The 1,025,218-nt window shown below is 42.9% G+C and overlaps 1 protein-coding gene across 3 annotated transcripts; it reads left to right on the top strand.

Annotated features, from left to right (window-relative positions):
- Positions 1-224,824: 224,824 nt before the first annotated feature.
- Positions 224,825-928,536, top strand: RFX3 (regulatory factor X3). 3 transcript variants are annotated; one of them, XM_029613416.1, is made up of 17 exons: positions 224,825-225,042; positions 563,824-563,948; positions 612,551-612,648; positions 632,181-632,439; positions 652,394-652,468; positions 714,116-714,297; positions 714,437-714,556; positions 753,815-753,936; positions 756,979-757,091; positions 779,778-779,893; positions 793,057-793,211; positions 856,140-856,237; positions 863,918-864,067; positions 879,357-879,565; positions 880,875-881,028; positions 925,652-925,694; positions 927,717-928,536. In XM_029613416.1, the coding sequence occupies exons 2-17, from the start codon at positions 563,832-563,834 to the stop codon at positions 927,953-927,955; spliced, it is 2,250 nt and encodes a 749-aa protein (XP_029469276.1). In that variant the 5' UTR covers positions 224,825-225,042; positions 563,824-563,831; the 3' UTR covers positions 927,956-928,536. The 3 variants fall into 3 exon arrangements, with proteins under 3 accessions (XP_029469276.1, XP_029469266.1, XP_029469284.1); XM_029613406.1 differs by having other exon boundaries at positions 927,693-928,536; XM_029613424.1 differs by lacking the exon at positions 652,394-652,468 and having other exon boundaries at positions 927,693-928,536.
- The last annotated feature ends 96,682 nt before the right edge of the window (positions 928,537-1,025,218 follow it).

The raw sequence follows: 1,025,218 nt of genomic DNA, 5'->3' as shown, positions 1-1,025,218 counted from the left end.
GGGGATTTGTTTTAAAGGGTTGGGTGGGTTTTAGGGTTGTTTTGGTGTGCCGGTTTTCCTGCCCTCCCCCGATTTACGATTTTTTACGATTTAAAAAAAAAAAAAAAACATGACGATCAGATTTCCCTCCCCCCCCCCCAGCCAAAATCGATCGTTAAGACGATCGATCACATGATTCACATCCCTACTAAATTGTTTTACTGCCCACTAATGTCCATTTACAGGTAGATTTTAAAAGGCCTGCGCGTGTAAATCCCAAGCGAATTTTCGAAGGGGCCCGGCCACGCGCGTAAACCCCGGCACATGCAGAAGTGCCGGGCCTCTTCGGAGGGGGAGGGGCAGGAAGGGGGTGGGGCAGGGAGGCGGGCCAGGACTGCGCCAGCTCAGGAACTGAAATAAGTTGTCAAAGGGAAAAAAGAAAAAGGTAGGGTTTAGGGATGGGGAGGAGAGGAGAGGAGAGGAGAGGGGAAGAGGGAGGGAATTTAGGTAGGGGAGAAGGGAAATTCCCTCCCAGCCTGCACCTTAAATGGAGCAGACTGGGAGGGAACTGAGGAAGGCCCGAATGCATCGCCACACAGAAATTGCAAAAGCACTCCTCCCCCCTTGCACGCGCCACCTGCACATAAGCTCGCGGATTATACAATCCGACGCGCATGTATGCCTGGCCCACAGATTTTCTAACATGCGTGCGCACCGGCGCACGCATGTTAGAAAATCGGCGCGTCCATGGGCGCGCGCGTGCGCATGTTTGAAAATCTACCCCTTAGTGTACACTATTTTGATTTAGTGTGTACTAAATAGAAACTAAGCAAAAAAAAAAATCTAACAAAATGAAATTTCAGTTTAGCGTGCACTAACCTTTTTAGTATATGTGCATCCTTAGAAAGCAGCACAAACAGTGGCATGAACACCAGAAGGCACAGAGTGAGGAGTAGGACAACAAGTAAGGTACCATTAACACCCCCAGGCACAGAGTGAGAGGTAAGGCGTCATGAGAAATGGCACAAACACCCCTAGGCACAGAGTGAGAGGTAAGGCGTCATGAGAAATGGCACAAACACCCCTAGGCACAGAGTGAGAGGTAAGGTGTCATGAGAAATGGCATCCACACCCCTAGGCACAGAGTGAGAGGTAAGGCGTCATGAGAAATGGCACAAACACCCCTAGGCACAGAGTGAGAGGTAAGGCGTCATGAGAAATGGCACAAACACCCCTAGGCACAGAGTGAGAGGTAAGGCGTCACGAGAAATGGCATCCACACCCCTAGGCACAGAGTGAGAGGTAAGGCGTCATGAGAAATGGCACAAACACCCCTAGGCACAGAGTGAGAGGTAAGGCGTCATGAGAAATGGCATCCACACCCCTAGGCACAGAGTGAGAGGTAAGGCGTCATGAGAAATGGCACAAACACCCCTAGGCACAGAGTGAGAGGTAAGGCGTCATGAGAAATGGCACAAACACCCCTAGGCACAGAGTGAGAGGTAAGGCGTCATGAGAAATGGCACAAACACCCCTAGGCACAGAGTGAGAGGTAAGGCGTCATGAGAAATGGCACAAACACCCCTAGGCACAGAGTGAGAGGTAAGGCGTCATGAGAAATGGCACAAACACCCCTAGGCACAGAGTGAGAGGTAAGGCGTCATGAGAAATGGCATCCACACCCCTAGGCACAGAGTGAGAGGTAAGGCGTCATGAGAAATGGCACAAACACCCCTAGGCACAGAGTGAGAGGTAAGGCGTCATGAGAAATGGCACAAACACCCCTAGGCACAGAGTGAGAGGTAAGGCGTCATGAGAAATGGCACAAACACCCCTAGGCACAGAGTGAGAGGTAAGGCGTCATGAGAAATGGCACAAACACCCCTAGGCACAGAGTGAGAGGTAAGGCGTCATGAGAAATGGCATCCATACCCCTAGGCACAGAGTGAGAGGTAAGGCATCATGAGAAATGGCACAAACACCCCTAGGCACAGAGTGAGAGGTAAGGCGTCATGAGAAATGGCACAAACACCCCTAGGCACAGAGTGAGAGGTAAGGCGTCATGAGAAATGGCACAAACACCCCTAGGCACAGAGTGAGAGGTAAGGCGTCATGAGAAATGGCATCCACACCCCTAGGCACAGAGTGAGAGGTAAGGCGTCATTAGAAATGGCACAAACACCCCTAGGCACAGAGTGAGAGGTAAGGCGTCATGAGAAATGGCATCCACACCCCTAGGCACAGAGTGAGAGGTAAGGCGTCATGAGAAATGGCACAAACACCCCTAGGCACAGAGTGAGAGGTAAGGCTTCATGAGAAATGGCACAAACACCCCTAGGCACAGAGTGAGAGGTAAGGCGTCATGAGAAATGGCATCCACACCCCTAGGCACAGAGTGAGAGGTAAGGCATCATGAGAAATGGCCCAAACACCCCTAGGCACAGAGTGAGAGGTAAGGCGTCATGAGAAATGACATCCACACCCCTAGGCACAGAGTGAGAGGTAAGGCATCATGAGAAATGGCACAAACACCCCTAGGCACAGAGTGAGAGGTAAGGCGTCATGAGAAATGACATCCACACCCCTAGGCACAGAGTGAGAGGTAAGGCATCATGAGAAATGGCACAAAACCCCTAGGCACAGAGTGAGAGGTAAGGCGTCATGAGAAATGGCATCCACACCCCTAGGCACAGCGTGAGAGGTAAGGCGTCATGAGAAATGGCATCCACACCCCTAGGCACAGAGTGAGAGGTAAGGCATCATGAGAAATGGCATCCACACCTCTAGGCACAGAGTGCAGTGAGGCAGCAAGAGAGAGGCAGAGTAGGCAGAGCAGAACAGGTAGCAACAATGGCCCAACAATATAGCAAGATATTGAACCAGAAAAATAGAAAGGCATGAACAGCAGACTGGACCAACAGCAGCAGAAAGGCATCCAGGAAGGGGCAGGGAGGAAAAGTTTTTTCTTTTTTTATTTTTGGTAAATGTTTTTTGAAGGAGCAAAACACCCCAGGATATCCAGAAGAGAGACAGGGTAGGAGAAGCAGGATGGGTAGCAACAGTGGCACAACAGTACAGTAAGGTGCTGTACCAGGCATGATGCCAATGTTTTAATTTTGAATGATTTGTGCCCACCTTAGTATTCCTACATGCACCAGCCTAGAGTTTAGAAAAAGGGTGGGGGTGTGGTCCTCATTTTTAAAGCTTTAATGCACTCTTATACTGCTTTCCCTCCATCTAAAGCAGAGCTTTCCAAAGTGTGTGTCGCGACACTTTAGTGTGTCGCCTGAGGTGTGCCGGTGTGTCACGCAAGCCCGGTGCACGTGACACACCGGCAAGTGGGAACCAATGCAGCCGCCGGTGGACCTCATCCCACTGGCGGCTGAGCAGTGACATTTCGCTGGGCTGGGCTGTACTGTGTGCCGGAGACACACAGCATGAAGATCGGCAGGGCCGTGGTGGAGCTCACATCACCACGGCTCGAAGAAAAAGGTCACGCAGGTGGTGCTCCTCCTTCCTGCCCACGCGGCCCCGGAAGAAAAATGTTGCCGGAGCCGCACGGGCAGGAAGGAGGTGGAGCATCAGTCACGTGCAGAAGAGGAGCAACGGGCTGAGAGGAGGAGGAGGCCCGGTAGCAGGGTCCCCACCGCGGATCGGCCTGCGAAGAAGAGGGACACCACTGCCGTGGATCGGCCCGCGAAGAAGAGGGACGCCGCTGCCGCGGATCGGCCCGCGAAGAAGAGGGATGCCGCTGCTGCGGATCGGCCTGCGAAGAACAGGGCCGCTGCAGAGCCCATCCTGCAGCGACCCGTGAAGAGGAGCCCAGAGGTAAGAGAGAGACTGAGGGCCCGTAGAGTGCATGTATGAGATGAGTTGAGAGATTGTGTGCATGTATGAGATGAGTTGAGAGATTGTGTGCGTGTATGAGATGAGTTGAGAGACTGTGTGTGGGAGTGAGGACCTGAATGTTTGCAGAGACAGCATGTGCGAGCCTCTGTGTGTGTGAGAGAGACAGCATGTGCCAGTGAGAGCCTGTGTGTATGAATGATTGTATGAGAGAGAGAGCATGTGACAGTGAGAGTCTGTGCTTGAGCAAGGCAGCATGTGGGAGTGAGAGAGAGCCTGGGTGTGAGTCAGACAGCATGTGCAAGAGAGAGACTGTGTATGAATGATTGTATGAGAGAGAGCATGTGAGAGCCTGTGTGTGTGTGAGAGAGAGAAAGCATGTGAGAATGAGAACCTGACTGTATGTTTGAGGGAAGAAGATAGATGGAGAGAAAAGAAATAGAAAAAAAAGACAATATGAAAGGAATTGGCAAAAAAAATAAGAAAGGAAAGGTGGAACAAAAAAGCCTGTGACCAACCGATAGAAAACTAAGATCAGACAGCAAAGGTAAAAAAAAAATTACTTTTTACTGATTGGCACATGTAATTTTTGGTAATGTGCAAAAGTAGCATTTTCTCTATGCGGATCTCACAATGTACGAGATCAACATGGAGGAAGTGGAAACCCACGGGGCCTACACAGAGAAGGCAACAGAATGGGCTTCAGTGCCAATAGCAGCAATCAGCGCCTCCCCAATAGCCACGCGACAGCAGTGACAGTGGCAGCAGAGGAATGAGAGGGGTTCCGAGGTTGCTGGCAAAAGAAAGAGAGGGGGCTCTGCCTTTAGTGTGCATGTGAATGAATGGGAGTCTGCCTGGGGGTGTATGTGTGTGAATGCATGGGTGCCTGCCTGAGGGTGTGTCTGTGTATGAGAATGTATGGGTGTCTTCCTGGGGTTTGTATGTGTGAGAATAGGTGCCGGCCTGTGTGTAGTATATGTGTGTGTGAGAGAATGAATTGGTGCCTGCCAGGGGGTCTGTGTGTGTGAGAATGAATGTGTGCATGCCTGGGGGATGGTGAGGGAGTGGTGTGAAAATGAATGGGAGTCTGCCTGGGGGTGTATGTGTGTGAATGCATGGGTGCCTGCCTGAGGGTGTGTCTGTGTATGAGAATGTATGGGTGTCTTCCTGGGGTTTGTATGTGTGAGAACAGGTGCCTGCCTGTGTGTGGTGTATATGTGTGTGTATGTGAGAATGAATTGGTGCCTGTCTGGGGGTCTGTGTGTGTGAGAATGAATTGGTGCCTGCCTGGGGGTCTGTTTGTGTGAGAATGAATGTATGCATGCCTGGGGGATGGTGAGGGAATGGTGTGAAAATGAATGGGAGCCTGCCTGGGGGTCAGTTTCAGTGTATGAGAATGACTGGGAGCTTGCCTGGGTGTGTGTGTGTGTTTGTGTGAGAGTGATTGGGAACTTGCCTGTGTGTGTGTGTGTGTGTGTATGTGAAGGAGCCAGAGAGAGTGAGAGCATGAGTGTGTATGAGAAAATCCAGGGGAGTAAGAGTTTGTGTGGGGGGTGTGTGTGGAGGGGGAGAGAGTGTCTTAGAGCCTGAGAGTGTGTCAGTGTCTGCGAGAGCGAGAAGTTATGGTGGGTATAAGAGCATGAATATGTATGTATGTGACAGTGTATGTGTGAGAGAGAATGGACATGTGAGTATGTGTGAGAGAGAGAGGATAACCTCCTAATCCTTGACAATATCAGGGTGACTAGAAATCAAGAGCTCCCACGTATGGACAGCAGGGGCTTTTTAAAATCCTTATTAGTTTTAATTATTGGGTGTTATTTGATATATGTGCTGTTTTGAAATATTTTATTGGTGTTTAGGAAATTGTAAAAAATGTATATGATTTTAATTAATAGAAATTCTATTTATCAGTAGTTTTAAAATATTCTTTTATTAGTATGGTTTTACTATTATAACTGATGCTTTATGTTTCTTGATTTTATTTGTTTTATGAGGAATGGTGGTTCTGTTTTTCCATTGTTAATACTCAGAGTCTGGCTTCTTGGGGTTTCCATGTCAGTTTTTGTCAAATTTGTGCTCCTTTATTCTGTATTTGGTGAGGGTCTGTCTCTGCTCTGTGTGTGTGACCATGATGAGAGATTCTGCTAGCATAGGGATCTATAGCAATCGGGTTTGTTTTGTTTCCTCAGTAGGTGGTGTATTGGTATTCTAGGACCCAGTGCAATATTTACCCTTGCTTATTCACAGGTAAGGTTATTGTTGTTTGAGTCCTTGGTGTTATTACTGTTATGTTACGATGGGATTGCAGTATAGATTTTTTTTTTAAAATTATTTGTTTATTGAATATTTCCATATATAATTACAACAATTCACGGAAAAGATACAATCTCAAAAAGAAAAACATTTCATCTCCATTTGTAAATTCCTTATATTCTAAAGGATAAAGCAAGAATTAACAAGGATATGAAGAGGTCTTAAACTCTAAAAGAGCAGTATAATCAAGAAAAGGAAAAAAGTTATTATGTCCTGTATACTCTCCCATTCATTATTTTAACTTCCAGTACAACAGAGGTTTATTAGGTTAAGGAATCCAAATATGATTTCAACTGAACTGGTTGATTAAAGACATATTTCCTCTCTTGATATGAGACTATGCAGCGGCACAGAAATCTTAACATAAACTTGATCCCTTTTTGTTGGGACTCCACTCTCATTGATAAAAATTCCTTTCTCCTGAGCTGTGTTTCTCTTGAGATATCAGGAAAAATTCTTATATTCTGACCATAGAACTTATTATTTTGTTTTCTAAAGTAAAATCTCATTAAAGATTCCTTTTCAGAAAGGAAGGAAAGTTGAACAATGAGAGTGGCTCTAAGATTTATATTCATTTCAAAAGATTTCTCCAACAAATCTGATAAATTTAGATTATCATTTTCCTGAACATCTTGTTTCTGAGTTTGTTTTCCCAAATCCTGATTCTGTGGTAAATAATAAATCTTATGTATTACGGGTAAAGTTTCATTACTATAACCTAGAACATTCACTAAATAACTTTTAAAAAGATCTTGTGCTGACATTAAGTGAGTTCTGGGGAAGTTAAGTATCCTTAAGTTATTCTGTCTAAGTTGATTTTCCATCACTTCCAATTTATTACTATGAATTTTCTCAGACTTAATTAAATTAAGTTGAATCCTATCCATCTCTTTCACCTTTTCCTCTACTTTGTCAATCTTAGATTGGAATGCCATGTTCTTATTTAACACTTCCTGCATAGTATTGGCAATATTATTAACAGATTTCTGTAGTGTCACCAACATTGTCCCAATCTCTTCAAGAGAGAAACCCCTAGGGGTAATAACATTCAAGTCAGTTATGTCCTCCCACTTGGATACCTCCAATTCCTCCCTCTGTTGGGGCCTGTCTGGCAGCAGGATGACAAGTGGAAGTGCTATCCTCCTCTCTGTAATCCATTGCTGGAGTAACCAGAGAAGAGGCAGCTCCTTCCACTGTTTCTTGTGCTGATATCGCTGAAAAGTCCAGCTTTGTTTTGGGATCTGCAAAACAAGGGATCCCAACTCTGTTGCCAGATGGTGGCTCAGGTGTTTCTGGCACTCCAGGAGTTAATGATAGTTCCTGGGTCAGATGGCTCTTTCCCTGCTCTTGGTTAGAGCCATCAGCGACTCCTCCTGGAGTTTCTATGGGAGCTCTTGCGAAACAAACCTTTATTTTGGGCTGGTTATCTGATAAGGGTGTCGAAGATGATTCCCGAAGCTTAGCTTTTCTCTTTGTGTGTGGCATTACAAAGAGAAAGTTCGCCACAGAAAAAGCACTCCTAATAAAAAGTAAAGTTAATGACTTACGTCATGAAGACTCTTATTTTGGATGTTCGACCATGGACAATTTGCAATGTTGTTTTTGCCTCTTCATAGACTTGTGGCCGCAGAAATAACAACGACAAGAACTCCTGGCAAGGCCAAGCACGCCGCCAAAGCCGAGCAAAGCCGTGCGCGCCCCTTAGGTGCGCGCAGCTTTGGCGGCGCGCCGGCGGCTGTGGTGCGCCGCAAGGACATTGGTCTTATGGGCGTCAGCCCGGCTCCACCCCCAACGTCCTGACCTCACAGGCAGCTGAAGGAAATCACCTCCGGAAAAGTAGGTAGCAATGCGGCAGCTTGGGGCTCCGGGACGCCGGTCATATGGGCGTCAGCCCGGCTCCACCCCCGACGTCCTGACCTCACAGGCAGCTGAAGGAAATCACCTCCGAAAAAGTAGGTAGCAATGCGGCAGCTTGGGGCTCCGGGACGCCGGACTTATGGGCGTCAGCCCGGCTCCACCCCCGACGTCCTGACCTCACAGGCAGCTGAAGGAAATCACCTCCGGAAAAGTAGGTAGCAATGCGGCAGCTTGGGGCTCCGGGACGCCGGTCTTATAGGCGTCAGCCCAGCTCCACCCCCGACGTCCTGACCTCACAGGCAGCTGAAGGAAATCACCTCCGGAAAAGTAGGTAGCAATGCGGCAGCTTGGGGCTCCGGGATGCCGGTCTTATGGGCATCAGCCCAGCTCCACCCCCGACGTCCTGACCTCACAGGCAGCTGAAGGAAATCACCTCTGGAAAAGTAGGTAGCAATGCGGCCGCAGTATAGATTTTGAGTGTCTTTTTTGCGAGGTTTTGTGTTAGTTCACAATGTGCCTGGCAGTGGAAGGTGTTTGTGCTGCTCTTACTGTGAGGTGACACCAGAATTTGAAAATATCTTTTAGTATGATGAGCTGTAAGGGAAACATCCAAGCTCCATTGTTTGGGGGAATTTCAGTGGATGCACAGAGTTACAGAACTGGAGGTGCAGGATTTATATTGACATTCTATCCCTTCCTATAAATTCCAGTCTTCACTCTCATAGCCATATAGAATTAGTTGATTGAGGCTATCAAATGATTATATAGTGTGAAACTGGCCAGCTTTTTAAAATTACGCAGAAGACCCTTTGGACTTTCTTATTAACACCAAATATTCAAAATCTGTGTTCATCCCATCAAGCTCATATATCTCATTAAAGAGGTAAATTGAATAACACAATAACTTTGTTTTATTATTGTTATTCATAAATTAGAACAATAACATTAATCTTGGAATATTATATATTTTTAATATAAATGAGAGGTTTTCACAAGACAGGTTGTGTCGTGAAACATTTTATTATGTATATATTTAAGGAAACATACATAAATTGTCGAAATACATTTAGTTCGTTTAACCTTTAACCTCTGGTTTGCTAGTAAACTGAATTACTGTGTCCTGAAATTATGTTTGTCTAAAAAGTGTGTTACCAACATGAAAAGTTTGGAAAGCTCTGATGTATGTAAACGATCTGATTAGCTATTTCCTCCCATACAGTAACGTGCGCCCCGACTATCTCCTTTAACGCCAGGGTCAGGGTAGGCGGTAAATTACGAAATTTCACACGAAATTTCACATGAAATTTCACCCGAAAATTCACAGTCCCAAACCATACCAACCCAATCCAAGCGTCAGGCAAGCCCCAGCAGAGAGAGACGAAATTTCACAGTCCCAGACCAAACCAACCCAATCCAAGCCCCAGCAGAGAGAGACAAAATTTCACAGTCCCGGGCGAACTTTTCCCCAGCCCCTGCTCACCTGCCCTGGCCGCGGCCATGCAAGCCCCCAGCAGCAGCAGTAGAAGGGCGTCGAGAGAGAGCGGCTTCAGCAGCCCGGGGCGGATCTGGTGCTCCCCATGCGAGGCGGCTTCCAGCAGCCCCACCAGCAAAGGTGAAAACGTGCACGCCGTGTCCTCCGACGTCCAGCCGGGCGCTCAGGTCATGGCGTGCTTTCATGCGCCTGCTGCCTTGAGTGCCCATATTGGACGTACAGGCGTGCACGTATTCACCTTCGCCGGTGGGACTGCTGGAAGCCGCCTTGCATGGGGAGCGCCAGATCCGCCCCGGGCTGCTGAAGCCGCTCTCTCTCGACGCCCTTCTACTGCTGCTGCTGGGGACTTGCGTGGCCACGGCCAGGGCAGGTGAGCGGGGGCTGGGGGAAAGTTTGCCCGGGACTGTGAAATTTTGTCTCTCTCTGCTGGGGCTTGGATTGGGTTGGTTTGGTTTGGGACTGTGAAATTTCGTCTCTCTTGCCCGTCCGAAGGAGGGTGCTTTGTTGCGCTCCCTGCCTCCGATCGCCGGCTGCTGGGGCTTGCTGGCGCCGGGCGCTCAAGGCAGTGGGGTCTGTAGGAGAACCATCCACTTCCTGGTACTTGTCATTTCAAACGTCATTTGAAATGACATGTGAAATGACAGGTTCCAGCGCACTCAGGATACTGTATAGGCGCTGTATAGCGCCTATACAGTAAAACGGATTGCGCTTCATGGACACTTCTTGGATGCGCTTTGGACGCGGCTTGCATTTGCATGCCATTTAAATACTGTATCGAGCGGTATGTGATCCGGACTGTGCGCGCGGCAAACGAGCGGGCACCCGGCACTGCCGCACTTTTTCTTACGCGCCCTTACTGTATCGGCCTGTTTGTAATAGAAAGTTATCAAAATCAACCCCTCTAGGTCAGCGAGGCACCTTGTCATAAGAACATTAGGCTTGCCATACTGGGGTCCATCAAGCCCAGTATCCTGTTCCGACAGTGGCCAAGCCAGGTAACAAGTACCTGGCAGGATCCCAAGGGGATCATACACACCACAGAGAGCCCTAAAACAAAGGACTTCTAAGTGTGCCTACAACACAGCATTGTGTTTGAGAACGCAGCCAAGTATATTGATAATATATTACAGTCCTTGGTATGTCAGATTACATCATATGTTAAGGATACAACATCATTCATTAAAGATATTGAACAATTTGGAGAAGTACCACTTCATAGTAAATTGGTGACAGCGGACATTACGTCCCTGTACACCAACATCCCGCAACAGTCTGCTATATCTATAGTAGAGCATGCTTTAGATAACCTCAATATTGGTTCTCACAAGAAAGACATGATTTTGCAATTGGCTATTATTGTGATCACTCGATTTTATTTCCAATTTCAGAGACAGATGTTTAAACAAATTAAGGGCATCCCAATGGGTTCTCCACTTGCACCATCCATAGCATGCTTATATGTTAGTCAATATGAAGAGCTTCATCTGTATACCTCTATGTACTTCAGTAAGATTCTATTGTACAGGAGATACATTGACGATTTATTCTTTATTTGGATAGCTGATGAACAGTTGTTAGCACAATGTGCCCAGTATATGAATGATTGTGATTTGAATTTGCAGTTTACCATTCAGTCTAGTTATCGTCAATTACCATATTTGGATACCATGGTTACCATTCACAACAACAAGCTAAGTACGTCCATATATATTAAATCTACAGACAGAAATACTACGCTCCATTTTAACAGCTTTCATCCCAAGAATTTAAGGGAGAGCATACCAATTAGCCAATTCCTTCGGTATAGGCGCATCTGCTCTACTAAACATGATTATAAGAAACATGCTCAAGAGTTGGCGGACAAGTTTCAAGAGAGAGGGTATCCTTCTAGAGTTGTGAAGCGGGCGTATAAACGAGCGTTATATGCTGATAGAGACAATTTACTCTTAACTAGTCCACATGATGACATTAGTAGACCAATTTGTACACTCCCTTTTTCAATAAAATCACATCATATCAAACAGTGTATTCTGAAACACTGGCAGATTCTGCAGACCTTATCAGGTTTCGAGGAACCACCTATCTTTTCTATGCGCAGAGGTTCCAATATAAGATCTATGTTATCCAAGTTAGTGCATAGTGAGTCTCAGGAGGATTGGGGGCAGACCAAATGTGGGAGTTGCTCCGTTTGTAGTAATGTTTTGGAAATCACTGAATATACATTAACGCAATCGGTTCATCCGTTTATTCTGAAGGGTAAATTTTCATGTACATCTAATATGGCTATTTATGCCATAATATGTCCCTGCAAATTACTGTACATTGGGCACACGATAAGACCCATTAAAAATAGGATTATTGAACACAAGAGTAGAATACGTACGGGGAAGGTAGGGGCCCCTTTAGTAGCCCACTGGCATGCTCTCAAGCATAATATTGATGACTTAAAATTTTTCGTCATTCAACAGTGTCATATTCGCCAACAAGGCAACGTTAGTAATATTTTAAGGAAAGTGGAGCAACGTTACATTTTCACTTGGAATACTGTTCACCCTCAGGGACTAAACAAAGCTATTGAATGGGATGCTTTTTACAGTGATTAATCGTGGTTTTAATTAAGAATATCATTTCATTCTATGAACAGTAATAAGAATAATATCACGCTATAGTAACTAGAACGTAGCACGTCATGGACACGTAGTACGCTATGGCAACACAGTACGTTTTGGAAACGTGAACGTAACACGTCATTAAGTGTTTGGGTGTGTGATAGGTTTTGGTTAGTTTAAATAACGCTGTCGGCGCGCACAGGAGGCAGGTATTTTACGCAGATGGAGGCGTTTGTGCGGCATTGTTGAATGATGTGCTTTTCAGGAAGAAATAAGTATTAGAACATCTTCTTATCCATGGCGTTTCGGCTTATGGTGACACCGGTAAGACAGTTTTGTGTATTTGTTTTGAATCTAGTCGTATATGTAATAGATACTAAGGTGCCTTTTGAGTGCCTAGTGCGTAGCGTTGTTTAGAAGTTAGCGTATGGTACACGCTTGATATTTAGCAAGGATAATTCATGAAGCTCTGTGTTATGGTTGCATTATAGGAGGATAATTCATGAAGTTCGAAGATAACAATCGTGGCTGATTTTATCTATGACTGGCGATTCAGTGGAGTTACCCGAAAGGTTTTTTGTGGATTCCTGGAAGTTTTTCAAATTGATAAAGATCATGCATATAAATAAAGTTATTGGAATGGTTGGTACTGTTCTAAAGGTGACGGTGCACAGGGTGTACGCACCCGGACATAAGATGTTTGGTGATTTAAAATAGGTGTTGTTGTTCATTCTTTTTATAGGTATAGAGATCGGGAACATGTGCAATTGATAATTTTGTGATGAGGCGTTATCAATGCTATACAGGTTTCGCATCAAGCAAGTGTCAATTAAGTGATGACAGCACAGACTGCGGATTTAACAATATATATTTTTCTCCCTGAGGAAGCCCTAGGTTTGGGTGAAACAGGTGTCCTGTTGGTTACATAAAAATGATAATATATATTTACATATAGCATATGATTGTATAATCAATATTACTTTGTATGTAGGCTATTGCAGCCACGTTATAACATCTTATATAACTTACATCATTAAAAAGCTATATGTTGGGCTTGTCAACATTGTATGGTATTGGTATATTTAAGAGTCATTGGTATAATTTTAGGGTGTTATGGATATGGGTGTATGAATGCATGGAATGTATGGTGTTAGAATGATGATGCGTCGATGTTAGTTTTAATATGCGATGTTCTTTAGCACATGTTGGTCCTAATTAATTAAAAAAAGAAAAAAAATTTCAATAAAATTATTCGAATATTTATTGGCATTATATTTGTGCCGAGTCCTCTGTTATAGGTTGTATGGTTGTAATTAATAACAGAGGTATACGTACTGTACAACACAGCATGCACATCTAACACAAATAAGAGACCAAATGTTTTCCATAGTGGGCCCCAAGTTGTGGATCTCTCTTCCAGAGTCATTACGTCTGACAACAGAAAGAAAGAGTTTCAAACATGAACTGAAAACATGGCTCTTTAGAAATGCATATGATTAGCATAAAATACCAATATGCCAATAATTTCACTGTAAAAACCATAGATAGTAGAATGAGCAATAAGTATTGAGCAATGTAAAGTGTAAGATGACAACTTACTGATTAATACATGAAGGATAATGAAATGAAATTATGAATTACAAACCACAATCATAGCACCCTAGTTAACTTGCACTTGATGTTGATGTGTTGACCTAGAATATGTATTTGCTGTTATGTTGCCCCAGAATATGAATGCTGATTTTGTAAACCATTGTGATCTTCTTTTGGAACGATGGTATATAAAACGCCTTAATAAAAATAAATAAATAAATAGATTCCAAGCTGCTTATCCCAAGAATAAGCAGTGGATTTCTGCAACTCTACCTTAATAATAGTTTATTTATTTGTTTGATGGTTTGTTTAGGCATTTTATATACCATCATTCCAAACATAGATCACAATGGTTTACAAGATCCGCATACATATTCATGGTCAACAATCACATACACATACTGTATGTTAGCATTCACCTTCTAGTTCGACACCACATTGTATACATATTATCATTCATAATCATAAGTATTTTAGGAAATTACACTAGCTACTATATATTCTAGTTCTTATTCGTACATTTTCTATTCTAGTTCATATTTGTGCATTTTCATGGTCGACCTAACGGAAATACAGGTTCTAATCCTACTAACAATGTACATCACATCATTCATTATTATTGCTCGCTCCATTAACTTCTATGTACGTCACATCATTCATTTCTTATTGCTTACTCTATTAACATCAATTTAGCTCACATCATTCATTGCTTATTGCTTGCTCTGTTAACATTATCTCAGGTACTGATGTAGTTGTTATCAGATTAATGGTCTTTTACGTTAAATCTATGTTTTTCTGAAGAGCCATGTTTTCAGTTTACACTTGAAATTCTTTCTATCTGTTATTGGATGAATTGACTCTGGAAGGGAGTTCTACAGCTTGTGTCTTGCTATGGAAAACATTCAGTTTTTTATTTGCGATAGGTGTGTTTTCCGAGTTGAAGGTATCATAAGCAGTTCTTTGTTTTGTGATCTTAGGTCACTTTGTGGTGTGTAGTTTTGAATTGTCAGTCCTAATAAACTTGGGCTAAAGTTGTTGATGATATTGAATATTAGAGCTAAAACTTTATAGTGAATTCTGGATTGTATAGGAAGCCAGGACAGTGCAATCAGCGAGGGGGTGATGTGTGCAAATTTTCTTGTTCCTAATAAGAGTCTTGCATAGGCATTTAGAAGTAGCTGTAGTGGTTTTAGTAGACTCGATTGTAAGCCTAGTAGAAGAGAGCTGCAGTAGTCCAAGTTTGAAAACAAAAGTGTTTGTAAGACAGTAGAGTAAGTCTTGAGTTGTTAACAAGAATTTCAGTCGATGTAATATTCTTAGCTTGGAGTACCCTGTTTTGATTAATTTGCTTATATGCTTTTTCATAGTGAAGTTCTCTTCGATCTGTATTCCCAAGTCACATACTTGATCTGAGGGAGTAGTATTATTGATTCCTAGGTCTAGGGTTGATGATTTGATTAGTGTGTTGTCTTTCCTTAACCAAACTATTTCAGTTTTTGGGGGTTTAGAGTTAGTTTCAGTTGGGCAAGTTTTTGTTGTATGACCTTCATGTATGTTGATAGAGATAACACAGTTTTTTCAAATGTTTTGTCAAATGGGATATAGAATTGTAAGTTGTCTGCATATAGGAAGAAGTTGAGTCCTAGATTTGCTAGTAATGCGCATATAGGCAGCAGATATATGTTGAATAGCTTGGCCGAAAGTGCTGAACCTTGGGGGACACCTGTATTGATAGGGAAGTTGTCTAAAATTTGATTACCCAGTTTTACTTGGAATGTCCTACTTTTAGGAAGGATGAGAACCATTTGTTAACATTTCCATCTATTCCAATTTTTCTTAGCTGGTGGCATAGGAGCGTATGGTCAACTGTGTTGAATTCCACTGTTAAATCAATTAGCACCACTAATTGATTCATTGTTCTTAAAGCCTATACGGTCAGCCAAGGAAATGAGTAAAATTTCTGTTGAGCATTTTTTTCTGAATCCAAATTGGTTTGGGTATAGTATATTGTTATCTTCTAGGTGGTTCTCTAGTTGTGATAAAACTGCTTTTTCTAGAACTTTTGAGATGAAAGGTAAATTGGAGATTGGTCGGTAATTGTCCCAGTCATCCATTCTTCCAGATTTATTTTTTAAGATTGGTTTAATCACAGCTTGTTTTGCTTAATCGGGGACTAATCCTTCTGCTAATGAGTGGTTTATTATTGTTGTGAATATCGGAGTTATTATGCTATTTTCAGTTTTCAATTTGCTTGCAGGGATAGGGTCCAGTGGGTGGGAAGTGGGTTTCATTTTAGTGATGATTTGGTTTACTTCAAGTTCAGTTACTGGGTCGAATAAGTTCCATTTCACTTGATCAGGTTTTTATTCAGGCCTTTTGTTGGTAAGCAGTGGGAGAATTGTGATTTAAGCACATTGATTTTGCTTAATAATGAATTAGCATATTCATTGCATGATTTTTTTGTGAAGTCATAGTTATTTGAGATGGAGGAGGATGGGTCTTTGCTTAGGTTTTTCACTGTTTCAAAGAGTAGTTTTGAATTAAATATTATATCTTGAATCTGTTTTGTATAGTATTCCTTTTTGGCTTTACTGATTTGTACGCAGTATTTAGTTAATAGGGATTAGTATTTTTCTAGGGTTTCCATAGACTGGCATTTTCTCATTGTTTTTCAGATTTCTCAGGGACTGTTTGGTGTGTCTTAGTTTTTCAATATACCAAGGTTTCTTTTGTTTGATTGTATTTCCTTCATTTCAGAACTTTTTAGTCTGGATTGGGCATAGGGTATCCACTATTTCATTGATGATTTTATCCTAGGAGTCAAAAGATGAGGAGACATTATGGTGGTCAAATTTGCTTATTTAATTTTTAATAGTGTCTTTGAGAGTTTCAGTTTCTATCTTTTTTCTGTAGGTGAAGGATTGATTGTTATATGGATTTGTTTGTTGTATGGTAAGGAGGGTCATTTCAGCTTTTATTAGCTGGTGATCAGACTAGGGCAATATCTTGTGGGAAGAGTTGATTACAGTTATTTTGATTGGTGAAAATTAGGTCAAGGATGTGTCCTGCTCTGTAGTGGGATTGGATACGAACTGTGACCAACCCATGGCTTCCATAATATCTAGAAAGATTTTGCATGCTGTAGATTTGGGTATGCTGTCTACTTGTAGGTTAAAATTTCCTATGATTAGAGTTGATTCTGGAGCTGGAAACGATTTAGTGAAGACCATGATTAGAGGTGAGCAGTCTTTCTGGAGTGACCCAGGTGGGCTATAGATCAAACCAATATTTAGAAATGGAGATTTTAGTATAGCAATCTCATTGGGTGGGTTTATTTCTACTTTGTAGGGTTTAAGCTTAAGTTGCATTTTGAAAATTATTAAGAGACCCACCTTTCCGTTTGTGTTTGGAAATGTGAAAGACATCATAGGTTGGTTATCAATTTGCTTTAGGAGGACATTATCACTGTCTTTCAGCTGTGTTTTGGTAATGCAGAATATAGTGGGATTTAGTTCTTCTAGCATGTCATTTATCAGTGGGATTTTTTTAGATAGTGACTATACATTTAGAAAAAGGAGAGTGAACTGGAAGAGGTCACAGGATGAGAATTGTTATTTATCTTGGGATAAATCAGATTTTTCCTTTCTTTTTGCTTGTTTTTTTATATCTTTTGATAAATTCTATGGTTTCCTCGTCCAGTAATTGTTTTAATGAGGTAGACCAGATCCATTTTAGGAGGTGCTTAGTTATGGCTGAATTTAGATTTGATTGCTATGGGCATCACTCCAGGCACACACAAAGGGGTGCATAGAGGGGGCAGGCTCCTTTGTTGCGCTCTTTCATGCACGTGCCAATGGCATGTGCCTTCAGCGTTGCAGCCACTCACTTCAGGTCATCAGTAGTGGAGATGGGCAGGCACCAGACAGTGGGCATGTTGAGGGAGGAACTGGAGGGCTGGTGCCGGTACCCACCTGGTGGTCTTCCTTTCACTGCAAGAGGGAGGAGTGCCTTCAGCTCGCTCCCTGTGCTGTTTTCCAGTGCTGGTGGCAGTGGTGAACACCAGGCAGCCTTCTCCCTCTCCGGCGGCGTTGCAGCTGCTCACTTCAGGCCATCAGTGGTGGAGGTGGGTGGGCGCCGGATGGTGGGTGGGTAGAGGGAGGGACCGGAGGGCTGGCGCTGGCACCCACCTGGTGGTATTCTCTTCACTGCAAGGGGGGGGGGGAGGAATGCCTTCAGCTTACTCCCCACACTGTTTTCCAGTGCCGGTGGCAGTGGTGAGCACCGGGCAGCGTTCTCCCTCTCCAGCGGCATTCTTTTCCTCCAGGAACTTGTCCAAACCTTTATTAAATGAAGCTACACTAATTGCTTTCACCACATCCTCTGGGAATGAATTCCAGAGCGTAATTTTGCATTAGGAAAAAAAATATTTTCTCTTATTAGTTTTAAATGTTTTACTGAGTAACTTCATTGTGTGTTCCCTGATCTTTGTACTTTTCGAAAGAGTAAACAACTGATTAACATTTACTCATTCCAATCCACTCATTAATTTATAGACCTCTATCATATCTCTCCTCAGCCATATCTTCTCCAAGCTGAAGAATTCTAACCTCTTTAGCCTTTCTTCATAGGGGAATTGTTCCATCCCCTTTATCATCTTGGTTGCCCTTCTCTGTACCTTTTCTAATCTATAATATATCGAGCTTGGTAGTGTGTCCGTCAGTGCTCGCGCATGTTCCCCAGCCCGCTGATAGATGGCACAGGTGGCTCCCTGGCCTCCTTGGAGGCTCAAACACGCCGTACAGCGGCCATGTCACAACACCAGCTACAAGAGGTAATCCTGGGAGAATTCAGCGCTACTGCGGAATGCAGAATTTGCGCAGAATTTCTCATTCCCGCAGATTTCTTCCCTCACCTTGCCGATTTCCTTCCTTGCCGGAAGACTATTCAAAACCGGAAGGACAGCGGCCATCGTGGGACAGACAGAAAATAGTAGAGGAGACCCTGGCATGCCGTGAACGGAGCGCGTCCCGCGGCACAAGCTCTGTTCACGGCGAAGATGAAGGTCAGGTGCACCGTTCGCAGCGAAAAGGGAACGCCCCCATGTGCCGTGAACGGTGCACCGGGCCTTCATCTTCGCCGTGAACGGCGTGGGTCCCGCGGCATGCCGGAGAGAGAGAATGTGTGTCGGGGAAGGGAGGATGAGAGAAAGCAGGAAGGTGAGAGAGAGAGCATGGGGGGGTGCCGGTGAGAGAGAATGTGTGTGTGAGAGGGGGTGGGTGACAGAGAGCATGGTTGGTAAGAGGGGGATGGGGAGGGTGTGAGAGAGAGTATGGGAGGCCCTTTGCCGTTACCATGTGACAGGGTATCCGTGCCATTGGCCGGCCCCTGTCACATGGTAAGAGTAATGGACGGCCGGTGCCATCTTTAAAAATGGCGCGGGCCAGCCAGTGCTCTTACCATGTGACAGGGGCCGGCCAATGACACGGATACCCTGTCAATGGTAAGGGCAAAGGGCCGTCGGCGCCATTTTGATTAGTGGCAGCCGACAGCCCGAGAGTGGGAGATCGCTCCCAGGACCCCCACTGGACCACCAGGTACTTTAAAAAAGTTTTTAGGGGGGTCGGGAGGGTGGGGGAAGCTAAAGGATGTGTTTTAAAGGATCAGGTGGGTTTAGGGGTTGTTTTTGTGTGCCATTTTTCCTGCTCTCCCCCAAAGCGATAAGAGAACCCCATGAACAATTTCGTGGGGTTTTCCTATCGGTTTCAGGGAGCCCCCGATTTCTGACGAGTTTGAAAATATCGTATCGCGGCACCTAATTGACCGTCACAATATTCACACACAACATACACGGCCTGGAGCATGTATGTTGGTCGTGTGTATTGTGCAACCAGAATTTTTTTTTTCAGGCAAGCGTTTTCAATTGTGCATGATGCTGCTTTCTGCAGTTCCTTCACAGAAAACCAATATATTTTGTTTTTAATTTGAGCCCTTGATGCGCGACAAGACTTTATGCCTGCTCCAGGGCAGGAGTAAAATTTTCCATGTTAAAACATGCATGGCAGGCACGCGGCAATTTTTTGCATCATGGGTAATAGTTAATAGCCTCATCTACATGGCATTTACATATGATGAGCGCTATTAGCTATGCGCTTCTTTGGATGCACGTTTTGGATGCACTAATCCAATTAATGCATCGGGAGTTATTCTAGGGCGTCCAACCGCACATCAAGCTGTGCGCTAGGCTGAGCGCACTAAATTGCATCGGCCTGAGGGTATGATATGTCTGTGCCTGTCTGGGTGTTGAGTTTCTGTCTCTCTATGGGGTATCTGTCCCTGTTTGGGTTTGGGATAACTGTATGAGGAGGGGATTATTTGTGTCTATGTCTGGATGTGGGGTGTCTGGGTATGAGGTATCTGTCTGTCTGTGAGGAGGGTGCCTGCTTCTCTGTACCTCTCTGTATATGTGCGAGCTTACTTCTTTCAGCAGCTTGAAGAGAAACCAAATGGAGGCTATGAGTCACTGGTTGGCAGTATGGCTGCCTGGTGAACACCCTTCACTTATGAATGTGTGTGTGTACAGTAAGCATCTTGGGGGTCCCCAAACAATTGCATGAATGGAAGGGGGCTGCAACTCAAAAGGTTTGCTTATCCCTGGTCTAAAGGGATGGATCAGGAGTTAAGACAGTGGGTCTCTCGAGAGCCAAGGGGCACTGAGACCCTTTAAAAGATAGCCCATTATGAAATACTAATTCAGTGTGTCAGCTGGCATTTCTCTAGGTGGCATCTTACCTCTGGAGAAAATACTGCAGAACCGACAAAGCTGCTAGACCCATTTCTTTCTGGAGAAAATACCATAGCTTTGGAAATAGATCCCTAGGCTTTTCTCTGCTGCAACAGAGAGTGAAATGACTTGCCCAAGGACTTAAGGAGCATCAGCAAGAATTGAATGTTGGCTTCCTTGAATCTCAATCTACTGGTCTAACCACTAGGCCACTCCTCCACTGCAATGCAAAGTAAGGCCTGTCCTAAAAACCCACATAAAGGGAGTTTACGTAACTTCCAATACCAAAGTCAGGAAATAATATTTTGGCTATACATTTTTCTACATCCTGAACTGAGCCCTCAGCTAGTCAGCATAAACCAATTGGTTCTTATGGCTGTGGTTTACATGTTTCAGTGTGTTTTTACTTTACACACAATGATCAAGTTTTCCCTTTAGTGCTAGTTTATGTTGGCTGAGTTCCAAATTTCCAGGAACTAACTCATAGGACAAAATGTCATTTTTTTTCTCTTTGGCCTGTTACTTCTTTCTTTCTCCTAGACCAGTCAGGAGCAGGATTCTAGCCCTATGAGCCTTCAATCTAACTGAGACTCTTTTCCCCAGTTTTAATAGATTCTCTGTTCCATTTCTAATCTGGCCATTTCAGTCCCTGAGGGGCTATTGAACATTGCCTCTGCAGCATCCCCAGCAGGTGGCCTGATCCAAGGATTGAACCAGAGCCCTCTACATTTCAGGGTGCAGCACTGCCACTGAGCTACCAGGCAGATCCAAATGGGGCTTCTCTTATAATAAATTTGTGGATTAAGCATGGGACCAGTTTCATTTAGGGGCGGATTTTAAAAGGGTTACGTGCATAAGTTATGCGCATAGGGGCGGATTTTAAAAGGAGCGCGAATAGCCTACTTTTGTTTACGCTGGATTTTAGTAGATACGCGCGGAGCCGCGCGTATCTACTAAAAACCTGGATCAGCGCGCGCAAGGCTATGGATTTTGTATAGCCTGCGCGCGCCGAGCCGCACAGCCTACCCCCTCTAACACCCTCCCCTCACCTTCCCCTCCCTTCCTCTACCTAACCCACCCGCCCGGCCCTGTCTACACCCCCCCCTTACCTTTCTCCGGGGATTTACGCCTCCCAGAGGGAGGCGTAAATCCCCGCGCGCGAGCGGGCCTCCTGCGCACCGGGCAGCAACCTGGGGGCGGGTACGGAGGGCGCGGCCACGCCCCCGGACCGCCCCGGGCCGTAGGCACGCCCCCGTACCCGCCCCCAAAACGCTGCCGACACGCCCCCGAAACGCCGCGACGACCGGGCCCGCCCCCCGACACGCCCCCCTCGGAGAACCCCGGGACTTACGCGAGTCCCGGGGCTCTGCGCGCGCCGGTAGGCCTATGTAAAATAGGCTCACCGGCGCGCAGGGCCCTGCGCGCCTAAATCCGCCCGGTTTTGGGCGGATTTAGGCGAGCAGGGCTCTTAAAATCCGCCCCATAACCCTTACAACCCCCCCCCTGCGTGTGCCAAGCCTATTTTGCATAGGCTCGGCGGCGCGCACAAACCCCGGGACGCGCGTATGTCCCGGGGCTTGCAAAAAGGGGCGGGGTGTGGGTGGTCCGGGGCTGTCCCAGGGGCGGGGCCTGAGCCTCCAGGCACAGCGGCCATTTGCCGCTGTGCCTGGGATCAGGGGCCAGCCGTTGGCCGGCGCGCGTAAGTTACGCCTGCCGGGAGGCAGGCGTAACTTCTTCAACAAAGATAAGGGGGGGGTTCTAGGTAGGGCTGGGGGTTGGGTTAGGTAGGGGAAGGGAGGGGAAGGTGTGGGGGAGCGGAAGGAAAATTCCCTCTGAGGCCGCTCCGATTTCGGAGGTCTCTCCGATTTCGGAGCGGCCTCGGAGGGAACGGAGGCAGGCTGCGAGCGCAAGTTGCACCATTGTGCACCCCCTTGCGCGCGCCGACCCTGGATTTTATAACGTGTGCACGGCTGCGCGCGCATGTTATAAAATCTTGCGTAGATTTGTTCGCGCCAGGTTGAATGAACAAATCAGCACCCGTGCGCAGGTTTTAAAATTTGCCCCTTATTGTGACATTTAAAAAAATATGTTCATGTATAATTTGAATGTCAGAACAATAGGCTAATAAGATTTCAATTGATATAGGTAGTTTATAAATGATAATTTATTGCATTGGATCTCATCCCAGTCCTGGAGGCACACCTAACCAGACTGGTTTTGAGGACAGCCACAATGAATATGCATGAGATAGATTTGCATAGTCTGAGACTTCACTGCATATTTATTAGGGATGTGAATCGTGTGATCGATCGTCTTAACGATCGATTTTGGCTGAGGGGGGGGGAATCTGATCGTCATTGATTTTTTGGTTAAAAAATCGTTTTATCGGGGGAGGGCGGGAAAACCAGCACACCAAAACAACTCTAAAACCCATCCCGATCCTTTAAAACAAATCCCCCACCCTCCCGAACCCCCCCAAAATGTTTTAAATTACCTGGGGTCCAGTGGGGGGGGGTCCCGGCGCGATCTCCCACTCTCGGGCCACGGCTGCGTTAATAGAAATGGCGCCGGTGGCCCTTTGCCCTTACCATGTGACAGGGCAAAGGTAGCGCCGGCGCCATTTTGGTTCCTGGCTCCTGACGTCACGTGTGCAGGAGATCGCCCCCGGACCCCCGATGGACCCCCAGGGACTTTTGGCCAGCTTGGGGGGGGCCTCCTGACCCCCACAAGACTTGCCAAAAGTCCAGCGGGGGTCTGGGAACGACCTCCTGCACGCGGCCGTATTGCCAATCTTCAAAATGGCGCCGGCGCTACCTTTGCCCTCACTATGTCATACAGGCGACCGTCTTGTGGGGGTCAGGAGGCCCCCCCAAGCTGGCCAAAAGTCCCTGGGGGTCCAGCGGGGGTCCGGGAGCGATCTCCTGCACGCGTGACGTCGGGAGCCAGGAACCAAAATGGCGCCGGCTCTACCTTTGCCCTGTCACAGGGCAAAGGGCCACCGGCGCCATTTCTCAAACGCAGCCGTGGCCAGAGAGAGAGGGAGATCGCGTCGGGACCCCCCCACTGGACCCCAGGTAATTTAAAACATTTTGGGGGGGTTCGGGAGGGTGGGGGATTTGTTTTAAAGGGTCGGGGTGGGTTTTAGGGTTGTTTTGGTGTGCCGGTTTTCCCGCCCTCCCCCGATTTACGATTTTTTGACGATAAATCGGGGGAATTGCTACTGTATCGCGGCTCTAACGATTTTTGACGATTTAAAATATATCTGACGATTGTTTTAAATCGTCAAAAAACGATTCACATCCCTAATATTTATTAGGGATACCCTGAAAGCCCGACTGGTTAGGTGTAGCTCCAGGCAGAGCTGGAACAAGAGTATTAGGCGCCCTAGGGGAACCTTCTGCCCACCCCCCACCGTCGCGCCGCCCCTACCAGCTCGAGTCAAACTAATTTGACTCGAGCCGGTAATCGGGTCGGGTGAGGGCGGACAGGTCGCTTGTCGGTTTGGCAGCAAGAGAGAAGAGACAGCCGGTGCTGCGGCGGCGGTAGTGGCAGCCCAGCAGCTGCCGGCAGGACATTTCACCGATGACCGAAGAGTGACCCAGCCGTCCTCACCCAGCCTGACTACCGGCTCCAGTCAAATTAGTTTGACTGGAGCCGGCAGGGGACGGCGCAATGGATGGGTCGGTCATCGGTGAAATATCTGCTGGCAGCTGCTGATCTGCCACTACCGCCGCCGCGGCACCGGCTGTCTCTTCTCTCTTGCTGCCGCGGCTGCTACCCCTGGGTGTAGCTTGCTTATTGCGGCTGTTACTACCCCTACTACCTCTAACTACTCAAGCTAGGTATTTCACTTGGATGCAGCTCCATCACCGCTCTCTACATTAATGGTGGGGGTGGAAGGGAAATAGAACCAAGAGCTAAGAGAAACAGATAAGTATGAGAGAAAAAATGTGTGAAGCTTGCTGGGCAGACTGGATGGGCCGTTTGGTCTTCTTCTGCCGTCATTTCTATGTTTCTATGACCCTGGCGCCCCAGGCCCCCGCCTAATTTGCCTAGTGCTTCCGCCGGCCCTGCCTCCAGGACAGGGCTGAGAACGACTGATTTAGTGCTTTGACTCTCCCATACCACCCGCTGGAGTTTGTAACTGAATCATAGTAGGAGAGCTGGGATCCATAAGTACGTGGTTAATTAATAAAGACGCAATGGTTCCATAATGCCAATGTCATCCAGCTAATTCAAGCTTTGCTTTAATTGTCTATGATAACGATATCTTTTGTGTGTCAAGGACGGCTTGTAGAACTGTCACTCAGATAGACATAAATATGATTTGCCTTAATCCCAAAGGTCTCCAGACTTGCTTTGAATTACCTTGCGTAGATCTTAAACTCTAAGCTACATCCATACAATTTGCCTTATTAAAATCAAAACCATTAACACAATAATTGGGACTGAAATTCCATAGCATCTGCACAGCCATTCTAAATTTGTAATTTATCTCCTAGATCAGCTCCTTAAACGTGCGTTTCTTAAAGTTTGATATGAAAATCATTGTACCACATCTTCCCATGCCACTTATAGATTTACAGCCAAAGTAAATTTACCTGGTAGAACGTGCCATTAATGATTCACAAAGGATATGGCCAGCTTGCTGGACTGTGACAAAGAACTTCATCCTCCGTTCTTTGTTAAAAGTTCTGGCATACCTGTGAAGCAGCCAGCAAACAGCAACCTCACGCATGGCTGCAACTGGGTACAGTATACGGGGGGAAAAGGCCATAAGTAGGTCTCAGTTATAAATATAAGTGTGTGCTTTTTTGGGCTGCATTTTCAAACGCTCAGCTTGGACTAATGAAAGTAATTTTAAAAGGTGTTTGAGGTGGATAAAGCAGTGCTCGTGCGCAGAAGTCCACTTTTGAAATGTCCAGGTGGCTCTGGTCCGCAGGTGGAAAATGCATGGCACAGAGTTACATCTGCTCCTGAGCAGATGTAAACCTGTGTGCAGAAATTTACATGGCCACTTTTCCGAAATGCTTTCTCTGCTTCCGACTCTGCCTCCTAGAACACCTGTCGCAAGTGCAGGCACAAGAACATGCAAAATCCTGATTCTTGTGCACTTTACCCTGCAAAATCCCCTGGTGGGTTTTCAAAGTGCTACTTATCTGCATAGAGCAGGTTTGTATGCACACACACAGGAAGTTGCTTTGAAAATCAAAGCGTAAAACCCATGGGGTAATTTTTTTACCCACAGACTTCACACTAATTTTCAAAGCTAAAGTACTTGCCTATTCATGTATATGCTATTTTATAAAGCTCAAATATACATGTGTAAAAAAGAGTGCACAATTAACTCTATGTGTGTAAAAAAGGCATTCCTGGGCAGGGCCAATATTTATGCATGTAAGTTTCTATTTTAGATGAGATTTACGCATGTAGATCTGGCAGCTTACTCACATATATCTACTAGGGATGTGAATCGTTTTTTGACGATTTAAAATATCGTCCGATATATTTTAAATCGTCAAAAATCGTTAGAGGCGATATTTAATAGGAATTCCCCCGATTTATCGTCAAAAATCGTAAATCGGGGGAAGGGGGACGGGAAGGGGGAGGGCAGGAAAACCGACACACTAAAACAACCATAAAACCCACTCCGACCCTTTAAAATAAATCCCCCACCCTCCCGAATCCCCCCCCAAAATGTCTTAAATTACCTGGGGTCCAGTGGGGGGTCCCGGTGTGATCTTTTACTCTCGGGCCTCCGGTGCGTTGTAGAAATGGCGCCGGCGCTACCTTTGCCCTGTCATATGACAGGGCAAAGGTAGCGCCGGCGCCATTTTGTTTTTTGTCCCCCGACATCAGGAGCATAGGAGATCGCTCCCGGACCCCCGCTGGACCCCCAGGGACTTTTGGCCAGCTTGGGGGGGCCTCCTGACCCCCACAAGACTTGCCAAAAGTCCAGCGGGGGTCCGGGAACGACCTCCTGCACTCGAATCATTTTGCCGAGTGCAGGAGGTCGTTCCCGGACCCCCGCTGGACTTTTGGCAAGTCTTGTGGGGGTCAGGAGGCCCCCCAAGCTGGCCAAAAGTCCCTGGGGGTCCAGCGGGGGTCCGGGAGCGATCTCCTACTCTCCTGACGTCGGGGGACAAAAAACAAAATGGCACCAGCGCTACCTTTGCCCTGTCATATGACAGGGCAAAGGTAGCGCCGGCACCATTTCTACAACGCACCGGAGGCCCGAGAGTAAAAGATCACACCGGGACCCCCCTCTGGACCCCAGGTAATTTAAGGCATTTTGGGGGGGGTTCGGGAGGGTGGGGGATTTATTTTAAAGGGTCGGAGTGGGTTTTAGGGATGTTTTAGTGTGCCGGTTTTCCCGCCCTCCCCCGATTTACGATTTACACGATATTTAAAAAAACAAAACCGCGACGATCCGATTCCCTCCCCCCCCCCCCCAGCCGAAATCAATCGTTAAGACGATCGATCATACGATTCACATCTCTAATATCTACACCTGCTCTTTATCTGAGGTAAGTGATAATAAACGTCTTAGAAGTGAAATACCGACTGGGTGGGGTGTCTAGGTCAAAAGGGAGGAATTGAGGCTGAAAAGCCAGGAGAGTCCCCATGACTTGCGGATGGACTGGATGAACTGGTAAACTAAATGGTAACACTGGTAATTTTATTGTTGTGCGAATGTTAGAAAATCTCCAGACTTACGGGGGGGAGGGGGGTGGCAATAGATAAATGCGTGTTAATTACACAGGTAAAATCTCAATGCATATATTTTAAAGTTAAAATACTGGGTATAGTAGTTGCATCTATTTCTTCAGATAAGTTCCGACTTAACTGGCTAAGTAGCGGCTTTGCTGCTACTTAAACATCTTAAAAGTCTTAAAAGTGCTACTTGTCTGGATGTCAGATAGCCAGATAAGTCTGACAAAATGTTACTTATCTAGCTAAGTAAGGTAGACGGATATGTCTTAAATAGCTCCTTATATGAATAAGTAAGATAGACGGATATGTCTCACTTTACAGCCTTAGGCCTAGTTTCATCAAATTGCTATAAATATAGCAGAAATAGCGCCTGCGATAAAAAGGGTGTAATTAGGCTAATTTCCTGTCTACCGCATTGCATAGGGAATTTACTTGTGGTACATTGCGTTATTGCAGTGTGCATTGCATCAGTATGTAGTGCATCGTGTCACTGCGCCACGCGTCATTTTACACACCATACGTAGATTACTGTGTGGCGCGTTATTTTTCTAATTTATATTTCCCAGCTTCCTGCAGCTGCCTCTTTGAGGGTATCAAGTGTTTGGAGAGAGGAGATTAGATGGTAGTTGGTAGTTGGTTGGAGGTAATTAGTGATTTCTAGGGATGTGAATCGTTTTAGGACGATTAAAATTATCGTCCGATAATTTTAATATCGTCTTAAATCGTTATGGAACACAATACAATAGAGATTCTAACGATTTATCGTTATAAATCGTTAGAATCGTGAGCCGGCACACTAAAACCCCCTAAAACCCACCCCCGACCCTTTAAATTAAATCCCCCACCCTCCTGAACCCCCCCCCCAAATGACTTAAATAACCTGCGGGTCCAGCGGCGGTCCGGAACGGCAGCGGTCCGGAACGGGCTCCTGCTACTAAATCTTGTTGTCTTCGGCCGGCGCCATTTTCCAAAATGGCGCCGAAAAATGGCGGCGGCCATAGACGAACACGATTGGACGGCAGGAGGTCCTTCCGGACCCCCGCTGGACTTTTGGCAAGTCTTGTGGGGGTCAGGAGGCCCCCCCCAAGCTGGCCAAAAGTTCCTGGAGGTCCAGCGGGGGTCCGGGAGCGATTTCCCGCCGCGAATCGTTTTCGTACGGAAAATGGCGCCGGCCATACGCGTATGGCCGGCGCCATTTTCCGTACGAAAACGATTCGCGGCGGGAAATCGCTCCCTGACCCCCGCTGGACGACCTCCCTGACGCCCGGCGCCTCGCTGAACGACCTCCTGCAGTCGATCTCCTGCCGGCGCCATTTTCCGTACGAAAACGATTCGCGGCGGGAAATCGCTCCCTGACCCCCGCTGGACCTCCAGGAACTTTTGGCCAGCTTGGGGGGGGCCTCCTGACCCCCACAAGACTTGCCAAAAGTCCAGCGGGGGTCCGGAAGGACCTCCTGCCGTCCAATCGTGTTTGTCTATGGCCGCCGCCATTTTTCGGCGCCATTTTGGAAAATGGCGCCGGCCGAAGACAACAAGATTCAGTAGCAGGAGCCCGTTCCGGACCGCTGCCGTTCCGGACCGCCGCTGGACCCGCAGGTTATTTAAGTCATTTGGGGGGGGGGGTTCGGGAGGGTGGGGGATTTAATTTAAAGGGTCGGGGGTGGGTTTTAGGGGGTTTTAATGTGCCGGTTTTGCGATTTTACGTTTTTTCGATTTTTTACGATTTTTTCACGATTTTTCACGATATTTTACCCCCCCAAACGGCAACAATACGATTCCCTCCCCCTCCCAGCCGAAATCGATCGTTAAGACGATCGAGGACACGATTCACATCTCTAGTGATTTCTGAGTTTGGTGTCCTGTGGCTTGTTTCCCATCTGTTTCCCTTTCCCTTGGTCTATTTTCTTGATGTGTGTGTGAAAGTTTTTGCTAGTTTGTCCTGTTTGCCTATCTGTCTTTGTGTTTGGGTGAGGCAGAGGAGGAGTGGTGAGGAGGCGTGGTGGCGAGGAGATGGAGTGTGATGGTAAGGAGGGCTGGTGAAGTGTGGTAGTGAGGAGGAGGAGTAGTGAGGCATGGTGGTGAAGTGGAGGAGGAGTGGTGAGGTGTGATGGTGAGGCAGAGGAGGAGTGGTTAGGAATGGTGGTGAGGCGGAGGAGGAGTTGTGAGGCATGGTGGTGAGGCAGAGGAAGAGTGGTTAGGAATGGTGGTGAGGCAAAGGAAGAATGGTTAGGAATGGTGGTGAGGCAGAGGAGGAGTGGTTAGGAGTGGTGGTGAGGCAGAGGAGGAGTTGTGAGGCATGGTGGTATTGAGAAGTGGAGAGGATAGAGTGTGAGGGGCCAGGGGAGAGAGGAGAGGAGAGGCACGAAAGGAGGAAGGAGGAGAGGAGGAGGGAGGACGAGGGGAGGAGTGCTAGGGGAAGGAGAAGGAGTAGGAGTAGGGACAGGAACAGGAGTAGAGATAGGGAGGAGCAAGGGATAGGAGGGGGAAATGGTAGGCAGGCAATTCCAGTGGGAGGAAGACGACAGGATAGGGAAAGACAGAGAGGGCAAAGGGGAAGGGAGTCGGTCGGGCAGATGCAGGGGGAGGGAGGAAGTGAGGGGAGAGAGGAGTGGGAGTGAGAGTGAAAGTGAAAGTGAGGAAAGGAAGGACACCTCTCCAGAAGTGGAAGTGGCACTTTCTTCAGGCAGCCAGGCAACAGGGCGAATTCGTCTCAGGGCATTGAAGGTCAGCCTGGAGAACAACAATGATCTTCACCAGGGTCCTGGAAAATTCTGCCATGCTGCTCGCCAACCATGCGGCCAAGACCTCGAGGGCAGCTAAGGGCCAGATCTGGCACACCATCACCCAGGTAATCTCAAGGCGCAGCAGCGTGAGACACAATGGGGAGCAGGTGGCCCACAGATACCAGGACATAAAAGTCCAGTTAAAGACCAAGGTGGCAAACCAGAACAGGTACATGCAGCAGACCGGCAGAGGAGCCACTTGTCCGATTGTGCAGACACTCATGGAAGAGCGCCTGGTGCAATGACTAGGACCAGATATGTTCGAGGGCATGACTGAGCGGCTGGACACCATGTGAGCTGGAACCGGTAAACTTACCTCACCTGTAAATGGCAAGGCTGCTAGAGAATTTCACATCATTTGGCATAAGATGCTTACATTGATTGACATGCAAAGTGTGCATCTCATTCCAAACGGTCCATGTGCATACCTCTCGGCTTTCTTACTTATGTCTTTTTCTTTGTTTCCACAGCTCTCGCCCAGGACAGAGCCAAGGACCAGCCATGCAGTAGCAGTTTTCTGAGCCCCCTTGATTATGAATACTCAGACACAGTTCAGCAAGGAGGAGGAGCAGCAGCAGCAGCCTCCTAAGCACAGCCAGATCCTTCATGCCCTTGGTTCAGCAAGCCTACTCAATGTGAACCTAAATCTTTCCAGCTTCATGGAGGAACCCAGCCTGTAATAGCACACCATAGAGGCAGCTCAACCTCACTCCAGCACACCACATGGCCAGCATGAGGCAGAACACACAGAGACAGAGCAGTCAACCAGTCCCCTCATGCCACTTAGGCTCAAACATCCACTCTGCCCACAACCAGCACAGCACCAGCACCAGCTCTGGCACCACCACCGGCACCAAGCAAGACCTCAATGCATAAGCAGCTGGACCGGATGGAAAGGAGCCATGCTGTCCACCTGCACCTCATACGGACAGAGCTAGTGTACCTCAGGAGGTCCGTCAATGGGCAGACCCAGGCCATGCGTGACCAGATTGCAGTCTTACATACAAGCACTTACCACAGTAGCAACATTTATAAATAACCTCACCAGCATCCTCACACAGATTCTACAAAGAATGCCTGAGCCTCCAACAGTGCCTTCCCCAGCATCCCAAGACTCTATACCATGTAGCTGTCCCCGGCACGACAGATGACCCAGGGGTAGGGCTCCCAAAGACATGCCACACCCAAGTGGCAACCCAAAGCATGGCAAAGGGCCATGAATATTCACAAATGATGCCCTGTAATACCTAGAAATAAGACTTGTTGAACAAGCCTGGCTTGGTCTCTGGAGAGAGTTCCTGTGCCAGCTAGATGGAAGAAGACAGCTGGGCCCATCCTTACTACAGAGTTCTAGTGCCGGCAAGATGGAAGAACACTGCTGGGCCAATCCTCACCACAGAGTTCCTGTGCCGGCTTGATGAAGGGGATGGTCAACTGTCTGCCACTGTTATCCTGTTGCCTAGTTCTGAAGCTCTGCTCGATGCTCTGCCCTACTCCAGCCTCCTTGATGCATTCTCCAGTCATGGTCCAGCTGCTGCCTCTTCACATCATGTCTCATCGCCTGCTCCTGATGCTGGTGTCTGTCTCACCTCATCTCATCTCATCCTGCTGCTGCCTCCATGCTGGTGTCTCATCTCAGTTCAGCTCATCCTGCTGCTGCCTCCATGTTGGTGTCTAATCTAACCTTATCCTGCTGCTGCTGCCTCTAAGCTGCTGTGTCTTCTCCTGGGGCTGCTACCTCCAAGCTGCTGTGTCTTCCCTTGGTGATCTTGCCTCCATACTGTGGTGTCTTTTCGTGGTTCTCCTGCCTCCATGCTGCACTCTCCAGTCCCGGTCTTGGCCTCCTTGCTGCACTCTCCAGTCTTGGTCCTTCTGCCTGCTACTTAACTTGGCCCTTAGCCTATCACCTTGAGTGCGCTCTTTCAACATGGACTGTCTGGGGCCTTCACTTGAACTCTGCTGCCATGGCCCTTAGGCTATCCCCCCTTTGAGCGCGCTCTTTCAACATGGACTGTCTTGGAGCCTTTTGGTTTACATCACAAAATTGTGTTGCTCTCAGCTCTAATATTAGAGCTGAACTGTAGCTATGGGCTGCCACTTCCGTTTCCTATGTTGTTTGCTATAATCATGATTGTGCAATAGGATAACTTGCTAATACTGTATATGTAATGTTGCTATTTGTTATAATGTATACAGAGATCTACACTCAATGTGCTATTCATTTCAGTTACAATGCCATGTGCAATTACATATCTTGTCCATGCAGAATGTGATTAACAAAGATGTTGACTTGCTTTTAATCTGTTGACATTTGTTGTGTAATAAATTGGTCACGGGTTTGAAAGAACACTTTCTGCTTGTCTATTTTTATTATGTGCTTTTTCTCTTAAGGGTTCACTAGGTGAAAGTTATTGGATCCACATGACCTTGCGTGCTAGAATGCTAGTAGCCATTCCAATTAGGCACTTTTCTGGCAGGTAAGACCATATGGCCTAGGGCACAAACCAAAAGCTGATTATATGCTCCCTAGAAAGACAGCAAGAGCTAAACAGGAAGCTCCTGTGGAATAGGTGTAGAAATGTTTGGCTAGAAGTGCAGTAGCTATGTCATCGCTCTGTTGGGGACCATTGCATTGTCTAGCTATGTGAAGGTAATAGTGCACCTGTTACAAACCATTAGCCTTTAACATTGTGAAGATATATCACCTCTGACCAAGCAATGGCCCTATAATGACATAAGTCTTCAGTTGGAGGGCTACTTGAAAATGACATAAATCCATAGGAGTGTTTTATCTCTAGGGAGCATAATTGTGCAGCTGCAGGTGTCTGGGACAGAGAGTAAATAGTGTAAATGTAAATCCTGTGTGGTGGTAAGAGCAAGTAACACTAATCACCCCACAAGGCTTTACATTGGGACCCTTACTTGGGTCCTCATTCCACATAAAAGGCAATCTTGTCAAAACCCTTTTTAGGTTCCACACTAAACAAAATGTCTTCTACTTGTTGGCTGCTCTAACACCATGTCAGCAGCTGTGTGACAAATGAAGAGGAGTGATGGAGCTGTGTAGGTTAAATGAACACCACAGCCCAAGAACAGACTGCTAGGAGACCTGCTGTTGCTTGGGAGCAAGCATATCTTCACAGACTGGCTGTGTCCCCTGTACTGGCCTGGCATGTGGATGACCCGCAGACATACATATAGACCAAGGCTAACACAGCACATCACTCACCCAGACGCACACAGCCATACATATGTATTGGCCCTTTTTCAGGGACAGACTAACTCCAGCAGTTTGTGTATCTACACATGGCCAATGAGTATATTTCTGGCATGTCCGTAATCCAACATAGGTGCTTCCTATGGCTGCCTGGTCCCTACATGATAAAGAGGGAGTCGGAGTGCAAAGTAGGCATAGAAGATTAGATACAGTTACAGGCATGACAGACATCTGTGAGAAGCATATATGATAAGCCCTTTGTCACAGGCACTGACTTGGGCCTTTCAAGCCCTCAGAGGGAAGGAAATGCTTGTCTTGAAAGAGGACAACATAGAAAATGCCTAAGCCATCATGCCAATCACATGACATCTCTGGGAGCAGTTGCCCCAGCATTCAGTACATTGACAGGTTTCCGAATGAGGCAGGTTGTAGGCCCCTGAGGTCATCAGCTGACATCAGCTTCTCTAGCCTTTATGCTATAAACAGAGCTGATGAGTGAGAGTTTATCAGCACACCTGCTCCGCTCAACATTAACTGTAAAAGTGACAATCAACTAGAGATGTGAATCAATTCCGGAATCATTTCCGGTATCGTGTTCGTAGAACCGCGGGAAATCTTTGTTTCCCGTGGTTCTGACCACTTTTTTTTTTCGGCTGTCCCGATCCGAAAAAAAAAATACCCACCCTGACCCTTTAAATCTAATTATTTAAAATCCCCCACCTCCCGACCCTCCCAAAACTTTCCTAAAGTACCTGGTGGTACAACAGGGGTCCCGGGAGTGATCTCCCATTCTCGGGCTGTCAGCTGCCAGTAAACAAAATGGCGCCAATGGTCCTTTGCCTTTACCATGTGACAGGGGCTATCGGTGCCATTGGCTGGCCCCTGTCACATGGTAGGAGCAATGGATAGCCGGTACCATGTTAAAAAATGGCGCAGGCCATCCATTGCTCCTACCATGTGATAGGGGCCGGCCAATGGCACAGATAGTCCCTTTCACATGGTAAGGGCAAAGGGCCATCGGCGCTATTTTGATTAGTGGCAGCAGATGGCCCGAGAGCGGGTGATCGCTCCCGGGACCCCTGCTGGACCACCAGGTACTTTAGGAAAGTTTTGGGGGGGTGAGGGTGGGGGATTCTAAATAATTAGATTTAAAGGGTCGGGGTGGGTTTGGGTTTTTTTTTCTATGTGCCCTTTCTTCCCCCCCCCCCCAAAACGATAAGAAAACCACACGAAAATTTCATGGGGTTTTCCTATCGCTTTCGGGGACCCCCCGATACTTGATGGATTAGAAAATATCGTATGATATTTTCATCCATCAGAAAAACGATGCACATCCCTACAAACAACACATGAGGCACAGCCTACAGGACAGCAACTCTTTCAACTTGACCACAAGTCCTGCCAGTCATGTGGATCAGCAAGGGCCTAACACCACAAAACTTCTGAAAGGTGATGACTGACCTTGGAAATGGACTATATTTCAAGCTGTTCACCCCAGGAGTCCTCAGACTTTGTGCTTTAAGGGTACTCACAAATAGCATAAGGACTGTAACTGATTATTAGTTTTCACAGCAAGCAAACTACTCAGCATAATATCTAGGTACATACATACATACAGCAGCACCTCATGACTAGACTTAAGCTAGACCGGCCAAGGGCCTTGCAGCACCGTGACATCTCCATATCTTACTAAGGCTACCTGTGACAGGTCAGGCAAGGCAAATAGCTTCTAACACACCTTTGCATTCGGTTCAATGACATGAACCTTTTCTTAGGAGACATGTGGGTCCTCTGTAATGTTGACATTTCTGAGGTGGCTTGCAAATACAAGTGAAGGCATGATACCATCTGATTCCCAATCCTGCCTTCACACAGTATGCCCAGCATCCTTGTCTAACCTCCCTGAGAAACTTACCTCACCCACATGCCATTCCAATGGCCTCACCATCTGGACATGATAGTTGACAATTAGCTGAGGTAGGTGTAGCACGAAGCATCTGTGTATGGGTGCATGCAAACACAGGTATGCTAGCTTGTAAGGACCTGTGAGCACTGTGGGAATGCAACAATGTTGCACAGGTGCTTTACCAAAGGCTGTAAGTGAAGGCCTGCTTGGTGAGCACTCTGATGTCAGCAGTGACTCTGAAACAGCTGAAGCAGTGTTATCAGCAGTGTCTTTGCACTCTCATGCAACAGAAAACATCCCAGGTACAGGTGCATAACTCGACATGCAGATGTTTGTCAGCTATGGGATGAAGCTCTAAAATTGGAACTCTGTTATTGATTCCTTAAACTGTCTACTTGTAGCTTTAGGCTCTGACTTAAAGCTTCTGAGCTACTTGTGATTTATAGGATATCTAGAGTTGTTGCTCTCCATTTTAAAGGCCCAGCTGGAGTCCCATCACACCTATGTCACTATCTCACCACATTTGAGGGTTAGGACAGGGTCCTAGGGGGAGGCTCGCCAAGCCAAATGCCGCAAGCTAGGCCAAGCCTTGTACACTGTGTTGACACGAACTGTCTTGCGACACATGCCTCTTTTAGACTCACTGTCAGTCAGAAAACATTAGGCCAGCCACATGTATTTGGTGTTATCTTTGACTACAATCTTTCAGGTAGTCTACTGCTCCATTGTGGAAATAAAGCCTAAGTCGGTATACGTGTTTTCTGTTACACAATGACCCAGAGAAAGGAGCAGTGACTGAAAGAAAGATGCTAGAGAGATGAGCAGCTGCAAACACTCTACTGAAACCCCCCTTCCATGGAAGGGGAAGGGGCAGTTGAGGCCTAACAATCAAAGTAGCATTATGTGAGGCTTTGCCAAAGCTGGCTGCCACTCAGCGTGGTGTCCTCAGCTTGAGGGAGTGCACATGGGGGATCTGGGGATGGATACAAAAGTATCTCCATTAGTATGCCATGGTATGGAGCGAGATTATGGAAGACACAGCAGAGCAGCACTATATCTCCTATTTTGAATGAGGCTTACATTAAAGCTCTAGCTGTTTTGTGCAAACAGTGAAATCTACTTTTGAGAACTCCAAAGGTGTGCTCTATGACACGGCGGGTGGAACATAAGGCCTCACTGTACCTCATCTCCGCCAGCATGTTGGGAAGAGCAACGGGGGGTGAGAAGCCAGGTCCTGCAACCGTATCCTGAATCTTCTTCAGCAAAGACAGAATGGGGGCATCAATGACACCACAGTCACTTTGACATCTTTCTGCCAAAGTATAGCTTGCTGGAAGACATAGATGCTAGTCTGTAGCTTAGCCTCAGCCTTAAAAGCCTATTTCCGTACCCTAGATCCATGCCACCTTTTCCTGGAACACTGAATGACCAGTATAGCATTAGCTGAATCTAGGTCACATCTTCCAGACTAATAAACTGTGTCTGGTGATTCCACCAAATATGTGGGGCCACTCACAATCAAGATAAGGCTACTTGTTCATAGCAGTCATCAAACCTAAAGCAGTACATCAGAGGTACCACACCTATCCTAGCAGAAAAACCTCTACCTCGTGGTCTGAATCTGCACATCCCTAGCTGCTCTGCTGTATGTCCTTCACAAATACAAAACCTTTTTCTGCCCTGACATAGAGAATATGCTAGCCCCAAAAATGCACCAGCTACTGCTTCTGGATTACTTGTGTGATGGGCAAGACAAACTATGCCTGATGTCCTGGCTGACCCATCACTAACAGGCCACACCTGATCTACAATACCAGCAGTGTAGACTCTTAAAAGTTGTGATTCATCTGTGAGATTTCTACTGGTCCAAATGGGAGGATTGTAAAAGAACACTTTTTACAGTGAACCCATAGAAAGTGTGTTGTGCCTGTTCATACATCAAGCTTTAGGGTAAGTACATTGTTTGGCCCTACAAGTTTAGCAGGCCTCTCGATCATGGGGAGAGAAAGGCAGGCCCTGGCACAAGGGCCTGCATACCTAACTGTACAAGCCACTTGTCATGTCAGCGATGCTGTTACATCCCCACAGCCCCTTCCCAACCCGTGCCATTTGCTGCAAACACATAGCCATTAGGGATGTGAATCGTTTTTTGACGATTTAAAATATCGTCCGATATATTTTAAATCGTCAAAAATCGTTAGAGCTGCGATGCAATAACAATTCCCCCGATTTATCGTCAAATAAATTGTAAATCGGGGGAAGGGGGAGGGGAAGGGGGAGGGCGGGAAAACCGGCACACTAAAACAACCCTAAAACCCACCCCGACCCTTTAAAATAAATCCCCCACCCTCCCGAACCCCCCAAAAATGCCTTAAATTACCTGGGGTCCAGAGGAAGGGTCCCGCTGTGATCTTTTACTCTCGGACCTCCGGTGCGTTGTAGAAATGGCGCCGGCGCTACCTTTGACCTGTCATATGACAGGGCAAAGGTAGCACCGGCGCCATTTTGTTTTTTTGTCCCCCGACGGCAGGAGCATAGGAGATCACTCCCGGACCCCCGCTGGACCCCCAGGGACTTTTGGCCAGCTTGGGGGGGCCTCCTGACCCCCATAAGACTTGCCAAAAGTCCAGCGGGGGTCCGGGAACAACTTCCTGCACGTGAATCGTTTTTCTGTACGGAGAGTGGTGCCGGCCATACGGCGTATGGCCGGCGCCATTTTCTGTACGGAAAAACGATTCGCGGTAGGAGATCACTCCCGGACCCCCGCTGGACCCCCAGGGACCCCCAGGGACTTTTGGCCACTTTTGGCCATTTTGCGCAAAATGGCGCCGGCCATACGGCAACACGATTTGACTGCAGGAGGTCGTTCCGGACCCCCGCTGGACTTTTGGCAAGTCTTGTGGGGGTCAGGAGGCCCCCCCAAGCTGGCCAAAAGTCCCTGGGGGTCCAGCGGGGGTCCGGGAGCGATCTCCTACGCTCCTGCCGTCGGGGGACAAAAAAACAAAATGGCGCCGGCGCTACCTTTGCCTTGTCATATGACAGGTCAAAGGTAGCGCCGGCGCCATTTCTACAACGCACCGGAGGTCCGAGAGTAAAAGATCACAGCGGGACCCTTCCTCTGGACCCCAGGTAATTTAAGGCATTTTGGGGGGGTTCGGGAGGGTGGGGGATTTATTTTAAAGGGTCGGGGTGGGTTTTAGGGATGTTTTAGTGTGCCGGTTTTCGATTTACACGATATTTAAAAAACCCAAACTGCGACGATCCGATTCCCTCCCCCTCCCAGCCGAAATCGATCGTTAAGACGATCGATCACACGATTCACATCTCTAATAGCCATAGATGGAATAGAGAATAGAGAAAGAAGCATCTCTCCTACCTATGAAAAAAAACTTCAAAATTTTCAAAAAGGCCCAATTGCCTAAGGGGCGGATTTTCAGACTCCGCGAATAGGCCTACTTTTGTTTGCGCTCCAGGCGCTCCAGGCGCAAACAAAAGTACGCTGGATTTTAGTAGATACGCGCGGAGCCGCGCGTATCTGCTAAAAACCTGGATCGGCGTGCGCAAAGCTATCGATTTTGTATAGCCGGCGCGCGCCGAGCCGCGCAGCCTACCCCCATTCCCTCCAAGGCCGCTCCGAAATCGGAGCGGCCTTGGAGGGAATCCTCTAACGCCCTCCCCTCACCTTCCCCTCCCTTCCTCTACCTAACCCACCCGCCCGGCCCTGTCTACACCCCCCCCCCTTACCTTTCTCCGGGGATTTACGCCTCCCGGAGGGAGAAGTAAATCCCCGCGCGCGAGCGGGCCTCCTGCGTGCCGGGCCGCGAGCTGGGGGCAGGCAGGGAGGGCGCGGCCACGCCCCCGGACCGCCCTGGGCCGTAGCCACGCCCCCGTACCCGCCCCCAAAACGCTGCCGACACGCCCCCGAAACGCCGTGACGACCGGGCCCGCCCCCGACACGCCCCCCTCGGAGAACCCCGGGACTTACGCGAGTCCCGGGGCTCTGCGCACGCCGGTAGGCCTATGTAAAATAGGCTCACCGGCGCGCAGGGCCCTGCTCGCCTAAATCCGCCCGGTTTTGGGCGGATTTAAGAACATAAGAACATAAGAAGTTCCATACTGGGTCAGACCATGGGTCCATCGAGCCCAGCATCCTGTTTCCAACAGAGGCCAATCCAGGCTACAAGTACCTGGCAAATACCCAAACACTAAGAAGATCCCATGCTACTGATGCCAGTAATAGCAGTGGCTATTCCCTAAGTCAACCTGATTATTAGCAATTAATGGACTTCTCCTCCAAGCACTTATCCAATCCTTTTTTGAACCCAGCTACACTAACTGCACTAACCACATCCTCTGGCAACAAATTCCAGAGCTTAATTGTGCGTTGAGTGAAAAATAATTTTCTTGTTGAGACGCCAGTGTTTAGCAAAGCTCATGTTATGCTAATAACTGCTGATTATATTACTGTGAAGGTCTGTGATGTAATCTGCCTAGAACCACAATAAATAACTAAGAGTATCTGGCTTTTCACTAGATATTTGATACAGTCCCTCATAAGAAAATTTAAAAAGTTATAGTCATCCCCCCCTTGCTCCCTGCATCCCTCCTGTGACATGCGAGACAACCCGAACGTCAATGACAGCACAAGGAGAGGCAGGTCACTTCAGTATCTCACGCCCCCCAACACACACAGACACACACACACACACACACACACGCACCCTTCTCCCTACCCGCTCTGGCTTAATACTCCTTGTAGCAAGGGTAGCCCAGCTCTGCCCCTCACCTCACTGCGACAGCCAGAAGATGTCGGGGGAACCATGTGCTAGATGTACTGTAACTGTGATTTTATTTTTATCCCTATCATCATCCTGCTCTATTGCATCTTACCTTCAGCACTTGTTGGGTGGAGATGTAATTAAATATTTTAAATAAATAAACAGCAGCTCTGAATAAAAACTGAGTGCTTTCTCAGAAAGTGCCACGGAGGGAGTGGAAGTCAAAGGGACTGCCCGTTAAAGGCTCGACAGGAAAGCAAGGCCTGCAGGAGCCGCTGAAAGCCATCACCTCCGGGCAGCACGGGACACTCAGCAATATGCACAGATAAATGGCCCCTCTCACATGCAACAGAATCCCGGCAGAATATCCCGCTTGGCTGTTTTTTTGGTTTTTTTTTAAGTATTTAACACCATCAGAGCCTCCCACTCTGACCTCTGCAAAGTGGTGCACCCCACAGTGCCTCTCTACAGCTTCTGCCTTCTCCCCAGCTAACGGGCAGAGTCTGCGTCCTGCAGCCTGTGCATGCCCTCACACAGGCCGATCCAATACATGCGCTCAGCCCCGGTTGGACCCAGGTTTTGGATGCGCGTCCACAACCCCTAACTCCATAAGGGAATGAGCACGACCAACCCCCCTCCCCCCCCGCAAAACTAATACCGCTCATTACATACAAATGCATTTTCATAAGGCTATTAGCTATTCTCCCTCAATTCCAAAAAAAAAAAAAAAAAAAAAAATGCACCCGACCCACACATTTTTACCCTCAGAAATTAACGCCTGCCCCAGAGCAGGTTAGGAAGCTCGTAAAATTGGGCGCCCGTTTTAAAAACAAGCTGACAGCCACCTCTCCCGGGCGCCCCCTACCAAGGGGCTCTGAAAATCCGCCCCTAAGTATAAAGGAATTGTGCACAGCTCCTGGGTACCTGGCCGCCATGTCAAGGATGTGCATTCGAGCGTCACAGACCACTTGCACATCGATGGAGTGGAAGAGCTCTCTGTTGCGGAAGATCTCCTCCCTGTCACAGAGTGGGATGATAGCTACGAGAGTGCAGTCGATAGCTCCCAGACCATTCAGGCCAATACAGAACGGGCAAGCGCACCGTTTAGCCCCCGTTTGACCGCGCATTTTGCACTCGCTATTATTACCCCTTATACTGTAAGGGGTAATAGCGTGTGGAAAACGCGCAGCCAAATCCCAGCCCCCCGAAGCTAATAGCGCTCATCACATGCAAATGCATGTTGATGAGCCTATTAGTTATCCCCGCGGGATACTGAAAGTAAAATGTGTGGCCCAGCTATCATAGCGAGGTCCCAAAAATAAAAAATAAAAAAAACTTAAAAAAAAAAAAAAAGATGTCCGCCGGTCCGCGGGTTAGAATACGGACACATCTAGACCTGACCTGTCCCCGCCTCCCTTCCCGTCCCTTTCCCGAAGCCCCGGGACTTATATGCGTCCCGGGTCTTTACGTGTGTAGCCGGGCCTTTGAAAATAGGCCCAGCGCACGTAGGTATTTTAAAATCCGGCCCTTAATGTGCATTTGGGCTCTAATGCAATTTGATGAATGACCCTGTTATTCCTCTATCTGACTTAGGGCCTGATTCATCAAGGTCTTTTCCCATAGATACATAATGGGAGCAAAGCTTTAGTGAATCAAGTCCTACCCAGATAAGAAGCACTTTTAAGACTTATGTAGCTAAGTTACTTAGCTGGTTAAGTGCCATATGTATTCACTGTATTTTTTAACATATGTGAACAAGTTGCTGGGTACATTTGCACATATTTTATATCCTGTGCTTATCATATACATCAGGTTGTATGCACATATCCTCATACATTTCCAAATTAAAAAGCATGCATGTCAGTCCAGTCTTCACCTAGATTCCGACCCCAAAAGTTCTTCTCTGATATGCAAGAAAAATTCCATGCATACAAGGTGTATATGCATATTTTTCCCTGAATATTGGGAGTACAGTTTTAAAAGATGACATTTGGATGAAGCAGTACTTTAGCTTTGAAAATTAGTGTAAAGTCTGCAGATAAAATGTAGCTGCAGACTTTACATTGGCTGAAAATTAGTCCCAGGGGGTTGATTTTCAAAATGACTTACTCACATGAAACTGTTTCATGCATGTAAGTGGAACTTTGAAAATCAACCAATGAGTTGTGCATGTCAAAGGATACACAAAACATGATTTTGTCCATACCTTTATCTACACTTACTGTAGGCATTCCAGGGAGAGAAATTTAGGGTAGGGAAAGCATTTACACACACACACTTTCAGTTTCCAAAAGTATTCACGTAAATCTACACGCACAGAGTTAAACCAGCTTGAGAGCAGGTGTAACTTTGTGCATGCCTGTCCACAAGTGTAACAGGTCAACCCATGAATTTTCAAAGTGGACTTGTGCACAAAAGTTCACTTTGAAAATTCAAGATGAAGTCTGCAAATTTTAGCTCCATGCAGGCTGTTTGAGAATTAACTTTTATGAGGGTAATTTAATAACAACTTGCTAGAGGTGAAGTCTGTGTGCTCATTGTACCTGCAGACTTTACCATGTATTTTCAAAGCAAACTTGCACGCTTTGAAAATCCTCGGGTAATTGGCTGAGTATGCACACAAATTGCTTTGCACAAAGTTACACCAGCTCCAAACAGGGCATAACTTGTTTAGGATAACTTGCGCATAGGGAAGGTAATTTTATAACTATGCACACAGGACTAAAGTATGCTAGTAGGAAGTATTCACAGGCTTCAGCTTGAATTTTCAAACTAGACTTATGTACATAAGTTCTGTTTGAACATTAGGGCAGGCTTATGCACGTACATTTTCACCTGCTCTGAAACAAGTGAAAATATGTGTACATACATTTACACACATACTTCTAAAAATCCAAAGTATGCATGGAAATGATATTCCTGCCCCCAGCTCCACCCCCCTGAATACCTTACACATGTACATGAGTATACACACAACTCGGGGGTCATTTTCGAAAGCCCAATTACATACATAACTCCTTTGAAAATCAGACTTGTATTCTTTAAAATCAAAACGTATGCACATGAATCCCAGCTCTACCCCCAGAACTCTTCTCAGTGTGCATAAACGTGCACACAAAAATGGCAAATGTATGTACTTTTATGCGCACTGGCCCGATTAATTTTCAAAATGACAATTACATGGCAGAAAACAGGGTATTCACAGTCAGCTGTCTAAGTTTACGAGAAGGTATAGAAGCCCCATAGAGCAGATCTAAACTTAGCTGGCGAAATGTTGCACACATACGCGCATATTAAGTGGCTTTGCCATGCCGCTGAATTTACTTCGTAACGTAGGTGAATCGTGAAAACATCTTCGCGGTGCACGATAAACAACCAAAGAATCATCGCACTGCACAAAACAGGCTGTTCCATGAAAGGTTTATTGCAGTTCATGAGAGAGAGAGAGAGAGAGAAAAAGAGCACCTTGCTATAATGTCTACTCCCTAGACAGGTATTTGTATCCCTATGAGAGGCCCACCTAGTAACTCGAGGTGGGGATTAGGTAAGAGTGTAGGGGGTTGGGGCCACTTTCAAATTCAACGTGAGACGTACGAACAGAACAGTGGTCTCTTGTGTAGATTTGAAGGCCTTCAGAGTGAGGAAACTCACTCCAAGATGAGATTTGGGCAATGTTCTCTCCACCTAGCTTGATGGACTCTCTACCTGGGTAACATCAAGCTAGGTGGAGAGAACATTGCCCAAATCTCATCTTGGAGTGAGTTTCCTCACTCCGAAGGCCTTCAAATCTACACAAGAGACCACTGTTCTGTTCGTACGTCTCACGTTGAATTTGAAAGTGGCCCCAACCCCCTACACTCTTACCTAATCCCCACCTCGAGTTACTAGGTGGGCCTCTCATAGGGATACAAATACCTGTCTAGGGCGCAGACATTATAGCAAGGTTCTCTCTCTCTCTCTCTCATACCATGATAATCCTTTACCGGCCTCTAGCACACAAGGTATGGCAAATGAAAGAGTTGTAGCTATTGGCCACACTAACACTGCAGCTGTTTCGCCACACATGATAACTTTACATATACTCCACTCCTGAAGACAAATTTGCATTCGCAAATCGTGTTAACAGCTGTTAGCACGCTTTGCAGATTTATCTCCTGCGGTAACTCCTTGGAAAATGACCCCCTAAGTTACTTACCAGCCAGCTTTGCATATCTACCCTTCAATTGTTTTAGAGACCTGTGATTAAAAGGTTGAGCTGCAAGTCATTTAAGAGGCAAAGGATGATTTAAAACACTGGGTAACTGCTACTAAGTGAATGTTAGCAAGCTCATAATTCTTCAACAGTCTCACAGTTTTTTTGTGTGTTTTTTCCTATTTTGGTGTTCTTTTGATACATTTTATAAACAATCTGAGCACCACTGGAATGAGCCCTAAAGTGACTGACTGGGTTAGAAACTGATTGTGTGGGAGGTGACATAGAGTAGTAGTAAATGGAATTCACTTTGAGGAAAGCATGGTTACTGGTAGTGTGGCTCACTGATCCTCTTCAACATTTTCATCAGCTATATTGTGGAAGGACTGTCAGGAAAAGTTTGTCTTCTTGCGGATGATACCAATAATCTGTAACAGGGTAGACACCCTGGAAGGTATGGAAAACATGAGCAAAGATCTAGTGAAGCTAGATCTACTCATGGTTAGTCATCTCAGGCCACACAATGATATACATTTCTACAAGGTAGCAAGAACATTTAATATTTGGCAATTTGGGGTTGTTGGCCCCCACAGTACACCACCATATAGAATAGAAGGAACCCTTTGCATTCCCACTTAATCAAGTATTATTATTATCCTCCAAGTGTCACCCATATGAAAAGATGTAACTGGGCTGGTGGGCAGTGTTGGCCTGGGGGGTCATTGTATCCAAACCGCTGCCATCTCTTAGGTGCTGCTTCGCTCTGCTGAAAGTTCCATGCCAAAGCTAGGGTACATGTCCTCCTGGGGACCTGACTCTGCCTCCTGGTCTATCACTGGGATCCACATCGCCTGGGGGACCTGATTCTGCCTCCTGGAATGCTGCTGGGTAGGGGTGTGCATCCGTTTTCCACATATTTGTGATCCGCAACGTATTTTGTCCTATCTGTTAAATACGTGGGGAGGCGAAACGCATCGCGACTCCCCACGTATTTAACGGATTTCTGTTTTATTCGGCCACCTAAATAAAAATTTAAACAAACCCTCCTGAAACCCCCCCCCCCCAAGACTTACCAAAACTACCTGGTGGTCCAGCAGGGGGTCCGGGAACTATCCCCTGCACTCACACCCTCGGTGCTGGTTTCTTCATGGCGCCGATAGCCTTTGTCACAGGGGCTAACAGTGCCATTGGTCAGCCCCTGTCACATGGCCATTGGCGCCATCTTGTGCTCCTACCATGTGACAGGGGCTGACCAATGTCACCGGTAGCCCCTGTGACATAGTATGGGCAAAGGCTATCGGCGCCATTTTGAGTCCTGACATCGGACGGCCGGCATGCAGGAGGTCGCTCCGGGACCCCCGTTGGACCCACAGGGACTTTTGGCCAGCTTGGGGGGCCTCCTGACCCCCACAAGACTTGCCAAAAGTCCAGCGGGGGTCCCGGAGCGACCTCCTGCACGCCGGCCGTCCGATGCCAATACTCAAAATGGCGCCGATCGCCTTTGCCCTCACTATGTCACAGGTACCGACAGTCAGCCCCTGTGACATAGTGAGGGCAAAGGTGATCGGCGCCATTTTGTACACTGGCAGCAGATCGCCTTTGCCCTCACTATGTCACAGGGGCCGACAGTCGGTACCTGTGACATAGTGAGGGCAAAGGAGATCGGCGCCATTTTGAGTCCTGGAATCGGACGGCCGGCGTGCAGGAGGTCGCTCCCGAACCCCCGCTGGACTTTTGGCAAGTCTTGTGGGGGTCAGGAGGCCCTCCCAAGCTGGCCAAAAGTCCCTGGGGGGTCCAACGGGGGTCCCGGAGCGACCTCCTGTACGCCGGCCGTCCGATGCCAGGACTCAAAATGGCGCCGATAGCCTTTGCCCATATTATGTCACAGGGGCTACCAGTGCCATTGGTCAGCCCCTGTCACCTGGTAGGAGCACAAGATGGCGCCGGTGACCATGTGACAGGGGCTGACCAATGGCACCGGTAGCCCCTGTGACACAGGCTATCGGCGCCATGATGAAACCGGCAAACGAGGGTGTGAGAGTGCAGGGAATGTCTTCTGGACTCCCCGCTGGACCACCAGGGAGTTTTGGTAAGTCTTGGGGGGGTCAGGAGGGTGGGGGGTTGTAGTTAATTTTAATTTTAGCTGGGACACGAATATAACTCGCCGTATTAACGCATCGGGGCGCCATACGGCCGAATGCAATGTATCTGCTCCCCGACAAATCCGAATCACGAATGCAACGTATGCCGTCCCTCTGCACATCCCTACTGCTGGGTCCACTCCTTCCTGGGGAAACTGACTGTACCTCTGGACCTGCTGCTGGGGTCCCCTTCCTCCTGGGGGACACTTGATTTGCCTTTGGGGTCCACACCTTCCAGGGGGACCACTCAATCTGCCACTGGGGTCCACATCCTTCTGGGGGACCGCTCAATCTGCTGCTGGGGTTTCATTTTTCAAGGGAGACCCAGGGTCACCTCCAGAACTGCTGCTGTGGTTCACACACTCCTGGGGACCACTTGATCTGCTGCTGAAGTCCACACTCTCCTGGGGGACTGCTTAATCTGCTGCTGGGGTCCTCTTGCTCAAGGGGAACCCAGGGTCATCTCCAGATATGCTGCTGGGATCCCCTTCCTCTTGGGGGACTACTCGATCTGCCGCTGGGATCCACACCCTCCTGGGGGACTGCTTGATCTGTTGCTGGGGTCCCATTGCTCAAGAGGGATCCAGAGTCACTTCCCAATCTGCTGCTTGTCATCCCCTTCCTTCTGGTGGACTGTCCACCTCCAAATCTGCCAATGTCCTTCAGTTCTTCTCCCTTGGTAGGAGGGATTTTCCTGGCTTGGGTTTATAGCTCCTCTAGGCTCATGGTTTGTTTAAAGTTCAGTGATTCAGGCCCTCCACAGTCTCAGCTTTCAGTGATTTTATCTCCGCTAAGGTCATGGCCACTCATTTGCTGTTCCCCAGCCTAGATGGGTTACCTTCTTTCAGCCAAAAATCCAATACCCAGGCAGGACCATGGAAAGAGAACATGTACATACCCATCCTTCCTGCCTGTCCTTTTTTTAATGTTGTCTGAGAACTAGGTACCCAAGATTCTGACTCTCCTTGTTAGTCAGGGTGAGAATCTGTTTGCTTCCTAAGACTATTTTTTCAGTACATTTCTCTCATAAATCCCTCTCTCATTCAGAATTCTCAAATGTAGGACTTTTCTAGTCATAGTTCTGTAATTTAGGATTTTGATATCCTTTGATTTAAAGTGATATTTCACTACAAGTTACCAACAGTAATCCAGGGGGCTGTGACATGCAAATCCCCTACTTGAGTATCTGACTCATCTATTCAATGGTCATTTAAGCACCTTCACAGTAAGAGGCAACCTTTTCAATCTTATTCTGGGTATCCTGGGCTGGTGGCTCATGTTACATAGCTGCATTATCCTCTTTTTTTCTCTGCTGCAGTTTATTTAGATGGTAGCATGCTCTTTACCCTCTGTCTCTCTTGCAAGGTGGGTTTCAGCAGCTAAAATTTAATGCTAAAAAAGTCAGGATCATGAATTTGGGTTGAAAAAAACAAAATTAGTGATGCATTTTTTTTGACTGGGAGGCGGGGTAGTTATCTGTGCACAAAACAAGAGCGGGATTTGGATGGGATCATATCTAATAATCTTAAGGTGGCCTATATGTAGACAAGGAGGTGGAAAAACCTAAAGGATGCTTGGGTGCAAAGGGAGAGGAATAGTCAGAATAAAGAAAAGGAGGTGATTTTGCCCCTCATTTGGAGTATTGTGCACAGTTCTGAAGACCACACCTTCATAGGGATATAAATCGAATAATGTCAGTCTGAGGGCAGCTAATAAAATTATGAACAGCCTTCATCATAAAGCACATGGGGAAAGGCATAAAGATCTAAACATGTATACCCTAGAGAAAAAGAGAAAAAGGGATATATGATAGAAACATTTAAATACCTTCAAGAATGGGCCTCTTTCAAAGGAAAGGCTCTGGAACAAGGAGACATGGGATGAGGGTGAAAGAGCATAAACTGAGGAGTAATTTCAGGAAATGTTTCTTTCAGAAAGGGTGGTGGATGCCCGGAACAGCTTCCCTGTGGAGGTGGTGGAGATATGGAACAAGCACAGGGGATCTCTGAGGGAGAGGAAGCAACTATAAAGCTGAGCAGGGAATGTAGATGAGCAAACCGAATGGGCCATATGCTATTTACCTGCCCTCTCGTCCTGTCTGTGTTTCACTTCTAGCCAGGCAGAGGAGGGCTGTTTTTAGACAGTCTAACCCAGTGATGACGAACCCCAGTCCTCGAGTGCCACAAACAGGCCAGGTTTTCAGAATATCTACAATGAATAGGCATGAGACAGATTTGCATGCATATTCAAGATAGATATCTTGGAAACCTGGCCTGCTTGTGGGGCACTCAAGGATTGGTCTAACCGAACCTGAGTAAATCGCTATTTACTTGGGCAAAGCTATGAAAACCATCCTCATAATTACCCAAACTCCGAATCTCTGTATCGCATCGCATCACAAGCATTGCATTTCTTGTTGCTTTTCCTCGGTGATCACTCTACGTCCAGCATTCTTTGTTAATATTTCAGGAGTTAAATATAATCAAAATCACACGTTCAACATCATGTATCAGCTTGGGCACGTTTGAGACAAACACATCTAAAATGTATTATTCATTTGTGCTCAGCAGTTTCAAACTTAAGTAATCAGAGGTTCTAATACCTCTAAAGGATTTCACCTACATTACTAAGATCCATAGCATTTAAGCTATGTGGAAAAAATGTGACCCAGCCATGAAAGTGCGGGGTAGTATTTGTTTTCATGCTCCTTTTTTTTGTCTTTACCCTTCTGCATGGACACGTTTGATCAACCTGAAATTCCTGGGAGCAATTTTCATGAATAATTATTGGAGCCAGAAAGAAACTCAGTGAAGTGAATAACCTATCGACTCTCAAGTGTACAGTGCAAGTGAGTAGCAATGGCAACTGAGTGCAGCATCTTGCTCAAGACAAAAAAGAGATTTAGAATTAGTAATATATATATTTTTTTCTTTAACTTTATTGCCTCTTTTTATATTGTGCTTCCTTAACAAATAGGAATAAGCTTTCAGCTGCAAATGAGAATTTGTAAAGGATCTACTTGCTCCATGCTGCCTGTGACTTTTACTTATCTAAGCCATCTGGGTGAATTATTAACATTGTCAGGTGTCCTTTGTTCCTTCGTGTTTTCCCTGTCCTTTCCTAATAATCAGAAATGGTTGCTACTCAATAATGCTGCCTTTGTTGAATGCTTGTTAGGTGAGGTAAGACTGTAGGACGTAGGCCAACGTTTCTGCAGTCTCACACACGCACAAACACACACACACACACCGCAGCATGAGCAAGCGGGCTTCCGCAGCTGGAAAAGTTTTATTGTGCTCTGGGTTTTATCTTTAAATAAAGAAATTAAAGGTTAGATGAAGTTTTGGTACGCTAAGCTTACTGCCTGTACATGTTTAACTGACCGGCTCTCCCTAAATGCTACGCACAGTAGCTGTTTTCTTTTACTAGCCAAGTTTCAGACGATGAGCACAAGGCTAAGGAAGAAAATGTGCGAGTCATGGTTATATGTGCACGGAAAGCTTGTAAAGAGAAAAGACGATATGCAAAACGAGCAAGAAAGAAAGAACAGAGCCAGCCCTTACTTTATGAACTTGGGGGTAAGTTATAATCTACCGATTGGCTGGCTGGTAGCTCCATTTGGCAAAAACCCTATGCTTCACATCTGCCTTCCGAAAATAAAGTGGCCCTCCTGTTAAACTCTTCTTCAGCCCTGAGTAGAAGAACTTATAAAAGCAGCAACCAAACTCAGATTTTGCAATAATGTGAAGTTAACTAATGAACACAAAATGTGCCCTCTTTGACATTTTTATTGCATTCCATCATTTCTGCATGACAAATTTCATTCTGAAAGTCAACAGAGGCTTCCTTGCTCAGGTCAGAGGTGCAGTAAGTATGGTACTTTTAACTTCGTTCTGGGAAGACATTTCAATCAATCACTTACACTTCTCTGTCGACCTTCATGCAGTGCAATCATCTTGTAGTGTCATGCTGAAAAAAAAAGGAGGGCAAGTGAAAAAAAAAAGCATAAAATATTTCTATGTACCAGGGCTGTCCTTTGTTGGGGGGGGGGGGGGGAGATTTGAACAATTGGGGCAATTGCCCCGGCCCTGTGCTTTGGACAACGCTGCACCGGAGAGAGATGGCATCATCAGCTCCATCAAAAGAGAGACAGCGCCATCAGCCATCGTTGTGCCTGGCCCCTCTCCCCCAGCCCTCAGTCTTCAGGCCCGCGTTGAAGAAGAGGGAGCCGGTTTTCATCAGGTGCTGTACATCTTCCCTCCCCCCCCCCCTAATATTCTTCAGTCCTGTGTCAGCCCTCCAGAGTCATTAGCAGCAGAAGACTCTAGGAGGGGGCGGAGTTATCGACTCGGGCTAAATGTGCAGGAAGCACTGAGCCAGCAAATAGGTGCCTGGAAGGTTTGGAGGCGGTGCAGAGGGATCCCACTCTGGCTGAATCCACTCTGGGCCCTGCACCCTCCTAGGGTCGGCCCAGCTATGTACTGAACCTTCACTCAAGCAGATAAATCTTGAGAAAATCATAGTTTTCATAGTTTACATCTGAGTAAACAAACGAAATGTAACACAGATGTTCCTGTTTTCACAGCACTTCAGTAACACGCAGCAGGGATATGCAGTGTGATCAGTTAGATTATCCTAGTAGACATTAACATTTATGATGGCACAATAAACCTCAGTTTACAGGATAAGAATAGCAAAGAGAAAATAGAAACAAATACTATTTGGATTTTTAGCCTAATAATGCTATCAGTTACCTTTTCCATATTTAGTATTCAGGTACAATAAGTTACCTATTTATTTTATTTACAAATATTTATATGACTCCTATACTACAACGCTATGTGACATACAAAAATAAAACATACATAATTGTAATAAATGTATAACAGAAAAAAAACAGTACAATCAACAATCATGTCCAAAAAAGTAAAATACTTGTATCAACAAAAGGCAATCTAAAATAAGTACATTTTCAGCAATTTTTTAAATGATTTTATACATGAAGTCATGCAGGCTTCTTCTGGTAGTAAGGTCCACAAAACTCTGGCCCTGCTGCTGAGAATGTTTTATCTCTCATCTCAGGCAGCCAAGCAAAACAAAGAGTTTATTATCTAATTTAATGTGTGTGTTGTTTTCAGCAGCTCACAGGATCCCTCCTCCAGCCGCCGTACTTACCTCCGCCTGTGAAATCCATCGATGCCGCAATGCCAGCCTCCTTCCTCTGACGCAGCAACAGGCTGCACTGCTGCCCAACAGCACATCGGGCAGCACTCGTGGGAGGATGCCGCCATTCCTGGCTCCATTCTCCTTAGGTTCGTGCGCACCCACTGCTGGCAATTTAAAGGGCCAATGGTGGGAATCCAACAGAGGCGTCTCCTTATGACCTCATATCCTCCTCTGAATTTAAGGCCTTCCTGGACATCCATTCAGCACCTCAACAATAGGTTGACTCCTTTGGAGAAGTGCTTTGCCTCTGCGTGCTCCTGGTCAGTCTTCCCCTCGTCTGTCTTCAGCATCTAGTCCTGCTCCTGTGGTCCCTTATCCTTTATCCTCCTCTTCATTCCTCATCTCCTCGGGTTGGACTTCTGGCTTTGACCTCGGATTGGACCTTGATGCTGCTTAACCTCTGCCTGCTGCTGACTATTGTCTGCTTCTCACCTCTGATCGAAATCTGCCTGCCTCAACCACTGCCTGAACCACGACACTGAGAGAACTCTGCCCTCTTCTGACCACAGCCCAAACCAGACTCCATCTTTCTATCGCCTACCCTGACCACTGCTCAACTCTGACTCCGCTATTTATTTGTTTGTTTGTTCATCGAGTTTTATATACCGTCATTCGGTTTCGCCATCACAACGGTTTACAAAGGATTGATTTCTACAATCATACAATTGTTAACATGGCTTAATTATCATTCTAGTATATATTATTTCAACAAGTTATTCAGGTATTGGCTGGTATATTCTGGTATAGTCATTTTAGCATAGTGTCATTAGGAGTTTTGGTAGGCTTTTTAAATATCCAGGTTTTTAGCTCTTTTTTGAATGTTTTTAAATTTTGTTGTGTTCTCAGTTCCGTTGGGAGGGAGTTCCAAAGTTCAGTGCTTCCTAGGGATATAGCTCTCTTCCGAGTTGTGGTCAGTTTGTGATGGGTTGGTGGGATTTTTAGTAGGCCTTTGTTCGCTGATCGTAGATTTCTATTTGGTGAATGGAGTTTTATGGATGCATTGAGCCAATTTGTTTGTTTTTCATATATTATTTTGTGAATTATGGATAGTATTTTGTAGTCTATCCTGTATTTTATTGGCAGCCAGTGTAGTGAAATGAGGGTTGGAGTAATATGATCGAATTTTCTTGTTCCTGTGAGAATTCTGGCAGATGTGTTTTGCAGGATTTGTAGAGGTCGGATGGTGGTGAGAGGTTAGTTGAATAACAGAGAGTTGCAGTAATCCAGGTTGGAAAAGATGAGTAGTTGGAGTACTGAGCTGAAATCATTGTGCGACAGGAATGGTTTTAAGTGTCGTAGTGTTAGGAGTTTGTGATATCGATCTTTGATTTTTGCAGAGATGTGGTTCTTGAAGGATAGTTCCTTGTCAATTATGACCCCAAGGTTGCGTGCGTGGGTGAAAGGGGAGATTGCTGTGTTATGATTCAATATGTTGAGAGGTGGCATATGCGTAGGATTGTTTTTTCTATCCATCATGATTATTTCGGTCTTATCAATGTTTAGGATGAGTCTCATGTTATTTAGCAATTGCTTTATTTTTGTGAGGTAGTTGGCTGTTTTCTTGTAGGTGTCTTCTAGCGAGTTGTGTATTGGGATAAGTATTTGGATGTCATCAGCATATATGAAGTGATTTAGTTTAAGGTTTGCAAGGAAGTGGCATATCGGGAGAAGATAAATGTTGAATAGCATCGCAGATAGTGCGGATCCTTGTGGAACTCCTGTGTCAAGGTTTATTTTCTTTGATAGGGTGTTGTTGATTGATACCTGGTATGTCCTTTTTGATAGATATGATGAGAACTATTGCAGTGTATCATCTTGTGCTGGGCTGCAACGTCCCCTAAATTAATGGATCTTCACCTCCATAGAGGCCTGCGTCTAAGTTCAGCCAGCCTCAGTACCCAACGGCTCAACCTAGGGGGAATGTGAGCTGGTATTGATGAAGCTCCAGTTGGACCTCTGTCTCAGGCAGCTCCGCCTGCCGATGGTGGGAATCTCCAGGGATCCTCCTGCAGGTTGCGTCAATTCTTCCTTGGCATAAGGGTTGAAGCCCATAACAGCGAGATAATGGGGTCCATATTCAAAGGCATTTAGCTGAATAACTTCTAAGTTATCTAGTTAAATGCAGAGTTTTGAATATATTGGGCACTTATCTGGCTACATTTTAGCCAAATAAGTTATTATTCAGCTAAAATTTGTCTGGATAATATAGGGGCAATTCCAAGGCACAACTATATTATCCAGTTAACTTAGCTGATTTTCAACTGTATTTAGCTAAGTTAGCTGTATAACCTTAGGTCTGTCTCAGAGACCTCCTAAAGTTATTCAGCCGTGTGTCGCTGGATAACTTTAGACTTAATCGGCTGTATTCAAAAGAATATACCGAGTTAAGTAACAGAGTGTTGTTATAAAAAAAGAAAATTGAAGTGCGAGCCTGTGGCCCAGTTCCCATATCCCCACCAATATTTTACAAATGACCCTGCTAAGCCACTCCCCAAATCCCTCTAAAATCTCTTAATCAAGAAATAGTGTGGGGTCTGCTGGGTGGTCTTCCCCTCCCTCACCCTATTCCCAGTTTGGCAGATATTATCAATAAGAATGTCTCCTCTCCCTCTCTCTCTTCTTCCCACCCACCCAAACCTTAACCCTCCTACCCATCCAGCTCCTTCACATACCTCATCCTTCTGCTGGGATCATGGTGCTGGCTTCATGATCTCTGCAGCTTTCAACATTGCTAAGAGAGCAAAACTGTAAGCTTAAGCTACCCGCATTGCTAACAGCAACATTGCTGGCTAAGTCTAGGACTTACCTCATAGCAATCCTAAAACTATTAGAGTGTATACCCGGAGAACTTGCCACTTAACCGGATATTTTCAAAAAATAGCGATAAAAAAAAGTTTAAAAATAATCGTAATGGGCCAGCCTGCCCAATCTCACCGCTATCCCACCTGACAAAAAGATGTAAACTGATGGTGGGAATATACCTGATGCCCCTATCATCCCTAAGCCCTGCGAAAAGCATGAGGGAGAGAGGGCACTGGATGCAATGCTACTCATCAGTTTAAGGCCTTAATTAGGGAGGGACTGATGGATTGGGCCAACTGGCCCACTACAATTATTTTCTATTTTATTTTTGGTCATGTGGCACAATTCTATAGGCTCTTCAGTCCTTACAATAGGGTCAGGCAATGCCATGGAGAAGCACTGGACATGAGAGAGGAGGTAGGATCTCTGGTATTCTTGAATTTGGGCATCAATATCTAGGCAGAGAAAAACCATGACATCTAGGTATGAAGGTATCTCTCGACTAGCCAGTTTATCTTTAATCCACTCTGCTAGGCCATTCCAAAACACTGTCAAAAAATCTACATTATTCCAGCCAGGATCCAGTGCCATTTTATGGAATTCAGTGGCATGCTTTTGTCTGTATTGTTTCATGACATTTTTAGAATGAAATGATATTAAAAAAACACAAATCTCATATATTTTCTGAATAGCACATTATGAGGTGAATTTTGAAAGAGTAACAATCATAAAAATGGTATTTTATTAAAGTTGAAAGTATGCACGCACTTTACATTTCATGTTCATATATGTGCCTGAAAAAAGGGACGTTCTAGGGGTGTTCTTGGGTGGGGCGAACAGTTCTGCACATGTTTCTGTTTTAAAAGTCAGGTGCTTACATTTGGGAACTTACTTGTGGAAATTTACACCTGCTAATTATCTGGCGTAATTGATATTAGACTTGTTTATTGTGTGATATTGGCTGGGGGAAGGTCTGGCTGAAATGGGGGGAACTTCAGGCTTCAGAACCAGGAGGTCTCAATAATGTGGAGAGGGGCTGGACTAACTGGAGGAGTAATTGGTAAACTGGTTAATTTCAATTACATGCACATGTCTTAAAATATGATGGCATCCGATCGTAAATTGGGTTTTACACGAGTAATTGCTACATTATTTTTGCATTTAAAATACGTGTATATTTTAAAAATAGGTAGGAAAAGTAAGCATGCTCAATGCATTGAAATACTCACTTTGAAAGACTTGCACTTATTTTTTGCATAAGCATACATATGCACGTACATTGCAGGATAAAGATGTGCATTTTTTATAATAGGCACCTATAAGATATGCATGGGTTATAAAATACTATCATAGATCTACGTGCGGCCATATACACATGTATATTCTGCTGTGTATTTGAAAGTTACCTTCAATGTTTGCAAATAATGTGTGCTATTCAGAAAGGGGCGGATTTTAAAAGGGTTACGTGCGTAACCCTTTTAAAAGCCTCCTGCGTGCGCCACGCCTATTTTGCATAAGCTCGGCGACACGCACAAGCACCGGGAAGCGCGTATGTCCCGGGGCTTGAAAAAGGGGGCAGGGAGAGGGAGGGGCGGGGAGGTCTGGGGGCTGGGCAGGGGCGGGGCAGGAGCCTCCAGGCACAGTGGCCATTTGCCGCTGTGCCCGGGATTGCAGGCCGGCCAGCGCCGGTGCGCGCAACCTACGCCTGCCTGGAGGCCTCAAAGGGAATGGAGGAAGGCTGCGCGGCTCAGCGCGCACAAGTTGCACAATTGTGCACCCCGTTGCGCGCGCCGACTCTGGATTTTATAACATGCACGCGGCTGCACGCGCATGTTATAAAATCGGGCATAGATTTGTGCATGCCGAGTTGCGCACACAAATCTACGCCCGCGCATAGTTTTTAAAATCTGGCCCAAGTACTGCGTGCTATTTGTAATAGCATGCATAGGGAGGATAACTTTCAAAAACTGCAGGCAGCAGCATATACGCATGTATGTGGTTATGCATAATTTTATCATGGTATTTTATAATATGCGCATGTTTACTTCACAACATGTGCACATATGTAGGCCGACATTTTTTCAATGCATTTAAGAGTAGATTTTTAAACTTACATGCACGCGTCCATGTGTGCGCACTTCCCGGCATGTGCACATAGACGTGGCCATTTTATAACGCGCACATCAGCGCGTGCGTGTTATAAAGTGTGAGGGGCGCTCACAGATGCACGGTGGATTTTAACATCCGCGCGCGCAATTGCGTGTGGTCTGCAATTCGCGCGCGCAGAGGGGGTAAATTTTTAACTTACACACAGTGACGCGATGGTCCCTTTTCCCAGTTCACTCCCAGTCCGCACCAATTAAGGAGCAGACTGGGAGGGAACTCCCCTACCCCCTTACCCTAACTGTCTTCCTCTTCTCCTCTCCTCTCCTCTCCTCCCCACCCCCTAAACCCTTTCTCCTACCTTTCCTATTTTTTGTTTCATTGCTTACTGCTCTGTTGGAGCAGAAGCATCTTGCGCACGCCAGCCATCTGCCTGCGCATACTTCCCCAGCACAGCAGCAAATGGCCGCTGTACCGGCCACCTTCAGCCCCACCCCCCCGGTCCACCCCTTTCTCTAGGCTCGCCACTTTGGCGCGTAACAGGGGTACGCACGTGACCGGGCCCCTTTGAAAATGCGTGCGGAGCATGCAAGGCCGGGCCACGTGCATAAGCCCTGTTTTTTACGCACGCAGCATTTGTAAAATCTATCTGTTAATGTGTATACTTTACCCACCTATTTTAAAATATACATGGATATTTTGTATAAGCAAAAATAAAGTAGGACTTACTAGTAGAAGTCGAGATTTACATGCATAAATCAGTGTATTTTAAAACATACTCGCATGTGTGAAATTACCAGTTTAACCAATTAGTCCACCAGGCTTCCCAGGCCTTCTCCAGGTCATCGAGAACCTCTTGGTTCTTCAGCCTGAACGCCCCCCAGTTCACCCAGACCTCCCACCCAGTCAGTACCACACAATAAACACTTTTAATATCACTTACACCAGATAAATAGCAGGTGTAAAAATACATAAGTTGGCAAATGTAGGTGTATAAGTGTCTTTAAAAATAGCAACTTACACCAGATAAATAGCAGGTGTAAAAATACATAAGTTGGCAAATGTAGGTGTATAAGTGTCTTTAAAAATAGCAACTTACACCAGATAAATAGCAGGTGTAAAAATACATAAGTTGGCAAATGTAGGTGTATAAGTGTCTTTTAAAATAGCAACTTACATGCATAACTGTTGGCCCTGCCCAGGAACTCCCCGAGACTGCTCCTTTTTATGCGCGTACATGTATGCCTGAAAATGAAAATATGCACGTATTTTGGACTTTTATAAAATATGGAATACACGTGTAAAGGCTATTTATGTGTGTATATGCTAATTTTGACGTGCATGACGTTTTGAACATTCACCTTTATGCAAATAGCATGCACTATTTCTGAAAAAAGCATCCTATTTGCAAACAGTACACACTGTTCCTGGATGCGCACTATTTCCTGAACCTAAAAAAATTGAAAAAAATCACCAATACATCCCCCCTGAACAATACAGAATTCAGATCCCCAAAGAAACAAAACAAAATATTATTCCTACACACTCCTACTGTTCAATCCAAAGAAAAGAAATGGAAGCAGAAACTAAACAGCCTGGGTCATACAAGACACACCTGAAGGCAGAAATAAAAGCATTAGAATAAAAAATCAGGGGATTTTGCCTCTACTAGAATGGAGCGACCCGAGCCAGGGCTTCCCCTGTTAACAGTGAGATAATATAAGCTACTTGGATTTCTGATTGGGAAATCAAGAAGCCTGGACAGTGTAAACAATTGAATATTGATTTGAAAATTGTCTACAGGATTTTGTTCCCCAGAAAAATGTAGGGGAGACTTGCCCCAGAGCTCCCTGAGACTTGCCCCAGAGCTCAAAATCTGCAGGTGGTGTGGGAGCTGGAGCAGTCACCTATGGAGGATGGGCAAGGCTTATTTATTTATATTCTGCTTTTTAGCCCTTCAAAGAAGATTACATTCAGGTACTGTGGATATTTCTCTCTCCCCAGAGAGGCTTACACTCCTAGGGAGTCATTTACTAAGCATGTTTGCCATAGACACAAAATGGGAGAAAAGGCTTAATAAATCAGGCCGTAAAGTTGCACCTGAGGCAATGGAAGGTAAAGGGAATAGCCCAAAGTCAAAAGGAGCAGCAGTGGGATTTAAACCCTGGTTTGTAGCCTACTGCTCTAACCACAAGGCTCCTCCTCCTTAATTATGATAAGCAGTTCTGAAAAGGCTAAGTTAGCTGGATAACCCAGTATATTAGCTAATTTATCCATATAACTCTGCCCTGCCCTGGAATTTCCCCGCTCCAGATTTATCCAGCTGACTTTCTAGCCAGTTTCAAAATTAGCTGACTAAGGGGGGCATTTATCAAAGGCTTATTGCATGCAAAAAGGGCCTTTTCACATGTGATAGAATGCAAATTAGGGGGAGGCGAGGAGTCGGGGAGGGGAGGGGCGGAGTCAGCGGTATCTTCGCTGCCAGCGATAATGTTACTAACATTATCGTCAGCAGTAGCGCACCGAATAGCGCCACCTTTCACGGTGGCGCTATTCAGTGCAAAAGCCGGCAGCTGGCGCACTGCCTTGGTGCAAAAGCTGCGGGCTTTCACAGGCCCACCCCCCCGTTTTCGCAAGATTCATCATTCTGCGAGGAATGATGAATCCAGGCCTAAGTCCGGAGCAGTGACTGCTGCCAAATATTCATCTGTGGTCATTTGTCCAGCTAAATCCAAACTTAGCCATACAAATGGCACTGAATGTGGACCTCAGTATTCCTGCAATAGGAAAGGTAATTTTAGAACAGCCCATGTAAGCCTGCTTTGAAAATTAGCAGGACCGTGCGAATCTTAGTGTGACATAGGCATAAACATTTACACTTACTAGAGAGCAGGTGCATATATTTATGGATATATTTTCAAAAATCAAAGTACCCAGGCAAATGATTTTCTCAACCCAGCTCCATTCCCAGGAATGCTTCTTTGCAGTACAGATTAAATTTCATGCAAAATTACCCCAGGGCTCATTTTCAAAAAGCCCAGATATGCTTTTGAAAATGACTTCCACAATGATATGTTTAAAAATAAATTAATCTCCTTAGGGAGCAAGGCATGCTGCCCTTGGAGCCTCATACAAGGTTTAGGAATCCCAAGCATAGGGCCGTGCCTGGTTGCCTCATCACTCTGGTTCCAGCCTCTAAGCCAAGAGGAGGTCAAAGAAGTGACCTGCAGCCAGGTGACGGAGAATTCTAATCGCAGCAAAACACTTTCACTGCCGGAATTCAGGGACTAGAACTGTAGGGATGTTTTTGATTTTTCTATATGAATAAACTAATTTTATCCCACATCTTCACTAGTCTTTGAGAGCTATCCCTAACACTGTTTTTGAATCTCTACATGACCATCATATATTGTGAAAATGAATATAGTAACACAGGAAATATCCTCAGTTGTTACAGATACTACCAGAAAAATCACATTTTTATATTGGTTTTAGTTTTCTGTAAATAATTCATAGGTGATATGTTTTGGCATATAAGTTTCCTTAATATTTTTTGTTGCAGCACAGTTAGGTAAGCGTTTCTTCTCTGGTTGCTTTCAGCTCATTCCATGAGAATAAAAAACGACTTTATTTTAATTTCAAAACTATCCCACCATTTACCAGAAACCCTATTCACTTATGATCTTTGCTAGACCAATAAATGCACCAGAATGGGTGCATTACATGGATGGAAACCCATGTCAAATAGACTACTTCATTCCCTTCACTGTGCTTATGGGAAAAACTCTTGACATGCAAGCTCCTGGTGAGGAAAAAAAACAAACCTTTAGGTACATGGAAACAATATTCTGGATTGGAGAAATTATTCATCTAATTGCCCCGGAACAGTACTGTAATTTTACCAGTGCTTAATAAGGTTACTATGCTGAGGCTTCCTAATTCAAGCCCATTGTGGAAGCCTCAATCAGAACGCACTGCTCCATAGAATGTCCTCATCAAAAACTGCGGGCTTAAAATATCCTGTTATATTGTCACAGGGTAACAAATATAACGTGTTTCCCCTCTGATCTCTCTTCTGTAACATTTGGGGTAAATATTCAGTAACCTGCCTACCTGCATCACAGAACAACCCAATTTTCAAACACAAGATTTGTGCATACAGTGAGTTTTCATATCTTCCAAGGCTTCTATCACAAGGTTGGCTACTGAAGGTGCTAGAGATGGCCCCATTGCAATACCATATATTTAGACATAATATCCATCATCAAAGACAAAAACATCGTTTTGCAATACTAGATTAGCAATGGAAACAAAAAATGAGATGGAATATGATGTTGTCTTATAGAGAAATTGTCCTTAATGATCTACATAGCAGTATCATGTGACACATTTGTGTATAAAGATGTCACCTCCATTGTGACTGGTAGAGTCTCCGATAAAATGGGTGGTAAGGATTGTAGTTTTCTCAACATTGTGTAGTGTCTTGCATATATGATTTCATTTTTTGAACACATGGTTGTAAAAATTTGTCCAAAAAAATTGCCAGTGGTTCCAGCAATGATCCATTGCTAGAAACAATGGGCCAGATTTTAAAAGGGTTACGCGCATAAGGTATGTGCGTAACCCTTTTAAAAGGCCCCTGCGCGCGCCGAGCCTATATTGCATAGGCTTCCGGCACGCACAAAGCCCCGGGACGCGCGTAAGTCCTGGGGCTTTCTTGGGGTGGGCATGTCAGGGGCGTGACACGGTCGGCGTGTCATCGGGGGGCGTGTCGGGGGCCGTGACACGGTCGGCGCTTCATCCGGGGGCGCTGCCGCAGGCGTGGTTTCGGCCCGGGGGTGTTCCGGGGGCATGGCCATGGCCTCCGGACCAGCCCCCAGACCAGAACATGGCGCGTGGCAGCCGGCCCGGCGTGTGCAAAGTTATGCCTGCCTCGAGCAGGCGTAACTTGTGCGACAGAGGTGGGGGGGTTTAGATAGGGCCATGAGGGGTGGGTTAGGTAGGGGAAGGGAGGGGAAGGTGGGGGGAGGGAACGGGCAGCGCGCGCAGGGCTCGGCACGAGCAAGTTGCACAAATGTGCACCCCTTTGCGCGCGCCGACCCCGGATTTTATAAGATATGCATGTATCTTATAAAATCCGGGTACTTTTGTTCGCGCCTGGTGCGCGAACAAAAGTACACGCGCGCACTGTGTTTTAAAATGTACCCCAATGGGTATTGCAGGTGGGTTGACTTAAGACTTGTGTCTTTTATTTCTTTATAAGTTACCTATGCCAAACCATGCCAAAGACTTTAATGAAATCCAAGTACAGTACATCTAGCGCTCTCCCCTGATCTAACTCTGATCACCCAACCCATATTGCTTCCATATGGTACATAATTTTAGCCAGGTTAAAAAGAGGCATTTTTGTGGCTATGTTTGGGTTGGGGGAGAAAAATAGCAGACATACATTTGATTTTCAAAGTATGTGTACAATTTTCCCCTCATTCAGCGACCTGCATAATTAACAGGTACAAACTACAAGAGTGCTTTTAGCAAGCTTAGGCCTGGATTTATCAAAATGCCCTAAATATTGCATGAATATCTCATGCGGTAAAAAAATGGGTGTTTCTATGTAAATAAATGTTTGTCCGCTTCGCAAAGGTAAGTATCGCACTTTGCGGTATTATTGCATGCCGCGAAACTCTTTGCGGTTTGCAAAGTGGCATCGTGGTTTGCGAAGTTGTATCGCGTTATGCGAAAATGTCATCGCTTTATGCGAAAACGTCATCGCATTTTGCGATAATGTTTCCAATATAAAAGCACACTTCCTGCACCTTCTCCTTTGAGGGTGTGTTTGGCGTTGTAGGTTTTGGAGAAGAGGTTAGTGCTTGGAGAGGGTTTCGGAGGAGTTGTTAGCGATATCTGAGTGAGTAGTGCTGTTTATTTGTTGTCCTTTGTTTCCCTTTTCCTTTGTCTTTTGTCCTATTTGTTGGAGTGCAAGTTTGTTTGTCTTGTTAGTCTATTTCTGTGTGGAGGAGGTGAGGAGTGGTGGGAGTGAGGAGTGGAGGAGGTGAGGAGTGGTGGGAGTGAGGTGTGGAGGAGTGAAGGAGGTGAGGAGTGGTGGGAATGAGGAGTGGAGTGGAGGAGGTGAGGAGTGGTTGGAGTGAGGAGTGGAGGGGTGAGGAGTGGTGGGGTGAGGCATAGTAGAAGTGAGGGTGGTGGGAGTGAGGAGTGGTGGAAGTGAGGACTGGTGGGTGTGAGGATTACAGGGAGAGAATGGAGCGTGAGAGGAGTGGGAAGAGAGGTGGGAAGAGGAGGGAGGATAGTAGAGGAAGGAGGAGTCAGAGGGAGTGGGAGGAGGAGGGCAGGGGTAGGAGGAGAAGGAGTAGAAGTAGAGCCAGGGTTGGCAGCAGAGACAGGCAGGAGGGAAGGGATAGGAGGGTGGGGGAGGGGACGGGGTTAGTCGAAAAGAATGGTGGGAGGAGTACAACAGGTTAGAGAGATAGGTCAGAGGGGAATGGAGTTGGTAGGGCAGGATGAGGTGGGGGGTTCAAAGGGAGGGGAGGGGAGAGCGGGAAGGAGAGCGAGGGCAGGGAGGACACCCCTCCGGGACCGGAAGTAGCACCCCGGTCAGGCAGCCAGGCAGCACCCCGCCAGAGACTGCGGGCTATTAGGTTCAGTGCAGAGGAGAACGAGCTGCTCATAGCAAGTGTCCTGCAGAACTATGCTCACTTCTTTGGAAACAAAGCAGCCAAGACCAGCAAGTCAGCAAAAGTGCACATTTGGAACGACATAGCCCAGACCATCACCCGGCACAGTGGCATACAGAAAACTTGGGAGCAGGTATCACATAGGTATAGAGATGTGAAAGCCCAATTGAAATCCAAAATAGCATCTCACAGAAAATATCAGCAGCAAACAAGCGGAGGGGCAGCTTGTCTGACAGAGATCACAGAAATGGAGCAGAGGTTACTGGAGCGTCTGGGCCCGGACGTTTTTGAAGGCTTGGAACCGCGGCTGGACACATCACACATCGCGGCTGGTAAGTTCTCATAAGCCATAAAGGCCCACACAGCAACTGCTAGACACCTACTGTGTCACACACTATGTGTTTTAGCCATTCACAAGGAATGACCCAAACACAGTAGTGAAACCCTCACAGAAATTGGCATTAGATGATCACTTTCAAATCCAACAAAGTGCTCCTCTGATGCCAAAATATTGAAAGGTTGTTAAGCCGTATGTACTTATGTTGTTTTTCTTTTCTGTTCTGTTTCCACAGCTCGCCTTCAAGAATGTCCTGGTCCCAGCCAGGAATAGCCAGGACCCTGCTGGCAAGAGGCAGGTACAACCCGGGATGCACCTGGGACGAGCCAGGCCATACCTTTCATGCAGCAAGCCTTGCAATTAGATGCAGAGACACAGTATGAGGTGGAGCAGGAGGAGCAGCAAACACCACAACAATCCCCACCATTCACAAGCCTGAATGTGTCGCTTGATCTCGAGTCTTTAATGCCCAACCCAGCAGGCTGGAGACCTACAAGCAGCACCCCAATGCACTCTGCCAGCAGTCCAGGTATCCCTGTATTGAGGCCCCATCACCATCATGTGGCCTGGCACCACCATCAGCCCCGGCACCACCATCTGCAGCACCCACACCAGATCCTGCTGCTTCAGTATCATCCTCACAATCCCGGCTCTTGCGAGCAGAAATACGCAGCCTATGCCGGGTGGTACAAAGACAAAATCGCATCCTGCAACATGGGATTGCAGCTCGGTCCCAGGATACAAACAGCATTACAGCATCCATAAGCACCCTCACTAACATAATGACCCAAATCTTGGAGCGCATGCCATACCCTACATCTGAGTCTTCCTCCCTTGTGTCGACACCCCGCAGCAGTCCAGTACGTGGACGAGGGTGCAGGGGTCGGCCCCGAAAGCCATGCCGCCTCCCAGAGGCAAGGGACTGCGTGGCAAGAGGCCATGAGGTGGCAGGGCATGATAAATAATGGCCGTGAAGGGTACCTTATCTCTACATGCAAGAAAGCGGATCAGCGGGTGCTCACTCCAGAGTTGCTGTGCCGTCCAGATGGAAGAAAGCAGATCAGCGGGAACTCATTTCTTCTCATCTGCTCCAAGTGCTGGCTGCATGCTGCTGTTTCTCATTCTGGGCCTCCTGCTCCTATGCTGCTGTGTCTTGGGTTGCTCCTTCAGAGCTACTGCTGGATCTTGTGATTGTTCTCCTGCTGCCTGCATGCTGGAGCTTGGCTGTCCCCTTTCAGTGCACTCTTTCAACAAGGACAGTCTGGGGCCTTTGCTTTTGCACACATTGTACTGCATAATAGAGATGTGATTTGGCCGAACCTTTTGGTTTGGCCTTCGTTATCGGTCCACAGTGGGAAATTTCGTTTTCCCGCGGTTCAGGCCGATTTTATTTTGTCTGCCCCCGAAACGAAGCCTGAAACCCACCCCAACCCTTCAGATTTAATGAATTCCAATTGGGGGGGGGGGGGGTTGGGTTGTAAAACAAAAAAAAAACAAACCCACCCCAACCCTTCAAATTTAATTAATTGCAACCCCCCACCCTCCAGACCCCCCAAAACTTGCACAACCCCCCCCCCCCCAAGACGTACTGAAAATCGCTGGTGGTCCAGCGGGGGTCCCGGGAGCGATCTCCCCCTCTCGGACCGTCGGCTGCCAGTAATCAAAATGGCGCCGATGGACCTTTGCCCTTACCATGTGACAGGGGCTATCGGTGCCATTGGCCGGCCTCTGTCACATGGTAGGAGCAATGGACAGCTGGTGGTCACAGGGTAAGGGCAAAGGGCCATCGGTGCCATTTTGATTAGTGGCAGTGACAGCGCGAGAGGGGGAGATCGCTCCCGGGACCCCGCTGGACCACCAGGGACTTTTGGTAAGTCTTGGGGGTAGGGTTGGGCAAGACTTGGGTGGTCAGGAGGGTGGGGGGGTTGCAATTAATTAAATTTGAAGGGTTTCCTATTATATGATGATTCTCGCTGCAATTTTCTGAGCCATGTTTTATGCAATGCAGTTTCTGCGTAACCTTCGTCTTTCATGTTATGTGTTATACACTCAATAAAATCATTTTATACTAAATTTGAAGGGTTGGGGTGGGTTTGGTGGTGTTGTTTTTTAATGTGCCTAGGAGCACTGAGGGTATCTGGAATAAGCAGACAAGACCCCTGAGGGGCGGGTGTCCTGATGGTTAGGTAGAATAACCCCGGAGAGCGAGTAGAAGCAAGGGGCCCCCGAGGAGCGTGTACCCAGAGCTTCAGTAGGTAGCAAGATACCCCAGATGGTAGTGAGGAATCCAAGCGAGCAGCTTAGAAGCGGTCAGAGTAGCAAAACCGAAGTCCTTGCTAACTCGTTATATTGGAGCGAAGCGGAGGTTTAAATACCTGGAGGTACTGACGTCATGCGGTGGGGCCGCCCCCAAGGTTCCTGCCATGATGTGCTTAAGAACATGGGCAGCGTGCACGGGCACACCCTAGGAGGCCTCAGGAAGAAGCATGGCGGATGGGGACGCACATGCTGGCTCAGAGACGCTGAGTGGTTCGGCAAACAGCAGCGGAGGCAGCCATCCTTCCGAAGGAGGAGAAGAAAGGTAAAAGAGAGGTGAGGCAGAGCAGTTGCAGCCATCTGTGACCGACGGATGCAACAGTACCCCCCTTCAAAGGGCCCTCTCCAGGACCTCTTCCTGGTGGTCTGGGTTTTCGAGGGTGTGCAAGATGAAATTGATGTACCTTGTCTTTATCCATGATGTTGGCCAGAAGCTCCCATGAGTTTTCTTCTGGTCCATAACCCTCCCAGGAGATGAGGTATTCCTATGTCTTGCCTCTCTTACGGACATCCAAGATATCATCTACAGCATACTCAATATCGTCCTCAGTGTCCAGATTCATGAGTTCTGGAGTCTTCTTAGATAACTCCGAGAGCATCAAGGGTTTTAGCAGAGAGACATGAAAGGCGTTGTGTATTCTCATTGATGGAGGTAATTTCAAACTGTACATCAGATTTCCCACGCACCGAAGAATTGCAAAGGGTCCTACATATCGAGGTGCAAAACATGCTGATGGCAGTTTAAGACGGAGGAACTTGGTACTCAGCCAGACTTTGTCTCCAGGGTGAAACTGAGGCGCTTCTTGATGGTGAGCATTGTAGATCTTTTCTGCTTTCTGTCCTGCTTTAAGGAGCAGATCCTTCGTTTGCTTCCAAAGCTGAGAAAACTCTGCTGCAGTGGCCTGTGCTGCAGGAGAAGCCACCGATAAGGAATTGGCAGAGGAGGAAGTGGTTGTCGTCCATAAACGAGTTGAAAAGAAGAAGACCCCATAGATGTAGCAGGATGTGAGTTGATAGCGAATTCTGCCCAAGGTAGTAGTTCCGCCCAGTCACTCTGTCTAGAGTTAACGTAGGACCGTAGAAACTGTTTAAGCGTTCTATTCATTCTTTCAGTCTGTCCATTAGACTGAGAGTGGTAAGCGGTAGGGATGTGAATCGGGCTTCGGACAATTGAAAATATTGTATGATATTTTCAAAATCGTCAGAAATTAGGGCCTCCCCCAAAACAATAGGAAAACCCCATGATATTGTTTGTGGGGGTTCTCTTATCGTTTTGGGGGAGGGCAGGAAAAACGGCACACAAAAATAACCCCTAAACCCACCCTGACCCTTTAAAACTAATCCCTTAGCTTCCCCCACCCTCCCGATCCCCCCCAAAAACATTTTACAGGTACCTGGTGGTCCAGTGGGGGTCCCGGGACTGGATGGCCGGTGCCATCTTTAAAAATGGCACGGGCCATCCAGTGCTCCTACCATGTGACAGGGGCTGGCCAATGGCACGGATACCCTGTCACATGGTAAGGGCAAAGGGCCATCGGCGCCATTTTGATTAGTGGCAGCCAACGGCCCAGGAGCCGGAGATTGCTCCCGGGACCCCCACTGGACCACCAAGTACCTGTAGAAAGTTTTTGGGGGAGTCGGAAGGGTAGGGGAAGCTAAGGGATTAGTTTTAAAGGGTCGGGGTGGGTTTTTTGTTTATTGGCTCGGGCGCAGCCAATAAACAAAACCGCGATCGGGCGGACGAAAAAAACACCACGATGTGAATCGAAACCGGAATCCGAACTGATTCCGGTTCCGATTCACATCTCTAGTAAGCGGAGGTTAAGTCCAAGGAGATTTCAAACTTTTGACATAGGGCTCTCCAGAACTTAGCAGTGAATTGTACTCCTCTGTCGGACAGTATATGCTTAGGCATTCCATGAAGGCGGAAGATATGTTTGAATGGTCTCGCTAACTCCACGGCAGAAGGTAATCCTGGCAAGGATACAAAATATGCCATCTTGGAGAAGCGATCGACGGTGATCAAGGTAGATTTACCACTCCCGTTGGGGAGTGGTAAATCTACCATGAAATCGGTTGCTATATGTGTCCAAGGTTCATCTGGTGCTGGCAGGGGTTGAAACAGACCCCAAGGACATGTGTCTGGCAGTTTTGCTTGGCACAAACAGCGCAGGAACCCACCTAAGCTTGTATATCTTTCTTCATGGTTGGCCACCAGTAATACCGCTGTAACATGGCCAAGGTACGACTCTGTCCAGGATGGCTGGCCAGGCAGGAATCGTGCACCCACTTCAACAGTTTCTTCCTTTGATTTCTAGCCACAACCATCTTCCCAGCGGGTACAACATGAGTGGCTGCAAGAAACACCTTCTTGGGATCAATTATGTGACGGGGTTCATCAGGCACATCCTGAGGGGAAAAGGATCGTGTCAGGGCATCAGCCCAGGTCTTCTTCTCTCCCGGACAGTATTTCAAAAGGAAATTGAATCTGTTAAAGAACAGTGACCATCTTGCTTGATGGTGATTGAGTCGTTGTGCATGTCTGAGGTACTCCAAGTTCTTGTGATCGGTGTACACCACTATCTGATGTTGTGCACCTTCCAGCCAAGGACGTCACTCCTCAAAGGCCAGCTTAATTGCGAGTAACTCTTTGTCTATGATTTTGTAATTTCTTTTGGCAGGCGAGAACCACCTCGAGAAGAAGGAACAGGGATGGAGCACATTGGATTCGCTGTACTGGCTCAAAACCACTCCCACGCCGACGTCTGATGCGTCGATCTCGACGATGAATGGGAGATGCGGATCTGGATGGCGAAGGCATGGCTTCTTTTGAAAAACTTCTTTGAGAGTCAGGAAGGCCGATATTGCTTCAGGAGACCAGATGGCAGGGTTGGCCCTCTTTCTGGTCATTGCAGTGAGAGAGACTGTCAATGATGAATAGTTCTTATAAAGGAACGGTAGTAGTTCGCGAAGCCCAAGAAGCAGCGCAGTGCCTTCAGGCCTGTAGGTTGGGGCCAATGTCGAATGCTCTCTAATTTCTTGGGGTCCATCTGAAACCCGTTTTTTGAAACAGTGTATCACAGGAAGGGTACAGACTACTTGTGGAACTCGCACTTCTCTAGTTTCGCATATAAGTGGTACTCCCGCAGGTGTCTTAAAACCTTCTTGACGTACTCTTAATGTGTTTGTAGATCTTGGGAGAAGATCAGGATGTCATCAAGGTACACTACTACACATTGATATAGTAAGTCCCGTAAGATGTCGTTCATCATATTTTGAAAAACTGCAGGTGCGTTACTTAACCCAAAGGGCATGACGAGATATTCGAAGTGTCCATCGCGGGTGTTAAAGGCTGTTTTCCATTCATCGCCCTCACGAATACGCACCAAGTTGTAAGCCCCTTTGAGATCTAGTTTAGAAAATGTCTTGGCTCCCTGGAGCCTGTCGAATAGTTCAGAAATTAAGGGCAGGGGATACCGGTCCTTGATGGTAATCTCATTCAGACCCCTAAAGCCGATGCAGGGATTTAAAGTGCCATCCTTTTACCCCCCAAAAAAACAGAATCCTGCACCAGCCAGGGATTTGGAGGGTCTGATAAATCCTTTTTCAAGGTTCTCTTGTATATAGGCAGACATGGCCTTAGTCTCTGCTGCGGAAAGAGAGTAGACTCTTCCTTTTGGAGACTCAGAATTGGGTTTTAGATTTATAGCACAGTCAAAAACTCTGTGGGGTGGAAGTACAACTGCTGCTTATTTAGAGAAGACATCCTGGAAGGAGGCGAATTGTGGAGGTAGGCCTGGTAGAGATGGTGTAGTGGGCTTGCATATCATGCATATCATTGGAGAACCTTCCACGAGACACCGGCCATGACAGCCAGGTCCCCACTGGGATAATTCCAGCATTGCCCAGTTAAACTGTGGCATATGGTCCTGTAGCCAGGGTAGTCGGACCAACTCCCGATACATGGTCTTTTCAAAAACAAGGAAAGAGATGGTTTCAGAGTGCAAAGCTCCGGTGCGCAGGCCAATGGCCTTGGTAATCAGCGAAACCTCTCCAGGAAGTGGCTCAAACGCCAGTAAGAGAAAATGGTGGCAAGGTTGGAATAAATAAATTGGACCTGGAATAAAATTCGGGAAGTTATGTGGAATCAATAGATATACTCCACCTGATAAGTAGTAACCGGAGAATATTGTACACTGCAGTCCCTGAAGCAGCAGCCCGTGGAACGTGGACACGTCTGACTGGCATTTTCTAACTCCGGACTCTTGAAGCGCCACAGCGCTATCAAAGAGAAGTACCTTTTCCACTTATTTATGAAAAAATAAGAAGTTAAAAAAAATCGCAAAGAGCCAGAAAAAAATTAAAAAAAGGTTATGGACCGATGATTAAATAAAACCCATAGCGGTAAAAACTGCAAGGAAATATATGCTCCCCATTTATCCTCGGCTGTGGTCAGGCACGTACCCGGTGCTGGCCAGGCCTGTGAGCCTGTGGGAGCGGAGCCTCTGCCTGCGCTGCTGGTAACTCCCTGTGATATCTTGGAAGTGTCCTTGCCTGTTGTTCAGGTTGTCCTGCATCCACATGCTGTCGTCTGCAACGAGACTTGCGAGGCATGAAGTGGCTGTGTATAAATACACCTCACAGGGAGCAAATGCTGTCAGGAAGGTTGATCTACTAAAAACAAGCATTTTTATTGGACCAGGAAGGCTGGGTAGCTGTGCAGGGAATGTTTTGAGTTTTTATCGCACGCGCTATGCGCCACGATAATACCGCGGTCAGCGATATAACCTACGATAAGACCTTAGCAAAATAAAAAAAGGTGTAGCTATTATCCGCGTTAATGACCTGCGAAAATGGCCAATATTTTTTGCACAACGTGCTAGCAAATCCTACTTTACATGAGGCCTCCCCCAACTCCTCCCCAATCCCTCCCCTTTTTAAAATTTGCATCACGATGTGAGGTACAGACCTTTTCACATGCGTTAACAGACTCGCTGATGCATGCGAAAACGCCATATAGCACTTTGATAAATGACCCCCTTAATTTGTAGCCATTCATTTTCAAAGGGAAACAACATAAATTATTTCTCTGCAGTGTAAGCAGAGGCAGTGTAAGTGAGCTAAAAGGGCCTACAAATGCCGCAAGCAAAATGGGATATACAAAATGAACCCCCCTTATTACTTGGACTGCCTCTTCCCTGAACCTGATTTCTATATTGTTCCAACCTCTGTAGGTTTGCCATTATGATCTAATGCTCCTAGCAAACCCATAAGATATAATATCAGTTGTGGGTGTTGCTCCATCTGTGTTTACAATCTTTATGTGCTCTACAACTAGCTTACTATACAGGAAAGCTCATTTTCATCCGTGAGGGACGTTATATAAATGCAGCAATCCAACATTACACTTAAATACCTACAGCACCTATACACTAAGAGGTAACTTTCAAACACAGAGATCTCCTGTAGTATTTTATAACCTGCGTGTATCAGATACATGCAGAATATAAAATACATGCATGCCTCGTTACATGCGAATATCTACAATGCATTGAAAGCGCGTACCTTTCCTACCTATTTTAAAAACCTACGCGCATAAAATCCTCCCTATAATCTTTAATGTATGTAACCCCTTTTTTTGTAGGATTGTTGCTCCTAAGAGCACATAACTAATGTATTAGTAAAGGGGCAGCTCCAGCTAACCCCTTCATCCCACACTGACTCTTAATCCCTAGGGGGGGGGGACTCTTTTTATGGGGGGAAGCTCTCGCTTACGGCCCAGACAATGAGAAAAGGTCACCAGTGTACATGTGGTCATTTGATGCTTCCCATGAGGTGAGAGGCTGTAATAACTCAGCCAGGACCAGATCTGAGTGTTAAAATAAAGTTTACTGCTTAAAATTCATAAATTAAAGTCCATTATTCAGAGGTGTGACTTTACATCTGACTGATGGTACAGGTATAATTCTGGGTAGGCAGGTGGCCTTTTACCAGACATCAGGGTAGAGCCCATGGTGCTCTTAATTGTACAAACTCTCCCAGCGGCTGTGCTATGGGAATCCCAGTGAGGTGTCCCCAACTTTGAGGCAAAAATCCTACTTTTAGACATCTTTTTCTCAGATAGCCAGCCAGTCCTAGTCTTTTGAGGGTAGAAATCTGAATAGGGTCTCCTGCTCTTATTCTTCCTTCTGTGAAGATTCTTTCATCCTTGTACCCTGATCTTTCTGGGGAACTTCTCTTGGGGAAAGGTTAGTGGGATCAGGCAAGTTGTCTGCTCTGAAATCCCAGTGGGGAAGGGGGGGATCCAAAAACCTCCCCACTCTTCTTAAGTCCAAAAAATACTTTAAAGCTTAAACTGAATATCACGTCTGCCTTCACTGTCTCTCACAGCAGGATCCATCACTGGTGCTTGCCCACCTAGGGTTTAGAGTAAGCTCTCAGGTCTTTGGTCCCCTGGTGAGAGCCCTTTTGCCCCTAAAGGGTATCGGGCTTAAAAAGTCTATCTCTCTGTAAATTGTAAGAAGGACCCTCAGGCAGGGAGTGCACAGTGAGGTATCACTTCTAAAAGAAACTCCTTCTGGGTGAAGCTGGGAGGCCTCACCAGAGTATAAAACTGAACCATCCTTACTCTTTGCTTCCTCAAACTGACACCCCCCCCCCCCCCCCCCCCCACCGGTGTATTAACATGGCTTGGCTAAATAGTCTTCAGGCATCCCATCCATCTCTCCAGGTGGGAGGGACTGAGGGATATGGGTGGCTCTTTACAAAGTGTGCTCTAAGACAGGGACAGTGAAATCTGGTGGCCAGACTTGGAGGGTCTGCCATACTCTCCCCTCCCCCCCAAAAAAATAGTCTGAGGGAAGACACTTACAAACATTTCACACATAAAATACAGAAAAATACAATTATAAGCGGATGTTATACCATATCACCACTAGGGGGAGCTCCTTCCCTAAGGAAATTATGACCAGCATAGTTTGGTGAACATGTGTCTGACATAAACCCAAAATACATATAAGAACACTTTGCAGAACGAACACATCCAATGGCCATGTATTCCTGTAGAGTGAATAATGGGTAATTAATAATTATGATCCAGTGGCCAGCACTGCTACTGCTGGAAGAATAGGGGTGCTGCCACCACCCAAGAGTGAGGTAGAATGCTCTCACCATCCTTTGGAATGGAAACAGGATACTCAACACTGAATAGACAACATCTCCAACCACCATCCCTCTGAGAAAAAGCCATTAGATCTTTTCCTTTTCAATCTTTACCCAGTAATACAAGTGCATCCCCAGGAGGAGACACTATCAAATCCATAATACATTTGAATACTTTACTTTCAAATAGAAATTACGTCTCTAAATTCCTCTTAAACTTCTTGTTAAACTCCTTCCCGTCACATTTAGAGTCACAGGGTCTACTTAATGACTGGGACATAGGATTTTATTTCATTTTTTCAGAGTAATTCTCTTGTAAATAAATAAAATATTAATATGAAAAGTGTCAGATCTTATTAAGAGACTCTACCTAATAGGGAAATCAATAGTCAATCACAAAATTGACATAAATAAATAAAACACCCTTTTAATGACGTTTAAAACTTTATAAACTCAGAAAGAGAGAAAAACATTTAAATATGTCATATCAATAATATTGTTATCAACTGTACTCAAATTGGCATAAGGATTTCTCCGATGAGAATACATTTATTCATATGTCCTTTCCCCAGAAGGCTGATACAGTTTATAACTGTAGACCATCTTCCTTCTTGCTAGAAGAGCCATTTCTGTTAAACAACAGTCTACCCTCTCCAGAGTGGATAAGCTCACCTTCACCCTCCCATGGAGGGCAAGCAAAAGTCTCTGTAAACAGGATTAGCAGCAAGCGCCTCTGTGGCTGGAATAGTCTTTGTTTATGTAACTGCACCCTTCCTCACAGGGATATCAGGACTTCACTTGAAGGGTCCTCCTTCTTGGGGATCCTTTGGCGATTGTAGATCTTCAGGCTAGTTTTTTTTAAAAGTCATTCCATTGGGCAGAAGGCAACTGATGGAGTAAGGCTTCTGCTCTCCACTCCTCAGGTGGTAGATTACTGCATACTTGAAAATTTTGTGGCTATCTTCAGGTCCTAAGCCCATTGGTAATCAGGGTGCTCCCGTATACCCTGAGAGTTTGTAGAGTCCTTTACAATGGCTTTGTCCTTGTGCTCTGCTATCCAAGTATCCTGGTTCTCCTCTACAAAGTTCATCACGTAAACTGGGATGTAGGGAAACTGGAGGCCAAAAATTCCTTGCGCTCTCCGATCAATGAACTGTTGACCCTAAGAGAATATGTAAATGTTAGGCTGGTCTCCCAGGACACTGGGTAATGTCCAGGACTCATACTACACTGCCAAAGGCAAGGCTGATCAAGGAGATCCAAAGGTAAAGGCCCCCCATTGTTGTCATTCTCCTGCCTGCTGAGTATGGTGATTCGCTACTGACGACTGATTCCACCCCATTAGAGATGCCTGAACTGAAGGATCGGGATGGCAGCTCCATTGCCTTCTAGCAAAGCCCTCAAAAGGTTTTTGGGCCTCTAGCCATGAGGTTGCCAACCTCGTACATGTCCTCAGCTTATTCTGAGGTAATTGCCGTAGTCTATTCTCTCCACTCCATTTGGCATTATTTATTTATTTATTTTATTTTAAGCATTTTTATATACCGAGATATGTTGGGAACATCATCTCGGTTTACAGGTAACTCAACATAGCAACAAGCTTCACAGAGGAACAGTAAAAGATAAAATAGGGTATAAACAAGAAACCGTTCAAATAAAATAGGGTAAAAAACAAGAAACCGTTCAAATGGGATGACAACAAAAATATGATAGAGGAAGGGTAGAAGAGGGGAAGAATTTACTGAAACATAAAATTGGGTAGGGGAGTGGAGTGGAAACAGGGTGAAGGGGAGACTTTACAAGTAATTACAGGCAATTTACAATATATTCACTGGGGGAGGGAGAGAGGCAATTTACAATATATTCACAGGGGGAGAGAGAGGGAAGAGGGAGAGGTGTTAGGAGTATGTGAGTGAGAAGAGCCAGGTCTTTAAATTTTGTTTTGATAATACATTTTGTTATGATAATACAGGCCTCTCACTGCCTGATGATGCTGAACTGGTCAATATAATACCATCACTCTGGCGTTTCCCTCAGCCAACCGAGATAGCTTAAGGTGTTATGGGTAAATCTGCATTGGGGTCAATGGCTTTGCAGGTTCCAACTCCTCTGATTTTACTGATCTGATCAGCCCAAGAGAAGGTACCAGGATCTCCGTTAGCCCCACCTACAGGGGATTCATCCATGATGGCTTCCACCACTATGTCCAGGCTGTTGCTACTTCCAGGAGTCAGACCCACCCTGAAGCATCCCCAGCTGAAGGGGCCGCTTCAGGCACGAATGATGTCACTGACTAAAGAGGCTTCTTGGTTTAAGGGGGTTTGTGTCACTCTGTGCTACTCCTGCTGGTATTTTACTCTTCAGGAGACCCTGGGCCCTCTCACTGTGGCAGTCTCAGGCAGCGGAACATGCTCAATGTGGAAGGGCCAGCCTGCCATCCCACAGTGATGCCCAGGCCTATCCCGATGTCCTGAAATAGGGGTCTTTTGAAATAACAGTGGGTGAAAACATGCTCGGGACGTTGAACGGCACTGCAGTCGACACCCTTGACTACCAGGATTGCTCTAGTACCGGGGAATGACATTTGCAACCCTGCAGGGTACTGAACTGGTCTCGCTGCTTGTGTAAGGCCAAAGTATTGACCCTGCCCTCATACTGGGATGACGGCTTTGCTCACTCACTTTCTGCTGAGGGTCTGAATTGTGTGAGCCTCCTCAGTGGGACATTTTGGAGGGCTGCCCTTGCTAGAGCTTGAATGCTTCTGAATCGACTTCTCAGCCATGCCAGTTAGATAAATCGTCGCTGCTTTAAACGCTGCTTCACATAAAGCGTTTGTCGACGGAACATGGTAGACGAAATCAGAATGTCCGTACTCTGTAATAAATAGAAGATGCTTGTTGGGTTTTAGAATCTGATCGTTACTTAGCTCTCCTGTTAACTAGGAGCTTTGCTCACAGTCGCTTAGCACCACACTCGCTCCACGCAATCCCTGGTGCTGAGGATGATGTTGCAAGCATGCCACCGCTTTTATACTACTTGCAGGTATACATCAGCAGCAGAGGGAACACCATTGAGGATGTGCAAAGGAAACAAATTTGTTTTGGTTTATTCGTTCATTTTGTGGGCACCTTGTTAGGTATTGTGGGTAAGTGGGCTCCTGGGCCTAGGTGAGAGGTGGTACCACCCACGGGGAGGAGCCCCATGAGCCTCACCATCGGGAAGCGAGGTCTCAGCTGCTGGGTGTGTAGTATAGCAGGTACTAGAGAGAGAGAGAGCAGAGAGAGTAGAGCGACACTGCCCGCGGAGGTGGGGAGTGTAACAGCAAGTAAAACAAACACAGGGAACACAGGGTCTGTGAAGTGGGGTATACTCAAAGAGGATTCTTCTGTAGAGATGATATGGCAGTGGTCCGCAGAGCGGGGTACAGCGAAGAGGGTTCCTTAGTAGAGATGATATGGCATTGGTCCGCAAAGCGGGGTACACCGATAAGGATTCCTCAGTAGAGATGATAGGGCAGTGGTCTGCAAGTGGAGTACTCACTGAAGAAGTAGCAATGGTTCCAGAGGAAGCCCCTGGGAATGGGGCAGGCAGCGATTCTAGGTGCAAGGCCCTCCGAGGAGCGGATAGCCAGAGACGAGAAAAGGGCCCCCGAGGAGCGGGTACCCGAGACATTTCACGCCGAGGAGGCAGGAGCTGGAACAGGAAGTCCGTAGTGAGTGAAGTGGATTCAGCAATGAGGGAACTCGTTGCCAAGTCGTAGGCAGACAGAGCCAGCCGGCTTAAGAGTCCACGATGAATGACGTCATCCGGGGGGGACGCCCCTGAGGTTCCCGCCATGACGTGCTTAAGACTGGCCCAAGAGAGCACATGCGCGCCTAAGGAACTCCGAGGGCAAGATGGCAGTCGGCAGCATCCACGCTGTCCAGGGAGGTCTGGGAACAGGAACGGACAGGCTGGCGATAACTGGTGGAGGCCGCAAGTCTACCCAACGGAGTCAGTGCAGTGAGGCAAGAGGTGAGCAACAGCGGTCACAGCCATCTGCGACCAACGGGCATAACTCACCTCAATTCATTTCATTAGATTCAAAACAAAAAAAAATAGTTTATTTGTTTTATTTGTTCATTCATTTGCCATTAAAGTAAATGGTGGAAGCACAGCAGCCTATTTAGGGCTCCAGAACTAAGGTGTTCCTATCAATTCTAATGAAACTTGTGGGACGACATCATCAGAAGAGTGAAGGCCTGCCAATGCAACAATTCTATGTCAACATGGCACCAAAGGAGAAAAGAAGCAACAAGAGAGGGAATAACACCCTAAGGCTTCAAAAGAGGGCACCAATAACAATGGTATAAACTTTTGAAGTTAGCATAAGAAGCAAAGTGACACCAAGAGTGGCATCAACATCCTAAGGTACTAGGAACAAGTGGATTGGTTTGGTTGGAATTTTTTTTCAACTTTCACATTTTATTTTCTGGGGGAAAAGACCCTCCAGTATAACCAACAAAAAAGCAGAGTGGCAAGAACACTCCAAGGCTTCATAAGAGGGTATTAATAATAGTGTCATAAACCCTTCAAGGCAATATGAAAGGAGCAAAGTGGCACCAAGTGTGGCATGAATAGCTGAAAACACCATGAAGGGGGAAGAAAGCAAGCACCAGAAGAGGCAGAGAATCCCCAAATGAATTGATAGAGGGTGAAAGCAACTGAAATAGTGACATGAAGATCCCAAAGCATCATAAGAGGCTCAAAGCAGCAATTCAGAGTGGCAAGAACACCCCATGCTCCAACTGAGGGGCAAAGGTCACCAAAAAAATTGATAGAAATCCATAGGCAGGAAGAAATCAAAAGAAATCCCTATAGGAAGTCTCATGTCATTTTCAAAGAAGCTAGCTATTTAGGCTTGGAGTTGATCTTCACTGGACGCCAAGATGCTACCAACTAAAGGCACCAAATGCTCTTTAGCTATTAGCTGTTTAATGTTCTTTGATTAAGGGAATCTAGAATACGATTCTTCTTCTGAATCAGTATTTGCAAATATTACTTCAGAAGCAATAATCATGGAGGAGCGTGATCTTGGTGATCCTGATGTTGCACTTCTGCAGCCCTTGCCTGTTGCTGTGTTATAATCTATCAAAGGCTAAATACCAGTTGAGACCAATAATCACAAGAACTATAAGGGAATGGAATTTGAAGAAAATGTCTAATAGAGATTAAAATCATTAAAGATCACTGGGTAAGTAAGGCCTGTGTAAAGCAATAGATGCCAGGGGAAAAGCAAGAGTTGGCAAGTACCATAGGGGAAGGAGTTTTGGAAGGAACCTTGTAGCCAACCGAAGCAGCAGAAGAAGCACCCTAAATACCAAGACCGGCTTTAAGCTGCAGAAGTGACACAGGTAATTAAAAACTAAAACAGTAGGAGCAAAGCAATGCAGCAAGAATAGTAGTCATAAAACTCCTAAGGTGTACCTTGAGATGGAGGATGAATGCACTGAGGAGTGATGCAGCAGGCGTTCAAAACAATGGATGGCTAGGGCAAGGGCAAGAGTCACCATGTACTGTAGGTAAGGGGATTTGTAAGGTACCTTGTAGACAGCTAGAGTAGGGGATGCCTATCCCAGTAAGAGATATGGCTATTTGGCTAATCCTACCAGTAGCATATGCTTCTATCAAAAGTAAAGATTGAAGAGTACCAGGAGTGACATGAAGGGCCCAAGGAATGGTCTAGCAAGCATGCAGAGCAATGGATAGCCAGGCAAGAGCAAGAGTCAGCAAGTACTATAGGGGAAGGGGATTTGGAAGGAAACTCATAGACTGCCAGAGCAGTGGAGAAAGCATCGTATCAGGACCAGCTCTGAGCAGCAACAGCAGCAGCAGCATTGGTGATTAAAAAACAAAACGGTAGGAGCAGAGCAATGCAGCAAGAAGAATAGCCATAAAACCTCTAAGGTGTACCTCAAGGGCTGAGGTAGGAGGAGGAAGAATGGTAGGAAAAGCCCAAGGAGTGGTGCAACCGGCATAGAAAGCATTGAAAGGCCAGGGTAAGGGTAAGAGCACGAGTGTGCTGCATTCACTGTACAGTGCCGTGCACTAGTTCTGACAGACTCCATACAAAAAAAAAAAAGATTGGCAGCCTGGTACAGACTCTTCACTTCAGTCTCTGCACTGCTCAGTCTCCTCACTGGTGCCCAGAGAGAGAAAAAAATATCACTAGAACTTCTGCAACTTCCCACACTTTCTCCTACTCACATCCTCTCTCAATGAAGAGAAAAATCAGCAGCAAGTGCTACTAGATGTCTTTCTCTGGTGACTTGCACAGTTAATGGGACTAGTGCAGCAAAGACTAAATTAAAAGCAGCCAAAAACCTTTTTTATATACTCTGTGAGAGCTCCAAAATATTATATCCCTCTCAAATCAAGCCTAGAGAGGAAATGCTGTGCTTGTTAAACATGCTCAGATCAGGGAAGGAATCACCCTAAAATACCAAGACTGTCTTGTGGTAGCAGCAGCAATGGAGTTAATGATTAAAAACTGAAATGATGAAGCAGAGTAACGCAGTAAGAAGAATAGCCATAAAACCTCTAAGGTGGAGAAAGTATAGTATGAAAAGTCCAAGGACTTGTACAGAAGTATCGCCACTTTCCCTGGGCCGAGGGAGATGACCCTTCATGAAGGGGAGGGAGATGGGGTCCCCTGCTCCCAGTGCAACTATCAACCAGGGTAGTTGGTCCTCAGTGAACTCCAACCTCATTTTGCAGCTGAGTTGAGAGGCCCATGCCAGGAACCAGGGGTCCGCGTTGATGTCGGAGACCCACCAAACCCGTCTTGAAACACAGATCAAGGAGTCTAACTTGCGTGCTAGTCAGAGAATATTTTGAAACTCTGTGTCCCAATGAAGATGAAGGCCAGCACATGTCGACTGAGGTGGAATCCAACCTCATCCAGCAATGGGTGCACTGCCAGCCTGTCTCACATGCCCCATTAAAGGGAGGTGGGCGTGAGTGTGTGTGATATGACCGAAAGATGGTGAACTATGTCTGGGCATGGTGAAGCCAGAGGAAACTCTGGTGGAGCTCCATAGTTGGCAGTTTGGCCATCCCCAGGTTTATCTGATAAAATGAATGATTAGAGGCCTTGGAGCGAAAAAATCTCAACCTATTCACAAAATCTGAGAATAAGTTGATTCTCAAACTTTAAATGGGTAAGACACTTGGTTCAGTGGTGTGGAAGCAGGCATGGAATGTGAGTGCCTAGTGGGCTATGTTTGATAGGCAGAACTGATGCTACAAGATGAACTGAATGTCAGGTTAAGGTGCCTAATGTCAATGCTCATCAGACCCCCAGAAAAGGAGTTGGTTGATATAAATAGCAGGAAGTTTGCCTTGGAAGTTGGAATCTATTAAGTATTCCAACATCCAGCTGCCAAATAAGCTATCCCTGCAAATTGAAGCCACTGGAGCATACCATAAGGGAAAGGGATTTAGGAAGAAACTCTGTGTACATCCTTCTCTGACAAAAGCTAGAAAGTGCTTCTTGCACATGCTAAGAGCATCAGAGGAAGCACCCCAAGGTACCAAAACTGGTTTAGAGCAGCGGTAGCAGCAGTAGTTTTTGTGATTAAAAACGGAAATTTATTTTATTTTATTTATAAACTTTTTTATACCGACATTCGTGGGTACATCATGCATGTTTACAATATAACTGCAGGAGGAAAGTACAAAAAACCAGGGTGGGGGAAGGGGAGCAGCTAGGAAGATAGAAGGGGTGAGTGAAGAGAGGGAGAAAAACAGGACAGAGAGAAAAAAAGGAACAGTACCAGAAGGACAGAAAGGTACCAAGATGGGAGAAACAATATTTAAAGATGAACAATAGATCTTATATTGCAAATTATACATTCAAAAAGGTACTGTATGTAACATTATACCCTATATAGAAGCTATACACTCAAAAGGCACTTAATGTGACCTTATACATTATATCTAAATTATACAACTTGCAAAGCACTATATATAACATTATAAATTATATGTTCGAAGGACGTATAAATGGTAGGTGCAGAAGAATGCAGCTAGAAGATTAGCCATAAATCCCCTGAGATATACCACAAAGGATGAATGGTATCAAAAGCCTGAGGATTGATGCAACAAGCATACAAAACAATAGATGGCTAGGGCAAGAGCAAGAGTCACCATATACCTAAGGGGAATGGGTTTTGGAAAGAATCTTATATGCGGCTGGAGCTGTGAAGGAGGCACTCTAAGGTATCAAGACAGCAGCAGCAGCAGCAGCAGCAGTGGCAGTGGCAATTATTTAAAATCTAAATAGTAGAAGCAGAGCAATGCAGCAAGAAGAGTAGCCATAAAAGTCCTAAGGTGTACCTCAATGACTATGGCAGAGGAAAAATTGTTTCAAAAGCCTGAGAAGTGGTACAGCAGATGTGCAAATCAATGGATGGCTAGGGCACGAGCAAGAATCATCACTTACTGTAGAAGAAGGTAATTTGGACAGAAGGACCAAAACAGCTGGAGTGGGGGATGCCTGTCTCAGTAGGAAGAATATGGTTGGTGCTACTGTCAAACTGAAAAGATCAAGCCATGTATGTATTATGCATACATGGCTGGTAGAGTGAAATTGTGAATGGTTCATTAAATCAGATATGGTTCCATCTGCTACTTGTATAACTGTGGTGATTGTAGAGCTAATATATGCAGAGTGCGGACCCCCCAGAGATAATTGAAAACAATATAAAGGCGTCAAAGCCCCCAAGGTGTATAGTGCAGGGAATTGCAAACAGTACAGAGGTGTCTATTCTCCCAAGGTGAGGAGTGCAGTGCATTGCAAACAGCACAAAGATGTCTAAACCACCAAGGTAAGGTCCATAATAAACAGCACAAAGGTGTCTAAACCACCAACGCATGCAGTGCAGTGAATCACAAACAGCACAAAGATGTCTAAACCAACAAGAAGAAGAGTGCGGTGAATCGCAAACAGCACAAAGGCCTATACAGGTCTTGAAAGCAAGAAGAAAAACCATAAAAGAGATGGGGTGGGAGGAGAAACATATATTTTTGTCTTTTTTTCACATTTTTTTCTGGAGATAAAACATTCCAGTATAACCAACAACCAAGCAAACAAGATGGAAGAACTAAGCTGGGATTTTAGAGAGGTAGAAGATAAAGAACCATAAAAAAGTGGATTGGGAGAAGAAACTTGTATTTTTTTGTCTTCTTTCACATTTATTTCTGGGGACAAAACACCCCAATATAACTAACAACCAAATTAACAGGGTTTGGAGAACTAGGCTGAAATACAAACATCAAACAGTATGACTGCACCAAAACTCCCATAATAGGCATGATAGAAAGGCATTGTAGCATATTTGGGCCTGCTGAGGCCATGGGAATAGTTCAGGAATATAATAAGACTGGACCAACTTAGTTATGGTGCAGCAATTTATTTGCAGTGCATCAAAGATACAAGAATCAAGATAGTAGCTCACCTTGCATCAGGCACAACTAACTGGTGCATGTCTACCATCTGGGTGTATTGTGAGATCCTACCAGCTCCCTGAGGCCTCCCCAAGATTTTCTAGGCCTGGTTTCTTATAGTAGGGTAAAGGAAACCTCCCTTCACCCCAAATCCCTTGCAGCGTTCTGCCTTAAGAACTGGGTTAAAGCCTTGAACCAGGCTCCTTAAGGTAGAATGAGCGAATTATTGATACATTCCGTCACATACCCTTCCTCCTCAGCTTGGCCTTTTCAGGTCAAACATCCAGATGTGCTCAGGGCACACCTCAGCTTTGTCTCAAAAGCCTCCCCCCTCTGACTGAATTGTCCCCAACACCCATGAGTTGTCACTTTAAGGTTGCCAAATGGAAATAATCTCGACCCAGGACTACTGGATACAGAAGCTCAGAGAGGACAGCCACATTTACCACAGCTTCTCCTGCAGCAGTCATCAAGAGGACATGGGAAGTTGAATACTTTTGTTCGTCTCCATGTATGCATGTTATTGTCGCTATATTCTTATTGTTAAATGTCCTTGAAATACTAAGGCCGAATGAAAGAGAATTTTGCTACAGCTGGAATCTACCAAGCCTGGGTAGAGGCTCCCTCCATTTCCACCTGGAATATAAAGTCCTTAAGTCTTGAATGCAAGACACTGACAAAATTGCAGCTTTGGAGTTTTGGCAACTTGTAATCCCAAGCATTTTCCCATATGTCATTAACATTCTGGGGTTCTGTCCCCTTTCTTTGCTCCTTCTCATGTTGTTCCGCTAACTTGCATTCAAAATCCAGATCCTCAAGCCAAGCTCATTCTTTGTTTGATTGATCTTCTGTTTTACAGCAAGCACACTCATTTTGGGCCAGTCAGGTTTCTGCCCTCTCTGGTTCTCTTAAAGACTCTTTGGTTTCCAACCGCCTATATGGACAGTGGTCTTCTTTGTGCCTGTTCTCCATACAAAAGGCACAAAAAGAGAAGATCTGCAATGCCCCATTTCTGGGTTGTTTCCACCTCTTTGGATTCCTCTTTTTTTTTTCTGGGTTGCGGATTGTCGCTGCTTCAGAGCGCTATTTTTAAGAATGCATACTTCTTGGGCATTGGCTGGGTCATTAGGCAAAAATCCATAGGTTCACTTCAGCCATACCAATAGTTCCTTGCCAAGTGTCCTTTCTGTCCACAGTTAAAACATGTGGACAAGATTGGCATCTGGAAACCGGATATGAAGGTCAAGCCCCCTATTTTGGAGGTTCATTGCTGAGGTCCTCTATCCTCTGTACCATGGCAGGGAATTGTTTTGGGGTGTCTCTCTAAGCCTCTTATGCTGGCAGCATTGACTGTGCCTGGTGGAAGGCTTGTTCTACTTCCAGGGTTTTCTCCAATGTGAGCCCGGTGTGTCGACAGACCCAATTCTGCATGGGTTGGTCCAGACCATTTAGAAACTGCTCCAGGAGTATTTGATAAGCCACTTCCAGTCCCGATCTTGCCTCTGGCTGGAGCCACTTCCACCCGGCATCTTTCAGCCAATGAAAGAGGTTTCTCAAGCTGTCCCTGAGCTGTAGGGACACTCGTCAGAACTTCTGCCAATAGTATTCTGGGGAGTACCTCGCTCTCTGTGGTACAGCGGCCTTGACATCTTCATAGAAAGCCCTCCCATCTGGATTGGTGACCTGAAACACTGTTTGACTCTTGCTGGTGAGCAAATTAGCCAAGTAAGTATTCCAGCTGGTCTCTGGCCAAGCTGAGAGTCAAGCAGATGGTTCAAAATTCTTTAGAAAGACCTCTGGGTCCCCTTCTCCCTTCACCTTAAACAGGATATGCGAAGGTGAAGGTGTCTGAGGTATTCTGGACACAGTGATTGCAGGGCTTCAACTAGCTGAGATAAGACTGTGCCTTGTTGTGTTAACTGGTCTTGTAGCCACTAGTGTTTATCTATTTATGTTTGTACAGAGTTTTGTAGCTGTTGCTGTCCTTTGGCTAGGACCTCTATTACCTGCTCCATTTTATCTCCTTTTGGGGCCAGCTCCCAAATAAATAACTCACACGAGGTAGAGAAAACAAAAACACCTGCTGGCTTGTCTGGCCTTAACTTAGTACTTGATCCCTGACTGCCCAGGCAGGGATAGCCCCTTTGGCCTGCCGTAGTAGAAATGGAAGGCCCCAGGAAAAAAACTCTGCAAGCATTTGTTTTTCTTCTTGGAGGCTGTAGGTTTTTACTTGTGCTTCCTGCTTAAGCAAAAAAAAAAAAAAAAATCAATGAACTGATACCACGTGTAGTGCATAGGGATGTGCAGCAGGGTCGGATTCATCCCATTCGGTATTCGTATTCGTCGGGATCCAAATCCATTGCATCCATTCTCGGGGGACCCCGATCCGTTCATTAGTTACATATGTATTTGTTTCTCAAAAAAAAAACATCCCAACCCTTTAAATTTAACTACAATACCCCACCCTCCTGACCCCCCAAGACTTGCTAAAAGTCCCTGGTGGTCCAGCGGGGGTCCTGGAGCGATCTCCTGCACTCGGGCTGTTGGCTGCCGGTATTCAAAATAGCGCCGATAGCCTTTGCCCTTACTATGTCACAGGGGCTACCGGTGCCATTGGTCGGCCCCTGTCACATGGTAGGAGCAATGGACGGCACAGTATACTTGACAAGGATTTTATTACTGTTTATTGTTTACATATCTTTTTTTATCCCAAATATATTAAGAATTTAAAACAATTTCATTTATCCTTATTTTTTTTTTATCATTCTGTTTTCTTAATTGTATTTCGATGAAGCAAGTAGGCTTTGCCCTCTTCCTTTCTCCTTCCCCATGTAGCTCCCTTTTGTCCTTCTGTTCAGGAGTAATTCAACCAGTTTTGGCAGCAAGTAAAATGATTTCCATTGGAATCGGGTTGTCAGCTCTATCGGGGGTGGGGGGAGGACTAATGTGTGGTCAGATTGTACTCGGTGACAGCTTTTAAATTTATGAGGCTTTCAGTTTTGTTTTCCAGTCATAACGTGTTGTTTGAGAGAGTCTTTCAAAAAAAAAAAAAATACAAAAACAAAACAAGAGTATGTGACTGAGGAAATCAATTATGGGAGCTAAATTATTATTTTTGCTGACAGTATGAAAGGTGGGAAGGTGCTGTACAGCCAAGTAACAGAAAGGCCTAGCTAATAATAGTGCCTGGTAATGCATAGTATAATGTGTGGTGTAATATAATGTATTGTTGTCGCTTTAGTCTAGCTAGCATTCTGAGTTCTTTTAATGCACGCTGTAATCAAAGAACATGCTGTCAGTGTCAGCCTGCACCACTTTATTTTCTTACACACTCTTAAATTGCTCCCATTGTTGATTACAATTTAGACCAGTCCAGCTTTTCGAAAGGTCTGAAATGACTTTTTCTTCTTTACACGGACTGATTTTAAAGCAGCTGAAAATCAAGCAACCATGTTGACTTTGACTTCAAAATCCTTTTTTTTTTTTTTTAAATGTAATCATCACATTGTAAATGTTTTCTGAACATTTATAGATATCTCAGGAGGAGGATATCAGGTCTAGCAACCTGCTCAATATTTTATTTTTCCTATCAAGGAAAAGCAGAGACAATAAATGATGGAGTAGAAATGCATGGGTCCCTGTTGTTTTTGTATAATCGGTGTGACACTAATCTCAACTTATCAATAGTTAACCTCTAATTACTTAACTTCTGCCCATAGAGAGCAGTAGTTTATATTTCTTCATGCTGTAGAATGGGAATAGGAATTTGTGCCTTTAAGCCTTGATGATGTCTGATCTACTGGGTATAAGGGTAAGACTTGCAGAGAGTTTGTGCCTATTTTATCTATTTCTCAGCTTTCAGTTGAGCTTTTCTGCTGTTGCCTTGCTCTCTGGTACAGAAACCGGTGGGGTGGGGGCAAACCTTTTTTCTCCTGGAGAGGGAGTAAATCAGTTGCTCTACCTTTAAGCTTAAGGCAGTGACTTTTTGCAAGAGCCTCTGCGAGGAAAAATGGAGACAACAAAAGAAGGAGCTGCCAGCCTCATAGAAGTTTCACCATTTATCTAATCTAAAGGATAAAGAAGTGAGTAAATGATTTGTGCTGCTACTGATGTGCCGTACTGCAGTGACTTCTGGGCAATAAGGAACTTGTTTAGTTGCTAAAACTATTTTTGCATCTGTCTACATATTTTACTGTGGAATCCTGTGGATTTTGAATTGTTGAAGACGCCCTATCTTTTTGTGTTAAATAATATTGGCAGCATTGAAATCACCCAATCCGAGGTGTGAATTAACTCATTCCAGAGTTTGGATTTCACCTGTGGTGGACATTGCCACTGAGCTGTTACTGTCGTGAAGAATCACAATATATAAGCCCAAAACTTTTTTACTCCAGAACCTCCAAATCGTGAAACACACAACAACACAACAAGGTAACTGGTATTTCTTCTATCACCAATACACATACAGAACCTTCAACACAATTACTATTCAACACGATCGTGTTTCGGACCGTCCTGGTCCTGCTTCAGGGGCAACGGCACATCCAAAAAAGATGGGGTCTCCAAACCAACATTTTTAAGGTTCCATTACAAAATTGCGGCTGAGAACGCTGACCGCCGCGGAAAGGAATTGAAACGTAATGGAACCTTAAAAATGTTGGTTTGGAGACCCCATCTTTTTTGGATGTGCCGTTGCCCCTGAAGCAGGACCAGGATGGTCTGAAACACGATCGTGTCGAATAGTAATTGTGTTGAAGGTTCTGTATGTGTATTGGTGATAGAAGAAATACCAGTTACCTTGTTGTGTTGTTGTGTGTTGACTGTCGTGAAGAAGCCATTTGTTTAGAAGAGCATATCTTCAGCCACAGAGAGGAAAATATCTTCCCTGTTTGATAAAGAAATTCTTCATGAAATAACGTGAATTTGGTCCACTACACCATCTGCTCAACTACATTTCGATAACCTCTGTGACCAATGAAAGGTTTGGACTGACAGTTATTGTTATATTTTATCTACTCTAAATTAAGGTTACGACAGTATAATAATAAGGACCTCCAGTTTCCCACAATTCTATAGATGCAGCAACTACCACAGAATTTGCTTTTTTACTACGGAATAGTGGTAAACTGTCTGGTCACCTAGTATTGTTGCCTCCTTCCCTCCCAGCACTATTATTAATCCAAGATGCCTTCTGGTCTCCCTTCTTCCTCTTTGCTAGTGAGGGGCACCTCCAGGCCTCCTCTCCTCCTCCCCCAGCCAAAATGAGATGGCTTCAGACTCCACCCCCCCCCCCTCCTATCTCTGATCCTGCAAGCCATCTCCTCCCTTCCTGCTGCCACTAGTACACCTCCCATCTTACCTCTCTCCCCGGTACAGCGAGATTGGGCCACCTCCCACTTTGCTGCCATTAGTCTGGACTTCTTCCCTGCCGCTGCTGCACCCACCTCACTCCCTTCCTGACACCAACAGTGCTTTATAAATGGCACTGCTTCCATTGGTGTAGCACCAACGGATGTTCCCTAGTCATATTTTGCAGTAAAATCATTGTCTAAATTGTCATTGCTAAATCAGTTCCTGTTTTCAGGACTATGGGTACCCTTATTTTCTCACCAGTCCCCTTGGTCTTCGGAAAACGTATAGAACACTCAGTTCCAGCTTCCGGTCACTTCAAGTATTGCCAACAAACTCTTCTCTGCTCCCAATCTTAGTCCTGGTTTCAGGCCTACATTTCTGTCCTTGGCAAAGCATGGTAGGTTGATGAAGTAAAACTGTTGTTATTATTCTGGTTCACCAATATGCTCAATGATGCACAGGAACAAAGTTGATGTTAGGCTTCTCCATATGGTAAAAATATAAACTTTGTTATTCAAAGAGCCAAATAAATATTGTATAGTCTATGACAGAGATGGCCATTTTAAATCACATGCATCGAAATCCCAATAAATATTGTAATATCCCCTTTGTGGGGTGCTTTGAATAAAGAGGGTCTCATAGGGCCTCATTTTCTAAAGTATCACAGGCCTGCGATACTTTAGGTAATGAGAGGCAGGGGGCCGAAACGGGGGGCGGTCCGGCGCTAGCCAGCAGCGATCGCACCACCGCGGTGCAATCGCTGCCGGTTTCGCCCCCAATGGCGCCACCATAGAAGATGTAGCTATTGGGTGCAAACTAGGACGCGAAAAGGGCCTTACCTTTTCGTCGTCCGCAGCGTCTTCGCGGAGTTGGCCCCAGTGATGCCCCGACTACTCCTCTTCCGGTGCCGATTCCGCCCCCATCTTGGTATCGCACGCAATAAGGGACTTTTCGCGTGCGAAACGTCCCTTATCGTGTGCAATCAGTCTGGAAAATGAGGCCCATAGTTCTTCAGGCTACTTCTCAAAGTCTTGGACCTCCCTCCCACTCAAATATATATCACAAAAGCCCATGGGATCACCAGGGTTCATCTGGTAGGAGGAGGTTTAACTTCCTGGGCCCCTGGTGCTATAGTGGGGAACTGGTCAGTATACTTGCAGCAGAGGATGTCTTCTGGTAGGAAAGACACCCTGGAATAAATAAATGGAGTCCAAAAGTGATGTTCAACTGAATATACTTTACTGTAGCTTAAAAATGATGTAAAAAATCCTAACCAAGAAGGGGAAAAATCATAAACAGAAAAACTATGGTTTCTTTATCCATCGTAGCACATTGACTCTCTTCTCTTCCTGTTACTGAACGAATATCTACCTCTAAAATTCCTTCCCCCTTTGAGGTAGGATAGTCTCTTTCAAGCTTCAGCAATAAACAAGGGTAAGATGGAAAACCCTCACGCTCCAAAAATAAATAACTCCAAAAACTCTCAACACAGCAACAAATACCCAGGTCTTCACTTCTTCTGTTATCTGGGCGCAAAGGTAAGAAAACCCCAAAATCTCAGGTATTCAAAATAGTGTGTCGGGGGGGGGGGGGGGGGGGGGGGGGGGGGAACGGACATGCACCTCCCTCAGTAACTGTTCCAAGGTTCAAAAATAGCAAAAAAACTCTCACATCTCCACTTCTGTCCAAAATCTTCCAGTCTTCCTCATGCTCTTCAAAATCTTACCAAAGATCCTCCAGAAATATCCCAGCTTTCACCTCTTGCTGTTAACTGGAAGCAAAGGTGAACGTCAGGAATGCAGCCTTCAAGATTAGGGTGTTTGCCCTTCTTTCAGGAACTGGTCATAAGTCAAAGCAACAAAACTCTGCAAACTCCAGAAATTGTTTCCTCTTGAGATCCAGTGATAATTTCAGGCTCCTCCAAAGACACTCTCCATACTTCTTCCTTTGAGATCCAGGTTTGATCTCAGCTCCTCCAAAACCCCTCCACTTCTGGATCAGTCTGCCAGGGATGCAGAATGACCCTCACTTTGCAATATTGTCTGCTCTCTTGCTTTGAGTATGCTCATGGGGCAATTTATACCCCAAAACCACAGCCCACATAAAGGTAGGGATAAAACAGGGATAGGACCCCAAAAATGCAAAACCCTAACTCCAAAAAACAGAGAAAATATTAGTGGCAGGCAAAACCTGGGCACGCTGTATTTATAAATTTGGCTTTATACTATCCACTCCAGAAATACAAACACACTTTTTATTTGTGGCCCACATGTTCCATGCATACATTTATCTGGTCTGTCTTCATGCTACAGGTATACATCAATCCTATATTTGTGTCAGTGGTGCTCAAATTGAACCTCAGAGCCTAATAGCCAATTTGGTTTTCAGGATATACCTAATAAATATGCATGTCAAATCTGCATACATTGGAAATCCAGTATCCACAAACATATACCATGCAAATTCATTTGGGATATCCTGAAAAGCAAACATGTAGTGGCTAATTTATGCAAGGGCCCAGTGACCAGCTTGAACTGATGTAATTCATACACTCTAACAATGTGTCAAGTGTCAACTGTCCTCACCAGCTCATTCCACCCACTGGGGAATAAAATATTTCCTTTGTTATAGAGATGTAATTGTTTTTTTTTGTTTTTTTTACTGTTTGGAATGGAAGAAACAGGTCCTAGATGTATCTTTGGTATCTCTTTGCAATGCATGGAAATGAAGTAAGGCTAATTTATCACAACCCATTCCTCGACAGTCTGGCTAAATCTACATTAACACCAAAAGAGTCATTTTAAACCATTGTTTCAGTGAGCACTAAAAGAAGAAGTGACAGAGCAGGTTATTGTAAACTTGCAAAGCTCTGCCATGCTTTCTACTGAGATTTCTTTGTTTCCTGAAAGCCGAAAGTCACTCAGCAGTGCATGGTTCAGAGGAATGTATCTTTGAAGGATACTAATGAAACAGGAGAGATGGGGCATCCCAACAGAGAGGTTCCAATAAAAGCAAACGTAGTCCATGCGCCTATAAGCAAAGAATCACCTGTTCTAAAGAATTCCAAATTATCCCTATCAACTCAAAAGCAGGTTGTTAATTTAAAAAAACTCCAACGCACTTTGAAATGTCTATATGCCAATGCCAGAAGTCTAAGAAGTAAGATGGGAGAGATAGAGTATATAACAGTGAATGATGAGGTGGAAGGAAGAAAACAATGGGACAGTGCTATATCAGGGTACAAATTATATTGCATGATAGGGAGGGTCAGCTTGGTGGGGGTGAGGCCTTCATGTCTGGGAGGGTATAGAGTCCAACAGGATAAAGATCATACAAGAGACTAAATGTGCAGTGGAATCTATATGGATAGAAATCCCATGTGTGTTGGGTAAGAGTAAAGTGATAGGAGTATACTACCGCACCTGGCCAGAATGATCAGACAGATGATGAAATGCTAAGAGAAATCAGGGAAGCTAAACAATTTGGCAGTACAGTAATAATGGGAGATTTCAAATACCCCAATATTTATTTATTTATTTATTTGTAGTTTTTATATACCGACATTTGTTTAGTAACATCACATCGGTTCACAATCAACAAAATTTCGCAGCTGTGCTAAATAAACAAGCATTTAGCGGCTGTGCTTTACAAATAATATCTTAACATTATTGACTGGATAAATGTAAAATCAGGACATGCTAGAGACATAAAATTCCTGGATGGAATAAATGACTGCTTCATAGAGCAAATGGTTCAGGAGCAATGAGAGAGAGAGCTATTTTAGATTTAATTCTTAGTGGAATGCAGGATTTGGTGAGAGAAGTAACAGTGGTTGGGCCACTTCGCAACAGTGATCATAACATGATCGAATTTGAATTAATGACTTGAAGGGAGATAATATGTAAATCTATAGCTCTAACACTAAATTTTCAAAAGGGAAACTTTGATAAAATGAGGAAAATAGTTAGAAAAAAACTGAAAGGTGCAGCTGTAAAGGTTAAAAGTGTACAACAGACTTAGTCATTGTTTAAAAATACAATCTTAGAAGCACAATCCAGATGTATTCCATGCATTAAGAAAGGTGGAGGGAAGGCAAAATGATTACTGGCATGGTTAAAAGTTGAGGTGAAAGAGGCTATTTTATCCAAAAACACATCTTTCAAAAACTGGAAGAAGAATCCATCTGAAGAAAATAGGAAAAAACATAAGCATTGTCAAGTTAAGTGTAAAACATTTGATAAGGCAGACTAAGAGAGAATTTGAAATGAAGTTGGCCATAGAAGCAAAAACTCATAATAAAAACTTGTTAAAATATATCCAAAGCAAGAAACCTGTGAAGGAGTCCGTTGGACCATGACTGAGGGATTAAAGGGGCTCTTAGGGAAGATAAGGCAATTTCAGAAAGATTAATTGAATTCTTTGCTTCTGTGATTACTAATGAGGATGTTGGGGAGATACCAGTTCCAGACATGGTTTTCAAGTAGTGTGATGAGTCAGATGAACTGAACCAAATCACTGTGAACCTGGAAGATGTAGTAGGCCAGATTGACAAACTAAAGAGTAGCAAATCACCTGGCCCGGATGTTATGCACCCCAAGTTTCTGAAGGAACTAAAAACTGAAATTTCAGATCTATTAGTTAAAATTTGCAACCTATCATTGACATCATCCATTGTACCGGAAGACTGGAGGGTGGCCAATGTAACCAAAATATTTAAAATCGGCTTCAGGAGCGATCTGGGAAACTATAGACCAGTGAGCCTGACTTCAGTGCCAGGAAAAATAGTGGAAACTATCCTAAAGATCAAAATCACAGAACATATAGAAAGATATGGTTTAATGGAACATAGTCAGCAAGGATTTACCAACAAATCTCCATTTTTTTGAAAGAGTTAATAAACATGTGGATAAATGTGAATCAGTAGATGTAGTGTATTTGGATTTTCAGAAGGCGTTTGACAAAGTCCCACATAAGAAGTTTCTAAGAAAACAAAAAGCCATGGGATAGGAGGTGATGTCCTTTCATGGATTACAAACCGGTTAAAAGACAGGAAACAAAGAATAGGATTAAATGGTCAATTTTCTCAGTGGAAAAGTGTAAACAGTGGAGTGCCTCAGGAATCTGTACTTGGGCCTGTGCTTTTCAATATATTTATAAATGATCTGGAAAAGAATACGACGAGTGAGGTAATCAAATTTGCAGATGATACAAAATTACTCAGAGTAGTTAAATCAGAAGTGGATTGTGATAAATTGAAGGAGGATCTTATGAGACTGGAAGATTGGCAGATGAAATATAATGTGGACAAGTGCAAGGTGATACATATAAGGAAAAATAACCCATGCTGTAGTTACATGATGTTAGGTTCCATATTAAGATCTACCACCCAGAAAAAAGCTCTAGGTATCATAGTGGAAAGTACATTGAAATTATTGGCTCAGTGTCCTGTGGCAGTCAAAAAAGCAAACAGAATGTTAGGAATTGTTAGGAAGGGAATGGTGAATAAAACGGAAAATTTCATAATGTCTCTGTATCACTCCAGAGTGAGACTGCACCTTGAGTACTGTGTACAATTCTAGTCGCCACATCTCAAAAAAGATATAGTTGCACTGGAGACGGTGCAGAGAAGGGATACCAAAATAATAAAGGGGATGGAACAGCTCCCCTATGAGGAAAGTCTAAAGAGGTAACGGCTGTTCAGCTTTGAAAAGCGATGGGTGAGGGGGGATGTGATAGAGGTGTTTAAAATCATGAGAGGTTTTGAACAGGTAAATGTGAATCGGTTATTTACTCTTTCAGATAACAGAAGGACTAGGGGGCATTCCATGAAGTTAACAAGTAACACATTTAAAACTAATCGGAGAAAATTCTATTTCACTCAATGCAAAATTATGCTCTGGAATTTTTTGCCAGAAGATGTGCAGTTAGTATAGCTTGGTTTAAAAAAGGTTTGGATAAGTTGTTGGAGGAGAAGTCCATTAACTGCTGTTAATCAAGTTGACTGACAGGCGCGTGGCCAGGCCCTGCACATGCCTCAATCATTTTCTGAAGGGCTCAGCCTTGCACGTATCCCCTGATACGCACCGAAGTGCTGTGCCTGCTGAAAGGGGTGGGCTGGGAGTGGGGGCGGGGGCGGGAGTGGGGCAGGAAGGGGCAAGTGGGGGCGAGGCAAGACAGCTGGCAACCAGCCAGCGCAGGGAGTCTACTTCTGCTCTAAAGGAACAGTAAGGTAAATAACAAAAAAAAAATCTCATAGCTAGGAAGGGGTTAGGGGTTGGGGAGGAGAAGAGAGGAGAGGAGAGGAGAGAAGAGGAAAGGAGAAAAGGCAGGAAGGTTAGGTAGGGGTATAGGGAACCGGGAAAGGCCTACTCATTTCGCCGCACTTTGCTTTATAAAATTCACCCCCTGCGTGCGTGAGTCCCGACCCACACGCACATACGCACACGGATTTTAAAATCCAGCGCACATGTGCGGACGGGAATTGTATTTTATAACACGTGTACACCTGTTTTATAACCTGTGTGCGTACACCGATGCACACAGGTTATAAAATAGTCGTGTCCATGTGCGAGTGTCGGGAACCACATGCACATGGATGCCCGCGCAGAGTTTTTAAAATCTGGCCCTTGGTGAATAGCCACTGCTATTACTAGCATCAGTAGCATGGGATATACTTAGTTTTTGGGTACTTGTCAGGTACTTGCAGCCTGGATTGGCCACTGTTGGAAACAGGATTCTGGGCTTGAAGGACCCTTGGTCTGACCCAGTCTGGCATATCTTATTTTCTTATGTTCCTGAAATCAAGTCTGTGCATTTTGGAGCAATAAAATATCACCTAATCTGAAAGTGAGCACAACTAACAAAAAACTCCAAGAATATTAATATGAGGCTCTGCCAGGAGAAAGTAAAAGAACATTGGGAAATGCCAGGATTACCTTTTGTTGCTTCAGTTAACCCCATTGCTAATTTTCTTTTTCAAAAGCTATTTAGACAGGTAACTGAAAAGTTTTCTGTCTAAATGGTTAACCAATGATATAAATGCTGTGTGTGGCTAATCTGAGCGTTCCAGAGGTGGGCAGGATGCGTTTGGTGGATGCTCATCCCACTGAATATCGGCCTTAATTTATCTGGCTAACTTTATCTAGATAAGTTATTTTTTGATTATTGGTTGTAGGGCTGCTTTTCCTTTAAACACTGGCTATCTGTCTCTACCCAAATGCTGATGTCTGTATGGCCAGCACCTTCCTAAAGTTTTTTGTTAATATTTTGGCAATTTATTTTCTGACTGTCAGGTGTTGGATTTTAAAATACCATATGATAATGTATTATTCAACCCCTATGGTCCTGGGAAAAATATGTGTTTTCTTTGTCGGGATTTGGCTGGTTATATAATATCTAAGGCAATATGGACTCTTTTAGGTTTGGCTGGCGGGAGGGATGGCTGGTAAGAATTTCCCTTTAGATTGACTATTCATTTTAATTTTTAATATTTTTATGTTTAAATGTTAGCTGCAAATAGTTTATTTTTGCTTTATTTTTGTTTTGTGTGAGAATTTGATATTTATTTCATTATCTACTCAGTTTTAATTTGTGAAAGTTAGTTTGGAGCTATGTGTTGGCCATGATATTTGCATGTTTTTTGTATCAATTTGATTCTATTTTATGATTTTACTATAAATCACTTAAAACATCTTCTGTTGTTAAGCAAGTAATAAATGTAAAACAATTAATTACATAAAGTCAGAAATAGGATGCAGAGAGGATCATATTAGTGAAAAAAACCCTGTATTTGGGCATTTTTAACTTGGATAGATAGATAGATAGAGTGACCCCCCAGGGTCCCCACTAAAGTTATTGTCCCTACTGCAAGGACATGCATTCAGTATTTTACAAGCTCTAAGACGATACCTTTGAGCAAGTATGAAATGGAGTATCTCAGAGGAAAAGAGACTCCTAATGAGAAAGAAAGAGTCTGAGGAGACAGTCTCAGGGATGAGATGAGAGCAGTGCTTTCCTTCTGGTAAATGAGAAATCCTGGGTTTCAGAGAGATAAGTAAGGAGAGTCATTCACTAAAGCAGGCTTTTCAAACTTTTAGCCAACTTGACCTCATTTTAGCACTTGAAAATTCACATTACCTCAGAGGATGACCTAAACAATTTGGCAGGGGTATGGTCCAACAATCACTCCTTCTCAGTGGCGTACCTAAAGTATTTGGCACCCGGAGCGGATACTTCCTTTGGCAGCCCCCCTCCCCATCTATAATTTTAAAATTTCCTAAACATTGATAAAATATTTCAAAACATCAGGCACATCAAATAACACCCAATAATTAAAAACTAATAAGGATTTTAAAAACCTCTCGTTCTCCATATTTGTCATCCTAAGATTATCATAGACTGGGGACACACAAGCACACATACGTACACAATATGCTCCCTCTCTCTCTCACACACACCCACACACACATATATATACACTTGGTGAGAGACAGAGGGAGTGTGTGTGTGTGTGTGAGAGAGAGAGAGAGAGAGAGAGAAAGCGAGAAAGAGAGAAAGAGAGATAGAGGAAGCATGTGTGTGTGTATGTGTGTGTGTGTGTGAGACACACACACACACTTTCTCTCTGTCTCTCTCACAACTCAGACAAGCTTCCTCTATCTCTCCCCACACACATGCTTCCTCTCTCTCTCACACATACATACTTACACACACACACACACACATGCAGACAAAAACTGAACTGGAAACTACAATAAGCCAGATTCTGTATGCAGTACAGTAATGGAAAACCAGAACATCACTATTCATCAAAACAATACAATCAAGAAATATAAATTAATCAGAACAGTAAAATCATACTAAAAAAATATACATAATCAAAACAGCTGATGAACAGAATTAACAAACACTAATAAAATATTTCAAAATAACAGACATCACATCTAATAATTAAAACTTAACAGGAAAAAAAAAATCTTGCATGACATACTGGGAACTTTAGATTTCTAGTCATCCTGGAGCATGCACAAACTTTAACCCCTTTCATAGACATATATACAGGCACACATGCACAGCACTCTCTCACAGACACCTGCACAGGCACAGGCATTCTCTTCTCACAGAAACCCGCATAGGCACGCTCTCTCACAGAAACCCACACAGGCATCCTCTCACACACACACACATAGGCACTCTCTCATAGTCACACACACTCTCATACACACAGGCACCCTCTCATACACACACACACCCTCTCATACATTCATATACATATACACACAGGCTCTCTCTCTCATACTTACATACAGACACCCTCTCATACACTCATACACATATACACACGCACACACAGGCACTCTCTCATACTCACACACACTCTCATACACACAGGCACCCTCTCATACACAAACACACACACCCTCTCATACACTCATACACATATACATACACACACACACAGGCACTCTCTCATACTCACACACACTCTCATACACACAGGCACCCTCTCATACACAAACACACACACCCTCTCATACACTCATACACATATACACACACACACCCTCTCATACACACACACACACACACAGAGGCACTTTCTCATACTCACACACAGGCACCCTCTCATACACACACACACACCCTCTCATACACATATACACACACACACCCTCTCATACACACACACACAGGCAACCTCTCATACACACATACACACACACACACACACACACACAGGCACCCTCTAATACACACACACACACACACACCTTCTCATACACAGGCACTCACTCTCATAGGGTCAATCTCTCGCTCTCTCACACACATTTTGGACCTCTTCGGTGGCTGGCTGCAGAGCAGGGCCAGTTCTTCTGCTGCTGGCTCCAGGGAAACACCAGCGGCACTGCAGAGCCTCTTCATCTGCCGCTGGCTTGGAGGAAACACCAGCGGCACTACAGAGCCTCTTCTTCCACCACAGGACCTCACTTTTGCTGGCAGGGAGTAGGATCCCAGCCAGCACATTACAGGACCGTGGTAATATGACCCCTCCCCATATTTTTACCTATGGCAGACCAACCCATCCCCCATTTTGCCACTGCTCCTTTTCACCCTTCTCACTCTCCAGCTGATCCCTCTCTCGACTTTCACCCCTCCTGAAGACCCGCTTTCTCAACCTCCATTCCTCTCATTGCCCCAGCTCATCCAATCTCTGCCCACCTCCAGCCCTTTTTGCACCCCCCAGGTGATCCCCCCCCTTCCCTCCTCAATCTCATCCCCATCCATTCTCTCACCTCCCAGCCTCACCATCTCTCCTCCAACTCATACATTACCCCCAGCTGATCCATTCTCATCCTCAGCAACTCTTACATTTTCAAGTTGATCTTCTGCCATTCCTCCATCTCTCATTCTTCACCTTATCAAATGTTGCGTTCGGGCCTGTTTCTTGCCCTCGTTCCACCTTCTTCACCACTGTGGCAACTCCCTCCGGTCCTGATGGACGGCTTGCTGCCATGGCATCTCCTTGCCACTTTTCCTAGGAGTCCCCAGGCTGGCCTGACACTGCAGATCCGCCATGTTCCTGATAACATAAGGGCGCACGCGCTCCAGAATTTGTACCAGCAAGGGCGTGAACCTTGGGGGCATCCCCCCGTAGTGACATCATCTGCTTCCAACTTAAAAGGTCTTTGTTTGCTACTACGAATCTAGTTAGCAAGGACTCGAATCAATCTCCCTTGGATACGATTCGCCCAAGCTACTCTGCCTCCTTGAACTTACCTAAGGGTTCCTGCTTCTCGGGGGCCCCGCTCTCTCTTCTTGATTTCAGGTTCTAAGACGGGATCCGGTTCTTGCTCCTCGAGGGCCTACATTCCTGTATGCTCAGAAGACTCCCTATTGCCTGGAAGCGATCGCAGACGTAAACACTGTGAGTTCTATTACAGATAGGAACCGGTACTCGCTCAATGAGGGCCTATGTTCCTAATCTCTGAAGATTCTCTTCTGTCTAAGACATTATCGCAGGTATGGAGATTGTGAGTTATATTTTCAGATTGCAGATAGGAAGCAGTACTCGCTCCATGAGGGCCTATGTTCCTAAAACCCTCCAAAGACTCTCTTCTATTCCAGAAGTCATCTCATACACATATATTGTGAGTTCTTATTCCAGACTGCAGATAGGAACCAGTACTCACATATGGCTCCTGTTTCTGAATATACTGAAGACTCTCTGTTGCATAGAAGCCATCACAGATATCTACAATTGTGAGTGTATTATCTTGTACTGGTTATGTATCCAGCATACCCTGTCTACTCACTACCTATAGTCTCTCTCTACAGCTCAGCAAACTCAGAGATTGCAGTTCCAGTATCTGAGGGACTTTAGCACTGCGGGATACATCAGCTCACTACTGCCACCTCTGGTGATTCTACTATCTGTCTAATAAAAGAAACTATCTGTGTATGTCTCCATACTCCAGCCTAGCCGGTGGTCCTCTCAGGGTATCCTCCTGGGGGTGCTGTCATCTGCCATCGGCCCAGGGATTCACCAACTTAATTTGGGTGCTCTTCCCCACACTAATAGAGCTCTACCATACAGACTGTCACTCTGTGGGGAACCTACCCACTAAGGATCAATAACTCCGCCAATGGAGTATTATCATAGAAACATAGAAATGACGGCAGAAGAAGACCAAACAGCCCACCCAGTCTGCCCAGCAAGCCCTGCACTTTTTTTTTCTCATACTTATCTGTTACTCTTGGCTTTTAGTAAACTTTTGGTTCTACTTCTCTTCCACCCCCACCACTAATGCAGAGAGCAGTGTTGGAACTGCATCCAAGTGAAATATCTAGCCTAATTAGTCAGGGGTAGCAACCGCCGCAACAAGCAAGCCACACCCATGCTTATTTGTTTACCCAGACTATATAATTCAGTCCTTGTCTGTATATAGATCCATTTTTCTTCATTCCCTCCTGCCGTTGAAGCAGAGAGCTATGCTGGATATGCGTGAAGTATCAGACTTTCTCCCCTGCATTGAAGCAGAGAGCTATGCTGGACATGTGTGAAGTATCAGTCTTTCTCCCTGCCGTTGAAGCAGAGAGCTATGCTGGAAATGCGTGAAGTATCAGTCTTTCTCCCCTGCCATTGAAGCAGAGAGCTATGCTGGATATGTGTGAAGTATCAGTCTTTCTCCCCTGCCGTTGAAGTAGAGAGCTATGCTGGATATGCGTGAAGTATCAGTCTTTCTCCCCTGCCGTTGAAGTAGAGAGCTATGCTGGATATGCGTGAAGTATCAGTCTTTCTCCCTGCGTTGAAGCAGAGAGCTATGCAGGATATGCATTGACAGTGAAGTATCAGGCTTACCGCCGTAACAAGCAAGCTACTCCCTGCTTTTTTGTGAATGCAAATCCTTTTTTCCACATTTCCTCTTGCTGTTGAAGCTTAGAGCAATGTTGGAGTCGCATTAATCGTGTGTATGTTTATTGAATAAGGGTATTATCTCCAGGTAGTAGCTGTCATTCCCACAAGCCACCTAATCTTCATTCACGTCCTCTAGACTTTATGGATCCATAGTGTTTATCCCACGCCCCTTTGAAGTCCTTCACAGTTCTGGTCTTCCCTACTTCCTCCGGAAGGGCGTTCCAGGCATCCACCACCCTCTTCGTGAAGAAATACTTCCTGACATTGGTTCTGAGTCTTCCTCCCTGGAGCTTCAAATCGTGACCCCTGGTTCTGTTGATTTTTTTCTGACGGAAAAGGTTTGTCGTTGTCTTTGGATCATTAAAACCTTTCAAGTATCTGAAAATCTGTATCATATCACCTCTGCTTCTCCTTTCCTCCAGGGTGTGCATATTTAGATTCTTCAATCTCTCCTCATAAGTCATTTGATGAAAACCTTCCACCTTTTTGGTCGCCCTTCTCTGGACCGCCTCCATCTTGTCTCTGTCTCTTTGGAGATACGGTCTCCAGAACTGAACACAGTACTCCAGGTGAGACCTCACCAAGGACCTGTACAAGGGGATAATCACTTCCCTTTTCTTACTCGATATTCCTCTCTCTATGCAGCCCAGAATTCTTCTGGCTTTAGCTATCGCCTTGTCACATTGTTTCGCCAACTTCAGATCATTAGACACTATCACTCCAAGGTCTCTCTCCTGCGCCGTGCACATCAGCCTTTCTCCCCCCATCGAATACAGTTCATTCGGATTTCCACTCCCCATATGCATGACTCTGCACTTCTTGGCATTGAATCTCAGCTGCCATATCTTCGACCACTCTTCCAGCTTCCTTAAATCCCGTCTCATTCTCTCCACTCCTTCCGGTGTGTCCAATCTGTTGCAGATCTTAGTGTCATTGGCAAAAAGACAAACCTTACCTTCTATCCTGTCCGCAATGTTGCTCACAAAGATATTGAACAGGACCGGTCCCAACAACGATCCTTGCGGTACACCACTTAAAACCGCTCTTTCTTCAGAGAAAGTTCCATTTACCATCACACATTGTCTTCTGTCCGTCAACCAGTTTGCAATCTAGGCCACCACCTCGGCACTCACTCCTAAGCTTCTCATTTTATTCACTAGTCTCCTGTGTGGGACCGTATCAAAAGCTTTGCTGAAATCCAAGTAGAGGACATCGAGTGCTCTTCCTTGATCTAATTCCTTGGTTACCCAGTCAAAAAGGTCAATCAGATTTGTCTGACAGGATCTTCCCCTGGTGAATCCATGCTGCCTCTGGTCCAGCAATTCTCCCAACTGTAGATAGTTCACTATTCTCTCTTTCAACAGTGACTCCATTATTTTTCCCACCACCGAAGTGAGGCTAACCGGTCTGTAGTTACCAGCCTTTTCTCTGTTCCCACTCTTGTGAAGCGGCACCACCATCGCTCTTCTCCAATCACTCAGCACCACTCCCGTTTCTAGGGATCTATTGAACAGGTCACACAGCAGACCCACCAGCACATCTCTGAGATCCCTCAGTATCCTGGGGTGAAGTTCATCAGGCCCCATGGCTTTGTCCACTTTCAGTTTCCCCAGCTCTTCCCATACATTCTCTACTGTAAATGGAGTTACATCTACTCCACTCCCCTCCAGTTTCTTGTTAACTAGCGACGGTCCTTCTCCAGGGTCCTCTTTAGTAAACACAGAACTGAAGTATTCGTTTAATATTTCTGCCATTTCTTCGTCTCTCTCCACACATTGATCCTTTCCACCTTTCAGTTTCACTATACCACTTTGAACTTTTCTCTTTTCACTGATGTATCTAAACAATGTTTTATCACCTGTCTTTACCTCCTTGGCAATCCTTTCTTCCGCTTGACATTTTGCTGACTTGATTAATTTCTTCATCTCCCTCAGTTCTACCTGTTGCGATCCCGGGTCGCCCCCGGGACCGGCGCTTACCCCCGGCACGGCCTCAACGCGGTCCTGGCGTCCCCGGGCCTGCTCAGGCCTCCCACACTGCGCTCTTGCTTAGGAGGAGCTGCCGGAGTCCTCCCGCGGCTGGCCCCGCCCCCTAGGTGCGCGCGCGCAGGGCTCCTAGATTTAAAGGGGCCAGCGCGGGAGAATCTCAATCGGCCTCCAGATGACGTCAGACGCTGCAGGGCTACTTAAGCCCTGCAGCTGCAGCCATTCCCTGCCTTGCAACGAGGTTCCCAGGGTTCCCCTGCTTCCAGTTGCGGTGTTCCTGCTTCGTCTTCAGGTTTCGCTGGTTCCTGACTCAGATTGGCTTTCGGCGACTCTCTGGTTCCTGACTCGGATTGGCTTTCGGTGATTCTCTGGTTCCTGACCCCGGATCGGCAAGCGGTGATTCTCTGGTGCACGACTTGACCTGGTGAGCGACGACCCTCCGGCTCTTGACCTGTGGACTTCTTCAAGACTCCGCCTCCGAGGACCCACCTAAGTCCCAGCGGCTGAGTCCCTACGGGCTCCTCCTGGGGGGACACCGGCTTCCAGGGTGAATCTCCTAAGTCCCAGCGGCCGGACTCTTACGAGCTCCTCTCGGGGGAGTACCGGCTTCCAGGGCGAAGACCTTCTACCACCAGGTCAGTGTCATCTTCTCTTCATCTCCCTGCTGAGCCCTTGGTCGCATAGGGCCTCCCGTGGTTCCTTCCTCCAGCCATCCTCGAGTCTGCCTCTGCCGCCTCCCGGTCGGGACCACTGCTGCGAACCATCCTTTGGTTCCGATCGGCCCAAGGGTCCACGAAGCTAACACTACCAGATATTCTTCTTTGTGTTCCTCCCTTTGGGATCTTTTATATTTCTTGAACACTGTTCTTTTAGCCTTTATTTTGTCAGCCACCTCTTTTGAGAACCAGATAGGTTTCATTTTTCTTTAGCTTTTCTTTACTTTTCTAACATATAGATTAGTTGCCTTGGTAACTGCCCCTTTTAGATTGGTCCATTGTTGATCCACATCTCTTTCGTTCTCCCAGTCTTTTAGTTCTTCCTCCAGGTACTTCCTCATTTCATCAAAGTCTGTGTTTTTGAACTGCAAAACTCAGGTCTTTGTGCTTCTTTTCCGTATCCTTTTTGTGATATTAAACCATACCGTTAGATGATCACTGGTGCTGAGGTGGGCGCCCACCTGCACATCAGAGACATTATTTCCATTAGTGAGCACTAAGTCGGGTATAGCTCCTTCTCTCGTGGGTTCCATTACCATTTGTTTGAACAAAACTACTTGCAGGGCATCCACTATTTCTCTACTATTATTAGATTCTGCAGATGGGATTCTCCAGTCTATATCTGGCATATTAAAGTCTCCAATGATCACCATTTCTCCCTTCTTTCCTATCTTTTGGATGTCTTCAACCAGATCTCTGTCCATCTCTTCCTTTTGGTTTGGAGGCCTGTAAACCACTCCAATAAAAAATGGATGCCCCATCTTTTTTTTAGGTTGGCCCATAGTGCTTCTTCATTGCCCCATCTTCCTTGCAGCTCAGATGCTTGGATTTTGTTTCTGACATAAAGAGCCACTCCTCCCCCTTTCCTATCCTCTCTATCCTTCCTTAACAAGTTGTAGCCTAGTATTGCCATACTACTCCTCCCCTTCGAGGAGCAGCATTGAACATCAAACTTTCAAACCTCTCCTGCCTCCCTTCGAATAGCCCTTCCTCCAAACATCCCCTTGGTCAGGGTCAGTGGTAATATTTTCTTTTGGGCCCTGCGCCAAAGGTGGTTGATAATTGCTGGGAAGGGAGGGAAAGCCAATAACAAGGGCAACATTCAGTAGTGCGTGAAAAGAGAGGAGCAGTGGCAATCTTCACCAGCCCAAACACATTCAACCATCCCCTACCCTCATGGCTTGTCCCAAGCCTGAGAGTGAAACACAAGTGGTAGCAGCAGAGCCAATGAAAGTCAGCACAGGGCCTGTGGGCTAGTGCAAGCTCACAAGCCCTGCAACGGCCCTTATCTCTCCTCACACAGGGCTTCCATTACCACAGAAACTCATGACAGGCACAGCTACTGCAGGAAAGCCAAAAAACCAGAAGTGGAACAATGTCAGAAGAAGTAGATTTTATTAATCATATGATAGACTGCCCACAGCTACTGCAGGGCCCGTGAGTGCATGCTGGCTCAGAGGCCTCATGTTGCTGCTGCTAGCACCTGAATAAGGCTGTCGTTTAGGCACTTGTGATCTCCAATTGAAGGTTTTCTGACGCCATTTGGGATCCCAACCCACAGTTTGGGAAGGCCTGCGTAAAGAGTCTCTCTTCAGAGGTTTTTTGGGATACTTTCAGTATATCTAGTGAAAAAGGTGTACTAGATATGAGTTTTGTCTGCAGTTTGTGGTGTATGAGCCATTTCAGTAACACAATAGGGATGTGAATTGTTTTTCTGACGATTGAAAATATCGGAAGATATTTTCAATTCATCAGAATTCGGGGGGCCCCTGAACCCGATAGGAAAACCCAACTAAATTTTTCATGGGGTTCTCTTATCATTTTGGAGGGGGGGGGGGCAGGAAGAAAGGGCACTTAAAAATAAACCCCAAACCCACCCCGACCCTTTAAATTTAATCCTTTCGCATCCCCCACCCTCCCGACCCCACCCAAAATTTGTAAACTACCTGGTGGTTCAGCGGGGGTCCCGGGAGTGATCTCCCGCGCTCGGGCCATCGGCTGCCACTAATCAAAATGGCGCCAATGGCCCTTTGCCCTTAGCATGTGACAGGGTATCCGTGCCATTGGCCGGCCCCTGTCACATGGTAGGAGCACAGGATGGCGCGGGACATCCAGATATCTTCAGATATTAGGGTCACTTAGAAGGAGTCACAGCAGACTAAATCTTCAGAGGAGTGAAGAGAGAGGAAGGCAGCACGTTGGGGATAATGGGAGGTACAGATACCCCTAGCAGCATTCCCTGGATCTGGAAGGCATATGTCTTGGGTAGAGTTGTCATGAATGAAGCGAATATGCTAAGCTTACACCTTGGAAAGAGTTGAAGTTCATATATGAATCCTCAGAGGTGCCATGAATTAAACAATGGAGTGTTTTGACATTTTCCCCAACAAAATGTATTGCATGTGACATCATTTCAGTTGAAGAAGTTTATTTTCAGCAAAATCTTTATTTTGGAGCAATATTGCTGTGTGGTGTGTATTGCTTGAACATTAACCTAAATAATTTTATCTCTGCCCTTCCCCCCATCAGGAAAGAACCCCCCCCCCAAGTCCCTCCTTTTCTAGCAAGAACAGAGGAAATGGGGGGGGGGGGCTACATAAAGAGAAGGAGAGAGAGCACATGATTTACTTGCCTTTGCATACTTTTTTGCAGTAACAGAAGCATTATAGCTTTTATTTTTCTTCCTTAATATAAAATTACAAAGCAATCACTCTATTAGAATGCAACTTATATTCATATAAATGTAGCACATCCTGCTGTGCTTCAAAACCTGGAATAATGAATGACTACTTGTCAAATTCTAAAACACACATGCATTTTTAAACACTGCAAGGGGTGGTGGGATAAAGGAAAAGCACATAATATATGGAAGCTATATGCTAATTATGAAGCAACTAGGGTTCTTAAAGCTCTAGCAATCTATCAAAGTTGCCATGCACAGATGATAAGCACTACAGTACATCTGAAAATGATATTTTTCTAGTATCTGACTTACAGCCAACAACGTTAACAGCCCCCTTGAGATAACTGAAGACTAACACTACTTCAAATAAAAAAAAAACAATAAGCCAGGAAGATTTTGGGAAAGGATCCATTTTTTGGAAACTTTCATTCTCAAGGCAAATAGGATGGGTTCAAAGAGGCTTTTCTTGTAAAAAAAAAAAAAAAAAGACTTTTTCTTCTGGATCATAAAAAATATATTTATCCTGTTGTCTCTCATGATCCTTAGGCTTGTGCCTAGCCTACTGGGGCTCAGTTCTCTTTAAAGTATCTGTGCAAATGTTGCACCAAGTTTAAGAAGAATAGTTATATAATTTTTGATCCACTCAATTGTGTGCTTTTTTTTTTTTTTTTTTTAAATGAGCTATTCTACCAACTATAAACAGAACTCCCACAGTGAGCAAGTCTCTGTCTTCTTCACCAGTAGAGTTTTAAATCCATTACCTTTCTTTATTTTTGGGCTTGTCTGTGTGTTCACCCCTTCGTAGATGAGCTCTTATTCATTGAGACATTTTCTCTTTAAATTTGTGAACAGGTTGCCTGTATATTTCCGCATGGCGGGGTCATTTTGCTTGGTAAATGTGTCTATATATATATATATTACTTTTGTTTTCATTTAAAGGACAATTTTTAAAGCCACTTAGCTACATAAAGAGCAATCAACATGTGTAGACCATCCGAAAGCTGCCCTGCTTCTATGCAGCTACAACTACCCGTGTTTTGCAACGGCATGAGCTGCCCTAAGAAGAGATCTTCCTGGGGGGCTTGTTTAAGTTGGGAGGAAGGAAACCAACACGCGTGGATTGCATTTTCAATGTAATGTGCTATTTTCTGTGCAAATATCCGTGGGCTCTTTGTATCTGCGACAAGTTTCCAAGCAAAAGTGCATGGAGTCCTTTTACTTTGAAAATGGGGAAAAATTCACCAGTAAAAAAGTACCCATGCATTTTATCCCAGTAAGGACAGTCTGAAAATGACTCTCTTAGGGAGTAATTTTCCAAGCCTTTGACACACAAACCCAATTTTATGCGTGTTAATGGCTATTCTAAAACTGATCCGGGCTCAGTGTAAGTAAAAGTGCACATGGAACCCAGTTTCAAGGGCACCTTTACATGCACTAAGAGGCCTTCTGGAGGCAGAGTTGCGCCTTATGCATATGCTTTCTAAAGAATTTACTGGGTTTTATGAGCATAAGAAGGCTTTTGAAAATTGCTGCTTTCCATGGGGTAGACTTGCATATGTCTCTTTTGAAAATTATCCCACGTAATCTAACCCTGCAGACCCCTGCTAAAATGTGCACAGAATTATTATTAAAAATTTACACACGTGCCTTTTAAAAATCCAAAACTATGCACATAGGTCCAAATCCCTCCCAACCCCATTCTTTGTAACATCTCCAGTCGGTCTGCGTAAATTTGTTCTTGAATATGACATGCACTCATCGGTTTTCTGCATATTGGGTGGGCAGTTTTGGAAAAGGTCATTTCTACATATAAAACATAAAACTCAGAACATATAGATAGACATGGTTTAATGGGACACACCTTAATAAGCCCAAAGAAATCGGAATCCAGTAACCCTTATAATATCCCAAAAAATATAAAAAATGGTTAACTGGTCAGATGTTTAATGGGACACAGCCAACATGGATTTTTCTAAGGGAAGTCTTGCTTCACAAATCTGCTAGGTTTTTTTAAAAGGGGTTAATAAACATGTAGATAAAGGTGAACCGGTAGATGTAGTGTATTTGGATTTTCAGAAGGTGTTTGGCAAAGTTCCTCATGAGAGGCTTCTAAGAAAATTAAAAAGTCATGGGATAGGATGTGATGTCCATTTGTGGATTGCAAACTGGATAAAACACAGAAAACAGAAAGTAGAATTAAATGTTCAGTTTTCTCAGTGGAAAAAGTTAAACAGTTCAGTTTCTTGGAGATCTATACTTGGACTGATTCCATATTAGGAGTTACCACCCAGGAAAAAGATGTAGGCATCATACATTAAAATAGTGTACCACAATGGTCAAAAAAGCAAACAAAATGTTAGGAATTATTGGGAAGGGAATGGTGAATAAAATGGAGAATGTCATAACACCTCTGTATCGCTCCACGGTGAGGCCACACATCAAATACAGTGTGCAATTCTGTTCGCCACATCTTAATAAAGATATAGTTGCACTGGAGAAGGTTCAAAAAAGGGCGACCAAAATGATAAAGTGGATGAAATAGCTCCCCTAGGAGGAAAGGATAAAGAGGTTAGGGCTGTTCAGTTTGTGGAAGAGATGGCTGAGGGGGGATATGTTAGAAGTCTATAAAATAATGGAAGGACTTGAATGGGTAAATGTGAAATGGTTATTTACTCTTTCAGATAATACAAGGACTAGAGGGTACGCCATGAAATAGGCAAGTAGCACATTTAAAACAAATCAGAGAAAATTATTTTTCAATCAACAAACTATTAAGCTCTGCAGTTCATTGCCAGAGGATATGGTTAAGGCAGTTAGTGTAGCTGGGTTTAAAAAAAGGTTTGGATAAGTTCTTGGAGGATAAGTCCATAAACTGCTATTAATCAAGTTGATTTAGGGAACAGCTGCTACTGCTTATTACCAGCTTTAGTAGCATAGGATCTATTTAATTTTTGGCTCCTTGCCAGGTACTTGCAACCTGGAGTGGCCACTGTTGGAAAAAGGGATGCTGTGACTCAGTATGGCAACTTCTTGTGATCTTATAGATAATGCTGTCTATCGGCATTTATCCGGCCATTTTAGCTGGACAAGTTAGCTGCCCCTTGCAGCCATTGACAGTCGCTCAAATGTGCATGGTTCAAAATGATGTATCTTTGAAGGAAACTAAGAGAAAAGGGGATTTAGGGCATCCCAATAGAGAGGTTGCTATAAATGCTAAAGTGGACCAGGTGACTTGAAGTTTAGAGCAGAAAGATTCCAAATTACCCCTAATAACTGATAAGAAGGTTGATCAAACAGAAAAAACATACTTTGAAATGTCTCTATATGAATGTTAGAAGTCTAAAAAATAAGATGGAAGAGTTAGAGTGTATAGCACTGGATATAACTGGCATGTCAGATGGAAGGAGGATAGCCAATGGGTCACTGTGTTATCAGGGTACAAATTATATTGAAATGATAGGATGGCTCAAATTGGTGGAGGGTTGGCGCTATATGGAAAAGAGGGCATTGAATAAAACAAGATAAAAGATCAGCAGGAAACAAAATGCAATGTTGAATCTTTATGGATAGAAATTCCAATTGAAAAGGGGAATGAAATAGCAATGGATGTGCATTATTGTCCACCTGGCCAGAATGAACAAACAGATAATGAAATGCTAAAAGATGGCGCCAGCCGTCCATTGCTCCTACCATGTGATAGGGGCCGGCCAATGGCACTGATAGCCCCTGTCACATGGTAAGGGCAAAGGGCCACCGGTGCCATTTTGTTTACTGGCAGCCAACGGCCCGAGAGCAGGAGATTGCTCCCGGGACCCCCGCTGGATCACCAGGTACTTTAGGAAAGTTTTGGGGGGATTGGGAGGGTGAGGGATTGTAAATAATTAGATTTAAAGGGTCGGGGGTGGGTTTTTCTTTTTTTTCGGCTCGGGACAGCCGAAAACAAAAACCGTCCGGACTGCAGGAAATGGAATTTCCCGCGGGTCCACAATTCCGAAACTGGAACCGATTCCAGCACCCGATTCACATCTCTAATATACACCCACGTACCAGTTTCAAAGTTACCATCCCTACGAGAATTACTTTGGCAAGCTGTCAAATAGAAACATATGCATGTGAATGTTGACCCCTCCCCAGAACACATGTGGCCCACCTCTTTTTATGTATGAATAAATGTGCTCACTTGCCCTGGTTTACATGCATATGTTGAGTTTTTAAAATAGCTTATCCTCACATATGTGCTATTTTATGCATGCACGTGCTATTTTTTGTGCATACATCTTTTGAATGTTCACCTCTAAGGTTTTTCAGTCAATAACTAGGTGACTAATATTAGTTTGTGAATGATAAGCAACAAATCTAAAATTGGTCAGTCACTAAATTCAGTGTTAATTGTGTTATTCTAAATCACTAATTGACTATATTTTGAAGATTTTCTTCCTAACTGGGGGTTATAATCTATATAACAAAAGAAGTAACTGGGGTGGGTGGGATATAGGGGTGTAGATGGGAATCAAACTAGTGACTAGCTGCTCAGAAACTAGTATTCTCAGCTTTTCAGATCAAGTAAATGACCTTTGCAAATTCAAATACTTACAAACAAACGAACCTTTATTAAATCACATTAATCCAAAGTCTATTTTCCTTAAATACACACAATTCTTTACAATTGCTAACAAATTCTAACCTATACTAGCTCACAACATTAATCCAATGTCTATTATCCCCAAAATCCTCAATTCCTAACACTTGCAAATACGAAATTTAAAAACTATCATACAATATACCAGCCATTAAGAGTTTAACCCTTTAAGAAAATAATATTTTTTCAAGATTTAAGCATTCTTTCGCAGCAAGTCCAACTTGCCATCAGCAGACGAAGATTCTGCAGTCAGCACTTCCTCTGGAGAATAGGTATCATAGAGACATATATATAAAGTAGGAAGATATGGTAAAATAAAAAAAAAAAACATAGAAGAAAATTAAAGGAGAACATAAGAAGTGCCATGCTAGTTCAGATCAAGGTCCAACAAGCTCAGCATTCTGTCTTTGTCAGTGGCCAGTCCAGGTCACAAGTATCCAGCAGGTCCCCAATGGTTGATCTATTCTTGTATCTCACTCCAGGGATAAGCACTGGCTTTCACAAGTCAACCTCACTAATAACTGTTTATGGACTTTTTGTTTCAGGAACCTGTACAGTCCTCTTTTGAACCCTACTTGATCATGTCCTCTGGCAAGGGATTCCATAACTTGATTGCATGCTGAGTGAAAAAATTATTTCTATGATTTGTTTTAAATTTGCCAGTTGCTAATTTCATGGAAGATAAAAATTTAGGAGGCAAACAAGGTGAAAGCAAAGAGAAAAATGTCCTCTCCCCACATACTTACTTGTTCCCTGTGCTCACAATCAAAAGCATGATTCAAATCGATGAAGCTCATCAACACCAAGAAGAAAACTTTTGCAAGATCTATTCCGACAATATGGAATTCCTTGTCTCCACACATTAGGCAGGCCCCAGATCTCTCATCTTTCAGAAGACTAGTGTAAACCTGGCTCTTTGAAGCAACTTTTGGCACCAATTAATGACATGATCTAGAAACTCTGCATATAGCCATCAGCAGTATGAAGATACTACTGTGGAAAGCAGCAGGCAGTAAGATAGCAGTCATGAAGAATTTTGTCATGTGACAGGTAGAAATAGTGGAACAAAGGTAATCACCAATAAAGGTGGATCAATATGAACTCGCACAGAGCTTAGCATAAGGATTGTAAGACTTAATATTTTTACATACTATATTTTTTAGTTTGCCTAGTAACAAGTAAAAATGGAGACAGGAAAGGTTTCTGTAGGCAGTCTGATAAACTCAGTGGCAGATATACAACAGGATGTCTCCTAGCAGAAACTGCATCTCAGGCCATAAACTTGCTAAAAACTGTAAATTCTGAATAACATAATTGAACTTGCCCAACTGGATTAGAGGCAGAAATGAGGGTATAAGGGAAAAGAAAGTAAGTCTCTTGCAGATCATCAGCAGGAGAGTGCCTCAGCCATTTTGTGATGACCTGCATCTCCCAATCTTACAGATCCATTGACTCACAAGGGGGTCTGTGAGGGAAGAATCTTTGTTCAAATCTTTATGCACAGCTTTATTACTGCAATACTGTTTGGCTTTGCTGATTTTACAATATTTATATTTAGTAAATCAAGTATTTGCTTTTACAAGTTTGTGTTTGTATGTTCTATAATGTAATTGTTAAGATCCCCCCTGTTGCTGCGCTACAGGAGGTATCTTACCTTCCTCCAGAGGCCGCTCTGAAGCCAGGGCCTCGCCTGTGTTCCATCCAGGACTTGCTCCAGGGCCTGAGGGGCCTAGCTGTTCCTGTGGCCTGCCTGTGGCTTGCATGCCAGCGTTTGGACTTCCTGTTTGGCGATGCCCTTCCCTAGGGGCCGGCCCGCAGCTCTCCTCCTTATTTATAGGGCCAGCTGTGGGTGGTCCTGGCAAGCTCCTCCCAGGGAGTTGCCTTCTACCTCCAGTATATAAGGACTTTCTTGCCACTTGCACCGGGCCTGTGGATCGGGTCCTACAGTCGTCTGTAACCTTGCCGATCCAGGTCCACCGTGGTCTGCCTTGTGTTGATGGCTCCTTGTCCTGTCTCTGTCCGGATGTTTGCTTCCTGATGTTCCTGATGTCTGCCTTGATGTGTTCCTGATGTCCTGATCCAGTTCCGCTCACTTCTGCCCTACGTCCTGTCTGGTTCCTGAGCCTTCTGTCCTGTTGGGCCCTGGAGTGGCCAACAGGAGGGATTCGTCCCACGGGCTCTTGAGCTTCCCTGCCTGCCAGCCGAAAGGGCTTCGGATGTCAGTATCCCAGCATCGGAGTTCCTGTTCGCCTGGATCTTCCGCTTTGTCTTCCCTGCACCCTCCTTTCCTCAGCGTGGTCCGCGACCAGCCTTCCTGGGCTGTGTAGGGCGCGTCTGGGATGGGGTGGTCCGCGACTCAGTCACACGGGTGGGCTGAGTAGGGCGCCCTGATGGTCAGTGCCATGTTTCCTTCCAGCCCTCCTCTTCAACGTCTTGCTTCAGCCTGTCTTAGATGTCTGCTTCAGCCCCCGTCTGACGTCTTCTTTGTAAGGACTCTGTCTGCCCTCGCCTCTGTCCGGCCTGCTGCCCATTGCCGTTCCCTGCGGCAGGTCCGAAAGGGCCGGGAACAGTCGGAGGACCGTTCATCAGTCAACTTCCCAGTGTTGGCTACCATGGGCGTGCAGGTCCGGCTGAGGGTCGGACTCCCTGCTTCAGTACCCGCCTGGCTCACCATGCCTGCCCAGCTCACCTACCACGGTGTGGCTTGGGGCTCCTCCTTGAGTCCTGCCGTGGCCCAAGGCCTCACCACCAGCTCGAGACGACCGTGCCCGCGCGCGCTCGTAACAGTAATACACCATTGCTCATTCCACCATTTAGATTTGGCATCTCGAAACAGGATATCACATCATAGCAATACTTTATTGAGTGTTAATTGTTAAAATTATGTTTAAGAAAAATAAAGAACTGACACGGTTGATGCCGGCCTGGTTCCCTGATACCCCATGTACTGTATAGTGAAGCAAATTGTGAGGTCTAATTTTGCTTGTGATCAGTAGGAGAAGGAGTTGGACAGTGAGGTTGGACCTTTAGAGGCCAAAGTGTCCACAATTTTAGAAAGAATAAGCGGATGTGAATGGGGGATGGGTTTGTTGGTTATTGTTACAAGCTAATGTTCAGCAACATAATGAGAAAGGGAGATTGAACAGCCAGATTGCTTTTCTAGAAAAACAGAATTGGGACTATGAAGCACAATTAGTAGTTTTAAGAAAAATGCTCGAGTTAGCACAGTCCCAGTGTGACCTGGCAATGAAACAGGCAGCTGTGGCTGTTCAGGACTGTGTGGTGTGCCGTGCTCTAGTCCTTGCACAATGAATGCAACAGGGGTTACAGGTATCTATGGCAAAGGTGGCTGCCATTATTAGAGTTGGTGCCCCAGCTGGAAGATTAGTGATAATGATTACGAGGAGGCAGAGGAGGAAGTGCTGTGGGTAGCTCCACTAGGAGGTTGCGCCCACTGGTGGTCATCAAACGCTCAAAGAAGGAGGCAATTGAGTCTGATGAGGAGGATGAGCCCTAGTTTGGAGAATGAGAGCCTGAATATGAATAAGGGTCCAGATTCAGGAAAAAAGGAGAGGGGAAGGGGTTAAGATGTTTTACATGACAGTTGATAACCACATGGTATACTGCAAAACAGTTGGCTCAGTTAGCAGCTAGACTTAAACAAAAAGATAAGGAAAATTTAGGGGACTGGTTGGTTTGCTTTGCAGACCAGGGCGGAGCTTTAATACAGCTTAATGAGGAGGAAATTATGCTCGTGGGACCCATCTATAAGGAGCACTTCGTCCACAAGAACGCCAAACAATTATTGGATGCCATATCTGAAAATGCTCCCCTCCCGTGTCTACTTAACGTCTTTGGTATGGCCTTAAGACGTAAGTACCGGGGTCTAGGTGATTGGCCTGGTTCTCGATGGCCAGAACTATGGAAAACTATTTCTGAAGGAAATTGGGACTACAATTAGCTGTGCAGAAGCAAAGGCCAAGTTTGAATGGGAGAAATCAGAGCTTTTACCCTTATTAAGGGAACTCCAATATCAACAAAAGATGTCCCAAAATATGGATGAGATAGTGAAAGGGAAGACAGCTACTGCTGTACCAAGTCCCAGCACAAAGCTGAATATCCAGGAGTCCTTCCCTCTCCCACTCCCACTTGCAGCAGATAGTCTGGGATGGGAGGAGGAACACACAGCCCAGGGGTGGAAACTGTTTTCAGCCCCTGACGGGAATGGAACAGAACAAAAGAAAAGACTTAGCACCTGGAGCCAAGCAAGGTGTGGGATTGGGACACAGCTACAGCCTCTCCCCAGTGTAGAACCCCTGGGCTCAAGGCTCCACCTTCCTACCCCCCACCCTGGAGGAGCCATGAGCAATTAGTTGGGTCCTTTTCCTTCAAAATTGCATTCACCTTAAGGCATAGAGACACAAAGGATTCTGGGTCCTGGGAGGTTCCCTGGCTAACACTATACAGGATCAGGGCCCAGAGAAGTTAGGGAGGCCCCAGGGAGCTGCTGTGACCATCTTATGCTCATAGACATCTTGGGGTAGATTTTAAAAGAAGCGCGATCAGCCTACTTTTGCTTGCGCATCAGACTCAAGCAAAAGTACGCTGGATTTTAGTAGATACGCGCGGAGCCGCGCGTATCCACTAAAATCCTGGATCGGCGCGCGCAAGGCTATCGATTTTGTATAGCCTGCGCGCGCCGAGCCGCGCTGCCTCCCCCCGTTCCCTCCAAGGCCGCTCCGAAATCGGAGCGGCCTCGGAGGGAACTTTCCTTTGCCCTCCCCTCACCTTACCCTCCCTTCCCCTACCTAACCCACCCACCCGGCCCTGTCTACACCCCCCCCTTACCTTTGTCGGGGGATTTACGCCTCCCGGAGGGAGACGTAAATCCCCGCGCGCCAGCGGGCCTGCTGCGCGCCGGGCCGCGACCTGGGGGCGGGTACGGAGGGCGCGGCCACGCCCCCGGGCCGTAGCCACGCCCCGTACCCCCCCCCAAAACGCCGCCGACACGCCCCCCGCAACGCCGCGCGCTCCGGCCCCGCCCCCCGACACGCCCCCCCTCCGAGAACCCCGGGACGTACGCGAGGCCCGGGGCTCTGCGCGCGCCGGGAGGCCTATGTAAAATAGGCTTCCCGGCGCGCAGGGCCCTGCTCGCGTAAATCCGCCCGGTTTTGGGCGGATTTACGCGAGCAGGGCTCTGAAAATCCGCCCCCTTATGTCTATGTATGAATTACTTTGGACATTTAAGGGAGATGAACTACAGTTTTTGTTCTTCTGAGATTTTCCTTTGCAAATAAACCTTGCTCCTAACCTGAACAGCCAAGTCTGCTGTCTTACTTGGCTGTTCCATATGCCATAACTGGCCCATATGCTACAAGCCTATGGAAGGATGCCCATGGAGGTCAAAGGTGAGGCCTGGCTTACCATTCATATAGGGAAGATGAAAGTGAAGCACCCAGTTCTGATCATCAACAGTCTGAAGAGGAATTCCTAATTGGAAATTAACTCCTCATGAGGCTGTCCCCATTCTTGATTATGTAAATGAGGTCATGTGGACTCGGGTCAGATACCCTCTCCCATATGGAATAGTGGTTCAAGGGGGTAAGGGGGCCCATAGGTCCTGTTCCATAGAGCATAAAGATACTACTCTCGTAATAAATTTCCAGAGGTCGGCAGATCCCTCTCTACTAATACTTTTGTACAGAAAGGCAGAAGAAAAGGGAGGCCATATTCAACATTTTTCTAGATACTGACTGAATGGAGATTTGCCTTGATTGAACCCTACCCTTGATTGACCAGAGCAGAACTGATCCAGGAGCTCAGGAGGTAAGTCCACCTGTAACCAAAATCACACACCTGAAACACCCCAGGAAGCTGACTGACATACACCAGAATGGAGATGCCATTTCAGTGTATGTCCAGCTAACAGACACACAAAACTTACAGGTACCCCTGATGCTCAATAGTGAGGACTCCTTACACAAGGTGAAAATTAAGATAGAACTGGATGCAATAAACACAATAATACCTTGGTAGAGATACCTGGATAAGAATCTAAGTTGCAAGTGGGAGTGTGTAATTTGGTGCTGAAGTTAGGTGGTAAAAACTTCAAGCACAACTTGTCCATAATCAGGGTTTAGATTCAATGATGTACTTGGGCTCAGTCTGTCGCATCAGACTGGGAGCCTATGTCGACCTAATGAATGATGTTGTCTGGAGCCAAATGGAAGGTGATCCGGTAAGCAGTCCTGACATTCACAAGTCATTCTGGTCCAACTAGGTAGTCCCACAGGTATGCAAAGTGGTGAGCTCTAAAGAAATTCATATCTCTAGCAGTATACAAAATTATCCCCTCAAAATTTGAATAGCCGAATGTCAACAAATGTTGGCTTTCTTTTTCCTGAACACCAGATTTCTCAAATCTGGGTTGTCTATGGGAGCCATACTTTGTATGGAGGTGTCAGACCAGGCTGAATTACACTGAGAGAAGAAGAACCCTTAGGTTCCCTAATTGGCGAATTGTTCCCTGTTCTGGAGCTAGATCTTCTGGTTATAGGTAAATTACCTATGAATATTGAGGTATACTCTGGAGAAGATCCCCCTGATTGTTGCAAAATACTACCCAAAGGCCTCATCAACTTACAGTTTATTTGGCCTTATGATGATCAAACTTCCAAGGTTCAACTGGAAAAAGACTGCCTCCTATCAATGGAGCTTGATGAAAGAGAAACAGACTAAATCCAGTAGGAGTGTGCATTTGTTTGCAACGTATTGGCAAGCCGCAACGTATATGCCATATTCTTTGTATTCGTGGGGGTCACGGAACGTATGGCGAAACCCCATGAATACAACGTATCACTAACAAATAAACCCCCAACCTCCTGACCCCCTCCCCCCCCCCCCCAAAAACTTGCCAAAAGTCCCTGGTGGTCCAGCAGGGGTCCTGGAGCGATCTCCTGCACTCGGGCTGTCGGCTGCCGGTATTCAAAATGATGCCGATAGCCCCTGTGACATAGTAAGGGCAAAAGCTATCGGTGCCATTTTGAATACTGGCAGCCGATGGCCCGAGTGCAAGAGATCGCTCCAGGACCCCCGCTGGACCACCAGGGACTTTTGGCAAGTCTTTGGGGGGGTTAGGAGGGTGGGGGGTTGTAGTAAATTAAATTTAAAGGGTTGGGATAGGGGGGTTTGGGAAATGAATACATATATAACTAATGAATGGATTGGGGTCCCCCGAGAACGGATGCAACGGATTTGGGTCCCAACAAATCTGAATACCGAATGGAATGAATCCGTCCCTGTTGCACATCCCTAAAATCCAGCCTGAAGAGGTTCGAACCCTTAGCTCAATTCAGACTCACTCCATCTCAGAAGAGATAGAAGAGCGAGTAGAGATATATCCGAATGAACCTTTCCCTGGGTTTGAGAAGATGGTAAACGAGCAGCTCATGAAAGTGAATGCTTGCATGAACACAGTAGAAAAGGATCAGCTAAAAGAGCTGTTACATACATATAAAGAGATCTTTGCCATTGACACCTAAGACTGTGGCCTGACTGACTTACACATCATGTAAGTGCCCAGAGAGCCAAAAAGCAAGTCGGGTTTTGTATGTTAATACAAAATACTGCTAGCTTCCTACGAGTCAGTGCAAGAAATTTTAAACACTAACGAAGGAAGAGGAATTATCAGAAAGTGTAGCAACATTTTTAACAGCTCTATATGGCCTATCTTGAAAAAGAATGGTACATGGAGACTGGCTATAGACCAGCGGTTCTCAACCGGTGTGTCGCGGCACACTAGTGTGTCGCGAAGCACCGGCAGGTGTGTCAAGCACCTGCTGCTCTTCCCCTCCCTTTCACCTCAGCAAGACGAACACTGCTGCCGTTCCTGCCCGGGCTATCAGCATCTTCAAGCCCCGAGGGGAATGGCAGCAGTGTTTTGTGGAAGCCGGCAACAGGAACGTGACCTTTTCTTCTTCCCGCCCCTGTGGCTCGGAAGAGGAAGTGGTGTCTACTGGGCACACAGGAAGAAGAAAAGGCCATGCCTACATGCTGCTTCTGCAGAAGGGGCATGGAGCTGCTGCCCCCGGCTCTGACCTCCCCTTCTCTGGACAGAGTGACTCCTGCAAGAAAATATAAAATTATAATAATCAAACTGCAAAAAAAAAAAAAAAGGCTGGGGTGGGGAGAAAAGAATAAAATTACAATCTCAGCTGATTGCTCTGTGCCACGATCGATCACAGCACAAGCAAACAGCTGAGTGCTGCCTTCTTAGCGCTGTGGGGCTGGAGAGGTCACTCCTGCTGCAGTTTCCAGCCTGTCAGGACTCTGCTTTTAATAGCAGCATACCGGTTACCTTAGATGCTATGTGTGCTGCTATGTGTGCTGTGGGTGGGGGTGAGTGAGACAGAGAGTGAGTCAGCATGTGTGTAAGTGTATGAGAGAATGTGTGTGTAAGTAAGAGAAATGTGTGAGAGCAAGAGACTGCTCAGAAAAGTCAGTGGTGTGTGTGAGAGAGAGATTGATCAGGCAGGTGACTGGTGTGTGTGTGAGAGAGAGATTTGTCAGGCAGGTGACTGGTGTGTGTTTGTGTGAGAGAAAGAGAAATTGGTCAGGCAGGTGACTGGTGTGTGTGTGAGAGAGAAAGAGAAATTGGTCAGGCAGGTGACTGGTTTGTGTGGGTGTGGGTGTGAGCAAGAGAAATTGGTCAGGCAGGTGACTGGTGTGAGAGAGAGAGAGAGAGAGATATTGGTCAGGCAGATGACTGGTGTGTGTGTGCGTGTGTGAGTAAGAGAAAGAGAAATTGGTCAGGCAGGTGACTGGTGAGAGAGAGAGAGAGAGAGATTGGTCAGGCAAGTGACTGGTGTATGTGTGTGTGTATGTGTGTGTGTGAGAGAAAAGGAGATTGGTCAGGCAGGTGACTGGTGTGTGTGAGTATGTGTGTGTGTGTGTGAGAGATAGACTAGTCATGGGCCCTAAGGAAGAAGAATGTGAGGCACAGCTTCAGCAGCCCTTGCTGCTTCTGGAATGTGTTATTGGCTACAATGGAAAGGAGTAGGCGAGTTACTGGAGAGAGTAAATAAAGGTGGCTTTTTAAGTTTATCTTTCTTGATTGACTGCCATTTTAATTATTAGGTATTATGTGATGTGTCTGCTGTTAAAAATAGTTTATTGGCGTTTGGAGAATTTTTAATAATTTTGAAAATTTTTAATGATTGGATGTTCCATTTATCAGTTGTTTTGAAACATTTATTATATTCTAGTTTTAGATTATTTTATATTTCTCGGGGAATTGATAAATAGAAATGTGGAGACAAAAACTGAACTGGAAACAGCAAGAAGCCAAACTCTGTATGCGGTAAAACAATGCATAAACAAAAACATTAGCTTTATGGTTACTTTATTCTGTATTTGGTGAGGGTCTTTCTGTGTTCTGCGTGTGTGACCCAGCGGTGTTCTGCGAGCTTATAGTTTCTTGGCAGGGATCTATAGCAGCTTGGCTTGTTCTGTTTTTCTGTTTAGGGCCTGGTGTAATTTTTGCAGTGCTGCCTTTTGATAGGTAGGGTTGTTACTATTTTAGTTCCATAATGCAGGTGTAACTTTGTGCACATTAGTTTGTGTACATTATTTCAGATCCTGGAAGTCTGATAGGTGCTATATTTTTGTTTTGCACAGAATGCAGAGTGGCTTTTTTGGGTTTCCATTTCAGTTACTGTTTACATATTTGTAATTTGTGGTCTTTCTGTACTTTGTAAAGGTTGATTCTATGTGTGTGACCGAGGTGAAGTATTTTTACTAGCATGTAGGCATTTGTATCAATATTATTTGTTGTGTTTTCTCAATAGAAAATGCATTGGTGGTAAATTACTGTTTTTCATTTGGAGGTCTATTGCACCTGGCAGGAGAGAGTGTTTATGTTGCTGTTATTGAGATGTCACCAGAAATATCTTTTTTTGTATGGTAAATTGAATGGGGAATGTTCTAGTTTTGCTCTGCACCCATTGTTGGGGGTCAAGGGGGTTCCTGTGGAATGCAAAGTGTTTGTTTACATTTAGCCTGGTGATGGTCACATGTTCAGTGTGTCACGCATGTGAGAACCATCTGTGAGGTGTGCCTGACAGAAAAAAGGTTGAGAACCACTGCTATAGACTATAGGAAACTTAACAAAATTTTACCCTTGTCCAGGTGGCCCATGGCCAATCTGGATCAGGATTTAATCAAAATTCAGGGAGCCAAATATTTTTACCAGCCTTGATTTAGCCTCAGGGTTCTGATCTGTTCCTGTAGATGCCAAAGATTAGTATAAATTAGCTTTCAGCTTTGGGAAGAAACAATACACCTGGAGCAGAACAGGTCAGTGATGTAGGACTTCACTCAATTACTTAGGATATGACATCTCAGCTGAAGGACTACATCCCCAAAAGAAAATAATATAAGCCTTACAAAAGGTTAAAGACCCCCACCACTCTGAAAGAGCTACGCTTTTTCCTGGTAATGTGCAACTACTTATGTTAGTTCATAGATCAGTATGCAGAGATCACACAGATTCTGGTGAAACTTCAGTGGAAGGATGAACCCTGGCAGTGGGGATCCAAGCAGGAAGCAGCAATGGATGAGTTGAAGGGAATTCTGAGCAAAGCCCCTTGTCTAGTTTATCCATAAAGTGGCAAAAACGTGTTCCTGGAATTAGCTTTCACTCTATAGTGCATGAGTGCTGTCTTGTACCAGAAGCATGATACTGATTAGGGATGTGAATCGTTTTAGGACGATTAAAATTATCGTCCGATAATTTTAATATCGTCTTAAACCGTTATGGAACACAATACAATACAGATTCTAACGATTTATCGTTATAAATCGTTAGAATCGTGAGCCGGCACACTAAAACCCCCTAAAACCCACCCCCGACCCTTTAAATTAAATCCCCCACCCTCCCGAACCCCCCCCAAATAACTTAAATAACCTGCGGGTCCAGCGGCGGTCCGGAACGGCAGCGGTCCGGAACGGGCTCCTGCTCCTGCATCTTGTCGTCTTCGGCCGGCGCCATTTTCCAAAATGGCGCCGAAAAATGGCGGCGGCCATAGACGAAAAAGATTGGACGGCAGGAGGTCCTTCCGGACCCCCGCTGGACTTTTGGCAAGTCTCGTGGGGGTCAGGAGGCCCCCCACAAGCTGGCCAAAAGTTCCTGGAGGTCCAGCGGGGGTCAGGGAGCGATTTCCCGCCGCGAATCGTTTTCGTACGGAAAATGGCGCCGGCAGGAGATCGACTGCAGGAGGTCGTTCAGCGAGGGTTCCGGCGCCTCGCTGAACGACCTCCTGCAGTCGATCTCCTGCCGGCGCCATTTTCCGTACGAAAACGATTCGTGGCGGGAAATCGCTCCCTGACCCCCGCTGGACCTCCAGGAACTTTTGGCCAGCTTGTGGGGGGCCTCCTGACCCCCACGAGACTTGCCAAAAGTCCAGCGGGGGTCCGGAAGGACCTCCTGCCGTCCAATCTTTTTCGTCTATGGCCGCCGCCATTTTTCGGCGCCATTTTGGAAAATGGCGCCGGCCGAAGACGACAAGATGCAGGAGCAGGAGCCCGTTCCGGACCGCTGCCGTTCCGGACCGCCGCTGGACCCGCAGGTTATTTAAGTTATTTGGGGGTGGGGGATTTAATTTAAAGGGTCGGGGGTGGGTTTTAGGGGGTTTTAATGTGCCGGTTTTTCGATTTTTCGATTTTTCGATTTTTTAACGATTTTTCACGATTTTTCACGATATTTTACCCCCCCCAAACGGCAACAATACGATTCCCTCCCCCTCCCAGCCGAAATCGATCGTTAAGACGATCGAGGACACGATTCACATCCCTAATACTGATCCGCGAGTCATAGCAAATGCCAGTAAAGCCATGACCAAGGTAGAAAAGAAATATTCTGAGCATAAGAAATCCCTGCTAACCACAGTATGGGTGCTTCTGCTTCAACGCTTCAGAAGCTATGTGGAAGGGGCGAAACTAATAGTAGAGACTTATCACCAGGCCATAAATGTTTTAACCAGTGACCACCAAATCAATGCCAGTCAGGTCTCCAGATGCAAAATCACTTCCTGACATTCACACTTCAAGGTTGGCTGCTTGAGGTGCAATATGCCTAAGGATATAAAAGTGTAATGGCTCAAATTTAACTGAATTACAAGATTGCGCTGCTGAGGGAGACCCATATTTGATCTCAGAACCTGAGACAGAAGCAATAAAACCCCACCGTCATCATGCTTATGACGAGGAAACATGCAACAATTTCCCCAAGGTTTATGTTGATGGCTGCAGTTTGCATAGGGAAACTGACCATGGATTAGTCACTGGAGTAAGAATAGTGTGGGAGGAGAATCACCCCTGTGATCCTCTCAGCCATGCTCTGGGATCCAAATCAAATCAGTACGCAGAGTTTACCATAGCACTGATAGCTGTGCAAATTGCTGTACAGCATGGTTTACAGACCATTGCAATCTGCACAGATTCTGACTACTTCAGATATAACGTCATGATGCATTTGCCTAACTGGAAAGTGAATCAAATGCTTAACTCCAAAAAGAAACCCGTCAAACACAATGAATTGATTCTACCTTAGATCAGTTAGTACAAGCCAAAGAAATGACAGGCTACTGGAAAAAGGTAAAAGTCATTCTAAAGTGAAGGGTACTGACAAGATAGGCAATGAACTTACAGACCAACTTCCCAAGGAGGGTGCCACATCAGATAGGCTCTGGCAAATGAAAGAATGTCCCACAGTAGACGTGAAGGCCATGACCAGGCATCAAGCTAAACAGGCCTCTAACTCCACACCCCAGCAGTGTAGCAAATTGCCAGCCTTCAATCTAATGAATGCCCAGAAAGAAGACCCTACCCTGAGAAAGTTCTTTGCCTTTATTCAGGCTCCTGATGTGAATCCCATCACTAAAGCAGATTGTCAAGCAGATGAGGAGTTACGACTCCCCTATGCTTCCAGAAATCAATTTCAGATAGCAAAATATTTACTGTATGGACAAGTAAGAATAGATTCACATGGTGGGTAGTCCCACATTCCTATAGGGGAATCATATTACAGCACACACATTATGAGTCATGTGCAGGGTACTGAGGTGATGAGATCACTTATGAAGGACTGAATCAAGCAGCGTATTGGCTTCACATATACCAGGATGTGAAATACACAAAAGGTTGTCTCATCTGCTGCAGGTTCCATCCAACTTCACCCGCACATAGAGCAGAATTATAGAACCGAGGCATTACTGTGCCCTGGTCTGATATTCAATTAGACTGGATTGGGCCTTTTGTCCAATCCTCTAGGGGTAACAAATACATGCTCACGGTGACATGCATGTTTACTAAGTAGGTAGAGTGCATTCCTGCTCCTAACAACGCTGCTGAGACCACAGCCAGTATACTCTTGAATCACATGTTCAGTTGTTGGGGCCTGCCCATCAAGGCAGAGTCCGATCAAAACCCCCACTTTACAAGACAAGTAATTAAACATACGTGGAAGCTGTTGGGCGTAAAAAGTAAGCGCCACACATCATATCACCCACAATCATCAGGACAGGTAGAGAAAGCACAGCAAACCATAATCAGCATTCTAAAGAAGTATATTGTCCACATCAGATAAGGACTGGGATGTCAACTTGCCCCTGGTGCTGATGGTTATTAGGGCCAAGCCTCATCGGGCCACCGGGTTCTCACCATTTGAAATGATGATAGTAAGAGAGATGATTTTACCAATGCACTTGCTTTGTAGGACACACGAGACTGATCTGGCTGCTGCTGTCACTGCACACGAGTATGTTACCCATCTGAGGGAAGATTTGCAGAATACCTTTGCATTTGTCCAGAGTAATTTGGAAACCAGTGCCAGAAGTAGGAAGGCCTATTAGGATTTAAAAGCTACCTCTAAGGAGTATGAAATTGGAGACAAGGTCTTTTACCTTAACTATCTTAAGAACCAATGCAAAGAAAGTAAATTCTTGCCCAGCTGGAAAGCACCTTTTATAATTGAGTCGCCTATTTGATCTGACTTGAGGCCAATCCTGAGGATAAGGATACCCTCAAATGGGTCCACATTAACCAGCTCAGACCTTGCCAACTTAAAAATTAGCAAATCAAAATGCTGTGCCCACTAACGCTGATACTAACAAAGAAACAGAGTAGTTCTTTATTAATTTTTCAGATGAAGAGTAGAAGCCTGAAAGCAATTTTCCTAGTGCTGCTGCTGCTGCTGATGGGAGCGGAAGCTGCCAAGCTGGTCAAACCGGGCCTCTCCTCTGGCATCATGATGCAAGATGTGGGGTGTTCTGCTCCAACACCCCCCAGCTTCCTCATTACCCAGGTGCAGATAAGTCATCCAGAAAACCTTCATGTCGCTTCACCCCCAGCATGTGATCCAGAAACATTTTTACCTCATTAGCATCCTGCTGCCTTCAACCAGGACATTTTTGAAGGACTACCTGAAATACACTGCCCAAAATGTTTGAAATATTCTGAGCCAATTAGATAAGATAATGATCCAGCCCATTACCATAGATCCCAACAGACCCAAAAGGTTTATTGAACTGATTGCTGAACCTATTATCTTCTCATCTCTGGGTTCTCTCTTTGGTTCTTCAGTGTCCATTGCCAATGCAATTTCCATAAAGAACTTGAGAAACACTGTAGCAGAGTTGCAGGGTGATATGAAAAGCATCTCTAAACAGATACAGTTGCAACAAGAACAATTAAATGCTCAGAGTAGAACCCTCAGTAACACAATCACATTGGTTAATTTACATTCTCAAGTGATTGAGCAGCAACAGAAATACTTCACCCTCATCCAGGTATTGCAGGTGGGCGCCCTACCATTATGGAGCCCAACCAGACACTCACATATGACTTGTTTAGAGAACTAGACAACATCATTAGCATTCTGTTGAAAGGACAGGTGTCCCCAGATGTCATTGCAGAGGCCTTTGCAAAAACTAACCAAAACAACATTGATCCTATTGAGTTCAAGATTTCTCATCACATGGGTAATGCTATTCCTCTGTATATGGACATAGATAAATTAGCCTTTCATTTTGCCTGAAAATGTATACCAGTTGAAACAGATGGTTAATGTAGGTAGTTGAACAGACAATTTATACCTGCGTGTAGACACCCAAGCCCTTTCAGCCTACCAAAGTGATAATCCACAGCAGTATCTAGTCCTTGACTTAGGCCTGTGCCAAAAAACCAAAGATATACATTGGCTATGTCCTGGTAAGCCTTTCCTAAAAGAGACCACTGAGGTTCTGTGCAGTTTGTCATTAGACAATGTCCGAGAGAAGTGGAAGATTACCATGACAAAGCATGATGAATTCTCTGAGGCCTAGGTTGCTGTAGTATATAATGTCTGGTTGGTTAGCATCCCACTGCGGGAAGTCTCTATTTCTAATAGACATGATATAAACAGAAAGGTTCCCTTTCCCAGAAAGGTCTCCCTAATCACCTTGCAAAATAACTCTATAGTCACTGTAGGAGGGTTGTCACTATAATACCTTGAACCTGACCTTATCTCTACTGAGATAAGGATCCTAGATATATTTTGAGGACGTGAAATTAACTTTGATGAAAACTTGGCATATCTTCTCTATACTATAAAACAAATCTCACACTGTTGAGCTGTCTGTGGACCAGGACTCTGCAGAAATTGTAAACTACAAATATGATTCCCGAGATAAGGATATTTTGCAAACAGACTGTTCTGATTTATGCCCTATCTATCCTAGTTGCCCTCTCAATGGCCCAGCTGGAATCACATATTTCTTCTTTAGGAAGGTTATAACTAATCAGATTCACGACAGGAGATTCTCCCACTGAGGTCAGACATTTGCATGACTTCTCTCCACCTGAGTCTCTGGAAATGTAGTTTAGCTTGGCACCTGAGTGTATCACAAGGGAAAACTCAGGAATGATCGTGAGATTACATTCTAGAGATGTGAATCGTGTCCTCGATCGTCTTAACGATCGATTTCAGCTGGGAGGGGGAGGGAATCATATTGTTGCTGTTTGGGTGTTTAAAATATCGTGAAAATCGTTAAAATCGTGAGCCGGCACACTAAAACCCCCTAAAACCCACCCCCGACCCTTTAAATTAAATCCCCCACCCCAAATGCCTTAATACTTCATCAACTTTGGGAGGGAAGTACTTACTTGCCCTAAACCAATGGCAGGAAAACCGGCACACTAAAACCCCCTAAAACCCACCCCCGACCCTTTAAATTAAATCCCCCACCCTCCCGAACCCCCCCCCAAATGCCTTAAATTACCTGGGGGTCCAGCGGCGGTCCGGAACGGGCTCCTGCAATTGAATTGTGTTGTCTTCAGCCGGCGCCATTTTGCAAAATGGCGGCCGCAAAATGGCGGCGGCCATAGACCAACACGATTCGACTGCAGGAGGTCGTTCCGGACCCCCGCTGGACTTTTGGCAAGTCTTGTGGGGGTCAGGAGCCCCCCCAAGCTGGCCAAAAGTCCCTGGGGGTCCAGCGGGGGTCCGGGAGCGATCTCCTGCCGCGAATCGTTTTCCGTACGGAAAATGGCGCCGGCAGGAGATCGACTGCAGGAGGTCGTTCAGCGGTGAACCCCCGCTGGCTACGTTCGCCGCTTGGGGGGGCCTCCTGACCCCCACAAGACTTGCCAAAAGTCCAGCGGGGGTCCGGAACGACCTCCTGCAGTCGAATCATGTTGGTCTATGGCCGCCGCCATTTTGCGGCCGCCATTTTGCAAAATGGCGCCGGCTGAAGACAACACAATTCAATTGCAGAAGCCCGTTCCGGACCGCCGCTGGACCCCCAGGTAATTTAAGGCATTTGGGGGGGGTTCGGGAGGGTGGGGGATTTAATTTAAAGGGTCGGGGGTGGGTTTTAGGGGGTTTTAGTGTGCCGGTTTTCCTGCCATTGGTTTAGGGCAAGTAAGTAAGTTCCTGCCCTCCCCCTTCCCCCGATTTACGATTTTTTTACGATAAATCGGGGGAATTGGTATTGTATCGTGGCCCTAACGATTTTTGACGATTTAAAATATATCGGACGATATTTTAAATCGTCAAAAAACGATTCACATCCCGTAATGGCTGTATTTCCCTGTCTACTGAAGGCTCATACCTTTCTTGCCCACACCACCCAGCTATAGTAAGAGATACATGCCAGAATGCTTTATACCAATATGCCCAATGGTATATTGCACATATCTTACTCAATTGTTATAATTCCCTATTCTAATATCCACTGCATTAATTTATTAATGTTTTACATATCTTTCATGAATCTTGCACAATTGCAAAAATGTACTATATCAGGGGTGGCCAACTCCAGTCCTAGAGAGCCACAAACAGCCCAGGTTTTCAGAATATTCACAATGAATATGCATGAGATAGATTTGCATATAATGGAGGAGTGCATGGAAATCTCATTTATATTCATTGTGGATATTTTGAAGGCCTTGCCTGTTTGTGGCTTTTGAAGACTGGAGTTGGCTACCCCAGTATTATGTCATTACTGTTGCACTGAAGGTGGACCTTTGGCCTGGTGCAGGATTGGTATGGCCCTCTGGTCGGACCCGGAGAGCACCTGCCACCAGGAGACAGAGGCAAGCTGGAGCTTCACCAATAGCAACCCAGGGTTCCCTCAGGTTGAGCCTTTGGTTACCCGGGTCACCTGGTCTTAGGTGGGCCTCGCAGGGTCTATTTGAGAGGAAGCGCAGGGGAGTGCCCACCACGAACAACGGTGCACAGTTGATGTCCAAGCAAGAATGTCCAGAGGTTGCAGGAGGCCAAAAGAGAGTGTCCGAGAGGATGGCGAGGATCAAGGCCAGAGTAACAGTCTAGAATGGTCAGCTGAAGGGGTCAGTAGCTGTAGTCAATACGGGAGTAGTCAGATCAGGCAAAGTTCCAGGCAGCGGTCAGACGAGGTCAGTGGACAGGCAGAGGTTGGTTCCAGGCAGTGGTCAGACAAGGTCAGTGGACAGGCAGAGGTTGGTTCCAGGCAGTGATCAGATGTGGTCAGTGAACAGGCAGAGGTCAGTTCCAGGCAGCAGTCAGATGAGGTCAAGAGCAAGCAAAGGTCAGTACCGTGAGATCAGTCCAAAGGGTACCAGCAAGGATGGAGAGACAAAGGAACAGGAAACGCTGGAACAGGTCCCCAAGACTTGCCAAAAGTCCCTGGTGGTCCAGTGGGGGTCCTGGAGCGATCTCCTGCACGCGGGTCGTCGGCTGCCAGTATTCAAAATGGCGCCGATAGCCTTTGTCCTTACTATGTCACAGGGGCTATCGGCGCCATTTTGAATACAGGCAGCCGACAGCCTGAGTGCAGGAGATCGCTCCAGGAACCCCGCTGGACCACCAGGTACTTTTGGCAAGTCTTGGGGAGGGGGTGATCAGGAGGGTGGGGGTTGTAGATAAATAACTTTAAAGGGTTGGGATGGGGTTTTTTGGGGGGAACGAATGTATTTTTGATATATGAATGGATCGGGCACCCCCGAGAACGGATGCAATGGATTTGGGCCCCTACGAATCTGAATCCCGAATGGGATGAATCCGTCCCTGCTGCACATCCCTAAAAGGCATGTCATAAATAAATGAAGATAATGATGATGATGATTATAATGAAGGTTGAGAATGGAAAGCTTTAAATTATAAATTTGTTAAATTCCAAGAGGCTGATGTACTAAGGTACAATAATATGGGCCTTTATTGTGCATTAATAAATATGTAATAATTATTAATGTTAATCACATGCAAATTAGTTTTTAGCTAAATATCGCTAGATAAATTTTATGTTTTCTCAGAGCCATTATCATACAAATACTTAAATGCATGTTATTTGGCTGTGAGCTGATTTACATAATTATGCAGCTCCTTATCTAGTTTTGTATAGATTTTTCAGTGAGCTTTACAATAGCTAAATAATGCATTAAAAATGGTTAGTATCAAACACCAAAGTTTGCAAATGGAATAGCATACATTATTTGAGGTTTTTTCACACATTAACACATTTGCAAAGTTCAGTGCATCTTAGAACATTGGTCTCTAGATGTAATAACAGATATGGCACTGCTGTACTAGGTTTTGTTCTATCTACTCACTATTTAGAAAAATGCTATCTTTTATTTAGGTATTTCAAGTTTTTTGAGGTGGCGGAGAGAAATGTTTTTGTGATGCAACCTTCCCTTCTCTCTCTTGTCCCTTGGTCTCTCTGAAATCAGCAAGGTAAAGGGTGCATAAGAAAATGGTCTTCCCTGTAGTTCAATACTAATGCATCACTGTTTATGTTCATGATATTTCAGCGTAATACAACATGTTGGACTCTTCCAGCCGTAAATCATAACAGAAATTTGCTGGTTATGTATATTAGAGCATCTACATTTTCAAAGCTTCAGTGGAAACTCCATAAGGTTCTCAGACTCCTGGCATTTTCCTTTCCCTCAGCCCCACTCTTAGTATTTTTCCCCTCTCTTTTCCAAACACCCGCCTCCGCCCACCATAAACTCTGATGCCAGGTCTGTAAACTTTTATTATTAATGGAAGAAATGAAGAGGAAGAGAAATATGCCTTTTTACTCTCTAATAGTGCTGAACAGGTCTGGTAGCACTATAGAAATAAGTGGTAGCGGTGATACTCGCAGCACTGTCCTGAAAGTTTTCGAAATGCAACTCGGAACTTTCTGATTTCCAAACCTTACACATATTTAAATGATTCTTCTGGCTACGTCCTGGACATAAGCCGAACAAACTGTGGGTTTTGAAAATCCTGCTGGCTGAGTCAGGGACATTTTTTTGGGTGGAGCAAAGTTATCCAGCTAACTTAAAGGTGAATTTTACAAGCCCGGCACGCGCATCAGAGAATACGTGCGCAAGTCGGGCTCACGGGCGCTGACCGTATTTTAAAAAGCACCCAGATACACACGTAAAACACACTGCGCACATCTGAAATGTTTCCCAAAAAGGGGCGGGGTTTGGGGATTTGGGGGATTTTCTTATGCACCCCGGCACATACTGAGCTCTCCCGCTGCGCAATTTTACTTCTGCTATTGATGACATGCAATTCATAAAATAAAAGGACTGAGCCATTTATGAGGGGTTTAAAGGGTCTGGGATAACTGGGGGGAGTGTAGACCACTCAAACTAGGAGGGGGGGGGGTGCTGGAGGACCTAGCTGTTAACTGAGTGAACTGGTGGATGATCTGGTAAACTGGCAACGGCGTGGGTGCGCCCCCCTCTTTTAAAATTCCCCAACATACGTGGTAAAAGCAGGATTTACATGCACAGGCACGCACCCATTTAAAATTGGGTGCATATATGCGCACAAGTTATAATATGGCCGTGTCCCTGGGTGCGGGCCAATGCACATGCCCCAATGTGCGCCCTCACGCCGGTTTGAAAGTTACCGCCTTAGCTATATAGCGTCAATAGGCAGCTTCCTTTAGGACCACCTCAGAGCAGTTCTAAAGTTATCCAAATGAACTTTTCCTGCTAACTTTCAAAAAGCCAGGGATATTCAGTCTTGCAAATGCACTGTTGAATATCTGGGTACCAGTTAGCTGGCTATGTTTATCTGGTTAACTTAGCCAGACTCCCTATGGTTGAATATTGATCCCTACATACCCACCATTATTGATTCATTTCTATTTTTAATACTTGTATGTTAAGGGAAAAAAAAAACTCGCAAAGACATTTTAAGAGAAAAAATTGTAAAGCATTATTGGGGAGAAGGATTTGAGCTTGATTTGTGAAAATGGAGCTCAGAATGATGTGTCAGTGCTGCTATTTTACTTTGAGGAGCAAAAAATATAGGCAGGAATGCCAGGCTTTAAGAATTCAGTGTCAACAACGAGACAAAGAAAATTCAGACCTTTGATGACCCCTTGTGAAAAAAGGAAGCACTGCACAGAAATATTAATGATAAAAGGCTTAACTAAAATTCATGACTCTAACACTAAAACAACCGCAAAATAAGGAGGAAAGGAATCTTTTTTTTTTTCATTAGATGTTATGAAATAGAAAGCATGTTTTCTACATTTGCAACATTATTGGATTTGGAGGCATGAGTCTAAAAATGTATGTGTGCAGTGCGTCTTTTTGACACTCAAGTGTTTTCAAGCACCATAGTTAGGTGTAATAGAAAAGAAGGCAAACTGCCCTTCCTCATCCAGAATCAATGGCTTAATTTTTTCAAATTTCTCTGAAGGATCACTTTATGAAAGAAAACATCTACTAATTATATATAATGAAGATGTGGTAGAATATCTCAGAAATAGCTCTCATATGCATCAAGGATCAACTTGGAGCCTTTTTACAATCATCGAATTCCACCTACCACCTTCTAAATAGTCAATTTGTATTTTTCAAAAACTGTTTTTTTAAATTGCAAATAAAACCTTATCGCTCTATAAATTCTTCAAAAGTCTGCTCACAGCTCACACTCAGTTATCATCCACTGCAGCCCATGTTTCCAAAAAAAACAAAACAAAACTGTTTTCTTCAACAGGGAATGCTGTGGTCCTTTTTTAAGCCTCCATCAGCTTCTATTGGTTAATTTTGCAGGCACTGGTAAAATGGAGATCTGCTTTTTACAGCAAATTAGAACATGGGGTCACTTACCTGTGTGGATGGCTGAACACCACAGCATTGCCTGATAAAGAAAATGTTATTTCAAAATGTGGCCTATGTCGCATGATAATTGAGCGTGAGCTGTGAGTGGACTTTTGAAGAATTTACAGTGAGATAAGATTTTATTTGCAATATAAAAAAAAACCTGCTTTTGAAAAATACAATTTACTATTTTTATAAGGTGGTAGGGGGAATTTGATGATTGTAAAAAGTCTCTAAGTTGGTCCTTTATGCCAGGGGTACTCAGACCAGTCCTATGGGGCCCCCCAGCCAGTCGAGTTTTCAGGATATGCATAAGAAATATTTGAATGCACTTCCTCCTGTGTATGTAAATATTTCTCATGCATATTCATTAGGGACATCTTGAAAATTGGACTGGCTGGAGGGGGGCTGTAGGACCAGTTTGAGTACCCCTGCTTTATGCATATGAGAGCTATTTCTGAGATATTCTTCCATATTTTCATTATACATATTGGGGTAGATTTTTAAAAGGTGCGCATACATGTACACCCGATTTTATAACTTGCGTCGGCGCACACAATTGTGCACCTTGTGTGCGCCGAGTCGCGCTGCCTTCCCCCGTTCCCTTCCCCCCCACCTTCCCTTCCCTTCCCCTACCTCCCCCACCCTTTCCCTCTTACCTTTTCCTTTTTCCCAATTCTATTTCCAAACTTACTTCAGCCCTGGCAGTTGGCTGGCGTGCGATCCCAAGCACAGCGGCAAATGGCCACTGTGCCTGGAGCCTCTGACCCTGCCCCCGCTCCCGGACCGCCCCGCCCCACCCCACCCACGCCCTGCCCCTTTAGTAAAGCCCCGGGACTTACACATGTCCGGGGGCTTTACGCGTGTCGCCGAGCCTTTTGAAAATAGGCCCAGCGCACGTAGCCTTTTGAAAATCTTGCCCATTTAGTAGATGCTTTGTTTCATAAAGTGATCCTTCAGAGAGATTTTCATTTTTCACTTTGGGGCCGATGCAATACAGTGCGCTCAGCCGAGCGCACTGTATAACCCACAGTCGGACGCAGGTTAAATAGGCGCTAATCCACCCCCTAATGCAGCAAGGGGATTAGCGCCTATTTAACGCACGACTGACACGGAGTGAATGAGATAGCGCTCATCACATGCAAATGCATGTGAATGAGGCTATTACTCATTCACTCCAAATGCAAAAAAATAAATGTGCATCTCAGACGAACATTTATCGCTCAGCTATTAACCCCTGCCTGGAGCAGGCGTTAATAGCTGAGCACATTGAAAAGAAGTACAGAAACGCAGAAAAAACTGCTTTTCTGTACTTCTTTTAAAAGTTAAAAAAAAAAAAACCTCAGCCGGCTGCATTACGAAATCCGACACCAAGTTTATCGGCAACGCCATGCGCGTGTTAAGAAAACAGGTGCTGACTTTTCAGCGCCCACTTTCCGCACTTTTTTTTTTGCATCGGCCCCTTTGAGTAGCATTTTCATGCATTCATTTTTCAAATTACAGTGAAGGTTACATTTTTCAAAAGCTTGCACAAAAATTTTGAAAAGCTTATTCAGGATCTGCACAAGTAAAATAGTTAAACCCACCTAAGGGGCAGATTTTCAAAGCCCTACTCGGGTAAATCCCGGAGGCAGGCGCAACTTATAAAATAAAGGTATGGGGGGGGGGGGCGGAAGGAAAGTTTGGAGCGGCATTGGAGGGAACGGAGAAAGCCAGCAGGGCTCCCCCCCTTGCGCGTGCCGACCCCAGATTTTATAACATGCGCGCGCCGGGTTGCGCGCATAAATGTACGCCCGCACGTAGGTATTAAACTCCGGCCCTAAGTGAATAGTCAGTCAGCTTAAAGTATGCATGTACTTTCACAACGTGTGTACTTTTCGCCACCCTAAAGAGAGGTATTTCTATGCAACTTGATCAGGGAAGGAAACCATGCATGTTTATGAAAGTTTCAAAAAAATGTACATGGTTAGGCTAAAATGTATACTTGCACCATCATTTCAATGTATGTGTAGGGACTTTTGTTTTCATTTTTTATTTTATTATTCCTGGGAATTTGAATGTTATAACCAAAAAAAATCTTTGGAAAAATTACTTTTCCACTAATTTTTTCTCTTCTGTGCTATAACAAAATCATTTTTCCATTGATTTAGTTTTGTTATAACATTAAAATTCCTAGCAAAAATAAAATAAAAACTAAAAATAAAGGTCCCTATGAATGTCCATGTACTTTTAGCCACATTACAAGCAGATGCTCAAACACAATATACACAAATACCTTTTACTGTATTTGAAAATTGGTTAGATTCGTGCAGGCTAAAAATGAGGCATGTAGTGTGCCGGTTAGGTTCCCTACTGAAAATGTACTCTTTCATCTCTAACTAATGTTATAGATATCCATTTTCCAATATCCCCATTCTATTAGATATCTAACTTTACTTGACTGCTTAAGTGGACAATCTAGATAAATGATTTCTGCTAGATGTCCATGTACTATTTTGGAAACAGTTGGTTTTTGAATTGAATAGTTTCAATGAGAAAATAATTGATTTGAAAATCTGACAGTCAATTCCAACCTACATTAGAAGTACTTTTGTGTGTTTAATCATTTATATTTGTAAATTGAACAATAATATTTGTTCTGTAATGCTGGTGTGTTGTACATGGTGTCCAAATTCCCAGGACTCTTAATACAATGGATACAGATCCTTTCTTGTAGCATGAGGTACATATTTATGCTTTGCATGAATCATGCAATTAAAAATTTTCTTTACTATAGGTATTTTTCTTGCCTTTTCTGCATAATCCATGCTTTTTTCTACTATTTTATAATGAACATGAACTGTATAATTATATTTTATAACTATGACTTGTAATATTTTATATATAAATGTAGATTTTAATGGTTGAATTTTAAGAAATATTTTTAATAAAATGTTTACTTCTGAGTAAATCTGTTTCTGTTGAATTGTCTAATAATTCTTCAGGAGAGAAAAGAAGGTATCAGCAGATGACGACCACTCTGTCCCTCCAAGCCTGTCTACTGTGCTGTCACAAGTCTCTCTCAATGTCTCTCTTTTTCTGCCACCAATGTCCCTTTGGCATCCTTCCTGAGCAAGCTTGAATTTGATTACTTTTTAGAAGCTTTTCCCTTACCCTGAGTCTCTCACAGGTATCTACTATCCTGTCAGTGGAAATATGTTTTCTTACTTTCCATCCGAGCCTCCTTCTTTTCCGTTTCACATGATAACCACTTATCCTTGAACTTCTCATTCTACAGAAAAGAAAATGTTTCCTTCTGATACTTTACTGAAACCTTCTAGATATTTGAATATTTGTATCATATCTCCACTTCCCCCCTTTCTTCTAGAGAATAAATCTTTAACTCTTTAAGTTTCGCTATGTATTGTTCATAGGACAGGCTACAGATTGCAGCATTTTGGTGGCCTCCGTTTGAACTGATTTGTTAATATCTTTTTCTAGATATGAGCTCCAAAATTTGAAACAGTACTCAAGGTGGGATCTCACCAGAGATCTGTACACAGGTAGTACTACTTCCTTCTTGCTACTAATGATTCCTTATTTAAATGTACCCAGTTACAAGAAAAAGGGATTGAGTAGCACAAGTTTGCACCCAAATATACTATGAGTAGAGGTTCTTCATTATCAGTTTTTATTTTATTTTCCCAAGGAATTTATCAGAGTTTATTATAACGAAAAAAAATGGGAGAAAAATCAGTGGAAAAAAAGGAGACGGTAACTTTAAAACAGATGCATGGACACACATGTATGCATGTATGCCAGCTTACGCCCAGAGACGCGGCCATTTTATAACATGCGTGCATATATGCACGTATGATATATAAAGAGCTGTATACACCTACATGTTCATGCAATTTTATATGGACGCATGCATGTCCACGCAAATGCTGGCTCTGCTGTGTAAGTGGAGGGATTTTATTAGATACGCATGCTGACACAATTACCAATTTCCCAGTCCATTCCCAGTTTGTCTAGGTAAAGGATAGGACTTTCTAACCCACTTAGATAATATGCCTCCCTTTTACCCTTTTAGCCCCAACCCTCAAAACCCTCTATCTAGCTCTTTTTTTTTTTTGTTTCATTACTTACACGCCATCCATAGCAGAAGTAAAGTTACACGGTAACTTGTGCATGTAAATACTTACGTGCACATTTCATGTTACATACCTGGACCACCCATGTCCTGCCCATGCCCTATTTATTTATTTTATTTATTTAAAGCTTTTTTATACCGACTCTCTTGATACAAATCAAATCAACTAGGTTTGCATAGAACAAATATCTTAACAATAACAAAGCCATAACAATAAATATGAGACAGCAGAAGCAGTAGTAAAGTTACATAGAACAAGGGCATCCAACTGGGAATAGGAAAGGAAGAGGGGGTAACAGATAAATACTAAATACTAATAGTTGTGAGGGGAGGCTAAGATAGCCAACCTCTCTAAGTTATGTCATGATTTATGTGGACTTAGTGCTAGTCATGGTATGGCGAAGAACTGATGAATTAGATTCTGTAACAGTGATGTTGTTCTAGGAACAGGGGAAAGCACGAACGAACAACCATGTCTTGAGTTTCTTTTTAAAAGTTAGGAGACAGGTTTCTTGCTGGAGGTCCGGGGGTATGACATTCCATATGTAGGGACCCGCTGTTGAAAATGCCTGATCTCTAATGTTTAATCGGCCCTACCCAGACCCTGCCCATGCCCTGCCCCTTTTATAAAAACATAGAAATTACGGCAGAAGAAGACCAAACGGCCCATCCAGTCTGCCCAGCAAGTTTCACACTTTTTTTTTTCATACTTATCTGTTTCTCTTGGCTCTTAGTAACCTTTTGGTTCTATCATCCCTCCACCCCCACCATTAATGTAGAGAGCAGTGTTGGAGCTGCATCTAAGTGAAATATCTAGCTTAATTAGTTAGGGGTAGTAACCGCTGCAATAAGCAAGCTACACCCATGCTTATTTGTTTACCCAGACTATGTAATTCAATCCTTGTTGGTTTTCTGTATATAGATCCACTTTTCTTCATTCCCCCTGCCGTTGAAGCAGAGAGTTATGCTGGATATGCATTGAAAGTGAAGTTTCAGTCTTTCTCCCCTGCCGTTGAAGCAGAGAGCTATGCTGGATATGCATGAAGTGTCAGACTTTCTCCCCTGCCATTGAAGCAGAGAGCTATGCTGGATATGCGTGAAGTGTCAGACTTTCTCCCCTGCCGTTGAAGCAGAGAGCTATGCTGGATATGCTTGAAGACTTTCTCCACTGCTTTTGAAGCAGAGAGCTATGCTGGATATGCTTGAAGACTTTCTCCCCTGCCGTTGAAGCAGAGAGCTATGCTGGATATGCTTGAAGGCTTCCTCCCCTGCCGTTGAAGCAGAGAGCTATGCTGGATATGCTTGGTACGTGCACAAATGCCTTTGCCTTTGTCATTTGTGCACGTACCAGGAGATATGCCCTAACTCAGGCGCTTCTTAAAATCCATGCAGTGTGCACCAGCCCAAGATTCTTGCATATCTCCCAGCTTTGGAGTGTGTATGGATTTTAAAATTTGCATTTAAGTCATTTTTCTCCACTGATTTTTTTCCAGTATATTTTGTTATCAAATGCTGATAAATTCCCAAGGAAAATAAAGTAAAAATTGAAGATGAATGTCCCTGTGATGCCCTTGGAGCGGTCTAAGACAGGAGCAATGGACGGCTGGTGCCATCTTGTGCTCCTACCATGTGATAGGGACCGACCAATGGCACCAGTAGCCCCTGTGACATAGTAAGGGCAAAGGCTATCGGCGCCATTTTGATTACTGGCAGCCGACAGCCCGAGTGCAGGAGATCACTTCTGGACCCCCGCTGGACCACCAGGGACTTTTGGCAAGTCTTGTGGGGGTCCAAGACTTGCCAGCCAACGGCGTGAGTGCAGTAGATGGCTCCCAGACCCCCGCTGGACCACCAGGGAGTTTTGGCAAGTCTTGGGGGGGTCAGGAGGGTGGGGGTTTTGTTTAAATTTGGTCCTTTAGATGGCCGAATAATTCAGTGAAGATTCATTGTATTCGTGGAAATCGCGATATGTTTCGCAACACAACAAATACAACGAATATGGCCCTATATGTTGCGGATTGCCAATACGTTGCAAATGAATGCACACCCCTACAACAAAGTACATGTGTGTATACATCCTGTGGCTTATTACACCACGTACAACTCTATAAGTACTGTATACAAATATTTCTCAAAACAGTAGCATGAATTATTTCACTACACTATCTAACCATAGTTCCCATACTATTGTATTAATCTTATATCATCATTGTACATTTGCATCTGTTGTTTGAAGCCCATTATAGGGTTTATATTATCTTCATTTAATCTTCTTCACTGTGTGTCTCTTCCTTCATAGAAACTAGAGACAGTGCTTCACTTTTAGCCATGACATAACCCCTACAAGAGGCCCTTGTTTCTCTGTTACTAGCTTCATCATATGCATATTTACCATCTGGGAAAACAACCTATAAATTCTCACCTTAAATGTGAACCATAGACCTACAGTACCTGAATGTAATCCACTTTGAGGTGCTGAAAAAAGTGTGAAAAGCGGAATATAAATCTAAAAATAAATAAATAAATATAAAGACACACTATCCTTACAACTTTCTTACACTTACCAAACCTTTATTCGAATAAGTTACTTTAAACGGACCCTCTACATTGTCCCGAAGGTTAATCGATCTCTAATCTTCTTTTCCAACGTTATGTATATAATCCAAAATGGCACAGAGTGCTTAGCCTTCTCTCAGCCTTGTTTCACATGTACATGCTGCAATAGCATATTCCAAGCAGTACCTATAATGATAACACAGCCTGACTTCAGTGCCAGGAAAATTGGTGGAAAGTGTTCTAAAGATCAAAATCACAGAACATATATATAGAAAGACATGGTTTAATGGAACAAAGTCAGCATGGCATTACCCAAGGCAAGTCTTGCCTCACAAATCTGCTTCACTTTTTTGAAGGGGTTAATATACATGTAGATATAGGTGAACCGGTGGATGTAGTGTATTTGGACTTTCAGAAACCATTTGACAAAGTTCTTCATGAGAGGCTTCTAAGAAAAGTAAAAAGTCATGGAATAGGTGGCAATGTCCTTTAGTGAATTACAAACTGGTTAAAAGACAGGAAACAGAGAGTAGGATTAAATGGACAATTTTCTCAGTGGAAAAGGGTATACAGTGGAGTGCCTCAAGGATCTGTACTAGGACACGTGCTTTTCAATATATTTATAAATGATCTGGAAAGGAATATGACCAGTGAGGTAATCAAATTTGCAGATGATTCAAAATTATTCAGAGTAGTTAAATCACAAGCGGATAATGATAAATTGCAGGAGGACCTTGTGAGACTTGAAAATTGGGCATCCAAATGGCAGATGAAATTTAATGTGGAAAAGTGCAAGGTTATGCATATAGGGAAAAATAACCCATGCTGTAGTTACACAATGTTAGGTTCCATATTAGGAACTACCACCCAGGAAAGAGATCTAGGTGTCATAGTGGATAATACTTTGAAATTGTCAGTTCAGTGTGCTGTGACAGTCAAAAAAGCAAACAGAATGTTAGGAATTATCAGGAAGGGAATGGTGAATAAAATGGAGGATATCATAATGCCTCTGTATCACTCCATGATGAGACCGCATCTTGAGTACTGTGTACAATTCTGGTTGCTGCATCTCAAGAAAGATATAGTTGCGATGGAGACGGTACAGAGAAGGGTGATAAAATGATAAAGGGGATGGAACTGCTCCCCTATGAGGAAAGAGTAAATAGGTTAGGACTGTTCAGCTTGGAGAAGAGATGGCTGAGGGGGGATATGATAGGAGTCTTTAAAATTATGAGAGGTCTAGAACGGATAAATGTGAATCGGTTATTTATTCTTTATTTATTTATTTTAACATTTTTCTATACCGTCGTTTGGTGAGAACCATCACAACAGTTTACATTTAGGCACATAAATGATGCTAACGTATCTTAAGTTACATAGGTGCCATTTTAGGGTCGGTAACATAGTTTGTAAATGATATCAAATGGTAAGTGTAATGAGTCATTTCCAATTCACATTTTAACAGTTTAGGTTACTAGATTACCTCTATCATTGTACTTTCACCCTTTTGCTGATTTTTAAAAGAATGAAACTTAATCTGATTAAAATTACACACATTGATTTTGGTTATGTGTTTGTTGTTCAATTGTTTGTTTGTACCTTCTTTCCCTTGAGTACTATTCTCCTTTTTCGGACAATAAAAGGACTCGGGGCACTCCATGAAGTTAGCAAGTAGCACATTTAAAACTAATCAGAGAACATTCTTTTTCACTCAACACAGGGAATATGGTTAGTGCAGTTAGTGTAGATGGGTTTAAAAAAGGTTTGGATAAGTTTTTGGAGGAGAAGTCCATTACCTGCTATTAATCAAGTTGACTTAGAAAATAGCCACCTCTATTACTAGCAACAGTAGAGTGGGTTATACATAGCTTTTGGGTACTTATCAGGTATTTGCGACTTGGATTGGCCACTGTTGGAAACAGGATGCTGGGCTTGATGGACCCTTGGTCTGACCCAGTATGGCAATTTCTTATGTTCTTATGATATTTCACCTCTGACCAAGCAATGGCTCTGGCCCCGAATCCTATAATGACATAATTATTCAGTCAGAGGACTACATGAAAAAAACATAAATCCCTATGTGTGTTTTATTTCTAGAGAGCAGAAAGGTGAGGTTGCAGGTGTCTGGGATAGAGAGTAAATAATGCAAATGTAAATCCCGTGTGGTGTTAAGGGCAAGTAACACTAATCACCCCACAAGACTTTACATTGGGACCCTTATTTGAGTCCTCACTCCACATAAAAGGCAATCTGGACAAAACCCTTTTAGGTTCCACCCTACACAAAATGTCTTCTACTTGCTGGCTGCTCTAACACCATGTCAGCAGCTGTGTGACAAATGAAGAGATGTGATGGAGCTGTGTAGTTAGATGAACCCCACAGCCCAAGAGCAGACAGCTCAGAGGCCTGCTGTTGCTTGAGAGCAAGCAGACCTCCACATACTGGCTTTGTCCCTTGTACTGGCCTGACATGTGGATCAGTATAATACTTGTTCGCTAAATATCAGCCTTACTTCACAGTATGCATAGGTTTGGTAATGGAGGTAGCAACGAGGCAAACATCACCCGCAGACACAGATGTAGACCAAGGCTAACACAGCACGTCACTCACCCAGTCGCACACAGTCACAACTATGTGTTGGCCCTTTTTTGGGGACAGACTACCTCCAGCAGTTTGTGAACTTAAGCATGGCCAATAAATATGTTCCTGGGATGTCCATAATCCAACATTAGTGCTGTCTATGGCTGCTTGGTCCCTACATGAGTGAGTCAGAGTGCAAAGTACGCACAGAAGATTAGGTACACCTGCCAGCATGACAGACATCTGTGAGAAGCATATCTGATAAGCACTTTGTCAGAGGTACTGACATGGCCCTTCAAGCCCTCAGAAGGAAGGAGATGCTTGTCTTGAAAAAGGCCAACAAAGAAAGTGCATAAGCCATCATGGCAACCTCATGACACCTCTGGGAGCAGTTACCCCAGACATTCAACACAGTGACAGGTTTCCGAATGAGGCAGGTTGTAAGCTCCTGAGGTCATCAGCTGACAACAGCTTCTCTAGCCTTTGGTCTATACACAGAGCTGATGAGTGAGTTTATCAGCACACCTGTTGACCACTAACTGTAAAAATGACAACACACAAGGCACAGCATAGAGGACAGCACCACTTCCTGCTTGACCAAAAGTCCTGGCAGCCATGTGGATTAGCAAGGGCCTGCAACCATAAAACCCCTGAAAGGTGGTGACTAACCTTGGAAACAAATCATTCTGCAAGCTTTATGCCCCAGGAGTTCTCAGCCTTTGTGCTTTAAGGATGGCCACAGATAGCATAACGATGGTTACTGATACTAGCTATCGCAACAAGGAAAGTACTCAGCATATTTTCTAGGTATATTCATACATACAGCAGCACCACATGAGTAGCCCTGAGCTCAACCAGCCAACAACCTTGCAGCACTGTGACATCTCCATATTTGATTAAGGCTACCTGTGACGAGTCAGGCGAGCCAAATAGCTTCTAACACACCTTTGTGTTCGGTTCAGTGATATGAACCTTTTCTTAGGAGACATGTGGATGCTATTAGAGTCATTAGAAACTATACCATAATGTTGACATTTCTGAGGTGACTTGCAAATACAAGTGAAGGCATGACACCATCTGATTCCCAATCCTGCCTTCACACAGTCTGCCTGTCGCCTTCCCGAGAAGCTTAGCTCACCAACATGACATCCCACACTGTATGACCAGTATAGCATTAGCTGAATCTAGGTCACATCTTCCAGACTAATAAACTGTGTCTGGTGATTCCACCAAATATGTGGGGCCCCTCACAACCAAGCTAAGGCTACTCAAACCCTAACGCAGTACATCAGAAGTGCCACACCTGTCCTAGAAGAAAAACCTTTACCTCCTGGTCTGAATATGCATGTCCCTGGCTGCTTGCAGTATGCCTTTCACAGGTACCAAACTTTCTCTGCCCTGACACAGGGAATATGCTAGGCACCAAAATGCAATGGCCGCTGCTTCTGGTTTACCTGTGTAACGGGCAAGACAAACTGTGCCAGACATCCTCTCTGACCCATCGCTAATAGGTCACATCTGATCTGCGAGTACCAGCAGTGTGGACACTTAAAAGTTGTGATTCACCTGTGAGATTTCTACTGGTCTACATGGGAGGATTGGAAAAGGGCACTTTTTACAGTGAACCCATAGAAAGTGTGTAGTGGCTGCTCACACACCAAAGCGTTAGGGCAAGTGTAATGTTTGGCCTCACAAGATTAGCAGCCCACTCGAGCATGGAGGATAAAAGGTAGGCCCTGGCACAAGAGCCTGCACACCTAACTGTACAAGCCACTTGTCATGTCAGCAACACTGTTACATCCCCCACAGTCGTCCCCCCCCTCCCCCCATGCCTGTGCCTTTTGCTGCAAACACATAGCCAGAGATGGAATAGACAAAGAAGCATCTCTCTTACCTATGAGCCAGCCATCACCATAGAGGCCATCCTCAACATTTTCAAACGGTCCCGATAGCCTAAGTATAAAGGAATCATGTGTGGCTCCCAAGTATCTGGCCACCATGTAGAGGATGCGCATTCGAGCGTCACAGACCACTTGCACGTTGAAGGAGTGGAAGAGCTTTCTGTTGCGGAAGATCTCCTCCCTGTCACAGGGTGGGATGATGGCTACGTGAGTGCAGTCGATAGCTCCCAGAACATTGGGTAAGTTAGCGATGGCATAAAAGCTTCTGTTCACTTCCAACAAGTCCTGCCTGTCCTGAGGAAATGCTATGTAGCGTTTCATGCGGTCATATACAGCTGTTATGACCTGGTCCATGCAACGGGAAAAAGTGGTTTGGGACATCCTCCCACGACCCCTACTGTCGTTCGGAAGGAGCCGCTTGCTATTAAATGCAGGGTGGCCAAGAGTTTAGTGAGAACCAGCTTAGCATCGACTTGCGCATGTTATAAAATCTGCTACTCGCGCCCACATACGCGCCCAATTTTATATCAGAGTGCGAGTGCTGACTTGCGCGCGTAAGGGGGGGGAGGGGAAATTTTACAAGATGTGTGCAGCGATGAGATAGGCCCTTTCCCCAGTTCCCTCCCAGTTTGCTCCAATAAAGGAGCGGACTGGGAGGGAAATTCCTAAAACCCCTAGCTAACCTGCCTCCCTTTTCCCCTTTCTGCCCAACCCCTAAAACCCCCATTAACTTTTTTTTTTTGTTTTAAAACTTTACCTGTTCTCCAGAGCATCAGCAGGTTGCATGCGCCGGTCGATTGCTGGCGTGCACTTCAGCAGGACAGTGCCTAATAACGCTGTCCCGGTCCTCCCACACCCTCCTTGTCCTGGCCCACTCCTTTTTGCCGAAACCGTTCTTCTGCACATATGGGCAGAAGATACGCGCGTAGCCATGGGCGTTTGAAAATCCCCACGGTGCGCACATGCCCCAGCCATGCACGTACCTGCTTGTTTTGGTGCGTGCCGGGTTTTTAAAATCAGGCCTAATGGGTTTAGAAAGACAGCCAGGTAAGAACCGGTGTTTTTATTGGCCCAGAGGGGCCAGATAGGTGTGTCTGATAAAATACCTCTTTTTATCACCCGAGATAATCGTCGCAATAATTGCCATGATCCACGATAATGGTCGCGGACGTGTGATCAAAAGTTTTTTCCCCTGGTTCCACAAAAGAAAAGGTGTAGTAATTTCTTTTTTTTTTTTCCAATTTATTATTATTTATTGAATTTATAACATTATTACAATGAAATCATCAGGTATTTAAAGGAATAATCATACAACAAAAACAAAATCAACATATTGTCCACATATGTATTAATTCAGCCCACATCATGAGGAAAGAAGGAGAATATCCTGTTTTAGCAAAATCATCATTTATCCTTATGCAGCCTTTACTATCCTTCAAAGCAACATTGCAATTAAGTAATACTTTTATCTCTAATAAATTGATCTAAATGTAATGGATCAAAGAACACAAACTTGTTGTTATGATACGTTATTAAACATTTACAAGGATATTAAAAAAAAAAAACAACTGGCACCAATATACAAAGCCCTTTGATTATAAGCAAGGAAAAGTTTCCTCCGAGTCTGCGTAGCTCTAGAAACGACTGGAAATATCTGAACTTTGTGCCCACAGAAAATCAGATGTTTATTCTGGAAATATTAATGAAACACTAAGTCTTTATCACATTTTAAAGAAAAAAATACCAACAAAGTAGCTCTGGTAGGTATATTGTCAAGGGAATCCTCAAGGAAAGTTGTGATGCCATGGCTTGGCTTGGCTTTCGAAAACATCCATCCCCCCTCCTGATTTACTATTTTTTTCCTAAAAGGAATATAATAGATTTTTGAAATTGTTGGAATTGTGTCCTCCTCAGAGGACAATATTTCCAACAAATACTTTCTTAAAGATTTCTCTGGGGGATAACAGTCTAGTATGAGGGAAATTCAACAATCGCAAGTTATTAGATCTCGTTTCATTTTCTAATACCTCAATCTGATTATAAAGAATTTCTCCTTTATAAAAGATGTAGTTGCCACCTGCAAGGGGGCTAATTGAGCATTAAACTTAGAGACAGAAACCTCTACATTTCTTATTCTACTATCTTGTTCTTCTATCTTAGCTCTAGACTGGACAGAAAAATCATGTATTTGGGATATAGAGCTTGTCACCTTTTTGACCTTTTAAGCTACTAATTTCCATACATCTTTTAGGGAAACCGTTTCAGGTTCTATATCACCCTTGGGTAAATCATACATATCTGGGATTATGGAGGGTAAAGGTAAAAAAGAATTAACTTTTCAGATTCCAAATCCCTCTCCTCCCTAGCCCTCCCCTCATTAGCTGTAAGCTGCGGGTTGATACAAGGGGAGGGGATAACCCCCATAGTCACCCCAGAAAAAGTCCCAGTGTCCAACTGCAAAATTGCTGGTTGAAGAGGTGGCTGCTGGGGCCCTGGACTCAAAGAAATCCCCGAGGGTGAATTAACCCCGGAGCAGTCTCTCATGGATGACTCACCCAGATGCAATACGTGGTCATCCATCGGCCCAGTTTTCACAGATGATAAAGGCAATGGGGAAGAAGTCCAATTCTTTGATTTCCTCTTGTTCCCCATTTTTTTTACCCAGGGGCGCGCCCCTTTGGAGCGCGGCTTCGGCTGTGCACTGGAGGCTGTGCATCGCCGGGCCCTGATTTTGTAGCGATTTTCCGGGCTCCACCCGAAGATGTCAGCCCCAGAAGGCACGCCCCTCTCTCTCTCCCACTTGACGACAGCATGGCCAGACAGCGATTCCAGCAGCGAATCTCACTGGGGTCCTTGCTGCAAACAGGGCTCTCCTGGAACCAGGAATCATGAACAAAGCAAGGCAGAGACTGGGACGCAGGGAACAGGAACGCAGACAATTCACACTCTCAGGAGAGCAGGACCCATTGCTGAGGCGAATTGGAAGCAGAGAGGCAGGATTTAAATACCCACCTAGCCTGACATCATCAGCCTGGGTCACGGGGAACTTTTCTGCCACTGGCCCTTTAAATCCTGTGATTCGGTGCGCGCACATACCTAGAGAGAAGACCACAAGGAGCTGGAGTCAGTGGCATTCAGGGCACTGCAAGAGCAGATCGCGGGCAGAGTCGGCGATAGAGCCAGGCCTCTGGGTGATGCAGATGAGGGGACCCAGTCGCAGGCCAGCACAGCTGGGGTTCCTAATAGTAACCCCCCTTAGAAGGCCCGGGCTTCACAGGATACAAGTTGTGAAACTGACAAAGAAGAGTCTTCTCAAGTATGTTGGAGGCAGGCTCCCAAGTGTTTTCATCGGGCCCGAACCCCTCCCAAGCAATTAGGTACTCTCATCTCTTGTGATGATGTTTTACATCCAGTATTTCTTTTATCTGATAGATTTATTCTTCAGCTGACAGGTCCTGGGGTTCCTGGATTCCGGGATCTCCCAGGTGGCCAGGAGGACACCAGGGGTTTAAGGAGTGAGACGTGGAACGTGTTGTGTATTTTTAAAGAAGGCAGCCTCAAGCGGTAGGTGACTGGACCGATTCATTCTGTGATGGAGAAGGGACCGATGTACCGGGGATCCAGTCTAATCGAGGATACTCACAGCCGAATGTGGCAGGTGCTAAGCCATACCCGGTCTCCAGTTTGAAGAGAGGCACAAGCTGCTGGTGCTTATTGGCCGTCTTTTCTGCTTCCTCGGCAGACCGTCAAAGGTGGTCCTGTGTGTGGGTCCAAAAGGCATGCAGTTGCTGAGCGGTGAGCTGTGCTGCAGGCGATGGCACTGAAAGGAAAGTGGTGGGGCTGGTTGCTTACCTTAGACCACCAAGAAAGGCGAAGAGACGGTCTCAGAATGAATGTTCGAGTTGTGTGAAAATCGGCCCAAGGGAGTAGAGAGGACTAGTTGTCCTGTCTATTGTTCACAAAGGCATGAAGGAAGGTTTTTAGGGTCCGGTTGGTGCACTTGGCTTGGTACACTGTGGTAAACTCAAGCCGGATCTCAAATTTCTTGCACAAGGAGCACCAAACGTTAGCAGTAAACTGCACTCAACGGTCCGATGCGATGTGCTGGGTGAGTCCATGTAGGCGGAAAATATGTTGGGTGAATAGGTGATCCAATGAGGAAAAGGGAAAACCGATTACACAAATTTAGAAAAATGCTCACTTTATTATTTTTTTTATCTTTTATAATTTTTAAATTTTTTACATTTATTATTTAAATTCAAAAAAACTTTTAAGAGAGTAAGTAAACTGTATCAGCAAGCCAGTCAGCATCTCTCCTACAACCAGGAGAGCGCTCGGTCTTCTCAATCACTTGCAGTTACTTAAAAGTACAATTAACTCAAAAGCAGCTCCTTATTGAACGCCAAAGCAGGCGATTTTGCATTAAAGCCAGTATTTATATAATCGCCTGCTTTGGCGTTCAATAAGGACCTGCTTTTGAGTTAACTGTACTTTTAAGTAACTGCAAGTGATTGAGAAGACCAAGCGCTCTCCTGGTTGTAGGAGAGGCGCTGACTGGCTTGCTGATGCAGTTTACTTACTCTCTTAAAAGTTTTTTGAATTTAAATAATAAATGTAAAAAATGTAAAAATGATAAAAGATAAAAAAAATAATACAGTGAGCATTTTTCTAAATTTGTGTAATCGGTTTTCCCTTTTCCTCGTTGGATTTCCTTTTTGTGGGATTACTTTTGCTCTTTTTTTCTGCTGGGGTGAATAGGTGAGCCAGCACCAGGGCTGAGGGTAGCTTGGGAAGGGCGGTGAGATGGACCATCTTTGTCTATGACCACTCAAATAATGTGATGGCCATTGGAAGGTGGCAGGTCCATTATGAAGTCTGTGGAGAGATAGGTCCATGGCTCCTTGGGAATGGGTAACGGTTAGAGTAGGCCCCATGGTCATCCAGCAAGGGGTTTTGTCGGGTGCAGGTTGGCAGGAGTCGACGTAGGCCTTGACATCCCCTTCTACTTGGGGCCACCAGTAATAGCATTGCAGTAATTCAAGTGCGCAGGGTTTTCTAGGGTGTCAAGCTATGAGAGAATCATGGGCCCAGGACAGGACCTTCTGTCAGAGTCTAAGAGGTACCACCATCTTCCCTGGTGAAGTGGTCTGGGTGGCAGCAAGAACCACCTTTGCTGGGTCAATGATATATTGCGGAACAGACGGATAGTCTTCAGTCTCAAAGGCTCTAGAGAGAGCGTCAGCCCGAGTATTCTTGGAGGCCGGTCAGTAGCAAAGGGAAAAGTTGAATCTGCTGAAAAATAGCGACCAACGGGCCTGGCGGGAGTTTAGTCATTGAATGCATCTGAGGTACTCAAGATTCTTATGGTCTGTAAATATGATCTGTAAAGAGTGTAATGGTGTGTTGAGCCTCCTTGAGCCACTGCCACCACTCCTCGAGAACCATCTTGATGGCCAGGAATTCCTTGTCTCCAATGCTGTAATTCTTCTTAGTAGGCGTGAATTTCCAAGAGAAGTAAGAACAGGGGAGCAGGGCTCCTTTCTGAGAATATTGGCTTAGAACCACCCCCATGGCTGTGTTGGAGGCATCTACCTCCACCACAAACGGGCATGTGGTGTCCAGATGCCACAGGCAAATGTCTTGGAGGAAGGCATGCTTCCTGTCCTTAAAGTCGGTTGTCACTTCAAGTGGCCATTGTTTAGTGTTGGCCCGCTTCTTGGTGAGGGCAGTAAGGGGTGCTACCAGGTGGGAGTATTGCAGGATGAAATGCCTGTAGAAGTTGTCAAACCCGAGGAAATGCTGGAGAGCCTGGAGTCCTGTAGGTTGGGACCAATTCTAGATGCTAGAAACCTTTTCCTGTGGATAAGACAATGAAGCCCAAAATGGCATTTCTCTAATTTGACAAACAACTTGTGGTCCCGTAGCGTTGAAGTACCCGTCTGACTCCTTGCGATTGGGAAGCGAGATCCTTGGAGAATATCAGTATGTCATCAAGGTACATGATGACATAGGAGTGGAGCATGTCCTGGAAGACTTCGTTCATAAGGTGTTGGAACACCGCTGGTGCGTTACAAAGGCCAAAGGCCATCACTAAGTACTCATAGTGGCCATCTCTTGTACTAAAGGAGGTCTTCCATTCGTTGCCTGGCATTATGCACACAAGGTTATAGGCCCCATGGAGGTCCAACTTCGTGAATAGTGTGGCCCCCTGTAGATGGTTCAAGAATTCGGGAATGAGTGGCAGTGGGTACCGGTCTTTCCTGGTGATTGCGTTCAGCTCGTGGTAATCGATACAGGGCCACAATGACCCATCCTTCTTATTATGATTTGGTGGTGTTGTGGGCCCTTGGTCGTAGCAAGAGATGGAACCTCCCACAGGGAGGAGCCCTGTGGGGACTTGCTGCGATAGGCTACTCTAAGGGTACACACACAGAAGTCAAGAGAGTCTTTATTATACAGCCGATGATGGAAATAACTCGAGGAACAGGCAGTGAGCCTCTGTACAAAGGAGGGTGGTCCCAGAGGTGGACCCGCAGAGATGAACTCTCAGCAATAGACTGTAGATCCGGTAGTGGTTTGCAGAGTGGGGTACGCTGTGAATCCACATTGTAGATGGCAGGCCTGTAAGGTAGATCTGGTAGTGGTCCGTAGAGCGGGGTACGCCATGAATCCAAGCTGTAGTTGGTAAGCCTGTGAGGTAGATCTGGTAGTGGTCTGCATGGCAGGGTAGGCCGTGAATCCACACTGTAGAAAGGTGAGAGCGAGAGAGACAAGCTGGAAAGCTGGGGTACTCACTCTGTAGAGAAGGGATGATGAAAAGAGGGACCTCCAAGGAGCGGAGGCCCAGGACGAGGCAAGGCCCCCGAGGAGCGGGTACCAAGGTCGTCCTAGCTGGAACAAACTGACCCCAAAGGGTAAAACAGGAACATAGCAAGGCCCCCAAAGTGTGGGTACCTGGGTCATCTGAAGTAGTGTACAGAGCGAAGGCGTCTGTAACCTGAGTGAAATCAGCAGGAACGAATCCTTGCTAACTCATAGCTGGAATGGAATTTGGAGTTTAAATATCCAGAGGTAGTGACATCATGCGGAGGGGACGCCCCCGAGGTTCCCGTCATGACGTACGTAAAAGGAGGGCCGATGCACGCGCGTGCCCTAGGTGATCCCAGAAGGAAAATGGCGAACGCAATCGCCCTTGCTGATCCGGGGACGCCGGAGCAGTCAGCGTGTGGAAGCAAAGGCAGCCATCTTGCCAACTGGAATGGAGAAAGGCAGAAAAGAGGTGAGACAGAGGCCACAGCCGTCTGCGGCCGACGGGCGTAACACTTCTTTGCTACGAAAAAGAAGCTAGCTCCCGCTGGGGATGTGTACGAGCTGATGAAGCCCCTTTCAAGGTTCTCCCAAACATACTTGGACATGGCTTGGGTCTCTGGTAGTGTTAGAGGGTATAATCGCTCTCGAGGGGGCATGGAACCTGGAAGGAGGTCGATCGCACAGTCAAAGGGGTGATGTACAGGGAGTGTCTTTGCCCTCTCCATGGAAAAGATGTCCGCAAAATCAGCAGAGGAAAGGTAAGTGGGGTGGTAGCCACGAGAAGACCAGGGCGAGGAACCTCTTGGAGGAAGGATGAATGGCACAGAGGATCTCAGGAATCTGTTTGCAGTGTCTGCCAGTCAATGCGAGGGGAGTGTTTCTGGAGCCATGGAAGACCCAAGACTACCAGGTGTATTGCCTTCTCCAGGATAAAGAAGGTGAGCTCCTCTTCGTGAAGGATGCAAGTGCGGAGTCTCAGAGGAACGGTAGTGTGGGTAATCCTCCTGGGAAGAGGATTCCCTCAGATGGAAGAAATGGTCAATGGTGGTTCTCTAAGCAGTGAGGGCAGATCCAGATGTGCGATGAGATCTGCCAAGATAAAATTCCCTCTGATGTCAGAGTCAATCAGAGATTGGGTGGTGAAGTCCCCGTGGGCATGGCGGAAGGTCACAGCCACGATATATTGGGGAGCAGAGTTGATGCAGCCCAGGGTCATCTCCCCATCTTTAAAAATGGCGCGGGCCATCCAGTGCTCCTACCATGTGACAGGGGCCGGCCAATGGCACGGATACCCTGTCACATGGTAAGGGCAAAGGCCATCGGCGCCATTTTTATTAGTGGCAGCCGACGGCCCGAGAGCGGGAGATCGCTCCCAGGACCCCCAAGGGACCACCAGGTACTTTTAAAAGGTTTTGGGGGGGGGGTTGGGAGGGTGGGGGAAGCTAAGGGATCTGTTTTAAAGGGTCTGGGTGGGTTTAGGGGTTGTTTTTGTGTGCTGTTTTTCCTGCCCTCCCCCAAAATGATAAGAGAACCCCAGGAAAATTTCGTGAGGTTTTCCTATCGGTTTCGGGGAGCCCCCAATTTCTGATGACTTTGAAAATATTGTACGATATTTTCAATCGTCAGAAAAACGATTCACATCCCTATCTCCTAGTATGATTGCTGGTGTGTTCATGTTAATGTGTGATGAGATGATTTCAATGAGTGAGGATATATGGAGGTCCAGGCATTTGGGTGGGGCGTATACCATCATGATTTGCAGGTTTTTTGTTTTGAAGAGGCCAATTTCCAGTGGTGGGGGGTGGTTGAAGGGGTGTTGAATGAATTTGAATTTCTTTAATGCTAGAAAGAGTAGTCCTCCTTCTTTTCTTTTAGGTCTTGGTAGTGAGAAGATATTATATGATGTGTGGGGTAGTTGGTTGATGAGTGGTGTGTCTGTTTTCTTGAGCCAGGATTCTGTGATGCAGAGGATGTCAGGGCGGTTGTCCATTAGGAGATCATGTAGAATGGGGAATTTCTCAGAGACTGATTGTGCGTTGATCAAGAAGAGTGATAGGAGGGATAGTGTTGCCATGTGAACATTTGGGTTTGTTGGGATGGTTATGAGGCGTCTTAGACGTTGGTGTGTAGGTAGATTGTTGTTGTAGTGGTTGTTGTAGGTTGTTGTGCGTGGGTGTGGGTTGGCGTGGTGTTTGGTGTAAGGGGGTGAGTGGTTGTGTGTTAGAATAGGTGTGTGGTGGGCATCCATTTTGTTGGGGGGTGGCATTGTGGGGGCACAAAGGGGGAGCACAAATGGGTGCACTAAGGGGCGTGCCCCTTTGTCACACTCCTTAGGCGTGTGAATCCAGGCGTGCGACGCCTGGGTCGGGCGTCTGCCCTTTAACGGGCTCGGGTCGCTCCATCTGCATGGTTTGTGGTGGGCGGGGCTTACCACCGGTCGCTGCGTCGCTGGAGAGGGCCTTCTTTGTGCTCCTTCCAAAGGGAGGAGCACAAAGAAGAATATTTGATTCAACTGAGGGAGACAAAGAAATTAATCAAGTTGGCAAAAAGTCAAGTGGAAGAGAGGATTGCCAAGGAGATAAAAAATGGTGACAAAACATTTTTCAGATACATCAGCGAAAAGAGAAAAGTCCAAAGTGGTATAGTGAAATTGAAAGGTGGAAATGATCAATGTGTGGAGAGAGATGAAGAAATGGCAGAAATATTAAACGAATACTTCAGCTCTGTGTTCACTAAAGAAGACCCTGGAGAAGGACCATCTCTACACAACAAGAAACTGGAGGGAAGTGGAATAGATGAAAATCCTTTTACAGTAGAAAATGTATGGGAAGAGCTAAAGAATCTGAAAGTGGACAAAGCCATGGGGCCTGATGGGATTCATCCAAGGATACTGAGGGAGCTCAGAGATGTGCTGGCGGGTCCGCTGTGTGACCTGTTCAATAGATCCCTAGAAACGGGAGTGGTGCCGAGTGATTGGAGAAGAGCGGTGGTAGTCCCGCTTCACAAGAGTGGGAAAAGAGAGGAGACTGGTAACTACAGACCGGTTAGCCTCACTTCGGTGGTGGGAAAAGTAATGGCGTCACTGTTGAAAGAGAGAATAGTGAACTATCTACAGTCCGGAGAATTGATGGACCAGAGGCAGCATGGATTCACCAGGGGAAGATCCTGTCAGACAAATCTGATTGACTTTTTTGACTCGGTAACCAAGGAATTGGATCGAGGAAGAGTGCTCGATGTCATCTACTTGGATTTCAGCAAAGCTTTTGATACGGTTCCGCACAGGAGACTGGTGAATAAAACGAGAAGCTTAGGAGTGAGTGCCGAGGTGGTGACCTGGATTGCAAACTGGTTGACGGACAGAAGACAATGTGTGATAGGGATGTGAATCGTTTTAGGACGATTAAAATTATCGTCCGATAATTTTAATATCGTCTTAAACCGTTATGGAACACAATACAATAGAGATTCTAACGATTTATCGTTATAAATCGTTAGAATCGTGAGCCGGCACACTAAAACCCCCTAAAACCCACCCCCGACCCTTTAAATTAAATCCCCCACCCTCCCGAACCCCCCCCAAATGAGTTAAATAACCTGCGGGTCCAGCGGCGGTCCGGAATGGCAGCGGTCCGGAACGGGCTCCTGCTCCTGAATCTTGTTGTCTTCAGCCGGCGCCATTTTCCAAAATGGCGCCGAAAAATGGCGGCGGCCATAGACGAACACGATTGGACGGCAGGAGGTCCTTCCGGACCCCCGCTGGACTTTTGGCAAGTCTCGTGGGGGTCAGGAGGCCCCCCACAAGCTGGCCAAAAGTTCCTGGAGGTCCAGCGGGGGTCAGGGAGCGATTTCCCGCCGCGAATCGTTTTCGTACGGAAAATGGCGCCGGCAGGAGATCGACTGCAGGAGGTTGTTCAGCGAGGCGCCGGAACCCTCGCTGAACGACCTCCTGCAGTCGATCTCCTGCCGGCGCCATTTTCCGTACGAAAACGATTCGCGGCGGGAAATCGCTCCCTGACCCCCGCTGGACCTCCAGGAACTTTTGGCCAGCTTGTGGGGGGCCTCCTGACCCCCATGAGACTTGCCAAAAGTCCAGCGGGGGTCCGGAAGGACCTCCTGCCGTCCAATCGTGTTCGTCTATGGCCGCCGCCATTTTTCGGCGCCATTTTGGAAAATGGCGCCGGCTGAAGACAACAAGATTCAGGAGCAGGATCCCGTTCCGGACCGCTGCTGTTCCGGACCGCCGCTGGACCCGCAGGTTATTTAACTCATTTGGGGGGGGTTCGGGAGGGTGGGGGATTTAATTTAAAGGGTCGGGGGTGGGTTTTAGGGGGTTTTAATGTGCCGGTTTTGCGATTTTTAGATTTTTAGATTTTTCACGATTTTTCACGATATTTTACCCCCCCAAACGGCAACAATACGATTCCCTCCCCCTCCCAGCCGAAATCGATCGTTAAGACGATCGAGGACACAATTCACATCCCTAATGTGTGATGGTAAATGGAACTTTCTCTGAAGAGAGAGCGGTTTTAAGTGGTGTACCGCAAGGATCGGTGTTGGGACCGGTCCTGTTCAATATCTTTGTGAGCGACATTGCGGACGGGATAGAAGGTAAGGTTTGTCTTTTTGCGGATGACACTAAGATCTGCAACAGAGTGGACGCGCCGGAAGGAGTGGAGAGAATGAGACGGGATTTAAGGAAACTGGAGAGTGGTCGAAGATATGGCAGCTGAGATTCAATGCCAAGAAATGCAAAGTCATGCATATGGGGAGTGGAAATCCGAATGAACTGTATTCGATGGGGGGGGGGGGGGGGGGGAAGGCTGATGTGCACGGGGCAGGAGAGAGACCTTGGGGTGATAGTGTCTAATGATATGAAGTCTGCGAAACAATGCGACAAGGCGATAGCAAAAGCCAGAAGAATGCTGGGCTGCATAGAGAGAGGAATATCGAGTAAGAAAAGGGAAGTGATTATCCTCTTGTACAGGTCCTTGGTGAGGCCTCACCTGGAGTACTGTGTTCAGTTCTGGAGACCGTACCTACAAAGAGACAGAGACAAGATGGAAGCGGTACAGAGAAGGGCGACCCTGAAGGTGGAGGGTCTTCATCGGATGACATACGAGGAGAGATTGAAGAATCTAAATATGTACTCCCTGGAGGAAAGGAGGAGCAGGGGTGATACGATTCAGACTTTCAGATACTTGAAAAAATTTAATGATCCAAAGACAACGACAAACCTTTTCCATCAGAAAAAAATCAGCAGAACCAGAGATCACGAGCTGAGGCTCCAGGGAGGAAGACTAAGAACCAATGTCAGGAAGTATTTCTTCACAGAAAGGGTGGTGGATGCCTGGAATGCCCTTCCGGAGGAAGTGGTGAAGTCTAAAACCGTGAAGGACTTCAAAGGGGTGTGGGATAAACATTGTGGATCCATCAAGTCTAGAGGGCGTGAATAAAGAGGAGGCAGCAAAACACTGCACGGAGCGGCAGTAGCCACAGAGGCATTCACGGAGCGGGATGCCAGTGGTTGGAGTTCCACCTTCACGGAGCGGAAGGATGGAGGGCTGCCATCTCCAAAAAACAAACAAAAAAAAAAAAACCAACAAAACAAACAAACAAAACAAAAAACAGGGGTGGGTAAGAGTATGGGGCAGGGGTGTGGCCTGCTTGTTACAGCGGTTGCTACCCCTAATTGAGCTGGATGTTCACTTGGATGCAGATACGGCGCTGCTCTCTAAATTGTTGATGGGGTGGAGGGAAATTGTGGTGGGGTGGAGGGGAATTAGGGCTGGAGGGTACTGGAAGCCAATAGTAACAGGTGGGAGAGAGAAAAAGGGAAATAAAAAAATAGATAAAGTGCGTAGCTTGCTGGGCAGACTGGATGGGCCGTTTGGTCTTCTTCTGCCGTCATTTCTATGTTTCTAGCAGCGTGCAGGTTGGAGTAGCCCCTGACCCCGGTGGGTCGGCCCTGATCACGCGGGGCTGGACGGCCAAAAGGAGGAAGCCTGGGGCGGGGGTCTGCCCTTTACATAGTGGCAATGAGTGACTCCAACAACACAATTTGATTTCTCCTGTAAATTATCTTTTTTTAATTTTTTCTTTCACTCTAAATTTTGAAACAAGAAGCTTCAGGATTTCTGCCTTCTTTATCTGAGATCCAACAGAGAAAGAACTGAGAGCAATGACTGGAATGTAGTAATGGCACGTTCATTGCTCAATGTGCTCTTACTTTCACTACAAAAAAATGTTATTTGTCAGCAAATGCAGCTATCACCTGGGATAGGCTGGTTGAAAAAGTGCTGAAATATGATTTGTTCTGCTCCTGCCTTGTCCCATCCCCAACCAGCTCTGCACTGCCTGGCTTCAAGTCCACAAAATATATTCTTTTGCTTCTCCATAGACTTGAATGGGACCAAACCAAATCATGTGAAAAGGATTTTGATTTTTCTGGGGACTGTGGTCACACTTTTGTCATGTTTCTTCACATTTGGATGGTCTGAATGCACATCCCTAGTGCCATGGCATGGTACTAGCAGGAGCATCTCCAAAACGAGGACTGGAAGAGTAAACAAGGAACTAGGAGCATGCTATTTCTTCATCAGTATCAGTGCCATCACATGATGTTGCGGTCTCCACCGCTTCCCCCTTGCTAGCTGTGTTCAGGGCTCACCTCCGAGGCCGGGAACGCCGCCTCCGCGGCTCTGCTGAGCATGCTGGGCATCCGCCATTGCTGGGCCATCTCGCTGCCGCCCCGCGCGCGCGCGGGGACACGCGTTATGGACGTACGCTCACCGGAAGCCTGACCCCGCCTGAGCTAGTGGCGCCACGCCCCAAGCCCGATATAACCGGCGTCCCGCAGTCCTCTCATTGTCTTGCAACGAGGGTCGCTACCGTGAGTAGTTCTTAGTTGCACTTCCGTTGTCCTGCCTCAGCTACCGACTCGTGCTCGTTCCTGACTCTGCTTCTGCCTGCCTCCAGCCACCGACCTCCGCTCGTTCCTGACTCTGCTTCTGCCTGCCGCCAGCCACCGACCTCTGCTCGTTCCTGACTCTGCTTCTGCCTGCCGCCAGCCACCGACCTCCGCTCGTTCCTGACTCTGCTTCTGCCTGCCACCAGCCACTGACCTCTGCTCGTTCCTGACTAGACCTCTGTCTGCCACAGCTGCCTCGCTCATGGACATTGCCTCCTGCAGGCCTGGACTGAACCACTGCCAGACTGTCCTGGGTCCTGAGACCTTCCACTTCTTACCAGGCTCTGGCCTACTCGCTGCTGGCTCCCATCTTGCACCCTGCAAGTTCCAGTCAAGACATTACTGACTCTGTTCCTGCTTCCGCTTGCCCTGTGCTCCCTGGCCTATTGGCTCCTGCTACTGGACTCTGTGCTCACCCTTGCCCGGGCCTTCCCAGAGAGACTATCACTGTGCAGAAGTCCCAAGGGACTGGGACCCTACGGGCTCCTCCTGGGGGGTCCTGGTTCCCGGGTGAAGAGCTTAGCTGCACTCCCAAGTCCCGAGGTTCTGGGACCCTACGGGCTCCTCCTGGGGGGTTCCCAGTTCCCGGGTGAAGACCCCTACGTGTCTCTTAAGTCCCAAGGCTCCAGGACCCTACGGGCTCCTCCTGGGGGGTTCCCAGTTCCCGGGTGAAGACCCCTACGTGTCTCTTAAGTCCCAAGGCTCCAGGACCCTACGGGCTCCTCCTGGGGGGTTCCTGGTTCCCGGGCAAACTCCTGTGCTTGTGGCTCCGCCTCCCGAGCTACTCTACCCAGGGTGGTTCGGCTCAAGGGTCCACTCTCGAGCCGCGGCTCCCAGGCCGCAACACATGAGCAGTGAGACTGTTAGCAGTCTCACTAATATTACTGTCATTATTATCACTGCACTGCCATAGCCTTCAACTCCAAGTTTAACTCACCACTGGAATAATTTGGATGAGCTTTCCCAATGTCGGAACATATTTCATATGGAGTGCAGATTTACTAGCAGGGATTACCATGAGACTTTGCCTTTGCCTCCCATCACTGGGATCTGGGTAGCTCAGCATCAAAAGGTCTTCCACTGGATCACCAGGGCAGGGACTTCATCTCCCAGCCTTGCTGGATCCAGAAATGATGCTTGCTGATGTCTGTCACCCTTTCCTCTCAGGTAGATAAAACAGTGGCCTGTACTGCAAATGGCAGGGTCTGTCAGAACCAACCACTGGCTATGGCCAATGGAAAGCCTAAGGACACTTCTAGCATCCCTTTTTGTCCTTGGTAATTCTTGTGTCTTGCAGTCACTGTTGTTATCTTAGCTGCCATTGTCCTTCATAGTTCCTCCAGTTTTCTAGGATAACATATTCCTCATATTTTATTGCTGCTGCTTAGGGATGTGAATCGTGTCCTCGATCGTCTTAACGATCGATTTCGGCTGGGAGGGGGAGGGAATCGTATTGTTGCCGTTTGGGGGGGTAAAATATCGTGAAAAATCGTTAAAAATCGTTAAAAATCGAAAAATCGAAAAACCGGCACATTAAAACCCCCTAAAACCCACCCCCGACCCTTTAAATTAAATCCCCCACCCTCCCGAACCCCCCCCAAATAACTTAAATAACCTGCGGGTCCAGCGGCGGTCCGGAACGGCAGCGGTCCGGAACGGGCTCCTGCTCCTGAATCTTGTCGTCTTCAGCCGGCGCCATTTTCCAAAATGGCGCCGAAAAATGGCGGCGGCCATAGACGAAAAAGATTGGACGGCAGGAGGTCCTTCCGGACCCCCGCTGGACTTTTGGCAAGTCTCGTGGGGGTCAGGAGGCCCCCCTCAAGCTGGCCAAAAGTTCCTGGAGGTCCAGCGGGGGTCAGGGAGCGATTTCCCGCCGCGAATCGTTTTCGTACGGAAAATGGCGCCGGCAGGAGATCGACTGCAGGAGGTCGTTCAGCGAGGGTTCCGGCGCCTCGCTGAATGACCTCCTGCAGTCGATCTCCTGCCGGCGCCATTTTCCGTACGAAAACGATTCGCGGCGGGAAATCGCTCCCTGACCCCCGCTGGACCTCCAGGAACTTTTGGCCAGCTTGTGGGGGGCCTCCTGACCCCCACGAGACTTGCCAAAAGTCCAGCGGGGGTCCGGAAGGACCTCCTGCCGTCCAATCTTTTTCGTCTATGGCCGCCGCCATTTTTCGGCGCCATTTTGGAAAATGGCGCCGGCTGAAGACGACAAGATTCAGGAGCAGGAGCCCGTTCCGGACCGCTGCCGTTCCGGACCGCCGCTGGACCCGCAGGTTATTTAAGTTATTGGGTGGGGGATTTAATTTAAAGGGTCGGGGGTGGGTTTTAGGGGTTTTAGTGTGCCGGCTCACAATTCTAACGATTTATAACGATAAATCGTTAGAATCTGTATTGTATTGTGTTCCATAACGGTTTAAGACGATATTAAAATTATCGGACGATAATTTTAATCGTCCTAAAACGATTCACATCCCTACTGCTGCTATTTCTATTTCTTGTGTCTAAAGGCTGTATTATTTCCTATTATATTATATGGAGCTAGAACCATGTTAGTGTTTAAGAGGTCAATTTCAGAGCCACTTCCATGAGTAAAACTGTGTATTTCCTACAGAAATGTTTTTTTGGGGGGTGGGTGGGAATTAAAACAATGATTTTTTGAATGTTTAAAAGTAAGTGCCTTGTTTTACTTGAATAAAGTATCCACACATTGAAAAGGTGCAAGCATGTGGAAGTACTTTTTCCTTATGCAGTTTTCAAAGTAAAAGTGTGTGCGAACTTTTACTTTGAAAATTAGTACAAATTCCTTGGCTAAAAAGTGCCTGCAGACTTTGCAGATATGCATGAAACTTGAAGTGTCGCATCCGTCGGTCTCAGATGGCTGCGACCGCTCTGCCTTACCTCTTTTTCTCCTCTTTCACTCTCTTTGGGAAAGATGGCTGCCTCCGGTGCCGAGTGCCGAGGGTCTCAGCGTTTCCAAACCAGCACGGGCGTCCCCATCCGCCATGCTCACTCCCGTGACTCCTAGGGCGCGAGCGCGCACATCTCCTACGCTCAAATACAGGTCATGGCGGGAACCTTAGGGGCGGCCCCACTGCATGACGCCAGTACCTCCGGGTATATCAAGCCTCCGCTTCCGCTACCACCTTGAGTTAGCAAGGACTTCGGTTTTAGCTGCTCTGACCGCTCTAAGCTGCTCGCTTAGACGCTGCTTCACTCCAAGGGTCTCGCTCCTGTAGAAGCTCTAGACACCCGCTCCTCGGGGGTCTCTCGCTTCCAACTACCCTTCGGGGTTCCTCTCTAACTAAGACAACCGCTCCTCGGGGGTCTTTCTCTCTCATCTACATTTCAGGATATCGGACTATCGGGTACTCGCTCCTCGAGGGCCTACCTGCCATTATATCCTGCACCACGGACCTTCGGTCCCTACTTTCCACCATCAGGAAGACGCCATCATTCCTGTGAGTACCTCTACGATCCGGTGCTCCAACTCCACCCACCAGCAGCGACGTTCCCGCATTGCGGGCTTCCGCCTATCATGAACATGTGGGTGAGACTTCACTTCTGGGCCTGTTGAACATACTGGCACCTCCTGAATCAGTGCCTTACCTTCCTACTTTCACCATCTATCTACAGCAGTACAATAAAGCCTCTATCCATACGGTGTCTGCTATCTGAGTTCAGCCTATCGCAGTGGTTCCCCACGGGGTCCCCTCCCCGTGGGCGGAGTCATCGCCACTGTGACCAAGGGTCCACATTGCCACAAACACAACATGAAGATTGCCCTCTTTATATTTATTTGAGACAGGATTGTGATTTAAGCTTTTTTGGCTTCCTGCTCAGGGATGATAACTTTTAAACAGGTGCACAGGCACACATGTGCACACGTTTACCGGCTCACACCCATGGACAAATGCACACATATGTTATGAAATAGGCTGAGCGCGCTCATATGTACGCACACTTTTAAGTGAGGTTTACTCGCGTAAGTGCACTTTACGCGAGTAAATGGCCTTTGAAAATTGCTATTATAGCATGTTACATTTACACGCATAACCCCTTCAAAAATTACCTCCTAAGTGGGGGGATTTTAATACACAAGCATGCCGATGCCATTATCAGTTTTCCCAATTCATTCCCAGTTCGGCCATGTAAGGGATAGGACTTCCAACCCCCCCCAGTTTAATATCCTCCCTTTTTTCCAGGTAGCCCCGACTCTTAAAACCCCGCTGACATGCCTAGACTTTATTTTATTACTTACTTACATGCCATCCACAGCAGAAGTAAATTTACGCAGCAGGGGATCCCGGCGCGCACTTGTATACAAAAGCACTAACACGCTGGCTTCATTGCGAAATCCAGGAATGGCCGTGCCTCACCCAGACCACACCCACGCCCCTTTCTGAAACTTTGTGTTTGTGCGCATAGGGGGGAGACACGCGCATACTCGTGCGGCTTTTAAAATCTGCTCAGAACATGCCGGCCCGACTTGTGCGCGTATTTCCTGCTTTTAAAACGTACCTGTTAGGTTGCACTGACATTCCTCAAGCATGCTCTATTTGTTTCCTCTGCCTAATTCCAAATGCTGCTGATGTCATCAGAATAACTCAGCATGGTCAAAAATGAATAATGAGGCTTCAAGCATATTTAAATGAAGCAGATGATACCTTCTACCCCCATGGAGAGCAGCCTGAATAAAATCCTTCAATATTATCATTAATGTTATATTTGTCTCTACTTGGGCACCTAAGGAGCCTCTTCAAACTCAGGACGAGTTATATAAGATATACAGCTAACCGTCCCAATTAGCTATTCACCTCAGAAACTTTGCTGGCCTCTAAATAGGTGAATTGACTTCTCTATGATTTAATATTGAAGAAAACTGTAATCCTAAATTAAGAAGCATTTTCATCCATTCCATTCCTAATCTTAAATCAAGCCCTCTGCTTGAACTGACTTTTGGATTTGTTTATATACAGTGTAGCTTTTTGACTGCCTTTTGAACTGGATTAATTTTGAATTCTTGATGATATTATGGTTAGTGAAACGAAAATGACAAAGCAAATTGCAGATGGTGACGGCACAAAACTACCACACCTTCCTCCCCCAACTAGCCCCGAGCATTGACGGATGCTGCCAGAAATGTCTTCCAAATGACCAAGAATTAACTTCAGGAGATAAAGGGGGAAAGCCCAGCAACCCCCATACAGTAAAAATATCAAGAGAAAGGAATGAAAGATTAAGGAGCAGATGAAATCATAGACAAGGTAATTACAGAGCATTACTGCCTCAGATTTATTTTTAAGATGTTAGAGAGCTCCATTTAGAAGAATCTGAGCTGTTCCTGTATAATCCTAATTGCTTGTTCTCAAACTTTGTACAGCAATGTAACTAAAGACAGCAGTCTCAAATGAAACTTTATAAAATAGATTTTTCTCTTTCAAGACATCTAAATGGTGTGCAAGCTGCTCTGCTACCATACAGGGAGATGCAGAACAGGCAAAATTCAGAAGCTGATTTGGCACCTCAGGCTTTGGGGCAGAACTAGATGAAGGTGCTCCAGAAAGCACTGATGGATCTTGTGTGGATGTTATGCAAGACCTCAGAAGAATATGAACCTCCTGGTTCCTTTGCCACTTTTCAGACTTTATTCTCATAAATTATTGCAAATCCTTTGATGTATCAAATGGTAATTGCATTAACTCATGAATGACCCAGACCTGTGCAATCATATCAAGGAGCCACAGTGCTTGATGCCAAAAAGTAAAGAAGATGGTCGCCGCATCTCAAAATAGATATAATTGCGATGGAGAAGGTACAGAGAAGGGCTACCAAAATGATAAGGGGAATGGAACAGCTCCCCTATGAGGAAAGACTAAAGAGGTTAGGACTTTTCAGCTTGGAGAAGAGACGACTGAGGGGGGATATGATAGAGGTGTTTAAAATCATGAGAGGTCTAGAACGGGTAGATGTGAATCGGTTATTTACTCTTTCGGATAATAGAAAGACTAGGGGGCACTCCATGAAGTTAGCATGGGGCACATTTAAAACTAATCGGAGAAAGTTCTTTTTTACTCAACGCACAATTAAACTCTGGAACTTGTTGCCAGAGGATGTGGTTAGTGCAGTTAGTATAGCTGTGTTTAAAAAAGGATTGGATAAGTTCTTGGAGGAGAAGTCCATTACCTGCTATTAAGTTCACTTAGAGAAGAGCCACTGCCATTAGCAATGGTTACATGGAATAGACTTAGTTTTTGGCTACTTGCCAGGTTCTTTTGGCCTGGATTGGCCACTGTTGGAAACAGGATGCTGGGCTTGATGGACCCTTGGTCTGACCCAGTATGGCATTTTCTTATGTTCTTATGTTCTTAAGACAGACACTTTGGTACAATGCATCAGAAATGAGCTAGCAGTAATGAAAACTGAATTAGAAAATTTCTGTTACATTGACTAATTCTGGTACTAATCAGGGTGATGCCACTGAGACTAGAAAAAGGAGAAGGTGACTATCTCAAAGCCAGTCAATTAATCGATGATATAAGAGTGTTACGTTTCTTGGACCCAATGATAGTGTAACAGCCTTACCTGAGATCAGACCAGCGTCAGGAACCAGCGGAGGGTGCCAAGGTCCAGATCCTCGTTCAGTCTGGGTCAGAGGCAGACCACAAGCAAACAGCATCCAAATCCAGTCCAGGTCAGAAGCAGGTGGCAGGCAAACAGTATCCGAGTCCAGTCCAGGTCAGAGACAGGCAGCAGGCAAGCAAAATCCAAATCCAATCCGAATCAGAGACAGGCAGCAGGCAGGCAGAATCCAAATCAATTCCGGGTCTCAAGGGACCCAAAGAATCGCAGAATAAGCAGCACCAGCACAAGCAAGCCTGTAGCCAAGGCAAGGCTTGTGCTGGAACACCGGGTGAAATACTCTAAGTTTCCCATGCTAGCGCAGGGGCTCTTGGGAGGGACGTTGACATGTGGGGAGGGGAAGAGCCACGCTGCCATGCAGCCACCGGTGAAGGTTCATGCCATGTCAGGAAGCCGTCAACGGGGGACAGGTAAGGGTCCGTACAGTAACAAAGAGTGACATTACAAACATTCAGTACTGTATTCCTGAGTTTCCAGTTTCCCACACTAGCATAATCAATTTTCAATCTGTTATCCAGCAATTCCTGACTTTATTGACATAACTTGTGTTCTGGACATTTTTTTTCTCTTTGTCCCAAATAGAATTCATTGTAATACTATTGATTATCAGTTTGGTAAGACAGCATTCATGCTCCATCAATCAAAACCTTTTCAATAAGACATGCTATTATCAATTTTTACAGTAAAGAGGTAATTTTCAAAGGGATTTTTGTATGTATTTCGGTGTTTTGCCAGGGAAACACCTCTTTGAAAATTCCTCATCCTCCTGAATGGCTTTTGCTGGAGGCAGGGCTAAGGTGAGGGAGGTGAAGTGCACAGAAGGCTTTTATTTTGGATTCCCTGCGCCTGCTTTACCCTGGACATGCAAAGGATGCAGGGTAAAAAATCTCCACTACAGAGACACACTGCTGGATTTTCAAAGGGAAACTCTGCTGGGAGATTCCCTTTGAAATTCAGCTTGCAGATCAGCAGGTAATAAGTATCCGTAGGCCTGCAAGCATCTCAAGGAACTTGAACATTGGTTTCCTCATAACTAGTAGAAGACAGCAGACATGACAAGGGGCAATTTATTCACCCAGTCTGCCCAGTCTTCTTTCCCTTTGGCTCTATACCACTTTGGTAGATAAGCATATATTACAAATTCCCATTCTTAAACTAACAACATCTCCCTCCCACTGTACCTTATACCCAGCCTCTAAACCCTGTTCCTACTTGTGTCTCAAACAAGTTTAAATTCTGTTATAGTGCTTGCCTCCACCACTTCCACCTGAGGGCCATTCCAGGCACTATCAACTTTACAAGTCCCATTCTTAATCCAATGCCCAGATCCCCTTCTATGCCTTACCACCAAGCTTTGTAATAATCCAAACAGCTACCAAAACTAGTGAGACTGTTGTCTGAATATCTGTCTACACTGTGGTCACTGATCTTTGCGTTGTAACATAGGGTACCCCAGCCTTCTTGGAACCCTGATACAGTCAAATTGCTGATGTTAAGGTTGTTACCCATAACCATTGTTTCTATTATTTATTTGAGCTTTTTTTTTTTTTTTTAATTTTACTCCTACATGAAAATGTTTTTCTCCCATTTTTGGAATATAGCAAGTAATCTTTGCATAGTCCTTTAGTATATCTGGTCCTTAATATTTTTATAAAAATGTATTCAAAATCTGGACTAACCAAAAACAAACAAAAAAACTCCTTCATATTCTGAGTCCTGGTTAATAAGAAACAGATTTTTAAATTCCTTAGATAGTGATACCAGCCATGCCTATAGTATTTCCCTGTAAGTAAGAGCAGAAAAACTGAACCTGGTGGAAGGAGACGAAATCAGCTAATACCGGATAGCCTGGATCTTACCAAATTTCTAAAGTGATCACAAGGAGAGAATATGGGATTGCAGGGTACCCTATTTGGGGTCCTTTGCACTTAAGAAGGTCAGGAATTGGATGATTAAAATATTTTTTGAGAATAAAGATTTTCCTTTCCTGGGAAGTAGAGTACTCGTCTTTCTGGATGAGCCACCCAGTCAAGGCTAGAGATGTTTCTGAAATTTCGGCAGAGCCATAGCCAGACAATTTGGTACCTATGGCCAAGTGAAAAAGTGCACACCGACCCTGTACACAACATACAGCACCACAAACTGGGAGGCTCCATCAAATGTTTTAAAACTTAAAACATAACACTTTTTATTTATAATATGTAAACAGACACAAATGTGACCTTGATCCCAAAAGTGTGACCTTTCAGTCTGTATGGATGTGATCTTTAACTTCTACCCAACTGATTAGTCATCTCTACTTCGTTAAGCAGTAGGGATTGAAAAAGGAGTGTGCGCCTTTAAGCTATGATGATATCATCCACAGATCTTAAACAAATACAGAATAAATTACCACAAATTATAAATATAAATATGTAAACAAAAACTGAAATGAAAACCTCAAATGTCAGACCCTACTTGTGGTGCAACACCAGAGAAACAGAAAGAGAAATGCCTTCCTTAGCTCTCTTACATCCCAGAGAACATGTGCTGTAGTATTCCAAATGCACATAAAGTAAGAAATCTTAGAGTCTTTATTGACACTACCCTATCTATGAAAACACAAATTAACGCTGTAATGAAATATTTTTACAAGCTACAGATGGTCCAATACTTGATACCTTTTCTTGAGAAATCGGATTTCCGGTTTGTACTTCAAGCTCTTATTCTGAATGGTTTGGACTACTGCAACTCCCTTTACTTTTGTTATTTTTTTGTTATATTAGACTTTTAAACCACTTTCCTTTGGGTCAAACTTGAAAACAAGTTTGACCCAAAGCAGTTTGCATCAAGCAATAATTGCCATAATTAAAATATAGGGCATTGCTGGCTCGTGATCTTCTAAATGTAACACCTCCACTCCCTTAACTTTCAACCTCTCCTCATCTTCCATCTGCTCCTTCTTTCCTTCACTTTTTAACCTCCCTTCAGTCCTAGCCCCATCTTTCAACCTCCCTCATCTTCCAGCCACCCCACCTCTTTCTCACTTTCCAGTCCTTTCAGCTTCTATCCTTATACCCATAATCCACCCTTTTCCTCTTCTTCTTCAACTTTATTTATTTTAATATTTAGCCTATTCTTTTCAAATTGCCCAGGGCAGTTATAAATAACATTCACAGTCTGAGACATACCACATATAGAAACATAGAAACACGATGGCAGAAAAAGACCATATGGCCCATCTACGTAGGGATGTGCAGAAGAAAAATATTCATGTTGGTTCATTCATTTGTTTCGTTGGGACCCATATTCATTTCATTAGTTTCAAAATGAAAAAATATATTTGTTGAATCATATTATTAGTTCATTCATTTTCCATTAAAATCAATGGGGGGAGCATTGCAGCCTATTTTGGGCTCCAGAATTATGGTTTTCTTATCAATTATCATAAAACTTGTCAGAAGAAATCATCAGAAAAGGAAAAGAACTCCAAGTTACCTAGACTGTGGCAAAGTGGCCCGAAAAGTGACATAAATAGCCTAAGGCTCCCCAAAAGGGCAAAGGGATATCAGCATTAGCAGAAGTTATTCATGCCACCACCAGAGGAGCAAAGAAGAAAACTAGTGTGGGAAGAACACTCCCAAGGCTCCAAAACAGGGCACCAGCAATAGTGACATGAATTCTTGATGGCATCACAAGAGACAAAGTGGCACCAAAAGTGTCATCAGCATGCTAAGGCACCATGAAGGGGGACTGTTGGCAGGAAAAACTCCAAGACACTGATATAAGAGGACCAAGCAACACAATCAGTGGCATCATGACCTCAAAAGAACATAAGAAGTGCAAAGCAGCACCCCCCAGACTGACATATAACAGTCATATATAATGTCATATTTAGTGTCTCCTGTATGTACTAGTTAAAGATAATGTATATTACTGTATATAATACTTTTTGTTATTATTGTATATAATACTTTTGGGAGTGTATAATTTATATAAGGTTATCCACAGTGTATAAGGTTATACACAATCCCTTACTGAGTGTATAATTTGCAATGCTACTTATTATGTTCTTCTGTTGTTTTCCATCAGGTACTGTTCCTTTTCTCCTCTTCCTGTTTTCCCTCTCTTCTCTCGCCCCTTCTCTCTTCCTATCTGCTCCCTCTCCCCCCACCCTGGTTTTTTATAATTTCCTCCTTCAGTTATATTGTAAACCGGCATGATGTACCCACGAATGTCAATATATAAAAGCTAATAAATAAATTAAATAAACAAATACCTCAAAGTATAAGGTCTGGAATATGGTAGTGAGGCACAGTGGCAGAAAGAACCCCAAGGCATAAAGGCTGGGTATGGTAGCGAGGCTAAGTGGCACAAAGACCATGTGGGTATAGCATGAGGGGCATAGCATCAAGGCAGGATGTCATGGGAGATGTTGGTCATTCTGTTCAAGCACATTTGACAATTGTCAGAATCAGTAGAAGAAAATTAACTGTGATAAGTATCATTTTCTGGAAATAAATTTTGATTACATCACCTGTTGGACTTTGATCTAGCTGCTGAGTTGAATAATGATTTTTTTTAATTGGGCTATTTGAAGGAGCCTGTTATACATGCAGGACATCTAAATGGTTTCTCTAATGTGAATGGGTTTTCCTAGAAAATGGTAAGGGTTGCGCTATTTAGAAACTATTTCCTATAATCTGTAGCTGAAATCTAGCTGTTCTATGTTTTGATTTTCTGGTTTTGGATAAGTTAAATCTGCCTGACTGAAACTCTAACCACACTCAGAATATGTAAATGGTTACTTTCCTCTGTGTTTTCTATTCTGCTTGTATTTCTTTCTGCTGTCTGAGAGCATTTGTAGATAAACCACCCTAATATCAGCAACAAACAAAAAGGAGGGGCAACCAGGCTTGGACTGGAGGGTTAGAAGAAAATGAAGAGCCATAAAACAGGTGGTGTGGGAGGAGAACATTGACTTTTCTCATTGTGATCTGGGGACACAACACCCCAGTATAATCAATAAAGAGGACAGCTAGAGTGGGAAGAATACCCCAAGGTCTCAAAAGAGGGCACCAACAAGTTTGGTATGAACCCTCCAAGGCTGTGTAAGGGGATAAAGTGGCACCATGTGTGATATGAATAGCTGAAGGCACTGTGAAGAGGGAAAAAACTCCAGAAGAAGTAGAAAATTCCTCAAGGTAGTGTAGAGGGTGAAAGCAACTGACAGAGTGGCATGAAGAAACCCAAGCATCATAAGAGGCACAAAGCTATCACCCAGAGTGGCAAGAGTACACCTAGAAACCAAATGAGGGGCAAAGAGCACCAACTAAATTTTTAGAAAGCATCAAGCCTGCAAGGAGAAGGTAGAGGAAACCCCTGGAGGATGCCTGATATTTCCTGGAGATTAAGATGCTACTGACTAGAGGCACCAAATTTATTTAGCCAGTAGCTGTTTAATATCTTATGATTCAGGAATCCAGGATATGATCCTTCTTCTGAATCTGTATTTGCAAATACTGGCTCTATTACCTCAGACGTAGTAATGAGCGCAGCTCTGGGTACTGTACTTCTGCAGCTCAGCCCTTGGCTTTTGTTGTGGTACAAACCCTTGAAGGCTGAATATCTGATGAGACCAATAATTGCAAGATCTGTAAGGATACAGAGTGTAAAGAAAATGTCCAATAGGCCATGAAAACATTAAATATAAGTAGATGGGTAAGGTCTGAGTAAAGTAATGAATAGAAAGAGTAAGAGTTGGCAAGTACTATAGGGGTAGAGCAAGAGTTGGCAAGTACCACAAGAGAAGGTGATTTTGAAGGAGCCTCGTAGACACTACAAGCTGGAGTGAGGGATGCCATTCCTAGTCAAAGGGATTATGTGGCTGATCCTACTAGTAGCATATGCTTCCATGACATAGTAGAAGTTGAGAGGCATTTGCAGTGGATTGAAAGGGCCCTCAAGCGATACAGCAACAAGGCAGGGCATGGATGTCCAGAGTAGGACCAGAAGTCAGCAGGCACATAGAGGAAGGAGAAGGGAAACAGGAAAGAATCTTGTAGATAAATAGAGTGGGGGAAAGACTAAACAAATTCTTTGCTTCAATGTTTACAGAAGAGGATGTTGCGGAGATACCTTTTTCAGAGACAGTTTTCAAGGGTGACAGTTCAGATGAAATGAACAAATTCACGGTGAACCTGGAAGATGTGGTAGGCCAGATTGACAAATTAAAGAGTAGTAACTCACCTGGACTGGATGGTATACACCCCAGGGTTCTGAAAGACCTCAAAAATGAAATTTCAGACCTATTATAATTCATTTCTAACCTATCATTAAAATTATCCATTGAGTGGAAAGTGGCCAATATAACCTTGAAATTTTAAAAGGGCTCCAGGGATGATCCTGGAAACTATAGACCAGTGAACTTGACTTCAGTGCCTGGAAAAATCATGGAAACTAAAGAACAAAATCACAAAACATTTAGATAGACATGGTTTAATGGGACACAGGCAGTATGGATTTAAAGGCTGTCTTGTCTCACAAATCTCCTACATTTTTTGAAAGGGATGAATAAACATGTGGACAAAGGTGAACCAGTAGATGTGATGTATTTGGATTTTCAGAAGGTATTCAACAAAGTCCCTCATAAGAGGCTTCTAAGAAAACTAAAAAGTCATGGGATAGGAGGTGATGTCTTTTTGTGGATTGCAAACTGGTTAAAAGACAGAAAACAGAGAATAGGGGAGCTTTCCAAATTATGTTTTAGCGATTTTGGGACTGACAAAAGAAGTTATAGAAGTTAAGCAACAAGTTAAGGATAATGCTATTGAAATAAAAACACAGAAAAATAAAACTGACAAACTGGAAGAAAGAGTCATAGCAGTTGAGAAAGTAAATACATCTATGATTCAAAAGGACATGGAAGTTGATAAAAGATTAGAAAAAATTGAAAATGTATTGAGAGCTCACAACTTAAGATTTCTGAATTTCCCAGTTCTGAAGAATATTCCACCAATAGAATTACTTAAGTTGTATGTCTCACAAATACTGAAGATTCCAGATGAATTGAAACCTATGATATCAAAGGCATATTATTTATACTCAAATGAGAGAGAAGAAAATGAACAACAAGATCTACCGGATTTGTCAAATCTTCTGAATTCGTCACAGGACCTGACAGTTTCATGTCATAGACCTTTATTAGTGACGTTTACATTTCTCATGGATAAAAATAATATCTTTAAGCACTGTTTTAGAAATAGTCAGATGTTATTTTTTGGTCAAAAAGTTTGGTGCTATCAAGATCTAGTGAAACAAACTCAAATGAGGAGGAACATTTTCTTGGGGATGAGAGGAGAAGCTGTGCAGAAAGGAATAACTTTTAGACTGCAATTTCCATGCAAATGTTGTTTAATGTATCAGGCCCAGCATTATGTTTTCTTTGATCCAGCACAGTTGAGGGCATTCCTGCACTCACATCCTAGCCCCATATAAGCAGGCTGCTTGAGTGTATTGAGAATATTAGAGGAGAAACCGTTCAGGTCACCTTTGTTTTCTTGTCAAGTTTGATTTGAGTTTTCCTCTTTGACGCTCTATTGTTTAAGCTCTCCACTTTTACTTCTATTTGACTACAAGCATAGAATTATACTATGTTTTCACTAATGAATATTCTGTAATCATTGTTGCTATAATTTGTGCAGTAGGATATTCTGACACAAGTGGATGCTTGTAATAATTATATAATTGATAAAGAAAAAAGAAAAAAAAAAACAGAATAGGATTAAATGGTCTGTTTTCATAGTCAAAAAAGGTAAACAGTGGAGTGACTCAGGGATCTGTACTTGGAAAGGGGTATGACAAATGAGATGATCAAATTTGCAGATGACACAAACTTTTTCAGCGTAGTTAAATCAAAAGTGGATTGTGATCAAATGCAGGAGGACCTTGAGAATCTGGAAGATTGGGCATCCATATGGCAGATGAAATATAATGTGGATAAGTGCAAGGTGATGCAAATAGGGAAAAATAAGCCTTGCTGTAGTTATACGATGTTAGGTTCCATATTAGGAGTTACCACCCACCAAGAAGATCTAGGAGTCAGAACAGATAATACATTGAAATCATTGGTTTAATGTGCTGTGGTAGTCAAAAAAACAAACAGAATGTTAGGAATTATTAGGAAGGGAATGGCAAATAAAATGGTGGATGTCATAATGCCTCTGAATCACTCTATGGTGAGACTGTACCTTGAATAATGTGTGCAATTCTGTTCACCACATCTAAAAAAAATATAGTTGCACTGGAGAAAGTGCAGAGAAGGTTGTTCAAAATGATAAGGGTATGGAACGGCTCCCCTATGAAGATAGGCTAAAGAGATTAGGGTTGCTCAGTTTGGAGAAGAGATGACTGAGGGGGGATATGATAGAAGTCTACAAAATCATGAAAGGACTTGAACAGGTTAATGTAAATTGGTTATTTACTCTATCAGATAATAGAAGGACTAGGGGGCACTCCATGAAGTTAGCAAGTAGCTTATTTATTTATTTATTTATTTATTTAGCATTTTTATATACCGAAGTTCATGTGGCAGAGTTACAAATCAGTTCAGTTTACATTATAACATTAACAGGCATGTAAGAATGCGATTACATTGAACAAGGAAGAATAACTTGAATCAACTGAACTGGGGATGTGGTATCACCATAAACAATAAATAATATGATACTTTTGTGTAACAATGGCTAAACATGGTTCAACCTGGATAAAACTTTGGATTGGTAAGCTGCAATGTAGGAGTGCTATCTGAAATGACATCCTGGGTATAATCTGAGAGAGCGATTGTAAGATGGAAAAGGCGTGAAAAGGGGGAATTTATTGGCATAGATTAAAAGCTTGCTCAAACAGCCAAGTTTTGAGTCTCTTTTTGAAGGTGATCAGGCATTGTTCCTGCTGGAGTTCAGGAGGTATCGAGTTCCATTGCTCAGGGCCCACTTTGGATAAAGATTGTTTATTTAAAGAGGATTTGATGGCTGGGGCAAGGAGAGTATTCCTGTAGGCTGTTCTCACCGGTCTATCGGGAATATGTAGTCGAAACGGGAAGTTGAGCTCCAGTGGGATGAGCTTGTGAATTGATTTATGAATGATAGTAAGGATTTTGTAAGTGACTCTGAACTTGATTGGGAGCCAGTGTAGGTTTCTCAATATGGGGGTGATATGGTCTCTTTTGTTGGTTTTAGTTAGAATCCTGGCTGTGGCGTTTTGAAGCATTTGTAAGGGTTTTATGGTGTTAGCTGGGAGGCCGAGTAGAAGGGAATTGCAATAGTCGATTTTTGAGAAAATGATTGTTTGTAGAACTGAGCGATAGTCTTGGAAGTGTAGAAGAGGTCTAAGCCTTTTTAGGACTTGCAATTTAAAGAAGCCTTCTTTAGTAGTATTATTAATAAATCTCTTAAGGTTGAGTTGATTGTCCATGATGACTCCAAGGTTTCTGACTTGAGAAGAGAAGGATGGCTGCCTTGTAGGGAGTGTATTAGTTATTGCATGGCTACCGTCTTGGGTAATGAGGAGTATTTCAGTTTTACTGGAATTGAGGATCAAATTAAGGCTCATGAGCAGGTTGTTAATGGCTTGAAGGCAGTTGTTCCAGAAATCTAGTGGTTTTGCAAGGATTCGGTCACCAGGATAAATATTTGTACATCATCTGCGTAGATGTAGTGAGTTAGTTTTAGTGTAGCGAGTCATTTAAAACAATTCAAAGAAAATTAAATTTTCTTCAAAGAAAATTAAATTTTCATTTAAAACAATTTCAAAGAAAATTCTTTTTCACTCAGAACTCTGGAATTCATTGCCAGAGGATGTGATTATGGTAGTTAGTATAACTAGGTTTAAAAAACATTTGGATAAGTTCCTAGAGGAAAACTCCATAAACTGGTAATAATCAATAAGGAATAGTAGCCCGAGATCTATTTAATGTTTGAGTATATGCCAGGTACTTGTGACTTGGACTGGCCACTATTAGAAACAGGATGCTGGGCTTGATGGACCCTTGGTCTGATCCAGTATGGCATGTTCTTATGTTGTCTTCCAGTCACAGCCATGAGCTATAGCTACACCTGAACGATCAACCAGCCCAGTAGCATATGACTATTTCAAAGAGTAAGCCATGCACTAAATAAGTACATATGGCATGTACAGTGAAGCTATGAATGTCTCATGAAATCAGTCACGGTTTTAAGGAATGGTGCAGCAAATGAACCGGGCAAGGGTTTGCCAGGGGAGAACCAGAAGGCAGCAGGTACCGTAGGTGAAGGGGAATGGAATTTGAAAGGAACATCAAAGACAGCTGGAGCAATGGAGGAAGCACCACAATGTACAAAGACTAGCTTGGAGTGGCTGCAATTGTTAAAAACTGACATGGTAGGAGCAGAGCAATGCAATGAGAAGATTAGCTGTATAACCCTAAGGTGTTTTTTTGAGGGCCAAGGTACAATATGAATGGAATAAGAAGGCTGAGGACAGGTGCAGCAGTGTTGCAGTTTGTCCCTGGGGCTGAAGGAGATATCCACCAGTGTGCCTTCTTGGAACTTCCTCCCTTCATGGAGGTTAAAGGGGATGGGGCCCAACGCTCCTGGTACGACTGTCAACCAGAGTGTACTGTCCTCAGGGCACCCAGACCACATAATGCTGCAGGAGGGGTGGGGGGGGGGGGGGGCAGGCCCACGCCAGGCTTCAGGAATTTGCAGGGTTATCGATGATCCACCCAACCTGTATAGAAACACTGAGCAAGGAGTCTAACACATTCACAATTTGGATGACCTCTCGGAACCCTGTGGCACAATGAAGGTGGGTACCAACATGTGCCTGCTAAATGTTAGATCTCACCACGCAATGAAGCGGGAGTAGGAAACGGTGAATGGAGGATGCTCATACAAAGGCTGTACCATGGCCGAAGAAGCAGCTACAAAACAGAAAGTAAGCGTGGGGCCTATGAGCCGCTACATTCCCCAGGACATGTAGCGAGTGGCCTCGTCCCTTGTATGGATTTCCCATGCAAGAGTATGCCCATGCAGAAGAATTGGGCAGGGCCACTTCAAGTACTGGAGAGCTAGCCGGATCACATGCTTTCTTTTAGTTTTGTTGCTGCTGGTGTCTGTAGGCCTTAAGCTTGTAAAAACCTGGGCACCCAGGAACTAGACACATAATAATTTTGTCAGTCACTTTATGTGCACAAACAAAAGCAACAAAAAAAACCCAACAACCTGTTGGAGCAGATGTAGATAGACAAATGAAAGAAACATGCTGTGAATATTTTGGAAGCTCTCTCTCAGGTAAACAATCCTCCAATGGGACTATGTTCTATGTAGTGCCTTCTTAGGTGAGGCAACCAACAAACCCCCAGAAGCCTCTGTGCAGATTTCTTCCAAAAGTAAACCACCTTGCGGCTTAACTTTGACTTTAGCCAGGGCTGTCAACAGTCTGTTAGCAGTCTTTATGAGGGTTGATGTGTACCCTATACTCCCCACAGATGAGAAAGATAAAAAAACAAAAAAAAACACCCCACCCTCTTCTCTTATGGTACTCTCCTCAGTGGCTTTATTTATTTATCTCTGGCAAATGTGGAGGAAAATCCAGCCATCCTGCTCCCAGCTTCCAGACCTAGTGTGCCTCCAAATCTGGGTAAAAAGGTGTCCACACTTGTTGCAAATCTTAGCGCCGTTCCACCGTTATCACACACAGTACCTCAGAGCTGGGGTTTTCTTTAGGAATTCTTTACCAAAGGAAAACAAAAGACGACCTTATGGTCAGGTTGTGCCTGTTTGATTGCGACGTGAGAGGCAGACCCTAAGAGGAGTTGAAAAGGACACTTTCAGCAGGAGGAGCTGATCGGGGCGGGGCTGGCAGGGGTTCTCAGTTCCTGAAGAAGAAGCCGATGGAGGGGAAGGGGTATGGGGGACTAGTAGAGTCGGAAGAAGAAGGGGACGTAGTTACTTATGTGTGCTGGAGAAAGGTAAAGAATGCCATTGGAGATTTTATGTAATTAATCTGTAAGTGTACCTTTCCATGCTTGTTTAAATAGGAAGCCATTATTTTTATTTGAAAAGTCAGTGAATAACCACCTACTGGAAAGTTTTCCAAGTCCAGAGTGGGGCCTGAATTGAGCCTTAAGTCAGTAAGGTGGATCCATGTATCCTATCTTCATTTCAAAGTAGTCTGACATTTTACAATGAATTTGCATATCAATATTTTTTTTTTGTCTTGTACATGCCTTTTAACAGGCTGATAATCTTTCTAGCTACTCCAAATATGTCTAGCAGCTCTCAGATGCCATCTGTCTATGCTGACTCATGTTCTTATTTAGTAACTACAAACTAATCCCACACATCGTTTCCATATTTCCAACTCTTTATTGATCATCTCTCTCAAAATTAAGGACTGCTCATGAGACCAGAGAGTACTTATGTAATGCAAATCCTTGCTTGTGATCAATCATTGCTTAACATATACTACTGACACATTCTTAGACGTAACTGGGGGAGACAGCCAGTTTCCTGACGTGACCTGCTTGCACTTCTCTCACATAACCCTCCCCTTCTCTCCTTAATAATCTGAACATGTCTGCTTATTTCTTTTAAAATTCATTTCATTGCCACCTAACCACCTGATGTACTTATGGCGCAAATGTATTTGGCTAACTCTAGTGATCTTGAATCACTGCTCCTAAATCTCCTTTCCTCCCATGAGTGCCTTGAGATCCCCCTTTCTTTTCATGTGGTTTTTTTTGTTTTTTTGTTTTTTTTTACCTTCCCTCTGTTTGTCCAAAATTATTGATCCCAAATTCCTTGCTAGGCTGCTCTTTTCACCAGCTTTTACTAATTCAGTGCTCTTTTGTGCAGTAGCCAAATTTGATGAAATACAATTAACATTCCTTCAGTGTTTGCTCTCTACTCTAGGCTCCCTGCTGTCCTTTCCATAGCCCTGCCCCCACCTGTCCCAACTTGGTGTAGCCCAGCCGTGCCTCAAATTCCCCCTATATAGTAGTGTTTTCTTTGCTCGGCGATTTCCCCTCCCCCATGGCCCTACTTTCCCTCAAGGTTCCAAGTAATGAATACTGCCCCTTCCGCCCATATGTGAGCATATTTCTATCATACTCCTACTCCTTGCCTTTGCTTTCAGAGTCCTGGCGCCCTCATGCTGGCCTTGCCGCAGCAGAAGACGCATCGCTGTGTTTTCAGTAAATGAGGCCCTGCAGCCAAGCCGCATTGCTCTGTGAATGGCTCACTTGATCCCGCAGGCCCTTTTATCTGCTGCTGGTCACTGCTGAGATTGTCATCCCGGCTGCATTCTCTCAGCTGCCACAGTTCCCCCTTGCGGTTGTGACTTGGCTTCCTGTTATTTCTAACGCGTGGTTGCTGTGTTTTTGTCCCCTTTTTTTCTGCCATTCTTCTTTGTGTCTGGGTTATTGCTCCCTCTGCATTCTCCCTGCCGGGTCTTCTGCTGTTCTTCTTGTGGCTTCTGGAACCTCTGACTTGGTGAGCCCCTGTCTGGACTTCATCTGCTCTAAATCCCAGGAATTTATCCCTGTGAGCAATAGCTGAGAGGTTTGTGCTCTGATCAGAAGGATAGGAAGGGAAGAGTGGAGTGTAGCTAACAGATTATATACAAGGTACTAAATTTATTCTTTATTTCCTGCATTAATTTGCACTTATCTTCTTGCTCTATCACCTTGGATGAACAGTAAATAGACTGTAAATATTTTCTTGCTTTTTTTCTTCGCGTAAAATGCTTTGTTTTGGGGAAGCCACACATCCTATGTTTTGTATCTTGATTATGGAAGTGAACGGAAATGGTCTAACAAAAATCTAAAATTCGCCAGAAGGCCTAGGAGACCTGTACCTCCCCTCTCCACTCCACTGTGTATACGAGAACTCTGGTTAATCTTTTTGGCAGTGGTTATAGCAATTATAACCCCCTTCTTAAGGTACAAATCGAGTACAGAGGGGGAAATAAAGTTACTTATAAGTTCTTGGGGGAAGGGACACTAGCTAGCTTTTACTTTTCCTCCCATCCCAAGTTGTAGGTCCTTTGGACTAGGGGTAGAAAGGAGTCCTCTCGGGTCCCAGTACGGGGTAACTTGTGAGGTGTGCTGGAACTCCCTCATTCTGCTGTGTGCTGGGCATTGTGTGCCAAACAAACCACATTCAGACCACATAGGGAGTGTCCAAAATAATGCTTTACTGATAAAGTTCCATTGAATGGTTGAATTAAATATGGTAAATCACACACCACAGCCTCTGCAGTTTCTCTCAGAATTACAGATCTTTTCTCCTCTATCTTTGCATTAGTCTTTGTTAGACCAGGAATCCATCCACAATTCTGGATTAGATTCTGGATTGCTAAACCCCTTTGGATGGATGAGAAACCCCTCCCGATGGCACAAAAATCTATCTTAGCACAGAGTTACTGTCTCTATCCCTCAGGTCTCTTTGTGGTCGCCAGTTGGGTGTCTTCACTTGAATGTAGATCTTTTAGTCACAGTTGTTAGATTAACCAACATTGTGTAATTATAGCATGGGTTATTTTTCCCTATATGCATCACCTTGCACTTATCCACATTAAATTTCATCTGGGCATCCAAATTCATCTGGTCGCCGCATCTCAAAAAAGATATAATTGCGATGGAGAAGGTACAGAGAAGGGCTACCAAAATGATAAGGGGAATGGAACAACTCCCCTATGAGGAAAGACTAAAGAGGTTAGGACTTTTCAGCTTGGAGAAGAGACGACTGAGGGGGGATATGATAGAGGTGTTTAAAATCATGAGAGGTCTAGAACAGGTAGATGTGAATCGGTTATTTACTCTTTTGGATAGTAGAAAGACTAGGGGGCACTCCATGAAGTTAGCATGGGGCACATTTAAAACTAATCGGAGAAAGTTCTTTTTTACCCTACGCACAATTAAACTCTGGAATTTGCTGCCAGAGGATGTGGTTAGTGCAGTTAGTATAGCTGTGTTTAAAAAAGGATTGGATAAGTTTTTGGAGGAGAAGTCCATTACCTGCTATTAAGTTCACTTAGAGAATAGCCATTGCCATTAGCAATGGTAACAGGAATAGACTTAGTTTTTGGGTACTTGCCAGGTTCTTATGGCCTGGATTGGCCACTGTTGGAAACAGGATGCTGGGCTTGATGGACCCTTGGTCTGACCCAGTATGGCATTTTCTTATGTTCTTATGTTCTTAACCTTCTGGTGGGATCCCTGGTGGTAGGAATCCTTGCAGACTGCAGTTCTTGCCAGTCCCCTTCATGGGCAGGAAGAGGGGCAGAAAAACACTTCCTCCCAGATGTTGGAAAACAAATTTTCTTCCCCAACTTAGATAACAGCAGGAATCTGCTGCAAAGGGTCACCACCTTTGTTGGGCAGATGTTCCCTAAACCCTGGGCGTCTTCAGCTCAGGGTTCCCCATTCCCTGGGCTTTGGAAAGGCCCAGGCTTCCAGCAGGGCTCCTCTAAATAAAGGCTCAAAATCTCAAAAATCAGTCCCAGAGCAGCCACTCTGCACCTCGTGGGGAGAGTACAGCAGTGGAGCCCCTTTGGCTTATTCTGGAGGGGTCTCGGAGGGTTTCTGAGGCTCCAGGTAGGCCCAAAATCCAACTTAGGAAAATACAACCTCTCTCTCTCTGTCTTCCAAATATTACTATCACCAGAACCTATTGCATAGCTCTGCTATAAAACCTCAGACCCAAGGGTATCCATTACAGCTCTGCCAGTGAGAGGGCTGTCCATGAATAGATACACCCCTGATCATTTCCCTAACTGCACTGGACTGTTGAAAGACCTATTTGAAATCCAAAAAAGTCACTATAATACACAAACTGGTGAATTTTCAAAGGAATTACACGTGTACATGTAACATACTATCTTAGCAATTTTAAAATCCGCTCAGCAAGCTCGAGGCCAACTTCTTTGCACATTCATTAATTTATGCGTGCGTCAGGCTTTTAAAATTCACCTCATTATTTTTTTAGAGACCTCTATCATACCTCCCCTCAGCCATCTCTTCTCCCGGTTGAAGAGCCCTAACCTCTTTAGCCTTTCCTCATTGAGGAATCGTTCCCACCCGCTTATCGTTTTGGTTTCCCTTTTCTGTACCTTTCCTAATTCCACTATATCTTTTTGAGATGTGGTGACCAGACTTACACACAATACTCAAGGTATGGTCAAAACATGGAGTGATACAGAGGCATTATGATATTCTATGTTTTGTCTCCTGAAAGAAAAAATGTTTTAAAAAATCAAAAATGTACAAGTTTCTCCTCTCACCCACCGTCTTTCTGGCTCTATGCCTTGCTATTTTAGTCTGTCCCTGTGCTGGTCTGCCTGGCCTGCTCCTGGACCTGTCATGGGCCTTACACAACTCCTGCCACTGCTTTTACTATTTTGCCCCTTTTTGATGCCTTGGGATATTCATGCTACTGGTGGTGCTGCTTTGCTGCTCTTTTGGTGTCATACCACTGTTGTTAATTCCCTTTGTCCCTCTCACAATGTCTTGGAGTTTTGATGCCACTGTGCTGTTTTCCATCCTCTGCACTCTATGCCCTGAGGATTTTGATGCCATGCTTCTGTTTGTCATAACCCATACTCAGGGCCGATGCAAGGGGATTAGGTGCCCTAGGCACCTTCTGCCTTATGCCACACTTCCCCCCCCCCCCAGTTGTGCCGATAGCCCCCCCGGTCCCGCCCCACCAGTTGCGCTGAAACCCCCACCCCCAGTCACGGCCTCAGCCCCTACCTCTTGTGAGCAATGGCAGAAAAGAGGAGTGGAGATTCGAATCCCCACTCCTCTTTCTCGCCGCCGCTCGCGCCCCCTAATGATCGGCACCCTAGGCCCAGGCCTAGCTCACTTAGTGCTTCCTCCGGCCCTGCCCATACTATAAAGCATCAAGATGTTCATTCCACTAATGATGCTGCCTTGTTGCTCTTTAGATGTTCTTTGGTGCTCATACCACAGATGTTTGTGCCCTTTGCTCCTCTTTAGGTGCCGTATAGCATTCATGCCACTATTCCTGGTGCTCTTTGCTCCTCTGTAAGTGCCTTGAGGTGTTCATACATTCTACTGCTACCTGTGGATGAAAAAAAAGACATTTTGGTCCAGTATATATGACACATAAGAACATAAGAAGTATCATGCTGGGTCAGACCAAGGTCCATCGATCCCAGCACCCTGTTTCCAGCAGTGACCCTATTGCAAAAAGTAGATCCAATTTCTTGTTGCTAAGTCCCAGCAACAAGTACTGGGTTTCCTGGAGTTGCGTAGTTAAAAGCTGTTAATGGGCTTTTCCTCCAGGAACTTGTCCAAACCCTTTTTAAATCCCCCTTTCTCAGGTGCTGTGACCACATCCTCTGGTAACAAATTGAGGGCTTTAAACTAGAATTGTCGGGAACAGGTGAACAAAACACTAAGGTAAGTAAAACAAATCTGGTATAGAAATAGGACAAATTGGAAAAAAGGGCAATATCTGCAAACCCATGAACTCATGGCTCATAGCATTGGAAATAAAATCCTGGATCTAGAGGCAGTGGTGGAGGAAGCTGATTTAGATAGAGTAGCTGTCATGGAGGCCTGGTACATACAGAAAACCATGACTGGGATATTGTTATACCTGGTTACAAACTATTCAGGAAGAACCGGGTAGGAAGGAAGGAGGAGGCATGGCATTGTATACAGAGAACGGTATTAAAGCAACTGCATTGCTGGGCTGATAAGGTAAGAAGGAGGCACTGTGGGTTAACCTGGAAAGAGGGAACGGAACATCTGTTTATACTGGCGTAATGTACAGACCTCCATCACAGACAGAAGATATGGATAGAGATATAATGGTGGATGGTCACAAAATTGCTATGAAAGGGGAGGTGCTATTGCTAGGGGATTTAAATCTGCTGGATGTTGATTGGGACATCCCAGCTTGCAGTAACATCTAGAAGAAGGGAGATCATGGATTCTCTGCAAGGAGCACTGTTCCCTCAGCTGATAAGAGAACCCACACGATACTGGATCTGGTGCATACCAACGGGGACAGCATCGCTCATGTTGTAGTGAATGATCATCTGGGATTAATGGTCACTGGATGGTGTGGTTCAGTATTAGGGTACAAGAGATGAAGGCTCTTTCTTAAAATGGGGGCGTTCCGCAAGGAGTCATTAGCTGGATAGGAAAATCTGGGGGAAGTAGAAGAGCAGTGGGCAAAACTAAAAGGAGATATCCTAAGGGCAACTGACCTTTTTGTAAGGAAAGTAAATAAAGGGAAGAGGAAAAAGAGGCCACTATGGTTTTCTAAAAAAAAAATAGCTGAAAAGGAAAGGGAAAAAAAGTTAACATTCCTAAACTGCAAGAGATCACAGAAAGAAGAAAGCAGGTGACAATATCTGGAAAAGTTAAGAGACGGTGGGAAAGTAGCAGGATTTCAAATAGAAGAAAAATAACATATTATAAAGGGGGGAGCAAGACTTTTCTAGATATGTTAATGATAGAAGAAAATGCAAAAATGGCATTGCAAGACTCAGAGCTGAAGGGGAGGAATATGTAGAGGCTGATGAGGAAAAAGCAAAATTGCTTAATAAATATTTCTGTTCACTGGTCACTGTGAAAGGGCCTAGAGCAGGACCACATAAAACTAACACAAATAAGACTGGAAGTGAGGCAAACCTCAACTGATTTTCAGAACAGCGTGTTCATGAGGAACTAACTAAACTTAAAGTAGATAAGGTAATGAGGCCGGATGGGATATATCTGAGGGTACTAAAGGAAGAGATGTCTTGGCAATACCAATGGCTGACCTTATCAATGCTTTTTCAGAGTTGGGAGTAATTCTGGAGGTTTTGAGACAGGCAAATGTGGTTCCTACTCATAAAAGTAAAAGTATGGAGGAGGCTGGGAACTGCAGGCCTGTTAGTCTGACCTTTGTGGTGATCAAATTCATGGAATCAGTGCTGAAAGAGAGGATAGTGCAGTTTTTGGAATCCAATCGATTGCAAGATTTGAGGCAGCATGGCTTTACCAGAGATATAGCCTGTCAAATGAATCTGATTAATTTCTTTGATTGGGCGACCAGCTAGTTGGATCAAGGTAGATCACTGATGACTTGGATTTCAGTAAGGCCTTTGATACGGTTTCATATAGGAGACTTGTGAATAAATTGAGTGCCCTTGGTATGGGGCCCAGAGTGAGTGACTGGGTTAGAAACTGGCTAAGTGGGAAGCGACAAACTGTCGTGGTAAATGGAGTTTACTCTGAGGAGGAGGCTATTATATTTTCTTGAGCAACATAGAAGAAGGACTGCCAGGAAAGGTTTGTCTTTATGCCAATGATACCAAAGTCTGCAACAGGGTGGGCAGACAGGAAGGTGTGGAAAAATATTTAATACTAAAAAATGTAGAGTAATGCATTTAGGGTGCAAAAACTCATGGGAGAGGTTTAGTATTAGAAATGAAATACTTCTAAGCATAAAAGAAGAGCAGGATCTGGGGGTGATTGTATCTTATGATTTTAAGTTGGCCAAACAGGTGAAGAAAGTGATGAGAAAAGCCAAAAAAATGCTTGGCTGCATAGGGAGAGGAATGGTCAGCAGAATACGGGAGGTGATATTGCCCCTATATAGGTCTCTGGTGAGACTTCACTTGGAATACTGTGTACAATTCTGGAGACTATGGCGAGCCTTGGCTGCGCCAGGCCCGCAACTCGGCCCCCCCCTACCTTCCACCGCCGCAGTGCAAAGGGAGCGCGGCCAGCACTCCCTCTTCCCCCGTGATCCTGCCGGTGTCCAGGGTCTCCGCGGCGCGGGAGAGTCACCGTCGCACCTCCTCATGGGCCTTCCTTGCGGCGAAGACGCCGCCGCCAAGATCTCCTCCTGCCTGGGGTTTCCCAGGCACGCGCACGCGCGCGTTCCTTTCTTTTTCTGCTCTCTTTTTCTGTAGGTGCTCTCTTGGTTCCTGTATCTGACCTCAGCCTGATCCTAGACTCGTCTGCCTGCTGCCTGCCTTTTGACCTCAGCCTGATCCTGGACTCGTCTGCCTGCTGCCTGCCTTCTGACCTCGGCTTGCCTTTGACCTCATCTGACCTCTGGAACCCGACCTCTAATTTGTTGACCACTCCTCAGACTGACTCCTGGATTTGGACCTCTGCCTGCCCGGCCATGTTTTCAGATTCTTGCCCCGTTCCTGAATGAGAGAAATGCGCTCATGCGCCTGGGAAACCCCAGGCAGGAGGAGATCTCGGTGGCAGCGTCTTTGCCACAAAGAAGGCGCGTGAGGAGGGCGACGGCGGCTCTCCCGTGCCGCGGAGACCCCGGACACCAGCAGGACTGCGGGGGAAGAGGGAGTGCTGGCCGCGCTCCCTTTGCATTGTGGCGGTGGAAGGTAGGGGGGGGGGCCGAGTTGCGGGCCTGGCGCAGCCAAGGTTCACAACAGAGACCGCACCTTTAAACAGATATAAACAGGATGGAGTCAGTCCAGAGAGTGGCTATTGAAATGGTTTGTGGTCTTCATTCTTAAAGATTTAAGCATCTATACCCTAGAGGAAAAGTGAAATAGGGGAGATATGATAGAGACATTTAAATATATCAAATGTTTCCATACGCTGGAGATGAGCCTCTTTCAACAGAAAAGGAAGCTCTAGAACAAGGGTTCTTGCGATAAGGGTAAAAGGTAGTAACTCAGGAGTAATCTTTAGGAAATATTTATTTACAGAGAGGGAGGTAGATGCATTGAACAGCCTCCCAGTGGAGGTGGTAGAGACAAAATCAGCATCTAAAGTCAAGAAAGCATGGGATAAATACAGGGAATTATTTGCTGACAAAAAGTTGCACAAGATATTGGAATCCTCTTGAAGGGATTTTTTTTGCAGTGACAATACCAGCAACAGAAGTGTTTTATATGAAGCTGTATGTCAATAAATTGCACAAGAAAATGAACTTCTTTTTGAGAAATCAACAGTTAATTTAGCCTTCACATTGCAATTTGATAGACTAAGGTCTGGAAACAAGACTAGAACGACTACTTTTCACCTCTTGGATTTAGAAGATTGGAGCAGTTTCCTTTCATTGTTTGGAACTTATAGATTCTATATGTTTTCAAGTAATATAAACTCAATTGGAGAGGTAGTTGTTTATGTTATTTATACTATATAGAATGTAATACAGGCGGGTGAATGAGTGTATCTACTGTGAATGTGATGGTATGAGGAAGTGGATGTGGTGGTGAGCTAAATGTCATGGAATTTTAAAATAATTGCATAATTTGTATTTCTAAAAAATAAAAAAGCTATTGACAATATAATTGGTAATACAGAGGTATGAGATATGAGATGTACCCAAGTATGAATTAATGTACTGTTCTTTGTAGTTTGTAAGATTTTAGAATTTAGAGAACAGGATTGCAATTTTTGATAATATTAGTTTACATCAGAAACATTACCCAAGTTAGGATAGGTAATACATCCAAAATATTTCCATTCATTGTTTATTGAAGAGAATGCTCACTGGTGAGGGGCGGCTCAAGACAATCTGCTGCCTGAGGCAAGAGATAAGATGGTGCCCCCCACTCCCCAAAATCACTGAGGAAGACGGGGCAGGTTTCAGAGTTCCCAGAAGAGTAGCAGATAAATCCTGCCACAATCCCAAGAACTGTAATGAGCTCGGTATCGGTGGGCCTTAATGCTGTTGTGTGGTTGGCACTGCCTAGCAGAAGAGCTTGCTAGACCCATACCGACCAGCTGGCAGACGCGCCCTGTGGTGGGACGGACGGGAGCTTCACCTATACCAGCTGCTTCCCCCACAGATCGAGCCTTTGGGTTCTGCCGGCCGGCAGGACTTAGGTGGGTCCCTATGGTGATCAGGCAGATGAGAGTCCAATGACAGACTGAGGTCAAGGCTGGTGGCAGACAGGAGACACTGGAGACAGGCCAGAGGTCAGGGCCAAGCAGCAGACAGGAGACACTGGAGACAGGCCAGAGATCAGGGCAGGCAGCAGAAAAGGTATAGTCAGATCCAAGACAAAAGGTCAAGTCCAGGCAGCAATCAGGGAAGGTCGAGGTCCAAAGCAGAGGTCAGAATCTGGGAGATCAATTCAAGGGACAGACAAGGAGAGACAGGGCAAAGGCAAGACAAAGACAAGGGCACGGCAGGACAAGAAGGACAAGGAGGAGGCAAGGCACGGGCAAGGCTGAGTAGGCAGGAAAACAGAAATAAGGCAAGAAGGCAGAAACACAGCAATGCAGGAAAGCAGGATCAAGGCAGCACACACTAGTGGTTTAAGATACAGCAGGAGACTTGTTCCTGAGGCATCTGATGCTCCTCAAAAGGAGCCTTTTGTAGTGGAGTGCCAATGACATCATCATAGGGCACTGTGGATGCCTTCCCGCCATAAGAACATAAGAACATGCCATACTGGGTCAAACCAAGGGTCCATCAAGCCCAGCATCCTGTTTCCAACAGTGGCCAATCCAGGCCATAAGAACCTGGCAAATACCAAAAACTAAGTCTATTCCATGTTATCGTTGCTAGTAATAGCAGTGGCTATTTTCTAAGTGAACTTAATAGCAGGTAATGGACTTCTCCTCCAAGAACTTATCCAAACCTTTTTTAAACACAGCTATACTAACTGAACTAACCACGTCCTCTGGCAACAAATTCCAGAGTTTAATTGTGCGTTGAGTGAAAAAGAACTTTCTCCGATTAGTTTTAATTGTACCATATGCTAACTTCATGGAGTGAAAGAGTAAATAACCGATTCACATCTACCTTTTCTAAATCTCATGATTTTAAACACCTCTATAATATCCCCACTCAGCCGTCTCTTCTCCAAGCTGAAAAGTTCTAACCTGTTTAGTCTTTCCTCAGAGGGGAGCTGTTCCATTCCCCTTATCTTTTGGTCGCCTTTCTCTGTACCTTCTCCATCACAACTATATCTTTTTTGAGATGCGGTGACCACAATGGTACACAGTATTCAAGGTGCAGTCTCACCATGGAGCGATCAGAGGCATTATGACATTTTCCGTTTTATTCACCATTCCCTTTCTAATAATTCCCAACATTCTGTTTGCTTTTTTGACTGCCGCAGCACACTGAACTGACGATTTCAATGTGTTATCCACTATGCCGCCTAGATCTCTTTCTTGGGTGGTAGCACCTAATATGGAACCTAACATTGTGTAACTATAACATGGGTTATTTTTCTCTACATGCATCACCTTGCATTTATCCACATTAAACTTCATCTGCCATTTCGAGGCCCAATTTTCCAGTCTCATAAGGTCTTCCTGCAATTTATCACAATCTGCTTGGGATTTAACTACTCTGAACAATTTTGTATCATCTGCAAATTTGATTATCTCACTCGATGTATTTCTTTCCAGATAATTTAAAAATATATTGAAAAGTAAGGGTCCCAATACAGAACCCTGAGGCACTCCACTGCCCACTCCCTTCCACTGAAAAAATTGTCCATTTAATCCTACTCTCTGTTTCCTGGCTTTTAGCCAGTTTGTAATCCACGAAAGGACATTGCCACCTATCCCATTACTTTTTACTTTTCCTAGAAGCCTCTCATGAGAAACTTTGTCAAACACCTTCTGAAAATCCAAGTACACTACATCTACCGCTTCACCTTTAGCCACATGTTTATTAACTCCTTCAAAAAAGTGAAGCAGATTTGTGAGGCAAGACTTGCCCTGGGTAGAGCCATGCTGACTTTGTTCCATTAAACCATGTCTTTCTATATGTTCTGTGATTTTGATATTTAGAACACTTTCTACTATTTTTCCTGGCACTGAAGTCAGGCTAACCAGTCTTTAGTTTCCCGGATTGCCCCTGGAGCACTTTTTAAATATTGGGGTTACATTAGCTATCCTCCAGTCTTCAGGTTCAATGAATGATTTATTTTAATGATAGGTTACAAATTTTTACTAATAGGTCTGAATTTTCATTTTTCAGTTCCTTCAGAACTCTGGGGTATATACTATCCGGTCCAGGTGATATACTACTCTTCAGTTTGTCAATCAGGCCTACCACATCTTCTAGGTTCACCATGATTTGGTTCAGTCCATCTGAATCATTACCCATGAAAACCTTCTCCAGTACGGGTACCTCCCCAACATCCTCTTCAGTAAACACCGAAGCAAAGAAGGGGTCTGGTGGCAAGTTAACCTAGATAGTTCCATTGCAATGTGTGTTCTGGGTGTGGATCCCGATACAGTGGGGTTTGAGAAAGAGGGGAACGTATTTATTTACAAATGCTGTATGATGGGAAAACAATGTCTTTTGATTAAATGGTTGGACAAAGACCTCCCTACAGAAGATATGTGACATAAGAAATTAGTAGAGTTACTATGTTTGGAATTGCAATTCATCAAAGTGAAACCTCCATCCTATTAAAGGAGCTTTCTCAAGCTCTGGCAACCCTTTCTGAAAACATTATTGGAAGATATTCTTCCTATTATCAAAAGATATTGATCATTATTCTGATACTTATCCTTCTCTGTCATTCTCAGCTACTCTCCTTTACTCCCTGGGCAGGGCACAGTGGATACCCTTTGTGTGGTACATTAGCACTTTTAGGTGATGTTGCAAGCTGATAAACAAATGGCATCTAGTAATGAAGGATTTTGAGATGATATATGTTGATTACTTTCTCTTCCCTTTTGGGTTCATTGGAGGGGGAGGGGGGGGGGAAGTGGGGATACTGTAGTTACTCTCTCTTACTATCTTGTTGTAAGATATTTTTCTATAATGATGATGGCAATTTAACTCTGCTGTGCACATTCCTTCATCTGTAATGCAATACCTGTCTGTTGATGTTCAAGTCCCACTGTCACTCCTTGTGACCTTGGGCAAGTCACTTTACCCTCCATTGCCTCAGATACAAACTTAGGCCTAGATTTATCAAAATACTAACTATAAAGAACAGTACATTAATTCATACTTGGGTATATCTCATATCTCATGCCTCTGTATTACCAATTATATTGTCAATAGCTTTTTTATTTTTTAGAAATACAAATTATGCAATTATTTTAAAATTCCATGACATTTATCTCACCACCACATCCACTTCCTCATACCATCACATTCACAGTAGATACACTCATTCACCCGCCTGTATTACATTCTATATAGTATAAATAACATAAACAACTACCTCTCCAATTGAGTTTATATTACTTGAAAACATATAGAATCTATAAGTTTTAAACAATGAAAGGAAACTGCTCCAATCTTCTAAATCCAAGAGGTGAAAAGTAGTCATTCTAGTCTTGTTTCCAGACCTTAGTCTATCAAACTGCAATGTCAAGGCTAAATTAACTGTTGATTTCTCAAAAAGAAGTTCAATTTCTTGTGCAATTTATTGACATACAGCTTCATATAAAACACTTCTGTTGCTGGTATTGTCACTGCAAAGAAAATCCCTTCAAGAGGATTCCAATATCTTGTGCAACTTTTTGTCAGCAAATAATTCCCTGTATTTATCCCATGCTTTCTTGACTTTAGATGCTGATTTTGTCTCTACCACCTCCACTGGGAGGCTGTTCAATGCATCTACCTCCCTCTCTGTAAATAAATATTTCCTAAAGATTACTCCTGAGTTACTACCTTTTACCCTTATCGCAAGAACCCTTGTTCTAGAGCTTCCTTTTCTGTTGAAAGAGGCTCACCTCCAGCAAATAGAATGTTGGGAATTATTAGAAAGGGAATGGTGAATAAAACAGAAAATGTTGAAATGCCTCTGTATCGCTCCATGGTGAGACTGCACCTTGAATACTGTGTACAATTCTGGTCACCGCATCTCAAAAAAGATATAGTTGCGATGTAGAAGGTACAGAGAAGGGCGACCAAAATGATAAAGGGAATGGAACAGCTCCCCTATGATGAAAGACTAAAGAGGTTAGGACTTTTCAGCTTGGAGAAGAGATGGCTGAGGGGGGATATGATAGAGGTGTTTAAAATCATGAGAGGTCTAGAACAGGTAGATGTGAATCGGTTATTTACTCTTTCAGATAATAGAAAGACTAGGGGGCACTCCATGAAGTTAGCATGCGGCACATTTAAAACTAATCGGAGAAAGTTCTTTTTCACTCAATGCACAAATAAACTCTGGAATTTGTTGCCAGAGGATGTGGTTAGTGCAGTTAGTGTAGCTATGTTTAAAAAAGGATTGATTAGATGGGATATACTTAGTTTTTGGGTACTTGCCAGGTACTTGTAGCCTGGATTGGCCACTGTTGGAAACAGGATCCTTGGCTTGATGGACCCTTGGTCTGACCCAGTATGGCAATTTCTTATGTTCTGATTATTTCCCCTTGGAGAACCACCTTGGTGGTTTCCCAAAAAAGAATTGGGGTCTCTAAATGTTGTCTATTGTTATGGGCATACTCCTCCCATTTTTTATTGAGAAAGATCTTAAAGTCGGGGTCTGTGACCAACCATCTTGGCATCCTCCACTATGACGACTCTGAAAAAATAGAGAGTCATTCTAGAACAGAAGACACCGGACAGGGATCGGAAATTACCAATGTCCCAATATTGGAGATGCATAGTTAGGAAAACTAGCTGGAGGTGATTAGAAGAAAGTCAATCTTGGATTTCAAGCAGTGTGCTTGTGCTATATGAGTAAATCCCACCTCCCCTGGATGCAGTATTATTTATTTATTTATTTAAGACTTTTATCTACCGACATTCATAGGCACATCATGCCGATTTACATCGAACGTTATAAACAGAGAAACGAGAGTTACATAAAACAGGGGTGGGGGCAACAGGGGAGTAATGGAAAATAGAGTCATTTCAAACTAAGGAAAATGCAAAGAATAACGCTAAGTATTCTCCAAGAGTCCAAAAATTAGAGATGCTCACACAAAAACACAAAACAAAAACACCCTTATTCCTACACGGGTGGAGATTGGGACAAGTTAGATTGTCTATCCAAGTGGGCATCGATAATGCAATTAAATTCACCCCCACAATCAAAGGCACATTTCCCAGAGATTCCAGAACATTTACTACCTTCGTAAAGAAGATGTGATCATATCTGTTGGGATCAAAAATGTAAGCAAAATGAATAGGCTTACCAAAAAGAAGGCCAGTAATTGCAATATACCTTCCTTGAGGATCAGAGCAAATCTGGGAAAGTTGGAACCCTATTTTTCTGTGACGTAAAATAGCCACTCCACATTTCGTAGACATACCTTGAGCTACATAAAGTTGAGAAACCCATCTCCTTTTAAGCTTAGACTGTTCCTAGTCTGTCATATGCGTTTCCTGAAGAAACGCAGTTTTGACATTTCAGTCTGTTTAAATGGGAAAGCACCTTCTCTCTCTTAATAGGAGTACCCTACCCTGCCGCATTCCATGTGAAAAAATTTGTTTTGCTCCCCTTGATCACTCAACAAGAACAGTTAAGAAATAGCTACACCAATGAGAAACCAAACTGAGACAAATAGAGGGACCTTTAGATCCCACTTTCCCCACCCGCTACAGAGAAAAAAAGCAATTTAATGACCTGTCACAAAATTCCAACATTGAGATGAAGCATAAAAATTCTTCCCATCCCACTCTCCCCAAATCCCCCCTTTCCCTTTTCCCCTTTTTCTCTTCCACAGTAATCACCTACCAATTCCATCACTTACAAAGTAAGCTAGAGGTCAGTAGATCATGTTGGGGACCAACTCCCCCATCTAAAATGTTATAAACCCCGTCAAGCAAGGATTAGAAAACAGTTTTAACTCTCTCAACCATATGTACAATTAAGGAGATAAAAGAAATGAAAGGGAAACACCACTATAAATATCAAGGAGAAAAAGGAAATTAGGATCAATTGCCATTTATGTAACAAAAATGAATGCTACACCACTATATGAGGCAACTATAAGGGTTCTTTGCCACTGAAAAATTGTGCTGTTGTATACGTCTTGGAAAAAGAAAGGGATACGCCACCTTTCAGAGGACACTTTTCCGTCCAGATCTCTCTGTCAACAGGCCGGTAAAATCACCTACAAAAAAAGAAAAAAAAGTAACCGTGTCCAATAGCCAATAGATGATAATATATTGTAAAGCCAAATTAAACCTGTAGATTGGCTGGTAGTGGTGGCTTCCCCTAAGCATAAACAAATAGGTCATATGGCAAAAGTTAAAAAAAAAAATAGTGCAGGTTAACTTGGCTCAAGATTCCCTACCAAAAAATAAACACGGAGGCCACACCATCCTCAGAAAACAGGAAATAGGAGAGAAAAAATAATGCAGTTCATTTTGGTTCTTTAAGTAAGTTGGCCACAAATTTTTTCCCTTCCTCAGCAAATCTTTTGCCTTGATGCCACACACACAAGTATACTGGATATTGTAAGGAAAATCGGATATTGTGTTGCGCAAGACTGGTGAAATTGGTCGAGAATACTTGGCGCTTTCACATGATTTGATTGGAAAAGTCTTGTAAGATAACGACCTTTTGATTCCGGTATAGCGAGCTTTCTTTTCATAAAATGCCTGCAAAATCATACATTTATATAGGAAGTGAGAGAGCTTGGCGATGATAATCCTCAGTCTTGTGCACCCCACCATTTTAGGCCTGATCCAGTGCACTCGCTCAAAAATAATTTTGCCCTGTAAATGAGATAGGCCCAGTTCCAGCAATAACCAATCTTCCAGAAGTTTAGAAACATCCAGGTCTGAATCCTCTTCAGCAATCCCCATGAAGCAGAAATTAGATCTACGGGCATGACTTTCAAGATCGTCTATCTTATCATCTTTCTCCGCCATGGATTTTCAAGCACATGCACCTGGCTTTCCAGTTTCAAAGTGTCATCCTCCACCTGTGAGATCTGCTTTCAACAAGATCCAGTTGAGGTCCAATTTCAGTAAGAGAGGATTTCAATTTCAGCTGAAATGTGAGTAAATTTATCTATCAGGGCTTTCACAACTGCTTTGGTTAACTTTATTACCAATGCTAAGTCTAAGTCTTCTGATTCAGTGAAATCGAGAGTGTCAGCCATTTTTGTAGACACAGGTTTGGCCTTCTCTTTCGATTTAACCAATGTTTGTACTGATATTACCTCTCTAATAACCTCAGCCCCAAAGTCCATGCAACAGCTCACAAACTCACACACCGAATTCCACCAGCATCACAACAAAATCACTTGAAAAAGTGAAGCATTTTAAGAGTTAAAGGGAGGTGGTCCCTAGAGCTCCAAGCTTTGCATCTGCTCAGGCTCACCACATCACATGATGTATTTTATAATTTCTTAACCACTTCCCCTACCCAAAAAGGGAGATTTTATATGAAAAAGGGCATTCAAAAGCCCACTTGCATGAGTAATGTTACGACCGTAGAAAGCTGGATGTGGATCCTTGGGCCAACCGGCGAGAGCCAATCGGGAGGCAGAGAACCCGCTGGACGAGCTGGCGTTTCACCCGGAAACCCGTGACTCCTCCAGAGAAGCTGTGGGAGCCCGGGTCGCTGGGACTTAGGAGTCTTCGCCCTGGAAGCCCGAGGTCCCCCCAGGAGGAGCCCGTAGGGACCCGGACCGCTGGGACTTAGGTGGAAGAAGCAGCGGAGCCAGACGGTGAGAGCACAATTCGGAATCCCGGCAGGCGGACTGGAGAGAGGAACGGACCGGAGTCTAGGCAGGCAGCAAGCAAACAGTATGAAGTCACAACCGAGGTCAGGGCAGGCAGCAGGCAGGCAGGAACGAAGAGACTAACCAGGATCAAGGCAGGCAGCAGGCAAACAGGAACAGGGTCACAAACCAAGGTCTGGATACTCAAAGATCAGGAGTCAAACAGAACGAGTCCGAAGGTCAGGCAGGCAGGCAGGCAAACAAGCAAAGTCCAGGAACGAGCAGCAAGGATCAGGAACCAGGTGTGCAGGAACGGCAACTAAGTCTCCGTAGAGTGACCTCGTTGCAAGGCGATTTGGGGAACTCTGGCGTTCGTTTAAATGCCCCGCCAGCGTGTGACGTCACCCAGGCCCATCCCAGCACATCCGGGTGCTGGATACTTAAAACAGCCTTCCTCGCGCGCGCGCGTACCCATACTGAGGGGCGGAGTCTTCGGCGGCGTCTCCCTCGTGGAGACGCTGCTGCCACGCGGTTATGGAGGCCCGAAACTCGGTACCATGCGGCGCCCGGACTGCAGGTAAGCGCCCGGTCACCGCGCTCGTGACCGGGAGCGTAACAGTACCCCCTCCCTTACGCCCCCTCCTCAGAGGACTGGGCTTACCGGGGTTGTCTTGATGATACTGAGACAGTAGAGACTTGTCCAGAATATTCCGTGCAGGTTCCCATGAATCCTCCTCAGGACCACATCCTTCCCAGGCTAGTAAATACTCCCCGCGACGGTTATGAAACCGCACATCCTTTACTTCTCGTACCTGGTATACCGGATCCTCAGAAGATGCGGCTGAAAGTGAGTCAGGGGTAATTTGATGAAAACAAGAGATTACTACTGGTTTCAGCAAAGACACATGGAACACGTTGTGAATGCGTAAAGATGAGGGGAGACGAAGTCTATAGGAGACCGCGCCTATACGTTCCGCCACGGCAAAAGGTCCACAGAACCGGGGAGCCAATTTACGAGACCGACCCGGAAAGTGAAGATTCTTAGTGCTCAACCATACTTTAGTTCCAGGCAATAACTGAGGTGCGGAACTTCGATGACGATCTGCTTTCCTTCGCGCCTTCTCCGCGGCACCCGAGAGTCGATGTTGCAGAATTCCCCATGTTCGTTGAAGTTGCTGGGCTACAAACTGGACTGAAGGCGAGGGAACCTCTACCGGAACTGGAACCGGTGGTCTGAGATGAGAACCGAAGACGGTCTGGAATGGAGACTGTCCTGTCACGGAGTGAATGTGATTATTGTAGGCGAATTCCGCCCAAGGCAGAAGAGAAACCCAATTGTCTCTCTTTTCAGAAATGAAGCTGCGAAGGTAAGTTTTGAGAGAGCGATTCATTCGTTCCGTTTGTCCATTGCTCTGGGGATGGAACGCAGTGGAAAGATTCAATTGTACTCCGAATTTTTTACAAAGAGCGCGCCAGTAACGGGCCGTAAACTGAGGCCCTCGATTGGAGACAATACTTTGTGGAAGTCCATGAGCGCGAAAGATATGCTGTATAAAAAGTAGTGCCAGCTCGGGTGCAGATGGGAGTTTCGGCAGGGGTACCAGATGAACCATTTTAGAGAACTGATCCACTGTGACCCTACCACGAAGTCCGTGGCTATGTGAGTCCATGGCTGGGTGGGTATCGGTAAAGTTTGCAAAAGTCTCCATGGTTTCCCTATGCGTGGTTTCTGCCTGGCACATACCGGGCAGGATGCAACGTATTCTCGCACATCTTGCCGAACTCGGGCCCACCAGTAGTACCGATTTATTAGAGATAGTGTCCTATCCTGGCCGGCGTGACCTCCCGAGAGTGAGTCATGAGCCCAAATGAGTACTTTCTTCCGGTCACGTCGAGGAACTACTACTTTACCCTGAGAGGACACCATAGTACTTGCGAGACAGACTCTTGCTGGATCAATGATATACTGAGGGACCTCCTCCCTTTCTTCGAATATGGTATTTCGAGATAGAGCGTCGGCTCGCACGTTCTTGGAAGCAGGGTGGTATTTAAGAATAAAGTCGAATCGACTAAAGAACAGCGACCATCGAGCCTGCCTGGGATTAAGGCGTTGTGCCTGTGAAAGAAACTCCAGATTCTTATGGTCGGTATACACAGTTACCTGATGTTGAGCCCCCTCAAGCCACTGCCTCCATTCTTCAAAGGCCAACTTGATGGCCAAGAGTTCTTTATCGCCGATTCCATAGTTGTTCTCAGCCGGGGTAAATTTTTTGGAAAAGTAGGAGCACGGAAGTAATCTCCCGGTGTTAGAGTACTGGGAAAGGACTGCACCTACAGCTATACTGGAAGCACCTACCTCCACAATAAAGGGCCGAGACGGATCTGGGTGATGCAAACAGGTCTTCAACAGGAAAGCCTCTCTCAAATCCAGAAACGCTTTACAGGCCTCGGGAGACGAGTGTCGAGTATCCGCTCCTTTTCTTGTTAACGCCGTTAGAGGCGCCACCAATTGCGAGTAACCTGGTATGAAATGCCTGTAAAAGTTTGCGAACCCGAGGAAACGTTGCAAAGCTTTTAGCCCGACCGGCTGAGGCCATTTCTTGATGGCGGACACCTTCTCGGGGTCCATGTTGAATCCAGTGGCTGAAATGATGTAACCCAAGAAGGGCAGAGAGTCCTGCTCGAAAAGACATTTTTCGAGTTTCGCATACAAATGTTGATCCCGAAGAATCTGAAGTACCTGGCAAACCTGGAGACGATGCGTATCCAAATCTTGAGAGAAGATAAGAATGTCATCTAGATACACTATAACATAAGAATTTAGTAGTTCACGAAGAGTCTCATTCATGAGATGCTGGAACACTGCCGGAGCGTTACACAAGCCGAACGGCATGACCAGGTATTCATAGTGACCGTCCCGAGTATTGAACGTGGTTTTCCATTCGTCCCCGGGACGGATCCGGACCAGGTTATAAGCCCCAAGTAAGTCCAATTTGGTGAATACACGAGCCCCTTGAAGTCTATCTAGTAGCTCCGGAATCAAGGGCAACGAATAGCGGTTTTTTCTGGTAATTGTGTTCAGGCCTCGATAATCAATACAAGGCCTCAGCGACCCATCCTTTTTTGCTACAAAAAAGAATCCTGCCCCAGCAGGAGATTTGGATGGACGTATAAATCCTTTGGCGAGATTCTCCTTGATGTACTCGGACATAGCCTTAGTCTCTGGCTGAGATAACGGGTACACTCTGCCTCTAGGTGGCATCTTACCAGGAAGGAGTTCGATGGCACAATCGAAAGGGCGGTGTTGAGGTAAAAGTTCCGCCCTCTCCTTGGAAAAGACGTCAGCGTAGTCCCTGTAAGGGTGTGGAAGTACGGGCCCAACGTGTGCCAAAGGTATAGGCGGTACTACCCTTGTCTTGATACAGGAGCGGAAACAATGTGAACTCCATTGTGAAATTTGTAACTCATCCCACCGAATGACTGGAGAGTGTAATTGCAGCCACGGCAGACCGAGAACCACTGGATATACAGACTTCTCCAATACCAAGAAAGAAATAGTCTCATGATGCAGCGCCCCAGTCTGAAGGGTGAGAGGACTTGTAGAGACTGAAATACTCGCCGGCAAAGGGGTTCCTTTATTTATTTATTTATTTATTTAATTTATTTATTTAATTTTATATACCGGCAACCGTTTGCACATCGTGCCGGTTTACAAGTAACTTGCAACAAAAGATATATAGGCGTAGCCTTTACAGAGAACGGTGTATAACATAAACGCAGTAACAGAATAAATAACTAAATAACTAATAAATAACTAAATAACTAAAGGGAGGGATGGAGGGGGGTAGTCGAGACAAATGGGGGGGTAGTCGAGACAAATGGGGGGGCAGGGGGAGGGTGCAAAAAGACACAGGGATAAGATATGAGTTGGGATTCGAGGGAGAAATATGTACACTTGTTATATACAAAATTGTATGAGTCATTAGAAGGGGAGGGTATTGGGTGTAGGACCTGAACGGGGGATGTTGGAGAGAGATGAGGGTTGGGCTAGCATGTTAGTTGGTGGAGCTGATGAGGAAAGGGGGTAAGCTTGGAGGAAAAGCCAGGTTTTGAGTTTCTTTTTGAAAGTAGGTGTGGAGGTTTCGGTACGTAGGTCAAGAGGCATAGAGTTCCAGAGGGAGGGGCCTGCAAGGGAAAGGGCTCTATTGGTGGTGGAGATTAGTCTAGTGGATTTTATGGAGGGAGGGATAAGGGTTCCACGGAGGGAAGCACGGGTGGGTCTTGTGGAGGTACGAGGGAGGAAGGGTGGATTTAGCCAGTTGTAGTGTTCGTTAGTAATACTTTTGTGGATGAGGGTGAGGGTCTTGTAAATAATTCGTGAGTGAATGGGAAGCCAGTGGAGATCAATGAGGGTGGGAGTGATGTGGTCTCTCTTATTGACATTGGTGAGGATGCGAGCAGTAGCGTTTTGGAGGAGTTGTAGAGGTTTGATGTGGGTAGAAGGGAGTCCAAGTAGGAGAGCATTACAGTAGTCAATCTTTGAAAAAATTATGGATTGGAGTACTGTACGGAAATCGGAAAAGTAGAGAAGGGGTTTGAGTTTTTTGAGGGTTTGAAGTTTGAAATAGCAGCTGCTAAGGATAGATTTGATATATGGTTTGAAGGTTAGTTGGTTATCAAGTATAACACCCAGGTTTCTTGTGTCAGAGAGAAGGTTGGGGGAATGTAGGGTGGAGAGAGTGGGTGTGGCTGCATGTCTAGAGGAGACGAGGAGGAGCTCGGTTTTTTGCGGATTGAGGGCTAGGTGCATGTCAGTGAGGAGCTGGTTTATTGAGGCGAGAATGGTGTTCCAGTTTTGGATAGCAGTGAGAACAGAGTTTTTGAAAGGGATGAGGATTTGCACATCATCCGCATAGATGAAATGTGTGATACCAAGGTTGGAGAGGAGGTTTGTAAGGGGGAGCATGTACATATTGAATAAGGTGGAAGAGAGGGAGGATCCTTGGGGTACGCCACAGTCGAGATTAACAGGAGGGGATGTAAAATTGTCTGTGAGGACTGTGTAGGTACGGTTTTGGAGGAAGGACTTTATCCAAGAAAGAGCAGTACCTGAAATTCCTATACTGATGAGGGTGTTGATGAGAATGTTGTGGTTTACGGTGTCGAAAGCGGCGGAAATATCTAGCATGGCAATGAGGTAGGAGTTACCGGCATCCATTCCTTTGATGACTTGGCGACTTCCGAGTTGTAGCAACTCGGAAGTCGCCAAGGTCTGGCGGGCGGGCTCGTCGAAGGCTGCTTTGAAGTTGGCTACGAAATTATCAAGGCTGGTAAGTGCGACGTCATTCTTCTCCTTGAATGGATGTAACCCGTAAAGGTGGTTTTCGTGGTTGAGTGGCTAACTGAAGTTTCTGGACAAGTTCAAGCGTGATAAAATTCCCTCCGGCCCCGGAGTCAATGAGAGCCCGTGTCTCAAAAATCCCTCCAGGGAATTTCAGGGTTACTGGTACCGTACATTGAGGAGCAGCATTAAAACAGCCCAGGAGACACTCCTCAAATACCCCTAGGCATGACAGTTTCCCGGCCACTCTTTACATTGTGAAAGGAAGTGTCCCTTCCCACCACAGTACAGGCATAGACCTTGGGTACGGCGGCGGCGTTTCTCCTTCTCAGAGAGAGACGTTCTTCCCAATTGCATTGGTTCCTCCGAGGATGTTTCGGCGGACACCCCAGTGGACCGGGAACTGGGCGCCACTGGCTTCGAGAAGACCGGAGCTAGAGATGCTAGACGCCGTTGAGGACGTACCTCCTTGGCCCTTTGCTGAAGGCGTCGGTCTATGCGTCCTGCGAGTTCTATGACTGTGTTAAGATCCTCCGGAAGATCCCTTGCGGCTAATTCATCTTTGATTCGACCCGCAAGACCCTCCAGGAAAATACCTCGCAGCGCGTCATCTTGCCATCCTACCTCCAACGCCAAAGTGCGAAACTCCAGTGCGTACTCCGACAATGTCCGCGCTCCCTGTCGAAGTTGTAGCAACTCGGAAGTCGCCAAGGTCTGGCGGGCGGGCTCGTCGAAGGCTGCTTTGAAGTTGGCTACGAAATTATCAAGGCTGGTAAGTGCGACGTCATTCTTCTCCCACATTGGTGACGCCCAATTGAGTGCTTTACCATCCAACAGGGAAAAGATATATGCCACCTTAACGGAATCAGTAGGAAATTGATTCGGCAACAAGGCAAAGCGCACGAAACACTGATTAAGAAATCCACGACACGCCTTGGAATCCCCTGCGTATCTGGAGGGAGCCGGAAGCTGAGTAGGCGTATGAAGCGTAACGACCGGAGCAGCCACCGGTACTGGTGCAGGAGCGGGTGGTTCGGCGTCCATACGAGTAGCCATGCGTTCCACGGTGGCTACCAATGAGTCCAGAACCTGCTGCTGTTGGACCAATCGCTGAGCGAGGCCCGGAATGGCCTGGAGACCAGCGAGGTCTGCCGGATCCATGGCCTTGCAAACTGTTACGACCGTAGAAAGCTGGATGTGGATCCTTGGGCCGACCGGCGAGAGCCAATCGGGAGGCAGAGAACCCGCTGGACGAGCTGGTGTTTCACCCGGAAACCCGTGACTCCTCCAGAGAAGCTGTGGGAGCCCGGGTCGCTGGGACTTAGGAGTCTTCGCCCTGGAAGCCCGAGGTCCCCCCAGGAGGAGCCCGTAGGGACCCGGACCGCTGGGACTTAGGTGGAAGAAGCAGCGGAGCCAGACGGTGAGAGCACAATTCGGAATCCCGGCAGGTGGACTGGAGAGAGGAACGGACCGGAGTCTAGGCAGGCAGCAAGCAAACAGTATGAAGTCACAACCGAGGTCAGGGCAGGCAGCAGGCAGGCAGGAACGAAGAGACTAGCCAGGATCAAGGCAGGCAGCAGGCAAACAGGAACAGGGTCACAAACCAAGGTCTGGATACTCAAAGATCAGGAGTCAAACAGAACGAGTCCGAAGGTCAGGCAGGCAGGCAGGCAAACAAGCAAAGTCCAGGAACGAGCAGCAAGGATCAGGAACCAGGTGTGCAGGAATGGCAACTAGGTCTCCGTAGAGTGACCTCGTTGCAAGGCGATTTGGGGAACTCTGGCGTTCGTTTAAATGCCCCGCCGGCGTGTGACGTCACCCAGGCCCGTCCCAGCACATCCGGGTGCTGGATGCTTAAAACAGCCTTCCTCGCGCGCGCGCGCGCGTACCCATACTGAGGGGCGGAGTCTTCGGCGGCGTCTCCCTCGTGGAGACGCCGCTGCCACGCGGTTATGGAGGCCCGAAACTCGGTACCATGCGGCGCCCGGACTGCAGGTAAGCGCCCGGTCACCGCGCTCGTGACCGGGAGCGTAACAAGTAAAGTGAATTTACATTTACTTCTCGGTGGGAAACTTGATGGGGTAAAATCCATTTGCCCCTGGAATTTTGGGGGGTAATTTTCAACACTATTTACATGCATAAAACCCAGCTTTATGCTCATAAATGACTGTACTAAAATAGCCTCGGCCGAATGCATGTAAAATATGTTATAGTTTGTCCGTGTCAACAAATCATACCAGGTTTTGATCATACCAAACATATGATCAAAACCTATCAAACAGAAGGTCATAGCTGTTTTAATACAAGAAAGTAAAGGTGAAGCACTTTTTAAAGTGGGGTAATCTATTTGATCACCTTGAATGGGTGGCTATTGATCAGGCTACAAATGATTGGCAAGGGGGAGATACACAAAAGTGTTTAAATAGGAAGGAACAGCAGTAGATATATTCAGATGTGCCTAGTCTCCTGCACTGAGTGAGAGTTTCCCACTTTGGATGTCTATCTCACACTCTCCTGTGCAATAGTAGGAATCTCCCACTCAACAAGAGATTTTGCAGATGCTTGACTGAAAACCTCTCTGCAAACCCTAACCTCTGTGCTGGTGGCAAGAGCACTGAGAGCCAAACCTGCGACTGCCAACAGCTCTGTACAGTAAGAACTGGCACCTCGAACATGTTCAAATCTCATGGGCCAGCACTTCCTGAAGCTGATCACGCGATCCACAAGATCAGAAGCAGGAAGTTCCCACCCCCCAAGGTTTGAACCTGCCCGCAGTCATGGAGCCACCACAGGGCAGAAGATAGCCTCCTTAGTGCTGATGGCTGGCAGCAGCTCCATGACAGCTGTGGCAGATTGTAGTGAAATTGGTCCAGCAGTGCAGAGCCCAGGATGTATCTGGGTGAGAGAGTGATCTAATGAGTCTCTTTGGCCACTTTTGGCTTAGAAACCAGTACTACTGAAGTACAGCTTGAGGGAAAGGCAGCGTGCAGATACTGGGGAAGGTGGGGTGGAGACAGATGCTGAGAAAATGGAGAGAGGCAAGGAGGCAGATTCCGGGGTGGAGGCAGATTCTGGGGTGGAGGCAGATTCCGGGGTGGAGGCAGATTCTGGGGTGGAGGCAGATTCCGGGGTGGAGGCAGATTCTGGGGTGTTGGGGGGAGAGCCTAGGTAGCAGATGTTGGAGAAAAGGAAGAGGTTGTTGGGACAGCATGGGGAAAAGTAAGGGGCAGATAATGGAGAAGGAGTGAAAGGCAGGTGGCAGATGCTTGGAGAGGGGAAGGAGAAAAGGTAGGAGGTAGGTGCTAGAGAAGGGGAAAGCCAAGGGTTAGATGTTTGGGGAAGAGAGGACTCTGGATTGGGGAAGTGAGAGAATCCGAGGATGAAAGGAATCAGGAATGGGGGAGAAATGGGAAAAGGAATGGGGAAAAGACAGCAGATAGCAAGAGACAGTAGAAAAAAGCATGAGGCAGAATCAGGAAGAGCAAATATTAAAATGTCCACACTGACAAAGAGACAAGGAAGAGAGAGAGAGAGTTGAAACAGAAAAGAAAAACGGAGAAGGATGCCAGAAAGGAAGAGAAGGCAAAGATGAAACTAAGAGAAGATGGAGAAGCAGAGATGAGAAGATAAATAATTTCCCAACTTGTTTGTCTATTTTAATTTTGGCAAGTATTTCCAGCCTTTTTTTCCTGCTGCTAGTCTAGGACAAGGGACTCCCAGAAGTACGGAAATGGCTTTTATCTGCCCTCATAAATTCTTGTTGCAACCAGCATAAATAAGATATTTTTCTGGTATCACAATCTTACTAGGGCTGGATTAAGGGTTTCACCTATAGGAGCCCTGTTCCCCGCAGGGTTGGGTTCCAGAGTCCGGCAGAACTTAGGTGAGAATCCTGTAAGGAGTGGTCAGACACAGTTGAGTTTCGGGCAGCGGTCAGGGCAGGCAGCAAGCAAACGGTATCCAGGTCCAGGCCAAGATCGGGGCAGGTGGCAGATAGGCAGGTCAAGGTCCAAGCAGGGGTCAGGGCAGGTGGCAGTCCAGAAGAGTAATCAGTGTCCTTAGCAAGGGTCAGAACCAGAAGTTAGGCAGAGACGGACAGACAGGAGGAAGACAATGCGCTAGGGACCAAGCCACACGCAGGACAAGACAGGGCAAGGTAACAGGAAGGCAAGACAGGCAATATAACAACGAGGCAAGGCAACAAGGAAACAAGGCACAGGGAAGCAACATGCACTGCAAGGCTGCAGGAGGACCTACTGCTGAAGCAAAGCTATGGAGCGTGGCTATGGTTTAAATAACCAGGTTTCTGATGTCATCAGAGTACACCGGCAGTCGAGTGTCCCACTGCAGGGCCTTTAAGAGGAGCCTAGGAGGCCTGAGGAGCATGGTAAGATGGCATCTTGGCCGCAAGGGTGGCATGGGGAGTTGTTGGGGGTGAGGGCAGCCGGTTGCAGGCTGTCCCACGGTCAGCCAAAATATTACATCTGGAAGAACCAATGGGTGGGAGGGAAGAGAGGCAGTGGCAATACCATCCTCCTTGTAGAAATGCTTAAGGACACAGAAACAGCCTTCATTTCAAATAACAGCCTCTTCTTACCTTCTAAATTCTTGCCAACTGAAAACAAAATTACATAAAGAGGTCCCAGATGCCCCCTAGATCCTAGCACCTGGGATCTTTGAACCCCCTCCACCTCCTGAGCCCCACATGGCTTGCCAAAAGTCCCTGGTGGTCCAGCTCCTACCCTGTCACATGGTAGGAGCACAAGATGGCGCCGTCCATCCATTGCTCCTACCATGTGACAGGGGCTGACCAATGGCACCGGTACTTTAAAAGCCATGGACTCTGTAGCAGGTAGAAAGTCATCTACTTAAACCATGCATGTTGTGGGCCAGTTGAACCCTGCCCTGACCCACTTCAGTGTGGATAAAAATACCTGCGCTACTTTTGCTTGCGGAGGAGGGAAAGGGCAATTTTCATCGCATTCCCCCCTCCCCCTTTTTTTTTTACCCAGGCAACTGCTTAGTTATCTGGGTAAAATCTTATGAAAATTGTCCTTTTTAGAGACAAAACCCAGAATTTAGGCAGAAAGAGGAGAATTTTGAAACCTTTTTTTACGTGGATAAACAACTGTTCATCCATGTAGAAATTGTCACTGAAAATTGCCCACCCTTACTGCGGATAAGAGTACTTGTTCTGTTCACAGCATGAACACTTATATATCCATGGCAAGAAAGGGCAGGGTTTGGTTGGGGGAGGGAATGTACACATGAGCACTATAGGTTCAAATCCCCGCGCCTGTGGGCGAGAGAGGGGGAGAGAGAGAGCCACAGAGAGAGGTCGTGTGTGTGCGTGTGTGAGAGAGAGAGCCACCAAGTATGAGAGAGTACCTGAATCTGTGAGGGAGAGAGAGCTGGCATGGTTAAAAGGAGAGAAGAAAGAGGCTATTATAGCCAAAACAACTTCCTTCAAAAATTGGAAGAAAGATCCATCAGAAGAAAATAGGGAAACGCATACATTTGGCAAGTTAAATGTAAAACATTGATAAGACAGGCTAAGAGAGAATTTGAAAAGAAGTTGGCCGTAGTGGCAAAAACTCGTAAAAACTTTTAAAAATGTATCCAAAGCAGGAAGCCTTTGAAAGAATCAATTGGACTGTTAGATGATTGAGGGGTTAAAGGGGCCCCTAGGAAAAGATAAGGCCGATAAGGAAAAACTAAATGAATTCTTTGCTTTGCTGGTTACTAATGAAGATGTTGGGGAGATACCTTTTCTGGAGACGGCTTTCAAGGATGATGATTCAGATAAACTGAACCAAACCACAGTGAACCTGGAAGATCTAGTAGGCCAAAATGACAACTGAAGAGTAGCAAATCGCCTGGACTAGATGATAACACCTCAGGGTTATGAAAGAACTGAAAAATGAAATTTCAGACCTATTACTTGTAATTTGTAACTTATCATTAAAAAATAAGGAGCATGAAACAGCTTCCCTATGAGGAAAGGCTAAAGAGGCTTAGCGCTGTTCAGCTTGTTGAAGAGATGACTGAGGGGGGGGATATGATAGAGGTCTATAAAATCATGAAATGACTTGAACGGGTAAATTTGAATCAGTTATTTACTCTTTCAGATAATAGAAGGACTAGGGGGCACTCCATGAATTTAGTAAGTAGTTCATTTAAACAAATCAGAGAAAATTCTTTTACACTCAATGCACAATTAAGCTCTGGAATTCATTGCCAGAAGATGTGTTAAGGAAGTCAGTGTAATTGGGTTTAAAAAAGATTTGGATAAGTCCATAAACTGCTATTAATCAGGTTGACTTAGGGAATAGCCACTGCTTATTACCGGCATTAGTAGCATGGGAATTATTTAATGCTGTGTATTTGCCAGGTATTTGTAGCCTGGATTGGCACTGTTGGAAATGGGATGCTGTGGTTGATGGTCCCTTGGTCTGACCCAGTATGGCAACTTTTTATGTGCTTATTGTGATGAAACACAACCAGGTCTGAGGCAGGAAAACCTGGGTTGGAGTAAGGAAGGGAGAACCAAGACCTGTATTAGGCAGCAGAGGGCCTATTTCAGACCGTACATTAGGCAGCAGAGGGCGCCTGAGGGTCAGAAAGGAACTACAACTCCCAGGTTTACGGAAGCACAGCTCGACCAATGGGCAAGAGAAGAGGCTGAGCAAGCAGCTGGGCTGAGCGCTAGTGAATCCAACACGCCCAAACCAATGGTGATAGAGGAGGAAGGCATGCCTGAATGGTTCAGGTGGCCTGAAAAGCTGAGCTCTTCAGAGTAAGAAGAGGAGATGGACATCAATTCCCTAACGGAAGAGTCCTCAGAATCCAGCATGGAAACGGAGTGAGTGACACTGCTGGGAAAGGGGGAACTTAATGTGTTTTGGGGAATGTTTTTACTTTAGTTAAGCTACAGTGTGCTTTTCCGTTTATTGGATTAGGAAGGCTGCAACCTGCTGCACAACTGAGGGGAGTTGGGGTGGGTTGTGCAACTCCCAGGCAGGGTGGTTTGTCGGCTGAAGAAGCCAGATGGTGTATCAGAACAGGTACTGTGCAAGAAGGAGTTTTATGGCCCGCCTGTGGTTATTAGTGGGAACTGTACAAGAGTAAAAGACTGATAGGTTTTGACTACGAACTGTTTTCTTGTGTTTGAACATTTGGGAAACTTGGCGGGTCTGGGTGCCAGGCTGTTCCCCCAGTACGAGGGCAGGACTCACAGAGGCCGGGAGGCCCGTGGCGAGGCCAAGGAGCTGTGGCGATCAGCAGCAGAGAATCACGGAAAAAGGAGAGACTAGAGGACAGTGCGGCGCTGGAATACCCTCCTGTGAGTGGCGTCAGAGGTGACCCATGACATAAATTAGAGCCACTAAATGTGAGAGAGTGCCTGTGCATGTGAAGGAAAGGAGCCATTGAATATGAGAGACTGCCTGTGCATTTCAGGAAGAGAGCACCACTGAGTGTGAGAGAGTGTCTGTGCCTGTGTGAGGGAGGGAGCGAAAGCTACAAAGCATGAGAGAGTGCCTGTGTGTGAGGGTGAAAGAGCTACAGAGCATGAGAGTGCCTATGTTTGTGTATGTGTGAAGGAGAGAGAGCTACTAAACATGAGTAAGTGCCTATGTGTACATAGTATGTATGTGAGAGAAAGAATAACTGAATATGAGAGAGAGCCTGGGTGTGTGAGGGAGAGAGAGCCACTGAGAGTGAGAGAGTACACGTGCCTGTATGTATGAAGAAGGGAGCCACATAGCATGAGAGACAGAGTCACTGAGTGTGAGGGAGAGAGAGCCATATAGCATGAGAGAATGCCTGTATGTATGTGTGTGTGTGTGTAGGAGAGAGAGCCACTGTGAGAGAAAATGTGTGTAAAGGAGAGAGAGCTACTGAGTGTGAGAGACTGCCTGTGCATGTGAGGGACAGAAAGCCACCGGGTATGAGAGTATGTTGGTGTCTGTATGAGGAAGGGAGAGAGCCACAGAATATAAGAGAGTGCCTGTGTGTTTGTGTGTGAGACAGAGAGCTACTGAGTGTGAGAAAGTGCCTGTATTTGCAAGAGAGAGACAGACAATGAGTGTGAGATAGTGCCTGTGCCTGTGCATATGAGGGAGAGAGAGCCACTGAGCATGAGAGAGTGATGCGGAGTGTGTGATAGAGGGGGGGAGGCCACTGAGTATGAGCCAGATTGTTTTCCATCGGACCACCCCATCTGGAAGGTCTCATCAACAAAAGCAGCAAGGAGAACGGGAGCAGAAACTTCTGAAGAGCCTCCATCAGGACCTTCACCCTCATGAAAAAGGACATAGGCTGGATACGAGACACTGAGCTGTTTGTACTAAGGTAGGATTTTTCCATGGCTAAGGATTTCCTTGAACATCTGGGACAGTTTATTCATTAAGGGACAGATTTTCAAAGCCCTATGCGCGCCGGGCCTATTTTCAAAAGGCCCAGGCGGCACACGTAAAGCCCCGGGATGCGCGTATGTCCCTGGGCTTGAAAAAGGGGGTGGGGCATGGGCGTGGCATTCCGGGGTGGGGCCGGAGCATCCAGGCACAGCGGCCATTTGCCGCTGTACCCGGGATCGCGGGCCAGGCATCGGCTGGCGTGTGCAACCTACGCCTGCCCGGAGGCAGGCACAACTTATAAAATAAAGGTTAAGGGGATTTTAGGTAGGGCTGGGGGGTGGGTTAGGTAGGGGAAGGGAGGGGAAGGGAGGGGAAGGTGGGGGGGGCGAAAGTAAGTTCCCTCCGAGGCTGCTCCGATTTCGGCCTTGAAGGGAACGAGGAAAGCCAGCAAGACTCCCCAAGGGCTCAGCGCACGCAAAGTGCACTATTGTGCACCCCCTTGCGCGCGCCGACCCCGGATTTTATAACATGCGCGTGGCTGCGTGCACATGATATAAAATCAGGAGTACATTTCTGCAGGCCAGATTGCACGCACAAATGTACGTCCGCCCGTAAGTATTAAAATTCGGCCCTAAGTGAAGAACTGGTAATCTAAATCCCAGGGATTTCAGAGACAGGATCAGAGCCATAGCCAGGCCATATGGCACCTATAGCCAACTGAAACCCTGCGCCCTCATCCTGAGCACAACACACGACCCCACGAGCTGGGAGACTTAAATGGAGGGGGCTTTGAGTTTTATTTTCACCTAGCAGTTTCCTCCGGCTCCTTTGGGCTTTCAACTCAATCAGAACCTGTAGAGATCACCACTCCCGGTGATCTTTTTTTTCCCCTCAACTTTCTTTAATCCAGTCATGGCCCCCAGCATCTTGAGCTGGGGGCCATATGAACCCACAGTCATGGGACCCCAAACCAACCACTAAGTGTCACCTCCCTCCCAGTCATGCCCTCCCTACACACAATTAAAGATTATTCAGATTTTACATGAAAAGATTCTACAGTTGATACATCAAATATCACACAATATTTTCCCCAATAAAAATATTTTCCCAATAAAAAAAAATATTCCCCAATAAAAATATTTCCCCCAATAAAAATATTGGGGAAAATATTCAACCACTGAACAGCTAGTTGTTAGCCAGATACACATATCCGGCTAACTTAATTGGGATATTCAGTGACATAGCCACACTGCTGAATATACCCAGATACGTTAGAATTAACTGGATATGCGTTAACTTAACCAGCTATTTCTGCTCCTCCCCAGAACATCTACCTCCTACCCCAGGAACGCCCCCGACTTATCTGGCTAAATTTTTATCTGGCTAGAATTTAGACGAATAAGCCTTTTAAATATACGGCTAAGCCATTTAGATGAATAACTTTCCCGTTATCAGTCGAAATGGCTTTTGAATATGTACCCCATCACTTACAACAACATCTATATTATATTTACATGCCACAAGAAAATGGCATTACAATTACAATATACTAACCCTTCCATACCAAGACAGCACTAACTACCAGCATTCAATCCCACCTATGAAAGGGCAACATTGCAAATATTACACCAGGACATAAACACCAAAACACCTCCTATATAGATCCCCACACAGAAACTACAAGCTAGCAGTGCACTTCACCTTGTTCACACATGCCGAACGCAGACCCTCACCAAATTCCTAACAGAGTCTGTAAAGTGTAAACAGAAACATGCAGATAAAAACTGAAATGGAAACCACAAGCCAGACTGTATGCAATGTAACTATGGAAAAACAGAAATACCACCATTCCTCATAAAACAATAAAATCAAGAAACATAAATCATAAATAGTAAAACCACACTAATAAAAATTTTAAATATTTCAAACCAGCTGATGAATAGAACATCCAATAATTAAAAACTCATATCTGTATCCATTTCCTAAAGTCAATAAAATATTTCAAAACAGTTGATAAATTAAATATCACCCAATAATTAAAACTAATAAGGATAAAAAAAAATCTCCTACTGTCCATACCTGGGAAGTTTTCATTTCCAAATGACCTAAGATTGTCATGGATTAGCCGAAAGAGAGAAGAGGGTTGTTGCATACAAACTTTCTCCATGCTTTCTCTCACACATGCGCTATCATATACCACATGCATGCTTTTGCTCTTTTGTGCTCAGCTGTATATACAGACACACACATGCTCATTCGCTCTCCTTCTCTCACACTCAATCACACACACCCAAAGATTCATATACTCGTTCAATCTCTGTCACGTGATAAATCATATTCACATCCAGGTTCATTCTCTGTCACAGGCTCAGTATCTTCCTCTTACGCATGCTCAATCAAATACACATGCACACTTGTTCATTCTCCCATGCTCAACTATACACAAACATAAATATGCTCATTCATTCTCTTTCATATGCTCAGTCTCATACACACACACATGCTCATACCTTTCTCTCACATGCTCAGTCAAACACACACTCATAGGCTCTCCCTCATATGCTCAATCTCTCACACACACAGACACTGGCTCTCTTTCACATGCTTAATTAGACACACACTCTTTGATAGACTCCCTCTCTCTTTCATCTAGCCTCCAGGTACGCTGAAGCATGGGAATGGAGGCCAACGCTTCTTGGCATCGTGCAAGTCATGCAGCTCCTGTTCATTGCTGCCTCTTGCGTCCCTGGGGCGGTGCTGCTCGGCACTACTGGGGCGGGGAGGCGGGAAAGAAGGAGACTGATGTTTTTTGCTGCCCTAAGGGCAAGCGCTACTCTTCATTGCCGGGGTGAGGCGGGGGGTCAGGAGTGTGAGCCGTGCTGTTCTTCATTGGCCTGGTGGGAGGAAGGAGGAGGAGATCGAGTTTTCGAGCCAGGGCGGGGGTATAGAAGGAAGAAGCGGCTGGAATCTGATGGTTTTCATGCGACGGCACCCCTAGAGGATGGCGCCTATGGCCAAGGCCACATCGGCCATATGCTAGCTAGCTATGGCTCTAGACAGGACACTTACCCAGAGAAAGAGAAACATCTGTAAGCAACACTGCTGTAATCTTACCCTTTGGATTGATTGGACATTAATATAACTTTAAAAGAATCAGTAAACTTTATTTTGAACACCCAGCAGAGTACCCAGCCTGTTTTGTCCCAGCATTTCACCCCCTTGAGATCAGCAACTAACTATGCACACAGGAGAAAAGCACTCCAGCACCTGGGCCACAAAAGACTACCTTTATCACCACAGAAAGAATCCACTCCTTGGGAGCTGGGGAAAATGAATGTGGAGACAGCCCCCAGCAAATAACTACTTTTATGGCACTTAGGGGACACCTGAACTCCACAATTCACAAGAACAAGAGTTAATTCACCTTCACAAAGGGAGTTAATCCCTTTTAGCACATCAGCAGACAGGAAGTGTAATAGGCATCCTAGGCAATCTTCAGTTGTGCACCCTCCTCCCTTACCCACTGACCTACTAGCAGTAGCACTTGCACTGAATCTCTCTATCCCTTCAGTCTCTACCCAGCATCTCCTTCCCTTTTCCTCTTGTCCACAGTGCCCAGCTACCCAGCATATCAGCAAAGTCCTGATCTTTTTGCTTACAAAATCCTCTCTCCGCTCCCACCTGCCCAGCAGCTTCTCTCACTCTTCGCCCCTTCTACCCAGCATCCTCTTTTTGTCTACGCGATCACTCCCCACTTGCCCAGCACCTTTTCTCTCTCTTTCTCTCCACCCACCACCAGCCTATCACTCTCCCTCTCCATTGTCCCCCACCCCATTTCCTTTTCTCTCCTTCCTCTCCTAAAGATGGTGGCTCCTGGCCTCCTCCTCCTCTCTTTAGCCACTGACAGGATTAGCTCCACCATGGTCCCAGACCTCTTTTCTTCTTTGACTGTAGGCAGGATGAGCTCTGCCAGTCATTCCAGACCTCCTTTCCTCTTGGGCAGGATGAGTTCTAATGGCATTTTTAAAACTCATGGGCCAGCATATCCAATGGTCCTGACTGTTGAGTTAGCAGACAGGAAGTACCAGGCCGTAAGCTATACATTATGCTTGTGGTGTTGTCGGCAGCAACTGGTTTCTGGGTTTTTTGTCAGTCTTCCCCAAACTTAGCACTCTAGCAGGCCAAAGCAATACTGTGAGTTCAGACTAGTGCACAGTCGGACGCGCGTCCATAACCCCTTATGCAATAAGGGGATTGGCGTGTCCAAAATGTGAGTCCAAACTAGCAAGTAGCTAATAGCGCTCATCACATGTAAATGCCATGTTGACGAGGCTATTAGCTAGTACCCCCTTATGTAAAAAATAAATGTGCACCCGATACACACATTTTTACCCTCAAAAAATAATGCCAGCCATTTCTCCTGGGCGCCTGATGCCGAGGAGGAGCTAGATAAGCACAATTTTCCTTAGCGACTCCTTTTTAACACAGCAGCTCATTAGTCTATTGTATCGTGCGCCTGGAAGAGGTGGATGGGCGCATGTTAGGAAAGTGGGCCCCCAATCATGAACGCCTGTTTTTCCCACACAGTTGTTGCATCGGCCTGTAGGTGCCTAATTTGCCTAACTGAAGAAACACTACAGCTCGGTGCTTAGAGCAGGACACAGACACAAACACAGCCAACTGCCTTTTATATAGAGATATACCCCTCAAAAGGATGGGGATTATCATCATTAACGATATGCAAGAAATGGGAACTGCATGGATGGTTATTATGTTTTATTCCAGGGCTCTCCAAACTACAGCCTGTGGCTGAATTTTATTCAGCCTGCAGTGGCAGCTGCAGGAGGAGCAACAGCCAGCACATGGTGGCAGGAGGATCAACAGAAGCGCGTTCCTCCGCTGCCACCCATTTTGATGCCTACTTCCTACGCCATGACAGTGTGCATGTTCAAAACTTGTGACCGACTCTTCCATTGTGACCAACCTCATACCATGTGATATCCGTGAGGAGAGGACGTGCTAGCCATGATGTCTGTATGTGTTCATGGTCGCTGTTCAAGTAGTGAGCATCAGAGCGAGTGGCAACGGCAGAGCATGCTCCTGTCGCTCCTCCTGTCACTGCCGCTCGCTAGCTGGAGAGAGAGAGGAGCCTGGGATAGGATGAGGACCAGGCCACACCCCAAAGGTTTGGCAATGGGTCAGGAGCTGCATGGTGCACAGAGGTGGGAGTTAGCACCTTTCTCTCTCTCCCCCCGTCCAATGACTCACTCGAAGCAGCCTTGTTCAAACCATTCTACCCCCAAACTTGCAGCTCTTTTCAGGGGAAGGGAGGGAGAATGGGGGAAGACAGGGAGCAAAGTTGCCATCTTCACAGAAACACAGAAATATTATTACTGACAGTCTAAGTGCCACACCTGTAGGAGCTCTCCCCAATAATATCCGATCCCCTCCTTCTCCATCTTTCCAAATCACCCCAGGGCTCCCTCACTTTCCTTGCTGAGCGCAGCTTTTCTGTGGGAGAATCCCACCCTACTGCCCTCTCAGAGATCTGAAATGTTCAGTGTAGCCTTCACCTTGTCAAAAGTCTGGCAACCCCTGTTTTATCTGATGATAGCTCTCCATTTTTTTATTTTGGTTGACAGGCATTGGTAGAGGGGTGGAGCAAAGCTTTTCCTACTTCATTAGAATATAGAAAGAATAGATGGAACACAGCTCCAAACCCAGCTTTAAACTGGAATATTTGATTGTTACCTCACCCCCCCCCCCCCCCCCCCAATACACACATTCAATAGCTTTATCCAATTCCTCCCATTTCCTGTTCTGGCCTTGGGCCCTGGGATGCTGACAGCTAGCTGAGAGTCCCACTTCTCCTTTTTTCTACAGGTGCGTGCTGGAAGTGAGTGTGTCCTGGAACATGGGAACACCCTGTCTTCTGCAAACCACGTTGACAGCAAGTGAGACACACAGCTGTCATCTCGACTTTTTATTTACTTATTTTTTCCATTTCTAGTCTGCCCTTTCCAGAAAAACCTAGTGAAGAGAACATCAGAATAATAACAAATGACATATATATATATATATATATATATATATATATATATATATATATATATATGATATATAAGTATAGTATATAGCAATGATTTTCAACTGGTGCGGCTCTCAGTGTCCCACGGCCCTAGTTATGCTTTCCTTCTCCCTTTTTCCCATGGGCCAATGGGAAGCCTTCTTTCTTCCTGCCCCCGCCGGCCCATTGGAAGCCTCCTCCCTTCTTCCTGCAGTTTTTCTATTACCTGCTGTTTATCATAGCGGTTGCTATGCGCACCATAGCTAGGTAGCGCTCTACATCTTTTATGTCTTCCTGGACTACTAAGTTGAGGTATCCACTACGATCTATCCACTCGGAAGTCATGCTGAAGGACTACAGCACTGTTGATTCCGAAGAAGAAGATATCTCTAACTACCAGCCTGGTTGTCTGCTGGTGCTACCATCAGTTCTGAAGAAGAAGACATTTCTAGCTACCAGCTTTCGCAATTGGTTCACTTGGAAGTTGTGCCCAAAAGCCTATGGCACTGTTGATTCCGAGGAAGAAGATATCTCTATCTATATCCTACGTTTTGATAATTCGGAAGTTGTGCCCGGAAGCCTATGGCACTGTTGTTTCCGAAGAAGAAGATATCTCTGACTATCAACTTTACATTTGGTTTACTCGGAAGTCGTGCTGGAGGTTTACAGCACTGTTGATTCCGGGGATGAAGATATCTCCATCCATCAGCCTGTTCGTTTTGCTGGTATTGCCATCATCTCTGTTCCAGCATCCTGCAGAAGAGCTACTCAGAAGTGGATTTTGGACAAGTTTTTACATTACCACTTCCACTGAAACCTCAGTGATGCCCACAACAGCCCTCTCATTGCTGCTGACTTCATTATACACTCTGCTAGATTCTTCAAATCTCAACATCCATCTGTCATCATGAATATACAAACTTGAACTCAAGAATTTAAAGATCCTGGATGTTTGTACAGAGGCTGAGTTTTGTTGCCTGAAAGGGCTTCAGCCCCGAAATCATCTTTGGGAGCCTCAGACACATTGGATAAAGAGATGCTTCATCAGTTCCACCTCGCACATCTTTTGGAACTTAATCTGGAACCCGAAGAGAAGAGCGCCCTTTGAAGGGGGTACTGTTGCATTCGTGCCTGTTCTCGCCCTCGCTCCACTCTCTCTACCTTGGTGGTGACTCCCTTCAGGTCTGATGGACAGATGCTGCCGTGGCTTCTCCTCACCACTTCTCCCCGGAATCCCCAGGCTGGCCTGACGCTGTGGATCTGCCATGTTCCTGATGACGTAAGGGTGCACGCGCACTCCAGAGTTTGTACTGGCAAGGGCGCGAATCTTGGGGTGTCCTCCCGTAGTGACATCTTCTGCTTCCAACTTAAAAGGTCTTTGCTTGCAACTACGAATCAAGTTAGCAAGGGGGGAATTCTTCTCTCTGCTGCTCTGCTTCCACAAACTTACCTAGGGGTACCTGCTCCTCAGGGGCCCTGCTCTCTCTTCTTGATTTCAGATTGCTAAGATGGGATCCGGTACTCGCTCTTTGAGGGCCTATGTCCCTGAATGCTCGGAAGACTCCTTACTGCCTGGAAGTGATTGCAGACGTGAACACTGTGAGTTCTATTACAGATAGGAACCGGTACTCGCTCCACAGGGCCTATGTTCATAATCTCTGAAGACTCTCTTCTGTCTAAGACGTTATCGCAGGTACAGAGATCGTGAGTTATTATTGCAGATTGCAGATAGGAATCCATACTCGCTCCACGAGGGCCCATGTTCCTAAAATCCTTCAAAAACTCTCTTCTATCTCAGAAGCTATCCCATACTTATATCTGGTGCATTACTATTTCATATTGCCGATAGGAACTGGTACTCGCTCCACAAGGGCCCATGTTCCTAAAACCCTTCACCGACTCTCTTCTATCTCAGAAGCTATCACATACCTATATCTTGTGAATTACTATTACAGATTGCAGATAGGTACTGGTACTCGCTCCACGAGGGCCTATGTTCCTAAAACCCTCCAAAGACTCTCTTCTATTCCAGAAGCCATCTCATACACAGATATTGTGAGTTCTTATTCCAGACTGCATATAGGAACCAGTACTCGCCTACGGCTCCTGTTCCTGAATATACTGAAGACTGTCTGTTGCATAGAAGCCATTACAAATATCTACAATTGTGAGTGTATCATCTACTACTGGTTATGTATCCAGCATACCCTGTCTACTCACTACCTATAGTCTCTCTCTACAGCTCAACAACCCAGAGATTGCAATTCCAGTATCTGAGGGACTTCAGCCCTGCCGTGCACATCATCTCACTACTGCCACCTCTGGTGGTTCTACTTCCTGTCTAATAAAGAACTATCTGTGTTTGTCTCCAGACTCCAGCCTAGCCGGTGGTCCCTCTCAGGATATCCTCCTGGGGGCGCTGTCATCTACCATCGGCTCAAGGATTCACCAATTTACATTAAAGTGTTCATTCCTTACACTACTAAGTGGTATCATAACAGACTGCCACTCTGTGGGGAGCCAACCCACAACAGATCACTAACTCCATCTACGGAGTACAACGGACTGCTGGATACTCTCCTCGGGGGAGCAGATTCCATAACACATTGATACTCCTCCTCTCTGGAGGAACAGATCTACATCAGGTTGCTATCTCCTCTCCTCTGGAGGAGCTGATTACTAACAGTCTGCTAACTCCTCCCCTCTGGGGGAGCAGATCCATAACAGATTGCTAACTCCTCCCCTCTGGGGGAGCAGATCCAGAAAAATAATACAGGTGTAACTTTGTGCGGATTAGTTTGTGTGCATTATTGCAGATCCTGGGACTATGTTAGGTGCTATATTTCTATTTCCATTTCTCCAGGTTTGCACTGCATGCATTGTGGTTTTTTTGTTTTTCCATTCCAGTTTCTGTTTCCATATTTATAATTTGTGGTTTTTCTGTACTTGGTGAAGGTCGGTTCTGGGTGTGTGATCGAGGTGAGGTATTTTACTAGCATGTAGGCATTTGTATCAATCTTATTTGTTGTGTTTTCTCAACAGGACATGCATTAGTGGTAAATTACTGTCTTTTCATAAGGAGGGCTATTGTGCCTGTCAGTAAAGGGACTTTGTTTTTTACTTTTACTGAGATGTCATCAGAACCAGAATTTGTTTTTTGTATGGTGAGTTGTACAGGGTAATGCCCTAGTTCTGCTCCTCACCCATTGCTGGGGGTTAAGGGGGTTCCTGAGGATGCAGAGTGCATGTTTATATTTATCCCCATGATGATCACATGTTCAGTGTGTCACACATGCATGTCCCGGCCGAAAAAAGGTTGAGAACCACTGCTTTATAATATACCATGGTACTAAAACATCAAAATCATCCAACTTGGTGGTATAATCCACTATTGATGTGTCCTATTAATGGTGATAACTTGAGGCTCTGCTTTTGTATATTTAATTCTCTCCTCAACCCTAACTTGGGGCTCTTCTTGTAAGTTTAATTGGCACCATCTGATTAACTTTTGGCATTGGTGATCTATTGTTTTATTTTTTGTACTTTGGATTACCTTTTGAACACTTGAATTTCATTGTTTAGTTGCCTCACTCTTCTAGTGTGTGTATACCAAATCCAGAGTGTAACATTTTTTGTATTACTGTGCATAGGAGTCAATATGAGGAGGGAGGGATCCTAATGCTCCTCATTAGGACTTTTGATCCTTTCAGCATTTTCCGCAGTATAGCAGCAGGAGGCTGCCTGAAAGGAGCACATGTGCAAGATTGTGCAGCATGAGACTGGGAGCAGTTGGATTTTTACAGCAGACTCTGACATCTGCATATTAGTGTGTGCCTGTGTCTGCATGGAGGTCTGCTGCACCCTCGTTCCCCCACCAGTAAATATAAAAAAATCAGACCAATTTGGTTGGAAAACTATTTGGCAACACTGGAAACATTTTTGTGAGAGGTTTTTGTTTTTTTTGGGAGGGAGGGGGAAGCTTTAACTACTTAAGGGGCTCTGAGCAAACATTGGTGGCTGGGTCCTCTTTTATTTTTTCCACCCTTGGATTTTAGATGTAATTACTTGCCTTTCCAAATCCAAGCTCAAAATTAGTCAGGTACAGTTTATTTGTTTATATTCCACTTTTTGGCACTTCAGAGTGGATTATAGTCAGGTACTGTAGGTTTTTCTCTGTTCCCAGAGTTCTCACACTTTAAGGGCCAGATTCCTAAGCACATAAGACTTGCCATACTGGGTCAGACCAAAGGTCCATCAAGCCCAGCATCCTGTTTCCAATCGTGGCCAGGTCACAAGTACCTGGCAGGATCCCAAGGGGTAGACGGATTCCAAGCTGCTTATCCCAAGAATAAGCAGTGGATTTCTGCAACTCTACTTTGGACTTTTCCTCCAGGAACCTGTCCAACTCTTTTTTTAAATGCAGCTACACAAACAGCTTTCATCACATCCTTTGGCAACCAATTCCAGAGCTTAATTATCCATTGAGTAAAAAAATATTTTCTCTTATTAGTTTTAAATGTATTACCTAGCAACTTCGTATTTCACCTAGTCTTTGTACTTTTTGACAGAGTAAACAACTGATTAACGTTTACTTGTGCCATTCCTCTCATTATTTTATAGACCTCTTATTATATCTCCCGTCAGCCGTCTCTTCTCAAAGCTTCTCAAAGCTGAAGTGACCTAACCTCTTTAGTATTTCTTCATAGGGGAATTGTTCCATCCCCTTTATCATTTTAGTCACCATTCTCTATACCTTTTCTAATTCTGCTATATCTTTCTTGAGATGTTATGACTAGATCTGCACAAAATATACAAGATGAGGGTCTCAGCATGGAGTGATACAAAGGCATAATGATTGTCTCTGTTTTATTCTCCATTCCCTTCCTAGTAATTCCTAGCATTCTTAGGGGCTGATGCAATACAGTGCGCTCAGCCGAGCGTACTGTATAACCCACAGTCGGACACGGGTTAAATAGGCGCTAATCCACCCCCTAATGCAATAGGAGGATTAGCACCTATTTAACGCACGCCCGACACGGAGTGAATGAGATAGCGCTCATTCACATGCAAATGCATGTGAATGAGGCTATTACTCATTCACTCCGTATGCAATACAATAAATGTGCATCTCAGATGCACATTTATCGCTCAGTTATTAACGCCTGCCTGGAGCAGGCATTAATAGCTGAGCGCATTGAAATGAAGTACAGAAAAGCAGAAAAAACTGCTTTTCTGTACTTCAGTAAAAAAAACAAAACAAAACAAAAATACCTCGGCAGACTGCCGAGTTATGAACACTGACGCCGGTAAACTCGGCATCGGTTTTCATAACCGACCGTCTGCCAGGAATGAAAACGGACGCCGAGAAACTGGCAGACAGTGGGTTATGAAAACCAATGCCGAGTTTACCGGCGTCGGTCTTCATAACCGGCAGCTGCCGCGGGGGTCGCATTAGCAAGGAGGCGCTAAAGTCGTGCAAACGACCCTAGCGCCTCCTTCCTAGCGCGATCCCCTAATTTGGCTATTGCATGGTGCCCCCCTTGCGGGCGCCATGCGTGCATTAAGAAAGCAGGCACTGAAAAGTCAGTGCCCGCTTTCCGCAAAAATTATTGCATTGGCCCCTATTTGCTTTCTTGCTGCTGCTGCACACTGAGCAGAACATTTCCATGTATTTTCAGTGATGACACCTAGATCCTTTTCCTGAGTTTTGACTCCTAATGTTGAACATTGTATTACATAGCTCTAATTTGGGTTACTCTTCCCTAAGTGCATCACTTTGCACTTGTCCATGTTAAATTTCATTTGCATGCCCAGTCTCCCAATTTTGTAATGTCCTCTTGCAATTTCTCACAATCCTCTTGCGAATTAACAACTTTAATAATTTTGTATCATTTGTAAATTTGATCACCTCACATGTTGTTTCCATTTTCAGGTCATTTATAAATATATTAAAAAGCAGTGGTCCCAGAACACATCCCTGGGGCACTCCACTATTCACCTTTTTTTCCATTTGGAAAATTTACCATTTAACCCTACTCTCTGTTTTCTATCTTTTAACCAGTTGGCAATCCATAATGGGACACTGTTCCCTATCCCATGACTTTCTAATTTCCTAAGAAGCCTCTCATGAGGGACTTTGTCAAATGCTTTCTGGAAATCCTAGATACACTATATCAACTGGCTCACCTTGATCCACGTTTATTTACACTTCCAAAAAAATGTAGCAAATTTCAGTGGCAAGACTTCCCTTGGATAAATCCATGATGGTTTTGTCCCATTAAACTGTGCTTATCTATATGTTCAGCAATTCTGTTCTTTATGATAGTTTCTACCACTATAGACCAGTGAGTCTTTCTGGATCATCCCTTAATCCCTTTTAAAAATGAGTGTTACATTGGCAACCCTCCAGTCTTCAGGTACCATAGAAGTGGGAACACTGAGAGGAGAGGATCACCTTGATGGTGGCTGAAAGGAATCAGTAAGTTTTTGCTTGGGACATTGTCTTTTTTAAAAGTATTGGGGCAAAGTTAACTATCTGGGAATATTATTTAGTGTGTTTGTGCCTTTAATAGTCAGAAAGGCAGTGAATAAACAAGTTAGACTGTTTGGTTTTTTAAATAGTCAGTCAATAAGGTAGCTAGTAAGCAGTAGGTAGTGTGTTTATTTTTTAAAAGTCTGCAGAACTGAGTGTTCTGCAGACTTTTAAAGAACTGAGTATTTGTATTTAATACAAACTGAGTGTTTGTATTGGAAAAAAAAACCCACAAAAAAAAAACCCAACCCAAAAAGTAGCCAGAAGCTAGAAATAAGCTAGGAGCAGTGTATACCTAAGTAAAAAAGTTACTCACCTTTCCAAGGTGAGTAACTGAGCTGAATAGTTCAGCTCAGTTACTCACCTTGGAAAGATGTTAAGGTAGTGTGATTTGGTTTGAATAGGTACCAACATTTGTTAATCAAGAGAGCAGTGAGTCACTCTGGCTGACTAACTGAAGTTAGACTGTTTGGAAAAGCGGAAAAGGATCCTTACAGGAAACGCTGTACCGGAAAAGAGGACGCAGAACCCTGCTACATTACAAGGACCGTATATATACTTATCACAGGCCCCTGAAGAAGTATCTTTATGAAACACGAGCCGTGTTGGGCAAAGTTGAGTGGCGGCTCCTAAGCAGAGCAGCAGCTCGAGTAAAGCGGAGCAGCGGCTCCTAAATAGAGCGGTAGGTCTGATTATTTCTAGTCTGTTACTACAGCGGTGTTTTCTGTGTAAAAGAGTGGTTGCTCTCTGATTCGAAACAACTCTGGGGAAAGTGAATCCTCCTAAAAAAACTCAAGGTGCATTTGGTTCGACATTGGGCAAAGTTGAGCGGCGGCTCCTAAGCAGAGCGGCAGCTCGAGTAAAGTGGAGCGGCGGCTCCTAAATAGAGCGGTAGCTCTGATTATTTCTAGTCTGTTACTACAGTGGTGTTTTCTGTGTAAAAGAGCGGTTGCTCTCTGATTCGAAACAACTCTGGGGAAAGAGAATCCTCCTAAAAAAACTCAAGGTGCATTTGGTTCGACATTATGAAGGCACAAAATAAGTCTAAATAGAATGCCAATGTGTCCCACATTTAATTTAATGAACGGGAAGCAATGATTAAAAAATTGACTGTTACCGTCTCAAAGTGGTAGACTGCTTAAGGTTTTGAATAGCTATTGTTGTCATATTCAACATTTTATGAGATTCCCGCTCATTTCACATAATCTATATAAATAAAAATGTTAAATAGTTTGTACAAAATCGCTAATCTCAGAAACCACTGAACCGATTGCTTTCAAATTTGGACACAACCTTCATTTCGCATACGGGAAGGTTCTTCTGTACTTACATTAAATAGGTTTAAAGATTTTTTCCAGAAAACAGCTGGACGTAAGCGCCAACTGTTACACCTTACACTAACACATGCTACACTAACCATTTTGCCAGTCCAGGTCCACGTTTCACTTCCATTTTAACACATTCACACACTTTTTTCGCCGGAAGATAACTATTTCCTTTACAGATAAAATACTATTTCCTTTACAGATAAAATACCAACCACCCTCCTCACACCCCCCACACACATGCCAAATTGATTTACTTCCCACAGCCTCCCAACACACACAAAACCACCCTCCTCACACCCCCCACACACATGCCAAATTTATTTACTTCCCAGGCCCTCACAACACACACAAAACCTGACAGAAGTCTGGGAGGCTCCAGCGGGGGGCCAGGACCGGTCCGGGACACATCTCCTGCACTACGGCCGTTGGCTGCCAGCAATCAACATGGCGCTGAAGGCCCTTTCCCTTACTATGCCACTCGGGGACACCAATGGCGGCAGTAGCCCATGTGACATAGTAAGGGCGAGGGCCCGTCGGCGCCATTTTCAGGACTGGCAGCCGGCAGCCCTTTGCCCTTACTATGTCAGAGGACCTACCGCTGCCATTGCTCCACCCCACTGACATAGTAAGGGCAAAGGGCCGTCTGAACCCGTTTCAGTGCTCGCAGCCAACGGACCAACGCCAATACATCGCTCCCGGACCGCTCCTGAACGCCCGCTCCACCGACTGACATTTTTATCAGGTCTCGGGGGGTCTGGAGGGTGGTAATAAATTTATTGCGAACATCTTGGGAAGGGGTCACAAGGGGGGGGGCAGGTTTCATTCATTCGGCAACTCTGGGGGGGGGCAGGGGGTGGGTTACTGTTTTTCGCAGGGATGGGGGGGGGGGGGCAGGAGAGTGTTGGGTGGTTAGTTTAAGAGAACGTTTCTTATAGGGTTGTTTTTTGGGGGAAGGGGGAGATTCACACACAAATACATACACTAAACTTGCACGATCTCGGGAACGCACCAAAATAGCCCTCCCCAGACCACAAAACAAATTTGGGAGTGCAAAATTGGTTAGGCACTCCCCTATTTGGCTACATAACGCGCACAAATGCCCAGGGACAGACCACATGTATCACCAACAATTTTAATTTCCCAGGTCTTGGGGGGGGGGGTTATTTGATTTAAAGGGTTGGGATTGGGTTTGTTTTTTTTTAGGATGGGGGGGGGTTCCCACAGAAATAGAAAGACAAATGTTTTCTGATCTGAAGGGTAGGCAGTAGGCGGGGGGAGGTGACAGTGAGGGAAGGGAGAATAAGGGGGGAGGTGAGTGTCAGGGGAGGGAGAATGAGGGGAGAGGTGAGTGTGAGGGAAGAGAGTTGGAGTGGGGACAGGGGAGGGAAGGGGGGTGAGTGACCAAGGGGAAGGAGGATGAGTGACTGAGGTAAATGAGGAAGGGGGGAGGGAGGGAAAAGAACCTGACTCTGCCACTGCAACGCATGGCGGGGTACCGCTAGTATATACCGTATTTTTCTCTCCATAAGATGCACTTTTTTCCCCCCAAAAGTGGGGGGGGGGGGGGGGGAAATGTATGTGCGTCTTATGGAGCGAATATTAAAAAAAATAAATCTAACAAACCCCCCCACCCTCCTGACCCCCCCAAGACCTGCCGACTTAATTTACTACAACCCCCCACCCTCCTGACCCCCCCAAGACCTGCCAAACGTCCCTGGTGGTCCAGCGGGGGTCCGGGAACGATCTCCTGGGTGTGGGCCGTCGGCTGCCAGTAAACAAAATGGCGCCGACGGCCCTTTGCCCTCACTATGTCACTGGGACCGACCGCTGCTATTGGTCGGTCTCAGTGACATAGTGAGGGCAAAGGGCCGTCGGCGCCATTTTGTTTACTGGCAGCCGACGGCCGAAGCCCAGGAGATCGTTCCCGGACCGCTCCTGGACCCCAGCTGGACTACCAGGGACGTTTGGCAGGTCTTGGGGGGTCAGGAGGGTGGGGGGTTGCAGTAAATTAAGTCGGCAGGTCTTGGGGGGGTCAGGAGGGTGGGGGGTTGTAGTAAATTAAGTCGGCAGGTCTTGGGGGGGTCAGGAGGGTGGGGGTTGTAGTAAATTAAGTCGGCAGGTCTTGGGGGAGTCAGGAGGGTGGGGGGGTTGCAGTAAATTAAGTCGGCAGGTCTTGGGGGGGTCAGGAGGGTGGGGGGGTTGTAGTAAATTAAGTCGGCAGGTCTTGGGGGGGTCAGGAGGGTGGGGGTTGTAGTAAATTAAGTCGGCAGGTCTTGGGGGGAGTCAGGAGGGTGGGGGTTGTAGTAAATTAAGTCGGCAAGTCTTGGGGGGGTCAGGAGGGTGGGGGGTTGCAGTAAATTAAGTCGGCAGGTCTTGGGGGGGGGTCAGGAGGGTGGGGGTTGTAGTAAATTAAGTCGGCAGGTCTTGGGGGGGTCAGGAGGGTGGGGTTGTTAATTTAAAGGGTTGGGATGGGTTTTTTTTTGGGGGGGAGGGGTTCCCAGAGAAAGAAAAGTTTTCTGATCTGGGGAGTGGACCGAAATGGCCCTCCCCAGACCCGAAAACAAAATGGGGAGAAAAAAAACAAACTATGCACTCCCCTAATTTGCTCCATAAGACGCCCAGATGCAGAGCCGGTTTAGCACACATTTTTTTTTTTTTTTAATTTTCCCCCTCTGAATCCTAGGTGCGTCTTATAGTCAGGTGCGTCTTATGGAGCGAAAAATACGGTATATAAAAAAAAATAAAATATTTAAGTCACCTCAGTCACACACACAGAACACAGACTCTCATCATCAAATACAGAATAAGTGACCACAAATTAGAAACAGAAATATGCAGTCAATAACTGAATTCTTCTTTACTATACTGTCCGATCCAACTTCATCCCTTTTTCTCCTGATCTCTGTAGATAGAAGGGAGGGAACAAGATGAAAAGAGAAGCTGTTTGGGGGATCAAAGTAGCAGTTCTTTGCTCTGTAATATCTCCTGTAGACTCACCCCCTCCTGTCTCTGAATGACAGGAATAGAGGGCCTGCAGGAGACAGAGTAACTCTTCTTTGCTGGTGGAGTGTGCACATTCCAAGATATACATCCCTTCTGCAAAGGGCTTCAAACTTCTTTGTGCTTACAAAAATCCCTGCTGGTAGGCCCTTATAGATTAAAAAAAAAAAAGGAGGGAGGGGGGCAGGCATGCGCCTAAAAGGGATGAGGAGCCTGGCTTCAAACTCTTTTCAGCATCTCATGCCACTAAATACAAAAGATACCAGCTTGCAAACATAGTGGTTTTTGTGTGCATTGGTGTCTCATTCAAAACAGATTCACCGGCACACACAAAGTTAACTGTTAAGGCTGGTAAGACACTTCCTGAATATTTTCGGAGCCCAGTTGATTTTGTAAGCCAGTAAGGTTTTGCACTTCCTGCTGTCTTCAATCTCTGGATATTGGAGTTCAGTTTTTTTCTCTCTCTCACTCTCTCTATGCTCCATGCAACGAAGTAACTATGTAGAGGCGTTTGATTCCTTTCTAGAGTATCAAGTACTGAAAGTATTATCCATTGTTGCATATAATCTGTTAGCATTGCCAATGTTCTTGCAAATTGCTTATTTTCTTGTGGCATTTCTATTTTTCATTTCCTTTCTCATTCTCACTTTGAAGTAAACCTGTTTAAGAAAACTTCTGCTACTGTGTGGTCAGTGCGATTTGATTTTTCTGAGGGTTGGGGAACGACTACCCAGAACCCACCCTCCCTCCCCCAGGCGTGGTATTTGGGAGGGAGGGGGGGGGGGCGCTTGGGGATGCTGTTTCACCCCTCCCTTCAGGCTTGCGAGCCCACACTGTGAAGAATAAGGTTTCTGCTGGGGCTGACCTCCCCTTCCTCGGAGCTGGACAAATCTAACCACCTCAGAGGGGGAGTGGCACTGTGCTTTGTGCGCTGCCCGCACTAGGCTCACGCCGCCTCTCCTGTTCCCTGCATGCTGCTGTGGAGGGGAGGAGCTGGGGCAGGAAGCAGAGGGACGCCTGAGATTCCGGCACTGGTCAGTGCTGATCATGGTGGCGGCGCAGTGTGGCTTCGTGTAAGGTCATCCTTGCTGTGCAGGGCCAGCTGCCTCTTTCGCAGGCACAAGTAAAAAAAAATCTTCCCTTGGATTTTTTTTTGTTGTTGTTATGATTTTTTTTTTTTTTTCAAATGTTTTGCCCAAACCCAAGATGGGCTCCCCGGGCTCGGGCTCCCCTTCCCCTGTCCCTCCTCTTCCGGCGCGCAGGTTAGGTTTCGCCCGCTCCTCCTCCTCCCTCCGCTTTTGTGAGTTATAGCAACTGTTGCCTTGTGAATCAAGCGCCATAGCCACCGTAGTCCTGGCGACTGTTACCCATCAACAACAACTACTCCTCTCCTCTTCATCCTCCTCCTCCTCCTCCTCACCATCTCCATCACCCACCTCCTCCTCCTCCTCCACCACCACCATCACCACCACAACAACAAGAAACTACACAACCATCCACAGCCCAGGTGAATATTATTTCTCTAATCGTGGCTCGCTTTACTCTCTTCTTCCTCCTCCTCTTGTCAGACCGCCGGCTCTCCCCTCCCTTTCTCGGCTTCCTCTTCTCTGGCTCTAATCTTGTAATATTTCTTTTATTTAAAAAAAAAAAAAAAAAAATCAACCAAACCAAAGCCCAAACGTGTTGCTGATCTCCTTCCGTGGCTCTCTGCATGCTCCCATGCCCTCCCTCCTCCTCCCCTCCCCGCTTTGTATCTCCATCTTCGCCGGCTTTTCTCTCTGCCAGGCTTCTGGCTGAGTAGTGGGGTCGAGCTGGGGAGGGGTGGGGAGTGGATGGAGAGGCAGCGAGAGGAGGCTGGTTTATTCTTTCGCATCATCCTTTCCCGGGCATGGTAGAGATTTCCTTGCATCACGCTGGGGAGTAGAAATAAATAAAGGGAGGGAAAGAAAATTGGCATCCGGGCCATGGGAGGGAGGGGGATCCACTCTGGGGCCTTGCTATGGACTTTTTATTATTGTAGCTTAGACGTTTTGTGCACGCAGCTGCTTTTTTTTTTTTTTTTTTAATTAATTATGATTCTGGCCCTTCTTTTGTTGGGGAGGGGAAGTGATGATTTTATTTATTATAATGTTGTTCTCTGGTTTAGTTTCTGTCTTGTTCTAAGAACTGTGGTCTTTGTACTGATAAGAGCTGAGGGAGATTGGATAGTGCAGCTTTTGCCTCGCTGCCTACCACTGCTGGAAGAGATCCCCTTTCCCTCCTCCTCTTTATCGCAAGTGTCTTTTTTTTTTTTTTTTATGGAAAAAGGGCACTGGCCTTGTCTGAAAGCCAGATGCAGTGTTGTGTTGCTTCAGAATCAGATGCTAGTTGAGTTGACCTGAACTTGGAGCTATCATTGGGAGGGATATCATGTTTAAAACTTCTCATAACATGGGGATCGTCTTTGCATATTACAGACTGAGGCCGGAAAGGCAGAAGGAAACACTGGGATAGAATTTGTTTTTCAGTTGGATTCCAGCTATATAAGTATGTTGGAAGAAGCTTTTTGTTTTAATTTCTCTTTTTTTTTTTTTTTACCTCTAGGAACTGAAATTGTAGTCAATTTGTTCATAAAGAATGTATGAACCTTCTGAACTTGAAACGCCTGTACATTTCTTTTTCTTTGTGATATTTAAGATCCAGGGATTTAGATTCTGCTTAGCATATGTTCTTTCATGTAATAGTGTTTTATTTACTAGAAAGTGGGCTATTTTTTCTGCTGCCTTATCCCTCCATTAAAAAAAACAACCCTTAAGGTTGCTATTTTACATTTTGTACATTTTATTATTTCTTGGGTTTTGGTTGTAGCTGCTTATTCAGAAGAATGGTTCTTAACCAGATATATATTTTATGACCTTACATAACATTTTGTTGTATGGAATACAATTCAAGCTGGACTGGTTTTTTTTTTTTTTCTGTCTTGCTTTATTTTATAAATGTGTGAAATCCTGGATTAAATCCATTCCTCTCCCTCCTGACACTGTCAACAGAAAACATATTGATTTATCTGACAGAGCTGCTTCTGAAGAATGTGACAGTATTAATTATTCCAGTGATTGTCAAGTGTAGAACAAGTTAAATCATTAATGCTTTACTACTACTAATCTTGTTTTGTGAACTAAAATGACTGTTTTTTTTTCCAGTTTAACTGTTTAAACATTTTCACAAGTAGATTACACATCTAAATTGTTAGAAATTTATTTACACTTGTCTCACTCCTTAAAGCAGTTTACCTGTTTCCTTTTTGCCTAGATAAAGAACATTTGAGTGTACTAGTTGCCTTGCTCTGTATGTAGCATACACAAGTTTAAAACCACATCTTACTTTCTGAAGTTGCCTGCACTTTGGTACACCGTCCTCTACGCTGAGAGTGGATAAAGGGAGGTCTTAATATGTATGTGTTATAGGATGTTACCTACTGGTGAATTCCTTCTTATACAGTATATTTTAGTATATTGGAATAACTACTATAAACTGTATAAATTTAATTTGGGGCCTCGTCATCTGAATTCTGAGGGGTGTTTATAACTGTACCTGTCTCAAGATCTATGCAACAGCAAATCCTGATCTTTGCATGCATTGGATCTTTGCATGCATTGGATCTTTGCATGCATTGGCAAAGGACCAAATCTTGGCACAAGTGATAGCAAGACTTGAATCTCTATAACAGGTGATGCTGCGGTTTATTATCTATTTATTAATTAAGCTACAGAGAGTAGCTTTTTAATTTGTGCCTATTCCAAATACTAGTAGTAAAAATGGTTCTGCCTTACATCCACTGGCAAATATTGTAAATGTTTTCTTTTTCTGTGATGTTCATTTTTTCTTAGTGTTTTTATTTTTCTTATGATGTTGCTTTTGAAACTTTTTTGCCTTTTTTTTTTTTTTTAACACTGCGGCTTTTTTTTTGTCTGCTGTGAGGTTTTTATTTTTTTTTTTTTTGTACTTGCGAAGAGCCTTCCTTTCTTTCTCCATAGGGGCAGTGCCTGAAATCAGCAACAGGAGAAAGTACTAGCCAAAAGAGAGAAACTTTCTGGGCAAATTTGCATTTCCATCAGACATGACATTAAGATGCATGAGAACTCAGATTACCACCATGCAGCATTTGGTAGTATCTGAAAATATTCCCAAGAACAGCGGCATTAGCAGTTCATTCCTACATTCATGTTGGGAAGGTGGGCTCTGCATTATGCATTTTGATTCCCTCGATTATCACAACAGCAGTTGTTTGTGATGTGTGCCTCTCTTTTGACATTCTAGTGCTTTAAATTTCTCTGTTCACTTATGTATTTGGTTTTTTAATCAAAGAGTGTTTTTTTTATCTGTTGCCCTTTTTTGGAGGGTTTCTTTTGTGGGACATGTGCTGTGCTGGCTACTGGGCTGTCTTGTGTTGTAATGGAGGGTTCTGACAGCTTTCATGATACATTCGTCAGTAATGAAGTCACTGTGGAATCCACTCACCATGGCCTTTGTACCACTTGAAATTGTTGTCCTCTTTTATGATCTTTCGGATGGGAAGCATTCTGTGAGGAAGCATATAGTTTTCCCACCCAGAGAACAAAGCAACATGTTAGTTACATTATACTGGAAAATCATTTACAGACATAAATAAATGTTATTACTACTTCACATCTTATAAATAATAACCTTTCCAGTTACAAACAATCTGGACACTTTTTTTCTGCATTCTTTGGTTGTTTGTAACCTTTCCAGTTACAAACAATCTGGACACTTTTTTTCTGCATTCTTTGGTTGTTTTTCTATCATCTTCCATTATGACTTGATATATATTTTAACCCAGGATTCTTCTAGGAGCCTAGTTTTACAGAGTGCCCGATTTTATTTTGATACAGTACTAGGGTATTGATGTGCAGTCGTTTTCAGAATTATTCCTTATACTTTTCCATTTATGTATTTAGTCTGTAGGATGTCATTCTATACGTTTTGTCAGGAAATTGAAGACACAAAGGTTCACCAGCAATAGTTGGAATAGATAGATCTAAGCAGATGTATTATTTTAATGTCTTTAAGCTACAGAAAGTGTGCAGATTTATACAGTATACATGCAAAGAGTCAAAAAAAACTTTCAGCTTGACTGTGTGGATGGAGGGCCTTTGCAAGCTCTGAGTCATTAGTGGTTTGATAGTGCACCTAGGAAAAGAGCATCCTTTAGTTTATGAATAGAACTTGTTGGCGATAGATTATTACAGTATCCCCGGGAAGAAAATGCAATATTTCTGAATTGTTTTATGGCTGTACCCTTAAGAATGTTTGTCTGTTCTCCTGCAGGAGTATAGTATGCCAGGCCGTGCAGCACTACTGATGTTTTATTATTATTAGTTATTCTGACCTGTATACTTTACATTTTCTGTGCTCACAGGTGCACGCCGAGGCCCATGTTTCAGGAATCCCTGCCTAAGTAGATAGACCATGATTTTGAGTGCATCTAGCTTGTTAGAGACAGATGGCTGCTTTAAACAGGTGTCACTTTCCTTCCTGTGACATTGTGTTGGGACTTCCAGTGGCTCACAAAAGGGCTGTCTAAAGCAGGTGCCATCCTCTGTCTTTGTCATTAGTAAGATCTTTACTCCACACACTTAATTATTTTCCCAGGGAGCGGGAACATTTTAATAAGTAGGATGTTTGTATCAGGGTTATTTTAATCCTTTTTTCACAAAACATTAAGGACTGATTCAACTTTCAAAAAGCATTCCTCCCATTCTGTGTCTGTGGCAAATAGTGTTTGAAATTGGATTTTATTTTGATGGTGACTTTTTTCAAACAAAGAAAATGCTGCAAAATACTTATAGAAGCTGAAATATTCCTGTTATGAGATTTATAAATCTCTCTCTCTCTCTCTCTCTCTATTTGTCTAAGTGTAGCACTAATGCCACAAGTGAGCTACAAAACAAAGTGGCAAAGTGATAGGTAATAGGGTATGAATGCTAGGCAATCTCTAGGCCATGTGACTCATTGAGGCCCTCAATGTTGCATTTTTACATCCCCCAAAATAAAGAAAATCTTAGAGCTAAATGGATAAAATACGCATGCATCTCTCTGAGAGAAGTTGGATATCAAAGCAGGAAATATCAGTTTATTTGTTTAACAGTTATAAATAAATATGCTAAAGAGCACAGGTCTGAAAAGCAACAGGCTTTATACAGCAGTGTTTCTCAACCTTTTATATGCCAGGGGCCAGTAAGCTACCTTTCTTAAATTATGTGGACTGATGAGCTGGGAGGAGGGCTGCCCTGGAACAGAGGTTCCCAACCTGGGGTCCGCGAGACCATCCCAGGGGATCTTCCAGAAGGGATGCGAGAGAGTTTTTAGCTGGGAAGAAAATAAGTGGGCTGCTGCTACCTGTGACTAGTTGAGCTGCTGCCACAGGCCAGGAGAGTGAGATTGGGGCTGTTGCCCTGAAAACTTCACCCCACATTGCTATAAACCAGGAGGAGGCGGGACAGAGAGGGGCCATTTGCCCCCCCTTAGAAGTCTCAAACTGCACTGCTGCATTCTTTAGCAAAGGTGGGAAAAAAAGGGACTGATTGCAGTCCTTAAGAATCAAACCCCACTGCTGCACTTTGAGGATGTGGGGAAGAGAGGGGCGATGTGGCTCTCAGAACTTTTGTAAACTTGGCTGCACACTGAGGAAAGGAGAGGAAGGCTGGGTTATCACATTGGTGCTAAACATTTTTCACTAATGCCTCATGCTCTCCTACTGGCTTGATAGAGAGAGGGGAGGGAGAGCTATACCTGAAAACTGAGAGTGGCTCAAAGGAAGAAAAGAGGACATGGGACTGGGGTTGACAGTATGAGGGGAAAGATAGAGGAGAGAAGGAATGAGATAAGAAATGGAAGATAAAGAGGGAGACAGGAATCTATGATTGATCTGGTGAAGGGAAGTGAGCGTGGATGGCAGCCTACCAGGGGAGAGAAGGAGAGGACCCCAGGAATCATGCTGGACAGAGGTAGAGAGAAAGGGAGAGATAGAGGAAGAAGGTGACCACCTGGAATCGAGGAGGGAGGATGAGATAACAGCCAGTTGTAGATATGACATTAAACATAAGTTATTTATGGGACACAGACAAAGATGGGAGCTTTCATAAGCCAACTTTCCTTTGAGAAGCAGGCTATTGTTTTGCTTTTTCTAAAATTTTAAATTATTTAGTGATTATCATTTTCTGTATGTGTAAGAATCATAAAATAATAAAGTATAAAAGAAAAGCAGGGGGATAGTAGGTTTCGAAACTTTTTGTGTGTGTAATTGCTGTGCCTCACCATTGAGGATAAAGGAGTGTGTGTGCTGTGAACAGCATGCTTACTTTTACCTGCGGCCGGGGGGGGGAAGGAACAGCGCTAGGTTTACAGAGGGAAAATAAATGGAGAGATTTTAATTTTTAAATCTTCATGCATTCTTCCATGCATACACTTTGCACCTGCTTCAAAGCAGGTGAAAAGTACACAGGAACATATTCCCTTGCCATCCAGAGTTTTCAAAAGAAGACTCCGTGGGCAGTTTCCATTTGAAAATTAGATTGCAGGTACCGGTGCTGATTTTCTGCCAGGCTATACCAAGTTGCCAACCGGGAACTTTTTTGAACTCGCTTCCTTTTCCCCATTGCAGCTGGATTGGAAGGTAAAATGTCCTCAACCTTCAATTATGAGGGCAATTTTTAAATAGCTTTGGAAATTGCCCTCCCTATGTATTCAGTTTAGATCAATGGTTTATTCATTCTGGAGGGCATATCATTATTTCTTTTTTTATGGCATGCAAAAATTAGAGAATTGTGTGGTGGTCCATGAAATGTTTTGAAGCTGAAAAGGGGTTCGTGTTCCCAGCAAGGTTGGAACCCCTGCCCTAGTATATAAAACAGCAGGGGGTTGGGGAGGGGGAAATATACTCCTTCCCCCACCCTGTCTTTAATCTCATGGGTCAGCCCTGTAGCTTGGTCTGTCATTTTAAGAAGATAATTAGCCAGTTTAAAAAAAATTCTAAAAAAGTTGCTCTTTATTTAAAAAAAAACAACCCTCTCTCTCTCCTCCCCTTCCCTCTCCCAGCCAGCCAATATTATTTTCCTCAGAAAAAATACCCCGCCCCTCTCAGCCAGCCAGCATTTATTGAAATAAAAACAACTCCCTTCTCTTTCCCTCCTGCCCTGTCAGCCACCAGTTTGTCATAAAAAAAAAATAGACAAAGCCATCCCTCTTTTTTTTTCCTCCTACCCCATCAGTACCACCATCTCGCCTTAAAAAAAAGTCCTTCTCTTTCTCCCTCCCCCTGCCAGCCAGCACACTGCTACAATTAATACCCCTACCCCATGGGCATTTTTTTTCCAGTTGGGTCCGGTTCTGAGGCCCGATTTCTGACAGTGGAGCAGCTGTAGCCGAATGTTAATGAACTGGTGTGAGACTGAATCAGTACCTGCTCTGCTCTCAGGCTTCATGGTGGCCCCATCACCTCATAGCTTCTGTACAGGAGCTGGGGCTTGAGAGCAGAGCAGATGCTGACTCAATTTTAGGCCAGCTCATTAACATTCATTTGCAGCTGTCCCCCTTCCAGAGATGAGGCCCCTGGATTGGCCCCAACTGGAAAAATAGGTCTGTAGGGTGGGGGATAGGGGAGGGCTAGGAAAAGTCTCTCTGCTGGCTGTAGTGGGGTACAATGCAGCTGCAGGGCTTCTTACTTCCTTCTGCAAAAATCCCTTGCTCTATGGACCAGAAGAAATGCTTCAGGGGACCAGTGCCATAATAAATTGCCATGCTGGGTCAGACCCAAGGGTCCATCAAGCCCAGCATCCTGCCCCCAACAGAGACCAAACCAGGCCACAAGAACCTGGCAATTACCCAAACACTAAGAAGATCCCATGCTACTGATGCAATTAATAGCAGAGGCTATTCCCTAAGTAAAATTGATTAATAGCAGTCAATGGACTTCTCCTCCAAGAACTTATCTAAACCTTTTTTTAACCCAGCTACACTAACTGCACTAACCACATCCTCTGGCAACACATTCCAGAGCTTTATTGTGCTTTGAGTGAAAAATAATTTTTTCTCCAATTTATTTATTTATTAGTTTTTGTATACCGATATTCAACAAAAATCATCACATCGGTTCACATTTAACATGGAAATAATTAGCAAGTAGCACATTTAAGACTAACTTCATGGAGTGCCCCCTAGTCCTTCTGTTATCTGAAAGTGTAAATAACCGATTCACATCTACCCGTTCTAGACCTCTCATGATTTTAAACATCTCTATCATATCCCCCCTCAGTCGTCTCTTCTCCAAGCTGAACAGCCCTAACCTCTTTAGTCTTTCCTCATAGGGGAGCTGTTCCATTCCCCTTATCATTTTGGTTGTCCTTCTCTGTACCTTCTCCATCGCAATTATATCTTTTTTGAGATGCGGCGACCAGAACTGTACACAGTATTCAAGGTGCGGTCTCACCATGGAGTGATACAGAGGCATTATGACATTTTCCGTTTTATTAACCATTCCCTTCCTAATAATTCCTAACATTCTATTTGCTTTTTTGACTGCTGCAGCACACTGAGCCAATGAATTTAAAGTATTATCTACTATGATGCCTAGATCTTTTTCCTGGGTGGTAGTGTCGGTCCACGATTTGGTGGATGAGAAACACTGTCATACAGAACCAAATAATTCTTGGTTAAATTTTTGAAGTAATTCCTGTGATTACTAGAGGGCGGATTGTGAAAAAAAAAAAGTTTGAGATGTTTTGGGGCATCTGATAGCTAGAAGGAAAATAACATTGTCCCCCCTCCCCCCACAGATTTTATGCTGAAAAAATTCAGGGTTTAATCATCATTTTTAAACTGTTGGTTTTCTTTCTGCTTTTAAAGTGACCCTGTGGGGCTTTATCCCTTGGGCCCAGCATCCACAGTTTGGGAAACGGGAGCCATATTACCTGTAGTGTGCCGGGAAGCCCTGTATTCCTGTATTTTTGCAAGAAACAATGTGTGCATCTGCCCACCCAGTTGACTGAGATATCTGTGCCAAGATCAGCAGGACTTTGTTTGCTATTCTATGCCCTACCATGCAGCATGCTGAGCTTACCTTCAGACTCTGGTGCTAACAATAGAGACATATGCGTAATTTAATAATTAACTGCTCCACACTAAGTGTACCTGTTCCAATATGCTGTGTAAATAAAACCTCTGTGTGTTCAAGCAGCACACCATCTCCAAAGTCCACTTGTAATGATACCTATATAGGGCAGCCTTTACCAAACTCTTTGCACATAAGGCTCATTGTATGCTAAATGTCACCCTGTAATAAGATGGAGGGGATATTTGCTTATAGTCACATACAGTTAGCCTTACCATATCCACAATAATCTTATTTATTGGAGACCTGCCTTGCATGTCGTCTGTATTGTATGGCTTATATAAGCCATTAACAGAAGTATGCTATTGAATTACAATTTTCTTTTTTTTTTGTCAGTTTTTTAAAAGTTTTCTTTAAAAGTAGATTGTATTTTTGAATTCTGTTACATCAATCCTTTTGTTTACCAGTGATGATATTGAGGACACACATTACCTCTCACTCTCAGCTTAAGCCCCCTGACATAGTGTTCTACGCTCTTTCATCAACTCACAAGTCAACTGTGGGGGTTTTTTTTTGTTTGTTTTTTTGCACAGCTGAAGGGAGGAAACATGATGGAGAATAGAGAGCACCCTATGGCTGTTTGAGTAGGTTTCTGTGTTGATTAGATATAATGGATGGCCCATGTGAAGTCACTGGCAAGCAGAATGGCCTTCTCCATGTCAAAATGAAGAACAAAATGTAATAGAAAATCTTTAGGAAGCTGACAGATTGGTTATTGTGCTGCTGTTTTTGTGTCCACTACCTGTCCAGGTCCTTCTGGGTTTGTTTTTTTTTCCCTCCATTTTCACATCCTCGCTGGTTTTCGACATTATGAGAAAAGAAATTGTTTACTTTTGAATTGATAGTGAACTATTTAGTATTGATTGAACTTCTCTTATATTATTCACAAATAGTTTTGCATATTTTTTTAATATTAAAAAAAAAAGGTTTGTGAGCCATGTTTATTACATTTGTGGCTTGTTTTATACCTTTTGCTGAAATATATGATACTCCTCACTTTATTGATATATTCCACCTGTGTATTGCACTTATAATTGTTGCACTTACAGTTTATCATCCTACGTTTTCTACCTTTACCAAAATTCATTCTTCTTGTGCAAATCATTCAGTGATGTAAGAACCACACCATAAGGATCTGTGGTGTTGCACACACGTAAAACCACATTTAACCTCCACAAGTCTTCACGTAAAATATCGGTGTAGTACAAAACTCCTGCCAGAAGAAAGCATGCCAGTGGAGTGGTTGCAGAGCAACCCAGAGAACTGGAAAGCAGTTGCTGCATCTTTGTTGGCCAATACCGGTTCAGTCCTCAGTGATAGTGGTGCTGCTAAAGTGGTATACATATTTTAGAACTGCGTTACTGTATGCAACTGTTCTTTGAAATGTAGCCAAAGTCCTTTACTTCCCCATAAGGCTATAGAAAACTCCCTGGAGAGGGGGGGAGAAGCAGATTGCAGCTAGAATTCTGTCTGGAGCTATACGGCTTGCTACTTTTAATATGCTTATAAGAAATATGTCATTTTAGCACTAACTCTGAGTACTGAATTTGCCCAGTACTGCCTTCTGCAATTCACTCCCTGTTCTATTAGAACAGCTCCCTGAAGTCTACATGTTTGGGGGGAGTTGGTTTAAGAAAGCTTACTGCTGGATTGCAGTATCTACTCAATGTGCCAGAAAAAGAGAGAAAGAAATACAGCATCTGTTGGATATATTTAAAAGATCAAAAAATATGTAGAACTGATACATGCTGAAACTTGGAAAATGGGTATTCCATTTAAAAGTGATTCCTGTAATTATTGTAAAGTGACTTGAAGCTGCCTGATGTCTGCATGCAGTTAGAGCTGCCTCAGACTCCAGTCTTCAGTCCAATACTGTTTCAACATTTTTATAAGCGATATTGCAGAAGAACTATTGGGAAACGTTTGCCATTTTGCGTTAGGACTCCAAAATCTGGGACTGGCTAGACACCATGGAAGGCGTGGAAAACATGAGGAGGGATCTGGTGAAGCTTGAGGGGTGCTCTAGAGTCTGATTCAATGCTAAAAAATGCAGAGTCATGCATTTGGATTGCAAAAACCCAAGGGACCAATACAATGTAGGGGGTGAAGTTGTGTGCACAAAACAAGAGTGGATCTGGGGGTGATCATATGTGGCCAATCAGATAGATGAGGCGACAGAAGGATGCTTTGGTGCATAAGGAGAATTCTCTGGTGAGATCTGATTTTGAGTACTGTGTACATTTCTGTTGACCTCATCTTCAAAAGGATATAAGTCTCATAGTCCAGAAGGCAGCAACTAAAATGCTCAGCGGTCTTCATCATAAATCATATGGAACAGTCTTAAATATGCATACCCTGGAAGAAAGGAGGGAAAGGGGAGATAAGATAGAGACATTTAAATACCTCCAAGGAATAAATGCACAGCAAACGGCTTTTAATGGAAAGCAGGCTCTAGAACTAGGGGTCATGGAAAGGGAATAGACTAAGGAAATATTTCTCTTATAGAAAGGGTGATGGACTCACAAAATAGCCTTTCTGTGGAGGTGGTGGAGACAAGGACAGTATTTGAATTCAAGAAACATAGGACAAGTACAGAGGATCTCAGAGGAAGAGACTATAAAGCTGAGTTGGGGGTGTTGACAGGCAGACTGGATGGGCTGTGTGGTCATTATTTGCTGTAATGTGCTATGAGCCCTGTTGCTCTCAGGTCTCCTGGCTTAAAACATTGTCCTTTCAAAATATGTTCCACAAAGAAATATCTCATGTAATAGACACATCTCAAAATTCTTTGCAATAACAAGATAGTTTCCTGTGATCAATAATGGGAAAAAGTTCAGGGTAAAGAATTTGGTTTTGAACTGAGTAAATGGCTAGGGAGCGAGGACTTGTTCTACATTTATTTAAATATTTACTTCAGCATGACCTTAGAACCCTAGATCAGGGCACTTTCCAATAAATCAAATAGGTATAAATCCCATTCCTAAAGAGCTTGCCATCTAATTGGGATCCTGAGGCAACGGGAAATAAGCTGAAGATCACAAGAAGCGTTGGTGGGAAAGGCTGGATTTGACTTCGGGTTGCCAGCTCATTATTTTAACCAATCGGTTGCCCCCTCTGTCACCTGTAATAAAAATAACTAGTTGCTCGCTTGACTATTGCTATTAGAGTGCTGCTGTATTCATTTGTCCCCACTGTAAATTTTGAGGAGGAACTGTGTGGCAGGTAGGTTGGTTGGTTATTTCTCAGTGACTTGGCTGTGTGCAGTAGTGCCCATGAGCAGCACTTCCTTTAGAATTCATTTCATCATGGGCTGCAGTAATTCCAGCTGGGAGAATCTGGTACTGAGGCACTAGAGCTTGGTACTTCCTGCAGTCCTGCATCACCCCTTATTAGCAGAAGATGTGGTGTTTTACAAGCCACGCAACTGATGGTACCTTTTGTCATGCACGTTGCTTTTCTCTCCACCAGCTCAATAGGCAATGTCCAGCACTGACTGACAGGCCTAAGCATTCCTGATTTCAAAAGGCATCCGATAAAAGCCCAGGATTTAATGAAGCATAACGGGCTCATAATGATTATTTGGGAAATGCTAAAGAAGAGCAATGAAAAATGCTGTTGTATTTCTTATCTGGATGCCTTCACATGCCCAAAAATGAGCCGTAGTTTGTTTTGGCACCTTCACATGCCCTTCTAAAAGATATTGATTAATAAAAACTTCTAGTACATAATTTTCCCTTATAAAATCCTCCAATGATAGTTTATTATAAGTGTGTGTGTGCTGTTCTGTGGACTTATCTATGTACACACATTTTTTTACATTTGCTACTTAGAAGACTTAACCTTGCATAGATTTTTTTTCTCCTCAGGGTCTTGTCATGGAAATGTTTTATGCATCTTATCCACTTAAAATAGTGTACCACAGAAAAGCATCAGAAATCCTGTTTTCTCATACAATGCGGGCGTTTGGTTGTTAATTGAGCAGCCCTGGGGTGGGTGATTTATTTCCTTGGTGCACAGATTCCTGAGCATGTTCTGTAATACCAAAACGAACCAAATTCTCCACAATCAAGCCCAAAGATTTCTTATTTAGAAAACGCCGCCTCACAATTCTCTGCTAAACTCAACTGGGCAACCGTGTACTGTACAAAGTGCCTGAGTGCTGGTGTTTGGAAGACCACAAAATTGTTCCAAAGTGATGTTCCTTAAGAGACTAGATTTTGTTGACAGGTTGCTTTTGCCTACATCGCCTAGTTTACACCCCAAGCTCCTTTTGTACCTGTTCTGCAAAAGCCGGGGGATGTTGGACCAGCATCAGAGCCTGTGTTGCCTGTTCACGTCAGTAAAGAGTATGCAAAGCGTTGCCATGCAGATGACTGTGCCAAAGGCAGGTGCTATATTTTTGGCACCACCTAGATCACGGCTTCATTTGTGCCGTTTTTAAGAGCTAAATGTGTTCTCAGAGTTTGCTGAAACCTGTACTTAAGACCACCTGTTTGCAAGGGCACTTGACTAGGGCATCCTCCTTTCTTCAGGCTCAATTAAACTGGTATTTTTTGCTGCTGCTTATGATGAAAGAGCACCTGCTTACAAAGGGCCTGATGTCCAGAAGGCTCTTTCCCATTTTATGTCTATAGGGGAAAAGGTTTAATATATCAGCCCCATCCTCTACTGTTTGTTCTTAACTTCGATGCAGTTAGGTTAGCTACTGTGGTAAGGTCAGGCCAAGGCCTGCTTTAGATTGATGAAATAGTTTTGGTTCAAACTGAAGAATTCCAAGGAAGGATTTGACCTTAATATATGTTTAGAATAGGTAAACTAAACATACCATCCATTGACATTTGGGCCCACCCACATCCCAGCAAGCTGTCTGGCTCTTACCTGAATACTGTGATGTCAGTTGTTTCTCTTAGTCCTGTGCGATGTACAGAACACAATGCAATTAGTTAGATAATGTGCCATTACAGACAAGGTTCATGAGTAGAATGTGTTTTTGGAAAGACTGGGAAATATTATTTATCTAAGGGGACCGTTTTAACATAATTAGCTTTTCTTCTCTGTTTTTCATGTTTAATAACTGCCTACCTCTGTGCTGTTTAAAAAGACTGTGCTGATATTTTTACTTTCATCATAACATCTCTGTCTGTTATTCCTCTAGAAAAGCTGTTGTTTGCTCTTGCTGGCTCAAGCTCATTTCATGTGCTTGCTGCCATAGCTGACACCTGCTCTGCCTCTATCACGTGTATTACTCCAAATGAGCAAAGGAGGAAAGGCTGAACAGTCTTTCTTGGTTAATAGCTTACAAATGGGCGTGTGGAAGAAAATCTTCTGTTCCTATACTGCCACCCCCACCCCGACTAGCATGCATGTCTTCATTGGGGTAGAAAGCATAGATCTTTTTTTAGGTTTCATTTGTGAAAGTTCACGTAGAATTTGGTGAAAGGCAGTGAATGGATTGTGACAGCAATTGCAACTGAATGTCTCCATTTACCTGGCAGCGGTAGTGCAAGCTTTCCCCCTCATTGCCCTGCTCTGGAGGGGACCGATCGCCTTCTAGGGGCACGAGAGCAGTCCAGGCTCCACAGGGACAAATTCTTGGCAGAGACTTCCGGCTCTGCTGCTAATTTGTGATTGTGGGTTTGGCGCTTCCTCACACCTGGTTGTTGGGAAGCGGGGCTGAGGCCCCCTCAGCTCTGTTCACCTGCACTGTTGAACAGCTTTACAATGGCGCTGACTTTCAGGTATGCTAGCCTGACCCGATTTGCGCCGGCAACTGGGAAAATGTGTAGGCTCCTATTGTGTTCTGGTTTGAGCGCGTCCAGCTTTTGCTGTGAACTTAATTAGATGGTACCTCGGCTGGCGAGAAGCACAGGTGTGCCTAATTAAGCAGAGAGTGGAAGCCAGAATGGATCTAATTGCTGCTCAATAAGTCCTTTTTATTATTTTTTCCCCTTGCACAGCCACCCAGAAGAGAGAGGTTGTGTGTCGGTGCCAGTCCACTGAACCATCCATTCCCCTACGTGTTTCATTTCATTTTGCTTTCAGACTTCAGAAATTGAAATAGCTTCTACTCTGCTCCATATTGAAAGCATACGTGTGTGTGTATATATACACTGAGTGTACACAAGGCTTTTTGTTTCCTTATGAATTAATTTAAAGTGTGGGTATGTGTATGTGAGTATATACATACATACATACATACCACGTACAACGCGTTAAATTAATTTGTTTGGAGATAAAAAGCCTTGTGTGTGCTCATTGTCCTCAGGGCTGCTACTTGGAGCTAAGCACAAAAGCAGTTATGGCGGCTGGGCTTTCCATAAATGATCTGAAAATAAAATATATATGTTTTAAAATCACACTTTTGTTACTCATATTAAGAAATGCCGTAGGCCAGAAGAGATTCGTGTTATCTGTATCACAAATGTAGAGAAATGGCTTTTTAATAACCAGGATAGCCTTAGAAGCTAATCTCTTTATTCAAAGGCAGATGTTTCGTTGTTGTTTGAATTTAATTAAACAATCAAGGCATGCACAAGTAACGAGATTAAACCTGTATAGTGGTGGCTAGTCAGGGTAGGCTGCCTACCCCCTGCTAATAATGCTCAATTCACAAATGTGAGAATACTTTTTTGTGTGTTAATTTTTTTTGCCCTCTTCTTTTTGGGAGGAAAAGACAGAGATTACCGTTAGGTTTTGCTTACCAGATTGACAGCAGTTACCACAAGTCCCTAGACAAACTTTTGACACTGAATTGACCTGCAGCCCTAGTCCTGTGGTGCTCCCATCCGTGGTGGTGCAACTGCAGCAATAAAGATAGCAAGGGCAGGCTAACTGCACATGTGCCAGCTGTAAAGATGGCAGCCACAGGACGTAAGGCACTAGGTTGGATCTCTCGCTCAGATTGTGCCGATCCAGAGCTGAGAGCAGATGCTTCTGAGCTTGCAGCAGCCTGCGGTGATAGTGTTACACTGGTGGGTGGCGGTTCCAATCCTGAGCATCCTCCTTGGTAGAGTTGTTTTGGAATATGTGAAAATAAGGGCGAAATCTGTGTAGTTGGCTTTTTGGCTGCCTCGGGGCCAGACTGGGCAGTATTGTCAGGAAATACCTTTTTTTTTCACCGAAGAAGGTGATTAATGCCTGGAATGCCCTCCCAAAGTAGGCAGTGGAGGCTAAAATAGTAAAAGACTTCAAGAAGGCACGAGAGAAACACAGAGAATCCAGAGTTGTCAAGAAGCGAAGAGACAGTGAAGTCTTAGCAGAAGCGCAGGTGCTCGCATAGGGTCCGTCTGGCAGGCTGTGATGAAAGAATTAATTAGTTGGCTCTCTTTGGTGGGTTACCCACTCCTCGTGTTGACTGGGGTGGTGGTGGGGGTGGGTGATATCTGGAAAGGCTCATGAGGAGCTCAGAGACTGGCTATTTGAGCAAACAGCAGCACTTGTGTTGGTGGCTATTTGGATTAATGTGTGACCCTTGTGTTTGGACATGGGAGGGGGCGAGATGAAAACTCTTTGGATAAGGAGTGATATTCTACAGGCAGTCATATTCTATGGCTGGCAGTTGGGATGTCAGCAGGAATAATTGGGCAGTCTGGATGGGGCAGTTATGCCTTTTCTGCCATCCTCTACTATGTTACTGTGCTGGACAACTTAAGTCCCCCCCCCTTCCCCCTTTGCTTCCCATGCTAGGTCTCCTAGCCATGAAGCAGTACCAGCACCACGATAGCACATAGCAGAGGAGTGCGAGCGTTACTGCACCCACCCAGCACAGCATGAAGTAATACTCTGTTGGATAGAAAAAGGGGATGGGATGTTGGGAATGAGAGATGGGTAGATGGAGAGTTGGCAAGGGCAGAGAGATGGATATTGTGAGACACTGAAAGGGGATGTTAGGTATTGATACATAATGTTTTAAAATGTTGTATATTATCTGTACAATTTATTTACAATATTTTAAGATGATATATGCAGTTAATCTTGCATTAAGAAAAAAATATTAAGTTTGGAATTTGTTGCCAGAGGATGTGGTAAATGCTGTTTAGTGTAACTGAGTTTTAAAAAGTTTTGTAAAAGTTCTGGAAGAAAAGTCCATAAACCATTATTAAGGTGGACTTTGGGGAAATCCACTGCTTATCCCTGGGATAGGGAGCATGGACTCTGTTGAATTTAGCAATCCTACCAGGTACTTGTGACAAGGATTGACCAATTTTGGAAACAGGATACTGGATATGTTCTTATGTTCTTATGATGGACCTTTTGGTCTGACCTAGTATGACAAGTCTTATATTCTTAAAGATAGAATTACATTTTTGCAACAGATTTGGGGGATGAGAATCTTCTGGAAAAAAATATGTGGGAGAAATGCTGCAGGGCGGCATGCTGTAAATAGTGAATAAAAAAAAAGATATAGCAGAATTAGAAAAGATACAGAGAAGGGTGACCAAAATGATAAAGGGGATGGAATGATTCCCCTATGACAGGGGTGGTAAACGCCGGTCCTCAAGAGCCACACACAGCCAGGCTTTCAGGATATTCACAATGAATATGCATGAGAGAGATTTGCATACAATGGAAGCAGTGCATGCCAGTCTCTCATGCATATTCATTGTGGATATCCTAAAAGCCAGGGCCTGTTTGTAGCTTTTGAGGACCAGAGTTGGCCACCCCCTGCCCTATGAGGAAAGGCTAAAGAGGTTAGAGCTCTTCAGTTTGGAAAAGAGAAGACTGAGGGAAGATAAAATAGAGGTCTATAAAATCATGGCTAGAATGGAACAGATAAACATAAATCAGTTGTTTTATGCTTTCAAAAAGTACAAAGACTAGGGGACATGCTAGGAAGTTACTAGATGATACATTTAAGACAAATAGGAGAAAATTGAATGTTAGCATGGCTTTACACTTGGTAGCTCCGTCTTCTGCATTTGCTTGGCTAAAATGTACTAATACTCATTTTAGAAGTAACTTTCCAAAAATGCTTGCCCGGTACACTGGTAAGTTTTTGCGCCTATGTCCATTTGCATGTAGGTTTACCTAGAGGGAGCGGAGGTGTTCCTGCTAGAAGAAGGCTTTGAACTTGCACTTACATTATTCCATTTTCAAAAGTAGCTATGTGCGGGTAAATTTGGTGGGATACATTTGAAAGTTTATAGATGCGCATTTGATGGCTTTGGAAATTGGTGTAACTTACACTCATTTTTGCTTCCTAATTTAGAAGAGCTGTTAAAAAAAAAAAAAAAAAAAAAAAAAAAAAAAAATCCCCTTAGAAGATGATGTTTATAGACAAGTCTGGGTTTGTTTTTATTGAGAGAAGAGCATAAAATACATAGTTTATTATTATTATTTTTAACAATTATGCCTCCTGCCTGGAAGACTACAGGAAGCACATCAGTAAAGTCTATAATTTTGTCATGCTAAATCTTGAAAAAAAATAAGATTTCAAAGTTTGTAGTTCTCCATCTTTACCAAGAATCCTGCAGGTTTTTTTCCCCCTCAATTGGCTACTGGAAGGTAGACAGAGATGACTGTCAAATCAACTTGGTACACTGAAAAGTGCCAGAAATATACCCTTGATAACAAGAATCATGGTTTCCATGGAAATGAGAACAGTAGTGCTTTTCATTGGTCCATGTAAAAAAGAATTCAAATTGTTTCAACTTAGGAAGCAACCTAAATTTAAAAAATAAGGATTCTGTGTTCACATGCTTGATGGCTCTTTTATGTTACAAAGCTATTTGCATACCAATTTATTAGTCAGAACATAAAATCAGTTGAGTAAGGGTTGGCTGACGATGAGCTTTGTATTCCTAAACTTTGGTGGTATAGATATTGCTTTTTTTGGGGGGGGGGGGGGGGGGAGGTAATTTTCAAAATCCCACAAAGCTTGAAGGCATGGGACCAAAAGTACTGCAAGACTTTGCACCTGTTATTTGTGTGGATCAAGTCCGCTGGGAAAAAGTATGCGTGGAAGATTGGAAAATCCAATCTCCATATGTGCGTGCACTCCCCTCAACCTCCCCTGCGCCTTCCCTGGGAGCATCCTGCTTCCCTGCCAGTAAAAGTACAGCACCCATACTTTTCTCTCAGGAAGGCTGAGTAATTTTCAAAAACTCACTTTATGCAGGTAAACACGCATTTACCAAGTAAAACCTTTCGAAAATTACCCTCTTTAGTTATATTGGACAATTTGCTGTACACTACCAGACTAAAAGAGTGAATTTTTTTTTCAAACATTCACTTCTTAGAATTAACCTTCATTTTCCTTTTATAAAGAGTATTTTGAGGTTTATATACATTTCCAGTTTTTTTGATAGAGTGAGGCGATGGTTTTGGCAATGGAATAAGTTATGAAGTGTAGATGGAAAGACTGTAGAGACTTAGGACCTAATTAATGCAAGTTTTTCTTGCATTAATTGCTGAATGGGAGTAGCTCCTTGTTTTTAACCAGGCTTTCATTATCTTACAGAATGTTACATGCAGTCTGTGAGTTTAAATGCACTGAACAAAGAAGCTGTATTGCCTGGCAGAATTTGTCAATTTGAACTTTGACACTTAGATATTATGGGCTCAATTCACCCATGCTAGTTTTGGCCTCCTTTTTGCAGAACCGTGGCAAATAAATGGTGGCTATGCATTCCAAATGTTTTTTTTCTTTTTCCAAATTGTAACAGATATATGGTCATCTGCTCTACATAGCCCCCTAGTAAACGCTTTAAATGGGTTGAAATTAAGCAAAACCTGAATGTGCTCCATCCATTCTTTTGAAGCAGCCTATATACTGTTTAATGCTCACACTTCTATGCCTTTTATTTGTCTACTGGAGGCCTCTACTCTAGCTCAAATGGTTAATAACTTATGGGCCTTCTTTTTTGCTGTGCTACATGGAAATCCAGTATCTCTTGTATGGAAGGATATGTTTTATTTTTTTCATATATTCCAAGATATATATGGCATCTGATACAGTCCATTTAAATGTATTCTTTTTTTGGAAAACAAGTTTTTGCAAAGGAATACATTTAAATGGACTGTGTAGATCAGTGATTAAATATGACTCAAAAAATGTGAGATAAATAAAGTAATACTCCACTCTGGGTATTATGATGGTCTATGAATACAATTCAGTATTTAGTTTGTGGTGAATACATACTGTTGTGAAATGATTTAAGCTTGGTTTATTAGATGCCAAGTATCTTTGGATATATATATATTATTTGCATTTGAATCAGGATTTCTCAAATATTTGTTGGTGACTAAATATTTTTTCATATTCCATTCATATGGAATATGAACAATGTGTTGGAACAGAGCTTAGCCAGGATCTGGTTTGAGTTCTTTCTTGCCTCTTTCAAAGAAGACTGTACCATGTTCTATGCCTGATTATGGAACTCCTCTTTTTAAACATAGAAACACGATGGCAGAAAAAGACCACATGGCCCATCTAGTTTGCCCATTTATGAAATTTATGTAGGCCTTAGAATTCCCATCAGTCCTTCAGAGATCCCCTGTATTTATCCCATTCTTTCTTGAATTCATGTACCATTTTTGTCTCCACCACCTCCACTGGGAGGCCATTCCATACACCCATCTCTTTATCTGTATAACACTGTTGACCATGTGCTTCTGCCTCACAATCTAGATCCCGCTACTGAAACTTGTGGCCTGTTGAATCCTCCATCATGGCTCCCAGCATCTGGCTTCTGTTGTATATCCCACTCTATCTGGGTGTACTACTACTGGGTTTTATAGGCCTGACTTCCTGAACTTCCAGTGGTGCTGACTGATGATGTCAGCTCTGTTCCTGTATACATTGAAGCCTAATCCACTCACTGTGTTCCTGAGCAACAAGTCTTGCTTCCTGCTCCTGAGTCTCTTTGCTGTTCTGACTCTGCCTACTCCTTGTGACCTGGCCTTGTTCCTGACCTCATACCACTTGCTGCCTGCCCTAATGTTTGATTGTCTCTCGACTGTGCCTGAATGCTGTGTGCCTTGACCTCCGACTGTCGCCAATGTATGAATGCTGCCTGTCCCAACCTCAGTCTCAGATCCTACCCATCAGCTACTACCTGTGAGGGCCTACCTGTCAGAGGTTGTCTTGTGACCCAAATGTTCATTGTGGCTCTAGGCCCCCCATCCAAGTATGTGACAGCCATGTCATACTGTAAAGAAATATTTTGTAAGATTACTCGAATCTACACTCTTTTACTCTCCATCCCATGACCCCTTGTTCTAGAGCCTCCTTTCCATTGAAAGAAGCTAGCCACTTGTGCATGGAAACCTTTGAGATATTTAAATATCTTGATCATATCTTGCCTTTCCTCTAGAGTATACATGTTTAAATCTTTAAGTCAAAGAAATAGATCCAAGAAATATACAGCCCATTTCAAACCAAAACTTCAAACAAAAATTATAATAATCTCAGAAAAATGAACCCTTGGTATAATGAAGAATTGAAAAACAAAACACCTCAGAAAACTTGAAAAACTCTAGCGAAAAACCCTTCAGATGAATCTCTAAGAAGATACAAATCATACCTATCACATTACAAAACACTAACGAATACACCCAAAAAAGACTAATATGTAAAATAAATACACGGAGTTGTTTACAACTCAAGACTACTGTTTGAAACAGTTAAGAGTCTAATAAACTGCACTCCAAACTACGAACAATAATGTCACAAGAACTTCTTGTAATGACTACGCAACAGCTTTAACCAAAAAATACAGAGGTTGAAACGACAACAGCAAATAACCTATACCTACCCTTATAATGCACCGGATCATGTTAATGTACATGATAATTGGTCATCATTTGACACAGTCTCGAAGCTGGAGATAAGCAAAATCATAACTAAACTAAAACCAGCCTTTCATTGATTTGACATTGATTTGCCTCCTCGCTGAAATAAGTAAACCAAACCATAATCCCCACAATCACAGCACTAGTCAACCTCACCCTTGCTGAAGGACATGTGCCCTGTGGTCTAAAACAGACAGTAATAAACCAATCTTAAAAAATAAAGCAGGAAGATCCAATGATTGGGATAACTACCGACCAATCTCCAACTTAACCTTCATCGCAGAAATTCTTGAAAAAGCAGTTCTTACCCAATTAGAATCTGATCTAGAAGACAATAATACCCTGTGTCCTAATCAATTTGGATTTTGAAAAAATCACTCAATGGAAACTCTTCTACAATCCCTAATTGATCCTATATTTCAGGGTTTTGACTCTAATGAATCATACTGCCTGGTGCTGATTGATCTCACAGTAGCCTTCGATACTATTGACCATGACCTACTTTGCCGACAGCTGAGAAACTGCCATGCTGGGTCAGACCAAGGGCCCATCAAGCCCAGCATCCTGTTTCCAACAGTGGCCAATCCAGGCTACAAGTACCTGGAAAGTACCCAAAAACTAAGTAGATCCCATGCTACTGATGCCTGTAATAGCAGTGTCTATTCTCTAAAACAACTTGATTAATAGCAGTTAATGGACTTCTTCTCCAAGAACTTATCCAAACCTTTTTTAAACCCAGCTACACTAACTGCACTAACCACATCCTCTGGCAACATCCATGGACACATTTCAGTGTTCAACAGGTGTTCCGCAAAGATCAGCATTATCTGCAACTCTGTTTAATATATTCATGCTGCCCTTATGCAAATTACTAACAGACCTGGAATAAGCTTCTTTCTGTATGCTGACGATCTGCAATTCTATATACCACTAAAAATAATTTGATAAAACAGCATCGCTTATCTCTGAATATATGGTCACAATAAAGGAAAAGCTTGCACAAATGAAACTATCGTTGAACCCCAATAAAACTGAATTAATCTGGCTGAGCCGAAAACCACCAAAAGCTATTCCATCAGGAGTAATAATTGACCCTGAGCTAAACATGAAACAACACATCTCACAGAAAATAAAAGGATACACAAAACTAATGATACTGAGAAGACTAAAACCTCTACTAACGCTAAACAATTTTTGCACAGTTCTATAGGCAATGATATTCACAAGCACAGATTATTGTAACTCCCTGCTATTAGGACTACCTCAGTCTACGATTCGGCCTCTGCAAATATTGCAAAATTCCGCTGCTAGAATTTTGACTAGCAAAAAAAAAGTGACCACATTACAGGAACACTTGCTGAACTTCACTGGCTTCCAATTGAATAAAGAATACAATATAAGGCACTATGTATAATCCATAAACTAATCCACGATGAAAAAGCAGGCTGGCTTAACACTGCACTTTGCGTACATGTCCCACAAAGAAACCTGAGATCTGCGAATAAGGCTCTACTAACTGTCCCCTCTGTCAAATCAGCATGTCTCATGCAAGTAAGGGAAAGAGCACTGTCACTGGCTGGTCCCGTACTATGGAACACCATGCCACTCGAAATAAGGCTGCAGAGAGATTTGAAAATATTCAAAACTAATCTGAAAACCTGGCTTTTTAAACAAGCTTTTTATAAAGAGAAGGAGAAAAACAGTTGATAGATAGGGACGCACCAAGCTAGAAGTTATTTTTAACCTACAAAAGCATATTAATGTTAAAATCAAACCGCCTAATATGTTCCTAACAAACAGGCTTAACTTACACACTTAGTTTATTATTTTAAATTGTTACCGTACTATGATGGCACATGATTAATTTGTAATCTATACCACCCATATTTTTCATTATCGTGCCCTTCTGTAAACCGTTGTGATGGTTATCTAACTTAACGACGGGATAGAAAAGTTTTTAAATAAATAAAAATACTGATCTCGGAAATTGCCAATTAATCCCATCAACTCAGGTGAGGGATCTAGGTGTTCAAATTGATGAAAATTTTAACAATGAAAACCCACATTAGCAAGCTCATAAAATCTGGTTTCTACAAGTTAAGAATCCTGAGCAGATTGAAACCTCTACTAAACACAGCAGATTTCAGAACGGTATTACAATCTGTAATATTCTCTAAACTTGATTACTGTAATTCCCTACTTCTGTGACTCCTGTCTAGTCACCTAAAACCTCTTCAACTACTGCAAACTGCTGCAGCTAGACTATTGTCTGGAAAAAGGAAATACGACCACATCATTCCAACGCTGATTGCTCAATATTGGCTCACTGTACAATCAAGAATAATCTACAAAGTACCTACCATAATATTCAGTAGCATTAATCTGAATAACAACCTGATGGGAATAACATTTAAACCACACATTCCACCACGAATGCTCAGATCACAAAACAAAGGCCTCATAGAAATCCCGACCATAAAAAAACTCTCATCTAATGCAAACTAGAGAAAGAGAGCGATTTCAGTCACTGGACCAAAACTATGGATCTCCATGCCAGAGGACCTGCAAACAATAACAGACAATAACAAATTTAAGATCAAGTAGAAGACTTGGCTATTCAAAAATGCCTACTGTCTGACAGAAGCCTCCAGTTCGCCATAAGTCAGACAACCAAATATGTACTGATCATTAACCCCCACCCCTCACCCCTAACCCCTCACCCCTCTATAAACCAATTATGTTTTCCTAGTCATTTCTGCCTTTGAAATGCACCCATTGTCTCGAAATGGTCCCCTAGTTTACTACCTATACGAACGTCTACCTCTGTTCTCATTTATTTATGAATGTCAAACCTGTACACAGTTATGAACTAGTGATTTTTCACATGGAGTGATGGTATATAAAACACACATACATAAAGTCTATCCCCATGTGCTTTAGATTAAAGACCACTTACCATTTTAGTAGTCAACTTCTGATTGACTCCAAACAGTTTATATCCTTTGGAAGGTGCAGCCCCAGAATTATACTTCTTTTTTTTTGCTGCCCATTTCTCTCCCTATGCTGCCAAGCATCTTTCTGGCTTTTGCCATTGCTTTATCCACCCTTTTGGCCACCTTAAGATCATCAGATACAGTCTCCCCTAGATCTTGTTCTTCTTTTGTATTTTGAAGAATTTCACCTTCTATGCTGTACCTCTGCCTTGGCTTTTTGCATTCTAAATGCATTACTCTGCACTTTTTAGCATTAAATCTTAGCTCCCAGTCTTTAGACCATTCCCCGATCTTAACTAGATCCCTCCTCACATTTTCTGCACTTCCTAGCTGTCTACCTTGTTGCAGATTTTGGTATCATCGGCAAAATAATAAACCTTTCCTGACAATCCTTCTGCTAGGTTGCTCACAAAAATGTTGAAAAGAACTGGTCCCAGGGCTGATCCATGAGGCACACTACTGGTAACACCTCTCCTTCTCTGAGTAATCTCCATTTACCGCTACCCTTTGTCACCTCCCATTCAGCCAGTTTCTAACCTAGTCAGTCACTCTAGGTTCCATACCAAGGGCGCTCAATTTATTTATGACTCCTGTGCAGAACCATGTCAAAGGCCTTATTGAAATTCAAGTACACTATATCTAGTGCTCTCCTTTGATTCAACACTCTGGTCGTCCAATCAAAGAAATTGATCAGGTTCATTTGACAAGATTTACCTCTAGTAAAACTATGCTCCTTTGGGGTCCAGAAACTATACTATCCTTTGTATTAGCAGCGATTCTATTAATTTGCTCACCACAGAGATCAGACTAACCAGCTTGTAGTTTCCAGATTCCTCCTTACTTCCACTTTTATGAATAGATCCACATCTGCCCTTTTCCAGTCCTCTGGAAACATTGAAAAAGTCATCCAGCAGAGCTGCCAGGACTTCTCTACGTTCCTTCAATACCCTCGGATGATTCTCATCTGGCCCCATTGCCTTATCTACTTTGTTTAGTTAGCTCATCACAAACACGCTGTTCTGAAAATCGATTGAGATTTTCTCACTGCCAGTCTTATTTGTGTTCATTTTATGCAGATCTGTTCCAGGTCCTTCCACAGTGAATACCAAACAGAAATATTTAAGCATTTTTGCTTTTTCCTCATCAACCTCTAAATATTTCTCCCCTTCACTTCTGAGTCTCGCAGTGCCAATTTTGTACTTCCTTCTATCACTAATGTATCTTTAAAAAAAAAAAAAAAAAAAAAAGTCTTGTTCCTCCATTTTACTATATTTGCTGTTTTTCTTCCATTTGAATTTATCTATTCCTGACTACTTTTCCAGTTTCTTTTAGCTTTTCTAGATATTGTTTCTTGTTTTCCACTTTCTATAATCTCTGGTAGTTTATGAATGCTCTTACTATCATTCACAAATCTGTCTATCAGCAATCCTCTCTCCAACTCGCCATCCCCCTCGAACTTCATGCCTCCACAAGGCCAGTCAGATCTGCATACAAAGGCTCTCTCCAGGCTCCCCCAAGCAAATTATTGGTCCACAACTCCATCCATAAACGAGCACTTTCGACAGCGGGTCCACTCCATTGGAACTCTCTCCCCCCAGATATACGTCAGGAACAATGCCATCTATCTTTCAGAAAGAAACTGGAAACCTGGCTGTTCGCCCAAGCTTATGGTTGATAGAGCCTCTATCAACCAATACTGTCTCTTTCACCTTACTACCCATTCCCTATCTCCTCCCTCCCTCGCCTCCCCCCCCGCCCCGGTTCCTCCCTCCACAGGAAATTTAATTCCTAATAATTACTTATAATAAATTACCTGCCGAACTCACTGACTTTTGTTAACCTTGATATGACTCGCTACTTAATTGTCTTTGTTGATGACTATTATCAGTACTCTCCAGTTATATTAGTTTGAAATCTGTCCTGTCTTCCTAAGCCCATGTTTTTTGCTCCCTGTTTAATGTAACTTTATCTTCTATACAGTTGTTAAATGGTTTCCCCTTGTTTCATTGTAAACCGGTACGATAAGACTTGGTCTTGAGCATCGGTATATTAAAAGAACTTAAATAAATAAAAATAAATAAATGCTAACCTTTTCTTTTGTAACTTTTCAGCTGCTACTTTATCAAACCATAGTGCCTCTCTTTTTTTCATCTTTCCTTTATTAACTTTCTTTTGCTGGATTTAACCTGCTACATTTGCATCCTAACACTTGCTAACCACATATGCCTTGCCATAACATTCATATCTCATCCTTTGGTAATAACACTGGAAGCATACATTTATGCTGTTAGAGAATGCTTGTTACTAACAAAGTAATGCTGGAAGTGGTCCATGATCCCAGCAAAAAAAAAAAAAAAGAACAGGGGACCATGATTCAAGTACCTGGTGAGTGGAAGGGCTTCTGTGGGAGGGTAACGGCACAAGATGTTTATGTGGGGAAAAGGCAACATTTCTATTTCTATTTAGTGGGAAGGTATGGAGGAGGAGGGCCTTTGGGCTGGGCCAGCAGCACTACTTTCTCTGATTTTAAAATACTTCAAGAGTTTTCAGGAGGGTCTCCTTGCCAATGGGTAGGTTGAGACTTGTGCATGGTTGGGGAGAGAGAATCGAGCCGGGAGGACCATGACTTTTTAAAGGAGTGCTATTTTAACCTGGATATCTATGAAGATATCGGCCACACAAGGCTGGATTACTTTAGGTATAACTGGCCGTATTGAAACCATGGCTGGTTAGGTTAAATTTATCTAGCTACATGTAGCTTGATTAATTTTGGATAGGTATATTCAGTGCAGTATTTTTCTGCTGAATATATGAGACAAGTTATCCGGCTAACTTTAGCTGGACAATTTGTCTATTAAATGGTCTTCTGAATATGACACTTCCCCCCCCCCCCCCCCCCCGATGTATTCAAGGCTACTCAGAAGAGGCGAAGATGGTGTTTGCTATTGGGAGGACTATTTGTATTAAAACTTCCCTGTAAATTATTAGTAAAATATAACAATGTCATATATTATTTAGTTTTTTTTCTTGAGTGATAAGATAGGGCAGCAAGACCAAGCCCCTGGCTCTTTCACTTTCATCTTCAGTTCGAAAAACTTGTATCTTTTCTCTGTTTTTGTAGCTTTTGCATCTGCTTTAGTTAAATTAATTGTATTTCTTTTTGAGTAGTGGAATTTGCTTCCACAATAATGGTAGACTATATGTTTTGAGTTGACAATACTTCATTTGTGCTAATTTGTTATTCTTCATATTATATGCTAACTTATAATTTTCTTCTCAAGATTTCCTTGACTATATATTTGAAAGGTGTTATAAATACAGAGTTTAAAGAAAATGGAACAGAGCTTGGTTCATGGCCTGTATAAGCTAACATCAAACTAGTAACCCATTAATACAGAGAACTCTTACCCTAGAAGCGCACATTAGATCCATCAGTAATCTTTGAGAACCATGCACGTCACACAAATAATGGCAGATGAAAGATATGATTAATTATCAGAGCTGGCAGCAGGACTTGATACTGGTATATCTGGTTGAGGGTCGCTGGTAGTGGTGGCTTGGCTGCAGCTCTGATGACCATGATCTTAGGAAATGAGTGAGCATGTGATAGCTGCCTTTTTATATTCTCCACTAGGGTAGCATCTCCAAGCCATTTGAAGAGATGTCAATTTGTTCTCTGTTGGCACAATTGAAAGATGCCCAGTGCTCTTTCCTCATCCAAAAGAGTAGCCAATATAAAAGGGCCATGAAGACAGAGAAACAGCGTTCAGTCTTCAGGCTCCACATGTATCATTTTGTTTCTGAATGTCATGATTACATGTCAGAAGACAGGCAGTAACTCTTTACAAAGCAGGAGATGAGAAGGGCTTCCTGTCATATAGGTTACTTCCTCCTTGCCCTGCTACATGTGTCCAGACAAGTGGTCTGTTCCTTCCTTCTGGTGGATGGAGGTAGAAAGCACTGTGATGACATCACAGCTACTTATGTGTGGTTCAAGCCATACAATTCCTCAGTATTCTCTACCTCCAGCCGATGGTAAAATATAGTGATGGTGCAACAATATTTTTTTGACAAGGCCTATTTAGCCCTTGAGTTTGGAATAAGGCCGGGGTACCTCCAGTGTCTTAGGGCTGTGCCCCTGGTTTTCTAATACCAAAGTAGCGGGCCCACTCAAGTGGTTCCCAGCCCCAGAGAGGGTTTGGTTGAGTCTGAGGGTTTTAAGTTGGCAGATAAAATAAAAACGATTTTGGATCCTGTGAATCTGCCTCTCCCATATTCTCTCCTTCTTGCTTCTCTGCTAGAAACGGGAGAGCAACTCTGGAACAGCTTGAAGCTCTTTTTGTATGAGCAGTGTTGCCAGCATTGGGTATAAATTCCTCTTAAGTTCTGAGGGCGAGTTTCTTCAGCACTGCTCTGATTTGACCTCCCATGCTCCTGATGGAAAATGGCCACTAGTGCTTGTTTTTTTTTTCACTTCAGGGATTTTATGCCTGGAGGAGTTCCTGGAGAGATTTAAAAGCCTCCATTTCTATATTGGCAGGGCAGGCTGCCACAGGAATAATTGTTGTGTTCCTCCTGCTCGGGAAGCAGCTCACTAGGGCCTACAGTGTTGGTGTTTTCAGCAGGAGCAGCCACCATTTTAGCTGCAGGTCCCTCAGAACATATGGTCTCTGTGGCCTAACCTAGCCATTTGTTTTGGAGCCCTGCGCTTATCCTTTCTTTTTTTGGAGCCCTGCGCTTATCCCTGAAGCTCCTATTCCTTCAGGCCCTACTACTTTGGGAGAGTTCCCCACAAAGTTCTTTGGATTCGCCATCAGGCTTTTTGTGCTATTTATAGGCCCGCTGGAGTTCTTTGGGTCTTTGGGCAAGGGACCTGTTCCTAAGTCCATGGCTCACTTGTTACCTTTTAAATTAGCCTGTGAGTCTTGTGATTTTGGAGCTCAGTCTCCCCTCAGAACAAGACCATTTTGGAAGACTTGGATTAATTTATGGATAGAGGCAGCTTGGACTCCTTAGAGGAGGGGTAAATGCCCTCAGTGAGAGAGGATGATTCAGTTATCCATCTTTTTCATAGGGATAAGAACATAAGAACATGCCATACTGGGTCAGACCAAGGGTCCATCAAGCCCAGCATCCTGTTTCCAACAGTGGCCAATCCAGTATGATGAGCTTGCATGTCTTATTGATCAGGTGGTCACTGCCCTAAAGATTTCAGAGGGCTAACCAGAAGAAACTTCTGAATGGAATCCTATTAAGGATCTGCTTAAGATCGCTAAGACTTTTCCTGTTCACTCAGATGGAGGAAATGGTGATAGTGGAATGGGAGTTTCCAGAATCTGGGCTCAAGGGAGTTAAACTTTTTGGTAAACTGTATTTGCTACTGCAGGAGACATTGCAGTACTTGTTCTTGATGCTCAAGAAGGATATCCTAGTTTCAGCAGTTACAAGGATAACAACTTTTCCTGAACAAGGTGGCACTTAAGGATCCTCAGGATAGGAGGATTGAGATTCCTCTAAAACACATTTACTTCTGCTGTGTTTTTAGTACAGTTAGCAATTTGTGGTGGCATGATAGCTCCAGCTCTTCTGCACTGGGTCCAACAACTTCCTGAAGGGCCCAAGGCTGTCTGCCTGGAGTCAGCTGCAGCCTTCATTACAGATGCCTTCTATGATCTGATCAGAATTTCATCTTGCTCAGTTGCTTCATTGGTTTCTGCTAGGAGACTCTTGTGGCAGAGGCACTGGGTGGTGGATTCTTGGACGAAGACCCATTTGTGTAAATTTCATTTCAAGGGGGAAACTACTCTACAGTAAAGACCTAGCTCAGATGTTGAAGGATTTGGGAGATTCCAAGCCTAATAGGCTCCCAGTAGATGAGGGTCATGTTTTTTATTGGCCCAGCAGAGGCTGGACTCAGTATTGTGATACCAGCAGGTATAGACAAGGCAAGCAGTCTGCTTCTTAATCCTTTTAGTGGCAGGATCCACTCCTTTCATGGCTCGAGGAAGTTGAGACCAGATTCTACAGCCTCTTCCTTAGCCAGTAGAGCTTCCCAGTGAAATTAGGAAGGTTCCTTTAGGCAACTACCTGCAGCAGTTCAACCAGGAATGGACCCACATAACTTCTGACCAGTGGGGTTTTGGAGGTTATTCAGCACAGCTATGCTCTAGAGTTAGCTGCTCTGGTCCCTGATGCCTTTATGGTTTCTCCTCGGCTGTTAAAAGGTTGGTAGAGCAGGCCATGGTTCAGAGGATGCAGCTGTTAAGGGGCTGTGGTTCCAATTCCTCAAGAAGGTCTAGGATACCATTCCATCTATTTTGTAGTTCCAAAGAAGGAAGGCTCTTACCGACCAATTCTCAATCTGAAGGGGATAAGCAACAGCCTTCATGTCTCCCATTTCAGGATGGAGACTTTCTGTTTGTTCCTGCTGTTTTACGGGAAGACAATTTTTTGCTTCTCTGGATCTGTCAGAGGCGTATTTACACATCCAGTGAAGGGAAGACCATCAGATATTTTTACATTTTGTGTCCTGAACAAACACTTTCCGTTCAGAGCCCTTTCCTTTGGGTTAACCACAGCTCCAAGATCTTTTACCAAGGTAATGGTGGTGGCTGCTATTTGTCTGAGGAAAGAGAGGATTATGGTTCATCCTTTTCGGAATGACTGGCTGTGAAAGTCAAAATCTTTTCAAGAAGGTATCAGAGCAAAGGCAAGGCAGCTTCCAAAACTACTTTGGTCAGATGGATTAAGATGTTGTCTCCTCATTGTATGTACTCAAGAGTCATCCGGTTCTGTTGGTTCTCCAAGCTCATTCTATCAGGGATCAATTCTTTTCCTGGGCCAAAAATATTTGACGCTTCATCTTCTATGACCTTTAAATAAATGCCTTACAAATGTCAACGTTTACTTGGAACAGGCAATGATCCTTCCCAGTCTAGACTATTGCAATGTACTGTATATATCTGCTTATACATTGCGTGCCTTACACCTGTTGCAGAATTCCATGGCCTGCCTTATAAGAGACTTAGTAAGAGAGAGCATATTTTCCCTACTCTCTGCAGTCTTGATTGGCTGCCAGTTGAAATGAGAATTTTAGGTACAAGGTAGCCTGTCGGTCTTCAAGATGACTTGTATAGATAATTAACCATATCTTAATTCAATGTTACATGTACATAACCCTTCAAGATCATTGAGATCCTCGCAGGTTGCTGGAGGTCCTCCCAATGTGTAGTGTGCCTCTGATGGAGATTCGGGAGAGGTCATTTTCCATTACTGCTTCCAAACTGTGGAACAGCTTACCAGCAGAATTACGATTAACAACTTGCATAAAATTGTTTAAAAAACAGCTGAAAACTTTATTTCCAATGGCTTTTCCTGACAGTAGTTGTGTTGATTGAATTTGTGAAAATAACTAAATCCTGACTTCCAGAGCTGTGTGATGTCTTTGTTTTACTTTTGCTGTGCTGATTGAAATTGTGGTGATATTCATATCTTGATGCTTAGAAGGTAATTTTCAAAGTGGCAGGTGGGTGGACATTGTCATGTGTGCGTCGGCCTGTGCTCAGGTATGTAGCGATTTTATAACTTGTGCGCATGTTATAAAATAGCCTGAGTGCGTGCATATGTTTACCTGATTTTAAGTAGGTGTGCACCTAGGCATGTAAATCCCATTTCTACAAAATAAGTGAGGGTATTTTAAAACCGGCGTGCATCCATTTCATGACCAGTTTAACCAGTTTGTCCACCAGTTTGCCCACTGAGCTAGGTCCAGCAGCACCCCCCTTGTTTAATAGCCTACATTCCCTACAGTTTCCCCCAGACCCTTTAATCCCCTACAAAATGGCTGTTTTTTTTGTTTTTACAACGTGTACCTCCATAGCAGAAGTAAATGTATGTAGTAGTGGACCTGGACATGTGCTGGTACGCGTAAGTATTTTCATGTATATCTCTTGGCCATATCCATGGGCTACCCAGACCTCACCCACACCATGCCCCTTTTTGAAATTGAGTGAGATGTGAGCAGGGGCAGATATCTGGATGGCTTTTAAAATTTTGTGGGCGCATGCGAGCCCGACTTTTAGTTGTGTGCGTTTTTTGTTTTTGATTGCTTAATTTTATGAATTTTTTTTATAGGCCATTCAGAGCTATTGTGATTGGGCGGCATATAAATATTTAAAAAAAAAAATAAATATTGCACTAGACGAACATTTGTAAATGAGTTACTTGGTCCTCTTTGAATTTTTTTGTCAAGTATTACCATTTGGATGGTAGGGCTAAGGAGAACCCAGCTTTCGGAGCTGGTGTCCTTAAGGTAGCGCTTACTTCAGCCGTCCCAGATTAGTTGGGCTTTGCTACTTCCCACTTGACTGGACTGATGTAGCAGGATGAGGAGGAAGGAGAATTCCTTCCCTGTTAATTTCCTTTCCTTTAGTCCTGCTACACCAGTCCAGGACCCTCCTGGGAAGATGGGCCGTGGTATGGCAGAGGATATGCTTTTTTCAGATCATATGGATTATAAGAAATGGCTATTCACAGGAATTTTACAAGTTATGTGTGTGTTTGTTTGTTTATATTTACCTCCCATTTTCATAGGGGTCTCTGTATTAGTACAGGACTATTGGGGATGTTGTGAGGATAAAGGAACATTTATTTGAGGCAGATGAGACTCCATTTCTAACTTACCCTAGCTTTGTTGTTCTGCATGCTTTTAATGAGGCTGAAAATGCATTCTTCAGCTTGGAACTAGATCTCCCTCAAATTCCTCATTATATGCTTATTAATGACCTACTTGATGCTGTTGTGCCTATCAAGGATGGATTTTTCCAGAACAGGATAGCATTTAAGATATTTGCCTGAGCATCCCAGATAACTATTTGTAATCATGACCTCTTTTCCAACTTCAAATTGGGTGAATCAATCCCAAATTTCTGGGTGTTGTATTATTAAGGGGCAAGAATATCAGTTTTTATTATCTTGTTCTTGGTAATGCATGGAAGTTTTGTTTTTAGAGAAACAAGAAATTGGGTAGAAAAGAATAAAATGACATTTCATTTTAAGATTCACGCTTTATATTACAACATGGGCTTAAAAGGAGACTTTTTTCATGTTCAAAATGATGGCTTGCTACCAGCAATAACAGCAACTTCAACTCATTTCAACAAATGCCTGAATGAAGAATCTGAGAACTGACCTGAGCATGCTCAACCCCAGAATATAAAGGGAGGGGGAGCACTGACTGATCCCAAAAGCAGCGAGAATGGCCATTACCTGGTAATGACCCAAAAAATGCGAACAATATTTCCCAGCAGATTTATTTATTTTTATATACCGACATTCATCTCAATTGAGATATCATACCGGTTTACATTCAGGTACTGTATGTATTTCTCTATCCCCAGAGGGCTTACAATCTAAGTTTTTGTACCTGAGGCAATGGAGGGTAAAGTGACTTGCCCAAGGTCACAAGGAACGGCAGCAGGACTTGAACCCTGGTCTCCTGGTTCATAGTCCACTGCTCTAACCACTAGGCTGTTCCTCCTCCCTGCTCTAACCACTAGGCTGTTCCTCCTCCCAGATGAAAAAAGAAGACTGCTTGGTAATAATGCAAAGCCACTGTTACATTTAGAATGGATATAAACATTGGCACTTATATACTGTAAGTTATTAGAAACATTTACCCTGTGAGTTGAACATAATGGAGATTAGTCAAGTATGGTAGTCTTATTTCAAACATCTGATTAAGAGTGGGAGCAGGGGACTGACAGAACTCACCCCATCAGGAATAATATTATACAGGGTGGCCCATGGAAAAGCAGCCTGCCTCCCGGCACTGGTATTGGAGGCGGGCTACTTTTCCATGGGCCACCCTGTATAATTTTGTAAGGATTAGCTCAGAATTGGTTAACCTTTTAGGTTTGTAATTTTCTTTACCATGGAGCAGGTTGCCTGGGTGCCCTAGAATATGGGGGCCTGACGCCTATCGCCATCCCGAGGCTGACAGTAGTGGTTGCTGCTGTGGGCTAAAGCTGAGATGCCACTGTTCTTGCCATTGGTCGACCAGGCTAGGCCAAGACATCCCGCTTCCTAGCGCTGTGAGAGATGCTGCTCCGGGTCCAGGCCGGGGAAGGAGTTTGGGAAGGACAAAGAGAGAAGGAAGAGGCTAGGGAGGAGAGAACATGGTGAGAGAAGGAAGGCAAAAAGTAAAATCCCAAAACTGAGCAAAATAAATGAATTCAAAAAACTGTAAAAGCAAAAAAAAAAAAAAAAAAAGAATCTGGAAAAAATATTTGACCTTGCCTCCTAAAATATTTTGGCTGATGCCCAAGAGTTTGGGAAGATTTTCCACCCCTGCGGTAGCCACCTGAACAAGTATTCTTCAATGATCTGGTGCACTGATATTCTTTCCATTTTTGATGGGCAGTCAATTTTAAAAACTCTTTGAGGGACATTTTGAAAGATATATGTAGTAGGAATTAGAATCTCAATTAAATAATTTAGATATGTTTTCTGTAGGACATAGTGGAATTGTTTTGGTTTTTTTTTTTTTTTAATAAAAATATTGGAATTTCTTTTTAAAAGCTGAATACTTGGCCCATTGGTTCTTGTTCTTCTGTATATTATTTTTGTTTAGTTCTTTATTGCTAGGACATTTAAGTAAATTTTAGTAAAATATTAATTTAAAAAGCCATCTTGAGCATTTTAATTTCTCAATGGATTGCACCACAATTTCTGAGGTTTGTAAACATATGTACCAAATGCTTTTCTGGAGGGCCATGTATTATTCAGTTATGAAAAGCATTTTTATAGTCTTTAAACCCTTGCTTTTTTTTTTTTTTTTTTTTAAATGTAGGCAGTTAGGTTGATGCAAATGCATGAAATCTTTGTACATCAAAGAAGAAACTTAAGCCTTTCTCGAAATGAATATGTTTTTAAAGCTGTGGCTCCAGAAAAAAAAAAAGAACATTATTTTTTCATATTTAAAATGCTTGAGAATTTATGGTTCAGATTCAGTAGTTACTGAATTTTTTGATCCCAGTGTAGAAGGCTAAGATTTTTGTTATCAGTTTAAAAAACTGGTCTTTTGGTAAGGGGGAAGGATAGAGATGAAAGATGATTATGGTGAGCAATATCTGCGAAGAGCTCTAGATCTTTGCACTTTCTGTTTTCCTATTCAGGAAGCTTTATTTTACCTAGAGTGGACTTCCATTGTTAAAGCTGATTAAGTTTTCGCTATGTCACACAGTGTTTATAGGGAAGTAGAAGTCTGATCTTGGCTACCCACGTGATGCATCTAGGGTGCCAACCTTGATGGATCAACTCAAGCCCAAATAGTGATTGTTGCGTGGAAAAGAAGGCTGGAGTTTCAAATGGGCAATCAAATGGGGACGTTGCCTCCATCTACTCCCATGCAGCTGAATCTGAAAGGTATTTGTTGGAGATGAGTTGCAAAATTTAGATGGATTCAGTTTGATAGGTTTCAAATATTCATCATGGGCCTAGACCAAAGTGTATCTTTCTAGGATTCATCAGATGATAGCCAGGCCCTGGGGCATCCCTGACTTTATCAGCTGGAATTGGTATGATGTATTTTGATTACGGCATTTATTGCTTGATGTGAACTGTTTTGGGTTGAACTTATCTGTAAGGAAGGTGGTATAAAACATAACAAAAAAAAAACCAAAACCTGTGGTGGGAGAAGGCGAGAGATTTTACCTTGCTGAGGCCTTGTTACCGCGGACTCCCCGGGGGTCTTTTCAGGCCCCGACGGTCAGTATTGGGCACAGCGGAACTTGTTACCTACGTCATCTCAGCCCGACTGAGGGACTATAAAGCCCGCCCACCTGCGGCGCGCAGCAGATGCCGGCGCGCTGCCTGAAATTTTGATTGAAAGGAGGGAAAATTGAGGACTTTGATTCTCTCTCGTATATCCCCACCAGCCCGGGTGGCACCCGAGCGGCAGAACCAAGACTTTGAGAAGCTATCGGTGTCTTGTGAGTAGTGCTGCGGCACATTTTTTAAATGCCTCATTCAGTCAGGAAACGGAGGGCCAAAGAAAAAGAGGCCCTACCGGGATTTCAAAGTGTCATTGGTCCAATGGACGCAGACATACACTGCGAGACTGAAAACCGGGCGAAGTCTCGCTGAGAGTGGGAAAGGAGAAAGAATTACCGGCACCCTCTCAAGAGTTGTATACTACCCTTTCCCGGTAGAGCGGAGTCCCCCAAGGAACCCCGCAGAGACAAGGCCTGAAGCCCAAATGCTGGAACACCTGGAATTAGGAGAATTCCGAATCCCGGGTGCTCAAGAGGGGGAAACATCACAGGCATATGTTAGTCTCCCAACTTTACCATCAGGTGCTGGTGGTAGAAATGATATTTCATCAGAGAGGAATATCGGGGAGAAATATGTACTTCCTCAGCTTACGAAATTAGAGTTGGTGAAATCATCTGATATTTCTCTTGAATCAATTTGGGACGCTGTACAGGCATTGAATGTCAATATTTACAAATAGCTCCAGTTTATTCATATATGGGGAAAATGGAAATACGTGTTGAGAAGGTTGAAAAAGAAATTGAAATAGAGAGTATTTCAAAAATTAATGTTGAATTGGGAAATACCGTAGGGATCCAAAATGCCTTAATGAAAGAAAATAGTATTTTGAATTCTAGATTAGAAAATATGGAGAATGTATTAAGGAGTAGGAACCTTCGGTTTATTAATTTTCCTAAAAGTCAATTTATTTCCCCAAAGGAGATGTGGAAAAAATACATGACAGAAATTTTAAAGATTTCTGATCAGGCTATACCTGTAACAGCTAGGATTTATTATATACCATCTATTAAAAATAAGAATTCTATAAATAATCAAGAGATAAAAAAAATATCTAATACTGATCCACTACAACTAAATTTAACTGAAATGTTGGAAACATCTTTAAAAGATCAGGTTACCCCTGCTACACTTGTGGTAACACTTCTGCTTGAGGCAGATAAAGAGTGGACATTAAAAATGTTCTTTAGACACAGAACAGAAAATTTTCTAGGCCTTAAAGTAAATGTATTTCCTGATCTATCAAAAGCCACTCAAAAAAGGAGGAAACGGTTCCTTTTGTTAAGACCTAGAGTATTGGCAATTGGAGCTATGTTCTTGATAAAATATCCCTGCAAGTGTCTCATAAAATATCAGGGGATGTCTTATGTTTTCTATCAACCCAATCAACTTACCGCTTTTTTAGTGGGGAAAAGAGTATTACCAGAAACTTCCTCTCCAATAGAATGAATATCAGGACCGTTAGGAGTAAAATAAGTATCTAGTTCTATCTCATAGCTTCCTTTCTTTAAATTATAAATTGTAAGTCACAATTTGATTTTTTCCTTGGGTAGTAGTCTTGAGTTCTGGTGAATTGTGGACTTTGATATGAGATCAAATTGTTTATTTCCTTTGTTAAGGATATAATATTTCTTTTTTTGAAGTTTGGTGTATCTCTTTTTTTTCAAACAAGAAATGTTTTCTTGAATATTTGTTAAACCTATAAAAGTAAAAAAAACAAAAAAAAAAAACCAGTGGCTCCAGAGACTTCAGCTTTCATTGAACACATTTAATTTACAGAGTTAGATTTGAAAATGCTGTTAGGAGCTATTCAAGGGTTGGAGATAAAGATTGACAAATGTTTTAAGCTATTGTAAGTTATGAGAGTGCTGAAATTTGGTGGCTAAGATGGGTAACATGATTAAAATTTGAAATGGCTGTAATCATGATATTATATTAATGTAAATCCACTAAAGCAATGAAAGGTACTTTAATTCAGTGTTTCTCAGCCCTCTCCTGGAAGCACACCTATTCTGTCAGATTTCAGGATTGTTACAATGAATAAGCATGAGTCAGATTTTTAAATACTGGGTCTTCAATGTATGCAAATTTATCTCATGCGTATATATTATGGCTATCTTGAAAACTCAAGGTGTGCCTCCAGGAGAGGGTTGAGAAACAATACTTTTCATTAATATTATTTAAAAAAAAAAGAAAGAGACCTGGATGAATGGAAGGAGTAGAAGATGCTCTAATTGGAATTGTAAGACAAAAAATGAGTACCTTATTTGCTCAGGACATAGAAATTGCATTTCATCATTTATTGCAACTAGGTGAGCTGTATAGAATCAGCGGTGCTAAAAGAACTCTCCCTTGAATCAATTACATTCTTTCTCAGAAGCAAGATACTGACAGTGTCAGGAAAATCAAAATCCTGCAGATTCTCACAAGTTAGTAGTTGAATCAGCTCTGGTGGTTTTTTTTTTTTTTTGTGCAGAACTCAATAAAGACCTTTATAATGAACATGATTAAGAGGAAAAAATGTTAATGTATGCCGAACACAGGTTGCACAGAATTCAGACTTGTCTAGAAAATCTCAAAATATATAGAAGAAAGTTACATTTTTGAAAGAAGGTTTTTGCAGAATTAGAATTTGTATTGCAGTAGCATACCTTTTAAAGGAGAAAGCGATTACTGACACGAAGAAGTGTTTTTTTTTTTTTTTTCTTTATCCCATTTTTCACTTGGCATCTCTGAACTCCCTCCCAAATAGCATGCCCAAGCAGCTTAGGGGACTCTTGCTGGTCTGAGGGCTGGAGGGGTCCCTCTTTGCAGACATAACCTCAGCAGTGCTCTTTCGTTGACAGGGGCTGCTATTGCAGAGGCAGCTGGCTTGCTTTCCTCTCCGGGTTTCCCATGGCTCACTTAGCTTTGACTATTCCTGGGGATCTGAATACATATTCTCTGTGCCATAGCAATACAGTATAAACCACAAGGCCAGCCCGAATTATGTCCTTTCTAATTGTAATGATACAAAGATCTTCTTAGATAAAGTACTTGCAAAAGTAAATGGCATTGACTGTATCATCTCTTTAAATTGAGGAAATTTGTGATTATCCTCTTCTTCGTTTGATGACTGTTCGTGAATCTGTTCGGATTATTCTGAAAAGCTAAACTATGACCTTTTTATAAATAGGGATAGCTAAATATTTCTCCAAGTGCTACTTTTGAGGACAGATTTTAGAATCTCTGTGGGCCTGTAAACTAAGATTCAAAGGGAAACCTTTCCTTAGAGTTTCCCTTTTGAAAACTGGGCTTGTGGTGCAGAGCACTACATGTACATTTACATCTGCTTTGAAGCAAATGTACATGTAGAAAATACACATGGGACTTTCAAAATGAAGGCCCTACATGTACTTCTCCTCCATCGACCATACCGTGCCCTTTTTTTGCCACAAGATTATTTTATGTATGCATGTATTTATTTTGCACATTTATACCCTGCACAATCCAAAGTTCTTGGCAGGTAACAGTTTATATTCATAATAAAATGTATACAACGACAAACATAAAAGCAGGTTACTTGTGCTGTTGACAGTGTGGATGCTTTTCTTTTCAGGCAAGCAGAGCTGAATTAGCCATGACACACGGGTGATATCATCTGTCAGTTCTGAGCAGACCCTTCTGTCTTAGCTCATAGAATTTTTCCTCTACTAAACATGGGCGGGAGTTGCCTTGAGAGCCTCTTGGACGTTTTGTCATCTGAGACTCAGTATGAATGTGCATCCTTTCTCTCATTTGTTTCCTTATATTACATTCAGTATTTCTTAATCTTTTAAATCCTTTTTTGTTGCCTCCCTGTTATGGCAGCCCCCAAACAGCACTTTTTAAAGTGCTGTCCAAAAAAAAGAGATAAATCCTTAGTGTTTCCCAACCCTATCCTGGAAGCACATCTATACAGTTGGGTTTTCAGGATTGTCACAATGAATATGCATGAGAGAGATTTGAATACATTGGGTCTCATAAAATACCTAACTCTGTACTGCAACTGAATGTCACTTTGGAGCTTGGAAGATTAACTAGCTTGCCAAGGTGAAAAAGAGCCACAGCCATTCCTCCTTCCGGAACGGAGTTTCTTCTAGCCCCACGTGCTGAGTTGAGTAGGAGTATCTCAAGCAGATCTTTCCCTTTGTTGGAACAGGTACCTTGTCAGGGTTGATCAAGCCATGAAGACACTGCTCTCAGGCATCTGCAATCCCCTTGCATGCACTGTGGGGCTCTGGGCAAGTCAAGAAGAAAAAGCGTCATTCCTCTGAGCCAGTAGTGCAATTGGAGCCAACAAAGAGCACCGAACCTTGGCACCGGCAACACAGTTGATGTACGTAACCTTGGCACTGTCAATGCATCACTCTCCAGTATATCGAGCCCTGGTGCTTTTGCTTTGAGCCTCTGCACCGGCAATGCTTCCTCCCTTGGCACCGTTGACATATCTGACCTGGGACTCCTCAATACCTTGAGTCTCTGAGAGTGAGTCGATGCACCAGGCCATGGTGCTACCAACACAACTATGCTAGGGAGGCTAGGAAGTATGGAGGGTGCTATGCTCCATTTACCTCCTCCCTGTATCAAGGGCTATTTCTCCATTGAGGCTTCTAGAACAAGGTTTTTATCTAGAGATCCCGGATCCTGTCTATTTGGTGGTATGCTTGATCTCTATGCACTCCATGAGTCAGCTGTTATGCAATCTAGAAGGTGTTCAAGAGGAGCCTGTTCTGGTTTCAGTAGAGGATGTTCCATCCCCAACATCTGGCTAGACAACATGACAGCTCTTAGACTGAATGACAGAGTTGGTGAAGACTTCCTATGCCTCCCTGGCAACTAAGAACAAGAAGGAGGGCATGCTTCAATATCTCCTTTCTGGGATATTGGATTTGCACCTTCAGGAGGGAGTCCTGTTTACTCCCAAACCCGGGGATGTCCCATCAGAAACCCCATGGGGTGATTTTGGTCCTTGTCACTCTCTGAGTGGACTCCAGCCAGTTGGAGAACATTCCCCAGGAATATTCTCATCTGAGAAAATTGAGGTCTCCACCTAGTTACTTACATCATCCCTGGGTTACTGTGTCAATGTCCATTCTCCCTTTGGGTCAGAGGAAGGATCAATGTGAATTCATTCAGACCCCCTACCTAAGTCTCCAGAACACTCATTACCGACCTCTGGGGATCATCCTTGCAATTAACGTTTGGCCTTCTTAAGATCCTAGATATTCCAGTGAAGCCTGCAGTGTTCTCAATATATTTGATCCTGCAAGAATTACAGACAAGAATGTGGGGAAAGTCCAATTTCCTGTGCTCTATAGTAGACCTTTAGAGTTCAAAAAAACACCGGGGTTTGGAGCTATACAGATGCCCCATCAGTCGGTCGTTGTAGAGTTAGCGGGCAAAGAAACAAAGATATTCTCCAATACTCCACCAGGGAAAGATCCCAGGCTGTTGGACATCTTTGGGAAGAAAATTTTTCCAAGCTCCATCTTTAATACCCGCATTGCTGTGCGCCACAGTTCTATATGGTGAGTACTTACATGATTGCTTTTAGAAACTGAAGCCATTGCTGGGCTCCACTGACATATGCTATGCTACATATCTGCAGCTGCTCTTGTACGCAGAGGAGTGCATATGCCACCTTAATCAGTATATGAGATGTGCGAAACTACTACCTGCTTGACATTGGTATCCATTGGAGTGTGCTGAATGGTGAGGCTAAAGGCCAGCAGTTTCCGTAATGTCCATAACAAATTGGCAGATATTCCCTGTACTGGGGATCAACTCTTTGGAGACAAATTCAAGGAAACTTGTCCAGATCAAGGAGCAGCAAGTTACTTTTGATGGGTTCTTAGCAACAATTGTTATTAAGATGCTCCTACTTCACTTTTAAGTGACCTTCTTTCCAGAAATGCCCTTTCTGGCAATTCCAGCAGTATTGCACTCCATCTGTGCTGCCACAGAGCAACTTTCAGCTCGTGGTCAGCAGCGCGAGAGGCATCAACCAAAAGTGACACTGTAGGTTCAACCAAAACCTGGGTCCAGTTTTTTGACCAGCCTCGAGATCCAACACTGAGCTCAACCAATATACATTGACCACTACTGATGCAACTTAGACTGTTACTTAACCCTTGACAACCCTGGTGAATATCTTGCAGGAAATGAAGAGAACTCCACTGGTGGCTGGACCCATGCATTTTACAATAGGGAGCTCTCCTCCATCTGCTTCCACATCCGGTTACGATAGCAACAGACGTGCCCATCAAGGAATGCAGAATGCACATGGGTCTTTTCAGAACCCAGGGAACATGCTCATTAGTGGAACGGCAGTTTCAAAACAATCTGTTAGAACTTAGAGTAATTGGACACACCTTGAGAATTTTCTCATATCTCCTTGATGGAAAGAGAATTCTCATAAAAGCCTGACAACCAAGTAGCCATCAACAAGCAAGGAGGTACAGGTTCATGGACCCTCTGTTAGAAGTCCATAAGGATTTGAGAATGGGTGTACAACCACCAAGCTGTTTAGGCAACCTTCCTTCTGGGTATTTCCAACATGTTGGCAGATCAACTCTGCAGGGTGTTTTGTTCTCATGAGTAGTCCCTGCATCAGTCAATAACAGACAGGCTGTTCAACCTTTGGGGGCATCCATTAATCAAACTCTTTGCATTGAAGGAAAATAGAAAAGTGGAAAGATTTTGCTCCATTCTTCCAAGCAAACTTGATCCACTTGGACTTTTATGCGCTTAAAGTACATCAATTTTCAAAACAGATTTATGTGCATGTCTATTTTGAAAATTAGCCCAGCAAAACTATGTGCACACAATTACACCTGCTGTTTGTTGCTCATAGGTTTGCCAAGAGAATTGACATGCATACTTTTTAAAATCAAAAAGTGGGCGTGTAAGTTCCAATCCTGCCCAACCTCCACTCCTTGGAATGCGTTTCCCATGTGTATAAATGTAAGCACATGCATTTTGTATGTGCATGATCTTGTGCATGTACCGGCTAGAGAGTTTTCTAAATGGTGATTGCTACGGGTAAAGCATACTTTACCCACCCTGTGTTGGAATACTGATACTAAGTCAATATCTTTTCTTTGAAATTATTCAATTATATATTTAGTTAAAAAGAATATTCTGTTTTTTAAGTAGGTTGGAAATTTAATATGCAAATTGCTTCCCCTTTTGGGGGCATTTCTTTTTTGTAATTTTAGGAATACTTTGCTGTGTTTGACATTTTTTTTTATTGAGGTCCAATAAAAACTAAAAAAAAAAAAAAAAAGTCTGTATGGTACTGGATGCAGACTTTGAGGGTCTACTCAGTGAATGAGCATCTTGGCCAGCATTTGATGTCGGAGCCAGGAATGAAATTCTGACTGTGAAACCTGACTGCCGCATTATGATCTCCACTTCCGTTAATAAACTTTTGCCTTCCCTTCTAGAGGTATACAAAAATCTATTTGTTATTGACTCAGTAGATAGAAAGAAGCTGAATTTCAACCAAACTATATAGCTATGTGCCAGATTTGCCAATAGGTTTTCCAATAGATGGAAGAAACTATATATTGGGCTCTCCGCAGTATTTATTATAGTAATGAAGAACTTGTAATAGAGCTAACCTTGCTAGAACCATTTTGACCCTGTATTTTTATAGCTTGGTGTTTGATCAAGAAACACTAGCGTTTCTATTTTCAGCAGTGTTTTGACATAGATACGAACTGGGAAGAAACCTGTAAAAAGGCATTTCAAAATAGGTCCCGTGTTCCATACCTGCTGGAATGCTGGAAAACATCATCTTCTCAATGGTCAATATAAAAACATCTGTTCTGAAGCAACATTTGAGGGGTTTTTTTTCCCCTCAAACTAATTATGTATAAATCAGAAGCCTGGCTAATGCTTAGTGAAGTGGATCCTGAATGACTGTTTAGTTTCCTGATTAAATGGATACTGTTATAGCAGACTCACCCTTGTCAGTTTCTAATAGTTTTCTCTATAGTCTTTCCCATAAAAATAAAAATAGTGTTTCTGTTTTGTTGTGAGGCCTACCAAAGTGCCTGTGCTTCCAACTTTCGTTTCTGATGGAAAATGTACTTCTTGCTAAGTTGGATGTGCATACCTGGATGGTGTTGGATTATCTTTTAGTCCTGTTTAGTACGCAACAAAAGAAACATTAATTCAGGAGAAGGCTTGGGAGGGAAAGCAATTACAACATACAATGCTCCAAAAACTCAGGGAACAGCTTTAAACAAAGGGCTTGCTTCATCAAGCCTTTTTCCCAAGAGAGAAATGCCTGTAGTGAATCAGGCTACTGCTAGACTATGCTGCAATAGTAAAATAGGTTTTCTAGGATTTCATTGGGGAAAAAAGCTGCAGTGGCAACAAAACTGTTACTATAACCCACAGAGAGCAAAATATGTATTTTTCTGCTTAAATGAGCTTGAAATTGCTCTTTGAAGTTATTCATCTTATAATGTTAGGAAAAGTCTTAACAGTTTGACATTGAGCTTATGATTTAGTGACAGTTTTTTTGTTGGGTTTGTGTCTTTTGTGTTGAATCATCAGCGTTCAGGTGAATTGTGAAGGTGAGGTTAGAAACCCTGGGGGGTGGGGGGGGGGGGGGGGAGGGGGAGAGAATTATTATGTATTACATGAATAACTCTTGTTAGTGTGTGAGCAGATTAGAAAGGCCTTGGCAAGGTTGAGGACCTGAATTGTGTAGTGTGATTTATCCTGGAGGGAACAGAGAATAGAAAGAAAGTACAGTTTATTTTATAAGAGCCCAGACTCTGTGTTTATGACTAGGGACCTTCATTTTCGGCTTTTATTTTTTTTATTTTTCCTGAGGATTTTTCAGGATTTATTATGCAAGAACTAAAACAGGAGAAAATCAGTGGGGAAAAATGTGACTCATTTTTGTGAGTGAATATCGGAGTTTATTTTGGTGGACAGAAACCAGGAAATTAAAACAATATTGAGCAGATACTCCCACTCAGCAGCATCCCTGTCACTATCCCCATCCTCTGTCTAGCATATCTCTTTCCCTCCCCACAATCCTACATAAGAAAATGCCATACTGGGTCAGACCAAGGGTCCATCAAGCCCAGCATCCTATTTCCAACAGTGGCCAATCCAGGCCATTCCCCTGGCAAGTACCCAAAAACTAAGTCTATCCCATGTTACTGATGCTAGTAATAGCAGTGGCTACTTTCTAAGCCAACTTAATTAATGGCAGGTAATGTACTTCTCCTCCAAGAACTTATCCAATCCTTTTTTAAACACAGCTACACTAACTGCACTAACCACATCCTCTGGCAACAAAGACCTTTCTCCGATTAGTTTTAAATATGCCCCATGCTAACTTCATGGAGTGCCCCCTAGTCTTTCTATTATCCGAAAGAGTAAATAACCGATTCATATCTACCCGTTCTAGACCTCTCATGATTTTAAACATCTCTATCATATCCCCCCTCAGCCTTCTCTTCTCCAAGCTGAAAAGTCCTAACCTCTTTAGTCTTTCCTCATAGGGGAGCTGTTCCATTCCCCTTATCATTTTGGTAGCCCTTCTCTGTACCTTCTCCATCGCAATTATATCTTTTTTGAGATGTGGCGACCAGAATTGTACACAATATTCAAGGTGCGGTCTCACCATGGAGCGATACAGAGGCATTATGACATTTTCCGTTTTATTCACCATTCCCTTTCTAATAATTCCCAACATTCTGTTTGCTTTTTTGACTGCCGCAGCACACTGAACAGACTATTTCAATGTGTTATCCACTATGACACCTAGATCTCTTTCTTGGGTTGTAGCACCTAATATGGAACCTAAAATTATGTAACTATAGCATGGGTTATTTTTCCCTATATGCATCATCTTGCACTTATCCACATTAAATTTCATCTGCCATTTGGATGCCCAATTTTCCAGTCTCACAAGGTCTTCCTGCAATTTATCACAATCTGCTTGTGATTTAACTACTCAGAACAATTTTGTGTCATCTGCAAATTTGATTATCTCACTTGTCGTATTTCTTTCCAGATCATTTATAAATATATTGAAAAGTAAGGGTCCCAATACAGATCCCTGAGGCACTCCACTGTCCACTCCCTTCCACTGAGAAAATTGTCCATTTAATCCTACTCTCTGTTTCCTGTCTTTTAGCCAGTTTGCAATCCACGAAAGGACATCGCCACCTTTCCCATGACTTTTTACTTTTCCTAGAAGCCTCGCATGAGGAACTTTGTCAAACGCCTTCTGAAAATCCAAGTATACTACATCTACCGGTTCACCTTTATCCACATGTTTATTAACTCCTTCAAAAAAGTGAAGCAGATTTGTGAGGCAAGACTTGCCCTGGGTAAAGCCATGCTGACTTTGTTCCATTAAACCATGTCTTTCTATATGTTCTGTGATTTTGATGTTTAGAACACTTTCCACTATTTTTCCTGGCACTGAAGTCAGGCTAACCGGTCTGTAGTTTCCCGGATCGCCCTTGGAGCCCTCTTTAAACATTGGGGTTACATTTACTATCCTCCAGTCTTCAGGTACAATGGATGATTTTAATGATAGGTTACAAATTTTTACTAATAGGTTTGAAATTTCATTTTTTAGTTCCTTCAGAACTCTGGCGTGTATACCATCCGGTCCAGGTGATTTACTACTCTTCAGTTTGTCAATCAGGCCTACCACATCTTCTAGGTTCACTGTGATTTCGTTCAGTCCATCTGAATCATTACCCATGAAAACCTTCTCCATTTCGGGTCCTCCCCAACATCCTCTTCAGTAAACACCGAAGCAAAGAAATCATTTAATCTTTCCGCGATGGCCTTATCGTCTCTAAGTGCCCCTTTAACCCCTCATTCATCTAATGGTCCAACTGACTCCCTCACAGGCTTTCTGCTTCGGATATATTTTAAAAAGTTTTTACTGTGAGTTTTTGCCTCTACAGCCAACTTCTTTTCAAATTCTCTCTTAGCCTGTCTTATCAATGAGAATCTCCCTCTTCCACCCCCCCCCCCCTGCATTGCAACAGCATTCATCTTTACTAGTGGTGATTCCAGGCTTCTCCTCTCTCCTTCAGCAGAAGCTTTCCAAAGCTCTCGCTCTCTGCAGCACTGCACTTCTGTTTTTGTGCAGGGCCAGGGAGCCTGCTAGGAAGTGCTTCTGGTGGGCATGGCCCGCTTTAACTGCTGCATTGGTAGCATCAAACGGCAGGCATCTATGGCTGCCTGGGGGAACTGGAGGTGGGACGTGAAATACCATATTTCTAGTTGGGCAAGCACTGTTGGGGGGGGGGGGAGTGGCAGGGGCAGGGCTTGAAATGCTGCAGGTGCTTTGGCCTGCATTGGCTTCCAGCAGTTGCTTGGAGGCCTTTAAACCAATTATCATGTTTGGAAAACTGGGAGTTTATGGGTGAAAACCTGTTTAAATAGAAAATGAAGGACCCTATATATGACTAACCTTAGTAATATTGCCAGCTCCCTTCATGTTTTGCAGACAGACTGGTCCAGTCTAATTTGCATGCATGGACAAATAGTTTTGCTTTTCTTGGAGAAATCAGAACTATGTTTCCATGCATGTAATTCCTTAGGCCTAGAACAGTTTGGAAAAAATAGAGCCAGCTCGAAACTCTGGAGTCGTATATATTGAATTGGGCACAAAGTTTTGAAATAGCCAAGATGTGAAGCAAATAAACTGCACTTGCACAAAAATTCAGGCAAAGAATTTCCTTGCTCAAACCAGTAATCTGTTAAAGTAATTTTACATAAAGGTACATAGCATCAGCATGGCCTCGATTTATTGCAGTAATGTTATTGCTGATCTTCCTACTTCTTCCAACGTCTGCAAAAAAAACCTGTCCCTGGTTTCCTTTTCCCATTACCTCATTTCCATGCTTCTTCCTTTCTGGCTACCTGTTCAGTACTGCTCTCAATTCAAGGTCTTTCTACTTGCCATCAAATGTCTTTACATGGGCCCTGGGATTCATCTCCCTCATGTCGCACAACTGTTCTCTCAGCTTTATACCCTTCTCAGTGTGCCTTGTACATTTCAAATGTCTCATTTTCTTGGGTTTTTTTTTTTCTATGTTAGATCTCTTATTGTAGAATATACTTTCTCTGCTAAATTAAGGATTTGCCATTTGTACTCTCTTTTCCCATCTTATATCTCTTTAAATTGGCTTTTACTTAATTTACCTCTGCTTTCTCCTTTACCTTTGTTGTGTCTTACCATTTCTATGCACTGCCTAGTTTACTTTGCTTGAGTTGTTTTCTTTCATTGCTTGTAGGTCACCCAATAAGAACATAAGAAATTGCCATACTGGGTCAGACCAAGGGTCTATCAAGCCCAGCATCCTGTTTCCAACAGTGGCCAATCCAGGCCACAAGAATCTAGCAATTACCCAAACAGCAAGAAGATCCCATGCCACTGATGCAATTAATATCAGTGGCTATTCCCTAACTAAATTTGATTAATAGCCGTTAATGGACTTCTCCTCCAAGAACTTATCCAAACCCCTTTCGAACCCAGCTACACCAACTGTACTAACCACATCCTCTGGCAACAAATTCCAGAGCTTTGCCATGCATTGAGTGAAAAATAATTTTCTCCGATTAGTCTTAAATGTGCTACCTGCTAACTTCATGGAATGCTCCCTAGTCCTTCTATTATTCGAAAGTGTAAATAACCGATTCACATCTAGTCGTTCAAGATCTCTCATGATCTTAAAGACCTCTATCATATCCCCCCTCTGCTGTCTCTTCTCCAAGCTGAACAGCCCTAACCTCTTCAGCCATAAATAGTGTTACATGCTCAGAAAGAAAAAAAAAACAAAACAATGAATGCCTTCCTAATGGGCTGATGGTGCCTGCATTCTCTCTCCTTTCCCTATTGGTGATCCAAATCCATGTTGTTAGAGAACTGCATGCTCCCAGAGTAATCTCTTGATAGGTTCAACACTGGGCTTATCAAGCAACTGGATGCACAGTTTCCTGAGGGAAATTGTGTGCAAAGAATTTTAAGTCTGCAAAATTCTGCAAAAATAACACAATATAATAGTTGCCTTTGACTGACTAATAATTTTCAGTGCAATATAGAAAAAAATACTCAAAAATACAGAATTCCAAATTTTTATGCAGAATTCCTCCAGGCGTTCAGTAAAATTACATAAGGCTCAGTCCTCCAGCTTTTTATTTATTTATTTGTTTATTTATTTATTTATTTAAAATTTTTATATACCAACATTCATCCAGGATATCACATCGGTTCACAGTGTAATGCAAACAGACGCCAGGCATGGCGCTTTACATCGAACAAATAAAACAGATAAAACAAATTAACAAGGGATTAAATGAGGGAGGGAGATATCAAGGGAAAGTTTGCATTAAATTGTAAACGGGATTTGCAATTATGTACATATGTACAATAATTGGAGACACAATGAGGTATGAATTTAGGCGGACTAGTAAGAGAGAGAGGGGAATGGAGAGGGGAGAGGGTGAGAAAGAGGTAGGAGAGGGGAGAGATGGGAAGGTAGAGAGGGACAGTGGTGAGGGAGAGGGAAAATTAGGTGTATGCTTTAGCAAAGAGCCAGGTCTTAAGCTTTCGCTTGAAAGATTTAAGGCATTCCTCTTGCCGTAATTTGACTGGCATTGTATTCCAGAGGTCTCTCTCCCTGCTCTTTCTCCCTGGGCTAGTTATTCTTCCCCTTAGGCTAAACCTACAGCACTTTCTCTTTTTCTCCTGCCAATCCAGGTTCAACACTCCTTCCCCCCCCCCCCCCCCCCCCTTATACAAATACCCCACTAGTTCTCATTACCTCTCTCCCAAGTTCAACCTCCCAGCTATTTCTTCCTATTTTCAGGGGCAGTGGAACACATTTTTAGTTGGGGGGCAGACAAATCAGCCATGCTGAGCTACCTGCTTAGCTGCCAGCCTCAAGCCCCAATCCTCAACCAGCAAGCCGGCCTCTAAATCCCCCTTCCCCAGCCAGCCAGCCTCGACACTCCTCCCTCCCAGCTTCCAGCCATCCAGTCTTAATCTCCCCCCTAAATCTGCCTTGAGCTTGGACCCCCCACAGCCAGCCAGCTTCCCTCCCTCCTCCACTCCAACCAGTCATTCACTGTAGATGCTTCTGCAGGTACCACACAGCTGTCTGCAAATTAGAGCTGTTCTTACAAAAGTCAGCACAAGAGTATAGACAAGTGCATAGCTCAAACTTGCCGAGAGCCAGGCTATGTCTGCAGGAGCACTTTTGGGGCAGTGGACCTGAAGGTTGGTTGGTGGGCTGCCCCATTCCGATGTCTATGCCTGTCTTCCAGTTTCCCTCCTTTCTTCCCTCCCTAAGGTCAACCCTCCCCAGCTCTTTCAATGAGCCCCCAATATTCAGCCTCCCCCCCTCCCCCCACCTTCTGCTACCCTCCCAGGTTTAAATTCTCTCTCCCCGCACAGCTGTCTCGTGCACGCTCTCTATCTTTCCCTCTCCTTGTCACCTCCCAGGTTCAACACCATTCCCCTAGCTTGCTTGCTTGCTTTCTCTCCTCCAGGTTTAATCCTCTCTTTCCAGCTCGCTTTCTCTTCCGATCTGTTTCAACCCCTTCTCCATCATGCAGCTCTTTCTCTCTCCCCCTGCCAGCCTTGGGCTCCAGGATAGTTTAAATAAAAACTTCCGAGCAGGGCCAGGATAGTAGGTAGGAGGCTTCACAGTGACGAGTATGTGTTGGGTCATGGGAAATGGAATGGGGGAGGGCAGAAGAACACTAGAACAGTGGGGGCAGCATTGAGCAAAGTGGTGGCAGTGAACGAGAAAGCTGCCACTAACTCAATCAGCTGTTTGCTGCCATGGGTGAAGGAAGGTGGAAGCACCCCCCACTACTGAGAAGCAGCAGATAAAAATCCACAAGCTGCGCACTGAAGGAGATCTTTCTTCCTCTTCAGCCACCAAGGGGCCGATTCGGTCACCTTCCTGCGCTGGCAAGTGTAAGATAGCTGCCTTCTCGTTTCCCAAACTCCCCTCCCATCATCAAAAAAATCTGTGTGGCACTTGTAAAACTCTGCATGGGTAGGAAAATCTGTGCCAATTCTGTGTTGTGCAGGTCCACAGAATTTCCCAGCAGTAGCACAGGACTTGGAATAAAGTTCCAGAATTATAGTGCCCAGTGACTTTATAATGAAATTGTATAGTACTGAACATACAAAAGGACCATTTCATCTTAGCTAGCTCTTTGAATCAGATACATTGAAGAATTCCTTTAAAGTGATATAGTTCTTGCATGCAGATTAGGTGACAAATTCAGTAAAACTTTTTTACAATATTTGCAAAACCTTAAGAGAACATCAAGGAAAGAGAAAGTAAAAGTCCTATTGGACGGCATTCTGCATTTGCATGAAGAGGGCAGTTAAGGTTACAGAAGTAAGTGGGTTCTTTTGCTATAGTTTACGCTTGAGTCAGTATTTTTGAGGAAACACAAACATTTGATTCTGGTTATTCCAGTGTTGCTGTTCTACCTTCATATGGAAGGGGCCTGGTTTGGATCTTTAAATGCTGCCTTTTATTAGTCACTTACTAGGGGTTTCACAGCACGTTCTAGACAAGTCCAAATTGTACATAAGAACATAAGAAATTGCCATGCTGGGTCAGACCAAGGGTTCATCAAGCCCAGCATCCTGTTTCCAACAGAGGCCAAACCAGGCCACAAGAACCTGGCAATTACTAGAGATGTGAATCGTGTGCCAGATCGTCTTAACGATCAGATTCGGCTGGGGGGGGGGGGGAGGGAATCTGATCGTTAAGATATGTGAATTGGAATCGTTTCCGATTCCAATTCACATCGCAAATTTTTTTTTTTTTTTTAGGGAGGCCCGCGCCGCTAAAAAAAACCCAACTCACCCGACCCACAACCTAATCTGGCACGTAGGTGGCTACATATAAGGTCTGCATGGGGTGTGCCCAATGACTTTTAAATTCTTGGGTCTGAAATATCTCGAGTGGAAAGAGAGGGTTTATGTAAATCTGGAATGCATAGAACAAATGTGCTAGGCTAGTGACATAGCAATAGCAATCGCACTGTGCACTGCCATACAGAACATGGGGTTGATTCCCGGATCAGATATCTGCCCAACGGTCCAGCCAGGGCTAGCTGAGGTTTGGCAGAGGTAACGCTGGTTCTGGAAGGAGCACCAGTTCATGCCATTTGACAGAGCACCACTGTGTTAGCTGGGCTGAGTTGGGAAGGGGATAGAAAATTAAGGGGGCAAGGGGGGAAATCCCAGGTTGGAAATGAAAACTCATGATGCTGTACCCAGTGGCAGCTGGTTCCTGTTGAGCTGGAAGGAACAGAAAGAAACTTCTGCTCTAAAAACGAACCAAGAAAGTGGCCTCTGTACCTCTGGTGCTGATATTTCTGTTTAAGGAGAAGCGGGAGCATTTATATTTCTGATCTCCGTGTTTCCGCTTGCTTGGCTCATCTACTATATATGCCATAGTCAACACTACTGAAGTGACAGGGATCCACAGGCCCATACGTGCACCTGCTTTTAGGAGGTGGAGCAGAGATCTAATCGCCTACTTGTTTGCAAAAAGTTATTTAGGAAAAATAAATTGAAACAATTGTTCCTGTAAACCGCACGTGTGCAACAACAACAAGAAAAAAAAAAATAATTGGCAGCCAAAGCAAACCGTGCAAGCTGAGGCTTGCCTAAGCCAATACCGTTCAAGGTGCTGCAGCTCAGTTAAGTAATAAAAGGGAACCAAGAAAATGTGCCTTACGAAATGAGTATTTCTCATTGCATAGCAACAAGATGCGACATGCAGCAACGCACTGTCATTGTTACATGTCCCAGTCAAACAGTTTTGTCATAATTGTTTTGGGTTCAATAGAATGTTAGCATAAAAATGTTTATGGAGCAAGATTCTGTGATTTGCCTTAACCTTTGACTGAAATTGCGTATTTAGAATTTCCACTTTTTAATCTGTGCTTTCTAGTTTAAATGTCTTTGAAAAAGAAAGTGAGAAACCTTCTAGGAGATCTAAATTGATTTTCGTTATGTTTTCTGTGATCTTGGCTGAAAACAACACATTTGCTGAGCCCAAATCTCTTTTGTAAAAATCTTTAATTTTGAAGTTTTTTTTTAATTTAGAAATTAGGACGAGACAAGTGTCCTGCAGTTCAGTGGCATTTAGATGTCGTGTAGCCTTGTTTTGTACTCCGGGACATAGTGGCTAGTTAATTTATTTATTTTTTTTATAGCACTTCACTTTGTGCATTTAGATTTCTCATTTACTTTTATCTGGACAAACCCCAGAAGGATGATGCTTTTTTTGTAGAGGTAGTCCCACTAGATTCCTCCCTCAGTTCAGAAAGAAAGCACAGAGCAATAAACAAAGGCATGATGAAATATTTGTTGGCTCTTGCATTTTTTGCAAAGAAGTTCCTTGTCTTATGTTTTTCTTTCTTTAATCTTTAGGTGGGTCAGATTTTCAATTTCTTAACAGCACTTTTCTCAGAGTTGACACTTTTCTTGCATTTCAGAGGAAAGCCAGCTGCTATTGATTTGGACTAATTGTAGAAGGATTTTATAGTCACTGGAACTCATTTATAGTATTTAGTTTTAGAATTGTCACTTTAGTTGGGATTTGAGTAGGTGATTGGTTTAGGAAATAAAGGGGTCAATACTCAAAAGCTCTTTAGCTGGATAACTCACAAATTATTCTGCTAAATGGCAAGTTTTGAATATCCCCCTTACTTCTATGGTAAAAAATTAGCTAGATGTGTCTTTATCTGGTAAAGATTTAGCCAGATTAGAAAAGGGCATATTGAGGGGCGATTCGGGGCAGGGACGAATTAGCCAAATAAGTTATTTGGCTATCCCTAGACATGCCTGAGAGCAGGTCTAAAGTTATCCAGCCTCATGTGGCTGAATAACTTTTTATCTTAACTGGCTATATTCAAAAGAATATAGCTAGTTAAGTGGAACAGCAAGTTTTTTTTGTTTTAAAAAGGTTATCCACCTTGTGGCCATATCACTGCTGCCCCTGCTCACCTGAGCTTGAAATCTAGGACCCTGTTGGTTGAGTGTGCAGCTCCCCAAATTCATCTTTATAAAGCTAATTTTAAATGGCTAGTGCCAGCCTCCCATCTCTCTCCACCTGCTCCCCAGTGCTGCCAAATGTTCACTTCAGGGGCCCTCCTCACTCTTCCCCCACCCCACCTCCCACCTTCCTGATATCTTTAAAATGAAGATCTTCAGCACAGATCATAGTAGCAGCCTATCGCAACCCCGAGACAAGTGCTTCTAGCATTGCTAGGGGGGCTAATCTGGAAGTGTACACTGAGTTGGCGAAGAATTTCTCTGCCTCCTTGGCTTCTAAAGACAAGAGAGGTGCTTTTGAGTCTCTTCTATCAAAAATGTTGGTGTTCCCACCAGCTCCACACTAAGGCGTAGCCCTGTGCAAGTGTTGCCAGCCATAAGGGTTAGCTCTCAACTGTTGAGTAAGCCTTCACCTGTGGTTGGAGAGGTCCCACTTTGAATCGGAGAATGATGGAGGAGGTTCGGATAGGTCAGCATCCTTTTTGGGCATGTCCCCTCTGTGGTGACAGAGGTCTCCAATCTACTATACCATATCACTTTGTAATACAGCTGGATTAATTGATTTCTACTTCTTTTTAATTTTTCTTTTATTAGGTTTTCCAAACAGCAGAAATGCAAACTATTACAACAGAGTAGTTTTGTACCAGTACTACTATATCACTTCTTTATGTTGCCAAATGAGTTTGGCCTAACAAGCCTGCTAATCCATGTAAGATCAGTAAAATGCATAGAACACTCATCCCATGCTCTCTGTGGTATTATGTTTGCTTCACAGGTTAGAGGGTAAGAGACACAATTTGCCTCCAAGACCACACATATGCACACTTAAACACACGTTACTAGAAAGTACTGCGGCATACATGCCTGTTTATGTTTCTGCCTGAACGTCCAGGAAATGAACCCCAGAGAGCAGCTCTCCTGAGATCAGTCTTGCCACTGATTTGGTTTTAGAGCATCATAAACAGCATTTCTTTAGGGACTTTAGGCCATATGTAATCTATGTGTTGTGAACAAAACCCTTACTATCTTATGGATTTAACTTTTTATACCCATTCTATACATATATAGAATTAAGATGTTCAAATATTTAAATTCCCAGTGATTATACAAATGTCTATAATTTCTATTAATGCTTAGAGGTTAAAATCAAGAGACGTTTTTGTCATTTACATTAATTACCCATTATAATACAGACCTTGATTATTCATTTGTGTTATCCTTCACATTCTTTATTGCATATCTTTCTCTGTGAACAAGCAGGGCTGATTTAGAAATGACATGTGGATGACATCATCTGACATCGCTGAAGGGGACCCTTTTTCCTAAGCTCATCGAGCTTTTGCTCTACTGAGCATGTGCAGGAATTCCCATGCAGGCATTGCCTCATGATGTCCCTTCAGACTTTTTTAGCCCAAGCCTCAGTATGATCATGTTACCCTTTCTCTCCAGAAAAGTTTTCTCTACTAATCCTTTTTTTCATAACTTTTGTTCAATTTTTTTTTCTATTCTTTTTGGGTTGCCTCACCACATCAGCAGCCCCCCAATTAGCACTTCTCAGTGCTACACAGAAAAAAATGACTTCTTCACAGAATGTCTGATTCCAAAAAACCCACAGTAAATGGATTCAGAGACTGTCTGTGTGGTAGGAAGATGTCCAATACCGATGGACACAATGTCTGCTATTGCTCTCTGGGACCAGACCATGACTAGGCAAACTGCTAAAATTGTGGCCACCCTGTCTCCTCAGTCACAAAAATTGAGGGCCTGGAAAATGGAGGAACTGAATAAGGCTGAGGAGCTGCAGTTGATTATCCTCCCGTTGCAGAACCTCCTCATGCTCTTGGGTGTAGAGTTGAGCAGGAGCTACTCTAAGATATCTTCCCCATCAGTGGAACAGGGTCCTCAGCGATGAGTAAACCAAAAGTAAAGAAAAAGAAATGCTCTGTGGAGCTGGTGGCAAAATTGGCGTAAAAAAAAGCATCAGTTGGCCTGGTGGTGTAGCCAGTGTATCATCCTCCAGTGCCATTGACGCATGCAGCTCTGACACCATCTCTGCATTGGGCCTCTGTGCTATTGACACATCAGACTTCATTGCCATCAATGCACTATTCACAGTCTATGCATCAATCCTCGAAGCAGTTGACAGACCAAGCCCCTGGAGCATGTGATGCATTGAGCTTTGCAGCCAATAATGCTCTGAGGTATGGAACAAGCTGCGCAATTTTTGATGCACTAGACTGCCTACTCACTTGTTTTCCACTTTACCAATATAAAGTGGTGGATCCGCAGAAACAGAAGCTGATGTAATGCACTTATCCCCCATCAATCACCAGGGCAATGTCACCATCCAGACTACTGGACCAGGGCCTTTGCCTAGAGATGCCAGATCAAATTTGTTTTGTACTTTCCTTAATTTCCAACCGGTTTTCTGTGCAGGTGTTTGAGTCCAGAGGAGGTGCAAGGGGACTATAGCTTGGTATCAGAAGAAGGTGTTCCAACACCCAGCCAAAGAGCACATCAGCTCTTGGATTAAGTGACGGAATTGGTGAAAACTTTCATTACCTGTCGAGTCCAAGAATAAAGAGAGCACTCTCCAACCTCTCATTTCCAAAATATCAGATTTATTCCAGAAGGAGTCATCCCAGCTTCCCCAATAAGAGTGGACACTATGTTATAACTCCCATGAGGTGGATCTAGTCCCAGCCACTCGCTTGCAGCGGAGTCAAGCCAATCTGAGGACGTTCACCAGGAATACACCACTCCAAGGCAACTAAGGTCCCCTCCTTAGTTGCCAAATTCATTATTGGGATCGTGGATTAGTGTCCCCCCTCCCCCTCCCCCGGATCTTAAAAGGTATCAACAGGGATTCCCTCAGATTCTCTACCTGAGCCTCTGGAACCCTCGTTTCCACCAGAAGACCTTTCTTAATCTAGATTTTTGGACAAATTGGGAACATTTTCAGAGTTGATGTTCATTTGAGGATCCTTATCCTTACAAAGGTTTTCAGACTTCTTCAAATTCTAGAGACCCCATTGGAACCAGAAGCCATCCCAATTCATGATATTCTGCAGGAGATACAAACAAGAATGTAGGAGAACCTAATTTCCTGTACATCAGGAGCATGAAAATTGGATCTCAAGTATAGAGTGTAAAAATCACTGGGATTCAGAGTAGTACAACTATCGCATCAATCATTAGTAATGGAGTGTGTTCTAAAAAGATCAAAGAAAATAAGTTTTTCTAACACCCCACTGGGGAAATATCTCAGGTTACTGAACATTTTTGGTAAGAAGTATTCCAGAGCTCCATGCTTAATGCACAATTATCCGCTCACCAATTCTATATGATTCAGAATCTACGTGATTTGTATGTAAAAGCTGAAGCTGTTTCTTCTATCAGGCATTGCTGTCTTGACATATCCATAGCCATTTCATGACACTGAAGGGTGAATATGCCATGTTATTCACTCAATCTACAAAGCATTTGAGACAACTGTTTGCTTTTCCTTGGCCTCTCTAAGAGCATGTTGGATGGCTTGGTTTCAGGCTAGCAGTTTGTAGGACGATGTCCATGATAAGCTAGCAGATGATCCCTGTCTTGGAGACTGCCTCTTTGGAGATAAACTTAGAGAAATGGTTGCTCAAATCAAAGAGCAATATGTGGTAGTTTAGTCTTTCTCAACTGTCTTGGAGCAAAGTCTACTTCGCGCCACCTGTACTATGCTTTTAAAGGGCCGTAATTTCAGAGATGCCCTTTTTGGCAGTTTCAAAGCTACAGAATCCTGCCTTTGCTAACACAAAAGCAACATCTTCTGGCTGAAAGTCAGCAGCGAGAACTCAGTTAACCAAAGGTGGCATAACATGCCCAACCAAAGCCTGGACTAAGTTTATGTCTATCCTACAAACCCAACAGCCCAGCCATGCTTCAACCCTACCTGAAGGAATGGTGAAATATCACCAAAAATCGCTAGGTACTCATAATTGTGAAGTCTGGATACTGCTTCCACATAGCCCAACTCCCCTTGCTTTATCATTGCTCAGCCTTCAATCTGGATGTCTATGGAAGTGGAGCTGCTTCTCAGTCAAAGAGCTATGGAACCTTTTCCAGCCCAGCAACATGGTCAGGGGTTCTGCTCCCGTTATTTTCTTATCCCCAAGAAAACCAGGGGATTGAAACCATTCTGTATTTAAAAAGCCTGAACAAGAATCTGCTCTGGGAGAGATAAAAAAAAAATGCACTCCCTAAACACAATTCTCCCCTTGATCCAGAAGGGATAGTGGATATGTGTCCTGGATTTGAAGGATGCCTGTATTCATATCTCCATCTATCCCTCCCATTGACTTTGTGCTGGACTCCTCTTATTACCAGTACTGAGTACTCCCATTTGGACTATCAGCAGCAGTGAAGGTCTTCACCAAATGCCTAGCTGTAGTGGTGGTACACATTTGTTGTTGAGGCATCCAGGTCTTTCCATACCTAGGCAACTGACTAGTGTTAGTACCAAATCAGGAAGTGGCTCTCACCTCCTTTCAGACATTGATTCAACTCCTACCATCATTAGGCTTCCTGGTGAACTTCGAAAAATTAATTATGGTTCCTACCTACAAAATAAAATTCATAGGAGCAAGAATAGACTCCCTGCAACAAAGAGCCTTCCTTAGGTCAGAGTGGGTGAACACACTCAGATCACTTCTACAATGACTACTCTATTTAGATTAGACATCACCCAGAGACATTCTGGGTCATATGGTAGCAGCAGTTCATTTAGTTCCATTGACTTGCCTTCATATGCAATTCTTGCATTGGGGTCTCTGCTCCCAATGGGATCAATTAACTTAGTCCTTGACTAACACGGTGAATGTCTCACAAGGCATGAAACAGGAGTTTTGCTAATGGCTACATTCCTTCATCCTCCAAGAGGGGATGCCACAATGGACACTTACATGAAAGGATAGGGAACCCACACAGGTCCCTACCAAACTCAAGGGACTTTGTCATTAATAGAAAAAGAATTTCAGATCAACCTTGTAGAGCTTCAAGCAATCAGATATACTTTGACAACTTTCACACATCCCCTCTAGGGGAAGAGCATTCTCATTAAGATCGACAATCAGGTAGCCATATTCTACCTGAGCATACAAGGTAGCATGGAGTCATGGACTTTCTGTCAGAAGGCAATAAAGATATATATGAAAGGCAATACAAACATCAAATTGTCCTTCAAGCAACCTACCTTCCAGGAATTTCCAACATATTAGCAAATCATCTCAACAGAATATTTTGGCAACATGAGTGGTTCCTACAACAATCATCTGCCAACATGCTGTTCAGTCTGTAGGGTCTTCCAACAATCAACCTCTTTGCGTTAGAGTAAAACATAAAAGTGGAGAGTTTGCACACTTTTCCACCAATTTCAAAAGGTTCTTGAGGATTGGGCCCGACTGATTCTTATTGCACTAGCATGGCCATGACAAGTTTGATTTGCATACCTGGTGCAGTTATCCAGCGCCCCTCCGATCCATCTCTGGGCAGACCCATCTTTACTCATTCAAGAGGAAGGAAGTCTATATCATCCAAACCGTAGCTCCCTTATTTTAATATCATGGATGTTGAATGCTCACTTGATCGCACACTTTGACTTGTCCAAAGAGATTTAGGATATAGTAGTGCTTGCCTGGAAGCTATCTACTAGAAGTGCTTACAGCTTCTTTTTTTTTTTCAATTATCTCTTTATTAAATCTTTTAAAATATTGCAAACATATCATATTTTCCAACATATATAGGCAATCTTAATAAGAAATAATATAATATTCCTTCCAAATAATACTAAGCATAGTATAATCTCAAACCTTTCTTATTAAGAACTGATAATGACGGAGGCTCAAATTAACCAAATACATTTTCATAATAATTCACTTTGAGAAGGGACACTAATTTTCTCTTTCTCTTGTGCCATTTTTGTTGGTATAACCTGGCTTTCTATTGGGCTCGATTTATCCTTTAGGAAATTATCCAAATGAGGTGGCTCAGTAAAAATAAACTTTTTAACCTGGAAGTTAATATAATATTTCGAAGGATACTTCAAATAAAACGTTGCACCAATTTCCAGAGTCCTATTTTTAAGTGCCAGAAATTGTCTCCTGCGAACCTGCGTAGGTCTTGAGACATCTGGAAAAATAAACACCTTTTGGCCACAAAATTTGAGATCTTTATTCCTAAAGAACTTCTCCAATAATAAATCTTTCTCTCTAAGTTAAAGGATACAAATAGTGTTGTCCTATATTTATAATGTCTGTTGATTCTTCTAAGAAGGTTGATATGTCAATACAGTTTTCCTCAACTAGACCTGCACCTTTATTAGACCGTGATGTAAAATAGTATATTTTAGAAATAGATGGTATATCTTTATCATCATACATCAAAATATTTTAAGTATTTTACTAGCATTTCTTTAGGTGATAATAACCTTGTAACAGGAAAACTAACTACTCTCAAATTCTTTATTCTTAATAAGTTTTCCACATTTCCTAATTCAAAATGTAACATTTTACTATCTCCAATAAACATACTTTCTATATTTTGAACAGAACTAACCTTTACAGACAATTCTTTCAGAGATGATTCTACCTCACTCAATCTTTTACCCTGATTTACTATAGATATTCTATTAACATTTACCAGAGATGAAAGAGAGGAATTAACTTGAGTTAAATTAGAGTCCAATTTTACCAGAACTCTCCACAAATCCCCAAGATTCACATTGGCAGGATCCACAGAGTCTATCTGGGAATTACCAATGTTTACTATGACATTTTCCTCCCCTGCCACATTGCAGGGAGTTGGTAAAGCCTCTGCCAATGACTGTTGTGACTCAAGACCACTCATATTTAGCAATGCAGTCCCAACTTGAAGTACTTCTCTCGCAGCTCCTAGAGGTTGTGGAGGTGTAGGCCTGTTGCCTGGACTTAGTGATGCATCCGAAGTGCTGTGCAAACTGTCCATTACTGGCATGCCCTGCCGGTTTACGTGGGCGTCCATGGGGCCTATCCTGGATGTAGATGGTGAGGAGGTATCAAACCTCGCTTTCCTCTTCCTTCCCATTATGGGAAGAATTCCAGACAGCACATTGTTAATTGCGGTCATTCGCGGTCAAAGCCGGTCTAAGCCGCGTGCGCCTTTGGCATGCGCAGCTTAGGCAGCGCACCAGCGTGCCTCGGGATTTAAAGATCCCGGGCCCTGGTGATGACGTGGAGCACTCTGGGTCAGCTGTTCTCTCGTTTCTCCTCCCACTCCTTAGCGGTCTTTTTGATGGTATACAGCTGGGATTTCAATCACACAGTCTCTTACCAGGACGGCTTGATATCCCTTTCTCATCCACAGCTAGCCCCGCGCTTACAGATTCTAATAGAAAAGGTTCTCATCTTGGTGTCCTCAGACTTCTTTGGACCCAGTCATCTGTGAACCAAAAGACCTACTTAAAAACTTGCTGTCTCTGTCTTCTTCAGGTCTCAGTACTTCATCAGTGAGAGTTCATCTCAGTGCTATAGCAGCTTACCACTTTCTAATTGAGGATAGACCAATCTTCACTCATCTGTTGGTATCCAAGTTCATGAAAGGCTTATGGCATACTAAGCCTCCAGTTGAAAAACCTGTTTTCACGTAGATAAGCAACTGAATTAGCCATGCTGTCTGAGATGGTCCTCCATGCCAATAGGTGGCGGAGCTCTCAAAGTTGAAAACTTGTCTTTGATAGTGAGGTGCGCCTGCTTGCCTGATGCCGCGCTGCCTCAAGTCTCCTCATTCAAATTTTTTCCACGCAACAGAGTGGGTGGGGCTCTCTCCTCACAATTTACTTCAAAAACATTTCTATATATGAGTAACAGAACAGAAAACAGAAGAAGAATGGACATTTAAAAAAAAATTTTTTTTACCTCAAACATCCTAACCTCATGAGACTGTTATAAATGTCTCGGCGCACCCCTCCCCCCCTCTCAGATGATTCGATGCCTTTACCTTAATCTCCTCGGTGGACTTCCTGGGATTACCCGGGCCGGCACAGAGTGGAGCCTGGGGGAGAGGCACTATCGTCATTGACATTCACTCACCGGCAGGTTGAGTGCCAGGTTCCATCCGCTGGTGCACCAAAGCATCGCCGCGTGTGCCAGCGCGCCATGTCATCAATGTGTGCTGAGCTCGCACCAGCACGCCGAGCCATCGACACTCGTGCTGGTGTGCTGAGCCATTGACGCTTGCGCTGGTGCGCCAAGCCACCGACTGATCAACTACAGTTTTCAGCATGAGAAATCAACGCGCGCACAGGCGTGTCCAGGAAATGACGTGAGCTCGAGGCACTAGGGCACGGGCGCACTGCTCCATCGATGTGTGTGTCACTGCGCCAAGCACGGGCAAGAGGCTTCAGTCGTGCCGAGGCATCTGCGCAAGATTCGGATGCGCCACAGCATCAGTAGATGCATCGATGCGGGTGCCGGACGCGGGCTTTGACGTAAGCGCCGGAACATCAATGCCGCAGCGCACAAACATTGTTACGTATGCCAAGCGCCAGGAGTCACCATCACACACACCGGCTCAACAAAAAAACAAAACGTCAAGCAGCCTCGAAACACGAACACATGCCTAATGAGCCCGAAATAGGCACAAGCCGCAAAAAAAAAAAAAAAAAAGGAAGCCCCAATAAGTAATTGAGGTAACGGAAGCTCTAAAACGAGTGCCCTTCCCGAACCACTGATGCATACCGGGAGCACCAAAGCTCCAAATCCGGACACTGGTGTACTGACACCTGATGCATGCTCAGGTACGTTCTATCACCATCGCGTGTGAGGCCTTTATAAGAACACAGCTTACTAACCTGCAGCTGAGCAGTGACGCCATCAGGTTAGTAAGCTGTGCTCTTATAAAGACTGAAATTTCTCTGTAAGCCACTGGTCGTGGCTACTTGGCAGCAGCTCCTTTGAATATCCCTCCGCAAGGCGCCCGTTTCTCACCTTTGGCAATTCCCTTTACTGATTCTTTGGAACATAAATTTGTCTCCGTGTCCTCTGGGCTTCTGTCCCTCCTGATGCAGCCCATGTGGTGAAACACAGCCCGTGTCGGGGGACTGAACCTTTACTCTAAGTATCCTTGAATAAAAGGTGGAAACGTTTGCCTTGAATCTTCATTTTTTATTTATTTATTTATTTAAAGTCTTTTTTTATACCGAAGTATAGCAAAAAATGCCTTCACTCCGGTTTACAGAATAACAACTTGATACATACAACGAGTTTGATACATATAACTAACAATATGAAAGAGAATCCAATTAAAACAAACAATGAACAATATAAATGGGTAGCATGTAAACAAGATGTTACGGGAACTATTAAGTAATTATTTTAGGTTGAACAAGTCTAACTATGTATAAATATTGCTTATCGGGTTGAAAATAATAATAATAGTAAATATATATCTAACTATGTAAAATATTGCCTGAACCGGTTATAATAAAGTGCTGATGCATTAATTCTATGACAAGACAGGGTAATGTCAGAGAGTCATTTTGGGTGTGTGTTTGAGGTATGCTTAACCAATGTCATCTGTGAAAGACTGACTGAAAATCCATGTTTTTGATTAATTCACTACAAGGATCCATGATCCTTCCATGCTGTACCATTTTTACTTATGGTTAATCACCACTAACCCACACCACTCATCGTCTCCACTTCCTATTGGCTGTTAATATTAATTAAGCTATTACCTACTTTTTTTCAGAGATCACATGCACATGAAGGTAAAAAAAAAAAAAAGTCCTTTTATTCTTGGCTTACTATAGAAAAAGAACTGTGCTGCATCATCAGTCCTCACAGTTATTTGTCTTTTATGATCTTAACTGACTGGGCATAGCAGTAGCCAAATGAACATTGTCCAGTTGGCTGGAGACAGTATTGCACGTTGTTATGCCCTAGCAGACATCCAGATCACAGACTATCAAGACTCATCAAATGAGCCGCGTTAGTGGCTCATCTGGGAGCTATGCCTACCTAAGACATCTGCAAAGCTGCTACTTGGTCATTTGTGCACATCTTTACATCCCATTACTGTCTGGACAATTTATCAAATAGTGAAAGTAAATTTGGACAAGCAGTTTTACATAACCTGTTTACCCAGTAGTCCACGCTCCATGGTGGGATCTGGGTTGTTTATTCAGTAGATGTTCTGCTGCAACCTTCATCTTGGAACTCCCCATTTGTCATGGCTAATTCAGCCTTGCTTGTTGATGATGGGAAAAATGTTTGCTTACCATAAACTGTGTTCTCCATAGACGACAGGATGATTTTGGAGTCCTATTGGACTCTCACCTATCCATAAGGATCCATATATGGAATTGAATCCGATCTGGCTATTCAAAGTTGCTGAAACCAGATTTTCAAATTGTGCTACGAGCACTTGAATTTTCTGGTTTCTATTATTGTAACTCACTTTTACTAGGAAGCCCAAATAGTATCTTAAGACCATTACAGTTGTTGCAAAGTTCAGCTGCTTGTATATTAAATGGACATAAATAATATCACATTACCCCAGTTTTAACTTCTCTTCACTGGTTACCCATTCATGTGCGAATAAATATAAAACTCTGACTTTACTTCATAAATTGATTTTACAATACTAAAACTCCATGGTTAGGCACAACCCTACGGATATATACTCCATCACCCATACTCCGTTCACAAAAGATAGGATTAGTAGAAATACCAAACGACCACCAAACTCATTTGGTAGATACCAGGGAATGTGTGCTCTCAGTAGCAGGTCTAATCCTTTGGAACTCCATGCCAGAGCAATGAAGAATACTGACAGACTTAAAAACATTTAAGAAGTCTCTTAAAACATTGCACTTTCAGCAGGAGTTTGGAAAAATGAAGTGATCAAGCAAGCTAGTCACCATTTAATAAATACAGTATTATAACAGTGGTGAAGCAGAAAAAATGTAGCCATAGTGAGTACTGTAATGTCATTCTTGTATTTATTTGTATTGTCAATTGTTTTTTAATTATGTATGTCAATCTTTTAGATTGTAGATTGTTGTAAACTGCCAAGATCATGGAAGTGCACAGTATATAAATAATTTTTAAATAAATATAAAATAAACACCTGCCAGCATCTCTGGAGAGTTAACTACTTTCCTAGACTTAGCTCTTTTATCGACTGAGGGACCTCATGAGGCAATGGCCATGCAGGAATTCCCACACATGCTCAGTAGAGCAAAAGCTCTATGAATTTAGAGAGGAGTCCATTCAGTACTGTCTAAAGATGTGATCCACATCATGGCTAATTCATCCTGCTGTCTATGCAGAACACCATTTATGGTAAGCAAGCTTGCTTTTTACAAAGCTATAATTGTACACTTCTAAATATGTTCAGCCATAGGCTATAAAGTTTTTCATGAAAATTTGCAAAAAGCACAGATATAAGTAGTTCAAAGTTGTAGCATTTACTTATTTAACTTTTTTTTAAGTTGAAACAGATTTCATTACATTAAACCTTTATTAAATATGTGCAGTGTGTGTGTGTATAAATATGTATGTATATAAAAAAAAACAAATTGCGGGCTATATATGCAAAATGAGGTGCTCAAAAATTACACAAAACGATCCCTATCACAGGGTAACGAGCACTGATGATAAAAGTGAAAAACTTTCTTTTAAGAACTTTTATTTATTGTTAGTAATGTGTACCATAATAAATTAAAGTACATGCATCTGTAGGATGATATTCACAAAACCATGACTAAGAATCACAAGCTAACCACATCTAAACACTAAGAACACTTCTTCTCACTAAAATGCACTTAACAGTTATATCAATAATAGTCTGGACCCACTACATCAGTAACAAAGTATCAGTGGAAACACTGGATTGAAATGAATGCCACAAGATACACAGTTGCTATATAAAGAATACAAGAATAGCACAGGTGCTCTAAACTGCCAACAATGTATGTAATTGCCTTGACCAGACAAAACGCAAAAAGCAGGACTGATCAAACATTCATGCTATTATGCCCAATCATACAACTCAGGCGCACATAAACACATTTTGTATACTCTGTGGGTACAATTAAATATTATATATAACAATTTGAACAATATTATTTTCCAGCTGTGTGAGTAACCCACCAGTTAACAAGACAGGTCATTTTCTAACACTCCCAGGCTGTAATAGAGCTCTATCTAAAAGAGGCCAAAATGCTTGGTCCCTGGGATTGACAAAATAGACTCAATGGTAGCTCCACCAGATGTTAATGTAGTTTGTAAAAATGAGGGTCAGATGGAAAAAATCCCATGAGAGCCAGAGTCAGAAAGAATCCCAGTAGAATAGACTTAGTGTTTGGGTACTTGCCAGGTTCTTATGGCCTGGATTGGCCACTGTTGGAAACAGGATGCTGGGCTTGATGGACCCTTGGTCTGACCCAGTATGGCATGTTCTTATGTTCAGTAAGGACTTTCTTTGGCCGAAGTGGCTTCATCAGGGGAGACCCTTAATGCAGACGAATAGGGGGATCAAAATTGACAAGTGCCTGCCTGCTGCAAGTCCACTTGAAGCGGAAGCATATTCCTGGATCTCATCAATTTACTTTATTCATGTGCCATTGACCAGGAAAAATGTGTACGGAGATCTGTACTGCATGGGAACTGAGCCCCGGAAAAGATGAAGTCACTCAAACTTAGCACGGATAGACTTGTAATATCAAACCTGGAAACATCTTACAACAGGAAGCACTTAAAGGGGCAAGTTACTTGCAATGCCCCAAAAAGACAGGCATCAGTGAAACTCAAAGCTGAACTACTGTGCTCGGCAGAAAGTGATAAAAGTTAAACAAAAGTTGCTGAAATAACTCCGACCTTCCTCCTGCTTCCTGAGCAGGGACCACTTTGAACTAGACGTATGCCTGTGTATTTACATACCTCTTTATATAGTTTAAAACTGTAAGGGTTCCTAGTGAGCAATGCAGTGCATGTGCACATGCAGACCTTCACAGACGGTCCCTGAGACCCAAGGGGACAGCCCAGCACAAAGCTGAACTTCAGAGGGAGAATCCTGCGGGGGCGGGGCCATGCTGGCTGAATCGGTGCAGCGGTGGGGCTGGGGCTGGGCCCGGTGGGACCAGGACTAGCGGGATTAGCACAGTGTGTGTGGTGGGGGGAGGGGGGGCTGGCGGCTGAAAGGCTGGTTCTACCAGCAGTAGGATGATGAGTCTTAAGGTGGGAAGGGGGTGAGCTAGAGAAGGTGGACAAAAAGGAAAGAGAGAGGAGGGAAGTGAATGGACTGGGATAGGAGAGGGCGGGTATGCAGGAGTTAGAGGAAGGAGAGGAGAAGAAGGGCTTGGGGAAGGGAGGGGGAAAAGTGGAGGGAGCAAGAGAGAAATTGTGTCACGCGCACACACAGGCACATACGCACGCCCCCGCACGTGCACACACTGTATCTACATTCCCGCCAACCCCCCACCACACACTCACTCTACCTGCACCACTGCCAACCCCCCCACTACACAGAGAAATGGTTAAAGTGGTAGGAAGTGGAGCGTGTGAGGGGAAAAGAGTGAGCATACCCATCCCAATTCCAGCATTCCCACCTGCACCTCTCATTATCCTGTATACCCTATACCACCACTCCCAATCACCATCCCATCCCCACAGGGGGGTGGGGGTGGGGGGTGGAAAGGGCGGAGGAGGGGAGAAAAATGGACCCACTACTATCCTCTCTAACTACTTCCTCTCACACCTGCACCTATACCTCTGTTCACCACACCCCTACCTGCCTACAACTATACCTCCTCTCCTCCGCACTCATACTCCCTACTCCCCCATTTACTTACATTGATGTTTCCCAGCCTTTTCAAGCCCAAGGTACAACTATATTAAAAAGGATGTTGTGTGACATATCAGCCTCCACCAACCAAGCAATGCAGACATGGAGAGGACCCGCATGGCCTAAAGAACTTACCAGTCTGCCTTCCAACGTTGAAAACAAAAGGGGGGGGGGGCAGAGACATACATGAACCCATCACAGTGAGTGGACCAGTTCCCTCTATATACAAGTTCAGAAGGTTAAAGTTCATGTTTGCGCAAGCAGCTGGCTCGGTCAGCTACCTTGACTGCCCCATGCGAAAGCCAGGTCTCCTCCACTGCTGCATGCAAATGCAGGTTAAACAGCGCGCACTGCTGAGCGCACCTTCTTATATCGAATGGTCAGCCTTGAGATAAGACAGAGGCTGGAAGGGCTCAAGGGAGGAGATCATGGAGGGGGAAGATAAGGAGGTGCTGTGTGCAATGTTTGTGCAGTGCAAAGCCGTGCCCAGATATTCATGCCTTGCATGCTGCCTACTAATTAATACTCCAGGGCTCATCCTGTCACTAGGAAGGAGAGCTATGATTACACATGCTCTCAAAAAGGAGCTCCTACATGTTTAAGATGCTCAGATCCAGGCACTGGCTTGGATCTGAGCATCAGGTAGCGGTGACTTTTCTGAGGCACACCTGATCAGGTCTGAAGGCACACAGGTTGGGAAACACTGACCTACATCATCTCCATGCCCAACAGGCATCTCAACACCAGCACACACACTACCTATTCCACTCCCACCCACCCTTCCTGTCACAACACAGGGTGACAGGGGAGGGGGGTCACAATGTGCAGTTGAAGAGGTTTCGCATGCCTCCACACATCCCACCGCAAGTCTGTTGGCCCACACCCTGCCTTGCCTTCCCCATCGAAACCCACACACCTATCCCCATTCTTCTACCCCCAAAGAGCAACTACAAGACACCACCTGCTTGGAACTCCTATAACACACATTCAGGTCTTTGAAGTTGCTATACAATTCTAAACTCGTTTTTTTTTTTTTAATGGAGATTTCCCTTAATGTATAGACATGCTCAGTCAGGGGGGGGAGGGTTCAGGAATTTTATACTTCGCTCTCTGTGCTTCCTTTCATTAGGTTGCCAGCCAGTCAGTATGTTATCTGCCAGTTACCACACACAACCTTGCCTTGCATTTTACAACTAGGCTGAAATGTAGACTCCAGAAGAGAGAGCTCACAGGCAGGGTTGGCAAACAGGGGCTCAGCCCCTAGTATTTATATAATTTGTGTGTGTGTGTATATATGTAGGCGGGTACATTTTTGTTATCTGCTATGTTTTTTAGGTATTGTATGGTATTTCAGTAAGCCAAACACAATACAATATTTAATACACAATGCATTTTGTGCAGTATTATCACAGGGAATATGCCAGATTACAGTTTTCATTTTGCGGCAAGCTGCTTGGTAATCGTGACTGATTTCCTTGTTTATACAATTGTTTTCTAAAGGAAAACAATATCTTAGAATATAAAATCTTAATATATAAAATCACAGTTATTACATCTCAGCCTTATTCTCTATTAGAGGGGGGTCTCCAAACTACGGACTGGACCTGGCTGTAGAATAAATGTTTCTGGCTGGATCGGCCTGTGGAAGCTGGTTTTTTTTTTTTTTTTTTAATGAGAGATAGCAACAGAAAGGTTGGCAGGGTTTCCAAGGCTTTATTAGTGGGAGAAGAGTCGACTGCATCCACACCATTGAAGAGCACTGCTAGTAGGGGAGGATTGGAGAGGAGAAAGGTGAGGCAGAGGAAGGGAAAGGAGGAGAAAAGGAATGGGATGAGAGAGAGGCTGTGCTACACACAAAAATCTACCTATTTTAGGGACAGATAAAGGGGAAGGCTAGGGGTGTGGCAAGGTTGTCAATTTCTGAAAACTCTAGAAATATTGTTACTAGCACACGGTCTGCCCATCTTTGAGAACTAAGTCCCCTCCTTTTCCCCAAGCCTGGATTTAGGCTTAGGTAACATAAGCTTATTATCTAGAGTGTCACATTTGAAGGTGCCAGTCTATCTGGGCTGAAGAGGAATGTTTCTGTGCTTTAGGACCACGTGCTGGTGGCAGTTCAAAGAAGCACCACCATGGCAATCTGGTCCAACACCCCCTCCTCCACTTTCCACATTCTGGGGAATGAGCCCCTCCTGCGTACCCTTGCCCTCACCCTCAGTTCATGCCTATGGGTGCCAAAATTTTAAATCCAGCCCTGCCTTTCTCTGTGTTTGAAATCATCCAAAGGAACAGACATGCCCCCCCCCCCCCCCACTTCACCAAAACTCCAAGCTGGACCCTCTTCCCTGCTTAGTTCTCTCAGTGATTTGAAATATTCTGGGTATGTGGCCTTTCTCTTAAAGTTGGGGGACTCCATTTGTACAATATCAGTTGCCTATCGAACTGTAAAAGACTGCCCTCTCTCTAGCATTTTTGAAAGGATAGTTTTTAAGCCAAAAACACTTTGAATCAAGAATGGGATTTGGGGGTGATATCTGAGGATTTTATGGTGGCCAAATAGGTGGGAGAAGGTGATGGCAAAAGCCAGAAAGATGCTTGGGTGTATAGGGAGAGGAATTATCACCTCTTTTTTTTTTTTCCTGCTGATATTGCCCCTGTATGAATTCCTGGGAGATTTCATTTGAGTACTGTGTACAGTTCTGAAGACCATGCCTTCAAAAGGATATAAACAGGGATGGAGTCAGTTCAAAGGGTGGCTACTAAAATGGTCAGTAGTCTTTGCTGTAAAATGTATGGGGCCAGACTTAAAGATCTAAACATACATACCCTAGAGGAAAAGCGGGATGAGTGATATGCTAGAGACAATTAAATACCTCGAAGGTTTCCATGCATAGGAGGCAAGCCTCTTTCAAAGGAAAGGAGTCTCTGGAATGAGGGGTCATAGGGTGAGAATGGAAGGGGTAGACTTGGGAGTAATTTAAGGAGCGTGATGGAGGCATGGAACAGCCTCCCAGTGGAAGTGGTAAAGACAATGACACTATCTGAATTCAGGAATGTATGGGACAAGCATAGGAGATCTCTGAGGAAGTGGTAGGGATTGTAGAGCTGAGCACTTGCTGTGGATGGAAAGGCCTTATGGTCATTTCTTGCTGTCACATTTCTTTATTTCTATGATTAGTTTTCATATCGTGTTTTACCTGCTGCATATGAAGAGGGACAAAAAGCTTTCTAAGTATCTTAGAAAAGTGTCGTATGACACCTGAATTTGTCATTAAGAACATGCCATACTGGGTCAGACCAAGGATTGATCAAGCCCAGCATCCTGTTTCCAACAGTGGCCAATCCAGGCCATAAGAACCTGGCAAGTTCCAAAAACTAACAGGTCGATACTGTAAGACCGCGGGAGAGCGGACGAACGCCCGCTCTCCCGGCGCGCGCACCGGCCCTTCGCCGGTGCGGGCGATTCAGTATTTAAATGAGGTGACGCAGGAAAAACGGGGAAAAGGAGGCGCTAGGGACACTAGTGCGTCCCTTGCGCCTCCTTTTGGCCTGGAGCGGCGGCTGTCAGCGGGTTTGACAGCCGACGCTCAATTTTGCCGGCGACCTCCGACTTAATATCGCCATGATATTAAGTCGGAGGGTGCACAGAAAAGCAGTTTTTACTGCTTTTCTGTGCACTTTCCTGGCGCCGGAAGAAATTAGCGCCGACCCAAAGGTCGGCGCTAATTTCTTAGAGTAAAATGTGCGGCTTGGCTGCACATTTTACTTACTGAATCGTGCGCGCATACCTAATAGGGCCATCAACATGCATTTGCATGTTGAGGGCGCTATTGGGTGCCGCGGGTGGGCCGCGTGTTTTCCTCCCCTTACTGAATAAGGGGTAAGGGAAAACACGCGTCCAGAGCAGGCTGGCAGTGCACTCCGACGGAGCACACTTTACTGTATCGACCTGTTTGTCTGTCCCATGCTACTGATGCTAGTAATAGCAGTGGCTATTTTCTAAGTCAACTTAATTAATAACAGGTAATGGACTTCTCCACCAAGAACTTATCCAAACCTTTTTTAAACTCAGCTACACTAACTGCACTAACCTGGCAACAAATTCCTGTGTTTAATTGTGCGTTGAGTGAAAAAGAACTTTCTCTGATTAGTTTTAAATGTGCCACATGCTAACTTCATGGAGTGCCCCCTAGACATTATATTATCTATTATCCCTACTTTCTGCTTCTTTGAAATCGCACTCGACCTTTCCTCTGCAATCTTTTTTTTTCTTTTTGTCCTTTTCCATCACAATCCATTTGAGGTCAGATTTATAAATAACATTTTCACCCATTGTTTGCCTATGGGAAAATCATAAGCACCATCAATATATATAATATATTTGATGGCACTGAAGGGGGGGTGGGGGTCTATCTGTTGGGGAAAGGTAGGCTGTGCATGCACATGCCAGTGCACCCCGCCAGCTTCAAGAAAGTGTACGTACATATCATGGAAATTATGTGTACTCTCAGATCCAAGACTACATGCGTAGGTTTGTTTATGTTTATTTATCAACTTAATATACTGCTTTTCCATAAAATAGTGCATCAAAGCCATTTACAATTAAATCACATTATAAGCAAATATATAACATAAAATTTTACGCATAAAACCAATATTCTAGAACAATAAATACTTAAAACTGAGGTGTATTCCTCAAGCACGAATGCACACCCTGCTATGAGTTTGATGGCAGCGGAGTTGCAGGAGGATGAAGGCTACAGGACTGGAACTGGTTCCAGAAGCAGGTAGGTAGCCTGAAACAGAGAACTGCAGGCAAACAATGACTGCTGGATGCCAGCCTGGAATAATGAGCCAAGGGGGCAGCTAAACTAGGGGGAGCCTAAGAGAAAGGAGAGGAGTGCCTGAGTTGGGTCAGGTGGGCTACAGAGTTGAAGGGCTGAGAATACTGAAATTGAGCTGGGATGGGGAAAATATCCAGGGCAAAGATATTGGGAGGGGGGTGGAGGGAATGGAATGCTGAGTTTGGGCTGGAGAGGGGAGGATTGGGCCAGGGAGTGCTGGGACTGGGCTTAGTGTTCTGAGCTCGGGCTGCGTAGGGGTGTTGGAATGTGCTATAATTGGGCTGGGGACGGAGGAAAGGAGTGTTTGGGTTCAAGCTGGAGTGGAAGTTCAGTGTATGCTCGGATCTGGCTGGAGAAGCAGGGAGCGAATAGGTGCCTCTGAATTTCACTGGGTTTCAGCTAGTTATTTTGAATTCTGTAGTAAATTGTAGGTGTAGTTTCTCCCATATTCTCCCTACAGTGTAGTTTGTGAACTTTGCATGGAGTTGTGAAGCACCTGTTAAGTTTCTTCATTTTGAATTCGTGGGCTAGTCCCTTGTGTACGTAGTAGGATTCTGTGGTTCTTGGAAATTTGAAAACAATGAATGACTATCTTCACAGAGAATTACTCTTTTGCAAGGCATCTAGGTAAGCACTTGCTGAAACATGTTTAACCAATCTGCCTGCGCTCATTCTGCAACGCTGCACAATCAAAAGTATTTATTTTTTTGGACATCTCGGATACTCCTTACTGGTTTAGTTCTATACCAAGAATTGTGATGTTGCTGTTGCATTAGTTTGAAAACTTTTGCCTGGCATATGGGGTTTGTTTGTTTTTTTGTCATTTCCTTATGTGTCTTTGAAAGCTTCAGAGTCTATTTAATTGCAGTAGTTTTGGAAGTGTGTACCAATCATTGTTTAAAAGCACAAAGCTCTAAAGTCTGGTCAGAAGCAAGGAATGAGGCCTACCGGTTTCTTAGTGCCGCTTGTCCGGAATGCACAACATACCCTTCTGGGTTGCACAGCAACAGACTCCTAGCAACGCCAAAGGATTGAATCTCCAAGGGTGACTGTGCCGGATGTAATTCTAATGCATAAATACAAGTAGTTGTCATGGCTTTCTCGTCACAATAAAGACATCTGAATTTTGAGACCCCTAAGTTTTTGAAAACCAAGCAGAGGTCTCATAAACCTAAGGCTTACCTGTATAGTATTTATCAGCTTCAATATCAAACAAGTTAGCCACAGTTAGCCATTTGTGAACCGTATTTATCATGTCAAAGAGAAATGAAGGTTAGAAGGGGTGCAGAATCTGGAGCATTAAAAATACAATTAGAGTTGGGTTTGCACTTTTGATATCTGAGAGCTGTTGAGGAGAACTTTAAACAGTATGCTGTGCTAAATACAATTACACTTTTATGTTTTGACACCACAAGCATGTGAAGATTTCAGGTGCACCAAAAGAGTGGCACCAAAAACAGAACAAATTATTTATATACTTTGATTACATTTGTTTATAGCTAAAACTATTTTGGTGGAAAGTATCTTTAGTTTGAAAAATATGACTTGTGACTCATACCTTGGGTTTCAGAGCTGGGAACACTAACTTCATCCAACTTTTTGTGACAGATTCTATAGATGATTTATTCAGGTTGCAGCAGGGCACAAGCCTGCTTTTTACCAAACATGGCTCCAGTATTCAATAGGTTTTAACTCCTGTGGTGCCCTCATTGAAATATGAATTGTTTTGTGAATTTACAGGCTGGCAAAGAGATTGACAAATGAAGGCTGTGCATTTTAAAGAGCAAATTTGTTTGAAACGAGAGCACATTTTTGTTTTTGGACAAATTCATGCTACTAAAAAGCAGGAAGATAGAGACTGCTGAATACCGCTTCTTTTTTTTTTTTTTTTTAGTGTTTTGATTTTACAGATAAACTATATAATCGCAACCATATCTCAAACAATCTCTAGGCTCAATAAACAGCAATAAAAGTATATTCCATGTAGAAGAGTGGTGAGATCAAACCTAGAAAATCATACACGTGGGATCATGAAGAAAAAGGCCCCAAATTACATTGGTCTACAGCAAAAATGCTTCCAAAATGAATGTAGTCATACTTTACTAAATCTGGGTCATTGAGAATGAAAATAGTGCTTTGCTTTAGTTTCAAGATACACTACTGGGTCAGTATAAAAAACACCTTTGACTTGGGAATTGTGGAGGATTAAGTGAGTTAAGAAAAGATAGGATCTCAAATTAAATCAGAAATGAATAATATACATCTTTGACAGAATCTATGAATACATTTATGATTGGGTTTGGACAGTACTTGCTTTTTGGGCACAACAACAAATGGATGTAGCCTTCAAGTACCTTAATGGTAAATTTTCAAGGTTAAGTAAACCTAAGATAAAGGAAGATGTCTTTGTGGGCCCACAGATTAGTGAATTTCTTCGACATGATACATGCATGGCAAGGAAAAGACGGCATGGATAGCCTTCCAGCTAGTGGTGTTAAATTTTCTCAGAAACAACAAGGCAGACAACTACAAGTACAAGTATATGCCTTGAAGTACCCCTTCAAGGCATATAAAAGCTTTGTTACAAAATGTTACTGAAGATACTTTTTTTTTGTTGTTGCACTCTCTCATCCGGATTTTTTTTCCTACCAAACTGCGGAGCAGTGAACAATGAACATGGCAATTGATTTCACCAGGACATTGCAGCAATGGAAAAACAGTATCAGGGCACGTGGAGCCCCCATCAATGCTTGCAGACTATTGTGTTGGACAGTGACAAGAAATGTTCCATGCAATGAATACAAGAGACAAGCCAAGAAGAACCGAGTAGCCACTGAATAAGGATGAAACTATGTACATACATACATATTTATACAAACATACATATTTATGCATACATATTTATATAAACATATATATTTTTTTGATAAATTATTATGAAATCAAAACTTTCTTTATTGAAAAAATATTTAGAATAGTATATGACTAAGACTGTAATATCAAAATTGGTAATATAACTATATTGTACAAAATTGAAATTAAATACATACAATCAAAAAGGTTCTTGAAAATATTGAAAATAATAAAAAAAAACTCACATAAAATATGCACACATGCCGCACTCATATTTCAACAATACTAAGATTGATATATGTCCATTAAACAGATCAACTGATATGTCATACTTGATCCCATTATAATGGTTTTTATCGCAGAACCCAATGTTGAAATTCAAACATGAAGAACCCCGAAAGAATCCTTGTTTCACCTAATGGCTTCTTCAGGGGGAATCTGAACATGGACCAACATAAGACAAATCTGTAAACTTTGAAAAAATGCTGTCTGTCTTGAAAAACTATACTGATATGGAGGCTCTAAAGGTATAAATAATGTCAATCTGTTCTTAATCATATGCAATATAAGTGCTTGTTGCAGAAAAACTCTGATCTGCCATGAGCAGCATCAGTATCAAAGACAAATAAATCTACTATGCGGGACATGGCATGAGTTCGGCGGTTAGTTGACTCAGCTTATATTTAATCATCCCAACAATCGAACAAATCGCTCTTGAAGTATATCACTAAAAGCTTGCCTTCCTACCTGCCAAATACCAAACTGACAACTGGTTCAGCAGAAACTAAAACTGAGGCACACATAATCAGTTTTGGCCTTTTGTTTCATAGTAAATTTTATTTCTGTAATCCTTTTGCTGATTTAATTTTTAAAGTGTTACATAAACAGGACAGGAGAAGTATTATGCAACCATAAATACACAAAAAGACCTAAGTTTATAATTTGATTAAAACTCTACTATCTATGCACTATCTACACAATAGACATAGACATAAAATCGTGAAAAAGGTAGCCAATCATCTGGTTTAATTGACATATTTGAATTTGGCACATCATTGTACTGAGTCTGAGTGTTCTTGTTGCCCTGGCCCTAAGTACAGAAATTATAAACAATTATCAATTATAAATGGCACATTTTAGCCTTGAAGCAGACAATTTCAAAAAATGTGTATACTAGTGTACATACAACAGGAACAAGCTATAAACAAGGAAGCATTATACAAAGAATTAAAGAAACTGTGGGGGACAATAACGGGCCATTTTAGAGAATAAGTTCTTCTTGATTATTTGAAGCATGTGCTCTTTCTAAAATGTACATTTTATTATTCTTAAGTTGGTAGGAGTGTTTCAATTCATCAAAATATCAGCTTGTCTCTTTCTTAGGTCCGTTGCAGCTTCTTTTAGTCTTATTCCAAAGTTTTTCATCTTTTTGGTACTAATATAGTTAGTTTTTTAGTTTTACCTTTTGTTAGTCATGCCTTCTGGTTTTAAAAATATCCTTTCCTGATTCCACTGTTTAGTTTGTGTTGTCTTCTTGTATTGTGCATTTACCTGATACCTTCTATGGGGGCTCTCTCTAGGGACAGTCTAGCTGTATTACAATATACTAAATTCTTAATGGTGGAGGAACATTCAGAAACTTTAAACATTAATGCTGCTTTGGGAGTGAATGAACAATGAATAATGGGGGCTGTTAACTGTCAAATAATGATTTTTTTTTTCTTTGTACTACTGCTTGAAGAGTCAGAAGGCATTAACTTCAAAATTCAAAGCATTCAGAGAATGTTTTCAGCCCTGTTTTTAGTCTTTTAGCAGTTTGTGTTTCAAGTTTATTTCATGTTAAGTAGCACCTTCAAGAGAAAAAATAACTTATACATTTTCTCCCTGTTTGTGGAAGTCTTCCAGGAAAATAAAACTGACCAGATGTAAACCTCAGGTTCAAGAACCTGCAAAAAAAATGGTACACAGCAGATATATTTAATCCTTTAATTTCAAATATTAAAACAAATTTATAAAAACATTTGAAGAAATATATTTGAAACTCACAAGTTTTAGCACTATCACTAATTATACTTTCTGATATCCAGTGAAATTCTCCAGTGGCCCTTATCCACTTCCCCCATCCCCAAACTGAGCACAGAACTCTCTCCTCCCCCAGCCTAACCCCAGCACACTCTGACCTCTCTCCTCAGCTCTACCCCAGCACACTTTGATCCTCTCCCAGGATTTCTGCTCTGGGTATTTTCCCCTCCCTTTCTCTCAAGCTCAATTCTAGCGCACTCAGCACTTTTTCCCTCTTATCTGTTTCTCAGACTCTCTCACTATTTCAGGCCGCCCGCTTCCCAGCCTCCTTCCAGTTCAGCATCCCCATGGTGGCTGGCAGCTAACATTAGTTTAGGCTGCCCAACTGCCTCTGGAACCCCATCCCTGTCCCTCAGCTCTTTATCCTTCTGTAGCCATCATTCTCTCTCAGCTCCACCACCATCGTCCCCATGATGGGGTATTACATGTGCATGTGAGATGCATACCTATGCATGTATTCTCGGATCCAGGAGTACACACACAAATTCCACGATACGTGTGTTCACTGCCCAGAGGCAGGCAGAATGTGCTCACTTGTTGCATGTATATACACCTCACCTGTCCCTGATATTCAGCCCCCCCCCCCCAAATCTGGTGCTGCTAAGCACATATTTATTTAAAGATATTGCTATCCGGTTATTTTCCATGTATGTGAGAACAAAGGACAAGGGAATCCATTCATGTAGGTTCAAAATCCTTTCTGATATAATATTTAGAGAGTGGAATGTCAGCATTTGTAATCTACTTCATTTCTCTCTTTAGCAGTGTATATGTATTTTCTGTATATGGCTGTACAATATTGTGTACATTTTAGAGCTTTGTATACATGATAGTAGTAGTAGTAGTACTAGGATCTGTTTTTGTCTACTCCTGTACCAGTATTTATTTGTAACATCACTCTTTAACTCTGAAATCTTTCATGCTTCCTTGTCAAACTTGTCTAAAATGGCAGAATCCTTGATATGCTGTTTTGATGTCCAGGACTGATTTGTTATGCAAAAACAATTTGGTTTCTTTGGGATCCACGGTATTGTACACTTACAGGTGAACTTTCAAAGGAGTTATGCATGTAAATGGTAATATACTACTATAGCAATTTTCAAAAACCATTTACATGCTTTAAGTGCACTTACTGTGGACAATTCAATGGCATATATTGTAGCAATTTTCAAAAGCCCACTTATACAGGTAAACTGCATTTACACATGTAAAATGTAGTTTAAGCATGTAAATACATTTTGAAAATCAGGCACTAAGGTTTCTGCCTAGAAAGACATTGTTATAGTATAGGTTTACTTTGTAGAAAACTTTCAGTAAGATAAAAATCAGGTTGTTAAGTGGATAAATGTAAGCGTGTAATTTTGGAGAAATAACAGTGGGGTGTGAAGTTAGCAATTTTGGGGCTTTTCCCCCAGTCTTTGTCTATGGGAAAAATACTTAGTAGATAAGGCTGTTTGGTTAATTTTTTTGCCTGGTATTTCCTTCTTGCTTGTTTGTTCCAGCTCGAAGAGAACAATACTGGAATCCTGGTGCCTTCATTTGAATCCACATTCAGCGAGCAAGTATGGAAGTTGCAGAGTATAAGTATGATTAAATAAATAAACTACCTGGGGATTTCCCCCCTATTTTATAGACTGCCTCTTCCTCTCTGCACTGTTCCTAGTCTGGTTATCACAGCAACAGTCCTAAGGCTAGGAGCCATGGACCAGGTCTCCTGCCAAGACCCTGTATCATGGGCTCTAAATCCAGCCACCTCAAGTTGATGACCGCACCTGATGGGAGCAGGCCTGTTGCTTTGCTAACTGGCATCTGGGCAGGTCTAGTGTGGGGAGGGGGACCTCTCTGAACTTCTGGCCTGCCATGAAGAGGGGGGGGGGGTGGCCCCCTCCTGATGAGGAAGCCTGCCAGGTCCCCACGTCCATCTCTAATGACACAGCCACAGGCGAATAGGCTGTACTATCGATGTAACAGCAACATTGAGCGCTGGCACCTTGCTGAGGCACGTTGATGCCCTCTGTCCTGATGTCTCAGGCAATTGTCGCCCTTGCCCAACTTTAACATAAAATAACCCCTTCTAGTGGTCCTGTGTAGACATTAATGGAACTGGAATTTGCATCTTTTCCATTTGAACAAGTCCTTTTTGCTCTGAAGTATTCATTTTAGTTACAGTTTTATAACATAAGATGGATACATTCTCTCTGCACATATGCATTCCATATACAGTGTTTTACATTTTAGCATTCTAGTGGTAGAACAAATCCAAGAATTCTGTCCTGTACTCTGTTTTGATGGTAGTGTAGGTTATAAATATTTTTGTTACATGTACCCAGAAAGATCTCCAATTTAATTTGGGTCATTTGTCTCAAATCATATTAATGAATGTGTGTGTGTCTATACACACACACATTTACAAAAATAACAGGATATTGTAATACTACTGCTTCTTTCATAGCTATATCTTTCTATATATGATTTAGCTTGGCTGCATTAGAATTACTTATCGCCTACACAATATTCATAATCCACGCTTGGTGTTCCATTGGTAATGTCAGTGCATAAAAATGAGACAGTCTGTTTGCCTCAGTGTCACTGTACTGTCACTTCCAGCTCACATCTATGCAGTTTACTTGTTAAAAATCTTGTTTTTACATGCTTTATATATAGTGAAATGAAATACGAAGCTGAATAGATGGAGTATAGGAACCTTTGGGGTTTTATTGCTTCTGAACCTATTGGCTAAGATAATATTCTATTTTTTTAAGTCAGACCGAATAAACTGAAGTATTTCTCTCAGCCTCAATATGGCTAAGATCTGAGTGCAGAGTCTGAACTATGAATAGAGGATAGTTCCACCTTAGTTTCTTGGGAGCCTATAATGCCCTGCCACCTGACCTGGAGACATGATGTTGTAATGACCATTTTCTGAAGACAAAGTGAATCACCAGTCACATAGATGGGTGATGTCATCATCATTTCTTGCAGAGAGATGATTTCTAGGAATTTCTTGAAGAGAGCTCCAAGCATGTGTAGGAGTTTCTGTGTACCTTTTGGCATGAGGCATGCAGCATACCTCAGTTTTCTTTCACCTGGATCTGAAAGATGCACATGCGCATGTTTTATGCATTTTGCCCATTGAAAGTTCCTCTGGTGAAGGACATGCACTACTAGTACAAGGTGATTCTTTTTGGCCTCTTGGTGGCCCCAAGGGTATTCACAAAATGTCTTGAGAGAGTGGTGCATAGCTTTGTTGGCAGGGGATCTGCATATTCCCATACCTGAGCAATTGGTTGGTGATGGGTCCATCTACACCCGGAGTCCCTTGAGAAGACCACATATGGCTCCTCCAGTCCCTGGTCAACTTTACCTAGTCATACCTGGATCTGTCCCAATGAGTTTAGTTCATAGGAGTATGGATAGATTGACTTCAAGGAAAAGTGTTTCTTCTAGTCAAAAGAGCTGCGTTACTAATGGCCCTAGTAAAGTTTCTTCTGCATCAGGACTGAAGATCAGCAAGATTGGTCCCTATCTTTCTTGGACATATGGCTGCTGCAGTGCTTGGGCAGGGCTTTCAGTGGGGCCTCCAAAGCCAGATCTACCAGCCATTACCCCTCCAAATCTCTGTGACCCCTGGAATGAGAGCATCTTTTTATAGATGGATAAATGTGGATGTTCTAAAGATGGACCTTTCGTTGCATGCTCTACCACATGTAGATTCTGCCTGCCGACACCACCACCAGGGGATGAGGGGGGTGGGGGCCCAGTGTGGGCTTGACCCAAGAATCATGGTCCCTAGTGGGGAGCTATCTACAAATCAACTACCTGGAGCTTTGAGCCATCTGCTACGTTCTAAGGGCTTTCTCTCACCTGATTGTGGGAAAGGGAATCTTAATCCAGATGGACATCCAAGTGGCCATGTTCTATATAAGCATGCAGAGAGTTATGGGCTCTTTCATCCCTGCCAGGAGGCCTCCTAAATCAGGTCATTGACAAGACATCACAATATCTATCTTCAGGCATCCCTACCTCCCAGGAATTTAGAATACATCTGGTGGATTGCCTTGGCAGAGAGTTGCTACCTCACAAGTGATCCTTGTAATCAAAGAATCATGGGCCTGATGCTCAGATGCAGGCCAGCGCCTAGGTTGTGCTCTCAGTACCATACAGCAACAAGTGGCACCTTTTAAACTTATAGGAGCTTTTTCCTGAGAACATGTGTAATCTTTTATATGCATCCTCTTCTTAGCTGCAGCATGAGTCCCGGGAATGTGGTACTTAATGGGTGGCATGCAGGACGCAAATAGCTAGGCCCTACTTTGTGCAGCACACAAATTGCACACAGCATTTCCTCATCTTCTCATCTTCCCCTTCTTGAGTCATCACCTTTTTTTGAGTCCTTCAGCTTCTCTGTTATTCCCAAATTGAGTGAGACAGGGACATTGTGTTAGCACTGGGTGTGATTCACTCTGAGGGTTGCACAGCAGTTGAGAAGCTCTGGCAGCCACATGCAGCAGCCAAGGTAACTAAATGAGCCAGCTGCTTGACCATAATGATTTCTCCCTTCTCCTTGTACATAAGGGGGAGATATCCATTGTGACGAGTTCATGTGTCTCTCTGCCTTCCCCTCTCCTTTTGTTTTAAAAATTGGAAGAGAGGCATGTACTTCCAAAGCTTCTGCGGCACTTCTTTTAACAATACAAGTCCTCTGTTCGTCTGCAGCCAATGCCACACAACATGTTTTGTGTTAATATAGATGTGCTTTGGGCTTGAAAAGGTTGGGGAACACTGGTTTAACAGATATCCTTTGAAAATTAAGTAGCAAATTGGATACACCAAGAAGCTGATATTGAAAAGTGTTTGTCCAAGATTACTGTTTGCACTATGCAGTAACTGTTTAGAAAGGGATTTGTTTAGTAAATAGGGAAGATACCATAATCTTGGAATGGCAGAACAGCCACACCAAGCAACTCTTAATTTCTTATTTTTATATGTGGGTTTTTATCTCCTGGGGAGAAGAGGGCAGGAAAAGATATTTTGTGATCATCTACTAAACCCGGCAAAGCTAATACCTGTGGAATTGCCATTTTCGATCTGACTAGAGCTGGGAAAGAAAGTGCAGCAGGTCTCAGCAGTAAGCTGTAAACACACCAACACTCTAACACCCTGTGTGTTCGACTATTGTGTCAGATTGTTAAAGTGGCAGTTACGATACAGACTGACAAACTGGCAATTACAGTAAAGAGCACAAATTAGATATTTGTTACTTATTATATTTCATTAAAAGGATCTCCTCATGAGAATGACACTATGGACTCTGGTTAGTTGACAGTTGTGCTTTAAAACAGGTTACAAAACAGATTCAGCAGAAAGCAAAAAAGTAACCACTGTTGTGGCAGCTGAGTGACATGAACTTGAAGGCAAGGAAGTAAATTATTAATTATAACACTGTTTTATCCATTATATAATAGCAGTAATAAATGTGAAATCACACTTGTGGGGAATTATAGTCTTCTATATTATGCCTAATCTTGCACTATGAAAGCCATGTTGTGAGTAACTATTACAAAGTGGCATTAGGGGACCTGTTTACTTTTTTTTTTTTTTTTTTTTTATCACAGCTGTCTACTGACTAACATGAGGAACATGATTGTACTGTTGTCTACTGCAGTGTTTAATTAAATGTTTGGGTTCTGTTTCATGAACAGTTATGCATCATGTAACATTTCAGTGATAACAATAGTCCTTTTTTTTCTTTTTGAAAGGAAGAAAGAAACCTATGTGCATATAATTGTAATTTTTTTGGTATTCAGTGTTCGCTTTTTCACTGTGCAGTTTATTCCTTTCATGAAGCTGAAGTTGATTTTCAAAATTGATTTCTATTTTTGGATCATCACAGCAATATGGCTAGCAGTTTTATACATGTTGAGCCAAAGTTGATTAGCACTTGATGATGAGTAATAACCAAATTACTTTGCTAATCAAGATAAATGACTAGTTTCATGGTATATTATAGAGTGCAGAGTACACCTTTCTGTCTTATAGAATGTATGCGTTGCAGTCATCTGTACATAATTGTAAGCTTTCCCTGAGGTACCTTAATGTAGGTTAAAATTTGAATGACGATTTCCTGTTTCAGGTAGTTTGAGGAGCTTTAGGCAATATAATACATTAGAAAGGCATACTCCTCGTTTCACTATTACTTTGCATCCTATTAGTAGTTACATAATGACTGACATTTTACTGAAAATTTCCATTGAACAAGATACTCTCAGTTAAAAGGTAGAGCTGTTAATGCTGACTGCCCTCATGTATGGGTGATATCAGATGGAATCTAGATTGGAGCTTTAAAACACTCTAGTATGCCCTACTGAGCATGTGCAGGACTTCCCATGTCACTTTGTCCATCTGGAACCCCTCCCAGTTCTTTTCTTCTGCAGAGCCCATTGAATTTTTTTTTGGACCTCTCTCAGTTCAGGTATTTTTTTTTTCCTGGTAGTAGTCCCTTAGGTAGATTTTTCAACATCTTTTCTTGATATTTTTGCCATCATATTGCTGCCTGTCTTAGTACAAGAGTGGCCAACTCTGGTTCTCAAGAGCCACAAACAGATCTGGTTTTCAGGTTGTCCACAATGAATATTTATGAAATTTGCATATACAGCCTCTGTTTACAAATCTATCTCATGCATGTTCGTTGTGGATAATCTGAAAACTAGACTTATTTGTGACTCTTGTGGACCAGAGTTTGCCACTCCTGACCTAGTGCTTTCAGAGCATGGGGTGGCTTTTTGTTTTTGTTGAAATTCATCCATTTGATTTTGCTTAGGCTATTTTTTGTCCAGTGTCTCAAAAAGAGAAGGCCGGAGACTTCTGAGAGTTTCCTCAGTGCAACCAAATGATGTCCATCACATGATGTAAGTGTGATATCCTTGGGGGACAAGCATTACATATCTGCAAACAGATGGGATGTTGGACCTGCTTTGAGCTTATGGAAAAACTTTTTGGATCAAATAAGTCCAATGCATCAGGGATATTGGTATCAATGCTGCACTTGATGCTGGTGGTGAATCGATATTGGGGAGGTAACTAGCTTCACCAAAGTTGAGAGTAGTTCCATCCATAAGGGCCAGGGAGACAGAACATTCTCTAGCTCCCCCCCTTCGATGAAAGCAAATGATTCTTCTTCATTAGAACTGTCATTGGATGATTCGACTTTGCTTGATTCATCAAAGGTAAGGTAGCATTGTCATCATTCCTTGTTAATGCACAATGCCAGGAGTAAAGAGATACTTGCTGCAGACATATTGTTCTAAGCATCTCTGCAGAGAGAGCTGCTCACCATTGAGGCAATCTGGAAGGGCAGGACAATTTTCAGGGCCAGAGGTTTAGCCAGTAATATACTTCAGGTGTCCCAGGATGTTGTCACCACTCCTCCATTTAGTTTTGGCATTGGCAGTTTTTGAGGAGGAGTTGAAGAGAAGGATCCAGGAAGTGGTGATGTGCAGTCTGGGTGACATTTGTGCATATGCATGATCAATTGGCAATACAGACTGAGATTCACCTGATCTTTGAGACTTCATTGATGCCTGATGGTATTGCATCAATGCAGAGATCCAAAGGGCCACTGGTACCACTTAGCTGGGTCAAAGTTTAATTCATGACCAATGTTTATCTCCAGTGCATCAGAGGAGGAAGCTCCACTAATAAGCAGTGGCATCAGAGATCAGTCACCATCAGTCAAAGGGTGCCTTCACTGGGGCCTTGGCTAAGAGTCAGATACAGACTCTGACAGCTCCCTCTTGGTATTCCGAGTCTGTGTGAATGATTATGGATCTAAGGACTACTTTGATCAAGAGAAGTCAACAGGTCTCCCTTGGACCCCTCTCTTCCTTAAGAAAAAGAACACCTTTAGAAGACCTCTCCTTTGCCAAATTTAAGGAACTGTTGGATATTCCATTTTAGTTGGCGAAAGGAGGCTGATCCTAGCATACAAATGTTGGACATCCTCAGTGCCTATCCATGATATCCTTAAAGAGAGATGACAATATGGGACATCCTCCTTTTTTTTTTTTACCTTCAGTTAACAGGAAAGCAGACCCTATGTATCATGTTCAAAATACTCCTGAATTTGAAAAACAATTACCTCACCAGTCTGTTTTAGACTCTGCTGTCAAAAAAATCTAAAAGTTCAGGAGTCATTTCTTGGTGCTTCCGAAGCGTGACTCTCATATTCTTGACTTAGTTCAGAGGAATATTTACGAGAACGCTACCAGTTCTTCATAGATCAGTATATGCAAGACATTCTGTCAGGTTCTTTCCCTCAAGGGAAATGTAACAAGGTGAATTCACAAGTGCACAAAGGTCAGGATATTGGGAAAACATGTGGTCAGGTCAACCTATGATGTGTTTGAGACAGCAGTGAGATTCTCCGCCTTTGGGACTGAAGCTCACAGACTCCATCCATCCAAATGAGGCTGAGATCTCCATTCAGATGTGCAGAATGTCTTGCAGAATGTAGGGATCTGGTAGGCAAGGACAACATCCTAGTGGACAAACTGAGTCTAGTCCTACTGCTCTACAAGTGATATCTAGATGCGGAAGTAGCAAATCAGATATTATACATGAAGGAAACACCCGTGGTGGATCTGTTTGTCTCTCCTCCAAACAGGAATGTATTTCAGTTCTGTCCAAGGAGAGGGTCACAAGGCAAACTTTTTTCCCTAAATTGAGAAAAGGGTCTTTTGTCCTCCAGTTCCTCTGGTACCTAAGATCTTTCCAAAACTCAGAAGGGACTGGGGAGCTAAGATCCTAATAGCCCCTTAATTATCCAATGCAGATTTGGTTCCTGCTCTTGTGGGAGTTGTCCATCAGGGAGCCAGTCAGTTGGGAAAATCCCCATCTCTCATAATGCAGAATCCATTGGCAATGATTCATTTCAATATCAGATCCCTAACACTCACAAACTGGATGTTGAGAGGGTAGTGTTAATTTCTCTTCTCTTATCAAAAGATATGTCTCGTGTTCTGGCTTCTAGAAAATTTCCACCAGAACGTCATATGGTTATAAATGAAGGAGATTTGCTTTCTGGTGTGTTAAAAAAAGCCCTAGATCTTTTCTCCCTGTCCCATGCAAAAACTGCTTAAATACATTGTGCATCTTTCAGAGTGTGATCTGAAGTCTAACTACATTAAGTTTAATCTCTGTGCAGTTGACACCATCACCATGTAGCTTCCCAAACTGTGGGTTGGGACCCTAACTGGGGGTTCACAAGTACCTCAAATGATCGCACTGCAAAGAAGAGTATATCAAGACCCCCTTAAAAGACCAGGGCCTTAAGGTAGCCTTGTCTACCTTAAGGCACAGCCCAGAAGGGAATGCTGGTCCCAGGGCATTCCCTGAGTGCGGGATTAACAGAGCAGGCCCAGTATGGAACAGGTTGTCCCTGGTGTTGGAGGAAGATCGATATCCTACCAAGTCTGTGAATGTTTGATTTCAGCTGCTGAGATAAGCAGGCTGTTTTTGTTATTGTTTGTTTCACTGGGAATAAAGCATTTTCTGTGGAGAAAGGCTGAAGTCCAAATTGTTCTGTACTCTAGTCCCCTTCTAAAGCCTAAGACTGCTCACATGACAATACAAGCACTCTTCAGAAGTGGCAGTTGGCTCACAGGCCCTGCTCTTGATGAGTTTCTCTGAAAACAGGAAAGCCTGTGTAAGGAGGAATCAGGGCTGCTGCAGAGCCTGTGAGCTTGCACTGACTCACAAACCATGCTTGGACCTTCATTACTAAAGCTCCTGCCACTTGCATATCACCATCGGGCCTGGGACCAACTATGTGGGTAGGTGAGGGCTAAGTGGATATGGGTCGGTGGAGATTGTCATTGCTCCTTTCTCCACACCCACCACTGACCTTACCCAAGAGAAAAATGTTACTCCTATCATCAGCCTGCCCTCTGTTTTCACAGATTATCATTCACGCTTGCTCTGAGGCTCAAAAGAAAATGTTGCTGCTGACCCTTGCCAGGGGGATGTTTGGAGAAGGGGCCGTTTGAACAGAAGGGTTTGAGGGTTGGATCAACTGGAGAGGGATTGACTGTGGAAGATGACAGAGAGGGAATGAAAGCAGAGATTGGGGGATTTGAGAATTTCTGGGGGCTGAGAGGGGATCAGCTGGGGAAGATGTGAGATAACCATTGGGGGGAGGCGAGAGAGAGAGGATCACAGAGGATCTGTTCAGGGTTATAAAAAAGCCTTGGGGGTTAGAGAGCTTCAGGTGGGTGGGATGCAAAAAAGGCTGAAAGTGTAAGAGGGGGTAGACTGAGAAGGTAAGAGGTGCTTGGTGAAGTAAAAGAGTTAGAGGCTGATAGAGGGGTCCACTGCAGGGGAGGAGGTTCTGTAGAGGGGATAGAGGTTGAGAAAAAAATTGACTAGAGAGGGTGGAAGTTAAGAGAGAAGATCAACTGTACTTGTAGGGAGAATACGAATGGAGTGATTGCTGGAGGGGGACCATACCCCTGATAATTTGTTTTGATCATCCTCTGGGATCATGTGAATTTCCAGATGCTAAAATGGGGTCACTGGCTAAACATTTAGGGAGCCCTGATGTAAACCTACCTCAGTATAGCCTTTAGTTGTCTGATTCTTGTGATACTTATTTCTGTTGAAGCCTCTCACTGTGTCATAGGATCTCAACATAACGATCAGCTGGTAAAAGTTCCATTTAAGTTGTTAGACTCATGTGAGCTGAAGTATTGGGCCTGGAAGGTTATATATTTAGTGGCAGTCACTTTGATATGCAGTGATTTCCAGCCCCTAGTGATTTATCCACCTTATTCAAAATGTTTTGTGGCCCTTGTCTGCCACAGAGTATGTGCAGGGTTTAACATACAGAGGTTGTATTGTGTAAGGTGGTGGGTTCCCCATAAGGGAAATCTATTAAGTCTATGACACAGTGATTTTGAAAAGGTTCCAGTGAGACAGGTTCATTCAGAGGTCAGAGGGTGTTTAAGGTAACTAGTTGCCTCACAGCCTGTTATAGCCCCTTTTGGGCATGTTTAGGATAAGGTTATAAAAACCTTGGTTCACAGTAGAGCTGGGCTCTCATCTCCAGATTCACAGAACTAGGAGGTGTATGTAGCTGCTCCAGGGAGAGAGAAGTAGGAGTCAGGCAGGGATACTCCCAAAGTGTCTCAGGAAGCCTGAGGGAATTGAGGAAGATTTTGAAATGTGGAGATGGTGTTACTATGTGCTAAGGAACTGAGAAGGGGGCCAGCAGGATCAGAAGGAGACCTGTGCCTGTTTTGAGTCTCTGAGCAGGGTTGGGAAATCTACAATCCGTCAACAAAAGATGGAATGAATTGTCTTGCAGTCATCCAATAAGAACATAAGATATACCATACTGGGTCAGACCAAGGGTCCATCAAGCCCAGTATCATGTTTCCAACAGTGGCCAATCCAAGTCACAAGTACCTGGCAAGTACCCAAACGTTAGATAGATCACAAGCTACTATTGCTTATTAATTGCCATCCTAGCAGTTTATGGATTTATCCTCTAGGAACTTATCCAACCTTTTTTAAACCCAGTTACACTAACTGCTGTAACCATATCCTCTGGCAATGAATTCCAGAGCTTAACTATGTGCTGAGTGAAAAAGAATTTTCTTCGATTTGTTTTAAATGAGCTACTTGCTAACTTCATGGAATGCCCCCTGATCCTTCTGTTTTCTGAGAGAGTAAATAACCGATTTACATTAACTTGTTCAAGTCCTTTCATGATTTTGTAGACTTCTATCATATCCCCCCTCAGTCGTCTCTTCTCCAAACTGAACATCCCTAACTTCTTTAGACTTTCCTCAAAGGGCAGCTGTTCCATTCCCCTTATTATTTTGGTCTCCCTTTTCTGCACTTTCTTCAGTGCAGCTATATCCTTTTTGAGATGCAGTGACCAGAACTGTACACAGTATTCAAGGTGCAGTCTCAGCATGGAGCGATACAGAGGCATTATTTATTTATTTATTTATTTATTTATTAACTTTTATTTACCGACATTCGTGAAGCACATCATGCCGGTTTACAAAGAACTCAGGCGGGAAATACAATGAAACAATGTAACAATATAACAATATAACATTAATAACAGAACCAAAAATCAGAATACAAAAAGAACCAAAAGGGGCAAGGATGGCGAGGGGAGGAAGGGGGGAGGGAGCGGTGGGGGAGGGGGTAATTATGACATTCTCCATTTTATTTTCCATTCCCTTCTTAATAATTCCTAACATTGTTTGCTTTTTTGATTGCCACAGCACATTGGGCCAACAATTTCAATGTATTATCCTCTGTGATGCGTAGATCTCTTTCCTGGGTGGTAACTCCTAAGATAGAACCTAACAATGTGTAAGTACAGCAAGGGTTATTTTTCCTTATTTGCATCACTTTGCACTTGTCCACATTAAATTTCATCTGCCATTTTGAAGCCCAATCTTCCAGTCTCGCAAGATCCTTCTGCAATTCATCACAATCTACTTGATATTTAAATACTCTGCATAATTTTGTGTCATCCGCAAATTTGATCACCTCACTTGTACCCCTTTCCAGATCATTTATAAATATATTAAAATGCACCAGTCCAAGTACAGATCCCTGAAGCACTCCACCAGAAGAAGTGTTGTGAGTAGTAAACCTGACATCAAGTAACTCTGGAAAGAGGTTGGTGTTTAGGCCTATTATATGTGAAGAGTGGATTTAATAAGTGAATTGTGATTTTAGTTTGTGGATTTTCTAAGAATAGTGTTTGCGATTTCTTCATGTTTTACTGTTCTCTATTTTGGACTGATTGAAGAATTGCATTGGACATTGGAATTTTTCATTGAGATTGAGTGTGTGCCCATGGCCAGTTTGGCCCTGCAGATTTGCCTGCCCACAGCCCGGGAAAGACTCACCTTGGAGGAGTTTAACCCAATAATCCCCCAAGGCTGAGAAGGTGACCCTGGGAAAATATATAATAGGGTGGTTCTGTGCACACATCCTATAGTCCTGCCTAAGGTAGTGACAGACTTTCACTTTAATCAATCGACCTTCCAATATTCTTTCCCAAGTCACATTTCCACAAAGGGGAACAAGGCTTGGACGGACTGGATTGCAAAATAAATGAAATGGACTGAAGCACTTAGAAAATCCATTCAGCTGTTTCTTTTGATCCTAATAGACCTGGAATTACCATAGCCAAATGCACACTGTCTAATTGGATAGCATATTGCATTTCTTTCTGTTATGCCCAGGCAGGCCTGACTCTGGAAGGGCATGACAAGGCTCAAAATATTGGAGCTATGGCAATTTTGGTAGCCCACCTGAGATCAGCCTGCATGAAAGATCCACAAAGCTCGTATGTGGAGTTCTGTCCATACATTCTCATCTCATTACTGTTTGGATTTGGACTCCTGATGCAACAGTAGGTTTGGTTAATCTGTCCTGCAAGGTGTATTTGAGGTTTAGAATCCAACACCAATCCCCCCAGGGCCAATTTTAAATTAGTTCCAGATTGTCTTCTTAAACGAAGGAAATAAAATTAACGAAATGGCCTGTTGCCAATACAAACAAAATGTTGGCACATTTGTATTGTTGTATTTTCCATTTTTTTTATTTGTTGGCAATTTGTAGTTAGGGATTCCTATGTGTGAAGGCAATGGGTCCTATTTGTCCTTGGAGAAAACAGAGTTGCTTACCTGTAATGGTTGCTTAGTCCTCACTAAATTCGCACACTTCCCTTTGGAATTGGATCTTTTATTTTACAAGCTAAATACCAAACTGGGAGGGGCCTCACATAGACACATTGCAGGAAGTCCCACATTTATTTATTTATTTATTTAATTAACTGTTTTTTATATACCGACATTCGATCGAGATATCACATCGGTTCACATGAAACAAGAAACCAATAAGGCAGGAACTGCTTATTTTACATTGAACTAGGTAACTTACAGTGTAACAAGGTAACTTACTTGGTGACTAAGTAACTTACATTGTAACATGGCAACTTGGTGATTAGGTAACTTACATTGTAACATGGTAACTTACATAAAGGTTGAGAGTGGGATGTTTGATAACTGATTAGTAAAATGAATAACAAAACTTATCAACACAGTAACTTGAAGGATACATGATACATAGATGTTAATGTTTAGGGTGGAGATCGTGAGGAACCTTGTGGGTAAAAATTATATATACAAGATAAATTTATTTATTTATTTATTTATTTATTTAAAACATTTTATATACCGGCATTCGTTGTGGACATCATGTCGGTTTACAGTCAACAAGTTAAGTTTGGAAAATTACATTTTAACAGGGAAGTTCAAACTGGGAGAGGGGGTAACGATAGGCAGCTAAGAAAAGACAGGGTAAACAAAACAAGAATCCTCGCGGTGAGGAGATGGATTATAACAAAACATAGTTCCTCAATATGAGAAAAGGGAGTAGACGAATTGTGGTCTACATTGGCACGGGTTGATGACTTTTTATTCTGGGTATGCTTGGTTGAACAACCATGTTTTTAATTTCTTTTTGAAGTTGTTCATACAGGGTTCAAGGCGTATGTCAGGCGGTAGTGTGTTCCAGTGGGTGGGACCTGCAGTCGAGAGAGCACGGTCGCGTATGGAGGAGAGATGGGCTGTTTTCAAGGAGGGCACAAGTAGGGTGCCTGCTTTTGCCGTTCTGGTGGGTCGACTGGACTTAGGAGTTGTAAAAGGGAGGTCTAACCAGTTGGAGTTGTGCGTGTGGATTGCTTTGTGGATTATGGTGAGTACATTATGAAATACATGAGATAATGATATTAATATTTAGGATGTGGTTCGAGAGGAAACATTTTAGTTAAACCATGTTAATTAGGACGTGGGAAAGTATCAAAAAGGAGACCGGATGGATCCACAAAGGGTTATGTATCAGGGGGGAAGGCTTTTCTGAAGAGCCAGGTTTTGAGTTGTTTTTTGAATGCTTGGGTGGAGGGTTCATTCCTGAGTAGGGGTGGGAGGGAGTTCCAGAGGGTGGGGCCGGCAACAGATATGGCTCGTTTTCGGGTGGAGGAGAGGTGGGCATTTTTAGAGCTGGGAACGATGAGCAGGCCAGTGTCAGTGGATCTGAGGTTTCTATGGGGGCAGTAAGGCCAGATGGCAGTGTTTAGCCAGTTCATCTCATTGTTAATTTTTTTGTGTAAGAGGGTGAGGGTTTTATATTGTATTCTTTGGGCTATGGGCAGCCAGTGGAGTTCTTTTAGTGTGGGTGTGATGTGGTTGCATTTTTTTAAGTTATGCTCAGTAGGGCATTGGTTCCCAACCCTGTCCTGGAGGCATATTGGGTTTTCAGAATATCCATAGCGAATATGCATGAGAGAGGTTTGCATACCTTGGGTCTCCATCTCATGCATATGCATTGTGGTAGTCCTGAAAACCAAACTGGTTAGGTGTGCCTCCAGGAGAGGATTGGGAAACACAGCAGCAGAGCATGCTAGAGAATTTAAGAGCTGATTATCAGCTCTGACCCAATGATGTCACCCATATGTGAGGACTAATTATCCTGTTGTCCTCAGAACACCTGTTACAAGTAAGCAATTCTGCTTTATCATATACAGGCCAATTCAATATAGACGCGCTAAAAACTTGTTTCCAAAATTTGTGCACTTTTTTTACGCATGCCCAATCACCTCTCCTGGGCGCCTGATGCAATAAGCAAATGCACTGCCATGCTAAAAAGGATGTGCTAGGGATAAATTGTGCATCCCTAGCACGTCCATGGTATCCAGTGCCAGGAGACGTGTCTGTGCGTGGGTTAGGAAAATGGATGCTCAATTTATGAGCATCCATTTTATCCCGCAGCAGCTAATTTACTGGCACAATAGGCACACAATATAGGGCTTGGAGTGTGTATATTGTACGACCCGAAATATATATTTTTATATATCAAGACAATTTTTTGCATGGTGCTGCTTTCTCTGATTTTTCCTACTTAGTATCACAATGATTATAAGTAGGAGGAACCACAGAAAAGCAGTTTTTTTGTTTTTAAGTTGAGCCCTTGATGTGTGGGAAGTCTTTACAGGTTAAAAAATGCGCCTTGAGCACATGGGGATTTTTTGCATCTCGGGGTAGTAGTTAATAGCCTCATCTACATGGAATTTACATGTGATGAGTGCTATTAGCTATGTGCGAATTTGGATGCTCATTTTGGATGTGCTGATCCCCTTTTTGCATTGGAGGTTATGGACATGCTTCCAAAACGTGTCCAAACGCTCGTTAACCTGTATGCTCGGCTGAGTGAACTTTATTGCATTGGCCCCATGGTTTATGGAAGGTAATAGAAAATAACTATTCAATTAAACTGAAATTATTTTCTGTTTTCTTGATGTTATGTAACTTCAAAGTATACAATCCAGTTAACATGGATAGAGCCATTTTCTTAACATATGCTATCACTAACATCACTAGTAATGTTATAAGCCTAAGCATATTGAAAGTATAGCTGCCAATGAAAAGGCTTGAGCTAAATAAATTTTAAAATGTGTTTTTACTGTTATACATGTCTGTAGCACATTTTCAGTTCATCAAAGGAAGCAATGGATCCCGTCACCATTGTCACAAGATCAGGAAATAGTAGTCCCTTAAAATGGGATCCTGGATGAAAAAATGAACTGTAACTAAATGTAAGGAACAGCATGATTTGCTAGTACTAATCTAGAACAGGAGGCCAATACATGAGTCTGAAATAGGGTAGACTTGGGAGTAGCATAAGGAAAGTGAGGAACATTAGATGAGACTTCAGGATCTAAATATACTGAGGTCCAACAGTTAGAGCAATATAAAATGGATATGTTATCAGGGATATTCAGTAGGATAAATATTTCACTGAGTATCCTTGAATAAAGTTTGGTGCGCCTGAGGCTTAGTGGGTAGTTTGATGGAGCGTTTGTTGTAGCAAAAAAAGTATGCATTGCGATAACCAACTGGCTATAGTCCTTTTTGAGACTGGTTGACCAGGATCATTTGGGTGAAAGGAAAGGAACAGTTGAGAAGGTCTCGAAGTTGAGTGAGTCCTGTTTTTATAGTAGGCCAGCGCTCTCTTACAGTCCAACGTGTGTAAAAGTTTTTCACGTTCGTTATTATGTGGTTTTGGCATAAAGATAGGTAGAGTTATGGTTTGGTTAAGATGAAAAAAATGTTACCATCTTAGGAAGAAAAAAGGGTGAGGACAAAGGGTCACCTTGTCATGGTAGAATTCAAGATAAGGGGAGTAGTGAACCAAGGCTTGTAGTTCGCTGACCCTCCTTGCAGAAGTAATGGCAATGAGAAAAACTGTTTTCCATGTCATATATTTGATGTGGCTAGAGTCTAATGGTTCGAAAGGTGGAAGGTAGACCCCACCCACCAACGTGCTCCAGGCGGTGACGAGGGACCTGACTACTATTTAAAGGCCAGGAGCATGCCTGAAAGATCTTTTCCTGCAGGATCTCGCTGCCGCTGGAACTCGCTGATGCAGGACCCTGATTTCCCTACCTAAGGTAGGTCTTCAGACGCGGCCAATTCCTCCCGGACCCGCCGGGAAAGCCTGCAAGCGACCCGCCGACCCTGCCCCCAGGCAGCCCCAGTCTTACCTAATCCCTCCCCTTGGAGGGGTTCTGGGACGCTGGCCAGACCGTCCCTCTTCACCCCACCACTGCCCGGTGGAGTCTGCCTTCCTTCCTGCGCCTCCGGACTCGCCTAAAGCCCAGGAAGTGCAGCCTGCCCTCGTGGCCTAAGACCCCGCCCACCAACGTGCTCCAGGTGACGACGAGGGACCTGACTACTATTTAAAGGCCAGGATCACGCCTCTGGCGCCGCGCGACAAAGAGGTGCGCCCCTTTGTGCGCCCCTTTGTGCGCCCCTTTGTGCGCCCCTTTGTGCGCCCCTTTGTGCAGCCCTGAGTGCGACAGCCCTCTCGTCTCCTCTCTTCACCACTCATACAGGGAATAGTCTCCTCACCCTAACCCTGACAATCCAATAACTAAACCTAATAAGATGCAAACATACCCCATACCTATCATTACCCACCTCTACCATAATAGAAGAAAACCTGCAACCCCTACTCATCTGCATCTTAAAAGATCACTGATTCCCATCATGACCTCCCCCCTCACTCAGTTCCTTGGTCTCTCTTTAATCACGCTAATGCTACTCAACACACAATCCCTCACCAAGAAAACGCACATCCTTAATGACTACCTCTTGGATTCTCAATTTGATATCTGTGCCGTCACCGAAACTTGGTTGAAAAACACAGACATAGCGCTGACCAACCAACTGCCAATTCAACTCTACGATATATTCTCTATACCCAGGCTTAAAAAAAGAGGGGGTGGTTTGCTATTAGCGGCAAAAAAAGAGCTCAGATTAATTCCTCAAACTCTGAAATCAGCCTTCAAAATAGAAATCGGCCTGTTCAAATCTAACCATCTTCAAATCTGCCTAATCTACGCCCCCCGGGGCTCTTAGAAGCTGACCCTTCTCCTCTGGTTGAAATCATAGCAAAACACATCAACTCAGATTCTCTTGCTATTATTCTGGGGGATTTCAACATCCATGCAGACTCGATCCCACTAACCCCTAACTGTGAAGCCTTTCTTTCCTCCCTCATGGCCATGGGTTTCAAGCAAATCATTAACAAACCCACCCATAAAGCGGGCCACACTTTGGACCTTATCTTCATAAATGAAAACATCTCGCCTACTACCCCTCCCTGTTGTATTCCGATAGCGTGGTCTGACCATTCGATGATCTCCACTGAACTCTCAATAATGAAAACACCGACTTCACCCTTATCCAAAACAAATATGTACTTCAGAAAAGCCTGCTCTATGGACGACCTCAATTCCCACCTCTCTACAAACCTACAAAACATCGACCTCACCAACGCAGACTCTGCCATGACCTCTTGGCATAACATCACCAACTCCGTAGCTAATAAAGTATGTCCCTTGTCATCGAAGGAAATTAACCCTGCCCGACAAAACAAAAAACCTTGGTTCTCACTAGAACTAAAAAACCTTAAACAAGAGCTACATCACAAAGAACAACGATGGCGTAAGGACCCCACCCCTGCTTCACAATCAGCCTACAAAGCCTCCATGAACTACTATAGAAACACCATACTACACACTAAAAAAGATTTCTACGCCAGTAAAATTCACAACTTTCTCTACGACGCTAAGGCCTTGTTTTCATATGTCTCAGTACTTACTAAACCCACTCCCCCAACCATCCCTGATGATGAAGCTCAAAATAAATCCATTGAACTAGCAATGTTCTTCGAGAAGAAAATCTCGAACTTGCTGGCCCCTCTGATCCCCTTGAATAACCAACCCCCGCCCCTTTACAACCCCCCCACCACTCACAATCCCACTTTCGACTCCTTTGAACCCACTTCATCCCTAGAAATCGAATCCATCCTCAGGAACATGAAGCCTTCCTCTCACCCATCCGACCACATACCAACTAAACTCCTACTTACCATCCCCAACACCATCTCCAAACCTCTGGCAGATATAATAAACTGCTCCCTTTCCCAAGGAACTGTAGCCGACCTCCTGAAACTCACCACGCTCAAACCTCTACTAAAGAAACCCTTTTTGGATCCAGCTAACTCTGCTAACTTTTGCCCCATTGCCAATCTTCCTTTCATCACTAAACTAATGGGAAAACTGGTCAACAACCAACTCTTAGAATACCTAGACACTCACAAGATTCTCTACCCTTCCCAGTTCGGATTCTGTAAATTACTAAACACGGAATCCCTTCTGATTTCACTTACAGACAACATCTTAATGGGCCTAGACAAAGGTCAATCCTACCTATTAGCTTTACTCGATATCTCAGCAGCTTTTGACACCGTGAATCATCCCATCCTCATCAACTGACTTGTAGACATCGGCATCTCCAGTACCGCCCTCAGCTGGTTTAAATCCTTCCTCAGCAACAAAAAATACAAGGTCAGAATAAACAATAAGGAATCAACCCCCATCTGCTCTTCGCATGGAGTACCTCAGGGATCATCCCTCTCACCAACACTGTTTAACATATATCTGCTACCCCTCTGCCAGCTCCTCTCAAGTCTATGCCTAACACATTTCATTTACGCCGATGACGTTCAGATCTTGATCCCCTTAACTGAGCCCATCTCCAAAACCCTCAATTTCTGGAACAGCTGCCTCCATTCCATCAACCTACTCCTCTCCAGCCTCAACCTAGTCCTTAACACTTCCAAAACGGATCTCCTCTTCATCTCCCCCAACGACAGTGACCCCCTCCCCAGCAACCTCAACATTCCATCAGTGTACCAAGTGAGAGATCTCGGTGCCATAATAGACACCCGAATGAATTTTAAAAAATTCATAAATAACACCACAAAAGAATGCTTCCATAAGCTACATGTTCTAAAACGGCTCAGACCTCTCCTTCACTTTCACGACTACTGCACAGTCCTCCAAGCCATCCTGTTCTCAAAAATTGACTACTGTAACTCATTACTTCTAGGACTTCCCGCTTCCACTACTAAACCTTTACAAATGCTCCAGAACGCCGCCGCAAGGATCCTCACCAATGCTAGACGAAGAGACCATATCACACCCATCCTCAAAAATTTACATTGGCTCCCCATCAACTTCAGAATCTTGTATAAATCTCTGACCATCATACACAAAACCATCCACCATAATTACACACTCCAGCTCAAAATCCCGTTCAACCTTTACTCCTCCACGAGACCGATCAGATCTGCCTATAAAGGATCCCTTCATACACCCCACGCCAAATCCACGCTTCACCCCTCCATACGGAAACGTGCATTCTCCACAGCCGGACCAGCTCAATGGAATTCATTACCACCAGAGCTTCGCCAGGAACAATGTCAATTCACCTTTAGAAAAAAACTGAAGACTTGGCTATTTGAACAAGCCTACCCATAATCAGCCAAGCCTCAAATAACACCAAGCCACTAATACTGATTCTTAATGCATCCACCTATTTGATACAGTCATCTACTGAGATCCTCAAGATTTGATTACAATTCCGTATCACATATTCTCGATAAGTTACTTGATGTTAATCATTATTAACGCTAAATTTATTTCAATTTAAGTTACTCTCACTTTCATTCTAGCCCTATGTTAAAATAAGTTTACATTTCCAAATTGTTCCAAGTTCTTCGCCCCTGTTATATGTAACTTTTCCTCCGCACGTTTAGATGGTTTTCCCTTGTTTGATGTAAACCGGTACGATAAGACTTGTCTTGAATATCGGTATAGTCAAAATTAGTAAATAAAATAAATATGTTATTCAGCTATATGTAGCTGAAAAACTTTGAAACCTGACCAGCTCTGTTTGAATATTGCTGGTTAGATTTCAGAGTTATCTGGGTACATATACTTTATTCATAGAGTATAGCTGGTTAAGTGGCGACCATTTTAAAAATAACAAAACAACCTAATCTAGCAGGCATCCTGTCCTGATCCTCCACCCCCAACCCAGTGAAACTAATGTGGGGCTTATCAGCCTGGTCTCTCTTGCCCCTCCAAAGATTATTCCAGGCAGTGGTACAATCCCTGAAGCCCAGAGTTTTGGAGGGTGCTGGATGGGGTGGGAAGATTAGAGCTGGGGTGATGGGGGAGGGAGTATGAGGGAGGGAGTCAGAGGAAAGGTTTATTTTTTTTTTCTGGCCAAACTGCAGGGCAGGGAGGTAGTAGAAGGGGCAGCAATAAGACCCATAGGCCTTAAACGTTGGCACAATTTTTTTAGGGGGCACTGGGGGAGGAGGATCAGGTACCATATATCAGAAATGTATGAATAAAGCATAAAAGGTAAGCATTTTTCAGTGGCAAGGAAATTCTAGAACATATGGTGATGGTGTGAAGCTAAAGTGGGTAGGCAAAAGAATAATATAAGGAAATATTTCTTCAGAGAAAGGGGTGATGCATACATGGAATAGCCTCTCAATAGAGGTGACTGGGGAAAAAATCAGCATCAGAATTCAAGGAAGGATGGGACAAGCAGTGGGAAGTGGAGGTAAAATTGAAGATTAAGTAATCCCTGTATTGCTGTAAGTAGGGAAAATGGACAGATTAGATAGAATGTACATTTTTTAAATCTGCCATCGTATTCTGTGTTTCTCTATTTTTTCAGGAGCTGACGTCAGACTATAGAGAGAAACTATTTAATTATATGAGCTTCTGCAAGAAAAATTTAAAATCCTAATGTATTTCTATTTTATAGCAACTTGATATGTTAAAACATTTTTTATATTAAACTGGGCATACATGACCTTTTAAATTAAAAGTTAAGCAATCAAAAATCAAATTTTTTAATACTTATCTCCAGACCTATTTTAAAAGGCAATTTCCAAGTATTTAACCAGTCAAATGATTTGGTTTGATGAGCATACCAGTATGCCTTTTAATGTACTGTGTTGCAGTATTTACTCCCAGCCCTCTACGACCACAAACTGGTTGGGTTTTTAGGATATCCCTAACGAATATTCATGAGATAGATTTGCATGCATACTGTTTCCATTGTATGCAAATCTATTGCATATTCATTAGGGGTATCCAGAAATCCCGACTTGTTTGCGGCCCTTGAGGGCTAGGTGTGAATACCTCTGAAATATGTAGTCATTACAGTGTCTTCATTTCACTTAAAATTCTAGATTTTATCAATGTCATTGATGTTAATAGCAACTCTTTGTATTTCTTCCCTTTTTTCCAAAGGATTTAGAGGGGATATTTTGATATTTGAATGATCTAGGTAGGCTTCCTTAACCAGACCAGCAATAATTTGATTATTTTCCTTCTTTCTTGGCCCAATGTCATGCTAAAGCAGTTTGAATCAGTGTAAATGTAATGATCTTATCCTGGGAAATCATCTGCTTTCACATAGTATTGGTTGCAAACATTAAAAATGGCATGTCAGGGAGTGTCCTTTGAAGACGATACACTATTTATAGAGGCACATTTTCAAACAGCCCGTGTAGGCCAAAGACTGTGGGATAGTTTTACTTGCAGATTATAGCTAGAAGTTTTTGCATGCAAATCCACTTTGAAAACTTGTAGATGTGCGCATAACAAGTATGGACATAAACACACACAGCTAAATTTTAAATCCCCTGTGTGCGGGGAAAATGGGGGTTATGCGAGTGGCTGGGCCTTGCGTGCTTTTTAGAAGAGACATGGCTGCGCGCCTAACCCCCATTACGCGCACAAGAACCAGGCCTCTATCAAGGGGTGGTCCTGTGGGCTGGGAGGGTCGGTCTAGGGGGCGGGGCGGAGCTGGAAGCCACTGGTACAGCGGCCATTTGCCGCTGTGCCAGGGGATCGAGCACTGGCAGCCTACTTGCATAAGTTCCGAAATAAAATTACAAAAGGTAGGGCCTTCAAAGGGTTCGGGAAGGGGGAGGGGAGGTGGGGGGGGGGGGGGGGAGGGAACTGGCGGAGGCCTGATTTCGTCACCGTGCGTAAACTGGGGAAATCTACCCCTCCTGTGCGCGCCAGCTCGGATTTTGTAACATGCGCGCGCATGTTATAAAATCATGCATCTATGTGCGTGTGCACATATTTTTTTAAAAATCTATCCGACAAGTTTTAACTTTGTGCATGTGTATTTAAGTGCATATTTTCAAAAATTGAAAATTTAGCATTTTAAGTTTTGTTCCCACCCCAGCTCTGCCCCCCGCCCTCGGAATACCCCTTTGTAATGCACATAAAAGTACACGCAAAATGGCTTTTGCTCATACTTCTATGTACACAACTCCTTGGGCAATTTTCCAAAGGCCACTTATATGCACAAATCATGGATTTGGAAGAGTATTTTAGGCAGAAACATTTCCATGTGCTCATTTTTTTTCTATTAGTGTGTTTGATTTTGAAGTGAAGAAAGACCTGAAAAGCATTATGGCTAAGAGTACATCTTTGTAAATTCAGGAGAAGGGTTTGCTTGAATGACTCTTTCATGTTTTCCTTTCATTGCAATAGGGAAAACACAAAAAGAAGCAGACCAACCGTAATATAAAAAGCAGAGAAGAGCAGAGGGACCTAAATGATATATATTGAATAAAAATATATATCTTATCACGTTGTTTCTAAGAAAAATACTAAATAAGTGTATATCTAAAAATAAATTTAATGTTACAAGAAAAAAATAAAATTGGAAACAAAAGAGAAATAAATATTTTGACAAATTAAAAACCCATCATGGTCATGCTCAGCATAAACGCTTTCTTCGGGATAAAAACACATACAATTCATATAAAAAAACCAAACAGAAATTAACATAAAACATATAAACATAAACCATATAAAACAATGTTGTAAGGCAGCAAGACACCTGTGAAATATATAAAAAAGAATTAGTTTAAAAGTTGATAAATCCTATTGTCCACAAAAAGAACAATCGAAAAATATATCTGAGTGCTACAATGAGGAAAATTAGACACGATGAGGACCTGTTTAAATCATTATTAAAATGGATTTTAAGGCAGCTGAAGCTTGGATTGAGAGACATTTGGTGAGGAACCCCCAGCCAATACCATCTATACCTCCTCCGCTCGGCCCTGACGACGTCATCAGGCGGGGCCCACGCGCCATAAAAGCGGCGCGAGAGTGGGGTTTATTCGCAGCTGAAGTTTGGATTGAGAGACATTTGGTGAGGAACCCCCAGCCAATACCATCTATACCTCCTCCGCTCGGCCCTGACGACGTCATCAGGCGGGGCCCACGCGCCATAAAAGCCGCGCGAAAGCGGCGCGCCTAAGGGGCGCGCGGGGCTTTGTCCGGCTTAGTCCGGAATAGACGGAGTAGGCGAGAAATTCTTGTCCGTCTTCGTCTGCCATAGAGGAGAATTTAAAAAAAAAAGTCACACCGTTTCAGTGGCTTGGCTTGCCCGAAGAATCTCGGAAGGTTAACAATATCAATGCCTCCAAAGAGAAAAGGTCGAGTGAGGGTGTTTCCCTCAATACCCTCCCTCCCACCCGGGCAAAAAACTATCCCCCAACTCACTGCTATTTACCACGAAGGAGGAGCTAAAGTCCCCATTGATGAAGCGCTGTTGGGAGCATCGCGTTTGTCAGGGGAAACAACATTGAGCCCTCCAGATCTGAGGATACCATTTGCTCCAGGTCAGTCTCCACCGCTTGTGACCACAAATTTGAACACAGTACCGGTGAGTCCAGTGAACAAATTGGAGGGTGTGGACGCAGTGAGTCAGGAACTGGGTACAACAAGTGAGCATGGAAGTTCAATACTGCACCATGGGGGGGTCCCCTACTATGCAAAACCTTAGTCAAGGTAGAGAAAGACCACAATTAATATCTAGTGGATCTATAATAGAGGAAGACCTATTAGGGGCACAAGGAGAAGCTGCGGTTATTGAACCAATTAAGGAAGGCCCGGTGACGTTAGACTCTCTCTGGGAATTAGTAGCCTCATATGGCCCACGTTTTCAAGGGCTTACGAGGCAGCTTAACTCAATGTCTGAGAAATTGGATAAAGTAGCCCAGGAACACGATGAAAGAATCAATGAAAATTCAAGCAAGATTGTGGAATTACAAAATGCAGTAAAATTGTCTCAGAATATGTGTCAAGCGTTAAACAAGATAAACAAGTAACTAATAGAAGAGTGGAATTCATCGAGAATAGACTTAGAAGGATGAACTTAAGACTTTTGAATTTCCCAAAAGTAATAGGGGAATCCCCCCGAATGACTTTAAGGAGATATATATTAGAAGTCTTGAAGATGCCAATTGATCAGATTCCATGTATAAACAAAATTTATTTTCTTCCATTTAATAGAAGTAGAGAAGGTAATCTACCACAAGTAGATTTAAATAACTTGACAGAATTATTGGAATCTTCTACAGAAATATATGAAAGGGCGACATTACTGATTTCCTTTGTTACAGAAATGGAAGTTAGCTTGTTTATGAAGAGTTATTTTCAACATATTAATGAAAGTTTTATGGGTCAAAAAATCCAAATATTTCCAGACTTGTCAATATCTACTCAGGAGAGGAGAAAGGCCTTCCTTTCTATGAGACAAGAAGTGAATACACTGGGGGCAAAGTTTCTTCTAAGATACCCCTGTAAAGGGGTGGTTACCTTGAATAGAGATGTGTATATTTTTTATGCCCCGGAACAACTTAGAGTATTCATAGACTCTAGGAAGGTAGCCTTTACAACCTCCTCTCCTAACCAGGGAACGGGCTAGTTACCCAGATCATATGTAATTGAAGTACATTTTTTTAGGGGTGACTTATTTCTTTGATTAGATATCTATTGATATCCCTTTCTTTGTAACTCCCAATGATCCTTATTCTCCTTTATCCAATTTTATTATTTTTCAATATGTTTGTGGTCTAAATACTAGATGATGCCTCAATTTGTATTTCTATTTTGAAAATAATGTTACAGAATTTCTGAGCAAAGTTTTCTTTGTAATGACTTAAAAAATTTAATAAAGAATAAATTTTAAAAAAATGGATTTTAAATAATCACTAGTGGTCTTGAAAACTCAACATTTTTAAATTAAAAACTGGAAAATGAAAAAATAAGATGAAAAATAATAGAAAAATGTTTTAAAAACAAAAAAGAACAATTATTTTTTCATGCTATGGCCTAGATTTATCAAAAAGCAGTAAATATCGCATATGATATAAAAAGGGGCGTGTTTTATGGTAATAGCCTATTTATTGCAATGTGTGTTTATCTTAGAGCTTCGCATAGGTATTATGCATAATTATTATGCATAATTGCATTTTCCTACCTGCAAAATGCTCAGCCTTCTCTCAGCCTAGATTGATGGACTCTCTACCTGGGTAACATCAAGCTAGGTTGAGAGAACACTGTACAAATCTTATCTTTGTGTGAGTTTCCTCACTCCGGACATCAAATCTTCACAAGACTGTACTGTTCTGTTCATACGTCTCACTCTGCATGTAAAAGTGGTCCCTAACCCCTACACTACTACCTAAACCTCACCTCGAGTTACTAGGAGGGTCTCCTATAGTAGCATAAATAGCTGCTTGCTATGGTGCCATCCCCAGAGATGCTCTCTCTCTCTCCCCCCCCTCTCTCTCCTTTCGGCGTTAAAACTGTGCAATATCATGCGTTAAGGCTTCGCAAAGTGTGAAGCCAGCCCACTTTTACAAAATTCTTGTCCCCGACTCCGCCCCAATTTCCCCCTTTTAAAAATTAGCATCGCACCACGTGTTATGGTATTTTTTGCATGCATTAAGGCGTTTTTTGCATGCAAAAACGCCTTAACGCAAGTTGATAAATGACCCCTGTATGTTATTATTATCATCATCTACTTCTAAAGTCTATATTTCTAGTATAATTGCATTGTGAGTATCAAACATCAGTTCTACCTGATAATCCCGCCACCGAGCTGTAGGGAAGTGAGGGCAACCACTGTCCCAACTGCTCTGCAAGAATATTAATAATATAGTGCCAATAAAAAACCAAAAATTCACACACACACATACATATATACAGACCCACTAATAAGATGTATATTATATATATTCATGTTCTTATACTTTAATTATAAGCTCAAGATGTTTCATCTGTATACAATATCAAGGAGTTGTTTCCTGCTGTTTCAGTGCTGGATAATTTGATAGCTTATATTTTGATACAGTCAGTGACTGAATTGTGATTTTATTTCATTATTAAGGCTTTTAATTTTTGTTTTATCCCAATTTTTACACTATTCTTTGGATTTTGTTTGTGTTCTTTGATTTTTCCAGTTTTTTTTTCTAGCAGCAATATCTGGATGATTGTATTATCAGCTGTTGAAACACAACTGTGAAAAAATCCCTGGAATATTACCCTCAAGACTCTCTGCACTTGCCACCTTTAATCCGTGTTCATGGAAGCTTCTTTTAGCTTTTCTTAATAGCATCAGTTTGTCAAAATATGTTTATTTAGTTCTGGTTATGATAAACACACAAGAAAATATTTTAGAAAGGATGACCTCTCTGACTTAAAAATGATCAGCCTTACTCATTGCATTAATCATAGTGATTAACATAGAAACTTATAGAACAGCTGATGAATGCACATTGTATCTTTGTGATCAGTATGATAAGTTCAGGACAAATGACAGCAATCATATGCTAACACAACTCTCATTTTACTCACCTGTAGGGTACACAAAAATATTTTAAATCTAATAGCAATGAATACTTTGGACGATTTCATCAAATATATGACACACATTTCATAAATGTAGAAACAAAGAAAGTTCTTACTTAAAACCATATTCATTTGGCATATAACTTTGTTCTGTTTTGAGCTATAGCGAAATTCAAAATTCACCAATTCAAAATTCACCATCATTGAAGGAAATAAAGAAATTTGACATCATATAAAAGGCGCTAATGTCTACTGATTAGTAGAAAAAGTGGTCTTTTCCAGACTTTGTCTTAGGTTATAATCATTGGTCATACAATTGTGTTTTTTTAAAGAATTTTTTGTATGCAATCTTTTGAGAAGAATAGAAAGTATGAGAACTTAACTTAAAACTCCTCTTGTTCTTAAAGGAGAGCTGCCCGGCACTGCCAGCACTGTTTCAGTGTTTCAGTTTCTTAGAGCAATAGTGTGACTATCTTATTTGTTTTTTTACAGAGATATTACACTCGCAGAGATATCAACTAAATGAAACCGGCTTAGCCCTAATAAATGCCGGTATGAAAGTTAGCTTGTAACTTGCTGGTTGTGCTGTGCTGAGCTGTATCACTCCTAGAAATGACAGCGTTGTTGACTGGAACAAACCACTTTTTCTACTAATCAGTAGACTTTACTGTCTTTTATACGATGGTCATATTTATTTCCTTCAGTGATGGGTCTATGAAGTATTGGTGAATTTTGAATTTCACTGTTTGATAGATTATTCACTCTTCGGTTTCATTTCTACCACTGTTTTGAGCAATGTCAATAACTGGTATCTTACTAAGCAGTTTCTTTTTATAGAACTGAGGGTACACAAGTACATGATATCTAAAATGGCTTGGATGTTCTGAGTCATGCATAAGAACATAAGAACATAAGAAATTGCCATGCTGGGTCAGACCAAGGGTCCATCAAGCCCAGCATCCTGTTTCCAAAGGGGCCAAAACCAGGCCACAAGAACCTGGCAATTACCCAAACACTAAGAAGATCCCATGCTACTGATGCAATTAATAGCAGTGGCTATTCCCTAATTAAAATTGATTAATAGCCATTAATGGACTTCTCCTCCAAGAACTTATCCAATCCTTTTTTGAACCCAGCTACACTAACTGCACTAACCACATCCTCTGGCAACAAATTCCAGAGCTTTATTGTGCGTTGAGTGAAAAAGAATTTTCTCCGATTAGTCTTAAATGTGCTACTTGCTAACTTCATGGAATGCCCCCTAGTCCTTCTATTATTCAAAAGTGAAAATAACCGAGTCACATCTACTCGTTCAAGACCTCTCATGATCTTAAAGACCTCTATCATATCCCCCCTCAGCCGTCTCTTCTCCAAGCTGAACAGCCCTAACCTCTTCAGCCTTTCCTCATAGGGGAGCTGTTCCATCCCCTTTATCATTTTGGTTGCCCTTCTCTGTACCTTCTCCATCGCAACTATATCTTTTTTGAGATGCGGTGACCAGATGATTGGAAACAGGTCTCATGGTTGTGTAGCTGAATTGTAAACTCTTTAATTGATTAAACATAATCTTTATCATTCCATTGCATGTTTGATTTGTAGCCCTGCTTTTTTAGAAATCAGAAGTTGAAGTTTATACATGTAGCAAGATATAACCAGGACTATTTAACCTCATTGACGACCTGGAGTTACGAAGTAACCCTAATTACAACATTCATTCCCACACTCTTTCAATAATCTCTTCCATATGTGCTCCATTTACAAAGATAGTAAAATGTTTGGCAAATCTAATTAAAAAAAATTAGTTATAATTGCAAATAGATACTTTGGGTGGAGGGGAAAGTGCTGAAAATGAGACTGTATCCTCACCGTTGGAATAAAATGAGGGTACTTTTATAACAGCTTGCTTAGAGCTAAGTAAGATCTATGGGATACTTTGTACTTTGAATTTTCAAAGTCGACTTAAGCACATGAAAATTCATGGTTGTCCCAGTCCACACGAACACATACATGTAGAAAATTTCACCTGCTCTGGATCAGAGGTAACTTCCTGCTCGCACATTTATGTAAAGGAAGGGCTCTCAATGATCAGAAGGTGTTTCGTAAAACATTAAAAACTATTTTGTTTAAGGAAGCATTTTAGGAGTTAATGTAATTGATGCTTAGAAGGGGCACGATGGTCCATCAGTTTATTTAAATTTGGAATTAGCTATGGTTGGTATTTATGTAGGCAGTGACTTCTTTGGTACTGTAATGACAAGCAGACTTATTTTGTTTTAGTTGTTGCTTTGTATATTTATATTTTTTATTTTTTTGTTTGTTCATGATATTTTATTTTATCTGGAATCCACTTAGCATGACAGTCATTAGCTGAATATAAATGTTTTAAATAAATAATTACTTTTGAAAATGATAGTATGTACCTAAAAGCTCTTCTTGCCTCGACTCTGCCCCCCAGAATGCCTCCTCTTAGTGCAGATAAAAGTACATGCGAAATGGTGTTCTTTGAGTACTTTTACACTCTCACTCATCAATAGATTTGCAAAGCAGCCTTATGCAGATAAAACAGGGTTTAATGTGAGTAACTCATTTTGAAAACCAAGCCCAAGATGCCTAATAATAGTATAGTTCTCAGCTACATCCCTTACTTTCGCCTCCTTGGTATAGGTAGTGTAGTAATGTATACATCCTCATATATAATTGCTCGATTATTATGTATTTGGAAAAACCATGGCCTGACCAGATAATTTCTATTTCTCGAAGTGATGAATCTTAGCACATTCATTTCCATTTTCTGATAGTAATTTTTTGAATGTTTTCCATTATAATTCAGGGCTAAAAACACATTCAGGGAAATTTCCTAAGGAAAATGTAAATGTAACTTAAACAAAAATGTCAAGGAAGTCCTTTTACATATTTCTACTTTCTAAAAATCAGGGCCAGTTTAAAAGGAAAATGTAACTGTATCATACTGTCATAGCAAATTTTCAAAAGCCCAATTATCCTCATTAAGGGGTTGATTTTTAAAACTGCATGCACGTCCATTGCACTTTACTCTCCATTGCCTCAGGTACAAACTTAGGCCTGGATTTATCAAAATGCACTAAATACCGCACGCGATAGAAAAAGGGGCGTGTTTTATGGTACCTAATAGTTTCAGAAAGACTACAGGATTCAGACACACAGTGGTGCTGCTCAAAGCTCCCAAGTGGCTTCCAGCTGTGGAGAGAGTTTCTTTTCTGCAGTCATAGATTCCCCTCCTCCAGGGGAGTTTCCTCATGGATCAGAAGGGTGATAAGTAGCATCAGTGAGTTCTTCTTGCAAACTTCCTCTTTGGAGCAGCTGAGGTCCCCACTGTGCCATCAGGGACAAATTATAAGTTATGTGCAGGTCTGGAGGTAGGCTGTAGTGGGGTTTTCTGGCCTTGGGGGTCAGATTTTTTACTTGAAGAGGAGGGGTTAGAGTTGGGATAAACACCAGAACTTTCATTCATATTTTTTTTACACTCAGGGGAGCAGAAGGGTGAGATGGCACAGGGGTGTGTGGAGACCCCCAGGGATTTTTTGTCACTTTGGGGAGGAACGGTTTACTCGGGGCTGAGCAGCCTCTTTAAGTAATTGCAGCCCCACAGTCCTGAGGCCGTTATAATGCATTTTGTGGCCATTTACTGTCATGGTATTTTTCTTGGTGGTATTTTACCATTTGGAAAAATACAGTGGGATTTAAAAAGTGACAGGGTCAATTATCACCACTTTGTAAGTCCCGCAGTATTACCCTCCAGGAAGAATACCGTGGCTTAGTAAATGAGCCCCTTAGTGCACTAAATTTAACCGATTAGCCCCATCTGCTTTTAAATAAAACTTTAATCTGTCTTTGTAAGTGCTAACTTGACAGGCAAGATCCCTTTAAAAATGGGCCTTTATAATATTTTCTCTTTCCTTCTGAGAACTCCACCGGATCTAATTAGATTTGTGCCTGGTCTTGGAAGCGGTAGGGAAGAGGCTACACAATCGGGCCGATACAGTACAGTGCGCTCCGGTTTGGCTGCGCATTTTCGACGCGCTATTTTTACCTCTTATACAGTAAGGGATAATAGCGCGTCGAAAACGCGCGACCAACCCCCTCAAAACTAATAGCGCCCGCAACATGCAAATGCATGTTGATGGCCCTATTAGTTATTCCCGCGCGATCCAGAAAGCAAAATGTGCAGCGAAGCTGCACAGTTTACTTTCAGAAATTAACACCTGCCCAAAGGCTGGCGTTAATTTCTGCCAGCGTTGGGGAAGTGTACAGAAAAGCAGAAAAAGCTGCTTTTCTGTACACCCTCCGACTTAATATCATGGTGATATTAAGTTGGAGGCCCCAAAAATAAAAAAAAAAATTAAAAATTAAAAAACAAAAATGTAATATCTGCCCGCGGGTTGGAAGACGGACACTCAATTATGCTGGCGTCTGTTTTCCGAACCCGTGGCTGTCAGCGGGTTTGAGAACCGACATCGGCAAAATTGAGAGTCGGCTATCAAACCTGCTGACAGCCGCCGCTTCTGTCAAAAAAGAGGCGCTAAGGACGCGCTAGTGTGTCCCAAGCGCCTCTTTTTACCGCGGGCCCTAATTTGCATAGGCCACCCTCCTGAATCGCGTGCCCAGGAGAGTGGCCTGTGCGCGCGCCGGGAGAGCGGGCGCTTGACGGCTCTCCCGCGCGTTTTTCAGTATCGGCCTGAATGTTAGGATATTCTTTCAACACAGTTCCCAACAAAACTCCTGTCACTATTACAGCACAGTATTGTATATTCTTAACAAGGCCCCACTTTTTTTTCCATGTGACTTTTCCCAGAATAGTATTGTCATGAGCTCCTGCTTCATACATTTGTTTAGGGGCTCATTTGCATATGGCAGAATTCCTGTGTTTGATTATATTTGGGCATGATAAATGTGATGCTAGGGTGGAGCTAGTACATAAGGCTCACTAGCATTGTGTGTGTTTGCTGTGCATGGAATGGGAAATTATGTCTAGCTTCCTAAATTCTGACTGAAGCTGCTAGAGGCTGGATATGACAATTAGGATCTTGAGCAATCTTTGACACATTAACAGAAATTATTTTGGGGGAAAATGGTGCACATTTTATACTTGTATCTTCCATAGACTTCAATATATTGCTATCTTACCTTTAATATTTCAGAATGAATTTGTTTCTGAAAAGAAAAAAAAACCATATAGACGAATGTGAATGGTGTTTTAGTTTGTCCAAAGCCAATATTGACTTAAATAGGTCTAGGTCTTCATGGTTGACAGCTGCGGATAATTAGCTTTTTTTCCCCCCTTACAAAGAAAGCTAATGGAGCTGCAAGACATTCATTGCCTTTTCTGCCATCATAATAATAATGTATGTATTTAACTTCTGCAGTTCCTTAAATTGATTTAGTGCTAAACTGCCTACATTACATGTAATGGGAGTGACAAGTGAAAGCAGCAGAGCTTATTTGTGCGGTGAGTAGGAGAAAATGATTGACAGTTTCTAGGTTCCTTTTACAAGGAACAGCAGCATTGCAAAACTGAAAAAAAAAAATCTTGGATTTGCCATCCTTACTCCTGTGGATTTTGTGAAATTATTTTTGAAACGGGGTTGTCACCTGGGTTCTTCACAACGTTGGAGGTAGCTGTGGTTAAAGAACTGAAAAATAATTATTTCTGAAATATTCTTGCAATCTCAGTGTGCCACGGAAGTGGGTACTACAGAGAAGATGATATTGACTTCAGATTACTAAAATAATTCTCTTTATGACTAAGTGATTGAACGTCTGCTTGATATAAGCCCATAATGGTCTTCAAAATATTTAAGAAAAATACAATGTAAATTGGTGGATAAATTGTTGTTCTTTTAAGAACCAAGCCATTTTTCATTGCTGGATTATAAAATGTTGACTATATTTTCCCCCATCTCTTCTGACAAATGTTTGATAGAGATTGAAATGAATATTGATTATGGTATTAGAAAGAAAGACGAGCCTGTCCATTTATAAAGCTCTGGTGGTATTTGCAGAAAAACTGAGACCCGGTCATAGCTAGAGTTCTAGCAGTGATATTTTGTCTTGTGCCTACTTTTGAACCTGCACATTAACAGTGTGATATGTTATGGTTTTTCGGTTGTTAGAGGGGGCTATTGCTTCAGTGATTCTTTTCCTGAAGTCTTGGGGGTGGGGGGCAATGTGCTAAACAGAAGATGGTGACTGAGGTGAGTGTGCCGCCCTGATGATGCAGGTGAACTGAAATGCATGTCTGGGATTGAGACTACCAGACATTAAGGATCCCAAAAGCTAAGAGCTGCATGCAGGTAACCTAACGTAAGGAAGGTTGCGGGGATGGGGATGACAGGAAGGGAAGCCAGTTATTGATTAATCTTGTACACTAGTAGCCGTTACTGGATGGTTCTCTTCTGGAACTGGACCTGGCACTTGCTACCTAGTGATATGGTGCTGTTTTAGTTCCGTAAGATTCGATTGGTTTGGAATAGACATTGAGGTGCAATTGTTATTTACTCAGCTAGTTTGAAAGTCTGTAGGTATTTTTCTACGTTTGGGTCGCCAAGCTAACTTTTCAGAAGGGAACTACCTGCCTGGGTTCCCTTAGAAAATGTTATCTGTCTGGGCCATAGGTGCAAAAGTGCACTTGGACTTTGCAACTGCTTTTTCTACTGGGTGGGGCAGCATGGTTTGAAAATGAAATCTCCACGTGTACTTTCTCTCCTCTGACCTTTCCTGTCCCTCAGGCTAAATTTAACCGTGTTGTGAAACTCAGTGGCTACATTCAGTCAGGAAGTGGTGGTGGTTTGGGAGGGAGGGCAGAGGACACATTTCTGTCTTGGGGATTTATCTGGATCACTTCCTTTCAGGCCGATACAGTAAAGCGCGGCCGCAATTACCCCATTTCTAACCCGCTTTGTACCCACAATTTGGCCGCGTAAGTCCAACCCACGATTCACTATCCCTTTTAACCCATCCTTACGCTTATTTAAATCAACGGGTAACCCTTTCCGCCCGCGGCATGTATATGAGATGTAAACGATTGGATTAGCTATTCCCTCCCATACGTAACGCGCGCCCCAATTATTGCTTTTTTAACCTGCAGTTTTGCCGCATGTTTAACTTGCTAATTTACCGCCTACCCTTACCCCTGCGTTAGTGTGGAGCGTCAGGCAAGCAGAGACGAAATTTCACAGGCATACTTTCCCCCAGCCCCCGCTCACCTGCCCTGGCCGCGTCCATGGGCGCCGATCTCCCGCACTGACAGCTCCGGAGCAGCCCCAGTCAGCATCCAGCCGGGCGCTCAGGTCACGGCGTGCGACGTCCGAAGTCACGGCATGCGCTCATTACCTTTTAGAGAATAGGAAGCCTGGGAGCCATGGGGAGCGCCCTATCCACCCCGGGCTGCTGAAGCCGCTCTCGCCGCCGGCTGTCCCCGGGAGGAGGGGAGAGAGGACTGGGGCTGCTCCGGAGCTGTCAGTGCGGGAGATCGGCATCCATGGACACAACCAGGGCAGGTGAGCGGGGGCTGGGGGAAAGTTTGCCCGATTCACTTTGGTCTTGTCCCGGGGAGTGAGGGGGTGAGGCAGCCCTTCTCCTGTATCAACTTCCTGGTACCTGTCATTTCAAATGTCATTTGAAATGACAGGTACCAGCGTACCCAGGATAGTGTATAGGCGCTGTATAGCGCTCCTCACAGTAAAATGGATTGTGCTTCTTGGACGCGGCTTGCATTTGCATGCCATTTAAATACTGTATCGAGCGGTATGTCATCCGAACTGTGCATGCGGCAAACGCGGGTGCGCCCGGCACTGCCGCACTCTTTCTACCGCGTCCTTACTGTATCGGCCTGTTTGAAAACTGACTTCTAAATCATTTTCTTGACCTTTCTTCTGAGCTCAGAGACTTGTATGCATCTTGAGCAAGTGCAGTCCACACACATTGGTTGACTGGAAGCAGTACTGGCAGAAAAAAGTAAGGTCAGAAAATTACAATCTAAAAACTATTTGACGTCACGCTCAACAATTCCTAACATTTATTTTCTCATGTTTGATGAAGAACCTTTTTTTTGAAATGTAGATTGAGTTTTGTGATTCATGGCATCAACACATGTGCTTAGGTAGAACGAAAGGTTGCTAATCTGTGAAAATTGGAGTGGTGTACAGTACATTAACATAACTATTTGAGGGAAATAATTGAATTGCTTTTGATCCTTTATACGTAATGAATTTTCATCTGAGGGATGCTTAAAGCTTAATGTACAGTTCAAGCTGATGGTGCAATGGCAAATACATTGACTCACTGAAGAAATAGTCTTTACAGGAGGAATTGGAGGCAAATTGGATATTAGCAATATGTAAAGAAGCAGTTTCTGAATAATAAATACTGTAGAAACTTTTGTGACCACCATAGGTGCACAGATGGAGGTTTGACATTTGACATAAATATTTCTTCTAAGAAAAATCAAAGCATGCTGTTAAGCTGATTTGTTTCATATGTAACAATGGTCATGGCAGCATGATCTTTTTTAAAACGTTGACATATAATAACAAATATCCCTTGCTCTTTGTCTGTCCCTCACATACATTTGATATAGTGTATGAAATTCTGTGTGTATGGCAAAGTAACTCTGGCATTGGTTACCTTACATGTACAAATAATTGTTATTTTCGTACACGCAAAAAATAGGTTGCTTTGTTGTTTCTTCCAACAGGAAACATGATCATGTTGAATAAATATGCCAAAAGTTAAATTTGTGCTCTTAATAAACAAATAGATGACACACTAGTCTCTAACAGGAGAGCTGAAAAAATAGTCAAGGGTTTGAAAGTTGTGCTTCAGTGCAAAGAAATGTAAAACAGGCATGTGGGGCACAAATATCCATTATTCACTTATCAGTTTGGAGAACAAAAACTGGAAACTGCCAAACAGGAAAGGGATTTAGGTGAAATCATTTCGGATGGGCTGAAGGTTGTCAGTCATTGTAATAACGTGGCAGAGACGGCTAACAATACCTCTTCTTGCATAGTAGAGTATCATTAGCAGGAAAAAGGAACAGTGCAGAAAAAAATTTAGAAAACTTAAATGCCAGCTAAAAAAATGTTTAGGGACCAAGGAAATGTATTTTTGTTCTTGTTTATTCACGTAATCTTTTGGCTGTTTTGCTCATAATGTTTTATCTATTTTTTCCTTTTCTTTGCTCTCCCTTTCTCCCTCTTTCAGGCACATTCCTCCCCGCTCTTCTCCCTCCTCTCCTCAACCCTAGCTTCGTCCCTTCTTGCCTGGCATTCTCCTTTGTGGCCCAACAATAGAATCCTAGCTGCCACCACTATTTACACTCTCCTGCTCAGGCTCTGTCGTTGTCCGCAAATGTGATTTCTTTCCTTGTCCCTACCTTGTCTCTATCCTGGGCCCCCACTGTCATCTCTTCCATTGGGTAGCGGGCCCTGAATTTTAAGTAACTTGGCAGCCAGGAATTTTCCAGGCCCTGATAAGGAGATAATATCACTTGTTTAAATAAATAATGAAACCTCCACAGCAAGTACTATATTCAGTTCTGAAGGCCATACCTTCTAAAGAACATTGTAAAGATGGAAGAAATTCAGGAGAAGGAGTAATCTGCTACAGGTGGTCACTTTTGTCTGACTGACAGTGGAAAGATTTTCCTAGGTAGAACACTATATGTGCTTGGTTAAATCGGCAGACCAGATGTGCCAAATTGTCCTTATCTGCAGTCAGCTGCTATGTTACTGTGCATACCTTCCAAGCAACCGAATATTTTTAGGGCAATTTTCAAAGTTGTTCTAGCTGATTAAATACTGATTTACCAGGTAAATTAATCTACAGATGACCAAGAGACAAAAGGGGTGCTCAGAGAGAACAAGGAAATAGCATAAAAACTGAATTCATTGCCTCAGTCTTTATTGAGGAGGAAGTTAGGTGATTTCAAAATTTTTATTGTGTGAAAAACAATTTTTTTAAAAACAATTTTCAGCACCAGTATAGGCATTTCCTTTCTGCATATAGCACAAAGAAAAATTTATGTGAGAACCATGTAAAACCTTTGAGTGACGCTCCAAAAAGTATGAGCATTCTTTCACGTGCTCAGCTTAGAGGCAACTGTGGTTGGGATCATACCCATACCTGAAACATTCTTTAATGGTGGAGATTCTGAGCAACTAAAACAAGTATCTGCTATAATTGAGGATGTAATAAATCAGATTAACAAATTAGAGTAATAAACCACCGGGACTGTTTGGCATTGACCCCAGAGTTCTAAGAGAAGTAAAAGATGAAATTGCTAACCTCTTATTAGAAATCTGTAACCTTTCATTTAAAACAGCTACAATACCTGAAAATACCAAGTGTACCTGAATGTAATCCTCTTTGAAATGCCTGAAAAGCAAAATCTAAATTAAAAATAAATAAATAAAATAAGACCGGAGGGTAAGCCTGGTAACTATAGATTTTAGAGCCTGACATTGGTGCTGGGTAAAATGGTAGAAGCCATTCTTAAAATCACTGGCTGTATAGGTAGACATAGATTGTGGTTTTTGCAATGGTAAGTCTTGCTTTACCAATTTTAGATTTTTTTGAAGATGGTAGATAAAGGTGAGCTGGTTGATGTAATGTATTTGGATTTTTAGTAGGCATTTGGCAAAGTTGGCCATGAGAAACTGCTCAGGAAATTACAAAGTCATAGGATAGAAAGCAGTGTCATGCTGTGGATTGGTAATGGGTTGAAAAGAGGATAGGACTAAATGCTCAGTTTTCCAAACGGAGAAAGATCATTAGTGGAGTATTACAGGAATTGGTTGTAGGTCCTATACTGTTTTAACATATTCATAAATGATCTGCAAAAGGGAATGACAAGTGAGATGATCAAATTTGCAGATGACACAAAGTTTTTCAAAGTTGTGACAACAGCAGAGGGACCTTCCGAGATTGGGACAGTAACTTTCAAATTGGTGCGCAGGTGCGCTTTGTTGCATATGTGTCGGTGTGCATCTAGATGCACGAACATTTTATAATTTGCATGCACATATGCAAGCACGTTATAAAATAGCCTGGCCGCGCGCACATGTACGCCCAATTTTAAATGGGTGCGCAAATCACATTTCTACCACGTAAGTTATTTTATAATGGCCGTGTTGTCTACACCATTGCCAGTTTCACCGGTTCATCCACCAATTTGCCCAATTAAGAGAGAGGCCCTCCAACCCCCCCTAGTTTGATAGTGTGCACTCCCCCCAGTTACCCTAGATCCTTTAAATAATCAGAAATAGCTCATTTATTTTATTTTTTAAATTATACCTCCTTCATAGCAGAAGTAAAGTTATGCAGCAGTGGACCTGGGTGTGCGCTAGGGCGTGTAAGTATTTATGCACACTTCTCTTGGCCATACCCCAAAATACCCATGTCCTGCCCAGACCACATCCCTTTTTTTGAAATCAAATGAGATGTGCACGCAGCGGGAGGTATACACACATCTGGCCGGGTTTTAAAATGTGATGGGTGCGTGCGAACCTGACAGGGGCACACATCTCCTGATTTTGTTGCACACCGGCTTTTAAAATTCTTCTTTGTGAGATTGGGCAACTGAATGGCAAATTAAATTTAATGGGGAAAAGTGCAAAGTGATGCACATAAGGAAAAATAATTCTAACTACAGGTACACAATTCTGGGTTCTGTATTTGTAGTCACTATTGGGGAAAAGGATCTTGGAATCGTTGTGTACAATATGTTGAAATCCTCAGCTCAGTGTGCGGTGGCAGCACTTCAGGAGAGAGGGGGTGCCAGCATGGTCATTTGGCTAGGTCCTAAAATGTTCAAGGGGCCTACTTTTGGTGGGCAAAATTTAAAAAAAAGCTAAATATATCTATTTCTAACATGTATAAATAAAAACTTCAATTGTAATTGAAGAATTTACTAACAAAAAAACTCGTAAAGCCTTCTTAAATAAATAAAAATTAGTTGGGAAATTTAGAAAATGATTTCTCTTATTAAGTATCACATCAGCACCTTACATAGAGGCCTGCTTTTCTTAGCTGGCATGGGCCTAATTCCTGCTCTCCCCGGGTGGCAGTCAAAAAAGCAAATAGATTGTTATGATGTGGTCCCAGCATGGCTCAATACAAATACAGTATGATATTTTCCCTTTATTTCTCCTTTCTTTTTGGATCATTCCTGAGTACTGTGTGACGTTCAGGTTGTTCCATCTCTAGAAAGACATAGTGAATTGAGAAAAGATGCAGAGGAGGGCAACAAAAATGGTAAAGGAGATGGAGCAGCTCTCCTCTGATGAGAGATTGCACAGGCTATGGCTCTTCAGCTTGAAAAAGAGACCTCTGCGAGAGGACATGCTAGAAGTTTATATCAACATGAGTGTGGTAAATAAAGGATAGTTCTTTACTCTTTCAAAACATACTAAAACAAGGGGACACTCTATGAAACTAGCTACCAGCAGATTTAAAACAAATTGTAGAAAGTACATTTTTATTCAGTGCACTTTCAAGCTGTGAAATCTGTTGTCAGAGGGCCAGGTCAAGACAACTAGTATAGCAGGTTTAAAAGAGGTTTGGACAATAGGGATGTGCAAAGGAAACATTTTTGTTTTGGTTCATTCATTTGTTTTGTAGAGCACCTTCATTTGGTTCATTAGTTTCAAATGAAAAATAAGTTTTTGTTTCTTCTTTGTTTTATTGTTTATTCGTTTACCATTAAAGTTAGTAAGGGAAGCACTGCAACCTATTTTGGGTTTCATAATTGGGGTTTTCTCATCAATTCTAATGAAACCTGTGGGAAGACCTCATCAGAAGAGAGAATGAACGCCAAGACTGTGGTAAAGTGGCACCCAAAAGTGGCATGAATAGCTTGAGCTACCAATAAAGAGGCAAAGGACTACTAGAGGTGATAGGAGTTCTCCAAGGCATCATCAGAAGAACAAAGAAGCGGCAAGAATGGGAAGAACACCCCAAAGCTTCAAAAGAAGGGACCACCACAGTGGCATGAACCCTCAAAAGCAGCATGAGAAACAGTGGTACCAAAAATGACATCGACATCATAAGGTACCATGAACAGGTAATGGAGTATAAAAGGCAGGAAAAAACTCAAAGCACCAATAAAGTTACAATATAGCACAAATAGTGGCATCAACATAACAAGGGACCATGAAAGGTGCAAAGCAGCCCCCCACAGTGGCAAGAACATCCAAGATGTAGAGTCTGGGGTATGGCAGCAATGCAAAGTGGCAACAAGACCCTCAAAGTGCAAAGTCTAAATATGGGAGCAGTGCTGAGAGGAAAAAAGACCTTTAAGGGTTATAGCAGCAAGGCAGTGTGGCATGGAGGATGTCCGTCTTCCTGTTGAATCACTTGTCAATTGTCAGGTTTAGTACAAAAGAATGATCTGTCATCAGTATCACTTTTGTGACATAAGCTTTTTTTGCATTTCCTAACTGAAATTGATTTTGCTGCTGGATGGAATTTTGGGTTTCTTCTAAACTTTGCTTTCCATTTGAAACGTGTCCTGATCAGAACATGACAATGATGTAGCTTTCCTGGTAATTTGTGATGTTTGCATTATTTTATTTATTTATTTATTTATTTATTTATTTATTTATTTAAGGCTTTTATATACCGACTTTCTTGATACAGATCAAATCAACTCGGTTTACATCAAACGAAGCAGAGCTATAACCAACCATACAACAAGACAATTTGAAGGAGCATAAAAGTTACATTCTAACAAGGTTGCCTTAACTGGGAGAAGGAAAAAAAGAGGGGGAGAACAAAGATAAATTACTATATACAATAAATTACTATATACAATGGCATATGGGAGGGAGGTAGAGGCAGAATCTCGTGATGACTTTTGAGCATGATTAGCGTTTGATTATTTACATAAGTGATATATAAGTGATAAATGAGGGACTGCGTACAAAAGGACACGCTAGGGAAGAATAGTGCGTCCCTAGTTCTCAAATGCATTACTAAGAAGTCTTTTCCCATATTGTGTAGCTGAACACAGTTTATTCCTTTTGTTGCTTTTCTGGTGTTGCATTAGTTCTCTCTTCTTACTGAAACCTTTACCACATTCAGAACATGTACAGGTTTCTCCTGTGCATCTTTTGTGTTGTGTCTGCATTTCTTCCTTTTGACTTGAAGGTTTTTGGGAACAGACCCCACTATAGTCAAGAAAAAAGAATGGTGGGAGAACTAGACTGGGATTCTAGAGATGCACCTCAAAACAGGAAGTTAGAGAACCAGAAAAGAGATAAGGTGGGATGACAAATGTTGTATTTTTTTTCTTTTTTCAAATTTTTTTTTCTGGGGACAAAACACCCCAATATAAACAACAAACAAACAAACAGGGTGGGAGAACTATGCTAAGATCCAAACAGCAAACATGGAAGCACCAAAACTCCATGCTGGTACATAATAGGCATGACAGGTAGGCATTTTAACAGCATGACCCCCAAAGTGGTATATCAGGGCAAGGCAGGTAGGCAGAGTGGTAGCAACAAGACCCCTAAGGTGGTACATCTGGGACATAGCATATTAGTAGGAAGATCCTTAAGGTGATATATCTATGGCATGGCAGATAAGTAGAGCGGTAGCATCAAGACCCTTATGGTGGTATATAAGGGGTATGGCAGGTAGGCATGCGACAGCAAGACCCCTAAGTTGGTACATCTGGGGCATGGCAGGTAGGCATGTGGCAGCAAAATTCATAAGGTGGAATGTTTGGGGCATGGCAGATCGACATAGATGCAGTGAGACCCCTAAGGTGGGGCATGGCAGGCAGGCAGAGTGAGAGCAGTAAGACCTCTAAGATGGTATATAAGGTTCATGGCAGGAAGGCAGCAGTAACAGCAAGACCCCTAAAGTGTTCCTTCTGGGGCATGGCAGGTAGGCAGAATGGCAACAAGGCCTTCAAGGTGATTTCAGTTATTTTGATACTTGCATGGAAATTATGGAAACCAAGCAAAGGCAGATTGATTTTCCAAAAGACCAGCTTTTCCATCAACTCTGGTGTCAGCTTTGAGCGATGAGGGCTCATGATGTCTCTTATCATTGAGAAGACCACAATGTTTGATGGGTAGGAAAGATGGTGTTCAGTCAACTTGGCAAGATCTAGACAGATTGTAGACTTGTGTGCCCAATATGCTAGGGCATCTATGTCCATGTCCTCAATGGGCTCTGCAAGGTAGTGTATCATATAAATTTTTGCTTGGTTTCCTTTGGTGAGGTGGACTGAGGGTCTCTCTTGCCAGCTGCTTTAGCAATGGCCTATGTCAGGAGAGATGGTTCTTTGCGGGCAATGTGGCTTTGACATTTTGAGGTGGAGGAGGAAGTGGTAGCTAACAGGGTGCTTCTCTTACTTGCACTACTGTCTGAAGTGGCCACTCTTTTCAGTGCTATATCCCCACTGTGCCTCTGCCTCTAACTCTCCTCTTAACACACCCTAGTTACCAACATCGCCTTTGTGAATGTGAGACACTGGGACTAGAGAGTAAACGCCAGTGGATCACAGTGTGTAGCAAGTGTGTGTGAATATGTGCGTGTGTGTATATACACACACCCACACATATATATATATATTTTATTTTTATTGAACATTTTCAGATATAACACCACAATCTTATAATCCTCATACCCATTTTCCCCCTTCCCAAGTCACTCAGGAATATAAGAACTTCGAACTTGTGCCAGGATTGAAATATGGCCCACACACGGACAAAAGAAGAAGAAACAGTTTAACGCTGTCAGTTGCTCCATGTGGTAGATCCCCCATTGTCTCTTGTGAACTGAAATTATCGTAGCAGGTTCTATTCATTTCGAATGGGCTGCTATTTCACATTTTGTTGCTGTCAAAATGTGCACCAACAATTTGTTCTCATGTTTCGATAATTCCTTTACTTGGAGTATTCAGAAGAAATACCTTCAGATCTTTAGCTATTGGAATTTTTAGTATATCTTGAATCAGTCTATTCACAATATCCAACAATGGGACTATTTTTAAGCAGTCCCACCAAATGTATCCCATTGTTCCTTCCAACACAAATCAGAATATATGGTATGTGCTTCAACCTGCTAGGAGTATAATACCATCAAAAGTATACCTTAAAAGAATTTTCTACTAATTGAGCAGAGATGGATGTTTAACAGTTTGTTGTCTAACATCTTCCCAAATCATCTCATCTATTGTGCCAGATAAATCTTTTTCTCACTCCAATTCATTTTTAACTTTCTTCCTCTATGGCCGCTAAGCTCTTTATAAAGCTTAGATATAAAACCCTTGATAGGGAGGCCATCTTTACAAAACTTTTCGAATGTGGGGTATCTTAACAACATTTGCTGTTTTTCCCTAGAAATGCTTAGCATAATGTAGGCCCTATAAATAGGCATATTTTGTCAGCATCAAGCAAATTAAAGTTTTCCTGTAGCGATTCAAAAGCCATCCATCCCTGTGTGCTCAATAACTGACCAAAATGGATCAATCCCTGTGTTTCCCATCTCTTAAATGTGCTTCCCTCTCTGCCTGCTATAAATCCTTCGTTATACCTAAGAGACATAAGAGGCAAATACTTCCCCCCATGAAGAAACTTGATCTCTAATTGAATCCCACACTGCTATAGTATGCTTAGTATAAGGATTATTTATTAGCTTGGGGATCCATACATTTTTCAGTACCCGAGGAAACAAATATATGGGGGTGGTCCCTAGAAAAAAAATGATTTGAATCCACTGTTTCAACTTGGGGCCCCTCTGTGCCATTCTAGCATGGCACAAAGTTATGCTATCTTATAAATATCTTTCCATATTGGGAATCCCCAGCTCTCCCATACCCTTTGGTAAGTACATAAAAGTTTTGGGTATTCCAGGGGGCTTTTAACACCAGATAAAATCCAAAAATTTCTTCTGGATTTTATTTAGCATATTGTTTGGAATAAATACCCCAAGTGTAGGGTAAGGCATTCATTTTAATTGTAGCCATCCTCCCCAAGCATGAAATAGTAGTCTTACCCCCAATCCCCACTTTCTGAAAACTCAAATGGACCCTGTCAAAAGTATTTTTTTGGCATCAGTTGCCATAAAAATGAAGCTTGGTTACTCTTCTATGCTGACCAGATTACATTTAGCACTCTCCTAATATTATTAGAAGTCCTCTGTCCCATAATAAAGCCTGATTGACCTTCATGTATTAAGCCATGCATTACTGTAGCCAGCCTATCTGCCAGGATCTTAGCCGAATGTTTAATATCTATATTTAATGGCATTATGGGCCTATCTAATCCACAATGAGTTTTATCTTTGCCCTCTTTGGGTAGCACAGTTATTCCAGCTAATTTCATGGAGGGAGGGAGAGTCCCATCCTTCAGTAAGTAATTAAACATCTCCTTTAAGGGCCGCACCAATAAATTCCCAAATTGCTTGTAAATTCGGGCTGTGTACCCATCCAGTTCTGGAGATTTATCTACTTTTAGCCCTTGTATGGACTCATAGTCTGTGATTTCCCTATTCAGCCCTACTTGCGATCTGGAGTTACTTCCTGCAAATTTACTGCCATTAAATAATCTTCAATTTTTCCCCTATCTATGGACTTGTCTGCAAATACAATTCTTGATAGAATTATTGGAATCCATCCACAATCTGGCTTGGATCCTTCAGTAGCCTATGCCTATCTCTAACTTTATGAATTTCTGTTTGCGCAATTAAACAGCCAGTAATCTGGACACTTTATTTCCTTGTTCAAAATAAGCTTGTTAGAGCTCTCAACATTTGATAATTAATTTTATCAAGGTCTAACTCCTTTAAACTTGCCCGGAGTTGCTTTAATTATACTAGAATCTTTATAGATCCTCCTTTTTTTGTGAGCCCTTTTTAATTGTGCTATGGAATATCATAACTCACTTTATTTTGTTTTTCTTTTTTTAACCTGTGATGCTCACATGATCAAATAACCTCTTATCACACTATAATGCATCTCACAGTATGGAAGGATTTAACAATTGCCCCTCAAATAGTCTTTAATCTCCTGTTGGATAGATTTACAAATGTTCTCATTTTTCAAAAGCCCAGCATTCAGTTTCCCATACCTCTCTGGAGTAAATGAAGAGAAATTGCATACCTTCACCCACACTGGTGCATGATCTGTCCATATACAGCTCTCTGTATTGGCTTGCAGCACCTGGCCCATTAAGGCATTACCAAAAAATGCATATCTGTTTGAGAGTATGTATCATGAGGTATTAAGTAAAAAGTAACATCTTTGCCTGTTGGATTTTAAAGCTTGCCAAACCTCTGTTGTAGCCAAGGCATTCTGCATGGCAACAAACTTCTTTCGTTGAGTAGTATGAAATATTCCTAATTTATTGGAGTTGTCTAGCTTAGATGCAGTGTTAAGTTAAAATCACCCCTGAAGCCCTTTAGCAGAACTTACCAAGACCCCCGCTAGATTATCAAAGAAGGCAATCTGGTCTTGATTGGGGGCATAAATGTTTGCAAGAGTAACCTTTACCCCTGCATTCTCAGCATTGAGAATTATATATCTAACCTTCTTATCTTTCTTGATGTCCAAAAGAGAAATATTAAGGGACTTGTGCAGCAAAATGCCTACTTCGGTTTACATTATAACTAATGGAATAGTCTGGGAGTACCCTTTATGCCACAATAGAGCTCATCCTGTTTCTGGAAATGCATCTCTTGTATGAAAGTGATGTCTGCCCTCGTCTATCAAGTTCTTTAAATAACAATTGGCACTCGGTGGGGATATTCAAGCCTTGGACATTTAGTGGACTATCTTTTTGGACAACATTGTGGTTATACAATCCAAAATTTTTATTTATTTTATTTATTTAATCATTTTTTTGTATACCGGCCTTCCTCACTGGATATCAGGTCGGTTAAAATCACTTTCATTAACACCTAACTGTAAAACCTCTCCTTTCCCACCCTTTCCCCTACTCGTCCACATACCCCCTTGCCCTTTTTCCATCCTCCCTCATCTTTTTTCCTCCTCCCCCCTCACCCAACCCCTTCCGCTTTAACTCTCCTTTCCCATTCCTTCTGACCCCACCCCCCACCCCACCTCCTTTTCCCCAACTCTGCCAGAATAGACAGAACTCCTAAGGAGGAACAGCGCCACCTTCAGACATACAGCCGCCTTCACCTTTTACACATATATTTCAGCACAACTATTAACAAAGAACAAATAGATGATGAAAGATCACAAATACCACAACTTAGATTTTGTAAATCTTCACTCAACCTCCTTTTTTTTTTTAAGTGTACTCCAAACAAAATAGGTCACAATGCAATGAAAGAGCTTCAAAACCCGCTAGAGTCCCTTATTCTGTATTTTTCATTACTACAGTCTAAGCTTCTCGAGGTCATACTGTCGTTGCTAGAAATTCATTTCTTGGATAATTTATTTTCAGAGGGTACTCTCTGCCATTGAGCTAATGCTTGCTTTACAGAAAAAAACCCTCCCACTGATTTCTATACCTATCCCTTTACCAGTCCAGATGTATCCAAGCCTGCTTTCTGTAGAGCCTTGAAGGCCTCCACTCTATTGTGATCTTATAACTTGATCTGCTGACTGTAAACAGGAGGTCAAAGGGAAATAACCATTTATAGCGGACATTTTCATTCTGAAGCTTCACAGTAACATCCTTTAGTTCACCCCTCCGTTGTAACATGGCCAGGGCCAAGTAATTATAAATGGCTAATTTGTGACCTTCCCACATGAAAGTACCAGACTTTTTTGCCTTGTTCAGGATTTTTTCCTTTATTGAAAAATCTCTAAAGCATGCCACAATATCTCTGGGGAGATTATCTTTTTTAGGGCCGAAAGCCCTCTGTGCATGCTCAACATGGATGAGTGCAGAGTCTCCTCCTCCTCCTCTCTTTTCCTTTACTAGCATTGCTCTACAAATCTTTCCCAGCACAGAGTTGGCATCCTCACAATTTTCAGGCTCAGGGAGGTCCCTCAATCTAAGGTTATTATACCTGGTTCTATTCTCTAGGTCTTCCAGTTATCTAGTATGTCCTCTTGCTCTTTGTCCATTTTGGACACTTTAGCTCTCATCTCATAAGAACATATAACATATAAGAACATAATGTATGCCTTACTGGGTCAGACCAAAGGTCCATCAAGTCCAGTATCCTGTCTCCAACAATGGCCAATCCAAGTCGAAAATACCTGGCAAATACCTAAACATTAAATAGATCCCATGCTACTAATGCCAGTAACAAGCAGTGACTATTCCCTATTCATTAATAGCAGTTAATGGACGTCTCCTCAAAGAACTTATCCAAACCTTTTTTAAACCATCTACACTAGCTATCTTAACCACAATCTCTGGTTATAATTCCAGAGCTTAATTGTGCATTGAGTAAAAAATAATTTTCTCTGATTTGTTTTAAATGTGCTACTTGCTAACTTCTTGGAGTGTCCCCTAGTCCTTGTATTATCCAAAAGAGTAAATAACCAATGCACATTTACCCATTCTAGTCCTTTCATGGTTTTAAAGACAACTATCTTATCCCCCCTCAGCCGTCTCTTCTCCAAGCTGAACAGCCCTAACTTCTTTCATTTTTCCTCATAGGGGAGCCATTCCATCCCCTTTATCACTTTGGCCCCCCTTCTCTGTACCTTTTCTACTGCAACTATATCTTTTTGAGATGTGGCAACCAGAATTGCACACAATACTCAAGGTGCGATCTCACCATGGAGCAATACAGAGGTGTTATGACATTCTCTGTTTATTCACTATTCCCTTCCTAATAATTCCTAACATTGTTTACTTTTTTAACTACCACCACACACCAACCTGATGATTTCAATGTAATATCAACTATGACGCCCAAATCATTTTCCTGGGTGGTAACTCCTAATACGGAACCTAACATTGTATAACTACAGGATAGATTATTTTTCCTTATATGCATCACCTTGCATTTGTCTACATTGTATAACTACAGGATAGATTATTTTTCCTTATATGCATCACCTTGCATTTGCATATGGCATATTTCATCTGCCATATGGATGCCCAATCTTCCAGACTGTCAAGGTTCTCCTGCATTTGATCACAATCCACTTGTGATTTAATTACTCTCAATAATTTTGTGACATCTGCAAATTTGATCACCTCACTCATATTACCCCTTTCCAGATCATTTAGAAATATATTAAAAAGCACCGTTCCAAGTACAGATTCCTGAGGAACGCCACTGTTTACCTTTTTCCACTGGGAAAACAGACCATTTAATCCTACTCTCTGTTTCCTGTCTTTTACTCAGTTTGTAATACACAAAAGGAGAATGGCTTCCTATCCCATAAATTTTTATTTTTCTTAGAAGCCTCTCATTTGGGACTTTGTCAAACGCCTTCTGAAAATCCAAATATATCACGTCTACCGTTTAACCTTTTATCCATATGTTTATTCACCCCTTCAAAAAAATGTAGCAGATTTGTGAGGCAAGACTTCCCTTGGGTAAATCCCTGCTGTCTGTGTCCCATTAATCCATGTCTAGCTATATGTTCTGTATTTTTGTTCTTTTATAATAGTTGCCATGATTTTTCCCGGCATTGAAGTCAGGCTCACCAGTCTATAGTTTCCCGGGCCCTTTTTAAATATCGGGGTTACATTGGCCATCTTCCAGTTTTCAGGTACAACAGATGATTTTAATGATAGGTTACAAATTACTTGTAATAGGTCTGAAATTTCATTTTTAGTTCTTTCAGAACCCTGGGCTGCATACCATCTGGACCAAGTGATTTGTTACTGTTCAGTTTGTCAATGTGGCCTACTGCATCTTCCAGCTTTACCGTGATTTGGTTCAGTTCATCTGAATTGTCACCCTTGAAAACTGTCTCCAGAATAGGTATCTGCCTATCATCCTGATCAGTAAACACCAAAGCAAAGAATTCATTTAGTCTCTCCATGATGGCCTTATTGCCCCTATGTGTCCTTTTAACTTCTGATATCTGTCCTTCATGCTCTTCCAAACATTGTTCCAGTTCCTCTACTCTGCCTCTAATTTCAACCATCTCCCCTTTCAGTTCAACAATAATTTCCACTATTTCACTTTTCACAGATAGCAGATCCCACTTTAAATCCCAGAACCATGTTTTCATTTCAGTGTGGGTCAGCCCCTTCTCTTCACCGCTACTTTTTATTTCATCCTGCACCATCTGCCTTGGAGTAGGAAGAAACCTGCTCCTAAGCTGTGCTTGTTTTAAACCACACCTCCGGAGTCGATGAAACCCTTCAATTCAGCGGTCTTCTAACGATTCCCATGGTCTCTGTATAACTTAACCACATGTTGGTGATGATTTCACTATTCTGGCTTATTGAAAGTTGGGTATTACAGAACTTTTATTGTGCATTTGGATGGAGCTCAGATATCAAGCAGCCTTCTCCCAGAGATGAGATTACTTCTTCACAAGCATGTATATATTGTTTTGTGTGTGAGGTTTCATTCTCTCTTGCAACTGTTGCTTCAAGGAGTGCAGAAACTCCAACACATCTGCTTCCATTCACTCTTGCTCATGGAAGCTTCTTAACGTTTCCTCAAGAATAATTACTACAGGGATGACCTTGCCCAGGTGGTGCTTCTGAAACTCAGATCCTCTGAGACATTCTTGAAGGGCTTCAGGATTTGTAGCAGCTGCCTCATCACGTCCCATTCATGAGCCCCTTCTATCTCTGTTTCCAGAGACAAGCATGAAGGAGTGTCTGCTGCTTCACTGAGCTCTGCAGAATCATATAGGTGGAATTCCATCGGGTACCACCATCTTGAATCAGATACTTGTGACACATCCCAAATTCTTTCTGCTGCTCACAGGGAAGCTGCCTTGCCTTCACCTTTTGATGGAAATGAGCTGCTATTTTCTTACATCTGTCTATTAGGTTCTTCAGGATTGGATCCCCATCATAGTTGGACCCCAGTCCTAGGGCATCCTTCACTGCCAGGTGCAGCAAGTGTGTAAAGCAATGAATACCCTGAAATCCCCCATCTTCTGTTGCCTTTACCATATTTGCACCACAGTCTGACACAAAGAAACCTGCCTGAAGACTCTATCTTCTCCAGCCTAGCTGCCAACCCTCCAGCAACTTTTTTATTACTGATAGAATATTGCACGAGATATGAGGGATATGCATCAGTTGGGTGTGCAGCAAAGCCTACCTACACTCTGATGCTCCGTCCCCGCTAGAGCTGCTGCTAGCCCCTTCCTCAGCCAGGTCCCAGAAGTGTGCCGTCAGAAAGAGATAGTACATACCGTTTGGTATGGGATCAAATATCACTGATGAAATGCACACTACTCCCTTCTGCCTTAGCCAGCTGTGCCTGCATACTAGTACAGCACTGGTTCCTACTAAATGTAGTCCTGGTGGGCATTTTATAATTAGGGGCTAATACATGCAGCAGATACTTAAAGCCTACATTCTGTACTATTTACAGGGGCTGGTCATTAAAGGCAATCATTTCCCTGACGCTCCTTATTTTTATATTAGATGTTGCCTGCTTCTGGTCCTGGGACAGTGCTATGGAACACCACCCCATTTCCTCTATGATGGTTTGCTGCTTTGAGCACATGGCTGGGGACTGCTGGCCTGCCACCTGACAAGGCTTTTTCCCTTTTCAACCCTTTTCCTCTGCTTTTTTTACTTGGAGTGGCAGAAGGGGGTCCCTATGCTAGTACTGCCATCCTTCTGTGATGCCAGTGCTTTCGGGTGCTGCTTCTGCAGGTGATATTGCATATCAGCATTTGTGAGATGCCCCACTTACTTTCCTCCATTGCTATCCTTTCTGCAATGAATAGACCGAGCAAAACATGGTTCCTCTCTCAGTTTAAAATGCCTTCAGATCATGGATTTCTTCCCACAATCCCTTCTCTACTTACTATGGAGGTTGATGCTGGCACTGGAGATGAGGTAGAGAGTGGTAGACCCTGAGGAAAAATGCCAGGGGCATGCACTCTACCTGCATTGCCTGCTCTTTCTAGGGTTTGATCTCAACATCGTCAGTATCATCTCTCTCCCCTATCACTTCACTGGAGGCTAAGATGCTATTGACTAACTTCCCAAATTCTCTTTGGCTATGAGCTCTTCAATATCTCTTTTTATTCAGAGAATCCCAGACAAGATTCTTCCTCAGAATCATTTTGATAGTACTATTTCATTGCCTCAGAAACAGTAACCAAAGAGGAGGAGCATGCTGCTGATTTTGGGCATTGCACTTCTGCTGCCCCTGCTCTGCTAATACCGGTCTTAGATAGCTCTCCCACCTTTTCCCTCTGCTTCAAAACAAGAGGGAGAGAGAAAGATTGCGATAGTACATGCTCTTCAAATTTCAGTTTCTTATGTGTTGAGCTGCCTTCCTCTCTGTGCATTCTGGTCCTAAAAAATCCCTCTTCAATTTAGATGCAGGACTGCTTTTTATTGTCACTTCTTCCAAAGCTACCAATCCTACCAACATCCCCTTCTCTCCTTATTCCTGACATTTATTTATATTCTGCTTTGTCGGGTACTCAAAGCAGATTACATTCACATACTATAGGTATTTCCCTATCCCCAGAGGACTTACAATCTGTTTGTACCAGAGGCAATGGAGGGTGAAGTGACTTGCCCAAGGTCACAAGGAGTAGCATTGGCATTTGAACCATGGCTTCCCTGGTTCGCAGCCTGCTGCTCTAACTACTAGACTGCTTCTCCACTGCCTATGGGGGTTTGGATATTACAAATGATACTGTAACTATTCCTCCATTCACATTTTCATTCACTGTATGGAGAATTGTATGTCTTTCACACACAGGCACACATACTGTGTACGTGTGCAGTGCTGTGTGCACTAGTGCTGACTGATTCCATGCACAAAAAACTATTAAACACTAATAGAAAATAGAGTGACAGCCTGGTAAGACTCTTCTCTTCAGTCTGAGTGTGGGCTGCTCACCTCACTGGTATCCAGACATGCAGAAACAAAAAAAAATCACTAGCACTACTGCAATTGCAATCTCCACACTATCTCCCACCCTGACTTTCCCCCAGTGAAGAGAAAAATAAAACAAAGCAGCAGTGCACTGCCTTTCTTTCTGGAACAGTGAATGTGTGAAGCCATTGTAGCACAGACAAGAGGAGAAGCAGCCTTTTAAAAGTGCCAAATCCCAAACAGGCCGATGCAATATAGTGTGCCCTGCTAAGCACACTGCTTAACGTCCAAAACCCCTTATGTAATAAGGGGATTAGCGCATCCATAGCTAATAGTGCTCATCACATGTAAATTCATGTTGATGAGGCTATTAGCTATTACTACCCCCATGCAAAAAACAAGTGCACCCGACGCGCACATTTTTACTCTCAAAAATTAACGCCTGCCCTGTAGCAGACATTATTTCTTGAGGAGCCCCTAAAGTTAAAAGAAAATCAGAAAATACTACTTTTCTGTTATTTTTTTCGGTTCCTTATGGCGAAATTGTCGGAGGAACAGGAAAAAAAGGAGTAAGGAAAACAATTTTTTTTTTTTTTTTAAAGTCGCCAGTGGTCAGGTTAGGAAAACGGATGCTCAATTAACACGTGTCCATTTTCCTAACCCGTGGCTGTACACATGGTTAGGGAAACGGACACTCGTAAAATTGAGCGTCTATTTTTCCTAACCTGCACTGACAGTGCCCGCTGCCGAGGAGGCGCTAGGGGCGCACGGTTACTCCCTAGTGCCTATTTTTTACTGCAGCAGCCCATTTAAATATTATATCGGATGCCTTCTCTGCCAAGAGCTAAAGAGGAAATCAAGCGCTTCTTGGACATGCTTAGAGTTTACACTGAGAGTATATCAGTATTACTTGATCCACATAGCAGCCATAGCCTTGTTAATAAAAAAAAAATATTCTACAACATGATTTGCCCTGTGGCTACTTTCTTTGCCAACTTGTCCTACCTCAGCTCTGGCAAGCGCTATAGTTACTCTCTTGCTTTACCCCCTCTTTTCTTCTACCAAGGATCCTCTGTCCTTGCCCCATTTTTTTGCTAAACTCTTGGAAAAAATTGTCAATAAGCAACTCACGGAATACCTCGACGAACTCAAGATCCTTGCCCCCGCTCAGTTAGGATTCTGCAAGTCGTTAAATACCGAATCCCTCTTAATCTCACTCACGGACACCATTCTCCTGGGCCTAGAAAAAAGACAACCATATCTTCTTGCTCTTCTAGATATTTCGGCGGCCTTCGACACTGTGAACCACTCAGTGCTCTTAGATCGTCTATCAGAAATTGGCATCACAGGAACTGCACTCAGCTGGTTCAAGTCATTCCTTAGCAACAGGAACTTCAAGGTTAGAATCAACAATAAAGAATCCCACCCTGTCAGCTTCACCATGGGAGTCCCTCAAGGATCATCTCTCTCCCCAACGCTTTTCAACATTTACCTCCTCCCGCTCTGCCACCTACTTGCAAGGCTAAAGATAACTCATTTTATCTACGCAGATGATGTGCAAATACTCATCCCGATCATGGACTTCCTCTCCAAAACCCTCAATTTCTGGAATAGATGCCTACAGTCAATCAACCACCTTCTCACCAGCCTCAACTTAGTCCTCAACACTAACAAAATGGAGATCCTTATCATCACCCAGGATAACAATAACGGGCTAATAAACAAACCCCCTACATCTCAAAAAACTGACACCTTCCAAGTGAGAGATCTCGGTGTAATTCTGGACAACCATCTAAACCTAAAAAAATTTGTCAACAATACCACAAAATAATCTTTCTACAAATTACAAATCCTAAAAAAGCTGAGACCCCTCCTCCACCTTCAGGACTACCGCACGGTGCTTCAATCTATCATCTTCTCAAAAATCGACTATTGCAACCCTCTCCTTCTCGGACTTCCAGCTAACACCATCAGACCCCTTCAGATGTTACAGAACTCCGCCGCCAGGATTCTGACCAATACCAACAAAGTAGAGCATATTACTCCAATCCTTCAGAATCTTCATTGGCTCCCCATCAAATTCAGAATTCTCCACAAAGTCCTCACGATAATCCACAAATCCATGCACAATCTAATCCCTCTTGATCTAAACATCCCTCTTCGATTCCACACGTCCTCTAGACCTATTAGAACAGCTTACAAAGGCACTCTGTATGCCCCTCCAGCCAAGACCTCTCTAAGGAAACGCGCCCTATCAACAGCAAGTCCCCCTCAATGGAATGCTCTCCCCCCTGATCTCTGTCAGGAACCCTGCCCGTTGACCTTCATAAAAAAGCTTAAAACGTGGCTATTCAGACAAGCTTTCCCCTAATGGATGATCGTTCTCACACCCATGACAGGACATGACGCTCGGATTGACTCTGGATAGGGACTTGTACATTATTTAAACTATATGTTATCAATTTGCATTTATCTTCCCGGGTCCCAGTTCGATGTAACCCCTGTTCTATGTAATGTTTTTTCCTCCAATAAGTTGTTTCATTGTAAACCGATGTGATATGTATTTTTACATGAATGTCTGTATAAAAAAGTTCAAAAATAAATAAAATAAATAAATAAATGTTTTCTTCAATTCAGATACAGTTTTGTTTTTACTACTTGCACTGGGATGCTGTTCCATGTAGTCACCACCCTTTCTGTGAAGAACTGCTTTTTAATGTTCATAAATTTGCCACCTCCAGCTTTATATCACGACCCCTATTTCTAGTGTTTCCTTTTCTCATACCATATATATTTCTTCTTGAGAAACCCATTTGCTAGACACAGTGTCTAAAGCAGTGTTTCTTAAACTGGTCCAGGAGTACCCTCTGGCCAGTCTGGTTTTCAAGATATCCATAATGAATATGTATGAGCGATTTGCATGCACTGAAACATAGAAACATAGAAATGACGGCAGAAGAAGACCAAATGGCCCATCCAGTCTGCCCAGCAAGCTTCACACACTTTTTTCTCTCATACTTATCTGTTTCTCTTAGCTCTTGGTTCTATTTCCCTTCCACCCCCACCATTAATGTAGAAAGCAGTGATGGAGCTGCATCCAAGTGAATATCTAGCTGATAAGTTAGGGGTAGTAGGGGTAGTAACCGCCGCAATAAGCAAGCTACACCCATGCTTATTTGTTTTACTCAGACTATGTTATACAGCCCTTATTGGTTGTTTTTCTTCTCCCCTGCCGTTGAAGCAGGGAGCTATGCTGGATATGCTTGAAGTATCAGTTTATTCTTCTCCCATGCTGTTGAAGCAGAGAGCCATGCTGGATATGCATTGAAAGTGACGTATCAGGCACATTTGGTTTGGGGTAGTAACCGCCGTAACAAGCCAGCTACTCCCCGCTTTGTGAGTGCGAACCCTTTTTTCTTCTCCCCTGCCGTTGAAGCAGAGAGCTCTGCTGGATGTGTGTAGTATCAGTTTTTTCTTCTCCCCTGCCGTTGAAGCAGAGAACTATGCTGTATATGCATAGAAATTGAAGTAACAGGCTTATTTGGTTTGGGGTAGTAACCGCCGTAACAAGCCAGCTACTCCCCCCCTTTGTGAGTGCAGATCCTTTATTCCACATTTCCTCTTGCTGTTGAAGCTAGAACGATGTTGGAGTCACAGTAAGCATGTGTACGTTTATTGAATAAGGGTATTGTCTCCAGGCAGTAGCCATCATTCTGGCGAGTCACCCACTCTTCATTGGCGGCCTCTTGACTTTATGGATCCACAGTGTTTATCCCACGCCCCTTTGAAGTCCTTCACAGTTCTGGTCTTCACCACATCCTCCGGAAGGGCATTCCAGGCATCCACCACCCTCTCCGTGAAGAAATACTTCCTAACATTGGTTCTGAATCTTCCTCCCTGGAGCTTCAAATCGTGACCCCTGGTTCTGCTGATTTTTTTCCTACGGAAAAGGTTTGTCGTTGTCTTTGGATCATTAAAACCTTTCAAGTATCTGAAAGTCTGTATCATATCGCCTCTGCTCCTCCTTTCCTCCAGGGTGTACATATTTAGATTCTTCAATCTCTCCTCGTACGTCATCCGATGAAGATCCTCCACCTTCCTGGTCGCCCTTCTCTGTACCGCTTCCATCTTGTCTTTGTCTTTTTGTAGATACGGTCTCCAGAACTGAACACAGTACTCCAGGTGAGGCCTCACCAAGGACCTGTACAAGGGAATAATCACTTCCCTTTTCTTACTCGATATTCCTCTCTCTATGCAGCCCAGCATTCTTCTGGCTTTTGCTATAGCCTTGTCGCATTGTTTCACAGACTTCATATCATTAGACACTATCACCCCAAGGTCCCTCTCCTGCTCCGTGCACATCAGCCTTTCCCCCCCCATCGAATACAGTTCATTCGGGTTTCCACTCCCCATATGCATGACATTGCACTTCTTGGCATTGAATCTCAGCTGCCATATCTTCGACCACTCTTCCAGTTTCCTTAGATCCCGTCTCATTCTCTCCACTCCTTCCAGCGTGTCCACTCTGTTGCAGATCTTAGTGCCTCCATTTCATGCAAATCTATCTCATGTGTATTCATTGTGTATTCATTGTGGATATACTAAAAACCAGGCTGGCTGTGGTAGGGGGGTTCTCCATGATATACTGGTGTAAAGGAATATACATACAACCTTTTGTTTTGTGTCTGCTGATTCAGGTTAACTTGCACTCTGACATGATGTACACATGTAAGTTTACTTTTACATCAGGTAGGCGACTTTATAAAAACCCCATTTCTGTGCGTAAAAACAGTGCTTTTGAAAATTATCCACATTTAAAACTGGATATGAAGAAGAAGATACTCAGGAAATGAGATGTATGAAAATAGTAGGCCATGCCATAGTATGGGCACACATTTTTATTCATAAAAAACTTAAGACCTAAGAACAGGACCCAAAAAAAAAAAAATGTAGTAAGAAATTAGTCGGTTGACAATTTGATGACATTAACTAGTATGCTGGGTTTAAAAAAACACAAAACAAAACAAAAAAGAATTCCTGAACCATGGAAATAAAAGGTATGTGTGACTGCTTTTATTCAAACATGAATTCAACACAAAAGTAAATGAAAGTTGAATAAAAAGTTTAAAGCTCATTACATGGCAGCAAAATGGATGAACCTACTGTGTTCATTTGTTTTTGGGTAGTGTATCTGTTTGGTTGCAGTGCATCTTTCCCATCCACTGCAGTATGTAATCATGTTTTCCACCATCGGAAAGCTCCGATTCCTAGCTTGCAGATGAAAGATAAATGAGTTTTCAAATTATTGGCATTTAAAGAGGCACCACCCCTACTTTAATGGGGATATGAGCCTTTAAAAGCCTGACCATACAGCAGCCCCTGGTGGGGATTTCTTGTTTTTGTATTTTTCTAATATTATGCAAGAATGCAAGTGACAAAACAATCGGACTCCTGCCAGTACTAGCTGCTGCACTGACTCTAACCATGCACCGGTAAAGAGAGAAAACAGTTTTAATTGGATACACTGAAAATGAAAAGATCCCACTTCGGGTAAAATATTGTGCTGCCTGTAATTGAGTTCTGCATGTTACAATAGATTTGTTTGTAAGCTTACTCTGCTTCATGTGAAGAATATATAGACTTCAAAGCTTCATAAAATATAATACAAGAGCCAGGGCTTAATTTGTGGGAGAACAGCCTGGAATGGAGTTCAGCCGCTTTTTTTCAGACTTAAAGAGGCAAAGCAGAAAGGGTATTCTGCTCCAGCCTTTTCCTTCCAGGTAACCTACAGAGACAAGGAGGAGAGCGAATGAGCCTGGAGCAGACAGCAGAGAATATCCACACTGCTCCATTATCTAGAGAAACATAGAAATGTCAGCAGAAAAGGACCAAATGGTCCATCCAGTCTGCCCAGCAAGCTTATGGTAGTATCTGCTGCGCTGTGCAGTTTTATCCCCATACTTATCAGTTTCCCAGACCGTAAACGTCAGGGCTCTCGTTGGTTGCTGTTCGAATCCAATTTCCCGTTACCCCTTGCCATTGAAGCAGAGAGCAATGTTGGAGTTGCATCAAAGCATCAGGCTTATTGGTGAAAGGTAGTAACCACCACATCAGCAAGTTACCCCCATGCTTATTTGTTTCCCCAGATGGAAAAAGTCAGGACCCTCATTGGTGGCTGTTCAAATCCAATTCCCCTTTTCCTCCTGCCTTTGAAGCAGAGAGTCATGATGGAGTTGCATCAAGAGTATGAAGGCTTATTGGTTAAGGGTAGTAACCACTGCACCAGCAAGTTACCCCCATGCATTCTCTTCTTCATTTCCATCCTCTAGCCTTTAGGGATCCACAGTGTTTATCTCATGCCCCTTTGAATTCTTTCAGTTTTTGTCTTCACCACCTCCTCTGGAAATGCATTCCAGGCATCTACCTCCCTCTCCGTGAAGAAATATTTCCTGGTGTTGGTTCTGAGCTGATTCCCTGGAGTTTCATTTCATGATCCCTAGTTCTACTGATTTCTTTCCAATGGAAAAGGTTTGTCGAATTTGCATCATTAAAACCTTTCAGGTATTTGAAGGTCTGTATCATATCTCCTCTGCTCCTCTGCTCTTCCAGGGTATACATATTCAGATCCTAGCCTCTCCTCATAGGTCTTCTCATTCAGACTCCATACCATTTTGGTCCCTCTTTTCTGGACCACCTCCATTCTATCTTTGTCTCTTTTGAGATACAGACTCCAGAAGTGACCACAATACTCAAACTGAAGCCTCACCAAGGACCTGTACAAGGGGATTATCATCTCCTTTTTCTTACTGGTTATTCCTCTCTCTGTGCAGCCAAACATTCTTCTGGCTTTAACTATCGCCTAGTCACATTGCTTCATCATTTTCAGATTTCCAGACACTTATCCCAAGAACCCTCTCTTGGTCTGTGCACAACAGTCTTTCACCCCCCATCACATACAGCTCTTTTGGACTATTGCACCCCAGATGCATGACTCTGCACTTATTGGCATTGAATCCCAGTTACCAAATCTTCGACCACTCTTCCAGCTTTCTTAATTCTCTTTACATTCTGTCTGCTCCTTCAGGCATGCCCACTCTATTGCAGATTTTAGTATCATCCGCACATAAATTTTACCTTTAAGCCTTCCGCAATGTTGCTTTCAAAGATATTGAACAGAACCGGTCCCAAAACCGAACTTGTGGCACTCCACTTAACATGGTTTTCTCTTCAGAGTAGGTTCCATTTACCATTACTCTGTCTCCTATCAGTCAAGCAGTTTGTAATCCATGCCACTACCTTGGTGCTCACTCCCTTACTGATTGGCACTGCTACTCACAAAGTTTCAAACTTGTGCTAATTGACTTTATTTTAGTGTGTCTTTGCTCTGGAGGGGGGGGGGGGGTGAGCCTGTAGTAGATGCTGCAGAGCAAAGAAGACCCTAAAATAGTCAATTAGCACAAGTTTGAAACTTGTGAGTAGCAGTGCCAATCAGTAAATTTTCAACCTGATTGGCACTACTGCTCATAAGAATTTGTGTTAATTCAACCCTTTATTGTGTCTGTTACCTAAATCTTCATTTCTGACAGAAAGACCCAGAATGGGCATTCTTCCACTTTTTTTCTGGGACCTGATAAAGCGGGTGGTGCTGGCTCCCCTGCAGAAATGGTGTGAAGAATATGTTTGCAAAGATGTGTGTGTGTTTTGGGGGAGAGAGAGAGCACGTTGGGCCTAGGTCCTGGCCCTACCCTCATCCCCTTGCACAGTTTTTACACCCATCCCTGATCGTACTCACTCCCTCTGCCTCCCACCTACCTCCACACCACAGTTCCACTTCCTTTTTGTCTACAAATTAAGCCCTGCCAAGAGCAAATTAATGACTTTGACACGACTCAGCTTTTCGTTTTGGTTGACTACCCTTCTTTTTTTATGCATTGCTATTCTGTATGCTTAACTTCATTTGCCTGTGCTCAAGGTTATTTATAGCATTTTTTAGTAAAACCAATTTATTTTCCTTTTTCACAATTTTACTTTATATTCTTAAATATATAAAAGTTTTAAGAAACTTTGTTTACTGAGAACATAGTAAACTTTCACTTCTTCACTCTTCTACTTCCTTCCCCCTCCCCTTTCACTTTCCCCTTCTAATTTTTCCACTTCCCCAAATTTTGTAATACTCTTGCTAGGTCAGACAGTACTCCTTCCTGCTGGCCAAAGTCTCAAAGCAGAGGCTTCTTGGGTCACCTCTGCAGTGTAAGACCAGGCACCCTAAATGAACCTTCAGCTTTGTGCACCCCCTCCTTCCCATTAACTTTCAGGCCCATAGGCCATTCCTTCCTGAGATTTTGATAAACTCAACAGTCGTCATGACCTCAACTCCCCTCCCAGAGCAATCCTATAAAAACAGAAATGGACATAGGAAGGGCAATTTTCAAAAGCCATTTATATGGATCAATACCGATGGTCCTAGGTAAAAGGGGTTTTTGAAAATTGCCTACTCTAAAAGTACATAAAACTATGCACAGTTCAGAGGTAAAGAATCACCTACAGCTTAAACATTGTGCCCATACTTTTAAATATTAAATTTTGTTTAGCAGATACCCATTCAATAGAGGGTATGTCACATTGGAAGTGCCCAGAACTCTCTTATTTGTCTCTGCATCTGGACCCTATTACTCTTGTCTTCCTCTCCCCAACATCAGCAATTTCTTCCTCCCCCTCACTGAAAATCCCTATCTCAGCATTCTGCAATCCCAGCACACTACAAAGCACTTCCTCCCCCACCCCAAGCCTGAATGAGGTACACTCTAACTTCTGCACTCTATTCCCTCCTCCACATCTGGATCCCAGTAAAGTATAACCCTTCTCCTCATCTGGACCCCCCCCCCCTTCCCAGCTTGTTCTCAGCATACTTACCCCCATCCCAGCCAGTCTCACCCCAGCTTTCTCTTCCCAGCTGGACCCTCAATACATGCTCCCCCCCCCCCCCCCCCCCCCCCCCGGCAGCCTGACCCTAGCACACTTTTTCTATGCTTACCCAGCACAGTCTGGGCTCTATCTCCCCCACTAGCCAGACACAACACTCTTCCCTTCCTCTCCAGCCTGACCCCAGCACTCAATTATCTCGCTTACACATGCGGACCTAACCTGCGGCCAAGGAACATGCGTGCATACTTGAAGAGCAGCAAGCATATATTCTGACCTAGGTGCATATGTTTCGAGCTGCGAGCGTATCACCGGATTTATGTGTATAGTTTAGAGAGTATGTGACTTGTATGAGGGGACTGGGCCAGGGCTGGTTATGAACTTTTTCTCACTCCCAAATATACACAGACATTTGAACACATTCTTCAAACTCTTCTTCCTCCTCATCTTAGTGATCCTGCATCTCCAGCCCCCACTAGGGCTCAACCCGCAGCCGTCCTTCGCCCATCAGTGCTCAGTGCAACGGAATACTGGAGTTTGAGCACTGGTGGGGGCTGGGGATAAAGGTTTGAGAGAATGGGGCCATTCAACCCTAGTGGTCTTGGTCCTCCATTCCCAGCCTACTCCATTCCCCTGATTCTCTGTGCTCCTTATTTCCCCCATCTTTCTCTTCCTCATGTCCAGTAAAAAGATGGCAGACTGCATTTCTGGGTCGTTCCACCAGAAATTAAGTTGTAAGTAACAGACACAGAAAGGCTTTGAATTAGCACTAATTTGAAACTTGAGAGCACTAGTGTGCCAGTCATCAAGGCCAGGATTGAAGCCTTGGTTGGCATTAATGCTCACAAATGTCAAATTTGTGCTAATTGACCCCTTCAGGATTACATACCTTCCCTTCTTAGGGAGGGAGAGGGGGAACAACAGGAATGGAGGGGCTAGATTAGGAATCAGAGTGGCTGTTCTCTGCTCCCTCTTCCAGGTTCATCTCCTCCCTTCTTCCTTGCAGGTTGCCTTGAGGGGAGCACTGGAGCTGAACAACCCTGCTGTTCTGCCTCTCAAGTTTAAAAAGAAGTGGGGGAACTGTGTTCCTGGCCATTGCTCACAAATTAAGCTCTGGAGGGAACACAAAACTTTGCAAAATGTCACTCAGAACCGTATAGCAAACCTGTCATACTAAAGCACCATGAACTCGCAGAACTCAAACAGCAACAACCCTAGCTATGAAAGGGCAACACTGTAAATATTACAAGAACTTCAAACTCTGAAAAGACAAGGATATAGACTAGAAATAAAATGCTGCAAAATTTTTCTAGATGAGGATAGACTACAGTGCAAATTGCACATGACTATTTACCACTGGATCATAACTATGGCCAAAAAAGGATGCTTTTCTCAATGCATAGAGCAAGCCCCAAACCCAACCAAGAAACTATTTGAACTAATAAATGACCTGATACAGCTCCCACTTCAATAGTACCATATCTCTCAATCTAAACTAACATCAAATGACCTTATCTTGTTCTTCCAAAACAAAATAAAGCATCTCATTTGGCACTATCAAGACTGTTCCTAAACTCTACCCTAGACCCTTATTCATCCAAGTTAGTGAAGCTAACAGATGGAGAACTCAAAAACATAGGCATTTAAAATTGTGAATACCTCCCTCACTGAATGAGTGCTACCTACATATCTAAAGATCGCTGTGGTTAGGTCACTACCAGAAAAGGCCATCATAAACCCACCAGAAAACTACAGTCCAGTATCTAATATGCCATTTCTGGAGAAAATGGTAGAACAAATAGTATGGTCACAATTAAATGACTGACTGACAAAAAGAACTTGGTTAGACCCATTTCAATCTAGATTCAGAAAAAGTCATAGAAAAGAGAGAGTCCTCACCACCCTGTTGAATGATCTCCTTAGATACTGTGATAAAAGACAAGTAGCAGTTCTAGTGCTACTATATTTCTCAGCAGCATTTGATACTATAGATTACAATATCATTCTATCAAGACTAGTAGAGACTAGCCTAAGTGGCAAGGTCCTCAACTGGGTTCAACTCCTTTCTATCTGACCGGCAACAATCTGTATTTTTTGCTGGCACCTCATCAACACCCTGGAGCTTAAACTGCGGGATCCCCAATGACTCTATATTATCACCAGTAGTTTTCAATATATACCTAAGACCACTAGCACAGCTGATCTGAACCTTTGATATTAAAGCTTACTTTATTGTGGACAATGTTCAGTTCATTCTACTAGTGTATCTGGACTCATCGACAGAAGCTATAAAAAGGAAAAAGTTAAGTATGAGTCTCTCAGCCATCCAAGAATGGACCAAAAACAACAAACTCCATCTAAATTTAAATAAAACAGAGGTTCTGTGGATACAAAACATGCACAGAAAAGTCTCCAACCTGAAAATTTCATTCAGTACCTATGAGTTCCCACTAAAATCACAAGCAAGTAGCCTTGGAGTCCTGTTGGATTTGGAGCTCAGTATGCTCCAAGCAACAGTAAAGTGCTACCTCTTTCAACTCTATAACCTGTGATAACTGAATCCTTTCATTGAGAAGAAATACCTATAGTGGTCGAAGTCACAATACCTCACGGCTGGAGTACTGCACATTGTACAAAAGTATAACAGACAAGACCCTTTACAAGCTGCATGTCTTATAGAAAGATGCAAACCACTCGGTCATATCCCACTTGTCCTACACAAAAGGACACTGTTACCCCTACAGAACCAAAGTCGAAACTCTGACACTGACTTTAAAGACTCCTAGAGGAGATGGACTCGGTTACATGACAGAGAGGCTTATGACCACTAAGATCTTTTCTTGGTACCTCTATAACAACTCTGTCAACAAAAGAAATCAAAATAACAAGATACCCACCAATGATCCTTCTTGGGAGCAGTACCTGCCCTATGAAACTTCCTCCTAGAAGAGATATGACCAATACATGATTACTCCCATTTCAGAAACAAATTAAAGCCTGGCTTTTATACCAGGGCTTTAATGCCAAATCATAATTGCCTTCACTCTAGAAATCAGCAAAGCAGGTGGAACGTACCTCCACAGTAAACTGACAAATAACATTTGGCAACTGCCTTAACACACTGCTACAACCTTTTGCCTATTGTGATGTATATTTATTTTAAACTTAGGCATTACTGTGGATTGTAGCTCTGTATGCTAACTCGTGAGAATAATTTAAGTGTATGTATCATGAATTGAGTTTAAAATTTGTATAAGTGCATCTGAATTAGTTATTTGTGATTTACCTCTAGTTTCCATCCTTACCATGTTAGTTTAGTCCTTATTGTGCACCTTCTTAATTGTAAATTGCTGCTTCTGAACTCTGATTGAATGTTGCCAGCCATAAATGTTGTACCCCATTAAAAAGAAGGGTAATAAATTAAAAGAATGAATAGATTACACCGAGCCCTAAAAGAGCATTACTGTTTTTTCCAGCATGGAAAGGAATAGCTTACTGGTTAGAGCAAGGGTCCCTAAACTCTATCCTTGAGGGCTGCAACCCTGTCTGCTTTCCATGATTTCCACAATGAATATGTGTGACATCGGAGTTAGGAAGGAAGGGAGAGATGTTGTTCCTTGGAGATTTCAGTCTGCCAGATGTGGATTGGAGTATCCCTGCTGCACAAACTGCAAGAAGCAGTGAGATTGTGGATGCTCTTCAAGGGGCTTTGCTCAGACAAATAGTGATGGAACCCATGAGGGGAGGAATGATGCTGGACCTGGTGCTCCCGAATGAAGATGGTCACTCTAATGTCCAGGTAGGTGCCCACCTGAGCACCAATGATCATCAGACGGGATGGTTTGATATACAAACCAAGACAAAGAGAAGATGCATTAAGATCAAAGACCTGGATTTCAAAGGTATGGATGTTGGCAAAATGGAAACATACCTTAGGGAGGAGCTCAAGGGATGAGAGGAGATGGGTGAAGTGGAACACTAGTCACTTGCAGCTAAGCCTTCTTTGTTATAAGTCCACTTCTGTGAAATGCTTTGCCTTGTGAGCTTTGCCTATTTCAAATAGCTTTTGCATAAGTTTATTGTGACTGTGGATATTTGTAATTCTTGAGTATTGTAATATGTCTCAGTATGTAATTATAAAATGTGCATGTTTTACTGTAACCTGCCTAGAATGGCTAATTGCCTGGATTCTTAGGTAGAGTACAAGTTAAATAAATGAATTGTGGCAATCCTGAAAAGCTGACTAGGTGGTGGCCCTCAAGAACTTAGTTTGGAAACCCGTTGGTTAGAGCAAAGGGCTAAGAGCAAGGGAAACCATTCCTTGTGAACTTAAGCAAGTTGCCTTATCTCCTGTTGCCTCAGGCACTCCCTTAAGATTGTAAGCTTTTTGGGGAAGGGATTTATTGTACCTGAATTTCAAAATTATTGTAAACTGCCTTGAGCAGGATTTGGAAAGGCAGGCTAAAAATCCAAATTTATTAGCAGCACAACCCCTATTGCGAAAACAAATCAATATGGGTATACAGGTCAGAGCATTCCTTTTTTTTTTTTAACTGGGATCTCAAAACATTCAGGGGTTGTCCTTCTTCTTACCTTGATAGGAAAAGTAGGACTAAAAATAGTTATTTTTTGAGAAAAGACTTAAAATAACAGACTGCAGCAACCAATGGTTCCACTACCTATTTACTAAGCCATGATAATGAGACAACACATGCTAAATGACTAATTTGACATTTAGTGTGTGTGTTAAAACTGCAATATTCTGATTATTGCAAACCCCCCCCCCAAAAAAAACTGCAGTGCAAAACAGTTCATTAATATTAATGAGGCTTATTATGGATCAGGATAAACTTTGTAATCTGTGATAAGGCCAGGAAAGTTAAGTTCACCTTAAGAGGTGTAGTTAACCTACCAATGCTCTTTTGGAGCATTAATGTGTCTACAGTTGCTCTTGGGGGCCCTTTCTCTGGGATGTTTAAAGGGGCATTAGTGCCTAGTGAGGCTTTTTCTCCACACCAATGGCAGCACAAATCAGTCCTACCAGAGACTGCTCCTGGCATAACTCCTTCCCCTATGTCAGAGATCAGCCCCCCACCAAGAGGCTGTTTCGAGGATTCAGGATAGAGGGGGAGAGGGCCCAGGATGGAGGAAGATCAGACTGGCTATTGGTTTGAGGGAGATAGGATCCTTGATGAAGGAGAGAAAGAGGACCAATATTAAAGAAAGGGAATGTCAGAGAGATGACCTGTGATACAAGATGGTAGACAGAGATAAAAGACACAGGCAAAAGAGGGTATAAGGACCAGTGATGACAGGAGATGAGTGGAGAGAGGGTCAGGGCTAGTAGGGGATGGAGAGGGAGAGGAACCTGGATTTGGAGGGGGTGGGCGTGAGATGAAGAATCTAGGGAGATAATGTAGGAGAAAAGGGATGACTGCAAGAGGAGGAAAGCACATGAAAAAGGAAAGGAAAATAGGAAAAGGAGACTAGGAGGAAGAAGAGAAATTAGGAAAGAAGCAAGAGAATGGGATAGAAAAATAGAAGGGAGGGAAAATATTAAAATATCTGGTGCTGAAGCAGAGACCCACAGAAGGAAGATAGAACTGTAAGAAAACAGAAAGCCTTGATTGTATAGCTCTTTGACTAAAGGAAGAAAGCTGTCAAAAGTCGAAGTAAGCAGACAATTGTGAAGGGCCCACTACTTGGTGGAAGCTTCTTTTTCAGCATATAACAGCCATGAATGGTTTAGGATAAGTGTCTACCAACTTTGCATAGTAGGATTATGCAGTGTTTCCTCATTCTTCTTGGCAGAAGAGCTCAAGCTCTTTCAAGTTGACTGGACTGCGGTCTTCAAATCTTGTCACAGATTTTCTAATGGATTCAGGTCTGGGCTTTGACTTTCTTCTTGCTGATCCAGTTCATTATTGCTTTGGCTTTGTGCTGAAAGATGAATCTTCTCCCCAGCCCCAGGTCTCTGGTAGACTAGAACAGGTTTTCCTCCAGGATTTGCCTTTTACTTTGCACCAGCCATCTCTCTCTTAATCTTCATATGCCTCCCTGTCTTCGCTGCTTTAAAGCTTCCCCAAAACATAATGCTGCTGCCACCATATTCTATTGTAGGGATGGTGTTAGGATGGTGCGCTATGATTATTTTATGCCACATGCATTGCTTAGCATTGAGACCAAAAAGTTCCACTTTGGTCTCAGACCACAAAATCTTTTCTCGCATGCATGCAGTGCCCCCTAAGTGTCTTTGTAAATGCAATGCAGCATATCCATATGGCTTTTCTTCAACAGTAGCTTCCTTCTTGCCATCCCCTCATACAGGCCATGCTTGGAGTAATCTTGAAATAGTTGAATAGTCAACATTTTCCCCACAAGGGACCTTTGTGGTTAGTTTAAAGTAATCTTGGGCCTCACGGTGGCCTTCTGCAGAAATTTCCTTAACCCACGGCTTCTGACTAGAGGTACAGCTGATCACAGCAGTGTCTTAGTGGTGCCAAACTAATTTCACTTTACAATACCTTGGACCTGACAGTGTCCAAGGTATATTCAAACACTCTATACCTTTATATAACCATACCTTATCCCAGGGTGCTTTCTGCAGCTCCTTGTTCAGTGCATTTTGACCTTTGCTTCAGAGTCACTTCATATAAAAGAAACAGCTTGATTCTTCATCCAGAATTAGTCAAATTTGCTCAGCTGCTGTGATTGGACACTCTTGGGCTTTATTTCACTTATTATTGGCCTTGTTAAGGCAATTTTTAAAATCAGAGTTAATTTAGTTTTGTTTCAACAAATGTTGTAAAAACTTATGCAATCAAGATATTTTAAGCTTTTTTTTTCTTATTTCCTTTTGGAATATTTCTATAATTTTTCTTTCACAATGAAAGTGCAGAGTATGTTGTGTAGATCAGTGAAACTCCTACTTTAATGCATTTTGATTTGCAGTTTTGAGACAGAATGTAAAAAATATACAAGGGTATGAAGACAAAGCACTGTGAATGTAGAGGAATTGTGAATGTGAGGAATTTCACAATATACAGAGCATCCAGGTCATATTCACATATATATATATATATATATATACACACACACATTATAATACATATTGGTGAATTTAGAAATCAACATATTTATCTTGGTGAAAAATGTACAATAATTACTTCTGAATCAACAAATATGTTGCAGGTCTAGGTCTAGTGGACAGGGTGATTAGAATGCCTGAATGCTCTGATATTGTGAAAGACCAACCTTCTTGTTGAAATCTTTTCTCTCAAAATGTCAGCAATGGATGATAAACCGAAATACAAAAATGTGTCACATGAAGACTTTGTTGATGTAGATTATAGGTTAATATGCTTAGATAACTTAAAAATAAGCCGGTGCTATTTTGACTTTCATGAAATCACATATTTTCTTGTCATGTATTTGAATGTATTATAGTTAGTTATTTTATGAGTACATAAAGTAGAGTTTTAAGGTTTTCTGATGATACCATAAGCTAGTAAGTAGGTGTATGGCTTATGATTAGTTCTGTTGACACTCAAGAGGCATACCGTAAATCTCCATTGAAAATGAATGGAAGTCCCACTGATATTAATGCAAACCAATCTGTGAATTCTGGATTTTTTGCCTTTTATCTTTATCAAAAATCTCTTAATCACTAATGCCTTAGCTCTAAGCGATTTACAAACAACATACATAATTTGCGAGTTACATAAAACAGATATTTTGACAATGACATACAAACAGACAAATGCAAACTTCATAGTAATGACAGCAGAAAAGGACCAAATGGTCCATCCAATCAGCCTAGCAAACTTCTTAAGGTAGTAACTGCCACTCTGTGCAGGTTACTCCCCAAGCCTTATGATAACCCATAAAAATTGCAGTTAGCAACATTTTTACTGGGTGATGATTTTTCTTGAAAATCCAGACAGTGCTGCATGACATGCTTTGCTTATAGACATGGCCGTTGAAGCAGTCTTGTGCTTTTTCCCTTATGTCTACCTATTAGTATCCCAGACCGATTAAGTCAAGGCCTTCTGGTTGGTTGTCTGAATTTAATTGCCATTTTCCCCCAGCTCTCGAAGTGGGGTTCAATGTTGCAGTTGCTTTAAAAGCATCAAGACTTATTGGTTAAGGGTAGCATTCTCCATGTCTTCTGCTAAGGGTAGTAACTGCTGCACCAGCAAATTACCCCCAATGCCCATGTTCTTCATTTATTTTAGGACTTGGCTGTAGAAGCAGTCTTGTGCCTTTTCCCGTACATCTCTGTAATCAGTATCCCAGACCATAGAAGTCGGGGCCCTTGGTTGTTGTCTAAATACAGTTCCTCTTTTTCCCCTGCTGTCTAAGCAGGGAGCAATGTTGCAGTTGCATTAAAAGCATCAAGGCTTCCTGAACATATCCAGGTCAGTCCAGACCAGTGGGTTATGCACTCCCACCAGCAGATGGAGTCAGAGAACAAAGCTTTGAGGCACTGGCATCCCAAGTGTGCCCACCTGCAGCTCATCAGTATTTCTCTGACTCCAGCAGATGGTGGTCGTGCATACCTGCAGCTCTGTGTAAGATGGATTTTTCTTGCTCCCTGAGGTGCTAGGTAAAGTGTCTGGACCATCCCTCAGGTGGAGCCGGGTTACCCCTGGCAGTGATAGCCCGTGTGGTTGCAGCTCCCCCTCAGTGTCTGCGGAACAGGGAACTAGTCCCTTTGGGGATTTTTTTCTATTATTCTTAGCTTAGGCTTTATTTTTTTTCTGTTGCAAGAAGTTAGTTTTTGTGTAAAAAAAACAAACCCCCAAAACAGATCCAAGTTCCCTTTTCACCACAGCTCCCGGGGCAAATCAGTCTGCCCAGTGGTGCAGAGCCAGGCAGACCCCTGAAGAGGAGGGGAGAGTGTTTCAGCCCTGGTAAGAACCTTCGAGGATGTTTTTAGGCTCCCTGCCTCATTTTTATCGCCGGCTCCAGAGCTATTTTTTACCAAGGTGGCCATTTTGTTTTTTCTTTTTCGACCTCCCACATGGCTCCCCAGCGTTCCTGGGGCCGATTTTCATGGCGTTTTTGGTGGGGCTGGGTGGCAGCACCTGTGCTGCCACCCAGCCCCACCGAAAACAGGTGCTGCCACCTCCGCCCCACCAAAAACAGGTGCTGCCACCCAGGGCTGGGTGGCAGCACCTGTTTTCTTCCAGGGCCGGAGTTATATGCCCCTTTTTGCAGGAGGAACATGGCAGAAACTCCTCTGGTAGAACCCTGTAAGGCTTGCGGGGTATGGTCAGCTTGTTTAGACCACCTGTCACTGTGCACAGATTGTGCACTGGGTGGGGAAGGGGCCTCAGACAAGAGGACCAAACCTAAAAAGTCTGCATGCAGATCAGGCTTGGCGACTGGGTCTAACGGAAGGAGCCCAACTCCCACTGCGCATCCTGTGGGAAAGGTCTCCCAGGATGACCCTTCCCGCTATCCCCCATTGTGCAGACTCCGAGACCGGAGGAATCGAGAGACACGGACACTGATTCTAGCAGTGATGAGACAGGACCGAGGGGATTTTAACCGGAATTTGTGCTGCTCATGCATTAAGCATTTCTGTCTCGGAAGCTCGTGAAGTGCAGAACCCAGGATGGGAGTGTGGGAGTTCCCAAGCATCTTCATCTGCGAACTGACGGTCATCCGTCCGTCCTGGTAAACTTTGGCTCGGGAGGATCTAGTGCAGACCTGGGCAAGGGGCGGCCCGCGGGCTGAATCCGGCCCGCCTACAGTCTGTGACCGGCCCGCCCACTGCTGAGAGCAGACGGGGAATGAGGCACGGCAGCAGTTCATTCTCCGCTCCCTCGCCGGAGAATGAACTGTTGTTTTTTTTTTTTACAGCGTCCGGTGGGGGGGAGGGAGTGACTCGAGCGACGGCACGCTGCCCGATTGGCCGGTGCTGGGCAAGGCTTGCCCAGCACCGGCCAATCGGGCAGCGTGCCTTCGCTCGAGTTTCTTTCCTACATCCCGTATTTTTCGCTCCATAAGACGCACTTTTTTCCCCCCAAAAGTGGGGGGAAAATGTATGTGCGTCTTGTGGAGCGAATATTAAAAAAAAAAAAAAAAATCTAACAACCCCCCCCACCCTCCTGACCCCCCCAAGACCTGCCGACTTAATTTACTGCAACCCCCCACCCTCCTGACCACCCCAAGACCTGCCGACTTAATTTACTGCAACCCCCCACCCTCCTGACCCCCCCAAGACCTGCCAAACGTCCCTGGTGGTCCAGCTGGGGTCCAGGAGCGGTCCGGAAATGATCTCCTGGGCGTGGGCCGTTGGCTGCCAGTAAACAAAATGGCGCCGACGGCCCTTTGCCCTCACTATGTCACTGGGACCGACCGCTGCTATTGGTCGGTCTCAGTGACATAGTGAGGGCAAAGGGCCGTCGGCGCCATTTTGTTTACTGGCAGCCGACGACCGAAGCCCAGGAGATCGTTCCCGGACCGCTCCTGGACCACCAGGGACGTTTGGCAGGTCATGGGGGGGGGGTCAGGAGGGGGGGGGTGTTGCAGTAAATTAAGTCGGCAGGTCTTTGGGGGGTCGGGAGGGTGGGGGTTGTTAATTTAAAGGGTTGGGATGGGTTTTTTTTTTGGGGGGGAGGGGTTCCCAGAGAAAGAAAAGTTTTCTGATCTGGGGAGTGGACCGAAATGGCCCTCCCCAGACCCGAAAACAAAATGGGGAGGAAAAAAAAAGCTATGCACTCCCCTAATTTGCTCCATAAGACGCCCAGACGCAGAGCCGGTTTAGCACAAATTTTTTTTTTTATTTTCCCCCTCTGAATCCTAGGTGCGTCTTATAGTCAGGTGCGTCTTATGGAGCGAAAAATACGGTATGTCACAGTTCCGCCTTTCGTGGTCTTTTTTCAGGGGTCCCCAACCACCAGTCCGCGGACCGGGCCGTGGGAGTTTTTTGCCGGTCCGCGGCACGCACTCCCGGTCTTTCCTGCTGCCGCTGGGCTGTCAGCACGTTCAAGCCCAGTGGTAACGGCAGCGGTGTTAGAAGCTGTGGCACCCGCGGCTGGCCTTTTCTTCTTCCCGCGCCTGCAACCCCCCTCCCGTGACCCGGAACAGGAAGTGATACACGGAGCGGTGTGCGGGAAGGAGAAAGAGCCGTGCCGTGTCGGCTGCAGCGTCGGTCCCCGAGCAATTGAAGCAGCCGGTAATCGAGAAAGGAGTCAGCAGCATGAGCCTCCCGCGGCCGATGGGATTCTTCTTTCTTGGCCTGCGGGGGCTGCTGCAGCTCCCATTTGTGCTTGGGGGGGGGGGGGGGGGGGGGAAAGGAAGTGAGTAAGAGAGAGAGTGAGAAGCAGCCAGCCAGCCTGTGTGTGATTGACTGGTCAGAGAGCTGATGTGTGTGTGTGTATGTGAGAGACAATGAAAGTGATTGCTCAGGGAGATGACTGATGTGTATGTGAGAGTGTGAGACATTAGTCAGGGAGTGACTGATGTGTGTGTGAGAGAAAAAGCATGGAAGTGAGAAGTCTGGGTATGTGGGAAAGCATGAGCGTAAGAAGCTTGGAGTTGTGGGAGTGAGAAACCTGGGTGAGTGTGCATGCATGAGAGAGAGAGACTGCTTGGTAAGGTGACTGTGTGTGTGAGAGAAAAAGACTGGTGTGTGTGAATGTGATTCAGGGAATGAGAAGCCTGTGCACGTGGAGAGTGAGCATGGAAATGAGAGAGACTGGTGTGTGTGTAACAGAGAGAAAGTGATTATGGGAATGAGAAGCCTGTGCATGTGAAAAGAGTGAGCATGAGAGTGAGAAACCTGGGTGTGTGTGAGACACAGCATGGGAGGGAGAAGCCTGTATATCTGAAAGAGAACTTGGGAGTGGGAAGCCTGTGTGTGTGTGTATGCATGAGTGAGATCAGGTGAATGGTGTGTGTGGGTGTGTGTGTGAGAGAGAGAGAAATAAAGTGATTATGGGAATGAGAAGCCTGTGAATGTGAAGAGTGAGCATGGGAGTGAGAAACCTGGGTGTGTGTGAGACACATCATGGGAGGGAGAAGCCTGTATATCTGAAAGAGAACATGGGAGTGAGAGACTGGTGTGTGTGTGTGAGAGAGAGAGAGAAAGAAAGTGATTATGGGAATGAGAAGCCTGTGCATGTGGAGAGAACAAGCATGGGAGTGAGAGACTGGTGAGTGTGTGTGAGAGAGAGAGAGAGACAGAGAAAGTGATTATGAGAGTGAGAAGGCCATATATGCAAGTAGAACACGGGAGTGGGAAGCCTGTGTGTGTGTGTGTGTGTGTGTGTGTATGGCATGAGAGAAACTGTTCAGGATGGTGACTGGTGTGTGTGTGCCAAAGACTGTTTGGGAGATGATTGGTGTGTGAGAGACAAACTGGTCATGGGGGCATGACTGGTATGGTGTGTGTGTGAGAGACATGGACACTAAGGAAGAGGACCATAAGTATAGAGCTTAGCTTCTACTGCTGCTTCTGGTGTGTGCCACGGCCTGCAGGGAAGGGGAGTAGGAGAGCTGCTGGAGGGGGTAAGTAAAGGTGGCTTTAAGTTTATTTTTCTTGACTGCCATTTTAATTGTGTGATGTCTGCTTTTTTGAAATATTTTATTGGTGTTTGGAGAATGTTTAATAGTTTTTATGAGTTTTTAATTGTTGGATGTTATTCTGTTCATAGCTGTTTTGAAACATTTATTCTGCTTATTAGTATAGTTTTACAATTATTTCTGTGTGGGGATCTATAGTGCTTGCTAGTTCTGTTTTCCTAATAAGAGGTGTATTGGTTTTTAGGACCTGATTTAATATTTGTAGTGTTGCCTTTTCATACATAGGGTTGCTCCTGTTTGAGTGTATTCCATAATACAGGTGTAACTGTGTGTGGATTAGTTTATGTGCATTACTACAGATCCTGGGAGTATGTTAGGTCGGTTCTGTGTCTGTTACCGAGATGAGATATTTTGCTAGCATGTAAGCGTTTGTATCGGTCTTATTTGTTGTGTTTTCTCAGAGGACATGCATTGGTGGTAAACTGCTGTCTTTTCATAAGTAGGGCTATTGAGAACTGAGTTAATTATATTAGTCCGGCCCTCTAAAACCATCCCAATTTCTCATGCGGCCCCATGGGAAAATTAATTGCCCACCCCTGATCTAGTGGGTGCAGTCGACCAGTAGGGGAACGACTCCACACCACCCCCAAGGGACACCGCTGCAGATCAGGGTGAGGTCCCTCCAGACGTCAATACGGGTGATGACAATCAGGATCCAGTAGAAGCTAGTACAGAGGGGGACGACCCCCGTGTTTTCCGGCTGTTTAAGAGGGAGGAATTGTGCCCCCTTATTCCCCAGGTGCTTGAGGAATTGGAGGTGAGACCCTTGCTGGAGGACGGTCTCCGGGGTCCACCTAGTGCTTTTCCTATCCCGAAGAAGATTCAAAAGCTCATCAGCCAGGAGTGGGAATACCCAGAGGCGGGGCTTAAGGTTGGCCAGGCGATGCAAAAACTCTACCCGCTAATGGAGGAACATTTAGAACGCCTCTGGGTTCCTAAGGTGGATGCGGCTGTATCAGCAGTGACCAAGAAGGCGACCATTCCAGTGGCGGAAGCGGCTGCTCTCGGAGATGTGCAGGACTGCAAGCTGGGGCTGCATCTGAAGTGGGTGTTCGAGGTCTCCTCCTTAGGACTTCGGGCAGTGGTGTGTGCCAGCATGATGCAAAGAGCATGTTTATGTTGGATTCAAAAACCGCAGGATCCATCGTCTTCTGGGACACTGTCAGCTTCTCAGGCAGCTCGTCTGGAGGCGGCGATAGCATATGTGGCGGATGCCTTATATGACTTGGTGTGTTCGGTGGCCCGGACTATGGTCTCCTCGGTGGCGGCCTGGCGACTCCTATGGCTCCGCAATTGGGCAGCGGGTGCTTCCTCCAAGTTGCAACTGTGCAGTTTGCCTTTTCGAGGGAAGTTGCTGTTTGGAGAGGATTTGGATCAGCTGATGAAATCTCTGGGGGATTCCAAGGGCAATAAACTGCTGGAAGATAGAAAATCCCTACAGGGGATTTCCAAAAAAGCAGGTCGGGAGGAGTATTCAACCCTCTGGTTCCAGACAGACCTCTTCCCATTCACAGTCCTTTCGCGCTTCCAGTCGTCCTGCCAGAGGTGGTTTTGGTCAGGGAATCAGAACTGGGAAGCCTGCCCAATGAAATCAGGCCCGCCCACTCCTCGGATGGGATTATCGGGGGCAGGCTGCCCCAATTTTATGAGGAGTGGGCCAGGATCACCTCCGATCGCTGGGTGTTGGAGGTAGTAAAAGAAAGTTACGCCTTAGAATTTTCTCAGCCTCTCATGCTGGCCTTTGTGGAATTGAGATGCATTTCCCACAACAAGCGAGCCATGGTAGAAGACACTCTATAAAGATTGCTGGCCCTGAAGGCGATCGTCCCCATGCCGTCTGAGGAACAGAGGAGCGGACGGTACTCCATTTATTTCGTGGTTCCCAAAAAGGAGAGCACTTTCCGACCCATCCTGGACCTACAGAAGGTGAATCGCTGCTTGAAGGTGTCCCATTTTCGAATGGAAACACTTCGAACAGTCATCGTAGTGGTTCGAAAGGGAGAGTTCCTCACTTCCATGGATCTCACCGAGGCTTATCTACACATCCCGATTCGCATTTTCAGATCCGGGTGCTGCCGTTCGGACTGGCGACAGCCCCGCACACCTTTACCAAGGTGATGGTCGTGGTGGCGGCGACCCTCCAGAAGGAAGGGACAATGGTCTATCCTTACCTTGACGATTGGCTGATTCGAGCCAAGTCGGAAGAGGAAGGCGAGCGGATGGTTCCTCGTGTGATCAGTTGTCTCCAGTCCCTAGGCTGGGTAATCAATGAAGCAAAAAGACATCTGACTCAGTCACAGTGTCTGAAGTATTTGGGAGCTCGTTTCAACACCCTCCAGGGCAGGGTGTTTCTCACGAACGACAGGATGTACATATTGCAGCAACAAGTGCGTCTCTTGTTATAGCTTCCAATCCCCAGAGTGTGGGATTACCTACAAGTTCTGGGGTTCATGGCTTCGACGTTGGAATTGGTGCCTTGGGTCTTGGCTCACCTGAGACTGTGGCAGAGAGATCTACTGTCGCGGTGGGACCCAGTGTCGGAGCAATACCAGTTGCCCCTGCCTTTGTCGCAGTGAATCAGGTCCAGCCTGCAATGGTGGCTGTCGGAAGACAACTTACAGAAGGGGATGCCCCTCGAAGACCCGGATTGGGTGATCATGATAACGGATGTGAGCCTTCAAGGATGGGGAGCAGTGTGCCTCGGTCATGCGGTGCAGGGAACCTGGTCCTTACCCGAATGGTCGTTGTTTATCAATTGCCTAGAGACAAGGGCAGACGGCAAAGCATTGTTGGCATTCCAGTCCCTGGTGCAGGGGAGAATGGTTCAAGACTTCTCGGACAACGCCACCACGGTGGCATATCTCAGTCACCAGGGAGGAATCAAGAGTTAGGCCATGGCACAGGAAGCACACCTCCTCTTCACTTGGGCCGAGCTTCATCTGGAAGGCATCGTAGCCTCTCATGTGGCAGACATGGACAACATGCGGACGGACTTCCTCAATCATCAACAGCTGGATGCTGGGGAGTGGGAACTATCCCAAGAGGGTTGGAATCACATTTGTGCCTGATGGGGAGTTCCCCAACTGCACCTCACGGCGACCCATGTCAATGCCAAGATGGACCAGTTCTTCAGCCAAAAGAAGGAAATCAGGATGGTAGGAGTAAATGCACTAGTCTGCAAGTGGCCAACCGGAATCCTTCTGTATGCCTTTCCTCCATGGCTCCTGATTGGGTGCGTTCTCTGGCGCATAGAGGACCATCCCGGTTTGGTAATTCTGGTGTACCAGAGTGGCTGCGACGGCCGTGTTTTGCGGACCTGGTACAGTTGGCGACAGACGGCTCACTACGCCTAGCTCATCTGCCGAACCTCCTGCGACAAGGGCCCATATTTTAGGATCGGGAGGATCACTTCTCTCTCACAGCCTGGTGTTTGAGAGGTGGCGGTTACGGATGAAAGGTTATTCAGAACAGGTGATTTCCACTCTGCTTCATTCCAGGTGGCCCTCGACGTCTATGGCATATGCTCGAGTGTGGAAGGTGTTTGAAGTCTGGTGTGACCAGCAGGGTGTAGTGCCGTTGTCTGTGACCATTCCTCAAGTTTTGGGATTTTTGCAGCATGGATTATGTAAAGGATCATTAAAATCATCCATTGTACCTGAAGACTGGAGGATAGCTAATGTAACCCCAATATTTAAAAAGGGCTCCAGGGACGATCCAGGAAACTACAGACCGCTTAGCCTGACTTCAGTGCCAGGAAAAATAGTGGAAAGCGTTCTAAGCATCAAAATCACAGAACATATAGAAAGACATGGTTTAATGGAACAAAGTCAGCATGGCTTTGCCCAAGGTAAGTCTTGCCTCACAAATCTGCTTCACTTTTTTGAAGGAGTTAATAAACATGTGGATTAAGGTGAACTGGTAGATATAATGATTAGTACTTGGATTTTCAGAAGGCGTTTGATAAAGTTCCTCATGAGAGGCTTCTAGGAAAAGTAAAAAGTCATGGTATAGGTGGTGATGTCCTTTCGTGGATTACAAACTGGCTAAAAAGCCAGGAAACAGAGTAGGATTAAATGGACAATTTTCTCAGTGGAAGGGAGTGGGCAGTGGAGTGCCTCAGGGATCTGTATTGGGACCCTTACTTTTCAATATATTTATAAATGATCTGGAAACAAATACGACGAGTGAGGTAATCAAATTTGCAGATGATACAAAATTGTTCAGCGTAGTTAAATCACAAGCAGATTGTAATAAATTGCAGGAAGACCTTTTGAGACTGGAAAATTGAGCATCGAAATGGCAGATGAAATTTAATGTGGATAAGTGCAAGGTGATGCATATAGGGAAAAATAACCCATGCTATAGTTACACAATGTTAGGTTCCATATTAGGTGCTACCACCCAAAAAAGAGATCTAGGCGTCATAGTGGATAACACGTAGAAATCGTTGGTTCAGTGTGCTGCGGCAGTCAAAAAAGCAAACAGAATGTTGGGAATTATTAGGAAGGGAATGGTGAATAAAACGGAAAATGTCATAATGCCTCTGTATCGCTGCATGGTGAGACCCCCACCTTGAATACTGTGTACAATTCTGGTCGCCGCATCTCTTATAATTGCGATAGAGAAGGTACAGAGAAGGGTGACCAAAATGATAAGGGGAATGGAACAGCTCCCCTATGAGGAAAGACTAAAGAGGTTAGGACTTTTCAGCTTAGAGAAGAGACGGCTGAGGGGGGATATGATAGAGGTGTTTAAAATCATGAGAGGTCTAGAACGGGTAGATGTAAATCGGTTATTTAGTCTTTCAGATAATAGAAAGACTAGGGGACACTCCATGAAGTTAGCATGTGGCACATTTAAACTAATCGGAGAAAGTTCTTTTTCACGCAACGCACAATTAAACTGTGGAATTTGTTACCAGAGGACATGGTTAGTTCATTTAGTATAGCTGTGTTTAAAAAAGGATTGGATAAGTTCTTGGAGGGAGAAGTCCATTGCCTGGTATTAATTAAGTTGACTTAGAAAATAGCCACTGCTATTACTAGCAACGGAAACATGAAATAGACTCAGTTTTTGGGTACTTGCCAGGTTCTTATGGCCTGGATTGGCCACTGTTGGAAACAGGATGCTGGGCTTGATGGATCCTTGGTCTGACCCAGTATGGCATGTTCTTATGTTCTTATGTCTGGCTTATAAGTTCCCTGCGTGTTCAGGTTTTGGCCTGGGATGTCTCCTAGGGGAGGGTAGGTGGCAGGCCTCTAGCCAGCCACTTGGACATTGTGTTGCGTCGGAGGTGGACCCTTGGGCTGAGGTGGGGTTGACGAAACCTGTAGGTGAGGACCTATGGGTCCCCACCATCGGCAAGTGGAGTGGGCTGAAGGTAGAGGCCGCTGGAGCTTCACCTATACCAGCCCTCGTTCCCAGCGGGTTGAACCTTTGGGTGCCAGGGCTGGCAGGACTTAGGTGGGCCTCGAGGTTGGTTTGTAAGAGAAGTTGGTTCAGCCCAGAGACAGCAGTCGATAGATGGCGTAGTCCTACCCTGGACTGGGTACAGAACTGGAACTCGGGCGCCAACGGAACGGAGAGTAGTTGGAGACGCTCAAGCAAAGATAGGCCGAAGCCTGTTAAGTCCACATCCAGGGAGTAGACTAGGAGAGGTGCCAATGACAGGCTTGGATCAGGGCTGGCAGCTAGCAGAGGTCGTGGTAAGCAAGGTAGAATTCTGAACACAGAGAAGTCTATAGCGAAGTCAATCAAGGCGATGTTCTAATCATGGAGAAGTCAAGCATAGTCAGGTGTAGCAGATGTCTGGGTCTGGAGATAGGCAGTAGAGTAGTCAGGCGTAGCAGGGGTCTGGGTCTGGAGATAGGCTGAAGCGTAGTCAAACAAAGCGAAGTCGATATCCATAGAGTCTGTCCAAAAAATAAACAGGGCAGCAACGATGAAGACAGGAACCGGGAACAATGAAGGTCAGGAACAAGGAATAGAGAGGATTCTCTATCAGCAATGAGTACTCTGAGTACGAGGAGACCTGTTGCAAAGGCAACGCTATGGAGCGAGGCCTGAGCTTAAATACACTGGAGAGTCTGACGTCATCATCCAGGGCCTCGGCCAGGTTCCCGCCGCGGGCCCTTCAAAAGGATTAGCGATGTGCGCGGGAGGCGGCGTCTCTCCGTGGACCATGTGGAGAGGCCCGATGAGCGATGGCATCTTGACTGGCAACACTGGGGACCATGGCAGAGCTGGAGGCACCGGAGGTGGCCCAAGGTCAGAGCCAGCGGCCCACCGCTGCCAGCGAGGAGGAACCAGGAGCTGGAGTCTGTGTAAGAAAGTGAGAGGGCCACGCCGCGGGTCTGCCACGGACAGCACACATAACACATTGTCCGTTTTCTGAAAGGAGTGAAGCACCTTCGTCCTCCTCTTTGTAAGTTATGCCTGGAGTGGAATCTCAGTCTGGTGTTGAGGGCGCTTCGTGATCCCCATTTTGAGCCTCTGGGACAAACTTCCTTAAAGGACCTCACTTTGAAGACTTTGTTCTTTCTTGGTGGCCATCTGTTCCACGAGGCATATTTCAGAATTGCAGGCTCTTTCCTGTAGCGATCCCTTCCTTCACATCTCTGATAGGCTGATAGGGTGTCCCTGCGCATGATCCCTTCCTTTTTGCCAAAAGTGGTGTCTGCCTTTCATGTTAATCACTCCGTGGAGTTACTCGGATTCCCCGATTGGGCTTGTGACCCCGCTATGGGAAGAGATCTTCATCTGTTAGATGTCCGCCGGGTTCTCCTTCGGTATTTGAAGGTCACTAACTCTTTTCGAAAATTGGATCACGTTTTTGTGCTCTTTGGAGGTCTGAAGAACGGTGAAAAGGCATCTAAGGCATCCTTGGCTCGCTGGCTGAAGGAAACAATTTGCTTGGCCTACATCAGGAAGGGTCGCCCCGTTCCGACTGGTTTGAAAGCTCACTCGACGAGAGCGCAAGCGGCTTCTTGGGCGGAGTGTCAGTTGTCACCTGAGGAGATTTGTAGAGCCACAGTCTGGTCTTTCCTGCATACCTTCACAAGGCATTATCATCTGGATGTCAGGGATCTGGACCGAGGCACTTTTTGGGGAGAGTGTCTTGCGAGCGGGTCTTTCGGGTTCCCGCCCGGTGTAATGTGGCTTTGGTACATCCCACTGGCTGGACTGATCTGGGTATGTACAGGAAAGGAAAATTTTTTCTTACCTGCTAATTTTCGTTCCTGTAATACCACAGATCATTCCAGGATCCCGCCTGGGTGCTACTGCCGAAAGACTGATTTACCTAATCGTTAGCTGCTGTACATAGGGAATCTATCAGAATGATTCTATAATATTTTGGTTTCTGTTATGAACCATGGTTCAAACCTGATTTTCAGGTATTGGGGTCTTTTGTTTCGGACCCTTGAGGGAGTTTTTTCCTGTTCGCCCTTGTTTCGGGAATTAGATGGCTTTTTGTCAGTTATACTTTGGTTATCGATAAATACTGATGAGCTGCAGGTGGCACACTTGGGATACCAGTGCCTCAAAGCTTTGTTCTCTGACTCCATCTGCTGGTGGGAGTGCATAACCTACTGGTCTGGATTGATCTGTGGTATTACAAGAATGAAAATTAGCAGGTAAGAACCAATTTTCCTATATTGATTAAGAGTAGTAATCTCCATGCTTTCTGCTAAGGGTAGTAACTGCTGCACCAGCAAATTACCCCCCTGCACGCTTTTCTTCATTTCTATCCTCTAGCCATCTAAGCAGGAAGCAATGTTGCAGTTGTATTAAAAGAATCCAGGCTTATTGGTTAAGCGTAGTAATTTCCAGGCCTTCTGCTAAGGGTAGTAACCGTCACACCCAGCAAGTTACCCCCCTCCCCGCACGCTTTTATTAATTTCTGTCCTCTAGCCTTTCAAGATCCACAGTGATTATCCCATGCCTCTTTGAATTATTTAACTGTTTTTGTCTTCATCACATCATCTGGAAGGGCATTCCAGGCATCCACCACCCTCTCCGTGAAGAAATATTTCCTGATGTTGGTTCCGAGTCGTCCCCCCTGAAGTTTCATTTCGTTACCCCTAGTTCTATTGTTTTCTTTCCAGCAGAAAAGGCTCAAAGTTCATGCATCATTAAAACCTTTTATGTATCCGAAGGTCTGTATCCTATGTCCCCTGCACCTCCTCTTTTCCAGGGTGTACATATTCAGATCCTTCGGCCTCTCCTCATAATTCTTCCGATACAGACCTCACACAGATCAATGAGATAACTCGTAATGAAGCATCAGGAGTTGTATAAAAAACAATGCCCTCAAAATAGTGCAACCTGAGGTGTGAGATTTCACTCAGGGGTAAGCCTGTTTGAAGAAAAATGTTTTCACCATTGTTTTTAAATGATTTCACGCAATCTGCCAGACGCAGGTCCATAGGGAGCAAATTCCATAATGTAGGTGCGCTATTAAAAAGGCAATTTTTCCTAGTATCTGCCAGCCATGCTTGTTTCACGGTGTCTGACCTAAAAAAAGACTCCCTTGTTGAAGGACCATGTGCAAAACTAGTTTACAGAAATAGATACCACAAGATCTCAGTAGAAACACGTAGTCATTAAAGCAGTACTATAGCCCCTGTACTCAAAGCCTACCAGGGCAGAAATATTCCCTTGCCAGTATGTACTAAAATAATGAAGGAAATAATGTTTTAGTTAAAAAAAAAAAAAAAATTAAAAAAATTAAAAATTAAAAAAATCTATATTTCTGATGATATATAAGTGAGTGGGGTGGTGACTTTATTTCAGATAACATGCTCATGGCTGCTTTCTAACACTGTGCTTGGCTTATGAAGTACTTTTCCAGGAGCACTGAGCCCCAGGTAACATGGGATTAGAGCACTGCACATTGACCTCAAAATTATTGATGCACACTGACCTCAAAATTATTGATAAAATAACTTTCAAATAATGGTCACTGTGTTTGTTCATTTAAATATGTTGAAAGCTACTTACAGGCATTACTTTTCTATTTAACTGACAAATATACATTGGTGACTAGCTTTAGATAGGGGGAGTATTTATTTGGGATTTTGTTTTTAAGAATTGTAATATTTTTAATAATGTGCACTGCTTTGGGCAGATCTGTACCTTGCATAGTAAGATATAAGTAGTAAATGAAACAAAATATATCTCTTTAATATTGAGTCAGTAAAAACATATCACCTTCAAGGTGTAGGCAGATCTTTATTTCTACATATTTAAATGATCAAGCACAGCAACCCCTGTATGGCAGTAATATATAAATTTTATGAGTAAACTGCCTGCATTTGTGCAAGTACTGTTGGTAGTTTTTACCTGCGGGGTTTGCACCAAGAATCAAAGCAAAACTTCGCACACAGTTTTGCTTTGATTCTTGCCATGGGAGAAATGTATCCATAGAGATTTGGGCATGCCTTTTCTGCAAGTATTTTTCCAGGTAAGAAAAACAGAGAGATTTGAAAATCCAAAACTAGGCATATTGCTTTGTCTTCCGATCTAACTCCTCCAAGAATACCTCTGCGGTATATGGGTAAAAGTATGCATGTTGTGAAATGATACATGTACCTTTTACCCTCATAGAAGGAGAGCAGGTTTACTGTGGAAATGGCTTTGAAAGTTTTCCACCTTATATAGCTTAAAATATTTTCATTTATTAAATTCAGCCGTTTATAAATTCACATTTATAGTTTCCTTTCAAGCTGAAAGTGTTTTATTCGTTTCCTTCATCTGAGCTTACCACTGATACCTTTTCTAAATAGGGTACTTTTGCATATACCATGATAGGAATGAACCTCATTCCTAAGATAGGGTATGTAGAGTACAATCTCAGTCTCTCAAATTTACTGCTGATGCTCTTCTTAATACTTGAATTGTGCCAAGAAAACCTTCCTTCTGAAGTTTGTAGGATGCAACTTGTACAGGCCACAAATATAAGTGCGCCTAGAAGTTCCTTTCACTCAGGCCAGTGGTTACCAGTACAAATGGAACAATTTCTATATCTTTCTGCTACATTTCTTGATAATTAAGCATCTTCTCTCTCACCATACGTTGTACAGAGTATATGTAAATGTTACCCCCTAATAGGGCACATAAAATAAACCAGAGTCTGAGGGGACGTTATAACCCGTGCAGACTGTATGGTTGGTGTGAAGGTACAGGTCGTAAGTGAACATGAAACACAGATGGATCAATTATCTTAAAGAGATCTGTGGTCTTAGGCAGGATTTTTTTTAACGATATGCAAACCCTTAAAGACTTGATTGCTGCTGTGGGTGATAAAATTGACAAGCTCTCCCCATGGATAGAAGAGCTTGATGTACAGGTCTTTTATGCTGAATATTATTGAATATGCTTATTAAACTTTAAATAAAAAAAAAAAAAGGACTTGAGTAGAGAGTATTGGACTTGGAAAACTGTGAGTCAGGTGCGGCTAATACTTAAGCACACCTATGTAAACAAGTCTTGGAGCTGAAAGGCAAAGTGGTTGATGTGGAATGTCTATCACAGCGATACAATGTGAGAATCCTAGTTGTTCCAGAGGGAGATGAAGGGACAGATATGTTAAAGTATGTAAAGGAATTCCTTACTAACTTATGGGTAGATTTTGAAAGATACGCGCGCTTCCCGGTGCACACACATGGACGCGGCAATTTTATAACATGTGCGCGCAAGGGGGGGGGGGGGTACAGTTCTGCAAAATTCACACGGCAACCCATCCTGGCCTTCCCTAGTTCCCTCCCAGTCCACTCCAATTAAAAAGCAGACTGGGAGGGAACTTCCCTACCCTAAACTCCCTTCCCCTTCCCCTCCCCTCTCCTCTCCTCCCCGCCCCCTTTCCTTATCCTATCTACCCCCGATTTTTTTAAAATTTTTTTACCTTTTGCTCCTCAACAGGAGAAATAGCAAGTTACGCGTGCCAGCGCGCCCTTCCCTGGCACGATGGCAAATGGCCGCTGTATCGACTGCCCGGCACTTTGGTGCGTAATGGGGGTTATGCGCGTGGCTGGGCCCCTTTGAAGATGCGCGCAAGGCTCGACCATGGGCGTAACCCCTGTTTTTTTACGCGCATGGGGGATTAAAAATCAGGCCATTATTGTGCCCTGATGTCTCAGCTCCTGCACTACTGATAAGACCAAGTGCACCAAATGGTTGGTGGGCCACGTGGAACTACAAATAAGAATTGCACGATTCTGATTCTATTCCATTCCTTCTAAACAAAAGAATAGGTGCTTTGGAGGGCTAGAGAATAATTTGCAGTATAAGAACAAGCAAAACATCGGTATAGAAAAACGATAAATAAATAAAATAAATAAATAAAAGTGTATCTTTTCTCCGACTTTAGTATGGATGCAGTGAAGAAAAGGGCAGTGTTTACTGGAATTAAGCGAGAGTTGCATGAAAAATATCTGCAATGTTGCTTACTTTATCTGGCAAAATTGTCAGTCAAGTTTGATGGAGGCTGGAAGGTTTATTCCTCTCCCACAGAAGTTGAATTTTTCCTGATGCGGAAATTGTCTCCCATGACTGATTTGCAAAGGGGGGGGGGGGGGGCGGCGGGATTTCTGTGAGCACGCTCACCCTCCTCCACAGGCATTCAAGTGGAAGCTGGGGTGCTGATTCTTATCGGCATGGAGTAAACAATTCCATGCAACAAGAACTGGTGCTGGCTGCTGAAGATGATTTGGTTGCAAGTCAAGATCAGACTTGAATTTGGGCGCTGAGACAATTGCTTTACCCATTTTTTGTTTACAGTTTGAATTGCTTTGATGCTTCAGGAGGGCCTACCGGATGAGTGGATTTTACATTGATGAAGCGTTTACTCTTTGAGGTTTAACCTCTTTCTACTGTTAACTACAGTCTATAATACAGTTATATCCTCTGTGTTACTCTGTCTATCCCTAATGGATGTACATCAGGGTGGGAATATTAATCCAATATGTACTTTCTCAATTGCTGAGCTGCACCTCTGTCTGATCAAGTAGTGGTACAAAAAGTATTTGTTGGGGATTATGAATGTTTTGTGATCGTTCTCATATATAAATGTATTACATGGGGGTGGGCTGGTTGAGGTTTGTTGTGGTATGGCTGTGCCTCTTGTAAGTGGTTAAGAACTATAGGAGGATGGAAGAAAGGGGGCACCCGAGTTGGGCCACTTATAGTTTTGGGTGTTAAAGGAGAAGGGAGGCTGAAGGCGAAGAGGGTAGGGGAGAGAAATGGGTGGTTAGAGGGTCCTGACCAGGGAGGGAGTGATTATAGTATTAAATTTGGGGGATTAAGTGCTGAGGGGAGGGTTTGGGAAACTGACTGTGACTGTATGTCAGAGGAGAACATACTCTAGATAACCGAATATGAGGACTAGGATATTGTTAGACTTTGTTCTTGGAATGTTAAGGGGTTAAATCATCCAATTAAAAGAGTAAAGGTTCTTTAGCATTTGACAAAGCTGAATTCCAATATAATTTTTTTGCAGGTGACACATTGGCAGGACTGTCGGGGATATTATAAACTTAATGTTACCTTGATTACAGAATGTGTATCTGCTGCTTTAAAGGGTAGAAAAAGAGAGACGTGGCTGTCCTGTTTGGTAGATCTGTACACTTCCACAGGGATAAGGTAATTTGGGATCCAGAAGGCATATTTATGTTGGTCAGGGTGAGGATGGAAGGCCAAGATTTTACTTTATTGAATGTTTACTCCCCCGAGTGGTCCAAGTGATTCTTCTCCACAATATTTGAAGTCCTCCTTGAAGAAGGTAGGGAATGTTAGTAGTGGAAGGGGATTTTAATATAGTTTTGATTTATCATTGGATAAGATGGGAAAATTTCTTTCTGGAATAGGGGGGTTACTACATTTATGAGAACTAGTTTAAAAGATAGTGGGTTGGTGGATATTTGGCTTTAAAAGCATCCAAAGTCTAGGGATTACACTTTCATTTTGGCCCTGCATGGCTCTTACTCTTGATTTGGTATGTGGTGGGTGGGGGAGGAGGATATTTGGCAGGTGGCTAGGAATTATTAGGAAGGGGAATGGTTAATAAAACGGAAAATGTCATAATGCCTCTGTATTGCTCAATGGTGAGACCACACCTTGAATACTGTGTACAATTCTGGTCGCCGCATCTCAAAAAAGATATAGTTGCGATGGAGAAGGTACAGAGAAGGGCGACCTAAATGATAAAGGGGATGGAACAGCTTCCCTATGAGGAAAGGCTGAAGAGGTTAGGACTATTCAGCTTGGAGAAGAGACGGCTGAGGGGGGATATGATAAACGTCTTTAAAATCATGAGAGGTCTAGAACGAGTAGATGTGAATCAGTTTCGGATAATAGAAGGACTAGGGGGCACTCCATGAAGTTAGCAAGTAGCACATTGAAGACTAATCGGAGAAAATTCTTTTTCACTTAATGCACAATTAAGCTCTGGAATTTGTTGTCAGAGGATGTGGTTAGTGCAGTTAGTGTAGCTGGGTTTAAAAAAGGTTTGGATAAGTTCTTGAAGGAAAAGTCCATTAACTGCTATTAATCAAGTTGACTTAGGGAATGGCCTCCTCTATTACTGGCATCTGTAGCTTGGGATTTTCTTAGTGTTTGGGTACTTGTCAGGTTCTTGTGGCCTGGTTTGGCCTCTGTTGGAAACAGGATGCTGGGTTTGATGGACCCTTGGTCTGACCCAGTATGGCAATTTCTTATGATCTTATGTGGTTGATTGCATTATTCGACTGGTGGTAATCTTGGATCAATTCCTAATATCTATGGCAGTGATGGCTAACCTATGACACGCGTGTCAGAGGTGACACGCCGAGCCGTTTTTGCTGACATGCGTAGCGTTTCGGGACTATCGATTTTTTATTTTTTTTTTTTTAATCGGCTGTGCCGAGCCTTTTTTTTTTTTCCGGCTGCGCCAACCCTTTAAAATTAGTTTTTTAGTATCCCTCCAGCCCCCCCCCCCCCCAATGCCCCAGGGCGCAGGGAGGCGCATGCGGCGCAGCGACAGGCAGGGCCGTGGTGAGGCTCACTTCACCACAGCCCAAAGAAAAAGATCGTGTTGAACGCGCTGATGCTCCTCCTCCTTCCTGCCTGTGCGGCCCCGGAAGTAAACGTTGCCGGAGCCGCGTAGGCAGGAAGGAGGTGAAGCATCAGTGCGTGCAGAAGAGGAGCATCGCTTGCACTTATGGGCCGCCGCGAATCTCAAATCGCAGCGGCCCGAGAAGAGGAAGAAGCCCGGTAGCAGGGCCGCTGCAGAGCCCATCCTGCGCGACCCGCGAAGAGGAGGCCCAGAGGTGAGAGAGAGGCTGAGGGTCTGTGTGTGTGCGCGCGCGTGTATGACATGAGTTGAGAGATTGTGTGTGAGAGTGAGGACCTGAATGTTTGCAGAGACTGCATGTGCTTGAGCAAGACAGCATGTGGGAGTGAGAGAGAGCCTGTGTGTGTGAGTCAGACAGCATGTGCCAGTGAGAGCCTGTCTGTGTGTGTGTGTGTGTGTGTGTGAGAGAGAGAAATGCATGTGAGAATGAGAACCTGACTGTGTGTTTGAGGGAAGAAGATGGAGAGAAAAGAAACAGAAAAAAAGACAATATAAAAGGAATTGGCAAAAAAAAAAAAATAAAGGGAAGGTGGAAAAAATAAGAAAGGGAAGGTGGAAAAAAAAAAAAAGCCTGTGACCAATCAATTAGAAAACTAAGATCAGACAGCAAAGGTTAAAAAAAAAATATATATTTTTAGTGATTGGAACATGTAATCTTTGGGAATGTGCAAGAATAGTAACATCCCCAATAGTCATGTGGCAGCAGTGACAGTGGCAGCAGAGGAATGAGAGAGGTTCCGAGGTTGCTGGCAAAAGAGAGGGGGGTCTGCCTTTAGTGTGTGCATGTGAATGAATGGGACTCTGCCTGGGGGTGTATGTGTGTGAATGCATAGGTGCCTGCCTGGGGGTCTGTGTGTGTGAGAATGAATTGGTGCCTGCCTGGGGGTCTGTGTGTGTGAGAATGAATTGGTGCCTGCCTGGGGGTCTGTGTGTGTGAGAATGAATTGGTGCCTGCCTGGAGGATGGAGCGGGAGTGGTGTGAAAATGAATGGGAGCCTGCCTGGGTGTATGTGTTTGTGTGTATGTGAGGGAGCCAGTGAGTGTGAGAGCATGAGTGTGTATGAGAAAATCCAGGGGAGTAGGAGTTTGTGTGGGAGGGGGGGTGGGGGGGTGGAGGGGGAGAGAGTGTTTTAATTGAAGATTTAGCCGACGAAATTCAGCAACAAAAAAGTCACTAAGCAGGCAAGGTAAAGAATTATTTGTTTTTGCTTTATTAATAAATACAGTACATATATTAAAATTATAACTTGTTATTAATTAGAGCTACAAATATCACAATTATGGATTTTTCTAGAAGTGACACACCACCCGAGTTATGCTCGGTTTTTTAATGAATTTTGACACACTGAGCTCAAAAGGTTGGCCATCACTGATCTATGGGGATGGTTTGGCATCATGGAGATTATAAAACAGGGCAGTTATGGTGTTTGAGCAATTCTCTTTTCTTTGATGTAGAGGTCTGACAAAATATAAGGGAGAGCTGGACTGAGTATCTTACCTTTAATGATATACCAGAGGCGAATATCAAAACACCGTGGGAGGCTGGTAGGCTTCTTTATGGGGTAAATGCATCTCTCTGGTGGCCCATGAGAAGAGACAAAGAGAGGCCAAATTAAGGGAGTTATTGAAGGTAATTATTATGTTTTTTGTAAGAATGTGGACCCTGGGCTGAGGGAAAGGTGTCTCCGCCCACAGGGAGTAGCCCTGTGAGCCTCACCCTCAGCAGGCGTAGTCTGTGGCTTGGGACACGGCTACAAGTAGAGACTTTATTATGAAGGAAGGAAAAAGTAATGTCCACAGAGTTGGATATGTAGTAGTACAGTTCTCAGCAATGGGGAATACCCAGAGCGAGGCCACAGATGAGAAGATCTGGTAGTGACCTGAGCGGGGTACGCCGGGGATCCCCTCTGACGAGTGTAGGCACCTCAAGAATACAGATCTGGTAGTGGCTTGGAACCCAGAAGTGGCTCCTGTAGTTGGTGTGTCGATACTCTGCAGTGCAGGAAAGCTGAATAGCTTCTACTGAAGAATGGCGGTAGTGGCCCGAGGCTTGGGGTACACCGCGTGAAATCCTCAATACAGTTCGTATAGTAGAAGTCAGTAGAAGTACTCACAATAGATGGTTCCTGGAGAGAGAGAGAGAGACCTGAGAAGCAGGTCTAGTAACAGTCAGGCAGGTAGCCCTCTGAGGAGCGGATACCTGGGAATGCAGGGAAGCCCCCGAGGAGCGGGTACTCAGAGCGTTAGATGCCAAGACCAAAGTCAGGAACAGGAAGTCGTTGAATGAGGTAGATTCAGCAAGACGGAACTCCTTGCTAACTCGAAGGGCCAGTCGGATTAAATATACTAGCGCGTTGATGTCATCGGGAGTGGACGTCCCCGAGGTTCTCGCTATGACGTATTCAAAAGAGGCCCTTGCGCGCGTGCCTAAGTAATTCTGGGTCCAAGATGGCGGTCGGCAGCACCCACGCTGTCCCAGGAATGCTGGAGCGGTCGGCGGGGATTACCAGAGACTGCCATTCTTCCCAGACTTGACGGAGCAGGGAAAAAAGAGATGAGCATGAGAGATCGCAGCTGTCTGCGACCGACAGGCGTAACAGTAATCAAATGCAAGTAGAATGAGCATAAATGCCTGGGGCAGGCAGTGATTCTGCAAGTGTTGGGTATCCTAAGGGCGCAATATAATAGTATATTATAAGATAGGATAAGCTATTTAATGAAACTTACAAACACTGCTTTCTTTGAAAACAGTAACAAACCTGGTTGGTTGATTGCCTATTGCTTGAGAGGGAGGAAAATTCAAATTCTTATAACTGAAATTAATAGTGATGGGAAGGTTTGCAGGTTCCCAATGGATGTTGTGGATGCTTTTAAACTTTTTTTTTTAATAAAACCCTCTATAGAAGTCAGAGTGATGTGGACAGGAAGAATGTTTGGGAGATTTTGAGTTTGGTTAGGTTACCAAATGTGTCAGCTGATGTTTCTGAAATTTTAGATAGGCCTATGACCTATGCAGAGATAGTGGTAGCCATTAAAAGCTTGAACAGATGTAAAGCTTGTGGGAAGGTTGGGTTTGGAATAGATTTTTATAAGCAAATTGTTGAATAACTGGCCTGTAAATGCTGTATTAAGTACAAAGGGGACTCATGTTTTTTTTACCAATCTGCTCAATTATCGCTATTTCTGTCAGATAAGATACCTGTTGGATAATTCTCTTGTCTCGTTGATATGTTATAACAGCTCTAGAATCCTCAATTTATAGCTCTCGTCCGTTACTCTGCCTATCTGTACTTAATAATTGTAGTAATACATTTTTCTTGAAGTAATGTAATGGTTTCTCCCTGATTGGGGACTTGAATTGAATTTGGCACTATTGTAAATTTTTGGTATTTGTTTCCTTTTTGTTTGTATTACTTTGGCCTCTTCAGATTTTCTTTACAAGAATTGTCTTATCTATATTTTTTTGAAATTGAATAAAATATAAATTAAAAAAATAATAATAAAATACATTTAAGTAAGTCTGAACTCCTACCATTGGGTGCCTGACAGGGTACTACATTGCAACAGGAGATCCAGAGCCCAGATTTGGTGCTCATTGTCCAAGGTAAGGTATTTGGGGGTGTATTTGTCAGGTAGATGGGAGGACTTGTTCCATTTGAATTATCTGCCATTACTAAGTAGGTTTAAGGAAGAGTGGGGAATCTGGTAGAGGCTGCCAGTGAGTTGGTTGGGAAGAGCTAATGTTATTTGGATGAATTGGCTTCCCAGACTATTATATTTGTTTGCGATGTTGCCCATAAACCTTGCGAGTAGATACTTTCGACAATTGAAAAAACTAAAAACAAATCTGGTGTGTGTTGAGAATCCAGCTTGAATAAAATTGGCCACTCTACAGAGCGATATGGAAGAGGGAGGTATTAATTTCCCTGATTTTTTTTAATATTACAGGGTGGTTTTGTTTAGTATCCTAGCAGAATGGTATAATCCTGTCCCTGATCAAGAGTTAGGTCCTAAGGGTGGTTGGTTTCCCTGGGATTTGGCGCCTTCCTCAGGGGCCTTTGGTCCACAAGTGGCAAACTAAAAATGGTGGGGATATAAGAGGAATAACGGGAAGCAACAGCTTTTGGGTGTCACCCCTATTTTAGGATATGGGGAATTGACTCAATTATGGTTTCCCCAGTTACAGAGTATAATTAGTCTTTTGCCATTGAAATCTTTCTCCCAGTTTTTTCATCAGGTTTCCTTTTGCTCCTGAGAGGATTTCTGAGGTAAATTTAAACTACATTCTTTCCCATTCTTTGCTATCCTGCAATTGTGGGATATAGGGGCAGATTTTAAAAGGGTTATGTGCGTATATTATGCACGTAACCACGAAAACCCGCTCCTACGCGCGTCGAGCCTATTTTGCATAGGCCCGGTGACGGGCGCAAACCCCGGGACACACGTATGTCCTGGGGCTTGAAAAAAGGGGCGGGGAGTGGGTGGGGCGGGGTGGTCCGGGGCGGGACCGAGGCCTCCAGCACAGTGGCCGTGCTGGGAGATTGCACGCGCCGGCACTTGGCCGGCGCGTGCAATCTACGCCTGCCCAGAGGCAGGCGCAACTTATTTAACAAAGGTCAGGGGAGGTTTTAGATAGGGCTGGGGGGCGGGTTAGGTAGGGGAAGGTGGGGGGGGCGGAAGTAAAGTGCCCTCGGAGATTGCTCCGATTTCAGAGCGGCCTCGGAGGGAATGGGGAAAGCCATCAGGGCTCCCCTAGGGCTCAGCGCACGCAAGATGCACAAGTGTACACCCCCTTGCGCGCGCCTACCCCGGATTTTATAACGTGAGAAGCTGCGCTCGCATGTTATAAAATCGGGCATAGATTTGTGCGCGCACAAATCTACACCCGCGTGTACCTCTTAAAATCCGGCCCGTTGTGTGTGGGTCTGATGTAAAAGAGACGGTGGCCAGAAGTCCAAATATGGTGGAGAAAGCAATTTTAGTTAATAAAAAGGTTGCCTGAGCAGAATCTATAAGGCAATACAGCAGGCTAAAGTAGAGGGGCTCCTTAGAATTGTTGTAGCCTGGGAAAAAGACTTAGGGCAGGGAGACACAGGAAGAAGAATGGGATCTTATGTGGAAGGATATTTGGAAGGGCTTACGGTCCTCCGATATTATAGATCAGCAATATCGTATAGTCATGCATTCGCATCTGGTTCCAGCTCAATTGAAAATAATTCACCTTGACAGATCAGATCGTTGTTGGAGAGAATGCAGTCTTTAATGGTATAATTTCACATGTTCTATATTTATTCCTGGTGGTTGTGAATTATTGGGCAGAAATTGAGAGGGCAGTACAGCCACTGTTCTCATTGAATGTTCCTGCTGATCCCTGCATTTTTACCTTACCCTTCTGGCGAATTGATCAGTGGGAGGGGAGAGATACTACTTCTGCTATAAAGGTGCTTGCATTGGGGAGAAGAATGTTGCTCCATTTCTGGGGGAGGCTTGCCTCTCCCAAGTATAATGATTGGGCTTATGAAGCCCGTAAGTGGGTGGGACTGGAACTGCTATGCGCTAAGGTTAGAGGAAAAGAGGAGGCAGTTTGGAAAATTTGGGATCCAGTTATTAGGTTTTTTTTTCTGCTAAAATGTAAAACTGTTAATTCCAACTTTTCTTATTTTAGGTTCCCGTATTGACTCTTCAGTTGGGGGAGGGAAGGGGGGAAGTGGGAGAAAATGTTAAAATTGTATTTGGTATATTGTTTTGTCCGAGACTGTCATTATTTCATTGTCTGATGTAACAATGATAGATACAGGTGTATTGTTGTATTTTGAATAGTAATCAATAAAATTATAAATTAAAAAAAATTTCCTTTTTTTCTCACTCTGTGACCATCTGTCTGTACACCTACAGCAAAGGTCCTCTATCTGATCTTCCTTAAGTAAACAGATTCACACTTTAAATCCACAACCCTGAGATTCAGAATTAGATTTTCACTCACTTGAATATATTGCAAAATTATAAACTTTTGTTCTTTTGGGGTTACCAGCAGTCAATTCTCAATAATAAAATCACCAAAAAGGATAAGTCATAGGAATTACGGCAGAAATAAATATACTTGAAACTTACTCTTCCTCTAGCATTCAAATCTTGATCTGCTTCTCAAACATCCTAAGTATCTTAGTCATTCTTCAAACAAGATCTCATTATGATTTGCATCCCTTCTCAAAATCTTCTCAGCAGTGCTACTCAATAATTTCCTGCTATTCTCACAAGGCATTTGTGATCCATAAGTCCCTGTTTACCACTGGGCATTATCTGGGAGCCTAATGATGGTACGCTTGCTTCCATGGTGACATGACCTTACAGTGCTGAGTAAAACTTCGGTATAGAAAAGCACACAAATAAATAAATAAATCAGCAGACCCACTAGGAATCCCTGCTGAATGCCAGAGATCTCTCCAAACCCAGGGGAAATCAAAATCACACACACCCACTAGAGCACAAGCTTATATTGAACCATGGCACACTCACCCTAGAGGTCGTTTCTTACTTACTTAAAGAGATAGCTGGTAACTAAATCATACTCTTCTGTAACAGAAAACACAATATAACCAAAAGTAGAGGTTAAGTGACAACATTGGATTAAGGCATTATTAGTGACAAAGGTCCAGATTTAGGGCCTGGGCCACATAGAGAGAGAAGCATACATTTTAAACTGCTGTACATTGATAAAATTGTTTACTGTGGTAATGGGGATTCTGGAGCCCTCTGAATGAGTGAAATCCACCCCCACCACAGAAACTACCATCTAATAAAGAACTGTGATTATTGGACAGAGAAAATCATTAGAAACAGACTGTGGAAGGGAGTTGGGTTGCTGATAGGTCAGAAAAGTGTTTGATTTTTAAGAATTAATAAATCGGTTTTGTAAACCAAGAATGCAGTGCACCAGGGAAGTGGGCAGATGAACAGGCAGATGGATTCTGAGGACTTTACGCAGGTGATTTAAAACAGGAAACCCTCGAGATGTGTTTTTTTTTTTTTTGCAATAGAAGGAAATGGGGAAAGAGAAATCTTTTAAGGGAGAAAAAAGTACATAAGAGAAGTGAATACAATAAAAAGGGGGACATAGGAAAAATGTGACAAGTCTGTAGTATGAGAGAATATGAAGAGGTCATGTAAAGCAAAGATTAGAAAAGAGAGCAGAAAATTTCATTGCTTCCTAGGATGTGTTGTTATTTTCAAATAGACCTGGTTGGGCAAAAATATATGTATCTTGTAGGGACATGCCAAAAAGAGTCTTTCAGTATTTCTGATGGTCTCTGGTGGGGAGGTTAATGAAAGCCCTCTTCTTATGGGCATGTGAATGACAGTAGTAAGCTTTTGGTCAGTTACACTTCAAGGAATATCCAGGGCCGTCATATGGATGATATAAAAATTTTCAAGCTATGCATTTTTAAATCTATTTGGAATATGTTTTACTACTGCCTCTTCGGTAAGGAGTAATTTCTCATTTGAAAACGTTTTCCTTACATTGCCTGTCGAGTTTATTATATAGTTAAGATACATTTGAAGAACTAAAATTTTGAGATAAGCTGTCTTTTGATTTGTACCAGATTTCCTTATTTATGAACTGATTTCCATATATTTGCATCAAAATCGGCTTATTTTAATATCTGCATTGTGACAAGAATCTGGGGGGGGGGGGAGGGAAGGAGATACCATGTGTTATCTCTATGTTAAGGCATTTACTGTGCCATTAATGCTGTTTACCATGTGGTAAAGCCCTAATGGTCAGTGTAGGAAATGACCACCTAGGTTAGCCAATTAACTTTACTCTGGCCTGGAACGCCCCCAGTCCGCCTCTCTCTTATCTGGCTGTGTTTTTAGCTAGTTTATAACTTAGTTGGATATGTCAGGGATGGTCAAAGCTTGGGAAATTCAAATCCCTTTGATTATGGACTCTTAAATATCTAAGGAAGGCGGTATACAAGTATAATATTGCATAACATAAATCAAACACCTAACTAAGCAATTAATTTATGCTTTCATTTGTTTTGCACAGGCATTCTTTTCATTTCATATCTCCATACTATTTCTCTAGTCTTTGTCAAAAATTTTAGAACATTTTATCTTTAAAAAATAATGTGTGAAATTCATTTTTCTGGTACAGTGCCTCTTTTAAACCCTTGGAAAATGAAAAACGTGAAACTAAATGTCACCAAATTATGTATGAATAATCTGCAAAGCACTTCATATCAGTACTGGGAATTGCAACCTTCTAGTTTTTATTTGATTTAAACAGACAAATGCAGTCTATGAGTATAATAGATGTGATGTCCTTTTCTCTGTCAATAGATTAGGGTAGCACACGATTTCTACCTTAGTTACATTTCATATTGGAAAAAGGCACATAATAGATTTAGGGGCTGAATTTTCACAGACTTATGGGGTTTGTGTCTGTATAATTGGCATGTATGTGTGTAAGCTGCTATTGTGTGGGCCAAGCAAATTTTAGGAAGGCCGATAGTATGCATGTAATTTTGCTGGTGTGCGGAAAAGTAAACATGGAGAAAGAAGGCGTTTCAGGGTGGGATTAACAAGTACACATACATTCATGTATATAAGAGCGGTGTTGGGCCCATGCGTGGATGCCGCATGTAACTTGGTGCCGCATCTGGAGCCGGTGGAGGAGAAGGGTTGATTGCCAGTGAACTTACCACAAGCCGACACAACGCCAGTTGGCAGTTCTGGGCCTTCTTAGCGCTGTGGTGGTGATATGGAGCGCGGCTTCGGCACACTGACGCGTGTTTGTCACGCTGCCGTGGTGGTGGTGGTGACGTCATTGCATTTGCGCCGTGATGCTGGGTGCACGTGAAAGGAATTAGGGGGAGTGAGCTGAATGGGGGCAGTACAGGGTATCCCTGGAGGAGGGACCAAGCAAGTTAGGGTGGCACCTACTTGCCCTATCGGGGCTTCAAATCAGGGCATACCCTGCGGTGTGGGGAGGCTGGATTGGGGGATTTTGGGCTTAATCCGTCTATTTTGCTCCTGCTCCCTGTGCTATAGTTCTTTTCCTCATTTGCTGTCACCTTAAACTGGTGAGTGTTATCTCACTGGCTGCCAGAAGCTCTGGACCTTGCTGAGCAAGACTGGGTTTTCGAACCATTTTGCCTTTCCTGAGTTCCATGGGGCAATCTATTTATGCCGCAGTCCGAGGTTGCCGATCTGAAGCCCAGGCTCATCGGTTGTCCTGGTGGGAAGGGGCTGCTAATGCTGCATCACCTCTAAGTTATTGGGGAGTGCACAGCCCTAAGCCCCCCCCCCCCTTGAAAGAGGCAATAGACGGGGTGGGTGCAGAGGCCATAGCGGATATGGCAGAGGTGCAACCCATGTTCCTCCAGACATCCCAGAAGCGGGAGGGGCTCAGCCAGATGCGAGCAACTCAGTGGGGGGAGTGGGACCAGGGCATGGCAGCAAGTGGAGCACCATGGGCGTCAGTGGCAACCCTCAGCAGCTGACTGGTTGGATGCCGGGAGACCATACCTTGACACATCCTCATTGTTCCACCCTGCCAGGAGGTGGGTGGTAACCAGCTGGGGGAGCTCAGGCTGTTAGCTTCCCAGCACCCTATTATCATATGCTTCCTGATCAGATCCCTCCTTGGAGGCCTGCTGAGGCCGTGTCCTCAGGATGGCAAACCTGGGCATGCCCAGGTGAACCTTGTTTTTACCCTGTAAACCCTATGCATGCTGACAATTCGGTGGGAGCACCACTCCCAGGTCATGGTCAGCCGCAGCCTGAAGCTGGGGATCCCTGATCACCTGCAACTGCAGGAGGGTCTACACGACACCCAACCTGAAGTCCCATTTATGTCCGCTCCTCAGTCAGTACAAATCGATATTGCTCCTGTGCCATGCGTGGAGGTCTCATCCATAGCAGATAAGACACAGTTGTCAGGAACATCAGTGATCGCAGAAGCTACCTTGTCCTCAGAGGTGGTCTCGGATCTCACAACTGACCCATCAGGAGCAGCACAGTCACCAGCTGGTGAGTCTAATGTTATTACTAATGGGGTTAAAGGGGTGGGGTCCCAGGTTGCTGCTACTGTGGCAGAAAGAGTGAAAGGTCACGGATGTAAGCACAAGTGCAGAGTTAGGAGGCACTCCTGTGGTTGTGGCACGTCCAGCAGCCAGAGTTCTCCTTCTGTGTCGTCATCTCTTTCCTGGGGTACTTCAGTGGTGCAGGGTTGCCTGCCCTGAGCAGCAATAAATAGTTGTGGCAGGGCATCCTACTTTCCCTCCACTGCTGCATTAGGCATTGGCAATATGTTATTTTTAGTCTGCTGGAGAAGCGCAGCAAGGGGGAATAGCTCCCGGCTTGAATTATTAGGAAGGGAATGGTTAATAGAACGGAAAATGTCATAATGCCTCTGTATCGCTCCATGGTGAGACCGCACCTTGAATACTGTGTACAATTCTGGTCGCCGCATCTCAAAAAAGATATAGTTGCGATGGAGAAGGTACAGAGAAGGGCAACCAAAATGATAAAGGGGATGGAACAGCTCCCCTATGAGGAAAGGCTGAAGAGGTTAGGGCTGTTCAGCTTGGAGAAGAGACTGCTGAGGGAGGATATGATAGAGGTCTTTAAGATCATGAGAGGTCTTGAACGAGTAGATGTGACTCTGTTATTTACACTTTTGAATAATAGAAGGACTATGGGGCATTCCATGAAGTTAGCAAGTAACACATTTAAGACTAATCGGAGAAAATTCTTTTTCACTCAATGCACAATTAAGCTCTGGAATTTGTTGCCAGAGGATGTGGTTAGTGCGGTTAGTGTAGCTGGATTAAAAAAAGGTTTGGATAAGTTCTTGGAAGAGAAGTCCATTAACTGCTATTAATCAAGTTTACTTAGGGAATAGCCACTGCTATTAATTGCATTAGTAGCATGGGATCTTCTTAGTGCTTGGGTAATTGCCAGGTTCTTGTGGCCTGGTTTGGCCTCTGTTGGAAACAGGATGCTGGGCTTGATGGACCCTTGGTCTGACCCAGCATGGCAATTTCTTATGTTCTTATCGAGCACTCAAGGACAGGGGGCACAGAGTGCCCTGCGCACCTTGATCCAAATTTTGGAAACTTTGGGATTTTTGATCAACTATCCAAAATCCTATCTCCAAACGTCCTTGCAGCTCGACTTCATTGGGGCTTGACTGGTCACTGCCCAGGCAAAGTCTTTCATGTCTTGGGTCAGAGCAGAGACCCTCGCGGCACTCGCTCGAGCGGTCTTTGCTTGTTATCATGTTTTGGTACACAAGTTTCTCCGGTTCCTGGACCACATGGCAGCGATGGTGTATGTCACCCCCTTTGCTTGAACTGCATATGTGCAGAGTGCAGTGGACGCTACGTTCTCAATGGTGCCAGGCTTCTCAAGATCTGCGTGCATGTGTTCTAATTGCCACACTACTACATCAATCCCTCCAGTGATGAGTGACTACCTCCAATCTGGAAAGGGGAATCCTCTTCTGGAACCCACAACACCAGGCTACGCTCATGCTATCTGCCAGGTCTCTACACCCAGGGTCTTTGGTCTTCACAAGAATCACGGTTAGAAATCAACTTCCTGGAGCTGCGAACTATTTGGTACACACTCCAGGCATTCAGAGAGCAGCTCCTGAGTAAGATAGTTCTTGTTCAGACCAACAATCAGGTAGCTGTGTGATATCTGAACAAACAGGGGGGGGGGGGTCAGGATCCTTTGCCCTCTGTCAGGAGGCAATCCACATTTAGTTGTGGGCCATCGACAATGGCATCCTCCTCAGGGCAGTGTATCTCCCAGGGGTGGACAACACCCTGGCAGATTCCTTGAGCCTTGCCTTTGGTCCCTCAGTCAAAAGATGATGAATGGGATCTTTAACTCATTGGGGACCCCAGACATAGATCTCTTCAAGTCCCTGGAAAACAGGAAGGTGGACCACTTCTGCTCCCTAGGCCAGAGGAGCAGCAGATCACTGGCAGATGCATTCTTGATTCACTGGGGCACCGGGTTGCTGTATGCTTATTAACTTGACAGCTGCACAATCCTGGCATTTGCATGTAGGATCATCTTCATGGGCTGAGCATTCTTGTGTAGGTTGTTAGTGGCATCTACAACTGTTATGGAGAAGTATCACAGGTTAAGGGTCACGCACTCGATGTGGGAGCATTTTCTGGCCGACTTTACTGGCATAGTCATCTAGTAACCCCCACTGGTATCCAGTGCTGACCTGCAACTGTTTTCAGATGCCTCAGGGGGTGTGGGGTTTGTAAGGAGCATGGTGTATGGAAATGTGTCCAATAGAGTGGACTCTATCAGGTTTAACATCCAATATAACCTTTTTGGAGTTATTTTCAATCATCGTATTATTGCACATCTGGGGCAAGCGCTTGACAAACAGGAGGGTGGTATTTTGGTGTGATAACCTTGCCGTGGTACAAATCATCAACTGATAATCTGCTAAATGTGCTCCTGTGTCCAAGCTGTTGAGAGAGAGCGTCTTAAGGGGTTTACAGTTTGTTCGTATTGATGGTCTTTTCCGCACAGTCTCTTAAACTCCCCACATCTCACATTCATTGTACCAATTTGTACTTACTGTAAATGGTGGGATGAGTGGTGGTATATTATGTCAAAGAACACCTAACACAGATTTGTAGAAGCAAAATGTTAGTTTATTAAATATTGTAAAATATGATAAAAATCAATAAAGGCAAACAGTATCACAAGGAATATCAATAAAAGCAAACAGCATTACAATAATAAAAGATAAAGATTTTGTATAAAGATTTATAAAGAGATCTCTCTCTCAGTCCCTTAATTGTGAGTCAACATAACTGTGGAAAAAAAAATTGAGGGAATTGAGCTCGGTGAAAGACCATGGGATGGCACTCTCCCTCTGGCGATCTGCATGGCACTGTTAATTCCAGGTCTCTTACACACTCATTTTCTGGCTATAGTCCAGGATTTGCAAAGCCAGTTGTTCCAATTAGAACTTGCAATTTCATCAAAATTTATGCCCTAAATAGGAGACATCCTGTTACAGCATGACTCCAGATAGTTCAAATACTGGGCCTTATCAGATAGAAATACAGATGTTCTTATCTCAACTTGTTACTATTAAACAGACTAAAGAAAAGAGGCAAGACAGCATGCTATAGCACTGTGCCTAATGATCTGTACTAAGCTGTGCAATATATATTGATCCACATGTATTCATTTATTTGTTGGTGATTGCTTTGTTCCACTATCTGAACTGTGTGTACAAAGTTCTTCCAGTCTACTTTAACTAACTCCCTATATAGCTTTCCACACTCACTTAGTTCATCTTCTCCCTATAGTTTTCAGTTAGACGGTAATAAAACCATGCAGTAGACTGGGAGTGATGTTCAAACAAAAAATGTTTACTGCAACTTAAAAAATAATATCCATGCAAAAATAGTAATACTCATCATCAGGAAGAAAAGAATGATGACTCCCAGTATTACAGACTCTCTGTCCATCTTCATACTTGAATCCGTGTCCTTTTCCCAGTGGTTGGAAAGGGAAAAATAGAGCCAGCATAAATACACACATTTTCACACATTAAACTAGGTTTTATGCATATAAATAGCTTTGAAAATTTTCCCCAAAATTTATACAATTAAACACAAAATTGTAATATTTATGAAAGATAAAAAGCAAAAATATGCAAATACAAGCGAGAATGATCACCAGTTCCTCGGTTAATCCTAAGTAATCATGCCCCTCCTCGAATCTGTTCTCTCCACCCTGCCCAAATAAGTTAATATATTTCTAGAACTGAAAAGCTTGCTAAAATGACCATATCTTATGATGTTTTCTGAACAATTGATAGTCATTTAGTGCCCAAATGTCTTTTATTAAGCTGTTCCAAAAAAATCATGTTACTACAACAGAAAAAGCTCTCTTCTGTTTTTCTAGCCGGGCTTCCTTTTTTCCTGGTATAATATACCTACCAGTACAGTTCAAACAGTATTTTGAAATCCTGTGGTATCCTCCATGGATCTGGATGCTTTTAAAGAACTAGTGAAACTGAATGTATTCAAAATAATCTTTGCACTTTATTAGACTGTACAAGCCATGACAAATTCAGTTGTTTTCTGTGATCAGCTGGGCGTGTTGTGCCAATTGTTTCTTTGTTCTTAGTGTGCAGAAGTGAGGCCACTGAGCTTTGAAGCAGCTCTTAGCTTGTGTTTAATTGAAGCTTGAGGAAGAGAGTACTTAAATGTCCAGTAAGATGGTTTTAGGCTTCTACAATCTGATTACATTGTGCTTGAGCCTGCATAAAGTGGCAGATAGCTGCCTGTTTCAGAGGCTGAAGGTTATACATGTAAGAGCAGAGACAGGTTGCACTTTGGATGATTACCTGCACTCCTTATAATTTGCATGCTAATGGCAGCTAGAATTCTACTGCAACACATTAGAGGCACCAGGCCTAGGTCAGGGAAGATAGGGGTAAGGAAAGGCAGAGAGAAAGGGAATAAAGTAAGAGGAAATGGAAAGCTGACTGAAAAGAGCAAGGGGACCGAGAGCTTAGAGAAAGGGAAGGAAGGGGGTAGCAAGAGAGCCACAGGTGGGAGGTGGATTACACTGTGATTAAAGGGAAAGACAGAGGGAGAAAGTTAATGAAAAATGGATATGTAGGAGAGAGAAAGGAATAAAAGGTAGAGATAGGAGAGCTGAGGAAGCAAAAAATGTCAGAGGCTTTAGCAAAATTGAAAAACTTTTGGAGGATATATGACAGAGAACTGGATAGCAAGAGAGAGAAGAGAGAAAAAGCAGCAGTGAAGAGAAAACAGATGTGAAAGAAATTGAGAAATGAAAGGATTAACTACTTCACTGCCTACTGATGTACCTTGGATGTTAAGATGTGGATGTGTTGTGCTCACATGACCCTGTACATGTACAGGTACATCAGCTGTCAAAATAAATACGTTGCAGCTGCAATCTGTTTTTCTTATTGCTGCTGGTTCTGTGGCTTCTTTGAACACTTGTCATTAAGAGGGAGGAAGCTTAAGGATTTAGGCAAAATGTCATTGCTTAGTACCACAAAGCAAGTTAGGGAACAGAACAATGAGTAAACTTTAGGGAAAGGGAAGGGAAAAAGATCAGTGCAACAACTGTGAATTTCTGACCTAAGGGTATAAAGAGGGACGTGAGGGTTTGTTAGGAAGCTAGGAGTTAACGAATAAGTGAAGAAATTTTTTTTTTAAAAGGACAGCAAGTAGGAAAGAGATGAGAACTTGAAGCAGAAGGAGGAGCCAGAAAGGATTTGGGGGAAGGAGGCAAGAAGAAGAAAGCTGGTTGAAGGAATGGATGTATTATGGGGGTTGGGAGTATGCAGGTAGATGATAAGGTAATCTGGTGGGAAGCTGGAGAAGTCATAGGAAGAGGTGTGAAGAAGACATTAGCATTTGAAGGGAGGTAAAAAAAAAAAAAAAAAAGTGAAAATATAAAAACCAAGGAGAGGAAACCAGCAGTATAGCTGAAAAAAGAGAGAGAAAAAGTGAGAAGAGCATACATCTTTGTACATATGTGTTAGGCATAACAGTTCAGAGGCCCCTACATTTCATGATTCAGTTCAAGGGGGTCATGAGTGAAAAAGCTGTGCATAAGAAAGTGCCATTTATATGTGGAATTTTGTCTGTTAGAAAAAATTATAGGAACTATGCAATAATTCTTGTAGTAAAAATGTAACATGTACATTAAAATAGGGATCAATATACAGCAGTGGGGCAAGCAGACATTTTATCCAGCTAAAGATAGCTGGATATTCAGTGGAGCATTGCCAGTTAGGTGATCTACTGAATATAGCTGGATAAAGTTCTAGTTAGCTGGATTAACTTTTCTGGCTCACTTTAGGACTGGCAGCCGTTGTTCAGTGGCGTTGTACGGTGATGAGGAGAAGAGTCTGCATGAAAATATGTGAAGCGATGTTGACTTTATAGTGTGAAAGCATTACTTGTTTGAGGCATATGTGCCCGTTTTGCGGAGGAACTTGGATCCTTGTGGTGGACCCCTCCGTTTGAAAAAAGTTGTGGGAAAAGAAACATTTTTGGCGTTGTCAATAACAATCGGATGTAGTGCCTATCCCGACGTGTGAATGCATTTAGTTACAGACCAAAGTAGTGAATCCCTTTAAAGCAGAGATGGATTGATCAAAATTACAGCAGTAACTGCATCCCTGAGGAAGCTTGATTGCGAAACGGGGTCCCTGTCGGGAGAGTGAATATGAAGGGATTATGAATTTTTGAAACTGGATATATGCATGTACTTGACATGTGAAGAATTTTTATGAGATATTTAAAAATATATATTATTGCAAGTGTTCTATGTTGTGAATATTATTCATGTACATGTATATTACTACATTTAGGGATCATTGCATTGTGTAATGTTTGTATTTGTTTAATAGATATTTTGGGGAGATGTGCAATATGGTGGGGTTTTTAATAATGTATGGTTGTGGTGAGTGAATGATTGTATTTTATGGGATATTGTATTCTGTTGGGTATCTGCACTATGTTTAAAAAATTGTTAATGAAAAATAATAAATGATATTTATAAATATGTTATATTTATGTTATATGTTTAAGATTTATGAATATCCTGAGATAAAGAAAAAATAGAACATGTGCTAAATGTATTAATAGTCTGATATATAACTCTTTTTTTTGAAGCAATCTAGGATATTTTTGTATCAAATAGATTTTGTGTTTTCATGTCCTTCTGTGATGTTTGATGATTATTAAGTAGGACTGTGATTTTGCCCTTGTGATTGTTACCGTATCACTTTAGGACTGATCAGAGGCACAACTAGAGTTAATTGGATAAGTTTCCTGGCTTAGATAAGTTATCTAGCTAACTTAACATAGTCCCAGAAATGTCTCCAACTTATCTGGCTTAATTTTATCCGGCTAAACAGGTAGTTGGATAAGTCAGAGGTGGTCAGAGCACTGGGAAATTTAAAACCTGAAGTTTGTCTGGCTAAGTCCTGAACTAAACTGGATAAACAGTCTAAATATTGACTCCTTTATATGCTATGCAATAAATTTTACTGAGCACACTCTAAAATCAGACTCAGTAGCACGTGCATGGTATTAGCATGGCTACTAACAGAAAAAAGTAAAATGTCCATGCTAGCTACTAAAAGGTCTCCCATGCTAACTTGCTTAAAGTGAAAGGGCTGTTTGTCAGGGGAAATTTACAGCCTCTCCATGCATCAGAACCTCAGGTGGTGTATCAGCCCTACACTCCTCACCGTTTCCATGGTACATCAGCATCCCTTGCTTGGCACTGACAAAGACACCCCCAGCCCCTGAAGTACAAATGAGCACCTATACCTCTCCTAAGATAAAAACGACATGTGAAGCACTGCCTGTGGACTTCATTTGGAGTTCAGTAGCAGTGCTGTTTGGAGGGCTCTAACTTCCCTCTTGCCAGTGAATATCCATACTGGGGACCTTTTGGCGTGGCAATAAGGCATTCTTTAGGGCTGAGATGATGATCAGGAGAAAAAGAAGGGGGTAGGTCCAGCCATGGCTGGAGGGTTGCCTTAAGGGTGGGTATGGGTGCTTGGTGATGCTGGGTTGGTGATGATGATTTACTGTGGTGGGGAGTTCTAATGATGGGAATGAAATTCTATGCCCCCCCCCCTCGCTAACTGGTTCTTTCACTATGGGCTGGTTGGCAGGGGCATTTCTCAAGTTAGCCATATATATTCAAATTTTAACAGCTAGTCTGAGACAAGTGTTAGATTTTTAGCTTTAGCAGGCATATGGTAAATAGCAGGTGGAGTAGAGCATATCATGCTATTTACCATGAGTCTGCTAAAGCTTTATTTGCATATGATACTCCTTAATTTACATGTGGGTGTGTATTAATTTTAGCACATACTTGCTAATATGTTAGGGATCTTTTTTTATTATGCACAAAAAGACCATATTACACTATTTATAGCACACATACTCTACATGCTAAGTTTGATTTCATAGCCTGTAATGTATAGTAATTTCCTTTATTACTCCTTTAATCCCATCTCAGGGCACCTAAAATAAAGAAATCTCTGCTGCTGGGTTTTTATGATCCTGTCACCAGCCTCTTTGGTTCAAAATTCACAAAATGGTCAGGCAGATGATAGACTGGACCTGGCCCAGTGGCAAGGAATATATTCTTTTATGTTGGACAGGGAAGGTAACAAAATCTTCCCTTTCCCCTCTGTGACCATCTGACTGCACCCCTATAGCAAAACCTTCAAACTTTAATCCCTTCCATGGCAGATTCTCTCTTGAACCCACAGCTCTGGGATCTGAGTAATAAAAGTCTCTCTCATCACTCTATATTGCAAAATTATAAACTTTTATTCTTCTGGTTACTAGAAATCAATTCACAGTGGGGCGCATTTTAAAAGCCCTGCTTGCGTAAATCGCCCGGATTTACGCGAGCAGGGCCTTGCGCGCCTATTTTCCATAGGCCTGCCGGCGCGCACAGAGCCCCGGGACTCGCGTAAGTCCCGGGGTTTTTTGTCGGGGGCGGGGCCGATCGCGGCATTTTGGGGGCGGGACGTGGTGTTTTGGGGACGGGCCTGGGGGCGTGGTTTTGGCCCGGGGCGGTCCGGGGGCGTGGCCGCGCCCTCCGGAACCGCCCCCGGGGGGGGTTTAGATAGGGCCGGGGGGGGGTGGGTTAGGTAGAGGAAGGGAGGGGAAGGTGAGGGGAGGGCGAAAGAGGGTTCCCTCCGAGGCCGCTCCGATTTCGGAGCGGCCTCGGAGGGAATGGAGGCCGGCGCGCGGCTCGGCGCGCGCCGGTTGCCCAAAATCGGCAGCCTTGCGCGCGCCGATCCTGGATTTTAGCAGATATGCGCGGCTACGCGCGTATCTACTAAAATCCAGCGTACTTTTGTTTGCGACTGGTGCGCCAACAAAAGTACGCGAACGCGCATTGTTTTAAAATCTACCCCAGTAATAAAAATCACCAAAAGGATGAATCACAGGATTTCATGGCAGAGATGAGCAGCACAACAAAACAAATTCACTTTTACATTTCCTCTTACTTCGGTACAGCATCAAGATCTTAATCTGATTCTCCAGCATCCTAAGAGTCATGCAGATCTTATCAGTACTCACATCCCTTCACAGAGTTCTTCTTTTCAGTACATTTCAGAAAATTCCCACAGGGTAGTTGGGGTCTATAGGTGTCCCTAAGTGCTGCAGAGCATTGCCTAGGCACCTAGAGATAATGCTCCCATTTCCATATTTGCATGTCCTTGCTGAACTGGGTAAATCAGCAGACTCACTGGCTGTCCCTGCTGAATGACAGATGCAGTCTTTCAAATCTTACTGCAGAGGAGAACTCACTCCCACTCTGAGTACAATCTTATATTGACCAAAAGGTGTTCCCTAAAGAAGTGGACCATAAAAGTCCACTTTCACACTTTGACTTATAGAATCATGCTATACTCCTTCAGTAACAGAAAAATCACACATATCCAAAAGTAGAGGTTAAGTGACAAAATTTAAACTTAAGTTACTGCTATATAAAGAAACTTAAAAGTGACTTTATAATTAATTTGCTAAGACGGTAACTTTTAAACAGGCACGTGGGGAATACATGTGCGTGTGTTCGCTGGCTCGAGCCAAGGGACGTGGCCAATTTATAACATCCGTTCATATATGCACGCATGTTAGAAAATATTCTGGCCATGTGCAATTTTAAGTGGATGTACACCTATGCACACAAATACTGCTTCTACCAAATAAATGGAAGGGATTTTAAAACACATATGCTGACGCCATTACCAGTTTTCCCAGTTTGTTCCCAGTTCATCCAGGTAAGAGATAGGACTTCCAAGCTCCCCTAGTTTATTAACCTCCCTTCTCCCCATTAGCCCTGACCCTTAAAACCCCGCCAATCTATTTTTCTTGTATTACTTACATGTCCCACTTAGCAGAAGTAAAGTTATGCGGCAGGTGAACCCTGAGCGCGCCTGTGCGCATACGTTTTACGCGCTAATTTGAAATTGAAATCCAGGAACGCCTATGCCCTGCCCAGACCACGGCCATACCCAGCCCCCTTTCTTTTAACTTTTCCTTTCTCACAGGACAAGCAGGATGGTTGTCCTCACAAATGGGTGACATCGAGGATGGAGCCCACCACGGAAAACTTCTGTCAAAGTTTAAACAGAACTTTGACTGGCCCCTACTGGGCATGCCCAGCAAGGCACTGACCCTGCAGCCAGCAGGGGTCTCCCTTCAGTCTTCTTTTTTCCGCGCAGCAGTTGCCACGCGGTGAAAGGAGCTCTCTAACCACGTTCCTGACAGGAATTTGGAAGTTAATTTCCTAAGAAAATTTGCCCCTCAGGGGTCTCCCTTCGACAAATTTTTAGTCATCTTACGGAACCCGGTAAGTTTTTTGCCTTTTTCCATCGACTACCGTCGAATTTGGCCCTTGAGGCCTGTTGGCACTTACCGATCCCCAGCCTAAATTTTGGATTCAGGCCATGGCAACGGGGTTCCGCCGTTGTCCGGATTGTACCCGGACTATGTCCATCACAGACCCCCACAGGGTTTGTGTGATGTGTTTGGGTAGTGAGCATGATGTCCTGACTTGCACCAAATGTGCCTTAATGACACCCAAGGGTCGCAAAGCCAGGATGGAGAAGATGGGGCTCCTCTTCCATGCACCCACCCCAACGCCATCGATAGCATCGACGTCATCGGAACCGGCACCGTCGAAGTTGTACCATCATCGTCAACCCTCCGGTGACCGCCCGCCATCGATCGCTTCTCGGCCGTCGACTCCCGTCCCTTCCCCGGATGGGCGAGGGGATCGGAAGGAAAAGCACCGCTATCGACGGCACAAATCTCGGCCTGTCGAGGATCCACAGCCATCGACCTCTGCTCAAGCCGAGCCACCGACAAAGAAGCCACGAACAGACCGGACACCCTCCACGTCTCGTTCGCAGGCATCGAGGAAACCCTCACCCTCTCGGGGTGTGGGGGGCCGTGATCCCACCGGTTACGGTGGTCCCTCCGGCCCTGCCTCAGCCTCCCTCTCCCGTCGAGCCGGGTATGGTTACCCCTGGTCTCCGGGCAGAACTGGACCGGCTGGTCCAGGAGGCCATCGAGAAAGCGATGAAGAAATTGCAACCTCCATCGGCACCGTCTCCGGCACCGGTTCCAGTGCCGCCCCCGGCACCGGCTTCGCCACCGAGGAGGGAACCGACCACCGAGCCGTTTATACAAGCGCTAGCACCGCTACTGAGCCGCATGGAGGCGCTCATGACGGCCCTTCCATCGGTGATTCCAGTGCCATCGACAACACCACCGTCTCCGACTGGATTTTCATCGGCAGGAGAAACACCGTTCCGGATTCCCCCTTCCGGGGTGGTTCCATCGGTGCCTTCTGGTATATCTCCACCGATATATCCTTCGGTTCCATCCATTCCACGCCAGGCACCGATTCCATCGACAGCACCGAAGCCATCGATGCCATTTCTGGTTCCACCTACGGCACCGATTCCACCTCGGTTTCCATCGATGCCTTTAGAGCCCCAGCCAGGTCCATCAGGGTTACAAACCCCACTTGATCCCTACGATACCTGGGGTGATGATGATGATACATCTTCTGACACGGATTTGCCTTCGCCTCCATCTCCTACAGAGAGTAGAAAAAGATCTCCTCCTGAGGATCTATCTTTCATTAACTTTGTGAAAGAGATGTCAGAAGTTGTACCTTTTCAACTACAATCTGAAGCTGATGACAGACACCAGATGATGGAACTCCTTCAATTTCTGGATGCTCCAAAAATCATCGCTTCCATCCCTATACACCAGGTGTTTTTGGATCTGCTCAAGAAAAACTGGGAATCTCCTTCATCGGTGTCCCCAGTTAACAAAAAAGCTGACTCCACCTACCTTGTCCAGTCAGCACCAGGTTTCCAAAAACCTCAACTGGATCATCGCTCTGTTGTGGTTGAGTCCGCGCAGAAGAAGGCCAAGCGACTTAAGCCACACTCTTCTACTCCACCTACCAGGGACAACAAGTTCCTAGATAGTGTTGGACGGAAAGTCTATCATGGAGCTATGTTGATTTCACGCATAGCTTCATATCAACTTTATATGACTCAGTACAACAGAGCCATCCTTAAGCAGATGCAAGACTATGCTGACACGTTACCAGACCAATACCAACCGCAGCTTCAAGCCCTTCTTCACAAGGGATTTGAGGCAGGGAAGCACGAGATTCGGACTGCCTATGACATATTCGATGCTTCCACAAAAGTTTCAGCCACAGCCATCTCAGCCAGACGTTGGGCTTGGTTAAAATCATCCAACCTTCGCCCAGAGGTTCAGGATCGTCTTGCTGATTTACCCTGCTTAGGCGATAATTTGTTTGAGAGCAAATTCAGCAGATTGTGGCGGAGTTGAAAGACCACCATGAGACGTTGAAACAACTCTCATCTGTCCCACCTGAGCTGACCTCCAAGCAACCGCAAAAGAAAGACTCTAAGAAGTCATTCTTTCGACCCACGCCGTTATTACCCTCCATCGGCCAGGCCTCGTCCGGCTCGATCCTCTACTAGGCCTCAGCCGCGTCAGCCTAGGAACAAAGGCCTACTGTAGCCCCTCCTCCTGGGCCTGCGGCTGGCCTTTGACTCCCCTGTAGGGAACACATGCCAAACCCCTCTTCCGGACATCCCTGTAGGAGGTCGACTGTACCATTTTCTACAACCTTGGTTGCAGATCACCTCAGATCAGTGGGTGCTAACAATTATCGCACAGGGTTACCACCTCAACTTCATAACTCTTCCGGCAGACTCCCCGCCTCTTCAAGCGTGGAGTCTATCCACCCATTTGGCTCAATTACAACAGGAAGTATCCCTTCTTCTGCAATCAAATGCTATAGAACCCGTTCCTCCCTCTCAACGAGGCAAGGGATTCTATTCCAGATACTTCCTAATACCAAAGAAATCAGGGGGACTACGTCCCATTTTGGACCTTCGAGCCCTCAACAAATACCTTCAAAAAGAGAAGTTCAAAATGGTAACCCTAGGTGCGCTGCTCCCTCTGCTTCAAAGAGGGGATTGGCTGTGCTCTCTCGACCTCAAGGACGCTTATACCCATATTGCGATCACACAATCCCATCGCAAATATCTGCGGTTTCTAGTAGGCCACGAACATTATCAATACCGTGTCCTCCCTTTCGGTCTAGCTTCTGCCCCACGAGTCTTTACCAAATGTCTCGTAGTGGTAGCAGCATTCCTCAGGAAGGAAGGTGTCCACGTCTACCCATACCTGGACGATTGGCTAATCAGGGCCTCCACCCAACAGATAGCTCAATCCTCCCTAAAATTGACAATTCAAACACTCCTTTCCTTAGGGTTTCTCGTCAATTACGAGAAATCTTGCTTAGTCCCGTCTCAAACCTTATCCTTCATTGGGGCAGACTTGGACACCTTACAGGCAAAGGCTTACCTTCCTCTTCAGAGGGTCCACACCCTAATGTCCCTGGCCCGCCAGCTCCAGTCTCAGAACACTGCCACGGCTCGCCAGTTCCTCATTCTCCTAGGGCACATGGCATCCTCGGTTCAAGTCACTCCCATGACCCGACTAGCCATGAGAGTAACACAATGGACTCTACGACACCAATGGATTCAAGCTTTTCAGCCTCTGTCCTCCATAGTCACAGTCACACAAGCGCTGCGCCTATCCTTAACCTGGTGGACGACTCAGGTCAACCTCCTTCAGGGCTTACCCTTTCTTCCACCGGATCCGCAAGTAATCCTAACCACCGACGCTTCTCACATCGGTTGGGGAGCCCATGTGGACGACTTTCAAACCCAAGGGTTATGGTCCAAAGAGGAAGCCGAACACCAGATAAATTTCCTGGAACTTCGAGCAATCCGCTATGCGCTCCGCACTTTCAAAGATCATCTCTTTCATCAGATAATCTTAATCCAGACGGACAACCAAGTGGCCATGTGGTACATAAACAAGCAGGGAGGCAAGGCTCCTTCCTTCTGTGTCAGGAAGCTGCGCAGATCTGGGCGGAAGCCCTCTCCCACTCCATGTACCTCAGGGCCACTTACCTGCCGGGAGTAGACAATGTATTGGCAGACCAGCTGAGCCGTGTCTTCCAACCACACGAGTGGTCACTCGATCCTCTGGTAGCGACCTCTCTGTTTCACAAGTGGGGTTCTCCCCGCATAGACCTCTTTGCGTCCCCTCAGAACCACAAAGTGGACGATTACTGCTCTCTCATTCGGAGCCAGCACTCTCGGCCGAGGGATGCATTCTCCCTCAAGTGGACAACCGGTCTGCTCTATGCATTCCCTCCACTTCCTCTTGTGTCATAGACTCTCGTGAAGCTACGCCAGGACGGGGGAACCATGATCCTGATAGCACCTTACTGGCCACGCCAAGTATGGTTTCCAATACTCCAGGATCTCTCCATCCGCAGGCACATTCCTCTGGGAAAGGACCCGCATCTGCTCACTCAAAACGACGGATGCGTCCTCCATCCCAACCTCCAAGCCTTGTCCCTGACGGCATGGATGTTGAAAGGTTAGTCCTTCAGCCTTTCAACCTTTCAGATTCCGTTTCTCGGGTCCTGATAGCTTCACGAAAGCCTTCCACAAGAAAGTCTTACTCATACAAATGGAAAAGGTACACATCATGGTGCACTTCTCAGTCCCTTGATCCCCTTTCCTGTCCAATCTCCAAATTCTTGGACTATTTATGGCATCTCTCTGAATCAGGTCTTAAAACCTCTTCTATCAGAATGCATGTCAGTGCGGTAGCCGCCTTCCATAAAGGTGTACAGGGTGTCCCTATTTCAGTACAACCCCTAGTAACACGTTTTCTTAAAGGCTTGCTCCATCTGAAGCCACCCTTACGTCCTCCGGCCCCATCTTGGGACCTTAATCTGGTTCTTGGTCGTCTAATGAAACCTCCTTTCGAACCTCTGCACTCCTGTGAATTAAAGTATCTCACATGGAAAGTGTTATTCCTTTTGGCTATCACTTCAGCTCACAGGGTTAGTGAATTGCAGGCCCTAGTTACCTATCCGCCTTACACTAAGCTCCTGCAGGACCGGGCGGTACTCCGCACTCACCCTAAATTTTTACCTAAGGTAGTTTCTGAGTTTCATATTAATCAATCCATCATACTACCTATCTTTTTTCCCAGGCCCCACTCCAACTCCGGGGAACAGACTCTGCATACCCTAGACTGCAAACGAGCTCTAGCTTTTTATCTAGACCGTACAGTTGCTCACAGGAAGAGCACTCAATTATTTGTCTCTTTTCATCCTAACAAGTTAGGACATCCTGTGGGTAAGCAGGCTCTTTCCTCCTGGTTGGCGGACTGCATTTCTTTTTGCTATCAGCAAGCTGGCATTCCCTTTCAAGACCGTGTAAAAGCACACTCTGTGAGGGCCATGGCGACGTCAGTGGCACACCTTCGATCGGTGCCGCTTCCTGACATCTGCAAAGCTGCAACCTGGAGTTCTCTCCATACCTTTGCAGCCCACTATTGTTTGGACAAAGCTGGAAGACAGGACTCCATCTTCGGCCAATCTGTCTTGCGTAACCTTTTTCCAACCTGATGTACCAACACCCTTCCACCTTCCCGGTAGGGTGCGGATGCCCTTTACCAAATTCCACCCCGGTTGTAGTGCCTGTTGCACGTCATTGGGTGCATTTGGTGCAAGTCAGGACATCCTCAGCTCGGTACTCACCCATTTGTGAGGACAACCATCCTGCTTGTCCTGTGAGAAAGCAAATGTTGCTTACCTGATGTAACAGGTGTTCTCGCAGGACAGCAGGATGTTAGTCCTCACGAAACCCGCCCGCCACCCCGCGGTGTTGGGTTTGTTTTGTTTTTCCTTTTTAGGCACTGCCTGTAGCTTTGAAAATCAGACTGAAGGGAGACCCCTGCTGGCTGCAGGGTCAGTGCCTTGCTGGGCATGCCCAGTAGGGGCCAGTCAAAGTTCTGTTTAAACTTTGACAGAAGTTTTCCGTGGTGGGCTCCATCCTCGATGTCACCCATTTGTGAGGACTAACATCCTGCTGTCCTGTGAGAACACCTGTTACATCAGGTAAGCAACATTTGCTTTCTGTGTGCTGTGGGATATACATGTGTACTTGGGCGGCTTTTAAAATCCACTCTGCGTGCGCCAGCCCGACATATTTGCGTATCTCTTGGTTTTGGCACATGTCGGGCTTTTAAAATTCCTTTTTTAAGTGTTTCTGCCAAAAGAACCTGAAAGAATAGCTATTATTTGCTGTAAAGAAAGGATCACTTATTTGATATATTTTTTTTTTTTTATATATACCTTTTTTTAACAAACTTTTTTGGCATACGTAGTACAACCAGATCCAATATACATCATATACATATAGCACAGCACAAAAAGGAAATCAAGTTACATCAGGTAAAGGAAATCCATAATGCAGATGATGTAAACCCAATATTCTTTCAGACTTATAAAATTCCCCTTTTAAGTCATAGTGCAATTTTTCTAGATCAGCAATATCACGGACCTGGGAACACCAGTAAACCAAAGTGGGAGTGGATTTCCAAAAAGTAGCAATAGTGAATCGTGCTGTCAATAACAGTTGTCCCACTAGTTTCCTACATTTCATTGGTACTAGGGATCCATCCCCCTTCCCAAAAAGACCCAGCAAAGGCCTAACATGCACAGCAGTATCGATATTGTCAGCAACTTCCTGCACCATTTGAGACCAAAATATTTGGACTATAGGACAATATTACCACATATGAATAAAAGCACCTCTTTGATTACATCCCCTCCAGCAGTCTGGACTAGTGTCCACAGAAAACTTTGCATAAAACAACAGGGTGCAATAAGTCCGATGAAGCAACTGGACCATTAGCTCTATACGTCTTGTACAAATGGAGATGTGATGTGTAAAATTCCAGATAATTATCCAAGCTCCAGAATCAAGATCAAGATCCAAATCCGCATTCCAAACATCAATCAGCTTTTGAGAAGTGACCTTTTCAAATTTGTCAGCAAGTATGCCCTGATTATATGACCGCTACACCCTTCGTGAGAGAAGCATCATCAGTGATGAAACGTTTCATACCATTTAAGGGACAAGCAGGCGGTGCCAAAGCCAAGTGGCTTTCCAAAGCCTTTCACAACTGAAATTACCAGGCTAAAGAGCCATGTTCCAATTCATAATCACTCTGAAGCTCATCGAACGTCAAAAACCCATTTTTATCCCACAACTGTTCTACACATAGGAAGCCTTTATTTTGCCACTTTCTTATCATGGACATCAAAGTACAACCAGAAATACCCAGATTAGCAAAAATAGGGAAAACGGGAAATAAATTCCCATGATCCTTACTCCAAAATTTATTTACCTGTCTCCAAATCTGCAATTTATGGGCTAGTGCTGGACTAGTTCTGCAAACTCTTCGGCTATGCACAGAATCTGAGGGCAAAAATCGTAAAGTAGCCAGATTAGCCAGATCCGCTTGTTCTTGCTCTAAAGCCACCCAAGAGTCCACATGACTGCTGAACCAGGCTTTTAAACAAACCAAACACGCAGCCCAATAATTGATACTAGGTTTAGGCAGAGACATCTCCCCCTGGCTCTTGGGTAGCCATAATTGATCTATCTTATTTTCTAGATGCTTTCCTTTTCCAAATGAATTAAACCATAGAGCTACGTAAGTCAATGAAAATATGAGCCAGAATAAGACAGGGAACGTGTTGAAACCTATACAGCAATTTCGGCAGAATATTCATTTTCAATAAACTAATTCTTTCAGCCCAGGAGATGGTTAAATGGTCCCAATCCAGCATGGCCTGTTTAATTTTACCAACCAACCCAGCAAAATTAGTCGTGTATAAATCTTTAAACAAAGTAGGTATATATTTATATGCCTAAATACTTAAACACCTCCCGCACCTGACAAAAACTTGAGAAACAATCTGGCAAAGACATCTTAGGGCATAAAGAAAAAAGCTCGGACTTGTCTAAGTTTATTTTGTAGCCGGGAAGACTGCCATATGAAGTCAGAAGATCAAGAAGCCCTGGACCCAACATGAGCGAATTAGAAAGATAAAGCAAAACATTGTCAGCATACAATGAGATTTTATTATCCTGCCCTTCCAATTTCATACCCTGAGTATACGGATTCTGCCTCACTGCTACTGCAAGGGGCTCGATGGCCAAATCAAACAGCAGAGTTGAAAGTGGGCATCCCTGGTGGGTGCCATCTGCTATAGAAATGAAAGGGGACAGCACTCCATTAATTAAGAACCTAGCTCTAGGCCTTTCATAAATAGCTGATACCCAAGAGACAAGTTCCTTTGGAACACCAATATGAGTTATGACCTCAAATAAAAAGGCCTTTTTCACATGCAAGGATAGAATCGGGCTTGGTATACCCTTTTAGGGACCATATTGATAATAATAAACAATCATCTGGTGTTGGATGTAGATACCCTACCTTTCACAAAACCAGTTTGGTTCCTATGTACCAGATTAGGAAGAACATGTTCCAATCTCATCTGCAACATTTTGGCTAGTATTTTAATGTCAGAATTAAGGAGCAATATAGGCCGATAAGTCCCACAGTCTTCTGCATTCTTTTTATAAATCAAAGTAATAGCATCAGCCGTCTAGCTTTTTATATTTATTCTTTAAATTTTTAATTTATATTTATTTTTTTAATTTTATATTCTTTTGTAAAGCCTACTGAGTATAAATATTGCATATGTCGGTAATGAGATATTTTTCTTTAGTATTGAATCTGCTGATTTACCTGCATGTGGCACTGCTGTCTGTTTACTTATATAATAAAAATTATTCTCCATTGGCAAGCAGGCATGAATTAGCTATTATGCGTGGGCGCCATTATTTGACAATGCTGACATGGACCCAGCCCTCAGAACTCAGTAAAAACTTTACTGAGTATTTGTGAGAATTCCTGTGCATGCTGCCTCATGAGCTGTCAGTTTTTCTTTGGGCATGTCCTTGTGCTAACTCAATCTCCCTTGGAATTTTTCTACTTTTTGGGCCCTAGTGTTCCTATCTGCCTTGCTGCTCTAACATTTTTCTGATGCTTCCTCAGCAGCCCCTCCAACAGAACTTTTCATTTCTTAAAAAAAAGGGGGAAGCTTGAGAATTTAAGAAGTAAGATGTCAAAGAGCATGGAGAAACCCAAGGTCAAGAAGCCTGTGGAATGTGGCTTTAAGATCTGCATTTGTGGGTGCCAGATGTCCATTATGGATATGCATTCCATCTACTATTGCTATTTGGGCCTGGACCATGACTCCTCCGATTGCTACAGCTATGTTCAGATGTCCCCCTAGGTTGTAGCAGTAGCATACCTGGCAGATGGAGGCCCTTAGGAAGTGCTGGTGGGTAAAAGCCCATTAATGAGGAGCTGCTCCTCATTAATGAACGAAGTGTTGACAGGTTCCTAGCATAATAAATCGAGGTGGGAGATTCTCCCTCTCGTTCTCTCAAGCATGGGAAGGCTTCCCCTCCCTCCCTTTCCACCTTGATGCCAGCCTCTGGATCAGCTTCAAATCAAGGGTGTGTGTGGCATAGATGTCAGTAGCAGCAGAGGAGGTGCCAAGAGGAGAGTTGAGGTGGCACTGGGGATTCCCTTCAGGGCTATCCCCATTGGCGTCAAGGAAGCGATTAGTGCCTTCGGAGCTGGACTTTGCTGGAGTTGGGCCCTACTTGACGCCAAAGCAGGACTTAACCTCACTGGCACAATTGCCATTTTCATTTATGGCAGGAAGGATTCCCTTGGCAGAAAGTCATTTGTTTTATCTGGACCCAAGGTCAACCAGGATGCTGTTCATGTCCTCAGAGTGGAGCTCACATTCTAAGGCTCAGTCAACACACTTGATGCGGTATATCATGGCACTTTCAGTGGTGTTGGAGCAGAGCGCTTTGATATGTATGTCCAAAGTCCTGCCATGACTGTCATGGTGCGGAATGATCTTCTGGCACTGTCTGTGGAGCAAAGTGCTAGTTAAGAGGAGTTGTCCATGCAACCAGTGCAGTGTGTCTTGGATCCAGTAGCCTTTTCATCAGGGGATGCTGCCATGGCACCAGGTTTCTCTTCAGCTTTACCAGCATCCCTGAGTGAGAATGAACCAACCTGGGTTTCTGAAAAGGATATCTGTCCTCCCTCTCATCTTAAAGGATCCCTCAACCAGTGAGAGGCCATATATCTCAGCTAGTGAAAATTTCTTGCCTCCTTAGAACCTCTCCTGTTCAAAATGGAGGACATTCTCCAAGTCCTATGCTGATGTATACCTCACTGTAAGAGCTTCGAGTGTTGGGGGCCATCACCATGAAGTGATGGATCCTCCTCCTTCCAAGGAATTCCTTCATGAATCAGAGGATGAAAAACTGGGCTCTGTCCACTCTAAGTTCTTTCTGGACATTTCCCTGCTGGACTAGTAGAAGTCTCCATTTTGGTTGTCTTCTTTATCACTAGGGTCATAGCTAGTGTTCCCCCATGGGCTAGAGATGAGAAAGATTCCACAGGGATTACATCTGATCCCTTTTGGTTCTTGCCACAGCATATTTCTGCTCCAGAGGATCTCTGCTACTCCAGATTCCTGGATAAACTGGCAAAGGTTCTATCTATTAGGTTTAAGAAACAAAAGAATCTGAGAACAAGATGTTTTTGGGCTCCTTAATTTTCTCCAAACTCCAGTAGGTTCTGTGGGTTTTCTAGGTTACAAACCTGTCCAGTATCTGCAAATGAAGATGTGGCAGATGCCTATAGTGTGTCTTCTGGTAGCCTAGAAAATTTTCTGTAAATATAGACTACAGGCTGTCCCAGTGTAACTCCCCTTATCGCCAGACACTCATGGAATAGCTTCCCGCAGTGTGCTTTTTCCTAGGGCCTGGTAAGAACCACTTGCAATTCCTGAAGCCCTTTTATAGGCCAGACAGCCAGTACTTCCTGGGGCCACTAACTGATGATGTCATCTCTGCTCTATTATAAAAGTAAGTTCAGTACAGCAACCCAATACCTCAGTAACATGTCTCCTACCGTGCACCTGCCTGCAGTGCTAGTTGCTTTGTGTTCGTGTCTTGTTCCTGCCTTGCCACTTTCCAGTCCTCCTGCATTATTCCTGCCTTGTCGTTTGCCAGTCTTCTTGTCTAGTTCTAAACTCCTGCCTCATCTGTGTCTCCCTGGTCTTCATCTCCTCTTCTTTGCTCTTCTGTTGCTGATCTCAGACTGGACATTGACCTTGCCTTGCCTGCTGCCTGTTAAAACCCTTGCCTGGATTTCAATATGCCTTGCCTACTGCCTGCCTTGACGTCAATAACTGCAAGGCGGCTCATTGGTTGTTTTTACTCCAGTCTACACAAATAAAAGGGGTCGGCTTTAACCTGACGGATCATTCTTCCTGGCGATCCAGAGAGGAAGATCGCCTCGTGGCAGAGACAACCAGGACAGCATGAATTGCTGACAAAAGAGTTTCGGACTCCGTGAGGTTGGTTTGAGCAGTCACCTAAGCCCCTGAGGAAAGGCTTCAACGTCTGAAACATGCAACGTTCATGTCGGGACCATTCTTGAAAAGACGGACACACCAACTATTACCGGGGAAGTCTGATTTTTTACTCTTTATTTACACCATTTTGGAGTCTCATAGAATTTTCACTGCAGAATACGCATTTAATAACACTACATTGCCACGGAAGAGTCCACAGGTTTTTTTTGGGGACAACACAAAGTTATAATTCTCCAAAAACCAAAAAAAGTTCACAAGGAGGAGGAGGAAGGTTGATGATTATAACACCACTGAGTTGTGGTGCTTGGCACCTACACGATATATGAAACCTTTCTCTGACTCCATAATTATTATCTAGATAAATGATTTGTAGACATTAACATAAAACCAATACCACTCATTGTGTAGGGATATACTTTATTAAAACACTTTAAATATTACATTATCACTTTATAAGTTTAGTATTGACAGCGACAGAGCATTTTTGCTCTAGATTGTTTAGGTTGACTTCAGGCTGGACACTGACCTTGCTTTGCCTGCTGCCTACCATGACCTTTGCCTGGACTCTGAATATGCCCGCCTGCTGCTTGACTTGACCTTGGACTGGATACTAATTACATCTTTGCCTGCCACAATCCCAGCTCAGACTTGCTCTGCCATTGGCCTACAGCCTGCCATGTGGAGAGAGCTACCTCATGATACTCTCTCCTCACACTGGTCCAAGAGTTCACTCCATGCCACATTACACCCAGGTTTTCAGGTGATGAAATTGCTGCAACCCTTTGTGATGGTAGAATTAGTATTGGAACTTGTTAGCGCACTCGTAATCACTACAAAACACACCCAAGATATTTGTGAAAAAGGTTTTCGAATGTCTCTTGTTGCGTACACAAATTGTGGCTCACCAACTCAACATGGTGCAATATTTTCATGAACTTGCTCAAAAGTTAAGACCCTTCACTGGAATCATCAGACCCCAAGAAAATGGATTTCCGTTAAATAATAGAAGACATTGAGGAATGCAAGAAGTCCCTTATCCTTTCCAAAGCTTTTGATACTGTGGCCAGGACTTTGGCTGCTTCTACAGGGGCCCGAAGGCTTGCATGGTTGTGGAAGGGCTGCCTTCGTGAGGGCATGCATGATTGTATTACTGATATACCCTGTGAAGGGGACAATCTGTTCAGTGACAAAGTTCAAGAGACAATGGCTTTGATTAAGGAGCATCAATCAACATTACAATTGTTATCAGCTGCGACAGGTCCCTGCTGAATGGCAGTACTTCTCTTACAAATGCTCATTGTTCCAAAGATGTTTCTTATGCTGTATTCAGTATCATCAAGCTCCTTTTACTCTTCAGCAACAGCAGTTGCCCACTCGAGGTTGGCAGAGGGAAAGGCATCAGCTTAAGGCTCAGCACCAGACACAGCCTAAACTGGGCACTAGGTTTTGATGAATCTGAGACTGCTTTCCCACTCCTTTGGTGGGGGAGATGGGTTCAGTCCTTCTTCCTGGATGGCTCCCTTGCTATGCATCTCACTGCATCAAGTGACTCTTTCTATTAACATCTCCACCAAGGGGTGGGGGGCACACATTAGTGCAATATGGAACTAAGGATTGTGCTCCCCAGTAGAGAGTCATCTACAAATTAACTACCTTGAACTGCTAGCCATTCGTTACATTCTAAGGGCTTTCTATCATCTCCTCTTGGGAAAGAGGTTCTTAATACAGATGAATAATCAAGTGGCCATGTTCTACATAAACAAATAGGGAGGTATGGACTCTTATGCACTTTGCCTGGTGGCCCTCTGAATCTGATCATAGGCAGGGTGTCTCAACAACTATCTCTAGACAATCTATCTTCTGTGAATCCAGAATACATTGATGGACTGCTTTATCAGAGTATTGCTACTGCATAAGTGGTAACTGAACAAAAAAATAGCAGGTGGCTTGTTCGGTTTCTCTGGAAAGCTGGTGTTAAATCTGTTCACCTCAGAACTTAATAGAACAGTCGAGAAGTTCTGCTTCATGCATCCAAAAAGCTACATATCAGCTCACGATGCTTTTCTGTTTGAATATTGATCTGTTCTATGTGTACCCATGGATTCCTCTAATTGCCAAGACTGTCCAGAAGGTTCTTTGGGGCAAATCAAGAATAATCCTTATAGCACCAGTCTAGCCTCAGTAAGTTTGGTATTCATCTCTCATTCATTTGTCATATTAGTCTCTGGTTCCATTGAGAATATCTCTGACACACATCACGGAGGAGGATGGAAGACACTGTCATCTGAACCTACCATTATTGGCCCTCACAGCATGGATGCTGAGTCTTCAGCATTTCATTCTAACGTCTTCTGAAGAGGTGGAGTATGTACTGGTTTCAGGTATATAAACCATTTGACAAGAAGGTCCTATAGTTTCAAGTGGAAGAAGGTGTGGGGTCAGCATTCAGGAACCCTGTGGACTGAGCAACTTGCTTCAATATCTGTTTCTCTCAACCTCAGCACTTCTTCGGTCAAAGTTTATCTCAGTGTCAGTGCAGCATATCACTGTCAGATTGAAGGAGTTCTGATCTCGCTTCATCCTTTTTACCCAAGCTCATGAAAGGACTGTAGCATTCCAGATCTCCCATCAGTAAACTTCCACTGCCTTGGAACCTCAATGGTAGGCCAAGCTCAATTCATGAAACCTCCTTTCGAGCCTCTCAAATCAGTGGACTTGAAATTTTTCACCTGGAAAGTATTTCTTGTGGCTATCACTTCTGTACAAAAGGTTTCACCATAGGGTGGTCCAACAGACCCACCCCAAGTTCCTTCTGAAAGTGATATTTGCAGTCCATTGTAATCAAGCAATTGCTTTTCCTACTTTATTTCCAAGATCTCATCACATAAAGTAGAAGAGACTCTTCACTTCTTGGACTGTAAGAGAGCCCTGGCATTATTACCTAAAGAAGATGCAATTTTACTGTCAAGCTTCATAACTCTTTGTGTCCTTTGATCCCAATAGATTGGGAATAGCAATTGCCAAATTAACTTGGTCTAATTGGCTAGTGGACTGTATCGCACACTGTTCTGCACTAGCTGGTTTCAGATTACAGACTCTATCAAGGTTCATCAAGTGAGAGCCATGCTGACTTCAGTAGCTCATCTCAGGGCTACTTCTATGGAAGACACATGCAAAACTGCTACTTGGTTGTCTGTGCACAACTTCATGTCCCACTACTGTTTGGCCAGCATGTCCTGAGGAGACATCAACTTTGGACAAGCAGTTCTCTCAATCTGTTCAGCCAATGGTCCACAATCTATCTGGTGGGTGAGGTTGTCTTTAAGTAAGTGCTTCCGCAGTGCAATCCTCAGCTTGGGACTCACCAAGTGCAATGGCTAATTTATGCCTGCTTATAGATGGAGGAAGCAAGTTTTCTTATCTGTTATCTCCATAGACAGTAGGATGAAGTAGCCATATTTAATACCCACCCACCACTCTGGAGAGTAGACCTCCTTGCTATTGGATAAGCTATGGAAGACACTTAGGGACTCACAAGACAGCATGCATGGGAACTCCAGCATATGCTCACTAAAGTCTTTACTGAGCTCTGAGAGCTGGGTCTGTGTTGGCGCCATTGGAGAATGTCACATAATGGCTAATTCCTTCTCTTACTGCTAGACCAGTCTTCACCAATGGGATATCTCCATTCTACAATTACCAGAGACACACCTTCATTCTTTTCACTCCTATGATGTCACTCTTGGATATAAGGGAGGTATGTCCTGAGACAAACATCAGTAGCTTTTGTCTCTAGCAATCATGGAAACAAGACTTTGTATGATAGAACTAAAAAGACCATGGCTCTTGGAGCAACAGCTCTGTGAAGCTGATTTCTCCAGTCGTACCTTGCCTCCTAGGGTTTAAAAAAAATCTATTTTACCTGATTGAGTTTCCCTAGAGCTTGGATCCTTAGTCTCTGAGGAGACAGGTTGACTGGACCCAGAGGGGGCTCTGTGGCTTTAAGCTCTAGCTTGGCCCATTTAGAGTAACCCATTATCTGCATCAAGAGTTGCTCTAGCGTCCTCCATTTACTGTTCCCCCTCCCCTCCTGTGTTTTTTTCAAAGGAGGAGGAGGAGGTAGGTTGCAGCAAGCAGAGTGGCCTTGAGCAACCAAGGTCAGGCCTACTTTCAGGCCCGCTTTAATCTATCTGGATGTGGTGAGTGTTGTGCAGGCTGAGAGAGAGGAGGGAAGTCTCTAAGGGTGAGTATCTTTGCTGAGAGGGAAGCAACAATGAGGGTGGCTGTTATGGCACAGAACTCCCATTGCTATTCTCTCTGCTGTTTTTTTTTTTTTTTTTGTGAGCAACAGTAGCAAAAAAAAAAAAACCCCATAACAACAACAAAAAAAAAACAACAGAAAAGAAGCAGCAACATGCGAGACCATTAATCTGCTACCCGTGGAGCCAAACACTTGCTGAGTGATGTAGGCTACTTATGCCCAGAGTACGACCGCAGTCCCAGGTTGCTGAAATGTTGAAGAGCTGAGGCCCAAGAACCTGCTCACAGGTGAACTCCTTCTTGCTCAGAGATGAAGAAACCTAAACAATTCCCTTTCAGACACCCAGCAGTCAGGCAAGCTCCCAAAGCCTGGGAGGAGAGGTCCTTTCCCCAAAATATTGCAAAATTCCGCTGCTAGAATTTTGACTGGCAAAAAAAGAAGTGACCACATTACAGGAACACTGGCCGAACTACACTGGCTTCCAATTGAACAAAGAATTCAATACAAAGCATTATGTATAATCCACAAACTAATTCACGATGAGAAAGCTGACTGGCTCAATACAGCATTACGTGTACACGTTCAAAACAGAAACCTGAGATCCGCCAATAAAGCTCTACTAACCATACCCTCTGTTAAATCAGCACGCCTTACTCAGGTGAGAGAAAGAGCACTGTCACTGGCTGGTCCTGTGCTATGGAACACCATGCCACTGGAGTTGAGACGACAGAGAGATTTTAAATTATTCAGAACCAACTTGAAAACATGGCTTTATAAACAAGCTTTTTGTATAGACAAAGAGAAGGAGAAATACAGCTGAGTGAAAAGGTCGCACCAAGCAAATAAGTTGTTTTTAACCGTAAAAAATATACCATTACATTAAAATTCAAATCAATATTTCTTAAAATACATATAGGTTTAATTTATACACATAGTTTATTATTACGAAAATGTTACCGTACTTTGATGGCACATGGTTAACTTGTAAATCTATACCATTCATATTTTACTTTATCGTGCCTCCATGTAAACCGTTGTGATGGTTACCTAACTTAACGACGGTATAGAAGAATTTTGAAATAAAAATAAATAAATAAAAGGAGAAGGATTCATGGCCCTTTGGGGTTTTGCCCCGTAGTTTGTGGTGCTCATGCACAAAACATTTTGTTCAATGCAGAAAGCAGAACCCATACTTCCACGATTGCCTTCATCTTTCCCTGGAAGCTAAGGGAGTCAGCCATAAAGAAGGCAAGGACTAACTCCAGGGCCTAGGGGTCTTCAGGGCCATCAGCCTTCCCTGAGTCCAGGAGAACGTCCTGGTTGGCAGAAGATTCTGCCCATAGTTGTAAAGCAAGCTACCAGGAGGAAGGAGAATATTCCTTCAAAGAGGAGCAATCCAGTATTGTGAGGCTGTTTAGAAAAGAGAAGTTTCTGTTTCTGTTTTAGAAAATGCAGATGCCTTGGCCTTGCTGAAAATCTCGGATCCCCCAAGATGGAGAACCTGGCCAAGCAGGATCCCATTTTGCTGGGGGTTCGCAGGCCACAAAAGGCTTTTCCTCTTCATTAGGCACTAAAGAATATGGTCCTTACTGAATGGCATGCTCTCTCCCTGGAGGGCCTCAAAGGGGGAGCAGATTTCTTGGCAAGCTATATCCCCTACCATTAGAGGATAAGAATTTGTTTGGCATATCTAAAGTGGATGCCCTAGGGTTGGAGGTGACCTAGAAAACAACAATTCTGGTGAGAAGGGGGTTTGGCTCTTGGGGACCCCCAAGACAGGAAAATTGAGGCTAGTTTGAAGCAAGCTTTCACCACCAGTGCAAAGGCAATTCAGATCTGGATGTGAGATGTGCATTATTAAGAAATGTGAAGGTCACCACCTCCTTCAGGAAGATGGATAGGCTGTTTGTGTTGCTTGAAAGCCCAAGAAAGGGTGAAGCAGTCTCAGAGACCTCATTAGCTAGATCTATCAAGGAGGCAAATTCATTGGCTTATCTGCTTTAAGTGCTCATGGGTGCTGGCTATGCTTTGGATGCATTCCACCAAGGTATAGGCAGCTTCATGGGCGGAGTCATCAGCAGTACCTCCGGATTAGATTTGCAGAATGTCATCTGGCCATCCTTGCACTCCTTCACAAGATTCTATAGATTGGATGTAAGATTCAGCCTTTGGCTTAGGGGTTCTTAAGGCAGCTCTGCTTCCTTGTACCCGTCATAGGTATGGCTTTTGTACTTCCCATTGGTAAAGACTGGAAGAGAAGGGATGTAAAATTAGGTCTTATCTGATAATTTCCTTTCCTCGAGACTTGCTAGACCAGTCCAGAACCTGCCCAGGAAAACAGTGGCAGCCAATGGAGCTTAACTTCCTGCCAAGGTAGGCAATATATATTTTACTTCTTTTCCTCCTTTGTTCCACCTTGTTCTATCTGTCTTCCTGTCTCCCTTATGTGTCAGGGAGAGATTATCATTTGAATATCCCCTGGCAACTAAAAAATACAGAAATTAGAAGCAATCATAGCCTTAGGAGGCAGCAAGGCAGATGTATTAGGGAGTTCCTCCCCACCCCTATTTCTGTTGCGCTAAACAAAAAAATGTATGGGGTCAGTTCCAAAGTGAATTTGATTTCCAGTTACTAAACAAATACAATGCTAATCCTTTGTTTAGTTTGTTGCTCAACTTGCTATATGACAGTAGAGTACTGGCAACTGTCTCAAGACACACCTCAATTATACCTGGGAGTGATGTCATGGGAGTGAAAAGAATGTATGTGTGACTGTCTTCTGTCTCCAACAACTGTGTAGGTATCCCATTGGTAAAGAGTGGTCTAGCAAGACTCAAGGAAAGGAAATGATCAGGTAAGATCTAATTTCACATTCATCTTGCTGTCTACAGGGAACTCTGTTTATAGGTAAGCAAACTTGCTTTTTCTCAGATCAGAGGATAACAGAAGATTGCCATTAAGGGCCTGATCTTCAAAAGGATTTACATGCAGAACCCCGATGTGGAAAACCAAGCGATGTTTCCTAGGCTGGAAGCACAAAAACCATATAGACTCCAGCCTTTTCAAAGTACTTTTTTACTTTATTCAAGTTCACAGTACTTCACCAATAATCAGGACTGCCTACCTTTGCAGTACATGCCCCCTCCCTGGGGTCCGGTTCAGCATAGATTAACAGGAGCTGCCTCTCCTGGAGACGTAGGGCTTATGCTCCCCAGCTGGTCCCACCCTCAGGCCTCTCCCTGCCTCTCTCCCTCTGAGGAATTTAAGGTGGACCAGGAATCTAGCCTTATCCTGCACATGCAACAAGGGGGGAAACTGGGTCACTCAATTACACCCCAGTTTCTAAGCATAAATCTCCATTTAAAAATGTATTTAGGGTCTATGCATGTTAAAGTTTGCTCAGACCATCATTTTGTGTGTACTTTTATGTGCATAGTAAGTAGGCATTGTGGGGCGGAGTTATGATGGGGAAAGAATTTACATGCATACTCTCCTCTCAAGCGTAGCTGCAGATTTTAGTCCTATGCAGGCCATTGTAAAATACCCTTTAAATGGTAGGACTCAAAAGACAACAGTAGTTTTGGGTAAAGTAGCAGAAATATTCATAATTATATTTTGAAGATGAAAACCTTGATTGATGATAAATGAAGACCATACACATTGTAAAATGAGCAGCCAAGATCACCAGCCTCTTTACAAAACACATCATTTACAATAAACACACAAACCCAGTTTGGAATCAAAAGGCTGCAGCTTTATTAATCCTGAATCAGACAGAATATACCCAAGCACAAAATACAAAATACACAGCCCCGGTGGTTATCCGCCTTGCTCCAGTAAGCTGCACCTGCCCCCAGGCCTCCCAACCTGCAGGCCAATGACAGCACCACACTGCTTCACTATGCAGCCCTTGCCACAGCCCAACAAAGAGCCACCTCACCAAGTGACTACACTTAATTGCTCTCAGTAGACTCGCATTGCTGACTCTTCAACCGTCCTGGCTGGTAGATCAAATCAGTCCAGAAAAATTGACCCAAGTTTGGGTAACACCCCCTCCCACACACACACACACACACTTAACCACTGCAACAATCATCAATAACAGCACAAAAAATCATAATAGAAGGAGAGTAGTAGGGGAGCTGCAAGCTGAATCGGCAACAAGGTAGGAATGGCTACAACTGGCTCCAGGTAATATTTTTGCCGCTCAATTCCCTTGATTACCTGCAGTGTGGAACCATTCAACGCCAGCCAGATAACCAACGCTATGTTCAAAGCTGCAGGAAACCAATAGACAACTGCCTCACTTCCCGACCCTTAGCCCCCTCCCCACATCCCATTAAGCCTAACACCCTCTCTTCCCATCAACGTAGCCAATAACTGGCAGTACAAGACTAGACCTGGCATCTGTATTATATGGGTCAGCCAGGGCCTGTGCCCTGACCGACCCACCCAGAAGAAGGCTTCTATGGTTCTGTTTCTTAACCACTGTTTTAGGAAACTAGTTAAAAAGAGTAGCAGTTATATAATAAGTTACCTGGTAAATATCCCAAACTACTTTTCCCTTAACAGTTCATGTACCTTGAAACATTTTTTGTTTTGCTTTTGCAAGTGAGAAACAAAAAGGTTTTGACTTTTTGTCTTAGTACAACCTAAAGTAGACTACATATCTATCTCTCAAACAAATAACATTAGTCCTACGGGCTCTCCAAGCTGGGTGCCTCTATCTGTATTGAATTTGGGGTCATTGTTCCTTAAATAGTGGCATTAAATAAAAAATTAGTTAAAAATCTATGAGATTTTTTATAGTACCAGATATTTGACATGCAACCTAAGTATAACAGAATTATTATATTCCCATTATACCTGTCCTCTGTGCTGACATTGCTGATGACTTAATTCTGCTGTAGTTTCTGTGGTGTGATACTTAAATACTTTTATACCTGGCATTGCATAAGTCGTATTTCTAGCTGGGATTCATTTTGAAATGTTACTGGCTATGCAAATTTATAAAGTAAGTATGGTTGAATAGATTGTAAGGGGAAAGTCTTAAAGGTCAAATGAATTACAGTACTACCATTTGTTATTTATTTTAGAATGCTTTTAGATACATTCAGATGTTTATGTATTTTAGTTCTGAATTAATGCATTAGATTAAGAGCAAAAGGTTTGACGTCTCAAAAAAAAAAAGGCTGTGGCCTTTTTCTAAATGAGATGCCATATCAGGATGGGGTAAATTTATACATTTAATACATCCACACTTATACATATGGTGTACCATTAACTATGAAATTAATTTTGTAAAAATGAGAATTGTAAACTTATGTATTAAAATTCATGCTCCCTTTCTCGCCATGTTTAAATTCCTTCTAAAGACCCACCTTTTTGAAGCTGCTTTTAAATCTTAGGCCTGATTGTTTGCTTTCTGCCTCATTTATTAACTTTCTTTTCCTTACTTTCTTTTTTAACCATTGTCTTGCTTTATGCCTTGTTTGTGTGTTTGTATAGTACTGCGTATGTCGTGTAGTATTATAGAAATGTTAAGTAGTAGTAGCAATGGAATTGTGGTATGTTGTATGTATTGATTTTCAAAGAACTTCAGTTTTGCTCTACTGGCATTTGAATTTGATATCTTCAGGTTTGCATTGTTTGAAGGCCTTGTCCTGCCTAATAGTGTTTGGGTAAGTGTTTGGTGTTTGGGAACTTGCCAGGTTCTTGTGGCCTGGTTTTGGCCTCTGTTGGAAACAGGATGCTGGGCTTGATGGACCCTTGGTCTGACCCAGCATGGCAATTTCTTATGTTCTTATGAAGGACTGAGGAAAGATTAAAGAATGTCAGATTTTAAACCTAACTAGAACTTGTTTCCCTCCTCCCTTTCCCCCTCACCAATTATCATTTTGTGTCTATGGAAAAAAAAATTCATATATCTGACCCCTGATTCTGCAAAAACTATAATTTTTTTTTCAATAACAGAAATACCTCTGAATTTTGGTAAGTGTGGTCATCTTTTGATGAAATATAAGTAGTTACATATAAGATGTGATGGGTTCTGTGCTGTATTCCAAAGGTAAACAGTATTTATTTATTTATTTATCTATTTATTTATTTAAAAATTCTTATATACCACTTATACAAATGAATTATAGATCTAAGCGGTTTACAAAAATGTACATACATAAATGCAAACATTACAAACAAATTAAAATTTGAAAATTAAAAGGAGATAAAAATAAATATGCAAGTGTAAATAAACATGGAGCGTTATAAGAGTTGGACATATCGTTAAGAAGGTGCAGATTAAAAAAGAAAAGTTTTAGGATGCTTTAGGCTTACTGAAGGTGAGAGTACATAAATGTGTTTTGAGTACTTTCTTAAATTCATTTGAGTTTGAGATAAGATGGATATAATCTGGAAGTGAGTTCCACAAAATTGGGCCTGCGATTGAAAATGCACGCCTACAGGTCAAGTCTAGCCTAGCCATTTTTACTGTGGGGGCTTCAAGTATGCATTTGTCTATTGATCTTAACTGCCGAGGAGGCCGGTAGTGTCTTAGAGTAGAACAGAGCCAAACAGTCGAAGGGTTGTAGATTAGGTTATGAATGATGAAAAGAATCTTATATTGAATGCGGTAGTGTAGAGGGAGCCAGTGAAGTGACTGAAGAATTGGTGTAATGTGTTCTCTACGAGGGGTGTTAGAGATTAGGTGAGCTACTAAGTTTTGGGTAAATTGAAGAGGACGGATGGTGGATGCTGGGAGACCAGGGTATAAAGAATTGCAGTAGTCTAAACCTGACAATATCAAAGCTTATATGAGTGAGTGAAAGTCAGAGGGAATAGAAGTGGTTTTAGTTTTCTGAGTATTTGGAGTTTAAAAAAGGATTTTTTTACTAGGGCAGAAACGTTAATAGTCATTGATAGACTAGAGTCAATCAATACCCCTAGGTTACGGGTGCAGTTTGTTATTGGAATAGTGTCGTTTTCAAAAGTGAAGTTTGCTGGGGGATAGCATGAAGATTCGGGAATGGTTGTTAGGAAAATCAACTCTGGTTTTGCTGGGTTTAATTTTAGGCGATTGTGTGATAGCCAAGTATTTGTTTTTAAGTATAACTGTATTAAGATTAAGATCTTAGGCCAGGAATCTGAATAGGGAATGATAAATTTGATGTCATATGTGTATATCTTAAAGTTTAGGTCAAGACCAGCAAGTAGGTGACAAAGAGGAAGCAAGTAAATGTTAAAGAGAATAGCAGATAAAGAAGACCCCTGAGGCACACCTGAGTTAGTGTAATACCAGTTAGAACTAAGATTTCCAAGAATTACTTTTTGCGGACGATTGGCAAGAAGTGATTTAAACCATTGAAGAACATTACCAGTAATACCTATGTGCTGAAGTTTTGAAAAACGAATATCGTGATTTAGTGTGTCGAAAACTGCAGAGATACCAAGGAATACCACAATATAGTCATAATAAAGGCTCACTGGGTTGTCAGCCCAGTGAATTCATTATAGTCCTCCTCCTGAGGTATATAATATTGCTCATAGCTCCAGATGCAAAGGAACAAAAAAAAAAAGATTAATTTCCTATTTGCTAAAACTGTTTATACTTCAACACAAGTAACTCTGATGTGTCAGATTTCAAACAAGCATGTTCTGTGTTAAGGAGACTTTAATTTTCTTGCAAAACCTTTACACTTATAAAAACTGACCTTCATAGATTTGCACATTACTTATATTTGTGTATTGTAGACCTCTGTTCCTTGCTAGAGTAGAACAATAATTTAAGTCATGACTAGTTAATTTTAAAATTGAAGACATGCCTCAAATCTTTCCATCTATAGTGACTTGTACATACACTAGATTGCAAAACGTGTTTTGTTCTGAATAAAATTAGGTTTTAGATTTCAAAACTGACATTTATTTTGCCATTATCAGAGAAAAATCAATTTAAAGTAACATTTAAATATATCTGATACAAAAGGTTTTTAAATATAGCGGACTAGATGACTCAGAGGATTTTCAAAGTTTACTGTCTAGGTCAGTGGCTCAGATTTGACTGACGTCAGTAGTGACCAAAATGTTTTACTCTCTGAAAGCTGTTCACTGGGATGGGTGAAATGAATTGGTAGTATTAGTCCAAGTCTTGGTAGAACACTACTATTATAATTTGGTACTGTTTGGCAGCAGGCAGGTCCAAGATTGACCTTATGTGTAGACTGACCTAGTCTCTCGCTCTTAGAGGTGGCTTCTCCAGAACAGGGTCAAGACGGATTGGTAGGACGTTGTAGGGAGGCTTCTACTGCCCCTCTCTGTGATGTGGATAAATGGTGGACTTTCATTTCCAGGGCTGTTAATTCAGCTCTTTTTTGGGGGGGAGGGGAGGAGGGGCAACAGTTTTCTGCTTCCTTGAGCTTCCAGCTGTACAAAATCCAGTTTGACTGGGGCTACAGTACCATAAGAATTAACTTGCTTCCACTGTTTTTAACACAGCCCTTTTCCATCCAGCCCAGTCATCATGATGGCAATCCTCAGAGGGATCACAGACCCCTAGCTCTGTCAAGAATGTGCTACATATGCGCCCAGAGCTTGGCCAGTAGGAACTGCTGTTGTGTGATGGCTAAAACTCCTCTTCCACCTCTCACCCCCACTTGGGGGTGGGGAGGCTGTAAATACTGCTTCTACAGCATTCCTAGCCCAGGCTGGCCCAAGGAACAAAAGTTGGTTTGAGAAGGGAAGCCTAGTTTTCTGATTTGTAGCACTGCAATCAAACACCTTTCATAAACACTAAATTGATTTGAAAAGAAAATATAAAGAAGAAAAGGGGGTTATATGATCTGTTTTATACAGTTGTTGAAAGATAATATGTAAAAGTTATTGTCTTTGTATTTTCTAGAATATTTTCTTCCTACCTAAATGACTTTTTGAACCCTGTGGCTCTTCTCATGGAGCTGTTATTCTGTGAGTCTCTTGCTAATAAGGTGTATTGAAGGTCAGATGCCAGTCAGGAACAGAAATAACAGTACTGCTGAAAAATTATAGCAATAAAATTTTAATTAATGAAATGTTCTTTTTCTTCCTCTAAAATGCCCCAGGGTTGTATATTTCTGCATAACCAAGCTTTAGTCCATTGCGTTGATAAACAAAGGATTTTCTCCCACTCTGTGTCTATGAGAAGAAAAACTTAGTAAATCGGGACCACAAGGGAAAATAAGTAACAGAAAACTGTGAGGCAGATTTTATAAATTTGCGCAAGCACGAACAAAAGTACGCTGGATTTTATAAGATACGCGCGGCTACGCATCTTATAAAATCTGGGGTTGGCGCGCGCAAGGGGGTGCACATTTGTGCAACCTGCGTGCGCTGAGCCCGGCGCGCGCTGCCTGTTCCTCCAAGGCCGCTCCGAAATCGGAGCGGCCTCGGAGGGAACTTTCTTTTTATCCCCCCCCGCACCTTCCCCTCCCTTCCCCTTCCTAACCCCCCCCCCCCGGCCCTATCTAAACCCCCCCACCTTTTGTTGGCAGATTTACGCCTGCTGAAAGCAGACGTAAATCTGCGCGCGCCAGCGGGCTGCTGGCACGCCATCACCCGACCCGGGGGCTGGTCTGGAGGCCTCGACCACGCCCCCGGTCCCGCCCCGAACCGCCCCTGACCCCAGACACACCCACAGACACGCCCCTGCCCCGCCCCTTTTACAAAGCCCCGGGACTTACGCGCGTCCTGGGGCTGTGCGCGCACCAGCGGCCTATGCAAAATAGGCGCGCGACGGCCCTGCGCGCGTAAATCCGGCCAGATTTACGCGCACAGGGCATTTAAAATCCAGCCCAGTGAGCTTATGTGTTTCAGAATTTCTTTAAAATACTTTTTATTTACTATTGTTTGATCACTGTTCTTTACGTTTTACTAGAACCTGCCCTGAGCAGTCTAGAAAGGACAGGATAAATACTGAAATAAATTCATTTTTGGTTAAAATCACTTCTTTGTACACCTGCTTATTGTTGTGTGAAATAATCCAAGATCACTTAGGGGTAGATTTTTAAAGGGTTATGCGCGTAACCCTTTAAAGCACGCTCTGCGCGCCGAGCCTATGTTGCATAGGCTCGGCGGCACGCACAAGCCCCGGGACACACTTAAGTCCCGGGGTTTTCCGAGGGGGGGGGCGTGTCGGGGTCGATGCAACATTAGGTACGTTCCGGGGGGCATGTCGGGGGCGTGGTGCTGGCCCGGGGGCATTTCGGGGCATGGCCGAGGCCTCTGAAACGGGTCCCGGGCTGGGGAATCACGCCCCAGCAGCCCGCTTCTGCCAGGCGTAACTTTTAAAACACAGGTGGGGGGGTTTAGATAGGGCCGGGGGGGGGAGTTTAGATAGGGGAAGGGAGGGGAAGGTGCCGGGGGGGGGTGGTGGAAGGAACAGGCAGTGTGTGCAGGGCTCGAAGCATGCAAGTTGCACAAATGTGCACCCCCTTGCGTGCGCCGACCCCCGGATTTTATAAGATACGTGCGGCTACGCGCGTATATTATAAAATCCGGCATACTTTTGTTTGCGCCTGGTGTGCGAACAAAAGTACGCGCGGGTGCACTTTTAGAAAATCTACCACAATGTGCTCTTTGCAGCATTTCTATCAGCAAACAGAATGTTAGGGATGTGCATTCATTGCTCTGTTTGTTTCATTTGTTGCGGCGGTATGACGTACCTTGCAGATTTATAGTATGCTCGTAAAACTGATAATACGCATGTATGATTATTAATGAGTTGTGCACGACTCATCCATTCTTACGTGTGCACTATAAATCTGCGATGTAATTGTGTACCGCCGCAATGAATGAAACCAATGGAGCAAATAATGCACATCCCTATAAGATGTTAGATATTATTAGGAAAGGAATGGGGAATAAAACAGACAATATCATAATACCTGTCTATTGCTCCATGGTGCAATTTCACCTAGAGTACTGTGTGTAATTCTGATTGCTGCATCTCAAAAATAATATAGCAGAACTAGAAAAAGTACGAAAAAGGTTGACCAAAATGATAAAGGGATGGAATGGTGCCCCTGTGAGGAAAGACTAAAGAAGTTAGGGTTCCAGTTTAGAGAAGAAATAGCTGATGGGAGATCTGATAGAGGTTTATAAAATCATGAATGGCATACAAGTGGGCAAATGCAAATCAGTTGTTTTTCAAAAAATAAAGACTAAGGGACACTCTATGAAACTGCTAAGTAGCACATTTAAAGCAAATTGGAGAAATTTTTTTTTCACTCCGCTTGCATTTAAGCTCTGGAATTCCTTGATGGAGGATGTGGTAAAAGCAGTTAGTATAGCTGGGTTTAAAAAAGGTTTGGGCAAGTTCATGGAGGAAAAACCGATTAACTGTTATTAACTAGGTATATTTGGGAAAATCCACTGCTTATCCCTGGGTGTAACATAACATCGTATTGATGGCAGAAAAAGATTAAATGGTCCATCTGGTCTGCTCAGCAAGTTTCTTATGGTAATAACTGCCTCTCCTTGCAGGTTACTCCTATGTTTCTGTTGAGGGTAGAAACTGTCGCTCCTTGCAGGCTACCCCTATGATACTGTTAAGGGTATTAACTGCAGCTCCATGCAGTAAATGCCCAAACTCTATGTTAAGAGTGGTAATAATTTTCAATCAAAATGAAGCACCTATCAAAGCCATAACTAGCAACATTTTTACAGGATGAGCAGCCTTCATGGTAATCCAGCCAGTGCTGCTTGAACGTGCTTTGCTTTTGGACTTGGCCGTAGAAGCAGTTCTGTACTTTTTCCCTATTGTCTGCATTTCCATAGCCTGGACTGTAAAAGTCAGGGCCCAGTATTGGCTGTTATCTGAATCCAATTCCCCTTTTTGTTGCCACTGTCGAAGCAGAGAGCAATGTTGCAGTTGTTTCAAAAGCATCAAGGCTAACTGACTAAGGGTAATAATCGCCATGCCTTTTGTTAATGGTGGTAACTGCTGCTCCGTGCAGGTTACTCACATGCACCCTTTTCTTCATTTCCAACCTCTAGCCTTCAGGGATCCTCGGTGTTTATCCCATGCCCTTTTGTATTCGTTTACTGGTTTTGTCCTCACCACCTCTTCTGGAAGAGTATTCCAGGCATCCACCTCCTACCCATGAAGACATATTTCTTGATATTGGTTCTGAGTCACCCCCTCCATCCCCCCCCCCCCAGAGTTTCATTTCGTAACCCCTAGTTCTAAAGTTTCCTTTCCAATGGAAATTGTTCAAAATTCATGCATCATTAAAACCTTTCAGGTATCTGAAGCTCAGTATCATATCTTCCCTGCATCTCCTGTTTTCCAGGGTATACATGTTTGGATCCTTAAGACTCTCCTCATAAGTCTTCTGATAGACTTAGTTTTTGGGTACTTGCCAGGTTCTTATGGCCTGGATTGGCCACTGTTGGAAACAGGATGCTGGGCTTGATGGACCCTTGGTCTGACCCAGTATGGCATTTTCTTATGTTCTTATGTTCTTATGATACAGCCCCCACACCATTTTGGACACCCTTCTCTATATCACTTCCATCTTGTCTCTATCCTTTATGACATATGTACTCCAGACCTGCACACAGTATTTCAAGTGAGACCTCAGCAAGGGTATTATCACCTTTTTTTTTTTTCTGCTGGTTACTCCTCTTTCTATGCAGCCCAACATTCTTCTGGCTTTAGCTATTGCCTTGTCACATTGCTTTGCCACCTTCAAATCACTAGACACCATCACCCCAAGGTCTCTTTCCCAGTCTATGCCAGTTAGCCTTTCATCTCCCATCACATAGAGCTCTTTTAGATTACCGCTCCCCAGATGCATGATTCTGCACTTCTTGGCATTGAATCCCAGCTGCCAAATATTCGACCACTCTTCAAGCTTTCTTAAATCACTTTTCCTTCTCTCTACTCCTTCAAGCATGTCCACTCTGTTGTAAATCTTACTATCATCCACAAATAGACAAACTTTACCTTCTATCCCTTCCACAATGTTGCTCACAAAGGTATTGAACAAGCCAGTCCCAAAATTGATCCTTGTGGCACTCTATTTAACATCGTTGTCTCTTCAGAGTAGGTTCCATTTACCATTGTACGCTGTTTCCTGTCACTCAACTAGTTTGTAATCCACTACACCACCTTGGCACTCACTCCCAAGCTTCTCATTTTATTTACAAGCCTCCTGTGTGGTACCTTATCAAAAGCTTTGCTGAAATCCAAGAAATCACATAGAACGCTCTTCCTTGATCTAGCGACCCAATCAAAATAATCAGATTTATCTGATTCAGCAACTTACCAGATTGTAGATAGTTCACTATCCTTTCTTTCAGCAGAGTCTCCATTAATTTTCGTACCACAGAGATAAGGCTAACTGGCCTGTAGTTTCCAGCTGCCATCAAATGGCTGGAAAGTATATGAAAATCTGTCTACTACTTGAGATCCTGCCAGATACTTGTGACCTGGCAAGGACACTATTATAAAGAATATATTAGGCTTGCTGGACCCTTGGTTTGACCCAGTCTGGAGGTTCATATGTTTTTATTTATCTCATAGTTTTAGAAAGTAACTTTCCTATTGTCTAATGATAGCAAGGTTACAAAAAACACATCCTGAGCTTCAGATTCTATTTTTGTTGCATTGCGGTTGAGTGTGCAAATAATTTATTTACTCCAGTATATGAAGCAGATAAAAGTTGAAAATCAGAGATCAGTTGTATATAGCTAATCAGAAGGGGATCCTTTTTTACATAGTGCTTTTGATTATTGAAGGTTCCCACTTGAATATTTTTAGCTTTTATTTATTTGATTTATATTCCATTTTTTCAGGCATTTCAAAATGGATTATATTTAGGTATTGTAGGTATTTTTCTGTCCCGAGAGAGCTCCCAATCTGAGGGCGATGTACAAATCTGTGATATCTTACCATGGGAGGGATGAAATATCATGGAGGGGCGTTCCTGCAAAGTTTTACCCCTTCCTGGTAAAATAAAGTGGCCATTTCAGCACAATACTTTTTGTGGATTTTTTCTGTGATTAAAAATATTGCCGTGAGCTGGTTAACCCCCCCCCCCCCCAAAAAAAAACCAAACCCTTGCTGGAGACTTACTTCGCCTAAGGCCACCATGGTATTAAAGGGCCACATGGCTGGGAAAAACATTCCTCTCTCACTGTTCAAAATCCTTCCCAGTCCATGCCCAGCCCCTTTTTGAACTTTTTGATTTGTGCACATATCAGAAGATACGCGTGAACTCGGGTACTTTTTAAAATCCATGCAGCGCACTGGCCCGAGACACATTCGTATCTCCTGGTTTTGGCGCATGTAGGGACTTTTAAAATTCACCTTTGAGCTTTCAATAAAATAAAGGAGCACACTTATTCTTTCATTTGAAAGGAATCTTTCCTACTTAAATCAGTTATCTATGCTGAACTAGTCTTGCAGAAGAAAACTGCATACAAATAGTGGACTTTTCTACTCCTGGCAACATGCATGAAAGATTGGTTTTAAAATCTGTGGGATTGTATGTAAACACTGTTATATAAAGTGTTTTCTTTAGTGAACAATTAATGTCATCTTTCCACTTGATGGATCACTTTAGAAATCTTATGATTAAGTAAAGATTTCTCCACTTGCAGAAAATGGTTTTGAAGGCATTCATCTCTTCATCTCTTCATATCTAAATACTGAAGTCAGCTTTATTTATTTTACCAGTTGTTAACCATTTCACCGAGATTGATTTCCATGCTTTGTACAAATTGGGAGGAACAAAGGTTGATATGAAATAGCTATGAACTGTAATAGAAAATTAAACTATTGCTAACATTAGGAAATAGGCACCCAGTGTACATTAAAGTTTGACTGAAAGTGACTTATAAAATGTGAGGCATATTTATTTTTTATTTAAAAGATTTTGTATACCATCATTCGTGGGTACATCCAACGGTTCACAAGGTATTAACATCTAAAAAACCACGAAATTTTCAATAATTACATAATAATATACAATTGTAAAGTCATTTAAAATTAATAAAAAAAACAAAACAAATTGACAGTTATGTATTATACTCAAAGGAATTAGCTCAAGCGCTAGATGTATAGGCTTGCTCAAAGAGCCACGTCTTTAGACCTTTCTTAAATTTCTTACAATCACTTTCGAGCCGTAGTTCAGTTGGTAAACTGTTCCATGTGTTAGGACCTGCTATAGAGATAACTCTCTCTCTTACAAAATGTAAATGTGCAGTATGTAATGATGGGACTGAGAGGAGACCTTTATTAGCTGATCTTAAAGAACGGTGTGGTGTATGCATGCGGATCGAGAAATTTAACCAATCTGTTTTATGACCGTAGATTGATTTTTGAATAATGCAGCAAATTTTATATAGGATCCTTTGTGTGATAAGAAGCCAGTGTAATCTAATCAGAATCGGAGTAATATGTTCACGTCTGTTACAGTTTGTAAGAACCCGTGCTGTTGCATTTCACAATACCTGAAGAGGTCAAACTTTTCCTTGTGGAAGTCCTAACAGGAGAGAATTGCAATAATCTAGAGATGAAAATATCAGAGCCTGTAAAATAGTTCAGAATTCATTAGGATCTAATAAAGGTTTAAGCCGTCTCAGAACTAAGAGTTTATAATAACCATCTCTTATTTTCATAGAAATATGCTTTTTGAAATTCAGTTCACAATCAATTGTTATTCCTAAATCCCTGACTGAATCAACTAAATCAATTCTTACGTTATTTGATAACGGGAATATTTTTTTGTTGTCGGGTATAGATTTTCCTCTCAAGAAGGATGAGTTCAGTTTTATCCATATTAATGGCAAGCTTCATATGTGTTAGTAACTGTTTGACAGCAGTAAGATAGATTTTTATTTCTTTGAAGGATTGTTCAATGATATCGGTAATGGGAATGAGAATTTGTATATCGTCCGCATAAACGTAAAAATTCAAACCGAGGCCTGCTAAAAGATGACAAGTTGGTAATAAATATATATTAAACAGGGTGGCCGATAATGCCAAGCCTTGTGGAACTCTAGTGTAAAGCTCGTATTCTTCGGAAATTGAGTTACCGATTTTAACCTGAAAAGATCTTTGATTAAGGAAGGACGACATCCAGTTAAGGGTGGTGTGTGCTAAACCAATTTCTTTTAGTCTACTTATTAGAATATCATGATTGACTGTATCAAACGCAGCCGAAATGTCAAGTAGAATAAGAAGAAATTTCTGACCTGTCTCGAAATCTTTTAGAACAGTATCTGTGAGTGATAATAATAAAGTTTCTGTGTTGAGGTGTTGCCTGAAACCAAATTGATTCGGGAACAAAATATTGTTTTCCTCCAAATGTTCAGATAATTGCTTGTATCCAACTTTTTCTAGTATTTTAGCTATAAATAAAAGATTTGAGATAGGTCTATAGTTAGATATTACTTCTGGATCAAGGTTTGTTTTTTTTAAGATTGGTTTAATTATAGCAGATTTTCATATCTCAGGGATATATCCTTTTAATGACAGATTCACATTCTTCGCTATTGATGGGGCAATAATGGATGCTATTGGTTTCAGGGCAGAAGGTGGTATTGGATCTAATGGGTGTATAGCAGGGTTTAGGTTTTTTTTATCACACTTTCAATTTCAGCAGTGGAGGTCTCATCAAAGGAAGACCATTCTGGTACATCTCTTTTTATCATTTTAATATCTTGGTTGATAATACTGGGTATTGAAGCAACGATGTTCTCTACTTTTTTCTTAAAGAAGAGCGCAAAATCATTGCAATTAGATTCATTTAGAATGGTTGATTATTCATATGAGTGCATAAAAAGTAGCACGTGCATGTGTAAAAATTGCAAAATCTGCGCATAAATTGGGGTCTGAGTAAATGTACGTGTGTAAAATAAGGGCGGGCCAGGGGTGTTCTTAGCCAGGGCCACATTTACACCCATAAGTTACTATTTTAAAACCTGTCAAAGTGACAAACTTAAGTCTGTTATTTGAAGATCCAGGATAGTCGTTATGAGTTGCAGTTGGACTGGGCAAACTGGTAGACAAATTGATAAAATTGGTAATTTCATTGCCACGCACATGAACATAAGAACTTAAACTGCCATGCTGGGTCAGACCAAAGATCCATCAAGCCCAGCATCCTGTTTCCAACAGAGGCCAAACCAGGCCACAAGAACCTGGCAAATACCTAAACACTAAGAAGATCCCATGCTACTGATGCAATTAATAGCAGTGGCTATTCCCTAAGTAAACTTGATTAATAGCCGTTAATGGACTTCTCCTCCAAGAACTTATCCAAACCTTTTTTGAACCCAGCTATACTAACTGCACTAACCACATCCTCTGGCAACAAATTCCAGAGATGTATTGTGCGTTGAGTGCACAAGAATTTTCTCTGATTAATCTTAAATGTGCTACTTGCTAACTTCATGTTATAAAATCCCTTGACTTGAGCATGTAAAAGTCGATTACGGGGATAAATGCACCTAAATAACGTACATATAATCTATTCATATACAGGCCGATATTGAAAAACGCGCGGGAGAGCTGGCGAGCGCAGGCCACTCTCCTGGGCGCATGATTCAGGAAGGTGGCCTATGCAAATTAGGGCCCGCGGTAAAAGGAGGCGCTAGGGACACTAGTGCGTCCCTAGCGCCTCCTTTTTGACTGGCGTGGCGGCTGTCAGCGGGTTTGACAGCCAACGCTCAATTTTTCCGCCGACGGTTCTCAAAACCGCTGACAGCCACGGGTTCGGAAAACGGACGCCGGCATAACTGAGCATCCGTCTACCGACCTGTGGGCCGCGGGCCGATTTTTTTTTTTTTTTTACTTTTTACTTTTTTTTATAACTTTTGTGTCCTCCGACTTAATATCGCTATGATATTACGTCGGAGGGTGTACAGAAAAGCAGTTTTTTCTGCTTTTCTTCCCCGGTGCCGGCCGAAATTAACGCCAGCCTTTGGGTAGGCGTTAATTTCTGAAAGTAAAATGTGCGGCTTGGCTGCACATTTTACTTTCTGTATCGCGCGGGAATAACTAATAGGGCCATCAACATGCATTTGCATGTTGATGGCCCTATTAGTCTCAGGGAGGGGTTGGACACGCGTTTTCGACGCGCTATTACCCCTTACTGTATAAGGGGTTACGTGCGTCCAAACCTGGGCTAACAGCGCACTCCCCCGGAGTGCGCTGTACTGTATCGGCCTGATAGCCATTTAAAGTTCAAGTACTAGGGTATATCCCTTGTACACACTTATCTGGCTAAATTATGATTTTTCCTGCTAAGTAGTGCCTATGCCGCTATGTAAGATGGACAAATTTGAACTTATCCGGATAAGCAGAAGCATTTATTTGGCTATATTCAGAGTTTCCGGTTATATAGCAGCAGGCCTACATAGCCGGATAAATTTGGAAAATGATACTTGTCAGTCTCAGCGTTTTTCGGGCTTCTCTGGCTTCTTGCCGCTGCTTAGCTGGATAAATCGGTATTTTTCTGGATAAGTCCGAACTTGCATGGCTCGTGGTTTTTACATACGCAAGCAATTGTGCGTGTATATGTATTTGTATTTTATAAGCTGCACAATTCATATGTGCCATGTTATTAAATACCATAGTAAGTTACTGTGCCCATATACACGCAAGCAGTTTTGAAAGTTACCCTCATAATTGATAGAGAGGGGGAAGATAGGAGCAGGGAGATACATTGATTTTTTTTTCTAATTGTATGACTTTAATTTTTTGAAATTTTTGTTTGAGATTTTTCTTAAAGAATGAAAGAACAAGCAGTCACCATATTCACATTCACCTACTGGATTGTTTATTTTTGTGTTAAGTTTTATTGGGGGGAGGGTAATAAAAGGACTGATTTCCCCTTAGAACTGATAGTTCCACTCATCTTTAAATGGTAGAATGCAAACTGAGAATCAGTCAGGTGGCTTGCTATAAACAACTACTTCAAATCTTAAGACCATCTTACCTTTGTCTTTGTTTTATTTTTAAATTTTCTATTTATTATGCTTTATATTTAGTGAACAAGTACAAACTTGTTATTGTAATGGAATGAGTATACAAAATTAGTTAAATAGTGACATAATAATAGATTATTTAGGAAACATTTCTGTCCATTTCCTATCAAGTCCCAAAGTTAATGCAAAGCAAGAAAAAGGAAATACTTCCAAAATGGAATAAAGGGAGTAGATGGGTCCAAAACTATTATAGGAAAAGAATATTGGAAAAGATGAAGGCTAGAAATATTCCAAACACCTCAAATTAAAGAAGCCACCATACTGGACATTAGGTCATAGTCACAATTGGGTCAGCAATGTTTGAGACAAGAGATTTGTGTAGTTGTTTAAGGTCAAAAGAGACATATCTTATATTCATGTTCTTTATCTTACATTTACATGGATAATGCAGAAAAAATTCTTCTCCTAATGAAATGAAACCTCTACAGAAATAATTTCTGCCCTAACCTATGTCAATTTAGGAACATGAGCAAATAGCCATATCTTTTGATCCAAAACAAGCTATTCCTAGACCAAAAGAAAAGTCTTAAAATATTTTTAGCATACTGAAAAACAAATACAATCAAGAGGGTAGCTCCATTGGTTTCATTCTCTACAGATTTTTCCTGGAGGCCTGTTAGGTCCTGTTCCCATTGTTTTCAGCTGGTCCCTCTGTTTGCTTTTTAAAATGTTCTGCAAAGGAGAGCTTCCGCAGTGATCTTAAGAATGTCCATCATATACTTTTAAAACATATCCAATGGACTTGCTAAAACTGAGAGCTCTTAGGTTAAGATGGCATAGTTTATTTTCCACATGGTTTTTGGCCATGGTAGAATCAAGGCATCTTTCTTCTGGAGCCCCATTCCTTCTTATGATTGAAGAACCTGTCAACCTTGGGGTTGTGGGTTACCATCAGGTCCATAAAGGGAATACGCTACTGGTCTGTATTAACTGGAAACTCTACTGGTTGGGTTCTCATTCCTGGGATCCAGAATGACTCCTACAGTATGAGCTTTGGAAAGATGAGCCAAATTCTGATTCTTCTCCTGGGCCAATCTGGGACTCCAAGTGTCCCCTAGCTGCTTCTTATTTGTGTCTGCTGTGGCATTGTCTGACAATACCCAAACTGACTTTCCCTTCCCTAAAAGAAAGAACTGTACCAAAGCTAACTTGATAGCCCTAGTTTCTAGCCTATTTATGGATCACAAGACTTCCTTTTTGGTTCACTCGACCATGACAGTGAGTCTCCCAACCCATTACATTCACATCTGAGGTTACTACAATCCAGGAGAGAAACTCCAAATCCATTCTGTTAAACAAATTTGAGGGTGTTGCAATAGCATAAGAAAATACATTTTGTAGTTGTGAGACTTGGAGGACCAGTGGAAAAGCAGGACAACTGGGAGGGGTGGTGCATGTGAGAGCTGGCTCAGGGAACTAAATCCAACACTTTGGGCATCCTTTGGGGCCGAAACACTTGCACCTGTGCCCATAATTTGTTGATCTTTTTGGGGGTTAGGAAAACATGCTCTATTTTCATATTGAACTCGGCTCCCAGGAACACTAAGGATTAGGAGAGGTTTAGTGTAGATAGGGATACAACATGATGCCTTCTCTGCAGAGGCCACAGCAACTATGACCATCCCCTTGGTGAAGGTCTCTGGGGCTATAGGAAGTCAGAATGGCAGAGCCTTGAACTGGAAATGTCCCAGTACACAGAATCTTAGAAATCTCTGTGATCTTCCTGAATGGGAATATGAAAATAGGCTTCTGCCAGGTGTAGGGATGAAAGAGACACCCTTCTCTTTACTGCCATTATAACATCATGAAGATTCTCCATACGGAAACATGGAACCCAGAAGCACTTATTCACCCCTTTTCAGCTCCAAAATAAGACAAAAGGACCTGCTCTTCTTTGGGACCACAAAATAAAATGAATATCTTCCCAGGTCTTGGGCTAGGACCAGAATTGTATCCTGTGTCGGGATATGGACTCTTTGATTCTTTGAGACAAGATAAAATAAGTTTTAGATGCACATTTGAAAATTAAAAAACAAAACCAAAAAATATACACAAAATTATGCCAAATGATTATTCATAAGACAATGAATGTCTTTTGACCGGTAGTGTCTATTATGGCTATCTTTATGGTGGTTGTGATAAAATTGGTGTGTCCATTTGCGTGTGAGGGTCTTAAATTTTACTTCAGTGTGGGAAGTCACGAACATAATGTGCTTGTGAAGAAAAAGGTTGTAGAAATCTATCAATAAGAATTGATAAAGGCTTTAAGACCACGCAAATCACTGAGACAATGGGTCTCCTTGGAGGAGAAACTAAACTATTTGCTGGAGACAGAAACTTCTGGAAAGGCCTCAGGCTGCCGCTCCCATTATCCTGTGATGATGATATAGATTAAAAAAAAAAAAAAAAAGCATGTCCTCTGTCTCCATTAGTTGTGGGGTGGAGTAAACCCACTTGTTTGGACTGGTCTATCAGGGTTATAAGGATCAACATTGCGCAAGCTTATGGGTAATTAGACTTTTTCTGGGATAGAACTGATTTCTAAAAGGCTTTCTCCATAGGTACAAAAAGAGAAAACCTCCTTTAGAAGCCATACCCCCCAAAAATTTATCTCCAGTGAAGTTCAGATAGTAAAGTAGCAATTGCTTTTAAAACAGATTAATAAACAAAAGATTAATTAAATATTTCAAAATTGTCATGGAAACCATTAGCCAATATGAAAGCTTCAGCTTACTTTTAATGGGAGCTGAAATCACTAACTAGTCAGCTGAAATGTGCCTTTTCCAACCACATGTTAAAGAAACAATTTAATCTGGCAGGTTGTATTTTAGCTTTGACCCAGCATCTTTTACATTACTACTAAGTACAGTTAAGCATATTTTTGCCAAATAGAACTTTACTTTTTGTTTCTCAAATACACGTGCCAAAAGCATGCATTAGGGCCAGTTTTCTTCTCAGTTACCAGCCCTAGTCATATATTTTCAATGAATGTGAATCCATATCCTCTTTCCATTTAAAAGCAAACATGCAGCACCAATGAGCTGCCAGTTCCAAAAAGCAAATGTTACTTGTTACTAGTGTTCGCAGAGGACAGAGATATCAGTCCTCATAGGTGGGTGATGTCAACTGACCCTGGCTCTATTGGATGATGTAAGGACTGCATACCCTGCTTGTCCTCAGAGAATAAGAGCATGCTGCATAATAATACAGTATAGGTTTCTTGGGGTATGACGATAAGGCTGAGGCAGTTAATGCCGTTACAAAAAAAAGGTCAGCACTCCTCAGATTATTTTTAGCATCAGTAAGAGTGGGCAGAAACTCACATTAGAAAAAACAAATTAAAGAATACTTAGATAAGTTAGGTATGTCCATAGCAGCAGGGTCCTTAAGGCAAAAAAAAAAAAAAAATTGACTGAAGTTATCACAGAGCAATTAATTATCTTCAAGACCTTGTGGATAAAGGATGAGATTTCAAGATCTGGAAAAGGCAAATGGGCCTATCTTAAAAACAAAAGTGAGGGGGAGGTGGTGGAAATAAAGAAAAACCCTGGGAATTATAGACCAGTCAGTTTGATTTTAATACCTGCAAAAATGCATATTTTCAACCGATATATTAACCTGAGGGAACATAGAGAGGTTACACAGAGGGTTAATGCTGGGATTTGTACTATTCAATGTTTTCATTAATGACCTAGATAATGGCATAGAAAACACATTTGTTAATTGTGTAGATCTGTACTTGGAGGAGTTGTAAGCACTTTAGAGGACAAGATTAGAATCCATATCATCTTGACAAAGAGAAATAACTAGGTTTAAATTCAACAGTGAAAAGTGCAAGCTCCTACGCATGGAAAGGAAAGATTGAATCAAAACAAAATGAAGAATAACTGGCTAAGCAGTAGTACTGCAGAAAAGGGTCTTTGTTTTATAATGGGCCACAAGCTATGCCAATAGCATAGTACTACTATAAGAAAACGAACATTCTGTTAGTATGTATTAACACATATATCAGGTTTAGGACATATTAAATACATTTTCCTGGCACATGATACTCTGCCCAGGGGCTCTGACCTTTAGGGGGGGGGTGTTAATCTCACTGATGTCTACGCTGGAGGCTACCTGAGGAGTTTATCCCATATAAACACACACAATTACTGGGATTATACCTGGGGGCTTGAACCCAGGAGCTTTTTCCCTATACAGAAAGCTATACACAATCATTGGGATTATACCTGGGAGCTTGAACCCAGGAGCTTATTCCCAACACAAGGAGCCACATACAAACTTTGATTCATTATATCGTGGTTCCAGGTATTTAGGAAAGTGAATTTATTTGAGCAATAGGAGGATAGAACAAATAAAATTAGATTACACAGACGAAATAATGGTAGATACTAACAATTGGTACATAGATATAAGAAACTTTCGTTTCCAAAGGATCAGCCTGTATCATCATGTCCAGGGCTCTCTCCTCTCTCTCTCTCTCTCCTTATACACTACAAAACGCTTGTGGAAGCAGTGATGTTCCCTCCCTCTGAGTTCTTATCAAATTTCAGGCACAGCTATGTCTCCTTCACTTTCTCTCAAGTTAATTGCTAGCTTTCTCATCATAGACTTAGTGGAATAACTAAGTAAACAGACTCTTGCCTGTTCGTAAACCTTTCACGGTGCAAATCAGTGAATAGGAGTTCACTCAGAGATTGGCCTGTGGCCTTCAAACTAGTCTGTGTCTGGGTGAAAACTCTAAATCCATATGGCCTAACCTCTATATACAGCCTCAGCAAAAGTAACAAAATATGACCCCAACATCATGCTACTCAATATTGGTGTTGCCTTTATTATTCTACAGTGTCTAGTTGGAGAAAGTCCAAATAAGCAATAAAAACTAGGGAGCAAATGTCATAGTAAAGAGAGCAGGCTCCATATTTCAGATGTCCGCATGCTTCTCAGATATCTGAGACAAACCCCCTTTGAGAAAACGGACAGGCTATTTGTACTGTCAACACATCCTCCGGAAGGGCCTGGAATGCCCTTCCGGAGGATGTGGTGAAGACCAGAACTGTGAAGGACTTCAAAGGGGCGTGGGATAAACACTGTGGATCCATAAAGTCAAGAGGCCGCCAATGAAGAGTGGGTGACTCGCCAGAATGATGGCTACTGCCTGGAGACAATACCCTTATTAAATAAACATACACATGCTTACTGTGACTCCAACATCGCTCTAAGCTTCAACAGCAAGAGGAAATGTGGAAAAAAGGATTCACACTCACAAAGAGGGGAGTAGCTGGCTTGTTACGGTGGTTACTACCCCAAATCAAATAAGCCTGATACTTCACTTTCAATGCATATACAGCATAGTTCTCTGCTTTAACGACAGGGGAGAAGAAAAACTGATACTTCACACATCCAGCAGAGCTCTCTGCTTCAATGGCAGGGGAGAAGAAAAGAGGGTTCGCACTCACAAAGCGGGAAGTAGCTGGCTTGTTACGGCGGTTACTACCCCAAACCAAATGTGTCTGATACTTCACTTTCGATGCATATCCAGCATGGCTCTCTGCTTCAACAGCATGGGAGAAGACTGATACTTCACGCATATCCAGCATAGCTCTCTGCTTCAACGGCAGGGGAGAAAAAAATAAAACTGATACTTCACGCATATCCAGCATAGCTCCCTGCTTCAACGGCAGGGGAGAAGAAAAACAACCAATAAGGGCTGTATAACATAGTCTGGGTAAAACAAATAAGCATGGGTGTAGCTTGCTTATTGACAGGGGAGAAGCTTGCTTATTGGCAGGGGAGAAGAAAAACAACCGATAAGGGCTGTATAACATAGTCTGGGTAAAACAAATAAGCATGAGTGTAGCTTGCTTATTGCGGCGGCTACTACCCCTAACTAATCAAGCTAGATATTTCACTTGGATGCAGCTCCATCACTGCTCTCTACATTAAAGGTGGGGTGGAAGGGAAAGAGAACCAAGAGCTAAGAGAAACAGATAAGTATGAGAGAAAAAATGTGTGAAGCTTGCTGGGCAGACTGGATGGGCCATTTGGTCTTCTTCTGCCGTCATTTCTATGTTTCTATGTTTCTATGTTACTGTTTGGTGGTCCCATGGGTACAAAGCAACTTCCAAGGCTAGTCTAGCCAGATATATTGAGGAGGCGATTGCATCAGCATACTTGCTGGAGGCTGATAGGTGCCAGAAGTGCTCTGTGTTCACTCCACAAGAGGCCAGGCATCATCATGGACAGAATCCTTTGTAATGGCTCCAGAGGATATCTTGTAAAGCAGCTACCTTGTTCTTGCAATCCTTTGTTAAACATTAGGCTTGTCCTCTGTCTCCATCAGCTTGGGATGAAGTAAACCCACTTATCTGGATGGGTCTAGCAGGACTCAAGGAAAGGAAATTAACAGGTATGATTAAATGTTTCCTCACCTTACACTTATATAACAGTAGCCTATTCAAAGGGTCTGGGTGTCTGTTCTCTACATTTCCAGTCATTAAATTCCATTATTTAGATGTTGAAGTGAGATAGAGAAGAATGCATAATATTTCACAATAAATCGTCTGCCTTAAAATACCATTACATTTTTTCCTGGCATTTGTTATGGTATTTTACAATTGTGTTCACCTATGTCGGTGATCTTCACTATTTTTAAGGGGTATGGATACTTTGCCAAAAAAGTTTACATATGAGAGCCAGGACCATCGCTAGACAAAGCAGCCAGTGCCTGGAGTGGAGGAGGGGGCACAGATCTAATCCAGTGATGCAGTTTTTCCAAGACAAGACATAAGAACATAAGAAATTTCCATGCTGGGTCAGACCAAGGGTCCATCAAGCCCATCATCCTGTTTCCAACAGATGCCAAACCAGGCCACAAGAACCTGGCAATTACCCAAACACTAAGAAGATCCCATGCCACTGATGCAATTAATATCAGTGGCTATTTTCTAAATAAATTTGATTAATAGCCGTTAATGGACTTCTCCCTCAAGAACGTATCCAAACCTTTTTTTGAACCCAGCTACACTAACTGCACTAACCACATCCTCTGGCAACAAATTCCAGAGCTTTATTGTGCGTTGAGTGAAAAAAGAATTTTCTCCGATTAGTCTTAAATGTGCTACTTGCTAACTTCATGGAATGCCCCCTAGTCCTTCTATTATTCGAAAGTGTAAATAACAGATTCACATCTACTCGTTCAAGACCTCTCATGATCTTCAAGACCTCTATCATATCCCCCCTCAGCCGTCTCTTCTCCAAACTGAACAGCCCTAACCTCTTCAGCCTTTCCTCAAAGGGGAGCTGTTCCATCCCCTTTATCATTTTGGTTGCCCTTCTCTGTACCTTCTCCGTCACAACTATATCTTTTTTGAGATGCGACGACCAGAATTGTATCCAGTATTCAAGGTTCGGTCTCACCATGGAGCGATACAGAGGCAGTATGACATTTTCCGTTTTATTAACCCTTCCCTTCCTAATAATTTCTAATATTCTGTTTGCTTTTTTGACTGCTGCAGCACACTGAGCAGACAATTTTAAAGTATTTTCCACTATGATGCCTAGATCTTTTTCCTGGGTGGTAGCTCCTAATATGGAACCTAACATCGTGTAACGAAAGCAAGGGTTATTTTTCATTATATGCAACACCTTGCACTTGTCCATATTAAATTTCATCTGCCATTTAGTTGCCCAATCTTCCAGTCTTGCAAGGTCCTCCTGTAACGTATCACAATCCGCTTGTGATTTAACTACTCTGAATAATTTTGTATCATCCGCAAATTTGATAACCTCACTCATCGTATTCCTTTCCAGATCATTTATATATATATTGAAAAGCACCAGTCCAAGTACAGATCCCTGAGGCACTCCATTATTTACCATTTTCCACTCAGAAAATTGACAATTTAATCCAACTCTCTGTTTCCTGTCTTTTAAGCAGTTTGTAATCCACAAAAGGACATCACCTCCTATCCCATGACTTTTTAGTTTTCTTAGAAGCCTCTCATGAGGGACTTTGTCAAATGTCTTCTGAAAATCCAAATACACTACATCTACCGGTTCACCTTTATCCACATCTTTATTAACCCCTTCAAAAAAATGAAGCAGATTTGTCTGGTACAGGTGATATGCTACTCTTTAGTTTGTCAATCTGGCCTACTACATCTTCCAGATTCACAGTGATTTCATTCAGTTCATCTGACTCATCACCCCTGAAAACCATCTCCGGAACTGGTATCTCCCCAACATCCTCATTAGTAAACATGGAAGCAAAGAATTAATTTAGCCTTTCTGCAATGGCCTTATCTTCCCTAATAGCCCCTTTAACCCCTCGGTCATCTAATGGTCCAACCGACTCCCTCACAGGTTTCTTGCTTCGGATATATTTTTAAAAGTTTTTATTATGAGTTTTTGCCTCTATGGCCAACTTCATTTCAAATTCTCTCTTCACCTGTTTTATCAATGTTTTACACTTAGCTTGACAATGCTTATGTTTTATCCTATTTTCTTCAGATGGATCCTTCTTCCAATTTTTGAAGGATTTTTTTGGGCTAAAATAGCCTCTTTCACCTCACCTTTTAACCATGACGGTAATCGTTTTGCCTTCCTTCCACCTTTCTTAATGTGTGGAATACATATGGACTGCGCCTCTAGGATTGTATTTTTAAACAATATTTATTTATTTTATTTATTTAAAGCTTTTCTTTACCGGCATTCATGATGCAATCATATCATGCCGGTTTACAGATAACAGGGAGTGCAATAACTATGTATTTTTAACCAGTGCCGAGGAAGTAAAAAGTTACAATATAACAAGGTTGTTGAAACTGGGGGAGGAAGGAGACAGGAATAGACATGAATTATATAGACTTTACAGAGGTAGATTATTTACATTGTGCAGTAATGTCTCTTTAAGGATACTATTTACATTGTGCAGTAGGGTATCTCAATTGTGCATTAAGGTCTCTCAATGGATGTTGCTGTAGGGTCTCTCCCTGTCGTAGGATCTCTTCCCTGTCGTAGGATCCCTGTCGTAGGATCTCTCCCTGTCGTAGGATCTCTTCCCTGGCTATTAGACTCAGGAAAGGCTTGTTTAAATAGCCAAGTCTTAAGCCTTTTTCTGAATGTTAATAGGCAAGGTTCAAGTCTGAGATCTGATGGTAAGGTATTCTAAAGAGCGGGGCCCGCTGTAGAAAAGGCCCGGTCTCTGAGTGCAATATGGTGTGTAGATTTAGTTGGGGGAACAGTCAGCGAACCTTTGTAGGCTTCTCTGATGGGTCTGGATGATGTGTGTAGTCTGAGGGGGATTTGGAGGTTGAGAGGGGCTTGGGAGTGGATTGATTTATGGATGATGGTGAAGGACTTGTGTAGGATTCTATAGTGTATTGGCAGCCAGTGTAGATTTATTAGAATGGGAGAGATGTGGTCTCTTCTTCTGGAATTAGTTAGGATTCTGGCTGCCGCATTCTGGAGTATCTGAAGTGGTTTGATAGATGTGGACGGGAGACCTAGCAAGATAGAGTTGCAGTAATCTATCTTGGAGAATATTACAGATTATAGGACTGTTCTGAAGTCATGAAAGTGTAGGAGTGGTTTCATTCTTTTGATTATCTGCAGCTTGTAGAAGCAGTTCTTGGTTGTATTGTTAATAAATGATTTTAGATTCAAGTGTTTGTCTATTACTACCCCTAGGTCTCTTGCTTGTGTAACCATGGTGTTAATTGGAGCAATTTGTGGGGAGTTGCTGTTGTCGGGGGTGATGAGGAGGAGTTCCGTTTTGGCCGAGTTTAGAATCAGGTTTAGGTTTGCAAGGAGTCCGTTGATCTCTTGGAGGCAGTTTTCCCAGTATTTGAGAGTTTTTGTGATGGATTCTTTGATGGGTATCAGAATTTGAACGTCGTCGGCGTATAAGAAATGTTTTAGTTGCAGGTTAGTTAACAGTTGGCATAGAGGTAGAAGATATATATTGAATAGTGTTGGGGATAGTGAGGAGCCTTGAGGAACTCCTTGTGAGGAATTGTAGCGGGGTGATTCTTTATTATTGATTTTGACTTTGTAGCCTCTGTTACAAAGGAATGTTTTGCACCATGTGTGAGCAGAGCCTGTTATTCCTTTGTCCGAGAGGCGGTTGAGGAGGGTGGTATGATTGACAGTGTCGAACGCTGCCGACAGGTCCAGTAGAATTAGTAGGAAAGATTGTCCTTTGTCCAAGCCCATGATGAGGTGGTCTGTTAGCAATAGGAGTAGGGTTTCAGTGCTTAAAGCCTTGCGAAATCCGTATTGTGTGGGGTGTAGTATTTGGTGATCTTCAAGGTGGGTGGAGAGTTGCGAATTGACCAGTTTTTCCAAAACTTTTGCTACAAAAGGCAGGTTGGAGATTGGGCGGAAGTTGTTTGGATTTTTGGGATCTAAGTCTGGCTTCTTTAGTAGTGGTTTCAGTGAGGCAGTTTTTAGGGCGTCAGGGAAGATTCCCTGTGTTAAGGAACAATTTATAATGTCCGCTAGTGGTTTGGAGATGGTTTCGGGTATTAGCAAAAGCAGTTTTGATGGTATTTGGTCGAAGGGATGTGAGGAAGGTTTCATTTTCTTCATCAGAGATTGGATCTCTAAGGCGGTGGTAGGTTCGAATGAATTCAGTGTGATTCTTTTGTTAAGTAGGTGGTAGGAGTTAGTCTGAGGGGTGTGGTTAGTTGGCAAGAGGGTTAAGAGATTGGTGATTTTACTTTGGAAGAATAGGGCTTGTTCATCAGCTTTGGCTTGTGCTTGTTCATTGGGGATAGATGGTGTGTTAGGTTGTGTAAGTTCTGCAACGTAAGAGAAGAGGGCTCTTGCGTCGAAGGTGAGATCGTGAATCTTGTGAGCATGGAAATCCCTTTTTTGCCTTTAGGGTAGAGTTCCTGTAGTGGTAGAGGGCAGATTTGTAGGTGGAAAGTGTGCTGGGGCAAGGGGTTTTGCGCCATAGGTTTTCCTTTCTTCTGAGGATTTGTTTGAGATTCCGTAAGTCATCGGTGAACCATAGTTGTCTCTTTGGGGAATTTGGGTTGAGTGTTTTTGTTGAAAGTGGACATAATTTGTTAGCTATTTCCTCTGTGATATTGTCCCAGGATGATAGGGCTGAGTTGGGATCTGAGAGATTTAGGTGTGGAAGTTCTTTCGCCAGGTGGAGGCTGAGGTCGTCAGAAGAGCAAGATTTTCTGTAGGTGAATGGAGATTGAGGGGGGTGAAGATTATGGGTTTTTGTTATTGAAAGGGTAGCGGAGATTAGTGCATGGTCCTACCAGGGGACTGGAGTGCAGACTGGGTGGGATGAGTGCTTAATGCCGGAGTTTGTGAAGATGAGGTCCAGGGTGTGGCCTGCTTTGTGGGTGGGCTTGTTGATAATCTGTTGGAATCCCATGGTTGTAAGTGAGGAGAGTAAGGCTTCACAGTTGGTAGTGAGTGTGGTGGTGTTGACATGAAGGTTGAAATCTCCTAGGATCAAGGCGGGGAAGTCTAGGTTAATGTGTTTTGCAATTAATTCTATTATGAGGGAGGCATCCGAGTCGAGGAGTCCAGGAGGAGTGTAAACTAAGAGGATTTGGAGTTGGCTTGTTTTGAAGAGGCCTATTTCCAGTTTTGAATCCAATTTTACTGGGATTTGAGAGGTTCTCAGCTCTTTTTTGGTTGCTAGAAGTAGGCCCCCTCCCCTTTTCTTTAGTCGGGGGAGGGAAAAGAAGTCATACATCTGTGTGGGGAGTTGATTTATTAGGGCTATATCTTTTGGTTTAAGCCAGGTTTCCGTTATGGCGCAGATGTCTGGTTTGGCGTCCAGGAGATAGTCATTGAGGATCAGGGTTTTCTTAGTGATAGATTGTGCATGCCTGTTGAACACTTTTAACCTCTGCAGCTGCACCTTTCAGTTTTTTTCTATTTTCCTCATTTTATCAAAGTTTCCCTTTTGAAAGTTTAGTGTTAGAGCTGCAGATTTACTTATTGTCCCCCTTCCAGTTATTAGTTTAAATTTGATCATGTTATGATCACTGTATGCATGCTACAATCCAATCACAAGGTGAGATACTATAAACTATTAAATTGAACTATTACTATAAACTATTAAATTGAACAATTACAAAAGCAAATCTTTCTTATATGCAAATATTACAACAATGATTTCAATAACTCTCAAACCATTTTACAGGTCTAATTTTCAGAATTTCCTTGGAAAACATCAGATATATTTGAATATTTTGGCCTAAAGAAACTGGTCAATTTTCAAACCTTTGGTTATCTCAAAAAGCAGATTTTTCAGATGGTCTCAAGGACTAGATTCTACTGAATTACACACCTATAATCTATACACAAAGATTTATAATATGCAATTAAATATATTTTATCGTGATATTATATTAAACCACTCTTTAATTTACTAGAGTTTTAACAAATATTTTCTTTTGTATCTTATTTACTGAAATCATTTTCAGCAACCTTTGGACAAGAAATGAAAAAATATAAATGTGTTTTAAATTTAAATTAAGTTGTTTGTTTTAACCTGTTTAATACTATATGCAACAAAAATCCTAAATCTGATTACTGTTTATCTTTCCACAACGAGCTTCTGCTTGCTTGCAAAAGTTAAGGTAGCTTAAGCGTGTGTATTGTTTTAAAACTTCAGAGATCTGAAATCAAAGATATATAGTACTCAAGGGTTTTCTGTAGATCTCTTGGCTATTACCAATTACAGTGCTTACACATGTGAAACTGGTTGCATATTCATTTTTGTAACACAGCTGCTTTCTTTGAAAAGACAAAGCTCAAAGGGATAATTAGTTATATGTGGCTGAGTGCATCAGAGCGCAAACATAGATGGTCACCTGCACTTTAGAAATGATCAGTAGCAGTAGAAGTAACCACTATCTAGGTCAGTGATCTTTACTGCAAGGCTCAGGAGCCAGTGGCGGCTCCTATCGATCTGATCTTGCTTTCCCCAATATGCACTCTTCCCCACATTCTCTGGACGCTTACTACCAGTGCTGATTCTGGAACAGCTATTCTGTTTTCTTCTGGCAACACACAGCTTCTACCCTATTCTCATGAGACTGTGTGAATGGCATGGAAGCTCTGGCATCACACTACTCAGATTCACTGAAAGATGCTTGGTGATAGAAGAAAACAGAACAGCTGTTCCAGAGGCAGCACTGGAAACAAGCATCCTGTGAAGATGAGGGGGATTAATAAACTAGGGAAAAGGTGTGTAGATGAGGAGAGCCTAGTGGAGGCTGAATGGTGGGAGAGGCTGGTAGGGGTTGAGACTGGCTGGGATGTGGTTGAAGGAAACAGTGTGTTGGGGAGATGGGCTAGAGGAGGAAAGAGGAGAAATGGAAGGAATGAGCTGGGGAGAGGGGATGAAAGTGGGGGAGGGAATAGGCTGAGAGGGAAACAGACTGTGTATGGGGGGGGGGGGGGTAGATAGGCTAGGGACTAAAGACTTTGTTTTAATCATATGAGTTGCTCTGATTGAGCCTGAGCACCTGGCCTGACCACACATTGCAAGCCCTTTGCAATGTGTGCGCTGATTCGGTGAGTTTCTTCTTGTCTGAATTTCCTCACATATATTGGGTATGCAATACCCATACTTTTAAAGCTCTGCTTTGAAAGTATTTGATCTGAATATCATTCCAAAGAAACCTTCTTAACTTCACCTTGCGATGTTTTAAGCCAATTCATATGGCTTGTAAGCCCCTGAGGCAGCTCTTTGAGCGAAACTCGGCCAGAGTCGGGCAAGCTTCAGTAAAATCCTGTTTACACCAATCCATCTACTTGTTTCATTGCTGTTATTTGAATCCTGAGAGTCAGTGCTGTGACTGTATGGCAAGGTTCTAGATGCCTCTTTCTTTGCAAGAGTTTGTGTTACTTCACAAAATAGCAGTGGAGGGTTATATTTTGCTGAGGTGACACCAGAATTTGAATATTTTTTTCATGTTAGTTGTAATGTGAATTGCCCTAGCTCTGTGTTGCACCTGTTCTGATGATTAATTATTATTTTATTGTATTTATGAAGATTTCTGGTTTTCTGCAAAGATGGTTCATGAAAGAATACATTAATTTTTGTTTTATTACATGATTGGATCTGATTGTTTTCTATACTTGTGCATTTATAAACTGCAATAAATATAAAATAAATTCTGATTAATAAGGAATTTTTAATGCTGGTAAGTGCTAGAAATAATTGAAGTAAATTATTTTAAAGTTTCATACATGATGCATAATGGCTGTTGCAAATTACTTAGAAAACCATTCTAGGGTGCAGTATATGGCATTATTTATCAGTAAAAAAACAACTAGTAGACCTGCATGCCTACAGCCCACCCATGTTAACCTTGGGCCCACCCAAAAAAATCAATTCTGGCTATGCCACTGGTTGACAGTATGAGGGGAAAGACAGAGAGGATAATGAATAAGGCAGGAATGAAGGAAGAAAAGGAGGATAAAGAGGGAGAGAGAAATCCATGATTGACTTTGTTAAAGGGAGTGAGAATGGATGGTAGATTATCAGGAGAGGACCCCCTGGAATCATGCTGTACAGAGGGAGAGAGAAGTGAAAGGTAACTGCCAGGGATCAAGGAGGAGGAAGGATGGGGCAGAAGCCAGGTGTGGATATGACAAACTCAAAAATTATTTAGGGGGACACACAGATAGACATGGAGCCTTCTTTACTTTGAAAAGCAGGCTATTTCGCTTTTTCTAAAATCTAAATTATTTAATGACTATCATTTTCTGAATATGCTTGTGAAAATCATAAAAGAAAAAGTATAAAAAAAAGCAGGCTAAAAGGGGGGTTCATTTTCATGGAGGGGTAAGTTTCAAAACTTTTTATGTGGGTAAACATCTGTTTATCCACGTAAAAAGACTATTTTAAAAATTATTATTCCCTTCCAATGAGCATAAAAGTGTGTGTGCTGTAAACAGCATACATACTTTTTTGTGTTTTATGGGGGGGGGGGGGGTGTGGAAAGTACATGCAAAGATTTAATTTTGAAATCCTTGTGCATTCTTTCACACTTGTGCTTTGCACCTGCTTTAAAGCAGATACAAAGTACACAGCTGCAAAAGTCCTGGCTTTCCTCTCTCAGCCCGAGGTTTCAAAAGGAAACTCCGTGGGCAGTGTCCCTTTGAAAATTAGATTGCAGGTCTGCAGGTGCTGGTGCTGATTTTTGTCAGGTCAAACCAAGTTGCCAACCTGGAACTTTTTTGAACTCACTTCCTTTTTCCCATTGCAGCCGGATTGGAAGTTGAAATGGCCTCAACCTTCAATTATGAGGGCAATTTTTAAAAAGCTTTGGACATTGCTCTCCCTACCTATTCAGTTTAGATCAAAGTTTTATACATTATGAATGATTCCAGAGTGCATAGCATTCTTTAATTATGTCACGCAAAAATGAAGAATGTGGGGGGTCCATGAAACTTGAAACTGAAAAGTGTTCCATGTTCCTTGAAAGCTTGGGAATCCTTGATCTAGACCATTATACAGCGTCCCGCTTGCTATGCTCTTTACCTCGTCAGCCTTGCTGTCCCAACACTATAGGAACTATACCTCACAAAAGTACTAGAGAAAGAGCCTTCTTGAATTCAATTCCAAACCTGTGGAACTTTCTACCTCTTAACTTCAGACTTGCGCCCAACCGCCTATCTTTTAGGCTGTTTTCAAAAACATGGCTCTTTATGGCAGCCTTTGAATTAGAACCTGAATTGTCATTTGCTTCTGAAAATGCACCCCTAGCACCTAAGAGAACTATTGATATTTAGCAGGAGCTACCAGTCAGTTCTGTTGCCACATCCAGATGCAACCTTGCAATTTTCCCCTACTCTCAAACCCATTGATCGTTATCCAGATGAAACCTAGAAACTACTTCACACTTACCTTGTTCCCTAAAAGACTATCAGGCCGATACAGTAAAATGTACGGGAGCGCCGCCATCGCGCGCACAGGCCACTCTCCTGGGCGTGCGATTTTGTATTCAAATGAGGGCCCGCGGTAATAAGGCAGAAGCGGCGGCTGTCAGCAGGTTTGACAGCCAACGCTTAATTTTACCAGCGTCGGTTGTCGAACCCGCTGACAACCACGGGTTCGGAAAATGAACACCGGCAAAATTGAGTGTCTGTCTTCCAACCCGCGAGCCGCGGGCTGATTTTTTTTGTTTGTTTTTTTTACGATTTGGGCAGACGTTAATTTCTGAGAGTAAAATGTGCGGCTTGGCTGCACATTTTACTTTCTGTATGGCACGAGAATAACTAATAGGCTCATCACCATGCATTTGCATGTTGCGGGCGCTATTCGTTTTTGGGGGGTTGGACATGCGTTTTCCTCGCGCTATTACCCCTTACTGTATAAGGGGTAATAATAGCGTGTCGAAAATGCACGTCCAGACGGGGGCTAACTGTGCACTTGGCCATGCGCACCGTTCTGTATTGGCCTGACTGGTTGGAAAACTGCCTCTCACTTTACCTTGATATCACCAATATGATTGCAAAGCAGAATTGCTTTCAGCTACCTAGAAAATTCCTTGCACTTACACAAACATTCATCTAAAAGATCAGTCAGAAATATCCTTATGTTCCCTACTGATTCATCTACCTAATTATGCCTTCCAAAATGTTACCCTGCTCTGCCTTTGTATCTATGTCTATTGTGCTTAACTTTGCTATCAGCCTGATGTATTATGTGCAGCAATGCTTCAAATACTGTTCTAAATCTGTACTTCTTATAACTTGCTTTGAACTCTTTTGTTGGCAAAACGTAATAAACGATGCTGATATAAAATCTATAGTAGTTTATATGTTTGTTCTGGATAATAGTGCAGAAACAGTTTAGGAGAGTGGGTATGAGAAATGGCTCATGTGCATAGTATGCTAGTGGAGTAAATGGGATTGAATGAATGGGTGGCTGTTTATAGGAATGAGAAGGAAATTGGAGAAATATACCTGAAAGAAGTAAGACAGTGAGACTGGGAAGTCCATGTGTGGAAGAATAATAGATTTTGAAAAAAAATATTTTATGCAATTTCAAAATAATATACTAGAATAAATCTTGATAATAAACAAGAAGGATAATATTAAAGAGTATAGAAGAAATAAAAGTAAAGGCAAATAACTTGTCCCAATTCCCAAAGTCCACAATAAGGGGATCTAGTTACACAACCCCAGGAAACAAACCATGCTTAAGCATAGATTAAAGGCAATAGTATAGCACAACAATGCAGAGATATAGAACTATTAGATTCAGCCACCAATTCTTGGAGAATCATTAGGAACTGGAAATAATAGATTTTTTAGAACTGCTTCCAATCTATTATTTCCAGTTCCTAATGATTCTCCATGAATTGGTGGTTGAATCTAATAGTTCTATATCTCTGCATGGGGAAACCTGCATGGGATGGCAATTATAATTCTAAAAGATAGGGGGAGTGGGCGTCAGGTTCCATGTTGGATTTTGTATACGCATGTACCCAAAGTGAACAGACTGAATGCGCCATTTTGGTCTTTATCTGCCATCATTTACTATGTTACTATGTTAATTTCAATCAGCTGTGATACAATTTAATTTAAATATAGATACATGGAAATCAAAATCTATAAATTTATGTTGGAATGATACTTGTGTCTAAATTAAAAGTGGTATCTCTGAATATGAATGAACTGAATCACGGAATCTAGAAGAAGATTTAAAATTATGCTAATAAAAAGAATCCTCATGTGGCTGTATTACAAGAAATATATCTGTCTTATAAGGAATCTCTAAAGTTAAAGTAGGGGAGTCAAGGAATGTGCCTTTTTGCCAGTGGTTGGGAAGAAAAATGGAGTGGCTATCGTTTAAAAAAAAAAAAAAAAAAGTCCATCCTTAATCTGATTTATCACATATCTGATATTTAGGAGGCTTTTGAATAAAATGGGAAGCTTGGGAATGAGCGCCAAGGATTACAAACTGGTTGACGGTTAGAAGACAGCGTATAATGTTAAATGGAACCTACTCTGAATAGAGAACAGTGTTAAGTGGAGTGCCACAAGGATTGGTGTTGGGACCGGTTCTGTTCAATAACTTTGTAAGCGACATTGTGGAAAGGATAGAAGACCACTGAAACAAAGAAATTAAAAAAATGACCTTAAAATGTGGTTATTTCAAAATACCTACAACCTAACTTAAGCTTTTCTGAAATCAGTACTTGCTCCTTCATGGACAAATTCATCATGAACCTAATCAAAGAACTCAATACCTCATTACTTTCCAACCCAGCCCAAATATATATATTTGATACATCTTCTCTCTACCTCCTTCTTTATATCCCTCCTGCACCCTGTGTTTAAAGTGCTACATTATCCCTGCTACCTCACCCCGTATATCCTTCCCCCCTACCACCTTAGTCTTTGTATGTGTCTTTTGCTAAATTGTATGATGACTAAATAAATAAGATACAGTTTGTCTGTTTGTGGATGATACTAAGATCTGCAACAGTGGGGGCACGCCAGAAGCTGTAGAGAGAATGAAACGTGTTTTAAGGAAGCTTGAACAGTGGTCATAGATATGGCAGCTGGGATTCAATGTCAAGATGTACAGAGTCATGCATCTGGGATGTAGTGTTCCAGAGAGCTGTATGTGATGGGAAGTAAAAGGCTGTTGTGCACGGACCAAGAGAGGGACCTTGGAGTGATAGTGTCTAGCGATCTTATGATGGTGAAGCAATGTGACAAGGTGATAGCTAAAGTCAGAAGAATGCTGGGCTACATAGAGAGAGGAATAATCAGTAAGAAAAAGAAAGTAATATCCCCTTGTACAGGTCCTTGGTGAGGCCTCACCTGGAGTACTGTGTTCAGTTCTGGAGACCATATTGCAAAAGGGACAGAGACAGGATGAAGGCAGTCCAGAGAAGGCAACCAAAATGGTGGTGGTGGGGTCTCCATCAAAAGGCTTATGAGGAGAGGCTGAAGGACTCCCTGGATGAGAGGAAATGTAGGGGAGATATGATACAGACCTTAAGATACCTGAAAGGTTTTAATGATTCACAATTGACAAACCTTTTCCATTGGAAAGAAATCAGTAGAACTAGAGATCATGAAATGAAATTCCAGGGAATCAGCTCAGAACCAACACCAGGAAATATTTCTTCACGGAGAGGGTGGTGAATGTCTGGAATACCTTTCCAGAGGAGGTAGTGAAGACAAAAAAAAGTAAAAGAATTCAAAGTGGCATGGGATAAACACTCTGGATCCCTAAAGGCTAGAGGATGGAAATTAAGAAAAAAGTACATGGATATATCTTGCTGGTGTGGTGGTTAACAATAAGCCTTCATACTGTTGATACAACTCCATCATTGCTCTGTGCTTCAACAATGGGGGAAAAGAGGAATTGGATTCAGACAGCAACCAACAAGGGCCCTGACAAATAAGCATGGGGGTAACTTGCTGGTGCGATGGTTACTACCCTTAAACAATAACGGGCGGATTTTAAAAGCCCTGCTCGCGTAAATCTGCGTGTTGGGGGCGGGGCCGAATGACGCGGCGTTTTGGGGCGGGATGCGGCATTTCGGGGGCGGGACCGGGGGTGTGGTGCCGGCCCGGGGGCGTGGTCCAGGCCTCCGGACCAGTCCCGAGTTGGATGACGGCGCGCCAGCAGTCTGCTTCTAGCAGGCGTAAATCTAGGGACAAAGGTAAGGGGGGGGGGTTTAGATAGGGCCGGGGGGGTGGGTTAGGTAGGGGAAGGGAGGGGAAGGTGAGGGGAGGGCGAAAGAAAGTTCCCTCCGAGGCCGCTCCAATTTCGGAGCGGCCTCGAAGGGAACGGAGACAGGCTGCACGGCTCAGCGCGCGCAGGCTGCCCAAAATCGGCAGCCTTGCGCACGCCGATCCAGGATTTTATAAGATACGCGCGGCTATGCGCGTATTTATAAAATCCAGCGTACATTTGTTTGCGCCTGCTGCGCGAACAAAAGTACGCGATCGCGCTTTTTAAAAAAATCTACCCCTAAGCCTGATACTTTGAAGCAACTCAAACATTGCTCTCTGCTTCAATGGCAAGAGGTAATGGGGAATTGGATTTAGACAGCAACCAATGAGAGCCATGAATTTTACGGTCTGGGAAACTGATAAGTATGGGGATATCTTGTATGGCCCAGCAGATGCTACCATAAGCTTGCTGGGCAGACTGGATGGACCATTTGGTCCTTTTCTGCTGTCTTTTTTTTTTTTTTTTTTAATTATTTATTTATAATTTTCAATTTTTACATTGTTAGAATCCTTCATATAAGTTTGTATTACATCATATCACATATTATTTTTCATTACAATTTTAATAGTCAAAAAGAAAAAGAAATAGATATTTATCTTTTATATAATATCTATAAAAAGAAATAATCACCAATAACGAACTTATAGTAGGGATTTACAAAAATTACCATTAAAGACATCACCCAAAAAAGGCAAACCATATATATAGCAGGAGCCCAAATACTTAACATTATCAGAAATAGGCTATTAACATAATACTAACAGTGAAAAATTTCATAATTGACCTTCTTACTCTAGACGTTTGGAGAAGAGGTTATTGGCCTACGGGCTTCAATGAATTGCTTTAATTGTTCTAGTTGGAAAAACACAAAAGTTTCATCACCTTTCTTTAATAAACACTTGCAAGGGTACCGCAATGAAAACACAAAACCTAATGAAATTATCTCTTGTCTCAATGATAAAAACTCTTTCCTGCGGTATTGAGTAATCGGGGCCATATCGGGATATAGCCTAATTTCCTGATCACAGAATTTCACAGGAAAATTTCTAAAATATTTTTGCATTACATTTATAACATCTTGTGTTGTAATAAATGATACTAGAAGGACTTTCCTCTTAATTATTTCCACACTGGAAGATTCTAAAAACCCAGTCAGATTTAAAGGTATTTCAACATTATTCTCATTTCTAGCAGATGCCTTATTTGTTAAAAATCTGCAAAAATTTATAGAGGGAATATTTTGTTCAGAAAATCCTAGGCATACTGTTAGAAATTTTTTAAGAGTAGTGTAAGGCATTTCTCCCAAAACCTGAGGGAAGTTTAGAATTCTCACATTCAGTTTTCGCAGTCCATTTTCTAGTGTCTCTAAGCGTCTCGATGATATTAGTTGCTCCTTTATAATAGCAGAATTGAGTTTATCGTTAGTTTGAAGCTTGTTTTCAATTTCAGTTATCTTATTAGTCAAAGTGGTACCTTGTTCTTGAATCGCCAAAATCTTCTGTTGCATATTATAGTTAAGGGAGTCTACTTTCCTTTCCAATCTAGTTAGAGAAAGTCCCTGGCCTGAAACCAAGTCCCAAATGGTTTCGAGTGTCACAACCCCGGGCCTCGATGTTCCCAATGCTGACTCACCAGCAGTGACCGGGGGAACGATGTTCTCTCCGGGTTCCAGGGCCTCCCCTTCCTCCAGCGGGAGTTCTCCCATTGTACCGGACCCCACTCCAACCATTTCGGGGGTCACTTGCATCCGGGCCGTTCCTTCTCCTTCCACTGCTCCAGGGCTCCCTCCCTCCAGCTCAGATGCTCTGGACGCGTCATCCAAGTGCGACTGAGGAGGAGCCCCATCGGGGTCGCGTTGCGCCGGAGGTGCGCGGAGGTCAGGGCTGAGGGACGTCTCTGCCGGCGAGACACTCCGCTCTCCTGCTGCAGGGCTCGCAATGGCTTCCTCGGCTCCCTCGAGACTCACTGTTTGGGCCAGGAATCGCACGATATCAAGCTGACTGGGTCCAGGTAGGGGTTCTGGAGGGAACACCCTCACTTTTCCCTTTCTCTTTGAAGGCATTATCGAAAAAAGGAAAATCTTGAAAGTAAGTTCAGAGAGAGCTGGCGTTCACTGGACCGTTTATGCCGCCATCTTGGTCTGCCCTCTTCTGCTGTCTTTTTAAGTTTCTATGTTAAGGGAAGTGGGTTACAAGTGTTGCATCTCTGGGCACAGAAAATTGTGTTATATAAATATATATGCCCTAATAGTTTTGCAAATCATATTTCCTCTTCCGGAGATTTATGTATTATTATGGGATTAGATTTCAGTAAACTACTTGATTTGGTGATAGGCAGTCTAAATGTAAACATACTAAATCTTTGAAGGTGATTAAACTGTTGATGAGGGAGAGAGAGCTTATAGACATATGGTAAATCTTGCATCCTACAAATAGATATTATGAAGTTGGTATTCAGTGTCACTTAGCTGGACAAATGATGGAATTTGAAAATTCTGCTGTTCTGACTGGTCCTGTGTTAGCTGAATAAAATTTTATCCTGTTAAAATGTTATCTGACTGACTCAGGGATGGAGAAATTACGTGGAAGAGTTGGATATTAAATGCTGATTTTCAGTGTTATCCAGCTAACATAACCAGATAACATTAGATCAGATGAGAAGCGGTCCTAAAATTAGTCAGATAAACTTATCTGGCTAACTTTAAAATAGCCAGGGATATTCAGCAGTGTAGCTATCCAGCTAACTTTCCTAACCAGCCAACAGCTGAATATGAACTTCAATATAAATAGCACGTAAATCAATAGGAAAATGAATCAGAAGTAACAAAGTTAAATAAATTAAACATAAACCAAGACAATATGAAGTATTTGCTGAAACTCTGTCAGGAGAGATTTAGAATTTTCTCAAGGTATACCCCAAAACTAGTAAAGGGCAGGAAAATTTGACTTATAGGATACAAACCCATCAGGTCTGACCTCTTCCAGATGGAGGACAATTTTCAAAGTCATTTTTATGGGTGAAACTATGCTTTGCCACTCAGGAAAAGGACCTGGCATCACTGCGTGCAACAAGCTGAAATCTTCAGTTAAGTGCAGTGGCAGCAAAAAAAATAAAAAAAAATACCCAAACACAAATAGAATGATAGGAATTATTTGGAAAGGAGCAGAAGACAAACTGAGAATATAATAATGCCTCTGTTTCGATCTATGGTGTGACCAAACTTTCAGTATTCTGTACAGTTCTGTTTACTGTACCTCAGAAAAGATATAGCAGAATTATGAAAAGTACAAAGAAGGAGTAGCTGCCTTACAGGTAAGTTTTTTTTTTTTTTTTTTTTTTTTTTATGATTTAAGCTTTTTATTGAACCAACAGATGAGTGTGTATTCGCCCAAAAACACGCGAGCAAAAATACACTTAATTTTATATTGTGCATTCAAGTACATGCATATCATTTAAAATATCCCTATTGTGCGTACTCACAAGTGATCATGGGGGAGGGGGAGAGAAAGAGAGACAATCTGACACTATCTCCCATACATATTCCAGTCGACATGGGCAATTTAGATTATTTATCGTATTAACTTTTTTTCCTTACCATACATAATTTAATAAATCTCTATCACATTCCCTCTGTCAACTCTTTTCCAAGCTGAAAAGCCCTAACCTGTTAAGCCTTTTTTTCTAACAGATTTTAAAAGCGTTGCTTGTGCAAAAATGGCCCCATACACGCATATGTGGGCTGCGCACGAGCAATGCAAATTTTAAGAGGATGGGAAGTATGCGTGTACATACCTGTGCGTGCGTCAAGAATAAGACAGGAAAGGGGTGGGGCATGGTCACTCCAGGATGGAACAATGCCTTAGGTGCTTAACCTGGTCCTGATGAGGCGCAAGTCTGAAGCTTGGGAAGGGAGGGAGAGAGAGAGAGCCTCAGTTAGAGAGACAAACTGACACTCTGTATATCTCTCACTGTAAGAGGGGATCTTTCAACACAGGGAGGGTTTGAGGGGTAGGCGTGTTACAAGGGTTTGCAGACCCTTGTGCCCTAGGAGAACCAATGTAACACCAGCCTTCCAAACCCACCCTGAGTTGAAAGTGCTCCTCTTACAGTGAGAAATATACAGAATGTCATATTGTCTAACAGAGTCTCTCTCTCTCCCTCTTCCTCTCCTATCCCTCCCTCCCCAATCTTCAGACTTGCACCTCATCAGGACCAGGTTATGCACGTAAGGCTTTGTCCCACCCTGGAACGCCCATGCCCCACCCCTTTTCTGCCTCCTTATTCTTGACGTGCACACAGGTATGTACGCACATACTTCCCGGCTTCTTAAAATTTGTGTTGCTCATGTGCTGCCCACATATGCATGTATGGGGCCGTTTTTGGTGAGCAACGCTTTTGAAATCTAACTGTTAGGAAGAAAGGCTTAATAGGTTAGGGCTCTTCAGCTTGGAAAAGATTTGACTTAGAGGGGATGTGATAGAGATTTTTAAATTATGTATGGTATGGAATAAGTTAATAAGGTAAATAATTTAAATTGCCCATGTTGACTGGAATATGTATGATAAGGAAGTCTTCATACATGGCTACTACTATCTTCTCAACTATTGGCGGTGGCCCAATCTAATCATTGACCTCTTAGCCTTATAGGTTTTGGGTTGTTTGTTTTTTGTTTTTTTACATTTTTCCATGCTTTAAAAATTACTTATCTTATTATCAGGCAATTTTGCTAATGGTAAGTTCCAACACCTGTGGCTTTTACTAATAAATGAAAGTCCAGCACCTGACGGAGTCTCACGTTTTGAAAAGTTCTGCTTCAGGGATAGCCACCATTAAGAGTCTACAATGTTGCATGAACCTGCACCAGAAGAAACACTATAATTATGTCTCTTATTTTACATGCTATCATATTTAACTTAGAACTGCATACACAAATAAAAAACCCAAAATGTTGATTAGCATTCAGATAATTGAATGCCATTTCAAAACTTCGTTCAAGCTATGAGTGGAGAATGTCTGCAATGTAAAGATTCAGAATTGTGCCTCTCGATCCCCATCTCTTGAAAACATGGTTACTTGCTTTATAACCATCCATTTCAAATGTAGAAATGCATGATTATTGACCAAACAATGTTGGATGATAGGCGCTTGACTCTTTTTAATGTTTAGGCAACTATGATGTTCAATAAACCAACTCAGTTTTTTTTTGTCTGCTCCACATATACTTTTCATAAAGGCACATGATAGCATACACCACAGTTTGAGAAGTACAATCTGTGATTGATTTATGTGCCACTCTATAATGAGTCTTTGGATGTATCCATTCTTGTGTACACTTACACACAACAGATTAACCACTATTCTGTTCTACATACTAATGTCCAAATAGAAAAGAGTACAGTAGGTGCCACATTTCTGTATTTTATATAAATGTCAGTTTTTTACTATAGAATATAAAAAATGTATTAACATAAAGACTAATTTCTCCATTTACCCCAGTGTTACTTCACTTCACTTTAGCATCTTACATAAAGTTTTACAAAACAGACATATGAAAAACAGTACATACCCTAATTATTAAATATCTAAAGACACATATCAAATATAAGATCTTTAAAAAGTGTGCCTATATTGAAATATTTTATCACAAACCATCCACAAATAGAAACTCTTAGTCCCAATGCAAATTTTCACAATTTTCATTGGATTTTCACAAACTGTTAAAGGCTTCCACCCCAGTCTCCGAGAAATTACCTGTTACAGGCTTATAGATTGCAGTCCCAAAATGGTTTATACTCCATAAAACTTCAAATAACAAGTCATAGACCATCTGAAGTAAATCTCTTCAAATGGAGTATTTCACATTCTTAATTGTAGAGCAGCATAATCCATTAACTCTGAAGAGATCATATGTAGAAATATTTCATATTATAGAACAGTCTTTATTATGAAGTTTTTTTCCCTGCTGGGTTTCTCCCACTTTCCTCTCTTGACACTGCAGCATTTTTGCATCAAAATGCCTGCATCAGGGGAGTGAACGGGGCAGAACCAAGATGGCCGCTGCATAGCAGACGTGTCTCAGCACAGCTCCTGATAAATCCCCGGTAAACGTCAATTATTTCCACTGAACAAATGGGGGAAATGGAAAGGAGCTGTACGGCAAGGGAAGGTGACAAGTTCGCCGGTTCCCCTTCGCCAAACTTCGTTAACTGAAGCACGATTTACCCAGAGTTTGGTGATTTGAAGCCAGCTTGGTCGGACCTGGGGACACTAGCCCGTCAGCGGCAGACGTTTCTCTTAGGCCGATCACCGTTCCACTACGTGCCCTCCTGCTGGACATGCTGCCTCGGTAGAGGCTTTGTTAGAATCACCGGAGGAGCAGGAAGGCTCTGGTTTTTTCACCAGGCCCAGTTTCCACCATTTTGCTGGCGCAGATCCGGCGTTTGGAAGTTGAAGAAGGGCCTCGAAGGGCACGACTTACTGAGGATAGTGAGGTCTCATTGCCTTCCTTGACAACGGATTCACAGAAAGCAGGTTTGGCACAAGTTAATACACCTTCACGGATTTCTTCTACAATTTTTCCTAATATTTCTGACTGTGTTAAGCCTGACGTTATCACTCTGGATAATCTCTGGACTGTACTAATTCCAGTAAATAAGACTCATTGATTTGGTCTCTTTAACTACAGATTTATATAACAACTCTCAGTCTTTTGAAACGCAGTTGGACTCTATGGAACAGAAAGTGAATGAGGTGAAAACTAATATAGTGGAAATTCAAAATGTACAAGTAAATGTAATCAAAGATTTGTCTTCTATCTCTCGCAGAATTGAGAATACTGAAAGTTCTCTCAGATCTGCAAATTTGAATATACTTAATTTTCCTTGAATTCCTTTGATTACACATTTTGATCTATTTTCCATGTATTTAAAAGAAATTTTGAAACTACCAGAGAACGCTGTCCCTCCTATGGAAAAGATTTATTTTCTTCCATTGAGCAGATGATCACTGGATAATAATGCTGTTGATATTCCCTCTAATCTGACTGATTTCCTTGAAAATTCTGGAGAAGAAATTGTTGGTGCAATTTGTTTTTATGCAAGATCATAATAATATTCTGCGTTTATATTTTCGGAACAAGGACTCTCTGTTTAGAGGCCAAAAGATTTGGATATTTCCAGATATAACCAAGGCAACACAAGAACGGAGAAAAAACAGCTGGATTTTAAAAGGGTTACGTGCATAAGTTATGCGCGTAACCACACCCCCGGGCCAGCGCCACGCCCCGGGGCGTGACGCCGGCCCGGGGGTGTGGTTGAGGCCTCCGGACAAGCCCCCGGGTCAGGTGATGATGACGTAACTTTGCCAAGAAAGGTAGGGGAAAGGGTTAGATAGGGCCGGGGGGGGGGGGGGGGGGGGTTAGGTAGGGGAAGGGAGGGAAAGGTGTGGGGGGGGTAGAAGGAAAGTTCCCTCCAAGGTCGCTCTGATTTCGGAGCGGCCCTCGGAGGGAACGGGCAGCGCGCGCAGGTTGCACAAATGTGCACCCCCTTGCGTGCTCCGACCCCGGATTTTATAAGATACGTGTGGCTACGCGCGTATCTTATAAAATCCGGCGTACTTTTGTTCGCGTGCGCGCGTAGATTTAGAAAATCTACCCCAAAGTTTCTTGCAATGAAAGAGTCAGTGCTGTCTTTGGGAGAAACTTGTGTTATTCATTATCCTTGTAAATGTATGATAACCTTAGAGTCTGCTAAATTTGTTTTCTTTGATCCTAACCAGTTACAATCCTTTGTGGAAGCTCGTCTGAGAATTCAGATCTTACCTACTACAGATAGAGTGGATAATGTGTAAAAGAGTTGATTTTCATGCTATGCAGCTGTCTTCCTTTTTATAGAAAATATTATATTTTGTTTGTTAGCCATTCCCCGTAGCTTTTTCCCTAAAGGCTCCTCTCCCCCCCCCCCCTCCCCCACCATATTGTGGTCTAAAGTGGCAATTTGAATATTGTTTCTTTGTTATAATATTGTATAAACATTCTTGTTTTTTCACATGCCAATATTTCTGTATTGAATATATTATGTATATTTGATTTGAAAACTATAAATAAAGAATTTTAAGAAAATGCCTGCGGGAACGGAATATACATAATTTTGTAAAAGAGAAAACAGATATAACTCTTCTGCTAGCTTATAAAAATAAAAGTAATGAGTAAAAAAGCATTAAACCAAAACTTACTGTGCACCAGCGTATTACATGCTCCTTCAAAATAAAATGGTGGATCTAGCGTGATCTAACATAAAGTGTCTATTTAAAAATCTAACCAACCAATCACAGTTCTGATTTGTTGAGCCAATCAGATTTCACATCTAGCATGCAAAGAATTTGACTTTTAATAAAAGGCCACATATTCAACTTCTTTGTTGAGCCCATTCGGTATAGCAGTATTCCATCTAAAAATAAATGCTTGTTCTTCAGTAGTTCAGACAGAAGTCTATTATTTTATAACATCTGATTATTCTGGAGTCTTTCTAACTTTAAGTTGATAGGAGATATGATAAAAGTCTTTAAAATCTTGAGTGGAGTGGAATGGGTAAATGCAAATTGGTTGTTGACTGTTTCAAAAAAAATAAAAAGACTAGGGTACACTCCATCAAGTTACTAATTAGCACATTTAAAATAATTCGTAGAAAATATTTTTTCATTGAACGCACAATTAAACTTTGGAATTCCCTGCTGGAGGATGTAATAAAGGCAGTTATCATAGCTGGATTTAAATAGATTTTGACAAACTCCTGGAGGAAAAGACCATAAATTATTGTTAACCAGGTAGATTTCGGGAAAGTCACTGTTTATTCCTGGGTATAAACATCATGGAATCTATTTGGGATCTCCAGGTACTTGTGATCTGGATTAGAAACAGGATACTGGGCTTGATGGATTCTGACCCAGTATGGTATTTCTTATATTATTATGTAAAGCTAAGTATCATTTAAACAAAAAATTCTCCAAAAACAAAATAATCTAAATCTGAAATACATACTTGTACTCCCCTCAATCAAAAACCTTTACAGTATCTATTGCCACAGCCAGAATGTTCATCTCTTTAGTTTTGTGTAGGATATTAAAAAGAATAGCTCTGTATTATCTCTAGAGTAATGACTCTTTAAAAACACTAAACCAGGTGGATTAATCTTTCAACTAATATCGTAGCATAATTTTTACAGTCCACATTAATTAATGAGAGAGACCTGTAATTTGAGTAAGCAATGGGTCTTTACCTGGCTTCTCCAATTCAAAATCATGACCTTAGAAAAGCTAATGATTTCCTTTTTCTAGATGCAATTACTGGGCAGGGATTTCCTGTACCTCCTCTTTTGTTTAATTTAGCTCTAGAACCTTCAGAATTCTTGTTGATAAGCTAAAGAAATATGTGGCTGAATGTAAATTATCCATCTGTGTGGATTATATATTAATCTATTTAACTGAGTTAAGATGTTTCCATTCCTAAATTGTTAGACATTATTATTGCTTTGTTTCTGTATCTATGAGATAACAAATTCAGTTGGTCCAATTGGAAGCTCTCCCTCTTAACATTGATTGTATAGAGATTCATATTCAAAGTAGCTCGTTAGGCGAAGTTTGTACTTGGCCAAATAGTAGGACTGGAAATTCTGTCACATTCACTGCCACCAATTTATCCAGCTAATGATTTATCTAGATAAATTGGGGGCATTCCGGATCACAGCTGACTTATCTGGATAACGTAGCTAGATAATGTCAATATTCAGTGTTATGTAACTAAAGTTATCCGGATAAATCTGGTCATGCTATGCGGGAGTCCTAAAGTTATTCAGTTAAATGTATCTAGTCAACTTTGATTTATCTATGAAGTGGTGCCGTTGTGGATAACCTAGCTAGACTGATTGTGGCTGAATATGAACCTCACAAAGGCTATTTTAGATGTTTATTCCTATCAGTAGAAACAGGAGGGGATAAGTACTTAGTAGTGATATTCTATAATGATTTTTGAAAGACAGTTTGTTGCCTATACTTTTTCTAGATAATTTTTATGAGAGTGGACTGCATGCCATCTGGTGTTTCTCTGGAAGAATACTCTGGGGTAGATTTTCAAAGGGTTACGCGCGTAACCCCCGAAAACCTACCCCTGTGAGCGCCGAGCCTATTTTGCATAGGCTCGGCGGCACGCGCATGTCCCATGGCTTTAAAAAAATGGGCGGTCCGGGGGATGGTGGTGGTTCGGGGGTAGGCCGGGCCGGGGACGGGCCAGAATCCTCCTGCACAGCGGCCTGTGCCGGGGAATGGCGAGCCGGCGCGTGCAAGTTACGCCTGCCAGAGGCGTAACTCAACGAAATAAGTTAGGGGGGGATTTAGGTAGGGCTGGAGGGTGGGTTAGATAGAGGAAGGGAGGGAAAGGTGGGGGGGGGGGGCAAAAAAAAAGTTCCCTCCAAGGCTGCTCTGATTTCGGAGCAGCCTTGGAGGGAAAGGGGAAAGCCATCGGGCCTCCCCTAGGGCTCGGCGCGCGCAAGGGGGTGCACATGTGCGCACCCCCTTGCGCGCGCCGACCCTGGATTTTATAACATGCGCGCGGCAGTGCGCGCATGTTATAAAATCGGGCGTAGGTTTGTTTGTGCCGGGTTGTGCGAACAAATCTACACCCGCGCGTATTTTTTAAGATCTGGCCCTCTGTGAATAACCCCATAGAAACTGAAAATGATCAAAGAAAAAGGCAGGGTCAACTTCCAAAATGTATCTGGTGTCACCATGCATATATCTTGTGTCAAGCTGGTATAGTCTACAAAATTGGAGAAAAGAGATAAATCCTTGATGGGGGTGGGAAGAGAACGAGTCTTTCTTTGTTCCTGTGTCATATTCCAAGGATGGTTCCAACAAAAATGAAGGAAACTTTGTTATAGAGCATTTCAGAAATTGGAATATTCATTGAAAATTGAATGAAAAGATTACCAAAATGCTCCTATAGCAAAACTCATTGTTTAAAATTAATAATGCTTGCATTAATTATTCTAGGTGGCAAAGACCAGGCATTTGGACATTGAATCAGTCATTAAAAGGAAAAGATCTTATAACCTTCCAAGAGAGAAAAAGAAAATTTAACTTAAGTTCTTAAACATTAAAATGGCTTTAGCTGAGTCATTGTATATCAAGAGGAAAAATTGCTATCCTTTCACTGCAAGATGTATCAGTGATTTTAAAAACTTGTGATAAGGTGCCACTATTTATTAAAATGACTTTGGAGTTCTTTCTCTATTTTCAGAATACTATTATCAGGGGATGCCAAAGGGCAGAAAAAGTGTTGGAAAGGACATAGAGACCTATATGATACCTGTACAGTGGGCTGTTTTTTGGAGCAAGTCATTGCAGGTTTTGATGTTCGTGTTGCTCATTCAGATGTATTTTATTGCTTAGAAAATAATTGGTAAAAACTCTAAACTCAATGCCCAGAAAGATAATAAAGAACAGTTTTGCCACACAGAGATAGGGACTTTTTCGCTCATGATATATTTCTGTGATAATATAAGGAAATTAGGATGGAGAATGAGGGAGACTTGAGGATACACTGAATTTCCAATATGAGCTTTCATTTCAAATATTTGTAAACTGATTACAGTTATGGAGTATAATAAGAAATTGATAATGTTTTACTATCCTTGGCCTTAAACATTTATAATCAGTGAAATGACTTTCTTCCTAGAAATACATACTTGAAGGTTGATTTAAAAGCTGTACTCATGCCATAGCCAAGAGATAGCAAGTCTCAGGCCGGCGCGCACCACTTGGATTTTAAAAAGCATGCAATTAAGCATTTATCTCCCAGTATGCGCACAAATCAAAAAGTTTAAAAATGGGGTGGGGCCTGGGCCTGGACTGGACATGGGTATTCTGGGAAGTTACCTTGAAATGTGCAAGTAAGTATTTATGTGCACAAGCACACACCGGGGCACTCTACCATATAACTTTACTTCTGCTTTGGACAGCGTGTAAGTATTAAAATTAAAAAAAACAAAATTGGAATCGGCCTGATTTTTAGCAAAGCATTTAAAAACAACGATTGACTTTGATGGGTTTTTTTAACTTTTATTTATATTTTAGTTTTTATGATTTTATCATCCGATGTATAGTTGTTTCTTTTATCTTTATTTTATTTAGATACTTTAAGCAAAATGGATAATATGTAACTAGATTTTAAATGTTTATTTTAAAATGCAAATTCAATTACTGATGCCTAATCTGAGATGTAAACCGACGTCTTATGTTTTTATGTGAATACCGGTATATAAAAACAAAAATAAAATAAATTTTAAGGGTTTGGGATAAAAGGGAAGCTAAATAACAGGGGGGTGTTAGGGAATCTGGCCCATTAACTAAGCAAACTGGGAGCAAAGTGGGAAAAAGCTCTATTGCATTGGCACACGTCTCTAATAAAATCACGGGTGATTCGGCATTTGCGCGCACATGCATGCATCCATTTAAAATTACGTACACATGTCCGCACGTACAACAGATTTTATATCACACAAATTGTCTTTGTGGAGTATAGTATGTTTGACATATGCCTATGAAGTTGTTGCAGCTGAAAATATAATAAATTAGAATATTTCAGGAAATCCAGAAACCTGTAGATTTTTATGTAATCCAGGTGCTATAAATATAATTGCAACCTTTTTTGTTATGCCATTAGTTAAAATATGGAGGTTAGTACTGAGTAAGTTGGTGAGCAGAGAAGTTATCCAGATAGTTACCTGGATAAATTTAGCTGAATATTCAGCAGAGCGTATCTGGTTCAGTGTTCTGCTAATATTCTTAGTCAAAGTTATCTGTGTAACTTTGCTGATTACCATCTTACTGAGCAATGACCAGTTCTCCTCCCACCCTTCAGATGGCCTGATATTAAACGCTGGCTGTTTAAATAACTTAGCCAGATATGACTAATCCGGCTAAGTTATGATGTATATTCAGCAACATGGCAAAGCTGCTAAATATACGCATATGTGTGAACTTAGCCGGATAACCCAGCAAAGTTTAGATCTGCTATATGTGGTGTCTAAAATTAGACATAAACGTATGCAGCTAACTCTGAATATCAGTAGTATAAGTTATATGGCTAACTCATTCCGCCTCTGATCAGCCCAGTACACGCCTACTTTTTGTGCATGTAACTTTTGGCTGTCAAATGGACTAATACGGTTAAGTGGTGGCTGCTAATCATAGGCATATATTCAGCAGCTGCTACTTAGCCGCATAAGTCCCACTTATCCGGCTTGTGAGCAGTGGCTGAGCAATTTCCTCTAGGCTGGAGCAGAAAGCACACTGACTTCAGCCTTTTCTCGTGCAACTTCTCTTTATTAAATCAAACTGCAAAATAAACTTCAAAATTACTGCCTACCTTTGCAGCCTTTTTTTTACAACACAACTTCCCAGAGAGGGTCAGGAGCTCCTATTCCTGGAGACATGGGCCTCCCTCTCTCAGCTGGACTTACACTCTTATTTCCCTCTAACTGGTCATGCCCTCTGAACTCCTCCTGCCCAGCAGGGTCCTGCCTATAGAGCATTCTCCCTTTTGGGGATTTAAGGTGAATCAGGCATATAGCCTGGTCCTACACAGGTTTATAGGGGAAAATAGGGGCACTCTTTCACATGGCTAAATAGCACTGAAAATGCTTTGAATATTGGGCCCAATATCTTTAAAAGTTGTAGCACGGGCCAAGTAGCCCATCTCCAATATCTTTCCATGTAGTAATATAATTTGTCCATAGAATCTTTTTTGAAGTAGTAGAAAGGTTTAGACCCTTAAATTGATATGAATCAAAAGGTCACCCAGTGGTCATACTATATAGAAAGGATAGCCTGTATTTCTTACTTTCTTTTGATATGCAAACATGTTTAATTATAGTAAGATGCAAATCAAATGAAAAGCTCCCTTATAACTATCTTTAATCAGCATCCGTGCTGAATTCTGAGCAGAGAGGCAGAGGATGGAATGGGCATGGAAATTAAATTATCCTTTCACAGTTAAAGGTGGTTTTGTCAGAACAGGATTAAGGTACAGTATCAGAATAGTATGAGGAAGTTTCTGCATCCATTGCTGTCAATTCCGTATTGGCTATAGCACTAAAGTCACTGTAAGTTGTGATGCTGTGTGCCAGAAAAATAGAGAAAACAATAATAAATTATTATATTAAAATTAGTTAAAATTATTATATTATTGCTACTGATGGTTTTGGCCTTAGAGAGGGAAATTGTGGCCAAATAGATGTTTTCCAAATATCTACTCTTGTAAAAGGAGATATTCACATATTACTGATATTTTTTTTATATTCTGTAAAATATATTCTCAAGGGACTGAAAACAGATATTTGGATGGAGCCAGAGCCTCCCTTACAGCCTTTGCTTCAACTTTGATTATACATATATTTATTCTTGGTCATTTTAAAATATCTATTTGTCTCAACCTTGTTTTTTTTTTACCTTGAAATGGGTAACTCCATTGTTACTATTGAAGTCATTAAATAAATTTGGAAAAATTCTACTTATCACCTTTACAGTGGAAAATCAAGCCTAGAGGATCATAAAGCCTAGAGGATGGGAATGAAGAGAAGAGGCACGGGGGTGGCTTGCGGGAATGACGGCTACAACCTGGTGATTAATACCCTTATTCAATAAACGTTCACATGGTTAATGTGACTCCAACATTGCTTTATGCTTCAACGGCAAGAGGAAATGTGGAAAAGAGGACTTGCATTCAGGCAACAACCAACAAGGCTGCACAGTCTGGGTAAACAAATAAGCGTGGGAGTAGCTTGCTTGTTGCGGCGGTTACTACCCCAAACCAATTAAGCCTGATACTTCACTTGGAATGCATATCCAGCACAACTCGCTGCTTCAATTGCAGGGGGGAATGAAGAAATAGGATTTACATTCAGACAACAACCAACATGGACTGATTTGCACAGTCTGCTTAAACAAATAAACGTGGGAGTAGCTTGCTTGCTGAGGCGGTTACTACCCTAAGCCAATCAAGCCTGATACTTCACCTTGAATGCATATCCAGCGTGGTTCTCTGTTTCAGCGGCAGGAGGGGAATGAGGAAAAGAGGATTTACATCCAGACAACAACTAACAAGGCATTGATCTGAGTAGTATGAGTATACAAACATCGGGGTAGCTTCTCGTAACGAAGGTTACTACCCTCAAACATTAAGCCTTATACTTCACTTTGATGCAGCTCCAACACTGCTCTCTCCATCAGTGGCGGGGGTGGAAGGAAATTGGAATAAAAAAGTTACCAATAAGGGCCCTGAACTCAGCGGTCAGGGTAACAGAAAGATATGGGAAAATAAGTGTGAGAACTTGCTGGGCAGACTGGATGGACCTGTTGGTATTTTTCTGCCGTCATTTCTATGTTTCTATATGTGTATGCAAACATAAGTTAGAATATCAGCAAGAAAAATGTTTATATGCAGTTTCATTTTTATTTATTTTTGGCATTCCAGTATTATTATTGACATATTTTTCAAAATATGTGGGGCACTAAAATCCCTGTGTATCATTTGAACTTGACAAACATGATTTCTTGAGACAAAAAATGTTTTGCTTTTTGATTACTGTTTTCATAAAGCAGTCTAAAGAAATATTCAAACTAAAGAAGCAAATAGTAGCATGTCATGCTCCATTATTGATATTCTAATAAGATATGGAAGTGCTGCTGCATTTTAACATGAATTACATTTAAAATGTAAAGATTCAGAAAGCGGATAAACCTGTCATCTATAGCACATTACAGATAGAGACATCTTGCACTGTTTGACAGTGAAAATTGCACCTAAAAAACTCTTAGAGAAACTATTACATTTAAAAGGTTTTCATAGCACACTAAAATAACTATTATTTGAGTGAAATTGCTCGTTTCTGTTTTTTCATGGCATTTACTAATATCTGAATTTCTTCTGTTTATCTTTTTGGCAAATGAATAGCCCCTAGTTAAAATGTTTTGGGGTTGGTTTTTTTGTATTTTAATTTTTTTTATACTCGCCACATTTACCTGTCAGAAATCTGAGCAAGGTACAGCACAAATTCTGCAGGAACATTATATCTTAGCAAAACAATCCATTGCATAAATAAGCAATTATTCAAACAATTTAACAAAATATAAAAATGAACACAAAAATGCATTCAATACTCAGCAGCAAAAGTACATCCTGAAAGAAAGATTAAAAAAAGAAAGTGTTCTTCCTGAAATCTGACCCACATTACATTGATACAAAATTAGAAGCAGGAAAATAGAACACAGTTATGTGTTTTAGATAAATTTACTTATACAGCAAACAAGCCAAAACGATATATATGAATTAGTAATGTGTTGAAGGGTCCAGAATTTCCATAATAGCAATGTTTTAGCCTGCAACGTATTTGTTCCTTTTCAGACTCACCTTTATTATCTGTATATGTCATAACAGCTTCCACTGACATACTTTAGAGACTTGATCCACTTAAATTCTTCTTGGTGTTGGAAGAAAAAATAGTTGGAAAAACCTAAACAGCAATTGTTATAAAAGTAGATATTTGATTAGATAGAACATTTGTCATGGCCTGAAAACAAGAGATGTGGGAGGAAGTGCCACCATAGATGCTCCATTAGAGTCCTCTACTCTGATTACACACCTGCCTACAAACACATCAAGTCACCTAAATTCATATGCACCTTCTTATTCATTTCTGGCAGCCCTCAGACCCAGGAGTTGCAGGAACCTGACAAAACTCCTGCAACTCCTAGTTTAATCAAAAGTCCCATGAGATGGAACTTAGAAATCTAAATATGTATACCCTAGAGGAGAAGCAAGACAGGGGAGATATGACAGAGATAGTCAAACATCTGAAAGGTATTAATAATGCACAAGAAACAAACCATTTCAAGGGAAAGGATGTTCTAGAACATGAGGGTCATAATATGAGGCTCTGAGGAATAGTCTGAGGAGAAACCTCAGGAAATATTTTTTTATTGACAGGATGGTGAAAAAGTGGAATGCCCTCCTGTGGTGGCTAAAATGGTACTGTACTTTAGGAGGGCATGGGGATAAGCACAGATAATCTTTAGTTGCTAAAAGTGGAGAGAGCCGAAAGCATGATGTAGCAACACTTATTTAAGCATCCATAGTGCCATACTCGCTTGATTCAACAACAGGTGTTGTGGCTGTCAGAATATGTGTAACCCCTGTGATGCTTGAACCCGGATATTAGTTCCAGAGACCATATCTCAAATTTATAGGCCCTTTACATTGCTTAGCTTAAGTGCCAAGGCTATGTATTGTGCGTAGCAGTAATAACAGCATCAACGAGCATTGAAATCACTACTCAGTAAAACACTTGAGAGTTGTTTGGTGGTTTCCAACATTTCTCTTTTACTGATAAGGTGTAATTGATGAAACAGGGTTCTTTACAGCTGATGTATTCTCTTTAAAATATTACTAATGCCTTTTAGTAAGTTTATGACTTCCTCCAGTCATTATTATATCTGATGTCAAAGCCAGTTGATTCAGTTCTTTAAATAAATTACTTCTCATAGTCTTTCTCATATTCAAGATGTTAATGTCAATGTTTACTTCTTAACTTGATTTATATCTTTCTTCCCATTGAACATAGGGCAAGTTAATGACTTTTCTCCCAATACAGGTGAAGTATCACTTGATAGAATCCATATCACACCATCATTTTATCTCTTACCGCCTTCTTGTAGTATCAAGGATGATACCTTTTACTCCTCTTCCCCAATCTTCAGTAGATGTTCATGGTCCATTTATGTGAACCATCCCCTTTCTCCTCATTTCTCTCAGGATGACTGCAAGTCATCCTCTCCTTGGATCTTGATGATCTCAAGTCCATCTTGTGTGAAGTGAATCTCTCCCATTTGATTGAAGAACAAAATTAAATAAGCTTAACTGAGTTTGAAATGATTGGGCACTCCAAACTAATCAATGGAAAATATAAAGTGGAATGAGAGGGTAGAAAGAAACTCTCCATGGAAGCAGAAGTTAATCAATGAAAAAATTAGAGAACAGCATAGGACATAGCAAAAAGGGAATCTACAAGGTAAAATAGTGCATTGGTTCTAAGTGCCAGAGGGATGGTCCAATAACACCTTCCACATGGGGTAGCTGCAGCCTACAAGTTATCACATGTCTCTCCCATACCATTTGGTATATACTTTTACTTGACTCTAGTAGGGGACTCACAGGATCACTATATATGGTAAAGGGGTAAATATGGAATATTAGAAATCCTAGTGGCTACATGGACATACACATTGCTGCATCTTTTGACAAATTTTGATGGTAGAATCAACTAGCAGTTGGTTCTGTCTGGCAGGCTGCATATTCTGTAATAACTAGATGTTCTAGTAGAAACACAGGCAGCTGTGTCTGGCAGGATAAGCAAAAGACATTGGAAACTCATTAGCAATAATAGCTATTCAGATAATATTGTGATTTTAGAATCAAACTAGCAGCTAGATCTGTCTGGCAGGCTGTAAGTTCTGTAAATTAACTAGAAATCTTAATGGAAACGCAGATGCTCACATAGCTGGGTTTGTCAGGTATGCTATGCAGGGAACTTAAAAGGCTGAATGTTTGAGCAATGGCCATGCTAGTATTGCTGGCTATTACAGAGACTTGTGGCTAGGCATGGGAAAGATGAGTGTTAGAGGTAAGTAAAAGATAAATTTTAAAAGTCCCAGCATGTGCCAAAACCAGGAGAATGGCGTACAACTCAAGCTGGGGCCTGCTGAGTGGATTTTAAAAACTGTCTGAATATGCGTGTACTTGTCACTATGCGCATAAATGAAAAATTCAAGAAAGCGGCGGATTTTAACTTGAAATTAGCGTATCAATATTTACATGAACAGAGGCGCCATTTGCATCCCCTGCCACGTAACTTTACTTCTGCTATGGATGACGTGTAAGTTTTAAAACAAAAGATCTAGGCAAGTTATCGGGGCTAATAGGGGACAAGGGAGGCCATTAAACTAGAGGGTTTTAGATGTCTTATCCCTTAACTGGGCGAACTGGGAATGAACTTTGAAAACTCAGCAATGGCATTGGCAGGCTTCCCTTATAAAATTTTCCCACTTATGCGGTGGAAGCAGGATTTACATGCACATGTACACGCCCATTTAAAATTGAGCGCACATGTATGAGTGTCCAAGCTATATTATAACGTGCATATGCTATAAAGTGACTGCGTCCCTGGGCATGGGCTGACAGAATGCATGCAGATGCGTGCCCGTGCGCCTATTTAAAAGTTACCATCCCTGTTTTGGAACTTGTTTGCTCTCTACCCAAGATCTATCTATTTATTCATTTATTTTGGAGCATTTTTAACCCACACTCTACAATTTTTGCATGAAACGGCTTACAAAGTTCGACATTCCTATTAAAATACCAGTAGACATTTTAATATTTGAGAAGTTGAATGCCTTTGTAAAAAGAAAGGTTTTAAAAGCCTTCTTAAACATTTTAGTGCAGGAGATATTGCGAAGGGCATCAGGGATAGAGTTCCACACAAGTGATTCCGAGACTGAAAATGCTCTCTTTTCGGGTAGTTTCTAGCCTTGCAATCTTTGGAGCTGGAATTTTTATAAGGTTTTGCATAGAGGATGTTAATTGTCTGGCTGGTTTGTAAAGTCGAAGGGAGCATTGAGCCAGTTTGAAGCATCTTTGTAAATCAAATTATGAATTAGGGTTACAATCTTATATTGTATTCTATGTGTAACTGGAAGCTAGTGAAGGTCAAATAAAACTGGGATGATGTTACCTCTGAACCATATTCCACTTAGGATTCTTGCGGCTGTAATTTGAATTACCCGCAGAGGGTACCTGGAATTCTGAAATATAGTCCAATTAATTTAATTAATTTGCTCCTTTTTTTAATATCAAGGATTTTAAGACTAAATGGAAATATTGATGTTCAAGTAATGGTTTTAGCTTCTTTACCAAGTGGAACGTCTACAGAGAAGATGATACACTATTGAGATATGCTGCTGCATTGATAGATTTGAGTTAAGATCCTGAGGGTTCTTGCTTGAACAATTGGGATGATGATGATGGAGTACAAAGGATGGAAGACCAGAGTGGTTTGGATGAGGAGAATTCTTGCAGATGGTCACACTCTGTGGCTGGCAGCTTGGCTGTATCTTTAATAGTGTAGTCAAGATAACTGTGCAGACTGGATAGGCAGATGGTCTTTTACTCTGTTGTTATAGTCCATTTTAACACTTGTGAAACTCTATCCCTATTTTTCACAAGATGTAACAGTACTTTTTCAGTCTAGAACTCTCTTACTGTATGCAAAAAAAACATTGTTTTGCTGCTCTCATAATATTGTTTTGTTAAGTCCATAATGTCTTTTTGATATTTTCCTTACTCCAGGATAGCCTCACATTACCAAATCTCCTTCATCCTATGTCATAGTAGTACATTAAATAACTGAAGAAATCATCCTACTCATTGCATGGACTGTAAGCCTATGAAACAATCAAACCCACAATCTCACAAAACATCCTAAAAGCTCTTAAATGAGATGTAAATGTGGAAAATATAACTCTGTATTTGTGCTGATTCTTGCAACTCTGGACTACAAATATCTCTTCAACCTGTATGCCTACCATGTACAAATGAAGACAGCATTTAAGACAAAAATATCCCACTCAAGCAGTTACAGGCAAACTGCAAAGAAGTTGCTGAAAAAAGATGAGGTTATTGATGTACCACCAAAAACATTACTGCATCAAATACTGCATGGATCTTTATTTCATGTTTGGGTCTTATCTGTAATGCACATCTATTTGTAAAAGATAAAGAAACTTTTCTCAGTAGGGTGGGTAAGAACCTTCTCTAGGAGTGTAGAAAAAAAGGAGAAAGAAGGAAGGTGAATAAAATGGGATCTATAGGTACAAAAGAAAAAGAATTGGCTTATGGAGGAGGGAATCTGCCTCTTCTTCCAAGCACAATTCTTAACCACTGCCCCAACCCTTGGTTTTTGATGCTGACTAGAGAGGAGAAACATGTAACTTTGAGCACAGATGGTGACTTAGGAGAAGGGGCAGAGAATGTGTCTGTCACCTGCTAGCTTACCATTAGCATGATCACAATGAGTGGTTTGACAAGTATATTGCTCATCACTTGTGACCCTTCTTACTGATCCCAAGGTGTCCCATCACCTTGGAGACAGAGCTAAGCAGCTAATAGCACATCTTCACTGGTGCTGATTGCACGCAAAAGTTTAATTTTGGTGTTTCATGCTAGTCCTTATTTGCTAGCACATCTTATATCTATGAAATGTCTATAATAAATTCCCCTCACACCAATGAAATGTGCCTCATATATACCAATTGGGATGCAATAGTGGCCTCTAGCTGCTTATCTTTAGAATGCATCTCAGCTACAGCAAGAGATTATGATCTGGTAAAGAGGAAGCCATTCTCTCACCAGAGGACTGCAGTGGCAATATTAGGGGGATTTATCCCTTGGATCCACTTATCTAAGCCCTTTCACACTTCAGGATTTAAGGGTTGGGTGTGTTGTGCAGCAGCTGAAGGTTAAATAGAGAGTACTGAAAGTGATAGGTGGACAAGAGGAATTTTTCCATCAATCATGTTGGATTTGGATTTTAGATTTTATTGCTTGCCTTTAGAAATCTGAGCTGATGGCGAGTTACAATCAGGTACAGTAGATATTTCCCTGCCCAAAAGGGATTCCAGTATAAGTGGCTCATTCACTGAGTTATGTTAGGCCATTTATTCCATGAAAAATGCTGGTTTTCTTGTGATAAATGCCCTAACACAGGGATAACATGAGATATTTGAAGTATCTCATGTTAAATGAACCCCAGCACTGCACAAATTAAAATGAGCTCCACCCTTCACTCTAAACATCCAACCCTTGGAGGCTGGGATCCCCCACTCCTCATCCTAGCCCACCCCAGATCTCTCCTTATTTGAAAAAAAATGGTCCTGGTGGTCTAGTGGACCCCTGACCCCATCTCCAGGACACCTCATATCTCAAAAAATATGGATTTTGGTGGTCCTTTCTACTAGTGGTTTCTGAAAGATGTTTTCAGATTCTTTAATTAGCTTTCTGTGGTTTGTAAACAGGATGAAGGATTAAATGCTTTATCCTCCTATAAATGAAGAATCATCAGGAGTATTTAACATGGGATCTGTGTAATCTCCTAGGAGCATAACATTTTGAATTCCTATTTACTCTTCCCACTGGCTCTATCTCTGCTTTGTGGCAAACTCCTCTCAATACCAGTACGGAGCACTTACTTTTGGGCTATCAGTGGCACCAAACATCTTTACCAAATGCCAGCTAGATACCTGGTCCAGCACTGGTTAAGGAGGGTTTACAGGAACATTCGTTCACATACCCTCCTCCTCAGCTCAGAGCTATCGGCTTGAACGTCCATACTCCCCCTGGACTCCAGGGAAGTGACTTCTCTCCTCAGTATGTCACCCTGGCCTGAATTTGAGTTGACCCTTCCCCCACGGATCGGCAGTTAAAACCCTAAACATGGGTGGACTACATGGACCATTTTGGTCTTTATTTGCAGTTATATACTATGAGGCTGATATTCAGCGCTACTTAGCTGAATAAGTAGCAACTTATCTGGCTAAATGGCAACTGCTGAATATCTGGCCACATTTAGCGGACATCACATAGCCAGGTAAGCTGCTTATTTGACTAAGTTGAATATCCAGTTGGCGGGTAGTGGGTGGATCGGGGTGGTGCTTCTTAGTAGCAATATTCAACTTATCCAGTTAAGTTAATCGAATAAGTTACATCTGCCATAAAGCAATTTTTGACGGGATATTCAGTAGCATAGATATAATGCTGAATATTCCAGGTAAGTCAGCCGGATAAGTCTTATCCGGCTGACTTACCTAAATGTTTTGCTTTGAATATCTACCTCTCTGTTACTATCCAGACAACAAAGATAGAAAAAAATAAAGCTTTTTCCTTTTGGTTTAGTGATTTGAATATGTCAGCTTTTTGGAATGTGAATGTGTGCAACACCTCTGTTATCTTTATATTTTGCATAGTACTGAATGAGATGCATTTCTGCTTCTATTTCTCCAGTGTTGCACTGCATATAGATTCTGTCGTCTTGGGACTCCCAGTTCAGTTTATGTCTGCACATTTCTATTTATAATTTGTGGTCACTTATTCTATATTTGAGGGTCTATCCCTGTTCTGTCTACATGATCAAGATGTGAAGTATTCTGTTAGGGGTAGATTTTAAAAAGCATTTACTCGAGCAAAACTGGTTTTTGCTCGAGTAAATACACTTTACTCAAGTAAGTGGGCTTTTCAAAATTGCTACAATATATGCCACTGAATTGTCCATAGGATTTACTCAAGTAAATGCACTTTACTCGAGTAAATAGCTTTTGAAAATTGCTACGATAGTATGTCACATTTACATGCGTAACTCCTTTGAAAATGACCCCCCCATGTGTGCAGTTTCTGTATAGTGATTTGTTTTTGTAGCTGCGCTGCTTGATTAGTTTTCCCATTAGGAGGTGTATTGGTGTTCTAGGATCCAGTGCAATATTTACAATGCTGTAATTTTATAGGCTCTGTGGCCATTTGCAGGAGGTGAGGCTCTGGTGGTTGCCCTTTCCCACTCTACTCCAAAGGAGGGCCCTACATGTGAAGAGTTGCACCTTTTTTTCAATAGAAAGCATAAGTCCTGGCTCACCCTTGCAGGATTCCAAAGACAAAACTCACGGTTCATAGTCCTGGTCCTCATGTCTGGGCCCTTGCCATCAAATTGCTAGGCATGCCTTCCTGGTTTTCTTGCTTTCTTTTAGAAGCTCTGAGGGCTAGTCAGGCTCATGAGGGGTGGGACTGCTATCATATATATGGCTCTATCTAAGGCTGCTTGTGTATGCCCTTACCTGTGCCACTCTGTGGTGTGGTAAATTTCAGGATTTCCAGCTTGAAATCCTTAGTTAGGTTATGTTAACTGCCAACATAAGGACTGAGACTGCACTTTTAGGCCTGGCTAGAAACAGCTGAAGGCAGAGATACTGAAAATGACATAGCTACAGCATGCTAGGAATGATATATTTAGATAAACTTTAGTAGCCAAGCTTCTCCATATATGGAGATGTTTAGAGTTGTTTACTCCAAAAAACTAACTATAATTTCATAAGAAAAATGTAAGCTTATGCATAGGTATTAGTTATACAAATTTAGGTATAAGTTCTTAGAATTTAATGACTATTGAGATAATGTAATAAATATTCATGTAGAGTATGACTGTTGACTTGTCCAGTACTTATCAATGTCTTAAAATCATTTATAAGATGTGAATTGTTGCTGTGTGATTCAGAGTTCTCACATTTTGGGTTACAGCTGGTGACCTGTTTTGTCATTGTGTGCATGATCAGATAATAAAATAAGGAGGTAAGCTAATTGTATTCTGTTTCTTTAGTGATTACAAATTTTTCTTTAAAGCTTTTTTTCTTACTCCTTTATTTATAGTTTTCAACATACAACAACAAGAGATTATTAATAAACATATGGATTGTGGTATTGAAACAAAAAATTAAACAATAGAAATACAAAGACACCAATTATATGCCATCATCCAAAATATAATAATACAAAATGGGAAGGAGAGGGGGGAGGACCTATGAAAACTAAGGGGAGAAAAAGGAAAAAAGGATATAACAAAAATGGCACCTAGCATAGATCAAAACTAGTTGAAAAAGAAATCATATAGCTCCTTTTCTGCTGTTATTTCTATGTTTCTATCTTTTTTGAGATACAGGCACCAGTACTGAAATATGTAATCTATGTGAGTGTTACTCTATCTCTTGGATTCACTAATAAATTCCAGGAAGACCTTGTGAGACTGGAAAATTGGGCATCCAAATGGCAGATGAAATTTAATGTGGATAAGTGCAAGGTGATGCATATAGGGAAAAATAACCCATCCTATAATTACACAATGTTGGGTTCCATATTAGGAGCTACCACCCAAGAAAGAGATCTAGGCATCATAGTGGATAACACATTGAAATCGTCGGTTCAGTGTGCTGCGGCAGTCAAAAAAGCAAACAGAATGTAGGGAATTTTTAGAAAGGGAATGGTGAATAAAACAGAAAATGTCATAATGCCTCTGTATCGCTCCATGGTGAGACCGCACCTTGAATACTGTGTACAATTCTGGTCGCCGCATCTCAAAAAATATATAGTTGTGATGGAGAAGGTACAGAGAAGGGTGACCAAAATGATAAAAGGGATGGAACAGCTCCCCTATGAGGAAAGACTAAAGAGGTTAGGACTTTTCAGCTTGGAGATGAGACTTCTGAGAGGGGAGATATGATAGAGGTGTTTAAAATCATGAGAGGTCTAGAACGGGTAAATGTGAATCGGTTATTTACTCTTTCGGATAATAGAAGGACTAAGGGGCACTCCATGGAGTTAACATGTGGCACATTTAAAACTAATCGGAGAAAGTTCTTTTTCACTCAATGCACAATTAAACTCTGGAATTTGTTGCCAGGGGATGTGGTTAGTGCAGTTAGTGTAGCTGTGTTTAAGAAAGGATTGGATAAGTTCTTGGGGGAGAAGTCCATTACCTGCTATTAAGTTGACTTAGAAAATAGCCACTGCTATTACTAGCAACAGTAACATGGGATAGACTGTGGGGCGGATTTTCAGAGCCCTGCTCGCCTAAATCCGCCCAAATCCGGGCGGATTTAGGTGAGCAGGGCCCTGCGCGCCGGTGAGCCTATTTTACATAGGCCTACCGGCGCGCGCAGAGCCCCGGGACTCGCGTAAGTCCCGGGGTTCTCCGAGGGGGGCGTGTCGGGGGCATGTCAGGGGGCGGGCCCGGTCGTCGCGGCGTTTAGGGGACGTGTCGGCAGCGTTTTGGGGGCGGGTACGGGGGCGTGGTTACGGCTCGGGGTGGTCCGGGGGCGTGGCCGTGCCCTTCGTACCCGCCCCCAGGTCGCGTCCCGGCGTGCAAGAGGCCTGCTGGCGCGCGGGGATTTACACCTCCCTCTGGGAGGCGTAAATCCCCCGACAAAGGTAAGGGGGGGGTTTAGACAGGGCCGGGCGGGTGGGTTAGGTAGAGGAAGGGAGGGGAAGGTGAGGGGAGGGCGTTAGAGGATTCCCTCCGAGGCCGCTCCGATTTTGGAGCGGCCTCGAAGGGAACGGGGGTAGGCAGCGCGGCTCGGCGCGCGCCGGCTATACAGAATCGATAGCCTTGCGCGCGCCGATCCAGGATTTTAGCGGATACGCGTGGCTACGCGCGTATCTACTAAAATCCCGCGTACTTTTGCTTGTGCCTGATGCGCCAGCAAAAGTACGCCTATTCGCGGTATTTGAAAATCTACCCCTAAGGTTTTGGGAACTTGCCAGGTTGTTATGGCCTGGATTGGCCACTGTCGGAAACAGGATGCTGGGCTTGATGGACCCTTGGTCTGACCCAGTATGGCATGTTCTTCTTATGTTCTCATTAAGAATTGGTAGGCATTGAAAGGGAAGTGGAGGGATTTTGGGAATCAAGAAAAACCTTCGATTGTTCAGGAAGAAAAAAAAATAAAACATTCACTACTACATTTAATAATATACTTACAGGGGTATCTCAAAATAGAAGAAAAACCTAAAGAAATGGTTTCCTGTCTAAAAGCAAGGAAACCTTTCCTTCTCAATTGAGTAATGTGTGCCAAATTAGGAAATATTTTCACAGCTTGAAACAAAGCAGAAAAATATCTGAAGTAACTTTGCATCACATTACATAAAAGAAGAAATAAAAGGTACCACCAGAGTACATCAATCAATTATTTCCTCGGAGGAAGTTTCCAAAAAATTAGTCAAATTCAAAACTGAGTATCAATATTCAAGGAAAAAGTAGTAGGCTTCTTAGGAAGAAAATAGCAGGTATTCACAGAAGGCAACTGGTCCGGTGGGAAACCCAGAATTTCTTGAAAATACCTACTTAAGATGGAATAAGGAATGTCCACCAAAATTTTGGGAAAATTCAATAAACGAAGATTAAGATGCCTTGCATTATTTTCTAGGTATTCAAGACATCTGGAAAGCATATTGCGATCTTTCACAGTTGCCACATTAAAGACTTGCAAATCCTTCATGGATTAGGTGCTATCCCATCTGAAGCGTGGGCCAGCAGCTGGCCGGCCGGCCGGTCCGTGCAACTTACTACTGCTCGGGAGAGCAGGTAAGTTTAAAGACCTAAAAAAAAATAAGATTAGAGGGGTTTTAGGGGTCAGGGCGGAGAAAGGAAAAGGGAGACAGGGTAGATAGGGGGGTTCATGAGCAGACTAGGAGGGGAACTGGGGAAAGGCCCTATCGTGTCGCCACACGATTTTTACAAAATTCCCTCCCCTTGTGCGCACGAGTCAGCACCGAGGAGGAAGGAGAAGTGACCACAAACTCAGTGCTGGTCATATCTGAGGGACAGGGGAGCTCTGCAAAAAAGGTGCTGAACTAGTCAGAGGCCCCTCCAACGCTCTCATCATTGCATGCAGTCAAGCCATCGGGAGCAGCGTCTCTTTGCACCGGAGGCAAGCACAATATGGGGCTCAGAGACACCTCCCCTGCAGGCAGCTGTGACTCTCCCTCACTGCTCCACACATTGGGCTCCTTGGTTCTCTGTTCTTCCTCTGTGGAGGTCAGGTAAGAAGTGATAATTTGCTGTCCCATTTAGAAGGCATCCTAAGGTAAATTTTAACGAAGAAACAAGAAGACAGGGAGAGCAAGCAAACAAGACCTCAGCTATGCCGCCATCTTGGCCCTCCCCTTCTTTAAAGCTTTTAATTTGGTATAGACAGAAGCGTACAAAACCAGGCCAAGGGGCCTCCCAGGTAAGTCCAACTTATTTACAAAATCTTAATATTCTGCTCATTTGCCAAAAAATTGTTCGAGACGGATTATAACATCAAACTCAAACAAATATAATTTAAAGCATTCACAATATAAAACATACCCACCCACATCAAGCTCAAATCCAGTTCAATATATTAAAAAATTAAAACAATCCAATATAAATACATTGTCTAAAAGTTTCTCTAAACAAATACATTTTTAGTGTTTTCCTTAAGCTTTTATAATCACTTACAGGCCGATACAGTACAGTGCGCTCCGACGGAGCGCACTGTTAGCCTGCTATTGGACGCGCGTTTTCCCTTACCCCTTATTCAGTAAGGGGAGGAAAATGCGCGTCCAACCCGCGGCACCTAATAGCGCCCTCAACATGCAAATGCATGCATGCAATGCATGTTGATGGCCCTATTAGGTATGCGCGCGCGATTCAGAAAGCAAAATGTGCAGCCAAGCCGCACATTTTACTTTCAGAAATTAGCGCCGACCTTTGGGTCGGCGCTAATTTCTTCCGGCACCGGAAAGTGCACAGAAAAGCAGTAAAAACTGCTTTTCTGTGCACCCTCCGACTTAATATCATAGCGATATTAAGTCAGAGGTCCCGAAGAGTAAAAAAAGTAAAAAAAAAAAAAAAAAAAATGTGAATTCAGCCCGCGGCTGTCGGGCCAAAAACCGGACGCTCAATTTTGCCGGCGTCTGGTTTCCGAGCCCATGGCTGTCAGCGGGCTCGAGAACCGACGCCAGCAAAATTGAGTGTCGGCTGTCAAACCCGCTGACAGCCGCCGCTCTGGGTCAAAAGGAGGCGCTAGGGACGCGCTAGTGTCCCTAGTGCCTCCTTTTCCCCGTTTCTACCGCGCCACCTAATTTGAATACTGCATCACGCGCACCGGCAGAGCGGGCGTTCTTCCGCTCTCCCACGGACTTTACTGAATCGGCCTGTTAGCCAGCGCATTTCCAAAGGAATGCTATTCCATAATTTTGGCGCAATGCAATAAAAAGCTCACTTAGAGGTTTACTGCAACTGTACATCTTTAATATTCAGGATCATCATCAGCTATTGTGGTTCAGAATGCAGAGACCTATGAGGATGATATATGTTTACCAGTTGCTTCGAATAAGCAGGACTTTTACCATAAACCACCCGATGAACTAAAGATAGAATCTTAAATCTTATCTGAAACTCAACTGGGAGCCAATGTAATTCCCACAAAATTGGTGAAAGTGGACGGATAATGAGCAACCCAAGACCAGCTGGGCAACAGCATTCATTAATATCTACAATGCCCCCACATAGTATTTAGGCAGGCCTATGTACAGGGTATTGTAGTAATGCAAACATATTAAAACCCCTTGTTCTAGAGCCTCTTTTTCATTGAAAAAAGATCACCTCCTGTGCATGGAAAGCTTTGAAATATTTGAATATCTCTCTCATATCTCCCCTATCTCATCTTTCCTCAAGGGATACATGCCTAGATCTTTAAGTCTATCCCCATATCCTTTAGAACAAAGACCACTGACCATTTTAGTAGCCACACTCTGGACTGACTGTTTATATCCTTTTGATGGTGTGGTTTCCAGAACTGCACACAGCATTCCAAGAGAGGACTCCCCAGGAACCTATACAGGGGAAATATCACCTCCCTTTTTCTGCTGACCATTCCTCTTCCTATGCAGCCAAATATCTTTATGGCTTTTACCATTGCTTCATCCACCTGTTTGGCCTCCTTAAGATCATCAGATACAGTTATCCCCAGATAGCACTCTTCCTTTGTTCTTAGAAGAATTTCTCATCCAATACTGCACTTTTCCTTTGGGTTTTTGCATCCTAAATGCATTAATCTGCAATTTATGTATTAAATCTTAGCTGCCAGATCTTAGACCATTCCTCGAGCTTCATTAAATTCTTCCTCATGTTTTCCACACCTTCCTGGCTGCCCACCTTGTTATAGATTTTGGTATCATTAGCAAAAAGACAAACCTTTCCTGACAACCCTTCCGTTAGTCGCTCACAAAAATGTTGAAAAGAACTGGATAAGTTCTTGCAGGAGAAGTCCATTAACTGCTATTAATCTAGTTGACTTAGAAAATACGTTCTTTTGTTCAATAATTTGTTGATTGTTTAATGTTACGCTGCACGTTCTCTGTTCAATACTTTGTCTATTGTTTAATGTAACGCCTTACCGGCGACAGTTTTGTTGTATGGAAACCGACTTGATTTGATATGTATATCGAGAATGTCGGTATATAAAAACCCTAAATAAATAAATAAATAAATAAATAAAATAGCCACTACTATTATTAGATCAGTAGCGTGGGATATACTTAGTTTTTGGGTACTTGCCAGGTACTTGTAGCCTGGTTGGCCACTGTTGGAAACAGGATGCTGGGCTTGATGGACCCTTAGGCTGACCCAGTATGGCAATTTCTTATGTTTTTATGGTCCAAGGACCAATCCCTGAGACATGTCACTAGTAACAATCCCCTCCTCAGAGAAAACTCGGTTAACCACTATTTTTGGTCACCTCTCACTCAGCCAATTTCTAATGCAGTCACTCTGGGATCCAAACCAAGGGCACACAATTTATTTATTAGGTCTTCTGTGTGGAACTGTGTCAAATGCTTTGCTGAATTCCAAGTACACTACATCTAGTGTTCTCTCTTGATCCAACTCTCTGGTCTCCCAATCAAAGAAATTGATCAAATTCATCTGACAAGATTTAGCCTCCCCCTTTCTTTACTACCCCTGTCCTTCCTGAATAGATTCTAGCCGGGTATAACTATATCCCAATCATGGTTTTCCATGACAACTACTGTATCTAAATCGGCTTCTTCCATGTCTGCCTCTAGATCTGGGACTTTATTCCCCGTACTATAAGCATTAGTGTACATTTTCAAATATTGCCTTTTTCCTCCATATTTCCCATTTCTATCTGAGTATTTATTTGACTTAATTAAGGGTTTTGCTCACCTATTGGATCAGTGTTCTGCAGCAGTCAAAAAAGCAAACAGAATGTTAGGAATTATTAGGAAGGGAATGGTTAATAGAACGGAAAATGTCATAATGCCTCTATATCGCTCCTTGGTGAGACCGCACCTTGAATACTGTGTACAATTCTGGTCGCCGCATCTCAAAAAAGATATAGTTGCGATGGAGAAGGTACAGAGAAGGGCAACCAAAATGATATAGGGAATGGAACAGCTCCCCTGGGAGGAAAGGCTGAAGAGGTTAGGGCTGTTCAGCTTGGAGAAGAGACAGCTGAGGGGGGATATGATAGAGGTCTTTAAGATCATGAGAGGTCTTGAATGAGTAGATGTGATTCGATTATTTACACTTTCGAATAATAGAAGGACTAGGGGGCATTACATGAAGTTAGCAAGTAGCACATTTAAGACTAATCAGAGAAAATTCTTTTTCACTCAATGCACAATAAAGCTCTGGAATTTGTTGCCAGAGGATGTGGTTAGTGCAGTTAGTGTAGCTGGGTTCAAAAAATGTTTGGATAAGTTCTTGGAGGAGAAGTCCATTATCAGCTATTAATCAAGTTTACTTAGGGAATAGCCACTGCTATTAATTGCATCAGTAGCAGGAGATCTTCTTAGTGTTTGGGTAATTGCCAGGTTCTTGTGATCTGGTTTGGCCTCTGTTGGAAACAGGATGCTTGGCTTGATGGACCCTTGGTCTGACCCAGCATGGCAATTTCTTATGTTCTTATTTCTTATGTTATTATCCCCGATGATTGTAGTTTAAAGCCCTCCTCAGTAGGTTTGCCATTCTGTGTTGAAAGATGCTGTGCCCCTTCTTCGACAAGTGGATCCCACCTTGAGCAATCCTTGAAATATCATCCCATGATCCGGAAGCCAAAATGCTCATATTGACCCATCTTTGTTGCCATTCATTTATCTCCAGAATGTAAGCTTTCCTGCCTGGGTCTTTATCCTTAAGAAAATGCCATACTGGGTCAGACCAAGGGTCCATCAAGCCCAGCATCCTGTTTCCAACAGTGGCCAATCCAGGCCATAAGAACCTGGCAAGTACCCAAAAACTAAGTCTATTCCATGTAACCTGGAGGATTGAGGAGAATACCACCTGAAGTCACTTTTGTTACGATCTGTGTGGTACCTTGTAGTATCATTTGTGTCAACATGAATGAGCAGCATTGGATAGTGGTCAGTAGACTTGAGGATTCTCGGCAGTCTCTCCGCAATGTCTTGGATTTTGGCATCTGGCAGACAGCACGCTTTCTGGGACATGTCTGGTCTACAGATGGATGCCTTTGCGCCTCTCAGAAGTGATTCCCCAGCAACCATTACCCTTCGCCTCCTAGGTGCAGTAGTTGCTTTGCCTGCAGCTTTGGGATTTTCATTTCCTTGTTCCTCCCCATCATGGGATGACATCTCCTTTTCCTCTTTCAGGGCTGCATACCAGTTCTTCAGTTCAAGGGAAACTGGAGCCATTGTGTAGGGTCTAGTAACTGTAGTAATCTGGCCCAGCTATCATCTCATGGACTAGTTTCACCTTTCACTCTGCTTGAGTTCTTCATTTTGGATGGTATCAAAGTTCGTGAAGTATACAGTCTCTGCTTGTGAAACCTGTGCCATGGGATTTCAATGTTGTCCTAGGAGAACTCATGAAACCTCCCTACAAGTCTCTGGAATCAGCTTCTTTGAAGTTTCTTATGCGGAAGGTGGTATTAGTCACTATCATCCTGCTATCTATGGAGTACCCTGTTTTTGATAAACTTGCTTTTACAATATCCCTGAAAAGCAAATTTATTACATAGTTAATTTTTCTTGTTTGTTCTACAAAGTATTCTGGGTACATTTGAAAGTGCAAGTTGCAGTGATGTAGAAATGCATGACAGAGCCCTCAATTCCCATTGACCCCCTCCTCCTCCTCTAGGAGGTTGGTGAGATAGGGGCAGAAGAAGTCTTTCTTTCATCAGAGGAAGTACTGTCCTACACCCCCTTGCTCCCTCCAGCAGCATTAGGGCTCCCATGGCTGTCCTAGGCAGCACAGAGCCCCCCAGCCAGTGCCTCAGTCAACTCCATGGATGGGGTTTTGACTGTGTCGTAGGGAGCATAGGCCAGTTGCCTGTACCCGGGATGTAGGACCCTCCAGTTGGGTGCAGGTTGCAGTTCTTCACGAATCAGTGGCCCAGTATAACCTTGGACCAGTGGGTTCTTGAGATCATCCGACAAGGGTACCAATTGAATCTATTAGGTGTCCTGCCAAATTGCCCTCTGAGCCTGTTTTGGGGGCATCAGGAGGCACTGCTAATGGAGCTCTCCTCCCTTTTAATGGCTAGAGCGGTAGAGCCTGTTCCACCAATGTTCATCTCACACTGGTAAAAATCTTTTGAATGTATAAATGTATTCACATACAATTTTTACCCTACCCCAAATAGATTTCAACCTATTACTCCTCTTACTGCTCATGTTTGAAAATACCTAGTTATATATAGTCTTCCCATTATATAACTTCCCCCTGTTAGGCTTGACGCAATTGTATTATATGTTTGTGCTATTTTCTTTGACTTCATTTGAGATTTGTTTGTTCTATTGTCAATTGATTGTAAAGCTTGTTGCTGAATTATGGTTCATTGTAAACCGAGCTGATTTTTGTAACGTGCCACGGTATATAAAAATCTCTAAATAAATAAATAAATAAAATATTTTACACCAGGTATTTCCTGATTCAAAAGAAAACAGGAGGAATCCACCCCATCCAAGACCTAAGGGCCTTGAACAAATTTCTTAAAAAAAGAAAAGTTCAAGATGGTTTCCCTGGGCATCTTGATCCTCCTTTTGCAAAAAGGGGACTGGCAATTCTCTCTCAATCTAAAGAACACATACACTCACATTGAGATCTTCCCCGGTCACAGGATGTATCTCTGATTTGTGGTGGGAAAACAGCACTTTCAGTAGTGGGTGTTGCCCTTCGGGCTAACGTCAGCCACATGAGTCTTCACAAAATGCCTGGCCATAGTGGTGGCGCATCTCCACAGTCTTGGGGGTTGCATGTTTTCCCTTATCTGGATGATTGGCTTGTCAAGAGCACATCTCTGGCAGGGGCTGTCAGGTCCGTGCGCTTTACCATCCGGGTGCTGATGTGGCTAGGGTTCATCATCAACTATCCGAAGCCTGCCAACTCAGTTGGACTTCATAGGAGCCCTGCTAGACCCAGCTCAGGCCAAAGTCTTCCTGCTTCATCAAAGGGCCATCACTTTGACGACTATTGCGGCAGAAATTCAGCAGAGCCAGCAGGTGTCAGCCTAGCACATGTTGAGGCTGTTGGGCCATATGGCAGCAACTGTCCATACCTTTGGCATGATTACACATGTGTGGAGCCCAGTGGATTCTGAGGTTGCAGTGGTGCCAAGCCATGCAGAACCTCCAGGATTGCATCTGAGTCACGCTGTCCCTCCAGGACCCATTGTCCTGGTGGCGGGTGCTTTCTAATCTGGAGCAGGGGATCTTTTTTTGAAGTTCTACTACCCAAATTGTCCTAAACACGGATGCATCCACCGTGGGCTGGAGAGCTCTCTGATTTGCTTAAGAAAGCTGTTGTCAAATCAACATCCTGGAGCTCTGGGCAATCATGTATGCGCTATGGGCTTTCAGAGATTGGCTGTCCAACAAAATTGTCCTGATCCAAACAGACAACCAGGTAGCAATGTGGTATGTCAAGAAGCAGGGAGATACAAGACCATACCTCCTGTGTCAGGAAGCGGTCCACATCTGGTCATGGGCCTTGTCCTCGGGATGGTGCTCAAGGCCTTGTACCTGGCCAGGACAGAGAATGTGGTAGCAGACAGATTGAGTCTTGCCTTCAGACCCCCACGAGTGGTCCCTGGACCAGGGGATGGCGAATCGGATATCCTGCCTCTGGGGAAGCCCAGACATAGGTCTATTCACATCCCCTTGCAACAGGAAGGTGCCTCGTTTCTGCTCCCTGTTACAGGCCAGATGGCAAAGCAGCCTCAGATGACCTTGCCCGTCATTGGGACAAGGATCTTCTGTACGTGTATCCTCTGATTCCCTTATTGGCGAAGACTTTCTTGAAGCTTCATAAGGACAAAGGGACTATGATCCTCATAGCCCCTTATTGGCTGAGACAGATCTGGTTTCCATTCCTACGGGAGTTGTCCATCCAGAGACTGATCGGTCTGGGGACTTCCTCAGATCTCATCATGCAAGATTGAGGCAGGTTGTAACATCCCAATTTCCAGGCACTGTCGCTCACAGCCTGAATGTTGAGAGGTTAATTCTGCAACCACTCAATCTCTCAGAGAGATGTGTGTTGGGTCCTGGTGGCTTCTAGAAAGCCTTCAACTAGAAAGTCCTATGGATTGAAGTGGTGGAGGTGTTCCATGTGGTGTGAGCAAAAGGCCCTAGATCCGTTCTCCTGCCCCACACACAAATTTCTTGATTACCTTCTACATCTATCAGAAGCTGGCTTAAAAAACATCTCCCTTTAGAGTTCATCTCGGTGCAGTTGGCACATTCCATGGTGTAGATGATACGCCCATCTGTGCACAGCCTATAGTTGTACAATTCATGCAGGGCCTGCTTCCATTGAAGCCTCCCCTAAGGCTTCCTGCTGTGTCTTGGGATCTCAAAGTGGTGTTAGCTCAGCTGATGAAAACTCCTTTTGAGCCACTGCACACCTGTCACTTGAGGTACCTGACCCCGAAAGTCATATTTTTGGTGGCGGTCACCTCAGCGCACAGGGTCAGCAAGCTTCAGGTCTTAGTGACTTATCCACCTTTCACTGTTTTATAATGACAGGCTAGTTTTGTGTATGCATCCTAAGTTCCTGCTAAGGTGGTGACGGACTTCCATCTTAACCAGTCCATCGTCCTGTCAACATTCTTTTCCAGGCCTCATTCGCCTCAAGGTGAATGAGCACTGCACAATTTGGACTGCAAGAAAACTTCAGCCTTCTATCTGGAGTGGACAGAAGCCCATAGACAGTCAACCCAAATTTTTATTTCTTTGGATAGGAATAGGTTGGATGTTGCTGTTGCCAAACACACTATCCACTTAGCTATCAAATTGCATCTCCTTCTGTTATGCCCAGGCAGGACTGTATCTTGGGGATCATGTCAAAGCTCATTCTGTTAGAGCCAAGACAGCGTCGGTGGCCCACTTGCAAGCAGTTCCCGTGGAGGAGATCTGCAAGGCTGCGACATGGAGTTCTCTCCACACAGTCACATCTCACTATTGCTTGGATAGGAATGGCAGAAGCAATAGTAGGTTTGGCATATCTGTCCTTTGGAATCTATTTGAGGTGTAGAACCCAACTCTCTCTTGCCTAGGGCCCATTGTTTGGGTTCAAGCTGTCTCTCCCTCTTGTTATCAATAGCACCATTGTTGACCCATTGATACCTGGTTGGGTGTGTGATGGTCCCCTTTTAAGTTGGGGACCCAGCCTGTAGCTATGGATTCACCCATCTGTGAGGACTACTATCCTGCTGTCCTTGAATAAAGCAGAATTCCTTACCTGTAACAGTGTTCTCCAAGGACAGCAGGATGTTAGTCCTCATGAAACCCGCCCGCCATCTCGCGGAGTTTTTCTCCTATTTCTTTATCTATAATTTTATGTTATAAGACTGGAGAGGGACTTCGCAAGGACTCGTGTTATAGGGCATGCTGGGCATGCTCAGTAGGCCAAGTCAAAACTTTTCTGTGTTGGGGCTCCATCTGATGATGTCACCCATGTATGAGGACTAACATCCTGCTGTCTTTGGAGAACACCTGTTACAGGGAAGCAACTCTGTTTTACAAGAATTAAGCTTAATAGTAGCTAATTAACATTTACATAAGATGACGGGTTGTGCAACCATGTTACATGAGCTAGGATCCTAAAAGCTCAATTTAATAGTATTTTGCAGGAGAAAATAGGCTATTTTATGAAGCGAACAAAGGCTTATTATTTTGAACATAGTAATAAACCAGGTCTGCTGTTAGCATGGAAAATTAGAGGGAAGAGAGTATAGTCTTTGAATAGAAAAGTGAAATGCGGGAATAAGATCTGTAGGTCGCCAGAGGAGATAGCCGAGGCATTTAAACTTTTCTATAAAACACTATATATAGCACAAGAAGTGGTGGAGAAAGAGCGAAGACATTTTGTAGAAGGTTGGGCTGCCTAAATTGCCTACAGAGATTTTGGTGTAATTGGATAATCCTGTGAGCCCTTTAGAAATCCTCATCTCTATTAAGGCCTTATATAGTGGGAAGGTGTATGGTTGAGCAATTGGCACCAGTGCTTTTCCAAGTTTTTCAGAATATTTTAGATCAGGGGGTTTTGCCACCCGCGATATATGAAGCAGTGACTATGGTGATTCTGAAAGAGGGTAAATTCAGAAATGATTTTGCTTCTTATCGCCCAATTGCATTGGGAAATATAGATATGAAAATATTTGCTAAAGTCCTTGCGAACAGATTGGATAGGTGATGAGGTTATTAATGTATTGGGATTAGATGGGTTTTATTTCATGGAGGAGATGTACTGATAATGTCATGCGCACTCTCTCCAATATAGATTATAAGAAACAAAGGGAGTCATTTATCAAAGTGCTATATGGCATTTTCGCATGCGAAAAGCACCTTTAACGCATGCGAATACACCATAACACATGGTGCGATGCAAATTAGGAAAAGGGGAGGAGTTTAGAACGGGATTTCTGGCCAAGTGGGCCGGCTTCACAATTTGCGAAGCCATATCGCACGGCTTTAACGCGGATTTTAACTACACCTTTTTCATTTGCGTTAAGCCGTGCGATATGGCTTTATCACACTTTGTGATGTTTTTGCAAATAGCGTTTTCAGTATTTTAAGCTGCTAGGGGGGGGAGAGAGAGAGAAGTGAGGGTTAGGTATTAGTGTAGGGGCCACTTTGATATTCAGAGTGCGATGTACGAACAGAACACTGCTCTCTTGTGATGATTTGATGACCTTCGGAGTGAGGAAACGCACCCAAAGATGAGATTTGTGCAATGTTCTCTCAACCTAGCTTGATGTTACCCAGGTAGAGAGTCCATCAAGCTAGGTCATCTTTGGGTGAGTTTCCTCACTAATACCTAACCCTCGCCTCGAGTAGCAAGGTGGGCCTCATATAGAGGTATAAATACCTACCTAGTATGAGGGCCTTATAGCTAGTGTCTCTCTCTCTCTCTCTCGCCCCAGTGGTTGTAGGTAGGAATTACAACAATTCTGGCACTTATCGCAAAGTGCGAAAAAGTTATCGCAGTTTGCGGTAATACCTATGTGAAGCGCTAAGATAGCGCACTTTGCGATAAACAGCCTATTACCATCAAACACGCCCCTTTTCCTATCACATGCGACATTTAGTGCATTTTGATAAATCCAGGCCAAAGAGAGGGTCGAGCTATTTTGTCACTAAATGCAGACAAATCGTTTGACAGAGTGGAGTGGAATTTCTTGGAGGGATTGATGGGGGATGCGGTTTTTGGATAGGGGATTAATATAAGGACATGTATTCAAACTCTGTGTGTTGCACCAGTTGCGGCTATTAAGGTAAATGTGACCATTTCTGATAACTTCTCATTAGCTAGGGGGACTAAACAGGATTTGCCCCCATCTCCTGTCCTGTTTGGATTAGTTATTGAACTGTTAGCACAATATATAAGACAATGACAGGAGGTTGCTGGGATGCTGGTGGAAGGGCAAGAGCAGAAAGTTGCATTATATGCTGATGATATTCTGGTATATATGTGAGATTTGCCTAAGTCCATCCCAGGTTTATTGGCAATACTTAAAGAATATGGGGAGATCTCAGGTTATAAAATTAATTTGACTAATTCTAAATTGTTGTCCATAGGTTCTCTCTGCTCCCAAAAGATGCAAAGTATAGTACTGTGCCCGTTCCGGTGGTCACTTAAAAAGATTAGGCATCTGGGTTTAACATCTCTGCTTGTGTGAAGGACCTGTTTTTGCTGAATTTCAGGTTGCTTTTAAGCAAGGTGAAGGAGGAGAGGCGGAGATGGAAATACTTGCCGGTCAGTTGGATAGGGAGAGCTAATATTATCCATATGAATTTGGTTCCTAGAATTCTATATTTATTATGCTGCATATTCTGCACCCTAATAGTTGTTTTTTTTCCGGAATTGAATAGGATTCTGAGCAGTTTGGGGGCGGGAGAAGGGCACGCATTACATTGTCTACCCTGCAAGGTCATTCATTTATTTTCAAGGCTATTATAAGGCAGCTCTGTTTTGTGTATTAGCACAGTGGCATAATCCTAGCCCTTGTCAGTGTTGGATTCAATTTGGATGTAGGGAGTTAGGTAGACAGAAGGCGTGGTATACTTGGAATGAGTCCCCTTGCAAGGGATAATTTGGGTCTAAGGTGGCCACTGGATTATGGTGGAATTATCTTAAGCAGAAAGGAAAAAGGCATCTTTTGGGGTTGACCCCAGTATTAGGATATAGAGACTTAGTTAAACTATGGCCTTCTAAAGTTAGTGATATGATCTGTAATCTTTGTGGTCCTTCTCTCAGTTGTTTGAGCAAGGGGTTTTTTGTTCCTAGGCAACTTTTAAGCAAAAGTTTCAACTAAATGAGTTTCCTATTTTTGCATTTCTGCAACTGAGAGACATTGCATATAATTTGGATGTAAGAGCATTTTAGCTCAAAAACCAAATGTGCTGGAAATTGCGATTTTTTGCAATAAGAGAGTTACGGGGCAATACAATGATCTAAGGTGGTGAACCCCTTCATAGTGCGGTAGCATGGGAAAGGGAACTGAGGTAGATTGGAGGAAGAGGATTGGGACCAAATCTGGGAAGATTTGTGGAACTGTTTAAGGTCACAAAATGTGGTTGAGCAATAGTATTGAATTATGATGGGACCTATTTAGTGCCTTCGAGCTTGAAAAAGATGGAGGTTGCATCTGACCTGTGTTGGAGAGCATGTGTTTTGAATGGTACCCTCTCCCGAATCCTATATTTTTGCCCTAAGATCAATGAATATTGGAAAGAAATTGCAAATGCAGTCTAGGCAATGTTCTCCATAGAGAGGTGCCTAATGATCCTAGAATCTATATTCTGTACTTCTGCCCAGCTGACTCTCAGGCTGGAGAAAGCAGTAACCTGATTTTGAAATTATTGGTCATTGGAAGACTGATTCTGCTTAGATACTGGAGACAGTTGCGATCCCCTTCTGTTGAGGAGTGGGCTGGAGAACTGTGAAAATGGGTTGAGTTAGCGTTACTGTCTGCTAGGATTCAGGGGAAATCTCAGATAACACAGAATATGTGGAAACCAGTTTTACATAGCTATGAAGCTCAGTCATAAGGGTTGTAGAAATCTTGAATCAAGTATATATGCAAACATATGTTTGTTGTTTTGCTTTGTTCTGACACTCTCTTGAGGGGGGGGGGTAGGAAAGTTAAAAATTGAGGGTCTCTCAGCGGGTGAACATAGGTTATGGATATTGTTGAGGATTTTCTGTTAAGATGTGATTTTGTTTTGCTTTTGTTATGTTTTCTGTATTTTACAGATACCGCTGTTGTATACTACTGAATACACTCAATAAAATCTTATAAACAAAAAGTGACTGTATGGCTTGGCAACCAAAAGAGAGAATAGCATAAATAAAAGTTAATTGAACTGAAACTCTCTTCAGTTTTGCTGGGGGTCTTAGTGTATACCCTCTAATTTTAAACACTGGGTTTTTTGCAGAGAAGTAGCAGTACATTATCTCCTTTTTATCTTTAGGGGTTAATGTGACTGTAGCCAGTCCACTAAAATTTTAATTAAATTGCATTTCTCAGGATAATGTCTTCAAATGGATTTTTTTGCACATCCTATGACAGGAATTGTTTATAATATCCCTTAGGCCTTTGGCAATCAAAATTAGGAATTCACTGGTGACACAGGGCATTAATATGGGAAAGAAGTGAATTTAGAGTAAGCTTGTTTGCAGACATCATTCACTTATTTGTGAAGAATGCTAAACAAGCTATTCCAGCAATAATGGCAGTGTCTGGATTTTTTTTTTTTTTTTTTAGTTATTTTTAGGATTGAAGATTAACTTTGCTAAATCAGAAGTATTACCCTTGGAGGATTCTTTACCTTGAAGATGGAAAAGGGAGTTGCATCTCAATTGGGCATGTGGACGTTTGAAATATCTTGGAAAAAATATATACATAAAATATGTATGTGTATATATGTATATATTTTCCAGTTTATAAATTGAATATAACTCAGGTTCCAGAAGTTAAATAGGACCCTAAATAGATGGAAGGACTTATCAATTTTGTTGAAGGATTGGTGTGCTCTTATTGAAATAGTGCTACTTTCCAAGATACTGTACCTGTATCAGATGATTGTGGATAAAGAAAAAAAGATACAGATTTGTTCAAATATGAAGTTATGAGATTTATTTGGAACTCAAAAGGGTCAAGAGTAAGCTTTGCTAAACTATTTGTTGGAATGTAGTAGAGGGGGAGTGGCTCTTCCAGATTTAAGATTGTATAATGTGGCAACTTTGATTAGGTGGATACATGATATTTACACAGGAGAATCTAAACTTGTACCCTCATGCTTCCGGGATGACTTATGCCAACTTTACTTTTTTCTCAAATCGTTACATTCTAGGAAACATTCTAAAATATCTGCTATAAGATCTGAGGCTCTTTTTATACCATTGCAAATGACTTGGAAGTAGTGGTGATGATTGGGAGGAAAAAAAGTAATGTGTCCCTGTTTATATTTCTGGTAAATAATTTGAAGTTTCCTATGGGAGTTGGTGGATCAGTTTATTGTTTGGCAGGCTAGAGGTTGTAAGGATCTGTCAACCCTTGTGAAGATGGTAGGTGGGATGGTCCCCTTCTTTGATGAGTTGAAAACTCAGTGGAACCTAACAAATTCACATATGCTGGCTTGCCTTTTTTTTTTTTTTTTTAACAAACATAGCATTTCTTTGCATCTTGGGGACCCACTTTCTCTGACATTAACCAGCATTATCACAGTTTGCATCTGCTACTCGGAAGTCATCCTTCCTACTTCGAGAAGTAGGATAAATGACTCCTTTTTACTCTCTTTAGCAATAAAATGATTGATAGATTTGGGGGAAAAGATCACTCGAGATGACATGGAATGTTTCTTTGTTTACCAAAATATTATTTTGGCAAAATTGAGTCTAAGGGAAATGCAACATAAGTTACTGCACAGATCATATATTAACAAGGAGAAGGGTGCACAGATGAAGATAAGGGAGTTAGTAGAGAGTATTGGATGGAAAATTGCAAGGGGATCTCAGAATATCTTGCTTCTACAGTGTCCAAGGTTGCAAGAATTCTGGGCACTAGAATTGAACAGATTTTTGGAAAGGAAGTAGAATGCTTTTGTTGTTTGGTTTGACTTGGGGACAGAGTTTCCTTGCAATTGCTTTAATGTTAGCTAAGAATTGTGGCTTAGACACTAGTTAGAGGAAGCAGAACCACCAGGGCAATATTGGAAACAACTGAGGAAGCAAATTACATCCTTTAAATTTTATTTGGGCACTGGACCCCAAAAAAGCTTCCCATGAATACAGACTGCTCTGGGATACATTTCTACATATTAATAATTGGATTGACTCGTGCACTATAATGAGAGTGCATGTTGGTGTGATGTGTATTTATGTAGAGTGTATGGTTAGTGATGTATAAACAAATTGAACAATTAGTTAAATCTAACACAGTCTAAATGTCTGTGTCCACAATGCTTAACTTAAAACAAACTGTGGATGGTATAACTGCACAACAATGTCTAAACTTCTTTTACTATTTGTCTGGTGTTTTTTTCTCCAATAACAAAAATATAAATGAAAGAAAAAAAAAGTAGGCATGTAGTAGAACAATGTGCCTGCTTTTACCTGCATGCATGTTAGGCGATTTTCAAATAAATCTTTTACGTAGATGAATAGCTAATTAAATGTCTTTTGAAAATTGCTCTGAATGTCTCAGATTCTTGTTACTTCTAGAAAGGAATCCACTAGGAGGTCTTATGGCTTTTATGTGGAAGAGGCATTCTATTTGGTGTAAAGGCATGGCCTTAGATTCCTTCTCTTGTCCTACCCAAAATCTTAAATACCTTACACCTTTCATAGTCTGGCCTAGAAAACAACTGTTAGAGTTCACGTCAGTGCAATTGGTATTTATCACTAGCATGTAGAATTGGACCCCATTTCTGTACAGTCTCTCGTTGTCAGATTCTTGCAGGATCCGTTTCATTTGAAGCCTCCCACTGTACTATAGGACCTCAACACGGTTCTTGTGCAGTTTAAGAAAGTCCCCTTCAAGCCTCTTGACTCTTTGAGCTTAAGTACCTGACCTGAAATGTCTCATTTTTGATGACCGTGTTTTTGGATCATAGAGTCAATTAACTCCAAGACTTATGTTTTATTGGGAAATCTGGTATTAGGTCTATATTAAAAACATGTAATTTTATGTTGTTTAAGGCAACCCCTTAGCTAAGGAATTCCACTTATATGACATGGTAAACCTGCTTGCCCTCACACAAAGCAGAGTTGCATACCTCTGATAGGTATTATTTCAAAGCATCAATTCACCAGTCACTTCAACACATCCATTGGAAGTTGTTCTTTATATATTTTGGCTAATTGAGAACAAAGAGAAGCTGTAATACTGCTGTGGCACAAGAAGCCCCACAAATGAGCAGAAGAGACTTCTAGTCTTTTCCAGAAAGCTCTGGAATTTTGTTGAATTTGGTCCACATGCAGTCATGGGACCCACTTGTGCGACTGGGAGCCGTGATCATCAGAGAACATCTGTTACAGGTAAGCATCTTTCCTTTTTTAACTTCAGCACAAGGATCTTTTGTTTCTTTAAGTCTTCTTAACTTAAATTGTGGAATAGTGTCCCTTTTAGCTAAAAGATAGTTTGCATTAGATTTTTACTGTTGTCATGCTAATGGCTTAATTTTAAAAAAGTGTCTAATTTACATATGAATCTTATGATTCATCAAAGTATGCTTTTCAGATGCACTGCTGAATTTTAATTTCAGAAATTTCCCCAAAAATTCTGTGAAGAAAGAGCTACCATATAATTTCTCATCAAGACCTGGTTGAGCTAGTTTGTTTTTTAATTTCTGTCGCATTGTATTCTGGTGTCTGTGGTGTTTTCTGAACAGTTTAAACATGTAAGCCCTTGCCTGCAATGGTAGTTGAAGGAGTTAAAAAAAAATACAAACATATGAGTCCTGGAACCAGCCTAATTATGCTCATTTTTTAATAATCATTTTTTTTATAAATTTCTAATGATGCTCAATGCATTCATTTTATACTTATATGGAGGTTTGGCTTTATTGAGGTTATGCCCGCAGAGGAAGTAGAAAAAAAAGATGCATTGGAGCTTTTTTTTCATCTGGACTTATACAGCAATTTGGTAATACATTAAGTGATTTTTCCAAATTAAATATTTTTATTTTTCTCTGAGTTCACACCTAATTTGTTTGTTTTTTTAAAAATACTTCTTGGAGGGTTTCTAGTGCACCTTTTGGATTTTTTTCTGACTGATTTTTAGTACTGAGTAAAATAGAAATTTCCATGCCAAGAGGAAAGGCACACAAAGAAGAGAGATGTGATAGTAGACTGAGGGGGCTATTTACTAATACAGCTGAATTTGCCATTTTACCATTGGTAAAAACGTCATGGGATTTACTTAACTGTAGTATCCATGCTACAGGAGTGCATGCAAATAAATCTCATGAATATTCATTAGGGATATCCTGAAAACCTGACTGGCTGGGGGGGCCAGTATTACCAGTTTGAGCATCCCTGGCCTAGGCAATGCTCACCTAGCACATAAATATAAAATACATGTAGCTTTTGGTGATGTGTTTCACCTAAATGGACTCAATAGGTTGGAGCTCCCATGAAATTCCCAAAATCTGCTAGTCCAAGCTATATAACAAATTAAATTTTAAAAGCAATAATTTACTGAAGTGGCAATTGTACGCCATGCTCGTTTTAAACCTTCAGTTAAGCAAGTCTGATCCAACATGTACATTAAGTTCTTGCAGTATATGTGTGATAATTCAAAGATGGGAGACATAAAATGGCGACAACTGAAGAAAAGTACAAAATAATTGTAGTTATGTCTGAGGACATGATAGAACAAATATCCCAAAGTGTGTCTGCAGTTCTGGATGACTGGTTGAATAAGTTGTACTCTGTGATGTAAGAAATAAAGGAAGGGCTTGAAATATATAACCAAAAGAATTGAAGCAGCCGAGCAGAGAATTTCTGTGCGCAGGATAGATCTTACAGAGCAAATCGGCAGATCACATAGCTGCAAAAAGTGAATACAAACCTGTTACAGAGGATCAAAGATCAAGAGAATAGCAGATGCTGGAACAACATCAGAGACATTGGTCTGCCAAAATCAGTGAGGGATCAAGTTGCATCATTTGTGAGGAGTTTAGGAGTACTAATTGATCCCAAGCTATCATTTGCTTATCAGATTAAGGCTGTAATTAAGTTGGGCTTTTATAAGCTCAAACTCTTATGCTGTCTGAAGCCATTTATTGCAAGCTTGTGATTTCCAATCAGTAGCCCAAGCATTGATTCTTCCAGCAATTGATGATTGTCGTTCAGTCTATATGGGATTATCTGTTTGATCATTGAGAGCCCTACAATTGCTGCAGAATTTGGCAGCCCATTTGATTTCTGAACCGTGCATGAGAAAACATATCACACTAGTGCTATTTGATCTCCACTAGCTTCCACTGAAGTGGAGGATATAATATAAAGTTGCTACATTAGTACATAAGCTATTAGCTTTGGACTGAAGCCCTGGGGCTAATGCCATGTTCCAATTATACAATCCTATACAAGCTCTGCGATTATCAGAGGGGTCTTCTGAATATTCCCATGGTATGATAAGCCCATTTGGCAGATACAAGGGAGCGGGAATTTTCAGTGGTGGCTTCAATTTTGTGGAACTCTGCCACATGAGCCGCGGCTGGCTTCCTGTCATAAGACTTTTAAGAACATGCTGAAAACCCACTTATTCAGGCTGGCTTTTTCATGAGGTGGCATCTAGTCATATTGACTTGCATATGCATGTTATATTGGGCTGAGTAATTTGTTTTGTTTTGTGATGTTATGCACTAAGGGGCAGATTTTAAAAAGTTGTGCGAGCGCGTACTTTTGTTCACGCAGCAGGCGCGAACAAAAGTACGCCTGATTTTATAAGATACGCGCGGCTACGCACGTATCTTATAAAATCTGGGGTCGGCGCGCACAAGGCTGCGCAAAATCGGCAGCCTGTGCGCGCCGAGCCGCGCAGCCTGCCTCCGTTCCCTCCGAAGCCGCTCCGATTTCGGAGCGGCCTCGGAGGGAACTTTCCTTCGCCCTCCCCGCACCTTCCCCTACCTAACCCACCCCCCTGGCCCTATCTAACCCCCCCTTAACTTTGCGTGCGTCGGCCGGCAGCCCCGCTCCGTCCTCCGGTCCTGGGGGCTGGTTCGGAGGCCTCGACCATGCCCCCGGGCTGGTGCCACGCCCCGGGCTCGCCCCCGAAACGCCGCGTCAGTAGGCCCCGCCCCCGGCACGCCCCCTTACAAAAGCCCCGGGACTTGCGCGCGTCTCGGGGCTTTAAGCGCGCCGGCGGCCTATGCAAAATAGGTGCGCCGGCGCGTGCAGGCCTTTGAAAATCCGCCCCTAAATTTTCTTATGTATATTACTGCACGCCACTTAGAGCCTGGCAGAGGCGGCCTATAAATTTGTGAAATAAATAAATACATACTTTTGTTGAAAAATGATTACCAGATACGTTGGACTTAAATGCACAGGTAGATTTGCTAGGATGTGAATGAGCCCATAGAGTAGGTATAATTTGTGAAAAGGATGGCTGCCCTAGACCAGTAATCACAAAAATTCTTAACTGGGCAAATAAAATGAAGCTTTTCAGAGCATATCGTAAAGCCAAATAGATGGAATATCATGGCAGTAAGATTCTCTTTATTTTAATGATTACTCCGCACGTGTAGCGGAACAGAGGAAGGAAATGGCTCCTATCTGTTCTGCTCTGAATTATACCACAAAGGTATGAAATTTGCTTCGATGTTTCCCACAAAACTCAGCTTTCAACATAATGGTTAAGTAGTTTTTCTCGCATCTAGAGAAGAAGCAAGTAATTTCCTGCCCCGGCTAAAAGACAACATAAATGAGAGCTAATAGCTCCGGGAAAGATCATGGTATAGTGAAGCAGATAAATTTGAGAGTGAATTATTTTTGCTGCAATGTTGGTCAAATGCAGCTTTAATACATTTTTGCAATATTCTCAATTTCATCTTACTGTAGCCAAACTGCTGGACGTGCTAGAGAGATAAATTTCCTGGATGTAGTATTGACAGCTTTATGGAGCAATCGGTTAGGAGTGGAGGAGTAACCTAGTACTGCAAGCTACGAACCAGGAGACCAGGGTTCAAGTCCCACTGTTGCTCCTTGTGACTTTGGGCAAGTTGCTTTACATATATAGAAACATAGAAATGACGGCAGAAGAAGACCAAACGGCCCATCCAGTCTGCCCAGCAAGCTCTTGCACTTATTTTTTTCATACTTAGTTGTTACTCTTGGCCCTTATAAGTAACTTTTTGGTTCTATTTCCCTTCCACCCCCACCATCAATATAGATAGCAGTGCTGGAGCTGCATCTAAGTGAAGTATCTTGCTAATTATTTAGGGGTAGTAACCGCCGCAATAAGCAAGCTACTCCCATGCGTGTTTACCCAGCCTGTGCAATTCAGTCCTTATTGGTTGTTGCCTGAATAAAAATCCTCTTTTCTTCATTCTCCCCTGCCGTTGAAGCAGTGAGCTGCGCTGGATATGTATTCCAAGTGAAGTATCAGGCTTAATTGATTCTGAGTAGTAACCACCGTAACAAGCAAGCTACTCCCCTGCTTTTTTGTGGATTGAAATCCTTTTTTCCAACATTTCCTCTTGCCGTTGAAGCATAGAGCAATGTTGGTGTCGCATTAACCGTGTGTATGTTTATTGAATAAGGATATTAATCTCCAGGTAGTAGCAGTCATTCCCGCAAGTCACCCCCATGCCTCTTCTCTTCATTCACATCCTCTAGACTTTATGGATCCACAGTGTTTATCCCACGCCCCTTTGAAATCCTTCACAGTTTTGGTCTTCATTACTTCCTCTGGAAGGGCGTTCCAGACATCCACCACCCTCTCCATGAAGAAATACTTCCTGACATTGGTTCTGAGTCTTCCTCCCTGGAGCTTCAAATTGTGACCCCTGGTTCTGCTGATTATTTTTCCCGATGGAAAAGGTTTGTCGTTGTCTTTGGATCATTAAAACCTTTCAAGTATCTGAAAGTCTGTATCATATCACCTCTGCTCCTCCTTTCCTCCAGGGTGTACATATTTAGATTCTTCAGTCTCTCCTCATAAGTCATTTGATGAAGACCATCCACCTTTTTGGTCGCCCTTCTCTGGACCGCCTCCATCTTGTCTCTGTCTCTTTGGAGATACGGTTTCCAGAACTGAACACAGTACTCCAGGTGAGGCCTCACCAAGGACCTGTACAAGGGGATAATCACTTCCCTTTTCTTACTCGATATTTCTCTCTCTATGCAGCCCAGCATTCTTCTGGCTTTAGCTATCGCATTGTCACATTGTTTCGCCGACTTCAGATCATTAGACACTATCACCCGAAGGTCTATCTCCTGCTCCGTGCACATCAGCCTTTCTCCCCCATCGAATACAGTTCATTTGGATTTCCACTCCCCATATTCTTGACTCTGCACTTCTTGGCATTGAATCTCAGGTGCCATATCTTCGACCACTCTTCCAGCTTCCTTCACTCCTGTCTCATTCTCTCCACTCTTTCCGGCATGTCCTCTCTGTTGCAGATCTTAGTGTCATTCGCAAAAAGACAAACCTTACCTTCTATCCCGTCCGCAATGTCGCTCACAAAGATATTGAACAGGACCGGTCCCAACACCGATCCTTGCGGTACACCACTTAAAACCGCTCTCTCTCCAGAGAGAGTTCCATTTACCATCACACATTGTCTTCTGTCCGTCAACCAGTTTGCAATCCAGGCCACCACCTCGGCACTCACTCCTAAGCTTCTCATTTTATTCACCAGTCTCCTGTGCGGGACTGTATCAAAAGCTTTGCTGAAATCCAAGTAGATGACATCGAGTGCTCTTCCTTGATCCAATTCCTTGGTTACCCAGGCAAAAAAGTCAATCAGATTTGTCTGACAGGATCTTCCCCTGGTGAATCCATGCTGCCTCTGGTCCAGCAATTCTCCCGACTGTAGATAGTTCACTTTTCTCTCTTTCATAGAAACATAGAAACATAGAAATGACGGCAGAAGAAGACCGAATGGCCCATCCAGTCTGCCCAGCAAGCCTCACACATTTTTTCTCTCATTCTTATCTGTTACTCTTAGCTCCTTGTTCTATTCCCCTTCCACCCCCACCATTAATGTAGAGAGCAGTGATGGAGCTGCATGCAAGTGAAATATCTAGCTTGATTAGTTAGGGGTAGTAGGGGCAGTAACCGCTGCGATAAGCAAGCTACACCCATGCTTATTTGTTTTACCTAGACTATGTTGTACAGCTCTTGTTGGTTTTTTTTTCTTCTCCCCTGCTGTAGAAGCAGAGAGCCATGCTGGATATGCCTTGAAAGTGAAGTATCAGGCACATTTGGTTGGGGTAATAACCGCCGTAACAAGCCAGCTACTCCTCGCTTTGTGATTGCGAATCCTTTTTTTTTTTCTTCACCCCTGTCGTTGAAGCTATGCAGGATATGCGTGAAGCATCAGTTTTTTTTTTTTTTTTTTTTTTTTCCCCCCTGCCGTTGAAGCAGAGAGCTATGCTGGAAATGCGTGATGTATCAGTCTTTCTCCCATGCCGATGCAGCAGAGAACCATGCTGGATATGCATGGAAAGTGAAGTATCAGGCACATTTGGTTTGGGGTAGTAACTGCCGTAACAAGCCAGCTACTCCCCGCGTTTTGAGTGCGAACCCTTTTTCTTCTCCTTTGCCATTGTAGCAGAGAGCTCTGCTGGATGTATCAGTCTTTCTCCCATGCCGATGCAGCAGAGAACCATGCTGGATATGCATGGAAAGTGAAGTATCAGGCACATTTGGTTTGGGGTAGTAACTGCCGTAACAAGCCAGCTACTCCCCGCGTTTTGAGTGCGAACCCTTTTTCTTCTCCTTTGCCGTTGTAGCAGAGAGCTCTGCTGGATGTGTGAAGTATCAGTTATTCTTCTCCCCTGTCATTGAAGCAGAGAGCTATGCTGTATATGCATTGAAAGTGAAGTATCAGGCATATTTGGTTTGGGGTAGTAACCGCCGTAACAAGCCAGCTACTCCCCTCTTTATGAGTGCAAATCCTTTTTTCCATTACCTCTTGCTGTTCAAGCTTAGAGCGATGTAGGAGTCACAGTAAGCATGTGTATGTTTATTTAATAAGGGTATTGTGTCAATAGCCATCATTCTGGCGAGTCACCCACTCTTCATTGGCGGCCTCTTGACTTTATGGATCCGCAGTGTTTATCCCACGCCCCTTTGAAGTCTTTCACAGTTCTGGTCTTCACCACTTCCTCCGGAAGGGCATTCCAGGCATCCACCACCCTCTCCGTGAAGAAATACTTCCTGACATTGGTTCTGAATCTTCCTCCCTGGAGCCTCAAATCGTGACCCCTGGTTCTGCTGATTATTTTCCTACGGAAGAGGTTTGTCGTTGTTTTTGGATCATTAAAACCTTTCAAGTATCTGAAAGTCTGTATCATATCACCTCTGCTCCTCCTCTCCTCCAGGGTGTACATATTTAGATTCTTCAATCTCTCCTCGTACGTCATCCTATGAAGATCCTCCACCTTCCTGGTCGCCCTTCTCTGTACCGCTTCCATCTTGTCTTTGTCTTTTTGTAGATACGGTCTCCAGAACTGAACACAGTACTCCAGGTGAGGCCTCACCAAGGACCTGTACAAGGGAATAATCACTTCCCTTTTCTTACTCGATATTCCTCTCTCTATGCAGCCCAGCATTCTTCTGGCTTTTGCTATCGCCTTGTCGCATTGTTTCGCTGTCTTCACATCATTAGACACTATCACCCCACGGTCCCTCTCCTGCTCCGTGCACATCAGCCTTTCCCCCCCCATCGAGTACAGTTCATTCGGATTTCCACTCCCCATATGCATGACTTTGCACTTCTTGGCATTGAATCTCAGCTGCCATATCTTCGACCACTCTTCCAGTTTCCTTAGATCCCGTCTCATTCTCTCCACTCCTTCCGGCGTGTCCACTCTGTTGCAGATCTTAGTGTCATCCGCAAAAAGACAAACCTTACCTTCTATCCCGTCCGCAATGTCGCTCACAAAGATATTGAACAGTGATATTCAACAGTGACTCCATTACTTTTCCCACCACTGAAGTGAGGCTAACTGGTCTGTAGTTACCAGCCTCTTCTCTGTTCCCACTCTTGTGAAGCGGGACCACCACCGCTCTTCTCCAATCACTCGGCACCACTCCCGTTTCTAGGGATCTATTGAACAGGACACAGCGGACCCGCCAGCACATCTCTGAGCTCCCTCAGTATCCTGGGATGAACCTCATCAGGCCCCATTGCTTTGTCCACTTTGTTTCCCCAGCTCTTCTCATACATTTTTTACTGTAAATGGAGTTACTTCTACACCATTCCCCTCCAGTTTCTTGTTAACTAGCGATGGTCCTTCTCCAGGGTCCTTTTTAGTGAACACAGAACTGAAGTATTCATTTAATATTTATGCCATTTCTTTGTCTCTCTCCACACATGGATCCTTTCCACCTTTCAATTTCACTATACCACTTTGAACTTTTCTCTTTTCACTGATGTATCTGAAAAATGTTTTGTCACCTCTCTTTACCTCTTTGGCAATCCTCTCTTCCACTTGACTTTTTGCCGTCTTGATTTCTTTCTTTGTTTCCCTCAGTTCTATCAGATATTCTTCTTTGTGCTCCTCCCTTTGGGATCTTTTATATTTCTTGAACGCTGTTCTTTTAGCCTTTATTTTGTCAGCCACCTCCTTTGAGAACAAGATAGGTTTCATTTTTCTTTTGCTTTTCTTTACTTTTCTAACATATAGATTAGTTGCCTTGGTAATTGCTCCTTTTAGATTGGTCCACTGTTGTTCCACATCTCTCTTGTTCTCCCAGCTTACTAGTTCTTACCCCAGGTACTTCCCTGTTTCATCAATGTCCATGTTTTTGAACTGCAAAACTTGGGTCTTTGTGCTTCTTTTCCGTATCCTTTTTGTAATATTAAACCATACCATTTGATGAACACTGGTGCTGAGTGGGCGCCCACCTGGACATCAGAGATATTATCTCCATTAGTGAGCACTAAGTCGAGTATAGCTCCTTCTCTCATGGGTTCCATTACCATTTGTCTGAACAAAGCTACTTGTAGGGCATCCACTATTTCTCTACTATTGTTAGATTCTGCAGATGGGATTCTCCAGTCTACATCTGGCATATTAAAGTCTCCAACGATCACCACGTCTCCCTTCTTTCTTATCTTTTGGATGTCTTCAACCAGATCTCTGTCCATTACCTCAGGAACAAACTTAGGCCTAGATTTATCAAAATGCAGTAAATATCGCATGTGATAGGAAAAGGGGTGTGTTTTATGGTAATAGCCTATTTATTGCAATGTGCGTTTTCTTAGCACTTAGCCTCCAGCCTAATATCCAGCGAAGCAGAATTCTATAATCAGTGGGGTTAGACCTTGGAAAACCAGTGAATAAGAAAATTTGGATGGGAAATGAGTCCTGGCTTATACCATGTTGCAGTCTTTGGTAAATATTAGCAAGAATGCTGGGAGGACTATGTGAAATTTAATAAACAACCACAGTTCTCTCCATCTTTGCTGTGGGAGGCACGCAAAGCAATAATGTGAGGAAATAATTCTTATGTAACCAAACAAAATAAAAAGCAGGATGCAGAGATTTTGAGACTAACTATATTTGTGAAGCTGGCCCAAGATAAACATGTAACAATGATGTCCGAAGCACAAAAAAATTCTTAGTGCAAGCACAACAATTTTGAACCAGCTACTATTTCAAAGGATTGCTAAGTCTGTAAAATTTTTTAAAATGTTTTATAAATATGGAAACAGACACCCAAATTGTAAACAGCCCATGTGCGTAAAAATCGTGGCTTGCGTGCACTGCGTGTATTTTAGAATGGGCCCAGTCATGCGCGTTACTCCTGATGCGTGCATGAGTGCCGGGCCTGCTGAAAGGAGCGGGCCGGCCGGTGGGGTGTGAGGCGGGCTGGAACAGCGCCATTAGACACTGTCCCAGGGAAGCACACGCCGACAGCTGGCCAATGTGCGGACTTTACTCCTGCTCTGGAGCAGCAGTAAGTACAAAAATAAAAAAAAATGGGGTTAGGTAGGTTTAGTTTAGGGGTCGGGGAGGAACTGGGGAAGCCCTACTCGCATCTTCGCGCATAGTATTCTAAAATCCCGCCCCCGTGCATGGAGCAGGCCACCCGCCCACACATGATGCACAGACATGAAAATCCAGCGCGTATGTGCCTGCAGGAAATGTATTTTATAGAATGTGCGCCTGGAAACGCGTGCACATGGACAGACATGCATGCCTTTTAAAATTGACCCTAAAGTGAGTAAGCTGTTAGCGAGCAAAATTGGTGGGGATATGATAGAGGTGTTTAAAATCATGAGAGGTCTAGAACGGGTAGATGTGAATCGGTTATTTAGTAATTCAGCAAAATTGGGGCGATATGATAGAGGCGTTTAAAATCATGAGAGGTCTAGAACTGGTAGATGTGAATCGGTTATTTAGTCATTCAGATAATAGAAAGACTAGGGGGCACTCCATGAAGTTAGCATGTGGCACATTTAAAACTAATCAGAGAAAGTTCTTCTTCACTCAACGCACAATTAAACTCTGGAATTTGTTGCCAGAGGATGTGGTTAGTGCAGTTAGTGTAGCTGTGTTTAAAAAAGGATTGGATACGTTCTTGGAGGAGAAGTCCATTACCTGTTATTAATTAAGCTGACTTAGAAAATAGCCACTGCTATTACTAGCAATGGTAACATGAAATAGACTTAGTTTTTGGGTACTTGCAGGTTCTTATGGCCTGGATTGGCCACTGTTGGAAACAGGATGCTGGGCTTGATGGACCCTTGGTCTGACCCAGTATGGCATGTTCTTATGTTAAAGGACAATGTTCTTATATTACAGGTATTAAAGATAAAGTAGAGAACTTACAAATTCCATTGAAGAAATTGAAAAAAGATATATGGGATATTATCAGAATCTATATGACAGAAAAACAGAGAACATGGATAAAAAAAATTTTTTTTTTAAGATTCTGCATGGCTGATGTTGTGTTCGGTAGTTCAAGGACTGCCCCTGCGAACCTCCGTACTCGCCTCCTTGGCCGGATCTCCTGTCTCTGCTCCCAATGCAGGTGCCTACTCTAGCCTCCCGTGCAGTTGGACGCCTCGCTCCGACACAGCAGGAACCCGCCAGCCTCACACACGACATGACACCGCCGGCCCCTTCTTAACACGTGCCTAGCATTCCTTCATTGAAAGGGCCAATGGCAAGAAAGCCTTGATGGCCCCAAAAGATATTATTCATTCATGCATATATAAGGGCAATGTCAACACACTGTCAGTGCCTCAGCAACATGTCGCACTACTTTGCAGTAGAGCATGTTGCTGCTCGTTTCAGCCTGGTCTTCAGTCTTCGTTTTGGTGCTGTCTTCAGTCTTTGTTCCAGCCTTGTCCTTGGTCTTGTCCAATTCATTTTCGTTCTTCGTCAGTGAGTCTCCTGCCTTGTTCTGACTGTGCTTGTTCTTGTCTACCTGCCCTGCCTGTCCATCCCCTGTTTCTCCCACAGACGGATACCTGGTACTGTCCCCTGCCTGAACACTGGATACGCTTGAACGCTGTCTGCCTTGACCACTGCCTGAACATGGATACACTTGACTGCCGCCTGCTTTGACCACTGCCTGAGCACTGGATATGCTTGACAGCTGCCTGCCTCAAGCACTGCCTTTCTCAACTCTCACAGACATCCTTCTGCCACCAGCAGAGACCCACCTAAGTCCTGCTGGCTCCAAAGGCTCAACCAGAGGGGAACGAGAGATGGTATAGGTAAAGGTCCCTTTGGATCTCTGCTTTGCCTGGGTCTGCTTGCCAATGGTGGGAACCTGCAGGGCTCTTCCCTGCATGTAGTGCCAATCCTATCTCTGTCCTAGAGTCCCCTGATGCAACAGCCAGAACTCACAAAAGACCAGCTGGGCAAGCTGAATTCACCAATAAAGGATTCATAAATTTTCAGTGTAGTGCAAAGATGAAAGTTAACGAAGGTAACAGGTTTAGATGGAATTTTAGAAGCTACTAAAATTTCAAGTGCTGGGGCCATTGGTTAGTATGTATAATGATGTGTTAACCTAGGGATTTTTTTATTTATGGGTTAAGTAGGGAGATAGCTCTATAATTGGAAATTAGATCAGGATCCCTTCTTGGCTTTGGTAACACAACTATACCAAAGGATCAGATGCAGGAGGTTGCAGGATATCCGAAAAATAAGTATGCAGTCTTGGGACAAGACACTTTTGAAATACTTTGTAAAAGTCAACTGAGAAACCATCAGATCCTGGCGTCTTTTCCCTAATCAATGCAGAAATGGCAGTGGAAATCTCCTCCAATGTAAAGGAACCATCCAGTCTGGTTTGTTGATACAAACTGAAACGGGATGTATCACCTGTGAAAGAAAATGATTAATAGAAGAGGCAGAATTATTTAAACTCAGATATATAGAGAGTATGGTAAAATTTCCTAAATTCCTTCAAAATATCAGAGTTAGAGGTTAACAATTGGCCCTCACTGCCAGTGATCGCCTGTATACATTTTTTCCCCTCTTCTTTTTTTGAGGTAATTCACCAAGAGGTGACCATACTTATTTTTGGCAAAGTATTAAGCCTTTTGGACAAAGAGATTTACTCGCCTGCACACTCAATAACTTATTATATTCATACCTGGCTTTCAATAAAGAAAGTAAGGTACCATGAGCAAGAAGAGTAATATGGCCTTTCTCTAGCTGTTAAACTGTTGGGTGCAAATTGGAGAGATACTGTTTTTGTTTTTCATGCATGGCAATACCTTGGCTGACAATCTCCCCCGAATGATGGGTTTGAATGCTGCTCATACTGTTGGAAAAGAAACATTAGGTGTGATATTGTGCAAGAAATATTCATCTATCTTATCTTGGAGATAGGTGGCAAAAGCGGGATCCTCCAAAAAGTTCTAGTTAAACCGCCACAGTCGATCTACTATGGCTAAGGAAGAGATGTTAACATGTAAAGTCATTGCAGCATGATCTGAGATCAAAATGGGATGGATTGAAGCAGAGTGGACATCAGGTACCAAACACCCAAAAAATAATCTATTCTACAATATGAAAAGTGAGGAAAAGAAAAAAAAAGTATAATCTTTGGCAGTGGGATGTAATAATCTTCAAGGGTCGGCCAGATCAAGAGAATTTAGAGTAAGAAATTCTGGCTTGCGACTGTTTATCTAGTAGAGGATCTAATGGTTGATTAAAATCTCCCCCAATAATTAATTTGGAGACTCATCTTCCATCAACTGAGAGGAAACCATGTGGAAAAATATAGGATCATCTGAGTTTGAGGCGTACAGTTTGAAAAAACTAAATATTTCACTTCCGATTGCTACCAGTGCAGAAACCCATTTCCCATCCACATCAGCAGTGTGACTCAAAACTTGTGCCTCTAAGGTGTTTATGACATAAAATGACGACACCCTGCTTCTTCTTAACTGCTGGACTAAAAAGCATATCCCCCACCCAAGCTTGCTTCAATTTGAGAAACTCTATGGAGGAGATATGTGTTTCTTGTATCATAGCCACGTCTGTTTTCTGTGACTTTAAGTATGTTAATACTTTCTTATGTATAATAGGGTGAGAAAAACCATTAACATTCAGAGAAACAAGAATAACAGAAATGGATGGCATATTGAAAAAAGTAATCTATATGTCGATACCTAGTACAAGCAACAACTGGCCAATCGAAATGAAAACATGCGAAGTGGAAAAATATGCATGTGACCCTCATAAAAGAAAAAAGTGAAAAATTAAAAAAAACAAAACAGATAATGTAGAAGAAGAACAGTGATCAAAAGCCACAACAGTGGAAACAGGCTGTGCCTGGCTAACATGGGCCTCGTGGCAGGACGTTTAGCATTCCAAGATCCAGCCCCAAATACAGTTTTAAAAATCACCCAGGAATGTAATGAACCATAAACAGCATAATAACAGATGGTGAGCAGTGTCATAATACTGAAATAGGTTGAGCATAGTGGAAATACAGCAAATTGCCACGGTAATCATGCTTCGATGCTCATTGAAAACATTAGCAAGAAACCAAAAGATCCATAAAAGTAAACGAGTTAAGTTATCTCCTGAGCAGCTTTCAGTGAGGAGAGGAAAGTGTGCAATTCTTCAGGATTTTGTTTTATTCTGGCAAGTAACCCACATCTGAGCCAGGTATCGCAGGCTGTAGCACACTCCCAAAGCTTGCAAGTGCAGTCGGAAGGTCAGAAAGGCTTTCCGCTTGGCCACCATGGTCTTTGCTAGGTCTGGAACAAAAAGCAACGAGTAGCCTTTAAAGGTGATGGGGGCCTTGGTGACGGCCATAGCAAGGATCTCAAGGACCTGTGGGTAACAGAGCAGCTTGAAAATGATGGGATTTGGGTAGTGAGAATCATTAAGAGGCTTTGAAGAGATCCAACAAGCCCTCTCAATCTTGAATGGTAAGGTATCATGCAGGTTAGAAAACCAATCATATCAGAGCCCTCTGAACCCTCCAGAATGCCTAGTAGACGCAGATTAATATGATGGTTCCTGTTAGCGGTATCTTCGAGGTCGCATTGAAGCTATTCAGTCTTGCACTCTGATTGAGGAAGAGTGACTGTGATCAAGACCAGTGATGCAATTTTAGTTTTAACTTCTCCAGCTTTGCCTGAAACAATATTTGCTGCAACATTGAAGATACCTCAGTATGTATAGCCGCTGTAGTTTTCATATTCATTTGTAGCATATCCTTTAGCTGTTTGAGCTTTTCCAGCACCAAATCCGCTGACGTCATAGGTTTAGATTGTGCTGCTTTCTCTGGAGTTGGGAGGTCTTATTTCAACTACCGGTACTTCATTCCTGCAGCCATGATCAGTGCGGCTTCAGTCTTCCTGGACTTGGTTCCTGACATCACGAAAGTGCAAAATATTGGTGAAAGAAAGTGAGATGTGCTGGAAAAAACGGTGATGTCATTCAATTCTGTGTCAATCTTGGAGAGCTAATGGATCAGGTGGCCATCTTGTAGCTGTACTAGAGTGCCCCCCAGACATTCCAATACTTTTCAAGGCATAAATGAGTTATTAAAAATCTGCATGATTGCAGATGATGATCTGCTAATTGTAAGTGATGCACCTAAAGAAATATTCTGCATACAATGAATGTTCACTCAGTTTAAAAGCTTTGCAGGTATGAAAATAAACTTTGACAAATATGAAGCTTTGCCTTTGGATAATACACTAGAGCAGTGGTCCCCAACCCTGTCCTGAGGACCCACCAGCCAGTTAGGTTTTCAGGATATCTACACTGAATATGCATGAGAGAAAATTTGCATGTAATGGATGCAGTGCATGCAAATTTTCTTTCATGCATATTCATTGTGGATAGCCTGAAAACCCGACTGGCTGATGGGCCCCCAGGACAGAGTTGGGGACCACTGCGCTAGAGGTATCATGGAATGACTCCTTTCCATTTAAATGGGATAAGGGAAAATTGAAATACTTGGGGGTTTGAGTCCCAAGGGATTTAAATACACTATATAATTTGAATATACTTTAAAAGAGTATGTCAGATTAAATCGCAACTAAAATACGGTACATAGAAGGAACCCTTTATCTTTCATGGGAAGGTGTATCCTTTCGAAAATGGAAATAATGCCAAAGATACTGTACAGAATTGCCATGCTGATTGAAAAGGACTGATTTGAAATACTGATTTTGTACAAATCTGGAGACTGCACCTTCAAAAGGATATAAACCGGTTAGAGTTGGTCCAGAGGATGGCTACTAAAATGATCAGTGGTCTTCATTCTAAACCATATGGGGAGGCTGTGCTGTGATGGTGAGTGAAGATGTGTCTCTTTTCTGCCCCGGGACCCCACTCCCTAATTTCATGAATATCACAACTTTTGTTACCAGCTAGGAAAGCAATTCCTTCAACTTTTAAATTTCTTGATGGTGCAGATTGCCATTGCATTGAGTCTCTGTGTATTGATGGCTATATGCTGACTAAAATAACTCGATGGGATAGGGAGAAGACCTGACCTGGTGAAGTTAAAATGGCTAGCACAAGCAGCAACCCGCCTTCCCTGAGCATGCCATCTGAAAGGGTAAGTGATATGGCTGCAGCAGTGACAGTAGCTTTGGAACTCAAGTTTGAAAAAAATATACAAGTTCAATGAGATACATGTCCTTCTTGCCGATAAGATGAAGTGGGTGTATGAGGTGGAGTCGCACCTTAATGTGATGGAGTCGCACCTTAATGTGATGGATGAACACATGCAGGTCCTGGAGTCGAAACTCTTTGGTTTGTGGGCCAATAATGAAAAATGAGAGCTTAAATTGGAGAATCAATCCCATAGTAATAATCTCCATTTAATAGGCCTGCCAGAGTCTATTAAAAATTTTGAGTTACCGGGCTTCCTGGCGACGTGGCTTGTACAATCTTTAGGCCTTGTTATTACACGTGATCATTTCTGTGTTGAGCGAGCACATAAATTGAGAATGTGAACACTATTGCTTAACAAGCCAAGTTCTATGAGTTTTAAGGTCCTTAATTTTCAAAATAGGGATGACATACTGCACAAACAACTCGGCTATGACGGGATGCAGGTATTACGCTTCGAAGATTACTTGGTGGGTGTATCAGATGAATGGCGTGACTTCTCAACAGTGTGCACGAACCTGGTTGATCTGTAAATTAAATTTGTGCTTTGATTTCCTGCTAGGCTCAAGCTAACCTATAAAGAAGAGGTGAAGTTGTTTACGCTGGTGAAGACTGCTCAGGCATTTTTGAGCAGTATTTTGGCATCCTGTTTTGTGTCTTTGAGGAACTGCAGTAATCTGCTCAGGAACATAACAGGAGGACATCTTTTTTGCATTATTTATTGTTTTCATGATTTGTTGTTTGCCCCTGGTTATTCATTAAAATATTGCGCTGGTGAGCAGAGTATAAGTGAGTGTCCACTATGGATGGTGGCTGTGCTATTTGTATGAGACTGAAATAAATGATCTTGCATGACCACTGGAGAGAGAGACCTCAGGACAATCTCTCTCATTACAGGAGCTTTGGGACTTTGTTATGCATGTTTTGTTTTCTTTTTTGTTCTTTTTCTTTTCTTCATTAATTAACTATTATTTGTGTTAAAGCATGCTATGGTGTGGTGGTTTGTTGGAGATTGAGGAGTGGCGTCCTCACACATATATCACGGTCCTGTTGCCCTTAGTTGGGCTACAAGGTTTTGAGGTTAGCTCTTTTAGAGATAAATGAGAAGTAGGGAAAGGAGGGGGGACTGCAAAAGGCTGTAGAGTAGGTTGTTTTTATTTTTAGCATGCCCATCTCAATGAGGTGTTTTTGTTTTGATACAGGAGTAATGCTGTTTCTGGATGCGAATGGTTGGGGTTGGACCTAAGATGGGGGTTTCAAGCCATTCAAGTGGGTGACTTTTCTTTTGTACATACTTGTTTCACTGATGTTCCATGATGTCATCTGAGGTGTGTTGTGGTATGTGGAATGTTGCTGGAATTGGATCAGTGACCAAACGTTTTAAAATTTTGCAAGCCTTGCAATGCCATAAAGTGCAAGTTGCATTTTTACAAGAGATATGACTTGATGAGATTGAACACTGTAATCTACAAAGACAATAGGTGGATAAATTTTTTTCAGCTCAATCCAAAACTAAGAAGGCAAGTGTAATGCTGCTTTTGGGGAAAGGGGGGGGGGTCTCTTTTTTGGATGCATTCCCAGAGGGGTGAGCATTGATGTAATGGACTCTCTTTTTGGATGGGTTGTTGAATTTTGTAATGTGTACATACCAAATGTTTATGATCATGATTTTATTATAACCTTGGTGCATCTAGTGTTTCCTTTAGCCAATGATCCAGTTTTCATGGAGGGAGACTTCAGTTGTGACCATGATGTGACTATGAATAGATTCTCACTTCCTCTGGATCGGCAGTCCAGTAGAACACTAGGATTCTAGATCTTGTGGATGCTTGGAGGGTTCTATACCTGCTAGAACGAGAGTACAGTCATATATCCCAAGCACATAACTCACAATCCCAAATTGATTATCTGCTAGGGCTGACGGAGGCCTTTTCCAAAGTGACAGAGGTTTAAATTGGACTCCTAGCAATATCGGACCATGCACCAATCTGAGTTGATCTTGGTGGTTATCATCCTGAGGACATTGACCCTTCTTGGAGATTTCCTATCTCTGTAAAAATCAGATCAAGGATTTCGCTAGTTCCTTGGGAAGCAATGGGATGAATATCTGACTAGTAACGCTGAGCACTTTGTTATTTTGGGAGATGGCCAAAGTAGTGTTGAGGGGAGATATTTGCTATACAGTGGTACGGCAGAAAGCCACGCTGAAAGAAATCTTTGCTTTAGAATTTCAATTACAGTGTGATAAAAAATATGAGACGGAGCCTACAGTGGCACATATTTGTCAATTTCGGGATATACAAGCTATGTTGAATATCTTACTGCATCAGAGAGCTAAAAAAGGCCTCATATATTACAAATGTCATTTCTTTCAACATGGTAATCAAATGTGGACAACATTGGCCAATATTATGAAAATTTGGGGGGGGGGGGAGTAAAATCATATTGTTGCTATTCAAAATGCCTCTGGTAAGACTGTAAACTCTTGACTAGAAATTAGTGAGATGTTTAGATCATTCTATCAGTCCCTATATGGCACTGTACCAGGAGATGTAAGTCAAATTAGGAGATTTCTGAGCACAGTACAGTTGCCTAAATTAACCGATGACCAGTTAGCTTGGGTAAATCAGTCTATCCAATTACAAGAAGTACAAGTGGGGATAACAAATACAAAACGTTTGAAAGCGCTGGGCCCTGATGGGTTCCCCGCTGAATTTTACAAACTCTTGGGTCTAAAAGAATACCTTTCGTTAGGATATTCGAGCAGTTAATTGAGCCCTCTGGGGATAGGGCTTACAATCGATTACTGCAATGCTCTGCTCTTGGGCCTCCCCAAAAGCATGATCCAACCCCTACAATTACTCCAAAATGCAACAGCTCATATCCTCATTAACACCCTTCAAAAATGACCACATTTCCCCTGTCCTTAAACACCTGCACTGGCTACCCGTTCCATCAAGAATCACATACAAATCCCTCACCCTCATTCACAAATCTCTTCACAACTAGAACAAGCAATGGTTCAACGAACATCTCACCTTTCGTAACTCTGATGTCCCACCAGAAAACAACATCTGGCAACCCTACATACCCCATCACCCAAAGCCACCAAACTCCGCTCCACCAAAGACTGGGCCTTTTCCTTGGCCGGGCCCGCCCTTTGGAACAAACTACCCTCATCCTTCCGCCAAGAATCATCCCCGAAAAAATTCAAACAGAGCTTGAAGACCTGGCTCTTTAAGCAGGCATACTCCTAAGTACCCACCCTTACCCCCCCCCCAGCTCTCGTCTCCCCCTCTTCTGCCCCACCCCCCCCCTTATGGGTAACCTCTGTTATTGTACCATTTTCTCTGTTGTAAATCATCGCTTTTGCAACTAAGTAGAAGAATGACACCTCATCATATCCTTCATATTTTATGGTAACATAATCTGTAAATAATTCCCCCTGTGTAAAAATTTATTGATCATATGTACAATTTTGTAAATACTTTGATGCCTAAATTTAAGCGTTTGTATCTACCCGCCCCTTTTCCCCCTCTCCCAGTTCCACCCCGCCCCCTCCCGCCTTCCCTCCCTCTCTATACCTTATCAGTTCTTTGTAAAGCCTGTTGCTACCTGTTGTTTCCTGTTAATCGAGGAGATGTTCCGAACGTTCCTCGGTATATAAAAAACTGTTAATTAAATAAATAAATAAATAAATAAATAGGGAAATACCTACAGTAGCTGAATGTAATCCACTTTGAAGTGCTGGGAAAACTGGAATATAAATCTAAATAAATAAATAAATAAAATGGTAGCCTTGCAAGATTTAAGATAAATGTGAAAAAGTCTGTAGGAAACAGTTAAACAATTATGGGGAGATGGGTTTCCACTGCGATGGGCCAACTATTGTTTTATATACCTGGGAATATTATTGCATCAAGATCCTGTACAGATTAACAAAGCTAATTTCAAGAGCTATTTAGAATTATAAAAACATTTACAGGCATGGTCAGGTCCTCTCACTGTCCCTGATTGGAAAGGTCAATCTATTTCAAATAGTGATATTCCCCAAATGTTTATACATGTTTTAAACAGTCCCTGTGTGACTTCTGAAACAGGACCTGCAGAAAATTGAGGGACTAATTCAGACTTATTTATGAAAGGGGAAGAAATCTAGAATTGCGTTGATACAATTGTATAGGAGGTAGGTGGAGTGGTCTTAGTGAATTTGAGGCATTACAGTTTGGCCTGTTGTTTGTGTGATGTGGGTAACTGGTTGTTGGACATGAGATATTACACGCCTATAGGGTTGGAGAAGGCCTCCCTCTCGCTGCTAAACTGGTGTTACGTGATTCACAAGTTGCCTGCAGCACTGCTTGCGTATCTTAAGATTAGTCCTTTGATGATGACAGTGTTGAAAGCATGGAAATACTTGTATGCTGAGTTACAGTTACAGAGCTAGATCTCACAATTTTTACCTTTTTGGGGAAATGAAGACTTCACACTGGACCACCTGGGGGAGAAATTTCTTCACTGGGATACAAAGGGACTTAAGATATTGGGGTAGTTTTTAGATCCTGAGGGGAGACCCAGCTCTTTTCAGGACTTGCAACAAGAATTTGAGTTAGATCATAATCATTTTATGCTTACATATGAGACACTATGTTCAATCCCTAGAAGTAAAGGATTTGAGTCACGAGCATAGACTGGATAGAGGAGTTAGTTGACTTTGAGGATCCCTCTAGACATAAGGCCTCTTTTTTACATAGATTCTTGGTGTGGAAATTAAATCCTTCAAGGTATGATAACTTGGTGCAGAACTGGAACCAGGAATTAAATGTGACTCTTGATACATCCTTTTACAGAGTGATGATAACTTTTAAACAGGTGCGCGGGCATTCATCGGCCCACATCCAGGAACATGGCCATTTTATAACATACACGCGTATATGCGAGCATATTATAAAATAGATTGACCTCACATTCATGTGTGCACAGTTTTAAGTGGTCACGCCTATGTATGCAAATGCTGCTTGTACCGCGTAAGTGGGGGGGGGGATTTTAGTAGACATGCGCACAGTCATTTCCATTTTTCCAAGTTTGCCCAGGTAAGAAATAGGACTTCCAAGCCCCCTAGTTTAATAGCCTCCCATTTCCACTGTTAGCCCCTACTTTTAAAACCCCACCAATCTATTTTTCTTTATTTTATTACTTACACGTCCTCCATAGCAGAAGTAAAGTTACGACATAGGGAACACCCAGTGCATGCCTGTGCACGTAAGTATTTACGTGCAAATTTGAAGTTGAAATCCAGGAATGCCCATGCCCAGACCTCGCCCACGCCCCACCCCTTTTTCAGGAGATACCCGTGTACACAGGCCCCTTTTAAAATGTGCTTGGCGTGTGCCAACCCAACATATTGATATATCTGCAGGTTTTGGCACGCACCGGGCTTTTAAAATTCACCTTTAAGTGTTTCAAGTGAATGAAGTCTGGCTCTTGCAATATGTCTCTCCGTGATACTCCGTACAAATTTTTGAGATTTTATTTGCTTCAACAGATGGCTTATAAAATCAAGCTTTTGTTGTCTGCTCAATGTATTAAATGTCATCTACAAATAAGAACTTTGGGACACCAATTCTGGGCCTGTTTCGAGATCCAGAAGTTTTGGAAGCAGCTAATAGTATACATCAAGGAAGGGACAAACATATGGCTGCCTGTAGAGGCAACTATGCTCCTTTGTGAAGATTTCTAGAAACTTTGTCTCTGAGTTTGTAAGGCACTTCTGCTGGACAAGAAGGTGATCTTGCAGTGTTGGTTGTTAGAACATTCTCCAACTATAACACAATGGAGAAATTTTCAGCACCACATATATGTATTTGAGAAGTATATTGAAAGAGCTGATGTGTCCAAGAAGAAGAAAGAGTTTTTATTAGTTTGGGATATGTATACACAATCACGATCGCACAAAGCTCGTAGCTTGCTCTCAAATGATTTTTTACATGGGTGTTTTATCATTGCAGTGGAAAGTTTGCTTATATTCATATTGACATGGTGGTCTAAGTTGGAGATGGGTTAGAAGGGATGGTTGGGTACAATTTCATGATAATTTGGAAAATGGTTTCTTCTTCTTATTTTTATTTATTTATTTAGGTTTTTTTATATACCGGCATTCATGATACAATCATAGCATGCTGGTTTACATATGAACAGGGGTGCATAATAACTTTGAACTTTAACTAAAGTGCAGAGAAAAAAAGTTACAAATAACAAGGCAGATTGAACTGGGCGAAGAGAGAGATGAAAGGAAAGAATAACGTCAGTAAGGATGATTATACATTCTTGGAACTAGGATGACTGAGCGAGATATGTTGATATGAAGAGAGATTACGTAGGGTCCGGGAATGCTTGCTTAAACAGCCAGGCCTTAAGTCTTTTCCTGAAGGTTGGGAGGCAGGGCTCCTGTCTCAGATCGGGGGGGATGGAGTTCCATAAATGGGGACCAGCTGTTGAGAGGGCTCGATCCCTTAAAGTGATGTGTCTGGTGGTTTTGATGGGCGGGACCTGGAGTGATCCTTTGTATGCATCTCTTGTCGGTCTTGAGGAGTTATGTAATCGGAGGGGGATTTGTAGGTCAGTTGGAGCATGTTGGTGGATGATTTTGTATATAATGGAAATGGACTTGTAGATGATTCTGAAATATATTGGCAACCAATGGAGGTTTTTTAGGATTGGAGTGATGTGGTCTCTCCTCCTGGTGTTTGTTCGAATTCATGCTGCCGCATTTTGTACCATCTGAAGCGGTTTGGTGTAAGAGGAAGGGAGACCTAGAAAGATTGAATTACAATAATCTAACTTTGAGAAGATAATTGCTTGAAGAATTGTTCTGAAATCTTGAGTGTGGAAGAGGGGTCTTATCCTTTTCAGCACTTGGAGTTTGTAGAAACAGTCTTTGGTAGTTCTGTTGATGGTAGCTTTCAAGTTCATGCGATTGTCAATAATCATTCCTACGTCTCTCACTTGTGTGGTTGGTGGAATGGTATGCTGAGAAGTGGGGATGCAGCTGTTCTCACGAGATATGAGTAGGAGTTCAGTCTTGGAGGAGTTTAAAACTAAGTTTAGACTGGACAGGAGGTGTTTGATTTCTTGTAAGCAGTTTTCCCAGTGATCCAGTGCTTTCGAATAGGTATCTTTAATGGGGATCAAGATCTGAATATCATGCGCGTAGAGGAAATGTTTTAGATTAAGGTTGGTGAGAAGCTGGCAAAGCGGCAGAAGGTATATGTTAAAGAGTGTCGGAGACAAGGAGGAACCCTGAGGGACTCCTACTGGTGAGTCATAGTGTGATGATTCTTTGTTCTGGACCTTAACCTTGTAGCCTCTATTGCTGAGAAAAGTTTTAAACCAATTTGTTTTGGCTGAGGTGGGTGGGCAACAGAAGTACATGGTAAGTTTATTTTTATCCTGGCAAGTAGACACCCTATAACCACTCCTTTATAGCCCTCTCGCTCTTAGCTCTCTTTCCCTCAGTGCTGGTGTCAGTCGCTGATGTTAGTCCTCATGAAACCCACCCGCCTCACCTGGGAGTTGGTTTCTCCATGTATTAGCTATTTCATGGACTGAGGGACTCTGCTTAAGGGGCAGGGTGATGACTACTGCTGCACATGCTCAGTAGGGCATGTTTGTGAGTTATAGAATTTTTGAGATCAAAGTTCCTTGCTGGGCTCCATCTGATGATGTCACACATGTAAGGATTAACATCCTGCTGTCCTTGGAGAATACCTGTTACAGGTAAGCAGCTCTGCTTTCTCCTGCCCCACGCAAAAACCACTTGACTACATTCTGCACCTTTCAGAGACTGGTCTAAAACCCAACTCCGTTAGAGTTCATCTAAGTGCAATTGGAGCATACCACCAAGGGGTAGATGGTGTATCCATCTCTGTACAGCCTATAGTTGTACGCTTCATACGGGGCCTGCTTCGGTTGAAACCTTTCCCGAGGCCTCCCACTGTGTCTTGGGGCCTCAACGTGGTGCTAGCTCAGCTGATGAAAGCTTCTTTTGAACCGCTATGCACCTGTGATCTGAAGTTCCTGACCTGGAAAGTCATATTTTTCAGTGCGCAGGGTCAGCAAACTCCAGGCCTTAGTGACTTATCCATCTTATACTAAGTTTTATCATGATAGAGTGGTCTTGTGCACACACCCTAAGTTTCTATCTTAACCAGTCAATTGTCCTGCCAACATTCTTTCCCCAGGCCCCATTCGCACCAAGGCGAATGAGCACTGCACACTTTGAATTGCAAGAGAGCCCTAGCCTTCTACCTGGAGAGGACAGAAGACCATAGACAGTCCACCCAACTTTTCATTTCTTTTGACAGAAATAGATTGGGAGTTGCCATTGTCAAACAGACACTATCCAGTTTTCTAGCAGATTGCATCTCCTTCTGTTATGCCCAGGTGGGACTGCATCTTGAGGGTCATGTCAAGGCTCATTCTGTCAGAGCCATGGCAATATTGGTGGCCCACTTGCAAGCAGTTCCTGTGGAGGAGATCTGCAAGGCTGTGATGTGTAGTTCTCTCCACACATTTGCATCCTACACATTTGCAAACCTGTCATCCCTGTCTGAATAGGGATGACAGTAGGTTTGGCCACTCTGTCCTTTGGAATCTCTTTGAGGTGTAGAACCTAACTCTCTCTGCCTAGGGCTCATTGTTTGGGTTCAGGCTGTTTCCACCTCTATTACCAACAGCACTGTTGTTGTGCCCATTGGTACCTGATTGCTGCTTGTTGGTCCCGTTTTGTGTTGGGGAGCAGCCTCTAACTAGGGATTCACCCATGTGTGAGGACTACCATCCTGCTTGTCCTAGGAGAATGCAGAGTTGCTTACCTGTAACAGGTGTTCTCCTAGGACAGCAGGATGTTAGTCCTCACAAAACCCACTCGCCACCCCGCAGAGTTGGGTTTCTCCTATTTATTATTTTATTTTTACCGTAATTCTGTGTTACAAAACTGAAGAGTGACCCCGCATGGACGCGTGGTATAGGGAATGCTGGGCATGCTCGGTGTACCCAAAGTTCTAGAAACTTTGACATATGTTTTCTGTGCCGGACTCCATCCAATGATGTCACCTATGTGTGAGGACTAACATCGCGCTATCCTAGGAGAACACCTGTTACAGGTAAGCAACTCTGCTTTCTCCTCTGTCCCTCCCCAATGAATCTTTTTCTCTCCTCCTCTCTCTTTTCTCCTCTTTATTCCCTTCACTCTCCTCCTCCTCTCCATATGATGCTTGGTTCAAAGCCGCATAAAGTCACTGAGCAGTGGAGGAGGAGGATAGAACCCGATATGCCTTTACTGCTCTCCTCCTGCCACACACTTGCACAGGAGGGGAACTTGGCAGAGGGAGATTCAGGCAGTTTTGTGGGAGGAGGTGGATTTTGCAGCCCTTCCTGTAGCTACAGAATTGTAAGAAAGGAGGGGTCCTGAGTATACTTCTCAAATGGCGGTGTCCATTGTTCCTGGCGGCTGGAGGAATTAATAGAAAGGAAACCAGTAATAAGAAAATTTCTATTATGAAGCATTTCAATATTTTTAGTTGAGAAAATGTATTTAACAATTAAAAGAATGTAATTTAAGAAACTGTTGTTTAGTCTCAAATGCAAGGGTCGTCAACATTAACTTCTAGGGCTGAGAAAAGTAGGATTCTCCTGTAGGTGGGATTAGGAGCATGAAAGGAATGGCAAGTATAATAAATATGACAAAATCAAATTTGACCAAATTTAATTTTGTCATATTTGTCATATTTGACGTAGGTAATAATGAATAATGCTGCCAGCATTGTTACCTATGTGGAAGCGTTACATAGGTAATAGACTAACTTATCCGGGAAGTGGCTGGTATTGCTGAGAACAGCTACCTCGGCACAGAGAAGAGGGCCACTTTTGGAGGTAAAGGGTGGGTGGGAGGGTGAAAGCTGGTGTGGGGGAGGAGTTGACTGGGGGGGGGGGGGGTTGGGAAGCTGGAAATGTAATTATTTTTTAGCAGGGAGGCCCAGGCCGGTGGTGGTGATTGTTAGGAACTTTGCAAGTTTCAAACTTTTAAACACTCAGGGCAGGTTTTGGGTACCATGTAGTGGGGGGAGGGAGGCAGATCCATGTGGTGATGGGGGGTGGGCATTGGGCCAGGAGGCCTGTGACTTATGGGTTTTTTTTCTTTAAGATGCATTACTTACCAGGATATCTCTGAAGATATCCAGGTAAGTAGTGAATTACCTGGCCACACGAGGCTGGAAAGCTTTTTGTTTAACCGGCCATATTCAATCGATGGCCGGTTAGGATTGAAGTTATCTGGCACTGTTTAAATTTATCCGGCTACATAAGTATATTCAGTGGGACGTTTTTCCCGCTGAGTATAATGGACAAGCCATCCAGCCAACAGTAGCCGCATAACTTTCCTCTAAATGGCCTACTGAATAATGGTCTCTTAAATTTTTACTGAATTAATTTAAGGTACCTTGCTCTAAACTTTAATAATAAGGAAGGCTTTCTCTCTCTCTCTGTATGTGGGATTATTCAGAATATCATAGACTGATATTTACTGGTGCTTGATGTGCTTAGCTGTAGGACAGCAACTCTCTTTTCAAAATTGTGAATGTTTCTGCTTGAGAATCTTTAATGGTGATTACTAGTCTTTTTCTTTCTTTCACTCCATTTTCTGTTAGTGTTCATTCCACATGTGGATGAAAGGTTTGTTGTGATAACATGAGGTGATTTAGTTCATTTTCACTTATTTGTCTGAGGTAGGGAGAAAGGCTTCTGTGGAACACTGAAAAGGAACTTGCAAGCTATTATTTGCTGTATTGAATTAAAACCAGTTGCATTCTTCAGAATGTTAAGACACAAGAAAACATATGTGGTGGAACTGAACTTTGTAAACTCTTTAATTAAAAAGAGAGCAAATTAGTTTGCAATAAAAGTCTTCAGCAAAACTAAAATGCATTCCTTCTCGTTTTCTTTTAGGCATTTGTACAGTTGTGTTTGGTAGGATAATTGATTAGGTCAGACCATTAAGTTATTTTGTCTGGCAAGTAAATTGTAGATGTCAAAGGGATCCCTGCTGTGAATTTGAGTTTATTAAATCATCTTCAGAGAGCTTAACAAAGAAGACTGGCATATACAGAACCTGCAGCAAAGCATGTTTGTTCTCAACACAGTTGCTTTGCTGAGGTTTTGCTTGTCAAGTTGAAGAAATGCTAATCTTGTCATGTTCAGCAGCTGGGTTACTGCAATATTCTTTTCCTTCTCCTAGGGGTTAATTAGCCTTCTTTCAAATTGTGGCCTATTTAGCTGTAGATTCTCATGATTCAGCCAGCCCTGGCTGTACAAAGCAGAACCGTTAACAGTCGGGTGTGTCCAACTGCTTAATTAAGCAGAATAAAAAGGTCCTTTGTCAAACAAGCATCTGTTGCTCCTGACACACCTGACAGCCACATTAGGCAAGGATGACTAGATAGAAATCCTGTGCGTTTTTGCCTACAGTAGAATACCACTCATTTACATATGGGCTGCATTAATGACAAACTGCAGGAGTTTATTTAGCTTATCAAAATGGATTAGTGTGACTGTATTTGTGACTGATAAACAGTGCTTGAAAGGAGCACTGTAGAGAAACTGAACTAAGTAAATTACTCCGCAACATAAACATAACACAAGCAACATATGACTGCTAATTGAATAGAAGCACCAAAAAATGTTTGATCTTGGCCAGGCATCTTCCATGTTTTCTTTTTACTCTTTGGCTGGCAGCTTCCTTCTGCTTCTTTTTTGAGCTTCAATTAAATCCGTTCTCAACTGAGTCTTTGGCACTAGGGGCCTTCATTTGTAATTGGAGGGTGTTTTCCCATTCTTAATCCTCTCTTAGCCCAACCATTGCACAATAGTCTTTTGGTTATCCACAGCCAAATGGGCTTTCAGGATATCCACAATGAATATGCATGAAGTAAATTTGCATGCTGTATCTCCTGCATATTCATTGTGGATATCCTTTACAGCTGTTTGGTTGTGTGGTCCCCAGGACAGATTTGGGAAGCCCTGTTGTAGGTGCGACCCCCTAATTTACATATTGCATGGCGATCCCCTTGCGGGTACCATGCGTACATTAAGAAAGCTGGGGAGAATGGAGGGAGAGGGAAGGGGATGTTGATGATGCCAGAGGGATAGAGGGAGAGGAAAGATAAGAAGAAGGTGATGATGCCAGGGGAGATGGAAGAGAAGGTGATTATGCTGATGGGGGAGAGGGAAGAGAGGAGAAGGTGATCGTGCAAGGGGTGGGAGGAGAGGGAAGATATGATGCCAGTGGGCTGGGGATAGAGAGAAGAGATGATAGTAAAGGTGATGACGTGATGCAATGATGTGAACCCTGTGCCAGGTTTGTTACAATGTAAAACAGATTGGGAGAGGTCACGTGATGCGATGAACCGAGCGAGTCGCTCTCTGCTCAGCTCTGGGTACTGCCCTCCCTGAAACCGGGTCTCCCAGTCTAAACCCGAACATTTCTGACTTCTCACCTGCAGAATTTTGATTATAAACTGCAGCGGTACAGCCCTAGTGAGCCAGCGACGATGGGGATGTCCATCAAACTGGTGAGGAAAGAAAAACTTAAAACCGCTGAAACAACCTAAAATGGCGGACGTTCGGGGAGGCCTGGGGGCTTGATGAACTCGCTGTAACCCGTCTCTCATCGGCTGTAATAGCGGGGCTGGAACCTAAATTCACCGGAATTAATGAAAACTTGCAGGCATTAAAGGAATCGATGGGGGACATCGGGTGCAGAATTGACATCACGGAGTCCTGAGTCCATCTGCTACACGCTAGGAAATGGAGAAATTACTTACCTGATAATTTCGTTTTCCTTAGTGTAGACAGATGGACTCAGCATCCCACCCTTGGCTGCCGTCACGCATGGTCCTTCAATGATTCAAGGGTAAGCCATGTTTTCATTTACCTAGGGCATCCACCCTGCTGGGTGTCGACGCTTTCCAGTTGAGTACACTGGCGGTCTCCAGCTATAGTCAATCAACCAGTTCAAGTTAATCAAGTTAATCAAGTTTTAACGTTTAATCAAGTTATGAAGTTATTCAAGTTAACCAAATTATTAAGTTAATCAATCAGTCAGTCACACATATATCCACAATGCTTTTCGAGGAGAATACTGAAGAGCTGCACTTCCTGCAGGGGTATATGTACTAGAGGCTGACGTCAGATTGAAATCTGATCCGTCTCCAACTGCTCGCAGGAGTATACTATACCCATTGGTCCTGAGTCCATCTGCTACATGCTAGGAAAAGGTATTTATTGATTTTTTAGATGAATCTTCGGTTTTCCATTTTGCTCCTCTTTGGGTATTTTTTGACTATTTAATCACACTTTTTCATAGATTTAATTCATATATATAAACACAAAAAGAGAATGTAAATTGTTGTATTTTTTGTGTTTTTAAGTATATGGCTACATTTCAGTATGTCTTTATTATTTTTTAATCTATTATTTATTATCATTCAGTTCTTGTTGGTATATATGGCTTCATACGTCTTAAATGGTTTTAAATGTATTTATATGCATTTATTTGTTTATATTTTTATTTATTTATTTAAATTTCTTATATACCGGCATTCGCGATGGGAGTCGCATCATGCCGGTTTACAAATAACAAGGTGTGACAACAGAATAAATACTTAATAACTTAAAAACATTAACATGTGATAGAAGAATAAGGTAGCAGTTACAATAAAACAGGGATAAAATGCAACTTGGAATGAAGAGAAGGCAAAAGAGAGATTAACACTGAGATAACAAAAGAATGACCAAGGTAAATAAAACCAAGGTAAATAAAACCTGCCTCATTAAAAAAAAAAAAAAAAAGAGAGAACATTATTGAGTTGTCAAAGGTTGTTGATTACCCTGACGGGAGTTCTTAGTTGCTGAGTTGAGAGTGGGTTCAGTTGGTGTCTGGAAAGGCTTTCAAGAATAGCCAGGTTTTAAGTCTTTTTCTGAAAGTGGGGAGGCAAGGTTCCTGTCTCAGTTCTGGTGGGATAGAATTCCACAAGGTAGGTCCTGCTGTAGAGAAAGCCCTGTCTCTGAGAGTCCTATGGTTAAAGGTTTTTGCAGGAGGCACCTGTAATGAGTCTCTGTAGGACTCTCTGATAGGTCTGATGGAGGTATGTTTTTTAAATGGGATTTGGAGGTTAAGCGGAGAGAGTTGATGGAATGCTTTGTAGATGGTAGTAATGGATTTATATAAGATTCTATAGTGCACTGGCAGCCAATGTAAGTCTTTGAGAATCGGAGATATGTGGTCTCTTCTTCTTGTGTTTGTCAAAATTCTGGCCGCCGTGTTCTGAACCATCTGAAGAGGTTTAGTATGAGAAGACGGGAGACCTAATAGAATAGAATTGCAATAATCTAACTTAGAGAAGATTATTGATTGCAAAACTGTTCTGTAATCGTGGAAATGGAAAAGTGGTTTGATTCTTTTTAAGACGTGTAATTTATAAAAGCAGTCCTTCGTGGTTTGATTAATAAAAGATTTTAGATTTAGCCGATTGTCGATAATGGCTCCTAGGTCTCTTACATGTGAAGTTTGAAAGCCGGTTGGAGGATTTGAGGTGAGGTTACTGTTTTCAGGGGAAATTATGAGGACTTCGGTTTTAGCGGAATTTAAGATTAGATTTAGGCTGGAGAGGAGGTTGTCAATATTTTGAAGACAGTTTTCCCAGATTTTGATAGTTTTTGTAAGGGATTCTTTGATAGGGATGACAATCTGGATGTCATCTGCGTATAGAAAGTATTTGAGGTTAAGATTGGTTAATAGTTGACATAGGGGTAGGAGGTAAATGTTAAAGAGCGTGGGGGAGAGAGAGGAGCCCTGTGGAACACCTAGCGAAGAAGGGTAAAACTGTGATTCTTTGTTATGTATTTTGACTTTATATCCTCTGTTTCCCAAGAATGATTTGAACCAGGCAAGAGCAGAGCCTGTAATTCTGATGTTCGCTAGTTGATTTAGGAGAAGGGAGTGATTCACGGTGTCAAAGGCCGCCGATAGGTCGAGGAGTATCAGCAAGTAGGCGTGACCTTTATCGAGGCCCATGATGAGGTAATCTGTCAGAGATATGAGAAGTGATTCTGTACTTAAAGATTTTCGGAAGCCGTATTGAGTGGGGAATAATATGTTGTTGTCTTCGAGGTATTCTGATAATCTGGTGTTGACTAATTTTTCTGTAACCTTGGCTATAAAAGGAAGGTTGGATATTGGGCGGAAGTTGGATGGATCTTTAGGATTAAGGTTCGGTTTTTTTAATAGGGGTTTGATAGAAGCAACTTTCAGGTTGTCTGGATAAATTCCTTGGGCTAAGGAACAATTGATAATGTCAGTTAGGGTTTTGGAGATGGTATCTGGTATTAGCAGCAGTAGTTTGGGAGGGATCTGGTCAAATGGGTGGGATGATGGTTTCATTCTCTTCAATACTAACTTGGTCTCTGATATTGCAATGGGTTCGAAGGCTTGTATAGCAATGTCATTGCAGTGATGGCGGAATGTGCTGGGTGGGGCTAGGGTATTCGTTTTTAGTTGAGATTGCAGGTTGGAAATTTTGTTACTGAAGAAGATGGCCAGCTCCTCAGCTTTTTCGTGCGCTTGGTTGAGTGGGATGTCCGGAGAATTGGGTTGAGTTAAGTTCGAGACGTAAGTAAAGAGGGCTTTTGAATCGAAGATGAGGTGATGTATCTTGTGAGCGTAGTAGTCCCTTTTTGTTTTTAGTGTGGCGCTCTTGTAAATGTGAAGAGCGAGTTTGTAAGCTGAGAGGGAGGTCGGTGATGGTGCTTTACGCCATTTATTTTCTTTTTGTCTCAGTGAAAGCTTGAGTTTTTGTAGTTGGTCATTAAACCAGGGTTGTCTTCTGGCGGCATTATGTTTAGGTTTTTTTGTTGCCAGTGGGCAGAGTTTATTAGCTGCCGATTCTGTGATGTTGGACCATGAGTGGAGAGCCGTGTTGGGAGTGGAGATGTCTATGTGGGGGAGTTCTAGGACAAGGTGTTCGTGAAGTTCATCGGATGAACATAGGTTTCTGTAAGTAAATTGAGGTTGAAGATCTTGTTTGATGTTAGATTGTGCCAGCGAAAAAGTGGTAGAAATTAAAGCATGGTCTGACCAGGGGACTATTTTGCATATGGGGGGTGCTGAGTACGCGATGCCTGAGTTTACAAAAATGAGATCCAAAGTGTGTCCTGCTCTGTGAGTAGGGTTGTTGATTATCTGCTTGAATCCCATGGCGGTCATTGCATTTAGGAAAGTTTCACAGTTTGTAGATGGAGAGGGGTCATCAACATGTAAGTTGAAGTCTCCCAAAATGATGGCTGGAACCGCAAGATTTAGGTTAGTAGCTATTATTTCTAGAATGGGGGAGGCATCTGATTCCAGCAGTCCCGGAGGGGCGTAGACTAGAATGATTTGTAGCTGGTCAGATTTGAAAAATCCGGCTTCAATTTTTGTGGGAGAATGAATTGGGAATTGAGTAAGTCTCAGCTCTTTTATATGTGTTTTATATATGTTTTATATGTGTTTTTAATAGCCCCTGAAGCAGCTCTTTTGAGCGAAAATCAGCCTGAGTCGGGCTGTCTTGATGCTTAATAAAGAATTAAGAATCCGTGGTGTTTAACGGTTCTTTTTTCTTGGTTCCTAACTACTACAGACCACGGTACCGACCTACAGTTGCTTCAAACTGTGCTGATGGCTCTCAAGATAGGCCCTTAGTGGCTACACAGCAGCAGGGCCAAGGCCAGATGCGTGCCATTTGGAATTTACCAATTAAATGTACTTTGTTTCGTTAATTCCACATGGGTTCATGGTTCACGTAAGCTCTACAATATAATGTTATAGGTTGTTGGGGGGGGGGACGGGGACCCGAATGCATAAACCACTGACCTCTTGCCCCGTTCCTTTTTGAGGGGCTGTTTCATCTATATGGGGGACGACCTAGAGGGTAGGAGGGAGGGAGGGTACCTAGGGGATGCAAAGGAATTGGAAGAGGGAAGTCAGGTAAATGGGGAAAAGGGTTGGAAAAGGGTGGTGGGGTTATATAAGGAAGTACTATCTGCTAGAGGAGTTGGAGATGCTTTATTACATGAGGGCAATAATTACATGTAATTAACGGTTCGAGAAGATCAGTGGCTGGAGGTCTAGGCTGGGAGGCCTTCCAGCAGACTATAAATATAAGAGCAAAGAAGTGCAGATTGGCTATAGGTATAGGATGGGTCACCTATGTTTTTGTTCTTGCAATGTGGGAGGGCTGGGCAACCCAGTAAAACAGCAGAAAATTCTGAGTGCTTTACAAAGGACTAAAGCTGAGATAGTTGCTATACAAGAAATACATCTTACTGAGGGTGAAAGCAAAAAATTAAAGCGGGGTTGGATAGGGCAATGTTTTTTCGTACCCGCAGTCGGGGGCAAGGCCGGGACGGTGATACTATTACATAAAAACATACGCTTTGAACTTATACAACAGCTATCAGACACAGAGGGAAGAATTCTTATAGTCATAGGCAAGCTGCAAGGGCGGGAGACTACTATTTGCTCTGTGTATGCGCCAAACAACTGCACGCATTCCTTTTTCCAAGGCTTGATAAGCAAACTTCTACCAGTTATGAAAGGGCCTCTTATACTGCTGGGTGATCTCAACTGTGTCCACGAACCGAATCTAGATAGGTCTCAAACCAATTTACCTGGCAGTGACAGACAGCCTAAGGGAGTTGCATATCTCTGTCGGGAGCTTCATTTGATGGACATTTGGCGTTCATTACATCCCACAGAGTGCGATTACACACACGTTTTGAGGGCACCTGCAACCATGTCAAGGATCGATTACAGTTTAATTTCTGATTTCCTGTTCCCAAAAATTAGACAGGCACAAATTGGGACCATTGCGATCTCAGACTATGCACCTATATGGTTAGACCTGCAGGATAGTAACCCTGAGACTGGAAGTAGGTTATGGAGGTTTCTGGGACATTTGGCAGAAGACAAGGAGTTCCAAAAATTCCAACAGAATAGGTGGAAAGAATATGAAAGCAATAATCAGATACATCAAAATGAACCGGGGCTTTACTGGGAGGCAAGTAAAGCAGTCATGAGGGGGGAAATAACCTCATACGTGATTGCTCAATCAAAAGCGTTACATAAAAATATTATACACCTAGAACACCAGTTGGGACAGGCCAAAAAGCGACTGGCCCAGCAAAATGATTGTAAAAACGAACCGTCTATTTTCATATTTTGCAAACACTAAATGCCATGTTACATACCAGAGATGTTATAAAAAGGAGCCCATAAATTATTTAGATTCGGTAATAAAGCGGTAGATTCCTGGCAAACCTGGTACGTATTCAGAGAGGGAAAACATATATAGACAAACTACAGGATGAGACGGGTCACCCACTAACTTCTGGCAAGGACATTTGTGCTCACTTTAGGAAATTCTATGAAAACCTATATAGAGAAGATAGGGTAGGGGGCACCAAGGAGGAGGAAGAATTTTTCCGTTCCCTTCAAATTCCACGCATATCAGAGAAGCAGCTAGAGAGCCTGAATGGCCTATACAGCTAGAAGAACTTACCACAGTTATTAAAGAGAGCAAGCGAAACAAAGCCCCGGGCCCTGATGGTCTGAATGCAGAATACTATAAAATCTTGCTCCAGCAGACCTCAGGGGCTTTATTGCATTTTTACCAGGTTGCACAAAAGAAGCATCACTTACCAGATGGGGTTACATGGGTGTTTATTACAGTTTTGGAAAAACCAGGTAAAGATCTGTCCTCACCAGCTTCATATCGGCCCATATCATTGTTAAATTATGAAGCTAAAGTCTTCGCTAAAATTATGGCTGACCGTTTGAGCATAATTTTCCAGCATTTAATCATGGCACAACAAGCGGAGTTTGTTAAAGGTAGAACTATCAGTGCGAACTTGACTACACTCCTCATATCCATGGAGGAATATAAGAAGCCGGGGATTAAAGCCATGGTCATAGGATTCGATTCCGAAAAGGCTTTCGATAGAGTGTCATGGGCTTATTTATTTGCAGTTTTGGGGAGATATGGCATTAAAGGTGAGAATAGTGCACAGTGTTTCTAATTAGTATCAGAACCCAAAGTCAGCGATCTTGGCTAATGGGCAGCTCTTGGAGGACTTCAGCTTTACTGGGGCACCAGACAAGGTTGTCCGTTGTCGCCGCTGCTATACATACTATCCATAGAGACCCCCTATTACGCCAAATTGCAGCAGATCCTATTATCACTAGGTTAGTGATGGGAAAGCAGGAGTTTAAAATATCAGCGTTTGCTGATGATGTTATGATTTTCCTGAAAAACCTACAACAATCCTTAACAAAGGTATTACACTATCAGGAACGATTTGGCTCATTTGCAGGTCTAAAAATCAACACCGATAAGTCGTAAGCCATGGTATTAGACGCCTCCATACCAACAGAGTGGGTGGGGACCTTCCCATTGAAATGGGTGGACTCTGAAATGCGATACCTAGGCATACGATTTCCCAAAGACATTGCGGGCATACACAGAGCAAATATAGACTCTCTACTCCGGAATCTGGAAAAGAAATTACAGACTTGGTCCTCCCTGCCTTTATCCTTATCGGGAAAAATGTTTCTACTAAAAATGATGGAATTGCCAAGATGGCTTTATGTGTTGCAACAAGTTCCTCTGTGGCTGAAAAAAACAGAGAATTGTTCGTATCAATCGTGCTGTATGAGTATTTTTGTTGGGAGGTCATAAGGCTCAATTACCACTTCAAACATTGAGGATGCCCAGAGAACAAGGGAGATTGTCTTGTCCTAACTGGAGGGACTACAATTTAGCATGTGTCTTAAGGCACATATATGACTGGGTAAATGAGACGAGTGTATGCACCCCTTATCAGATTATATGTGAATGGTTACATCCGTTCAGACCCGAAAACCTTCTCCAAATCGCGGGGACCATGGTCCCGAATAGATATGGGAATAGTCTGATCCTTCGATCTAGCTGCCGGGCATGGAGGTTTTTATGTATAGTAAAATGTAGCTTGAGAAATATGGCTACACCTTTCATTTCATTTATCGGTAACCCAACATTTCCTGGCAGTATGGACTCACCAGTATTTCAAAAGTGGAGTAACCTGGGCCTGACCAGTGTGCACCAGTTTCTAGAGCCAGAAAAGTACATGACTAGAAGCTTCCAAGAGTTACGGGAGCTACATGGGTTAGACAATAAAGATTTCTATGGGTATCTGCAAGCCAGGCATTATATTCAATCTTTATTGATTGGGCCCCAAGACTCTCCAGGTATTAGGGAGTTACAGAATTTCTTCGAACCTCAGGGTCGCAAACCTAACTCTTGTGCTACCTTTTCTAAAACGATCCGCAGTATACCCAATCATACTGTAATGCTTGCCATTCAGGGTAAATGGCATAAACAGGCAAATGTTTACTTAACCATGGCTGAGATTGCTCTTATCTTAAAAGGCTGCTTTGCCATCTTGGAAAATGTTAACCTGAAAGAAGTGGGGTTTAAGTGTTACATTGCATGTACATGTCCCGAACTGGGATGTATGCAGCTAAACTATGTGACTCTGATCTGTGTTTGAAATGTGGGACCGAAAAGGGTTCCTTTTACCACTGTATTTGGTCCTGTGATGTAATAAGCAAGTTTTGGGAAGATATATTGTTGGAGATGGGTAGGGTTTTGGAGATCCCAATTTGCCTTTTTTAGCGGGAACTTGGAGGCTTTAGCCGAGCCTGAAAGATTATTTCTTAGTAAAGTTTTGTTGCCTGGCATACAGACGATAATGGCGGATTGGATAGCGGACGTTCGGCCCCAGAAAGCCCACTGGAGGAATAAATTGGACACTTTGATGCAATATGAATATATGGCTGCCAGCAGCAAGTCCCAACGAGCTCATCGCTTATGTGAAGAGATATGGCAGGGTTACTGGAACATACTTCCACAATCTAAGAAGTACATAATAACTCAACTTACTACCAACAAATATACAGCGTCTTCTCGAACAGCATTGGCATTACCATCGACTTAAAGACTTGCAGAGACCTCCGAGTAGGGGGGAGGGGGGATTTACAGAATCGCATCATTGCATAATAGCATAACTGCTTGTATAGAATAGGGAAAGGGTTTTGTTACCAGACAGGATTGAGTATAAAGTTCTGTTTTGTTCTTGAAAAATTTAATAAAGAAATATATAAAAAAAACCCAAAAAACAAAAACAAATTGGGAACCACTGACTTAAGGCATGTAAAGAAAACATTTAAACACTGCTAGCATAAATTCTATGCATTAACACCCTTCTCTGCTATTTCTTGTGTGTGCCTAGCCCTTGGTAGCAGGCTGTCGAATCCCATTACCTGGATATTTCTCAACTAGAATGGCAGCTCATAACCTACCACAGTCTTCTCTGATTTATTTATTTATTTGTACATTTTTATATACCGAAGTTTAGCTAGATGCCTTCACTCCGGTTTACATTTGAAACAACATATTACATTTGTATAGGCCATTAGTAAAAAGATAAAACAACATGACAGTAAACTGGTATATCTATGCGCTTTGAGTTCCATAAAAACGGTATAACTTATATTACAGTATGATATGATAAATAATAGATGGGGACATAATATGGCATAGGGTAATACAACAGACGCTTATGTGTTCATGTTACAGGTTTTCTCGCGTCAGATTAGGTCTGTCGTTGGTGGGGACGAGTTGGTCAGACCATTATAAGGATTAAATGTCTGTTATGGCATGATTTAAATAAATATTTATAAAGTTTGATTGTCTGTAACAGAATGTGTGATAATTGTTGTATGTGGTGATTATTGTGGTATGGGCGATTAGCCGATTCCATCTTTGAAGGCTTGTCTGAAGAGCCATGTTTAGAGATCTTTTTTAAATGTTTTTGTGTTATTTTGTAATCTCAGGTTTGCCTCTTTGGCAGACATTTGCCTCTGTGGTAAGCTTCTGCTCTGGACAGTCTCTTCCAAGAGAAACTTCTCTAAATAAATCCTTAATTAACCTCACCTTTATTTCCCAGTTATTGCCATGTTGGTCTGTAGTCAGTATATTTCTTCTAATTGGCTTTAGGTGAAGACTCCATGAGACTACAACTCCCTGCAACCTCTTTCTTTTTGGTCCTCTTGGGACTACAACTCCTAGAAGCCTCTAGTTCTCTTGTCCTCCCTTTCTTAAAGCGGTATTACCCCTGGGATTCTCCTTATAGGACTCTTTAACTACTGTATAACCATCTGTGGAATGTTCCTGTGTGAGACACCCACCTTATCACAGTGCATAACTATGAAAGCTATGGGGCGGATTTTAAAAGCCCTGCTCGCGTAAATGCGCCCGGATTTACGCGAGCAGGGCCTTGCGCGCCGGCGCGCCTATTTTCCATAGGCCTGCCGGCGCGTGCAGAGCCCCGGGACTCGCGTAAGTCCCGGGGTTTTTTGTCGGGGGTGTGTCAGGGGCGGGGCCGATCGACGCGGCGTTTTGGGGGCGGCCCCGGGGGCGTGGTTTCGGCCCGGGGCGGTCCGGGGGCGTGGCCATGCCCTCCGGAACCGCCCCCGGGTCGCGTCTCGGCGTGCTAGTGGCCCGCTGGCGCGCAAGGATTTACTTCTCCCTCCGGGAGGCGTAAATCCCCGGACAAAGGTAGGGGGGGGGGTTTAGATAGGGCCGGGGGGGGGGGGGGTTAGGTAGAGGAAGGGAGGGAACGGAGGCAGGCTGCGCGGCTCGGCGCGCGCCGGCTGCCCAAAATCGGCAGCCTTGCGCGCGCCGATCCTGGATTTTAGCAGATACGCGCGGCTACGTGCGTACCTGCTAAAATCCAGCGTACTTATGTTTGCGCCTGGAGCGCGAACAAAAGTACGCGAACGCACCGTTTTTAAAAATCTACCCCTATATGTATAAGGATATGGACAGAAATCATCATCAACATAAGGTGTACTCAGGCACTTCTTGTAAAGAATGTGTCATAATTGTTTTAATGAAACTTTTCCATTATGACAGAAAGCATTCACAGGGAGGGTAATTTTCAGCAATGTGCATAAGTCAACACAGACACACAGAAGTATGTACACATAAAGTTATACTTGTAAAACACCTCATAATTCTGTGCTGAAAGTAAGTGTGTATGTTTCAGTATGTGTACATTTTTTTTTTATGCAGAGAGTAGCATACTTCCTATACTATTTTATAAAAATACCCAAAACATGTTTTATGTGCAAAATAATTGTAATGTGTGTGTATTTACTGCAGTTTGGCGGTAATTTTCAAAGGAGCAGCACGTGTAAATGTAACATACTATCATAGGAATTTTCAAAAGCTATTTATGCACATAAAGTGCCCTTATACATAAATATCTTATGGACAGTTCAATGGCATATATTGTAGTAATTTTCAAAAGCCCACTTAATTGAGTAAATGCTTTTTAAAATCAGGCCCTTTATGCGTGGAGAGTTATTTTATATTTATTTAGAGATTTTTATATACCGCGGTACGTATAGTTATACATCACCTTGGTTTACAGTAAACATTAATTTTAGCAACAGGCTTTACATTAAACAGTTTATACAATAAGTAAACAGTAAAGTAAATATAAGTTAGCAATATCTTTTACATATAACCGTTTATAGAGTAAGTAAACAATTCGCAGCTTGAGTTTGCACATACTTTGCTTATTCAAAAACTTAATTTTGCAAATACTTTTTCCCATTTATATTTACACGTGACACTGCTAATGCACAAATACTTAGAGCTTTTATAAAATACTTGCACGCGAACATGTCGCTTACATGCATAACTTCCAATTTTATGAGCTGAAACCTTTTGAAAATTACCCCCACAGGACCAAACTGTAAAATCAGTTCTTTGAAGCATAATATAATTTGTCTGCATTTGCATAGTTCTTTTCCATTTAAGCATGTTATAATTTTTACCATGATTAAATTATAATGTTCAGGTTCCTTTGAAATGGCTCAGTCTGATGGCGATGGTCAAAGCCAATTACTTGGGTAAATAGGTTGCCTGGAAATTTCTCTCACTTTGTCCAGTTAAATGTCCATTCAGGGTTCCCTAGAAAAGCAAGTTGAGAAATAGATGACAGAGTAAGGTAGTTAAAGAGGGTTCTCTGCCGATGAGCAGTTCATCTACTCACACAGGTGGGTGACATTGCTGGACAGCACAGCCATGTAACACATTTCCAGAACTTTCCAGTAAAGACTTGAAGACCCTCTGAGCATGTGCAGCTGTTCTTGAGTTCTTTCAACCGCATAAGTGTGCCTCAGTTAATCTTTTCTGTTTGTATTGACAATCACATTTCTGCGCTCCACTCTGTTTTCACTGCAGTTTATTTTTTGCATTATTTTTTTTCAGCTTTCCTCCTTAGGCAGAATGTGCTTAATGCTTTTATTCTTGAACATATACCTTAAAGGTTTGTTTTTTTTCACTGTCCTTATCGGGACCCCCTTCTTGCGGTAGCTTCTGACAAACTTCCTGGCTGCTAGCCCTTATTTCTCCTTGAGCTTTCTGTTTTAAATTTTTTTTATTCCTGGGGCTGGCTGGCTGGCTTAAGGGATCCTGGTTCGATTCCTGAGTCATCCAGAGTAATATTTGCTGGCCAGATTTAGAGTGTATGATACAGGCCTTTGGAAGGAGCCCTTGTGCTTCAGGACTGTTGTTGCAATAACCAGACTAGGAGCAGCTGGACAGTGTTTTAAAACAGAAACAATCTCCTGGCAGGTGTGATTGAAGGCTGATGGCTCCAGAATCCCACCACTGGCTCCAATTAAGCTGGAAGAAAAAGAAGAATGCAGGAACTGCTAAGCAAAAAAAAAACAAAAAACCCTCTCGCTTTGATTTTGCATTGGCTGGTTTTCTAGCAATGACAGAGAAGACCAGCGGCTTCAAAAAGTGCCCAAATCACTGACCATCAGAAGGTCAGCTATAAATGGATGAGTTGGAATCATTTTAATTCTTTATTTATATTTCACATATTAACATAAGCAAACAACTCAATTGCAATATTTTGGAACCACAAAAAAGAAATAACTAAAATAAGAAATACAACAACAGAAACAAAATATATGAGGACCCTAAATAATCAGTCCACAATAAATGTGTGTGTGTGTGTGTGTGGGGGGGGGGGGGGGGGGCGCACAAGAGAGCATCAGCTCTACAGGAGAAATCTAAAGAATTTAAAACAAACAGAAAGCCACGGAGTATTCTGTGCAGACACAGCACATTCTTCTACAATCCAGGCAGCCGGAGGTGCAAGAGACAGTAACTTTGCTGGCCAAAAAGGCTGATAGCTGCAGGGGGGGGGGGGGGGGGGGGGGGGGGGGGGGGGGTCGAAGAAAATATACCAGATATCTTGAAATGTAACAATGCACTTGCAGGGAAAGCACAATGTAAAGGAGGATCCTAACTGCAATAACTTAGGTTAAGGGAAAATTGCTTCCTTGTCTTCTGTTCAAGCAACATCTGGGGACATACAAAATGTATATGTCATAAACAAAACCTCTCTAAACTTGAAAAATGTTTTTAACAACCATTCTCTATCTGAATCCAAAGCCAACTGAACAATTGCAGGAACATTTTCAAAGGAGTTCAAGAAATATCTTTTGGAAATTCTCAAGGCTCCTGAGGCGGCAGTACCCCCATTATCCAAATCATATAACTTGCCCCCATGTAAGAAGGAAGAAAATCAAGAAAATGCTCACGGCATGGATTTCCTAACTCCAAACTTGGACTTACCTCAATTACTGGAAACTTCAGATACTGCCCCAGTACAAGCTTGGTGGTCACTTTTGCGTTTGAATTTGATCGTGATTGGGTGTTGAGATTATTTTTTAAGGACTGTCTTCAGCCTTTTTTCCATCTCACTATCAGGGTTTACCCTCACATTTCCAGGCAAATGCAGAAGAGGAGGCATCAATGTCTTTTGATGAGACCCAGGGTTTTACAGATTGGGGCTTTGTTGTTTTGAAATTTCCATGCAAATGCCTTATTAAATATAAGGGTCTGTCACGTGTATTCTTTATTCCTCCTCAGTTAATCTTTTTTCTTAGTGATAAACTGGTCTTGCAGCCTGGGGTTAATGTTCTAGTTCAGCTTGCTCCTCCTTCAGATCAGAAGGTTGAGTACCCTGAGTATTTGTTTTTGTACCCGCTATATTTATACTTCTCTTTTTTTTTCCCTCAAATTCTCATAGGGGTTTTTCTTTAATATTTGTTATTGGATCCCTTATTGTGGACGTATGGAAACGAAGAATAGAATGTATTTCTTCTTTTGTTTGTATTTTGAATTTTTTTTCCCTCCTTCTCTATTTCAATATTGTTTTCTTGAATTTATTGGAAAGTGCATAAATAAAAATTAAAAAAAAAAGTCAAAGGAGTTTCGCATGTTGTAGCCATTTAAAAAATCCATTTACCCGAGTTAAGTGTACTTAGCACGGGCAAAACCTATTGACAATTCGATGGCATATATTGTAGCAATTTTCAAATGCTCACTTAGGGGTAGATTTTTAAAAAATACGCTTGCACATCCATGTGCATGCGCTACCTGGCGCTCACACATGGATGCACAATTTTATAACATGCGCACACCAGTGCGCGCATGTTATAAAACTGGGGGCGGTGCTCGCAAGGGGGGGGGACACAGTTTAGCAAAATTCTCGCGGCGACGCATCGCGGCCTTCCCCAGTTCCCTCCCAGTCTGCTTCAATTAAGGAGCGGACTGGGAGGAAACTTCCCTTCCCCCCTACCTCACCTTCCCTACCCTTCCCTTCTCCTCCCCAGCCCCTAAATGCGAAGTTTTTTGGGGTTTTTTTACCTTCTTTCAGCAACTTACTTCAGCTCGGGGAGCTGAAGTAAGTTGTGCACGCCGGGAGCTGGGTCTTCGGGACAGCAAACAATGGTGCTGACCCGCCCTGCCCCTCCCCACTCAGAAAATGTCCCCTCCGGCCTGCCCCCTTCAGGAAGGCCTGCACTTATGTGCATACTGGCCTTTACGCACGTGGCCAGACCTTTTTGAAAATAGGCTCGACGCGCGCAAGGCCTGGCCATGCATGTAAAGGCTGGATTTTACGCGCACGGCCTTTTAAAAATCTACCCTTTATTGCGTAAAGTGATTTACACTTTTAAAATTCAGTCAAGTATGTAAATGCTTTTGAAAACCATGCCCTTTGTATTATTGGAACCATGTCTGTATCAGACCTTTCTAGGAAACTGGATAAATCCAGAATGTCAAAGGACAGTTGGAACAACTGTCCCTTAAGAGCTTACTTTTCGCCCTGAGGAAGGTCATAAATATTAGAAACAGGTGGAAAAGGCATAGCTGGAAGTTTCAACATTTCACATAAATACTGTAAACATATCATAAGGAGAAACAATCAAAGATTTAGGAAAATTGACTATATGCAGATTCCTGTGTCTGACCACATTTCCCAAATTTCCAATTTATTACAAATGTTCAAATTGGGCCAGATTTTCATATCTACACATGGGCGTAGATTTGTGCGCACAACCCGGCTCGCACAAATCTACGCCCAATTTTATAACATGCGTGCTCAACCGTGTACATGTTATAAAATCCAGGGTCAGCGCGCACAAGGGGGTGCACACTTGTGCACCTTGCATGCGCCGAGCCCTAGGGGAGCCCCGAATGCATTCCCCGTTCCCTCCGAGGCCGCTCCAAAATCAGAGCGGCCTCAGAGGGAACTTTCCTACCGCCCGTCACCTTCCCCTCCCTTCCCCTATCTAACCCGCCCCCCCAGCCCTACCTAAATCCCCCCCCACCTTTATTTTTTTATTACGCCTGCCTCTGGGCAGGCGTAGGTTGTGCGCGCCGGCCAAGTGCCGGCGCACAATCCCCTGTCCCGCCCCCAGACCTCCCCACCCAATCCCCGCCCCTTTTGGACATACGTGCATCCTGGGGCTTGCACGCATCGCCGGGCCTGTGCAAAATAGGCTCGGCGCGCATAGGAGGGGTTTAAAAGGTTACGTGCGTAACCCTTTCAAAATCCACCCCATTGTCTTTTGCTATAATAGATTTATTCACATTCAGACCACTCAAATGCTTTTTTTAGCTGTCGTTTAAAGTCCAGCAGAGGTAGAAGCCAAGGACCAAAATTATTTATTTATTTATGTATTTTTCAGGTTTTCTATACCATCATTAAGACAAAAAATCTATCACAACGATTTACATAAAATTCAATTAAGTATGAATAAAATAAATTAAGAGAAAAGTACAGTAATTAAAATAGTAAATACAGAATAATAGCAATATTTCTTCATAAGACTAATAAAAAATGTTAAAAGCTGTGAAATGTGAGCAAAGACAGCTGTAACCCAATTGCAGCTGCCCATAAGGTCTCAAAATTGAAAGTTCCAGGTTCTTGTAAAAAGTCCACTTCCAGCGCTCGTCCTTGCAGGGTGTCAGTTTCGGCCAACCATGCAGCAACCCATTTTCCAGTGTCGGCTATCAAACTGTCTTGTCGTTCATTTTCCACCCGACTCACTACATTAGGACCGTCGCCTAACTCTGATCTACTTCCCTCTGCCAAATCACAGAGCTGGGCATCATTATCAACAGGTGCCTGCCCAGTAAGGTCTCCAACCTGTCTGCCTGCAGGAGCTGCTGGGAGATTCTGCTGTTCAGGAGATAAATTCAGCATCTCAAGGAGGTCAGGGGACTCTTTATACTCCTTGTGTCTTCCAACAAGAATGTGCCTTAGGCCTCCATGTTCCCTTCGCTGATGGTAAATTTGTCAATCAGGCCAGATGCTTCAGGAAGCCATGGTTCAGAGGGGAAACCTTGGACTTTTCTCTTACATTTAATCATTGAGCAGGTAAGCACTCCAGCCTTAACGAGACAAATGCGCACAGCAACAACTACTTCCTCCCCCTGGTCTGAATCAGGATCATGATGTGTCCCTTTGCAACATCTGCTCCAGGATGTCACTGAAAGTCATCAAGTTCTGGCAGATGAGACTACTCATATAATCTCATTCTTCTGTGATGTAACAGTGCAACTCGGTTTTGAAATCACAGTCCTTTCTAAGATGGAATGTCATAATCACTGTATTATGATGGATGGAGATAATTCACGGAGGGCCATGTGGAGGATCATTATGAAAAATGTGAGATACAGTACTTTACTTAAGAAATTGCATTTTTGGTCATAAAAGGAAATGCGAAATGTAACTCAGTCCTTTAGTTTTTCTTGTGAATTCCTTTACTTGCTTGGGTAAGCAGTGTCAGTATTTAATTTTAACAGCTGGGCTCCAAGAATGGGAAAACAACTTATTGATTTTTTAAAACTTGCAGTCTAATCAGTCTGTATGCATTTAACAGTGGGCTAAAGAAAAAAACAATCTTCAGTGCTGGACAACACTTCCCATGGGGAACACACTTGAGGTTGCTCATGCAATTCCTTACAGAACTGTCTGCCAAAATCTTTTATTCATGATTCTGTTAATTAGAAGCATATCATTTCTTAAAGATCAGTTTTTATATCAGCTTTGTCAAGACTTATAAAGTGGATACTTTTAAATGTACAATATCTTGAAGAAATTATCATAAAGGTATATGTTAGAACCTGCCATCACGGTTATTGCAAAAGAAAATTCAGATCTGATTTCTTTAAGGTCCCCCCCCAATATAAGCAAAGAAAGGAAGAAAACTCTTTACAAATCAGGCCCTTAGTTTGAAATTTCAGTTTAGAATTATGAGAATAATTTTCAAAAGGAGTTACTGGCATAAATGGCCTTTTATTTATTTATTGCATTTATATTTACTTCTGAAAATTGCCCAGGGGGCGAGCATGTAAAAGTATGTGCAAAAGTCTTGTCTCACACTACTTTTACTCGCTCTACAAAAAGGCATTTCCAGAGGAGGCAGAGTTGGAACCAGGGACATGATTTCTGTGCATACATTTGATTTTTGAAGGTATGCCCACGAATAATCACGCACGAAGTTACGCCTGCTTCTGAGCAGATAGAACTTTGAGCCTGTACATTGGCGCTGCCTACGTGCACACCTGCAAAGTTTCAAAGTGGATTTATGTGTCTACATCTGCTTTAAGAATTCCAGCTAAAATCTTCAGGTAAAGAGTTCCAGCGGACTGTGTGAAAATTACCCTCCTATGCAAATTCATGGACTGTTTAGGAAGATTAGTGCATAGTAGCATCATAACAGTTTTAGACTCAATAAAGGCATTCTTGTTCCGTCTTCTCAGTGTCCTAGACACCCATTGATACATTTTCTGTTTATACATCCCTGCATAACCATAAATAGCTAAAGGTATGTTCAGTTTATTTTCTAATAACATAGTAACTTTGTAAATGACATCAAACAAAAGGCCAGATTAGCCCATTTAGGCCATTTTGGTTAGATAAGCATATAACACCCATATGCAACAGGACACCATTTCCCATGTTTTGATTTTAAATCTGATCCTTCAGCCCTTTTCCTACCATGGTCTACCGTATCAGTCCAAGCATGCCCAGAGTCTCTTCAGCATTCCCTCACATAGCCTTCGCTTGACTCTGTTAAAGGCCTGCATAATGTTATATCCCTGCTTAACCTCTGCTTTTCTTTGTCTCTGTGGTATCTCTAGATATGGGAGATACTCCTTTCATCTAAGCTTTTGTTGTTCATGAAACTTTCTGCTTTTTCTGATCTGAATTTTGAGATTTGCCTATGAGTCATACTGTTTACAGTTTTGAAAAGCAATAGGTTTTCAGCAGGTTTTAGGCATTTTTGTTGGTTTTTCATTCACAAGTGAATTATTCCATGGCTTTTGGAATAATTCACTTGTGAATGAAAAACAAACAAAACTGGTTTGGGAAACCACTGAATTATTTGCATTATCTACACAAGCGCCACCATTACAGATATTGATTGTCTCAATGTTTAGAGTCACTCTATTTATTTTGACTGCAGAGTTCTGTGCTGTACAATGTAAATAGATAGAGCCCTCCACGCACCATGGAATATTATTACAACAGTAAATTATATATTTAGGAGTTTAGTAATATTGTAGCATTGAATATCTTTGAATTCTTTGCCTTAGGGGTAGACATTGTTGGCCAGCCTCTCACCCCCTGTCCCATTTCTTATTTCATCCTTGGGAGAGTCTTAGTGGCAGTGGCTACAAGCCCTTTTTATTTCTTACAACACTCTGGGGTCAATGCAGTAAGACGTGTGTTAAAACAGGCGCTCGCTTTCCTAAAGCGCACACAGCCACATCCCCTAGATGCCCGATGCAATAGGTAAATGAGGGACTGCGTAAAAAAGGACACGCTAGGGAAGAATTCTGCATCCTTAGGGGTAGATTTTAAAAGGATGCGCGCGGGCGTACATGTACCCGGTGCGCAGACATGTACACCCGATTTTATAACTTGCACTCGCAAGTTATAAAATCAGGGGGTGGTGCACGCAAGGGGGTGCACAATTGTGCACCTTGTGCGCGCTGAGCCGCGCTGCCTTCCCCCGTTCCCTCCCCCCTAGCCTGACCTTCCTACTCCTTCCCCTAACCTTTCCCTCCCAGCCCTACTCTAACCCCCCCCCAAAGTTTTATTTTATCTTTTGCGCCTGCCTCCAGGTAGGCGCAAGTTGTGCGCACCAACAGCCTGCAGGCACGCGATCCTCCAACACACCCATGCCCACCCACGGACTGCCCCTTTAGTAAAGCCCCGGGGCTTTACGTGCGTTGTCGAGCCTTTTTAAAATAGGCCCGGTGTGCGTAACCCCCCCCCCCCCCCCGCGCGTAGGGCTTTTAAAATCCGGCCCTTAGCGCGCAAATGTATCGGGTGCCCATAATTACAATGTGTGTGCATCCACTTTATCCTGCTTCAGGCCAGTTTCACTCCTTGCTATTGTGCATGTATATTTTGCGTGTATATTGTGCGCATAAAGTGTGCATCCAGAATTTTTTTTACATCATCATTATATTTTATAGCTTTATTTTTAAATACCACATTTAAGGTTTGCAATGACACTAAGTAGGAGGAAAACAGAGGACAATATTTTTTAAATTTCTCATGAGCCCTTGACTCGTGGATTGACTTAACACCACCTCTGGGGCTGGAATCAAATTTGCCGCATTAAACAGTGTGCATTGGGCACCCAGCAATTTTTTGCATGGGGGGGGGGGAATAGCTAAGAGCCTCATCTACATGCAATTTACATTTGATGAGCACTATTGTCTACACATTTGTTTGGGCGCGCATTGTGGATGTGCTAATCTCCCTTTTTGCTTCAGGTGCTAGTCTAGTCTAGTGCATCCAAAACATGCATAAACCAATAAAAGGCCATTGCACCTTTTATTGCAATGGCCTTTCTATCTCTTCCCTGTGTCCCTGCCTTGTTTCTGCTATTTCTCACTTTCCTTCTGTGGTTACTTTATTCAAGTGTTAATTTGTATCAGGCCGATACAGTAAAAATTGCGGGAGAGCGGGTGACTGCCCGCTCTCCTGGCACGCGCACAGGCCACTCTCCTGTGCGTGCGATTCAGAAAAAAAAATTATTCAAATTAAGGCCCGTGGTAAAAAGAGGCGCTAGGGACACTAGCGCGTCCTAGCGCCTCTTTTTTGACAGGAGTGGCGGCTGTCAGCTAGTTTGACAGCCAATGCTCAATTTTGCCGGCGTCGGTTCTCAAACCCGCTGCCAGCAATGGGTTTGGAAACCAGATGCCGGCAAAATTGAGCATCTGGTTTTCAAGCCGTGGGCCGGCAGAAATTAACGCCTACCTTTGGGAAGGCGCAAATTTCTGAAAGTAAAATGTGCGGCTTTGCACATTTTGCTTTCTGTATCTCGCAGGAATGACTAATAGGGCCATCAACATGCATTTGTATGTTGCGACGCTATTAGTTTCGGGGGGGTTGGACGTGCATTTTCAACGCGCTATTACCCCTTACTGAATAAGGGGTAAAGCTAGCGTGCCGAAAACTTGCATCTAAACGCGGATTACCAGTGCACTTTGCCGGAGCACACTGTACTGTATCAGCCTGTATGTCTGCTAAAGAGCAATTATGTAAATAGGCTGCTACCCAGCCCAGCATTCTGAACTTTGAAGGGGCTGAAAGGATATGGGATAAATAATTACCTGCCTAAAGTAAACAAAGACTTTGATGGCCTCAAACTTTTACCTGTCTAGCCCAAGGGCAATGGTGTTTCTCATTCAAGGTAGCCTCTTTAAAGACGCAGGGGATCATGGATTGGCAGTGATTCCAATGCCTCCATTCCCTCTAATTCCTGCACCATTAAGAGCCTGACTCAGATAGGACATAACTTTGCTGCTACAGATGAGGGTCTGAGCCAAATGAGGGTGATCAGGCCCCCAAGGCCTACCCGTGGTTATGCCTTTGCTTTGCCTAAAGCTTGCTTTCCATTTTCTAATCCATAGCATTCAGCAGACTAAGAAGTTAACAAAGACACCTATCTAGAGATCAGACCTTGCTTTTATTTGGTACACTGTTGTGACATATGATTTTAGGTGGAAGTGTTGTCTAATCAAGAGAACATCTGATACATATGTATTCCATATGGCTTTGAGCAAATCAATTTGTCTCCCTGCACTTTGGTTTATCCAACTTTACCAGATAATAATAATTCCATGTTCAGCCATAGACTATTTGGGTAAGTTAACTTAAACCAAATATTTAGCAGCAAAGTCACGCCACTGAATATTCCTGGTTAAAGCCTAAATTATCTGGGTAAATTTATTTGGATACGTTAGGACAGCGCTTTGATATGACTAAAGTTATCTGAATAATTTAGCCATATAGTACAGAATATTGGTGTTATCTATCTATTTATTTATTTATTTATTTGACACTTTTCTGTACCGACCTTCATGATAATAACCATTTCAAATCGGTTTACATAGAACGAGGTAAGAACTTTAACAATAAACAATCATTTAACAGAAGGAGCAAAGTTACAATCAACAAGGTGGATAAACTTGAAAACAAAGGTAGCTGGAAAAAAAGAGTAGAAGGAGGCAGATAACCAAGAACAAAGTAAGCTTACAAATTAGTAGTTTGTACATATTGGCTGCGTAGAGGTTCCTAGTTCCAGAGTTCGTGAATTGTGACTAAGGGCCGTTAGTGTGTTTCGGAAGGTTGCGGGAAGGCTTGGCGGAAAAGCCATGTCTTAAGATTTTTTCTGAATGTTAGATGGCATGGTTCCAATCTAAGATCTGTGGGGATGTTGTTCCAGATTGTAGGGCCTGCTATCGAGAATGCCCGGTCTTTCGTGATAGTGAGACATGCGGCTTTAGTCGGGGGGGGGGGGGGGGGCTTGCAGAGTTCCTTTGTTTGCTTCTCTAATTGGTCTGGTAGAGGTATGGAGTCTGAAAGCGATTTCAAGGTCGAGCTGTAAATGATTGTGGACTGTTTTGTGTATTATGGTGAGGGATTTGTGTAGGATTCTGTAGTTTACTGGCAGCCAGTGTAGGTTCCGGAGAATGGGTGAGATGTGTTCTCCGCGGTTGGTGTTGGTCAAGATTCTTGCTGCGGCATTCTGAAGCATCTGTAGAGGTTTGGTGGTGGAGATGGGGAGTCCGAGGAAGAGAGCGTTGCAATAATCTATTTTGGCAAAGAGCATGGTTTGTAGGACTGTCCTGAAGTCGTGGAGGTACAATAGTGGTTTGAGTCTTTTTAAAACCTGAAGTTTATAGAAACAATCTTTGGTCGTGTTGTTGATAGCTTTCTTTAGATTTAGACGGTTATCGAGGATAATACCGAGGTCTCTTACATGTGTGACCTGAATGTTGGGGTGGGTCTGTGGGGGGAAATTGTCTTGGTTGGAAGAGATAAGGAGGAGTTCAGTCTTGGCGGCATTAAGGACCAGGTTCAAACTGGTGAGGAGGCTGGTGATGGATTGTAGGCAGTTGTTCCAGAAAGTGAGTGTTTTTGTGATAGATTCTGTTATAGGAATCAGAATCTGCACGTCATCTGCGTAGAGGTGTAATATATTAGGTTTAGGTTCGTTAGCAGCTGGCAGAGGGGGAGGAGGTAAATATTGAAAAGGGTAGGAGACAAGGATGATCCTTAAGGTACACCTAGCGAAGATTCTATGATGGGTGATTCTTTATTGTTAATTTTTACCTTGAAGCTTCTGTTGCTGAGGAAGGAGTTGAACCATTTGTGAATCTATCCTGATAGACCTATGTCTGAGAGTCGATTAAGAAGGATGGAGTGGTTGACAGTGTCGAACGCCGCCGAGATGTCTAGAAGAACTAATAAGAAAGAGTGATCTTTGTCTAGTCCCATGATGATACGGTCTGTCAGGGAGATGAGGAGGGTTTCTGTGTTGCGAGATTTGCGAAAGCCATATTGGGAAGGAAAAAGGATTTTGTGTTCTTCCAAGTATTCTGAAAGTTGGGTATTGACCAGTTTCTCTGTGAGTTTGGCTAAAAACGGAAGATTAGAGATGGGGCGGAAGTTGGATAGATCACTAGGGTCTAGATTAGGTTTCTTGAGGAAGGGTTTGAGAGAAGCGGTTTTTAATCTGTCTGGGTAGATACCTTGTGTTAGAGAGCAGTTTATAATGTTAGCCAAAGGTCCAGTGATGGTGTCTGGGATAAGTAGCAGAAGTTTAGTTGGGATATTGTCTGCCGGGTGGCTGGATGGTTTCTGTCTCTTTAGTAGGGTCTCAATCTCACTGGAAGAGATTAATTCAAAAGTGTCGAGATTAGCTCCAGTATGTTTGGGGATATTGGAGAGTGGGGGGGGGGGGGGGGGGGGTTTGTGTTGGTGGGGAGGAGTGCAAGGGTGTTAGAAATCTTCTTCTGAAAGAATAGTGAGAGCTCACTAGCCTTGGATTGTGCCTGTTCGTCTGGGATGGTAGGTGGGGCTGTTTTTGTGATCTGTGAGACGTATGAGAAAAGAGCCTTGGCATCGAACTGTAGGTCGTGGATTCTATTGGCGTAGAACTCTCTTTTTGTCCGTAGAATGGAGGTCCTGTATAGATGGAGGGTTCCTTTGTATGCTGATAGAGTTGCCGTGTTGGGGTCTTTGCGCCATCTGCTTTCTTTGTGTCTGAGGTCTTGCTTCAACCGTTTAAGTTCTAGGGATGTGAATCGTTTTTTGACGATTTAAAATATCGTCCGATATATTTTAAATCGTCAAAAATCGTTAGAGCCACGATACAATACCAATTCCCCCGATTTATCGTCAAAAAATCGTAAATCGGGGGAAGGGGGAGGGGAAGGGGGAGGGCGGGAAAACCCTTTTGTGCCGCCATTTTGCAAAATGGCGGCGCAAAATGGCGCCGGCTGAAGACAACACGATTCGATTGCAGGAGGTCGTTCCGGACCCCCGCTGGACCCCCAGGTAATTTAAGGCATTTTGGGGGGGTTCGGGAGGGTGGGGGATTTATTTTAAAGGGTCGGGGTGGGTTTTAGGGTGTTTTAGTGTGCCGGTTCACGATTTTAACGATTTTCACGATATTTTAAAAACCCAAACGGCGACAATACGATTCCCTCCCCCTCCCAGCTGAAATCAATCGTTAAGACGATCGATGACACGATTCACATCTCTATTAAGTTCAGGGGAGAACCAGGGTTGTTTTCCTTTTTGCGCTGAGTTAATAGTTTTTACAACTGAGGGGCATAATTTGTTTGCTACTGTTTCAGTTATCTTGTGCCAGGAAAGTAGCGCTGAGTTGGGGTTGGATACATCCAGGTTTGTGAGTTCCTTGGACAGATGATCACTGAATAAGTCGGATGCGCATGGTTTCCTAAAGTGAATGGTAGGCTGGTCCTGTGGGGTGTTTGGATGTTCTTTAGTGGTAAGGGTGGTGGATATCAGTACGTGGTCTGACCAGGGGACTGGAGTGCAGACTGGAGCAGTGGCGAGAGATATGTTGGAGTTAATGAAGATGAGGTCGAGAGTATGTCCTGCCTTGTGGGTGGGTTTGTTAACGATTTGATTAAGGCCCATTGCCTTGAGGGAGGTGAGGAGAGCTTCGCCGTTGGAAGAGAGAGGTGTGGCATCGATGTGGAGGTTGAAGTCACCCATGATCATAGCTGGGAGATCCACGTTGATATGTTTCATTATAGCTTCTATGAGGGGGGGGGGGGTGTTTGAAAGCACACTGGGAGGGCAGAGTAAATGGCTCACACATATAGAGAAAATACAACATAAGTAATGTGTGGCAAACTGTATACACTGGTCAATATATGTTAGCAATAATATTTTTAATTGTAAATGCTCACACATAAGTGGTACATACTTAAAGGCAAAGAAAACTAACGTAGTGTGAAAATGGGGGTATATGCCACACATTACTTATGTTGTATGTTATCTAGCTGTGACCAGATAACTGGCCCTGTCCCGGAATGCCCCCAGAATGCCTCTGATTTATCCAGGTAAGTTTTACTCATCTAAACACTTACCAGGATAAGTTAGAGGCAGGGATCGCAATGGAAATTTTAAATCCCATGGTTTGTCCAGCTAAATCCTGAACTTAGCCAGACAAACGTTTTCAATAATGATCTCATTGTTCCTTCTTTCTTCTTTTTTGTTAGTTCTCATGCAGATTAGACACCAGAATTTATAGCCAAACTTTCCACTATTCAGGTGACTGTGTGTGTGTGTATATATATATTTCAAAAGAAGTACAATCAAAAGGATTTGGAATTGTTTACATGGAATGAAGGCACTCTCAAATGCTAATTTCCATTCTGGCATATAAGCTTGTAATTTTATAGAAATAAAACCATTCTATTAGTTCTTAGATTCTGTTTTGTTAAATGTGATTTTTTTTCCTCTCATTTATATTATTCAGAGTCCATCATGCAGACATCGGAGACTGGGTCGGACACAGGTTCAACAGTGACTTTACAGACTTCAGTGGCTGGCCAGGCTGCGGTGCCCACACAGGTTGTACAACAGGTACCAGTACAGCAGCAGGTGAGTGATTTGGGTTTCCTGTGCTGTATCTAATCATAGTTGTACAGTTTCACAAATGAACTGACAGAGTGATTTTCCTCTCATATAATGTTTTATTTATTTATTGATTGATTTGTATTTAGTTATACTTGATTATATACTCATGCTTTCATCCTGGGAGAATTACAATAGACAGATTCACCAAAAGGTTGAGCTATATTGCAAATAACTAACAAATTTCTCCTTCCCCAACCTCTCCCAACAATTCAACTTCAACCCCTTCATCAATCATCATCACTCTATTATAACCCCGATCCTAACATATCCATCTTTCCATAAACTTTTATTTTCTTTTTCATTTCAAGGCAAACACAGTATATGAAGGAACACTGCTTTGGAAAAGCAACATTTATCTTAAATGACCATTAAAACAGACATAATAGCAACAAATCATTGTGTCATTCACATTAGCAAGGGAAAAAGTGAAGAGGCTACAGTAATGGAGAAAAAGTATGAGCAAAAAATAACATTCAGGAAATACAGACACAGAAAGAAGAGGACAGACAAAAGTATCAAGAGAAATAAAGGGAGTTGTGAAGGGCAGTTAGACAGGCAAAGGCTCAAATAGAGAAGTATATTGCCCAATCAGTAAAGGCAAAGGAGATATATATATATATATATATATATATATATATTTTGCATGTTAGTGGAAAAAAGAAGGCCAAAGGGGGAATAGTAAGAATTAAAGGGGAGGGTGATCAGAAGAAAGCAGTTTCTTTTAAATAATATTTTAGCTTGGCATTTGTGCTAGAAAGAGAGGGTGATGAACCAAAGGCAAAAGGCAAGGACTTAAGGAGCTGTGGGATGAGCATTTACTGAGGTGCTAGTATTTAGTATATTGGAACTATTAAAAATAGCCAAAGTTCTGGGATCTGAAGGTATCTCACTATACTCCTCACAACTCTGTTCAGCTGATTGCTTCAAATAGAAGTTCCAAGAGACTGGAGAAGAACAGATGTAGTATCGCTGCACACGGGTGGTAATAAGGAGGAAGCAGAAAACTACTCATCTGTTAGCTTAACATCAGTAGTAGCTAATATAAGGAAAGCACTTTTGAAGCACAGAATTGTACAGTACCTTGAAGCTAGTGAGTTAAAGGATCATAGACAGCTGGCTTCACAAGGGGAAAATCTTGCTAAACAAATTTGATTGATTGATTTCTTTGAAGTGACTAGAAGAGTTGATCAGAGGGATGCAGTCGATTTGGCCTATCTGGATTTCAGAAAAGCCTTTGACACTGTTCCACATAGAAGACTGGTGAGCAAGCTGACCTGTTTGGAAACTAAAACATAAATTATAAACTAAGTGATAAATTGGTTGAAAACAGAACTCAGAGTGATAGTCAATGGAGACCCAATCTGGTGAAGAAGTCGTGACCTTCAGGTGCCACAAGGATTTCGTGCTGGGTTCAGTTTTCTTCTGTGTCTTTATAAATGACATTGGGGAAGAGTTAGAAGAAAAAGTGGGCATGTTTGCAGATGATATACAAATTTGCAACACCGTAGGCATGCCAGAGAGGGCAAATAAGATGAATGATGATTTTTAAAAATTTGGAAAAATGGTCAAAGGTATGGCAGCTTTGCTTTAATCCAAAAAATGCAAAAATCATGTATATAGGGTGAAGAATCCAAGAGCTAATTATCTTAATGGAGGTCAAGAACAAGCAATCATTAAACAGGAAACAAAACTGGGGGTCATCTTTGATGACCTCAAGGTGGTTAGTCAGAGTGATAAAGTAGATGAGAAAGCTAACAATATGCATGGGTTCATAAAGGGAAGCATTGCTAATAGTAAGAGTGAAGTAATATTACTGGTCTATAGGTCTCTGGTGAGACCCCACATTGAGAACTGTGTTTAATTCTGGAGACCACATCTACAAAATGACCTGAACTATAAGCCATACATAGAAAGATTGAATAAGCTAAAGATATACTATCTACATGTCTAGAATGAGCAGTGTTAACAGCTGGGTGTTTTCTATCTCCTTTGAAGAAGTGACCAGAGAGAGAGGCAGGGAGGAAATCCAGGGCTTGTTTTCTCATGTTCCTTCGGTGTGGACTATAATCCCTCCCACTATATCCCTTACCTACCTATCCCAGGATCTGCCTTTCTTAAATATTATTCCAATGGCTTAGATGAAATTATCACTCAATTAAATTAATGGTGAACAAAGGGATTCTTTAGATTTGTTAAAATAATATAGTTGTCCCTCATAGGAACACACACCCTGCCCTAAGGCATAAAAAAAAAGAAAAGCTCCACTGTTCAACTTGGTGCCTCCCTCAGACACTGAGAAAAGTAAAAGGCTATAAAACATCACCACTGTGGTCTTCAGCAAAAGCACTCTACCTATACAGGTGATTTGGGGTAGATAAGATCCATTGCAAACCAAAGTCAAACTATACAAAGTATCTTCTCCCTATCCCCCTGCAACCCAAGCTCTCTGTCCAACCCTAACACAACACTCCTCCCTTCAACTGGGCCTTCTTAATGTTCACTCTGGAAAAAGCAAATTTTGACTCATTCAGGATCTAATTGAAGCAGACCAACTCCAATCCTGTGTACCACAGAGACCTGGATAGGAGAAAATGATATTGTTCTCACTCGGCTCTGCCTACCTGGCTGTCATATTCATTGCACCCTTTGGCTCCTGGGCCGTGGAGGAGAGGTTGTTGGACCTGGAGCTAGTAACTACTAAAGAGAAAGGAAGATCTGACTGCCTAGTGTGACAATCCCTTACAGAGAACCCTCGTTGGATTTCCTGGGAGGCCCCTTGGTTTGGCTTTGTACACTTCTGGCGGTACAAATAAAAAAGCTTTAAAAGATTTGTAATAACTAATAGGAATGCACTAACTAGCTTCCTTCATATTTATTACTACAATCACTAATATTCACCAGCTTCGACTACTGTAACTCACTCTTGATAGGACATAAGAACATAAGAACATAAGAAAATGCCATACTGGGTCAGACCAAGGGTCCACCAAGCCCAGCATCCTGTTTCCAACAGTGGCCAATCCAGGCCATAAGAACCTGGCAAGTACCCAAAAACTAAGTCTATTCCATGTTACCATTGCTAATGGCAGTGGCTATTCTCTAAGTGAACTTAATAGCAGGTAATGGACTTCTCCTCCAAGAACTTATCCAATCCTTTTTTAAACACAGCTATACTAACTGCACTAACCACATCCTCTGGCAACAAATTCCAGAGTTTAATTGTGCGTTGAGTAAAAAAGAACTTTCTCCGATTATTTTTAAATGTGCCCCATGCTAACTTCATGGAGTGCCCCCTAGTCTTTCTACTATCCGAAAGAGTAAATAACCGATTCACATCTACCCGTTCTAGACCTCTCCTGATTTTAAACACCTCTACATATCCCCCCTCAGTCATTTCTTCTCCAAGCTGAAAAGTCCTAACCTCTTTAGTCTTTCCTCATAGGGGAGTTGTTCCATTCCCCCTTATCATTTTGGTAGCCCTTCTCTGTACCTTCTCCATCGCAATTATATCTTTTTTGAGATGCGGCGACCAGAATTGTACACAGTATTCAAGGTGCGGTCTCACCATGGAGCGATACAGAGGCATTATGACATTTTCCGTTTTATTCACCATTCCCTTTCTAATAATTCCCAACATTCTGTTTGCTTTTTTGACTGCCGCAGCACACTGAACCGACGATTTCAATGTGTTATCCACTATGACACCTAGATCTCTTTCTTGGGTTGTAGCACCTAATATGGAACCCAACATTGTGTAATCATAGCATGGGTTATTTTTCCCTATATGCTACCTAAAACATCATTAAGACCACTACAACTACTGCAGAACGCGGCAGCCAGAATCCTCACCGGCAAAAGAAAACATGACCACATCACCCCTGTGCTAAACAGCCTACACTGGCTTCCCATAGAAAAAAGAATTGAATTCAAAACTCTAACCATCCTACACAACACAATATACAATGCAAAATGCAACGCCCTAAACAACATTGTACAGATACACAGAGTACACCGCATTACAAGAACAGCGAGCAAATTACAACTTGACGTTCCACCAATATCACACGCCAAACTATCCAATGTTAGAAATAGAGCCATCTCCATAGCCGGTCCCTCTCTCTGGAACTCACTTCCAGAGTACGTAAGCTCACTAAGCAACACCAAAGCATTTAGAAAAGAACTCAAAACATGGCTTTTCAGACAAGCCTACAAAGACAGAATTGGATAATCATACACGAGAGAAATATCCACTGACTGCTAAATAATGCCACTGACGAGACTAATACGGATGACGATATCTTACCATTTTTTCAAATATTGTAAATCAATTTCCATTCGCATGCCTAATTCACAAATCCAAGATTTATTAACAAGATTTACTATTATCACGATTTATATATTATCACTAATTCAAGATTTATCAACAAGATGTATTATCCCCAGCTATCCAAAACTTGTAAGACGAGGTTATATATGTTATTCCTTATCTGGTTACTTGTTTCCAATTTGTATTACATTGTGTTATAGCAGTTGTTTCTCATATTGGAATAAGTTGTTTGACCTGTAAACCGGAGTGAAGGCATTCAGCTATACTTCGGTATATAAAAATTTTTTAAATAAATAAATATTATCTGATTGTGCATGCACAGATAAAACAGGTCACCAGCAATAACCCAAAATGTGAGTGCTTCAAGTGGCATAGCTAAAATTCACATCTTATAAATGATTTTAAGACATTGATAATAAGCAATAGACAAATCAACGGTCAGTATATCAGACTCTACAGGGTAGATTTTATAAATTTACGCACGCGCGTACTTTTGTTTGTGCACCAGGCGCGAACAAAAGTACGCTGGATTTTATAAGATACGCGCGTATCTTATAAATTCCGGGGTCGGCGCGCACAAGAGGGTGCACATTTGTGCAACCTGCGCATGCCGAGCCCGGCGCGCGCTGCCTGTTCCCTCTGAGGCCGCTCCGAGGGAACCTTCCTTCCGCCGCCCCTCACCTTCCCCTCCCTTTCCATACCTAACCCACCCCCCCGGCCCTATCTAAACCCCCCCCTACTTTTGTTGGCAGATTTACGCCTGCCGAAAGCAGGTGTAAATCTGCGCGCGCCAACGGGCTGCTGGCACGCCATCACCCAACCCAGGGGCTGGTCCGGAGGCCTCGACCATGCCCCTGGACCCGCCCCGAACTGCCCCCTGACCCCGGACACGCCCCCCAGACACACCCCCTCCCGTCCTTTTACGAAGCCCTGGGACTTACGCGCATCACAGGGCTATGCGTGCGCCGGCGGCCTATGCAAAATAGGCGAGCCGGCGTGCGAGTGCCCTGCACGCGTAAATCCGGCTGGATTTACACGCGCAGGGCTTTTAAAATCCGGCCCTACATCAATATTAAAGACATTATATGAATGTTCATTGAATTCTAAGAACTAATACCTAATTCATGTAAATAGTACCTATGCATAAGCTTATATTTTGCCTACATGATAGCAGTTAGCTTTTTGCAGTAAACTCTAAATTTCTCTATATATAGTTATACTTGGCTACTAAAGATTATATAAATATTCATTCCTAGCATGCTGTAGCTATGTCATTTTCAGTACTTCTGCCTTCAGCTGTTTGTAACTAGGCTTAAAAGTGCAGTCTCAGTCCTTATGATGGCTATTTATTTATTTGTTTACTTTTTTTATTTAGGCATTTTATATACCATCGTTCCATATATAGATTACAACGGTTTACAAAGTGACAGTCATAGTTATTATTTAACAGACAATGGTTGGTTATTGTGTTGGTATTCATAGACATGCATTAATATTAAAATAAATTATCTAGAGTGTATTACTAAATTATCTAGTATTTAAGGTAAAATGTATGTTAAATTAAATAAAATGATAGTGTTTGCATTATAGTCAGTGTTGTCTGAGAATCTTATATTCTTTAATTTGGATTATTCTTCATGATTTGATTATTATCTTTTATTCTTAATGTCTTTGTGGTTAAGTATATTCTACAGTTCTTAGGTTAGTTCTTAAGTATTTTTGAATAGCCAATTTTTTAGTTCACATTTAAATTTCTTTCTATCTGGTAAAATACTTAGCTCAGAATTCCAGAGCTTTGGACCCACTATGGAGAACACACGATCTCTTATTTGCGTCAGATGGGTGCTCTTTATTGTGGGAATAGACAATAGTCCTTTATTTTGGGATCTTAAGTGTTCTTTGTGGATTTTATGATTGTAGTGTCACTCCTAGCAAGCCAATGTTATTGGAATTAATGATTTTGAATATTCTGGCTTGTACTGGTAACTAATGCAGTAACATAAGGAAGGGTGTAATATGATCATATTTCCTAGATACTAGTAATAGTCTCGCTGCTGTGTTTTTTTTAATAATTGTGGAAGCTTTAAGTGACATACCGGTATACCTAGAAGTAGGAATTACAGTAGTCTAGGTTTGAGAAGATTAGTGTTTGCAGCACAGTTTGGAAGTCAGCAAAAGTTAATGGTTTCAACCGATGTAGAATATGCAGCATGGCATATCCTGTTTTGATTAATTTACTAATGTACATTTTCATTGTAAGGTTCTCATCTAGCTGTATACCTAAATTCCATACTTGATTTGATGACTGTTATCTAGGTTCAGAGCAGGTGGTTTGACTATTGATGAATTTCTTCTTAGCCAAATGATTTCAGTCTTTTTAGAGTTTAAAGTTAAAGTTGTGAAAGTTCTTGTTGTATCAATTTCATATAGGATGAGAGTATCGAAGCTGTGTTTTCAAATGATTTGACGAATGGGATGCAAAACTGTAGATTGACTGCATAGAAAAAGAACATTATTCCTAGGTTTGTCAGTAATTTGCATATTGGGAGCAAGTAGATATTGAATAGTGTTGAGGAGAGAGCTGAGCCTTGTGGGACATTTATGTCACACTTGAAAGTATTGGATATATGATTGCCCAGTTTGACTTGGCATATTCTGTTAGAAAGAAACGAGGAGAACCATCTGAGGACCTTGCCATCAGTCCCAATGTTTCCCAACTGATGGCATAACATGTTATGATCCACTGTGTCAAAGGCTATAGTTAGAGCAATTAGCACATCAATCCCTCATACAACAGAGTCCATTAGGGAGATGAGTAATGTCTCAGTTGAGTGATGTTTCCTAAATCCAAATTGATTTGGGGAGAGAATATTTTGACCTTCCAGGTGATTTACAAGTTGCGATAACACTGCTTTCTCAAGGACTTTTGCAAGAAAAGACAAGTTGGATATTGGATGATAGTTATCTCATCATCGGTTCTACCAGTCCTATTTATAATAATCGGCTTTATTACTGCTTGTTTTAACCCATTAGGAACAGACCTTCTGAAAGTGACAGGTTAATTAATTTTGTGATAATCTGAGTGATTACTCCCTGTACTTTTTTCAGGGAACTGGCTGAAATTGGTTCAGGTGGATAATTGTCAGGTATAATTTTAGACATGATTTGACTAATTTCCAGCTTCGATACTCTGTCAAACGTGGACCATTTAACTATGCCACTTGATTCTTCAGGTGCTTTTATTGTGGTACAGATAGGGAATTGTTTTCAGTTTATTGATTTTGTTTGAGTGCGGTAGCATATTTGTTGCAAGAGGCCCTTGTGTAGTTGTAGTTTGTAGAGATGGAAGATGTAGGGTCTTTAATTAGATCCCCGTGAATTTGTTTGGCATAGTAATCCTTTTTTGCTTTATTGGTCAGTGCATGGTATTTTGTAAGGAAGGATTTATATTTCCCTAGGGATTTCAGCAGATGGACATTTCTGCCATTGTTTCTCTAATTTCCTAAGGTAGTTTTTAGTGCTTCTTAATTCATCATTGTACCAAGGCTTTTTATGTTTGGAGTTTTTCCTATCTTTGTTAATAGCTTTTGTCTGGAAAGGGCTACGTTTTTTAGCTATGTCGTTGACTAACTTGTCCTAGGAGTTAAATGCTGATATGGGATTGGTTTGATTTAGTTGATGGAATTTGTTTTCTATTGCTTCAGTGAGTACTTCCACTTCTATGTTTTTCCTGATGGTAAAAGTTAGTGTATTCTCTATTCTATTTTGTTTTTGGTTGGTAAAGGTTATTTCTGTTTTTATTAATTGGTGATCAGACCAGGGCAATGTTGTGTGTGAAGTATTGGTTAGGGAATTGCTGATATTAGCAAATATTAGGTCTAGAGTGTGGCCAGCTTTATGAGTGCCTTTTGAGATGTAAACCCAAATTTTTGATGGTCCATGTATGTAAACTCCAGGGGTTACGCATGTGGCTGGGCCATGCATGCGCCGAGTGCATTTTAGAAAGAGCTCGGCCAAGTGTGTAACCTCCAGTACACGCAGAAGTGCCGGGCCATCGAAAAGGGGTGGGCCAGGGGGTGGAGTCTGGGTAAGGAGGGAGCCGGCTGGGACAGCAGCCATTAGGCCCTGTGCTGGGGAAGCGTGTGCCGGCAGCCGGTTGGTGCGCGGAAGTTACTTCTGCTCCAAAGGATAAGTAAGTATAAAAACAAAAAATTTGGGGATTAGCTAGGATTAGTTTAGGGGTTAGGGAGGAGAGGGGAAAAGGGAGGGAAGGGTAGGTAGGGGTATAGGAAAGTTCCTTCCCAGTCCGCTCCTTAATTGGAAAAAAGCTAAGGTATGACTTTTCAGCTAAGCCTTCTCCTAAGACCTACATCTTTGGCCCAGCTTCCTGAACCCCCAACGAGGGAGTATCATACACACAACAGGGACACAACTAGGTCTTGAAACTGTTCACAAATGGATTTTCCTCTGCTGTATCCCAAAGCTTCATTAATTGCAAATTCGGATTTGACTGTAAGCTGTTCTAATGCCTCTGTTCATATAAATTAATTGTAAACTGCATTGAGACCAACTTTGGGAAATGGTGAAATATTAAATATTCATAAATTAATAAACAAATAAGAACATAAGACTTGCCATGCTGGGTCAAGCCCAGTTTCCTGTTTCCAACTGTGGCCAGTCCAGAGAAAGGGGATGATATGATACAATCATTCAAATATTTAACAGGATTCAATAATGTACTGGAAGGAATCATTTTCTGTAGCATGAAAGTCCAAGGACAAGGGGTCGTCATATGAAGCTGAAGGGAGGGCCAAAGCAATGCGAGAAAATACTTTTTCACTGTGAAGGTTGTGGAGACCTGGACCAGACTTCTGGCAGATGTTATAGGAGCCAAAACAGTAGCAGAACTCAAAGATGCGAGAGAGGGAGGACACAGATCAAGGAAGACCTGTGACTGCACAGTAGGGCAGGTACAAAGAGGCCGATTGGGTGGACTAAATGGCACTTTTCTGCCGATATCATCTGTTTCTATGTACTGTATATATATATATCTGTGTATAGTATATTCAGCTGTTTAGTCCCACAGTAAAACACATTGTTTTCATGGCTCAGAATCCACTTCGTGATGATTTCTGAGGTATTTGGTGATATGTTGGAGGAAAGGTGGAAGACTTACCCAAAGTTGTAGAGAAGATATGGTATAAAATTATATGCTTGAAGGAAGTACTGACCAAGTATTGACTAGCTGACATTTTGAATTCCATAAATGGAAATGTTGCTTTAATCCGAATATTTGATGGCAATTTTTTGAATTTTTGCAGAAATGGTATTCTAATTAAAATATTTCCATGTCAGTAATTTAAGATCTTCTGTTAAATGTGGCTGTGAGGCCAATATACTAAAGAGTAGCAAAATTTGCAAAGCTAATCTCCATGCTAAAATTGCTAGCACACATTCAATGGGAAAATATGTACTGTTGACTCATTTAAGATATAAAGTTGATTTTGTTTCTGCAAATAGGTTTTTAGTGCTCATAATTCTTATTTTGTGAGTTTTATCGCAATTTCAATGCCGAAGAGTGACTGCAGTGCAAAATAATGCAAAGCAGCTCATTAGTTATGAACATATAGTTAAAGTTGACAGGAGTTTGACGAAGTGGACACTGTCCTCGAAAGCTTATGCTTCAGTAAATTGATTAGTCTATAAGGTGCCACCAGACTCCTGTCATTTTTTACTGCACCAGATTAACACATCTATCCCTCTGAAGATAGAGTTAAATGTGCATTCTAGATGCTTTACAAATGCCTTTTTGCAAAATATATAACTACCTTCAATGAGATATAGTAAAAATTTGCATGATAAGAAATAAATAGAAATACTACACATGCTGTTTTGCTGCTGGTTTCATTAGCATATAATTCCCAATTGTAAAATAATTCACAAAACACACAAAGAGCATGCACTGTTCTGCGCCCTTTAATTCACTGGGCTCTGTATGAGATATTTGCAAAGGATTTCATTTGCAGGAGTTTGGACTTGAACATTTTCTGTGAAATGATTTGTAGTTTAATATTTCATTAACAGTCATGTCTGTTATTTGTGCTAGTCTCCCTGTTGTGTACAGTCACTTTCTGCTTAGTCAAGATGGGCAGTGAAATCATAGAACTGCAATTATTTGCACAACAGACTTGAAAATAGCAGTGTTATTGCTGTGTTATAGTACTTTGGACTTATGATATTAGGGACCATCCATAAATGACGTCACGCTCTGACGGGGAGAGGGTTACCACTTTTGTGACAAGGAGGTAGGGGGTGTTAAACATAACATGACATCACAAAGACAGTCGAAAATTACTTTGCTATCACAGCAGCAGTGGTGTAGAAAGGGTCTCCTGTGCCTGGGAGCCAATGCATTTGTGCACCTTCCCCACTACCCCCCCCCAACCAACATCCCTTGTATTCAATATGACCTGTACTGTCTGTCAGTCCAATCTGTATTGAGTGATAGAATATGCAAGATATGTCATCAATATTTTGCCTCTATGGTGGTGGATCAAAGCCACACAGCAATGCGCAAATAACAGGCAGTTCCAACCAAAATTGTCAGACCACTGAATGTGGCTGCCCATTGACAACGTGAGCTGATGGTGATCATTGCACATGCAGAGAATGCAGAGAGTGTAGAGTAGCAAGATGAAGACGATCTAGATCTACGTGGACTATCTGTTCTAGAAAACAATGTTTCTCTCTGTAGCGTCCCTGTTTGCACAGTGGCTGATCACTTTTTGTCGCCATGGCAGAATGAATACTTCTTGCAACAAAACAATTCAGCATCTTAGTTATTTGATTTTACAACATCGAACAGCATTAATTATAATACAAACTGACTGCATTGTGTGATGAATGTATAAATTGTGTACAGTACTAATGCTATTTTGCTTTAGTAAAACATGGACTGATGCAGCTTACTATATGGGGGGGGGGGGTTCTAAGTTTGTAATGTTATAATTGAAAAGGCGTTTGTAGATTTGTGACTGTGTGACAAGGGGGGGGGGGTGGATTTCATGCCAAAACAGTGTGATGTCATTTATGGATGGCCTCTTATTGGGTTAGATTGAAACAGCGATGGAGCTACCTACTGGACTTGCGAAAAATATCTTTAAAATCTAAAATCAAAAGAAAATCTTTTCATTGAAACCTGAATAGGGGCTAAAGTAGAAATATTTATCTATTAAATAAGGAAAATATTCAGATGCTTACTGGGGGACAATTTTCAAAATTGTGCACACAAGTGAAAAAACCGACGATTTCAATGTGTTATCCACTATGACGCCTAGATCTCTTTCTTGGGTTGTAGCACCTAATATGGAACCCAACATTGTGTAATTATAGCATGGGTTATTTTTCCCTATATGCATCACCTTGCACTTATCCACATTAAATTTAATCTGCCATTTAGATGCCCAATTTTCCAGTCTCACAAGGTCTTCCTGCAATTTATCACAATCTGCTTGTGATTTAACTACTCTGAACAATTTTGTGTCATCTGCAAATTTGATTATCTCACTCGTCATATTTCTATCCAGATCATTTATAAATATATTGAAAAGTGAGGGTCCCAATACAGATCCCTGAGGCACTCCACTGTCCACTCTCTTCCACTGAGAAAATTGTCCATTTAATCCTACTCTCTGTTTCCTGTCTTTTAGCCAGTTTGCAATCCACGAAAGGACATCACCACCTATCCCATGATTTTTTACTTTTCCTAGAAGCCTCTCATGAGGAACTTTGTTAAAAGCCTTCTGAAAATCCAAGTATACTACATCTACCGGTTCACCTTTATCCACATGTTTATTAACTCCTTCAAAAAAGTGAAGCAGATTTGTGAGGCAAGACTTGCCTCCGGTAAAGCCATGCTGACTTTGTTCCATTAAACCATGTCTCTCTATATGTTCTGTGATTTTGATGTTTAGAACACTTTCCACTATTTTTCCTGGCACTGAAGTCAGGCTAACCGGTCTGTAGTCTACCCGGATCGCCCCTGGAGCCCTTTTTAAATATTGGGGTTACATTTGCTATCCTCCAGTCTTCAGGTACAATGGATGATTTTAATGATAGGTTACAAATTTTTACTAATAGGTCTGAAATTTCATTTTTTAGTTCCTTCAGAACTCTGGGGTGTATACCATCCGGTCCAGGTGATTTACTACTCTTCAGTTTGTCTATCAGGTCTACCACATCTTCTAGGTTCACCGTGAATTGATTCAGTCCATCTGAATCATTACCCATGAAAACCTTCTCCATTACGGGTACCTCCCCAACATCCTCTTCAGTAAATTTTCCCCCAGTTACTTGATCCTAGTTCATCTCCCTTGTTCAATGTAATCGCATTCGTACATGCTTGTTTAATGTTTTAATGTAAACTGAAATGATATGTAACTGTGCTACATGAATTGCGGTATATATAAATAAACACCGAAGCAAAGAAATCATTTAATCTTTCTGCGATGGCCTTATCTTCTCTAAGTGCTCCTTGAACCCCTCGATCATCTAGTGCAGTGATTTTCAACCTTTTTTGAGCCGCGGCACACTTTTTACACTTAAAAAATCCCGGGGCACACCACCAACCAAAATGGCACAAAATGACACTAAAACAGTACATATTATACATATGTTTAAAAATATAGATTCTAAATGTATCTATACTCATTCAGTGTGAAACCTGGGCCTGTTTCGATGAACACAAAAGGGATATCCTGGCAGGAATGGTGGAAAGACACACACGAAGCTCTTCCTCAACAGTTCTCAGTCTCTCCCTGTTTTTAGTTTTTATGGCAGTCAAGCTTGAGAAGCCCCGCTCACATAGATATGTGGTTGAAAATGGGAGCAATGTCAAAATAGCTTTGTTGGCCAGAATGGGGAACTCCTTGGCAACAGATAACCAAAAACTGTCTAAAGGAAGATCAGCAAACTTTAGCTTTAAACCGCGATCTTGCTTCAGTTCAATGAGTTCTTCTTGCTCCTTTAAAGTCATGTCCTTTCCAGCAACGGATAATGAACTGTATGGGTCCCTAACCCAGTCAAGGCATTCTGTGAAGGCTGAAGAGAAATAAAACGACAATTTCTCCTCAAGAGTTTTCAAATGTCTGCCAAACACCTCGCACATTGCAGCAGTGTTGCCATCATGCAGTTTCTCGGTGAGCGGGAACATCTGAAGGTTGCCACCCTGAACATGTTGTTGCCAGAGCTGCACCTTTAAACGGAATCCGTTCATTTTATCAGTGCTTGTAAGCAGGTTTTCATTTCGGCCTTGCATCCGTGTGTTCAGTTCATTCAGATATTGAAATATATCAGCCAGGTATGCCAGCTTTGTACACCACTCATCACTTGCAAGCAGCTTTGAAAAATCGGACCTCTCGTTTGTCAGAAATATTTTAAGTTCCTCTCGCAACTCATACACACGGGCCAGCACTTTGCCGCGTGACAGCCACCGGACCTCCGTGTGGAGCAATAAGATTTTATGTTCCGCTTCCATTTCTGTACACAAAGACGCAAATAAGCGACATCGCAAAGGTCGCATCTTCACAAAGTTCACTATGCGCACAACATCATCCAACACAGGAACTAGATCTGCTGGTAAGGTCTTTGCAACGAGGGCCTCACGGTGCAAGAAACAGTGGGTAACAAGAACATCTGGGTTTCTTTCTTTAACCCTACTTACAAAGCCTTTGATGCGCCCGACCATGGCTGCGGCTCCATCAGTGCAGACACCTGTGCAGTTTTCCCATGTAAGCCCACTTTTATCAAGATATTCCGATGTGACCTGGAATATTACCTCTCCTGTTGATTTTTCTGGCAGTGCCTTGCAAAATAGGAAGTTTTCTCTAATGGCTTCTCCATCCACAAAACGCACATTGGCCAACAGCTGACAATGTCCACTGATATCCGTCGACTCATCAAGTTGCAAGGCAAATTTCTTACTGATGCGCACCTTTTCCAAAACAACCGTTTCAATGTCAGCAGACATGTCATCAATCCGTCTGGAAATTGTGTTATCAGAGAGAGGCACTTTAGCTATCTCTTTGGCTGCGTCAGGGCCAAGCATCTCATTTACAATAGCTTTACAAGCTGGTAGTATTAATGTTTCTGCCACAGTGTGAGACTTTTTTGATTTAGCTATGAGTTCAGCAATAAGGTAGCTAGCTTTGAGGGCTCTCTCATTTACCTGTGTGCTTTTTCTCAAAAAAGTTGCTTCTTTCTCATTGTTTGTACGTAAGCGTACAAAATACTCCATCGGCTTGTTTTGAACGGAAGAGTGTTTCGTTTGGAGATGGCGTTTAAGCTTGCTTGGCACCATGGCGCTATTGGATAGCTTCTCACCACACACCAAGCACAGTGGTGTTGGTGCTGTCGCATCCCCAGTGAAAGTAAATCCAAATGAAAGATAGCTTTCACTGTATTGCCTTGAGCTCACCGTCTTGTCTTTTTTCTTTTGTCGACCTCTCATACTAGGGCCTTCATCTAGGTCAGAATTGTGTCCAGGGTCCTGTTCGGCATTTGCCTTTTCCATTCTCAAATACTTCTCCATCACTGCTGAGATAGTGTGCGCAGCCACACACTAAAATAGAAGAGTATTACATTATCTGCCACACTTAAAGGACCTCTGCCAAGCATATACTGCAATATAAAGGGGTACAATGAGAAATACTATGGTCATGAGGCCAGAGTACAAGTACCAGCTCGGTGATGTCATTAAGTCGCGCGAGTGTTCAAAGCTCGCGCATGTGTTATTGTCCACGGCTCCTACACTGTAGGAAGCGTGACTGCGCATCGTAGGGGAACAAAACACAGGGGGCACTATAGTTTGGGGAACTTTCCCCGCGGCACACCCGACCATGTGTCGCGGCACACTAGTGTACCGCGGCACACTGGTTGAAAATCACTGATCTAGTGGTCCAACTGACTCCCTCACAGGCTTTCTGCTTCAAATATATTTTAATAAGTTTTTACTGTGAGTTTTTGCCTCTACAGCCAACTTCTTTTCAAATTCTCTCTTAGCCTGTCTTATCAATGTCTACATTTAACTTGCCAACGTTTATGCTTTATCCTATTTTCTTCTGTTGGATCCTTCTTCCAATTTTTGAATGAAGATCTTTTGGCTAAAATAGCTTCTTTCACCTCCCCTATTAACCATGTCGGTAATCGTTTTGCCTTCTTTCCACCTTTCTTAATGTGTGGAATACATCTGGACTGTGCTTCTAGAATGGTATTTTTTAACAATGACCACGCCTCTTGTAGACATATCCAGTCAAAAACATTATCACTCCAACTATCCCATATCCCCAGAAACCTGTGGAGTTATTCTCAATAGTTAAACATTTATTCTCTCACCAAAGCAAGTAGATCATAAACATTCAATTTTCCATTGTCATCAGGACCTGTAGTTCTTCCTATTGCAGTAGGCTCTCCAGGAACAATATGATCAGTTGCTCCAACTGTTGCTTTATCAGATATCAATCACTACCAAGATTCAGGCTTCTAGAAGTGCTGACCCTAGACATTTGTTGTATTTCCCAGTATATCAAAAAAAAGCATTACACCCAGTGATCGACAATTGGAATGTCCTTTAGTTTTATCCCATGAGACTGAGCAGCCACAGATCATCTCTTAATGCTTGCGTGTTTAATTGGAATGTCTGTCTGCCACACATATAATTTCAAATTCCACTCATCACCAGGACTATCTAGAAGATTGTAGAAGATAGGGAAAGAGTCTTTCTCATAGCTCCAGCTTGGCCATGTCAAGTGTGGTATCCTTACCTCCTCTGTTTCTGTCAACTTCCAATCCAGCTGGAAGCATCTTTGACTCATATCACCTGAGAGGACAGAAAATGTCATTCACATCTTCCATCCTTGGTTCTCACATGGATGTTGAGTTCACAGTAGTGTCTTCCTTGTTCCTTCCCAAGGTTGTAAAAGATATTCTAATCTCAACTAGAAAACCTTTCTCAAAGAAATCCTACAGTTTCAAGTGAAAGAGATTCTCTGCATAGTGTGTGACAGGTCAACTGGACCCCTTGTGGTCTGAGAGACTTCCTTCAATATCTCTTCTTCCTCTCAACAGACCCCAGAACTTCTTTGAACAAGGTACATCTCAGTGCCATTGTTGCTTATCAATGAGCAAAGAGAGCTCCCATCAATCTCCATCCTTTAGTTTCAAAATGCATGAAGGGACTGTGGCAGACGAAGCCTCCAGTTAATAAACTTCCAGTACTGTGGGACCTTAATGTGTTTCTCGCTCAGTGTTAGAAACCTCCCTTTGAACCTCTTGAGTCATTGGACCTGAAGTTTCTCAACTGGAAGGTGATATTCCTGTGGCAATCACTTTGGCACAAAGAGTGAGTGAATTGCAGGCTCTGGTCTCTTATTTACCCTACCTTCAGTTTTTTCACAAAAGGGTTCTGTACATTCACCCAAACTTCCTTCCGAAAGTGGTATCTGCGTTCCACATCAACCAGGCTATTGTGCTGCCCACATTCTTTTCAAGACTACATGCACATAAAGAGAAACGTGTTCTTTACTAGATCAAGCAATATTGCTTCTCTTTTTTTTTCCCCCAGCAGTTTTCTTCCTGCTCCTTTGTGCTTCCAGGTCAGTCAGTACTAGGGATCTGGCACCAAGAGCCTTCATTTACAATTGCCAGAGATTTTTTCCCTCTTTTTTATTTTTTTATATCTTTTCTCAACCTACGTTCAGTCCGGTCATTGCAGAAATGGTCCTAGGCTGAGAACTGAGGTCCAAGGGCCATGTACCAGGGACCCTGCAATCATGGACCCTGAATCTGGCCACTAGAAATCATCCTTAACAAATGACCATGAGTCTTCCCCAAAGGCTGTGAATTCTACCTCCATAGTATCCCCAGCCCTGGCTGACTCGGGGATTGAACTGGGAACCTTCCACATGGCAGTGCGAGCCCAAGTCAATTCTTCTCTAATGAGGGTGTTGTAATAGGCCTCACAAAAAAGGGAATTTGAACTGTATTTAAAAAAAAAAAAAATCAGTTAATCACAATGACTGGGATAATTATACACTAGCCTATAACATACCCTGGATTTCACAGTAGGTATATTAGGACTATGCCTAGGATGGCAAGATTCTGGGGGCAGCAAGCTGGCTGAAGATTTTCTGCCTTCTAGCTATGCTGAATGTCATTCAGAAGAGAACAGCTCTCTGCTTCCTGATTCAGCTGAAGAGAACAGGAGAGGAGGGAGTGAACCTGAAGCAGACAGATTAAAATGGATCATTTTGGGGAGGCTACAAGGGGCTAAGAAGGGGATCAATAGAGGATGAGGCAAGTAGCTGGGAGATGAAAGAGGGATTGACTCTGGGCATATTGTGAGAAAGGAGGGAAGAGGTGCAGTGTTTGGATGTGGAGAGAGAAGGGATTGGTGCCAGGTGTGTATGTGTAAATACCAGATTTGGTGGGAGGTTAGTGATGGGATGCAAGTGGGAACCAGGCTGGAGCACACTAGAGATACTTCACCCCCACCCCACTGCAATTTGGATCCTCCTTCCTTTGATCTCATATTTTATCACCCAAATCCGGAATGTTCCTTCCTTCCTTCCTACTTCTTCCTTCTCCCAGATCCTGGCATCCTCACCTCTAACCCCTAATTTCAGATCCTCCCTTCTCTGACTTCACTCATATCTCTTTCTCCCTCATCTTTCACCTCTTCGCCAATCTTCTCCATCTCCCCAACCTTAGTCCTCTTTTCTTCTCACACTCCTTTACTGAATTCCTAGTCCTTGTTCTCTCCTCATCCTTCCGTCTTTGCACTCTCTCCTTCTTCTTTCCCCATTCCCAAATCTCCCTCCTGTGCTGATACTTGAGATCCCTTTCCCTCATGAAATAAAATCAAAATAAATTAGACAGAAACAAGCAAGGTTGGAAACATATTATAAATGATAGATGTTTACCAGTTTACTTCAGAATGTTCTAATGCCTGCTGCAGGAAACTGTGGGGCTGTGTCTTAGATCCTCTACATTGTTGTGTGACTTTGAGGGGAGTAAAGGAGAGTGGGGATGGTGACAACACCAAGAGTGCCTAGGGGCAGCAAAAACCTAAATCTGTCACTAGGTAAAGTTTAAGGAAGTTCATTAAGATTACAAGTTCAAGAGTTTTGGGATGAAACAAAGCTCAGTGTTGGTAACTCTTTTAGATGATTTACCTAGGAACTGGATAAGGGTCATGGTTCTCTATTAGTTTTATTTTACCTATCTAATACCATAGCCTTTTGATAGATCCCATAATGGAATTGGGGAGGGGTTCTTTTTTTAAAAGTGAGTTGCCTCTTATTTGAAAGGGAGATTTCAAAGTATGGCATTAGAAGATTATTGTTCAATATCATGGCTACTTTCATGTGGCGACCCCATAAGGATCTGTTTTATCTCTTATTATAAAGCCGTTAACAGACATTACGGAATTTGGGCTTTGCTACCATTTACATGTTGATGGCATCCAGCTTTGTTTCTTTGGAGTCTGATATTTGAGAAGGAGTAAACAGATTAAAACTGTGTTTAGAACCTGTGAGGAATTTGATTAAAAAAAAAAAAGAATCCGATTGAAATGCAATCCAAAAAAACCTGAGGTTCTTTCAGTGAAAAGAAAATAGCAAATTATGATCTGGTAATACAAATTATTCCTGATGGGTCTACTCCTCCATTAAGTTCTTAAGTACTAAATCTAGGTATTATGTTAGAGCACAGTTTGAGTTTGGAGTTTCAAATTTCAGCTGTCTCAGGGTCAGCTTCTATTAATAAAACAACTGTGTCCTTTTCTTAGACTGTTGGAGCTTCCTATTGACATTGATCCCTTACTTATATCATGATTAGACTATTGTAATGTTTTGAAACTGGGATTATCTCTTATTCATAAATTGAAACTACAGATTAATACAAAATGCTCTTTGAACTGAAAGAAAGATTTTCAGGTCACAGGACGAATTTTAGATTTGTATTAGAGAAACATTACCTCCAATATTGCATGCTGCCCTTCGGCCTCTTATCAGTACCATGGATGGGTATTCACAAAATGTCTTGTAGTAGTGGTTGCACAACTTTGCAAATTGTGGGGTAGGTTTTTAAACTTGCACAAGCGAGTCCTTGTGCATGCGCTACCCGGCGCGCACACATGGACACGCAATTTTATAACATGCGCATGCTGTGTCGGAGGCCTCTGACCCCACCCGCACCACCCCTTTAGTAAAGCCCCGGGACTTAGACACGTCCCGAGGCTTTACGCGTGTCGCCGGACCTTTTGAAAATAGGCCCAGCACGCGTAAGCCACTCTACGCGCGTAAAGCTTTTTTTTTTTTTTTTTTTTTTTTTAGAGTGTGTGCATGTATTTCCTTACCTGGATGAATGGCTAATCAAGAGTACATCTCAAGGGGGTGTCATAGAATCAGTGAGCAAAACCATCCAAGTGCTGGAGTTGCTAGGGAGTGTCATCAACAGCCCCAAGTCCCATTTGAGCCTGTCGTTTTGATTGGAATTTATAGGAGCTCTGCTATATGCAACTCAGATGAAAGCCATCTTCCCAAGGAAAAGGATCTTTACACTGATGTCCACAGTGGAGTGGATAAGAATGAGACAACAGACATCTGCTTGGGCCTTATGACATCAACAGTACACATCACTCCCTTGGCATGATGTCACATGAAAAGTGCCCACTGGACACTTCAGAGGTTGATTTTCAAACGGTTTAGATGCCTTACTTTGGTAATTAGGTTCCTAAATTGGCTCTTTTAAAAACTAGGGTTAGATAGCTTCCTTTTTGATGAAGAAGCGGAATGATGACTTGCAACTTACATTCAATGACACTGACTACATATTTTACTGTTTCCTCAAGATCTGCCTCTCCATTTTGTTGGCATGGGTGTGGATTGGAAGGCACATATATACATGTATGGTGGTCATGCCCTCCTTTTGGGGAGCTATGGAACAGAAATTAGGTTGATATGTAAAACAAATTTCTCCTTGTCACCAGTTTTGGAATTACTGGGTTATTGGCAAAATGTTGATGCCAGTCTTTATGGTAATGAAAAAATTTTAATTAATCACTGCATCCATGCTGCTCAACATACTATATAGCATTGTTATGGAAAAAGGACACCCACTATATTTAAATGGCAATCACAGTTAACTGAAATTGTTCTTACAGAGAAGATTACTTATTCTTTGCTGAGGAAAACAGATAAATATGATCAAATTTGGGTAAAGTACTGTAGAGTTGATTCTTCTTAGCAATATGATGTTCTTATTGGTGTGCAGGGGTCTTTGATGGTTTATGTTTGGGTTGGAAGAGACTGTTGAATGGATGTACTCTTGATGTCCTTATTTCTTGGATATTTGTTATATCACCATTAATATCTTAGTCGACTTTTTATATGTGTACCATCTATTAAATAGTGTATAAAAAATGTACTAGGGCTAAGTGCCTAAATTTAAGATCCTACTTTATACTAGGTGCCTAAAGTTAGGAGCCCAAAAAGTAGGTGGTGACAGGGGTAGAGATAGTGTATATTGTATCCCACTAAGAGCAAACTTTTTGAATTTGCAATTTGTTTATTTTTTTTAAATAAATAGGGAGGGGGAGTTTAGCAATGATTTTCAGCACCTAGCACCTTTCTAGAGGCTTATATCTAGGCAAATTAATAACAGTTTCTTATATTTTGAAAGTGTAGGCTCTTAAGTTCAGCTGAAAGTAGGTACATAAGATTACAATGGACTCAGCACTCAAGATTTCCAGGACAGCATCTGTGTTACTTAATCCCTTATGGACTCCCTGTCTTGTGGCTGTCTCGATCAAATCAGGCCAAAGAAATACCCTCTCAAATTCCTCTGGTGCAAATTGTCCTAATCATGGATGCATCCAACCTGGAGTGGAAAGCTCACGTAGCAGAGCTTTGCACTCAAGATCTATCGTCTTCTAAGGAAAGACTTCAACAGATAATTTTCCTAGAGCTAACAGCGATATGATTCACCCTAAGGGATTTCAAAGATCCATTGCCCAACAAAATTGTCCTTTTTCAGTCAATCAGGTAGCAATGTTCTACATCAACAAGTGGGGAGAAACAAGTTCTTACCTCTTATGTGAGGAGACCGTCCAGATGTGGGACTGGGCCTTTTCTCAGGGAATGGTCCTCAGGACCACATATCTGGTAGATGAGGAGAATATATTGGTAGACAGACTGAATCAGGTTCCAGAACTGCACAAATGGCCCCTGGAGTGGAGAGTAGAAAACAAGATATTCTACAGGTGGGGAATACCTGCATCTCTTCTGAACAGAAATATCATGATCCTCTGTTCTAAAAGAGGAACCCAAAGCATACTAGCTTCAGATGCTTTCTCCCTAGATTAGGAACAGAGTCTTCAGTACGTGTATCCTCCAGTTCCTTCGGTGGCAAAGACTACTGAAATTCAGTAGAGACCAAGAGACTATGATTGTTATAGCTCCCACTGGCCAAGACAGATTTGATTTTGTTTCCGCTTCTATTGGAGTTATCAGTCAGGAATCCAATCAGATTGGGGAATTCAACATCTCTCATTACACAGGATCAGGGAATGTTGTACTCAAAAAATCCAAACCAATTGTGGTAGAAATGCTATAACATTAAATTTTTACAGAAATAACCACAATATTTAAAATGCAGCAAAATATTGTGAAAAGCAGAACTTCATACCTGCTAGTTAGAACATAACATAAGATATGCCATACTGGGTCAGACCAAGGGTCCATCAAGCCCAGTATCCTGTTTCCAACAGTGACCAATCCAAGTCATAAGTACTAGCCAATCATATTAGATGCAATTCTTCAATATAATTATCAGTTTCAAAATTTTCAGTTTTTTAAAAATTTTATATATTTAAAATTTGTCCAAAATATCAATGACTCCAAACCCAGTACAGGCCCTGTGTTTCAAAGGTATTCTCTCATTTCTACAACAGAGTAATTTCTCCTCGAAAACAAGCATTCTAACGTGCAGTATTTTCATATCCTGTTAGGCTTATATGGGTCCAAGTGCATTGATCTTTAGCTATATTTATACAACACAATGTTTCTCCTAGGACAAGCAGGATGGTAGTCCTCACAGGTGGGTGACATCATCAGATGAAGTCCAGCATGGAAAACTTTTGTCAAAGACCTCCACTGGCTCCCCATCCCATCACGCATCCTATTCAAAACTTTCACTATCATACACAAATCCATCCATATAAATAATTCCTCTTGGCTCAGCGAACCGCTCCAATCCACACAATCCACCCACCCCACTAGAGCAAATCTCAAAGGTACCCTACAAGTCCCACCCCTCAAGAAGGCCCGACTCGCAGCAACAAGGGACCATGCTCTCTCAATTGCTGGCCCAACTCACTGGAATGCCCTACCCACAAACCTCCGCCTGGAGCCTTGCCATACTAAATTCAGGAAAATGCTAAAGCCTTGGCTCTTCCACCAGGCATTTCCAGACTAACTCCACATACCTCTCTCACCCTCTTCTCCTGCTTCTCTGTTATCTTTGACTCGCTCCAAGTAATTTGCATCATGTAAATATGTTACCTCGAGTTATTGTTACTTCTCTAGTTCAATTTTCAGGCTCCCCCTAGAGCCTCCTGCCCTCGAGTTTCTACTGTTGTCCCTCTCCCACCCCTGTTCATTGTATTTTCCACCTACTGTTGAGATGTAAACCGATATGATGTGCATTCTAATGTCGGCATAGAAAACTTTCAAATAAATAAATAAATACGCTTTGAATGGCACACTGAGCATGTCCATCATGCCACTATTCACGTGTCCACATGAGATCCCCCTTCAGTGTCTTCTTTTCCACGGTGCATTTGCCACGTGGTATTGGAGCATTTTTTCTTGTCTCTTCCCGGTTTTTTCTCCATCCAAATGCTGGGTCCTCCTTCTTCGGATGGTGTCCCCTCCTTGGTGTGGTAGGTTAATTTTTGTACCTTCTCTGCAGTCAATTCCTGTGTGCGTTGCTCCTCGGTGGCCTGCCAGTCATTAACTGCTCGCCGGTTGTTTTTTCTTTCATGGCGTTGTCTAGTTTTCGCCGGTGCCCCCGAACCATGTCCATCATGCATCCGCATGAGGTTTGTATCCTCTGCCTGGGGACATCACACGATGGCCGAGGGTGTCAGCTGTGTGACCAGATGACCCCTAAGGGCCATTGTGCATGTCTTGATAAAATGGAGAAACTTTTTTGCTCCAAAAAGTCTGCTCCATTCACACCTGCATTGGAATCATCGATGCACTGGGGTCGAGTGGAAAAGCTAAATACACTTTCCACTCCCCTGGAGACATTGTCTAAAGACCATGGAGACGGTGACCGCTCTTCCATGGTCTTTTTATTTTCAAGGGCATTGGGATCCTCAACTTCCTCTGTGCCGGGGAAAGACTGGGCCGAGCATTGTGGGAGATCCTGGAAACATTGACATTGGTCACCATCGACACATGGCACCAGTCCCAATGTCGTACTGGCAGCTGCCGGGCCACCACCAAAGCAACCCCGTGGTGAGGAGGTCCCACTTTTTGACAGGCCCAGGAGTCCCAGGTGTTCCCCACTGATACCGGTGCCAGACACCATTCCTCCTCCGAGGTCCGAGGAAGTGCAGGTGACACCTCGTCCCCCTCCATCAGTCCTGTCCTCACAGGACTTCCAGGAGTAGTTGGACCTCAGGGTATGGTGTGTGATGCTTCGAGCCCTACGCAGTTTTAAACCACCCCCGCCACTGGTCCCTATACCAGTGCCAGAGCTCGCACCATCCATCTTGGTGCCCCTGCTCGAGCATCTGGATGTCCTGCTTGGAGCACTCCTGATGCAACCTCATTTCCCCAGCAGCCACTGATGCCCTCCTCGGGTACGATTCCCATCATTGGGTCCTCTGAGAAGGAAGATGCACACTGACCATCGGCACCATCCGGTGCAGTGGTCCCGAGGCCTCCCAGGGCCCTCAGTGCCTCTGCTTCTATTGGGACCATCGGTGCCTTCTGTTCCCTTGAGGCCCTCGGTGCCTAGGTCCAGGGATTTGCGCAGACTTCACCCACATAAGCCCCATGGGGACCTCAGCGAGGAGGGTCCCTTTGATTCGTGGGGAGATGTCTCTTCGGAGTCTTCCTTCAAGATTTCTGATGATCCTCTCTTGGAGCGATCGCCCCCGGAGGAAAGGCGTTGGTCTGCCCCTGAAGAGCTCTCCACATGCTTTGTACGGACCATGGCTGAGGCCTTCTTCTTCCAGCTTCTCATGGAGGAGGATGTGCGGCATAAGATGTTAGAGGCCCTCTAATTTGTCGATGCCCCAAAGGAGATAATGGCTGTTCCCATCCACAATATTTTTAAGGACCTCCTTCGGATGTGGGAACTTCCAATATCCATCGCTCTAGTAATTAGGAAGGCGGATGCCACCTATTTGGTGCAACAGGCCTTGGGCTTCGAGAGGCACCATCTCCTCCACCATTCTGTGGTAGTGGAGTCTGCTCTCAAACGGGTCAAACGCTCCTGCATCCTTGCCTCGGCCCCTCCAGGGCGATGGCATAGGGAGCTCGATGCCTTGGGTAGGAAGGTTTCTCAGGGTGCCATGCTCATTGCCCGGATGGCCTCTTACCAATTGGACATGATTCCGAAGACTCGGAACCTATGGAAGCAGGTCCAAGAACTTGTGGAACGTCTCCCATAGCAGCAGCAGGAGTCATTGTCCGCCATCATGCAACAAGGTCTCAAAGCGGGAAAACATGAGGTGAGATCCACCTCTGATGTCTTCGAGACCGGTGCCAGGGTGGCAACCGTGGGCATCTGTGCCCACAGGATGGCCTGGCTCTGTGCTTCCGACCTAAGGCCAGAGATCCAGGAGAAGTTGGCTGACCTCCCCTATACAGGAGAGAATCTCTTTGGGGACAAGGTCAGGGATGCAGTATCACCCAGTTGAAGGATCACCATGAAAGCCTTCAACAACTGTCCGCCAGTGCTTCGGACCCGCCATCTTCTGCACGGAAACCTTTACGACTCAGTTCTAGGAGGTCTTTCTATAGGCAGTGGAAATATTATCCCCCTGCCTCCCGGTCTTGCATGTCCCGTACTGTTTCCAGTGGCCGCTCCCACCAACAGAGAACTCCTAGACCCCAGCCACCCCCCCCCCCCACCCAACAGCTATGGGGTTTAGACTGGAAGTGAGGGAGCATGAGTTAGCACATCATACCCCTGCCACCCGATCCCCCAGTGGGGGGCAGTCTTCTCTGCTTTGCCCATCATTGGTCGATCATCACCTCGGACCGATGGGTCTTCACTATTGTTCGTCAGGGGTATTGACTGAATTTCAGAGAAATCCTGGAGGACTCTCCCCCATGTCCATCGTAGGGTTCGTCCGACCAACAGGATATACTTCTCAAAGAGCTGTCTGCCCTCCTACAGGCAAGAGCAGTAGAACTCATTCCCCATCACCACCAGGGTTGTGGGTTCTATTCAAGGTATTTCCTGGTACCCAAGAGAACTGGGGGCTTGCACCCCATTCTCGATCTCAAGGCACTGGACAAATTCCTCAGAAGGGAACAGTTCAAAATGGCTTCTCTGAGTACTCTGATCCCCCTGCTCAAAAAAGGGGACTGGCTCTGCTCCCTCGACCTCAAGGATACCTACACCCACATCACCATCTTTCCTGGAGATAGGAAATATCTGCACTTTATGGTGGGGAAGGCTCACTACTAATACAGAGTGCTGCCATTTGGTCTGGCCTCAGCCCTTCACATCTTCACCAAATGTCTGGCAGTGGTGGCAGCACACTTCAGACGGCGGGCGGTGCATGTCTTTTTTTCTGGACGACTGGCTGATCAAAAGCAACTCGCAAGAGGAGTGTTGGACATTTTGGCCCTGACCGTATGGACACCGCAGTCTCTGGGATTTGTTATCAACTAGCTGAAGTCCCACCTCTGCCAGTCTCCCCAGCTGGACTTCATAGGAGCTAGACTGGACATGGCTCAGGCAAAAACATTTTTGCCCTGCGATCGAGCTCTTGCCCTATCCTCGCTGGCAACCTTGGTACGCAACAGTCAGTGCGCGAGTGCATGCTTTCTGCTTCGCTTGCTGGGCCTCATGGCAGCCGCTGTTCATGTTACCCCATTAGCCCGCCACTGCATGCGCAAAGCACAGTGGACATTGTGGTCTCAATGGGAACAGGCATCCCAGGACCTCGAGGCCCCGTGCTCCATCACGCAACCTTTGAGGGCCTCTCTATCCTGGTGGGAGAAACTCTCCAATGTGGAGCAGGGAATTCCCTTCCAGGCTGCTCCATCTCAAATAGTGCTTACCACCAATGCCTCCCCCCAGGGCTGGGGAGCCCATGTGGACAACCTCCACACGCAGGGTCAGTGGACCACTCAAGAAATTTTATGGAGCTTCAAACAATTCATTATGTGCTTTGGGTGTTCTGAGACTGTTTGCCCCATAAGGCGGTCCTGATCCAAATGGACAATCAGGTTGCGATGTGGTACATCAACAAGCAAGCAGGCATGGGATTGTTCCTTCTCTGCCAGAAGGCTGTGCAAATCTGATCCTGGGCTCTCTCACAAAGTATGTCCGTGCGAGCAAATACCTGCCCGGGACACTGAACATGCTGGCAGAACGTCTAAGCCACTTTTTTCAACTGGACGAGTGGTTGCTGGACCCGAAAGTGGCAGCCTGGATCTTCTGCCTGTGGGGAAACTCTGGATGTGGACCTGTTTGTTTCCCCATTCAACTGCAAGGTGAGCAATTTTGGCTCCTATTCAGGATGGACTGCCGTCCACCTGCCGATGCCATCACACTTCATTGGGGCACGGGTCTCCTGTACGCATACCCTCCTCTTCCACTTCTCATGAAAACTCTTCTGAAGCTCCAGCAAGGCCAGGGGACCATGATACTAGTAGCGCCTCACTGGCCCAGGCAGATCCAGTGTCCTCCCCTTCAGGACCTGTCAGTCAGGGATCCCATCTGCCTGGGGACTGTGCCCGATCTGATAACACAGAATCAGGGCACCCTGCACCATCTGAACCTCTGGGTGTTAACCTTGATGGGCTGGATCTTTCAGCCCCTGGCTCTTTCAGAAAGTGTCACCCAGGTGCTGGTAGCTTCATGAAAGCCTTCCACTCACAGTGCGCGCTCTACCCGCGGCTTGCCATGTATTCCTTTGAGGCCTACTGCAGTCAGTAACCATGTCTCTGTTATTTCCCTTTTGTCTTGCTCATTAATACTTTAGGGGAGGCTGATTAACTGCAGATTACTTCTGCGTGAGTGGTTTTCCAGGTCTTCCAACTTTTGCTCACTTTTATCTGCCTCCACTCTGACTTCTGACACCTTACTCTTCAGGGCCTGAACATGCTTATCCACATCAGTAAGACATGTTTCGACATCAGCTGTGCACTTTCAATTGTCAGTAAGCTGTGCAGTTCGTCAAGCTACAGGTAAATTTCCTCCAGTTTTGTATCCATAGCGGTAAGTATTAGGGCCGCAACATCTCTCGACTCTCCCACAATAGAGGATGGTGATGGAGGGTTACTGAGGCCATCCGCCATCATGCTTACCATTAATTTACTTTGTCTTTATGGATCGTTTTCGTCCGTTTTGCAAATTTTCTTCTGGTTTAATCAAAAGAGAGCACTCCTGATCTGCTTTCCCCTCAAACTTCCAGAAAGCTTCAGAGGTCCAATGTGATGTGATTCAAGGAATGGGGCCCTGGAGCTGCTGAGGGTCATGTCCTCATGCTCTCACCACATCACGTGACCTCTTCCCATAGTTTAATAGTCATGTTTAGTCATCTCCTTGCTCAGAAATGCAGATCTGTTCAATAATAGACCACCATAATTCACTAAACCCAGGATTGTATTGCAAACAATTTTTGACTTTCAGGACTTGCTGTTTCCATATATCTACACAACTCCATTGCTCCCTGAGACGTGCACTGGGCATTTCATGCACTCAACATATAACAACAATATCAAGCAAGGATATTGAATAATGCAAACCAATTCACTGATGTGCAGTCAGTATCCTGTTTGCACATTATTTTATACTCCATGTTTCTATACATGACCCTCAGATATTTGCATAAACATGTCACATTGCTTACATGCACGATGACTATATCCCACCGAGCTAATGTGTAAGGATTCCTTAGGTAAATTGGCATGATAACTTGCTCCTGTATGTTGGCACAAATGTAATACACACTCAGTGGCATCTCCTGAAACATTGGCTGCAATGATAGCATATGCTAGTATCTGCATAAACTTGCTGATATCACAAAATATTTATTAGTATGTCTCAACACACGAACCTCAAGTGTTTGTTGAGGTGAGGACGTATACTGTAATAAATCTTCACGACCTGAATATAATGCGTGTTTATATGCTGCTTTCACTGATGGCTTAGGATATCTGCATGGCAGAAGTCTTTGTGATAATACATACATCTAATGTTTAAATTTTTGTACTGATGAACATAGTCGCTCTTTATGGAAATACTAACTCACTGGCAGAGCCGTCTTCAAAGATCTTCGATGAAAACTATGAAAAATCAATAAATTGTTTTTATCAGTAGGTTTACAAAACACTAAAGTGGGAATGGCACCAGATCAAAGCACTATACGGTCCATCCATACTCAGCCGCTGTGTAGTTTTGCTATTTAGTCAAATAAATGTATCTTATATATTCAGCAGCATAGCTGCACCACCGAATATATCTGGCTATCTTAAAGTTAGCTGGATAAGTTTATCTAGCTAACTTTAGGTCAGGTGTACAGGCCGACCAGAGTTAGCCAGATAACTTATCCATCTAACTCAGCTCCTCCCAGTTTCATTCTGGCCAAATTATAGCTGGATAAAAAAGTTATCTAGCTGGAATTTAGCCAGATAAGTGTCCAAATATTAATTTAGCTGGATAAGGTCTGAGTTATCTGGCTAAATGCTTCTGAATATAGATCTGTATGGTTATATCCAAAATATAAACTTGAGATGAATGAAAATTCATTATAAAATGGAAACAGGATTCCTGGTATTGATGCATTGATGAATATTATGTAAATCGATCACTGTAGAGGTCTAAATCAAAAAATAAATCATCAATATACTTGTTATGCCCTCTCATTATTAGGTCCCTAGTCCAAAAAGCCTGAATGTTGCAAGACCATATCTGCAAATTCCAAATCTATCTGAGGATGTGACTTGTATTTGCCTGGTTTCCAGGAAGGAGTTAATGAAGAAATGATATGATTTAAAATGGAAGGAGTTTGCCTTCTAATGTGAGGGAAAAAGACACTAGACTGTCTCCTGCGCCACACAAAAACTGCTTGAATATTTGCTACATTTTTCAGAATCTGGTCTGAAGACTAACTCAGTTAGGGTTCACCTTAGTTCAATTAGTGCTAAGGTGAACCATAACTGAGAAAGTAGAAAGTAAATCCACCTTTGTACAGCCTTTAGTTGTTTTCTTAATGCAGGGCTTGCTTAGTTAGAAATCTCTCATCAAGCCTTCTGCTATGTCATGGGCCCTTAATGTGGTTTTAATTCAGCTGGTGAAAGCTTCGTTTGAGCCATTAAGTTTATGAGGTGAAATACCTGGCCTAGAAGATCGTATTTTTGGTGTGGTCATTCTGGCATGCAGAGTCGGTGAACTCCAGGCCCTAGGGACTTATTCACCTTATACTAAGTCTTTTAACATGAGGATGGTTTTGCACATGCATCCTAAGCTCTTCCCTAAAGTAATATTGATTTTTATCTTAACCAATCATCTTTCAACATTCTTCCCAAAGCCCATGTCCACAAAGGTGAGTAAATGTTACACAGTTTGGATTGCAAGTGAGTTTTGGGCTTCTACTTGGAGTGGCCTGAAACCCTTACAAAGTCTACCTAGCTTTTTGTTTCTATTGACTCCAGCAAACGTGAAACTGTCATTACCACGCGCACTCTTTCTAATTGGATCACAGATTTCATCTCCTTCTGTTATGCCCAGGCAGGCCTGAATCTGTTGGGGAATGTCAGGATCATGGCAGCGTTGGTAGTCAACCTAAGATCAGCCTCCAAGGAGGAGATTTGCAAGACCACAATATGGGTTTCTCTCCGCACATTCATATCACGCTATTGTTTGGACAGGAACTCTTGATGCAACAGTAGTTTTGGCGAGTCTGTTTTGAGGAATCTCTTAGAGATGTAGAGCACATTCCTCTAGGGCCCCTATTTTGTTTTCTAGGTTGCCTCTATATTAATCTGAAAAAATGTTAGAAGCAATTGGGTAATAACCGATTCAAGAAACAACATGAAAAATATACCAATAAAATAAACACACCTGTGAAAAAGCACATCATATAAATATGGAGGGAAAGATTTCAGATGCCCAGTCTTAAGCAAGAGGCTCTCAATATGGATGGTGCTTGTGAAATCATGAGTCAAGAAAAACTTCTGAATTTTTAATCTCAATTGTGTAGAGTATGGAGGCAAAGAAGACACTTGAGGCAGCTTTCATCGCAGGCAGGAAGAGAAGGGAAGGGCTGAGCCCTCACGAGGCTCTTCCTTTTATTGTACATTCATACAAAGGCAGATGATGTGTCATTACATGATTGGCTACTTTCCCATAGCAACAAACGAGTCCCTACACTATTGGCTTTGGCTCAGGGGGTGTGCACGGATCATTTCATTGGCTGCTGAAATCTATACCTCCTGACTTTGTCCTGCCTCTGACTAGGGAACACCCAGCCCCTCCCCCAGGAATTCAGGGCTAAGCACAAGCCAGAGAAATACATGATAGTCAGGTATCCTTTCCTAGGCAGAGACTTAAGCACAAGTGATGCTTTTATTCAGGCAAAGGTCAGGGAGAAGGGAAGTTAGTGTTTAACCCTGATGAAATGGCTTGCTGGCAAGCGCATATTTCCCACATCTCACCCTTTCTGTTTTTGTTTAGGTAGCTCAATAAAGCTTTAGACCCTTACTGAAATCTGTTATGTCTTGGTATGGGCTGGAAATAGGGGAAAGGGGGATTATGGAGAGAAGAAAGCTAATTCGACGTGGTGTGCCAGCTGCCGATGAGCTCCTGAATCTCCATATCACCCAGAGCTGGTGCAGGTGGTGTGCCAACGCTGCATGGCTCATGATTCCCTATTAAGCATCTTACAAGACATCTTTGTATCCGGGCTGAGAGCAAGGTTTCAATATGGATATGAGGTTGGGTATGCACTGAATACAGCATCACAGGCAAATAATTAAGATAATTACAGTAATTATAATAGAAATCACCCTTTTGAGACCAGAAATATCAGGGAGCCAGGACCATAGCCAGTCCCATGGAGAAGTAGGTATTCTGCCTGAAAGTGGTGCATCAGCAACCATGGTTTCTATCTGCTCTATGGTATGTGTGAGGTTTGCTTTATAAACTGATATGTACACACAGCAATGAGATCCAATTAATGCACAAACACCACCCTTTAAGGCTAAAATGGTCTCTAAGGTATAGCTGTTCTGTAATGCTACTTCTCTAATCTGAGAGACTTCTGTTGTGAGTAGTTTTAATGCATGGACTGTCTGATTAAATATGGCAGTCGTCCAGTTAGCTAGGATGTGTAAGTCTCTGTAATTCATAGCTGTCCCCATTGGGGGAAACAGGCTTCTAGCTATCTGAGTTTCTGTATACTTTTCTATGGGATTATTTATCGCCTCCCTTTTGTTACGGAGCCTTGCTTTGGGTAAATTTTTGACTGCATAGTATGAGGGGAGGATGTAGCCTAAAGTGCATCTGTCTTTCCATCTTGGGGAAATGTACATATATGCTCTACGCCCACATAACATCCATATGTTTCCTAACAGATTAGTGGACATGTCATTGGTTAACATTTGGGCTATATAACTACAAAGGGTAAATCCTTCATCCCCTCTATACTTTCTGTACCTGCTTGGGTCTCCCACTGCACATCCTGAAATCTGCCAATTGCATACATATATGTGGTATAATTATGTAAGTGTTCAGTGATTAATACAAAGGTTTCAGTTACAATATGGATATTTCCCACCTGAATTCCCTTCCCATCCCCTGTATCATAGTCCCAACAAAGAGTGGCAGTCTCTTGAATACAGCTACCAATGTGTAGTATGGTATTATTAACTGGAGAGTTAATGAAAACACCTCTCTGTAAAGGATAATTAGTCCATACTGTAAGGTTAAATGGTACAGCATGCATCAGTAGTTCTCCGCAGGCTTGGGTTGGCATGTGTGTGCAGATCCAACAGTCTGTTCGATTCAACAGGTGTGAAAAGTTCTGTGCAGAGGATGTACATGTTGTTCTGTCAGAGTCCTTGTTCTGAAATCGCCATAGCTGGAGAAATAAGGCAAAGGATGAGGGTACAGAACACAATTGTTAATGAGTTGGCATTCAGGCAAGAAAAAGCGGCTAATAAGTTCTCTGGAGTTTTCTCAAGGCCTTGCTGTTCTAAGAGTTGTGCAGGTTGGTTGGATAGGGCCTTGATCTGTCCCCAGGTCATGTGGTGTTGCTTTTTGCAAGGAGTCTGGTCTCTGTCCTTCTGAGGGCTGTGGAGACTCATGGAGAAGTTGGGGATCGGGTCCTGTAGACCTGGACACCTTTCCATCTCTCCACGGCTTGATATACCTGTGGAAGCAAGCAGAGAAACATATCCTCGTTCCCCATTTTAAGGGAACGGGACCGTACCAGACATTAAATATTCTATACAAAACTGATGGCTGTGGGTGACTAACCCTAGTCCCATAATGATTACTCATGGCTGTGTTCTTAAATTTGATCCTGATATGTTTGGATGATTTAAAGTGATTTAAAACAATACTTTGTTCTTGTTCAGCCAGTCCTTCTTAGGGGGAAATCCCTCCTTTTTCTTTTTGTTTGGTCCAGAGCTCTTAAGGGTATGATTGCTCTCTCCACAATGGCTTGCCCTGTGGTGTTGTAGGGGATGCCAAATAAGTATTTAATGTTCAATTATTGACAAAATTCATGTAAAGGAATGGCTGCAGTAAATAGAGCCATTATCAGTTTTTCGAACAGAGGGTAACCCCATTATCAAGAAAGTTTTTATGCAGTGATCAATTTTCATTCAGTAAAATAGCAATAAATGTAAATTAATCATTTAAAGGAAAAGTCATTTGCAGTAAGCAGAATCAAATGACAAGTATGTCAGACACTATATTAAACATATGTTACACAAGACTGACATATATTCATTCATCCTGCAAATATTCATTCATAGTCTTCTTGGCATCAAGACAGGCAACAGATAACACATAATATGAGCTAAAAATCTTATCAAAAAGTTATCAAAAACAAAATTAGATCAAGGATCAAAAGTCAAAAGTCAAAAGGTGTTAGAAAAATGTTAAAATAAACTGCAAAGTGTTCACCTTCACATCTCCTCATGGCAGGAAGGCTGTAAATCTGGAAAATATTAAAAACTGGCATACAGCAAAAAATTACTAAGGTAAGGATTAAAGTGAAATTCTTACTTTTTTAACCTTGGAGAATCAATTCTATCATTCAATTTAATAAAATCAATTTGGATTTGCAAGAAAAGGTTTGGGAGGGATTGCTTTAGATGTAGCAACCTCTGTCAGTAAAAATTTTAAGGTTCAGAATTCTGTATAAATTTTGTGAAAAAGAAAATAAAACTGAAGTTTCTTTAATACAGGAGGTCTGTAGGCCTGAAAAATAAAAACTATTATACAACAGAATTATTAAAACAATAATATAATATAACTTGTAGAATAACATAGCGCCTCCTAGTGGAGACACCATCATTACTTTATAGATTGCAACTATTGTTCCAGGTTGCAATCAATAATACTCTGAGCTTACTTTCAATGTGGAATATCAGAATAGAATTTCTTCATATAATTATTAGAATAGGAAATTAAACACGCTGTTTGCTCTGCTCTGTCTGCTGCACGCTAAAGTGACTGTAACTACTATTAATCTGTCTGAGTTATAACATATATAAACTAGAGAGAGAAACTGCAGTACTAAGTCCAGTTTTTTTTCTTTTCAAAAGTTCTCCCTCCCTCCCCCATGAGTGGCAAGCAAGAGTTACAGTAAAGGGGGGGAGGAGCAGTGTTTCTCAAAAGAAAAGAACTGCACCCAAGGAGTTAATCCTTCAGTCAATAGGAACTTAAAGATAGCATTGTTTAACAATTGATAACATCGACCACAGACAATGGCTTGGCAAGGACTTGCTGATTCCTTGCAGACAGATACTATTTTAATTTACTTTTGTCCTGAAAGGGAGAATTACAATAAAAATATAAGTTCTGTGTGCTGGCAATTCAAACTATAAACTTAAAACTCAGAGAAATGGAGTCATTTTAAATGTGAGCCAAATAAACTTTGCAAAAGGGAAACTTTCATATGTAATTTACACAGAATATTATTCAAATCTCAGTACAGTTTTAACATAAGGTTCTGCATTCACTTTGTGGGGGAAAATACTCTCAAAGTATGCAGATTTTTTGTAACTGAATTCAAAGACTAATAGAAACCATTTTTTCCAAATTTGTACTGTTTGTTAAGAGAAACCATTTTTTCCAAATTTGTACTGTTTAAGAGAAACCATTTATTTATTTATTTTTTTTCATAGTGATATTTTCTTTGCTTGTAACGCAGGAGTCTAATTAAATCCTTTTTTTCATATTGATATTTTCTTTGCTTGTAACGCAGGAGTGCAGCTGCCTGGCCCAAGGTCTTATACGCTGATTTCTTTGAAGACCTGGGGGCATAGCCACTGCTCATGGCATTCCGGGCTGCACTCAACTCTATTGCTGCCACACCTAGTTCTTTGTTTCTTTCTGTAATGGGAAAGGCTTGAATCCCTTTCAATAATTCCTCTCTTGTGAGATTTCCATGTTCTAGATGAAATCCCATGCTGACCACGGCACATAAATTGTTACCGGGAGCAGTGGTTTGAGATGGTAATTTACCTGGACAAGTTGGTGATGCAGAATTAATGACTGTCTCAGGCAATGGCAAATGGGGGTACAGGGAGTTGGTGGTTGGTGGGGGAAGGGCTTGCAGGCAAGATGGAGGAAGGCTAGTTTTTCTGACCTCAGTGTTTTCAGTTTCCTGGGGCCTTTTCTCTGAGGTGGACGCAGAGGAAGCCACAGGAGCCATGTGAGTGTGTCCCCCCAGATGTTCTATTTCATTTTCTGTCCCCCTTTGTTCATGGTTCTTTTCTGTGATGGGGAAGGCTTGAAGTCCTTCTAATAATTCTTCTTCTGTAAAGTTTTCTTTCTGCAGTTTCTGCTGAAATTCAATGCTAATTGCCCCACCCAGGCCAGGTTGTGGCTCTATTGTTCTCAAGGGTTGCTTTTCTAAAGAAATGGGGAAGGTGTGAATGGGCTTGGGTGTGGATATGGAGAGCTGATACAAAGAATTTGCTGTCTCTGAGGAAGACTGAGCATAAGATGGGGGAAGGGTATTCTGATTGAGTCTGCCTGCTTCTAAAAGCACATGGTTTGAAACTGCTGTCTTTAAACTTTTTTTTTCTATGTGTTCGATGGCCTCTGTACATTTTTGCCAGATTAATCTTTGCTTTATGGGAGCTCTGGGAGCCGTATGAAGACAATTGCCGATTGAAATCCATTCCTGGGTATTTAGAGTTCCCGCCTCCATTGAATACCAAGGGCAACGGCAAGCTATTTCACTTATTAATTTTTCTAAGTCCCCCAGGCTGACTTGCGCTATTTTTCTTCTGGTGATGAAATAATGATTATTGATGATTTGCTGCAGCTCACTGGCATGTAGCCTCTGCTGTACAGTCAAATCATTGCCCATGCTCACGGATGTGGGGAACAAACTTGCTGAGAAATACTTTAAAAATTACTAAGAAGTACTTTTTTTTTTTTTTTTTAAATATTACAATTGCAAATCTGTTGAACGGTACGTACCTAGGCTATGACCAGCCGAAATGAGCATGGAGTATCACGGTCGGGCTCACCAGATGTAGAGTATGGAGGCAAGGAAGACACTTGAGACAGCTTTCATCGCAGGCAGGAAGAGAAGGGAAGGGCTGAGCCCTCACGAGGCTCTTCCTTTTATTGTACATTCATACAAAGGCAGATGATGTGTCATTACATGATTGGCTACTTTCCCATAGCAACAGACGAGTCCCTACACTATTGGCTTTGGCTCAGGGGGTGTGCACGAATCATTTTATTGGCTGCTGAAATCTATACATCCTGACTTTGTCCTGCCTCTGACTAGGGAACACCCAGCCCCTCCCCCAGGAATTCAGGGCTAAGCACAAGCCAGAGAAATACATGATAGTCAGGTATCCTTTCCTAGGCAGAGACTTAAGCACAAGTGATGCTTTTATTCAGGCAAAGGTCAGGGAGAAGGGAAGTTAGTGTTTAACCCTGATGAAATGGCTTGCTGGCAAGCGCATATTTCCCACACAATTGTATTGTACCCTCAGCTCTGAATTCTAGTATTGAGTGGAGATATTTTTTGTGAGTGCTTTTTTTTTTATTGGACAGAATGTTTTTCAAGAGTCAATCAAATAGCTTCAGTTTTCACTGAATGCTTCTGAATTCTTTTTATTTAAATTTTGCTGTACACTGCCATGTCATTATTACATTTTAGAGCAGATACGGCAACATTATGCTACAATCAGGATATTTGAGAGCATAAGAGCACTTACTGGTTGAATTTTGTGAAATTGTGATTTTAAATTGAGAACACTTTGTAACTGTGCTTTTCTGTTTAAAGATTTGACTGAAACTTTGTGGACAAACATCTCCCTGGTGCAGCCATATGGGTGAAATGTTGGCCATGCTGGAATATTATATTGGGTCAATTGAGCACTTTACAACATGAAGCTATAAAGCTAATTGAATTTTTGTTGTATACTCAAAATTGATTTTCTATTGATTTTCACTTCAGGGCATATTTGTCACATGTTGAGTTCAAAATTTGGAGGTTTTTCTTGACTCATGATTATGCAAACTTCATCCATATCAAAAGCCTTTTGCTTAAGATTGGGCATCTGAAGCTTTTCCTTCATTTTTATATGAAGTGCTTTATCACAGGTGTGCTTTTTAATTACTTTATTGGGTATTTTTTCATTTTCTAGCCCCTACATTAAAAATAAAAAATACAGAAAATAATATAATGGCTTGTTGCTGTCAAAAACAGTTTCTGCCCATTGGCACTGCTTGATAGTTATTTTTCCCTTTTATGCATTTAGTGCAATCTGTACTGAGGGATTCCTCAAGTATGAAAACTGAGTGTCCTGCTTGTTCTCCAAGAAAACAAAGTTGCTTACCTGCAGCAGGGTTCTCAGAGGATTGCAGGTGCCAGCCCTCACAAAACCTTTTCGCCTACTCTTGGTGTTGGCTTTCCAATTTCTAAAGCTTTGCATAGACTGAAGGGGCACCGCACGTCATGGTGACATAAGTTTTCACAGATGCTCTATTTCTGTATGCTGAAAGCTTAAAACATTTTTCAAAAATGCTCCTGCACTGGACTTCTGCTATCCTCTGAGAACATCTATTACTGGTAAGCAGATTTGCTTTTCATATTTTCTACTGATTTAAATGTAAAATATTGCTTCTCTTTCAAGTTTACTTATCATTTCTTTCTTTCCATTGCATGATTAATATTAATATAATTTCATATCGACTTCCTTTGTTACTTTATTTTTATTTTATTTAACAGCTTTTCTATACTATCGTTTAGTAAAATACCATCACAACGGTTTACATAATTAAGAAAAAATACATCAATACAATCTAAAAATATATAAATACTTAAAATGAGGAAATAATATTAGTTTTACAGATAGAAACACTAAAAACATACATATCAGAGAAATATAAAAATAAAACAGAATAAAAAGAATAAGATTAGTACCTGACTCAGCCTGCTCCCTTATAGGCATTTTACTAAGCAGCAATTGACCTGTGTAAAATAGCTTGACTGAAAATTGCCACCCTCTGTATGGCTAAAAGTACATGCAGATTTCACAGTGCACATACTTTTAGTCGACTTTAAGAGGTCTTTCAGGCTGATGCAATATCGGCGCGCGAGAAACGGGACCTCATAATTGAGCGCCCACTTCTCCTGGGTGCACAATGCAGTAGGCAAATGAGCCGCTGCGTTAAAAAGGAGGCGCTAGGGGAAATTGTGCATCCCTAGCGCCTCCTCGGCATGAGGCACCCAGGAGAAGTGGCTGTGTGCGGGTTAGGAAAATGAACACTCAATTTTACGAGTGTCCGTTTCCTTAACCATGTGCGCAGCCACGGGTTAGGAAAATGGATGCTTGTTAATTGAGTATCCATTTTCCTAACCTGACTGCTGGCAAGACTTCTTTTTTTGATGGTGCTCCTCTTTTTGGTTCCTCTGACTTAATATCACCATGATATTAAGTCAGAGGAGCTACAGAAAAGAAGTATGTTCTGCTTTTCTGTTAACTTTTGGGGCTCCTCAAGACTTAACGCCAGCTCTGGGGCTGGCATTAATTTGCAGGTAGATTTTCAAAGGGCCCACATGGGCCCATAAACGCATGTATCTCGCCGTGCACAAAAATACGCACTATTTTATAAACTATATGCTTAGGTTATAAAATACTCTTCACACACGTATGTCTGAGAGAGAGAGAGTGCACCTCTTTATAAGGCTCAGTCTGATACTCTATATATGGACCATTGTAAGGGGGCACTTTGATTCGGGGTCAGTTTTCAGGAGGTGGGTTGGAGTTTGGGGGGGGGGGGTGGTATTACAGACACATTGAGAGGTTTGCATTGTAAAATTGACATCATGAAAGAATTTTTGACCTTATAAGTGATGAAAATTCTAACAAGAGGAGTTGATTTCTACACTGCAGTCTCTGCTAGCTGCATTGTATAAATCAACTCCTTTTCATCACTTATAAGGTCTAAAATGCTTTCATGATGTCAATTTTACAATGCAAACCGCTCAATGTGTCTGTAATACCACCCCCCCCAAACTCCAACCCACCTCCTGAAAACTGACCCCGAATCCAAGTGACCCCTTAGAGTGGTCCATATATAGAGTATCAGACTGAGTCTTATAAAGAGGTTCTCTCTTTCTCTCTCTCTCTCTCTCTCTCTCTCTCTCCTGTTATGCCTACCGAAGAGCTGTAGCAAAGTGTTGTGCGTAACATATGCGCACCGGCTGAGGTAAATTAGGGGTTGCGTGCATCAGTGCTGGCCCCACCCCTTTTCTTCCTACTTTTTCTAGGCGTGCATACATCAGGGTATGCATGCCCTTCCCGGCTATTTAAAATTTGCATATCTCCCGTGCGACCCACTTACACGTGTAGGCTTTTAAAATCGACCTCACATTTTTTACATAAGGGGGCAATAGCTAATAAGCTCATCAATATGGCATTTACATGTGATGAGCGCTATTAGCTATGCGCTGGTTTGGACGCACATTTTGGACGCACTAATTCCCTTATTGCATAAGGGGTTATGGACACGGGTCCAAAATGTGCGTTCAACCGTGGGTTACTTTGTGCGCTAGCCTGAGTGCAAGGTATTACATCGGCCTGTCTGTGTGGAAATGTTAGGAAGAGGAAAACAGCACATTTAGGTGGCATTTTCAAATGGGAAAATGCAAAGTACAAAGGCACTTTTAGTGCACGTACTTTGGGCTGCTAATTTTCAAATGGAAATTATATGTGTGTTGGGGGAGGGGGGTTCCCTTTCAAAATTAGCTGTAAGATATGTGAAGTAAAAGTGCCTATGTACTTTGCAAACAATGTGGACTATTCAAAATTGCCCCCAGAGATGGTAATTGTATAACCCCCCTGCATAGCAGAGAGGATTTTCAAAGCAAATATATGCACGTAAGTTTGCTTTGAAAATCTGCACGTAAGTGACCAGGTACATACAGAGATTCATCCATGTAAAGTTTGACCTCCTCATCGGACGGCGTATCTAGCATATGTACACTTATGTACATACTTTTTAAAATTTGAAAAAAAAAAAAAGAAATAAATGCTGACTCCACTCCAAGTTTGCCCTCCAGAATGCCTCTGCTGAGTTTGCATCAAAGTATGCATAAACTGGTCTTCTATCAATACTTTTGCTCCTCATTACTGCTTAGAAAATTCTTTATGTCAAGATAACAGTTTCGGCTAAGTAGTTCGCAAAAACTTATTTAATTCTTTCATCTCTTCCTTTAGCCTCTGTCAAAGTATGGATTGCATGTTCCACTGCTGTTATAAGGAAACAAATAATTACCTGCAAAATTCAACTTGGGAACCACACTTGGGTGTCTGATTACTGTCCTTCTTTTCCATGGAGAAAGCAAAGTTGCTTACCTGTAACAAGTGTTCTCCGTAGACAGCAAGACAAATAAGCCATATGATCCCACTTTCCTTCCCTGTAGAATTGAAGGTTACCTTGCCATAAAGACTGAGGAGCCTCTCCCAACAATGGCTACTGTACAGGAACCCCATGTATGTTTTGAAAAACCTTCTCGATTCTTCTGAGCTCTGAGCGAGCTTTTCTGTCTCTCAGCTGTTGGATTATGTCACCCACTTGTGTAACTGATTTCTCCTCTGTCTATGGAAAATACATGTTATAGGTAGCTAACTTTTCTTTGCACTGGAAAACCAGGCTTTATGCATGTAAATGGCTTTGAGAATGACCCCTATAGCATTTAGCTACTATGACCTACCTCTAATGCCTTTAAACCCTCATATGAGGGTTTAACTGCTGCTGCAAGCAATTATTCGTTGAAGTCTATCACTCTCGCATTTTAGTTTTAATGACATGTAATGTGAAATCTTTCAGTTGTAAGAACTTCATTAACATGGGACTTGAAAATCTGTAAACTTGTCATTCATCTGACAGACTAAGTAATGGATGTAAATCTCTGCTACATGAAAACAAGATTAAAACAAGGAAAAAATAAAATTGAATGCCATTAAATGATTCAATAGAACCATGTTAGTCCATGTAATTAATCAAAACAATGTGACAAAGCAGTTGGGGAAATCTAATAGTATGCTATGGTACATAAAAGGACCGTTGAGAAGCACAAGGCTAAAGTGACAGCCAGTAAAGGACATTTCTCCTTCCAGCTCAGTCTGGAAGATATTCTTGGAGGGTAGAGAATGGACATGGAGAGGAGGGCAAGTGTCATGGGGGGCATTAGTGACTCCCATACGATGCTTCAGTATGGTTAGAATGCTAGCAATTAGTGCTCCTTCTAAGGTGTAGTTAAATATATCTTCTTTTCTATGTAAATAACATAGTAATTACTAAAGAGGTTACTACCAGGACATCTGCATATTTAATATACACAGCTGCATTAAAATTTAATGAATTTAGGGTACAGTATGTCTTCTTTGATGGTCTAGAAATGTAAATCGCAATGTTGAGGAGCAGTGTTATTTGTAACTGTTGTTTATTATTACTATGAGGAGAGCTGTTTATTATCTTGTTTTGGCTCAATAAAGATATAAATGTAAAAAATATATTTTTAAAAATTGGAATACAACTGTTTTGGGGGTATTGAGGAGGCATTAGGGTCCTCAATGCATTGGCATTACTTAACACACACATTAAATCTGTTTTAGCATAACATTGTTTAGTTAGTACATAGTCCCAAAGAGAGAACTCACCACTAGAAAGTGCATAAATCAATATTAACTATATATTACTATATATATATATATATATATATATATATATATATATATATATATATATTATATATATTATATATATTCTCTCTCCCTGTTGATTGTAACTTTGACTTATTCCTACCTATTGTTTATCTTTCGCTCACTTGAATTTGTTACTCCTTTTTTATACCCGATCCGATATGGTTATGGTATTGAGGAGGCATTAGGGTCCTCAATGCATTGGCAATTCACTATGAAGGTCGGTATAAAAAACTGTTAAATAAATAAATAAATAAATATTATATGTATTATATATTATTTAATATGTTCTGTTGTATGCTGTCTAGAGTTGATTGTGAATAGGCGACTAATACATTGAACAATAAATGAATACAATATTATTTCAGTGCAGAAAATGTGAAGAAGTATGCTACATTGGTGATACAGGCCAGGCATTTAATACAAGAGTCAATTGACCCCAAAATAAGATTGAACACCAGAGGAAGATGAAGGTGCCACCAATGTAGGGGAGCATTTTAAGAACAAACTACTGCATCAATGACCTTATGATTAGGATAAAGGACTCAACAATGACTTAGGAGTGAGGATCGCCTGGTAACATGCCTACCTGGAGCGAAGGTGGCGGACCTCACGCGTCACCTACATAGGATTTTAGACAGTGCTGGGGAGGAGCCGGCTGTTGTGGTACATATGGGCACCAACGACATAGGAAAATGTGGGAGGGAGGTTCTGGAAGCCAAATTTAGGCTCTTAGGTAGAAAGCTTAAATCCAGAACCTCCAGGGTAGCATTCTCTGAAATGCTCCCTGTTCCACGCGCAGGTCACCAGAGGCAGGCAGAGCTCCGGAGTCTCAATGCGTGGATGAGACCATGTGCAAGGAAGAGGGATTCAGTTTTGTTAGGAACTGGGGAACCTTTTGGGGAAGGGGGAGTCTCTTCCGAAGGGATGGGCTCCACCTTAACCAGGGTGGAACCAGACTGCTGGTGCTAACCTTTAAAAAGGAGGTAGAGCAGCTTTTAAACTAGAACAAAGGGGAAAGCCAACAGTCGCTCAGCAGCGCATGGTTCGGAGAGAGGTATCTTCAAAGGATACTAATGATGCATTAGAATTAGGGCATCCCGACAGTGAGGTTCCAATAATTAGAAAAATAGTCCAAGTGCCTGTAACTAAAATCTCACCTGAGCTAAAAAATTCAAACTTATCCCTATCAATTAAAAAGCAGAATGAAAATACAAACAAAAAACAAACTTTGAAATGTTTGTATGCTAATGCCAGAAGTCTAAGAAGTAAGATGGGAGAATTAGAATGTATAGCAGTGAATGATGACATAGACTTAATTGGCATCTCAAAGACATGGTGGAAAGAGGATAACCAATGGGACAGTGCTATACCGGGGTACAAATTATATCGCAATGACAGAGAGGAGCACCCGGGAGGAGGTGTGGCGCTTTATGTCCGAGATGGCATAGAGTCCAACAGGATAAACATCCTGCATGAGACTAAATACAAAATTGAATCTTTATGGGTAGAAATCCCTTGTGTGTCTGGGAAGACTATAGTGATAGGGGTATACTACCGTCCACCTGGTCAAAATGGTGAGACAGACAGTGAAATGCTAAGAGAAATTAGGGAAGCTAACCAAATTGGTAGTGCGGTAATAATGGGAGACTTCAATTACCCAAAAAACCAGAAGCAACTCCACTGCATAATACTGCATAATACTATCACGGCAAAATATTGAAAATATTGAAAATTATTTTGCCGTGATAGTATTATGCAGTGGAGTTGCCGCAATAAAATTATAAATTGCATTCACATCAATTGTTTGGAATTCTCCTTTGATCAGGACATACAAAAGTCTATACTCTGCACTTTTTGGATTTAGACTTCAATTACATTTACCTAGTCAATATTGGGGTATCATCGGGACACGCTAGAGAGATAACATTCCTGTGTGGAATAAATGAATGCTTTATGGAGCAATTGGTTCAGGAACCGACGAGAGAGGGAGCAATTTTAGATCTAATTCTCAGTGGAGCACAGGACTTGGTGAGAGAGGTAATGGTGGTGGGGCTGCTTGGCAATAGTGATCATAATATGATCAAATTTGATTTAATGACTGGAAGAGGAACAGTGTGCAAATCCAAGGCTCTCGCGCTAAACTTTCAAAAGGGAAACTTTGATAAAGGGCCTCATTTTCCAATATCACATTGGTATCGCATGCGATACCAAAAAGGGGTGTACCTTATGCTAATAAGCATGTGTATCGCAAATTGCGATATCAGCTATGCGAAAGGCTGTTATTGCAAGTTGCACTATTAGCCCAATTTGGGCTACATTGGCAGTATATATCATGGTTCATGATGTTTCCGGACAGGCCTGTTTCAGAGAGAGAGAGAGAGACTGGCCACTATATCATGGCCCATAGGCAGGTATTTGTATCCCTATGGTAGGCCCACCTAGTAACTCGAGGTGGGGATTAGGTAAGAGTGTAGGGGGTTAGGGGCCACTTTGACATTCTACGTGACACCTACGAACAGAACAGTGGTCTCTTGTGAAGATTTGCTGGCCTTCGGAGTGAGGAAACTCATTCCACGATGAGATTTGTGCAATGTTCTCTCCACCTAGCTTGATGGACTCTCTACCTGGGTAACAACAAGCTAGGTGGAGAGAACAGTGCACAAATCTCATCTTGGAGTGAGTTTCCTCACTCCGAAGGCCAGCAAATCTTCACAAGAGACCACTGTTCTGTTCGTAGGTGTCACGTAGAATGTCAAAGTGGCCCCTAACCCCCCCTACACTCTTACCTAATCCCCACCTCGAGTTACTAGGTGGGCCTACCATAGGGATACAAATACCTGCCTATGGGCCATGATATTATGGCCAGTCTCTCTCTCTCTCTTTCTCTCTCTCTCTCTCTCTCTCTCTCCCCCCCCCCCCACCCCCCCCGCCTCCCCCAGCATACTGAAACAGGCCTGTCCGGAAACATCGTGAACCGTGATAAACCTTTACCGGCCTTTAGCGCACAACGTAACACAAATGAAAGAGGTGTAGTTATTGGCCACATTAGGAGCCGCGCTAACACTGCGGCTGTTTCGCGGCACACGATAAATCCTCCCTACTTTACATTTGCTCCGCCCCAACTCCGCCCCCTGAATACAAAATTAAAAATTCGCAAATCGGGTTAATGGCTGTTAGTGCGATTTGCGGAATTATCACCCGTGGTAACTTCTTGGAAAATGAGGCCCAAAATGAGAAAAATTGTTAGAAAAAAACTGAAAGGAGCAGCTACAAAAGTAAAAAATGTCCAAGAGGCGTGGTCATTGTTATAAAATACCATTCTAGAAGCACAGTCTAGATGTATTCCACACATTAAGAAAGGTGGAAAGAAGGCAAAACAATTACCGGCATGGTTAAAAGGGGAGGTGAAAGAAGCTATTTTAGCCAAAAGATCTTCATTCAAAAATTGGAAGAAGGATCCAACAGAAGAAAATAGGATAAAGTATAAACGTTGGCAAGTTAAATATAAGACATTGATAACACAGGCTAAGAGAGAATTTGAAAAGAAGTTGGCTGTAGAGGCAAAAACTCACAGTAAAACCTTTTTTAAATATATCCGAAGCAGAAAGCCTATGAGGAGTCAGTTGGACCATTAGATGATCGAGGGGTTAAAGGGGCACTTAGAGAAGATAAGACCATCGCGGAAAGATTAAATGATTTCTTTGCTTCGGTGTTTACTGAAGAGGATGTTGGGGAGGTACCCGTAATGGAGAAGGTTTTCATGGGTAATGATTCAGATGGACTGAATCAAATCACGGTGAACCTAGAAGATGTGGTAGGCCTGATTGACAAACTGAAGAGTAGTAAATCACCTGGACCGGATGGTATACACCCCAGAGTTCTGAAGGAACTAAAAAATGAAATTTCAGACCTATTAGTAACAATTTGTAACCTATCATTAAAATCATCCATTGTACCTGAAGATAGGAGGTTAGCAAATGTAACGCCAATATTTAAAAAGGGCTCCAGGGGTGATCCGGGAAACTACAGACTGGTTAGCCTGACTTCAGTGCCAGGAAAAATAGTAGAAAGTGTTCTAAACATCAAAATCACAGAACATATAGAGAGACATGGTTTAATGGAACAAAGCATGGCTTTACACAGGGCAAGTCTTGCTTCACTTTTTTGAAGGAGTTAATAAACATGTGGATAAAGGTGAACTGGTAGATGTAGTATACTTGGATTTTCAGAAGGCGTTTGACAAAGTTCCTCATGAGAGGCTTCTAGGAAAAATAAAAAGTCATGGGATAGGTGGCGATGTCCTTTCGTGGATTGCGAACTGGCTAAAAGACAGGAAACAGAGAGTAGGATTAAATGGACAATTTTCTCAGTGGAAGGGAGTGGACAGTGGAGTGCCTCAGGGATCTGTATTGGGACCCTTACTTTTCAATATATTTATAAATGATCTGGCAAGAAATACAACGAGTGACATAATCAAATTTGCAGATGACAGAAAATTGTTCAGAGTAGTTAAATCACAAGCAGATTGTGATAAATTGCAGGAAGACCTTGTGAGACTGGAAAATTGGGCATCCAAATGGCAGATGAAATTTAATGTGGATAAGTGCAAGGTGATGCATATAGGGAAAAATAACCCATGCTATAATTACACAATGTTGGGTTCCATGTTAGGTGCTACAACCCAAGAAGAGATCTAGGCATCATAGTGGATAACACATTGAAATCGTCGGTTCAGTGTGCTGCGGCAGTCAAAAAAGCAAACAGAATGTTGGGAATTATTAGAAAGGGAATGGTGAATAAAACAGAAAATGTCATAAAGCCTCTGTTTCGCTCCATGGTGAAGACCGCACCTTGAATACTGTATACAATTCTGGTCGCTGCATCTCAAAAAAGATATAATTGCGATGGAGAAGGTACAGAGAAGGGCTACCAAAATGATAGGGGGAATGGAACAGCTCCCCTATGAGGAAAGACTAAAGAGGTTAGGACTTTTCAGCTTGGAGAAGAGACGACTGAGGGGGGATATGATAGAGATGTTTAAAATCATGAGAGGTCTAGAACGGGTAGATGTGAATCGGTTATTTACTCTTTCGGATAGTAGAAAGACTAGGGGGCACTCCATGATGTTAGCATGGGGCACATTTAAAACTAATCGGAGAAAGTTCTTTTTTACTCAACGCACAATTAAACTCTGGAATTTGTTGCCAGAGGATGTGGTTAGTGCAGTTAGTATAGCTGTGTTTAAAAAAGGATTGGATAAGTTCTTGGAGGAGAAGTCCATTACTTGCTATTAAGTTCACTTAGAGAATAGCCACTGCCATTAGCAATGGTAACATGGAATAGATTTAGTTTTTGAGTACTTGCCAGGTTCTTATGGCCTAGATTGGCCACTGTTGGAAACAGGATGCTGGGCTTGATGGACCCTTGGTCTGACCCAGTATGGCATGTTCTTAGGTTTCTTATCATATTATGAGCCATACAGTTTTGCTGCCTGTCACTTTCTGATCATCCATCAAAACTCACCTTCACCCTTGTCCTCCCCTTCACCCTATCATTAGAAAACCTTTTTTGAATCACTTATACTTTCTGATATTGTCATCTTTTGCTCATTCTGTTCTGACCTGAGGAAAGCTAGTCAAGAAAGTATTGTTAGTCTAATAAAAAGGTATCACTTTATATAATTTTTGTTGTTGCTTTTAATTGTTAATTTTGATTTCTGTGCATTCAAGTGGATTAACACAACCACACTGCTTTATTTTAGAAAGAAGAAAGCAATATTACTTCTGTATAGGTCTCTGGTGAGACTCTACCTTGATTACTGAATACATTTTTGAAGGCAATGTCTACAAAAAAAATGTATTAGTTGGTGGCAGTTCAAACTTGCATAATTTGCACTGTAAACTATACATAGAGAGATTTAAGGAGCTAGAAATATATATTTTTAAAGGGAGAAGGGAAAGGGGAGATATAATAGGAGCATTCAAATATCTCGCATGCTTCAGTGAAGTACCAGATAACATTTTCCATAGACTGAGAAATTCAAGAATATGGGTCATCATGTGAAGCTAATAGGATGGAAACTAGAAGGGAATGCAAAACAATATCTTTTCACTGGAAGGGTAGTAGACACTTGGAACAGACTTTCAGTGGAGGTGATATGAGACAAAACAGTGACAGAATTCAGGTATGTTTGGGACAGACGAAGGGACTTTAATGGCATGAGAAGGGGAGATGACCACAGATCAAGTAAGATTTCTGGCAGCACAGTAGGCAGGCATAAATGGGGCATACTGAGTGAATCAAGTTTTCCTTAACTGCCAATATCTCTGTTTCTAGTTTTCTGAGTAATTTTACCACCTTGTGTATGTCTTGTATTGATCATAAGTCACTATTTCTCAAATGGCTCTGCTCTCTTCTGCTCCACATCTCCTGCATGTGTTACGAAAGTTGATGAAGCATAATAATGTCTGTGTAAGATGCTGCTTCCACTGATTACTTTGTTGTTGTTGCAGGTACAGCAGGTACAAACTGTGCAGCAGGTACAGCATGTCTACCCAACACAAGTGCAATATGTGGAGGGAAGTGATACGGTCTACACAAATGGAGCGATGTAAGTTGTATTCCTGGATGGATAATCTATATAAAACATGCAAGGAGAGAGCAGTCGCAAATGCATCCACGAGCCAAGCTACTTTCTGCACTCTCTGTTCTGACCAGTGACATTTGGCTGAAGCTTCATAAAGAATATAGGAAAATATGGAATTTTCCATTCAACTAATAAGAAATCTGATATAATTTCTGCTGCTCTATATACATTAGTAATACTTTAATAAAATAACCCACGTAAGTGCACAGTCTTCCTGTTTAGCATAAAGAAAAATACATTTGTAAAAGCTAAATCTAAGTAGAACACTAATAAAATGCAAAATGGGTTTGTGATGAAAGCTAAAGGCTTTAAATTATACCCAACAGGAAAAATGCTTCAGTGTGACTCTATGTAGTACAAGGCAAATGTTTGCTAATGCATTTAGAGGCCAGGGATTCAAATCTTCATTTTTTCACGAAGGACATTGAACACACGCCATTTTCTTTTCAGTATCTTGACCACAAAAATGGCTTTTTCTTGCTAGTTCTCTTTTAAGCACTTGGTTTTCCAAAACCGTAGCTGGATAATCATTTTATTATTATTGTTATTATTATGGTATTTTATATGGTGCTGTTACAGAAAGTACCTTGAAATGTAATCTGTGAGAGAGAGGTAAGCATTTACAGAAATCATGTACTTACAAAAGGCATTGAGAAAGGAGAATTAGGAAATGCTAAAAGGAGGGAGAGGTGAGCGCAAGCGGCAAGTTTGAGTTTAGATCTAAATATAGTTAATGGACTAGAGAAACACCAAGGCACAGGGAGATGGGAATAGCAAAATGGGAGATTTGTTTCTTTTTCTTTTACATTAATACATGATTTCAGATACTCTGGTTCCTGTGCATCTTTTACCCTTGCATCTGTCTCTCTGCTTTGTCTATTTCCAGCGTCCTTTCCAGCTTGTGCCCTTGCCCCTCGCCCAACCTCCCAAATCACCATCCGTTTCACCATTACCTCTGCCTCCAGCTCAATCTGTTTTATACAGCTCTTATGCCTCTTTCCCACTCCCCTTTATTTTTCACAAGTTCTTTATTTTGTTTTGTATTATGAGGATGAATTCTCATCAGTGGGACACTTTCCACAGTGGCTTTGGGTTTGTCTTTGCCCTTTAATTTGTTTGGCCATGGCAACAACAGCAAATTTCCATGGCAATTCCATAATTCTTGAGCCATTAGACTATCACATAGTAACATTGTAAATGATGGCAAGAAAAGACCAAATGGCCCATCCAGTCTGCCCAGCAAGATTTTTCAGGGTTGTATCTGCCTCTCTGTGCATGTTACCCCAGTGCTTTGTTACCATCCTAGGATCCCTTGTGTTTATTCCATGCCTTCTTGAATTCTGTTTCTGTTTTCTTTCTCCACCTCGTCTACTGGGAGGGTATTCCAGGCATCACCATAACAATACTGCATTTACCATAAATATCAACAAGTATAATGTCTGTGACAATACTGTATGACTGTGAACAGCAGCATTGACTTGGTAATCCTTTTAGTCATGGAAGGTCAAGGTTTTAGCTAGATGATTGTGCCTACGCTGAAGATTTCTACAGATTTTCAACTGATTGTCCTTATGCAGGATGGGTTTACTAACAATCCTGCTTTATGGGATTAACAATGTCTTCATTAGTATCAAATTTTGAATGGCAAAAAAACCCCATACTGCTACAAATAGTAACCATCAGAATTAGTATCTGCATTCATACCACATCAATTTGTATCGATTACACAGTTTCACCTGAAGTGATCCCCATTGGAGCTCACTTAGCGATTGCATAAGAGAGACATAGTAACATAGTACATGGTGGCAGATATCTACTGGTTGGTTAAGGGCACATTTGTACCAGGTTCTAAAGAGAACTGCAGTTTGTGCCTCTTAACCAGAGAACTATCGCTGCAGTGTCAGAGAAAATGGAAAGGGACAGTACTGCCTGCAGAAACGTTTCAAGGCACGGTGGGTATATAAAAAATAAGGCTGTACAAAAACAAAATCATAGAAATAGATTTAAAAAAATCTGTCAATAAAATCTAGTTGGGGCAAATGACTCCCCTTAATCTCCCCCCCCCCCTTTTTTGTGGGTACTCGTAGAAAGGGGTTAAAATGTAATGGGGTAAAGGAAAGCCTGGGGCCTGAGTAAGTGCAGATGAAGGCTCTTAATGCTGTAGTTCCAAGCTGACACAGCTTACAATTGATCTGGAAGCCTAAAAAGGAGCAGGAGGAAACTGATAGGCCAGACAAATAGAAGCAAGAACTATAACTATGATGGTAGAATAATATTGATCGTACCTCCTGGAAACTCTTATGCAGCCTGGTTGTCACAAATGCATTGCCAACTTAGCTACTCAGACCAGGCTGTATGCATACCGTATTTTCTAATTATTAAATAGTCCCACATATCACAATCGTATTGGCATGAAAGAAGCAATGAAAATCCAAATATGTATTTATTATTGATTGAGATGGTTTGAAATTTGTTTTATTTGATAGAGTAGCTTGCTGAGTAATCAAGATTGCATAACAGTCTAGTATATAACAAAGTTTGGGCACTTAGATTTATGCTGTTTTAGGGTTCATGTCTTGTTATCATTAATAATAAGGATTTAGCTTATGAGTATTACATTTTGAAGGTTTGTGGCTGTGTAGCATTTAGAATACACCAGAAGCTATGACCCAAAAATAAGCAGATACTGCACCCGAAATTCTGGCATCTCAACTTAGATTTTGGAGTTAAAGCAACATTACAATAAATAACTGGAAGTGACAATTTATTGGCAACTGAATTGTTACATTTTATAGCTAAAGATTACTGATTTTAAAAATGAATGGAAAGTTCCTTTGCTATGTAAATAGGACATGACATGTTACCAACATATAGAAGGAGGATTAAAGGCCCTACTTTCATTAACTTTCAAAGATTTGCATTTTTAGACCGCTTCAGAAGAGTAAGAAGCCATGCTTGTCAAAACATGGCATTATTCCTTCAGTGATAAAAAGAAGACCCCTGCAGAGGAAGGAAACCTTTCTTGATGGCAGACTTTATTTAGAAAAAAAAAAGTGCTTTCTAAATGAACTGTAAAAATTGAACAAGTAAAATCGCTGTAGTGAATGAAGATACTGCAGCAAGATCTGAGGTCACATTATGCTCAGGTACATGCTGAGGCATGATGGGATGGCATGAACACTAATTTGCAGAAAGTAGCAGATCAGTCGTGACATTTGCATAGAACCTAATAATAGCGTCAGCTGGCAATAAAGTAACTCAGAGTGCTGAAAGTGTAAGGAAAAGAAATAAAAAGGTTTATTTTTTCTTTATCATAATGTGTATTTGTAATTCTGATAGGCATTTCTAAAAAAAAAAAAAAAAAAGGAAATCAAGGAGTTAGAAATTAGTAGGGATGTGCATTTGTTTGAAATGAATTGATACAACATAATGAATAAGTCTACATTCATTTCATTTGTGGCCCCTGAATTGAATGGAGAGGACCTACAAATGGAAGTCTGTCTCATTCATTAGTTTTCCTTTCATTTGTATGGCCCATGGCCCATTGAATAATAAGAATATAAGAATTGCCATACTGGGTCAGACAAAGGGTCCATCAAGCCCAGTATCCTGTTCCAACAGTGGCCAATCCAGGTATCAAGTACCTGGCAAGATCCCAAACAGTATATAGATCCCATATTGCTAATGCTCGCAATAAGTAGTAGATTTCCCCAAATTCACTTTGTCAATAACAGTGTATGGATTTCTCCTCGAGGAATTTGTCCAAACTTTTTTTTTAAACCCAGCTACACTAATTGCCTTAACCATATCCTCTGGCAATGAATTTCAGAGCTTAATGATAAATTGAGTGAAAAAATACTTTTTTCTTATTTGTTCTAAAAATGTTTTCCGTTGATAAGCAGGGCTGAATTAGCCATGATCTGTAGATGATGTCATCAGGCAGCACGGAATGGAATTGTCTCTCCAAGCTTGTAGAACTTTGAGCTCTACTGAGCATGTGCTGGAGTTCCCCGCACAGCATTTCCTTAGTTTCTCTTCAGTCTGTTTTTTGTCCGTGCTCTGCAGGGACAACTTATTCTATCACAAATTCTGCTCCTAAGTCTATATTTTTTTCTATCTCACTTATTCCAGCATCCCACAACAGCACCTTTCAGTATCTTTGACCTGGAGAAAATGTGGGTGGGCATTGGGCACATCGGGGTGGTGCCACTTGGCCAGATAAGTTATCTGGCTTTTCAGCCTTAGATGGATAAATTCCACCTAAGTTAGTCCTGCTCAATAGCAAGTCTAAACTTAGTCAGATAAGACTCAACCATCTAACTCGCAATCTATATGGGGATATTCAGCAGCATTGCCGTGCTCCTTAATATCCCATTCAAGTTAGCCAGATATGTCTATTCGACTAACTTAGATTCCCATCTAACTTTCAATATCTACCCCATGAAGCATTGTGGCACTCAAAGTAAGGTGCATCAGTGCACTCAACACATGGCATATCAATGTGCTCGAAGCATAGCACATTGGTGCATTTGCCGCACAGTGCATCAGTGCATTCGAAGCAAGATGCACCAATACTCCCTCCTCGTATCACCAGAGCCTTACCAGTCTCCCAACTACTTACAGAAGGTCTCTGTCTACAGTCTTCAGATCTCATCTGTTTTGTCCTTCTGCTACCATCCATCCAATCCTCCTCCAATAAGGTTACAAGAATCCATTCTGTCTGGGGAAGATGCCCCACCACTCACACCAGTCCAGAGATCTTAACATGCCATGGAACAAATTACAGACATTATAGAGGGGTTTTTCACCTCTTTCATACCAAAACTGAAGCAGCTAATTTTTCCACCAGTCTACGTAAAAAGAAAAATTAAGGTTTTTCCTTCCAACCTATCTTTTTTTTTGTTCTCTACCTTACTGTTTTGTTGTACATCTCTAAAATCTCAGCCTAGTTATCCCACCCTTTGTCTTCCTTGGTTATACTGCACTTTGTCTCCAAAAAGCCTCAGTCAGAAGGAAGAAATACAGGCTCAACAGAAAAGATGCACAGGAGAGACCTTTTACATGTTCTAAATGTGTAAAAGGTTTTAGTAGGAAGAGAAAACTAATTCAATATCAGAAAATCAATAAAGAGAAGAGACTGTATTCAGTTGCAGAATATGGGAAAAACTTCTTCACAAATTATCAGGAAAGCCATACTAATGAGAGATCATTGTTATGTTCTGATTATGACAAAAGTTTTAATTGGAATGCAAATTTAACCAGAAACTCAAAATTTCACCTAGTCTACAAGATCAAGTTCAAGTAGGTAATATAATAAAAGGTTATGTCTTAAAAATACTGATGACAGATCATTCTCTTGTACTAAATTGGGCAAGTGGCAAGTGCTTCAACAGGAAGACAGACTCTGCCTTGCTGCTATACCCCTTATCCTATATCTTAGGACTCTTTCTTCTACTGAATATTTCTGCCATAAACAGACTTTGCACATTGAGGGTCTTGCTATTATTCTGCCTTGTTATCATACCTCAGACTCTACACCTTTGGGTGTCCTTTCCATGTGGAAGTTTGCTTTGTACCTTTGAGTATTAATGCCACTGTCTGTTCTACTTTGTCCCTTTTTCGGTGACCTGGGGTTTTTCTTGCCACCTTTTCTGTTTCATTTCCCTTTCATGGTGCCTTAGGATATTGATGTCACTCTTGTTGCCACTTTGCCTTTTGTGCTGCATTCGAAGGTTCATGCCATTATTATTGGTGCCTTTTTTGAAACCTTGAGATGTTCTTCTCCCTCTTGTTGTTTCTTTACTTCTCTAAAGGTGCCTTGGAGATCTCCTGCCACTGCTGGTCCCAGTTTGCTGCATTACAGGTCTTTGGGCTCTTCATGCTGCTTTTAGTGTCATGTTGACAGTTATGATTTGTTGGCATACCTTCACCCTTCTGATGATGTCTACCCACCAGTTTCATTAGAAATTATTAGAAAATCCCAACTTGGGAGCCCAAAATAAGCTCTTTTGCTTCCCCCATTGACTATACTGGTAAATGAATGAACAAATAAAACAAACAAATGGATTTATATTTTGTTTGAAATTAATGAAAAAAATGGAGGTGCCCTACAAAATTAATCAGAAGCTGAAATGAAAAATGTTTCTCTGTACATCCCTAGAAATTAGGCATTATCCCAGGACAAGCAGGATGCTAGTCCTCACATATGGGTGACATCATTGATGGAGCCCTATTGCGGAAAACTTTCTGTCAAAGTTTCTAGAAAATGTTGACTGGCACTCTGAGCCCACTGAGCATGCCCAGCATGCCATGATACTCTCTGCCACAGGGATCTCCCTTCAGTCTTCGTTTTACCGTGCTGCTGTTAGCATCGCGGAGCAGGAGCCTGTGTGAGTTTTCTCACATACTGTCTGACTAAAAATCAGATTAAAAAACAATTATTTCTCTCCCATATCTGGGTCTCCCGTGTTACCACCATCCGGTGAGTACTTTTTCTCTCATTTTTACTCTCTTGAGTAAAAAATATTTTTTCTTCTCATTTTCATCGATGGCTGTTGGGGAAAATATGGTCACGGGATTTAAAAAATGTCCCAACCGTAATCGGACTATGTCTATTACAGATCCACACCTCGAGTGTGTCCTTTGTTTAGGTCAAATACACGATGTAACATCATGTCCCAAGTGTGCTGAAATGACCATGAAGGGCCGAAAGGCCCGACAAGAAAAGATGGAACACTTATTCCATCTAAAACTTTTGCCTTCCCCATCGACGTCCACTCAATCATCTCCGGCCGGAGTCTCAAAACTTTTAATTCTCGAAATACATCGTCCGGAAGGCTTGGGGGATTGTTCATCGCTGACCCCATCTGTGGCATCGATGAGGTCAGCGGCGGAGCATCGAGCAAAGCATCGCCATTGGCACCGTCATCCATCGATCCTGGAGGCGCTTCTCTCCCCAGAGAAATCGACTGCAAAACGGCCTCGCCTTCAAAAAATACCGAGGCCTTCGACGCCGAGGCCTTCACCTCCTCTCGATGCGCCGACCATCGAACCTCCACAGGGCCCTGTGGAAGGACCAACAACACCTCCACCGCCACCACGTGTAGCTGCTCTGCCTGCACCAGCTATCACGGAGGAATTGACAGATTTTATCCGTCAAGCGGTGCTCCAAGCGTTGCAGGACCATCGACCACCGATGCTCTCGCCGACGTCAATGCCAGTGCCCACACCAATGCCGGCCCTCCCGCCGATGCCGGTGCCTGCACCGATGCCGGTACTAATACCGAAGCCACTGCCTGCACCGACACTGAAGCAGCCATCGACGCCGATGCCAGGCCCAATGCCGGAACCAGTCGATACAGACGCCAGTGCCTGGGGCCCCAGCTCAGCCAGAATTAGCGTTGTTTCAACTTCTATTGAACAGATTCGACGCAATCATCGGTGCTCTACCACCGTAACCGATTCTAGCCAAACCACATGAAGAAGTCCCTGGACGGACACCGTTTGATGATCCTTAGCCATGTCCTTCAGGGCTTTTTCAACCACCAAGGTCTTCTCCCACTTCTCCATGTAGAGAAGACCCATACGATTCCTGGGAGGACAAACATTCAGATACTACTTCTGAGAGTTTTATGCCTGACCCTTCTCCGGAGGAAGGAAGAAATCCCCACTGGAAGATTTATCCTTCACTAATTTTGTTAAGGATATGGCAGACACCATACCATTTACCTTGGTATCTGAAGAGGACACAAGACAGCAAACTTTGGAAGTCCTGCAGTTCGTGGACCCTCCAAAAGAAGTCTTGGCCATCCCTGTCCACGAAGTACTGTTGGAATTACAGCTTAGACTCTGGGAGCATCCATTCTCAGTACCATCCATTAACAAGAGAGTGGATACCACTTATTTAGTTCAAAATGTCCCTGGATACCAAAAATCTCAACTGTCATATCAATCTGTTGTTGTTGGGTCTGCACAGAAGAAGTCTAAGAGAATAAGACCTCATTCTTCCACTCCTCCTGGGAAGGATCACAGATTCCTGGACTCCTTGGGCAGGAAAGTGTATCAGGGAGCCATGTTCAATTCAAGAATTGCGTCATATCAGCTATATATGATGTAATACCAGAGGAATCTGTGGAAGCAGATGCAAGAGCTTTCCAATTTTCTTCCTCAGCAATACCAAGAAGCAGCTCAAGCCATAATAAATAAAGGGCTTGAAGCTGGTAAGCACGAAGTCCGAGCCGCTTACGACAATTTTGAAACTGCTTCCAGAGTAGCGGCCTCAGGAATAAGTGCACATCGCTGGGCATGGTTGAAGGCCTCGGACCTCAGACCTGAGGTCCAGGAAAAACTGGTTGATTTGCCATGCGCAGGTGACAACCTCTTTGGCTCAAAAGTGCAGGATGCTGTTGCCCAGTTGAAAGAACATACGGAAACCTTGCGCCAACTGTCGTCAGTTCTGCAAGATTCTGCTGCATCATCATCTCACCATCCTCCAAGGAAGGAATCTCGAAGGCCTTTCTACAGGCAGAGACGTTATTACCCTCCAGCATCAAGGGGCAGATCTTCTTGTCCACAGCAAAGATCTCAGCTCAGACAACCTAGAGCTGCTAGGCCTCAACCTCCACCGCAGATGGGACTGGCTGCAGGTTTTTGAGGCCATCACCAGAGACCAAAGCCATCTCCACAACCCAACACCGGACCTGCCAGTAGGAGGCCGAGTTTCCTCCTTTTACAATGATTGGCTGCAGATAAAAACAGACCAATGGGTACTCTCAATAATATCTTGAGGTTACCAACTCAATTTTGTCTCAGTTCCAAGAGATTCTCCTCCAAGACCTCTTCCACTAAGCAAAAATCACATAATTCAACTACAAGCAGAATTATCCACCCTTCTGAGAGCTAAAGCCGTAGAGTCCATGCCCCGGACTCAGCAGGGCAGAGGATTCTACTCCCGTTATTTCCTCATTCCAAAGAAAACCGGAGACCTACATCCCATCCTAGACTCAGAAATCTCAACAAATTTCTGAAGAAAGAAAAGTTCAGGATGGTTTCTCTAGGTACAATGCTTCCACTTCTTCAAACAGGAGATTGGATTTGTTCTCTGGATCTACAAGACGCTTACGCTCACATTCCAATATTCCCTCCTCATTGCAAGTATCTGCGCTTCCTGGTGAGTCACCAACATTTCCAGTACAGAGTACTACCATTTGGACTCGCTTCAGCTCCCAGAATATTCACCAAATACCTGGCAGTAATAGCAGCACACTTACACAAGGAAAGTGTCCACGTCTTCCCTTATCTGGACGACTGGCTCATCAGAAGTCAATCTCAACAAGGAGCACTAACTTCTCTCAACCTAACAATTGCTCTACCTCACTCCATGGGATATTTCATGAGTTATCAAAAGTCCCACCTCATGCCGTCTCACCTGCTTCAATTCATCGGAGCAGAATTGAACACCATCCTCTCAAAAGCCTTTCTACCTGACGATCGGGCAGAGACACTTTCCCTATTGGCAAACTCGCTACACTCGAAGAAACAAGCAACAGCTCATCAGTTTCTGACCTTACTAGGCCACATGGCCTCCACAGTTCATGACACTCCTATGGCAAGACTAGCCATAAAAATAACCCAATGGACTTTAAGATCACAATGGATCCAAGCCATTCAACCACTATCCTCTCCAATTCATGTAATGCACCAGCTGCGTTCATCTCTATTTTGGTGGGCGAACAAGGACAACTTGCGCAAGGGCCTGCCCTTCCAACAACTAGTCCCACAGACAACTTTAACTACAGATGCATCTACCTTAGGTTGGGGAGTTCACATAGACAATCTCCAAACCCAAGGTACTTGGACAAAACTCGAAGCAACATTTCAAATCAATTTCTTGGAACTTCGAGCTATACGTTATGCTCTGCATGCATTCAAGGACTGCCTTTCACACAAGACTGTTCTCATTCAAACGGACAATAGGGTAGCCATGTGGTACCTGAACAAACAAGGAGGTACGGGCTCGTATCTCCTTTGTCAAGAAGCCGCATAGATTTGGAACTGGGTCCTAACACACTCAATGTTTCTCCAGGCCATTTATCTGGCAGGCATTCACAACGTAGTAGTAGATCGCCTCAGTCGTCAGTTCCAACCACACGAGTGGTCCCTGGATCCCATAGTAGCGACCAGGATATTTCAACATTGGGGGCAACCAACAATAGACCTCTTTGCATCACACCTGAATCACAAAGTGGACAAATTCTGCGCTCTGCACAGACAGAAACACCAACCAGCCAAGGACGCCTTTGCTTGCCCTTGGAACTCAGGCCTACTATACGCGTATTCTCCAATACCGCTCATAACCAAAACTCTAGTGAAGTTACAACAGGACAAGGGGTCTATGATACTCATAGCCCCATATTGGCCTCGACAAGTATGGTTTCCCATACTCCTAGACCTCTCGATCAGAGAACCAATTCGCGTGGGTGTAGCTCCCACTCTCATAACTCAGGATCAGGGTTGGTTGTGCCATCCCAACCTTCAATCCCTATCCCTGACAGCATGGATGTTGAGAGCTTGATCTTACAACCCCTCAATCTTTCAACCAATGTCTCTCAAGTGCTTATAGCTTCATGTAAACCTTCAACACGGATGAACTATTCTTCGAAATGGAAAAGGTTTACCTTGTGGTGCACAGCAAAGAACATTGACCCTTTCTCCTGCCCCACAACTTCTCTACTAGACTACTTATGTCATCTTTCAGATTCTGGTCTCCAGATATCATCTGTAAGAGTACATTTAAGTGCAATATCAGCTTACTATAACAAGATGGGAGATGTACCAATATCCATACATCTTCTTGTCAGTAGATTTATGAGAGGTTTAATTCACCTTAAACCACCAATTCGGCCACCTGTCACAGAATGGGACCTGAATCTGGTCTTAACAAGGCTCATGCATTCTCCTTTAGAACCCATGACTTCCTGTGATCTTAAATTTCTCACATGGAAGATGATCTTCCTTATAGCCATTACATCAGCTAGAAGGGTTAGTGAGCTACAAGCACTTGTCACTTACTCACCCTATACAAAATTCCTACATGACAGAGTGGTTCTCCGTTCGCATCCAAAATTCCTTCCCAAAGTAGTTACGGAATTCCACTTGAACCAATCCATAGTTTGGCCCACATTCTTTCCAAGGCCTCATTCTCACCAAGGGGAACGGGCCTTACATACCTTGGACTGTAAATGTGCGCTGGCATATTACTTAGACCGCACTCAGCCAACAGGAAATCCACTCAACTCTTTGTTTCCTTTGATCCAAACAAACCAGGTAAAGCAGTGGGCAAACACACTCTCTCTCCAACTGGCTAGCAGACTGCATACAGTTCTGCTATGAAAAAGCAGGCCTTCCTCTCCAAGGGCGAGTAAAAGCACATTCAGTGAGAGCAATGTCAACCTCAGTAGCACACTATCGTTCAGTGCCAATTCTTGACATATGTAAAGCTGCAACATGGAGTTCTCGTCACACCTTTGCAGCTCATTACTGTTTGGACAAAGAAGGATGACAAGATTCAGCCTACGGACAATCTGTCTTAAAGAACTTATTTCCAGTATAATCCCAACTCCTTCTACATCCAACCTTCTTTGATTTTCGGCTGCCTCATTTTCACCAACAATACTTCAGTGTTGCTTCACTACAAAATGACTCTGCCTCTAGCTTGCTAATCACCCATATGTGAGGACTAGCATCCTGCTTGTCCTGGGATAAAGCAAAATTGCTTACCTTGTAATAGGTGTTATCCCAGGACAGCAGGAAACCCACCCGCCACCCCGCGGAGTTGGGTCCGATACGTTTTTGGTTTGTTTTTTTTTGCTAAAGCTTATTGCTACATACGAGACTGAAGGGAGACCCCTGTGGCAGAGAATATTATGGCATGCTCAGTGGGCTCAGAGTGCCAGTCAAAAGTTTCTAGAAACTTTGACAGAAAGTTTTCCGCAATAGGGCTCCATCAATGATGTCACCCATATGTGAGGACTACATCCTGCTATCCTGGGATAACACTTATTACAAGGTAAGCAATTTTGCTTTACAGCGCAGTTTGAACAGAAGATTGATTATGTTGAAGTATATATTTAAATATGTACACCCAAGCAATATATGCTCTATAGGTGTAAAATAACTTTCAGTTTTTACAAAGCATGTCACAGGATCTTTGTTTCTTGCATGGTGATGCTCTGTTCTTGACTTTTCCCTACCCTTCCTAAGCAAGGTTTCTAGAGATGCAGATATTCCAAATTCTGTCTCAGTTCATAGAACCCAGCATGATTTAGAAAGCAAGACCTGAACTTGGTCTACAAATATGGAGGAAATTAACTTCCAATATGCAGTTTCCATGCTGTTGTTTTGCTTTTTTCAAGAACCACCGTTTCTCAGCAAAAATTAGTTTTCAGCAAATAATACAATTTGTGTTTAATTAGCATTTAACCACAGAGGCTGAATCAAATGTTCCTTATTTTAATATTGCTTTTGTGGGTTAATAGTTTTGATGTATTTGGCACTTTTGGAACTTTTCAGATATTGTATTTTTATTAATATTAATATGTTAATTGGCTTTAATGCTTTTATTTTCTTATCATAGAAACATAGAAATGATGGCAGAAAAGGACAAAATGGTCCATCCAGTCTGCCCAGCAAGCTTATGGTGGTATCTGCCACGCCGTGCAGGTTACCCCCATGCTTATCAGTTTCCCAAACCATAAAAGTCAGAGCCCTCGTTGGTCACTGAATCCAATTCCATATTACCCCTTGCTGTTGAAGGATGATTGTGATTTTGTATTGTCATAAGAACCTAAGAACATAAATTGTCATACTGGGTCAGACCAAGGGTCCATCAAGCCCAGCATTCTGTTTCCAACAGCGGCCAATCCAGGCCATAAGAACCTGGCAAGTACCTAAATATTAAGTAGATCCCATGCCACTGATGCCAGTAATAGCAGTGGCTATTCCCTAAGTCAACTTGATTAATAGCAGTTAATGGACTTCTCCTCCAGGAATGTATCCAAACCTTTTTTTAAACCCGGCTACACTAACTGCACTAACCACATCCTCTGGCAACAAATTCCAGAGCTTAATTGTGCATTGAGTGTGTATACTTTATTGTAATTGATGTTCTTGTACAACACCCAGAGTTCTTAGAAGTTAGGTTTCTAACAAATGTAAAAAATAATGCACTGTATCATCACAAGTATGTTTAAGGTTTGGGGTAGTAGAGAGCTTGCTGTCAGATAGATGTGAGAAATCTTCTACTGAGGCACAAGCCAAAATCAGTAAACAATGCAAGTAAGGTTGCTCTCTCTTCCAAATACTTATCCTAAGAGATAGCTGCCATAGCTATTAGAAAACTAGATAAAATGCAGTAGAAGTGGCTTTTGTGATATTATATGGTGTCAAAAGTTCCAAACAAGACCCTCCATCACCATAGAAAATGACTGCTGGCAACTAAATCAAAACTGAAAACTTCCTTATGATCATGAGGGAGCTGTAATCCCTAAAAGTACTAATGACTGAGACTCATGTTGCGACTAAAGAAATTAAAATAAAGGTGGCTTCTCTTCCAACACAATTTTTTATTTCAAAAAGTGTGGATGAATTGGAGGAAAGCATTTCCTTGTTGGAATAAACTATGACATTGGTACAGGACAAAGTCAAAACCATTACTGAACTGTAAAGGGGAGTTTGACTATACAAATGATGAGAGCAATTTTCAAAGCCATTTACCCAAGGAAATAATTTTTCCAGATAATCTGACCTGCCTGAAAACTGCCTTCTTCTTCCCAACTAAATTTTATGCAAGTTATCATAGCATGCATACTTTTAGCCAGGTTAAGAAGTGGCATTTCTAGGGGCATGTTTAGGTTCAGAGAGTAAAGCACATGCACAAAACTGAATTTTCATTTTGTTCCTTCATCTGGAGAAAAAGGAGGTGCAATGTACCTGGAGACTTTTATGCCTGCATAGCCATATAAGCAAAAAAAGAAAAACTGCACAGATATTTTCTTTTAATTTCCTACATGACCCGTGGGTAGAAAAGTATCTGTAGATTTTGCATCTACTGGGCTACTCAAAATTGTCCCTAATACAAGTAGGAAAAGCAGAATCTGGAAGAATCCAGGGACAATGGAAGGTGATGATCCATTGGAATTTATGGACACATTTTGTCCAAAGCTACTGGAAATTCAGTTTATGAAGGACTTTGAGATTGAAAGAGTGCATAGCATGGCTTCCCATAACACCAGCAATAAAAAATACACTAGACCAGTGATCTTCATCTACTGGGGCTGAAGCCAGGCCAGGGAAGGGTCCTGGTCTTCCTCTGAAACTGCAGATGGCTGTAAGGGGGTGGGATCACCCTCCTCCAATATTGCTCTCTTCTCCCAGTTTTTTTTTCTCCTCACTCCTCCTTGTCCCAAGCTCAAGCCCCAAGATCTTTCTTCCCCAACTGTTCCAGCTCTCTCTCTCCATTTTCCCTGAAAACGCATGTTCTTCAGAGGGGCTGTTCTCCCTTAATCTCTCTCTTGCTCTTACACCTTTGCCTGGTTCAACCCCCACCACATTCTCTTTTCTTCACCTGCGCAGGCTTGATCCCAACCACTTCTTCCTCTATCTCAGCCCAAATGGTGTAATGTAGCAGCAGTTCAATTTCTAGCAGGCATGGGCCAGTGCTGCTGCCTCCCTTCTCTTCCAGCTGCTTGGACCTTAGGAATCTTAAACAAAAAGCCCTGATCCAGAATAGAAGGTGCACTATGGTTCCACACAAGCTGCCACTGGCGCATAAGCTTTACATTGAAGAAATCTGCCCTAGACCAGTGATGATCTATGTATTGAGATACCCTCATCTATTTGAAATTCTGAACAAAATCAAGTCACGAGGCATCTGTACTACGGGAAGGAAAGAAAAATTTGACTGTAATGAATCTAAATAGTCACAGCACAAAAAAGGAAGAAGTTCTGACCACGTGGGTGCTCCTAAGAAATATAACAGCAAAGATTAGATTGTTTTGTCTAGCGAGGCTGAAAGTCATCATGAATAATGAGGCTAATGCATTTGAGGATCCTGAAAAGCTACAAAGTTATATTGATTCTCCTTCAGAAAGCAAACTGAAGACGCAGTGATTCATATAGGCAGAAGGAGAAGGCATATGGGAGAAAATTGGAGTGATACAATCAGTTTTATGTACTGTAATCCTTTCTAAAAAAACAAATATATATGGGAGTTATTTTAAAAGCCATTTAAAGTACATGCATAAAGCGTTGTTACAAAATAGCCCCGTGCTCTGTGCGTGTAAAAGTATGCACAAAAACCAGTTACGTACTTACTTATACACAAAGATAGTAACTTTCTTACTGGCTCATGTGTGCGTGTTAGTCTGGATGCACACATGTTAATAAAATAGCCTGGCCACACCCACAGGGGCACTCAGTTTTAAGTGGGAGTGCACCTGTGCACAAAAATCCCGCTTCAAGCACAAAAGTGTGGGGATTTTAAAAGGGACACGCTGTGACGTCTTTGCCACTAAAACCAGTTCGTTCCAAGTTTGCCCAGTTAAGTGATTGGTCTTTCAAACCCTCCTTGTTTAATAGCTTTCCTTTCTACCTGTTATCCCTGACCTTTAAAACCCCACTGATCTGCCTAGATCTTTTTGTTTTCTCACTTACACATCATCCATAGCAGAAGTAAAGTTACGCGGCAGGGGACCCCGATGCGCATCAGTGCGCATAAATATGTATACACAAATTTTAGGTTAAAATCCAGGAACAGCCATGCCCCATCCAGACCATGCCCACAACCTGCCCTTTTTTGAAAACTTTTCATTTGTGCGAGCAGTGAGAGATATGCACGTATGTATTCGGCTTTTAAAATCTGCTCGGTGTGCACCAGCCTAACATATTTGCGCATACTCTGATTGATGCCCGAGTCAGGCTTTTAAAATTCACATTAAACTGAGCAGATGTTCCAGGGGTGGAGTTGGGCTGGAGTCGGCACACATGAGCATAACTTGATTTTAGAAAGTATATATTTTCCAAATGTACAAATTATGCCCTTTGAAGAGGTTGCGTAATTTTACATGAGTGAATCTCTGTACAAATGTGGCCAATTATATCCACATTTTCAAAGTGAATTTAAGCCCATAATTTATTTTTAAAATCTCTGGTAAAGTTAGTGTGTACCACGTGCAAAAGACTTTACCACTATTGTGAACTGTTTGAAAACTGCCTGTTGTGAACGATGTGTGCGGGAGTCCCTCTTGCCACAGCGCAATTGATGCAGCCTCATGGGTAAAACCCAAAGGTTTGCGCCGACGGTGGGCGAGCGAGTCTTTGCACGGGCCAAGCTATGACAAAGTCCAGGAGACCGTGACTAAGGTCAGATCCGAAGACCAGGCCGAAGCTGGAGATGAACGTGGAGCAAGGCTGAAGCTGATGCTGAAGAGAGACATGGAGCAAGGCTGAAGCTGAAGATGGAAGTGGAGCAAGGCTGAAGTCCTTCTTTGAAAAGTAGAGCTGCATGCCTGCCCGACACTATCAGTGTTTCGACGCAATGCATTTGCTTCAGGGGCTGGAGAGTTAACAGCATTCCAGGCTTCTCCTATCTGCTGTCAATCATGAGGGACTTCAGTCTTTAGAACCACCATTGCAAGCAATAAGATAAGTTTGATTGGATTGTTGTTCATACAGTTTGAGTAGTGTTTTTGAAGGAAAGTTGACATGGGGCAATACCTTCAGGTCACATATGTTTTTGAAATTTAAAAAGTAATTAAACACTCAACAACATGGGAGCTTTTTTAGAAGTCATAAAAGCAAAAACGGTACCTGTCTCTATTAGAGTAAACCAGAAAGTGGTTCAGACCTTGAGCAGGGGTATCGGACACAAGAGTTTAATCAGGAATATATTAAATCCCTGCTGTTTGTATCTTGGTGAAAACATAATAGTAGCCTTCCTCTGGTAATTTATTATATTTGCACTACACTTATAATTAAATAAACAAAACAATAAGCCATATGAAATATCAAAGGTTTACTACATACTTTATTTAAATATTCACAAAAACATAAATAGATGATATTTAGGAAAAACTCCAAAATCAAAACCTAAAATACAACATTACAAACCATCTGTAAAAACACAACATTACAAACTGCAAAATATAACCACTGGTGGGAAACCAAACCCAAAATAAATAAGAACTATCAAACACACAAATACACAACTCTAAAAACACCACTAAATATATACATGCTACTGTTAACCACAAAAACACGTACTACTATTAAATAGAGATGTGCATTCGTTTTTCCCAAATTAGACAATTTCAACGGAATTGTCTAATTCGGCATGGTTCGGGATGATGAAAACCAAACAGAATTGATCCGAAATTTCAGAAAAATTTGTAGTTCGTGTTAGCGTGCACTAATGGGAGTTAGTGTGCACTAACAAAAAAGTCTGGGGCCCACGAAAAAAAAATCCCAAACCACGGGAAAAACGAAATTTCCTGTGGGGGCCCGAAAATGAAGCCCGAACTGAAAAAAAACCCCAATGCACATCTCTACTATTAAACAACCACAAAAACCAGACCAACAAAAACCAGCAAAGACAAAATACAAACATACAACAAAGAAATCCTACAACTATAAAATTCCTGAATATCCAACATCGAAAGCGAGAAAATAGCTGTAAAGTTCTCAAACATCCACAATCTTCAACACTGAAAGAGAAAACAATGGCTGTGGAGTTTCAACATCAAAGAAGAGGCAATAACTGTAAAGTTCTTAAATGCCCAGTAGCTGTAGAGTTCTCAACTGTCCACACTCAACACTAGAAAAAAGGCAGTAGCTGTGGCATTCTTAAAAGCCAGGCTCATTTTGCATACATTTTAGGGGTCAATTTTCAAAGAGTTATGAGTTTGTCATGTAGAATTGGGTTTATATGCATTTCTGCAGCCTGTGTGCATGGCAAATGAATTTTTGGAAGGTCAGAAGTACCTGCTTCTTTTTGTGTGTGTAAACAAATAAAAACACCAGGGTATTTGGGCCAGGCTTCAGGACTCTGCAGATAAATATTTTGTCAGAAGTGTACACACAACTTACGCACACACTTTTAAACCTAGTACTAGTTAACATTTCTATAGCACTAGATGAAATATGCAGTGCTGCTGTTTGAGTTGTGGAAATGAAATCGCACTAGTCTTTTGTCTGCAGTTTTTAGATGGGAGGTCTGGGCTCAGTGGTGTGGGGATCAGGATGAACTGGTGGAAGGAGCCGAACTTTCAAACCCATCCACATTATGGCATTCACGCACATAAGTGGACTTGCAGAGATTAATGCTAGTATTTTGTAAATAAAATACCATGTATCTCTGCTTCTAAAGCACATGCATATGTTTCAGTGCATGAAAATATTTCTAATGAAAGAAAATGCATACTTTCTTTACCTGTTTTATAAACAATTTATTTATTTATTTATTGGTTTTATATCATCAGTGACATCATATCGGTTTACAGTATAACAGTAACTTATGCATGAAATGCGTTTGCCATAGAACGGGCTAGAGTAAGTAGGCATCACACACTGCAACTGGGAAAAAAACTATAACAGGGTGACCTGGGTGAACTATATACAGAGACTATATATACTGTTGCACAACTGCTAAGAAAATGTATAACGTTCACTTTGTTTTTCTGTTACACAACTGCTAAAAAAAAATGTATATTTTTGTAAACCGTTATGACGGCTCTACCGAATGACGGTCTATAAAACTCAACAAATAAATATAATGAACTGTAGAATTATATACAATACCGAATCATATGTGTGAAATAATTGGGACACTGTGCAAAGAAACATCCAGTATTCAACGCGGAGGTAGGAATATTATAAAGCATGCACGCGTACCATTTTGAAAATGCTTAGACCCTCTAGCACTTCACCCTGGGGCCCCATCACGTCACCCAGACTTCTCACCCAAAAACTACAGAGAATTTAGTTTTCTACATTTAAATGGCTTTGCGACTTACCTCCCCCCCAAATGCATAACTTTGGATTGAATTGTGTGCTCTGTTCAAAAATTCATAAAGGACAAAGCAGAATTGACTTTTCTTTAAGCCACTGTAATTTGTGTAATTTCAAGACATTTTGTGTTCTTCTCAGATTTAAATCTAATTCTGAAATTCTCCTTTGGCTGAGACAAAAAGAGGTTGAATTAATACAAGTTTGAAACTCGTGAGCAGTAGCTCGCATGTTTTCCTTTGGCAGGGTCATTAGGAGGCTTATAATTGCTCCTGATTTTCTCCGTAATCCTTTGGGCTAATTCTCAAAGGACTGAAATATAATCTTTTCTGATCTGCAACACACGGACATCAGGACTGAAAGAATGATTTACATTACATTAATTGTACCTGAGTTAAAAATCAAAACAAATTTCTTCTCTGTTTTTCCTTCCAAAGACGAACAACAACTTATCCTTACACAGAAACCCAGATGTACAGCCAAAACACTGGAGGAAATTACTTTGACACCCAAGGAGGCTCTGCACAAGTAACCACAGTGGTCTCATCTCACAATATGGTGGGTACAGGAGGAATTCAGATGGGTGTCACAGGAGGGCAGCTTATCAGCAGCTCTGGAGGGACCTACCTGATTGGCAGTACAATGGAGAATTCTGGTCACTCAGTGAGCCATACAACTCGAGCCTCCCCAGCCACGGTAAGTATACTGTATAAGAAAGAGAAGCTGAGAGCAGAATTGGTTTCTATATTTTTTAGTTACTCATTCAGCATTTACCAAAGGCATCACCTCTTTCCTTCCCTTCTTTGTCCCCCAAAGAAAACACATTAGAGCCAATGCAATATTGGCGTGCGTTAAAGGGGGATGCTCATGATTTGAGTGCCCGCTCCCTTAACACAACCGATCCACCTCTCCGGGGCACCCAATGCTTAAATGCAAAAGGGCTGCCGCGGTAAAAAAGGAGGCGCTAGAGGAAATTGCACGCCCCAGAAGTGTCAGGGATTTTATCTAGTACCTACAAAAGAGCCAACAAATCCTTGCATACTTACTTTAATCAGTTTTTGGTCTCCTGTTTTAAAAATAATAATGTTACGAAGAATATAATGCCATAATAACTGATGAGAATTACATTTAAAATAATATGAAAATTTGTAAAGGTGCCACTTAGCTGGCTGAAGGGATTCTTGCTGGTCCTAGAGATTTTCTGACCTGTTTTATAAATAAATTAAAAAGATGTGTGTGCATATAGGCACACAAAAAGATACATACTCAAAGACTGCAAGAGAGATGGAAATAGTACAAATTAAATTTTAAGCATAATTGTTAGCTCAGTGTTGCAAATAATTTAAGGAGCTATTTATTGAATAAAAAGATGTCTTTCTTCTCTGATCTTAGACTATCAACACAGTATGGTGTTGGAAACACTCTCTGTGTAATGAAAAAAAACCTTTATATATCATGACTCACGAAATAAACAACTGAAGTTTTATTACAGTGGGATATAATTAAAGCAAGGTTTTGATCTACAGTGGTGGTTCCTTGCTTTCCTGTTGTTAAAAAGAGGCGGGTGGGAGTTATATGTTTCAGTAGTTGTGTACATTTTCAAATTCTTAACATATTCTGATATTTCCGAGCTAGATGGTTGCAACTGATCATTATATTTATGTTTAGTATTTGAAAATTATAACTATCTGCTTTCTTATTTCTATAATTTATATGTAGTGGACTCACTTCCATATGTAGTCAAATAAAATGCTGGCTAGGATGGCCCAATTCAGTAAAATACTATAGGTCACATAAACAATGTAAGTCTCACAAAAATTGTACATGGCACAAAAAGATTTAATTCTATATGTGTAACTTCTCTGTCATCATCACTTTGTGCACTCAAAACTTTATTGTTTGATATGCCTATTTGCAAGCAATATAAGGTCTGTCTCTCCTTTGATAATTGAGTCCTTTAGATTATTTCCCATACTCTTTTGGATTAGTGGTGATAGAGAACTAAATTTGCATATTTTTTTTTTTTTTATCAGCATGACCTGTTTAAAAGCCAAAATTCTGTCTTCATCAGCTTATACCATGTAGATACAGCGCCACCTGCTGGCTCGACAGACCAAAGTCAACTCTTAGGAAAGAGCTCCTATCATGCCTCATTCCTTCTGGGATCCACTTTGCTGCACTTCCTCCCCAACTTTGTTGGTCTACTGGTGTATAAATGTGTGAACTGTGCACTGTAGGCCCCTTTTTCTCCATGTGGAAATCTATCTTCCTGCAGTGCATCTGAAGTCCTATTGATGTGGCAATGGTGCAAAATCAGGGCAGTACCCAAAACACTGGAGCATCAGAGGTGTTGTATGTCTGCAGTTCTGAACCCAAATCATACCATTGGCAACTGTTTCCCGCCAGATGCCATGATATTGGGATTAGGAGAGGAAGCCAAAAGGCTGAAACTCAGTGCTCAGAGCAGGAGTCTGGGGCACATAGTTTATATCTTGGATCTCTCCCTTATGAGAAAGGACCAACTGGGTTTATCAGAGCAGTTATAATTCCTCCTCAAAGAAGGCAAGGAGCCACCAGTGCCTAGATTGTGAGGCCTGAATGTACTCTTGAATGGTTTGTGAAGAGGTGTTCTCAGAGAGAGAAGTAGCAACGTAATGGTTAGAACAACAGGATGTGAACCAGGGAAGGAGGTTTAAAATCCTGCTGACACTGCTTTGACCTTGGACAAGTCACTTCACCCTCCATTGCCTCAGGTACAAACTTAGGGGCTTAGTCACTAAACCACGATATTTTAATTGCCGGGGATGGGGAGGGTGATTCCACAATGTTTTGTCCCTCGCTGGCAAAATATCATTGCAATAGTGCCGTGTTATTGTTTATCGCAGAAGAATTCTGCAGTAAACAACGTGGTGGTGGGGGGAGGGGAGGGAATGCGCGATGGCAGTCCTATCGCTGCCATTGGCTTAAACAGCCCTGCTTCCCTAAACTCCCCCAAAGTGTAAAAATGGCTCCCAGTGGTCTGCCCACCCCCCATTGCCTGAGCCAACAGCAACCCCCAAAAGAAAAAAACATGGTTTTAATAGTGTATTGTAATTCTCCACCCCTACCCTAATCCCTCCCATTTGTTAGAAAATGACACCAATGAAAGCCAAGCCCCCCCCCCCCCCCACACCCCAACAAAAAGTAAAATCCCTGAGGTCTAGTGAGCCCAGTGCACCCACTCACCCTGGAAAATATACATTGGGCAAAGGCTGGTCGGTGCCATTTTGAAATATGGCATTGACCGGGCCCAGAGCTAGGGAGTATTTCGGGCCCTCACTAGCCCACCTCAGATCTTTTTAAAGGTAATGGGGGGTCCGGAGTGGAGGTGGGGTCTGGTTGCCTCCTTAAGACTGCAAGGTCCTGGTTTCAAGGGTGGGGCGGCTGTATAGGGCCCACTAGTCTTCGGGAAGTTTGCCTTTTGTTGGGGCTGGAGGCAGGTGGGGCAGGAACTTGGGGGGAGGGCTTTTTATTGGAATGCGGGGCTTGACCTTCAATGGAGGGCATTTTCTGACTAATGGGAGGGGTTAGGGTAGTGGGCGGGATATTGGCAATGCTTTTAAAACTATTTTTATTTTCATTTAGGGGTTGCCACTATCTCCCTAGGCAGAAAGGAGATGGGCAACAGACGCACGGGGCCCATTTTTGCACTTTGGTAGGGTTTTGGCCCCAATACCTTTAGGGGAAGTTAGCTCCAACTCCTGAATTGTAGCTAATTTTGTTGCAATAACGGGGCTTCATTCAGCTGTCAAATTTGCATCAACTGTATTATGCACAAGTTGCTTAGCATGCATTATACAATTTTATGCATGCAAAGCAACTTATGTACATAGGAGGCAGCTTTTGACCAAATATCATGCAATATTGTCAATATGGCTATATTGTGTGATAAATAGCATTTATCCATGTTAAATGCTGTTTATCGCATATTATAGTCATATTGCAGCTTAGTAGATTAACCCCTTAGATTGTAAGCTCTGTGGGGATAGGGAAGTACCTACTGTACCTGAGTGTAATCTGCTTTGAAGTGGCTAACCAGTAATAAAAGGCAGAATATAAATTAAATTAGAGGTAAGGCCCCAGGATATCAAAAATCAAGAGAGCCAGTGGGAACCTTGGGATCAATGATGGTGACTTGAAATGCATTCTTAGGTAGACTGCCTCAGTAAACCACATAATTTTTCAAAATAGTTCCTTTACCAAGGTGTCCCTTCCCAAAGAGAAAAATGTAAGTGAGGGGTAGGCCTCTAAGCACTTAATTTCAAGAGTCCATACATCCCAGGCCTCTTTCTAAGGAAGGATCCATGGTCTTTTCAGGGGAAGTATTCATTAAAGTAGATAAAGGAGAGTAGTTTCAGAGGCCTGGATTATTCCTTTAGTCTGTTATAAGTATATTTGTTTAGACAAGTTATGATGGTCTTGAATCTGAAGGTGAAGGAGCCTATGTGGGATATATCCAGTCAGGGAGCCCTTCCTGGTGCAAGAGAAAGAATTGGCTCAGGCTCACCCTAATTTAAAGGAAATAATTCCAAAGTACTTCTTCCATCTAAATATGCCCCTTAAGTAAAAGGAAACCTGTGGGATTCTGTCCTTGGGATGGATCGGGTAGTCTCAGGTCTGTCAAAATACTGTCATCCCTCTAGTGGGAGTTGCATCATTAAAAAAGAATAGGCACATAGAAATGATCCTAAAGAGGAGTTTATGAACTTAACAGAACCTTATTGCACTTTGCAATTTCTTCAGCATATACTCAGGCCGATACAGTACAGTGCCCTCCGACGGAGCGCACTGTTAGCCGGCATTTGGATGCGCATTTTCGACGCGCTGGCTTTACCCCTTATTCAGTAAGGGGTAATAGCGCGTCGAAAACGCGCATCCAACCACCCCGAACCTAATAGCGCCTGCAACATGCAAATGCATGTTAATGGCGCTATTAGGTATTCCCGCGCGATTCAGTAAGTAAAATGTGCAGCCAAGCCGCACATTTTACTTTCAGAAATTAGCGCCTACCCAAAGGTAGGCGTTAATTTCTCCGGGCACCGGGAAATTGCACAGAAAAGCAGTAAAAACTGCTTTTCTGTGCACCCTCCGACTTAATATCATGGCGGTATTAAGTTGGAGGTCCCAAAAGTTAAAAAAAAATAGTAAAACAAAAAACAATTTGAAATAGGCTCGCGGGTTGGAAACCGGACGCTCAGTTTTGCCGGCGTCCAATTTCTGAACCCGTGGCTGTTAGCAGGCTTGAGAACTGACGCCGGCAAAATTCAGCTTCGGCTGTCAAACCTGCTGACAGCCACCGCTCCTGTCCGAAAAGAGGCGCTAGGGACGCACTCCGCTGGCCCTAATTTAAATAAATTACTTTACTGTATCACGCGCACAGGAGAGTGTCCTGTGCACGCGCTGGGAGAGCGGGCGCTTGCTCGCTCTCCCGCATTTTTTACTGTATCGGCCTGAGTATTTGTCCAGAGCTATTTTGAATTGTGTTCAGTGATTAGAAAGGGAAGACCTCATGACAGAAGAGAACAGGCATAACTCCAAATCTGCCACAGCATTTATTATACTGGTGGCCAAAATGCTATTGAATGTGGCTTATGACTTTGTAGCTTTGTGAAATTTAGAACCTTGTCTAGGAAAAGTATATAACTGATGCACTGGCTGGTTGTATTTCCCTTTAAGGAACATTTGATAGGGAGCCATGTATTAGATTTACATTTAGAGAAGATTGTGATGAATCTTGTGGAGCATAACACTGTGCCTCAAACATCTTTTTCATGCTGACTTTTCTAGAGGTATTATAACAAGAGATTTAACTTCAAACTACAGAAAGTCCCTTTCTTTTTAAACAAGGAAAAGAATGACAAGCCAGAGCTGAGAAAGCACCTTTCAAATGATATTACTGGCATTCCAGCTCTGAGCCTAGATTGGGGGCAATCAAGAGACTTCAATGATATTGGAAAATCAATAGAAATAAAAATGTGTGGTAAGTGTTATAAAATGAGATTACAGAATAAAGTTCTTTTGCTCCATTGTTTCAAGAGATGAGTAAAAGAAAGTAGCCTATAAGGCAACATGAGACATTTTGGGAAAATAAAAATAGTAACTCCAGTCCCTTTGGCACAGAGGCACTTAGTTGTGCCTCACAACTATTTTATAATGCTAGAGAAGTTGATGGCTTTTGATTAGTATTGGACTTGTAGAGACTGATTTGAGATACAAAAGACTTTACTGAGGGAATCCCTGTCATCCTTTGTTCAGACAATCAGACCCAGTGATTTTGTGTACTTGCTAGATCTGCAAGATGCAAATTTACACATATGTATCATCGGAAGTACCTTTGATTTGGGTAGTCAAGGTTGTAAAATAGCCATAGGATAAGGGTTTGTTTATTATCTTGAAAAACTCTTTGTCAGCTGTCTCAGGACTTGTCACCTGGGATCAAGGTTTGTTATTCAGGTGAGTATGTTGAGATTAATTGAAAACAAGGTGAATTGCCTGATGGAGAAGTCGGGTGGATAAACACATAGGAACTGGTGATGGTACTACAGTGTTTTCAGCTCCTAAGTTTGTTGATACCAGCAACAGAGATGGGGTCATGTGCTAGACTGCATATGATACTTTTGTTATTTGTTATTAAAGCAGTGAAAGCTAAAAAGAATGGACTCAACACAGTATTCAGCAGTTTCAAGTTGGTTATTCACTCTCTGAGAGTCTATCTTTAAATGGAAAAGAAGTTGTTAAACTAAATAGATATGTACTAAAAATTGGAAGCTGGATCTTATTGATAGGAGCCATTTTAGAATTTGTCTCAAGGAACCTAGTCTAAGGAGAAAAATAAGTTATTCATGATTGTAGAAATGAGTTGTGTTGAATGCGTTTTTAGTACTTCAGTAAAGGGTTGCAAATGCTTATTGGAATCTGCCAGTTAAGGTAATGTAACTGACTTTATAAAATTGCAGTGTAGAGTATCCAATGGTGCATTAATGATCACTATTGCAAAATGATATTTTTATCAATAAATTTAATTTTGGTTAAAAAAAAATCATGTAGATTTGGTAATAAGTTTTGCTTCTCCCAGAAAGGTCTAGAATCTGGGACTTATCTATGGAATACTGAAGCTTGGCTTTTCAATTTCTTAGCCATTTTTAGAGTGGAATGTACTGCAGTGCTGTGGGGTGGAAACTGGAGCTTATAGAATCCTTCACTTGACTGAATGAAGTACTTCATGCCTGCCGCCTTATAAATAGAAAGTATGATGTATGAGGTATCAGTTTTTTTCCATCCATTCTAAAAGAAAGGTTGAGTGGGCATGGTCATCAACTCTTCAGGGGCACCCAGGTTTTTGAGGAGGCTAAGAAGAGCACCCTGGTCTCAAACTTGATCTGTAAATCAAGGGAGGCAGTCTTGACAATCTTACATGTAAAATTAGGAAAGAAAGATGTTGAGTGTGCTTGCATGCTGTCTTGGGGTTGATTTGGAGAGATTTCTAAATAGATGTAATCTGTAAAACTTTCACAAGTCAGAGGACCAACTTCTCTGAGGTTGCAATGAGCAAATGGTTTACAAAAACCTCAACCTTTCTTTTACTGTCAACTGGGATTCTGGCTATCTTCTCTGAGTCCAGGTAAAACCCTTGTTTTGACTGTTTGGTAGTATGATACTTTGAGCTCTTTTGATCCTTAGTGGAAAATCCTTGAGCTCTGTTGCCATTGTCTGGAGTGAGTAGGTCCTTGGAAGCATGTTTTTATTGGCCTTCTGTAATGTCAGAGATAGTTCAGAGGTGCCAGTAGATAGTTTGAAGTGCAAGTCATTCATACGTTTCACTGTTTCCTTAATATTATCTTCAAAGTGATTGCTTCCATTGAACGGCACATCTGCTAAACTATCCTGCACGTCTTCCTGCACATCTTCATGAAGATTACTGCCATAAGACTCTTCAGATATTGATAACATTAGCAGAATCCCCTAGTACCATTTTCAACACATTATATACCATATGGACCAGAGGTTTTCACCTCCTTACTGGCATCAAGTAGGTGATGGAATTCAGACTAATTCTGTTGAGGTAGAAACTAGATGTCTCCTTGAGCATCTTCTACAACTACCCCTGCTGAGGAGATTTGCAAGACTGCAATGTGGAGTTCTGTCCACGCATTCATATCTCATTGTTTTATCATAGCTTTTTGAGACAATCATTTTAGAATTTCTGTCCTCCATGGTCTCCTTCAGGGATAGAGCCTAACTCCATCCCTGTTTAGTCCTATTTTTACTATTTCCGGTTGTCTTCTCTGATGTCTAAAATTTAAAAAGGACAAACTATAGGAAGGGGTTTCTCCAGCAAAAACATTGTCATGCCCACTGACATTTGTTGATTGTTGCCATCCCCTTTTTCTTGAATACAACTCTATTTGTGTGACTTGGTTAACCTGCTCATCTTAGAGAAAATGAAGTTGCTTAACCTATAACAGGTTTTCTCTGAAGATAACAGTTCCCCAGTCACATAAATTCACCTCCCATCCCCTTTGGAATTGTTCTTCCCCAAGTCAAAGGTATGCAAGTAGAACTGAAAGGACCTTCAAAGATCTGTGAATGGCAGCCATCAATTAGTGTCTCAGAAGCTGAAGCATTTCTGTGCTGTATGTCTTTTCTGTATTGTCTATGATAAGAAAGATGGTAGATAGGATACAAATTTGTCTGATGCAGGTAATTTTTGTAGTACCTTATTGAACAAGTAGGCTTTGATTTCCAGATATGATAGAAATTTCTGTAATAGATCCTTCAAGACTTACTCTAGTAAAAGACATAATCAACCAAGGACTGTTCCTTCTTTTGAACTCAGAATCTCTGTGACCAATGACTTGGAGCTGGAGAGTTGTCTTGACAGGAAAAGGCTATTTGAACAGAGCAATAGAAGGTTTGTTGAGATCAGGAGAGGCTTCCACTAATGAGCATATTATGATTTTTGGAGTAAATTTGCCTTCTACCATCGAGAATAGAGCATTTATGCCCACAGGACCTCCATGAAATCTGTTGGAATATTTTGTTTGATGGAGTTGAACAAGACTCGAAAGTACCAAAGTTATTGGTACAAGTAGTAGCGTTTTTGAAAATATAAGATCACCAGAAGAGAAAGAGTTATTGTCCCATTCATATATTAACCAGGTTGAAGGCAGCAAAGATGTCCATTTCTTAGATTTTTCTCCATTGCCTGATAGAGATTTGAATTTAGTTCAGAAGGCCCTCATGAAGCCTTTTTTGGAGTGGAAAGCATTGATATTTTTGTATTAGTTTTACTATTAAAACTGTTTTTCTGTTGCTAAATTGACAGGAGATTGAGTAGTCAATATGGTATTTGGTAGATGTTTTCTGCAATTTGCAATTAACTCCTCCTAAGTAGGGTGCTGCTTTTATAAGTATCTATATGGTACAGACTGGTAGAGAGATATAACAAAAGAGGAATTTCCCTTACCTGCTAATTCTCTTTCTGTTAATCTCCAATCAGTATGGACCAGTCCACCCTGGAAGGTAAAGTGTGAGAGGGATTGGAGTTAGTGTGAGTATGATATGGTTTGATGATCAGATTCTAACTTGGCTCAGTTGTTTTTCCACCCAGGTCTCTTTATTTTCCTTTATTACTATGGAAATACTCTGAGCAAGGAAATGCAGCAAGGTAGATCCTAGGAGGAAGGAAGCATGATGTTCATCTGTTGAGACAGCAGGTAGAGCTGTACCTACATGGTCCCTCCAGACTGATTGGAGGGGGAAATAGCAGGTAAGAGAAAATTCTCTTTGATAACTTACTGTGTATCTCTGTTCAGATAAATTGTATATAGCACACCGGCCTTCATCTAGCTAGAACTCATTTCACTTGTGATCCTTACCATGCCTGCATCATCATAACTTACGTTTTTAACACTTTCATGAGTTTGTTGTTGTGGTTTAATTAGTATTCTGTTCATTGGTAGCCATTTCCTTTCAAGCGATGTGCCTTTTTTTTTTTTTTTTTTTTTTTTTTAGAGAAAAATCATTTATGATGGGCATTAGAGGAACGTACTTAGGTTACATTTACATGTTTATAAAGAAAGAAATGTAATTTAGTAAACCTGTTCTTCTCTTCATCTTTATGTGCTCTTTTCTATTTACATCATCTGTAGCGATTTAGGCATTTAGTCCATAATTGTCATCCTAGTCCTTTTATAAATAAATTTAATTTACGTGAACAGTACAAATTATATAGCCGTGGTTTGAGTTTTCTTGATTTTTTTTTTTTTTTGCTGGTGATTGTTTCGCTCTTTCTGGGACATTAAAGTATATTCTATGTAGTTTCTGAATATTTAAGGATGCTAGGAACGTGGATGTGCCTTTGTGCATGTTTCTCATTATATTTGCTCTTCTAATGAAATATTCATCTACCAAAGGATTTTTTTTCTTGTAATTACTGTGGGGAGTACAGTGCTTTTAAAAGTAGTCCCATTGCCAAATAATAGTCCTGCCGGAAAACAAAGTTAACATATTTTTCCTTCCTTTCGTATTCTCTGCAAGACTGCTACCAATCTTAGTCATAATTTATGCTACATACGATGCTTTCTTCATACCCTTCTTTTCACACCAGGGCCTCAACTGGGATCCAAATGATTGAGGAGGAATGAATTCAATAACTGAGACAATCAGGAGTAGCAGTACTTTTATTTAAAATATTTTACAGGAAATTTTGATCCTATATTGGTATTTATTTTTCACATTAAATAGCAGGACATTTTATTTGCAAAGACCCCAGTAAAAAAAAACTTATGACGTCTTAAAGTTATTGCATGCTCGATATATCTTAAAATTGTATAAATAAACCAGAATTGACTGGAGCCGTCTTCAGAAAATGTTTCCAAAGCCAAATCTGCATTATTTCTAGCATAACAGATCATTGATTAAAGGGAAGAGAAACAGATTCTTCATCAGTGTTTGTATGATGTGTATTTCAGTAAGTATTTAGTCTGTAAAGAAACATTTAGATGAAAATTTACGTAAATTTGGGATCCCAAAATATAGGTGGCCAATGTTCCGAAAAGCCAGATAATTTATCAGGGATATTCAGCGGGATGATCATCCCACTGAATATATACAAAAGTAATGTTTTCCAGATAACTTTCAGACCTAACTGGCTCTATTTCAATATTGCTGGTTAGATTTAAAGTTTTCCAGCTTTATGCAAATTATATAGCCAATTAAGTGTTGACAATGAAATGAAAAAAAAAAAAGATGTTAGACCTACAGGCCCAATCCTCCACCTAGTAAATGCCTGAAACCGATATGGGCATGCATCCAAATCTCCCAAAAGATGGTCAGAATATACTCTGATAGCAACACTGGTAGGTTCAGTTTCCAGTGTTGCTGTCAAAGCAATTCTGGAAACCGCCAAGAATGGTATGGTTGTACTGTGATCCCAGTAGCCTGGTTGGGGATGGAGCGGGAATGTTTGGGATTGAGTTGCAGGAATGAGGGTGGGTTTGAGGAGAGGGCTCTGAGCAAGCTATGTATTAAGAAATCATGGAAGTATGGAGAAGGGGGAGTTGGGTTTGCATCTCAAGCAGATAGACCCGCAACTTTATGATCATCTTCTATGGGAGGGGAGGAGAGGATTGAGCACAATGCTCGAAATTTGTTTCAATACAAAAGTTATAGGATCCACAAACACCAGGAAATAGTGATCAATACTATAGTAATATAAATCCTGTAAAATGTATGAGTGGGAGAGTAAAAGCTCAAAGTGACCTCATACGTAATGCCCGAAGGCTACAAGCTTGAACAAGCTTTCAGTGACAAGGGCCTTTTTCAATCATTGGTCACTGACTGTCGCCGACTGATTACCAGCATCGCGGAAAGCCACGCTGAGACGCCAAACGTACAGCCAGATAAAAATGTTCCCCTTGCAATTATTGGACCGGCAAGGTTTGCATCCGACCCCCTGAAGAAGGAGGCTATCTCCGAAACAATAAGTGTCGGTATTACGACAGATCCTCTCACCCAGCCGCACCATATTAAAGTCGCATTATATCCAAGCTCTCCAATGTGAAATCTGGACAGGAGAGCGCTGCAAGATAAGTACATATTGATGGTACAGCTTCAGGTACAGAAGCGTTCCTAGAATCAGTGCATATAGATGGTACAGCTCCAGACATGGAAGCGTTCCCCAAAAAAATAGCTCACAGTGACCAATGATTAAAAAAGGCCCTTGCCACTGAAAGCTTGTAGCCTTCGGGCATTATGTATGAGGTCACTTTGAGCTTTTACTCTCCCACTCATACATTTTACAGGATTTATATTACTACGAAATTTGTTTCAGGCATTTCGTGGGGTAGGCCTTCAGCTTTGCCAAGTTTTCTTTGTTGGCACTTAACTGGCTGTATAATTTGAATATACCCAGATAAATTTACACCTGCTCTGAGGCACATCGAGACTTAACCAAATAGCTTATTCGGCTAACCCTGAATATTAGTTAGCTGGATAAGATATCCTGCTAAGTTAACTCCTGGATTTAACCCCAAGATGCTTCTAATTTATCTGGTTATATTTTAGCCAATTATAGCCCAATAAAATGTATCCAGTTAAAGTGGTCAGATATTCAAACACCTAAGTTAACAAGAATATTGACCCCCCTAGGAGTCTAAACTAAAACTGCAATTCATTTCCCCAGATTTTTGATTCTAAGTTAAGCGCATAGAACTGAAAATCAGTGCTATGCACCTCATTTTTAGATGCTTATCTTTATTAAAAATGTATTATTCGCTTATGCGACAAGACTCTAAGCGATGTACAAAAATACTACACATACAATATAAAATAACATATTAAAATACAGGATATAAGGAAAATACAGTCTAGCATTAGAATAAAATAGCATACAATTAAATTAAGATAGACACAGAGTAAAGTAGAAGTGAAATAAAACCAAACCAAAAATAGGACCCTAAATTTTCAGATAAAAATTCACCTAAGTTTAGGATCCTAAAACCAGGAGTATAGCCAGAACTGAATTTTTGTAGGGGGCCCAAAATTAACTTGGGTGATCACTGTGGCTAGTCCCGTCCCATCCCCTATCATACCTTACCCCATCCTATGTGCATTTTTACAGAAGCAGCAACAATATATTTTCATTTCTGACAACACTCTGTATCTAGTCTCTTCATTGTTCTCCTGGTCTGTCTCTGCTGATTTTCACTCTCCTTCTTTGGTTAGGGCCACTACTGTATACAAATGTTGCTCTTCAGCAGCCTGAGAGATTAATTGTGCAAATAGGCTTTCACCTAGCTTAGGCAACCTGAACTTTGAAGGGGCTGAGAGAAGTGAGGAGAAATAATTACGTGGCCAAAGTCAATAAAGACTTTTGCATGTCTAGCCCAAGGGCAATGGTGTTTCTCATTCAAGTTAGCCTTCTTAAAAACACAGGGGATCTTCCAATGCCTCTACACCCTCTAGCTCCTGCACTTTTTTCAGAGGCTGACTCGGATAGAACATCACCCTGCTCCTAGGGGTTGGGGGCTTGAGCCAGAGGTCAGGCGGCACTGGTCCCTGACCTCTACCTACTACTCTGGAGACTAAACTAAGGAATGCATTTCATTTGCCTAGATTTAGGAGCCTACATTAGGTGCCTGACATGGAAAACTCGTGACAAGTGCCTAACTTTTTCTCCCATTCTAAATCCACTCCTATGGCGACTTAGTCAACTTTCAAAGGGTCTTAATTCAGGCTCCTAACTCCCAAAGTTAAATTGACCCCATAGCTTCTACGTTGTAAGCTGAATCTTTCAACATGCTCTTTCTATCAACTTATATCACACACAAAAATAACTTGTCTACATTGTTTTCCCTTATTCCCCACTATTAGTCGTGCAACTATCAGCTCAGGTCCATATATATTTTATGTCTGTAAGTATACCTACAACAGATAAGTTCCAGCTACGAGACAGATTTAAAAAACCCAGCGTGCACTAAAATTGGGAGTTGTGCATATAAGTCAGACTTGCGTGCGCCCACTGAATTTTAAAAGCCGCCCAGATGCGCGCATATATCCCGGTGCAACCACATCTCACTCTATTTCAAAAAGGGACGTGGTCTGGGCATGGCGGGGCGTGAGCGTTTCAGGGCATGGCCAAGAGATGTGCACATAAATACTTGCACACCCAGGATCCACTGCCACATAAGTTTATAATGGAGGTGTGGTGTAAGTTGTAAAATTAAAAATGGAGGGGTTTAAAGGGTCTGGGGTGGGGGGGGGGGGGGGAGTGCAGGCTATTAAACTAGGAGGGTTTGGAGGACCTAGCTCAAAACTGATAGACGAACTGGTGAAACTGATAATGGTGAGGACTCGTACCGGTTTTCAAATACCCTGACTTTTGCAATAGAAACGAGATTTATGGGTCTGGGCCACTGCCCACTTAAATTAGGCGCACATGTGCGCACGCTCGGGCTATTTTATAACATGTGCATGCAAGTTATAAAATCGCCACATCCCTGGGCATGCTCTGATACACATGTGCCGATATGCGCCTGCACACCACTTTGAAAGTTACCACCCTGTGAGTGAAAGTCTGACCAGAGAAGCTTGCAGTTTTACAGGCTGACAGAGGTTCAGAATCTGATGCAAATATACTGCATCCTGCTGGGCTTTCATGTTTTCCTTTTCCTACCATGCCTCCTCCAATCCAAACGCTGCATACACATATCCCTTTGATGCTTGAAAGGGCAGAACCCTTCCACGAAGTAAAGCCACTCTTGACCAGCCACCAGCGTGCACTGCAGAGCAACGCCATCTGTTTCTGACGGCTATTACTTCTGCAGGGTTTCTAACCTGAGGTCTGAGCCCAGGTCTGCTGCTGAGTCATCCATTTGTCGCCTCATTCATTCTACCTTTCTTTCTTCCCAGTTCCCTACCTTTATAATGTTGGGGTTACAGTTAAGAAAAGGCTTACAAACACCTTCAGGCCATTTTAATTAAAATTGATTCATGGTTTTCCTGAGCCTCCTTATTCTACAGTACTTGGACTGCTGTTGTGAATACAGCACTTCGGGTGTGAGTGGAGCAAGGGGGGTGCATAGAACAGCTGCAAATCCATTAAAAAAAAAAACCAAACAACTCAGTACTTGTAGACACGACCAGCACAATATAGGCTTAAGGGTCAGAGGAAGGAAAGGGAGGTCAATTATCATGCTCTGTATTTTGAAAAAGCTGACAAATTATTAAAAGACAAGGCAGGACGAGAATAAAAGGAGTGGAAAAGACCTTGGCAAAAGCAGGAAAAGATAAAAAGTGGGATACAATCATTCTTCATATTATATAAAGAATCAGTATGTTTAAAAGATATTCAATGAATGCTAAATGTTTAGGCAGCGCCTGAGAGCTTATTTTAGCTATGGAAAATGAAAACAAAGTTGTATGCAGTCACTATGTGCAGTAAGAATTGTATCTTTATAATCTTAACACATAACACAGTTTCTTGATATTTTAAAAATGTTTGTTAAAGTAACAAACTCAGAGGTCAACGTACTAAACTGCGTTAACATCAGCCATTATTGCAGTATTTAATGTGCATATTAGTGGACAAAGTTAATAAGATGCACATGAAGCACGTGTCAGCCCAGCAAAATACATATGGAAAGTATGCATGCTAATATAGATGGTAACACAAAAGCTTAACTATACATGTAGTTAAGTTTTTGCATTAATGCCTCTGTATTGCATTTTGCTCATTTTAATGTTATTTCTCAGTATACTAATAGGTAATGGGCTATTTAGCATATGTTTGCAACTCATTCCCTCAGCATGCTAAATGCAAGCTAGTTGACTCGTTAGCATTGTTAATGCACATTAGCTTCTTGCATTAGATAATTCAGACAACATACATAAATGTTTTCGTTGTCACTAACACAGTTCAATACATTGGCCCCTCAATATAGAAATGAACTCATTTACTACAGTCTATATAATGACTGAACACAGCTGTCTCATTCTTGCAAACTGTGTTGTTTTTATATGTGTTGTTAATTATAAAAGCAGGGCTGACTATTTTACTCCAAAGTTGCTGTACTGAAATGCTTGTGGAAATAAAACTGAAGGGTGATTAATCAGTCAAACGATAGTGAAATTCAAAATTCACCTGTACTTCATAGGCACATGGTTATGAAAGAGACATATATGGCCATCATATAAAAACCAGAAATGTTTACTTATTAGAGAAAATCAAGCTGGTCTTGTCCAAACCTCGTCTTAAGTTGTAATCATTGGCCATACAAATATGTTTTTAGAAGAATTTTTCAATATGCAATTTTTTGGGAAAAAATAAAAGAACTTAACCTGAAACTCCTCTTGTTCTTAAAGGAGAGCCGCTGGACAATGCCAGCACTGTTTCAGTGTTTCGGTTTCTTAGAACGGTAGTGTGACTATCTTATTTATCATTTCACAGTAGTATTTCACTCGTAGAGATGTCAGCAGATGAAAGCGGCTTGATTTCTTTAAATGCCGTTGCGCAAGTTAGCTTTTAACCTGCTAGTTGAGCTGTGCTGAGCTATATCGCTCACTGAATTGACAGCGTTGCTGACTGGATAAAGCCATGTAGGCAAGAGTTCTGTTATAAGCACTTAGGGGTAGATTTTAAAAGCCCTGCACGCGTAAATCCTGCTGGATTTACACGCGCAGGGCATTCGCGCGCCTTTTTGCATAGGCCGCCGGCGTGCACAAAGCCCCGGGACGAGCGTAAGTCCCGGGGCTTCGTAAAAGGGGTGGGGGCGTGTCCAGGGGGCGTGTCGGCAGGCCGGGGGTGTGTCCGGGGTCAGGGAGCGGGTCCGGGGGCATGGCGATGGTTCGGGGGGCGGCCGGGAGGGCGGTCCAGAGTCCCCCAGCACTGTGGCCTGTGCCGGGGGATGCCTCAAGCAGGCGTAACTTGCATAACAAAGGTGGGGGGGGGATTTAGGTAGGGCTGGGGGGTGGGTTAGGTAGGGGAAGGGAGGGGAAGGTGGGGGGACGCGGAAGGAAAGTTCTCTCCGAGGCCGCTCCGATTTCGGAGCGACCTCGGAGGGAATGGAGGCAGGCTGCGTGGCTTGGCGCACGCAGGCTGCCGATTTTGCGCAGCCTTGGTGCCCCGACCCAGGATTTTATAAGATACGCACGGCTACGCGCGTATCTTATAAAATCCGGTGTACTTTTGTTTGCGCCGGTTGCACGAACAAAAGTACGCGTGCGCTTACTTTTTTAAGATCTACCTTTTAATGTGGAAAATGAAATTAAAAGAATAAATGTTTTATTTTTGAAAGGTAGTCCTTGCTAGGATGTAAGAGCTTTATTCTCGGTGGATGGGTAAACCTACTGCTGAACCTTTCCGGAAGGGTCCTGTGCTACCAGAACAGCTCCCTGACAAGTCACAGAAGCTGGCAGTCTGACTCCCAAAGCCAGCCTCAAAATTCAGGGAATACTTTTTGAATAAGTTATTTTTCCCTCCTAAGTATATTTCGCATTATATGCCATCATGGGAGCATTTTAAAATAACATGAAGGAAAAAATTCTGTCCAAATAACTTTCAAACTAAATTCTTAGAACTGAAACAAGAACAAGATTTAAATCAAATTCACCATCAAGCATTCATATATTGTCACTAAGCTGTTTTCCCATAGACCTAGAATCGGAAAAAGCCATAGGGGCAGATTTTATAAATCTGCGCACACACGTACTTTTGTTCGCGCACCAGGCGGGATTTCAATAGATACGCGCGAAGCCGCGTGTATCCATTAAAATCCGGGGTCGGCGCGCGCAAGGCTGCCCCCATTCCCTCCGAGGCCGCTCCGAAATCGGAGCGGCCTCGGAGGGAACTTTCCTTCGCCCTCCCCCCACCTTCTCCTCCCTTCCCCTACCTAACCCACCCCCCGGCCCTATCTAAACCCCCTCACCTCTATCACGAAAGTTACGCCTGCTTCGAGCAGGCGTAACTTTGCACGCACCAGGCCGGCTGCCGCACTCCATGTCCCGGCCCGGGGGCTGGTCTGGAGGCTGTGGCCACGCCCCCAGAACACCCCTGGGCCGAAACCACGCCTGCGGCGCCGCCCCCGGATGACGCGCTGAACGCGTCACGCCCCCTCGACACGCCCCCCGATGACGCACGGATCGCGACACGCCCCCGAAACGCCGCCCCCCCCCAGGAAAGCCCCGGGACTTACGCGCGTCCCGGGGCTTTGCGCGCGCCGGAAGCCTATGCAACATAGGCTCGGCGCGCACAGGGGGTGTTTGGGCCAGGTTTTCGGGGGGTACGCGCGTATCCCTTTGAAAATCTGGCCCTAAATGAATCAGGCCCAAAATATTCTTGTAAAAAATGATTTAAATTAAATTTAAATGGAAAAGAAACTGATATAAACACATAATATCATGGCACAACTGTGATTATAAAACACTTCAAATGAGCTTTTCAAAGACAAAAATGCAGAGAACCTGACTTGTATGGATTTCAACTCTAAATATTTTTATCCAGGGTAAATCAATTTGAAAAATGTTACCCTTTGTCCTCAGGATTTATTGGAGAGCATAAAGCTGGGCAAAACAATTTCAGGGCAGCTCCAAAAGGTTTCAAATAGGATTTCTTCATCTCAGCTTTCTCTTGCCTCCCTTTATGCTTCTAAATAAACCCTGTGAATGAAAGATGTGCTTTTATTTTTTTTTTTCAAAATGATTGACCTTTTATGAAGACTTTTATAGTTGACTTATGTGTGTCAGGTATCCTCAATTTCTAAGTGTGGGGAAAGGGGTTCATAATGACATCACCTTTGCCACACTTCTTTAAAATCAGTGTTTGCAACAGATTTTACATAGAGTGGTTCATTGATTGTTGACAGTGATGCACTGATGGGAAATTTGATTTCACCCTTCTACAGGATTCTAGGTATATATTTAATTCTGAAAAGTGTTTTCAGTTTTTTTTTCCTTCTTGCTGCTGTGCCAATAATTCATGGTAGATTTCTGGCAGCCTTTGTAGCCATCCTGTTTTTTTTTTTCTTAGCATTTTAACATAAGACAACTTGAGTGCTCCTTTAAACTACTGTAATGGAGAGCTGTAGGACTCCTTTCCTGCTGAGAAAAGATTTTATTTTTAAAACCTTAGTTGGCCTTAGAAAGGTCTTATTTTTATCATCTACCTACAGCGTAGGACCATTGTTGCTGTGTTCTGAATCATCCTTGTGATCACTTACCTAGTCTATCACTGAGCTCTAAAGAGAAATGGTTCTACATACCATCTCCTTGTTCGTTAAGTGTCTCTTATTTGTTATTGCATCACTAGCATAACACTTGAAGCAGAAGACAATATTGCATTGTGGATTTTACTAGGGATGTGCAGAGGGACGCCATATGTTGCATTCGCGATTCGGATTCGTCGGGGAGCAAATACGTTGCATTCGGCCATATGGCACCCCGATGCGTTAATACGGCGATTTCTATTCGTGTCCCAGCTAAAATTAAAATTAACTACAACCCCCCCATCCTCCTGACCCCCCCAAGACTTACCAAAACTCCCTGGTGGTCCAGCGGGGAGTCCGGGAGCCATCCCCTGCACTCTCACACCCTCTGTGCCGGTTTCATCATGGAGCCGATAGCCTTTGTCACAGGGGCTACCGGTGCCATTGGTCAGCCCCTGTCACATGGTCATCGGCGCCATCTTGTGCTCCTACCATGTGACAGGGGCTGACCAATGGCACCGGTAGCCCCTGTGACATAGTATGGGCAAAGGCTATCGGCGCCATTTTGAGTACTGGCAGCAGATCACCTTTGCCCTCACTATGTCACAGGGGCCGACCGTCGGTACTTACCAAAACCAGGGAGTTTTGGTAAGTCTTGGGGGGGTTCAGGAGGGTGGGGGGTTTGTTTAAATTTTTATTTAGGTGGCCGTATAATTCGGCGAAGATTCGTGTATTCGTGGGGAATCGCGATACGTTTCGCTTCCCCACAAACACTACGAATAGTGCAATATATGTTGCGGATCGCCAATACGGCGAAAACGAATGCACACCCCTAGTTTTTACTCTATAATGATGGTATCATTAAAAAATAACTTTAGCCTCCAAACTTGTTATAAGAGGACTGAAGATGCTGCTGTACAGTCCTCTGTATATATACTATGCAAACTATACTACATGTAAAAGAGGACACGCAGTATTACTGTTGGTGTCAATATCTAACTGAGAATTTTTGAAGTAGCCTATTGGAGGTGAGAAGATAGCATATTAATGAATTGAAAGAATGAAAGGAAAGCCTTTTTTTTTTTCTCATACCATTCCTTTGGCCAACATGTTGAGATTCCTTCTGTTTTGCATGCCTTTTGTCCCCTTTCACTATATATGCTGAATGTTCAGAATTGCTTATATAGCTTATATGTATTATATTAATATAAATGCATATGTAAATGTAATTTTTCATGAATGGATGTGGGGCGGGAGGAGGGAGCATAAAATTGAATTCTCTTCCTGGGATCTAGTAGAGCAGCCAACGTCAGACATGCTTGTTAAAACACTCTATCAAAGTTTCTCTGCTTAGCCTCTTATTACTATCTTGTCTTGAGTCCTTTTTTTTTAATGACATCTATTATCAGATTGAAATGGCGATTGAGACGCTGCAAAAGTCTGACGGTCTATCCACTCACAGGAGCTCTCTTCTCAACAGCCATGTAAGTTGCCTCTTCATGTAAGCTTTATCTCTTGTTTGTTCTGCATGCTTAGCCTGCTTCTGACTGCTTGTATCTTTGCTTTTTGTTGGATATATATGTTTGTATCTGTATATATTTACTGAGCAGTTTCTGTCCCAACACTGTTGATACCATCCTCTGTACCTATATTCCCAGCGACTGTGATGCTATAGGCTAAGGCAGAATGTATCTATCTTAAGTTCTGCACTAGTTAAGCAGACCTTTTTCAGGCGTAAAGATTCATACCAATGTATTGTTATACAGCTATAGGAACAATCAAATAATCCGACCTAACAAATCAACAATGTGCATGGCCTAAGTCAGATAGATTAAACTTTGATGCTTTAGAGCCAAACACTGACCACAGTTTTAAGATATTCACAATGAATGTTCATCAAATCTGTTTGTATACCTTTGGTCTGAGAACCCAATGAAGAAAGATATATTGGTTATCCTGAAATCCTAAGTGGTTCTCAAGGGCCAGCATTGCAGTCTCCCTGGATTAAACCATTTCAAGCATGAGCTTGGACACACTGTATTCATTTAATTTATCAGCAGTATAATCAGATCAGTACATCCCCTCGGTTTCTTTAACTATGTTAACAATGATAGTCTGTTTGAGGAGGCTTTTGAACATGACGGTCACAGTCTATAATGTGCTATTCTTCATTTTTTTTTTTTTATCTGTGGAGCAGTATGTTTATGATTGCAGTGTTGAAACATCAATTCTTTTAAAGTTAGACTTGTAGCTTATTGTTGCTGTTCTGTGTTTTGTTAATTTTTTTTGTATTTTAAATGGTTTATTTTGCCTCCCCTTGTATCACTTTGAAAAGTTATTAAACTATTGCAATTCATAAAAGAGAACTTTAAGGTGTGCATTGTTGCAATGTATTAGAATAAGATTTTTGTAAGTATGGTGATGAAACTGAACCTAAATCTTTGAAAGCCCAAATTTGGAAGCTTCAGTGTGTAAAATATATAAATATATATATAAATTTGCCTTCACTGATAGAGCTTCCTGAAATATTCCTGCAAGATCAAGCTCTCTTTCTGGTACAAACTGATATCTTGTTGCATATATATATTTTGTTTTAAAACTTCCTTGTAATGCTTTAAAGTTTGTTAGAGCAAGCATGGTGCTGTCTAGAAAAGTCATGCGACTTACGCAAAGTAAGCTGTATTCTTTTACTATAAAACTAGACCGTAGAAAGTACATTTTCATAATCGTTCACATAATTTGTTACATATTGAAGTTATATCTTGCATGTGGTGTGGGTGGAGATTGTTGCCGCCTTCTATTGATTGAAAACCAAGCAGCTTTTTCTGCGGTCTGCTTCATAACAGAAGACGGCTACAGAGTTTGATTGATAACATTCTTGAAAAGAAATCAATAAAAGCAAGAAGTTAAATGTGATAGTTACGTTAATTGGAGTATTCATAATACATTTTTTTAAAATAATAATGCATTTAGGGACAGATAAATATGTTCTTCTTAGGATATAGATCTTACTGGAGAAAATTATTTTCCAAGAAGGCACACCTCAGTATTTGAATAAAGATGATTTGTAGCTGAATTTCTTTTAAGTGAAGTCTACTACATAAAGTATACCACAGGAGTGCATAATCAAGTGAATTAGGTATGTTGATGAAAAGATCTGAAGAGAAACCCCTAGGTATGTACAGACTATTTCGTATAAACTGATGTCACTTGAATCTTGTATGTTACTAGCTAAGCTAAAAATAAGATAAAAAGTACTAGTCTGAGATATAAAGATATTTGTAAATTTGACTAGAATTTTATTATCATTCTGGCTTTGTTGGATTTCCAGTGGAAATTTTTCATAGACAGAGTATTTTTATTTTTCCTTATTTTTTTTCTTTTTTAACATTACTAGATCATTCTTCTTTTCTAACGAGCTGAAAAAGGAAGCCTGTGGAACCTGTTTAGAATGTACAGTTGTTGCAAAGTCATCCCTAAAATACAGAGTTTTTAAACGGCATTAATTTTGGTGTGAAGTATCTATTTTAGGGCAAACACTTCTGTATTGCAGAGGAAAGGCAAGCTTTCCTTCCTAGATATTAGAAAAAGGCTCGGTGTTTCTAGTTTATTGGCTTTTTTTTTAACATTTTAGGTTTATATGTATAGAAGAAACGATAGAATTCATCATGTCTGTTTTGCAAAATTCACTGGGGTAATTATTTAAAAAATATATATCCCACCAGGCAGTATACAACATAACATTAGATAATCAATTTAAAAAAAACCCAAAAAAGAACATACTTTCTTCCAAACAGAACAAATACTGAATAAAGATTACAAGCCTGCAGGCGGAGATACCATACAGGCTACAGGAAAGCTTGCTGAAACAAATGGGATTTTAATTGTTTTTCAAATTCTTTTAAATCTGTCATAAGATATTGTTTTTGAGGCAGTGAGTTCCATATTATTGGGCTTCCTAGTTTCGGTCAAACGTGTGGGACCTGGAGATGTCACATCCATCAAGCCATGTTGCGAAGACCTTGGAACTCTGGAGGGATTGTAAATCCACAGCATGGAATATGCCCATGGGAAAGAGTGAAGGGCAAGCAATATATGATCTATATCTTTAATTCTGTGTGGACCAGTTAGGTTATTGTTGTGATACAAGTACCTGTACTCCACTTTAAGAGAATATCTAGTTACACTTGTAAGAAAAGCTTTTTAAAAAGAAGGCTGTATATTCACCTACACCCAGCTGCATTACTTTTGACTTGAAGGAATGGAAAGAGTTCACTATACAGAATTCCATTCCAAAGTATTAATTTTTGTTTTCAAACTGGAAACATTTATATTTGTGGTTTCCAAATCTATTCAGTTTCATTCTTATCTCTTCCTATATTATATTGTACAACGGTCGCCACCATTTGAAATTCTTTGGAATCTGCCTTCTAAAAGAGACTCCCTGTGTGGAGTTAGTTACTGTTGACCAGTGACCAGTAGACTTTGAGGAACTTTGCTTTTATCTTTTATTAACTCACCTGTCAAGGTGCATTTTATCAAGCACGCTTCTTGCAGTTGCTGTGTGTACGTGTGTGTGTCCGTCTATCTCTCCATCCAGACAAATTGATCAGGTGAGTATGGATACATGGTGATTCCTGGATAGACAATGGCAAAAGGAGGGCAAGGAGACAATCCATAGAAGTGACAGCAGAAAAGGACCAAATGGTCTATCCAGACTGCTCATCAAGCTTATGGCAGCACCAGCCATGCCATACAGGTCTTCCCCTTAAAGGTATCATCAGGGGGTGGCATCTGCCTTGCAAGTTACCCCCCATACTTATTTTCCCAAACCATTAAAGTCAGGGCCCTTGTTGGTTTCTGTCTGAGTCCAATTCCCCTTTATCTCTTGCCATTGAAGCAGAGAGCAATGGCCCTTTATCTCTTGCTGTTGAAGCAGAGAACAATGTTGGAGTTATATCACAAGCATAAGGCTTAATTGGTTAAGGGTAGTAACAGCTGCATCAGCAAGTTACCCCCATGCTTATTTGTTTTCCCAGACCTCAAAAATTAATGTCCTTGTTGGCTGCTGTCTGTAATTAATTCTCTTTTTCTTCTTTTCTCTCTGCCATTAAAGCAGAGAACAATAATGAGTTGTATCAACAGTATGAAGGCTTGTTGGTTAAGGGTAGTGACCGCCACACCAGCAAGTTTAACCCTAAGTGCTCTTTTCCTCGTTTCCATCCTCTAGCCTTTAGGGATCCACAGTGTTTTTCCCATGCCCCTTTGTCATCTTTCACCGTTTTTGTCTTCACCAGTTCCTCTGGAAGGGCATTCCAGGCATCCACCACCCTCTCCATGAAGAAATATTTCCTGACATTGGTTCTGAGTCTTTCTTCCTGGAGTTTTATTTCATGACCCCTAGTTTTACTGATTTCTTTCCAATGGAGAATGTTTGTCAAATGTGCATCATTAAAACCTTTCAGATATCTGAGGTTCTGTATCATATCTCCCCTGCACCTCCTCTCCTCCAGGGTATACATGTTTAGGTCCTTCACCCTCTCCTCATAAGTCATTTGATGGAGACACCCCCCCCCCCCCCAACACCATTTTTTGTCGCCCTTATCTGGACCGCCTCCTTCCTATCTATTTCCCTTTTGTGATATGGTCTCCAGAACTGAACACAATACTCCAGGTGAGGCCTCACCAAGAACCTGTACAAGGGAATTATCACTTCCTTTTTCTTACTTGTTATTCTCACAGGACAAGCAGGATGGTTGTCCTCACAAATGGGTGACATCGAGGATGGAGCCCAACCACGGAAAACTTCTGTCAAAGTTTCAGGAACTTTGACTGGCCCCTACTGGGCATGCCCAGCACGGCACTAACCCTGCAGCCAGCAGGGGTCTCCCTTCAGTCTTCTTTTTTCCGCGCAGCAGTAGCCACGCGGTCAAAGAGCTCTTAACCACAATCCTGACAGGAATTCTTCAATTAAATTTCTGAAGAAAATTTGCCCCTCAGGGGGTCTCCCTTCTTCAAATTTTTCACTCCGCGGAACTTCGGTAAGTTTTTGCCGTCGTTTGGTCGACTACCGTCGAGTTTGGCCCTCGAGACCCGTTGGCAGTCGACAGTCCCGCGGCTAAATTTTTGGCCTATGGCCATGGCGTCTGGATTCCGTCGGTGTCCGGATTGTACCCGAACTATGTCAATCACAGACCCACATAGAGTCTGTGTTTTGTGCTTAGGAAGCGAGCATGATGTCCTGACTTGCACCAAATGTGCCCTAATGACACCAAAAGGTCGCAAAGCCAGAATGGAGAAGATGGGACTCCTTTTCCATGCTCGTACCCCAACGCCATAGATTGCATCGACGTCATCGGAACTGGCACCGTCGAAGTCTCATCATCATCGACAGCCCTCCAGTGACCGTCCGCCATCGACGACTTCACGGCCATCGACTCCTGTCCCTTCCCCTGATCATCGAGGGGATCGGAAGGAGAAACATCGCCATCGACGTCATAAGTCTCGGCCCGTCGAGGAACCGATGTCATCGACCTCCGCACTGTCCGAGCCTCCGCCAAAGAAGTCTCGACCAGAAGTGGCACCGTCCACTCCTGTCTTGCAAGACACCGAGGCAACCCTCACCCCTCCGGGGTTTGGGAGCCGCGATTCCACCGGTGACGGTGGTCCCTCCGGCTCAGCCTCAGCCTCCCTCTCCCGTCGAGCCGGGTCTCGTTACCCCAGGTCTCCGGGCAGAACTGGACCGGCTGGTCCAGGAGGCCATTGACAAGGCGATACTACGGTTCCAGACTCCTCCGGCACCGACTCCGGCACCGAGAGTGGAACCGGTTACCGATCTGATTCCAGCAGCACTGGCACCGCTGCTTGCCCGGATGAAAGCGCTTATGAATGCCCTTCCACCGGCAATACCCGGATCACCGACAGCCTTCTCATCAGGTGGAGAAACACCGTACCGAATTCCCCCTTCGGGGGTAGTTCTATCGGTGCCTTGTCGTCCCTCGCCACTGATACATTCCTCGGGGGCGATACGCACATCAGCTCCACCGAGGATTCCGATGCCGACACCGATTCCCTCGATGCCGACACCGGTTGCTTCGATGCCGGCACCGGCACCGATGACGGCACCGATTCCATCGAGGACATTCTCGATGCCCCCGGTGATTCCTTCCAATTTCTCAGAGCCTCAACCGGGGCCTTCAGGTATTCAGCCCCCTCATGGTCCTACAGGTCAGCATCCTGATCCTTATGACACCTGGGGTGATGATACCTCTACTGACACCGATGATTTGCCTTCACCACCCTCTCCTGCGGGGAGTAGAAAGCGTTCTCCCCCTGAGGACCTCTCTTTCATAAATTTTGTGAAGGAAATGTCGGAGTTGGTCCCTTTCCAACTTCAATCTGAACAAGATGACAGGCACCAGATGATGGAATTGCTCCAATTCCTGGATGCCCCTAAGGTCATCACCTCTATTCCAATTCATCAGGTTTTTCTAGACCATCTCAAAAAGAATTGGGAATCTCCTGGATCTATTGCTCCGGTAAACAAAAAAGCTGACTCTACCTATCTCGTACAGTCAGCACCTGGCTTTCAGAAACCACAATTGGACCATCATTCTGTTGTGGTAGAATCAGCTCAAAAGAAAGCTAAACGACTAAAGCCACATTCTTCCATACCTCCTACTAAGGAAAATAAATTCCTAGATAGTATAGGTAGAAAGGTGTACCAAGGAGCCATGCTGATCTCTAGAATAGCTTCTTATCAGCTGTATATGACTCAATATAATAGGGTCATCCTAAAACAGATGCAGGAGTACTCAGATGCCTTACCAGAACAGTTCCAACCACAGCTTCAATCCCTACTAAATAAAGGATTTGAAGCTGGGAAGCATGAAATAAGAACGGCTTATGACATCTTTGATGCTTCCACTAGACTTTCTGCTACGGCCATCTCTGCCAGACGCTGGGTTTGGCTCAAGTCATCTGACCTTCGTCCAGAAGTTCAGGACAGGCTCTCTGACTTGCCCTGTCTAGGGGATAATTTGTTTGGTGAGCAGATTCAGCAAATTGTTGCTGAACTAAAGGATCATCATGAGACACTTAAACAGCTCTCATCCATTCCTCCTGACTTGCCTTCTAAACAGCCGTTTAGGAAGGACTCCAAAAAGTCTTTCTTCCGGCCACGGAAGTATTATCCCCCACTAGCCAAGGCTAGGCCTGCGAGGTCTTACCATAAAACTCAACCTCGCCAGTCTCGTAAACAAAAGCCCTCAGCAGCTCCACAACCTGGCCCTGCGGCGGGTTTTTGACTCTCACTTAGAGAGCACTTGCCAAACCCCTCTTCCAGCCATACCAGTAGGAGGTCGGCTGTGCCACTTTCCAGAAAGGTGGCATCATATCACCACAGATCAGTGGGTGATAGCGATAATTGCACAGGGTTACCATCTCAACTTCCGACTCCCTTCCGACTCCCCACCCTCTCCCTTCCGACTCCCCACCCCTGCAGGCGTGGAGACTCACCGATCACTCTGTTCTTTTAGAGCAGGAAGTTTCTCTTCTCCTACAGTCAAACGCTATAGAACCCATTCCTCCCTTGCAACAAGGACTAGGGTTCTACTCCAGGTACTTCCTGATCCCAAAAAAGTCAGGGGGACTTTGTCTGATCCTGGACCTACGGGCCCTCAACAAGTACCTTCACAAGGAGAAGTTCAAGATGGTAACCCTGGGCTCGCTTCTCCCTCTGCTGCAAAGAGGGGATTGGCTATGCTCTCTAGACCTGAAAGACGCATATACCCACATTGCGATCACGCAATCTCATTGCAAATACCTGCGTTTTCTAGTAGGCCGAAATCACTACCAATATCGAGTGCTACCTTTCGGCCTGGCATCCGCACCACGAGTTTTCACCAAATGCCTCGTGGTAGTTGCAGCTTTTCTGAGGAAGGCAGGTGTCCACGTCTACCCCTATCTGGACGATTGGTTAATCAGGGCCCCAACCCAGCAGATTGCTCGGTCCTCCCTGACCCTAACAATTCAAACTTTGCTTTCTCTAGGGTTTCTTGTCAATTACAACAAATTCTACTTAGTCCCATCTCAGACCTTATCCTTCATTGGGGCAGACTTGGACACCTTACAGGCAAAAGCCTTCCTTCCTCATCAACGGATTCAAACCCTTGTGTCCCTAGCTCGCCAGCTGCAGTCTCAACACACAGCAACAGCTCGCCAATTCCTCGTTCTACTGGGACACATGGCCTCCTCAGTTCATGTGACTCCCAGGGCCCGTTTAGCCATGAGAGTCACGCAATGGACTCTGAGATTACAATGGACACAAGCTGTTCAGCCTCTGTCCTCCATTGTTCGCATCACAGATGCGCTCCATCTGTCTCTTGCCTGGTGGACAAATCAATCCAACCTCCTACAGGGCTTGCCTTTTCTTCCACCAGATCCCCAGGTAATCCTCACCACCGACGCTTCCAACATCGGTTGGGGAGCCCATGTAAACAATCTACAAACTCAAGGATTCTGGTCACTAGAGGAAGCCAAACACCAGATAAATTTCCTGGAGCTGCGAGCAATTCGCTATGCTCTCAGGACTTTTCAGGATTGCCTATCGAACCACGCAATCTTAATTCAGACGGACAACCAGGTGGCCATGTGGTACATAAACAAGCAGGGAGGCACAGGCTCCTTCCTTCTGTGTCAGGAAGCTGCGCAGATTTGGGCAGAAGCCCTCTCCCACTCCATGTACCTCAGGGCCACCTACCTGCCGGGAGTAGACAATGTATTGGCAGACCAGCTGAGCCATGTCTTCCAACCACACGAGTGGTCACTCAATCCCTTGGTAGCGACCTCTCTGTTTCACAAATGGGGTTATCCCCACATAGACCTCTTTGCGTCCCCTCAGAACCACAAAGTAGACAATTACTGCTCTCTCATTCGGAGCCAGCACTCTCGGCCGAGGGATGCATTCTCCCTCACGTGGACAACCGGTCTATCTATGCATTCCCTCCACTTCCTCTTCTGTCGAAGACTCTCGTGAAGCTGCGTCAGGACAGGGGAACTATGATCCTGATAGCACAGCACTGGCCACGCCAAGTGTGGTTTCCCATACTCCAGGATCTCTCCATCCGCAGGCACATTCCTCTGGGAAAGGACCCGCATCTGATCACTCAAAACGACGGATGCCTCCTCCATCCCAACCTCCAAGCCTTGTCCCTGACGGCATGGATGTTGAAAGGTTAGTCCTTCAGCCATTTAACCTTTCAGATTCAGCTTCTCGTGTCCTGATCGCTTCACGAAAGCCTTCCACAAGAAAATCTTATTCCTACAAATGGAAAAGGTATACATCATGGTGCACTTCTCAGTCCCTTGATCCCCTTTCCTGTCCAATCTCTAAATTCTTGGACTATCTCTGGCATCTATCAGAATCAGGTCTAAAGACCTCTTCCATTAGAATGCATGTCAGTGCGGTAGCCGCCTTCCATAAAGGTATCGGGGGTGTCCCTATTTCAGTACAACCCCTTGTTACACGTTTTCTTAAAGGATTGCTCCATTTGAAGCCACCTTTACGTCCTCCGGCCCCATCTTGGGACCTTAACCTGGTTCTTGGTCGCCTTATGAAACCACCTTTCGAACCTCTTTACTCCTGTGACTTTCGAACCTCTTTACTCCTGTGACTTAAAATATCTCACATGGAAAGTATTATTCCTTTTGGCTATCACTTCAGCTCGCAGGGTTAGTGAATTACAGGCCCTAGTTACCTATCCGCCTTACACTAAACTCCTGCAGGACTGGGCGGTACTCCGCACTCACCCTAAATTTTTACCTAAGGTAGTTTCGGAGTTTCATATTAATCAATCCATCGTACTACCTATCTTCTTTCCCAGGCCCCACTCCAACTCCGGGGAACAGACTCTGCATACCCTAGACTGTAAACGGGCTCTAGCATTCTATCTAGACCGTACAGTTGCCCACAGGAAGAGCACTCAATTATTCGTCTCTTTCCATCCTAACAAGTTAGGGCAACCTGTGGGTAAGCAGGCTCTTTCTTCCTGGTTGGCGGATTGCATCTCCTTCTGCTATCAGCAAGCTGGCATTCCTTTTCAAGACCGTGTTAAAGCACACTCTGTGAGGGCCATGGCGACTTCAGTAGCACACCTTCGATCGGTGCCGCTTCCTGACATCTGCAAGGCTGCAACCTGGAGTTCCCTCCATACATTTGCAGCCCACTATTGTTTGGACAAAGCTGGAAGACAAGATTCCATCTTCGGCCAATCTGTCTTGCGTAACCTTTTTCCAACATGATGTACCAACACCCTTCCACCTTCCCGGTAGGGTGCGGATGCCCTCTCCCAAATTCCACCCCAGTTGTTGTGCCTGTTGCACGCCGTTGGGTACATTTGGTGCATGTTCGGACATCCTCAGCTCGGTACTCACCCATTTGTGAGGACAACCATCCTGCTTGTCCTGTGAGAAAGCAAATGTTGCTTACCTGATGTAACAGGTGTTCTCACAGGACAGCAGGATGTTAGTCCTCACGAAACCCGCCCGCCACCCCGCGGTGTTGGGTTCGTTTTATTTTTCGGCACTGCCTGTAGCTTTGAAACAAGACTGAAGGGAGACCCCTGCTGGCTGCAGGGTTAGTGCCGTGCTGGGCATGCCCAGTAGGGGCCAGTCAAAGTTCCTGAAACTTTGACAGAAGTTTTCCGTGGTTGGGCTCCATCCTCGATGTCACCCATTTGTGAGGACTAACATCCTGCTGTCCTGTGAGAACACCTGTTACATCAGGTAAGCAACATTTGCTTTCCTCTCTCTATGCAGCCCAGCAGTCTTCTGGCTTTAGCTATCATTTTGTCACATTGTTTTGCCGTCTTCAGACCACTAGACACTATCACCGCAAGGTCCCTCTCTTGCTCCATGCACAACAGCCCTCCCCCCCCCCCCATCCCATCACATACAGCTCTTTTGGATTACCACCCCAGATGCATGACTCTGCACTTCTTGGCATTAAATCCCAGCTGTCATATCTTTAACCACCATTCAAGCTTCTTTAAATCATTTCTCGTTCTCTCCACTCCTTCCAGCATGTCCACTCTGTTGCAGATCTTAGTATCATCCACAAAAAGACAAACTTTATCTTCTATCTTTTCCTCGATGTCGCTCACAAAGATGTTGAACAGAACCAGTCCCAACACTGATCCTTGCGGCACTATGCTTAATACCATTCTCTCTTTAGAATAGGTTCCATTTACTATCACACACTGTCTTCTATCCATCAACCAGTTTGTAATCCATGCCACCACCTTGGCGCTCACTCCCAAACTTCTTATTTTATTCACAAGCCTCCTATGTGGGACCGTATCAAAAGCTTTGCTGAAATCCAAGTAGATCACTTCGAATGCTCTTCCTCGATCCAATTCTTTAGTCACCCAATCAAAAAAATCAGATTTGTCAGACAGGATCTTCCCCTGGTGAATCCATGCTACCTGGGCTCCAGCAATCCTCCTGATTGTAGATAGGTCACTATCCTTTCCTTTAGCAGAGTCTCCATTACTTTTCCCACCACCAAGGTGAGGCTAACCGGCCTATAGTTTCCAGCCTCTTCTCTGCTCCCACTTTTGTGAAGCAGAACCACCACCGCTCTTCTCTAGTCACTTGGCACCACTCCAGTTTCCAGGGATCTATTGAACAGGTCTTGTAGTGGACCTGCTAGCACATCTCTGAGCTCCCTCAATATCCCGGGATGTATCTCATCAGGCCCCATTGCTTTATCTGCTTTTCCTAGCTCTTCCCATACATTCTCTTCTATAAACGGAGTTTCATCTACTCCAGCCTCCTCCAGTGTCTTGTTAACTAAGAACGGTCCTTCTCCAGGGTCTTCTTTAGTGAACACAGAACTGAAGTATTTGTTTAATATTTATGCCTTTTTTTTTGTCTCACTCCACACATTGATCCTTGTCACCTTTCAATTTCACTATATCACTTTGGAGCTTTCTCCTTTCTCTGATGTATCTGAAAAATGTTTTGTCCCCTCTCTTTACCTCTTTGGCAATCCTTTCTTCCTCCTGACTTTTTGTCTCTTTGTCTCCCTCAGCTTCACCAGATATTCTTCACTGTGTTCCTCTTTTTGGGATTCTTTATAGTTCTTGAACGCTGTTCATTTTACTTTTATTTTATCAGCCACTTCCTTTGATAACCAGATAGGTTTCTTACTTCTCTTGCTTTTGTTTACATTTCTAACATATAGATTAGTTGCCTTAGTAACTGCTCCTTTTAGTTTGGCCCACTGTTGTCCACCTCATTCATTTTGTCCCAGTCTTCTGGTTCTACCTCCAGGTACTTTCCCATTTCAACAAAGTCTGTATTTTTGAAGTTCAAAACTCAGGTCTTTGTGTGACTTATCCCTATCCAATTTGCAATATCAAACCATACCGTTTGATCACTGGTATTGAGGTGGCCACACACCCGGACATTAGAGACATTATCCCCATTAGTAAGCACTAAGTTGAGTATAGCTCCATCCCTCATGGGTTCCATTACCATTTGTTTGAACAGAGCCCCTTACAGGGCATCCACTATCCCTCTACTTCTGTTAGATTCCTCAGAAGGGATACTCCAGTCTAGGTCCAGCAGATTAAAATATCCAAGAATCAACATTTCTCCCTTTTTTCCCACTTTTTGGATGTATTCAATCAGATCTCTGTCTAGTTCTTCCATTTGAGTTGGAGACTTGTAAACCACTCCAGTAAAAATGGATGCATCAGCATCCTTTTTTTTAGGACAGCCTATTAATGCTTCTTTTCTACCCTATCTTCCTTGCAGTTCATTCCTTGGATATTGTTTATGACATAAAGAGCTGCTACTCCCCCTTTTCTGTCCTTCCTTAACAAGATATAGCCTGGTATGGCCATATCCCAGTCATGAGAATCCATGAACCATGTCTCCGTAATAGCAACAATGTCCAAATCTGCCTCCACCATTAGAGCATGCAGGACTGGGATTTTATTCCCCAGACTATGAGCATTTGTGCTCATAGCTTTCCAGCTTTTGTCGTTCAGGTTACTGCTTTTCCAGGACTTGTTTTGTGCTTTATTCAGCTGACTTTTGTTATCCCCTGCACCCATTTCCTGTGGCTAACCCATGCTAGGCTGGGTTGAGAGCAGAGCTGATAACCACCAAGGAGGCCTGACCTGTGTATCCCATGGCACTATGCGGCCACTTCACGTTTCCCTCTCCTACCATCACCCTATGGAGATTTCCTGGGTGGCAGTGGTGTTGGCTGTGTCAGGTCCCATGGGGCCAAAATACACCTAATTAACACAGTAGTGTTCACTTCCCAAACTTGTTTTCATTGAGATTTTGAATTCTCTCATCCCTGTGTGTTTTTTCTTATTTCCCTTGATAATAATACTGTTGACAATAATGAATGGGAAGGAACATTTTAAGGTTGCTGCATTCATTTTCTCCTGTTAAAGCCAATGTCCCTTGCCATTTTAATTGTAAGTAGCATAATGCCAAATGGCATGCTACAACTGAACTCAAGACCGAATGATTCCATTATACACTGAATTGCAAAATAGCTTTCTCACAGGACAAGCAGGATAGTAGTCCTCACATATGGGTGACATCACAGGATGGAGCCCTGTACGGAAAAACTTTCTGTCAAAGTTTCTACAAAGCTTTGACTGACACTGGCACACTGAGTGCACTGAGCATGCTCAGCCTGCAATTATTCCTGTGAGCCACAGGTGTCTCCCTCAGTCTTCTTTTTTCCGCTCTGCAGGAAGCATAGCAGTTAGGAGCTCTGTGAGAAATTCTAATACTTTTTCCACAGGGAAACACTTAAACTTTTACTTCACTAACCCTTTTCCCTGCACGGGTCTCCCTTCGCGTACGTTTATTCGACACTCGGTGAGTACTATGCTTTGTTTTTTCGGTCAGTTCCTGTCACCTTTCTGGCCTGCCAACCGACTGCGGCCTTCCCTCTCCCTATGTTTTCAGTTAGCCAGACATGGCCTGCGAGTGTCCCTCTGTGACACTCTGCCTGGTTATTAGCACTAGTGGGACAGGGACTTCCACGGTTTCCGTTGCCGCCAGGGCCCCTGCTGATTCAGGTCCTTTGATTCCTTGGGACCCTCGCGCAGTCAATGCCCCATCGTTACTGTTGGTACCCCCTTCAGACCGTCCTGGATTCTTAGATGCCATCGGTACCCCTCCCCCCGCGGTACACTGATGCCATCGGTCCCTGCATCATTGCTATCAGTGCCATCCATGTATTTCATCCATGGCACTGATTTTTCCTTGGGTTTCATCGTTGCCATCATTGCCCGGATGGATGCCATCGACGTACACCTTGTCTCGTCAGTGCCATCCATGCCCGGGTCAATGCCACTGTTGCCCGGGGCACTTCCATCGATGCCAGGATCATTTCCATCGATGCCATCCTTTATTTTATTGATGCCATCGATGCCCAAGACATTTCCATTGATGCCCAGGTTCATTCCATCGATGGGCATCGATGCCAGGTTCATTCCATTGATGGGCATCAATGCCAGGTCCATTCCATCGATGCCATCCATGCCAAAGTGAATTCTATCCATGCCAGTGTCAATTCCATCGATGACATCTATGCCAACATCGATTCCATCGGTGCCCATGTTAGTGCCATCAATGCCCATGTCAGTGGCATCGATGAAATGGACGCCATTGGTGCCAGAGTCGATCCAATCAATACCGTTGATGCCCGTGGCCATGCTGTCAATGCCCATGGCCATGCCACCGATGCCGTCAGCGCCCGCCTCCATACATCGATGCCCTCGATGCCCACGTCGTTTCCATCTGTGTCTTCGACGTTCCTATCGATGTGGTCATCGACTGTCGATGCCGGTATCATTTTTCCGATGCCAATGATGTTTTTTTGATTATTCAATGCCACATCGTTCCCATAGATACGCCGATGCCGTCAGTGCTTCCGTCACTGTCATCATTGCTCTGGCCGAGTCATCGACGTTTTTTCATATATATTTTTGACGATACCCTCGAGGCCGCTGAGGCCGCCATCGACACCGTCAATACCGACATAGCACCGCCACGTAATGCCCTCGCCTGAACACAGTGCTCCATGCCTTGGGTTCTTATTAAAGCCCCGTATTAGCCTACAACACTACATAGTGCCAGGAGCAGTGCAGGCATGCTGACAGTCCGTCATCAGTCACCATCCAAGACAGCGAGGGCATCCATCTCGGCGCTGGGAAAAGACCGGGCCGAGCACCATGGCATGCATCGTCACCGACACGGTGACCATCCACCACCGACGCCATTCAACACATTGGTGCTATCCTTCTCGATGCTGGACAATGCTCGGGCCGAGCAACATCACCACTGCATCGACACTGTACCGCACAGTATTGGCAGTCCTTGGTGCTCCAGAAACACCGGAATGAGTTCCGAAGAATTCTTCACTGGTGTCACGAGACATTGAGCCGCTGCGACGAGGGCAGGGTTCATGAGCTGTTAATCGGTTCCCCTATTCCCTAGGCGTGCCCCACCGACATCGGTGGGGGATTGTGGCCCTCCACAAAATATTACCATGGTAGCGCCAGCCACGCTCAGCCTGTCTCCTCTATACTTACGCCACCATACCAGGCATCAGAGTTGAGATGGGCGTCTACTCCCTCGATGACTCCTGAAATCCACGGAGCCAGCAATCTTCACCGGCTCGTCCTTCGGCGATCCACGTCGGATGGTAAGTACCTGCTTCTGCGGCATTCCCATTGAGATGTGTTCTCTAATTCGAGCCACATGGTTTGAAAAGTTCTAGGTCCTGTACCTTCCAAGAACTGTATTAGTGTCACATATCGCTATGCCAGCTATGTCAGCCACAATACCAAGAGAACCTCTCTATCATTTCTTTGGAATTGCATCAGGGCATCCTCCCTTCTTCAGCAACGAGGCTTTGTACTGATTAATGCTCTGGCTTCTGGTTCCTGCTTCAGAACTAAAGTTCCAGGTGCATTCGCTGATCTGCTAAACACGAGATCCAGCAAATACTACCTCAAGTGCAAGTCCACCTCGAAGCCTGACGACAAGTCTCGATGTCTCCTTGTATAGCACACAGAAATACGGGTAAGACTTTACCGCTCACGCTCCCGTGGGAGGTTACATGATATCCAGATTACATCAGCCCCTCCAGTTGGACACCTCCTGGTCTCCCAACTGACCGGATATCAGAGCGGCCACCCCACCTTGTACCAAAGTTCTTGGTACACTCCCCCAGACGCTACAAAGCACAGGGGGGGGGGGGTTGGGGAGTTTTAATTACACTATTCTTTCTTTCAACAGAAAGTAGTTACTCTCTGCCCATCCTGGACCTCAGAAATACCAACTTTCTTCAGAAGGCACAGGTAAAATGGTATCTCTTGTCACCATGCTTCCATATTGCAGTAAGTACATTACCTCTAATCTTTCTATGTGCTTCATGGTGAGTCAACAATATTACAATCCCAAGCTCTGCCTGTTGCACCAGCTTCGGCAACTGGGGTATTCATTGAATCACTATCAGTGACTGCTGTTTCTCTGCGGATTGCAATATCATTCATGCTTTTCCTTGCATGGACAGCTGCATAACCACAGTCAGTCCACGCAAGGAGCTCTAACTTCTTCATGACTCACTATACATTTACTAACTGCGATTACTGTCACTGCCATAAATCCCTTATACAACACTTCTGGACACCACAGTCACAATGACCTTCCTGTCCAGCAACCGTGCATATATTCTAATAAATTCCTATATGTCCCTGTGTGCATATTTCATAACCTCAGCCCCTCAATTCTTCATTGTCGGGCTATGGGGTTTTTTCACTATGCACTTTCTTCATAGATCCAAAACTGCTATGGGTTAGATTCAGTGAAATTCTATAATCAGTGGGTCTAAGCTGTTCAACCGCTTTCGTCCCTCATCTATATTGCAGATCTAGAACCAAAACCTAGTCTGATCCTGCTCATGCTCAGGGTTGTAAGTTTGACCTAAACATCTTCTCAACCCAATATGCGTCTATTCTGCTCCAGGCACAGTTTCACATAAACTTCCTGGACCTTGTAGCCATGAGTTATACCCTTATGCCTTCCAATACTGCCTCTGCAACAAATCTTTGTGCATGCAGACAGTCAGCATAGGGACAATGTGCCTTCCAACACACAAGCACACACAACCTCTTAGGTGTTCTGCAAGGAAGCTGCGCAGCTCTACCCTTGGCCCTTGCTCACTCTATGTATCCTCGGGCCACTTATCTAAGAGACTTACTGAACGCACTAACAGACCTTCTCCATATAGGTTCCATCCTCTCGAATGGTCTCGGACTACATGTGTGGCGTGAAAAATCTTTTAGCGCTGAGGTCAACTGAACTTGCCCTCTGCGTTCGCATCGAACCATACGGTGCACGGATTCTCCTCCCTACACATGTTTCCAATGCGTTCCCATAGACGCCTTTGTTCCATAAAGGCTCTATTATATGTGTCTCTTCCGCTGGCTCTCATAGCCAGCACTCTTCTAATACTGAAACGGGACGGGGTTCACTGTTCCACAGACCCACGTCTTCGCCGAGACCAGTATGCTTCCCATACTTCTTGATCTATCACTCCAGTAACCAATTCGCCTTCTCACCAGTCAGTCACAAATCATAGACTCACTGATGCTCTCAGGTACTGGTAGTGTCACAAAACCTTCCACACATAAATTCTACCAGTCAAAATGGCATGATTTACCACATGACGCATACAAAAGGGTATTACCCTTTTTCTTTTTTCTACACCACTCTCTTCTCTTGCTCCCTCGGATTCTGCTCCCCAGACATCCTCCACATAGGTACACCTCTGTTCCAGTTGGTGTATCGTTTGGGAGTGGGGATACCCGATTAACGGTAAACCCCTTCTGAGTCAGCTTACCATGGATTATCCACTGATCAAGCCGCCTCTATTTTCACTAGTCACGGAATGGAACCTATATTTCGTGCTTATAAGTCTCATACGTTCTCCGTTTGAGCCTTTCCATTCCTCTCATTTCACAGTTTGGCATGGGAAATTCTTTCCCTCATAAATGTCATTTCTGCCAATAGGGTCAGTGAGTTACACACCTTGTTACATACTCATTCGACCCTGCGTTCCTCCGTGACCGAATGGTTTTACGTTTTCAACTTCATATCCTTCTTAAGGTAGACGTTGCATCTTACCTTACTCAGAATATACTCTGCCCATTTTTCCCAACACCTCTCTTTCACCAAAGCGAGAGGGTTTTTCCACTCCTTGGACAGTAATAGTGCACTTGCATTCTATCTAGATCGCACTACACTCCATAGGAATTCCACCTAACTCTTTCCTTCTGTGGCAAGAGTCAAGCTGCGAGTTCCAGTGGGCAAACAGACCTATTCCTCCTAATTGACGGTCTGTATCTCTTTTCCTACTAACAAGCAAGCATTTCACTACAACACTGTGTGTAACCACACTCTGTTTCATCCGTCCCAGCCTCAATAGCTTCCCCTCGGCCACTGCTCCTTGTACATATTTATCAGGCTGCAACCTGGAGCTCTCTCCATACCTTCGCAACCCATTACTGCTTAGATACGACTAGCTGGCATGCTCCATGTTTGGCCAGTCCGTCTACTCTTATTCTTTTCGGTTTCACTACCCAACATCCTTCCATCAACCCGTTACGGGTTTCAGGATGCCCTCCTTACCATATTTCACCCTCGTCGTTGTGCCTTTTGCACATCTTTGGGTGCATTTGGTGCACTCCCGGGCATCCTCAGCTCGGTATTCACCCATATATGAGGACTACCAACCTGCTTGTCCTGTGAGAAAGCAAGTGTTGCTTACCTGTAACAGGTGTTCTCACAGGACAGCAGGATGTTAGTCCTCACGAAACCCACCCGCCACCCCGCGGAGTTGGGTCTGTATACATTTTACTTTTATTTTAGTTTTGCTTGCGCTTTTAGCTATAAGACAAGACTGAGGGAGACACCTGTGGTTCACAGGGATAATTGCAGGCTGAGCATACTCAGTGTGCCAGTGTCAGTCAAAGCTTTGTAGAAACTTTGACAGAAAAGTTTTCCATACAGGGCTCCATCCTGTGATGTCACCCATATGTGAGGACTAACATCCTGCTGTCCTGTGAGAACACCTGTTACAGGTAAGCAACATTTGCTTTTCTGCACTTTCCATATGCATGTTGGATTTGCTTCACCTACCTTAGTCTTAAAGAGCATGCAGTTTCAAGCTACTTTTCCTTTCCTATTTGTAATCTAGCAAATATTTACTTAATGCCTTTTTGGCTATTGTAATACAACCACTCTGCAGCTAAAACTCTTGTTTTATACTTGGCTTTGCCTTTACTTTGCTAATATTTGTTGCTGAAAATTGTAGAGGAAATAACATCTGTCAAAAACATATATGATTGGAAAACTGTGCCTATTAGGTTATAATTCATCTGAAAAGAAAATCAGTCTCAAACGTTTTATTTAATGATTAATTGGGACGTGTAGTTTTTATTAAACTGTATTACTGTCTGGGGAAACATGGAAGACTGAACCTTTAATCTATGCTAATAAACACAGATTAGACATAAAGGTTGGAAATATAGCTATCTTGGTTACTACCTTCTGATATGCTATTAGTTTTTATTGCTATTTATTCATACATAAATCCACATGTATCAACCCACTCTTAGATCAGAGTAAATCTTAAAGGTTCCAGTGGATTATTTTTTATAGACATTTTATCAAAACTGTCATTTGTGAGCTCAAGGAAGGGACTACTTTATATAACTATAATCTTGTTTTATAACATGTGTTGTTTATCATCTTTAAAGTATATTTTGACAAATTAATGTTTTGAGGATTTTTATTTTGGGGTCACAGTCTGAGCTGTTGTAGTTATTTTTATTGATGGTATAAACTGGTTAAAAAGCATCTCACAGATTCAGAGTAATATTGGAAAGGATATGTATTTGTAGGCTAATATGTGTGTGTATATATCTAGAGAGAGTGTGTGTGTGTGTGGCTGAGAAATATCTATTTTTGTGATTTGTCAAACAGATTTATATGACTGTCAAAATGATACAGTAAATCCTGCTTGGTATCAGATGACTAGATAACTACTTGAGGTCCTTTCAGCCTCTTTTCTCATATGTTTTTTTTTCTCTGTGAATTTGTTTGATGCACAGTTATGATATCATGAGACACTGACCAACAGAAAGGCACTTTTAACTGACTGTTGACATCACATTGTGCCCTAGCGTCACTGAAACAATTAAGCAAACATTTTAAAAAAATAACTAATACTTAAACATGTTGAACAGTCTAGAAGGGTGGGGGTAGGAGTGGGGTTGTTTCTGAGAATTTTATAAATGCAAAATATACAGTATATTCAGAGTATTCTCTAAATGATTTCATTGCACTTCGTAGTGTCTTATAGCCTACCTGGGTAGGTGTCAAATTCCTTTATTTTTATTTTTTTTTATAACTTATGTTTACTGGTTTTTCAGCATACCTCTGAACCAAAATAACAGCATTGGCAAACATTACGCCAGAAACTGCCACCCAAATGTGAACAAGTAATGAACATACTGATACATAACAAAGAGAAATTTGAACAAATCAGACTGCACTTTAGTTTAAAGTAAACTGTGCCTTCAGGTTACCCCTGAGCACCCCTCCCCCCCCCTATTCTTCCCCCTCCCCCAAACACAGATTAGTTACACATCATAATCTGTATAGGTAGTGTGTATGTGGTGACATTCAGCATATTTTTACAAGGCGCACAGAGTACATTATGCAATACTTAATAAACTGAAGTATCTGGACATTAACATTAAAACAGTCGAACCACTGGCAACATTAGCTCTGTGGGGTGATATCTAACATTTCACATCGTTAAGATGTCTTAGGCCTTAAATAACAATTGAACATATTCCAAGTAGACTGCATTTCTAGGAAGCATTTGTGTGAGACAAACTTTGCACTTAGATATTCCAGGGTGTACAGTTTTATAAGAAAGTGAAACCAGTGATCTAATTGTGGAGCCGAGTCAGAAACCCAATTGCATGGTATAACTTTTTTCCCTACCAAACTCGCTTTTTGTAAAAAGTGTAAAACAAACGTATCTACCCCTGTCCCTGTATTGGGTTCCATCCCAAAGAGCCAAAACATTGGGTCATCTGGCGGGGCAGTTTGGAGTATATGACTGCACTTGTCAGTAACCTGCTGCCAGAAAGTCTGCATCTGTGTACAGGACCAGAAGCTGTGATGGAAGGAGCTGGGACTAATCTGGCACTTGGCGCACTGCGGGGATGCCGTCAACCTGGCCTGATAGGCTTTGTCTGGGGACATGTAAAATTGTCTTAGGAATTTATATTGTAACTCCCTGTAGAGTACACTTTCTGACAGAGCGGGGATGTCTATAAAACATTGGGTAAATTCTTGCAAGGAGAGGGAGAACTCTGACCACTTTTGCCACCTGTGATATATTTCTAGTACATTCTCCCCCTCTAAAGCCCCTTGCAGGGCTTTTTGGAAATGTGCACTGGGTGGTTTTTGCGATGGGGAGCCCAGTACAATAGTGTGGAGGGTCTTGGATTGAGGAGTGTTTGTAAAAGACCTTTCAAGTGATTTGATAAAATGTTGTTGTAAGTAAGCAAAGAAGTCTAGGGAAGACAAGGAGTACTGTTGTTGCAATTCTGTGAAACTAAATATATGTGACCGGTGTTTTGTGAAAAACATTGGAATATAAACCCCACCCCCTTATCTCGCCATCTATAAAATATGGAGCGCATTTTGGCAGGTGGAAATAAGTCATTATCACATATGCTTAGCAGAGCCGATAATCTAGAAGGGAGTTTCAATATTTGACATAAATAAGACCAAGCCTGCTGGCTTGTAGTGACCAATATTTGAACAGCTAAAGCGGGCGACAGAGCTTCCTTGTTGGCCTGCAATAAATAGTTAAGTGACAGGAAATCCAACCATGCCACCAACTTTTGATATGGGCTGAAATGTGAGGTACCAGTGATGAAGTCTTGCATGTATTGTAAAGTACAGGCTGGGTTGTACAAGCGTAGGCTAGGGCAGTTCAACCCTCCCATAGAGAACAGTTGCATGAGAGTCTGTAGTGATATTCGGGCCTTCTTCCCATTCCATGGGAATCTCCGGAGCAGTTTCTCCACTTCCTTGCAATCTTTTTTAGTGAGCCATAATGGTAACATCTGGAGGACATACAGCCACTTGAGCAAGACCATCATTTTAAATAGCTGGATCCTACCTGAGAGGGATAAAGGGAGGCCCTGTCATTTTTTTAGAAGCTGAGACATAGATTGCAATAGCGGCCCTATGTTGGCTCTATAAAGGTATGATATCTTAGTGGGAATTCTTATGCCTAAGTATTTCATGTCCCTATCTACCCATTTTAAGGGAAAAGGACCCGGCCATGCCGGCCGCACCCAACTTCTTACATCTGAGGCCTCTGATTTGTCTTGATTTATGCGCAATACCGCAAATTTACCGTATTCCGTCTGCAGGTGGAGCAAAGGGGCTAATGAGGTTGTCGGACTGGTAAGAAAAATTAGAATGTCATCAGCAAAAGCAGCTACTTTAAACATGTGAGTGCCTTTTTGAAAGCCAATAATTTCTGGTGTCTGGGTTATTTTCCGTAAAAGGGGGTCAATAGCCAAGATGTATAATAGGGGGGAGAGTGGGCATCCCTGCCTGACTCCCCTACCTATCTTTACCTCTAATGATTTAAGGCCATTGGCAACAATATGAGAGATAGGGTTGGAGTATAAGGGAGAAACATTGGAAAGGATATTTCTATCTAGCCCATATCTCTTTAGAACTGAAAAAAGATATGGCCAGGACATCCTATCAAAGGCCTTCTCTGAATCGAATCCTATCACATTTTTCTCTTTGAATGCTCTAGGACATTTATGACTATGCATTGTAAATATTTTTTTCTCTGTTCAGTTAAATTTTAAATTTAACTGTGTTTGCCCTGTTTACTATGTATGTTCTTAGTTCTATGTATCGCCGTTCAGGCAATTTTCTGTTCCTTGTAAACCGGTTTGATTTGTATTTAATGCAGGAAAATCGGTATATAAAAATCTAAAATAAATAAATATTGCTAAAGCTGGTATCTGATGATAGATACAGGACGATAGCGCTGTAAGGAGTTTAATCATATGAGAGCAGGCCGGTCTGTTCTTTACAAAACCCACCTGGTGTTCTGAAATAAGATGAGGGAGTAGGATGCTCAGTCTGTCTGCCATTATTTTGGCTAAGATTTTTAAATCACAATTGAGAAGGGAAATCTGTCTATAGGATGTTGGAAGTAAGGGATCTTTTCCCACTTTAGGGAGCACAGTGATATATGCTGTATTGAAATGAGATGGAAAAGCTTGTTTGTGCAGCGCGTCAGTAAAGAAGGACTGTAGTGGATCTGCTAATTGCGTTTTCAGGAGTTTGTAGAAATCAAAGGAAAAGCCTGGGGCTTTTCCGGGTCTACTAGTAGATATGACATTGAGAATCTCTAGGGGCAGGAGCGGTCTATTAAGGAAAGAGAGCTGGGTCTCGGAAAGGGTGGGCAAAGGGAGACGTTCAAAAAAGATTTCCTCTTCCCTCTCCTCTCCCTGCGCATCAACAGTGTACAGAGTTTCATAAAAAATTCGAAAGACTTCGCAAATATCCTTGCGGCTGGTTACTGTTTGACCTCGCTTGGTTTTCATACTAAGTATAAAAGTTTCCCCCCTGTGGGCCCGGACCAAATTGGCTAGATGTTTACCCGCTTTATTCCCAAAGCGAAAAAAGTTGTATTCAGAGACCTGAAGGGATTTATGAGCCTGCTGTTGTAGTAGGCAATTAAGATTTCGTAAGATTGCAATATAGGCTGCCTGATGTGTTGGCGTGTATTGAGAAATTAGTGTCCTTTTGGCTACCCCCAGTTTGGCTTCGAATTGTAAAATGTCGTGGCTGATCCAGCATCTATGGGAGGCAACAAAGGATATAATCTCCCTTCTCATGACAGTTACATGTCTCTCGTGCTTTCCCATTTCCCAGTATAACTGGGGGTTAGATATATGTTGTTGATTATGTATAGCAAAGTCCTCCCAGTGTTTGTGAAGGAAGCTTTTAAATTCGGGATCGGTACAAAGAAAACTAGAGAATTTCCAAAATCGGTCGCCCGGTTCCGCTACTGTGAACTGTAAATCCACCCAGATGATCGCATGATCTGAAATAACCTGTGGGTCTATGGTGGCATTGACAAGGGAAGGAAAGCCATTGCATGGTATCAAAATGTAATCGATCTGTGACAGAGAGGCATGAGTGCGAGAGACGTGTATAGTCTCTCTTCTCTGGGTGGAGGGTACGCCAAGCATCTATTAGGGCGTGCTTGGCACAGAGGAAGGGCACCCCTTTATGTTCCCAGTTGAGGCTCGTGGGTCCCAGGGAAGACTTATCAACTTGCGGGTCATATGTAAAATTGAAGTCTCCTGCAATCACTAAGTATCCTCGGGTGTGAGATACTAACTGAGAAAGAACATAGGTAAAGAAATCGTGGGAGTAAGTGTTAGGTGCATATATACAGCATATATTTATCTCTCTACCATTCAATGAACCCGTTACCATCACAAATCTGCCTTCATTATCTTTTATAAGATGTGAGAGTTGAAACGTGGCAGATTTGTGGAATTATATCACTACTCTTGCCTTCTTCCCCTTCGCTGGTGTATAATGGCACAAACCCACCCAACCTCTTGACAATTTTTTACTTTCTGCATGCAAGAGGTGGGTTTCTTGTAGACATGCTATGGTAGGGTTGGTTTTCTTTAATTGAGTTAAGATTTTTTGTCGTTTGATGGGTTACCCCAACCCGTTGACATTCTATGAAATCACTCTTACTATATCCCCCATTTTAATCTTTGAGTATGTATGGCACAGCCCGTAACGCCCAATGCATGTACCAGCCAGAGCTTTCGTGCTCCCCTCCCCCTTTCCACATGAAGTAAAGAGTAATTTCCCCAGCATGTAGCACCCTTTCTTTTCTGAGTACCTCGCCAGTGAATCTGTATTGTTAAGTGTCCCCTTGCCTTGTGATATCTAGTGTGGTCCATAACATTATCTAAGTGTTGCTTCCAGAACGTCCTAAGTCGCCATAACCGTCTCTGCATACACAACATTACCCATACATAGAAACAACCCCCCCCCCCCTCCCTATCCCCATAGACAGTCTGAGACTCAGAATTCCCCATAGAACGGGGATGGGAGTCACATTGCTGATGCGGGCGGGTGCCATGCCCCAAACATTATAAAGAAAAATGCGGTAATATTAATGTCTAACAAAGAGAAAAAAAAAACAGAAAAGAAAGTGGAGCATGAAGTAATAAGAGAAGATTATCTATGTCCCCAAACAGAAATCCGGCCCACTGTTTAATCATATACTCAACATAATATAGTTTAGCCCTTCAGTCTGTGCACCTCATTCCAACCCAGAAACTTGGGCTATGTCCGATTTCCCGGAATAATAGAGATGATATATCTCTCCATTGTCCTTTCAAGTCAGATAGAAAGATCCAGGTTGCAGCCTCACCTCAGCGGCATGTGTTAAGCTTTTTCTCAGGGAAAGGTCAGTTTATGTCCGTTCTTTGCTGCCCTCTTAGGCAAAAAGGAAAAGGAGGGCTGGAAGCAGCCCCACCCGACCAAAACCAAGTCAAAGTCTTGAATCGTAATCCGCTATGGTTGCTGCGTGATGCATAAATATATTTTATTTTTAGCCTGGTTGTCTGAAGCATGGAAGATAGAAATCAGCCGGCAGCCATCTTAGGGGAGGCGTGGTGCTATATGTTGTGATCAGCGTATAGTTGAGTCCACGAACTTCTGCGCCTCATTCGCTGAATCGAAAAATGTAATTTTATTTATTTATTTATTTAAAACTTTTCTATACCGACATTCGTATAACATATCACATCGGTTTACATGGAACTGGGATAATATAACTCAGAAAAAAAGAGGCAAAGTTACAGTGAACTGGGAGAAATAACTTGGAAGTAGGAGGAGATAGATATAAATTGAGATTAGAAAAGTAAAGAGGTAAGGGGTGACTAGTTAGGGCATAACTAAACTAACTGGAATGGCAAAAGGAAGTCAACTGTTAATATAATGGTTTATATAAACTTAAGAGGGTAAAAGTAAAGAAGTAGGCAATGGGAAAAAGGGGAGTGACTAGGAAGGGGTAATGGAGGACTGGTAATAGCGATAGGGGATTCGTAATGAAGGATGTGGCTATGTGAAGGCTTGTTTGAACAGCCTAGTTTTTAGTTTTTTTGTCTGCGTAATTGTGTGTGCATGCCATATTTTTAGTTGGGCCGGGAATTGTAGTGAAAACCCGTAGCTGCCGTTGGAATAAAGCTGAGCAGACTGGGGAGAAACCTCACCTCAGAGAAGACACCCGGGCAGAATAATCTTGAAAAATCCAGATCTTTGTTGAGATATAGGTAAGGTCTGGGGATTTACGATATTCTTGTAAAATGACCTGTTTGTGGGCATAGTTCAGAATGTTTGCTATGACGATTCGTGGCCTGGCGTCACTTTCATTCCGCTGGCCCAGCTGATGGGCCCTTTCTATTTGGAAGGACGACTGGAGCTCCGTCAGATGCAAGGATTCTGGTAACCATGTCTCCAAGAAAGAAATTAAGTTCCGCTCCACCAATGATTCTGAGAGTCCGAGCAGGCGAATGTTAGATCGGAAGGACCTATTTTCTAGGTCATCTAATTTTGAGGTTTGCGCCGCGACCTGTTTTACAAGCACCAGTAATTTTGTGGTTGTGGCGAGACCATCGTCTTCTAAAACTGCCACCCTCCCCTCGATCTGCTCAAAGCGAGGGTTAAGTTCTGTTAACGCCGTCCTTACCTCTGAGAGTTGTGCTGAGATCGATGCAAGTTTGACATCCAGTGCCTCCATAATAATTGCTTTAAAGTCTTCAGGCGCATTATTATTTATTTATTTTATTTAACAGTTTTATATACCGAATTTCTTGTAACAGGTTACAAATCAAAACGGTTTACATAATAACAATAACAGTGCCTCAAATAGTGCAATTACATAAAACAGAGGAATACAGAACTAGGATCATGAAACTGTTGAAACAAACCAGGGTATATATATATATATAGAACTATGACACATGGCTGGTAGAGAATGGTTAGGTTAAGACCATGGTATTGGCAAAGGGCCTTGGGAATTGGGGCTAAAGTAGGACATATAGCATTTGACTGAATCGAGAGAAAGCAGGCAAGAGTCAATGAGTTACTGGTGATAGAGTTGATTTAAGATCATCTGGCGTATGATTCAGCAAAGGCCTGCTTGAACAGCCAGGTTTTGAGTCTTTTCTTAAATGTGACTGGGCAATGTTCCAGCCTGAGGTCTGGTGGAAGAGAATTCCAATGTATTGGTCCAGAGGCTGAGATGGCTCTCTTAATTAATGAAGTTTTTAAAGGGGGGACCATGAGGGTGTCCTTATATGCTACTCTTACCGGCCTGGATGGTAAGTGAGGTCGGAGAGAGATCATGAGTTCTAGTGGGGTGATATTGTGTAGAGCTTTGTGAGTAATGGTGAGCATTATTGGTAGGACCTTTGCTGATTGGCGGCGGCTGTCAGCAGCTCTTGGTTTCTCCTTTTCTTTTTTGCCAGATTTGATTGGCATTCCTGAGGGTGAGCGGTGCATGTAGGAAGCGATCAACATAAATTCACCGATGTCTATTATTTGTGTCGCCCAAAATTATTTTAAAATAGAAAAAAAACGGGAAAATTGGAGCGTGGCATCTGGAGCTCTGTGGAGCACGTCCTCTCCCGCTCACCGCATCACGTGAACTTCGTCAAATTCCTGTAATACACGACAGATAAAGTCTCACAAGCTTACCAAAAGACAATAGCTAAACAATAGGAAGGGAAGCAATAGATGAAACAAGAAACACAAGACATAGCATACCAATCATATTTTCCTCTCAAATTGTCTCTGCCTTGGAAGAGGATACTGTCCCCTTTCTGCATGTGCAGGGATCTTCTTTTTCAGTTTTCATTTTATTTTTCCAGGGAATTTCAATGTTATAACCCCAAAAATCAGTGGAAAAATGACTGTTATAGCAAACAGGAGAAAACAGCAGCTGGGAAAGTCATTTTTCCACTGCTTTTTTTTTGTAGTAACATTAAAATTCCCAGAAAAAAAATAACTGAAAACAAAGGTCCCTATCCATGCAGGACTAACAGCAAGAACCTTTTCGTATATTTTGGGCAGTAAAGGGAAAAACTGGAAGAAAAGCAGCACTGTGCTGGTACAAAATAGTTCCTCTACCTATATGGTAAACTGCATGATGTACAACTGATGCTACTGCTCAATTAAAATTTCATCTGAAGACAAGCTAATTCACTAGTCACACTAAATGGGTGACATGGTCATCACTCAGTGCCAGACTCTTCCAGAGCTTTCCAAGAAATTCGTAGAAATCCTTTTGCAAATATGTAATAATTTCCCTACTTCTGGGTCCCTACAGCATGCCTCAGTTTTTCTTTTTCTACATGGTAGTATAGAAATTTAAAAAAAACCAAAACAGATCAGTGTTCCCTGCTAACTGAGTCTCTTCAGACATTTTTTTAATTTTGGGAAGGGATGGAGGATGGGGTGAAGGGAAAACCACAAAAAAAAAAGTAGCAGATGGGATGCAGATGTGGGAATTGGGGATAAAATAACAAAAATATAGCAAGAAACATATCTTGCCACTGATCCTGCCAGGATCAAATCAGTTAGTTGTTGTTTTTTATTTTTCAGAGCATTCTTTTTTTCTAGCCCCGCACTCCCTAGACAATCACATCCCCCTACAAACTTGTTTCTCCATTAGTATTTAAATTTACTAAGGAAATTACTTACGAGATTTCAGATAGAATGTCCAGCCCTTTCTTTCCCAAGCTTGAGGTTTGTTAATTTGAGATGTACTCTGACTTACATAAGAACATAAACAGTGCCATGCTGGGATAGACCAAGATCCATCAAGCCCAGTGTCCTTTCCCTGGCAGCGACCATTCCAGGTTGCAAGTACCTGGCAGTTACTAATTCCAGTTACTCACTCCCAGGGACAGCAATAGCTTTCTTTAGTCTGCCTGGCTAATAGTGTATTATGGACTTTTCCTACAGGAACTTGTCCAAACCTCTTTTAAACCCTGCTATGCTACTTGCCTTGATCACATCCTCTGACAACAGGTTCCATAGCTTGATGGTGTGCTGTGTGAAAAAGGACTTTCTATGATTTGTTTTGAATCTGCTGGTTGTTAGTTTCATGGAATGTCCCCTTGTTTTAGTAATATTTGAAAGGGTAAATAACCATCCTTTATTTACCCATTCCACCTCACTCATGATTTTATAAACTTCTTTCATGTCCCCTCTCAGCCATCTCTTTTCCAAACTGAAGAGCACTAGTTTGCATATCTTCTCTTCTTAGGAGAAATATTCTATCTATTTCAGAGATAGTGTCTTTTTTTTTTTTTTTAAGATACTTGAATTGTGAAAGTATATGAACGATGCAGAAATGGACATTAGGTAGGGGAGAAACCCTGGTAATTGGTGCCACTGCTCACAAGTTTCAAACATGCTAATGCAACCCTTTTTTTGTGTCTGCTCCCAAGGAAAGAAAAGAAATATCAGATATGTTCAGCTGCAGTTATTAACAGCATATTTCCACTACTCAAAGAGCGGAGGAGGAGGTCATTTGCTGGATTGTTCTGCACCTGAGCTTGAGGGAGGGGGTTCACAGTGACCTTTTACAGCTGAATACATTTGCGTGTTTTATTTCTTTGTCCCAGCTTTGTTTCAGGAATAATCATAGCTGCATCCCAGCTTCATTATCTCCAGATTATTGCAAGTAGGGTCTGAATAAGAAAACAATGTTGTTGAGTAGAACTGTATATATTAGAGTATAAAACCAGTCGGCCACAGTAAATATGGTAAAACTGCTTTGGATAACAAACCAAAATACAGGCATCCCAACAGCCACTCTCTTTGGGGGGAGGGGGGGTCAACTACTGTCTTAGCATACTTTCTAAATGTCTTAGCACACTGATAATGCATGGTATTTCATATTATTCTCGTTATTTTCCACCTGAGAAACCTAATGCAAGGCGGCCATTAAAACAGGCGAGTTTTCAAAGGAATTACATGTGTAAATGTAACATAGTATCATAGAATTTTCAAAAGTCATTTACGTGCTTAAAGAGCACTTATACAGGTAAATCCTATGGACAATTCAATGGCATAAATTGTAGCAATTTTCAAAAGCCCACTTACACGAGTAAAGTGCATTTATACATGTAAATGCTTTTGAAAATCAGGTACTCAGCTGATTTCCATACAAATGCATGGAAATCAGCTCATTTCCAATATGTTTCATGCAAATCAAATAATATGGCTTGCCTCAAATTTCGCAAGCCATATTAATTGATCAGAACTACACCTCAAGTCAATAATTCATGTCTTGATGCTCTCAGGTCTTCTCTTAAAGGGGCTGATGCGGCCTCAGACTTCCCTTCCCCCCAGTAGAAAACTCCCTAGGGGTCTTGTCAGACCTTTTCTCCCACGTCCCACTCTCATTGTCCCCAGAGGCAGCCATCTTTCCCCATTCCCTGAGCCTACTTCCTTGCCTATAAAAAAAAATAAAAAAATTGGCACCCTTCCAGGGTCCCCCAAATCCAGTAAAAAATATCTTCTGGTCTACTAGGAAAAGGAACCAGCCCCTGGCTCCCAGTCCCATCCTCATCATTCTGGGTCCTTGTGGGTTTAAAAGTTAAAGCTTCTAGGCCCTTAAGCTCTTCTCCCTTATGATGCCCTGCCCCTTATCCAAAAGGTGCAACTCTCCCTCTAACCCAGCCCCTGGAGCCCCTCTGCTTTACTATAAGTCCATGGTGTCTACTAGGGCAGGAGCAATGACCTTTCATACCTGCCTTGCCAGCACCTTTTTCCAACTTTTTAACTCACAAGAGCCCAGACTTTGCGCTGTTCTCTTGAGAAACATATCAGAAGATTAAGTGCACAGATCTTAAGAATTGTAATTGCAAATATAAACATATTTTTAAAAAATGACGGATTGGTTGGAGAAAGAGGTGGGATAAGATGATATTGTGGTGCTGTTGACTATTTAGCATCCTGTTGTCAGAGAACCAGCAGCAGGGGCTGATCTCTGGGTTAGCCCTCTGGCCACTTCGAAGGCCCTTTCAGACCAAAACTGTCTGGAATGGCTTATGCGTGAGCCCTTTTGCCACAGTGCAACCTTGGAGGGCAGAGACCACAAAGCCTGCACCGCTGGCGGGTGAATGTATCCAGGCAAGGACAAGGAGCAAGACTGGTATGGAAGACAGAGGTCCAAACAAAGTCTGAAGACTAGGTCCAAGACAGAAGTTTAGACAAAGACTGAAGACAAAGTCCAAGCAGACACCAAAGACCAGAATGGACCGCAGGCTGGAACCAGTTCTCCGAAGACCAGGGACAGGACTCTGGAACTCAGAAAAAGACTCTGAAACCAAGGAAGGACTTCTGAAGACTTGAACCAGCTGAGGACTCTGACTGAAGACCTCAAACACTGGAACCATGACCAAGGACACTCTATACTAGACGAAGACCTGGAACAAAAGACCAGACAGAAGACAGGAACATCAGGGTCTTTGCAAGAAGTAGGCCATCTGGTTTTTTAATTGGAGTTGGGACTTGATGGGGGGGGGGGGGGAGGAGTTCTGGGATAGTGTCAATATTTTATACATAAAAGGGGCTGAGTATGGGGAGGGGGGAGGGCTGCTACTACAACTTTAACACATATTTATGTATTTTTAACTTTTAACAATTTTCATTGCTTCTGGGGGCAGCGGGGTGGGATCTCATGAAATCACTAGGGGTTTTAATACTTCGGAGGAAAAAATGCTACAGCGGGAGAGGGGCACATGACACTTTTAAAAGATGATGGCCTTGGGACGTGAAGTCACCATTGTATGGTTTGGTGTCATGTTGACTAAGCTGTGGATTTTTTCCTGATGGTATTTTACTACCAGGAAAAATGCCATGGGATTCACAAACCTTTGGTACCTGATACTGTAGGTTAGTGAATTCTGTGGTATTTTCCCTGGTGGGGGGTAGAAATACCATGGTTTGTTAAATAGAGACCCCTTTATCTAGTTGCCAGCAAAGATTTTCTAGTGCTGTTTTCTGTACACTATTACACATTTCCAAATGAGACATATGAGGTTGTAATCTATGCTCTTTTTTGTTTAATTTTCCTATAATTATAATGTCCTTTAAGGGGCAATTTAGAATTGCCCATGATGTTTACAGTGTATCCAGTCGCTATTAACCCATGTACATTGCAACCACCTGTGTGGTTTCCCTTTGCAAATTAGCAGCCACAAGGTCCATGTGCTAAAACTCCCCATGTGCTTTGCACCTGTGATTTTTGCAGGTGGCTGAGTTGGGAGCAAAATAGCGTGTGTACATTTGAAAACTGAAATACACACACTGTTTTACAAACCCCACCCCTGCCCAAGAGCACCTCTTTGTAACCTAGCTAAAAGTACCATGTCTTGGAAGCCCAGATAGGTTTCTGACAGCAGACAGGCCAGTTTATCCCAGGTAAATCACTTTTTGTCCTCCTAAGTGGCTTTGGAAATCATCCTCAGAGAGGGTGATTTTCAAAGCCATTTCCATGGGTAAAACAGAGCTTCACCAGCAGAAACGGTCTGTTACAAAATGGCCCACCTGCTATTAGAGATGTGTATCGTGTGATCAATCGTCTTAACGATCGATTTCGGCTGGGGGGGGGGAGGGAATCGGATCGTCGCGGTTTTGTTTTTATAAATATCGTGTAAATCGTAAATCGGGGGAGGGCGGGAAAACCGGCACACTAAAACATCCCTAAAACCCACCCCGACCCTTTAAAATAAATCCCCCACCCTCCCGAACCCCCCCAAAATGTCTTAAATTACCTGGGGTCCAGTGGGAGGGTCCCGTGTGATCTTCCACTCTCGGGCGTCCAGCGCCATTTTGCAAAGAAGCAAAATGGCGCCGGCCATAAGGTCATATTGCCGTACAGCAAAATGGCGCCGGCCGTACGGCAACACGATTCGAGTGCAGGAGGTCGTTCCCGGACCCCCGCTGGACTTTTGGCAAGTCTTGTGGGGGTCAGGAGGCCCCCCCAAGCTGGCTAAAAGTCCCTGGGGGTCCAGCGGGGGTCCGGGAGCGATCTCCTACGCTCGTGACGTCGGGGAACAGGAACCAAAATGGCGCCGGTGCCATTTTCTATCAACGTGCCCGACGCCCGAGAGTGGAAGATCACAACGGGACCCCCCCACTGGACCCCAGGTAATTTAAGACATTTTGGGGGGGGCTCGGGAGGGTGGGGGATTTATTTTAAAGGGTCGGGGTGGGTTTTAGGGATGTTTTAGTTTGCCGGTTTTCCCACCCTCCCCCTTCCCCTCCCCCTTCCCCCGATTTACGATTTTTGACGATAAATCGGGGGAATTCCTATTAAATATCGCCTCTAACGATTTTTGACGATTTAAAATATATCGGACGATATTTTAAATCGTCAAAAAACGATTCACATCCCTACCTGCTATGCTGGCAAAAGTATGCATGTATGTCCTGTCTTGAGCGTAAGCTTACCAGCTTTGAGCCAGAGGCGTTCCTGGGAACAGGATTGAGGAGGGCTTGCATTTTTGCATTTTCAAAAGTATGCATGCATTTTTCCCAAAAAACGATGTGCACATGTTAACATGTATAAATGTGTGAAAGTATTTTTGTTGGAATAATTTTCAGAGGGAAAGTACTTGGGTAATTGTCTTAAAATCTACACAGGCCTTCACAAAATTACCTCCACAATCCCTAAACGAACTGTGGTAGTTTATTACTAAAAGTTCCTAGGATATACTACAGGAGCTAATCTGATCTTAGAGAGTAATTTTATAACAGCCCATGGGCCAGATTTTAAAACTTATGCGCGGGCGTAGATTTGTTTGCGCAACCCGGCGCGAACAAATCTATGCCCAATTTGATAACATGCGCGCGCGGCAGCGCACGCATGTTATCAAATCCAGAGTCGGTGCGCGCAAGGGGGTGCACACGTGCACCTTGCGCGCGCCGAGCCCAAGGGGAGCCCCAATGGCTTTCCCCGTTCCCTCCAAGGCCGCTCTGAAATCGAAGCGGCCTTGGAGGGAACTTTTTCTCCGGCCCCCCCCCCCCTTCCCCTCCCTTCCCCTATCTAACCCACCCCCCAACCCTAACTAAATCCCCCCCTATCTTTGTTGAAAAAGTTATGCCTGCCCAAGGCAGGCGTAATTTGTGCGCGCCGGCGCGCCATGCCCTGGCACAGGCCGCTGTGCTGGAGCACTCGACCCCACCCCGGACCACCCCTGATCTGCCGCCATGCCCTGAACCACCCCTTTTTGCAAGCCCCGGGACATACGCGCGTCCCGAGGCTTGTGCGTGCCGCTGAGCCTATGCAAAATAAGCTTGGCGTACGCAGGGGCAAATTTTCTCGGGTTACATGCGTAGCCTTTGAAAATCTGCCCCCAAGTACATGCAGAATTCATCCCTCATTTTCAAATTTTGGAAATTAGCAGGATTGCACAAACCTTTGGAGGTAATTTTGAAAGGAGTTGCGCATGTAAATGTGACATACTATCATAGAAATTTTCAAAAACCCACTTACTCCAGTAAAGTACATTAACACATCTAAAACCCAATTTTAAATGTGTAAATGCTTTTTAATCTCAGGCCTTTGGCATGGAATTGGCGTGTACATTTACATCTGCTACTTTGCAGGTATAAATATCCTTGTGAATTTGCACGCACAAACTTTCTACTGCTGGAGAATTCTATATTAATCTTCTTCTGTACACAGTATCAGGGGTCAACACTATCAGCAGTAATGTTTAATGTGTATATTGCCCCAATTTGCCAAGTCTTATCACAACTTGATGTTGGCTATTGTCTGTTTGCTGATGATATCCAATTTTTTGTGCCTATCTCCCAATCAATTGACTGCGTTAAAGAAGATTTACTATTGTTTAAAATTCCTTAAGGATTGGTTGACAAATAATAAACTCCTCTTAAACATGTCACAGACAGAAATGTTATATGTGGCAAGATACCTTGATAAGAGGGTACCGGAATCTTTGATTCTAGATGAGATTGAAATCTCAGTAGTGTTTGAGGTAAGGAATCTTGGTTTTATTATGGATTCTACCTTACCATTAAAGCCTCAAATTTCAAGAGTTGTAAAAGGGGTGTTTTTCAAACTTCATAAGCTCTGTAGATTGCAGCCGTCCTTAAGTGAGTCCGACTTAAGAACTGTCACCCATTCTCTTGCCCTTTCCTCTCTGGACCACTGTAATGCCTTGTATTTGGGTTTTCCCCAAAAATCTTTGAAGGCATTGCAGTATGCCCAAAATCCTGCTGCCGGGATAATTATTGGGACACAGATGCGTGATCATATCTCACCCATTCTAAAGAGTTTATATTGTCTCCCTGTTAAATGGAGGATCTCTTTAAAGATACTAATGTTAGTTTTTAAAAGTTTGAAGGGTGTTGTACCTGCAAGTTTTAATGTGGAGCTGAAACTATAAGCCTGAATTTTAAAAAACCTGCGTGTGTAAAATTTGGGGATTGTGTGCGTGGACAGGCCCCGTGCTCGCGGCGCACATTTTCAAAAGGGCCCGGCTACGCGCGTAACCCCCAATACGCGCAGAAGTGCTGGGCCAGTTAAAAGAGGCCAGGGGGCAGGCTGGGACAGCACCATTAGACGCTGTCCTGGGGAGGCATGCACTGGCAGCCAGCTGGCGCGTGGATTTTACTTCTGCTCTGAAGGAGCAGTAAGTGCGAAACAAACAAATTAGGGATAGGTCGGGTAGGTTTAGGGGTTGGGGAGAAGAGGGGAAGCGGGAGGAATGTTAGGGACATTCTCTCCCATTCCTCTCCTTAATTGGAGTGGACTGGGAGGGAACTGGGAAAAAGGCCAATCGCATCGCCATTCGTAATTGAAAAATCCCCCCTCTGCGCACACAAATGGGACACCTGCCCGCACATCATGCGCAGATTATAAAATCAGGCGCGCATGTGCGTGTGGATAGCATATTTTATAACATGCTCGTGATGACGTGCGCTTGTTATACAATCAGCATGTCCGGCGTGCACATGCCTTTTAAAATCGACCCTATACTGTCCATAACGAATCTTAAGATATTCTAGCCAAATGCTTTTGAACGTTTCTTCTCCTAGGATCGTTTGCCTTGACGAATCTCGAAAGAGACTATTCTATATGCAGGGTCCTGTAATGTGGAATTCTCTCCCTCAAAGTCTAAAGGAAGAGTCCTCTCTGTTAAATTTAGAAAACTCCTAAAGACTTTTCTTTTTTCTCAGGCTCATGATTAATGTGAACTTAAGTAGGCAGCAGATTTTATGATGTGCACTGATGTATAAGAATAGAAGGCCAGTTCCAATTATGGATCAAAAATGACTATGAATGTTGTCAGCTAGCGTTAAGGTATTTCATGTTTTAAATGTGTCTTGTTTATGTTTTAATTATTTTGATTAATAGTTTATTGTAAACCGCTTAATAATTTTAATTTGAGGTATATACATTTTTAAATAAATAATAAATACATCTTAAAATTCTGCAAAATTCTTCAGACTTTATTTGTTAAATAACACAGTATAATTATTGTCTAGTAATATGTTAATGCAGTACAAGAAAAAGTTATTGCTCAAAGATGCATAATTTTTAGTGAAATAAACCCATCATAAATCCTGGGCCCTCTCTGCCAGATTACTGACTCCTTCCCCCCCAGGCTCAATCCATATCTTTTCCCTTCCTTGGACTCAACCCTCCTCAGCTCTCTTACCCTTTTTTGTCTTGAAGCCTCCAGGCTTAATTTCTCTCTCCTCTTGAGTCAACCTCCCAGCTTTAGCCCCCCAGCTTTTGATCTCTCACAATCCCTCAGGCTCAAATGCCTCCCCATACCTTGCTTTTCCCTCACCCCCAGCAAGAATCAGCTTTCTCATTCTGCTCTCCCCCATGCTTGACCCCTTCTTCAGCTCTGGCTATCTCTCTGCCTCCATGCTCTAACTCCCTCCCCCCTCAGTTATCTTGACTTCCCCACTGCCAGTAAAACACCCAGCTTTCTGTCTGCCTCACCTAGGCTTAACCCCTTCCCAACTTTCTCTCTTTTTCTGCCCCCACCAGGCTTCATTCTCCCTCCCCACATTTGTGACTTTGTCATCGTTCAGTTCTTTTTTTCCCTTCTCACATCCCAGCAAAGATGCCCCATTTTCACTCTCTCATTCTCTGACCCCCACGCAAAATCTTCAGCTTTCTTTCTGTCACACCAGACTCAAACCTTCCTTCTCAGCAAGATCCTTCCCTCTCAGCTGCTCTCTTCCACAGACACACAGACAACCCCCAGCCCTAGCTCTCTCTCTGCTCCCTGCTCCTCTGGCTCTCTTTTTCTCTCTTGTACTGCCAAACTCCTATCTGTCTCGTAGGCTTCACCCCCTTCTCTGTCAGCCATGTGGGCGACCCCCTCTCATTTCAGCCTGTTCAGGCCCATGCAGGTCAGCAACTGTGGCCACAGCCTCCTTTGTCTTCTGGTCTGCACAGGCCAACATTGACACCGACACTGTGCGGGCTGACGCTGACACTTTCTTCTGGTCCCCGAGCAGAATTGAGCAAAGCAAATGCAAAATTCTGTGTGGGAGGGGAAATTCTTTGCAACTGCATAGTTCAGCAGTCTCCCAGAAATAACTTTCAAAAATCAAAATTACACACACAGCCCAACCGTGCTCCTAGGAACGCTTTTTTGCAGTACTCATGAAAGTGCACATGAAATCGTTTTTGCATGTAATGTTACACATACAACCACCGGGGAAATTTTCAAGAAGTCCATTTACTTATGTAAAACTATGTTTTATGTGCGTAACTGCTTTTGAAAATTACCATTGGGGTAATGCATTGGGGTAAATTTTGTAAGACTTAGGCCCTGATTCCCACAGGGAAAGAGAAGCTTTAGTGATTCAGGCCCTTCTTATGTAGGCATAAATAGTGCTAACCCATTGAAGTCAGCACAGAAATTATTCAGGGAAGTGGATTTTTAGCCATTGAGATTATGCACAAACTTTCATAACATGCATAAAAATGAGCTGCTCTGGGGGTTGTTCCCTGGGTGCGTATTTGAGATGTACTTGCATACATTTCTAAAAGGATGCGCATAGACGTGCCTGCTGTTAGCATTCCTAACTTTATTGTCCCCATTTTAGTTCTCCTAAATGTGCTCATATACTTTTATTAGCATAGCAACCCAATTTTCAAATTTAATGTGGGTACCTCATGTTTGAAATTATTCTCCTTCTGTGAAGTCTTTCAAAAAGTATGTGCACAACGTTGAAGTTAAATGCCTTACTTAAAATGTACTCCTAAAGTTTTACTCCAGTGCTGTATTTTACCTCTAAAAAATTTGAAACTTGAAGAATAGAGAATTTTCTGAGAGAGTTTGTGGGACACAGTTAACCCAAAATATAAATCTACTTAAATTATTTCATTTTGTTTTTCCTTTTAAGTCGCAGCCTTCCAGTTGACTTGCAAATAGAAAAATTGTAGCTGCCATCTTTCTCTCAAATTGCATGTGCCCCAGGAGATTTCTCATCCTCCTTTCCAGTTACCTAGCAAAGTTTCAGAATGAGAGAGAGAGAGCAAACCAACAATCATATTAACAAACAAGTAATAATTTGTCCCTGGGGCTGTCAGATTGCTGGTATTCTTGGCTATTTTTATACATTTTTGGGACTAGAGCCCTAATTACATTTTGCTGATGTTTGCCTAGAATAGTTTGCTGAATACAGATCATTAGACTTTATTCAGAAGAAGGTAAGAAGAACAGCAAATTTTGTGTGTTGATGTTCTGTTTTAGTAAATGTGGAAGCCTGAATTTGGACCTGTTTGGATTGAGTAAATGTTGCAGGGTGCCAGAAAGGATATTTTTGAGCAACTTCACAGTAAAGAGAAATCAGTTCACCAAACTTTGTTGAGTTAAAATGTCAGAAATGTTTCCCTTCAGATCTGTAAACTTATATTGAATGCATTCACACAATAATGTCATTTTCACACTAGTAGTCATAGTTGCATACACGACATGAACAAATGGAAATGATAAACAAGTTTTGTGAGAGTCTTCTGTGTCTATATCTGCTGTAGGCAGAGTGCATGAGGGCCTGATTTTAAATACACTTTACCTGTGTAAGTGGGCTTTTCCAAATTACTACAATATATGCCATTGAATTGTCCATAGGATATTCACATGTAAGTGTACTTTTACTGCGTAAATGGCTACAATAATTGCTACAATAGTATGTTACATTTGCACATGTAATTCATTTTAAAATTATCCTTTAACTGTTTTTCTTAGATCTTTCGACAGTTGCTTCTAAAATATACTCAGGAGAAAAATGTGCTTTTAAACTTAAAGGGAAAACAGACTGATGACTTGGTTAGAAACTGGTTGAGTGGGAGGCGACAAAGGGTAATGGTGAATGGAGTTCTCTCTGAGGAGGATGGTTCTTGGATCAGTTTTTTTCAACATTTTTGTGAGCGATATTGTGGAAGAATTGCCTGGAATTGTTTATCTTTTTTTGTCGATACCAAAATCTGCAACATGGCAGACAGCCAGGAAGGTGTGGAAATGATGAGGAAGGATCTAGTGAAGCTCAAGGAATGGCCTAGCACCTAAGATTTAATGCTAATAAAATCCAGAGTTATGTATTTAGGCTGCAAAAAACAACCTAAATGCATAACTCTTCTTTATCATTGAAGAGGGTGAAATCCATAAAGCTTCCTTGTTATTGCAGGGGGGTGAAGTTCTTCTAAGCAAGAAAAAAGAGCAAGATCTGAGGGTGATTATAAGGTGGCCAAACAGGTGGATAAGGCAACAGCAAAAGCTACCTGTTCCATGGGTCCTTAACTTAGTTTTGACACAACTTTTGAAGCTATCTTTTGATCCAATGGAGTTGGCTTCCCTCAGATTTCTAACATGGAAATTATTATTCCTTGTTACAATCATATCAACCAGAAGAATCAGTGAGTTTTAGACTTTGATTATTTACTCTTCTTATCTGCTTTTCTACCACAGTAGAGTGGTGCTCCGCACCCACCCAAAATTCCTACCAAAGTTAATCCGGTTTTTCATCTTAGTCAAATAGTTTTTTACCTACATTTTTTGCCAGATCACATGCACATGAAGGAGAAAAAGCTGTTCATTCCTTAGACTGTAAAAGAGCATTAACTTCAGCAAAAGAAAGCCACATCGTCAGGCCTTGTAGTTGTTTGTCTCTTATGATCCTAAATGTCTGGGCATAGCAGTTGCCAAATGAACGTTGTTCACTTGGCTTGCAGACTATATTGTACATTATGTGCTAGTAGGCTTACAGATTACAGACTCTATCAAGGATCATCGAGCGAGAGCCATGGCTGCATTGGTATCTCATCTATGAGCAGTATCAATTGAAGACATCTGCAAAGCTGCAACTTGGACCTCGGTGCACACCTTCACATTCTATTACTCTCTAGATAATCTATCAAGAAGTGACAGTAAATTTAGATAAGCAGTTTTGCATAGCCTGTTTACCCAATAGTCTACTCTCCACAGTGGAGTCCAGGTTGTTTATTTATTAAACACTCTACTGCACCCCTTCCCACATCATAGCTAATTCAGCGCTGCTTGTGGATGGAGAAAGCAAGTTTGCTTACAGTGAACAGTGTTCTCTGTAGACAATAGTTTAAATAGTCATGTTAAATACCCATCTGCCTCCCTGAAGAGTCGACAACCTAGTTAGATTTAACTTTAAAATCGACTGAAGGGCTTACAAGCTAATGCCCATGAAGGAGTTCCTGCACTTGCTTAGTAGAGCAAAAGCTCTATGAGCTTAGAAAGAAGGATCTGTTTGTTGCCATTGGATGATGCCACCCATCTGTCATGGCTAATTCATCCTGATCTCTACAGAGAACACGTTCACAGTAAGCAAGTATGCATTACTTCTCTATCCCTCTTTCCAGCATCTCACTGGACCAAGTGACACATTTTAAGAGCTACTTTCCAAAATCTCATTTAGCTATCTTGCAACCCATGGAGCCCCCTGGGGTTTATATGGCATGAGAGGAGCTTAGTTTCAGGGCCCTGATGGCTATAGAGATGCTGATGATGATCTAAATTGCTTTGATTATTTATTTGAAAGGTGGTATATCAAGGAAAAATAAACTAAACTAAATAAGGACAGCTCTACACTAGATTGTTCTTTTCTTTGTAGCATTATGCACATTTAGGAGCAGGGTGGATTTCGGGTAAAGATCAGCCTGGGGATTTTCCCCCAAAACCGGCCCAGAAGATACCCCGTGGTCTGCCGAGCATGGCTCTGTCGTGGCCGTGCTCAGCAGACCACGTGACCAGAGTGACCGGTCCTGTTTAGGAGACAACTTTAAAATGAAAAGCTTTTTCCTCCATATACATAGGATAATGTGTGCAAGGAGCTATTGTATCTCCCTAGCATACTTTGACCTTGACTGTGTCTTACCAGAAGAACCTGTGCTCCCTGAGAAAGGACCTACAATAGAAACCATCTAATATGGAGAAGTGTATGGTACTTAATTCATATTTACTTCTGAGATAATTCTGCACTATTGCGCAGCACAGAATTTATGCAGAATCCCCCTCCTGCGCAGAATTTACGTTTTCCATGCAGCATTTAGGAGAAAGAGAAGACAAACCCGGTGGGCCACAAGCAGAACCCATCCTGCTCGCGGCGAAGATCAGCAGCCCAACAAACATCAGTTGGCCATGAGAAGTGCTCATCCCACTCATAGTGAAGATCAGCAGCCTGACAAGCATCAGTTGGCTGCAAGCGGAGCCCATCCCACTCATGGCAAAGATCAGCAGACCCTCAGCCAAAGAAGACAAGGGAAGGCCCAGCAAGCGAGGCCAGAAAGATTGTGAGCCAATCTGAAAGAGAGGACTTTTTCATTGATTGTGCCTTAATGTGTGTGGGTGTGTGTTTGTCTGTGAGAAAGAAAGAGAATGAATCTGTGTAAGGGAATATGTATGTGAGGAAAGATTGTGAGGGAATATGTATGTGAGGAAAGATTGTGAGGGAGAGTATGTGAGTGAGAGGGTTTGTGCATGTGTGTTAGAGAGGGTGTGTGTTTGTGAGAGTGTGTGTGTGTGAGGAAGAGAGATGTAGCCTGTGTGAGGGTGAGAGAGAGAGAGAATTAGCCTGTTTGAGGGTTGTATTAATGAGAGTGAGCTGGTGTGAGGGGTGTATGTGTGTGCAAGAGAGTGGGAGCCTATGTGAGGGTGTGGGTGTATGAGAGCGAGGGAGCCTAGGAAAGAGGGGAGTATGTGTGAGAGAGGTATAGAGGGAGCATTTGTGAAAGGGTATGCGTATGCACAGAGAGAAGGAGCCTGTCGGGCCGAAACAGTAAAATCGCGGGAAAGTGGGCGAGTGCCCCCTCTCCCGGTGCGCGCACAGGCCACTCTCCTGTGCGCGCGATTCAGTATTTTAATTTATTTTAATTAGGGCCGGTGGTAAAAAGAGGCGCTAGGGACACTAGTGCGTCCCTAGTGCCTCTTTTTTGACAGAAGTGGAGGCTGTCAGCGGGTTTGATAGCCGACGCTCAATTTTGCCGGCGTCGGCTCTCGAGCCTGCTGACAGCCACGGGTTCGGAAACCGGATGTCGACAAAATTGAGCATCCAGTTTTCGACCCGCCAGCTGCGGGCCCATTTCAAAATTTTTATTTTTTTACTTTTTTAACTTTTCAGGACCTCCGACTTAATATCGCCATGATATTAAGTCGGAGGGTGCACAGAAAAGCAGTTTTTGCTGCTTTTCTGTGCACTTTCCCGGTGCCGGCAGAAACTGGCACCTACCTTTGGATAGGCGCTAATTTCTGAAAGCAAAATGTGCGGCTTGGCTGCACATTTTGCTTTCTGAATCGCGCGGGAATACCTAATAGGGCCATTAACATGCATTTGCATGTTGCGGGCGCTATTAGGTTCGGAGGGGTTGGATGCGCGTTTTGGACACGCTATTACCCGTTACTGAATAAGGGGTAAAGCTAGCGCATCCAAAACGCACGTCCAAATGCCGGCTAAAAGTGCGCTCCGATACACACTGTACTGTATCGGCCCGTGTGTGTGGTGGTGTGTATGTGCAGGAGGTGAAGGAGCCTATGTGATGGTGTGTGTGTGTGTGTGTGTGTGTGTGTGTGTACGCGCAAGAGAGAGAGGGAACCTGTGTGAGGGTGGGAATGTGTGTGTGAGAGAGACAGAAGGAGCCTGTCCGGCGTCTGTTTTCCGAACCCGTGGCTGTCAGCGGGTTCGAGAACCGACGCTGGTAAAATTGAGCGTCGGCTGTCAAACCCGCTGACAGCCGCCGCTTCTGTCAAAAAGGAGGCACTAGGGACCTGCTAGTGTCCTTAGCGCCTCCTTTTACCGTGGGCCCTCATTTTCATAAATTTATTTTCTGGATCGCGCACTCAGGAGAGTGGCCTGGGCACGTGTCGGGAGAGCAGGCACTCGTCCGCTCTCCCGCGAAGTTTTCTGTATCGGCCCAATTGTGTAAGTACAATGTATTATGCTTAATTCAAGTTAGCTAAACTTGATAAGCTGTGAAAAGACATCAGACTAGCTTACTTCTAAATTTTGGTTTTATCTTTATTATCATGAGTACACTCACAAGTTGATTTTAAAAGGCCTGGGCGCGTAAAATCAGGGAGATACGAGAGTGGCCAGGCCTTGCACTCACCGAGCACATTTTAAAAAAGGCCCGGCCACGCATGTATCTCCTTATATGCTCAGAAGTGCTGGGCCTGAAGAAAAGGGTGGGCCGGGGTGGGGCAGAAGCCGGCCAGGACAGCGGCCATTAGGCCCTGTCTCGGAGAAGTGCACGCTGGCAGCCGGCCGGCACGCAGAACTTACTCCTGCTTGGAGGAACGGGTAATTCTTCAACCAAAAAAAAAAACTGCTAGTTAGGGTATGTTTTTAGGGGTCAGGGAGGAGAGGAGAGGGGACTGGGCAAAGGGAACTGGAGTGGATTAAAGGAGCAGACTGGGAGGGAACTGGGCAAAGGCCTGTTGCGTCGCTGTGCATTTCTTTTAAAATCCCCCTCTGTGCGCAGATGAGGCCACCCGCCCGCACATGTGTGCGCAGGAATTGCATTTAAAACATGCGTGTGCTGATACGTGCATGTTATAAAATAGCCGCATCCATGTGCACGCGCCGGGAACCACACACAAATGGATGCATGCGCTGGCCTTTTAAAATCTAGCTTTTTGTTAGCAAGCATTGTAGGAGTAATTTATCTTCTTCCACTGCTGATCAGACTAAGCAGACCTTGCTCAGGCTTTTGTTGAGCTACAAAAAAAAACAAAACAGTTTAGGTGATCAGAGAGAGGTGTTCATGATCAGCCTGATTCTGAGAAGAATATTTGTAGAAACACAGTAAGGGCAGCTATAAAGAGGCAATTGGAAGGTGCATTTATAAAGGAATTTTTTTTCTTTTGCTTTCTGGAGCAAATATAAAAGCAGTAGAAATGTTCAAAGTGATGAAGGGGGTAATTTTCAGGATGTCCGCTTTGGGACACAGTTTATGGCAACGTTTTACACCTGAACTTTGTACCAAGTTTCAAGAGGAATGTACATATGTACTTTACCATTCAAACTTGCCACTGGTATCTGTTTTTTGTGCTGGTACATTTTCTATAGAAAACAATTCATATAGAAATGCAATCTATGAATGTTATTGTCTAATCCCATCCAAAACACGCCCATTGGAATACATTCTCTAATATAGAATAAAGTGTATGTGTGTTATAGAACAACACATAGACTTCCAACCTCTCTGAGGGAGGGCCATTTTCAGACAGCCAATGTATATGTGTAAATCACTATTTGCCCATGTAAAAGGCTTTGAAAATTATCATTCCTGTGAAATTGTTGTGGGGTAGCAATTTCCAAAAAGATCTTATGGAGGCTATACTTCTGTGAACTGAGGATGGAGATTGCTGGACTCTAGGCTGAGATGACTAGAATTCAAGGGGCCTTCCTCCAAACTCTGGATCACTTTTTATGACTTTTTCCCACTATACCAGAAGACCCCAAGGATGAGGAACAGATAGCCTGTTGTGATCCTCATCACATCATACATGCATGAAAGTGGAGGTTCATCATGAAGGAGATTACAAAGAGATTGGCAGAAAACCCCAGAAAATGAAGCTCTCAATTATCAGAGGATAGATTTGGCAAGACGAGAGCAAGGCAAGATGGTTAAGAGCCTACAAGGGACCACAACTAGGAAGAAATCAAAGCACAAGGGTGATAAGGTTAGCTTGATAACTTTATCCACCTAGGCACAAATTACATGATTAGAAACAAAGTCAGAGTAATATAAGAAGTGTTCAGAGAATTAGAGAAAGTTCTTAGGCAGCTAAGAAGATTAGTGGCCTCCCTGAATAGTTGATTATGTATGGTAATGATGAAAACAGGATGCATCATACATGCAACTTCAGTGCATGGCTGAAGAACTGGTACAAAAGGAGGAGGTTGGATATATTAAGGATTGAGGCTCCACTTTGATGAATGAAAAACCTAACAAATGTGCTGAACTATATCTGTCCAAGAGAGAGACTACAATTCTCTATGAACAATTCATATTTTTCATTGGCAAGAGTTGAAACTAGGAGCATGGTGGCAGATAAAAGTTGGGCAAATTACATTTTTATCCAACAGGCAAATTAGGTCAGTATTGAAAATCTTAAAGCATGGGACATTCATACTTGTAAAGAAAAGGGAGAAGAAAATAGATATGAAGACAGAGAAAAGACTGGAAGGGAAAAAGGAATATCTGAAAGTCCGTATACTTATAGTCTGGCTAATAAAATCCCTGAACTGGAGGCTATAATGGTAACGGTTAGTCTTGATATTATTGCTACCACTGAACTGTGCTGCAGTGAGAGCCATGCTCCTATCAGGCCATGTTTCTTTCAGGAAAGACAGAATTAGAAGGAAAGGAAAAGGAGTAGCACTATACATAAAGAATAAAATTAAAGTAACTGAAATGCAGTGGTCCCAATGATGAGAGAAGGGAAAAAATAGAATGCTCATTTATATCTGTGAGATCTACAGACCTCGAGAACAGAGTTGATTAGAGATTTAGCCAAAGTCACTAATAGAATAACAATGAAATGCATATGTGTACTGGTGGATGACTTCAATATGCCAAATATCTTGGCTACAACTATACCTAGAAGCAAGGAGATCCTGAATTCCTTTCAGTGGGGTTCGTCAAACAATTGGTAGAATTGACACATTAGGAAGCAGTACTGAATTTCATACTTACGAACAGGGAAAGTGTTTCTAATATCACAGTAAATAGTCAGTAGAGGTTCAGTGATAAGATCAAAGGCCACACCAAACAATGTTCTCTGTGATTCACGAATGCCAGTTTTGTTAGATTGGGAATGTGATCTTGGCTTATTGGGAGAGTGGTAGGATCAGCATGAAGTGGAGAAACCATTGAAAGGGCAATTAATCTTCCTATTAGGATAAATAGAAGCAAGAGAAAAAAATGACTGGTATGGTTTTCAAAAGAAATAGCTGAAGGGGTAAAAAAGTTGGCATTCAGTAGGAACAAGGGAGTACAGGGAAGAATATATGAAAAGCCTGAGGGAAACAAGGACGTGGTTAGAAAAGCTAAGTGCAAATGCAGGAGAAAATAACTAAGTCAATAAAACAAGTTAATTAGACATTTTTTTAAGATAAATAGTGACAGGAGGAAGTGCAGGGGTTGGAATTAAAGACTGAGACGTGTAGGGAAGAAATATATGGATGATGACAGAAAAAATATCAAGCCATGGTGTGACCGTACCCTGAGTATTATGTACAGTTCTGGTCACCCCATCTCAAAAAAGATGTAGCAGAACTAGAAAAGCTGTGGAAACTGGCTACAAAAATGATAAATAGGATGTAATGGCACCTCTGTGATGGGCCGCTACACAGATTAGGACTCTTCAGCTTGGAACAGAGATGACTGAAAAAGGGAAATTGATGTTAAATGTAAACCGGTATGATTTGTATCTCTACAAGAATGTCGTTATAGAAAAAAATAAAAATAAATAAATGATAGAAGTTTATAAAATCATAAGTGGGATAGAATGGGTAAATAAAAGATGGTTATTTACCCTTTCAAATGATACAAAAATAAGCGACACTCCATGAAACTAACAAGCAGCAGATTTAAAACAAATCATAGAAACATAGAAACATAGAAATGACGGCAGAAGAAGACCAAATGGCCCATCCAGTCTGCCCAGCAAGCTTCACACACTTTTTTCTCTCATACTTATCTGTTTCTCTTAGCTCTTGGTTCTATTTCCCTTCCACCCCCACCATTAATGTAGAAAGCAGTGATGGAGCTGCATCCAAGTGAATATCTAGCTGATAAGTTAGGGGTAGTAGGGGTAGTAACCGCCACAATAAGCAAGCTACACCCATGCTTATTTATTTTACTCAGACTATGTTATACAGCCCTTATTGGTTGTTTTTCTTCTCCCCTGCCGTTGAAGCAGGGAGCTATGCTGGATATGCATCGAAAGTGAAGTATCAGGCACATTTGGTTTGGGGTAGTAACCGCCGTAACAAGCCAGCTACTCCCCGCTTTGTGAGTGTGAACCCTTTTTTCTTCTCCCCTGCCGTTGAAGCAGAGAGCTCTGCTGTATTTGCATAGAAATTGAAGTAACAGGCTTATTTGGTTTGGGGTAGTAACCGCCGTAACAAGCCAGCTACTCCCCCTTTGTGAGTGCAGATCCTTTATGCCACATTTCCTCTTGCTGTTGAAGCTAGAACGATGTTGGAGTCACAGTAAGCATGTGTACGTTTATTGAATAAGGGTATTGTCTCCAGGCAGTAGCCATCATTCTGGCGAGTCACCCACTCTTCATTGGCGGCCTCTTGACATTCTGGCGAGTCACCCACTCTTCATTGGCGGCCTCTTGACTTTATGGATCCACAGTGTTTATCCCACGCCCCTTTGAAGTCCTTCACAGTTCTGGTCTTCACCACATCCTCCGGAAGGGCATTCCAGGCATCCACCACCCTCTCCGTGAAAGTCCTTTTTCATTTAACACATTATCAATCTGTGGAATCTGGTACCAAAAGATGTGGTCAATTCGATTTGCATAGCAAGGTTTAAAAGAGGTTTGGGCAAATTCCTAGAGGAATAGTCTATAAAACACTATTAACCAGGTAAACTAGGGAAAGCCATCACTGTCCCTGGGAATGAATAAGAAAAATAGATAATTTTCAACAGGCTTTTAACTAGGCCATCCGATTCTTCTCTTTCTCTTTATTTTACTTAAAGGATTATCAGGAGACATAAAAAGTCGCAAGGGTGTAGAGGAGCCGAAAAATCTAAAAAATGACAGAATAAGGGAGGTATAGGTCAGGATAAAGAACGGGGATGAAGTCTGGAGGGTTTTAATTTTGAAAAATGTTTTAACTATTAAGATTTTATCTTGTTTTTATGTTATTTTTTTTTTTCTTATTTAATGGGACATTATTTTGTATTTGATTTTACTATGTAAATTATTAGCGAGATATATGTGTTTTGGGTAACGGATTTTTGTGAATTTTGCTACTGCGAATTCAAATATTGTTAACCGCCTTGATATTAACTTGAAAGTCGGTATACAAAGTTAAATAAATAAATAAATAAATAATAAATCTGCCAGGTACTTGTGACCTGGACTGACCACTGTCTGAGACAGGATGCTGAGCTTGATGGACTTTTTAGAAAAAAGAGTCTGGATATAACTAACAAAGCTGAAAATGGACAAAGCAATGGTACCTAACAGTGTGCAACCAGAGATGATAAATCTTAGAAAGATACTGCCAGCATCAATAAAAATTTTGTTCAGTTCATTCTGGAGACAAGAATGGATTTATAGGTCTGGAGAAAGGGGCATGCTCTTTATTCACAAAAGTTAGAGCAAGAAAAAGATAGATAACTGAAAATCAGTTAACCAGGTCTCATTAGTGGAAGAATTCATAAATAATAAAATATATATAAACTGGCATGTAAGTATAAAAAAACCAAGTGGATAAAAAAAATGTATACCACACAAGTAAGGTGCTGAACTAGTAATCCAAAGTAGTTAGACACAAAACCAGGACACCACCATAATGTAAAAAAAACCAAAAATATCAGGTTTATGATTGTCTCACTTTTTCACTATCTCTGATTATGAAATCTATGCATATGATTTCTGTGGGAAAACTAATGAAATCATTGCTAAAGAAAGGATGCTGTGGCTTACAGAATTCAAGATACCATGGCTTTACCAAATATGATTGCAAGTTACCTGGGGATTGTTACGCCCGTCGGTCACAGATGGCTGCGACCGCTGTTGCTCACCTCTTGCCTCACTGCATTGACTTAGTTGGATAGACTTGCGGCCTCCGCCAGCTATTGTCGGCCTACCTGCCTCTGTTCCCAGACATCCCTGGATGGCATGGACGCTGCCGACCACCATCTTGCCCTCGGAGTTCCTTAGGCGCGCACGCTCTTGGGCCAGTCTTATGCATGTCATGGCAGGAACCTCGGGGACGTCCACCCCAGATGACGTCATTCATCGTGGACTCTTAAGCCGGCTGGCCTTGTCTGCCTACGACTCAGCAACGAGTTCCCTCATTGCTGAATCCGCTTCGCTCACTACGGACCTTCCGTTCCAGCTCTTGCTTCCTCGGCGTGAGATGTCCCGGGTACCTGCTCCTTGGAGGGCCTTGCGCTTAGGACCGCTGCCTGCCCTGTTCCCCGGGGCTTCCTCTGGAACCACCACTACTTCTACAGTGAGTTACTCCACTTGCGGACCATTGCCGTATCATCTCTACTGAGGAACCCTCATCTGTGTACCCTGCTCTGCGGACCATTGCCGTACTATCTCTACAAAGGAATCCTCCTTGGGCATATCTCACTTCACAGACCCGAGGCACCCCTGTGTCTGTGTGACTTTCCTGATACACTTCCCGCTCCATGGGCATTGTCACTCTACTTCTCTATTGAGACTCAAGGACTTCGAGCTGTATCTGACATCAGCACCCGGCGCTGACACTCCGTGGCTCCAGCCCCTGGGGCCATCCTTTCTAGCTCCTTCTGTCCTTCAAGCTCGCTCCCTCTCCAGTACCTGCTGTTCTATGCACCCAGCAGCTGAGACCTCGCCTCCCAACGGTGAGGCTCACGGGGCTCCTCCCCATGGGCGGTACCATCTCTCATCTTGGCCCAGGGCCCACATACCCACAAACCCTAACAGGGATTAAATTGGGTATTGTTCTGCATGGTGATATTTCACTAAATTCTTTGATACTGTTTCATATAGAAGAGCTATTAACAAGCTGGATAGTCTGAGGTTTGGTCTCAAAGAAGTAAACTGGACTAGAAACTGATTTGAATTATGCAGAACAAAGGGTGGTGGAATATCCAAGGAAAGGGAGATAATTAGTTGCATGACACTGATAAACTTTATTCAGTAATTCCCAAAGTGATATTGCAGAAGGGCTAGATGGCAAGGTATTTATTTATTTTATTTTACAAATGTATAAATAGCCTCCCCAGCCTTCAGAAGGTCACTCAAAGTTGAGTACATCATCAAGAGCTATAATAAAATGGTATACAATATAAAAAATCTAAAAATTAAAAATAAATTAAAATACATTTGTAGATGGCAATATGAACTGCAATAAGGTTTGTGCACTAAACACATGAGATAAGACATAAACTTGAACAGTGGTGGTGAAGTTGACATCTAAGATTAAATGCAAAATATGCAGCAATTCAGTTAGATGTAATTATTTATCTTTCCAAACCCACACTCGAGGTCAATTTTAAAAGCATTGATCACACTAAAATACTCACATGCACACAATGTGGGCCATGCGTGAGCAATATGGATTTTAAAAGCTGTGTATATTTGTGTGTGTATATGCGTGCATGAGCAAAAGATAAAGGGGGTGGAAAAGGGGTGGGGACATGGGTGGTCCGGGGCAGGGCCAACTGTTACATGCTTAACCGGAGGCTGCAGCACATGGTGGCTTGTTAGCTGCATAACTTTGCCACTGTTCCTTTTATGCCTTAAAATACTGCCTCTGCAACAAATCTTTGTGCATACAGAAATACAGCATAGTGGCAATGTGGTATTCCAACACACAAGCATGCACAACCTCTTAGCTGCTCTGCCAGGAAGCTGCGCAGCTCTAGCCTTTGGCCCTTGCACACTCCATGCATTCCCGGGCCACTTATCTACAGACTTACCGAACGCGCTAGCAGACCTTCTCCATAGAAGCTTCCATCCTCTCGAATGGTCTCTGACTACATGTGTAGCGAGCAAAATCTTCTAGCACTGAGGTCAACCGACCTTGTCCTCTGTGTCTGAATCGAATCATACGGTGGACAGATTCTACTCCCTACACATATATCGGCATGCGTTCCCATGGACGCCTTTGCTCGCTCTGCCACAAAGGCCTCTTATATGTGTCTCTTTCGATGCCTCTCATAGCCAAAACTCTCATTATGCTACACCAGAACAGGGTTCACTGTTTCTCAGACCCATGTCCTGACCTCGACAAGTATGCTTTCCTATACTTCTCAACCTATCACTCCAGTAACCAATTCGCCTGCTCACAGGTCAGTCTCATATCACAGACTCACGGATGTTCTCAGATACTGGTAGTGTCACAACAGCCTTCCATATGTAAATCTTACCATTCGAAATGGCATGATTTACCACATGGCACATACAAAAGGGCCCCTTTTTCTACACCACTCCTTTTCTCTTACCCTCGGATTCTGGTCCCCAGACATCCTCCGCATGGGTACACCTCAGTTCCAATTCGGCATGCCACTTGAGTACCCTTCTGAGTCGGCTTACCATGGGTACCCTTCTGAGTCGGCTTACCATGGGTTATTCACTGATTAAGCCACCTCCATGTTCACTGGTTATGGAATGGGGCCTACATTTAGTGCTTACAAGACTCATAAGTTCATTGTTCGAGCCTTTGCATTCTTATAACTTTAACAGTCTGATTTGGGAACTTCTTTCCCTCGTAGTCATCACTTCTGCTAACAGGGTCAGTGAGTTACAAGCCCTTGTTGCATACTCACCCGACACTGCGTTCCTCCGTGACCAAGTGGTCCTACGTACTCACCCTCACAGCCTCTCATCTTACTCAGAATATACTCTGCCCACTTTTTCCCAATGCCTCTCACTCACCCAGGACGAGAGGGTTTTCCACCCCTTGGACTGTAAGAGAGCACTTGGATTCTATCTAGACCGCATTACACTCCATAGGAATTACACCTAACTCTTTCCTTCTTTCAAAAAAGACAAGCTGCGAGTTCAGTTGGGTAAACAGACTCTCTCCAACTGACTAGCAGACTGTATCGAATTTTGCTATGATGCACCAGGCCTTCCTCTCTAGGGGTGAGTGCAGGCACATTCTATAACGGCCATGACATCATTGGTACCACATTATCATTCAGTACCAATTGCTGCTATTTCCTAGGCTATGACTTGTAGCTATCTTCACACATTCGCAGCCCCCTACTACTTATCAATAAAAGTCTGTCAAGACTCTGCCTTTGGCCAACCTGTCTTGAAAAGATTTCTTCCACGATAATCCCCAACTCCTTCCACAAACACTTGCTGTGATGTCAGGCTGCCTCATCATTGCCAATAGCATCCCATTTGTTGTGCTTCCGCATGAGGGGGTAGATTTTAAAAAAGTGCGCCTTCGTGTACTTTTGTTGGCGCACCAGGAGCAAACAAAAGTACGCTGGATTTTAGTAGATACGCGCGTAGCCGCTAAAATCCAGGATCGGCGCGCGTATCCGCTAAATAGTAGATACGCGCGTAGCCGCTAAAATCCAGGATCCGAGGCCGCTCCGAAATTGGAGCGGCCTCGGAGGGAACTCGCTTTCACCCTCCCCTCACCTTCCCCTCCCTTCCTCTATCTAACCCACCCCCCCGGCCCTATCTAAAACCCCCCCCCTACCTTTGTCGGGGGATTTACGCCTCCCGGAGGGAGAAGTAAATCCCAGCACGCCAGCGGGCCGCTAGCGCGCCGAGACGCGACCTGGGGGTGGTTCCGGAGGGCGCGGCCACGCCCCCGGGCCCGCCCCCGGGCCCGCCGCGTCCCGCCCCAAAACGCCGCGCCGATCGGCCCCGCCCCCGACATGCCCCCCTCGAAAAACCCCGGGACTTACGCGAGTCCCGGGGCTCTGCACGCGCCGGCAGGCCTATGGAAAATAGGCGCGCCGGCGCGCAAGGCCCTGCTCGCATAAATCCGGGCGGATTTACGCGAGCAGGGCTCTTAAAATCCGCCCCGAGTTGTCTACTATTGACCTGTTGTAATATGAGTCAGCCTGTAGCTTGCTAATCACCTATATGTGAGGACTACCATCCTGCTTGTCCTGGGAGAAAGTAGAGTTGCTTACCTGTAACAGGTGTTCTCCCAGGACAGCAGGATGTAGTCTTCACAAAACCCACCCGCCACCCCGCGGAGTTGGGTCCGCTAACGTTTTTTATTTTATTTTTCATTTGCGCTTTTTGCTATTTTTTTGCATGCCATTATCCGTCCTGTGATGTCACCCATATGTGAGGTCTACATCCTACTGTCCTGGGAGAACACCTGTTACAGGTAGGCAAGTCTGCTTTATGAGCTGTGACGTAATTTCAGTTTTTCACAGTCTCCCCCCCCCCCCCCCCATTTCACTCCAGTAAAGGAGCGGACTGGGAAGGAACTTCCCTAACCCTATCCTTCCTCCCTCTTCCCCTCTCCTCCCTGACCCCTAAATTTGTCCTAACTATCCCCAAATTTTTTATTGTAATACTTACTTCTCCTTCAGAGCAGAAGTATTTTCCACTCGCTGGCCGGCTGCCAGCATGCACTTCCCCGGGACAGAATGTAATGGCGCTGTCCTGGCCCACCCCACCCCCTGACCCACCCCTTTGTCCAGGGCCAGCACTTTGGTGCATATCGGAGGATACACGCGTGGCTGGGCCCTTTAGAAAATGCATGCGGCATGCACAGGGCCCAGCCACGCGTGTAACCCCCGACTTTTATGTGCACAGGGCTTTTAAAACTGGCCCAAATTTGTTTAAGCAGTTTGAGTTTTCTGTTCATTTCAGTCATATGCCTTAGACTTCCATTTACAGAAACAGACTAGCTAGATCTTTCTAATTGATACTGTTGTGTGATGCTGATCCAGCTTACTGTTTTAGAACATGTGGAAATTTAGTAGCTAGTAGAGCATAGCTAATTAAAAACATAAAGGTAACTAGATCATGAAGCCTTTTATCTGGACAAAAATTTGTGGGTAGATATTTGTAGTTTCCTTTCTTGTAGGAACAGGCTGCATTTCTGTACAATTTACATTATCATCTTTAGAATTATTTGCAATTATAGTCCCTAGTCACATTATAAAATTTTACTACCTGAAGACATGGGGTTTTTAAATGAATAAACCTATTGTATTTTTTAAAAAGAACTGAGATTTTGAATAAACGGAAGAGTCGAGCTATTATATTATAATAATGCAAGTCTATTAAGTTTCCAGTTGGTTTATTAAATTAAAGCAGCAGTAGAGTGAAAAACTGCTGGGACTGTTTTAGAAATACCAAATTTCTTGTTAACTAGAAATTGAGAAAATGGTCATTTGATCTTCAGTCTCTCTATTCTTTTTGTTATGCTTGAAATTACCAACTGGAAGTCACTTTAGTGGCCAGAGAGCAAATTATCTGATATGACATTACAAAAAAAACAAGGCAAACTGTGTGTTTTGTGATAAATTAGTGGGTTGGCAGAGGAACAATTGTTATGAAACTTTTTCTGTTCCACTAGTTTCATCTACCTTCAGAACGAGAGTAATGTCCTGAAATGTACTCATTTCAGGGCAGTATATCCTTTTGCCAGTAGATGGTATTGGAGGAATTCAGAAATGACAGGGCTTGGACCCTAGAATTCCCTCCCTATGGCCTATAAAAAATAGCTAATATGGAGTCTTGGAGCTCAGCTCTATAACCTGATGGAGAAAGACAATGGCAATTCCGATCTGGAGAGGTCAGCCTAACAGAGAAAGCAGTATGGATCTGGTGAGATTTCACTTCCTGGAAAATAGAGGAGACTTGTGGCCTAAGAGAGGACAAAGAAGAAAAAAATGAATGCAAAGTCAAAATGCACAGCCAAAAATAGAGAAGTCAAAATTGAAATTGAGAAAGGAAACACAAAGCCAGATAAAAACAGTTAGAAGAAATTGTTTAATTATTCTGTTATTTAAAATTTGTTACCCAACTTGAGTCACCACTAAACAAAAATTATTGTAAGTGCTTCGGAAATTTTTTGCCATAAAATATTCCGTCAGTAGTACCCAATTGATGGATCTTGACACAATGAAAAGGAGAGGGGAAAACACCTGGCCACTGGCCATTTTCTCAGCTCCTTTCATTTTATTTATTACGTATATACTGCAAAACCAGGTCCTTAGTCTGGCCCAATGCAGTATACATGAATATAAAAAAATGATAGCAGAAAAATAGCAAAACACAATAAATACTAAAATATAACACAATAAAAACACTATAGGAAACTGCATAAAATTAATCCTGACTTGGACAAGTGCTTCATAACCAGACACTATACTTATTGCCCCAGCATATACTCAAAGCCCCAGATCGATTGACATAAACCCCGTAAGTTCACTGAAGGGCCTTAATTACCCATCTTCTGGAAATAACCATGTTTTTAATCTTTTACTAAAGCTCCAGTTTAATGTCAGCTGGAAGAGAGTTTTAAAACTGAGGTCCCACTCCTAGTTAGTTTAACAGTAGTCAGGGTTATTTTCCTACTTATAAGAAATTTGAATTTTATGTGTAGGAGGACCTCCTTTTGTACTAATTTATAAACATCTATGGGCTTGAGTTACCAAACAACAATTTCCATATTGTATGACCCTTGAGGTGACAGCTACATAACCACTCTTTGATTCTTAAAGGAATTAAGGTGTTGGGAAATCTATCTGTTTTTAAATTCTTACAAACCCCGCAGCTTGTTAGCCCAAAGCAGCCAAAATAGAATACATTAGGTTCTTGCCCTTTCTAAAGGTACAGTTCTATGCACAAGTTTAGACATCACTGGTCAAACTGTATGTTTGAGGGGTTAAAGAGGCACTTAGGGAAGATAAGGTCATCACAGAAAGACTAAATTAATTCTTTGCTCAGGTGTTTACTGAGGAGGATGTTGGGGGAGTTACCCATTCCGGAGACAGATTTCAAGGGTAATGACTCGGTGAACTGACCCAAATCATGGTGAACCTGGAAGATATAGTAGGCTAGATTGATAAACTGAAGAGTAGCAAATCACCTGGATCAGATGGTATACATCCAGGGTCCTGAAAGAACTAAAAATTGAAATTTCAGACCTATTAGAAATAACTTGTAACCTATCATTAAAATCATCCATTGTACCTGAAGACTGGAAGGTGGCCAATATAATCCTGATATTTAAAAAGGTCTCCAGAGGTGATCTGGGAAACTATAGACTGGTGAGCTTCAGTGCCGGGAAAAATTGTGGAATCTATTATAAAGAATAAAATCACAGAACATATGGATAGACATGATTTAATGGGACACGGCCAGCATGGATTTACCTGAGGGAAATCTTTCCTCACAAATCTGCTACATTTTTTTGAAGGGGTGAATAAGCATGTGGATAAAGGTGAACCAGTAGATGTAGTGTATTTGGATTTTCAGAAGACATTTGACAAAGTCCCTCATGAGAGCTTTCTAAGAAAATAAAATGTCATGGAATAGGAGGAGATATCCTTATATGGATTGCAAACTAGTTAAAATAAATAGAGGTAGGATTAAATGGTCTGTTTCATAGTGGAAAAAGTTAAACAGCAGAGTGTCTCAGGGATCTGTACTTGGACAGTGCTTTTAAATATATTTATAAATGATCTGGAAAAAGGTACGATGAGTGAGGTGATCAAATTTGCAGATGACACAAAATTATTCAAAGTAGTTAAATCACAAGTGGATTGTAATAATTTGCAGAAGGACCTTGCGAAACTGGAAGCTTGGACGTCCAAATGGTAGATGAAATATAACGTGGACAAGTGCAAGGTGATGCATATAAGGAAAAATAAACCATGTTGTAGCTTCACGATGTTAGATTCCATTTTAGGAGTTAACATCCAGGAAAAAGATCTGGGCCTCATAGTTGATATTACATTGAAATCATCAGCTCAGTGTGCTATTGTAATCAAAAAAAGCAAACAATATTAGGAATTATTAGGAAGGGAATGGCAAATAAAACAGAGGATGTCAAAATGTCTCTATATTGTTCAATGGTTAGAGCGCACCTTGAATACTGTGTGTAGTTCTGTTCATCACATCTCAAAAAAGATATAGTTGCCCTGGACAAAGAAGGGCAGCCAAAATGATAAAGGGCATGGAACGGCTCCCCTATGAGGAGAGAGGCTAAAGAGGTTAGGGCTGTTCAGTTTGGAGAAAAGGCAGTTGAGGGGGGAATATGATAAAGGTCTTCAGAATCATGAAAGGACTTTATCGGGGAAATGTGAAATGGTTATTTACTCTTTTGGATACAAGGACTAGGGGGCAATCCATTAAGTTAGCAAATAGCATTTTTTAAAACAAATCGGAGAAAATTATTTTTCACTCAACGCACAATTAAGCTCTGGAATTCATTGCCCAAGGATGTGATTAAGGCAACTAGTGTAGCTGGTTTTAACAAAGGTTTGGAAAAGTTCTTGGAGGAGAAGTCCATAAACTACTATAATCAATAGGGAATAGCTACTGATTTGTTGCTGGTATTAGCAGCATAGGATCTATTTAATGTTTGGGTATTTGCCAGGTACTTGTGATTTGGATTAACCATTGTTAGAGACAGGATGCTGAGCTTGATGGATCCTTGGTCTGACCCAGTATGGCATATCTTATGTTTTTATGTAATGAATTAATAAGTGACCTGAAGCTGACACAACCTCTACATTTTACATATTCAACATTATATGGTTCTGCAATTTTTAATGCAAAGTTACTATTTATTTTAATTAAACAGTGAAAATTGAATGTGCAAAAGTTTGAACACCTTTCCAGTTGATTCATTATTACTTTTTTTAAAAAGTTGTTAATATGGCCCAAAATGTTGATGGACTCATTAAGCCTTCAGTTAGTCAAGTGAAGACATTCCCATGGTTGATCAATAGTCTGATTCTTCTAATCTCTCAGTTGTAATAGTTGTTCTGTCTAATGTCTACAACCATGGGCTCGTCTGAGCATTTGAAAATGAAGATGCCATAATTCACCCTTACAAAGCAGGGGAAGGCTATAAAAAAATCTCTAAACACTTCCAGCAAGCAATTTCAGCTGTCAGAAATGTTGTTAAGAAATGGAAGTTACAGTATCTTGTGTCCTCAATACTTTGGGGGTCATTTTCCAAGCGGATCACACGCAATAAGGGACTTTTCACACACGAAAAGTCCCTTATCACGTGCAATACCAAGATCGGGGCGGCATCAGCCCTGGAAGAGGAGGAGTCGGGGCGGCACCAGGGCTGACGCCGCGCAGACTTCTCCGACAGCAAAAGGTACACTGCGTTTGGCGCTGCCGGCTATCACAGGACCGCCGCCCCCCCCCCCCCCCCCCATTTCACCCCCATTACCGCCGAATTCACTATGCCTTGTGGCATTAGAAAATCCAGCCCTAAGAGCTGGATTTACTAATACCACCGGGCTCTTTGAATCCCGCGGTAACGGGGGGCGAAGTGGGGGGTGGTCCTGCGCTAGCCGGCAGCGATCGCACCTCCGCAGTGTGATCGCTGCCAGTTTTGCGCCAAATAACTACACCTTTTATGGTATAGTTATTCGGCGCGACACTGGCAGCAATAAAGGTGCAAACCTTTCGCTGTCGACGAAGTCTTCGTGGCGTTGGCCCCGGTGCCGCCCCGACTCCTCCTCTTTCGGTGCTGACGCCACTCCGACTCCGCTACAAACTTGGTATCGCACGCGATAAGGAACTTCTCACGTGCAAAACGTCCCTTTTCGCATGCAATCCGCATAGAAAATTACCCCCTTTGTTCCAAAAAGTTTCAGGCAAGTCAAGGTTTTGTTTTGCATACTTTAGTTGATTTTCTTCTGCAGCAGTCTGTAGATTCTAGTTTTCTGGGCAGTTCTATCAGAGATTTTTCTTGGTTTTCCAGATCTTGCTTTAACATCAACAGTTCCATATAACTTCAGTTTTTTTAAAAGCTTTTCTGACAGTTGAAATTACTAGCAGAAAGCATTTACAGAATTTTTTATATAACCTTCTTCTTTGTAAGATTGAATTATTTTCATTTTCAAATGCTCAGACAGCTGCTTTGAAGAACCCATGGTTGTTGAAAGTAGACAGTACAACAATTACAACCTGAGGAGTTAGAAGGGTCAGAATATTGTTCAGCTGTAGAATTGTCTTAACCTGTCTAACTAAAGGCCTAATGAGCCAATCAACTTTTTGAGTTGATTGAGTTTTAAAAAAAAAGTAGTGCTGAATCAACAAGAAGGGTATTCAAACTGTTACACATTCACTGTTTTATTATTTTAAAACTTTTAAAATCAGCAAATGGTAATTTTGCATTAAAATTTTCAGAAAGATGTTGTGTTTAACTTTTTACCATGTAGAGCTTGTGTTGGCTTCTGTTCATTTAGGGATTTATTGAAACATATAATTGACCAGGAGTGCCCACATTTTTGCACACAGCTGTAAGCCAGTATAAAGAGAACCAAGAGAGTTAATCCAAGCAGAATCTGGAATGTGTATTGTATACATTCCGGTGTCTGGGATGTGGAGAGGGAAACAAAGGGGAGCATATGAACTGAAGCAAAATACTTTTACAGTAGCCTATTGGTATTCTTCTTTGTCCCTTCCATCCCCAAAAAATGTTTACAACGGCTTCAAATGAAAGCAAAGAGAATGTATGCCATCAGGTTAAGGAGGCATTTATGAGGTTTCTTTCTACAGTCCATGCACTACTGGAAATTGGATTATTCTTTTTATATTTTTGCCTCTTTTTATGGGCTCTAAAATGTTGTTTCCCTGAGTGTACTTCTGCCAAGGATATATCCCAGTATGCTGATAACCTAAAGGATTTGCACCTTATCCAAGGTCTTCCTCTTTTGTTCTCCACCATTCTTGGCAATTGAGTATGCAAATTTCCAAATCTAATCCAACACCTATGAGTCCCTCTTCAGCCAAAGCCCTGTAACAGTCAAAGCAGCCACCAAAACCAAGGAGGCCACTGCCCAAACATCTGGCCGCTTTGGTTCTTGTGGCTTTGGTGGATTGTATCCAGCCACCATGTACCTGCTGGCATCGACCTGTTTGATTCTGGGCAGTTGTGGCCGACTGCTACCAACCCAAATACCTCATGGCATGCTGTATCACCAGATCTAGTCAGCCTCTCAACAGCCTTTCATAACTGATCTAGGCATGTCCAGATTCCATTACAATTGTTGGCCTCCCCTACCTCTGCTGGTTGACTATTCCAGGCTTTTTCATCTTATTCTTTGATTTGTATAGTCCCATACTTAATTCAGTATTCAAGCCCTCTTCCATTTCTTATCACCAAGTTTTGTATCATCCATATAGCCACCAAAACTAGCTAGGCTGTTGTCCAAAACCATCCAGTGTCCTCTTGCTTAGTGATGTTTTAGGTTTTTAACCATGATCCCTCGATGCAGGTCAGCCCTGTCTTCTTGGAAGTCTGATGCATCTGTACCACTACTGCTGGGGTTTTGACTGCCCCTGTGTGCAGGCAAAAAACCTGAAGCAGTTGTACTGCCGCTATTAGGGTTGTAATCACTGTTCCATGCAGGGTACCCTCAGGTAGTTATCGGCTAACCATGGTAGCCTTATACCATTGCTCTTAAAATTTAACCAAGCCTGATACAATTTTTCTTCCACTGTCTGACCCTTGGCCTTTGTTTTCCTGTTTTTTGCCTCAAACTTTCATATGACTGAGCAAACGCTCAAGCCCGCTTGATGTCAGAGAAGTGGATAGTTTGCATCCAGACAATATTAAACAACCCTCAAAACCACACTTTTAATCATTCACACACCATAACTTTCAGAAGAAATCAGTGACTCGTTCTTGATTCTCCAAACCACTCTCATCAGTAACTTTGTTTCTGATTATTCACTGTCCACAACTTCACTGCAAATCAACTTACTGCCAGCTCATTGCCCAGCTTTTGAATGCCATGGGAGGGAGGATGTTGCAGCACATAGGCGAGAATTGCTGTGGTAGGCTCCTGCAACACACAGTGGGCCAGAAGGGAACCTCAGCTGCAGGCTTCTTCAGAGAACAGTGAAAATGGAGAGGTGAACTGTATTGGCAGTCTCCTGCAGCACATAGTAGGAGGACACTGCTGTACATGGAGAAGAGAACCACAGTGACTGGCTCCTGCAACTAATGAGACCTTCGGTCTGCTGTCAAAGAATACAGTGTGAAAATGACCACCAAAAGGCGCTTTCCTCAAACATTTTACAACCCCTGAAAACCACAATATTTAATCAGTTACTCTCCACAACACCTTTAAATCACAAATCCTCAGTTTATCGTTAATCACAGAATTAAAAGAAAAAAAAAACATTCAGCAAAACTTTGCAGGTTTCTATTTGTATAGAATAATGTAAAGCTGGTGGGGCAAAAACAATCATGTTGAGAAACAGGATGGGTCACAAGTGTCTTGAGTTCAGCTAGTTTAAAGGTGTTCTTTAGAAGCTTGAAGTCATCTAAACATGAGCCCAGATCTCTCTCAGAATGAAAATAAAGCTTTTACAATATAGCTTCCTGCTCATAATCAAGCATTTCAGTTTGTTTTTGAAGCTTTGATAAGGTTTGTTTATTTATCCCTATTATTGTAGCTTCAGTGGCTGCTGGATAACTATGAAACAGCAGAAGGAGTGAGCCTCCCCAGAAGCACCCTTTACAACCATTACCTTCGACATTGTCAGGAGCATAAGCTAGATCCCGTCAACGCTGCCTCCTTTGGGAAGCTCATACGGTCAATTTTTATGGGGCTCCGAACAAGAAGACTGGGCACCAGGTTAGTATTGAATCCCTGGATTCATTTCTATAGATACTTCAAAAATATTCTTTCAGTTAAATCAACATAGAATATTAGTAATTGTGTTTTTTCTGGTAGAGAAGTACAGTTTTGTAATTTCTTGTGTTGTTTCACAAAGGGGGAACTCCAAATATCATTATTATGGAATCCGTGTGAAACCAGACTCCCCTCTAAATCGACTACAGGAGGACATGCAATACATGGCTATGAGGCAGCAACCCATGCAACAGAAACAAAGGTATGTACCTGATATTGGAGCAACGTATTTATAAACATGCATTCATTATGGGCAGATATTTCCTTCTAATCAGTTTATGTGCCAGGCGAGAATAATCAGAACTGTATAAAAGGGGTTTCTCCCCCCCTCCCCTCAATACGTACAAATTCTTATCTCCTTGATATCCAACAATAATTTAATACTTATCAAATTAGCTGTGCTGTGTTGATGAGCCCTAGGACATGCTTAAAGAAATGTCTAAATGTCTTGACTGTTTTCCAGTTTCTTGTAGTAGTGCAGATGATAGGAATTTAGGGGTATATTTTCAGGAAGGCACCTAACTTTGCAGTTATGTGTGTGTGCTTTTAAACCCAGAGAAAATGAGCCAATTTTAACCCAAGGTACCTACCTAAATTCAATGTGAAAATCAAGTTATGTGGCTAAATATAGAGCCTACGAAATCTAATACACAGCTCCCAGAATGCCTCTTTTTGCGTGGCCACATTTGTTTGCATCATGAAAGTGTGGGCATACTTCCAGGTGTCTGAAAATCTATTTACCCACATAAAACAGAAGTCAGCTATAACTCTATTTTTTATTGTGTAAAAGGCAACTAAGGCTTTTAAAATGTTCACCTTAAGGAATAAAGTGCCTTCTCATGTGATTCCAGTAGATACATGTACAAGAAGAATACTTTTGTATCGGAAGCTTAATGCAATGAAGGATAAATGGATGATAATTACATATTTCCTTCTATAATACGCATGGTGACTTCAAGTAACCTCACTTTAGATAATTTTTATTCTGAAAAAATAATTTTTTAAGGAACTGACTTCTATACATTATTTAATCAATATGGTAATACAACCAGAAGATTCCAAACCCTCCATTGTTTTCATTGCACCAAAACACTACCCCTTACCACAGCTTGCTCATTAGATTTCCAACTGTTGTCACCATGCTCAGGGGTTTATCATCTGCCTCCTGGCAGCTGTGGGGCCTCTCTTTTAGTTCTTTCCGATCTTCAGTTTTTCTTTATAGTGTGTATGAATGATATAAGGCCCTGTTCCTGCCTCAGTACCACCCCTTCTTCTAGTATCATCTCTTCTCATATCAGCTCTCTTGAAGGAATCAGTGTGCCAGCAAGTTCCTATACACAAGAAACAACTGAGTGACATCACTCAGCTATCACCAAAAGACCTGGTCTTTATAACAGAATAGAAGTAAATTCAATAGTTATGGCAGTTGCCCCTGATGGCTTGGAGATTTATCCTGTAAACACTATGGTGATACATTATTTTCACTTCCAAAAACAGAAAAATACTTTAAATTTTGAAATATATATATATTTTTTATGACTGACTTGATTCTAATTTGGATGATTGTTATAGTGCAATGTTTTCTGTTGCTGTTGTCATCCTTTCTTAAGATTCTATCCAGAAGGAATAAAATATGAATCTATAATTAGTAAAGAATTATTTTGTATACAGAGTAATTTGTAGTCTAGTATCTTTAAAAGTTAGTTATTACACGCTGTCAGGTTAGAGGCATACCAGAAGAGGCTGGATGGCCAGCTGAAGGTTGAGCTAAGGCTGGTAAAATGAGGCCTAGCTTGGAAGACATCTCAGCATACAGCTGTATTACTGGAGAAGGCTCAGGATTAGGAACACAGGAGAGACACATAAAGCCGGAACACTGGAGCAGATTGTGGAACTGCATATAGAGGAAGAACACTGGACTGAATATAGAGCAGGAACACTGGAGCACGACTATAGGACTGGATGCAGAATAGGAACGCTGATGCAGACTGCAGAGCTAGATGCAGAGCAGGAACAAAGCCAGACTAGCCAGGAGTCTGTTGTACCAGCAAAGTTGTGTCTCATTGCTGTCCTTATATACTATCACCAGTCAAAGCACACCCTGTGCTGATCCATTGGGACCACCTAAGGGTTTGTCTGACTACCTGGCAACAGAAGTGTAAATGTTCCCTGGCTTTTCACTGATTCTTTATCTCCCAATGCTCTTCAGCAGCTTCCCGATCTTTGCCGTGCAGAGTTGACATATTTATTTTATTTAAAATATTTATAGTCCGCCTATAGTAACAAAGTCATGCTAGGCAGATTACAATATCAACATAAAACAATGATATAAATTACACAAAAATTTCAATCATCACTTACATACACAACATTTACTTCATATGTGTATATATATATATATATATATATATATATATATATATATATATATATATATACACACACACATATATACATACACACAAACATAAACATACTATAGAATACAATCTGCCTATAACTTAAAGTAGGAATGGATATGAAGACTTCCTGAAATATGTGTCTTTAGTTTCTTATGGAACAGTTTAAAATTTTTTCTTATTGAAAAAACTAACATACCATAATTAATGTCAATGCAAAATATTAATTCAGAATTGTGGATGACCATCATATATGGGCACTAATGTGTTCTGTGGATAAACATTATTCAGTGTGCTTTGCACATCAATTCTTGCCACAATATTTAATCATCGGTCATATTTTTAGTTTTTAAGTGATGCAAAATTAGCTGAATTGTGACAATATTTTGTGTTGACATTAATTATGGTATGTTAGTTTTTTTCAATAACATTTCATCTTTACTACTACCATATTGAGAACATCGTTAAACAGTGACACTATCTCTACTTGTGAAACAGTTTAAAATTTGTCATGGTACAAAGCTCTTCTGACAGACTGATCTTTGATATTGGTATCCTCTGACGAATTGTCCTCTAATTAAGAGGAGGAAGCGGATTGGTCTGAGAGGCCTAATCTCTTTAATTCTTCTGACATAAGCATATTGAGATATGTGATTGCAGTATTAAATCTGAAAGTTAAGGAACCTCAGAGAGGTAAAAGGAAAACTCCATTAGGGAGAAAAATCCCCACTAGAGATAAGATTTTTTAAATACATCCCATTATTGAAGAGATTATTGAGAATAAATGGGCTAATCCACATAGGGAGGGAGCCATTCCTAGATGTTTGTCTAAACTTATTAGACACCTGAAGAGAAAGCTGAACTATGGAGATTAGGTTTGTCTATTAAGGATATTGTGGATATACAAATGGAGGCAGCCTCATTTAACTCAAAACTCTTTTTAAGAGAACTCTTACAGTAGCTTTTTCTTTGGGTTTTATGTTCATTAGTTATCATTTAGGCACATTTATCAAGCATCATAAACATTTACTTTATTTTTTTATTTGATAGACTGGATAAGGGACAGAATATATGACAACACACGCAGCTGCACGATCTGTTATAAGAGAGAGGCATAATTGAGGAAGAAATGCTGACACTCATTCAGATGTCAAATGTTTCAAGGCAACTAAGTTGATTAGTTTAAATGCTGTACATCTTTTACTCAGTTGGAGCTAGAATTTAGTATTACATGCACTCAAGAAATCTTCTTTCTAACCAGTTTCACAATTCTTAATAATTGAGACTTTTTCTCGTAGTTATGTGCTCTGCTAGAAGGGTCAGTAAACTTCAAGTCTTGAGGCTGACAAGGACGCACAGTAAGCCTCCTCTGGTTCTCATGTGTTTGGCAACAAACATCTAGCAGATGCCACTTTTAACTTTGTAGTCATATTGACAAAGCCTGACATGAGGATTGTATGCCAGGAGAAGTTTATGATTTTAATAGAGTTTTCATCTAAGGCACATTTAATGGGGTGCCTTTCGAGAGTCTGGCCCTGGTGGACAATATTGTGAGGGACTCGAAAGAGATTACCAAGAGTTTGTCTCCAGGAAAGGCAGACACCGTAAACTTTTCATTTTAGGCCTTATTGGAGGGTTATAAGAAGAGATACAGGGAAGATCCAATATTGCACTTAGCATGTAGGTTGTGTCTACTTGTTCTCCTCTTGTGAATTTGGGCTTTCAGCTTGTCTTTTCTGTATTGGGAGGTTTATTCAGCTTATGGGCTAATGAAAGGGTAAAGTCAAGGCTTACCCTGTTAGATTCAAAGAGGATAACTTTCAAACCTATTCACATTATTGGATTTGCACACAAAAGTGGATGCGTGGAGATTTATAGAAGTATTTTATAAACTATGCAGTGGGTTGCTGTACATTTGTATAAAATACCACTTAGTTCAGTTTTGATGTTTCAGTTTGCATGAATATTTGCCTGCATTGAAAACGCATACTCTATTTTATAAACATACGAGCATATATTTTAAATGTGAAAAAATATAAACATGTACGAGTAAAACCCTATTTATACACAGAGGCAGGTATATTTTAAAATATGCGCACATACTTGAAATCACCAGTCTGGCAGTTCACCCAGTCTGTCTCCACTTCACCGAGACCCTCCTAGTACTTCAGCCTGAACTCCTCCCAATTGACCCATTCATCCCCCCAAAAATTGACAACAAATGAGTCTGAAATCAATTGTGATAGATAATTAGCAGGTAAACAATTGCATGAATAAATTTCCTAATGTATTCACATGAATCTCTTATAAAATAGCAACTTCGGGGGGGGGGGGGGCACTAGAGAGCAGCCGAATAAGATGGATGCCTGAAAACTTGGCTCCACACCTCCAGCTGATTTATTGAGGTAAAACTGCGCACAATAGTGTCCCTTAAGCCCGATTATAGATAGCCGATATGGGGAAATCACCCACCATGTCCACAAAACGTAATCCGGGAGATCTAAAACACTTCGCGTTTAGCAAACATGCGGACAACTTCCCCATTGATGCGGACGCACAGGCCGCAAGCGGCGAGGATGAACCGCCACACGTGGATCCGAATAACCGCTCCCCAGATACGGGGAAACCCCTGGATTTACCCTCTCGGATGGAGATCCGTGGGTGGTTTCAAGAATTATGAGCGGAAATTCAGCAACAGTCCCAGAACATGCTAGCCTCTATGGCAGACATACGAGAGGATATGGCGACGCTGAACAACCGCATCAACAAAATCGATCTCCGCATAGACCACCATGATGAGACTCTGACCTTGATCTTGGCTAACTGGAAGACGGACCGCACGGATATTGACCAGTTACTTGACAAAATCAAGGACTTGGAAAATCGCCACCGCCGTTGTAATTTACGCATCAGAGGCATACCGGAAAAACCTGCCTTTGCGGATGCCTTCCAGACAGCAGAGAGCATTTGCCGCTTTATGCTTACCCAGGATTCCGCACCCATAGAACCCTGGGCACCCGGCCAAACATTAGGGCCAGGGACATAGTGATTTGCCTCCACAATTATACCCAAAAGTCACAAATATATAATATATCCAGGAAACAACAAACTTGGATATGGGAGGGGCACTCTATAGCTATCTTCCAGGACCTAGCCCCGAACACTCTTCGTAAGCAGTATGAATTGAAGGAGGTTACAAGTTACCTTCGGCGAGAACAAATCAAGTACTGGTGGATTTATCCATTTGGATTGCAGTTCTCTTTAAAAGGTGCATCGCTTCACATCAGAGCAGTAGCGGACGCCATCGATGCTTTCAAGAAAGCGGGAATCCACCTCCCTGTTGAAACTCCTAAAATGGCACCGGCACCATCTTCAGCGTTGCTTCCTCCCAAATGGCGCAGAGTGGAGAAAGGCGGCCGCAGACTACAGCAGCAATCAGGAGGATCCACGGCTGTCTCGCAAGTGCAAGCGTGAGGACTAAACCAAGATTCTGGACATTGAAAATTTTTCTAAAGCTAATACAGCACACACTCTCGTGCGACCAACATTGGTATGGTGGGATGCGCAGTTAAATAGCATTGCTGTTCATTATGTTATGTTTTCGTTGCAAACATTTTGCACAGTTAGTTTTGCACGGCTGAGGGGGGTGGAGGGTGGGAAGGCGCCTTATCCTTGCTTGTCTGCTGCAGTCTCCCGGGAGGGGGTCAGTCCCTTTATTACAGATTCCCAGGGGAATGTGCACAATCCAAAACGAAATATCTGTCTCATTGCTACTTTGATACTCAGATTTCCTATCACAATCTGTCCTGGCATAGTAACCACAGAGAGCTGCAGGAGGTAGTTAGCATATTATCAGCTTTAGATAGTTTATTTATTTATTTATTTTTAATTTTTATATACCGACATTCTTACATCCGATGTAAATCATACCGGTTTACATTAAACAGAATAGCAGGAAATACATTTCCATAGTCTAATACAAAGAACATTTCTAATTTAAATTATTAACAAGTGAAAAGAAAAGGTAAAGAATTAGAATAAAGTTTAAATAAAAGAAAAATATAAAAGGGTTTTTTTTTTTGTTTTTTTTTACAAGCACAAGGGTTGCACGAAGGGGTGCACAAAGGGGAGGGCCTCTTCAACCGTCGCTGGAGCTCCCAACTATGGCAACTAGGTTATTGTCTGTCAATGTGAAGGGGATTAACTCTTATCAGAAGTGCCAACTCCTATATTCAGAGATTATTCTTCATAAAGCCCAGATAGTATTTCTTCAGGAGACCCACATGCGCAAGCGGCATGAACACCTGCTCACCCCCAAGGGCTTTACCAGCATTTACTTAGCAGCAAGCACTAAAGATTCTCACTGTGCAGTGGTAGGTATACTCATATCGTCAATGGTTACACATGTAGTGCTTAAGCAAGTCCTGGACCCTGTGGGTCGATATATTTTGTTAAAAGTAAGACTGGGTACTGAAATAGTAACTCTCCTCAACTTATATGCTCCTAACTGTAATCAATCCTCCTTTTTTCAAACCATAGATGATATGCTGTTAACACATGCAGAAGGTTATATAATCATAGGAGGGGATTTTAATGTGTCTTGCAACCCTTCTTTAGACAGTTCTTCAATGCCTCAGGGATCCACCACTGGAGCACGCTGAGTTCTACAAACCTTGTTAGCACACTGGGGTCTCGTAGACAGCTGGCGTTTTTTGTTTCCACATTCTCGTTCATATACTTTTTTCTCTCAGCCATGTGTATAGCACGCACGTATAGATTATTTTTTCTGTGCTAAGATGTTGCAAACTAGAGTGTGTAAAGCGGATATTGGGGTTATTACATGGTCCGATCACGCACCCATCTTATTAGATGTACGGTTTCGTGACACTGACACCGGCCTCAAATTTTGGCGTCTGAATGAAAGTTTGTTAAAAGATGATATCTTTACACAATCACTGGTTAAGAATATGCAAGAGTATTTTCAGCTTAATACCTCCACGACCAAAGAGCTCTCCTGGAATGTTCTAAGGGGGTAGCAAAGGGCGTACTGATCTCCTATGCATCCCACAAGAAAAAATTAGAAGAGTGCGACAGAGTAAACCTGGTCTCAAAAATTGAATCCCTGACTCGTGACCATGCCAACTTCCAATCACCGCTAATATTGCAACGCTTGTCCATGGCTCGAGCTGAATTGAAGGTGCTTGACGACAAAATACTCCTTTATCAGATAGAATTAATGCGACAGACATATTATGAACAGGGTAACCAAGCCAGCCGTTACCTAGCCAGGCGCCTTAAATTACAGCAAGCACACAGCTCCATTGCGAAAATTAAGGATTCTAGGGGAAACTTAGCAACCACACCTACTCACATCAGGAAATGCTTTTCCCAATTCTATGAATCTCTATACTCCCTAGACACCACCATCTCTGATGACAACATACATAATTATCTAGAAAGTGTAGCCATGCCCAGCCTCACCACGGATCAACAACAATATTTGGACAGACCCATTAGTCCGGTGGAAGTGGTAGCGGTCATCAAAGGCTTAAAATCAGGAAAGGCCCCAGGACTGGATGGGCTATCTAGTGCATATTATAAGTCTCTCTCCTGTACTGGTAGCCCCTCTTACCGAGATGTTTAATTCCTTGAAAGAAGGGGGTTCTCTACCACCGCAATCAAACACTGCTGGTATCACGGTACTGGAAAAACCGGGCAGAGATCCCACCATATGCAGGTCTTACCAACCCATATCTTTGATCAATTTAGACCTCAAGCTGTTGGCTCGGATCCTGGCTCTCTGGTAGCACAATTTCATGCCATTACTGGTCCACAATGATCAAGTGGGGTTTATCCCTCAAAGGCAAGCTGCGGATAATGTTCGCAAGATTATAGACCTGACATGGTGTGTGTCCAAACACAACATACCTGCTCTGCTATTATCGGTGGATGCTGAAAAGGCTTTTGACCTGGTGCATTGGCCGTTCCTGTTCAAAGTTCTAGAGAAGATGCAGTTTGGTCCTAGCTTTTTATAATGGCTAAAAACGTTATACGATCACCCCAGGGCACGGGTAAAGGTTAATGGGAGTTATGGCAACAGTTTCCCCATCGGGAGGGGCACGAGACAGGGGTGCCCGCTATCCCCATTACTATTTGCACTATTTTTAGAACCCCTCACGACTTCCATTAGACATTTGCCTATGATTAGTGGGGGAAATAAGCTCCAAACTATCGCTCTTTGCCGATGACACCCTATTCACCCTTACCGACCCCCTCCGCTCTCTTACAGGAGTGATGACTGAACTAATGAGATTCGGTAATGTGTCAGGCCTGAAGGTCAATTAAGAAAAATCGGAAATCTTGAATATTAATATGCCGCAGGCCTCTATCGAGACAATCCGGCACCCATTTCTTTTAAACACGCGAAAGGCTCCCTGAAATACTTAGGAGTTAAAATTTGTCCTTCTACATCTGATCTCTTCTCAACCAACTATATTCTGTTAGTTAAAACGTTAGATAAAGATCTGCATAGATGGTCTCATGAACATTTCTCTTGGATGGGCCGAATAGCCATCGTAAAGATGAACGTATTACCCAGGTTTTTATACCTATTTATTACCCTTCCCATTCATATTCGGAATGAAACGATACGCAAATGGAAAAAGAAGATCTTCGATTTTATTTGGTGGCGCAGACTTCCACGAGTAGCTCATACAATCTTGTATCACCCCAGGGGACAGGGCAGTTTAGGGGTACCTAATCTCTTGGGTTACTATGCAGCAGCCCAAATAAAAGCCATCTTGGATATGCACATGGTAGCCCATCCAAAACAGTGGATGCGTTTCGAACAGGCTATGGTGGGCAATATGCCCCTACAAGCTATGCCATGGCAACCTTCTTCCACTTGGCAAAAGAGGCTCCACCACCCGTGTACATTAGAAGTTACTATGCAGGTATGGGGACAATGGAAGAAAAAATTGGTGGGGGATCTTTCTTATTATCTTTCGCCTTATGTTTTTCATAATACCCACTTCCCTCCATGTCTTCCCCCTCAGGCTTTTACAAATTGGGTCACCTTAGGGGTATACCAATTCGACCATGTAATACAGCTAAATTCATTCATGGCCTTTGACAAACTGTGCAAAACATCTAAACTGTCGGTGAATAACTTTCTGCAGTATGGGCAACTCCGCCATTTAGTGATGATGGTGCAAAGAGCCGCGCAAATCAGACCAGGAAAGCCTATGTTTGAGTTACATTATCAGGGAGCTGATAAACTGGGTGGCAAAATATCTAAAGTTTACACCTTATTACTGGCGAGAGGGGGGAGCAATTCCCTCACTGTAGAGCATGGGATTCCGACTTGGGCACTCCCATTACCCAAAAAGAGTGGAACACTATATATCTGACTGCTCACAAATGCTCCATATCGGCCTCACTCCAGGAAAATTGCTATAAATTGATATATAGGTGGCACATTACTCCGGCCAAACTCCATCGGATGTATCCATCTGTGAGTGCTTTGTGCTGGCATGGCTGTGGGGACATGGACACTTTCTTCCACATTTGGTGGCAATGTGGTAAAGTACAAGCATTCTTGAGGTCTGTTATTGATTGGTTAACTCGTTTAGTGAGGATTACTATTGCACATAATGCTATCTATATTTTATTGTCCCACTCAGTTCCACTAAACCTCAACAACTGTTTTGCCAATAAGTTTTCATAGCCGCGTGCTGTGAACTGGCTTTACTCTGGAAGCAGGATACCATTCCGTCCTTACATAAGGTAATATTATGATTGAACACTAATTATCACCTAGCCCAGCTTACTGCCTTAAAGAATAATCACCTCTCCATGTTCAGACAGATCTGGGACCCTTTCTATCCATGGCAAATAGCTCAATCACCGAATTCTGACCGTATTCTCACAAAACCAATACGTTGTGCTCGCTTAGTTTAGGTCAGAAAACTTAGCTGGGAAAACGGGGGGGTCCTACACAAAGCCCTGTGCGCCACTATGTTTCTACTAAAGGGGATTCTTTTTCACATTTGAAGCTGTTGTGTACCATTGTTGTTTTATACATTTGCACACTACTATCTGTGAACCGACTCCATCTATCGCATGACTCTCAAGTAGTCTTGCTGGGACATCTTTCTTGGTGCTGTTTTATGGACATCTGCAGTAGTACTTTTGACGCCTTTGGACTGTGCTCTGGAAGGGGGGGGGGAGGTTACGGGAGGGGAGGGGAGACTATTGGTTTAGTTTGGATAACATCACTGGTTTGTAAATTTTGCATTTGTATCCATGCTGGCTTGTATGTTATACTGAAAGTCTTCAATAAACATTTGTTAAACAAAAAAAAAAAAAATGGCAACTTCGATATTTACCTCTTGGCCTTGCTATGGAATCCCCCAGACTGCCCCTTTTTTGCTCAGGTAAATGTGCACGAAAACAAAAATGCACACATACTTTCACTGTTTAAAAAAGAGCATATACACAAATACTGGCTACTTTTGTGTGCATATACTATTTTTACACGTATAACACCTTTGAATATTTACTCCAAAATCTGGCTGAACAATTGGAGAAGTATGAAAAGATCATAGGTCTGAAACAGAGAATGTGGATCTTAGAAAAGAGTAAAGATAACTTTGGGACATTGGTTAGATATTTAATTGAAGACAATAGGATGCTGAAAATGAGAATAGAGAATTCTATGAAAATGTAAACATTTGCGATGCATTAATTTTGCAGGAGTAGTTCCCCACTTGAAATATTCAAACATTATTTGCTGGATATGGGGTTTGCACCAATAATCAAAGCAAAAGTACGCACATACACTTGCTTTGATGATTATCCCAGGAAAAGCACCCACAGAGATTTAAGCCTACTTTTCCGGAGAATACAGTTTCCCTTGGACATGCGTGTAGATATGAAAATGTCATCTATGCATATTATTTTCCTCCTCCAACCTAAACATGCTCTTGGGAATGCCTCCAGACAATGTGAGTAAAATTATGTGCTTTGTAAATCAACGTGTATAAAGTCGCCTGCATTGATGGTAGGTAATTTTCAAACAGCCCGTTTGAAACCTGCCCTCCCCATATGTAGGAAAGATTTGTGAATTTGAGAGATGCTGAAGTTTGATTGGAGTCACAGTTTTTTTTAAATATTCTTCTAAGTGTGTTATTAGATAGTGGAATAATGTGTTTTTTACTATGCCATGAACAGTTATGTACTTTCCTTAAGGCTGAAAATAGATACTCTGGGGTGGAAAGTGAGTCTGGCAGTTTTATTTCCTGTTTTATTTTGATTATCAAATTAGTGAGTCATGTGCTCTAGGTTTGGTCTTTTATTGATGTATTGACACGTCTATCCTATTGAATTCAGTTCTTGTAAATGTTTGCTGGGGATAGTTTTTACAATGTTGAGACTGTTGGATTCTCCTCTTCATTGTGTTATATATAGCATTATTTGTTATTCCAAGAGTGTTTGAATTGTTGGAAGAAAGTTATAAAATGATATAAAATATAAAAAAATAAAAAACATACAATTTTAAGCCTTTTAGCAGTCCATAGCCATGCAGTTCTTCAGTTTTCAGAACCAAGATAAAGAGAGATGTGATTCAGGCAAGTTGCCTTTTATTATTTATTTTATTTATTCATTTATTTGATTTATAATTCCCTTTTTTGACACTTCAAAACAGATTACATTCAGCTACTGTAGGTATTTTAAATGATATTTCTGACCTGTGGTATCAGGTTCGTGGTCAGATATGAAGGAAGACTGTAATCATTTTATTTATGCATGGTCTATAGAGGACAATTAGGTGTTTAGTGTAATATAGTAGTTTCTCTGTCTTCCAGGATCACTGTTTAATTCCAAAGAACACTGAAAAGTAAAGGCCTTAAAGGACCCAGTTCATCATCTGATAGATACGTGCAATGCTTTTTAAGTTCCTTCTGCATAGAGACACCCAGGGGTATATATTTGAGTTACTTTTTGAAGGGTTTCACCTAGTACTGGATATAGAAAGGACTTTAAGAATAATTTGGTTGAATAATCCCAAAGAATTATTTAACCTCTCTGGATCTGTAAAGTGTCAGGGAAGAAGGTGTATTTCCCAGTCTTGAACCAGGATCTGTCTAGTTCAGGAACAGGGAGCTGTGTACTGAGCTACAGAAGAACTTAGAGAGAGGCACATTTAGCCTAAAGATTAGCCTTTTATATGGCTCCGCCCCTGAGAATCCAGATTGGTCCTAAGGTGAATCAAAAGTAATACTGGGACATCTCACAGATGTGCCCAGCATTTAGATGGCACAGTGGCTAGAACAGAGGCAACCTGTAAGTTTACCAAGCAATGTGTTAATGTTATTATGAAGCTGATAATCTTGTCTAAAACTGTTATGTATTGTCACTGGAAGGATTCTTTGTTACTGAGACTTGGATTCTGTCTTAACTAAGAATAAACCTATTTTCCCTCGAATGCCTGCGGCCATAAATCAGAAGCTGTTTGTGTTACACTTTTAAGAAAAGCCACTTGCAATCTTAGTCCTATGTCTGTGCGTTGCAGGGGCCAGCAGGCCTGACAACATGCTGGAAAGCTCTACTCTGCTCCAGTTTGCAGCTAACTGGTCAGATGATAAATGCAGATAAACCCTGAATGTCTTTTTTACTTTCACTGTAGAGCTGCAACCCCCTGTGTTTTGTATTTTTTTTTGTTTCAGACTTAAAGGGAACTAGCCCTGGTTTGGGTTAGTTAGAAAAAATTCAGTTAAGTTTAGTTAGTGCTCTGTCAGAGCTAGGATTTTATTATATGAAGTTTTTCTTTTTTTCTTTACTTGTGTGCAGTGCAACAGAGATAACTCCACAGGTGGAAGCTAATTAGGCTGCAGGCAGAGTGCTCACAAACATCGCCTAAAGCAAACTGTCACACCTTACAAGCTGAACTGAGGCAAGCTGTGCTGCTTGCAAATCCTGATTTTATTCCAGTCCTGGTTTGTGCTGTGAATAAAGAAAACTGTTAATTCATAAGAACATAAGAAAATGCCATACTGGGTCAGACCAAGGGTCCATCAAGCCCAGCATCCTGTTTCCAACAGTGGCCAATCCAGGCCATAAGAACCTGGCAAGTACCCAAAAAAAGTCTATTCCATGTTACCATTGCTAATGGCAGTGGCTATTCTCTAAGGGGCGGATTTTAAATGCCCTGCGCGCGTAAATCTAGGCGGATTTACGCGCGCAGGGCCCTCGCGCGCCGGCGCACCTATTTTGCATAGGCCGCTGGCGCGCGCAGAGCCCCGGGACGCGCGTAAGTCCCGGGGTTTTTTAAAAGGGGCGGGAGGGGGCGTGGCCGAATGACGTGGCGTTTTGGGGGCGGCGACGCGAGTGTGGTTTCGGCCCGGGGGCGTTCCGGGGGTGTGGCCGCGGCCTCCGGACCAGCCCCCGGGACCGGAACACGGAGTGGGGCAGCCGGCCGATGCGTGCAGATTTACGTCTGCTTTTCGCAGGCGTAAATCGTGGAATAAAGGTATTGGGGGGGGGGGGGGGTTAGATAGGGCCGGGGGGTGGGTTAGGTAGGGGAAGGAAGGGGAAGGGCGAAGGAAAGTTCCCTCCGAGGCCGCTCCGAAATCGGAGCGGCCTCGGAGGGAACAGGCACGCGCAGGTTGCACAAATGTGCACCCCCTTGCGCGCGCCAACCCCGGATTTTATAAGATATGCGCGACTGTGCTCAAGACTTCTTATAGTGTGCCACTACTCCTCATAGTGAAACCATGGGATTTGGAAACTGATCATCCTGCATACCAAGCCAAGTTTGGAGGCAACCCCAGAGAACTACAAAGCTTTATTGAGGGGTGCCATTTTTGTTTTTTTTGACTCCTGGATTGTGGAGCCTTCTCCTGAAGAACATAAGATATGCCATACTGGGTCAGGCTAAGAGTACATCAAGCCCAGTATCGTGTTTCCAACAATTGCCAATCCAAGTCACAAGTACCCGGCAAGTACCCAAACATGACATAGATCCCATGCTACTAATGCGGTCAAGAAGCAATGGCTAATTATGGACTTCTCCACGCAACTGCAATCTCATTTTGCAACTATGCCCTAAGCTTTCTGCTATTCTTCAGTTTGGAACACTGGGCAAGGAATGCCAGCAGAAGGATATGTGGGCATTGAGATACTCTTTTATTTGCCAAAAAACTCCAGGGAGAACCACCGAATTTTGCCCTGAAGGGGATTCCAGGATTTTCCTGGAAACATTGGAACAAAGATTTTGGGAACCAAAGACTTTACCCAAACCAGTTTCTATTGTAGCCACCACAAATGAATATAATTCTGAAAGACTACTGCCTAAAATTTCAAACTCAGGCATCATTTAATGCACTTTGCCCCCATGACTTTCCTCAAATCAGTTTCATTTCCTGAATAAAGAACTTACTTCCCTAGGTGCATGGACGCATGCGCGCTGCTTTGAAAATCTACCCATAAATTTTTATGGTCATTATAGATGGTTATACGATGCTGTGCCCCCTCCAACCATTGTTACCACTTCTCCAGTGTGAGCTTGATGGCCAGTAATTCCTTGTTGCCAATTCCATAATTATGCTCTGCTGGGGAAAATGTCTCAAAGAAGAAGGCTCAAGGATGCAAGGGCCCCTACCACTTCAGAAGAGGCGTCCACTTCAACAATAAAAGGGCACTCTGGATCTGGGTGATGGAGACAGGGTTCCCAGAGAAAAGCAGCATTTAATTCTTGGAAGGCCTCTAGCAGCCACAGCTTGGCGTTGGCCCCCTTGCGGGTCAGGGCTGTGAGCAAAGCTGCCAACTTAGAGTAATTGTTAATAAAGCTGCAATAATAATTGTCGAAGCCCAGGAATCTCTGTAGGGCTTGTAGCCCATTAGGCTAAGGCCAATCTTGTATGCAGTTGAGTTTATCGGGGTTCATGTAGAAGCCTCCTCTTGAGGCTTTCTTTCTTGAATAAGTACTTTTCGAGTTTGGCATAAAGCCGTTTATCATGGAGACATTGGAGAACTCGATAGACGTCTTGGCGATAAGTAACCAGATCCTTCGAGAAGACTAAGATGTCATCTAAGTATACAATGACGCGCTCCTAAAGGAACATAAGAACATAAGAAAATGCCATTCTGGGTCAGACCATCAAGCCCAGCATCCTGTTTCCAACAGTGACCAATCCAGGCCATAAGAAGCTGGCAAGTACCCAAAAACTAAGTCTATTCCATGTTACCATTGCTAATGGCAGTGGCTATTCTCTAAGGGCCTCGTTTTCCAAGGAGTTAACTCGTGTGATAATTCCGCAAATCGCGCTAACAGCAGTTAACGCGATTTGCGAATGCAAATTTTTAATTTTGTATTCAGGGGGCGGAGTTGGGGCGGAGCAAATGTAAAGCAGGGAGGATTTATCGTGTGCCTCGAAACAGCCGCACTGTTAACGCGACCAATAACTACACCTCTTTCATTTGCGTTACGTTGTGCGCTACAGCCGGAAAAGGTTTATCGCGGTTCACGATGTTTCCGGACAGGCCTGTTTCAGTCTCTCTCTCTCTCTCTCTCTCTCTCTCCCCCCCTGCAGCATACTGAAACAGGCCTGACCAGAAACATCGTGAACCGCGATAAACCTTTTCTGGCTGTAGCGCACAACGTAACGCAAATGAAAGAGGTGTAGTTATTGGCCGCGTTAGGAGCCGCGCTAACAGTGCGGCTGTTTCGCTGCACACGATAAATCCTCCCTGCTTATATACTGGCAATGTAGCCCAAATTGGGCTAATAGTGCAACTTGCGATAACTGCCTTTTGCATAGCTGATATCGCAATTTGCGATACACATGCTTATTAGCATAAGGTATACCCCTGCTGAGGGAGGATATGATACTGGTCTATAAAATCATGACTGGAATAGAACGTAAATCAGCTATTTACTCTTTCAATAAATACAAAGATTAGAGGGCATTTCATAAAATTAGTAAGTAGAACATTCAAAATAAATTGGAGAAAATTCTTTTTCACTCAATGCACAATTAAGCACTAGAATTCATTACCAGAGAATGTGGTTAAGGCAGTTAGCATAGCTGGTTTTAAAAAAGTTTGGAACAAATTCCTGGAGGTGAAGTCAATAAACTGTTATTAACCAAGTAGACTTAAGACATAGCCACTACTTAGTGCGCAGAATCTATTTACTCTTTGGATTCTTGCCAGGTACTTGTGAAACTTGGATTGGCCACTGTGGGAAACAGGATACTGGGCTTGATAGACCCTCAGTGTAACCCAGTATGGCAAGTTCTTATGTTCTTAAATTTTATGTTCTTATGTACCTGTAACAGGTGTTTTCTATAGACATGAGAACAATTCAGCCAAACTGCCCCACCCTCCTCCATATAGAGTTGTGAGAAAATTGAAGAGCCTATGCAGAGCAGCTGGGCAAGAGCTTTTCTGCATGCTCAGAAAGACTTTGTCTTTCTGTACTCTGACGAAACATGTCCATCCTGTGAGAACACCCACTTGTGTGGCTGAATTCTGCTGTTACAAAGAACACCTGTTATAGATAAGCAACTTTGCTTTCTTTATGAAAAGGACAGGTCTCACAATTTGTATGCCTCTGCTTGAATTGTTAAACAGTCAGCTAAACGTTTTTCCTTTCCCAGCTTTCAAATATCAGAGAGAACTGTATTCTTAATACCAAAACATTTATTGAATGATAAGCATTTTAACACTCACTGCGAATGGCATGGATAGTCGCATGGATAGCAGACCTGGTACAGCTATGATGAGAATCTCTGTAAGCTCAGTCATTGGCAGACAACTGCAGCTGTAAAGGAGTTGTAACTACTAGTGCATAGCAGGGACTAGCAGCAGATGGGAAATAGAGAGAGGAAGAGTGATGCTTCTGGGAGCCTGTAGAGGATGTAGGAGAACTCTTAGTTTGCCAAGAGCCTTTTTCCAACTGAACTCTATGCAGGAAGTAAACTCTACCAGGCATTCCTAGGGGCAAAGGACCAATAGGAAGAAGCAAGAGAGCACAGAAGACAGGGAGCAAACAGGAATAGATCCAATGGGGAACTCAGAATCATTTAAAACATAACTAATCAGGAAAGGGAGATCTATACATGCAGAGCCTCTAACCTAAGCAATATTATAAACTGATAACAGGTAGCAGTATAATAAAACATATACATACATTGTGGAGGCAGAACAGACAGTGTTAATTGTACTTGGAGGATATCACCAGTGAGGTCCTACATCCCATCCTCATCACCGTATTGGGAAGTGTCTGTTACCCTGAGAAATGGAGGCCATTGTTCACGATTCTTCTGCCATGAGAACTTAAAACTCTATAGAATGGGACTTACTGGATGAAATTCTTAGAGAAAAAATAACAACAAGCAAGCATGCTTATTATGCTGACAAGTAACACCCCTAAAAATATCATATTGTTGGGATTAGTTAGATAAAGGAAGTCTGAAGGACACCAGGGCAGGGTGAGGGAGAAACATGTGCCTAATTTTTTTAAATTCCTATCTCAACAACTTTCTAATAAAGGTTGCCTTCTTCTTCGAGAGCATCTTAGAAGGAACAAAGTGATATCTCTACTGGAGGTGTATGGTTACATCATCATTTAAGAAAAATCTTCTCTGTACCAGTCTTGGCATCAGCAGGATGGGCTTTGCTAACTGCTCGGGTATCTGCTTCAGCCTTTGGGGAGCTGGCATGTTTTCAACCTTAGGCTGCAGGCAAGCAAGACTCCAGAATGAATTTGGCCTTCCATGGGCCACAGGGAAGCCAGAGGCAATATTTTAACATCATGGGGGAAGTAGTTTACTACTGGATTATAACACAAAGCGATTTTAACCCATTTTAAGAAACAAGTACATTTTATGGTCTGATAAATATGGTATTTCTGCTGCTGAAGCATCATTAAAATACTATTTTAGATATTTTATTTGCTGTGATGAAACATTCTTTGAGCCATTGTTGCCAACATTGTACTTCTTAACAAGCAAAATATTTTTTTCTTGTAATTATATGCTCTGTTAGAGCGGTCAATGAACTTCAGGTCCTTTAGGCAATTGCACTCTCTTTGCAATTTTTCTGGACAAGGCAGTGCAGTGAACTGTTCTTTCTTTTGTTCTGAAGTGAATTCTGCTATTAATTTGAATTGGGGGATTGTTTTGTCTATCTAATATCTACATCCAACGTCATCTTCGGAGAAGAATTTTCACTTTCTACAGGTACTTTATTAAAGTTCTGTATTTGGGATGGTCAAGTTCTTTAATGAATGTAAATAACTATTTGTTTTGTTCAGAGTCAGGTAAAAAGGAAAGCCAGCATCAAAATCTCTTTTTTTTTTTCTAGAGGTAGATACAAAACTGTATATTTGAAGCATATCAGACCAGTGGATTACAGGCTCAGAGTTCAGTAAGAGCTTGTACCAAAGCAGTTGCTATGCTACAAGTCCAGCGATAGATTGTAGCTCTATATGGAATACATGAACCCTGAGTCCAGACCCTTAGGTGTTGCCATTGTTCGATGGCTGGGACTCACCTTTCACCCCCATGCCCACCTCCACAGCCTTGCCAAACTCGGCCAATCCAAGGGGGAGAGAAGCTATGCTTTGAAATTGATCCCAGATCTGCATGGCAGTATGCAGCACTATCACTAATCAGCGGGTCAACTTTTAGCCCATATACATTGCAGTTCATTTCCAAAGAGAAGCAATTGTTCCCCTCTGAAAATCAACAGACAGACTATGGGGTGGTCATATTCTACATGAATATGCAGGGAGAAACTGGCCCCATCCTTCAGTGTTGAGAGAATATCAAGGAGTAGAATTGGAAGAGGAAAACTAGTAATGGTATACAATATTGCAAAAACACACAAAATGGGAACAAGGAGTGCAAATGCTGACAAAATAACATTTAGGGCTTGATTTTCACAGCAACTTAACCAGTTTTATGTGCATAAGTGGCGCTTTGAAAATCAATTAGGGGTTTGTGCGTGTAAAAGTATGGGCGGAAACCCCATTTCATGTGTACTTTTACCTACACTAGGAAGCGGTGTACTTGAGAGGATTTGGGGGAAGGGAGAGCATTTATACACGTTCTATTAAAGTATGAATGTATGAACATAGATGTACATAAGAAAGTTAAACCTGCCTGGGAATAGGTGTAAATTTCTACTTGTATATGTACACGTGTACTGAGACAACCTGCAAATTTTCAAAGCGGACAATGGCTGCACCGAGAGCTGTTGGGGAGAGGAAGCTGTTGGGGGTCATGCTAGATGTTGGGGCATCCTTTTGAAATACTTTTGGGACACTGTGGCAGGGGTGGGGTGCCTCCCTCATAGTGTGGCATTCCGGGGAAATCTGTTTCCTGTTGAGCAGTAGTGAGGAATCAGAGCATGGCGTAAGTGAGTAAAAGGGCTGTATGGAAAGCTGGTTGGGTTTTGTGTCCAAGTTCCCAGTCCCTGGGATTGGGGATACAGGTGATTGCAGCAGGGATTCGGAATGCAGCGTCTTGCGCCGCCTCCATGTTTCTTCCAGGTAGGCCATCAGCCAGATGCAACCCCACAGGTCATTTTCAAGTAGCAGTCTCACAGTCTCAATGTGAGATGATTTTTCTCTTGATGGGTTTGGGTGTGGGTTTGTGTATATATAAATCTTGGGTGGGCCCCTATTATGCATTTAACCATCATTATCAAGTGCTCTGGCAGCCTAATGGATAAGTTAGCCTCGAAGCTAGAGTTGGATGTTCAAGTCCCACCTGAAGTAATAATGTTTTTCAGGGTATGAAAGAGATTAATAATGGTTCTTCTCTAGCCTCCCTCAGGTGGCTGATGGGTTTAACAAATCTGTTGTTGCATTTAAAAAAGGGGGGTTGGGGGGAAGAATCTCTTTGCAGGTTCGGAGCCAATAGTAGCAACTGGGGTAGTGTCTCTTTCATTAAACAAATGTCTTGTTTCTTTCAATGCTAGTTGTTTTTCATCGGGTCTTGTGAGATCTGAATGGCGATCCCTCACGCCTGTAGGCACAAACTTAGTTTGACTCTAGCCTGTTAAAATCACTTCTATCTTTATTTGGTAATTACAGCAAGCAAACATTAGTAGACTGTCTTTATCTTCAAAACAGTGGACTCTAGTTACTCACAGCTTTGTTCCACTTCCCTCAGTTCTCACGGCTTCATTATTACTCCGTGTTTGGACAGCATTATTCTACAGGAGCTGCCTTCCTCCTGGAGACTTGGGTCTGGTTTGACTAACCCACCTGGAGCCCAACCCTTATTCCTCCCCTGCTGGGCCCCGCCCACAGAGTTCTGTCTCTTTAGGGGAATTAAGGTGGACCAGGTATCTACTCTGGTCTTGCACAGGTTTAAGGGGGAAAATAGGAACACTGTGTCACAGGCCTATTCCATGCCTCCCAAGACAGCAGCCAGCAAGAAGACGCAAGCTAAGGCAGGGGCAAAGGTGGTTAAGGTTCCCAAGAAGAACGCAGGCAAAAAGGGATGTGCATCTGCAGCAGCAGCTGCACTAATTTCCAGGGGGGGGTGGGGGTGAGGTCTCAGTAATGAGCAGGAGAACATGGACAAGCTGATTTCAGAGGTCCGGGAGCAATCCAAGGCATGGCACCAGTTTGATTCAAGAGCTCCTCAGGGGCAAGTCTGAGTGTCAACAGTGTGACAGATCCGAAAAGATGAGTCAGCATGGGTCTGAGGCAGAGGGTGGTCACAAAAGCAGGAAGGACCCATCCCCATTACCTTCTTCTGACTCTGGTAGGTCGGCGTCCTCCTCTCGGTCTAGCAGTAGAAGGTCTACCAATATAGGCTTCTCCTCTGATGACACCTCTTGGGAGGAGATTAAGTAGATTTCAGCAAAGCAAAAGAAATCCGCTAAAAGAAAGAGTGAGAAGATTAGCAATGTGTGGGGATCTGGCGACTCTAGCTCCAAGAAAGATAGCAAGGCTAAGGCAGTAACGTCAAAGTTACCATTGTAGCAGGAAAGAGGGACATTAGAGGATTCTATAGGTGGGATGAATTTTCTTGCAAAAGGTGTGCCTAATAAACTTAAGAAAAAGATCTGGCGAAGAGAATTCATAGACATATTTTCTTTGTTGTTGAGGAATCAGGAGGGAGCTAGTAGCAATAAAAAAAGACAGAACTGCAGGGGGAGAAGACAAGGAAAAGATACCCTGCATTTACAAATCAATTAGCAATTGGATTTCTGCATTTCACATTCGTATGAATGTGGTGGTGGAGAAAGAACCCAAGCAGAGCCCTTACTTAGTGCGCTTCTTGAATATGATTATGTGGGCTCACAGGCATTTGCGGGGGTGGGGGACTGGTTAAACTAAGATATAAAGTTCTGCAAGAGTATGGCTGAGGACTGGCCCATGCCTTGGCGCACAGAGTTTTAGACTTCTGGCTTGATGAGATGACACTGCTGAAGCCCGGTAATCACAAGAGGTCTTATGGCTTCCTGGATTTCTCTGCTGATCGATCTTATACTGCTGCGTAGCCTAAAGCCTGAGTAATGGGGTAGGGAAGCAAACTTGCAGACAATTAAATGTGAGTCAGTGCACCTGGAACCCTTGCAAGTTTAAGCACTTACGCTTGAGTTGTGGAGCCCCCCCAACCCACTTCGCAGTGCAGGTGCCCGAGGGATAGTAGGGGTTCTGACCGCTCTGTCTCCCAACTCACTGAGGTCACTGGCACCAGTACAGTTAAGCCTGAGTGTTGATCCCATGGCTGGAGAGGTACCCACTACAAGAAATGGCAAACCTCATAAGGGAGGGTTTTGTTTCTGGTTTTCCCATCTCGCACAGTGGCCCTCTGTTCTTCCTCCTGTATCAGTTCATAATGCTCGGTCTCTGTATCAACACCAGGTCATAGCAAAAAAAAAAGATCAAAAGCAAGCTCACTTTAGGCAGGATTGCTGGTCCTTTCCTGAATGTCCCCCTCCCATGCATAATCATTTTCACGTTTGGGTCAGTTCCAAAAACAGAGCCTGGGAAATTGTGGCTCATACACAGTCTTTCATATCTGGAGGAGACGACTGTGAATGATTTCATAGCCCTCAAATTGCGCTCGATATAATATGCTACTTGGACCATGAGTTGTCTATCATCAGGAAGCTAGGAAGGGAGGTACAATTAGCTAAGGTGGACAATGAGTGAGCCTTCTGCCGCCTTCCAGTACACACAGACTCATTTCACTTGCTTGGTTTTGCATTCGGAGGTAGCTATTATTTCAATAAGTGAATGCCCATGGATTGCTCCATCTCGTGCGTATACTTAGTAAAATTTAGTACCTTCTTGCACTGGGAAGTGGAGCAAATCACAGGAAACAAAAGCATCATTCACTATCTGGATGATTTCCTTTTTGTTGGCAAGAACGCCTCCAAGTGCAAAAGCATACTATCTGCATTCTATGGTTTAGTAGCCCAGTTCGGTATCCTTCTCGTTCATGAAAAAACGGTGGGCCCAGCCCCATCCCTAGTATTTTTGGGTCTCAAGATTGATTTCCATGTCAAACTATTCAGGCAACCACAGGATAAATTGGCAAAACTGTGTGAAGCATTACTAAATTTAAAACAGGCAAAAAAGGCGACCCTGAGGCAATTCCAAGTGATTTTGGGCCTTCTCACTTTTGCCAGTAGAGTCTTTCTTATAGGCAGGATTTTCACTCAGCATATGGCCTTAGATAAAGATAGGACATCGAGGTGTCACCATTTCATTAGCGTAACAAGAGCTATTAAGGATGACCTGGACATCTGGCTATCATTCTTGCAATCATTTAATGATTTGGGCTTGTGACCTTTCCCCATCCATGTCCAATAGTGAGCTTGAGCTGTTCACTGATACGTCAGGGGGGCGGGGGGTTCGGAATTTATTTTAAAGGAGCAGGGTGTGCAGAGACTTGGCCTGAGGATTGGCACTGATAAGGTCTAACCAGAGATATAACATTCCTTAATCTGTTTCCTTTTGTTGTAGAGCTACACATTTGGGGTGACAGGATGTGTGCAAAATTGGTAGCGTTTAAATCAGACAACATGGCAGTGGTAGAAGCCATCAACTGACTATCAGCTAGGATGCAAAGGGTTGTTACAAAGTTCAGGGAATAAGTGTTGCAGTGCTTAATACATGAGAACATAAGACTTGACATACTGGGTAAAACCAAGGGTCCATCAAGCCTAGTATCCTATTTCCAATAGTGGCCAAGCCAAGTCACAAGTACCTGGCAGCTCACCAAAGAGTAGATTGATTCCAAGCTGCTTATCTCAAGAATAAGCAGTGGATTTCTACAACTCTCTGAGCATTACATGTGCTTGGAGAAAGAAATGTGATTGCTGATGTTTTTTCCCATTTTAAGTGGTCATGTTTCAAATAACTGGCACCTTACACAGAGGCAGAAAGCATCGCTCTTCTGCAGCAAGTCTGGCCACTTGGTCAAGATTTTCTTGTGACATGATGTTGAACTCCCTAGCCCCAAGCACCCAGAAGCATTCCTTAGAGCCTTAAGGGACTACCGTACTTTTGTCGAGCTGATGGGACATCATTGATAGAAAGTCGTGGTTTAATAAGACACAGCCAGCATGGATTTTCTTTTCTCTCATATTTATTTGAGATTAACTGTCAACAGGTACAAACATAACAACTCGTTGCGCTTGAAGGGCAACCGACAAATACAATAAACCAATGAGGAAGATACAAGACATCACACAATGCCTTACAATATGAAATACATTTCGTGTTCTCTGTCTGCTTGTAACCAAATATGGAAAGTCCTGTACATAATAAAAACAATGTGAACATTCATCTCCCTCGTTTTTTCTTCTTTTTTGTGTTCCTATAATCCCTCCTCTTCCTGCCTCCCTCCCTAGGCCCCGCCCCCCTTCCCCAATCATTAGTTATAGTCTTTGGTGCATATTCTATCATCTTTGATCTGTATATCACAATCATAAATGTATTAAGGACAAGAAGGGAAGTAGTGCTACAATAAGTGTAGGTATAAGTGTAAGGTTTCCCTTCATGTATAGCTAGAGCCCACAACTCGTCCCCAATAAACCATCTGGTCTCTCCGTAGTTCTGTCAGGACATGATACTAGTGTCCGTTTCCAGGGGAAGGGAAGACACCTAAAGAGTATTACAGGGTCACACTTAAAAAGTTATAGGTCAAGGGGAACAGATAATTTTGGAGTGGCCTCCAAACTGTTTAACATGGCACAAAAACTTTTAGGAGAACTCATTCTGACTGAAAGAAATTTCTGGATAAATAATCTGATCATCTGTTGATTCCAGAATTCAAAGGACAGGGCAGTAGGATGTATCCAGTTTACTAAAATAGATTTCTTGCCCATAAGTCCCATTTTCTTAACCAGCAGTACACCATCCAATCTTATAGCTGTCTCCAAGGAAGTCTGGGTCCCAAAAAGCCATGTATTGGGGTCCATCGGAATAGAATAACCCAACAGCTGAGAGGCAAAATGTCCTACTTGATTCCAGAGGTGTATTTTAGGGCAAGACCAAAACATGTGGGTGTAATCTCCAGGGGAGCTGTTACATTTGCAGCAAAGGTCAGAGGGGACTTGCCATGGTCTGTCTGTGAGCCCTATGGGGAGTCCAATAATAATGCCAAAAGAATTAAAAGTGTGTTTCGCAGAGGAGAACATTTTCCGAGTTGGAAAGTGTGTCAGAAAAGCAATGACGAAAGTCAGTAAGGGAAAGGTGGAATAATGGCCACTCCTTCCACCGCTCATAAAGGGAGCTAATTCCCTCTACTGGGACTCCGTCCAGAAGGGTTCGACAAAATGTAGACATGGACGGCTTCTGGCCATGTTTGGGTGAGTCTAAGATTATCCTCCGGAGTAATATCAACGAAGACTTCTCACGAATTGTATCACCTCTTCGGTCAATGAAATGTCTTACCTGCAGGTAGGCATAGAAATGCTGTTTAAGTATGTTAAATGTTTCTTGGAGGTTGTGAAAACTAAGCAGCTGATGAGTAAGGGGAGAGAACATTTGATAGAAATATATCAGCCCCTTCAACCTCCAACTATTAAAAACCAATCTCTCTATTCCCGGGGGAAATAATGGATTACTACTAAGCTGTAGAAGGGGTGACATGGTAAAAGGATGACCGACCTGCTTACACAGACAGAACCATACCTTTCTACTGGCTTCTATTAAGACCTGGGATTTTAAACTGGTTGGGATTTCCTGTGCTGGGGATTGGATAGTATAATTGAGAGAGGTGATCCCGTACTAGTGTGTGAGCTGGGCGTGTGGCAGGAAATCTGAGGAGTTGCTTATGATGTCCTTTATCCAGCGCATCATGCAGGCTAAATTATACTGTCTGAGATTTGGGCATCCTAGCTCTTCTTGGACCAGTGGTCCGGAGAGTACCTGCAATAGAAGTCAGGCCCACTACCTTTCCAAAAAAATAATTGGAGGAGTTTATCAAGAACCTTATAATTTTTTTGGGAGATCCACAGTGGGACCATTTGGAGAATATACAGCCATTTGGGGACAATCATCATTTGATATAGATGTATTTTCCCCCAAAGAGATAATGGTAGGTGGCTCCAGTTGGACAAAGCTTTTGATGTAGTTTCTATAATGGGGGAGATATTCTTAGAATATAAACTATCCAAGGAAGTCAGTATTCAAATTCCTAAATATTTCAAGGCTCCAGATACCCATTTTAACGGAAATGGTCCTGGCCAGTGCTGTTGGATGGTGCCTCATACATCTAGCGCTTCTGACTTTTCCTGATTTATTTTTAGGCCCGCAAAATTGCCAAAAGCCTGTTGTAGGTCCAGTAATAGAGAAAGGGATACAGAGGGGCATGTTAGAAAGATTAAAATGTCGTCCGTGAAGGTCGCAACTTTAAAAGAATGGGGCTCCTGGGAAAAGCCAACGATTGTCTCAGGAAGTACTATTTTCCTTATTAAGGGGTCTATAGACAAAATATATAATAAGGGGGAAAGTGGACACCCCTGCCTAACCCCTTGCTTTATTGTTACCAGATTCGATTTGCAGCCATTTGCTATAATGTGAGAAAGTGGATTTTGGTAAAGTAAGGCGATATAGGACAGGATATTTCCCTGAAAACCAAATCTTCGCAGAACTGAGAATAGATACGGCCAAGAGACCCTGTCAAAAGCTTTTTCTGAGTCATATCCTATAAGCTATCGCTGGAATTTGGTGCTTTTGACAGGACTGCATGGCTGAGAGCAGCATTATAATGTGTGAGCTTGCAACCCTCCCCTTAACAAAGACTTTCTGCGGGCTAGATATAAGACAATCGAGAATGAAACTAAGTCTGTTTGCCAGGGTTTTAGCTAATATTTTACAATCACAATTTAGCTAGGAGATGGGTCGGTACGATGCCGGATTTTGAGGATCCTTACTGGGTTTAGCCAAGATAGTGATATGGGGTGGTGTTGAAACTTGGCAGAAAAGAACCCAGGGTTTGGGCACTCCTGAAAAAATCTGTCATAGGGACCGTGACATGAAATTTAAGTATTTTATAATAATCATATGAGAACCCGTCCGGTCCCGGAGACTTTCCGGGCTTACTCTCAGAGATGACTTCAAACATCTGCAAAGGGTGATTCAGAAAGGACAGTTGATCCTCTGACAGTGTTGGTAGTGTCAAGTCTTTAAAAAAAAAACTCTTCTTCTTCCCTTGCCCCGCCCCGCCCGTTACGTCATCCGTGTATAGGGAGTCATAAAATTGTTTAAAGGCATCGCAAATTTCTTCCTTTGAGGATACGAGTTTACCAGAGGGCAACTTCATGCAGTTAATAATAGTTTTCCCCTGTACTACTCGTACTGCATTCACAAGGAATTTCCCCGTCTTATTTCCATATTGAAAAAAATTATGGTCGGATCCTTGCAAGGTGTGTTGAGCCCTAAGATGAAGGTATGCGTTGAGGCCCTCCAGCACCGACGTGTATTTCTGTTTATTTTCTTGAGTGGGGGAGCGAATGAAATGGTCCTTGGTGTTATGTAAAGTGGATTCTAAATGGAGTATGGTTTTATTGAGACATTTTTTCCTCCTACTTACAAAAGCAATAATTTCGCCTTTCATCACAGCTTTTCCAGTCTTCCATAATAGTTGAGGATTAGAGGCATGCTGCTGATTATGAAACATAAACTCTTCCCATTTGCTTTTCAAAAAAGTTTGGAATTCGGGGTCAGAGCTCATGTAGCTTTGGAATCTCCATGTATTGTGAGAGCCGCCTCTGAGGTTATTATGACTCAGCTCAACCCAGATTGGGGAGTGGTCAGAGATTATTTGTTGCCCAATTTCAGTACGTGAAATATTCAGGAAAGTGTGTTGAGAGATCAAAATGTAATCAATTCTAGATAAGGAGGCATGGGCTCTAGAAACATGGGTAAAGTCTCGCTCACCCGGGTGTAGTACTCTCCACACGTCAATCAGTCCTAACTGTTGGTTGAGAAAAATTGAATCCTTCTGCTTGAGGGTGGTCCTCCTTTCTTTGGGTGGGCATTTGTCAATAGAGGGATCCGCTGCCTAGTTAAAATCACCCATCAGAAATAAGTCTGCTTGGGAACTGGATTTTAAAAAGTTAGAGATCTGAGAGAAAAAGGTGTGGGAATATTCGTTGGGGGCATAAATGTTGCAAATGGGGATCACGTAATGCGGTGGGTTTGATAAACTGCGCTCTTGTCGAGCTCCGTCCCCCCCGAACCTTGCAAATCATCTGCTAACACTGCAGGAGCGCTCTAATTTCTGGTAAACGAAATATCTGCTAATTTATAGTGTGCTGTAGTCGGGAACCGGGAAATACTGACTTATGGCGTCCAGACTTATAGGAAAAGACCGAGAGAAGCTGAGGGGGCCTGAACCTAAAATGGCTGCCTCACCTAGTACCTCGCTGCCGACACAAGACTCTCTGGAAGAGAAGATTTCACAAGCGGTGGTGAGTGCCCTTGACATGAGGCTGCATCAGATCTCTGAGCAGATTGCGGAAGTTTGCTCTGCACTGGGAGATATGGATACTCGCATTGAACAGGCTGAAGGGCGTGTGGGCCTCCTAGAAGACGATGTCTGCGCCTTGGAACGCAAAATGGAAGTTCTTGTCAAAGAGGCGGCGGCTCGCGAGGAAATACACAGCAAATATTCACACCCCTTCCCCCAAACTTTGCCACCTAACAAGCACCAAACAACGTGCGCTCTCCCTAGCTGGACCCTCCTTATGGAATTCTATCCCCACCCATCTACGCCATGAAACCTGCCCCAAAAAATTCAGACAGAACCTCAAGACGTGGCTTTTCGCACGTGCCTACACTTGAACCCCCAGCCCCTCACTCCTCCTCTCCTCCCCAAACCCCTCCCCTTGCCCCCCCCCCGCCTCTCTCCACTTTCCCCCTACCCAAATCATTCTCATTGTAAAAAATTTACTTGTATATAAAAAATTTACTTGTATATAATATTTGTATATAATTTTACTGCCTATATATAATCATGCTCTCATGCTTATAATCATGTTACCTAGCTTATATTATTCTTGTACAATAATTTCCCTTCATGTTTCCCCCCTCTTCCCACTCCCCAGTTCTTTAATCAGTTTCAATGTAAAGCCCTGTTGGCCAGTTTTTGTTACATGGAAACCGATGTGATGTTTGCATAACGAACGTCGGTATACAAAAATTTTAAATAAATAAAATAAATAAATAAAGATCAAGGACTTGGAAAATCGAAGTCGGAGAAACAACTTGCACTTCATAGGCTTTTCTGAGGCGATAGCTGACCAAGACCTCCTTCGTATTTTAGAAACCTGGTTAAAGGCGAATATCATAGATCTCGCAAATGTGCATGGGGGTTTGCTTGAAAGAGCACACCGTCTGGGCAGGAAGTTGGAGGATCCCTCTATGCAACGGCCCCGTGTAGTAATCGCACGTTTGTTAAACTATGCTCACAAGATGTTGATCTTACAATTTTATCACAAAAATAGGGGCATTAAGTTTGAGAACAAATCAGTGCTGATTTTCCAAGATTTCTCTGCAAAGGATTCTCTTCAACGCAAGGCCTTCTCTGGAGTGAGCTTGGAGTTGGTTTCCAAAGGCATCAGATTCGCTATTATGTACCCGGCGAAACTGAGAATTACATATCAAGGATCCACGCAAGTTTTTGATGATGTATCCGGGGCGAAGGAATATGTGACAAAGCTGTCTGTGGGAGCGACTGCAGATTGAACAATTTCAACCCTACTTCTCTTTTTCAAGCATTTCTTTTAATTTTTCTCGCCTATCAAGTAGACCTTTTGGGTCTTGTCGGGACATAGGTAACTGTGGCGGTATTGTTTTTTCTATCTTGAGTCGATCGCCTTTGCTGATTCACTATTGAAGTGGCTTGAATTTTTCAGGGGTGCAGAAGGATATATCAGCTCCCTGGTATAGACCATAAGTATATTCACAATGTATTCTGTTATAGTTTTTGTGAACTAAGTTCTTTCTTGCCTCTATGGTTTGTTTTTTTTTCTTTTTTCTTCTCTAGTTCTGTGTAAATGCATTATTTTCCTGGTTGTTTTTTTTCATGGTACTCGTTTGCAAAGAGGTGCGTGGGCGACAAACGCATCTCCACCGCTGTGATCCATGTCCCTAATGGAGGGATGGTATGAGAGTGATAGGGTTACAGGGGTAGCCCTAAGTTGTTGTGTATTGCTCACAGTTTTTTTTTTTTACAGTCTTTTGATTGGGGTTGGTCAACAATTTAGGGGAGGGAGGAGAGGGGGGGTGGGGGGGTTGGAAAATGTACTTTTTTCTTTGTTTGGCATATGTGGTATTACCATTTAATGGTGTGGTTTACTATTACTGCGTGGCAAGATGTACTTTCCTGATCCCTATGCAGTGGCAACTTCCGAACTCGCTGTGGCCTCGATATTATCTTATGGTTCATTGGTTAATGCTCTGTTTCTCTCATAGAACATGCCTGTGTTACCAATTGTAACTTGGAATATAGCAGGGCTGGGAACACCGATCAAGCGGGAAAAGGTCCTCACTAGGTTGCATAGACTTCAGGCTAAAATTATATTCTTACAAGAAACCCACCTGACTGCTCCTGAGGCGTTAAAGCTAAAAAAAAAAGGGGGATATCTCAAGTTTTTCAGGCAGCGGGTACCTCCAAGAGCAGAGGTGTGGCAATTCTCTTACATAAAGCTGTTTCTTTTCAGATGCAGCACACCGTTGTTGACCTGAATGGCAGATTCGTTTTGGTGTTGGGCTCTTTGATGGGCAAAATGGTCATTGTAGCCTCTGTGTATGCGCCTAATAACTATGACCATTCCTTTTTCACGCAGTTGGCTACTCAAATTACCCTTATGGGGGACTATCCCGTCATCCTGGTGGGTGACTTAAATTTCATAGTGGATCCTATGCTAGATAGACAGCCACCTCGGCAAAATCAGTACAGTAGTAACCGAAAGGGCCCGAATTTTCTATGTCAACATTTGAAACTATTGGATTTGTGGCGGACTCTTCATCCAAGTGTGGTTGAGTTCACCCATATAGCAAAAGCACACCCTACACGTACGAGAATTGACTATTTGTTGGTATCAGAATTCATCTTTTCCAAGTTTGGCAAGGTGGTAATTCACGAGTTAGTAATATCAGATCGTTGCCCAGTTTTGGGGGAACTTCAGTATGGGGATTCTACTACCCCTGCCCAATGGCGGTTACCGGGCCATTTATTACATGACCCAGAATTTTCCACTTATCTACGCAAAAAGTGACAAGATTTTGCAACATTTAATGCACCCCATCAGACTCAATCTATTTTATTTTGGGAAACAGCGAAAGCTGTCATTAGGGGGGAGATCATTAGCTATGTACATGCTAAGCGCAAAAGACTGGATTCTGATATTGTTTCTCTTGAACAGCGTATGCTGGGGCTGAGGCGCAAGATGCTCCAACAAAGGGATGAAAAGTCTAAAATGTCTTTTCAAGCTGCACAAACTGCTTTAAATGTCTTATTGCATGATAGGGCTTCCCATACTCTATGGACTCGTCAATTTACATTTTTCCAGCATGGGAACAAAGCGGGGAAACTCCTGGCCTCTTTACTGAAGACACAGGAGCCTTCTAAATACCTTCCCAATGTACGCTCAACTGGGGGGGCAGATAAAAACAGCTTCTTCTGATATCGCTCAGGTATTCTTGGAATACTACCAGAAACTCTATTCTGCAGACCCAGTTGCTGAGATAGAGATAGACAAATTTTTGGAGGACCTCAATTTGCCAACCATATCCCCAGCCCAAAAAAAGGTTCTTAATCAAGCCATTAAAGAACAAGAAGTCCAAAAGGCGATTTTGGCCTTGCCAGACAACAAAGCTCCAGGTCCAGACGGCCTAACTGCTTTATTCTACAAAACCCTGAGCGCAGACATTGGCCCTCACCTGACAGACCTTTTTGAGGCCATCTCTGTGGCTGGATGCATGCCACCAACAATGAGAGTTGCCACGATAGTGGTACTACTGAAACCAGGGTGAGATCCCTTACTTACTTCTTCCTATAGGCCGATTTCACTACTGAATCTAGATATCAAAATATATGCTAAAATCTTGGCTAACAGATTGAAAACAGTGCTCCCCTTGCTGGTCCTGCCGGGGCAGGTTGGGTTTGTTCATGGTCGTCGATCCACGAGGGAGCCAGAGGAGTCCTCGGTCACTCGAGGCAGGCAGGCAGGCCGCCTTCCTACAGGCCCCGGAGCCCTGAGCCGGCACCAGAGCAGAGAAACAAAGGGAGCCGCGGTAAGACCACCCACTTCCCCGACGCGGACCAATCCGGCTCTCCCAGCCCTTTAAAGGGCTCTATGGCGCCCAGACATGCCCTTTCCACTGCCAGCCCTCCTCCCTTCGCGATCGGTGCGGCGGACCCATCTGGGTCGAGGGAGCCAGAGGAGTCCTCGGTCATTCGAGGCAGGCAGGCCACCTTCCTACAGGCCCCGGAGCCCCAAGCCGGCACCAGAGCAGAGAAACAAAGGGAACCGCGGTAAGACCGACCACTTCCTCGACGTGGACCAATCCAGCTCTCCCAGCCCTTTAAAGGGCTCGACGGCACTAGGCGTCCCACGCCTAAGGGGCGCACAAAGGGGCCTGCCCCTTTGTGCAGCCCCTTCGTGCAGCTCTGCAGATCAATCTAGATCAACTCGCTCCTCCCCGAGGTTGACCACCCTAGTACAGCTGGGCTCTACAATATGCCAGACCGTAGCGGTAGATGTCCGAGAACTGCCAGGGTAAGGCCTTAATTTATCTTACCCTCTTAACCATTACACTCATAACGCCGACCGCGAGGCTCCTCTCCCCCTTCTCCGGTGACAGATGCCTTCGAATCCAGCCCCCACTAGGCCGGCAGCCAACTAATCAACTGAGCCACGGAACAGCACAGCAGTGCTACCTCAACCCATTGAAGACGGCAACCACAAGCCCCCACGTAGGCTCTTGCTTCAGACGCCTTCAAATCTACTACCCCCGCCTCTGTATGAATATATAAATCTTTTATACTCTAATCCTACTGCCCGAATCATGGTGAATGGGATTCTATCTGATGAGTTCCATTTAGCAAGGGGCACGAGACAGGGGTGCCCCTTATCGCCCTTACTATTTATCCTAACTGTGGAACCCCTGGTACATAAACTTTGGAATGACCCGAATATCCTGGGAATAAAGGTAGGCTCCCAACATTATAAAACCCTATTGTTTGCTGATGATATTCTCCTTCTCCTTACTGAAGCTCGGAAATCTCTTCCGGCAGCCATTAATACATTTCAACACTATCAGATGGTCTCTGACTTTAAGCTAAATCTTGATAAAACTGAAGCCTTAGATCTCATGGGGAACTTACGGCCAAATTGGTCAGATTTTCCAGTTAAATGGGCTATGGATTCTATCAAATATTTAGGGATTTGGATTCATCATTCACCCATGCAGTGGTATGCACTGAACATCCCTCCTCTTTTGGATAAAGTTAAACAAAAATTGAATAGTTGGAGGTCTCTCCCGCTGTCTATTCAAGGCCGAATAGCGGTTGTGAAGATGGTCATTGCTCCAAAGATTGTGTACTTTTTTCTAATGGTCCCCCATTTATGGAAGGCAAAGGATCGCCTTCTTTTACAGAAATATGCAGGGATTTTCTATGGCAGGGCAAGAGAGCTCGATTGTCTTTCTCCACTCTGAGCACTCCTTAGACCCAAGGGGGATATAGGTTTCCAGATTTTCGAGCTTATGCTTGGGCGGCCAATCTAAGATTTTTAGGTGATTGGTGCAATGGGACTTCTATCTATACAGATGGGGATTTGTTTAAAAATATTTGTGCCCCAATTGACCCCAATCTTCTTTTAAATCTCCCTCGGCGGGAATTGTCCGGCCGCTATCTGCAATTTACTTTACTACGGACTATGAGGAAGATTTGGGAACTCCTTAGACGGGCTTTAAATCTCCCGGTGCATTTGTCTATGCATTTCCCCTTGAGGGGAACCACGGCATTATCTTTGGAGATATTGCCCAAGATTCATAACCTCCAGGTCTCATCAAACTGGAAGTTGAAGGACATAATTGACCCACATACTAATACTCTTTATACCTTTGCACAGTGTCAAACTCTTTTGGGGTTCCAACCTACACATTTTCTCTTATATGGCTATTTGAGAAATACGTGTGGTGTTCTTTTTCAAACTATCAACAGTCCCCTTGAGAATTCTACTAGTAGGGCTTTGTATACTACTGTGGAGTCTGGCAAGGGTTCTCTATCTGTCTTTATGTATTTTTGATGAATATACTTCCTCATTCAGTTCTTCCAAATCTTGTAGGGAAGTGGTCTAGGGACTGCAAAGAACCACTCACGACTCGTATGCTTAAAGATTGCTATGTTGCTATCCCCATGATAACTAGTAATGTTCGTTACAGGGAACTCCAACAAAGGATTTTCCATAGGACTATTATCTCCCCGGCAAGAGTATACCGGATGCGGATTATTAACTCTGACGTTTGTATAAAATGTGGAGTTGCTCCCGCTACTTTTATTCACTGTGGGGTAGATTTTCAAAGGGGTACGCGCGTACCCCCCGAAAACCTACCCCAAACCCCCCCTGCGCGCGCTGAGCCTATTTTGCATAGGCTCGCGGCGCGCGCAAGCCCCAGGACATGCGTAAGTCCCAGGGCTTGCATGGAGGGGCGTGTCGGGGGCATGTCGCGAGTGACGCGGCATTTCGGGGGCGGTGCCGCGGGCGTGGTTTCGGCCCGGGGGCATTCCAGGGGCGTGGCTGCGGCCCCCGGACCGGAACATGGAGTGCGGCAGCCGGCCCAGCACACGCAAAGTTAGGGTGGGGTTTAGATAGGGCCGGGGGGGTGGTTAGGTAGGGGAAGGAAAGGGAAGGTGCGGGGGGGGGTGGAAGGAAAGTTCCCTGCGGAGGCAGGCTGCGCAGCTCGGTGCGCGCAGGCTGCCGATTTTGGGCAGCCTTGCGCGCACCGACCCCGGATTTTAATGGATATGCGCGGCTACGTGCGTATCTATTAAAATCCCGCATACTCTTGTTCGCGCCTGGTGCGCGAACAAAAGTACGCATGTGCGCAGATTTATAAAATCTGCCCCTGTATTTGGGATTGTGCTTATATACAGAAATATTGGGAAGATATACGGATTAGGCTATCTGAAATTTGTGGGGTGGAAATTCGTTGGTCTGCATCCTTTTGTTTATTGCATAATGATGTGGGAGATGACAGTTTGAACTATGACATTGTGACATTTTTTGTAAAAGCTTGTTTAATAGCTAAAAAATGTATTATGGTAAAATGGATCGACCAGGAACCTCAGACGAGAGCGATGTGGAACGTTATGTTGATGGAATTGTACCAGTTGGAATACGGCTCTATGTACAAGTGTTTTTCACCGAAGAAGAGGAAGTTTTTAAGGCCATATGGTATGACTTCTATCAACATTTTCCTGCAGCAGTGAAAGTTCTAGCTCCTTTGAATTTGGATGATACTTAGCCTTTAAGGAAGTTGTCAAGCCTTGACTGGTATAACATTTCTGAAAGTATTTACTCACCTAGGTACAAAGTGTCTGTCCACCATATGAGGAACCTATGTATGCCACCATACTGTGGAAATGAGTACAGGGGGGTGGGGGAGGGGGAGGATTGGGCGGGGATTTTCTAGTTGACAAGTATCTAATTGTTGTTCTGTTTTTTTAAGCTCACCAAAAGGGGGTGACCTCTGTGTAAAATTGCTCTGTGTGAAACCAGTGGAGTTGCCGCTACAAGTATGAAAATCTAATAAATGAGAATATCTTGATGAAACTTTTGGGACTACTACATTTACTTGCACTGTTTTGTGGATGGACTTGCTGAAGTGCAGGTTTAGCTCATTGTGTTGTTCGGGTAATTGAAGTCTCCCATTATTACCGCACTACCAATTTGGTTAGCTTCCCTAATTTCTCTAAGCATTTCACCGTCAGTCTCACCATCTTGACCAGGTGGACGGTAGTATACTCCTATCACTATAGTCTTCCCCGACACACAAGGGATTTCTATCCATAAAGATTCAATTGTGCATTTAGTCTCATGCAGGATGTTTATCCTGTTGGACTCTATGCCATCCCGGACATAAAACACCACACCGCCTCCCGGGTGCTCCTCTCTGTCATTGCGATATAATTTGTACCCCGGTATAGCACTGTCCCATTGGTTGTCCTCCTTCCACCATGTCTCTGAGATGCCAATTAAGTCTATGTCATCATTTACTGCTATACATTCTAATTCTCCCATCTTACTTCTTGGACTTCTGGCATTAGCATACAAACATTTCAAAGTTTGTTTTTTGTTTGTATTTTCATTCTGCTTTTTAATTGATAAGGATAAGTTAGAATTTTTTAGCTCAGGTGAGTTTTTAGTTACAGGCACTTGGACTACTTTTCTTATTATTGGAACCTCACTGTCAGGATGCCCTAATTCTAATGCATCATTAGTATCCTTTGAAGATACCTCTCTCTGAAACATGCACTGCTGAGTGACTGTCAGCTTTCCCCTTTGCTCTAGTTTAAAAGCTGCTCTATCTCCTTTTTAAAGGTTAGGGCCAGCAGTCTGGTTCCACCCTGGTTAAGATGGAGCCCATCCCTTCGGAAGAGACTTCCCCTTCCCCAAAAGGTTCCCCAGTTCCTAACAAAACTGAATCCCTCTTCCTTGCACATCGTCTCATCCACGCATTGAGACTCCGGAGCTCTGCCAGCTTCTGGGGACCTGCACGTGGAACAGGGAGCATTTCAGAGAATGCTACCCTGGAGGTTCTGGATTTAAATTTTCTACCTAAGAGCCTAAATTTGGCTTCCAGAAACTCCCTCCCACATTTTTCTATGTCGGTGCCCACATGTACCATGACAGCCGGCTCCTCCCCAGCACTGTCTAAAATCCTATCTAGGTGACACGTGAGGTCCGCCACCTTCGCACCAGGTAGGCTTGTTACCGGGTGATCCTCACGCCCACCAGCCACCCAGCTGTCTACATTCCTAATAATCGAATCACCAACTATGACGGCCGACCTAACCCTTCCCTCCTGGGCAGTAGGCCTTGGGGAGATATCCTCGGTACAAAAGGACAGTGCATCACCTGGAGAACAGGTCCTTGCTACAGGATCCTTTCCTGCTACACCGGGTTGATGCTCTCCGATCATGAGACCTTCTTCCTCCAAGGCAGCACCAGGGCTGCCAATCTGAAGTTTGGTCTTGGCTACTATGTCCCTGAAGGTCTCATCTATATATCTCTCTGTCTGCTTCAGCCCCTCAGGTCGGCCACTCTAGCCTCCAGAGATCGGACTCGTTCTCTGAGAGCCAGGAGTTCTTTGCATCTTTGCAGTCTGAATGTAGTAGCTTTTCTTTTATATAGAGAAAATACCGAATGTTTAATTATTTTCTCTATTAGAGGAATACCGCCATATATATGGGTTCTTTATATCGCAGCTTTTTTTATGTTATCAGCATTTGTAAGAGCTGCTCTGCTGCTGTCATTGGCTGGTGTCCAGTCAGCTCTGCAAACGAAATCTGTGTCATATTCAGCATAAGTTATTTTAGTCTCATACAGTATCCCAACCCAAAATATGTTATTTTGGGTTGGATGCATAACATACGAATACAAGGCATTATATCAGAAAATGTATTCTTGCTCATTGAAATATATACATTTTATAATAGTGGAGGTTATTTTCAAAAGGTTTTATGTAGGTAAAAGTAGCATATATCCTAGCAATTTTCAAAAGCCCCTTTTACATATGTAAAACCCAGTTTTAAGTGCATTGATTCTTTTGAAAATTACCTCCAGTGAATATATTTTGTGTTTTTCATGTGTTGAAATAGCTTCCTTCAAATGCTTTCAAGCATGTACAATGTAAAAAAAAAAAAGCTTCAGGCTCCACTGAAGACACTTCATATGCTGATCGTACTAGATTTAAACTCACTGGAGCTATAAATAATGTGTTATTGCATGAATGGATCATAACTTACAAATTCTGTTTTTAGATGTGCTCTAGTGACCAGTACAGATTTTCAGCTAAACTGCTGTTCCTAACTTGCTTGACATGTCATTAAGTCATTTCTGGTGTTCTAATAAGAAAGATAGTATATATGTTTAGGGCATAAGAACTCCAACTAGCAGGTAGTAAATAAATATGCCAATACCTCTGTTGGTCCTAACAGAAATCAAAACTAATTTAATTTCTGGACTTTTAAACTAGCAACAGTGTTGTGTTTTGGGTTTTTTTTATTTTACTCTTGCCTTTTCATTGGTAGCTCAAGGTGAGTTACATTCAGGTGTAGTAGGTATTTCCCTGTCCTCAGAGGTCTTACAATCTTGCCCAAGGTCACAAGGAGTGTCACTGGGATTTGAACTCCGGCTACTCTGGTTCTCAACCCACTGTTCTAAGTATTAGGCTATGCTTATTGTCTGAGACTTAGCAGGATATTTCAGCCACACAAGTGATATGTGCAATTGAATATCCTGCTATCCTTGGAGAACACCTATTACAGGTAAGCAACTTTGCTTTCTCCAAGGATAAGTAGAATATGTCAGCTACAAATACCACTTGTGTGGGTGAATATGCTGTTGTCCATAGAGAATACTTGGCTGTGATAAACAACTTTGCTATATTGGTAATTATTTGTGAATGAGAAAAAGAAAAAAAGGTGATTAAAATATTCACACTTGGAGTTTTGATTTGATTATCATTCAAAGAAATCTCAATAATGAGTGCCTGATAGCTAGGCACTACTGTATGAGATATATTCATTCAATACCCAATCCAGCTTCTACTTTTTGGGCCAGTCAGGACTGAGGATGCTGCAGAGGTAGTGCTCACAGCTCCAACAAAAAGTGTTTCAACTGCAACACCTAATGGTCAGATTCTTGGTACATGCATATCAGGTTCCATAGAGAGCTGCAGTCTGTGGTATTTGGCCAAGGATCATGGCTGCAATTTCTGTGCTAGATAAGAACATAAGTTACTGTGCTGAAATCCTTCAAGCCCAGTATCCTGTCTGACAGTGGCCAGTCCAAGTCACAAGAACCCAGCAGATCCCAAAAAGTAGATCTGTTTTTTGCTACTCACTCCCAGGATTAGTGATGGCGTTCCGTAGTCTACCTAGCTAATAATATTTTATAGACTTCTTCCAGGAACTTGTCTAAGGTGGAAGAGAGGAAAGGGTCAAATAATGCAAACTTTCTTGGCTAGATGTGAATGAAGGCTTAAGGAGGCATATCCCATTAAAGATTGAGCTAGAAGCCCATAGGAATAGGAGAATCTTGCTAGGCCTAATCAAAGGTGGTATATGCACAATGTAGATGATGTATTTTTGCCTTGTTTCACTAGAAGAGAAGAAATACATATAAATTTTAGCTTGCATTCCATTGAAATATGTGTAAATTTGTGTTAATTATAAATTTTGGGATTACATCCAAGAGCTTAGAACATCAGCTTTAAATTGTTACAGCTCTACCACAACAATTGCATTTTACATTACATCTGTTGTTTGCTTTTTCCCTAGGTATAAGCCTGTGCAGAAAGTAGATGGGGTTGGAGATGGTTTCACAGGGAGTGGTCAACAGACAGGCACATCTGTTGAACAAACTGTAATTGCCCAAAGCCAACATCATCAACAGTTTTTAGGTATGTGGGAGCACTGCAATGTATAAATAAAAAAAATCACAAGCACCACCCAAAATTACACAATGTGTATTCCAGTAAACCTCTATTGTAGTACCACAAAAAATAATAAATGGTTTGAACCGGTATATCTTTTATGCCATATCACATAGCCATAAATAGTATATGGAACCATCAAATATTGTAGGACCCTTACTCACAGAGTCTGTGTAAAAATCAAACTCTCATTTGGTATAGGGTCACTTTATTTTAAATCAATTTTCTTTTGTTCATTTTTTGTAATGTCATTTTTTGTTAAAATATAAAAATTCTCCCAAACGTGCTGACGAACTTCAAATTATATAAATCATGGTAACAACACTTCGTTTAGCAAGCAAAAATGCAAGTCTCAAGTCCCAATCCAATAAATTTCAGAAAAGAATACTCATCTCGAAATAATAGCTAGGAGTCCCGAATCCCGACACGATCGTGTTTCGAACCACAAGGTCCTGCTTCAGGGGAAACAACTTCTTCAAAACATCATTTCTTTTCATCCACAGAGTTTTCCATCCGTTCTGTCAGCGAAATTCTTCCAACTGGCTATTTTTCATGCACTTTTTCTTACGCGGTCTGCATTTTTGCTTGCTAAACGAAGTGTTGTTCCCATGATTTATATAATTTGAAGTTCGTCAGCACGTTTGGGAGAATTTTTATATTTTAACAAAAAGTGACATTACAAAAAATGAACAAAACAAAATTGATTCAAAATAAAGTGACCCTATACCAAATAAGAGTTGAATTTTTACACAGACTCTGTGAGTAAGGGTCCTACAATATTTGATGGTTCCATATACTATTTATGGCTAGGTGATATGACATAAAAGATATACCGGTTCAAACCATTTATTATTTGTTGTGGTAAATAAAAAAAAATCTACATGGGATCAGTTTTCAAACAGCTGCTGAATAGACAGGATTACCAGTTAATTTTAATTGGTTATCTTTAAGCAAATTTTCAGCTGAAACTAATTGGCTAGGTTTTCTGCTGAAAATTCTGCTAAATTTGACCTTTAGTATAGCTATGGAGCTGGTTTATAGTTGTATTTATCTGTTTAGTGCTGAAAATCAACGCTAACCAGGTAAGTTGTCTTTAAAAAAAAAACCAGCAACTGACAATGCACCCTCTTGGCACCCAGTAAGCATTTTTAGAAACACTCCCTTTCCCCCCTGCAACAATTTCTACTCCCTGCCCCCCATTCTTGTCCAGCCATTTCTGTCCTGTGCCATGATACCCCCTTCCCCTGTCTTTGTCTTCCTCTCTCCTGTCACTCCATTAGCATTAAAAAAAAAAAAAAATCCTGAACTGTGACTTCCCCCACTCTCCTCCCCCCTCCCCCACTTCCTGGTATTACATTGGCATAAAAAGAAACTGCTGTAGTGGAGATTCAATCCCCCCCTGCCCCCCAACCCTTCAAACTCACACGCAGTGCCCCCAGCCGATCTAACAGGAGGAAGGTGGGGGGAAACTGCGCTTCAGGATGGGGGTTATGCTGATAAAATTCTGGCAGTGAGGCAGGCAGAGAGATCGCAGTGCAGATACAGGGTGGAGGGCAGGATATTTTTTTTTTTATTGCTTTTGGCCTAAGGCCTAAGCAGCATCTGGCCAGATTTAGGCCTGCTATTGCAGTGCCTAGTTGTGGTCAGGCTAGGTGACTCTGATGATTTACCCCATAGTGCCATAGTATTCACTTACAGCCCTCGAGGACGCACCAGCAGTCAGGTTTCATGCATATCTGTATCAAGTATTTTCATTAGAGTATCATCCCTAATGAATAAGATATACAGTGGACGACCTGCACATGCAGATCTATCTCATGCGTATTCATTAGGGATATCCCGAAAACCCAACCTGTTGGGTGGCCCTCAAGGACTGAGAGTGAAGACCACTGCCAGAATGTGCTTCAGGTTTTCTTTCTGTGAACATCAGCCTTGCTTTCAAATCAGGTGATGATGTAGATGAGTTATTGAGTTGGATGTGTTACACCAATAATTATCAGTCAAAGGTTTGTATATGATAGAATCAAGAATTGTCTATAATCCAAAAGATAAAATGATTTTTGGTGAGTTATTGAGACCATATCTGTCTCTTCTTCAGAGGTGAGCTGTGTTCCATCTAAAGAAGGGTTCTGTCTGGACTCTAAAGCTTCTGAATAATATTATTTTTGGATAATTTATATATTAACATGGTAAAAAGTATTACAACCTACTAAATAATTAAAAAAAAAAACTAAAAGCAGTCAAATACTACTGAACTACACCGCTGTGCGAGAAGTCTAAGTTCCGCTCCCAAGCTTGGCTGGGAATACTGCCTAACAAAGTATGGATGGGTAATAAGTGGCTTCATGAACAGCAGTTACATAGCCTTTAAAAGTATTTATTATTCAGGTGCCAAATATTTGAATCCTGATTCATTTAGAAGTAAAAGCCAATTTGTGAGGCTGTGTGCACCATAGAAGGGGTTTCCAGCAGCCTCTTGTTCATTGGGTGCCTTTGTAATCATTTAGTCTCACTGAAATATTCATGAGATTGGAAGCTACAACCTGAAACTGCGCACTGTCCTGGGACACTGAATCCTGTTGCCCACGCGCAGTCTTGTCATGCGGAGCCACCTGGCACCTGTTGGGCTATGCAAGTTTACAGAGGCAGATTTTGATTCAGTCCTTCAAAGTCTTTACAGGCACTAACTACCAACTGATCATATTATTATGCTGATTCTAGCATGCTGCTGTAGTTTGTTTTTTAATATAATGTTTGTTTTCCTGTACCTTTTTGCTTAATTTCTTTGTTAAGACAAAAATTCGCATGATGAAGTGTAACATTGTAATGTTAATGCTTTTTATATTGTATCCTATTAAAGAAAAGAAAAAAACTAATTGAGGCCCTTGCTCATTAAGAAATATGACCTCCTAGAATTTCTCTTTGTATGGTTCTTAAATGTTTTCCTAATGAAACTGTAATTGATGCTATCCACACTATATTTCTTGCTTTATGTTACCATGGTTACAGATGCATCTCGAGCACTTCCAGAGTTTGCAGAAGTTGAAATCTCTTCGCTGCCAGATGGTACTACCTTTGAGGATATCAAGTCACTTCAAAGTCTTTATAGGGAGCACTGTGAGGTAAGATAGACTTAACTCATACTGTATGTGCCAAATTGCTATTAACTCTTTGTTAACACTTTAATTGTCTCCAGTGTGATGTGCTAATGCAAGAACTAGGATAAATCTGTAAGCAACAATTGTGCAGGGGCATATTTCACATTTAGAAACAGTGATGCAACTTGAAGTGCATATTTGCCAGTTTTTAAATTTAAGCTACGAGGGTAAGTCAGTAAGTAAGTCACAAATCTCTCTACTAAGGTAATAAAACATATATCTGTAATGGCATATTCCATAGATGGCAGCACCTTAGAAGTGCTTATGTACATAAATAGTTATTTAAACTGTGCATGCGCAGGGGCTGTGTACACAAGGAAAATGGCTGCCGTGTTGACAGATTGTACGGTAGAAGAATAACGTGCTTTTGTCCGATTTTTATGGGCTGAGGGCTTAGTGGCAAAAGACATTCATAAAGAAATGTATCCAGTATATGGAGAGAAATGTCTCTTGCATAAAGCAATTTATAACTCGACCGATAAATTTGCACAAGGACGTGCCAACGTGAACGACGAAACCAGACCTGGTCAACCTGTAGAGATTGCGACAGAGGCAACTGTGAAGCAGGTTGAAGAGATGGTTCGCGCTAACCGGAGGGTAACAATTGACGAAGTTGCCAAAGAAATTGGGTGTTCTCACGGATTAGCATATTCCTTATTGCACAATGTATTGAACTTTCGCAAAGTCTGTGCAAGATGGGTTCCCAAACAGCTGACCGAAGACAATAAGAACAACCAGATGGGTGTCTGTTTGGAAAATCTCTGCCGTTATGTAAACGAAGGTGAATCAATGATGGCACGTATTGTTACTGGTGACGAGTCGTGGGTGCACCACTATCAACCAGAAGCGAAACGCGATTCCATGCAGTGGAAGCATCCACTATCACCGATACCGAGAAAGTTCAAGCTTGTGCCTTCTGCAGGAAAGGTGATATTGACTGTTTTGGGACCGAGATGGGATACTCTTAACCAGTTTTCAGAAGTGTGGTGAATCTGTTAATTCGGCTTCCTACTGTGCTCCTCTATTAAAGCTTAAAGGAGCTATTCGTAGAAAACGCCCAGATCTGGAAAAAAGAGGAGTGCTGATTCTTCACAATAATGCCGGAGCACACACATTGAATGAGACTCGTCAGACAATTCTGAACCTGCACTGGGAAGTTCTTGAATATCCACCATACAGTCCGGATTTGGCACCCAGCGATTTTCACTTGTTTGGCAAACTGAAAAGCCATCTCGGTGGTAAACATTTCACCAGCGATGAAGAAGTGGAACAAGAGGTGAAGCGCTGGTTACGATGCCAGCCAAAAGACTTTTACGCAGAAGGTTTTGACGGACTTTTCAAACGCTGGGACAAATTTATAAATGTTCGCGGCGATTACGTTGAAAAGTAGTTGGTTTTTCCAGAAAAACTGTTTGTGACTATATTCTGTATATTTCACAGTAAATAATTCATCTTTTGCATTTAAATAACATGAATATTAATCCCATGTATGTTTGTGACTTACTTACTGATTTACCCTCGTATTTGTGTGTAACACATTTAGGGTCCTTCGTTTTCAGTTTAAACCAGTTTTTTTTACCCATAAATTCCTGGATTTTTCCAAAGATGACAGACTGTTTAAACTGATATTCACCTTAATTTTAGGCTGGTTAAAAAACTGCTCCAGCACTGCAGATGCAGTATTTCAAGTCCTCCAGCCACTGCTGGAAACCAAAGTGCATGCTGTGTTTCAAGTCCCCCCCCAGCAGTGAAAGCGTTTACTCTCCAGTGCCGCCCATGCTGCATTTCAGCCGCCGCTGCCACCTCATCCACCATGCAGCCAAAGTGCCTGCTCTCTGATGCCGCAAATGCATTTGAAGCAGGCCCTATCCACTAGAAGCGCTTCCTGGCCCTAGACAAAAGCAGAAGCGCAGTGCTGCAGAGTCTGGGAATAAGCATGCTGCTGAAGGAGAGAGGAAAAGTGTGGAGCCACCACCAATAAGAATGAATGCTGTTGCAGTGCGGGAGAATGGGGGCAAAAGGGAGATTATAGGCAGAGTCGGGCTGGGGAGAGAGAGGGACATGCTAGGCAGGGGATGAGGGGAGAGAGTTGGGAATGCTGCTGAGTTGGTGGGTGGGAGAATCTGCTTAATAGTTTTATGATCCTTGTGATGCTGACTGGTCAGGACTAGCCAGAGAACAGACTCCAGGCTGGACTCTGGCATCAATCTTTATAAGCTTCTTTATTGTTAAGCAATAGTAAACAAAATAAGTTAGCTGGTTTGTGCAGTTTTGCAAAAATAGTTGTAACTTACAATTTGTATTTTTGAGGCTTCTGTCTCTCCTTGGACCTACCTTATCCCTCTGGCCCTGATCTCTTATCCCCGCTTGCAGTGATCCACCCTATTCCAGAATCCCTTGTTGCATTGGGCCTTAAGGAGGACCAGTACAGATAGCTGTACCCAGTCCTTTAAGGTGTTCTGAGGAAGTTCCTTACATTCTCCCTCATATACCCTCACCCTCAGCTCGGCCTTATCAGGCTGGGTATCCAGCCATGTCTGGGCTAATTCCTGGCTCTCCCTCACTAGTGACCCACTCCTGGATGGGTTACCCTGATTCCCTGTGAGCTGGGCCCACAAAGCCATAAACAGGACAATTGCATCCCAGAATTAACTGGGTATGGGAGCTCAGAAAGGACTCCTGCTTCCATGATTGCTTGACCTGCCGTAGTCTTCAGCAGACCCTGACTGGTTGGATATTCCTGTTTGTCCCCATATATGCAGATAAGTGTCTTTTTTTTTTCTTTCCATGTGATTCATTTACCCTTTTTTGAAGATGGCCTCACGAACAAGAGTTTTGCCAGACCCTGAATCCACCAATGCTTGGGTGGGGACTTCTTCCAGTTCCACTGGATCACAAATTTCTTGTGACGTTGGTGAGGAATAACCACTAACTACAGTTTTGTAGCTTTGCAAATGTATTTTCCCACTCTTCCTCCCATTTTTCATTCTGATTCTGGGATTCTGTTATTGCCCCCTTCTATTTCTTGCGCTGCTCATCCCTCAGCTTTGTTTACACTCCATGTCGTCTAACCATGGGCACTCTTCGACATTATGGTCCACCACTTTACAAAACAGGTATGCCACTGTATGGGTTCATCTTTGCCTTTAGTCATTCTCCTCAAGGGCACTTTATTTTTGGCCTTTCCAAATGGGCAGAGGTCCTCCTGATGACCACTCCTCGCACAAAGGGCACAGAAGAAAAAATTGTCCAAGGTTTCATTCCTGGGCTGATTTGAACTCCCTGAGGTATTTTTCTTCTTCCAGGGCGAGGATTTTTCCTGCTTTGGAATTTTTCCTTTATCCTCAGAGACTTTACAGTCTAGTGTTGGCTGAGTCACCAAGCTGAAATCCATAACTTCAGGCCCCTCAGATCAGCAGTCCCTTGCTAAATGACCTCTCTGGCCACACTTAAAGCATGAGGAAGAGACTGTGGCCTGGGTTCTTGGTACGGAAGACGAGCTCTCTGCCTTTGAGGAACGCTGCTGGGAAGCTTCACTCTCTGTGCTTTGCCATGGAGTTTATGTGGACTGATTTTCTAACCTTCTTACCACATTGGACATTAACTTCACCTGGTGGAAAGTGTTTGCCACTTCTAGAGCTCTTTCCAGCGTGAGCCCTGTGTGTTGGCAGACCCAATTTCACATAGGCTCGTCAAGCCCATCTAAGAATTTTTCCCGAAGCACCTGTCTGCCTACTTTGAGGCCAGTCTTTGCCTCCAGCTGTAGCCACTTTCAGCTGGTGTCCTTCAGGCAATGAAACAGACTTTGGGAGCTTTCCTCAGACTGCAGGAATCCCAGCCAGAACTGCTACTGGTATTTTTCTGTGGTATTCCCAGCTCTCCCTGGGATGGCAGCCTTGACTTCCGCATAGGTAGCTATCCCCTGTGGGTTGGCTGCTTGGAAAGCTGCTTGACTTCTGCCCGTGAGTAAGTCAGCCAAGTACGTATTCCAATTCCAAAAGACTAATGGGTCTCTCAAAGTTTCTCACCCCACCTTCATTTTAAACAGGATGTGAGGCAATGGATTCACCTGGGTTAAACTAGACACAGCGGTCTGCATGGCCTGTGCTACCTGAGTTAACACTGAGGTTTGCTGCACAAGTTGTTCTCGCAGCGCCTTTTGCTAGTTATGTTGAGTTTTTATGACGTCCTGCAACTGCTGCTGCCCTGTAGCAAACATCTGGATCATTTGCTCCATCTTTCCTGCTTTCTGAGCCACTTCCACACTAGGTATATCTCCGGATAGGAGAGTGAGAAAAAAAAAACTTTCTGGTCTGTTAGACCTTGACTCACTTCTTGGCCCCTGACTGCATAGCCAGGGCTACCCCCCATAGTCTGTTGTAGCTTCAGTTGAGAAAGTGAAACTGGGAGGTCCCAGGAAAAAGAGGAAAAAAAAACTTTGTAAGATGTTTTTTTTCCCCTGCTGCGGTTATGGGCTTTGCCTGTGCTTCCTGCTTAGGCAAGCAGTCCCACTGCTACCACTATATGTGATGCTGAGCAGTCAGGACTAGGCAGAGAACAGACTCCAGACTGGACTCTGGCAACAATCTTTATAAGCTTCTTTATTGTTAAGCAATAGTAAACAAAAAAATTAGCTGGTTTGTACAATTCAACAAAAGTAGTTGTAACTTACAATTCATATTCTCGAGTCTTCTGCCTCTCTCCCTGGACCTCCCTCATCCCTCTGGCCCTGATCTCTTATCCCCACTTGCAGTGATCCACCCTATCCCAGAACCCTTTGCTGGGTTGGGCCTTAAGGAGGACCAGTACAGATAGCAGTACCCAGTCCTTTAAGATGTTCTGAGGGAGTTGCTTACATGCTCCTTCACAGTCCTGGCTTCTGCCATCAAAATAAACTCTGATATTTACCAGGAAAAATGAGTCATTTTTAATCAAATTTCCTCCTGTTTTTGTTCTTGTCATAATACATTTCCAGGAAAAATAAAGAACAATAAAAAAAAATGAAAATGAAGGTCCCTAAACACATTTAACAGTGGATGCCTGTAGAACCCACATACCAGCAGTGAGCTACTTGACCCAAGTAGCTAACTCTCAATATCAAATGATTAATATTTAAATTTGCAGAATTAACACCTTTGTCCAGTTCATGATACTTTGATTTTGTTCAGACATATTCATTGATTATGTAGCTTGTACTGTTTATTATTATTCTGTAATACAGACAAACTGTGAGGTTCTGTGTATCAGGTTCGGTTCTTTCCCTCCTCCCATTTGGTGATCTGCTCACACAAACAAGAAAAAGTATTAATAAATGGATTTAGGTACCAAAGCTAAAATTTAATTTTGTTGCAAGATTTGAATGTCAGGTTTAGTGAGCAGGGAGCAGCCCTGCCTGGCATAATGTAAAGAATGATGTTGCTCATCTCAATTTGAAATCATTAAATTGTCTAGAAATGTGTAGACTAGTTTCAGGCTTGAGTTATCTTTTTTTTTTTGTCTTTGGGAAATTAACAAGTTGACTCCTACTATTACTGGCCCCTATTTCAGTATTGTAATGTAACACAGAAATAGATACCTTCAGGCCTGTATCGTATATCTTGGTCTTTTGTCCTCTCCAGCATACCTAATTTATGGTCTTTATATATAATTTATTTTATTTTATTTTAATTGTACCTCTCCATAATTTACCTGTGTTTTTTAACCTATATCCTTACTTCTCTTTCTTTTTTTGCATGCTCTCTTCTGCTCTGACTTTCTCACTCTGAATTTTACTACAGTTTTTCTTTGCTTTCTCTTTAGCTTACATAGACTCCCAATATGGGAAACTCTCTCCTGTGGTGTAGGAATCTTGGCTTGCAGATTTCTTTTTTTATTGCTCATTAATTTCAATAACAGAACTTCAAGAATGCAAACCTTAAGAGGCAGTTTAAGGAGCCATGTCAATCAGATACACACAAAAAAAATAACAACAAAGAGGAAGCAACAGATAATCTATTAGGAAACTCTAAATTTAAGTCCAGCATAAAGGGGGCTCACAATTCCACAACTCACAAGAAAACTATATAGACACAAGTCAAAGTAAAAAACAAAAACTAGATGGTAAATAAACACATAAATGAGAGCATACTGTATCCAGATATCTGTAGGGATACCTATCCTATAGGCAAGGATTAACCTTTCTGCACAGATTTATTACTCAGAAACAGTGGAGATAATTTTTATTTGCGTAACTCTTTGAAAATGTGGATATACACATGTAAGTAGCCTCTATTCACATGGGGTAGATTTTAAAAGGAGTGCGCATGGCGTACATGTGCGCGCGCTACCCGGCGCGTGCACATGTACGCCCGATTTTATAACTTGCACGTGCAGGCGTGTGCAAGTTATAAAATCAAAGGTCGGCGCACACAAGGAAGTGCACAATTTTTGCACCTTGCACGCGCTGAGCCGTGCTGCCTTCCCCCGTTCCCTTCCTCTAACCTTTCCTCCCCCTAGCCCTACTCTAACCCCCCCCAAAATTTTTATTTTACCTTTTGCGCCTGCCTCCAGGCAGGTGCAAGTTGCTGCCGGCACGCGATCCTCCAACACAGCAGCAATGGCCACTCTGTCGGAGGCCTCTGGCCCCGCCCCCGCCCCCAGACTGACCCTGCCCCGTACCTGGGGCTGCCCCTTTTGTAAAGCCCCAGGGCTTACATGCGTCCCGGGGCTTTATGCGCATCGCCGGGCCCTTTAAAAATATGCCCGGTGCACGTAACCTTTTTAAAATCCGGCCCATAATCGCTATTTTCTAAAAGTCAAAGGTAAGCACATATTTTATGTTTCATGTGTACATATACGCTCATAAATAATGGGCAGTCTAGGGTGGGGCCTGCAGTTACATGCGTAAGTTGCTATTTTAAAAGGCATTTGGCAACTTATGTAATTTTACACCTGCTAATTATCTTGCTTAATTGGTATCAGACTTGTTTATTATGTAGTATTGGCTTTGTGGGAGGTCTGAGTAAACTGGGAGGAGTTCAGGCTGAAGAATGAGGAGAGTCTTGATGGCCTGGAGAAGGACTGGTAAACTGGTTAATTTAAATTATGTGTGCATGTTTTAAAATATGCCAACTTCAGCATGTAAATTGGGTTATACACAGGTAAGTCCTATTTTATTTTCACATGTAAAATATGTGTGCATATTTTTTAAATAGGTAGGAAAATATACGTGTTCAATACATTGAAATACTCCCTCTCAATACATTCCATGTATTTGCGTTTAAGCATTCATATATGCCTGTGTTCTGGGGTTAAGATATACATATTTTGTAATATGTGCATATAAGATATACGTGAGTTATATAATAATATCATAGATCTATGTGCAGCCATCTACGCGCAACAATGCCACTGTGCATAGTTTGAAAGTTATCCTTGTAGTTAGTTGGTCTGGTACAAAATAAAATATAGAAAACATTATTGAACTTAAGACGTTTGCATGGACATTTTAAGAAAAATGATGCCCCCAATTATAGAACTCTAGGCCCCAGAAGAAAAAAACATTTCCTCTTTCTCTGAGTAGCTTTAGCATCATCTACAACAGTCCTAACTTTCAACTGAAGAGAAAGTTCATCAGAACGCTTAAAGAAAAGTTTTAACAACCAATCTGTATCCTATTCTAGGGTGAAGGTGACAATCAAAGTAGTAGGTTTTGCCAAATTTTTTTCTGATGACTCCAAGTTAAATCAAGGCTATCTTCAAAAATCAGACATTTCTGCTCAAGAAGATTCCATCATTTTTTCTTAAATAGTGAAGATAATATGACCTAATCACTGGAGAAATTGATTGTTGAGGAATTTTTAAAATTTCCATTAAATATCTTGTAAACATTTCTAGGACAGTGAAAACTTAGGGAAATGTATAAATTGTAAATTATGTTTTCTAACTGAATTTTCCAAGTTCTCAATTTTTTATAATAGATAAACATTATCTCCAATAATAGCCTCTTGAGTGCCATTAATTTGGACCACATTTTTCTCAGTGTCAGACAAATAGAGGTAGATTTTTTAAAAAAAGCGCGTTCGCGTACTTTTGTTTGCGCACCAGGCGCAAACAAAAGTACGCCGGATTTTATAAGATACGCGCGTAGCCACGCGTATCTTCTAAAATCCTGGATTGGCACGCGCAAGGCTGCCGATTTTGGGCAGCCGGCGCGCGCCAAGCCGCGCAGCCTGTCTCCGTTCCCTCCAAGGCCGCTCCGAAATCGGAGCGGCCTCGGAGGGAACTCTCTTTTGCCCTCCCCTCACCTTCCCCTCCCTTCCTCTACCTAACCCACCCCCCCGGCCCTATCTAAACCCCCCCTTACCTTTGTCCATAGATTTACGCCTGCGAAAAGCAGACGTAAATCTACGCGCACCAGCGGACTGCTGGCGCGCCGTGCTCCGACCCGGGGGCTGGTCCGAAGGCCTGGACCATGCCCCCGGGCCGGCACCACGCCCCGGTCCCGCCCCCAAAACGCCGCGCCCCACCCCCGAAACGCCGCGTCATCAGGTCCCGCCCCCTTCCAAAAACCCCGGGACCTACGCGCGTCCCGGGGCAGGTTAGAAACACAAACAGTCACAGGTACCTATCCTCCTTCTTCTGCCCAGCAGATTCTCCCTGTTCACTGCCAAGATAACCTTCCAGAGCTGCCAGCATTGAATCTTCCTATGCTCCCCCCATGCTCTCCCCAAACTTTCTGTCATCTTCATCTCGTGACTGTGTGAGCTGAGTCTGGGAAGCACAAGAGGCCTGAGATCCAAAGGATATGCTTTCTTGACTGGGCTTGGTGAAACCGTGCTGCATGGAAGGGACAAGGGCTCAGATTCTCCCCTTGAGCTCCTCAATGGACATCTTCAGACACTATTGATACCACATTATGAAGGTTATGTGCTATTGGCCCCACTTGAAGGGCTTCCACCAAGACTGCAGGGTATGTCCTCGGCTTTACCTTCCTTTTCCTTACCCATAGGTAGGAAAAATAAATTAAGGAGAAAAGTGGCAACAGGTTTAAGGAGCTCAAATGTGTCCAGCCACCTTGATAGCTGCCATCTCGAAGTCCCCAGGAATAGCTTTTGGCATGCAGATTTCAATTAGCATTATTAGTTTATAGGAGTATATATTGGTTGATTATTTTTCCTTTAAATCCATGGGAATTTGCATATTTTAATAAATAGTAACTAAGTAGTACTGTTCAAATACAGGGGCGGATTTTAAAAGGGTTACGTGTGTAACCCCGAAAACCCGCTCCTGTGCGTACCGAGCCTATTTTGCATAGGCCCAGGGCTTGAAAAAATGGGCGGGGCGTGGGCAAGGTGTGGGCGTAGCCAGAGGCCTGTCCACTGCTGCTGGGCCCAGGGATCGCGCGCCAGTGCACGCAACCTACGCCTGCCCAGAGGCAGGCGTAAATAAAAAAAATAAAGGTGGGGGATTTAGGTAGGGCTGGGGGGCGGGTTAGATAGGGGAAGGGAGGGGAAGGTGGGGGGCAGCGGAAGGAAAGTTCCCTCCGAGGCCACTCCGATTTCGGAGGGAATGGGCAAAACCATTGGGGCTCCCCTAGGGCTCGGCACACGCATTTTATTAAATCGGGCATAGATTTGTGCTCACAAATCTATGCCCGTGCATAGGTACGAATATCTGGCCCATATTTTTTAGTGTCTTCTTTCAGCGATGGTTTAATTTTAGTTAGGTTTGTATTTATGGTGGATGTATTACTTTTGTATGAAAAAAGCAAGTTTGCTTACCGCAAAAGGTGTTTCCGTAGATAGCAGGATGAATTAGCCATGCTGTCTCGGGGGACTGTCAGTCTTGCGTCAGAGGCAGAGCTTTCAAAAGCTGATACAGAGCTTTGTTCTGTGCGGCTGCGCGAGTGTTTCCGCGCAGAAAAAAAGCTTCTCCTCAGTCTGTCTTTTCCGCGAGCGGGAACGCACACGGAGCCACGACTCTCCTCAGATTTTTCATAAACAACTTAGAAGGACTTCTACAATTTGATCCACAGTCATCAATCCCAAGTATGCCGCGACAATCCGCAACGGCACAGAGCAAAGCTCTGTATTAGCTTTGGAAAGCTCCGCCTCCGACGCAACACTGACAGTCCCCCGAGACAGCATGGCTAATTCAGCCCTGCTATCGACGGGAAAAGGGCACTATTGATTGTAGCATATATAGTAGAAAGAACATAGCATAAAGCCCGCTTTAATGTGTGTAAATGGCTCTTTGAAAATAGCCCCAAGAGGTATGTTGGTAAAAGTACATGAGGAACACAATTTCACATGTACATTTAAGCACTTGCTAAATAAGTATTCTGGGGGGATGGAGTTGGGGGCAGGATCAGGATTTATATGCATACATTTGATTTTCAAAAGTATGCATGTATATCCACACACACAAAGTTACACCAGCTCTCAAACAGGTGTAACTTTTTGCGATGGAATGATTCCCCTCTGAGGAAAGGCTGAAGAGATTAGGGCTCTTCAGTTTGGAGAAGAGACGGCTGAGGGGAGATATGATAGAGGGCTATAAAACGAGGATAGTGGAATGGGTAAATGCAAATCAGTTGTTTACTCTTTCAAAAAGTACAAAAATTAGGGGATATGGAATGAAGTTATTAAGTTGCAGATTTAAAACTAATAAGAGAAAATATTTGTTCACTCAATGCATAATTAAACTCTGGAATTCGTTGCGAGAGGATGTCATGAAAGCTGTTAGTGTAACTGTGTTTAAAAAAAGGTTTAGACAAGTTCCTGAAGGAAAACTCCATAAACTATTATTAATGTGGACTTCAGGATATCCACTTCATATCTCTGGGATAAACAGCATGGAATCTACCTATTCCTTGAGATCCTGCCAGGCACTTGTGACCTGGATTGGCCATTGTTGAAAATAGGATTCCAGGCTTGAAGGATCTTTGGTCTGACCCAATATGGCAAATCTTATGTTCTTATATTGTGTGTATGCTGGGTTCTGTGCAAACCTGAGAATTTTCAAAGCGGATTTATGTAAAAAGTGCCTACAGACTTTTGCCTATGTAGGAGGTTTAAAATTACCCTCCTTGTTTTAAGGTGAATTTTAAAAGCCCAGCGCACACCAAAATCGGGAGTAGCGCACACAAGTCAGGCTCACACACACCCACAGAATTTTAAAGCCTCCCAGATGCGCGTGCATCTCCCGCTGCACACGCATCCCCCTCAGTTTCAAAAAGGGGCTTGTCGTGGGTGTGGTTTGGATGGGGCGTGGGTATTCTGGGACGTGTCAGAGATATGTACATAAATACTTATGCGCCCCGGTGCAAGCTCAGGTCCATGGTTTGTTTACTTCTCCTATGGAGGAGGTGTAAATAGTGGGGAAAAAAAATATCCATTTTAGAGCAGTTTAAATGGTCTGGGGTAACTGGAGGGCATGTAGGCTATTAAACCAGAGGGTCTTGGAGGATCTAGCTCAACACTAGGCAAACTTGTGGACAAACTGGTGAAACTGATCATGGCATGGACGCGTGCCAGTTTTAAAAATACCCTGTCTTAGAAGAAACGAGATTTATGCACCTAGATACACCCACTTAAAATTAGGCCCACATGTCTGCGCTCAGGCTACTTTATAACATATGCGCCAATGTGGTTTCAGCCTGGTCTAGGAGTACCACATAACTAGGGGCTGCTCAAGGCAATCTGCCACCTGAGGCAAGGGGTGAGATGGCGCCCTCTTGCTCTGCCCCTCCTCCCTTCAGCTGCTGCACCAGCCTGGCCTCCGGCGGTGACATCCCTCTTCCCGCCACCAGCCTGGCCTGCGGCGGCGGCAGCAGCATCCTTCCGGCGGCTGTGGTGTCCCTCTTCCACATCACCAGCCTGGCCTCTGGCGGCATCGGCCCATGGCAGCCAGCCTCCTCTTTTCTGCTGCTGCCGCCGGCCTAGATCAGCAGCTGCGGCAGGAGCAGGCAGGGTGGCACACCACAGTGGCATTCTGAGAAGGGCATTTTGTTTGCTGCTTCAAAATTCTGCCGCTTGAAGCGGCCGCCTTACCCTGTCTCATTATACAACCGCCCCTGCACATAACCAGTCTGGTTTTCAGGGTATGCACAATGAATACAGATGAAATAGATTTGCATGCACTGCCTCCATTTTATGCAAATGTATCTTACACATTTATTTTGGATATCCTGAGAAAAGGACTGCCAGCGGGGTACTCAAGGGCCTGGTTGAAAACCATTGATATAGTGCATGTACTCATGTAGCATTGTCTTAGGAGTCTGTTAGAAGGTGATTTTAGTAGCAGACAAATGCTAGAATGTAACCTTGAGGACTGACCTGGTGATTCAGTGGCAGGCTGTGCCCTGCCATGCAAAGGGACCTAGTTTGATTCTGGGCTGTGGATGCCATATAAGGCAGTATTCATAGTCCCAAGGGAGTAGAATTACAGGGTTCTAAATGGGGCCTGAGTGCATGGCCCCTGGCCGAGGACTGTCTGCAATGGCAGATCTAGAGGAAGGTAGAAGATCATATAAAATAGGGGAAGAGTCCCTGGGATAGTTGCAAATGAATGCTCATAGAGCCAGATCCCATCCTTGGCTCCAATGAATCTGGAAGCCCAAAGGACCAAAAAGCAACAGCAGGTCCAAAAATAAAATGGAAATCTTGGCCTTAATTATATTATTGAACATTCATTAAAAAAACAACATAGAAGGGAGTCCAAGATGGCCGCCGTGTGAATAGGCTGCGAAGGCCGCTCGCTCCGACTTTCTTGAAAATTTGCTTTAAACAATGCCACACTCAAAGAGGAAAGCCAAGCTTCGGGAGGCGATAGCTACATCTTCATCGCCGATCCCAGAAGCTGGCCAGCCACGGATCAAGACCTTTTTCGCCGCCGAGGCAGCAGGAAAAACGCCGGTAGAAGCAGCTGCTACGAGCCTCGATTTGGGGCGGATGTCGGACTCGTTGGCTGAAGAGGTCACCCTTAGTCCCGGCGCTCCGATAACCCCCCCCTCCCCGGTCCCGTCCGAAGCTGTGCTTGCGGGGGTGAGTATACCTAATTTATTGCCTGGAATTATTGCCTGGAACTTTTGAAATTGGAAAAACTTTGCAAGGTAACTTACCCCAAGCCAGCAAAGACGATGAGGAAAACGCTATCAGGGAGATTGCGAGTGGGGAAACTACAGGAGGGGGAGAAAACGCCCAGAGGCCTCTTTTGGGAACATACACTCCTGCTGAACTGCCGAAGACGATAACGCTGGAGTCGCTGTGGCATGCGATAAAGGGCCTGGAGAAAGCAGTAATTGATTTGACAAATATTACTCTACAGTCTAACAATAAGATATTGAAAATGGAGAAAAACCTAGTGGAATATACTAACACTCTGCAAGAAATGGATCAACGTATGGGAAAAATGGAAAAGGCACAATTTGAGATCATGAGAGTTGAGAATATAAGTGTGAAGAAATTAGAAAATCTGGAAAATCAAACTAAATATTTAAACCATCGGGTTTTGAATTTCCCATACATAAAAGAAATATCTGCATATGACATGCTTAAGGAATACATGATAAAGATATTGAAGATTCCTACTGAAGGACTACCAGTGCTTTCAAAAGTATATTATATACCGAGTAAGGAAGAAAAAGAGAAAGGAAAAGAACCATCTCAAGAAGAAGAAAATGTATTGAACCTGACCCAGATTCTGGAAATGTCCTTTGAAACAGAAATTAAGAGCAGAATGATGTTATTTCTCTAATGCACTTTTCCCTCAGATAGGGATCTTATACTAAAGAGATATATGAGAAACAGGGAGGAAGTATACCACGGGAGCAAAATCTGGATATATCCGGATATTTCACGTGTCACCCAAGAGAGACGTAAAAAATATTTGGCTCTCAGGTCTGATGTTGTGGCTAAGGGTTCCAGTTTTAGTCTGAGGTATCCCAGCAAATGTGTAATTAAACATTTGAATGTGAAATATATTTTCTTTGAACCTGCCCAATTACAGAGGTTTCTTGAGCCTAGTAACCCCCAGAACCTGTAGTTTTCGAAGCTATTAGTAATTCCTGCTACGATCACACGACAGTCAAATATGTTATAAATATGTTTGAAAATTTCTTGTAAACCGCCATGTTTAAATGACTCCCCCATATTTCTTGGAATAGTAGATAAGAACTAGATGTATGACTGAGTAAGAGATGAAAAGTCTGTTTGTTAAAAATTGTATGTTGGATGTTACTCTACGTAATGTATTATATTTACTGGAAGTGAATATTGAAAATTAATAAATATTAAATTAAAAAAAAAAAAAAAAAAAAAACCAACATGGAAAAGAATAGCACAATATAAGTGTATGGATTTGATGGGCAATATTCAAATATTTTCAAGCGAGTGTTTGTTTACCTGTGGGAAAAAATGCCCACACAGATACCCATATAAAAATGTGAGCGGAGTTAGCTTGGGGGAGGGAAAGCCTGTGTGCTCAGTGCATTTTCCAGTCTCCTCATGTGCTTCAAGTATCCTTGCTGTGCATGCTGCTCACGTTTTCAAAGAGAAATCCACAGGGAGTTTCCCTTTGAAAATGAGCTTGCGTGCCCAAGGGTCTGCAAGCATCACAGACAGTATCAGAATTGCCCTTTAAACAATTTAATGTATTCAGTAATTGGCAAAAAAAAGTGTCACTTGGATCAATATGTTGTGCACAGTACTGTTTGGTTTCATGGTATGGGTATGACCTGTTTTCTGCTGCAACTTAGCTCTAGATTCTGCATTAAGAGATTTAAAAAAAAAAATTCTGTAGTACGGTTTTTGAGATTCTCTGGCATATTTATAAAAATTAGTGTATTCTACATTACCTAGTAAGCATGAAAAGTACTTTTTAATTGAACATTTCCTGTGAGAACAGAAAATTATTTTTGTACCTTTTTGTGTATCTTATTTTGTTCTTACTGTATTTCTTGCTTTTCTTGAAACCAGTTTTTACCCTCTTGTTTTCTTTACCATATAATTCTTTTTTTCTTCCTCTGTCTTCTTAATCAACCTTCTCTCACTCTTCCCTTCTCTGATTTCCTTTTATCATCTCACCTGCCTTTATTCCTGCAATCTGTCCTTCTTTCCTTCATTCCAGTCTCTTCTTCCTCTCCCGTCTTTTTCTCCTCTTCCCTCTTTGGTCTTTCATCTTTCCCTTCCCTTTATTTTGTCATCCTTCCTTTATTCCTCTGTCTTTTGTCCCCTCTATTTCCTATGACAGAGCCCCTGGCAGCTCCTGCCTCCCTCCTCCCAGCCTTCTCCTCATATTGTTTCCATGCTGCAGACTCCCTCCCCTACTTTCATACACAAACATCCTTCTCCCCAATACTGATGCTGCCAGGTCTGCACATTGCTGCATCCCTTTCTTCCTCCAGCTGTTAGCACGTACATAAGAACATAAGAGATGCCATTCTGGGTCAGAGCAAGGGTCCATCAAGCCCAGCATCCTGTTACCAACAGTGGCCAATCCAGGTCACAAGTACCTGGCAAGGACCCAAACATTAAATAGATCCCAAGCTACTATTCCTTATTGATTAACAGCAGTTTATGGACTTCTCCTCTAGAAACGTATCCAAGCCTTTTTTAAACCCAGTTACACTAACTGCCATAACCACATCCTCTGGCAATGAATTCCAGAGCTTAATATTGCGTTAAGTGAAAAATAATTTTCTCTAATTTGTTTTAAAGGAGCTCTTGCTAACTTCCTGCTAGTCCTTTTATTGTCTAAGAGAGCAAATAACTGATTTACATTTACCTGTTCAAGACCTTTCATGATTTTGTAGACCTTTGTCATAACAACCCTCAGCCATCTATTCTCCAAGCTGAACAGCCCTAACCTCTCTAGCCTTTCTTCATAGGGAAGCCGTTCCATCCCCTTTATCATTTTGGTCACCCTTCTTTGTACTTTCTCCAGTGCTACTATATATTTTTTGAGATGCGGTGACCAAAATTGCACACAGTATTCAAGGTGCGGTCTCACCATGGAATGATACAGAGGCAGAGTGGTGGTCCTGTGATTCATATTCTATGTGGCATCCTTGAAGGGCTTCAGGATTTGTACCAGCTGTCTCAGTATTACCCGATCATGATATCTCAGGGAGTGAGCCACACCTATCTCTGTTTCCAGAGACAGATCATGAAGAAGTGTCTACTGCTCCACTAACCTCTTCAGCATCATATAAGTGGAATTCGAGTGGGTGCTAGCATCTTAAATCAGATACTTGCAAGATATCCTGAATTCTTCCTGCTTCTCACAGAGAAGCTGTCCACCTTCACACTTCTTGAAAATGCCCTGCTATTTTCCTGTAACTTTCTATCAGGTCCTTCAGAAATGGATTCCTGTCATCCTTGGACCCTAGCCCCAGAACACCCCTCACTGCCAGGTGCAGCAAATGTGCAAAGCAATGAATACCGTGAAAGCCCCCATCTGCTATTGCGGACTCCTTCCTCTCCAGTTTAGCTGCTTACCCTTCAGCATCTTTACTATGGCTGATACAATTTTTGTTTAAAGTATGGGGGCTATGCATCAACTGGGTGTGCGGCAAAGCCCACCTGCATCTTGAGGCTCCATCCCTGTTGGAGCTGCTGCTATTCCCTGCCTCAACTAGATCCCACTAGTGTGCCATTAGGGAGAGGTCAGCGTGGATAGCGTTTGTGCTGGCCCAGATATCACTGGTGAAATGTACTCTATTCCACTCTGCCTTTGTCACCTGCTCCTGCATGCAATTACTGCACTGGTTGTACAAGGTGGAGATGACCTTCCTACTAAAGGCAGTTCCTAAAAGGGGGATAACACATGCAGCAGATGCTTAAAGCTCACGTTCTCTACTATCTGCAGAGGCCAGTTATCAACCGCAATTATTTCACCATTGCTCCTCATTACTATTTTATTATTTAATCGCATTTATTTCATGTTGCCTGCCTCTTGCCTCAGGACAGTGCTATAGAGTACCACCCTATTTTCTGTCTGGTGGATTGCCACTTTAAATGCATGGCTGGGGTCTGCTGGCCTGCCACTTGACTTCTGGAAGGGGCCATGAGATTAACTTGGGCAAAAGTCTTCCCCTTTTCAACCCCTTTCCTCTGGCTTTTACTTGGGATCCCTAGGCTAGTACTGCCACCCTCCTCTGATGCGAATGCTAGTAGGTGCTGCTTCTGCAGGTGATGCTGCATACCAGCATTTGTTAGATATCCTACTTGCTTCCCTCAAGTGATATCCTTCCTGCAGTGAATACACTGAGCAAAATGTGTTTCTTCCCTCTCTTTAAAATGCCTCCAGATCAGGTATTTCTTCCTTGATCCCCTCTCTACATCCTTGGAGGCTGATACTGGCACTAGAGTTGAGGTAGAAGGTGGACTGTGAGGGAAAATGCCAGGGGTACCACTCGTGCTTTTTACCTGCGCTGCCTGCTTTTCCTGAGGGTTAACACCAATATCATCTCTCTGACTTATCACCTCACTGGAGCCTAGGTCGCTATTAACTAAATTTCCCAAATTCTCTTTGGCTATTAGTTCTTTAGTATCTTCCAATTCAGAGATTCTTCAACAAGATTCTTCCTCAAAGGCTGATTTTAAAATGAGCATGCATGCACCCATATATGCACATATCAGTGCACGAGCAAGGATACGCAAGAATTGTTAATCGTGTGCGCACTTACATGCATACGTTTTAAAATGCACCAACCGCACGAAAGCATACTCCTAATTGTAAGAGCTTACTTGAGCACAGCTAGCATGTATGTGTCTTTGATTGGACCATGTGGCTTTTACACGTATATGCTAGTGAATTTTAAAACATACTTGTGCGAGGCACATACCCAGTTTTCCAGTTAGTCCACCAGTTTGTCCAGTTAATAGTGAGGTCTTTCCGACCCCTCTGGTTCTTCATCATGTAAACTTCCCAGTGGACCTGGACCCCTCACCTTGTCCTATAAGCCCTAAAACTTGAGATCTACATACTTGCTCCTCAACAGGAGCAGCAGTAAAGTTACACGGATATCTAGGGGTACACATGTTGCGAGTTTCATTTTTAAAATTTGAAGTTATGCGCATAAGTCTTGGCCCCGCCCCAGAACTCCAATGCCCCACCCATTTCCTGCTCCCTTATTCCTCACGTGTGCACAGATACATATGCGCATATTTTGCAGCTATTTAAAATCCACATTGTTTGTGTGCAGCCCACATACACACGGATTTGGGTATTTTTGCACGAGAAACACTTTTAAAATCGACCTGTCAGAATCAGTTGATGAAAATACAACCTCAAACATTAGCCAAAGAGTGCATTGCTAGTTTTGGGCATTGCACTTCTGATACCCCCTGCCTTGCTAATGCCAGTCTTGGATGGCCCTCCCACCTTTTCCCTCTGCTCTAAAATAATAGGGAGATGCTAAGCTTCCTTTCTTTCCTGCCATTCTGGACCTAATAATATCCCTCTTCAATTTAGTTGCAGGACTGCCTTTTTTTTTTTTTTTATTGCTGCCCCTGCCAAAGTTGCCAACCCTGGCAACATCCCTTCCACTCCTATTTCTTGACATAATGGAATTTGCTGAAGTGCACTGCCTACTGGGAGTTGGATATAATAAATGATACTGTAACTGTCCCCCCTACTCACAGTACCACTCGCTGTATGGAGAACTGTCTGTCACTCACACACACATACACATAATGCCATGTGCATTAATAGTGATGACTCCACACACAAAATTAACTACTAGACACCGTCAGACAAAAAAGACTAGCAGCCTGATAAGACTCTTCTCACAGGACAAGCAGGATGGTAGTCCTCACATATGGGTGACTTCATCAGGATGGAGCCCAATCACGGAACAATTTTGTCAAAGTTTCTAGAACTTTGACTGGCACCTACTGGGCATGCCCAGCATAGCAATAACCCTGCAGCCAGCAGGGGTCCCCCTTCAGTTTTCTTTTTTCCGCGCAGCAATAGCCACGCAGGTTAAGGAGCTCTTCAGTGATTCCTGACAGGAATTTTTCCTCACAGAACTTTGTTAAAAAATTTCAAAAATTTCTACCCCACAGGGGTCCCCTTATCAATATCTTTACTCCGTGGTCGAACGGTAAGTTTTTTACCCATTTGCGGTCGATTCCCGTCAAGTTCTTCCTTCGCAGCCTAACGGCCATCGACCACACCGTGACTAAATTTTGTCGAGGCCATGGCGTCGAGTTTCCATCCGTGCCCCGACTGTACTCGAACAATGACCCTCACTGACCCTCACATGGTCTGTGTGGTGTGCTTGGGGTCCAGCCATGATATCCTTATTTGCACCAAATGTGCCCAAATGACACCAAAAGGTCGCAAGGCTTAGCTCAATAAGGTAGGACTTCTCTTTCAGCCAAAAACCCCGACTCCATCGATAGCTTCAACGTCGTTTGAACCAGTGCAATCTACGTTGCACCAGCACCTGGAATCCGCTGCTATCCGACCGGCCTTGACAACTCCATGGGTGTCTGACCCCCTCTGTTCCTCCTCAGGAACAACACTGAGGTGAACATTGAGAAAAACATCGACACAGTCATTGTAAAGCTCAGGCCACCAATACGGGAAAGCCCTCAGCATCGCTGTCGTCTGAGCCACCGACAAAGAAGTCCTGTACAGAAAAGGCCTCGTCCTCTTCTGTCTCTGGGTCACCGAGGCGTTCCCCACCTGGACAGGTGCCGGAATCCGTGATTCCACCTTCACCGGTGGACCCTCCGGCTACGCCAGTGCTGCCTTCTACTCCGGAACCGGGTATCTATGCCCCAGGGTTCTGTGAGGAATTGGATCGGATGATCCAAGAGGCCATCAGCAAAGCACTCCAGGGCTTCCAGCCTCCATTAATACCGGTGCCGGTTCCTCCTCCGGCCACCGATCCGAAACCCATGGTGCTTGCACCGCTATTGGCAAGGATGGACAAGTTAATCGGTGCCCTTCCACCGGTGGATCTGAGGGAACCGATGGACCCAATTCCTTCCTCATCGATTCCCTTATCAGAGGAAGAAGAAGAAACACCGCTCTTCATTCCGCCATCAGGAGTGCCACCACCGACACAACCATCGATGTCACCGATTCCAACTGTGCCTCTGATGCCTCCGTTGATGCTCTCGATGCCTCCATGGATGCCTTCGATTCCTCTTCCAAGACCATCGATGCCTAGGCCAGGGCCTTCAGGAATCACACAGTTACTCCCTTCTGAGGAACATTTGGGAGCTGGTGATGACCCTTATAATCCCTGGACTGATGATTCATCCCAGTATTCTGATGATCTACCTTCAGAGCCCTCTCCTCCTGATGAAAGGAAGTGTTCTCCTCCAGAGGACCTGTCCTTTTTAAATTTTGTAAAGGGAATGTCTGAAATGGTCCCATTCCAGCTTCAGACGGAAGAGGACTCTAGACATCAGATGCTGGAGCTTCTACAATTTCTCGATGCTCCTAAGGAAATCATGTCCATCTCTATCCATGACATCCTTTTGGACCTTTTAAAGAGAAATTGGGAACACCCTGGCTCTGTGGCACCTGTTAATCGAAAAGCAGATGCCACCTACCTAGTCCAGTCAGCCCCTGGCTTTCAAAAGACTCATCTAGATCATCACTCAGTGGTTGTAGAGTCAAATTAACCGGATAAGTAGCGATATTCGTCCATAGAACTGATCTAACTTAGCCGGATTTAAGTTATCCAGCTAAGTAGCACCTTGACCGCAGATTTTCAGTGACATATCCATGCCACTGAATATCCCTTGTAACTTAGCCAGATAAGTCATATCTAGCTAAATTACTTTCCCAGCCAGTGCTAAGTATTGCACAAGCTCAGATTTTACAGTGGGAGGATATCAGTGTCGCTTGATCCAGATGGCAAGTATAGCTTTTTAAAAAGATACTGCACCATGATTTGTCCTCTGTATAGTCTCCTTGGCAACTTGTCCTTCCTTTACTTTGAGAAGTCTCTGACAAGGTGGTGAGGTCATACAAGCAAGAGTTAGTTGTTAAGTTACCTACACCTAGATTTCAGTGGGCCAAAGAAATGAATGAGAAACATAAATGAATGAGACAAAGATTTGTTTCATTTGTCAGACCTCTCCATTCTTTTTGGGGGACCACGAAAGAAACACATTTGGGTTAATTCATTATGTTTTGCTTATTCATTTCAAATAAATGAACATCCCTATCAGGAACTATATCACCCTCAAGAATGAGTTTGTATCTACTCAAATATTTTCAAATTGATATACAGCTTGCTCCATAACTATGCCATCATTGACATCTAAGAATGAGAAGGGAGTGAATAATTTGACAGTAACCTATCTTTAAGTTTATAGTATGCAGATGTGTATATACTCTGATATGCATAATAGTTGTGTAATTTGACATTTCTGTAACTGTGAATATAACCAATGTAGTGATATTTGTCACTACTGCATCATCTTTTATATTTTTTTATAAATAAAGATTGACATTATTTAACATGAAAATCTCTTCAAATTTATGCAAGTGTTACAAATAAATTGGCAAGATGTGGTGTTACAAATATAGGTGAATTTTAAAAGCCTGACACGCATCAAAACTGAGAGATACGCTTGCAAGTCGGGCCGAGTATATTTTAAAAAGCACAGAGTATTTGTGTATCTCCCGCTACATGAACAAAATGATTTTTAAAAAAAGGCACGGGGGCATGTGCTGGGCATGGGTGTTTCTGGATTTCTCAATGAAATAAACACGTAAATATGTCCAGAAGCGCAACTTTATTTCTATTATGGATGGGTGTAAGTCATAAGATAAAATCTAGGCATGTCAGCAGGGTTTTTAAGGGTTGGGACTAACAGCGGGTAAAAAGGCTGTTAAACGTCGGGGATCTGGAAGTCTTATCCCTTACCTGGGCGACCTGGGAACGAACTGGGAAATCTGGTAATTGAGTCAGCACATGTGTTTACTAAAATCCCCCCACTTACTCGGTAGCAGTGGCATTTAAATTCACATGCACACACCCACTTAAAATTGCACGCATTCAGCCTATTTTATACTATGCACATGTATATGTGCATATGTTATAAAATTGATGCGAGCCGGTAAACTCACATACATGTGCGCCCATGCGGCTGTTTCAAAGTTACTGTCATAATTTGCAAGACTTGTTACAGAATCTATGCCTGAACTGATGCATGAAACTGTGGGCTCTGAGTAAACCACCTTTTTCAATTTTCTAATTTATATGAGTTCACTTATTTGTATTCGATCCTTTCATTTCTCTACCTTTGTTACAAGCTTGCATACTAACACAAGTCTTAAGCTAGGGGGTCTCAAACTCCAGTTCTCAACAGCCTCAAAGTGGTTGGGTTTTCAGGATATTCCCAATAAATCTGCACGTGATTATATTTGCATGCATACTGCCTCATTTGTATGCAAATCAATCTAATCTATATTTATTTGAGAGATATCCTGAAAACCCAACTGTTTTGCGAACCTCAAGGACTGGCATTTGAAACCCCTAGCTTAAGCAAAGCATACACATTCAAATGTCTAGTCAAATATTTCAACAGTAATGCCAGACTCAAACAGGATAGTTCTCTTCTGTTTTGCACAAATTAATACACTGTTGAATAGGGATCCAGGATTATAAGTGCCAAGAACATTGTTTCTCTTTTGCAGGCAATATTGGATGTTGTAGTGAATCTTCAATTTAGTCTGATTGAAAAGTTGTGGCAAACCTTCTGGCGCTATTCTCCTTCACCTTCAACTGATGGTACCACCATTACTGAATCAAGGTTGGTAAACATGTGCGTTTCCTTTCAGATATTAATATGTTCGGGCTTTTTTGGATGTTAGGTCTGTACCAAAGTTTTAAATCATGTTCTTTAAAAAGGATATCCAAATATTAGAGAGACTGATATAAAAGGGCTACTAGGCCTGATAGTCATAGGATGCTCAACACCTCACATTAGGCACCTAATTTCGGAGCCTATATTCAGCCGACATTTGAAACCTTAAATCTTGGCTGAATAGAGGCACCTAAATTAAATTATAGATGTGTAAACTTGAGATGACTTAAGTTTAGCCACTTTGCACTGAAAATCAGCGCTAACTGGCTAAGTCCTTTCCCACCCAATGAAAAATTACATCACAAGGTTAATGTGCCCCTGAATCCCTATCCAACTTATGAGGTTTAATTCATGTGCTGAAGGGGAAGTCACCAGCCTCTTGCACAGACTCTTTAAAAATGTTGATGGAGAGGGTTGGGGGTGTTGCAAGTTTACTCTGTGTGAGTGTGGAAAAGGAAAACGCAAGAACAGAGACACTTAGGGCTGGAATTACCTGACTTTTCTTCTCCCAACAATATCCTCCATTTCAAAATGCAAAGCGGTATCCCCTAGACTCTTCCTGTCCTGGCAGAACCCACTGTTTAAGAAAATACAAAACCACACTCACACACATTGAGTCAGCAAACAATAAATAGCAGAATAACAGTGCTTATTATTATCATCAAGCTATATTCCAGAAAGCCAAGCAGAATACACAGATATAGCAAAGAATATAGTTGTAATGATAATATAGAAAAAGTATTTATTTTTTATTTAAAATCTTTTCTATACCGTCGCTAAGTTAAATACTATCGCAACGGTTTACATGTAGGCACATATTTAATGTAGGTAAAAGTGTGCTATAGTACATTCTAACAGGTGCCGTCAAAGGTTCGGTTACAATATATCATTACACATAGTCATTTAGCGAAGTAGTTCATGACCAATTGTACCAAGGTACTTACATGAGTAGTTTTATCACACATAGTATTATAGTTATGCTTATTGTGGTGTAAAGTTCATAGAAGCTATCAGAGTAGAAATTGTTTTAGAACCAATGGGGTCGACTTTAAATCCTATGGGGCGGATTTTCAGAGCCCTGCTCGCCTAAATCCGCCCAAAACCGGGCGGATTTAGGCGAGCAGGGCCCTGCGCGCCTAAGAGCCTATTTTACATAGGCCTACCGGCGCGCGCAGAGCCCCGGGACTCGCGTAAGTCCCGGGGTTCTCCGAGGGGGGCGTGTCGGGGGCGTGTCGGGGGCGGGCCCGGTCGTCGCGGCGTTTTGGGGGCGTGTCGGCAGCATTTTGGGGGCGGGTACGGGGGCGTGGCTATGGCCCGGGGCGGTTGGGGGCATGGCCGCACCCTCCGTACCCGCCCCCAGGTCGCGGCCCGGCGCGCAGGAGGCCCGCTCGCGCGCGGGGATTTACTTCTCCCTCCGGGAGGTGTAAATCCCCGGAGAAAGGTAAGGGGGGGGTGTAGACAGGGCCGGGCGGGTGGGTTAGGTAGAGGAAGGGAGGGGAAGGTGAGGGGAGGGCGTTAGAGGATTCCCTCCAAGGCCGCTCCGATTTCGGAGCGGCCTTGGAGGGAATGGGGGTAGGCTGCGCGGCTCGGCGCGCGCCGGCTATACAAAATCGATAGCCTTGCGCGCGCCGATCCAGGTTTTTAGCAGATACGCGCGGCTCCGCGCGTATCTACTAAAATCCAGCATACTTTTGTTTGCGCCTGGAGCGCAAACAAAAGTAGGCCTATTCGCAGAGTCTGAAAATCCGCCCCTATGCGCGCTGGGTACATTTGTGCATGCTACTCAACGCGCGCAGGGGTAGGTTTTTGGGGGTTACATGAGTATATTACGTGCGTAACCCTTTGAAAATTTACCCCAATATTGGGATTGAATCATTGGGATGGTTAGCAGGATTTAATTTATTAATTAACATTTCAACCTCATTTGTTGATACTTCCTCAAAAGTAGACCAAACTGTGTCTTTTGATATTAATTTAATTTCTTGTCACGGTATATTGTCAAGCTCTATTGTTAATTTTTCAATTTTGTTTTTAAAGAATAAGGCCAACTTTTGACTAAGCTCTTTATCGCTCTCATTTGCTGAGGAAGGATCATTTCCCTACTAGAAAGGCCTACAATTAATCATTTTCAGAAAAACCAAACATTACCATCAAACCAGCAGAAAAATGAGGCTCTGTAGTGATTATGGACAAAGAAAATTATATAGAAGTATAGGTAACTTTAAAATAATACATATTACAAAACACTTAACAAGGATCCCACAAAGGAATATATAAAATAACTAAAAAAAAAAAGTAATCAAGATGTCTCCAAAACAGCCACAGTCTCAGCTAGAAAACTTGATATCAATCCACCCCACTGTTGGTACCTTCTATATGCCATCTAAAATCCACGAACTGCAGAACCCTGGCAGGCCAATTATATCTGATATTGGCACATTCACAGAGGAAATATCTGTACTAATATAGGGATTCCTCAAACCCCTAGCAAATAAAAACACAAACAGCTTCATATAAGACAACACAGACTTTCTAAACAGGTTAAATAATATCAAGCAGTTACTGTCTGATACTTTCCTTGTCATAATGGATGTGGGGGTCATTGTAAAGAAACATCCCCTATGTAGAGTTGCATGTTACAAATTCCTAAGGACAACTACTCTGGATCATCAACACACAGCAGAAACTGTTGCAAAACTAATTGAATTAATCCTGTCCCTTAACTTTTTCAGCTTCAATGATGAAATCTGTTTACAGATTGTGGGAAATGCCAGGGGCACCAGAATGGCACCACAGTATGCCAGCCTTTTGCTGTCAGAATTGGAAGAGAGATTCCTGAGTAGTCCCCACAGCAAACCTTTTAGATATGACTGGTATATCAATGACATCTTCACGCTTTGCACGGAAGGAGAATAAAACCTTAAGCAGTTTTAAATCTCCTTCAATGCATTCCATTACAAAATCAGACTCAAGATGGAAAGAATTAACTTTTCAGACACTATAGTCTCAACCAACAATGGGCACCTACAAACATCTATATACAGAAAACCAACTGAAAGATGCAGCTACCATTTCCATTTTTCACACACAAAATAGTCCATTATACACAGTCAGGCTTCATGATACCACTGTATTTGTTCTGGCTCAAGGAACAGAAATAAACATCTCTAAGATCTAACTGAGTCATGAAAACAAAAGGGCTATCACCCCAAAAACATCATTAAGAATATTACATCTTCACTCAAAACACCCAGGGAAAACCATGGAGAAGGTACCACTTGTAGTAACATACAAGTCAGAGCTAGAAAACCTAAGAAAAATCATGAGAGATACAACCACTACTACTGGAGGATGAATAACTGAAATAAATATTCCTTGCCCCCTCCCCCCCCCCCCCCCCCCCCCCACACACAATTCTAGCCTTCTGGCAAGTACCTAACATGAAATAAAAATGTATAAGGACTAAGCACCAAACAGAAACCCAAATAGAAGAAAGAAGCACAAAACCCAGCAAGACACCATGAAGCAAGTTGTACCAACAAATTTCACAGGACCCAATAGCCACCCATGTGGTAAAGATTCAAAATAAAAGTTTCAGATTCATGCATTTTTATGAATATTGTGTACATGATACAATGCAAAAAGAATATGAAGTAGGGTGCTACATTGGTGAAGCAAGACAAAAATTAAAGTAAAGAATCAGTCTTCATAGACATAACAAAACCAAATGACAGCTCAGTAGGTGATTATTGGTCTGTTAGCTTTTTGTAGGATCATAGGTGAGTTCTTATTCTGTTCCATTTTAGTCAGCTTGAGGGCAATATTCAGAAAAACAGTAAATGAACAAAGTATTCAGTTGGATAGGTAGTTAGGGATATTCAGTGGGATAAATATCCCGCTGAATATACTCTCCTAAATTTATCCAGGCAATGTTACCCAGATAACTTTCAAATCTAGCCAGCTACATTTGAAAGTTATTCAAGTATGTATACCTGGATAACTTATAACTTAACCGGTTATATTGAAACAGAACCAATTAAAAAAAAAAAAGTCAAGGTTTATGAATTTGCAGGCCTGATTGCCCTCCACCCTACTGGGAAAAAAAACAAACCCACAAGTGAAGGTCCTTGTGCCTGAATCTGTCCCTCCCATGGCATCCCAAGCCCTGAAATGGGGGGAAAATGTAACAGACCTATCACCCAAGGAGCCTTCCCTCCCCGACATATATATACATAAAACTGGAAAATTAATGTGGCCTTCAGGCTCCATCCTCAGACCCACCCTCCCCCCTTCCCCTGCAACCTTCCCACCCCAGCTGTCACCCATGCCACCTGGGGTGTTGTAGGACTGCAGCACCCACAAATTGCTGTTTAAAATCCTTTCTTCAAGAAAGGAATTTAACTGGAGGTCTTATGGATTCAACTGGAGGAGTTTTCTATCTAGAGTGAGGTCAAGGTCTTAGATCCCTTCTTTTGTCCAGCACAAAAATAGCTTGAATGTCTTCTACGTCTTTCAGGATCAGCCCTAAAAGCCAACTCTGTTAGGGTTCATTGAGTACAATTTGTGCTGATTATTAGCTTGTAAAAGCAATGGTATAGCCAGAACTGATTTCTTGGAGGGGCCCAAGGTTAACATGGGTGGGCAGTATCCATACAAGTCTGAATCCTACTAGTACTCTTATCAATAAATAATGTCTTAGCATGTGCGCCGCTGGCAAAAATGGATCTTTGATTTCATATGGCGCAGACGCCCGCCACGTCTAGCACATCAGGTGTTATATCGACCAAAGCTGCAGGGGGGATTGGGGGTTCCCAACCTCCTTTGGTACTATAGAGCAGCCCAGCTGAGGGCCTTAATGGATATTCACCGTAATACAGAAATTAAGCAATGGGTGGCCATCGAACAAGCAATTCTGGGTCCAATGGCACTACGTGCTATATTTTGGCAACCGCGGAACTCCTGGTGGGCAATTCAGGACCTCACATGGTCTCTACGGGTTACCCTGAATATTTGGAAGCAGAGTAGTAAGCAATTAGTGGGGGGTTTTCAATATTTTTATCAGTCATCCCTTCTGTATAACAGGCAGGCTCCTCAACCTGCTGTATGAAAGAAAGTGGGTGTAACTACAGTAGGACAGTTGATGTCCCAAGGGTCTATCCTCTCCATGCAGGGACTGATGGATACTTCCTCCTTTAATCCGAACGATTTCTTAGCATATGCCCAAGTAGTTCACTTTATCCGGGAACTACAGCGCACCAAGGTGTTGCGACCAAGTCGCTCATTGTTTGAAGCTTTGATACAATACAGTGACAGAATAAAAGGGCCCATTTCTAAAATTTATCATGCTTTCTTCCCGGATAAGCAGGAAGCTAGCACATTTAAAAAACACTGGGACATGGATTTAGGAGAACAACTAAGTACTCAGACATGGGAGGCCATTTTATACTGTGCTAGGAAATGTTCGATTTCAGCGGGGTTGCGTGAACACTGTTATAAAATGATATATAGATGGTATTTTACCCCAGATAAGATTCATAGGATATATCCGGCTGCGTCAGATTTGTGCTGGCGCAGCTGTGGAAATAGGGGAACGTATTTTCATATATGGTGGACATGTCCCAAAATACAGCCCTTTTGGGAGTCTCTGTTCACCTGGTTAAGTGCCCTGCTTCAAGTACCTATTCCGGCCTCTGCTATTGCGGCTTTGCTGCATGTGTATCCCGAGGTTATACAAATATCCCAGCAGTGCTTCTGTTCTCATGTCTTTATCGCTGCTCGTACGTTGATAGCAGCTAAGTGGAAAACAGCTCAAGTGCCACAGTTGCTGGAGGTCATTGATAAACTCCATACATACTACAGGCTAGCTTCCCTAACAGCCGCCAAATATGGGAGAATGCCTTCAATGATGAAGGCTTGGAAACCGTTATTAGAATATATAGAACAGATGTAAATCTTTTTAGGGCTAGGAGATGGGGACCGGGGGAAAAGTGATGACCTTTAACCATAAAGAATGAGGCTGTTCTTTTCTGCCTTCTAAGGTAGCTCCTTAGACTTTTGTTAAGCATTGGGTATGATGTTTTGTTATCATTGCTCTGATTGTTCTGTTATTAATGCGGAATGTATTATTGCACTTCATCATTATTTATAGACTCATAGCTGGGAAGCTATAGCTCCTCTAAGATGGTGAGGGTGGGGTGGGTGGGGGAAGGTGGGGAAGTATTCGGTTTACATATTAATATTGCAATGTCATTGAGATATTACCTGAAAAATTTCAATAAAAGTATTAATTTAAAAAAAAATAATGTCTTAGCATGTACCCGACAATGGATGTCTAAATAGCGTGCAATATCTGTCATGCATCCTGAGTGACACTTTTAACTCAGTTATTTCAAGCCCTTACCAACACTAAACCATATACACACTTATGGAAACAATTCAGTAAAATGTAAAGGTGTTTCAAGAAACAATACCCCACAACTTAATTTAAAGCTGACCAAACACAAGTGTATTATAAAGACAACCATCTTAACACACATCACGATATCCTGCAAAGTATTCCAAAATTTCACCTGGTGTTATGACAAAAGAATTATTATAATTTAGCATATATCCTTCAACTCCAGACAGAATAGCATTACTTCTTTCTTTAAATTCTAATATTAATAAAAAGAATAAATATTTCAAAACAGCTGACAAATAGAAAATCCAATAATTTAAAACTCAGACCATTTTTTTTAATTTTCCCAAGTATCAACATAATATTTCAAAACAACACACATCAAATAACACCTAATAATTAAAACTAATAAGGATTAGAAAATTCCCCAGCTCTCTCTACCTGAGAACTCTCTCAGGCTTACATACAAGCTCACTGACTCATAATTCTCTTTCAGGCTCATATATATGCTTTTTCATACACACATATGCCCTCTCTCACATTCACACATGCTCACTGCTGTACAACATAAATACTCCTTTGTACAGATTGGAAAAAAAGAGCAAGCTGAACATCTAGAAATCCTGACATAGAAACTACATGCTAGCAAAACACTTCATCCCACATGCATAACACAATCAGACCCTCACCAAAAACAGAATTGACCATAAACTAAAAAGAGAATCAAGGAGAAAAATGCTGAACTGGAAACCCAAAAAGCCAGACTCTTCCTGCAATATAACACCAAAGAAATAAAATGAATTGCCTTTTTCCCTGTACTGAAAAAACTAGAAATATTGAGTTGCACATTTCCTAAAATGACACACAGAAAATCAAATTATTTCCACTTCCCATAGTATTCACTCTCCTACTCCTTCCAGTCTCCAGCAGTCTTTATCCCCAGCCCCCTCCCCTTTCAGCAAGACTCATATTCATTGCATTAATGCAAAAACAGAAACATCATTCCTCATAAAATAAAATCAAGAAATATAAATCAATCATAATAGTAAATCATACTAATAAAAATATTTCAAAACAAATGAATAGAATACCTAATAAAAAGAATAAGGATAAAAAAAATTTTTAAACATTTCCAAAAAATCAATTAAATATTTCAAAGCAGCAGACTAATCAAATAATACCCAATAATTAAAACTAATAAGGATAAAAAAAATTCACCTACTGCATTCCTGGGAACATTTGACTTCCAGTAACCCTGAGATTGTCATGGATTAGTGAAATGCACACGCAAACTTTCACTGCTTTCTCATATATATATATATATATATATATATATATATATATATATATATGTGTGTGACATGAGAATGTCACTCTTCTTCACTCTCTTATCCCTCATGTCCCCTTTCCCTCCCTCTCACGCACTCTGTCATTCATCCCTTGCCCTGTCCCTCAGTCACTGAACCCCCTTCCCCCACTCTCACCCCTTCCCCCTCTCTCACTCACCCCTTCCTCCAAATGCCTCCCCTCCCCCCTTCCCTACAGGTCATTCAAACCCCCTTCCCTCACTCTAACCTCCCTTCCCTCTCAGTCACTCACTCCCCCCCCTTCCCTCTCAGTCATGTACCACCCAGTCCCCTTTCCATCCCTAATTCTCACCCCCTCACCTTTTCCCAAGGTGGTCTTCCTTTCTGCCAACTAGGTGCAAGAAACCCGCTGGAAGGAACCACTAGTCATCGAGTGCTGCTACACAGGGGCCCCTAATCACTAATGGAAGGTAGAACCCTGCCAGCACGTCACAACCTAGCGCTGCCGTGTGGAGACTTTGATCACTGGCAGGTGGTAGGGAGATGGTAGGGAACATTGACAGAGCAGCACAACACGGCACCTACTACCTGTGGCTATTAAAAAAAAAAAAAAGTGAAGACCTGATTGCATGCTACCTTTTAGCTCAGCACATTATTGGCCCATCCCTTAATCCATCCCTGCTCCATTCCCAATTAGGTGAGCCTGAGCTCAAACAGTGTAGGCCATGGCCCACCCATAGCTACACTACTGTATAGAAGGTAACTCAATTTTTGTGCAGCCTTTACTTATCAGATCCTTGGAGGACTTGCTTCAATTGAAGTTTTCCATAGGACATGAATGCAATTTGTATCTATCCCATGAAAGTCCCTTTTAGTCTTTATACTCATATGTACTCAAGTATCTAATCGGGAAAGTTGCATTTTTGGTGACAGTCATTTCAGCCCATAGTCAATGTGGTCCAGTCCCTAGTGACTTATCCACATTATACCAGATTTTGTTTTAATAGGGTGGTGCTCGACAGAAATCCAACGTTCCTGCCTAAGTGTGTGTCAGAATTCTACCTTAATCCAACATTTTTCTGTAGACCACATCTTCATAAAGGTGAGAAAGGTTCCTCATTATTTGGATTAAAAGATATCTATTGCTTTCTACCTGAAGCAAACTCAAGCCCTAAGAAAGCCCATGCAGCATTTTATTTCTTTTGACCCTAAAAGAAACATAGAAATGGGAGATAAAAAAAAAATATGGTCTTGCTAGTTTGCAAATCTACACCAATTAGTCAACTGTATGATCTCTACCAATCCATCAGAGAGCCCCTCTGTTTATCCCATGCTTTTGTGAATTCAGATATTGTCTTTGTCTCCACCAACTCCATTGAAAGGCTGTTCCATATATCCACCACCATCTCTGTAAAGACATATTTCCTTAGATTACTCCTGAATCTACCCCTTTCACCTTCTTCCAATGAGTCCGCATTCCAAACTCTCCTTACCATTGATACCTTGAAGGTATTTAAATGTCTCTATCATATTTGCTTTTCGTCTAGAGTATACATGTTTAGATGTTTGTCTGTCCCCATATTCCTTAGAATGAAGATTATTGACCATAGTAGCCACCTAATCTTTTGAAAATGCAGAATTGTACACAGTATTCCAAATGAGGTCTCACGTGGGTCTTATATGGGGCAATGCCATCTCCCTTTTTTTTTTTTTTTTTGCTGACCATTCCTCTCCCTATGCACCCAATCAACTTTCTGGCTTTTGCTGTTACCTTATATACCTTTTTGGCCACCTTAAGGTAATCAGATACGATCACCAGATTCCACTCTTGATTCATGCTTAGAAGAATTTCAGCAGCCTAAATGCATGACTCTGCATTTTTTTATCATTAAATCATAGCTGCCAGACTCTAGACCATTCCTCAAGCTTCAATAGAACCCTCCTCATGATTTCCACAACTTCCTGAGTATTTACCCTGTTGTAGAGTTTGGTATTATCCACAAGAAGACAGACCTTTCTTGATAGTCCTTCTGCAGTATAACTTACAAAAATGTTGAAAAGAACTGGTCCAAGGACTGATCCATGCAGCACACCACTAGTAATGCACCTCTCCTTGGGGTGAACTCTACCACTGTCCTTTTTCTTCTCCTTCTTAACTGGTTTCTAACCCAGGGCACTCTGTATATAAGCCATCTATGCGGAACCGTGTCAAAGGCCTTAATGAAATTCAAGTACTGTGCATCTAGCACTTTCCCCTGATCCAACTCTCTAGTCACCCAGAGAAATTATCAGATTTGTCTGACAAGACCTACCTCTTTTACAACCATGTTGTCTCTGATCTTGTAATCCATTGCATTCCAGAAACTGCACTATATTTTATTTAAGCAGCAATACATAAGAACATAAGAGGTGCCATGCTGGATCAGACCAAGATCCATCAAGCCCTGCATCCTGTCTCTGAAAGTGGCCCATCTCAAAAAGTAGATCAAATTTCTTGTTGCTCACTCCCAGCAATAAGTGCTGAATTTCCTGCAGTAACATAGTTGATAACTGTTTATGGACTTTTCCTCCAGAAACCAGTCCAAAACCTTTAAAACCCCTGCTATGTGTGTTGCTGTGACTACATCCTCCAGCAGCAAATTCCATTCATTTACTTACCCCAGAGATCAGACTATTTGGCCTGTAATTCCCAGCTTCCTCCTTACTTCTGAATTTATGAAGAGGAACTGCATCTTCCTGTCATCCAGAACTACTCCTGATTCAAATAAAGCATTGAAAAGGTAAGCCAGTGGAGCTATCAGAGCTTCTCTAAGTTGCCTTAAAACTTTGGATATATCCTGTCTGGTCCCATTGCTTTATCTATTTTTTGTTTAACTAGCTCCTCACAAACATGGTCTTCTGAAATCATTGCAATTTGCCTCACTTCCTTCCTCAGTGAACCCCAAATGGAAATATTTATTAAGCAATTCTGTTTTTCATTGTCTGCATATTCCTCCTCTTCACCTCTGAGCCTCCTATAACATATAAAAAAAAATCTTTTACCACATTTGCTACTTTTTCTTCCATTTGCATCTTTGATCTTTCTCAGCTTCTTTTTGCTTTTCCAGAAATTTTTGCCTGTTTTCCTCTTTCTGCAGTCTCTTATAGTTTATGAAAGCTAACCTTTTTTTTTCCTGCACTTTCAACTACTACTTTTAAAAAAAAACATAGCAACATTTTTGCCTTTATTTTCTATTCTAACAAAAATGTTAACGCCCCTTACAATATCTCCTTGTAGTTTTGCCCACTGCTCTTCTGCTTCCCCTAGATTTTCCCTTCCAGTTAATGACTCTCAAGTACTTCTCCGTTTTCATAAAGTTAGTTTTCCTGAAAACTAGGGCTCTCACTTTTGAGTAAATCTTCCCAGCTTGTCTTCTAGTATCAAACTATACCTTCCGGTGATTACTGGATTCCAAATAATCATACACCATGGCATCAGAAACACTCTCTCATCGGTAAGCACCAGGTCCAGGATTACCCCCCTCCTGGGTGGGCCCATTATCAGAGAATCTAAGAACTCTCTGCTTCAAAGCCTAGATATTCCAGTCAGTATCCAGCAGATTGAAATCACCTAGCAATAGCACCTCCCCTTTCATAGCAATTTTGTGAATTTCCTCCAATAAATCTCTCTCCATTTCTTCTGCCTGTAATGGAGGTCTGTATATCACACCAGTATTGAGATGTTCCATTCCTCTTTCTAGATTATCCCACAGTGCTTCCTCCTTACCTCGTAAGCACTGCAGTTCTGTTGCTTTGCTATATTTTATATATAAGTCCATTCCTCCTGCCTTTCTTCCAACTCTGTCATTCCTGAATTGATTGCAGTTTGGTATAACAATATCCCAGTTACGGTTTTCCATGTCCCACATCTTTGTGACAGCCACTATATCAAAGTCAGCCTCTTCCATGACTGCTACTCGATTCCAGACTTTATTTCCCATTCTATGAGAATTAGTGTGCATATGTTTCCAGATATTGCTTTTTTTTCTCATTTCTCTATAAGTTTTTGAATATTCACTTTCCTGAGTACTTTTACCTTAGAGCTTTCTTCACCCATTCCTGATGATCCTAATTTAAAGCTCTCCTGGGAGTTCTTGTGAGAAAATGAGTACCATTTCTCACTGTACTTGAATCCAGTGAGCAACTTTACGATTTCTAATTGAATAGTATGATCTTAGAAAGACATTTCAAGACTCATAATATTAGGACCATGAAAGCGATGGTCACCTGCCTAAGGTCGCTTTCATTGAGGGGATTTGCAAGGCTGTGATGTGGCATTCAGTCTACACATGCACATCCTATTTCTTTCTAGACACAGTCTCCTGGTGAGATAATAAGTTTGGACGGTTCCAATTTTCACCGTCTCTTTGAGGGAATAGAATCCAATTTCATCTTTCCTAGGGCCCATTTTATAATTTCAGATTCTCTTCCCTGTTTAACATTAGATAATAGTAAAAGATTTTTCCCAAACTATTTTTCCCATTTGTTGCTGTTGTTGAAGACAACCTTTGACTAGGAAGTCTCATGTGTGATTTGGTGAACTGCTGGTCTTGGAGAAAGCAAAGTTCCTTACTTGTAACAGGTGTTTTCTGAAGACAGCAGATTAATAGTCACACAAACTCTTTCCTCCCCTTCAGAGTTGTTCTCTCCCAGTCAAAACTGTTATATAAGCCATGATAGTACAAGAACTGCTATGCATGAACAGTGAAAAATCTGAATGTATCTGTTTGGTGCTGTGCACAGTCACATGACCCACTCATATAAATGGTGATCTTGGGTGATTTAGGAGATCTCACTACCCATTGTTGGGGCAATTTTCAGCACTGCTCGCATGGTTGCAAAATCTATGTCTACTTTTACCCATGGAATTTGCGCCAGTTCTTAAAGATTCTGTTTGAAATTTGCCTAGAGAAAAAGTGCCCACACTGATTTGCCCCTGCTTTTTATGTCAGGCATGTTTCCATGGGAAATACATATTGCTTATGTATTTGTACCTTATCTGTGTATTTATTGCCTAGGTAAATGTACATGCATTCTTGATCTGCACATGTACTTTTTTACAGGGAAATGGTGGACACTTTACAGACAGTAAACTTACCCAGATAAATTGGATCTTTGAGAATTGCCTGTACTTTATAAAAGCCTATTGAAGAAAGACAATCAATTCTTATTATACATATAGACAGTCTTACAGTACTAAATTGTGCTTTATCTGAGCTTTGAAGAAAAGATTTTCATTTGTGACATGAGATGAAACAGTCATTGTAATTTATATGTTATACATTTTGTGTAGAAATGATTAGTTTTTATTCTCATATATTTATGCATATACTGCTGTACCTATATCTTTCTTTCATATATTACAGCAATTTGAGCGAAATAGAAAGTCGACTGCCAACTGCAAAACTGATATCTCTGTGCAAAAATGAATCTGTCCTGAAATGGATGTGCAACTGTGACCATGTGATGTACCAAGTTTTGGTGGAGATTCTCATCCCTGATGTCCTAAGACCTATTCCTAGTAAGTTAAACTAAGATAACGTCTTGCAGAAATACATTTGTTGATTTTTGCTTTTTGTCATGGCAGGTTATAGAGAGAATTGAGTGACCCTATAAATATCTGCATGCACTAATGTCTTCTAGCTCTTCCCCCAATCCTCATCACCGCTAAGACTCATTACAGTGTAAAGTTGTCCATTTCAATGTCATTCTTAGTATTTCAATTACTCCAATATTGACTGGGTAAGTATAACATCAGGACATGCTTGATAGGTAAAGTTCCTGGAGGGAATAAATGACTGTTCCCTTTAGCAATTCAGGAAACAATGAGAAAGGGAGCTATTTTTGCTCTAATTCTTACTGGAATGCCGGATTTGGTAAGAGAGGTAACTATGGTGGGGCCACTTGGAAATAGTGATCATAACAATCAACTTTGAACTAATGACTGGAAGGGGGACAAAATGTGAATCTATAGCTCTTACACTAAACTTTCAAGAAGGAAACTTTGATAGGCCGAGGAAAATAGAAAAAAAAATAAAAGGTGCAACTGCAAAGGTGAAGAGCTCTTAAAAAAAAGAGCTAATTAAAATCATCCATTATACCTGAAGACTGTAGGGTGGCCAATGTACTGTAACCCTGATATTTAAAAAGGGCTCCAGGGGTGATCTGGGAAACTATAGATCAATGAGCTTGACTTCAGTGCCTGGAAAAATAGTAGAAACTATTCTAAAGAACAAAATCACAGGACATATAGATAGACATAGTTTAATGGGACACAGCCAGCATGGATTTACCCAAATGAAGTCTTGCCTCACAAATCTGCTACATTTTTTGAAGGGGTTAATAAACAAATGGATAAAGGTGAACCAGTAGATATAGTGCATTTCAATTTTTAGAAGGCATTTTAGAAAGTCCCTCATGAGAGACTTCTAAGAAAACTAAAAAAGTCATAGGATAGGAGGTGATGTCCTTTTATGGATTGCAAACTGGTTAAAAGACAGGAATCCGAGAGTAGGATTAAATGGTCAATTCTCAGTGGAAAAAGGTAAACTGTGAAGTGCCTCAGGGATCTGTACTTGCACCAGTGCTTTTCAATATATTTATAAAAGATTTAGCAAGGTATATGACAAGTGAAGTTAAATCCCAAGCAGATTCTGATAAATTGCAGGAGGACCTTACGAAACAGGAAAATTGGGTGTCCAAATGGCAGATGAAATTTAATGTGGACAAGTGCAAGGTGATGCATAAAGGGAAAAATAACCCATGCTATATTTACACGATGTTAGGTTCCATATTAGGAGTTTCCACCCAGGAAAGAGATCTAGGTGTCATAGTGGATTATACTTTGAAATCGTTGGCTCAGTGTACTGTGGCTTTCAAAAAAGCAAACAGAAAGTTGGGAATTATTAGGAAGGGAATGGTGAATAAAACAGGGCCAGATTTTAAAAATCTACGCCCGATTTTATAACATGCACACACAACCGCACGCATGTTATAAAATCCAGGGTCGGCGCGCGCAAGGGGGTGCACAATTGTGCAACTTGTGCACGCTGAGCCATGCAGCTTTCCACCCCATAATGTCATAATGCCTCTGTATCACTCCATGGTGAGACTGATCCTTGAATGCTGTGTGCAGTTTTGGTCGTTGCATCTGAGAAGAGATATAGTTGCACTGGAGAAGGTGCAGAGAAGAGCAACCAAAATGATAAAGAGGATGGAACGGTTCCCCCTGTGAGGAAAGGTTAAAGAAGTTAGGGCTGTTCAGTTTGGAGAAGAGATGGCTGAGCTCTATAAAATCATGAGAGGACTAGAATGGGCAAATGTGAATTAGCTATTTACTCTTTCAGATAATAGAAGGACTAGGGGCACTCCATCAAGTTAGCGAGTAGCACATTTAAAAGAAATCGTACAAAATTCTTTTTCACTCAATGCACAATTCTGCTCTGGAATTCGGATGCGGTTAAGGCAGTTAGTGTAGCTGGGTTTAAAAAAGGTTTGGATAAGTTCCTGGAAGAGAAGTCCATAAACAGTTATTAATCAACTTGACTTAGCAAATAGCCATTACTTTTACTGGCATTAATAGTATGGGATCTATGTAATGTTTGGGTATGTGCCAGGTACTTATAACCTGGATTGGCTACTGTTGGAAACAGGATGCTGGGCTTGAAGGATCCTTGGTCTAACTCAGTATGGCAGCTTCTTATGTTCTTATGAACAGAAAGAAAAAGTAGCCTGAGCATCCCATCAATTAGAAAAGATGGTAGCTTTATTGCATACCCAAAGAATGCATCATTCTCTATACATAGTGGAATCACTAGTCACATGTGTGTAATGATATAGCACTTGACGCCAATTGGATGCTTTCTTCAAAGGGTTTGCAAAACATTTGTGAGCACATGCAATAGGTCCTGGGTTTCCACGATCTTGCAGCATGCCCTAGTTTGCTTGTTTTTTCTGCTAGTCAGACTTTCCTAAAGTGGCAACTACTGCTGATCTTGAGAGCATTTTTCATTGGAATTTTCAGCTTCTTCAGCTGCAGCATGCCGGGAGACTTTGATTTTTAGTTATCAAGATTTATTTTAATGAACAAAAATGGGAGGAAATCTTGGGGAAAAAAGTGAATAACTTTTTTTCCCATTATTTCCTCCCTTTTTTTTCATTATAATAAATTCTGACAAATTCTCAGGGAAAATAAAATGAAAACTGAAAACAAAAATTACGTACCTCAAACTCTTTCTGACCCTTCTAGTTTCCCTAGTCAAGTTTGCAGCAATTCAAACTTTATTTTTCATTGAATCCTTTCAGTGAGCCCATATACCTTGGCATTGGTCCTTGTGACAGACCATCTGGCCAAATCTTTGTTCTTAGGATTTTCTTTAACTGAGATCAAATTTCTTGTTTCAACTTTGTGTTGATGATTTTTTTATGATATATCTGAAATATAGACTAGCACTTCAAGTTTTATCCCAGGTGCAAACACAAGAGTTCACCACAGATCATTACCAAGTCTGCTTTAAATATTTGAAAAGGGAAAATGATTCAGTTCTTTGTAGCATCTGCTGTAGCTGCTCACCAAGGACAGTTTCTTAGCATTCGGACAGGTGGATCTGGAACAAGTGGGTTATGGACCTCTACCAGCAGATGGAGACGGAGCAAAGCTGACATCACGGCATATATCTCACTGCACTGACATCAGCCTGCCAGTATTCTTTGTCTCCAGCAGATGGTGGATGTGTATCTCCCTACTGGGGATTGCTTAAAAAGGTTTTCAAGGAAAAAAGAAAGAGATTTATTATGGGTCCCTCCCTTAGTTGACAATTCCTGAGGTGATATCTTTGGATTCCTCCTTCAGATGAGTACCTTGGTCTGGTAGCTGGTCTTTTCAGCTGGCGTGGACTTAGCTGTTAAAAAAAAAAAAAGCATCTTTAAGGCAAGTAGTTGCAGGAAGCCAAGTGCGATGGTGATTGTCCTTGCCCTCTGCCTCTGCAGTCTGAGACAAAACTTGTATTAAGCCGGGACAGACTGAGCTCAGGTAAAGAGTTATTAAAAAAAAAAAAAAGAAAGAAAGGGAAGGAGGGAAGTGTAGGGATTCCTCTCCCTCCAGTCTCTGTGCTCAGCACTGATCCAACATTCATTCCCACCTCCAGGGAGCTTGGGGGCCTAGTTTTTGCAGTGTAAATACAGCTGGACGCAATCTTCTCAGGTGCTTGTTAAAGTACTGATAGACAGATGGTGCCTATAGCTAAGAAGCCTAAGCGCCTTTCCCTCTGTGCTGCTTGTCATATTCTGGCATCTCAGTCTAGCGTGTCAGTGTTGTTTGGAGGCTCAGGTGGAATTGCCTTCATCTGATTTTACTAAGCCTGGTTCTTCCCAGCCTAATGCAGGAATGGAAAAAGAGCTGCCAGAGGGGGTCACCTCACTTTGGAGCTCCCCTAACTGGTTCGTTACCAGGGAAAGGTAATTCAGTGGGCATAGGACAGATACCTCCTGGTTTTGGCATGGATCCATCTCCCTTTTCTTGGGTAGAATTTTTTCAAGGACTTGTAGTGTTTTCTTCAGGCACAGTCCTCGGCCCTGGCCAATCTTAACAGGTCAGGGTCACCGGCAGTGAAATCCCTCATGCCTAGTACTGCGGGTAAGTGTCAAAGTATGCCTAGACCTGCTGCTGGTCTTCCCAGTAGGGACCCAGATGGCACAGATGATGAAGCCAATCCTTACTCCCTGGAGGATGGGGAAATTCTTCTGGAATTGGAGCAGTATAGATCTATGTTGCGCTTCTTTCATAGAGATACGTTTCCGGCTCTGATTTCCTAGATATTGCAGATGATGGGGGTACCGGGGGATGAATCCATGTCTGAACCAAAGAAAGGTTCCATTTTGATTTCTTTGTGTAAAGCCTCATGTTTCTTCCCTATTATGGAGACCATTCAAGAATTGATTGATCTTGAGTGGGTGCCCCGGAAGCTAATTTCAAAGGGGGATGAACCTTGGAAGGACTGTTCCCCCTGGATTCAACCTAGAGAGAGCAATTGTGCTTTCTGAAAGTGGATGCACTTGTATGTGCCGATACCAAGCGGATGATTATCCCCAGAGAAGGGGGAACGGATTTGAAGGATGCACAAGATAGGAGAATTGAGGCCATCCTCAAGCAGGCCTTTGAAGCAATGGCAATGAATTTGCAGATAGCTTCTTGTTGTTCCCTGGTGGTTCACTCTTCTTTACTTCTCTCTCAGGAGGGTCAATGAATCTGGTGTGAATTCCAGGGCAGTGATGGAACCAGCAGTCGCCCTTTTGGCAGAACGGGCTGCGATTTGATCCACACTTCGGCCAGAGGGGTAGCTTCCAGAATAGCAGCCAGGTGTCAGTTATGGCTGAGAAATTGGTCGGCCGATGCAACCTCAAAGTCTAACCTTATGAAGTTGCCCTTTAAAGGCTCGTTCTTATTTGGGAGTGAGCTGGAGAAAATGGCCGATAAGTGGGGTGAATCCCAGGTTCCTCGGTTACCAGAGGTTAAGAAACAGATGCCACACTCCTTCAGCATGAGAAGTTGTACTAGGGGATCTAAATGTTTTCGACCCTATAGAGGAGTGGCCTTTCAGAGGGCTTAACCTTTGGGTAAGTCTCACGTCTTTCATCCCAGGCAACCCAGGCTCAGGTAGTGCCATCCCCTGAGCCTCCGAATGAAGGTGTGCTGACCCTCCCCCAGGATCAGGAGATAGGGGGCTGCCTCTCTCTTTTTTATCGGAAGTGGGTTGAAATCACGTCAGACCAATGGCTTCTGGAGGTGACCAGAGATGGCTATGCGCTGGAGTTTTGCAGTATTCCTAGAGACATGTTCATGGTGTCTCCCTGCAATTCTCCTCAGAAGAGACAGGCAGTGGAGTTACATTGGCAAGACTTTTCAATCTGTGCTGTGCTTCTATTGCCCATGTCACAAGAAAATATGGGCCGCTATTCCATTTATTTTGTTGTGCCCAAGAAGGAGAACTCTTTTCACCCCATCCTAGCTTTCAAGGGTATCAACGGTCATTTGCATGTGACTCAGTTTCACATGGATATCTTGTACATTGTGATAGTGGCAGTACAGTCGGGGGAGTTTCTGATGTCTCTGGATTTGTCCGAGGCATACCTGCATATTTCCATCCAGCTAGAACATCAACTATTTCTGTATTTTGTGTTTTTCGGGTGGCGTCATCAGTTTCAAGTGATACCTATTGGTTTGGCCACCGCGCCCAGAACATTTTCCAAGGTTATGGTGGTGGTAACAGCAGAATTGAGAAAGAAGGGGATTCTGGTACATCCATACTTAGACGACTGGCTGATTTGGATCAAGAGTCTGGAAGAGAGCCTCTGTGTCTCACGCAAGGTGTATCTTCTTGTTGCCTGAGCTAGATTGGGTGGTGAACCTGGCCAAGAGCAATCTTCAGCCATCACAGACGCTAGAGTATCTCAGTGTTCGGTTCGACATGAAGCAGGCAGGGTGTTCCTGATGGAGGGCTGTATTCAGAAGCTGATGGCACAGGTGCGTCTATTGACGAACACAATATGCCTGTCAGTGTGGTCTTATCTACAGGTGCTCGGACTGATGACAGTGACCCTGGAGGTGGTGCCTTAGGCAAGGGCGCATATGTATCCTCTTCAGCACACTCTGCTGTCTCGTTGGAGCCCACAATCTCAGGACTATTCAATTCGAATTCACCTACCGATTGGAGGTCTGCACACATCTGTAGTGGTGGTTAAAAGCGAATCATTTAAGAAAGGGGTTTCCCTAACATTGCCAGACTGGCTAGTACTAATGAAAGATGTGAGCCTCCAGGATTGGGGAGCTCACTATCAGGAGCTGACAGCATAAGGGTGCTGGAGTGCAGAAGAATCTCTCTGGAGCATCAATCGTCTGGAAACCCATGTGGTCCATTGGCATACGTGTGGTTCAGCAACCAATTGCAGGGTCAAGCAGTCTGGATAATGTCAGTCAATGCAATGACAGTGGCTTACATCAATCAACAGGGAGGAACCAAGAGCCAGCTGTTGCGTCCATCAGTGCTAGATGGCTTTGCCCCGTTTGCCTCATCTTATTCACGGCTCCTCCCGCTTACCTAGGAAAGATGGCTACCGCCGCATCTTCAAGCCGACCTCTCCAGCACCTCCGGAACGGCTATGGTGCAGCCTCCCGCCATGCTCCTCCCAGGTACCTACTAGGGTGCGCGCACGCCACCCACGTCTTTATTACAACCTTGGCGCAAACCTCGGGGGCATTCTCCCTTGCTGATATCACGCCATCCAGGTATATAACCTAATCTAATTTGCTAGCTCGTTGAGTTAGCAAGGACTCGAATCCATTCCGGTCTACGCTACTCTGCCGCTTCCGTGCTGCAGCTGGAAGCTCTCTCTCTGCCCTACGGGGTAACTGCTAATCTGGGTACCTGCTCCTTGGGGGCCCTCTGCTTTATTTCAGGTGCTTTGCAGGGAACAGGTACTCGCTCCTCGAGGGCCTGCTCTCCCTGCCTCAGTACCTGCACTTCCTTCTACAACCTGGTGGAATCGCATATCTACAGCAAACACCTAGTGAGTACTCTAACTCTATCTCATCCACAGTACTTCCTTGCTGGGAAACTTGCTTCAGAACCTCCCAAAACCAACTGGGTGAGAAGGGCTCCCTCTGCTGAGGTCCCTGAGACTGCAACTACCAGACTGCCTCACTACTGCCACCTCTGGTGGTACTCTTCAAGCTGTATAATAAAGAACTAATTGTGTTTGTGCATTCTGAGTCTAGCCTAGTACTGTGGCTCCTCACGGGGCTCCTCGCCGTTGGCATGGTCATCTGCCACAGTACCCAAGGATCTACCCAAACACTGCTCAACCATAACACCAGCAAGTGTTGCAGGAAATAACCCAACTTATGGAAAGGGTGGAAGTGCATCTTCAGGAGATCTCAGCCTCGCATGTTGCAAGAAAAGACAATATAAGAGCTGACCTTCTCAGCAGACAGAGTCTGGATCCAGGAGAATGGAAATTTTCAAACAAGGTGTTTCAGCTAAGAGTGAATTGCTGGGGCCTTATGTTTCTTGACTTGCTGGCAATGTCTTGCAATGCGAAGGCTCCTCGCTTCTTCAGTCACAAGAGAGATCCAAAGTCCCTGGGCATTGATGCCTTTATGCAGGCGTAGCCGGAGGGCAAGCTGCGGTATGCTTTCCCCCATGGCCCAGAAGATCAAGAGTCACAGGGGGATGGTGCTTCTTGTGGCCCAGGAGACCGTGGTATTCAGATTTGTGAAGGCTCCTGGTAGAGTCTACCCTCCGGTTTCCAGGTCACAGGGACGTGCTACAGCAAGGGCCTGTTCTTCACAAAGATCTGACTCTATTTTGTCTTATAGTATGGCCCTTGAGAGGGCTCGGTTGCTGAAGTATGGATATTCTATTATGGTGATTGCCACCTTACTATGAGCAAGGAAGTTCTCCCCTTCTTTAGCCTATGTGTGGATTTGGAAAGTGTTTGAGGCTTGGTGTGAAGAATGAGGGGTTCTTCCTTGTTCAGTTAAGATCCCGCTCATTTTGGAATTTTTGAAGGTTGGATTGAATAAAGGTTTGGCCCTGACATCCGTCGCCCGGTGGATGAACTCCGGATTGGCTTGTTCCGGATCCGGGACCTGGTAGGCACACTCCCGTGCAACTACAAATCTCTAACTGAAGTCATTTGGAAATCCCTCTTCCAGATCCCAGGAGGTTCCCCTAGCGGGGCTCTGGCTGGCTGGGAAACTGAAGCTCTCCAGGTGAGCTACCAGCTCCCACTAGCTACCGCTGAGCTTGGCTTCCTGCCTGAGTCTCAGACTTTATATTATAGTCCTCTTCTTTGTATCAAACAAGTCCCAGCAAAACAAAAAGAATGTCCTAAAACAAGCCAACAAGGAATTTAAGTCCGGCCCTGCTGGCCTCTCTGCCACCTCCCTCATATCGCTGGGCCTCTACAACTTTTCCCAGAGATAACTCCACCCACTTGGCAGTTTTAGAAATAGTTCATCAGGAAAAACAATTCAAAACAAATGGAGGTCTCTCGATTCCCAGGCTCACCTTTCCTGGCACCAAGGTTGCAGTCCTTCTCCTTTCAGTTTCCCCTGCGTGCGCAGCTTCCTGGGAACGGAGTCCTTCAAAAGACAGGCATCACGGTCCGGGATCCAACCTCTTCAGTCTCCAGAAGGAGACTGAGACTGCTCTGGCTGAGGCTCGCTTTTATAGGGAGGAGATTCCGCCCCTAGTGGCCAGGGATTGGTTACCGGGTCTCCACCCTCTTCCTCCCACACCTGTGTCTCTTGTCGCTCTACTACTGGAGGAAGGTACCTGGTTTTCCTTCCCTCTTGAATTTCTTCCCTGGGGCTTTTAGTTCCGGGGACTTTTAGTTCCTGGGGTTTCCTGGTTCTGGGGGATTTAACCTTCCTCCCCAGGCCGGCATATAGACCCCATCACAGGCTCTTAATTCATTAAAGGTACAGGAGGCAGCTCTTGCCTGTTTCCGAGGCAAGCTTGACAGCTCATCCAGATATGGCCCGTTTCTTGAAAGGATTGAAGCATCTTTGTCCTCTCTTGCAGTTACTGGTGCCTTTGTGGAGTCTTAATCTGGTTTTGGATTTTTTGGTAGGCCCTACTATTCGACCTATGTGTAGCCTTTCCTTGAGGTTACTGGGCTTGAAAACGGTATTTCTTGTGGCAATTTGTTCTGCAGGCCTTGTCTTGCCGGTAGCCATTTCTGTAAATGACTCCAGGGCGATACAGCTGCATACTGTTCCTTCTTTTTTGCCAAAAGTGGTCTCGGATTTTCATTTGAATCAGTCCATTTCCCTGCTTTTTCTGGACAGGGTAAAAGATGCGGAGGAATATCACCAGTTACGGCCCTTGGATGTCAAGCGGCATATCTTGAGCTATTTGAAGGTTTCTAAACCTCTCAGGAAGATGGATCACTTGTTTGTTCTCCACAGTGGAAGTAAACAGGGCAAGCCGGCATCACGGGCTTACAATAGCCTGCTGGATTAAGGAGGTAGTCATGGCCGCGTAAGTGGATGCTGGGCAGCCGTTGCCTGGTCAAGTTAGGCCTCATTCCACTAGGGCTCAGGCTGTGTCAAGGGCGGAGGTTAGATTGTTGTCTCCCATCAACATTTGCTGAGCTGCAACGTGGTCCTCTTTACACACCTTTTCTAGGTATTATTGCCTGGATGTACAGGCCCAGGAGGACAAAACATTAGCACGGGCAGTGTTGATTGAACCGCGGGCAACCTCCCGCTCTGTTCAGGAGTAGCTTTGATACATCCAGTTTGTTCTAGATCCATCTGTTAGAATGCTAAGAAATGAGAAATTACTATTTACCTCATCATTTCCTTTTCTTTAAAAAGGATAGGTGGATCCATCTTACTGCCCTTGGTTGCCAGCGATTTGTGCCATTGTCTTTCTGTGTGGCTGCATGTTCCAGGGTTTGCTTGTAACTGTTACTATAGTCCCTAGACTAGTGTTGTTACACTCTTTGTCTGAGCTCAGTGTTTTTCCTTTTGGCTGAGTGCTCAAATAGTTATCTATTAATAATCAAGTTTTGTTAGTTTGTCCATAGTTAGCTTTTGCAGAGAATACTGGCGGCCTGATGTCAGTGCAGGGGTATATATACTGTGATGTCAGCTTTGCTCCGTCTTCATCTGCTGGTAGAGGTGCATAACCCACTTGTTCTGGATCTACCTGTCTTTATTAAAGAAAAGGAAATTATCAGGTAAGTATTAGTTTTATATTAAATATAGCAAGATTAGGTTTGAAGCTTTTCTTTCTGACTTGAAAAAGACAAATTCAACTGAACTGGCACCAAACGTGAACCACATCCATCGCTGATAGTATATAGGTGCCAAAGAAAATATCCACTGCTTCAGCTCTAATGTTGAATAAAGACCCAACAGAACAGTCTCACTGCCCCAATTCATACCAAGCATCAGGGTCTGAGTGCTGGAGCATGTAACAGAGAAAAGAATATAGATAGAAGGTGCAGAAGGATCAACACAGATCTTTACTGATACACAGCTCTAAGAGTCAAAGGGATTCTGGAAGCCATTGTTTAACTCCCAAGCAGTTGTGCCTGGAGGTTAGCTCTGCCTCCAATCCAAATGACTTATTTCAGTGGTCTCCAGAGGTCAAATGTTAGGCCTTCAGAATCCCTCAAATACCTATGGAGAAAGTTGGTCCAGAAGCTTGCATTCCAGCTCATCTTCAATTCTGTTATGCTTGAGGAAAAACTTCAAAGGAAAACAATGGCGGTAACAGAGCAAGCAAGCAACCTGCAGCTGCCTCCTTTTAGGCACCATGTGTCTTGGAAACAACACAAGACTTTCTGTGTAGAGAGTATGGTTCAGCACTGAGTCACAGACAGACTCAAAGAGGGAAGCTGAGAGCACTAAGAGAAGAGAATCACCTTGCTGGTGGCTGAAAGGAATCAGTAAGTTCTGCTTGGGAAAATTCTTAAAAGTATTGGGGAGAAGTAAACTATTGAGATATATTAATTAATGTGTTTAATTTTTAAATAGTCAGTAAGACAGCTTATAAACTGAAGTTAGTGTTTGTTTTTTAAATAGTTTGTTTTATTTTTTTAAATAGTCTGTAAAGCAGCAAATAAACAAGTTAGTGTGTTTGTTTCCCAACCCTCCCACCCTTAGCTCATCCTTTAATTTATAGGCAGGTGCCACTTTCACACACAAAAAAAAATCAACCCTGCAACTTCACTTCACAAATTCCCTATACCTTATTGAGAGTTTGATCATTCCCTTGTAGGTCACTACCAGATATATAGTGACTACACTAATAAATTTAAAGGACCCTAATTAGACACATTCCTACTCCCATAGCAACCTAAAACTTAACTAGGAACTGAACAAATTTGAGATGAAGGCAGCAGTCCAGCAACAAGAGGGGGGCCTCCCAGTCTTTTGCATCAAGTGTCACATCTATGATTTTTTACCTGCCGGTGAGAAGGTGTACGTGTGCATCTGATGCAACGAGCTCCTGTCTCTCAGAGAACAAGCCCGATCTCTGGAGGCTAGAGTGGCAGACCTGGAGGAGCTGAGGCAGACAGAGAGGTATATAGATGACACCTTCAGGGACATAGTAGCCAAATCCCAACTTCAGACTGGCAGCCCTGGTGCTGCCTTGGAGGAAGATGGTCTCATGATCAGAGAGCATCAACCTAGTACAGCAGGAAAGGATCCTGTAGCAAGGACCTGCTCTCCAGTTGGTGCATTGTCCTCTCGCACCAAGGATGTCTCTCCCAGGGCTACTGCCCAGGAGGGAAGGGTTAGGTCGGCCATTGTAGTTGGTGATTCAATTATTAGGAATGTAGACAGCTGGGTGGCTGGTGGGCATGAGGATCGCCTGGTAACATGTCTACCTGGTGCGAAGGTGGCAGACCTCACGCTTTATCTAGATAGGATTTTAGACCGTGCTGGGGAGGAGCCGGCTGTCGTGGTACATGTGGGCACCATCAACATAGGAAAATGTGGGAGGGAGGTTCTGGAAGCCAAATTTAGGCTCTTAGGTAGAAAGCTGAAATCCAGAACCTCCAAGGTAGATTCTTTGAAATGCTGCCTGTTCCATGCACATTTCCCCAGAGGCAGGCAGAGCTCCGGAATCTCAATGTGTGGATGAGACAATGGTGCAAGGAAGAGGGATTCAGTTTTGTAAGGAACTGGGGAAACTTTTGGGGAAGGGAGAGTCTTTTTGGAAAGGATGGGCTCCACTTTAACCAGGGTGGAACCAAGCTGCTGGTGCTAACCTTTAAAAAGGAGATAGAGCAGCTTTTGAACTAGAACAAAGGGGAAAGCAGACAGTCGCTCAGCAATGCATGGTTCAGAAGGAGGTATCTTCAAAGGATATTAATGACGCATTAGAATTAGGTCATCCAAACAGTGAGGTTCCATTAATAAGAAAAGTAATCCAAGTGCCTGATATTAAAAACTCACATGAGCTAAAAGATTCCAATTTATCCCTATCAATTAGAAATCAGAATGAAAATACAAACAAAAAACACACTTTGAAATGTTTGTATACTAATGCCAGAAGTCTAAGAAGTAAGATGGGAGAATTAGAATGTATAGCAGTGAATGATGACATAGACTTAGTTGGCATCTCAGAGACATGGTGGAAGGAGGATAACCAATAGGATAGTGCTATACCGGGCTACAAATTATATCGCAATGACAGAGAGGAGCATCTGGGAGGCAGGGTGGTGCTTTATGTCCAGGATGGCATAGAGTCCAACAGGATAAAGATCCTGCATGAGACTAAATAATCAAATCTTTATGGGTGGAAATCGCTTGTGTGATGGGGAAAAGTACAGTGATAGGAGTATACTACCATCCACCTAGCCAAGATGGTGAGACGGACAGTGAAATGCTAAGAGAAATTAGGGAAGCTAACCAAATTGGTAGTTCAGTAATAATGGGAGATTTCAGTTACCCTAATATTGACTGGGTAAATGTAACATCAGTATATGCTAGAGACAGAAAGTACCTGGATGGAATAAATGACAGTTTTATGGAGCAATTGGTTCTGGAACCGAGGAGAGAGGGAGCAATTTTAGATCTAATTCTTAGTGGAGCACAGGATTTGGTGAGAAAGGTAACGGTGGTGGGGCCGCTTGGCAATAGTGATCATAATATGATCAAATTTGAATTAGTGACAGGAAGGGAAACAGTAAGTAAATCTACTGCTCTCGCGCTGAACTTTCAAAAGGGAAACTTTGATAAAATGAGAAAAATAGTTAGAACAAAACTGAAAGGAGCAGCTACAAAGGTAAAAAGTGTGTAAGAGGCATGGACATTGTTAAAAAAATACCATCCTAGAAGCACAGTCCAGATGTATTCCACACAGTAAGAAAGGTGGAAGGAAGGTAAAATGAATACCGACATGGTTAAAAGGTGAGGTGAAAGAGGCTATTTTAGCCAAAAGATCTTCATTCAAAAATTGGAAGAAGGATCCAACAGAAGAAAATAGGATAAAGCATAAGTGCTGGCAAGTTAAATGTAAGACACTGATAAGACAGGCTAAGAAAGAATTTGAAATGAAGTTGGCCACAGAGGCAAAAACTCACAATAAAACTTCTTAAAATATATCCAAAGCAGAAAGCCTGCAAGGGAGTCAGTTGGACCGTTAGATGATCGAGGGGTTAAAGGGGAATTTCGAGAAGATAAGGCCATCGTGGAAAGATTAAACGATTTCTTTGCTTCGGTGTTTACTGAAGAGAATGTTGGGGAGATACCTGTTCCGAAGAAGATTTTCATGGGTAATGATTCAGATGAACTGAACCAAATCACGTTGAACCTAGAAGATGTGGTAGGCCTGATTGACAAACTGAAGAGTAATAAATCATTTGGACTGGATGGTATACACCCCAGGGTTCTGAAGGAATTTGAAAATGAAATTTCAGATCTAGTAGTTAAAATTTGTAACTTGTCATTAAAATCATCCATTGTACCTGAAGACTGGAGGGTGGCTAATGTAACTCCAATGTTTAAAAAGGGCTCCAGGGGCGATCCAAGAAACTACAGACCAGTTAGTCTGACTTCAGTGCCAGGAAAAATAGTAGAAAGTGTTCTAAAGATCAAAATCACAGAATAAATAGAAAAACATGGTTTAATGGAACAAAATCAGCATGGCTTACCCAAGGCAAGTCTTGCCTCACAAATCTGCTTCACTGTTTTTGAAGGGGTTAATAAACATGTAGATATAGGTGAACCAATAGATGTAGTTTATTTGGATTTTCAGAATCATTTGACAAAGTTCATAAGAGAGACTTCTAAGAAAACTAAAACGTCATGGGATAGGTGGCGATGTCCTTTCGTGGATTACAAACTCGTTAAAAGACAGGAAACAGGGACTTCTGGGGATGACGTCACCCGCAGCGGAAGCTTGAGAAACAAGCTCTGCGGCCCCTCTCCCCAAATCCTCTAACATCGCCACAAAAAACGATCCCTCGTGTTCCCGACTGTCACTGGCTGGGGTCCCCTCTCCTGGAGCGTTGAAACGCCGTGCCTCCAGGCAAAATCGGAACCGGGGAGCGCAGTAAGCGCCATCATCGTGTCGGCACCACTACAGAGTGGCGAGGCCACGTACCCAAGATGGCAGCCGGGGCTGATAACTCGAAACAGCTGGCAACCATTTCCGAGGACGTGTTGCTCCAGATCTCGTCAAGAGTCTCTGCGGCTCTCGACGACAGATTAATAAACATACAAACGGCTATGGACGATGTAAAGGCCGCAGTGGAGGGCCAGGCAAAGCGGCTGGACGGCGTGGAGCAGTGCATGGGGGAACAGGATGATCGTCTCGTGGCCATGGAACAGCAGGTACAGCTTTTGCTTACCCAACAAGCCACTCTCTTCGAGCGGATTGAGGACCAAGAAAATAGAAATTGCCGCAATAATCTCCGAATCGTGTGTTTGCCAGAATCGGTATCAGATAGTGAAATCTACATGTTCTTGGGGGATTGGCTTCCAAATAAATTGGGCCTGGCGCAGCTGGTGGGCCCGCTATGGTGCGAGCAGCACACAGGATGGGACAGACACGCAAAGTGGCCCGCATTCTCAATTGGAGTCATAAAGTCCAGATCATGAGAGAATATAGGAAACATCCTGCCCTAGAGTACTTGGGCAGTAGAATACTTCTTTTCAATGATTTCTCGGCCGCGGCAATGGCACAATGCAAAGCCCTGGCCCCGGTATGTACAGAACTCCATAAACGTGGCACCACTTTCGCGCTGCTCTACCCGGCGAAGCTGCGCATACAACATGCGAATAGGACACTGTTCTTTACCACTAAGGAAGAAGTGTCTCACTTCTTGACAACACTGCCACCAGAGGGCCCTTAGTGAGCAACCGGCTTCCTTGGTCTGGAGATATTGAAAACGCGGGAAACAGCAAATATGGCATACACCGGCCTAATCACGTTTAGCAGGCTCGTGGTCTCCAGTATTCAGTTATATGTCAGGTGCCGCCCTGGTTCCCTACACTGATTTTTGAATTTTCATCCATGTTGGGGGAAGTCTCCCATGTCTCTCCACCGGTGCTTAGAGACAGCGGGCGATAGAACCTCTTAAGGCCTGAATCCTGTTGAGGCCTTCGTCTGTTTGAAACGTACCTCTATTATCAATGGGGGTGTTATAAGTTCATCCTCTGTTTTACAGTTGCATATCACGATTTTACTGGTTATGGGTCACTGTTACTGTTCATTTTTCTAGGTTCATGATCTGTCATGGGGGGGGGGGGGGGTTCAGAGGAAGCTGCCGACATTCTCCTAAGGGGGAGTGCTGGTGGCCTGTGCCTCTTGGAGTTGCTGAGAATGAAAGGCTGGCTTGTAGTGATGTATGTATGGTGTGTGTGCGTATGGTTGCGGGGGATGGATGGAGAAAAGGGAGGGTGGGGGAACTCGGGGGGGGGGGATATTTAATGTAAAGTGTTGCACCGTATTCATGCCCGGATTTTCATGCCAGACTAGGTCTATTATCCTTTTTGATCCTGATAGCTTAGGCTGGGGAGCACCAGGTACTCTGGTTCCAGTTTTTTGTTGCAATTTACCGTGGGTGGCCGCTCCCGGCTGAATTAACTCCAATGGCTACTATAAAATGTACTTCTTTGAATGTGGATGGTATCCACTTCCCTATTAAAAGAAAAAAAATTGTTAATGGCCTTTAAGAGACTTGGCTCTCAAGTGGTGTTCCTTCAAGAGACTCACCTGACGAGTACAGAACATGCCAAGCTGTGCAGAGAGTGGGTGGGACAGTGTTTTTCCTCTTCCTACTCCTCACGAAAGCGGGGTTTGGCTGTTTTGCTCCACAAACACTTACCTTTTCAGATGAACAAGGTGTGGCAGGTATATAATAGTACAGGGATGTGTCATCAACAACAGTTAGCTCTGTGTAACATATATGCTCCAAATGCATACTCTCATGACTTTTTCGCTAAACTGGTGGAGATCTTGGCCGGGCTCACTCATTACACACTGCTGCTTGGGGGTGACTTTAGTTTTGTGCTGAACAAGCAGGAGGACTGTAACCCCCTCCCAAGGCAATAGACCATCAAGATCCCTGTCTGGGAGCAAATTTGTCAAGAATTGGGCCTGATGGATATATGGAGGGCCCTTCACCCGGGGGAGCGGGATTATACCTTTTTTTCACACCTGCACAATACTTACTCCCTGTTAGATTATTTCCTGATTGCTGACTCCCTTTTCCCCCCGGGTGACAACTGCCTCCATTGGCACGATAGTGCTCTCGGATCAAGCCCCGGTCTCGGTAAGCATAGGCATTGGACCTCACCCGAAACGCCCCTTTTCGTGGCGCATGCCTCCGGGTCTCATACTGGATAGGGGATTTCATCAATATTTAAAAGATCAATGGGAAGAATATATACAAAATAACTCACAACCGGATATCTCTCTGGCTGTGCTTTAGGAAGCAGGGAAAGCAGTTATGAGGGGTGTTATTATTGCTTATGTTGCGACTCAAAACAAAAAACACAACCATGAGATTCTGACCCTAACTGCTGAACTTAAAAGAGCCCAATTACGGCATATGCAAGCCTTATCAGCCACCACTAAACAGATAGTTGATAGCATTAGAGAGACACTAAATACTTTGCTGCACCAGCGGGCCTCGAAGTCTCTCCATTACTACAAATTTCAATTATATCATCATGGCAACTGGCCCAGTAAGCTGCTGGCACAGTTGATTAAAGCGAGGGGGCATAAGTCGCTTATTACCAGTATAAAGGATAGGAGGGGGGTCCCTAAAACTACGGTGTCCTCTGTTGCTGAGAGGTTTTTAGAGTACTATAGGGGCTTGTACGAGGCAAAACCTAGCAGCCCAGAAGCATCTTCCCAGTTTTTTCAACACTTTTCGTGGCCCAGGCTTTCACAAGTCCACCAGCTGTTGTTGAATAGCCCTGTTCAAGATAGCGAACTCCATGCTATCATTCATGGGTTGAAGCCAGGAAAGGTGGCGGGACCTGATGACTTAGGTCCCGAATTTTATAAGATCCTGAAGTTCCCACTGCTCCCTGTTCTAGGTCAATATTTCAACGGCCTACTCTCAGGACATGCGATTAGCAAGGTAGAAAACCAGTCCACCATAATACTTCTCCCTAAGCCCGGGAAAGATCCCCAGGAGGTGGGTTCCTATTGCCCCCATCTCCCTGATAAATAATGATTTAAAGATATTTGCGGCCGTGTTGGCAGCCCAGCTGAATGCGATTCTTCCTGCCCTTATACACGCTGATCAGACCGGATTTATCCGGGGACGTCAGGGGGTTAAAAATGTCCGGAGATTGATTGCGGCCCTAAGCTACCATTCACAAGTCGAAGCCCTTTTTTTGAGTCTTGATGCTGAAAAGGCCTTCGACTCTCTCTCCTGGGAATATTTTTTCTGGAGTTTGCAAAATTATGGTTTTGAAGGGAATTTTTTTACCTGGCTCAAAGCCTTATATGCTGTCCCCAGTGCCACGATCCTTATCAATGGAACGTTGACAGAAACCTTTCCCCTCCACTGTGGGGTGTGCCAGGGCTGTCCTTTGTCCCCCCCTGTTGTTTGTGCTAGCCCTGGAACCCCTAGCTATTCACCTTCGACAGGACAAGGAGTTTTGGGGCCTCTGTATTGGGAGACATCAAATGAAAATTGCGATGTTCGCAGACGACATATTGCTGTTTGTGGGCAAACCACGGCAGAGTGTCCCGACTATTCTGCGGAGTTTTGCTCTCTTTAAAAAGATTGCAGGGCCCACCATAAACTTTCCAAATCAGAAGCCCTTTCGCTTGACCCCCACCTGCCGCATATATGGCCCAGGGCATTTCCCTTTACTTGGGCTCCTGGCAAGATTAAATATCTGGGGGTATGGATCCCACAGGACCTGTCGGAGCTCTATGCTCTCAACATTAAAAGCACATTGACTGGTCTGGGAGCTCAATTGAAGGCCTGGGGCCCACTCCCACTCTCGTTTTTTGGATGATGCGCCCTCCTTAAGATGGCAATCATACCCAAACTACTCTACAAACTCCATATGCTCCCCGCTTGCTCCCAAATAAAGATGTTCTTTGATTACAGCACACCTTCCAGAAATCTTTGTGGGCCGGGAGTGGGAAAGCCCGATTGAGGTATCCAGTTATGATACATTCCAAGGATATGGGAGGACTGGGGTTGCCTGATTTCCGCCTGTATAATGTAGCGTGTCAACTCCAGTTTGTGGGGGAGAGGATACTCGACCACTATGTCTATTGCGAAGATGGGCTGCTAACAAATATCACCGCCTCCTGGGCCCCCTTGTTTCTGTTACAAGCTGACACTGCAGCGTTTCGCAACCTGGATGTTTCCATGAGGCTTGTTCGGCCCTGCCGCCTAGCGTGGAGATGGCTTCGGGCTCAGGCACGCCTGGCGGGCACGACCTCCTTGCTGCTCCCGCTCCTGGGCAACAGGAACTTTGTACCAGGAAGGGATTACAGGGCCATCTTTGATGACTGGCTACAAAGAGGACTGCCATTTCTTTTTCACTTCTACCAAAAGGGCTTGCCCATAGTGGTTGATTTTGCCTCTTTGACACGTGACTATGCTATCCCCCCACAAGCATTTTTTTGCCTATTTTCAGGCTCACCACTACCTTCATTCCTTTCAGTGGACCCCAGAGAGCTTTCGCCTGGAATCAACCTTTGCCCAAAAGATTTTTTAGGTTACTCTCAAATAGAACTCAATCAAAGGATGGAGTACAATGGGCAAGGACTACAGGGAACCTTCTTATGCCCGCTCTGTGGCGCGGTACTGGACTGAGGCTTGGGGTGAGGAACTCACAGCTTCAAATTTTCTTACCTGGTTTGTCAATCTATAAAACCATACCAGATATCACCCTTCAAGAGCTCCAATTTCATATCTTATACCATTTGATCTGCGATGATGTGCGGCGATACCGCATGGGCCGCTTGCCATATGCTCAGTGCATCAAATATGGTTTGGACCTGGGCACTCTCGCTCACAGACTTTTCAATTGCTTGACCCTGCAGGTATTCTGGGATGGGGTTTTCACACTCATTGCACAATGTTTAGAGGTCAACCTCCGACGGTCGGGCCATCTCCTCTTGGCGCAACTGCGGGGAAATGTAGTCGTGACAGATGGGGCAATGGACAAGTTCGAACGCACTGCCATCCTTCTAACCTGCCGCACAATACTAGCCACGTGGATCGAGCCTCCTGCGTGTCCTGCACTTCACGCTTGGTACCTCCGACATGCTTCGGCTATGCAGATGGAGAGGCTTGCCGTTCTTACGCACTCTCGCCTGTACGATAAACCTTATTGCGATTATTGATCCGCCTGCTTCTCTTTACTACCCCAGGATATACAAGCCGGCCTAAAAGCAACTAGCTTCCAAACAGCCTGGTGCTGACTTTTGATGTCGATGCTACACCTTTCATCTTCTCTGGTAGCGGTGTGGACACTACTGGTGCGTTTTATCTATGAGGCCTGCAAAGGCCTCCATCACTCAGACTCCCGAGACGGGGGGATTATGGGGACAGGAGAGACTGTTAGCCGTGCGTATTGATATGAATGTAGGGAGAATGTGTATTGTTGCTGCAGAGTTCTAGCTGAAGAAAAGAGGAAATGGTGAGGGGCGTGCAGGTTGGGCTCCTGAGTGCTGGATGTTGTTATACAGTTACTGTTTCTTTGTATTGTACACTCGGCGTTCTGACCTGCATGTCCTGGAAATAAAAATGATTTTGACAAAAAAAAAAAAGATAGGAAACAGAGAGTAGGATTAAATGGACAATTTTCTCAGTGGAAAGGGGTATACAGTAGAGTGCCTCAAGGATCTGTACTAGGACCCATGCTTTTCAATATATTTATAAATGAACTGGAAAGGAATACGACGAGCGAGGTAATCAAATTTGCAGATGATAAAATATTATTCAGAATAGTTAAATCACAAGCAGATTGTGATAAATTGCAGGAGGACCTTGTGAGACTGAAAAATTGGGCATCCAAATGGCAGATGAAATTTAATGTGGTTAAGTGCAAAGTGATGCATGTAGGGAAAAATAACCCTTGCTGTAGTTACACGAGGTTAGGTTCTATATTAGGAGTTACTGCCCAGGAAAGAGGTCTAGGCATCATAGTGGATAATACTTTTGAATTGTCGGTTTAGTGTGCTGTGGCAGTCAAAAAAGCAAACAGAATGTTAGGAATTATTAGGAAGGGAATGGTTAATAGAACGGAAAATGTCATAATGCCTCTGTATCGCTCCAAGGTGAGACTGTACCTTGAGTACTGTGTACATTTCTGGTCGCTGCATCTCAAGAAAAATATACTTGCGATGGAGAAGGTACAGAGAAGGGCGACCAAAATTATAAAAGGGATGGAACTGCTTCCCTATGAGGAAAGACTAAAGAGGTTAGGGCTGTTCAGCTTGGAGAACAGAAGGCTGAGGGCAGCTATGATAGAGGTCTTTAAAATCATAAGAGGTCTAGAATGGATAAATGTGAATCGGTTATTTACTCTTTCAGACAGTAGAAGGACTAGGTGGCATTTCATGAAGTTAGCATGTAGCACATTTAAAACTAATCAGAGAAAATTCTTTTTCACTCAATGCATAATTAAACTCTGGAATTTGCTGCCAGGGGATGTGGTTAGTGCAGTTAATGTAGCTGGGTTTAAAAAAAGATTTGGATAAGTTCTTAGAGGAGAAGTCCATTACCTGCTATTAATCAAGATGACTTAGAAAATAGCCACTGCTATTGCTAGCATCAGTAGTGTGGGATATACTTGGTTTTTGGGTACTTGCCACTGTTGGAAACAGGATGCTGGGCTTGATAGACCCTTGGTCTAACCCAATATGGCAATTTCTTATTTTCTTATGTTCTCCAGCTCTTGAGCACTGACCTGCCCTGAGAGTCAACATTTGGTACCAAAAGGCATCAACTCAAGGGTTGGCATCCAACCACACTTTACTTTCATTTGTATTTGTTGCATAAGGGTGACAGTGCCCAGATTCAGAGATCTTGATTTCAGGTCCAGGACCATCGCTGCAGTGACCGAACTAGGTAAAATAGGGGAAAAAATCCCTGGCCAGCTACAATTGAAGGTCTATGGCACTAAATCTCAGCCCTGACTCTGATTGAGCTGGAAGTGCAAAGGAGCAAGGGGAACTGTGAGGTCCAAAAAAAACCCATAAATAATGTCCAACAATAAAACCAAAATATCTTAGAAACGAAATGCCTACAAGATAATGTTTCCTACTTTGTAAGATTCGTAATATATACAAGAATGACTTAGCAATTGTGGGACATGTTCACATGGTCTAGCATAAAACTTCCATAACGCAAAATGGATTTCACAAATGAATCTTCTTGCACAGCCTTTTAAGGTGCAAAAGACCTTTTGGGAGAATCTGGAAGCATCCTTAAAAAGCCATTAATATTCTGGATATTCTCTTGTCAGTCATCCAGAAATATGCTAACCTTAAGGTGTCATCAGGAACAATCATGATTCTTAAAGAGCTTAAAAAGTCATCAAAATGGGCTTAAACTTCAGAGAAAAATCATGAAGTATATATTCAGACAGCCGCATTTTGAAAAATGACCCTATAAATGAGATGATTAAATTTAGGAGCTCAGCTTTTTTTTTAATATCAGCAACTGTTTTTTTAGTATGTTTAGTACATTGTAATTCTTCTGATTTTATTGTATTAATATTTTTATATATTTTCTTAGTTCTTGCTACTATCTTATTTACCACCACTCTCTGAGCACTACATTGTGGATATATTTTATACCTAATACAAGCACTGAATCCTGTGCTCATAGTAAAGATCAGGAATTTCATAGTTTGATTACATTTTTACAATATAACGGGTAGAAGTCATAGAGAAACCTTGTTGCAGAAGATTTCATTGGTCACATGCAGTACAGAGCACTTTTAACGCCCACAGCTTTGCTCTAGAAGAACACACTGCTGACCTTCATTTCATTATTTAAAAAAAATGGAAAAATAGAAAAAAAGAAACAACGTAGACTTTTGCTGTTTACATAAATCCTGGAACAAAACTCATTGGTATTATGGAACTGGGTATGCATTCTAGCTATATAGAGAGAACTCATTTACCCTTTTGTTGCAGTGTAAAGGCAGAGATTTGATGTGTACAAAAGGTTTTGACCTCACCGTATTACAACTTGTTCTCTTGTCATCTGTTTCTGCATGAAAAGAGAGAGAGAGAGTGCAATGGATGGAACCATTGAATGAGAACAATATTTTATCTGCATATATATGGAGAATATTGTTTTATCCTAGGCTTGCCAAAATATTTTCATCGCATATCTGAAATTCTCATAAATGTAAAAAAATTGTTTTACTTTAAATTCCTTTAGTTCAAGCAAACATCTAAAAAAAAAAGTTTTAAGAGCAATTTTTTAAATGGAAGAGTGGTTTTCTTGTCTATAATAATTAAAAATTAGGGAGCAATTTCAAAAATGCCTGCTTGGTTTTAAATGCAAATTTTGTAAACATTTTCAAAGGGAAACTCCGCACGTACTTTTCATTTGAAAATTGCAACCACGTATAACTGACCCATGCATTTTGCACCTGCTTTTTATGTTGACTAAATTTGCCTGGGAAACTACACACATAGCTGTGTATTTGAATGTCCATGTGCTATTTCCTAATCTCATCTAAAACATGCCCCCAGATAGAATGGAAATGAGGGAGGGAAAGCATCCTACACATTATGGAATTTCTAATAGTTGATGTTTGAAGCTTTTCATATACCTTTTACATACTGTGTTGTGATGTAATATCTTGAAAACCTTTAATAAAAACTGAAAATGATTTTTAAAACATTCAGGAACACTTTAAGGTGTGTGTTTAATTATTTCAACGATTGTATTCTCCGAAAACTGAAGGCAATCAATCTTTAGGGGTGAATTTTAAAAGCCTGGCGCACATCAAAACCGGGAGATATGCAAGTATGTCTGGCCAGCGCGTGCTGAGCAGATTTTAAAAGCTACCCGTGTACATGCATATCTCCCAGTACATGCAGAAGTAAGAGATCCTAAAAAAGGGGTCGGGCGTGGTCTGGGCAGGGCAAGGGTGGGACATGGGCATTCCAGGACTTTAACATGCAACGTGCGCATAAGTATTTATGCAAACAGGTGCATAACTTTATTACTGCTATGGACGGCATGTAAGTAATAAAAAAAAACAATATATATATATATATATATCTAGGCTAGTCAGCGGAGTTTTAAGGGTCGGGACTAACAAGGGGAAAGGGAGACTATTAAACTAGGGAACTGGGCGAACTGGGAACAAACTTGGAAAAATTCCTATGGTGTCGGCACACATCCCTTATAAAATTCTCCCACCTACACACATGCGTGCATCCATATTAAATTGTGCACACATGTATGTGTGTACATTCTGTTTTATTCCATTCCCATGTATATACGCGTTTGTTATAAAATGGCTATGTCCTTTGGCACCAGCTGGAATATGCGCATACGTGCAGGGCTGATGGAAGCACTAGGTGAAGTAGGCGACTGCCTAGGGTGCCACCGGTCAGGGGATGGCATTGGCATGGAAGAGAACGCACCACAGTGCGGTCCTGCGCGGGTGGGAAAAGAGAGATACCATGCCAATGCCAACATAGGTGGGAAGAAGAAGAACACATCCTCGGCACAAGAAGATGTGGTACTGACCCAGGCCTTGCTGCGATGAAGAGCAGCAGCAGCAGCCAACCAGCATAGCCTGCCCACTCAGGAAGCATAGTGTTGGCCCCAGTTCTTGCTCAGCTGTAGAGAGGAGGCAGAGAAGCGTCAGCCCCTGCAGGCCTGAAGAAAAAGGAAGAGCATCGTGAGCTGCAAGGGCCTGAAGGGCAAGGCTGAGGCTGTTGCTGTTGGCCTTGTGCTTCCAGGGGAGGGGAAGTGAGTGAGAGCATGTTTGTGTGTGTGTGTGTGTGTGTGTGTGTATGTATGAGAAAGGGCATGTGTGTGCATGTATAAGAGGGTATGTCCATGTGTGTGCTTGTATGAGAGGTTATGACAATGTGCATGCTTGAGAGAGAAAGCATGTCTCTGTGTGTGTGTGCACATGTATGAGAGAGGACATGTCTGTGTGCTTGTATGAGACTCGGCCTGTCTGTTTGTGTGTGTGCATGTGTGAGAGACAGAGCATGTCTGTGTGTGCATATATAAGATAGCAAGCATGTGTATACATACAGAGAGAATAAAGTTTATGAGCAACAACCCCGCTCCTCTCCCCCTGCTAATCTATAACAATGTCAGGCATCTGGAATTCAAAAGATCCCATGTATAGACAGCAGGGGATTTGTTTAATCTTTATTAATTTTTATTATTGGAAAATCTCTGATGTGTCTGTTGCTTTTAAATAGTTCATTGGTATTTGGAAAATTTGTATAACTCTTAAATTACTGGATGTTCTATTCGTCAGCTGTTATGAAATATTTCTTTTTATTAGTATGGTTTTATTCTATTGATAATTTATATTTCTTGATTTTATTGGTGTATGTTAAATTATTATAAATGCATAATGTTATTAGTGTGTGAGAAGGGTGTGACCGGGTTCGGGGGGGGGGGGGGGGGGCAGCAGGCTGTAAATTTCACCTAGGGCACCTAATATCCACCTAATAGTGGAGACCTGTATTTAGAAGTGGACTGCAAGAGTTTTTATGACATCAGCTGCACGATATGACCAGTGCAATTGTTGAATCCAGCATTGATTTGATACGTCGTATTTACAAGATTAAGATTGACTTTACAAACGATAAGATCTAATATTGTTGCGGATCAGACAGACACAAACACAATTAATAAATAAGCTCATGACTTGTTCCAAATCAAGAGTCCATGATTGTACATTTAAGCCCCTGAGGCAGCCGTCATAGCGGCGAAACTCGGCCAGAGTCGGGCAATATCATTTTTTACATCTCCACTTCAATAAAAGAATTGAAAAAGACTTAAGGCATCTATCTTTTTTTTGTATTTCCTAACGGCTTTCATAGATCGCCTACCTTTGTGCTTTTTGGGACCTTCCCTGTTAAATTATTATAAATGCATAATTTTATTTGTATGTGGGAAGGGTGTGACCGGGTTCGGGGGGGGGGGGGGGGACAGCAAGCTGTAAATTTTGCCTAGGGCACCTAATATCCATGCACTGTCCCTGCGTACATGTGTGCCCGTGCAACTGTTTCAAAGTTACCATCCCAGTCTCCTACCTCACAACGCAGTGAAATCCACCCAGTTGCACGTTATTGGTTCTGCATTCATGGGTATAGATGTACAGACACATGGACAATTAGAGAACTGTTTTAGTCGAAAGATTTTAGAAGATTATTGGGGATGGAAAATTTTTATCCAAATTTCTTGGTCTTTTCCTTGAAAAATTGTGAAATTCTCTTAATAGTGGAACAACTGTTCCATCTGGTGGCCACAGTGATTATCCCAGTTTGTTTTTGGGGAATTTTTATTTAAAGGACTAGTAGATCTGAGTCAGTTTTGCACAGTTTTAGACATCTTCATGTTCTTGATACCCCAAAAGGGAGAGCTATGTCTTGAAGTCTTGGGCTGCTAAAAGCTGGAAAGATCCTGAAATAATTTTTCAACAATCCATTTCAGTTCAGTACTGTAACCATTTGTTACACAAAAGGTGGTAATCTTTTATGAAAACTGCTTGCAGTTATGTTCACCACTAGTTGCTATTGCTTCAGCAATAAATATATGATTCCTTTGTTAAGTTTAGGAATAAAAAAAAAAAAGAATTTGTGATAAATGATAAACACAATTCATTTGCTAGTAATTAGAAGAGGTGACATAAAAGCTTTGAAGATAGTGATACTTGAAGGGGGGACATTATTCTGTTTTAATGGACCTTGTTTTATGCCAAGAAGTTATGGAGTTTTACCATTGCAATAAAGATAGTTTGCACTACCACGTTTTGTAAGGACTACTTTAATTGTTTCACACTCTCCTCCTTTTGTTAATACTTGAAGAACTGCCATTGTGGTACATCACACAAGAGGTTGAAACAAAAGAGATCAGGAACCTTGTTTTTAACATGTTGAGTTTGAGATGAAAGATGATCATCCATAAAGAGACAGCAGAAGGGCAGCCAGAAACCTAAGACACAACCAGGAAGGTCTAGTACTGAGCTAGATCTGTTTGTTATCAGCATAGATATGGAATATAGACAAATGACTATGAGTGGGAACATAGAAATGGAAAGAAAAATGAGCCTAAACCAATGGTTCCCAAACCAAAATCCACCAACCGGTGCTGTTTATAGGATAATCAAAACAACAATATTAATTTTGGATAACCTGAAAACCATAGCAATTAGGGATTCCCAGAACCAAAGTTCTGGGAATCCCTAGTTCGGCGCACCTAGTTCCAAGTTCGGCCACCCTTCCAAGTTCGGCCACCCTTGTTAAATGTAACTGTACCTTCTGTCACCACAGTTCTAGTTCTATGTATTTATTGCACCCCCGTTCTATGTAAACCAGCAAGATATGTTTTCATGATTGCCGGTATATAAAAACTCTAAATAAATAAATAAATAAATAAATAAATAAACAAACAAACCACGTTTAAGGACCAGTGGCTGAGATTTACACACTCAGAGGTTAATTTTAAAAGACGCGCTGATTTTCTAAAATCGACTACCCACACTCACATGTGTACCTGATTTTATATCGGTGCATGCATGTGCACGCGAGTGCTGACTCGCGCGCAAGGGGGGGAGATTTTCTTAAAATGCACGGCGACGCGATTGGCCATTTCCCCAGTTCCCTACCAGTCCGCTCCTTTATTGGAGCGGACTGGAAGGGAACTTCCTAACCCCCTAGCTAACTGCCTGCCTTTTCCCCTCTCCTCCCCGATCCCTAAAAACCACCCTTTTTTTTTTTCTCCAACTTATCTACTCTATGGAGCAGTAGTTAGTTTTGCCTGCCAGCCCAGGCCACCCAGACTCTGCTCCCAGCCCACCCCTTTTTAGTTTGCCGGCTCATCCGCGAGTACCGGTATAGAGAGTAAGACATTTTTTATCCTTATTCGTTTAAATTATGACGTGTTACTTGATGTGTCTGATGTTTTTAAATATTTTATTGGTGTTCTGGGAAATTTTTTAAAAATTTCCTATGAGTGTTTAATTATTAGATGTTCGTCAGCTGTTTCGAAATATTTATTCTTTTCCTAAAACAAGCAGGATGGTAGTCATCACACATGGGTGACATCATCAGATGGAGCCTGGCACGGAAAACTTATGTCAAAGTTTCTAGAACTTTGACTATGCACAATTGGGGTGGATTTTAACAGGGTTACACGCATAACCCTTTTAAACCCACTCCTGCGCGTGCCGAGCCTATTTTGCATAGGCCCGGCAACGCGCGCAAGCCCTGGGATGCATGGCCTATGCCACTCCGATTTCGGAGTTATAGCAGCGGTGCGCCGAGGAGAGTTCCTCGCCTCCTTGGATTTGACGGAAGCTTATCTTCACATTCCTATCCGGAAGGAGCATCAACAGTTTCTGTGTTTCAAGATCTTGGGCCAGCACTTTCAATTCTAGGCCCTGCTGTTCGGCCTGGCGACCGCACCTCACACCTTCACCTAGGTCATGGTGGTGGTGGCGGCGCTGCGGAAGGAAGGAATCTTGGTTCACCCATATCTAGACAACTGGCTCATCTGAGCAAAGTCCAGGGTTCTGTGCCAGAGGGCGATCGACAGGGTGTTGTACCTCCTTCAGTTGCTAGGCTGGGTGGTCAACTTTGGCAAGAGCGGCTGACTCCATCGCAGTCTCTAGATTTTTTGGGAGCACATTTCGACACCGAGGTGAGCAAGGTCTCACTTCGTGTGGAGCGCGCTCACTCTTTTCTGGTTCAGGTACAGCATTTTCGGGATCTTCCACTACCCACGGCTTGGGACTACTTGCAGGTTCTGGGAACCATGGCCTCCACTATAAATGTGGTACCGTGGGCTTTGGCTCATATGAGACCTTTGCAAAGAGCATTGCTTTCCTGGTGGAAACCGATATCCCAGTAATTTCAGATGCCCCTGCCGATACCACCCTTAGTCAGAGCCAGCCTATCATGGTGGCTCCATCTAGATCACTTACTGCGGGGAGTGGAATTGAATATCCCACAATGAATGGTCATCACCACGGATGCTAGCCTCTCCGACTGGGGAGCGGTGTGTGGAAGGCAGACAGCACAGGGACAATGGACTCTGGAGCAAGCAGCTTGGCCTATCAACCATCGGAGACGAGAGCAGTCCGCCTGGTGCTGAAGCATTTTCTGCCACTGGTTCAGGGCCGAGCGGTTCGAATACTCTCAGACAACCAAACGATGGTAGCCTATATCAACTGGCAAGGGGGAACCAGGAAGTCTCCATGTGTCGCTGGAGAAGGACAAGCTCATGCCGTGGGCAGAACTCCATCTCTCCTGCCTGGTGGCCTTCACATTGCAGGAGTGGACAATGTTCAAGTGGACTTCTTGAGTCATCAGCACATTGATCCAGGGGAATGGGAATTGTCCGAGGAGGCAGTATCATTTCTCTTCCAGAGGTGGGGGAGTCCCCATCTAGACCTGAGGGCCACTCAGAGAAACGCAAAGGCCCCATGTTTCTTCAGTCGAAGATGGGAGTACGGCGCAGAAGGCATAGATGCCATAGTACTACCGTGGCTGCAGCACATTCTTCTCTACGCATTTCCGCCCTGGCCCCTTGTGGGAAAGGTGCTTCGGAGAATCGAGATTCACCAGGGGTCCCTCATCCTGGTGGCTCTGGAGTGGCCGCGCCGTCCATGGTTTGGAGACTTCATCAACCTAGCGGAGGACGGTCCTCTGCGGCTGGGTCATCTACCGAACTTCCTACGGCAGGGTCCAGTATTTTTCGACCAGGTAGAATGCTTTTGTCTTGTGGCCTGGCTTTTGAGAGGCGCAGGCTGAGAAAGCGAGGGTATCATGAAGCAATTATCTCTACTCTTCTAAAGGCTCAGAAAACTTCCACCTCGGTAGCCTATGTCCGGGTCTGGAACGTTTTTGAGTCCTGGTGTGTGTCAATGCATATATCGCCCCGCCAGGCGACTATAGCCCAGATACTGGATTTCTTGCAACGAAGTCTCGACATGGGGTTAGCTTTCAATTCCTTGAGGCTCCAAGTGACAGCTCTCGGAGCCCTCTTGCATCACCTGGACAGGATTTCGCTTTCCTCACACCCCGATATTGTCCAGTTTCTCAAAGGAGTGAAACATATTAAGCCTCCGATTCGCAGTTTATGCCTTTCATGGAGTTTAAACTTGGTGCTTCGGATTCTGGGGGGTCCGCCTTTCGAATCTTTAAGAGGAGCCACACTCAAGGATCTCACTTTGAAGACGGTGTTCTTGGTGTCCATTTGTTCTGCACGCCAGATCTCAGAGCTCCAAGCTTTGTCATGCAGGGAGCCTCACCTCTGCATCACAGACTCGGGAGTATCCTTGACCCCAGTGCCATTGTTTTTGCCAAAGGTGGTTTCCGCCTTTCATTTAAATTAGTCGGTGGAACTCCCATCTTTCTCTGATGAAGATCCAAGGGAACTGCGCAAGTTGATGTCAAGCGCGTACTCATGCACTTCTTGCAAGTTACTAATGATTTTTGTCTGTCGGACCACCTTTTTGTCCTTTGGAGTGGTCCCAAGAAGGGGACACAAGGCTTCGAAGACCTCTATTGCTCGCTGCCTGAAGGAGACACTCGGTCACATACATTGCTGCTGGTCAACAGCCTCCGTTGGGCATTAAGGCTCACTCTCTTCTAGCTCAAGCAGCATCCTGGGCTGAATCCCAGGCGGTCTCGCCACAGGAAATTTGCAGAGCGGCTACCTGGAAGTCTCTGCACACATTTGCTCGTCACTATTGGTTGAACCTCCAGCCACCGGTTTTGGGGTCTTTTGGCGCTCAGGTCATTCGAGCTGGGTTTTCCGGGACCCACCCTACTTAGGGAAGCTTTGGTACATCCCACGGTCTGGACTAATCCTGGTACGTACAGGGAAAAGAAAATTATATCTTACCTGCTAATTTTCGTTTCTGTAGTACCATGGAGCAGTCCAGAATTTGAGGGTTTTTTGGGACTACTTTTCAGCTCGACTCACTTTTCCTGTGTCATAACAGATGTGTAACTGACTAAGAGTTCATTTTGCAAGTTTTTTAGCTTATTTGGTTATTCAGGTTTCTAATTGCTTGGTTGGTTTGTTCCATCCACAGTTCAAATTGTTTTATCTTTTTGCTTGGATATTCTTAATACTGAGGGGATGTAGAGGGTGCACCAGCTAATAAGGGACCACCTTCTCAGTTTTTGCTCTGACTCCATCTGCTGGAAGGGGGAGACAACCCACGGTCTGGACTGATCCATGGTACTACAGGAACGGAAATTAGCAGGTAAGATTTAATTTTTCTTATCAATTCTTTTTGTGTTTTTCGCATTTTCCCTTGATGTGGGTCCCTCTTGGGTTCCCTCTAGCCTCTTAGGTTTTTCGACAGTTTGGTAAGTTTAATTTTGCCTCCGTTCCACCTGTGGCAGCTGTGCCTCATTGCCCCCTGGAGTCAGTTGGCCTACCATCCTCACCTGTCGTTTTTTCCCCTTTGTTTGTATCAACATGACCTTGTTCTGTTTTCATTGATGCCCCCAGTGCCTGAGGACTATGTCCATCATGGACCCGCATGATGTGGGTATCCTCTGCCTGGGGGGCATCGCATGACGTCTGGGGTTGTCACTTGTGTGATCAGTTAATCCCAGAGGGACATGGCGCTCGACAAGATGGAGAAGCTCTTCAGGTTGGGGAAGTCTGAGCCATCGATATAAGCATCATTGGTCTTAAAGGACTTTGGAGCCACACTGATGGACACCAAGCCCTTGACATCAGCAGGGCCGTCAGTTCTGTCGATGCCGTTGGTGGGTAGGGGCGCCGGGGACCGCCCCATGTCGGTCTTTTCTAGGTCAAGGACATTGAGTTTGTCATCATCAACCCTGGCACCAGGAAAAGACCGGGCCAAGCATTGAGGGAAGCTGAGGAAGCATCGGCATTGGTCACTTTCAATGTTTGGTGCTGGCTCAGGTCGGTGCCACTGCAAACCGTGAAGCCCCCAATGAAGCCTTCATCAATGCCGGGGGACCACGATGGTCTCCATCAGTCCTGGTGTTAGTCGCCGATCCACCTCGGGGATCCAAGGAAGATCTGGCCAACCCTCCTGCCTCCCAGTCGTATTTGGCATCAGCAGCTTTCGAGGAGGAGTTGGAGTGCAGAGTCCAGCTGGCAGTCGAGTGGGCCCTGCAGGGTATTGAGCCAGTAGCACCAACAGTGCTAATACGTGTGCTCTCCCTACTGGAATGATGCAATATGCTCATCGGTGTGTTACCGACCCAGTTGGCACCGGTTGCCAGGAGGCCATCAATGCCTCCCCCAACTGATCTGGTGCTCTTTGCTGGTTCCTCCAAGGAGGAAGCTCCATCGAGGCTGGTAGAGTTACCAAGGCCTGAAGGCCTCCCATCCAGCTTTGTCAGGGCCGGTGCCACTGGTGCCAGTTCCTCTGGATGAAGGCGGAGCACCTAGGGCCCCATCCCCTGTGGATTACAGTGAGGATGAGGCCCCTTATGACACCTGGGAGGATGACTCTGCAGAATGCTCCTCTGAGGACTTGGAGGGTCTCCCCTCAGAACCATCTCTTGCAGAGGAACGAAGGAGGTCTCCACCAGTGGACCTGACCTTCACAGGTTTTGTGCAAGAGATGGCTGAAGCGATCCCTTTTCAGTTAATGATGGAGGAGGATGCCAGGCACAAAATGCTGGAAATCCTCCAGTTCGTGGAGGCTCCTAAAGAAATCGCGGTAGTCCCGGTACACAAAGTCTTTAAGGAGTTGCTGCTGAAGATCTGGGAACACCCCTTCACAGTACCTCCCATAAACAGGAAGGTGGATGGGGTTTGCCTCATCTTACAGGCTACCGGATTTGAAAAGTATCAGCATATCAGTTGCTGGTAGTCTAATTCGCTCTTAAGAAGGCCAAGCACTCTCGGACCAATGCCTTGGCACACCCAGGGAAGGATCATAGAGTGATGGACGCTTTTGGGAGGAAGATGTTCCAGGAGAGGCCATGCTTATTTCCTGCATCACCTCCTACCAGCTCTACATTAGCCAATACTCGCGCAACCTCTGGAAGCAGGTGCAGGAAGCAGCCGAGCAACAGCATCAACAGCAGCAAGACACCTTTTTATCACTGGTGCGTCAGGACCTGGAGTGTAGAAAACATAGAGTTCAGTCAACCTATAATGTTTTCGAGACTGCAGCGAGAGTCTCTGCAGCGGGAAACGGCATCCTCAGAATAGCATGTCTGTGGGCCTCTGATCTCCAACCAGAGGTACCTGGTTTGCACAGGAGAAATCTCTTCAGAGATAAGGTGAGGGACGTGGTGGCCCAATTGCAGGATCACCATGAGAACCTCCAGCATCTCTCCGCCAACACTTCAGACTTACCCTCCTCAGCCAGGAGGTCAGCGAAGCAGGATTAGAGGAAGTCTTTCTACTGCCAGAGGAAGTACTATCCTCCGGCCCCCTCTCCCGTTCACAGAGGGTGAGCTCTTGCAGCTGTCCCAGGCAGCAGCGAACTCCCCAGCCAAACTCAGGGATGGGGATTTGACTGGATTGTAGGGAGCGGGAGCCAGCTGTCCATACCCAAGGCACTGGACTGCCCCAGTTGGGGGCAGTCTACAGTTCTTCGCAAATTGGTGGCCCAGTTTAACCTCGGACCAGTAGGTTCTGTACATTATCCTTCAAGGGTACCAATTGAACTTATTGGGTGTCCCACCAAATTTCCTCCATGGCCATTTGGGGACCAATAGTGCATCAGGAAGTACTGTTACTTCCTGATGCACTATTGGTCCCCAAATGGCCATGGGGACCAATAGTGCCTGCCCTCTTAATCGCCAGAGTGGTCGAACCTGTCCCATCAAGGCAAAGAGGGCAGGGATTCTACTTCGATACTTCCTGATTCCAAAGTATACAGGGGGACTCTGTCCCTTCCTAGATCTGAGGGCCTTGAACAAGTTTCTCAAAAAAGAAAAGTTCAAGATGGTTTCCTTGGGCACCCTGATTCCCCTCCTGCAAAAAGGGGACTGGCTATGTTCCCTCGATTTAAAGGATGCATACACTCACATCAAGATCTTCCCAAGTCACAGAAAGTATCTCAGATTTGTGGTGTGAAAACAACACTTCCACTAGAGTGTTGCCGTTCAGGCTAGTGTCGGCCCCAAGTGTCTTTTCAAAATGCCTGGCTGTGGTGGGAGTGCACTTCCGCAGGTTGGGAGTGCATGTTTTCCCTTACTTGGATGACTGGCTGGTCAAGAGCGCCTCTCAGGCAGGGGAAGATCGGTCCATGCGCTTGACCATCCAGGTGTTGGAGTCACTAGGGTTCATCATCAACTAAACAAAGTCCCATGTCAGCCTGTCACCTTGATTGGATTTCATAGGAGCCCTACTAGATACAGCTCAGGCAAAAGCCTTCCTGCCGTGTTCTAGGACAGACAGCTTGGCATCCATAGCGGTGGCGATTCAACAGAGTCAGCAGGTATCAGCTCGGCACATGTTTAAGCTGTTGAATCACATGGCCGCAACCTTCCATGTTACTCCCTTGGCACGCTTACACATGCACAGAGTTCAATGAACCCTGAGGTCGCAGAGGTGCCTGGCCACTCAGAACCTCCAGGTCTGCATCCGAATCTCTCCATCTTTCTATGACTTTTTTTCCTGGTAGTAGGTTCTCTCAAATTTTGAACGGGTAATATCTTTCCAAACTCCCCCTATGCAAATTGCCCTAAAGTTGGATGTGTCCACCTTGGGGTGGGGAGCTCAAATGGAGGGACTTCGCACCTAGGGCCTATGGTCCGCCCAGAAAGCATGCTGTCAGATCAACTTCCTAGAGCTTTGGGTGATCAGGTACACTCTGGGCTTTCAGAAATCGTTTGTCCAACAAAATTGTTCAGATCCAAACAACCAACCAAGTAATAATGTGGTATGTCAACAAGCAGGGAGGCACAGGATCAAATCTCCTGTTCAGCAAGCGGTCCAGATTTTGTCCTGGGCCCTGTCCCACGGGATGGTACTGAGGGCAATGTATCTGACCAGAACGGACAACGTGTTAGCGGACAGACTGAGTCGGTCCTTCACTGGACCAAGGGGTGACAAATCAGATTTTCTGCCTTTGGGGAAACCCGGTTGTGAACTTGTTCACATCCCCCTGCAACAGTCAGTTCTGCTCCCTGTTCAGGTCAGACAGCGAACCAGCTTCAGATGCCTTTGCTCGCCATTGGGGCAAAGGTCTTCTGTACGCATATCCTCCAATTCCTCTGGTGACGAAGACTCTCCTGAAGCTTTGAGAGGACAGAGGGACTATGGTCCTCATAGCCCCTTATTGGTTGAGACAGATCTGGTTTCCACTCCTTTGTGAGTTGTCCTTCTGGACTTCCCCATTTCTCATCATGAAAGATTAGGGCAGGCTGCAGCATCCCAACTCCAGGCCCTGTCACTCCCAGCCTGGATGATGAGAGGCTGATCCTGCAGGCACTTCATCTTTCAGAAGAGGTGTCTCAGGTCCTAGTGGCTTCTAGAAAGCCTTCCTGTAGATACTCCTATGGACAGACATGGGGGAGGTTTTCCGTGTGGTATGAGCAGCCCCTAGATCAGCTGATTGAAAACTCCCTTTAACCCGCTGCACTCCTGTGACCTGAAGTACCTGACCTAGAAGGGGGAAATTTGGGGGTGGTCACTTCAGCACACAGAGTCAGCGAGCTCCAGGCCTTAGTGACTTATCCACCTTATACTAAGTTTTATCATGACAGGATGGTCTTGTGTACACACCCTAAGTTCCTGCCTAAGGTAGTGACAGATTTCCATCTTAACAGTCAATCATCCTGCCAACATTCTTTCCCAGGCCCCATTCACAGCAAGGTGAACGAGCACTGCACAGTTTGGACTGCAAGAGAGCCTTAGCCTTCTATCTGGAGCAGACAGAAGCCCAGACAGTCCAACCAACTTTTCATTTCCTTTGTCAGAAATAGATTGGGATTTGCCATTGCCAAACAGACACTATCCAATTGGCTAGCACGCTGCATCTCCTTCTGTTATGCCCAGGTGGGACTGCATCTTGGGGGTCATGTCAAGGCTTATTCTGTCAGTCATGGCAATATCGGTGGCACACTTGCAAGCAGTTCCGAGGAGGAGATCTGCAAGGCTGCGACGTAGAGTTCTCTCCATACTTTGGCAACCCACTGCTGTCTGGATAGGGATGGCTGATGTGATTGGTTCAGCCAGTCTGTCCTTCAGAATCTCTTTCAGGTATAGAACCCAATTCTTGCTGCCTAGGGCCCATTGTTTGGGTTCAGACTATCTCTCCCTCTGTTACCAACAGCATTGTGGTTGTTGTACCCATTGGCAACTGGTTGGTGTCTGTTGGTCCACTTTTGTGTTGGGGAGCAGCCTATAGCTAGGGATTAACCCATGTGTGAGAACTACCATCCTGCTTGTCCTAGGAGAAAGCAGAGTTGCTTACCTGTAACAGGTGTTCTCCTAGGACAGCAGGATGTTAGTCCTCACGAAACTCACCCGCCACTCCGCGGAGTTGGGTTTCTCCTAATTTTTGTTTTAATTTTATCTCAATTCTGTGTTATGAGACTGAAGGGGGACCCCACGTGGACGCATGGTATAGGGCATACTCTGTGTGCCTAATCAAAGTTCTAGAAACTTTGACATAAGTTTTCCGTGCCGGCCTCCATCCAATGATGTTACCGATATGTGAGGACTAACATCCCGCTTTCCTAGGAGAACACCTGTTACAGGTAAGCAACTCTGCTTTATTTGTATTGTTTTGCTATTGTGATTGATGTTTTATATTTCTTGATTTTATTTGATGTTTTATGAGGAATGGTTTGATATTTTATGAGGAATGTTTCTGATTTTCTGTTGTTGCACTGCATACAGAGTCTTGCTTGTTGCGGTTTCCCATTTCTGATTTTATCTATACATTTCTATGCTTTATGGTCTCTTTTCCTGTATTTAGTGAGGGTCTATCTTTTTTCTGCAAATGTGACCGATTTGATGTATTTTGCAAACATGTAGTTTATGTGCAGAGATCTATAGTAGCCTGGTTTGTTCTATTTTCCTCATAGGAGGTGTATTGATATTTTAAGATCTGATGTAATATTTGCAGTATTGCCTTTTCATGGCAAGTTTGCTACTGTTTGAGTGCTGGTAGTTAATGCTGTTTTGGTATGTGAGATTTATTACATTGTAACTGTAATTGTTTACTCACGGTTTTCTAAAAGCCAAGCCCACAGCCAGAATGTATTACAATAAGCCTGGGAAGGTTGGGATCAGAGGTAAGATTCTTACAGTGGCCTTGATTGTGTCAGAGTAGACAATGAGATACGGATAAAAGATTAAAAAAAAAAAAGATGGTAGCTAGAGAGGAGAAACTGAGTGGATTTTTTTTCAAGGATAGGTTAAATGAGATAAATGTTGATGAAAAATGTTAAGGGTGATTAAGAGTAGGGATGATAGTAGTTGAGAGGCTGTAGAGGAGGCAGACATTAATAGTGTCAAGGGAGAAAATGGTAGGAGGAGAGGAAGACTTTGGAGTTTGTAACTGAGCTGAAGGAGTTAAATGAGGATAGAGGACAATTTAGGAAGGACAGCTAGTAATTGAGAGGCAGTGGAGACTTGGTAGAAAGTATTATATTTTGCCATTAAAGTTGTCACCAATGTCCTAGGTAATAAGAGAAAGTACAGTGAGAGTGAGTTAAGGTGAGAGTCAAAGAAATGGCAAAAGACATCAAGTGTTTGAATGCATGCTTATTGATCAGAGAGGAGAAAGTAATTCTGTATGCCGGAGAAAGCAGATGTGAAATCGGAAGACATCATTGTATGTGATATATTAAATATAAAGAAAATGATTGGTTTACACTATATGCAGGATTTACATTAAGAGCAACACATGTGCTAAAAGTGTATAAATCAGATTGTTTGCACAGTTTTGTCCTTTTGCCCAAGGATTTAATTTCATGCAGCTTCAGGAAAGGAAATATTTCATATATATATATAAAAAATTGTATAAGCAAAAGCTTTTGCAGAAAGCACTGTGAAACATCAGCTAAATTCTAAAATTGAAAACTTGCAAGGAAAAGCACCACAGTGCATTTTGCTGAAGTTATGCTTCTACAATTGTTTCTGAGGGCTTTTCCCCCTTCCTGAGTTGCAAGAAATTAAATCATTGGACAAAACATTAGCTATTTTGAAATTGTTCAAACACCCTGATTTGCAAGGGGGTTTTTTTTGTTGTTTGTTTTTGGTTTTTGTTGTTTGTTTTGTTTGGTTTGGTTTTTTTTTTTTTTGGGGGGGGGGGTTACACATTTGTTCTCCACTGTAGCCTGGAACATATGAATCTAAGGAAGAATTGTGAAATTTATCATCATTGCTCCCAGTCTCCTGTGAAGCTCTGGGGCAACCACCACAAAATACACATATCAACTGACTCCTGCTGCAGAATCAATTACCAACATTGTGCTGAAAACAGCTACTCCCTCTCCCTTAGGGTGCTGGCAGGCTAGGAGAAATATTGTACTACAGGCCAATTAACTCTCTGTCTCATCCAATCAGATTCCCACCAGCAGAACAGACAGACAGCCAGTCAGCATAGCTAGGGGCTGGAATTCAAAGAAAGGGAGCAGTAACTCAAATAGAGAGGATGCTCTGACTCAGGGCACATTACCAGTATTGCTGCTGACATCTAGTGGCCAGAAGAGCAAACGGCAGGCTTTCATTGATTCTGCTGCAGCTACCTTACTTGGAACAGAAGGTATGTACCCTACATTTGATGTATATATATTTGCTATTACAAGTTGTCTTATATATTATTTTAATTATTTTTATTTATTTGTACAAATGTATTTTTAAGTACTCTGGTTTTTGTTGTTTTTCCTGCCTTCAGTTGTCTTTGTCACCATTTGCCCCTCCCAGATGGCATACCCGGGTAGCTAAAGGGGCCTTTAACAGTCTGAGTGCTGAAGGTGTGCCTTCCTTAACATGTACCCTCTGTGCTGCTGGTTGATTGGTATGGCTGATCACAGTAATGGTAGCCATCTTCCCTTCCACAGTAATGGAAGCCATCTTCCCTTCCTCCTTAGTATGAACGTTCCACATCTCCGGCATCCCCTGTACCAAAGTGCATGATGCTATGGCCTGAACAATACAACTGGGGTTAATTTTGTAGATGCCCACTTAGATTCAAAGTCAATTACCCACAGGGTAATTGACTTTGAAATGATCCCACCAAAATGATCCCACCAAAATATCCTGTGCACATTTATACCTGCTAATTTTTGCACACAGTTTTTTTTCAGGAAAATTTCGCACATGCTTTTGAAATACAAAAGTATGCACAGAAGTGCAAACTCCAACCCCACTCACTGCGGGTAAAGGTATGCGCATACAGGTTTATGTGTAACATAGTAATGATAGCAGAAAAGGACCAAATAGGGCATCCCGTCTGTCTAGCAAGCTTCTTATGATGATATCTTTCATGCCATGCAGGTTATCCCATGTTTCTGTTAAGGGTAGCAACTGCTGCTCTGTGCAGTTATCCCCAAGCTATATGATAACCCATAAAAACTTTACTGCTAGCAATATTTTTAGTGGGTGATGAACCTTCTTGAAAATTCAGACAGTGCTGCTTGACATGCTTTGCTTATAAACTTGGCTGAAAAAGCAGTCCTCTGCAGGATGGCAGGACAAAGTTATGTCTGGTCTTCCACCTAACCAGCCTTTTCCCCTGCTGGCCCTTAGGTTCTGGGGGTCCAGCAAGTCTCTGCGGTGGCAGGCCAACATGGTGAGTCTAGAGCAAGGCTTGGACAGGATGGTAACACTGCAGCAAGGCTTGGACAGGCTGGTAAGGCTAGGGCAAGGCTTGGTTAGGCTGTTAAGCCTGGAGCAAGGCTAGACAGGAGCAGAGTGCAGGTAAGGCTGGAACTGAGGCTTGGGCAGGAATAGCATTCAGATAAAGCTGGAAATGAGGCTTGGACAGGAACAGTATGCAAATAAGGCTGGAACTGAAGCTTGGACAAGAACAGTGTGCAGGTAAAGCAGGAACTGAGGCTTTGACAGGAACAGACTAAGACAGGAAAGGGCGAGACAAGGACAAGACAGAACATGGAACATACAGGCATGAAGGCAGCGATACAGGAAGCCTGTAGGGGCTAGACAAGGTAAGGCCCTGAGGGTGAGGCAAGGAGAGGCCTAGATAGACCACAGAGCAAGGCAAGGCCTAGATGGGCCAGAGAGCAAAGGAAAGAGCAAAAAGGCCATTAGGCCACAAAGCAAGACAGGAGTAAGAAGGCCGGATGGCCACAAGGTAGACAAGAATAGGCCTGGGAAGACTCAAGGCAACAGTGGCTAGGGCAAGGAGCCAAGGGTGGCTCAATGCGGAAGCATCTTGTGTTTGGTAAGGCAGGGTTATGTAGGGCTAAAGGCTGGGTGTGGTGCTGGCAGAGAGGAGGAGCTTGGCAAGGCAGATGGCCAAGTTCGCTGAGAGTTCCTGGAGGCTAGGAGACTGTACCACAGGCTGAGCTCGATTAAATCATGAGGAGCTAACGGGGACAGCATGGGATGGAGTGTTGAGACCTCTGCTGGTAGGGAGGCGTCATAGGGTACGGTAAGGTTGCAGAGCAGCTGAAATCATAACACTGTAAAAGTCAGAGACCATGTTGGTTGTCATCTGAATCCAATTCCTCTACCGCGTCCCCCATCAAAGCAGAGAGTGATGTTGCAGTTGCATGGAAAGCATTAAGGCTTATTGGTTAAGGCTAGTAACTGCTGCTCCGTGCAGGTTATCTCCATGCTTATCAGTTCCTCAGACCGTAAAAGTCGGGACCCTCTTTGATTGTTGTCTAAATCCAATTCTTCTTTTCCCCCTGCCTTTGAAGCTCAGAGCAATGTTGCAGTTGCATCAAAAGCATCAGGGATACTGCTTAAGTGTACTTCTGCCTGCCTAAAGGGTGGGCAATTTTGTAAAAGCCCATTTCTGCAAATAAAGTACTACTGTACCCTTAGAAATGGCTTTGAAAATGACCCTTTTTGTGGGCCTGTGTGCACTTTTACCTGCAGTGTGAAGAGGAGCTCTTGTGGGTGGGGTTTCGAATTATACGTATAGGGCCGGATTTTAATACCTACACGTGGGCGTACATTTGTGCGCGCAACCTGGCACGCACAGATGTACGCCCGATTTTATAACATACGTGCGCAGGTGCGCATATGTTATAAAATCCGGGGTCGGCGCTTGCAAGGGGGTGTACAATAGTGCACCTTGCGCGCATCGAGCCCTTGGGGAGCCCTGCTGGTTTTTCCTGTTCCCTCCGAGGCCGCTCCGAAATCAGAGCGGCCTCAGAGGGAACTTTCCTTCCACCTCCCCACCTTCCCCTCCCTTCCCCTACCTAATCCTGCCCTCCCCCCCCCCCAACCTTTATTTTATAAGTTGCGCCTGCCTCCGGGCAGGCGTAGGTTGCGCGCACCGGCCGATGGCCGGCCCACGATCCCGGGCACAGCAGCAAATGGCCGCTGTGCCTGGAGGCTCCGGCCCCGCCCATGCCCCACCCATTTTTCCAGCCCCGGGACTTACATGCGTCCCGGGGCTTTACGCGCACTGCCGGGCCTTTTGAAATGTGTGCAAGTTGTTTTGGTGATGTAAAATCTGTATGTAAAGAGTACCCATATGCTTTACACCAATACAGGCAGTTAGAAAATTACCACCTTATGTTTACTATGTTATATACTTATTAAAAGTAGAGATTATTTCATGATTTACCACTTTCTTTGTGATATTTCTCTGCAGTGTATTTTTTCATGCAAGCTGTTTTTTCCCCTTCCAGCATACTGTTCTTTTTATTTATTCATTCTGTTTTAGCGATTAGTTTTCAAAGCCATTTGTATGCATAAAGCACAATTTTATGAGGGTAATTTAATTTTCAAGGACTTATGCAGGGGTTGTCTATGTAAAATTGTCATTATATAAACATAAGTAGCTTCTGAGTGCAGTACATGAATTTTCAGAAGGGTGCAGAGTGCGTACATACTGTCAGTGCTGCACTGAAAAGCATGTATATACAAAGATGGCATTCTGGGATAGGATTTTGAAGTATACGCACATTTATGTTTTCATAAACGAAGTATGTATATACCTACCCACCAGGTGATGGAGTACCCTCTTGTCCCAAGGATGTATCTCCAGGGGCATGCGACCAGGAAGGAAGGTTTAGGATAGTCACTGTAGTTGGTGATTATTAGGAATGTAGATAGGTGGCTGATGGGTATGAAGTTCACTTAGTATCTTGCCTGCCTTGTACAAAAATGGCAGACCTCATGTGTCACCTAGATAGGATTTTAGACAGTGCTGGCGAGGAGACAGCTGTCATGCTACATGTGGATACCAATGACTTAGGAAGGTGTGGAAGGGAGATTCTTGATGCCAATTTAAGCTTTTAGAATGAAAGTTGAAATCTGGAACTGCCAAGATACTATTCTCAGAAATGCTCCCTGTTCCACATGCAGGATGCCAGAGCCAGTTAGAGCTCCAGAGTCTCAATTCATGAATGAGGTGATGGTGCAGATTTGTTAGGAACTGGGCAATATTTTGAAAAAAGGGAAGGCCTATTCCGAAATAATTGGCTCCACATTAACCAGGGTGGAACCAAGTTGCTGGTGCCAGTATTCAAAAAGGAGACAGAGTAGCTTTTAAACTAGATTATGATGGAAAGCCAACAGTTGCTCAGGATTGTAAAGTTCAGAACAAGGAATATTTGCAGGATAGTGAAATTACAAGTAAGTTAGAATATCCCCATAGAGATGTTGTGATACAGGCAAAAGTAGCCCTGGTGCATTTAAATAAAGAGCAGACAGAGATAACTCTTTCACCTGCTAGGCAGGCTGTGAATACAATTAAAAATCATAGTTTCAATTGTCTGTATGTTAATGCCAGATTTCAAAAAAATAATATTGGAAAATTAGAATGTATGGTGCTGAGTAACTATGTAGACATTATAGGCATCTCAGAGACATGATGGAAGGAGAATAGCCAATAGGGCACTGTGATACCAGGGTACAAATAATGTTGATATGATAGGTCAGGTCAAATTTATGGCGTGTTGATGCTTTATGTTGAGGATGGCAATAGAGTTAAACAGGATAAAAGTCCCTACAGGAAACAGAATGTACTCTATAGATAGAAATTCTCTGTGAGGTGGGGAAAAGTATTACTTGGGGGGTATACTATCATCCATCTGGCCAGGATGAAGAGATGAGCAGTGAATGCTAACAGAAATTAGGAAAGCTAACAAATTAAGCAACACAGTTACCCCAGTATCGACTGAGTAAATGTCTCATCTGAACATGCTAGACCGGAAACATTTCTGGATGCTATAAATGACTGTTTTATGCAGCAGTTGGTCCTGGAACTGGCAAGAGGGTGGAATACTTTAGATCTAATCCTCACTTTAATGCAGGATCTGGAACGAAAGACAATGGTGATGGGGCTGTTCAGCAATAGTGATCAAAATATAATCAATGAAGAGAAAACATTGAAGAAAACCACTGAAGTAGTATTTAAATATAAACCATCCTGGAATCCCAGACAAGATATATTCCATGCATTAGAAATGGTAGAAAGGACACCAAATGATTGCCAGCGTGGTTAAAAGGTGAGGTGAAAGAGACTATTAAAGCCGAAAGGTCATCTTTCAAAAACTGAAAAGTGGGTCCAAATGAAGCGAATAGGTAAGAGTATATGCACTGGCAAGTCAGATGTCAAGCATTAAGGCAAGCTAAAAGAGAATTTAAAAAGAAGCATCCAATAGTGAAATACTCAACATTAAAACTTTTCAAGTATATCTGAAGCAAGAAGCCTGTGGGAGTCGGTTGGACCGCTAGACAACAGAGGGACAAAAGACACACTCAAGGAAAATAAGGCCAAAGCAGAAAAATTAAACAAATTCTTCGCTTGGTCTTTACTGAGGAGTGCATCAGGGAGATGTGTGCATCATACAGGTTCTTTGAGGGTAAAGATTCGGAAAAACTGAAGCAAATCACAGTGAACTGAAAGATGTAATAGAGAAAACTGACAAACAGTAACAAATCATTGGAACCAGTTGGTATTCACCCCAGAATTTTGAAAAAATGAAATTGCAGACTTATTACTAGTAATATCTAACTTCTCATTCAAATCATCTGTGGTATCTGAGGATTAGAGGATGGCTAATGTAATGCCCATTTTTAGGTTAATATCTGTTTATTGAAAATAAAGATGGTACAAACAAATAAGCATAGGCATATTAGAATACATATGCAACAATATGTGAACAGATTAAACAGCATAGATATGCTAGAGGTAACCATCATTGCAGCAAAATCCAATAAAACATTTTTGTTTTATAATGCAACACCCAACATATACTTGTCGCAGCTAGCTTCTATTCGGTACTATAGTCTATGTACAAGTGACACAACAAATGTAGCTGCGTAGTGATCCCCAGGAATAAATGTGGTCCTGCTGTCTTGTTCTGGTCCAGAAAGGGCCTAATATTACAAAAAATCTAGTAACGGGGAATCAGCAAATATTCTGACCATACAACCCACCCTAACCTACCTACCTACCCTCGAGGAGCATCTATAAATTCTTGTCTAGGTTAATAAACTAAGTTATATACCATCGACTTCAGGCAGCCCTCCAGATACTATAAATGATTTAAAAGTAAACTTCAAGCATGCCCAGAAAGACTTTGAATGTAATTATCCCAGATGCTAAAATATTTCTTTTTAGCTGGAGGTGAGGTGGTTGCTATAAGAGATTCCATATGCGCCATATCGTATAACGCATTCCGCCACAGCCAGAACGATAGTGACGCTACATCTTTCCTGCCCAATAAAATCATTTTCCCCCTGTAACAGGGCTTTCTGTAAAAGAAAATCCTAATCCCCTCTCTTTGCACAGCTTTGGGGAAGCCCACGCCAAATAATACAGCCTCTACACTTGGAGGTAAGCACACATAATGTCTCCTAGATAACGCAAGATCCTTGCCCAAAATGTAGTTATCCTGGGGCATGTCCAAAACATGTGTATGAAAGTCCCTTCCTCATTTGTGCATTTGGGACAGGCTCCCGTAGGAGTTAGTCCAGCTTTATGAGCTAATATAGGGGGAATGTAAGCCCTATGAATAAACTTGAACTGTGTTTCCCTTAAGCCCCTATTAAATGAAATCTGTGGATCAGACAAAAACTAGGCATGAAAGCCCTTTGAGACAGTGAGAAATTAGCCTCCCGCTTCCACGTAGTCCACAATGGTGACATATATTCATCTTTCCGGGTTCGTATTAGCTCCTTATGAGTAAGTGCAAGAGAGACCTTGGTCCTTTCTGGTTGTATGATTTGTACCCAGGGAGGCCTTGGAGTGTTCCAAGGCCTCCCTGGGTACAGAGTCAACATAATGGTGGAGCTGCAAATAGAAAAATAAATTCTGAATCTAGTAAGTCGAATCGTCTTTTGAGTTCAGAGAAGGAGAGTAACGTTTCATTCTGCTCCAGGAAATTGGATAAAGTGTAAATGCCTTTCTATTTCCACTTAAACCCCCCCCCCCCCCCCCCCCTTGGACTGTGTACCTGGTAAAAAAAAATCTAGGTTGCCATGTAATGGCAAATAAAAGGAACAGTGACTGGGAAGCTGTAGAAATGACATTAAGCGTCTCCAGGCCCATTGAAATGGACTAAGCATGGGGTTCTGCGCCAAACCTTTGGGCAGCGATTTACCTACTGCATGCAGGAAAAAACGTGGATCCAATGGGGACACTAAGAGATGTTCCGCCTCTGGGTCCATGTATATTGTTTCCCCAAGAAGCCAATCCCGCACTAACCTTAAAAGCTATATAATTCTGATGTCGGGAACCCAAGTCCTCCCCTCTCCCTTTGTGCCTGCAATATATGTAGTGCAATTCTTGGCTTTTTCCTCGCCCACAAAAACTAGTCAGATATTGATTTAAACATGTAATATCTTTGCCTGTAAGTCGAAGGAGCAATAATTGGAACAAATATAGCCATCTCGGGAAGAGTGTCATCTTAAATAAATTTACCTTGCCTGCTAAAAAAAAAGGGGCAAATTCCTCCATGTCTCAAGTTTCATTTTAGTAAAATTTAGTAAGGGGGGATATTCATTGAGTATAGGTGAGATAAATCTACTCCAAATCGTGCACGCAAATATTTGAATGAACCCTGTGCCCATTTCAGGGGAAAGTGACCTGACCAGGCTCTCTGCACAGAATCTGGGTATGCCAACACTTTAGATTTATCCTTATTCAGTTTAAGTCCAGAGATGGTACCAAAGTCCCCAAGCAGGTGAAGCAAAAGTGTTAAGGAGTCTACTGGGTTTGTCAAGAAAACCAGTAAATCATCTGCAAAGGCTGAGTATTTAAAAGTAGATCTATTCAACAGGAATCCCTTTTTCTCCGGCGCCTGTTGAATAACTTTAAGTAGAGGTTCCAGAGAAAGTATAAACAATAGAGGAGAGAGTGGACACCCCTGATGTGTTCCCCTATGAATGGGAAATGGGGAGGAAATGTTACCATTAGCTGTTATGTCTGCTATTCGGTTAGAATAAAGCAATTGTATGCCTCTCAGAAAGGGGCCCTGTAGCTGCATGCCTTGTAAAAGGTTAAATAAGTATTGCCATTCCACCCTATCAAAAGCTTTTTCGGCGTCAAAGCTTACTACCATGAAAGAGACATTGTGCCTGATGTTAGAGTCAGTAGCTGCACATTTACCACAGTGTGTCTCCCCTTCATGAACCCAATTTGGCCAGGAGCTATATATTCTCCTTCACAAACCCAACTTGACCAGGGGCTATATACTCTGGAAGAATTAATGCTAGATGGTCCGCCAGGATCTTGGCAAATAGTTTCTGATCAAAATTAATCAACGAAATTGGAGGGTAAGAGGAGATCATAGTTGGGTCCCTTCCAGGCTTGGAGATAACAGTAATTACCGCTTTATTCATATAAGGGGGATAGGAACCCTGAGCTATAAGGGTTTCATATGTTCTACAGAGAGCATTTGAGATCTTTTCCCCTAAAATTTTATAAAATTCACTGGAAAAACCATCCAGACCAGGCGCTTTTAGCGGCTATTTCCTCAGCTGAAAATGGGCAGTTTAATTTTTGCAAGTGTTCCTCTTTAAAATGACCCAATGGGGTTGTATTTAAAAATTCTTGCCATAATACCTGGTTACTGCCCTCAGATGACTAAAGGGTGGTATAAAATTGTTTGAAAGCAGCCAGAATAGATTTATTGCTGGTGAGTAGTTTCCCATCCGGGTTTTTAATGTGAGAAATAAACCTAGTCCCGCTGGAGGACTTGATCAAGGAGGACATAAGCTTCCCTGCTTTATCATTATGCCTATACAGTTGGAATTTATAGTACATAATGCTCTTCTTTGCCCTGTGATATAACAAGTTGTTCAATGCCCCTTGTGTAGCACTGCATGCTTCTTTGATTTGTGTGGTGTTGGTAGAAGCTAAGAGACCTTAAGTTTCCTTAACCTAGATTCAAGAGTGATGATGCGTCTGTTCAGATCTCTCCGTTGTTGAGATAAATAAGCTATAATATCCCCTCTAAGTACCACTTTTGCGGTATAGCAAAATAAAACTGGTTCCATTTCTCGATCAGAGGCGTTATTAAGCAAGTACTCCTCCCACTTAGATTGCAAGTATGCTTGAAAAGATGCATCACCCGCTAAGTAGTAAGGGAACCTCCAGCACCTAGTGTATTCTCCCTGATCTACATTATGTAGAGAAATCTATATAGGAGCATGATCTGAAATTTTTATCTCACCGATACCCATCTCTTCAATCTTAGAAAACTTGTGAGAGGAAGTTAAAAAATAATCTATCCTTGAGAACGTACCATGGGCCCGGGATAAGTAGGTGTAGTCCCTCTCAAGTGGATGCAGTACTCTCCACACATCCATAAGCTGCAGTTCAGAAATCAACAAGGAAATCCCCTTATTTGCTCCTAGGGGAGTCCCTCTAGGCGTTTGGGACATGTCTAGAGTCTGGTTCGTCACCATATTAAAGTCCCCTCCCCCATAATAATGAACGCTTCAATATTGGGCATTAATTGCTTAATTAAGGTGGAGACAAAAAGGTGAACATAATTATCGGGCCCATATATTTGCACAAAACTACAGGATCCCTATTGAGTTAAGAATATAAGAAATTGCCATGCTGGGTCAGACTAAGGATCCATCAAGCCCAGCATCCTGTTTCCAACAGATGCCAAACCAGGCCACAAGAACCTGGCAATTACCCAAACACTAACAAGATCCCATGCTACTGATGCAATTAATAGCACTGGCTATTCCCTAAGTAAACTTGATTAATAGCCGTTAATGGACTTCTCCTCCAAGAACTTATCGAAACCTTTTTTGAACCCAGCTACACTAACTGCACTAACCACATCCTCTAGCAACAAATTCCAGAGCTTTATTGTGTTTTGAGTGAAAAAGAATTTTCTCCGATTAGTCTTAAATGTGCTACTTGCTAACTTCATGGAATGCTCCCTAGTCCTTCTATTATTTGAAAATTGTGTTTTATAAAATTCATTCTATTTATTTATAGACTTATAATTTCATTCTATTTATTTATAGACTTATAAATTCAGTGAGATAACAATTTGCTGTTACGCCTGGGCTGAGTTCAGGGGTAGTGAACACCACCCAAAGGGGTGGCTCCAGGTGGAAAGAGACAGGGATGGCTGGAAACCGTGGCTGGGTCAGGGCAGACAGCAAGAAGCAGTGTCTGGGTCTAGGCTGGGTCAGGGCAGGCGGCAGAGCAAGGCAGGTCAGAAGGCCCATAGGCCACACACCGTAAGCGGGGCAAGGCAGGCCAGAAGGCCCGTAGGCCACACACACACAGAAGGCCCGTAGGCCACACACCTGTAAGCGGGGCAAAGCAGGTCAGAAGGCCCGTAGGCCACACACACACACACAGAAGGCCCGTAGGCCACACACCGTAAGCGGGGCAAGGCAGGTCAGTAGGCCCGTAGGCCACACACACACAGAAGGCCACACACACACAGAAGGCCCGTAGGCCACACACCGTAAGCGGGGCAAGGCAGGTCAGTAGGCCCGTAGGCCACACACACACAGAAGGCCACACACACACAGACAATAGAGCAGAGGGCCCGTAGGACCGCATGCACAGTAAGCAAGGCAGGGTAGGGCAGAAGGTCCGAAGACCATACACAGCACAAGGTAGAAGGCCCGAAGGCCGCGCAGGGCAAGGCAAGACAAGACAAGGTAAAAGGCCCGAAGGCCGCGCAAGGCAAGGCAAGACAGAAGGCCCAAAGGCCACGCAAGGCAAGGCAAGACAGAAGGCCCAAAGGCCGCGCAAGGCAAGGCAAGACAGAAGGCCCGGAGGCCGCGCAAGGCAAGGCAAGACAGAAGGCCCAGAGGCCGCGCAAGGCAAGGCAAGGCAAGGCAAGACAGAAGGCCCAAAGGCCGCGCAAGGCAAGGCAAGACAGAAGGCCCAAAGGCCACACAAGGCAAGGCAAGACAGAAGGCCCGGAGGCCGCGCAAGGCAAGGCAAGGAAAGGCCCGAAGGCCACGCAAGGCAAGGAAAGGCCCGAAGGCAGGGCAAGACAAGGTAGAAGGCCCGAAGGCCACGCAAGGCAGGCTAGAGCAGGGAGCCCAGGTGAGCTCGATGCCGAAGCACCGAGGCAACTGTCAGGCAGGGTTATAAGGGCACACCCAGAGCATAGAGTGGACAGAGGAGATGGACTGGGCCTGTCAGGAAAGCCAGCTCTAGAGGGACCCCTGGTGGTGAGGCGGTTGCACAGCAGCCACAGCCGTAACATTTGCTTTGTACCACTATTTTATTTTTCTCTTTCATTGTTCCACTGTTCTCTCCCCTTCCCCCCCCCCCCCGCTTAACAAGTTTATTGTAAAGTTTATTGTTTATTGTAAATATTGTTTATTGTAAAGCACTGTTGCACATGTTCTTTCTAGTTGGCACAGCTGCAATGTTTCTGTTAATTGTGAACTGATGTGAGGTTACTAAACAAATGTCGGTATATAAAAACTGCAAATAAATAAAAATAAATAAATAACCAATTCACATCTACTCGTTCAAGATCTCTCATGATCTTAAAGACCTCTATCATATCCCCCCTCAGCCGTCTTTTCTCCAAGCTGAACAGCCCTAACCTCTTCAGCCTTTCCTCCTAGGGGAGCTGTTCCATCCCCTTTATCATTTTGGTTGCCCTTCTCTGTACCTTCTCCATTGCAACTATATCTTTTTTGAGATGCGGGAACCAGAATTGTACACAGTATTCAAGGTACAGTCTCACCATGGAGCGATATAGAGGCATTATGACATTTTCCGTTTTATTAACCATTCCCTTTGTAATAATTGCTAACATTCTGTTTGCTTTTTTGACTGCTGCAGCACACTGAGCCGACGATTTTAAAGTATTATCCACTAAGATGCCTAGATCTTTTTCCTGGGTGGTAGTTCCTAATATGGAACCTAACATCGTGTAACTACGACAAGGGTTAATTTTCCCTGTATGCAACACCTTGCACTTGTCCACATTAAATTTCATCTGCCATTTGGATGCCCAATCTTCCAGTCTTGCAAGGTCCTCCTGTAATGTATCACAATCCGCTTGTGATTTAACTACTCTGAATAATTTTGTATCATCCGCAAATTTGATAATCTCACTAGTCGCATTCCTTTCCAGATCATTTAAATATATATTGAAAAGCACCGGTCCAAGTACAGATCCCTGAGGCACTCCACTGTTTACCCTTTTCCACTGAGAAAATTGACCATTTAATCCTACTCTCTGTTTTCTGTCTTTTAACCAGTTTGTAATCCATGAAAGGACATTGCCTCCTATCCCATGACTTTTTAGTTTTCTTAGAAGCCTCTCATGAGGGACTTTGTCAAATGTCTTCTGAAAATCTAAATACACTACATCTACTGGTTCACCTTTATCCACATGTTTATTAACCCCTTCAAAAAATTGAAGTAGATTTGTTAGGCAAGACTTCCCTTGGGTAAATCCATGTTGACTGTGTTCTGATAACAATTACATATCTACCATTGGGGTCTTTGATTTCATTCATAATCTTAAGAGAAGAGTTCTTATGAATCAATGTGACCACTCCGGCAGTTTTAGTGGAAGCAGAAGCATAGCTGACTTGCCCAACCCACCATCGTTGTAGCTTCTGGTGTTCACGGTCATTTAGATGTGTTTCTTGTAGAAACACTACATCTGCGGACATACATTTTAAGGCTGTAAGTATTTGAGTGTGCTTAACGGGTGTATTAATACCACATACGTTCCATGAAATTAATTTCAAATTGTTAGCCAACATAATGAAAAAGAGTAAGAGCTTCTGTACACAAACCCTTAATGATACATAATTGTATGCAAGGAGCCTCCCAGCTGAGGTCCCCACATGGTTTGTTAAGCACAAAAATATGAAAGAAAGCTAACCCTCTATAATAATCTAAGAACCTAGTGTTAATAGTTGCTCCTCCCCGACGCCTTCCCCATTACTCCTTCTCCCATACCACCACCCTTACTACCCCATCCAATTGGAAACATAAGATCACACTCAACTCCCACTCTCCATTCATACCATCCCTACACACACTCTCACATACATCCCACCAATGTCCCTTGGAATCACAAAATTATACTCTCTGAAACTTGGTAATTAAGTTGGGACCAGTAAGAGTTGAATTGTAGGAGGTATGTCCCGAGGAGTAACTGCACATCCCACATTCCAACAGGAAGGTCAATCTCAAATACCAGTGTAGTGCCATGATGCTGAGATTTTTGCAAAAAACTGAAAGACACTCTCCATGTCTGTAATTTGGGTAGTGATGGCACATTTGCTGTTAATAGGTGTGTTTGTAACGTATTTTCAGTGGGTGTCACAAATGGTGTTGCTAAAGAAGTCGACCATAAGCCATGTAAATTTCTGGAATTGCAACAACCCCTTAGAGTCCTTCTCTTCTCGCCAGCATATACTCTAGCAATGAGTAGGCCCCAACCATCTGGCCTTCAAACTGTGATTGTAGTTTGATCCAGCCTCGATGTAGAAGTACCTTCATTTCACGGCATCCCAGGGGTGGGCCGCTGCGAGCCGGACAGAGTTAGATTGCTCAAATCACAAACAAAGAGCAAAAATAAAGTCACTGCTCCTCCAAACCCTGAGCCACTTCCATGCTATTCGCAAATTGTATCACCTCCGCTGCTAAAGAGAACCATTTATCACCATCCGAATTTACCACTTGTAATTTAGCAGGGTAAAGTAGAGCAAATCTCAGTCCCAATGAGTTGAACCTTTTGCAAGCCGGCATGAATTATTTCCTTAAGGCAGACAGCTTTTGCGAGTAGTCTTGAAAGACCAGTACTTTTGTGTTGTTATGGTGAAAGATTTTACCTGCATGCAGGCTTTGTAGCATCTCTGTCTTATGGACAAAATCCAGGAGTTTAGCTATGATAACTCTTGGCTTCCCCATATCATTGTGTTTGGCACCTAGCTGGTGGGCCCTCTCGATCTTTATCGGGCCATATGTGGAAGAAAGGCCCAGCTTGCTTGCCAGCCAGTGCTCTAAGAAGGGAAGCAATTCTCTGTCAGAGACTGATTTGGATATACCCACAAAATGTAGGTTGTTGCACTTGGAGCAATTTTTGAGCTCCTCAAGCCATTCTTCTTGTTGTTGTAATTGTTTTTAGCAGCATTCAGCTCGTCACGCACTGCTTTAATTTCATCTTGATTATCTGAGGTTTGTTGCTCCAATTCTTGGCAACGATTTTCGTACACTGCCATGCGGGAGGTGAAGTCTTAAATTTATCTACTATTTTCTGAAATTCAGGTGATAAGGCTTCCACCAATGCTGTTTTAAATTCCAAAGAGTATTCTCTTGCCGTGCTGCATGGTCCAGCAACTGAGTGCCGTCCACCATTTTGTTTGGGTCGGCCTTGGTTTTCTCTTTCTCTTTTTCTTTGTCTTTCTTGCTAAAATGGGTCGACGTACCCCAAAATCAAGTTTGCAGCTCTCACTGCACGTATAGATGCTGCAGCAACCACTCAAAAACAGCGGTGTATCGTTGATAAAGGTGGATGTTTAGGGATCGCGAGCAGAGCTAGGTAGATCATATCCTACCAGCTCAAGGTGTCACATGATCTGCAAATGCCCATTTTTAAAAAAGGTTTCCATTGGTTATACTGGAAACTACAGACTGGAGAACTTGAAAAGGTGAATTTTAAGACCTGCGCATGGGAGCACATGTAGACACGTTTGCCAGCTCAAGCACATGGATGCTGCAATTTTATAACATAAGTGCATATATGCACGCATGGTATAAAATCAGCTCTGCACGCAGCTGTGTGTAAATGCTGCCTCGATCTCCTAAGCGGGGGGGATTTTAGTAGATACACATCCCAACGCAATTACCTGTTTCCTCAGTTTGTTCCCAGTTTGCCCCAGTAAAAGAGAGGACTCCCTAAACCCCCTAGCTAAATTGCCTCCCTTTTACCCCATTAGCCCCAACCTTTAAAACTCTGCTGACTAGTCTAGGTTTTTTTCTTTTTTTGTTTCAAGACTTATATGCCGTCCATAGCAGAAGTAAAGTTCCGCGGATAAGGACCCTGGCATGCACAGGTGTGCATAAATATGTGCTGGTTTCATTCATATTTCCTGGAATGCCCGTGTCCTGCCCAGGCCACGCTCATGACCCACCCCTTCTATGAAAAAAAAAAATGTACTCAAGTACCAGGAGATATGCACATACCCAAGTGCCGCTTAAAATCCATGTGGCACACACTGGGCCGATATACGCGTACATCTCCCGGCTTTTCCGCGCAGAGAGCTTTTAAAATTCACCCAGAAGTCGGCACCAGGTGAAATGGTAGAACAAAATTACTGACCATCTGGATAGACATAGATTAATGGGGCAGAGCTGACATGGATTTAGCAAAAGGAAGTGAGTGGAAGAATAGCCTAGGGGTTAGAGCAGTGGGCTGTGAACCAGGGTTCATAGCCCACTGCCGTCCCTTGTGACCTTAGGCAAGTTACTTTACTCTGTTGCCTCCTGTATAAAATTAGATTGTAAGCCTTGTAGGGATAGGGAAATACCTACAGTACTTGAATGTAATCCGCTTTGAAGTGCCAAAAAGCAGAATATAAATAAATAAGTCTTGGCTTACAAATCTGTCAGATTTTTTTTGAAGGGGTTAATAAACATGTGGGCAAGTGTGAGTCTGTTGATATAGTGTATTTGGATTTTCAAAAGGTGTTTGAAAAAGTCCCTCATGAGAGACTCATCAGGAAATGAAAGACCCAAGGGATAGGATAGGAGGCAATGTCCTATTGTAGATTGGTACTGTAACTGGCTAAAAGATAGGATACAGAGAGTAAGACTGAATGTCCATTTCTCTAAATGGAGAAAGGAGAATAGTGGCATGCCCCAGGAAACTACACTGGGATCAGTGCTTTTTAATATATTTATGAATGTTCTGGAAAAGAGAGTGATGAATGAGGTTATCAGATTTGCAGATGACACACAATTATTCAAAGTTGTTAAATCACAAACCAATTGTGAAGAATTGCAAGAGGACTTTGTGAATCTGAGTGTCTAAATGGCAGATGAAATTTAATGTGAACAAGTGCAAAGTGAATCATGTAGGGAAAATAATACAAACCATAGTTGTTACACAATTCTGGGGTCTGTATTAGGCGTCACCACCCCGGAAAAGAATCTTGGAATCACTATGGATAATACTTGGAAATCCTCGGCTCAGTGTGCAACAGTGGTCAGAAAAGCAACTAGAGAGCCCGATGTAATAAGGTACTCTGGGTAGAGCACAGAGTTTAACCTGAAGTTGTTTGCACAAACCTTACTCCCAATGCAGCAAGAAGTTTTGGTATAAAACTGTGTATACTGCTTAGCACCCTCACATGGAAATCCCATGCTAATGAGCCATTAGGTATTAAACTCCAAATACTGAGAGGTGCACTGGAAATGAAACTTCTAATCAGAGATGGGTTAGAATTTCCAAGCCAGTGAATTTATAATAAGGAAATCATCTTGCGTGCACATAAAAGACTGTTTTATGTACACAAAACTCTTTTATGCGCACACAACATATCACCACTGCTCTGTGCTCAGGAAAAGCTGCTGCTTCTCTCACAGTTTCTCCCATCTGCTTTCCATCAGTGACAGCTGCGAGAGGTTTACTTTGGGCTGCTGCTGCTTCTCTCAGCCTGAGATCTGTGCTGCCAGGGACCCTCTCTGGGGGAGGGGGGTAGCCAGCACGTGCAAGGAAGAGCAGCACAGTGGGAAAATAAGGGAAGCAGCCTGCCGCTGCTGATGAAAGTGTCCCAGGCACTTTTTTTTTTTTCTAGTTTGCAAGAGACTTCTCCCCACCCCTATTTCATTAGTTGAAATATGCATTCAACTAAATAAAATGGCTGAACACACATTTTAACTGGACTTTGTGTGTAATTAAATTCCCAATACGTTAGCATACAATTTGCTTATTTATTTATTTATAGACATTTGATATTCCGCTCTTTTCCACGAGTGGTCTCAAGGCAGATTACAAGTTTGAGCAGTTACAGAACATTGATCGAAAGTCATTTACAATCACAGTTGAATCAAATTTACAGTGAATAACAGTGAGAGGTCAGGGTGTGTAAATTATAATCCATACTTACCAATTCAGGTACGGAGATGAGACAGAGTGAGTGTCTCTGTCGAGGAAACTACATCAGGAGTTATTTTTTTTAGTTCATGCATTAAGAAACGGTGAGCTGAATTTCTGCACACAATGTTAATGCGTGGCTTCATACTTCAGCCTCAGAATGTTAAGTGTTTTAAGGAAAGCAATGGAAAATATCATGCCTCTGTATCAATCCATGATGCGACCACATCTTGACTATTGTGTGCAGTTCTGGTTTCCCCATCTTAAAAAAGATATAGTGGAACTTGAAAGGTGCAGACAAGTGCAACCAATGTGATAAAATGTACGGCTCCTCTATAAGGAGAGGTTAAACAGATTATGGCTTTTCAGGCTGGAAAAGAGACTGAAAGGAGATTATGATAGAGGTCTATAAAATCATGAGTAGAGTGGAACAGGTAAATAAGGAATGTTTACTTACCCTTTCCAGTAGTACTAGGACTAGGGGACACTACTTGTAGCTAATAGGTAGTCCCTTTAAACCAAATTGGAGAAGGTATTTTTTCACTCAGTGCACAATTAAACTGTGGAATTTGTTGCTAGAGGATTTGGTAAAACCAATTAGCAAAGCTAAGTTTAAACAAGTTACTGTAGGAAAAATCCATAAGAACATAAGACTTGCCATACTGGGTCAGACCAAAGGTCCATCAAGCCCAGTATCCTGTTTCCAACAGTGGCCAGGTCACAAGTACCTGGCAGGATCCCAAGGGGTAGATAGATTCCATGCTGCTTATCCCAGAGAATATAGGGCCGGATTTTTAAACATACGCGCGCGGCCTACCTAGCACGCACAAATGTACGCCTGATTTTATAACATGCGTGCGCAGCCGCAAGCATGTTATAAAATCCAGGGTCGGCACATGCAAGGGGGTGCACACTAGTGCACCTTGCGCGCGCCGAGCCCTAGGGGAGCCCTGATGGCTTTCCCTTCCCTCCGAGGCCGCTCCGAAATCGGAGCGGCCTCGGAGGGAACTTTCCTTCGGCCACCCCCCAGCCCTACATAAATCCCCCCTACCTTTATTTTGTAAGTTACGCCTGCCACACATTTTACTCTCAGAAATTAACGACTGCCCGTTCTAAGTGACCCTGAAAAGTGTACAGAAAAACTGAAAATATTGCTTTTCTGTTCACCCTCCAACTTAATATACTAGCAATATTAAGACGAAGGCACCAAAAATAATTAAAAAAAAATAAAAATACAAAAAAAAAATCTGTCTGCCGGTCAGTGGGTTAGAAAAACAGATGCTCAATTTTGCTGGCATCTATTTTTCTAACACGTTGCTGTCAGCGGATTCGAAAACCAACGCTGGTAAAATTAAGCGTCAGTTGTCGGACCCGCTGACAGCCGCCTCTTCCGCTAATAAGGAGGTGCTAGAGACATGCTATTGTCCCTAGCGCCTCCTTATTAGCATCCGGCCTCATTTAAATAGAGAATCGTGTGCCCAGGAGAGGTGCCTGGGTGTGCGTCGGGAGAGTGGGCACTCAACTTGGAGTGCTGGCTCTCCCGCACCTTTTATTGAATCGGTCTGAAAGATAGAATTTTGGCTTGATAGACATTTGATCTGACCTAGTATGGCATTTCTTATGTTATGTAAGATACCAAAGATTTCGAAACAGCACCAAAATGTTCTGGGGAATTGGTCATATGATAATCAAAATATATAAATGAGTAACACCCCAGTGAATAGGGGTGTTACTCATTTATATATTTTGATTTCTTATGTTATGTCATCAACATGTCACCACCTTGATACCTGTTAACTAAATTGCAGAAATTAATTCAGACTTCTCTTATCTCTTTAGTTTCTGGGTGGGGGATCTGGAGCAAATTAGGGGAAAGGTGTGGGTGAAAGTCTGCATCATCTGGCGCTTGGATGCTTGCAAACAGTTGTTTTCATAACCAATATATGTGCACACATCAGCTAACTTCATAAAACATCTACCTCCATGCATGTTACAATTATTTAATCTGTAAAATATATGTGCACACTTTTATAAAATAAGTGTAGAAACTATGCAGATGTCCGCATTAAAAAATGTGTGTGCTGAAACATACACGAGTACTTTTGGGGCATGAGTATGTAGTATTTCATAAATTGCATGGCTCCTGCTGCACAGTGCCTAGGTGTGTATGTACAGAATTATGCCCACTATTGAAAATGATTCTCTCTATGTAAATGGTTGTTCTAAAATTGATTGGGACTGAATGCATATAAAATACGCACTTAACCTGATTATAAACATACTTTACATAAACTGCAGAGAGGCATGTCAATAAACTGGAACTTATTCACATAATTTTGTATTTTTAAAAATGTGGTAATTTTCAAAGGAATATACATGGAAAAAAACTGGGTTTTGAAAATTGCTATTTATATGTTCTTAACTCCTTTGAAATTTCAATGAATTTTTAAAAGTTTTTACATGTGTAAATTTACTTTATGTGCATAAATAGGCTTTGGAGAATTGTTAGAATACATACTACTTTTATGTGCTTAAATTGTTTTGAAAATGTCCTCCTAAGCACATAAGTTAACTGTATAAGTTACTACTACTACTATTCATCCCCTCTGAAGAAATGGTGTAACTTTATGTGCAAACTCCACACCAACCTGGGCCTACAACACTTTGTATACGCCGATGACATCCAGATCCTCCTCCCCACGAAAGAAGACTTACAGAACACCCTCCTACAATGGAACTCCATCCTGGCTCAAATAAAAAAACTCTTATCACAAATATCACTAACCCTTAACCACACTAAAACTGAAATCCTACACATCTCTAACAATCCCCCTACATGGAATATCCAAGACCATTCTTCCACTCAAAGCAAAAACCAAATTGTCGCAACTGTAAGAGACCTAGGCATCACATTAGACTCCGAGCTCAATCTGAAAACCTTCATAAATACAATAATAAAAGAGAGCTATTTCAAACTACAAGTCCTCAAAAAAATCAAACCCCTACTATTCACTCAAGACTACCGATCAATACTCCAGGCCCTCATCCTATCTAAACTCGACTATTGTAACTCCATTCTCCTCGGACTCCCAGCCTCCACCCTCAAGCCACTCCAGCTACTGCAAAATGCGACAGCTAGATCCCTCACAAACAGCAAGCGCTCCACACACATTCACCTCCATACTGAAAGACCTCCACTGGCTCCCCATAATCCACAGAATTCAATATAAAGCCCTTACCCTCATGCACAAATCCCTCAACAATGAAAAGACTGACTGGCTAAAGGACACCCTTCATCCATACACCTCTCAAAGAAACCTGCGTTGTAAAAACACTGGACTACTTACTGTCCCCTCCATCAAACAGGCACACCTCACCTCAATGCGAGAAAGCACAATTTCAATAGCTGACCCCGCACTGTGGAACAAACTACCAGCAAAACTCCGACCACAATTAACCCACACCACTGGGATCCAACCCCAAACAACCAGCTCTCTAACCCCACACATAACCCACTAAGAGAACTCATAACATCTCAACAAAGATCCATACAATCTCAATAACGTTAGCTATTATAATGATAATGTTAAGAAACTAAGTGGCGTTTGTTATTCAATGTTATAATGTTATAATTGTTAAAGCAGTACATAAATGTAGTTTTCACAATGTTACAATGTAAAGATAATATAACTGCCGTCACATTATCACACAAGTTATCATGTAAACCGATGTGATATCCATGTTTGAATGTCGGTATATAAAAGCAAATAAATAAAAATAAATAAAGTTAATCTGTGTATGTACTAAGCTGTGCATTTTCAAAAAAATGTATGCATATGTTTGCTTTGTAAATTCAGGATAACCTCTATTACATACAGATTTTATCTGAACATGCCCAGTTAGAAAATTATCTTCCCTATATATATATATATATATATATATATATATATATATAGGGAAGATGATTTCATTTATTTATAAATTGTGACAAATTTTGCTGATACTCAATGCAGCTTCATTATGCCTAAACTTATAAACTCGGAAAGAAGAGAAAATTCCCAAGAAAATATTAAAAGAATAGTTACCCTGTGTTGTAATTCAAGACAAAAGTGACATAGTACAATAAAGGTTTACTTATTGTAGGTTAAATATGTTATGCTAATGGTAAATTTTGTATTGTTTTTCTATATGTAAAATATTTAATGTTTTTAAATAAAAATTATTTTTGTACATATTTATTGAGATAAATAACTTTGCAAATGTAAACACAATTGCCCCAGAATCCTCTGCAAGAAACCAGAGGCTTCACTTATATCCTTATTTTGAGCCCAGGGAAGTAATAAGGTCAATTTAAAAAAAATAAAACAAAAAACTGCAAGACCAATTTTCAAAGGGTTTAGGCTCCTAACTTTTTGAGTTAGGCTCCTAAATTGGGTCTTTTAAAAATTTACTAGGACTGAGTTCCTAAACTTATGATTTTAGTTTCTGTAGGCTTCTAAATTTAGGATTTTAAAAAGTGGGTGGCTACATGGGCAGAATTTGGATGGGGAAACAAAGATAAGGAGCTTAGCACTGGTCTTGTGAACTAGACACCTAATTTAGGCTCCTAAATCGAAAGGGGTGAACTTTCAAAGCATTTCCGCATAAAAAATGAGTATATACATGCATATGCAGCTTGTGCTCCCATACGCGCACGCGTTGGTACTTGAGCAGAGATTTGCTGCAATTTTGCTGCTGGCGCATGCTTCACCTTGGCAGCGCCCAATGGTGCTGTCCTGGCCAGCCCACACCCTGCCCCGCCCCACCCTTTTTTAACGCCAGCTCTTCTGCACATACCAGGAGATACGCGTGTGGCCGCAGCCCTTTCAAAATGCCTGTGGCACACGTGGTCTGCCTACGCTCGTATTTCCCGTTTTTTATGTGCACCGGTTTTTTAAAATTTACCTACATGTGACACTGCTCCCGGCCAATATACATTTCTGCTATGTAGTTTATCTGTAGCATAAACTGGTTTTATTTTTACAGGAGACATTTTCTGTTGTTTTTGGTTTTAAAAATATTCCGAAAAAGGGAGAACTTTTTAAAATTTATAGTAACCTTAAAGAAGAGGATTTTTAAATTATTGCAGTAATTTGCTGAACATATAATGAAAGAGAGATAGTAGAGACTCAATTAAAAATATCTACTCTGAAGTATTGTAAATATTTAAAATAGGGCTTCTGTTTTTAGGTGGTTATGCATTGTAAACGACAGTATTTATTTTCCTGCTAATTATCAGTTCTTTGAGGATAAAAAAATGTGATGTTTATTGGTGTTTGTGCAGCACGGGTACTATGGCTGTGTACCGTTTCTGGTTAAATATATACAAATCCTAGAACAAAATGATATTTACAGTCCACCCCACCCCCACCCCATTAATTAGCATCAGCACTTTTCCCCTACAACCCCAGCCTCACCATTAGCTTGTCCTCCACTTTCTCCCGTGCCTGTCCCGACAGCTCTCAAACTCCCCACTCTTGTTCCTGTTGTCCTCTTACCACCAGCTCTGAGGCGCTGTGTTTGGAAAAGAGCTGGGGGAGGAGAAAGAGAATGGAGACCCCTCAGCTTTGTGCCTTTCCCACACTGAAAAGCTGTCAGTGTGGGAAAGGCACAAAAACAGTGGAGGATCCAAGGCGGGCAAGGAGAAGGGTGAGGCAGTACTAGGAGCAGTGCTAGTTCTCTGGTGTTCTGCCAATGAATACTTATTTAATTTCTTTTGCACTGGAGGTGTTTTATCACTGATCGTTGGTTAAAACCTAAAACCAGAAGCTTTATTTCTAATATGCACAAAGGTGCCAAGTGTATCGAGAAATATTGAGCGCTCGTTCGGTAAACATTTGTCCCATTGGTTCTTTTAATTCTATTCCTTGTGTAGGGTTACCGATTTAAGATGCCTTCCTATCATTAAGACCTCATGTGTACACAAAATTTTTATTTTGATTTATATATGTATCACAAACCCATTTCACATATTCCATACCTAAAGATTGAAAATAGCTTTATTTTACCATATTTTGCTACTAGCAAAGTTATCTGTAGAAAACCAGTTTTAAAGTCACTACAAACTGCTCTTTTATTTGATGCGGTTAAGGCAAGCCATGATCAGCAATGAATGCAAATGAAATGTTTATCATGTGATGATTGCATATTGCAATGATATCGCGCAATATTTTGACCTAAACTCCCCTTATTTAAATTAGCCGCTTTGCAGAATTTACTAATACATGCAAAGCAACTAATGCAGAGATAATCCTATGCAAATAAAATAATACAGCTTTAATCAGCCACATTTTTTCCCAGAAAGATAACTACAACTCAGGAGTTGCAGCTAACTTTCTGTGAAAGCATACGGATGTTAATGTATGTCCCGCTATTCCTATCCTGCTTCTAAAAGGGCCACATGGGCCAAAAATCCACCCCCCCCCCCCCCATGTACAAATTTTCCCCAGGGTCTGAGTAAACCCTGCCCACCCCTACCCCCACTGCCTAAAGTAAAAATAAAATAAAAACACATTTTTGAATTGCACGGCAATTTCCTAACACCCTTCCCAAGCCCCTTCCTTTTGTTAAAATTGGCCCATTGAATCCAAATACCCCTACACTCCAGTATCAACATAAAATATAATCCCTGGTATTTTTGTGGCCCCTGGACTCTGCCCTTACTTTAAAAATATACCCTGGTGGTCCAGTTTATGTCCCTATCATAAGATAGGGGCAAAGGCCAGCCGGTACCATTTTGGAAAATAGTATTGACTGGCCCAAGCCTAGGGGGTTGCTACAGGCCACCACTGTACCACTAGTGACTGCTTTAAGTGGGTCTGGGAGGCAGAAGAGGGGGGTCCCTAGACCGTAATGGATTGCTTATCTGTGAAAGGGGGGGGGTGAGAGTGGGGCTACTAGAATACCAGCTATTATGTTTGTTGGGAGGTCCAGGAGCTTGGGCTGATACTGGGGAGGTGAGAGGAGTTTAATAGGGGGTATTTTAGTTAGGGAGGCCAATTTTAAATTAAGGGGAGAAGTTAATGAAGAGAGTCATTTTCAAAAGAATTTACACGCTTCAAACTGGGTTTTACAGGTGTCAATGTACTTTATATGTGTAATTGGGCTTTTGAAAATTGCTACGATATATGCCATTGAATTGTCAATAGGGTTTATATGTGAAAGTACATTTTAAGGGGTCATTTCCAAAAGGATTTACACGTGTAAATGTAATTATTATTTAGCAATTTTCAAAAGTCATTTACCCATGTAAAGTGCACTTATGAGGATAAATCCTATGAACAATTCAATGTCATATATCGTAACAATTTTCAAAAGCCCTTTTACATGAGTAAAATGCATTTATATCTGTAAAACTCCTTTTAAGCGTGTAAATGCTTTTGAAAATCAAGTCTGTAGTACGTAAATGGGCTTTTGAAAATTATTACAATATGTTACATTTATACACAGAACTCCTTTGAAAAATACCTCTTAAGTGAGGAGATCATGTATTTTGAACATTGAGAAAAGTGCTTTATCTTATTTCTCCCCTTTTTTTCCCCTCATGCTAGGTGCCTTGACCCAAGCCATTCGCAATTTTGCAAAAAGCCTTGAAGGTTGGCTTACTAATGCCATGAACAATATTCCACAGAGAATGATACAGACCAAGGTAAAGTTAAGTTTTCTTGGTTTCCCATTCATTTATATTCAGAACTGCAGAAGCAATGTGTGATGTCAAATTGGCATGTTTGTAATGTTGATAGTCGGAAAATGGATTAGCTTAGTGGTGCTGATGGTTTCTTTGTAAGTTCTGATATAAAACATGGCAGCAGAGATGTGTGTGTTAGTGGCAAAGGAAGTAGGGATATGTCATCCTGTTTTTCTGTACTGCAGTCATGAAGGAGTGCTGGTAGAGAGTTAGATTCTAAATAGAACATGGTATTTGTACCATGCATTTAGTAATATGCTAGAATACATGAAACATTGTTGGAAACTGCTAGAACCCATGCATATAAGTTAGAACATATTACATAAGGTCTGGTCATACATCTTAGGCAGTTAAATAATTTGCCCAGTACTTCTGCACGTATTGGGAGTTACGCGCATGCCCATGGTCAGGTAGCGAATAGCAATGTGAAGCCCATGTGACTGGGGCAAGTTGTGAGTGATTAAATATAATGGGAGACAATTTTAATTTACCCACACAGTTGCAAAGTCCACAGAAACCTGTGCATATTTTTACTTTGAAAATTACCCAAGGAAAAAGTGCACAAAGAGATTTGCACATGCATTTTCTGCAAATGATTTTTCCAACCAAAATTATAAGGTAGATTTTAAGAGCTGCGTGCGGTTGGCCGGAGTACGCACATGGACACGCTGATTTTATAACATGCGCGCATCTATGCACGCATGTTATAAATTTCGCTACCTGCGTGCTTTTGCGCACAAATGCCGTCTCCAGCGCTTAAGTGGGGGGAATTTTAGTAGGTACTCATGGAGACGCAACAGGCCTATTTCCCAGTTCCTTCCCAGTTTGCCCCAGTAGAGGAACGGACTCTCTAAACCCCCTACCTAACTTTTACCCTACTACCCCCAACCCCTAAAATCTACTTACACCCTGTCCATAGCAGAAGCAAGTTACACGGTTGTGGGATCCCGGCGCGTGCTAGTGCGAGTAACTGACTTCATGGGTGCAGTACCAGCATACCCAGACCCCTCCCCTTTTTTCGCCAAACCTTTTTTATCCGCGTACCGGGAGATATGCGCGTGGCTGTGGGCCTCTTAAAATCTGCGCAGCCCAGTCACGTGCATATCTCCCGGATTTGCCGCATGTAGGGCTTTTAAAATTCGCCCTTTAGTGCATAGTTTTGAAAATTCATGCATGTAGTTTGTTTCCCCTGACCTAGCCCCACCCTGGGAATGTCTCCACTACAGTGTGGATAGAAGTACATGTGTTGTGGAGCAATACATTTACTTTTACCTCCATACATGGTGGGAAAGTTTCAAAGATCCACTGTTTTTCTTGTGGAAATGGCTTTGTAAATTGCCCTTATAGTGTTTAGTCTGTCTCACTTATTCTTCCTGTCTTAAAAATCACTGTGGGTTTGGGATAGGTCCTGGTTTGATCCATTGAAGAATAAGCTGTGGAAAAGTTCTCTGATAGAAAAATTTAAAGTAAAAAAAAAAAGTGGTCATCCATTTTCATCAATAGATGGCTAATGGCTATTAGCTTTTAGAGGAATTTTTGCCACTGAAAAGTTAATCTCAATGGATAACACCATTTATTTATTTAGTTGTTTATACAGTCGCTTTTATACTGCAAAGTCACAAGGTATCATTGCGGTTATCTTTGCTTTGGAATTTACCTTATTCCCACCTATTAGTAAGATAGTACGTTAGAAAAATTAAAGATCTGGATATAGCCAAGCTAGCGAATAACAAGTAGATTTTAAAAGGCCCATGTGCGTAAAATCAGGGAGATACATGCGTGGCTAGGCCTTGCGCAAGCCGAGCGCATTTTAAAAAAGGCACGGCCACACGCGTATCTCCCGATATGTGTAGAAGTACCGGGTCTGAAGAAAGGGGTGGGGTAGAGGCTGGCCGGCACGTGAAACTTACTCCTGCTTGGAGGTGCGGGTAAGTTCTTCAACGGAAAAAAAATAAAATTCTGGTTAGGGTAGGTTTAGGGGTCAGAGAGGAAGGATGGGGTTAGGGTTAGGGAGGTTCCCTCCCAGTCCGCTCCAATAAAAGGACTGGGAGGGAACTAGACAAAGGCCCAATTGCGTCGCCGCATGGTTCTTTAAAAATCTTTCCCCCTGCGCGCAGAGGAGGCCACCTGCCCGTCCATGCGCGGCGGACATTAACATCCGGCGCACATATGCGCATAGGAATCACATTTTATAACATGTGCACACCGACGCATGCATGTTATAAAATAGCCATGTCCATGTGTGCGCGCCAGGAACCCCGTGCACATGGATGTACACGCGGGCCTTTTAAAATCTAGCTTCAAGTATGTCCAGAAACATTTTCAGATCTTGAACTGAAGGACCAAATTGTTCCTTAGAATTCCATTTTAAAGACTGCTTTTGATCAGGTTGCCCCACCTCATCTCGAGTTATGTGGACCCGGGATGGTTTTTCTTGGTTTCACTTTGCTTCTTAAAATAACAGACAAGGCATTATGAAAGGCTATGGAGGAAAGCTAAAACTAAAGAACTTGAAGCACTTCATAGGAATACTATTAAATACTATCTCTCTAAACTTAGACAGGAAAAGAAAGATTTTTTTCAAAACAACTAAGGATCCAGACTCAGCACAGAGAACCGGCCTCAGTGACACTTAGTAGAACAGGCATTTGTTATTCAACAAGCTCCTTCATCAACTTTAGTTATCATTTCAGCTGAGGATCTTGCAACTACTTTTGAAGATAAAATGAGAAATATTCAAGCCAGTTTTTCCCCTGTGGCTAATAAGTCAGTTGTGGCCGAGCTAGTTGTAGATTACCATCCTAATCATGCCATGACTATGCCCTAGGTAATTTTTTACAGTTTAAAAAAAATACCAGTGCGGGACTTCAGTTATTACTGGGCCAAATAGGTGGGTCTTTATCTAATCTAAATCTGATGCCTTTTACATTTTTGAAAAACCCAGATTTAGGACTATGCTTTCATTTAGCATGTATTATTAATAAAAGTCTAGACCTAGGAACTTTTCCTAAGAACTTAAAGATTGCTAAAGTGAGTCCCGTTCTGAAAAAGCACAGTCTCAGTCCAGATATTTCTAATAATTACACACCAATCTCCAATTTACCCATTCTTTCTAAAATCATCAAAAATGTTATGCTACCTCAACTACAAGACTTTTTAGAGAAGACACTTGTTTTTCATCCAAAGTAATACAGTTTCTGAAAAGAACATAGTATGGAATCAGCGTTAATTGCATTATTAAATGAGATTATTCTAAATCAAGACAAAGATAAGGATGTTTTAGTTATATTTCTAGATATTTCCTCAGCTTTCAACACAGTTAAATTACCAATGCTTACTTAGGCTCCTGGCAGATATAGACATAAAAGACAATGTTTTAAGCTGGATTAGCTTTTTTCTTGTGTAGGTGAACATATGAAGTAAAGTGAAATTGCAAGCAATCCAGTGTGCAACAGTTAGTATGTAGTGTGCCACAAGGCACCATATGTTCATATACACTATTTAATATTTGTTTAGCACCTTTAGTGGCATTGTTTAAAAATACAATCCTAGAGGCGCAGTCCATATGTATTCCACACATTAAGAAAGGTGGAAGAAAGGCAAAACGATTACCGTCATGGTTAAAAGGTGAGGTGAAAGAGGCTATTTTAGCCAAAAAAAATCCTTCAAAAATTGGAAGAAGAATCCATCTGAAGAAAATAGAATAAAACATAAGCATTGTCAAGTTAAGTGTAAAACATTGATAAGACAGGCGAAGAGAGAATTTGAATTGAAGTTGGCCATAGAGGCAAAAACTCATAATAAAAAACTTTTTTAAATATATCCAAAGCAAGAAATCTGTGAGGGAGTCGGTTGGACCATTAGATGACAGAGGGGTTAAAGGGGCTCTTAGGGAAGATAAGGCCATTGTAGAAAGACTAAATGAATTCTTTGCTTCCATGTCTACTAATAAGGATGTTAGGGAGATGCCAGTTCTGGAAATGGTTTTCAGGGGTGATGAGTCAGACAAACTGAACGAAATCACTGTGAACCTAGAAGGTGTAGTAGGCCAGATTGACAAACTAAAGAGTAGCAAATCACCTGGACCGGATGGTATGCATCCTAGGGTACTGAAGGAACTCAAAAATGAAATTTCTGATCTATTAGTTAAAATTTGTAACCTATCATTAAAATTATCCATTGTACTTGAAGACTGGAGGGTGGTCAATGTAACTCCAATATTTAAAAAAGGCTCCAGGGGCGATCCGGGTAACTATAGTGAGCCTGACTTCAGTGCCAGGAAAAATAGTGGAAAATATTCTCAAGATCAAAATCGTAGAGCATATAGAAAGACATGGTTTAATCGAACACAGTGAACATGGATTTACCCAAGGGAAGTCTTGCCTAACAAATCTGCTTCTTTTTTTGAAGGGGTTAATAAACATGTGGATAAAGGTGAAACGGTAGATGTAGTGTATTTGGATTTTCAGAAGGCGTTTGACAAAGTCCCTCATGAGAGGCTTCTAAGAAAACTAAAAAGTCATGGGATAGGGCGCGATGTCCTTTCGTGGATTACAAACTGGTTAAAAGATAGGAAACAGAGAGTAGGATTAAATGGTCAATTTTCTCAGTGGAAAAGGGTAAACAGTGGAGTGCCTCAGGGATCTGTACTTGGACTGGTGCTTTTCAATATGGAGCAGATTTTAAAAGTGCTGCGTGCGTAAATCCATCCGGATTTACGCACGCAGGGGACTTGCTCGCCGGCGCGCCTATATTGCATAGGCCACCAGCGCGCAGAAAGCCCTGGGTCGTGTGTAAGTCCCGGGGCTTTGCTTGGGGGGGGCGTGTCAGGGGGCGTGCCGGGGGCAACGCAGCATTCGGGGCGGGGCCGCGGGCGTGGTGCCGGCCCAGGGGCGTTCCGGGGTCATGGCCGAGGCCTCCAAACCAGCCCCCTGTCTGGGGAATGGCGCGCTGACAGCCGGCCGGCGCACGCAATTTACGCCTGCCTCGGGCAGATGTAACTTTCTCAACAAAGGTAGGGGGGATTTAGTTAGGGCTGGGTGGTGGTTTAGGTAGGGGAAGGGAGGGGAAGGTGGGAGGGATGGAAAAAAGTTCTCTCCGAGGCCGCTCCGATTTCGAAGCGGCCTTGGAGGGAACGGAGGCAGGTTGCTCAGCTCGGCGCGCACAGGTTGCACAATTGTGCACCCCCCACTGCGCGTGCCGACCCTGGATTTTATAACATGCACGCAGCAGCGCGCGCATGTTATAACATCGGGCGTAGATTTGTTCACACCGGGTTGCACGAACAAATCTACGCCCGCGCATAACTTTAAATATCTAACCCTATATATATAAATGATCTGGAAAGGAATACAGTGAGTGAGGTTATCAAATTTGTGGATGATACAAAATTATTCAGAGTAGTTAAATCTCAAGTGGATTGTGATGCATTACAGGAGGACCTTGCAAGACTGGAAGATTGGGCATCCAAATGGCAGATGTAATTACTGTGGACAAGTGCAAGGTGTTGCATATAGGGAAAAATAACCCTTGCTGTAGTTACACGATGTTAGGTTCCATATTAGGAGCTATCACCCAGGAAAAAAATCTAGGCATCATAGTGGATAATACTTTAAAATCGTCGGCTCAGTGTGCTGCAGCAGTCAAAAAAGCAAACAGAATAGTAGGAATTATTAGGAAAGGAATGGTTAATAAAACGGAAAATGTCATAATGCCTCTGTATTGCTCCATGGTGAGACCGCACCTGGAATACTGTGTACAATTCTGGTCGCCGCATCTCAAAAAAGATATAGTTGCGATGGAGAAGGTACAGAGAAGGGCAACCAAAATGATAAAGGGGATGGAACAGCTCCCCTATGAGGAAAGGCTGACGAGGTTAGGGCTGTTCAGCTTGGAGAAGAGACGGCTGAGGGGGGGATATGATAGAGGTCTTTAAGATCATGAGAGGTCTTGAAGGAGTTGATGTGAATCGGTTATTTACACTTTCGAATAATAGGAGGACTAGGGGGCATTCCATGAAGTTAGCAAGAGGCACTTTTAAGACTAATTAGAGAAAATTATTTTTCACTCAACGCAGAATAAAAGAAGGTTTGGATAAGTTCTTGGAGGAGAAGTCCATTAATGGCTATTAATCAAATTTACTTAGGGAATAGCCACTGCTATTAATTGCATCAGTAGCATGGGATCTTCTTAGTGTTTGGGTAATTGCCAGGTTCTTGTGGCCTGGTTTGGCCTCTGTTGGAAACAGGATGCTGGACTTGATGGACCCTTGGTCTGACCCAGCATGGCAAGTTCTTATGTTCTTAATCCAAAATCTTGGCTTTTCATGTTTTTTTATGTAGACAATATACAGGTTTTAGCCTCTTTTGAGCCAAATGATATTGTGTAATCTTAATGCTTGTCTGTCAGAGGTTGCTAATTGGCTGAATGTTCATAAACTCAAAGTAAATCGATAGAAATCAGATGATGTATGGTTTCCTAGAAATAATTTGTTTGAACCACTGCCTTTTGTCATGGCTGTATCTATATCTAGTATCGAGTTTAAAGAGGTGGTGACTATATTAGGTGTAAAATTTTATTCTCATCTGACATTTAATCCCCATATCTCTAATTTAGTTCAGCAGTCCTTTTATTACTTGCGATTTTTATGGCGACTTTGTCCTTTTTTAGATACATCTGGTTTGAAAATGTTGATACATGCTCTGGTTAGAAGTAGTTTAGACTACTGCAGTACCTTATTTTATGATTTCTGTGTATATTTATTCACTGGCTACAATTAGTCCAAAAGACCGCCGCTAAAATAATATTTTTCATTATCTTGGCGTTATCTATGTTTTATTGTTTTAGGTACTGTACCCCATATGTCTGTAAATTCCTGTGATTTCAGCTGTTATAAATTAATTTTCTTTGGCGTTGCTTGTTTTTTGATGTTTTATTATTATATATTTTTTAGATTGTTTTATATTTTTGCTGTATTTTATATTTTATTTAGAAACTGCCTTGATTTGTTGTAAAGAAAAGTGATCAAGAAAATTTAATAAACTAAACTTTGAAAGTAAAAAAGTACTTATAATTTTTATATTTGAGTGACATTGAAATTCATTAATGTTCATTAAACAAACCAAAGATTATTTTCTCTCTTGTTGGTGCAGCATTAACCAAATAAAAGAAATAATTCACACTAGAGTACATTTGGAGTTATGTGCATTTAGTAGTTATTGGTGTCCCTCAAACTAAGCATGTTGTAGGCTTGCAATATTTTAAACTAATTTTTATGTGTAACTCTTACTGCACTTCTGGCTTTAAAAGTAGAGTTGGTTACATCCGTTGCCATAAATCACTATTCCAATCAGTTTTTATGCTGCAGCTAGTACAAGAGGCAAGTATAAACCTGTGTACTCAGTCTACTTTCCAGTTCCACAGTTGTAGAAGTGTGGATTCCTTGTTCATGTACACTCCTAGATCCTGGAAGAAAAAGGTTGATAATGTGAGCATGTTTAATTGATATAGGTATCATTAAGAAAGGAAAGCCATACGTAGAGTTACAAATTATGAGTCATCAGAATTGACAATGATTGACTGAATTAGGAAACAGTGGAACTATTTGCTAAAGAAAATATACTGAAATGGGTTTCTTAATAGGTTGCTGCTGTAAGTGCCTTTGCCCAGACTCTGCGAAGATACACATCTCTTAATCACCTGGCTCAGGCAGCTCGAGCTGTGCTCCAGAACACATCTCAAATCAATCAGATGCTCAGTGACCTCAACCGTGTTGACTTTGCCAATGTTCAGGTAACTGCCTTTTGGTGAATAAAAAAAATATATATTTGATATATTTGTAACCCTCGTTGATGAGCAAGTATTCACTGAATATTGAGGCGTTTGATCAATATTATAAAGCATCTTGTTTCTTACTTAGAATTAATTACTTTTAGGAGTAACTAAAGAGATTGGTTTTCTTGGGTTAGTATGTCCAAAGGGTATAGTAATTGGCAGTAATTCTAATGCACATGCAGACAGCCCACATTGAAAATTGTGTTCCACAATGTGCATACTTTTATCCACATTATTGGAGGCGTTCCCAGGGGTTGGGATAGGGTGGGGAAAGCAACGGTGTACATAGTTTGGAAGGGAAAAAGTATCTGCAGAGATCTGCACCTGTTTTTTCTGAGGGTACTTTTTCCCTAGGCAGTTCTCAAAGCAAAATGCACATGTACTTTGCCTTTGAGAACTGGTGCAAAGTCCAAAGGGAAGAGTGCTTGCGAACTTTGCACCTACCTACAGTCACTCCATCATATATATGTCTCCATCATATATAACTTTTTATATACAGTGTAATTCATTAGTCTTTGCATAAGTGCACACAATTTCCTGTGACACTGTGCTGTCCCTGAGAACGATTTGAATCCCAGTTTCAAGATATTTCTGGTGCAAAAGATACAGATGTGCTGTTATGCCTGCAGTTTGATGCAGCTAATTTGAACTTAGTTTTCTCCAGAAAAAAAATATGATTTCGAGGGGCATGCTGCAATTCCTTACATATATAATAAAAGCATAGGTGCTTCCATGTAAAGGTTCATATGTTGAATATTTAGATGTCCATATTCAGAAACATTTAGACAGATAACTCAGAAGTTATCCAGTTAAATGAATTTTTGGGCACTTAGCTGTCTAAATTTTAGCCAAATAACTTAGGAGTGTTCCAGGGGCATTTTGGGGAGGAGTTACATTAGCCAGCTAAGTTATCCTGCTAATTATGTTCGTGCCCAAGAGCTGTCCTAAAGTTCACTAGATAAAGTTAGATGGATGCCTTTAAGATAATTGGCAACTGAACTACACTATTGAATATACCTCCAAAGTTAGCCAGATAAGTTTATCTGGCTATCCTTGCTATCCAACAGTGAATAAATATGGACCTTTTAATTTTTATATACTGCCAATACAATTTAACACTGCTAGCTTATATAATTTGATTTAGCATAAATATCCACAGCCCAGTGTATTAGAAAATGTATACATCTTGAACAAGTTGGGAATATTAATTTCAGCCTCTTGCTGGAATTCTTCTTTGTTGCTTTCCTCAGATTTGTGGTTCTAGATAGTAGCAGGTTTATATAATACTTTGAGCCTGCTGGATTTTTGGCTGAATTATCGAGTAAACCTCAATCATTTAGCGATTGTTTCAATCATTGAGTGACTATGATATTTCATTCAAGATACAGATTTTACTCTGGCCACATACCTTGTATGCCTGGAGGTTTAAATAATAGAAAAACTGACCTATTATTTATTTATTTATTGATAACTTTTTTTTTATACCGAAGTTCAGGTAACAGAATTACTATCACTCCGGTTTACATTATAACAAGTAGAAAACAATGACAACATATGTCTTACAAAGAACAAGGGAGTGAACAACTTGGATAATATAACATAACATAACTAGGAACAGTAGCAGTATGCACTATTAGAGCGAGACTAGCGCATGGGGAGGGAGGTTTGCTAATGGGGGGGAGGTGGAAGGAAGGTTGTTCGTGGAGGGGGGGAGGAGGGAGAAATTTCTTATTGATGAGTAAAAACATGAGCATAGGTTCTGGACGTCAACAGTATGAAAACAGTCAATGGGAGCTGTGGAAGACTAAGTAAGTTAAGGGAATGCTTGACCGAATAGCCATGTCTTGAGTCTTTTTTTGAACGTGTTGGGGCAATGTATCAGCCTTAGCTCCGGAGGAAGCAGATTCCACTGTTTGGGGCCTGCTGTGGATAGAGCTCTTTTACTTAAAGATGTTTTCATGGGAGGTGCATGTAGAGTTCCTCTTTGTGCTAATCTTAGCAGTCGGGAAGACGTGTGAAGCTGAAGAGGGATTCTGAGGTCCAGTGGAGTGTTGTTGAATATGGCTTTGTGGGTGATTGATAGAAGTTTAAACAGGATTCGAGATTTGACTGGGAGCCAGTGGAGCTTCTTTAGAATTGGTGTTATATGATCTCTTTTGTTGGATTTAGTGAGACACCTTGCTGTAGCGTTCTGTAACAGTTGAAGAGGCTTTAGGTTATAGACTGGGAGACCGTGAAGCAGTGAATTACAGTAGTCCATTTTCGAGAAGATGATGGATTGTAACACTGACCTGAAATCGTGAAAATGAAGGAGGGGTCGAAAGCCTTTTTAGAACTTGGAGTTTGTAGTAGCACTCTTTAACCATAGTGTTGATGAAATCAGAAAAGCTCAGATGGTTATCCATGACCATCCCAAGGTTTCTGACCCATGGGGAGAGAACTGGGAGCGGCGTAAGGTGAGAGCTATTCAATGGAAGGTGAGAGCTATTCAATGGAAGGGTGCCATCTTGAGTGATCAAGAGGAATTCTGTCTTGTCAGTGTTGAGTATCAGGTTAAGGTTAGACAGGAGTTTGTTAATACAGAGGAGGCAGGAGTTCCAAAAAAGTACGGTCTTTTGAAGTGATTCGGTGATAGGAATAAGGATTTGGATGTCATCTGCATATAAGTAATGGGTTAACTTTCGATTGGAAAGGAGATGACAAAGCGGGAGAAGATAGATATTGAATAACGTAGGGGATAGCGAAGAGCCTTGAGGGACCCCTAATGTGGAACTGAACGGTGGTGACTCTTTGCTATTGATCTTAACTTTGTAGTATCTGTTCTGGAGGAAAGATTTGAACCAGTTTAGAGCTTTGTTTTTGATGCCGATCTCGGATAGTCTTTCGATGAGATAATCATGGTTGACCATGTTAAAGGCAGCCGAAAGATCAAGGAGGATGAGCAAGCAGGGATGTTTGTTTTCTAGATTCATGAGAATGTTGTCTGACAGAGATAAAAGAAGAGTTTCGGTACTGCGGGATTTGCGAAAGCCTAATTGAGCCGGGGAGAGGATGTTGTTATTTTCAAGAAATTCAGAGAGCTGTTTGTTGACTATTCTTTCCAGGATTTTGGCAATGATCGGAAGATTAGCAATCGGGCGGAAATTTGCTGGGTTATCTGTAGAGAGATTTGATTTTTTTAATAAGGGTTTTAAGATGGCAAGTTTGAGGGGGTCAGGGACCAGGCCCTGTGATAGAGAGGCGTTGATGATCTGGGTGATAGGCTTAGCGTATTATGTTATCAGTTCCTACCCTGATGTAACTAGATAGATATTGCTAACCTTTTTGTGAGATGGTTAAGGAAGAGGTTGCCAATCCTTTAGCAATCCATTGTGTTCATGCTATTTCTAACTATTTAATGATTTTTATTACTATTTTCTAAACTCCAACTGAAGCCAGAAACATAATCTTTGAAATGTCAAAAAATATTTATGTATAGTGGGAGGGCTATTCATGGTATGTGCAGTTCTCTTGGCTCATCTGTTTATGTGTGGGTTTTATTGAGCCCTCTGAAACCAGTGGGATCTGTCTATCAGCAATTATCCCACCAAATCTTCATGCTCCCCGAGAAGAGGGCATCCTTTCAGTGGTGGATGAAGCTGGAAGTTCTCAAGGTGGGCATCTCACTGTGTATCTCAGCACAATAAGTGATCCTGTCTACCGACTTCATCAAGGGGGTGGGGTATGAAGACAGAAATTGCATGGACCCAAAGACTATGGTCCACAGCATAGTGCCATCTACAGCTCAGCCTGCTGGAGCTATGAGCTATCCATTATGTACTGGGAGTGTTTCCTTACCTGGGCAACAGAATATTGCTCCAGATGGACAACCCAGTGGCCATGTTTTGTCAGATCATGGGTTTGTAAACCCTCTGCAAGGAAGCTCTCAAATTCTGGTCATCACAACACTCACCTATCTTCCAAGAATCCAAAACATGGTGGTGGACCACTTAAGCAGAATGCTGCAACCTTACAAGTGGACCTCAGATCAAAGAGTCGTGGCCGAGTTGTTCAGTCTTTGGAGAATGCAGGTGATTAACCAGTTTCCTTCAGAGGTCAAAGGTCAAGCAGTTCTGCTCCATGCTTCTGAGCAGCTGCAATTCAGCTCTCAATGGGGCAGATTTTCTAAGGGTTACGCGTGTAACCCCCGAAAAGCTGCCCCTGTGCGTGCCGAGCCTATCTTGCATAGGTTCGGTGGCACGCACAAGCCCCGGGTCGCGCGTATGTCCCGGGGCTTCGAAAAAGGGGCAGTTTGTGGTCAGGGCCATGGCCAGGGGCGTGCCAGCGGTCCGGGGCAGGGCCGAATGCTCCGACACAGCGGCCTATGTGTGCGTGCAAGTTACGTCTGCCTCGGGCAGGATTAACTTTTGGAACAAAGGTAAGGGGGGGTTAGGTAGGGCTGGGGGGCGGGTTAGATAGGGGAAGGGAGGGGAAGGTGGGGGGAGGCAGAAGAAAAGTTCCCTCCGAGGCCACTCCAATTTCAGAACGGCCTCAGAGGGAACGGAGGAAGGCTGCGTGGCTCGGCGCACACAAGTTGCACAATTGTGCACCCCCTTGCGCGCACCGACCCTGGATTTTATAACATGCGCGCGGCTGCGCACCCATGTTATAAAATCGGGCATAGATTTTTTTGGACCAGGTTGCGTGAACAAATCTATGCCTGCGCGCAGGTTTTAAGATCTGCCCCAATGCTGTTATGCTAAACTGATCTACTTCATGCGTACTGCCAATTCCTCTCATTGCCAAAACTGTCCTGAAATTCATTCAAGGCAAGGTGTTGAAGAAGTATTTTCTTTCTTTTTATGAATAATGAAAAATGTCTAAAAAAACATTAAAATATTTCATTCATGGACCTAGCGGTGAAAATAACTGAATAGTGTTACCATTCAGCATCAACAGGGTGGTATGAAGGTCCTTATTTATATATTTAAATTTATTGATATCAATAAGATTTCTCGGCATTTATATATTTCTGTTTTTTGTCTGCAACAATTTTCTTAAACTATATTATTCTCGTTGTTAGATTAGATTGTTTTTGGGGTTTTTTTGTAATTGATTCTTATGGCATCAGTATGACCACATGAAGTGTGATAGCCATTTCTTAATCATCTATCACTTCAGCCTCCAGTTTCATTGGAGATCTCTCTGATTCTCATCACACTGAAGAGGTGCAGATTCTAGCATCCAAGCCCTCCATCTCTGGCCCTTATTAAGTGGATGTCGAACGTGCAGTAGTTCCTCCCTTACTCCTTCCTAAGGAAAGCATCATACAGAAGATTCTACAGATTCAAGTGGAAAAAGTTCTCAACTTAATGTGGGACCATCCAGTTGGATCCTTTCTCTGAGGCCCAAGAAACTTGTCTTTGATATCTATTCTTCCTCTCTTTCTGAGGCCTAAGCACTTCTTCAGTTAAAGTTCATTTAAGTGTCATTCCAGCAGGTGGAAGGAACTCCGATCTTTCTCCCTCCAGGAATATCAAATTTGTGGTATTCCAAGTCTCCAGATTCAGTGCCTTGGGACCTCAGCATTGTCCTTTCTCAAAGTGTTGCTGCTCAGACTTTTTTGAATCTCTTGAACTAGTAGACTTGAAGTTTTTCACCTACAAAGTATTGCCATCGCTTTACAGGCTTTGATTTTGAATTCACTGTACCTGCTGTTCTTTCACAACAGAGTAGTTCTATGAATTCACTCTTAAATTCTTCCAAATGTGGAATCTGCATTCCACATTAACCAAACTATTGTGTTGCCTACTTTCTTTCAGAAGCCACATGCGCACAGAGGAAAAAGGATTGATAAACACCTAATTTTAGTACCTTCAAAGAACCCCTAATTAGCTGAAAAATAAAAAACCTACAATTACAATTTATAAACATAAGAACAGAAACCGTAATAATATTTGAAATCAAGATGTAATGATTTGAAAAATGACAAAATTTAAAAAAGAGAAATATCAAGTAGAGCATTCCTTTAGGGGTAATTTTCAAACAATCTTCATAAGAAAGTCAGCACAAGCACACAAAGTATTCCAAAATTATCCTTCCAAATCTGCCCACATAATTTAGACTTGCTAAAACAGTACAAATTTTTCAGTAAAACTTAGGCATACTTTTTAAAATCAAAAGATATACATGTAAGTCCAAATTACTCATTAATTTTACCCCTGGGAACATCTCTGCCCAATCTGTGTTAAATTACATCTGGAAATGGCATACGCATATGTTTACCAGCGTAATGGATGAGCAATTTTGTGAAGACCATTTCTGTATATAAAATACTGTTTTATTCTCAGAAACCCTTTTGAAAATTACCCTCACAGTACCTGTAACTTTGCTATAGGACGGGCACGTCTGCATCAGACACCAGGAGATAAACTTTATCGCAGTCCTGCACATTTTAAAGAAGATAAAGAAAATTTGCCCTTCTAAATTTGAGAAATTAGTTAAAGATGTTTACATCAATATCAAGATTCACTCCAGTTCACAGGGTGTTTATTAGGTTTCAACAGAAACACAACATTTCTAGGATAGTAATTTAGAGTCTGCAGATATCATTTTGGTCATATTAAGAATGTTAACACAAAAATGTATGTTTCCCGTCGATAGCAGGGCTGAATTAGCCATGCTGTCATGGGATCTGTCAATCAGGCCCGGGAGGCAGAGCTTGTCAAAGCAGAGAACAGAGGTTTGCTCTCTGAGGCTGCGTGTGTGTTCCCGCGGAGGAAAGTAACGGAATCTCCTCAGTCTGTTTTTTCCGCGAGCGGGATCGCACGCAGAGCTGTTCTTCTCCTCAGCGTTAAAGTAGTACACATGTCAAAATCGGGGTTTAAACCCTGTCATTGCAGCAAAGTAATGTCGTCAAGGACGGCCATGACTGATGTTACCGATGCCTAGGACCAGATCACAATCGGGAAGATTGTGAATTTTGCTCCAGGATGTCACCTGGAGCACTAAAGCAAAGGGCCTACAGGCTTCAGGAACTTTTTGCCTCAACAAAACGATCGGAGGCTCATTCATCGCCTGGTCCACCGACTTCATCAGCTCCCTCCAAAAAGATTTTTGTCGGATCCTCAATCTTCCACTCTTTGAGGTAAGGAGAGCTCAAAACGACAAAGGCCAATGGATTCTAGAAAATCCACAGAGCCATAAGCGCCGCAACAGGACATATTGGCGCCAGAAACCTCGTATGCCGTATGCGCACAAAAAGTATCGGCGCACAATACTTCAGCGCCTAGAAGAGGGATTGGCGCACAATTCTTCTATACGCATGACACCGACGACATTTCCGCTACAATGCTGAAGAACCCGGCGCGCACTGCGCAAAAGAATGCTGCACGCAGAGCAAATGCGCACACGGCGGCGTCGACATCTGCGCGTTCAGCACCAACATCACCTACGCGCTCGACTCCATTGGGATCCATGCGCGCGGCGGCACCGATAACCCTTGCACGCACGGAAACAGAAGGATATGCGTGCAAGTCTATTTCCGCGCATAAATCTATCTCCGCGCTTATTTCTAAATCCGCGCATAAATCTAAATCTGCGCATAAGAGACATAATCACTCATCTCAGATACTACAAAATGAGTTGAAACGATGAAGTTACCCTTCACAAAGCTCTTCTTCAGCTTCTTCACCAATAACTTCACCTCGTTCAGGTACCTCCTTTTCTTCGAGAGCTGATACCAAAGAAGTTACAATAAAACGTACGAAACGATCACCTTCTTCACGTAGAAGTCATACAGACTCGTCTCACTATTATCATAAGCACTCACAACACTCTCACCATAAAAAATTGGCAAAGAGGAGTACTACATGGGAAATAAGCCCTTCGACTTCTAAATCATCTCATATACCGCCTTCCAATACCTTCTCACATAGAGAGGTAATACAGATTATTTCCTCTAACACTTCTACAGATTCAGAAGATTCGAGGAACATAACGGGCAATAAAATACGAAATGACAAAAAGGTATCTGATACTTCACCTCAGAATACTCCAATGCACCCTAAAGCAGGTGTCTCATGAGAACCAGATGGTCGTACAACAATGCCCCCTTGTACAAAAGAGGCATTTTATCAATTGTCTCAATCTTTAGCAGGTTTTTATGAAACTCTTCAGTCATCGTTCAAAATGACTAATATTGCTGATGACAGTTCTCCGGAACACAAGGCACAACTTACTAGAGAACTGTCGGTGGAACCGCCGACATCTCCCATAACAAATCGACCAGCCTCGCCAACTCATACTCAGGATACATCTTTTGATTCTCCTTCAATACAAACATCCCCATCATCATCTATGGGATTCCCATCGAATCCGCAAGAACAACCTCAGGAACCGTACTCCTCTCCAGAAGACCTCACATACCCAAAATTCCTAGAAAAATTGGGTACAATACTGCATCTAGAGGTCCAAAAAGAAGCAGACCCTAGAGCAGAAACCCTTGGTCTCCTAAAGATTTTTGATACTCCAGGGGAAACAACATCTCTTCCACCACAAGAACTCCTGCATTCAGTCTTACAGAAGTCCTGGGATGCGCCTTATGCAATTGCAGCTGTTTCAAGGAAAACAGACATAAAATTTTGTATGAGGAAAACATCACCGTACAATCTACCACAATTACCTCATACTTCGATAGTGGTGGAATTGGCGATGCAAAGATTTAAGAAAACAAAATCTCATTCCTCATACCCACCAGGGAAAGACAACAAATATTTAGATGAGTTTGGCAGAAAAATATATCATAACTCAATGTTGACTGCCCGAATTATGCATCATCATTTCTATATGGTACAATACCTATATGAGTGCATGCAAGCTATGAAGGGTATGCTTTCCTCATCGGCGGATCAGATACCTCCGCCTCTTCATGACATGGAAGAGTGTTCTCGACACCTTTTGAGGTCAATCTACGAAGCACATGAAACATCATCCAGGGCATCAGCAACAGCCATTGCAGTCCGCAGACTAGCATGGTTACGTTCAATTTCAATACGTGAAGATTTGCACGAGAAACTAACAAACCTCCCATGTACAGGAGATAACCTGTTCGGAGAAAGATTCCAGGACACAGTAGGTAAACTGAAGGAAGAAGCTCTAACAGAGTACAATCATTAACATCACATCCTAATTATTCGACCACACGTCGTTATATTGGATCTACTCGTAGGCAATCATATGCCAGGAGACCCTATAGATCTTATCAGTCTTTTCATACACAAACATACCCTTCCTACCAGCATCCTGCTCCACAACAGAATACCTCAAACCAACGTAGAGGTAAACCACGTAACCAGAGACAACAGGCACAACAGCCGACTTCTGCAGCAAAAGCGACCTGCGTCTTTTTAGTTACTCAGCCACCACCACAACATCAAGCTCCACCAGGCAGAATTTGTTCTTGCCTGGAAGCCTGGGAAAGAATAACATCCGATCAATGGGTTTTCACGGTTATCAATTCCAGTTTGCCACAAAACCCATATTGCTTCATCTTTCCACACTCAAGATTCACAACCCCCAACCACAACTGGGGGAGGAAATTGCTTTGCTTCACAAACAACAAGCAATTCGACAAATTCACCCAGGCTCTAAATCAGCAGCATTTTATTCCCCATACTTCCTCATACCCAAGAAGTCGGGGGGCCTTCGCCCCATACTAGATCTAAGGGAATTGAACAAATTTCTCACCAAGGAGAAATTCAAAATGTTATCGTTGAAGTCAATCCTTCCTCTCATTCAAACCAACGATTGGATGTGTTCCATCGACCTGAAAGATGCTTACACACACATTCCAATCCAAACATCCTCGTGGCATTAGCTATGCTTTTGCTACAGGCATCAACACTACCAGTACAAAGTCCTTCCCTTTGTCCTTTCGGCTGCACCCAGGGTATTCACCAAATGCATGATAGTGGTGGTGGCTTATCTCAGACAACAAGGTATAACCATCTTTCCATATCTGGACGATTGACTCATAATCAGCCCAACTCCCAACATCTTAATAGATCACCTCCATCGGGTGATATGCTGCATACAGGAACTAGGATTAGTGATCAATTTTCAGAAATCACACCTACATCCAACACAGAAATTACAGTTCATAGGAGCATGCCTGGACACTACTTGCAACAGGGCATACCTACCAGTCGACAGAATATCGCATTTCCGTCACCTTCTACACACATTGAACCATACTCAGAGTCCGTCAGTGAGACAGTGTTGGTAGTCCTGGGCCACATGGCGGCGGCGATTTTCACGGTTCCCAACACCAGGCTACATATGAGACGCCTGCAATGGGGTCTAAAATGTCAATGGAAACAACATTCACAACCATTGACACAGAAGATTTCACTGACTGCCGAAATGAAAAAGGGCATAGCATGGTGGCTCCTAGACTCCACCCTGTCCAAAGGAGCATTGTTCAGTTCCCCTCCTCACAATGCAGTCTTAACCACAGATGCGTCTCGCAAGGGCTGGGGTGCACACCTAGAGATTTACAAAACACAAGTGTTATGGACAATCTCGGAACAGAACCTGCAAATAAATTTACTGGAGCTCAGAGCGATTCGCAATGCATTACAAGTATTCCAAGACCACCTGAAAGGACGCAGGGTCATGATCTACACGGACAACCAAGTAGCGATGTTTTACATCAACAAACAAGGAGGGTCCGGTTCATGGTCCCTTTGCAAGGAGACCCTGATAATTTTCGAACACACTCATCGGAATTCCATACATCTCCAAGCAACTTACCTACCAGGAGTTGCAAACACAAGAACAGACAGACTAAGCCGCATCTTTCATCCTCACGAATGGGCACTCAATACAGAAATAGCCCAGGACATATTCTTGCAGTGGGGGACACATTCGATAGATCTCTTTGCAACAGAGATCAATGCTCAAGTTCCCAAATTCTGCTCGATAAGACCAAGCTAATTCAGGATCACTCAAGATGCCTTCCTCATTCCATGGACGACAGGCCCTCCTGTACGCCTTTCCTCCCATACCACTCATAACAAGAACAATTCAGAAGTGCATAGTGGACAAAGCTCAACTGATACTTATAGCCCCGGCCTGGCCTAGGCAACCATGGTACAGTTTCCTTCTCCGGCTATCCATCATGGATCCAATTCGATTTCCGAATCAACAAGATCTTCTCTGCCAAGATCAAGGGACGCTTCTACACCCGCTACACTCATCTCTACCCTTGACAGCGTGGAGATTGAGAGGCTCCTTCTGACAGAACAAGGAGTTTCCACTTCAGCACAATTCATTTTGTTAGAATCTAGGAAACTCTCAACCAGAAAAAATGATAGCTATAAATGGAAACATTACTCTGCCTGGTGCACTTCCAAAGGTGTACCACCATTGGACTGCTCACCGGAGTTGCTCATTGATTATCTTCATACACTATATGTAGCTGGTCTAGCAACATCATCCATCAGAGTTCACCTCAGCGCCATAGGCGCCTATCATAGACCAATCAACGATATTCCTATATCCAATCACCCATTACTGCCTCATTTTATCAAAGTATTAACTCACATTCGTCCTCCGGTATCTAAACCTCCAGTTCCATGGAACCTCAACATAGTTCTGGAACAGCTCATGCTTTCCCCATTTGAACCCATGGACTTGGCACACATAAAATACCTTACATGGAAAGTGGTATTCCTGGTTGCACTAACATCAGCACGAAGAGTTAGTGAGTTACAGGCCTTGGTTCATTACCCTCCATATTTGCAATTTCATCACCAGAAGGTAGTTCTCCGAAATCACCCATCCTTCCTACCGAAAGTGGTTACTCAGTTCAATCTCAATCAGACCATGGAATTACCCACCTTTTTCCCTAAACCTCATACAAATGATAGGGAAAAACTACTGCACACACTAGATTGTAAAAGAGCTTTAGCACACTACAAAGAAAGAACAAACTCGGACTCCCGTGTTTCTCAATTCTTTGTCTCCTTTGACCCGAAGGCACCTGGATTACCAGTGGCTAAACGCACCATCTCCAGCTGGATAGTACAGTGCATCAAATTCTGCAATGATAAACAGAATTTACAATTACATTCTACTCCTAAAGCTCACCAAGTCAGAGCACAGCTTAAGAATGTACAACCCATAGACATTTGCAAGGCAGCTACATGGTCATCGCTTCATACCTTCACATATCACTACTGCCTTGATCAACAAACAGCCACTGATGCGAAGATAGGGCAAGCAATACTGCAATCTCTATCCTCCTGTCCACGGTGACTGCCACACTGTCAAAGATCACGTACAAACATATATATCATAAACAACGTGATCGGGAGCTTGGGACTCCCATGACAGCATGGCTAATTCAGCCCTGCTATCGACGGGAAAAAGCAAGTTTGCTTACCGTAAACGATGTTTCCGTATATAGCAGGATGAATTAGCCATGCTGACCCACCCTCCTCCCTGGCAGTCACCAAGTCTCTGACACTAAGGCTTAATCACAGACGGGCCGATACAGTAAGGTGCGGTAGAAAGAGGTGCATTAGGGCCGGGCGCACCCGCGTTTGCCGCACGCACAGTTCAGATCACATACCACTCGATACTCTATTTAAATGGCATGCAAATGCAAGCCGCGTCCAACGCGCGTCCATGAAGCGCAATCCATTTTACTGTATAGGCGCTTTATACAGCGCCGATACAGTATCCTGGGTGCGCTGGGACCTGTCATTTCAAATGTCGTTTCAAATGACATTTGAAATGACAGGTACCAGGAAGTGGATCCCAACTTTAACCAAAAGAAAACCTAAAATCCCCTCCTCCCGAAGCGACTCGACATGCAAAGTATTGTGAATAAGTGTAACCAAAGTTAACTTACTTTTTCTTTCTTTCAGCCCTTTCAGCGCTCTCTGCCCTCCTCCGGAGGCGCGCGCTGCAGCTCCCCTGCCTCCTGGGGGCAGCCGGTGGCGAAAGCGGCTTCCAGCGGCCCCCCGCCGACGAAGACCGATGAACGCACGCCCGTAGTGCACGGGCCCCCAAGTCAGCGAAAGCGTATGAACGGGCATGCGTGACATCAAGGCGTACGTTCATACGCTTCCCTGGCTTGAGCGCCCAAATTGACGGGTCCCCAAGTCAGCGAAAGCGTATGGACATACGCCGCGACGTCACGCGCTTCACTGGCTTGAGCGCCCAAATTGACGGGCCCCCAAATCAGCGAAAGCGTATGAACGTACGCCATGACGTCATGCATGCCCGTTCATACGCTTTCGCTGACTTGGGGGCCCGTCAATTGGGCGCTCAAGCCAGCGAAGCGCGTGACGTCACGGCGTACATTAATACGCTTCGCTGGCTTGAGCGCCCAAATTGATGGGCGCTCAAGCCAGCAAAAGCACATGAACGAGCGTGCATGACGTCATGGCGTACGCAGGGGTAGGGGTAGGCGGTAAATTAGCAGGTTAAACGCGCGGCTAAACTGCAGGTTAAAAAGGCGATAGTCGGGGCGCACATTACTGAATGGGAGGGAATAGCTAATCCGATCGTTTACATCTCATATACATGCCGCGGGCGGAAAGGGTTACCCGTTGATTTAAAGAAGCGGTAAGGATGGGTTAAAAGGGATAGTGAATCGCAGGTTGGACTAACACGGCCAATTTTTTTTAAACAAATTTCCTCTCATTTTATAATAGCCTCCCTTTTAAAAGTTAAATGCCACTGCAGTAGTTTTACTTAGTATCCACATTGCAATTGTGATCACTATTACCACCTTTACCCCTTGCTCTAGGTTCTGTGTTCCACTGAGACCTAAATCTAAAGTAGTTCTGCCTCTTATTGGTTCCTAACAGCTGCAGTCTGAAGCAGTGATTTATAGCATCTCGGAACTTTACCTCCATTGCATGTCCTAATGTAACGTTAACCCAGTCAATATTGTGATAATTTAAATCTCCCATTATTATCATGTTGCCAGTATTATTAGCCTGTCTGTTAGCTTTGTGTACAGTCTGTTTCCTCATCCTGGCCGGGTGGGCCATAGTATACCCCCCTTGACTGTACTCTTCCCCATCAGATTCCAGAATGCAGTTTATTTCCTGCTAACATATTATACTACTGGACTTTATGCCATCCTTAACATATAGTGCCCCCCCCCCCCCCCAACAATTTTATCTGTCCTGTTATGTTGATATAATAGGTACCCTGGTATCACATTGCCCCCTTATTGTCTTCTATGTGAGATTTTCTCAATAAAACTTGATATTAAGTGTAGCCTTGTCTATGATATCAAAGGACCTAATATAGAACCAACCCTGGATGATGAGAGAGAATTCAGTACATATTATAAATGCTATTTTTGGGAGTTTGTTCTTACATTCATGCACAGGAAACACCCGACCCACAATTATGTCTCGATTAAATTAAAGATAAATAATTTTACATCCAGGGCTTAATTTGTGGGGGAACAGTCTGGAACGCAGTTTGGGAACTACTTTTCTGACTTAAGAGTTTAAAACAACAGGGGTGTTCTGCTTCAGCTTCTCCCCTCCAGGTAGTTTACAGAAAAGAAGAGGGGAGGTGGTGAGCCTGGAGCAGACAGAGAACAGTCATTCAGCCCCACCCGCTTCCTGTAGGGCAATGTAGACCTGAAACAGACACTGCAGTAAAAAGAACAGACACAAAAAGGAGTTGATTGACCCCAGGTTTGAAACTTGTAAGCAGCAATGCCAATCATTAAGGCTTCAACTCTGGCATTGAAGATTGGCGTTACTGCTTACAAGTTTCAAATGTGTATTCACTTTTTTGTGTCTGTTACTCAGGCCTTAATATCTGGCAGCATGATCCAGAATGAGTGTTCTGCCACCTTTTTTTTCTAGGACCTGATGAAGCAGAGCAGGCAGTATAAATCAGTTGTGGTTCTCCTGCAGAAAGGGAGTGGGCCGAGGGTGTTTGCATATTTGTGTGTGTGTGTGTGTGTGCATGCTTGTGTATTTGGGGGACAGAGAGGGTTCACACTTAGCCCTTGACCCTGCTCCCTCCCTTCCACTCCCCACCCCCAAGCCATCTCTATTCCATGGTTCCACATCCTTTTTGTCTGCAAACTAAGCCCTGCTTACATGCACTTATTGAGTTGACAATTTGAACTGTTCATTAGATTTCTCATTATGGTGCACATGCTTTTTGTAATACTATTGATGAGCTACAGGGTTGTACTTATTTTATTTTTTGTGCACTGTGACAGGAGCAGGCTTCCTGGGTGTGCCAGTGTGATGACAACATGGTTCAGAGACTAGAAACAGATTTTAAGATGACTCTTCAGCAGCAGAGCACTTTGGAGCAGTGGGCTGCCTGGCTTGACAATGTGGTAACGCAAGCCTTGAAACCATATGAAGGGAGACCCAGCTTTCCTAAAGCAGCTCGACAATTTTTATTAAAATGGTCTTTCTACAGGTACTATGTAGCTTCCAAAAACTTTTTTCACGTGTGAATTCACATATGTAAATATGTTATACAGGTGTGAAACAGAGGGAGGTCCAGCTATGAAATTATAGCAAATTATGTATCAAGTTAAAGGTGAGGAACTCAGTGTTTTTGTAAATACCACCTGTACCATATGCTACCCAAAAAAAGATAGATGGAGGTTAAGGAAGTACTTGCATGGCATAGTAAGATCTTTGAGCTTTTTGCTGTATTTGGGAACTTTCTAGGCAACTGCAGTCTGTACGCAGTAATGAATAGCACTTGAGAAAGAAGCATGCCCATGTGATGGGGGAAGGAATAGCAAAGGAGATGGTGATAAAAATCCCAAGGCAGGGAGCAGATAACAGCTATGGAGATGGTGAAGAGGGAGGGGGAAAGAGAGAGAATGGGCATGGAGGGACACAAATTAAAAAAGTTATATTTTTTGTATTTCTGGGTTAGACATGCATTAGAGGTGGGCATTCTTGGTTTGCTTATAGTATTCCAAGATCCCGCAGAACCTATCATTAAGCCACAAGCTCATGCTGCTTTTCCCCAGCAAGCTCTCTGGAGAGTCAAAAGTCATCCAGCCCTAAACTTGAAGAGAAATCAATTTTGATCAAAAGTTATTTTATCCATTTGAAAGTCTATAGTAGTATTAACAACTTAACAGCATTTTGAGTCAGTAAAGTTGGTGTTGCTCCCCTGGATAGTTAGAAGACTCCACAATACTATGTCTTATGGAATTCCTAGCAATAACAAAATGTCCGCTTTAGAAAAGCATTCATAGGTACTTATATTTCTATGAATACCTTTTTAGAAGGGCATGTTATTACTAGGCATTCCATATGAAATATTGTACTGTGTGAGTGAGTCTATACAAAAAATATCTTTAAAACCATATCTTGATCCATTGACTCAGTGGCAGTGCTACATACTGCTGTGTAGGAGATCTGTGTGTGATTCCCAAACCTAACTTTTATTTATCAGGCTGACTGAGGCTGGCACTTGGAGAAGCAGTATTCAGAGGCTCTAGGGATGGTGGAGGGAGTCCCACACATCACACAGTGGCAACACCCAATAGCCAGAGTCAGGGTGCTATGTACAAAGTTCCAGAAGGAGCCTTCGTCTGTGGCCACAAGCTTTGAGGACTCTCTCTTGAATGACTTCTATTATTAATCATGTCAAGATCAAAGGCAGTCCCATTTCCTGTTAGAAGAAAAGGGACAGGTTGATTAAAATGTTACTTTATCAGGACATGCAATAGGATATTAATTAAATCTGTGTTTCTCTTGGACAGCTCAATGGTTATTCGAGACTTAACCCTGCGTAGTGCTGCTAGCTTTGGTTCCTTTCATCTGATCCGCCTGCTCTATGATGAGTACATGTTTTACTTAGTAGAACACCGGGTTGCTCAGGCAACTGGGGAGACGCCAATAGCAGTCATGGGCGAGGTGAGTTAGTAAGCAGTGGATATGAGTGGTTGCTTTAAAAATTAATAATTAAACTAGAATTTTGCTTTGGGTTAAAATCAAAAGTATTTTCTCAGTAAATGTTTGAAATATTGATATAGTTATTTCAGTCACCTGAAAATGATAATAGTTCTTAGTTTACTATGACGGTACAGTGATAGCTGTTAATTTGCCTCTGGCCAAGAATTGCAACAAACTGTTCTCTCTCTGTGTTGCTGTGGACAGCACTGTGAGGGCCTCTCTTATTGCCTGCTGCTATGAACAGTCTGGAAGGGACCTTTATTTCTTGTTTCTGCTGGGGATGGACCAGCAAAGGCCTTTCTCCCTCCCCAATGCTACTGCTACTGAGATCAGGCCTGGGCCTGAGAGAAGCTACTAAAGCTGAGAACTGCCCCATGCAGCTGGACTATATAGAGATAAAGGGGAGTAAGGGGCCTGGACAGAAAGGGAGGCAAAAAGAAGCAAAATTAAAAAAAAATATAGAATTTGACAAAACAAGATAAGGAGGGCAATAATCAAATTGCCCTCATTTATGCAAAGCCAATGGGAATTTGTTACCCACCGGGTTTGCACCAGTAATCAAAGCAAAACTACATGGGTAGTGTGCTTTGAATATTGCTGTCAGAAAAGTTACCCATACAGATTTGCAGCTTCTTTCTTTGTTGGTAATTTTTCCATTGGAAACAACAGAAATAGTTTCTACAGTTATATTTTGTATTTCCTCTCACTCTCAGAAATGTCTCCGAGCAATGTGGGCAAAATAGCTCTGTTTTGTAGGGCAATGCGAGTAATTTGACTTTAAAAATTGCCCTCCCATGAGCAAAGTAAGCCAAAAAAAAAAAAGTATCAGAAAACCTAGAAGAAAAGAAGTACGGTAGATAGAAAGTAAAATTTTCTCTGGCTCCTAAATAAAGTCAGTGCCCTCAGCTGAACCCCTGCCATTTTTTTAAATTGCCAGCAGGGAAGAGGGAGAGGAGACATTCTAAAGATAGATAGATATGGGGGTCCTTTTCAGGGGTCTGTAAAGTGGTGGGATGCTTTAGTGGGTTGGTGAATGGCTGGGAGCTTAATTTGGTGGGGATAAGTGGGTGGGGATTGCTTTAGATTGTGGGTGGGTGCTTTAGTGGATGGCTAGGGGCCTTTCTGGTCCTGGGACAGAAATCCCTCTGCACAGGGGTTCTAAGGCAGAGCCCCTCTGACTCTGGTACTCCCAGGGCTTAGTCTGGTTTTGTAAATTTAACTCCAGGTCAAAGATGGACTAAAGTTAACTCACATTTCTGGGATTAGTGCTAATCTTTTGGTACTGTGTCCGTGTGGTCCTTGAATCTGTTTCCCAGGATTTGGACCCAGGAAATCCAAATCCAGGACTTCTGCACTCAGGATCTCCAGGTCTGACACCATGATAGTACAGCACTATTGACTAACACTAGCCCCCAGAAATGTCAGTTATCTGTACTCCACCTCTAACCTAAGAGTTACATTTCCAGCATTGAGCCTTCAGGGGTTTAACGCATCTCCCTGTATTGATGAATAATAGCTAATATCTTGATTTCAATGGGATTTGAATGTAGAGGCATTAATTTTAGTGCACATTTTAGCATACATTTTTGAGCACTAAAAGCCTTATTAAATTGCAAGTACAGTTTAATTCAATAATGTGTTAAAACATGAGTAAAAAAGACATGGTTAGTTTAGCATACCTTATTACATTGGCCTGTCTGGGACAAAGGGAGAAAAGGATATATCAGTTATGCAGGCAATGGAAAAAAGAGGCACATCTGAAAAGGAGAAGAGATGACTAAAAATAAAATGGGAGATGGAAATGACTGACAAGTAAAAAAAAAAAAAAAAAAAAGAAAGACTGAAAGGTAGGAAATTAAAAAAAAGTGATTGAAAGATTATCCAGATTAAACGTTTTAAGTGAAAGTATTACCGTATATTAAATGTTATATAAACTGCTCTGTGCTGAAACAGGTTGTATACTTGCACAGCAGCTGAATTGGCATGTTCCAGCTCGAGATTTGAGATCAGCTAAGATGCATCTACTTAGGCTTCCAACAGTAGAGAACTATAAGCTTCAGACTTCATGTAAATGTGCCTTTCTTTATGTTGGGCCAAGACTTTATAATTAACTTCCTACAGAAAGATGATCTCAGACAGATATAACTTTTTTCGGAAGATGGTTAAGGCTTATTATTTTAAGATGGCATTTAGTAATATTGTTGATTTTTATTTAGGTATATATTTTATTTGATTGTATTTTATTGATTGTGATATTTTTATGAATGTATTTGTGTACACACTGGACCCTACCAAAGGAAGTTGCAGAATATAAAAATGTTCAAAAATGTAAATTTTATTTAAATTTATGCATATCTGCCACAAAATTGCTACAAAAAGTCAGTCCTTTTGGCACAGAATCTACCTGCTAAGTTTGGAAAACCAGGACCATAGACAAGGCAATTTTTTTTGATGCGGCTCCTCCCCCCTAAGAAAGCTCGGACGAGCACGGAGGCTCTGAAGCCTACAGTACCAGGGCGATCCCCACCGATATCGGTGCCGGGCACCCATACCTCCTCAGGGCTCTGAGGAGGTATCGGTATCGCCATCGCCGCCTCCCCCATAGCTACTCTGATACCACCAGCTATGCGGGCGGAACTTGATGAGTACATCCGTCAAGCGGTACACCCGCTCCATGCCAGTCATCGACACCGATGTCGCCATCGACCCAGCTCCGATGCCTTGTGATCCATCGCCATCGATGCCGATACTACATCGATTCCGCCGGAACGGCCATCGATTCCCATTACCGATGCCTGCGAGTGCCTCGCCCCGATGCCTTCACCGATTCCACCGGTGACTCCATCGGTGCCATCTTCAGACTTCACGGTTCTTCAACCACTGATGACCAACTGGACACTCTACTTGATCCTTTATCGAAGAAAGCCCAGAGACATCCTGAAGAACCTGTTCCAGGGCCATCAGGAATTCCCAGGCCTCATCAGCCTCGTTCTCCCATGTTTCCACCGATGCCCAGGGAGCCACGCTGGTGCCAGTTATACCTCAACCATTAATCTCACCAAGGGAAACAGGCACAGACACAGACTCGGAGTACTCCTCAAAGAGGACATATTGTCCAAACCATCTCCTCCTGAGGACCGTAGGAAGTCTCCTCCGGAAGATTATCTCTTTCTAACTTCGTGAAGGACATGGCGGACACCATCCTCTTCCAGTTGCATGCAGGGGTGGATGCCAGACAAAGACACTGGAGGTCCTACAATTTGTATAGACCCTCCCAAAGAGATTTGGCAAGTACCGGTACATGAGGTTTACAAGAACTCATGTACCGAATATGGGAACACCCAGGTTCACTGGCAGCGTCAATAAGAGGTCAGATGCCACCTTACTAGTACAACCAATACCTGGATTTCAAAAAATCCAGCTACCACACAGTCAGTGGTCGTAGAGTCGGCCCAGGAAAAGGCTAAAAGATTAAAATACTCATGCCTCTACACCACCTGGGGAAGGACAACAGGTCATGGACAATTTGTGGCCGAAAAGTTTTCCAAGGTTCTATGTTGGTATCTCGGATTGCATCCTAACCAACTCTTTATGAACCAGTACCAAAGAAACCTTTGGAAACAAGTTCAGGACCCCTACTAGTTACACTTCCTGACCAATATCAGGAACCTTTCCATCAGCTGGTGCATAAAGGCCTAGAGGCAGGCAAACATGAAGTCAGAGCTACCTACGACAGTTTGAAACTGCAGCACGTCTCTCTGCTTCAGGAATCACAGCACGTAGATGGGCCTGGCTTAAAGCATCTGATCATAAGAACATAAGAAATTGCCATTGCTGGGTCAGACCAAGGGTCCATCAAGCCCAGCATCCTGTTTCCAACAGAGGCCAAACCAGGCCACAAGAACCTGGCAATTACCCAAACACCTAGAAGATCCCATGCTACTGATGCAATTAATAGCAGTGACTATTCCCTAAGTAAACTTGATTAATAGCAGTTAATGGACTTCTCTTCCAAAGAACTTATCCCAAAACCTTTTTTGAAACCCAGCTACACTAACTGCACTAACCACATCATCTGGCAACAAATTCCAGAGATTTATTGTGCGTTGAGTGAAAAAGAATTTTCTCTGATTAGTCCTTAAATGTGCTACTTGCTAACTTCATGGAATGCCCCCTAGTCCTTCTATATTCGAAAGTGTAAATAACCGAGTCACATCTACTCGTTCAAGACCTCTCATGATCTTAAAGACCTCTATGATATCCCCCCTCAGCCGTCTCTTCTCCAAGCTGAACAGCCCTAACCTCTTCAGCCTTCCTCATAGGGGAGCTGTTCCATCCCCTTTATCATTTTGGTTGTCCTTCTCTGTACCTTCTCCATTGCAACTATATCTTTTTTGAGATACGGCGACCAGAATTGTACACAGTATTCAAGGTGTGGTCTCACCATGGAGCGATATAGAGGCAGTATGACATTTTCCGTTTTATTAACCATTCCCTTCCTAATAATTCCTAACATTTTATTTGCTTTTTTGACTGCTGCAGCACACTGAGCTGATCTCCGTCCAGAAGTACAGGAAAGACTGGCTGACCTTCCCTGCTTGGGGGATAAACCTGTTTGGCGACAAGGTTAAAGAAGCTGTGGCAACTATAAAAGATCATACTGAGACACTTAAGCAACTTTCCTTACTGCCTCAGGAATCTCAACCCCCGGTCAGAAGACCTCCTAGAAGGGATATCAGGTGGTCTTATTACCGCCAACGCCGCTACTGTCCCCCATCAAACCGGGCAAGACCATCTCGCCCAGCTCAGCGCCCACAAACTAGGCAAAGGCCTACAAGGCCCCAACCGCCTCCTCAAACTGCTCAACATCAGGTTTTTGAAAGAAATCAGAGAGCAGTAGCCAACTCACCAACCCTCTCCCGACCCGACCGGTAGGAGGTCGTATAACCTATTTCCATCACACCTGGACTCCATAACCACAGACCAATGGGTTTTTTCCATAACAGCCCATGGTTACCGACTACTAGATTTTCTCACTGTACCAAAAGAAAATCCACCACTCTCATCTTGGAACAGTGAATCAACATTCCAAAATTCTTCAAGCAGAATTATCCACCCTTCTGAGAGCCAGGGCCATAGAACCAGTCCCGGGCCTTCAGCAGGGCAGAGGATTTCTACTCCCGCTTATCCTCATTCCAAAGAAAACAGGAGGCCTTCGTCCCATCCTAGACCTCAGAAATCTCAAATTTCTCAAAAAAGAAAAATTCCAGGATGGTGTCTTTAGGCACTGTACTACCTCTCCTTCAAAGAGGAGATTGGCTCTGCTCTCTGGATCTTCAAGATGCATACGCTCACATTCCCATCTTTCCTCCTCATCACCAGTATTTGCGATTCCAGGTCAAAGGTCAACATTTTCAATACCGAGTACTACCATTCGGCCTTGCCTCAGCACCTCGAGTGTTCACAAAGTGTCTGGCAGTAGCGGTAGCACATCTTCACAAACAAAAGGTGCATGTATTCCCTTATCTAGACGATTGGCTCATCAGGAGTCAGACACAAGACGGAGCTCTCACTTCCCTCAAGCTCACAGTCAATTTGCTTCACTCTTTGGGATTTCTCATCAACTACCAAAAATCCCATCTCACACCATCTCACCTACTACAATTCATAGATGCAGATTTAAACACCATCATAGCAAAAGCTTTTCTTCCAAGAGACCGTGCTCAAACACTCGTTCTTTTGACACACTCTCTCCGAAATCAATCTCAAGTTACAGCTCATCAGTGCCTCACCCTACTCGGACACATGGCCTCCACAGTTCACGTCACTCCCATGGCCAGATTGACCATGCGATTAATGCAATGGACACTCAAATCTCAGTGGATTCAAGCCATTCAACCATTATCCACTCCCATTCAAATAACGCAGAAACTGCGTTCCTCTCTCCTCGGGTGGACATCACTGAACAATTTGCTCAAAGGTCTACCATTCCAGCAACCAGTTCCACAAATGACATTAACTACAGATGCGTCCACCTTGGGTTGGGGAGCACACATTGGTCATCTCAAGACCCAAGGGACATGGACAAAACTCAAAGCCTCTTTTCAAATAAACTTCCTAGAGCTTCGAGCTATACGTTATGCGCTACATGCGTTCAAGGACTGCCTTTCACACAAGACTGTGCTGATTCAGACAGACAACACAGTAGCCATGTGGTACATCAACAAACAAGGGGGAACAGGTTCCTACCTCCTTTGCCAAGAAGCAGCTCAGATTTGGGACTGGGCCCTAGCCCACTCCATTCTTCTTCGAGCCACTTACCTGGCAGGCATCCGCAACATAATAGCCGATCGCCTCAGCCGTCAGTTCCAACCACACGAGTGGTCCTTGGATCCAACAATAGCAACCAAGATCTTCCAACGCTGGGGTCAACCAACAATAGATCTCTTTGTGTCCCATCTGAACTACAAAGTGAACAATTACTGCTCCCTGCTCCAGCAGAAGAGCAACCTACCAACGGACGCCTTTGCTCGCCATTGGAACTCAGGCCTGTTATATGCGTATCCTCCGATACCACTCATAACCAAAACTCTAGTGAAACTACAACAGGACAAGGGGACCATGATACTCATAGCCCCATACTGGCCTCGACAAGTATGGTTTCCCACACTGCTAGACCTCTCAGTCCGGGATCCCATTCGTCTGGGAGTAGCTCCCACTCTCATTACTCAGGATCAGGGTCGGTTGCACCATCCCAACCTTCAATCCCTATCCCTGACAGCATGGATGTTGAAAGCTTGACCTTACAACCACTCAACCTTCCAACCACTATATCTCAAGTGCTGATAGCTTCACGTAAACCTTCCACTAGAAAGAATTATTCCTACAAATGGAAACTGTTTACTTTGTGGTGCACTCAGAAATCTTTAGATCCCTTCACTTGCCCCACTACCTCACTACTAGATTACCTATACCATCTTTCAGACTCTGGTCTTAGGACTTCATCTGTTAGAGTACATCTAAGTGCTATCTCTGCTTACCACAAGCTGGGAGATGCACCTATCTCTACACATCCTCTCGTCAGTAAATTAATGAAAGGTTTAACTCACCTAAAACCTCCACTTCATTCCCCAAGCATACAATGGGACCTGAACGTAGTATTAGCCAGGCTCATGCATTCTCCATTCGAACCCATAGATACCTGCGACCTTAAATATCTTACATGGAAAACTGTATTCCTCATAGCCATTACATCAGCTAGAAGAGTCAGTGAACTACAAGCTCTTGTCACATACCAACCTTTTACAAAGTTCCTAAATGACAGGGTGGTCCTCCGTACTCATCCCAAATTCCTTCCAAAAGTAGTCACGGAATTCCACCTGAACCAATCTATAGTTTTACCAACATTTTTTCCAAGGCCTTACATACTTTGGACTGTAAACGTGCGCTGTCCTTCTACTTAAACCGCACCACAGTCCAAAGGAAATCTAGTTAACTATTTGTATCTTATGATCCAAATAAGCCTGGTAAAGCAGTGGGTAAACATACTTTGTCAAACTGGCTAGCAGATTGCATACAGTTTTGTTATGAGAAAGCAGGCCTTACTCTTCAAGGGCGAGTAAAAGCACATTCAGTCAGAGCGATGTCAACCTCAGTAGCACACCTTCGCTCTGAGCCTATTCTGGAGATTTGTAAAGCAGCAACATGGAGTTCTCTTCACACCTTTGCAGCTCACTATTGTTTGGACAAAGAAGAAAGACAAGATTCAGCCTATGGACAATCCGTCTTAAAGAACTTGTTTCCAGTTTAATCCCAACTCCTTCTACATCCAATCTGCTGTGATCTTCGGCTGATTCATTTCAACAACAATACTTCACTGTTGCTTCACTGCAAAATGACTCAGCCTCTAGCTTGCTAATCACCCATATGTGAGGACTAGCATCCTTCTTGTCCTGGGATAAAGCAAAATTGCTTACCTTGTAATAGGTGTTATCCCAGGACAGCAGGATGTAGTCCTCACGAAACCCACCCGCCACCCCGCGGAGTTGGGTCCGATACGTTTTACTATTTTATTTTTGGCTAACGCTAATTGCTACAAAACAGACTGAAGGGAGACCCCTGTGGCAGGGAATATCATGGCATGCTGGACATGCTCAGTAGGCACACTGGTGCCAGTCAAAAGTTTCATAGAAACTTTGATAGAAGTTTTTCCGTGTATAGGGCTCCATTACTGATGTCACCCATATATGAGGACTACATCCTGCTGTCCTGGGATAACACCTATTACAAGGTAAGCAATTTTGCTTTTTGAGTCATTTGGGTAGGCCTGTCGAAAAAAGCATGACTTTGTTTTCTAAACTGCAGGTAATGTTTCTGTAATCATAATGCAGTGGCCGAAAGGCTATTCCATAGCTAGAAGGCAATTACAGAGGAGGCCCTTCTCCATGTTCATTCTAACTTTGCCTCCCTTATCCCTGGAGAATATCAAAACTCCTTCTGCACTGATTGTAACTGATGCCTGGGTTTATAGTTTATTAATTTATCTCACAGATAAAAAGGTCCTCTATTATTTAGTGCTTTAAAGGCAAGCATAATTACTTTAAATTTGCATGTACTTGAACAAGAAGCCATTGTAAAGATCTAATTAAAGGAGAGACACAATCCCTTGCCTTCAAGCCCCCCAACAATACGAACAGCCATATTTGATAATTTGCATGCTGTTGATGATGTATACATCTAAGTTGTTGTTGTGATAATCCAATATAGATATTATCGTAATCTACTCTTGACAACACTAAGACCTGAGTTACTATAGTATGATAAGTGTAAAACCGAAAGAAATGAATCTAAGTACAGTACTTCTAATTAATTTGTATTTTTACATAGAATGCAATGGCAAATAATGTCAAGATCTATCTAGTCTATCAAAATATCGGCTAAATGCCAAGTTTTGAATATTTTGGGTACTAATCTTGCTAAATTGTAGTGGATATCTCATTATCCAGCTAAAATGTAGATAAATAATGTGAGGGCATTCCGAGGCATTAGCTGGATAAGATCTCCAATTAACTCCAATATTCAGAATTAGCTGGACAATTTATCCAGCTAACTGTGGTCATGCCATAGGGTAGTGATAAAGTTAGCTAGATAAAGTTATTCATCTATCTTTAAGATAATTGGATATATTCAGCTTCATTTTTCCAGCTATATTTGCAAGCCAACCAGCAGCTGAATATTGACCCCTTTGTCTTTCCAATAGTCCTAAAATGCTTTGCCTTTCAGAGACCTCATTTTGATACTGATCTTGCCAGGGTGATCTCATCATGCTGATCACACCGGGGCTCTTCTTTCTGACTTTTTAAAGTTATTTTTTATTTTTATGATTTATATTCTGCCTTTCAGCCATTTCAAAGCAGATTACATTCAGGTACTGTATGTTAAGATCAAAGTTGGGCACTTCCTTCTAACACTGATCACAAGGAGCTTCTCTTCCAGCATCACGTCTGGTGCCTGCCTGATAACTGCAGTGTGTTGCCAACCTGAGGACACTCTGCATACCAAGGACCACTGCATGCTCTCAAGACCTATAATCAATATCATCACCTACTGTAGAAAATAAGGTGAACCAGTGGTGCATGAATTGATACCGTTTGTTAGCATTGCACACAATAGCCCAATGTTAGCATTGCATATAGGGGCTTGTGTACAGCACCGATTCAAGAAATCTACTGTTGACACTTTATCTGCCAAGAGACGACTGAGGGGGGATATGATAGAGGTGTTTAAAATCATGAGAGGTCTAGAACAGGTAGATGTGAATCGGTTATTTACTCTTTCGGATAGTAGAAAGACAAGGGGGACACTCCATGAAGTTAGCATGGGGCACATTTAAAACTAATCGGAGAAAGTTCTTTTTTACTCAACGCACAATTAAACTCTGGAATTTGTTGCCAGAGAATGTGGTTCGTGCAGTTAGTATAGCTGTGTTTAAAAAAGGATTGGATAAGTTCTTGGAGGAGAAGTCCATTACCTGCTATTAAGTTCACTTAGAGAATAGCCACTGCATTAGCAATGGTTACATGGATAGACTTAGTTTTTGGGTACTTGCCAGGTTCTTATGGCCTGGATGGCCACTGTTGGAAACAGGATGCTGGGCTTGATGGACCCTGGTCTGACCCAGTATGGCATTTTCTTATGTTCTTATGTTCTTACATATAGAGCTTCCAAGGTCTACTCTCATCACCAAATGCAGTGCAATGATCACCATTACTTGTGTCAAGCATACGTGGCCCATTTTACATCTGTAGGCCTTGTTGGGAATAGCTGTACCTGAAACCTTTCTTGGTAGTATCCTTTTGACTCTTGATGGAATCTTGATATTTTGAAGGCACTTTTATGCTTGTGTTCACCTTGTAGCACACTTAGGCCTTTATCAGCACAGTCCCTTTTTTACCTTGTTTAAAGCTCTCATAAATCATGTCTTGACATCCTGATAACATTTACCAATATGCTGAATCTGGACTTCAAATGCCAGAGGCTTCCTCATTTCTGTGATGCCACTTGTCTTCTGTTCAGTTTTTAACAACTTATAGGGCTCACAGCTGCTTTGTTTCTTTTTAAGGCATTGGTACCTTTTATTGCTTTGAAGGGCCACAGTTTCTGAGGTGTTCAAATATTCTGAACTGCTTCCTTCCCACAGGATTATCCTAATAATCGGGCCGATTCAGTAAAGTCACGGGAGAGCGACGAACGCCCGCTCTCTCGGCGTCGCGCACAGGCAACTTGCCTGTGCGTGCGATTCTCTATTTAAATTACGGTGGCGCGGTAGATAGAAACAGGTAAAAGGGAGGTGCTAGGGACACTAGTGCGTCCCTAGCACCTCCTTTTGACCTGGAGTGGCGGGCTGTCAGCGGGTTTGACAGCCGACGCTCAATTTTGCCGCGTCAGTTCTGAGCCCGCTGACAGCCACGGGCTCGGAAACTGACGCCGGCAAAATTGAGCGTCGGTTTTCGGTCGACAGCGCCGGCCCATTTAAAAAAAATTTATTTTTTATTTTTTTTTTTTTACCAATTGGGACCCTCCGAATTAATATCGCCATGATATCAAGTCAGAGGTGTGCACAGAAAAGCAGCTTTTCTGCTTTTCTGTGCACTTTCCCGATGCTTGGAAGAAATTAGCGCCTACCTTTGGGTAGGCTGCTAATTTCTTAAAGTAAAATGTGCAGCTTGGCTGCACATTTTACTTTCTGTATCGCGCAGGCATACCTAATAGGGCCATCACCATGCATTTGCATGTTGAGGGCGCTATTAGTGCCGCGGGTTTGGACTCGCGTTTTCCCTTTCCCCTTATTCAGTAAGGGGAGGAAAACGCGCATCCAAGAGCGCGTCCAAGAGCGCGTCCAGTACAGTGCGCTCTGTCAGAGCGCACTGTACTGTATCGGCCTGAATGTTAGCAATTCACAGCAGACCTATGCACATTGGTACTTAATGGGACTTTGATTCTTCAGAATGTTCTCCTATTCTGGTATACAATTTAAAATTTTGTGAGTTTGATATATTTATGGAGGTCAATATCTCAACACTCCTTGTGTCATTATTCTGCTACTTTAGTGCCTTGGAATTCTTTCTGTTCTGCCTGTATCTTAAAATACCCTACACTCTTAGACTGTTATTTACAAAGGTAGAAAAGGTCATATTCACAGACATAAAACCTTGCTTATCATCACATATCTAGAATTAGGACAGAGATATACACACCTGTTTTAGTTAACTAAAATGAGGTAGATAGTCAACGAGCTATAGAAAGGCAATGTTAACCTTTTAATTTTGGGACTTCTGGTAATGTCATGCAACTGTGAAGTCGTGTGTTTGAAGAGCTCTGCTCAGGCTGCTGTTTATATCCCTGAAACCTGCTGTTTTATTGTTGGAAAGTACTTTGCTTCTTGCTTATATGCTAGATAACAATCGAGACAACTAATGCCAGGTTTGAAGAGGCTAACTGCTAAACCACAACCACCAAACTCGAGAAAAGGTAAAGGCAGGGGATTTGCAAAAGGTTGTCTTTTAGTCAGAGTTTTGAAAAGTCAATGCAGGAGCTTAAAACTGATCTCATTAAAGAAATTTCAAAGAATGGCTCAGCAGTTTAGAAAATACGCTAATTAAACTATAGTCTTCGATAGATGAGATAAAAGAATGTTTTGAATCACAGAAATGCAGAATCAAAGAGCTTGAATCTCGCTTGGTGATACAGGAATTGACTATAGACCACGTGGATGCAGATTGCAGGCCCTAAAAAAAGAAAATTCTTTATTAAAAGATAGATTAGAAGACCAGGAAAATAGGGGAAGGCGAAATAACGTAGCCATTACTGGTGTACCAGAAACTGTGAAAGATCCTGATCTAATGCTGCTTTTGCAAGTCTGGCTTCAGGAAACCCTGGGCCTTTCCCTGACAACGGAGCTGGTGGTAGTTCAGAGGGCCCATCTCTTGGGAACGAGCAATTAGAATACTACTAAGCCGAGGCCTGTGATTGCGCGGATTTTGAACTTTGCCGATAAACACAAACTTCTCATGGCATACAAAAAAAGAGGAGCCTCACAGCCATTGAAATACAAAGACTCCCAAATTCTTCTATTTAATGACTACTCAGCAAAGGTCTCGGAGGACCGACGAGCTTTTTCTGGAATTTGCGCCAGATTATTTAAGAAGGGAATCAGATTTACTGTTTAATATCCAGCCAAGCTTCAAAGTCTCCCATGCTGGAAAAACGACCACCTTTCTTACCAAAGATTCAGCGCAAAAATGTATTGCATCACTTCTGATGATGGAGAACGGACAGCAAGATCCTTAAAAGCCTACCAAGATGCTAAGCAAAGTGAGAGCAATGTGACCCTCAGGATCCTAATTTTGATCTTCTCCCCAGTGCTCTGTTTTTTTCTCTTTCAGGCTACAGATTGGAGCTGAGGAAGCCTAATGTTGACTGATACTTGGCTTCTAAATGCTTTATTTAAGCTTTGTTTCTGAACATCATGCGCCAATTTATTTATTTATTTATTTTGTGGTATAGAGCAGTGAAATTGACTAGGATTAACCCAAAGATCCCACCAACCGGCTAGTATGTATTTGACTGCCATCAAATGGACAGCTATATGTAATTCCCTATCAAGCAGCAGAGTTTGTTGTTCCTTATATTCTCCGCCACTTGAGCTTTAATCATTGAATACTGTTCAAACATTTAACCTAGGGAAACAATTCTCTTTTGATTGGCCAGCATGTGACTCTTTTGAAACTGGATGGTTTTCTTTTTTTTTTGGCACATATTTTCCTCTGATCAAACATGTGATTTATCTCTGCTTTAACCTGACTATATATTGCATTAACAGTACTTGACATCGCTACTAATGGCAAGCCCAAAGGACATGTCTTCATCCAGAAGAAGGAAGAAACGTAGAAGAAAATGGTGAAGATGTGGCCCCATAGGAGTATAGTTTCTGGTTTGGGAGTGGAGTGTGGTAATTGTATGCTTGGATACCTATGTGTGTGTGTTTAAGAGAATGAGTGGTGTTTGGCAAAAGCTTTTGAAAGTAGATATGAGTAAGAGTGTGATTTTGCTGGCTATGATGTCTTACTCTAGTATTTGTGGTCTCAAGAGAGCCATAAATTAGTTAAGGCTTGGACCCCGAGGCTGGGCAGGGCTTCAAGATTTCAATAACAATTACTATCCTGGCGTGCCGGTCCCTGCTTTGCTGTAGATTATGGTTGAGCTCAAGATTGTATCCTTAAATGTAAGGTGCATGCATTCCCTCATTAAACACAAAAAAAATCCTAAATCACTTAAAGAGGGCTAGAGCGCAAATTGCGTTTATACGAGAGACCCACTTGTCAGATAAAAAGCATGGAAAGTTAAAACAAGATTGGGTGGACCAATGCTATTATGTTTCCTATTCCACTAAGTGAAGGGGTATTGCCATCTTGACACATAAGGATTGTCCATTTATTTTGGATAAACAGGTTTCGGACAAAGATGGCAGATTTCTTATTTTATGTGGTACTGTTGAACATCAAAAAATTCTTCTCTGTAATGTTTAAGCTCCAAATATCTATAATTATGAGTTCTTTGTTGGTTTGATAGCTGAAATAGGGCAACAGTATAAACTGATTTTGGGAGGGGACTTTTATCCATTGATCCAGATCTGGATACAAAACTCATTATATGGTCAACTCCTGCTAAGCCATCAGAAGGGGTTCACTTTCTGATGAAAGAGCTCCAGCTTATTGATACTTGGCTTGATGTTAGACTTTACATACTACTCAAAAGTCCACAAATCCTACTCAAGAATAGATTTTTTCTTGATCTCAGTCGATCTGTACCCTAAGCTTAGTGCTGCCAGTATTGATCTTATTACTGTCTCAGATCATGCTCATATATCCATAGAACTAACCTTATCTACACGCCTGAAAACCTTATATCAATGGAGGCTTTCTCCTGCTCTATACTATGACAAAGAGTTTGCTGCTTATCTAAGAGCAAGTGGGAAGAATATGTCGAATTTAACTATACGAAGATCTCCCAAGTGCTACCCTTTTGGAATGCTGCTAAGTGGTGTTACATGGGCATATTATAGCATATGTAACCCATAAAAATAAGCTTAGAGATCAGAAATTTATGTCACTCCATGACCTTGAAACAAAAGCATATCTCTACCCTGATTAGCTCACTACAAGATGAGATAATTTCTGTAACAAAAACATTTAAACCATTTATTATATCAAAGGAAAATTCAACATCTTAAAACCCAGTTGTTCCGACAGGGCAAACAAGGCGGGGTAAACTCCCTAGCAAGATTAATAAAAAATACTAAACAGCATTTTATCACAAATTTGACAGATTCCAACAATATTTGTACATCTCAAGCCAAAATTGCCAAAATCATGCTTAATTTCTATCAATCATTGTTCTCTAAATCATTGTACTCTAAGAAAGAAAAGGATGAGAAGGCCTGAGATTTTTTTTAACATGTACAATTACCCCAGATACCAGAGAACTGGTGCCAGAGGTTAGCTAGTCCCATCTCCACATCAGAAATATCGTATACAATTAGCAGTTGTCCTTGGCAAAAGCACCGGCCTCAATGGCTTCGGAGCCAAATTAAGAACATAAGAACATAAGAAATTGCCATGCTGGGTCAGACCAAGGGTCCATCAAGCCCAGCATCCTGTTTCCAACAGAGGCCAAAATCAGGCCACAAGAACCTGGCAATTACCCAAACACTAAGAAGATCCCATGCTACTGATGCAATTAATAGCAGTGGCTTTTCCCTAAGTAAAATTGATTAATAGCCATTAATGGACTTCTCCTCCAAGAACTTATCCAAACCTTTTTTGAACCCAGCTGCACTAACTGCACTAACCACATCCTCTGGCAACAAATTCCAGAGCTTTATTGTGTGTTGAGTGAAAAAGAATTTTCTCCGATTAGTCTTAAATGTGCTACTTGCTAACTTCATGGAATGCCCCCTAGTCCTATTATTCGAAAGTGAAAATAACCGAGTCACATCTATTCGTTCAAGACCTCTCATGATCTTAAAGACCTCTATCATATCCCCCCCTCAGCCGTCTCTTCTCCAAGCTGAACAGTCCTAACCTCTTCAGCCTTTCCAAGTTGTTAAAAGAGGAAGTGGTAACACCCATTCAAAACCTGTACCAGTGGTGTTTCTGCAAAGGCAGCTGGTCTCTTGATATGAACAAAGCTCTCATTGTAATATTCCCCAAACCTGGCAAAGATTTAAAACATACTAAATTTATAAACCCAAACAATATAACATGAAAAAATTATGAATTCAAAAGAGACCTGTTATATGGATGTCAATAATCTGAGTGTACCTTCATACGATGCTGTAAAAAAATACGGCTATCGTGACTGTGAAGCCTATGTGTAGGCTTTAAAAATCATTAGGTACCCCAGTGTTGGAATGCAAACTTTTGTAGTGCTCACTGTCCACTGTGCAATTGTTGCTGAAATGATCACGTGGATACTGTTGCAATATTCACTTATCTCAAAATTGTAGTCGGGTCTTGCCTCAGCCGACATCCTGATGTTTCGGAGGCTGGCTCCTTCTTCAAGGGCTGGATATGCGCAAGAGAGACCGGTATTCCAGTGAAACATTAGATGTTGTGACAGTGAATTTGATTACTGTGCCAGCAATGTTCAACTTGTTAAGTTTGTTTAGCGGTCTGTGAAGCTCCGTGAGCAGCCGCTTGTTTTTCACGGAGCTTCACAGACCGCTAAACAAACTTAACAAGTTGAACATTGCTGGCACAGTAATCAAATTCACTGTCACAACATCTAATGTTTCACTGGAATACCGGTCTCTCTTGCGCATATCCAGCCCTTGAAGAAGGAGCCAGCCTCCGAAACATCAGGATGTCGGCTGAGGCAAGACCGACTACAATTTTGAGATAAGTGAATATTGCAACAGTATCCACGTGATCATTTCAGCAACAATTGCACAGTGGACAGTGAGCACTACAAAAGTTTGCATTCCAACACTGGGGTACCTAATGATTTTTAAAGCCTACACTAGGCTTCACAGTCACGATAGCCGTATTTTTTTTACAGCATCGTATGAAGGTACACTCAGATTATTGACATCCATATAACAGGTCTCTTTTTGAATTAAAGATTTAAACAAGCAGGCTCCTATAGGCCCGTCTCATTAATTAACGCAGATATTAAAATTCTAGCTTCTATACTAGCCAGCAGATTGAGTGGTGTCATTCCAGATCTCATTGCACCAGATCAAACTGGTTTTGTAAAAATCAAAAATAGTGTTGCCAACATTCATAAATTAATAGAGGCCATTTGGTCCGGGAATACAGAAAATCCCAATGGACTTATTGTTAGTCTAGACACCGAAAAAGCATTCAACAATGTCCAATGGGTGTTGGGTTTGTGGCATACTGTGGACTCTTGGTCGAAATGGTGATGACTCCTCCCATGGGGAGGGGCCCCATGGGGAACCACAACAATAAGCTAGTCTCAATAGCAAGCGGACACAGAGGAAAGGAAGCTTTATTATACTGCTGTGATGAAGATGATACTTGTCCAAGGAACGGACAGTGGTGTAGTCCAGCGATATCACAGTAAGGCTCCAGATAGTCTCAGTAGTAATGTAGTTGATGATCTCACCCAGATGTAGCAAAGGTCCGGTAGTGTTCCACAGCACAGGATAGGCCATGAACCTGAAGGGTGGAGCGAGGAGAGCTTGGAGCATAGTTGTACTCACATGGTAGCAGCAATGATAGCTTCCTTCGGTAGTCGAGTGAAGAGAAGGACCCGTGGTCCGAGGTACAGGATACCCAGAGCAGGATAGGCCCTCAAGGAGCGAGTACTAGGAGCACCGAGGATACCTGGAATAAAGCAGACAAGACCCCCGAGGGGCGGGTGTCCTGATGGTTAGGCTGAATAACCCCAGAGGCCAAGTAGAAGCGAGGGGCCCCCGAGGAGCGGGTACCCAGAGCTTCAGTAGGTAGTGAAATACCCCAAAGGTTAGTGAGAAATCCAAGCAAGCAGCTTAGAAGCGGTCAGATTAGCAAAACCAAAGTCGTTGCTAACTCGTTGTATTGGAGCAGAGTGGAAGTTTAAATACCCGGAGGTACTGACGTCATGCGGTGGGGCTGCCTCAGAGGTTCCCGCCATGACGTGTTTAAGAAAGTGGGCAGCGTGCACGCGTGCGCCCTAGGAGGCCTCAGGAAGAAGCGTGGCAGACGGGGACGCCCATGCTGGCTCGGAGACGCCGAGGGGTTCGGCAAACAGCAGCGGAGGCAGCCATCCTTCTGAAGGAGGAGAAGAAAGGTAAAGGAGAGGTGAGGCAGAGCGGTCGCAGCTGTGTGCAACCGACGGACGCAACAATGGGATTATATGTTCTGGTTATTGAAGAAATATGGCTTCCCAGAATCTTTTATAGCATGCATTGGGCTCTTATATTCTGCTCCAACTGCTTGCATAAATATAAACAGAGAAATATCAGAGTCCTTTATACTCAAAAGAGGCACTAAACAGAGATGTCCTCTTTTCCCATTTCTCTATATCTTGATGGTTGAACCACTGGTTCTCAAGATAAAGACTGCCCTAGAAATTCAAGGTTTTTGCTTGGGAATGAAGGAGAACAAAATTTGCTTATTTGCTGATGACATGCTTTTGTTTCTAAGGAACTCTGATATAGCGCTATCTGCACTTACATCCCTTATTAAGCAGTTTGGACAATTTGCTGGCTTGAAAATAAACGTATACAAATCTGAAGCCCTTCCCATTTCGATTTCCCTTCAAACTACATGGCAAGGAAAATTTCCATTATCATGGTCAGAGGGGTCATTTAAACACTTAGGCCTATGGATACCTTGAGATCTGTCCTGATTATATGCTTTGAATATCACTGTCCTGGTAGAGCATATTCGGGAACAGCTAATGGCATGGAAGGATCTCCCATTGTCACTCTTTGGTAGAAGCGCTCTATTTAAAATGGCTCTCCTACCGAAATTACTATCGGGCGATTCAGTAAAGTCCGCGGGAGACTTAGGTAAATACACTTCACTTAGGTAAATACATTCAGCCAATTAGTGCAGAATATCACACTAACCTGTTAAATTTGAAAACCCCATCCTGGAAACTCCTCAGCCCAACCCCTTTTTTGTCCTGCTAAATCTCTGTGCACAGTGATTTTGTGCATTTCAACCAGACAGAGGGGGGTAAGGGATTTTTAACCAGTTAGATTTATGTAGTTAAAAGCCAATTTTAACTGCATAAATCTTTTGAATATTGGCTCCAATATGTATTAAAAAGAACATCTCTATCAGTAACAGAACAATGTTCTCTGTTTGAGGCTGCTTTTGATATCTTTCAAATGATCTGTGCTTTAACCAGCTTCAGATCAATAATGCTTTCAAAGTAATCCGGTTCTGATGCTTAAGAGCAGAGATCCACTCACTTTTCAAAGGAAGACTGCGGTGGGGGGATGAGTGAGAAGAGGAGGGTATGGCTCTTTTGGATGATTTGAAATGCTGGGAAGGGAGGATGCAGGGTTCCCGAGAGTGTGCCAGAACGAGTGCTAGTAATAATATTTTAAGATTTCTCGGAAGTCGACAATCCTAACACATCTTCGGGAACCCTGCTACCTGGCTTTCCCTTCCCCTGTACCCCCCCCCCCCCACCCACCAAGGTGCTTGCATGTGTGTGTATGTGTGTGGCATACCCTCTCCCCTCCATTTCATTCACTCTCCTCCTTCACCTCACTCCTGTACCTTCCCTTACTTCATTTCCCTTCCTTCTCACACCTCTCTTCACTTTACTCACCCCTTTTATTCACTCCCTTCAGCTCCCTTCCCTCCACTTGTGCCTCTCATTCACTCTCTTCCCCTCCCTTCTCACTCACTCTTTCCCCCTTTCTCTTTTATTTTTTTTCCTCTCCCCTTCTTTCACTTCTCTCACCCCTCTTATTCACTCCCCCCTTCCTTTTGCTTCCCTCTTATTTCATCCCTGTGGCACCGTGAATGGTCTTAGAGTAATTAGAGGACAGATTCACGCTGGACTCTGGCAGAAATCTTGCATAAACGTCTTTATTAGTAACAAGAAAACAAGCAAAAGCAGCTCTGCTGTTCCTCACAGTTCAACACCATACAAAAGTCTTACAGTCAGTAGCATTTTCTTTCTCGGAAGACAAGCATAATGGCAGTTTTCACACATGGTGACATCATCAGATGGAGTCCAGCACAGAAAACTTATGTCAAAGTTTCTAGAACTTTGATTGAGCCTCGCTGAACATGCGCAGCATGCATTATACCACGCATCCACGTGGGGTCCCCTCAATCTCTCAATCTATTTTTATCCACAGAGCCTAGTGCATCCAACCCTTTTTTCTTGAAGTGATTTCACATTAATTTTTTCTTTTTTTTCTCAACTCTCATGCTTGGTATTGACACAGGGTCCTCCCGCTTTTTTCCTTAACATCTTTTGCCAGGTTTCTTGGTGTTTAAGGGTAAGTTTCTTTCACAGTCATTCCCACCCCCCCCCCCCCCCCCCCCCACCCCCACAAGTGATGGTGTCTTCCATGCCGCCAGCCATCGTAGACCGCCGTCATTGAGTTTGATTTTGCGACCTTTTTATTTCAAGTCTGCATGTCCATGTCTGGGTTTAAGCCATGCTCTCGGTGTCGACCATGGGACCCCAAGATCAATGTATCCTCTTCCTGGGGGGCATCACTTAACATGCAGGGTTGCAGCAAGTATGCCCAGATGACCCCCTAAAGGATGTAAGAACCATCTTGATAAGATGGAGTAACTCTTTCAGTCATAGAAAGCTAGCCCATCGCATCAACATCGAGAAACCATGGAGCTGCACCAATGGACACCATGCCATCGATGTAGATGGGATCATCGAATCCATTGGCGACTGCCAGGGATGCCGGAGACAGGCCATTGTCTGCCTCCCCAGATTGAAGACATCAGGTTTGTCTTTCAACTTGGCTCCGGGGAACAACCAGTCTGAGCACTGAGGGAAGCCAAGGAAGCATCAGCATCGGTCTCCATTGATGTATGATACCGGACACAGAGATGCCCAGCTTCGGCTGTGATACTCTTGAAGTGTCACCGTGAGGAGTGCCAAGCCTCCATCAATACCCAGGTGATGTCTTGGTCTTCACCGGCTTTGATGCTCGCCACCAATCGTCCTTTCGGTTCCAAAGAGGATGTGGCTACACCTCCTGGATCCCAGTCAGTCTTGTCATCTGCACTCTTTGAGTAGGTGCCGGAGAGGCATATGCAGCCGGCTGTAGAGAGGGCAGTGCAGAGCCTCGGCATTGAGGCACCCACAGCACTGGGCCCGGCACCATCCATCCTCAAGCCACTGTTGGAATCCCTGCATGTGCTCATCAGAGTGTTATCAAGGCAGCTTGTTTTGGTTCCCAGGGTGGCATCGATGGCCGGCGTGCCATTGGGGGTGCCAATGGCCAATCCAGTGCTTGTCCATAGTTCCTTGGAGGAGGAAGCTCTGGGGACTGGAGCAACACCAGGGCTTAGCCCCCATGGACAGTTAAGTCAGTACCCATACCACTGGCCAGCGGCCAAGCACCCAAAGCCCTGTCCCCTCCTTCATGCAGTGAGGACAAGCTCACCAATGAGCCTTGGGGGGATGATGACTCTGATGTTTTTCACGATGCACTGGGGTCTCTCCTCAGACCCATTTCCTCTCGCTGACAGAAGGAAGTCTTCTCTGGAAGGCCTTTCCTTCACAGGATTTGTCAGAGTGATTGTGGAGGCTATCCCTTTTCAGTTACAGACTGAGGAGGATACTCGGTACAGGATGCTGGATATCCTCCAGTATGTGGAGCCTCCCAAGGAGATCATGGCAGTCCTAATGCATGAAATCCTTGTGGAGTTGCTGATGAAGATGTGGGAACACCCCTTCTCAGTTCCTCTCATGAATAGGAAGTGATTCTTTTTTTATTTTTATTTTATTTTTATTGAAGTTTTAAACAAATAACATTGAAACAATGTCTCCAGAAAAACACAGAAAGGAAATAATTCCAAATATAAATCATACTAAAAATTAACAATTTTATCTGAATATTATAAGTATAGATGGGAAAGCAATTCCATTAAAGCAGATTAAACAGGAAAATATTTCTACTAATACAATTAAGCACAGTGAAACCTGCACCTTTCTTTATATAACCAACTCCCTCTTGGAGTTATTCTTAGGAGTGGGAATCTAAATACAACCTTAATTGCTCCGACTCTGCAAAGATATATCTATCATTTTGAAACACTATAATACACCTACACAGGAATCTCAATAAAAACTTGGCTCCCCTTGAAATTATTTCAGTTTTCATCTGTAGATATGATTTTCTCTTCTCTTGCATCATCTTCATGATATCAGGAAATGCTCTGATTTGTTTACCATAAAATTGCAAATGTTGATTGTGAAAAGACATTCGAAGTATCAAGTATCTATCAGACACCTGTGTAAAGGAGACCAATAACGTTGCTCTGGATTCAATATTTGTCTCATATGATTTCTCTATTATATCTGATAGATTATCTGTAGATTCTGGATACAGATCTTTTTCTTTCTCTTTTGAAGATAAATATATTATTTTGGATAATATATTATTTTGGATACAAATGTCACGAAATTACATTGTAAAACAAGAATCCCACGATCTCACAGAATTCCTCCTCTACCCCATATCTCTGTGTAATATGTCTCAAAATATCTCTATTATAATTCACATTGCTCCCTCCTCTTACTCCACAAGTTATATTGTTACACATGTTACAAAGTTTCAATGTCGTTTTATATCTCTTTCATAATTTATTGCTGTCCACTTTTACTCCACAAGTTATATTGTTACATATGTTTCGAAGTTTCAATGTAAAATAAGAAGCCTAATTTCTTATAGAATCCTCTGTTACTCTGTAAACCGGTGTGATATGTCTAATTGAACCGTGGTATAGAAAAACAAACAAACAAATAAATAAATACCGCCGGGATTGATGTTTCAGAAAATCCTAATATGTTTATTAGGTAGCTTTTAAGTAAATCTTTAAAAGACATCCACCTCATCTTTGGAAAATTGAGGAATCTCAAGTTAGATCTTCTTAATTCATTCTCTATATAATCCATTCTCTTTGCAGTAAAAGTGTCTGATTTTATCAGATACAACAATAGGAATCAGATGATAAAAACAAGCCCTTTATTAAAAATGCCCGACTCTGGCCGAGTTTCGCTCTCTTACATGGAGCTGCCTCAGGGGCAATTGATTGTAACAGGACTTAGGTTTGTTCACAAAGATGATATCACAGTGATATTCAGTGTCATTGATTTTCTTGTTGTGTCTAGAAACCTTTTCTCTATTCACACTGCATTACCACATGGTATTAACAGTGAAAATGGTTTTGTTCAAATATATATGGATGTGAAGAGTATTCAAGCTAATATTAGCTAATATTAGCTAATACTAATATTAGGTTTGTGAACAAACCTAAGTCCTGTTACAATCAATTGCCCCTGAGGCAGCTCCATGTAAGAGAGCGAAACTCGGCCAGAGTCGGGCATTTTTAATAAAGGGCTTGTTTTTATCATCCGATTCCTATTGCCGTCACTGTTACACAGCCAACTGGATCGGCTTCCGCTTTGTTTTCTGATTTTATCAGATTACATTGTACCTCTTTTACTTTTTTCACCTCTGAATTAATTACTTTTAACTTTGTTTCCACCTCCACCATCTTATTTTCCATACATTGGACTTCATTCAAATTTTCTTTCATGGTGAAGGTTAATTTATTTATAGCTCTGTTCATTGTAATCAATGCTTTCCAAACTTCCTCTAAAGTAATTTTTACCAGCATTTCCACAATTGAAGCAAGCGTTACTTGTATTTCAGATTTCTTTACTCCTACCTCCAAAGGATGACTCTCCCCTTCCGATGCCGTTCCTCCTCACACCGGCCCTTGGAGCCCTGAAGAATCGGGCTCTCTGAAGTAAGCGGCCACCTACCACTTCTTCTCGGGGCTATCGGTATCTTTGGAGTCGCTTGACCCTTTGGCGTTCTCAGTTGTTCCTCCCCCACTCCTTCTGGGGGTCCAAATGGCAGGGTTGGTGTTGGTGCACCAGGACTGAGGGATGTTTCCTCTGCCAGGGCGTCCAACGGCTGCTCTCCGCTGGGCTCGCCTGCGGCTCCTCCTTCTGGACTCAGGTGCAAGGATCTCTCAAAGGCTTCCTCAATCCATGGTTGTCGCATAGCGATATTCGGAGTAGAGGTAAAATTTTCTCTGATTTTAGCTTTTCTCTTTGTGTGGGGCATCTTGTAAGGAAATTGTAATAGTAAGAGAAAAGACTTTTCAGAGATTTCCATGGAGCTGAGCTGCCTACAGGCTCACTGTGTGGCGGCCATCTTGCTCGCCACAGGAAGGTGATTTTCATCCAAAAGACTCTTGGATTTGACAAGCATCAGCTGCCTCACCAATCTGTGGTAGTCGAACCCACTCTCAAAAAGGCCAAGTGCATTTGGACTTATTCCTCAGTTCCCCTCTGGAAAGGATCAGAAGGCCATGGATGCTTTTGGGAGGAAATCTTTTCAGGGTGCCATGCTTATTGCCTGCAGAGTGGCCTACCAGCTATATATGAGCAAATATATGTGGGACATCTGGAAGCAGATGCCTCAACAGCAGCAAGATTCTCTCCAGTCGCTGGTGCAAGAGGGCCTGGAGTGTAGAAAACACGGGGTCAGATAGACCTAAAGTGTTTTTGTGATGGCATCGAGGGTCTCTGTAGCTGGTATTGGTGCCCGCAGACTCACTTAGCTGAGGGCATCCGATTTCCATCATGAAGTGCAGGAGAGACTCGCTGACATACTGTGCACTGGAGAGAATCTCTTTGGAAACAAGGTGAAGCATGCGATGGCTCAGATTCGTGAACACCATGCGACACTCCAACAACTCTCCTCTGGCACTCAGGATCCATCCTCCTCTGCTAGGAATTATTCAAGATCTGGCCAGAGGGAAGTCTTTCTTCCACCTGAGGAGATACTATCCTCTGCCTCCTCAATCCCATCATAGAAACATAGAAATGACAGCAGAAGAAGACCAATCGTCCCATCCAGTCTGCCCAGCAAGCATTCACACTTATTTTTCTCATACTTATCTGTTACTCTGACCGCTGAGATCAGGGCCCTTGTTGGTAACTTTTTGGTTCTAATTTCCTTCCACCCCTGCCTTTGATGTAGAGAGCAGTGCTGGAGCTGCATCAAAGTGAAGTATCAAGCCTAATTGGTTAGGGGTAGTAACCGCCGTAATAAGCAAGTTACCCCCACGCTTATTTGTTTATCTAGCCTGTGCAATTTAGTCCTTGTTGGTTGTTGTCTGAATATAAATCCTCATTTCTTCATTCCCCCCTGCCATTGAAGCAGAAAGCTGCTTGGGGTATGCATTGAAAGTGAAGTATCAGGCTTATTTGGTTTGGGAGTAGTAACCGCCACAACAAACAAGCTACTCCCACGCTTATTTGTGAATGCAAATCCTTTTTCTCACATTTCCTCTTGCCGTTGAAGCATAGAGCAATGTTGGAGTTGCATTAACCGTGTGTATGTTTATTGAATAAGAGTATTAATTACTAGGTAGTAGCCATCATTCCCACAAGCCACCCCCCATGCCGCTTCTCTTCATTCACATCCTCAAGACTTTATGGATCCACAGTGTTTATCCCATGCCCCTTTGAAATCCTTCCCAGTTTTGGTCCTCACCATTTCCTCCGGAAGGGCATTCCAGTCATCAACCACCCTCTCCGTGAAGAAATACTTCCTGACATTGGTTCTGAGTCTTCCTTCCTGGAGTTTTAAATCGTGACCCCTGGTTTTGTTGATTTTTTTTTCCAACGGAAAAGATTTGTCGTTGACTTTGGATCATTAAAACCTTTCACGTATCTGAAAGTCTGTATAATATCACCCCTGCTCCTCCTTTCCTCCAGGGTATACATATTTAGATTCTTCAGTCTCTCCTCATAAGTCATTCGATGAAGACCCTCCACCTTTTTGGTCCTTCTCTGGACCGCCTCCATCCTGTCTCTGTCCCTTCGAAGATACGGTCTCCAGAACTGAGCACAGTACTCCAGGTGAGGCCTCACCAAGGACCTGTACAAGGGGATAATCATTTCCCTTTTCTTACTCGATATTCCTCTCTCTATGCAGCCCAGCATTCTTCTGACTTTAGCTATCGCCTTGTCACATTGTTTCGTCGACTTCAGATCGTTAAACACTATCACCCCAAGGTGTCTCTCCTGCTCCGTGCACATCAGCCCTTCACCCCCCATCGAATACATTTCTTTGGATTTCAACACCCCATATGCATGACTCCACTTCTTGGCATTGAATCTCAGCTGCCATATCTTCGACCAGTCTTCCAGCTTCCTTAAATCCCATCTCATTCTCTCCACTCCTTCCGGCATGTCCACTGTGTTGCAGATCTTAGTATCATCCGCAAATAGACAAACCTTACCTTCCATCCCATCCGCGATGTCAATCACGAAGATATTGAACAGGACCGGTCCCAACACCAACCCTTGCAGCACTCCACTCATCACCGCTCTCTCTTCCGAGTAAGTTCCATTTACCATCACACATTGTCTTCTGTCCTTCAACCAGTTTGCTATCCATGCCACCACCTTGGCACTCACTCCCAAGTTTCTCACATGGAAAGTGATTTTCCTTTTGGCAATCACTTCAGCTCGCAGAGTTAGTGAATTGCAGGCTCTAGTTACCTATCCACCTTACACTAAACCTCTGCAGGACCGGGCGGCACTCCGCACTCACCCGAAATTCTTACCTAAGGTAGTTTCGGATTTTCATCTCAATCAATCCATCATACTACCTACCTTTTTTCCCAGGCCCCATGCCAATCCAGGAGATTGCATACCCTTGACTGTAAACGGGCTCTAGCCTTCTATCTAGACCGTACAGCTGCCCACAGGAAGAGCACTCAATTGTTTGTCTCTTTCCATCCTAAAAAATTAGGGCAACCTGTGGGTAAGCAGACTCTCTCCTCCTGGTTGGCGGACTGCATATCCTTCTGCTATCAGCAAGCGGGCATTCCATTTCAAGACCGTGTTAAAGCACACTCTGTAAGGGCCATGGCGACTTCAGTAGCACACCTACGATCGGTGCGGCTTCCTGACATTTACGGGGCTGCCACCTGGAGTTCTCTCCACACCTTTGCAGCCCACTATTGCTTGGACAAAGCCAGAAGACAAGATTCCATCTTCGGCCAGTCTGTCCTTCGTAACCTCTTTATGACATGACGTACCAACACCCTTCCACCTGCCGGTGGGGTTCAGGATGCCCTCTTCCAAATTCCACCCCAGTTGTTGTGCCTGTTGCACGCCTTTGTGTACATTTGATGCATGTTCGGACATCCTCAGCTCGGTACTCACCCATATGTGAGGACTACCATCCTGCTTGTTCTGTGAGAAAGCAAATGTTGCTTACCTGTAGCAGGTGTTTTCACAGGACAGGTAATCAACATTTGCTTTCTGTGACGTACAATATATACTTATTTTCAAAGCCTTAAGTTCTTAATTTGACTCATAGTGAAGAAAGTGATCTAGTACTTGAGGTCTTTGGAATATTTGATTGGGATACTTTGGAATTCTTGATTCTGTTCAGATACTTTTTGGCATCCATAGTGAGGATTCTTGCTGCATGTATGTCTTGTAAGTTGTACCTTAACTTCTCAAGTCATATATTCAAACTCCTGGGATTGAACATTTGCCATGCTGGGTCAGACCAAGGGTCCATCAAGCCCAGCATCCTGTTTCCAAGAGAGGCCAAACCAGGCCACAAGAACCTGGCAATTACCCAAACACCAAGAAGATCCCATGCTACTGATGCAATTAATAGCAGTGACTATTCCCTAACGGGCTGATACAGTAAAGTCTGCGGGAGAGCGGGCGAACGCGCGCACGCACCGGCCACTCGCCAGTGCACGTGATGCAGTATTTAAATTAGGCCCGGCGGTAGATCCAGGCAAAAGGAGGTGCTAGGAACACTAGCGCGTCCCTAGCGCCTCCTTTTTGACAGGAGCGGCGGCTGTCAGCGGGTTTAACAGCCGACGCTCAATTTTGCCGGCGTCGGTTCTCGAGCCTGCTGACAGCCACGGCCTCGGAAACCGGATGCCGGCAAAATTGAGCGTCCGGTTTTCGTCCCGACAGCCGCAGGCCGAATTCAATTTTTTTGTTTTTTTTTTTTACTTGTTTTACTCTTCGGGACCTCTGACTTAATATCGCTATGATATTAAGTCAGAGGGTGCACAGAAAAGCAGTTTTTACTGCTTTTCTGTGCACTTTCCCGGTGCCGGAAGAAATTAGCGCCGACCTCTGGGTCGGAGCTAATTTCTGAAAGTAAAATGTGCGGCTTGGCTGCACATTTTACTTACTGTATCCCGTGCGCATACCTAATAGGGCCATCAACATGCATTTGCATGTTGAGGGTGCTATTAGGTGCCGCGGGTTGGACGCGCGTTTTCCTCCCCTTAGTGAATAAGGGGTAAGGGAAAACGCGCGTCCAATAGCAGGCTGTATCGGCCTGTAAGTAAACTTGATTTAATAGCATTGTAACATTTTCTCCTGAGAAAAGCTTTTATTTTTTACATAATCTTGTATTTATTTTGCCTGACTTATCATTTAAATCATCCCAAATTCAGAGGTCATATGGTATAGCTTTACTAAATATGTACTAAGCTTCCTTTGCAATCCTTTCTTTCTCATCCTTCTAAAAGATTCCCAGGCTTATATTATGTCTATAAAACCTTTTTAAAGACTACTCCATGACTTCTGTTGCAACTATGAGGGCTTAGTAAACCAAAAGATCAGGTATCAGGATTGCTACTAATAACGATGGCAATGAAGACAACAAGGTTCCTGAAGAGGTTATGGTTTCTCTTCAGTCATAAGCACATTGTAGTGGCGGAGTAAACAACACACACATATGGAACAATATACATAATGGGGTAGATTTTAAATATTTGCGCGATCGCGTACTATTGTTCGCGCACCAGGCGCGAACAAAAGTACGCTGGATTTTATAAGATACGCGCGTATCTTATAAAATCCGGGGTCGGCGCGCGCAAGGGGGTGCACATTTGTGCAACCTGCGCGCGCTGCCTATTCCCTCCGAGGCCGCTCTGAAATCAGAGCGGCCTCAGAGGGAACTTTCCTTCGCTCTCCCCCGCACCTTCCCTTCCCTTCCCCTACCTACCCCACCCCCCCGGCCCTATCTAAACCCCCCCCCCCCCCTACCTTTGTTGGCAAAGTTACGCCTGCTGAAAGCAGGCGTAACTTTGCGCGCGCCGGCCGGCAGCCCCGCTCCGTGTTCCGGTCCCGGGGGCTGGTCCGGAGGCCGCGGCCATGCCCCCAGAACACCCCCGGGCCGAAACCACGCCCACATTGCCGCCCCAAAATGCTGCGTCGCGCGCGACACGCCCCCAAAAGCCACGTCGCTCCGGGCACGCCCCCGACACACCCCTTTTACAAAGCCCCAGGACTTACGCGCGTCCCGGGGCTCTGCACGCGCCAGCGGCCTATGCAAAATAGGCCGCTGGCTCGCTTAAATCCGGCCGGATTTACGCGCGCAGGGCATTTAAAATCTGCCCCAATGTGTGGCTAGACATCTCAAAAGCATTTATTATTATTTTTTATGTTAACAGTATCACATGAACAGTGTACATAGATTAATACAAGACACTTTTATAATTCAGAAAAAAGGAAAAAAGGACAGGTCACTGTACATATCAAGCGGAGTAGAAGCACAAGTGTATATACACAAGGTTAGGCTTAAGGGGAAACTGGAGCACAAGCTTGCAGGGTCTTGAAGGCGGTGGGTAAAGCTCCCATGTGAGGAAAGTCTTTAGAGGTGACTGTTGGCAAGAGTGAAAAAATAAGGGAGTCTTCACTACACTCGTGCGGGGTGTAAGGTTCTTCTTCGGGTGAAACCTTAGTTTTACATGTTCTTGCAGAGTTCTATAGTTAGGATGCAGCAATTAAGAAAATGTCAAATGCAGAGCTCACTCCAAGGGACAGCAGGAAGCGCCAGCCCCGGCTCAGAGTAATTTTTATTTTTAATGGAAAACCTCAGGCTGACCGCTAAAGGTGTATTATAAAAGTGTCTTGTATAATCTATGTACACTGTTCATGTGATCCTGTTAACATAAAAAATAATAAAAAATTATTTTGAGTTGTATTGACCAGTGATTTATGTCTAGCCACACATTATTTATATTGTATATTCTCTTCAGTCATGCCATGAAAGAGGTACTGCAACAGCTTAAAGCTAAAATCTAACTAACTGTAAATGTATGATTCAGAATCATTGCCAAAAAAGTGTGCCAATTTTTCTCGACTATTACAAAAGCAGATGAGTTTGGTGAATGTGTTGAATTTGTAGAAGATTCAGTGACAGTGGTTAAGTAAAAAAGAAAAATGAAGAATTTACTTAAGTTTTTAAGAGAAGCAAGATGTACTTGAGAATTGCAGTTGATGGAATAATATCTGGATCGTCAGCTTGCTAGAGAGAGCTGAAGGGTCAGACTCATGGCTGCCACAAGTATTTAATGAGGTTGATGTTCCAGCTTAGCTGGCTAAGTGGTGCTGCATAAATATTTGGCTGCCCTGAGCAGCTGCAACTTTGCAGGCTCTTTATCTGGCTAAACAGCCAGAAAAGTGATGGGCAGGTGGGGACATTCCAAGATGGAGCTACATATCCATCTAACTTCATCAGTTTTCGGCCTTATGCAGCTTAGTTAGCCAGGTAAGTTTAGGATTGCTATTCAGTTGTGCTAAAGACAGGCAGATTAACATATCCAGATATCTTTAAAATAGCCGAGTATATTCAGTGGTGTAGCTGCACTGCTGAATCTCAGCCAAGTTAGCCGGATAAATGTATCCAGCTAACTGACCCCTAGATTCATCAAAATGCTATAATATCGCATGGATAACATCCACAGTAAGAGAAAGGGGTGTGTTTAGGGTAATTTTTAGAATTACCCCACCACGCGGTAACATGGTGCTTCGCATAAGTAGTATCGCATGGTGCGGTAAAGTTTTCACACCCCACACGAACTGCCCAGACAGGCTATTACTGGGGGGGAGAGACTATTTATAAGGCCTTCATAGTAGTCAACTATTATTATCTTTATAGGAGAGCCAGATAATAGTTCGAGGTGAGGTGTTGGTGGTGGTTTAGAAGTCAGTTTTACATGCAGAGTGAGACATACGAACTGCACAGTACACCTCTGTGAAGATTTGACATCATTTGGCTTGAGGAAAGTCTCACAAAGATGATATTTCTACAGTCTTCTCTCGCCCTAGCTTGATGGACTCTATAACAGGGTACCATTAAGCTAGGGTGAGATAACATTGTAGAAATATAAAGAGTCATAAAAAGAGATGAATACTGTGAAGGCCTCCCCAGAGGCGTTCTCTCTCTCTCTCTCTCCCCCCCCCCCCCCCCCACACACACACATACTCCTCCAGCCCAGAAATATTTATTGCAAATTGTGTTTCGTACATATCGTTCAGCTTAACGCCAGGAAAAAAGGTGGAGTTATTTCTGGCTTTAAAACCATGCGATAGCATGCATTATGCTATCACATGGTGTGATATTGCCCTTCATTTTGATTAATCCCACCCAAACCCCTCCCCAATCCCGCCCTTTCTAAAAATTTGCATTCGTGCTGTGTAATAATACGATTAATGCATGCGTTAACGCATTATCACGTGTTTTAACACCAGATCACATTTTGATGAATGACCCTATTAGGTAGCTGGATAGGGGTCAATATATGGGCCTCAATATGTTCATAAAGAATAACTTGATTAATCTTGGCAGAGTGCACAGGACTTTCAGACCAGTCAACCCTGATAGCAAGAGGCTGAAATCTATCATTATCCACTTGGCGGCAGCATGGAAAACTGTGAGATCTTCTCTCAAGATACCTGAATTTTTATATTTCAAGATTTTTTCACCGATTTGAAGCAGCAACATATAAAGTTTTTGGAGTCTAAGAAGGAGCTGGAAAGACATAGGTTGTATATGCTATGCTCTACCCAGCCAACCTTAAAATTAATACTGGCATCCAGACACAAGTATTTGAGGATGCCAAAGCAGTAGAGAAATACTTGGCTGAAATAGCTGGACCAAGCTCTGATCAAAATGATTACTATCTGCGGCAGCACAAGGCTAATACTTCTTAATGGATTACTTCCTGGGAATTCAATTTCTGAAGATCAGAGGGGCAAAAACATGTGTAATGAAGCTGCAAGTCTCTGATTGTACTGTGCTCATATTCCCCTTTCTCTTTTTTTCTCACTGTTTTTCCTTCTTATTTCTTCTTTCTGAAACATAGAAAAGATGTAAGAAGAGTTTGTGAGTGACGAGAAGTGATTGCCACAATTTTTTGTGCCTTTTTAAGCTTCAGCCTCAATTTGGATAAAAAAAACATCGCTTAGCAGGGAAACAGGAGACTGTAGAAGCTAATCTTTAGTCCAAAATACAAGCTCTTTTTGACTCTTTACTCTAATTTTTGTTTCACATGTCACTTTGTAAATGTTAGCTTTATTTTTTTTCTCAGTATTTTTCTATAATTTTCAAGGGAAAGAGTTATCCTTTAGGCTTTTCATTTTTGCTGAGTTATATTAGGGATGTGCCTGGAAAAAGTTTTGTTTTGGTTTGTTAATTCATTTTGTATACCTCCATAATTTGTTTTTGTTTGTTTCAAACAAAAAAAAAATGTTTTATTTGTTCCATTCGTTCATTTGTTTCTGATTAAAGTCAATAGGGAAAGCAATGTATCCTATTTTGATTTCCAAAATTGGGGTTTTCTATTCAGTTCTAATGAAACTTGCAGGTAGACATCATCAGAAGAGGGACAAGCAAGCCAAAGACACCAAGATTGTGTCAGTGCCACCAAAAGTGACATGACTAGCACAAGCCATCATGGAAGTGCAAAGTAGCCCAAACAGAGACAGCAGCAAGAGATTATGAGAGGAGCAAAGCAGCACCAAGAGTGGCAAGAACACGCCATGTTTCAAAAAGAGGGGCAAAGGGCACCAATAACAACAGCATGAAGAGCCAAGTGCACTAAAAGAGGAGCAACATAGCACCAGTAATGGCATGAACAATCCAAGGCACAATGACAGGGAGAAAGCACCAAAAGTGGCAGAAAATACCCCAAGGCAACAAAAAAGTGTCAAAATAGCACAAACAGTGGCATCAAGAGTCTAAACCATCATGAGAGGGGCAAAGCAGCCACCCACAGGGGCAAGAACACCCCAAGACATGGTGAGTGGAGCAAAACATTTTGAATAATGAGCAGAAGCCAGAAGAAACTCTGGAGGAATTCTAACATAGATAGACTCCCTACGGCAGAGCTTTCCAAAGTGTGTGTCGCGACACTTTAGTGTGTCGCCTGCAGTGTGCCGGTGTGTCATGCAAGCCCGGTGCACGTGAGGGGGCGGAGCAAGTGGTATACCGAGGGGAAGTCAGGGGGAGCCAATGCGGCCGCTGGTGGACCTCATCCCACCAGCGGCTGAGCAGTGAACTACCGCTGTGCTCTGCTGTGTGCCGGACACACACAGCAGGAAGATTGGTAGGGCCGTGGTGGAGCTCATGTCACCACGGCCCGAAGAAAAAGGTCACGTCCAAACCTGCAGGTGCTCCTCCTCCTTCCTGCCCGTGCGGCCCCAGGAGAAAATGTTGCCGGAGATGCCCGGGCAGGAAGGAGGAGGAGCATCAGCCGCGTGCAGAAAAGGAGCAGCGTTTAGAGTCATCCGCAAATCTCAAGTCGCAGTGGGCTGAGAAGAGGAGGAGGCTCGCTAGCAGGGCCACTGCCGTGGATCCCACATTGCGGGCGGCCCAAGAAGATCAGGGATGCTGCAGAGCCCATCCTGCGGTGACCCGTGAAGAGGAGGCCCAGAGGCAAGAGAGAGGCCAAGGGCGTGTAGAGTGTGTGTGTATGAGATGAGTTGAGAGATTGTGTGTGTATATGAGATGAGTTGAGAGACTGTGTGTGTGAGAGTGAGTTGAGAGACTGTGTGTGTGAGAGTGAGGACCTGAATGTTTTCAGAGACAGCACGTGAGAGCCTCTGTGTGTGTGTGTGAGAGAGACAGCATGTGACAGTGAGAGCCTGTACTTGAGCAAGACAGCATGTGCTTGAGCAAGACAGCATGAGAGAGAACCTGGGTGTGTGAGAGTCAGACAACATATGCAAGAGAGAAACTGTGTGTATGAATGATTGTATGAGAGAGTATGTGAGAGTGAGAGCCTGTGTGTGTGAGAGAGAGAGAGAAAGCATGTGAGAATGAGAACCTTACTGTGTGTTTGAGGGGAGAAGATAGATGGAGAGAAAAGAAATAGAAAAAAAGACAATGTAAAAGGAATTGGCAAAAAAATAAGAAAGGGAAGGTGGAACAAAAAAGCCTGTGACCAACCGATTAGAAAACTAAGATCAGACAGCAAAGTAAAAAAAAAAAAAATTACTTTTTACTGATTGGTAATGTACAAAAGTAGCACTTTCTCTATGCGGATCTCACAATGTACGAGATCAGCATGGAGGAAGTGGAAACCCATGGGGCCTGCACAGAGGAGGCAGCAGAATGGGCTTCAGTGCCAGTAGCAGCAATCAGCACCTCCCCAGTAGCCATGCGGCAGCAGTGACAATGGCAGCAGAGGAACGAGAAACGCTCCTGGGTTGCTGGCAAAAGAAAGAGAGAGGGTCTGCCTTTAGTTTTTGCATGTGTATGAATGGGAGTCTGCCTGGGGGTGTATGTGTGTGAATGCACGGGTGCCTGCCTAAGGATGTATCTGTGTATGAGAATGAATGGGTGTCTTCCTGGGTTTTGTATGTGTGAGAATAGGTGCCCGCCTATGTATGGTGTATGTGTGTGTGAAAATGAATGGGAGCCTGCCTGGTGGTCAGTGTGTGGGTGTGAGAATGATTGGGAGCTTGCCTGGGGGTGTGTGTGAGAGAGAGAATGACTGGGAGCTTGCCTGGGTGTGTGTATTTTTGTGTATGTGAGGGAGCCAGTGAGAGTGAGAGCATGAGTGTGTATGAGAAAATCCATCCAGGGCAATAAGAGTTTGTGTGTGGGGGGGGGGTGGAGGGGAGAGACTGTCTTAGAGCCTGAGAATGTGTCAGTGTCTGTGAGAGCGAGAGGTTATGGTGGGTATAAGAGCATGAATGTGTATGTATATGACAGTGTATGCGTGAGAGAGAATGGACATGTGAGTATGTGTGAGAGAGAGAGGATAACCTCCTAATCCTGGACAATATCAGGGTGACTGGAAATCAAGAGCTCCCATGTATGGACAGCAGGGGCTTTTTAAAATCCTTATTAGTTTTAATTGTTGGGTGTTATTTGATATATGTGCTGTTTTGAAATATTTTATTGGTGTTTGGGAAATTGTAAAAAATGTATATGATTTTAATTAATAGAAATTCTATTTATCAGTAGTTTTAAAATATTTTTTTATTAGTATGGTTTTACTATTATAACTGATGCTTTGTTTCTTGATTTTATTGTTTTATGAGGAATGGTGATTCTGTTTTTCCATTATTAATACACAGAGTCTGGCTTCTTGGGGTTTCCATTTCAGTTTTTGTCTAATTTGTGCTCCTTTATTTTGTATTCTGTATTTGGTGAGGGTCTGTCTCTGCTCTCTGGGGTAGATTTTAAAAGGGTTACGCATATAAGTTATGCGCGTAACCCTTTCAAAACCCCCCTGCACGCGCCGAGACTATTTTGCATAGGCTCCGAGACGCGCGTAAGTCCCGGGGCTTTCCTGGGGGGGGCGTGTCACGGCGGTGCATCATTCGGGGGCGTTCCGGGCCATGTGACAGGGGCCGGCCAATCATTCGGGGGCGTTCCGGGCCATGTGACAGGGGCCGGCCAATGGCACGGATACCCTGTCACATGGTAAGGGCAAAGGGCCATCTGCGCCATTTTGATTAGTGGCAGCCGACGGCCCGGGAGCGGGAGATCGCTTCCGGGACCCCCACTGGACCACCAGGTACCTGTAAAATGTTTTTGGGGGGGTCAGGAGGGTGGGGGAAGCAAAGGGATTAGTTTTAAAGGGTCGGGGTGGGTTTTTTGTTTATCGGCTCGGGCGCAGCCGATAAACAAAACTGCGATCGGGCCCGATGAAAAAAAACCCACATGTGAATCGGAACAGGAATCCAAACCGATTCCGGTTCCGATTCACATCTCTAATAATGACTGCCAATGCTTGTGTATCGTGTGAGTGATAGAATTGCTTAACGGAGAGAAGGGTAAAATACAATTTATTGAGTTATCAGTGCTGCTTGCTGCAGGTAAAAATAGCAGATCTCTATTGACAAATAAGGCCCGTTTAAAAGTTGACCTTAAAACCTTACTAGGGTACCCTCTCAACCTGAACCGAGATGTCATCTCCTTAGCTTTAATAATGAAGTTAGTCTTGGATGAACAGAGCCGGCGCAAACGCAGGAACTGTCCACTGGGTATATTCTTTTTCAGAGCCCTAGGGTGACAGCTATCAAATTTAAATAAGGTGTTATGATCAGTGTCTTTTCTGAAGATAGTTGTAGAGAAAGTGAAGTTATCAAATGATATGAGAAGGTCCAAAAATGCAATCTGGGAAGGGTGTATACTACAACTAAACTGTAAATTAGGGTCACATTGATTAAGCCAACCATAGAACATGTAGAACTGAGAGCTGAATAATTACATAATACTGCAAAAATCCTGCCTTAATACATAAAACTGAGCAGTGAAGTGATACTGCAAAAACCTGTCTTTAATGCATCAGGTTAAACAGTTGCTGGAATCCAGCCAAGATTTATCCTTCACTCATAAGGAATGCTACAGCCAGGTACTGTCCCAGACAAGATGATAGTAAATAGTTGATTTTAGGGATAGGAAATCCCTTTTCTGTTACCAGTCTTTAGCTAGCTTTCTTTGTTCTCTGGGTTTAACTAAGGCCAGTGGAATCCCTAGGCAGACTAGGCGGCTGCCTAGTCTGCAGCAAGTCTGGGGGCATCAGCAGTATGGCCTCTCCTCTTTCCCGCCCGTGTGGCCCAGAAGGTGATATGGTTTGGTTCTCGCACAGCAGGAAGAAGGAAAGGCCCTGCCGCCACTATCAAAAACAGAAAGACTAGCAGTACAGTCCCAGCCACATGAAGCAGCAGCATCAGCCCAAACCCCAGGCCTGTGGCACGCAGAAGGAACAGGAGGAGAAGTAGTATTGCCCGGGGCCAGGAGAAGAAGCATTGGCTGGTACTCAGGAGGAAGAGTGGTGCGGCCAGGGCCAGAAGAAGCAGGAGATGCTGCATCGACCTCAACCTCAAGCCTGTGCAGTGTTTAGGAGGAGGGGCAGCAATGCTCAGAAGGAGGGGCTGGAAGAAAGATGGGAAGTAGTATCAGCCCTGAGCCCAGGCAGTCCTCAAGATTGGGAAGAAAAGCAACAAAGCCATGGAGAGGGAAGGAGTAGGAGAAGCAGTATCAGCTCTCAGGATTAGAAAGCAGTGCAGCATCAGCCCTGCAGGCCAAAGGAGGAAGAGACCAGTCATCTGCAGAGGCTGAAGGAAGAGGCTGCTGCTGCTGCCATTTATGCTTTGGGGAGGGGGGAGGGGTTGAGAGAGAACGTGTGTGTGTGTGTGTGTGTGTGTATGAGACAGAGAGCATTTATGTGTGCTTGTGTATATACGAGTAAGAGCATCTGTGTGTAAGAGAGCGGGCATGTTCCTGAGTGAGAAAACATGTGTGTGTGTGTATATGAGAGAGAGGGTGGAGAAAGTTTGTGAGCAACAACTCCCACACCTCTCCACCTGCTAATCCATGGCAATCTCAGGGCATCTGTAAATCAAAAGTTCTCAGGTATGGAGAGCAAAGATTTTTTTTTTTTATCCTTATTAGTTTTACTTATTGGGTGTTATTTGCTGTGTCAGCTTTTTTGAAATATTTTATTGGTGTTTGGAAAATTTGTGTTTGAGTTTTTCATTCTAGGATGTTTTTCTATTCGTCAGCTGTTTTCAAATATTTTTTCTTTTTATAAATGTGGTTTTGTTACTATTGTTTTTACATTTCTTGATTGTATTGTTTGAAGTTTAATTAGGAATGGTAATGTTTTTGCTTTTCCTTTGTTGCATTGCATACATAGTCTAGCTTCTTGTGGTTTCCAGTTGTTTATGGCTGCATATTTCTATTTATGCTTTATAGACTCTTAGTTCAAATATTTTTATTAAAATTTCAACATTCCAACAAGGCCAAAGGGCTAGTTAGTTTTGCTCAACTCTATAGACATAGTGGGGCGGATTTTCAGAGCCCTGCTCGCGTAAATCCGCCCAAAACCGGGCGGATTTACGCGAGCAGGGCCCTGCGCGCCGGGAAGCCTATTTTACATAGGCCTCCCGGCGCGCGCAGAGCCCCGGGACTCGCGTACGTCCCGGGGTTCTCGGAGGGGGGCGTGTCGGGGGGCGGGGCCGGAGCGCGCGGCGTTGCGGGGGCGTGTCGGCAGCGTTTTGGGGGCGGGTACGGAGCGTGGCTACGGCCCGGGGGCGTGGCCGCGCCCTCCGTACCCGCCCCCAGGTCGCGGCCCGGCGCGCAGCAGGCCCGCTGGCGCGCGGGGATTTACGTCTCCCTCCGGGAGGCGTAAATCCCCCGACAAAGGTAAGGGGGGGGTGTAGACAGGGCCGGGGGGGTGGGTTAGGTAGGGGAAGGGAGGGTAAGGTGAGGGGAGGGCAAAGGAAAGTTCCCTCCGAGGCCGCTCCGATTTCGGAGCGGCCTTGGAGGGAACGGGGGGAGGCAGCGCGGCTCGGCGCGCGCAGGCTATACAAAATCGATAGCCTTGCGCGCGCCGATCCAGGATTTTAGTGGATACGCGCGGCTCCGCGCGTATCTACTAAAATCCAGCGTACTTTTGCTTGAGTCTGATGCGCAAGCAAAAGTAGGCTGATCGCGCTTCTTTTAAAATCTACCCCTGTAGTTGTAGTTCATTGAAAATAAGAACAATTATGTACAAGAATTTTACAGATAAACACCCAAACAACCAGCCAACATACTCCCCACCACCCGAGCCCAGATAATTTACATTTTTGGTTAAGTGAAGATCCACCATCTCTAACACACTGGAGGAATTCACTATATCAGATGTGCCTTTTTGCAAAATATGCTGAAAAGACAGATTTAACTAAAAAGAAGAGAGTATTTTTGAAAATTTGGGATTCATATCTGCAAGCACTACCATCTAGAGCAAGAAGTCTAATTTTGAATGAATTTTCTTATACTTTCTAATCTCTTTATTCTGCAGTTGGGGAGGGTCTGTGAGGTATTCTGCTAGCATGTAGGTTCTGTATAGGGTTCTATAGCAACTTAGCGTGTTCTGTTTTCCTAATAGGAGGTGTGTTAGTGTCTTAGAACCTGGTATAATATTTGCAGTGTTGCTATTTCATAGACAGGCTTGTTACTGTTTGAGTGTTGGCAGTTAGTGCTGTTTTGGTTTGGGAGGATTACAATACTGTAATTGTAATTCAGCTTACTTTGAGGGCCAAGCAACTCCTAATATGCAATAGACCAAATACCATATAGGTTCTGTCTTTTTTACTTTTTTTTTGCTGGGTTTTCTGGTTAGCACCACAGCAGTGCATGTAAATATAATATACGTTTGTAATTGATATTTTTGCCTCAGAATACTGTACTATAAGATACTGGAAAGACAATGAGAATCGGACGATCAGAAGAAGCCCTTTATTTCAATGCCCGACTCTGGCCGAGTTTCGCTCATAGAGCTGCCTCAGGGGCAATTCAATTAGCAGGACTTAAAATATGCCTGCAGGGCTGCTGTCACACTGTCACAATGTCACAATATCATTAGTGTCTGCAGAACACTCTGACATTCTTTCTGCACTAGCAGAAAGAATGTCAGAGTGACATTCTGCACTAGCAGAAAGAATGTCAGAGTGACATTCTTTCTGCACTAGCAGAAAGAATGTCAGAGTGTTCTGCAGACACTAATGATATTGTGACAGTGTGACAGCAGCCCTGCAGGCATATTTTAAGTCCTGCTAATTGAATTGCCCCTGAGGCAGCTCTATGAGCGAAACTCGGCCAGAGTCGGGCATTGAAATAAAGGGCTTCTTCTGATCGTCCGATTCTCATTGTCTTTACTGTATCACAGCCAACTGGATCGGCTTCCGATTTGCTTTTTGGGTCTATAAGATACTGGGTCAGACCAAGACTCCATCAAGCCCAGTATCCTATTTCCAACAGTGGCCAATCTAGGACACATGTACTTGACAGGATGACAGGATCCATTTTCGTGTAAAATCTATTATTATAAATATTTTTTTATTTTGTGTGGGAGAGGATGTGACCTTGTATTGGGGGGGGGGGGGGCGGGCAAGCCTGTAAGGTTTGCCTAGGGTGCCTAATACTGGTGCACAGTCTGGTAGACTCCTGCCATGCCATTGCTGTCTTTTGTCTTCTCTTTTGTTTTAATTTTATCTTTATGTAATTTCACAAAATATTCAGACAAGTAACACTTGCTCCAGAAAAGAAAACGCCACCATCAAGTATACAATAATAGCAAATAAGTCCAAGAACCTTAGGAAAATACAAGCAGTAATCTTAGACCCCAGATTTAAGGAAAGGAATGAGGAGCTTACAAGAAAAAAAAGAAAAAGGCAATAGCATAATGCCCTGGCATAAATGCATTCACCGAGATTCTCAAATTATTTCTCAGGTTATCTCTGATGATCCAATGAGCTTTTTAGAATCAATAGAAAAATGTAATTTTAGAATCAATAAAGAAACACAATTTTCTTCTCTATCTTTGTGTGTACTTTAAAAAAAAATTCTGCTGCTAATCTCAACTGTTATTAAATTCTTTCTTCTTTCATAATTGAGTTCTTGCTTTAACTCATCAGCTAATCTTAACCTGGGCTAGCCCAACTATTTTGTTTAACAGTAAGCTTTGCTTATAGATCAAAACCTCTCCAACTCATCTTATTTTCACTTATTCATAGCTTTCTGCGCTACCTTATTTAGGATAACATTTTGCCCTATTTTCTTTTCTTTTCTAATAGCTGCTGTTTATAGCTTGGCTGTTGAATGTGTTTTTTGAAATAAGAAATTTATAGTCGCTGCTCTAGCACAATGTTTCCAAACCCCCTCTTGGAGGCACACCCATCCAGTCAGGTTTTCAGGATTGCCATAATGAATATGCATGAGATAGATTTGCATGCTCTGGATTTCCAATATATGCAAATCTATTCATGCATATTCATTATGGATATCCTGAAAACGTGACTAGTTAGGTGTGTCTCCAGGAGAGGGGTTGGGAAACGCTGCTCTAAAATTCTAGAAGGACTGCTCTTTCGAAACAAAAATTGAATTTACTTCTTCCTATCTGGCATTATGCAAACCTGCCTCTACAGGGAGGAGCCATTGAACGAGGGTACTAGAAAATAATCCAGTCAAAACCAGATCTTGGATCATATTTATATGTGCATCTTGATACATTTGATTCCAACACTCCAACTGCTAAGTGCTTTTTCTAAATATATTTATTTATATATTTCTCTCTCTTTTTGTATATTTTTTTCTTCTACTAATCTCAACTGTTATTAAGCCCTTGCACCCACCCTAGAGATTGTTTTTCTTATACAGCTTTCTTAAGGCAGATAACCAAAGATCTTCAATCACATTAAGTGGTCACAGTCCAGTTTGGAAAGTTAGCCAGATAAACTTATCTGGCTAACATTGGTGGTATATTCAAGGGAACGCCCGTAACTTAGCCAGCTAAATTGTAGCCAACTATTTATTAATCAGCTAGAATTGAGCCAGATAAGTGCTGAAATATTCACTTAGCCAGCTAAATGCTTTTGAGTATGGATCTTATGTTGTTTGATTATAGAACATGTTTTGATAATTGACAAATAAATTAACATAAATTGACTTATACAATGTAATAAGTGTGGTGCTTTAGTCCTAAGGCAGACTATTTGGAGGCTCAGAGCTTGCCCGGCCTGTTTGAAGCTCTCTGTAATGGAAAAGGAGTTGTTTCAAAGCAGAACTAACTACAATTAAGGAGTCCAAAAAGAATTAGCCACCATTAAAAGATCCTCCCCCACTCCATCAGAGCATTCAAAATCCAAGAGATAAATGGGTCACCATCAGCTCTGGTAAACTAAGACTTGTGGCACTAAGGCACCCCCAGTACCCATTCAAAATTCCTTTTCCACATTGGAAACTGACAATACTCTGGATATGGAACTGAAGTAGTATTAAAAATATAAAATGTCACCCAATGTATACCCAAACCTCAAAATACTACCAAACAAAATATTACCAAACATCAAAACATAAAAGTCTTTCTGCTGGAGAACTCTGTTATCAAAGGTATTAACTTAAGGACCCATTTTGAGGGACACACAATAGTTACATGCCTTCCATGATCCTCAGCTGGCAGTAACGCAAACCAGATTGCCAGTATATTCAAAGAAGAAAGTAAGGACTGTAAAATTGATGTCCTCCCAGGACAAGCAGGATGGTAGTCCTCAAATATGGGTGATGTCATCAGGTGGAGCCTATTACGGAACACTTTGTCAAAGTTTCTTGCACTGGCACACTGAGCACACTGAGCCTGCCCAGCATGCCATGATCCCTGTGTCCACAGGGTCTCCCTTCAGTCTCTTTTTTTTCCGTGCTGCAGTTTGCTTCGTGTTTAGGAGCTCTGTGAGATTTTTCTCACAACTTTTCCTCACGGAAATACTTCTTCACAAATAATTTCCCTACACGGGTCTCCCTTCACGTACATTTCATCGATGCTTGGTGAGTACTATGCCCTGTTCTCCGGTCGATTACTGTCATGTCACTATCGGTTCCCCGGGTTACCATCCGAATTGTGGCCCTCTTTCCCCCTATGTCTATCACCCTCGGTCCATCCCACGATGCCCGCGAGTGTCCTTGCTGCGATCTCCCTCCAGGTCAATCGGGGCTAGAGGGATTGGAGCGTCCACAGTTCCCATTGCGGTCGCTGTCAATCCCCCCGTTGGTGCCTCCGTCAAGGCCATCGGTGCTTCCGTCAATGTTGTCGATACTATCAAAGCCGCTATCGACACCTCCATCGATGCCCTTGACTAAAGAAAATGCTCCATACTTCGGGTTCACAACCAGAGCCCCATGCAATCCTTGGGCGAAAAACAATGCCAGGAGCAGTAGAGGCACGGTGACCGACCATCACTAATGCCATCCTGGACATCAACATCTTCCTCTGTGCCGGAGAATGACTGGGCCGAGCACCGTGGGAATCATGTTCACCGGCACGGTGACTGTCCGTCACCGACACCATCCATGACATTGGTGGCATCTTCCTCGGTGCTGGAGAATGACCGGGCTGAGCACCGAGGGAAACATTGTCACTGGCACCGACATGGTTCTGCGTTCGGTGCCGACACTGATACCGCACCAGCATCAATTCCATTGAGCCAGTTGCGAAGCAGGCCCAGGTACAAGAGTCTTCATGCTCCACTGCACCCGAGGCACCGAGGCATTCTACACCGGTGCCGGGTACTGAGCCACCACAGATTCATGTGAAAGTGCCAGTAACATCTAGCCTGTCTCCCCCTGTAGCTGCACTACCTATACCAGCTTCCATGGAGGAGCTGGACGTCCTCGTTCGTCAGGCTGTCCTCGATGCTTTCCAGAATCTACTAACACCGGAACCATCGATATTCGCAGGCACCGCCTCGTTGTGGCACCTACTGACAGCCTAATCATCGACGCTAACTTGTCCTATGGCCTATACCTATCCCGGGATCCTCGAACGGCGATGGGCACTTTAATCCCACTTCGGCACCGATCCCATCGAGACCTAAGTAAAGGACGTGTCTGAAACCATACCTTTTGACCTGGTCACTAAAAAGGACCAGATGTTTTCGGGAGGGTCTAGGTCGTAACTTCTTCCAAGAACTATATTGGTGTCACATATTGCTATTTACCAGCTATATTTGACACAACACCAAGGGAACCTCTCTGCCATCCACATGAAATTCGAGCATCATGTGATTGCTTCAAAATGTCCTCCTGTTGCCAGCAACAGGACTCAATGCTAGATGGTGAACCTGGCTTACAGCCCCTGATTTACGGCCCGAAGTCCAAGATAAACTAGCTGATCTGCCATATACCGCAGATAACCTCTTCGTGCACAAGGTCCAGCAGACAGTGGCTCAATTGCTAGCGTTGTTCTTAATAGTTGCACTGTGCCAAACAACTTCTTTCTGAATCTTTTATGGTGTAACATATTGAGGTGAATTTGGAAGACTTTTAATCAGGTGAGTGGTGGCCAAACAATGAAGGCTGTTTCTGTATCTTTAGGCTTCATTTTCTTGCTCTCCAATTACACCTCTTGGTATATGATGATCTTCTCTCTCTCTGAGCATAGTACAGAACAGTTTCTTAGTACTGACGCGTCTGTTAGCAATGCTGTTTTTGACTTTTTCCTCTTTACCACTATGTCTGGTTTTCTAACAGCATGCTTTTTATTGTTTGACCTGGGAATGAATATTTATACTCTGATTTACCTGAAGAATGTATATAAGAAAGAATGACATTAACTATAAACATAAAGTAAGAAAGTGGCAGAGGGGACTTAGTTGTACCCCCCTCCACACCCAACCAAAACGGCATTCTGCTGCCCCTGATCTGCACAGTTCAGGGTAAGGAATGTTTGCACCCACCATCTTGAAAACTATCATCTGGATACTGTAATAGGCCAAAGATGATATGTTAGCCATGTATTACCCTGCACACATACTGTAGGAACTTAATCAAAAGAAAATAATGATAATTCTGTTTCTCTTCATGTCAAACTAGAGAATTAAGTTGATCAGCTTAATTGCCAATTGAAGCAAAGAGATGTTAATGAGATTTGCAGCTTTTCAATTTGATGGTAAAAGGTTTTTGTGACATATTCTGCACATTGAATATTTTGTATGTTTTTCCCTCCAGTTTGGTGACTTAAATGATGTGTCTCCTGGAAATATGGATAAAGGTAAATATAGAATAAAGCGAACATCCTTTTATTCATTATTTTCCTGTAAGCAGCAACTGAGGAACAAAGAAATTAAAAGACATGCTTAAAGTCACAGAGGGCCGGATTTTAAAAAGGTTACACGCGCCGGGCCTATTTTAAAAAGGCCCGGCAACGCGCGTAAAGCCCCGGGACTCGTGTAAGTCTCAGGGCTTGCAAAAAGGGGCGGGGAATGGGCGGTTTGGTGCCGGGGATCGCGCGCAACTTACTTCAGCCCTGGTTTTGCAACCAAAAAAAAATAAAAGGAAAAGGTAGGGGGAAAGGCTGGGGGGAGGTAGGGGAAAAGGAAGGGAAGGGGGGGGGGGGGTGGTAGGGAATGGGGGAAAGCTGCGCGGCTCAGCGCAGGCTCGGCGTTTGCAAGGTGACAATTGTGCACCCCTTGTGTGTGCCAACCCCCGATTTTATCACTGGCGCACGTGATAAAATCGGGTGTACATGTGTGCGCGCCCGCCCGCAAGCTTTTAAAATCTACCCCATAGTGAATAAATGGCAGAGTCAGAATTAGAACCAACTGGGAATAGCCTTACTCGCTGTCCTAAGCACTGAGAGGCTAAAACTGCGGTAAGATTTTAATGCAGAAAAACTGCATTGTTAGTGACTAAGTCCCATTGAATAAATTTGGGATGTGTGATAAATGATGTGGGTTTTCCATGTTAAAAACATACTGTAGTTTCATGAATACGCCCCTCAATCAAACTTTCTAAATGGATTTAGACACTTAATATCCTCAAAAACCTCAAAGGGGTAGTTTTTGCATATCTAAAGGATGACAGTATTGTCTAGCATTGCGCTATTGTTCAAGAGAACTTGTTGGATGCAAATTTGAAACAGATTTACCACTGACTTTGAGTAATGTTAGGCAAGTTTTTTTTTAATCTCCCTAACTTTAACTTATACAAAAATATAATTGCGTGATGATAATAATGGTAACAGTATTTCCCACCCCCTCATCCCAGTTCAGAGGTATAATGCTAGGCTATCCATACCAGAGTTGGCTACATGTGTGCTAATGTATTACATTGTTTAACAAACTGGTATGTTGTTTGAACAGAAGCCATATTGCAAATAAGCACTGCTAATATATTGATGGGGAGCCTGAAAATGCCTGTGGCTTGCTAACATAGGATAGCACTGCCATTTGGAGTACAGCTTTAGTGACTCCATCTTTGTGATACTTGAGATTAAATTTCAAAGTCAGCAACATGCATAAAACCTGGTTTTAAAATCGGCCAGGGCTCTGGCATGTAAAAGGATGCACGTAACCTGATTTAGTGTGTATTTTTATGCAACCCGAGAAGAGAGGTTTCAGGGGGTGGAGTAGGGGCAGAGTCAGCACTTATGTGCAAATTTTTTATTTTAAAAAGTATGCATACAAGTGTACGTGTACGAGTTATATCCTCCGAAGAGGGTGGTGTAAAGTTGCACAAGTGAATGTCTGTACATGTCTGGTCATTTACCTGCAAATTTTCAAAGCGAACTTATGCACATAAGTTCACTTTGAAAATCCTTAATGAAGTATTCTGTGCAGGCCTTTGAAAATTACTCTTCCCTAGGGCAATTTTCAAAGTTTTTCCTGTGGGCAAACAGTTGTTTACCTGGGGAAAAAGACCCTCTGAAAATCTCTCCCCCCTTAATATGGGTACTTTTATCCACAGCCAGAAAGGGGCGTGGCAGGGTCAGAGAAGGGACAGGCCACGAGGGGCTACCTCTTTCCTACAGCTGGCACGTTGTCAAAGAGAAACCCCACAGGGTTCCCTTTTAAAATGAGCTTGTAGTCCCCTCTGGTGGGTTTCAAAATGTCCCCCTAGCCTCCCATTTTGTGCCTATCTTCATGACGTGTAATCTTCGCATGTAGGTCAGGCAATGAGACATTTAAGTAATAAAAGATCCTCTGATTCCTTGCACAGCATGTAGACTTCTGTTTTCATTTCGTTTTTCGTTCTTCCTTCTCTGTGCTAGTTTCACGGTTGTTTCTTTGTGCAGACGAGGGCAGCGAAGTTGACAGTGAAATAGATGAAGAGCTGTATGAAGCTGGAGAGCCACCAGCCAAGCGGGAGAAAGTGGAGCTGAACCAGGTGTATCAGGTGGGCTGCATACAGCCTGTGCTTGAGAGCGGAGTACAGCAAAACCTCCTGAGCCCACTTCACAGCGAGCACATTGTCACAAGCACCCAGACTATCAGGCAGTGCAGCACTACTGGCAATACGTACACTGCAGTCTAACAGCTGTGGAGCCCTTTTCCTTTCAAATCACCTTAACCCTGTTCCTGCTGGGCCTGACACATGAAACAGAACATGCCTGAAGGTCTCCTGTTGTCAAATTTAGTTTTGCTGAACACTGTTTTATTTCATTTGTTTGAGTTGTAAAATGGAATGGAGTGTGTGTACTTTGCCAGATCTGTTTTATTTTTCTTTCTATTTTTATTTTTACAGTAAACCAATTATTTCATACTTGACTTTCAAGTGAAGAGTTCTCTTAGTTTCTAGAAGGATCATTTTTTGCAATGCTTAATGTTAATGTATGTTGTATCCTCTTAAAAATTCAAAAGTAATTTAATTTTTTTTTCATAGGGGTTTTGTTTTTCTTTGTTTCGTTAGTCATGGTGTATGACTATATATCTGTAGCTCTTGAATTAGGTGCACTTCTGTGAAATGCCGGAAGAAATATTGTTCATTATGATTTACACTGGAGACATACTCATTTGGCAGCAGATGCATCAATTTGCTACACAGGAAAAAGGTGCTCTTCAATGGACAAAACTTAATGACACTGTTTTGGTATTTTTGAGTGTTTAGGGGGAAAGTGCTTGGCATTTGTAGTGTAGTACCAGGGAGGGTGGGATAGGGCTGTCTCTTTTCTCTCTCCGAGGAAGAACCCTCTGCACTCAAGAATGCAGAGTAAAAGATAAAACATATGGTCCGATGTATCTGATTATCTGACTAAGAAACAATGCACTCTTCCGTTAACAAAAAAACAAACACCAGGTTTAGATAGTATTTGCAAACTCAATTCTTCTGTTTGAAGACTACTGATTCTTTGCAAGGGACCATTGCACAGGTGCTTTCTGCTGGAAAGTGGGGCTGTTTAAAGTAGATGCTAAAGCTTAAAAAAAAAAAAAAAGTGACTTGACTTTTTTAAGTGTACATGCTACTTATGCTGAACTGGACATACAGGAAATCATTCTACATGGATGTCTTCTGTTCCAGGTCTTTTTCCTAACAGTAGTTCAATCTGCTGCTATTATGTATAGATATATATTTAAAAAAAAAGAAAAAAAAAAAGAAAATTTATAGAATGCAAGGAATGTAGCAACCTGCATAGTATTTCCTTCAAAACAATTTCCTGGTTCTGAAAATAAGTAGATTTAAATGCATAAATACAGTAATCAAATAAATAGGGCAGTGTAACTGGCACACCTCACTTGTACTTATTCCCAATTCTGTACGATTTGAATAGGTGGCTAGATGGACCATTGCCATTTTAAGAATGTACATCAGGGATCATTGTACCTCGGCTATAACATGGTGCCTTAAACAGAACTAAAGCTAAGGTTTAGTACTTTTAGTTGTTGTTGTTGTTATTATTAACTCTTAAATTGGTTCAACAGGGTGTGCCTGTCGTTTTCCAGTCCCTTGGGTGGTAAGGCTGGACAGATAATATGTTCTGCAAAACAAATGATGGGAAGGAAAACCACAAAGATGTTACTGTCCTGCAAATAAGCTTGCTTTGTCTGGTTTATAGCGGGGTTCCACTTTGCTACCAGTTAGAATTGCTTTGGGATGGTTTGGAGAGCCACTATCATTTAACATGAGCTTGCAGTGGCGTTAATAATGTAGAGCTAATCTATGCCTCTCTCCCCCACTGCCCATCTCTTTTCCAAGTTGGAAAGTAAACCAAATGTGAATATGCACAATTGAACCTGCATTTCAGAGGCTTCCTACTCTGGGTCTATGGGGAAGGAAGCTTTAGTGAATCAGGTCCAATGTGCATGGTCATAATGTTTGAATATTTTAGGGGGAGAAGTGATGGAGGGGGACTATGTCAAAGTCTTAAGTTTAAAGTCTTAATGCTGTAGGCTTAGAGGGGGTAATTCTGTAACAGCCCAGATAAATTAGACAGCAAATATATGCATAAGTTGCACCAATTTTCAAAAGTATCCCACCAAAACTACCTGCACATGGTTGTACCTGCTAAACTGTGCGCAGATATTTGGGGGGAAATTTTACACACATGCTTTTGAAAATGCAAAAATATATATGTAAATGCAAACCCATCCCCCACTGCACTGGTAGGAAGGCCCCTTCCAACCCACTCAATTCAGGTAAATCAATGCACGAACGTGACGCATACATGTAAAAGTTACTCACAAATCGGGCAAGCAATTTTAGGAAAGGCCATTTCTGTGCATAAAACCCTGGGTGCTTCACCCGCAGAAGTCCCTTTGAAATTGCCCTGATAGTGCATCCTAGCTGAAGCGATTCCTGGTACTTGCAGTAAGTGGCTTATTTTGAACCTGCAAGTGGCTGGGTTTTTTATTTTTAACAGGGTCCATTACTTAATTTAAACCAGTGGTGATAAATGAAGATGCAAACGAGGCCAAAAAATAAAGTAAGCACAAAAGAACTTACACACAATTATCAGAGGCATGGTGTAGTTATTTGAACTTAAGTACGATATCTGCGTTTTGTTCTGTAAAATGTTAATGTACCAAAATCAGCTTCACTTGTTCAAAAGTTGCATGTTTATTGTACACAAGCTTTTACTGAAAGATTGATTTGCCCATGAAATAAGTGGAGATTGATCTCATTTTCATTATTGTTAGGATTTTTGATCTGATCCAGATAGAAACGTCTTGCTGTACAGTGTGCCTTGCAGACTAATGTTTCTGGCTGGATCGGGAGTCTGAATTGTTTCAGGGTTCTACATTCCATAGCACTTAGCTAGGTTTATCAGTGGCTTGCAATGAAATAGCCCTTACAGTAGGGGATATTTACTGCATGCTTGAACACTGGTGCTCTTGAAATAACCCATTCAAACAGGGATTCATATCACTTGAACCTGGGAGTGTTCCACTGTTTAAATGAAGATACCATCTATTTTATCAAAGGATTATTCTGACCATAAACCTTTGATAAAATATTGCATACGTGACGCAGTTGTTAAGCCTGGCATGTATTAAAGGATGTTTGATTAGGTCTCCTCCTCTCCCCTTCTTGTTAGCTAAAACAGTGCCCCAGATAGAAGAATTATGGCTGTGGTATCTAACATACTTCTTTTCCATTTTTATTTTTAACTTATTTAAAGATCTAGGGGGCAGGCTTCTACCATTTTAAGGTAAATGGTAGACAGCAGTGGTCCATTGCCCCTTTTCTTTCCTTCCAGGAGAGTTGAGGTGTTTATGTCATGGATTTCTTAACTCCCCTCTTCCCCCCCCCCCCCCCACACACACACAAAAAACAAAAACCCACAAATCAGAAAGAACAGTTAGTTTCTTAAATAATAGAGTGCAGACATTTCCAGGGGAATTGTGATCACAAAATTTTGCTATGCAACAAGACAAACAAATCCTGTTAATGGTGTAAAAAAGACCTTAGCACAAAGTTAAATCAACCAATGTAAAATATGTCCCCCCACACATACACTTTTATACTTTTGAAAATCACATTGGCGCTGCATTATTCTAGAACTGAATTCATTGGATGAGGGAGAGCTTTTTTTATTCTGCTAGTTCGCAGTTCTACTAGACATATTGGTCCTAGATGTATCTGAAGGAAGAACCTATACTTATGTTAGTCCAGGAAAAGATATCCCAATGTATAAAGAATCCATATTTTATTCTCCCAAATATTAGTTGAGTATCTCCTTCTCTTCTTTCTGCCAAAGACATCCATATGGTCTCCCATGGTCTCAACAGGGCTCATGGAAAGTAAAATCAGCTTCCATGATTGCTTACCCTTTTCACTGTGGAGAAGTGTTTACAACTGAACGATGGCCTTTGCTTCTCTTGAAAGGAAAGGAAAGACCGGGACTGCTTTTGATGAATCCATTTAAAGAAAGAGATTTTTTTTTTAAGTGCTGCAATATTTAGTCCTTCCTAGGGCCAGCTAACTCCATTTTTTATGAACAGGCTGATTCAGTCCTGGATATACCCCAGTGCTCACAGAGTCATTTTCCTGCTTTTCTTAGTGAAATTGGAACTACAAATTGGTTCATTCGGGGGGGGTGGGGGGGGAGGGGTAGAGTTTTAAGCCTGGCTGCATGAGCGCAGAGCCTGGGGGTACTTTTACCCACATACTCTGCACTGCTTTTCAGATCAAAAGTATGCGCATGCTTTCACTTTAAAAATTATTCTAGAAAAACCACCCGCACACGTTTACACCTGCAGGTAGTTTATCTGAGAAAAAATACATGCAGAGTTTTGAAAATACAAGAAGTATGTGTGCAGTTTCAAACCCCACCCATAAGAATACATCTTCATTCTATGGGTAAATACACACATAGAGGCTGAGCAATTTGCTAAATGCCCATTCCTATAGATAAACCTGTGGAAATGGCATTGAAAATTGTCTTTCCTATGTGGTAAGATCAAGATTGGATCAGGAGATCCAAATAAAAGTGGAGCCAGCTGGCAGCCTTTACTTTTCCCTGCTAACTGTTCTGTGTATATTTTTACTGATGGGAGTTTAATACAAAACAAGTTTCGGAAAATTGCTCGGTAAAGCCATAGCAACTGACTCTGTTTCCCACTGGTGAAATGTGCACAGTCTAGCCAGCAGCAGTCACATGGGTAAAGGCACTTTGAAGAAATTCCCAAATCTTTTATTTTGAATTGATCAGCATTTAATCAATACTAAGCCCCCTGTTTATTCTTTTTCTTTCACGGGATAAGGAAATTAACTTTCGAGAGAACCATTTTTAAGCACAAAGAACGAAGCATCATTTATAACTCAGATTTTAATAGTTTTCACTCTGGAGAACCAATATTTTCTACTGGGCTAAATATTTGCTTGCTCTGTCTTTCTCAACAATATTCTTTGTTGGACTTTAGATTTTTTGATGTACTGAGAATAGCCTAACTTACATATTTAAAATATAGTTTGTAGGCAGAGAGGAGCTTTGGAGCTTATCTTTCTTTCTGAGCTCTATCCTGGACTGTTCACTGTTACTTCTGAAAAGGCATTATGTGAAGATTCAGAAAGGGAATGTAACTAGTTAGGCATTGAATAAATTAATGGTATCCTTGCCTGCAAAGAGAATGAAAAGAGTAGGTACAGTAAGCCTCTGGAAGTATTAAAGGCCAAGCAAAAAATGAAGGAGCAATGAAGCAAAGTGCATGAGATCCATTGAGAGGGCAATTATCAAACAGATTAACATGAGTAAAAAGACGTTGACCCAAGTAGGTCAGGTGTCTGCAGTCTGCCTTCCCTCAGTGCAGTGCCGCCTTCCACACCCCGTGTACTTTCAGCAAATGAGAGGAGGCCTTCCCCTGGCTTGCTTAGGTTAGGGGAGGAAAAGTGCTTGTGTAGATTGTGAGGCCAGTATTCAGAAAGTGTGTGTCCAGCAAACGTTTGAAGTTAGTCAAACAAACCCACAAGGTTTGCATTTCCCACCCCCACAAAGCAGTTACATTTTGACTGGATAACGCATGACCCCATAAGAATGAGGCAGGGGATGTAGCTTAGCTTAACCTTATCTGGCTAAGGGTGGCCAGGAGAATTGCAGGCCTGACGTTAACCAGATAACAAAAAAAAAAAAAAAAAATAGTGGGCTGAGTAGTAGCCAATTTCTCCCTCCCATCCCCACCCCCAAAATATGATTCCAAAATGTAAAAGTCTTCCGTGGTTAAGGGGGTCCACCGACCTCCTCCAATATGTGTCAAACTTGTAGTGTACCATATGGCTCCCCCTTCCGCCCTCCAAGATAACTTAAAATTGTCCTTTGTGGAATGGCAATGATTCCCCCACCTTTAAAAACATATGGTCCAAAATCCCCCCCTCCTCCCCCAAACCCTAAAGTGTCCCAAAAGCTGAGCAGGAGAGGCGTTTTCCTTCTCCCAGTCTAATGAATACTAAATGCCAGTTGCTTTGACAGCTACTGGCACTTAGTACTAATTTATTCATTGCACTCGGGCAATGATTAGTCAGTGAAGGGACCAGACATTGCCTGAGAATATAGCTCTGAACAGGGACTGGTCTTTTCACTGACAGCTATCTGAAGGGACCAATCATTGCCTGAGTGCAGTGAATAAATGGATACTAAATGCCAGTAACTGTCAGAGCTACCAGCACTTAGTATTCAGCCCAATGGGAACAGGTTAAGGCCTCATCTGCTCCTGCTCTGCTATTGGACTGTTTTGAGGGATTGGGATGGGCGTGAAGATTTTGGGCCATATGTTTTTAAAGGTCAGCACTATTTAATACGGAACAATTTAAAATTATTTTGTAAGGAAGGAAAGGAGCTGCTTTGTGGATTACAAGATTTGCATGTTTTGGGGTCGCTTGGCCGCATAACATTTTTACATTTCGGAATCATATTGAGGAACAAGAGGGAGAATCAGCCGCTGTCTGGCTGCTATTTTTTTTTTTTTTTTTTTTAATATTCAGTAAATCATTGAGTGGCAAAGTTACCCAGTTATGAGTAACTTTAGCCGAGTATATTCAGCTTTTCAGCTGATGTTATCTGGGTAACTTTATCCAGATAACTTCTCTGCTTACCAGCTTACTGAATATTGACCTGTGCATTTTCAAATCTTTGAATATGCTTTTTCAGCCAAAATCTGTCCGAAGGATAAGCAGATGCAAGTCACCGTGTGTATTTTGTACACACAGCAAGTTCAAAGCAAAAGTACATACATATTTTCATTTTGAGAATTGGTGCAAAGGCCACGGGTAAGAAGCACATGTAGTCTTTGTCCCAGTGCAGACGGTGATAAAATTGTCCCCAGGGAGCCTAACTTTCAAACCTATCTGCGGTACAGCATTTACACATGTAAGAGGATATGTGAAGATTTATGCTAATATTTTATAAACTATGTGGCGGGAGCGGCATGGTTTATAAAATACTGCATAGTTCTGTTCCAAAAGTGCACACGTAGATGGTTACTTTAAAATGAGCGCACAAGTGCCCAGTAAGTGCTTATGTGGGCGCAAGGGCACAAACATTTGAATTTTAAATCGTCCCGCACAAGTGCGTGCATGTTATGTAAAGTATGCCTAGTGCATGTATTTGTGCTCCTAATTTTAAGTGGTTACTTGAGGAAACATTCGTGTATCTTTCCATTGGATTTGTCGGCTTTTACGTGCACAAGTGAACACATTTTAAAACATGCGTGTGTGAAAAAATAACCAGTTTGATCACTTAGTCCACCAGTTTGCCCAGTCTATCTCTAGGTCATCAAGACCCCTCTAATTTTTCAGTTTGCACTCCCCTCCCCCCCATTTACCCAGACCCCCTCTCCCACTCAGTTTTTGGCTATAACGAGTTATTTTCAGACTTACACCTAATAAAGAGCAGAAGCAAATTAGCGCTGATAACAGTCCGACGCCCACTGCCGTCGCCAATTTTAAAATTGGGCTTTACGCACATAAATGTTGGCCCCCACCCCAGAACACTCCTGACGCGTTCCCAACTCTTCTCCTTTTTGGTGGCTCAGGCATGCACATATGCATGCATAATTTGCCGATTTTAAAATATAAATTGCTCACGCTCAGCCCATACACTTCTGTATATGGGTCTTTTAACATGAGCAACTCTTTTAAAATTCACCCCATATATTTCAGTACGTGCAAATATTTCCAATGCAAGAAAGTACATACTTTACCTATTTTATAAACATACACGCGTATATTCTAGGGTTGAAAAAAATAATAATAATGTACGCATAATTACCCTGATCTAGATGCAGAGGGCAGGTATCTTATAAAGTAAGCAAGCATGCCATTTTTAAAATAATTGTGCAGGTACTTGAAACCACCAGTTCAATATCTCCACCAGTACACATAGTCCTTCAGTTCACCTGGACCCTCTAGCACTTCATCCTGAATGCCCTCCAGTTCACCCAGATCTCTGACCCAAAAACTACAGACAACAGACGTCTGATTTCACTTGCAGATGCAAGAGTGTACAAATAAGTTCAGTAATATATACATATATGTCGGATACAAAATAGCAGCTACCATGCATACTTTTGAACCTCGCCTCAGATTGCTCCTAGTCTGCCCCTTTTTTCCACTGGTAAAATGTCCACGCACATTCTTGACATTTATAAAATAGCATATCCACGAGTACATGTCACTTATGGGGAATATATGCTATTTTTACGCGTGAAACCCCTTTGAAAATTTACTCTTAAGTGTTTAGTTTATGGATGGAAATGAATCTCAATTATTGGTTTTTAGTCTTTTGGAAATTTATTACAAAAAGATATTTCTGCTATTTTCAAAACCTCTCTCTCAGATGCCTGTGATTTATTGATTGGTTGGTAGCCGTAGTCTGTATTGAACAGAAATAAAATAAAATGAAAATCAACAGGCAGGCTTTGTTACAATGCTTTAAAGCTCTTTAACTAGCTTTCGAAAGTTATCCTCCCTTCAGGTTAGTGAACAGCTCTCATAAGCTAGTCCAAAATGTCTTTACTAGGGCTGTCTGCATATCTTGGATGCAGCACTAGTGCAATACAGGAGACAGTTTCAAGCTGCTCTCTCTAGTGGCTCAGGTGCCTCACAGAGGATTCAGATTCTGAGGTCTTTTGACTAGTGGTTGAGCCTGAATCTCCCAGGCAAATTATCTTGAGAATACCAAAAGAAAAAAAGGTTAATTTTCAAAACATTGTGCACATAAAGATCAGCACACATGCGCATAAATAGCCTCTCCTCGCGTATTTCGTATTTTATAACTAAAATCGTGCGTATTTTCACTTTTGCGTGCACATGTACGCGTGTAAAAAAAAAAAAAGGGGTGTTCCCGGATGGGGCCAACAGTTATGCATGAAGATTTGCCAATTTATTCATATAATTGTATACCTGCTAATAAACTGGATTACGCGATATTAAACGTGCTTATTGTGTATTACTGACAGGGTGGGAGGTCTGGGTTCATTGAGAGTTCAGCCTGATGAAGCAGAAAAGTCTTGATGATTTGGAGAAGAATTGGCTGAATCGGTGGAATAATTAGTGAAACTGGTAATTTCCTTGACGCGCATATGTTTTAAAATACACCGATTCACTGGAGTAAGTCCTACTTTATTTTCGTGCATAAAATATATGGGCATATATTTTTTAAATAGGTAGGAAAAGTGCGCGCACTCGATGCATTGATATTTTTAGTTTTACACTTTCAATGCGTTGCATTACATGTTGTGGGGTAGAGGTATGCGTATTTATTAAACACGCGTATATTATATGTGAGGGTTGTGAAATGCCAGTATAGATCTGTTCATGGCCATATACATGCATATAAGGCACTGCGCACATTCGTTTGAAAGTTGTCCTCTCAGTATTTAGTCCTGTAAAAATGGTGTCCACTGCAGCCTGTTTGCTGACCTTGAGTCCCGTGCATGAGAATGAAGTAACACAGTGATCCCATTATTTTGATCAAAAGTCAATGCCACATTAATTCTTCATAGTCAACCCATTGCACTGTGGCATGGATGGATGGGTGGGAGGGGGCCATTATGAATTACCTTTAGATGAGTGCAGCAAGGCAAATAAATCTCCGAGTTTTCTTTGAATACATCTCAAATCTCACCATCAGGTTCAGAATAAAAATGTAGATTTTTTTTTTTCCCATTTTTATCAGGGGAATGCAGTAAGCAGTGAGGATGCTGAAGCATTTCCTTATTGTCAACTATAGCATAAGTTTCAAAATATGACTTTTTTTAGCCATGGTATAAATAGGTTATCATTTTTTTACTTACTATATTCTGAATAAGCTTTTAAATTGCTTTATACTTTTAACCATCTCTCAGATTTATCATGGTGAAAGATTTTTTTTGTTTTAATCTTAATGCATACATCTCATTTTAAATCATGTTCCTTTGAAACAGGCTAGGATATTTTTTGAAGACTAAAACAGATGCAAAACATTACTGGTATATCACATTATTGACTAAAGTTCATAAGTGGCTTATTCTAGCATGCTGAAGGGCTGATTTATGGATTTACTACAAAGAAAAGCATCTTAATGTCAGGTTGTTTAAATTGAAGCAGTTTTAAGCAACCCTGAAAAACTAACTTCTCCTGATCTTTTTTGTTTTCTTTAAATTATCTGAAAACATTGTAATGCCTAAATAATTTCCAGCAAGAGAGATAATGTGAAAGCAACCAGAAATTATGCTGTTCCTCATTAGGTCTCAGCCAGCACAGTGTGAGAAAATGCATGCTGGTTAGAAGAAGCTCAAAGTTAGATTTAATTTACGGCACAATAAGACAGAAGCTCCAGAGAACAAAATGTCCTTCAGATACATCCAAAAATATCATCTCAGTAGAATAACCTTTTAATATTAAAAGCATTTTACTTTCCCATCACAATAATGCCAGAAGTCTTAAACCTATAATGGGGTGGTAAGGTCTGTTTCTCAGAGTTTGGCTCTATAGAGCTCTATAGAGCCAAACCATCTCTGTTTATATGGCTATGCTAACAAATGAAATCCTAGGATCTGTATGAGTGAGTTTGGTGGTTTAAAAAAAAAAAACTGGAATAGAATTTTAACCTTAGTACTTAGTTTTAGCAGTGCTAGTATTAAAACTATTAATTTGTTGTAAAGCCTTGCATTTAACCCTTTGAGCATTGTAAGTTAGAAACAGCAAAAGTCTTTCAGAAGCACTTGGTTACACAAAATAATCTTTATGTGCAGATTTCTGGTTATGTCTCCGTATAAGCTTTCACATAAATGGCTTGCCTAGTGCTCTTAAATTATTTCACTGGAGAGGGATTGATTCATTGAGGCTAACTGGAAGAGCAGGCTTTTTTGTCACTTTGTTCAAGTTGTTTCTCACTGCCATCCATGTCTACTATCCACAGCTAGGATATAAACTCCTTTAATGCTAGTGCAGGGGGCAGATGCTGCACCTTGGAGACATGCTTCATAAATGCTACTAAAGCCAAAACTGCACTGGAAGGATGTAACTCTGGGCATGCATGAGGCTGTGCAAAGAAAAGCTCCTTAGAAAATCAACTTAGAATAGCTTGGGAAGGAAAACAGAAAATGAGTCCATGTCCATAGCTGAATATATACCGTTTATATATGTATGACTGTTACCGTGATATCATAAAAGCAGATTGTGTCATGCAGTGTCAGTGCTCCTAGGGCTCGATTCACCCAAATTCAGGATTTAAAAGAAAATCCAGCTGAAAGATTTCTCTGCTTTGGCAAATAAAATAATAATATCCTGTTTTTTAAAAACGAGGATCGGAAACTGTGCATATTACAGGAAATCTAAATAAAACCTTCATAATGCATATTTTTACATAGACACCCATCTTCCCCCTCCCCCCCCCCCCCCCCCAATACACACCCTCACAAACACACCCACACACAATCATTACATTAACAAATTTGTTGCCCTTATTATCCCTTTTCAGATATGTGAAGTTGATTTTTTGTCATCACCAACATCTAGAATGGGGTGAAGGAATTACATGGAAAATGTTTCTGCTATGGCACGGGTACCCAAACTGCGGGCCGCAGGCCACACCTAGCCCACAAGGGATCTTTTTTTGACCTGCCAGCCTTTATGTGCCCATGGCTGAATCAACCCACATTGCAAGGGTTATCTTTTATTTTAATTCGCACATGGCAGTGGCATGAATGCTGTGGGTTTCCTAACCCCCAGCCAGCATAACAAGTTCCACACAGCGGTACAGAGAAGGCCACAACGCTGGTAGAGTCCCCAGCCCCCACCAGCAAGAGGAATGCAGCTACTGGCGACACGATTAAGGCCACAGTGCTGGCAGGGTTCCCCCAATCCCTGCCAGCAGAAGAATGAGGGCTGCCAGTGAGGGGGAGGAGAAGAGGGAAAGTGGAGGAGAGAAAGAGGAAAGAATTAGAGTAGTGGGAGGAAAGGGGTGGGAAATAGAACAAGCAAGAGTATATGCGGGGGAATGTATGAGTGGGAGAGAGTGTACACCGCAAACAATTCATTCCCCCCTCTTCCTCAGGGAGATAATGAGGAAGGTGGTAGGGCTCCCTGGGCAGTGGCTGAGTTGTCATCCTGCTAGAAGTAGTATTTATTTATTTATTTTACTGGCACCCTGCCTCTCCCCCGTTCTCAGCATTTCAGATCACTAAAAGGGCCAGACTCCATAGGGGAACAGCTTACCTCCTACCCCCTCCTGCTCATTAAACAACAGCATCCACCCCTGATCCTCTCAGTGATTTGAAATGTCATATGTGGCCCTTCGCTTACAAAGTTTGTGTCACCTGTGATATAGTATCAGCTTAAACTAAGGGCAAGAAACCAAGAACATTTTCCCTGATTTCATTCACCATACCCTCTTGTTTAAAAGCAGCCCAACTCCATAGGAATAAATAAGGAAATAATTACAGGTAAAAGAAATACATACATATTTTATATTTATTGAAAGACTCACTGTTATAAGTAAAATAAACTTTCATAAATACAGTAGAGGGATTAAGGCTCACATGTCTATGAAAAGAATAAAAAGCACTATCTCAAACATTTGAATATGTTATATTGCCCTCATTCCCTTATCAGCAGCATTGCACCTCATGGAGGAGCAATCACTACAAAGTGCGACATCTCGGCATTCCAAAACCATGAATATATCGTTCTCCACGAAATCCATCCATGGTAGTAAAGCCCCCAACAGCAAATGCAATGCATATAACTTAGCACAGCAAGGGCACAGGGACAGGGAAAGACCTAACCATTCCGGTCCACATTTACATATATTCATTTTTATTTATATCTGAGTAAGCCAAATATGAACATTTTCTCCCTCCACCTATACTTCTTATACTGGCAATCTTTCCGTCTAGTCATTGACTGTTGTGTATTTTGTAGTCACAGTTACTGGATCATTTTCACCACCCTTCTGGACGACTAAAGGCAGAATATAAGTGAAAATAAATGAATAAACTATGAGGCTATAAAAGCAGCCATTATGTGGCTTCCCTCATATCCTAACCGGCCATGGCAGAGGCTACAGTGCTGCCCCACAAGCCCTTCCCTGCCTCTTCCTGTTCAGAACAGCACCTTGACCATAGAATAAGTTCTCTCACGGCTACCCTAGTAAGTAACCTCTTTCTATCATTTGCATGTCTGCATAGCATTTTTCTTAATGGCAATAGTTTGTAAATGATTCATCTGCCCTATTTTAGAAAGAGGGCAATGAATTTATTGCTTGTAGCTTATGTATTCATCTCATAAATTATTATTTTTTTTTTACAAACAGATGAAGTCGACACTGTCAGCAGAACCTCCCTCCCTCTCCAGTATAACAAGGAAGGAGGGGAAGATGCCTTGGTGACTGCATGAATGACCTGGGGCATATCATATCCTAAATGGAGGCAACAGGGACGGTAACTTTCCAACCGGCGAGCGTGCACACGTTTGCGTGCGTATGTCAGCCCGCAGACAGGGCATGGCCATTTTATGACATGCACGCGCATGTTATAAAATAGCCTGGCTGCGGGCACATGCGCGCCAGATTTTAGGTGGGCAAGCATGTGCGTGCAAGTCCTGCTTCTACCGCATAAATCGGGGGAGTTTGAAAGGAGCGCGCTCGCTGATTCTATTCCCAGTTTTACTTGTTCATCCCCAGTTCTCAGGTTAACAGATAGGGTTTCCAAATCCCCCCCTAGTTTAATAGCCTCCCCCCCCCCCCCCCCCCCCAGTTAGTCTCAACCCTTAAAACCCCACAGATCTGCCTAGTTTTCTTTCATTTTTACGTTACATGTCATCCATAGCAGAAGTAAAGTTGCACGGCAGGCGGCCTTAGGGCGCACCGGGCCGTGACAGTATTTACATGCACATCTTAGGTTCATGCTCCAAAACACCCATGATCTGCACAGACCACATCCACTCCCTGACCTTTTAGAAACCTTTTGAGATGTGTGCGCTGCGGGAGAAACGCGCATATCTCGGTGGTTTTTAAAATCTGCTTGGCGTGCACAAGCCCAGCTTCTTCATGCATCCCCTAATTAATGCAAGTGTCAGCTTTTAAAATTCACCTCATAGTGTGTCCTTTTCTCCCTCCTATTGAGTGTTTGTTTTCTTAATGACTTGCCTGAGTGTATGGATGCTAATTTGTTTTCATGTTGTAGTTCTTTTCTGCGTTGTGTGAAGGCATGAGTTATTTAACCAGTTTCTATGTCTGAATCTGCTATTTTTGTAGTGAGAACTATGATTGCACTTTGCGGTGTTTTCCATGTTGCAGTCATAAGGTTCTTTTTTATTTAACTAGATTTTTATAGTACTTGTATCTTGATACTCTTCTGGCACCATCTAAAGTGGTCATTCATTTGCATGTTGTAGGAAGGGCAGCTATCCATTTGTCTTTGAATTCATGGGCTGTTGTTTGGTGTTACATTATTCAGTTATGTTGCTACAGTTAAATGCAAAAGTTTAGGCACCCCTGGTCAAACTGTGTTTTAATGAATCTCTGTAAATAGAAGCTAACATAATCTCTATAAGGTACACAGTTAAACACAAAAAAAGCTTTTCATTGTTTTTGTATGTAACCTGTAGCTTCTTATCCATGATTTTGTTGTGATTTCACACAATTAAGACATCTTTCTTAACAATGTTTCTGACAGTTGAAATTGCTATCTGGAAGTATTTAGAGATTTTTTATAGCCTTCCCCTATTTTGTAAATGCTCAGCAAGATGCTTTGAGCAACCCATTGTTGTTGAATTTAGACAATAACAATCACAACCTGGGTCAAGGAGTGGATGGGAGGTTAGAAGGGACAGATTATTTGTTCAACTGTAGAATTGTCTTTAGGCTTAATTGTCTTTGAAGGCATAATGAGTCAATCAACTTTATGGGTCTTATTAAAACTTTAAAAAAAAAGTTGAAGTTATCAACTGGAAGAGTATCTAAACTTTGCACATGCCATACCTACTGTTTATGATTTACAATCTGTCAAAATCAGCAGATAGTAATTTTATATTAATAATAATTGCAAAAAGATCTTGTATTTAACTTTGTGCCATGTAGAAGTTGTCAACTGCTAGTCATATAGAGATTCATTGAAACACAATTTGATGCCAAATTGTGTATTTTCAGCTTCTAATGATATTACAATATTATCACATAACATTCTTTGCTCTCTTGCTGTACCCCTTCTGATAGCTATTATCAAGTCTTATAATGCAAATGTCCATATTATAACCGCTGCAGACCGATGTTTCTTGAAAGTTTAACGTTTCTCAGTCGGTCGTAGCTGTCATGTACTTTTCTCACCTGCAATGAGATACCTGTTCTCAAAGAGAGGAAGCAAGGAGCCAGCAGAAGTCCCCCAGACCGCCTGAAAGCAAGTGAACAGGCAACATTCCAAAACCCTTCCACTTTCTGCTTATAAAAGGGCTGGAATTAAAAATATATATATAATAAATATTTATTTTAGTGTTGTGTGTTTCTGTTTAGTTCTATAGTCAGTAGTAATTTAAGCATAAATCCATACGTGTTGTGTTAAAAAATAATGGTTTGACATAAATTTGTTGGATTTTGCAAAATTTCTAAATAATCCAACAAAATCTAGCAAGCTCAGTTCCTGTCTTGTAGTTCATTGGATTTCCAGGTTCAGTGAACCTGCAGGCAGATCTGGTTAATTAAAAAGTTCAGCAGAAGTTGTTAGCAGATTCGTCATAGATACTGTATAGGAGGCTGTTTCCAGGAAGTGTTTTTGGGGTTTGTGAGGAAAAAGAGAGTAAAAGGGATATTTGGTTGTTGTACAGTGTGTATTTTAGGTGTATGGGTTATGATGTTTTTTCTAATTGTTTCAGATTATTTAAAAATAGAATGAAGAGAGGTGTAGGATGGGGGATAAAATTTTCCCTCAATCACTGTCACCCAAATTTTAAAAGGCCCATGCACGTAAAAATCATGGGTTACGCACATGGCTGGGAATGTGCGCACAGCGGGCATGTTAGAACGGGCCCGGCCATGTGCTTAACCCCGACACACGTACAAGTGCTGGGCCTGCGGGAAGGGGCGGGCCGGAAGGCAGGGGGGAAGCGCCATTAGACGCTGTCCCGGGGAAGTGCACGACAGCAGCCAGCTGGCGCGCGGATTTTACTTCTGCTCCAGAGGAGCAGTAAGTACAAAAATAAAAGGGCATAGGTAGGGTTAGTTTAGGGGTCGGGGAGGAGAGAGGAAAAGGGAGGACGGATAGGGTTAGGGGTAAGGAAGTTCCTTCCCAGTTCACTCCTCTATTGTGGCGGACTGGGAGGGAACTGGGGAAACCCTACTTGTGTTGCTGCGCGTATTATTCTAAAATCCCCCCCCCCCCCGCACGGACGGAGCAGGCCACCCACCCTCATATACGCACGTGGACGTGGAAATGATGCGTGCATGTTATAAAATCGGTGCGTCCATGTGCGCACTGCCTTTTAAAATCGACCCCTGTGATTTTATCAGTGCCAGAAAAGCACCACTCCCACCAGCATCTGTGGCTGCTGTTGCTTCTGAGATGAAATTGCCTGCTAGGAATAGGCAGGCACAACCAGTGAGTGCTGATGGTCCAGCTGCAGTTGGAGAAGGTGAAGAAGATGGAGAAAGTAGTTGCTTCCGTGTCCACCACTGCATGGTGGCTTCCCACGCGTCCATCTTTTAAAATCTACCCCTTAAGGAATAATTTACCATATAGAAGATAATTTTTCAAATATAAAGGTAGGGTTTAAAAATTATGTTGAAATTCCATCAGATCTGTGAAAAAGTCTGATGCATCAAATTCAACAATTTTCCCTGTGAACCAAAAAATCTTATAAACTCAAGCCATGCTTCAAACTGGTTCAAGTTTGACCTCAGATTGTTCAAACATCTCTAGTTGTAGTTGATAGTTAGTAGTGTTCTTGAGGGTTAATAAAGAAGTCATGTTTAAAAATAAAACTTACTGAGTTGAGTATGTATGTTATAATACTACCTAGGGCCATAAGTGTAATAAGTAAATGGGAAGCCTTTTGCGGGATTGCCATATTGTATCCCAGTACTGTGGGTAAAGACAGAGGGGTCTGTGTTAGCTGGAGTCTTGAAGATGCATATGCCCCTTATGTTTGCCTGTATCTTTTGGTATGTTCTTACAATGATTTTGGATACTGTGTACAATTCTGGTCGCCGCATCTCAAAAAAGATATAGTTGTGATGGAGAAGGTACAGAGAAGGGCGACCAAAATGATAAAGGGGATGGAACAGCTTCCCTATGAGGAAAGACTAAAGAGGTTAGGACTTTTCAGCTTGGAGAAGAGACGGCTGAGGGGGGATATGATAGAGGTGTTTAAAATCATGAGAGGTCTAGAACGGGTAGATGTGATCGGTTATTTACTCTTTCGGATAATAGAAAGACTAGGGGGCACTCCATGAAGTTAGCATGTGGCACATTTAAAACTAATCGGAGAAAGTTCTTTTTCACTCAACGCACAATTAAACTCTGGAATTTGTTGCCAGAGGATGTGGTTAGTGCAGTTAGTGTAGCTGTGTTTAAAAAAGGATTGGATAAGTTCTTGGAGGAGAAGTCCATTACCTGCTATTAATTAAGTTGACTTAGAAAATAGCCACTGCTATTACTAGCAACAGTAACATGGAATAGACTTAGTTTTTGGGTACTTGCCAGGTTCTTATGGCCTGGATTGGCCACTGTTGGAAACAGGATGCTGGGCTTGATGGACCCTTGGTCTGACCCAGTATGGTATGTTCTTATGGATCCCTGTAGAAACTAAAGTGTGTTGAGTAAAACTATCCATATGTAAGATAGGGCTAAATTAGTGACAGAGAGTGCAAAGAAATGAGTGGAGGAAAAGTAGATTTAGATATGATGAAATGTGCACATGTCATATATGAATTTATAACTGTTATGGAATGCTAAAACGTGTTTTGAAAGAGGAGCACTGCAGTTTCCAGAGGTGAAAAGTGATATTGGTCCTTAAAAGTGATTTTTGATTAGGAAACTTCTGCTAGTGTGTAAAACAGGGGAAGGTTGCTATATTTTGTTTAGATGTTTGTGGCAGAGTAAAAGAAGGTTTGTTGCAGATAGCTTTCCTAATTTTCCATACATGAGAAAAAGTTTGATAAAGTCAAAATCTCTCCCATAAGAAGTAATGCTGCAGCAGCACTCCGACCAGATTTGTGCCAGCCTGAGTAAGTATACTCTTGTTTGAGGTCTACGAGAGAAGAATAAAAGGAGCATATGTGTTTTGGTTATTACATGTTCGTGGGCAGAGAAGGCAGCTTGGATGGCAGTGCCTCCTCCTCCTGTGCACTCCAATTACTTTATTTTTTAGGTTATGCACAATATCCTTCTTTTTTCATTGAATATCTGTGAATACCTCCTATACCATGTCTGCTATCCAGCAACACTGGCATATTTCCTGCTGTTCAATTTTAAGAGGCCAAAAATGATTTTTGGGTGAATCGAGTCCTTAATGCATTGCTGCACTACACATTTGTCTTTAGAAAATAAATAAGCAGCATCCTATGCAGATATGCCTACCTGCACTTTGAACTAGGTGAATGCATTAGAAATTGTTATATCAAGAAAAACTGTGTGATAGAATGGCATCGATAGAATCGTGCATATGCATTAGCTTTTACAGTAAGAAAGGTCAGGTAAGGTGATGTGGTTATCCTATGCTTTCTTAAGAACATATAATACTCAAAGGGTTATGAATTAACTATCTTTTGTTGATCTCCACAATTATTTACTGTAAGTAAATGCTTCTCAGTTTGCATGCCTTGATCATTGCTGCTAGTGATTTATGTGCCAGTAGACCTGAGTTTAGTTTACAATTTGCTAAAAAGATAATAAAGCCACTTACAAAGTGACTGCCGTTTTTTTTGTTTTTTTTTTGCTTTGTTTGTTTGAAGTAACAAATGGTATGCCTTATTTTCAAGTTTAAAAAAAAAGAATATTATTGGGATTTGAAGCCCTGAGTAATGAAACCTTTGGTAAGAATTATTTGTTTAGGTAGAGAAATGATACTCAAAATCTCCATGAACAGATTTACATTTAATTGGCAGAGAAGTTTTTCATTGGCTGAGGACTGGGGCTGTGAGAATAGTCCAAGAATGCCTATATATTGTGACAGGCTCACTCAGTGGTTATATGCTTAATATTCACCACATCTGATACATTTTGAAAAGGTGGAAACATTCATACTGATTTTTTAGAAATTGAATTCATTTTTGAAGATTTCCCAATAATGCTATTGTATGCAACTATTCATAAGGTATAGACTGGGCACATCCATTCTGATGCTTTGTCAATGTTTAATTGGTAATATATGCTGAATTATTTGAAAATCTGCAGGAGGGATGTTTAGACAAATTTGTCAGATCAAAACATTAAGGGGATAATTTTCAAAAGGATTTACACGTGTAAATGTAACTACTAGTGTAGCAATTTTCAAAAGCCATTTACCTGCATAAATTGCACTTAAGCGGGTAAATCCTATGGACAATTCAATGGCGTATATTGTAGCAATTTTCAAAAGCCCACTTACACGGTTAAAGTACATTTACGCGTGTAAAATCCCATTTTTAAGAGTGCAAATGCTTTTGAAAATCAGACCCTCTGTATTTACACTACATAGCCCTTCTGTTAATAACCAAGTTAATACCTTTAAAGTAACATAATTAATAATGTGAGTGCTTTGCTTTAATATATTCAACACAAATGGCCACCTCCTTCACCATTTAGAAATATTGATCATTTATTCTAAGAGTAAAAATATCCTTCTGTACCAAAGCTAGCATGTATTTTCTTCTTTTTTTTCCCTTCTATCAAAAATTGGGATTAACAATAGCAACCAGCAAGGCTGTCAAAAAGAAAAATATCCTTTGAGTGCCTTTAGGAAAAAAATGTATAAATTTGTGCCTGAAGTGATAAACTTTAATTAGATTAATTGTAATCCATACCAACCCATAATTCTGCTATCACTCAGGGCTTTCTTATCCTACACGACATTGCAGTACTGCTTTTGTTGGGCTTTTTTCTATTGTGCTGTTTTTTTAAAGTGCCATTCATTTACATTTCACTTAGTAAGTGGCAGATTACATTATTCAGTCTCATAAGCACAGACACATGGTAATGGTAGGAGATATTTGAACTTGTTTTTATTTTCCAATAGACTGAATATATTATGTAAATGAGGTAAGCAACTTTTGTAGAGATTGTATGTGTGAGATAATGTCATGTTCTTTTCCAGTTTTTGGATTACAGTTGAATATACTTTTTAATTATTTAAAAACATCTTGACAGGATACCATGTGATGAATTTTTTTTGTATAATGTATTTGATTTTGTAAATATGTATTTCCTGATGTGATTTTTGTGAGAAATGCTAAATCTTTTAGTATATCATGTCCTTTCAAAATTGGCAGGAGCTAAATAATAGTTTGTGGGCAATTTGTATTGTGTACTGTACAATAACTGAGGAACTTTTATAATTATAAAAATATATATTAACTTTTAGTGTGTTGTTTAAAAAATGACTGGAACATACTAAAGATATTAGTAGGATTTTTCTGAATATTTCAGACTTGAACTCAGGCTAGCTTTCTTGTGTTGTTTTTCAAAACAAAATTGTGTCTTGTCTTTTAAAATCAATAAATTTGTTTTCTTGTTTCAAATAATCTTTGGCAGGTTTTCTTTATTTTGTTTCAGCACATTGAGACTTGCTAACTCCGTATGTAGATGATGATAATCATTCTTTAACGTTTATCATGCCCATAATTTGTTCAGCAGAATTACAATCACTAACTATGCTGTGACAACTGATCACCATGATATATTGGGAAAGTTAGTAGCTAGTAGCATAAAAGCTATGTGGAATGCTGATTATCACTAGTGTGAATTTTAATTTCCAGTACTAGTTGGTGCACCTCCAAACTAAAGCTTGTGTGTGTATGCACAAGAATACTCAACAGCACCATTTGCATCTTGCTTTATTTCCAAAATTGATGGCATACAAGCAGACCTGATGGGCTTAAGGGAGAAGTCAGTGTGCTGCAGGCAGCCAGCTCGGTTACCCTGGCTGCCACTCCCAGCATTCAGAGTGAGTCACATCCAGTGCTCCCTGCACGTTCTCCCCATCTCAGACTGGGGACAAACAGGCCGGAAGGAATCAAAGGAAGGGGACGACGAGGAGGTGCCGTGTGCAATGTGTGTGCTGCACAAATCGAGGCTCAGTTATCCATGTCCTGCACGCTGCTCATTAATTACTACGCTCTGGGGCTCATGCTGTAGCATGATTACACCTGTTCTGAGAAAGGAGTTCCGACATGTTTAAGAGCTACCCCTGGTGTTCCTTGTTGGCTGCGAGGTGCCGAGCGCAGTGTCCAGGTACACTGGAGCCAGGAGCTACTGTGGCTTCAGACTTGATCAGATGTGCCATGGAAGAGTCAACCACTGTTTGATGCTCAGATCCAGGCCACCAAGCACACTGGTTGGGAAGCTCTGTTTTAGTGGGCATTCAGAGGAAGCATTAACAGACAGCTGCAGAAAGTCTTCTAGCTTTCAACTTGCACTCAAAAGTGAAACTAAAACACCTACGCCCTAACAGGCCGGTTCAATAACGTGCGCCCGAAAACAGGTGCTCAGCGTTGAGCCCACTTTCCTAACGTGCGCCCAGCCACCTCTTCTGGGTGCGTGATACCGTATTTAAATGAGGGGTTGCACTAAAAAGGAGGCGCATGGGACAATAGCTCGCCCCTAGCACCTCCTTAGCAGCGGAAGCCCAGGAGAGGTGGCTGTCAGCGGGTTTGGAAAACAGATGCTCAATTTTACGAGCGTCCATTTTCCTAACCTGTGCACAGCCATGGGTTAGGAAAATGGATGCTCATAAAATTGATCGTTCATTTTCCTAATCTGACTCACCGGCACATTTTTTTTTTAACTTTTTAGTTCCTCTGACTTAATATCGCCATCATATTTAATTGGAGGATGTACAGAAAAGCAGTATTATTTTCTGCTTTTCTGTACACTTTTTCAGGCTGCTCAGAAATTAATGCCTTGGGCAAGCGTTAATTTCTGAGCATAAAATGTGTAGATCGGGTGCGCATTTTTGTTTTCTGTATCCCGGGCGAATAACTAAAACCCTCATCAGCATGCATTTGCATGTGATGAGCGCTATTAGTTTCAGGGGGATTTGGATGCACTAAACCCCTTATTGTATAAGGGATAGTGGACGCACGTCTAATACGTGCTTCCAGCTGCGGGTAAAGCAGTGCACTCAGCTGAGCGCACTTTACTGTATTGGCCTGATTCAGTTTGGTTTTTTCCCCCAGACCAGCCTCTGTGCAGCCAGGTCTGCAGCTCTCACAGACCTTCTCCTATAGTGAGAGATTATTTATTTATTTATTTATTGTTTTTGTTATACCGAGTTTCATGACAGGCATCACATCAACCCAGTTTACAAATAACAAAGAGTGTAAGGCATAATAAACAATATTCTCAATAAGAACCTTGAACTTTAAATACAGTGAATCAGATAAAGGATGTGAGAAAGTTACAATAAAACAGGGAAAAATTAACTTGGAACTGGAAGAGGGGAGAGAATGAACAGAGCAATATTTACATTTCAGCCAATTAATGTAATAGAATAGCAAAGTGAATAAATAAGACTATGTGAATAAATGTGGCGGTACATCACTATGAAACGGTACATAAGTAACCAAATGAAAAAATATGACACAGATGTGAATGGTAATGCTATGATAAAAAATTTTTACTCAAAATTTTTTACTCAAAAGTTGCTGTATTTGCAGTAACTACTAAACATCTCTATAGCACTACACAACATACATAACTTAACTCAGTTTAAGATGCAAAATGGCGAGCCAGCCTGGTGACTCTGTGGCAGAACTGTGGATGGCCCTTAATTTGATCCCACAGTCAAGCCTTATGCTCTCCATGTTAGGGATGCTGCAAAAACTGTTAATAGCCCCTGCAGGAAGGGAGGAGTTATGATTGTCACCTATGGGTGACACCTAGTGGCCAGATTCAGGGCCCATGATTACATGGACTGTCATTGCAATGACCAGACTAAGTACATTGGAGAGATTATTGTTCTTGCTTGAAGCTATCTGTATCTTGGCTTTCTTTTCTTTACAGCTTGCAGGGTTGATGGAGGAAATCATAAAATTGGCAGCTTTTCATGTGCCTGAAAATCCCTTGATTTGGCCCCAGCACATGTACAACAATGATACCAAAGCTATCTTTGAGGAGGGGTGAATCGGGGTGACTGTCATGGTCCCTGCACTTCTGAGTACCCCACACTGCTATGGTAACCCCACCTCCAACATCTGACATCACTCAGGAATGCCAGCAGGCTAGGTGCTGCAAAGTAGCAGCCTATACAGTAAGAACATGAGAACATGCCATACTGGGTCAGACCAAGGGTCCATCAAGCCCAGCATCCTGTTTCCAACAGTGGCCAATCCAGGCCATAAGAACCTGGCAAGTACCCAAAAACTAAGTCTATTCCATGTTACTGTTGCAAGTAATAGCAGTGGCTAATTTCTAAGTCAACTTAATAGCAGGTAATGGACTTCTCCTCCAAGAACTTATCCAATCCTTTTTTAAACACAGCTCTACTAACTGAACTAACCACGTCCTCTGGCAACAAATTCCAGAGTTTAATTGTGCTTTGAGTAAAAAAGAACTTTCTCTGAATAGTTTTAAATGTGCCACATGCTAACTTCATGGAGTGCCCCCTAGTCTTTCTATTATCTGAAAGAGTAAATAATCGATTCACATCTGAAAAAGAACTTTCTCCGATTAGTTTTAAATGTGCCACATGCTAACTTCATGGAGTGCTCCTTAGTCTTTCTACTTTCTAATATCCGATACAAGATTTCACCACTAGGTCTGGAGTTACAAGACCCTTCTTTCCCTGCACTCTTCAGTATCTCTGGAGGGCCAGCCATGAATGACATAGAGAGATGCGCATGCAAGAAAGGCAAGGCACCAATATATCGGAATTGTTGTGATGTGTGGAAATGTCACTTTGCCCTGTCCCCTCCCACTCCAGACTTTATTTATGAAGATACAAAGAGCCATGCTAGGTCTATCAAGTCTAACATCCTGCCTCCAACAGTGGCCAATGTAGTTCATTAGAAGTATCCAGAAACATTCCCAAAAATAAAAGGTGCCAATCCCCGTGTCTGCATAAGAACATAAGAACTGCCATACTGGTCGGACCAAGGGACTATCAAGCCCAGTATTCTGTTTCCAACAGTGGTTATTCCGGGTCACAAATACCTGGGTAGATTCCAAAAGTAGATAGATTCTATACTGCCTATACCTTTACCACATCCTCTGGCAATGAATTCCAGAGCTTAATAGTGCATTGAGTGAAAACGTATTTTCTCTAATTTGTTTTAAATGTGCTACTTACTAATTTCTTGGAATTTCCCCTAGTATTTTTATTTTTTGAAAGAGTAAATAACTGATTCACATTTACCCATGCCACTCTACTCATGATTTTACAGATCTCTATCATATCTCCCCTCAGTTGTCTCTTCTGCAGACTGAAGAGCCTTAAGAAAACCATTCCCTTTATCATTTTGATCACCCTTCTTTGAACCTTTTCCAGTTCTGCTATATCTTTTTTGAGATGTAGCAACCAGAATTGATCACAATATTCTAAATGCCGTTGTACCATGGAGCAACACAGAGGTTAGAGACGAGCATACTAATATTTTTCATGCTCATTTTGTTTTATTTTTTGGCTTTTTTCCCCCATTTTCTCTTTATGGGGTTTTTATTTATTTGTTTTTATGAGGTTTGCATAGGTAGTATCGCATGGTGCAATAAACTTTTCGCACCCCGTGATACTTCCTATTTCGCATCTTGCACTGTGAGAGAAAGAGAGAGCGAGCCTCTGAGGAGGCCTTCACAGTATGCACTTATTTATATGCCTATAGGAGGGGCAGCTAATAGCTCGAGGTGAGGTGTTGGTGGTGGTTTAGGGATTAGGGGCCAGGTTTTCATGCATTGTGAGATGTTCGAACAGCACAGTACACCTCAGTGAATATTTGACATCATTTGGAGTGAGGAAAGTCTCACAAAGATGACATTTATACCGTGTTCTCTCACCCAAGCTTGATGGACTCTATAACAGGGTACCATCAAGCTAGGGCAAGATAACATAGTATAAAATTTCATCTTTGTGAGACTTTCCTCACTCCAAATGAGGTCAAATCTTCACCAAGGTGTACTGTGCTGTTCTTACGTCTCACTATGCATGTAAAACCTGGCCCCTAATCCCTAAACCACCACCAACACCTCACCTCGAGCTATTAGCTGTCCCTCCTATAGGCATATAAATAAGTGCATCCTGTGAAGGCCTTCCTAGAGGCTCTCTCTCACTCTCTCTCATTCTCTCCACTCCTCTCCACTCCTCCTCTCCCTTCCCAAGCCCAGCAATGGCCGAAATGCAATTTGTAGAGTACTGCCATTTCAGTCATATTGCACAGCTTAACGCCAGGAAAAAAGGTGTAGTTATTTCCGGTGTTAAAACCGGTGCGATATTGCCCCTCATTTTCATAACTCTCACGCAAACTCCTTCCTAACCCCGTCCCTTCCCAAAATTTGCATTCGTGCTGTGCGCTACTGCTATTATTGTGTGCGTTAATGTCATAATGCATTTTGATGAGTGACCCTGATTGTTTGCTAATAATGTTCCCTAGTAGCAAATAGTGTGCACTATTAACACAGTGCTCTATTTGCTAATAGGGCACACTAATTCTCAAAATGAAAAATTTACAGAATGTATTTTTTAAAATAATTTTTTGGTTCATTTGAAATGAAATGAAAATGGGCTCATTCATCATATTATACATTTTTGTATCAAACAAAGGCACATCCCTAACAGGTATTATCATATTCTCCATTTTATTCTCCATTCCTTTCCTAGTAATTCATAGCATTCTGTTTGCTTATTTGGCTGCTGCCATATCCTGAGCCAAGGGTTTCAATGTATTGTCCATAATGACTCCTAGTAAGGAACCTAACATCATGCAACTACAGTTTGGATCACTTTTCCCTATGTATATCATTTTGCACTTGTCCACATTAAATTTCATCTGCAATTTGGAATGCCAGTCTTCCAATCTTGTAAGGTCCTCCTGCAATTTTTTATAATCTGCATGTAATTTAACAACTCAGCTAATGATTGTTGGCCTTATCCTCCAAAAACTTATCCAAATCTTTTTTAAATTCACCTCTATTATTAGGCTTGATCACATCCTCTGGCAACAAATTCCACAGTTTAATTTTGCATTGACTGAAAAAATACTTTCTTAAATTGGTTTTAAATCTGCTACCTGTTAGCTTCATGGAGCACCCCAGTCTATGTGCATGGAAAAGTGGGACCAAATTATGGGAATGAATTTTACAGGCTATTTTATTACTTACAGTGAAATGTACCATGTGGTTGGCAGAGCTTATGAAAAGAATAATTTGCACCTCAGATTTTCCCTGTTATTAATTTTAATTGTAATAAAAATTATAGCTGTGCTGTTGGAAAAGCTTTGCATGTTCCAAAAATTGCCAAACAGATTAGTGATTTATAATCACAAAAATGGTACCTTCTTCACTAATTTCTGTTTGGAGGAATAGACCACACATATATGGTATATATAATTACACTCGACATCTTCAGGGGAGGTTATGTATCAGAGAGCAAGGTATATGCCAAACTATGTTGCACTTAACATAATTAGATGTACATTCCACAATTTAGTCCCACTGGCCAGGCAGGAATTGTGGATTAGCAGCAGGAGTTCTTTAGACTGGTCTGAGCTGCGTCAGCTTGGTACGATGGTCTCTGAAGACACATGAATTACTCTTAGGATTGCTGTGATATTGGCACCAAGTTATGTATGTGGCCAAAAACGCAAACTGTAGAAGTTTCTGGCAATTTCTAGCAATTTCTGTTAGGGGAAGGACTTGGTCTTGGCATATTCATTTGTTGTTTTTCCCTGCTAATGGATGTCCTCTATATGGGTCTATATGAGGGTATAATCCATCTTTCATAAGAATGAAAAAACCTGTAATCCTTCTCATGAGGTGCATAAATCCAACAAACCTCTTTCTTAATTTTTCCTTTAAATATTCTTGCAGTGTCTTGATTTCAAGCTCTGACAATAAGTAGATTCTCCCAAATGGGTCCTCTTTTCCTTGCTGAAGGTCAATGGAGCAGTCATAAGGTTAGTAAGGGGGAGTGAAATCTTGTTATAAACATCTTAAAAGTCACATTACTTATCTAGAATCTTCACCATCCTTTCCTTCATCACCAACTAATTGCAGTTCCTCACATCCTGTGCCCCCACCTTTCAAAAAAAATAAAACAAATCAAGTATATTATCTGGTTGAACTGGATTTGATAGGCAATTTTCTTGACAAAACCTTGAGGGGAAATCTACCCTTCTTCCTCCCAATTCACACTCAGACTATGGTATGCCACACATGGAAACCCCAAGATAATGAGACATGTGGGGCCCTAATTATGTTGAAGGTTATATAATGGTGTTGCTAATTGGAATTCAAGATAACCTTGTCATCCTCTGTGGTTACTGGTCTAGCTGTGAGTGGTGATCCATCACTCGTTTCTACTGGACGGCAAAGATGACATCCAGAAAACTGGCTGATGCTTTTGCCCGAGTCAATTGTAGTGATCTGGGACACACTTGCCCTATCATACTGATTGTATAGGGACGGTGAGAAGACAGGGGTGTCCTTCCACTATGGGTCTCCTGGAGAGAGGATCCTTTTCAATGACCAGGATTGTTTATTTCATCTTGGCTGTTCCTTAACTTTCCTGGATTGGGATGGACAGGTGGCCAAAAGGTGACTTGTGAGACAACAATAGGTGCAACGTTTTTCTTTTCAACATCCCTCTCTCTCTTCCTGGATGAGGCATTGTCTAGTTATATTGATTATAATGGAGTCTCATTCACTCCACTGGTTCTCCTTTCTGGCTGGCCTTCACTGGGCTCTTGATAGCTTTCTCTCTGATGCTCCAACAGGTCAGCTGGCGCCTTTTTGAAGAACAGCACTGGTGGAGCAAAAACAACTGGGGATTGCTCCTGCCCCCTTTTGGACATCAAGAAAGAGGTAAGATGGTGTGGGGATCATGGGGGGCTTTATTTTGTAAGTTTTGGGGTATGTTTAGCGACAGGGGTACTGTTTTATAAACTAAACAAAACATGGTATAAATGTTGTTCATTTTCTATTTTGTTTTGTTTACAAAATGAAAGGAAACAAAATACAAAATATCAAGTACAAATCTAATGTTGCCATGGATACCCTCTCCAGAATGCTTCATCAATTGGGCCCTCTGCTAGGAGATGACAGCCATATCAAAATAAATAGGGTGTGCTGAGCCTTGGGTAAGGTGGTGTGAGCCACCCCATCTCAATGTCCCAGAATGATGGGATGATGGATCAACTGATGGTTACACAACAAATATTCTGGGATACAGCAGAGCAGATTTAATTGTCAAACAGCAGGTTGATCTGGTGGTTGACAAAGTATTACTGTATATCTGTATTCTCAACCTGGTCCTCGAATATTCGTAGGCAGTCTGGTTTTTAGAATATCCACAATTGAATATGCATGAGATAGATTTTTATGTGCTACCTTTATTGTATCCAAATCAATTTAATGCGCATTCTTTGTGAATATTCTGAAAATTAGACTGGCTAAGCGTATTTAAGGACCAGATTGAGAACCACTGCTGTACATCATCCAGGAAGTGATAGAGACTGGATAAGACTGAAATAAAAAGTTATGACAGGGAAGCCAGGTTCCTCTTAAGGAAATAGGATCAGCTAGAAATGAAAAAAATGGCTTCTTGTCTAGAAAATTGAGCTCGCCAGAGAATCTAGTCCTAAATATGCTGCCCGATGACTTAGGGCATTTTTTGGTTGACCGCACCCTGGACCTCATAAAGTTGTGATGTTCTAGGCTCTAGATGAGCAGATCATTATACTTATACATCCAAATTATTACAGCCTGAATGTCATCATCATTCAGAAGAGAATACCCTCTACCATTAATCAACAATGAAGAACAGGAAGAACAATGAAAAGTCAGAGCCTTCGCAAAATTAGATTTTTTTTTTTTTTTTAAGAGTTCCTGGGAACTCCTGCTTACTGCCATTTTGTCTTTCCCGAGCCCTAGAATCTTGCTTCTGATTCTCAGACACCTGCCCAGTGGCGTAGCCACGGGTGGGCCTGGGTGGGCAGCTGCCCACCCAATTTAGACCCAGGCCCACCCAACTGACACCAGAACTGCAAGGCTGTCGCGGGATCCCATCCCCGCGACAGCGAAGAGGAGAACCCATGCTTGGCACGCCATCACGGCACACGTGGGGAAGCGGTCCTGCAACCATATGGCCGACCGATCTTCCTGTTTGCGGGGGGAGGGGGGGAGCGGAAGCGCCGTGCACAGCTTCCACTTCCTCCCCCCAAAGCAAGAAGATCAGCTGGCCTCTCCTGCTATCTTCGGGCCGTATGGCCGACCGATCTTCCTGTTTGGGGGGGGGGGGGAGGAGAGCGGAAGCGCCGCGCAGTTTCCGCTTCCTCCCCCCAGAGCAGGAAGATCAGCTGCCTCTCCTGCTGCCTCTGGCCTCCTGCGTACAGCCGACCGATCTTCCTGTTGGGGGGGGGGGGGGAGCGGAAGCTGTGCGCGGCGCTTCCGCTCTCCTCCCCCCCCCCTCCCCAACAGGAAGATCGGTCGGCTGTACGCAGGAGGCCAGAGGCAGCAGGAGAGGCAGCTGATCTTCCTGCTCTGGGGGGAGGAAGCGGAAACTGTGCGCGGCGCTTCCGCTCTCCTCCCCCACCCCCAACAGGAAGATCGGTCGGCCATACGGCCCGAAGATAGCAGGAGGCCGGTGGCAGCAGGAGAGGCAGCTGATCTTCCTGCTCTGGGGGGAGGAAGCGGAAACTGTGCGCGGCGCTTCCGCTCTCCTCCCCCACCCCCAACAGGAAGATCGGTCGGCCATACGGCCCGAAGATAGCAGGAGGCCGGTGGCAGCAGGAGAGGCAGCTGATCTTCCTGCTCTGGGGGGAGGAAGCGGAAACTGTGCGCGGCGCTTCCGCTCTCCTCTCCCACCCCCAACAGGAAGATCGGTCGGCCATACGGCCCGAAGATAGCAGGAGGCCGGTGGCAGCAGGAGAGGCAGCTGATCTTCCTGCTCTGGGGGAAGGAAGCGGAAACTGTGCACAGGCTTGAATGTGTATGTGAGGATGAGAATGGGAGCCTTGTGTGTGTGTGGGTGAAAATCGGACCCTGGGTGCGTATGGGAGTGAGAATGGAGTCTTGAATGTGTGTGGGTGATAATGGAAGCTTGAATATGTGGGTGAGGTTGGAAGCTTGAATGTGTGTATATATGGGTGAGAATGGGAGCCTGGGTTTGTGTGTGTGGGTGAGAATGGAAGCTTGAATATGTGGGTGAGAATGGAAGCTTGAATATGTGGGTGAGGATGGAAGCTTGAATGTGTATATATATGGGTGAGAATGGGAGCCTGGGTTTGTGTGTGTGGGTGAGAATGGAAGCTTGAATATGTGGGTAAGAATGGGTGCTTGAAAGTGTGTATGTGTGGGTGAGAATGGGACCTTAAATGTGTGTATGTGTGGGTGAGAATGGGAGAATGGGTTTGTGTGTGTGGATGAGAATGGGTGCCTGGATGTGCGTCTGTGTGTGCATAAGAATATAAGCCTGGGGAGGGGTGAGAAAGTGAGAGCTTGTATGTGTGTCTGCAGAGAATGTGAGCTGGGGGGGGGGGGGGGGGGGAGAGCATATGAGAGTGAGAGCCTGAGTGTGTGAGGGAGTCTGTGAGAGAAAGCATTTATGTATATATATGTGTGTGTGTGGAAGGGAAGAAGACAGTAGTAGAAAAGACACTGAAGAGGAATTAGGAAATGAGCGACAAGGGAAAAAATGGGAAAGAGAGACCAGGACCAACTGATTAGAAAAATACAAAGATCAGACAACAAAGGTAAAAAAAAATTATATATATATATAGAGAGAGAGAGAGAGATGTTAGCAATTTAAATATGTCATCTTTGGGAATGTGCATTCTTATATTTTTGTATTTTGCTCTTTCTTAAGTATTCCACTGTTCAGACATTTTAGTTTCTCAGGCTTTCTATTTTGGCTTTATCTACATGTTTCTGTTTCTAATTTATAGTCTCTTATTTCTATATTAGGTAAAGGTCGGTCTCAGTTTTGCCTGTTTGTGACAGAAATGAGTATTTCTAGCATATAGTTTCTCTGTAGTAGTAGTCCAGCCTGTTCTGTTATTCCCGTAGGTGATGTATTAATGTTCTAGGGCCTGGTGTAGTATTTGCATTGCTGCTTTTTCATAAGGTTGCTGTTTGAATCCTGAGAGTCAGTGCTGTGATTGTTTGGCAAGGTTCCAGATGCCTCTTTCTTTGCAAGAGTTTGTTACTTCACAAAATAGCAGTGGAGAGATTACACCAGAATTTGAATTTTTTTTTTCATGTTACTTGTAATGTGAATTGCCGCAGCTTTGCGCTGCACCTGTTCTGATGATTAATTATATTTTATTGTATTTATGAAGATTTCTGGGTTTCTGCAAAGATGGTTCATGAAAGAATACATTAATTTTTGTTTTATTATATGATTGGATTTGATTGTTTTCTATACTTGAAATAATTGAAGTAAATTATTTTAAAGTTTCATACATGACACATAATGGCTGTTGCAAACTATTTAGAAAGCCATTCTAGGGTGCAGTATATGGCATTATTTATCAGTAAGAAAACAACTAGTAGACCTGCATGCCTTGTGCCCACCTATGTTAACCTTGTGCCCACCCAAAAAATCAATTCTGGCTACGCCACTGCTCCTGCCCTATCCTGAGATTTTGTGCCTAAAACTTGGATTCCTGCCTGATCCTAGAGTCTTCCTCCTGCACTAAGCATTCCTGCCAAATCTGGGATTCAACCCCTCTTGGGGCTTTTAGGCAAGCTTCCAGACTGATTATCAATGAACCCAGTCAGTCCTGTCAGTTTAACATCCAGAATGGTTGCTCCTACATAGAAATAACAAATTAAATTTCTCCTTACCAGTTTTTAAATTCCTTCATTCTAGAAAATGCTCTTTGCAAATATTTTTTAAATTGTGGATAAGTTTTGTTTTTTAATACATTTATTTGATTTGAGTTTTTCTCACTTTCTGAGCTGGTCTGTATGCATTACCCAACCGGGGCACTTGCAAAATTATAAAATGCTCTCTGTAGAATGATCCATTTGCATTACACAATTTTTTGTGTGTTTAAATGCTAATAAATTATCCAATAAACATTGGTGGTACTATTCAGAAATTTCTCTCTATTGTGTTATCCCCTCATTGCTCACATAAAAGATTAGTAAACAAATCATATTGGTCAATTTGGCCTTTCCCAACACATTTTCTCCATGCTGGGTTAAGTGCCAGAAAGGAAAATTTGAATGTATCCCTGTGTCTTTTTTTTATGTGGCCTGCAGTATGTATTCAGTGCAGGTTGCATTTTTCTCACTCTATAACATATCAGACTTGTGTCTTCTCTATTGACATATACAGTAGACTATAGAACACCAATACTGACATGTAGATCATGGCACTGCAGTGTTGGCAGATAGGAAAAAGCCAAGCTGTGCTGAATTTCAGCAATCAGCAAAAGACTTTTAGGCAGAAAGCCAAAATCCATACAAGAACAAAAAAATTCTAGCTCTTTATTACATTAATGAAAACAGAAGACAAGCAAGATCATATCTGATGGTCCTTTGGTGCTTCAGCATCTAAGAATATCCTATTTTAAATCCAGTATAGGTCACAAATGCATTGAATTTGAAAGTCTCAGCCTTGAAGTATATTTTAGGAAGTGATTCCTAAAGCCTGTCCTTAAAATTTCCAAACTGGTCTGGATTTCAAGGTAATAACCAAATATGTAGCAGAGCCTGGTTTTTGGACCATATGCATGTGTAGCCTGCCTTCTAGAGCTTGCAGTCTGAGGGGTGGATGACCCCAAGTATTCTCCCTTCTGTTGTAGATGAATTCCCCTTAGTTTCTGCTTCTGATGTGTGTGTGTAATCGAATTAAAACAACAAAAGATTTTTTAGCTGGAGTCTAGATTGTTTTGTTTATTCATCCTCTTAATTACACATGCATCACATCCATAAATAATAAAGAGAGGCTGACCAGCACTGACACTTCAACCAGTGGATGATTTTGATCCTCTTTATATTTCTTAGCAGATGCTCAGGGCCAGCTCTAAGAAGAATCACTCTCTGGGTGAAAATCATTGATGGCATGAAACCCCCCACCCACCCTCACACACAAACTAACCCCCATGCCCCAGTCAGGGGCCAATGCAATATCATGCACGTAAAAATATGCATCCTGATTTTCAGCACACGCACGTCCACAGCCTCTGGGTGCCTGATGCAGTATGTTAATTAGTGGCTTCATTAACAGGACACACTAGGAAACATTTGTGCATCCCTCGCCCTCAATGCATTGGATGCCCAGAATTACAATGGGTGTCTGTCCACTGAAGCTTTTGAAGAAGGTTGGGAGTCCTAGTCATTGCCCAGCTTTATTTTAAAATACTCCACATTCATTCCCTGAAGAACCCATTACATGATTGGTTTTGTTCTCCCCTCTGGTTCAGAAAACTCAAAACTTGGGGTGTGGCCATGTCAATCTGACAAACACGCTCCTTTCTCTTGCTCCCTAGGGGCCTGCAGGGTTTCCTAATAAAATCTGCAAATATATGCTGCAAAATATTAAAAAGCACATCGTGATCGCACGGTAAGCCATTGAGGAGTCTGCGATGGGAAGATGCTCTAAAAGAACAGGATTGGAGAAAGCTGTCAGCAGCAAAGAAAGATGGCATCACAAGGCCCAGTGGCAGAAGGCCTGTTGGAAGTGGCGATAAAAGATCTTACCCGCGCTGCGTTGGCGGCACAAGCAGATCAGCTGCAGAGAATTCAGTCTTCTGTGGATAAATTTCGGGACAAGGCAATAATTTATTCTGCACCCCTTGGCGATGAGCAGGGTGCAGAATAAATTATAAGAGCACGAGGAGTGCATGGACACCATTGAATCTGGGGCAGCAGAGATCCAGCTTAAACATAAATCCATCAAGGATAAGCTCAAGGATTTAGAAAACTACAGTAGACGAAACAATTTACTCATCATAGGGGTCCCTGAGTCAGTGCATGGAGAAGAGTTTATGCAGCTGTGTGAGAAATGGATCCTGGAGCAGCTGCACCTGAGCATGACGGAGAGGCCAATTTTAGTTGAGCGCACTCATAGGCTGGATGCAGGGGGCCCAGATCAACAGTGGCCTTGGCAAGTTATTGTTAGATAATTGAACTATAGAGACAAAACTACATTCCTGATGGCTTACTGCAATAAGAAAGAGATAATCTACAAGGAGGCTAAGCTGATGATTTTTCCGTATTTTTCGAGCAAGTTCCAGGCCACCCACAAAGAGTTTACCCCTTATTGTACGCAACTCTACCATCGTGGAGTAAAATTCTCTTTAGAATTCCCTGCAAAATTGAGAGTGTTCCATAATGGTGATTCTCAATTTCTCTCCGCTACATGGGAAGCCAATGGATACCCCTGTACCTAGATCGGTTAGTCTCTGGCACTCCGAGTGATGATGATCATGATACAGAGTTTTTACACAGTCAGAATGCTCATAACTGGGTCAATATTTGAGTGTTCCTTATAATATTCTGCTGCCCGGGATCTTTTTGTTGCCCCATTGAACTATGATTTGAGGTTGCATTGCCTTCTCCCTCCACAAAATGAGTGATGATCGTGGCATAATTATGATAATTATTATGCTCCCAAAGTGGATATTCTTCAGTCTGCAATACCAGTTGGCGCATGTTAGAGGAATCAAAAGGTGAGATTAAGTGTTTTTTTAAGGATCCGCGGGGTTTCTGATGTTATCCCCATTCACTCCGGGAGACCTTGGGTGGACGAGGACATCTTCCTGCTGGTGAAGAGAGCAGAGTCAACTACTTCACCAAGCAAACAGGGTGGTCTCTCCTTGCTGAGGAATTGAGAGTTATTTTTTTTTGTTCTAAGGAGGAAGGGGGAGTTGTATGTGGATGGGTTTTGTGTGGATATATGGGTATGTATGATGGATGAGGATGAGCACAATTTGAGTCATGTAATCAGAGGGCTGCTTCATTCATTGGATCTTTTTGGATGGGGGAGGATCTAGGCTGGGGGGTCCTCGCTTATACATTACTTCTAAAACAGCAGAGGTTTATATTAAAAAAGAGTCATATGTCTAACCTTATTTTTTCTTCTGTTAATATTGATGGTTTACACTCCCCCATCAAGAAGAAAAAGCTCCTCATAGATCTGTGTAGGCGTGCATGTAGCCTTTCTTCAGGAAACTCACCTGGAAGATGGTGAACATCAAAAATTGCAATGGGAATGGTTGTCCATAGTTTTTTCTCCTCCTTTAATTCTCAACAATGGGGACAGCCATTCTGATTAACAAAAATGTTGTTTTTGAGAAGGAGAAATGGCTCTCAGACTCTCAGTGGCCAGTTTGTCATAGTAGTAGGGATTTTGCAGGTATTAAGGTGGTGTTGGTTAATTTATATGCACCTAATCCTTATTCTCATAGTTTTTTTCTCTACTCTGATTACTAAAGTGTCATCCTGGGATGCATATGCTATTATCATGGGTGGTGACTTCAGTGTGGTTGATAATCCCTTGGTGGACTGCAAACCATCTAAGACTCCTAAGAATCAAACTGACTTGGGAAAAGGGTTTATGTCTCAGGATTTATATTAATTGACTCCTGGCACAAACTGCATTTAGAAGATCAGGAATACACATTTTTCTCCCATATGCACAATGTATACTCACGCTTAGATTGTATTCTCATCACTGAATCACTATTTAATAAATTGGTAGATAGTGTAATTAATTATTTACCTTATTCTGATCATGCAATGTTGGTTATTACGCTTACTTTGATGCCTGGCTCTACAGGTCAGTTTCAGTGGGCCATGCCTCCTTACCTCTATAATGATAAATGATTTGCAACCTTTCTAAAAGATAAGTGGAAGAAGTACGTAGAATTCAATTTGAATCTGGAGGTAGATCCTGTTATCTTCTGGAATGCAGCTAAAGTGGTCATGAGAGGCCCTATTATAGCCTATCAAGCAAGCACAAAAGAGAGATAATGAAAATATTTTGATCCTCACAATAAAGATAATGACATTGAGACGGGCTCACATGAGGGATCTTGGGTAGGCATCTAAGGGAGTGGTTGGTAGCGGCTCGTAAAGAGCTTAATGCCTTGTTGCACTTCAACGCACAACAAAATATATTATATCTCAAAACCAAACTTCATCAATGAGGTAACAAATCTGGGAAACTGTTAGCTAGATTAGTGAATTCAAATTCCCGTTCTAGGGGGCTTATTACGCATATCCAGTACACCTCAGAGAACTTTGTGACCACCCCTATGATTACTAAGGCCTTTGAATCTTATTATAAATCTTTGTATGCTGTGGGATCTACTAATGATATAGAACAGTGTGTGTGTGTGTGGGGGGGGGGGGGACGACTTGTTGGAGTTGCTAGTCATGGAAGCAGAGATCCGTACGGTCATTGCACAGTTGAAATTACTTAAAGCCCCTGGACCTGATGGCCTAGGTTCAGAATTTTATAAGTTACTGGGAGATGACATATTTACTCCCTTGAAAAATGTTTCATGAAGCAAGAGAGAGGGGAGAATGTGCTGCAGGGCATAATCTTGCCACAATCATTTTATTGTCCAAGCCAGGTAGAGATCATACTCTTCCCCAATCATACAGGCCCATCTCCCTTCTCAACCAAGACATACAAATTTTATCAGCAATCTTGGGTTAATTCAGTCGTGAAGGAGGTGGTTTCCCAGGATCTTGCTGGATTTATCAAAGGTAGGCTTTCTAATTCTAATATATTGACATCGCTGCTAGCAGTGCATACTTCTACAGGCAACACCAAGAATGGAATTCTCATCAGCCTAGAGCTGAAAAACATTTGACCATGTGGAATGGTCTTATTTGGAATGGGAACTTGAGAAATTTAATTTCTGGGAAAGATTTTTGCAGTGGGTTAAATGATTATATAACCATCCTCAGGCACAACTGATGGTTAATGAAACCCTTTCAAAAACATTTACCCTGGGTAGGGGTAATAGACAAGGGTGTCCCTTATCCCCTTTATTGTCCGTCCTTGCCTTGGAGCCTCTAGCTGCTCATTCCAGGGAATACAAATTAGGAATAAAAAGATTAAATTGAGCTTATTTGCAGACATATGCTGTTATTTGTAGGGAATTCCTATGATCATCTTGGGGATATTATTGGGTGATAAATGATTTGGGTTTTATTGAGTTTTCAGATTAATTATGGGAAATCTGAGGCTTTTCCCTTATCTACAAACTTACAGAGTTATTGGGAGGATCCCTATCTGCTGAAATGGGCTGGGAATCATATTTGCACCTTGGGTATTCAAGTGGCTCGCACGGTTGAAGAACTTTATGAATTTAATATTGTAGCCAGTTTGCACAAAATCAAGGATTTGATGTGCCATTGGAGAGCTCTGTGTGATGGGCAGATGTGCTCTGGTCATAATGATGATTCTCCTTAAGATTCTTTACCCTCTGCAAATGCTTCCCCTATGGCTTAAGACAAATAGTATTAAGCTATTCCACTCATTAATTAGTACCTTTTGTATTGCATAACAGAAGAGTAAAGGTTAGTTTTGACGTGTTAAGACTAGATAGGAAATATGGTGGAGTGGCCCTGCCTGGTTTAAGAATTTATAACGTGGTATGCCTTCTTTGCTATATATATATACAGGAATGGGCCTCTAACCACCTTAAATTCAGTATAGAAAGGTTGATGACAAATTGGACTTCCCTTTATTCACCAATCTATTACATCTGAGTTCAAATAAATTATCCCCACTAAAAGTTTCAGGGTTCTGGCTTACGATGATAAGAAAGGCCTAGTCTTGGTGGAGGGGGTCTATCAGCTGTAGCTCGGTGGCTTCTTTTTTTTTTTTAATTGAAAATTTTTATTTTGAAACAGTCCACAAAACATCCATATGCCATAATATCCAACTGCAAAACTTCATGTTACAGAAAGTTATCAGAAGTACACTCTCAACCTATTACTTCCAGCCCCACCCTCAACCCCCATCCCCTCCCATGATACCGGTAACAAATATCTCCAAGTTTTCCCACAGGAGCCTTAGGAAAGAAAGTAATGAAAGACAATACAGAATAAACCCCATGAGGCATACACTCAAGCAGTTCTACTGGAAATAATGAATAGTTGTAATGCCTATACCACTACAGTATAACAACAATGAATCACCTAGAATTTGCCCCGTCTCTGGTTTGCTTAATCCCTTTACCCATTGTATTTAAGGGCCCAATATTCCTCATACACGGTCAAGTTTTTCATCTTAATGGCAGTCAGCCGACTCAAGTAATATATTTTCCCCAATGTTGATGTACGTTCTTCAGGTCAAGAGCTAATACTTTCCTCCAACTGTACGCTGACTCGTACCTCACTGCAATCACTATTTGTTGCATAAGAAATAGTACAGTTTTATTCCATTCAGAAACAGGTACATTTAATAAGAAATATAAAAGGTTCTGTACTGACCTTCTTACCCATGATATCATTGATCTGGTCATAATCTGCTCCCAATATAGCACTATTTTTGGGCAGTCCCACCAGATATGTATAAAAGATCCCCTTATACCACACCGCCTCCAACAATCATCTCCCACCATAGGGAAAATCTTATGCAAACGAACTGGCATAAGATACCACCGAAAGAGTAGCTTATGACTATTCTCTACCAGAAGAGCTGAAATAGAGCCTTGTTTGGTATGATGGAAGCAAATGCCCCAAATCTTAGATCCCAAGGGCCTCCTCTGATCTGGCTCCCAAGCTAACATGTAGGCCGGTACAGATTCCAGCACCCCATTTAATAAGCCATTGATCTTAAAGATACCTCCCGAGAGCCTACTAGCAATTTCACAATAACCTTCAAAAAGAGATTTTCTCTTCTTTATGTCACTCAGTACTCATCCCCCCTCTTAAATAATGGCAAACCTGAATATAATAAAAACCATCCCCATTGGGGAAATCGAAGGACTTGTGGACTTTCTCAAAAGTGTGCACCCCATTTCCATCCCAGATATGCTCCAACCGAGTATATCCTTTGCTTTACCACCACCTAGCTGAGGGGCTATCAGTCCCTAGTTGGAACTCCTTACTGAAATGAAAAGATGTCCTAAAATAATGTCTTCTATCACCTGCCAGTTGCGGCTTCCATTTATCCCATAATTCCAATGTCAATCCAATTACAGGGGAGACATCAGCTAGCATTCATGCTTCTTTAGGCATCCATACCAAAATATCTGGGGGTATATGATGTAACAAGAACCGTTCCAGAGCTACCCACCTCTTGTTTCCCTCACCTTAATTCCAGTCCAGAATCACCCTTAACTGAGAGGCAACATAGTGCCACAATAAACAGGGCACACCCAGACCCCCTCCCGGCTTTAGGGAGATATAATACACGCTATACCACCCTTGGAGGCCTTCACTTCCAGATAAACCTCATCAATGTATGCTGCTACCCTGCATCTTGCCTCTACATTCACTCTGATTATCAATGTGCATCTTGCTTAAGCCTCTGCGTTTCAAGACCTCCACCTCTGTGGTACTTTTGTTCATGTCCAAGAATTTATTTCAATTTTCTCTCATGCATCAGCGAGACAAAGGGAAGCCGGCGGTGCACAAAATGGCAGACGCTGTCAGCAACCCACCCTCCCAAGCACTTCATCAGCTGGGGTAAGTGAAATAGCAGCTCAGGTTGTGGTGGCCCTAGATGGCAAATTAAAAAAAATATATATGACAAGTTTGCAGAAATCCAGACTTTATTTGCCAATAATGCTAAACGTTTCCAGGAAGTTGAAAAGCACCTCTTGTTCATGGACGATTGGGTGCAGGCCGTAGAAACAGATCTAGTGCACACTAAGTTGGCACTGTCAAAGGCTGGAGCTATGCTCAATGACCATGAAAATAGATCGCACCACAGTAATATCAAGATTGTCGGCCTTCTGGAGACTCTTGAAAACAGGGACCTCCCCGGTTTTTTTTAGAGACCTGACTCGGCACAGCTCTACATGTTGCTGACTCAAATTGCACCATGCATATTGACTAGGCCCATAGATTGGGGGCTAAAGTGCCCACACAGTCCAGACTTTGCCTGGTCATTGTGAAATTTCTCAACAACCGACATAAAGAGGAACTGCTGCGGCTATATAGGCAATTGAAGCTTGAATATGAAGGATGCCGGATATTATTATTCCCGGATTACTCTTCGATCATCTCTGCCAAAGGAAGGCATTCTCTCCTATATGTGTCTGGCTGGTGGAAAAACAGATCAGATTTGTGCTTCAGTTTCCCGTGAAATTGCACATAACATATCAAAATAAAACTTTTACTTATGAAACTGTGGATGAGGCACAGCATTTTCTTCAGTCTTGTAAAGAGATGAACAGTTGTTTTTCCCCTTCAAGAACATTACAATTTCATTTGAGAGTGATTGAGGAATATTGGCAATTGTCCCCAGGAGTTCACTTTGCAAATGTTATTCTACTCTCTGAAGAAGGAGATTAGATCATGACTATGTTATTTCACTTTTGACTGAGGGATGGATGCCTTCCTAAGTTTTGTTCACAATTAGGGTTTACATTGATTTTTATGCTGCAGTCAATATGTTATTCAGCGAGGGGATTTCATAGCTGGGATGAGTCCCGCTTTTCTCTCCCCACTCATTTTCCTGTATATCTCTATACATATGTACATCTATAGTTGTTTGGGGAGAAGATGGTGGGCGATATGTATTTTCCCCTGCTCATACTTGCTCAGGTGCAACCATGCTCCTATAAGTTTCTAATTTGTTCTTTGTGGATGTATACTGATACATAAGCAGCTCCATTATTTTATTTCTCTTGTTGTTTTGCAGATTTGCTGCTAAAGTTATTGTGATGTTTGGTGTTGGGGATGCGGGGCCTCACACATACAACATGGGTCTACACCCGTGATAGGGTGGAAGGATTTGGAGGCCCCTCAATTGTTTAGGGGAGATTCTCCGGGGAAGGGGGGGATGGGGTGGGATACATTCATTTTCGGGTGACATATTACTAGCAGTTGGAGATCCACATGGCTTAGATTTACAACAGATGCACTGTAGTCACCCAGATCGGCCAAGGCTTAGGCTGGGGAGCCCGGGCTTTTGGAATGAGCTTATTCTAGCATCTGATATCCGACAGCGATCAGGATGATGACAACCTATTCCGTGCGGTATTTTACGTCAAACGTGGGAGGTATTGGATCAGTTACTTAAAGATATAAAGTATTACAAGCACTTAGAGGCAAAAAGCCCAAATTGCTATGATACAGGAAACACACTTAACTCTGGTTGAACAATCAAAAGCTACAACGGCAATAGGTGGGACAGGTTTCCTCTGCCCAGACAGGTGCACGGAAAGCTGGGGTAGCTCTATTGATGGAAAAAGTGTCCCCTTCCTAGTAACGAAACACATTGGGGTCAGTGAAGGCAGGTATTTAATACTGGAGGGTACATTGTAGGGATGTGAATCGTGCTTCTGACGATTGAAAATATCGTACGATATTTTCAAAATTGTCAGAAATCGGGGGCTCCCTGAAACCGATAGGAAAACCCCACAAAATTGTTCGTGGGGTTCTCTTATCGTTTTGGGGGAGGGCGGGGAAAACGGCACACCAAAACAATCCCTAAACCCACCCCGACCCTTTAAAACTGATCCCTTAGCTTCCCCCACCCTCCCAAACCCCCCAAAACATTTTACAAGTACCTGGTGGTCCAGTGGGAGTCCCGGGAGCGATTTCCCGCTTTCGGGCCGTCGGCTGCCACTAATGAAAATGGCACCGATGGCCCTTTGCCCTTACCATGTGACAGGGTATCAGTGCCATTGGCCGGCCCCTGTCACATGGTAGGAGCACTGGATGGCCCACGCCATTTTTAAAGATGGCGCCGGCCGTCCATTACTCCTACCATGTGACAGGGGCCGGCCAATGGTACGAATATCCTGTCACATGGTAAGGGCAGGGCAAAGGGCCATCGGTGCCATTTTCATTAGTGGCAGCCGACGGCCCGAGAGCGGGAGATCGCTCCTGGGACTCCCACTGGACCACCAGGTACTTGTAAAAATTTTTGGGGGGGTTTGGGAGGGTGGGCAAAGCTAAGGGATCAGTTTTAAAGGGTCGGGTGGGTTTTTTTGTTTATCGGCTTGAGCGCAGCCGATAAACAAAACCGCGATCGGGGGGCACAAAAAAAAATTAACGATGTGAATCGGAACCGGAATCGGAACCAATTCCGGTTCCGATTCACATCTCTAGTACATTGTACGGTAAATCCATTGTGCTGGGTACAATTTATGCTCCTAATGTATACGATCACTCCTTTTTCATGAAAGTGGCCCGCTTATTACTTCCATATGCTCAGATGACCCTGATTATTGGGGGGGACTTTAATCTTCCCCATAGTGAACAATTAGACAAGCTGCCACCGGTTTTAAAGTCCAATTTGCTTAAGCATAAGGGGATAGCTTATCTATGTGAGTGCCTCAATACGATTGATATTTGGGGGACACTTCACCCCAGTGTCAAAGAATTCACTCATGTATCCAGAGCACATAATACCCAATCTCGTCTGGATTATTTGCTGACTACATGTGCACATTTCTCAGAAATAATGGACACTCAAATTGGTCCTTTAGCCATTTCTAACTACACTCTAGTCTGGCTGGATTTAGCAGGGTATCAGCTGTTGGACTTGACCAAATTCTGGCAATTTTCCAAATATTTATACATTGATTTAAACTTCTGAAATTCCAATCTAAGTTTATTAGAAAAATAGGGAACTCCTCCCCTAATCTCATTGTATAGACTCCCATTTTCCCCACCCAACCCTCCCATTCCCCCCTACTAGCCATTCAAACACCTCAAGGAATGATATCACCCATTCTTCCTCCAAGCTGAACCTCCCTTGTTTGCTCCCTAGACTCACTCATATTCAGAATACTCAAACAGAAAATCTCCCAGCAGTCCTCAAAGGTAACCTCACATTCTCATACTCTGCAACCCAGCAACTGCAAAGATCACTCCCTTATCATCCCATTTCCTTTGGGGTTTTTTTTTGTTTTGTTTTGTGCTTGTTTTACTCTTTTTTTTTTTTTTTTCTTTTTTTTTGTTTCCTGTCCCAGAGACCACACATAAACTCAGTCTCAAACTTTTAATAGAGAATGCCTCCAATATGCATTTTCCCGACTGTGAATGAGGGTCCTCTCATGTGTCCACAAATGCTTCCCTTGAGGATGATGAGCCTCCTGTGTGTCTGCGAAGACGCCCTGCCTCCAGACTGTACACGCTGCCATAGCGCCACTCCTTCTCTATTCCACAACGGAGACGCGACTCTGGAACTGGTGCTAGGGCACTGTTGTTTTGTAGGCCCGTTGCCTGCAAAATCTTAGCTGCCTCTTCCACATTTTTAACATGGGAAGATACTCCATTGATAATGAATTATAAATCAAATGGAAACAGCCATTTCTATTTGTAATTCTCTTTACGCAGCACTTGAAAAATTTCCTTAAAGTCTCTCCTTTTCTTAATCGTCGATGGAGATCTTTCAGGATTTGTCTCCACTTTATGGCCCTGCCAGGTGATCTCTCTCCATTTGCTGGCTTGATTCAAATCTTTTTCCTTCACAGCAAATTGATGAAAGCAGATGATGATATCCCTAGGTATATTTCCCCTAGGTTTTGCCAGAGCTCTGTGCACTCTGTCCAGTTCAATCTCTGGTAAGGCGGCAGCCCCAGCCTGCATATCTAGGATTTCTGTGCAGATACTCGCCGCCACTCTCACACTGTCCCGAAACTCTAGACCTTCAGGGACCCCTCAAATATGAAGATTACCTCTTCTGGACCTGTTTTCTAGGTTTTCAATGCAATCTTTAAGAGCCACGTTGTCCTCCCGCAATGTTCGCAACAGCTTTTGACTGTTCCAAACCATCCACATGTTCCTCCAGGGAATTCTCAGTGTCATTCATTCTCACTCCCAGATCGGTGCTTTCTCTGTGCACTTTGCCAACCATGCTCAATATTTCGGTCTTAAGTGATCGCATATCCTGCCGGAGCTCGTAAAACCACTTTTGAAAGTCCGCCCTGGTAAGCGATTCCCTCCAAACATTTATTGCCTCTCCAGATCTGTATCTTCATTGAGGGCTACCCGGGCCCTGCCATTTTCTAGGCTCACCTCATCTTCTAGGCCTTCCTTTGATCTCATGCCAGCCTCTGAGTATGTAAATTACTTTAAATCGCATAACTTCTTTCAGACAGACATAATGCTAAATTCTCTCTTTCCGACAAACCTTTTCTGCCGTATTAGGTAAGCAGGGTGCTATGATTCAGGAAGATTAATGCAAATGGGTTCGGGAGTACAACTCTCAGACATCTATCTACTTGGGTGATGTCACTTCCTCCGGCTTCTCCCTTTTTTACATTGATTGTGAATTTGAACTTTTTGCCTAGCTTGGGTAATTCAATTTTTCAGGGTCTTCACAATTTGGCTTACTTGGTTGATTTGGAATCTTCATGTCTGTAGCCATTTGAGCAATTGAGGGAGAATTGGGATATTCCGAGAATACTTTGCATATTTGTAAGCCTGCCATTACTGTTTGAGTGCACACACAGGTAATAATGCTTGTATTGTGCAGACCGATGATGAAGAGAGCTTTTTGGAAGCTAAGTTTAACAAAATTGCCAGATGGTCAGGACAGCTGATTACTAACTTGCCTGCTCCACATGTATCACAATCAGCAACGCTATGGGATGGAGTTACAATTTCAGATGAGTTAATACTTCAGGCCTTTGCACAGCTGTACCAATATTATCTCTCTGCTAACATGAGGGAAATCCAATTTAAAAACCTTCACAGAATTTTTATATCTAGGGTACTGGGAGCGAAAATGAAACTGTGGGATTCTGACATTTGCTTAAAATGTAAGGTACTGCCTGGTAGTTTTTGTCACATGTTTATGGTATGCCAAAAGCTGCAGATTTTTTGGAACAAAGTTATTGTGTTTCTTGAATAGTTCTTGGACTGTGAAGTTCCATGGTCTGGGATATCAGTATACCTATGCATTTGGGAAGGCAGGTCTGCTTTGCCCTGAGTGGGAGGAAATTTGTTGCTGTGGCCTTCCTCCTAGCAAAAAAAATCTATTCTGCTGTGTTGGCAAGCGGAGGAGCCCCCATTGTTTGCTCAATGGAAAGGTCTGATGCAACAGATTGCGCAGCTGGAAATGATACGGAAAAGAGAAGTCGCCACTCAAAGGTCATTCCTCTATATGAGGGCTTACCACGATCTGTGGTCTAAGGTACTGTTAGCTACCAAGGAACAAAAGGGGGGTACTATTTTCTTTACACCCTTGATGGTGTTTTAGTAAATTTGGGCAGCGCTCTGGCTTATCATTTGTGTGTAAATGGCGAGTGGATGTGAATGTGTATGGCTGTGTATGCATGTTAGAGGGTCCTTACATGTTGTTGTATAAAGGAAAAATTAATGAGTCAATACTATGTTGTTTTGAAACTAAAGTTTACTTTGCTGTCATGGCTGTTTAAAACTGTAACTTCTGTGAAATGACTCAATAAAGAGAATTTGAAAAAAAAAAAAAGAACTCAAAACTTTATCATTCATGCCCAGCGAATGTGCATCTCAAATCCCATCTCTATCGATCTCTCTCTCCTGTCTGTTGCCCTTCCCCTATTATCTGCCCTTGCCTCTTACCCCCAGCATCCTCTCCCCTGCCTCTTGCTTCCCCCATTCCCAGAATCCTCTCCCCTCTTTCTTAACCCTCTCCCACATCCCCAGCATCTGTCTCCTGCCTTTCCCCTATCTCCTTCCCAGCATTTCCCCCAACCCTGCCTTGCTGCTACCTCTACATCTGCCTGTTTCTCCTGCCTTCTCCCCGAATAAAATACCTGTTTAGTGGCAGAGCTGCTGCCACCAGTATTCCTCTTAGTCTGTACTGGCCCTGTAAGCATGTTCAAACCTCATATACTAACACAGAGTTAGCATACAGGAAGTGCCAGCCCATGAGTTTTAAACATGCTCAAAAAAGCCAGGTCTGGGCCTGCACAGCTTGAGATGCGACATGCGCAGTTGCTTAAGGAATCCTGCTCAAAAGTGCATGCACACATCTTAGGAAACTGTGTTGGTGGTGATCCTGGGTTGTTGTATCCCCTTTTTGCACAGTGTCTTGAATATTGTTTAAAGGAGTAGAGCACACATGCACTTTCACAAGAATTGGTTGAATGATGCTATCAAATGATTTTAATGATAGTTTTACTGGGCAGATGAAACTGGCCAGGTAGGTTTTTTTTAATTGAATAGAAGGTCTTAGGGACTTTTTCTTATTGTGTCTTTTATTGTCAATTTGATAAAATCAAAGGGGGAGATCTAAGGGTAGGAATATTTTTTAAAGGGGAGGAGTTTTCGGAAGGGGCAGGATGTCGCCACATGGAAATGGAAATTTTTATTTATTTATTTTACCGTGCGGCTACCTACCAGGCAGCGGGGGGTGGGTGGGTGTTTTCAAAGACCCATGGGGGATATTTTACATAGTTGTGGAGGGATTCTGGGCCACATGGGAGCATCAGAATATGTGTTAACGTTCTGATGCTCCCTCTGAAAAATTATCTACAACTCCTGAGTAACAGCTTATTTTTTGGCAAATAACGTAGCTGTAGCAAGCTACGTTATTTTTTTAGCATAGAATTAACTATAGATTAGCTGCTTTGCATGAATTAATAAATTTTATGCATGCCAATGTATGCAAAGCAGCTAATTTCAATAGCAGGAGGATTTTTCATAAAATATCACGATATTGCCACAATATGGGTATTTTGCATATATTGTTTTTCACACATTTTAGCCATATCGCAGCTTAGTAAATCTCCCTATAAATTTGTATCTGAGGCAATTAGTCTTGTCCATGGTTATAAGAAGCATTAGTGGGAGAAGCAGAATTTGAATCCTGCCTTTCCTGGTTTTCAACCCACTGTTCTAACCACTTGTTATGCCTGTCGGTCACAGACGGCTGTGACCACTAATGCTCACCTATTTCTTTACTGCATTGACACCATTGGGGAAAGTGGCGGCCTCCGCCAGCTACCGCCGACCTGCCTAGTGTCCCCGGGACAGCGTGGGTGCTGCCGACTGCCATCTTGCCTTCGATATCACTTAGGCGCACGCGCACCAGTCTTAAGCACGTCATGGCAGGAACCTCAAAGGCATCCCCTCATGATGATCTCTACACTCCATGATACTTAAGCCGGCTGACCCGGACTACTGACGATTTGGCAACGAGTTCCCTCATTGCTGAATCCGCTTCCCTCACTACGGACTTCCCGTTCCAGTTCCTGCACATTTGGCGTGAGATGCTCTGGGTACCCGCTCCTCGGGGGCCTTCCTCGTCTCTGGCTATCCGCTCCTCAGAGGGCCTTCTGCCTTGGACTGCTGCCTATCCCCGTTTCCCGGGGCTTCCACTGGAACACACTTTACTGTGAGTACCTTAACTCTACGGACCACTACTGAACCATCTCTAGTCTGGAATCCTCTCTGGTATACCCTGCCCTGCGGGTCATTACCATCCTGTCTCTAGTGGGAAACCTCTTCGGTGTACCTCGCACTGTGGACCTCTGCTGTAGCATCTCCAGTGGGAAACCCTCACCGGTGTCCCCCGTGCTGCGGGCCACTACCGTACCATCTCTAAGTGAGGAACCCCTTTGTGTACCCTGCGCTGCAGGCCACTACCGAGTCATCGCTACAGAGAAACCTCATCGGTGTACCCCACTCTGCGGACCATTACTGGATCTCTACTACTGAGGTATTCCCTCTGGGTATATCCCACCGCACAGTCTCTGTGTCTTTCTCCTGCACGCCCCACTTCTCGGGCAGTGCCCTTCTCTCTCTCTAATAAAGACTCTATTCCTCAGCTGTGTCTGACGTCTGCTGAGTCCTTGCCTCCCAACAGTGAGGCTCACAGGGCTCCTCCCTGTGGGCGGTACCATCTCTCACCTCGGCCCAAGGCCCACATACCTAAAAATCCTAACAGAATGCCAAGTCCATGGACCCGGCACTAGTCTCAGCGATTCAGGCCATCCTTGGCCTCGCCCAGCGAATTTCAGAGCAGCAAAAGGTATAAGAGACTTTGGCTAATGCCATAAATCAATTGAGTAATCGGCTGGACTCTGCCTCAAAGCCTGCCAAGCCAAGTCCTGCTTCACATGCATCCCCGTTCCAGCCTCCAGTGCCCTTGCCGGCACCTCCTCGTTTCGCAGGTGACCCCTTGTTGTGTAGGGGCTTTTTGAATCAGTGCAGCATGCACTTCTCCTTACAACCAGCATATTTCCCTGAAGTAGCTTCCAGAACTATGTACATCTTGTCCCTCCTGGACGGAAAAGTATTGGCCTGGGTGTCACCACTTTGGGAGTGAATGGACCCAATCCTCAATGACTTGCCGGGCTTCCTCGCCCTATTCTGCTCAGTATTTGACGACCCCGGTAGCAAGACCATCTCCGGATCTGCACTCCTGCATTTGCATCAAGGTGCCAGGTTGCTGACTAAGAATGTCATTGAGTTTAAGATTCTTTCCTCAGAATTACACTGGGACCTGGGCTGCCTGCGTGCCATATTCCTAGAAGGTCTAAGCTCACACATCAAGGATGAATTAGCAGCACGAAAACTCCCTGAGGCCTTGGACTCCCTTTTCGACCTCACCGGTCGCATTGATACCAGCCAGCAAATAAAAACACGCAAGCCAATGCACTCTCCCGTTCTTTCAACATGGAAGACGTTCCAGATAAATCCATGGCACATCATCGACCCAATGAGGGTGCTCTGTGTCTGACATCTGCTGAGACCTCACCTCCCGACGGTGAGGCTCACGGGGCTCCTCCCTGTGGACGGTACCATCTCTCACTTCGGCCCAGGGCCCACATACCTACAAATCCTAGCACCACTATCCACTAACCACAGTCAACTTTTGTCCTGCATACACACACAATCACTTTCTTCTTCACATTTTGGTGCTGCATGTACTCTTGAAAATGTAACCTGTATGCACGGTTTTCCAATTTCCCCTGGGAATGCTTTCTAGTTTCTCCCAAACTAGTTTAAATTATGAACACTATGGAATCCAGCATAGAATGAGTGAGAGCAATTTTCATATCATCAATTTACTAGATAAATTATTATTTACCCAGGTCAATGACTTGAATATTGTCCTCTCCATTCATCAGCTAACAAAAATGTACATAATTGAGATCAGCAGCCAGGAAGTCCTGTCCCCTCGTCCCACAAACTTTGAAAATACTTGCAGGGCCTTAACTATGTGGTACCTCTCCCTATTCTCTAGAGCAGTGCTTCTCAACCTTTTTCCCATCGTGACACACCTGACAGACCATGCTCACATGTGTGACACACTGCTCATTACAATTTACGACGAAAATAAAAAATAAAGCTCCAGAATTATTTTTATTGTTACGAATGACACAAGAAAAAGATACATATTCTGTCTGAACAGAAATTGCATAAACAGTAAACATCCCACACCAAAATAGCACCAATTTCCAGCACTTAACAGTAACCAACTTACCTAAGAAAAGGCAACACTGAAAATATTATACCAGGCCTTAAGACACCAATACATCTCCTATTAGGAAAACGGACCAAGTCAGGCTGCTATAGAGCCCTACACAGAAACTAACACCAGCAGAAAACCTCACCTGAATCACATGTGCTGACCCTCACTAACAAAGAATAAAGAGACCAAAACGCATAACTAGAAGCATGCAGACAAAAACTGAATTGGAAACCACAACAAGCCAGAGTCTCTGTATGCAGTGCAACAAAGGAAAAAAAGAAACATCATCCATCCTTATAAAACAAATCAAGAAATATAAAACCAGTAGCAGTAAAACCATACTAACAAAAAGAACAGATTATTTCAAAACAGCGGATGAATGAAATATCCAATAATTAAAAACTCATATAAAAAATTTCTAGATACTAAGAAAATATTTCAAAATAGCAGACACAAAGACCCAGTAATGAAAAAATAATAAGGATACAAACAATTTTTTGCTCTGCATACCTGGGAACATTTGATATCCAGGTGCTTGAGATTGTTTTGAATTAACAGGAGGAGGGGTGGTTTTCTTACAACTCTCTCTCTCTCTCTCACACTGGCTCTCAATCGCTCACATATACACATGCTTTTTCTCTCTCACTTATATAGGCTCTTAATTACACATTTACATACATGCTGTCTATCTTTTCAGGCTTACACACACAGGCTTTCAATCACATACATACATGCTGTCTTTTTCTCTCACACACAGACTCTCAATCACATGCTTACAAACATGCTCTCTCTCTTTCTCTCATTTACACACAGGCTCTCAATCACATACTCACATGCTCCCTCACCTAAACCATTTCTCAGTTACATACAGCACACATGCTCTCTCTCTTTCTCTCATTTAAACACATGCTCTCAATCACATACTCACATGCTCCTTCACCTAAACCAGCTCTCAGTCACACACCGACACATGTGCTCTCTCGCTCTCTCTCTCTCACTTTCTCACCTGCTCTCATTCACATACTTACATGCTCCCTTACCTAAACCAGCTCTCAATCGCACGGACAAACATTCTCTATATTTCTCTCCCTTTCACACATGCTCTCAATCACATATTCACATGCTCCCTCACCTAAACCAGCTCTCAGTCACACACATACTCTCTTTCACATGTACAGGCTCTCAATCATTCACATACATGCTATCTCACACACACAGGATCTCAAACACACATGGTTGTTCATTCACTCACTCTCCCCCCATCCCCCAAACTAGCAGCAGCAGCAGCAGCAGCATCCTCCTCCCAACCCTAAAAGCAGCAGCAACCTCCTCCACTTCTAACGCTAAAGGCAGCAGCAACCTACTTCATTTTCAGCCCTCGCAGAGAAAGGAGTCATATAGGCCGCGGGGGTTGCAGGACCAGCTGGGGCAGGATAAGTTTGTGAGCACAGCTGGGATCAGAAAGCCCCCATCCCTCCAGGAGCTCCTGATCCTCCCTAAAAAATACTGTGAATATTGAAGGCACATTGTCCTGAGGGAAGGCAGTCTGCTAATTTGTATATAAGCTGAACTGCAAGAATACTGCAAAGGTAGGCAGTGAGATTTGCTAGGTTATTCTCATATATGGTATCAGGTGTGGGGGGGGGGGGGGGGGTTTCTAAGCTTGGCACAGAAAAAAACCCAAGTCTCCAGGAAAGACTCTAAAGTGAAGTTGGTTGTGTGGCCTGCCAAAGAAGTTGGAGACAAAGCAGTGCTGCCAGGGCTGCAGAAGCACTGGAAGTTAGAAGCTTGCAGGCTCAAGGAGGAGCACGGAAGAAAAATAAACTGAAACTGCTTTTAAACAGAGAATGGCCTATGGGGCCTGGAAAGAAGCAGATTTAGGTGTCTTTGTGCAGACTAAGGGGACAAGCTGCATCTGAAGATAGAATTGTAATAATCAGTATAGTCAATGCTGGTGAGGCAGGGTTTGGTTTTCTTTTTTACTTTTTTTTTTTACTTTTAAGAGAAAAAAAACTAAAAACAGAGAGAAAAGCATTTGTGCAGTGGGCCTGGAATTAGGGTATGGCCCCAGAAGAAACTGAAACTGCTAGTAGGTAGCACTAAGCAGCAGAGTGAAAGCATGATTCTGGTAAATCGGCAAGCCCTGGTTCAGAGACTCCTACAAGGGGAGAAACAACTGTAAGAAAGTGTCCTGAAATACCAGAGTCTCTTGACAAACCCCTGAAGAAACAGGAAGCAGACAGGGTATGCATTATGGCCAGTCTGGCCAAAGTAAAGCCAGGACTGGACTCAGTACAGCTGGAGGTAAAGAGAGCCCCACAGCTTACCAAGTCAGCTGTCTGCTCTGTCCTAAGAGGAACACTGCTTCAAAGGAAGCTGGAAGCAGCAAGGCAGATGATATTTAGACCAGGTCCTGACTGGCAAGAGCCCACTAAGAAGCATGCAATGGGACAAGGGAGTGCAATGAGGAACCAGATGGTCCAGGAAGCATGTTAGACATGGGTTGCAGTCTGCCTATGACAGAGTTAAAGATGAAAGCAAAGGCTGCACAGAGAACTAAATGGCTACAGTGGATAACTGAAGTACAGGTCATTGCAGCAGAGAATGACCCAAATGGAGGGAGAGCTAAGGAAAGTCACCAGAGAGAACACTATGTTTGTGAATGAACTGATAAAAACTGCCAGCTTGCCGGAAGTGAAGCCAGGGCTCCTGAAAGCTGAAGATACACAGCAGCCTTTTAAATTTTATGATTGGCGCTTAAGAACATAAGAACATAAGAAATTGCCATACTGGGTCAGACCAAGGGTCCATCAAGCCCAGCATCCTGTTTCCAGCAGTGGCCAATCCAGGCCATAAGAACCTGGCAAGTACCCAAAAACTAAGTCTGTTAACTCTACAAAGAGAATCCACTCCAGAGAAGAGCAGAAAGCAGCAACGGGACTGAAGCCAAAATAGACCCTTAGTGGCAAGAACCCACTGGGGGAAGAGGCAACACAGCCGGCCCAGAAAGAGATGGTGTTAAATGGCCTGAGGAAGGCAGTAGGAAGAACTTTGATTGGGGCGCTGCAAGGAGACTTGAGGACGGCATTACAGAAAGCCCAGAAGAAGACACACTGTAGGGTGCCCAAAAGTCAGAGAAAGCCCAGAGATAGATACTGTAGAGAGCTCTGAGAGAGGGAATCCCAGAAGAGAGCAATACCATGGAGACCCCAATGAGATGCACTGCAAAGGAGCCACAGTGTGGCACTATAGAGGAACCAGGGACTGGTGCTGGAGAGTGGCCAGAGGACACTGATAGGACTGCCAGAGAGAAGGCACCAGACAGTGGAAAGCCCCCACAAATGATGTTAAAGAAACTAACATGTGGGGTCCCACAGCTAGTTCAAAGAGTCCAGTTAAGGCAGGATTGGAACCCAGTGCCAACAAGGGACTCATTCAAAGGACTGGAGGTCTGCACAGGGCACAGTGGGTGGTACTAATGTTGCGAGGGGTAACCCTAATGTGAGGGCTTGAAGTAATCCTAGAGCTCTGACCCCAAGCCTAGCTGTTGGGAGTCCAGATGAAGGTCCATGGGGTGCGTGATACTTCACTGGATGGGATTCAGGGGGGAGTAATAATGCTTGGCCAATGGGTCCCAGCTGAGGGGGTTATGTGACAAAGTGCCCTATTTTCCCCTTTAAACATTTGGAGGACCAGACTGGATTCCTGGCCCACCTTAAACCCCACAGAGGGAGAGAGCTCTGTGGGCAGGATGGGCAGGGAGAGTCCTGAGGATGGGACCAGCTGGGGCAGGATAAGTTTGTGAGCCCAGCTGGGATCAGGAAGCCCCTATGTCTCCAGGAGTTGGAACACCTGACCTTCTCTAAAACGTACTGTGAGTATTGAAGGCACATTGTCCTGATGGAAGGAAGTCTGCTAATCTGTATGTAAGCAGAGGTGTGCATTTGTTTAAAATGAAAGTGCAAAACGCAATGAATAAGTCTAATATGTTTCATCTGGGGGCCCTGAACCAAATCAGGAACCCCCAAAATGAATCAAACCTTATTTGTTCATTTTGTTTTAATCAAATACATCGGGCCTTGCCTAGGGCATAAGCTAAGAACCAAAGCAGGCACCATGGCCTATGCCCAAGTGTGACACCGGGGTCTCAGCACGGCAGAGGAATGGGCTGACTCCGGGGCCTCAACCAAGACCCCCGAAAATTAAAAAAAAAACAAAAAAACCCCAACTTACCTGATCCATCAGGTATCTGATGAAAGCCGGATCCCGACACCGGGACCCTGGCCTAGGCCAGGGCCTGGACCCAGGCCCAATGCTGTGACCCGACGCGGAGGTCTGGGCCTCACACTGGGGCCTTGGTCCAGAGACAGGCCTGAGCCCGTCACCCAACCCGGAGGCTGGGTATCAACACCTGGGCCTCGGCCTGCTTCAGCATTCAAAGGTTTAGTAAACAAAGCCATATATTTTTCTCTTATTGAGCCAGTAAACTGCTTCTCCATTGTCTTAGGCAGTTGCAGAACCCTAAGACGGAAATTTTCAAAGCAGCACGCAGGCGCACATGTGTTTTGGCGATAACGCAGCGATAACACCGTAACACACACAATAGTTATCGCAATGGGCAGCGTGAATGCAAACTTTACAAATGTATTCAAAGGGGCGGGATTGGAGATGGGTTTGGGTGGGATCGATGAAAATGAGGGGCAGTATCGTAGCGTGCGATAGTGTAATGCACGCTGTTTATCGCCGGAAACAACTACACCTTTTTTCCTGGCGTTAAGCTGTGCAATATGCCCAAAACACATCTTTTCACAATGGCCATCTTGCTTTCTCCTGATAATCTCAGATTTAACATGTGAGCATATCTTCACTTTGAAAATGTAAATTTGACATCCTTTTCGGTTGTTGTTGGGTTCCCCTCCCCCCCCCCCCCCCCCCACGACTTACTCTGAAAAACAGTTCCTGTATCTCTTTCCAATTTTATGATGTTAAACTTCTCTAAGAAGCATTTAGATGCTCTCATTACTTTGTGCATGAAATGCTCACTTACTTGGGCAGCCCACCTGCTCAGGCAGGTGAACCCAGCAAGGTCTTCTCTCTCATGTTTCTATGGAAACAGCTTTGCTAGTCTTCAAATCCAGCTAAATACAGGTACTCTGAGCGTTCCTCAACCCTCTCTCCTCTCCTTATTGATCTATGCACAGAATTTCTTGGCCAGTTTTAAACCTTACTCCCTGCTTCTTGCAGACTGGCACCAGAGGGGCGCTCTCACACTCCCTGAAAAAAAAGATTCTGGATTTTTCTCCTGTAGTCATACCTGGGAACTTTTAAGTTCTGCTCCCCCCTGAGATTTGTGAGGATGGGGGGAGGGGAGTGGTGGTGGTGGCAGGCACAGCCATGTTAATTGACTGCTTTGCCCTGTGCCTGGACTCAAAACAACAACCCAACCTTTGAAAAATATTACAACAGATGCTGGAACATCACTTCACTACATCTCTTATTGGAAAACAGAACAAGCTAGACTGCTATGGAAACTGCACATGACGCAAGAGAAGCCGCACATTTGCAGAAACCCTCAATTGGGTAACACCCTCAAGATATGGACCTTCACCTAATAGAAAATAAGTAACCACAAATTAGAAAATATGCAGACTCAATCCCCAAATTCCTGCTCCCCAAATTTTCCAACCAATCTCAGAGTTCTGTCCCCCGATCCCTGCTTGCACCCTCCCCCCACCCAATCCAAAATCTCCAGTGCCCCCTCCCATACACTCTCCTCCATTCAAAATCCCAGGCCCTGCTCCTCTCCCTTTTGAAGTTTCCACTCAATTCCCCAATCGTCCCTCTGCCATCCAACCTAATCCCAGAGTCCCCTGCACTCTGGGAGCTTTTCCCAATAGTCGTGGCACTTTATTTGTGGGGCCCTTGTCTTTACAACAAGAAAGTGGTTTTCTGGTGCGATAACCTTGGCGTGGTTGAGGACATCAACAAGGGATCTGCAAAGAATTTGCGGGAATTTGTATTACCTTGTATGAAGTTGAATGCGACTGCTTGGGCTCGCCATGTGCTGGGTGTGACTAATACTCTGGCTGATTCTCTTTTTTGTTGCAAGTGGGTACAGTTTCAAAAACTTGCCGTGGAGACAGATCTGTGCAGAGCCATGGTCCCTCTTTCCCTTTGGAAGTCTGGCTCCCGGAGGCATGGAAGCTGCCGCGAGTATCCTTAGCCCCCTTCCACGTGGGCGGGATATGTGAAAGGAGTCAACAAGGTTGGGTCTTCTCTTGCTTCTATGGGCTGGCAGTGGGTCCTGTTTCGGATATCTTATTGTTACAATTTATCAAGACAGCTAAGGCCGAGGATATTTTGAAGTCCGCCGTGTCTACACAGCTTCTTGGGTTTTCTTTTTTCATGCAGGCAAATGGGTGGGGCTTTCCCATGGGGCATTTTGTGGTTTGTCACCTGCTACTTCGTGGTCTAGAGGTTCTGTGAGAGTGTTGGATGGGCATTTGCCTATCACTCATAATATCCTGTTTAAATCTATGGGATGTGCTATCCAGAATTTGTGTGTCGTGGTACGAATGTTGCTTGTTCCATCTAGCTTTCATACTCGCTTTCTTTGGGGCCTTTCAAGTTAGTGCATTGGTGGGCAGAGCTTGTTCGGGGGCGGAGTGGATGGGCTTGCAGGCCCGACATGTGAAATTTTGTGATAATTCAATTATTTAGTATATTCCTAGGTCTAAAACAGAGCAGGGAAAAGGCGTTTCTGTGGTACTTCATGCGGTTCTGGGCTTGCGTACCTGTCCGGTCTATAATGCCGAGGATTACAGGTTGATTCGTCCAGTGGGTAGATCGCAGTTTTTAGTGCTTGCTAATCTTCGTCTTCTTTCGAAGTACCAATTTGAGATGGTTTTGCGCACGAGTTTGTCAGCCCTTGGTTTGGATGTCAGCCAGTTTGGTACTCATTCATTTCAAACAGGGGCTGCGATAATAGCTGCTCGGTCAGGTCTTCCTGGTGGTGTGATCCTGGAAATCTGATGCTTTCGAAGGGTGCGTTTGCCCAGGGGCATGGTGAGAAGTTTCTAGTTGACTAACTGTTTTCTCTTTTCAGATTCTGCATGTTGGGAGCGGATTGTTGGACATTCATACATCGTGTGGACCTACAGACATGCATGTGGGCATCCTTACAAGATACATTTGGGCCTGGAACAGCACAGTGTGACAGTATGCTGTCTGTGGTGAAGAGGGATGCTGTGGGATGAACTGATTCCTTGCTTACAGTGGGGGTTGGAGCGATTTGGTCAGCCTGGGGCTTTGGTTATCCATTTGGGGGGCAATGATTTGGGTAAGATGTCCGGTCGCAGATTCATCAGCATGGTGCAAAAGTACTTAGGGCCAAATTTTCAAAGGTGCACGTGGGCGTAGATTTGTTTGCGCAACCCGGCGCGAAAAAATCTACACCTGATTTTATAACATGCGCATGCTGCCGTGCGCATGTTATAAAATCCAGGATCGGCGCGCAGAAGGGGGTGCAACTTCCACGCGCCAAGCCGCACAGCCTTCCTCCGTTCCCTCCAAGGGAACTTTCCTTCCGCCTCCCCCACCTTTCCCTCCCTTCCCCTCCCTAACCCGCCCCCCAGCCCTATCTAAAAAAAAAAAACCCATACCTTTGTTGAAGAAGTTACGTGTGCCAGCCAATGGCCGGCCCGCGATCCCGGGCACAGCGGCAAATGGCCGCTGTGCCTGGAGGCTCCAGCCCCGCCCCTTTTTGCAAGCCCCGGGACATAAGTGCATCCCGGGGCTTGCACGCGCCGCTGAGCCTATGCAAGATAGGCTTGGCGCGCGCTGGGGCAGCTTGGGGCAGCTTTTCGGGGGGGTTACGCGCATATCTTACGCACGTAACCCTTTGAAAATCTATCCCTTAGTGTCTATTTCAGTTTTGCTGCCTGCTGCGGTAATCTTTTGGTCTGATATCATTGCAAGGCCTTCTGAGATGAACAGGGTAATTTGGCAGCATAGTCGGGCAAAGGCTAATCAGCAGATTGGTTCTTGGTTGGGTTTGCTAGGGAGCATCATATCAAGCATGAGTGGTCCTTGGATTTGGATGGGGGTTTGTTTAGGGTTGATAGTGTTCATTTATCCTTTATTGGGTTGGATTTATTTCTGAATTCATTTCAAGAGGCCTTGGAGGGTTTGCTGAGTTAGGGATCATGGCCACATCTTTGGGGGTCACAGGTTAGTTCTTCTACCTTTGCCTGTGGCGGGTTACCCCAGCTGATTTTGAGTTCAGTGGTATGTTGGAACGGTTTGCTGACATGACCAGATGGACATGTCTGGAAATTGGGGGAATGGAACAATTGGGTGCAGTTGTTCTATGCACGGCTCCTTGCTGGGCAGAGGAGGATGTCGTGGGTGCTGAGGTTTGATATAAGAGTGGCCTGGAGGTGGTCATCTTGCTGGGTGGTGGTGGATGAACACTGTGGTCTTGTCATTTTGGTGTATAGCCAGCTCGAGCTTCTGTTATGTATGGTAATAAAGCTGTGGCCTATTTGATTCCACTCATGCGTTTGTGTGTTTCTTTGTGTTCTGGTAGCTCTTTTGTAAAAGGGCGGGTGCTGGGAGAAGTGAATGTCCTGTCTACCCATATTATGATCCAAACAAGGGGAAGGTGAGATATACTCTCCCCTTCAGATAGATTTTTTTTCATTATATGTTGAAATTATGAACGTATATGAAAGATGCGAGAATGGAAAATAGCCAAGGTTGAAGCCTTGACGGCTGGTGTTACTGCTCACAAGCTTTAAACTTGCACTAATTCAACCCCTTTTTGTGCCTGTTACCATGTGCCAAATATTGGCCCGATTTTTAATGGCCCGCACGCGTAAAACACAAGGGTTACGTGTGTGGACAGGCCTTGTGCGGGCCGTGCACATTTTAAAAAGGGACCTGGTCGCACATGTAACCCCTGTTACATGCACAAGAGCCGGGCCTCGGCAGGGGGGCAGGGCGGGGCTAGAGGTGCCCGGTACAGCGGCCATTTGCCAGCAGGGTGCCGGCGTGCACAACTTGCTACAGCTCCTTTGCAGGAGCAAAATGTAAGTTAAAACAAATGGGGGGACCTAGGAAAGGGATAGGGGGCAGGTAGGAGAGGGGAAGGGAGGTTAGGGTAGGGGGAAGGGAACTGGGGAAGCCCGACCATGCGTCGCTGCCCGAATTAGTGAAATTCTACCCCCCCCCCCCCTTGCATGCGCATCCATGTGTGCGTGCCGGGTAGCATGTTCACATGGACGCGCTCGTGTATTTTTTAAAAATCTACCCCTAAATGCGCACAAATATTTCTCCAGACAAATAGATTTTACCGCTTAGCATGATTTTCTTATTATAAGCTGTACATAAAAACTTTTAATAAATAAATAACATTTAACAGTTTGAATGGTGCGGTGTAAGAATAAGCAGCAGAGGGCACTTTAAATGGAAAACCATAGAATCTTGTACAGAATCCTGTAGATTTCATGCTGATGCTGCCACTGCTTGAGCTTAAAATAGCAACTTTTCCACTTTTCTCAAGACAAGCTGTCATTCCTTTTGCTGAAAAAAAAACAAAAAACTAAGAAGCAGCACTTCAAAGATTTTTTTTTTTTTTTTTGTAGATACTTAAAGGGAACTGCCACCTACTCAGATTATAATGACTTATATTGAGGAAGACCATAGAAAAATCCATGCAATCAAACTCAAATTATTTAGATTTTCAGATGTTATGCAGCAGTTTAATATTAAAACCAGCTAACCTGGTGTGAGATGGTCTGCTCCCCACTGATGTTATGGACAGCCCACCTAAGCCAGCGCATGTTGTGCATGGTTGGACACTTGGCGTGACTAATCGTGGAGCGCACTTCACCCATGCTTCGACTTGGAGAACTTTGTATTTGGTGTGTAGTGAGTTGGATGGCATGGTTGTTAAACAAACATGTCTCTGTCCGGGTAAGCCGAGCGCTCCGTATCCTTTTTGAAAATGGATTGTACCCGTTCACTGTTATTGCCTCCTCCCACAATCCTTATGGTGGTGATCGGTTCCTTCAACTCTAGCTGTCTTGTCCGTCCCGCCATACCAAGCTCAAAGAGAAGCACTATGAAGCAAGCCCTTTTCCAGAGTCTCAAAGGCGACAGTGTCACAAATTTCATATTTGTCTCTCAGGTAGTTATTGCAGATTGGGGCTTTCCATAACCATTTATAATAAAATCTTTTTTTTTTTTCTGGACAAAAATGAGAACATGGTGACCTAGTGGCAGAGAAGAGAGAGACAGAGAAAAGGAGGATAACGAGGGTAAGTTAAAAAGCTATTTCTGTGGGTAAAACAGTGCTTTATCCCTGGAAAGAGCTGGGTGTGGGTAAATTTGCGTGAACGTGTAACTTTCCTGGAAAAAACTACCCTGCCCAGGTGTAAATGTGTGCGGGTAGTTTTCCTGGGATAATTTTCAAAGTGAAACTGGACATGGCATTTCACTTTAAAAACTGTCACCTCTGTTTTCAGAACAAAAGTCTTTACGGATAGCTGTGGTCACCTGCCTACATTTGCACCTGCTTTTAATTTGGCTAAGTGTTTTTGTGAAAAACAGAGCACGCAGATTGGAAAATGAAATCTGTTCATCTTATCCCCCCCCCCCCTCCCCCCGAGGTAAACCCGCCCCTGGGAATCACCCATTGACGGGGCTAAAATGGTGCATGCTGTAACCCTGCTCGTGCTTTTATTTTATTTATTTATTTATGTATTTATTTTAGTTTTGTATACCGTCGTTCGGTAATGCCATCACAACGGTTTACATATTTCAACAGGGGATATTAGAAATTCATATTTCACTAAGGGGATATTAGGATGGGTAATACAAAGATCATCAACAAAGAAAGGTTAAAAGTACATGGATAATAAAGGTAATAAGTTTAACAATTAGTTGGGTTAATGGTGGGTCATTTTTGGTCAGCCCTTTTACCTGAGTTGGGTGGCTGTTGAAAATTGCCTCCTCGCATTTTCAAACCTATGCGCATGGTTTTCCACAAAGAAAGCACCCACAGAAGAGGCAGGGGTTCATGCCTGCATGTGTACCTTCACCAGGAAAACTGGTCCAGAGACCACAGGTAAAAAGTACTTGCAAACTTGACAGGAATGCGGGCGGTTTTGAAAATTGTTCCTGTCAAGTTTCAAAAGATTCTAAGCAGGGGCTGAAAACTGTCCCCATCTTGAGGGTAAAATTTAAAAATACCTATAATGTGAAAAGGGCAGTTTCCTTTTGAAGGTTTGCTTGCAGGCCCACATAATTTTAAACTGTTGTCCCTTAAGGAGAAGTCAATACTGTCAAAAGGGGACAGTGAGAGTAATTCTCAAAGAGTAAAGTACTGTTTTACCTGCAGAAATGGCTCTTCAGAAGACTGCATAACCAATAGGTGCCTAGAATTAGGCACGAGCTGTTACGCACCTAGGGGAGTGGTGCTCCAGAGGGGTGGAGTCTGGGTGGGGTTGGGAGTTACACCCATAGTTTTTCATTTTAAAAAAAGTATGTGTTACGCGCGCCGTCTGCAGCAGACCCACGGCACGGCCCCCTCACCTTTCTACAGTGACTCCAGCCTCTGGTTCCTCCTCGCCGTCCTCGGGCCTCCCCTGGCGCCTCCGGCTCTGCCACAGTCCCCGGCGCTCCCGGTCCTGCTTCCACTTCTTGTCGGGCCTCTCCGCGTGGCCCGTGGAGAGATGCTGCTACTCGTGCCGCGCCCCTCCCTAGGCGCGCACGCGCGCATCATTGATTCTTAAGTAGGGACCGCGCCGGCAACCTAGCCGCAGCCCCGGATGATGATGTCAGCCTAACTACAGTATTTAAGCTCAGGCTCCGCTCCCTAGCGTTGCCTTTGCAACAGGTCTCCTCGCTGGTCGAGTACTCGTTGCCTCCTAGAGATTCGTCTCATCCCTGCATTCTGTTTCTCTTTGTTCCTGGTTCCTGTCTCTTCGTTCCTACCCTACATTATGCTTCGGATTGACTTCACAGACTTTGACTTTGCTTGCCTGACTTTGCCATTAATCATCTCCAGACCCAGGCCTCTGCTTCGATGACTACGCTACTGCTTATCTCCAGACCCAGACCGCTGCTTCGCCTGACTAATCTACTGCCTATCTCCAGACCCAGACCTCTGCTTCGTTGACTACGCTACTGCCTATCTCCAGACCCAGACCTCTGCTTCGTTGACTACGCTACTGCCTATCTCCAGACCCAGACCGCTGCTTCGCCTGACTACGCTACTGCCTATCTCCAGACCCAGACCTCTGCTTCGCCTGACTATGCTATTGCCTATCTCCAGACCCAGACCTCTGCTTCGTTGACTACGCTACTGCCTATCTCCAGACCCAGACCTCTGCTTCGCCTGACTACGCTACTGCCTATCTCCAGACCCAGACCTCTGCTTCGCCTGACTATGCTATTGCCTATCTCCAGACCCAGACCTCTGCTTCGTTGACTACGCTACTGCCTATCTCTAGACCCAGACCTCTACCTTGCTTGATGACGCTTTTGACTATCTCCTTGCTTGCCACTGCCTTTGGATTGCCGCCAACCCTGACTCAAGCCTACCTTTGGATGCCTCTTCAGCTCACTCCCTGGACGTGATTTCTTCAGGCTTCGGCCTGCTTTTGTTCGAGTGTCCCCTCCATTGGCGCCCTAGTTTCCAGGACATTATCTAGTCCATAGTAAGACTGTACCATTTCTCACCTGCTGTCTCTGGCTGAACCAACTCCTACTGCAACTACATACAGAGGCCCACCTAAGTCCTGCCGGCTCCAGCACCCAAAGTCTCAACCTGCAGGGAGCGAGGGCTGGTATAGGTGAAGCTCCAGCGGCCTCTATCAGCCCACTCCACCTGCCGTAGATCCTTACCTATGGGTTGCATCAACCCCACCTCGACCCAAGGGTCCACCTCCGACGCAACAGTATGGGGTGAATTTTCAAAATGTTATGGGCATAAAAAATAGTTAAAAGCATGTGCAAGTGTTCTTTACTCGCAAATTCCGTATTTTGTAAAAGTAAAAAAAAATGTGCATATTTTCACTTTTGCACACACACGTATATGCGCGTAGAACAGAGGCAGTCTAGGGGTGTTCTGGGGGTGTAGCCAACAGTTATGCGCATATGTTTCTGTTTTAAAGGACATGTGTGAGCATTTGGCAACTTATTTATATATTTTTACACCTATTCATTATTTTGTGTAATTGATATTAAATGTATTTATTGTGTACTAATGGCCAGGGTGGGAGGTCTGGGTGAACTGGGGGTAGTTCAGGCTGAACCAGAAGGATCTCAATAACTGGGAGAAGAACTGGGCAAACTGGTGAACTAATTGGTAAAACTGGTACTTTCCTTTGCGTGCACATGCTCTAAAATACGACTTAGGTGTGTAAATCCGATATATGCGAATAGATCCTAATTTATTTTTTAGCGGAAAATATACGTGTGTATATTTTTTAAATAGGTTGGAAAAATTGCACATATTCAATGCATTGATATATGTTCTTTCAATGTTTTGCTTGTAAAAGCGCGTAAACTTACACATGTATGTTGCGGCGTAATTATACCCAGATTTTTAAAAAATGCTCATATATCATACATGTATTTTATAAAACCCTTGTGTTGATCTGCTTGCAGCCATATTCATACATTTATGCCACCATGTGCTCTTGTTTGAAAGTTATCCTCCCTGTGCAGAAAAAAGTACATGCACCGAACAACAGGTGTAATTGTTTGAGTGTAGTTTGGCCAGGATCATTTTCAAAGAAGATTTATGTGCGTGAGCCATCTTTAAAAATTGCTCTAATTGATGCACATATTTACCCTCAAAAAGGTAGATTTTGAAAGTGTTTCTTGCGCAAAAACGGCCCCATACACGCGTATATGGGCCGTGTGTGAGCAATGCGAATTTTAAGAAGCCGGAAAGTGCACTCGTACATACCTGCGCATGCGTCAAGAATAAAGAGACAGAAAACTATCGGGGAATGGGCGATCCAGGGTGGGGCCAAGACATACACGCGTAACTCCAAAATTTTGCAAGGCTAACCATAGCAACACCCGTCATGTCACCTGCGTAACTTTACTACTGAACACTTGGGGTGGGGGGGGGGAGAAGAGAGAGAGAGACTAGAGACAATCTGCAGTTTTAAGAGAGTCACTTTCAACTCAGAGTGAGTTTTGGAAGGGGCAGTGTTATAAAGGTCTACAGACCCTTGCACCCTAGGCAGACCAATATAACATCGCCCCCCCTCCAAAAGCCCACCCTGAATTGAAAGTGCTTCTCTTACAGTGGGAGATATATAGAGTCAGGTTGTCTCTTTTAAAAGAGTCTCTCTCTCTCTCTCTCTCTCTCTCTCTCGCATGCATAAAGACTCCGCACATATGCCCAGTAGGGATATTTTAAATGGTGCGTGTGTTCTTGCACGCTCGATATACAATTGAGTGTAGTTTTGCTCGCATGCCCAATATACTCGTTTATGGGTGCACGCGCGCTTCTTTTAAAATGTACTTGAAAGTGTAGTTGATTTGGGAGGCAACTTTCAAACTTCGTGCAGAAGTATCAGACCCACAGATGTTACATCCATTTTCAAAGATGAAATTTTAGCTTTGAAACATGACTTGGGGGGAAAATGTGTGGCAGCACCTGTACCTGCTTTTTGTGCACACTTTTTTCTGGTAAAATATACACACATACCTTAGAAAGTTCAAAAGTACACACTTAAGTGCTAAGGCCGTCCCAGATCCATCTCTCCTATGTGTGAGTAAAGTCACATTCGTAGTGCCACTGTTCACATAACTGCATGTGCAGCCTGTGTAGGTACTTCTCAAAGACCCCATTTCTGCATGTAAAATTCTCTTTGATGCGCGGAGATGACTTAGAAAATTGCCCTCCCCATTGGTAATATAAGTCAAGCTAAACAGCCAATGCAGGAGTCCATAGCAGTGTTTTATACTCAAGGCACACCTACATTAACAAAAATGTTGTGTTGCACACCAACTTACATCTAGCAGGAAGTGCAGCTGTGGAGAGGGCTCATATGGCTAAAAGAAGAGTTAGTGATAGCACTGAAAGCCCCACCAGTCTCTCTTCCAAAAATGTAAAACAAAGGTGGAGGGGTGTGAAGGCAGAAGTCGGAGTGATGCGGGCAGGTGGATCAGTTAGTTACCTTGGATGCTGCGTGTGGCTGCCAGAGCTATTGCCCCCAGTACTCAAAGCAGTGGCGTAGCCAGAATTGATTTTTTGGGTGGGCACAAGGCTAGCATGGGTGGGCTGTAGGCATGCAGATCTGTGACCTACTAGTTGTACTGTTATTGATAAATAATGCCATATATGATCTCATAACTATCAGTCTACTGATTGGACAATTTATCCTGTTTACTAACTTCAGATATCTCCTATTATCTATGAACCCTGTTTTTTTCAGGATACCTAACTTTTAGAATATCTTGTTTTGTTTAGACTAATTTTATATGTCAGTTTCTCAGTCTGTTTAATGTAACTTGTCAAATTTCAATGTAACTGGTTGTTAGAATTGTAAACCGGAGTGAAGGCAACTCTGCTATACCTCGGTATATAAAAAACGCTAAATAAATAAAATAAATAAATATACTGCACCCTTCAATGGCTTTCTAAGTAGATTGCAACAGCCATTATGCATCATGCATGGAACTTTAAAATAATTTACCTCAATTATTTCAGGCACTTACCAGCATTAAAATTCCTTATTAAACTGAATTTATTTTATATTTATTGCAGTTTATAAATGCACAAGTATATCGTGTAAAAAGCAAAGAAAATCAGATCCAATCATGTAATAAAACAAAGATTTATGTATTCTTTCATAAATCCCCTTTTCAGAAAGCCAGAAATCATCATAACTTCAATAAAATATAAGTAATCATCAGAACAGGTGCAGAGCAGAGCTAGGACAATTCACATTACAACTAATATGAAAAAGAAAATTCAAATTCTGGTGCCACCTCAGCAAAAAATATCCCTCCACTGCTATTTTGTGAAGTAACACAAACTCTTGCAAAGAAAGAGGCATCTAGAACCTTGCCATACAGTCACAGCACTGACTCTCAGGATTCAAATAACAGCAACCTTACGAAAAAGCAGCAATGCAAATAGTACACCAGACCCTAGAACATTAATACATCACCTACAGGAATAACAGAACAAGCTGGACTACTATAGAGAAACTACATGCGAGCAGAAATACCGCATTTCATTCACACACACGCAAAACAGAGACCGACCCTTACCTAATATAGAAATAAGAGTCTACAAATTAGAAACAGAAACATGCAGATAAAACCAAAATAGAAAGCCTGAGAAACTAAAGTCTCTGAACTGAGGAATACTGAAAAAGAGCAAAATACAAAAATATAAGAAAGGCACATTCCCAAAGATGGCATACTTAAATTGCTTAGCAAATCATGGTCAGCTACAATTTTTTGGTTGGACCAATAGGTAGATATGTGATAGTTATATAAGAAGTACCCTGAAGTCCAAAAATCTCATTTTGTGAACTCAGGGGTGGATTTATCAAAATGCGGTAAGTACCGCATGCGATAGCAAAAGGGGCGTGTTTTATGCTAATATAGCATTTATCGCAATTTGCGCTAATTACCTGTGCGAAGAGCTAAGTTAGCTCAAATTGCGATACCATTTCAGATTCTGCGATAAGTGCCAGACCTGTTGTATTTCCTGCATTCAACCACTGGGGGACCATTAATATATGAGTGAGAGAGAGAGACTGGCCTTCGGAGTGAGGAAACTCACTCCAAGATGAGATTTGGGCAAGGTTCTCTCAACCTAGCTTGATCTCATCTTGGAGTGAGTTTCCTCACTCCGAAGGCCAGCAAATCTTCACAAGAGACCACTGTTCTGTTCGTAGGTGTCACATAGAATGTCAAAGCGGCCCCTAACCTCCTACACTCTTACCTAATCCCCACCTCAAGTTACTAGGTGGGCCTACTATAGGGATACAAATAACTACCTATGGGCCATGATATTATGGCCAGTCTCTCTCTCTCTCTCTCTGGAATTTAACATGTTTTCGCATGCGATAAGCCCTTAACGCATGCGAAAACGCCTTATCGCATTTTGCAAAATTAATTTGACCCTCATAATAGGCTTCATCGTATAGTCATGAAAACAACTTTAAAACTCCGCCTTACATTTAATCATCGGTCAATTACTATTCAATTTTTTAAGATTTTTTTTCTTTCCCATTAATTGTGCAAATAAACTGTGATCCATACAATTTCACCTGTGCGGTATCGTTAAATCATCAATTCAAACAAAACTGGACAAATTCTTCAAATAACTTCACCACATCACTTATCTTTTAGAGCTTAAATTTGATCCTGCGCTGATATTACAGCCTTCAGCTCTCCATCAATGTATAGGGAACCCCTAATCCTTCCCCTCCTCTCCTGGACCACCCAGTCCAAGAAATTCTCATTGGGGTCTAGGGGTGACCACTCCCTACCTCCCCGAACCCCCCCCCCCCTCCCTCCTGACGTCCATTACCTCAAATAACAATTTAATTTAATAAAATTTAATTGAGTTTATGAAAGTTCTCTTTTAATAGTTTTCCTGTATACTTGTGTTAATGTATTCTGCCTTGAGGCGACTGTTTTAATGTATTTCCGCCCTGGAGGCGACTGTTCAGTTCCTTGTAAACCGGTGCGATATGTATTCTTTACAGGAACATCGGTATATAAAAATTAAAAATAAATAAATAAATAAATAACAGACGAGGCCTGGTATTGGTGAACTGATGATTTGGAGTACGTGCGCAAGTATTTTCAAATTGCAAATAAGTCTGAGTTGTCATGCGTACATGTTATATTTTTTATTCATTCCTAAAATATATGACAGTAACTTTCAAACCGGCGCTCGGGCACACTTTGGCGTGTGTGTGTGTGTCAGAGCCTGTCCAGATACGCGGCCATTTTATAACTTGCATGCATGTTATAAAACTGCTTGGCTGCGCGTCTGTATGCGCCCCATTTTTAAGAGGGCGTGCGCCTAGGCACACGAATTCCAATTCTGTTGCGTAAGGCAGGCTATTTTATAATAGGCATTCGTCCATGCCAACGCCTGTTTCACCAATTCGTCCACCAGTCTGCCCAGTTAAGAGCTAGGTACTCCAAACCCCCCCCCCCCCCCCCCCCAGTTACCCCAGTTACCCCAGACCCTTTACACCCGGCAGAAATGGCTCGATCCTTTTATTTTTTTTTTAAGTTAGACCTCCTCCGTACAAGAAGTAAAGTTATGCGGCAGTGGACCTGGTTGCATGCCGGGGCGCCAGAGTATTTCTGTGCACATTTCTTGGCCACACCCTGAAATGCCCAGACCCATGCTCCTTTTTGAAATCAAATGAGATGTGCATGAATCTGGGTGGCTTTTAGAATTCGGTGGGCGTGCCTTTTAAAATTCACCTTACGTACATATGTTTATAAAATAGATGGAGAAAATAAGCGCTTTCATTGCACTGGAAATATTTGCACATACAGAAGCATATCCATATACTTTCACAGCAGAACTATATGGTATTTTATAAACCGTACATATCCCACTACTATGATAAATCTCCACGTGTCCGCTTAGGCACACCAATGCCGTCCCGCAAATAGGTTTGAAAGTTTGTCTTCCTGAGTTTTATGCTACAGTTGAACTATTTGTATTGAGATTTTATCATGATTTACTTATGGCTTTGTCTGTGATATAATTTATGTTGTAGCTCTTTTGTGTTTGACACTGTGCTGTTAAACCATTCTATTCTTTTCTGGAATGAAGGTATATACCATAAATACTTGTAAATAAATAAATAAATAAGCCACCGTGAATATGGCAGGAAAAGGCAGTCTAGAAATCTTGGATGATAACTTTAAACAGCCACACGGGCGCAAATTCCAAGTTCGACCAGTATTGAAGAAGGGGAATTTGTCAAATGTTCAACTTTATTAGTTACCAACCAATATCTAATTTATTATCATTGGGCAAACTATTGGAAAAGGTGGCTTTCCGACAACTAAATTATTTTTTAGCTTCATAACAAATTCTACATGACAGTCCGTGTAGGTTTAGAAAATCCCAAAGCACAGAGACAGCACTAGTCTCAGTTAAAGATTATCTGTTATGGACAGTAGAGTCAGTTGAAGGGTAGTAGCAGTGTATTTAGGCATTTCCGTGGCATTTGATTCTGTACAGCTTGCTATATTATTATTGAGAATGAGAAAACTAGGCATGGGGGGAGTTTTAAAATGGTTTGAGTCTTTTTTTTTTAACACCAAGGCAATCTCGGGTTATTATTTGGAACAAAGCCTCGAAATGGTTTAATGTGGAGGTAGGAGTACCCCAAGGCTCTTTATCCCCCTGTTCTCTTTAATATTTTTATGTGTCCACTATGTTTTTTATTAGGTTCGTTTGATGTGCATTTCAAGTGTTATGCGGATGCTGTTCAACTATATTTTCCAGTTAAAAGGGATGTATTGGCAGCAATTGATGAAACCTCCACCTTTTTATCTGCTGTCAGCAGTTGGATGAAGGCTAATGTACTGAATTTGAACTTTAAGTCCCAGGCTCTGTGGATCTCCAGAAAGCTGAGGCCTCCTTGTGTAAATACAATAACAGTTAATAGAAATTATATTGCATTCGTGGATCATATAAAAAAAAAAAATCTCGGTTTTTGCTTTGCCAGTTCCCTGAAATGTATTCCTCAATTAAAATCAGTGCTCTCAAGGGGTTACTCTAAGTTAAAAATGCTCCGCTGTGTAAGGCAGTTTTTGGATCCTTTGGATTTTAGAGCCATAATGCAGGCTTTTGTTTTAACATCTGTTGATTACTGTAATTCATTATACATTGGATTGCCAAAAAATTGGTTGCACGGGCTTCAACTGCTGCAAAGTTCTGCAGCTCATTTGGTGTTAAAAGCAGCCTTGATGGATTATATTACTCCTCAGTTACAAAAGCTGCACTGGCTGCTAGTGTTGCAGTGTATAACGTTCAAGGTACTAATTTGGGGTTTTAAGGTTTCGCAGTGTGATGTTACTTAAGCTCTCTGTTCCTTCTAGGAATTTATGTTCTTTGGGTCAGTGCTGCTGGAGGTCCCAGCAATGGGGCTATGCGACTACAGGAGACTAGGAATTGTGCTATATCATATATAGGAGTCACGTTCTGGAATAATTTGCCTGGTGCAGGATATAAAAGTATTCAGGAAACAACTCAAGGTAAGTTTATTTAAAGAAGCCTTTGGTTAACATGGATTTTTTTGGTAGTGTGATTTTTTTTTTTTTATTATTCTTTATTTAATACTTTTCCACATTTAAACAGAACATGCTGCACTTTACAAAACACGACAGTGTTTACCCCCCCCCCCTCTCCATTCTCCCTCCCTCCCAGTCCCTTCCCTCCTCTTAGATCTTTCTTCTGAAGCAGGAACTGTAAGTCCTCATCAGGCATCTAGAATACTCCAAAAATAGTATTAAGAAACTAAGATACTATTATTTGTCAAGAACCACCTTCCTCATTATGCAAGAGGACACTGTGAGCTTTAGCGATCAAAGATTATAGATAGGCGTGCCAAATGTCCAAGAAAGACTCATATTTAGAGGGCGAAGAGCAATGAGCTGAAAAATGTTCAAAAAACACCATCCTTTGCAGATTTAATTTCCAATGTGTGAAGGTTGGCTTCTCCACTGTGATCCAATGATCCAGAATCGACTTCTTGACCAACAAGAATGCTTTCTGCAAGAACAATCATTGGGATTTTTTTAGAAATAGAGTGGATCTACTCCATAAGATTAAACAGACAGATGTGGGAAGACATTGGTATAGAAAAACTGACTAGTTTCTTTAAATATCGCAATATAACCACCCAAAATAACCGTATCTCCCCAGAGTCCCAAAAAAGTGGATAATAGTACTAGGAGCATGTGAACATTTTGTACATTTATCAGTAGCACCATTTTGGCTTTAAACGCCCATACAGGAGACATATATGTACAACAAAGAAATTTAAAACGTTTCCCTAAATAACACATTTTCTGTGGGATTATTAATATTCATAAAATAAGCTTTCAGTGTTTTATAGGAGATCAGAAAATCTAACTCCTGATTCCTGCATGAGACCAACTCTTATTTTTAATCCCTTTAATAGCTTTTGTCAAAGAAGCACAAGAAGGGTATACCTGAAAAAACTGAGCAATCAGATCAATATTGACTAACTGCAACCGTTGATAAAGGTCATGCTCAATAAAATATCTAACCTGTAAGTATGCATAAAACTCTTTGTGATTTAAGTCGAACTCAGTTCGGAGTTCATTAAAAGGTTGAATCACACCAGTATTCGGTTGTGTAAACTGCTGAAACACAGTAAGTCCTTTACATGCCCATTTTAAGAAAAGGGAATTTTCCAAGCCTGAAGAAAACCTTAGATGGCCCACTATGGTAAGAAAGGGTGAGATCTCTCATTATGGGATTATGTCGAACATACCTGGGTCACAATACAGAGCAACACCTCACCGCTATTGTAAAAACAAAAAGCGAGAGGAAATAAAATAAATAAATAAAAATATTTATCCAAAAAATCATCACAGAATCATTTCATTAAACAAAATAATAATAATACAAAAAATTAATTTAAAAGGAGGGAAGCAGGGGGGATCCAAGATGGCGCCGACATAAGCACACGCAGAAACTTCAGCTCCGTGGATAAAGCCTTTCAGAACTCTTTTCAACCTTTTCCTATACTTAATTTCCTGCTGCGATGCCACACACCAAAAGAAAGGCACGTATTCGAGAAAATCTTACCTCCACGCCGACTTCTAATGACCGGCAGCCGCGGATTGAGGAGGTTTTTGCTAGACCCGTTTCTCAGAGACCGGAGGGAGGAGCCGCTGGCGGCAACGACGAGAAGCAGACGTCGACCACTAAGGCAGAGGAAATATCCCTCAGCCCGGGAGCACCTAGCACTCCTACCCCGCCGCAAGGACCTCCTAAAAGATCGGAGGGAATGTCTGGAAGTCCAGCTGTCCCAGTTACTCCGCAGACTCAGCCGACCCAGAGAGCCGGTGTTAGATTGTACGCCGACTCAGAGAGCCCAGAGTAGGGCTCCAGGGGTACAGGAGCAGAGGAACAGTCGGAGATGAGAGCAGAAGCGGGTGAAGGAGACTCCCTGGAGGTAGGAGTGGTAATACCAGATATGAGCGAGATGATGAATGTGTCTGGAAAAATAACTTTAGCGGAGGTGTGGAAGTTGTTATTAGGAATGGATAAAACTATCAAATCTATTTCTATAATGTTAAAAGAACAGACAAATAAAGTACAAATTATTGAAAATAAGACAAGTCACATGGAACAAGAAATTGTGAAGATTAAAGAGATTCAAATTAATCTGATTAAGTCTGAAAGTATACAATCGAACAAAATGGAGGTACTAGAGAATATAATCAGAAGACCAAACTTGAGATTCGTGAACTTTCCTAAATCTCGGATTATACCACCTAAAGAAATGTTGAAGAACTATTTCTTAAAGATTTTCAAGTTTCAAGAGACTGATATACCACCAGTTTCAAGAGTATTTTATCTACCAGCCTCTAAAGATCAGGAAGGAAAAGATAATAATGGGCTACAAGCAACAAGGGAAACTTCGTCCTTGAATTTAACGGAGTTGTTGGAAAAATCCACTGAAACCCCTATTATATCCAGAGCAACTTTAGTAGTGACGTTTTTACATATTTCAGATAGAGATTCTGTATTGAGACTTTTTTTCGTAATTTGGATCAGTTATTTCATGGTCAGCAAGTCCGAGTTTTCCCGGATATTGTGAGAACAACCCAGGAGAAGAGAAAAAAATTTCTTTCTATGAGAAATGAAGTGGTTAATAGAGGGGCAAAGTTTAATTTACGTTTTCCCTGTAAATGCATACTTCTTTTTCAGAATAGTAAATATATTTTCACAGATCCATCACATCTACGGGAATATCTGGATACCCACTCTTAAGTTTTGTCTCCAGGAGAGGTTAAGTTATAAAAGTAATATAGAAACGGGGGTATTATGTCATGATTTATGATATTGTTTATTTCTTGTTATCTGCTTCCTAAACATCTTGGATCTCCCCATGTTGCCTATGATATTTGAAAGGGTAAAGGTATATTTAATTTCTTTGGTGTGTAGAAACACCAATAGTTAAGTCACAATATTGTTTTTTTTCTATTTCTTCTTTTCTCCTTTCTGTATTTTCTGGAGACATTGAATAAATGTAATCATTTGTTGAAAATTCAATAAAAATAAAATAAAAAAAAAAAAAAGGAGGGAAGCAGCAGTATTAGAAAAAATGGTGTGACAGATATAATCTGCTGTCTCTCACCCAGAATGGGCCTCAGGCAGTATCAGCATTACTTGCACCCCAAATTCAAATCATTTACCATCAACCGGACCTTCCATTAACCAAGTTACTCTAACTTGCCTTGCCTACTTTTATTTTTAATTATTTTATTACTGCACATATAAATTTATACTAAAAATAAAGAACAAAAAACTCTTCTCACAATAACCCAAATAATGATTGAAACTGATACGCAAAATACTTAACTTCATAAGCATTCATAGCTACTTCAAAACAAACTCGACATTGAATGTGTTTTGGCAGATTCTGCCTTCCTCAGCGGTATTTATGCATATTCTGAAAGCAAAAACACAACACAATATCAAATATACAATACCTAAATTTAAAAATCACACACACACACACACACACACACATATAATTAGCACTATTACTCACACGGACGCTACATGTGAAGTAACCAAAGCATTCAAAGCGTTCAAATAACCAACCCCACTTCCTTTATTTAAAAGGACAAAAGGGTCTGACGGCAGCCGTTCAGGAAATGAACTGACACTTTCAATCAAACTAGAACATACCTCAAACACTAATTCCATAAGGAGAGTAAATCAATCAAAATAAATCAAACCAATAACATCAATCTTAGAAAATGGACCAGTCAATCTCTCTATTTAATCCATTAGGTACTACCATGTCAAAATAATAAATCAATTTCTGCTCCTGTTGTAGCAAAATTTTATCAAAATTGCCTCCTTGTGGGGAACGCCTGGATTATTCAATTACTGTAAAAGTAAGATTTGTAAAACAATGTCCCTTTGATAAACAGTGTTGCTTTAGGGGTGCTTCAACACATCCCCTTGTAATAGCACTTCGGTGTTCAATAAGACGTGTTCGCAAAGAGGGCCAGATTTTCTAACCTATGCCCGATTTTATAACATGCGCGCGCAGCCGCACACATGTTATAAAATCCAGGGTCGGCGCGCGCACACTTCTGCACCTTGCGCTGGTTGAGCCCTAGGGGAGCCCCGATGGCTTTCCCTGTTCCCTCTGAGGCCACTCCGAAATCAGAGCGGCCTCTGAGGGAACTTTCTTTTCGCCCCCCCACATCTTCCCCTCCCTTCCCCTATCTAACCTGACCCCCAGCCCTACATAAATCCCCCCCACCTTTACTATTTAAGTTGCACCTGCCTCTGGGCAGGCGTAGGTTGCGCGCACCGGCCGAGTGTCGGCGCGTGACCCCCCGGCCTAGCAGGCTTTCGGAGGCCTCTGGCCATGCCCCCTCCCTGGACTGCCCATGCCCCATCCCTTTTTTCAAGCCCCGGGACATGCGCGCGTCGCTGAGCCAATGCAAAATAGGCTCGGGGCGCACGGGAGCAGGTTATTGGGGTTATGCACGTAATATACACTCGTAACCCTTTGAAAATCTGCCCCAGAATGTTTAATTTTACCTATACATAATAAAAATCAATATACTACATCACTATGGAGCAATCAGTCTGTGCATGAAGATAAAAAAAATTCTCTAATAGAAAAAGGCAAGACCTCACTAGACAATGAGACCAGTGCCGCTTGACGACAGTCTTCCTCTTTCAAATCCGCCAGAGGTGTGGACACTTGATGAGGAGGTAGGCGATGATGGCGAGCTGTCGCAGATGGAAGCTGCAGCTGATCCTGACTTTGTGCCATTAGCATCCAGTGATCCTCATTTAATATCTCAGTCAGAGCTGAATGATCTGGTCAGAGATGTGGCTTTATCGAAGAGTCAGGCGGAGCTGCTTGGGTCATGGCTGCAAGGATGGAATCTTTTTGTCATCTGATATGAAAATTTCAGTATTTCGCAGCCGTCATGAAGATTTGACAAAATATTTCAACCAAGTAGACAGTCCGATGTTTTGCTGTGACATCAATGGATTGTTTTGTGCTATCGGATGTGACCACGACCCAACAGAATGGCGACTGTTTATTGATTCATCAATCTTAAGTTTGAAGGCTGTTTTACTGCACAATGGCAATATCTACCCATCAATACCTGTCGGACATGCTGTTCATATGAAAGAAACGTATGAGAACATACAGCTACTGCTGAACCACATTGAGTACTCAAGGTACAACTGGAATTTGTGTGGTGATCTCAAGGTAGTTGCAATTCTACTGGGTCTGCAGCTTGGTTACACCAAGTATTGTTGCTTCCTTTGTGAGTGGGACAGTCGAGCAAGAGATTCGCATTACACCAGAAAAGTCTGGCCTCTCCGCAAGAAGTTGGTTCTAGGGCAGAAGAATGTTGCACACGACCCATTAGTGGATCCAAGTAATATATTTCTTCCACCTTTGCACATCAAACATGGGCTGATGAAAAACTTCGCTAAGGCAATGAACAAGCAAAGTAAAGCCTTTGATTATTTGTGGCAAATGTTTCGATTCATAAGTGACGCCAAGATAAAAGAAGGTGTTTTCGTTGGCCCACAAATCCGAGCTGTGATGAAGGACAGCCACTTTGATGGTCTTCTGCAAGGTATAAAACGTGTTGCGTGAACAGCCTTCAAGAATGTCATTTGTAATTTTCTAGGCAACTATGAGGCAGCAGACTACGTTGAACAGGTTGAAAATCTGCTTCAGGCATAGAAATTGATGATGTGCAACATATCATTGAAAATACATTTTCTTCATTCCTACTTGGACTTCTTCCCAGACAACCTTGGCGCTGTGAGTGACGAACATGGTGAAAGGTTTCATCAAGACATTGTCAAAATGGAGAAACAATGTCAAGGCAAGTGGAACCCCTCCTTGCTGGGTGACTATTGGACTCTCATCCGCGAAGCGTTGGACAGTGATTACAAATGAAAATCTGCAGCAAAACATTTTTAGTTTTGTTTTCTGGTGCCAACATTGTCATTATAGCTTATGCTGCTATAGACACGTAATGATGCTTAATGTATATCGCACTTTTCTGGCAAATGGTACATGATACAGACAAAATAAATGCATATCTGTGTTCAGCTTGTTAAAATCTACTTGTTTCACTGAAGGTTGTGGAGGAAACAAAATGTTCCCAGAAATGTGTTTACCAGTGATCAGAATATCATCAATATATCACTTCAATATCTTTATACACTAAATATACGGGTTCAAAGGAAGCCACTTTTCTTTGAAACAACCCATATACAAATTAGCAACATCTGGTGCCATCGTAGCACCCATTGCTACTCCTTTTATTTGCAAATAATTACCATTGAACATAAAAACATTGTTCTGAAGTGTGATAGATGCCTAGGTACATACAAAATCCAAAGAGATTCTATCCTCCGTCAAAGATTCGCTCAGTTTTTCAGAGATAATCCTTAAATCATCATCCTGGGGTTTGTTAGTATACAGCGAAATCACATTAATTGTGGCTATGGCTAAAGTCTGACTCGGAAAAAGCATTTCAGTCAAATGTAAAGTGACAATTACATATGCAGAATCTCTCACAAAAGAAGGTAGAGATACTACCAATGGTGCCAAAAACTTATCAATAAAAATCGATAAGGGCTCAAGCAAAGATCCATGAGCCAAGATGATTGGATGGCCAGGAGGTTCTGCAGTGTTTTATGAATCTTTGGAAGTACATACATTACAGGTGTCTTTGGAAAATCCACCTTCAAAAATCGCCACTCCCTAGATGTTATCCATGACTTATCAAATGCTTCCTCCACAATCAAATCAATTTTATTTTTCAAATTTGGCATAGAATCATCAACAAGAAATCTATACTATGTCTGATCACTTAGTTGTCGCAAAACTTCACTCTTATAATCATACTTGTCCATCACTACGATTGCATCCACAGCTTTTATAACCATCTCAGATGTTTTCGACAATTTTTCCAATCAAGGAGCAGACTGGTAGGGAACTTCCCTAACCCTAACTCTTTCCTTCTCCCTCTTCCCCTGTCCTCCCCGACTTCTAACCTAATCCTACCTAGTAGGGATGTGCATTCGTATTGACCGCATATGTAAAACGCTACTCATATTTTTTTTTAACTTAAAAAAAGGATTCGACATATACGATCGGATTTCCCACATATCCAACATAGCTATGTTGGATATGTTGGAAATCGCAATTGTTGAGCCAAAATAAAAATTTAAACCCCCTCACCCTCCTTAATCCCCCCCCCCAGACTTACCACAACTCCCTGGTGATCGAGCGAGGAGTGAGGACGCCATTTCTGCAATCCTTGGCGAGAAGCATGTGACGTCGCGCCACGTCGAGTGACGCGGCGCCACGTGATTCCCGGCGAGTTCGCGCCGGAAGGCTCGTTCGGCCCAAAAAGAACTTTTGGCCAGCTTGGGGGGACCTCCTGACCCCCCCAAGCTGGCCAAAAGTTCCTTTTGGGCCGAACGAGCCTTCCGGCGCGAACTCGCCGGGAATCACGTGACGTCGGCGCCACCCCCAAGCTGGCCAAAAGTTCTTTTTGGGCCGAACGAGCCTTCCGGCGCGAACTCGCCGGGAATCACGTGATGCCGGCGTCACTCGACATGCCGCCGACGTCACATGCTTCTCGCCAAGGATTGCAGAAATGACGTCCTCACTCCTCGCTCGATCACCAGGGAGTTGTGGTAAGTCTGGGGGGGGGATTAAGGAGGGTGAGGGGGTTTAAATTTTTTTTTTGCACATATGGACATATACCCAACTCATTTAATTTTTTTTATGTCCATATTGACCGCAAATGGGACCCCCTTTGGACATATGGACATAAACTTTTGCTCTGCACATCCCTACTACCTAGCCCCAATTTTTTTATTTTTATACTTACTGCTCCCCAGGAGCAGAAGTGAAACCTGCATGCCGGCCGGCTGCCAGCGTGTGCTTCCCCGGGACTGCGTCTAATGGTGCTGTCCTGGCCCGCCCCTCACCTCCCCCCAGCCCTCCCCTTTTGAACGGCCCGGCACTTCGACATGTAATGGGGGTTACGCGCGTGGCCAGGCCCTTCTGAAAATGCATGTGACATGCACAGAGCCCAGCCATATGTGTAACCTGCATAATTCATGCGCACAGGGCTTTTAAATTTTACTTGTATATGCTTACTAGCCATCCTACCCTTCACAAACCCCCCTGATTCATGGAGATCAGGGAAGGCAGTACTGTATTTAATCTGTTGGCAATGATTTTAGCAAATAGTTTTAAATCAAAATTCAAAAGGGATATGGGCCTATACAAGGCTGGCTGACATGGATCTTTTCCCTCTTTGGGTAATATCCTAATATAAGCCCTCTTGGCTTCTCTGAGAAAGGAACCCTTGGACAATGCCTCAGTAAAAAATTATTTTAATGAGCCCTCTATGGCCCCATTTAAGATCTTATAAATCTGCATTAAAACCATCCGGTCCTGGGGTATTAAGTAAAGGACTCATCTTGATATCTTCCAAAATTTCCTGAACATCAAATGGTCTATTAAACCATGATAATTGATGTTCAGTAACCCTTGGCAAGCTCAGCCTGCAAAGGAACAGCTCTTCCGCTAAACTTGCCCTTTTAGCACAGTCGTCCTGATAAAGTTGCTCATAAAAAGCCTGAAATATCTTACAAAATTCTTTCACTGAAGTCTGCCGTACCCCATGTCGACTCGTCAAGGCCTCAATGTAATTGTGCCCAGTCCTAGTTCTCACTAAGTTGGCCAAGAGTTTTCCAGCTTTAATGCCAAAACAGTACAATTTATGAGAGGTATAAAGCAAAGCCCTTGTTGATTTTTGGTGTAAAGAATAGTTTAAGGAGTATAAAGTCTCCCTATAATATTTCTTATTTGTCACTGAGGGATATGCCGTAAGCTGCACCTTGGCTCCTTGAAATTCCCTTTCTGATTCCACTATGCATCTATTAAGCATTTTAGCCCTCCTAATCTGATAGGCAGTAATCTCTCCCTGCATTACACCCTTCCCAGCTTCCAAAAATAATAAGGGGGTTCCCCTTATGAACTGAGTTATTGTCCTCATTCTCTTTCCATTTAACTTGGAGATAATCTTGAAAGTTGCAATCGCTAGTGAGGTGAGACGGGAACCTCCGCCACCTTTGTCCCACTATAAGGGACCCTAATCTGATATCCACCCATACCATAGAGTGACTGGAGAATTCAGTGGGCCCTTTGTCTGCCTTAATCACTTTAGAAAAGTTGGCCACAGGAAGTAATATATAGTTGATATGTGATATGGACATGTGCGCCCAGGAGACATGCGTGATGTAAAACTCTTTCTTTCTTTGGGATGTAAAACCCTCCAAATATCCATTAGTTGTAAATGTTTACAGAGAAAGGGAATTCCCTTACTTCTCCCCAATTTGGGAACAGACACCTGAGAAGATCTATCAGCTACGGGATCCACCACACAATTTAAATCCCCAGCAATGATCAAGATACTCACCAACTCCTCAAAGAATGCATGAATATACATATTTGGAGCATATACACTGCACAAGGTGACAGTCTGACCATTCAGCTTGCTAGTTACAATTACATATCTACCTTCTTTATCTTTATAAGCGGAGAGATGTTCAAAGGCCACTTTACCTACAAGGATCACGCCCCCCCCCCCCCGCCCCCCTTTCCTGTTTACCGCAGAGGAATAAAACACTCTACCCACCAGTTCCTAATTAATTTTTCATGCTCTCGTTAATTTAAATGTGTTTCCTCCTATAAGCAGGTGATCTTGGCCTTTATGTCTCTGAAGCAACGTTAGTAATTTTGCCTGCTTCACTGGAGATCCTAACCCAGATATATTCCATGAGATTAGTCCAAAATTATCACCCATATTTTATCCAAAATAAGATAAACCGTCCCCAGCATATCCTCAACTGCTCCGAAATGGCGTCAGTCCCCCCCTCCCCAGCTTAGAGGACTAGCGCCCCCTGATGTCGTTCCCCATCACCCTATTAGTGTCCTCATGATAAAGCTCTGCCTGGAAATAGCTGACTCGTTATCTAACGCTTCCACTGCGCCCCAACCCACCCCTGCCCACCCCACTCCCCAACCACAAAAAAGAACAGTAACCGTCCTCTCCTTGAGGACATGATGTATGTAAACCTGGGTATGGGTACCTCGCCCACAGTATGTATCTCTCTGAACCAAGAAACATAGCAATCATATGAACCAGGTACTATAGAAAGAGCAAAGCTGCACCATAGTACCTATGATAGTGTCTAAATGTAAAGGCATAATAAACACTGAGGGTGATCTCTTCAATAACTCTCTATATCTCCGTCATAAACTTTACTACAAAATTAGAGAGACAACACATTTATAACATGTGTAATATTTATTGCAAACATTCACATATACACCTACATAGACATTTTAAAACTAAGCTAGCACACTCATACATTCATACAACCCAATTAAAATAACAAATGTTCATTCGAGATGTTAAGTTTGAATAACATATATCATCCTTTCCAATACTTATTTAACTAGGAATGAGTATTTAACAATACATTGTTCAAACACACAGTTATTTCAGATGTAATTTTTCACTAATAATCATTATATCTTCTTCTTTGATCTCACAGATTATCCGCATTCAATATATCCTTGCTATTTATCACTGAATCATGTCCGACAAAAGATATCTTCGTTTCACCCCTACTGTCAGGGGCTTCCTCAGGGACTCATACTTTTCAAATATATGTTCATATTCTTCCACTACAAACAAGAGGACATATTAACAAATTTCAATGGTTCAAATAACCATAGAATCAACAAGCAATTACCAGCTATCAAGCCTTACATAAATACAAGGTGACCAAACCATCACCTTTCCGAATTCGAGCCATTACTTTGATAGATGGAATAGAATTGGATACTAACCATATCGATCACAATGATATCAAAATTCCATTAAATGCTTCTGAAAGCAAAAAATGGGGTTCAGTTGGTGATTTTGTTTTATTTTACATATACATATACCTGAACTTTTGAAAAGTTGGATGAAAGATGAAATTACTGAATTTTAAGCATCCCTCTTCTGGAAAATAAAATTTAACTTAAAGTGGGTAGAGACAAATACTAAAGCAAAAACAATTAAAGTATTTAAAATGTTCATCTCAGCAAAATCACAAATTTAAGATACTGATGCCAGGTGGGTTTTTTTTTTTTAAGTATAATTTAAGCATGAAGACAAGAATAGAATCTGAAACGATTTTGCGTTTTTTTTTTTTAAGCCTTTAGAAAATATATATTTTTAAATGACTGAGACTGGAATCTTCCCATTTAAAAGGGAAGCTGACTAAGGATGTCTTTCTGTTCCATATCTCCCACATGAATAATCATACGACTGATAGTTTGAAGAAAGACACCATGGAGCGATATAGAGGCATTATGACATTTTCCGTTTTATTAACCATTCCCTTCCTAATAATTCCCAACATTCTGTTTGCTTTTTTGACTGCCGCAGCACACTGTACCGACGATTTCAATGTGTTATCCACTATGACACCTAGATCTCTTTCTTGGGTTGTAGCACCTAATATGGAACCCAACATTGTGTAATTATAGCATGGGTTATTTTTCCCTATGTGCATCACCTTGCCACGTTCAGTGTTGCAGAGCCTCTGAACGAACTAAAGCAAGAAATATCCTTGCCGTGCTTTAGGAAATAGTTGAAAGCACATTTATTCACGCAAGCATTTAGTGATTAATAACACCCCCCGAAAAATGGTTAGCAAACAGCAGACATCAGAACTTTGCACCTGTAAGTAGCAGTAGATTTTAATTGATTATTATGGCATGGTGCTGTAGTTAGTTGGCTTGATCCTTGTTTGTGATTACAGTCTTTTATGAAGATGTTATTAGTTTTTGCTGATTGTTTTATATTTTCTCTATATATTTTATGTAGAGACTTTTGTTACCAGGCCATAGCTGTGGATCTCGTGAGTTATAAATATTTTAAATAAAATAAATAAGTGATATTGCAGAAGGGGTTACTGGAAAGGCTTATCCTTTTGCAGATCATTCGTAGATATGTAACAGGATGGTTACTCCAGATGGAGTGGAAAAAGTGAAAGGGATCTAATAAAGTTTGAGGAGTTTTTCACCACCAACTCCTGACTCCGTGCTTTTCTGCCTTGCCGTACCATATGTTTGGATTAGACTCCATGAGTAGTGCAACATGCAACCTCTCTGGCCTTATTCAAATCCAGTCTAAAACCTACCTTTTCAAAGCTGCTTTGAAACCTCAACCCTGATTATCCCGTTTACAGCCTTATTGATTTTAACCATTTTCTTTATAAATGAAATTCCCTAAGTCTTTTCTGCCCTGTATGTTTGTCTTGATTAGATTGTAAATTCTACTGAGCATAGATTGACTCTCACGACAAGTAGTGTTGTAGAAGTGATAAGTGTTAGTAGTAGTAGTCAAGCTTGGAAGCCAAGATTTAGTGCAAAAATGTGAAAAGAGATGGAACTGTGGTACAGAAATGAAAGAAATAGTGCTTGATAGAGATGTTCTCATGTACACCAAACAGGAGAGGGATTTGGGGGTGATCATATCAGATGTTCCCAAGATTGAAACACATTTCAATAAGGCACTAGGCAAGAACCAAAGGAATGCTAAGGTGGATTGGCAGAAGTGCAATCAGCAGAAATATCTGAGGCAATCACGTCTCTGTAAAAATCTCTGGTAAGATGTTTGTTATCTAGATTAGAATATTGTACCCGATTCTAGAGGGCTCATCCTCAGAAAGCTAGAAACAGAGTAGAGGTGGTCCAGAGATGGGCTATTTAAATCGTGCAGAGCCTGCACCATAAGCTCTATGAGAAGAGAACATATAGAAAGACATGGTTTAATGGAACAAAGTCAGCATGGCTTTACCCAGGGCAAGTCTTGCCTCACAAATCTGCTTCACTTTTTTGAAGGAGTTAATAAACATGTGGATAAAGGTGAACTGGTAGATATAGTATACTTGGATTTTCAGAAGGCATTTGACAAAGTTCCTCATGAGAGGCTTCTAGGAAAAGTAAAAAGTCATGGGATAGGTGGCGATGTCCTTTCATGGATTGCAAACTGGCTAAAAGACAGGAAACAGAGAGTAGGATTAAATGGGCAATTTTCTCAGTGGAAGGGAGTGGACAGTGGAGTGCCTCAGGGATCTGTATTGGGACCCTTACTGTTCAATATATTTATAAATGATCTGGAAAGAAATACGACGAGTGAGATAATCAAATTTGCAGATGACACAAAATTGTTCAGAGAAGTTAAATCACAAGCAGATTGTGATAAATTGCAGGAAGACCTTGTGAGACTGGAAAACTGGGCATCCAAATGGCAGATGAAATTTAATGTGGATAAGTGCAAGGTGATGGATATAGGGAAAAATAACCCATGCTATAATTACACAATGTTGGGTTCCATATTAGGTGCTACAACCCAAGAAAGAGATCTAGGTGTCATAGTGGATAACACATTGAAATCGTCAGTGCAGTGTGCTGCGGCAGTCAAAAAAGCAAACAGAATGTTGGGAATTATTAGAAAAGGAATGATGAATAAAACGGAAAATGTCATAATGCCTCTGTATCGCTCCATGGTGAGACCGCACCTTGAATACTGTGTACAATTCTGGTCGCCGCATCTCAAAAAAGATATAATTGCGATGGAGAAGGTACAGAGAAGGGCTACCAAAATGATAAAGGGAATGGAACAACTCCCCTATGAGGAAAGACTAAAGAGGTTAGGACTTTTCAGCTTGGAGAAGAGACGACTGAGGGGGGATATGATAGAGGTGTTTAAAATCATGAGAGGTCTAGAACGGGTAGATGTGAATCGGTTATTTACTCTTTCGGATAGTAGAAAGACTAGGGGGCACTCCATGAAGTTAGCATGGGGCACATTTAAAACTAATCGGAGAAAGTTCTTTTTTACTCAACGCACAATTAAACTCTGGAATTTGTTGCCAGAGAATGTGGTTCGTGCAGTTAGTATAGCTGTGTTTAAAAAAGGATTGGATAAGTTCTTGGAGGAGAAGTCCATTACCTGCTATTAAGTTCACTTAGAGAATAGCCACTGCCATTAGCAATGGTTACATGGAATAGACTTAGTTTTTGGGTACTTGCCAGGTTCTTATGGCCTGGATTGGCCACTGTTGGAAACAGGATGCTGGGCTTGATGGACCCTTGGTCTGACCCAGTATGGCATTTTCTTATGTTCTTATGCTCATAGTAATGTAGTCATAGTAACACAATAACATAGTCAATGATGGCTCATAAGGACTTAAATGGTCCATTCAGTTTGCCCAGCAAGTTGCTTAGGGTAGTGACTGCCGCTCTGCATAGGTCATCATTATGCATAAATGCTGCATCATTTCTTCATTTCCATTGTCTAATCTTATTAAAAGGCATTTAGCCAGACAATTCAGAAGTTATCCGGCTAACTGGGTGATGTGTCAAGCCACGTTAGTACTCTAAAGTGCATTATATCTGGTATATTGTGTGATAAATGCTATATTTTCAATTCTCCCTGCCCAGATACCCTCCCCTATTACAATGACCACCTTTGCATATGATTTGCATGCATGCATAATATAAATGCATGCAAAGACAGTAATTACTAGTCAGTTTGATGTAAATATTTTATCACAGCCGACTGAGAAGGACTACCTCACTGTTTGCATGCGACTTTTTTTTTTGGGGGGCCAGTGGTCCTTTAAGGCAATGGTGGTCCCGTGAGGTTGGGGCCGCCATTTTGTTAAAGGACTGCTCCCCGCGTTCTTTTGTCTTGTGTTGTTTGGCTGAGAGACAAAATAACGCACCATACAGCTGCAATGTTTTTTTGGAGGAGGGACCCCACTATCATGGCGACACTCCTCTGTAATAGTGGGACCCCCTTCTGTGAAAAAACATTGTGGCTTAGTGCATTCAGTGGTAAATGAAGATTTGGGCACTTATCCAGCTAAATTCTAGCCAGTTAATTGGAAGATTTCTTAAGCCATGCTATGCTATATGGCGCAATAAAAGGGCTCCAGTTTATCTGGATAACTTTTATCTGATTAATGACTTACCCAGATAAAATGTATCTAGTTAAAGGGGCCAGATATTCAAACTTATCCATACAAATCCTTTTGAATATCAACCTTATAGCACATATGCTAAATAATATAAATACTAGGGATGTGCATTCATTTTGAATGAATGGACAAAATGCAACAAATGAGGCCATTTTTAGTTTGTACAAATGATATGAATGAAAATTAGCCTCTGACAAAAATAAATTTTTCGGGTATTCTTATATTCAAGCATAAAAGAAGGCCCTCCAGTGGGACCAGGCCTCAGACTAGACCCGTCCATGTGTCTAGTTGATGAGGTCCAGACCCAGATCCCATTGCCAGGCCTGGATCTAGGCATAGACCCATTACCATCCGGGTCACGAAGGCCTGCCTATGCTCGGGTCCACTGTCAGGGCCTGGCTTAGGCCGGGACCCATCGCTGAGGTCTGGGCCTGATGTTGGGGGCCAGCCTGGAGCCCGGCCCCAGTTGCTGAGGCCCAGGACAAGCTCCTGGTTTGATGCCAAGGACTGGGCATGGGACTAGTCCTAGGTCTGGGCATGGGACTAGGCCTAGGCCCAACACTGAGGCCAAGACTGAGGCCAAGACTGGAGGAAGAGGACTAGGATAGGCCTGGGCCTGATGCCAGGGCTAATCTGATATTGTATCACATTGAATGAGACCTGGGCCTAGGTTTGGGCCTGATGCCAGGCTCAACTGAAGCTAAATCCCATCGTCAGATGCCAGATCCCAGTTGCAGAGGCCCAGGCCCAATGTCAGGTCCCAATCAAGGAAGGATCCCTTTGCCAGGGCCTAGGCCTAGACTAGGCTCAGGCCCAGAGACCCATGAATAAAACTTCCTACATCTTCTTTCTTGATCTGGTGACTAAAACTGACATCTTCCATTCAGAGTACATGCGGCAGTGATCTACAGGTGTTGGATGTCATTTTTTGTCGCCGGATCAAGAAAGCTGGCCTTGGAAGGCCTGCTATTGGGCTGCCAGGCCTAGGCCTGGGCTATAACAACAGGACCCGGCCTCGGCTTTGCTCTGGCATTGGATTCGGATGTCAGCCTAGACCTATGCCTGGGCTTTTGGGCCTAGGTCCAGGTCTCAGCAATGGGACCCAGCTTCATCCATGCTGCAGCATTGAGCCTGGGCCTAGGCCCAGGCCCGAGGCTCTGCAACTAGGACTCATCCTTGCCCAACCCCAGCATCAGGCCCCAGCCTTAACTTGGGCCAAAGCGACTGGAACCTAGCCCTGGACTTGGCCACAGCACCTAGGTATTGGGCCTACGCTTAGGCCCAGGTCTGTGCCTTGGCAATGGGACCCAACCTCAGCTGGGCCCTGGCATTGGACCTGGGCCTAGGTCTGGGCCTCAGCAACCGGTTTATGACTTTGGGCCTCAGAGATGGGACTAGTTCTCAGCCTTGCTCCAGCAAAAGACCTGGGACCAGTCCTGGATCTTGGAGGTAGGACCCACTTTGGTTTGGGCCCCAGCACTGAGCTTAGGTCTTAGGACTAGATCCAAGCCTTGGTGACCTGGTCTTGGCCTCAATCAGGCCCCAATGTAAGGCTTAGGCCTAGGACTGGGCCTCAGAGACCAGGACCTATCTTCAGACTGGTCTCTGGCATCAGATCTAGGCAGTGCAAGGGTATTGGGCACCCTAGGCGACCCTTGCTGCCGCCTCCCCTTACCTGTTTCGGTGCCGACTGTGTGCTTCTCAGGGCCGCGAGCCCTGAGAAGCACACAGTCGGCACCGAACACAGTGTCACGCACCGAACACAGTGTCGCGCCCCCCTCACCTGTTTCGGCACCGACTGTGTGCTTCTCAGGGTGCTGAGCCATAGGGGGCGCCGAAGAGCAGACACGTGGTGCCGCAAGCAGGGCCTGCCCTGCTCACGGCAAAGAGAAATAGAAACAGTCGGCGCCGAAACAGGTAAGGGGTGGGGGGGGGGCGCGCAACACAGTTTGCTTCTCAGGGCTGTGAGCGGCGAGCTACTCGCAGCCCTGAAAAGCACACAGTCTCTATTTCTGTTTGCCGTGAGCGAGCTAGGCCACCACTTGCGGCACCACGTGTCTGCTCTTTGGCACCCCCTACAGCTCAGCGCCCTAGGTAACCGCCGAAGTTCTCCTAATGGACGCGCCGGCCCTGGATCTAGGCCTAGACCAAGGTCCTTGAGCCATGCCTCAGTGATGAAACCCGGTATCTTACCCATTCCTAGGCCCAAGCCTCAACAACAGAACCTGGCCTTGCCTTGGTCTAGGCCCAAGTCCAATGCCAGCTGGCATTGGACTTGGGCCTAGCCCAAGCCCTTGAGTCAGATCTAGGCCTACTTCTAGGCCTAGGCTTTGGCCTCAGCAATGGGACCTATCCTCATCTGGGCCTTGGTGTCAGACCTGAGCCTAGTCATGGGCCTTAATGACGGTACTTGAGCTTGGATCAGACCCCGGTGTCCAGTCTGGGCCTCAGCAACAGGACCCTAGCCTCTGGCCTGAGTCCTGGCTCATCTTTCTTTTACAGTGAAGTCAATGGGGCCCTCCTTCATTGACTTCATTAGAAAACAAAAAGCAAATGGAACGAATTAACACATATTTTTTTGCTTAATAAATGAATGTTATGTAATGAAATTAACTGAGGTACCCCCAAAACAAATGAACAAACTGTAACAAAATTTTTTTCCTTCTGCAAATTCCTTAGACTTTAATTTATTTAAATAAATTGTGTTTGGGGGGGAGTGGTATTTTGGGATTCAGTTCGTTTAATGTTTATTTTGTTTCAGTTCATTGGCTGAACCAGAAGAAAAAAATAAATCTTTTTAAAAACCCCAAAACAAAAACAGCAAAAAGAAACACTCCCTCGCAATCCTCCTATGGTTCCCCATTGCCCCCTTACCTTTTCCAGGGCTCTCTGAGGCTGAAAGAGGCAGGAGCAATCCTCAGTCACTCCTGCCCTATGGTCTCTGGTTAAAACTTGACACTAACTTCAGGACCAGCTGGCACCAAGTTGTTTTACGGTTGTCAAGTAATATGGTCATAAAGCAATATGGCTATTAAACAACTTGGTGCCAGCCGACTCTGAGGCCAGCTCTAGTTTTTAACCAGAATCTGCAAGGTAGGAGTGATTGGGGATCATTTATGTCCCTTTCAGCCTCAGAGAGCCCTGGAAAAATGTTAAGAGGGTAACAGGGTAGTACCCTGGGAGGACTCCCAGGTATGGTGGTGGTAGTGGGATTGGAAGTGGTGTTTTTTTCCCTTGCTGAAACAAAAAACTCAAATCTTCTTTCCTGCTTATTCTTTTGTGGAAAGTCTTATTTTCTATGTCAGATTTGGAAAATGTGCCTCTCTTATATCTTGTATTTGCAGAGCATAGGAAGAAATACATTTCTTTTTCTGTTTTCTAATGCTGCACTCCTTGCAGAGTCTGGCTCCTTGGGATTTCTATTTCAAATTCCATCTGCAGGATTCTTTAAGGTTAGGCTGAAGGCCAGTGGTGGCTTTTATGGACACTAGTGCAACTTCTGCTGCTGGACCCAGCGTGACTGGGTGTGCATACCGTGCATTTGCAAGAGGCAGCAGGAGAGGCCACAGGGCCGCTGGCGGAGCCCAACCTGCTGACAAAACAAGAAGTGATATTGTAGTGCCACCAGCGGCACAATAAGTGGAGAGGCTGTGTGGCCGGCAGCGGAGTCAACCCACTGGTGACAGAAGAAGAGCAGAGGCTGCCTGACTGCTGGCAGAATCCAACCCACCGGCAGCTGAAAAAGAGGAGAAGCCTTGGTGCTGCCAGCTGCCATGACGTCTGCTGTTTTGAAACATTTTATTGGTGTTTTGGAAATTTTGGATATTCTGTTCATTAACTGGTTTGAAATACTTATTATTTTTTGAATATAGTTTTACTAGAGAGATTGATGTTTTATATTTCTTGATTTTATTGTTTAATACTTTATGAAGAATGGTACTGTTTTCCTTTTTTCCACTTGTGCTGTACATATAGTGGTTGGCTTGTTGTAGGTTCCAGTTCAGTTCTTCTCTGCATGTTTCTATTTATACTTTCTGGCTTCTTTATTCTGTATTTGGTCACGGTCTGTCTGTTTTCTGCATGTGTAACCATGGTGAAGAATTTTGCTGGCATGTAGTTTCTGTGTAGGGATCTATTGCAGTCTGATTCGTTCTATTTTCCTAATAGGAGATGCATTGGTGTTCTAGGGCCTGGTGTAATATGTATATATTTAATATATATTTAACACTTTTCTATACCGACCTTCATGAAAAAATTTCATATCAGATTGGTTTACATGTAACAAAGGGTATAACTTAATATGTGCAGTGTTGCCTTTTCATAGAGATAATGTTGTTCCTGTTTGAGTGCTGGCACTTAGGGTTGTTTTGGTATGGGAGGTTTACTATTTTTAATGGTAATTCCATTTATTCATGGCTTTCTGAGGGCCAAGTCCACACCCAACATGCATTATAAAAGGTCTAATACCATATGAGTTTCAAGTGTCTTTTTTGCAGAGTTTTCTGGGTGGCATCACAGCAGTGCATGTAAATTTAATATGCACATTGTAAGTGATGTTTTTGCCTGGGAAGACTGCACTTTTGAATGTTTTTTTCATGTAAAATCTGTAATAATTGCATAATTCAATTGTGTGTGTCTATAGAGGGTGTGATTTGGGTGGTGGGGCATGTGTGCAAGGCTCAAAGATTTACCTACAGTGCCTAATACCCTTCTACTGATCATTGGTTCCCTTGGGGATTATATAGAGGTGTCAATTATTAAAAATATAGATTGCTGGTGGTAGCTTTTTTTGATGGGCCCAGGACAGAAACTGAATGAATCGGAGTGGAGGGTGTGTGTGAAGCACAATAATTGTTTGCACAGGGCAGCAAAAAACCTAGCACCAGTCCTGCCTACTGTGGCACCCATTTCACATGCAGGTTCATGGCGGCTACTAACATCATTACTGCATCTCCTGGAGCTTCCACAGTACAACAGCAGTGGGAGCTGTTTGGTAGCATTTCTGCAGCCACACTCCCTATTCCTCTCACTGAAAGTGGCAGGAGCTGAAGGGTATACTCCCATCAAGGTTCTCTATCAGCACAATCCTGCCTCTTGTTGCAAGCGACGTGAGTAGCAGCCCCACTTGCTGTGGCACAATTGATGCAACCTCATGGGCAGAACTCCAAGGTCTGTGCCAACACTGGGCAAATGAGTCCTGGCATCAGCCAGGCTATGATAAGTCCAGGAGGCTGTGACTTCGGTGAGATGTGAAGAGCCAGGCAAGGCAAGAGACCAGACAAGGCCGAAGCTGGAGCTGAAGGCCCAGACGTGGAGCAAGGCTGAAGACTGACAGGCAACTTTTGCTGAGGCAATCCTGTGTAGCAAGGCCGGGGTTTAAATACCTGGCTGTGTGACATCACCGGAGAGTGCCGAGAGGATGGGTTCCTGCCTTGGGACCTTTATAGATTTGTGCACGTCATACACGCGCGCCTAGGAGGGGGGAGTAGGAGCGGCGGTGGCGGAGTGAGTGAAGCCGCTTATGGGGCCATCCCACAAGCGGTAAATGTAACACCTCTGTCCCTGTCACAGGCCCTTATAGCTACTGGGGCTGCAGAAGAGAGAGAAAAAAGTAAATAAAACAACTTCAGGGCAGCCTCCAGTGCTCTTTATGAAGATCTCCACAGCCTTTTCTGAGGACCCCACCACTCTTGAGGTAAACTGAAACATTTTCTTTAACCTGGTTACAGTGTGAAAGTGTGAGTGTGTCAGAGAAAGAGAGAAGAGACTGAGAGTGTGAGACTGTGTGTGTGTGAGAGAGAGAGAGAGAGATTCTGGAGAGGAGGAAGAGACACCACTGATATTGTGGAGAAATGGGGGCTACTGGGCAAATAAACGAGTGACCAGGGGAGACAGAAAGAGAGGGAATGCTGGAGGGGGACCAAAGGTGAGAAGAGGGGGAAACGTTTGACAGAGGGAAGGGAGTGGAGCCACATTATTGTAATGAGGACTGCTGTGACATTGGAAAGGGACCCCCTTTCCCAAACTGGCCCACTTTTAATATAAGAAGGGTGGGGGTTGAGAGGCTGCTGTTATGTGGGGTGAGGTGATGTTGGTCAGCTGACACTGGAAGGGAAATTAACCCCTCCACCTCCCAGTCGGCCATAGCATTGGAAAAGGATACCTCACACTTAACCCAACTTTGGCCCAGCCCCATTGATTTTAAAATAGTCCCTGCAAAAAAAAAAAAAAAGTGAAGACCACCTTCTTACAGGATTATTTTCAAGGCACTACTGCATTTCTGGAGTGGAGTCTGGGTGGGGGTTGGGATTTCATGCATATGTTTTGATTTTATAAAGAACCACATAGATTTCTTGGCAAAACTATGTTCAAGAAATAGCAGGTATAATTGAATACATGTAGTTTTGCAGTGATTATTTTCAAAATGATGTTATGTGAATAATTCTGCTTTAAAACTGGTATAAACTTGCATATTATTTTCTTGCTAGGTTATGTGTGATTTTACAAAATTATCCCCACAGTGTGTAGTTTCTGATTTACATGGCTCACAAGCACTAGCGGGAAGAGTTCATAATGCTGAGCAAGACTTTCCTCAAAGATAGCCATATCCCAAAAGACATAATCCACTGTGATAAGCAGGAGGTACTGCTGCTGTGTTTAAATGAAATGGAGGAGAAACTAGAGTATGATTATATTACAGTAGATTGTCAAAAATATACTTTCTTACGGTATGTGATGGATCTCCCAAGAAGGAGCCCTTTTTCATCACTAAGACCACCCTTGGAGAAGATTCTAGTTGGGGGGAGACTACTTAACTGCTATATGGGGGCTACTGTTGAATCTGTGGAATAAGGGGATGTGGATGTACAGTAGTGACCAAGAGCTGAAGCTGTCATTTATAGCTAGTTCACTGATATGGAGAGTGTGGTATCCTGAATAGCCACTAGATGGCAGCATGTAGGGTAAAATGACCCTATGCATGTGTACTGTAAAATGTGGAAGAGTGGTTAAGGGGCTCCAATGGGATATGTTCTTCTTTAAGAAGGAGGGGGAGAGAAGTCCTGTAGAGGGAGTGTTCCTCAAGGATAAAATGCTGGGTTTAGGATTTGGTGGGGCGAGTTGGAAGGAACCCATCCAGGGAGTGGGTTTGCCCGGGATGGCCTCTCTTCTGAGAGGGCTCTGCAGGGGTTTTTTCCCCCACAAGGGGAAAACGTCTGAAGTGAAGAGGTATTTCTCCTCAACCATTATAGAGTTTCCTATGTGTACTGAAGAGAAATACTGTGTGTCCAATGGTTGAGTACTGATGCATCTGAAGTGATGTAGTTTATGCTAAGACTGTGAGAGAACCATGCTCTACTCAGAGAAGGGAGAAATAGTGCCTGAAGTAAGAGAAAATTGTGTTCACAATTAGAGAGAGTTTTCCTAACTGAGGGGAAGATGTATGTAATTCAGAGCTTTCCAAACTTTTCATGTTGGTGACACACTTTTTAGACAAACATAATTTCGGGACACAGTAATTCAGTCTACTAGCAAACCAGAGGTTGTATGCAGTGTAACAAAAGAAAAAAGAAACATCACCCATCCTTATAAAACAAATCAAGAAATATAAAATCATCAGCAGTAAAACTGTACTAACAAAAAGAACATATTTCGAAACAGCTGATGAGTGGAATATCCAATAATTAAAAACTCATATAAAACATTTCCAGATACCAACAAAATATTTCAAAATAGCAGACACAAAGACCCAGTAATGAAAAATAATAAGGATACAAACATTTTTTTGCTCAGCATACCTGGGAACGTTTGATATCCAGGTGTCCTGAGATTGTTCTGAATTAGCAGGAGGAGGGGTGGTTTGCTTGGAATTTTCTCCTCTCTCAGTCACATACCAGCGCTCTCTCTCACACTGGCTCTCAATGACACACCTATACACACATGCTCTCAGTACTCACATATACACATGTTTTTTCTCTCTCACTTATATAGGCTCTTAATTACACATTTACACACATGCTGTCTATCTTTTCACGCTTACAGACACACAGGCTTTCAATCACACACATACATGCTGTCTTTTTCTCTCACACACAGACTCTCATTCACATGCTTACAAACATGTCCTCTCTTTCTCTCATTTACACACAGGCTCTCAATCACATACTCACATGCTCCCTCACCTAAATCAGCTCTCAATCACACACAGACACACATGGTCTCTCTCTCTCATTTAAACACAGGCTCTCAATCACATACTCACATGCTCCCTCACCTAAATCAGCTCTCAATCACACACAGACACACATGGTCTCTCTCTCTCATTTAAACACAGGCTCTCAATCACATACTCACATGCTCCATCACCTAAACCAGCTCTCAATCACACACAGACACACATGATCTCTCTCTTACTTATACACACAGGCTCTTAATCATACATACACATGATTTCTCTCACACACAAAGGATCTCAATCATACACACATACTCTTTCACACAAACAGGTTTTCAATCACAAACTTACACATACAGGTTCCCAATGGTAAACTTACATTCATGCTCTCTCTCTCACAGGCAGGCTCGCAATCACAGACATACTCTCTTTCACATGTACAGGCTCTCAATCATTCACATACATGCAATCTCTCACTCTCTCATACACACACACAGGGCCCCGTGGCCCGGAAGAGGAAGTGGAGAGTATCGGGTGAGTGCGCGGCAAGAAGAGGCCACGCTAGTGCGCTCGGCATCGGCCCGAAGAAAAGAAGACTGCAGCGCGGCTCGGAGGAAAATGTTCAACCGCGGCCGATGGGACTCCGCCTCCGCGAGGGCTGAAAATGAAGAGGTTAGCGTTGGGGAGGAGGCTGCTGCTGCCGCGAGTTCCCGGGGTGGGGGTGGGGGGGGGGAGAGAGAGAGTGAATGCTCGCTCATTCACTCTCTCTCTCCCCCACCCCGGGAACTCGCGGTAGCAGCAGCCTCCTCCCAACGCTAACCTCTTCATTTTCAGCCCTCGCGGAGGCGGAGTCCCATCGGCCGCGGTTGAACATTTTCCTCCGAGCCGCGCTGCAGTCTTCTTTTCTTCGGGCCGATGCCGAGCGCACTAGCGTGGCCTCTTCTTGCCGCGCACTCACCCGATACTCTCCACTTCCTCTTCCGGGGGGGGGGGGGCAGGAAGAAGAGAGCACGCCGGTGCCGCTGACTCCAGCTGTCCTGCCGCGTTCCGCCCGGGTGGAGGAGGACCGGGGAGCAGCTGGGTCAGCGGGAAAGTGTGGCGATACTTGTCTGCGAGCCAGATGCAGCATATCTGGCTCGGAGCCATGGGTTCCCGGTCCCTGCACTTGCCGATGTGTCACGTGCACCGGGCTTGCGCGACACACCGGCACACCTCAGGTGACACAGTAAAGTGTCGCGACACACACTTTGGAAAGCTCTGATGTAATTATTAAGAAGTTGGTATGGTAAACTTTCCTGTATTTTTGCAACCACTATAGCCTAGCTGTGGAAGCCTATGACCCAAATATAATCAATGTTTTTCATTCTATGTTTCATTCTCTGCTGCTATTACCAGAAAATACAAGTTTGTTTGTTGGAATAAATCCTCAAAGTGAGTCTCTATTATTGCATAGTTTATTGTGGGATTCTGTGGCAATGAGAAGATAGCAGTCAGAGGGGAACAAAGGGGGGATTCTCCCTACCCTGCTTAGGGATGGTACGCTTCATTTGTGAACCCTACCAAAAGACTGACACTGGGCTCACTGAAATGTCAGACCCCTTCAAATTCTATATGCTCCGTTTGGAAGTTTACACACGCGTGCACACACACACACACGTACACACACACGTGTACACACACACACACACCACAGCAGGTAGTGTGTCAGTCTCATAATCTGAAGGATCCTGAGTTCAATCCTCAGAGAAGGCTGCTCTTGCTTTGGAATACATACTAGGGATCGCTAAAGGATGGAAATGAAGAAAAGAGTGCATGGGGGTAACCTGCTGGTGTGGCAGTTACTACCCTTAACCAATAAGCCTTCATACTGTTGATGTGACTCCAACATTGCTCTCTGCTTAAACGGCAAGAGGTAATGGGGAATTGGACTCAGACAGCAACCAAGTGCCCTGACATTGATGGTCTGGGAAACTAAATATGGGGGTGACCTGTATGGCACGGCAGATGCTACCATAAGCTTGCTGGGCGGACTGGATGAACCATTTGGTCCTTTTCTGCCGTCATTTTTATGCTTCTATGTTTCTCTCTCTCTCTCTCTCTCTCTATATATATATAGGCTGGAGTGCCATATGGGCACAAACTCCTCTTCTCCCCAATGGTGTAGCATCTATTTCACACCGGGTCACACTAATTGGAAAAGTCAGAGTGAAAACTCCGTCTGTGAAGAATATCACAGCCAACTAATGTGTGGCTTTCAGAACCTTTCTATTCACCCAAAAATAGAACTCAGAAATAGGACTTTCTCCTTCCCTGAAAAAAAAAAACCAAAAAACTTATAAATGAGAGCTATCCACATCTTGGAAGCAGTCATCTCTCCTCAGTGTAAGATCTTAAGACTTTAAAGAAGAAAAATATAGGCATAGATAGCTTCAGACTTGCTTTCTCCTCCTTAACTCTCCAAAACTAGGGAAAGGGCCTACTGATCCCTGCACACAACAACCACTGCTGATTGTGTGCCTCTTGCAAGAGAGGGAGAGAGAGAAAGACAAAAGCCTGATCTTGTGCCTCAACTCTACACGACAGGACTCCCAGAGAACTCTAGAGGTCTTTATACTGCGCACAGCACAATCCACTCTGGCAAACTCCCAAAGAGCTGCTCTTACAAATGAATCCTTCCAACTCCTTCCTTCATAAAAACAGTCTCCTGTCAGAAAGGGACACATTAAATTAGTGGAGAATACAAAGAGTCCCCCTCCTTGTATATGGGACATGAAAGTTCTTAAGCATCCTTTGGACATTCTTTCTATAGAAACATATGGCAATATGTAGATTAATTTATAAAGTGAAATGTTTGGGGTTTGAAATCAGCACCCAAGATTCCCAGATATTACCTGGTAGGAAAAGAACACTGGCCCTTGTAGCTGAAATTGGGGTTATAAGAAAGTGAAACGCATTTGAAGCATGGCTTGGAATTTTGTTTTTAGATAAATGAATAAATGCCACTTTGAAAAGCAATAGTCCCGTTAGCTCTCCTGCACTGGGAATTACCTTCTGATCAAATCTGTTGCCACTGAGACTCTCACACATTGCAAACTATAGAAGAAAAAGAAAAGCACAGGGACTGCTGCAAAGGTTTTTGCCTCCTATAGAACCTTTACAGCATTTTGCAGTATGGCTGGACCAGCGGTTCCGGGTGCCCCGGTTGGATCTTTGAGTCAGCTCCTCCGTTCCCTCTGTCAGCGGAGGCTGGGGATACTGTGGAGACAGCATTCACAGCTCCCGGGGAGGAGTCCCAACCATTGCACAACAGTGACACTTAATGGCCAGATTCAGGGCCAATGATAGCAGGGTCCTAGAAGGAGCTGGGCTGGTGCATGGGACCTCAGCCAAGGACTGTAGTCCTAGGTTGGGCAGGAAGACTATAACATAAGAACATAAGAACATAAGAAAATGCCATACTGGGCCAGACCAAGGGTCCATCAAGCCCAGCATCCTGTTTCCAACTGTGGCCAATCCAGGCCATAAGAACCTGGCAAGTACCCAAAAACTAACATGGAGGAAGAATTCCAGGTAAATGTGAAGGCTCATGGTGCCAGGATTCTGACTGAGCTAGTGGCCCAAAGGAGTAGGAGGAAACTATTGGCCCAAATGAAAAAAGAATCTTGCAATATATTTTTAATATATTTATGAAAAAAAAGAATGAAAGTGACAAAGGGAAAGAAATACATTCAAATAGTACCTTAGATTTAGCAGAGAGGATGCAATATATACTAAACTAACAGAATGCAGGGCTTTAATCTGTGTACCTTAGACAGGGAGTGTTCAGAGGTTGCAGAGCCTATGTATGAAAATGTGGCCTGTAAAAAGGAAAGACGTGCATTCAGTTTACTGATGATACCAG

Source organism: Rhinatrema bivittatum, chromosome 1 (assembly GCF_901001135.1).
Source record: "Rhinatrema bivittatum chromosome 1, aRhiBiv1.1, whole genome shotgun sequence".
Lineage (NCBI taxonomy): Eukaryota > Metazoa > Chordata > Amphibia > Gymnophiona > Rhinatrematidae > Rhinatrema > Rhinatrema bivittatum.
Note: the sequence above shows the minus strand (reverse complement) of the source record. Positions and strands in the feature narration are given on the sequence as shown.

Excerpts from the sequence above, each read along its gene's own strand:
- RFX3 (XM_029613406.1), top strand. The coding sequence starts at position 563,832 with ATGCAGACATCGGAGACTGGGTCGGACACAGGTTCAACAGTGACTTTA. Across the intron at positions 563,949-612,550 it reads AGGTACCAGTACAGCAGCAG|GTACAGCAGGTACAAACTGT; the intron begins GTGAGTGATTTG and ends TTGTTGTTGCAG. Across the intron at positions 925,695-927,692 it reads TCCTGGAAATATGGATAAAG|TTTCACGGTTGTTTCTTTGT; the intron begins GTAAATATAGAA and ends TCTCTGTGCTAG.